Raw genomic sequence first — 1,153,433 nt, forward strand, 5'->3', positions numbered from 1 at the left:
GGTACATTTTCCAGCTTCCAAGAATGTCTGATTTTTTTTTATTAGATTGCTGGACTTTGGAATTATATCATCAAGGGTCTGGGTTTCACTGTCATCCTTCAAAGAACGTTAGCTTTTCTCCTAGTGTTTAGTTCAGTTTGCTGTTCATTTTGAACATTTTGAACATCATTTTTAAAAACGTTCCTTAAGGTGGTTCTAGAGTGTCCTAAACTAGAGGAATATTTCAACCCCTTCTAAGCTGTAGACTTTCTGGGGTTTCCGCTGAGAACCTGAAGTGAGAAGACAAGATTCACCACCTTGTGTGATTAGAAATAGAACACCTCCCAGCCCTGTGGGCTCTGGGACCCAGTCAGTCCATAGCTCCTGAGAGATTCTGCTTTCCTAGAAGCCTGAATTTTTACCCTCGGCATGCAGATCTCAGTATTCAGCACAGACTCAGGCATACCCACATGATTTCTGAAGCTATTTTTCTGCTCCTAGAACTTTGTCCTGCGGCTTCCCATCACTTCAGGCTTCCAGAAGTTGGATTTCTGTTTTCTTTATTTAGCAAGTCTGCCGTGCTCTCCTTGGGACCTCTGCCCTCCTATGGGCTGCAGTATGCTTTTTGGTAGAAAGCAAGCATAATTGTAGGAATAATTTCTGTTATTTCTCATCTCTCAGGGATCACATCTCTCAGTCCTGATGTGCACATTGGGCAATGACTGAAAACAGCCATTTCATTCCCCACACCTCACCCCCACCTCGTTTTCTACTTATCTGTTTGGGAAAACTAAATCAAATCTCTGCTACTTCTTCATGGTTAGATGTAGACCTTCTCGAGTCTTCTTACAGTTAGTTTATTGGAATCAGGACCTAAATAAGGTTCACATTTTACACATAGAGATTTTGTCTGTAAAAATCTCTTGTTCTGTAACTCATCCCTTCCCCCCTTTTTATGCAATTTATTTCTTAGATAAACTGGACAGTTGTACTTTGAAATTCTGGATTTGGATGATTTCTTCTTAGTGTTCTCATTTAACTTGTCTCTGTTTCTGGAGAACTGTAGTTAGATATAGAGATTCAATGATCCAGGTGAAAGATTGTAGGCAATAATACTTCCTAGGTACTAATGGTACTCCTAAGACATCACATCATGAAGCAAATAACATTTGTCTTTCCAACTTTCAGTAATGCTAAGATTGACCATTGAGTTCAGATATGACCAGTTCAATCCCCATTATAAATTCTACCAATCAAGAGTTTCCCTTTTAACTAAGTTTTGGCATTTATGACATATGACATTATTTCATTAGGATCATAAATCATAATTTTTTAATTCTATCACTTGCTCTCCATTTAATTAGCTAAAATTCTACTTTATAGTAGGTACTTCTCAATGAAATGTCTAAATGATGTTCTGTCATTTTAAAGAGCATCAGGTTGGAATTTGTCAAGGGGAATTTGTAGAAAAAGGCATATATGGTGTTTTATAAACCAAACCATTGTTTTTGAATTTTAATAACAGTGTTGTAGTTAGGAAGGACTTGGAGCAACTGTATTCAAAGGAAATAATGTAATTTTTCCATTTCTGCTTGTACCACTGTGATAATTTTAGTGATTCTGAACATAACCTTGGAGGCAATACCAACATACGATTTCATGTTTTAAAAGTCTATTTAAAGGTATAAAAAGAATGGTTCCTCAAATTGGAAGAGACCCCAGAGATCACCTACTCTCTTCCCCCATTTTTGTTGATGAAGAAAATGAAGCTTGGAGGGGTTAAGCGAAATAGAAGAAAGTAGTGGCAAAGCACAGGCTCTGAGATCATTACAGACCTGTGTTTGTTTCTTGACTCCACAATTGACTACTCATGTGACTTTGGTGAAGTTATATAACCTCTCAAGGTGTTAGCTTCTCATTTGGTTTAGAAGGAATGGGCATGAAAAGTAGCTAACAAAGTCTTGAAATCTTAGACAACTACAACAACAAAACTATCATTTAAAATGTATTTAGGGGCGCCTGGGTGGCGCAGTCGGTTAAGCGTCCGACTTCAGCCAGGTCGCGATCTCGCGGTCCGTGAGTTCGAGCCCCGCGTCGGGCTCTGGGCTGATGGCTCGGAGCCTGGAGCCTGTTTCCGATGCTGTGTCTCCCTCTCTCTCTGCCCCTCCCCCGTTCATGCTCTGTCTCTCTCTGTCCCAAAAATAAATAAAAACGTTGAAGAAAAAAAAATTTAAAATGTATTTAACAGACATTTGTTGAGAGTTTGTGTTGCAACAGGCACTGTGTTCCTTAATAGAGATAAAATTTTTGTGGGAGGTAGAAAGATGGCCTCAAAGATGTCCACATCCTAATCCTCAGACCCTGTGAATATGTTACCTTACATGGCCAAAGAGAATTTGCAGCTGTGATTGAGCCTAGACTATTGAGATGGAGAGAGTATCCTGGGTTATCCAGGTGGGCTCCGTGTAGGCCCAGATGTCCTTTACAAGTGTAAGAGGAAGGTAAGAGAGTTGCAGAGAGAGAGAGTTGTGACAATGGAAGCAGAGGTTGGGGTGATAGGGTCATGAGCAAGGGAATGCCGGCAACTTCTAGAAGCTGGAAAAGACAAGGAATGGATTCTCCCCTAGAGCCGACAGAAGGAATGCAGCTTTGCCAACCCCATGATTTTAGCCCTGTAAAATCTATTTCTTACTCTGACTTCCGAACTGTAAGATAAAAGATTTGTGTTGCTTTAAGCCACCAAGTTTGTGGTTATTTGGTATAACAGCAATAGAAAACCGATAGAACTTTAAAGAAGACACAGTTCCTATCTTCAGGGACACTGTTATTGCTGCTTAACCATCTCATTTGGCTGATGTTCATCATTCTCAAATCAGTGTTCTTTGTGCTGCCTTATTATTTCCCAATTACCAGGTATCTGTACATCATCATCATGACTTTTAACTGCACAACATACTATCAGCTGACACCACACCTGTAATTTTGGGGGTTAGCATACGGTGAATTACCATGTTGCTCCTGGCTTCAACTTCTTTCTGAGCAAATATGTTTGTAAAAGTCACAAGTTTGATATATTACTTATATTTTTGAATACGCATTAAAATAAGACCATTTCCAGTAAAATTATTCTTCCACATGCCTCCTCCCGCTAACTTACTCTACAAACCATCAGTGATGCTCATCAGTATTTTGGGACACCTAGCTGCACTCAATTCAGCATTTAGGAAAATTTTCAGTTGGGGACTGTTAAATACTTCAATGAGGCATGGGTTAAGCAGCATGACCACTAACCAACATAGCAGCGATGGTGGAAAGATTCCAGAAACTTTGTTCCTTGCTAATCTATGATGTTATTAACCATCAGTCTTTAATAAAGTCTCCTGAGAGCTTGTAGATATGTGTAATTTGGAAAAGGAGCATAGTTTCTTGAACTATTTTGAACACTCCCTCACATGGACAGCCCATCTCAGTCACTGCTTGCTAATACTTTTCTTGAATGAGGAACAGTAAAAAAATAATACCCCCCCTTTTTTAAAAGAGATATGATGTCAGCATTCAAACTCCTGGAATTTGGTGTTGATTTAGGTAAATTTGCCAAATTCTTGCATGTCCTAAGTAAAATGGTGAGCTAGAGACTGAGGAAGACACAGCCCAATTGAACATATGACATGAATCGTCTCCAAATTTTCTGCAGTTACAGGAGTGAGCTGGAACAGCATACAGAGGCTCTTGATTGCAGCTTCAGCAAGTACACAGCTGATCAGACCAGGCCAAACTGAATTTGGCTTGCCTTTGAAGGCTTTAGTTTTCATATTTTTTCCCCTCCATTTGGAGTAAGATTCTCTCCACTGCATGTGCCACACTCATTTTTCCATCTCAGGAACACAGGCTTCTCTTCTCCCTCAGCCCTGATGTCTCCCATAGAGACATCAGTGAGGCAGACATCATGTGACCCCATCCAGTCCTCCTTGGTCTAGTTTAGCAGAAAGAAGATAAGAGCCATAACATCTGGATTATATGCCTTGCTTGGTCACATACTTACTGTCACCTTGAACAAGACCCCACATTTTTGTGAGTCTTTTTTTCCTTATCTGTACAAAGGCAATAACAATACCTTAAAATGTTAGCAGTTCAAGTAACATTATACTATGAACAAAGGACAGATGATGTGAAAGCTATTTGGTAAATTTTAAAGTGCTAGTCTCTGCTGCGTTGTTGCCTTGAAACATACTGTGCTTGAGCGTATCTTTGGACAAATATCCTAGTTAGTCATTCCTCCACTCTCACAAATGTAGGGAAGAGTGGAGAAATGTCATCATATCCTGCTGCTCCCATCCTAAAATCCTTAAAGAATTTCACATTTCACTTTGCCTCAATGTCATCTGGTCACTGCCTACCACTATAATTTTGTTTCCCTTTGGCTTATCCCATTTTAGCCATACTGCCTTCTAAAGTTTTCCTGGATGTACCAAGGTCATTTCCATTTCATAGCCTCCAGAGTTGTATGCTTGCTCTGACTGAAATTCTTTTTCCTGCATAGATGGCTCCTTGCTTCTTCACAGCACTGAACTTAGACCTCACCTTTTCAGATACCTTTTCTCAAATGCTGTATCTAAAGGGATCCTCTTGTTTCATAATTCTTTATCATAATAGTCTATTTCCTTCATATAATTGATCATAAACTATAATTAATCTGCATGTCAATTTGATGGACAGTTTATTATCTCTTGTCAGTAAAATATAAGCTCCATAAGGGAAGGGGTCATTTCCTCTTTAGACATAAAGAATAAAGCTCAACAAAATAGGCCTTCATTCTGGCAAAAACCAAGTCAGTGCTTTGTTTAGGGCCATAGGCCATGGTGGTAATAGGTTTGATTCCTTGTCTGGACTTCTGTTCAGGAGGATATGGTCCTCTAGGAAATGAAGTTAACATTTTATTCTTTCTTGGGGTGCCTGGGTGACTCAGTTGGTTGAGCGTCCAGCTTTGGCTCACATCATGTTCTGGATGTCCGTGAGTTCAAGCCCTGCATCAGGCTCTCTGCGGACAGCACAGAGCCTGGAGCCTGCTTCAGATTCTGTGTCTCCCTCTCTCTCTGCCCCTCCCCCACTCATGCTCTGTGTCTCTCTCTCTCTCTCTCTCTGTCAAAAAGAAATAAACATTTAAAAAATTAATATTTTATTCTTTCTCAACACCCTCAGCATCTAGCATAGAGCCTGGCACAAAGTTAAGCTGTAGTATGTCTTGATTTGTGCAGCATGAAACCTGCTTCTGTTTTTCTGAAATGGACCACTGGGTGAACATACGGCTGCTCCCTTGATCCAAAAGAGCTGGCATCTCATGTTAACCTCTCTGCCCACTTCAGCAACTCGACCTTTGATTCCATTCCATTCCAGGGAATGCCTTCCTCTTCCTCTCATCCACCAACTTGGACAGGATCCCTCTGAGTCTGTTGATAGGCAGAAGGGACATTCCAACTTCTATACTACTTGCTAATAAAAATTAATATGAAGTAAAACATATAGAATAACATACACCAGACATTATTCTAAGGGTTTTGCATGTTAGCATTTGTATATTACCTTATTTAATCCTTGCAATAACCCCTGAGGTAGATTATAATTATTTACTCCATTTTATACCTGAGAAAAAAGAGATTTTGAGGCTGAGGAACTTGCAGTGACAGAGCTGGCACATGAGCCTGGTCAGTCTGGCTTGAGCGATTCTGTGCTTAGCCGTTTAGCTGTAAACAGAGCAATCCTTAAAGACAAATCTTCTGGGCCTATCATTAGCTTTCCCAAGGCCAGATGACATATAGCCTCTAATTAATTGTTTAATGATTTATTACATAAATAATGCATAAGATAAATTCCTCTTTAAAGTAGTTAATTAATTCAAAGAAAGTAAAAGTCCCTCTTAGACCTCATTTTATAACCATGAACTATTTCTCCCATGTTCAGAGGTAACTATTCTATCCAATTTTGTGTCTATTCTCCCATCCATTGATACCTCTGCAATCTTCTGGACAATCTTCTGGACAATTACTAATATAATTTCTCCATTCCTGTGGGTAGCAATACATAATTTCTTTCAGCTAATGCATGCAGAGGTCATGTCACAGGACCGAAGCTCTTGGAATCCACTGTCTCCTGGTGATGTTTGTTCCTGAGTCCAAATTAACATTGATAGATGATTGGCTAGTGATCAGTTTAACCACCATGTATAAAAAGAAAAGACTAATGTAGAAATGTTAAATGTACAGCCAATCTTTGTATTCTTTAACAACAAACATAGATGTATAGGTAGAGGTTAAAGGCCCCATCTCTGTAACTAGTTATAAGTCTCCGGCTGGTATTTTGGGTTTATATAAAATTGTACATTAAAAGAAAATTCTAGAAGGCAGCCCTCAGAAACTTTTAAGGTTTGTAATGAAAATATTGAGCAATCAATTGCTTTTTCACAGGAGTTGGCTTTTTTTTTTTCAAAGTACTTTCATATCCTCCTTGAAATGAACTTGCTTCAGCTTATCCTCTCTTGGAAAGTACTGTAATTTGGATTCTAAAGCTATAATTTTGTCTGGCCTCATAGCTTGGAGAGTCATTAATCTTATTACTACCTTAGGACCAAATCAACAAAACCTCAATCATTGTTCTAGGGAATCTGTGGTTTATTCTAGGTATCTTCACAGAAAGATGGGGGAACTGACCTGATGTAGGAGGCTCTAGTGAGTAGACTAAGGACTTGAGCTTTATGTCATTGAAGGACTTTCTAACTATAAATGAAAATGGGGGAGAACGACTCAAGCTGGCTGAAATATACAGCTGAATGGAATTATTTTATTAATTACCTATAGCTACTTGAATATGATGCCATATATTTAATGAGGAAGCAGTTTATAAGATAAAAACTCAGACTTAAAAAGATTACAATCCAAGCATCACAATTCTGGACTTCAAGTTATATTACAAACCTGTAGTAATCAAAACAGTATGGCACTGGCACAAAAATAGACACTCAATCAGTGGAACTGAATAGAACATCCAGAAATAAACCCACAATTCCATAGTCAGTTAATCTTCAACAAAGCAAGAAAGAATATCCAATGGGAAAAAGATTGTCTCTCAACAAATGATGTTGGGAAAACTGGACAGCAACATGCAAAAGAATGAAACTGGACCACTTTCTTAAACCATACACAAAAATAAATTCAAAATGGATCAAAGGCCTAAATGTGAGACCTGACACCATAAAAATCCTAGAGGAGAACACAGGCAGTAACTTCTCTTATATCAGTCATAGAAACTTCTTTCTAGCTATATCTCCTGAGGCAAGGGAAACAAAAGCAAAAATAAACTATTGGGACTACATCAAAATAAAAAACTCTTGCAGTGTGAAGGAAACAATCGAAAAACTAGGGGAAACCTATGGAATGGGAGAAGATATTTACGAATGACATGTCTGATAGGGAGCCTGGGTGGCTCAGTCGGTTGGGTGTTCGACTTTGGCCCAGGTCATGATCCTGTGCTTTGTGGGTTTGAGCCCCATGTCAGGCTCTGGTCTGACAGCTCGGAGCCTGGAGCCTGCTTCAGATTTTTGTCTCCCTCTCTCTCTGCCCCTCCCCTGCTTGCACTGTCTCTCTGTCTCCCAAAAATAAATAAGCATTAAAAACAAAAAATAAAAAACATAAAAGCCAAATGACATATATGATAAAGGGTTAGTATCCAAAACATATAAAGAACTTATACAATCTAACATCCAAAAAATAAATAATCCAATTAAAAAATGGGCAGAAGACGTGAACAGACATTTCTCTAAAGAAGACATCTTGATGGCCAACAGACACATGAAAAGATGCTCAACATCACTCCTCACTAGGGAAATACAAATCAAAACAATGAGGAGATACCACCTCACACCTGTTAGAATGGCTAAAATTAACAACACAAGAAACAACAGGTGTTGGTGAGGATGTGGAGAAAAAGGAACCCTTTTGCAGTGTTGGTGGGAATGCAAACTGGTGCAGCCCCTCTGGAGAACAATATGGAGGTTGCTGAAAAAATTAAAAATAGAACGACCCAATGATCCAGGAATAGCACTACTGGGTATTTACACAACAAATACAAAATACTAATTCAAAGAGATACATGCACGCCTAAATTTATAGCAGCATTACTTATAATAACCAAGATATAGAAGCAGCCCAAGTGTCCACTGATTGATGAATGGGTAAATAAGATGTGGTAGATATATGCAATAGAATATTATTCAAACATAAAAAAGAATGAATCTTGCCATTTGCAAAGACATGGACAGAGCTAGAGAGTATTATGCTAAGTGAAGTCAGTCAGAGAAAGACAAATACCATATGATTTCACTCATATGTGGAATTTAAGAAATAAAACAAATGAACAAAGGGGAAAAAAGAGAGGCAAACCAAGAAACAGAATTTTATCTATAGAGAACAAACCAGAGGGTAGGTGGGTGGGGGGTGGGTGAAATAGGAAATGAGCATTATGGACTGTGCCTGTGATGAGCACTGAGTGATTAAAATAAAAACTTTAAAAATAAATAGGGGCACCTAAGTGATTCAGTCAGTTAAGCATCTGACTCAATATCAACTCAGGTCGCGATCTCAGAGTTGTGAGATCAAGCCTCTTGTGGGGCTCTGCACTGAGAGTGGAGCCTGCTTGGGATTCTCTCTTTCCCTTTCTTTCTGCCCCTCCCTCACACTTTCTCTCTCTCTCTCTCTCAAAATAAATAAACATTAAAAAATAAATAAATAAATAATTTTAAAAAATTGTACTCCAATAGTCTGTGGAATCTGCAACGTAACCAAAAAAAAGAAGATAGCACTTGCATATAATTTTTAATATTTACTCAGATCATTTTCTGTTCAGATCCAGAAGTGTTTATATATACAAAATAACGTGTTACAACAATCAAAAAAAATTCCAGAGTGTCCCCCAACACAGATGGTGCCACATAGCTCTATAATGATGAAGGGGTAATGTTGTAGGATAATGTCCTGGTGGAAGTACTCTTGTTTGTTTTCCCATGAGGACAGCATGGATATGGAATGTATGTAACGTTATTATAAGACCACATGTGCTGCAGTGACTTGGCACAAGGCAGCTGGCTTACAGGTGCTCTGGCAAGTTGTGCTGGGAAGGCCTTTTTCCTTTTGTATTTCTTTCTTTTTTAAAAAATCCTTTTGTATTTCCAATATCATGTGCATGAAATGAAATTATTTTAATGTGCTTGTGTGTGTGTGTGTGTGTGTGTGTGTGTGTGTGTGTATGTGTGTGTGTGTACGCATGCACTCGCTGCTGGGACAGATGCTACAGGCATTCCCTTGGGCTGAGCAGTTTGTCTTTGAATGGGGTTTCCGGAAACAGGTGACAGGCTATTTTCTTTCTTTAGAGGATCTTTTGTTGTGAGTCATGTCAGGGATTGTTAGCTGGAGCCGCTCTCTTTCCCTTTTCATCAAAATTGAGAAAAGGAAACTTAAAGACAAAATGGACGAAAAAATTACCTTAGAAAACCAGCCTCAGGAATGGAGCACTGGTAAGATCTTTTGGGCCAAAGCAAGTGGGCCATAAAAGATTAGCAAAAACTTTTATGAACAAAGAGGCAATTATACACATTCTTAATAACCTTTAATCCAGAAGTGTCCCAGTGTTTGTCTTTGAGTCAGATGTACACAATTTTGCTGCTGGAATGCAATCAGCCTGCAGCAAAGTGGATGGTCCGGTAACGAGATAGTCCAATGTGAACTACTTGCAAATGTAGGCGAAGGCATTTGCCTTATCTAGATGCCTCACTGCTTTTACCTAGATGCCTCACAGCTTTGTCAGGAATGTATCTGCTTGGAACATGGCCATCTAAAGGCTGCTCTATTAGCTCATGAAATAGAGAGGAGCGAGTAAAAAATAGCCACCCATACAAGTGTGCTGAAATAAAACTGTTCTTCGTTAGATTCTGACCATTCCCCATTGTGCATTCTCGTTGGATGATGTAAAGTCGTTCGGGTGTGGGAAGCCATACCATGAAGCACAGGAAATGGTTTAAATCTTTGGAAATGTTTTTAAGGTTAAATAAATCAGGAAATGACTATAGTTAAAGTTGCCAACCACTTCAGAGTAATTTTTACTGGCAGATATTTGTTAATTGTCAGTGTTCCTCTGAAAACATACACAACCAAGTTGTCCTGGGATGGTCTACTCCCTGGGTATAGGATATGCTTTTTAAAGAGCCTGTGGTCAGTTCATTGATTTCTCTCAGACTCAACTCAGACTTAGGCAGGCCTTCTGGGAATCAGTCATTGAAATAGGTACATCTTACTGAGCTAATAGTATGACTGTGATTTCTAGATGGATGATGATAAGCAGATGAGCGTTTTAGGAGGTTTTGGTAAATAACTATTGTTGCCTTCGATAAAACCAATAGACACATATCTAAGCTGCTTTGTGGAAATGTTACACTGATTCCATCAGCTGTTAGATATGATGACTACAAGGAAATGATGGGATGTGTGTCTTGATGACAAAATATGAATTTAAGTCAAGACAGAAAGTGAAACTCATTGGCTAAAAATGCCTATTCTGTAAGGTGAAAGAAATAGCCAATATACTTATTTGGCCTGAAACCAGCAGTGTGTATGCAACCCTCATGACCACCATGAGGATTTGTGAAAACCAGGCTGTTGGCTTCTTCTTTCTCTTCTGTCTCTACAATTTCCTGACGTTTGACTGCTTGATCTCCAAAGAGTAAGGCAAAGGAATTCTAACCTTTTGTCATAGGTGAGTATTGTATCCAGTAATCACTACATGTGATCATTGTGGTTTATGGCACATATCATATACTATTATAACTAGATGTCAGTGTTTCTGTTAGTCCCACTAATATATTAGTTCCTTAGGGCACTGTATCTTGTTCAAGTCCATAGTCCCAGTACCTAGAAGATTGCTTATAAATAGCAGGCTCTTGGGGCGCCTGGGTGGCGCCCATTGAGCGTCCGACTTCGGCTCAGGTCATGATCTCACAGCTCGTGACTTTGAGCCCCGTGTCGGGCTCTGTGTTGACAGCTCGGAGCCTGGAGCTTGCTTCGGATTCTGTGTCTCCCTGTCTCTCTGCTCCTAACCCACTCGCATTCTGTCTCTGCCTCTCTCAAAAATAAATAAACATTAAAAAAAATTATAAATAGCAGGCTCTTAATTCATGATTGTTGAATAACTAAATGAATAGTAAAAGGTCATATAACATTTAAAATATGGCTGAATAATTATGTCAACCCATTACTATGTCTAAATATGCTACAAAAACTGCCTTACTAAGATACAATTCATATATAATAAAATTTACTTATTAAAAATGTACAATTCAGTGGTTTTTAGTATATTCACAATGCCATGCAGCTATCACTACTCTCCAAATTTAGAGCATTTTCATCATCTCAAAAAGAAGTCCTGTACCAATTAACATTTGTTTTCCATACCCACCTCCCTTTAGTCCCTAACAACCACTAGTTTACTTTCTATCCATATGGATTTGCCTATTCTGGATAGTCTATATAATTAGAATCCTATGATATGTGGTCTTTTGTGTCTTGTTCCTTCCAGTTAGCATAATTTTTCAAGGTTTATCCATGTTATACGAAAATAATTCTTCATTCCTTTTTTGTGGCTGAATAATATGCCATTGTATGGGTATTCCATAGTATATATCCATTCATCAGTTCATGGATATTTTGGTTGTTTCTACTCTGTGGCCCTTATGAATAATGCTGCTATAAACATTCATGTACAAGTTTTTGTATGGATGTAAGTTTTCAGTTCTCTTGGGTATATGCTTTGGAGTGGAATTACTGGGTCAAATGGTAGCTCTATCTTTAACTTTTTGAGGAAGTGCCAAACTGCTTTCCAAAGTACCTGTACCATTTACAATCCCACAATGTATGGAGGTTCAAATTTTTCCCCATCTTCACCAATACTTGTTACTATCTGTCTTTTTTATTTTAGCCACTGTACTATGTATATGGCTTTTCCCTGGTGACTAATGATGTTGAGCATATTTTTATTTATTGGCTATTTGTGTATCTTCTTTGGAGAAATGTCTATTCAAATCCTTTGCCCATTTTTAAATTGGGTTATTTGTCCTTTTATTGTTTAAAGAGTTCTTTAGATATTCTGGATACAAGTTCTTTATGACATAAATGATTTTAAAATATTTTTTTCCAAACCTTTGGGTTTCCTTTTCACTCTTTTGATGGTGCCCTTTGAACCACAGAAGTCCCTAATTTTGATGAAGTACAGTGTGTCTGGTTTTTCCTTTGGCTGCCTATGCTTCTGTCATTTTTAAGAAGCTGTTATCTAATTCAAGGTCACAAAGGTCACATATGTTTTCTTCTGAGACTTGTATAGTTTCATCTCTGAGGTTCAGGTTTTAATACATTTTGAGTTAATTTTTGTATATGGCATGAGATAGGGGTCTAACTCCATTCTTTTGCATGTGGTTATCCAGTTGTCCAAGTATGCTTTTAACATTTAGTGAATGTCTGAGCAGAAATTGAGTGGTGTTTGAGAACATAATGAAACCTCTATAACTCAGACTGTGCTACACTTAAAAGTGATAATAATTTGGATATTGACTTTTTATAATTATAAAGAAAGGCTATACCAAGAAAATTACTAATAAACAGAATTTCACAGAGGATGTTAGTATACTTAGGAAATTCTACTGAAAATCCATTAACTGTATCCATTCACTTGCAAATGTTATCTATAATATTTATATTAATTTATTTTAAAAATTGAACACTTTGGTTTAGTTGAGTTCTTCGAATTGCAAAGAACAGAAATGTTTACCATTAACCTTAAAAAAAAAAAAAAAACAGGGGCGCCTGGGTGGCGCAGTCGGTTAAGCGTCCGACTTCAGCCAGGTCATGATCTCGCGGTCCGTGAGTTCGAGCCCCGCGTCAGGCTCGCATCAGGCTCTGGGCTGATGGCTCAGAGCCTGGAGCCTGTTTCTGATTCTGTGTCTCCCTCTCTCTCTGCCCCTCCCCCGTTCATGCTCTGTCTCTCTCTGTCCCAAAAATAAATAAACGTTGAAAAAAAAAATTAAAAAAAAAAAAAAACAGAAAGAAAGAAAAAAAGAATTTACTAGGATGAATCTGCAAAGCTATCAGAATCCAAGTCTGGTGGCCATATTTTTAAGAGGACTCTTCAACTCTCTTTGGTGGAATGTCTTATTTTTCTTCAGATGTCTCATTCTGAGACCAGAAAGCACCAGAGTGCTTTCTTCTTCACTCCATCTTTGGGAATAAAAGCATTCCCATTCCAGCAATAGAAATGGAGCACAGAGGGTAAGCAGGACTTACAGCTTAGAAGGTATGGGAAGGATAAGTGCTGAAAAAGACCAAAGGTTATGAAGAGGATCCAAGAAAGAGAGGCTCTCTACCCTCTTTAGGGAGTGGCCATGTGGAATATCCTGAGAAGCTGGAAGTGGGGTCCCCAGTTGTAGAAATAATAGGAGCATCAGATCTGACTTCTCCCTACTTTCCCAGCTCTGTATAGGTTCAATTTTATCATTTGATACTGGAGTAAGAAATTAGTAGTAGAGATTTGGTTGGGGGCAGGGTTGTGTGTGTCTGCCTGACCTGGTTTTTCATGCATACAAAGACATGGGAAGGGGTCAGTAGGGTGAGAGGTGATACACCTTCCCTCTTTGATCAGATTGGATGCTTAACTTCCATCAGTGGAGCATGGAAAGAGAGTCAGCAGCTAACCAATTAGTCAAGCTTTTTTTTTTTCTTTTTTGTAACTGTTCTTCCTCCCTTCCATACTCTTTATCTCTGAGTTAACTGTGCTTGATTATACTAAGACATGTGGGGAATTGACCACATTTCCTTGTGACTTGCATGTCTGTGTCTCACTAAACTGCTTTAGTTTCTTCTTGCTTCTGACTTTGCCTCCTTACCTTTTGAATGCAATTTCTCTGACTCACAGATTCTGCATACTTATAGTTATTAATTTCTCAAAACAACTTGGCCTAACACCTGTCACCCTTGACTCTGCTTCACAGTCCCTATGCTTTCTTTCAACTGCAGTTCTCAAGGCTTATTTCCAATTCCTGCAAAAGGAAATTGGATTGGACCAGCTCAGTCTTTCACATCAGATGACTTCATGTGTGTCTGACCAGCTTTTAGATTGTTTGTCTTTGACTCTCTACCTTACCCTGTTATGGCTGGGTCTTAGACTGGTGTGGCTTACAATTGGCCATCTAAAGGCCAGTGGGGAGGATTAACCATCTAGGATAACCTGTGAACATGGGAAGCCCTATGATTTTTAAATCTAAAAATTGCCTACTGTGGTATAGAAAACAAATGCATTTGACTTCTGGGTAAGTATATATAAATAAATGTAGACATGTTCTCTTCTTTTAAAATAATAATTAAAGGGGCACCTGGGTGGCTCAGTTGGTAAGTGTCTGACTTCAGCTCAGGTCATGATCTCATGGTTCATGAGTTTGTGCCTTGCGTTGGGCTTTGTGCTGACAGCTCAGAGCCTGGAGCCTGCTTCGGATTCTGTGTCTCCTTCTATCTCTGCCCTGCTCACGCTCTGTCTCTCTCTCTCTCAAAAATAAATAAAACATTAAACATTTTTTTAAATAAGAATTAAAGAAAAAAACAGTAAATTGTTCATTCAAATTCAAACATTTCACAAATTCTCCCATGAGTACCTGTTAGTAGGATTTTTATATTTTTAAGAACTTAGTTTTTTTTAACCAACCATATTCTTTTAAAAAATGTTTTTTTTAAGTTTATTTATTTATTTTGAGAGAGAGAGAGAACAGTGGGGAAGGGCAGAGAGAGAGAGAAAGAGAGAATCCCAAGCAGGCCTCACATCCAGTGTAGATCCTGACATGGGGCTCAACCTCAGGACCCTGAGATCATGACCTGAGCTGAAATCAAGAGTCGGACACTTAACCGACTGGGCCACCCGGGTGCCCCTTTTAACCAACCATATTCTTCAATATTACAGGAGAACTAAGCCTCTGTGCTTTTGCTCTTTTCTCCAATGTTCCTATATAAGGACTTATCCCCACCCCCACCCCCATGTTATGAAGTTCTTTTAGGGGTCAAAGAATGTTATAGCTGAATTGTGTCCCCCATCCCCAAATTCATATGTTGGGGTTGTTCATACAGTCACATACAATATGACTGTATTTGGAGATAGCACCTTTAGGGAGTTGTTAAGATTAAATAAAGTCATACAGGTGCAGATCTAATCTGATAGACTGGTGCTCTTATTAGAAGAGGAAGAAACACCAGAGCTCTCTTTCTTTCCCTATGCACACACAGAAGAGAGACTGTGTGAGGACATGGCAAGGAGATAGCCATCCACAAGCCAGGAAGAGCAGTCTCATCAGAACCCAGCTCTGAGGGCACCCTGATCACGGACTTCCCACAGCCTCCAGAATCGTGAGAGGGTGAATTTCTATTGTTGAAGCCAACCAGTCTGTGGTATCTTGTGACCGCCCTTGCTGACTAAAACAAAGAATGCAGCAGATATCGATGGGGTCAATCCTAATTATCTCTAATGCTGAACTCAGTTTTATTTTTGTACTAGTTCTATATGAAACGACATTACGTAAGCATTTGTTTACATGGTTTCTGCAATCCCCTTACCCCTTTTACAATGTAAACCCCACGGGGAAAGGACTTGACTGTCTTGCTCACTGCTGTACTCGTAGGCATTTGGTAAACAAAAACATATTTACTGAGTGAATGACTTGATGATGAAATAATTTTGGTACACCTTTATGAATGAGAACCTGGGATATTTTCCCCAGATATTAATATTTGACCCATCTGATTATTCTTTCATTCTCATGATGCTTTCTACATCTGGCCTTTAGGAGGCCACACACATTTGATTTAACCTTTCACCTTAAGGGCAACTCCATCACCACCTCCTTTACTAGCTCCTCTTATTTCTGGGTATAAAAGTTGAACTTCAGGTCTCAGCTCAATTCCCCATCTCTTCTGACAGAAGATGCAATATTGAATAATGATTAAGTGTACAGATTCTTGAACCAGACTGCCTGGGTTCTGGCTCCACTACTTAAACAGCAGCATGGGTCTGAACAAGTGAATTAAGCTCTCAGTGCTCGAGTATCCTTATTTGTGAAATGGGGATTATAATACCTCACAGCATTGCCGTGAGAGTTAAGTGAGTAATATGTGTAAAGCACTTAGAATGGTGCCTGGCAGATAGAGTGCACTTGGCAAATATTAGATATAGTTATTTCTTGTATTAATATCATTTTTTCTCACCTGTAATCTCTCCGTAGGTGATTTATTCAATCCCATGGCTTTTCTAGCCCTGAACTGTCTCTCAGCTCCAAACTCACATAACCATCATAGATCCAACTGTGAAGGCAGGATTCTAAGATGGCCCCTAAGATTTCTGTCCCTTAGTATATACACAGGGTGTATATACTCCCCTTGCATATGGGTGGATCTTGTGAATATGATCTGATATCACTCCTGTTATTAGGATACTAATCAGATGACTTCGAGATAATCAAAAGGGAGATTATCTTGAGTGGGCCAGACCTAATCAGGTGAGCCTTTAAAAGAAGGTGAGGTATCAGAGAGATACACTCCTGCTGGCCTGGAAGAAAGTAAACAGCTATGGTGTGGACTGCCCATGGGAACTACACAGCAAGGAATTGAGAGCAGCCACTAGTTGCTAAGAGCAATCCCTGTCTGACAGCCAGCAAGAAAGCGGGGACCTCAGTCATACAGCTGCAAGGAAATGAATTCTGCCAACAACCAGTGAGCTTGGAAGAGGATTCCCAAGCCTCAGATGAGAATCACAGCCCTGGCCGACACCTTTATTTCACCCTGACAGAGACCCCGAGCAAATGTCCCAGCTAACCCGTAATTAGAACTCTGATTTACAGAAACTGAGAGATAATAAATGTGTGTTTTAAGCTGCTAAATTGGTGGTAATTTGTTACACAGCAATAGAAAACACATACACCAACAGCCAAGTTTACTACTCTACATCAATGTGGAAGAAGAATCTCACACTTCATATATCCAAAAAGAACTTTTGACTTCTTTCCACCATCCTACATTTTCCTTCCCTTCCCTCGGTAAGTTGCTCAGGCCTAAAAACTAGAATGGTTCTTGATGCCTCTCCTTCCCTCAGACTGCACATACGGTTCATTAGCAAATCCTATAGGTTCTGTCATCAAAATGGACCTGCATTGGACCACTTCTCGCTGCCTTCCCTGCAGCCATCTTGGTCTAAGCCACCTCCATCTTTTGCCTGGACCACTGCAGTAGCATCCAGCCGCTCTCCTCATTCCATGCAGTTAATTCGGTCACTGTAGCCACAGTGAGTGTTTTAATGTAAATCATTCCATGTCACTCTGTGTGGGATGCACCCATAGGACTTGTCATGATGCTCGGAATAAAATCCAGATTCCTCACCATGAGCTCAAGGCCCTGCATGATTTGCTGCCTGGCTACCTCTCTGATCTCATTTCCCACCAATATTCTCCTCCTTCACTGTGCTCCAGCTACACTGGCCCTTTTGCCTTTCCATTATGATGCCAAGCAAGGTTGCATTCCAGGACCTTTATAATTGTTTTTCCCTTTGCCTGGAACATTCTGCCCCATATCTTCCATGACTCCTTCCCTTACTTCATTAAGGTTTCTGCCCAAATGTTACCTCCTCTGGCAGCCTTCCCTGATTGTTCTATCTAAAATAGCCAACCCTGCCCCCTCCTATCACTGCCTATTTGTCTTCATTCCACTTAGCACTCCTGGCATTGTTATATGTGGTGTGTTCTCTCTTTGTTAGCTTATTTGTTTATTGCCTGTCTCCAGTGTTAGAATATAAGTTTTATCAGATCAAGGACTTTGACTTGATCACCACTCAATCCTCCGGCTTTATAACAGTGTCTGGCATACATAAATAGGCACTTAAATAACCTTTATTGAACTGAGACCATAGAGGCACATTTGATAAGTTTACACTGAAAGCAGAATTGAAACTTCTGTCTAAGAACGTCCTGATCATGACACCTGTAAAAAACAGAAATTGAGATGGGGCGCCTGGGTGGCGCAGTCGGTTAAGCGTCCGACTTCAGCCAGGTCACGATCTCGCGGTCCGTGAGTTCGAGCCCCGCGTGAGGCTCTGGGCTGATGGCTCAGAGCCTGGAGCCTGTTTCCGATTCTGTGTCTCCCTCTCTCTCTGCCCCTCCCCCGTTCATGCTCTGTCTCTCTCTGTCCCAAAAATAAATAAAAACGTTGAAAAAAAATTAAAAAAAAAACCAGAAATTGAGAAAACATTCTTTATTAAATTCAGAAATATTTGTGCTATCAAATTATATGGTGTATTAGAGAAGTTTAATGCTATCGAAACAATATTAATGATATTGCTGATGCCATTTTTGCTGATGCAAGGTTATGGGGGTTGAACTCTAAGAGATAATGTACTCATGATGTCCTTTTTTTTTTTTTTTTTTTTTGGCAAAGAAGAACTGATTTTGGTAATCCAAATGCTGAAATCGAAATTCTAGCCCTGATCAAGACAGACATGAAAATGGGGCTCTGATGAGACCATGTCCTAGGTCAAATACAAACTGCCTTACTAATCAATGGCAAACAGAGCTAGAAAGTATCCAAAATATATGTGACATGGAAAATGGAGCTATTCAGAGCTCATCTCATATTTTAGATATCTGGATGGATCACAAGTTCAAAGTTTCAGCACAACAAATAGATGCCATTACAATGAAGTTCGAGATGTTGGAAAGTTTTTCCCAGTATAAAAAGGACTTAAGTGATCCAAGATGTATCAGTTTTTCAGGCCAAATTTCCAGGTTTGCAATTATCGGTTCCCATGTAGAGACATATCCATCCCCTTTCTTCCCTCTCACAATAGAGCTTATTTTAAAGCTTATTGGTGAATGGTCTCCACAGGTTAATAATAAGTTAGCTTCTCTGCAGTACAGAATATGGCACATTGATTACGGAGAAAGCCAGCGCAAATTGGTGTTCTCTTTTCCATCTGATACCTTTGGTTTCTACTCTTTCAAAGCTGTAGTATCTGCTCAAATAGTGCACTTGTTTCTTTTTCTCTAGCAGGCCATCTCCTTGCCAACTTGAGACTTTTTAAACAATGTAAACATTTCTTAATTTAGAAAAGAAAAGTTTATTGTGATTTAGAATGGTTTCATCAAGCAAATCAAATTCAACTTCCTTCTACATTATCTTCAAAAGAAAATAAATAAATGCAATAGTTTCTTAAAGCTTTGAAATAGATATGAAAATATTTACTATTTACTAAAAAGGGCCTTTTTTGAACTCCAGTCAAGTATGGAAGAATGCTGCGAATTAAAAATCTGATCTGATAAAATGATACATAAATATTTTAGCAGGAATTTTGGTCCTAATGCCCAGGAGATGGCCGTAAATCTGCCTGCAATACAAAGTTCTCTCGAGTTTGACAACTTCAGAGAGCCAACTATTTGGGTATTAAAAACTCCTGCCCAGATTACTGTTAATGCTAATCCTGATGGAATTACTTAATAAGTATGATTTTTATCCCTTTTATAATGTCATAGCTGTATGACTGTTATATTGCATGTCTTCACTTTGACTGAATTCTGGCTTTTTCCACTGTGCACATGGTTAGAAATTATGGTCTGTTTCTCATGAAGGTAGGTTTAGTTCTAGTGGAATGAATATTGTCAAAGAATTATTTCTTTTAGTGAATGTCAGTGTTGTGCCCATGACCTTAAAAAAAATCCTAAATTTTATTTAGATACAGAGACAGGGCAATATTTTTCAGATTAAAAAAAAATCCATGTTGACCAGAAACAGTTCAAATAATCAGTGCTTCGGTCAACAAAATGGTTAAAGGACTAGGGGTATCTAAGAACTTTCTAAGATGCACTCATATCACACAAGAGCAGTTGCCTCAGGAGAGGTGAAAGGTAGACAGGCTTCCAGAAGCTAACAGGCTGAACTGAAATGTTCACAGACCAATAGAAGATGAGCAACGACTCTCCCCTTGTCACCTTCCTACTCATTTCATGGATGAATAAAGAGCTGTTCTTCATTCTGTCTCACAATTTGTAATAACACAGGCCTTATTTAGGTCACAGGTTAATAACCACATTAAAATACATGATATGATGAGCTACAAAAATAGTAACCACAGTGTTTAAATGGAATCATTGAATTAAATGTCTCAGAACTTTAGTGCTTCCCTACTATTTTCTCATTAATTTTCATTACTACTCCTGTGTTGGGGGTGGGTGGAAGCTATGATATCCAGTTGACAAATACAGACACTGATGCAAGGATAGAGCTGAATGTCACACACACACACACACACACACACACACACACACACAAAGTGCAGGTAGGAAAATAGCAGCAGAATCCAGATTTAAAGACTCTCTGAATATTACTAAATCCTCAATTGCATAATCCATTGAACTTCACATTAAAAACAAATACCTTGGGGTGCCTGGGCGGCTCTGTTGTATGAGCACCCAACTTTGGTTCAGGTCATGATCTCATGGTTCCTGAATTCGAGCCCCACATCAGGCTCTCTCTCCACTGTCAGCACAGAGCCCCCTTTGGATCCTCTGTTCCTCACTCTCTCTGCCCCTTCCCCACTGGTTCTCTTTATCTCTCTCTCAAAATCTCTCTCTCTCAAAAACAAAACCCTTTCTCTGAATAGAAGCAGAACAGGCACCCTGGGCTTATGTTGGCCTCTTTTATGAGAAGAAACTTTTTTTTTTCTATTTTTCACAGGGAACCTGAAAAACCTTCATTATGGAATTTGCTTTTTAGTTATGTAAAATGTTCAGTTTTAGAATTTAAATTGGCACATTTGGGCACTTTAGCAGGCAGTGAAGATTGTGAAAGGCATATATACACTTGTGGTTTTATCCAGGCCCTCATCCTCACATTTCGTGTCCAGTTCCACTGACCTCAGCACACAAAGCCCTCACCACTTCTCCAGCAGTTCCTCTTAAATTATTTCTGAGCTCAAGACCTTTCACTGATGCTTGATTGCAAAAAGCCATGTCTTAACTAACAAAATTAGCCATCAAGACTCTCCACTAACTCTTCTATTCTACTCTTTGATTTCATTCATTCATTCATTCATTCAATGAGTAATAATTGGTTATCCATGTATAGGAGACAGTACTTTAGCCTCCAGTTATCCAAACCATCATCTTTAATCCCCAGAGGAACGCATATTTGGTAAAGGGAGACTAAACAATATAGAACAGTGAACCAAGTAAAGTAATGTATCGAGGGCATAATGGGAGGACTATGTTTATATAAAGAGAAAAAAATGAATGATATAGATAATCATATTGAAAGAAGTTTTTAATATCGAAGGGAAACAGGATTTGGAAAAAGAGTTAGCTCTAAGGCTGTTCACCATAGGCTTATTTATCATAGAAAATAATTTTAAAATATTATATGCAACTCTCCTCAAATGGGAAATGGGTGAAATAATTATGACACATTCACAGGTTGGAATATTAGACAGTTTGAAGTGGAATGCTCCTAACCTCTTTAAAGTCTCTCTAGGAGGGAGACAGAATCTTTCTCCACCACTACTGCCTGATTCTCCACCAGGTGCAATGCATAGAGCATCTGACAATGGACTTGTGTGGGAGCTCCTCCTGGTTTGGTAGAGCCTTTCACAATGCTCCTTTCTCCTTCCTGCCCATGAGCTTTGTGGGAAGTGTAGTCTTTGGTTGGGAGAGTTGTACTCCAGGGGAATCAAACATAGACTATTCTCCTCCCACAAAAAATAACAACCACTTGGAACAAGGATGGTTCCTCCATATTGTGTTTGGAGTAGACTTTAGAGTGGACTGACAGTGAAAAGCAGAAAGAAGGATTCTCTTACAGAGTTTCAGGTAGGCATAGCACATAATTCTTCCATCTAGCTCCATCCATCTCATAATTGGAAATTCTTTTGGAATAGCTTGACTGATAGTACTGTTTTTCACCATGGTTATTAGTTTTCATCTTTTTCCCCCCTTCTGAATCATTGTAGGTATTTTGGAGAAAAAGTCAGGGATACATGCCAGGAGTATTTAAAACCCACTGTTTTATTTGGCTTGTACAATTCTTAAAAATTCCTTCAGGCTGGACATTGATTCTCCACTTTGCCATAGGTTCTACCACTTCCCACTATCTTAAAATGGCTTATTCACTTATTTAAAAATTTTTTAATGTTTATTTACTTTTGAGAGAGACACAGAGTGTGAGTGGGGGAGGCACAAATAGAGGGAGACACAGAATCCGAAGCAGTCTCCAGGCTCTGTGCTGACAGACCCCGACGTGGGGCTCGAACCTACGAGCTGTGGGATCATGACCTGAGCCAAAGTCAAACACTCAACCAACTGAGCCACCCAGGTGGCCCATTTATTAATAAAATTACTTTCCTGGCCTTTGAAGCTGTCACTGTTTACTATTCTGGTTTTATAGGCATAACAGAAGTAGAAAAAAAAAATCACCTAGACAGGTATTATGCTACTATCAGGAATTTTTAACATTTCCAACTTAGAAATCAGTAGGAACCAACAAGTTCATACAAGGAAACTTTAAGAAATCCTAGAATTTTCTATTCATTCCTACATAGAGGGAGGGAACTTCTTTTGTAGACCTGTAAAGTCTGTTTAGTCCTTGAATGAGAGAAAGGAATGTGAGGCCTAACAAAATTGATGTATAAGAAAGGACTAGGAAATGCAAGCTATAAGGAGTGACATGTAATGGGAATTCTGCCAAGTAATAAAGCAATTGCCTTTCAAGCCAGGCACGGGGCCCAAATCAACTAGCTGAATCCTTCATGGTTCAGATCCTCTTCATTTTCTCTCTAACTCTCCATCTTGCTAGTCAACTCTGATGTTTTCCAAACATTTAGAAACTGGAATGTAATCCCAGAAAGTGAGGGATTTCCTCTGGGCAGCCACCCTGATCTTGGAAAGAAACAAGATTTCAGATTCCACACCCTCTTCCTGGAAAGCCCATTTCATATTCCTTTCTGATAAGCCTCGGGGAATACAGATGACATTAGGGAAGACCTAAACCTTCCCATCATTCACTGGAATCCCAAACAGTGAAACCTGCAGGTCTCATTCGGGAGAACTGATCTTAGATTGAAATATTTGGGGAGGTATAGCAGTGTCTATGATCTATGTTGATCAGATAATCCATTTTTACTCAATTTGGTAATCTCCTTTGTTTCAAAAATATTAAAACACAGGAGGGAGACTCTGTGACCTGGGAATATGCATTTTAACCAGCACCTCAGGTGATTCTGATGCAGATGCAGATGTGGCCCACAGACCACAGCTTGAGAAGAACTAAAACTTTATTCACATCTGAAATGTATCTGCAAACTGTCGACTGTGAACTTTCAATTATTCTTGATTACAAGGGCCCTAGGTAATATAAATCTTCTAATAATTCAGAACTCTCTTTTTAGCCAGTGATTCCAGCATCTTCCCAAATCTCCACACCCTGACAAAAAGAATTTCTTCACTTGAACCAGGAAGCAAATGGATCTTCCATTGTATCAACTGGATGATCAATCCAAGTTTACTATTGAGATCAAGTTAGAGTTCTTTGGGTGTTAAAGTTTCAAGGACACAAAAATTTGAAAAGGAAAAATCAGTTTATTGAAACATGACTTAATTCAGGGTTTCATCAGTGGAAAAAGAACACAAGAAAGTAATTGGGAATGTGAACTTATTAGAAGAACAACACAGAAATGTACTACCTCTGATGAAATTTAAGGGATATAGTGGATTATGTAAAAATGACTTATAGCAGTGTAAATTTAGGGTTGGCAAATTGGGCATAATGTTTCAAGATCAAGTATTTATACTTCTTTGAAATTTGTGTCGGTCATGCTAAATAAAACTACATCATAAATATATGTAAACAAAGTAGTATAGGGGCGCCTGGGTGGCTTGGTTGGTTGGGTGGCCGACTTCAGCTCAGGTCATGATCTCGAGGTCCATGAGTTCGAGCCCCGCGTCGGGCTCTGGGCTGACAGCTCAGAGCCTGGAGCCTGTTTTGGATTCTGTGTCTCCCTCTCCCTCTGCCCCTCCCCTGTTCATGCTCTGTCTCTCTCTGTCTCAAAGATAAATAAACGTAAAAAAAAAAAAAAATTAAAAAAAAAAAAAGTAGTATAAAAATTGCCCTTATCAAGGTCAATAAAGGCCGGAGTTTTGAATATATGTGATGTTAATATGGTGAGTTATAATTAGTAGGCATTTCTTTGTAGCTTTTTCTCAGTTTATGTGTATTAATTTCATTTCATATCTTAAGGACTGAATTCAAGAGGAAATTGGAATCTTGTTAGAAAGTATGTGGAAATATTTAGAAAAAGCTCAAATGTTGCATAAATGAACAAATTCCTAAAATAATTTACAACTGTTGCCCTTTCATAAGTGTCCCTAGAAGCCTCATACCTTAGTTCTCAAATAAGTCTAGAATTCACATAAGATGACGGTTAGGGAGCTTTATAATCTCCGATAAGACTAATACAGACTTTGGAAAGATTCCAAATATGGCTCCATCAGTGACTACAGTAATGAGCCCTTATTTGCACAGCCGACACCCTAACTTGCACAGGTAGCTCAGGGAACACGTTCACGTGCTCTGAGTAGCAGGATCTGAGACACAAGGGTTTCAGGAGGTGCTGTTTGCTCTGTATATTTTGCCACAAATTAATTAATTAATTAATTGATTATGTTTTGGAAACGATGGAATCAGGTACAAATAGCATGTACTCCCAAAGTAAAGTTTTTATATGTTGTAGTTAAGTAAATTAAGATTAGCTGTTCCTTCCCTAGATTTTAAAATTATTTTCACATTGTGGCACATAACAGAAAAGCTTAAAAGCAAAAATGAAATCTAGTCTGACCCATTTTCCCTGGGCCTAAAGGCACCTAAAAATTTAGATGGATCACATTTCTGTGATGTACTTTCTAATCAGTTTAGTTTCTGACACAAGTAAAAGATTACAGCTAGTCTTTATCTGCTAGAGTCCTTGGGCTTCTCCTGTCTCTCCATTTCTCCTTCTCTCGTTGCCTCCATCCATTCCTTCAATGGATGTGAACAAGCACCTACGATGTTCCAGACACTCTCTGAGCACTGGGAATGCAGGGTGAGAAGATACAACTTTTGTTCTCCTGGGGGCTTATAGCCTAGTGGGGATAAAAGAAGTAAAACCATTGCAGCATGGTGTGTGAGGGGCAGGATGATGGGGACAGCATAGGAGGGGAAGTGTGAGTTGAAGGGGAGGTCACATAAGTTTTCCCAGAGGAGAATCTCCACCGGGCTGTTAGGGACCATTTCAGTCTTTTAACTCATCATTCCTTGTACTTTATAGTGATAGTTTTCTGAAAGTTCCCTTGACCTTCTGATAGGATTTTTCACATATTCCAGCCACCAGGCTATTGACCAAACTTTACTCTTTATCTCAAACAGCTATTGTGTTAAGCCATCAAGATTTAGGGCTTTATCTGTCACAGCAGGTACTCTTACCCATCTCTTGATCCTGATTCAGCCTCTGAGGCTGAACCCTCTGGAAAACCCAGATGAGGTCCAAGAATCTCATCTCTCCCTCCTCTCTATTGCCTGAGCTTTGATCAAAGTAAGAATTTGTGTTTCTTATTTAACCTACCTTTTCCAAACCTCAATTCTGAATTTTCCCCTGGATCCCCTGTTATGTCATGACTTACCTTTGAAAAGTTTACATATACAGGTTAAAGAGGAAAATACATGTTCAAGAAATTTTGCTAAGAGCGGTAAACACTATAAATCACATTATAATTTCCTTTTTCAATTATATTACTGCTGCATTTTCTGATAATAAATATGAGCTAATAAACCTAAGAGCATGTGTGATAAAATTCAATGAGGCAGGATAAAAAAAACAGTTATGGAACAGTGCTAAATTTTGTCAAGGCCTGTAGTAGTTTGTCTATGCAACTTGCTTGATTCCCCTTCAATCTGGGCACTGTAATTTATGAGGTTTCATGACTGCTTGAAAGTTGAGATCCAAATCTGTGGCTGTGGCTCTTTATGGAATCTGAATTTATATTAACTTCTTCTCTGGCTCCACTGTAAGGTCATATTCTTGTTTTTGTTTCCCATCTAATTTTTTTTTCCAAATGGAAATGTCTTTATTGTTCAATTATGAAGTCAATTCATGCTCCAAGTAATGACATTCAACCAATATCGAAAAGATAAGTAGAGCCTGAAATATCCCAATGGATCCCACCCTGCTCTTATCCCCTGAGGATTCTAATGTCCTCACCTACTTTTATATACTGACATTTTAGATATGTTAACATTTTGTTTAAACATATATCTTTATAAGCTGTCTTAAATGCTTCTGGAACACAGCACCGTACCACTGTTAAAAAGAAACAACATGGGGCGCCTGGGTGGCGCACTCGGTTAAGCGTCCGACTTCAGCCAGGTCACGATCTCGCGGTCCGTGAGTTCGAGCCCCGCGTCAGGCTCTGGGCTGATGGCTCGGAGCCTGGAGCCTGTTTCCGATTCTGTGTCTCCCTCTCTCTCTGCCCCTCCCCCGTTCATGCTCTGTCTCTCTCTGTCCCAGAGATAAATAAAAACGTTGAAAAAAAAATTAAAAAAAAAAAAAAGAAACAACAGGCCCTAAATAGAGTCACTTGTGCTAAGCCCCATGTAAGCCAACCAAGACGTAATACCTAACCTAATTGCGGTTTCAGCCTTTAACGGGAATGTAACCTTTTACTAGTCAATCTAGAATTACCTGATCAGCACTAGTGAGGTAATCTGCCTGATAGACTCCCACCTTCCCTTAAAAGAAGGTGCCTGAAATTCCACACTTTGCTAGGACTTCCTTGTTTCTCCTCCACCTGCCTATAAAACCCTTTCCTTTCACGCTGCTCCTTGGAACTCCTTTCCATCTGTTAAGAGGGGATGCTGTGTGACTCATGAATCATTAAATAAAGCCAATTAGATTTTCAAACTTAGTTGAATTTGGTTTTTAGCACCTCTAAATAATGAATGAAGATGTTTTAAATAGTGCTTTATAATCTACAAAGCACTTTCACAAGCTTTAGTTCATTTAATCCTATAAGCAAAGATCAGCTGTATCTTCTAAAACATGTTTATTTTATAGTTGCCAAAAATCTCATTGATTTGGCTGAATTTCATTTTCTTGCCACTGCATTTTTTTTTTTTTCTTTTTTGGCCAGTGTATCCAATTCAGAAAAAAACCTATGTCCTGCTTCAAACTTTATGTTCCCCTTCCCAGCATGTAATGACATCATTGGTACTTGCATCTTAGAATAGTAAGGACAACATAAGAATACATAAAGCAGTAGAACAGGTAAAAATATATCAGACATTAACTGGGGGTCAAAAGTAACAATTGCTTTCAAATTCTGTTTCATATTGCAATTTGTTTTAATTACGATTCTATAAGGGATTAGTTTTACAAGGTTGTCAATGAAAAGCAAACAAAATCATGTGTTCCCATGTATTTTTCTCATTGTGTGATTTTTTTTTTTTTTTGAACCATCCAGAGACTGTTGATTTTTTGATTGTTTTTTTCTAGCAAAACTGAAGGGGATTGTGTCCATATATACACTGATATTTCTTTCAGAATAAACCAAACAGAGGTGGGACTTAACACAGTTGCCTTTTATTGATACCTCTAGGGAAACAGAATAATAACTTAGTTCAAAAGAAAGAGGTCCATTTTCCTTTTGTTTGAGCACTAATTTCAGATAGAAAAGAAAAGGTGGTTATAATAAGCAGAAACCCTTGATATCCAGTCATAGGCAACAACTGAAAATGCTTAGGTACATAGATGACAGTACAGTAAAACCTTGGGTTGCGAGTAACTTATTCTGCGAGTGTTCCGCAAGACAAGCAAACATTTCTAATAAATTTTAACTTGATAAATGAGTGATATCTTGCCATATAAGTAGGACGTGATACCAAATGTCACGTGATCACCACTGAGCCAATGGTTCTTGAAATTTGCTTTGATACACAAGTGCTTTGGATTACAAGCATGTTTCTGGAATGAATTATGCTTGTAAACCAAGGTTTTACTATATTTTGCTTTTGTTGCTTTGGGTAAAGTGATTTTATGACATGGGAACCCAACTCCTGGGACTTATTTTAGAGGTCATGTGACACCATCAAGAAACTTCAGATGCTGAGTTTGGAATAAGTATTTTACTTCATCCACCAGCTCTCTAGTATGCGAAGTGCACCTGGGGGCAGAAAGAACATGAACAGCTATGGTGCTGGGTGATGTTGTAATGAAGCAAGACATTCCAAAGCATACAAAATACTCAGATTTTAAAATGGTGCTCTTGTTCTTTTTTTTTTTTAATGCTTATTTATTTTTTAGAGAAAGAGAGAGAGAGAGCAGGGGAGGAGGGGCAGAGAGAGAGGGAGACCGAGGATCTGAAGTGAGGTCTGTGCTGACAGCAGAGAGCCCGATTCGGGGCTCAAACTCACGAACTGGAAATCATGACCTGAGCTCAAGTCAGACACTTAACTGACTAAGCCACCCAGGGTCCCCTAAAATGGTATTCTTTCATACGAGAACAAACCTTTCTAATACAATGTTGAATTCGCTGACTGAGAACTATCGACTGATCCACTAGTACTTTCTGTCTAATAGTTTATACTTTGGAGCTTGCCATATCGGCATTTGAGAGAAATAGGTTTCTGATCACTGACACAATCTGACGGGGGCTTTATGAAGCTAGGGCAAAATACAGAATTCCTGTTTGCTCCTCACGGTTCTCATTGATGTGGTTTGCATTAGAATAAGCGTTCAATGCAGTTTGCAAACTTTTGAGGCTGTGCTGTGTGGTAGTTGCTGAGGATACAAAAATGGCTGCAACAGAATACCATGCTTTCTACGGGCCTCTGAAATAATGAAGAACAAATATTTGGGGGATACACATTTCTTTTATAAATGTATTGTGTGAAACTTAATTGTGACTTCTGAAAGCACAGGGATTATATCTCTTACTACTTTTACATATTGTCATAATGGCTAGCCAAAAATGGAAACTGAATATTACTGTTGACGGATCGAGTGAATTATGGAAAATTGTTGCCAAGTTCAGGTAAACAGTTTCTGAGGTCTCCAGAGAAGATGAACAGAATAAATGTCAGCTTCCAAATGTAATTTTTTGATTCCTCTATAACCTCGGTTGTCCTTTGCTGTATTATTTGGACAAATTCTTCAACACATGGAGAAAGAATGACCATTTTTTGAAAAGGCTGTTATTATATAAGATTTTCTGCGCGATAAAACCACACCCAATGGGCCTCACCCAGAGGCTATATGTTACTAGCCTTAGGAATGTTAAGTGTGTTAGATTCGGCCCCTGTTGGGCAGTCATATGACGCAAACAGTGACTCTGAAATGAAGCCATAATATATGGTTTAACCTCTTAACAGATTGTGATGTCATTTTTTTATGTGGTAAGAAAAACAAATGCTGTCACATTTTATATTTGAGACTCCCGCAAGCCAACATCAAGAGATTAAGTATGCGCATTACTAACACACTATCATGAATGCAGTTTAGACAGATGCCAGGAAGTCCCTGCAACCTCAAACACTCCTCAGTAACTTAGTGTTACAGAACAGAAAGATAAGTCGGCTGATAAGTTATAACCCTCATGGGATGCTGTGTTTTCCCCTTCGAAGGCAGCAGAGGTAATTTAAAATATTTTGATCTGGATGTTAATTCACATAACCATGTTTATCTGGCTTCAGCTAATCTTTATGCTTTTAATTTAAAAATCCACAAATACAGTAGCTAAAAAGGAAGAAAAAACTGTATGTTCACGTAAAGGACAAAATTAGAATAGAGATTAAGTTAGGGCAGAGAATACGTAAAACTGCTGGTTTCCAGTGTTTACTTTCTTGAAATATGGTTTTGAGTCATTTCTGTGAGAGATAAACATACTACTTTATGTTTTCTATCATTTTTTTTATTATGCACATAATTTAACAGTTTGTAATAGTTGAAGCCACATGTCTCTATGGACTGGAATATTGTTGAAACAGCTTTCACTCAAGTGAGGAGACTTTTAACTGTATAATTCAGGTATGTATATTTTCTTTGAACAAAGTGTGTGACATTCAACTTGTCAAAAATGAACACTTTGCTTGACTGAACAGCTTTGCTCTGTGTTTTGCTTGTCTACCGAGGCAAATAAAGACTGACAAGAAGGGCATTTCCAGCTAGTTAAAGAACAAGAGGGGAATGAAGCAGGATTTGAGCCAGTTATTAGAAAATTCCTTTCTTGCTGAATATTTTATAATGTATGCGATATATTAACTAGAAATAATTTAGATAAATCTTAACTCTGGGTAATAGAATGTGTACCTCCCCCTTCCTCCTGCTTCTAAGTATTTAGTAAAAAATGTAATTTGTGTTCTGGTGGATATTCTATATCTACTATTTAAATTATTTACTTTTTCTTTTCTCCTTATTGGGGAAAACGTCAAGGTGATGATCAGAAACATAATTGGCTCTGTACCAAACTTTATTTATATTTTTTGGAAGAATAAAGTGTAGTTTGAAAGTTTGATCTATTTAAGAATGTATGGCCTGTGGATTTTTATTTGGAGTTTGCCTAGAAATTTACCTGATTCGGCAGTTTCTCATTCTGTTAGTGGATTCTGTCCATTCTCTTAGTCAGCCAGGCTTTTTTCTTTCTGTCTTTCTTTCTGTCTTCCTGTCTTTGTCTCTGTCTCTCTCTGTCTGTCTCTCTCTTTCTTACCTATTATGTTCCTAGGACTTTTGTAGGTACTAGGATAAAGGTCAAGAGCATATAATGTCTCTTCTCAAGAAACTTGCAGTTTGTGTCTTACTTCATGATTACATTTCAGGTCAGGTCACTGAAAGATGTGAAATATGAATTCATCCATTTATTAATTTAATTTTGATTTGTGTCAAATATGACATTCTAGGGATTTGGACTGGGAGGCACTGTAATGGCATGGTAAACTGCGCCTATAGAATTTACAACCTAGTGGGAAGGGAAAGACACATTGTGGTCAATTAATCACACTACTAAAAGTATAATTACAAATTAGAGTAAACTCTCTAAGGGAAAGGAATATAGATATATGAGTACATATAAATAAGTAATCCAACCCATATGTGGGAGGGGTTTAGTATTAAGGTAACTAGATACAGGGTCGGGGAGGGGAAGGGATAGCCCCTACGAAATATATGTTCTTAGGAGTAGTATGCCAATATCTGAGGAACAGCCAAGAAGGAAAGAATGATTGACCATGACTCATGGTTTTGTGAGGACAAGTGGGAAGAGGACCAACCAATGTTCTTTGGATATGACCTCATGGGAGTAAGTGGTGACTGGAGCAGTTTCTATATCTGTATAGAGATGGTGGCTGAATTTTGACTGGAATGGTTTGGGGATTAAATAGAAAGGAAAGAAGGCAATACACGGTATACACGAAACCTTTAATAGGTATCATCATGGAGAAAATATGTGGGGTGGTTGGAGAGTGAATATATTTTTTGTTATACGTGACAAATATCCTATTTAAAGATAGGATGCAGTTTTCAGGACATTGTTGAATATACCACAGAAAATTAGGGAAAATCTGTACTGTTTCTGTACTAGTTGAAGGTAAGGGGAGAGTAGACCCAGAGCATTGTAGAGGGATTGGCCTTAGAAAGAAAACAGAGGTGAAGAAGATAGTTATGGATATAAGTAAATTTGGTGGAAAAGAGTAAAATTAGAAGTTGTTCCCATCTGATTATCTCCTCTCTGAGAAGCTGGAGCTCTGCATATCTGTTGAAAGGGAGAGAGGTGAAGGAGGAATTGGTTGGAGGTTTGGAGACAGGAGAGAGTTTGAAACAGTCATTGTAAGGGGCAGGATGGTGCCAGAGTGGGTGGTCCAGGAGGATGGATGGGCCGTGTTGAGCCCACTGAGGTTGGTCAGATGATGCCCTGGTGCCACTTATCTTTCCTATTCTGTGGCTCTCATGTGCCCCTGTAGGTCAAAGTGCTGAGAAAGCAGATCAGTGAGTTTGTTTTGAGTTGAGATGTGAAGAAAAAACCAAGGGAGTGGACGGTACTGGAAAGTGTTCTGGAAATGATGTGTCCTGGGGAAAAAAGTATGCTGGACAAAAAGAGACAGGAAGAAAAGAGAGGGCTGAACAAGGAAGTGGGACGTAGTAAGCAGTCAGTGGAATAGACTTCTGGAGTAGAAGTCTACCTGAGATCAACAGGTAGACTACAGTCTCAGAATCACGTATTCTAGTGTTCTAGTGGAATGATTCTTTGAGAAGTCTGACCGGTGAACCCAAAACACATCTCCTGTGGCAAGTGCCAGATGAGAAGGCTTGTGGCCCAGAGCAGAGGCTCTGGCAAGACTGGGGCTAGGGTGAGACAAAGAGCCATCATAGTGGCTGGGGTCTTCTGATACCCTGGATACCCTGTGTGGATTCTAAGACCTGAGGAATGTGACAGCTCTTAGTCCTTTTGTTACAGTGAGGTCATTAAGATGTTAAGTGAAGACATCTGTTTTAAAGCATCCTCCCTATGTTTTATGCAGTATCAAGGAAACTTGATCTTCAGTGGATAATGAGAATACTCCTCTTTCACCCAGTTATTTCTTATACTATCAGTGATATTGGTTGGAAAGTAATTTAAGAATCTATAGATTTTTAAAAATGTTTTATTATTATTTACTTTTGAGAGAGAGAGTGAGAGCAAACAGGGGACGGGCAGAGAGCGATGGGGACAGACGATCCAAAGCAGGCTCTGCGGTGACAGTGGCGAGCCTGATGCAGGGTTCAAACTCATGAACTGTGAGATCGTGACCTGAACAGAAGTTGGACGCTCAACTGAGCCACCCAGGTGCCCTGACAATCTATAGATTTGTAAGCAAATGATGGACAATCACCAAACAAGACTATTTTTTAACATTTGACTCAGTGTCAAGGAACTGGGGTTGAGCCTCTGGTATGGAGGAGGTGCTCTAAGGAAGTGCCGTCTCCTCATATAGAATAGATGATACTTTCCTTCTCTTGTGTGGCTTTCCAAGCACCAGCTTTGTTCTCTGATAGCTGGAGTACATCTCTAGTAATGGAAGCCTTTATCACCTCATTGGTGGTTTATGGCAGCATCTTTAGTTGGTCTTCCTCCTTTTTGAATTACTACCCTCTTTTTACCTTATCCTTAACTGTCCCATTAATTTAAATTTCGGTTTCCTTCTGTTACCTCATTGTTCAAGGAATAAAGGCTCTCTCCCCCCCCCCTTTTTTTTTTTACCACATTGAACTGGGAATAAATTCATAGACCTCTTAAGTGTGAGACATTGGACAAATCCCTTCATTTTCCTGGGCCTTAATTTCTTCACCTATTTAAAAATAAAAACGTGCCTATTGAACTGGATGGCCAACCTCTTTGGTATTTGGAGTATGTAGTTGGGCTATAATCCCCTTTCAATGTTGAAAATTCTGTGACTGTATGCCTCTCCAGGTCTGGCTCCAATATATATGGCCATTGAGTTTTTGGATTCTCATATTCCATATGCATATTCTCATACGCACCTATCTTGAGGGCTTAAAAAAAAAAAAAGATTTAACTCAGTTAATGTTGCCTGGCACACCAATGTGGGTTCCCTTTTTCCTTCCAGTCTGGCGTTTTACCTTCTCACAGCCCACCATGTTAGGACTACCACCCCACCAAGCAAAGCCTTGCCTTTTTCTGCCTAACCTGTGGCTCAAGGGCCCTGGTAAGACAAGCCATTTGCAGTCCTCCACAGACCACGTTCCTGTTCCTTTTTATGTTTGGTGTTTTGTTTTTCAGTATCTTATCCATTCCTCTCTACCAATTGAAGTTGAAAACCTGGCCTACAGCCCTTAAAACAAATTTCAAGGTTTTGAACTCCAAGCTTTGACTTTCTGGGATTCTAAGTTCAAAGAGGGATTTTTCCCCCTCTTTTTCCACTCTGATTTTCTTTCATACCTTGAGAACTCAAATACACACATATTGAGTAAATAGATGGATTCTGAGAAGCAGCTCCTTGACTATATAAGAGAACAAAATCACTCTATTTGTGGACACAAATGCTCATGCTGGCACATTTAAACATTCACTTCCTATAGGCATTTCTGCCCTATGTCTCTCGTGGTCAGCAGTTTGCATCCTGTTTATGCAATTAAAATGGGCAAGATCCAAATCTGTGTAGGTCGCTGATGGGCTACAACGCTTAAGCACAGCGCTTGGCTTTAATATGTGCATTGAATGAATGGTTGCTAGGGAGTATGGCGGCGTCTTCATTTTGGGCTGGGTTCATCCCAATGCGCGCACGTGGGAACTTCACAAAAGTTGTTTCACGTGCGCTGCGCTGAATCCTCTTATCCTAGAGTTTACTGAAGTGGGGCCAGCTCCCCGCCTCTGTTAGCTTCACTGCCAAGGTTCTAGAGGGGTGGAGTGGCCTGCAAGACGGTTGGGAGAAGGGTGGGGGGGATTTACTTTCTCATAAATGTGCTTTGGGAGACTGGCTCTGGAGCGCCAGGTTTTCAGGAAGAAATGAACCTGGGTCCCAATGGCAAAGAACTCCAAGGGGGCACAAAGTTTGTTTTCTGTTACAGAGAAAGCCTGACAGCCTCAAGTCTAATTCATAAGAACACGGCCCACACTGGACAAGGGAGAGCTCTGGCTTGCCTCAGAAAACCACTGACACAAGAAGACAAGTGAAGTCAGATTCACGGAACCCATTTTCTTGGGCTCCTTATGGGTAACGCTGGCTCTTGGTAGACTGCGTCCCAACCCAGCTGTCGTGGATCCCCGCCGCTCTCGAGCAAAGTCCTCTTTCCCCAGTCTCAGGTTGCAAAACAGTAACTCCTTGGGATAATCTCTTCGTACCCAGAGGATGGGTCTCCGCGGACAACAAACCGTTACGTTCAGATCTGCGCACTGTGTGGGGTAGAGTTCCTTAATCACCGCCCCTCTTCCCGGGTCCCTGGAGGGCCTTGCGAGGTTCCCAGAGCGGCTGCGGCGCGCCAAGTCCCAGGGAAAGAGCGCAGGGAACGGCCCTGAGGACTCGTTCCGGGGAAAGCGACAGCGTCCAGGGAGAGCCTTTCCTTCTCATCCCGAATTCTCCCAGGGCAGGCAGGGTCGAATTCCAAACGCGTCCAAGGTGTGCAGTGCGAGACCCTCCCTTTAAAAAAGAATAAATAAATAGAAGCCAGCGCTTAGCCCTGCTCCGGTTTCCCGAAAGGCGCACCGCAGTCGCTGCCGGGGCGGCTGGGTGTCTGCGCTCCCCGCCTTTGCTGGGCTGACACAGGAGGGGAGGAGCAGGAGCCGGAGGGGGTGCTGGGGGGGGGGGGAGTTGGAGCGCGAACCATCCCGAGCCAAGACAAGCAGCACATTCACAAATAACGCCCCCACCCCCAGCGCACGCGCTCCCATTCAAAGCAGCCCGGCTCCGCAGCCTCAGGGCGGCTCAGAGGACGCGCGGCAGAGCCCGGCGCAGCCCTGCCCCGCAGGCGCACGCTTCAGTCCGCCCGCCGGCTGCTGCGGCCGCGGCCGAGCCCTGCAGCCAGCGCGGGAGGCGGCTACCGCTTCTAGGGAGGGGTCTCGCCCGGAACCCCCTCCCTCCCCGCTTGGGGACCATGGCAAGGCTGGCTGCGCCCTGGCGCACGAGGCTCCTGGTTCGCATCTTTGGCGGCACCTGGTGCCTGCTCTACGTCGCCGGACAGGTGAGGCGGTCTGCGCGTCTGGCGTCGCTCCCCCCCTCCTAGGACTTCTCTTCTAGTCGGCGAGAGCGGGGAGCGCTTCAGCCTGGGGCCTGTCCTGGGGCTGCGCTGCCACCCCAGCGAGGACAGGTGGCACGGGGTTGGGGCTAAGGCGGCCCCGCGTGGCGAGCTCAGGGCTGCCGGGGTCAAATTCTGCGCTGAGCCTCAGCCTACCCTCCTGGGGCCGGTCCCGGTGTCCCGCCCGCGCCAGGGACGGGCCTCCAGCTGGGGAGAGTCGCGGGGAGGAGACGGCGCCAGAGCCCGGGTGCGGCCCACTTTCAGGGAGTCCGCGACCCCGCACCTCTTCCGGGCTGTCCTCGGCAGAGACCTTTCTTCCTGGCGGCGGCTCCGGCGGCGAGGGGAAGGCTCGCGGGTTGGGACACTCCTCCTCACTTCCGTCCTTTCCGGGACCTAGGGAAGTTCTGACATCCTTGTCCTGGGGCCACCTGCGTCCGAGTGTCGGGGGCGGGGCGTTGTAAGGTGTGCAGATACAGGACCGGGGGGCTCCCGGAACCTCTGCGGTGGAGAAAAGGTGGTTCTGGACGGCGCACTGGGACTCGTCCTCACCACGCCCCCTCAGAATGCTCCTAGGGTTTTTTTTTTCTTGAGCTGGAAGGGTGCAGGAAATGGGGCGTTCTCCTGAGTGGGCGTCTCAGGTCCCGAGGCAGAGCAGAAGAGCCCTGGGGGAGTGTTGAATTCACTGTCTGCTTGGTTGTGGTTTCTTACTGCAAGACCCTGGAGGGAGATGCTTAGGGAAGGGGCCAGGGGCTAGTCGAATCTATGATGCTTGTGGTGTCTTTGCCTTTAACGCTTTCCAGAGTCAGGTAACTTTTGATTAAAACTCACGGTTTAGGCAGTTTGTGCATAATGTAGCCTACATAGATTCGCTTTTCACGGGATTACTTGGGTAATTCTGGGAAAATGCCCAAATACTCTTGGCCGGAATTATCGCCAGATAGCCTCCCTTTCCTCTGTTTTGCTTATGGAAGACTTGTCCAAATCGGGGGATTTCCTTCCCTCGCTTTTACTTAACGTTTTGAAACTTGTTTTCAGGTCTCTATTTTTGTGGTCATTTTGCGTGCAGCGGTGCGCTTTTAGAGGCTGAGCAAGGCCCCAGAACGGTGGTGAGGAAGGGCCCAGAGCCGGCTAGAACCTGAGGAGCAGGGTACACTCTAATAAGAGGTAGAAGTTTTCAACAAGAAACACCTGCTCAGATTGGCGGATGAAAAACTATTGCAAAAGATCGTCTTAATTATTAGCAAGTTTCATTCCCAGTATGCTTTGCTTCACGGCAAAGCTTCTCAGAGGTGGCTGCACGTCAGGATTGCCCAAGGGAGCTCTTGAAACTCCTGGTGCTAGGGCCACACCCCAGCTGGATTGCATCAGAATCCTTTGGGGCAGGAGGTGTGAAGCCCCAGCATCAGAATTTATAAAGCTCCCAGGTGATACCATGGTGCAGCTGGGTTGAAAACTCCTGTGTAAAAATGACCTGCCTTCCAGTGACCTGTTCTTAAAGAATCAGGACGTCGAAAGGAAATTCAAAGGAGTAAAGAACAGTCAAGGGCCTACGAGACAGCCTACGGAGAAAGTCTTAACTTATAACATCCAGTCCTGGCTGCTTCCCTGTGTCATTTCCTCATCTGCAAAATGAGGGTGTTGGTCTATGTTCCCCAAGGTACTACCAGCTTCAGCAACACCAGGCAGGTTGACACATAAGCCAAATCAAGACAGAATGCCTTCTGTCTTATTTCTAAATAATGGCAGGGGCAGGAATTCTACCTTTCCTTGAGCTTTTGGTAAAGTATCTGATAATATATGAACCAAGCAAAGATGTAATGAAGATGCTAAGATGCACACTGTAGGATTTGGGGGGGGGGGGGGGAGGGGGGCGGGGCTCACATATGTGTGTGTGTTCTACTTCTTCATTCAGTGCCTGGTGATATTCAGGACAAACTGATTTCTCCTAGCATTATGTACCTGTTCTTCCTTGCTCTGCTTCTCAACCTACTTTATTCTGGATACAGATGATAAAAGCAGATTTGCGCCTTTTGTGTTGGAAGTGGTTTGTTGTTTAATTCCAAGTGAGTTTTTCTTGTTCCATTCGGCAGGGCTGCTCTCCACATGTGAGAAGCCTGACTAAACTTGTCAGAGAAGGGAGAGAAGAGAGTTTAAAGTGGTAGCTGGATTCCGTATCCTGGTGGAATGGAATATGCTTTAGGGTTAACTTAGGTGACAGAAGCAGTTCATCTTGCAACATCCCTTAAGCTCCTCACTTAAACACAAGGGCATTATATCTAATCAGTGAATTAAGACCAGAAACTTGAGGTTATTTAATACCAAGAAGTCATTCTATAAACCACAGCCAGTGCCAAATGATTTGAATATTGTTTGGAATGTATACATTTGTCAAACTGTTATTAAATCAAAGCCCTCAGTACATGAAAGCATCACTATCAGAGTTATCAGACCTCTTTGAGTATCTTATAGCCCTCTAGAAGGAGGATCTGTGTTCAAGAGCTTCTGGCTTCCTAAACTGAATTACACCTGAGCCATATTTTCCAAAAGTCTAAAGAACAATCTGAATGCAAATCAGATGATTTGAAACACCAGCATTTCTCCTTTTTCCTCACTGAATTTCTCCTTTCAGGGGTTATTTCCCTTTGCTTCTGTTCTGACCGAATTACTCTCCTAACTTGTAAGTTTCTTTTCTTTTCCTGTGCATTTGGAAGGTAGCTCACTCTGGGCTCTTGTAAAACAGATTATTTTACTGGTATCAATTTCATTTCATCGGCTGAACCCAGATTCATCCCATTGCCTAAATTTCTCCCAGGTAGGGAAGTAGATAATTAATGGTCGACACCCGTAGGGGTTATCAACTACTTAATGATTTCTACCACCCATCTGTAGCAATCCACTGTAAAAATAAACAAAGTTGTTGGAGAGGGTTATGGCTTGCTCAGCATAAATCCATTGCTGTTGCTTACAAATGTCGCTTAGTGGCAATCCATGTTCTTTTGGTGGTTTATCAGTGATAGCGTCATGTGAATATTAAAACGGAATATATTCATTTACTATGAGATTCTAAACTGCATCCTTGTTAGGAATTTAGTAATGAATAGTTCCAGGAAGGCTGGAAAGAATTTGTGCCTTTATAGGTGCCTGTTTTTCAACTAAAGACCTTAAAGAAAATACTTTCTCTTTTGTTATCCTCTTGTATGTTCTTGCTCTTGTTTTATTTTTTATTTTCATTTTTACCATGATGATTCTGCATGGTTAAAAAAATGACTAAGGGTTTTAAGAAAACGTGGCAAATTCTTGTTCTGCTCTTTCTCCTAATGTCAGATCTCATGGCCCCAAAGCAGCTTTTTTTTTTGTTTGTTTTGTACTATTTTGAGTTATAACTGACATTCAAGAAACTGCACATACAGAAAGTATGCAATTTTAAGTTTTGACGTATGTATACACCCATGACATCATCACCCTGGTGTCCTTATGACCTTAGGAATCCCTCCCTGCCATCCTTCCTCAAACCCAACATCACCAGGCAAAATGCGATCTGCTTTGTGTTAATATAGATTAATTTGTATTTTCTGGAATTTTATGCAAATATAATCTTATAATAGGTACCCTTCTCCCTTACTTTTTTTGATCTGGCCTTTTTTTTTCGCTCAGCCTAATTATTTTGAAATTATCCATGCTGTAACACATATCAATAATTTGTTCCAGAGTAGTAGTATGTCGTATGCATATATCACATTTCATTGTCCATCAACTTACATCTACAGTTGGACAATGTTTCAGATTTTGGCTGTGTGGTTTCATCTGTCCTAGGTAAATACCTAAAGATGGAATGGCTGAATCATTGGTAGGTATGTTTAAATTTTTAAGAAAATGTCAGTTTTGCAGACGGTTGTACCATTTTATGTTCTTACTAGCAGTATGTATGAATTCCAGTTTCTCTGCATCCTTGACGACATGTGGTTAGGTCAGTCTTTTATTTTAGTCATGCTAGTAGGTATAGTAGGAGCTCAGGTTTTAATTTGCAGTTCCCTAATGAAAAATGATGATGAGTATTTTTTCATGGGTTCATTTAAATTCCAAATATTTTCTTTGGCAAAATGTCTGTTCAAACATTTTGCCCATTTCTTAATGTGTTGTTTTCTTACTGAATTTTGAGAATTGTTCTTTGTCAGATGTATCATTTGCAAATATTTTTTCCCAAGCTATGATTTGTCTTTTCATTTTCTTGGCAGTGTTTTTTGAATGGCAGAAGTTTTAATTTTGGTGAAACTGAAATTATTGCATTGTTCATTGGTAGATTGTGTGTTTGCTCTTGTTTTAAAGAAATATTTGCCTAACTCAGTATCACAGAGGTTTTCTACTGGAAGTTCTGTGATTTTACGTTTTACATTAGGTCTGTATTCCACTTTGAGTTGTTGTATGTGGTACAAGATCATTTTTTCCTTTTGCCTATGGATATGTCATCGTTCTAGCATGATTTTTTCAAAAGACTTTCCTTTCTCCACTGAATTGTCTTTGCAATTCTGTGGAACATCAGTTGTCCATGCATGATTAGGTCTATCTTCTGGATTCTCTACTCTATTCCGGGGAACTATATGTTTCTTGTTATGCCAGTGCCACACTACCCTTAGTACTGTAGCTTTACAGTTGGTCTTGAACTCAGAAAGTGTGATTCTTCTAACTTTGTCCTTCATTCTCAAGTGTGTTGCCTTGGCTACTCCCATATGCATTTTAGAATCAATTTGCCAATTAAAAAATGCATCCAGGGATTTGACTTGGGGTGTTCTAAGCTATCGATCTATTTTCAGAGAATTAGCCTGTTAACAATATTGAATTTATGATCCCTCTCTATTTAGGTCTTTAATTTCTCTCAGCAATATCTGGTAGTTTTCTGTGTACAGGTCTTGGATATTTTTATCAGATTATACTAAATAGTTCACATTTTTGGTGCTCTTTTAAGAGGCACTGTTTTTTAAAAATTGCACGTGATAATTCTTTGTAAGAATATGAAAATAATTGAATTTTGCATATTCTGCAACATTAGCAAAGTGGCTTGTTACAGTAGCTTTTTGTTATATCCCATCAGGTTTTTTTTACACATATGATCATGTCATGAAAATGAAGACTGTTCTTCCTTACCTATCTGATATTTTAAATTTCTTATTTAATAACACTGATTAAAATACTGATTGCTTTTGCCTTATCTTGGGGAAAAATAATTCAGTGTTTTACCATTAATCATGATGTTAGGTGTAAGTTTTTTTGTAGATGCTCTTTATCAGATTGAGGAAGTTATTTAAAAAAAATTTTTTTTAAAGTTTATTCATTTTTGAGAGAGAGATAGAGCATGAGCAAGGGAGGAGCAGAGAGAGAGAGGGAGACACAGAATCTGAAGCAGGCTCCAGGCTCCCAGCTGTCAGCACAGAGCCCGACGCGGGGCTCACATCTGTGAACTGTGAGATCATGACCTGAGCCAGAGTCGGCCTCTTAACCCACTGAGTCACCCAGGTGCCCCAAGGAAGTTCTTTTTATTCTTCCTTTGTTGAGAGTTTTTATTAGAAATCAATGATAGATTTTGTCAAATGCTTTTTCTTCATCTATTGAGCACATGAATTTTCCTTTCTTGTTTGTTAATATGATAAATTACGCTGATTTTTAAAATGTTAACCACCTTGCATTCCTGGGATAAACTCACTAGGTGACTAATACATTATACTTTTTAAAAATATTGTTAGATTCAGTTTACGAAATTTTGATTCAAATTTTTGCATCTATGTCCATGAAAGATAATGGTCTGTAGTTTTCTTGTGATGTCTTGTGATGTGTTTTTAGTATTAGTGTAATGCTGGCCTTATAGAATAAGTTGGGAAATATTCCTTCTTCTTTAATTTTCTGGAAGAGTTTTTGTCTGATTTCTTCATTAAATGTTTTGTGGAATTCACCAGTGAAGCCATCTGGACTTGGACTTGTCTTAGTTTAAAGATTAACTGCAAATTTAATTTCTTGAATAGATATAGGGTTCTTCAGATAATCTATTTTGTCTTGAGTTAGCTTCGGTAATTTGTGTTTTTTCATGCATTTCATCTAAGTTGTTGCTTTTTGCCATAAAGTAGTTCATAATGCTCCCATATTATTTTTTTTTAAATATTATTAGAACATGGAGTTTTATCACCTGTATTGGTCCTGATAATGGTGATTTGTTTATTCTTTCTTTTTTTCCTGATCAATCTGCTTAGTGGCTTATTAATTATATAGATGTTCTCAAAGAACCAGTTTTTGGTTTTATGGACGTTCCTGTTTTCTATTATATTCCTTTCTTCTCTCATCTTTATTATATTCTTTATTCTATTTTGTATTTCATTTAGTCTTATTTTTCTAGTTTCTTAAGGTGGATGCTCAGGTTATTGATAGACTTTTTATGTTTTCAACTAGAGGTGTTTAATGACCTAAATTTTTCCTCAGTAATGTTTTTTTTTAATTTTATGTTTTTTTATTTTTGAAAGAGAGACACAGAGATGAGTGGGAGAGGGGCAGAGAGAGAGGGAGACACAGAATCCGAAGGCTCCAGGCTCTGAGCTGTCAGCACAGAGCCTGATGTGGGGCTCAGACTCACAAACTGTGAGATCATGACCTGAGCTGAAGTTGGTCACTTAACCAACTGACCCACCCAGGCTCCCCTCCTCAGTAATATTTTATTGGCATACCATAAATGTGTTTTCATTTTTCTTCAGTTCAGAATATTTTCTAATTTGTCTTTGATTTCTTCTTTGACTCATAGGTATTTTGAAATGAGTTGTTTAGTTTCTAAATATTTGCAAGTTTTTCAAATATCTTTGTGTCAATGTTTTCTAATCCCAATGTGGTCAGCAAACATACTTGATATAACCTGGATCTATTTAAGTTTATTGAGAGTTGTTTTATGGCCCAGAACATGGTCTGTCTTGGTGAATGTTCTCTATATTCATAAAGAATTAATCTTTCTATAGATATGTGTCTTCTAAATTTTCCTGATCAGTCTAGCTGTTGTTGTGTGGACCACTCTATAAATGTCAATTAGATCAAGTTGGTTGAGAGTATATTCTGTATCTCTACTGATTTTTATATATTTAGTGTATTATTTAGAGAGGGATATTACAGTCTCTACTACTGTGGATTTGTCTATTTCTTCTTGCAGTTCTATCAGATTTTCTTTTATTTATTTTGAAACTCTATTATTGGGTGCATAAATGTTTAGAATTGTTATGTCTTTTTGGTGAATTGACCTCTTTTTCATTATTAAATGACCTTCTCTATCCCTAGTAATAGACTGTGCTCTAAAATCTACTTTGATTTTGCCTACCTTAATATTAGATAACTATTTTGAATTCTTTGAGATTTTTCATATGATTGTTACCACTACAATTCTTATACCTTTAATGTGATTTTTCATATTTGATTAGATTCCCAATGTGGTATGATTTCTTAATTCTTTTTCATATTCTACTTTCATCATTCTTTCATGATCTTTTATCATATTTTACATTGTATTAATATGACATTGAGTCAGTATTAATAAATTGGAATGGCCAGTACAATGGTTGCTATTAATATGGAATGGCTATAGTGTTCCAAGTAGATTATTATAATCTGTTTTTTCCTATTACATTTCCTTTTTCAAAAAACAGCTTTATTGAGATATAATTCACATATTCCACATCTTGTCCATTTAAAGTACACAATTCAGTGGATTTTTTTTTATTATATTCACTGATGTGCAACCATCACCCCAGTCAATTTTAGAAATTCTTGTCAATTCAAAAAGAAACTTTGTATCTGTACTCTCCACCTACCGCCTTCAGCCCCAAACAACCAATAATCTACTTTCTTTCTCTGTAGATTTTGCCTCTCTGGATTTCCATATGGATGAAGTCATATAATATGTAAACATTTGGGATTGGCTTCTTTCACTTAGCATGTTTTCAAGGCTCATCCAACTGGTAGTATATATTAGTATATCATTCCTTTTTTTTTTTTTAAAGTTTATTTATTTTGAGAAAGAGAGAGAGAATGAGCAGGGGAGGGGCAGAGAGAGAGGGAGAAAGAGAATCTCAAGCAGGCTTCATGCTCAGTGTGCTCAGCATGGAGCCCAATGTGAGGCTCAATTCCACGAACCTTGAGATCATGACCTGAGATGAAGTCAAGAGTTAGATGATTACCTGATGAGCCACCCAGGTGCCCAGCATGTCATTTATTTCTAGCTTAAAAATTATGTTGTACAGATATACCATATTTTGTTTATCCATTTGTCTGTGGACAGACATGTGGGTTGTTTTTACCTTTTGGCTGTTATAGTAATGCTGCTACGAACATACACGTGCAAGTTTTTGTGTGGATATGTTTTCATTTCTCTTAGGAAAATATTTTAGGTCTTGTAGGCACACAATCTCTGTTATAACTACTCAACTCTGCCACTGTCCCATGAAAGCAGTAATAGACAATAGATAAATGAATGAACCTGTTTGTGTTCCAATAAACTATTTACCAAAACAGACAGTGGGCCAGATTTGGAACAGGGGCCATAGTTTGCTAGTCACTGAGCCAAAGTTTCATGATGATGTGCTTCAGTGTGGACTATTTAAATTCACTGTGCCAGGTTTTCCACAGAACTTGAATAGATCAATGTCCTTCCCTTTGGGGAATATTAATTTTCATATTTCATTGATAATTTCCTTGCTGGTACCTATGTGTTTGCTTTTTGTGAAACTCCTGTTAGTTATTAAACCTCCTGGTTCAACCATCCTTCTTTTCAAATCTTTTGTCTTTATTGTTATCTTTTTTTATATTTGCAAAAGATTTTCTCAATTTTCTTTTTCTTTTTTTTTTTAAGTTATTTACTTAATTTGAGAGAAAGAGCACACACATGAGTGGGGCAGGGGCAGAGAGGGAGAGAGGGAGGGAGAGAGAGAGAGAGATGGAGAGGGAATCCCAAGCAGGCTCCATGCTATCAGTGCAGAGCCTGACGCAGGGCTTGATCTCACAAACTGTGAGATCATGACCCAAGCCAAATCAAGAGTCACACGGCCACCTAGATGCCCCTCAATTTTGTTTTTCAACAGAGATGTCTTTAGGTAAGGTTTTAACTGGTATTTGGAGTTGTAGCCAAAGCGTCACCCCCCAGCTTTTTGCAGCACCAGATGCCTCCAAGTCTGAAGCCTTTCTAGAGTTTTACAGGCCAAATGGTATTGCTTCTCATCACTGTATCTCTTTGCAAGCACAATTCTGTTAAGTCAGTAACAATTCTTCCACTAGTTTTCCATATTCCAAAAATTTATTGGCATCTTTTGTCTGCTGGTGTCTCCTTTCCAGTTGTCTTGTCATCTTTATTTATTTATTGTTATTTTCGCGGACATTTGGGAGGGAATAGAGAAAAAATGGTGTTCAATCTACCATGTTTAACTGAAAGTTAGCACTATTTTTCCTCTTTCATTATTTCTGTTTTCCTGTCCTGATCCATCTCCAAATACCACTAACGCTCATTCTGGTTGTTGTACACACTTTTTAGAGACTCCTACATTTTCCCAGTGAAAGTAAAACTTTGGTCAGTATCACAAGTGGACTTGAGGACCAAAGATCCAGGTTCTAGTTCTGGATTTACTGAGTGTCTGTGCAACTAGGACTCAGACTTTTTCAGGGAAGGAAATTTAGTACTTACTGACTGCCTGCTGGTTGCCAAACATGATAAGAGGTATTCTCTCCATTCCAATGTTGATGTGTTAGTGTTTACTCGTTCAATTAAATGGGTACTTAGGACCCATTGTCTGCTTCAGTATACGCGGTTCAACCTATTTGCTCACAGACACAGCACAGAAAGATTTTATTATTCTACAAATTTTGATGTTTGGAGACCGTTTTATGAGAAAACATGGAGCTAACATGATGTAAAGATCTGGCCTTGAAATTTCACATGCGGTATTAACATTTATTGTCTAAGGTGTGATTGGATTCAGGCTCTTTTGTGGTGGAGAATGGAGATGAGGTGAAGCGAATAGGGAAGTAGCGCTGAATAGTTAGCAATACCGTTATCAGTTTTAATATTTTATTTTACACTGGGATGAACTCTAGAGCATTATGCATTTTGGAGTGGATGGAACTGGTGGTGGTTCCATAACCACCACCAAAAACATACTTGGTTTTCAGCTCTGCTCATGGCTGTGGGGTTATGTAGCCAGAAGAAGACTTAGAGTTTCTTTAGTATTATGGATCACAAACTTCATTGCGCATGAGTCGGTTTGGCTGTACCATGGATTTCCAAAGGCCACCAAAGACTAGGGCCATGCAGCTAAAAGCCAAGAAGCTCTAAAATGCAGATTCCTGGGTCTCTCAAATGCTCACTCAATAGGAAAAGGTGGGTCCTAGGAATCTGCATTGAGAGACCCCAGTCTCCCCCCCCCCCCTCGTGGCCCCCCCACTCCGTCCCCAGACCCACAGAAGATTCAGACACAGTTGGACCGAACTATGGGTTCGATCTGGGAAACATTGATCTGATCTTTATTCTTTACAGATGAGAGAAATAAGGTCCTAGGAAGTCAAGCGACATGTCCCAGTTTGTTAACAGGAGAAGTGGGAGTGGACCACACGTCTCATAACTCTGTCCGATGATTTTTCCCACCAGAGCATACACTGTTATTTTAGCGTCTAGTTACATCATGAACTAAAGATATGAACCACCAGCTTAAAGTGTCTTTATTTGTAGTAACCTCAGTTTTTTATAAATGGTTTTCAGATGTTTGGGAATAGCTTCAGGTCTCAGTCGCTCTGCCTACAGCTGAGGAGTGATGGGGAGTGGGGGTGGAGGGAAACCCTTTCGTCCTTACTCTTTCACATAACCTGCTGGAAAACAGGCTCCTGTGTATTTTCTCCTCGAGTCATCATGCCCCTGGAAGATTAACAGATACTTATTTAGAAAATCGTCCACAGCATCCAGGAACTTGACACTTGATGAAAGGAAGAGTACGTGCTGTTGAACACCTTCTCTACCCAAGTGTGATGTAGCAACTGTTGCTACGTTCGTGGAGGAAAGGAAGGAAATGTTTCATGCGCCTATTATTTAGGATGTTCTCCCCATCTCTATCGCAAACCAGCCAAACAAAATACACACGCGCTCTCCACTGAGTCATGCATAGTCTATGATGTAGTATTATGTGTGGAAAAGAAGTTTTCTTCACTGCTAATAGTCATTGTGACACGTCTTGTATATTTTATGAAGAGTGCTAATTGTGTATTTTCTTTCAGAAATCGGTGGCGGAGAAATAAAGGTTTTTTTTTTAATTAAAAATATTTGTTGATATAATCTAAAATTCAAATTCTCCTGTTGTTCCTTATAAAAACTCTTTATTAGTCTGGATGGGCTAGATTATGCTGTGGTAACAACCAACCACCACGTCATAGTGACTTAACGCAAGAAAGGTGTATGTCCCCATCGGGCCACGTGTTCAGTGTGGATCATGAGGAGAGCTTGGCTCACTGTGCACACTCAGGAATCCACACTGACGGTGGCTCCACCCCAACCTGCATGCTTCCCTGGCGGACAAGAAAGGAGAATGGTTCTCTGCTTTCCTCTGGCAATGAAACGCTTCTGCCCAGAGTTGACAGATCTCACTTCTGCTCAGGTTTTTGTGGTCACATGAAATTCAAGACGGTTGAAAAGGTAATGTTGTCATGAACCCAGACTTTGGGACTTCCTAGATGCCTAGATGTTTGTTTTCTGACTGTGTGTGTGTATGTGAACAGAGGTTCTCTGCAATTACTGTAAAAACGCTTAAAACCGTGTTATTCGTTAAAATTAAAAAAATTATAAGTGTAAAATGCATGTAACAAATTTATCATCTTAACCATTTTTAAGTATATGGTTCAGTAGTGTTAAATGCGTTCACGTTGTTCTGCAGCCAGTCTCCAGAACTCTTCCTTTTGCAAAACAAACTCTACACCCATTTTATAGCAGCTCCATTCCCCCTGCCCCCCGACTGCAACCATTCTACCTTCTGTCTCTGAATTCGAATGTATACAAACGGGATCATAACAGTATTTCTGTTTTTGTGATTGGCTTATTTATTTTAGCATGATGTCCTCAAGGCTCATACATGTTGTAGCATATGTGTCAGAATATCTTTTTTAAGAGTGAATAATGTGGCATTTTATGAATGTAGCACATTCTGTTTATCCATTCATCTATCAGTGGACACCTGGGTGGCTTCCACATTTGGCCATTGTAAGTAGTGCCACTATGAACATTGGTGTTCCATTTCATTTTATGTGTACTTATTTTTCTGTGTAAAAGAGAAGCAACATCTTCAGACCTCTAGTTTACTTTTCAGACCCAGGAAACCGTTATTTAAATTTAGACTAATAATCTCACTTTGAGAATCTTCTGCCAGGGGTTACAACAAAAGCTGAGCAGAACTTCGACTACCCCCTATATGTTTGACTAAATCAAGAAAGCTAATGGATTCATTTGTTTTTAGTCCTGTATGTAACCTGCAACTCTTGACGGTTTTCAAGATAGGTGACAGCATGTGGTAGGACATTATTTTTCTGCTAAAAATCTAGGAGCATGGCAAAAAATTACGTTATCTTCCTTTTTGTACGTCTGACTCAAATACTATATGGAGGGTGGTCTGATATGAATCAATATGTAAAATGTGGCCACACAAGCTAATTGCATGTATAGCATAGATGCATGCAGGGGCAGGGTAGACTTTTGGGTACAGTGCTGCAAGAAAAAGAACAGGATATAAACTTTGCTACGTGCTAATTGCATGATTCTGAACACACTAGTTACAGAGCCTTTCTGAGTTCCATGTTCTTTTTAATCTCTACAAGGAAGAGTTTAAATTACATGATCTTAGTGGGTTAATATCAGTTAACCATAACTTCTAAAATGAATGGGATTTTCTAAACTTTTCTAGTATGAACTTTTTAGTACAAAAATATTAACTCTGATGGAATTTTTAGCAATGAACATCAGGTCGTGGCACTCCCTTGCTTAACACCTAAACTGGATTACTGTTAGCTTTAGAGCAGTGTTTCTGAGTCTGTTTATCATTATTGCCCCCCTTTTTAGACATTTTAAGATACTTCCTCTTAATCCGCCCCTACCCCCATGAAATTTTAATGCCATAAATAAACATATCAGTTTACATGTGCTGTGGCCCTTTGAAGGGACTCCTTGCGGTATCCTTAAACCATTCATATCAGGAGGGAACCTCTTCTCTCCCATTCCCATAACCCAACTTTTCACCCACTTTTGGGGGCATTATCACCCCCATGTAGGCTTTAGACTAACATTGAAAATCTTTACTATTCTTCAACGCCTAGCATGATTCATCCTGTGCATAGACGTAGCATTTTATAGCGTTTCTCCCCTCTCCTTCCCCTCTCCCTCCCCTCTCCCTCCCCTCTCCCTCCCCTCTCCCTCCCCTCCCAGACCCTCCCTCCCCCTCCCATCCCCCTCCCATCCCCCTCCCATCCCCCTCCCATCCCCCTCCCATCCCCCTCCCATCCCCCTCCTTCCTACTCTCCAGGCAGGCTAATGGCCTCCTTTCAGATCCACAAGGGCATCAAGCTTGTTGCTACTTTGTGGTCTTTGCACAATTCTCTTTGCTGGAGGGCTCGCTCTTTATTTTTAATTTTTTAAGTGTATTTATTTTGAGAGAGAGAGAGAGAGAGAGAGAGAGAGAACAAGCACGTGCAAGTGGGGGAGGGGCAGATACAGAGGGAGAGGGTGAGAATCCCAAGCAGGCTCTGCCTCACCAGTGCAGAGACTGATGTGGGCTCCAACTCGCCAACTATGAGATCATGACCTGATCTGAAGTCAGAGGCTTAACTGACTGAGCTAGCCAGGTGCCCCTCTTTATTTTTAATTAATCAGTTGACACTCATCCATCTGTGTTCTCCAGCTTAAACATCTCTTCCCCAGAAGAACCTGGCCCTCTGCTCCCCTTGCGCATTAGGTCTCTTCTGTGACTCTCCCAGTGCTCTGTTTGCTTCAAGCACTTGCAGTTTTGTAATGAGGCACTTGTATGTTTCTTCTATGTCTGCCATCTTGGTTCACTGTAGGCTTGAGGCCAGAGACTGACCGATTTCCCTCTGTATATGTCACATCTAACTCAGTGCCTGGAATTGTTAGAAATGGTCAATGAAGTGTTTTTGAAGAAAATACACAGCAAGGAAAAACCTCTGAACTTGGAGTTGCTTTTTACATGAACGTATACCCTCCTGTTAAATGTTCTTGCCAAAATGAAAAACAAAATGAATGTATATCTTGTTCGCCACAGCAGTGCCTACATATATGTATTAATTAAGGAAGCATTAGCTGCTGTAACAGTAAAATCCTGAAATCTCAGTGGACAAATAGGGTTTTTGTTGTTGTTCACATAAAGTCCAACTGGCAGGTCTGAAAGGGGTCTGGGGGTGTCTCGAGCATTCAGGGACCGGTGTGATGCAGGCTGCGGTGTCTTTAACACGCGGCTTCCGAGGTCACCCTGGCGCCTGTGTCTAGGTGACAGAGGGGGAAGAGAATGTTGAGAGCTGCATGGGAAGTTTTCTTGGGGTAATCTTGGGAGTGGAATGTATCACTTCTGCCCACGTCCATTTCAAATCTCCACTAGGGTCCCAATCCCTATTATCCCACCAAAGAATCCAGTCAGTCACGTGGCTCCCCCCCTTCTGCCCCCCCCCCCCCCACCAGCCAGGGAGTCTGAGGAGACAGCTGTGAAATCAGGAGGTAACACAAGCTGGCCTTTGCCACAGTGCGCTTGGAAAGTCACACATCTATGTGCAAGTGTGTAGTTGATGTCTAGATGTATGTGGATTTACAAATCACTGTCAGTAACTTAGGGGCCTTTGGGTCCAAGACCCAGAGAATGGGAACCACTAAAAATAGCAGTATGTAAGTTTTATTTTAGGAGAGATTTTTGCTCCAGCATTTTCAAAATTATAAGGTGAGATATGATGGACCAGGGGTGGGGAAGGGGAAAGAGCTTGGGGTTAGAAATGCACTGTATACATTCAACTGAACAAAATCGGTTGCCTTGTAACAACTACCCTTCCCAGGCTCTCTTGCACAGCTGTGTTCCTGATGGTGCAGATTAGCATCTTGTCAGCTGAACGTCAGCCCAGGTGGGGTTCTAGCTGGCTGCTGGCAGCATTGTCCTAAATAAAATGGAGCCTTTTTACTAGTGGACTGTTTTCAGTTCCTCAATCACCTGATAAGTCCTATTCTTTTGATGAACTACAAATAAAAACGAGTTCTCCATTCCAGGGGGCTGTTCATCAAGTAGTGTCTGTTTGTTTAAAGAAAAAAAAAAGGCATATTGCATGTCTGGTTCATCATACTATAAGGCAATTGTAATTGATCTAGGAAATCATGATACGGTACTTTTATCTGGGCCAAAGCTTACCTGGCCATTCTACAGGGTCTCCATTCTTCCTCATGCCATGCAGTGGGGGTGGAAACATGAGCCTGGGCTTTTCTTTTGTAAGCCTCTCTGAATTCCTGTTCTTGGCAGATAGAAGGAAAAGAAAAGGAAAAAAAGAAAAGAGAAAGAATTCAGAGCTTGGTTGGTTAGGTGGGCTGCTTTATTACTTCCATTTGGTTATATTGTGGAGTTTGAGACTTGCTCTTTTCTTTCCCTTCCAGTTCTCCATCTAACTCCATAATCTAGCTCCTCCTTTAGAGAAGCTGGGAGGAAAAGCTGCATTTGGAGACCAACTAAAACCTCCAAAGAGAAGAATGTTTATGTTTTAAATTCTAAAATTTCAAACAAGTTATTTGGCAAGCTAGATGTTTCTCAGCAAGTGTAAACATTTTCCACCTCTTGCTTCTTCCAGTTCTTTGGTCTTTCCGTTTGCATCTGGTGCAGGTTCAGATCAGTGTTTTCCTGCTTTCTATGCTTCTGATACAGCTGGAAAGTGTTTGATCGACATGATCAGAAAACTGGGGCTGTTGTGAACATTACCCCTGAAGCAGGCTGGTGAGGTCCCACTGGCATCTTTCTTGGTGCATTCGTGGGATTAGTAAAGAAGTTTATGCTGAAGTTCCAGCCAGGACAAGAGCTGGAGAAGGGAACTTCCGAATCCAAGGTTTCACAGCTTGGTAAAACTTCACAGTGGTGCTGACATGTAACAAGCTGGTAGATCCTCACCTTCCCCTGGGTATTACCCCAGATGGTCTTACTTAGATCAAGACAGCCATGTAGAAGCTGGGCAGACATGGCTCTGTGGGACTTCTACAAGAGCAAGAGGGTTTGAGTTACATTTCATTTGAATGAAAACCTGTGAAGTGCTTGCAGTGTGCCTGTCTTTGGGAACGTGCCTTTCCCTGTTGGATTTTGTTCTAGGTCATCCCGCGAGTGGATGACTGTTCAGAGGAATTGCTTATTGAGTGGGAACTCGGGGGCCTGTCAGCCAACCATGAGCTCAAGCAGTTCTTCCCTGCAGCTGGACCTGATTATGTCTTTAGCTGCCACTGTTAATGAGGCAAAAAGCATCTGCCGAGAGCTGGGCTGGCACTCCCAGGGCGGTCTGCCACTTTTCCATCAGTTGCGGCAAAGAGGGTCCAGGGTGTGGAACAGATAAACCTGAGTGTCGGGCCTGTGGTTCTTTGAAGCTGTTTTTGAGGGGGAAATAGAAAATGACTCAATTTGACATTCGGTGACTTGCCAGTTACACTGTATATGTCTTAAGTTTTTTGTGTGCTGGTCGCTTTTGTTTGGGTGAGAGGTCTTAGGGGTCCGCTTGGTTGAAGGTATGGAAGAGTTCTAGCTGTGAATTTTATTTTATTTTTTTTATTTTTATTAAAAACAATTTTTTTTAACGTTTATTTATTTTTGAGACAGAGACAGACAGAGCATGAACGGGGGAGGGTCAGAGAGAGGGAGACACAGAATCTGAAACAGGCTCCAGGCTCTGAGCTGTCAGCACAGAGCCCGACGCGGGGCTCGAACTCACGAGCCTTCGAGCTGTGAGATCATCACCTGAGCCAAAGTCGGCCGCTTAACCGACTGAGCCACCCAGGCGCCCCTAGCTGTGAATTTTAAAGGTACCTCCTGTACAGGGCCATTAGTTTCTTGGGTGATTTCTGAAGCTGAGACTTTGGAACAGATGACAGGAAGCCCTGCCACTAAATTTATTTCATTCATTTTGTACGTCTGTTCTGTGTTGGGTGGGTTCTCTTTTGTGAAGGCTATCCCAGAAAATGTTTGCATTTTGAATCCAGTGATCTAACTAGTCAGGTTATTATTATAGACGGTTTTCCATGTTTTTTGTTTTGTTTTGTTTTTAAACAAAGCACAAGCTTTTTGAAATTTATTCAGGAACCTGTAATCTGGATAAGTTTCGTACTGTGACCTGATATGATCTTCTTCCCACCCTTCAAGACACATTTCAAGAGTGGTTTGACTTCTTATTTTCTGGATTTGATTAACTTTTTTCAGATCAAAGTAGAGTTTTATTTGTTTGTTTTCATTTCCTTAAAGTTTACTTATTTATTTTGAAAGAGAGAGAACGAGCATGAATGGGGCAAGGGCAGAGAGAGAGGGAGAGAATCCCAAGCAGGCTCCACAGAGCCCAACTCAGGGCTGGATCCCAGGAACCGTGAGATCATGACCTGAGCTGAAATCAGGAGCCAGATGCTTAACCAACTAAGCCATCCAGGTGCCCCTCAATCTAGACTGTTAAAACTTTCAAGAAAAGGGACGCCCGGGTGGCTCAGTCGCTTAAGCGTCCGACTTCGGCTCAGGTCACGATCTCGCGGTCCGTGAGTTCGAGCCCCGCGTCGGGCTCTGGGCTGATGGCTCAGGGCCTGGAGCCTGCTTCCGATTCTGTGTCTCCCTCTCTCTCTGCCCTGCCCCCGTTCATCCTCTGTCTCTCTCTGTCTCAAAAATAAATAAAAACGGTAAAATAAAATAAAATAAAAATAAAACCTTCAAGAAAAGAACTAAATCCAATGCATCTTGGATCTTCTCAAAGTGCCCAATCTAGCATCAAGCATAGCACACACTCCTTAGATAAAAGTTGTAGGTGTTTTTTGGCTGCTGTAATAAATTACTGCAAACTAAGTTGTTAAAAAAAAAAAAAAAACAGAGACATTTATTCTCTCACAGTTCTGGAGGCAGGAACTCCAAAATCAAGGTGTCAGCAGGACATGTTCCCCCCAGAGGCATGGGGGGAGAGGCTCTTTCTTCCCTCTTCCAGGTTCTTCTGGTTACTGGCATTCCTTGGTATTCCTTGGCTTGTGACTCCATCACTCGAGTATCTGCCTCTGTCTTTATATCATCTGCTTTGCGTGTGTCAGACTTCTCTCTTCCTCTCTTTTGTGATGGCATACCTTTCTCATCTCAAAATCTTTAACTTAACCACATATCTGCAAAGACCCTTTTCCCAATCACTGGGCATGGCATAGCTTTGGGAGCCATTATCAGTCTACCACACCCATATATGGTTTCTGCGTAATCTCCTGCCCAGTTAGTTATTCAATCTCCATCTAAAGCACTTAACCTCAAGGATATTTGCTTCTGTTTCATTTTTTATGAGCTGCTTGCTTCAAGTCATTTCTATTTTAATATCATCTTGTTCTGTATTCTTTTGTCTTTAAGATAGTATTTTCAGTGAAAATTGCTTTCCCTGCAGCAGGAATGGCTTTAGTCTTGATTGTGTCATTAATAGTGAGTCTTACATGCTGTTTGGGACTGAGGACAAGGCATTGTAGCTATCACCATTGAAACTAATGAAAATCTGGGTGTGGTGTCCAGAGCAGAGTTATTGTGCATTTGTTGGTTAGATGATATCAAAGTCTTGTTATTAACAACGAATTTAAATTTAATTTCCCAATAATCTCAGTGTCAAGCATTTTACTTTCTAAGCTTTACTCCCATCTTTTGAATTTGCTCCCTGTGGAATGAATGCCCAGCCCCATAATTCTTCAACTATACTGGGGCCTGCAAGCCCTTACTCCTACCACCTTTTCACTGTACCTCACTTACCTTACTTTGCTCCTGGCCTTGGCCAATCATCATAACCACTCCCTCAATCATCATAACCACTCCCTCAATCATCATAACCACTCCCTCAATCATCATAACCACTCCCTTAATTTTGTTCTCCTCTCTTCGATGCACTCGAAGAGATCTTCACCCAAGTTCGTTATACCTATGAAGCTGGGTGTGTTTGCTTCAAGTGACCAGCAATTACACTACATTCCCCTTGTCTGTCATTCCCTTAAGTGAACTTTTTTTTTTTTTTTTTCCTGTTCAAACCTCTCACAATTTCTTCCTTGTCCTCATTCATTGCTTCTTTAATTGGGAAAACAGAAGCCACCAGAAGAAAACTTCCACATTTCCCCACCTACCTGCATCTAGTTCATATACTCTGCCTTCTCTCCAGTTATAATGGGTAAACCATCCATTCTCCTAACAATGGCCAGTCTTTCCACTTGGTGTCCCAGATCTCATCCCCATTTCTCCAAGGATATTGCTCTAATTCTCCTCTTTTCTACATTCTATTTCTTTTGTTCCTTTTTTAAAGAAATTTATATACAAGACTTTTCCCACCAACCCACAAACATCTCATTTCTGCCATATTTAAAGCTTTCTCTTGATACTACTTGCACTTTAACTTACCACTGCTTTTCTTCACTTTCTTGTACATTAAAACTTTGAAAGAGTTGTCTGTATTTGCTTTAATTATCTCTTGGATGCATTGTGGTTAAGGTATCACACCATTACTCCTCTGAAACTGTTTTTTTTATAAAGGCATCAATAGCCTTCCTTCCAAATCCAATGGACAGTTCTCAGTCCTCATTTTACTTGACTTCCTACCTTAACACAAATGACCACTCCCTCTTCCTGTGAATCCTTTTATGACTTGGCCTCCAGAACAACACATTCTCCTTTTCTCCTTCCTGTGGGTTTCCTTTCTTTTTGTCTCCTTGCTTCTTAAGGATCAGTTCTTGGACTCATTTTTCCACATTCACTTCTTGGTAATCTTACTCAGTATCATGGCTTTAATTACTAATTACAGTCTGATATCCAGATTTATATCTGTAGCCTAGAACTTTCCTAAACTTCGTCCTTCTATATTCACTACCTACTTAGCATTCCTACATGGATATTTAATAGACCTCTCAAATGTAACATGTAAAACTGAACTCTGATCCCACCCCCATCCCTGCCATAAAAACTCCAACCCATAATAAAGCAAAACATGCTGCTTCTCCCATAGACATCCCCATCTTATTGGAAGCCAACTCAATTCTGTAATTTTCTAGGTTAAAAACATTGGGGTTGTTCTTGACTCTTCTGTTTCTGTCACACTGCACACTCACTGGTGATGCTCTGAGCTGCTGCTTCTATAAATGTGGAAGAAAGTCACTTCTTAAATCTCTGGCATCACCATCTTGATTCATGTGATCCTGTTTGCCTGGATTATTGGGCAAGTGCTGTCCAAAAGGTCTCTTCTTCTGCTGTTACCTACCTTAGTCTCTTCTCAGTGCAGCACCCAGTGATCCTGTTGACTTAGGTACTTCTTAGTATCTTCTAATGCCCTCCTATCAACCTGAGAGCAAATGCTAAAGCTTTAAATGGGTTGTAATGCCCTATAAATCTGGCCACCTCTCTGATCCTCTCATACTCTTTCCCCCTTACTTACTGTGCTCCAGCCACATCGGTCTTCATCTGTTTCTCGACGTGCCAGGCATGCTGTACCTCAGGGCTTTGTATTTTGTATTTACCTGTTGATAAAAACAAAATAAAAATCATGCCTTTATGCTTATTTTTACCTCTCTGATTTGGGGACAGATATGAGAGTGTATGCGGTTTTTTAAAGCATAATGTCCTTGCTATTTGCTAAATAAAACATTATTTCCATGTCAAATGAATTTACATATGAGACCCTAGTGCTTTAAGTCATGTTTACAGACTTACCTCTCCTCTTTGCAACAAAATAGTTGAAACTGTCATTGTCTTCAGCATTTTTTTTTGAAAATCACTATGGCTCATTTCTTAATTAAGGTTCTTTTATTTTTAACCCTTGGGTTATACTCAATACTCACTGGCACTGTAGACATAGCAGAAGGAAATAGAAGGCCCCCGTAACATATAGAAGTTCACAGATGCCATGTTAATGTCCAAGTCTTCTCGCATCCAGAGCATGTGAGGGAGAGAGCACAGGCTGGGTACTGGATCAATTACCTAACTGGCAATATGACCTCAGACAAACCCCATAACCTCTGTGCACCTTTGCTTCCCATCTGTAAAGAGAAAGGAGTTGAACCAAAGGGGTTGATCTCCGAGGACTTTTTCAGCCCTAACAATCTGTGAATGTGGGCAGAAGTACCACTCAGATCATAAATACCTGCTATGTTATATTGAGGTTTCTCCCCTCTGATACCTGCTCTTTGCCAGCTTTCATGTTAAAATTTTCCACCAAACAGGAACACCAGAGGCAGAGGACTTCCAGGCAGGTACCACCCCTGCTGACTGCCAAATATCCCCTCAACCTAACCACTGCCTGCACGGATGGGCTTTTGCTAGAAATTGGCCAGCTTTAGTCCCCTTCCACAAATAAACTTTAAAGTACTCTCTTGAAGAGTGAGAAGCTGCCAGTGGTACTGGCAGTGAGTTTTATAATTATTTTTTGATTTTTTCCATGTGACTTTTGGTCTCAGGGCAGTGTGTTTGGTTGGGCTAAATTGATAGTTTTCCCATGGTCGTGGTTTACACCTGCTGGCCATGCAGGAAACTATGGTGGGAGAGTTCCTTGGTCCTCTGGCCCTCTGCTAGCCTGGGTACATGCTGACTGCCATCTCTGCAGCTGGAACCACTGCCGGCCTGGCGTTGTTTGTGTGTCCCACACGGCTGCTGCTGAGGAGAGGCTTGGACTACTTAGCTTAGACAAGCTGAATCAAGTCTTGGAAAATATTTCTCCTAAAATGCTGTTGTAGACAGTGATGAGGGGTAACCAAAAAAGCACACAGCTGTGGGCTAGGCTCTGGGTTGGCCTCGTCTTTAATACTCACAATAGCTCTTGCAGAAGTGGCTTTATATCCATGTTAGGAATGATGAAAGTGACCTAGATGTTAATTAGCAACCGGTAAAAGGTTGAGTTAAATTGGAATTCAGACCTTTCTGACTTCATAGTGCATGTTCTCTGTACTACTGTACCCTGCCTCTTAAATGTAGTCAGTGTGAGACTTACATCCCTTATAGTTAGTTAGATTTTGGTGGGTTCACCAGGAGTCCAGATCTTTTATTCCGTATCATTGTTTCAGGGGGAAAAAAAAGAGTTCTTATTTTTAAACAAACTTATAAACTTTGGTAATGTTAACACTTTGGGGGGCCGGGGGGGGATCGTTTTACTTGTTGATTTAATAAGTTCCATTGTTTGATCATTACTCAAGCACCTCTTCTAATAAAAGATGAAGAGAATTCAGGTAGTTTAGGCTCGGCCCGCTAAATATCGTTGGTCGTATTATGTTTTCTCATCTCTCTCCTGCTTAAGATAAAAAGAAAAAACAAAAAACATCACTCCTACCAACAAAATCATACAACTAGAAATTAGGAGAAGGGGGAGACTCTAATGCTTTCCTTTAAAACCCATGTATCTTGAGGTTTGAATCAAAGTGATAGTGTTTTACAATTCTTATCTGTTTAATTGTGACACAGTACACCTGCTTGCTTTTAAGAAGAGAAGTTACAGAAGTTTAAGGAGGGAGGAAAGTGACGTGGACACCCGATAACTCTTCTCCAGTGATATCCTGATGAGTTAAGCATAAATGAATCAGAAACAGATGGATTTTTTCCCCCTTAAAATACACATGGGTTTAAAAACCAAGGGAAAATACGCTTGGAAAAAAATGTTCTTTGTTAAAGCCCAAATGTCTGAAATATAATTTAAGATTTTCATAGGGTCCAGCAAGTAGTTGTGTGCACTCATCTCTAATTTGGATGGGGTGTGTGCAGGAGTCGAGCATTTAAACTATTCTGTGGAGCTGCTGTCGGGGAGGCGTAACAGTCCTGTAAAATGACATAAGGCACAAGGGCCTTATGTGCAAACTCGTTTCACATGGCTTCTTGGGTATTGAGTAACATGAATTTCACGTAATTTGATTCTTGAAAATTTTATAAGGTTTACCTCAATCTTTGTGTGTGAAAGTGGAAACAGTTTCAAAGGGCTATCCCCAGGTGCTGTGCTAGGCACCTCGACTCTCCATCCTTGGGCCAAGGGTAGAATGTCATCTCCATGACCTTGTGCTTACTGATTCTCCTTCACTGTCTTTGGTCATTGTTTTAGATTTGATTTAAGCCAGTATTCCCCATAATTTGTTCTAGCTGCACGTGTTCCTATGGATGTGGGATGAACTTTGTCTTTACTGTAAGTTGGCAAACTTTGGAAAGGTGTCAGTTGGATATCAGGAAATACCCCTGACCAGCAAGAACTGAGTTCCAGAAGAGATCATTCAATTATCTTCCTTTGATCAGGTCTGTCTTCATTGTTGACTGACATATTTTGTTGTGGGATCTTTGAGGAACACTTTTCCAAATTATGAAGCTATTTATTCCAAAGAGATGCACTGCCTTCTCTTGATATTTCTGACTGGGTATATTGCCACTATCTTAAGCTAGACATGGAGAAGACCCTTTTTTCCCCCTGACAAATCATTAAATAGCTCCTCTGCCTAATGCCTCTGTTTCTGTTAGGAGGGAAAATATCCCTTCTTACACTTAGGCTTGCTCCACACTGAACTCCTATCACATCTTTTCTTTCTCACAAAATCTATCAGTTCTCGCTTTTACTCTCCACTTATATAGCTTGGTACTCCTAAACTCCAGTTTAGTCATCTGGTTTCACAAAGACTGCCTTACTTTCATTCAATATATGTAGAGAATTCCACAGCTCCAAACCATTTTTGTTTCTTATCTGGTCCCTTCCCTTTTACGGATGAGCTATTTCTTTCAGCATAAGTGTGGTATTTCTTAATCTTGCAAAGCCCTTCTTCATTAGATTTTTTTAAAACTCTTATAGTCACCATCTAGTTTCCAATTGATTTGTTTGGTATTTATTTATTTATTATATGAAATTTATTGTCAAATTGGTTGTTTGGTTCTTTTCAAACTAGTCTCCTCCTGGGTCCCCATTCCTGCCTTTTCTTCCTTGTGCATTATGTTCTGTGCCGTCTCCAATGTCTAAAATACTTTTTCACCTCATCAGTGCTTTTTCATCTCATTCAAAAAACTTTAAGATTCTCTTTAAAAATAATATATACTTGGGGGCGCTTGGGTGGCTCAGTTGGTTGAGCATCCGACTTCCGCTCAGGTCATGATCTCACAGTCTGTGAGTTCGAGCACTGCGTTGGTCTCTGTGCTGATGGCTCAGAGCCTGGAGCCTGCTTTGGGTTCTGTGTCTCCCTCTCTCTCTGCCCCTCCTCTGCTCGCACTCTGTCTTTTTCTCTCTCAAAAATAAACAAACATTAAACATTTTTTAAAAGTAATGTATACTTGGTTGGTAAACAATGTATGATTGCTGATATATAAAATTCCACCTCAAGAGCATTTAATGACATTGGTTCATTTAATGAAAGAATGATTATGATAATCATAATGTAGCTGGGATTTCTATTTTTTCAGCTGGTTTTGATGTGCTGCATCATTCATTCATTTACTTACATAAATCCATATATTGGATTTTTTTTTAAATTTTTTTTCAACGTTTTTTATTTATTTTTGGGACAGAGAGAGACAGAGCATGAACGGGGGAGGGGCAGAGAGAGAGGGAGACACAGACTCCAGGCTCCGAGCCATCAGCCCAGAGCCTGACGCGGGGCTCGAACTCACGGACCGCGAGATCGTGACCTGGCTGAAGTCGGACGCTTAACCGACTGCGCCACCCAGGCGCCCCACACATTCTTCTCTTTAAGCACTGGAGATACAAATATGAATAATATGTTACTTGGAAAGCACATAATCAGAGGAAGACAGACATGTATAAATTATAGTACAGTAGACTGTATATACTTTGATGATTATTTTAACAGAGTCCTGTGGGCATATAGAGGAGAGAGTCATAAAGTCAGTTCAAGAAAGGGATGGTGTGATGGTAAAGTGACATCAGACTTGAGTCTTCTTGACTGAGTGGTAGAATGGGGGAAACGAGGGTATTGATGGAGAAGAGCATTGTGGAGGCATGAGAAAGAAGTGTGTGGTGGGGGTGGGGGCAAGGATAAAACGATAAGTTAAATTGTAGACTGTGGTAGGACCAATAATAGGACATAAGGCAGGGTGGCAGATTAGGCCAGATTGGTGAAAAATCTCTGTGTCTTGTTAAGGAGTTTGATGTCAACCCAGAGTTTATTGGAGGTTATTTCATGCCTTCTGTGTGTGTGTGTGTGTGTGTGTGTGTGTTTGTGTGTGTGTGTGTGTGTGAGCATAATGAAATGATCTAATTTGTTTTTTTTTTTTAATTTTTTTTTTCAATGTTTTATTTTATTTTTGGGACAGAGAGAGACCGAGCATGAACGGGGGAGGGGCAGAGAGAGAGGGAGACACAGAATCGGAAACAGGCTCCAGGCTCTGAGCCATCAGCCCAGAGCCTGACGCGGGGCTCGGACTCACGGACCGCGAGATCGTGACCTGGCTGAAGTCGGACGCTTAACCGACTGCGCCACCCAGGCGCCCCTAATTTGTTTTTAAGATTCAACCCTTAGACCATTATGGAGGAAGGATTCGGGAAGAGAAAAAATCAACTGGGGAGATGGGTTGGCTTAAGTATTCCAAGGATTTGGGTGAGAGAAAATGAAGTTTCGAGCAGAGGCTGTGACAGTAGGATGGAGAGAAAGACAAAGTCCTTGAATAGAATTTGGTAGCAGACTAAATTCAGGGCCACACAGAATGGGAGAAGCAGCTGATGACTCTGACCTGCACAGCTTGTGCGAGTGGCAATGCAGTTTCATGAGATTGGATTTTCTTCCTGTATTCCTATTTGAGGCAGGTCGATAAAAACCTTTGTTGTTTGCTTGTTGAATTGGAATTGGCCGGGAGGCATCCAAGTGAAGCTGCCTGGTAGGCATTTAGAGATGCAAGATGGGTGTGGAAAAGATGGAGGTGGCATTAGAAATAGCAACCTGTCATGTCCTTAGATTTCCATGGCCTGAACAATGGTACTTTATGTATATAGTTGACCCTTTAACAACGTGGGGGTTGGGGCACTAGCCTCCTTCCCACCATAGTCAAATATCTGCATATAACTTTTGACTCCCCCCAAACTTAATTACTAATGACTGAAAGCCTTACTGATAACAAGCAGTCCATTACCACATATTTTGTATGTTAAATGTGTTATATACTGTATTCTTACAATAAGTTAAGCCAGAAAAAGTGACTAAGAATATCATAAGGAAGAGAAAAGACATTTACAGCATTTCACTGTGTTTATAAAAAAATCCATGTAAGTGGACCCATGACAGCTCAAACCCATTTTGTTCAAAAGCGTCACCTGTGCACTTTAAGTTCTTTAGGACAGCACTGCTTATGCTCACGTTACTTTTGGCCATTTTCACATTTTCTTGACAAATAGTTCCATTATTATCTCTTCTGTGGCTCTAGATTTTGATGTTGATTCCTCTTTTTTTTTTTAAGTAAGAGTTATTATTTTTGGCTTCAACTTCAGACCTTTTGGATTGATAACAATTGAATTTCTTTATTCCATTTTCAAGTTGCAATTCTTCGGCCAACATGTCCTTGTATCATAAAAGAAAGAAGCCAAGCGTATTTCTCTTGGCTTAAACATTACAGGCAGGTGATTTCACAGCTGTTGTCTCTTGGAAATCTTCCCAGTCTTCTCCTTATCTCATTGGGCAAAATGGAAACTCTCAAAGTCTGTGATTGTCAATTTGTAGTTATAGAAATTCATGGTTTGATTCCAAACCAAAATTGCCAGTGTTGTAGTTAGGAAGTGTTACTTAAAAAGGCTTCAAGCATTAATCTACTTTTTGAATACTTGTAATTCATTCCTTAATTGAAGAGACAATTTTATATGCAATTTCAGTAAAGAATCAATACATTGATACAATCTCCAACATTTATCTCATCAACAGGGAAAATACCAGCTTATGTCAGATCTCATTTTTCAAAGATCCTGAGATTTCAATATAGAGTCAGGAATAATACGTATAGTAATACCTTATACGTATTACTATACGTATAATAATATGTATAGTAAAACCTATTTATGTTTATTTAAAATATATTGCCTACACATATTGTATGATTCCACTAACCTATATGAGGTACATAATAGGCAAATTCATAGAGATGGAAAATCATAAATTACTAAGGGGCGAGAAGAATGGAGAGTTACTGTTTATTGGGTACTGAGTTTCTGTTTGGGATGATGGAAAAGTTCTGGAAATGAACAGTGATGATGGCTGCACAACATTGTGAATATACTTAATTACAATGAACCATGCGCTTAAAAATATTGCCTTGTCACAAACAGCAAGATCTCATTCGTTTTTGTGGCTGAGTAATATTCTGTTATACACACACACACACACACACACACACACACACACACACACACTGCAATTTAACATGGATGGACATAGAGGATATAATGCTAAGGGAAATAAATCAGACCAAGACAAATACCATATGATTTTACTTACATGTGGAATCTAAAAAAGACATCAAAGAAACAAACAAAAAATGACTCTTAAATACAGAGACTCATGGTTGCGGGGAGGTGGGGGGGGGTTAAGAGAAATAGGTAAAGGGGATTAAGAGGTACAAACTTCCAGTTATAAAATAAGTCACAGAAATCAAAAGTATAGCATAGAGAATACAGTCAACAGTATTGTAGTAATGTTGTATGGCGGCAGATGGTGACTACATTTACCATGGTGAGCACTAAGTAATGCACAGAAGTATTGAATCAATAAGTTGTGTACTTGAAACTAATAATGTATGTTAATTATACTTCTGTAAAAAAATTGTGTTGTATCCTCTAGATAAATTATAAATACACATCATAAAATTGTCTACCAAGTGTAGCTCAACTTATTCATAGATTGGTATAATAGTATCCAAGTTATTTGTTGATGCTTAGAAATTATCAATGTAATCTTCTGGTTGGTAAATGATGTCTTAGCTGAACTCTGTTGTGACACAGGAAACTGCATCAAACTCTTCCAAGATCCCCATTAAATCAGTGGTCAATTAGGTGCCTGGCACTGTTGCCTTGTTACAACTGAAAGATGACTGGATGATGTGGGCCTAGAAGCCAGTCTTTGCCACGTGGCCTGGAAAAAAAAAAGTCTGTACTTTGACCTCCACAGAAAATGTTGCTAGCAACCCACCCATGGTGACCCCTCACACACACTGAAGCACACATGTCGTTGTGCTGCCACCTTCTAGGGCATTTCAGCAGCCACTGGAAGTGACCCACATCTGTGCTGGCCCCATTCCAAGGTCCATTACCTGCTCTCTGGCTGCCACTGGGTGACATAATTAGGTAGCTTGCAGTCTCAATAAAGGATTCCTTTTCACCAGCTGGTATGGAAGTATTTCACTTGTTTTTTTTTTTTTTTTTAACCAACAGTACATAGCATCTGAATGTCAGCTTTGGTTATTTATTATAAGGTGCTTTTTTTTTTTTTAATTTTTTTTTTTTCAACGTTTATTTATTTTTGGGACAGAGAGAGACAGAGCATGAACGGGGGAGGGGCAGAGAGAGAGGGAGACACAGCATCGGAAACAGGCTCCAGGCTCTGAGCCATCAGCCCAGAGCCCGACGCGGGGCTCGAACTCCCGGACCGCGAGATCGTGACCTGGCTGAAGTCGGACGCTTAACCGGCTGCGCCACCCAGGCGCCCCTATAAGGTGCTTTATATAAGAGTTTATAAGAACAGTGCTCACTGAGTAGCTTATGATGGTTTATTTCTTAGAGCTTAACATATTATGCCTGGACTTCACCTAGACTACATATTCAAAGTCTTGGGTTTTGGGTAATTCAGAGGTATTGCTATTGGTTTGAGATGGGGTAAAAGATCATTCTTACCTCATTGTGGGTTAATGCAGAGATTTCTTTCTTTCTTTCTTTCTTTCTTTCTTTCTTTCTTTCTTTCTCTCTCTCTCTCTCTCTCTCTCTCTCTCTCTCTCTCTCTTTCTTTGTTTCTTTCTTTTTCTCTAAATAATCTTTCCCTGAACCTCATGGGAGGGTAGTGGCAGGATACTTGTTTAAATTATTTGGCTGTTTTATCTGGACATGGGTGTACTTATTTTGCCTCCTTTTTCTTTGAGCCATTCCAGGAATATGAAAATGGTGTGAGAGTTCCTCAGGTCATTCCTTAGAGACCTCCATCATGGTTCTATAAATATGGGTTCTCATCTGTACTTTTGTGCACTAAACTTTATTGGTGTCCTTTAGAAAATTTGCTTCTACCACAGATAACTTGTATGTGTGTTTATAATTCTTCGTACTAAAACACGAGCTCAGTGTGTATGTGAATGAGGAGAATGGAATGGAGTAGCATCACTAATTCATTAACTACTGGTTCCAGTGGACTGTGCTAACAGCCAGCTCAACATGGTCCAGTTAATAACAGTTACCAGTTATTGAGTCAAGTATCTTGGGAAGCTTTGGACATAAATTCTTTCTAGGGTGATTATAAAGCTTAATGTTCAAGGAGATGAACTTATGTGAGTGAAAGTGGGCAGAAAATAGTAAAATGATAGACTTCTCTGAAAAGTATTCATCAGTAGATCGGCTTTATTATATATAAAATATGGGATTTAAAAGTATTTTAAAAGTTCCAAGAAATAAAAATCACATTATTTCATATTAACTTAAAATTTTAAGATTTCTTTATGTTGATTCTCTGAATAGTAGAATGGTTTTCCAAGGTCTCTATCTATATAAATAAATAAATATATCTATAAATATATCTATGTATACATATAAATATAAATAGATATATTCATTTATAAATGTAAATAAAATAATTATAAATATATACTATGTGTGTGTGTGTATATATATATATATATATATATACACACACACACATATATTGCATTGACATTTCTTTCTCTAATAAAATATCCTTTGTATTCTTCTGAAGATTCTATTTTTTTAAATGCTTATTTCTTTTGAGAGAGAGAGCCCAAGCAGCAGAGGAGCAGAGAGAGAGAGAGAGAGAGAGAGAGAGAATCACAAGCAGGCTTCATGTTCAGTATGGAGCTCCATGTGGGCAGGGCTGGATCTCAAAACCATGAGATCATGACCTGAGTGGGAATCAAGAGTTGGAAACTTGGGGCACCTGGGTGGCTCAGTTAAGCTTCCGACTTCAGCTCAGGTCATGATCTCACAGTTTGTGGGTTCAAGTCCTGTGTTGGGCTCTCTGCTGACAGTGCAGAACCCTCAGCTTGCATTTTTAATGAATATATTTCAAACTATTATATTTGTCAAATGTCTCTTCTTTGTAGACCTTAACGTTTTTGATGAAAATAACTGAAACAATTTTTTGTCATTTTGTACTCAGGTAACTGGTAAGTCAGAAAACATTCTAATAAATAGCAAATATTCCCAATTTTATATTTTTATAATTAAATGTATAATTATTTCAGCATAAATGAGCTTATCCTCTGAGTCTCCATTTAGAAGACTTTTCTTTCACAAATATGTTTACAAAACTAAATCCATCAAATACTCTGTGCCACCGTGATCCTTTTTAGTATTTTGCTAAATTTAGATGCTGTGAAATGTGAGGGCTTTCTAAACTTTTTTCATTCTATCTAATGTAAATTTTCTGATTAAATATGGCAATTTCCATCCAAAGATTCTTCCTACCAGTGAAGCTAATACAAAATGCATTTAGAGAATTTCAGTTAAATCTTGCACACTATCTGAGGAGCTCTCATTTAATTATTTCAGTTGCTTCCTTTCTTTCTTAGGAACCAACTTTAATGTCTTTCCTCTTCAAAAGCTTTGCTTTTAGAATGGCAATTTGTTAAAAGTTTCAAAAACCTAACTCAACATTTCACTGATACCTTGATTACTTCATTAAAGGTTTCTAATAGAGTTTTAGCAGAATGCAATAAAATTTGGAGGATTTGTTTACAAAAACAGGTCAATTATAGGACACTAAGGTTGACTTTTGAAATTGTTCTACAAGTTTTCTAGAATCTGATTAATGATTTAGGGCAAGGAGAAAAACAATACTGCCATACAGAAGCATGTGTAAGCAAAATGGGCTTTGCCACTAAAGTTTTGTTTCTAGTTGCTTTGTGCCTGTGTGTATACATACATGTACTTAACTATGAAACTGTACACATATACATTATATATAGTTACATATAAGTTTTGTTTTTAGTTACTTTATATACGTGACTATATACATATGTGTGTAGGTTTATATACATATCTATATTAGTGTGAGTATATATAAAGTAGTTAAAGTAACTGAAAAATATAAGACATTGTCCTTGTGACACACACATATACATACACTAACACTACACTTGGTAATTTTTGTAAATCACGGCTATTTTGATTGGTTGACTATAACAGTTTGGGCACAATTTTAAATTATTTCAAGTATATTTCTGCTCCATGTTTTTTTAATTTTGTGAGAACATTGTTTTTTCCAGTATGCTATATTCTACTAAATTTGTGTTGGTACTTATATCACGAAAATAAATAGTTTTGTCTTTATTTTTTTTTTTTAATTTTTCTTTCAACGTTTATTTTTATTTTTGGGGCAGAGAGAGACAGAGCATGAACAGGGGAAGGGCAGAGAGAGAGGGAGACACAGGATCGGAAGCAGGCTCTAGGCTCTGAGCCATCAGCCCAGAGTCCGACGCGGGGCTGGAACTCACAGACCGTGAGATCGTGACCTGAGCTGAAGTCCGACGCTTAACCAACTGAGCCACCCAGGCGCCCCAATACTTTTGTCTTTAATGTTGACTTTTTAACTGTTCCATACATAGCAATCAACACTATTGTCAGCTGTTTCACTGAAGACAGAGTAAACTTCCCAAAGCTCCTTTCCCACGAAGTATATAAGGAGTCAAATGATTATTGGCATTCACTTAACTGACTTCTCTTTGTAGCATCCTTGACAGTGATCACTTAACTGTTTGCAAATCAACGCCAGTCAGACAAGCATTCAGTTCATTGTATTGCTTCACTTTTCTTACGTACACAAGAAAACTTGGAAATGAGGGGGCATCTGGGTAGCTCAGTGGGTTAAGCATCTGACTTTGGCTTAGGTCATGGTCTCCTGGTTCACAGGTTTGAACCCCACGTTGGGTTCTGTGCTGACAGCTCAGAGCCAGGAGCCTGCTTCAGATTCTGTGTCTCCCTCTCTCTACTCCTCCCCCACTTATTTTCTCTCTCTCTCTCTCTCTCTCTCTCTCTCTGTCTGTCTCAAAAATAAATAAACATTTAAAAATAAAAAAAAAAAGCTTGGAATTGAAAAAATTAGAGGAACAACTATTTTGCTTCAAAGTTATATATCACAGAGCAATACATAAATACTTTATGTAGCTGCACATGCTATGCCATCATCTTCAGGCACCATTTTCAGAAAATAATCAGTTTTTCAAATAGATTTTGATACTGTTGAGACACCTTGAGGTCTCTGGTGTTCATGTGGTCAAAGATTCATCATGGATCCCGTTGTGGATGGTAAATGTCTACAAACGTTCTGTTCCAGTTTTCCATCCTCTTTTGAAATGGAACTTCTGTTCTTTTTTTCTTACTATGTATTTTCATTTTTTTAAAAAATATAATTTTTTGTCAGATTGGCTAACATGTAGTGTGTACGGTGTGCTCTTGGTTTGGGGGTAGATTCCCACGATTGTAGCTTATATACAACACCCAGTGCTCATCCCAACGAGTGCCCTCCTCAATGCCCATCACCCATTTTCTCCTCTCCCCCACCTCCATCAACCCTCAGTTTGTTCTGTCTATTTAAGAGTCTCTTATGGTTTGCCTCCCTCCCTCTCTGTAACTATTTTTTTCCCCTTTCCTTCCCTCTTGGTCTTCTGTTAAGTTTCTCAAGTTCCACATAGGAGTAAAAACATGGAATCTGTCTTTCTCTGACTGATTTCACTTAGGATAATACCTCCAGTTTCATCCATGTTGCTGCAAATGGCATGATTTCATTCTTTCTCATTGCCAAGTAGTATTCCATTGTATATATGTTATTTCATTTTTTTTTGAGCTCACTTTTATCAAATGGTTCATTGCAATATTACAAAGCCTTACCAAAAAATTAAATAGCTGCAGCTTTTCACTACAATAAATGATGAAACCACCATAACAAAAGTATGCAGACTACACTCAGTTGCTCTCCAGTGGGACTGCTCAGCCTTTATTTCCTATACACATTTCATAAATAGCTAATTGTACTTCGCCCCTTTTCCCATCACTTCAGCTGACAGGTGAACTATCAACTTTGTGCCTTTCACAGGCTAACACATGGACCATAACCCAGCTGACTAGCGTATCAGCTGGTTGGCTGGAATAGCAGTGTAGAATACTCTTACCACCGTTTGAGACCAGGGGTAGGTGTCTGAAGCTAGTGGCATTAGGGAGTGTCATCGATATCATCCTTGTAAGTGAAATAGAATTCCTGTCAAGACAGGAAAGTATCTAGAAAACAGCATCAGTTGATACTAGTTGATTCTAGATTTAACCCCATGTTACAGTGAGAACTCTTTTCTTAATGGCTTATCGAGGTATAATTGACATATAATAAACTGCACATGTTTCAAGAATGTGCATAGAGTTGATACATTTTGACACATGTGCACATGTGAAATTATCACCACAATCAAGATAATAAACATATTCATCAGCCCCTAGAAGTTTCCTTGTACCCCTTTGTAATCTCTCTCTGTTGACCCTCCCACCTTCCCCCATTCTGCCCGAGGCAACCACATTGATCTGCTTTCTGTAACCAGTGATTCGTTTTCATTTTCTAGGGTTTCATAAAAATGGAATCCTACAGCATGCTTTTTGTTTCTCATTCAGCATAATTATTTTAAGACTCATCCTAGTTACGTGTATCATTACTTCATTCCTTTTTATTACTTAGGAATATTCCATCATGTGGATATATCACAATATGTTTAACTTTTCACCTATTAATGGGAAAAGGTTTCCAGGGATGTTTCCAGTTTTGGATTATTATAAATAAAACAGAACTCTTGTCTGCACAAGTGTCTCACATATTAGTAGATAAGTCCATGGCAGAAACTTGAAGTACAATGTGGTTTACTGCAATATTAGAAGAAACTGGAAACTAGTTAAACAATTTTGGTTTTACTTTAATGCAAGTGTTGATAAAAATATTTTATTTTATTGTTTTAAATGTTTACTTTTGAGAGACAGCAAGAGAGAGCGAGAGTGTGTGTGCACAAGTGGGGGAGGGACAAAGAGAGAGAGGGAGACGTAGAATCTGAAGCAGGCTTCAAGCTCTGAGCTGTCAGCTCAGAGCCCCATGCAGGGCTCGAACCCACAGACCATGAGATCATGACCTGAGCCGAATTAGGATGCTTAACTGACTGAGCCACCCAAGCACCCCAATAAGAATAGTTTAAAAATGAAAACAATAACAATAGGATAAATGCCAGACTTGATGGTATACCAGGACAATAGGTGTAAACCATGACTGTAATATACTCTGCTACGAGGCTGGTACTATTACTCCCATTTAACAGGGAGGAAACTGAGGTCCAGGCAGTTGAAGCATCTTATCCAGGATCATATAATTAGTTAGAAACATCTATATGGTTCCAAACTCTTATCCCACTATAAATCACTGACATTCTAGTATCTGATGACCTTAAGTATATAATGAAGGGGTACAATGTTAAAGAATATGACACTTGTATTAAAAAAAAAGTTTAAAATGCACATACTTATGGAGCCTTTATATTGAGTACAAGAAGTTTGCATGAGAGATTAAATTATGACCACTTTTTAGAAGAGGGCTTCAGGATGCTGAGAGAGCCGGTTGTAGAAGTGAGGAAGATGTTCTACGAGGGCCAGAGACAGCAACTCAGAGCCAAGCTCAGTGAGGGGATATAGAGTGCTTGCCTTAATAGTTTGTGCAGCAGGTGTTTAAAGGCAGGTGAGTTGGTCAAGGAAAAATGAGTTAGATTATATCTACCATTAAGCAGGGCTTTGAATGAGAGTGAAGGTTTTGTATTTATAGTTTAATGGGGTAAACATCCCAGGGCCGTAAGAAGAGAGCTGACTGATTGGTGTTTCCTTTTCATTAATCACATATTGTAACTGTTTAAGACCCTTATTAATTTTTTGGGAATCCCAGCCACTCTAAGCCATAGTAGCCTAGTTCTCAAGAATTTGGACAGAACGGTATGTTTCTGTCTTACTTCTCTTGGGCAGCAGAGTGGAAACCTGAGGGCCTCGCTCATCTCTCTTCTCTAGGACTGACATGCACGGTGTGCAGATGGCTCTTGAGCACTCTCCACAGTAGCACTCCCGGAAGCATGTGGCACCAGTCTCTACAGAGAAGGCCACATGGACTCTGACAAGTTCTGATGTGATTCCCTGAAATGCTTGTGACTTGTCACCACTCCTTGTTTTGACACCAGAAAAATGGAAAACCAGTGTCCACCCCAAATTTTGTTACCTGCTACTATCATAGTGCTTTGTGTTGAATTGGGGGGGGGGGGGCGCTATAAATACAGAAAAGAAAAACTGTTGCAGACTATGAGTCTGGAGTTCTCTCTTATCCAGCAAGAGAGCAGATGCACAATTGAATACGAGAGAGGCTAATGTCCGGAGGAGAGAAGAACCCTGAACAGGGGTCTCTGTATTTATTGAGCTCACAAGATATTACCCACATGGTGAACGTGGAGAAAAAAGACAGTAATCATTAACTTGTGTGTATAAGAAGCAAAGGGTCTTGGGAGGGGCAAGTGGAGTTTGTGATCCAAGTACAATAGTATATTAGAGTCAGATAGAAAGTATTTGTGATCCCATTACAATATCTCACTAGCTAACCTCAAGTGTGTTCACCCTGTGGTGGCGACTTTCTACCCTAGGCCTTTTTCTAACCCATTTATGTAAGTAGAACCTATTTCCCCACAGAAGACAATAGCATATGTAATGCTATAAAAGACATCATGCACCTACCACTAGAATTCATGTGCATTACATTTTGCCTCATTTCTTCTTCCCTTATGAAATAATTAAATATTATAAATAGCAGTGAAGTCCTCTTTGAATCTTTTTCCTAATCTTATTTCCACCCTTCCCTGGAAACATCTGCTACCATGATGTTCATCAGTTCCTTTATCCCTATTTTTATACTTTTAACAACATATGTACGGGTGTATGCATTTAAAATTCTAAACATTTGTATAAGTTATATATATTATACTCCTTGAAGCAATTTGTAACTATTTCATGCCACTCTATTGTGATCTAGTCTTCTTGACACATGGAGATCTAGTCACGAATTTTAATTGCTGTTAAATATTTCCATTATATGTGTATATCAGAATTTATGCCTTTCTGTTGATAAACATATAGGTTTATATCCATCAGAGTCACAACAAAAAAGAGATGGCACACTCATGCTGGGTAATTGAGGAGAATTTAATAAAAGATTTGTTTATGACTCTGTGGGCAAGGTTTCAGGATACAGCAGGGAGGGTACAATATCCTGCAGAAGGAACAGTGCACCTATTACCAACCCTGTGCCTGACACAGGCTGTTTGTTCCCAGAGAGAGAGCTGTCTAGAGAGGCCTGGCAGGAGCTGTATCCTTCATAGAGATGCAGCCACATATTTTCTTGTGATTCCTCAAAAAGAGAGTGAACACCTTGACTGCATTCTCTTTTCTTCCTCTGATTTTTGTTGGGGTTCTTCATTGGATGGTCCCAACTGGAAGACAAAGGGCCAAGGGAATCATTGCCATACTCCTTGAAGATTAGCTTCCCAGGGCATTAGCTTCCCTGGAGAAGGGTGGATTCTGAATCTGGGAGGGTAGAGAAGAGACATGCAGCACACTGTTGTTTCATGTAATTTGCTACTACACAAGGGCTTCAGGGGCCATTTTTGTCATGCATCTATATCCACCTGTCTAGAGTTTCTCCAGGGTGTACATAGAACAATGGAGTTGCTTAGTCTTAAGAATTGCAGGGGTAACTGGGTGGCTCAGTGGGTCAAGCGTCCAACTCTTGACTTGGACTTAGGTCATGATCTCATGGTTTGTGAGTTTGAGCCCCATGTCAGGCTTTGCACTGACAGTGCAGAGCCTGCTTGGGATTCTCTCTCTCTGCTCCTCCCCTGCTTGCTCACACACACTCTCTCTCTCTCTCTCAAAATAAATAAACTTAAAAAAAAGTAATTGCAGATTTTTCACTTCATGCATATTGCCATACCCCCCTAAAGTAGTTGTATTTCCACCAGCTCTGCACCTAAGTTCCTTTTCCCATGTCCTTTTCCCTTGACATTTTATTTTTGCCAACATGGTGAGTTCAAAATGGTATCACATCATGAAATTTTAACATACCTTTCCTTGATTATCTGTGAGGTTAATTACCTTTTTATTAGATATTTTAGTTTCTTTTCCTGTGTTTTACTATTTATAGCTATTGCCCATTTTTCTACTGAGTTGTTAGTCCTTATTTATCTGTAGGAAATCTTTATATACAACAGATTCTGATTTTTCACTGCTTATATATGTTGCAAATATCTCCTTCAAATATGTGGCTTGTCTTTTATTTTTGTTTATAATTTTCTTTATTCTATGAAATTATTAATTTTTTTCTGTGTTATATATGTTATTTTTATGATCAACTTTCTGATCCTGGATCATAAAAATATGTTTTTATTTTCATTGAAGTTTTACTTTTTCTTGTAGGTCTTTAATCCATTTGGAATTTCTTTTTGCTTACTGTCTGATAGCCTTTTTTTTTTTTTTTTTTTTTTTGAGAGAGAGCATGAGCGAGAGCGAGCAAGGAAGGGGCGGAGGGAGAGTGAGAGAGAGAATTGTAATCAGGCTCCATGCCCAGCTTGGAGCCCTATAGAGGGGCTCAAAATCTCACCACTGTGAGATCATGACATGAGTAGAAATCAGGAGTTGGAAGCTTAGCGGACAGAATCACCCAGGCGCCCCTGTGAGAAAGACATCTAACTTATTCTTTTCCCATGGAAAATTGACCTATTCTAACACAATTTACTGACTATGTATCAGTTTTCTGCTATTTATGATGCCTTCCCTCTCATACCCAGTTTTTTATTTCTTGGTTTTTTGTTTTCTTTTACAAGCATAGGATTGTGTCTGGGATTTCCATTATGCTCTGTTGTTCTTTTTGAATATTCCTGCATAGATAAAACCATGTTTTAATGACTGCAATTTAATATGCTATCATACGATTAGTCCTGTTACCTGAAAGGCAATTCCTCTTCTCTCCACTCTGCTGCCTCATCCTCTACTCTTCTTTGGAATGTCTTAGCTATATTCATACCTTGACTGTTTCATATGAATTTTATTATCAGTTTGTCAATTTTCATAAAATTTTTTGATTGGAATTACACTGATTACCTCCATTCATTTGGGTAGAAATAACATCTTTATGATACTAAATCTTTCCATTCTTGAATTGGGTGTATCTCTCCACTTAAGATCTTCTATGTCCTTTGATCAAGTTTTGTAATTTTCTCAGGTCTTGTACATCTTTGGTTGGATTTCTTCTTAACTGCCTCATTGTTACTTTCTGGTTATTATTGGGAATGAGATCTTTTTCTCCCATTGTATTTTCCTAATTGGTCATTATCATTGTGGAGGAGTGTTATGTGATTACTATGGAGAAATGTTATGTATTTCATTTATTATTTTGGTATCAGATTATGATACTCCTTGCTCAAAGTCTCCCAAAGTCTTTCCATCTGAGTTAGTGTAACATCCAAAATCATTATGGTGACCTGTGCAGCCCTATTGTGATCTAGTCTCATGACCCCTTTTTGGGTTTACCTCTTACCATTAGCCCCCCTGTTCCCTTTATGAATCTATATAACACTCTGCCTCATCATTTTCTCCTTTACCATTCTTTGTTTTTCTTCTTAGCTCTTATTACTAATTTTTAAAAAATTACTGGTTTTTTACAAATCATTATTTCTTGGTTCTTTTCCTGCCTCCCCACACTATAAGTAAGCTGTACAATAAGGGGGACTTTGTTTTATTTACTGTTGTATCTTCAATACCTAGAACAGTGTTGACACACAATAGGCTCTTAATAAGTACTCGTTGAATGAGTGAATAAATAAACCCAGTAACTTTGCTGGATTCTCCATTAGAAAAATCAAAGACAAAGTATTAGAACTCTGACAGTCTACGAATCACAACAGTATTGAAAGAGATCTACATTTTATCGTGCACCTTCTCCCCAAGACTCTGGTGTGAGCACAAATAATTGGCTGACAGGACACCTAAGTGGACACATTACTCTAACATCTCCTCTGAAGCCTTTGAATCTTCTTGTGTACTCTCTTCTGTAGGGTCAGCTGCTTTCCCTGAGGCTCCCCAGCCCAGTGGAAGGACATCCCTGGTGAACTTTAGTATTTCCCTCAAATGTATACTGGGGCCTTGGCATCTGCTTTGATTGTACCTTTCATAACACTGAACTGCATGGCAATTTGGTCAACAAACCAGAGCTGCTTTTAGGACAAAGCTCTGTCATATAAGTCACTACAGTGCTAGAAGTTCAGGCTGTTCTTACTGCTGCTGTTGATGCTTAGTGGTCCATTTGTCACAATCTACACAAGTGCATCTATCCATTACTTCATTTATTCATCCTACAACCTTTGAGTAAGAGCATGCGTAAGGTACTTTACTAGGTGGTTCAGGTTGTATGATAATTGTGGCTTACACCGTACTCTTGGGAAGTTCATACTCTACTAGTGGAAATAGTTAAAATGCATTGTGTTCAGGGAAACCAGGAAAGAAGAGTAATTCATTCTACCTGGAAGAATCTTGGGAGAGTTCACAGACTAGGCAACAATTGAGGTTGGCCTTACTTATTAAAGGAGAGAGAAGGTTTCTAAGAGGAGAATTAAGAACTGCCTTTACAAAAGCAAAGTGTCTTTGATCTAGAAATTTCACTTATAGTAATTTGTCCTACAGATATACGTGTATGCAAAGATTTAGTTCAGTCAGTATTGTTTGTAAAATCAAAATAATTAAAACTATTTAAATGTCCATTATGGGACTGGTTTAGTAGTCTGCAAAGTTCAACAATATCAAGTAAGTCTGTATGCACTGATTTAGAAAGATGGAACATTATATTTGATAACAAAACCCTTAAGTCTCAGGCTACATGTAGAAAGAAAAAGGTATGCTTATATATGCATAGAAAAATTCTGGAAGGATACCGTTTCAGTTGTCTGTTGTTGCAAAACAAACCACTCCAAAGCTTAATGGTTCAAAACAACCAAGATTTTATGCTCTTGACTTTGTGCAGGAAAAATTTGGGCAAGATAAACCTGGGAAGGCCTGCTGCTACTCCAGATAACTGGCATCTTAGTTAAGGTAGAGTGAATGACTGGAGTTAGCTGGATGGCTTGAAGGGGCCATCTGTCTGGCTGGTGGTTAGGTTTCTTTTCATTTCCATACTACATCCATATTTAATATGGCTTCTTCACTCACAAGTCTGGTGTCTAGGCTGGGGTAGTTAGAAGCTGGAGGGCTAGCCAGAGAGATCTCTCTCTCCCCTCTTCTTCTTCTCCCCAAGTGGCACTTCCTGTAGGAATCATGGGCTCCCTTATAGCCTGGCAATCTCAGAGTAGTAAGACTTCTAAGAAGGCAGCTGGCTTCTCCCACACACAACATTCTGAAAGGCCCAGGTAGAAGCTGCCAGGCTTTTTATAACCTGGCCTTGGCGGTTCTAGAACATTCCTTCTGTCACATTCTATTGCTTATTCAAGTCACTAAAACCAACCCAGATTCTAAAAATTGGATGGCACCTCTCAATGGTGGAAGAACAAAGAGTTTTCACCTGCCATTCATTGATCTTAAATTTTTAAGGTAGTTTAAAGATAGTCTTTATCTTAGTTTCTATATCTAAATTCAGATACATAAGACATTTGTGAATAGTAATTGCCTCCAGAGAAGGACTCAGAGGGTATGGGATATTAAGGAGACTTGTATTTTATTATATATTTTTTCAGAATGGTTGGATTTGAAAAAAAAATCATTGGGGCGCCTGGGTGGCGCAGTCGGTTAAGCGTCCGACTTCAGCCAGGTCACGATCTCGCGGTCCGTGGGTTCGAGCCCCGCGTCAGGCTCTGGGCTGATGGCTCGGAGCCTGGAGCCTGTTTCCGATTCTGTGTCTCCCTCTCTCTCTGCCCCTCCCCCGTTCATGCTCTGTCTCTCTCTGTCCCAAAAATAAATAAACGTTGAAAAAAAAAATTTTTAAAAAATAAAAAAAAAAAGAAAAAAAATCATTATAGCTGTATAACATTTTTAATTAGAAATCAGCCCCCTAACATAGTTGCTCATAACAAGCTTAGGAGGCATAGAACTTTTGAAGCATGGTAGGGGGCTGTGCTCAACTTTATAAATTGTCCCTCAGTGTGCCCATGAAGCATTTGTTCTCTTGTACAAATAAAAGGGTTAGATCCCAAGAATAGGGGAAGTAGAGGGCCAGGGTTTCAGTCTAAGTTAACAACGTTAAGTTCTAGAAGGAAAAAAAAAAATTAAACACAGGTCTGTTTAGGGTTTTCACTAAAAGTGGAAATCACTCTGTACGGGAAAGGTTCATGTTTCCCCTAAACTTCCTGAATTCCCACTCCTTCCAGTTTAGACATTTGATGGTGCTAGACCTGGAGTCTGTCAAGCTGAAGGTGAAAAGGTCCTGGGCTGCTCTTGAACTCCTGAGGCCCCTTAGGAAGTGTAACTTCTTGCATCCAGCTAGCAAGATACGGGTTAGGTGCAAATGGATGTGACTTCAGTTCAAAATAATGAAAAATCAGCTACATGTACATATTTTATGTCTTATATGCTGTATATGTGTGTTATGTGGAAAGTACAGAGTGATCTAAAGGTGGAAACCTTGCATATACATGCCATGACTTTCTCTTAATAATACAGAAGAAGCTGGGGCACCTGGGTGGCTCCATCACTTAAGCATCTGACTTCGGCTCAGGTCATGATCTCGCAGTTCATGTGTTCGAGACCCACATTGGCCTTTCTGCTGTCAGTACAGAGCCCGCTTCAGATCCTATGTCCCCCTCTCTCTCTGTGCCTCCCCCACTCACTCCTTGTCTCTCTCAAAATAAATAAACGTAAAAAAGAATAGAGAAGAACCCACCTGCCATGTGACTGCGAAGCTTGTTCCATGTGGCCCCCTAGTGCTTGGCAATCTGTCAGGCTGTTGAGTGACCAAAGTGTCTCTTCCTTTCCTGGAACCTGGGACAAGAGACACTTTTGGCTATGCTGTCAGCAAAAGGAAAGGAAGTCTTTTGCTTTTTTAATTTGCTTGGTTTGCTGAGGCATGGCTCTGAAAAATTCCAAATTTAGGATTGTGGTTATAATGTCTTTTGGGCTTGTAATTTTGTGTTTCGTTATTCAATTTTTATTTTAGGAAACATTTTTTTTAATTTGAAAGTTTTCAAAGGAGAAAAGAATTTTTTAAATATTGGCTGAAATGTCAACCAAATACCATGGAAAAATTAGTATTTCATTTTTTTAAATCCACATCGACACAGTTATCCATGAGACTAATACTATGTAAATCAAATATTGGACAGAAAGTTGCATTTTTCATGAACACATTTTACCTTCTAATGCTTTTTGAAGAGATTTTAATACTTTCCTTGGAGACACATGCTATCTATGTTTTGCGGAGAGATGATCTAAGTCTTAAAGTCAACTACCCTACCCATAAAAATATAGTTTGAACACCAAATTCTGATCTTATTTGTTCGTTGAGCTAGGCTGCTTGGGACAAATGGGATTGATAGTAATAGCTTATTGATAGTGTTGATGGTAACATTGATAGATAATCAGTATTGTAGAATTGGCAATATTGTTGGCTCTTCTTTCAGCAGAACAATTAGAAAGCAATGAGGTTTTATGTGCTGTAAGCAAAGAAAAAAGTAAATCTATGAAAGTAACAAAGTTTCAGAGCAAAGCAACTTAAACTTGAGAAACAGTTCACTGTAATAGTTTCAGTGGGTTTAGGTGCTGGGAGGCCTGCATGTCTACAGCAGGATTCTATTTTCTGTTCCCTTTCTCTGTTTGGACTGCCAAAGCCTTTTCTGTGTTGCCATAGTGCAGATGTCCTTTCCTTGGCTTGGGGGTGAAAGTTAGGTATTGAGTTCACTGCTTTTCCTTTCTCATCAGCTTGCAACAGTGAAAATCACCCCGCTTAGGAGCCTCTTAACAGTTACCACTAACCTGCATGCTGAAATGGCATAGCTCTCAGATCATCCAGAACACATAGTGTATCTTTCTAGATTTTCATGATAATGAAAACAGAATTAAAATATGCTACGGTGTTCTCAAGAAAATTACTATTAGGAAGACTGATTAGAATTCAAAGATGGATCAAATGTGTGGTGTATATGTGTGTGTGTGTGTGTATGTATACACACACACACACACGTGCATGTTAAAATATACATATGTATTTAAAATATATCTATATCCATGTTAAAATATACATGTGTTTAAAATATATCAATATCCCTGTTAAAATATACATATGCGTTTAAAATATATCCGTATCCATAGCTCTGTATAAAAAAAATTTTTTAATGTTTTTATTTATTTTTGAGACAGAGACAAAGCCTGAGCAGGGGAGGGGCAGAGAGAGAGGGAGACGCAGAATCCAAAGCAGGCTCCAGGCTCTGAGCTGTCAGCACAGAGCCCGACGCAGGCCTCGAACTCACGGACTGTGAGATCATGACCTGAAATGAAGTCGGACGCTTAACCGACTGAGCTACCCAGGCGCCCCTTTAGCTCTGTGTTTTAAACATATAATAATAAATGTTTCAGAGGAACTCACAGACCCAAACACTCTCAGTTCGAGAGACACCGTTGGAGAATTAGAGCCTAGAGGAGTCCACTGTCATCCCCTTAGACTTCTTTCCTCCATCCCTTTCTGCCTTCCAGATACTGCTGGTGCTACTTCTCTTTAATCCCCACTTGTTATTACCACTGATCAGCATGTTTTTGACACTAATGGACTCTGCTAGATACGGCCACCAGGGCAAGGCTGCCATTCTTGGCATTACAGCTTTTTGGGCTTCTGACACCCCCATCTTCAAGCTCTCTCTTCACATCTACTGCTCTGGCTGCTGCTCTCTTGCCAGCCTAATTTTGTCTCTCCGTAGGTCAATCTCCAGTGGTAGGGGAAGCCAGAACTCAGGTTTGGCCTTTGTGCCCCGCTGTAATAGGTTGACTAGTGTCCCCTCAGATTCATGTCCACCTAGAACCTCAGAATGTGAGCTTATCTGACAATGTAATTAGGATGAGGCCATACTGAGTTAGTTAGGGTGGGTCCTAAAGTCATTGACTGGTGTCCGTCAGAAGAGGCAAAGGCCATGTGAAGAAGGGGGCAGCTACCAGGTAAAAGAGCCCCTGGGTTGCTGGGAGCCACCACCAGAAGCTACCAAGAGGCAAAGAAGGATCCCCCAGTAGATCCCTCAGAGGGAGCACGGGTGACAACACCTTGATTTGGATGCTTCAACCTGCTAAGACTGTGACAGGGATAAATTTCTGTTATTTTAAGCCTCCCAGTTTGTGGTAATTAGGGCAGCCCAGGGAAAACAATACACTGAGCTACCAAAACATATCTTTATCTCCCTTTTCTCTAGCTGCTTTTCTCTTTCGTCTTCCTTTGAAACGTCTCTTCCTTTGTTTTTCCTTTTTGTGTTTCAGGTACTTCGACCTCTTTCTAGTTAGCTGCACTACTTCAGAAGGGGTGGGTAACTTTTAGATTTAGAATGCAAGTCAGCCATCGTTTCACACAGAATCCCCCTCCTAGTTCCTTCGGACGGCAGTGTAGATAATACTGCCTTGATAAACGATGTTCAGATTTGTTTTTCCACTAGACACTCAGATGAGATAATGGGGAAAAGAAGCAACTTGTAGAAACATTCCCCCCATCTTGGGAAATGCAGTCTTGTTTATTAAAGGCTCAAGTTTTGTGAGCAAGTTTATCACATTAATTTTTGTTACAGGAAGATTATTTTAGCTGACGTTTTTCTTCCAAGTAAAATTCATGGAGTGCTAACAGTGTCTTAGGCTGGATCCTGAGCCAAAACAATTTGCTTATCCTTAGATGAAGAATGGCTCATTAGTTGGGCATTGGACAAAATGTTCTTTTCCTCTATTTGTCCTTAATTACATTAATTAGCTGCAATTTCTGTGGCATTGTATGTTTTGTGCATAACACATTCCACAGCAGTTCAAGTAAGGTGATTTAAAAATTGGATTTGTGTATCACAACCCCAAACCCCAAACCAAAACCCACATTTCTCCCATGCCAAAGAAAAGGAAAGTAAGCCTTAAAAGTTACATTTGAGAACATGTGAGATCTTGCCTGATATAAATAATAGGTACTGGTATAGAAAGATACCCCTGTTAAATTCCATGAGAAATTTGGCCTTATTGTAATTCCTGGCAGAGGTTGAGAAAGCCATATAGGTTTGGTGTTCATACTGTGATACATAAAATCAGAGCTAACACAAATTGTGACTAGGCAGAAATATTTTTTTATTTTACCAGAACCCTGAAAGTATTGAGTTGAGTTCCTTACAAATATTTTACTGCATCAGTATCCCTTCTTAAATTACTCTAAAGTTTGCTGTCTGTGGGAATATTAACTCAAAATAATTACCCCTATACTACATTATAATTTCATGTGCCAACAAAAATTCTATATGTGGCTTAAAATGTGACAAACTTGAAAGACTTCTAAATATCATGAACGTGTTGAACTTCTCAAAGAAGATAAAGGAAAGTTGAATTTGTGTCTAGGATTTTGCCAAACAACATTTGGACTTTTGGTTATATGATTAATGTTACTTTTCATTTAGTATATGACTTAACATCATACTTTTCCCCTTATCTACTGCCTTCAAGGTCTGCTACTTTTGGCTTTTCTGTATGATTATTTAATTAAAGCTACAGAAATAGATGATAGTGGTAACCCTTCTCTCCCTACCCACAGCTTCACTGAGTATTTGAAATATATCACAGTCCTGGTTAAACTTTTAACCCCACCTATTTTTCTTTTCTATATTTTCCTTTCTTCTATCCTGAAACTCTCATCCTGTTCTAGAATATAATGGTCTCTGATTTTCCAAGTCTGATCCGACTTACCCATAAGATGGGTCTTTTGATGCCCTTCTGTTCATGGTGGTTTGGGCCCTGCTTACCTTTCAGGTCTATCTCAGAAGTCAAAGTGTAGCAGATTTGTTAGGGTGAATTTCAGCTGTGACAGAGAACCCAAAGTATTACAGTGCCTTAAACAAGATGTAAAAATGCATTTCTCTTCCTCACCAAACACCAGTGGTCCAGGCGGGTCCAGGGGAGTCACAATCCCTGGCTCCCTCTTTCTTGAGTCTCCATTGTATTGTCATGAACACAATTTTTAGGTTTCGTCCAAGATGACTGCTCCCACTCCACTACCATGGCCACATTCTATCCAGAAAGAAGGGACACAAGGATAAAGGATGGCATGCCCCATGCAAGACTCTTGCTGGAAGCTGTAGATATCAATCTGCTCGCATCTTATTGGCCTAGACCTAGTCACATGGACACGTCTAACTGAGGACTATACAGAAATGGGATCTTTACCCCAGGTAGCTGTTTGCCCAGCTAGGGACTTGGGCTTCTATTACCGTGAAATAAGGGGAGAAAGAGTACAAGGAATAACCTGCAGTCTTGGTCAGTGTTACAGAAAGAAAAGCCAGGATGCTTATGGAAGGTCTCAAACTCTGCCACTGACTGCAAGACCTTCTCTAAGACACCCACTCTGGGTCTCAGTTTCTAATCATCATTTATTTTATAAACATTAATTGATCTCTGCTTTGTGCACAGCACTGTTCTCAGTACGGACCGGATAGGAGAGCCCATAACATTGTCCTTTTCTTCAAGGACTAATACAGTATGTGGGGAAACATGTTCTTTTCCCTCCTTTTCTGTGCTCATCTCAGACTTTTTAACATCTTAGTGGGAAATGCATTGCCACATCCTACATGAACTTTACAGACTTCCTTTGCATTTTCACAGAGACCTTTCTGTTCCACGTCAGCAGCTTGCACGGTCCTGGCATGTAGTAGATGCTCAATGAACAAGAGCTTTGTCAGGCTCCCGGAACGTTCACCCTCTTCCTTTCCTGATCCTAAGTTAACATGGTTATGGTTCACTTGTAGTAGAAGTCTTCACTAACTGCATAAGATTTGGGAAATATATAGTTTAGACAGGCTAGAAAAATGATTTTAAAGAATACCTTAAACCATTTCACTTTTTATGTTTTTTATTAGAACAATTTAGCTTTACTTTTCCCATGTATGTTTTAATTACATTGGAAATTTAGTTTGTGGGCAAGTTAGCATAATGCATCAAAGGGACTTCAGTGTCATTTGGTCCTAGGCTCTGCTAATTCTATGTGAACTTGGACAAGTTTTCAGTTTCTCTGAGCCTGTTTTTTAATCTTTCTGATAGGTATAATAATAACCGTCCATGAATTTGGTGGCTTAATTTATAAGGAGATAATAAAGGACGGTGGTGCAACACCTGTCATTTCACTGTTTTTGTTCCAATAGCTCTTAAATGGTTGCGTTAAGTTGGTGTGTTCAATTTCAGCTTCAGATGCATCTTGCTCTCAAGCATCCTTTGTATGAAGCACCACTGGTGGGAAGAAGCCTACTCTGGGAACTTACTATATTTGCCTGTGACCCTTTAATCTGGAGGCTGGCCCGTTTCTGGCCAGTGTCAGGGAGTTATAGGGTGGAACAGCATGGGTCTAGCCCACCCTGAGAACCCTATGAATCTGGGTATCTTTTCAGGACTCTGGGGACAGAAGGTTAATCAGAAGTAGAATTCCCATGCTAATCCTGGAAACATAACTCATGTTTATGTAGAACTTTATCATGTAAGGGCATGTCCCCTTATAGCAGGGAGATAGGTTGTCTTTACTATACAGATAACAAAAATCGAGTTTTGTAGAGGCTAACTGAGCTGGCCAGAGGTCACAAAACAACTGAAGGGCAGAGCTGGAGATTGGACGCTTGTGTCCTCATTCCCAGTTCCTTTTTATTAGATGGGTCTTGATCTTCTCCTGGCAGACCAGAGAAGGTTCTTGCCTACAAACCAGGCAAGGTCTTACCAGCCTCAGCTGGTACCTGGGGGCGATCATGAGGCCACACTCAGGACTAGGAGGGCAAGAAAAGCTTGGCCTAGAAATGTACTCTCCACTATGAATTAACTGTGTATATCATAGTATACCTTCTCAATACTTTTCCTGTCAGTGTTTTTACATTTTCATCTTGGTCTTTTGCTCAATATCAAGTGTTACGATCTTTGTAGAACTAAGCCCCGGCTAGAGTGAGTTTTCTCACCTCTCCCATCTCAGCACTATGCTTTAACCTTATACATCCAATGTTAGAACCAAAATCAAAGACCAGCTTAATGTGTGTAAAGAAAACCTCCTCTAGAGCGTGTTATCTGAATCATTAATGGCTGTAATTGTGACACAGCAGAAAAAATATGAGATCCTGGCAAAAGCAATGCTTAATGTTCAGAAATTTCAATTTCTAGATCTGCTTATGATCTTCTTTGTGGCATTTCCTCGGGCCAATTACATAATTTCCTCCATATGATATTTAAATTTTTTTAAATATTAAAAAGAGATTCCTGATATAGTTGTATATTTTTCCAAATTTCAAGTATGTTTTCATCTATTTTTCTTAAGAAATGTTTTTTCCCCCCTTTGAAGACAACCATGCACAGCATGTAGTTACTTCATTGGCTCAACAGTGACGTCATACTCAAAGTACACAGCCTTGTTGCCAAGTTTCCTGGTGAAGTAATTGTTGGTTGGTATTTAAGAACCCACATCAATTGAAACTATTTCTCATGATGTCACCCTATGTCAGGGCTGAGGTCCAGAAGATAGGATTCCCTTTGACCTTCAGGGCACAGAAACATGCAATTAGCTACCTTTTGGCAAAATGCCTTTGAGATAAGCACAGGAGATTAAGAGGTCTGTTTGAACAATTACATTAATGTACTTTAAAATTTTTAATTTATGATGATTTTTCCAGTTCTACCCAGCTCCCTTTCTGAGGCTGGAGTTTTTTCCCCCTTTTTATTATGAAAAATTTCAAACCTACAAAAGTCAAACATACAAGAGAGTACTCTGAAAATCCATATACCTCCGCAGTCATTCTGCAAACAGCATTTTGCTGTGTTCACTTTATCACATTTATTCATCCATTCCTCTACATGGATGGAGTTTTTAAGCATTACTAGATACTAAAGAAGGCTAGCTCTAGACTGTAGACATTTGGAAATTTTAGGGTGAAATTAGAGCATGGCCATGAGTCCTTCAAGAAGATAGTTTATTACAGAAAGAGTGATTTAAAGATAATTATCATTCAAGTAATATGGCAGCAGTATTGTGTACATCAGTGTACTCTGATGTCTGTATGTTGTTGGGATGGGGATAGACATTCAATTCAGGAAGCAGAGTTCTAGTGGCTTCCTGCTTTTCAATGAGTCGCTTCATTATGTAACATCAAGTAGTCCAGATTGAGATCCATATCGAAGGACACTAAAACTGTTATGGCCTTTTATCCCTCTGGCCTAACAGAAATCATTGTTAGAAGATCCCTTCAATTTTATTGTTGAAAGATTCCCAGAAATAATAGAATTCTATACCCTGTCTTCTCATTTTCCTACTTGAAAAGCCAAATTATGGAAAAAAAAAAATTTTCAGCGGTAGCCTGAATCGTCATGCTGGCTCTCATTTTCAGTTCCCTTTAGTGACATTTAGCTGTGCCTTTGACATTAATAGATTTATGCCCCACAAATTATTCTTTTTTAGCTTAGTCAGACATATAGTATGAAAATTAGTGAAGTTTTTACAAAGTGTAAAAAAAAAATTGAAAGGAAAAGTGAGAAACACTCTGGTCTTTGAGATTGATTAAAAAGTTTACAAGGTTATTTATTATTTATTTTTAAAATTTTTTTTTAACGTTTATTTATTTTTGAGACAGAGACAGAGCATGAACGGGGGAGGGTCAGAGAGAGGGAGACACAGAATCTGAAACAGGCTCCAGGCTCTGAGCTGTCAGCACAGAGCCTGATGCGGGGCTTGAACTCACGGACCATGAGATCCGAGCTGAAGTCGGCCGCTTAACCGACTGAGCCACCCAGGCACCCCTACAAGGTTATTTATTAGTGACACATTATGCATGGAAAAATAGCTCTTTCTGGCAGTAAAAGTAGTTTGTTGGCCTCTTGATGTAACACTAGATGCTCTGGGTGGCTTTAATTAAGAATGGCTGCTGTCTTCGTTAGAAAATGTCATCACTGTCTTCTTCCCCTAGATTTTTTGCCTTTAAAACCCATCATTTCCTGGAGCCACACGTTCTTTAAACTCTATAAAGACTATTCGATATTGCATGATTCCATTTATATAACGTTCTTGATAAGATTGTAGAGGTGGAGTACAGATTAATAGTTTCAAGAAACTAGGACAAGGGAGAGAGCTAAGAGATGGGTGTGGTTATAAAAAGGGCAACACAAGTGATCCTGTGGGGTGATGAAACTCTTCTGTTTCTTGACTGTAGTGGTAGATACATGAAGGTGCACACAGGACAAAATTGCACAGAACTAAATACATCCATAAAAGTAAGTGTAAGTATACCTGTGGAGATCTGAAGAAGATAGGTGGAATGTATCAATGCCAATATCCTGGTTATGATATTATACTATTGTTATATGATATGTTCCCATTAAGATAAACTGAGGGGTGCCTGGGTGGCTCACTTGGTTAAGTGACCGACTCCTGGTCTTGGCTTAGGTTGATCTCATGCTTTCGTGAGTTCAAGTTCAACATAGGACTTTGCACTGACAGCATGGTGCCTGCTTGGGATTCTCTCTCTCCCTCTCCCTCTGCCCCTGCCCTGCTCACAGTCTCTGTCTCTGTCTCTCTCAACATAAATAAATAAGCTTAAAAAAAACTGAATGAAGGGTATATGAGATACCTGTATTATTTCTTACAACTGTGTGTGAATCTATGATGATCTAAGACTTAAAAAAAAAAAATTAAGAACTTTGATTCAGTGACTCTCTTTTGGGAGAAATAATTATTTAAAAACCAAATTTACACATTCATTTAATCTCATTTTTTTTCCCCTGTAGCATTTTTACAGTTACAATGATATATATTGGACAACTTGGAAATGAACTGAAATCAAAATAAAGCAAAACTTAATTCTTTAAAACCTCTTGATAATTTTTATTTTGGACATATTTTCTGATGTATGTTTCAATAGGACAGTCTTAGTTTCTTCCTTATGAATATTTCACAAAAGAAGATAATTTTATACCAGAATAGAAGTGGACAACTTATTAGAAAGAAGAAATATGATACAACTGAAATCTAGCATATTTTGTGCTTTGTATCTCTAGTGAATATACTTGCACTAAAAAGCAATGCATTACTATAGACCATAAAGGCATGCATATTGATTTCTCATTGATTAAATGCTGAATATTTGGTATTGTGGAATAACAAATATTTCATCAATGCTAATTACTAGCTGATGTGCTATGTATAGACTTTTTTTTTTTTAAATTAAAACAATCATACCACTTATTCAAGACTTATCTAATCATTGAAGACAAAGCAGACCAACTGAATCCTGGTAATGATTCCATTAAATATGATTAATTGGGGTATTTGGGGTTTTGACAGTTTCTACAACTAAAAATAAATTATTTTTGGAATTTCAATTCAGTGGGGGTTGAATAATTGATTCTGTTAGAGCTGGTACCCCAGCTATCTAACATACTGGTACCCCAAGTATGCAAGTACCCATCCAAGTACATGTGGTTGAGGGCTTCTCCAGGCTATGGGAATGCTAGATAGCTTTGGTCTGCTCAGAACGCTTAGACCCCATCTTCTGGAGGAGCCAATTCTATACCCCAGATGTAAAGCCAAGCAGCCTTTTTTTTTTTTTTTTTTTGGTGCTTTTGAGTGCACATCTACTAGTGCGCAGGGACAGCTGCCTGTGTGCAATCATTGTATCTTCTTTGTTCTTCTCCTGCCAAATTTGAACAAGTGAAAAGAAGCAAATTAGTCTCCTATTACTGAGTATCAATTCAGTGGAACAAAAGCTGTTTGTTTTATTGTTGCAACTATAGTTTAAAGTATACACATTTCAGGAATGCAGACGCCCATCAAGAGTTTGTAGGATAGATCCAGATTAAGATGGGCCCTGGAGACCTTCTGAATATATGAACATCTCAAGGCACACTTCCTGCTTTAAGCAAACAAGTCTATAGAGAAGACAGAGAAGGAACGAATAGTTATAATCATTGCCATGTCAGAGTGCTATGATGGAAGAGGTTTGTTTATTTGCTGACTTACTATTTTTTTTTGTCTTTGTTTTAACATTTTACTATAAAACACGGATTACAAAAAAAAAAAATCACAGAAATAAAATACATAGTTTAATGGATTACAAGGTGAAAACCACCCGTCAAGAAATAGAACTTGGTTTCCATGTGCCATATTACTCATAAGCCCTTCCCTTCTGTAATAAATGACCATGATTTTGTTTTTTATAATCATTTTTTATTCCTTGAGTTTTACCACCAAATTGTGATTGTGCAAAGTGCGTATCCATAGATTATATGTCTTGGTCTTGCTCTTTGTAAAATACAATATGCCTTTTAGTTTTCTTCTTTAATCTATAAATCCATCCATCGCCCTCCCCAGCTCTTTTTTTTTGCTTTTATTTTTCCGTTATAGAATGAGGGCCATTTAACTAGTAGAGTTACCTATGTCTGCGTTTTGTTGATTGCCCACTCATAGTATAGCTCAACGTGGTCCGCCTTGGTCTTTTTGCGAACTGTCCACTAGACCCAGAGACTGGATCAGACTCTGGGTCTATCTTTGTGGCAAGACTTTATCACTTGTAGCATGTAATGCCTTGTGGGTTATTTATTTATTTATTTAGGTAATTTTAGCAAATGTTGATACTTACTGCTTGTATCTTTTTATCCATTGAAGGTTGAAATTATGATATTCTAATTTTAGCATTTCTTTTTCATTTATTAGATTCTATTCTATTTTTATTTTTAATTTTTTGTAAAGTAGGCTTCATGCCCAGCACAGAGCCCAATGTGGGGTTTGAACTCACTACCCTGAGATCAAGACCTAGCTGAGATCCAGAATCAGATACTTAACTGACTGAGCCACCCGGGAGCCTATAGTTGGATTATATATATAGTTTTTAAAATGTTTATTTATTTTTGAGAGAGAGCACAAGTTGTATAGGGACAGAGAGGTGGAATGGACAGAAGATCTGAAGTGGGCTGTGCACTGACAGCAGAGAGCCTGATGTGGGGCTTGAACTCACAAACTATGAGATCATGACCTGAGCCAAAGTTGGACGCTTAACCAACTGAGCCACCCAGGTGCCCCTGGATTGATTATAAATCATAATCATAATATAAAATCATTGATTTTATACATCATAAAATTTAAATATGGTTAACTAGTTTCAATCTTTTTGCCAGTCCAATTTGCCATGATTTGCTGTTCTGTGTTCTTAATTTAGATTCATCTCTAAATTGCTTAGTATATTTGTAATTGTTCAAAGAAGGGCCATGATAGTAATAATAGCAAGAACAACTACTGTTTCTTGATCAACTATTGTGAGTCAGACACTGTACATAGCAGTTTGCACTCAGTCTTCAAAGCAGCTCAATTAGGTAGACACATATTATATTAACTTTCTAAATGACAAACATGAGATGGAGGGAGGCTAAATACTTCCAGTGAATCTATAATTGAATTTTTGGTTTTCTTATCATCCTATTTTACCTGATTTACTTTACTTTTTTTTTTTTTTAATCTCTGCTCTTTCTTTACAGACTTCTGTTCCTGATTCATAGAGTGTTTTCTTTGTTTTTATTTTTTTGCTTTTTATCTTTTTTTTTTTTTTGGTCGTGTTGAGGATGTTAACTGTTTTTCTGAAGTATTCTTTTGGTTACTGTAGTAAATAATTTTTAAACGTATACACTTTTTCTGAATGTTTTCTAATGTTCCTTATTTTGACCAAGTTTTTTTTTTTTTCTTTCTGTTTTTTCACCCTGGGAAAATGAAAAAATCTATCCAGACTTGGTATTTGCCAACAGACTGGGTGTGTAGCTTGCTCTTGGCCTTGCTCACTGACCACTTGTGAACTGTCAGATCTCATTTTCTGTAACACAGCTGGAGGGTAAGTTGCGCTGCATTGCTCTTCCTGCAGTCATTGTTGAACATTTGTCTAATGTAGCTTTAGTTGTTTGAGGCAGAATCTTCTCCTACTCTCTGTCTGGTTCTCTGAAGCTGAACTGATTAATGACATCAAAGACTACGCATCTTAGTGTATAGTGGGCCCATCATATCTGTATCCTCCAACATCTTATGGTACTGTACATCTTGATTCCACACTTCCCAGAATACATGTACTGTTCGTGGTTCCTTTTTCTGGTGTGCATGCACATGCATGTGGCCTGTGTATGTATTTTCTTCCTGAGTACTGCAGTTTCTGTATGCGTGTTGGAAGACAAGAACGGAGAGGATGGTCTGAGAATAGCATGCTGGATGTTACAGATTGCTTATTCATGCTATAGAGGTAAGGCTGCCCAACTCTCTGGTTAGTTCAGGTGCTAGGTCCACCGCCAAAGACTAAGCAAAGCAGGACAGATGCAATTATATTCCTATATCCTTTCAGGTTGGTGAATGTGCTGTGTTTCAGCTGGTAAAGCAGGCATTGGCCACTGAAACTTGATTCTTTGTTGATTTCCATTGATAATGTAATTCATAGAATTTTTTCCTGTCTTCTCACAATGTGTTCTTCTCATTTACTGGAGCTGGTTTGATTTCATTTATGTCTGTATCTTCATAGAGATTTTAGTGTAGTATCAGGAAAGGCTGTGTTATACATTAGCTAGCACCATGCCGTTTTAAAACTAACAGCCATAAATGAATTTTGATTGGCAGTTATTTTTGGAAGACTTCTAACCTGTTGACAGTCCTTCACTGAGGTTTCAAATATAATTTCTTTAAATGTGGAATGGTGTATAACTAACTCAATGACATTTTATACGGGATTTTTTTCTACTCCAAGTACTCTTAGTACTGGCTTTTAATTGCACTGACCCTTAAGATATCTTTGATGTAATTCACTAGTTGTTTCTTTTGAAGCCTCTTTCTGAATCCTGCTTAAGGAATTCTGTATGATAAAACTCTGTTCCTCCTCCAATAGCTTAATGATTAAATTATACTACTCACTGCCTAGAATTTTTTTCTTTCCGTTTATATAGTAAGTCTAATTTTGATAATTGGCATAGATATCTACTCTGCATAAACATCAAAGAACAAATAGAAGAGAAATGGAGTGTTCAACTGAATTTCCAGGTAAAATCAAATTTCTCCCTTGTATAGGACGAAGTAAGATTTACAGGAAATAGGAAGGAGGTGTGATATTAGAGAATGGTATTTTGGGGGAAATTTTTATCTTTCCACAGCAAGGAAGAAAATGTTTTCTGGAATAGTAAATGAGAATGAGTTATGAGCAAGGGAGATCTAAGATAGAGGAGGCCAACTTTGCCTTCATGAGGTATCTGGTTTCAGGCAGATCATTCAGCCATATTCTAATAAACATGGAATCATAGTCAGTAAATCAACACCCTTTGGAAGGACTTAAGGTCTTTTGCAGTAATAATCTTTCCTTTCCACATCTTACCTTTTTTCCATAGCTAAGGAAACACCAGTGTTTGATGAATATACATGAAATTCTGTCATATTAAATGCTGTTTGTTGTCTAAAAAGGAGATCACAAGAAATATTTGAGTAATATAGTAAATGAGGTAGAAAACCTGGTTGTAGATTAAAAACATAAGTCTTATCTACACATGAAATTATTCATAGTGTTTTCAATAAACTGAATGTAGGTCATTTTTGAAGTCTAATATTTATAATTAACAGCAGTGAAGTAGAAAATGACTTCCTAAAGGAAGAAGTTATTTTAGCCATATGCAAACTTTTGTTGATGTTAAGAGCCCATATTACTTGCTATATTAAAAACCTATAATAAAATTCTTGGTAAAATAAAATCATGAAAATAATTCAAATAACACAGCACTAACATAAAAAGATACAATGTTGTGTATCAGTATATAAGATAATATATATGCTTCCCCTTATGGACAGTTTACATAATTTTGGATAGAATTCAGTCAGGACCCATCTTGTTTTTTTTTTTTTTTTTTCAACTTTTATTTATTTTTGGGACAGAGAGAGACAGAGCATGAACGGGGGAGGGGCAGAGAGAGAGGGAGACACAGAATCGGAAACAGGCTCCAGGCTTTGAGCCATCAGCCCAGAGCCTGACGCGGGGCTCGAACTCACGGATCACGAGATCGTGACCTGGCTGAAGTCGGACGCTTAACCGACTGCGCCACCCAGGCGCCCCCATCTTGTTTTTTTAAAAAAGGTACAATCACATAAAGTTTTATGTGTTCACTTAAAAAAATTTTTTTTTAACGTTTTTATTTATTTTTGAGACAGAGAGAGACAGAGCATGAACGGGGGAGGGTCACAGAGAGAGGGAGACACAGAATCTGAAACAGGCTCCAGGCTCTGAGCTGTCAGCACAGAGCCCGACGCGGGGCTCCAACCCATGGACTGTGAGATCATGACCTGAGCCGAAGTTGGACGCTTAACCAACCGAGCCACCCAGGCGCCCCTATGTGTTCACTTTTAAAAGGATAAAATGATAGAATAATTCATATTATGTTGTATTACACTGTTATAAAGTACTTGGAATGAACCTACATTTCCTTAAAATAGAAAATTGTTGGATTTGTATTGTCACAGATGTCCTCTTTAGTTCTCCCCGTTTAGGAATGCTATATAAATTCAAAGACTTACTTAAGGTATCCACAGAATAAGTGTACATAATAAAGAAACAACTCCCTTGCTTTATATAATGAAATAAAGGCTTAGGGGAGCATGTGAAACAAAGGACACGTAACTAGGATTGTCATGTAGACTGTAAGAATGTGTGTCTATATGTATATGTATGTGGCTTCATATAAAAAAAACTGAGTGATGTAGTGTTATCCTATGTGACATTGTACTAATACAATAAATGTTAAGTCCTCTTAAAAACTTATTTTCCTGGCTACACAGAGGACTGTATTAAAGGAAGATATTTTGCCATGTTCTGGAAGTGGTTTACATGCAGGGTCGCTGACATAGCAATAGTTCTCATGAGCAATCAGGCCAGACCGTGTTTTAGTTGCTGATTTACATCAATAGGTTCTAAGGCCCACTGAGGTTTAACTTGGTTTTAGTATCAAATGTCCTTGTATGTGGTGCCACTGCCTCTTTCTTTTAAAGTTAAAATTTTAGTCCTTCCTTTTTACCTACCTACCTGTCTACCTAGTGAAAGCATTGGGAGGATTATAGATCACTGTAGTAACCCAATCCTGTGTTTCTGGGCTGATCTCTTTCCATAGCCTCCATTTCTTGGCTAATCTTCAAGTAGTGTATTCAGATGCCTGCTGCATGTTTCCACTTGGGTTTTAAGACTGATTTTTCTTAATGTGGCCTTATCATCTTTTCCCAGCTCCCATTAATCATCAGTATTTCCTACTTTAATTTATAGTCTACCGTGTGTCCAAGTACCTCAACAAAAATCTTAGACTCTTCCCACATGAACCCATTTTGTCTTACCAACAAGACCTCAAAACTGTCTCCTCTCCTCTACCCTGACTACTTTGTTAGCTGTTTTTCTGGACAGGACAATATCCTCCTTACCTGGCCAAATTATTCACATCGATGTCATTTTCCTGTTTAAAACTCTTTAGTAACTGACCCCTATCCTCACGGTAAGCATGGAGTTTAGACCTCATGGTGGCCTTTCCGAGGGGCTGGACAACTCATTCCCCTTTCCTCATGCTTTAACTTTATCCTTTGGGGATTCTAAGCTGTGTAGATACTGAAGCTACTATACTGATCTCCCTTCTGTGCAACGTCATTTCCAATGAACAGAGTGACAGTCCCCCTCTCTACCTGACATGCTCCTTCTTATCCTTCAGGTCTCAGCTCCTGTGTCCTCTTCTACAGGATGTTGCCTCTAGTTCCACTGTCCTCCACTGCTTAGATTGGATTGAGGGCTACCGTACTCCACTGACACCATGTGCTCACTCCTGTCTTTGCAATCACCCAGGTGTACCTCTGGCATTGCATTTACCAAAAATTATCTGCTTATGTGTCTTCTCCATGAAACTCCATGCTTTCTGTGTGTTGAAATCAAGTGTTCCCAGAGCACTAATATAGTGCTGGAGCATAGAAAATGATAAGTTGAATTATATATATACAATTATATAAGAATGCCCTGCGTTGATAAACAAGTGATGTCTTGTAACATGAGTGATAACTGACACTGAACGTCATATGATCACAACTGAGCCAATGGTTCTTGAAATTCACTTTGGTATACAAGTGCTTTGGATTACAAGCATATTTCTGAAATGAATTACGCTCGCAAACCAAGGTTTTACTGTATTTGCTGTTTAGTAAGTTTGGTTATTGGTACATGTATATCTGTTTGCACACATATACATATACATATAAATAACTAATTCTGTTTGTATACCATGGCTTTGACTTTTGAAATATGGCCTTAATGCCATTTGTTTTGTGAAGGGCAGTCAGGTATGAGAAAATGAAATGTACCATCAGAACACTATTTTCTTCAATTCACTTTTTGTTCGGACGGGGTAAAGGTACAAAAAATGTAGTCAAACAAACTGCCAAGTATCCTTTGAACATTAAAACAACCTTCTTTTCTGGAGCCAGCTTTTGGTTTTGAAGAATAATTCCTTGTCTTCTCATCTGACAAGAGTGAATTCCTTAGGATCTCTAAACTAGTGAATAGTTATGTGACTTAAATTTGTTTTGGCTTGCTAGCCTCCAAATGTCTGATAACTATCAGTGCTCATTTAACTCTGATTTTACACGGGCTTTTAAATCTGACATGCACACAGTCATAGCTAATTAGAGGTCTTAGGGGTCTTAGAATTAGTCTATAATTAAATTAACCAATGAGTATGAAATTAAAAAAGAAAAATCCTTAATCCATAAAATAGGTATGTTGTAAGTGGAAAGGTAAACATGTTCAGTATATGACTTTATTTATCAGAGTAATTTTTTCCATGTCAACAGCAGTTTTTAAAGTGTGGCCAAATTTAAGTAGCTCTACAAATTTCAATGACGCTTTTATTCAATTTTATTTTCTAAAATTTACTTACATTTTAGTGATTTTTCTGCCTGCATACTTGAATATGCCTGTCCAAATGATAATTTTAATTGCTTAAATGTGACCATTGATAGGGAGAAAGTCATCCTTTTTGTTGCTTGCTTACGTTATGGGGAAAGAAAGCTAACTGAAAGCACGCTATTGGTGCATTTTCCTTCTGGGATTCTAATCATAATTAGGTTAGAGCTTTCCTCTACATCCTCAGTATCTCTTTCTATTCTATATTTTTCCATCTTTCCATTTCACTCTGCCACATTCCGTAGTGTTTTTTTCTCTTCCATCTCACTAATTGTTCTATTATCAAACATGGCCATTGCATTTTAATTTTGATTATTAAATTTTTTACTTCCAGTATTTCCACTTGACTTTTTTTTTTTTTTTTTTTTAATTTTCAAATTGTGTCACTTTTTTATACTTCCCTGTTGGGAAGATCTATTTTGAAGCTTGTCATTCACTTTATTAAATGTAGCACTCACAGTTACTTTGGTAATTTTAATATCTAGTCTCTACAGGGCTCCTTCTGTTTGTTGTCTGTCCTCATTCTTGCTCATGTTGCCTCGTTTCCTGTGCTCCTCATTAATTTTCCCTGCCTGCCTGCCATCAGCCTTGGAGATTGTTTGTGTGAGCCAACTTCACGGCCTTGGATGAATGTGCCCTTCTTCAGAGGTGCGCTGCGTTTTCTTCTGCAGGCACCTGAGGGCACTCTCTTGAAAAAGCACCTGTATATTTATGGTTGTTGAGTTTTTCTGATTCGCTTAGGCTGCTAGCCCTCCAGATGCAGATCTATTCAGGGTCCAATCTGTTACCACACATGCTTAGATACAGGCTCTTCTCGTTCTCTTTCTTCTCCTATTCTGCTTGGTCCAAGGGCATCTTTTTTAGTCCCTGGAAGCAGAGGGAAGTGGAGAGGGGCTTGGTTCTAGGTCACTTTTACCAGAGGATGTAGCCACTGGGGCACTTATTTAGTGTGTAAGACTTGTACAGTGGGTGAGCCTTGACTTTTACAGGTCAAAAAAACAAAGGCTAAAGGGTGAAGTATTTTAGTATATGCTCAGGGACAGATGTGGCCAGATGCTCCTAAGAAAGAGAAAAGGCACAGTACTTTTTATATAAGCAAGTATATATTTTCCATACTTCTCATTCTACACTTTGAATACTGTCAGCTTTTGGTTGATACACTACCGACGTGGCATGAACTGATAATTAGTTTTGTGATAGAGCCATGAAAATCATACAGCAGTCAAATAATTTAAATATCTAATAAGAGTTGTGGTCCTGCCAGAGAAGAAGACTATGACTAGAAGTAAGAATAGAATCAGGCAGTGTCTTGAATTGCAGACTGAATTCAAATAGCAGAATCAGTTAATGTGTAGCCTGCCGATAAAACCATTCCATGTGTAGAGAATAAAATATTTAAAGGGGCTCATCTGTGTAAGTTTTAGGGGCATTCAACCTCACTGCCAGCCTCTAAAACTCCATCAGAATAAGCAGTGTCAGGGGATTGCCATTTACCACTGAGATAGTCAAGCTGGTTCTTACTTGGGTTGGTATAATCATGGTTGGCATGATTATGGCCTTAGAACAGAGATTCTCAATTCTGGCTGCATCTTTGCATTACCTGAACAACTTTGAAGGAAAAAAAAAAATCTCTCATCCCCAGAGATTCTAAGTGGTTTAGACTGAAGCTAGCTAGGCTATAATAATTTTATTTTTTCCTTTAAAGAATCCTTGGTGAAGGGTGCCTAGATGGTTCAGTTGGTAGAGCACTTGGCACTTGATCTCAGGGTCATGAGTTCAAGTACCACGTTGGGCATGGAGCCTACTTAAAAAAATTAAAAATAAAGAATCCTTGGTGATTTTAATGTGTAGCCAGGATTGAGAACCCCTTCCTTAATGAATATGCATGTCCTTTAACCTTGAACAGTTTACTATTAAATATAAAGATAAAAACAATGTATTAAAATTTTGCATTGCATTTGAAAATAAACTCTATGTGGTTAGTATTTAAGGTTTTTGTTAATGTTCAAGAGAATTTCATGTTGTTTAATTGATTAGCTTTGTGATTCCATTTTAAAATGTGTAATTAGTTTTAGGATTTGGGATCTTGAAACGTAATAAGGCAATTTGGCTAAATTTATAGACATAGTTGGACTATTAAAAGAGCTTGAGAGAGACCATATTTATGTCTAACTGACTAGATTTATTAGGATTAATAACCAAGGAATGTTTTGTTTGTTGTTCAGACTTTTGAAGTTTTTTTAAAAAGAAAATCCCACATATTAAATTTTAAAATGCAGTTTGAAATGTTTATGGGGCTTAATAATCTAATTTCATAAATGAGACCAAATGTTAATCAAATTTTCTCTTGAAGGTAATTTTAAATATATGTTATTTGGCTCATAAATAGATAATGAAATGTATAACTTCAATTTAATTGCTTGGGGAATATTAGAATTTTAATTTGTAATTTTAGTTAATCGAATATTTTCAAAATAGTCACAGTGATTTTTTTTCATATTTAAGAACAATTCTCAAGAATACCAAAAATTTACTTTGACAATTGTGAATTTTGTTTTTCCTTCCCCAATTTAGAATATTTTTTTTTCCATTTGTAAAAGTGATACATAATCAGAGTGCAGTCAGATGCAAGGAAATAAGTGAAACACATTCATAGCCCCTGACTACAGTGCTTAGCAGTTTCATGCATTCTTTCTAATAACCAGCTGGTTGACTGATGGCTTTCACTGATGTATGTATCTTTTTTTTAAAATTTTTAAACATTTGTTTATAAGAGAGAGAGAGAAAGAGAGAGCATGCGTGCGCACGAGTGGGGGAGGGGCAGAGAGAGAGAGAGAGAGAGGAAGGGAGGGACAGAGACATAGAATCCAAAGCCAGGCCCCAGACTCTGAGCTGTCAGCACAGAGCCCAACATGGGGCTTGAACTCAGGGACCTTGAGAGTGTGACCTGAGCCATAATAGGATGCTTAACTGACTGAGCCACCCAGGCACTCCTGATGTATGTATCTTTATCTTTGCCATCAATCTTAATGTTTGACTAAATGGGATGATATTACATGTGCTCCTTTTTACTTTGATAGTCTCTCTTGGCCATTTGTTCTTATAACTTTTAACTGTAAGGATTGCATTATATTCATGATAGGGATTTACCATAGTTTACACGAGCAGTGTACCAATTAGTAAGTCAGTTTCAAGCTCTTCCATTATAAACATTACTGTGAGGAACGTATTTGAGTTTTTACCTGTAGGCAATTGTGTGCCTATTTCCAGAGGAATCATTTGTAGTATTGCAAATCTTTTTGGATGGATTACCTAACTGCCCCCTAGAAGATCCCTAGACCTGCAAGATTCAGAGAAATAAATCAGTTCTTCTGATGGAAGTTGGGCATTTTCAGATAATTTAAACCTTTTCCTTCTTTTGAAATGAGTTTGTGGTTGTACTCTAGTTCTGATTTAGGTTAATAATAGCCTTAACTCATCCCATCTACCTTTGTCATTTTAATTGTCACTTAAATTCTCAATTTTCTCATATTTACCTAAAAGCAGTTCTGAGAGAGAATGGTTGTGTGACAGTAGTAGATGTGAGCCTAACACACAGGAAGAGGTCAGTATGTATTTATTTTCTTTCTACTTGGACATGAAAAATTGGAATTCAGTTCTTCCTAATACCATCACTCTTTGAGTTGCATGAGAAAGAGGGCACAATTTAATTATTTTCTAGCTCTTTCTTACTTGAGACTTCACTCTGACATCTCTCTTTCCAAGTAGCTAATATTTAATAAAATTTTGAATAGAATGAAGTAATCACCCTGTTTAGTACAGACACTCCCTACATGTTGTTCATGACTGAAATATATTTTCACAACATTTGAAGAGGTAACTGGCAAGACCATTTACAATAGCTACAACAGTCCGACTCTTGATTTCGGCTCAGGTCATGATCTCATGGTTCAGGAGTTTGAGCCCCTGCTTGGGATTCTCTTTGTCCCTCTGCCTCTGCCCCTCCCCTGCTCGTGCTCTCTGTCTCTCTCAAAATAAAAAAATACACATTAAAAAAAAGTAAAATACTTAAAACAGCGTCTCTTTTCTTATATATATAAAATTTAAGTGGATGGATTTAATCACAGGGAAAATAAAATCTTGAAAAACACTTTCTTGTTCTGAGTATTATACAAAGAGGTATTTGGGCTGAGATATAAAGGTGAGAATTAGCTTTCAGGATATAAGACGAGGAAGTGAACTGAAAGCAAAAATATTTGCCTTATTGAGTTTGCATAGATGCAACTTAGTGAGAAGTGTTTTTCCCCCGAATGAGCAACATTGCAAATTGTGTAATTGTACATGGGATCCTAAGTATCACATAGGAAGTAAACCCTATAGGATAGCGCCCCTATAGTTCAATTTTTTAATTTACAAATGAGCAAAATGAGATTCAGGAAAGTTCTAATGTCTTTTGATTTCTTTAAAAAGAATTCCTGGAGGGGCGCCTGGGTGCGCAGTCGGTTAAGCGTCCGACTTCAGCCAGGTCACGATCTCGCGGTCCGGGAGTTCGAGCCCCGCGTCAGGCTCTGGGCTGATGGCTCAGAGCCTGGAGCCTGTTTCCGATTCTGTGTCTCCCTCTCTCTCTGCCCCTCCCCCGTTCATGCTCTGTCTCTCTCTGTCCCAAAAATAAAAAATAAATGTTGAAAAAAAAATTTAAAAAGAATTCCTGGAATTTTTGTTTGAATGAATTGCAGACACTAACTTCTTCACTTTATGCGAGAAGGAACTGATACCCGGAGAATCTGAAATGAATTGGCAGTGATAAACCAGGATCTAGGCCGGGGACTCTTACTCTAGTGTTCCTGAAACACTGATCAACACACAGGCTGACTAGGCAAGAATAGTAAATGGTTTTATTTATCAGCCTGAGACTTTTCTGTATGTGAAGGAAAATTCAAAATCAATTGAAGTGGGAAAGAGATTGGCCAACAAATAATCCACTGTTTGCAGGCAGTTCTATTGATCCTTGGCTATTTCTTGGTAGCTCTGAGTTTATGAGCACAGAAAGATTTTTAGGGGTGTAGTTTAAGGAATATTAGAATGCCAGTCCCATCTTCCCAAGTATTTCTACCCAACATAAATTAATCATTAGAAGACACACATTTCTGGGCACCTGGGTGACTCAGTTGGTGAAGCATCTGACTCTTGATTTGGGTTCATGGTTTGAGAGATTGAGCCCCATGTTGGGCTCTTTGCTGACAGTGTGGAGATTGCTTGGGATTCTCTGTCTCTGCCTCTCCCCTTCTCATGCACCCTTTCTCTCCCCAAATAAATAAATAAATAAACTTACAAAAAAAAAAAAAAAAAAAGACACATTTCTTTCTCTGCCAAGCTGTAGTGAACGCTGTCCCTAAGGACTTAGTTTTCCTGTTGTCTATGTAAAGGCTGACCCATTCAGCCAGTTGTCCACAGTCCGGGAACTGTAGAAGAAATAACCCAAAGAAATAGTTCTGAGTATTACAGAGCACATACATAAGCAAAAAGCAGTGGACCTAAGTGGAAAACTCAGCGTGAACAAGTCTCAGAAAGACTACCGTTGTGTAAATCAGTCTTCTCCATTCTCTTTCCCCTGCACTTGTCTGAGACAAGATGCACTCTGATATATTAAGGCTGTGTTGAAGTTAAAGAGAATAGATAAGGAGATCCATTTACAATTCTGCTGACTGTCCCTAAGGCCGGTGTGAGGTTTCGGCCCTCCCCCTTGCCCACGCTGCAAACCCAGCTTGAGAGCATGGCCCTGCAGCACAATAACTTACTTCAAACTCCAGGTGTGTGTATGCGGTACCAGTGTTTGGCCTTAAAAACATTTATTACAGATGTCTGGAATTGAAGACTGTTGACTAGGTGCAAACATTACCTCATACTCCATTTGACACTAGCACGGTTGGGGGGGGAGATTATAAAGGTAAATAAAAATGTGCTAAAATGTAAACCTGGGCTATTTCTTCAGCAAATTGGGTTTTCTTGTTATAACCGTTTCAGGATTTTATGAGTCAGATAATAGAAATACTGAAATTAAGTACAGATTTACAGCTTGTTAGGGGAACAGTTCCCACTAATTCCCTGAATATTTGATATTCACCGTCTCTTTCATGGACTTGGGGAGACTAGCTTCTTTAATGTCAGGTCTCTGTAAATTTTAGTGACAAAGGATTGACTGTCTTTTGCATTGAGAGATCGAAAGCCACAGACTTGTGTTTTCCCATCCCCGATGGTAAGCACCATATTGTAATTATTTTGGAGGACCAAGGAGGCAGAGCACGGAGAACTGTGGATACTATGTGATGATTATCACCCAGGAGGCAGAGCACAGAGGACAACAGATGCCATTTGGTGACTATCAGCCACAAAATGGGGCAAAAGGGAATTAAATGTCATAGCAATATGTCCTCATTGTCATACTACATAGGTTGAAAAATGACACACAGATCTGATCTGTACAGCTAAAGCAAAGAAGATTTAAAAGAAATATTTATGGATAAGGGAATATTTGGATTCTTTTGGACTTGTTTTTTTGTTTGTAGAATTAGCGTGTTTGTAAAATGTTCCTAAGCAGACTTTTTTAAAGGGGTGGGAAGGGGAGTCTATCTTGGCCAATGAAATGACTGAAGTGTGCCTGTGGGAGCATCTAGTAATGAAAGAATTGATTAACCATGAAATCCTTGTGGAAATCCACCAGTGACATGTTGTGATGGTCCTCAATGTCCCACTTTTGCTTTGGAACTGTTGAAAACTTTTCCTGTCTCTCTTTCAAAGTCCAGTAGAATCAAGTTCCCTAAATGTGTTGCTTGACTGATTGGAGTCAAGTGTGGGCCAGTCATCAGAAGCTGAGGCAGGGGCTCTTGAAAGAGCTCTTGTATGCTTGTAAATCTGACAATCCAGGATATGCTTGCTTGTCTTTGCTGAGACCCCATCCCAGGATCCCAGCTTATTTTTTCCTTTTCTTTCAATTACACAGGTTATGACAAATATGTTTTGGCCTACTAAGATAGTAATTGCAACAATCACTTTTAATTCAGTTTGTGATCTTTTAATTTTGTATTGCCTGTTGTTGATCACCGGTATCATTATTCTGGCATTTCTGACTGTATTTCATCTTGGAAACCATGTGTGGTTGTAACCAGGAGTTGGGAGGTACAAGAAAAGAGTAAAGTTAAAAAACAAACAAACAGGAGGGCACCTGGGTGGCTCAGTCGGTTGAGTGACTGACTTTTAATCTCAGCTCAGGTCTTGATCTCAGCTCAGGTCTTGATCTCAGAGTTGTGTGTGAGTTCAAGCCCTGCATTGGGCTCTGTGCTGGGTGTGAAGCCTACTTAAAAAAAAAAAGAAGAAGAAGAAGAAAAAAGTAAAGTGAAACTTGACTGGCATTGTTTTATTCTTAGAGATTCATTTAAGGAGGTGAAATAAGAAATATTGACTGAATTGGGAGGACTGACTATTCAAGCCTGTTAATGGAGTGACCTGATTCTGAGTTCATATCCTATACTGACATCATTGCTGTAGTAACAAATATAACATTGGCTTTCAAATATTAACCTCCATAGTTATTTTTTTCCCAGAATGAAAGATAATGAGTTAATACAGAATTAGGGATCAGATGGCCCCTAAGTGAATGGATTGTAAGCATCCCTAGGAATTATTATGCTGATGTGAAAAATCACTAGTGTTCACACCATTTCATGTGTTATTAGTTAACATAATTCTTTTATAAAATCCCTTATCAGTCTTTAAAAAAATCAATTTATTGGAGGAAGTAGCCAAGAGTACCATCATTTTAAAGTAAAATATCTGACTTCACCTGCCAAGAGTAGCCAATTTGACATTAGGTCTGTTAATGATTTAACTTTCTCCTGCTGATGTCAGCATGAGTGTGTTACTGCTTTCAATTATCCGTGAGATCTCTGTCTCTTGACAGAGGAAGAGAATATGCATAGGTAATATATGTTAGAAAAATGATTTTGGTTTTCATTATAAATTATGATTTTATACTTTATATAAATAATGGTAAAACGTTTTATTTTGGTCTACTTCATTGTGTCTTTTTTTTTTTTCATTCTTGCCCTGTCACAGGTTTGTTTTTTGACATTGTTTTCTCTTAATTGCTCTCCCTTCTTCCACATGAAATTAAACATTAACAACAAGAAGATTTTGTTAGGTAGGGTTTTTTACACAATCCCAAGACTGAACTTTCACCTTCTTGGGGATGAGGTCCTGATTGAAAATGCATGGTTTATTTGAAATGAACTTATGTGTAATATAGTAATTAAAATTTTTTTCATATTTATTACAAAACAATTTATGTTTAGTGCAGAAAAATCAGAATGCAAAGCAAAGAGAATATAAACCAATCTAATCAGATAGTCATTGATAACTTTGCACATACTTGCAAATCCTTATCTTGATATGTTGTGTACTTAGTATTTTGGATAGACAAGAAAAAAACATACCACATATAATATTTTCTAACCTATTTTATTCATTTAACAATATTCTGTAAATATCTTTTAGGCCAAAAATGGACTAATACAGCATCATTTTTACTGACTTTATATTGCATTATTGATTTAACCAAAACCCTATCATTTGACATTTTGGTTGTTTTAAAAATCATTTCATGATTAAAAATTATTGACAAAGTTACTGCACTTTGCTTGTAACTGAAGCTTTTTGCACGTTAATCCCTTAACATTTTTCAGAAGCAGAATTAAAAGCCATGTACACTATAAAGTCTTTTTGTAAGAATTTTGTACCAGTTTGCATTCCTAACCAGCATTGAGATTGCTCATTTTCCTACAACTCAAGCCATGAAAAGTACTGACCCTTTTTAAAGTATTCTCCTCTCTGATGGGAGAAACAGTTGTTTCAGTGGGTTTTCCTTTGCTTCGAGAAAGGGTGGTTATGTTTTTTCATATATTTACTGGGTGTTTGTACTTTGTTAGCCTTTTACTAACTTAAAAAATCAGCATTTGATTTTTACCTTCGGCTTTTTACAAGGCCAATGTCAAAAGAAAAGCAGTTCTTGAATATAAGCTTATGTTATGGCAAAACAAATATTTGTATTGAAGACACAAACCTGTCAAATGAAAAGTAGTATTATTTAAACAGAACCTTTTTTGGGACAGGAGAGGATTAGGGGGATCAAGCAGGAATGACCTTCAGATTTAGGGTTTATTAAAATAAGTAATCTTTCCCAAAGGAAAAAAACATATTGTAAGTTGTTAACATGGCACAGAGAACACTCATTGCCCCAAAATAGTATCTAATTTATGCTAAGACTCTCAGTGGTTGTGAATTATTATTTCACAAGATGAGCCTCATGATTCTTTTTCACTTTTTTGACAGTAGATTTTTGTGTCAAAATGTGTCATTGTCTACGTTTTATTGGGCTCACCCCTGAGCTGAGTTCATTATTTACATTAACTTTTTGGTCACGTTTAATTATTAAGCCCTATTTTCAACAACAAAATGAACGCAGAAAGCCAGATGATTTTTTTTTTCCATCCCTGTGACTTATTTATTTTATAACTGGAAATTTGTACCTCTTAGTCCCCAGTTCGGCCATCTCCCTCCCCTTCGGCATCCATCAGTTCTCTGTATTTGAGTGTGTTTCCCTTTTATTGTTGTTTATTTATTTTGGTTTTTAGATGCTGCATAAAAATGACATAATATGTACTTATCTTAGGTTTATTTCACTTAGCCATCCATATTGTCATGAATAGCAAGATTTCATTTTTTATGAGTAATATTCTATTGTGTATATATACCACATCTTTATTCATCTATCGATGATGCTTAGGTTGCTTGCATATTTGGACTATTGTAAATAATGCTACAATAAACATAGGGGTGCATGCATCTTTATAAATTAGTGTTTTCATTTTTTTCAGGAAAATACCTAAGTTGGAATTACTGGATAATAGGTTACTTTTATTTTTAGTTTTTGGAGGAAACTCCATACTGTTTTCCATCGTGGCTGCACCAATTTACATTTCCACAAATTGTGCATGTGAGGGTTCCCTTTTGTTATTTGTTTTGTTATTTCAACAAGCAAAAGAACACAAAAAGGCAGATGATTTTTTAAATGAAATATTGAGAAATGACCTCAAACTGTGGCTTCTTTCTAAGCTGAGCCATGTCTCTGGATAATACTGTTTATTTGTTTGTTTTTTTGAAATGACATGTTATCAGACGACTGATAGTTCTAGTACTTCTGTCCAAAACCATGACATCAGTTCTCCACTCTTTGGCATACGAGATATTAACTGCTACTCCAGCTTTAGCTGATAGGAAGGTTATAGGTAGAAAGGTGCAGGCCCTTTAGGGTTAGGATTCTTTTATCACAATCTCACTATTAAAGTAGATGATAATACATTAAAATCAAGGAAACATTAACTTTGGACAGAAAATCCCAGATACTTTCTTAGTTTCATTAAGCCTTTTGTCAAGACCTGACACCAAAATATAATACAGGATATAGGCAAAGGTGGTACAGAATTCATATGTGGCCATATGCTGTGCTGGGAGTTTGTTGAACACTATTTATCTTCATAACAATATTATACACCTATTTAAAATGTGAGGTAACCAAAGTTCCCTCCTGACCTCGTGACTGGTCTGGAAGCAGTGTTGATGTTACTGCAATCCTTTGCCCTTTCTGGGACCATATATGTAAACATTCAGGAATATAGTATTCTTATAAAAGCAGCGATTAGCACAACATAGTTATATATGTCAGCAGGTGGGTCTGAGAAGCGCCTGAAAAAAGGATTCTAAGGCTTTGACTGATTCAGGGACAATGGAATGTGCACACCTCAGGAGCCAGCTGACCTACTCTTGATAACCCAGTCCCTTTTCTCAGACATTGAAAAAGCCCATCTTCTAAGGAGTGAATAGTCATGGTAAAGCTCCTATTGTCCAGATTCTGTCTCCGGGTGACTCCAGGTGATTCCTACTGCAAAGCCTGAGATCCTTAAAAGAGAACATGAATGGCAACCTGAAATACTTTGATTTCTGCTAATAGGATTTCAGTCTATGAAAGCTGGGAAAGTCCTCATCAGCTCCTCCTGAGTTTTATGGTTGTCTTTCCCACCTCTGCTCACCCCCTTATGCATACATACCTGTGTGATTTCTGCTAGTTTGCTTCACATCATGTTATAGTCTGAACCTCAGCTGTACTACTTTCATTAAGTCTTCCTCTCCCAGGTGCTTTCATATTTGGATCTTCCTCAGATTTCATGGTTAGATTGTTTCACATGTATGTATGCCTGTCATGCAACTTCCTTTACTAAGTGAAATGTAGTCTAATGGGTGATTTGGCTAACTCACGAACATTTCTTGCTTCCTCTTTGGAGATGCTTCTGGGAGCATAGACAGGTCTCCATATCCCCGATTCCCATCACCATCTCTTTGCTCCCCTCCCGCTGCCATTTATCCTCTTTAGAATTGAGACCTTCAACCACCAAGGGCTCAAGGAGACATGTGTTGCCTTTCCCTGCCCAGCTTCCCATCTCACTTAGCTGATGTTTATTCTTACCTGTTCTATGGCATGAGACCCCACTTGTTCACGGGACATACAGAGTGGGTATAGCAGCACAAAAGACCCCTTTCCCATACCTTCGCTCAACTTTCCCTGGTTATATATCAGATGCCTGTGGAGAGGTGGAGAGGAGAGCAGAGTTCATGGCTGAAGTGGGCACCTTTCTGGAGGCCAGCATTGTGTGAAAGTTTATCACTACTTGCTGCGTTGTCTGCAATTCTCATGTTTAAGAAGTAGGTGCTTTCTCATATGTTGTTGCTTATAAAATACATTTAATGCCGTTCATATTGTTGAATCTCAGCTATCCCTTTTGTTCTAAATGATTTAAAAAATGTCACCAGTGATGATTTTGTTAACTTTGTTTCTTTCCCGAAAACTACTTGTACTTGGTCTCTTTAACCCGTGGGAGGTACATGTTAGTATCCCCTTGGTGTAGAGGACCAAGAGGTCACACAACTAGAAAGTGAAAATGAGATTAAAACCCAGTTTCATGTAATTTCAAAAACTATACATGGTACATTATCCATGCTGCTTTTCGACATTAGAAATGATCCTTTCCTGAATTTGAAAATCAAACTGAATGGAAAACGGTAAATGTGGAGAGAGGAATATTCATTTGCGTGAATTTATGTATGATGTAAAGTTTACTAAAGTGAATAGCCGATTTGTGGGTTATAAGCAATCTATCCCAATGCTGTGTTCAAAAGATGACAGAGGCAAATAATACATTCTTACCAGCATGGGATCTATTTCTCTAGAGATTTACATTGCGGCTCTTCATGGAAGAGAAGAATGATCATAAAAATGCTGGTAGGTTATCTCGTTGGGTGGAGTTATAAGAATTATGAAATCATGCAGAAGGGTGTAGCACACATCTGGCCTTTTATGAAGTTGGGGAAAGTGTGACTTTTGCTCCTATTCAACATGTGAAATTACATATTTTGTCATGACTTTTTTTCATATTTAAGATTTTTCTCCATGTGCGTTTTCTAGAATAAATGGATACCCCTAATGCACTAGTGGAAGTAATGACCGAAGTTCGTGCCTTTCAGATTGTCCATAAATAATATAATAGGAGCCCATCACACCTCACAGAATTCTATTCAAACAGAAATTCTTTAACTATTAGGAATGTGTTTACATTCATGTCTGTTGATAAATTTCCATTTTTGGGTAACCTTGGTAGGATTCCATCATCGTCAGTGATCTCAGTGTGGTCACTATCATCCTTGCTCTAAGTTACTTTTCTTGCAGGAATTACATGGTGGTTATGCTTATTAATGGTGTTAAATTGGAGGATGATTGATCCCTGAAGTTTTTCTAAATAAAAATACTATTTGGATCCCACTTTTAGGAATGAAAATGACTATTGCATTATGCAAATTTTTGTTTGCTTTCTTTAGCATTTTCAAATTTGCTGTTGTCTTGAACTTGATGACTACAATTGTGCAGCCACATCTTTTTTTTTTTTTTTTTTTTTTTACAGTCTGTCTACTCTATTTATTGCGACATCTTTTTTGTGCTCTTACATTCTTGTTTGCTTTTTATTTTTTTATTTTTTTATATTTTTAATGTTTATTTATTTTTTTTATTTATATATGAAATTTATTGTCAAATTGGTTTCCATACAACACCCAGTGCTCATCCCAAAAGGTGCCCTCCTCAATACCCATCACCCACCCTCTCCTCCCTCCCACCCCCCATCAACCCTCAGTTTGTTCTCAGTTCTCAACAGTCTCTTATGCTTTGGCTCTCTCCCACTCTAACCTCTTTTTTTTTTTTTTTTTCCTTCCCCTCCCCCATGGGTTCCTGTTAAGTTTCTCAGGATCCACATAAGAGTGATACCATATGGTATCTGTCTTTCTCTGTATGGCTTATTTCACTTAGCATCACACTCTCCAGTTCCATCCACGTTGCTACAAAAGGCCATATTTCATTTTTTCTCATTGCCACGTAGTATTCCATTGTGTATATAAACCACAATTTCTTTATCCATTCATCAGTTGATGGACATTTAGGCTCTTTCCATAATTTGGCTATTGTTGAGAGTGCTGCTATGAACATTGGGGTAAAAGTGCCCCTATGCATCAGTACTCCTGTGTCCCTTGGATAAATTCCTAGCAGTGCTATTGCTGGGTCATAGGGTAGGTCTATTTTTAATTTTCTGAGGAACCTCCACACTGCTTTCCAGAGCGGCTGCACCAATTTTCATTCCCACCAACAGGTGCACCCACATCTTGTAGAATTTGGGTATCCCTCTGTTGAAGAATAGTTGAGTCTAAGATATTCTTTAAGATCTGGATCTCCAAATTGATGGGAATCATACTTTCTTGTCTTACTTATGTTTGTTTGCTTTTTGAGATATCAGAGAGTTTTTCAGAAACTAACTTATATTCGGGGTGTCTGAGTGGCTCAGTCAACTAAGCATCCAACTTCAGCTCAGGTCATGATCTCACAGTTTGTGAGTTTGAGCCCCAAGTCAGGCTCTCTGCTGTCAGTGCAGAGCCCACTTCAAATCCTCTGTCCCCCTCTGTCTCTCTGCCCCTCCCCTACTCTCTATCTCTCAAAAATAAACTTAAAAAAAAAAGAAACTGACTTATGTTTGATGAGTAGTTATTTTTTTTTTGTTTGCTTTTTTTTTTTTTTTTTTTTTGAGACCCATAATGGTACTTTGTTGTGCTTCTTCTCATTACAGATTATTTTCCACCTTGGCAGAAATAGCCCTTAAAAAATTGTCATTGTACATAGTTTGCATAAGTGATACTTAAAATATTTAGCCACTGTTTCACAAAAGGCACAGACCAATCTGAAGGCAGCTGTGGCCAACCACAAGAGACATGGCTGTAAACAGCTGGGGTGACTTTCTATGTGCTGGGGTGGAGAGATTGCTGGTTGGGGATATTTGTCAAGCATCTGTCTTGAATAACTTTTTTGTCTTCTTGCTTTTTACTGACTGCGCAGTCAGTATCATAGATCATAGAAGATGTTGACAGAGGAACCATTGCGATCATCATTTAAAATGACACTGATCAAAGAGCAATTAGAGAATGCCTTCCATGTCCTTCTGGGGTGGACCTATAATAATTAAAGTGTTCGGTGCAATTCAGAAATGCACTTATTAGATTTTTGGTGTATCCCCTTCTACTTTTGTTTCATCTTCTGCAAATGTAACATACTTCACAAATATTAATTCCCAGCACTTGTACATAATGTATGATAGTTAACTGCTATATTTAAGATGAGGTTAAAAAAGCAGGGAGATTAAATCAGGTCCCTGGTAAACTCAGGATAAAGATTCAAAAGAAACATTTCATTCATTCATTCATTCAAAATGTTTACTTATTTATTTTTGATAGATCACAAGCCAGGGAGGAGCAGAGAGAGAGGGAGACACAGAATTTGAAGCAGGCTTCAGGCTCTGATCTGTCAGTGCAGAGCCCGATGCAGGGCTCCAACTCAAGAGCCATGAGATCATGACCTAAGCCAAAGTCAGATGCTTAACCGACTGAGCCACCCAGTGTCCCGGAAATATTTCATTTATAATACTGATTTTTCATGTTCCTCAGAAGTCCAGGCAAGGGTTCTTCTAGGTATACAGGAGTGTTTATTTAAATATTTTCAAAGTGATGTATTAAAGTAGATGTGTCAGTATTTTCTGTATGCATGTGAAATCCTTGAGAGATTACACAATTAAAAAGGAAATAAATGAGACCTCACCTTTTACAGGACCAAAATTCCCTTTCGCTGAAAGCGCGCTTAGAGAAAGAGATTTCACTATTTTTAAAGAGGCGTGTAATCTATATGTTTATTTCTTTTTCTACACCAGAGATTCTGTCTCATGGTCAGAATGTGTTGCTTAGCACTACCTAGGGGATCATGAGCTTTTCTCTCTCCATTTTCTTCCTTTCATAACAGAGAAATGGAGGCAGAAGTTAGAGGCCAGCAAAATCTTTTTTTGTAGGTACACTTTATATTAGTATATACATCCTCCTTTTCTTCATTAAGCTGCAGGACTCAGCGTCTTTCTAACACCTTCTTTCTGAAGCGCAACGCATTATTCTCTGTTAGGACTGGCCAAGCCTTGGGAAATCATATTTCTAGTGGGAAATAGGAAGACTTTCTCTGAATAACTTTGAGTACTTGCTTTGACCATATAGAAGCTAAGAAAAAAATGCCGCATTCTCTTTGCTGGCAAAAGAAAGGCATCTACAGAGATGCAGGGCGGATAGGTTGAGGTGAAGAGTTAAAATGAACCTTAAGACTCCATAAGGAGGAACTAACATTTTCGCTGAGACGGAAGTTAAGTGCTTACGTGTTATAGTAGCGTCAGAAAACCCTTTCATTTTAGATTAATTTCGAACTGTATGGCCTGCAGGAAGGAAAAGACCGAAGATAAAATTTTAAGTAACTGCAGCTGTGTTATTTGAAAGATCACAGTAATTTGTTTTATTTCTAACCTTTTATTCTCCTAATTCCTTGTCACATTGTTTCATCAGAGAAAGCATGCAAGAAAAGGCTTGCCAACATTGTTTAACTTAATAGAAGAGATACATTTATAATTAGCCATATGTGTATATAATAGGAGTTGGAATGCTAAAACTTAAACATGCTATGTTAGGTGTGGCATAGTGGATAAGAAGTGCTGGTTCTGTAAGAGGATTCAGCTTAAAAGCCTGGCTCTCCCTGGACTGGACTTTCCCTGTCTCTGCCTCTTTTTTCCTCCTCTCTAAAATGATACAGTATGTGTAGCAAAGGCACAGGGATGGGGTGAAGACTAAAGTAATCGAAGTGCCTCAGAATAGTGGCCAGCCCAAAGCAGGTGCTCTAGAATGTCAGTTGTTACCACTGAGTTAACATCATTCTTTTTATACTGCTAATATTTTTATCTGTTCCTTCCTCCTGGGTGAACTTCCGGCTCATCTATATTAAGTGATCACAATATAAATTTCCAGTGTCTAGAGTAGGTTTCAGGGTGTTTTTTTTTTTTTAAACAAAATCCTTTGCAAGCTTCCCATTGTGTCCCCCCCCCCCCCCCCCCCGCCCCTTCTCCCACTTCCCCTCCAAGCCTTCATTAAGGGACCCACACTGGATTAATGAGTACAGACATTGACTTGTTTTTCATTTGATGGCTTTTCTTTCCCTGGCACACACACACACCAAGATGTTAAGACACGATGGGTGGGGGATAGCAGAGACCCTTTGAGTAAAAGGTGAAGATGTTACTGATGTGCCACAATGTTATTTTCAGTTGAAGTAACTGCCTCTTTTGTTACTTGTTCAGAATGCACACAGAGGTGAAGATAAAACACAGGGATGGGTGGGCGAGAGAGAACGCATTCCTGGAGAACTTTACAACACATTGCACCACAGTTTTGAAAGGTCATCACAGTGCTACTTAATATTCTTAATGTGCTGGGTATTGTTTTCCATACTGAATCCCAAAGTGCTTTCATCAGCTAGAGAGCTGCCAACCCCTTTGTGCCCTGGGTTTTCTATTCCTTTCCCTCCCTCACTCCCCCACCCATCTCCTCCACTTTCCCCTTCTACATCTTTGTGCTCCCCCTCTCATTCCCTAGTCCCCTCTCACCATCGCTCCCTGGTGCATTTTTTTTTTTTTTATGGTAAATACAATAATTGTGCCGTGTAAGCCCACAGGGATAATGTCGCATTTGTCTCTGTGTATCTTTTTGGTAACTAAACCGGAGAAAAATGGTGAGTCTTCCCTTATTTACAAACAATGTACACACAATTCCATTTAATTGGAGATGGCTTAGGCTGCTTTCTGATGTAACCTCCTTGCTACTTCAGATAAAAAACCTACCCAGGCTCTCATTTGAGCAGGCATTTTGCCTAAAAATTGACCCTTTGAGAGTCTCAGGGCAGCTCTCCACGGTTGTCATTAGCCTCTAGTGTGCATGTTGAAAAGTAGCACACGGATTGGATGCATCCCAATCAGTTAGAGTGTAGCTGAAACTTGTACCAAGTATAAAAGAAAAAAATTAAATCAAGCCAGTTGGTCTAAAAATAGCTTTCCCAGTTCAAACTTGAAGTTTTTGGTGAAGGACCTGTCTTGCATTTTGATATTAATGATAGCAAATGAGGGTGTTGGTTACAAGTTTATAGAGCCCAGTTATCTTGTTGAAAAAAGAATGGACTGGCTGGCATTGGTTGTGATGAAGAATTATTATGTCATATATATGGGTGAGGGAATACACATGTATCACATTAGATCAGAACATTTGTCCCTCCTAAATATTCTAGCCAGGAAATTAATTCATTGGAAATCTTATTTACACATATGTTAGAGATGTTTATTACTTGTTCATTCTATGTAAATGGCTCTACTTTTATTAAAGACAACTATCTATTTGAAAAGAAAAGTATTTCTCAGAGTTCTCACTCAGTGATGCCTGCATTTCACTGAGCTTTAGAAACAAGTGCCAGCTCTTGAATTAACACATGCCAGTTTCGCACAAGTGAAGGAAAAGTACTAATACCTAACATGAAGGATTCGTTTGAAGATCATACATGCAATATAGGGTATATGCTAGCATTTCACAAATAGCAGTATTTTAAGAAAACATATTTTCCATAAAAATGGAGACCCGTGGAAAAATTGCATCTTTCATACCGGATCTCCTGTCTTTAAGCTCCTGTTACTCCAAATTAGCTGCCACCTCTAACTATCTCTTTCTGAAAATGCCCTACTGACAGCGATGCCGTAATGCTACCTGGCACCAGTCTACTCTCCATTAATAAAAATGAAAATAATCGTCATCCTTAATAAGAACTGGGCCATTTTCCGTTAGTAAAAATCGGACCTTTCAGGCGTCTATCTTATCTAATCTTAGACTTTCTGTTCTTAACAAGTTTACAGAAAGCCAATTTCACCCAATAAGTAGAAACAGGCATATGTTAAAAGAACACATATTTAACAAATGCACATATGCTTACAAATATACGTCCACATGTGTCCACACATACGTATGCTTGTGGAAATTCAAGCACCATGGCATTTATTAATGGAAACCAATGTCTCCAGAGAAGGCAAAGCATAGTACTGAAACAGAAAGTAGTAAAAATGAGCAGACTTGAAAAGAATATGGTTAGCACACACATGTAAAGAAATGATAGGGAGTCAGGGGGCTGGGAGGCACAGCTAGGCACACAGGGGATGAAGAAACGTGTGTGGCTTGTCACGGAAGTAACCCCAGGTTGCAGGACTGTGATGCCAAAGCAAGTGCAGGACTGGTAACAGACTCACAGGTAAAGCTACATTGACGGAGAGGCCTTTCTGGAAAGAGAGAAGGAAGTGAGCATCCCTCACTTCTACACATTGTGAGGGTTTCCATAGGATCAGAATTTGTTTAGCTATATATATTTTCATTTAATAATCTGATGTTACCAGGACATGTGGGGAAGGAAACGTTCTGGAAAAGGAAGTGGTAATGAGTAGAAAAGTCCTAGAAAGTCAGACTATGAAATGAATAGATTGGTGGGTTCTCTAAGTACTTAATTTCCTGTCTGGGAGGTAGGTTTCTGACTCTGTACCTTATGAGTGCGGTGACCTATCAGGCTGTTTGCTGGGACGTCTGCTGCTTTCCTGCCTGTTTTATCTCCTGGATGCCCACAATAATCTTAGAGGAGACAACAGAGAGCGAGCATATGTTCAATACAAAGGCCCCGTGAAATCTGTGAGCCTGCTGTGCATCAAGTCGATGTAATTCATTTATTTTTTTAGAGTGGTGATGATACGCTCTTTCCTCTGGATGACAAATTACAGAGCACATCTGAAAAGCCTTCTCTTCGGGGAAAACATTCTGCCTTTTTGTTCCTTGCATAGCATCTTTATTATGTATGATGAATAAAGAAAAGCAACATTGACTGAAGAGCCCTAAAAAGAAAAAAAGATAAAAGTACTAGATTTGAATATGTGATTATAATAACAGACACAAAGATAATACACATGTTGTATAGACAGTACTAAGCTAGGAGCAGCCATCCTTTGAAAGGTTTTTTTTTTTTTTTAAACTCTTTAAGATATGAATTATGGCTAAGTCTTACTGTCTTGTCACTATGTTGGGGGCAGAGTCTAGAACTGGTCAAGTTTATTGTAGCAGAGGCCACCATGAAAGTTTCTCTCTGTAGGATTCTGTCGGTTACCTGCAAATTGTGATGCCTCTCTAAGAAATACAAGAGAATAGCTTTGCTTTTCTCAAAGAATAATTTTGCTAGTTATTACTAAGACTTGCGTTAGTCCTTGCAGTATCTTTGCTATGCTTACAATGATAAAGATTTACCACTGATGTTTAAATATTATGATTATGATACTTGTCTTCAGGCTACCCGGCATCTTTATCATCTTTGATTTCTTAGTGTCCTCCCTAGACATTTCAGATACTTTTCCTGTCTCCTAAAAACCCCTTATGTTCCTCCCTGTACATAATTGTTTCTTTCTCTAATAAAAATCAAAGTCCTCCAGCCTGACCACCCTCATCTGCTCTTTTCTTCAGCTTCATCTATCTCTTCTATGAACTCAGAACCAGAGAAAGGGGAAGGGCATCTCTTGTCTGAGCCAAGTCCCTTTGTCACCCTCCACTTAGATCCTCTTTCTTCCTGCCCCAGGGATCTTCCTGTGTTCATCATCTTTGTAGCAAATGTACTTCCTTCCAAAACTTCATGCTCCCAGGAATTTATAGGTCCCTTTTAAGTTGGGAAAACCATTCCTTTGATTCAAATATTCGTCACCATTCAGTGAACATTTGTTGAATGCCTATGTATCACTTAGTGTTGGGTGTTTGCAAGCAACTGAAACATCTGGTTACCTTGAACAAAGAAGGAATGTATTGGAAGGCTATGGGGTGACCGTAAAATGAGTGGAAAAGTTTCTTTGGCCTTGGAGATGACATAGGCCAGAGCAATTCAGGAGAATCCAGGTGGCAAAGACTGAAGAAAGATCTCTTCTTGAAATGAAATCAATTTTAACCACCCTCACTTTCTGTATCACTCTTCCCCAAATTTAACTTCTAGGGGGTGACCGGCTGGTTAGGGCCACAATCCCGTTGGTAGATCTGAGAAGGGTAGGAAATAGGGACTTAACAGTCTCACTAGGTAATACTGCATCCCGAGTGGGAGGAGTAGTTTTGAGGCGCTGTTGCCAGGAAAAAGAGAACGGGTATCCGCAAACCCAAAAAATAGCTAGTCACGGTCATCTACAATATGTCAGGCAGCCACCATGCCTGCCTTTAGAATAGATGATGAAAGAGGAAAACTAACATTTACTCAAAGGAAAATAATGATAAAAGTTGTGGAAATGAATGTCAGTTTGTGATAATGAGTCCAAATGTATACATACCATGAGATATATAAGAGAAATAGTCTCTTTTCGAAGGTGAAGACACAAGAAATTAAGTAAAACATGAATTATGACTAATTACACTATCTTGTCCCAGTGAAAAGATAAGAGACTGGAGCCAGTCCAAGATGAGCAAGTACCTGTCCTCAAGAGCATATGGTCAGTGGGGAGTCCAATGTGGGAAGAAGTAATTTTAAGACAATATAGAAAGCTATTGATATGAGGACACAGAGAAAGAGCACCTAATCATAGGGTGGGCTGATTCTGAGGAGGTTCCCAGGAAGAAAAAAAAAAAATCTCGGCTGGAATTTAAGATCAAACAATCTGTGGTAGATGGAATGGTGCAGTGAGAAGTGCATGGTGAAAAGGCCATGCTAGGAAGAGAGACTAGCTGGAGGAGAGAAGCAGCATGCATGTAAAACTTGTGTGGTCACCAAGTGGAGAAGGAATTTGAGGGAGCAGAGGTTGGAAGTAGGTCTGTAAGGCACTGTTAGAGCCATCACGGAACATATTAGAGAGGGCCAATAGCATGAGGATTGGAAAAGGCCTGTTGGTTTGGTAGATAGGAAGCCAGTGGTGAGGTGGGAAAGGGCAGTTTGAGTACAGCAGGAAAGACAGGAAGAAACCAGATGTGGTGCCAAGGAGGGAACTGGAGGTTCATGGGAAAGGAGAGAAGGAGGTCGACAGGAAATGGAGGATAGCATGGTGAGAGGTGGAGAGAAAGGAAGAAAAGCAGACTGACTCACACCTGATGGGGACTGAGCAGTGACGCCTGTACTCTTACACACTGCAAAGGTGAGGTTGGTAGAGAGGAAAAGACTGAGGACACACAGAAGGACACATAAAGATCAGAGGAACAAGAAGGAATGTTGGCCTTAAATGGAAGAGATTACTTATCCTCTGATACTGGTGATCAGAACATAAGAAGAGGTGTCAATATATGGAAGTCTGTGAGTGGGAGGACAAGGACATCGAGAGAGGTTTTCATGGATAACCTCAAGAGGGGACTAGGCACACTTGGGCATTAAAAGAAAACCTAGGTTCACATTTTGGTTCCACTGTAAAAGCCAGGTGACCTCTGGAAAGTTACTTAACCAATCTAAGCCTCAATTACCCCATTTCTAGAATGGAGACCTGAAAGTACCCACCTCAAAATTAAAACACTGAGTACTGTCGCTGATACCTAGCCAGGACTTAATAATGGTATCTATTGGCAGCTGTATAAGTATATACAAGCAAAGTATTAATGAGTTACTTTATAATACACATGATCCCCTATTTGAGAGTAGAGTCTAGAGCCAGTGAGCCCCAGCCCTGCCACTTATCTTCTGTGTGACCTTGGAATGATAATAGTACTTACCTCATAGGGTTATTGCAAAGATTAAATAAATTAGTTCACATAAAACACTCAGGATTCTATTATTGGTATCCTGATTTCTATTTAAGTTTCAAAACAGCACCCTTCAATATATATTGTCATCTGTATTTTATAAGGGAGGCCCTCAGAGTGCAGAAGAGTTCAATGGCTTGCCCAGAGGTAGATATCTAACAAATGGCAGAGATGGACTAAAACCCAGATTCCCTGACTCTCCACATTTTATCTGCTGGGCATTAACTATGACTTTGGATTCACTGCCTGCCTTTGACCTTTAGTACTGCTCATCCATACTCTTAACTGGTCATCATCACATACTCTGTCAGTTCTTCTTGACCATTAGCCTCCAGTCTCATCCTGGGATCTAGCCAACTAATTGTTTGTCCTGCATTTGTGACCAGAGGCTTAAGCTCCAGCTACTGATGGTCTGTATATAGGTAAGGGGCACAGGGTAAGTATAAATTTGATTCACCTGAGGATTGTTCCATGAGTACATGATGGAGGTCACAAACATTTAAGAGAAAGGATACCATAACACCTAGTGAATGTTACATTTGTTTCTGTGAATGTAGTGAAAGAGATCTGGCCAGTTCCAAAGATGCTATGCATCTGTGCCTGCTCTACCTATGCGTGTCTACACGCGTAGCATCTTTCTCATCAGTATGGCCAGGTGTTTCATTGCAATACAGTTCAGCTCATTGGAAGCACCCAAAGACTTACCTTCTGGATTGTACTGTGGATGCTTGATGATAAAAGTCTGACTCTGTTTCTGCTCTTGTAGCAAATCTGATGGGAATCTCAGTTCCAAACGTTGTATCACATCCTGACCTTTCTTTGATGTATCTTGGTGTGGCAGACAGATGTATCTAAGCATCAAATCCAAAGTATTTCAGACCAGCCTTGTTCTTCGTAACACGATTAGGAGACAGAATGGCCCTTCTGTGCAATCCAGCTTTACCATATAAAAGAAAATGTACGTAAAAAGCAGATTCTCCATATTTAGACATGAGGTTCTTTGGGGTCAGGTTTTATTTAATTTCCATACACTTAGGTTTTACGTTCAAAATGTATTTCCACTTCATGGACTTAATGAGTCAAACATTAAGGATTGAAAGGAGAATTCCAATAGTATTTTAAAACAATTAAGCTGCAGAATGTCAATATTTGGACACCTAAAAAGAAAATATTTCTTTTAATGAGTGCTAATGTAATCATTAATATACCAAAGAAAGGGTGCATGGAGACCACTGAATTCACTAATGTCTTAAAGAAGGGCAGTTTTAGTTCAACTGCTAAGGAAATGTTTTATTTAAGCTAGGAAGAAAAGGGTTTTATATACAAATGAAATGGCTTTACAGTATGGGAAGGATTTGGAGGGAGTGAAAAAGAAAGCCCTAAGCATCAGAAGTATTAAACAGGGATGTGCAGGAAGGACAAGGAGGAGAGGAGGGCGGGGTAGAGGGTGCTTTCTAAATGGGCTTCATTTCAGATCCTTGACTGCTCTTGCTGGCTCCACATTAGAAGCTGCCTCTGTAAATGGTAAAGGGACCCTTACATATTGTCAGGGCCACCTGATGCATGGCTGTGAACCTCACAAACACAGGGCAAGAGAAGGCACAAAATAATGGGAGAGCAGACCCTGGGACCCGTTACAGGCCAAGAAGAGAGCAGAAAGATGCACAGAAGAAAGTCACACAGGTGCCACACGGAAGGTTTCTGCTCTACTCAGTTATCTCAAACCCATAGGATAAATGTCAATTTTAAGCCAAATTTACTAACCTGGAGACTTAGGATTTTTCAACATCCCTTCTGTCACTGGTGGGGATTTTGATACTGATCCATCTCAGAGGGACTGTGGAATGGTCCCTCCGATGGATTCTGTGGTATAACTAAGGATAAGAACTGGGTAGATTTTCTTAGAAAATGTGGAAAGTGAGTATCATTTGTTAGAAGAAGAAATATTGAAACAACAACAGGGCGTACAAATGTGTTGACTGAAGGGAAAAAATTTAAATAGAAACTTGGGTGCCAAAGAAGTAAAGGGATGTAAAAATGTAACCAAGTGTCTAAAAAGATTTATAAAACCATTCATTTGCTTAGCGAATATTTTCAAAGCACCTACTATGTGCTAAACACTGTGCCAGGCTCTTCATATACCATGGTTAACAAGACAGTTGCTGACCTTGTGGAAGGTCCAGACAAGTAGATAGGAGTTAACAATGAAGTTTGATCTGCGTTCTGATGGATGATCATACTATAATGAGACAAGAGCCAGAGCACCTACCTGAGCTTCCAGTGTGTTACTGACAACTTGTTAGGAGATGTGAAACTAAGCTGATAACTGAGGGGAAACGGTAGCCAGGCAAATGCAAGCATACCTGGAAGACTGAATGGCTGAGGCCTGGAGGACACCCGAAAGGCCTGCACAGCTCACTGGAGAAGTTGGTGGGAAAGGTAGACCACTGGGGCGGCAGGAAGCTGAAGGAAGAGAAGTAGCATTTATTGAGAAACCACTGTCGGGCATGTTTTACATACATTATCTTATTTCATCTTCAATATAACAGATTTTGCCTTCATTTCACAGATGAAGAAAAAAGAATTGCAGGGAGAATAGGTGACTTGGCCAAGGACACACAGCTTAGTGCCAACCCCATTAGAACCCAACCTCAACCATTTCTGTCCCTGAGCCTTCATGCTTCCCATGGATTTAAGGAAACAATAACCATTGGCACCTCGGCGGCTCAGTTGGTTGAGTGACTAACTTCGCCTCAGGTTATAATCTCATGGTCCGTGAGTTCGAGCCCCGTGTGGGGCTCTGTGTTGACAGCTCAGAGCCTGGAGCCTGCTTTGGTTTCTGTGTCTCCCTCTCTCTCTCTACCCCTCCCCTGCTCACACTGTCTCTCTCTCTCTCTCTCTCTCTCTCTCTCAAAGAATAAACATTAAAAAAAAATTAAACAATAACCTATTTCCCAAAGATGGCTAATTAAGCCACAAACCAAATCAGTCTTAACCTTTAAATAATGTCAAATCTTTTCTGGGGAAAGTTTTCATGTCTGGTACAGAGTCCCTCAACGAAAGAGCGACAGGTATATGGAGTGTGTATGGTGTAAGAAGCAAAGTGATAGTAATATAATGGGAACCACGGTCTTAGTTTCCTTGGATCTCCAGTATATCCCATAAGGTTGAGGTGCATTTGCTAAATCCACGTCACCCTGCTGCTGCTTGTACTTGCAACTGAATGCAAAATTCGTTGCTTCCTGCTCCGTTCATCTTGTGACGAGGACTTTTTTGATTATAGTTAGTTTTACACTGGCCTGTGTCTTCTATGAGTTGTAAAGTCTGTCTCACAGACTCACTTGGTAGAGTGCGTGAGATCAGGCTGATGTAGATTCCTAGTCCTACTATAAACTACGCACTACGGTAAAGTGCGCTTTATATACTTTAATTGAGTGCAGTGGTGAGGTGGTACATGTTCAACAACCAGTTCTTAGGGGAAAGAAATTGCTAATTTGTAACATTTGCCAATTTCCATAGTCTAAATGCTCCCCTGGTTGCCAGCTAGCAGTGTGATGTCACTGAGTGAGGACTTCGAAGAGCTGTGTCAGAGGGTTGCGTTGTCTAGTTTTCCCACCATTCACATATACTAGATATAAAAAGGTAGTAAGATAATTAGCAAGTACTGTGTTTTGAGTACTTACTGGCTTTAATGTCAATATGGCTTATTTAATTGCAAGTTTATATAACTTGATTTTTAATAATGGGTGTGTCCAACAATTGGCTCACAGAATTCCTGAGAATTTAGCAATTGGCCCTTCCGAGCCAGTAGCAGCTGGCTCCAGCACACCGCTGAATCATGAGCGTCTAAGGCAGGAAACCTCTTTGTGCTCATCATTGTGTTTTCAGTGCTTCGTATGTGGCCTAGAACTCAGAAGATATTTGGTTCATCAATAAATGATGAACAACAACAACAAAAAAAAACAAAACAAAAAACACAGGCAAATGCAAAACCAAGTTGCTGCCTCAATAGGAAAAAGACCTTAGATATGTCCCATAGCCTCTCTGGTCTCTCATGCTTCATCTGTAAGGCAAGGGGCTTGGATGATTTTCACTGACCTATGGCTCCCTGCAGCTCTCACATTCTACATATTCTAATGACCAAAAGAAGCAAAATCTGTGATTATCCAACTATTTTCTTACCTGTATGCCTATATTGTGATGACAACATTATAATTACCTCATGTAGGACTTAGGCACCAAGTGAATGGGAGATTCAGAACTGACTTTATCTTGAATAGAGATGAAGACTACTTAATTTGCTTCTGTTTACTCTGGAATTGTTAGGCCATTTGTCTAGATTTGCTTTAGCAGGGCATCATCATGTGGTCTTATATATTTGGATTTAATGAAAAAATCTGACTATTTAAGTGATAGGGGAAAAAAAGGTCCTCATTTTCAGATGTTTGATAAAGCTTAAATGCTAACTTTTTTGGAGCTATGAGCTTATGATTAATTTTGTCAAGCATTTCCTTTGAAGGGGAGATCAGAATAAACACTAAATTCAATAAATAACCACATTATGGAAAGAACCCAAATGTTCATTGATGATGAATAGATAAAGAAGACACACACACACACACACACTGGAATATTACTTGCTGATTAAAAAGAATGAAATCTTGCCATTTGCAACAACACAGATGGAACTAGAGTGTGCTATGCCAAGCGATATAAGTCAGTCAGAGAAAGATAAATATATGATTTCACTCATAAGTGGAATTTAAGAAACAAAACAGATGAGCTATATTGGAAAGGGAAGAAAAAATAAGATAAAAACGGAGGGAGGTGAACCATAAGAGACTCTTAAATGGAACAAATTGAGGGTTGCTTGGAGGAGTGTTGGGTGGGAGGGATGGGGCTAAATGGGTGATGGGCTTTAAGAAGGACATTTTTTGGGATGAGCACTGGGTGTTATATGTAGGTGATGACTCACTAAATTCTACTCCTGAAGTCATTATTACACTATATTTAAGCTAACTTGGATTTAAATAAAATTAAAAAAAATAATAAACACTAAAGATAAAGCCTTTAACATAGTTTAAGCCATTTTTCTAAAACTTGTCTGATCCCCTCTTTCCTCACGGAATACTGGTATTCCATGAAACCCAGTTTGGAAAATGCTGCTCTTGATGCTTTTTGATAACTAGCCATGAATTGGACCAGAAATAAATGGTTTTATTATTTGTTTATATGTGTTGAATAATTTACAATTTTGAAGTTTCATGTTTTCAATGGTTAATTTAGAATTCTACCTATCCAGGTGTTATTAAACACCATTAACCGGGGCGCCTGGGTGGCGCAGTCGGTTAAGCGTCCGACTTCAGCCAGGTCACGATCTCGCGGTCCGTGAGTTCGAGCCCCGCGTCGGGCTCTGGGCTGATGGCTCAGAGCCTGGAGCCTGTTTCTGATTCTGTGTCTCCCTCTCTCTCTGCCCCTCCCCCGTTCATGCTCTGTCTCTCTCTGTCCCAAAAATAAATAAACGTTGAAAAAAAAAATTAAAAAAAAAAAAAACCACCATTAACCTGATCTTTAGTAGAAAGCAAAAACAGATGGTGTATTAGAGTAATCTCACAGTAAATGTGGAAAGACTAAGACCTTTTCCTCTTCCAGATTTCCTGAAGATATCCAGTATAATTTGCCACCCCATTCACCTTGTTTGTAAAATGAGGCAGATAGACTAGGTATGTCTCAGAGTGTCAGATTTATGCTGTTAGCCGTGTCACCAATGCAGAGGGAGCCCTGTCAATGGGGAGGATTATGGTACTAAAACCTGAAACACATTTGGAGAAGTGAAGGGGGAACCAGAGAAGAGTTTAATTAATCTACATGTTCTGATGTTTGAATGTTGACACACTCAACCACACTTAGGTCCAAGAGAACTTAGAAAAAAAATTTCCCCTGGGAGAATAGACTTGATTTACATGGGACTTCTTTCATTAAATTCAGTGAAGCCTGCAAAACTTGCTAATGAAGGAAAATTATGAAGTATTCTGGCTCAATTTACTTGCTCTTTCCATAATAATTTGGCCTCAGACCATCTTACACAGACTCTAAGGTAATCAAGTTTCCAAGAAATTAGCCTCTCATTCTTTAGCTTAAGATCCAGAGAAGTATGTTTTGCTCTTATCAGAAGGATTAAGAAGATACGGTAAAACTGGATTGGTAATCTGACTTTATTGTAAGACATTTAGGTCATGTTAGACATTAAATTTTAACATATTTTTTGAATATATGCAGATGTCTCCATAGAACTTCTCAACTTTCCTAAGGCATTACTGATCTCTCAACCCTTAGGAAAAAGGTCTAGAACAGATGTTTCATGGACGTGTGGGGGTGAAATAGTTAATTAAGTCTTTGCTATTTCAAGGATTTGAGATTTTTATGTTGCCCTCTCCAATCTATCCTGTACTTTGCAGTCAGAGTGATCAATATTAGCATACAGATCTGTTTAAAACTTTCCTTTAAAGTGGTCCTAGTGCTCTGAGAAGAAGGTACAAACTCCTCAGCTGGGAGGTCCGATATTATACAACTGTTGTCTGCCACTCTCCTCTTGAATAAGTTAGGGTGGGCTTTACATTGGTTTTTGGTTTTTCCATGGTGTCACTCAACTCTCAAGTGTTTACCACACCACAGATTACTCAGGCATCAAGAACAGCTCAGGTCAACAGCAAGGATTTGTTCATTGTAATCTACTTAGGGACTCAGGCTACCTGGGTGTCTCCACGTCGAATATTGCTGGTTGTTCTACTAGAGGGAAAAAAAGCTATGGAGAGTCCCACCTCAGCAACTAGGTGCTCTGACCTTGACCTGACCCTTGTGCTCACAACTCATGGCCATAACTAGTTACAGGAACTCATCTAGCCACAAGAGAGCCTGCTGTGTGTCCAGAGGAAGAGAGGGGTGAACATACTGGTGAACACTGCTGATGACTGCCACAAGGCTTCAGTTTTTTGCTATTGACTGTCCTCTACAGATCTACACTCCAGAGGTCATCACAACATCATCCATTTAGCTGTTCATGCCCTTCATCACAGCACGAGATCTGTTCACTCAGCCTCTTCACCTATGCAATTCTTTCACTTACTCCTCTCTCTTCCTTCCCCCTCCTTCACTTTGCATCGAGGCTCAGAATATTCTTCCTCTTCTTCCTTTCCTCTTCCTTTATAACTCAGTTTTTCTATTACCTTGTTCAGGAGGCTTCTCTCTGCATTCCACAAAGCTGGCTTCCACAAAGCTGCATTCCACAAAGCTGACCAATCCCTTCTCTGGTCTCTGTAACAGAAAGTGTATCACACTGTATTGCAAATGCTTATTTATCTACCCCTGTCTTGGAGATGGGTAAAGAAGCATTTACAATTCACTGTTCCAAGTACCTTGCACAGTGCCTGGCAAAGAGTCAATAAATAATTAATAATTGCTGTTTGAGTGAATTGGTTCCAAGAGCTTCTTTATAGTGAATAACTTAGCATCATTATGGATGTGAGAAATTCCTTATACCCTAGTTTTCAGACTATTGCATTAGTTAAAAGAATGATCCAATCATAGGTCTGTTGGTTTACTTGATGACAACAATTCAGAAAATGAGTTTTAGATTTTCATGTGGCTGAGAATATACCTAGCCACTCAAGCTAGTGGTGCCATACATGGGGTTGAGCAGCAGCATGTAACATGGAGTGTAAGTTCAAAGTAAAATATTGGCCCTTAAGAGCATGAAGTAGATAGTCACCAAATAATACTGCTTGTTCTTAGAATCCAGCCTTGCAAATACAGCTAGTCAACACAAACAGGTCGACTTTGTTTAAATACATTATTTTCCTTCTCTGAACACTTAGAAACTAGAGGAAGAGATAATACAAACATTTCTTGCTTTCAACTTGACAATCTTCAAAAGAAACTTTCAACCTATGCATCAATCATATGGGAAATTTAAACATGAAGTAAGAATAATTTTATGTCTCATTCCACAACTGATAGTGTGTGGTTAAATTACCCAAGGAGGCAGTTGAGAATACCAATCCCTGTCATTGGCCTATTCTTCAAATTCTGTCCCACAATTTGCCAAGTTTCTCAGACGAAGCTCAAGCAACTCAAAGAATTAACACAATTGTTAAGGCACATTCTTAAAGTATAAGCATTTGGGATTAGCTCTGAGCCTTATGCATAAAAGTTGCCAAAAAACCAAGGGGATAATAGCATATAAGCAGGAAGAAAGTTTTCATGCTACGCACACACACAGACACACGCACACACACACGCACGCGCGCACACACACACATATGTGTATGCATAATTATTTACATATATATTACATGCTTTAAAGTCTGAGAAAATTGTTACTAGAACATCAAACACCAGGTAAACTCATTTCATGGGAAAAGAATACATCCAAAGAAAGGATTAAAAAACAAATAGTCTAGGGGCGCCTGGGTGGCGCAGTCGGTTAAGCGTCCGACTTCAGCCAGGTCACGATCTCACGGTCCGTGAGTTCGAGCCCCGCGTCGGGCTCTGGGCTGATGGCTCAGAGCCTGGAGCCTGTTTCCGATTCTGTGTCTCCCTCTCTCTCTGCCCCTCCCCCGTTCATGCTCTGTCTGTCTCTGTCCCAAAAATAAATAAACGTTGAAAAAAAAATTAAAAAAACAAACAAACAAAAAAAAACAACAAAAAAAACCAAATAGTCTAATTCTGTAAAATACTTGACTCAGATTGTGGAGACCTGTTTTGTTTCCTTCAGAGCCAGAACTGGGAGAGATTAATAGTGAACTACGGTGAATACATTCTGAGGCCAAAACTTAACATCTGCTGAAGGATAGGTGTCAATTCCATGGGCCACTGGGGAAGAGAAACCCTCTGGGTCTCTGCAGTGTTGCTTTTCTTCTTTCTCAACCCCCCAAAATGGATATAACCTTAACAGAGTGAGAGGATAGCTAGCTTGGCCAAAGAGGACTCACAGGCTGAGATTTGTTCCATGTGGTCAGCATAATCCTAGACCTAAGGGGATTCTTTACATAACTACCAAATCCAAACACCACTTTGCAAGGTACCCAAATACTTTCAACTTTATATATTATGCAAATAATGCACAATTAATGTTGCTTATGAATTTTACACAATCGTATCTTGATATGTGGTTACATTTGTGTACGAATTTGTTTTGATAATTTTATAATTTCTTTAGGTAGTCAATTTCTTGAAGACATGGAACATGTGTGGAATGAGAACTATAATTTTTTTTTTATAACCTAGTGTCAGGTATCTTAGGAATGGTAAACATGTGTAAGAATAATAATGAAAAAACTATTCCAGAAATGACATGAAAGTGCTGAAAAGTTCTCAAGACTTTATAGATAGCCTAGAACTAATGTTTGATTTGGGGACAAAACAGATAGAAGTCTGAAAAGATCTTTCCCCACTGTGAAGTTAAGTTGAAGGTAAGTTGACAGTATTTATGAAAAATATTAGCTAACTTTTGTTTGAATAATTGTCATAATCATTATCTCAGTCAAACATATCTAAGTATTTTTACAGAAAAGTGCTTAACAACTTAAATAAACTCTTACTGAGCCAGGGAGTGGGAGAGGCAAACAGCTGTTATACCCAGTGGTCAGAATGGTGTATTTACTCCCTGTAAGGGGTGAAGGAGGTCACTCTCATGCCCTTGAGAGAAGAGTGGAAAATGGTAGACAGCTGCCCCCACTGTTGGAACTTACCAGAACTAGAAAAGGCAGGTCTAGATGAAGTCACTGGCTCTGAAAATCTGACTTCTTCCTCTCTTGACTGTTTTGCTAGATGGGTCCTGAGACTGCCAGAGTCCAGGACCTAACTGAAGCTTTCAAACAGAGAATGTGCATGAGAAGCCATCGAAAATTCCATGTTTCAGAGCTCACAAGATTGGTAAAGGTCACTGAGTCTAACTCTTTCATTTTACAGATGGGAAACCTGAGGCCAAAAGGGGTTCTGTGACTTGCCCAAGCTCACACAAGTGAGTAACACAAAAGCCAGACTCTTGACTTCCAGCCCAGTGTATTTTCCATGACACAACACAACACATGAGTCATCTGGAGAAAGGAGCCTAGAATTATAAGGGTGGGGCAGCAATTGAAGAGAGATTTAGGTATGTAGCTTTGGCAGAGTGCTCTCTTTAAGACAAAGGAGTTATTCTGGAGTAAATGCCCCCAGTGTTAACATTTAGAAATCACAATACCCAGTGGGATCTTCAGCTGTCAGGGTAAGAAGTTTGCTTTCTAGAGAAAAACAAAAACAAAAACAAGTTTGCCCTGACAAGGGTCTAACGATTGCATAGGCTCTCTGTGGGACCACAGTCATGAAAGCTTGTCTTGGTTTGTCAGAGAGAACCCCACCATGGAAGGGTGGACTGCAGGCCCCTGTGGCTAGCAAAAAGGGTGGCTTTGGGAAGGGTGGTACTTTCTAACAGATGGCTCCCATCTGGCCACCAAGTCAGAACCACTTTTGTGAAAAGGCTGCTGCTTTCCAGGGTTTCTGGCATGTGCGTTCCAAACAGGATCAAGAACATCTGGAGAACTTGGAACCAGAAATATGGTCATGGCCTCTAGGCAAACGATCAGCAAACTGAGTCACTGAAATCTCTGTTTCGGAAAGCATTAGGTGAGGGTCTGGAAGCAGTGCTTAGGTGAGCCCATATCCATGGGTCCTACTTCTATCTCTGCCTGCTTCTCTGGGTTGGGCTTGTACTGGAGCCCAAGTTTCATATGTGAACAGTGCTTTCCAACTAAGGAATTTAAATGCACAAGGAAACAGAATAATCGTAGATTCATAGGGGATGCTGGGATAGGTGGTGGAAGACCTGATCCTTGAGTCCTTACAAATGTCTGTGGTGGGTATTAGGAGGAAAGGTATGGGGGAACGGGCTTCTTCTAAGACATTGAGAGAACTCTGAAATATTTAGAACCTCCATAGCCTGTTCCAGAGTTGATGGCATGAATGTCATGAGGTGAGGTTTTGGTTTTCTTGCTGTTCCATGTATTTTCTGTGCCCAGAAAGGAAGGAAAAAAGAATGACAGAAATGTAATGTGCATAGCATATATAAATTTTACTCTGAAATGGAATTTGTAGAAAAGTGCCTTCACAGTTAGGACTGAGAATCTAAGATAGTTCTCTATATTTCTGAGCTCTCTACTACCACCATCATCTACCCACACAGTTATCACTTTAGCACTTATTACCTTGTAATTTTCCATTTTCTTCTTTCTGTTAGCTTCAGATTCTAAACACCTTGAGGGCTTTATTCCATGAACCATTCAGCACAGAACTGTACTTATTGAAAGACCAGAAGCAATGATATTAATGCAGCAATAATTGACAGTGATGATTATGATTATAGCAACAATTGTACATGTGCAGCATTCTATATGTGGCTTGCAAAGCACTTTCACATATATTGTACCATTTCAAAATTTGACTAAATTTGTGGAGGCAGATGGTTCCCTTTGAGAAAACTGAACCTCAGATGGAAGCACTTCCCCTTGGGCTCCCAACTGATAACTGAACGAAATTCAGCCCAGGTCTTCTGTCTCCAGTTCAGATGCTTTTTCAATGGTCAAGAGGGTATCTAGATTTCAAACAATGTGTTCGTCAGAGAATTGACTCACCAAAGTTGCTAGTTTCATACATATATATTATGAGAAATGGAGGTGTGTACAATCTTGCCTTCAGTGTTTAATTATGCAAAATTTTGGAGCAACAAAGTCGCTTTTAATTAAGAAGCTTTATAATGGTAAAGACTAATTCACAACTAAACCACACCAAAAAAAAAAAACCCAAAAAACAAAAAAAACAAAAGGGCCTCTAAAGCCTTAAATGAAGAGATTCTTGAGTAAAAACATTAGTTGTTCAGCCCCTTTTTTGGGTACCACAAGCAGTATGTCTTTATTCATATCACGTGACATTGATTTTTCCCATCTAAAAAATGATAAAGCTGAACCAAATGGTGCATCTGTCAATTCCTGTCCTTAGTCTGTTCAGGCTGCTATAACACAAACATCATAGATTGGGGGGCTTAAACTACAAAAATTATTTCTCATAGTTTTTGTGGCTGGGAAGTCCAAGATCAAGGTGCTAGTAGATTTGGTGTTGGGTGAGGACCATGGTTCACAGACTTTCATCTTGTCCTTGTGTCATCACTTGGTGGAAGGGGCAAGAGAGCTCTCTGGGGTCTTTATTATAAGGGCACTAATGCCATACGTGAGGGCTCCACCCTTCTGACCTAATCACTTCCTAAAGGCTAAAGGTGTGCCTTCTAGTGCCATCATATTGGAAGATAGGATTTCAATATATAAATTTTGGGAGGACACAAACATTCAGTCCACAACACTTCCCATGACAAAATTCCATGCGTTATGCTAATTAAAAGAGTTGGAAGGTAAGCATTAATTATGGCTGTGCAAAGCATAGTACTCATTTCTAATGGGGGAACTTCTCTTATTTGGCCACTTGAACAGTTACTGATATGCTGTTAATTAGGATTCAGGAGATAAAGTTCTCCATATACAAAACGGTTAAGGATTAGAAGTCAAGGTTTGAAAGGTCACTTTTAATCAGTCCGTAACTATAGGAAAATCAAGAAACTGGGAGACATGTTCCTTAAGGGTTTGAAATTATGCCCCTAGATTGGCCATCTTCCACAGATTACCATCGGTCAAGGACATGATCAAGCACATTTAGTAAAACTACATTGAAGATTGTATTCTAAAAATAAGAGGTTTCTTAAATACACTTCTTCACATCCTATTTATACTATTGCCTCTCCTCAATTCAGGAGCTGTGCCTGCAGGGCTGGACACTGCCACTAAAGAATCACTAGGATGCCCTTTCTAAGGAGGACCAATGGTCTGTTGGTGAGATGTGCTAATAAATCACATGCAGAACCTGATATCCAATGCTATGTGGAAATTGCTATTTCAGTAACCTCATAGAATGGATTCACAGTCATATCAAAGCATAATTTGGGAATGGAAGCCTTCCTTATGTAGGAAATGTTAAGCATAAGAGTGGTTCTTGTTCACTCACAGAATCTCCTAACGGGCATCTGTTTAAATCCTGTGGTGAGAGAACTCAGAACCTAGAATCAGTAAAATATTAAAATAGCCTACTGAAAATGAATTCACCGAGGGCTTACACCAGATGCATTCAAAAGTCAACAATTTTAATGCAACCTGGGTGTTCATGAAAGGCCCAGAGAGTTACAGGCTGAAATCTTAATGCAGCCACCTCTGCGTATAAAATCTAAATTTTAAACTGTAGGTTTCATTCAAAGCTAAGTTGTTAATGCTGAAGGATCATGTTGGATCAGTGGGAATTGCTTGCAGAGGACTGGCAGGGAGGCCAAAGCAGTGGAGGCTTGATGATGGCGTGGGTCTCAATCATCCAGAATGGCTTTAGCTGATGCACCCAAATACATCAGAACCATTTTCTCTGAGTTTCAGAATCATTTCTAGGAGTGTATGGAGCTTGTGGAAAATTAATCACTCAGTAAGGCCTTTCCTTCTCTGTTAATATTTTTAATGACTAAAACCCAAGTAGAGTGAACATGAAGAAAAACTATGATAAAATTAATCTAGTGGGTAGATATCAGGAACAGTCTGTAAATTGTTATGGAAATAATATCAATAGTAACATAAGTAGCATACGTGGAATGTTTACTTTGCTGCAAAATGTATGCTGAGATGTTAATTCTGACAACATGCATGTGGCGGTAGGTATGAATGTTCTGATTTTATAGAATTAAGGAATTGAGCCTGGGAGAAAAGAAGCAGCATGCTCCAGGACACATGCCAGAGAGCTCAGCAGTCACGGTTGGAATGCACATGTGTCTATACTCATGTTCTCTCACTCTCTTCCTTGCCGGGAGCAATCTAGCTGAAAGATGGTAAACAACATGGAGGAAATTCCTAGAGGAAAATAGGGAATTTACATGATATGATGATCTCATTTCATATGATGATGGAAATTAAATTAAATTTTAGCTTCTAGCAATTAAAAGCTCTCTTTTCCTCCTATTCCTGCCACTGCCTTTGGGTCTCCCAAACGTTGGATATTAACCATACAACAGAGACTTTTTGATACTAGAGCAAGATTTATTCCAAACGGTTGGTGGCCCAAGGACTATGTCATTCACTTGGCATGCATTATTGCTGTGAGCCTCATTATGATGCAGCAAGATGACTAGTATTCCCATTTTGCAGCTGATTAAAAAAAAGTCTCAGAAAGTAATATTCCTAATATCCTGCACTTCTTAAGTGGAGTGGGATAAGAACTGAGGGCTGCTTGACTCTGACAACCAGCCCTGTGGGAAAACAGGGTATGACCTGTGTTTCTGATCCTAGGCTACTCATTAGAAACACATAGGACTTCAAAATCAAAAATGCCTAGATTTCCCCTCAGACCAATCAAATCAGAATTTCATGGTGAGGGAGGACCTAGGTCTCCATATTTTCCAAAAGCTTCCCAAGAGCTTCTAATAAGTGGTCAAGAGTGCGAACTATTGCCATATCCAGCCATTGACTAAGCCAGTTTGTGGCATATAATAATCTTTCAACAGCACGCTGACTTAAAGATTAGGTTTTGTTGTTGGTTTTGTTGTTTTGTTTTTTAGCTACTATGACAAATCTAATCTCTTATATGCTGGTAAATGGTATCTGATAGCTGACATTATCTATTCAATTGTTAAGGATTTGATAGGCAGGGATTTTCCTGGTAGTGGATAAACATAAGCAGGAGAGTCAGAAGAGGTACGGAAAAGGTCTATCTATCCTGATGGCTGCTTCATTTTTCTAGTAGATGTGGAAATGGAATTAGTAGCCATTGTGTTTAGGACTTAGTCCCGGTGAATACCAGAGTACCCATTCCCCAGGATGGCATACAAGAGCCTTTGGTGGACTGAGAAGAAAATTCTTGTCATTGTCCTGAACTTTTGCATCAGTGGTCACATACTCTTGATGTAATAGACACAGGTAATTCTGGTCATAGCTTCCACTATCAGTTCTCTGCAACATAATGGTCAGCATGATATGGCATAGTACGGACTCTGCTTTACTTGAGACTCATAGAATGATGGAATGAAGGATTCTATGGGTAGATAATTTCCTCCAGTGACATTTTCATGGTCCATGACAGAAGGAATGTTATTCCTTCCTTCTCACTCTGACCTCCTTCTCAACTCCAGACACATAGTAAATGATTACACAAATCTGGGGATAAAACTGTTCCAGAAGTGAGAGACCCAGCTATGTTTGTAAAGGTTGCCTGAGATGATTCTTTCGAGTTCCCACAAGCTATCATGTTAAAAAAAAAAAAAAAAAAAAAAGGACCTAATGATTTGCATTGGTAATTATGACGTTAAATTTAACTTCAAATAGGGAGATGGCTAGCAGAACGTGTTTTGAGTTTAAGTTGTCATTTTGAAATCAGTATACTCAAACTGGAAGCTGGCTTTGTAGTAGAATCTGTGATTGAAATGCTAAAATATTGTTTTAAAATATGGATCCATTGGAAGAGATAATAATGGTGCATATTTGCGTATTAGTTGGATGGCGGATATTTAGCGTGTTCCCATGCTCCTGGAAGGCATTCCTGATTGATCAGGATACTTTATCTCCTCTTTCTCTGGTTAGGCACAGACATGTACTCAGAAAGATTATTAGCACTGTAACCCATGCAGCAACTGCTAATAGATCAGATTTGGCACAAAAGATAAAACCTATTATAGCAAGTTACAGTTTACAAATTATTTCATGCTTATTACCTTGTTAATATTGCAAAGTTAAAGTCTCTATAAGATATTAAGGTGGAGGTGATTATAAAAGATGGCAGGGCTGCTCAAATTCCTTTTGAATGATAGGTAAATACTGCAACCTTTTTAAAAAAAAAAATTTTTTTTTTTTAATATGCTTCCACGTTCCTAAATCCAGCAGGGGGAGTATCCTGCTTTCTCAGACCCTTTTTAACACCTACTTAATTTCAATGCTGACAGTTTATTTTATCATCCCCCCCCCCCCAATCCTGGAGGAGCCCATTGGGAAAGATCACATTGGGCCTTACAGGATCGACTACTGAGGGACTTAAAGCTCTAGTCCTCCACTGACAGAGTCCTATCTGTGGTACCTCTTGCTCTTCTCTTCTCTTTGACACCAAAGCCATATATGGGCTGTAAGCATTTTTGTTGGACGTCCTATCTTTATAACTGAACATGAAATCATGATCAGATGCTCTCTATAGTCATAGGTTGTATGATCTCCCTGTGTACTTAGGTACATAGGTTTCAACTTAAGTTGAACTTAGGTTTCAACTTAAGTACTTATATCCAATCTCCCAAATGCCAACTTAGTTTATATGGTTCTGTTTCTTGCCCCCATTAAAGGAAAGATTGCGGCATTTCTTACAGGAATAGGCTGCCATTTCCTGGCATGTGAGGTAATATCCCTTTGCTAACTGGCATCATGCTTGTTAGATCAGTGCATAGGTTGTGGCATACTTTATAATATAAGGAATAAAAATCTTTGTTGCCCTCAAAAATGTGCCTTAATATGAAGAATTGTCAAACAATGGTAAATACAGCCTGTGACCTCTTTTTGTACAGCTCTTGAACTAAGAATGGGTTCAACATTTTTTAAAGCATTTTTTAAACCAACAAGAAAACCAAACTACATACATGAACAAGAATATGCAACACAGACTGTATGTGGTCTGCAAAGTCTACAATGTTCTGTAACTTGCTTTTTTCTTTATTTTTTTTAATTTACATGCAAGTTAGTTAGCATATGGTACAGCATTGATTTCAGGAGTAGATTCCCTTAATGCCCCTTACCCATTTAGCCCATCCCCCCCCCACAACCCCTCCAGTAACCCTCTGTTTGTTCTCCATATTTGAGTCTCTTATGTTTTGTCCTCCTCCCTGTTTTTATATTATTTTGCTTCCTTTCCCTTATGTTCATCTATTTTGTATCTTAAAGTCCTCATCTGAGTGAAGTCATATGATATTTGTCTTTCTCTGACTAATTTCGCTTAGCATAATACCCTCTAGTTCCATCCATGTAGTTGCAAATGGCAAGATTTCATTCTTTTTGACTGCTGAGTAATACTCCATTGTGTGTGTGTGTGTGTGTGTGTGTGTGTGTGTGTGTGTGTACACACACACACACACCTCATCTTCTTTGTCCATTCATCCATCAATGGATATTTGGGCCCTTTCCATACTTTGGCTATTGTCGATAGTGCTACTATAAACATAGGGGTGCATGTGCCCCTTCAATGTAACTTGCTTTTTACAGAATAAGTTTGCTAAGTCCTGCTTAAGATGATCATAGTAATAGCAATAGTATGAATAAAAGCTACTATATAGTGCATACTATAAGCATTCTTCCTATTTTAACTCAGTTCATCTTCATAGAGACTGTGAGATAGTGTGGTAGAAAGCTTTAAAGATTGTCCCCAATAATCACTACCTATGACATTCATGCTCTTGTGTGAACACTTCCCCTTCTGCATGGGCTGTATTTAGAGACTCCTTTCTAATGAATAGTTATTTCCTTCTAATAGAATATAGCATAGATATAGAATATGATAATGGGATATTACTGACAATATACTGAGAATAGATATAGAAAATGATGATGGGATATTACTGAGATTAGATTATAAAAGACTGTGGCTTCCTTCTTGAATTTTCTCTTGGGCTCTCACATCCTTCCTTTATCCCTCCTTCCTTTCCCCTTCCCTCTCTCTCCTTCTTCTCCCTCTGATGGTTGCTATGGAAGAAGTCAGATGCCAGGTAGAGATGCCCATGTAGTAAGCAACTGAAGCTTGCCAATTAAATCCATGTGTGAACCAGGAAGCAAATCCCCCCCACCCCAATTAAGCCTTCAGATGAGACAACAACCCAAACCAGCAACTTGTCTGGGAGACCTTATGGGATATGTTGATCCAGAGACAGCCACCTTTGCTGCATCCAGATTCCTAACCATAGAAACTGAGATAATATTGTTTAAAGTCTTGAGTTTTGGGGTAAGCTGTTAGGTATTAACAGGTAAATATGGATTCTGGCACCTGGAAGTGAAGATATTGCCATGACAAATACATAAAATGTGGAGTAGCTTTGGAACCAGGTGGTGGGCAAAAGCTAGAGAGGATGTAAGACTTTAGGAGGACATTAATGAAAGCTTAAAGTACCTTGAACACTTCATAGAGTTAGGGGCTTTGAGGGCACTGAGAGTAAGAAACTGCAGGAATGTAAAGAATACAGGAGAAGGAGGATCTTAACTTAGTGGCAGAAATAGTAGGAATACTGTGGCCTGTAGTTATGTGGAAGATAGAAAACAGGGCTAATGAATTGGCTGATTTGCAAGCAAAATGTTAAAGATGCTGTATCATTTCTTCTTCCTGATAACAGTAAACTGTGAGAGGAGAGGGATTGAGGGATGAACGGAAAGGAGCCAGGACTTGGTCGTTTTGATAATTATTCTCTATGAATGATAAATGATGTTAAAATTAAGAAATAGCTTCTAAGCATAGATCAAATAGAGGGTACTGTCAGAAAAACAATCTAAAGATGAAGCTGAGGATGTGTTCTTAAGACCTCAGAAAGATAAAATGTAGTGCCTCAGTGTACTAGTTAGCCAAACAAAGGCTTTTTAGAGCAGGTAAGAGTGTGCCTCACATGTGCTCTCTGTTACACAGCAGGACCTCCGGGAAGTTTAAGGCCCTTGTCTGTCAGTCACTTCAGACTAGCCCAATATAGAGAAGGACTAACTTGGAAGAGAATTGTAGATGTGACTTTTCTTTAATGGAGTGAACACAAGTAGATTCACAGAAGACTTATTAAGATCTTATAACTGTTACATATACAGAAACATGAAGACTTGAAGGGAGGGAAACAGAAACAGGGCAGAGGAAGCCTTGTACCTCAGAATTCTATTGGGAAGCAGACTAGGAGAGCTGTTCAGCTGTAAACACGTGGTACTTTTCATTGATAAAAGGAAAGATGACTCAAAGAACAGAGCCAAAAGCTCAGAGGACATAGTTGAGAGCCATGGAGAATTATTCTCAGGCCTTGAGCCCTAACTGGGGAGCTTTCAACACTTTCCTGGCTAGATTTTAGGATTCCCATGTACCGTGACTCTCTTGTGCCTCCCTTTACCCCTCTGTGAATGGGAATGTGTATAGTGGTTATCCAATGCCTATCTCACTACTGTATTTTGGATGTGTGTGGGGAAGGGAAATTTTCAGTTTCACAAGTCTAGAATCTTCATCTGAAGAGCGATACTCAAGAACTACACGTGAGGAGAGTCATCTGTAGCTGGGCCTGACTTACATAACAAGATTCTGGATTGAGTTGATGCTGTCACTGGATGAAACTTTTGGGGGCCTTTGGAGGGTGTGTCTTTTTCCATATTGAAGGGAATGTGAGTCACTGGGGGGGGGGGGGGCGGTGTCAAATAGAAGACTGTGATAGGCAGCTTCTAAGAGAGTCCCCATCTACAGGGATTCATGCCCTTGAGTGTGAACAAGATTTAGTGATTCATTTTTTTTTTTTAACGTTTATTTATTTTTGAGACAGAGAGAGAGCATGAACGGGGGAGGAGCAGAGAGAGAGGGAGACACAGAATCGGAACCAGGCTCCAGGCTCTGGGCCATCAGCCCAGAGCCCGACGCGGGGCTCGAAATCATGGACCGTGAGATCGTGACCTGAGCTGAAGTCGGACGCTTAACCGACTGAGCCACCCAGGCGCCCCTAGTGACTCATTTTTAACAAATATACTGTTGCAGAAGTGATGGGGTGTGACTTCTAATCATAAGTTATAAAAAGATTGTGGCTGCAATCCCGGATGCTCTCTCCTTACTCTCTTTTGCATTGCTTGCTCTGGGGAAAGCCAGCTAGTGTAAGGAAGCCCTGTGTAGAGGGACCGAGGCCTGCCAACAACCATGTGAATGAATCTGGAAGCAGATCTTCCCCTCCTTCAGGTAAGCCTTCAGATGAGACCATATCCCAGGCCAACATGTTGACTGCTGAGAGACCATGAGCTAGAGTCTAAGCTAAACACGACTGGACTGCTGAGAAAAAGAAATTGTGAGATAATAAATGTTTGTTGTTTTTAACTGCTAGATTTTGGAGTAATTTCCTACATACTAATAAATAACTAATATAGATAGTACAACAGTTATCTACATTTTCTGGAAGAAATTGAGATGTAGAAACCTATTCATTGCCATGCCACTAACAAGGGGTGGAGCTCAGATTTGAACTCAGGCAGTCTGGCTCCAGATTCTGCATTTTGAATCACACAGATCATAAAGAGACTGAAGTAAAATAGATGAGAATGTACATTAAGAGTCCCTTTGCTGGTGTGGGTATATGGGTTTGTAAGCACACGTATGCACAGATATATTCACCATTAACATTCTTGGAAAGCAGGGATGGTGCCTTCTGGGAACTTTATTACCAGGTGGTGCTGGGTACAAGCATATATTTTTTAAAATAATTCTTTCTGTCAAGTAATACTTACTGAAAGTCCAGACTAGCATTCTGCTGTAACCTGGGAATTCCTGAAACAGTCTTTGGTCTCAAGTACTCACAATTTAGAGAGAATATGTGGGAGTAGGCTTAAAGCAGTGAAATAAGTCCCATAGCCAAGTTTCCCCCTCCATTAGTGTTTTAACATTGTACACATTATGAGTAAGATGTGGGTTTCAAACTACTTTGCACAAGCAAAGGATGGTTGTTGTGATTTGTAACCCACCTAGAAAAAGAAGTCATGATATTATTCACTTTTGTGTTTAATACCTTTGAAAGGTTTTATTAGTAGACTATTTTTAGAGCAGTTTTAGATTCACAGCAAAAATTGAGGTACAGAGATTTCCTTTAGACTCTCTGACCCCCACCCCCACAACAACTAATACCTTTTAAAAGTGAAGTTGAATCACCAATTCTCGCTGAAAAATCTCCAATGGTACCATAACATATACGTAATTTAGTCAGTTCATCAGGTATTAATATGCCAGGGACACATGTATTCTCTTTGGTTCCAGGGCTGCAGTAAACTGCTAGGTGATAACTTCAATTCAAAGAATTTAACATACCTCACTATTTTTATTTGCACATTCTATGTGTTTCCTTTTTTGTGTGTGCAAAATGCCACCAGGAGACCAAGATTTTGTAGACACAGCTCAGTCAATAGTGAGAGCTCTGCTTCTTTTCTTCTAAAGGGGTTGAGTTGGGAGTGGCAGGATCTGGGGACATGGAGTAAGGGGGTATATGACTTTCAGTGATGGAAGGCTGTTCCTGTCAGACTTCTGTGTTATATTAAAGGTATCTGTCAGTTGTCAGCATGTTTTCTTGGGTTCCTTAGAGTAAGTGTTGACTGACCTAGAATAGACCTCTTGAAATGTATATCCACCTCACTGTTGCTCCTGATATGTCATTTTCATTGGCTTGGTGATCAACTACTTACTAGCGGAAGAGTGAGCGAAGCATCAATGACTTTGAACTCACTTGCACAGTCACTATTTCAAAGCCACAATTATGTCAAGGAGAAAGATAAAGATGCTTCTGGCAGTGTAACTTCAACCCAGCTTTTCTTCTCGGAATGCCTAGTGATCAGGGGATATATCCAGTGCCACCCAGAAGGCGGTCCGGTCCGCACACTGGTAGTGTCCATTTCACCTGTGAGCTTATTAAAAGTAGAAATACTCAAGCCCCATCCGGGTGTAATTAGGCAGGATCTCTGGGGCTGAGCCCAGCAAGCTGTGCTTTAACTGGTGATTCCTATCCACACCGAAGTTTGAGAAGCGAGGTTATAAGACTGAACTACAAGTTTATTAGCATTGTCACAGTTTTCTGAAATCTGAAATGCAGGTTCCCCCACTATCCAAAAGTATAGCTTTCCTGAGGCCTTTCATAAACTGAAATGGCACAGAATGAAGGGTATCCACTGCTTTCTGAAAGTTTGCATTACCACTTCACTATTACAGAAGGCCTACATTAGTATGGTAATAGCTTTTCCTAAAAGCAAAAATCCTCTTTGGATTCGTTTTGGTTAGCAAAGCCCATTACTAATACAGGTCTTTCGTAAAAGCAAAGCGATGTCACAAGAACCTTCTTAAAGTGGAGGATACCTGTATAAGAGTTTTGGCTCTTGTGGCAAGAGTTACTTTGTTTACAGTAAATTTTTTAATACCCCTTTTTTTGTTCTGTGTAGTAGTGAAATTTGAAATGTGGTTTGCAAGAAATCATTTAAAAAGGGAGAAAATGCCTAAATGGAACAAGTTGATGCTCCTCTAACTCTTTTTTTCCCTTGAGACTCTTCTGTAATTTTTGGCTATGTAGAGATTGATTTTTCTTTTCATTTCAAAAATGCTGTTAACTTTGCTAATTGTAACAACTTCAGAATTTAAATTTGTGGCTAGAACTGAAATGTCTACCCTTAAATCCCTTCTTTACAAAACAAGTGATTGTTGTCATGGCTCCATGGGACAAACATAAACTTCCAGTGCCATTAGAAAACAATTATTAGCAAGCTCTAATAACCGTTTATTATAGATAAAAAGTTATTTAGTTATATAACTTCTCAGATGACAGTATTTAAAAGAAGATGTATATCTCTTAATCTATCTGGGGGTCTTCTCAAATTAATTGTCAGTTGAACTGTGCCAGGAAATTATTCTGCCATTTATATACTATTTTAAGCTTTATTGCAGATGTAGAGCCTCATGTCAAGGCTGGAACATTCTTAAGCTTTCCTGTCTCTTCCGAACAAGAAGATAATAAACATTTCTGACAAACTGTAATCAGGAACTGGCTTGGTAGTTAATGAACAGGTCAGAGGTGGCCATCAGGGACAGTTCTGAAGAATGTTCATAACGGATGCTCATTGGCTTAGACCTACAGCTTCATAAAAGTGGTGATAACAAGCATGGGGTGGCGGGATTAAGGAGAGGAAGTTTCTCCATGGCCTCCAGGAGTCCCAGCACTCACTCGTCTCTTGTTTTGCTTTCCTTGTGTTTCAGAGAGTCTGGGGTGTGTCTAAACTATCAATCCTGAACTGGTCAGCAACTTGGGGAGCTAGGTTTGGTTTAGCCCCTTCTTTGTGGCCCTGTGGGAAAGACCGCCATAAACTAGGACAAAAGAAGATGGGGTAGATATTAGAGCTGGCTGGGAGGGATGTGGCAAGAAGGCCCGGTAGGAGGCAAGATATTTTGTCCTATGTTTTCCTTCCTTTAGCAGTCCTGTTACTGACAACTGATGCTTTGTTCTTTAACCGCAGTGGGTACCATTACACCATCTTTGCCTGCTGCTGCCACCATATCCCCCCTTCTAACTGACCAAGAAGGGTAGGGATCATAAATCCTGCAATAATTCTTGCTTCTCTCACCGCTTTATCCCGGTATCGTGAATAAAACATACCATTCTTTTTTAAAGAATAGTGTTTGTGTGATTATGGCTGCAGATGTGCTGAATCTGATGTTCATGTGCCATATAAGGCAAATTTCAAGTATATTACATAGAAACAGACCCTTATTTACTGAGGGATACCATAAAGCAAAAGCAATTGAGGAAAGCTAACAACCTTTGTAACCAAAATATACACTAAAACATGATTTATGCATATGCTAAATTATTTCCCATTGTGAACACAAACAAGAATTACATGCTCTATTAATACTTGGAAGAAATTTTTGAATATCTACTACTGTTTGACCATTTTGGTCCTGGGACTACCATGCATGATTTGGCACCTGCCCCTGTGGGTAATTAGACATTGATCAAGGTCACCAGCTCACTGTCTCCCTCCCCAGCCTCCTGTCCCGTTTTCTGTTCCCCTTCTCTGGTCCTCTTTCCCTTCTTGTCCGTCTGTCTGTGTTCTTAACATTTTTCATGTAACTCGTCCCTCAGTGGTATGACTGGTTTAAAAGTCATTGTAAAATGGCTGCTTCCTAAAAGTACTTAGATTCATGGGTTTCCAGAACTCTATGTAAGGACAATTCACCATGTGTGTATAAGATAGTAATTTACCTAGTACAGTGGATTTCAAATTGTGGAATGCATTAGAACCACCTGGAGGGCTTGTTAAACCACAGATTGTTGGGTCTCACTCCCAGAGTATCTGATTAGTAGGTCTAGGGAAGGGCTCAAGAATTTGTCTTTCAATAATGCTCCAGCTGATACTGATGCTGCCAGTCCTGGGACCACACTGGGTGAACCATGACTTATGACATTGTCTTAGGGGCAGTTTGTTGGTTAATGGGTCTTTCTTAGTGGAATAACTGGAGAAGAAAAACTTGCAGTAGAATATTTTCTGGAGATGAAAGACCAGATAGGGTTAAGAACCCTAAGATCATTCACTTTCTCCAGACTGCCCTTAATCTCCAGGAAATTCCCTGTATTTGGATCATTAACACTTCAATTTACATTCCTGTTGATAGAGCCAGAGTGGCTGTTGGCTAAGGGATTTTATCTTCACTGGGTGGGAATGGAGTAGCATTATGGTATATCTTCTCTCCAGATTTCTCCTGCTGGGTAGATTGTGGCCATCTGTGCATAATATTCCATTTAGGATACTTGTGTACTTTTTCTGTTTCTTTGTGTCACAATTCCAAATAACTGCTCATATGTCTCTTCAAAGACTATTTTAATCATTGGCAATGAAAGCAAACAGGAAATTTGCTAAATGATCTGGATATTCAAATATGTAGTAATGCAGAGACTTCAGGAGAAAGTATTTTGGTAAAATTTAATTGTTAAAGGTATCTCAACTTAATAAAATGTCATGTTCATGGAGAAAAATGAAAATATTTACTTCAAAAAATGCTGAGGTATTCAATTAAAATACTTTTTTCCTTTTCCTTTGTCAGTATTTATTTAATACTCCTTCCCTTCATTCTTGTTTTAAATGATCATTTTCTTCTGGTTACATCTTAAATTGATCACCTACTTTAATAGAGTTTACTGCTTAATTTTTATTGGTAAAGTAAATTGATAATATTGTTTGTCTTGATGATTGTAAATATTTTATAGTTTCTGTAGTCATTAAAGCAAAATGATTTTGCTAAAATTAAAGGAAAAACTGTGTTTTAAATTTGTACGAACATTATCATTTCCTCATTGTTGACCATAATAGCTTATGATAAATAGACCTCTCCATTTTCCATTTGAGGCCTCCATCAAGGACCATTACTAATTAACTTTACAAAATTAGCAAATAATATTCCAGATAGAGTTACTCTTCTCTTGAGCTAGGCCATGGTTTTGATAGCAAGATAGATTTATTCTTATGGTACCACATTAATGGTAAGAAATGCTAAAGTTTGCTAAGTGCTGTAAATGTAATTTTGGCACATCATTTACACTTCTTTTCACAGCTCTTTTAGTTTTCCAAAGTCTACTTCAAATAGAGATACTAATTTATGAAAAAAAGAGAGGCTTTTAGGAAGGCCCCTCTTTCTTGTCTGTTTCCTGAACATCAGGCTAGAAATATGGTTCTAATGGTGGCCATCTATTGAAACAGAAATGGAAAAACCTCTAAACGTGGTGTCACCATCTTGAACTTTGAGACGTCCAGGTTTCACATATAGTCCATAGTTAGCTCTCATTCATTCATTGTTATTTGTCATTCATTCGAGTTAGCTCATCATTCGTTGACCTTAGTTCCAACTTTGCCCTTTGTATTGGAATAAGCATCCACTGTATGTCCTCTTTATTATACCCATTACCCAAGTTCCATTAAAGAGAGAGACTGTCTTTTACATAAGTCTGTATTCCCCATGTAACACAGCAAAGTAAGCATTCAATATGATTTTTTGGTTGGTTTCATCTTTTTACTTCAATCTCGTGTTTTGTCTGTGTTCTCATTCCTTCCGTTTTCCTTCCCTCCTTTCCTCTATGAGTTAGAGGATAGAAATCAAAGCTAGCCACTCTTGCTTGAAGAATCTGTTTCTCTCTAGTACTTGATATCTCTTCTGCTTCTTCAATTGCTTCCTTATTTCTCTCCCCCCCCCCATAAACATACTTTTCTTTTTCCCATCTAGAAACAACCACAGAAACTTTTCTATGAATCTCTAACCCTTTGAGTGAACACTTATTTTTGTCCCTTTGACTCTTGGCCTTCTGGAGAAGGAAGTTGTCCCTTAGCATCTTCCATTTGCTTCCTGACTCTGGAATCTCAGCATCTGCCACATAACTCCACTGAAACTACTCTTTGTAAACATTACTCTGACTTTCCACTTCCCAAACTGTACCCTCTTAAACCACCTTCTGTCTTTCTTCAAACTCTCCTCTCTTGGCTTCCCTGGCACAGAGCCATCTTGATTCTATTCCCATATCTGTTGCCCATTCTATCTTTGAATCATTGTCACCTCTTCTTTCTGTTATTTAAATATGGATATGCTCCAAGCTTCTTTGTCGCATCCAATTCTGCTGTTTGTTTTCTACTTTCTTTCTTCTATTTGTTTCATCTGCTTCCATGATTCAACTTTTGCTTTTGTGCAAGTAACCCCTATATCTTTTTCTCAACCCCACAATTTTCTACTATGCTCCTAATCCGTGTTTGTGTCTGGCTTCTAGAAATATATATTTGGGTTTCTCATTTGGATTTTAACTTAAGCATATGTAAATATAAACTCATCAGTTTCTTTTCCTTCTCTCCAACCAGTATTTGCTTTGAAATGCATCTGTGAAAAAAAAAATCTTTCTTTGAGTGACTTTAGCTTGAAACTTCAGTACCATCTTTGACAATTTCATCTTATTCATCTAAATCATCAAATCCTGGTAGTTTTTCTTCTGTCATTCATGCCTTTATTTTTACTTGTATTCTCTCTACCCTGGCTTAGTCCCTCCTTAACCCATGCTTCAACTATTTGCTACCAAGATTACATCACACCTATTCCCCCTTTACCCTGCCTATTGTTTCTGTTTTTCTCCATTTTCTACCCATTTGAGCCATCCTGAAGACTTGTAGTCTTACTTGAATAAAACAACACAAAAGTTGTATTCCTTGCTGCTCTAAAAATGTCAGTCTTTCCTCATGTCCTAACAAGTAAACTTTAACTCATTGGTCTGGTAATCAGAATGTTCTAGTTGTAACTTGCCTGCCCCATGATATCTAGTCCATATTCTATTTTCCAACCATGTACTCTGTTATATTGTCAGGTTTGATCCCAGAGACCTATTGGTTCTCCTAGACTATGTAAGATTTTCTTATAGAGACATAAAGTGATTAAAATTATTTTAATAATCAAAACTAGTAACATTTTATCAAAGAAACAATATGTTTAAATTAGCATGCTAATAAGTAAAGGACTCTGAAAGAAGAGGGTTTTAAGATTCCCAAAGCTTTTCCTCTAGTTCAAAGAATCTCAGCTTATAGGGGAGAGGAAAAATGGTATGCCTCAGCTGAGCTGGGCCTATCTTTTTCCTTTTGGCAGTCAAATGGAGTAGCAAAAAGGCCAGGTTGTGTGCCTGTACTGTACGGATTGTAATAGTGGGGAGGCAGTATGGGGAGGAAATGTGGTAGCATAAGTTATCCCAGGGAAAGCAGTCCATTTATTTTGTCTGCAATGTCCAGTTATCTGTATAAGAACTCCCTCACCACCTTGTCAAGTCTGTTCAAATGGCCACCTTTTCAATGGAGCCCACCCGGGTCATCTTATTTAAAATTATAAACTTTTTTCCTTCAAGCACACCTATTTCCCCTTTACCCTGCCTATTATTTTCCCCCCATAGAACCCACCACCTTCTAACATTTTTTGTAGTTCTTTATTGTGTTCATTATCTGCTGTCCTTGCTAGTATTTAAGTTTTATGAGGACAGGTGTCATTAACTACTTTATTATCAAGATGCCCTTTTTCTTATTTTTATTAAAAAAAATCTTTTTTAGTTTATTTAATCTCTACACCCAACATGGGGCTCAAACTCACAATCCCAACACTCTTCTAAGCCAGCCAGGCACCCCTATAATAATGCTCTTCAAAGGATGTCTAACACCTAGTAGGTGCTCAGCAAATATATTTTGAATCAAGGAAGAAATTATTCAATAAGTTATTTTTGACATGCTAAGCAATTGCTAAGAGCTGTGCTGATTATGGGGACCTATAGTGGGAAACAAAGCAGAGTTAGTCCTTGCCTTTGTCTACCTTACAGTCTAGTCAAGAAAACCTGTGCCAACATTACAATGAAACAGATGAGTGTTGGGGTCCCTGGGTGGCTCAGTCGGTTGAGTGTGTGACTCGTGGCTTCTGCTCAGGTCATGATCTCACAGTTCATGGGTTCGAGCTCTGCATCTGGCTCTGCTGGCAGCACAGACCCTGCTTGAGATTCTCTCTCTCTCTCTTTATCTCCCTCTCTCTCTCTGTTCTTCCCCTGCTCTCACTCTCTCTGTCCCTATTAAAATAAATAAATTTAAAAAAAGCAAATGGATGAGCGTTTTGCTCTGAGAACACTGAGCTACACAAGGGGCCTATTGTTGGATGTCAGTGAGGCTTCTCTGAACACATGATGACCAAGCTGAGAACTGAGGATGGTTATGAGTTGACCAAGTAAAGAATGAGAAGAAGAAAGAGGTCTCTTTCAGCATATGGAAAACATTACTAGCTCAAGGAATTGCAAGAAGTCAAGTGGCTAGCCTGTAGAAAGTGGACAGCTGGTGCTGGAAAGAGAAGCAGGTGAAAGGTGGGATAGGTTTTTTTCAAGTCCTTATAAGGAGTATAAAAGTTGTACTTTTCCCAAAGGTCGGTGGTCTCTCAGTACACACTCCATTAGCTCATGTAATAGAATGCATTTCAGAGTATGGATGTCTTCTAGTTGACTTTGATCCCCAATGGATTGAAAAAATACATTTTAAAGAAGCATGCACTCAGAGTATTTCTAGGTATAATATCACATTTTTATTTTTAGCATTTGTGGCTGTAGAGGAGTCACAATTCTGACCATGTATATTTGGTTTGGCATTAGCCAACAGCTTGTTGTTTAACTAATATTCACATTTTACTTAAAACAGCACAGCACAATTTAATGTTATTCTCCAAAATAATCAGATAAGTGATACATATTGGGAAAGGAAAGAAAATAGCTTTAGGAGGTATTAGATATCTTTCTTGGTAAAACTTACTGTGATATAGGTCTCCTCTAATTAATATGTGTTAACATCTTGCTTTCATTATATAGGCCAAAGCCCAGACCATGTCGTTGACATAGGTAGAGGTTTGCTTTCCCTTAATGCTTTCCCTTTAGTTCCTCTCCTTTTAGAGTTCCCTGTGGACACATTAATGCCCTTCTTGGACTTTCTGGTTACGTAGAGAGACACTCTACCACTATTATTACGTGGCATTATTGGTTGTTCACCCAACTAATCTGTGCTCTTCTCTTACCTACCCCTTCTCTTTCCTATTCTTTTTGGGTCTCCCTAGGTGACTTGTTAACCAATGTCTAATAATGCTAATTCATTCTGCTACTTTTATGACTACTGGAACTCTTGGAAGTATTTGCATTATAAATGATGAAGGGTGCATTGAATCAGGTTGTATTCGTGAAACTTACAAAAATCAGTGCAGCTGAGTTGGAGAAGTCTTGTTTCTAAGGAAAAAATAAGAATTCATGGTGGGACTTATAGTGCCTTTAATTTGACCTTACATGTCTGATACTTAGTCTATTTCTAAGGCCTCTCAGTTTCCACAGAATCCATCTTGATAAAACTTCACTAGAGCTTTACTGTCTTCTGTTTGTGACAGACTGCCCTAATTTGCCTGAAAATGCCTAGTAGTGTAGAGCAAAAACATTAGTGTTACAGGTAGAGGAACTCTAGTTCCTGACAGTCACAGAAACTGATATGTTGCCTAACTTCTTTGAGGCTTGTTTACTTTTCTTCTTTTTCTAGAATGTACTTCTTTCCATAGAGTATCAATTAAGTATTAAATGATTATCAAAGTATTTCAGAAGTTCAAAGGATATACAAATAGGAGATGGTATTTAAATGGTTCCTTTTAGAGTTCTGAGGGTTTTATTTGTGTATGATTTAGGGAGGCTGCTCAACTGAAGAATTCCAGCTATTGCAACTCAAATACTGATGCATCAAATTTTTAAGGCTTATATTTTTATTTGTTTAACTAGAACTCACAGTTATAACTTCTTACTTGACTGAAGTAAAATTGTTCCATATAAGAGAAATATATCCTCTACAAATAGAATGTACAGAAATAGCATCTGAAGATTTATTACAGAAAGGAAACAAATGGTGCACAATTAAAATAGGCATGTTCTCCAGGAAAAAATGTCTCTAGCAGGCCTAAGAACGCTGACTCTACTTTTGGATTTGTCTGGTCTGGCATACATACCAAGAATCTAAAGTATTTTAGGGTGATGCAATCTTTTATTTTAGGGATCATGATATGTAAAATCGAAGGGCACCCGGGAGAGAGTGATTCAAAACCTGGCCCAACAAGAGGCAGTGTCCATGGGTGTCGGTGACCTGGCCTGACCCAACTCCTGGGCTGCTGCCGTCATGGCCATTAATTATGTCCACCTATCACTGGAAGTGTCAGGCACACCTCTGTCATCAGGTAGACCATCTGCTCATGCTACTTGCCCATGTGAGCCTTGGTTGTTCATTCCAGGGTGGCTATTAATGGGACAGCAGCTTAGGGATGTTTCAAAGTGGCATTTTTGTCTGTTGCCCTTTTGGGCCTCTGGGGATCTTAGAATAGTCCATTCTCCCCATACTCCAAAGCCAAAACCAAAATCAAAACCAAAACTATTCCTGCCAGCATTTCAATTAATTAGGAAATCAAGAAGGCCCTAATCTCCCTGAAAGATCAACGTGGAAAGAAAGACTTTTTTCACTTAAAATGCAGTCTGATTTCAAAAGTATTAAATACATTGGTAATCATAATAGCTTTCAACCTGATGGCAATTTAATATTTTATCTCGACCTGTAACTTTGATATCTTGCCTACAAGATTTCAAAGAGGGATAGAGAAAAGACAGAGAATTGAGAAATCAGCTGGATAAAGTAGCATGACCTAAAGGAAGGAGCTAGCTTGGAGTCTACTTGACTTGGGTTTGAATCCCAGTCCCCCTTACTCCTGACAAAGCTGCGAATTCATAATGTAAGTAAGCTAAAAAAGTGGATGGATCATCTGCTGTAAAACTCATATAGTTCTCTTCACAGGAATAACAAAGCTCTAACCCTAGAGCCTAACCAGTTATTTGTAAAAAGAAAATGGAATGACAGGACCTCAGGCAACAAGAAAAAAACTAGTACCAGCTAAGATAGAACTTTACAGAAAAAAGATGACACTAAATTATCTGGGTCATTATTTTAGGAACAAACTGTGTTGCTAAACTCAACAGAATGGCTATCTTGTGCCATTAAGAGAAGACTGAATTATGTTTTCCATATATATTTCATAATATAATACCATGAAGTGAAAAAGATTTGGAGACAGTTATCTTTATTTACCTAGAAAAATCACCATTGACTATTTATCTAGAGCACCACATTGACAGATTAATGGGATATTGCTGTAGTTTATTCTTAATGACTAATAATATATTTCCATAGGTTATTAAAAAAACAACAATTCTTTCCTCAAAGAATCATAATGAGTCTAGAGACTCTTCTAGTTATTTTGGTGGGCTCAAGAATTAGCATGAGTATATTATTATTTTATGAACTTTTCTTGTTATGGGATGGGGTTTCTGTAGAACCAACATTTCACACAAGGAACTTTTATTCTCACAATGCATTGAGTGAACTAACTGAGTTAGTTTCCAAGGTTTTTACTGGTGGGAATTTAAAAAATTTAGACTGGGAAAACTGTCAAGTTAACCCTATAGAGACATGCATACATAAACACCTCTCTCTGAAACTTGATTGTTTCATCCCGTTTCTCTTAATGACTACCATAGATCAAATGGTATTTTCAAAATTAGGATTTTATGATGCCCATTAAAAAAAATTAACTTTGTTCCTGAGTCAGGTAAAGATTAGAGAAGGAAGGCAGGTTGATTCTGTAGATGTTTATATATTAAACTAGCTAATCAGATGTTTGAATCTGATTCGTCTCCCTCCTTGGCATGTGGAAATAGGCAATTTTCCTTTTTAGGCATATGCTACCATACGTGGCTATGACAAAATATACATGTAAAGGGTTGGGTTACCATATACCCTTGTGTCCCCAGGGCAGACGTGATTTATGTCTTATGTCTTGACATCCTGTCTGGTTTAGCGTGTATCTAATATTTTATTTTTTAACTAAGTGATATCATTAATGTCATATTAAAAATAAACCACGGTGTTCTACTGCAGTCTCATTCAGTAGTGTATGAGATGTATTTGCAGTGAACAGAGTTCCCTCTTTAAATTGTGATGGAATATGAAAGCCAAATGCTTTTCCCCAACCCTTTCCAGAAGCAAGGTAGGTAATAGTTCCCTTTTGAAGGTTGCATGCTCTCTGATAAAAATAAGCCTTCTAGGGCATGAGTAGATCTAATGGTCTTAAGTTGTGTTGGAAGAAGTTCTGATACTGTTGTCCCTGCGGGCCGCTTGGTTTTTCAGCTGTTTGGTCTGTGGCCCAGGCCACAAAGTGCACAAACTTTTCAGGCCACTAGTATGTAGGGCCAGTGGGAAACAGTAAATTATACATTGGGAGTAAATGAAATATGCGTGGGGAAGTACAAGTCAAGCAGTTCTGTCATGGTGCATATAGAGACAAATCTGAGTCACTATATTTCTGTCGTAGTGATTTTGTCATTTACTGTCTGGTTCAAATCTAAACATAAGTATTTGTTTTACCCAGGTAGTAAGAATTATTTCAGAGTTATCAGAGCAAGCTCTTACAAGCCAAGTTGTTCACTGTTTCAGCTCTTACTGGTTTCTTTCTGGAAGCCAGGTGAAATAAAAATTAACTTAGGGGAGATTAGACTCATGTAAGTCTGGAGATGTCATTTCTCTTTAGTTGTCAAAGGAGTGCCCAATAAGATATCCCAGAAATAGGTTCAAGTTACCATTGTGCTATTGGTTTTGTAACACTTTTATTAAAAATATTTTGGGGGAGGGGTGCCTGGGTGGCTTGGTCGGTTAAGCATCCGACTTCGGCTCAGGTCATGATCTCACAGTCCGTGAGTTCGAGCCTCGCGTCAGGCTCTGTGCTGACAGCTCAGAGCCTGGAGCCTGTTTCAGATTCTGTGTCTCCCTCTCTCTCTGCCACTCCCCTGTTCATGCTCTCTCTCTGTCTCAAAAATAAATAAACGTTAAAAAAAAATTAAAAAAAATATTTTGGGGGAACCTGTGTGGCTCAGTCAGTTGAGCTTCCGACTCTTGATTTTGGCTCAGATCGTGATCCCAGGGTCGTGAGAACCAGCTCTGTGTCAGGCTCTATGCTGAGTGTGGAACCCGCTTCAGATTCTCTCTCTCCCTCTCTCTCTCTGTCTCCCTCCCTCTCCCTCTCTGTCTCCCTCCCTCTCCCTTCCCTCTCTCTCTCCTTTTCTCCTCCCTCTCGCCCTCTCCTCCTCTCCCCCTCTCCTCCTCTCCCCCTCTCCCCTTCCCTCCTTCCCTACATCCCTTCCTCTCCTTCTGACCCTCTCACTGGCTCCTGCTCTCTCTCTCTCAAAAAAGAAAATCTTTAAAAAAATATTTCAACAAACCCATTTGGTCCCAATGAATTTTAAGTGTAGAATAATGAAAATATCCATTTCTCAAACAATTGATAATGAATGAGAAACGTAGAAAACACTTATTGGCATTTCCTGTCCACCAGGAGGGCTGTAGTGATATTAGTAACTGTATGAAACCAAAGACACAAATCTGAAGGAGCACCAGGAGCTATTTCAGAAACTACTGATTATGTTAAAGAGATTACATGTGAAAAAGATGATTTAGCACGTATAGCTGAAGAAAGTGCTTTTATCATCACTCTGCCCCTTCATTTAGAATAAATGGCTGTTCCTGAGTTAATTTAGCTCGTTCATTTCAAATTATCTTGTGCAGAAAGTGAAGCAAGAAGAGTTATTACTGCATTGATTTTATTAGCAGAAGAATTTTGCAAATATTAAATGGTATAAATTTTGTATCAATGTCATAAGCTGCTTCGAATAGAAAAATCAATTAAGCTAATTCCAATAATGGCTTGATTATTTCCATTCAACTTATGGAATAATGGTAAATGTTCGAAAGTTAATTTTGTTGAATATGAAACACTTGACAATATTCTAAGTGCTACAGATTCAGTTAAAAATTCAGACATACTGGTGAGATTATTTGTTTCTTGCCATGATAGTAGTACAGTTATACATGTTGGTGGAGGATTGAATCATCCTCAAAATGGCCTTGTTAAATTAGACTTATAGAGCAAAAATTACTTGGGTTGGCTGTGCATATAAGTCATAATTATGTCCAAACAAGCTGATGTTCTACCAGTGGTGATATTTGCCCATTTGATACAGAAATTATAACTTTCAAAATTTGTAAATATTTTGTATATGCAGAGTTAGGATAACTGATATACAGAGTAAACTTATGTTGCATTTAAGAACAGAAAAAAATACTTCAATGTGGTAATACATGCTTTTTCTCTTGGCTGTCTACAAATTGGATTTTAGGAATGTTTACAACTTTGAAGAATCTTTTTGCATATCAACTTTAGTGTCCTATAATCACATGGAAACTTTTTGTAATGGACTATTCTAAATTTTGATTACATGTTGTTTCAAATCAGTTGGGTGAAGTCTTTGATCAAATTACTTAAGAAATGCTAATTTTTTTATTTTTTTTAATTTTTTTTTACCTTTAAAGCTTTGAGTGAATTGCATTACTAGGGGAAAAGAGCTTACAAATAGTGAGAAATTGAAATTTACTTCTCCATGAATATGGAAGGTACTAAACAAATTAAATCATGAAATTTTAAAGGATATGCAAATTATAAATCACAGAAATAGTTACAGTTCACATGCAAAAGTCTACCAAGCTTGATTTAGGGAAAATGCTTAATATAGCAAATACTACAAACATTAGGGTTCCAATTCTTTCTGAATTTAGCAAAATCAATAAATTTCTACTAGATGAAACTAAAAAATAATATTTACTAAGTGTTTATTATATGCCAGCAACTTTTCATGGACTATCTCATTAAATCCTCATGACAACTCTCTGTGATGGGTTAAAATGATTTTTTTTCTGGTTGAAGACATATAGGGTTGAGGAGTTAAGTTGCTTGTTCAAGATCACTACTCTTTACTACTCTATTGCGTCTTTGTAGTTGGGATCATATCAGAGTTATCAGAGAAAGATCTTACAACTGTTGTTGTAGTCAACCATTGTTATAGCTTTTATTTAGCTTGTGTTAATTTCTGCAAGCCAGTTGAAATGGAAAGTTATATTTTTGGGAATATGAGACTCATGAAAGTTGTTAAAGGAGTAACCAGTAAGATATCCTTAAAAGTATTGCAGCTCAGTTTATGTCATGGCTAATATGTAATACAGGAGGGTGAGATTGTAAGGTAACATCCTTCCAAGTTTGTGGTGACCAAGACCTCCACAGGAAAAAACCCACAAAGGGAACTAGGGGAAATGTTTTGTGGTAAGGAGTGAGTCAAGCCAACATTTATAGCTGGGTAATTAAATGAGGTTTTTTTTTTTTGTTTTTTTTTTTTTTTTTTGTTTTTTTTTTTTTTTTTTTTTTTTTTTTTCTGCAAGGCAAAAAGCAGGGGAAAGAAAGCCACAAAACAAGAACATATGCAATCTAAAAAACCTGATTGGCTGCAACAGTGTGATATAGTCTTGTCTTTTTTAAACAAGTCATATATCAGAATTACCTAGGACACTTAAAATAGCACATATTCACATGCCCCACTGAGAAGGACTATATCTGAAATTCTGGCAGTGGGATTCATCCTTGTTATTAAGAGCTTTCAACATGATTCTTTGATCTATCAGGATCAGCACTACGAGGCCAAAATGCTCTCAAGCAATAGGAAGCTGCTGCACTTTGGTTAGTTGGAAAAAATTACCCTGGGAAAGTAGTTGAGTTCCTTTAAAAAAAAAGTGTAGAGATTTTTGGGATGTTTACAACTACAGAGACTTTCTGGACTAGCTGGGCAATTCAAGTTAGAGCAAGTAAAGATAATTTGGATAGATAAGAATAATTCCAGATTTTAGCAATTTCTCCTAAATTATACATTACAATGATAGATAAGTAAAAAATATCATTTATTGAGAGTGAACAATTTTACTGGCATCAATATTAAGTAACCTGATGTCGTCCCCTTTCTTCATCCTCCTTCATCCAGTTTCTAGTGAATTTTTACAACTGTATTATGCCTATTCTCATGTAATGCACCCTCACCCACCCACTCAGTAACTTGCTTTCTATCATTTCCTACTTTTGTCACCCTGGGGAACCATTGCTGTCATCACGATCAACAACAAATATTTATTAGACACCTGTTATGTGTAGGCTAGTGCATGAGGTATAAAAATAGGTTCAAGTCATTTCCTTAGAGAGCAGACTTTGTTCTAGGTTTGTGATAGGGCATTCACTGAGACCAAGTGCCATGTGGCTAAGGATCAAACAGATGGCCAGAAGACAGTCATTGCAAAGGAGTAGGCAGATGCTATGTGGAGGGGCTGGGGCTCAAGTTGAGTTTTGAAGAAGATATCAGGGCTTTTGTTGATAGACATGAAGAGAGCATTCAGCAAAGATCCAGAGGCAGGGAAGTTGATGTTTCTGTATGAAACAATGAATACAGCAAGTGGTAGGATGGCTTTGTTGTTCCTTCTTAGCTCCCCTGAGCTAGAGTGTCAGGAGTAGATTTTGTAGTTTGTAACCTCTGTTTTGGTTCAGGGAATTTAAGGTGGAGGGCAATATTCATAATTTATTCAGCTGATTGGATTGGCTTTTTATTTCTCCACTACTTCTTTCAGCATCTTATTACTGAGTTGTGAAAAAATTAGAAGACGGGAAAGATGGATAAATTCAATTTCAAACTGCTAAGCCAAGTCAAGACATTCAGTGATCTTTCTCTGAGTCCTAGAATCCAAGAACCAGAGCATGCAAGGGGCCTTTAAGAATATTACTCAATCCCTTCATTTTACATTATCTGAATTCATCTAAGTCATCTCTGAAAGTTATTATCAGAGTCCTGCCTGGAATTGGGACTGACTGGCTCCCATTCCAAAGCTCTTTTTTTCTGAAAAGTATGGCTTCCCTCCACCATGCAGTATGACGAAGTTATGTTTCTTGTTTTCAATTGCCAAAAAAATTTGAAAGACTAATTTGAAAGATTCCAACTCATTTTGACTCATTAGATTTCATTCTTGCTCTTGAGTGAGAAGCAATGGAGACTAGATAGATGTAGGGGCCCTGTTGTGGGCAGAGCTCTGGGTTGCAATGTAGGCTCTGCCTTCTCCCAGCTTACAGCACCCGACACAAGTTCTGAGATCTTTGTGGGACTTGGGTTCTCATTTGCAAAGAAGGAAGAGTCTATTAGAAGGGCACTAAAGGGTTGTCTTTATTTGCTCTGAATTTTGTCTTTTTTTTCATGTTGGAAGTGCCAATTGCCAGAAAGTTGGATTGTGTCATGACTGAGTGTATGTAGTTTGAATTGCAGGATTTACTCTTGCTAAATGTATACTGATGTGGTGGGTTATTCTACTTGTCAAGTGTTTCTTAAATCAGCAGTTGGAGTTGGCATTAGTGAATGGGCACCAATGACTGTAGTTCTGGAGTCTTAGCACAAAGAAAGTGATTTTGCCTTCTTTTGCTGACTCTAGGCAAGTTCAGCAAGAAAGAAAAAATCTGCAGAGATGGTTTTGACGAAAACTTGGCATTTTGCTTTAACTCTGTCCACAAAGATACCCATTCATGATTAATGAATGCTTATTAAATTAGATGAATGGGGAGGTCCCAGAGGGAATTTCATTGCCCAAATACAAAAGCATTGCCCTTCCGTAGAAATTCTCACGTATAGTGATAGTTTGCAGCTTTCTGCAGTGAATTTAACTCTACTTTACCCTCATACATTGTAGTCTTCATTTTTCGTGGGTCAGGCTGGTTTTTCAACCTTGGATTATTTTCTTCAGGTTGCCTAGGTCTCTCCTGCCATAGGTTCTGACACGTGGCTGCCGTCTTTATTTTCTAGACACTCACCTGGCAACTTTATTTTCTGTGTGATATTGACATAAGTTCAAATATGTTAGCATTCCTATCTCAGCAATTTTGGAGCCTAAAAAGTCACTATTCTAAGGAGAAGAGAAAAGAAAAAAGAGAGATAGATATCAGAGAAGCCATTTGTAATTAAGATATAGAGAACTAAAACCTCAGGGGGAATATCTGTCATAGCCACTGTGGAGAGAATCATCTTGTTCCTGGATGAGGGTTCCCGGATAATTTTTTCTCAGCATTCAAATCCATCAAACCAAATCACAAAGGAATTTTAAGGAAATGACAAGTTGAGGCTAAATTATGGGAGGTATATATCATAAAGGAAATGATGTACTAGTTAAGATAAAGTTTTGGCTGCTGTAATGAAGAAACTCTAAAACAATAATGACATAGATAAAATCGCAGTTTACTTATGTCTTACTTAAGAGTCTGGCCAGATGGTCCCAGGCTTCTGTTGTGGTGCTACAATCTTGAGGGACATAAGCTTTTCTTCTTTTTTATCTTGTTGATCTGCCATCCTCAATGCCAATCTCATCTCGTGGTTTAAGATGGATGTTCCTGCTCAAGTCATCACGGACACACTTTAGTCAGCAGGAAGAAGAAAGAGGTAGTCAAGCTCCTTCTTGTTAAAATCATGTATAGTATTTCTATTCTCATCCAATTGGCTAGAACCTAGTAAGATGGTCACATCTTACTGGAAGAGAGGCTAGGACGTGTAGTCTTTAGCTTGGTGGCCGTGTGCACAGCTAAAAAGTGTCAGTATATTAGAAAAGAATAACTGCAATCTCTATCACAGGGAATAAAATTGTAGCCCTATTGTGCACTTAGCTTTTTACATAAATAATAATGACAAAAACAATAATATAACAATAAAACCTACCATTTAGTGTACTATACTGCTTCCTTACTTACATTAGATCCAATGTTACAACAGTTCAACAAGGTAAGAAGTTCTCTCATAGAGAAGAAAACTGAGGCTCAGAAAAGATAATCAACTTGCCCCCAGTGCATAGCTGACATAACATTTTTTGAATGCAGGTAAATTCTCTGATTCCTGGAGACCTCAGAAGGCTAAGATAAAGAGGTTTGGATTTTCTTCTGTAGGCTGTCAGCAATTGAAGAAAGCTTGATGAAACTTAGATGAGCAATGTGTTTGGAGGTCAAGATAGATGGCAAAGTGGAGAGGTGGAAAGCAGGAAATGGTTTAGGGGCTGACGATGTGGGATCATGGGGCCTTAGATCAAACTGACAAGGGTGAAAATAAAAATACAGGACACAGGCAGGAGATGTTATTAGAGAACACTGTAGGGTGCAGGCAGAAGATAGAAACTACACCTACTTGAAGGAGAGTGTTTCAGAAGAGAAATGTCAACTAGGTATAAAATTACTAACTAGGTAGCAAAAAGGGTAAAAAACAAAGTCTATGATAATGGTCCTCAATACGGGGTGATTTTGCCCATCTCCCAAGGAGTTTGGCAATGTCTGGAGACGTTCTTGGTTGTGGGGAACTTGTTGGGAGGAGTCATTGGCATCTAGGGGGTAGAGGTCAGAAATGCTGCTGCACATCTTAAAATATACAGAACAAATCTCAATGCCAAAGGAGTATCTAGCCTGAAATGTAAGTATTGCTCAGGTTGAGAAACGCTGCTTTAAGACATGAAGAGGTAGTGACTACAGGAAGCAGCTACCACCCTATCCTGGGGCTTCGGAAAGGAAGGGAAATGATTGGCATTATTGAAATTTAGGAGAAAGAGCCTTGTGGTGCTGACACAGACCTCTGACGAGGGGGCACAGGTCAGGTGGTGCTCATGGCCTGAAGGTACAGGGTTGTGGGGGATGATGAGGCTAAGTGCTTGAGACACTGCAAACTGGATCCAGCGGAACAGAGAGACTTAAAATAGGCATCCTGATAATATAATTAGTTGTGGGATGCAGGAAAAAAGGAATGAAAAATGGCTTTGAGGTCTAATGCTTAATCTTACCCATACTGACAGAAGTATTACCCTAACCACTTGATTTGGGGGGGGGGGGGGGGGCGGGAAGATGAGTTTAGTTTTTAGATTGTTGACCTCCACATGGAATCGTCCAGCAGGCAGTTGGAGGACTGTGGAGGGCAAGGAACTTAAACTTTAAGAGGACATGATATCAGCATGGGAAAAAAGGTGGCATTGGATACATAATTGTCAGATTTGGCTCATTTGGGATCAGGGGACAAACACATCATGCCCCTAGCATCATTGCCCTAGAAGTGTTTTCACATTTTTTATTTAGACAAGTTGCATCTCTGGGGTGCCTGGGTGGCTCAGTGGTTGGGCAACTGACTTCGGCTCAGGTCATGATCTCACAGTTTGTGAGTTTGAGCCCTGCATCGGGCTCTGTGTTGACAGCTCTGAGCCTGGAGCCTACTTCAGATTCTGTGTCTCCCCCCTCTCTCTACCCCTCCCCTGCTCACGCTCTGTGTCTCTCTGTCTCTCAATAGTAAATAAACGTTAAAAAATTAAAAAAAAAAAAGAAAAATTGCATCTCTGATAATGATTTTTCTTTTGTATCATTGTATATACTAGGCCATATGGCTCTTATCTTTGGGCTATTCTTAAATGAAAACTTATTTTTTCATCAACCCACTTTTTGTTTGTTTGTAGCCAATACAGTCTTTCTGTAATCCCATTCTGCTCATGTTTCCCTTATAAAAAATGTGTAAATACACAAATTTCATGATTTTTATAATTATGCTTCTTCATTTTACAAAGAGATTAAAAATAGGTGAATTTTCAATTGGTTTTATGCATGTTATACATACTAGAACAGACAAAAGATGTTAAGTAAAAACTAAGGAAATTTGAACAAAGTATAGACATTAAGAATAACGTATGGATATTGGCTCATTAAATGTAACAAATGTATCATGCTAATGTAAGATTTTAATAATAGGAGAAATTCAGTGTGGGGTATATGGCAACTCTCAGCACTATTTTACAGTTTTTCTGTAAATCTAAAACTAATCTAAAATAAATTGTTTATTTAGAAAAGGAGATTTTATTAATGGTTAAGGTTTGAAAAACAGGAGAGTGTCTATAGCAGACATCCTTCGTTGCCCACCTCCTATTTTACCAGCTTTTATTCATTCATCTGCCCTCTCCCATGTTGTTCTGTGCTTCAGAAAGGCTAGTTCAGCCCCGGAGAGTATACCCTGTGTATCATTTTTCTAGGGCTGCTGGAATGAAGTACCACACACTGGGTGACTTAGAGTAACAGACATTTATTCTCTGACAGTTCAGGAGGCCAGAAGTCCAAATCAAGATGTCAGCAGGATTGGTTCCATTCCATTGTGTCTCTCCTAGCTTTTGGTAGTTGCTGGCAATCCTTGGTGTTTCTGGCTTATAACTGCATAACTCCAAGCTCTGCCTCAATCTTCAGTCAGCTTCTCTGTGTCTTTGCTCTCCCCCTCCTTCCTCATATAAGGACACTAGTATTGGATTTAGGGCCCACGCAGGATATCATTTCAAGATCCTTAACTTAATTACATCTGCCAAGACCCTATTTGCACACAAGGTCACATTCACAGTTACCACAGTTTAGGATTTGAACACATTTTGGGAGGCACAGAACTCAACTTCCTATATACTAGTAGTTTAAAATGAATGGCAGTGGCCAGTGATCATTTTCATCATGGGAATCTGCTACAAGTCTGGCCCAGGAGAGGAAAAGGAAAGTTTGATTAGGTCTTTCTAGGAAAGGTTTTATTTCTCTTAAATAGTAAAGACAGCCTCTCTTCTTCCTTTGGACATTGGCGTCTAGATGTAATGACTAGAACTTTACAGCTATTCTGTGATTCTGTGGGGATGTTGATAATGATAAAGCCACTGTATATAGAAGGGCAGAGCCAAGAGTCAGAAAGAAAGTTAAAGACTTAGGAAATTATACCTGAATCCTCCTATTTTCAGACTTCTTATTTTCTGGGACCAAAATGTCTTTGTTTTTTAAGGCATTTGAGTTGGGAGCTCCTGTCACTTGCAGGCAAAGGAAGTGCAACAGATAAACTATCTATGTTTACATATTTCTCAAAAGAAAATTTAATGGTCTCAGTCATCCAGTGGAAACTTTTAGATGGTGTTTGAGTTTTCTCAGGACCTAGTATGACATTGAATAAAAATTGAATTTAAAGGAGTTAAAATCTCATTATACAGAAGATTTAAAATACCTTAAAATATTAAAATTAAGTAAAATATGGTCTCTTCAACATTAACTAGTAGATTTTGATATAACAAATACTTTAAATTTGCTTTTAAATTTTCTGACGAGAGGGTAGTCGTTTCTAAAAGCACATGTAGAGATTAGTAAACCACCTTACTGGAACTTCATGTGTCTATAGCAAATTATTGAATACTCGGGTTGGGAGTCAGTAATCTGCCACCTTCCAAAGGTGACTTTCTAATAAGAATTCCCATGTATGGAGAATTTAAAAAATTGTTATTATCTAAAAATTCTAGCATTAATTCAGATGACAGATCTTAAACGGATACTGTTGCTTCCACATTAGAAGAATCTTCTTATTTCATCAAAATAAGGCCTCTGAAATAATGGACCTTAAAATGTTTTAAGTCAGATTGTTGTGAAAAATACTCTGAAAAGTCTAGGTTTTCGTATATCTAAGTGCTAATTTTCAGGCCAATTTTACCTATTTATTTTGATTTTTAGGCTGATTTCTATTACTGATTTTATTGATATTATGTACTGATTTGATTTTATTACCAATTTTATTGGTGTGAACTTTTTGTGATGTGTCACTCCTATTGAGGCCCAGAGGAAGATCTAAAGAGACATTGTCACATGTGCCATAGGTCAGAAGCCCAACTTACTCCATATAAGGGGGAAAGTGAAGGGTGAGGGCTGTGTTCGTGGCAAAACAATTGAGGTACCACATTTCCATGTCAAAGAGCTTGTTTTAGTAAAACAAGGAAATCCTTTTGTGATCTTGGTGTTGGTAATATGATCACTACCAATATGATGTGGCATTACTTTCTACACACAGAAACTTTATTGCTTTTAAGTCAGTGAAATCACTTTACTGCATCCCTAAAGTATCTATTTTATCTATTGTATCTATATTAGACTATAAAGTCTGGTTATCATTTACTATGCTACTCTAGGTTGAAAGCTGATGGATCACATGGGAGGGAGTCATCAGCGTAGGGGAAGATACAAATACCTGAGACATCTGGCCAGTGGTAGATTCCAGAGAACCATTTCAGCGGCATGTGTCCTCTTGGGCTGCATGGCTTCTGCCCCAGAATCAGGTTCTGCCCAGACAGTGAGAGAGAAGGAAGGGATACAGATAATTTTTGGAAGGTCTTTTATACACAGGGAACTTCTGGATTAAGTTGGCATTCTTCAATTACAATTAGAATATTCATTTTGTATTTTCTATTTAAATGGCACGTGCCTATCAAATCAATATCTATTAAGTAGGGCACAAATGAGATAAATAAAATAGATGAGAAGAAGTTCTTGTTTTGAAGCTTTTGAAAGGAAGAGTGACTTTGTGAAGATATTGATTTATATCTATATTCTGAGATAGCTACTCTCTTCCTGTTCCTGTTGGTTTGTTTACTATACCTTGTCTGCTTAACCGGATGCTGGGTGGGCATCAGCAGATTTTCTCAAACCTCTTTGGTTGTCTGCATCTGTTGATATAGGGAAGCATCATAGAATAGTACAGTCATTTCCAAATTCTTCTTCTTTTTTTTTTTTTTTAATTTTTTTTTTTCAACGTTTATTTATTTTGGGGACAGAGAGAGACAGAGCATGAACGGGGGAGGGGCAGAGAGAGAGGGAGACACAGAATCGAAAACAGGCTCCAGGCTCTGAGCCATCAGCCCAGAGCCCGACGCGGGGCTCGAACTCACGGACCGCGAGATCGTGACCTGGCTGAAGTCGGACGCCCAACCGACTGCGCCACCCAGGCGCCCCTCAAATTCTTCTTTTAACAGCGCTTCAACTAAGTATCTTATGAGGTAGTTGAAGACATAAACAGATGAACGTAGAGCTCGTGCATTTAGAACAGGCAGAGTACAAGTGCCTTCACCTCCATCTTTTGAAAACCATTGTTGTACTTAGTCATTTCAGCCAGTGAATCAGTCAGTCAACAAATACTTATTTAATAATGATATTTGCAGACGTTGCCCTTGCCTGTCTGGAGCTTACATTCTGGATCAGAAAGCAGGCACTAAATGCATGCTTCACCCTGAGGTAAATGTCCTGATTTCAGGGCAAGGACAAGATGCTGAGCAAGATACTAACAGGTACTTACTTTAGGTTGAAAGAACAGGTGAAGCTTTTCTGAGGCAGTGACATTTAAGATGAACATCAGGGAAGAGTAAGAGTTGTCCCAATGGAGAGATGGGGGAGCGTGTTCCATGTAGAGGTGTGCAAAGCACCAGAGGGAGACAAATTTGGTGGTATTAGGGGATTTGGGGTCAGAGAGGCCTGGCCTAGACCTGGGGTTCTGGGTCTGTGTTCAGCAGCCCCGTGACTTCCGTCAGGTTATCTGCTTTCTCTGCACCTTAGTTGTTTCACTGGAATGTGGGGCCAGCAATACCCCCTTGCAGTATTTTCCTCTGGATTAAAGAGGACCACGTAAAGCAGCTGTGCTAAGTAGAGCCTGTTTTAGCATCGTGATTGTTGTCATTATTTTTATTCACCTTTAGAGAAGTCTTTTTATGTTATTGAACTTAATACAGTCATGTTTTGTACTAAGGGGTTGGGGGTCACATTTGGGAAGCTAGAACAGGAAATCCACTGTACATTTAAAAAACTATTAGCTCAAAGCAAACTAAAATATTCTTTACCGCCCCGTCATGCTCCCATCCGTTCAGGAGCTTATAGGTTTGAACATGGGAATCTAATTGAGAAAAGGGTTATCTTTCTTCAAGTTTTACCCTTTCTGTTTCTTCAATCTTTCAAGTAAATTTTAGGGAATCTTGTTCTTTCTTTGATTCTTGTCTTGGTAATATTGACTCAAAAGCAAAACCCATAAAGCTAGGGGAGCACCAAGTATGCAGTTCTGTTCTTCCCCTTCTGTGTGGAAATGGCATCTCAGAGCTCAAGGACTTGTTGTGTGGGTGTGCGGGCAACATACTTTATCCTCATCCACCTTCATGGATAAGGGTCTTCCGGTGGGGCAGGTGTGCCTGGGGGAAGTACTACCCTGATGAGCACAGTGTCTGATCTGGATTTTGTCCTAGATCTTACAATGAGATGAAGAGGGCAGGAGAGGGAGGAGACATCTCTTTCATTGCTCCTTATATTGACTTTTTCTCCCAGAAGTCGTCTTGGGAATTAAGAGTTTTCATGCTCTTTCAGCGAAAGAAATGATGAGCAAATTGGTTCAGTATGTTTCCTATGTGACGCTGTCTTAATTAAAAAAAAAAATGGGTATTTTCTGATTTCATGAAAAGTTGTATATGTAATAATCATACAGTGTACTCCACCTTTAAAAAATTGTTTTTTAATATTTAGTTATTTTTGAGAAACAGTGAGAGACAGAGCGTGAGCTGAGCAGGGGCAGAGAGAGAGAGGGAGACACAGAATCTGAAGCATGCTCCAGGCTCTGAGCTGTCAGCACAGAGCCCCAACGTGGGGCTCGAACTCACGGACCATGAGATCATGATCTGAGCTGAAGTTAGACGCTTGACTGAGTCACCCAGGTGCCCTTTTACTCCACCTTCTTAATTGTCAACCATTCTTGTCTCGTTTTGAATATATTTCTTTGAACATTGCTTGTCTAAGTCTTTTTGTTACCAGGAAGGAACAACAAACTATAGAAACCATGAAAGCCATTATGATTATCCATTACTCCCATGCTATATTCATTTATTAGTTCTTTGAACAAGTATTTACTGAGCACTTATGATGCACCAGGCTCAGGCAAGTTTCAAGGATAAAACATGGACAAGACTCTAGTTACTCTGGTCTGTGTCTTGCAAGCCACAGCAGTTATTGGACAAGGGTTTTTTCAAAGTGCAGGTGTCTTTTAGTTTTTCTTTATTGTCTAGCTTTCACTACTCATGACATGTTGGTCAATGTTCTGATGGTATTAAAAGCGTGGAATGAGGTCATAGCACTTTCTCTGTTCACAGTGTTTCAGTAGCCTGTACAACTCCAGACATAAAAGGACACAGATATTTATTTATAATGGAAAATAGCTGTCCACATCTTTCACATGGCATGTTTTTCTGATCGTACAATATAGATCTTATCTATAAATGTATGTATGTATACATTGTATACATGTACATAAACATATATGGTAGAAAAGTGATAACCTATGGAAAAACCCAAGGAATAAAATTATCTTCAAGCCTACATCCAAGAGATAACCTCTGTTAATATTTTGGATTATAGTCTAACATGTTTTATTGTATACATATATGATATATGGGTATTGGGGAGTGGAATTAATATTTATTGAGTCTTATATTCTTGGTGCTATTAGGCTAGGTATACATATTTTTTCATTGAATTCTAACTACCCTTGCAGTTGGGGGAATAGTGTTCTATCCAATTTACAGGTAAGGGGATTTTGACTTACCCATGGTCTCTCAGCTAGTAAGTAAAAGAGGTGGGGTGCATGCGCACAAAGAATATATTTTAAAAACCCTTTCTATTATAGCTGACTGTAATTATCCAGACAGTTCCATATTTATCCAGGTACTTGTCAGGATGAGGGTAAAGTTAGAAATTGACATTGTCCTGGTTTAAGGGGGGAAGATAGGGTGGTAGAGGGGGTCTGCTTTGTAAGATGTGAAGTTTTTTTCTCTGCTTCCTTTTATTTAAATAAGCATTAAAAAAACCCCAAATCCTTCTGTAAAATAAATGAACTGGTCCAACTGTTTACTTGGACTTTCTTTTTAAAAATTTTTTAAAGTTTATTTTGAGAGAGAGCGAGCACAAGTGGGGGAGGAACAGAGAAGTAGAGAGAATCTCAATCAGGCTCCTCACCACCAGCACAGAGTCTGATGTGGGGCTGAACTCATGAGATCATGACCTGGGCCAAAACCAAGAGCTGGATGCTTAACTGACCAAGCCACCCAGGTGCCCCTTACTTGGAACTTCTTATGAAGTTTTGAAGGACATTTATGTTGACCTTGGGGCATGTTCCTGGTCCCACCTGGCAGTGCTGGAGAGAGGGGAGTGGATTTCTGGCATGTGAGACACCACACCCCAGTGGGGCGGGCTTTCGCTCCCTGTCTGGGGCTCAGATGCAGCATCGCGCATCCTGTGAACAGATTGTAGCACACACATGGTCTCCGCTGCGTAGGCTTCCTAAAAAGCAGGGCGGAATGACGGGACTTGGTTTCTCAACCAAGATACTAAAGTAGTCACAGCGTTCTTTTCAGCACCTATGCATTGTCAGTTTAGTAAAAACAGTTGTGTAGGTATTCTTGCAAACTGGGTTGTAAAATACAAGCCTTTGGGCCTCCCAATCACAGGCTGGTGTTATGGGTTCTGTTTTCAAAGCACTTGCTTATAACCATCCTTCTTGTATTACCTTTCCTCCATGTGGTGAGTGCTGCTACAGCCCAGTCAAAGGAAGTACGTAAAAGTAGGGTCAATCTCATTGTGCTTTTGCGGATTAAAGTTTTCTCATGGAAACTATAAAGGCTCATCTAAAAACCCTTCTATAAACTATAAAATAAGCCCCTAAGACCTACTTGAATGTCTATACATTAAATGCTTAATGTAGGTACAAAGACCAAAGTGATTTTTGCTTTTCTAGGGTTTCCTTCTGAAATTCCACAAAGTCTTTCAAAGTTACAACCACAAGGAATTCGAGACGCACGCTTCATCTGCATGCCACCTAATCTTCGGGGTGTTGTGTCTTAGAGCACGCAGTGCATAAAATCACTGAATCCACACGAGCCTCCGGCAGTTTAGAGTATTTATGATAGAGAACAATAACAAGGTAAATTAGGATGGAGCTCTGGCTTGGGTTTTAAATTTCCCAGATTTTACAAGTCCAAGCATTCTTTTGCCATCCTGACAGGGTTTAATACTCAAGATATGAGCTTCAAGGCCTTGTGAGGGTAATCAGATTTTAACTATGTTTTCACGTTTAGTTCTTAAGGAGTTTAAAAAATACAGTCATTAATTTGAATTGCGACTATTGCGACATACAGTTCTTGAAAATTTTACTGTCTGAGCTATTGACTGGATAACCATGACAAAAGCACTTCCCCAGCATCAGCTAAGCAGATCGTGGGCCCCTGCTGTACATGTTCCCCTGTCAGGGGAAAGGGGCCTTAGGAGCTGGTGGATATTTAGGAGTGGTGACATTATTTCCCTCCCAGCAAAAGCAAAACCCTTTTCCACCCTTTGGTCTTCTCCTAAAATACCAGTATCATAAAACTGTCTTTTAAAACGTTTTTTTTTTCCCCAAAGATACAAAATGTTGATATGGAAGGGGAATTTTTCAAGAGGAAATCTGAATATCTGCTGTTATGAATATGGAGGCAGGCTTGGGTTCGGTTAGTTGCATAACTGCCTGGACAGGGCCTTATTTCAGACCTTGACTCTGGCATTGGCTCCACAGAGCTGCCTGCTGCAGCAGCGTAGAGGTTAATGCTGGCCGCAGCTCTGCTGTGGAGAGCAGATGAGTAATCCCACCTTTGGAGGGTGACACTTCCTCACACATCCTCAGTATAAACAATGCGCAGGCAGCGGGGTATTTGCTGGCAAGGTATATTTCTGTGGGAGGTAGGGAGCAAATGAAGAGGCAATAAAAAGAGACTTAGATAGTTGAAAACTACAAATCTCAATGTGGCAAACAGTTCAGAGCATGGTAGCTGGCCAAGTGGAGGAATCTTAAGTGTGCAAACACACGTCTAATCTCTGAGACCCTCCAGGTGGATCTGTGGCAGGGAAATGTCCTGCTGCATTTCACCTAGTGTGTTCTCTAGACCCCACAGAGGAACCCCTCTGGGTTTCTTCCTAGCCCTTCTGCTCGTGTTGTCATCCTGGCCTTTTGTCTAGTCAGTGTCTCTTCTCTTTATATTTGTCTCCAGATGCTTCTTGGGAGACTGGAGTCTAACCTAAACATACCATTTCTTTTTGATGTGCATGATTCTCCCTTTCATCAACTAGGAATCCTTCACAAGAGCTTAAGGGCCATCTGGAAATATCCACCCAGGCTTCACATTGTCCTGTGGAGGAGAACTTTTACATCTGTTAAAGGAGAGACATGTCCCCCACACCTCACCTCCCAGTAGGCAGGTAGTGGTCTCTAGGATGCGGTCTTTCTGAGAGCTGTAGAGACCACATTACTCTGCACTTACTTTTCCTGTGTGTGGAACTGATGCACAGTATTGAGTCAGTTGTCCGCCCGCCCCCACCGCCATCATGGGAAATCTTTTAGAAATATTGTAATGGGAGATTAACTATTTCTCTACGTCAATTTTGGGAAATTTGTTATGTGGTGCTAGTCTGAAGAGTGGTTTCGCAAACATCATGCATGAAGAAACAAATAGATTTTTTTTAAAGTGCAAAGAGACTTAGATAGTTGCATGATGGCTAGAAGCATGTTTCTAAATGCCTTTGAAGATCCAGGAAAAGTTGGCTTGAGGTGGATTTATAAATTTCCTTACCTAAGCTGAAGGATATTTGTGACTCCAGTGTTAAAACAAGCAAGAAATCATAAAAGCAAATTAAGTACCTAGTTTCTGGACAGAGCAGTGAGAATGATCTTTTAAAATATGATCCGTAGATTCTGGGTCATCCATACCCAGTCTGTAATCATGTCTTGCTACCACCACCATGTTCTCTGGGCTCTAGACCTACATGCTGATCCCACCAAGTTCTTCTCTACCTCAGATCCTTTACATATGCTGTTTCCTCTGGCCCTGATGGGCTTCCCAGCCACTCTACATCTGCTAAATTTTTCTCACTCCTGAGTATTATTATTTTTTTTAATTTATTTTGAGAGAGAGAGAGAAATCCCAAGCAGGCTCTGTATGGCCAGCACAAAGCTCGATACAAAGCTCAAACTTAAGAACAGAGCTACCCACGTGCCCCCCGAATACTGGGTTTTAATATCTTTTTTTTCCCCAAGCAGGCCATCTTCTTTGAACCCCTAGTCTTGTTTACCTCCCTCCCATTATCCATCTTAATTGCCTACAGTATATTTTTTAGAGCACTTATCTCAACTAGGAATACGTGGCCACTTGGATGGTTGTTTTTCATTGTCTCCTGGGCTAGGCTATAAGTTATAAGGGCAAGGAAATCTGCTTCCTTGTCCATCATTGTGTTTTCCACACTCAGCACAGAGTATGGTGCATAGAAGTATCTAAAAGAAGTATCTAAATACTTCTAAATAAATAATGGATGGGTAGAAAAATGGATAGGTGGAAAAATAGAATCTTGGAAGAATAAATGGAAGAATGGATGAAAGAATGAAGGATGCTTAAAATAGTAATCTAGAATAAGTTTTGCATTTATTCAATTAGTAGTCTGAGTTTAATCACCTTAACCAAAAATCAGAAGATAAGCCCTCTCATCCCTAGATGCCAGTTGGGAATCCCAGTTCCCAGGGATTTCCAGTTCTCCTGGGAAGCTGGGAAAAACAAACAAACAAACAAAAAAAAAAAAACATTTGTACAAAAAGAAGAGACCACATGGGCACTGCCTTCCTGGGACTCTTTGTTTAATATATAACAGCCCTATTTACTTTTGTCATTGTCCTATCATAAGATTAACCACTGAAGAGAAAATGCTACACTTCATCGGTATTTATGCCATTTGTTGTATTTCAAACTGTAATGCTTCAATATTGTGAATATTGTGAACATGCTCTTTTTTCAATGAATATAACTCTAAGTGAGGATTATGAGATGAATGGACTTTTACTGATACAATATAAATACTAGCATTGCTTACTTAAGGAAAACTATGTAAAATCCTACACCTTTGACCCATGAAATGGGTCTCACCAGTTCTTTCCAAAGCAGAGAACTTTCTTTCTCCTTGTGTTGTGAATACACAGAGAGACTCTATTAAAACATTTTTTGTCTGTACATCTATTATATTGCTACACCATTTTATTTTATGAATAAGCCAAGGAGGAACGTTTGCCTCTCATAAATCTTTTACAAGAACAATTCCAGCAAAAGAAACCGCAGATGTAACTGCCAGTTTTAAATTTCTAACAAATTACTCTGCCAGCCCCACGTGTGCTTCCAAGTTGAAAGCTCGCAATACTTGGAAATTTTATGGAGATTCCTGCATTTTAGCTTTGGGATGAACTTAGCCAATGCTAAAATCATGTTCTTATTTAAGCCTAAGGAATAATGGTGTTTAATGTTTACTTAAGACTAACCTCTGCTACTTTGTCCCTGTCTACTATCTTGCCTGCCTTTGATTCCTTTCTTCACAGATGTCCCCAGTTTTCCATTGAATTCTGTGTTTCATTGGCTTGCACGTATGACAAACACAAACTCTTGGTGTCAAAAGTAACACTCATCACGTGGTCTCCCCTGAGTACATTAATTCTCCTACTGGACTGTTGGGTCCTTGTGCAAGGAGGATGCACGTCACCTTGGTACCTCTCAACGCTGTACAGTGACCCGTGTCTTGAGGATGTTTAGTTAATGTTTATAGAAGGAAGCCAAAATAAGTATCTTTTTTGGCTGTTGTTGAGTTATTTATGGTACTAATTTTGTGCCACATATTTTGTAAAAATTTTGAAATGTGTGAAAAACTGCCACTTCTTCATATGGGGGCATGGTGGTGATATGGAAGCAAGCATCTTCAAACCTAATAACATTATGATGTATATGGCATATATTACAATACAACTTAGGGTATGACTTTAATAGACTTGAGTGGAACATAGAATTTTTTTCTCACAGATACTGATAAAGAAGTAGATAGTTTTATACACAGATATATACAAATATGACATCAGGTTCAAGGACTCTGTGTAAAAGCAAATACAAAGTCTACTCTTGAATGATTGCTCTTGACCTTGTAAAATCTTATGAAGAGATATTTGTGTATCCCCGTTTTTATACTTTCTAAGCTATAAAAGTGGGTTTCTACCTCACCTCATTAAATTTTGCAATATTACAGTTTGGAATTAAATAAAAATACAGAATTTGGCTTGATTTTTCAGCCTGCATTATAAATCTAACTTTGGTAACATTTTAAGTTCTCTTTATGTGTGTTTTTTCCTAACTCAAAAGTCTTTAACAAATCTTTCTTTTAAAAAAAAATTCAACTTATTGAATAGGTAATACAGTCACATGGCACAAACCAGTATATGATATGTCTCTTTTCCTCTAACCCCCAGCTACCCTGTTTTGCTTCATGGATTTAATTACTGTTTACTATGACTTATGTATCTTTCCAGAGTTAGTTTAGATTTACATATGCTTACACATACACATGTGTGCTTTGTGTGTGTGTGTGTGTGTGTGTGTGTGAGTGTGTGTGTGTGTTAAATGCAAGTGGTAGCATCCCATATACCTTACTTTGCACCTGCTTTCACTTTAGAGCATATGTTCAATCCTTTCTTTTACCCTGGGTCAAATATTTGTGTTACAGTGACTTTCCATTTGTGGGTTCATGTGAATGTCTGTTGCAAGTCTGTTCAGTAACTGTTGTATGTAATTGAGATAATCTGTAAAATGACCCTATGGGCTAAGCCACCTGCAATATTTTGCTTTCTTTATTACAAAAATGGATAAGACTCTGGCTTCTGTCCATTGAGGGTCACAGTCTCTGTGATTATCCTTATTACCAGCTTCAGTTTCTGACATGTTGGGCAAGATGAAACACAAAACTACTTTAGTAAGCCGCCTATAGAAATTTGGCAAAGAAACAAGAAATGCCTATCATTTATTTCTTACTATATTCCGCCTGCTTAAAAAATGTCTTTCATTTTTGCTCTGACATGTCTACTCTACTGATTTCAGTCACTAATTCTTCTCATCACCCCCACCCCAACTTTTAGAAATTCTAAGGTCCTGTGTTTACTTGCTTAGAATCCCATTGCTGTCCTTCTACACATTTAGCATATATGCACATTACCTTGTTAATCAGCTTTTCAGCTTGTCCTTGCTGGACCAGAAAATGTCAGGGATGGGAAAACATCTTTTCTTGTCCTCTTTTATTTCTTTACCTAAGAAGTTAAAAAGGAACTGTGTCATTGACTCAAACTGAACTAGAGCAGAATTCTGCCTGTTAGTGGGGTGGCAATAATAATTCTGTGACTCACACTCTTGCAGTAAGGTGCTTAGTATCATGTGTTCTAAGAGTAGATTTCTGCCTTTTTGTTTGTTTGTTTGTTTATGGTTCAGACAGTCCAAATTCCGTACTTCTAAGGCAGGGAGTGGGAGTAAGAGAAGAAAGAATGATGACTTATTAGAAAGTCTTGTTCCAACCTAAATAGTTGTGCTTAACTAGTCATGTGTCATTAGACAAGCCATTCAGCATCTCTGATGATGGCATCTTCAACTACTCTGAGCAGAAGTTGGCATGTTTACTTTCATGTAGCTTTCATTTGTTTCCCAGTGGATTCTCATTTTTCTGATGTCTTGTTACATTTATTTGTGCCACAAATCATGGTAGCCTCGGTTTTCACTCCTGTGGAAAGTGGTGCTACTCACCATTTCTCTGACTTTCAGTGCTGCTATGGAGATCAAACAAGGATACTATATGTGTGATACTACAAAGTACCTGCAGATACAAAATATTAGTATACTGTTTCTTTATATGTGTACTGGAGCTGAACTCTAATTGCCTCACGTGAACCACTCTTGTTTCCTCAAGGAGGATGGGGTTAGTCAGCTCCAGAGAAGGCGGAACTGTTGCTCTGTGCACCGTACTCCCTGCATTCACTCCTCTTTGAAATGCACTTGTCTAATGTTGGTGTCAGATCATTTGAAAAAAAGTTCCTCTTAAATACAAAGAACAAACTGAGGCTTGCAGGAGGGGGGTGGGGGGGGTTGGGGGATGGGCTAATGGGCATTGAGGAGGGCATTTGTTGGGATGAGCACTTGTTATTATATGGAAGTGATGAATCACTGGGTTTTACTCCTGAAACCAATACTGCTTTGTATGTTAACTAACTTGAATTTAAATAAATAAAATAAAAAAATAAAATTATCGAAATTTGAAAAAAAAAAAAAAAAGAAGCAAGTTCCAATTGCCAGTTCTCTCTTACAAGTCATTCTTTTCTGTATTTCAAGGAGATGAGTTTACGGTTAGTCTAGTTGAGTCTGTGCAATGAGTAAAATGCATTGGCAGTTTCAGACTCTCTAATAGAAATGCTTTGAATTACCTACAGATAATTCTTCCTCAGTTTTCAATAGAAAACTGCCCAATCATTTGTGCACAGAATCTGAAGACTAGGAAAAGGCTGCACGGTATTTTCTCCCACATTTACCCAGAGACAGGACAGAGAAGTACAGGTTACAGTCCAGTGAGTTGGGGCCATGCACAAGTGACACATGGCAATCCAAATCTCTGCCTTAGGGGTGCCTTCACGCCCAGTGGCAGATTAATAAAAACAAGAAGAATGGGCATTTTGTGAATCACATAGTTTCCTTAAAAGAGACATGGCTAAGACAGACCTAGAAAAAAAGCTGATCATTTAGGATAACATAAAATCTTTCATCTTTACTTTCAGAATATTTCTAATGACTCCATTTCTGGAACATTCCAGATTTAGAATTTTTTTTTCCTGAATGAAAAATGTTATGATTGACTTGTGTATGAATGTTAGAGAATATGCTCATTTTAGGCTAGGCTTTTCAAATAAAGGCAAATCAGAATTTGACATTGAATTATCAGTTACTGAACATTAAAATAGCTTGCAAAATGTCACAATATATTTGAATGCTGTTGATTTTCTTGAGTATATAATATAATTTATAATAAATGAGGGAAGATTTATAATCAGTTATCCTTTTATTCAGCAAATACTTATATATTTCCATGTATAAGTTAGTGTTAAGGAAGAAAGTTGGAAATTTATGAGGAATAAGATATCATTTTGAACAGTCTGAATTAGGAGAAGAGTCACAGCATAAATATTTGGAATGAAGGAATTGAACAAGATTCTAAAAATGAATAATGCCTAATTAAATAATTGTGTTTTATCCATTCAATCTGTGGGGCTTAGTGATGGTACTGAAAAACAATTCTAATGCTTTTCAAAATTCAACTGAAAAATTATTTTTCAAATTTTTCCTGTGATTTATGGCCACTTTGATGAAACCTTCCATTAACAGATATTTGCTAAGATTACTTCCTCCTTAAATTTCCTTAAATTTACTGCCATTTTGTTCCTTAGGATGTTGAAAGGAAACTATTTTGCATAGCACATTATGCCAAGAGAAAATCACTTTATTAAATAAATTTAAGTAATATACTATATTGCTATTACATAAGACTTCATATTTTGAAGAATAAGTTGGTGTCCACCCTTTTATTTTGGAATAGTTAACTAAGGGCAGACTTTATTATCCAGGAGGAAAATATTCTATTATGAAATGAATAACTTAAATGCATGTTCTCTTTTATCTAGCATGTTTGCGAAGTATTCCCTTTCAGTCCTGGATGAGGCCACAGGGATACAAACTGTTCAAAACAGGGATAATTCCAGTGCTCTTTTTCTGTTAGTCAAGCCAATGCAGGGAAAGAGCCAAGTTGAGTGGGACACATTGGGATGGTGGGTGCATCACCCAGGACAGAACAGTCATCCCTAGTCCTTGTGCCACAGGAAAGACTTTGTGCATAATCCATGCAGATTGCATGCTTTGATTTTGTTCATTTAATAAAATAATTGGAACAAGTAAACTAGAATCATGTTTTGAGTGTCTGCCCATGTATAACATTTTTGGACTGAGTAGTTAGGTTGTCACAAAACACCCTCTTTTCTCACAGCTTCTGCCTCTTGCTGTTGCAGAGACATTTGGCTCTGCACCTCCTTTACGAGCGGGTGTTCCACGCCAGAGCCAGGACTCCAATTTCCATCCTGGTTCAGAATCCTCAGTCACAGAACTCGATATTTTACCCCTCTATTGCCTCCTTTCTCTCCCTTCATTTATGGCATCATGTGTATTTTTATGAATCCCTTCCCTTTTTCAAAGTTAAAAGAAAGAAATAGGTAAACACAGATGCTCCTGCTGTAACTCCATATGGAAACCCACTTTCTAAATGAGCAAGTTGTAGATCTAAGAAATGAACTGAGCTGTCTGTCTCGAGCTTTTCCCTCTGGGAGTGTGCAGCTGGATGGGATTCTTAATTCAAAAGAGCGAAAAGAAGGATATGCGTGTTGGGGGCGGGGTGTGTGCAACGGAAGGATCGATGTAGTCTGTAGGGACATGCAGGGAAAAATCTGCAAAATGTTAATCTCCACCATCCCAGATGATTCTCAGCCTATTCAGTTGTAGGTTTACAGTAGCATTCTAGAGACACTTGGAATTTGAGAAGTCAGGATTAGATGAACTTTCTGGCTATTTCTTGTACCATTCACAATTTAGGAGTCCTATTTCATCAGAACCAAATCAAAAGGCTGTCTGTAGGAACATGAAGTCAAAGTTCTATTATCACCTCCTTGATCCATAATTTCTGTATTCACATTTAAGAATCCAGTTTATTAAAACAGATATAAGATTTGAGGGCAGTAACCCTTGTACATTTTTATAGTATAAACCTAGCACTGTGAACTTTCATGAGTGGTTAGGTGGGTCAATGAAAGGATTTTGTACATAGCTTAAAATTAATAATCAATGATTAGACTTCTGTGAAATCTTATTGGTTTCTTTGCTTCTTTTAATTTATAGACATACCATTTTTTGAGGTTTGTAAATGGTAAATTCAGATTTTATATGTTTTTTTTTTTTTTTTGAAAACTTGGTAGATATTAGGTAGGCGAATAATTTCTGGAGATATCTTTGAGTCATGAAGTTGGAAAGAAATAAGAAATAGAATTGTTGCTGATCCCCAGCAGAATTATGCTGGTATTCAAAGACTGATTCATAGAGCTGTAGATTTTGCTTGGTGGGTTCAGAGTAAATCCGGGAACAAGGAGAGGGTTGATAAAGATATGGATTTTTAGTAAATACGTTTGAAGCATTCCGTACCACGGGGAAAAACAGTTTCAAACTTCCAAGAGCTTCTCTGCAGCTGGGAAAGTAAATTCCTATAAAACCTTTTTCACGGTTAACTCCAAAACATGAAGGCTGGCTTTAAACACTGTACTGACTCATGTCTTACCCAGAGGGACAGATTCCCAACTCTGTTAAGATGTGCCTGCAAGGATTTCCTGTACAGAGAGATAGAGTAGCTATTGCCTTTGCTGGTAATTTCTAATCATGGAGTGAGGAGACCACATGTCTTTCAGGATTTAGGTTTTCATCTTTAATTACAGTGGGTTAACCCATAGTGCCTCATCATTCCTTGCTCAAGATTCAGTCATTTGTATGCCTGCTTTATAATTAGTGCCTTTTTCATGTTCCATTATAATCTTGAGGTTTTCATTAAATCAGCTTACTTTGTAATTCAATTAATTTAAAAGTAAACTTGATATCACTACCATAAATGTAAAGTCAGTGACACAGGCCATAAGTCAAAGGTAACTAAACATACATGCAAAGAAAACAAAACGGTGTCCTTAAACTCTGTCCACTGTTGTCTGTCCCAGTCTCTTGTGCTTTAGGTCTCTTCATTTTTTGTTAAATGGGAGAGATTATCAAGTCTTCCAAAGAAGTTAAAGAATCGGACTACCACGATGATCCATAATCCCTCACTTAATCAGAATGATTGAAAGAGATGAGAAAAATAAACTTGTTGACTTACGATGTTATTTAATGCAGTGTAACTGTGTCCTTTCAGATTATCTTGCATATTCTGGAAAACAATTTGAATATATCTAAAATCCTGGGGACTGTCAGTAGTGAGGCATCCCACATCTCAGGAAACACTGCCATATAATAAAGTAAGGCTTTCAGCACAGAAACTGAAGCAACAATAACAAAATTACAGAGTGTATATTTCTCATATCCCTGGAATGCTAGCATCATCATTTAACTAGTTGGTTTTGAGTTACAAAAGGAAAGATAGTAATAAATGTTTATAAACTTAAGATTCAAAGGTAGGGTTATGTAAACCTGGTTAGCTTTAAGGTGGCTTTCAAATACCTAAAATAATTTTATTTTTATTACATATTTGCACTCCAACCTTCTTGAAAATCATGTAATGATTCCTTTATGTGATATGTGCCTATATGTACAGAATGCACATGACTATTATAAGATTAGCTCTTTACTGAATTACTATTCCTATATTTTTAAGGTAATGAATGACTGCTATCCTTCTTGAAATATTTTGTTGGTGTTTATTCCTTTAACTTCAACAGCAATTTCCGGGGAGATTTAAAAACAAATTATGACTCACATCCTGATAAGGACACTAACAGTGAGGTCAGTAGACAGGCTGTTAGATTGGAAACCAAAGTGGTTAACAGTATAGTGGACTCTTGGGGTGCCTGGGTAGCTCAGTTGGATAAGCGCCCAACTCTTCATCTTGGTTCCGGTCATGATGTCACAGTTCATGAGATCGAGCCCCACACTGGGCTCTGCACTGACTGTGCAGACCCCGCTTGGGATTCTCTCTCTCTCTCTCTCTCTCTCTCTCTCTCTCTGCTCCCCCCCTGCTCACTCACTCTCTACCAAATAAATAAATACACTTAAAAAAAAGAACACAGCAGACTCTGCATTGCAATCTTAGCTCTACTGTTTACTATCCATGTAGCTTTGGTCAAGTTACTTAATCTTTTTGTGCCTGTTTTTCACTGGTAACATAACAACAATAACAGCAGTCTCTGCTTCATTTATTGTACTTAAAAAGTCAATATATGTATATAATGTTTAGAGCAATACCTCACATGCCGTAAACATTCAGAAACATTAGTTGATATTACTACAGTTACTATTTACCCTTGATGGCCTTTTGCCATAATATGAGATACGAAATAGAAAGCATAAAACTACACTGAAACCGTAATCATTATCACCCCCTTGTCATATTTTAGTGAGTGTAAGTAGTGGGCAACTTAGGTTAAACATAAAATATTCCTGAGTTTGAGAATTACTGTTATTCTACTTCAAATCTTCCTGAGGATATTACACAGTACGAAGGGATATTATTCATAGGAGGGCTGGCGTAATACTCAGCACATAGAGCTGTCGATGGTGCTAAGCTTTACAACAGCAGTAGGACGTAGGAACTTGGAGAATCTAGTTTGGAGGCATGCCACCACAGTGATTAAAAGCTTGTAAAATAAGATCTATGGAGGAAGGCTAAAGAAATTTGGATTGTTTACCCTGGAGAAGAGAAGACTTAAGGGTGATTTAGTGCTGTTATTGAAGCATAAGAGGGTTCTTTTTTAGAGTCTCATGGTAAGCTTTTCTGTAGCTCTCCCGAGATCCAAACAGGAGGAGGTGGGCTGACAGTGCAGCACAAAGGATTTAGGGTAGGTAAGAAAAGCTTTTCAACAGCAGCATTTTTTAATAATTTGAAAGGGGGACTGTGTGAGTTTTTTTTCTAGAGGTTTAGTAATAATCATTTGAAGTGGTTTGATCTGGTCCTGCCTTGAGGCATGGGAATGGGGTATTTTGCTGTAATGTCACCTTCCACAAATCAGTAAAGGACTGGCCCACCCGACTCTCAGAATAGCTATTTTATTAAGACAACAACTCTTCCCATCAGCACGAGTGTTAAGTAGCCCCAAATAGTAGAGCCCACCAGGAAGGGCTGCAATCTAGGTTTATTAAGTAGAAACACAAACATATCAGTCCTGGGGACGAAGGCTCTCAGCTTGAGCCATGATTAACTGTGCATCCCGCTGGATCCTTCTGTAAGTTGTTCGAGTTGTCAATCTAGAAATTTTAATATATTTAACAAGTTTTCACCAGACACACTCTGTGTGATAATAACTATGCTAAGTTCTAAGGATATAAAAACAAGTAAGACATATTCTTTACCTTCAAGAAACTCATACTCAGGATGTAAAAAAAACAATTACAATGCAGTATAATGTTTCCTTAGGAGCATTTTGCTCTGGGATCCTAGCGGAGAATGCCCAACATGGCCTCGTTGGGTCAGGGAAGTTTCCAATGGATGTGGCCCTTCACATAATTCTAAAAGGATGAATAGGGTTTACCATATGAATTTCAAAACAAAAGAACAAAACAGGAGATTCCATGTATATGGAACAGCATGTGCAAAGACATGAAGATATAAGGAAGAATGGATTATTTAGGTAATTAACTATATGTTTAGAACTGCTCTACCAGTAGGATACATTAACCACAGGTGGCCAGTAAGTACTTGAAATGTGATATCTAGGGACATCTGCGTGGCTCAGTCAGTTAAGCATCTGACTTTGGCTCAGGTCATGATCTTGTGGTTCATGAGTTTGAGCCCCCCGTCAGGCTCTGGGCTGACAGCTCAGAGCCTGGAGCCTGCTTCAGATTCTGTGACCCTCTCTCTCTCTGCCCCACCCCTGCTTGTCCTCTGTCTTTCTCTTTCAAAAATGAATAAACATTAAAAACAAAAAAGAAATGTGATATCTGAATTAAGATATGCTTTGAGTATAACACAAAGAGATTTCAAAGACTTAATACAAAAAAGAATATATTTCGCTATAGTTTTTTTTATGTGTTACATGTTGAAATGGTGTTATATTGAGATAAAGAAAATAGGTCATTGAAACTAATTTCACCTATTTTGTATTACTTTTTTTAATGTGGATACTAGAAAAATTTTAATTACATATATGGCTCACATTGGAGGTTTGCATTACATTTCTTTTGGAATGCCCTATAATATAAAGTTCTGCTGCAGTGAGGCAAACAGTGGGAGATGAAGCTGGAGAAGTATTCATGAATGATATTACCATGGAAGAGTAGATTTAGAAATTTTATCTGCAATTCACAGTATAAAATACATAATATACTGCAACTTATTGCACACACACACACACACACACACACACACACACACACACAGAAACATGCATAGAAACCAAAACAAAAAGTTTGCAAGTTTACTCCTCTGCTTTGCAGTACACGCTGATATTCTCTATCCTATTCTATTTCATATTATTTCAATGCTGGTTGAAACCCATTAAATAGATTTCAGAATCCACTAATCCACTATTGGATCACAACTTACAGTTTTAAAAATGCTGAAATATAATCTGATTAACTAATCTGGGCTTTGTCCTTTAGTTGCTGATGTGCCTTTTTTCGGTACTGTGAATACTATTGGATTTATCTGTAGAATCTATCCACATGTGTAAAGGGGATTGGGTAGAATTGAGGAAATTACCAGATGGCAAACATGGAGTTGAAATCACTTCAACAGTCCATGAGAAATATCAGGATGCTGTAAACTATAGCCATGGCATTAGCAGTAAAGAGATGATAATCAGGGAAAAAGGTGGTGAAGAGTAAGGGAAACGCTACTTAGAAGGTATATTTAATAATGGAATTCAGTAGGTGATTGGAGGTGAGGCGGGAGAGTGTAAGGGTCAATATATAGTCTTTGGTTTCTAGTTTGAGTGACAAGATGGAGGTGGTGCCATCTGCAGTGATAAAGAATACAGACAGAACCAATTTGGGGAAAGTGAATTCAGGTTTAGACATACTGATTGGAGATGCCTGCATGATATGTAGAATGAACCATTGGGCAAAGTCAACAGTGTTTAGCTTAGATATGAGACTGTAAGTATAAATGGAAGAACCCAAGGACAGTGTGTGGAATGAAAAGAGAGTAGGGAAGAGGACTGAATTCTGAGAAATATGAACATGTGAAAATCCATAAAAAGGACAAAAGAGGACAGTGTAGGAGAACACGATCTAGTGAAGCCAGGGAAGGAGAGGGTGTCAATGATGAGTGACAGCTAGTCATTCCACAGAAAGTCAAATGCTGGGAAAAGCCAGTCTGATTTGGTCTAGGAGGCTATTAATAAAAGACGCTTCCATTCAGGCTTAGGATACTGCAGTTGGGTGAAAAACTATCAGAAAGGAAACAAACATGATAAACTGTATACAGTTTTTCAAGAATTTTGTCTGGGGAGGGAATGTGAGATTAAGGAATGGCAAGAAAGAGATCAGGAATAAGAATGCATGAGTAGATGAACAAATGACAGAAAATGGAGGATGCAACCTTAAGCAAGTGTTTTTGGCCATTGAATTTTTTTTAATTTTAAGAAGGAAAAGATTTGAATTTCCTTATAAGCTAAGATAAATGGGCCAATGGAGAAAAATCATGGAAGATTTTAATGAAGAAAAGCCCTCGAGGAGATAAAGAGATCTTACAGCTGAACCAGAAGCCATGGAATGAAGAGTAAAGGGACAGGACTAGATCGGGAGAATGGGGGAGAATGGGAGGGCTGTGGAGACATATGATGGTTGCTGAGCAAAATAGAAGGATCCTTTCCCCAGTCCCATCCTGGGGACTGGACAGTGTATAGCTGGTGGTGCTGGATACAAAGGATATGCCCTTCATCAGCATCACTCATCAGCCTGGACGAGAAGAAACAAAGCAAGAAAAGACGAGAGGGATCAAAGAAGTAAGGACCTTAATGAGGTCAGAAATCAAGTGGATTTGGAATAAAAGAGGACAATGAAATAAGTGAGAGGACACGATAGTCAGGATTTAAGGTTCACAGATCAGTTTTCTGAGATAGAGGCTTTGTGCAGAATGGCATGTAATCAAGGTGACTGTAATCCCATGAGAACAAGTGAGCCGGATAGAGAACTATAATTCAAATGACAAAGCTAATTTGTTGTTTGTTATTGGATGTTTTCAGGTCTAAAATATTTAAAGATTTAGTCATTCCAGACAATATCCATGTAAGCACTTTAGACTTTATTTGGATAAAAGAAGTATGTGTATGTGTTTGTGTGCTCCCCATTCTGTCCAGATACTTGGATTGATGGGCATTGATGATGAGAATGATGGGGATTCCTACCTCATACAAAAGGATCCACATGGTGTATAAATAGTTAAGTGAAGTGTAGTTCAGGATTCAATTAAAAGGTTAGTAAGTGGTTGTGTTTTTTTACAAATTCTCAAATGTGACACATACTATTATTAAATTATTAGAATATGGCAAGATGTAATGAATGCTAATAAATTCAGTGGGCAATCATAATAAAGTTGATTTCAGGTGCAAGTGAAGTGACCTTTGTCAGTGGTCACTTTTAGACCCGTGTCTTTTATACACGTGTCTAGCAGAGCGCAAGCAAACATATGAAAGGAAGGTGTCTTGTTGAGAAGTTTCGTGTATCAGGGTATATCCTTAAAAAAGTAGATAACTGGGGTGCCTGGGTGGCTCAGTGGGTTAAGCATCCGACTTCGGCTCAGGTCATGATCTTGCGGTCCGTGAGTTCGAGCCCCGCGTCAGGCTCTGTGCTAACAGCTCAGAGCCTGGAGCCTGTTTCAGATTCCGTGTCTTCCTCTCTCTCTGACCCTCCCCTGTTCATGCTGTCTTTCCCTGTCTCAAAAATAAATAAACATTAAAAAAAATTAAAAAAAAAAAGTAGATAACTGTTGTAGGCATGTGCCAATACCTCAGAGAGCAGCCAGTGAGTTAGTTGATATACTGTGTGTTCTGGGATGACTCAATTGGGGGAGCTTGGACGGCAGTGCTAGAGAGATCCAGTGAGGGGTGCTAAATAATGAGATGCATCAGCCTCACTTTCTGTGTGCCCATTGCAGGAACATGATCCTCAACTCTATCCCCATTTGAGAAAAAAGACTCTGAGTTCTGTTTTCATACAGAGCAAGCATAACAGTGCCAAGCCCTTGACAGTGCCAGAAACTTCCTAAGGCTCTTAGTTATTCTGGCAACTATTAGAACAAGAACATTGCCCTTTCTGTGGCCAAACTTGTGTTTTCCGGGTGGTCCAAAAGCCATGGGCCTTGGGGATCCTACTTTTGGACAGTATTTGTCATTTTGTTCTTGTTTTTCAAGGAAATGGTAGTTGCAAAAGCACAAACATGGACAGATTGAAAGCTTCTCTGAGTGTTTTTCTTTACTTTCAGTGGCAACTGTTGGTTTTTATGCTTCTTACTACTGTTATGCAAAGCATGATTTCATGGGATGGTCACATTGCTAGATGTGCAACAATAGGAATAAAGTAAATGTGTGGGGCACCTGGGGGGCTCAGTCGGTTGAGTGTCTGACTTTGGGTCAGGTCATGATCTCACAGTTCGTGGGTTTGAGCCCTGCATTGGGCTCTGTGCTGGCAGCTCAGAGCCTGGAGCCTGCTTCAGATTCTGTGTCTCCCTCTCTTTCTGCCCCTCCCCTGCTCACGCCCTGTCTCTCTAAAAATAAATAAATGTTAAAAAAAATTAAGAAAAAGGAATAAAGTAAATGTGACCCTCAAATGTGAGTCACAGTAGAGAAACCCAAGGCTACAGAGTGCTACAGTGTTAGGTCATTTGCCCACATCTTGTAAAGGTTCCTGGATTTATATTTGACAAGTTAAGTCCTGCAGATCTTGACCTATGCTTCAGAACGAACAGTTTGCTAGTACACTGCATGAATCATGTGTAGGAACTCAGCTATGGTGTGGTTTGTTTTTAAAGTAGAGAATGTTATTTTTCTACCTTACAAATAATGTGCCTTAAACATTGGTATTGCCAAAGATTGGTCATAAGTGGATATCTCAGAGTTGGCATTGCTCAGAGAGGAAAAGCAAGCAAGCAAACAAACAAACAAACAAACATCACCTGTAATTCTTATCAACGTGTTGTGTAAGGTCCACTTTGAAGGGTTAGTAGCCATTAGGCTGACAATTTTCTGTGCCTATTGAGCACTCAGAAGGGTGATGAATCAATCCGCCAGTTCACTCTACCAGGGGCTGACATGCAAAACCACCTGCTGGCTTAGACAACATCTCTTTTCTTTCCCAAAGACAAAATGATATAGTTCCTTGCAAGTAAGGATTTTATCTGTTATATATACATTTGCAGCTTAGGGGCAACACTGAGGGTAATTTGTGTGGTGTTCAGTTAAGATTGGTTCCCTGTTTAGGAATTGAGATAACGAAGTTGATATGTAGATAGTTTCCCATTGAGTAGATTAATAGAGTTGTCATCATGGTCATTGTTATCTTCATCAATGAATCACACTTAAGTTCAGGACATTAGAAGAGGCTCAGAACAGGCACACCATGCCCATCACCACATGTTTTCCTTTCTTCCAAATTCCAGGATTTCTTGCAATATACCTTTCTTGCAAATATACCTACTGTCAGCTCTTCAAGGTAACCCCCAAAGTCCATGATACACAAGATTGTTGTGTACGACATAACCTGTATTGTGTGCCCTGGGAGAATTTTGCATGGCGATGAGTGATTTGGCCCAGATGGGTGCCCAGCCTGATGAGCATCCACATCTCAGCTGATTTTGCTGCCTTCTGCTTAGTCACTTGAACTCTTGTGAAGAGCTACTAGGAGCTAATGGGGTTATATCTGTGTTTTCATTTATATTTCTACATTTGTAGAGGAGGTTTCATGCTAGAGTGGTATTTGCAACTGGGCATTGGTGAAGGCCTGTTGAGAGGGTCGTTGTGCATGTCTAGAAGCAGCACAGAATCCTCTCTTTCCTGAGTGAAACTAGTAGGACTACTTTCACTGATAACTAAATCATGCTGTTACATTTTTAAAACATTGCATGCGTTTTCAATACCCATGGAATTGTAGGCAGATGAGAGAAAACATGAAGGGGCTCTGGCAAGGAATTAAAAATAATGGGTTCTGATTCCCACTAAGTGGGTGACCTTGAGGAAGTCACCTGGCATCTGGGGCCTGGGTGTCATCATTTGCTAAATAAGGTAGTTCTATTTCTAACTTCAGAATACACTTGGAGACTAGGAATTCTACGTCAGTATCCTCAAGCCCTATTTTAGGTTAATGCTCTAAGAGATGACTTTGCAGAGATCACCAGCCTGCCTTATGCTTGGCTCATAAAACTCTGAATTTCTTGCATTAAAGAGTGTGAGGTGCAGGAGGAATCAAGTTTATTTTTTAGTGAATGGTCTACGTTGTTAGGTTCATTTCTCATTTCGTGGAGCACCTCAAATTCCCTAAATTTTGAGCTGGGGACAGGACATTAAAAACCATATCCCTCTTCTGTGGCACCGGCCCAAGGTGCCCACCAGCTGGCCCATCTTCTGGGGCACATCTGCTCTAATAACAGGCAACTCAGGCTTCCCTCTGGCTTAACAAACATCTTTTAGAGCTTCTAGGGTCATTGACTTTTATAAAACTGTAAACACAATGCAGGAAGCTCCATCCAGGATATCCAGGCACTGCCAAAGAATGTGGTGCTTGGGATGGAGATGCCTGCAAATAGATGTGACATAGAAGAGATAAAAGGGGATGTTGTCTTTTCTCAGTGGCCACAGAGGAGAATGTTCAGCAGCATTTGTAGGAGAGGGGAGAAGGGGTCATTGAGTTTTCAGGGGCCTTGTCTCATGCACTGCCCTTGACCTTGTGTGCTCTGGATTTCATCCCTGGAATGGTTCAGGGAGGCGAGCTCTGGAGGTTCCTGCTTTGCTGCTTGTATTGCATAAAGCTTAGAAATCCCTAAGGGTTTCCATGGGTCTGCTGTGTTTACGTGAGAAATATTCAATGGTGGCAGTAGCTTCCTTCTTCTGTAAGGCTTCTTTTGCCTCTTACTTTGGCCATTCTTTCTTTTCTTTTTTTTTTTTTTTTTAATTTTTTTTTTTCAACGTTTATTTTTTTGGGGACAGAGAGAGACAGAGCATGAATGGGGGAGGGGCAGAAAGAGAGGGAGACACAGAATCGGAAACAGGCTCCAGGCTCTGAGCCATCAGCCCAGAGCCTGACGCGGGGCTCGAACTCCCGGACCGCGAGATCGTGACCTGGCTGAAGTCGGACGCTCAACCGACTGCGCCACCCAGGCGCCCCAGCCATTCTTTCTTTGGCAAATTTATTTCTCAACTTTGAGTTCTTCGTACTCAGAAAGGGATGCTATACAGCCACTCAGAACAAATTTATTTGAAATGAATGTACATTCCTTATTTCCCTCCCTTCATTCCTCCCTCTCTCTTTCCTTCTTTTACTTTCTTCCTCTCCCTATCCGTCCCCTCTCTTCCTGTCTTCCTCTCTCCTTCTCTCTTCCTTCCTTCCTTCCTTCCTTCCTTCCTTCCTTCCTTCCTTCCTTCCTTCCCTCCTTCCTTCCCTCCTTCCCTCCTTCCCTCCTTCCCTTCTGTTCTCGTTTCCCCTTCCTTTCTTCTTTTATAAAAGTTCTGTGATGGTGAAAATAAATTACTTCTGTCTGATCCCTGATGCACATCTTTTACTATAATGTTATAATGGTAATTGATGTTTGTATCATTTCTTATTCTAATGAAAATACTGTAATAGCTGTTATTTAAATGATTAAAACTCCTGTAACACGAAGAATGCAAGGTATACTTCTTTGCATTTTTATTTTATTATTTAAAAAAAATTTTTTTAATATTCATTTTTGAGAGACAGAGACAGAGCATGAGTAGGGGAGGGGCAGAGACAGAGGGGGACACAGAATCTGAAGCAGGGTCCAGCCTCTGAGTTGTCAGCACAGAACCCGACGCGGGGCTCGAACTCACGGACTGTGAGATCATGACCTGAGCTGAAGTCAGACGCTTAACCGACTGAGTCACCCAGGCATCCCATACTTCTATGCATTTTTACAAATGAAGCACCTAATCTGAGGTCACAGTCAATGTCTAAAAGTTTTATTTGAAGCAAAAAAGCCATAGTAGTTTAACCTATATGGGAGCCACTGATGATTCTCAGGACTCATTCTACCCAACCCTACTTTTCTGAGACTGTACTTTGTTTACTATGTAAATAAAATGTAGTTGGAAGAAGTCAGTTTCAATATAAAGGTCTTATAAAAGTCAACTACATTACTTTATAGCACACCAAAATAATTTAGTTTTGTCCTTATACCCTGGATGACTGCATTGATTTATCCAAGAAGGAAAAAAGTTTCATTTCTAAAGGAAGAAAGTGCAACAAAATAATAGCCAGTATCAGAAGGTGAATTAGGGAGGGAGGGTAACATCCTTCGCCTGAGCCCACCCTGGGAAGGCTGTGTGACCCCAACAGAAGGCCACACCTCCTTAAAGTTGGCCCAGCCTTTGAGGCATTTCCATACTAAGGGCCAAGCTAATCTTGGGAAGTTCCTGTTGAAGGCAGTGGTGCATGTAAAATGTGTTGACTGAATATTTATTGATAAGCTATTAATTAAATCCTAAGAACCTCAAACTGGCATTTAATCTGTCTGAATTCCAAAGGAATTAGTGTAGTGTTTACACAAATAAACTCACCTAAGTATTGCACAGTGTAAATATCTCCTCGTGTTGAGCGCCCAATTCAAGAGTGAGGATATTAGTTTTTCTCTTTTACTAGGTTCTTGTTTGGTTTTTCTGCACAAGGTCGCGTTTAATAATTGTGACTTTCTCAAATCCTTTGAAACAAAGGTCTGCTCCTATAGTTTGGCCTTTTATTTTGTTCACTTTCTTTGTGTGGATAGCTGAGCCCTAATAAAACCATTGCTCAATATAGGAAATACCTGGAATGTTTTATGAAATTTAGGTCATGACTTTGTTGATGTGCTACTAGATTAATATATTATTGTGCACATATTATGTTATCCTTCTGCAGGCCAGATATTGTCTTCCTTGTTGGGCGGACACGAGTAAACAGTACTGACATAGTTCATGTCTCTAAGGAAGTTGCAGAAAAAGATAAGCAAACACATGCATGGTTACAAGTGGTTATAAGTACTATGACAGAAATGATGAGGACACAGTGATAAAAATAATGCCTTGATGGGGTGATCAAAAAAGAACTGTCTGATGAGCTGAGCATTAAACTGAGTCTTGAGAAAGAATTAGAAGGACCCTGTTTTTGGATAGGAGTGCTTTGAAGTGTATTCCAGTGAAAACAGCATTTCAAGACCTCTTAGAGGCTTGTATAGGCAACTAAGTTTGGCCACTGTGTCTGCCTCGTGTGCCTAATGACAAAGATTCAGAGTTACTGGCTGAGAGACAGAATTGTGTTGAGTGATTTGAAAGACTTTATGTGTGTGGAGAAGAGTTGTAGATGATATGTACATTGTTGGAATATCACTTTTCAATATTTGTGGAATGTGGGTTGGCAGAGAGCAGGAGAAAAATGGGCTAGTGAGAAGGTTTTTGCACTAGTCTAGGTGAGCCATTTAATGGTGGTAGTGATGGAGATGAGTGGCTCAAGATATACTTGGAATTACCATTTGGCAGATTGGTTTTTGGAGATGAGGCAAATAGAGGGATACAGAATGGCGTCCCATGATACTGAAATTTACTGAGATGGAAAATGTGAAAGGGAAACAGTCTGGGAGGAAGGGGAGGGTGGGGATTGAGTGGTCTACTTTGGACAAGTGGAATTTCACATGCTTATGAAATGTTCAAATGGAAACAAGTGGTTGGATACAAAAATCTGAACTTCCTGAGAACTTTGGGCTGGAAATATAAATGTGGTAGTTATCAACATACAGATGACATTTAAAGCCATAGAAAGAAAGAGGCCAAAGGACAAAATTATGGAGGCCCAGAGGCAAGCTCTGGACTCTCCCATATTAAGAGGTCAGGTAGAAGAGAAGACAGAAGCAACTGCCAGAGAGTGAGAGAAATGAGAAGCGAGTGATGTCATGTAAGTCAAGTTGAAAGTTTTTTGAGATTAGAGAGAGAATGGTGATAATGAGATAATGAGTCCCATGACTGAAAAAAGAGACCCTCAGATTTAACAATGTGAAGTCACCAGTGACCTTGTTGAGCAGTTTCAAAGAAGGGAATGGTAGAGCCACAGTGGAGAGGCTGAGGAGTAAAGGGGAGGTAGAGAAGTGTAGACATCAAATAAATGCTACATAAATGAGAAAATGAAGTGAAGAAAAGCTAAGAAATGGAAGAATAGCTGGGAAGTACTGTGGGACCCAACGAAGATTTTTTTAAAGGTATGTTTGCCTTTAGTAGGTAGATGAATAAATAAACTGTGGTACATCCATACAATGGAATATTATTCAGCATTAACAAGAAATGAACTATCAAGATTTGAAAAGACTTGGAGAAACTTTAAATGTGTATTAATGGGTGAAAGAAGCCAAGCTGAGAAAGCTACATACCATATGATTCCAACCATATGACATTCTAGAAAAGACAAAACTGTGAAGACAGTAAAAAGGTCAGAGGTTGTACGGAGGGTAGGAACTTGGGGAAAAGATAAACAGGTGGAGTACAAAGGATGTTTAAGCAATGAAAATACTCCATATTGTATTATAATGATCAATATATGTCATTATGCATTTGTCCAAACCCAATGAATGTGCAAAATCAAGAGTGAACCCTGATGTAAACTGTGGACCTTGGATGATTTTGAAGTTCAATGTAGGTTCATCCTTGGTAAAAATGTACAATTCTGGTGAGTGATGTCCATAATGGGAGAGGCGATGCATGTGCTGTGTGGCAAGGGATGTATATATGGAAAACTCTCTATTTTTCACTCAGTTGTATTGTAAATCTAAAACTGATCTTAAAAAAGCCTTAAAATGTGTATGCTGATCATAGGAGAGAGAGGCCACCTAAGGGAGAAGGGATGGAGAGGGCTTAGCCTCTTGGAAAAGAGTCTTCTTGGGATGTAGCCAGAGAAGATGTGGCCAATTTAGGCAACTTCATGGGTGAAAAGTTTGGGCATCACCTTCTTGGAATTTCTGGCTCCAAATGAAGTATGGGATGTACTCTTCTAAAGGAAAAGGGGTGACAAGGGATAGAGGTGTAGAAGATTTGAACTGAGAGAGAAGATATCAAACAGTTATATAGATAAATAGAGGGAATACAAGCCCGTTAGAGAAGTAAACATAGTAGTAATTCTGGGCTGTACTGAGAGCTCATGCAGGGCTTGTTAATATGGAGTTAAGTTAAACCAATATAATCACTATATTTACAAGCATGACTCATGATAGAGAATAAGGATAATTTTAAAAATATTTTTTTATTTTTCTCTCCCATTGTCCCTTTTATAGTTGTGCAGTGCGGTAAGTTTTCTTTCTGCCTCAAAAAACAAACAGACAACAACAACAACAACAACAACAGCAAAAAACAGACACACACACACACACACACACACAAAACACCTCTGTACAATCCATATGCCTTCTATGGAATAGAAGATCCTACAGGTATAGTAACTTGAAAAACAGTCTAGATTCAGAAATTAGAAGGTTGAGTTCTACCTATTTGTCAGTATTTCAGCCTTCAATCTTCATCCAAAGGTGAGATTTCTTTTCTTTCCACACCTCCTTGTTCCCCCTCACAGCCAGGGCCTTGCTAACTTCCTTTTAGGTTTATCCTGGGTTGGTGTTCAGGAAGAGAGAAGAGGAAAGGAAGTGCAGAGGGTTCTGCTCTGCTTGACAGAAGTACTTGTAAATGGATAGATATTTTGGGGCCTGGCACATATTTGAATCTGTATCATCTTCTGAGTACTTTTATGAGTTTTCCTAGATTCCCCTTCTAAGCCCCTCCAAGTGCAGCTCCTGTGATGTAGGCATAACTCGATTCGTGTGACTACCTCTCTTCTTAGCTCCTAGTTTTCCAGAAGTCCAGACCACAGGTATTCTCCAAGGGAATCCCATTGCCCTTCCAGTTTGTCCTTACACCTGCAAACCACCATGGGCGATCACTAGCCTCAAGGAACAGCAATGCTTCCTTTGCTCTAATAAGTTACAGTGCTGTGGACTCCATTTAGTCACCTCTCCTTAGCTCCCACATCAAAGTAGTTTATCAGCGCATCTCTCTTGTCCTCAGGGTTTCTGGGACAGGGGTCAGAACTGTTGTCCCCTAATCCCTCATCCACAGGTGTGGTGTATTGAGCTCTGAGTGGTTCTTTAGAAGCAACCCTGTCTAGTGTTGACTTTACAGGGTGGGTATCCCTAGACACCCCTTCCTTTGGTGGTGGACACTTGGTTTGGAATTCTAGCTGTTCCCACCAAACAAAGCCTCTTTTGTTCAAAATGAGTGTTTTACTACCATCTTCAGAGATGAGAGGTTTGTAAATGTCATGGAATCACTTTCACTCTTTTCACTGAAAATTTGCATTCTAGTTAGTACTTCACATCGGAATTTTATGTACCATTTTCTGATACCTCAAGTCAAAGTTCCATTTTGATATCCTTTATTTTTTTTTATTTTTTAATTTTTTTTATTTTTTAATTTTTTTTTCAATATATGAAATTTATTGTCAAATTGGTTTCCATACAACACCCAGTGCTCATCCCAAAAGGTGCCCTCCTCAATACCCATCACCCACCCTCCCCTCCCTCCCACCCCCCATCAACCCTCAGTTCTCAGTTTTTAACAGTCTCTTATGCTTTGGCGCCCTCCCACTCTAACCTCCATTTTGATATCCTTTAAACCCATTTGTATATTTAAGTGAGACTTGGTATATATCTGAGGAGCACCATTATGGAGAACATCTAGATTTAGTTTTTTCAGGCAAGTAGTATGGAAACACAGAAGTTGGATGTGTTCCCAAAGACATGGTTTTATTGAAGGACCTTAGAATCACAGCAGAACTATAAGAATAACTGAAGACAGAAAAAGATTGATGGATAGTGAGGAAGTCGACGGATTGAAGATCATAATGAGGTTGAAGGATATTGCAGTGGAGGTAACTGGCCAGATGAGCTGGATAGGGTGGAAGTGATCGTTAGAATAGATTGTTTACTGATCATGGGAGGGGTCAAAGGATGACCAAAGGAGAGCATTACAGAGATGGAATGGAGGAAAAATTAATTGTTGGTCAAATAATGAGAAGTAGAGTGATAGCTGTTTCATCTTTGGGTTGGTCTAGTCTGTGATTGCTGCCTGGGTTGGGAGTAGGTGGGAGGACAGAACCAGAAGTAAAAGTCCTACGTGAACAAGGAGTACTGACCAAAGTTGGTAGAAATGCCAAGGAGGGGGCGCCTGGGTGGCTCAGTCGGTTGAGTGTCCAACTCTCGATTTCCGCTCAGGTCATGATCTCACAGTTCATGTGATTGTGCACCATATCTGGCTCTGTGCTGACTGCATGGAATCTGCTTGGGATTCTCTCTCTCCCCCTCGCTCTGCCACTCTCCCGCTTGTGTGCTTGCTCACTCTCTTTCTCTCAAAAGAAATAAACTTAAAAAAAAAAAAAAAAAAGAAATGCCAAAGAGATAGGGGTGGAGAGTAGAGAATTTAGGTGATGTGAGTCTTAAAGGAGCAGTGGTTTTGTAAGACTAAAGGGGAGGCATGGTGCAAAAGCGAAAAGGGAAAGCTGGAAAGACACATACAAGATGCCTCTACATCAAAATTTTAAGATGCCGTATACATTACAAATTGTGTCATATCCCTTTTTCTGAGAATATGTACATAAAATGAGAGAGAAACATACACTGTATTAGAAAGGGCACGGACAGCAGCCAGGAAACTAGATTACTATAAATTATGCTCTTTCTACAAATAACTGACTATTGGATGTGGGGCAAGTCACTTAACCCTGAATGCCAAAACCCTGCATTGAAATGGCAGCTTACAAAACACTTTAGTAATCAAGTTGTCATTTTTTTAGGGATAACCACCCTATGTGGTACACTTTATCTTATCCTTTTTAGGATGATTAGGAAATTATATCAATTAGGAAGCTGAGGCCCAGAAGCTTTAAGTGATTTGCCCAAATAGCAGGGCTGGACTTGAGTGTAGATAATCTAGTCCAGGTCATGGACCAGATCTGCTCTATAGTCATCCATTTCTACTCTATTGTCATCCTGTCTGCTTTCACTCTAGACCCAGCAATGCCCATCTAGACCAATACAATTTGTATTTTGAGTTAAGAAAAACCAAACTACTCTCTTATTGTAACTAGCCTTGAAAACACTTATTTGAAATTGAAAACTGTTACTATTTTATGTATTTGTGACTCAGTCTTTCTATATTGATGATTTATCTGGCAGCATCATACATACATTTAAAGTAAAGAATATTTCTAGTTGTGTTTCCCACATGAAGATTACTTGGTGTCTTGAACACATCATTCTCCTGCAAATAGGAAAACATTATCCAGCTTGCTAATATTTCTGCAACTTGCAGCTCTGTCTATGGAGGACTTTGGGAAGTCTAGCCCACCAGATTCAGTAGGCAGAGAATGAATGTGGTTCCAGAATAGAAAACTGCTCTTTTAATTCTGAAGACCACTGAGATCCCAGTCAATCTAGTGCTTACAGCTGTGTGCCTCCCAATGTATTTATTATTTTTTCACATTTAGTCATGCTTTACTGTGAAAAGAGTATCTTTTTTTTCCCCCAAGCTTGTAACACAGATAATTCTTTTCCATTGTTTTTTCTGCCTTGTATTACTCTCACTTTATAAAACATTCCCAGTCTTTCAGAATAGTTAACCATCCCACAACTGACCTTGTACACGAGAGTACACAGTAGTCCTATTAAACATTTAACAAGACTTGATGAAAATTGCATTCATATGGATCATGGCAAAACTCTTTAATATCAGTCTATCTAAATGGTACATTTTTGCATATTTTCATATCCAGTGATTTTTTTTTTTCATTTGGTCAAGCTCATCTTGAAGAAATTAAGATCAGGCATAGAATTTTAAGACTGAGAAAGTTTCTCTCTTTTTTTTTTTTATTTTTTATTTTTTATTTTTTTCAACGTTTATTTATTTTTGGGACAGAGAGAGACAGAGCATGAACGGGGGAGGGGCAGAGAGAGAGGGAGACACAGAATCGGAAACAGGCTCCAGGCTCTGAGCCATCAGCCCAGAGCCCGACGCGGGGCTCGAACTCACGGACCGCGAGATCGTGACCTGGCTGAAGTCGGACGCTTAACCGACTGCGCCACCTAGGCGCCCCTCTCTCTTTTTTTAAAATACAGACTGAAGAACAAAAGCAGAATCTCCAATTTTTATTTGCATTTTTCTCTTTTTTAAAAAGTTTATTTATTTTGAGAGACAGAGAGAACTGCACACGTGTATGAGAGTATGAGTGGGGGAGGGGTAGAGAGAGAATCCCAAGTGGGCTTCTCACTGGGAGCCTGATGTAGGGCTCGAACTCATGAACCATGAGATCATGACCTGAGCTGAAACCAAGAGTCAGACACTTAACTGACTGAGCCACCCAGGTACCCCTATTTGCATTTTTAATGTAATTTTAATAGTTGAGTTTTTTAAAGATTATGATATAAGAATATGTAAATAGGGGTGCCCGAGTGGCTCAGTCAGTTAAGTGGCCGACTTCAGCTCAGGTCATGATCTCATGGTTTGTGGGTTCAAGCTCCACGTTGGGCTCTGTGCTGAGAGCTTGGAGCCTGGAGCCTGCTTCCAGTTCTGTGTCTCCCTCTCTCTCTGCCCCTCCCCCACTCGCAATATCTCTCTCTCTCTCAAAAATAAACAAACATTAAAAAAATAAAAAAAAAGAATATGTAAATAGTATCTGCATTATTTTAGCCAATAGCCTTAATACCTTGAATAAAAAGCTATAGCTGTGAAGAAACAAGAGTATGCTCATCATAGATAAACTATAGATAAACTCTTTACGTGTACTTAGGACATAAGTAGAAGGTTAAGATTATTGAAGACTATTATATAATAAAGGTTATAAATTGGTAGTTTAATATGCATTAAAGTGCTTTTACTTATGCATCATTCTTTTGGAATACATCTGTTGGAGTGATTTTTTTAAATAAAAACAAAACATGAGTAAGCACATTTGCAACTATAGTTATTTTTAATGTTGAAAATTGAATTCACACTCTTTAGGGCAGCAGACTTCTTTAAGGGCATAGCAGTACCTTAATTTTATCAAATAACATTAAGCAGTGCTCATCTTCAGTTTTGAATGAGTAGAAAATGTAAGCTAAGGTGGGGATTTGCAATTTTATTACTTTTTACCAAGACCAATCCCCTATTTTTAATTTTTTTTTATTGTTTTATTTATTTTTTGAAGGAGAGAGAGAGCACGAGCGGGGGAGGAGCAGAGAGAGAGAGCGAGACACAGAATTTGAAGCAGGCTCCAAGCTCTAAGCTGTCAGCACAGAACCCTATGTGGGGCTCCAACTCATGAACTGTGAGGTCATGACCTGAGCCGAAATCGGACGCTGAACCGACTGAGCCACCCAGGCGTCCCTCCCCTATTTTTAGCCTCCAAAGAGGCTAAAATTTTTTAGCCTCTAAAGAACACCTGAGGCACATACCACCCTTCACATGCCCACTGGTAAAGCCTCCCCAAACTAGATGACCCCCCCCAGAGCTATGAATCCCTGCCTCTGGCTTGTCTCTAGATGATCTCCTGGTATGGTCTCAGACAGATGCTGGGCTCGTTCCTCCCATGTCCCTCAGCTTAGCCACTGTGAAGGAACTGGCAGGAGGAGGAGCTGAGAAGAGGAAGAGGTAAAGAAGGAAGAAGTAAAAGAGGTTAAGGGACTAAGAAAGAGTGGCCTCCATTATCTAAAAATCTTTAAATGATGAACTACATAAGAAAATTGATAAGGAGGGTAGAAAAGCCCATAATTAAAAGTGAAAACCACTGAGGTGCCTGGCTGGCTCAGTTGGTGAAGTGTGTGATTCTTGATCTTGGGGTTGTGGGTTCAAGTCCCATTTAGGTGTAGGAATTACTTAAAAATAAAACCTTTAAAAAAACGTAAAAGTTAAAACCAATGTGACCAACTGCAAGTGAAAATGATATGCCACAACTTATGTTCTAGGAACTTAGACTCTGATACAATCAACTGCTAAGCAAAATATTGTTGGTTGAGGGTTAAATAAATGGAAAAAATAAAAGCATGTCTATTGCAATAGCATTATAGACCCACATATGGAACATAAGATTTGAGACCAGTAAAAAGGATTTGGGGCCAAACATTAATTTTTTATCTTTAAGTTTGACTACTATTTAAGTCAATTAGTGAGGTCTTTGGGGTCACTGGAGCAGAGATAGTCTGAGAAACCTAGGAGAATTGGAAAATCAGTGATTAAGTGTAGGTTAAGACACTTTGAAAGCAGGTTTTTCTTGTATAACTTCCAGGCTGAAGGCTAGAACTCTGTAGCACCGAAATATCTCAAGATATTTATCTAACATTGGCTAAAGTCATTGAAGAAGAAAGTGATTGTGTTAGGAAATCTTTCAATGCCAATGAGGCTAGGCTTTTCTGGATAAAAATGCCCATAAGCTTGACTATGGCATACATCACCCAAGAAAAATCTATGTCTGGTTTTAATGTTGGTATTTAGCCTTTGGCTAGGTTCAAATGCTGTAGGTAATTTCAGGCTTAAACCCGCACTTGTGTAAAGCTCTGAAAAATCTCAGAGCACTTAAGAGTTATATGAAAGACAGACCTGCAGTCATCTGGAATTCTAATTCCAAACCTGGTGCAACCAGGGTTCTTTATGAGGAACAATTTGCTCTTTTGTGCCTGCTATTCGGGATTGTGTGAATAACCTTGTCCATAAGGCATTAATTTTAAACAATGGTTCTGGATATTCGGTATAACTTGTAAATATAATTCCTGACATTGATGTTAGCTTATTTCCCCCATTTCCAACATGATATTCTTGCTCTTGCCCTGAAAATTTGATTATTTATTACTCTTTTTTTGTTTTTGTTTTTTTTAGAATTACTACCTTAGAAAACCCTTTGCCCCAATTCTCATTTTGATAGACCTAGACCATTGTCCTGTTTTCTCTGTACACAGAATTCTAGATATGAGTCAGTAAAGATGAAATAAAGTGTTCTGAAAATAAAGGGAGGCCAATTAAAACATTCAAAATGGAAAATAATCTTTGCTTTGATTCTTAAGAATACTTCTCTCCTCCCATTTCCCCATTTAAACAGACTTTCCTACTTCCCAAGCCACTTCACAGAGTGAGGTAAAATTCCTTGCCTTAGTGAAACTCAAGACTCTTATCTTGAGACACTGCTTCTCATACCAGTTAGGTAAGTGTGGTCTGCTCTTTGCAGTTGGATTAGGATGTGGTGATGGAATTCTCCCAGCTTCTAATTAGTGTGCAATTCATAGTCATATCTGAAGCTGTGAAGTAAACCAATCAATTACAGTGCCTAGCTCAAGCTGACTTCCCCTGCTTCCCCTCTCCCTCCCTCCCTCCCTCCCAAGTGCCAAACACTATTCTAGGTGTTGAAGACCAAAAGTGAACCAAACAGACAAAAATCCTTACCATCATGTAATGTACACTATGGTGAGGCACAGATATACACAATTAAAATATATGTCTTGTCAGATGATGGTCCATATTGGGGATAAAAATAAAGCAGGCAGGGGAGATGAGTGAAGGTAGACAAGGACTGCAATCTTAAATAGTATCATTAGGTAAGACTCTGGTAACAATCTGACATTTGAGCAAACCATGTGGTGTGGGTATCTGGAGGAAGAGTGTTCAAAGCTGGGGAAACAGTAAGTGCTGGTGTGTTTTAGAAAGAGCCAGAGGTGGTGAGACAAGTGGAAGGAGGGAAGAAACAATAGCAGACATGTTGAGAGAGGGCCAGATTATATAGAACGTTGAAGACTGTTTTTACTCTAAAGAAGATGTGAGCCCTCTGGAAACAATAGAGGAACTAATGCCCAGACTGTCTGGATTTGAATCCCACCTTTGCCACTTACCAGCCGTGTGACCGTGAGCACAATACTTAACCTTTCTGGCCTCAGTTGCCTCCTCTGTAAATAGGGATGATAATTGTAACTTTATAGGGTTGTGATGATAAAATGACTTACTGTAACTTAAGCACTTTGTACAGTGCCTGGTGGCTAATAAACCTTATATATGTGTTAACTGACTGGTTGGCCACTGGAAGGCTCACTCTGCTGCTTAGAGAAATTACTATAGCAGGCTCAGGGCTGGGAGCAGGGATGGCATTGAGGGGATTATCTGTGTAATGCAGGCTAGACATAATAGTGGCTTGGAGCAGGGCAGAGCATTGGAGGTGGTGAGAAATGGTCTGATTATAGATCTATTTGGAGCGTAGAATCAACGAGATCAACTGTCGAACCAGATATGAAGTGTGAGAAGAAGAGGAGAGTCAAGGAGGACTCCAGGAATTTTGCTCTCAGCAAATAGTCATTTACCAAAATGGAGGAAGACTATGTGTGAAGCAAATTTTTTTTGAAAATTAGGAATTCCGATTTTAGGCATGTAAAGTTTGATGTGACCCTTGGTCATCTAAGTGGCATTGACTAGGCAGATGTTTTCTTTGTTACAGAGCAAAGCAGGCATCAGAGGGAGTCCAAACTAAAGGGAAAGTAAACCTCCCCAGAGAAAGGGATCACCAAATACAGGAGAGAAGCCCGCAAGCAGTTAGCCATTGCAATTACAGTTTGAAGGAATAGAACCTAACGTTAAATAAAACTGAATGACCAGCGACTGGAAATCTATTGCCTGTGCTTCACACAAAGGAATTTATAATGAATAAAAAAGTGAAATAGCGCAAATCTATTTCTTTAAGAGCCATCGCAAAATCCTAAATCTTCTTAAAGATTAGATGAGGTTAGATGAGCATCTCCCCAATCCTGCCTCTCTGAATCCCATGACTATCTTAACTACATTCTTCTACGTCCTGATTTATTGTCATAAAAATAAAGCGGTTATTATTAAGCAGTAAGATAAGAACTTGTACTGTATACTTTGATATACAGCATATTAAATACAATTTTAAGGGATTGGTAACTGCACTGCTTTGTTTAATTGATTTAGACGTACTTTAGAAAACTTTTAAATAATGATATCTGACAAGGAAGGTTATAGTTGATTAAATTGCCTTTTGGGATGAGCACTGGGTGTTGTATGGAAACCAATTTGACAATAAATTTCATATATAAAAAAAAAATAAATTGCTGCTTATAACAGTTTCGGTATAAAGTTGGGCATTGGTCTTTGATTAAGGCCATTGTTATATTTTAATTTTGCATATGTTAACTTCGTCTTTTTTATTTCAAGCACTTTGAAAACAGTGTCTACTTCTTATATTTTATGTTTTCCATATTCAAGGCTTCTGATTTTGATGACTTATGATTGCTGATTGCTTGCAATTTTAAGAAGACTCAAACATTGGTCTATTATTTAAACTCCACAATCAACTCTTCTTATAAAGGCATCTCCTAATCAAAAATCTCATGGGATTGAGTTAATTTTGTTATTAGACATTTAATTCTTGGGTTTGCTTGACTTGTTGTATAAACTTGGTTTTCTTGCTTTTGTCTTTCTCATCACATTCTAAAGTTAATTTCAGTTGAAACCCTCTTTTTACTCCCTTCCTGAACACTTAAAAAAAGAAGGGGTGGGAGCTTTCAGCTGGAAAGTTTTCATGCTTAATTTTATCTCAAAGCACTTATCTTCTTGAAAGTTTTGCAAAACACATTTAGCAATAGGTATATTTTACAGAGGGAATAAAGTTTCTATTTAAAAAATTTTTTTTTAATGTTTACTTCTGACGCAGAGAGCATGAGTGGGGAGGGGCAGAGAGAAAGGGAGACACAGAATCAGAAGCAGGCTCCAGGCTTGGAGCTGTCAGCACAGAGCCTGACGCGGGGCTCAAACTCACAAACCTTGAGATTATGACCTGAGCCGAAGTTGGTCGCTCAACTGACTGAGCCACCCAGGCACCCATAAGATTTCCATTTTTAAGCAATTAAGTTTTGTGCATAGACAATAGTTGAATTGATGAAAGTGGAAAAATATGAAAGTGGTGAGTTCTACAAATCAGCTCATACACTCATAAATTAATTTTTACATATCTCTCCATAAAACAAACTTTCTTATTGATAGATCTAGAGCCTTGTTGCCCTGGAGTTTGGACTTTCATTTTATGATAAAAAAAATTTAGTGTTTGAGTTTAGGATATAGAAGGTTATATAGAAAACAATTTAACAGAGATCATTTAGGGACAGATGAAATAATGGATGTTTATGTAATTTTCTTGACAATATATTTAGATTTTTCTGTAAATAGCAGAGGGAATAATACAAATTTCACTTTTGAGTAAAAGGAACAAAGCAATTTGTATAAGTGCCATATCTCATTTCCTAATATTCTTGGTCTTTTGCAATGAGAAGTTGTAGAAAATGTATGTAGTGTCAGCTACTGTCCTTTCAGGATGGAATGGAAGGTGATTGGCCACCTTAGAAGGTTTCAGTGAAATAATAGCCCATCGATTCCTGATTTCCGGGCCCTGTTATTTACATGAAACAATTAGCCTATAGAAATTAAGGTTGATGGAAATTTTTATAGTGTTTTAAACACTAGTCAGTACTTTGATATTCAGTTTGAATACTTGGTTATTAAAAATTACTTGTTCACATCCATTAGGATTGGTATTATAAAGAAAAAAAAAATGTTGGCAGGGTTGTGGAAAAACTGAAACCCTATGAATTGTTGGTGTGAACGTAAAATGGTGCTGCTGCTTTGGAAAATGGTGTGGTGAGCCATCAAAAAATTAAACACAGAATTACCATGTGACCTAACAATTCTGCTTCTGGGTATATACGCCAAAAAATTGAAAGCAGGGACTCAGATATTTGTGCACCCATGTTCACAGTGGCATCAATTACAGTAGCCAAAAGGTGGATCCACTGATGGATGAAAGGATAAAGGATAAAGATAAGGATGAAAGGATAAAGAAAATACAGTATATACATACAATGGGATATTATTCATCCTGAAAAAAGAAAGGAAATTCTGGCTCATTTAACAACGTGGATGAAACCTGAAGACATTATGCTAGGTGAAATAAGCCAGATAAAAGGACAAATGTTGTATGATCCCACTTAAATGAGGTTCCTAGAGTGGTCAAATTGATAGAGAGTAGAATGGTGGAATGGTGGTTGTCAGGGGCTGTGGAGAAAGGGACTTGGGGAGTTAGTATTCAATAGGCAGAGTTTAGTTGGAGAAGATGAAAAGAATTCTGAAGATGGAGAGTGGTGATGGCTGCCCAACAATGTGAATGTACTTAATGCCACAGAACTGTGCACTTACAAATGATTAAAATGGTAAATTTTATGTATATTTAACCACAATAAAAAACAGTTACTCGTAAAATAAAACCTACTCCCCTTGACATTCAAAACCCTTCCAACTTTATCTTCTTTCCTTCATGTCCCTGGGATGTGAAGATGTTTTCCTGCTGTTTTTCATAACCACCTCACCCTTCTCCTGCTCGTTTACATCTGGAATGCCCCTCATGTCACTTCCTCCTCCTACCTGCCCTTCCAGGTTCTCCTCAATGACATCTTCTCCATTAAGCTTTTCTCTCCAACTGGAGAGAATCTCTTCAGTAGGTAGCACTCTGTGTGTGTGAATACCTAACATCAAAACAGTCAGTTGGGTGAATATAATTGATCATCAACTATTCTCCCCACTATACTGTTTTTAAAAATATTTATTTCGTAGCAGGCATAAGTCTTCATTTCAAAACTGGTTGCTTCTATAACATTTAAATTGGTGCCTTATGTATCTTAATATTGTTAGCTTTACCTATTTTTTGCAAAGGGTCATACTTAAGTGTCACAATAAATTTATCATTCATATTTTTGTTTTTTACAAAAGGAGCATCAAGGAGGTGAGTCTTTGAATTAATAAACCTACATGGAGCCTTGAATCCTGCCCCAGCCTCTGGCTGTGACTCCGTAAGATCTTTGAATGCACTATTTAACTTCCCTCATCCTGAGATTTTCTCTCTATGAAATCAGAATCTTCCTTATACTATGAGTATAAGCTATAGCATCATCAGACAGTGTTTAGGGTACTATTTAAGACATTAGAAAGTGACAGATATTTCTGTTGTGATCCTGGCATCATTTATAGCTGTTTAACTTCGTATAAGTCACTTAATTTTCTTAATTCTCAGTTTTCACACTTTCAAATGAGGATAACAGCCACAATAAGCTTATAGACCTCTGTGACAAATGGTAATTTTGTAAACACAACATGATATTAAAAAGTAAAAGAAAGAAAGTTATAATCATTAAAGCATGGCTCCATCCACCTAGTACAGATAGTACTTGTGCCTTAAATAATAAAGGGATAAAACAGAGGCAGCAGAGTACTGTGAGTGGTGTGAATAGTGAGTATTGGAAAGGTTAAAAAAATCATAAAGGTCAAATAAAATTATCTCATGAAATCCTCTCCTGATTGAGTTCTTTGGGAGTGGCCTATGTCAGTTTCTAATCCCAATTTGATAACTCACCTGATAGGTTTTTAAAAAAATTTTTTTAATGTTTATTTATTTTTGAGAGAGACAGAGACAGAGTGTGAACAGGGGAGGGGCAGAAAGAGGGAGACACAGAATCCAAAACAGGCTCCAGGCTCTGAGCTGTCAGCACCGAGCCCGACGCGGGGTTCAAACTCACAAGCCATGAGATCATGACCTGAGCCAAAGTTGGACGCTTAACCAACTGAGCCACCCAGGCGCCCCAACTCACCTGATATTTTTGTTCATCAGTAGATGTTTCTAGGATACCTCTTCCTCAATCAGATTGCCTAGGAAAATAATCAATTGAAAATGTTTACTGGGCATTATCTGTGCTTGGAGCTTGGCTGCAGGGACTACGAAATGAGTAAGACATTGTCTTTACCCCATGAATCTTCTAAGACATTTGGGAGAGACCAACATATAAAGAGACATGCCATAATATATGTGAAAGCAGAGAGGAGAGTGATTATCTCCCTGGGGAGGGCAGGGAAGGCTTCACAGAAGAAGCATCATTTGTATTAGGTCATAAAGGATGAGTGGACTTTGCCTGACAGATGACAGTGACAAGTCTTCCCAAGCAGAGAAAATGGCTTAAACAATAGAGTTAGAAAGGGAAATGTGTGTGTGTGTGTGTGTGTGTATGAGCATGTGCACGCACATGGGTACATATGTATATTTGTTCCAAAGTGAACAATGAATAGTTTGAGGATTATCTGCTGTCTTTGGTCTATATCAGTACTTCTTTGTTCTTACTGTGGATAATTGAGAAACAACTCTAATGACATAGGAGCATTTAGAGTAAGTTTTTATGCTTGGCATTCGTATTTTAGGTTTTCCCAGTCTTTCCCCGATGCTCATGGTCCAAGGGGCTCCTTGTAAGGAATTTTTTATTTGCTCTAGAATCCCCCAGTTCCACCTCCCACAAAGATAGTCTGGTCAGGATACTTTAGGGCCACCAACAGAATAGCAAGTTGCCAAAATAAATGTTTTCCATCAAGATTTCACACTTGAACTTAATGAAATAGACATTTTCCAAACTGTTTCTTTAGAGCTAAGTTTTTCTTTAAGATTTGTAATGAAAATATTTCATGACCTGTTGACATATTCATATGGTGATTTTCAAAAAGCAGATTTCGTTTACAAAATGGACTTGGCAACAAGTAGGAATATCTGGGAAGTTGAACAAGGCTGTTGACAGGGAAAATTAGGGCTGAATCATAACTGACATTGTTTTGCAGCTGTGCCATTTTTTAAGACTGACCAATGGGACAGGGCCTTATAGTAATAATGCTGAGATTGGCAGCTAATGACCATTCATAATGCAACTGCATGGGTAGAAGCCCTCAAGTACAGAAAAACTCATTCATGTAACTGATTTTTCTTGGTAAATGCCAGGGGAGAAATTATTCCATTGAGAAGAAAGATAGTAAAGATGAAATTATGTAGCATTTTTTCAAATGAGCAGAATTAAAAATAAGAAAGATTTTTATATATTCTGTTCTATATTTTCTTTATCGTATCTGAGATACTCACTTAGCTCTTTCACTGGTTGAACTAATTGACTGACAGATATCTAACTTAAATTTATAGTAGCAATGCAGTTTTGACTGGAATATATTTTGTGTTCAAACCAGTAGTTGAAGATTAACAAGGCATGTTCAAATTCAAATGATACAAGGCAGCATCTGAAATAATTCTAAAAATTAATCACTTTTAACTATTCTTTTAGAGTTTTGGAATTTTTATTAGATCTATTCTCATGTTTCTAAGTTTCTCCTAATATCGGTAGGCTAAAGGATGTAAGAATGATATAAATTTTGTCACTTAAGGTTCCCTACTGACAAATCCATAGCTAGAAATCTAACCAAATTCTTTAGATGCTATAAAGTTTGCAGTCATTCCTGGAAATAGTATCACAAGACCTTGTGAAGAGTGTGGATTTGAACTTTGGTCTTGGGAGACAAAGAAATTACTTTTCAGTGAGGAAGAGATCACAGAGGACTTCTTGGGGAAGGTGGTATTTGAATCAAGTTTTAAATAGGGAGCATGGGACTGGTGATGATGGGGTTCACTAGGGAGAGAAATACGGGAAGGTAATTGTGCAATGGGACAACTCCAAGAGGAAAGAGAAAGACATGTAATTTTTAGTTGTGTAGGGTATTTGGACAGGTAAGAAGGTCCTAGATGGAATCCAGGTTTGGAAGTTGATATAGTATTTTATTTTGACATTTGGAAACATTAAGAGGGTAGTTTTCATTGGATAACACAGCCAGAGTAGATTTTAGAAGTTAGAAACCGAGGCCAGGAAACCTATGTAATAGTTAGCATTTTTGATTGCTTAGTAAATATCACTCACTGTAAAACAAAAGTTGGATGCATTTTTAAAATTCTTTAAAGAATTTATTTAGATTTTACAGATGAAGAAATTAAGGCCTGTGGTCACTCAGTTGGTAGGTGACAGGCTGAGACCAGCCAGGTTTATGTGACTTCATCACTGTTCTCTTGACCATGAAATATCCTACTGGTATGTGAGCTTCTTAGTTATGTGCTTGGTATTACAGTTCTCTGCTTGCTTACATCTTTCTTCCCCCATACACCCTTCACCTATGCATTTATTGCCCACCTGATTTTTTTCCAGTTTTATTGAGATATACTGACAAATAGCATAGTGTAAGTTTAAGAGGTACTATATGGTGATTTGATACAGCTATATATTGTAAAATGTTACCATGATAAGGTTAGTTAACATTCCCATCGTCTCGCATAATTACTTATGTGTGTGTGTGTGTGTGTGTGTGTGTGTGTGTGTGTGTGTGTCTGTTGAGAACATTTAAGATCCACTCTCTTAGCAAATTTCAAGTATATAGTACAGTATTGTTAACTGGAGTTACACTGCTGTATAGTATAGCCCCAGAATTTATTGATCTTATAACTGTAAATTTGTACTCTTTGACCAAAATCTCCCCATTTACTCCACCACCCAGCCTCTGACAACCACCATTCTACTGTGTTTTTATAGTTCATCTTTTTTTAGGTTCCACATGAAGGAGATATCATACAGTGTTTGTCTTTCTCTGACTTATTTTACTCAGCATAATGCCATCTAGGTCCATCCGTGTTGTCACTAATGGCAGAACTTTTTTCTTTTTATGGCTGAATAATACTCCATTGTCTATACATATACCACATTTTCTTTATCCATTCATCCTTGATGGACATTTAGGTTGTTTCATGTCTTGGCTATTTTGAATGATGCTGTAGTGAACATGAGAATGTTTTCTTCAGGAAAGTGAATTAGTTTCCTTCATGTATATACCCAGAAGTGGGATTGTTAGATAATTTGGTAGTTCTATTTTTAATTGTTTGAGTAACTTCCATGTTGTTTTCCATACTAGTTGTACCAATTTACATTCCCACCAACTATGTACAAAGATTCCCTTTTTCTCCATATCCTTGCCAACACTTTTTTTTCAGTTTCCACATCATTTATTTCTTCTCTAATCTTTATTATTTCTTTCCTTCTGCTGGCTTCAGGCTTTGTTTGTTATTCTTTTTCTAGCTCCTTTAGGTATAAGGTTAAGTTTTTTTTTTTCTTTTTTTCTTTCTTTCTTTTTTTTTTTTTTTTTTTTCTGTTTCTTAAGGTAAGCCTGTATTGCTGTATACTTCCCTCTTAGGACCACTTTTGCTGCATCCCAAAGTTTTGGACCATTGTATTTTTATTTTCACTTGTTTCCATGTATTTTTTAATTTCTTCTTTGATTTCCTGGTTGACTCATTCATTGTTTAATAGCATGTTGTTTAAACTCCATGAATTTGTGGTCTTTCCAATTGTTTTTAAAGTTTATTTATTTATTTTGAGAGAGAGAGAGAGAGAGCAAGGGAGGGGCAGAGAGAGAGGGGGAGAGAGAGAATCCCAAGCAGGTTGTGTGCATTGTCAGTACAGAGCCCAATGCAGGGCTCTAACACAACTGTGAGATCATGACCTGAGCCAAAATCAAGAGTTGGATACTTAACTGACTGAGCTACCCAGGTGCCCCAGTGTTCACAATTTTTTTTCTTGTGGTTGACTTCTAGTTTCATAGTGTTTTGGTCAGTAAAGAAGTGTGGTATGATTTCGCTCTTTTTCATTGTTAAGACCTGATTTGTGACTTAACATGTGATCTATTCTGATCTTCTCAATCTCATGTGCACTTGAAAAGAATGTGTATTCTGCTGTTGTAGGATAGAAATGTTCTGAATATATCTGTTAAGTCCATCTGGTCCGGTGTGTCATTCAAAGCCATTGTTTCCTTGTTGATTTTCTATTTAGATGATTTGTCCATTGATATAAGTGGGGTGTTAAAGTCCCCTACTATCATTGTATTATTATCAGTTAGTTCCTTTATGTTTGTTATTAATTGTTTTATGTATTTGGGTGCTTTCATGTTGGGTGAATAAATATTTACAAACCTCTTATCTCGTGGTGTTTTAGAAATAGCCACTCTAATGGCTGTGAGATGATATCCTATGGTGGTTTTGGTTTACATTTCCTGATGATTAGTAACGTTGAGCACCTTTTCATATATCTGTTGGCCATTTGTATGTCTTCTTTCTAAAAATGTCTATTCAAATCCTTTGCCTATTTTTTAGTTTTTTATTTAAATTTATTTCCTATTGAATTGTATGAACTTCTTGTATATTTTGGATATTAACCCTTTATCAGATATGTGGTTTGCAAATATTTTCTTCCATAAACTGCTTTTTCATTTTATTTATTATTTCTTTTGCTATGCAGATGATTTTTAGTTTGATGCAGTTCCACCATTAATTTTTTATTTTTTGCTTGTGTTGCTTGTACTTTTGGTGTCCTATCAAAAAAAATTGTTGGAAAGACCAATGTCAAAGAAGCTTTTCCCCTATGTTTTTTGTTTGTTTGTTTGTTTGTTTGTTTTTGAGGAGTTTTATGGTCTCAGGTATTATGTTTAAGTCATTAATCCATTGTGAGTTAATTTTTGTGAGTGGTGTAAGTTAGGGGTCCAATGTCATTTTTTCTTTTGCATGTGAATATACAGTGTTCCCATTTATTGAATGGACTATCTTTCCCCAGAGAATATTCTTGGATCCCTTATCAAATAGTGTATGAAACTATATGTGATGGAATATTTCTGGATTTTTGATTCTTTTCCATTGGTCTACGTGTTTTTATCAAATTATTTTAATTACTATAGTCTTGTTTTGGAATCAGGATATGTGATGCCTCCAGGTTTGTTTGTCTATCTCAGATTGCTTTGGCTCTTTGGGGTCTTTTGTAGTTTTATACAAATTTTAGAATTTTTTTTTCTATTTCGGTAAAAAATGCTATTAGGGTTGTGTCAGGAATTTCAATGAGTCTATATAGGTGGACTGGGTAGCATGCACATTTTGACAATATTAACTCTTCTGATCCATGAATATTTGTTATTTATCCATTTATTTGTGTCTTTTTCAATTTGTGCCATCAGTGTCCTATAGTTTTCAGTGTACACATCTTTCACTTCTTTGGTTAAATTCATTCTTAGATATTTTATTGCTTTTATGCTATTGTAAATGGGACTGTTTTCATCAAAAATTTTCTTAAAGTACAGTTGACACACAATGTTACATTAGTTTCAGCCAAAATTGGGATGAATGGGCATCCTTATCTTTTTCCTGATCATAGAGGAAAAGATTTTAGCCTTTCACCATTGAGTGTGTTAGCTATGGGTTGTCATACATAACCTTTACTATGCTGAGGCATATTTCTTGTATACCAAATTTGTTGAGAGTTTAATCGTAGTGAATTTTGTCAAAGCTTTTTCTTCATCTATTGAGATGATCATATAATTGTTATTCTTCATTCCATTAATGTGCTGTATCACATTTATTGATTTGTGTATGGTGAATCATTCTTGCATGCCAGGGATAAAGGCCACTTGATTATGCTGATGACCCTTTTAATGTGATGTTAAATTGGGTTTGCTAGCATTTTGTTGAGAATTTGTATATCTGTAGTCACCAGGAATATTGATCTGTGTATTTCTTTTCTCATAATGCTTTTATCTGGCTTTGGTATCAGGGTGATGCTGGCCTTGTAAAATGAGTTTGGAAATACTCTGTCCTCTTAAGTTTTTTTGGATGAGTGTGGGAGAGATTGACATTAATTCTTCTTGAAAAGTTTGATAGAATTCACCAGTAAAACCATCTTGTCCTGGGTTTTTCTTTGTCGGGAGGTTTTTGATTACTGATTAAATCTACTTACTAGTGATTGGTCTGTTCAGATTTTCTATTTCTTCGTGATTTAGTTTTGCCAGTTGCATGTTTCCAAGAATTTATTTCTGCAAGGAATCTATTTATTAACCAAGGAGGGTAAAGACTAGTATGCTGAAAACTATAGGACATTGATGAAATAAATTCAAAAAGACACAAATAAATAGAATCTAATTTGTTGACCTATAATTGTTCATGATCCTTTGTATTTTTGTGGTGTCAGTTGTAATGTCTTCTCTTGCAGTTATGATTTTATTTATTTGAGTCTTCACTCTTGCTCATGGGAACAATAGTTGCTAAGATTTTTTAAAGAAACCATATTTTTCTGAAGTATAATTTATATAAAATGAACACATTAAAATTTAATTGGTTTTGACAAATGTATATATTATATATGTACTACCCAAATCAAAAGTTAGAACATTTTTGTCATGTCAGAAACTTCCCAAGTTTACTCCTGCTCCAAATAACCATTGATATAATTTCTATCTCTATTAATTAGTTTTACCAGTTCTAGGACTTCATGTACATGGAATAATATGGTATATACTCTTTTTGTGTCTGTTTCTTTTACTCAGCATGTTTCTTTTTTTTTTTTTTTTAATTTTTTTTTTTTTCAACGTTTATTTATTTTTGGGACAGAGAGAGACAGAGCATGAATGGGGGAGGGGCAGAGAGAGAGGGAGACACAGAATCGGAAACAGGCTCCAGGCTCTGAGCCATCAGCCCAGAGCCTGATGTGGGGCTCGAACTCACGGACCGCGAGATCGTGACCTGGCTGAAGTCGGACGCTTAACCGACTGCGCCACCCAGGCGCCCCTACTCAGCATGTTTCTTAATAAACTCTGTAGAGGTATAATGTAAATATAATAAAAGACATCCATTTTAACTATACATTTTGATGAGTTTTAATGAATATATCCACCTGTGTATCAGGTAAACTATCAATATATACTACATTTCCATCATCAAAAAATGCTCCCTTGTCCACCTAGTTAGTTACCTATCCCTACCCTAAGCAAATCCCAATGTGCTTTATCACTCTATACTAGATTTGTCTTTCCTAGACTTTGATATAAATGAAATAATGTGATACATACCCTTTTGGGTCTGGCTTCTTTGGTACAGCATAACATTTTTGAACATTGTGTGTATCAGTATTGCTATATAGCCTTCCAGTGTAGGCGTATATCATGATTTGTTGATCCATTCACCTGTTGACAGATATTGGTATTGTTTCTGGTTGTGGTTTCATGAGTAACACTGATATAAACTTATGTGTACAATCTTTTGGTAGTTATATATTTCCATTTCTCTTGGGTAAATACTTAGAAATACAATTGCTGGGTCTTATGATAACTGTATATTTAACTTTATAAGAAACTTTCAGACTATTTTTTCTCAAAGTTATTGTCATTTTAACTTACTATCACAAATGTATAAACGTTTGGTTGCACCACATCCTTAGTAACACTCTGTATTTTTTTTTCAAATTTTAGTCTATTTAATTGGCATATTGTGGCGTATCACTGTAATTTTAGTTGGCATTTTCCACATTAATGATATTGAGTATCTTTTCACATGAGTATTTGCCATTCACATGTCTTTGTTGTCTTTTACAGACTTTGTAAATTTAGTTTTTGCCTTCCTATTACTTAGTTGTAAGAATTCTTTACAGATTTTGGATACAATCCTTCATCAAGTATATTTTTATAGTTTATTATTATTTTTTTAGGTTACTGCGTTTTTTGTATACTGAGAAATCTCTACATATTTCCAAGGTGGTGAAGAATTTTTCTTATTCTCTTTCCAGAAGTTTTACAGTTTTACCTTTTAGATTTAGGTGTGTGACCCATTTTCAATTAATTTTTGTATGTGATATAAGGTAGAGACTGAGGTTTATTTTATTCTCCAGATTAATACCCAATTTTTATAGAAACATTTATTGTAAAGATTATTCAGTTTCCCATTGAATTATATTAGTACCTTTGTCAAAAATTAATTGTGAGTCATTTATGAAATTTGTTCTGTTTGTTTATCTATAATACTACACTGACTTGATTAATATTATCTTATAGTAAGTCTTGAAATGAGGTAGTGTAAGTCCTTCAACTTTGCTCTTCCCTTTATAAGGTTATTTTGACTATTCTAAGTTCTTTGCAATTTTATATGAGGTTTAGAATCATTTTATCAGTTTATGCAAAATCTTGCTAAGATTATAATTTCAATTGTGTTAAATTTATTGATCAATTTAGAGGGAAAGGAAATCTTAATACTTTTGGGTTTTTCAATTCATGAACACAATATATCTTTTAATTTAGATATTCTTTAATTTATTCACAGTATTATTTTGTAGTTTTCAGTGTAGACAACTTGGATATATTCTGATAAATTTATTCTTGATTATTTATATTTTAAAATATTATTTTAAGTGATATTATGTTTTAAATAGAATTTTCCAGATGTTGCTAGAGGCATGTAATTGATTTGTGTATGTTGATCTTATAACATGCAGTCTTGCTAAATTAAGTTATTAAATCTAATAGTTTATTTTGATAGATTTTTTTAGTGTTATTTGTATAGACAATAATGTTTTCTGCAAACAGTGTTTAACAACTTTTTTTTTTTTTTTTAATCTATGAGCTTTTTACTTGTGTATCTTGCCCTGTTGCATTGGTTAGAATCTTCAGAATATAATGTGGAATGACAGTGGGAAAGATATTCTTGCTTTGGGGACTGTAGATACTCTTCCTTTGTTCTTAGGTAAAAGCAGTATTTCATCAAGTATGGCATAAGTTGTTGGTTTCTTTGTAGATTTACAAGGATAGAAGTTTCCAACTATTTCTAGTGTGCTGAAATATTTCTCATAAATAGGCATTGAATTTGGTGACATTTTTTCCTCTGTCACTGTTAAGAACGTTATTTTTCATTCTGATAATATGACAAATTATCTTAATTTTTAATTACTTTTACTGATTCTTTTTTTGAAATTCCTGAGATACATCTCATTTTATCATGATAGATTGTTCTTTTTATATGTAGTTGAATTCTGTTTACTCATTTTTTTCAGGGAATTTTTACAGTGATGTTCATGAGAAATATTTGTACATTTCATTTTTTTGTAATAATCCTTTTCTGGTTTTGGTATGAGGGTTTTCCTACTCTTATAATATGAGTTAGAATGCATCCCCCTCCGTCTCTATGTTCTGGAAGAGTTTATATAAAATCTAAATACTTTTATCAAATTCATTAGTGAAATAAGTGGACCTGGATTTTGGGTTGAACTCTTTGATTATGAGTTCAATTTCTTGAGTAGACAGAGCTCTTGATATTTTTTGAATGTTTATTCTAGAGAGAAAGAGAGCACAAGCAGGGGAGGGGCAGAGAGAGAGGGAGACATAGAATCTAAAGCAGGCTCCGGGCTCTGAGCTGTCAGCTCAGAGCCTGACACAGAGTTTGAACCCATGAAAGGTGAGATAGTGACCTGAGCTGAAGTCAGCTGCTTAACTCTCTGAGCCACCTGGGCTCCTGGTATTTTTAAAAGTATTTTGTGTTTTCTGTCTGTCTTTCTTGGTTAATCTTGCTACGGATCATTAATTTTATTAATACTTTCAAGTAATCCAACTTGGATTTTGTTAAATTTCTCCATTGTCTTCCATTTCATTAAATTCTCCTTATCATTTCTTTCTTTCTTATTTTGATCATATTTTGATCTTTAAATTTACTTCCTAGCTTTTTAAAGTGGAATTTTAAAAATGAACATGGAGATAATTGATTTTTAAACTTTCTTTTTTAATTTAAATATTTAAATCAGTATTTTTTCTATACACTGTGTTAGCTATGTCTCATAAATGTTGATATTTCCATTTTCATTAAATTTGAAATAATTTCATACGTCCCTTGTGAATTCTGCTTTGACCCATGGTAGAAAGTGTGGTTATTTAATTTCCGAACATTTGAACATTTTCTAACTACCTTATTTTTATTGATTTCCAATTTAATTTTTTGTGATCAGAGATAGTATTAAGACTAATTGTAGGACTCAACATGTGGTCTATCCTGGTATACTTTCTGGGGCAAACCTCCTATAGTCTTTCTCTGCTGATACACAGTCTAGTTCTTTGCCAAGAACTCAACAGGGGCCTATGAGCCCCCCCCCCCCACCGCCCCCACCAGCCTGTTTGCCCCCCCCCCCAAAATTCTGGATACTTTCTTTGTGCCTCTCTTTTTCTGTTGTTCTGCCCTGCAGATTCCAGCCAATTCACCTACTTTGAGCTCTGATCCATGCCTTCTAATCTCTGCAGGACCACAGTGCTCAGATGGTCCTCCAACTCACTGAACTGTGTATTAGGGAATTGAGAAATGCCCCTATATAAAAGTCAAGTCAATTCTGGGTCTCACTTTGTGAGCTTGCCTTATCTCAGGGATCACAGCGTTAGGCTGTCTGTTGATTAGTGTCTGAAATAGTTGCTGATATATATATTTTTGGTTTTATCATTTAAAGTCGGAGGAGTAGTTAATTAATTTTATAATGCTTGGAAGTAGAAGTCCATTCCATGAGTTTTTGCATGTTCACAACAATTGTGTGCATGTGTGTGTGCTCTTTATATTTGGAAGTCAGTTTTGTTGGATATGAAATCCTGAGTTCACATTTTCTGTCCTTGCGTATTTAAACATGTTACTCCATTTTCTTCTGGCATAATCTGTTGCTTTTGAACAAGTGTGACGATAATCTAATTTTCTTTCCCATATAAGTTACTGGCTGTTTTCCCTTCAATGCTAAATAGATTTTTTTAAACATGAAGTCCAATAATCTCACTAGAATATGTCTTGGTCATTCTGAAGATTACTATTGTCCAATACAGGATATGTTCTTTTAAATAGGAAGCTTCCATATTTTCTCATATATATATATATATATATATATATATATATATACATACATACATACACATACACACACACACACATACACACACACACTGTGTTGTATATTTTTTTTCATTTCTCTGGTTTTCTTCAGAGACTCATCTACATTTTGGATTTTCTTTGTCTATCTTCAATATTTGACACCTTCTCTTGAATCCTTTTTCCTTCTTTCTTCCTTTTTTTTTACATTTTTTAAGTTTTCTCTTTTTACCTTACATTTCTATTAAGATGTTAGATCTTGTCAGCATATGTTGTTTTCCTTCTAATTTAGTTTTACAACTGATATAATTTTTCTTATTTCTAATTCTTTTCTGATGTAATTATATCATTTCTGAGTTTTTTAATTCTCATTTATTTTATCCTTTATTTATTGTACTATTTTCTTAATATGCTTTAGCCTAGTTAAATACATAGCCTAGTTAGATAAATAGAATGTTACGGTTTTAAACTGTTTTGTGGATATGTCTTTTAAGCATATTTTCTTTCTGTGTACTAGTCATTCACTTTCATTGTCCTTTTTTTTTTTGCTTTCAATAACTTTCCATGGGAGTTGACCTCAGTAATTTTATGTTACTCATTTTTATGTGGAAGTTATTTCCCTGAACTTTTAGGCGGAGCATCAGGTTAGTTTTTCTAACTTTACAGAGTTCTTTTTATGTGCTATTAAAAAATATGGCAAAAGTACAAATGAAAGACTAGTTTTTAAATGAGACATCTTTACTAGTAAAACTGATTTGGGAGTTATTTACATGGAGGCAATAGCTGGAATATTTGGGGTGGATGAGCTTTCCAAAGGAACAAATGAAGAAAAAGGACAAAGGTCCAAAAACAGGAAATACTGAAAATTCATACTTCCTGGCAAAAGATGAAAAAAAAAAAACTTTAGAAAGAGGGTAGTTCTAGATTTAAGAGGAGGAATGGAATGGTGTCTTGAAGTTAAGAGAAAACTGTGACTAAAAAGAGATGGCAACAGGGTTTAAAATGACATAAAGCAAGTTAGTAAAATTAGGGCTCAGTAAAATCACTGATATAGTTGGTTAGAGGAGGTGAGAGTAGCAAGTATGAAAACCTTATTTGACAAGCGTAGTGGTGGAGAGAACAAGGGAAGAGTTAATGTGAATGGTAGAGTTGAATAAGATCTTTTTGTCCAAGGTAGTTGCAATCTGATTATGTGTGAAAGCCAAGAGAAAAAAAATATAATCTGTGAAGAGAGAAAAAACGAAGATACTAAAGAGAGACGATAAATGAGAAACAAAGGAAATATGAGGAAATTCAGGGATTTTCTTCCTCTCAAATATGAGGAAAAGTAGAAAAATACATAAAAAATAGACTTGCAGTTCAGAAGACCAGTAAACATATATTGAAAGATGCTTCATCTAAAAAATATAGCAACTTGCTTTCTGAAATTTCCTGACTCTATTGCCCTCCTCCATTTTCTCCTGTAACCTTCTCTTTTCTTCATCTTTGTTTTCCCTTTCCTGTGCAATTCATATTCCACTCCAAGCAGTTTCTTTTCAGCGTGAGCCACTGTCTTGGTAGTCCTGGCTGCTTAGTTTTGAATGTCCACAGGGGTCAGCCTGCCTTACTCCCTTAAGACCTTACCATGAGCCCCTTGTATGCACCTATTATTCTATTGGCCAAAACCTTCTCAGTTTCAGCTTCTGTTCTGAAATCAGCCTGCCTTATTATATATTAAATACCTGTTGGGTATTTCAGGAGTCTTTGCTTCTCTGGTGTTTCAAATATCCCATTGTTTCTCTATGCTGTCTCCCACACAAACATTGATTCCATGCTGGGTTTTTTTTGTTTGTTTGTTTTTTGTTTTTTATTGGTGGTGGCTTATCCTCATCTGATCAAGTTGGAGACTCATGGGGATACATTGTGACTCCTTTTGATGGATATGTTGTCTATGTGATTTTTTCCCCTTCCCTCTTCCCTCTTCTCTTCCCTCTCTCCCTCCCTTTCTTCCATCTAGATACATTATCTTTTTAAGACCACTATGGTTTCTGCCATCTTCCTAGAGTTCCTACAGAGAACAGTTTTTTAAAAATATATTCTAAAGGAAATCAAATACAGAGAAATGAATCAAATGTAGACAGTGTTTCTTGAAAAGTTTGAAAAACACTTGTCCTCGATAGCACAATCTCGTCAAAATATCTGCTGCTTGAGCCACTTCTCAGGGCTCTTGTTCTGGTCCAGCATGTGTCCTGGGAAGGAGAATTACCCTGAACTAAGGGCAGAGGGTGGAGTTCTAAGAGATTTAGAGATAACAAAGACAATTACTTTAGGTAGGAGTAAATGAATATGCTATATTCAAGTAAGAGGGAATACTTGAGAATCTACCTGATCAGAAGAAAAACAAAGAAGAACTAGCTGGCCCTTAGTTCTTATGGTGATGGGAAAGGCTATATACATCCTTACTCTGGGTCAGAGGAGGGGGTTTCTTGTCTCACATTCACGTTCTTCCCGGTAAGAAGGTTGATTCTATGTATGAATTAGATAATGATGACAGGTTAGAGACACATAAGCGATTGCTATTTCATCGAGTGCCTTTTGGGAAAGGTGTTACTTAATATTATATATATATATGATATATGAATATTTTAATATATATATTGAAATTCACTTATTTCTGAAAATATTATTTACCGTGTGCCTGAGATAAAGCCATGGTATATCATGGTCTTTTTCCTACATATCATATACAAATGCAGCAGATCATAAATGTTTCAAATAAGTATTTAAGGTAGAGAGGAAATATTGGTTCAGTTAGTTAGTGGTCACTTATGCATGAAGAAACAGAATGATTAATGGAAGAGTTAGAAGTGAGCAACATTTTCGGTGATTAATATGATTTTGACAAGCAGGATATGGAAGTGGGGAATGGAGAAAGAACAGAGCAAACCATCCAGCAAGAGGGGCTGGCTTGAACAAAGTTATCAGGGTACCAAAGATACCTTGCTTAGGCAACATCAAAAGGACCAGTTTGGCTAGAATATGTGACATGTAAGGAAGTTGTGAACATTAGTCTGAAAAGCTTATACATATTATCAAGGAGGGCAATGGCAGGTAGAGGGATCTGTACTTAATTTTGTAGATTAAAAGCTCTTCCAGAAGTTTTCAAATAATAGACTTATGTGATCAGAGCTAAAAGATAACTCTTGGTGCAGGATGGGTCAAAGAGGATAGAGTACAGAACTATGGAGATCACAGTTATGACACTTTTCAACTTGATTATGACAATGCTGATTGGTTTTGTTTAAGTTTGAACTGATGCCCTTGACTATTAGCCTTCTCTTCTCCCTGTGCGTATGTAAACATGTCACTTTTATGTCTGTTGTCTGAAAAGCAGACTGTGTATTAAAAAATGGTTTCTCTGTATTCCTGGGCTATATCTTAATAAGCAGAGATTCCAAATATTTCCAGGATAAAGAGATCTTTAATGATATGTAACAAATTAGATTGTGGAAGGCCAGGAAAACACTTTTTTTTCATTGAATATTAAAGACATCTGGGTTTTTCATTGTAAATATTTTACATGCTTAGGACTAGGCTGCCTGATAATTCTAGGGACAATTTGCAGTAAAACATATGACTTTGAAAGCTCATTACATGCTGTATATTTTTTCAAAATTACAGTTGGATACCTATAACTATGTTCTTTCAAGAGATGATAATCTTTTCTGAGGATTTTTGTGATATCAAGAACATGAATATATTTTAAGAAATAATCTAAGCAAATAGAGGTCAACTTTTTTCTCTTTTCTCTCAGGCCAGCACTATGAATTTCTGAAAAATAGATACAAAATAATCTCAAGTTCTTATGGCAAATAGGCATTACAGGATTACACTCCCTGCTTGATCAATAGTTTCGTGGTGTGAGGATGCATATTTCAGGCTTACCAGCCTAAAGTATTTGTCATCATAGGTTTATAGTAGCATTTGAGTGCCTGCTATAGAAAGAGCAATGAATGTGAACTGGGCAACTTTTTTGAAGTGACATTTAGATCCTTCAACCTATATTCCATGGAATCATATTTAAGAATTTAAGAGCTAGAAGAAGCATTAGATATCTTTTAGGCCAGTGTTCTGAATATGTGCCCTGTGGAACACTAGCCCCACAGGTGGTCTGTAATTAAGAATTTTTGAGGGCTGTGCGCTGTACTCCTTGCTTGGGAGATACACACGCTTATTAGTATATTGAAGGCTCTGGAGTTTCCTAGTTTGAAGCCAGTTTGATTTTTTATAACCCACCGTTTCTCAAACTTATTTTATCATGTGTTTGTACGTGTCTGTCCATGTATGTACACATTCAATAAATTAACATCCTGTGGAACCCATGCTATTTAAAAGATGCTTTAGGAAGCTAATTGTTCAATCCCTTCCTTCTCTGGGAAACTGAGACCTAGGGAGTTTTGCTGACTATGGAGCATATTTTCCAATTCCTGTGTTGCCACTTTTCTTTTCAATTGTCTCATTGATCCACATGTAATATGCCATTAGCATTGTTGTAATTATCCCTTTATTTTTTCCCTAGTTACTATAAACTTTTCTCCTACTGATAGACTTTTCACACAAATAGATGAAGTTGGAGACAAGCAACTCCTAATTACGAAGGCTTTGTGACTTGATTCTATAGTGCTTCGCGCTAAAGGAACTGGAGTCTCCCTCAGATTCCACATGTGTTGCTTGTACCCTGCATGTGCCTGTAGTCTGGGTATTGTAGTCAGGGTATTGGATTGCCCCTTTAATATTGGATTGCTGAAATGTGACTATTCACACTTTGAGTATTCCATTTGTGAATCACCGTTGCTTTCTTTATCCTCCTGTGCCTTTTGTCATTTTAGCATTTACCCAATGCTTCAAACTAAGAGTAAACAAGAACAAAGTAAGGCAAATTAGTGAAGGGTGATTTCACCTTAACTGGATGAGTTCGGGTTTACTCAGCATCCATGTCCCTAAGAACTTTTATTGTGGGAAAAGGGGTCAAGGTTATGTGTTAAAACAGGTAAAAAAAAAAAAAAATCCTGTAGAAATAATTCCAATTTCAATGGAAAGAGTGAAAAGAGAGAGGTAAACTGAGTCAGAAACTCAGTTCTAGGCTCTACCCTTTATTAGGTGTGTGAATTTGTTCCAGACACTTACCTTCTCGGACTTGGTTACCTCACCTGTAAAACAAATGAATTAGACCAAGTGCTCTCTGGCTTCCTTTTTAGATCTACGAGTCTATGATCCTTGAGTGTTAATTGTCCATGGTCTGATTGCTAAGGATAATCAAGATTTGGCTATACTGTTCAGACTGAGAACATCTCGATGGAATGGCTTAGGAAGAGAAGGAAAAGCAGAATCTCTGTTCACGTTTTCACTGCCTTCCAAGCTACGCACTTTGTTTCACATAATGTTGCAAAATAAAAATCACCTTATCGTTTGTGATAGTGTACTTTTGAGCCTTTCATTTTATAAGGTGCAGTCTTCTTAATTTTTTGGAGAATTCTAGCCTAGAGGAAAAAAAAAACACATGGTACTTGAAAGAGTATTTCTGTACTAGAGAAATCACATAGCAACAAGAAAGCAGAAAGTAAACTGGCCTCCCAAAGAGTTCTTTGCAGACCTAACCCGTAATGCCAAATGCAATAAAGGACACGGGCTGTTTCCATGGGGAAGATGTTGTCGAAAGATACAACCCATTAGAATGTATACATAGACATAATTGTATCTAAGTTTGTGACATCTTATACAGCATAGCCATTTCTCCCTTTGGGAAAACCATCCTGAAAAATTAGTCAAGTAATCCTCCCTGGAGAGTAGAAAAAACATAGGCCCTCTGGACCATGTCAGGGTTCTAAAAGTTAGGAAAGCTTATCAAACAAATTGGCTGTGGGAAAGGTTTAGTTATAGCAGCTGGAAGCTCAATTCTGTAATCAGACTCGTGCTCAACTCTACAAAATCAGTCAGGAGGTTCTTTCATTGTTTATTCTCTGCACAGATATTTCTTATCTTTGAATTCCCAGAGGGACTCTCATCACCTCCTTTCTTCCTTGGAAGCTTTGTGCAGTGCTTGGTGGAAGCTATCCTATCTGTCACTAGTCTGGCCAGTGATGAGAGGGAGGTGCTTGAAGGAGAGCGGAGACATACTGCTTAATGCTAGCATTTCACTTTCGCCCCCTTACTCTGCATCTTGTTCTTCCAGCTTCTCAATGAAGGCAGCTAACCAGGAGGGAGAGTGAGCCTCACATGAATAGACATTTGTTTTCACATACAATGCTAAACTGGGATTGCCGGCCCATGCTGTTTTGCATCACCAGATGCTTTAAGAATGCAATGAAAACATCTTATAAAGTGAAAACCTATCATTTGTAAAGCTGCAAAGAGAGAGCTTTGTTTGCCCACACAGCATTTCTCAATGGAACCCCTGAGGCCATGAGTTTTTCAGGACAAGTTTCAACTCTGTTGAGCGCACATTTATTGTGCTAAGGAGAAAAGGGCCAAGTAAGCAGGGCATACTATTGTGAATCTTGTAAAGACTGCATGAGTTTAAAATCTCTGTCTGTCTGTCTTTGAACTAGAGCCAATTCACAATTACCTGTGATCAAAAGACAGAGTGTAGGCAAATTAAAGTGGAATCCACCTAATCTCTCCTTGACATTGGAAATGCCACCCTCACCTTCACTTGTAGAGTTATTTGCAACAGAGCAGACTATAAGTAGCAACAATTGTACTTTTTGGGTTTTTGGAGGAGGTTCTAGCCAATAGGAAAAATGGCCTAAGTTTAGATAATCACAATGTGCCTGGATGTCCAATTCAAATATAATCAAACAGACTGTGTGTATTGCCATGGTCATTTTTTAAAAGGAGGAAATTTCACAAAGATCTGGTAATACCACTAAAACTTTCTCAAGTGACTGACAAGAATGGATTGTAGACTAACAGATTTGGGACTTTTTAAAAAAGCAACTTCTGCCAGCCATTTGTGAATAAACTTTCCTTTTGTTCATTATTCTTCTACATTCTCCAATCTTCTGTTCTCCTATTATTCTTTTATTAACTCCACACCCAATCTTTCTTGTATCCCTGTAGCATCGTACCTGTCCTAGGGGCATGGAGAGGCTGGATGCAATATTTGTAAGTTATTCTTGTGATTTGGAGATAGAATTGGTCTACATATAAGGCTATATTAGTTTCCATTTCCCTTCATGATCTCTGAGCTGAATGGCTGTTAATGTAGCAGTTTTACATTGATTTCTTGTGTATAAAATTTCCAATTTCTAGGACATTAATGCAGATTTTAATTATATTAGCACCAGAATTTACCTCTAACTTCTGCATGAGAAGCATTTCCTTGAATGCATAAAGCTGAAACAAAACTTCCTGGGTAGAAATCCACTGTGAGGGACACCATTAAATGAGAATATTTTGTCATAGTGCTCAACATGGCAGTACTTTGGGCAAAAGGCATTGAAGTTCTGGATGAATATGGAAATAATATGATTTTTACAGCCAAACTCTGGGATTTGAGAAGAATATAGGCCACCACCTCCTTTCCCCAGAAGAAGAGAGAGAGATAGAGGGGTGAGGGGAGAAGATGGAGGGAGGGAGGGAGAGAGAGAGAAAGAAAAAGAAGGAAGGAAGGAAGAGAAGGAAATAAAAAAAAGGAAGAAAAAGGAAGGAATAAAAAGAAGAGAAAGGAAGAAAGAAAGAAGTGACAGTTTGGAAACTTGAAAATAATTTAAACAAAAGAAAACAAAAAGGGAAAAAGAAAAACAGATATCCATTTCCTTGAGCTTCAGACGAGAAAATCTGGTGAGGTCCAGACTGTTTCTTGTGCTGCCTTTTCCCCACAACATTAAATCATCATTGTGAATATGATGTCAACTGCATGCCTTAAGCATTGACTGGAAGACAGGTGTATAACCTGGTACAGATTAGAAAGTTACATTACCAGGTGTCAAATGCTGACCAAAGGGTGAGTCTGAACTAGCCCAGCTCTTCAAGCCCGTAATGCCAAGTCTCTAAGTGCAGTTTCCTGCCACCAAACCACTCCTGATTCCTGGTGGGCAAATAGAATAAAACAGTACCTGAAAGAACTCTGTCTTTAAACATAGAAGGAGTGGCTTTATACTGAGTGGTTTTAGAAAATACGTCTTTATTAAACTAGAGCAAAGGATTTCCAGAGCTAAAACCTCTTTTGAAGAAAGAATTTGTGGTGTTTACATTCCTCCTAGGCCCAAGAATCTTAAATTTGAGAGAAGTGGGCAAAAGTATTCATGCTAACTATTAAAGGCAAGGGTTCGGAATATGGTGATCTTAATGATTATTGGAGGCCAGATCATGGAGAATGTTAAAATGAATCATACTGGCTTGTGTTTAGTAATTAGCAGGTGGCAGACGACCTAGCTTCTTGCATTTACCTAAAAAACAAGCAAACAAACAAAAAAACCCAGCATCTTTAGTATCAAATTTGGCATTTAGAGCTGTTTCTAATTTTATCCTTAGAATCTGCTTGAACATTAATAAGTAAAACGGTGGGATAAACCATGTAATATCCTGTCATGGACTTTGGATGGAGGATTATCTAGATTTTTTTCTCTTTTTCTTTGTATAGTTGTTTATCTCTTGAAATGAAACTCTTTTCAGTATTAAAATAAAAATTATAAGAATGAATTTGCAGTTGAAATTCACCAGCAGTTCCCCTATGAAAGCAATGGTGTGTGCAGAGGGAGTGGGACACATTTTATTGTTTTCCCTGGCAGTGGTATAGAATTGGTAAAAAATGTGGGGCCATAATGAGTTGATAGGCATTAGCCAATCCTGCAGGCTCTTCAAAGCCCCCATTGCATTCAGAAAATGACTTTAGAGAAAGTATCATGAAAGACCCTTCTCAGCTGCATATGCAAACACCAGAAATTTAATACATTGAATACAAAATTTCTTTGCATAAATATGTATCATTTGCATTTGTTGGAAAAGAGAAATTGTCACTATCATTCCTCTCTTTTATTCATATTTGTTTATCCCTATGTCTTGTACCCTCTTTTGTGTTTTCTTTCTTCCTTTCTCATTGTAAAGAGACTGGGAAATCTGTAGATGTGCAGTGACGAGAGAGGCTCTGGGGCTCTATAAGATACTACCAGGAATCACTCAGAAACATTCTGATGTTTTCTCCTATGGGAGACCATCCAGGAAGACTTTGGACCCTGTGCACATTAGCCCAGGGCACAGTGGACTGCAATGTTTCTTGGGGACATGTGGTTGGCCAGTTTAGGGACATTCTGAAGAATGTAGCTTCCCCATGCAGTGAATCACCCTCCTGTTTTCTATCATCCGATTTCAGCCTAGGACTTATGTATTTGCTCTTTCCTGAGGGTAAGTTTAAGGCCTATGTAGGTGGTCTCTTGACTATGTCTTCAAAATTCAAAGGGTATGAATAAAAGGATGTCCTTGTCTCAGAACTTAGAGTCCTGGGACAAACAGATTGATGATCATAACAATAAAACATGCACCTGAAGTTTACACTACACAATCTTTTTACCTCCTCTTTACCCAAACGTATTGCCTAATTCTTAGCACTGTGAGCCTCAGGTCCCTGAGAATTCTTAGCTGTTGGCAGCATGATACCACTCTTGGGATTGTACAGTACCCACAGTCCTCTGACATCTATGTGGGAGTGATTGATAGTTATACTCCTGCTGCCACTTGCCCTGCTCATAAAACCCAAGCGGAGAGAGTGACAAGCTGATACCTTATTTTCTGCCATTAGCAGGATCACTTTTTGCTGTTCTGTGTAAATTAATTTGTTTTGTGAAAGGAGTAGAGAGAGATCCAGAAGGCAGAAGGAGGAGCACGGGCAAGGGAGGAGGTGAAACTCTCCACACCCAGCCACTCGAGGCTGACAAGGAGTCCTGGGATGCCCTTTCTTCATTCAGTAATGTTTTGCTTTACTCTTTTCCTAAAGACTACTTTCAGTTACTCAGTTTTCCTTGAATCACATTCCTCCTCATTGGTGCCGGAAGGCTCCGTTTCTCTGAATATTTTCCACAGGCAACTGTTGTTTGTTCCTGACCTGGATCTGAGGGCAGTTGGCTATGGACTGTCTAGTTCTCAGCTCTCAGCCATCTTATAACTGATCAAGGCTTATTCACAATCATTCAGTCTTCTTCAATTCACATTGATTACAGGTTGATCAGGGGATCAAGAAGAAGGTACTGGTTCTGAGAACTGTGGCCCCGGGAATGCTGAGAATAGGGAAGGTATAGGAATAGAGAGATTTAGAGAATTTCTGAGAATTCCAGCCACCAGGGTCTAGACTAAAATCAAGATGCTCAAAGATAGATGATTCCCTGGGACCTCCTTCTTTTGTACTGTCCTTTGAAAGAACTGCAACTCCCAACTGGGCCATCCTGAGCCAGAAGCTTTTAGGGGTTCAGATTTGAGCCGGTAATTAATTGTGTCTCTGGCAGGAGAAAAACTAGTAGGATGGAATTGCAGCAGTGACCAAGTTTTTCAAGGAGACTGCAGAGCTTGAGCTCCGGCATGAGGATTCTCAAGGCTAAATAGAAATAGGCCCTTTTTGCTTTCTAGGGAAAGCTACCAGTTAACACAAAACCCACTTAGGATCTTACTTTGCTATGCCCACTTGGAAGGTGATAATTAAGGAACAAACTTAATCTGGCAACACATGAACAGTATAAGTTAATCCAACCCATTCCTCCCATGATCAGTTGACTTGGGAGGAGAATTAAAATTTAGTTTTTGATCACCTTTGTTTAATAAACTAAAGTAAATACTCCTCTCATCTACCTCTAAACCATGATCTGGTATTAGTCCATGTGAAAAAAGTAGCAACAATTTTATTCTCTAAAATGATGCTGTTTCCATGTGTTCATTTTTCAAAGTGAAGTGCAGAAATTGTTTCTTCAAGCTTTGCTAAAAAAAAAAAAAAGCCAGCAAGAAAATTGACATTTTGCTCTTAAATGAGATTAAAGAATTTTCTCCATCTAGGCCTCAAGTTCTCATAACTATCTATACCATCTTCCCAATCATTATATGACAAGAGTTGTTTTATAAATCAAGAGCTTATACGTAAGTTAGACACATTGAATTGTAATTTGTTTTAATATCCAAAACTAAAAATAATTTTTGCAGTGGGCAAAACCCCAGATGTGTTTTGTCAGTCTCTTTTTCACTTAATGGCTAAGGCTTTATGTATTTAAGGAAAATTTTATCCATGTGTTTCTCATTTATTTACACTTAACTCATCAGTATGTTTAGTATGAGTTATTTGATGTTCAAGAACCCTTTTTAACCATTTTATGTGCTCATTTTATATGCCTATGAAATGGGAAGTTATTTTATGCCAACAAAAGCAAACTACGCAAAGCCTATCACCATCATTGTCAATAAATATTTATTCCTAAAATTTCAAGATTGATTTAAAAATCTGAGCAAGGAATTTCTGAATAATTCTAGATAATCAATGTAATATCTGTTCTCTTCAGACAGTCTTGTGTGTTCAGGGGATTTTATACCTAAATACAGCCTTGTATAAACAAAGAATTTGGGGTCAGGGTCTTCATAACATACTTCATATGTCAAGTAGTGAGCCCTAGGAAAGCCAAACACTGGCTATTTCCATGCAAGTCTTTCCTGATAGTATTGGTGAACCCACCTCATGAGTACCATACATCCCTTCAAATATGGTTGTCTTACTTTGCTCAGCTGCCATAGCAAATACCATAGACTGAGTGGCCTTATACAACAGAAATTTATTCCTCAGAATTCTGGAGGCTGACAAGTCTAAGACCAAAATATGGCAGGGTTGGTTCCTCATGGGGACTTTTCCTGGTTTGCAGATGGCTGCTCTCTCACTGTGTCCTCACATGGCCGTGAGAGATAGCACCAATGAGTGAGTGAGTGAGTGAACACATGCACAGATTAGCCCTCTAGCGTTTCTTCTTATGAGAATATTAATCCTATTGGATCAGAGCCCACAATTTATGACCTCAGCTAATCTTAATTATCTACACAAAGGCGCTCTCTCTAGATACAGTCACATTGAGGATTGGGGCTTCAACATATCAATTAGGAGGTGTGGGGGACAAAAGCATTCAGTCCATAACAGTGGTCAGTGATTAGAGAGAAAGAAATCTGTTTATATATCTAATCTTTGAGTTTCAAATCTGGTGTTTTGTCCTGAAAACTATTTCCCCAATAGGTGCTTCCTTACCTGTGCCCATTTAGCCTTCAGTGTTACAAACTAACAGGATCCTGTTGAAAGCATTTCCTTCATATTGTTGATGTAGTAGATAGTTGTGCAGTTATTAAGCATGCTTATTAAGTGGGCACTCTGCCTAGGTACTCTGTTAAGTCCCATAAATAGGAAAATGGGTAATGCATGCTTATGGTGATGCTCAGGCTGGTAGGGGAATTGGGCAGAGCAATAGATGTTATTGCGGTCTTGTCCATTCTTGCCTTAGTCCATCTGAATTGACCCTCAGGCAAGTGTAACCAGGATGTTCAGTGGGGTTAATGTGCCCCAGGGGCCACTCCATTAACAGAGGTGGGGTACTTGAGCTCCAACACCATCTGATGTGACGATTCTTAGACACGTAGATTCATTTCAGAGGGATGGAGACTCCGTTGCCCATTGCTGCCATCTATTCTTTAACAAACCCCTTACTGGGTTTCTTGTCTTTCTTGTCTCACTTTTCCTCATCTGTGATTTTGAGATCATCCAGAAAATAAACCACCTGAGTCAAATTCTTGTCTTACTGTTTCTTTTTGGGAGAAATTTAAGCTAAAGCACAAAGAACACCAGGAGTTGCAATATAGTGATATGAAATGTAACAGAAATATGCACAGTAGGAGGAGGCAGTAGCAGAACACTGACCAGTTCTTTCCTTTGGTCGAGATTCAGCCTCACCCCTGCAGTATAAACCTTATGAAGGCAGGGGTACCATCTATTTACTGCTGTATCCTTAGAGCCTAGTACAGGTCTGGCAGATGAGATCTTCAAATATATTTGTTGAACAGATGATCCTTCTTTGCCAGAGTGAAATCTGAGGTGTAGCAGGGTACATCACTTGTAAATCCAGTCAGTCGGTAATGATACTGAATCCCACATGTTCTAATGTGTCGTCTAGGGGCTCCTGCCTCAACCTACCCTAAAAGGATAATGAGTTGGCTAGAAGGTTATAGGGATTAGGAAGTGGGGTAGTGTGTACTAAGGCTGAATTCTGAGCAATTGTGGTTTACTTGGGGACCCAAAAGTCATTTAAATATGATTGGATTGTGGAGGGTGAATGCTGGCTGGAAAACAGAGATGAAGGGCATACATAGGTCGTGGTCAAGCAGGGAGACATAGTAGGCCATGCTAAAGGCATTTGGGCCCTCATTGACTAATGATGGTGGTGGTGGTAGGGCAAGAGTTTTATGGAAGAATTTTCATTGGTGGCAACATCTGATTACATCCTAGAAAATAGAAAACAACAACAGCAAAACTCTCAAGTTTTCTCCTCTGCAGTGAGGAGGATAGATGGGATTGGGCAAAACTAGAGAGAGCAGAATGGATTCCAAGGAGGTCTGGGAAAGTGAATTAACAGGATTGATGGTGAGATGTGTAGGTTGAGGTCGAATAAAGAATTAAGGTCCATGTCTTGGCATGGGTACCTGGCTGGTGCTAATTCTTGAGATGGAACAGGTAAGAAGGTAGTCTTATGAGAGCTGATATCAATACCCAGGGAGCATTCAGGTGAGAATATTTAAGTTCTAAGGAGAAATCTTTGTTGGAAGTGTAGGTCTGGAGAGTCATCAGCCCATGGGTGATAATTTGAAGTCATGAGGGTTAATGAAAAAAATAATAAAGAAACATTTAAGAAGTGCTTACTATATGCCAATCACTGTTCTGATTACTTATAAATGTTAACTTCTTTTAGTATTCATTATACCTAATACTAAGAATATTTATATTAAGTAACTCTAATTGTAATAAATATTCTTAACTTGTAAAATAATAAATATTAACTCAGAATCTAACTCAATAACTTTATGAAATAGACACTGTTACTCCACTTTGTAGATGAGGAAACTCAGGCACAAATAGCTTTAAATAACTTTCTCGCAGTCATTTAGCCTACTGAGTGTTGGAGTTGGGATCACTCAGTTGTGGGAACAGAGAAAGAAAGTGTCACAACTGTAGGGGATGGAATTAAAGCTCAAGATCAAATAAGGCCAATAAGGGGCATCAAGAGAGGTAAGAGAAATTTTAAGAAAAGGTGGAAATTTAGGAGATTGAAAAGGAGAAGACTTTACTTGGGTCACATGTCACTGAGAGATCAAGCAACGAGAAGGCTAAAAGATATTCTTTGGATTTCACACTGAAAAAAGTCACTAATGACAGCAGTTTTAATGAAATGATACCAGTTGGCCATTCGACTCAAATAATCTCTGAGGGTCAAGAGAACGCTATGGGCAAAGCTATAAAGACCAAACAGCTTAACCAAGCTAGAGGAATCCATCCAGAGAATGAGTTTGAACTGACAAGTTTGTGCTGCAAATATTATATGAGGAGATTTGAAGTGAGCCAAACTTCCTGGAGGTGTGCAGCTACCAACGATACCCAAATGGGCAAGACTTCGGTAGCAATAATGCCAAAAAAGGAAGGAAGGTGGGAAGACGGGAAAACCTGAATGAGAAACACGGTAAAATATGAAAATTGATTTCATAACCCATGAGGATGTTTCTCAAAATCATTAGTTTTTGAGACCCAAATTATTTGCTTTTGATATTGTTCATACATGAAGAAACAAAAGTGTTACACTGGACTCTGGATCTCAAAATATAAAGAATAAAAAGAAGATTCGTGTTAAATCCCTTGCTGATGGATATTGGCAGCCTGCAGGAAACACGTGGGAGAAAGTTCCCAAGCTCGGAATATAAGTGGAGTGGCTTTTGCACATGCAGGAAAAAGCATGTCCAAAGACAGTGGTGAAGGCTGAATGTGGGAGTTAGAAATCAGTGTAGGCAGGCCTAATGAGGTGGAGACAATTCTTTCCTCGGTCATGTTTTAAGGTAAGTCAGGAGTATTTGGACATAAGCTGCTGTGGTCAACTCTCTCTGTAAGGGACGTTTGCTGATACCTGCAGTGAATTCATTAGTTGTCACTGATAATTGAATCAACTCAGGGTGTTTGCCTGACAGACACTCGGCTTTCATTCTGACTTGCCAGGTTTTAAAAAACAAAGCTTTACATCGGTCAGCTGAAATTGGTTTATGAATTGCTAGAAATCCCTAGATAGATTTCCATCAATTCAAAACATCATGGACAATCCTGTATTTGCAGTGGGCTTTGAGTTATTCATGAAATCCTATTGAACATCTTTTTTGCATTAATTTAGTGATATTTCTCACTGACGTCAAGGTGATGAAAAATAACACTAAACCTAACTTGGCTGACTGTGGAGAACTTGGAACCCCACCAGGCATGCTGCAGGCAATTTCTGGAAGGCAGGCAGGGGGACCCGGCATGCCTCAGAAACTACCTCAGAGATGAGCTTTAGGGAAGAACGAATCTACAATTCGAAGAATAAAACTCAAAAATATTTAACTGCTGACAGCAGTTTCTGAAAAGTTATAAAAAATATGAAAAACATGCACCAATGTCAGAAGTCAGCAGAAGGACACCTAAAAACAGAAAAACCAGCATTTTCTTTATTTACCAAACACTTCTATAGGTTTTACTGTGTTCCAGATCCTCTTCTAATGGCTGTATCAATATTCACTCATTTAATATTCTTGATAACCCTTAGGAAGTGGGTGCTGTGATGAGCCTCATTTTACAGGCAGCAGTGGTATGACACAGAGAGAGAGGTTAAGCAGCTTCCTCGTTGGTCATACAGCTGGTATTGAGCTGAGAGTTAAACTTGGGGAATCTGGCTCCAGAGTTGAGGCTTTTAGTTACCACGCACGCTCCGTCTCATAAAGGAAAGCAAAAGAAACGACCTGTTATCTCTAATACTCAGAATGACTTGCCCACATGGTGGCTTCTCCTTAATTCTAATTATACTACATTGTGCCATATAAAACTGGTTTTTCAGTATTGCGAGCCAGCCATCTCTTATGTCACGCCGGCATTGTTAGGGGAAGCAGAGGGGCAACATTGATGATCTTGAATAGTGGCTAATACTGGTTTCCTTCTCCGTGCAGTTGAGATCCTGACTCTAGCACATGTTAAACAATTATAATTAGGAATAATTTCTACAGTATAAACTGTGAACACAGACTTCATGGGAAACTTGTAGACTACTGGTTCTAAGGGATTGCCTTCAGAGAATTAGTAGCTTCAAGAAATTGTGAGAAGCAGAAAATGAGAAAGGTAAATGTGTAAATAGCTTCCGTAAAGGATTTTTCTCTGGAGACGTACATTTTTAGAACAGAATCACTACATTTGCATACTTTCTATTTCAAACAAGATTTGCATTTCTCACTTACTTGAGAAGATATCTGTACCCCTGTATTCATGGCAGCATTATTTACAATAGCCAAGGCATAGCGACAACCTAAGTGTCCATAGATGGATGAATGAATAAAGAAGTTATCACACATGTGCGTGCACACACACACACACACACACACACACACAGAGGAATATTATTCAGCCATAAAAAATGAGGAAATTCTACCATTTGCAGTAACACAGATGGACCTTGAAGGTATTATGCTGAGTGAAATAATTCAGAGAAAGACAAATACCATATGATCTCGCTTGCATGTGGCATCTTAAAAAACAAAAAACCCAATTCATAGAAAAAGAGATCAGACTTATGGTTACCGGAGGCAGGAGGTAAGGGAAGTGGGAATTGGAAGAAAGTGGTCAAAAGGTACAAACTTCCAGTTATAAGACCAGTAAGAACGAGGGCTGCAATGTACATTATGACTAGAGCTGACACTGCTGTATAACATGAATATTAAGAGAGTAAATCATACGAGTTCTCATCACAAGAAGAAAATTATTTATTCTTCTTTTATTTTTATTGTATTCATATGAGAAAATGGATATTAGCCGAACCTATTGGGGTAATCATTTTGCAATATCTGTAGATCAAATCATCGTGCTATATGCCTTAAACTTAGGGATGTAGGTCATTTATTTCTCAGTACAATGGGAGGGAATAGATTGTGTTTCTGGCATGAAGCCTCTTGGTTACTGGGTTGTTTTGCACCAATTTCTGTCCGTTTGATTGACACATTTCTTGGAAATGAGGTTCTTTATGTGTTATCATGAAGTCTCCCTATCATTTCTTTTCCCATAGTAGTTCTCCCAAGAGTCATGTGGCTCATTATGGAGAGGGCTTGCATTTTTCATAGCAAGTGTCTTAATAGCCAAAAGAAAAGGCCATTCTTATTAAAATATCTTATCTTTGGTCCAAATTTTTCTCCTCAGACTCTGGTTTCCAACTGTCTATTCATCATCTCCACTCAAACTTCTGACCGAGATCTCAAATTTAAGATCTCTAAAATGACCACTCTCTTACCTGCAGCTTTCTCTTATTTGAAGAACATTCTGTTCTTCAAATTACTGAAGCCTAAAAGTTTAGAGGCATCTTGAGTTCTCTCTTTTTCTCACACCCCTCATCTAATCCTGACTTTTTCTTCAGAATATGTCCAACACCCAGTCAGGTCTTTTCTACCTCATGCTACCACCGAATTGAACGACCATCTTCTCCAACTTAGATTGTAGCCATAGTCTGTGCTTCTCCTCTTGTACCTCTACAGCAGCCAAAGTGATCCAGTGAAAATATGTCAATAAATGTCACTAATCTGCCAAAAGTCCTGTAGTAGGTCCTCCTTCCCAGTAAAAGTCAAAGCCCTTTAAATGGCCTCTTACATTTTCTCTGTGTTCACCCTTGCTTCTCTGATCCAGCCACCTGGCTCACTGCTGCTTCTCACATGTCAGGCACATTCCTACCTCGGAGCCTTTGCATTGGCTGCTTCCACTGACTGGAAAGCTCTTCTCACAGACACCCTCAGGATGAATTCCTTCAGCTTCTTTTAAATCTTAAGTGAAATGTCACGTTCTAAAGAAGCTCCCCCTGGCCATCTTATTTAAAATAGGACTCCGGACTCTGAGTCCTTCCAGTCCTCTTCCCCCTTTTTGTTTTCCCAGGGTACCTCTCACTTGGCAAAGGGTAGAGTTTACTATTACATTTATCTTCTAGTGACTGTCTCCCTTGATTAGAAAGTGTATTCCTCAGGGGCAGGATCTTTGTCTGCTTTGTTCACTGAAACATCCCAAATGTCTAGAATACCATCGGACACAGAGTAGATACTCAATAAATATTTGCCAGATACACAAACGAAAGAATTAACTTAAAAAATGTGTGTTACATGAGACCTCTTGAATGAAAGCCTCGTTGGCTATCTTGCTTTTTCATTTCCTCATGGTTAGCCACAAGTGTTACAAATCTGTACCAACTATTTTTTTTTAACACTTGGCTATTTAAAACTTCATGTTCTTTAAACTTCCATTTAACATACCTATTTGCAACACAGTCCTAAAAAATAGCATCTGCCATGTTAATTAAATCCATCATGAATTTGTCATTATCTAAAACACAAAAATAGACTCCTAGAGAAACATTTGGAAAGTAGGGCTAGATTTGCTATCATTTCATGAGTTTCCCAAGCTGTCTTTCTAGTCTCAGAGTCAAAAAATGATCATTTGCCTCTTGATTAAAAAAAGAAGAAGAAAAGAAAACCATGGATGTTATTTGAAAATGAAGAAGATGAGTAACAATTTTGATGAACTCCACGATTCTTAGTACAAAAGAGATTTGCTACAAAAGGATTCCAACCTTGCCTGAGGAGATGTGCACTGGAACCAGAGGACTCAGTGTGAAATCTCCTCCTATTTTGATTTAAGATGCTAAGTAATAAACAGTCCTTGAAGCTACCAGTATCCAAGGACACAGATCTAGTGTTTTCCACCTTGTTTGAATGTTCAGTTTAGGCAACACATGGCAGCTGGACTCAATCCTGTTGTTAGGAACGTCCCTAAATGAAAGTGCCCGGTCATTACTCATGATCCAATTGGTATGCTTAGAGAAGTGGGCCAGCCAGCTTTTAGTCTGAGATCGCCTTTAATGGGGGAGAGGGAGAAAACTTTGGAACTAAGAGGCAGAAAACAAAGATAAACATAGAAACAGCATGGCCAAGTGTTAAAATCACAAAATGCAGATGGGACAGTTTTATCTTTCTGTAGTCAGCAGTTAGGATTAGGTGGGACCCTGAAGGCTGCAGTGTCATCAGCACGGTCAGTCTGACAGAGTGGAGGCAATCACTCATAAAGCCCCCTACACCCATAAGCCTTTATTCAAAACTGTAGTTGCTTTGAAGGTACTACTCTTCCCAAATTGTCTAGAATCCCCCTCTTTCATAACTAAGAGAGTAAATAGTACAAAGTATGTTACTTCCACTTTGCCAGTTCTTTGATTTTTGAATTAATAGTACTTTAATGGAGTAAACATAGTTGTTATTTATGAGGGCCAATATTAAGGGGTTGATAGCATGGACTCTGGAGCCAGACTGTCCCCATCACATAACTGACTATATGCCTTTAAGCAAGTTCCTTAACTTACAATTTTTTCACCTGTAAAATGGGAATAATCACTACACCTACTTCATGGATTTGTGGGAGTGATACAAGTTAATATATACAAAGGAGTCAGCACAGTAATTGTAAACATCATATAAGCAATTGCCTTTTTTTCCAGTGAACAACTATTGTCATCGTGATGCTCTTAGTTTTGATTTAGGCTAGACGTTATCATTTGTACCTAAGAATTAGTTCTTGCCTTTCTGAATATCTTTAGCATAAGATTGTAACATATCATGCCAAGGAAGGAAAACAGATGAGGAGGGTTGCTGCTTCCTACTACTTTACATCACTGGTTTCCAGAGGGATCCAGGCTAGGCTGTTGAAATAGAAAAATGTGCAGTGATAACATTGCCAGGTGTGCAGTTCAGGGTGTGTGTGCATGAGGAGGGACTGGCTTCACTCAACCTGCTTCTAACACCACTCTCACAGAGATAGATAAGACATTCTAAACCATTATATAGTGTGTGCTTTTAGTTATGAAAGTTAACAAATCCTATTAGAGAAATTTCATGACTTCTAGAAACAGACCAATTCTCCATGGATTCACCATTTTATATATGTAAACATATATCATTTTTGCCCACGTATTTGTTATGCATTGTTATGTATGTACTCCCAAAGTTGGCAGCTTAAAACAACAAACTTTTATGAACTCACAATTTCTGAGGGTCAAAATTCTTGGAGTAGCTTAGCTACTCCAAGGTCACAGCCAAGATGTACGCTGAGGCTATAGTCATCTGAAAACTTGACTGGCCTGAAGGATCCCCTTCCAAGTTGACTCACATGGCTCTTGGCAGTAGATCTCAGTTCCTCACCACATGGGCCTCTCCATAGGACTGCTCACGGTATGGCGGTTGGCTTTCCCCAGAGTGAGTGATCTAGAGAGCATGTAAGAGAGCCCAAGATGCAAGTCCCTATGACTTTTATAACAATATCAGAAGTGATATAAGTTTTGTTCAATTCTATTGATCACATAGCAACCCTGGTATAATATGGGCGGGGATTACAGGAAATATAAGTACCAGAGTCAGGGATCATTGGGGACTGGCTACCACAGCCATATTTAGCTTTTTAAAGGGTATTTATATCTTCTTTTAACAAGTGAAACTATAGCCATAAAATAGTCTGAATTAAAAATAAAATGACAAGGGGTGCCTGGCTGGCTCAGTTGGTAGAGCATGTGACTCTTGAAATCGAGTTCAAGCCCCACACTGGGTATAGTTTACTTAAAACAATAAAATGACAAAAATTATACCTAAGAGCATGTATTTTTCATTAAGCATTGCAAGTATGTATACACACACACACACACACACACACACACACACACACAACATTACTATATGGGCATGTGTGCACACACATTAGAAATGCAGAGGGGTGCCTGGGTGACTCAGTCATTTAAGCATCAGACTCTAAGAGAGAGAGAGAGCGAGAGAGAGAGCGAGGGAACACGCAAGAGCAGGGGAGGGGCAGAGCAGGGATCCAAAGCAGGCTCAGTGCCAACAGCAGACAGCCAGTTATGGGCCTTGAACTCATGAACCAGGAGATCGTGACTTGAGCGAAAGTCTGACGCTTAACAGATTGAGCCACTCAGGAGTCCCAAGTGTCTGACTCTTGAGTTTGGCTTGGGCCATGATCTTGCTGTCTGTGAGTTTGAGCCCTGCATTGGTCTCTGTGCTAACAGTGCAGAGCCTGCTTGGGATTCTGTCTCTTTCCCTCTCTGCCCCTCTCCTGCTCGCTCTCTCTCAAAATAAGTAAATAAAATTAAAAAAACAAAAGAAATGCAAAATATTAGTCCTGCCCAGACTTACAGGTCAGGATCTACATTTTAACCAAATCCTCAGATAGTTAATATAGGAACACCAATATAGGATATTTTTTAAACTTTTTCAATTCATAAAACCTAATATATCCTGAAAATTAATAATGGAACAGAGCTAACAAAATTACCTATTAAATTAATGTTTGATACTGAAGCTTTCTATTCTCTCTGCCCCTCTCCACAACCCCAGTTCCTTTCCTACACACACACTACACAGAAATACAGTCTGGACCTCCCGAATGTGGACATCAACTAAAGCTTTTTCTTTTTTCCCTCAGAAGAAAATAGGTGGAGTACTGCAATGACATTTCAAAAAAAACATGTTTTGAGATAAGAATTGTTTTTATTGATGGCAGATGGGAATAGGCTTCCAAAGGATACAGTTGGCTCTAGGAAAAAGAAATAGTTTTGAAAATCATCAACTGGTATTTGCAAAATGTCATCAGGGACTTTCTTTTCCCCTCGCCTAAAACAAATACAGACAATTCCACATAAAGAGAAAGCCTATGTATAAAATTCAGCCATGTGTTTGAAATGATTCCATTTTTGTAAGACAGCTTGAAGTGCCATGACAGTTGTGCAGACAAAAACTTAAACAAATTTGATTTTGTGGTGTTAATGAATTTGTGTTGGTCTTGTTGGCATTGGGATTAATACCCACCCACTATTTCATTACAGGGTCAGTCCCTAGAAAGGAAACCTTGTAGTAAAGGCAGTTATGCAGCCTGCAGTTTATTATACCAAACATCAAAATATATTTTCCTCTGATTAAAAGAGTAATACAAATTCATTATGGAACATTTGAGAAATGCAAAAAAAAAAAAAAAAAAGGAAACTAAAAGTTATTTGAAATCCCACCGAAAGATACCTACTTTAAAAAGAGAGAACTTTGGATGCCTGGGTGGCTCAGTTGGTTGAGCATCTGACTCTTGATTTTGGCTTAGGTCATGATCCCAGGGTCTGGGGGTGGAGCCCTGATCAGGCTCCACACTGGGATTCTCTCTCTCTCTCTCTCTGCCCCTCCCCCACTTGTGCACACACTCTTTTTCTCTCTCTAAAAAGAATAAAAAATCTTTTATAAAAAAAGACCTTCTATTAATGTTTTGACCTATTCCTTACAGTTTTTTCTATGGTATGCCTCATATGTGTGTATAGAATATGGATGACACACACACATATACAAGAGGGAAATGTTTAAGATTCCTGACGTGAGGAAAAAGAAAAAAAAAAAACAAAAGCATATTTTACAGTGTAAACAGAGCTTCTGAAACTGGTAAGTGTCTAGGTGACATTTCTTGCCATCTGTACACCAAACTTACTTTACACACAATGTTTACAGTCCTCATCACTGTGAGAGCTCCTTAGAATATTTTTGTTGCCTCCAAAAGAAACCCCATACCAATCAGCAGTCTTTCCCCATTCCCTTCCCCCACCAACCCCAAGTAACTACGGACCTACTTTCTATCTCTATGGATTTGTCTCTTCTCAACATTTCATGTTAATAGAATCACATGATGTGTCATCTTTTGTGCTTGGTTCCTTTCACTAAGCATAGCGTCTTCAAGGTTTATCCACATTGTACCGTGAATCAATACTTTGTTCCTCTTTATGGCTGAAAAGTATATCATTGTATGCTAATACCATAATTTGTGTATCCATTCATGAGGTTGTGGACATATGGATTTCTACTTTTTTGGCTATCATAAATAATAATGCCATGAATATCCATGTACAAGTTTTGGTATGGATTATGTTTTTAATTTTTTCATGTATATACCTAGAAGTATAACTAGTGTGTCATATTAAACTATATGTCTACATAGATTCCATGTTAAACTCCATTTTTAAAAAAGATTTTATTTTTTTAAGTAATCTCTACACCCAATGTGGGGCTTAAAATTCCAACCCCAAGATCGAGTCTCATGCTCTACTGACTAAGCCAGCCAGGCACCCCTCCGTATTTCACTTTTTTTTTTTTTTTTTTTTAAGTTTATCTATTTTGAGAGGTAGGGGGAAGGGGCAAAGAAAGAGAGGGAGACAGAGAATCCCAAGCACGCTCCTCACTGTCAGCACAGAGCCCAAAGTGGGGCTTGATCCTATGAACCGAGAGATCATGACCTGAACTGAGATCAAGAGTCAGATGCTTAACTAAGATTTTGATGAAGTCCAGTTTTGAGGAATTCCAACTGAATATGCCTGATATATGCAATATAGCATATGGATGATGTATACACATGTACATAAAATTAAGGTCCTACTCAAACCACCCTTTAACTAAATAGAATTTCTGGGTGCTTTAGATGTGTTATTTCAGAGAATAACATATGGAAAGCCATTTTAAGCAAGGTTTATTGACTCTTTTGCAATGCAAAAGGCAATTCAGTAGGTTCAAACATTTCCTAATGCTTTCAAAAAATAGTTTCCTGGTCTTAATTTCTCTTCCTATTCTCTCCTTTGGATATATTGAATGTATATATTGAATATACTGACTGTATATATTTGAATTGAACATATTTGAAATTCCTAGTGTCCAATGCCATAAAAACTGTTGAATGAAAATAGTAAGTAGAATCTTTTTATGACTCTGTTGGAGGGACTCATTCAGTTAGTTTTGCATTATTTGCAGGGGAAAATGTTTCACATTCTTAGGGTAGCTTCCATCTCTTGTTTAAAAAAAAATAATATGGGGCGCCTGGGTGGCTTAGTCAGTTGGGCGGCCGACTACGGCTCACGTCATGATCTCGCGGTCTGTGAGTTTGAGCCCTGCGTCGGGGTCTGTGCTGACAGCTCAGAGCCTGGAGCCTGCTTCTGATTCTGTGCCTCCCTCTATCTCTGTCCCTTCCCTGCTTGGTCTCTATCTCTGTCTCTCTCTCTCAAAAATAATAAACATTAAAAACTTTTTTTTAAATAAAAAAAAAAATAATACAATTGCAACTAATTATTTCTTCGGTTGCTTGTGCTTAGGTGTTATATCTAGTAAATCATTGCTTAATTTAAGGTCATGAAGATTTACACCTATGTTTTCTTCTAAGAGTTTCATAGTTTAGGTCTTTGATCCATTTTGAATTAAATTTTCTATATGATTGGGTAAGGGTACAAGTTCATTCTTTTGCATATGAATATCCAGTTGTCCCAACATTTGTTGAAAAGACTATTGTTGCCCATTTAATTGTCTTGACACCTTTGTTGAAAATCAGTGTCTTGATTGAATCATTTCTCCATGCTGTTGCCAGTGGTTATTCTAAACTGTAGAGCTGATCATATTTCCCTGATATTGAAATGTCTTCCATGGCTTCCATGGAGTATAAGGAAAAGATTAAATCTGGCCGTGTGCAGTGTGGTAGGAAGGGCACAAGCTGTGGAATAAGCACAGTTTTGGATCTTGCTCTGCCTTTTAATCAAAGTGTGACCTGGAACAAATTAGTCACAACCAGAGTGTGAACCTCGCATGGTTAGGGAGTTGCCTCTCTTGGTCACCACCAGTGACCAAGAGGTCACCACCACCCAGCACCATCACAGAACCTGATACATTGCCACGTTCAGAAAATATTCATTCTATAGTGAGTGAATCTCAGTTTCCTCATCACAAAGTGGAGATTACTGTAACTATTTCATAAGATTCTGATTAATGCTAATCTGCAGAAGACGCTCCTGTGATGTTAATTTTTTTTCCTTAAATATAAAATACTTGCAGAAAGATGCACAAATGATAACAGTGTATGAACTAAAGCCAAGTGAACACGCCTGCATAACCACCACCCAGATCAAGCACTCCAGAATCTCCCCTACAAACTCCGTCTTATCACTGCTTCTATCACTTTTCCCTATATGGAGCCAGGCCCTTTTAAGATTTGGTTCCTTCCCTATCTTCTCCCTTGAAGTCCCTGTTGAGCTTTGCATTTGGGCCACAGTATCTTTGTATATGCTTCCAAATTTCCTTTGACACAGTCTCTACCACACTGTATTGTGCTCATTTCTTTAACCTGTTGGTCTCCCCCACTAATTGTTGAATCCAAACATATCAGGGTACCCACCACTTGTAGGAGACATTCAATAAGCCCTTGGGGAATTCAAATCAGCTGATGTCATTTTGAGCCCATGGAAACAAAAACCATTTAATTTGAAGCTATTATAATATTTTAGAAAACTTAAAGTAACAGCAGTTTGGCAGAACAGCACAAAAATGGAAAATGCTGGGTGAACTCATGATTTGGGCAAATGTAATATTCAGCAGTTATTCAAACAACTCTACGTGAGTTATAATTAGTTAACGCTGACTCTTTGAGAAATGTGTCCATGGTCATGCCCCTGGGTGCAAAAACTGTGTTGAAAACCCAGATTGCAACAAATAGTTGCAGTGTGAGACGATAGAGGGAGTTTCCTACACGAGCTATTTCAGTTTATCGTCAGCAGCATGCATGACCACAACCAGGGTCTTTTGCCAACCTGGGTGGGGAAGGAGAAGTGACAAGGGAGATTCTTCTAAACTGTGTGTCCACCAAATGCAGCGCAGCCAGCAGGGAAGCATCTATGAGTTGTAAAGACAGTGTTTCAGGGTGCAACCAGGACTCCTTGTTAATAATGTGTGACACATGGCACAGCTGTGAGGGTTTGGTGCCAGGCAGGGTGAGCTAGTGGGAAAGCACGTGGAGAAGCCAGACGATTTAGACCTGAAGAGAAGCTTGTGCTGCTAGTAGGAAGAAAACAGGTGATAAAGCCATTTTCCTGCACAGCATGGGGAAATCACTGTGATTTATTCTCTAGGCCGCCGGATGATTGTGCAGTCCTGCATCCCTGAGATCGCATTTTCTGATGTCATAGCAATGTAAAATGGGTGTGGGTGTATGTGAATGGAGTGGGAATGGGTTGGGGAAAAAATTAAAGGGAATTTTTAACAAATGGAGTGTGTGGATGTGTGTGGGGTGCGTGTACAGGCGCACACATATTTTAAGAGAAGGAGAACACAAACATTTTCACCAGAGCCAAAATGTTCCTCTAGCTTGGTGGGCTTGAAAAGTAATACATGTAGTTTAGATACTTGGCATGCTGCATGAAGAAAGTTTTCACATTTTGTCATGCTTGTTTAAGGAGTCCTCACTGTCAGCACTGAGCAGGTTAGTGACCCCAGGGCTGGGTGGGGAGGAAGGAGAGGTGCATGTCAGTTTGGCTGTATACAAAGAGTAGGAAACAGTGACCAGGAAACTCACTATGGTCTCAGAAGTGCTGTTTAAGGCAAAGACTACAAGCACATTACCATTTCATTTTCTTTTTTTCCCACATGGCAGAAATCTTACATATGTTTCCCTCATGTTTCTATGGCGATGGTGTGGCAATGCAGTATATGAAGGTTGGACCTGTACCTTTGTTTAGAAGAAGTGTCTGCAAATACATCACGGCTTATGTAGGTGGTAAATTTTAGATGTTTTTCATTAAGAAGTGGCATATTGCCTTATGGTTGCCGAGTTTTACGTACAATATTAGTCTGTCAGATGACTAGTTATATAAAGTTGTCAAATGGTTTGTGTCATGGGAGAGTTTTGGGTTGAAAGATACTTAAGCATACAGAGTCTCAGACATTTTAAATTTGGGGAGAAGTCTACTAGACTCTGACATTAGAGGGATGTGATCATGGAAAATCAGAAAATTGCTTTATATTTCCCCTTAAGCTATGAATGGGCTCCTAGGGTAATGAGATTTGCATTTACAAACAAAGCACAGGTGATTGTACTTCTGGATGTCTTCTGTGTTGGTAGAAACAGCCTCAAATTGCACAATTTGAATTCAAATATTGAACACAATACATGAATCCCTATCTTTAATGAAATTGGGAATCCCTAGGATGCTACAAATTCAGCAATTCAAATGAACAGAAATGAACACTTTCTTCCCACGGCTAGTTCCCATCCTCATTTTCCTATCTGGTTCCAATGAATACCTAAGGAAGCAGGTATTTAGACTAGAGGATAACCTTAGCACACAGAGAACCCTAAAAACAGCAGAAAGAAGGTAACCAGATTATTAAAAGAATACCAAGGCACAAAATCATTACCTTTTAAAAAGGAAGAAGCTATATTTTATATGCATTACAATAAAAGCATATTCTATTAAATCTTTTGTACAAAGACCATAAATACCTTAAGATTATAAGTATGTCCCCCTGTTGTTTTTTATAAATAATGTGCAGAATTTTCTGATTTTAATAATGCATTATTTTAGCAGTGGTATAATCTGTTTTATATCTATGTCTGGGGAGAATAAACTCTGGTCAGTCTAACATAATATTATGATTAAAGGAAACAGAAGGCCCACCTGCTAAATATATCTTTCCCTCTGAACACAGTTCTTAGGGATGTTGAACTTTAAAATCCTAAAACCCTCTTTAAAGCAAATGTGCTTCCTGGAAGTTCATATTATCACAGCACTGAGATTCAGAATCATAGACTGATAGAGCTGGTGCAGAATTTGTAAGCATTTTTGCACTACACCTCTTTTAATGATTTGGAACACTGTAGTCCAGAGGGAAACAGGGGCTCATCCTAGGTCATGGTTTGTTGGGGCAGAACTGGGATGGGACACAAGTTTCCTGAAAGAACTCAAGGCCCCAGCAACATGACCTTCTCTCTTCACCTCGTTTCTTTCCTCATTATCTTTTCAATCTCTTCCCTTTGCTGCAGGTGTATATCTTTCATTTGTATCAATTCCTAGATGAGGGGTGAGCCTATAAGCGATAAGTCATAAGGATGGATATGTTTTCCAAACTTATATTTTCTTACAGTTAACCATACGTAGGACACAATAACAAAATATTAAACACATTATAAACAGAAAAGTATTTGTCCTCATGTAATGCCAGCTTTTTACAATAGAGGGTGGATGGCTGTTGTGCTTCTGGTCAACCCCGAGATTCTGTAATTCGGAGCCAGAACTGCAAAATGGTGAGAGTATGGGATGGTAGCCCGTATGTGCTTCATAGCCAACAGGAAGTAGTTTGAGGTTAAAAACCTATTCCTTTTCCCCAAGGGAAACAAAGGAAGGAATGTTTATCTAGGGACATGCTTCTAGTAACTGGTTCTTTTCCCACCCTGCTTACTCTGAGTTGCCCGTTGCCAGCCCACATTGGCCTCTTTGGGTCTCACACACTGTGGTCTTTGGCAAGACAGCATGTCCCTGTACTTAAGATGCAGGCACCCAAATCCCACCACAGGGCACTGGCTCTTGTGGAACTTCTGGCCTCTTGCTAACTTCTCACTGTCACAATAACCTCTACAGCAGCTTTCTCTTCTCCTTCCATCGGCCTCCCTCTGTTGCAGGTGTGTTTTTACTTAACCCACCTTAACTGGGAAAGCAGGAAGTACCGTGGCCATTGAGCCATCTTCTTGAAATGGGGAAAGGAAGTGTTTCAAGGAGAACAAATTAATATTTAGCAAGTGCTTCCCCTTCAGTCTCTTATTTTGAAGCTTTTATTTCCTTGACCCTTTTAATCAGTTGTCATGCTGATGGTTCTTATGAAAGACTGACCAATCATATATGTATATTTGTCATGCCTTCCTGGGTGGAATCAAGCTGGCAGGGCTGGACTAGAACTGTTTTTTTATTCATTTGTCAAATGAGGGTCAAGACTTTAAGAGGTCTGATTGCATGACTTCCTCTATATCACAATTTATCTTTACAGAGAAACTAGTAAATTTTTAAAAGACACTGATTTAGTATTTTAGATGGACAGGAAAATACATTATTAAAATCTTTAGAGCAAATTAGGAATACAGACTACCAAACAAGATCTAAAACCCAGCATTACCACCAGACACGTAGGAACATTTTTCTTCCAACAGACAGTGGTCTCCTCCAACTCCCTTAGGGTACAATGAATAATCAGTTTCTTTACCACAACCTCAGAACATGAGCAGAGAAAGCTCAAGTGAGGGCAGTCCCCCTATGATTTGGCAGCTTATGTCTCCATCATCAACTTTTCTGGACTTTCTTGAAAAGTAGCTGTCATTCCTGGCTCACGGTTTTACTCAATTCCATCAGAAACTAAAACCTGGGTGGCCTGGAACCTCAAGAGCATGTTAAGAAGCCAGAGAAACCAGTGTCCCTAAGGTGTAACCAATCCTAGAAGTAGAAAAGGTCTTAGGAAGGGAGTTTGGCCTGGCACCCTGCTGTCCTCCAGAAAGGCCCCCTTTTGGCTCTAAATCCTGTGTTCTTTCCACAATATACCACTCTACCTAAAGCATAAGTCTTGGTGTTACTGGCTATCTTTGGGTCTTATTAATTTTGACTAAGTGATTTAAGGAAGTTTTGATAATTTATTTTAACTTTTCTCTCTACATCTTATGGTACAGTAGGTCATTTGGGGATTCTCTGGGAACAAACCCCAAAGTTATACCAATATGTTTTTGGAAAATTTGCCTCTGAATTATATTGTTTTAAATAAAGCTGACATCTCCAAGAACATTAGCACAGCATTATTGAAGTAAAGGTTCTGTGAGTTCTGTGGGATCCTGAGGCAGAGGTATAGTTACTATTTGTGAAGTCTTCTTGGAGAAGGTCAATCTTGTGTGATGCAGGCATCAAGTGACTCAGAAGGTGGCAGAAATGAGCCCAGAGGTTCTTTTCTGAGCTTTCACTTTGAGCTTCCAAGTTCACCCTCTCTCCTAATTCCTACTTATAGACTCCCGAGGGTTTCTTAGTTCTTCTTGTCTTCCACTGGACCCTGTTGACTATGGCCATTCTTTAGAGTAACTTTCACCTCTCCCATCCTTTCCTTTAACCATATTTCCCAAGGGAATTATGTTCTTACCAAATCTAGGATGATTACTCCTGGATAAGTAAAATTAAATGGAAAGACCATTGGGTTGCATTTTGGAAAGCCTAGTTCACTCTCTGGGTGACTTTGTTGGAGCCATGTCACTTCCCTAGGATTTGCTTTCTCTACCTACAACAGGAGCTTGTGAGATCAGATGATCATAGTAGTGAGTTCTTCAGAAGAAAAGCAAAAAGCATTTCAACTCTAGACTTCCATCAGTGATAATTTCTGAATTTATAGAATCACTTCTGATTGTCACAAAAGCTCTGGTCTACATTTCCATCTACCAAGGATCATTTTTCCTTATGTGTGCTTCCAGCTCCCACATGCAAAATGCCCACCATTGGAATCATAAGCTTCCCACCAAACAAGATCTAGTAATTCACTCCCTGTTTTCCAGAAGTGCTCTCCTTGTGTACCCAAGCCTGAGCTATTATGGTCTCTTTTGATCCATTCTTTATTGCCTGCAGCCTGTCAGTCACACAGTCTGCCATATTTTTCTCTTAAAATCTCATGTGTTTGTGTTTATTTCTTCCTGTTTAGTGTGTGTGTGTGTGTGTGTGTGTGTGTGTGTGTGAAAATATACACAACACAATTTATTTTAACCCCTTTTAGGATATGATTCATTGGCATGAAGTACATCCACATTGTCTGCAGCCATCACTGCTTCCAGATCCAGAACTTTTCCACCATCCCAAACTGAAACTCTGTATTCATTGAACAATATCTTTATGGCATGATAGAGTATCTTTGCATGTCAGAACTAAATATTTTAAGATCATCTGCAACAACCCCTTATGTGATAGGTCATATACAGCAACCACAGGCCAGATAGATTAAACCATAAACTTTATCCTACTAGCCCCGAGCTGCATTACCACTCTCCTAGCTTGCTTCTTTGCTCTGACAACTCCAACTTCCCATCTATCACATATATTACTTCGGACTGAATCTACTTTTATTTTTTCCCTTTCACTTCCTGCTCAGAAACTAGAAGGTCCACAGTTATATTTCACTCAGATATCATTTTCCCATCATTTTTGTTGCATATCCTCTACTATGCCTGCTTCTGCCACACACACACACACACACACACACACACACACTTGTTTGTTGGTAATAGTATGTTTATATTTGTCCTTTGAGATTCAGACAGGTTCAGAAACTAGCCAGGATTATAGAGTTACAATTCAGACTCTCTTCCAGTATTACAGAGCTAAGTTTCAGGTTATTTCTAAAGGGCCCAGATTAGGCATATACCTCATCTGATGCAGTGAGATAGTGACTAAGATCAGCATTGAGGGGCCACCTCAGTTAGCTTTGCTCTAGCTTCAGGTGGCCAGTCCAACTCTGGTCACTGCTCCTTCTCTGTCTTCTCCCTTAGCAACAATAACTACCAGCGTTATTGACCTGGTGTGGACCAGGGCCTGGGCTAAACTTTCCATATAGTATTTCATTGAATTCTCATATTTATCTGTATTTTACAATTTCCAAAAACTAAGTATTAGACTAGTGACTTTCAATCTTGGCTGCACATTAAAATCACCTAGAGTATTATTAAAAAGTACCAATGATCAGGCTTTACCCCTTGATTCTCTTTGTCTGGGATGAGACCCAGGAGCAGTGTAACGTGTTCAAGGTCATGCAGCCAGCAAATGGTTAAACCTGCATTCAAACCCCAGTCACTGTGACTTCAGAACGCAAGTTTTCACCCAGGTTCTCAACCCTAGTTGTGGATCAGAGTCACCTATGAATCTGTAAAAACCACAAATTTTTTATACTTCCCCCCATATTATAGGGAAGTATAAAATTTTATAGGGAGTAGCTATAATATTTTTAAAAATAAATAAATTAATTAAAATAGCCCCTGAGATGACTCTAATGGTCAACTGGAAACGAAAACATGGCCTTAGCCATGATGCAGTATTACATCTCTTTGGATCTGATTTAACGAATGTATGATTTCTCCATCCATTGATATTTGTGGGCAGGGTGGCATGTTGGAAAGTATTGGGAGAATATGGAACAGTAACAACATTGTATTGTTGAATAATAAGGAATGAAAATGGGACATGTAATTCTTTAAGTAACCTACATTTGCAAGCAATTATTGAAATAAACTCCCATTAAGCCATATCTTTGCAAGCCTAATTTGGCACAATACAATTCTGATCATTCAATAGGAACTCCACATGTGGAAATAAGTAACCATAGTGAAAGGAAATAGGGACTATGACCTGACGGGTCTTAGCGTAAAGATTTGTGAGTGCTCTGAATGTAAGAACTGACAAGGACGTCCAGTGTGCTGCTACTTATTTGAACTTCTACAGAGGCAAGTTTTGTTGTTGCTGCAAATCATGAGTACCATTTAATTATTAATATCATTAAGCTGATGTCTTGGGAGCATAGCCATTATCCTATTTTGGCTTCAGATTCAATTCTGGTTATTGACAAATGGTGGGATGGGAGAAGAGATTGACTTTGCTGCAAGAAAGAGGCCCTAAGAGGACAATGTCTCTAAGGACCCAGTAAAAAGTACAGTTATATAATTTGTTGAGATGAGTTAAGTGGTAATTATCCTAATGTTTGACATTTACAGATTCTTCCCATAGTACTAGACATTTAACTTAAGCACACATTTGACACTGAAGAAGTACTGTTCTATGTAATGTGCTCAAAACTTGCCAGTGGGTGTGGTGCTTTTTTCCTTAAAGTAAACAAACAGCCTGAGATTTACCAAAGTCATTATAGGATACAGGGAAATGAATTCACTAGCACATTTCTAAAAGGTTATCTGCAAAATATGATGATCTAATACATTTGAAGAGTTACCATAATTGTCTCCATTAAAATGTTACAGATCTATTGTTTTCCTATGACTTCCACTCTCTTTCCCGAGATTTGGACATGTGGTGCCGTCTTCTTCTTCTTCTTCTTTTAAGTTTATTTATTTTATTTTAAGGGAAAGAGAGAGCATGTGTGCAAATGTGCAAGTGGGGACAAAGAGAGAGGGAGAGAGAGAGAATCCCAAGCAGGTTCTGCACTATCAGCATGGAGTCCGACGGGGGTTTGAAACCACGGACTGTATGATCCTGACCAGAGCTGAAGCCAAGAGCAGGAAGCTTAACCAACTGAGCCATGTAGGCACCCCTGGACTTTTGGTGCCGTCTTCTCAAGGAGAGCCAATTTTATCACCTCGGTGCCTATGTGAGCAGTGCCCTCTGTTCACAAGATAGTATGCTAAGGACTTTATCCAGAATACCCCTCACACACAGTCCCGTATGAAATATAGCATTTCTCTCATTTAAAACAAGGAATCTAAGACAAAGCCCTTTTCATTTAATTCATTTCTTTGCCCGCATGATCGGGTAGCTGGGATGTAGAGACAAGCTTCAAACCATCTCACTTCACAACCCGTGCCCTACACAGCCTCCCTCTCAGTCATATACTACTGTTGGGGAAGAAGGTAGTAACAAGACAGAAGTCAGGTAAGTTGCACAGTGGTCTGCAAATCTGGCTGCACATCAGAATTACGTGGGGAGGTTATTAAAAATAAAGATTTCCAAGGAACACCCTTAGAGAGGCTGATTACGTAGGTCAAAGTTTGGCCACGGACATAGCGCCTACAGTCCTCTGCTCTACCGGCTGAGCTTACGCTAACTTAAATAAGTCAGATGGAGAAAAACAAGTACCATATGATTTCACTCATACATGGAATCTGAAAAACAAAAAGCAGAATCACACCTATAAATACAGAGAGCAAATTGATGGTTGCCAGAGGGAAGTGGTTTGGGGATGTGCAAAATGGGTGAAGGGGAGTAGGAAATACAGGCTTCCAGTCATGAAATGAATAAGTCATGGGCATAAAAGGCACAGCATAGGGAATATAGTTTATAATATTATAATAGCATTGTATGGTGACAGATGGTAGTTACACTTGTGGTGAGCAGTTAGCATAATGATAGAGAAGTTGAAACACAGTGTTGTACACCTGAAACGAATGTAACACTGTGTGTCAACTCTACACATTTTTTAAAAAAGGAAGTCAAAGGTACACTTTGGAAATCGATCATTTCAGTCGTTTCAGAATCAGCTGATTCTGATGTAGGCAGTCAACATAGCATTCGGAAACCACTAAATTAGGTAATACATGTCAGCAAAGTGCATTTAAGTAAGAAGAGGCTGCATTCGCTTAAAAAAAGAAAAGATTACACTCAAAAGGTATGTAGGTATTAAGGATATAGTATGAATACTGAAAACAGCCCTGACATGATGGTATATTAGGGGATACAGGTTGATAAACCAGAGTACACAGGTAAAAGTGCTCTCTTAGAAGTAGGTGACACAAACATTCCAATAGGGCACAGGGGAGAAAAGGACTTACATCTATTTGTGGAAGCCAGCAAAGACTTCGCAGAGGGGGTATAATATTTAAGTGGAACTTTGCATGGTCTCTACAAAGGAAAGAAGAAAGGAAGGATAGAATCCCAAGCAGGAGGCTGTGAGATCAAATGCTATGAAGTGAGGAAAACAGGTATTTGGGCAGCAGCTTGGAGGTGTGGTGGGGCTGGTCTAATGCACTGGGGCAAGAAGTGACAACTTGTGCCGTAACCAGTGACCACTGGCATGTTTAAATGAGGCAGTGAAGGATAAGGACTGCATCTGAAAAAGATCCCTGTGGCTTAAGTGTGGGGCTGGCTTAAGGGAGTGAGGTTGGATGGAGAGAGACAGAGATGGTGGTGGAGGGGGCGGGGGAGGGGGGCGCAAAGCAATGGGATGGAATAGAATGAAGCTCGCACCGAGGCAGAATGAACAAATGTGGAGAGGAAGGAAGGAGTTGATGCCACACATCTGAGAGAACATCACCAGAAAAAGAGAACAAATTGGATGCGAGGAGGCAAGGAGTCATGGAAGAGACTGCAATTTCTAACTCCTTACAGACAATGATGGTAGCCCAGCTTTCTGGGAGAACATCTGTTGTTCCTGGAGGTGCCCAATCTAATCCTAGGGTTTCTTTCTGTTTTTACTGGCACAGGCCATCACTCCAAATAGAAAATAAATTAATGCAAGTTTGAAGACAGGTGAAAAAATAATTTTATTCTTGAAATAATTATATTTATAGAAAGAGAAGTGTGGTTTTTATTATTTTATTCATCCTAAATTGGGATTGGTGGAAGCCTTGGGCCTTCCATATTCCTCTTTGAAAAACACATGGGGATCTTTAAAGAAAACCTTTTTAAATGTTTTCTGATGGACTAATGTTGAAAGCCCAAGCTCCATTAGTCCCACTGGTCAAACTTAAATCTCTTAACATGTAAGTCTCTCTGTAGTTGCTTTCCAGTAATAAAATGGGTGATGGAATTTTTAAGAAAACATTTTACGGCGCTGCAATAGATGAATTTTTCCACTGGGGTTTATATAATGACTTTGGAGAAAGCTAAAACAATGTATAAAATAAAACCCAGTGGAAGAAAAAAATTATGAAGAATTCCCACCTGAAATGATGGAATGCCTCTAGTTGTAGAGTTCTGTATTTTCTTTCACTATCTATTTAATAATTAAAGGGCCCCTTTAGCAACCAGAATTTCCATTTTGAAGCACTTCATTCTAGGGTGCTATGAATTCCATTGGCAGAAAGCAATAACTTGTTCCAAATGTGGGGAGAGAAACATTCAAAATGGGTGCCCTTGGCCTAAGAATCTATCAAGTAAATACAGACAGGGAGGATTGTTCTTCCTAGATGGAGGATTTCTTGAGGTAGGGATCGCCTACTGGAGACTTGAACCAACAATCAAGTCCTGACATGCAAAACCTTATTGAAATCCCATAGAACAGGGTTTGGGTCCCTGCTGTGCCACTCCTTAGCCACATGTTCCTAGGCAACAAACTGAAATTTTCTGAATCTCATTTACCTTCTCTCTAGGATAGGGGTGGTGAAACTCACATGACAGGAATATTGTCAAAACTCTAAAATATGTGCTCAGATTGCTTTGTAAATTAGACTTATGTAATTGTAATTATTACAGTTCTAGAACTTTGTTACATACGTAAACACAACTTGGTTTTATGTTATCTTGCAAATGTTTTTTTTTTTTTTTTCCTAGAGAGATATCTCCCTGATTATTTCTTCTTCATCTGTGTAGCCAACAGCTAACATTTTTAAGGCAGGGTATGCTAACTTTAGGGAATAATGAAACTAAGGAAGCTCTAGGTTTGTGTGGTTTGCATTTCAAAATGAGCTATTTGCAGTTTTTAACACAATAACTTCCAGTGCTGTAGTTTATAAAGCTGGTATGTTACCATTGATTCTGGCTACTACTATGAACTATAGCTTCTGCTATGGCATTCTACCTATGGAAAACCAACTATGAAAACAAATTTTGTCATGTTCTGAGTGTTCTTAAAATTCCCACATGAAAAAGGAAATACCGCAGACACATAGCAAGCCAGTTCTGGAAATCCCAGATAAAAAAGGAGGGGCAGATTGCGCTTTTCACAGCATCTTCATTAACTTCTATTGGTGTGCTAGCTTTCTGATGAGATTATTAAGGAAGTCTAAAATAGATTTTGTCCTGGGTGGTCAAATTGTCAAGAGCTAGAACTAAAACTCTGCTTCCCATGAATTGCACCATAGCCATGAGCCTTGTGTGTTTCCATGAGTATGGAGCCGTGAAGAGTGTATGTTTATGTGTGTAGTGGAGAGTGTGCGTCTATGTATATATGCATGAATGCACATGCAGTTGGAAGACTGAAAATCTGGAGACATGGATCTTGGTTTATCTGTCACTAAGGAACTAGGAGAACTTGAGGGAAATCATCTCACCTGCCTGAATCTCATTTTTCTCACACGAAAGATAGAGGGCAGGATAAGATGTTCTGATATTTTTTGGTCTTGTAACCAACCAACTCACCGATATTTTCAGCAACCATCAGAACTTACGGTATTTTGGGGTGTCGGGGTGGCTCAGTCGGTTAAGCGTCTGACTTCGGACTTTGGCTCAGGTCATGATCTCACGGTTCGTGGGTTCAAGCCCCGCATCGGGCTCTGTGCTGACAGCTCAGAGTCTGGACCCTGCTTCAGATTCTATGTCCCCCCCTTCTCTTTGCCCCACCCCTGCTTGTGCTCTGTCTCTCTCTGTCTTTCAAAAATGAATAAACATTTAAAAAAATGTAGAACTTAGGAATTTTTTATTGTACATTCAGTGTTGAAAGGAAAACCTTTTGTCAAACTGGTTTCTGTGTTCAGAAGGCATAGACTGTTCCCCTAAGGCAGTATTAGATTCTCCATACCCCTCCCCCCTTCCAAGGCAGTAGAGGGCTCATTGGGGCATATACACCTGATTCTGCAAAGTCTCCCGTACCTTAAAGCAGAACTGATAACATCTTTTGTCAGAAGATCTTAAAACATTAAGAATGTCTTCATTTGTGACAGAGGAAAGCTTCCCAAGTTGGTGATGGAGAACAGGGTCGACAAAAGGAAAAGCCAATTTTCTTTTGTGTGTTCTACTTTCTGCTAAGCTTCCTATTTTGATGAACCCCTTGAAAATCCACAGAAAAGTTTTCAACCCCTGTAGATTAGAATCCTCCCAAGAAAACAAATTCTGTCCAACTTTCAGGTGGAAATCATGAGTTAATAGATACTGAATATATGCCATGTTACATAGCCTTTGTACAAAATGATACTCATAGCCATCCTATGTGATTGCTATGGGTTTTACACACCTTACAAGACAACACAAACTATACATATGAAATCACAAAATTTCCCACTGATATGGGGCTACCGAGGTTTCTACCTTAGAAAATTTTAGGGGTGCCTGGGTGGCTTAGTCGGTTGAGTGTCCCACTCTTGATGTCCCGCTCAGTTCATGATCCCAGGGTCATGGGATTGAGCCCCATGTCGGGCTTCATGCTGAGTGTAGAGCCTGCTTGGGATTCTCTCTCTCTCCTTTTGCCCCACCCTCCACTCATGCTCTCTCTAAAATAAAATTAAAAAAAAAAATTCAAAAATGTATCCTTCATTCCTTCCTCCAAATGGGAATGTGATCCCTCCTTATCTGTGTCTTATGATCTTCAATCATAAGAGATTGTATCTTCCTCTATTTCTACAGATAAGGGATTTTTTTCTAGGTTCTGGAAGTTTAGGGGAAACTAATGATCTCACATTCAAACAGGCCTAATAAAATTATTATATTTCAAGCCAGGTATTATAGTTGAGAGATACATTTAAGTGGCATGCATCCATTCATACATCAACTATTTACTAGGTATATTCTTTGCATAAGGCACTGCACTGGATGACACTGAGCTGAATCAAGCCCTGTCCTATTCTTCAGGAATTAACAGCCTAATAGGGAAGTTAGGCTTGGGCAAAAAGAACCAAAATGCAAAGCAAAAAGAGCTGAGGCTATCAGAATATAGCTGAAGCAGGAAAGGTTTCTAGGATTTTTTAAAAGCTGTTTTTTTTCTTTACCCTCTGTGTTGGGGGTTCCCAAGACCACCCTGATGTTTAATGATTTTCTGGGACTCACATAACTCAGCATGTGGTCATGTCCATGGCTATGATACAAAGTAAAATCAAGGGAAAAAGTGTATGTGGCAAAGTCCAGAGGAAACCAGGAGCAAGCTTCTAAGAGTCCTCTCTCCCAGTGGAGTCACATAGGATGAACTGAAATTCTCCAGCAACAAGTTATGAAAACAGTGTGAAATGTTGTCTTCCAGGGAAGCCCAGTTGATACTCAGCACCAAAGGACTAGGGTTGGGAGGCTGGTCATACAGGGACCCTCTGCCTAGCACATTCCAGAATTTCAGACTCCCAGAAGGAAAGCATGTGTTCAGTATAAATCACATTGTTTGTACAAACATTTGAGGCACAGTGAGCTATTCTTTATCAGCTCTGGGAATGGTGGGAACACTTCCCCAAATCCAGCTCCCCAGATGCCAGCCCAGGACCAACCTTGGAAGCAGGACTTTCAAAGGATAGCAGCATTTGGGCTGGTAGAGTAACCATTTTTTGTACACCATCAAAAATTATCAAAAAAAAGTAGTAATGGAAAAAAGGTTGCAGAATAATTAACTCACAATTAGTAGACTAGAACTGCTCCAAATTGGGCTACTTGGAACACATTCAAAAGGAGGCAGAGTTCCATGTAACTATTTCACTCATCTTTTCATTTTTTTGTGTGTCTATATATACTATATGGTAAGCTTTGAATAAAGGAGTGACAACCATTTATTCATTTAAATCTATCATATAAGTCAGAACCCCGAAGTGAGAATGAGATTTCATTTAGACATTCACAATTTTTCACTGAGTGCTTTGTGCCCAACACCGTGCTGGGTGCTGGCTGACTTAGCATGACCCAATCAGAGCAGGTTCCTGACCTTGCAGAGCTCACAAGTTGTCATGTTCTGCTTCCTCATCCTCAGCTCCATGATGCTGAACTCAGTGAGAAGGGGAAGCTCAGATGGGGGAGTTTTGATTTCTCATCAGTCATGGGAGGTAGCAGTGCCTCGTATAGCCCAGGGAATTCTAGGCTGGATAAGAAGGCTTTAAAAAAATAGCTCTAAATCAAAACAGTTGACTCCCATCAACATGTTGTGCTGTGCTCTGGAATGCCAGACTAGCCTTTGTAGGACACAGAGTCCTGAGTCCCGAGGTTAAAATGGTTGAAACCATAGTTGAAAAAACTGGGAGTCCACTCACCCCAGTCCAAGAAGCCAGGTAAGAGGCAGCACAGTGGTGCCCAGCAGCCCAATCACACAAGTGTGGCCAACACCTCCTCCAAGTAGTCTTCCATTTCCACATTGGTGGCCTTCTCTTTCTAGAGGCGTCTCTTGCTGCCCATGCCATTGTTGGCAAATTCCCCCTCTTCTACACTAAAGCTAGAATTAGGGCATTCTCTTATGATACAGCCTAGCCCTTATTCCTACAGACTCCCCCACTTGTGCTCAACACAACCAGCTATCCCATGACCAGGGGTGTTAATAAATGCAACCATCTTAATTTCCCCTGCAATGGTTCTTTATACAAGCTTGAGAAGCAGGTTGGATCCTTAAGTATGGTACTGAGTAATCACAGTTGTTTGTGGGGAGGTCTGGGGGAACACAAGTAACTTGTAAGTTAAAAAGCCAAATGGATAATGTTTGTGAGGCAACATGCATATTTATCCTGGTTATGATAAAAAACAAACAACAACCAAAAAAACCCAAAACAAAACCTGGTGTGACTTGCTTTGGGTTCATCCTGACTCAACAGATATATTTCTATGTGAAAGTTGTCTTTTTTTCCCCATGGTTTGAAGAGTGAATGACTTCTTAAGCATAGCCGGGAAGGCAGTCAAGAGAAAAGCATGACTCAAGAGCATGAGGAGTGGACTGAGAATTGGGAATTATGGGTTGTGTTTAGTCTAACTATTGATTTAACCTCTGAGCAAGTTACTTAACCTCTTGTTCTCAGGAACCCTTCTCCACCTCTTGTATAATAATTTTTGACTAACAGATGTTTTAACAACAACATAAAAAAAATTGGCAAGACAATTGACTGACTCCAAATTGATTGGCTCTGTCCACAAGCACAGCTCAGAACCATCAGACCTTAAAAGCACTGACATGACAGGACCAAGAGCTGATGCTGGTAACTTTCCCTATAAAATCTATGCTTATTTGTAGTACATTACGCTTCTTCCTCAAAAAAGCCACGAATGTCAGGAGTGATTTGCTATGCTTTGCTATGACCTCACCAAACTCCTATCTAAGGCAAACCATAACAGTAAACCCTTCTTGCGTGCCCTCTACATGCCAGGTGCCCCTCCAATGGCTTCACAGTTAGCAATCCATTCCAGCCTTACGTGCAAATTATGAAGTAGATGCAGCCGGGGAAAGTGAGGCGCAGAGAAGGTAAACAACTTGCCAACATTCCTGAGCTAGTGAGAGACAGAGCTAGGATTCAAGACAAGGAAGTCAGGAATCTATGCACTTATCTATGACAAGGTACCGCATCTTTAAAAAGAAGAATGGCTTGCAACAGGAAACCATAAGAGGGTCACACCACAAAGTCACCTTCCTAACAAGCCACCAAGGACACGTGTTCAGGCATGAGTTCAAATCCAGCCCCTGCTACCTTTTCCCCTAATCTTTCTGAGCACCAGTCTTCTCATGTATAAAATGGGGTGAGTAATGCTTACTTCTGATATGATCCATTTGAAGATTAAGTGAGAAAGGGTACATAAGGCACTAGTCAGTTCTGGCATCCAGGAGGAGCTCAGTAGCCATTCTCTGTGATGAGGATGAGGATGGTCTGCAGGTGGCAGTTTGACTCCACCCCTGACTTGGCAGCATTGAGCCTGGATAAAGTAGGACCAAGTGAAGTGAATCAAATGTGCAATCAGGATTTAACCACCATTTACTCTCTGCTGCCATCTAGGTGAATGGAACCAGAGCCACAAGGATTCACTAATCCTTTTAATACCACCATTGGGCTGTGCTGGGTGAAGGGTGTGCTCGAAGGAACCCCAGGGGACTTCTGGAGCAAGTTCCCTTCGCCTTCAGTTAGCAATTACTTATGAGCTCAGGTCAACTGGCTCTAACGGAAGGACTTTGAAGAGTGGGTCTGCAGCTTCTCCATCCTGGGTACATGTTCCTTTCCCACAGTCAGCAACTTCCACTTCACTTTATGTTTTATGGCGGTGAGGGGTAGGAGCTGGGGGAGCAGGAAAGTGTTGCTTAGCAGCGAATCTCAGAGCTGCCTTGTGCTTTTGTGTTTTTTCAAGCCAGGGTTTTTGTCACTCTGTCCGATGGAATCATATTGGCGTTCTCCCTTGTCAGGACCCCGTGGGTCAAGTGTAGGCGTGTGTGTGCTTTATAGAAGGGTCCCCGTTCCTGCCTGGTGCCTCCTCAAGAGGATGGTTGTGGCTGGTTTTGTTTAACAGACACTTCATGCTGCAAATTCTCAAGTGCAAATCACCTTTTGTTTCTTTTATCCCTGGCAATAATGAAGGGCTGAACTGGAGCTTAAATAATTCTTTCAATGAACACATTAAACAGACTCTTTCATTATAGATGTTAGAGGAACGAAAATAATCTGCACAAAGCCACATTTCCTTCAGAAAGTTTTAAAAGAAGTGAGGGAACTGCCATTGAGGGAACAATTAATTTTGTTTCTGTAGGAAAATGGGGAGGGGGGATGAAATATGTTTTAAGACCTTCGAAAAGATTTCTGGTGGGAACATTAAACAACTGAGTAAAACATTCCCTGGGGAAAGACAGTGCTATTTGGATCTGTGTTTCTGTGGCCGTTTCTTATTATCTTCGGAGCAGATGAGGAGTAGAATTCCCCCTGTTTTTGAGGGCTAAAACTTACCACAGAGACACATTTTGAAAATGGCATTTCTATACAGGCTGTGGAAGCCACCTGACGTGTTCATAATATTGCATGTCTCCTTGCGGCCGAACCTACACACAGTTGGCTATTTCAACCCACTTTCTCCTATTTCAATGCCCCTTTTATCCTTCCTACAGTTCCCCAGGTAATTTCCCATGGTTTATTTTCATTTTTAGTTGAATTAAAACTAATTCTTGCAAATTTATTAGCTTTTTTGGAAGAGAGAATTTGAGAACTTTACTGAAATGAGAGAATTAAGACTTATGGGAATGAAGTGCCTGGCACAGAGTCACCCAGCTCAGACTGATACCTCAATATCGTTTCTTTGGGTCAGTATCCCTTCTATGCTACCAGGCCGAGGACATTCTCTGTGTTCAAAACAATGGGACTTTTGTGGCCTTACAGGGAAATAAACTCTGACTCAGTATGATGATGGATGTATTTTTCTCCTAATATTTAGAGGTATCAGGAGGTCTGTGGGCTGCCTCTACAAGCAGAGAACCCATAGATAACAGAAGTGTCCTAATAGAGGCTATGAGAACAGCTGTTCCAGGGGGAGAAGCAGTGATCATCGTTCTAGCTAAGGGTCTGCAATGCTGTGTTGTTTAGGTAGAACCTGAGAATACTAACAACTAAGGAGGTGAAACCAGTCTCTTTGGTATGTATATGTTAAAAGTAGACCGTTGAAGGGGCACCTGGGTGATTCAGTCGGTTTAGCATCTGATTTCAGCTCAGGTCATGATCCCATGGTTTGTGAGTTCGAGCCCCATGTTGGGCTCTGTGCTGACAGCTCAGAGCCAGGAGCCTGCTTCGGATTCTGTGTCTCCCTCTCTCTCTGTCCCTCCCATGCTTTCTCTCTCTCTCTCAAAAATAAACAAACATTAAAAAATTAAAAAAAAAAAGTAGACGTTGAAGACAGAAGAGACCACAGAAGCTGAAGACAAGAAGCTACAAAGCTGTAGTAGTAACAGAGTTGAGCCTTGTTGAAAATACCCTGTGGGGACCGTGTATTGTGTGCAATTAGAACCATTTGTTTTCAGTGGTTGCCTTTAGCAATTGACTACATCTGTTGAACCTCAGTTTCTTTGTAAATGGCTCATGTTAGTGACTCCTAGCACTTTACAAAGGGAAAAGCATTTTTTTGAGACATAATTGACACACATCACTGTATAAGTTTAAGGTGTACAGCATGATGATTGGATTTACATATCCTATGCAATGATTACCACAATAAATTCAGCTAATATCCAGCTTTTCATATAGATGAAATAAAAACAAGAAAGAAAAGAAAAAAATATCTTTGTGATGAGAACTCTTAGGATTTAATCTTTCAACAATTTCCCTATATATTATACAGCACTGTTAGCTATAGTCATGCTGTTGTACATTATGTTCCTAGTACTTACTGATCTTATAATTGAAAGTTTGGACCTTTTGACCACTTTCCTCCAACTCTACTTCCCTTCACTCCCCTAATTTTTCTTTTTTTTTTTTTTTTTTTTTGATTCTACATATAAGTGAGATCGTACAGTATTTATCTTTCTCTGGTTTATTTCACTTAGCATAATGCCTTCAAGGTCTATCCATGTTGTCACAAATCAGGTTTCCTTTTTTTATAGCTGAAAAATATTCCTCTGTGTGTGTGTGTGTGTGTTTCTTTATCCATTCATCCATCGATGAATGCTAGGTTGTTTCCATGTCTTGGCTATTGTAAAAATACTGCCATGAACATAGAGTTACAGATATATTTTTGAGTTAGTGCTTTTGCTTCCTTTGTATATAGTTCCAAAAGTGAAACTGCTGGATCATATGGGAGTTCTCTTTTTAATTTTTTGAGGATTCTCTATATTGTTTTTCATAGTGGCTGTACCACTTTACATTCCCACCAAAAGTGCACTAGGAGTCCCCTTTTTGTCAACCCATGCCAGCGTTTGTTATCTCTTGTCTTTTTGATGATAGCTATTCTTTTTTTTTTTTTTTAATTTTTTTTTCCAACGTTTATTTATTTTTGGGACAGAGAGAGACAGAGCATGAACGGGGGAGGGGCAGAGAGAGAGGGAGACACAGAATTGGAAACAGGCTCCAGGCTCTGAGCCATCAGCCCAGAGCCCGACGTGGGGCTCGAACTCACGGACCACGAGATCGTGACCTGGCTGAAGTCGGACGCTTAACCGACTGCGCCACCCAGGCGTCCCTGATGATAGCTATTCTAACTGGTGTGAGGTCAAAGGCATTTTAGTCATCATGTTATTTTTATTTATTAATCCATTAATAATCACATATAACTTACAACAATCCACTAATTGTAATGATCATAAATTGGAATGATTTTATGGCGCTGGGACATCTGTCCACAGGCAACACAACAAACCCAGATATGGACCTTACATCTTTCACAAAAATTAATTAAAAAATGGATGTTCAATATTATTTGTCACTGGGGAAATAAAAATTAAAATGAATGTATTTATCACCACACACCTGTTAGAATGACTACAAAGGGGGTTGAGGGGGATGGGCACAATGAGTGAAAGGGAGTAGGAAATATAGGCTTCCAGTTGTGGAATGAATAAGTCACTGGAATAAAACATACAGCATAGGTAATATAATCAACGGATTTGAAATAGGGCAGTGTGGTGACAGATGGTAGCTACACTTGTCGTAGCGCAGCATAACGTGTAAACTTGTGGAGTCATTTTGTTGTACAACTAAAACTAACGTAGCATTGTGTATCAACTATATTAAAAAATACATCCAATTGTACATCATGACCAGCTAAGGGAAAAAGAAAAATGGTAGGATACAGAGAGAAAATGAGAAGAAAAAAAAAAAAGGGAAAAGAGAGAAACAGTGAAAAATGAATAAGAAAATGAATAACAGAAAAGGCATAGAAACAAAACCAAAACACAAAAGGATACAATAAAAGAACTAAAAAGACTGAGAGAGTCCTCTAAAAACGACTAGAATCTAAAACCATAAGAATACCAGTTGCTAGGGCGCCTGGGTGGCTCAGTCCATTGAGCGTCCGACTTCGGCTCAGGTCATGATCTCGCGGTCCGTGAGTTCGAGCCCCGCGTTGGGCTCTGTACTGACAGCTCGGAGCCTGGAGTTTGCTTCTGATTCTGTGTCTCCCTCTCTCTCTGCCCCTTCCCCGCTCATACTCTGTTTCTCTCTGTCTCTCAAAAATCAATAAACGTAAACAAAAACAAAAAAAATTAAAAAAAAAATTAAAAAAAAAAAAAAAGAATGCCAGTTGCCGAGGAAGAAGCAAGGTATCAGAAACTCTGATTGATGGCAAATGGGAATGCAAAATATTACAGCAATTTTGAAAGATGGTTTGGCAGTTTGTCATGAAACTAGACAGACTTACTGTGAGATCCAGCGGTCATGCTCCTAGGTACTTACCCAACCAATCCGAAAATTTAGGTCCACAAAAAACTTTGAGCTGAATTTTATAGCAGCTTTACTCACGGTCTTCAAAACCTGCCCTTCAATAGGTGAATGGAGAAATAGCTCCTTAAAACAAAAAGGAGCTGTGAAGCCAGGCAAAAACACCAATGAATCTTAAATGTATATTGCTAAGTAAAAAAAGCTAATCTGAAAAGGTTACTTATTGTATGATTCCAGTTTTATGACATTCTTCATAAGACAAAACAATGAAGATCGTAGACAGATGTTTGTATATAATACACATAAACATATATGTAATATGTTATATACCTAATTTAGGTTAGGCTATATGGATACTATAATGGTGGATGCATTACACTAAGAACAAATAATTTTTCAAGCACATACTGTCTGCAAAGCATGTGCTCAGGAAATACTTGCTGAACATTTTAGTATTTAGTATTCAGTGAGTGTGGTAGAGTGCCCTTATAAAGAAAATTTAGAATTCAAGTGTTTGAGAGACTTTCGTTTTACACTCTATATGTTTCTATTTTAATGAAAAAATTGTGTAAGAATATATTCATGTATTATGTATATATATGTATATATGTATATGTGTATGTATATATATGAACATAAAATTTCTTGTGTAGCTTTTTATGGTAATTTAGTACATATACAAAACAAATTTATTCTGATCTATATTTCTAACTGGTTAATCCTCCCCCCTGCCACACCATTTACCCTCTCTCCCTTTCTCCCTTTATTTCTTTATTTTTTTAAATGTTTATTTTTGAGAGACAGAGAGCAGGGGAGAGGCAGAGAGAGAGAGGGAGACAGAATCTGAAGCAGGCTCCAGGCTCTGAGCTGTCATCACAGAGCCCGACGTGAGGCTCAAACCCACAAGCTGTGAGATCATGACCTGAGCTGAAGTTGGATGCTTAACGGACTGAACCACCCAGGCACCCCAGCTCCCTTTTTCGTTTAGATTCTACCTCTTTAAGGGCTGATTTCTGAGCATTTGAAAAGATTCTACTGTAAAACATTCAGACCAATTCCTGCTATAAGTGAGGAATCTAATAAATGGTCTTGAAGAAAGTAATGGCCCCCAATTGATAAAAAGAGATGCCAAAGTATTTCATTTACTCTGGGAAAAAAAAAAGTTCAGTAAGCAGAACAAGAAAGATGGTAGATGGTAAGGTGAGGAGGTGGCATGACTTATCATTCAGCTGCTGTTTGGTATAGTCTTAGTTTCCATCAGCCCATCCATTCCTTGAAATCAGGTTGCAGCCAGTCTATCTGCATTGCCGTAGAAAGGGTATCATTGTTGGGAATTTTATTTCCTAGCTGCTATGGACACTGGTGAAAATACCCAAGAAGTGGATGTCCTTGACTTTTTTTAGGTCTTATTTTCACAACCACCCAGCAAGCAGAATAGGACTTTCCATAGAGCCTTGCACACAGTGGAGGCTCAGTTGCTATTTGTTGATTGATCCATTCCTGGATTCCTGTTCCAAAAGACCAACCAAGGAAATCATTACCTAGGGGCTTCAGGCATGTGCATTACCATACTTGAAAATGAACATGAGTGGTTTGTAGTTCTCAGAGCAACCACTCTGAGCAGTATCCTTAGAGCAACCACTCTGTTTCACTGTTTTCTATGGATCCAAGGCATGGAGTTTGTATCTCCATACAGCAGATACTACATTTTGACCTTTTGTTGACACTACACCCTTAGGAGATGCAAATTAAAACTAATAAAGTACCACCAGACACCTACCTAGTCTGGTTACCTACTATTCTCTTCCTTCTATAAGATCGAAGTCCAGGGACCACACTTACCTTTGTGTCCACTCTCCAACACAGCTCTTATAACATAGTAGAAGCTAAATAAATCTTTGTTGAAATAAAATACGGTAATAAAGGACTAAAAGCTGCTTCATCAATGTAAAGAAAGCTTTAAAACCTTAGAAACTTAGTAATATTTTTACAACAGAAAAACTGAAAAACTTCTGGAGTTTAAAAATATAGCTTTGAAAGTGGGACGTGAAGGGAGTAGGATGTTTTAAATGAAAGAAAAACTCACAATTTTTCATGTTTACATAGTATAAACAAATGGTACATCCTATTTTCAGCTTGGGTTTGACAGAGAAAGTTTATTTAACATTCAGTCACCTGCACTTCAGTGACAAAAAAAAGTATTAACAGACTATAGAAATTTATTTGGTAGTTATAAAGTAGAAGTGTCTCAAAGTCAAGTTCAGATATTAAAAATTGAATCAAGTAGGAATCTGCAAAAATATAATTAAAATATGCAACATTTATGAAGAATGAGCAAAATGTTAGAATCACCCATGGGTTCTGTCTATGAAAAACAAGAAGGGAAAATTATAAAGTTTAAGGAATCTTACCTTTAATAAGTAAATATATATCTTACTTAATTTTTTCACTTTTCTCAGGGTATTGATAACAGTTGATGATTAGATTCCAAGCATTGAGGCTATAAAAATTAATAAACAGGACCTTCAAATGACTCATTAGCTAATCCTTCATTATTAGCTAATTGTGATTGGTGACACATTTTGTAATTGGTGACACATTTAGCACACTTAGTAATGTACTCAGGGGACACATTTAAGTGAAAGAGTTTGGTGAAGCAATTTGAAAAACATGAAAACATTTCTATTGGTGATAAATTTGCCTAAATTCCAGTTGATTAAATATAAGATCCAACTCTATATGTAATATGCGTTTACATTATATATTTTTCCTCATATACTCCAAATTTAATATTTGTTTTAATCTCAAAAAGGAAAAATTATCCATATTTTGTTGGAGTTTTGTTTTATGTTATCAGCCAATATGCTCTCCACTAGAAAGTGTTTAAGGAGCAATGAGAATTTTTAAGGAGCTTATGCTGTAGACAAATAGATTGAGTACCAGTTCATCCAGTTTTGGAGACTAGCTCCTCTGGGCCAGGGTCCTCTACTAGGTTAGGACCTTGGAGATGAACCAGACTCTTCTCTCAAGGAGTTTTATGGTCTGGTGGGGAGACAGAATTGCCAAGATATAATTGAACTGAATAGGAGTACACCAATAGACTTCTGTAGGTGAGCATGCCAGGCAGGTGCAACTAAAAGTGTATAGGCATAGAGGAGCAGATGATCACTATGTGTTTGAACATCCACAAGGCATTTAGTGGTGCTGGAGCATTAAGAGCAAAGAAGGAAAGGGTTGGAGGGGCGCCTGGGTGGCTCGGTCGGTTGAGCGTCAGGTCTTGATCTCATGGTTTGTGAGTTGGAGCCCTGCGTCCGGCTCTGTGCTGACAGCTCAGAGCGTGGAGCCTGCTTCGGATTCTGTGTCTCCCTCTCTCTCTGCCCCTCCCCCGCTCATGCTCTCTCTCTCAAAAATAAATACACATTAAAAAAATTTAAAAAAAAGGAAAGAGTTGGAGGAGAGGCTGCAATGATAAGTAGAGGACCACCATAAAAGGTTTGGGGGGAAGGAAGTTGGGTTATAATCTGTAGACCCTTGCTACTGAAATTGTAGTTGCTGGACCACAGAATCAGCATCATCAGGGAGTGTGTTAGAAATACAGAATCTCAGGCCCAAACCCAGACATCCTAAATCAGAATCTATATTATAATGAGACCCTCCAGTTGACTCTCATGTACATTAAAATATGAGGAACTCCCCGAAAAATGTAAAATATTGTTGAAGCGTATCATGCTAGAGGGGGAGATGATTGGAATTTTTTGTTTTTAAGAAAGCTCACTCGGGGCGCCTGGGTGGCGCAGTCGGTTAAGCGTCCGACTTCAGCCAGGTCACGATCTCGCGGTATGTGAGTTCGAGCCCCGCGTCAGGCTCTGTGCTGACAGCTCAGAGCCTGGAGCCTGTTTCAGATTCTGTGTCTCCCTCTCTCTGACCCTCCCCCGTTCATGCTCTGTCTCTGTCTCAAAAATAAATAAACGTTAAAAAAAAAAAAAAAATTAAAAAAAAAAAAAAAGAAAGCTCACTCCAGCAGCCATGCAGGTGTTGGACTAAAGAAGGGGTAAGATTAAAGCCAGGGAGGCTGCTAAGGCCAGTGCTGTGGTAGTCGAGGGGATGGCTGACCAAACCTGGAGATGTAAAGTCAAGTAGGGAAGATATCCAGAAGACAGCAGTACCAGAATGTGATGATCTCTTTGTGTAGGGAGAGGATAGAAGATTCTAGGCTGACAAAAAGATTTCTGGCTTGGGATGCATGGGAAGATGTGCTGTCAGTATAGACAAAGTCTGCAGAAGGAGGAACAACTTTGGAAAGTGTGGATGCGATGAAATATTGACATATTCATTTGGAGGTACGAGTGGGACATTTGGTGTGTATGCTTAATAGGTAATTGGGTGCATATATCTGGAATTTGGGCTAGAGATACATATTTTTGTAAGTTATCAACGCTGTCTAAATCCGTGGTCATGGAAAATTTTTCTGGAAATAACTTGTAGGCACAAGTTGTATAAGGGTGGAACACTAAAGAACACCAGGATTTAAGGGATGGGCAGATAAATATCAAACCATGAAAGAGATTGAGGAGAACTTGAAGGGAGTGGCATCATGGAAAGGAAAGCAGAAGACAATTTCAAGCAAAAGATAATAGCTAACCAAGTTATGGTTAATAGATGTAGGATGAACACTGGAAAGTGCCTATTATCTTTGGTACCTAGAAAGTCATTGATGACCTTGGCCAGAGAAATTTTAGCTGGATGATGATATCACAATTCATAGTTCCTACTGGTTGAGCTTGCAGTGCCATTGAATATAGTCAAGACTTATTTCTAGAAAAGTGGCTGAGAGGAAGGAAAAATGTTGGATACAGAAACACAGAGTCAAAAAGTTATATTCTCTCTCTCTCCCCTTTTTCTCCCTCTTCTTTCTTTCTTTTAAATATGAAGAAATAAATATAGAAAAGAGTCAAATGGAGATAAATAATGACAATATGTAGGTGGATGGGGAGGAGAGAATAATAATTAATGGAACAAGATCACTATAGGAACATCAGTGAATTGAATTCAGAGTACAGGTAGAGGGTTTTTGCCTTAGCCCAGAGAAAAGACTTATTAATATATGAGATCATAGGAAGCATGGGGACAGGGGCATGTAATTTTGGGAAGGAAGTCATTTTAGAATATTTACTTTTAAGGGACTAATTTCTTTTTTCCTGTGAAATAGGAGACAATGATATTCACATTGGAGAGAAAGCCACTAGCAGAAATGGGACCTGGGGGAGGGGGGGATGAGGAGGAAAGCTGGGAATACAATTGGTGAGTGAGGGCCATTAAGGGGCTGCATTTAAAAGTACTCAACTTTGATTGTTTGAGTCTAGAAAATACATTTTGGTAGTTTCTGCATTATCTAAGCAAATTCAAGTGTGTGTGTAAATAATCTATCATTTGTGATTCTAATGCATGATCAAAGAGGCCGTTATTCAGATACCTAAGAATAAGATCTAGAAAGTGCTCCAAAGATACCCCAAACAAGCAAACAAAAAGACCATCCCATAGCTATGGTGTCAAGGAAATAAATGTTGGCACCAATTTCTGGACATCTATTTTTGTCTACTATTACAGAGGTAGTGGAGAATGACAGTGGAAATAGTAACTTTAGCTAATTAATCCACAGATTCGGAGTTAGAAAGACTCTCAGAATCTATATAAATGCTTTCTTCAGGTCCTGTGCAAATGCTTATAGTGCCAGAGTCTTCACTGCCTACTAATTAGCTAAGTTCATTTCAAGACACCATTTTTAACTGTTTGAAAACTATTTTATCAGGGTAAGTTATGGCTGAATTCCACTGCTCTTAAACTAGATGTGCCAAATTTATTTTCATTCAACAAATATTGTACACATACTAAGTTTAAGGTATTATTCTTGGACTTCCAGGATGATCAATAGGTCAGGGTCTCTGATTTTGATATCTTTATAGACCAGTAGGGGAGGTAAGACAAGTTTCCAAATGACCACAAGAGAGATGAAAATACATGCCATTAATGAAATAATAATATGTTGTGCTTTTTTGTTTAAAAATGAGGTGCCAGGACTCATATCTCAATAAATTATGACATGTGTCTCCTACACCTCCTCCCCAACCCTGTTTACATTGGAATGTCCACATATTTTTCCAGCCAAGTGAGTCAGTCAAGATGGAAATACTAATTTATTTGACTGAACATACTCTGCTAGCTCATACTGTTGGGGGAAAAAAAAAAACAAAAAACAAAAAACAAAAAAAAAACCTCTCCTTGGTAGTAATGTTACTACCAAACTCTGTTTATATAGCATTTTATGGCTTACAAATCACTTTTCATATATTAGCCCATCACAACAACTCTGTAAGGCAAGTTCTCCCCCATTTATACATGAAGGACCCAAGACTCAGTTTAGGTAATTTACCCAAATCACAGAACAGGGAACAGGTGAGCTATGCTATCCAGGTCACATGACTCCGGGTCTCAACTAGAAGAGCAGTACTTCTGTGGATTCAGTGGAGGAGAAATTATGGGTGCTTAGAGGGTATGGGGTTTAAGGATTGAGGCAATTTCAGTAAGAGAAGATGGAAGGAGGCCATTCTAGGCGGAGGGTATGGCAAAATTTAAATTGTGGGTGCAGGAAGTACAGGACATGATCAAGTAAGAGCCAAGGTTCCGTTTATGAGTTTGAGAATCATTTGTTCAGAAGAGATGGCTGATTCTGAGAACTAATAAAAATTTTAGGGCAAGAAAAAAAGAAGAAAAGATGCTCATGGACAGAGCCTGGAGAACACCAATGGTTCATGGGTGGAGCTACCAAATGAGAAACCAAAGAAATGGCCAAAGAGTTAGGATCATTCCCAGTTGTTATACAAACCAAGGGGGAGAGTGTTTCAAGAAAGCATATGATCTCTAAAATGGAAAAATGGATGAAAGACCAGCCTTGGTGAGCTTGGAGAGGGCAAAGCAGTGACAACAGAAGTCCAAATGTAAGGCACAAGTGGGTTGGAAGGGCATGAAGAACAGGAAGGGAATGAGGAGAACCGAGGCAAGAAAGTTTCCTCTCTCTCTCTGACGTGGCCTTCAAGCATTTGAAGACAGCTCTCAAATCTTTTCCTTCTTCCCTTTTCCAGGCAAAATGCCCTTAATCCGCTGATTATCATATGCTTTCCAGATAGTCACCATTGTATTTTCTTCTTTAGAAATTGTTGGTTTGTCAGTTGTCCTTAAAGTTTGGCATCTAGAAATTAACTCCGTATCCCATTTTCATGGTCAGTTGAGCATAGAATACAAGAAAGTTATTTTATGTTTTGTTCCTTGCACTGTGTTTTTAACAGCAGCCCACATTTCAATTAGCCACATTTCACTGTTGATTCATGGAGCTTGCAGTCCATTGATTCCATGTCATCCACATCCTGCACTTGCCAACTGTTTGCAGAGACAGCCCAAACAGGGGAGAGGGACCCTGGAGCTCTGGGGTGGAGAGGGCATGGGACTGGCATCTGGAAATATACATTGTAGTCTGGACTTTGACACATTAAATATATGCTCTTGGGAAAGTCAGTCGTCTTCTCTCTGGGCTCCAGAGGGATGATTTCTAAGCTTCTTTCTAGCTCTAAAAATTCTAAAATTAATAACTGTTAACTAAAATGCCTTCACTGATTTACTACTAAGATATTTATAGAACTCAACATAGAGAGAGAGAGTGGTTCTGATACCTGGGGCTTACAGTCTCATGGTGACATTTTGAGGCAGAAATGCACTTGGTAAAATGCAGGGAAGAATGGATGAAGAGCTAAGACTCAGATAATTCTCTCAAATAATTACCTGCCAAAAGGTATGTGGTAGGGCAGTGGCCTTGGGGACTTTCAAAATTGGAAGTGAAGACTAGAGACCCTACATTTGGCATTATGCCAAGAAACAATCATTTTTTTTTTGTCATTTCATAGTTATCAAAATTATCTGTGGAATAACACAGTGAACAGGAGATTAGAAGTATATGACACTGAAACTTTTCCCAAGGACCTGGTATTTAAAGGAACCACAGCCACTTATATTGAAGAAGACAATGTTAATAACACCACCATCCATGACATGGCAATATCATTAGCTGGCTTTGATGTTTTCTACCCTAAACATAAAATTAATGCAGCATACAAGAAATGTCTAGCAGCAGGCAATCTTGAAAATATTGGATGGGTCACAAAGTCAGAGGGCTCTACTTAAAGAGAATTATGTTTTCCCAGAGTGTCAACTGTAGGTCAATACCTATAACAATCTTAAAATTCCAGTTTTCAACAGATATAGATAATTTAGAAGGAAAACTGCGTCCCACCTTTGTGTGCTTCTGAAAGCAAGCATGGGCCATGAAGATAAATGTCTCCCTTGCCCCTTCAACCTATAATACTATAGTATTTCAGTTACCTATTGTTATGTAATAAATTATCCCCAAACTTATTGGTTTAAAATAATAAATATGTTGTTATTACCTCTCACAATTTTGTGGGTTAAAGGGGCTTGACTGGATGCTTCCTCTATTCCATGTGACATCAGTTGGGCTTGCCCTCATCTGGAAGCTTAATTGGACTAGAATGTCCAGGATAGTTTTGTCACATATCCAGACACAACGACAAGTAGAAGGCTGGGCTCAGCTAGAACACTGGAGTATCCGTGTCTCTGCACATAGTCTTAGGACTATTCCTGTTCTGTGCGACCTCTCCATTGGGTCACTTCACATAGCTTCTTTAGCCGGGTGCCTGGACTTGGTAGTTGGCGACACAGAACTCCCCAAAACACAAAAGCAAAAGCTGCTAGGCCTCAATGCTTAGGCCTAGAACTGCTGTGACGCCACTTCCACTTTATTCTGTTGGGTAAAGCAAATCACAGAGCCAACCAAGATTTGGTTTATGTACAGAGGGTGGGGATGAACGGGGGTGGAGGCATTAACGTGTATATTAATTCCAGGAGGTATGGTTCCATTGGGGCCATTTTGGAAAATAGTTACTACATGTGGTCACTTGAGAAGTATTAAAAATGGACACCAACATCAAGAACTAGACCCAGTTGAACATAACTTGGCTCCACTAAGCTCATTTTTCATAGAAGAGGAAAAAAAAAAGAATGTATTTGAATGCTGACTTTCTATTGATTTTTAGTATAAACCCAAACGTGGATTATGAAAATTGGCTGTAAAAATTATTTTTAATAATTTTGTGGTCATTTGCTCACTTTGGCAGCACATATAATGATAATTTCATGGTCAAGGAGAAAGGTGATGTGTATGGGGGGGTGGGGAGTATCTAACTGGTGGACCCAAGGCTAGTCCAGTCAAAGATTTATAAAGGATTCACTTTAGTTTCATTAGCTTAAATGACAACTATGACTTAATTTTTCACTACCTTTCACTATAGGCCTTTGAGATCCTTGCAAGCCCTTGTCCTTTTGGTTACTTCCATGAGTGGTACCCATGAACAAGTACTATTTGCTGCCAGGAAGAGGCCATCCTTTTCTTCCTTTCTTATTCCAGCCTTTATGGTGATATCCACTGTCAAGGCCTTTGTGCCTGAGAAGCTGAGCGTAAGCACCATGTAACTGCCTGCAGTGGTCATACCTGATCCATTTCCTGACACAACCCCCCTTTCCTCCTGGCTATCCTTGTCCCCTCTCAGGTGCTGTTGTCTCCCTGGTATAATCCCCGTACTTGCTGGGCACTCTTGCTCGTCCATGCCCCTCTTGCTCATCCATGCCCCTCATGCTCTAAGTCTGGAGGGACCCGATCTTTCACCCGTGAAATGGGAAAGCAGGCTGCCATGCTCTGTTAGCTTTCATGCTCGGTTTTTAGTGCAACACCTCTTTTTTCTGTTTGTTTTTTTTATTTAAAGGCTCTCTGCACTGAGTGAAATCTGAGTAATAATTACTATGTTGGGTGTAGGATTGCTCTTTTTTTCCTTGATATCCAATGTTCTGGGTCTAGACCAAGCTGGAAAGAATTATCTTCCAAGAGGCTTCTCCATACCTCATGCAAATAGACCCATCATCTATCAGACAGGCCTGGGTCTTCCATTTTTGAGTCACATAGAAATTTATGCCCTGTGCATACAGACATACACATTCATATATAAATACATACACATATGTGCCTATGAGGTGCTTTCATTTCTTTCCAAAGATTCTGCTTCTTTAATAGGAACAAACTATTGTTAATATATGACAGACTAATAATATACAAATGTATTTAGCATTCCACTTCACTTTACCCAAGAAATACATGGGCCGAATTTCCAAAATAACTTGGGAGCTGAGAGACAAAAGAGTTTTGAAGAACTAGCTGCCGTCTGTGTGAAGTACATTGAGAATGACAGATAAGGGTGAGGAGGGAAGAGTGGACGTTTAAAGAACGCTTGCTATGCATTTAAGTGTAAACCTCCCCATTTCTTGGTCATTTTTTTTTGAGATCCTGAGTAAATATTTGAAATTCTTTAAGTTACACTTACAATTTAAATACTGATACACAGTTCTACCAATTTTTTTGTGTTTCCGTTTCTTAGAGACTGGGCCATGGGGTATGCGTGTGTAGGGTGGGGTGGGTGTGGTGAACTCACATGTATCTGAGTTATACTACTACTGATACTATAAGAGCACTATCCATAGAACTGTGCTTTGAAGATGTCTTTAAAGTGGGAATAAATTTGCATGGGTCCATACCATCCTATTGTTTTCTCTGAAATATTGGTACATGTTGGTAAGGCTTCTGACCAGGGATGGAGAAACTTCTAGAATTCATGAAGTAATAAAAGTTAATCTGCCCACAAAATGCTTTACCTTATCACCTTGACACTTTTGTGTGTAATTGAAGCTATTGAGCCAACTGAATACAGTGAGTATTGGATGTACTAACTGCAGTTTAGTGGTAGGATGAAGAAGCATGCTAGAATACGAAAGAACATGGAGCCAGGTGGGTGAAGATCAGGGAGGCAGAATCAGAACTGTCTCCCATCCACTAGTTCCAGTCATTGTTCCCAACACTGTAGAGAATTCGCTGAGACTTCAATGCAGAGAAAGTAGAAACCCTAACAGTGTTCTCAACATTTCTTTGGCATCATGGAAACTGGGTGGCCATTTTGCTGTAGATAGGGATGGTAAATTGGAAGCATTAGGTCCGGTCCAATAGCACTTGGGTCAGAAGAAGAAAAGCTGTATTAGTTGAAATCCAGAAACAGGTGCCAAGACAAGACTAGGAATGAAAGAGGTTTATTGGGAAAAAAGATGAGGGAGGCACAGGAGGCCAGAAGAGCCATGAGACTACAGCTCAGCTGTCCCCAGTGAAAAAAAAAAGAAAAAAGGAAGGTTGGATAGGAAGAGTCTCAGAGCACAGTGCAATGCTGAGAAAGGTTTGGCCAGCCAGTAGGAAGTCCTCTAGTAGAAGTTACTTGTCAGGACTCTCAGGAATAGAGCTGCTTTAGTATCTCTGCTGAGCTCAGCTATGGGCTGGGAGCAGCCCATGGGCAACAAGGAGGTGGATTCAGAGTATGTTTGGGCCATCTGTCAGTTAAGCTCTCTGTAGCAGATTTGAATGGCACATCTTTATGGCCACCAAAGGAGTTAATGTAAACTAAGCAAGGGTGAAGAAAGAAGTTTCTGCCCTAATAAATCTTAAGTTTGATTCAGAATATGAGAGATACGATGACATTCAACTCCTTTTACTTAAGCAACTTTAGAAAAACCTAGATAATAATGTTGATGTACATAAACATTGCCAAGCATACAACCAAAAAAAGTTTGATTTCTACAACTGCGTAGGTACGTAGACATCTTAAGTTCTTCCATCTTCTGTGGTTTTTTTTTTCATCTTAACATTCTCCTCCAACTGCTCAACTCCCTTAATTCTTGGCATTAATGAGTATTTTATTTTATTTTATTTTATTTTATTTTATCTTATTTTATTTTATTTATTTTAGAGTGGAGGAGATGGGCAGAAGGAAAGAGAGGGAGAGAGGGAGAAAATCTTAAGCAGGCTCCACACTCAGCACAGATTCCAATGCAGGGCTTGATCCCACAACCCCGGGATCATGACCAGAGCTGAAATCAAGAATCGGACACTCAATCATCTGAGCCACCTAGGAGCCCTAGTGATTGTTACATTTTAAACGTAAGATTTAGGGGCACCTGGGTGGCTCAACTGGTTAAGTGTCCCACTTTGGCTCAGGTCATGATCTCCAAGTTCATGGGTTCCAGCCCCACGTCAGGCTCTGTGCTGACAGCTCAGAGCCTGGAGCCTGCTTCAGATTCTGTGCCCCTCCCCCACTTGTGCACGTGCGCTCGCTCGCTCTCTCTCTCTCTCTCTCTGAAAAATAAACATTAAAAAATTTTAAAAAATAAATGTAAGATTTAAGACATATGCACATAGAAGCAATTTGAAAACCATACCTGTCTCTCCTTGTCACTAGAATATGTGACAATAATGTGCCCTTCTACCTAGGAGTAGAGCACAGGGAATTGGAGTTCTTTTTCTGTTTTGTATATTCTTTCATTGTCTAAATGTAGATCTGAATCACAGCTCTTATCAGCTTTCTCAAGCCAACTCTCCCAACTTTGGAAATTGTACTCTGCTCTCCTTTCGGTAGGAATGGGGTATAATGTCTTAAAATGTTTGAGGAAATTAAAAAGAGAATTCTCTACATATTTTGGAAAAGTTGCTGCCTTCTTTGAGTCATTTGACTGTTTTGCCATATTTTATATGTCAAGAGTTATGCCTCAAAACCCACATATTTTCTCTTACCCATCATCTAAGAAGGCGATGTTTCCCTTCATCTGAAAAGATAAGAGGCTAGTGAAGAGGGTCCCCCCAGTTCTTTCTAGAATTTACTTTCATTTCTGCACTTGTTTGTAATCAATTATGGAAATGCCACAGCTTCCCTGCAGATCAAGCACACATTCTACACAGTGCACACACTTTGATGGCATTCTTTCTGCTACTTTGTTTTAAATACATTGTTCTGTGATGTTAAATTTATCTACATGTTTTTGTTCATCTTCTATTTTTATTTTTTTGTTGTTGTTGTCATTGTTTAAATGACTCCTTGTCTTGTCAAGGTGGCTATCTGCCTTAAAGATAAAACAGGTCTTTTTAAGCATTACTCCCCTCTACCCCACACCGTAAATGTTATTTTCCTAGGGTAATGGAGTTTCTTTTCATTGACAGTCTGGGACAGATCTTTAAATTCAGCTACATCTGGTCACCTTGCCTCAAACCATATTATAGCAGTTACTCTAAATCAAACCTGAACTACGCACGAACATCTGTACCAAGAATTATGAGGCCCAGCTGAACATTTTGGGCCCGTATGTTCCATCTCACTTCTTTCTGCTTTAACCTTTTAGCAATTATCTTTACAATCTTTAGAAATGGTAATTAAAGTTGGTAAAAGAACAAACAGAATACTGCAATGTTTTTAAGCTCCAAACACCAGGTATATAAATGTCAGTGACTTAAATATGGTTATAAGAGTGTTTTTATTAACTCCCCCCACCGATCTTCTTGGGGATCATATTTAGCCTTTCCTTGAGGGAGTATAACACTGCTAATCAGCTCACATAGTTGGAAGCCATTAGCTAGGGACACCTGAAGCCACTCCAAGAACCTTTATTTTCCCAGACAAGTATGCTATAGCAGTAGGTATGGATAGGTATATTGACATCACAGTCTGTCTAAAGACATTTAGTCACTCCCCAACAAACAACCAACAGTACTTTCAAAGGTAAATAGATGGTTTTCTAAATGGACTCTTACAACCAAGAAAGCTGTTTTTATTCAGTGACACTGCCTTCCCGCTCCCTGTGAATGTGTGCACAAATCTGTGAATGTGTGCACACAGAGTTGCTGATCTCAGCATAAGCTGACGGAGCCTCTTCTGATTGGTGACTATGAATTTGGAGACATTCATAAATGTTGTTATTTTGATACATATTCTCATATGTCTGAAATACTTCTCCTTCTGCATTATAATGAGGAAATTTCTTTAGTAAGATTATATGCCCATAATTTTTTTCTGTTCTTTACATTCGAATTACTGTTTACTCATTTCCCCATCTTCCTATATTAGAATATTCCTACCAGGGATGAGGTTATAGGGATTAGTGGAAAGGGAGCCACTGACAGTAGGATGGATGTTCTTTTTTTTTTTTTTTTTTTTTTTTTTCATTGCATTTGGGTCCATTAGAATAGTCCTAACAGGAATAGGCTGTCAAATGATTAATTTCCTTCCCCAAATCAGAGACCCTTGTTTATTGCCAAGGGGAATTTACTAATGTCAGGCAAAGACAATTTGTTACCAAATGTCAGTACCTTTAATAAAGTTGGAAACATCTATATATCTTTTTATTTAGATTCCACTTCTTAGTGTATTTAGTCCCAAAATTTCATTTATTATCAACTATTATCAACTATTATTTCAACTACTATCATTTTTGATTTAGATCATTATTTTAAGGGCTAGTGATAGAATAGTCATCCTTTGTCTTGATTTCCTTCAAACCAGAAGTAACTTATCCTATTGGGAACAGATTTTCTCTTCCTTCCCTTGGTCTCTGAGTCACTGATTTTTAGGATCAGATTGTAATGATGTTGGGCAGCAGGGCTACCTTTGGTCTCTTTGAGTCCATATACATTCTTATTTCCTCCTATTACTTGATAAGGATTCTCAGAAATGGAACTAGAGATTTTTTTGGGGGGGGTCAAAGAAAACTTTCTGTCCAGTTATTTATTTAATAAACATTTAACTGTCCCCCTTGTGCCAAGAACTCATAACCCTGGCATCAATCATTTCACTCTCTCTCCATTGGCATTTAAATATAGGTGTCTACTCAGCACAGTAGCTGGTTGCCTAAGTGATTTAGATGATTATTCTAATCTAATGAGAATTTACAGCATCACTATCTTAATTCTTAATTAACTATGAGCCCAAATATGGGCACAAATAGATGTTATAAAATCCTTTCAGTAGAAAAAAAGTTTAACAGTGTGGTTTTCAGTGCTATACTTTGTGAGTAGTATTGAAACCTAAATCTTACCCATGGGACATAAACTTGGCTACCTTTCAGTATTCACAGAAAAACTAAATGAAGAAAGAACAACAATAAACTGATAATTTGAGGGTGTGTTTGTATGTTTAAACTTCTGATATGTCTACATCCCTTTCTCCCAACCTGGAAGTAAATGGATGCCTTTCCAAGAGTGGTAAGAACATTGTAGCTGCTTCAAAGCTCTGGCCGGAATCCACTTCTATCATCAGCATTGCAATTTGTATAGAAATTTTGACTCTTCCTTGATGATGGTGGAGATTCCCAAATGTGAACCAGTTTCTCCGTGTTTTAACACCCCAAATTCTAGTCACAACCCATAGAGCAAACTTGTGAGGAGTAGGACATTCTGAAGGGGGATTCTTACCTTTTATTTCACCAATCATGTGAGCCAACAATTGTGAGTCAGAATACTAACCGGTATTCTCTGGAGCCACTGAGAGTCAGGTCAAGCAGGGGAAGGATTGTTGCTTGGTTATAATGGGACCAAATGTGAAGTACAAGACAAAGTATATGTAGACATGGTTTGAGTTTCTGACTGTATCTTAAAGTCAAATGCAAAACCTTTTGTTATTATTCACTGCCTTTGATTTTTAGTTTTAAACTACCTTTCCCTTCTTTTCCCTCTAAGGGCTAGAGAATAGAGTGACTTGAAAGACTTCCTTGTTTCCTGTATTTACCTATGTCCCTCTCTAAAATCTCTGTATGTTTGATCGCTCAGCCCCATTAGAGAGAACATATACCACAACAATAAGTTGCTTCCATGCCTTCCTGGATCTAATGAGATTCTATTCTGGGAGCTGGTATTTCTACATTCTTGGGTTCTCTATGGAGTACTCTGGTGTGCCAACAGTCAGAAAGAGGAGTCAATGTTTGAAGCAGGAAATGAGACTGTAATTGGAGAAGCAATCTTCATCACGGGGTGCATATGCTAGCACATGACAGTTTTGTGCTTCCTGAGGAGCAGTCCTGGGGAGTCTAAAAACCCTATAGAAATAGATAGATGTCTCAATAATGATGGCTTCTTTCTTGCCCTATTCCTGTAGGTGAATAACCAGGTTTGAATACAGCAGAGACTTGAGTTTTTTAGAGCTACAGTCTCTGGTTCATAATCCAACATAGCCATGGACTATGTGTAAAATTCCTCCATTTCTCACATTTATGTTTTCTCATCTGCAAAACTAACACCACGGAATCTAAAACATAATGGGGTACCAGTTTTGGTGCATTTTTTTTTATAATATGCTAACTACCATATGACTGCTAGGGGATTTTTGACATATCGGGTGTAAAGTAACCATATTTTCCAAACCCCAAATCAGGGAACCTGGTTTAACCAGGAGAAATAAAATTTTTAAAATGTGAGTTACCCGAGAAGTTTTCAAGTCACAGTCAATATTTAGTTGAATTCAGGGGCTGGGAATTGATAGCTCAAAAAGCCATAGGCTGTTCTTGGGAAAAAATTATAATAAGTTGAATATAATGTTGTCATAAATATATTTGCATGGGGAACCAATAAAAGAATGCCTAACAATGATGAAAATGAGTATGCTTGGATTGTCCTTGTTAATATTTTCTGTTGGCATACATAAGCCATTAAAGATAGATCCATGTCAAGGGGTTCTTATCTCAGCCCACATATCTTCTCATTCTCCAAACTGTCCCTTGGCAAGCTCATTCATGCTAAGTATCATCCACTCCCCATAGGATGCTACCACTTACATATCATCTCCAGACCGGTCTCTTTCTACTGCACAGAGCTCAGCTTTCTTTGTCCGAGGCATCTCGGACTCCACTTCTCTGGAACCAAACTCTACATCTAACTCACATAATTGCTTGTCCCACTGTATTTCCTGTTTGTTGAAAGTGCTGCTAACCACTCTGTTCTTCTGCTCAAACCCAGGCAGAAAATATAGATATAACCTAAGACTTATCAGTTGCATTCAGCTGGCCACCAAATCTTCTGGTCCTTTACTTTCCTACCAGCCCCTCAGGTCTTCATGAGTTCTCATCAGGGTGATTGCAGTGATCTGAAACTGGTCACCTCATCTCCAGTCTTACCTCCTCAGAGCCACCAGGATGCACTTCTAAACTATTAAGTCCAAGCAAGACTGGCTGCTTCAGTCTTTCAGTGAGCATGATGCATAATCTGGCCTCTGTGCATGATACATATTCTCTTCTCATCCCTTGCTCTCACGTCCGTATGCACTCTTGCCATGCTAAATCACTTAAAACACACCAAACAGAACAAGGCATCTCAAGCCTTGTTCTCAACCCCAGGCTGTTCTTCCTAGAACAAGAATCCTCGTTTACCCAATCCCATTCCCCTTGTCCAGCTAGTAAATCCCCACTCTTCCTTCAACATCACTTTAAACTCTTTCATAATCCTTCTTCAGAGAGGTAATCACCCTTGCTCTGTATTCTCCTAGCATCCTGTGCTTACCTAGAATTTTTCATTGTATTAATTAGAGCAGGTAAGCCATAGTAACAAATAACGTCTAACATGGGCAGTGGTTCCAACACGGTAGACTGTCACTTCTTGATCAGGTTACCATGTTAGATAAGCAAACAGGTCATGGGATGGCCTTCCTGCATGCAGTCATTCAGGGAGCCAGGCTAATAGAACCCCTGACACCTTTAATAATTGACTTTAGGAGCACCTGAATGTCTCAGTCGGTGAAGTGTCAGACTCTCGGTTTCTGCTCAGGTCATGATCTTGCAGTTCATGGGATCTAGCCCCATGTCAGGCTCCATGCTGATAGCATAGAGCCTGCTTGGGATTCTCTATCTCTCCTTCTCTTTCTCTGCCCCTCCCCCACTTGGACATGCTTGCAGGCACTGGTGCTCTCTCTTTCTCAAAATAAATAAACTTTAAACAAACAAAAACCAATTGACTTACGATTTCCTCGAGGCTGTCTCCATGCAAAACGGACCCGAGAGCAACAGAGCATGGAGGAAGGAATGTGGGAGATTTTTATGAGCAGGCCTGGTGTATCACCCCTCACTTCTACCAGCTAAAACTCAGCCACCTTAACTGCAAAGGAGGCTAGGAAATGTGCTCTAGGTGTACCAATGATAATGAAAAGTTGTAGCTTTTGGTGAGCATCTAGGAGACTCTGTCAGAGCCAAGTACTTGTTAGGATAGTGCCCTGAAAGGAAGAAATATGCCCTATAGTAAAGCTCCTGGCACTTGACAGCACTTGAGTAATTGCGTGTACATATGACACACATAAATGTGTGTACCTATGTGTACATATGACAAAACAAATGGGTAAAATACTACTTTGGATTTAAAGAATAATTTAAAAAATCAGATTGAAATAGAGGTATAAGATTTACATATTTATGTATCTTTATGTATTTATGTATCTCCTCCATTAAAATAGTATTTCTAAAACATATAGAATATAATAATTACTATCCATGGTTTATAGATACAGATATTCAAAACTAACTTAATTCATCAAACTTGTATGTTTTTATCTATTCTCAATATTAAATTGAATTTTAGTTTAATTAAGACCTGCTGCCTTGTTATCACATAAAAGTATTTGGGAAGTTGAACATTTTGGTAAGAATTGTGAGTCTTATAAAATGTCAATGTTCTTAGGAAATACGAACAAGCAGAATGCTTTCTAAAACAAATACACAGCTATGACTGAAAGTTAAAGTATAAATCAAATGAACAAAGTGTTTGCTGATTATCCTTCCTTTTTGTGGCATTGAGTATTCAGTCTTTCCATGTGACACCTCACTTTCTCTTTTGGCAGACATTTGAGTCATTTTGTCTATTTCTTTAATCAGTGTAACAAAAGAAACCTGGTTTTTTGTTTGTTTTGTTTATTTTGTTTTGTTTTTACAGGCACAAAAGTTCTCCCAAAGCAAATGCCCATAAGTTTATTAGTCTCTTCAGATTTTAGCTTTTAAAAACGATAGCATTACATGACTTAAGATGGCCACCATTTTGAATCATGGAGTTAGAATTCAAAATGGCCTCGGATTGTTGGAGAAATGATTAATGAAATGTTAACTTTAGTAATGATCAACATACATTAGTCCTCTTGCAAACAGTAACATTAAAACACATCAATTCTAGGTTACTTTAAATTCAGGTTTTAGGGGTGCCTGAGTGGCACAGGTGGTCAAACACCTGACTCTGGTTTTCAGCTCAGGTCTTGATCTCAGGGTCATGAGTTCAAGCCCCACATTGGCCTGTGTGCCTGGCATATAAGCCTACTTAAGAAAAAAGACAAAAAGAAGATAAAGTAAAATAAAATGAAATAATTTTCATTCTGACCTTTTTGAGAAGAATTTGCACAAATGAGACTTTTCTTTATCTAGAACTTAAACAACTGTGAGTGGCCCTGAGCACTGAGCCCATGAATTTGCAATGCACCCAACAGGAAGTAGAGAATCCCTGAAAGCTTCTGATCAGGGAAGTTACAGGGTCAAGACAGGTTTTGAAGTGTATGTAACTAAAGACTCAAGGAATGATTGCCCCTGATGAGAAAATAAATGAGAAATTTAATTTTAAATGTAACAGGAATAAGTTAGGTTAACCAGAAGGAAACGTTTCCAAGAATTAGTCTGCAATTCTAGCTCTGCTTCATTAGTACTGGTTGATTCTTATGAAACAGTGTAGGAAACACTAGTAAAACAATGAAACAAGATAACCCCTCACTGGCCCTGCCTCTTGATGATTATATCAATTTTCTGTTGCTGCCATAACAAATTACCACAAATTTAATGGCTGAAAACCATACATAAGTACTATCTCATGATTTCTGTAGGTCAGAAGTTTGGCAAGGCATGGCTGGATTCTCCATTCAGAGTCTCACTGGGCTAAAATCAAAGTATTGGCCAAAGATGTAGCTCTTCTTTAGGGCAAAGGGCCTTTTCCAAGCTCTCCATTGTTGGCAGAACATATTTTCTTCTCATGCTTCCCATGTGCCCCCCTTGATCTTCAAGCCAAAATGACAGGTTAGGTCCTTGTCACGCTTTGAATTTTTTTGACTTTCTCTCCTGCCCTCAGCCCAGACAAAGTTCTGTTTTTAAGGCATTCTGTGATTTTATTGGGTCCACTTGGATAATCCAGGCTACTAACCCTATTTTGAAGTCAACTAGTAAGTAAACTTAATTACAGCTGCAAAGCTCTTTTGCCACGTTAAGCAATATATTCTCAGATATGATACTATGGTGTCAAGGGGCCCAAGATTCTGTCTACCCCAATGATACCAACTATGCTGTATAACAGAGGTCATTTAAATATAAATTATAGATGGGGTGCCTGGGTGGCTCAGTCGGTTAAGCAGCCGACTTCGGCTCAGGTCATGATCTCGCGGTCCGTGAGTTCGAGCCCCGCGTCGGGCTCTGTGCTGACAGCTCAGAGCCTGGAGCCTGTTTCAGATTCTGTGTCTCCCTCTCTCTGACCCTCCCCCATTCATGCTCTGTCTCTCTCTGTCTCAAAAATAAATAAACGTTAAAAAAAATTTAAAAAAAGTTACAGAAAGTTATATTCCTTTCCAAAGGGCTTAAGGATTAAAATTATTTTAATTTATTATGAATTACTACAGACATTTCAAGAAGGCATAAATCAACATGATGAACAGCCTCATATTCTGGGGTTTTTTTTTGGTGTTCGTATTTTATTTTTATTTTTTTATTTTTTTTTCAATATATGAAATTTATTGTCAAATTGGTTTCCATACAACACCCAGTGCTCATCCCAAAAGGTGCCTTCCTCAATACCCGTCAACCACCGTCCCCCCCCCCCCCCCACCCCCCATCAACCATCAGTTCTCAGTTTTTAAGAGTCTTATGCTTTGGCTCTCTCCCACTCTAACCTCTTGTTTTGTTTTTTTTTTTCCTTCCCCTCCCCCATGGGTTTCTGTTAAGTTTCTCAGGATCCACATAAGAGTGAAACCATATGGTATCGGTGTTTCTCTGTATGGCTTATTTCACTTAGCATCACACTCTTCAGTTCCATCCATGTTGCTACAAAGGGCCATATTTCATTCTTTCTCATTGCCACGCAGTACTCCATTGTGTATATAAACCGCAATTTCTTTATCCATTCATCAGTTGATGGACATTTAGGCTCTTTCCATAATTTGGCTATTGTTGAGAATGCTGCTATAAACATTGGGGTACAAGTGCCCCTATGCATCAGTACTCCTGTATCCCTTGGGTAAATTCCTAGCAGTGCTATTGCTGGGTCATAGGGTAGGTCTATTTTTAATGTTTTGAGGAACCTCCACACTGTTTTCCAGAGTGGCTGCACCAATTTGCATTCCCACCAACAGTGCAAGAGGGTTCCCGTTTCTCCACATCCTCTCCAGCATCTATAGTCTCCTGATTTGTTCATTTTGGCCACTCTGACTGGCATGAGGTGGTATCTGAGTGTGGTTTTGATTTGTATTTCCCTGATGAGGAGCGATGTTGAGCATCTTTTCATGTGCCTGTTGGCCATCCGGATGTCTTCTTTAGAGAAGTGTCTATTCATGTTTTCTGCCCATTTCTTCACTGCATTATTTGTTTTTTGGGTGTGGAGTTTGGTGAGCTCTTTATAGATTTTGGATACTAGCCCTTTGTCCGATATGTCATTTGCAAATATCTTTTCCCATTCCGTTGGTTGCCTTTTAGTTTTGTTGGTTGTTTCCTTTGCTGTGCAGAAGCTTTTTATCTTCATAAGGTCCCAGTAGTTCATTTTTGGTTTTAATTCCCTTGCCTTTGTGGATGTGTCAAGTAAGAGATTGCTACGGCTGAGGTCACAGAGGTCTTTTCCTGCTTTCTCCTCTAGGGTTTTGATGGTTTCCTGTCTCACATTCAGGTCCTTTATCCATTTTGAGTTTATTTTTGTGAATGGTGTGAGAAAGTGGTCTAGTTTCAACCTTCTGCATGTTTCTGTCCAGTTCTCCCAGCACCATTTGTTAAAGAGACTGTCTTTTTTCCATTGGATGTTCTTTCCTGCTTTGTCAAAGATGAGTTGGCCATACGTTTGTGGGTCTAGTTCTGGGGTTTCTATTGTATTCCATTGGTCGATGTGTCTGTTTTTGTGCCAATACCATGTTGTCTTGATGATTACAGCTTCGTAGTAGAGGCTAAAGTCTGGGATTGTGATGCCTCCTGCTTTGGTCTTCTTCTTCAAAATTACTTTGGCTATTCAGGGCCTTTTGTGGTTCCATATGAATTTTAGGAATACTTGTTCTAGTTTCGAGAAGAATGCTGGTGCAGTTTTGATTGGGATTGCATTGAATGTGTAGATAGCTTTGGGTAATATTGACATTTTGACAATATTTATTCTTCCAATCCATGAGCACGGAATGTTTTTCCATTTCTTTATATCTTCTTCAATTTCCTTCATAAGCTTTCTATAGTTTTCAGCATACAGATCTTTTACATCTTTGGTTAGATTTATCCCTAGGTATTTTATGCTTCTTGGTGCAATTGTGAATGGGATCAGTTTCTTTATTTGTCTTTCTGTTGCTTCATTATTAGTGTATAAGAATGCAACTGATTTCTGTACATTGATTTTGTATCCTGCAACTTTGCTGAATTCATGTATCAGTTTTAGCAGACTTTTGGTGGATTCTATCGGGTTTTCCATGTATAATATCATGTCGTCTGCAAAAAGTGAAGAACAGCCTCATATTCTTAATGATGTTACCAATACCATAAAAAGGTATAAAATTTAAAAGATATAAAAATTGAAAAGTTAAACTATTATGAATATAATATAGTACCTATTTATAATATCCATTACAGATATAAAAGTTAAACTAATATGAAGATAATATGAAGATAATACCATACCCATTTATAATATCCATTACAGATATTATAAATATCATCAAAGAAATTCATGTAAGTTAAAAGCTTGCATTAAGTTCCTTGAGCAGAATGTGCTTTTGATAATAATAATGTTGAATGATTACTATATGTAAATCACTGTACTAAGTACATTACATGTATTCTTTCCTGTCTTCTCAGCAATTCAAAAATGCTGATATCATTCCTATTTTACATTGAGTAAACTGAGGTTCAGAGAGGTATTGGGAAGCCTGGGTGAATTAATTGTTCCTAGGATTTATAGAAGTTACTCAACTATTTGTCCTTCACCAAAGGAGGTTTGAGTAGCTCAGTAGCACAATGTGATAATGATAAGAAAGGGGTTTTAGAGTCAGACCTGTATTTGAGTCCTCATTTCAACACTTACACTTGACAAATTCCTGAAACCCTTTTGCCTCCAGTTCCTAATTTGTAAAGTGTGGCTAATAACAGTCACCTCCTGGGGCTGGTGCAAGATAACATGTGTAAAGAGCCTGGTATGTGATAAGCTCTAGATAAAAGCTCTCCAATACTTCCCTCCAGAGTAGCTGAAGAGCATCTGTTTCTAAATCATTTGAATAACTTGGAAAGTCAGTTTTGTGCCCAGGCCAGCTTCTCCTTATCTGGTTGATATGTAACAGGTCATCAAGATTCACCTAGATGCTCAGATCCATGGTATAGATCCGTGCGGGTCCAAGACACCTGTACAGCACATAAATGTAGATAGCCCAATAGAATACATCTAGGCACCTGACCACACTTGATCTGGCCTGAAAGATAACTTACAATCACTGAATTTTGACATCGCACACCAGTCAATTAAGAGGTGCCAACTTAGCAGTGGACTTTCCTGGCATCTATCCAAGGAGTCACATGCCAGAATATTCTAGCGGCTCTCACATTAATATGTATTTGCGTGCATTGTTTTTGATTGCTCTAATCAGACTTGAAATGAATCCAAGAAGTTTCCTCAACTCAGAGACATTAATTCTTCAATGTTCCCCTCCCTCCAGGCTTTGTCTGAAGGCTGAATTTGCTATCTTATCTCCCTAGGTATGCGGAGACCAAAGCCAAGGAGCAGTTTTCCTGAGGGAATTTACGCTAATTCGAAGAGAGAGCCTTCATGAAGATTTCCTGTCTGACCTCTTGAATAGTCACAAAACTGAAGACCCGGTATAGTGTCTCTTTTATTTATTCTTAGAAACATTGTAGTTCCGTCGCTAATTTTGACTTGTGGTGGTGGTTGGTTTTAGCAAATCCGAAGAGGTCTGGATGGTATTTTCTCATATCCGTGACCAGAGGGAAGCAAAGCAATAGCTCAGTGGACAGACTGTATGGGGCAACATTCTACCCTCTCCTGGGTCTGGCAAGCCTCAAACATTTTACTTGAGCATTAAAGTTTGTTTGGGGCAACGTGTGGAGGATTCACATTAAAATAACTGATGTTTTGCCAGCGAGTCTGAATATGAAATGATAATCATTTAAATGAGTGAAGAAAAAAAAGGAGATTTATATGTAAATTTTTTTATGAGTCAGTGGAAATTCCACCATCTTCCCATACTGGTTTCTTTGTGGATATTTTTACTTCAAAGTGTTAGTCATATTTATTTTATGAAAGTTTGTTTCTCTGGTGGTGGTTTTGGAAAAAAAAAAAAAAATGAAAGTCTCCAAAGTGAACTCTGAGATGAAAACAAGTAGTATAGTTGACTGTTGATGTCAAGATTCAGGGTCCACTCTACTTGCAAATCAGGTCATAATTTGTATTCTGTGCTTTATTGTGAGAATTGGATGGATAACTTCGGAAAGTTTCAAATGTGGCTCTTCATTGTGATGACCTTGTGCTCGAAAGGGACCACACTGGAATTAGAGATTTCTTCTCCACTCAGAAAATAATGACTTAGGTCATGTCCAAAGCAAACACACAAGTGGCTTTATTTCTACCTCTTGTGTCCTGCCCCCTTATAGCCTCTCTCTGGAGGGTGTTTTGGGCACATTAATCTCACAAACTTCTAGATACTGAGTAAATCTGCTCTCTCAGTAGCCACTCATGGTCAGCTCTTACTGTTTCTGTCATGTCCATCTTCTCTGTGACAGACATTCATATTATTTTCAAAGCTTGTGCCCCAACATGGACAAGAACAGTGGGAAAGCTTCCCAAAGGAACTATAATTTTCATGTGGTTCATATATATATGTATTTCTCAGTAAACTCAGAAAATGCAGAGCCTGCCTATTAAACTTTTATTGTTTGCTCAAGGCTTTTTGTGTGTGTTATCTACTATGGTACACACACATTGCCACCTAAGTTTTATTACTTCTTTCTGAGAACATTATCTTGTCATTATATTTTAACTTTGCCCCACTTGGTGTTATGCAAAATCTGAACTATGTTAGCTCACTTCAGATTTGGTTTATGAAAAGTCCTGTTAAGTACTGCTCCGTGGATACCATATGCAAACCTCATAAGCAAGTCTAATTATTACGTAATTTATACCATAAAGGAAATTGAATAATATGAACTAGTTATGAACATAATGGAATTGTCATAGCGGTGCCACTAAAAACAATTTTGGTCACTTGGCAAGCATTGAAGGGTGTCATGAACATTATTATTACATAGTATTACATTGATTTACATCATAATGAAAACTGTTCATGCTTCAGAATTTTCTCAAACTCACTGAGGTCATAAGTAATTGAGTGGGCGGTAGCATTTAACCTGAAAGAGGAATTACCTACCAGCACAAATAGTCAGAACTGGGGTTGTATAAGAAAATGGCAGGGAAGAGAAAAGATCAAAGCTTCCTGAATACCAGAAGCTAATCCAGTCTCCTAATAAATTTATGTAATTCTAACAATTTCTTTGGAAGGTATGTCTCTCTATCTGAGAACTTTGCTTGGCCCATAGGATATAAAACTTTGCAAGTATAACTTTATTTTCTAGATAGGCATTGAAAGATCAATCACCACAGTCTCAGTGTTTGTCTAAGGGGAAGAGTTCAAACAGGAGTAGTTACTTGTATCAATAGCCAGAACAGTGAAATTCCCTTTGTGGCCAGGTATATATGAGTTTCTGCTACATCGCGGGGAAACTCTGCAACAGGATGGGGGAATCATCAAGGAGAAAACTTCCTGGTATAGGTTGCAAAACCACTTCACAAAGGCAAACGGGTAAGAGGAAAAATGGTTGAGTCATAATCTGTTTGTCCAATTCTATCTGCTTACAGTCTGCTTACAAGTAAGTTCTCCTTAATAGCCCAGGGACATCCATGATCATATTTCACTGCCCCTACCGGATTAGCAGCTCTACTCCTTGAGATAGGGATCCATGTTGACTCTCACCTCCTTAGCACCCACCCCTGCACTTGCATATGATAAGTGCTCAGTTGTGGCAAGTGTTGATGGAAAAAACCCACCATGACTATTCTTAGCTTTTTTTTTTTTAATTGAAAACATGGTGAGAATTCCATCACAGGCTACTCCTGAAAAGGGCCTTATATATGTGAAAATCCTTCTAAATGCAAAGTGTTCTTGTTAAAATAGTATGAATAACTTCAGTTTTTAATGAGGTGATGAAAGAACATTTGGGATTATCTTCATGATGTCCTTTCAAGTCAGTGTATATGTTTGTAACAAAGAATGTGAATACGGGGTTTGCCTACTGGAAATTTATAGTTGTGGAAGTAACAAATTTATCCCCAATATGTATAACATCTTGGACAGAAGTGGCATTCAGTGTAGGAAACACCCTGTCACACTTTTGTTTAAAATAATTGCTATCCTCATTTTAGGTCTTTCATTTTTCTTCTCTCATGACCTTTCTTTATCCTTTCAAATAATTTTTGAAAACCAGAGCAGCCTGACTTGACTTATTTGTGGATCTCTTTCACTCAAAAGTTTATTTTGGTCATTTTTGACCTTAAAGTGACACTTCCTCAACTAGGGTCTCTTGGCACAGATTGACTTTTACATTGAATTAGAAAAACTTTCTAGTTAACTTTCTCTCCAAGGGCTAATTCCACTCTCCACATTTTGAAAAGCAGTCTAAGGGAGCCATTTGTCTAGAATCCACAGCAGGCGACTAAACTTCTAATCATTGTCTGAAACTCTGCATGTATGTGATTTGCATTGTTTGCAGAAATAGGATGTTTGTCAAAGGCTGTTATTCATTATTGGAAGAGTGGAGGGATAGATCATGTTGTCTTTGATTGTGAGCTGGATACAAAATTCGGATAACAATTAACATGAAATTCACTACAAAATGGGATTTTCTTCAGTATGTAATTTAGGGCAAACCTCATTTGCCTGCAGCTTTGTGGTTCACAAAGCAGTTATTTAAGCCATCTTGTACCTAAATGAAAGTAATTTGAATAATTTCTTATTTAATAATAATTTATTATGTTATTTAAATTGAGGGTAGAATGTTCCTTTAATGACTAGTGAAATAGAGGTGAGCTTTCAGGAAGGGATGCTCAAAAAGGCCTATTTTTAATAATTGTGTGTGAAAAGGGAGTTTGTTTTTAAGGTCAAGTCGGTAATTCTCCAAAACTTAACTGAAACAAAAAATGCAGTTGATTAAAAACGGTTCTGCTTTAGAGAAAATTATTTTTTCTTACTCAGTTTAGGCAGGGGAGCTGGTAGGGACAAGTATTATTTCTATGAACTGAAAAATGAGTTCAACCAACACATAAACACTTACGTAAAATGGAATATAACTGTTTCCATATGTTCTCAAGGTGTTCACCACCCTCCTCCCCAACCTGCCAAGGGAAAGGAAACACTAGAATTTAACTGCTAACGTCTGAAGATAATAACTTAATTTGCTTAATTGTACTTCTCAACTGGCTACTATTTTAGAGTATTTAGTGGACCTAAGCACAAGGAGGTAGCCATGTGTCAAAAGCATTTAAGTTACTGAACGTGAGCAATGACCCCCCTTGTTGACCTCTCACTAGCATCTTCCCACCTGAACCTATTCCGCACGCCCTGGACAGAAAATCCTTTTCCCAGAACAAATAGTTGGATCTGTTTGTTCCCCCTAAGTGTTTGTGGAATAAAGAGTAGAAGGAATTAACATTTAATGGCAAATGTACACGCTCAAAGTGGCATGCGACTTCCCAAAGCCTTATTGATGAGGGACCAGCATATTTTTTTCTTAACTGATTTTATATAAAGAAGAAATGTGCAGTCATATTGAAGGAGCCAGGTGTTTAAAAAGTAGAAGTCCAGGGTGCCTGGGTGGCTCGGTCGGTTAATCGTCCGACTCTTGGTTTCAGCTCAGGTCATGATCTCACGGTTTGTGCATTCGAGCCCTGCATTGGGTTCTGTGCTGACAGCACAGAGCCTACCTGGGATTTTCTCTCTCCCTTTCTCTCTGCCTCTCTTCCACTCTCTCTGTTTCTCAAAATAAATAAACTTAAAAAAGATTTTAAATAAATAAGTAAATAATGGAAGTCCATTTCAATTCAATGTGTAATTTTTATGGCACACTTATAGGTATAACTTGAATTGGCGATCCCTTGGGAAAATATACTGAGACAGAAAGAGTAGATTTGGTTTCTAGTACATTTGCTAGTTCATGTTATATAATATGATGTCACCAAGAAAAAATCAGAACACCCTACAAATTATATATATGTCGCCCTTTGAGGGTTTTAAATATTTTACTTGCCTGTGTTTGCAAGACTTATCTAATGCATTCTGACTCTACCAGTCATGAACTGTTGAAAAAAATTACTGTAAGTTCAGTATATGAATATTTTATATAACTTCACATTTTCTGATTATTTTTTGATATTTGAAACCAGTACTCTACATCATTTCTACATTTCTGTCAGGACAGAGGAGGCTTGGAGAAGGCCAAATATGCACCAAGCACTTTCCTAAGGAGTTTATACAAATTTCTCAGAACAACCTGAGATAGGCAATAGTAGCTCCATTTTCGGTAGTGATGACCAATTGGTAATGTAATTTTTGAAAGATACCACTCATAATTGTAACAAAACTATAAGAATGTAGGTCTGAAAAAGATATTAAACCTTAATGGAATGTCAATGAATAACTCAAACATGGATTTTATTAATAGCATGCTAATACTCATTGAAGATATATGTTCAATATTACTAGTCATCAGGGATGTACAAATTAAAACAACAAGGATACAGCATTGATACCCATCAGATTGGCAAAAAATTAAGAGTTGACAAAGGCATTATCAGTGAGCAAGAAAGATAGTAAGACACAGTCCTATATTGCTGTTGGGGTATAAATCGGAATAGCCAGTTTAAAGAGCAACTTTCCAGTATCTGTAAAGTGGAGTATATGCGTGTCCTAAATCCCACCAATTTCTCTTTAGGAATGTACCCTAGAGAAACACTTACACAGATATCAACAAAGTGTTAAATGTTATGGCCTAAAATTGAAAGAAAACCTTAAATATTCATTAGAAGGTAAATAGATGAACTACTAGTGGTTTATTTAAAAAAGAAAATACTGTAGGCGCAGTTAAAATAAATGACTGGATCTGTATACATTGGATCAATCTCAAAAATATAGTGTTGAGGGGAAATGATACCACTTCATAATATATAATTTGTATCAATTTGAGTATCACATAAATATTTATTAGATGTTCAGAAGAAATGATTATGTAGAAAAACAAGGGTGCGAAAAATTTGCTCCAACAACGTCACGTTGGTGACTCTCTGCATAGGAAGAAAAGAAGGGCATCAGGTTGGGGCCATGTGCATGGTACACTTTAATCATATCCATATTTTATTTTTCAAAGAAGAATATGATAAGATGTTACTATATGTTTACATTGAGAATGGTCACAAAGAAAGTTTATTATTCCTTGCACTTTTTATGTTTGGAATATTTTTAAATACATGTATAATAAAACCTTCAGGGTAATGTCTGGCAAAAATCAGCACCAAATGAATGCTGTTTTTATTAGCAGTGGTTGAACTGGCAAATCATTGAAACAAAGTGACAAAACTCAGTGCCCAAGATTTAATATATACACTATTCCCATTTTTGCTTCAGAATATAATTAAGGAGTAGTCAAATGTATGACAACAGAATACAAGATCATGGGGCCTCCTATCAGTTCATGAACTGCAGCTCCAGTAAATACTGTCAGGATGATGAATCTCAGTATTTAAGGAGAAGGACTACTTCTTTACCCTTGACCTTTGTAATTAACTGGAAAAAAAAAAAAAACCCATTATCCTCAGGGGGAAAATTTTTTTTTCTTTTTCAATTTCTAATTTCTTTGCAACTTATACAGTTCCTATCTGTTGTTTATGAGATGTCCATCATTTGCTAGGATTCTGTCATTTACTGCAAACACAAATAGATACCAAGATTAATTATCTAAAGGGCACTGGAGGTAATATAATGTGAAGCATTAAAAATTTCAACTCTCGGGGTGTCTGGGTTGCTCAGTTGGTTAAGTTCCCGACTCTTGATTTCAGCTCAGGCCATGATCTCGCAGTTTGTGAGTTCAAGCCCCACATAGGGCTCTGCGCTGACAGTGGGGAGGCTGCTTGGGATTCTCTGTCTCCCTTTCTCTCTCTCTGCCCCTCCCCCACTTGCTCTCTATGTCTCAAAATAAATAAATAAATATTAAAAAAAACTCAACTCTCATGCAAGCAGATTTTTAAGAGCAATCAACCTCTCAAATAAAAAAATGTACTTCTTTTAAAAAATTAACATCAGTTAGAAATATATAAATAACAGGTGTGAATTTTAGGACCCTGTTAGAGTGCATTTTCAGGTTTCACACTCTGAGATCCTCCCCAAAGAAACTTTGTCAGCACTGATGAAATTTCAGTATTAAATAAATTCTTCCTAGTTCATTCCAACTTTGTTCCTTTAAACTAGTATTCAAATTCCTGAGATAGTCTCCACTGACAGTTATCCTAAAGTAAGCGAGAATACTTCGAAATGAATATCAGATATCTTCAGTAAAAGTTATAAATGTGAGGAGCTGACTCTTTGCTGCTTTTCTCTGGAACTTGGCTAATAAGCATAAACTCCTCAGATTTAAATTGCTCCTCAGAAAATCACTTGGGGCACCAAAGAATAATTTATTGCTTCCTTAATATAAAGAGCTAATTCATCTCGTGAAAAGACCAATAACTTTCAAAGGAGTTCCTCAGCTGTTCTAAGGTGGTACTGAAACTATCAGTCCGTGTGATGACTTTCAATGCCTATCTGTAACAGACCATTTTGATGACGTAGTTGTGTATGGAGGTGCTGTCCATCAGTAGCTGCAAGCAGCTGGGGCGGGGGTCGGCGGGGGGGGGGGGGTAGTTGCTGACTCCTCCAACAGCTGGACAAGGTCATTTGACACCAGGCATCTGTATAAGGAGACCCTGAGTAGAATCGGAGAGGTCAGAGGACAGCCTAATGGAATCTTGTAACTGAGAGTCCACATTCTGTCACTTGAATTTAAGAAAGTATGAAAGAATACTGTGGGTTGTGGGCAAGGACAAAATGACCTTTTGATGCAGCACATCCTTTTAAAGTTTATATAATCTTCTAATTGGATAGACATGATTTTTTTTAAGTAGGTGCTATTTCAGAGTAGGTAGAAATGTAGGCCTTTAAACTGAGATTGTAATTGGGTTGACCAATTGAAGCAAAAATTAAAAGGACATTATTTACTAGCATGATATTATTGCATAAATGTAATCTCCAAATGTTGGTTTTAAAATTCTGTATGCCATTCTACCTTCATTAATAGTAACTTTTTTTTTTAACAGTAACTTTTAAGTAAGAAGGTCATGTTTTTGTTCGGTTTAGAAAATAATAGCAATATTACTCAATGAAAAGTTTTGAAAGGAGTACATTTCAGTTTTTCTTTTTGTTATCTTATTAAGTTTGATTTCAACTTGATATTGACAAAGGACAAAACGAATACTCTCAAAAAAAAAAAAGATCTTTTACTTACATCACTTAAATATACATATGTAACTTCTGCTAAGCGAAGATATCTTTATCTACAATTAAATCGTTTTACCAAAACTAATAATGTGAGATTTGATGTAAAAGTGTCACTTATGGAGCCTAAGACCCGAGGAGAGGTTGTGTTGTTGGGATGAGAGGCTTTATTTCGAACTGGCTGTGAGACTTCAGGCAAGTCATGTATCTTCCTGAACCTCATTTTCCTGACTTTTAAAATAAATACACTCTGGATGGCTTTGCACCTCTAGAATACTGCACCTCAAAGTAGATATTTAATGGAAACTTCAGATTCCTTAACATTGTTATTTGATGATGTATTTTTACAGAATTAAAAAAATGTTTATTTATTTTTGAGAGAAAGAGAGAGAGAGAGAGAGAGAGAGAGAGAGAGAGAGAGAGAGAGAGAGGGAATCCCAAGCAGGCTCCTCACTGTCAGCACAGAGCCTAATGCGGGGTTCAAACCCACAAACCGTGAGATCGTGAGCTGAGCTTGAAACCAAGAGTTGAATGTTTAACTGATTGAGCCACCCAGGCACCTCATGATATTTTTTGATTACCACTCAAGTTATCTTTTATGTCAGAACCGGTTATGTGTTTCTAGATTCAGATCTTCCTACACCTGTAATAGATTCACCTTCCTTCCCAGTTCTCTACAAATACCCACTGTCTGCCTATGCAATCTACATGTACCTTTACCAACATAATATCGTTGAAAGCTCCACGTTGCCCTTCACATAATGAGTACTTGTATGTCAAAGCCAATTATATGTTTCAGGAAAGCTGAGTTCCTCAAACACAGTTTAATGTCAAAACCCCTTAGTGTGGTCCCTCCTTAACTTTAACCTTATTTCTGACAACATCCATTTAGACCTTCTTCACTCCAGCTCGCTGAGACCACGCTTTGTTCCCATATGCAATTATCAGCTCAGGGCTTTGCTCATAGGGCCTGTTCCTGGTATGTCCTTCTTCCCTCTTCTCTAGACTTGTCTTTATTGACCCAGCTCAAGTTTCCCTTGCTCCAGGAAACTGGCTCACAGCATGGGCTTGTCTCTCCAAATTCCTACAGCATTTCACCATCTTTGCTTATGGAGCCAGCCAGGGCTCTGCCTTCTCAGGCTGCCCAGAGAACACTATGCAAATGTGAAGAGTTCATGACTCAGGCTCAGGACAGTCCACTGTCAGTCCACAATCTACAGGGATGATCTGCCCAAGGGAGAATATTAGTGCAAGTCTGGGAAAAGAAACAGGAAATTGTGAAATCTCAGAGGGTCGAGTATGGTGGAGGGATGGAGGAGAGGGGAAGGGCAAGTGAGGGTTTGACTAGAGGTGCACTGGGGCACAAGGCAGTCAGAAAATTCAGACTAGGAGTTAATTCTGGGGTCCCGTTCCAAGAATATTGCCCATTGGTTGTAGCATCCCTCCTACTTTGTGTCTCTATTTATGTTTTCATATATATAGACCATCTTCCCTAGATATCTTTTAAACAAGGACTATGTTTTACAATACTTGGTTTGCCCAGCACACAGAAGAGTGTGTGAAGAATAATAATAATAACACAACAATGAAAATAACAACAATGAGAATATGAACTGTCGTTTATTGTCCATACTTTCTGTACCAGGTGTTTCCTAAAGCACTTTGCATTCATATTTAATTAATCCTAAGAAGAGGGTGCTATCCCCTCCTAACAGGTGAAGAAATGAAGAAGGAAAGTAACTTCCACAGGGTCACAAAACTTAATTGTTACATAAATGATTAAAATACTGTACGTGTAAAGAGTAGGGATTGATCTCAGCAACCATTTACTGAGCACCTAGTCATACTAGTCTAGGTGCTACCAGGGTATAAAGAGCTGAATTAAGCAGCGCTTGCTTTCTAGGAGTGTAAACCATCAACACTTTAATTCTAACTGTGGAAATGTTTTTGTTTTTGGATAAGGTCACCAGGGTAATGGCAGAGCACTTAGATTATGAGTATCACTTTAGAATACCTCATCCTTTTAACAGGAAAGTCTTCAGAAATAGCACTTGATTTATTTTGTTTTTTTAAAGGGTTGGACTTGATTATGTATGAAGCAGGTTCAAAGGAGCTGCTGAACACACTACATTTCAGGTGGACTTTATTTGAGTTTGAATTAGATTCCCTTGCAGAGTTATTGCTTCGCACACTCCATTGCCCTTTAATGGATATGAGTGGATGTATGTTCAGATGGCTGCTTGCCTCCAGTTTGAAAGTGCAATTTAAGTGGATTCGTTTGGAAGTATGACCAGTTACCATTGCTGGTGAGTGTTCCAAGTTTCTATGGAGACAACTGATCTTCATGTGTTACATATTGGCCCCAAAGTATGAATGAGTGTGTGTGTGGAGAATATACATAAGAAGGTATGTTAAATAAGTTGCTAAAAACTATGGTGTCCTGTGCTGAACTCCAATATGGTATAATTCTTAGGAAGGGCAGAAAGAAAGGTCCTTAGCTTTTCAAGTGCCCTACCTCCTTGGCAACTCACAATTTATGCCACTCATGGGAATTTGGCTACAAGACTGTGCCATTTAGTATTCAGTCCACTGCATGTAACTGGAACATCCCCAAATAGTAGTATAAGTGTATACATTTGTTTCTCTTCTATGTAAAAGAAATTTTCCAGGGATAGAAATTTCAGGACCAGTGTGAACAAAGGTGCTAGGGACCCAGACTCATGCCATTTTTCTCCTAAATCATCTTAGCCTCTGCCTCCCTTTCCCAAGGACTCCCTTGTGTTCCAAAATGGCTACCAGAGCTCCAGCCATTCCTATTCTAGGCAATGAGATAGAGGAAGGGACAAAAAATAAGGTGCTAATGCATAAAAAGGTATATACCAGCTGGCTCCTAAGCCAGAAGCTGCCACTTAGCATCTCCTCCAAATAGCTCACTGGCATGAACTTAGCTACATAGCCATGTAGAGGATGCAGGGGAACCAGGGTCACACAACCTTTGTCCTGGGCAGCTATATACTTAGTTTAAGGATGAAGAGAGAAAGAATTTTGGAGTGAGGAGCCAGTGGCCTTTCCCATAATGATACACTAAGTGGGATGATAATTGAACTGAATCCTTAGTTTATATACTGAATACAAATTCACTTTGCAGTGGCTTCAAGATTTTTTGGAGTAATAAAATTGTTCTGGAATCAGATAGTAGTGATGGTTGCACGATATGCTGAAAACCACTGACGTCTCTACTTTCTTTTTTTATTAAATTTTTTAAACGTTCATTTATTATTGAGACACTGAAACAGAGCGTGAATGGAAGAGGGGCAGAGAGAGAGGGGGAGACACGAGTCCAAAGCAGGTTCCAGGCTCTGAGCTGTCAGCACAGAGCCCAGCACAGAGCTCAAACCCACGAACCGTGAGATCATGACCTGAGCCAAAGTTGGATGTTTAACCGACTGCCCAGGCACCCCCTGAAGTCTATACTTTAAAAGGGTGGATATCATGGTATATGAATCATATCTCCATTAAAAAAACAAACAAACAAAACTCTGGGGTCTGTGAAATTTTTCAATCTAAGACCAATGACACAGAGGCACAAATCTTTATTTCCCAGAACATAAGGAGGGTAGCTCAAAAGAGAGATCAAAGGCTATGACAACATGGCTCAGTGGTTCTCTTTGATAGATGGGGAACTGCCCCCATGCCGTACTCCCTGCCTGGTGCTGAGTGCAAGGGACATGCAGGAGAATGGGTTGAGCTTTGGAGCAGCTAGTTGTGATTATGACAGTGACAAGTATGGCAATAGCAAACACTTCTCCATCAGACATTGGCTAAATTTGTTACATATGTGATCATCATAATGGCAAACTCTTCAGTTAATATCAGGATAATCCTTATAAGGAAACTGAGGCACATATTTGTTAACTAACTTTTCAAGGTCACACTTCGTATACAGTAGAACCTGGTTTCAAATCCAATAGTCTGGCTTCGTGATCTATGCTCCTAACTGCTATACTACACTTACAGGCTTTCTCCTGCTATCTAAAGTCATCTCTCCCATTTTAAGGGAGAAGTCCCCTTCTTTTATGGGTTTTGTGATTTTTATAATATATATTTAAAATTAGATTAGATTATAGTTATTCAAGTTATTTTATTAACACTGGATATCTTCTGTCTCAAGATTGCCTCATTGATTTTCATACTCAATGCTGTCCTGAACTAACTAGGAGCATGAGGTCAATTATCAAGACACACACACACACACACACACACACACACACACACACACACACACAGTTGAAGAAGGTGACCTACTCTACCAGGCTTGTTTTTAATTAGATATGTAAAGCACATATTTCCTGTGTCTAACCTGATATGATGCAATAAGACAAATTTATTTAATTTTTCTTTTCTTCCAGATGATCCCATATGGTCCTTGTAAATGTATGGTTTGCTTTTGAAAGGCAAAGCATCTTTTTTTTTTGAAAAAACATAGAAGTTGTTTGTAGTTTTCTGACCATTTAGGGTATGGATGTTTATTGTACTCTTATTTCTGTAATTAAACAATGCATGCAAATTGAAAAAGTTTATTTTTGAGGCAGTTCAAAGCTTGGGCAGTTCTACCTTGGAGTAGAAATACACTTTCAAAATGTACGTACATGGAATTCTTCTGTGTGTATTCAGTACACATGATATGTACAACACGAACTAAAATCTGGAGAAACACATTTACAAAAGTGTAAATTTGACTGGGTTTCCCCTTTACGAGGATGCTGCCTTATACTTATGAAGTAGGATATTTTTGTGTACTTATTGCTTATCTGATTCTACACCATTTTACTTACTCTATGACTATGTTAGGGCAAACATTAGGACAAAAATAGTCCAAATTTCATAATTGCAAAACCAAAAATCACACATAGGTATATGCAATCTCAATAGAAATATAGTAAAAGTATAGTTTTAATGGAAGACAGTGAGAATCTTACCTGGTTTTTTAAAGCTTAGTGAATATCCACTATCTCCAAAGAAAGAGAACGACTATTATAAACTTATAAAACTATTTTTGAACATGTGTATTTCAGAATTTATAATTTTTCCTACTCAAATACAGATGCGGTGGGTATAAGTGGGGCAGTCACACATTCAGGTGTGCAAAAGAGTGACTTTGGTTGCCTTTTGTAATCAAATTTTCCTTTTTATTTTGTGTTTTATACCACCCTTGTCCCATTTATCCTGATGTAGAAGTTAATTTAGTCCCTTCTGGGTGAATTTAGTACAAGTTAGTGATTTGGGTCCAGGATTGTTTCTGTTGTATGTGCCCATTGCCTTGCCCCCATTCCCTGGGAAGCATACATAAATGCCACTGCAGAGAAGAGGGGAGAGGTGTATGATTCTAATCTGGCCCTTCACTCAGGGTCGTCTTCTTTTTTTTTTTTTTCAATATATGAAGTTTATTGTCAAATTGGTTTCCATACAACACCCAGTGCTCATCCCAAAAGGTGCCCTCCTCAATACCCATCACCCACCCTCCCCTCCCTCCCACCCCCCATCAACCCTCAGTTTGTTTTCAGTTTTTAAGAGTCTCTTATGCTTTGGCTCTCTTCCACTCTAACCTCTTTTTTTTTTTTTTTTTCCTTCCCCTCCCCCATGGGTTTCTCTTAAGTTTCTCAGGATCCACATAAAAGTGAAACCATATGGTATCTGTCTTTCTCTGTATGGCTTATTTCACTTAGCATCACACTCTCCAGTTCCATCCACGTTGCTACAAAGGGCCATATTTCATTCTTTCTCATTGCCACGTAGTACTCCATTGTGTATATAAACCACAATTTCTTTATCCATTCATCGGTTGATGGACATTTAGGCTCTTTCCATAATTTGGCTATTGTTGAGAATGCTGCTATAAACATTGGGGTACAAGTACCCCATGCATCAGTACTCCTGTATCCCTTGGGTAAATTCCTAGCAGTGCTGCTGCTGGGTCATAGGGTAGGTCTATTTTTAATGTTTTGAGGAACCTCCACACTGTTTTCCAGAGTGGCTGCACCGGTTTGCTTTCCCACCAACAGTGCAAGAGGGTTCCCGTTTCTCCACATCCTCTCCAGCATCTATAGTCTCCTGATTTGTTCATTTTGGCCACTCTGACTGGCATGAGGTGGTATCTGAGTGTGGTTTTGATTTGTATTTCCCTGATGAGCGATGTTGAGCATCTTTTCATGTGCCTGTTGGCCATCCGGATGTCTTCTTTAGAGAAGTGTCTATTCATGTTTGCTGCCCATTTCTTCACTGCATTATTTGTTTTTTGGGTGTGGAGTTTGGTGAGCTCTTTATAGATTTTGGATACTAGCCCTTTGTCCGATATGTCATTTGCAAATATCTTTTCCCATTCCGTTGGTTGCCTTTTAGTTTTGTTGGTTGTTTCCTTTGCTGTGCAGAAGCTTTTTATCTTCATAAGGTCCCAGTAGTTCATTTTTGGTTTTAATTCCCTTGCCTTTGTGGATGTGTCAAGTAAGAGATTGCTACGGCTGAGGTCACAGAGGTCTTTTCCTGCTTTCTCCTCTAGGGTTTTGATGGTTTCCTGTCTCACATTCAGGTCCTTTATCCATTTTGAGTTTATTTTTGTGAATGGTGTGAGAAAGTGGTCTAGTTTCAACCTTCTGCATGTTTCTGTCCAGTTCTCCCAGCATCATTTGTTAAAGAGACTGTCTTTTTTCCATTGGATGTTCTTTCCTGCTTTGTCAAAGATGAGTTGGCCATACGTTTGTGGGTCTAGTTCTGGGGTTTCTATTCTATTCCATTGGTCTATGTGTCTGTTTTTGTGCCAATACCATGCTGTCTTGATGATGACAGCTTCGTAGTAGAGGCTAAAGTCTGGGATTGTGATGCCTCCTGCTTTGGTCTTCTTCTTCAAAATTACTTTGGCTATTCGGGGCCTTTTGTGGTTCCATATGAATTTTAGGATTACTTGTTCTAGTTTCGAGAAGAATGCTGGTGCAGTTTTGATTGGGATTGCATTGAATGTGTAGATAGCTTTGGGTAGTATTGACATTTTGACAATATTTATTCTTCCAATCCATGAGCACGGAATGTTTTTCCATTTCTTTATATCTTCTTCAATTTCCTTCAGGGTCTTCTTAATCCCACTGGTTCTTGGTATAGATCAAGTCTATGGTCACTCAACAGGAGACTTGAGGTAAAGGGAAAGGCAGCTTGGACCTCCTACCAGTGGTGATCAAGCTCTGGATCCTTGCTACTAATACCTGCCAAGGTGTAAACTCATCCATCAGATTTCCAGTGAGAACCGTCCACCCTTGTCAATGTTATCAGTCATTATCAGTGATGAACATTTTGACAGACAGACCACCACGTTCTCTTTCTCTGAAAATCCCCAAGTCCTTCTGGAATCTAAAGGGTATTTTAGATGCTACTCTAGATCCAATGGAGATCAGAGTTGAGGGTGTGGACATAAGAGTTTGGAGTCTCTTTCATTCCTACATCCATATATCATGTTACCATTTCTCCTCTGGTCACCAAAACGGCATGAGGACTTTTGTCTGAAGTCTAATATTTCTTTCCACTGAGACAAAGTGGGCAATGCCTTTTTGTCTCTAAGATCCCCAAACTTAAAAATTAAAGGAAGGGTACACGCTGCCCTTTTTTTCCAAGCAAGACTTTCTGGGGAGCAAGAAGGGCATACAGCTTCCAGAGACATCTAACTCTCTTGAATTGTCTCCATACTCAACCTTCTCAGCCTCTATAGAAAGTTCTCATCATATAGAGTTAGTTGGAGGAAAGGAGCATGGGGAAAAAATAATAAGCTAGATTATATCTATTATCAAATATAGATATTTAACAGGAGATTCAGCATTTGAATTTAGAATTCAGTAATTCAACACCTTCACTCTCTGGCCTGGTCTGATAATCTCTCACCTGAGATTAATGGCGACTCCATGTTTTGTGAAGCAAATGGGGAAAAATCAATGAACACTTCAAAGAGTTATTCTACCCCTCTAACTTATGTGTAGCACTCCGTAAACTAAACAAAACTGAACAAGTCTGACTAATTTACAGGTTGGTCGACTTTGTGCATACTTTCATTGCTTCGGTTGCAGTTTTAAAGATTACTGTGAAAATTTCCATTATTTGAATTTGCACTATGGAATTAAATTTTACATAGTTGTATCAAGAACAAGCCAATTAAATACTTTGACTAGGGGAAAAACATTTTAATTATGATTTAAAATAAGGGTACTTTTTCTCAGATAGGATTTAGTTATAAACTTTCCTTGCTGCCTTGTTTTCCCAGTACTGTCTACAAGAGGGTGAGATTATTCATCATCCAAGAATAATTCCTCAGTGGAATGAATGCTGGCAGAAATGATGGGCATTTGATTTTCTTTGAATAAATTCTAAAGGTCATTTCCCTTGCATACATTTCTTGTTCTCTGAATAAGTGTTCAAAAGGGGTTTAAAGTCTGATAACAACTTTGGCCTAAAATAGTTATGCACACTAAAAATGATGCATACGACCTCTACCTCATGATACCAAAGAAGGCATAGAGATCTGACCTTTAAACGCCTGGAAGAAGAAATTAATTTAAACAAGTTTCAGACTGGTTGGGTATAGTGAAAGAGGTAGAAATTTTCATCAAGTTTATCTAGGGTTGCTCAAGTATTTCCTACAGAGAACCTTTGCTTGGATTTTTTTTAATTACTAATATCAAAATATAAGTTTCCTATTTTCCAGGAGTCAGAGAAGAAGGACATCCATTTGCATTTTACCTACTGTTAGGGGCTTTCATCATAGCAAATACCTAGCCCTGACCTACTATAGAGGTTAGGCAGTTTTTAGTAACTGAGGAGTAGTCAGACAGAAACAGACTCAGCCTATTTAGTAACAAACTATTTTCATGTAGGAGTGGCAGTCAGTTGACCAGCATTTTCACAAACTGTGTGGAGAAGGAAAAAAAATAGGAAGTAGCGATGTTATTCCTTGAAAGTCATGTTTTCTGGCTTGAGAACTCATTCATTTATCTAAAAATCACATACTGACTAGCCAGGAGATCCAGAACATGGTCAAGTCAGAAAGTAATTAAAATGGGAGCCATAAAAGTAGTAATTACTTACAAAGGCCCTTTGGTCTCTCATTATGGCTGTGTTACTCTAACTTTGCATTTGATTCCAAGTGGATTAATTGGCATAGCTATGGCTAACAGATTGTAAGGTAGCCCCGTTCCCACCTCCTGGGTGTTTATGGTCTCATATAATTCCTTCCCCTTAAGTTTGGACAAAGCCAATGAGTTGCTTCTTACCAACACAATATGGCAAAGGTGATAGGATGTCATTCCTGTGATTATGTTACACAGGACTCTATCTTGCTAGAAGACTTACTTAAGAGGCTTGCTCTCCTTCCTGCTAGCTTTGAAGAGACAAGCTACTGTGAGTCCTACAGATACCGGAAGTGAATTCTTTAAACAACTTGAAAAGCTCTGAAGTTGAGGCACCTGGGTGGCTCAGTTGATTAAATGTCTGACTCTTGATTTGGGCTCAGGTCATGATTTCATGGTTTGTGGGATGGAGGCCCAATTGAGGGATCGAACCCCACATTGGGCTCTGCACTGACATTGCAGAGCCTGCTTGGGATTCTCTCTCTGCCCTTCCCCTGCTTGTGCACATTCTCTCTCAAAAAAAGCTCGGAAGTGAACCCTTGCCCAAGTGAGCCACCAGATGAGAACCCAGCCCTGGCTAGCACTTTGTAGCCTTACAGAGGACCCAGCTAAGCCATGCTCAGACCTGCTGACCCCTAGAAACTATGAGATAATAAATATGTGTTGTGTTTAGGCTTTAAGTTTGTGGTGGTTTGCTATGCACTATAGCAAACTAACACAACTGCTTTCTTAAACTCTAAAAGAGAGGTATCGATACTTGAATCAGGTACTGATAGCTACAAGAAAAGAGACAACTGACAAGTAATGAGACAAAATATATGAGAACATAAATCATACACAATATAAGAACAAAAGATATAATCTCAAAAAAAATCACATTGCTGCCTGAACCAATACAGCATAGAAACTAGGAGTCTTATACACTAATATAATCTCTGAAAGCTTAATTGAACAAGAAATGACATTCATAGTTACGAATGAGTCCACAAACAGCAATATATCATGTAAGACACATTCTATTCAAGAAGGTAGTGATCTGTGTAATACAAAAATCCAAATACCAAAAAAAAAAAAAATCATAATCATTGACATAGCATTGGATGTGTTTGACCATGGATCTTGGAATTATTTGATAATTTAATATTTATCCTAGCATTCTAAGAGATCAAAGCAACAAAATACTCAAAATCAAAAACTTATAAATGCCTTTCTCACAATGTAATACGTCAGAATGCTTATAGAACATGAAATGAGAATTTTAAGTTATAAATAAATACTTGAGCTTAAAAGTCAAGGATCACTTACTTCCACATAGCCTGTGGAGAGCATGGCCTCTGTTTCCAAGCTAGAATTAGTAACAATAAAGAATGCTGATAACAATATTGGGCCATGGGTTGGTTTGTCCCTTGGTGCAAAGAATATGAGAGGGAGGGAGGTTCCTTGGTTTATGGAAGAGGTAGTAAGGGAAAAAACTATCTAATACTTATTTAAAAGGCCCAAACTTGATGCACATTTATATAACTATGCTGTAAATCCACTTGAGGTTTATTTTTCATGGCCTTCTCTATGTCTCATGATGTTTAGAGTCAGAAGAGGTGGTACAAGTAAATGTTGGAAATGCCCTGGATCATGCAGAAATTTGAAGCCCTATAATCTGGGTTCAGCTCAAACATACAACGGTCATGCCACCTGTCTGGGATTTAGTGTCACCAGTTGTGAAATGGGGATAATAGTCTCTACATAAAAGTAGATTATGCATCATCAACCCTTTTGACGCACTCTTTGTAGGAAAAAAAAAATTTTTTTTGCAGTAACTTTGCAAATGGTATTGATTTCAGAAAAGAAAAAAAAAAAAGAACTTGCCTAAAACATTTATGAAGCCCTTAAGATGAAAAGTTTTGAGAAGAATCTCTTCATGTAATTTGGGTGTGTGTTGTATTTCGGCTTATAAAAGCACTTTTCATTGCAGATGATCATTTGACCTTCTTGGTTATTCTGGGAGGTTGGTATTATCAGCATGTCACGTCAACAGTGCTTCTTATTGCTTGTAGTATGTGCATGTGTGCACATGCACACACACACATTATTGATTAAAGGACAGAGTTGCACCGTGTGTCATAACTGGCGAATGGTGAAACCAGGACTGAGACCAGGCTTTTGACTAAATCCCATTCTAACTCTGAAGTACTTCAATGGAAGGACATCACTTACTTATGAGCAGAAGTAGTCATCCCCAGAGAGGAGAGGTGCTTCTGAGTCACCACACTGCCTTTTCATCAGCAACTGTGTCATGTTCCCACTCAGGGACTCACATCTGGAGAGATGCTGTACCTCACTCACAGGCTTAACGGACTGCTCTCTGTCCATGCAGAATTCCAGGTAAATAAGGAAGCCCTTGTCATCATCCTCTTTCTACTATTTCTGCTATTACTGGAGTCCATTCCTCATAGAAGATGGTAAAAACATGGTCTTTATCCTTGCTTCTGGAGCCCTGACGCTAATTAACTCTCATTTAAAATATGGTTACTCTGTGAAAAACCTATTAGATTCTAAACAGAGAACAAAGTTTAAACATGACCTGAACATATGTTCATATTGGGGACTATTCATTTTTAAAATTATATAAATATCTGAAGGGTTTAAGTTTCTAAATATAATAAGTAAAATAATAAGTTTGCACAAAAATGTATCTAACACAGCCTCTGTTTTGGACCAAAAAGGAAAAAAAATGTACATATCTGTGTACATTTATAGAAGCATAGAAGCATAGAGAAACATGAAAGGAGAGATAGTACATGAGAAAAGTTGGAACTTACTGATTTCTTTTTTTATATCTATATTTTTTCACTTGTAACAAGGATCAAATAGTAATTCTGTTATTTAAAATTGTCCAATAAATATAAAATAAGAAAGATGGATGAAAGAAAAGGAGAAAGGGAGAAGGGATGGAAAATGAGGAATCATTCTACAGCTGACAAGGACCTCATTTGCTTAGCTCATAGATATAATTTATATTGTTTGTCATTATGAAAGAAATAAGAATATATTGTATGTAATTAGGCAGTGTATTCATCCTGTACTTCAATAAATTTGTCTAAATGCCATTTATACATTTCTGAGGTATCTATATCTTATGTTATTGAAATTGAAGAACATGAGATTCTGATGGATGCCGTAGAGTTTGTAAAATGTATGATAAAGCCATTTGATCATTTGTTCTTCCAGCGAGGTGCAGGGGGAGGGGCCCAGGATGAGCACAGTATGATCCCAACAAAAAATTAAAAAGACCTAGGAGAGCTCATAGCTTGTGTACCAGGAATGATCCATAGTTGGCACTCCTATCACCTCTGCCATCCCTCCTCCCCTCTCCCGACCACGTTGTAGAAATATCTAATTGTGTTATTCTTGGTTAGTGAGTCAGAACATCCTTCAGGTTCTCCTCAACGCTAGTCATGAGCAGTCATAAGGGACTGGTTGGAATGGGCATTGCATCTCTAGTAGAATCATACTTCTCGAGAACTTAAAGTATGTGGAGTCTTTCCGTTTGGCCTGTCACTTGTGGTTTCACACTGGCCCCTGAAAACATGAAGATGAATTTAACTGTGGATGAGAAAGGGGATGAGTAGGTGAACATCAACAGAATGCAACTTTTAGAGAATATAAAGACTTGTTTTCAAGGCAAAATGTTGCAATAATTAGATCCGCCCCATTAGTTGTGTGTTCTTTTTTTGCCAAAGCTATCCTAATGGATTCTGGTGACAAATTGTCAGGGGTATTGTAGAGGAGATTCATGGGTTAACCCTCCCTGGTGTTCTCACTGTATCTTATACGTATGCTTTATGGTTTCTTTATGTCATTGTTTCATAATTATTTATCTGCTTATTTGCCTATTACCTGGTGATGATTAATTCATTGAACACAGCTATGAGCGAGGCAGCCCTGAGTGCTGTTAGCATGTTTTTTTTTTTCACTTAATATTTGCAATAAGAGTATAAAGCAAAAATGAACTCTCTTTGACAAGTAAGGAAACTGAGGCATAGGAAGGTTAAGTAACTTGCTTAAATCAGTATGTTAGCAACTTTGCTCTCTTTACCACTGCACAGTACAGTTTCCCAAGACAATTAGCAGCTGAGTGATGCTTGGATGAGAATGGTAATAAGTTTGAGTAAGTGGGAAAAGCTGTCTCTTAAGTAAATCATTTCTATTTCCCACCAGCTAATTGGAGACAGGCGTTAAGAGGAAGGAATTAGTTCCACTCCACAGTTGCCAGGCTGAACTGTGTATTGCCTCCAACAGAGGTGGGGGTGAAAAGCACAAGAACATTGTTCTAATTGAGATCTTGGAGGAAATTGCTCTTGAAATGGCTGTGAATAGCCATCCTGAAGATTGATTTGATATAATTTCATTAACTCACAAAGCATAATTATTAAGTAAATTTTGCTGTTGTAATTGACAAAGCAGCAAACTTCCCAGTTGATTTAAGCTTGCTCTATAGTAGATGAGGTGATGTCTAGGTAAGATTTTTCTTAAGCTAACTGCCAACCAAATACAAGTCTTTTTATCAAACCAGGTCCTGTAAATCTAAGTCTTTTTCATGTAACTCCAAAGGACAGGTTTGAAACCCCTTTTCCCCCTAATTTAATTTTTATTTTTAAAAAATCAATAAAACAAGTTACAGATATGATATATAGATGTATATTTCTCATTTCCCATGTACACAGTTTCCTATGACTGTACAGAGTAAAAGCCTGATATTAACTAATTTCTGTCAGGAAATAACTCTTTAAGCTCTCAGAATTACACATGGCTTCTCTATCGTAGAACTGTTTGACAAGATATGAATTTTCTTAACTTCTCAAGTTTCTTTTTTTTTAATGCAGGCTAGTTTGTGGACTTTTAAACTTTCTGAGAACCACCCTTTGAAAGGTTTTGTACCCTCTCTCTATCAAGTATTATTCGATAAATCATTCTCAACAACTATGTCAAATAAGCATATTAGTCTATGTGTTATATTTAAACAGGCCTATTAGACTGGCTGCATTTTGGCAGTGTGCCCAATTAAAGGTTGTCATAATGAATCTATCTAGAACAGGAATGAGCCCGGTCAGGTTTCAAATAAAATGTCTGTTTTTGTATAAGTAACCTCTGAGGAGACCCAGCACTGCAAATTGCATAACGTGATATAACAGTCACAGAAGCTCAGAAATTCAGGAAAATTAAGTGCAGCATAGTCTTCCAGCTATGTCATAAATTAATCAAAATGGTTTAGTGTCAGGTTTGGCTTTTAAATTCCAGTGAATAAGAAGACAGCTTATTTTCATAAGGATATCATGATGTGTATGTGTATTTTAAGTGAAATGTTATATGAATGGGTTACGCTTGTCCAACCAACTGCTCTTAATCCTTGACCATTTAAATGGAAAATCCATCTAAGCTGACTTTATTCCATGGAAGTCACTTTTCAGTGGGGGAGATTAGGAGCTGTCATTGTGACCGGCACACTCTTGCACTTGATACAGAGGACTGTTATTACGTCTGTCTGAATTTTGTCCTTTATTTTGTTCATTGGAGTGGCTATTTCGACCAGATTTCAAGCCCGGCTTTTATTGATTGTTCCAAACAGGGAGAGAATTCAACTATTTACAAGATAAGAATTGATTTCTAGCCCTCAGTCTGGAGACAGCTTCCTCCAGATTTGAACTCATTAAAGAAATCATGAGGGTACTCCTTAAGAAGTGTAATTGTTATTTGAAATTTGACCAAAAGCATTCTTATTTCATATTACTTTTTAAAATACATTTATTTTATTTGGTTTTCCCCAACCCATCTCTCTGGTTTAACAAACTGCTTGTTCTTATCAGTGTTTGTAAATGGGAGACTGGGAAGAACAGTTCTGACCATCGACCACGAGATGGCGCTATGTCTTTGCCATTCCAGAGGAGTGGCTTGGGCTCTAACCCACCCCTAAGCAAATGAGCCCATGCTTTTTCTTGTTAACCTGCCTGCAGGTGTCAAAATAATCCAGATTTCCACATGAGATCTGGGCTGATGTTACAAATAAGCAGATGAAAATTATCCTCTTATAATAGTTTTTGCAGTGGTAAAGGGAACAGGAGAGGACTCCAAAAGAAATATTTAGGTCATATATTTCTACTGGAAGGTGCCAGTTAGGGACTGGGTTCAGTGAGGAATGCTTATGAATAGGCCTTGATATTTTGCCTGGGTGGCTGCCCTCCAGGCACTCATCTGGTCTGACAGATGGGGATGAGGGGAAAAGGAATCAGTTTGTGTGCTGGCCCCTCCCCCACCATGCACCCTCCGTTCTAGTAGGACCTTCTATTGATATGCCTCAGAACCCCGAAGTCCCTGCTCTCATCAGGCCCTCTCCTCCCCTCCAGGCTGAGGAGGACGGGGCTGCTTTTTGTTGGAAGCCCAGACACCGTGGCTTGAAGACTGGTGTCATCACTGCCAACAGAGAGCACCCAGCCTGCCCACTCTTTCCCTTAATCCTTGGAGATGCAAACCTCAGTAAGGGAGCCTGGCAGGTTCAGCCCACAGCCTGGAGAAAATGGCCTGTTACTTGGGACAGGCCAGGGCCTCTTAGCTGTTCATCACAACCTCGAGTTCCAAAAAAGGTTTTTAAAAACTCTGGCCGTGGCAGGAAGACTTCTTCGTTGAATCTAATTACTAGCTTAAAATGCAACTGCCAGCCCAGAGACCCAGCTTCCATGAATTTCCCGGCCTGCTTATTAAGATGTCACTTAAGACAGCAAATAATTGTGGTAACTGGCATCAATTCTTAGAGGGCTTTGTGAGGATTATTATTCCAGAGACTTGTCTTTCTTGAAATGTTTTATTATGCCCATGTTCTGTCTCCATTTCTTGAGGTTATAATACCACATTCGAAGAGCGGTTTTGAAAAAAGACAGTTATAATGGGGATTCTTAGGATCTTGCAATGGAATTTTTATTGTTGTTTTAGTCATAATTGCACGACTGACCCCATGTTAAATGCAATTAAGATCTGCTTGTGATGAAGAGCACTGGGTATTACAGTCGTGATGTTTAATGTTGATGGTTTAGTCTTTCCTGAAAGTGGCAAATTTTTAGCGGTTCTTTTGTTTTCTCATCTTTATGTCTTTATGTTTAAAATTAATTAAGTCTTTAACTTTTCTAATGGGAATACTTGGACTCTTGGTTGCTGCCCTTTTTCCCCTATCTACTCTTACAATGGTGTATTCTATTTCATCCTTTTATATTTTATTTTTTTTAATTTTTTAATGTTTATTTTATTTTTGAGAGAGAACATGAGCAGAGGAGGGGCAGAAAGAAAGAAAGGCACAGAATCTGAAGCAGGCTCTAGGCTCTGAGCTGTCAGCACAGAGCCCGATGCAGGGCTCGAACTCATGAACTGTGAAATCATGACACGAGCCGAAGTCAGACACTTAACAAACTGAGCCACCCAGGCACTCCTAGCCTTCTATACTTTAATAAACCCAGAACGGTGTTTCTAGTACAGCCTGTTTCCTCAGACTTTGTTATTGAAAAGGCCACCACTTGGAGTACATCAAAAAGACTAGATTCTAAAGCGAGTTGTACTCTGATGTGGGCAAGAACTGTTTATATTTCAGTTTCTTCAAATCCACTAAAATAACATGAAGGTGACTGTGTGAATTATGATTATTAACAGATCACATGTAACACAACTTGAATATATCATGGGGTCGCCCAGACGTTCATCTCGTCATGCGTGTCTAACGATGAGGAGAATATAGAACTCGTTGATCCTCTTGTGACTTAATTTTTATAATGTTTTTTGGAAAAAAAGACGACTTTGGAAGCTATGGTATTCTTCAATGCTTTTCCATGGTAAATGATAGTGACCTATGGTTCTTGGAGAGGACGTTTCTAAATTCCTTTCACTTGTATAATTTATGAACCACTTCAATGTGTAGCACTACATTTTTACTAGACTACGAAAACATTAAGAGGATTGTTTTGAAGAAGAATTGATACAGAAGAAAACAGGAAAACAAACAAAAGCACTCTGTGCATTGTTTTAAAGAAAGGTGGAAAAAGCTTGGCTCCCTTAGAATGTTTATATACCTGTAATCCTAAGAGATTTCATTTATTCAGTGTGTATTTATTAAGCAGCTTTCACCTCAAGCATTGTACTAAACACAAACACTCAGAATAGGTTATTTCTGCTTTCTATAATTCCTATTCTAATCTTAGATGTAACATACGCAGGAATGATCTAACCATGGGAATTGAGGATGTAACAAATATTTAGACATGTGCCAAAGAAATTAAGGAGGAAAAAGATCAGCGGCCAGGGAGTCATTGTGTCAGATCTGGACTGCCTTTTCCAGGGTTTCTTGTTGAGCAAAATAAATAAAGCTGCTGTTGTTTGGGTTTTATATTTCTCTCAGAGCACATTCCCAACAGATTCAAGCTATTTTCCAGACTATTCAAACCTCAAGGTGAGCATGGTCTTCAGTTGTTGAAAATGGTTTTTAAAAGATCTTGTGAGTTGGGAGATGAAGACAGATAACTAGGAGTTAACAATGACCTCGTCCCAAGTGGGTTGGGATACTGGTGAAGGCTCCCAGAAACAGTGTTATGGGAGACAAAGCAAGGGGACCCAGGGACACAGACTATGCAGGATGGAAGGAATAGTGATGAGCAGTTCCAGTTTCCAGTGGGGTGATATGCCTTCACCAGTTAAGGAGCTGCTAGGAAAACCTTCTTTGCCTTGGATGAAGGCCCCCCCCCGCTCCCCCCCTGCTCCTACATACCATCCCCATTCTTTGTGCTTCCTATTAGATTTCAGATGGCACTCTAACATCCAAATGTGGATGAGAGGAAGTAGAAGGAAGAAGTTCCAAAAAAAAATAGAAGAACCAATAGAAAAATGGAAAGAAAATCAGAGTTACAATTTGCCACATACATCAAATGAAGGAGCAGGCCTGTTTGCATAGCGTTCTTACATAGCAACTCATTGAGACCCCCAGCATGGGATTTGAAAAGCAGCTCTCTCTGTGCCTTAACCTTGGGAGTTTGGTGGGGAGGACTAAATACTCCTCTTCTTTTCCTTCCAACCCCTTAATGTTTCAATCCCTATATTAAAATTGTTTGTACTCACTTAATTTTTATCTTTTTTAGTTTGAGAATGGAGAATATGCTATTTCCATACTTGCCCCCTTTACAATACACTGCATTAAAAATTTTCTAATGTTTATTAATTTTTGAGAGAGAGAGACAGAGACAGAGAAACAGTGTGAGTGGGTGGAAGGCAGAGAGAGGGGGAGACACAGAATCTGACCCAGGCTCCAGGTTCTGAGCTGTTAGCACTACAAGATCATTACCTGAGCTGAAGTCAGATACTTAACCAACTGAGCCACCAAGGCACCCCAATACAATACATTTTTAACAAATGTTCATTTTATTTTGAGAGAGCACAAGTGAGAGAGGGACAGAGGATCTGAAGTGGGTTTTGCGCTGACAGCATTGAGCCTGCTGTGGGGCTTGAACTCACGAACCATGAGATCATGACCTGAGCTGAAGTCGGACATTCAACAGACTGAGCCCCCAGGTGCCCCATCGATACACTGCATTTAATAGTATTCTACAATTAGCTGTCTCTTGTTATGGATAATAACAGCAGCCATAATAATAATAGAGAAGAGCTATTGGATTTGGCTAGGAAAAATGTGATTGATAAGCTGGTGAAGAGGGTAATTGGAGCAGTAAATAAATTGTAACTGGGAAAAAAAGAAGAAGGTGCCAAGGAGTGAGGTGTGTGGGAAGAAAAAAGAACTTAGAACCATTCATTTGAACTTAGGTACAGAAATGATGACCTTAGACTCCTTCGTAGACCAAGGACAAAAGAGAAATAAACCCTGATCCAAAAAAGAAGTGACAGAGAGTCAGATGATTTTTTCAGTAAGAGATTTGGACACATTATAAGCCAGAAGGTATACTAGGGAAGAGATTCAAAATGTTGGCAGGGGAGCAAATGGTTAAAATGGAAGGAGGTGAGGGGCGCCTGGGTGGCTCAGTCGGTTAAGTGTCTGGCTTCGGCTCAGGTCCTGATCTCACGGTCCGTGGGTTCGAGCCCCGCGTCGGGCTCTGTGCTGACAGCTCAGAGCCTGGAGCCTGTTTCAGATTCTGTGTCTCCCTCTCTCTGACCCTCCCCCGTTCATGATCTGTCTCTCTCTGTCTCAAAAATAAATAAATGTTAAAAAAAAATTTAAAATAGAAGGAGGTGAACAGAATAGAAATTGAGCAAAGCAGCAAGTGTCCCTTCCAAGGCACCGTTCTCTCCCTCTGACCCTACGCATCTCATGGCCCCTTCTGCTGATCCCGCTACTTGGGCTGGTAACAATGTTGAAACGTTTTGCTTTCCCCCCTACCCCAAATGGATGGGGCCTGATGAGGGAGTAAGCAGCATTAGCTCATGGGATTAGAAGTTCTGAAGAGCAGTAGTCTTGCTTTCCCCACCACAGAGGTCACCATCCACATCCTCTTTCTTCTCCATGTTTTTCCATCAGCCCCGGCAGTGTGCATACCTCATGCCCTGGGTGTCAGGGACTTTGCAAAATTAACGTTGCTATTGGCCCCAGCACTTGAGCCAAAATGGCAAAGAAAAACTAGGGCTTCTTTTATCCTGCTGCTTTACTCTTCCTTCCTCAACCTCCCATTCTATGCTGTCCACACAGACTTGCCTTATCCCCAAGTTTTCCAGTTTGTATTCTGTTTACTTCCTGCCAAGTCTGCATTTTCTAGGATCCTCTTAGTGAGGGAATCGTCCGATTAAAGTTCTTGACTCTAACAAGTGGGTGACACATGAGCTTAATCTTCTCAGGAGTTACTAGCTTCACCAAAAAATGACATTGCTACCTCTTCATAATGTCTACGTTAAGAATGCATGAAATGCTAGTAACCAGTTCATCCTTTTAAAATAATAGTACCTATAAATTGTGAGGATTAAATTAAATAATACAAACATTTTGCTGCCTGGCATATAGGCAGGCACCGTGTAACAAAAATTAGCTGTTATTACTTCTTTTATGTTGTTTATTTTTGGAGCGAGGGGGTTTTAGCCACTTTTATCCATCAAGGAATAAAATAATATAGTCTGCATACTTGAGTTCACCAGTTCTTCACCACTGGAGTGGGTCTGTCCTCCAGTAGTCTGTGTCGGTTTCTTTCTGTGGGACAGACAGCATTCAAGCCTTGCCTTTGGTGGTAGGGATCAAGACTGCCCCTGGGAGGGTCTTCTACCTGCCAGGCTGCATGATGCGAGGTGTGTTTACTCCTGATTTCATTCATCTTCCTGCCAACCTAAAACACAGGTCACCACAGCCTCATTTTATTTTTTATTTATTTTTTTTTTTAATTTTTTTTTTCAACGTTTTTTTATTTATTTTTGGGACAGAGAGAGACAGAGCATGAACGGGGGAGGGGCAGAGAGAGAGGGAGACACAGAATCGGAAACAGGCTCCAGGCTCTGAGCCATCAGCCCAGAGCCCGACGCGGGGCTCGAACTCACGGAGCGCGAGATCGTGACCTGGCTGAAGTGGGACGCTTAACCGACTGCGCCACCCAGGCGCCCCTCCACAGCCTCATTTTAGAGGTAAGGAACCAGGGTCACAGGGCTAAGTGACGCACTAGTAAGTAACAGGATTGGGAACAAACACACCTTGTCTGATTCCACGTCTCGCACTACTTCTAAGGACGTGGTTGAAAGTTGAAAACATGGTTCTGAAGAAGTAATGATGTATCACACAGAGACATTTCTCCCAGTGGTGTTTACTTCGGCTTTATAGTTTCAAAACAGCTAGTACTTATTGTCTTTGTTTGATAGCTAAATCCATCACTGTAAAAGAGTTTATGTACTGGCAAATGCCATGAACCGTGTAAGTCTTATTGGTAATGGGCATAAAGACATTAGCTTCACACTTGAAAACTTGTTTATCTCAATGTGCTTTTAAGCTCTATTTTCTCTGCTATAATGGAAGTCGTAGGTTCATTTGGTAAGATGTTTAACAAGTTGTTAGTTCGATGTCCATCTAGGGTGATTTTCTCCACATATTTCTCTTTTCATTCTTGGAAACTATGTTAGCTTATTCACATCGTCCCATAAAAAGTTAAAACCATGGTTTTGAGCTTTAGAAGGAAAAAAACACATTTCTATATCACTTCCCATTTCTATTTAGGACCATTCAAATACATTTGTATATTTTAGGACACTAAACATAACATGCCCTCGGTCAGAGTTTTGTAACAAAACTGGAAACTCAGGGACTTTTGCCATTCACCTGCAGTGTAGTTCGTTCGGTTACACTTTGTGTCAAGTGAGAGTTCTCCAGATTTGCCTCCTCCTTCCAAATACCTGCTCCCAAGCCAACTGCTCCAAGATAAATTCATTTGTCTGGGAAATACATGAGCTATTCATTTAAGTAACTTAAGCAATAACGTAAGGTTATTTGTATTTTGAGGTGTGTGTATGTGCACATGTGTGCTTTATTATTTCTCTAATTATAAAAAAATGAATTCCTGAAGTTAGATTTCTGGGAAACTAAGCTCAGAGATACTAATGAAATAGATGTATTCAGGCTCAATTGTAGAAACTCAGCCATTGAAGCCAACCAGAGTAGATGGGCCACCTTGCAGATTCCCTGGTAAAATTTTAGGGAAAACAACCCAGTAGGGCAGGGATGCGGAATTCTGAAATATGGAAAAATATTTGCACGAGTGATTTAGAGATACTTTTGCTAAAAACTTACTACAAAACATAAGTGAATGTTTAGCTTCAGTTTCTTCAAAGGTCAACATCTCTCTAATTTCTCCCTTTAAAAAGTCTGCAGGTATCACTGAAATATTGGTTGGTATTCATATATTATAATGAATGTTAATTTTATTATAATAAATGTTAATTTTATTCTACCTTGAGAACTAATATCCCAAACCCCTAAAAGTTACACCAAAGGAAACAAGCTATTTGTTGGTCTGTAGCATCACTTCACTTAGGGGTAGCAAAGATGGGTTATTGTACACATCACTTAACTTTGAATGGTATACTATAGTCATTGTTTACTTGGGTTATGTATTGTACCTCTCAAGCTTTCACTCTTCAGGGAAACAATGCAACAAAAGAATAGAGTACTGCTTCAGGGCACGGTTTTCAAGTGAGTTATGTTGAAGTTAAAAATCGGTTCTATGTATATAAAAATAATCACATATCTCTTTTTCCTCTTCTTCATGTGATCCTAGCAACAGAAACAGAAGGTAAATAAAATAGAAGAGCTAATTAAGAAGGAGCAGTCACATGTCCTCCTTTAATGTACACTTTTTATTGTCCAGAAATAAACATGGTGGCCCATAGAAGTATGTAATTTGCATGAGTTAGAAACAAAATTATGCTGTCTGATGCTGGACTTCTAGTCCTCACCTCTGCTGATCTTTTGCAACACTGAGAAACTTGTTCAAACTCTGAATTATTTAATCTGGAAAAAATCCTCATTGCGTCCCTCTGAAAATTCACCTATGTTGCTTGGTGTTCTTTAACTTGTCAGTGGTTTTTTTTGTTTTTTTTTGGTTTTTTTTTTTTGGTTTTTTTTTTTTTTTTTTTTTTTTGACTGAAAGCATAGACAGTTTATCAAATGGTGTTTTGGAGTTTGAGAAAAGAAATTGATTTCCCACAGAGAGTAAAGTTTGGTCCAGAAATGAATTCAGCACATTGGCCTTTTAAAGGAAATGCTTGGCTGTATCCATTTGGGAATCTCCTTGAGCAATAAATTTGATGATTTAGGCATGTACCTTCCAGTGTGTCTACTGTGTTGGATGATGTTGAGTTATCTCTGATTAAGGGGAGCATGCTTCGTTATGCTAAGTTGCTTTCATCATTATTCATTTTTTAGCTGCTTTCATGTATTCTCCTGATATTCTCACATTAATAATAGGAGTCAACTTGGATTTTGCCAAATATTTTTGGAAGCTTCCTAAGAACATTCCTCTTTCACTTTTTCTCTGCCCCTTCTTTCCCTACTAAAGACTGTACAATATTACATCCTTAGAAGGAAAAATGGACTCAAAATCTTTCATCTTGTTTTATCAAGGTAAGAGCAGAGATGTAAGGGGCTAGCCCTATATGTATCTAAAAACTAATTAAGTCATAGGAAGAATGCCATTTTACTCTGCTCTAGTCTTGTTCTTATAGTGTAATATGTAAGAGCATGGGGCTTGGATCTGGGAGGCATCAGTATGAATCCTGACTCTGCCACTTGTTGACCTTATGTCTTTGGATATGTTATCAAATGTACTGACTCTACTTTCTCCATCTGTGAAATAGGAATAATAATACCCATATCATTGTTTGCTTTAAGAATTCATTGTGGAAAATATAGATGGAGCAATCAGTATTACCTGACATGTATTAATTTATGAAAGTGGATTTGCCTTCTTTTAAAATTTCATACATTAAATTGATACACTTTTTAAATAGACTATTTTATAAGAAAATCATTCAGTACGACTTACCATGACCATCTTACTCAGGATTCTGATTGTAATTGTTGTGTAATTTGCAGTGATTGTCATGATAAATGAAATAAGTAGGTTATAAATAAATAGATGAAATCCATTCACTTTCCAGACAAACTTGATGCTATGGAGGAAGAATGTTAGTGTTGATTCAGATAGAACTGGCTTAAGGTTTTGCTTCAAGATATTAAACCTGTGTGACCAAGAGAAATTTAATTAGTTTCCTTGGTTTCTTTAATGTAAGAGAACAAAAAAGATAAAGCTATATAAAACTCATCTGTTTTGAAGGCAATATATGTAAAATACTTAAACTAGTGTTTGGGACTTCATATAGAACTCAGTTAATGTCAGTGTTCTTTCAATACATCTGCTCAGTCTTCAACAGAGCCTGTATACAATCCTACAAATGATGATCCCTGAAATATTTTAATTATCTTTCAAGTTGGTCCCTTCATTGGACTTCATCTATTGCTTCATAAGCCATACGCCCACTGGAATGTTATTCTATCTCCTATCTCCATTCCCAATCTGAAGAGATTTTCTCATTTTTTGACTGCCGGTGATTTGTAAGACTTTGCAAGACTCCTAAGCCTCCTTACTTATCATCATATCATACATCATATCAGATGGGCCCATATGAACATCTAAAGATTGACTTGCCAGAAGTCTTCTATTGCTCAGCATGATGTGTTTGGGTTCATCCAGAAATTTATAAAGGAGGAGAATCTGTTGGCTATGATAATGCAAATGGTGTCCAAAGTCTGCAATCTGACTGCTCTGATGATAATTCTAGCAGAAGACTTGAGGGGTGTCATCTGTTCAGACTTGTTTGTTTGCTCTGGAGTAAGCTTTTGAGAACATCCTCTGCTCATTTTTATCCACTATAGAATGTAGCACTGGGGTAACGAATGTGATTTTGTTGATACTAGAATTGGGCATTACAATAGACAAAATGCCATAAGCATAATTATACTGAAGTCATTGCATAAGGTTCCCATGGATGAAGGAAAATAGAACCAAATCCACAGTGGAGCCACCAACATGAGCTGTGGACATGCCTTGAATCTTGTCACAGGGCTCTCTTTCAAAAAGAGATCAAGCTCAGCCTCATTTTATTATTGAGATTGACAGAATTATTGCCTCGGGTGGCATATAAACCCTGATTTTACTCTTTTAAAACAATTAAAAAGTCATCAAAAGACTTTAAGCATCAGTTGTAAGGATACATACTTATAGTGCTCCTAGAAATACAATTTACCAGTTTAATTGATCTAATAAAGGTAAAAATGAAAACACACAGTAATTTCTTAGGATATGATTTTATAGTTCTCAGAATTTATATTTGTAAAACAAGCTTATCTTTTATCATTATACTTTTAAACAAATACGATAATAGATTTACGTTCTCTCATTCTGTTTTGAATTAGCCTCAAAAAAAGATCTTCCAGTGTCACTTATATTTCATCTCTGTTAGATGTTTTACAGTTACTGGGTTTGATTCTTTTATAAGTTATTATTAAAGTTATTGTAATACTATTGACTATATTCCTTATGCTGTACGTTACAGCCCCATGACTTAATTTATTTTGTAATTGGAGGTTTGTACCTCTTAATTCTGTAGTTTGCCTGCCCCACTGCCAACCCCCCCCCCCCCCTGGTAACCAATGGTTTGTTTCTTACATCTGTGGGTCTGTGTCTGTTTTGCTTATTTGTTTTTTGATTTTTGTTTTTTTGTTTTTTTTAGATTCCACATATAAGTGATCATATAGTATTTGTCTTTCTCTGACTTATTTCACTTAGCATAATAATCTCCAGGTCCATTCATGTTGTCATAAATGGCAAGGAAGGTTTCACTCTTTTTTTATGGCTGAGTAATGTTCCATTGGGTATATATATCCCACATCTTTATCAATTCATCCATTGATGGACACTTAGTTTGCCTCCATATGTTGACTATTATCAGTAGTGCTTCAATGAACATAGGTATGCATATATGTCTTTGAAGTGGTGTTTTTATTTCTGATAAATACTCAGAAGTAGAATTGTTGGATTGTATAGTAGTTCTGTTTTTAATTTTTTTTCTTTTGTAATTGGCTGCATCAATTTAAATTCCCACCAAAAATGCAAAGTATAAGAAAGTGATCCTTTTTTTTTTTTTTTAATTTTTTTTCAACGTTTTTTATTTATTTTTGGGACAGAAAGAGACAGAGCATGAACGGGGGAGGGGCAGAGAGAGAGGGAGACACAGAATCGGAAACAGGCTCCAGGCTCCGAGCCATCGGCCCAGAGCCTGACGCAGGGCTCGAACTCACGGACCGCGAGATCGTGACCTGGCTGAAGCCGGACGCTTAACCGACTGCGCCACCCAGGCGCCCCAAGAAAGTGATCCTTGTAGCAAAAGTCTTTTGCATGTAGGTGTCCCATTTTCCAGCACCATTTATGAAAAAGATTGTCCTTTTCCCTGTTGTATATTCTTGCTTCCTTTGTCATAGATTAATTCTATCTATATCTATATATCTATATCTGTATCTATATATGGATCTCTATATATATGGATCTGTTTCTTGGATCTCTATCTGTACCATTGATTTATGTGTGTGTTCTTGTGCCAATACTATACGGTTTTATTACTATACCATTGTAGTATAGTTTGAAATCAGGAAGTGTGATGCCTCCAACTTTGTTCTTCTTTCTCATGATTGCTTTGGCTCTTCAGGGTCTTTTGTGGTTCCATACAAATTTTAGAACTCTTTAATCTACTTGTGTGAAAAATGTCATGGGTATTTTGATGGTGATTGCATTGAGTCTGTAGATTGCTTTGGGTAATATGGACAATATTCAACAATATTAATTCTTCCAATTCATGAGTACAGTATATCTTTCCATCTATTTGTATTTCCATTTATTTATTTATTTATTTATTTATTTATTTATTTATTTACTGTAAGTTTTTAGAGCACAGGTCTTTCACCTCGTTGGTTAAATTTAGGGGCTTAACTCTTATGTTATCCTTGAGAGATCTGAGGCACGGAAGGGTCAGGAAACAGGGTTAAGCTCCCACAGAGAAAAACAGATTGAGATCTGTCCATCAAGATCTCTCTGGCTCCAAAGCCTGTGCTCTCCTGATACCCCATGCTCTTCTGTGCTGTGAATTCATTCACATTTTCTGGAGCAAGTAAATACTAGCATTCTCTTCTGAAATTGTAAGTCTCGTGAGATTTGGTGTCAGGAGGCTTCTTCATAAAAGCCAAGTTCTCAAATTTTTACATGGAAACATCCCAGCATTAGGTTCGTGATATCTCATTGCTCACTAAGGATCACCTTTCACTGCAGAAGCCAAAAGTTGGAACCTCTGGCCAGGAAGGTGTCTGTAAGAGGCTGATATACGTTTTGTCCTTGACCCCTGTCTTCTTTGATTTGCCAGGTAAACTATTCGATTTACTTTCTCAGAGCTGTACAGGTGATTGACATACAGCCAATTTTGTGGGGTGTCCAGGAGTGTGTTTCTGGCTGAATCCTGTATTGTCCTCTTTTTTCCTATCTCAATTTCCTTTCCTCCTTTTCCAAGCTGCTTTCCTTTATGAAGCTCTTTGTTTTCTTTCGATTTCATCAAGTTCAAATATTATATTTTCTAATTATTGTATGTTGTTCCTTTCATCTCCATGCTCCTGAAACAATGTGTAGACTTCTAGTCCTGCATTCACCATATGGTGTCACAACTATCTGTTTACCAGTGCCTCCTTTTAACCTGCTTTATGCATTCTCATATCCCCAGCTTATAGACACTAAAATTATATTTGTCTGCTCTTTGTTAAGAATATGAATTCCTTGAAAAAAGAAGCCATGTTTACTTATTTTGTGCCCTAACTTTTCCTTAGCTGGTGCTTGACTATCTTAAATAGTAATTTGGAGTTGATCCTCAAAGTATCTAGAAATCTCTTGAGCTGGATGGAATTGAAATTAATCCTGGAGGAAGCAGAAGGAAGGGAAAGGAAGAAGGTGAGAGAAGGAGAGAGGAAAAAGGAAAGGAGAAGAGAAAAGGAATAAAAGATTTCAAGAATATTGTCATAATAACAATAGTATCAATTATTGAGTTCTTGTTAGGTTATTGGTCCCATAGTGCACTTTACAATACAATAGCTCATTCAGTTCTCTCAATCACCATGTTAGGTAAGTACTATTTTACAGGTGTAAAAACTAGGCCTTGAGTTCAGTAACTGACTTAAAATTACCCAGCTAGTGGCCAAACTGGGATTAGATAGTTCACTACCACTCTATTCAAGAATAACTAGTGTGGGGCTCCTGGGTGGCTCAGTGGATTAAGTGTCTGACTCTTGATTTTGGCTCAGGCCGTGATCTCACAGTCATGAGATTGAGTCCTGTGTGTGCATGGAGCCTGCTTAAAATTCTCTCTCTGCCTGTCCCCCACTCCTTTCTCTCTCTCTCTCTCTCTCAAAAAAAAAAAAAAAAAAAGTAACTAGTGTATGCCTAAATATGCAACACAATGTGGCCCTACATTATCTTCATATTGCAGGGTTCTCCCACAGCAGAGGCTAAGAAGTTAAACTTCTTCTTTTTTTTTTTTTTTTTTTTTTTTTTTAATAAGTTGAACTTGTTAATGCTGATGAGAAGTTGCATTCATAGCCTGGTGCTAGTCCTTTTAGCATGTCCTGATAACATGTGTTTCACAGGCTAACTTTTTATCTGGCTTCATATCTGTGTGCTCTTTTCTGATGTTCATCCTTTTTGAAAATTTCTGTTCAGTCCATATATTTGTATAAGGAGTTTCAGGTCATTCTGAAACAATACAGAGTATGAAACTCTGTATTTGGTTTTGTTTTAGGGTAATATGAGATAGGATAAATAAATATTGCGTGATTTTGCCCCAGGAGGAAGAACTGTATGATGTCACGGGCATAGGTTTTGGAATCAGACAGCACCTGTGAACCAGCTGAGTGCTGGTTTTGCAACTTGCTGTGTGTCTTTGGATAAATCAACGCGTTGGTGCCTCATTTATTAACTTTGTAAGGAGTATCAAAACTAAAAACGCTTAGCACTGTGTTCTACATCTAGTAGATGCTAAGTGGCAGCTGCTATTATTTACAATAAATAGAAATATAAAAGAATGTAACTTCTTTAAATATAATCTATAATTATCATTCAGGTTAGAAACAGGCCATGACTTCCCAGGGGCAGAGTTCCTCCGTGTCCTCGGAAAGGATGCTATGAAATTGCTTGACCAAATGTAGAGAAGGGAGGTCCCTGACCCCTGGCAGCAGGACGGCGGGACACTGATGCCAGAAGATCAATCTCACGGAAGTATGGGGATTGCACCTGTGCCCCAGGAGCCCCATCATGAGACACATGGCAATCACCAAGAGTCTGGGCAGTCAGAACTCAGAGACAGTGTGTTACTTTGCTAAGCTGAGATTTGAAGAATTTTCTATTACTATGTCCCAGAGCTGTTTTAAGTGTTTCATAAATATTTTAATCCTTATTATGGTGCTATAAGATAGATGATATTATTATCCTGATGTATATTATCCTGAATGTTTCAATGTGCTCATTGAAACAAGCACAGAGAGGTTGAGTAACTTGACTGAGATCACACAGTAACTGGTGGAGTTAGGACTTTAAACCAGACAGGATGAAAAGAAAGAAAGAAAGAAAGAAAGAAAGAAAGAAAGAAAGAAAGAAAGAAAGAAAGAAAGAAAGAAAGAAAGAAAGAAAGAAAGAAAGAAGGAAGGAAAGAGAAAGAAAGAAAGAAAGAAAGAAAGAAAGAAAGAAAGAAAGAAAGAAGAAAAAATAAATAAACTAGACTGTATGAATTGTTTTCATTGCAGTAACAAATAACATATCATCATAACTTTTATTTCACCTGGATAAGTTATGTTTAGAGGATGAAAGTTGGAGGCAGAAGAACTTGATTGTTGTTTAACTTTGTATCTTGTGGACACAAACAGAACCTGATTTCTCCATCTATAGAACGGGAATGATAAAAATGAATGACCTTAACGGGAGTGTTAGGAGGATAACGTACTCAAAGGTGCTTTGTGAATTGTGACATGCTATATAAAGGAAAGTATTACTGCTTATAATTTAAGTTTATATTATTCCACCATGTGTGCTTGTGTATGTATGTTGCAAATTCAAATCTGCATTGTGCAAACATGTAGCAACAGTGTATAAGTTCCTTTTTTTTCTAGAAACCACTTGGGTTTATTATGATGCATTACGTACATCATCATTAGAAACTTGTCTATTGTTCTGAATATGGCACATTTATGCATTTTATGTTACTGCTGGAATGTATAGTCTAATGCCTTTTTGTTATAGAATCAGTACCTATTACTCAGAAATATGCGAGCACTCATTTGAGACCTATTATAAACATTTAGACCATGGAACTGAAACCAAACTCTGTATCCTGATTTAGTAAATAGAACCCAACTTTATAAAGCTATAAGGAAGCCCTGATTAACTTAATTCTTGCATCTAAAAAATAATTACCTGAATTCAATTTAATTATCATAAGCCATTCTAATTAATAGTTTGGTGATCTTTAACAAAGCAAGTTTTAGGGGCACCTTGGTGGCTCAGTCAGTTAAGTGTCTCTCTCTTGAGTTCAGCTCAGGTCATGATCTCACAGTTTGTGAGATCGAGCCCCAGTTCTGGCTCTGTGCTGACAGCATGGATTCTCTCTTGGGATTCTCTCTTACCTTCTCTTTCTTCTCCACCGCCCCATCTCTCTTTCTCTAAATAAATAAATAAATAAATAAATAAATAAATAAATAAATAAATTTATTTATTTTTTTAAAAGAAAGCAAATTGTAGCTTTGCTGTTGTAACTTTTTTTTGGGTAAGTGTTCTTATTGAGAGATATCTTTATTCATTTAAATACATTTCCAATTGCTTTTTGCCAGATAATACTGACTTTCTGTCTCTGTTCCTTTCCCTTTGCACTATTTGAGTGACGATAATAATGGATAATTAGGTTTTTTTTGCTAGTTGGTAATTTTGATGGGAACTACATTGGATGTCTGTCAGCTTTCATGTAGATGGTGGAAAAATTATAACTGCTCTGAATTATCTCTGTGAACCTGTGTCAGTTTCTCTAGGCTGTGGATCCTAAATATGGAAATACCTTGACAGTGCAGGATATATGGAAGGACATACATTGGTTTCCACGTCTTATATTTTTTATCTGTCTCTCTTTAAAGCAAACTCAGTTTTATAAAAATGCTACATTGCAGTCTCATCTCAGGCTTATAAAATAGACTGTTCGGATACCTTTCTTCTCTTCCCCTTTCAGCCTCTTTTTCTTTTTTTTTTTTTTTAATTTTTTTTTCAACGTTTTTTATTTATTTTTGGGACAGAGAGAGACAGAGCATGAATGGGGGAGGGGCAGAGAGAGAGGGAGACACAGAATCGGAAACAGGCTCCAGGCTCCGAGCCATCAGCCCAGAGCCTGACGCGGGGCTCGAACTCACGGACCGCGAGATCGTGACCTGGCTGAAGCCGGACGCTTAACCGACTGCGCCACGCAGGCGCCCCTTCAGCCTCTTTTTCTAAACATAACTACAACCAGGTCACGCCAGTCCTCAAGAATAGGTACATGTACTTTCCAGTTTGCCAATGGTCCATTTTCTTTCTTTGTTCTCCCTTTCCCTTCTATTAAGGCATATATATTTTTAAAGATAAAATCATGACTTATAAACACATGAAAGATTTTATATACCTCATTAATTGAGAGGAACCTTAAAATATTACAACTTGGGGGCACCTGGGTGGCTCAGTGGGTTAAGCATCCGACTTTGGCTCAGGTCATGATCTCACAGCTTATGAGTTCAAGCCCAGCGAGGGCTCTGTGTGCTGACAGCTCAGAGCCTGGAGCCTCTTCAGATTCTGTGTCTTTCTCTCTGCCCCTCCCCTGCTCATGCTCTGTCTCTCTCTCTCTGTCTCAAAAATAAATAAAAACATTAAAAATTTTTTTTTTAATGTTACAGCTTGTTTAAAAGAGAACCCAAAGAATACACATATATAGGCAAGTAGAAATGCTGGGATGAATTTGTTAATAGATGCAAAACTAGTCAGTTTTCACTGGGTAATAATCAATTGCATATTCACCCTTACCATTTGCATTTCTGTAGGTAAGAATCATTTGCATTCCTATCAGTTTTCTATAACTTACAGAGTTGAAAATAACTCCACAAACTGCTCAGATAACCCAGAAGGGTGCATTGGACAGGACTTCCATAGTCTTCTTGCCCATCTTAAATTCTTTCACAATTTCTCCTGACTGTTCCTTAAATGTTAATCCAGTGCCTGGCCAGGCATTATGTAACAATGAACTATAGAAGTAAAACCTGCCACCATAGAGTTAAAAACCATTTAGAAAGCAAGAAACAGAGAACCACAAATATATGATTACATATTGTGGCAAGTGCTATAAAAGGATGGTGAGAGGCAGCATGCAAAATTACAAGGGAAGTCTGAGGGAGCAATGTTGAAGCCATTTTTAGGATGAGCCAGAGCTGGCTGTGCAGAGACAAAAGGACAACATCCCAGCTTCACAGACTAGTTACATCTCTAGGCTACAGGTCTACACCCTGGAATACTATTTGATGGATATATATATATATATATACACACACATATACATATATATATGTATATGTATATGTATGTATATATATAATTTAAATTTAAGCAGAGCCTTTTTAAAAAAAGTAAAGAAGTAGGCTCCTACTCTACATTTGAGAGAGAGAGAGAGAGAGAGAATGGGAGAAGGGCAGAGAGAGGGAGACACAGAATCCAAAACAGGCTCCAAGCTCTGAGCTGTCAGCACAGAGCCTGACACAGGGTTTGAACTCACAAACCATGGAGCCGTGACCTGAGCCAAAGCTGGTCACTTAACTGACTGAGCCACCCAGCTGCCCTGATGGTCCCATATTTTTAAATACTCTTCAGTTCATCTTTTATTTCTTTTTCTCCAAAACAGTGAAATGTTGATGTCACCAATATTTCTTTATTCCTAAAATATCTTAAACTTTCTAATTACATAGGCTTTTTTTTTTTTTTTTTTTTAGAATTAACTTTTAGGTCAGCATTTATTCAAAAAAACTTCTGATCATGACCACCCACATGGTGAAAAACACATTGTTCCCTCTGCCCTCCATATGCAACAACTAAAATAGTTATTTCACAAAGTAACACCCTTAATACCAGGGATATTCTCAGATATTTTCTATTTTGTTTTTCTTTCCTGTTTTATTTCATTCTGAAGATGCCAGTCTCATGACCCACTAAATTGATTTCATAAGCCAAAAGGGCAGCCATTTAAAATTTGAAAAGAACTGTTCTAAAACAGAAGTTTTATTTATTTAGCTTCAGGATCTCTGTCATAAAATGTCTTATTAAAAGACAGCAAATGAAATAAAAACCCCTTTAGAATCCTGTTCTGAACTTTGTCTTATGGTTCAAGGATTGAGAATCTTTTGATCCTTTTTCGGTGAAGGTGCAGTCTGGATTTCAAAACCAAACATTCAAGTCCACATCACAATTCTATACCCTGAGACCAAATATCTAAACTTGATGTTAAAAAGACTCCTGCTCCCTTTTAAGTTAGCTTAGTTTCCAAGTATTCTGTGTTTATTCAAATGCTTGTGCATTTGGACGTGCCCTTCTGGTCTCCGGTACCCTCTCTACCTGTCATTTCTCTGGATGGCTCCTACTCAATCCTTCACGTTCCAGCCAAGAAGACTTTCCCCACAAGACTTGGGGTTCCCTTTCTGATGCTTATTCTGCCCTATGATAATAGCTGTGGCCCTCAGGATCACCTTAATCTTGTATCCGAAATCTCAGTGGGCAAGTTGTCTTCCTGCTAAGAATCAAGTTACCTGAAGGTGAGAATCAAATCTGTCTTCTACTATCATGGGAGAGAAGGGTGGGATGAAGGCCTTTTGATCCATCCCTCACATGATTGAAGGGCTTTGAATGGTACCATCCTCAACGAGGAAGACACACTAGAAGAACTGAAAGATGCTCATGTGTATCTGTAGATCTTTGTGTTTTTGCTGGGTCATATGGCCTATAGGGTGCTATACAATAATTTTTCATGTCTTCTGTAAATTCCTACAAATAGCACACTTGTATTGTGTCTTCACATTTTTAATTTATGAAATGTGAAGACTTAAAATGTACCACAGTTTTGGCATTATTCTTTTCTCATTTCTTCATTTTTGAAAATAGATGTGGGAGCTTAAAAAAAAAAGTGGGCTGTACCACTGTTCACCTCTCAATGGGGTAACTGTAGATATTATTGAGTAAATGAATGGATGATACACAGATCACGTAAGTCTGATGTTGGGAAGGAAGTAAGGATTGGAGCAATAATTAAAAAATTGTTAATTTCACCCTTTTATGACTATATTTCTGTGAGCTGAGGGCATGATTTGACCTCCTGGACCAAGGTTTCTTGTGTGACGTGACTAAATTCCAATTGTGCCTAAGATTTTAAAATTAGTATAGATCATTTTTGGCAAATATATTTATGACTAGCTCATGTTGACAAAGAATCTTCTTAGAAGTAGTATTTTACCTATCAGTTTTATCAAATAGCAGATTCATCCTGCTGGTCTTGGCAAAGAGTAGCTTGAAGTGTAATTTAGAAAGTTGTTACCATAATTACTTAGTATAATCTTGTCTTTGTAATTTTATATGGAATAGAAAATACATATGCAAAGTGATTTTAGTCTTTTCAAATATGTGTATAGATCAAAAGTACAGAAGTACACATTTTGGGGGGTGCCTGGGCAGCTCGGTCAGTTAAGTGTCCGACTTCAGTTCGGGTCATGATCTCGCGGTTTGTGAGTTCGAGCCCCTCATCAGGCTCTGTACTGACAGCTCAGAGCCTGGAGCCTGCTTCGGATTCTATGTCTCCCTTTCTCTCTGCCCCTCCCCTGCTCATGCTCTCTCTCTCTCTCTGTATCTCAAAAATAAATAAAAACATTAAAAAAAATTTTTTTAATAAAAAAATTAAAAAGTTTTAATTTTCTATAATATGTAGTTGGAGTTTGAGTTGTCTTCCATCCAAAGGCAAGACAACTGAAATTAAATTTTAATTTTGCCTTTTTAATAAAATTTGCAGCTGATGGTCCTAAATGCATGTTCCTTGCCCTTAGAGATGTTGTTATAATGGAATCTCCTATATTTATGCTAACAGGAGTTTAAAACATCAACGAAGCCTGACTTTAAATACTGCAGTATGTGACCATTTGCAAATGTTTTCAAAGGTAAGTGAGTGTTTGATATTTTGGCAGAAATTCTTATACACACATTCACCACACCAGAAATTCATTAATCTGTGTGACTTAAACAAAATAAACAGTAAGCTTGGTTCTTGCCCCGTTGCTCTCCTTGGAATCTATTTAATATCTTTTCCACCTAATTAGATGATCGACTGTTAGACTCCCTGAGCCAGTGACGTTCTTGTTCTCACTCCTTCGAACTTCAGGAAAAAACACATTTACAGTTTCATGATCTTGTTTTGTTGGCGCCCTCATGGTAAGGGACATTTTCAGGGACTGAATTCAAGTTGACATCTGTCAGACACAGGTGTTGCTGGCTGAGCAGTCTTTAAGTCGTAAACTGCCAGCGCCCTCTAGTGTTACTTTCCCCCAGCACTTGACCGCGCTGATGCTTCTGCTCTGAAGAGAAGACGCTTGCGGGAAAGGAGACAGGATAGAACTCTTGGGTCCAGTGCAAAGCATATGAGTGTCTTTTTATTTTCTGCTGCTCCGTATCTATAACTAGAAAGCGGGAATATTCTGTGTCTTCTTTTTTTTGAATTCTGATAAGCAAAACAGTCCTCACTATGTCTCTGAAGGAACTTAGGGATTTGTAAGATAGCACACCATGGTTGGAGGAAGTTGTACCTGAAACAGGTGAAAGACTCTGGGCCTAAAGAAATTTAATTGTAATTTTAAAAATTTACTTAATACATCAGGTAATGTTTTAAGATACACAGTTAGCTCTTAGTGATTTATAGGCTAATTTTTCATGGTCAGATTACCGTCCCCTATTTCCTTCTTCTCTAACAACCATATTTCTCTACTGTATTCATCAATCAGCCCAGAATCATATTTATGAAGTAGATTTAAACTTTTCCTTTTTTTAAGAGTTGTTTTTTTTTTTTTTTTTTTTTGAGAGAGAGAGAGACAGAGACAGAGACAGAGACACCAGGGAAGAGGGGAAGACTGAGAAAGAGAGAAACTTCTTTTTTTTTTTTTTTTTTTTTAAGTGTATTCTGAGAGAGAGGAAGCATGTGTGAGCAAGAGAGGGGCAGAGAGACAGGGAGAGAGAGAGAATCCCACAGAGGTCCCATGGAGTCAGCACAGAGCCTGATGCAAGGCTCGAACTCAGGAACTGTGAGATCATGACCTGAACCCAAATCAGGAGTCCAACACATAACTGTGGAGGCACCCAGGTGTTTCAAAAGAGACAAAATCTTAAGCGGGCTCCATGCTCAGCGCAGCAGGGCTCAATCCCACAACCCTGGGATCATGACCTGAGCCGAAATCAAGAGGCGAATGTTCAACCAACTGAACCACCCAGGTACCACCCCCTTTTTAAAAAATTTTTATTTATGTGTTTTGACAGAAAGCATGCGAGCATGGGGGAGGGGCAGCAAGAGAGGGGGAGAAAATCCCATGCAGGCTCTGCACTGTCAGCATGGGGTCTGAATGTCCCATGACATTCCCATGAACCTTGAGATCATGACCTGAGCTGAAATCAAGAGTCAGACGCTTCACCAACTGAGTCACCCAGGCACTCCCCAAGTTTCCTTTTTTAAATGAAAAATCATGCTAAGTGTAGTTATACTACATATTCTCATAAAAGATATTCCAAAATCAAATATGATTTATTTTCAAATATCTTATTTGAAATTACTTCGGGTGTTTGTTATTAGGATGTGTAGCTTCTAATGTGCTCATAGCAATGACATCCTTTTGAACAATTCAGAGATTATGTTTTTTGGATCTGTTCAAATATGGAACATCTTGATGGAACAAAATTTTGGTGATACCAAAATACACCTCATAGTCACTTTTGGACACCTGATGGCTGGCAACGCCAACTTTTAATATTATATACTTAATACGTAATATTAAAATATTTATATATTTATATAAATATATAAATATTTCTTAAATTATTTATATAAATATAAATATTATTTAAAGTACTTAATATTAAAATAAAAAATACACTAGAGCAGTTATGTGACATGACAATATACCCATAAATGAAGTGAATTACAGTCTTTTGCAGAAATGTATTTTGAATTTGTGCTATCCATGGCCATTTGGTTTGAAATCTTGCTTGCTATTAATAGTGGTTTGTGAAAGTTTTATTCCATAAAACCTCAGAAATATCAGTTTGTTTACTTTATTTGGTAAAGGACTTAAAAATATTTTTAAATATTTTAGAGAAAATGGTTTTACTCAATCAAAAGAAACTAAAAAGCAATACAACAAAAGTGGCATTCCATGAAATGTCATGAACCCTATAAAGGGGAAGATTTATGTATATGTAACCCTAAAACTAATTTTTAGAGACATTATTTTCTGACTATCATGGGTCAAGGGATAGTCTTGACTGAAAGATTTTAACAAACTAAGCAACATACTGCTGTTTTTGGTTTTCTTTATAATAACTCTGCATTGAAAAATTTGAAAGAAGGAAACTTAAATGCTTTTTGGGTATAAATATTGCTTCAAGAAATAGTGGAAGTTAAATATGAGATGGTGGCTTGCATGATGAGATTAAAATATTGTTCTGTTTTCTACAAAAATAAAAAAAATTGTGACTCCATTAAGTAATTAAACATTAAATTTGAACATTAAAGTAATACTAAGGGGCCATTTTAATTGGTTTTTCTTTAAGAATTTTGTTGACAATTCTAGTAGTTATTGCCTCAAAAAACTTATCTGATTAAAATTAATGAAAAAATATAAGAACTATGAGAGATCATCTAATTTAGCATTGTTGTCAATGTAAGAAAATCTATGTGAAAATCTATGTGAAAATCTTAACCATTATAACCATTATTTTACAAAATGAAAGCAAGGAAAATTAAATGTTATGGGCTAGACATACTATCCATGAATTATGTATGTGTTTATTTTATGATTTATCTAAGTATTGCTGGTCTACCAATCGAGCCCTGAGACATACACGGTGGTAACAAACATTAGCCATCGTTGATGGTCACTGGTTATCCTTCATGAAAAACCCATAGCTCTACCCTCTTTCAATGTTATTGTCTTGGGGGTTTATTCATCAAGGTGGGAAGGTATAGTATTTTATTTAATGGTTTATTAGCTTGATTTATAACTTGTAACTATTGGGATTTGTAGTGTGAGAAGCCCCCATGTATTCCCTTGTTCCTGCTCTTGCAGATGCTAGGGTTGACCTGCAGAGGGAGCTTCTGGGCACCACCCCAAGGCAAGGGCACCAGCAGCAGCTGTCCCCACTGAGAGCTCTCATTTGTTCACATCAGTCAGGTCAGCTGCCTCAAGAGTGAGACACCGAAGGTCAGTTTTTCCAATTCGCTGTTATGTTCAGGGTTGTGAATCCTCTCCTTCCTGACTGAGTCATTCCTGGGAACAGAGTTAGGATCTCAAACTTTCATATATACTGGGAAAGACTCTGTGATAAAATCTGTGATAGCTCCTTTTATAACACCACTACTTCTGCTAAGGCATCTTAGTTTATGTTTAAATAATTTTTCCACACATTTCACTGGTAACTTGAACCAAGATATTTCTCTTTTTAATAAAACGATCCTCAATACAACTGCATTAAGAAAAATACTTGGCTTATGCTAAGTGAAAAAATGAGATCCAACATTTGTTGTTCCTTTTCAGGACTCTTACACACCCTCAGGTGTGTCCTGTTTTGGAGAACAAGGTTGACTTTAAGGTTGAAGCAATAGCATGAGGCGTAGTTATACAGTGTTTCATTTTAAGCAACTTGCAGGTATGGCTGGAAGTAGAAATTCTGCCAGCTTATAGCTGTTAATTGGACAGCTTTCATCAAGACTAATTTTTTTACACTCGCATTGTACGCCTCCAAAAGAAACACATGTAAGAGTATTAACAAGAGAAAAATTTAGGCATGAGATACAAGGGGAGCCAACACCACCCCGTTTAGAAGGTTGGCGGCAACATCAAGCTCACTGACAGGTAAGCCCCTGAAGCAAAGACAGTGAAGGCAGGACGAGCCAGCACTTTCCCAGACCGATTTGAGCATGCAGCAGGAACAAGTTACTTATGGCCTCAGGTAGTAATCCTTCCTGACTTCCTTTTTTGTTTTTCTTTCAAGAAGACTAGCGTTTCATAATTCTCTTGCTTTTCCCTTTAGTCTTTTATCACTCTCTTCTACCCTACCCTCTTGATGAATAATGAATCCAGATATTAACATTTTTGTTAATTTCAATTTTTTATTCAGATTTTAGATTATGTAGTAGAGCATGGGAGTTCAGAGCAAGAATGCTGGAATCACACTGGCTTTGTTCACACTTGGCTTTATCCTCTATTAGCTGGGTGGCCAGATTTGGTCTCCACTTTCTCCAGTTTTCTAAAAAAAAATTTTTTTTTAATGTTTATTTATTTTTGAGACCGAGAGAGACAGAGCATGAACAGGGGAGTGGCAGAGAGAGAGGGAGACACAGAATCTGAAACAGGCTCCAGGCTCTGAGCTGTCAGCACAGAGCCTGACGCAGGGCTTGAACTCACGGACCTTTAGATCATGACCTGAGCTGAAGTCAGACGCTTAACCAACTGAGCCACCCAGGCGCCCCATCACTTTCTCAAGTTTAAAATGGGAGTACTATTAGTGCCACCTCATTAGGTTGTTGGGAGTTGAGATAGGGCTTTAGGAAATCCAGTAGAAATCCAAGTAGAGAATAACAGACATTTGCTCTAGATAGATGATTAAGGAAGGCTCTCTAGGGAAATGGCATTGAATCTGGGCCTTAAAGAAAGAGAGAAGGGTCCAATTAGGACATCTGTCCTGAGAGGCATTCATGTCACACTGTTTTTTGTTGTCGTTGTTTCTTTTCCCAATTAGAAAGACATTCATTGAGCTCCACGATAATGATAGCTATTAAGGTGCTTTCACGTATTGTGTCTTTATACCACTTGTTCTTCATCACAGCCCTGTGAAGTTAGATGAGGAAACAGGCTCAGAGAAGTTCATTGTTTAGCTCATGTGTTGTTTCTAGGACATCACCATGGCTCTTCTTCCTGGGCGCTTCTCATGCAAATGCTTCTTGTAGCTCTGAGGGAATAGCACCACTCTCACTCTTCTCCCCACCATCTCTTGTTCTAGAAATCTTAGGATCTTGGATTTCTTGCTTTCTAGAGCATGAAAGCCTTGCTCTTTTCAAAAGACTTAGCTAGTTGATCTCCATTTCCCTACTTCTTACCACCATGTATCTCTAATGAGATGTGTGGACAGTCATAGACACGACTGGGGATGTCTAAAATGTAGTGTGGGTTCATATGCATTCACCTTTGGTTCTCTTGCCCCATCAGCTCTCCTGTTAATTACAAAAGTAATTTGCATCTGACCCTTTGGTCATTGTGCCCCATGGATTTGGGCTTCACTAGAAAAAGTGGGATTTCCAGAAAAAATGTGGCTGATGGCTGAATTCTTCACCAGTGAAAAACTTCACTCACTTTTTAAAATAGTTGTTTGTTTCTTTGTTTGTTCTGGGGGAGGAGGGGAATCAGAGAGAGAGGGAGAGAGAGAATCCCAAGCAAGCTCTGGCTGTTAGCTCAGAGCCTAGTGTAGAGGTCAATCTCATGAACTGTGAGATCGTGACCTGAAACCCCTACTCTCCTAAATAGAATTGGCTAAACACTATTTGGGTTTTTTTTTTGTTGTTGTTGTTGTTGTTTTGTGCATATGGACTCATGGTTATCAATACAAATATCAGCTATTGTATTGAATCAAATACAGTGAGGTTAGGAGTGCCTGGGTGGCTCAATCAGTTGAACGTCCGACTTCAGCTCAAGTCATTATCTCATGGTTCATGAGTTCGAGCTGCACACCAGGCTCTCTGCTGTCAGCACAGAGCCCGCCTCAGATCCTCTATCCCCATCTCTCTCTGCCCTTCCCCCACTCATGCTCTCTCTCTAAAATAAATAAACATTAAAAAAAATGCAGTGATGCACCCAATACATAGTAAGTGCACAGTAAATGGCAGTTGGATTAATGATAGTCTCATGGTTGGTTTATTTACATAAAGCTACTTTTCCTATATTTAATTGACCCATATTTCTATGATTTTTGTCCGTGTGTGCCCATCTATGGAGACTGCCCTCTTGGGCCAGCAAAAGGAAAGGGAGAGCATTATACCCAGCAGGCTGAAGAGACCCCATCAGAATTCCTGTCAACTGACAAAGGGCGCTGGGGAGATGGAGCTTCTCCCTTTCTGAAATCATGGTCCAGAAAGCAATGCTGATAAAAGAACTCAGTTAAACAATTGCATTATTTATTATTATCATAGAATTGATCAGTGAGTGGCAAAAAGGAAAACTTTTTTTAAAGTTTGGAGTAGACTCATGCTGTCAGGCTTTAAAGTATGTTTTATATTTAATTTAAGTTCTCCAATTTCATTACATCATTTTTTATAGTATTTATTAACTTCTCAGACCTTCCTCTAAAGTCGAATACCTAGGGCATAAGTGACCGCGCTTCTAATTGTTGCCTCATTTGCATATGTGCTTTCTTATTTTAATACTATTACCATAGGTGGGTGTGAGGTGCATGACCGATCACATGTCCACTATTGAACCCTGGATACAGTTGACAATCTTATAACCTACTTTTTTCATTTAATGATGTATGACATAAGACTAATACCATATAATTATTTTAATAAGCATATACCATTCTGTCATATTGGTGTTTTGTGATTTATTTTTCATTCTTTTTTTTGTTGAAATTTTCCCCAATATTTTACTATCACAAATACCTCATTATGAACATCTTCATGAATAAAGCCTTTTCTAAGTTTCCCATCATTTTAAAGTACATAAATCTGTTCCTATAAACTACTCACTTGCCGTTTCTTAAACTGCCCCAGGATAGGAAACCTGATAAATAAGCTTGTTAGAAGTAAACCTAAGGGGTACCTGGGTGGCCCAGTCAGTTAAGGGTCTGACTTTGGCTCAGGTCATGATCTCACAGTTCGTGAGTTCAAGCCCCGCATCGGGCTCTGTGCTGACAGCTCAGAGCCTGGAGCCTGTTTCTGTGTGTCCCTCTTTTTCTCTGCCCCTCCTCCTCTCAAGCTCTGTCTCTCTCAAAAATAGTAAAATAAACATTAAAAATTTAAAAGATAAAGTAAACCTAAGTTAACAGTCAATAGGCTCTGAAGAAATATGAAGTCCTCGGACACTGTGACATTTGATGTCACAAAAGCCTATTGTTTCCCATCCCCCCACCCCAACTCCCCAGCCCCAGGTCCCACCCCTGCTTCCATGATGGTCCAGGCGTTGAGTGTGTCTTAATAGATGCCTTCTCCCAAAATAAGGCACCAAATTTCTGGAGACCTGGCTGAAAAGCAAAGGACATTTTGTAGCTCTAATTGTTAATGTAGTTTGGAAGAAGCATAGACATAAAGTAAAACCTCATTCATGACAATCCCATTGAGTCATTATTTTTACATCATTATGCTAGGGAAAAACTTACATTTTCCTAACAAGTTTCTCCGTAATGGAAATAAATAATGTGAGTAAGTCTTTTTAAAACTTGATGTTTACAAAAAATACATATTTATCCGTTAGATATATCTTCATTAAAAACTTTCTACAAGGTAATTTCTTGTTAGCACAGGGTGAATTATTCTTTATATTTGAAAGCCATAAAATCACGTTTTTCTAAAATATTAAAAAATGCTGAACCATGATCCATTCAGGTGATCCTCAATTATCTTAATTACTGAGTTTCTATAATACTAGCTCAGTAGAAATATCGCTTTGTTTGGAAACATTTTTAATAATGCTAAGGATGATTAATGAAGAAAAGACAAAAATTGAGTTTGGCTCCTGGGCAGTTGAAATGATTATTTTGCATAGTTTAGCTAAAATCCCTAGACACTTAGTTTGCTTTATTCTTGCCTAAGGTATATATGAAAATATATATTTGTGAATTGAAGGCATATATTTCAGTTATGTTTATGTCTGATCTCTCCTTTTCTCTTTGTAATTATATACTCATAATTATTTACTATGGGTGCTGATTTTACGGTAAAATTTGTTTCAGAAATAAAGGTTTATGTTTGATAGGCACCCAGCTATGTTTTCTGTAGTTGTGCCTGCCTCTTATAAAGAGACTGGTAGTGGGGTCAAAGTAACAGCAGAAAGCTAAAGAGAATGTCTTTTTTTTTTTTTTTTTTCCTGTGGTTGACCTACAAAATTATATTAGTTTCAGGTGTGCAACATAATGATTTGACACACATTGGGAAATGATCACGACCCTAAATCTAGTCACCATCTGCCTCCATGCAAAGTTGTTACAATATCATTGTCTATATTCCCTGTGCTGCACATTATATATCCATGACCCATTTATTTTATAACTGGAAGTTCGTGCCTTTGGATCCCCTTCACCTATTTCACCCATCCCCCACCCCACTCCCCTGTGGAACAACCAGTTTGTTGTCTGTATTTATGAGTCTGTTACTGTTTTGTTCATCTTTTTATATTCCACATATAATGAAATATATAGTATTTGTGTTTTTCTGTGTTTTTTTTTTTTTTTTTTTTTTTTTACTTAGCATGGTTGTTACTGTTTCTGTTTCCTCCAGTTGCTCTTTGGTTCATCCTCCTCATGCTTTCTACCAACTAAAGGTCTTCTCCATCTTTCCTAGATGGTTGCAATCATATCTTGATTAGTCTTTGGTTTCAAGAGCCTTCCGTCTATGTCTGGACATTTTTATTTCTATTCTTTCTTCTCAGGATTCTAACCATGTCTCTCCCCTGTTTGTTAAGTCTGCACCAGCCTTAGCATAGCATTTGAAACTCTTCTCATTCAGCCTTCACCATCTTTCCAGATTTATCTCCTCCTGCTCAGTTTATCCATAGGGTCAACTTAACCACCGGGTGTAATAGTGCAGTGCCAGCACCCAAGATGCTCTTAGGAGTTGATGAAAGTATTGTAATTTTAATGTATTTTAAAATTAGAAGGAAGAAGTGAATATAATGGTAATAACAGTCATGAATTCAGCCTGAATACATTTAGCTTTATACCAACACAGTTGTAAAATATCATTTTTAATATGGTTTTTAATGGAGGAATGGGCCCACAAATGCAAAGGGCCTAAGGCCACGGAAGTAATAATGCACCCCTGCTTGCATGCATTAAATTCTGGCCCCATTAGATTTTTCATTGGTCCTCACACACCTTTCATGCTTCCTTGTTTTCATCACTGTTATTCTCTTTACCTAGAAGTCATATCCAGATTTTAACCCATCCAGTTTTTCCTAAGAAAACGATACCCATACTTAAAAGCACAAAATAGCGGGGGCGCCTAAATGGCTCAGTCGGTTCAGCGTTCGGCCTGGGTTCAGGTCATGATCACGTGGTTTGTGGATTTGAGCCCCACGTCAGGCTCTGTGCTGACAGCTCGGAGCCTGGAGCCTGCTTTGGAATCTGTGTCTCCCTGTCTCTTTGCCCCTCCCCTGCTCACACTCTGTCTCTGTCTCTCAAAAATGAATAAGCATTTTTTAAAAAAGCACAAAATAGCTATTTTTCTCTCATTTTCCCTACCCTCATCTGTTTTATGCCTATCCTAAATCACAAATTTTACATTGTCATCCATTTTGAAACTCAGCAGTGACTTATTGAACACCTACTATGTATCAGGCATTATACAAGAGGAGTCTAGGAGGAATCAAACCTCCAATTCTCAGTGGATTTTCATCTTAATGAGAGTGAATATATAGGAAAGCAATTAATTATTAGATGATCATATGATAACGCTGTAGTAGAGGTATGTTCAGGGTGTCCTCCCATGTTGTGTGTAAATTGTAAACTCAATAGAGGTAAGCCTCTCTTATTCATTCATGTGGCAATGGTCTTTAACCTAGAAATAAGCTGTTCCAAGTTATTTGTAAGCCCATAGCTCACTTACACACTAGGCCCAACCCTATGCAAGGTGGCAGTCTATTCCATAAATGGGAAGCAACTGTGCCTGTATGTTTAAACCTCTGTGTCTTTTTCATGTAGGAGTTTATGCCTAAAATACTCTTTAGGTTCTTGGCTGTCTCTTAAAGACTTAGCTTGCAAGTGTCCTTGAAACCTTCCCTAACACCCCAGAGAGCACTGATCACTCTATCTCCTCCATTGCCACAGTATGTTTATATGGAATGGATTATATAATAAAATACGTTATAATTGTTTCAGAATGAGGCAGTAAAAGGTGTGGTTGGTAACTCCTTGACAGTTCTGTGTCTTCTTTCATTTTTAAATCACTTTAAATCACAGAGCCTGGCCTATAGAAGGGGATTAAGTAAGTTACTGAAAGAATAATGAAATCAGTTTTTGGAACTCAGAGCATATTTTTCCATTTTACCATAGAAGCATTGCGCAAGGAGTCAACTCTTCCAGTCCAGTTTACAAATGACTAAACAATAACACCACTGAAATAAAATCCAAAAGTCATGCTCCACCTAAATACCATGGATTGGGTAACAATATATCCATGTAGAAGTTACTAAAAATATCAGTGAAGGATACAACAAATCCTTCTTTCTTAGAAAGAGGATGTTGTCTTCAGCTCTTGCTGCCTGGTGGAAATAGGAAAAAAGTCTTCCAGACCTTAAGGTTTGATGATGGTACATGTGTGGCTTGTATTCCAAACTCTAGAAAGGTTGGCTATAGGCACATGAATATAAACGGACCAAAAAACAGGGCCTTGAGGAAGGAGGAAATGGTAAGACTAGAGACTCCTTTATTTACAAAAAAAAAAAAAAAAAAATCCTGTCCCCAACCCTCACTCCCACTCTTGACCAATGCAAAACCCAGGTCCTCTTAGTCTGCTTGAATCTTTGTTCTTACATAAAGGCAAATTCTACTCCTTCTATTATCTCTCTTGGGAAACAGATGTAGTGTTGGAATTGAATAGTCCCGTTTTTATTCTTCTGTTTCCCTTAAGCTTAAATCATTGGCTTTGAACAAGGGTTTGTTTCCTTACTGGGCTACTTCCTTGATCTTGGCATAATAAACAACCACCTTTGAGTATTTTTAGCCTTTTGTTTTGTTTTGTTTTGTTTTTTGCAAATCTTAGCCATCCTTTTGTGTTTCCAGGTCCTTGTCTAATACATTCATCCTTGATTATCTATCCCCCTTTCTGTCTTTGTAACGGGCCTTTTTGTGTTTAAATTTACCACTGCTCTGGGGTGCCTGGATGGCTCAGTTGGTTGAGCGTCCAACTTCAGCTCAGGTCATGATCTCACAGTCTGTGAGTTCGAGCCCAGCGTTGGGCTCTGTGCTGACAGCTCAGAGCCTGGAACTTGCTTCAGATTCTGTGTCTCCCTCTCTCTCTGCCCCTCCCTTGCTCACGCTCTGTCTCTCTCTGTCTCAAAAATAAGTAAAAACATTTAAAAAATAATACATTTACCACTGCCTCCCTACCAGTATGTAGTGGTTGACCTCATCACCAGAGAGACATCTTTCATGGCATACCTATTAGATGCCATTGCTTTACAGAGTGTTTTAAATGTACCATCTCATTTAATCCTCACTTCAAAGCACAAAAAAATTGTTACTTTCTTGGACAAATCTCAATTTTCCCTCCAAGCCTTCCCTAGTCCCTCATCTGCTTTTTGTACGTATATATGTATGTATATATGTGTATATGTATCTATTTATTTTTCTTGAATTATAATTGACATATAAATTATATTAGTTACAGGTGCATAACATGATTCATTGTTTGTATATATTATAAAACGATCACCACAATATGTCTAGTTATCCATCACCACACAGTTACAATTTTTTTTTCTTGTGATGAGAACTTTTAAGGCTCTCTAAGCAACTTTCAAATATACAGTATAGTATTATTAACTATAGTCACAAGGCTGTACATTATATCCCTAGGACTTATTTATTTTGTAACTGGGAGTTTGTACTTTTTGACCTCCCATCTGCTTTACATTCTTCTCAAGCTCTTACAATATTCTGCATTGTCATCTGCCTCTGTAATGTCTTCCAGATCTTAACACTTCATATGGTCTGAATCTCCATCTCTAGAGAAGTTGTTTATGGGCACACATGAATAGAAGGACCAGGACTAACTCCAGGGCTTTGGGAAGGAGTAGCTGATGGAGACCTGAGCCTCCATTTGGTTTACACCCCCATTTTTCTTCTCCATGCCAAGGGCAAATACTGTCACCCTTAATGAAACTTCCCAGAGATAGTGTTGTCTCTGTAGAGTTCAGAATAATGGTTGGAAGCTGACTGGGAGAGAAGTGGAGAAAGGGCCTCTTCGGGCAAAGAACAATGTAAGGAAAGATCTGGAAACCAGACAGATAATGGCATACTTAAGGAGCTGCCCTCACATGACAGGAACATAGAATCCAAAGAGGAAAATGGAGATGAATAGTGTCCTGGCACATAATGGGTGCTCAATACGTATGAATATATGGACATATGAGTGAGACTTAAGGGAGAGGATGTACCAAAAAATCCATCTTCCCTAAAATCTGGAGAGGAGTTATTGCAAGAGGGATCCACAGAGCCATATGTATATCACGTGTCATCTGTAGACTGGAAGGATAATATGGAATGTTTCAAACATATATTCACTACTTTTTTGTCAAACAGTATTTTGATTAGTTCATAAAACACAAATTCAAATAAAAGGATTACTGAACTTGTGGTAACCTTTTGTCATAAATTTTAGGCAATAGATGTTAACATTATGTCTATTCTCCTGAAAGTGACTGGGAACATAGTTTGTACTAAATTAGAGTTGAAAGGCTGAAATTTACCAATCTGTTGAAGTAACTTCCTCCTAAACCTAGTTTGTTGAGAGGTTTTATGATGAAGAGGTTTTGAATTTTGTCAAGTGCCTTTTCTGCATCTGTTGAGATAATTGTGTGGTTTTTATCTTTCAATATGTTAATGTGGTATATCATACCAGTTGATTTTTGTATGTTGATGAAATTCACTAATCCAGAATACACATTTATGTCTCATACTCTCCTTCTCTGAGACATTTTCCTAGTCTCCAACCAGGCACCATTTGTCAATTTTGTTTAACTGTTAGTGTACCACTTCCTTTCTTGGACCTTCTCACCAGACTGAGCAAAGCTTCCTTACACCAGACTTCCCAGCACCACCTCTGTCAGTCTTGATGTCTTTTTTATTTGTAACCCCAGGCAATTTTTCTGCTTTTCCTTCAGGAGAACTATTTGGAAATAACGACTTCCCACTCTGCCTGCTGTCTACTCCTCTATACCCTTTCATACCAAACCTTCCAAACATGTTCTGTATCACGATTTCCGTTTTTATCCATCCCTTCCTCCCTTAATCTCATTTTAGTCAGGCTTTCATCCTCACCATTCCACCAAAACTATCCTTGTCAAGGTCACCCACCGGTGGTTTCCACATTGTTACGCCTCATGGCCAATTGCATATTCTGTGACCTGGCAGTAGCGTTTGACCTGTTGACCAATATCCTTCCTCCAAGGAATCCTTTTGAACTTGGCTTCCAGGACAACCATTCTCTTGGTTTTCTTTCTGCTTCCCTGGTTGTTCTTCCTAAGTTTCTTTTGCTTGTTCCTTCTCACATCCAGGTCTCAAAACTTGGATTATTTCTTTATCTACATGCGTCCTTTTGGGATCTCAGCCAGTCTCGTGGCTTTAGATATGATTAATACGCTGAATCACCTGCTCTGAACCTCTCCCCTAAATTCCAAACTGGTGTAACCACCTGCCTACCTGATAGCTCCACTTGGATAGCTACTGGGGATCTCCAGCTGAACTTAATTGAACTCCTGACCTTCTCCCTATGCCAGTTTGTAGCCACTCTATTCAAAACCCTTCAAGTCATATTTGACTCATCTTGGCCAGGCCTACAGCAACTCCTATTGGTTCTACCTTCAAAATGTATCCTAAATCTTGCCACCTTTACGCACACCACTACCACTGTGATCTAACCCAAGAGCACCTCTGTAAAGAGGCAATAGTCTCCTAATGGGTTTCTGTGCTTCTACCCTTACCTTTTCCCCTGAAGCTTGTTTTCAGGACAGTAGCCATAGTGTAACTGATGTTGTCAAAACACGAGTCAGGTCATGTCACCCCTTGGCTCTTGATTTCACTCTAAGTTAGAAGTTAGAAGCCATAGTTGCAACAGTGGCCATAGGGCTCTGTGGAAGCCAGTCTCCTGTTTCCTCCCTGACTTTTTTTCCCTTCTGTTCTTTTCCAGCTCAATCTGCTCTAGCCATTCCGGTTTCTTTAATATTCCCCAAATACGTCTTCTTGGTCCTTTATACTGGCTGTTCCTCTACTTGGGCTACTCTTCCCCAGATATCCTCATTGTTTGCCCCTTTGCCCAATTCCAATCCTCTTTGGTAGGTTGCCTTTTTGACTTTTTGGCCTTCTCTGACTGCCATATTTAAATCACAACTTCCTATTCTGGGCTGTAACTGTCCATCTCCTCCGTTGCTTGTTTTATATTTCTCCATTTACCACTTCTATAGAACTTATTCAGTTATCTTGTTTATTCCACGAAGGTATTATGTTGGTTCTTTTTTTTCATTGCTGCATGTGTAGGGCACAGAAAAATGCCTAGTGCCTAGTTGAAGCTCGCTTAATATTTTTTGACCAAATGAATGAATTGGACAGAATACATATTTATAGTCAGACTTCTAGGGTTTGTTTGGCTCACTCACATTCCTACTATTTCCACTCTGAGTCATCCTGTCTAATAGAATGTTTGGGTCACCAGGGCTATCTTTCTTTCTGAATTTATATGACAGCAGTGTCACTATTATCTCAGTGCTTTTTGCCATCTGTATTTAGAGAAACAGCATCTTGCTCAAGTATACAGTAACTGTTAGAAAGGCCAGTGTGGTTACAGAGAAAAACTGCTTTCGTATTTCAGTATATTAACATATTTTATAAACAGAATATTTTCATCTCCTCTGGAAAGTTTTGGTTAGCACTAGAGTTTGGTAGACTAGAGGTGGATTATGACAGGTAAATTTTTATGGTATTTTATAATTCCCGAAAGACAAAGGTAGGGCGGTCATTACTATCGCCATCTCTGTTTCTCATCCAAGGAAACTCTGCTAGGTTTCTCTTTGTCGCACAGAGAGATGTCAGTACTGAAATTAAAACAATAGCTTCAGACTGCAGAAACCATGTATTTACAGAATAAGATAGTAAGAACCTCCTTAGATCACAGCGCGTGCGCGCGCGCGTACACACACACACACACACACACACACACACACACACACACACAGGTTCACTTACCCAGAGAGCACCTTTTTCTTTTACCCTGACTTCTTTCTTCTATATTTTAGCATAAGATAAAATTTCTTTTCTAGCATAAAGGTAATACTCATTCATGGTAGAGAAATTGGAAAATACAGAAATATGAAAAGTAAGGTAACCTCTCACTCCATAAGTAAGAGGTAATAGCCGTAAATATGTTGGTGAATTTTGTCTTTATTTATAGGTCTGTATCATAAGATTGATTTAAATAAAATTAGGATCATACTGTGAGTCTACATAGTTATGGTGCTTTTCAAGAGAATTAAAAGATGCCTTACTTACAGACTCATTCATTCATTCAATAAACTGGGGACCCGTTGTATGCCAGGAACTTTTCTAGACACTGGGTTTGAATCAGTGAATAAAAAGATTTATTCTCTTCCCTCTGAAAGCCTACAAAATTGTGAGGCAAGACAGACAGCAAACAAAGAGATAAAACATTATGAGATGTGAACTGCTATAAAGAAAATGAACAAGGAACAATGAGAGAGGGAAAACAGCCCTTAAGAATCTCATGAGAAAGGATGATGTAAGAGAGAAGCCATCAATCCCTACAGGCTGGGAAGTAGCCCCTTATGGGACACACTAGGGCAATAGCACTCCCAAAAGAGGGAGTAGCACAAGAGATTGAGAAAGGTCCATATGGCACTGGATGGCCAGTGACAGGAAGAGTGGTTTGCCATGGCATTTTGTTCTACAATTTATGAGAAATCCTTGAAATCTGTTAAGAATGGAAATGAAATGCCCACAATGAATGCTTTTAAAACTGTACTTGATGGTGACGGGCAGAAACGAGAAGACCCATTAATGGCACTAATGATTTGGAACAGGCTGGTGGCAAGGTAGATGGAGAGAAATGGACAGATCTGAGAAATATCTCACAGGTGGAGAGGACACGACTTGCTGAAGTGTTGAAAGTGGAAGGTGTGTGAGAAAAAGGAAGGAAACAAAGATGACTCCTACATTTCTGGCAAGAGCACCTGGGTGTCTGGTGGGCTGTGATGCCGTTTACTGAACTGGGGAAATCTAGGAGAAAAACGTGTTGGCAGGAGAAGGAGTGTGAGAGGGGGTGTAAGACGAATCAGGAGTTTAGTTTGAAACCTGTTAAATTTGAGATATTTGGAAGACATCCAAACAGAGATGTCAGAGAGGCAGTCGGATGGTAGCAGCTGAACATAGAAGTAGAAGAGGAGGAAACTGACATTTCTTGAGCATCTTCAAGTCTTAGATACTGTGTATATGTGGGTTAGTACTCCCCAGACATAAGTAAACCTATTTGATAGAGAAGCTAAACATCGGTGTGCTCCTAAAATGTAAACAGTGTAAGTACAAGGCCAAGACTTGATTCCCACTTTGCCTGGCTTCAGTTTCCATGTACCAAGACTGACAGTCGTTCTCATTTGATTTAATGTTTAAGTGAGCTAGACTTGGCTGAATGGACATTCAATTAACCACACTTTAGTAGTATTTAAGAATATAGCGTTGCACTTACTCATTTAATACAGCAAAGTATAAAATGTTTGCCTGTACACAATTTAGAAATAGGTTTGTCCTCAGGCAATCCCACCATTGCCCCTTCCCAGTCTTCTATGAAAGGTGTCAGACATGTTGCCACAATAGCTCAAGTGCCAAATATTCCATGGAGCATATTTTTAAATAAATGTTTTATTTTTGCATAGTTTTAGATTTACGAAAACATTGCAAAGTTAGTACAGAGTTTCCATATATCTCACACCTAAATTACCCTGTGGCCAACACATTATATTACTATGGGGTACATTTGCCATAAATAAGAAACCAATGTTAGTCCATTATTACTAATTAAATTCTTAACATTATTCAGATCTCCCAAGTTTTCCCCTAATACCTTTTATTGGTCTAGAATCCCATCCAGGATACTACATTATATTGAGTTATCATGTATCCTTAGGACGCTCTTGGCTCTGAGAGGTTCTCAGACTTTACTTGTTTTTCATGACCTTGACAGTATTTGGTACCTAGTCAGGTGTTTTGTGGAATTTCTGCAATTTGAGTGTGTCTGGTGATTTTTTCATGGCCAGGCTGATATTAGAGTTCATGGTAGGAAGAGCACAGAGGGGCGTGCCCTCCCCTTCACATCAGGTCAAGAGTACCTGCCATCAACAAGACATCGCTTATGATGTTAACTTTGATCATTTGGCTGAGGTAGCACTTTCCATATTTCTTCACTGTAAAGTTAGTTACTACCTCCGTCTCATGAGGCATATTTTAAATGTCATTGATTTCTTTCATGTGCCTCTGGAGCTCCCATTGTGTACCTACGCAGGTTTTAGTTCTAACAATTCATAGAATGTTTAGTACTTGTGAGTACCAGGCAAGTACTAAGGGATTATCTTGAACAACCCTGTATGTAGTGTTAATATCTCCATTTTATTTGTGAGGGCAAAAAAACCTACACAAGCTGAGAGGCTGTGTAACTCACCTACAGTTGCACAGCTGTTGACTCCAGGCAGCATGATTCTATGCCCATCTTTCAAGGGTGGAGCTGACTCCCTGCTCTGCCTACTCTAGATCTCAGCCAAAATCAAGACAGAGCAGAAAGACCAAGATGAAGGCCCTGAAGACTTTGTCATCCTCCGTCTGGGAATTTCTCTCTGTCTTTGGGGTTTAGTTCTCTGTTCCCTTGCTTTTAGCATTTGTTGTTCATGATCACATTTCTTGAAACTAAGGAGGAATATGTTCGTGAGTGGGATGGTACTGTTGCCAGGTTTCTACTCTTGGAAAAGAGGTCCAGAGTCTTTAACTTTGATCTTTTCAGATACTAATGGAAATGGTTTTTTTGAAGCCCTCATAGTGATTGCTGCTTTTCTGTTTATATTCTAAGTAATCAGCACCCTCACCCTAGATTAACCCATGGTGTTTTGACACGGCCATTGACACACTCATGTGTCTGGCTACATCTGTACATGTCAGATTCCAGGACCAGGTTGAATATCTCTGAATGAAAAGCCTCTTACTGTTCGCATCAAATACCATTTCATCCTTAGCCGTACCGAGACCTACTTCCCCTTCCTGTGATAATGATGGAAAATGTGTTTGTACTTTTCATCAAAGTTGGGGAGAAATTCCATCCAGTTGTTATTTTTAGGTTGCTCAAAGAGATAAGAAACTACAAGTCTGTCTCCTAAATTCAATATGTATTCATACAGCCAAGATTAGATCTATCAAGTTAATTTATTTCAGAAGCACAGAAATCAAATTAAAACTTTTGATATATTTTCAGGAGACAGTGAAGAAAAATGTACATATCATTCATATATATTTTGGAAAATGCAAAATGCAATACAAACAGTTGATATTCTTGACATTTCAATGCAATTCAGTTGCCATAATGTAATTCATCTTTTATCTTAAAGAGTCATAAAAGGTATGGGTAGGGGCGCCTGGGTGGCGCAGTCGGTTAAGCGTCCGACTTCAGCCAGGTCACGATCTCGCGGTCCGGGAGTTCGAGCCCCGCATCAGGCTCTGGGCTGATGGCTCAGAGCCTGGAGCCTGTTTCCGATTCTGTGTCTCCCTCTCTCTCTGCCCCTCCCCCGTTCATGCTCTGTCTCTCTCTGTCCCAAAAATAAATAAACGTTGAAAAAAAATTAAAAAAAAAAAAAAGGTATGGTTAATGAAAATTTCGCATTTATGTGCATCTATAATTACAAAAGTAATTGTATGTTAAAAATTTTCATATTCACTACAATGCGAGGGGCATTTCTTTCTTCTAGAGGCTGACATTTATCCTATAAATTTTAAAACTGCCTACTAAATGATTAGCAACATTTTTATGTCTCCAAATGAAAACAGACCCAGATAATAAACAAATATCACTTTATGTTAACCTTTAATTTTTTACCCCTCAGGTATAAAAGAGGTCATGTATCATAACGTCCGTCCTCCATGGCAGACTATGAGCCCGTCAGTATGGGAGGTGGGCCACCCTGGAATTATATCCCTGGAATTAGTACCATTTACCTGTGTCGCCACATACCCAGGTGGAGTGATCTGACTTGGCATATCTGTTTGCTAGCTCAGGAGTGACAACGTGACAGTGGTGTTTAAAGACACTGTGTGCAGAAATGATTGATTTATTCCACATTGGCACTTTTATTAATTTTTTTTCAACGTTTATTTATTTTTTGGGGGACAGAGAGAGACAGAGCATGAACGGGGGAGGGGCAAAGAGAGAGGGAGACACAGAATCGGAAACAGGCTCCAGGCTCTGAGCCATCAGCCCAGAGCCCGACGCGGGACTCGAACTCACGGACCGCGAGATCGTGACCTGGCTGAAGTCGGACGCTTAACCGACTGCGCCACCCAGGCGCCCCACATTGGCACTTTTAGATCCATCTGCATATCTGCATTTCTGTCCTTTTTTCTCACTGTTCTCATACTCTGTGCTGTTATTTACCTGAGCTGCTTTTGGCTTTCTGGGAGGGGTTTGCTGCTTTTTATATGAATGTTATGGATAAAACACTTTGAGCTCCACAGAGGAAAATCACTATCTAAATCTTATACATCTAAAATGTCCTCTTGTACAGAAACCTAATACAGACTGCCTCTGAGATACATATATCTGATATACTTCTATGTCATATAAATGAAAATGTGGGTATTTAGAAAAACTTAGGTAATCAACTGAATCTCTTTTTGTGTTGTACTCTGCTGCATTTGACAAGATTTTGTAACCCCAATAAATTGTTCTATTCTATTTTACCTAGAGCTTGAATGCTTAATGATATACTGTTTCTTCCTTTATCAATTTTCAAACTTTGTATTTGAGGCATCTTTTGGTTAAGACAAAGCAAAATTAAATGTAATTTTTCTACTAAAAGTTATTATTGTTTTTATCATTTATTCCTTGAACCTTTCTACGCCATGAGCCAGGTACACTAGAACATACCTGGGGAAGCAGGCAGAATTTGAGGGGAAGCGGGGGATGGGATTCAGCCATTGTTCACTCTGTATCGCCCTCTAGGGACCAAAAAAGGAGCTTCAATCACCTTCCCTAAAGAAATATTTCTCTGAAGAAAGCCACTTTTCATCTACAATTCGGATTTACATTCGGAGTTCTAGGAGACGTTGACTCTAGCCCTCCATGAGAATAACTGCTAACTGCTTTCTTACAGAGATCTTAAATGAGTAATTCTTTTGATTGTGTGGAAATTCTCTGAGATGTTCAACATTCTCACATATAATTTTTAAATGGGGTAAATTAGAGTAAAAAAGGATTAGGACCCTGTCATTACTCTTACAATGATTCCATCTTCTATGGTTTGCAGTGAGTGACTATATATAACTATATATATATATGTATATATATATATATAACTATATATAACTATAATGCAGCTCCTAGGGGCGCCTGGGTGGCTCAGTCGGTTAAGCATCCAACTTCAGCTCAGGTCATGATCTCACGGTTTGTGGGTTCCTGAGTTCAAACCCTGCGTTGGGCTCTGTGCTGATGGCTCAGAGCCTGGAGCCTGCTTCAGATTCTGTGTCTCCCTCTCACTCTCTGCCCTTCCTCCTCTCTTGCTCTGTCTCTGTCTCTCAAAAATAAATAAACGTTAAATTTTTTTTTTTTTTAATATAATGCAGCTCCTTTGGGAGGAGGACGTGCACAGTTTGAACCACGCCCCTTTGTGCCCAGCAGAATGTAGTGGAAGTAGCTGGGCTTTGGAGCCGTACCTGGGTGCTCTAGCTGTTATTCAATCTCTCTGTCTTTTTTCATCTGTAAACTGGGGCTGGAGCGGGATTACCAAGAATGTTAGATAAGATTAGCACAGTGCTTGACTTGTAACGGGTACCAAAAACTTGATAATTCTCTTTCCCATCACCTCTTTAATATTATAGAAAGAAGGGAAGAGTAACAGAAGAATAATGATACACTCTCTAGCGAGGAGAAACCTTAATAATTGTCTTGAGATTGTGAGGGCTAGAAGTTTCCAGCAAGAAGCCAGTCTTTGGGGAAAGGTTGTGATTCCCTCAAGTGATAGAAACCATTTGTTACAAATAAATGGGGTGTATCAATATAATTTCCTGAAAACTTGTTTGTGTTCAAAACTGGTCAAATACTATGAAGTAATTAAGGAATATTTTGGGGAAGGATTTTTTTTAATTGACTAAAACTTTAACACAATTCACTGTTTAATTATTTTTAATCTTTTTCATGTTTATTTTTGAGAGAGAGAGAGAGACAGAGAGAGACAGAGTGCAAGCAGGGGAGGGGCAGAGAGAGAGGGAGACACAGAATCCAAAGCAGCCTCCAGGCTCTGAGCTGTCAGCACAGAGCCCAAAGCGGGACTTGAGTCCATGAACCGAGAGATCATGACCTGAACCTAAGTCACGCTTAACTGACTGAACCACCCAGGTGCCCCACTGTTTAATACTTGATAGAGATAACTTCAGATAAGAATAAACCTTAATAGTCTAACGTAAAGGAGATATGGAAGAATATTCTTGTGGAATTTAGGGAAACATTTAGAACATTGGTCATGAATTGGTAATAATGTTAGTGTTTTTAAAAAAAAAATTATGTTTTTATTTTTGAGAGAGAGAGAGCGCGCGTGCAGGGGAGAGGCAGAGAGAGAGGGAGACACAGAATCCGAAGCAGGCTCAGGTTCTGAGCTGTCAGCGCAGAGCCTGACACGGGACTAGAACCCAGAAACTGGGAGATCATAACCTGAGCCAAAGTCAGATGCTTAACTGACTAAGCCACCCAGGCGCACCAATAATGCTAGTGTTTTTTTAATAGACTAGTGTGTTCTCTAGAAGAGCTAAGCAATTAACGATTAAGTTGGTTAAGGCTGCCTTGAGCCCTAATGGAGTAAGTGGTGATCCCTATAGATTTTATATGATTACTATTACTAATACTATTTTGCAATCCCCGTGGATTTTAAGAGGACTATGGCCTCTGTTTTCTACTATCTCCCCAACTTAGGTATAAGAGTTACTTGTATTAGAGTTTAGTGTACATTATAAATGATCCAATACTAGTGAGCATTATTAAACTAATTTACAGTAAGGTGTTACTGCTGGTAAGGATTTTTCAAACTCTCTTGTACAAAGGGAGATTGGGATTGTGGGTAGTGCAGAAGAGAAATAGATAGAGGGAGATAAAGACATCAAGATACCAAATTCAAAGTGGCTTGTAGAGAAACAAAATGGGCTCCGTGTAAACTTGTCTGTTTGACTTGTAAAAATGTTGTAAATAATTTCTCTTTCTTATGCTTGTACATACTAAATAATGTTTTTATTGTCAGAGAACTTTATTGTTTTTACTGTGAGAGGAATGTTTCATCTCAATACTTTTTGTAGTAGAAAATGGGATAAATGAAGAGAAGCCTTTATTCTATTATTTTTTAATTAAGGAGCATTTAAAACATGTTTTAAGGCATAAATTTTTATTTTCACCACTGTTTCCTTTGTGACCTATACAACAGTGTGTTGCATGAAAACTTGTATAATGATATTGAAATAAGATGGCAAAGTAAATACAGTGATGAAGGATAGAGCACAAATGTGGTGAATAAATATTGAGCCTTTTTTCACTCTGAGTTACTATTTAATGTTATAGGCAACACTTCAGTGTCATGGGCATTTTTTCAAAGTTCAGTAAACGAGTATGAGTATACTCTCCCCCTAACCCTTTAGAGCCTGCGTCATTCATGCTTGTGCTTGCTAGAAAGTCTGCTCAGCTCGGCTGTGTTCAGGGGTGCTGGCTGACCTGCGGATGTGTGTTCATTAGGCTCTCCCACCTGATAGCCTCAGTTGGACTGGGGCCTTGAGCCAGACTGAATGTCCAGCATTTTGGGTGGCTAGAATGGGAAGCCATTAGAGAATGCTATTTCTAGTGACCAATAAACATGTTGCACATTTTCTTATAGCTTCTACATCTTTTTTTTTTTTTTTAATTTTTTTTTTCAACGTTTATTTATTTTTGGGACAGAGAGAGACAGAGCGTGAACAGGGGAGGGGCAGAGAGAGAGAGGGAGACACAGAATCGGAAACAGGCTCCAGGCTCCGAGCCATCAGCCCAGAGCCCGACGCGGGGCTCGAACCCACGGACCGCGAGATCGTGACCTGGCTGAAGTCGGACGCTCAACCGACTGCGCCACCCAGGCGCCCCTATAGCTTCTACATCTAAAGTATCACACAATAATAATTGATACAGTAATTTGGTCATTCACTCGTTTATATATCCTGCAAACTTTCAACCCTTTCTGTCTGTTAGGCTCTGTGATGCAGGATACAATTTAAACCCCTAAGGATTGAGGGTAATGGCCATAAGCCTGGTCTTTGAGGTCAGGCTGGCCTGCGTTAGAATCTTGGCTCCCTAACTAATGTGACTGGTGATAGGTTACTTACCTTCTCTGAGTTGACAAGTATCCCCATGTCTTTATTCATCGTCTTTTTCTTCACTACTGGCTCACAAGTCCTGTTTTGGCCTCTCCTAATTTCACCCCACCTGTGCCCTTGGTCCCTTTTTTCTTAAGCTTCCTGTTGTGCTCCATCAATGGTATCTCTTCTAGATTATATGAATCTTGCCCTTTGTGAGCAAAGTTTTCTTTTCACCCTATTAATATACCCATTTCAAGTTTTCTCTACCCTGAATAAGTCGGCATGCATTCCTTCTCTCTTGTAATTCACTCAAAATTGTATTCCTTCTGCTCAGTGCTTCTATCCCCTCAATGATCACCTCACTTCATTGAAGACTTGGCTTCCATTCCCATCATCTCCAACTTGAGGACCCTCTCAGAGATACCAGTGATCCCCCAATTAACAGATATGATTATCTTTTATCTGCTCTAACCACTCTGATCTCTGAAGCAAAACACAGGGCTTCTTAAAATTTTCTCCTCCTTCAATCTCTTTGGCACTCCATTAGCTTTGCCTTCACTGGGCCGCTATGATCATATGTACCCTGCACCATCTCCTCATCTTGCTACACAAATATAAGCATACTCCAAAATTCTCTCCTCAGACCTTTCCACATCTTCCTCTAAACTTAAGCCCATGTCCTCAACTATGAATTCTGCATGGAAGAATTTCACATCAAGGCCTTCTGACCCATGGTCTATCCGTAGCTCCAGGCCTACACATTCCACGTCTTTCTGGGATTTTCTCCCACAACTATCTATCATGGGTTCATGTGCAGCATGCTTGCGATGAGACTCATCATTTTCCAAAGGAAGACCACAGTCTTCCTAAGCTTCCTGAGCTTCTCATTGGCACCAATACTATCCTAATCAAGCAACCATGGATGCTTAGTGCAATCATGTTCCATCTCCAATGAGATGCCAGATGTATACATTCAGCCCCTGAGATGATTTTCTGTTTTTTCTGTCTGCCAATTTTGATGCCATCCTGATTAAGGGTTCTGACACTTTTGCTAAATAACAGATAGAACATAAATTTTCTTCCACGTGCCGATTTATAGCTTCTTGAAAACACTGTGTTAAGAATTCAGAGGTTGCATTTGGGAAAGAGTGCCATGATCCGCCGGCAATATTTACCAGGGTTATAGAAGGGAGAATGACAGCCTCTCTGGCATAGACTATTCCAAGAGTTTCCTAATTTGTCTCTTCTCTTCTAGCCTCTCCTTCATTTCACTTCAGCTATGCACCATTATGATTATTCTCCCTAATGCAATGCTGGCTTACCATTGTCTACCACATTAAGTAAAAACTCCCTGGCCCAGAGCCCAGTGTTCTCACATTCTTAGTCCCAACCTCCATCTACCCCACCAGCCTTTTGGCCCCTTTGCTGCAGCCAAACTCAGTTATTCATTCTTCCCCAAATATTCTCTACACTTCCCTGCCTCCTTCACTTTTTCAGAATATAGGATCCTTCCCTCTTTCACCTCAGCCTTCAAGCACAAACTCATTTATCATTTTTTTTCTTGAGACTTTGCCTGATTTTTCCACCTATATGGATTTTTTCTCATTTATGAATTCCTGTGGTACATTATAACTTTCTAATAGAAACAGACAGTGGTGATGAATTGGGGTGCTATATGAGAATACGGACACCCAGGGAACTCGTCTGCTCCTTCCTACTGAGTCATGCCTTCCGTTCTCACTCATAGCTCAGCTCACTTGCCCTTCCCCTCCCACTTGACTGTCAGCCCATGGCCAGTAGGAACTGTACCTGTACCTCATTTTGCTTCCTTACAGTCTATGCATTGTCTTGCATTGTTAATTGCATGATGACATTGGATTGAATGGTTATAACTCTTACAAAATAATGCTGTGTATTGCTTTTTATTTGCATTTCATTTAGAAGTTCTGAAATAGAGCTTATATCTGGCAAAAAGCCTGACCATCCAGGTAGGAGTGAAAAGCTAAAGTCAGGTGAACTCCTGCATGGCAAGAATTGAATCAGGGAGTTCCTAACAGGGAAACAAACAGCCATAAACCACATGGAAAGCTAAAATCCAAAGCAACTTTAAGGGCATCTAGTACAGTACTGTCCAGGAGAAACAGAATGAAAGCCATATATGTAATTTAAGATTTTCTAGTTGACATGACTTTAAAAAGTATAAAGAAACTGGTAAAATCAATTATGATAGATTTTACTTAACCTAGTATATTAAAAATACCACTTTGACATTTAATCAGTATATAAAATTATTATGAGATACTGTATATTCTTTTTGCCATGGTAAGTCTTAGAAATTTAGAGTGTATTTTATACTTTAGCACATCTTCACTTGGACTAGTCATATTTCAAGTGTTCCATAGCCCCATGTGGCTTCTGCCTACCTTATTGGGCACTGCAGGTCTAGGATATCACCTAAACAAAAAGGCACTATGTGTTCATACAGAAACCGAAGTTCACAATTATGAATCTCGGAATTATGGAGATGAAAAAATGGGTCAGGATATAACCAGCACCCCAGTTGGGAAATTGAGTGGGAGAAGTGAGTAGGGTCTCACAGGCTCAGTCTTAGTATTTGTGTAATAGTTTGTTCCAGAATTGGTATGGTGACCACATAAGCAGCTCATTCAAATTTTGAAAGCCAAGAAACAAAACCAACCCCAAGCACTGATTTTAAAGTCTCAGGCTCATGAGTGCTGCAGTACCTACCTTTTACTGGAAGGTTCAAGAGATTCAGTAGGTGACCATTTTAAGGGTTTGTGGGAACTTAGAACAAAGGATATTTACAAGGATACTTGGCTAATTATTGGGCTGGTTGGTTGAAATTTAAAGGAAGCATTGAGTGCCTGGGTGGCTCAGTCATGAGCCGATCTGACTTCTGCTCAGGTCATGATCTCATAGTTCAAGGGTTCGAGCCCCACGTGGGACTTTGTGCTGACAGCTCAGAGCCTGGAGCCTGCTTCAGATTCTGTGTCTCCCTCTCTCTCTGCCCCTCCTCCCACCCCCCTCTCTCTCACTGTCTAAAATAAATAAAAACATTAAAAAAGTAAAGGGAACATTTATGGGGTGCCTGACTGGTTCAGTGGGTAGAACATGTGACTAGTGATCTTGGGTCCCATGTTGGGTGTAGTTTTACTTAAAAAAAAAAAAAAGGAAGGCTTTATATTTGTGGTCGCCACTTATTTTGTTGCAGATACATATTTACATACGACTGTAAATGTGGGAAAAATCTCATTAAGGGAAGTGGAAAAACAAAACCTTCACTCTTGCTCATGAACTCATGAGCTCATCCCTTTCTCCCTTCTACCCCCTCCTCTGCAGGTGAATGGACAATGTAACCTTCATGAGAACAGACCATGTCTGTTTTGTTTTCTGTTGAGGCCCCAGGATCTAGAACAGTGTCCGGCACAAATCAGAGCAAAGCCTTTCTTTAAAAAATTATTATTTATTTTTATTTTTAATTTTTTATCATTAAAGACACGAGATTAAAGAGCAAAGAATAGGGTCTGAAGTTCTTAGACTGTATTTGGAGTAGCAGCATCACTTGCCACTCTGAGATTTTAAACTTTAAATTGAGCATCTGTGAGCACGGGTTCATTTCTTTCTTATCCTTTGACATCATTTGGTCCCCACCTTAGAAATGCGAGTGTCACCATTTGTTTTGCCTACATAGAAATCTTCAAATCTTTTTAGCCAAATTAGCAGAGAATTTTGTTCCTAAGAGAATGACAGGTTGCTGCTAGAATCATAAATTAAAATATAGTCCAATCCTCTGCCCCTCAGCTGGTTGTGGTGGATAAGTTACAGACACAGATTAGACACAGATTTTGCCCTTGGGGAAACTAAACAATCAGGACATTTATTTCTTTTTAATAACCATGTCACCCTAGAGCCATCTGGTGTATATTTAGAGTAATGTAATTTCTACTCTTGCTTGATGATACCAATGTTATACACCAAATATATTGCCATTTTGAAAAATAATTGGGTTAATTTCTGCATGTAATTCAACAGTGATTTAATCTTCCATTCTGTGTGAACCACAATAAATTCTGAATTAGTTCCATTTTTAGGAAAGCAGTCACAAAAGCATACACTGAGAGGCCAATGTGTATAACTCTATGGAAACTCAAAATAAATTGTAAAATATGTTCATCTAGCACTAGTCTTAGGATACCCAAATGGAGGGAGATGAGAACATCAGATAGAAGAAAATTGGGTAAGCAGGATACTAATAGTTATCATTTGTTATGTGCTTACCTATGCCAGGTATGCAGCACTGAAGACACCTTTCCTGCGTCTTATTTAATTTTTGTAACAGTGCTCCAAGGTATATGCATGTTATTTTCCTCTTTTTAAAGATAGGGAAATGAATCAGAAATTAAATTTCTTGCCTGTAGTTTGACAGCTGCAAGAAGACGTAACGGACACGCAAGCCATGGCCTTCCATTACTTTTCTATGTTTTAATATGTGCGTCCTAGTGGGAATACACACACCACCACCACCAATACCAACACCAACACCAACACCACTGCTACCACCATGAACCACATCAAAATTAAAGTAAATACCTCCAGGGGCACCTGGGTGGCTCAGTTGCTTAAGCATCCAACTTGATCTCATGGTTTGTGGGTTCAAGCCCTGCATGGGCCGTATGCTGACAGCTCAGAGCCTGGAGCCTGCTTCGGATTCTGTGTCTTCCTCTCTGTCTGCCCTTCCCCCACTCATATGCGCTCGCACTCTGTCTCTCTCTCAAAAATAAATAAATATTAAAAAATTATTTTAAAAAGATACCCTAACGAGGGGCGCCTGGGTGGCTCAGTCGGTTAAGCGGCCGACTTTGGCTCAGGTCATGATCTCATGGTCCCTGAGTTCGAGCCCCGCGTCGGGCTCTGTGCTGACCGCTCAGAGCCTGGGGCCTGTTTCAGATTCTGTGTCTCCCTCTCTCTCTGACCCTCCCCCGTTCATGCTTTGTGTCTCTCTGTCTCAAAAATAAATAAACGTTAAAAAAAATTTTTAAAAAATAAATAAAATAAAAAGATACCCTAACGAGAATCATGATATAATAATGATCACGTTGGAAAGTGCTATAATGAAAATTGAGCAAGTGAAGTTCAGGGTGTGATGGTTTTGACATCGTGGTGTGGGAAGGTCTGTCTGATAAGGTGACATCTAAGCAGAGACCTGGAGAGAGGGAAGGAAGCGTGAGGTTGCCGAGTGCCAGCTATGAGGAGGCCCGTGGGGTAGGAGTGAGGGAGCAGTGAGCGAAGGGTATGATAGAAGATAAAACAGGCACTTGTCAAAAGGGGCAGAACCCACAGGGCCTTGTAGGCTTGCTAAGAAATTGGGATTTTATACTAACAAAAGAAGGGGATGGAGTGTTTTGTGCAGAAGGGTGACTTAACCTGCCAGACCAGATAGCTATTTTTCTTTTCCGCGGACTGGGGAGGATATTCCAAAGCTGATTTTCTTTTAAGTGGATCATTTCAAAGTTTTCTCATTTGTACAGTGGCTAAGTGCATTTTGGCCACAAGTAAGAATTTCCCTTGGTTAAGCTCTATTTTAATTGAGTATAAAACTTGAGGGGTGCAACTTTAAAAGTCTGTACGTGCCATAAATTCAGTATGCTCAAAAGTAGCAAATCTGAGCATTTACACTGCTCACTACAGATAGCAGTGTAACACGAAAGCTCTCATGGTAACAGCTGAGAGGACGGGGCTAGTATGTACCCCACCTCTTCTTTCTGATAGTGGCATCAGGCAGTCAGAGACTCTGGGCCATACATTATGTAGTAGATGAAAAGTTCGGCTACCCACATGTGCTACACCAGACTACTACATTGGGACTACTAGGCCCAAGTGTATCCAACTGGTCCAGGAGCCTCAGGACAGTTTCCAAAACACTATCCTTTTTTTCTTTCTAAAGATCTTATTTTATTTTTTTAAGTTTACTGATTTATTTTGAGTGTGCAAGGCAGGGGCAGAGGGAGAGGGAGCGAGAGAATCCCAGCAGGCTCTGCCCAGTGTCAGCCCAGTGCGGGGCTCAAACCTGCAAACCGTGAGATCCTGACCTGAGCTAAAATCAAGAGTCTGACGCTTAACCAACTGAGCCACTCAGGCACCTCTCCAAGACAACTATTCTATGTCATATTCAAAATGCTAAATCTGAACATTAACTAATGACCTGAGCATATGACAATGGTGACCTTTAGTATAAAAAGGACTTAGTGGCAATTAAGCTCTTCAAAGAAGAGGAGAGCAAAAATAGTAAAGCAGTAGGATGTAAATATCACAATCAGAAAGGTTTGGAGCCACTAGGGGACTTGGACTCTTTCAACTATTCCTCAGCTGCAGTAAAAATATCCTCCATTAGGGGGCCTCATAACCCTGCTTTCATCTTCGTGCCTTGTCACTATAAAGAGTGACATATTCATTCTCTTCGCTCTTTCTCCTTCAGTTGCTCTCTTTCCATATCTCCCTCTGTCTCATTGAAAAATGAATTAAGAACATGTGTATGTATTTTTCCTACATGGCTGCATAATTCTCACCATTTGGGCGAAGAAAGCAAAGTACTATGTGACACAGGAAGGAAAAACATCAAGAATGTGTCATCTTTATGTACACAGTCTGAACACGTCTATCATCAGTTTCTGGATAGTTTCAGTGTGGATTGGGAAATAATAGACAATCACAAGGAACCTTGGATACTTTAAGGAATAGAGCTTTGATCCCCTGGAGAGGCCTGTTTGGTAGAGAGTCTAACTTTACCCCCTTCACTTCAGACACGGAACAAAGAAGCCAACTAACTGATTGTTTAATTAATCCTGAGGTAAGAAGAGTAAGTTGTAAGCAAAAAATAAAAAATGAAAATAGAAATTATGGCGTATAGTTAGGATACTAAAAATATTCCCATTTGCTCAAATCATAAATGCAACATTCTAGACTTGCTGAGTAGAAATTAATGGCTTATAAATGCATTTTTTAAACTGTCTGATCCTCAGATTTGTACCTGAGTCTACAGAAAGGTACAATTTCTGTTTTTAAGAGTGTTTTGAATTTAATACAAAATCCTTCAAGCCTATAGAGTGATACAGAGGGACATTACAAAAATCAACGTGCCCATCCCTAAATTTAACAATTGTTAGCATTTTGTGATATTTACTTTAGGTGTTTTTTTTTTTTAATAGGTCAAGATTTTAAGAAAAAAATAGGCTAGTTTGGCCTACTGCTAATGTTTCATGCCTAGTTAGAAGATTTTGTATTTAGTGGAAATTCTTATGTGGTATTGCTAAAGCACTGTGAATCAAGAGTAATCAAATATGATATTTCTTGAAAACCCTAAGGATGCATAGCTCTCAAGGCTCCTCATGTTACCCTTAACCAAAAGCCAAAACCAAAATGCATGCTTCAGAAACTATTAGACTGAAATACTCTTTGGAAGGACTAACTCAGGGCAGAAAGGTTGGCCTGGACTCAGTGGCTGACGAGGATGTGATTCACGGTCAGGGATGGGATTCTCTCAGGGGCAGTTGCTGAGCTATTTGGAATCCCTGATCTATTTCCTGATGGAATCATGTATTGTGAGGCTTCTCAAAAATATATTCTTTTAACAAATAAAATGACATGCCTAAATGTATTTATATGGAATATTATCCAATCTTCTGTCCATTGTATAAAAGTACAAAATAATCACAAAGTGGAAAAATGTTAACATCTTAGCCTACGTAAATTATCATTCAGATTCTCAATGTCTGACAGCACAAATGTCCACTCTGTACTCCATTCAAGCCTAATAATGGGATGTGTGGGTAAACAGTTGAATGCCTGCCCTTGCCTCTCTCTTTAGGATGGGCTGGAGGACACCTGTGAGGGTGCAGTTCTCTTGGGACCTCCAGGGACTAGGCAGATAGGGGCATGGTTGTTCCTGGTGCCCAGTGAGAGCCTATAGCAGAAAACGTTGTCCTTTCCCAATACAGAGTAGAGACCCAGCCTGAGAAACTACCTTCTGAACCTTAGGAAGCCTCAGGATCCCCTCCCCTCAAGGAGTATCTGACCCTACCCAGTTTCTCCATGTGACTTGGGAGGGCCTGCTCCATGTTGTTAAGATGACTCCCATGGAAGGCAGATCCCAGGCCTGGTCCCAGGCCAGGCTAATGAAAAAGAGCTTCCTGTCCAGGGAGGCTGGGAAGTTGAGTGGCTGTTCTGCATGCTTCCCAGAGGGCTATCAGTTTGCAAATCGATTCACTGGCAGATAGTAGAAGCTACTTTTCTACCACCCTTGGCTGCTTTGCCACTGCTCAAGAGACTTTAAAAACCAAAATTGTGTGAGTGCTAAGGGAACAGGAAACCCTCATCAGGAGAGAATAATGACAAGTAACTAACAAGAAGAGAAAGGTAATCTTGAGAGGGAACCCATGTAAACATCTTAGAATAGCTGGTCTCTGAAGTAGCACTGATGGGAGTAATATGAGAGCATCTTAACAAACAATGGCAGAGAACCATTAGGGAGATGGAATGAGGACACTATTAAATGAAACTGAAGTAGAGTTTTTAATTAAAAACAAGCAACCTGATGAGGAGAATGATTATTGCAGAGAACTGAATGTGTGATGTCGAAGACCAAGAGACAGATATACCCCTATAGGGAGTGAAGGCATAAAGGAAACAAAGGTCGGGAGAAAACAGATAGGAGACCTGGAGGACATATATAGGAGACATAGCATGCAGTAATAACAGCTCTGGATCCAAACACGGGGGATTGAAGGAGAAGTCATAGTAGAGAAAAGAGTTTTCCTGAGCTGAAGACTATTCTGAGTCTCTAGACTAGAAAGGTTCATGAGACGTGAGAGAAGACATGCACTTTGGCACCTTCTGAAAATTTTCCGAACTCCAAGGAGGGTGACTAAAACTCTTACAATTGCCCAGAAAGAAATCACAGGCTACCAACAAGGGATGTGTTCCTACATGATGGGAGATTTTCATAAGCACCTGTCCTTTTAAAACGGTTTAAATTGAACTCATTTTCTAGTAGAATATCAACTGGGGTTTTGTTTTGTTTGTAGGAAGGGACTGGATAACCTGATTTCAAGCCTCCCGTAATGGAAACAGGGTGTGAGACGAGCCAAGAAGATGGTGATAGAAGAACAGTGTGAGGAAACTTGCCTTACTGGACATTAAATGTTTCTACAAAGCTACTGAAAACCAAACAGAATAGAACTGGTGCAGACAGAGACATTAGTGCAACATAGTAAATGTCCAGAAATAGATGCAAACATATGTGAGAAATTACTTTTGACAAAGATGGAATTGCAGTTCAGTGGGAAAAGTTTAGTTCAGTTAGACAAAATTGGATAGCATTGCTGACATAATTGACTACCCAGCATAGGAAAAAACAAAGCTAAATGTCAGTCCATATTACAAAATGAATTCCAGATCAATTCATGGTATAAATGTAAAATATGAAATAATAAAAATATTAGAACAAAATTCCAAGCAAGACAGGAAACCATGAAGCCAAAAGAAAAAAAAAAACATTAAACTGTGTTACTTTTTAAAAATCGGATGTTAAAAGATACTATGAAAAGGAAAAAAAAGGAAAAAATGAGAGACCGAGGAAAAAGTTTCAATGTGGATGAAAGACAAAAGGTTAATATTCCTAATATTAAAAGAATTTCTAGAATTTTTCTAAAAACACATATAGCCCAGTAGAAAAAATGGGCAAAGAATATGGAAGTGGAATCCAAATTTCCTGTAGGCATGCACATGCTCAACCTCACTAGTCATTAGAGAAAATGCAAATTACATTAAAAATTGAGATGTATAGGGGCGCCTGGGTGGCGCAGTCGGTTAAGCGTCCGACTTCAGCCAGGTCACGATCTCGCGGTCCGGGAGTTCGAGCCCCGCGTCAGGCTCTGGGCTGATGGCTCGGAGCCTGGAGCCTGTTTCCGATTCTGTGTCTCCCTCTCTCTCTGCCCCTCCCCCGTTCATGCTCTGTCTCTCTCTGTCCCAAAAATAAATTAAAAAAAACGTTGAAAAAAAAATGAGATGTATAAAAATCCATCACATTGACAAAGCTTAAAGAATAAAAGTACCCATTACTAGTAAGCATGTTAGGAAATGGGCAGTCTTACACATTGCTGGCTGGATATTCGGTTGTTACCATTTTTGAAAGTTATTGTGCAATATCAAAAATATATATATATATACATATGCTTTGACTTAGCCATCCAACTTCGGAGGATCTCTGAAAAGCAAACATCAGGAGGTAGAGATCAGATGCATGTTACAGCTCATTTGCCTCAGTGTCTTCCAGTGCTCTAAACTGGAAACCAAATCAGTTTCTGCCATCAGGGAGAGATTAGTTATGCCACATCCATACTAGAGAAGACTGTGCAGCTATTTAAAAAAATATATTTTATTGCTATCTGCCAACTTGGAGAGGTGTCCATGATGCAGTGATAAGCAAGAAGGCCAAGTTGCAGAATGATATGTACACTTCATTTTCAAAAGATGAGATTTTGCATGTCTGTATGTGAGTGTGCATGTCTGGGTGGGTATAGAGAAGGTACTGGAAGGATATTGAATGTTAATATTACCTTGGAATAAAAGGGACTCTGGGTGGATAGAGATGTCTCACTTTCCTTTGTGCATTTTTTGATAATTACTGATAACAATGACCATATATGAGGGGCACCTGGGTGGCTCAGTTGGTTGAGCATCCGACCTCGGCTCAGGTCATGATCTCACAGCTCATGAGTTCCAGCCCCGCGTCGGGCTCTGTGCTGACAGCTTGGAGCCTGGAGCCTGCTTCGGATTCTGTGTCTCCTTCTCTCTCTGCCCCTAACCCACTCACATTCTGTCTCTGTCTGTCTCAAAAATAAACATTTAAAAAAATTAAAAAAAAATACATAAACAATGACCATATATGAGATTACTAATAAATTAAGGAATTAAAGAAAATAAAACAAATTGTCCAATTTTATAAAAAAAATACAAAAACTAGGCCTGTATCTTCTGAAATTAAAGCTAAGGCTCTCACTTTCTCCATTTCTAAAGGAACTATCATCTGTTTCTCTCTAAATCCCAAGAACAGAAGTGGCTTACCAAAAAAATAAGTATATTCTCAAAGATTTGCACCACTGTCTCTGGCTGCTCTGTGGTCAATCCAAAGAAAATGCCTGTTTCCAAAGACCATCAAGCCTTTCTTCAGTTCAAGTCTTCTCTACCTGGGTCCAGCTATTCAGGATTTTCCTTTTAACCAGATTATATGCTTTTGAAAACTGCTAGCTGAGGAGAGCGGTCCCAAAATTTCCACAGAGCTCTTCCCTTGAGTAACCATTCCACTAGAATCTCTCTCTTCAAACAGAGTGTTGGGGGAAGAATCATAGCTATAGTTCATAGGTGACAGAATACAGCAAGCACTAGTATGCATAATGGTGCCCCTTTTTCTAGGTCCATGTTCATATACAACTTTTCAAACACACCACCATTCCCATTGTGGGTCCTTGGCAACTAAATTACCATGCTGACCCATCAATGTAATTTTCCTCTGTAGACTCCATGTGGTGTCATTGCATTTGGGAGGCAGTATATCCCAGAGTGATTCAGAGCTTGAGCTCTGGAGTCAGACTCCCTAGGTTTGAATCTTAACCTCAGCTACCTCAATAGGCTCTGTGGCCTTAGACTCAATTTCCTCCCCTGTAAAGTGGGGTAGATAATAATTCCTCTATCGGTCTGTTATGAGATACATTCTATAAAGCTTTTGAGGGATGGTATGTTGGTCGTCATCGTCGTTGTGGTCATTGTCATCATCGTCATCATCATCGTCGTCATCATCTGAGGGCTACATCCATTGATAAGTAGTCAGCTTTTCTTTTACTGCAGCCAGATCTGTGGACCTATGCTCAACACTGTGATTAATGGTCTTGCAATAAGAAGAAATTACAGGAAGAAGAGAAATGTGAGAGCAGCATTTTATAATGTATCGGCATGCCTCATTTTATAAATACAAACAAGCCATTTGAAAGAATGTTTTCACTTTGTTACAAGAATGGAAAAGCTTGCTCCGCTCTTTAATAGATTTAAACCCAATAATAAGGGAGCTAAATGTATCACATTATCCAGAGCAAGAATTAAATCAGTCAGCTCCCCTTATCCTGGCACCAGGGACCTAATTTTTGAAAACCAACTCACCTTTCTCTGCTAATCTATAGGTATATATTGTTCCCATATTCCAAGTGTAACCTTACTGTATTTGCAAGTGACATTGCATTGATCTTCATTGCAATGGTAAAAATTGTTATTAAAAGGCTTGACTGAAAGTTCATATTTCTGACTTGTATTCATTTTTCCTTTTAATAGAACCTTACCCTGTTTGAAGTTTGGTTGGTTGGGAATTATAGTATCAACAAATGCAAACTTTTTGGTGTTTTGGTGTTGTGACCATCTACGGATAAAGATGAAAGGGTCTCACCCACTTGCGCATTTGTGGACTGTAATTGGACTCAATGAGCACTAGGGGGCGCTGCTACCTTCTTTACCCTGTGCCAGGCTTGTCTGCCAGAGTTGGCTCTCATCTCTAAGCTTAAAGCATGATGTGTGCATGCACGTACTTAGACAAAAAGAATGAGGCTTTCAGAGTAAAAACAGATGAAACTCTCAGCAGGTTTCACATGTCAGTACTTAATTTCTGCAGAGTCAGAAAGAAGGCTTTGTTTTTTAGGTTGTACTCCTGTGACTAACTACTTACGTTAACTTCTCCTAGAAAAGCTTTGAGCTTTTCTGTGAATCCCCAGTGCATTTAGCATTTCCTATGTAATAAGAAATAGGCCTTTTACATCACAGGATATGTATGAATAAAGGTGTGAAATATGAGCCAATCATAAATACCGTGGTTTCCTCTCTAAAGGAAATATCTATGTTTGCAAATCCAGAGACAGGTGAAAATGAGGACTTTGTCTTTTCATACTCTGTTATTAAATCTTATTTATTTGGATGCAATTCATCGTTCTGTCAAAATCCCTGCCTCTTTCCTGCTCTCCAGCAGGCCGTTGGTAAGTGTTAGTAGCTACCCTATGTGCCAGAAGACCTGTGGAGTCTTTTCTATAATGAAACTGAGCAGGAGACATTATAATCTGTTTCCAAATGCACTCGTAGTGTTGTTTCTCAGATGACACTGACTGCTTCATCAAAGGGCCCTGTTTTTGATCTCTCATGTCTGGATGACTGTACCATTGTATTTGGCTGTTTTCCTCATTCCGTCTCCTAAAATGTGCTTCCAACCAAAGTATAATTTCTCTTGCTTTTATCATGAGGTTTCATTTCTTAAAATTTCCTTGGCGACACTACACTTCTCTGAGCATAGGGTACATCCTGCACCTCTGTGTTGAAGGTTCCATCCCCTTTCAGCCTTCCCCACCTTCCTTGATACCTCATAAGCATCCCCGAGATGATTTTTATTCTGGGACAAGGTCAAAGGGCAGCATGCAAGCCTGGAGGAGCGTGAGGAGTTCGAGAAAGATGGAAGTTGCTAGGCGGGTGGTGGGTTGGTTATAATAAGAAGGAGCAACGTGGACCCTTGAAATCATGACGGGATTGCTAGGAGTTCTCCAGAAGTGAATGCAGGAAAGAGCTGAGTGCAAGCAAGGTGTAATGAGCCCTGAGGTTGGTGTAGATCGATAGGTACTTGAGGAGCCTTCCAAAAGTTCACTACAGACGTTCTCTGTCTAAAACAGTATTCTGTTTTAGAATACTTTATTCATACATTCTTTAGAAGGTGTTATAATGGGGGAAAAAAGTGGGTAAAGAAATGAATAGAGAAAGACCAGAGAATCAATGCAGTAGAAGGAGAGGGACAGGGACGTTTAGAGCTAATTCTGGAAGCGACCAGCCTCAGGCAGTTTTACTCCTAGCCTCAGGATTCATTGCTTACACGTGTATCAGATGAGACAACAGTGTTGCCCAGCAACCATACTAATATACAGCCTGGGTGCTGTGATGGTGACATCCCCCTGTCAGCACTGCCTGTTCCCTGGGAACATTTTCTTTGATTCATTTTCCCAAGAAATTTCATTAAGGCATGTTCAAAGTAAGGCAGCTAAACCCCTCCTGACTTTTAGGCCTCTTCTGTTCTTACGCTTTATCCACCAGAGAAGTTCCAGAGATAGCTGTACCTCTGCCCCAACCTCACTTACACATTTTATGAGACTGCATTTTTTATTCATTAAAAAAATTATTTCTTAATGTCTTCAACTTATTTTGAAACACACACCCACAATATATGCTTGGCTAATGGTTACATAGATGATAGGTGTTAGGTGTAGCGATGTTCATAATGTAATTCTTACAACTTTTCTGAATGTTTGAAATTTTTCATAATAACATCTTCAAAAACCAATAAAAAGTCACTTCTTAATTCTTACATTTATCAAGAGCACCTTGCTATGGATGAAAGGGGATCTGAAAAGATAAGGCAAAAGGCAAGGAATTACACACACACACACACACACACACAATCCAAACAACTCAATTCAAAATGGGCAATGTATTTGAATAGGCATTTGTCCAAAAATACACAACTGACCAATAAGCACGTGAAAAGATGCTCAACATCATTAGTCATTAAAGAAATGCAAATCAAAACCACAATGAGATATACCATTTCACACTCATTATGATGGCTATTATCCAAAAATAATAAATGACAATAATAAGAAGAAAAAATAAGAGGTTTGGTGAGGACATGGAGAAATTGGATAGATGATATATGTATAGATATATGTACTTTTTGTCTAAATACGTGCATGCACACGTCATGCTTTAAGCTTATATATACATGTATATATCTCATGTATAAATGATAGGAATGTAAAGTGGTGTGGCTACTATAAAAATTGGCTAGCAGGTTCTCACAAAGTTAGGCACAGACTTACCATAGGGTCCAGCTCATCCCCTCCTAGTATATACCCCAAATAACTGAAATCAGGGATTCAAACAGATGTACACCCCTGTTTACAACAGCGATATTCACAACAGTCAAAAGGAGAAAACAAACCATGTATTCATCAACAGATGAATGGAAAAACAAAATATGCTATATGCATACAATGAATACTATTTGGGCATGAAAAGCAATAACTTTTTGATGCATGCTATCACATGGATGAATTTTGAAAACATTATGCTAACTAAAATAAGCCAGATGTGAAAGAACAAATATGAGTTTACTTATATGAGGTCTCTAGATTAGCCAAATTGAGAGAGAAAGAAAGTAGGACCAGGTTACTAGGGCTGGGGTCGGAGGAAAAGGGAATATTGTTTAATGGGCACAGAGTTTCAATTTGGGGTGATGGCTGTTTCTGGAAAGATGTAACAGTGATGGTTGTATAACACTAAATGAATGTACCTAATGTCACCACATTGTACCTTTAAAAATGGTTAAAATTGCACATTTCACGTTATGTGCATTTTACCACCACTTTTTTTAGAAAAGGCAAGAGATCTTTCCCAAACAAAATGTATACCTAGGAAAAAACTGAATGAAAAGACAAGGCCATGTGCTATTATGCAAAATGAGGCAAGTGAGTAATTATCTGAAAGAAGGTAGAGAAAATAAGCTGGAGACGACAAAAGAACACTGTGGAGGAGGCGGGTTCTGTGCCAGATATCCAAGCACAAGAATGGGATTGGAAAACAAGGGAGAGGTTGGCCAAATAAGCTTTTTATCAGCAGCTTTCCCAGTGTTCTTTGTTCTTCCCTTTATTCGGGCATCCTCGCCTCTTGCCACCTAAAGCAGAAGTCCTACCTGGCAAAGACAAAAACGTTTCATGTGTGGCCTGGATCTCCACACACCTTCCTTAGGACCTTGGACTCCCAGTGATCCTCCCCACATCATCAATCTCTCTCTGGTTCTTGCATTCTTCCAACAGCACATCCATGTGCTCAGACTGCTCTTTCAAGTAAACCCACAAAGCTTGCAAATCCTTCCTGGTTCTCTACCTACCTGGTTGTCTCTCCCATCTTTCTTCTCCCCTTCATAACCAGACGTCTTTGCTTGCCATCTCCACTTCCTTAACTTTGTATGCAGCCCTTAAGCTCATCTAAACTGGTTTTTCCCCTGATTATTCAATGGAATTGCTATTGCCCAGGTCAGCAGAGACCTTCCCCTCACTCAGTCCAGTGAACACTCCTGAATCTTTATCCCAATTGCCAATAAGAGCCAACCCAATTGATGACTCCCTTCTTAAAATATCCTCTGTCCCTGGCTTGCAGGAAAGCTGCCTGTCTTTCACTCTGTCTTCATTGCTGGTTTTCTGTTTTCTACACATTTCTCCTGGCTCAATATCATGTTGTCTTCCCTCTACATTCTCTTTGTAGGTAATTCATCCCCTCGTGGCTTAAAATAGCATCTATATGCCTACCAAAGGTATAATCCCAGCCCAAACATTGCTTAAGACAATGAGGCTCAGGTGCTTGGGTGGCTCAGTCAGTTAAGCGTCTGACTTTGGCTCAGGTCATGATGTTACAGTTTTTGAGGTCGAGCCCCATTTCTGGCTCTGTGCTGACAGCTCAGAGCATGGAGTCTGCTTCAGATTCTGTGTCTCCCTCTCTCTCTGCACCTCCCCTGCTCATGCCATCTCTCTCTCTTTCTCTCAAAAATAAATAAAACATTAAAATTTTTTTTTAAAAAAGAATATGAGGCTTCAATAGGCAAACTGCCTACTGCTCATCTCTATTTAAATTCCTCAGGAAGTATCAAAAACTGAACATGCTCCTGGGATGCAGCGCACAAGGCTCTGAGTGAGCATAGCCCAACCCTCTCTGCCCAACTTTTGATTCACTGGGTTTCTACTACTATATACTTTCTGATTCCCAGATATGCCAAACCCTAGTTTTCTCAGTAAATGGAGTCTACTAGCACCTAACCCATAGAGTTTTATAAGATGGAACAAAATGTGAAATGCTTGGGAAAATGGGAAATGTTGCCATTGTTATTATCATTAATTATTATTCATGCTGGTCTACTTGGGTAGAGAAAGGAAAGCAGACCAATGGTATCAAATCCATAATTACAGTTTTCTAGTTACTGAGAGAACAAGGTATCTTTTGGTGACTACTTGGCATTTTTAACTCTTCAAGGAGTTGGAATCTGTTCATACTACCCCCTCTGGAAATCTTGGAAATCAGTTTTTAATCCATATTTTAAAATGGAGAAAATGGAGGCTGGCAGTTATCAAAGGAATCAGCCAATTCAGGGCAAATAGTCCCACTATTATGTATTGTTTAGCCTCGGGTAAAGCTTTAATTCCATTTCAGCTTTCCAGCTAGCAATGCTGGCATTGTGTAGACACCACCATAGTTGCTAAAAATGGTGACTGGCCAATTAAAGCCCCCTGCTGAGCCTTCCACCCACTGAATTAGATTCCTTACTCTTTCATGCAGGACAAAGCAAGAATGCTTCAAGGACCAAATCATTTGGCAGTCTTTGATGGCATGAGAAACAACTATTTGTATAGCAAAATATTTTCCAGAACTAGAAGCCCATAAAGATTATTGCCTTCTTTTTAGTACACAGAAATATTCTGCAAGCATGACTCTCTCAGCTTTCTGCACTGTGGCACCCAGAAGGAAGAAGACCCTGTCCTCCTCCTGTGTGGTGTTCTCTATTTTGTCACCATCTTGGGCTACCTGGGTCAAGGACCCTCCTCGGTGCCTGTTCACTCTGTGCCCATCCTCCTACTGACTGGGCTGACTGGTGGCCATCCCATTGTAAGGAGAGAACAAGTCCAACTTGGCGAGGCTGGCCCCTCCCTGCTGATGTCGGGGCCTTGGCATAGCTTTTGCTGCCAGTCTGGTTGCTTCCTTGTTGCCTTTGGAAGCCTGCACTTTTTCTGTGGCTTTTGTGGTCGTTTCCATCCGCCAGTGTGGTCCCTTTCAGAGGCACTAGCGTGCCAGACCAGCCTATTTGAATTGGTGCCAGGCCACTTACTGGGGAGGTGAGGCCAAATCCCATATATTTAAAGCTGTAATGCTTTGCCTGTCCACCTAGCTCCTGTCTCCTGAAGTCATTAGTTGTGGTTTTACTTTACTGTTAAAACACTCTTCTTTTTTTCCTTTCTCTCAGCTCTGGCTATTTTCAGCTCTATATATTTAGCAAGTTGTGTGTAGGTAGAGATTCTGCTGTTCTACTTAAATCTCTTTATTTTTTTTCTGTGTGTGTGTGTGTGTGTGTGTGTGTGTGTGTGCGTGTGTGTGTGTCCTAAGGAAAGAGAATGTGTTTCCTATTAAATGGAGGAGGAGGGAGGGGGTGAAGATAGAGAGACCTGATGTTTGGCTAGAACAGAAAGTAAGAGCACAGTGGCAGGAGTAGGGAGAAGCCTACTTATATGACTACAGGACAGATGTCCTCCTGGTCTTACATTTCTTTGGGAAAATAGACCTTTGGTTGCTTGAGTGAGGCCCTTTGTGCTTCAATTTGCTTGGCATATTTTAAGATCCTCAGAAAGTCACGGGAATCTCTTTGCATCTTGCCATGTCTAAGGCTTTGCAGAGATCAAGCACGATTGTACCATGCAAGGCAGATAAGTAACAACAGTTCCATTCTGCAGCTGAATTAGGAGAGTTAAGTGATTTTCCTGACATCCCTCAGGAAGCTAAAGACACATCTAGGAACACAACATGTGATTTCTAGTCCCAGACCTTGCACCTCTGGCCACATTGCCCTGTCTCTATTTACTCTACAATTCTGCACATATGTTTTTCAAGTAAATATTTGATTCTGGGGAGATTTAGGATAGAAAAATCTCCTAAGCTTCATCATTGAAAGGTACTGGATTCACTGTGCTTTAGACCAAAGTCTGCCATCTATCAATATGTAGCTGTAGTTTGAATAGCAGCTGTCCTCCAGGGGGCATATGCTGTGGTCCCAGGAGAACACATTTTTACCAAAAGCCAAAAAGGGAGCCATGATAGCTGGCACACATATAAGATATGTTTGTTGGAGGTGCCCTAAATCAAGAACGGAACACAGGGCATAAGAAAAATACCTTTCAAAAGCGATATAATAAAACAACTTGCCAATGATGGGTAAATGTGAGTGTTCGTTGAAAAAACCATGGGTTAATGTATCTCTAACATCAAATCTATGAAACTCGTCCTCTGAAAACTGTGAATTTCCCATCTGGCTTGAAGGATGTGTTACAATATATATGATAATTTTAGATATGCCAGAATTTGTAAAAATTGAGAGTTAGACTAATGAGTTATATGATAATATTATTGAACAAACCATACAACTTCATGGTAGAGGGATTTTTCTAGAGTAAGGGTAAAAATCCTAAATAGTTTAAGATCCTGATAAGAAACATGACAGGTGTGAGGTTCCTCAAAAAATTAAAAATAGAACTACACTATGATCCAGCAATTGCACTACTAGGTATTTACCCAAGGGATACAGGTGTGCTGTTTCGAAGGGGCACAGGCACCCCAATGTTTATAGCAGCACTATCAACAATAGCCAAAGTATGGAAAAAGCCCAAATGTCCATCGATGAATGAACGGATAAAGAAGATGTGGTATGTATGTATGTATGTATGTATGTATGTATGTATGTATGTGTGTGTGTGTGTAATACTCCACACAATAGAGTATTACTCAGCGATCAAAAAGAATGAAATCTTGGGGCGCCTGGGTGGCTCAGTCGGTTAAGCGTCCGACTTCAGCCCAGGTCACGATCTCACGGTCCGTGAGTTCGAGCCCCGTGTCGGGCTCTAGGCTGATGGCTCAGAGCCTGGAGCCTGCTTCCGATTCTATGTCTCCCTCTCTCTCTGACCCTTGCCCGTTCATGCTCTGTCTCTGTCTCAAAAGTAAAATAAACGTTAAAAAAAATTTTTAAAAAAAAAAAAGAATGAAATCTTGCCATTTGCAACTACGTGGATGGAACTGGAGGATATTATGCTAAGTGAAATTAGAGAAAGACAAATATCATATGACTTCACTCATAGGAAGACTTAAAGATACAGAACAGATGAACATAAGGGAAGGAAAGCAAAAAGAATACAAAAACAGGGAGGGGGACAAAACATAAGAGACTCTTAAATATAGAGAACAAACAGGGTTCCTGGAGGGGTTGTGGGAGGGGGATGGGCTAAATGGGTGGATGGTTAAGAGGCATTAAGGAATCTACTCCTGAAGTCATTGTTGCACTATGCAAACTAACTTGGATGTAAATTAAAATTAAAAAAAAGCACGATGAAAGTGGTGACTGGTGGGGCATAACAGAGCCATGAGCCATGTGTGAGGGAGGGGTGAGAGCTGTGGGGGAACTGGAGTACCTGTAATCCCTGGAAAGGGTGCAGTACCCACAGCTCTAACCAATGCTCCTCAGGCAGGATTACAGGAACAGTGTGGTCAGGCTGTCTGATTTTTTAAGAGAACATGGAAATCCTCATTTTTATGTAAATATCCCAATTTTTAAATGTTATAAACTAATTTTTAAAAATTTACAACCCTGTGTTAGCCAAAGAAAGCATATTGTACAAGACACATTCAATGCATAGGTTGCCAGTGGAATTTTTTTTTTTTTTTTTAACTCTTAAAGGTGACGATTTATGCGATGAAATACAGGAGCTTTTAGGAGGAGTTAGGAGAGAATCTGAGAGCCAGGGAAGGCGTGGGGTGACTTAGTACAAGCCAGAGATTTGCATATGAGCCCTACAAAAGCAGTACATTGACTCATAAATAACAAATCTACCAAAAAAATATTTCGAATAGGAGAAGAAAGGTAACACAGGAGAGTACATCAGGGTATGTGAGCTCAAAAGACAAACTGGTCCTGGTTGGGTTGGGAAAGGAGTAGAGGGAGAGACCATGTGGAATATTTAGGTGACTATAGAGAGAGTATTTTCAACTTGTGCACACCTGGGATCTGCACTGAAAGAATGCTGTATTTGAGCAGGTTAAGAGCAAAAGTTGGAACTAGCAAGTGAAATGTAAGTAACAGCTTGTTACACATCTGATTAATGAGTTAGGCTGTGCCAGATAGTTAAATGAAGGAGACTGGGCACTGGTATGCACAGGACTTATAGCTCAGTGATTTCTGACATCAGTAAAGTTGTTTCACTATTATGATCTTTGAAGGTGTAGGTTATCTTTATATCACTACCCCTAGCATAGTCGTTGGCACATGAGAAGGTCAATAAGTAAATGATTGCCCAATATATTGGAAACCATAATCACATGATAGCATATGTTATACTAAAGGGAACACAGGTTAGTAATGACCCATTTGGTACCAAATTTAATGGCTACTTCTCCGTGCACGTGCTACTCAGAGGAGGAGTTTTAACATTATTCAATCTCCAATTATCCCGTCCTTGAATGTCTTAGTATCCCTCTTTCCTGATCTTACCTTGACCTTTCTGAGTTTTTTTCCCCTTTAATGTAAATTACTGGCTTATGCTGCTTCTTCCATGTGCTTCTTCAATGTTGGTGTTACCTGGAGTTGTAGTTTTCTTTCTAGACTGTTCTTGAGCAATCTTATCCACACTTACTGGGTCAGCTTCCATTTATGTGTTGACATTCCCACATTCCAGCTTGAGCTCAAATTCCAACATATAATCTCCAGTTATCGTCATGGACTGAGTTGGTGTGCCCATCCCTTTACCCAATTCATCTTTTGAAGTCTTAACGCTATGTGATTGTATTTGGAGATGGACCCTCTAAGGAAATACAGTTAAATGAGGTCAGAAAGGTGAGTCCCTGATCTGATAAGATTAGTGGTCTTCTGAGAATCCAGAAAGCTTTATTCCTTTTTCTCTCCCTCCCTCCTCCCATCTCTGTCTCTCTGTCTGCCTGTCTCTCTCTGTGCACACCTGGAGGGAAGGCCATGTGAACACACAGTGATAAGGTGGCTGCTTACAAGTCAGAAAGAGACCCCTCACCAGGAACCAAATTTGCTAGCACCTTGATTATCGACCTCTAGGCTCCAGAACTAAGAGAAGATTAATGTCTATTGTTCAAGCCACCCAGGCTGTGGTGTTTGATTATGCCATCCTGAGCCCCCCTGCCTCTATATTTCAGGATCTCATCAAATTTTCCCTGAGATTTCTCTAAATTAATCTCTGTGATCCATTTCTCTACAAGGTTCTTCTTGTACCCTGCTTTAGAGTTACCATTCTGAAATGTCTGAAACATATACCAGTCCTCATTCAAACACTTGCATTTCTACCAAATTCTAAATTCCTTGGTGTAGTATAGGAAAACCTCAGCTGAAAAAGTATGTCATCCAGAAGAACTTGTTAGAGTAGGAGCTGATGTCCCCAAAAGGATGGATGTGAAGGAGATGAAAAGCGAGGAGCACTGCCTAAAAAGTTCCCTTACCGAGGACTCTGAGGAAGCTGGACATTCCCCAGTTGTTAGCCACCAGGGGTGAGGTGAAGGACATTAGAAAGTATGGCATTTGAGTGGCACAGGGATTTTCCACTTCTAATTAATAACAATTTTTTAATTCTAATATTTTTTTTTAAATTTCAAATACGCAAAATTCCTTACTAACACTTCTTTTTTGAAAAAAATGTATTTTATAATGGTGAGAAACTTAACATGAGATCTACCCTTTTGACAGATATTTAAGTATACAATACACTATTGTTGACTGTATGACAATATGGTACAGTAGAGCTCTACAGCTTACTCATCTAACTTAACTGAAACTCTATGCCCCTTGATTAGCAACTCCTCATTTTGTTTTCTGCCAGCCCCTGAAAACCACTGTTCCATTCTTTGATTCTCTGAATCTGACTATTTTAGATATCTCATGTCATTGAAATCGTGCAGTATTTATCTTTCTGTGACTTGCTTATTTCAGTTAGCATAATGTTCTTGAGGTTCATCGATGTTGTTGCATATTGCAGAATCTTCTTTTTTAAGGCTGAATAGTATTCCATTATATGTGTTCACCACATTGTCTTTACCTATTCATCCACTGATGGATATTTGACTTATCGTTTATCATAACTTATTTCCTTATGATTAGCAAACATCCATACCAAAATTGGCCTTGGCATACAAATGGTAGAAGTAAGTAAATTTTGAACTCTGTCTCTCTCTCTCTCTCACTCACACACACACTCACATCCACCCACCCACACACACGGATATATAGGGTATTGATTCATATTGGAGGCTCTGGATTTAGATTCAGACTCTAGGTTTAAGTTCTGGCTCTCCCACCTACTGTGTGACCTTGGGCAAGTGACTTTATTTTGCCAAACCTTTGCTTTTCTGTTAAATGGTTATAACAATAGTTTGTGACTTGCTTCACAAAGTTGTTGTAAGGGTTAAGTAAGGTAAAGTGTTTAGCATAGTGGCTGGCTAATAGTAAGTACTCAGCAAATGTTTCTGCTGATATTAGTGGTAGCCATATTTTCTAAGGATATTTTTTAGTAAAAGTGTTAACAAAAGGCTCTTTAGAATTCTGGGGCTCAAGGAACTGAGTTTGAGAAACATTGACCTAGGCTCCAGACATGCTGGCTTCCTCTTGTTCCTTGAATATGGCAGCCACTTTCTTCCTCAGGGACTTTTCCCTTGTTGTTCTTTTCTCCTGGAAGCTCTTCTGCCAGATATTTGCATTTCTTGCTCTCTTAATTCACCCAGGTCTTTAGTGAAGACTCACCTTCCCAGTGAGGCTTGCCCTAACCATCTCATCTGGATTTCAGTAACACCCCACCCAGTACCAAAGCTTTATATCCCTCTTGATGATTCATTCCTTCTTCGGAATACTTATGATTAGCACACTGTTTATTTTAGTTACTCATCCTTTGTCTCTTTCTTCCACTACATGAAGCTAGGGAGTTCTGTTTGTTCCCTAGTACTAATCAATTTTCAGTAAATTTTTATTAAATGACTGAATCAGTAAGCTATTATAAAATAGTCAACATAGTGCTTGCACTCCGTGAACATATGTTCATTTAACAATCTGCTAAGATAAAAGTGTTGACTATTTATTAAAAAACAAAAAAAATAGGGGTATCTGGGTGGTTCGGTTAGTTAAGCATCTGACTTCGGCTCAGGTCATGATCTCCCGGTCCATGAGTTTGAGCCCTGTGTTGGGGTCTGTACTGACAACTCAGAGCCTAGAAACTGCTTCGGAATCTCTGTCTTCCTCTCTCTGCCCCTCCCCTGCTCACACTGTCTCTCTCTCTCAAAAATAAATAAACATTAAAAAAAAGAATATATAAGCTATTATATTTATGTGAGCTTTGAGAAATTTTTGCAAAAATGCCTTATTAAAATAACCTAAAATAGAATGGTTTCACATACATGGTGTACAATTCTAAAAGGAAGGAGGACACTTCAGTGTTTAAAAAAATGAAATTATAGGAAAACTGTGTTAAACTACAAGTTATTATTGTAAGTTTTCAGATATGGCACAGGACCAACCATGTTATCTGAACCATAACCATCACCCAGAATGAAAACCCATGCTGTGAAAGACCTGGCGGTGGCCAGCAAGAACGCTAGGGAGAGTGCTATATTTTAGAGTGATATTTTTGACATTAAAGTGAAATAATTTACATTTAAAATAAAAAAATAATTAAAACTAAAAATAATAGACTAATTTCATCATTAAGAAAACATTCAGATAAAAAAAAAAAAAAAAGATGGCCTGACTTACAGCATTATTCTTACTAGGCATTGATATCCCATATCCATATCCATAGTATGAGTATAAGCCAGGAACATAATTATGAGGAATGAAAGCCACTGTTCCAATTGTGCACTTCTAATTGTCTTGTCTTCTGCCTAGAAAACATTGATCACTTTCTCATTTTTATTTCTTTGCTAGCATAACTTTTTTCACCTAGGCAAATTATGGTGTGGTGAACAGGTTGTTATAGCAAAGGGATAGGTCTGGTCTAGGGGGCCATCACCTTAGTGAAGTCACCATGGATCAGGGTGGGGTTGTCAGTCCCAAAACAACTGGGTCGGGTAATCCAGAGTTGATTGTCATAAAACTGAATGTGATTTACTAGCCACATTGATTTAAATAGATATGAACATGGATATTCACTCATAATAAAGAATGATACTTTATGAGTTCCTGTTGCCATATAAACCGTCAAGGAACGGTCAGGCACTCTCTCGCTACGGGTTAGCTTTGGCAATATTAAAACTAGAAGTAGAAGTTTCGTTTGTTGAGTTTTTATAAATATAAAGCCAGAACAGAAGAACAGAAAAATCCAGGTGTCTCTAAGGGACGATCCTCAGGGAAGGTGACTTATATCCATCATCTTCACTGTAGTGATGGTCTCACTTCAGGGACCATGGTGATTAACCCTACTGGCCATGACTGAGTAAACATGACCAACCTCTGGCTCTTTGGAATTTTTCTACTCTATGCTTCACATCAGTGGTTGATTTTTTTCCCCTTCAGCCTTCTTCTGGACAAGTGAAATACAGTTTATTAGGCTTGAGTTTGCCACATTTCAGTCATACTCCAAGACCCTTGGATACTTGGATATGGCCCAAGCCCCTTGAGATACTGCTTCTGGGTCCTCACCAGTAGAATTGGATTGCTTCTCATCTTTTCAGTTCCTAACCTGCAGACACAGCACAGCAAGCATAGGATACGTTTCAGGCCACAGTGTCCTGCCACTACTTTATTTAATCTGACTTCTATGTGCTTTCACTAAAGAATTGCAGTGGCATCTACCTGGCCTACCATGCAGGACCTTGTGACATCATTAGACTACTCTTCTCCCAAGTGCATTGGAGCTATTTTGTTTGAATCATGTCTGGGCTCCCAAGGCCAAGTTAGGTGCAGTGTCATTTGGGGACTATTTTCAGAGGCAATATAGTCAGTCATGCAGTGATTTCTTACCTCATAGTATGGGTATCAGCCAAACTCTGTTCCAGATGGTATTTAAAAGGTAACATTTTGAGCTTTTATCTTTTATAGTTCTTACAGGTGAAAGAGCTGGTAAACAGAAGACCCGAGTCTTGCAAGTGGCCAAATTGAATTCAGATTAGTTCATACTCAGAAATTTATCAGAAACACATTTTTCTTGCCACCAGAAGAGAGGACAAATGGCAGGAAATGTAAAATTTGTGCATTACCATGCTTCAGCGCATGGCTTACAGAAATGAACCTGTCATTGTATTCAAGTCCACAGGAGTTCTTAGTTAAGAGGCAAGCACTCTAGGAGAGCTAAAGAAAAGAACAGACAAAACTCAATCTATAAATGTTCTAGATGTAAAGAACTCAATTCTTAAACCATCTTTATGAGTATGTTTTCTTTAATTTTAAGTTTAGAGAAGTAGTCGGAAACTAAGTTATGAATTATAAGCACTTTTGCCTTTCTCAGATTACTCAGATTTCTTTTAAAAAGAGGCCTTAATCTTAGAAAAGTAAGAGTCCAGAAGCCAAGAGGTTTTCTTGTGATGGCTTTGATACATGCATTCCTCTTTGAATGAAAGATTCCTTAGAAGTCTTCCTACTCCGAGTTTCAGTTTCTCATCATCTTATTTACCTCTGTCAACATAAACTCTGCAAACACCTAATCTTTAGACATTTATATCTACCAGAGTATCTGGGGGGCTCAGTTGGTTAAGCATCAGACTCTTGATTTCAGCTCAGATCATGATCTCATGGTTGTGGGATCGAGCCCCATGTCAGGCTCTGCACTGACAGCACGGAGCCTGCTTGGGATTGTCTCCGTCCCTCTCTTTCTGCCCCTCCCCTGCTCATTCTCTCTCATCCTCTCTTTCTGTCTCTCAAAATAAATAACTTAAAAAATAATTCATAACATTTAGATCTACCAATTTCTAAGTTGTATTTTGCAAAATAAATATGTAGATTTAAATTTTTAAGTATTGGTCTGAGAACTGAAATTTATTTAAACAAGAAAGATATTTTTATTATATTTTTTAAAAAGCCAGTAAGATATGAACCTTGCATTGGTATAACTTGCCACATCAGATTTTGTGTCTTTTAGCATAATCTTTGAAAGTGAATATTGTGCTAAATATTTGGAATGAAATTTTATTAGATGCTTCGGTCACTGTGTTTATTTCGACATCTCTTGTGTCCTGTCATCCCCATTCATGAGTTTAGGATTAGAGTCACTGGTACCTGTATTGATTATAAGCACATCACATCATTATTTGTGAACAAAATAACCTCCTTTTGGTGTATATTTGTCCCAAGATCACTGATTTTTCCCCCTTTTGCCAGTTTCGTTCTGCTTTGATTTAATTAATCAGTTTTAAAACACAAAATCATGGCAGCTCTACAAAAATACACATCTGATGAGATTTCAGAATTATTCTTTTATGGCATTTGGTAAGATATTAGTCATTTAAAAACATTTAGGGGAAGAAAGAGGAGAGGACATTGACAAAACCATGACACATGGGTGAAGCATTCCTGTCCTCTCTGGGCTGACAATGCCTCCATTCATTTCTCTAGGCTCTGGGGAATATGTTCTTCCTTTCTTCTAGCAGTGTGGGTTGGCCAGAGAGAAAGAGGAAGAGAGAAAGGCAGGAGAGTCTCTGTAAATCATCACATACCTTTGCAGCTGACAGACCAGCTCATTGTCAGTGTGTATTTTAAAAGGAGGAAAGCTGAAATAGGTTCCTTCTAAATAGCACATTGTGATTCCTTTCATAGTAAGATCTTTTCTCTACTCTTGACATTGGAAAGCAAGGCAATTGGGTGACAGTTCACTGGGTATTTTCTTAAGTTCTTTTTCTGCTGTAGTATATAAAATTGAATATCAAGGTCCTTCAAAAATGAACCTATACCCTTCAATAAGCTAAACTTTCAGTAGCATTTAAAAGTTCAGGGGCTTCTGGGTGGCTTAGTTGGTTAAGCGTCCGACTTCAGCTCAGGTCATGATCTCATGGTTTGTGAGTTGGAGCCCCAAGTCAGGCTCTGTTCTGATAGCTCAGAGCCTGGAGCCTGCTTCAGATTCTGTGTCTCCCTCTCCCTCTCTCTCTCTGTCCCTCCCCTCCCCTACCCACGCTCTGTCTCTCTCTCAAAAATAATAAATAAACATTAAAATAAATAAATAAATAAAACTTCAAAGGACCCTACAGCAAGAAGATTGTCCACCTACAAAATGGTATTTCCTACAGTTCTGAGTTTCTGTATAAAGCATTGTATATATCATAGTCTGTCTATATTGTCACACAGATACAGGAGAGAAGGAAAACCAGCTGTGTGTTAAAATGTTTTTGGTCAACATTTGTGTAACAATGATAAATAATACCTTCTCATGCAATGGAAATATTCTATAGAAGGAGGTAACGTGAAGTGATATCACGCCAAGTAAAATTGTTGGACTTTTGTTTTATAGTTATTTATATAAATATCATCTCTCTAGCTATATTATAAATTCCTTGATAAAGGGGTCAATTCAGTATTGCATACTTCAAAAAACTCAGTATAAGATGTCTATGTCATAAGTGCTCAATAAACAGGTACTAAACAAAGGAATAACACTGTAGGATCCTTCTCCGTGTATTTCTTGAGACCTTCTCTATAGGTTCTGCAAATAAACTTGAAACTTAGAGTTCGATGAAAGTAGATAAAACATCAAATAAAAATACCTGACAATTAAATACCAGAAAAACCAAAACCAAAACAAAACAAAACCAAAAAAAAAAAAAAAAAAAAACCATCAAAGGAAGAATATATAATAGTTTTCTTTTTTTTTTCTAACATTTATTTATTTTTGAGACAGAGAGAGAGCATGAACAGGGGAGGGTCAGAGAAAGAGGGAGACACAGAATCCGAAACAGGCTCAAGGCTCTGAGCTGTCAGCACAGAGCCCGACGCAGGGCTCGAACCCACAGACCGCGAGATCATGACCTGAGCCGAAGTTGGACGCCCAACCGACTGAGCTACCCAGGCACCCCTATATAATAGTTTTCTAAGAACAGGTAACGTTCTCATTATTGATAAACCTGGCAATAATTTTCCTTTAAAACATAGAAACAGAGCACAATCATCTTGGTCAGTAATTGGTTTTGCAAAAATGTCTCTCTTCATTTTATAACTGACCTACTTGAAAACGTGGTGAACCATAAAGGGCCATTTCCTTGGAAAAGAGTATGGACAAGCCCCCTGCAGTTTTGTTTGGGTGCCGTTCAAAGCCAAACCCTAAACCTTTCCCAGAACTTGAAACAAATGGTAAGTGCTACCACAAACCAAAGTGGGAACCTCTGAGGAGAGATGGTTTCCGCTTCATTTTTTTTAGTTTATTTGTGTATCCCTACTGCTTATTTAGATGTATCCTACTTTCTCATGGATGTGCTACTTGCTCTTCACAGTGAATGTCAGGGACCAGGATTTTGGGACAGCAACTTTGGGAGATTTATTTTCTGGTGCTGCTGTGCTAGACTGCTTCCCATAAGAGGCCAAAAGGACTTCCAACTGGAATACTAACATCCATAAACACAGAATTATCTTATTATCCTTTCCTAGAGCCAGGAAGCCTTTATTGGGGAACTTAATCTCTGATAAGGTCTTTATAGGATGGTAATTGAATGGAATGAACACCAGCTGAGAAATGTTAGTATTAATCTAAGAATGATGGACTCCTAGGTAAGCCTTATTAATATTTCTATTACAAGCCAGTTGATGTTTTTGCCTTATTGGCCCTTTTAATAAGAAAATGTAAATTGTTTTAGACATAATGACCTAAAATACATGCATTGTTTAGAAGTGTGGTAGGGACAAGTAGCTGAGCATCGGAGTTTGGTGCTTCCCTTCCACAATGTTGAGTTGTCAAACGGAAGTAACTGTCCAGCAAGGGACCACATTTTCCAGCCTCCTGTATCTGATTAGAACACTGACTGGTTAGTGAAAGGAAATATGAGGGGAAGTGATGCATGTCCTTCTGGGAAGTGCTGAAAAGGCAGATGTATCTTCCCTGTTTTTCTGAATGAGGAGATCTCCTAGACCCTAGAAAGGGTGTGACCACAAGATGGAAGGACCCTGAGTTTCACAATGACTCTGTGGTAGGGAAGTGGAAGGGCCCCCCCAAGTGGGAACATGTGTAGTAGTCTGTTTCATGAACAAGACATAAGTGTTTATTGTGTTGATGGAATTTGGGGAGTTTTATCTCTTCAGGACCTAGCATCTCTTTAACAAATACAGGAGGTAAATAAAAATGTACCAAACGGGGGCGCCTGGGTGGCGCAGTCGGTTAAGCGTCCGACTTCAGCCAGGTCACGATCTCGCGGTCCGTGAGTTCGAGCCCCGCGTCGGGCTCTGGGCTGATGGCTCGGAGCCTGGAGCCTGGAGCCTGTTTCCGATTCTGTGTCTCCCTCTCTCTCTGCCCCTCGCCCGTTCATGCTCTGTCTCTCTCTGTCCCAAAAATAAATAAACGTTGAAAAAAAAAAAAAATGTACCAAACAGAAGTCATTGTAAAATGGCCGATTTGTTCCTATTCCCTCTTTATGCTAACAGTTTAGCATTTATATAAGTACAGGCATGTTTTGAAAATCATATTAAAACTGCAGGACTTATAGATGGAGAAAGCACCTCCACTCCCTGAATGCTGACCCATTCCTATCTGCCTCTTCCCAGAAAATGGCTTTCCTGGTCATCATTAAGGCCATTCTGGATGCTCATGTCTCCTTCATCTACCTGTCCTTTCCTGCCCATTTTCCCACCCAGTTTCCATCTCCTCCATGACACGTTCCCTTATCACTAAAGGGATCACTTACGTTTTTGAGCTCAAAGAAATTAAAATCTTACAAATTTGTGTAGTAACTCATATGCTGCTTAGTGAGAATACTCGCATTATTATATGATTTTTAAGTTTTTTTTTTTTTTTAACATTTATTTATTTTTGAGACAGAGGGAGACAGAGCATGAATGGGGGAGGGTCAGAGAGAGGGAGACACAGAATCTGAAACAGGCTCCAGGCTCTGAGCTGTCAGCACAGAGCCCGACGTGGGGCTCGAACCCACGGACTGTGAGATCATGACCTGAGCCGAAGTCGGCCGCTTAACCGACTGAGCCACCCAGGCGCCCCTATTATATGATTTTTAATGAGCAAAGGTGTCATTTGTCTAAATTGTAAGGTAATGGAGGAACAAAGAAATTTTCTTTAAGGAAATGGAATTAGGACCCAGGAAATAGACACCCTTATCCTTTTGTCTATACCAAGATGATTACGGGAGGGGGGGGGGGGGGGGAGGGGGGAGTTTCCAAGACATATACCTAGCTGTAATATTGACATCCATAGTGGGATACTTTTAATGCTATATACCAGATGGAATATAGCAGCCACTGATCCTTTTACTTTCCCACAAAAATTAAGATGTTTATCAATAACCAAAGAAGTGGAAAATGGTCAGAAGTAATGCAGGCATCTTTACTAATTTTGCCTTTGCAGACCCTCTGGTTTTAGTCATCTTCCAAATTTAAGAATGTATTTTTAGCTGATTTAGTACTTGGCATCATTCTTATGCTACCAGTGACAGTGTCACTGGCAGTACGATTAGGATTGCAGGTTTTATGTGTTGAGCCCACCTGAAAGTTGAAACCAGATTCATTCTACCCATGGTGCCAGCCGTGTGGTAAACTCCATCCAGTTCCTGGGATGGTACCTAGATTTCAACGGACAAAATGTAATATGAAGTCTCCATAGGCTGTTACCCAATTCTGAGTGATCAGTCCTCCAGAGTTGAGTATCAAATGTCCACATCTTAATCATTGTCAACTGTGCAGAAAGGCCCTTAGAGATTTTTATGTGCACTAAATTCAGGAAATTCTCAGGTATGCTTCTCTTAACAATGTAAGTCATGCCCCTTGTGTGCACACAAATCATAATTTGAAAGATCTGTTTGACATTAAGGCTTATATAATTTGGAGGGTGAGTCCAAGATGAAGCCATGGAAGAGAAACTCTGAATGGAGAGTTTCAGGTATCTTACACTTCCGTTGCAAAAGTAAGGACTATGAATTCTCTTGCATACAGTTTAGTCCAATTAGTCCAAGTAGCTATGGAAAAGCTTGAATCATTAACCCAATCTCTGGACATGGTTTATTTGAGGCATTGTTAAAAATAGCACATGACATCTAGTGTTCTTTCCTCTCACACATTATGCTTTAGATTAACATATGGTAATAATGCTGCATTGTTTGGTTGGCCAATTCTTCATCTAGCATGAAATACAGAGTACAAAAGCACACATGTACAAACTGAGCTAATATTTCTTTCCTTGAAATAAGTAACAGTTATTCATCTAGATTCTTCTCAATTACAGAAATTGATGATATCTTCATGGAAGGAAATAGTTTCCAAAGAATTCTGCAGTGTTTGAATTATTTATTAAGACAATAGAATGGGTGAAATGAAAAGAAAGCTTGTACTTGATGCAAAAAAACAACTATTATACCAATGTAGGGGAAAAAAAGTCTGAAAAATTTCAGCACCAAGGTTAATTTTTATTATATAATGAGTGCATAAAAACAGAGTTTGGAAAGGATGCAATTTTCAGCCACTTTTCTAGTATAATTCTGCCATAACAACAGAAACCAAAATGAGTTGAATTGTTGCGAAGGAAGGAGACTATCATAAAAGATAGTAAGTAGATTTACCTGTCATTTATTATATCATCCTGTTTGCAGCGCTACATTTGAGATTGTGTCAGCACTTCCATTATAAGCCTGTACATAGAGGAATTTGGAATTTGGCCAATAAAAGATCATTCTGGACCAGAAGTTGGCACAGAAAGTTTCCTCCCATGAGCAAAAGTTGTTTTCATTATTTCTTCTTCATTGCCGTCTTCTTTTTTTTTCCCCCTCCCTTTACAAAATTCCATAAAACTTCATCTGGTTGCTTTTAAACTTGGATATCTGAAGTAAAAGTTAAGCATACGAGAGCCAACCCAGTGGTTTGAAGACAATGCATCTTTTGTCCATCTGGGCAGAATTTGTATTTGATATTTTATATGAAGGAACCAATACTTTTCAGTTGGGAGTATTTAGAGAAAGAGTAAAACCTAATTTCAAAAGATCTCTTAGTCATTGTCTCTAATAATGAAGTTAGAAGCAGTGAAATGAGGGTGGGTGAGAGGTTATTCACTTATTCCCATTATGATGCACATTGTAGCCAATGATAAAAGCTAATGATGCACTCTAGCATCATTTCATCCCCATTTAGTTTACAGTTTTTATTGATGTACAGTTTACATACAACAAAATGGACCTATTTGAAGTATGTACTTCTATGAGTTTTGGTAAATGTATGTAGTCTTCCAAATACCACCAATCCCAATCAAGTTTCAGAACAATTTCTTCACCATAAAAAGGTCTCTCGTTTCATTGGTAGTTGTCTCCCACCCCCGGTGCAACCCTAACCCTAAGCAGCTACTGATCTTTCTGTCTCTACAGATTTGCCTTTTATGGAATTTTAAGACAGTAGAACCAGATGATATGTGGCTTCTTGTGTCTCTGTCTGACTTCTTTCACATAGCACGATATTTCTGATGGCTATCCATGTTCTTGTATGTATCAGTAGTCCATTCCTTTTTATTGCCAAGTAGTATTCCATTGCATGAGTGTACAAGAATTTGTGGATCCAGGGGCGCCTGGGTGGCGCAGTCGGTTAAGCGTCCGACTTCAGCCAGGTCACGATCTCGCGGTCCGGGAGTTCGAGCCCCGCGTCAGGCTCTGGGCTGATGGCTCGGAGCCTGGAGCCTGTTTCCGATTCTGTGTCTCCCTCTCTCTCTGCCCCTCGCCCGTTCATGCTCTGTCTCTCTCTGTCCCAAAAATAAATAAACGTTGAGAAAAAAAATTAAAAAAAAAAAAAAAAAAGAATTTGTGGATCCATTTATAAATCATGGGCACTGTGAAACTGTTTCCAGTTTGTTACTATTCCTAATAAAACTTCTGCACTTGCTTATATACAAGTCTTTATGCGGGTGTGTTTTCATTTCTCTTGTATAAATACATAGTAGTAGGATTGTTGGGTCTTATGACCCACAGATTTTGATTTGATGTTTTATTTTCTGTCAACTGAATGTATTTTGTTATTTATTCTTTCACCCATGGGTTATTTTGAATGGTGAGATTAAGTGGAAATTTCTTAAATTTACTTCTGTCATTGATTTCTAATTCTGTCGTTGAAATTATTTTCAACTCTTTTAAATATGTTCAAGCTTGTTTTATATCATAGTATATGGTCTGCACTGGTGAATGTGTCATGTGCCTTTGAAAAGAATATTTATTTATTATTACCTGGAGTTTTCTATAGATGTCAACTAGGTCAGGTGATTTATGGAGTTTTAAAATTTTCTGTAGTTGTCCTTTTTCTTTCTTCTTGCTCTAATAATTACTTACAGATAATTTAAATCTTCAACTATAATTATTGACTTGTCTGTTTTTGTTTTCAATTCTGATTTTGGTTTCAGTTGCTTTGGCACTGTATTTTTAGGGACACAGGTGCATATACATTTATAATTGGTTTATCTTTGGCTCTTTTATCTTTTTTTTTTTTTTTAACATTTATTTATTTCTGAGACAGAGAGAGAGACAGAGCATGAACGGGGGAGGGGCAGAGAGAGAGGGAGACACAGAATCGGAAGCAGGCTCCAGGCTCTGAGCCATCAGACCAGAGCCCGAGGCGGGTCTCGAACTCACGAACCGCGAGATCGTGACCTGGCTGAAGTCGGCCGCTTAACCGACTGCGCCACCCAGGCGCCCCTCTTTTATCTTTATACGATATTCCTTTTTCTCTAGCAGTATTTTTGTATTAATGCCAATTTTGTATGATATTAATATAGCTTCTTCAGCTATCTTGCACTTATCATTTACATGGTATATTTTTCTATCCTCTTAAAACATATCTTTTTATATTTTTATAGTGCATCTGTTTCAGACAATATAGGTGCTTAAACCTTGGGGTTTTTGTTTTGTTTTGTTTCTTAGATCTTGCTTTTTAAAAGTCTAGCTTGACAATTCCTACTTTTTGGTTGGAGTATTTAGTCAATTTCCATTTTAATGTTGTTATTGGTATGATTAGAGTTAAGAATGACATTTTGCTATTCTTTTTGTCCCTCTGTTAATCCTTTACATCATTGTTTTATGTTAAACAAAAGTTTTGAGTATGCTTTTTTAACTGTATTTCTTTGATTTAGTTTATATGATTGCTCTAGGGATTACAGTTAACAGCCTTTACTTATAATCTGCTTGTGGTTAACTGCCTTCTGTTAAAATATAGGAACTATTTATCAACATAGCTCTTTCACTCACTGTGTGTTATTTGTTATTTTTTACACCTATATAAATAATAAGCCCCCAAAACAGTGTTACAATTATTAGTTGAAACAGAAACATATCTTTTAAAGTAATTGAAAGAAGCAAATATTACACACACACACACACACACACACACACACACACATTTCTGGTGCTCTTTGTTCTTACTGGTGAATCTAAGTTAAAATCTATTGTCATTTCCTTCCATTTTGAGATCTCACTTCAACATTTCTTGTAGTATAGGTCTGCTAGTGACAAATTCTCTTATCTCAAAAGGTTTATACTTCACCTTCCTCTTGCTAGAATAGATTCAGTGGATATAGAATACCTGATTGACAGTTATTTTTAAGCACTTGGAATATATAATACCAGTGTCTTTTGGCCTTTTGTATCTGATAAAGACTGAGCTTTTAGTTATGTCTTTGTTTCTTGTATATGATATGTTGTTCTTTTGTTTTTTTTTAAGAACGATTACATAATTTTTGCTGTCAGCATTTCAACTGCGATATCAGACTGAGTTTTTCTTTGATATTTCCTCCTTGGAGTCTATTGAGCATCTCAGTTAATATTAATTAACTTAATTACTTAATATGAATTAACTTAATATGAGTTAACTTAATTCATTAACTTAATATTAAGTTAGTTAGTATTTTATATTGAGTTTGATAAGTTTCGGAAATTTTCTCTTCAAATATTTTTCTGCCCCTTTTTGTATCTCTTCTCCTTTCGAAATTCCTATGACATGCATGTTGAAACAACTCAGGTCTATGTTCATTTTTCTTTAATATTTTTCTTTGTGTTCTTTAAGTTGAATAGTTAGATATTGTTCTATCTTCAAGTTTACTGATTCTTATTTCTTCTTAAATCTGTTGTTGAGCCCTTTTAGGTTATGTTAATGATTTATGGTTGCTATTAAATTATTTTTATAATTTCTACTTTCTTGGCATTATCTGTCTTTACTTACTAATAGTATATTTTTTTCTTTAATTCTTTGAGGACATGTTTCATTACATCCTTGAACATATTTGTAATAGCTGCTTTAAAGTTTTTGCTGCATCCAACATATGGGACAACTTGGAGTCTGTTTCTGTTGAATATATATCTTTTAATTAGTATGATCTCTGTGTTTTCTTTGAATACCTAGTAATTTTTGGTTGAAATGCGGACATTGTAGATAATATGCTGCAGGATTTTGAATTCTGTTTTGTATTAGGATGGTTGTGGTGGTGGTTTTGCTTTGCTTTGTAGGTAAGTAATTTTCCTGTATTGAAATGTGTCTGAAATGAAATTCTTTTCTCTCATAATATGCAGCAGCTGCTCTCTCAGTTCAATTTTTTTCCTGCTTTTTCTTTTTTAGTGTGACTTCCTGAGCATCTTCCTGGCATCAGTGTAATTTAATTGCCAGCCAACCAATAATTGGGGATAGAGCACACTCATGCCATCAAGTCAGTAAAGTTTCCATTCTTGTTATTAATCTGTGTGTGGGTTGAGAACACACTCAATGGCACAACATATTCTTATGTGTCTCCAGGCTTTTAATTTTTGTCAGGCACATAAAGGTTAGCACTCAGCCAGGCATACATGGAGAGTTTATTATTACAGCACTTCTATAACTCTCTCACTACTAAAATCTTCTCTCCCTTAAATTTCTAGCTGCTCTGCCATTTCCCCCAAATCAAGTTCATCTTCAACTGATAAAGCTGTGGATTTTTGCCCCCCAAGCTTGAAGGGTATGGGAACACTCTCAAATAAGAAGGCTATAAATTTACAATTCTTAATCAAATACAGTAGCAGTGTTTCATGAATAAATATTTATCAAATTGTTGCCAGGTTTGACTATTTCCAGTCCCTAAAATGGTTGTTTTGAATAGTTTTGAATAATTTTGAATTTATACTTATTTTTCAATGGAAGAAATTGCTCAGATTCTTTGAAATGCCCATTCCCAGAGCCCAGACTTAGATCTATTTTATAACGTGAAGTAAATTAAAGTAAGTCATCCTTTCCTCAATATTGTTATATAATCATTAGACAAAAAATAAAGAAAAATACCTAATGTGGATGAGAACATGGGTAAATACCATTGTACGTGATTTTGACAAACTTCAAACTGTAAATACGTTTTGACCTAGCTATTCTACTCTTCTACTTCCAGGAACCATCCTATAGAATAATTCAAAATGTGACCAAAATTACAACTGTAGATATACTCATTGAAGCAGTATTTATAACAGTGGAAAATGGGAAGGAAACCAAATGCCCAACAATGGGGTTTCAGTGTATTTATGAAGTGAAATGCCATGCTGCCAGTATAAGTAATGGTATAGGGTCGTGGATGTGTGTTGATTACTGTATGAGCAAAGCTGAACACAAAGCAATACAGCAATATAGTCCCACCACTCCCCTACTTTTTAAAGTTTGTGGGACCAAGGAAACTGGAACAAATGGAAGAGAACTATAGGGCTGAGACTCAGAAGCAGGGCTTGGGCTGCCATAGATGAACCAGCCTGGGTCAGGCCAGTCTCAGGCACTGAAACATCACCTAAGTCAGGCACTGGTCTTTGATAAAGCAAGATCTGGATTTAGATGATTAATTGCTAAATAAAGGTGTGGGTGTGCCCCCCAAGAACCATTAATTAAAATATTTAAACCTGGGGCGCCTGGGTGGTGCAGTCGGTTAAGCGTCCGACTTCAGCCAGGTCACGATCTCGCGGTCCGTGAGTTCGAGCCCCGCGTCGGGCTCTGGGCTGATGGCTCAGAGCCTGGAGCCTGTTTCCGATTCTGTGTCTCCCTCTCTCTCTGCCCCTCCCCCGTTCATGCTCTATCTCTCTCTGTCCCAAAAATAAATAAACGTTGAAAAAAAAATTTAAAAAAAAAATAAAATATTTAAACCAAATTCAGATCCTGGGCAGGGCTACTGAAGGTGGAACAGCAAGATAATCAGCAGAGGTCTGGTCCCATTTTCCATCTTGGGGGTAGAATTCTCTGAAAGAAGTAGGGTATATAGATAGCAGTGTGATCAAATGGTAAGCAAAACTGTTAATACAAAACAAGAGTAGCAGGCAAGTTCGCAGTCTTAGGGATTCAAGGCAAGTTATGGTTGTTGAGGAATTGGAGGTGTTAGGATCAGAGTAGAACCAGCTGGGAAAAGAAAAAAAAAAAAGCCTATTTACTGAGGGATTACTAAGTGCCACAAGTTCCCTCCTAACTTATCTCTTATCAACTCTGTAAAGAAGGTGAGATCTTCAGACTTCACATTCTTCTTCAAACATGGCACAACTATGTGCCAAGTGCTTTCTTTAGGGATGAGCCAAAAGTCAGAGAGCCAGGAAGTTATACTGCCTGGAATAGAATTCAGTCTTTCTGAAGGACCAGTTTTCCCCATTTCTTCATTCTGCAAAAAGATAAAAACAGGAAATAACTATCCCATGGATTCTTATATGGATGCAAAGCGCATCCAGAAATGGACTGGATCACACTTGCAGTGGATAAGTTCACAGCACTCTATGGTCAGAGGGCAGGCATGTTATTATAGTCATGTTATCACCGCATCCATAAAGGATGTCTACAGTTTCTATCCTTGGAATCACTCCTTTGAGTTAGGATATGGCAGGTGGTGCCCAGATATGTTAATAGGGAAAATATATCAGTAAGAATGGAATAAACTGTAAGTAACAAAATGCCAGATGGCTAGGGTTCTGTACACCAAAAAGGAAGAGAGAGATGGCTATTGTTTAGATCAGGTTTGGCAATTTCTTTTCTGTAAACAGCCAGAAAGTAGATATTCTTGGCTTTACAGGCCATATGATACAGTGTCCTACACAACTATTCATCCCTGCCTTTGTAATGGGAAAGCAACCATAAGCAGTTTACAAATAGGTGTTCCAATAAACCTTTATTCAAAAAGAAAAAGAGGGGTGCCTGGGTGGTTCAGTGCGTTAAGTGTCTGACTCTTGATATTGGCTCAGGTCATGATTTCACAGTTGATCAGTTCAAGCCCCAATATTGGGCTCTGCACTGACAGTGTGGAGCCTGCTTGGGATTCTTTCTCTTTCCCTCCCTCCCTCCCTCTCTCTCTCCCTTCTGTCCCTTCCCCACTCTGTGCACACATGTTATCACTCAGAATAAATAAATAAACTTAAAATTAAAAGTTAACTAGCTAATACATTCTCTGAGAAAAAGAAAAAAGAGAAAGAAAAAAAGCCACAATCTGGATTTGGCCCATAGGTTATAGTTGGTAATCTCCTCTTCTAGAAGATATATAGTATCTACCACAGTGAAGGCAGATGTATTTAAATAACATGAGGCTTGTTAACTTGTAAAACCATGGTAATTGACTAGATAGGCAACCATCATTTTAAAAACAAGGTTTCCTGGGCCACGCCAGTGTAGTGGGGGTCCTGGTGACAAGGAGACCCCAGATGCCTGGTTCGGAGAAGAATACTGAAAGGCATACATAAAGACCTCTGTGGTTAAGAAGATGAACTCTGATGACCTCACAGTTATTCTCAGACTGTGACAGAGTGGTCAAATGAAGAATCATGGGGAAAATCAGATACTGAGAACCTCATGTGATATTCAGGTTTTTTTTTTTTTTTTTTCTCCTTTGCAGGATTGCAATATGGGCTCTGGCCCATACAGGAAGGAAAATAAACGTCTGCTTAACTAGTTATTGTCGAGATGCATTCCCTTCTGCCCAGAGAGTGTCCTTAGTTCTAGACACTGCATGAATTACTTACGTAGACTATACAACTGAAGGATTTGCAAGTACTAAATAAGGAATATGGTGTTTCTAATCGGCCAAAAGTGGGTTGGGGGTAGAGTGGAGGAGGAGGTGATATATTGTAATAGCCATATTAAACTGTACTAAACTTGAAATAACGGGGAAAATATTTCCTTAAAGCTAATAGGAAAAATCAGTTACCAGACTCGGAACCATGAATCTAAGTTGTCATCCAGCTGCATGGGCTTACTGGGAGAGTTCCTGCACCGAGGTTTTCATTATAAAACACAGAGGCATTATTGGGGATAAATGAACCAATATGAATGAAATACCTGTAATTGCCAACCTGAAATTTCACGCCAAAAATCATCTGAATCCCAGGTTGATGTGGAGTGGTTTTTCTTAAGTTCAAAAAGAATCCACTTTATTAGTGGATTGGGATACTTAGCAGGAGTATGTTTATAAGCTTGGGTTCTTCAGGTTTTCTCTAATATTGGAAACAGAAGTAAAGGGAAGTTCTTCCTTGAATTATTTTCCCTGAATCTACTTATTGTGGTCTTTTGTTTAATGTGCTAAAGATAATAGTAATAGTGCCCAGCCTTGTGGGTGAGGAGAGCCAAGATCCTGCCAGGCCCTGGTGGCCAGACTGGGAGTATCTGACCAGGGTGGGTACTTTGTCTTACTCATCTGCCCAGGTGGGTTGCCTTTCTCCACATTTACACAACGGAGACATGTGGTCTAGAGGTGGCACTGCCTAGCGGCAACTACTGGAAGGCTGGGCCCATCTTGGACTTACTGGTAAGGGAGAACACAGTGGGAGTGTTTGGGGCCTTTCTAGTGAAATCTCCCAGGCATCAGCAGGATACAGAGGGCAATCTGAGCTGAGCACTGCACCCCCTTCTTCCCTATCCCAAGAGCAGAAGTTTGCAGAATGAAGTCACATGACAAATAAGACCCAATAGAATACTAATAATAGAAGGACGCTGGCTAAGCAAACGTTTTATGGGAATTCCCACTGTTTGTAAGAGGAGGAGTAAAGCCTGCCATCTTGCTTCTCACTTGTTTGTAGTAGACTTCTATGTCCTTTTATGCTCTCTCCTCCCCCTTTCTCCTTCTTCTACCTTCTCTCTCTCTCCCTCCCTCTTATCAGTACCAAGATTTGCTGAGATCACAGATTGGCTGACTTCCTTCCACACCTCCTCTCATAAACTTGTTCCCCTTGCTATGTGGGTATCCCTGCTCCTGTGTCAATGAGGCTTTTTAAATGTTATAGTCACAGTAAGAATGGGTCATACATGCAGCTTTACCGTCAGAGGTGATGAGTTCATTCACTGTGGCAATGAGGCCACATGTCAGTAAGTCATTAGCCTTATTGAGGGGTCCCAGAATAAGGAGCCCCAAATTGCCAGAGTATGGAAAGAGCAAACTGGATCGCATTAAAATAGAATTCAGAGATGAACACTTTGACCTGCAACTATTGTTCTTAGTAACTTTTGTGTCTTCGCCCCTTTTGAAAATTGCATTAATTTCATCTTCTCTCTGCATATGCATATACATAACATCTTCCAAGCAGTTTTAAAAAGTGCATGTACATCCTTCAAACTCACTCATGGATCTGAGATTAATTCTTGAGTGAAATGAATCGGTAATGATTTAAACACAATATACTAAGCAACAGCAAAACTGCTATAGATTTTTTTAATATCGTAACAAAATGGAGAAAATATAATTTACCATGAAGAGATCTGTCCCTCGCCACCTTAGTTAAGTGATCCAAGTTAGCATCACTAGTAGCGGTCCACCCTGGCATAATGCATCTCCTGATAATAACGCAACATGAAGTTCAATTCATAGTTGGTGAAGTATCCTGACATATCTAAACACCTCTTTGAACCTAACTTCTAATTGACAGAAAATTTGGGAAATTAAAAAAAACAGGTTAAGTGATATTTATTTCAAGGAAACAACGAGACACATTCAAAATGTGAAACATTCCGAAAAGCAACTAGTTTGGTCTTTTGAGACGGTCAAGATCTTTAAAAACCAAACAAACAAAACAGCTGTGAAGACCATTCTGGATTAAAAGAAACTCTATGAACATAACAATCAAATGTAAAATATGAACCTTGATTGTATTCTGGTTCAAATGAACAAGCTATAAAAGAGGTTTTTGGATAATAATTAACAAAAATTTAATATGAGCTGGATGTTAGATGATATTGGGGGAGTTACTGTGATTTTTCTCAGGTGTGGTAATGGTATTTAATTTACAAGTATATATATAAAACATATATATATGTATATATATATATCTGGATGTATCTAAATACAAAGTATATATAATAAAATCTTAATGTTACACTGTATCGTTATTTCCCATTTTTATATATGTTTGAAATCTACAAAATAAAAATAGAAAAAATGAGTTAATGAATTAAAGTTTAACTTTAAAAAAATTTTTTAATGTTTATTTTTGAGAGAGAGAGACAGAGACAGAGAACAAGCAGGGGAGGAGCAGAGAGAGAGGGAGACGCAGAATCCAAAACAGGCTCCAGGCTCTGAACTGTCAGCACAGAGCCCGACACAGGGCTCAAACCCACAAATTGCGAGATCTTGACCTGAGCCGAAGTCGGACGCTTGACTGACTGACCCACCCGGGAGCCCGGTAAACTTTTTTATTTTTTAAATATCGCATTAAAAGTTGTGTTCTTAGTCAAGCATTTTATCAACTTCAAACTTTTTGCTGGACAGCCTGGCTCTGAGTAATTCACAGAGCCAAGACTGAGCATTTTATAATAGGTCATCATTGACCAAGAAATCACAGCGATGCTCTTTGTTTCTCTCATTCAAAGGAGAAGTAAATGTGATTAAGGATCTGTACTTTTAACTAAAAATGCAGCATTGCTTTGGGAGACTTTGTATCTCTGAGGCTTAAATAATGCTTTCTGGCAAACACTGAAGTTGAATACTTTTTAAAAGAAAACATACCAGAATGGCCACTGGCCACATCTCTACCACTACCACCAGGCTTCTCTGATGTAATAAAAGGATATACAGAAAAGTTAAGGAAATGTTATCACCTGAGATCATATTTTCCAACTGGAATTCATTGAGAACTAACAAAGTTGGACTTAACAGAGTCATGATTTGCCGGCATCCCCAAGTCTAATTAAGGCAGTCCATATTATCTCATGTCCCACCCGGTGCAGTGCTATGTAATGCCACAGATTACTGGGGATTGCCAAGGACTTACTGCACGGTATTAAATTGTATAGATAATGGCTTTTGGCATTTTCGTTAGAAGGGGCTGGTTTCAATATGCAGTCAGGCAACATCGTTTTACTCTCAATGCTTAGTTCATCACCAGCTTTTTTCTTTTTCCTTTTTCTTTTTTTTAAGTCCTGAAAATAGCTTACCAAAGATTTGTCATTTCCTGCCTAGAGAAAGTTCTGGAGTATTTGTGTTTTTATAAATATCAGATGTGTAATCTCAGACATGAACTTATTATAACTAGCCCCAAGGCATCGTGAGCTGCAAGTTGCCACACGAAAATTAAAGGGGTCAAATTCAAAAGGGATGTGTGTCAAAAGGCTCTGCAAAATGGCATGAGCTTAATAAGCATCCCTCAGATGAACCTGTGATTGCCGCGGAAGCTGCCATCTGTCTTTTGCTGTTGGTTAGCCTTCTAAATGCCTTTTATAGCCCCCCGGTAGTGCATAGGGTCCCCTGAGCTCAATTGGAAGAAAAATATATTAAGTTGGCTCCTGTTAAGTAAAGGGGAAGGGAGAGAAGTGTTTAAATGACTTACTATCTCTTGGGCTCTATTTGCTCTGCTAAAAAATACCGTACCTAGTATTTCAGAAGTGGGAACTCTTTGAACCTCAGGAAAAGTCTTTTGGGGGTCATTTGGTATCCTTCTGGAGCAAGGGACTTGATGCTATTGTTTTATTGGTAGCATTTATCATTCAGTCCCACTTCCTATTTTGCCTTTTTCTTTAACAGGGTTTGATGAAGTAGCATCATAAAAACAGACCTGCAGGTTTGAATTAGCCTCCATTCAGCTAAGCCATTGTTTCTCAATTGGGGTCTGCTACTAGGGGGCTCAGGTTCTCTGTGCCAGGATGCACTCTCAGGGGAGCCAGGAGAGGGGATTTAAAGTGGGATGAGGGTGACGAAAAAGTCAACTCCTGAGAGGCTAGAATCAAGGTAAGGGCGTGGAATTCAGCAATTCTCACAGGGAACGAGAAACCAAATACTAAAAATGCCAAAAGACCAGTGTGGTGTAAAAATAAAGAAATGTGGTCCATGAGTCCTCGAGAGAAAGATTCTGCTTTCTTCATTGAAAGTGATACCAGAAAGCAAAATCAAACAACAAAAAAGATCTAAAATGTCCAAAATCAAAGGAGTGGGGAGCTGCTCTGAATCCAGCAGCAGTAACTGTGGGGCACAAGGCACTAAATTTTGACGCAGACGACCAGGGTCAGTCAGCTTGGACTACTTGACTATAGAGTCACCAAGACTGGGTATGGTATGTGTGTGTAGCTAACTAACTTTTATTAAGTGCTTACTGGGTACAGGCCCTCAGCAGGTGCTTTGTGGTCATTTAAACATTTACTCTTCAAAATCACCCAATGAAGCAAGCACTCTAAGGATTCTCATTTTCCAAATATAAAAAACAACACTAGGGGTAAACAGTTTGCTCAGGCACATAATTAGCTTCAGCTGAAGACAATAGTCACAGCTGCGTTTCTGCCAGGCAACATGTATATTCACCTTGTTTAGTCTGTGACATAAGAACCATTATTATCACCATTTTACAGATGGGGAAACTGAGGCTTGGGAGAGTTAGGTAAGTTTCACAGGATCCTGCAGCTAGTAAGCGTGAGTGCCAGCTTTCAAACACAGGAAGTCTGACTGCAGTGCTTGGCCTCTGAGCTGCCACTCTTCCGCCGATCTATGTAGTTTTTGCTGTATAAGTTTAAGTTTCTTCTCACTCGATGTCTATCTGTATCTTCTCCATTTGTAGAGAAAATGACTTCGTAAAAAGCATTTGATACATATAAAATTCGACTTTAAAGGAATGCCATAAAACAACTATTATCCATTGGAATGTGTTGCTGTGTAGATAAAGGCATTAATAGTCCTTGCTATTGCTTAGTACTGCATTCCAGAATGCCAAGAAGGATCTCGGGAACAGAGCACAAGAAAATGGCTTGATCCGGAGTCCTGCCATGTTCTCTCTGGGGAAGGCAATCATGGGACCATGGTACACTACTATTTTCAAATCTGGAAATCCCAGCTTGCATCAAAACTGGCTGCAAAGCTGAGGCTGCCCAACCTGGGTGACTGAGCAGGGCCCAGGTGTGAGAATCTTCAGGGGGGCGGATGACTGGGAGCTGCAAAAAACGGGTCCACAGATCCAGAGCTAGGCCAATAAAGGCCAGAGAAGAACAGCAATGTGAAACCCAGGAAATGAGAAAAGATCCACACCAAAGAACACTGTCTGCTGCAACTTGAAAATGCCGGAGAAATGGGGACAATCCTCAAGTATTCCAGAGAACTTGGGATCGTAATTTGATCAGTCTTCTCATTAGCAACGTTACAAACTAGAAGGCAGTGGAACGATGCTTTCAAAATTCTGAGTGAAAATGATTTCTAAGGAAGCTGTTTGTGGATACTCATGACACACATGTGAGATCCAGTGAGTAGATGACCCAGTAGAGGAGAAAAGCAAAGGAAATTTTTAAGATGAGGCAAAGAGAAATACTGGGCTGGCAGCTGGATAGCAAGCCTAGACCATTCAGCCCAGCAGAGCTGAACTGTGCAAGCAAGAAGTATACAAAAATGTAAACAAAGGGTTATCTGACAGTTTGGGGTTGTGGAAAAAATAGTATTGAGAGACATTAAAAAAAAATTTTTTTTAACATTGATTTATTTTTGAGAGACAGAGCAGGAGCAGGGGAGGGGCAGAGAGAGAGGGAGACACAGAATCCGAAACAGGCTCCAGGCCCTGAGCTGTCAGCACAGAGCCCGATGTGGGGCTTGAACTCATGAACCGTGAGATCATGATCTGAGCCAAAGTCAGACGTTTAACCGACTGAGCCACCCAGGCACTCTGATATTGAGAGACATGTTATAGATGTTTAGGATGAATTAGGTGTAGGTTACAACATTTTTTTAATAACAAAAAACTAGACAATTATTTCAGTGGAGTTGAAAAATAATAGAAGAAAAACTAATCAGTCACTAACTCCATAGTAGTCATAATAATGAAGTATGGAATATGGATTTCATAAAAATTAATCCAAGGTGTCTTTAATTATAAGATGCTTCTTTATCTTATATACCAGTAAGAAAGAAAAAAATATGAGACACATTCATTATAAAGTGATTTATTAAGTGATTATAAAGTGATTTTAATATGATTTAAATCCTTTGCTTAAGGCTGACAAGAGTTAACTCCATGCATAACAGTCTAATAACCATTTACTCATGCTGTCTTTAAATGTCTTTATGTAAGTTTCTTACTAACAATTAATGATGGCATAGATTTGTAGGCGTTTTTAAAATCCTGTGCTTGGAAGGTTTATAATGAGAAATGTTCTTTGAAACAAGGCAATTTAATTTTTTTCAATGTTTATTTATTTTAAGAGAGAGCATGAGAGAGAGGGAGAGAGAGAAAGAGAGTGTGTGTGTGCACATGAACAGGGAGGGGCAGAGAGAAGGAGAGAGAGAATCCCAAGTAGGCTCCACACTGTCAGTGCAGAGCCCGACATGGGGCTTGATCTCACAAACCTTGAGAACATGAACTGACCCAAAATCAAGAGTAGGATGCTTACCTGACTGAGCGACCCAGGTGCCCAAGGCAATTTAATTTTTAACGTTAAGATCTTACCAAATGTTTGTATTTTGGTTCTCACTTTTGTAGCTGAGTATGGGTTGTGTATATTAAGGAGATAGATCCACATTAATGAGATGTCTTGGGCATGAAGTTATCTGAATATTACTCCCATAAAAGAAAGTTCAGTTAATAAGGGTGATTTAATACATAAGAACAGATACATAAAAACTCACACTTTTGTCTTTTTCCATTCATTCATCAAATATCCTCCACAATCAAAAAGGCTAGTGTATGGCAAGTGTCTAGGATGGTTTGGGTAGTCAATAAGCACTTAAGATGCTGAGTGACAGGGGGACATTTAAAGGAATCAAGAAATGATCAAGGAATATTCATCTGTAAAGTAAAAACCTGAAGATAAAAAGTGTGCTAATTTCTTCTTTTGAGAGAGTTGTCGGGTTTCCCACCTCAAGTTGAATTACTACCTTAAAGACTTTTCTCCACACTTTCTCTTCTCTCAGGAAGCAGAGCTTCTTTGGCCTTCCAGCCTCCTCTGGGGAATGATATTGGCCTTCTTTCCATCACTCCCCCTGCCACACCCCCCCCCCCCCCCCACACCTCATGGTCTGCTCAGTTTGGGATACTCCACTGGGAACTGGGAACATTGGCTGTTCCTTTTTGCCACACACACAGCAGTCATCCATTCCACTCAGCTCAGCCCCGAGGCCCAAGGCAGGCTTCTTCATTGACCATGAAGGTCAACAGAGTCACCATGAGTAGGTTTCATGTTTAAGCACCTCTCTGTACTTCCTGACACATCCAGATGAGGGCGCAAGGGTGCCCTAAGGGAAAGAGCAGAAAGAGTTGTCCAAGAGAGGAAGAGAGAGCTCAAGAGAGGCAGTTCTGTCGGTGTGAAATGGCTGACATTGCTGAAACCAAAGAGAATAAAGAACGGTCCTGTCTAATGAGGAGAATGATGACGTTTTTATGACCATTAATGGATTTAGCAGCAAGATTTCACTTTTTTCATAATCATGGAGTCCGTTTGCAGTCTTGACCTGGGCTTGGAATAGCCTGCTGTCCTCTCCCACCCCCTGCCAAGATGCTTTCCTTTCATCCCAGGGCCTTTCAGTTCTTCCTTCCCCTGCCAGGCCTTCTAGGTTAGACCCGCGGGGATGACAGCTCCCTCCCCACAGCTCTCTACCCATTTAGACAGTTACATTGCTCCACACCAATAAAATGCATTTAACCTTGGCCTGTGGGGGATGTAAATCTTTCAGGTTCTATTTATGTATCAGTTTAATATTTTTATTTCCCTGTCTAGATATCCTCTATGTGTCTGTCATTGTTGTAAGACAGTGGCTTTTAAGCTTTTTTTTTTTTTCTGTTATACAACACTTTGTTCGAACTTGTTCTCACATGGAACCCAGTGTGTTTGTAAAGCAACATGGATGTGGAGAATCTTTGAGGTGATGGCAGGAAGAAGGGGTCCGGGTGTTGGCTCACTTTGTTCTCTCCCACCCCTAGTTCCAGCAGGCCCGAGGGGCCTCAAGGAGCAGAGTTTCATCAAAGCTATCTTTTTAGAAAAGAAAATGTTGTGGCCCCTGAATGCTGCAAAGGTCTGTTTTATTTCCTCTGTGCTATACCCAGAGGGCTGTTTGTTATGTGATAGTAAAATAGTGAAACCTCAACTGAAATTTGGAATCAATAATCCTCCCCAAGCATACAGGCTCCAGTTTATCTTATACTATTAGTGAAGCAAAGGATTGCCTCAGAAACCCACTATTAAAACAAAACAAAACAAAACAAACAAAACAAAACAAAACATAGACTGTTTACCTACATGAGAGAAAAAAACTATTTATAAACACATTGGCACATTGGATGGTGCTAATTTGGACAAGCTTGGTAACACAACTTTTGTGTGTCTGTGTGTGTGTGGGCAGGGGAACTCTTTAGTATGCTAATTATAGATCTTTTTTTTTTTTTTTCCCTAAGGAATGATTCCAAAAAAGTCTTATCTGTGTTACTTGTTTGGATTTTAGGAATATTCTGTAATTTATATTTCCTTTAATTCAAAATGACTCTCTCATGAGTCTAAATTTTAAAGTTTCACTATAAATTACCTTTATAAAAGAAAGATTGAGCAAATTGTTTTTCTTTTATGCCTCATAAATTATATACTTAAAAAGTATAATCCTCCGGAATGATACGGTTTTATTACTCTCTTTTCCTTTCAGAACTAGTGGAATCATGTTCGTATGTTTACCAATCCAGAGTATCAAATTGGTGAGGTAACTAGTATGGTTGCTATCACAGTGCCTGGAAATAGGAGAAGCTTTCCAAGTGGTAGTTCTTGGCCTTCTCTTCACTTCAGACCTAACCCAGCTCCGCCATGTTTATCTTGTATTACCTGTACCCTCACTGTTTCCCGAGATCTGAATTGCTGAATGTCACAGCCAGTTAAGAATTGGCCTGAAGTCCTGGAAAGATCACAGACCATAGAATCCTAATGGGGTCCCATGCTGGAATGATTCACTGAATTGATTGTATTAACAAAGTTGATCCCTGCCCCGGAGATCCTCATAGTAAAGTAGGGGAGATTGAAAGGTGAATACTTACAACACAGCATTATGGGGGCTGCCATAAAGAACTTCCTCTGGCCACATGGGGCTATAACTGTGACCTAATGGCCAGGGAGGCATTTGCCAAGTGTATGGGTGAGCACAGTACATCCCAGGGACAGAACATTATGTGGAAGGGCACAGAAAATTACAGACTGTTTAAATACCTATTGCCTGCTGTCCTGGACGCCAAGGATAAAACAGCGATTAAAACCAAGACCCAGCTCCCATGAAACTCACATCCTAGTATAATGAGAGAATGTGTGGTGTTCAGGTAATGGCCCATGGTTTCGTGTAAATGAGGGGAAGTGGTGAAGACGACGGTGGTGATACAGGGTTCCATCTGAAGGAACTTGAAGGACAAATTTAGGAATATGAACTTCAGTCTATAAGGTAGTTCCAGGGGTTGTTGACCAGTTTAACCTCTGGAGGGCAGGATTGATTATGACTTCCTGTGGACAAAATTGAAACCATATGTTGTGTCTAAAAGTTCAACAGTGTTCATCTTGGCATTTGCTTGAGCCAACGTCCATGAGCTGATTAAATGTCTTCTGTTTGGTATGCATGAAAATGCCACACCATTGCTTGTGAGAAGATTTAAAGAGGAGAAGAATTAAAGTGAGAGCAGGAGTCATAGGAAAAGGCTACAAAGATGTGGCCTTGTGCACTGGCCTTGGACTTGAACCCGAATTCCTGTTGCCTGCCAGTGGCTTGAAGTGTGCACATGGCTTCACCTGAGGTAGCCAGATGGATAACAGCAAACACTGTGCCAAGATGTTCCCACTGGGTACTTTAAACTTTCCTGGAGCAAAACAAGGCTTCTGTGCACAGCCTGAAAATGTGTAATTTGGGAACACATTTTTTACCCTCAGTTTGAAAGGAGGAATCAAATCTGTTGACTCTGTCTTAAAGTTTCTTCAAGGTGTCCCACGTACAGCTTTATGTAAGGATGATTGATTGATTTTTTTTTTTTTTATGGCAGTCACTCTCATTGCTTAGTAGTTAGTCGTTAGTGGAAAGAGTGTTTTTAATGATATTTAAATGAGTGATATGCTGCTTCTGGCCACCACCCACCAAAGCATGCCTTTCTGTTCTTTAGAGTACCAGTAAAGGGCACTGATTCATTCACACTGCCTTTGACCAAAGGCCTGGATTGAGAGTATAATCTGTAGCAGCAGACATAGTAAAGAAACTGGTTTTATGCAGATTAACCCCATGACTTTGACCTGACCCAGTGAAGGGTAAAAAATGTATTCCCAAATTACACATTTTCAGCTCTCTAACCAGTAGTTCTCAAATTTTTGGTGTATCCGAATCCTATGAACTTCTTATAAATAATTTTTTAAGTTTATTATTTATAATTATTAAGTTTATTATTGTTAAGTCTATTTATTTTGAGAGAGAGCGAGCATGTGTGTGTGTGAGTGGGGGAGGGGCAGAGAGAGAGGGAGAGAACCCCTCTCAGCACAGAGCCTGACATGGGGCTTGAACTCAGAGACCCTGAGATCATGATCTGAGCCGAGATCAAGAGTTGGGAGCTTAACTGAGCCATCCAAGTGCTCCTGCTAAGAACTTTTTGAAACACTGATTCCTGGGCTACACTCCCAGAACTTCTAATTCAGTGGGTCTGACACAAGGCCCAAGAATTTGCATTTTTAGCAAGCTCTCAGGCAATGCTGATGCATCCCCTGGACAACGCTTTGGGAACCATTCATCTTGTATCCCAAATTAACCTGACCATCTGAAACAAATTTTTAAGGGAGATGCCCTCAGATGTTGAGTCTTTGACCACTCCCCAGCCCTGCATCAAGTGCCCTAGTGATTCCAGTCATCAGGGAATTTTGGAAAGGCTGTTAACTCACCCCAGTTGAATTACATGATCATTATGTCTAACAATTTAGTTTTGCAATCATTTAGAGAAATCAGTGGGCTTTTTAAAGTACTGATCTCTGGGTCATACTCCCAGAAATTCTGATTCAACTGGTCAAATTAAGCCCAGGCACCTGTGTTTTTAAAAGCTCCCCAAGTATTTTCTATGTGTAGCCAAGGTTTGGCTGAAAGCTTGTTAGAAGGCCTATAGCCCCTTCTTTATCTGACTAAATCCCTGCCTGAGGAAGCCCTCCCTTACACCTCCATCCCCAGGAGGGGTGAAGCACTTCTCTGCGGACCTGACAATTCTGTCAAAACATTTGGCACAATGCTTGCAATCATTGGGAACTTCCCACTTTCTCCTGTGAGAAGGTAAACTTCTTGAGGACAGACGCTAGGTCTAAATTTTCTAGGAAACCCAGTCCCTAGAGAAGAGCATTAGATCAGCTTCTGAAGAGCGAGTAAAACTTTGTTTTCTGTGATTCCTACTGCAGTAGAGCAGAGGGCAGACTTGGCTTGGACACTTACCAGCCACAGACACTGGAAATATTATTTAGCCTTGACTGAGAGCCTCTGTTTCTTTCTCTGTCAAATGGACATCTCATGGGGTAGTTGTGAGGTTTCAATGGGATTGATGTAAAGCACATTTCACAATGCAAAGCATATAGTAAGTGATCCAGTCAGTGTTAGCTATTTTTGTGTTCCGTTCTGTTTATGTTTTAACTCAAGCTGACTTGCAACCCCAGTTCCCTGGCCAAACAGGGCTGCTGGCTTGGCTTTGCAACCTATCAGCTCTTCCTGCCCTTCTCAGTTCAAGTGCCACTGGGCTGCACAGCTCTCAGGTGTCACAGCTCTCCTGGTCAGATGGGTGGAGCTGTGATGCAGCACTTTGCTTGGGTGTGGACAAATCCTGCTCTAGAACCAATAAAACTCTTCATTTGAGGATCCAGATCAGGCCTTCTACCAAAGTCCCTGGTCAGAATGCATCCTTGACTTGGTTCTGCAGATGAGTGAAGCTGCTCGTTGGCATTTACTACTTAGGCACTGCAGGTATGAACTCCATCTGCCAAGATCCAGATGATGGTTGTTGCAAACTCCCCCATCCCTTCTCCATCCTAGCCAGATTCTCAGTGGTTCAGCCCTGTGTGTTCCGCTGTAATCCTTGTGTTGTCAGAGCAGATTAGAGACTCCCACAAAGCAACCCCGTTTTGAGGGGATGCTAGTTTTCTCCTCTTGGGTTCTCTTTTCCCACTGGAGGAAATGGTGGCTCAAGGGTGACCTCTCTGAGTGGTGTGCTGTCCAAGGGGAGGGGCAACATGGTCAACCTATAACCACTCCTCTTAAGCTTCTAATGCAGTCTGTCTGGGTCTCTGAGCTGTGCTCCAGCCTCACCCACCCCTTATGTTTTAGGATTCTCTAAGTGATGGCTTATTTTTGAATACTCATTATTTGTTCTTGTGAAGGGGAGCAAAGTCAGGAATGACATATGTTGCCATCTTGATGACATCACTCCTTGTCCCAATTTTTTTGAGGCCAGCATAGCCCTAGTATCAAAACCTGAAAAAAAGTTATAAGAAAAGGGAATTACAAATAAATATGTCTCATAAACAGTGATGTAAAATTCCTTGACAATGTATTACCATAACAAATCTAATAATGTATAAAAAATTAATGCAATATTAGGAGGGAAATTTATCATAGGAGTGCCATTTAAATTTATCATAGGAGTGTCTATTGTAGGTTAGACATTTAAAATCATTCAATGTAATACACCACAATAACAGAATAAAAAAGAAAAATTATATAATCAACTCATAAAGAGTATTGGACAAAACACAATACCCATGCATGATAAAAACTTCCAGAAAATTGGAAAGAGAAGGATACTTCCTTAATCTGATAAAGGGCATCTATAAGAAACTGAGAATTAACATCATTATTAATCGTGAAATATTAATTTTTGTCCTCCTTAGATGAGGAACAAATCAAGGATGTCTTCACCTCTATGTACACTATTTTACTATATAATCTATCCATTACAATAAAACAAGGGGGGGAGACATAAAAATTGGAAAGGAAGAAGGAAAGTTCTTTTTATTCACAGGCAGCATAGATGTTTATCCTAAAGAATCTATAAAACACTACAAAATAACTCATAAGTGAATTCAGCAATGTCACAGAATACAAATTCAATATACAAAAAGTCAATTGTATTTATATAGACTGGTAACAAACAATTGACAATTGAAATCTAAAAAATACTTTTTTATGTAGCATTAAATATATGAAGTGCATAAAGGATACATAACAAAACATGTGTAAAATCTATGCACTGAAAACCACACACATTGCTCAGAGAAATTGAATAAAGCCTAAATAAGTGAAAAGATATGCCATGTCCATGGATTAGAAGGTTCAATATTGATAAAGATGCCAACTTTCTCCAAGCTGATTTATAGATTCAGTGCCGTTCCATTTGAAATTGCAGCATGCCTCTTTGTAGATATTGACAAATTCATTCTGAAGTTTATACAAAAATGCAAAGAGCCCTAAAGAGCCAAACGAATTTTGAAAGACCAGAGAAAAATTAATAGGCCTCAAATGACGTGGTTTCAAGACTTACATTAACACCACAATAATAAATTATGGTATTGGTATAAAGATAGACAAACAGGTGAATGAAACAGAATTGGAACCAGAAATAGACCCACCATATACTGATTTCTGATAAAATTGCCAATGCAATGCAATGGGAAAAGGAAAGTCTTTTTAACAGGTATGCTGGAACACCTGGATAAGTACAGGGGCAAAAATAAACCTCAATAGCTACCTCACAATACATACAAAATTAATTCAAAACGGATAATAGATTTAACTTTAAAAGCTTAAAGGCTGAAAGCATAAAGCTTCTAGTAACACCATAGGAGAAAGTCTTGACTATCTTTATTGCCTGGAAAAGGCAAAGATTTTTTTAGACCCACTAACACAAACAGTATTAAATGTAAAAAGAAATAATAAACTATACCTTATCAAAATTTAGAATTTATCCTCATCAAAAGACATAGTTAAGAAAATGTTAAAGCATGACACATACTAGGAGGAAATACTTGCAATACATATCTGTCAAAAACCTTGTATCTAGAACATCTAGAGAACTCCCACAAATCAATAATAGAGGCAACTCAATGTTTTTGAAATGGGCAACAAGACTTGAACAGACACTTGCCAGAGGAAGATATACAAATGGCCAATAAACACACACAGTTCTCAACATCATTATTTTTGAGGAAAATACAAATTGCAATCATAATAAAATACACTACACACTTAGGAGAAAGGATAAAATTAAAGACTTTGACAACACCAAGAGCTGACAAGAATGCAGAGCAACTGGAATCATCCTTTGATGATGACTCTGAATCAGTATAACCACTTTGGAAAAGGTAATGGTTTCTTGTAAAATCAAATATACCTATAGTGTGACCCAGCAATTCTACTTCTGCATGTTTACCCAAGAGAAATGAAAATGTTCATACCACTTTATTTAAGCTTACCTAATACTGGAGTCACCCCCCAAAGTTCATCAACAGTAGAATTGATAACTAAATTCTGATATATTTATACTTTGCAATAGTACTTGCCATTTAAAAAAAAAAAAAAACTCATGGTACATACAACAAGATGGACAAATCTCAAGCATTATGTTGAGTGAAAGAGTTCAGACACAAAATTGTATCTACTATCTTTGCAAGAATAATCAAATATTATCTACAGTAATAGAAATCAGAACTGTGGTAAACTCTGAGGGGAGGGTTTAACTGGAAAGAGGCACTGGGGAATCTTCTGAGGTGATGGAAATGTTTCAATTGTGTTGACGGTTATATGGCTATATTCTTTTTATTGAAAGTCATCCTTTTTTATGAAAATTCATTGTGCACAAAATATGCATGCATTTTTTTCTAGGTGTAATTTGTTACCTCAAAAAAAAAAGAAACAGGAGCAACAATTTGAGACTGGTCACTAAATAAGTTTTTAAAAGGTCATAATGTCTTTGAATTTTATGGACTCTAATAAAATAGATTGTATTATATATTGGATATTTAATATAAATAAGGCATCTTATATATTAATCAAAAGTTGATTTAGAAACATTCAAGTGTTAGCACATTCCTTCTGAGTAATGTATATTCACACATTGGCCCTGCATGGTTCCACTCATCCCTTCTGCCTTGGTAAATGAAGGCTGTTGAATCTGGTTTGCAGATCAGAGCTCCACTTTCCATATACTTGACCTCTTTATGGTAGTTGATTATTTCCCAGAATGCATTTTCCTAATGTGAAACTTTTATGTGAGAATGTCTCTAATATAGGGCTACCTGCCATTATTTAAGTGAAATATGACCTGTTGCTTGCAGTCAGATTTCAATGTAAAGTTAACCTTGAACAAAAAATTGAGACCAGTTAAAGTTTTTTTTTGTTTGTTTTTTGTTTTTTTTTTTTTTGTTTTTTGTTTTTTTTCCGAAAGCCCTATTTTTGCCAATACCAAGGGGGGAGAAAAAGAGCCAACAAAATTATATACTTAAGATCTGTTTAGCAAACAAAGAATGGTTATTTGGTTTGGAGTTGAGAGAAAACTTAGTAAAAACTGAGAAAAGCTTCAAATTACTGTTCCTCACTTTTATTGAGTTTCATAGTAGGTCATTTTTAATTACATGCCACTTCTTTCTAAACAGCAGTGACGCTCCTGTTTCTGTAATAACTGACTGGGCAAAAACCTTTGCTCTTCTGGAATTGCATTTTACAAAATCAACCGAAACATAAATAGAGTCAGACTTAGGGGTGTTTGGCATGATGTCATAGGGTGGTTGTGTTATTCTTGACTTAAATGACCTGTTCCAAAGAATGAAATGAAGAGACCTGTTAATGACCCCATGTAGAGTCAGACCTATGGGCATACTTTCTCTTTTTATTTGGGGGATTTAGAAACTGACCTGCCAACTGAAAGCAGGGGATTTTTAAGGGGTCTTTCCTCAGCAGAACTGAAAGTCAATCATCACATGCAAGCCTTTCCCCCCTTTATGGTAGGTAATGATATGTCAAAGATTGTCTTCTCATTTATTGATGCACGCACTAAGAAGCAGAGCGGCAGTGGGGGTTTCTAAAGCCACAGAATGAGGCAGAGATAGACAACAATTACACTTCAGGTCCCCAGTTCTTCCTTCGGTATTTTAATGTTCATTTTGTTAGGCAAATAGATTCTAATCTGTTGATAGGAGTGCCTTTGGGCTAATGTTAAAACCATTATAAAAAGTGCTGACTTTAAGATTAAAAGATAAGGGGAAAGAGGTACATTTTGAGTTCAAGTAACTCAAAAGCAATCCAATTAGGTAAATATGTGTTAGAAAGAAATATTACTTGCTTACAGATCTAGCCAAGTTGGCTTCTCGTTCATTCATTCAACAAATATTTTTAGCATGCCTTTAGATTGTGGGAGCTTAAAGATATTTAAGGTGACTTTCCTATTTGAAAGTAATTTACAATTTAGATATAAGGGCAAGATATGTGCACTGGAAAACTTGAATTAAATAATAGTACAAGACTCAACCACATCTCTAAAAGAGGTGTTACAAATCAATAAATGTGCAAAATATCATCATTAAGATGATCATGCAAAATTGAATATCCAGGAAAAACTAAAATTTGTTGTTAAGAAGTGCTTGCCTGGGTGTCAATGTAGCCAGTGAACCCATGTGTTAGTTTTCACTTCTGTGGAGAGCACAGGTATGCCCTCAGTTATAATGAGATACACTTCTTGCTGAGTATGTGGATGTTTAAAACAATAGAACTAGGGGCGCCTGGGTGGCTCAGTCGGTTGGGCATCCGACTTCAGCTCAGGTCACGATCTCGCGGTCCATGAGTTCGAGCCCCGCGTCGGGCTCTGGGCTGATGGCTCAGAGCCTGGAGCCTGTTTCCGATTCTGTGTCTCTCTCTCTCTCTGCCCCTCCCCTGTTCATGCTGTGTCTCTCTCTGTCTCAAAAATAAATGAACGTTAAAAAAAAAAAATTTTTTTAAAAATAAAACAATAGAACTACCTGTTATAACTGATCACAATTGGGTTGTAATCAGTGATTTTCCTATTTGTCTCTCTTTCTCTACTCTGTGACCCTAAGGACACTAATTGTGACCAATATTGTATTGTTACCAATAAACGACATTTATTAAGCTCTTACTGTATGCCAGGTGTCATTTTAAATTTCAAGAATTTTTCATATATTAATTCATTTAGTTCTCATAATAACCCAATAATGTAGGTATTATCCCCATGTTTACAGATGAGGGAATGGAAGCATGGAGAACTTGACTTGAGAAGCATACCCAGGAGGTATTTGTGGCAGACGTGGGATATGAAAATAGGCAATCTGGCTCTACAGCCCCTGTATTAATTTCTGTACCGTACCACCGTATCTGGTATCCTTGGTACCTACAATAATGGTAGATATGTGATCACTGGTTAGATCAACACATGGATGATGTGTTGTGATTTTTGTAATTTCATATTTTCTGGAAAGGTATGTCAGCAGTAATGCAAACATTAATGTCAGCAACTCCAGAAAGGGTCATTTGAGCCTGAAGGATACAGAACACAGAGGTGTCCCCCCAAAATGGCAGTGTGTGCCCATCCATGGATACCTTAGGCTTTCAGTCCCTCCTCTGTTCCCTCCTACAGCCTACATTTTAGCATGGATGATTGTCTAGTCAAAGCTCTTTGAAATGAATGGAAACCCCTCAAGCTTGCTCAAGTATTAAATGTATTAAGAGAAATCCCATGGGTGCAAAGGAAAGAAAATGTACTGGGAGTAGAGGAGAGACACATTCCCAGGGAAGCAGTCCCCTGAAATATATCTGCTACAAGTATGTAGGGCTTATACTTTTAAGTTTTATGAAGTAACTGTCATTTAAGGATTTCTTTATTTTTCTCTCATAGGAAGTTAAATAGTAGTTAAAACGAAGGCAGTGCTTGCTAGGAATTTACCCAAGGGATACAGAAGTGCTGATGCATAGGGGCACTTGTACCCCAGTGTTTATAGCAGCACTTTCAACAATAGCCAAATTATGGAAAGAGCCTAAATGTCCATCAACAGATGAATGGAGAAAGAAGATGTGGTTTATACAGATGAACATAAGCAAAGGGAAACCAAAATAATAGAAAAACAGGGAGGTGGACAAAACAGAAGAGACTCATAAATATGGAGAACAAACTGAGGGTTGCTGGAGGGGTTGTGGGAGGAGGGATGGGCTAAATGGGTAAGGGGCATTAAGGGATCTACTCCTGAAGTCATTGTTTCATTATATGCTAACTAATTTGGATGTAAATTTTTAAAAATAAAAAAAAAAAAGATGTGGTTTATATATACAATGGAATACTACTTGGCAATGAGAAAGAATGAAATCTGGCCATTTGCAGCAACATGGATGGAACCAGAGGGTATTATGCTAAGTGAAATGAGGCAGTCAGACAAAGACAGATACCATATGTTTTCACTCATATGTAGATCCTGAGAAACTTAACAAAAGACCGGGGAGAGAGGAAGGGGGCAAAAAAAAAAGTTACAGAGAGGCAAAGAGGCAAACCATAAGAGACTCGTAAGTACTGAGAACAAACTGAAGGTTGATGGGGGGTGGGGGAGAGGGGAAAGTGGGTGTTGGGCATTGAGGAGGGCACTGGTTGGGATGAGCACTGGGTGCTTAGGCCAGTCATATGGCCTAAGGGTTCTGGCTCAAACCAAACCTTTGTGCCTTTCCTCCGAATAGGTTGTCCATTTATTAATTTTCTTGTTTCTCTATACATGTATTCATTTGGAAACTTTACTGTCTTTTGCTTCCTGTTTGCCACTACTGGCACAGAGAAGTAGGTACGCTGTGGTGAGCCCAAAGGCCCAAGCCACGACTTCTCAGAGTTTACAGTTTGATTGTGTCAGTATATAAACATACGTCTCAGTGCACTTGACTGCGAAGTCCTGTTTCCTCATCTGTGTAACAGGGTTAAAAAACTAGCCTGGCCTTTCTCACAGGATGAAATGAGGCTTAATGTACACGAAATCCTCTTTCGAAGTGTAAAAACTTAATTCCGAATGCTGTTGTTTGGTCAGTTAACAGAAACATGATGATGGTAGCCGGAGCAGTTGACTATTACATGGCTTTTAGGAGGCAGTCTGGTATGGGGCAAAGAGAGTGGCTTTCAGAGGCTGACGTCTGAGTTCCATTTCAGACATCACCGTATACTAGCCTTGTCTTCTTGGGCAACTTATGTAACCTCCTAGGGCCTCATTTGTTTTTTTCATCTCTAAGAAGAAGCCAATCATGCCTGCCTTTGCAGAGTATTTTTGAGACTCAAGGTTTGTAAACCACTTGACTCAATTCAGTCGTAATAAATGTTGGCTGATATTTTCAGGATCCTGAGCTATTCAGGAATCAGGAATTACGGCTTTTAGCTTTCCTGGCTATCCCCCTTCTACCTCCCTCTCTTCCCTGTGATCCTGCTACTCCCTGCATCCACTTAGCCATTTCCTGGCCTTCCAGTCACCACCTGTAGCCTGTAGTCCAGATGTTCCCTCCCAGTTAACATTCCACAGTCCACGGTAGCCTTCTTGGTTTATCAGTGAAAACCAATGTCTCTCATACCATCTTCCTTGGGGTCCTGCTGTCTGTATGGGTGCTGGAAGCCTAGTATATCATCCCAGTAATGAATCCTTTTGTTTCATTTGTGGAGTACCAAGTGTGTGCCAAGTATTTTATCCCTACAATACTCCTGCAAGGCAAATACTTTTTCCCCCCATTTTACAGATAGGTGGAATATTATCCCCATATCATACAGTAGGAAGTGGTGAAACAGAGATCTGAACTCTTCCCACTGAATCCAATATCTAGTGACTCACAAAGACAAAGTAAATTTCACTTGTAAAAAAATGCAACCCTTAGGAGTAGCAGTAAGTAAGCAAACTGTTAGGGACTGTATCTTAAATATGTAGCTATCTCTGGGGTGCCTGGGTGGCTCAGTCAGTTAAGCGTCTGACTTCAGCTCAGGTCATGATCTCACAGTCTGTGAGTTCAAGCCCCGCGCCAGGCTCTGTGCTGACAGCTCAGAGCCTGGAGACTACTTCAGATTCTGTGTCTCCCTCTCTCTCTGCCCCTCCCTTGCTCATGCTCTGTCTCTCTCTGTCTAAAAAATAAATAAAAACCTTAAAAAAATTTTTTAGAAACATGTAGCTCTCCTAAAAGCAAATTCGTAAAATCAATGATTAACTAATATTTATCAGACACCAATTGCATTCCACTGACTACGTGCTCAGCACACAGAGATGGATAAGCATGATCTTGCCCAAAGATGCTTATGAAAATGATGAAGAAGATGTAAGGAGAATAGACAGGTGGTCATGAACACAAGGAAGAAATCATTAGTTCAGTCTAGATAGAGGGTGGCATAGTCAGGGCACATTTTTCATGTTGGTTTTAGTGGAGCATGTTCACAGGAAGAGAGAGGAGAGGTCCACAAAAGATAAATGGCATGAGAAGCTGACAAAAGTATGAGAATATAGGAGTTATTTAAAAAGACTACAAGAAGGCTAGATAGAACAGGATAGAGCAAAATATTCATGGAGAGAAATGAGAAATGAGCCTAAGAGAAGTATGCTGGGATGAGGCAAGATGGCAGAAATATCTTTGATGCCATACTAAAGCATCTAAACATGGGCCTATAATCAGTGGGCAGCCACAAAAAGTCTATGTTCTCAAATAATGACTCTGGTGGATGTATATGTTAACTAACCTCATCATGGTAATCATTTCACAATTAGACAAATATCATGTCATCACGTTGTACAACTTAAGCTTACACAATATTACGTGTCAATTATATCTCACTAAGACTGAAAAAGATAAAAATAAAACAATTACTCTGTGTGTCATTTAACCTCATTGTGTTGGCTTATGGTTTCTTAGATACCACACAACAAATCATGTCTTTCTCCTGGATCTTTCATAGGTAAAAGCTTGGTATAACCCAATCTGAATGAACAATAGGACTTAGTCCTGAAACATGGCTTGGGGTTTTAATGTTCTACACATGGTGATAAAGAATGTGCACCCCCAAGGACCCATAGACAATATGAATGAAATATTAAGGTCCCTATGCTAACTTTATCTATGGTGTAGAAATTGAACTGTCCATTAAAGCAGTTTTAGGGGGGAAAAAAACAAGAAAGCCACACTTGCCACAAAAAACCCACATTTTCTCCCCCCACTGCCATTTCTTCTACCATGGGTTCTATTTTAAACTATAACTTTACTAAATCAGACACTAGTGTTTTAGAAGCTAAGCATCAGTAGCTCTGGCATGGCTCAGAATCTTCCTCAATCCAGCAATGGAACTAAAATGAAAATAGAATTATGGAAAGGGCAGATGCAGTATCTTATATCACTTTTATTACATTATATTTTAGCAGCTGAGACAGGAGGGGAGAATATTATAGAATCAGCTTGCTGCAGTCTCGCCTATAATTATATTTTTCCTTGATAAGGCGTTGGCAAGGAGCCCACAAAAATATTGATGCGAAACTTGATCTCCTAGTGCTGTGGAATTTCTCCAGGCCCAGGATTGAGACTGAGAGGTTTTGGAAGTGTTTGGCAGCTATAGTAAATTCAGGAGCTGGAGGCAAGGAACAATTCCTCTAGCACAAGCCCAAAGTCAATATATTATATAACTACGAAAGGCACACTCCACGCTGTACTTTTATGCCCTTGACTGGATTTCATCCAGCCCATGTATCCTATATAGGTGTAAACATGCACTTCAAACAATATTTGGGGAGAACAGGGGGAGCCCTATAAAGTTTTCATGGCCTTATATTTAGGGATGAGTGTGTTACTTGTAGAGATGTTGATTCTTTAGTTCTCCAAAAACAAGTGGCAGTAAAAACTGGGTGCCCCACCCACACATGCTATCGCATAATTTGAGTTTCGCTCTCCCTTGCCGTCATTTTTATAAGCATCAGTCCAACTTTTCTTTTTCAAAAAAAAAAATTGTTGCAGTATAAACATACAGCATGAGTGGAGTTTGCGGAGGACTACACATTTGTAAGTAAAATTATTTTCAATTAGAGCCTCTGCAACTATTCCCATTGACGAAGCTAAAAGGCATTTTATGCCCTGGCCCGTTGGAAGACCTGAGTTCAGGGTGACTATCAGGAGGCTGCTGGAAGAGTGAAAATAACAGAAGCTTAGAAACCAGACATACCTGAATGTAAGGTCCCAACTCTGGCACTTAGCTGCATGAGCTGGTGAGTATCTGAGTCTCTTTCATTATCTGTGAGGATGGGGTGAATAAAATGGGGTTATGGACATGAATCGCCCATAGTTGGCACCTAGCAGGGGCTCAAGATTCCATTCTTTTCTCCTATCTTCCCTGCTCTTTCCCACCTCAGAATATAATGATCTGTGCACGAGTGAACAGAATGCCAGGAAACTCACCTCACAAATTATCTAATGAGAGCTCTGGTTACTAAGGTTGTTAAATGGCTTCAAGTGTGAGTTTTGACATTTCACCATCTATTTATACCATACCACTTTTGCAAAAATGATTTGAGACAGCTTTTCAAAGAAGATAAATGTACTAAGCTTGATAAAATGGTAATAGAAAAAGATAAGGAAACAGGGACCAACCCTTCTAACCCAGTTGCTGTAACTGAGGAGAATATTGGCCAGGGAAATCCTTGGAAATTTCAATCACATGTAGCTTCCATTATAAGAAAAAAAGGAAAGATGGCAATTCATCAGAGGAGACAGTTTTGCTTGGTATTGAAAAGCTTTCTGATTTAGGTAATTTTATTAGGACTATTTGGAGGCACTACTGATTTTAACATGACAGGTGATATTCTTAATTTGTACTCTTGAGACCCTGGCTAGTATAGTTAGGCCTGGCCAAGGCAGCAGGATGTATGAGATTCCATGCAGATCCTTGGATAGAGGCCCAAACCCTTAAGAATCAACTCACTTTAGGGGCGCCTGGGTGGCTCAGTCGGTTGAGCGTCGACTTTGGCTCAGGTGATGATCTTATGGTCTGTGAGTTTGAGCCCCGCGTTGGTCTCTGTGCTGTCAGCTCAGAGCCTGGAACCTGCTTCAGATTCTGTGTCTCCTTCTCTCTCTCTCCCTCCCCCACTTGTGCTCTGTCTCTCTCTGTCTCTCAAAAATAAATATAAATGTGAAAAAAATTAAAAACAAAACAAAAAGAATCAACTTGCTTTATAACCAGCTTAGGTCGAGTGGAGATTTCTTAGGCTCTGAGGTGAAACCAACCCAGGGTCAGACTGTGCTCTGCTACCTACATCCCTTGAAGCCTTGGGCAAGTTTGCTTAAGCTCTCAAACCATTGTAAAAGGGAAGTAACTAACACTCTACTTTTTAGGGTGTTAGTAACCATTTAATGAAATAAAATGTTTTCGAATGGGAAGGGATTATGCCTAAATGGTCTCACCCAGAAATGCCCTGACATTCACCTTCTTAGAACAGCACCAGTGTGTGCTGTAAACCCCTGACTCAGTTTCCATGCATTCTTCTGTTGGAGATCCCTCATAAGAGATGCTTATGAGCTACCATCTCCTTAAATGTCTATGCACATGCACACATATGTGTTCAGCACCCCCCCCCCACAGGATTAGTCCTTGTATCTTACTTCATAATCATGAAAAAATGATTTATACCTTGCATGTTTTAAAGTGCTGCTGTTTCTACTTTAATCCTGAAATTATACCCTACTTCATTGGCTAGTTTGTCAATTTGAAGTTCTCAGTCCTAATAGGGGTTCCATCCTGTCAGTGTGTTGTTTGTTTTTTCAACATTTGACATACTTACACATCACTTTTCTAAACACACCAATTCACCTAGCTAATTTCTGCATTTCTTCCAAATTCATATGGTAGACAGAATAATCTTTAACAAATAGAGTCTGTTATCAATTTAGGTCACGAGACTGAGGGTTGGGAAAACCTAGACATTCAATAGAGTTATCTCACTTCTCTGTTTTATTTAGTTTTTTAATTTATTCTTATTTGTTTTATTTGTATTTAAAGCTACTACTGCTAAGTGTTTTCCTCTCCAATTCTTTATTTAGAATATTTTCTACTGTTCCATTAGCCAAGACAAATCTTTGTGCACATAACCATCTATAGTTCTTAAATAATTATTTTTATATAATATATAATAAAAACTTTTGATGATTTAGATCCCTTAATAACCTGAGGATTGTATAACACATTGTGAAAACATATCAGTATCTCAGAGTAATAACAAGGGGTGGTTGCCTTAATGGCCCTGTGGAAACAGAAATATTCTTCTTAATCTGTGGGGCTCTGGTTCTAATGGGAAAGGAGCCACATGTTTGCATATTTGTTTTTTTGTTCTGAACATATTCCTAAAGTTGTTAAGACAGGCTACTGCAACACAGTAAAAATATTCTAATTTGCAACTAATTTTGCCCTGGTTCTGTGTTTACTGACAACCTACTGGGAATTGAAACTGGGAAGGCAGTATTTCCTAATCTGCATAAGTGGAGTTGCCCCACATTGTAATCTACATAGGAACGTTGTGTGGGTTTGGTTACTGTACCCAAATTTTCTGAGGATAAGTGACACCGTAATAAAGATAACAGATTCTGGACCTCTCCTAGGCACTTCACACATTGTAAGCCCAGTGCAAAACAACCTATTATTCCCTGTCACTATTAAATAACCTCATACTTTCTCATTTTAGAACCAACTATTCCAAAAATAAGCTTTCAAAAATGAAAATCCAAACTATGTGTGCTATACCTATATGAAGTGGTATTAAAAATATGTTAATGCTGTTAGGCTTGCAAAGTATTTGGAGATCTGCCATATTTTAAAGGCTTTTTTTTTTTTTTTAAGTGCCTTCAGACTTTCATAGAGTAACAAGATAGTTGAAGATTTGAAGGTTTGCCTAATTGAATTTGGGAGGTTATAGAATTTTTTCCACAAAGAGAAAAGAAAATTCTGGTCCCCTGATGTTAGCATCTGTGGGAATGACTAAATTGACTACAGATCTGTAGTCTGTGGTGGAGACTGACTAATCTAGTGTTAGTGGAGGGGATCTGAAGCAAGTCTCTACAGCTCAGTCTCAAATGAGTAAACAAGTTCAGGTATTTTTGCATCATGCATACATAGCATGATTAACTGGAATTTAACAATTTATCTAAACCTGGCATCAAAACTCATGCCATAGACTTTAAATAAAGTCTGGTGAAATGCCTAAAGAGTTCACGTTGCAGATAGCTACACCTAGGAAAGAACTTAGAGTTGCCTTTGGAGAGGTATTGTTTTGTTTTGTCTGTACAACAGGCTGTAACAAATTTTAAGCAGCTTATAAGGATTATCATGATCTTGAAACATTTTGCTGTTAGGAGGAAGTGATAATTTCACATTTTTTTTTTTTTTTTTTTATCACGGGCAACAGTTTTTCTACCTAAAGGACCAAGCCTTGTGCACATGAATAAATCTAAGCTGAAATGGAAAAAAAAAATGGTGTGAATATTTGAAGTTACTCAAAGTTACTTAGATATTTCTTTTTTTTTTTTTAAGTGTAATAAAATTGCTCTAGAATTGTCAGAGAAAACAGTACCGTATTTAAGAAATGATCTGCAGGGCTAAATATTTAAAAGCAGAACCATGTGGTTTATATCAAATTCTGCAGATGGCTATATAGTCTTTTATGTTGTAGAGTTTTTAATTTTTAATGTAGCCTGAGATATAGTTTTACAGATAGGTGAAGTGATTTGACCAGACTTGCAAGTTAATGCAAATATTGGACTAGATGTTAGATTTCTATCTTTGTCTATTCATAAATGAATAAAAGGCTGTATTTGTAGAGATGCCCATTTTGTCAGGAATGCGTAGGAGCAGCAGAAGCCCTAATAATGAGACCACCACCACTTACGTAAATGTCACTGTGCGCCAGATGCTATTCAAAGCCCTTTATTTTTATGAAGTCGTGAGTTAATGCAGGAGTTATTGTCCCCATTATCTCTCCTTTATTACTGTCCTCATTTTACAGATGAGGAAATTGAGGCATAGTGAGATTTTATAGTTAACCCAAGGTCACACTGCTAGAAAGTGGTAAAATCAGGATTTAGACCAAGCCAAGCAAATTCTAGAGTCTGCTGCATGCTTAACCACCACACTATGAACCAAAGTTTAGACCCTTGGTTTTACTCCTTAGCCAAACTCCTTCCCAGTGAAATGAGAAGGTGGACTCCACTGGAGCTGGGTTCTAGAAGCTCTGATAAGCATGGAGGTGGGTAAGCCTGTGGTGGTTTTAGGAGTTGGGCAAAGATGAGGGCATGAGACGGAAGATTCTCCATGATACGGAGGTGCAGTGGTGAAAAACGTGCAATTGTGCAGTCATTTTTGCTATAAATGCCTGGCTGACTACCTTGACAGGGCCCTCAGTGCTACCTAGTCACTCTTCTATTTTCTCTAGTTGTTTTTCTCTCCCTGGAAGTGAATACTTTGTTCTTTTTCCGGTCTCTTCAAACCACTGACCCCAACTTGTCCGTCTCACTGTCTTCATGGAGAAAGTACCCATCAACCAGAGAATCCCTTGGTCTCTCACCACCAAATCACACATTTCCTGCATGAGATCTACCTCTAGCTCCTTTCCTGCATCAGTGGGCCCCTCCTGTCAGCACCTGGCTTTCTACTTCCCCTCAGGCTCTCCTCCTTTCTGCCTCCTCAGAGACTTCTTGTAACAGATTATCCGCTTCTTCTTCTATCTTCCATCTCTGTTTCTGGCTCCTTCCCACCAGCATGTAAAGATGTTTAAGACTCTGTCATCATCTGAAAAAGCATCTCTCCTTTCACTTCAGGTTCATCTCCATCTTCTGCCTTACATTTCTCCTCTACGATCAAGCATCTTCAGAGAATTGTCCTACCTACTGTCTCTACCCCCCCACACCACTTCTGGTACCTCATCAACACCTTCCAGTCTGGATCCTCTACCTCCCACATTACTGAAATCCTCTGAGCTAGGTCTGCAGTGCCCTCCTGGTTGATAAACCCCGTGGACACTTCAGTGCTGATGTGACTTCTCTTCCTTTCACGTTGTGGATCACGCATAGAGTCAGCAGCAGGAATTTTAGGCTTCCTCAACACCACCGATTTCCTGCTTTTATTCTGGCTTTATTCTGGCTTTCTGGTGGCTTTTTTCTCATCTTGTTGGCAGGTACCTTTGTCCTTGCCCATTTCCGGAACACCAAAGTTGCTCAGATTTTGTCTTAGGGTACTTTCTCTTCTCACTGTGAACACTCTCTTAGAGTCAGTTTTATCAAGGCTTTCATTGTTTTCTATGTGCTTATTATTTTTGAATCTACGTCTTTAATTTGGATATGGATCCTAAATTACAAATCTAAGTGTATGTCCAACTCTCTCATAGTTCTAGGTATGTTCTCAACTTACACATCCCAAACTGGACTCATAATCTTCTCTGACCTCTTAAAGCCCTCTTCCTCTTCCTGTGTTTATTTCCCAAGTATTCACCCAAACTTATCAAGTCTACTTGCCTGTCTCTCAAATCTGTTCACTTTTTCTTTATACTGACTGCCTCTGCTACCCCCCACCAGGTTCCCGCCTTATCTCAAATATCTGCCTATTATTGTCTTCTAACCAGTCCGCTGTGCTTAGTTCTGAAGCCAGAATGATCTGTCTGAAATACAGAAATCACCATTCCAGTTCCTATTTCAAACACTTCAGCAGCTCCACATTGTCCCCTGAATTAAACTTGGATTCCTTACCTGATTTCATCACCCTTTTGAATTCTTGTATGATAGCACTTGTCACACTGTATTGTAACTGCTGGCCTCAGGCTTGAATAAATGATTTATAAGCATTTAATAAATACTTAGTTGGATAGCATAAATAACATTTTATATCTCCTCTGATTATTTTAAATTTTTTTTAACGTTTATTTATTTTTGAGACAGAGAGAAACAGAGCATAAACAGGGGAGGGTCAGAGAGAGGGAGACACAGAATCTGAAACAGGCTCCAGGCTCTGAGCTGTCAGCACAGAGCCTGACACGGGGCTCGAACTCACGGACCGTGAAATCATGACCTGAGCCAAAGTCGGCCACTTAACCAACTGAGCCACCCAGGCACCTCTGCTCTGATTATTTTAGAAATTAAGTCAGTTAAACCTGTCATCTGCCACCTAAAAACCCAAAATCCATTGTAGATTTGCAGAACTTCACACTGTAGCTCAGTGGACCTTAATGAATAATTGTTTCCCCACTGCTTGTATAGATATAGAACAAAATATACCAAAGACAGAGAGGGAGAAAGAGCTGAACTAAGTGTGACTGAAAGCAAAGTATTATGTCAAATGAAAAAATACCTATGGCCATGAGGGAATTATTTAGGGAAAGTATACACTTTGCTGATGTTCATTTTGGTTCAGTTAATATTTATTGAGCATAAGACCATATGATGTTGCCTCCTCTTGGTGCTGAACTTTTTAGTGTGAAATACATATTGTATGACAAAATAATGAATTAACTAAAATTCCATGCTGCCAAGTTTCCCTCTTACTGCTAAGTCCAATTTTGTTCCCATTCCCTGCAATCCTACATAAGTCTTCTCACCCTAGTATCTATTCCAAGGGCTAGACTCCAATGCAAAGAAGAGAAAAGCCACAGGCACACTGAAATGACAATCTAATTATAACTTGGGAAAATCGGGATTCTTTTTCCAAATCTTCCTTTAAGCAAGTTTTATAACTGTTTAGACAGTGTGTAGATCATTCCCTTTAATTCCTATCTCATGACACAGTTTAGTAAGTTTCAGAAACTGTTTATAAACATCATATCGAATGGTGATATTCATTAGGGCTATGAAAATGGTAAGTAAGAGAAGAGTAAGACAAAAGGGACCAAGAGGAGGGTACGTTCGTTTTTGGAGTTCACCTCATTTTAGCTGCATCTCTCTGATTTAGATATTTTAATTTTTTTTTTTCAACGTTTATTTATTTTTGGGACAGAGAGAGACAGAGCATGAACGGGGGAGGGGCAGAGAGAGAGGGAGACACAGAATCGGAAACAGGCTCCAGGCTCCGAGCCATCAGCCCAGAGCCTGACGCGGGGCTCGAACTCACGGACCGCGAGATCGTGACCTGGCTGAAGTCGGACGCTTAACCGACTGCGCCACCCAGACGCCCCTCTGATTTAGATATTTATACTAGAAAATACCATCACTTTTCACTTAGTAAATTATATATATGGTATATATACTATAAAGTATATATACTTTAAGCTTTCAGGCTTTACCCTTTCGTCTTTTAAACTTTAACAAAGCTTCCTATGGTTCAGTAAGTTATTTTATGGAGTGAACAGGTGGAAAATGTGGCCAGTCCTGCCTATCCACCCCCTTTACTAAGTGGTTTTGCAATGTTTGGAGTTGATGACTTTGAAAATGTGTGCACTTATTTTCTTTTCTGAACCTTCGTTTGTTTTAAGTTAAAATACTTAAGATCTTCTCAATCCTTTGACAATCAGAAATTCCAGAACTGAGAAAAACAGAGCTTGAGAGAAGGGGCTGCTTTGTTAGCATTTTCTGTCCCCAGCACTGTATTGAGTATCAACTGAGGATCATGTCTCTCCCTCTCCTGAATTTTTGAGAGGAACTGGACTCAAGGAACATTTTATTCTAAGATTCTGGTCTCTTTACTTCTCCTGACCAACAAGCCCTAGCATACCAATACTTACTATAATATGGCCACTGGAGCACAGATAATAAGCTATTCTTTGAGCGTAATAGAAGTGAGAGCACAATTCTCACTGGTCTGAACAACATTTCTCATTCTTTCAAATGGTGTTTCTGCTTTAATATGTACATCATTTGGGCAGATGGTTTTGCAGGTCTTTTTAGTTCTCTTTTAGGAAAGCTTCCTCTGTCTAGATGTCTTAGGAAGTTTCTCTCCCAAACTCAATCCTAAGCCTTACTTCATTGCTTACCTTCTCTTTTTCTCCCTCTCTCCTTTGCATGTTAATATCTAAAACTGAGGTTTCCTGTTCCTCGAAATGAACCCCAGCAGTGATCAATGAAGTGAGTATCAATTACAAGCACTCATCCAGCAGGAGCCAGTTTGGCTTACAATCAACCTTCCTTGGTAAACCAAGAGAATGTATAATCCTGATTGATTACTCCCAGAGAACATATTTGTGTCATTGGTAGTGCAATTGAAGTAAAAAGTTCTTCATTCTAAATCCTCACTTGGATTTTACCTTCTCACATATCGATGCCACAGGTAAACAATTTGGGTAAAGAATGAAGAAATGAAAGCTTATTTCAAAGCTTTGTTGAATTGGTAATGATTAGGTAACACCATCAGAGGATCCATAAGCTTCTTAGAATTTGTCTTGGAAGGTGTAATAAACTACTATGTATTTGATCTAGGCCAGGATCCCTGTGCATTTAGAATTGAAAAAATTTCCATTTACTGAGTCCTTGACTCTAATGCAGGTACTCCAAGCTAACTCTATCACAAAAACAACTTTACCTTTAAATAATGTGAAAGGTGTGTTGGCTTGCTTGGGAAAAAAAGGTTCATGATTCTCTGTATGGAAGGCCTCTGCTGAGGTCCAACAGAATGCCTCTTGCTGGGGTCTAACTTTATTTTTTTATCTTTAAGTACAGAGTACTAAATTATCAAGTTCTCCCCAGAATCACTTCATCTATTTCAAGGAACAACATTGAACAATTCTTAAAGCATGTCCATGAAATCTAGAATCTACTTTCCTTGACATGAGAGTAGAAAATGTCTTAACTCAGGATTTTCCCCCTACATAGTGAATTTTTTTCTTCAAATAAAATATCTTTGGCTCTAATGATTTATTTTCCATTTGTTTCCTGCATCCTTCTCATAATAGTTTTTTAGATCCTCAAAGAAGTAATCTAACTTCTCTTGACTTTTGCTGTTTTGCAACATTTTGATTATTTATATGACATCTTCTGGATCATATCTGTGTGTGTCTGTTAAATTTGGAACCTGTTAAGGAGATGATGAGCCTGTGAGATTCACAAATAGGTTTCATTGATGGTAATGATAGAATAAACTGACATTTCACATGGAGAGGACCAGTCCTGGGTACTTGGGATGACGAGGAATGGGGAGTTGTCGAACCCCAGGTTTCCCTTTGGCAAATAACACTGATACAGCCGTACCAGGTAACACCCTAGGGAGGGCATAGGTAGAGTAAGACTAGGTAAATAAGCAACAGTGAGGTAGAGATAGGAACAACGTCAATAGCACCAGGTGCCAAGTCTGACCACACCACATACTTGAAGACCAATGTTTAACACTTGATCTTAGTTCAGAGCCTCGGGGTTCAAAAGGCAGCTCAGCAGGGGGAGTTTGGAAGCTCTCTTGTCATCCTCTAGATAGTTTTTCTGTAGGGCCTCTTTTGAGGTCCTGGTGGACATGCCTCCACTAAGCTCAAAGGCATGGTCCTGGCTCCTTGACAGACATGATGAGAGTGGCCAGGTGACTCAGACCTTCCTCTCCTGTCCCTGGGGGTTAGTCTGCTCATCCAGAGGCAGTGCTATACTTTCCTCACATATGGCTTCACCCTGACCTAGTTTTCTATATGGATCCAGGTTCCTGTCATGCATGTTCACGGGTCAGACAGCGTATTGACCACTGCCTAAATAAGGAGGACACACAAGCTAATGAATGCGCATCTCAGAAATGTGGGGAGCTGCTTCCATAGCAGCCACCATTGGGCTCTTCATTGCAGGTGCCATTGTCACTACATAGAACCGTGAGTGGCAGTGTTGGCCCCTTTCAATAAACCTTGGGGCAGGTGAGACCACAAATCACTGATGAGGAAAGAAGCAAGGATAGCCATCCAAATACTACATGTACAGCAAAAAATACAAGACAAGACAAGTCAGGGGCTTCAACCACTTGATGACAGTCGGCCTGGCCCTCTCACTTTGCTCCTCTTGTAGCTTTCTTCCCATTCCTGGACCCACCCAGCTTCCAAACCATATGGATCTCCCCTTTGGCTCTTTTTTGTGTGTGTGTGCGAGACAGAGCACGAGGGGGGGAGGGGCAGAGAGAGAGGGGACAGAAGATCCAAAGCGTGGTCTCCACATACTGATAGCAGCAAGCCCGGTGCAGGGCTCAAACTCACAAACCGTGAGAATCATGACCTGAGCCAATGTCGAACACTCAACCAACCGAGCCACCAAGGCACTCCTCCTCTTTGGCTCTTTAAGACTGCAAACCCACTAGCCCTAGGAAGTTCTTATTTATTTGATCTAATTTAACAAATACATTTGTAGTTGTTTCACTCCCATGTGCCACACCAGTCTAACTATTTTACAAATATCAACTTCTTCATTTAAGAGGTGACTCTATTGTTACCCCACTTTATAAATAAGTTTGTCCTTACTTGTGGTTCTTCATGTTTCTGGACACTGCATTTGGCCAGCCCACTGGGGTCCCAGTGTGGCCAGAGTCAGCATTATCAGTACCCTGTCGTTGGCTTCCTCAGAGCAGAGTGGGACAGTGATAAGATAGTTGTGTGGCATCAGAAGAACGTGAGCTTTTGGAGCTGAGCAGTTTGGGTTTCATCCCCCTTCGGCCACTTACTAGCTGAGTGACTGCAGGCCTGTTATAGTTGTCTCATCTATAAAACGGGAATCATATCCATCTTGGAGAGTTATGGAAGGGGGAAGGGGGATTAGAAATCACATAGGGAAAACCTATGTGCTGGAACAGGTGCTGAAACAGATAGCATCTAAGAAATGATAGCTACTGTTATTCTTTCTGATTTTTTAAAAGTATAGACATTGTTGTGTTTCATTAAATTGCACCCAGGAGAAACTTGAGAAGTGAAAGTGACCTGAGGTTTTTACTATTTTCTTTTCTTTTTTCTTCTCTTCTCGTCTCTTCTCGTCTCTTCTCTTTTTTTTTGTTTTTCTTTTTTCTTTCTTTCTTTCTTTCTCTCTCTCTCTTTCTTTCTCTTTCTCTCTTTCTCTCTTTCTTTCTTTCTTTCTTTCTTTCTTTCTTTCTTTCTTTCTTTCTTTCTTTCTTTCTTTCTTTCTTTCTTTCTTTCTTTCTTTCTTTCATGATGAAAGTATACCAAGACAGCTTTAGATTTTCTTAAGTTATCTGGCTATTGAATGAGATAACTGGGAAAGAACTGAGGCTACCTGATTCCTCCTACCTGAGTCTTTAACTACTTACCACCCTCTGCTACTGCCCGTGTACTGGAGGGGTTCAGCCTGATGTTGGCAAAACCTGACACTAGAGATCGTCTGTCAGAACAGGGACATTCGTTTATTCATTTTCCAGTAGAAGCAGCTCCTCATCTCAGATCTCTCCCTTCAGGTTTCTAGAATAAGAAATCTATTGTTCAGAGGCAAACACACAAAGCCCCTGCTGCAGCAGCCTGCTTACAGCCTCAGTGGTTTCTTGACTCAATTCTTCCAAGCTTCGCAGAAGGTCATTTGTTTAAAACAGAAACACACCCCAGTCTCTCTTTGTCCCATTTGTGTAAGTGGTCACTCTTCTAGGGAATGTAGGACACATTTGATAGGACATATTACGTTAGCTTACATCACATTTGTTCTCTCCTGATAATTTAGAGATTGAAAGTTGCTTCTTAGAGACAAGAAAATATTCCTGGGTGTGGGGCTGAAGTTGGACTATTTGATGTGTCTGGTAGCAGGAATTTGACCGTGGTAATATTGTTACCATATGGATGAATGCGTAACTATTGAAAACTGGGATGAGAATTTCAGGGCGTTTTACTGGGACCACCAAGATGATGAATGACATATTTGATTCTAAGGCACTAAAGTGAAGAAGAGTTTCACATTTTAAATTGGAGTATCATGTCAAAATGAAAACCTTATTATAAATAAAAGTACATATCTCTATCTCTATTTATCTGTCTATCAATCTGTCTAGGAACAAAACCTCTTTAGCTCTGGGAAGGATCTATAGGACATCAACATAGTTAGAATTTTTCAGAATTATTTAAAAAAACAATGAATCAGCATAGCTGTCACCATCATTTATTCCTCTCTTCCTCTCTAATGTAGCAGTGTTCTTTTCCCCCTCGAAATGAAAATTGGTTGGCCCTGCCTTGAAATATTGAACTATCCGGGGGTTTTCAGGCCTTTTTGCTCATGATATTTATCACAGGGGCCAGCGATTGGTGAGCTGGACCCACCATACTCTGAGTAACTTTTTGTTTCAAACCCTGCTTTGTTTTAAGCTAGGTGTTGAATGCAGCATCAGAGGTAAGCAAGCAGACATTCAGAGGCAGATGTGGGCACATTCCCAAAAGTTCAGTGCCAAGGGCCTTGTGTTTCTTAACAGAGGTGACCTGGAAAGACTCCAAAAACAAGATGAAAAATACAAAGTTGAATTTAGTTAAGGGGAAGGAGAAAGGAAAGCATTGAAAGCTTGAATCCCGTTAACTTGAAAAGTTGAGTTCTGGCCTTTTAAAAGCTTCCTTCTAAAACAGACCTGTGTTAGTTTAATCTCTGGCCAATTGTAGATTTAAATTGAGCTTCTCACACATATTAATCTTTTTAGGAGTGAAAATGGCCATTGTTGCTAATAGGGAACTGATTTAGTAGTTTCTGTTCATAATGGACTTTTACTTACTTGGATGGTTAAAACAGAGACCACGGTTATTATTTTATTAATGGGTCCCTAGCCGAGCAGCCTGGGAGTGGAACACAGTGACTAGGGCCAGCACACGAAGTCCGTCAGACCTGAACGCAACTCCCAGCACCGGCACTTGGGAACTTTGGGTGTAATATCACTAGCTAAACCTCACCACCGTCATCTATCAAATGGGAATGGTTTTGTGACATTTAAGGGAGCAAATGGATGTAAGGTATAATGCTTGCAATATAGTAAATAGATTCTGTATGTCATGGACACATGTCTTTAGAAAGATCTGGAAGTGCTATCAAGCCCAACTGCTTACTTTACATGAAAACACTGAGATAAAGTAGGATGCCCTCCCAGTATCATGGGGCCTGTAAGTTGCAGAGCCAAGGTAAGAATCCAGGTCTTTGTCTTCATACTGTTGAAGCCACTCTGTATAAATACATAAGAACACTTTAAATTAATTCCTCTAAAATAATTATTTTATAGCTACAAAAATACAATGTTATCACTGCATATATAACAGTTCTATAAAATACTAACCATCTTATTTTGTTTGTTTTGAGAGAGAGAGAGAATATGAATGAGTGAGGGAGGGGCAGAGAGAGAGAGAGAGAGAGAGAGAGAGAGAGAGAGAATCATAAGCAAGCACCAGCACCCATCGTGGAGCTCGACAGAGGGCTTGATCCCACAACCACGAGCTCCCGACCTGAGATGAAATTAAGAGTTGGAAGCTTAACTGACTGAGCCACCCAGATGCCCCAATAAAATAATAATCTTATGAAGCATATCTTGTTTGCCATTCTACTAAATCCTTACATATATTATCTCATATAATCCTCATAATGACCTTGTGTGGTAAGTACTACTATACCACATGTCTTTCACAATTAAGGAAAGCTAAGGACTGAATTTAAATAATTTGCCAAAGTCCTACATTTACCAGTGACAGAGACAGAGTTTGAATGCAGGAGTCAGCCCTCTTCACCACCACGTGGATTGCACTTCAATAATTGTCCTGAATAAATGAGACACACATGGATAGTTATTGCCCTTGTCTCCATAGGCCACTTGAAACACAAGAGATCACATCTCAAAGAGCAGTAAACTTGGACAGCCACATCTTGTTCATCACAGTTGGTGGATTTATTTAAACGACTGCCCAGAGTATACGGGTAACTATAGCTTATATTCGTAAGGAAAACCATGACTTCAGGTGTCAGAAGCTCTGTATTCAAATCGTGTCTCTGTGTCTTTCTGGAAGGCTAAACTTGTGTCCGTACCCTTCCTGAGCTTCTGTTACCTAGTTTGTTAAGTGAGAATGAGGATCCTCTAGGTATTATTGCCTGAATTTAATAAGGTGTAGATGCAGTTACTGGGTGTGTAGGAGGTCCCCAGATAACACCTCTGCCTTGGTGGAAAGTGCAGATAGTGCAGATAACTATTTGATACATGTTTCTCATTCTTTCTACCAGCTTTAGAAAATTACACGTCGATGGGGTGCCTGGGTGACTCAGTCAGTTAACTGTCTGACTTTGGCTCAGGTCATGATCTCACAGTTTGTGGATTTGAGCCCTCCGTTGGGCTCTGAGCTGACAGCTCAGAGCTTGGAACCAGCTTTGGATTCTGTCTCCCTCTCTCTCTGCCCCTCCCATGCTCTCTCTCTGACTCTCTCTCTCTCTCTCTCTCCCTCAAAAATAAATAAAAGTTAAAAAAGAAAGAAAATTACACCTCGCAACATATTTACCCATTTCCTTCAGGTTGGACTATATTAATGGTAAAATTCAGTTATTTCTGGGGCACAGGCCCTATTCACAGAACTGCAGATACACAGAACTGCAGCCACTCACTGAGCTGATGTGAGAAGTAGAATTACTGCCCAGAATCTCCTTGGTGCATTTGGCTTTCAGAGGAACGCTGCATCCAAATTTAGTCTGAGAGAAGCTTTCTCACTTTCTTGGAGCCTGGACTTCTGAAGACAAAAAAGTACAACGTGGGTGTTACCCTGCAGGAACCTGGGCCCCAGCACAACCAGAAATGGAAAATACCCCCAAAGAGTTGGAAGAGGGGGAAGCACATTTCGAAAAGAGTTTTAACTAGTGTGGCAAATGATCCGTCACACACACTCCTCTCCTAGTTTGTTTTGATCCATCCCCACCTGGTCCCCAGGTGTGTCAGAACCACAAAATGCCCTTCGTGCTGCTGCTGTGGACCAGACTTGTGCAGGGGAAGCCCGGCTGTGCACCTCGAACAATGGCTTTATTCTTTCAGGTGCCTGAAGAGAGAGGTCTGAGTGCAGCAGGAGCTCTGTTGTAAGCGGCAAGGAGAGAAGGGAGGCAAGAAGAATGAAAGAGAAGAAAGAAATGGTGTACTTTGGGGAATTCAGTTCCCCTGGAAAAAAATCAGAAAGTAGGAAGAAATCCCACTGGGAAAATGTGAAGCCAGCCCTTCCCTCTTAGCTCCCGAACCTGCACCCTGCACCTGAAAGAAATGTCAAGGTGAATTGGCTGCATATTGAAAAAGGAGAGGAGCAGAGAGAAAACTTTTGTCTTCGAAAACCCAAGGGTTGAAGTCTAAAAATACAAGACAGTTGCCAGAACGGAAAGTTGGGATTCCATCTTCCACATCTGGATTTGGAAGAATAAAGAAAGCTCTGGAGAGTTTGTTTTGGCATTAATTATCTCACATTGGAAACCATCATAACAAGATGGTAAATCCTGGAATTTCCACGTTTCCTTCACCTGAAGAGGGTATATGTGTTGCTTTGGCCAGACAGAGACCTCACATTATTAGAGACACGAGTGAATTGGAAAGAACAGTTTTCCACCTCATTCTTTTATGGAATTGGCAGGAAAACTTTACTAGTCTCAAGGCAAAATGTAGTCTGTGATATTCTCAAAATTTTCTATAAGGAGAAAGGTGGCGAGAACTTCATAGAATTTTGTCTGAGAAGAATTGGCAGAGCACCACACACTATATATATATACATATATATACATGTGTGTGTGTATATATATATATATATACACACACACATGTATATATATGTATATGTGTATATATATATTCCATTTACATATATGGAATATGTATATTTATGTAAAATTATTTTTCTTATATGTGACTTTTAGCAATGGAGAAACAAATTGTATCTCATATCCACGGGACGGGGCTTGTTAGTCCATTTGTAAGCTCATTGCCTTGAAATAACTAAAATTGTAAAAAGACATTAAATAAAAAGCAGCCTGCCTAAACACAGATTTTCTGGTTTGAAACAAATGCCTTGCATCTAGATTAATAAGGTGATGCAAGACACTACATCATCTGGCAGAAGAAGATTTAAAGCAGGTCAGGTTCCTTGGGAGAAGAGAAAAATAACTTTCAAGATGAAAGACCAAAAAAAAAAAAAAAATATATGTGTGTGGTCCAAACCCTTTTTTTTTTTTTTTTTTTAACAATTTGCCAAAGGTGTTTAAACTGCATGGTGATAGTTTTCTTAAAGTTTTAATGATTGACTTGCGAGGCATGATTAGTCATATCTCCGACCATATGAGGAACGCATAAATAAGGACTTTTCTCTATTATTAGTGTTTGATTCTAAGAGTATTGGGAAATGTGATGAGAGGAAGTGCACTTAATAATGCCTGTTCTCAAGCAGGGGCATGGGGGTGTTGGCATGTAATAGCACATTATACTTTTAAAATATAATTATAAATACTTAGTTAAGTTTAGACCAAAAGGTGGGGGGGAGGTCTGACTAGAACAGGTCAGACCTCCCAGAAAGCTTAAACTTGACCTTCTTCCTTGTCTGCTTCTTCTAGTTCTAGACTTGCAATGGGTCTACTGGATAAGACTTACTTAACCTGTGGCTCCATCAAGTCTTCTGAAAAGGACTATTTGCTATATTTATTGTCATTTAAAAACATGTGCAATATTCTTCCTGAACCATATTATTTGAAGCAGCCAATGTAGTATAAGGGTAATTTTGTCACAAGAAAATTAGATTTTTTAAAGAAAGAAATTTATATGTCTTTTGTATTTCTTTTGGTAGTTGGGGGCCAATTGTTCAACTATAAACACTGTACTTGAAGCTACTTTGAGAGCTGTGAGACATAATAGATGGGATTTCTTGTCCTAGCACCAATATAGCTGGTAGGATTTAACAACATTCTTTTATTATTATTATGGTAAGAACACTTAACATAAGATCTATCCTTATAAGAAATTTTTAAGTGTATAATACAGTATTATTGACTAAAGGTACAATGTTGTACAACAGAGCTCTAAAACATATACATGTTGCTTAACTGAAATCTTTATGCCCATTACTCCGCATTTCCCCCTCTCCCAGCCCCTGTAGATCACCCTTCTACTCTTTGATTCTATGAATTTGGCCAATTTGGGAACCGCATATAACTAGAATCGTGCAATACTTGCCTTTCTGTAACTGGTTTATTTCATTTCTCATCATGTCCTCAAGTTTCATCCATGTTGTTTTATATTGCAGAATTTCTTTTTTTTTTTTTAAGACTGAATAGCAAATATTTCAATTTAAATATATGCCACATTTTCTTCATTCAGTCATCACTAGACATTTAGGTTGTTTACTTGTCTTGGCTATTGTGAATAGTACTACAGTAAATATGGGAAGCGTTAATGTCTCTTTAAGATCTTGATTTCAATTCTTTTGGGTAAATACCCAGAAGTGGGATTCCTGGACCTTATGGCAGTTTTTTTTTTTTGAGAAACATTTATTCTGTTTTCCATAGTAGTTGTGCCATTTTCCATTCCCACCAATAATGTACAAGTGTTCAAATTTCCCAACATCCTTGTCAACGACTTGACTTTTTTTTTTCAATAGCCATCCTGACAGGTGTGAGGTGGTTTCTCATTGTGGTTTCAATTTGCATTTCTTTTTTTAAAAAAATGTTTATTTATTTATTTCGAGAGAGAGGCAGAGAGCATGAGCATGAGCAGGGGAGGGGCAGAGAGAGAGAGAGAGAGAGAGAGAGAGAGAGAGAGAGAGAGAGAGAATTCCAAGCAGGCTCATGCTGCCAGCTCAGAGCCTGATGCGAGGCTTGATCCCAATAACCATGAGATCATGACCTGAGCTGAAATCAAGAGTCAGACACTTAACCAACTGAGCCACCCAGGTGCCCCTCAATTTTCATTTCTGATGATTAGTGACCATGAGCACTTTTTCATATACTTTTTAGCCATTTTTATGTCTTTTTTGAAGAAATGTCTATTCTTGCCAATTTTTAAATCAGATTTTTAGTTTTTTGTTATTGAGTTGTAGGAATTCCTTATGTATTTTGGAGATTAAAATACATTTTGTAAAATATTATAAAATAAAATATTTACTAAATATTAATCCTTATCCGATATATGGTTTACAAATATTTCACCATTCCATAAGTTGTCCTCACACCCTGCTGATTGTTTCCCATGCTGTGCAGAAGCTTTTTAGTTCGATATGTTCCCACTTGTCTGTTTTTGCTTTCATTGTATGTGCCTTTGTTAATATATCTATGAAATCATTGCCAAGACCAATGTCATGAAGTTTTCCCTCTATGTTATCTTCTAGAAGTTTTACAGTTTTAGGTCTTATGTTTAGGGGTTTAATCCATTTTGAGTTGATTTTTGCACATAATGTAAGAAAGGAGTCTGATTTCATTCTTTTGCGTATAGCTATCCAGTTTTCCCAGAACCATTTGTTAAACTAACCTTATAAATAATAATTTTTAATGCAAGGGGATTAAACTCCCCTATCAAAAGCCATAGAGAGGCTGAAAAAAAGTCAAGGCCCAATGAACTTTTTCTCTTTAATTCAAGTTCACAAATGTATAAAATATGGTTGGGGTGCCTGGATGGCTCAGTCGGTTAAGCATCCAACTCTTGATTTCAGCTCTGGTCATAATTCCACAGTTGGCGACTTTGAGCCCCACATCAGGCTCTGCTCTGGCAATGTGGAGCCTGCTTGGGGTTCTCTCTGCCCTTTCCGCACCCTCTCTCTCTTTGTCTCTCAAAATAAATAAGGAAACTTATGAGATTTGTCATCTATTCTGATTTTAAAATACAGTTCTATCCTCTATAATGCTATCTTTATTGCATCTTTGGATAGAGAAACAAAGAGCATACTATAGAGATTGATGCCAACAGCTATCTCTTTCAATCTTGTAAAAAGTGTTTGGAAGAAGAGATGCACATTGAACTTTACGAGACTGCAGATTTTACTAATCATGTGGGAGAAGTGGTTCAAAAGGTAAATAGATAAAGATTTTGAAATGACTTATAAGTACTTATAAAGACAATGTTCTATTTCTTCCTTCTGTCTAAATCACAGATCCATATCCAGAGAACATGTGCCAAGTCAGGTGATTCCTCATCCATACTTCCCTTAACCTACTATTGTTCTGGTTACATGTATATTAATTACTCTTACAGGGTCTGCCTGCCCTCTGGAGTGCCAATTTTTTCAGGTTAGGGATTATGTTTAAATTTTCTTTATATACCAATACTCAAGATAATTTTATGTATTCATGTCCCTTTGTCTTTGTACTTTGTTAATGTATTATTGTATTGCCAGCCATACCTAAAAAAAATGTACTATTCTATATGAAGCAGTTTCAATGTATTCCCAATTAGAAACCATCAAAAGTTATTTTATTGTTGATTAGTAATCAATACACAGGATACAAAAAATAAAAGTTACAAAAGGATACACAGGAAAAAAAAATACCCCATCCCCTGGTCACTTAACTTCCCTAGCAATCTGCAACCTCTGCTGAATATCTTATTTCTTATGAATATTTCTCAGAGATATTTCATTTGCATACAAACAAATACATATATTTGGTAGGCTGAGACCAAGTCCACCATAGGCCCTTAATGCTATGAGAAATAAAATACAGCAGGCAGAAATTCCTTATATGGTAGTGGCACAGACCCTTGAGTATGAGGGTGATGTATCTCCCAGGCACTCACAGAAAAACATGTCCTCCATTCTGGGTACCTCTGACATAGTGATAGCTCATTTCATATGGCCACCCTTGACCACAGAATATCACACATGCCCATGTAAGGGAACAAGGAGTCACCAAGGAACTCAATTCCTTTATATCCTTCCCTCATGTACATTTGTAGTGCTTCCTTATCACCGAGGTGAAAATAGCATTAGTAGTAAAGTGGTTAATACTTACATAACACTTGCTATGTACCGGACAGGATTCTAAGTATATACTTTTTAAGACATTCAAACTAAAGTAAAAATCAAACTTAAACCTGGACTCAAGTACTCTTTCTCTTTAGTTACCAAAGCTGGAGCAGACCTGAATGCCTAACATAGCTTGCTATGAGGAATTTACCCCCAAGTAAACATGATTGATAGTTTTACACAAGTTTTTGGTAAGTTCATGGACATCCATAATTGTTTACTGAGGATAGGGGGATGTTTCTTGGCTCAGTCTACCAAATTAGGTTAGGATGAAAATGGGCAAGCATGTCATCTTAAAGCTGGCATGTAGCCGATTTGGGTTCAAATATTTCATGGGTTGGGGTTAGGGGAGAGGGAAAAATGGGTGATGGGCATCAAGGAGGGCACTTGGGATGAGCACTGGGTGTTGTGTGTAAGCAATGAATCATGGGAATCTACCCCCAAAACCAAGAGTACACTGTATACACTGTATGTTACCCAAATTCACAATAAATTATATAAGAAAATAAATATAAAATTTCACATTATTAAATGAAAAAACAAATATTTCACGGGTCAAATTTAGCTAGTAAGGATGCCTATAAAATTCTACATTTCTCCACCAGGGGGCAATGGAGAGTCATAGTAATAGCTTCTATTTTCACAGGTTACAGGCATAAACTCAGTGGTTACCATCTTTGTGTGTGTGTGTGTGTGTGTGTGTGTAATAGTCAATATCCTTGTCTCCCAAAATAAGAATAGCCTTATTATTTGTCCATATTATAAAACTAATATATGTCTATTGCAGAAAAACTTAGAAGATGCAGTCAAATATAAATATTGAAAAACAGACATAATCTAACCTCACAAGGATGTTTGGTGTATATACTTCCAGACTTTTTTCTATACATGTATATACCTATAAATATTGTTTTTCTTCTTTTGCTAAAATAAGATCATATTCTACATACTTTTCCTTCCATAATACATCATGTATATCTGTTCTATGTACATAAATACACACATTACGTTTTAAAACAGTTGTATCATATTCCCTTGTATGGATATACCATAATTTAATCATCTACTGATATATTTTAGATATAAATGTCTTGATAAGATGAATAAATATTAGTACACACATCTTTCTCTGTATCTCTGGTTAAGACGTTAGGTCCTTCAACAACTAGGTTGTTAGGTCCTATAACCACATATTCTATAAGTAAATTTATATCTTCATATGGAAGGATAGTTAAGGAACTTTGATGCTATGTTAAATGATCATTTCTTTTTATTTTAAATGAGAATCGATTCCTGCTGACACAGTGAGATTACTGATGTGATATTCAAGATTTCATTATTCCTCCATTTTTGAAGAGATGTGAGCATAAAGAGGAGGCAATACACATGTAGAAGGTGAAGGTGCTGTGTATCTAATTGAATATGAATTACATACAGATATTTAGAGCAGGAAAAGAGACAAAATGCTTTGATATTGCTCCGATCTCCATGCTGGACTCCACAGAGCTCCAGGAAGACCAGGTTTGGAAATGTCTGGTTTGGAGGCCAGGCCCTGAAGACCCTTATTGATGAAGTCCTTCAATCCTGCTTTTTTCACCTCTTTGGCACTGCTTTCCTTTTTGTGAGATGGTAGAACTTTGCCAACCTTTTCGGGCAGTGTCATAAGAAAATGAACCAAACACATTGTTTAAAGATCCTTGAACGTCTAGAAGCAATGTTTTAATGATAGAAAGGTATAATGTAAAGTGTATGTATATAAATATATATTTTAAATTTTTATGAAAATCCTAAAATAGGTTAACCCCATGACTTACCGTGTCTTAATATGTATATGGAAGAGTACCAGTAGAACATTAAGCTGGCTCCAGAATTAGAGATGGTACCTGCAAGCATCTTGGTTGTGATTCCATAGCAAGAGAGATCACTAAAATTATAAACCCCTTTTCAAATATTAATGAGAGTATGTTTCCAAAGGTATTTTGATATATTGTTAGAGTTAGGGAAGGACACTGATAAGAAATACAGAACCCCAAACTGCATGTTCCTTTAGACCAGTCTGTGAATACTCCCACCAAAAGGCATGTGTTCCTGAACTTATTCAATAAATCTTTGAGTTTCTGCTGTCAGTTCACCTTGTAGCACCAGGCTTTAAGAGGGTTGTTTGGATTAAGCTGAATTTTTTGTTTTAATTTACTTAACTATGCTAAGTAATGATTCCTACTTTAAAAATTCTGTTATCTCTACCCTAAAGTTTCCTGCATCTACTCAGTGCAGAGTTCCCCTTACAAAAAAACTTCTGCACTTCATTTTGCACTACTCTCCAGAAGGTGTTAAAATGAATCAATAAAGTTGACACATATCAGGACTAGGCTGTAGGGAATAAGCTCCATCATCAGAAGGATAAGGTAGCAAGAGGGTATCTAAGCGAATGAAGAATTTAGTACAAAGCTACTAATTGGCCTCACAGAGAAAGAAAGATCTGTGGTCCATTAATTCATGTTCCAGAAAACATAAAATTTTCACATACTGTACATGTTGCAGACATCTGTGCTGAGATCTACTCTGAGTTTAAAAATCTATCACTCCCAGCACAACTCACCCTAGTGATTCCTACATCAATTTGTTGGTAATGTTTGCATGTAGGTCTTTGAATACACATTAAACAAAATTATCCAAGCTGAGAGAACTTAAATTTGTCGTTGACCCCATCTCCCAAGCCTACATACATATCAACCTTATCAGGACATTTTCATTCTTATTTGCTAAAAGTTCCTAGGTGTCTGAAATGGGTGAGGGAATGTTTTTTAATAGAAAAGGCTAGAGATATATGCCTTAATCAAAAACCTCCTTTGGAGGCTTTTAACTGAATACATGAATAGGGCCACCCAGAGTTATTTTTTTTTTTTTTCCCAATTAATTCAGAAGAACCCTGTTGAAAAAATGAAAGTTTTGATTAAGAACTTTAATTAAAAATATTCTGATATTACCAACAACTGGTAATCCCTTTGGTAGAAGCATTATTAACATTCCATTTTACTTCAACAGAAAATTGAAGAAAAAAAAAAGGACTGCGTTCCCATGGCTCATAGCTTCCCAGAGGGCGAGGAGTTCTAGATCAGTGTTTTATTAACCAGAGAATGCTTCAAATGTTTCTTAGAGTTCTTTGGGGGAAATTTTGTAACCAGAGATTAGCTTTAAGTGTTCCTGTGACATTGTTGGATTTTTTCACTATTTCAAGTTTCCATAAGGATAACATTTCAGAATCTGAATCTAATTCCTTTCTTCATCTGAATTTTATTCCTTAGTTATGTATTTGTTCCTAAGTGTAGTCAAATATAATGCCAAACGCTCAGTAGTCTAAGTATTGCCAGCTACAAGATAGGATATGTATTTTATTTGTTTTTCCATAACCTAGAATAACAAAACATGAAAATTAAGAGTTGTCATTACAATCTTGCAACCTTCATTTCTAAAGTTAATATTGTAGTAAAATAATACTGCTGTCACTTAGATACTAAACGATCCCCACAGCACATCCCCTTCCCTCACAACAGATTAGACTCCAAAAGAGAGTATGTTTTACTTCCTTGTTCCTCAGTCTAAAGCTCCCTCTCACCCTGTTTTCCAAGGAAGCTATACCGAATAGTGAATGAGAGCATTAGGCTTTGGACTAAATGGACCTAAACAGTTCAAATCTCGGCCCTTCCATTTACTGAACATATGACATTGGTCATATGACCTTGGTTAAATCAGTTCATCAGTTTTCTCATCTATAGAGTGAGAATACCAAGAACACAGTTAGGGAAATGTATAGGTACATTACAGTGCCTGGCATAAGAAACACTGAATGAATGCTAGTTAACCTCAGAACTGTTTTCCCCACATATTGAATACAATATAGAAGAAATGATAGTTGAGTTCACTGGTTTTTCTGTTCCTTGTTCCCTCCATGAGATAATTAGGGCGCTTAAGAACTTTTTTCTTTTTTGGCAATTTTTATAGAGATTAAATTCACAAAAAACAAAAAACTCACCATCTTAAATTGTAAAATTCAGTGGTTTTTATATATTTGCAATGTTGCATAACCATCACCACTAACTAATTCCAGAACATTTTCATTATCCCAAAAAGAAACCCCATAACCATTTAGCAATTCGCCCCCTCCCCCAAACCCATGGCAACCAGTAATCTACTTTCTGTGTCTGTGGGTTTGCCTATTTTAGACATTTCATGTAAATGGAATCAGACAATATGTAGCCTTTTCCATCTGGCTTTTTTCATTTAGTGTAATAATTTTAAGTATCATGATAGCGTGTATCAGTACTTTATTCTTTTTGATGCCTGAATAATATTCCCATGTATGCATATGCCACACTTTTCCAATCATCATTTGGTGAACATTTGAGTTGTTTTGTTTCCATGTCTTTACCTGTTATGAATAATGCGGCCATGAGCATTAATGCACAAGTTTTGTGTGAAACATGTTTTAAATTGGGACCATTTAACAATTTGTTTCCCAGTATCATAGGCTGGGTAGTAGAGATTATTGTAATTATCTAAAACAGACATTCAACCTCACAGGGATGTATTAAATTTCTGAGAATAAGAAAGTTTGATCCTTTCTCCCGTTTTAGAGTATTATCACAAGCAGATATGTGCTCATGCTATTAATCAATGAACTTTGGTTGATTTCAACTCAATCGTGATTCCATTTTTTTAATAATTATATACATTTATATATCATCCATACAAACACATATACAAGTGCCCACTGAACTGTAGTGACTAGTACAAATTAAGGCTCATCCTGAGGTGAGATGTTAAGGAGTTTTGTATGTTAGGATATACCCTTTCTTCCATCTGGGCCTTTCTGATTCCTTCATCCCTCATCTTTTCTATTCCTGTGCACCCAAAATCAGATGCTGTTCTAAGAATGTTTGGCTTCCCGTATCTTTAATGAAGTTGTGTGATTAAATCATTCGCTGCTGTCGTATGACTCAACATGCTTTTTTTTTTTTTCCACCAGAGATAGAACAAAGAATAAGGACAATGCCTAACACAGAAGGTAGTTTCAATGATGACATTTTACTTCCAGGAACATACTTGAATCAGGGCCTTTGCTTACTGTTCACAGCTCTTCAGTAGTGAGGTAACCGTATATATGGTTTTCTTATGCACCAAAATTATGCCAAAATTGTGTTTTTAGGTCTTTTCCATCTTTTCTGTACCTTTAGCAATTTTGATCATGTATGATACAGATTAAGCACAACGTATACTATTTGTAACCTTTCTGAGAGGGATCTTCATTAAAGTTGTTGGCATTATACCAAAAGATCCCACCTAGCAGGGTTAATATTCTTCACTTAATATTCTTCTCACACACAGACACACACACACACACACACACACACACACACACACCCTGCCACCCTGCATTGACACCTGGGTTCAAGCCTTGTGGTGTAACCTTGAAAAAGTTAATTCAATGCTCTGAGCCTGTTTCCTCAGCTCTAAAGCCCTCATCATAATAATATAAATCCTCCAGATTTATCGTGAGGGTTAGAGATTCAAGCATCAAGCAAAGTTTCTAGCACTTTATTAGTGCTCAATAAATAGTAACTTCCATTATTACTGTTGCTTTCAGGGACGGAAAGCCAGAATGTGGTTTCCTAGGCCCTCCCTGTCAATGGATGGCTCATGTGTCTGCTGCAGCTTGCATAGATATACTCTGTTCTCCCCATCTCCAAAGCAGCTGCCTTTGTCTGCTCATTTTCCTCCATTGCTTTAGCTCTAGACTGAACTGAGTTGAATTTAAAGCAGAGTTGAAACAACAGTAACGGATGATCTAGGAGCTACTCAAAAACACAAGGATCCAATTTCAGAAGTCCTGTCATAGTTTCTAAGTACTGAGCTGTAGGAAGTCAGATACTGGCGCTCCAGTTTCTTAGCGCTACCATTTCTTAGATGGAAAAGTCTGAGCAGGATTCTTTTTTTTTTTTTTTTTTTTTTAATTTTTTTTTTTCAACGTTTATTTATTTTTGGGACAGAGAGAGACAGAGCATGAACGGGGGAGGGGCAGAGAGAGAGGGAGACACAGAATCGGAAACAGGCTCCAGGCTCTGAGCCATCAGCCCAGAGCCCGACGCGGGGCTCGAACTCACAGACCGCGAGATCGTGACCTGGCTGAAGCCGGACGCTCAACCGACTGCGCCACCCAGGCGCCCCTGAGCAGGATTCTTAAACTCACTGATGTTCAGTTCCCTCTTCTATAAGGTGAAACTGATGGCATTGGCACTAACGACTTCATCGGGAATACATAGGTAAGACATTCTATATTAATGATGAGCCAAGGGAGACAACTAGAAAATAGTGGAAAGATTTTAATTATTCCAGTGACTGGGGAGAGGGCACTCTTGGCAAATTTAAGGTGTAGCAACAAAGACACTCAACACCTGGCAATATGGGACAGCCCCTTACAACAGAAAACTGTCTTATCTAAAATGCCAATAGCGTTGCTGTTGAGAGACAGTGCACCTTATAAATGTGTTTTGAAAAATCTAGTATCGAGCACGAAAAAGTCACACTAATGGCGACTGATAAATAAGTGGATTTGAGTGGCAGGTGACAGTTTTCCCTTCCTGTGTTCTGTGACTATCAAATCTTGGGCACAATCCTAAACTTTGCATTTTCCCTTGGAAAAACGGACAGGAAAATATCTGTTTTTTTAGTGTCCCATATTCTACTTTCTGTGCCACCAGATAAATGAGTAAATTTGAATCTGAGTAAATCTTAGGAGTTAATTACTGCTAAGGAACTTATCTCAGAAAAATACTAATTGGAGTCATAAAATGAGGCTTCTTAAATGTGTTTTGAGTTTCATAAAATACAAGATGGTACTGTTTTTTGCCTGAATTTGGGTGCCTACTCACATCATACTCTCGACAGGTTTACATCTTATGGCAGTATGTGAATGGCATGAGAAAAAACAAAATCATCTGTAATGTATCTAGGGTCATTTTCCAATATGTGTTTTTCTATTTTAAAGAATATTAAAGTCACATTGTAGAAAATTTGGAAAATAGAGAAAAGAGCAGAAAAATCATCTGTAATCATTCTACTCCCAAAATAACCACTATTAAAATGTTGGTATATTTTCTTTTAATGTTTTCTTACTTGATATTTTCTCAACTTTTCACTAAGAAGTTTTTTTCACTGAACATTACATCTAATATTTACACGACTCCTTTTGAAATTAGAAGTTCGTTTTTGATAAATGTCTGTGGCTGTAGGCTTTGGGGTGGGGATATTGTAGATTCTTCCATTTAAGTGACTTTGAACTTAACGATGTGTTGCTCCTTGAAGCAAAAAATAAGGGAAATTTAATTCTGCAGCATCTAGAGTTGTTTGTGTTTCACTCCAAAGCCACTGCTTTTTTCCAATTTTTAATCCCCTAGAGTACTTCAAGAAGTGTAACTCTGAAACGCAACATCAAGCTAATTTAGTTTTCGTGCAGAGAAAGATTCTAGTGCTGGATTTAGATACTTTTGTGAGCAAATAAAAGCTCCAGAGACTTTGTAGTTTAGTGAATAAAGGATTGGCCTCCAACCAAACCCAACTAGATGATTTTGGTGGTCTCAGCTGCATTTCCAGCAAGTTTTAGCCTGCATTACAAATTCATTATGCACAATTATGTGCAATTTGGCACAATTTCCTATCCCTGCTTAGGAGAGGCCCTCTGTTTGGGGCTGACCAGGAGAATAAAATACTTGTGCCTAGAGGAGCAGTTCTCTTTGGTCAAGGTTGTGTTACATATAGAAAGAGATGAAGAACAAGTATCATCCAACACAAAGAATCTAGGAATAAGGGGATATTGTTGGTCATCTGTACTTACCATTTGAAATTCCTTATCCTAAGAGTCTTTATTCAAACAGAAAATGTTGATCATTCCAACCCTGATGGGCACTGATTCTCTCCAAGCTATAATTGGCACATAAGAGTTAAGATTCATGAAATTTTTCTACTCCCCTAACACCGGAACACGGGAAGGATGCAAAATCAGTTTAGAAGCTAGTTGGGAAAAGAGTTCACAGATTTGATGAGGTGCCTAATAAGTTGGAACAGATAGATTATGAATCTCTAGAAATCTCAAATATTTTTAGTATTGCAGTAATGCACAATAATTGTTTGATTGAACATAGGCCAACTCAGGAAATGAAACTTCAAGCAATTAACTTTTCTTTCCATAGAAAAAGAAGTCTACTTCTCTTACATTCCATATATTCAACTTGGATTTGTTTTAATTATTTGGAGAGAAGTATGCTGAATAGCAAAATGTTTCTTGCTTTGTATTCTCATTCTTAAGGAGTTGGCACTTTACTGGCAAGTTCACTATGTGTAAGAGTAAATAATTAGACTTCTAAACAAATCATCATAATCTGCAATCAGAGATTGGGCTGTGAGAGTCCATCATTACTTAGTTCTGGGAGGCAAGGTAAAGCCAGCCTGTGAGTTGTGCTATTGATAAATAAATTGATATTTCCTTCTCTGAATGAATCCTGCATCAGTGGCTAAATTAACCAAAATCCTGGGCCTAGTGTTTGTTGGTAGTTGGCCATAACCTTAAATAGCCCTCTTGTTATTGCATTATCAGTAATTAAAACTTAAATATATGAAACCCAACAAACTATTGATTAACATGAGCAAATAAATACAGCCATGTAGCCAGAGGAAAATAACCCAAATAAGCATGATGTTGATATTTCAACTTTTACTCTATAAAACTCTAGAATGCATATTAAACGCATTGTCTCAACGCGTCTCAACGTAAGACTCAAGCTAGCTAGGGGTACATAGGTTGATAACAGAATTTCCTCTCTAGCCTCACACCTGAAAGTGTTATTGGAGACAAAGCAACTAATGATGGGAATATCCAAAGGCAGTTGGCTGAGTGGGAGCTCTAGCCATCTTTCCCAGGAAAGTCAGCACCCTTCCTGTCTCAATGAGGTGTTGACTGAGGAACAGACACCACTCCCACCAGCTCACTCGTCAGGCATCCTGCCACAAATTGTTGGCAATAGCTACTATGTTTCTTCTGAGGTCTCTCCTAAGTAAACGATCATAAAACGCAGTTGTGCAAGCAATCCAACTTCTTATTAGCCTGTTATAAGCTGACCAACACATACAGGAATTAATTAATTCTTTGGGAGACAGCATAGAAAGAACCTAGTCTTAGAAATCAAATTGACATTCAGTTTTGATTTGCCTCTTTCAGACTGTGTGACTTAAAATGAAATTACCTAAGTTTTGTGGTTTAGTTTATTTATTTGTAAAATAAGAATAGATAATTCCTCATGTTTAGTAAGGAATGCTTATGAACTTGGCACACAGCTGCAGTTATCATACATGACCTTTAAAATCTTGCTGTGATACTTGTGGTGAATCTGTGTGATAGGTAAGGCATATCATAACAAAGTCATTCTGATTAATGCTTGCGGAAGGAGAAAATCAGGGCTGACGGTCCCTCCTTTCTAACATGTTACACCTCCAAGTAATACCTAGCTCCATTGTTCAAGGACAAATGAGAAAGGAAAATTAAAGAAGGAATAAGTGAAGAAATGTAAAAGACAAAATAAAGGAGAACAGAGATGTTCTCTGGAAGCTACAGACAGAGGAGAAACAGAATTAAAACCACTGAAAATAGAATTGTAGTTTCTAGCAACACAGTGGTCTAGACATCCTAGATGCAGAACACTTAAAGATACTCAGGTATTAAAATCATGTTTTTTAAAGTATATTTGAGCTGGAATGTAAAGACATTCTTAGAGGCTAAAACTGAAGAGAAAGTGTGAATCCAGAGAGGAAAGCATGGGTTGGAGCCATCTGCCAAGTCCTAAGGGTCATATATTTACTGGAACAAGAGACCATGCCTAAGAGCCAGACAAGAGCAGGAGTTGGGAGTAGAGACTCTGACACAAATCCAGGAAACCCCCAGCCACCCAAATGGCAGTAGCTTCAGTACAAAAAGTCACTTGGCAGAGGGATACATTAATTCTTCTTGTCTTTACATTGACTCTGAATAAAATGGGGGGAGAGAATTATTTCTACTGTGAGAGAGAGAAATGTCTACTCACAAACACAAGCATGGCATCCCAAATAAGGCTCAGGTAACAATTTGGGTTAAGGTGGGTCCTTGCAAATAACGCCCCAGAAGTGGAAACAAACCTAAACTCTCTCAAACAATAAGGTTTAATCTCTGACCTCAAAGAATTCCCAGAGAGAATATTCTAAGGAATATGAGTTTACAGTCAAAACTCACTGAACCCTGATATGATTTCATGAAGTTTAATAAGTAAAAACAATAAACTATGTAAACAGACCCTCAAAGCCTACAGAGATTGGAATTATCAGATATAGAATAACATGTCCATATTCCATGACCCAGATATACTCTAAATTGGCACTGGCATGTGTCTCCAGGATATATGCAAAAGAATATTAATAGCAGCAATTTTGTTAATATCTCCAAACTGGAATCAACCTATCTTTTCCATCAACAATAGACTAAATAAGTGAAGTGTGATATATGTCTTCAATGAAATACTTAGAGCTCCTAAAAATTAATGAATTATAGTTATGCTTGTCAACATGCAACCAACAGTGTGGCAAAAAAAGAAGTCATAGAAAACTGTATCAAGTGTGTTTTTATTAATATAAACTTCAAAAACAGAAGATTATTTAGGAATGCATTCAGACATATATTTATAAAATGGATTAACACAAAATGCAGTATAGTGGAAGAAAATCTTGGAGAAGCCTGTAAACCTGAGTGGAGAGACAGAGGTGTTCAATTTTAAACTGTATTTAAATCATATATGCACATTCCATATATTCTTTGGATGCATGGTAATTTTATAATAAGCAAATGCAAATAGCAATTAGAAGAAAGAGGGAAGAGAAACAAAATTTAGGCTGAATTAGAGGAAGAATTTGAGAGTCTTAAAGTGGAAAATGGAAATGAGAGGAGATTAGAGTATTGCTATGCATTTTGAGTGTAAGTTCCCTTTGGCATTTTCTTTTTCTTTTTCTTTTTTTAATGTTTATATATTTTGAAAGACAGAGACAGAGCTGGGGAGGGGCAGAGAGACAGAGACAGAGACAGAGACAGAATCTGAAGCAGGCTCTAGGCTCCAAGTTGTCAGCACAGAGCTGGACACAGGGCTTGAACTCACAAACCACGAGATCATGACCTGAGCCGAAGTTGGACGCTTAACTGACAGAGCCACCCAGGCACCCCCTCTTTGGCATTTTCTTAAAAGGTAGTAATAATGATGTAACCTACTTTTTACTTAATTTTGGATGCCAGGGTGAAGTTTCTTTTAGTGCAACCAATCAATAAGACAGTTCAAAATTATATGGATCAGAGTCTTCCTTTTTTGCCTTTGTTTGAATAGGGCTTTTCATGGTAGAAAAAAAGTGAACCTCCATCAGCTTCTTATATATACAGGACTGAAGTCATCACTGTGCTCCCCCATTTCATCATGTTCCTTTTTAAAATCCATTTGTGTTGTCTTTCCTTGTTAGTCCTATGTACTAAATCTCACGTATATGTACATTCTGAGATTATCATGTACTATTTCCTCATTCTTGAGACATGCATATTTTTCATACTATAACTTCAGAAAGTCGGTGGCATTGCATAATTAACATAATTAAAATTAATTGTGATATACTACTTTCTCCTCCAAAAAACCCTCCAGAAAACGTGTGATTAAATTGGTGTGTCTTTAACCATTTAGAGCGGAAAAGATATGAAAATCAATAATTAACTCTGTTCCTTTTGTCTGATTCAAGTGTAGACAAATACATTTCCCCTTTCCTAGATTTGTTGAGTATTAATATGGTAACATTTCCTCTTATAAGCAGTCCTTGTTTTTTGGCATTTTCCTCTTTAACCCTCTATTTATTCTACTCAGAGAATCCAAATCTGTTCACCTACTGATGCAATGTGCTCATTTAAAGGTTTCTACCGGGGCACCTGGGTGGCGCAGTCGGTTAAGCGTCCGACTTCAGCCAGGTCACGATCTCACGGTCCGGGAGTTCGAGCCCCGCGTCGGGCTCTGGGCTGATGGCTCAGAGCCTGGAGCCTGTTTCCAATTCTGTGTCTCCCTCTCTCTCTGCCCCTCCCCCGTTCATGCTCTGTCTCTCTCTGTCCCAAAAATAAATAAACGTTGAAAATAAATAAATAAATAAAATAAAGATTTCTACCAATGTCCGAACTGACAAAGGCAACAACAAAAATAAAGGGGGGTGGTATACTAGTAGAGTTATAAACATATGAATATAGGATTTTGTTTAAAAGAGACAGATCTGGGGTGGGGTGCCTGGGTGGCTCAGTCTGTTAAGCATCTGACTCTTGATTTTGGCTCAGGTCATGATCTCATATTCATGGGATTGAGTCCTATGTTGGGCTCCATGCGGAACATGGAGCCTGTTTGAGATTCTCTCTCTCCTTCTCCCTCTACCCCTCCCCTTCTCATGTGCTCGTTCCTTCTAGATAAATAAATAAATAAATAAATAAATAAATAAATAAACAAACAAACAAACAAACATTAAAAAAATAAAAGAGAGATCTAATATATAGTCTCCAGGAAGGCATGAAGTTCAAGCTTATTCATTTAAAATGAACCATAATGATTTAGTTACTGGAATGAGAGTATTTTTGGAAAAGTGAATCTTTCAGATAATAGAAGATGTGACTTTTTTCAGAGAAATAACATTTCATAATGGAAAGAAATGGAACTTGCCATGAAAAAAACTACCTGGGTTGAACCTGTAGGGTTATCATTTACTCGCCCTGAAATTCTGGAAAGCTGTAGTATCTGAATCTGTTTCTAAAATCTAATAATAAACATTATTGTAAAACATTAATAATTTAATGAACAGCTACAGTGTAGCAGCCACTGTTGTTCTGTGCACTTTTTATATAACTCTTCATCCTCAAAATAACCCTACCAGTTAGGTACAGTTATTAGCCCCAGTTTGAACGGAAGCAGAAACTGAGGCACAAAGAGAGTACATAACTTTCATAGACACAGAGTTGCACGTTTAGTGTCAAAGCCATATGTTGAATCCAGGCAATGGATGGATGAATGGGTGGTTGAATGGATGGGTGGGCAGACAAGTGGGCATAGATATGAACACGATGCATAAAATATATTGCATGCATTTCTGCCTCATAGATATAAAACACCAGTTAATTTTTCATTGACAGGACTATCACCAAGACCATTCTACTTACACAATGTTAGATCACAGTGATGCCGTCAGGGGTAGTAAAATGAGGACCTCCTGGCTGGTTCCATGCTTTCTGCTGTGGTATTGAAGTATATGTTGTAGCAAAGGGAAAGGCGCGTGGAACTCATATCTGTTGCACGAGCACAACATATCTGGCAGTGGCACCATTTTTGTCCATTTTTTATTTAGGCAGATTTTATCATCACCATTTTATACAAAAGGAAATTGAAACCCACAAAGGCTCAGAGATTTGCCCGGTGTCTCACAACTCTTAAGGGGGCAGAGGCAGGATTGGCTGCAGTACAGAATTGGCTGCCTTCCAAGGTTTTTGCACTCTTTATGCCCACCTATGTGCTGCCTTCTGTGGTTGGTCAGGCCTGTGGATACAGTGAGAAATCCTGGATGACAAATGTGTTTGATTCAATTAAAGATCAGTGTATAGGCCTGTGCTGTGATCATTTCAGCAACAGATATCATAAAATTTAGTACAGATATAATAAATTGTAAACATTGAGTAGGATAAAAAAAAATTACCAATGAGACCTTAGGATATTACTATTTGGTCTAAGATTTGGCAGGGAAAGCACAAAGCAATACTTCACTAATGGCTCAAACTGATAGGTATTCTTTGTACATTGCCTAACTTTGTTTATACTCCAAGCAAAAAATCCCACTTTGGAGTTACTGGTCTTCAGTTGGAATGACAATGAAAGGATTGGGAACTGTAATGTTATAGAACAATTCAGAAACTGATCAATTAACAACTGTGTTTATATAGAAAAGGAATTTGCTAAATTTAGTATTTTTTTAAGGGAGAGTTCACATTTTAGGAAAAATTCATATTTTGTTCACTAGGTAAGTAAGTTTGGGCTCTTGAATCAGACTGCAATGGTTTTAACTCTAGACTCTATCACTTACTGCTCTTCAGATCTTGAGCAAGGTAACTAACTATACTCTTTCATCTGTAAAATGAATATAGTAGTGGTATCTATTGCCATAGGATTGTCGTATTAAATGATGCAGGTCATATAAAGCAATTAGCATGGTGCCTTAAACATGCTAAGGGTTCAACAAATAAAAGCAGTTCATAGTCATATTGATAAGGCTAATGACAGAAACTACAATAATCATCATTTTATTTATCATTACTACATATATAAGTGATAGTTCCCTCTCATGGGTTTTGTGTGTATGTATTTCCTACATAAAATGTGTTTATAGAATATCTTTATTTTAAAGAAAGTACAACATTTTCACATTGAATTCAGCAATGTCAGTATGATGTAGGCACAGTAATTGGATGTAGATGGAGACAAAGGATACTGTTCTTGCCTTTATTTTTTTAAGGTGGATAAATTGAGGTATAGGAATCTCAAGTGATTATGTCAAATCATAAAATTAGCATATGAGTTGAGGGAAATATTTAGAATGTAAATATTCTAGATAGAGCCATTTTAATAGATGTTGGCATATGTTCTATTTGGTACAAAATGCTACATTGAAAACCATTGCTTAAGACACTAAATGCTTTTTATAGGAATTCTTGGTTGACTTTTATGTCTGATTCTTTTCTAACTTATTATACTTGTGTAACAACTAACCAAAATTGAGAAAATAATTCCTTGCTTTAAGCAATACGTGTCTCAGAATAAGGTCCTTGGCTTTGCAGCGCTCATAGATTTTTGATTCATGTTCTTATGCCTTATGTGTATATGCATTATCCATTCTGACCTTGTTCAAAGATCTTGATTTAGGTTTGCTTTTTGATATAAAACTCAGCATAGCTATCATGCATTCCATCATTAGAATAATACTTTATGATTATACACCAAATGTCTTTCTCCAACAGTTGGTATTTTAATAAGGGTGGAGTGCATCTGAAACTTATATCACATTGCAAACTGCATATATTGCCAAACCTTAAAAACACATTAGGCACAAGTGGGAGGTTTTTCCTTTTAATGGAATCTGATATTATCTGAGTTGTTACTCTTAGGTTTACTGGGTATTTTTATTTGCTTTATAAATACATGTTTGCTAAAGTGTAATAGTTTTATTGTTGTGATAGGTTTTTGTAGTTCTTTGAACATACACTGTTAAACATGAAAGGATAGTAAAATTACATTAAACAAGGTTTTAGAATCATGAAATACACAACACTATAAAATTTATCGACATTTTTTTGTATGAAGTCCTGAATTTTAGAAAATATATTTCACAATCACTAATAAATGTGGGCATTAGAATGTGAGGAAGTATATCTCACTCTAGTTTAGAATATCTCTCTCTGGAGCCAGATGCAGTTTTGATGAAACCCAGAACTTGAAGAGTGGATATGTTGTATAAATAAAACTGAGTTCCTTCCCTAAAAGGGCTCTGGGCTCTGTTCTGATGTTAGATTTCTGAATGTACATGACCCATTCTCACCATTAGACACCACAGTGGGTCTGAGTTTCCAGGTAATTGTAAGATAGGCAAAATTGTTTATTCAATCCAGATAACGGGAATTTCATCGATGCAAAAAGAGGCCTGGACAAGAAAGCAACTTGAAAGTCAGTAAGGAATCCTTTGCTTGTACTTCCCCAGTGACTGATTTAGAGAGCTAAAGCTGGGCTCACGGAAGTAGCAAAATACAATTTGTTTTCAATGCAGTGTCTAAAACAAGAGGGAAGGCACAAGAAAATAATCTGGAAACTGACTGAGAGATGACAGCTCTCAGGACTAAGTAGTGGCAAGGAAACCACTAAGTGTAATCACCAAGGTTTAGAGGAAGAGAGAAGAGGCATAGGGAAGGGCACTAATGGATAATTGGAGGAGTAAGGAGCATGCCATAGCTCATGCTTCTTTGGACTAGTAACATTGCACATGAGAATGGCCATGGCAGCTTACAAAACCCTTTAAAATAAGTATCTCATGTGATTGCCATGATCACCTTATGAAAGGTAGAGCAGGAGGAATCTGTATTTTATAGCTGAGAAAAAAAAATAAACTGAGAGAGAAAGAGGAGATACCAACTGACCCATGGTCTTAGTAGTGGACTTGAATGGAAGTCTTTAGATCCCTAGTTCAGGACCCTTATGCTACCACACATCCAAATTCAAGATTTCACAAGTCTCATTTTCCTATATTTAATGTGTGTTCACCAACACTATAAAAATCCATTCTAAGCTCTATCATCAAGGTCTTTTGGTTTGCCTCTTAATTGAGGGCTTGCTCCCATCTATTATAGATATAATACAATATTGAAGAGTTTGGTTACATGTGGGTCTCTGTAAAATATATGCTTTCTGTACACACAACCACTTCCTGATTCCAGATTGAAATATGGGACAAATCATAATAAAATCATACCCATAGAAAAAAATAACAATGGGACAAAGCAACAAACTATGGAACCATCTCGCTTATTATTCATAATGCTCGGGCCAGGGGCACATCATGAATAAAATCCTGCCCTGGGCGTGTTGGAGCTTCTAGGTAGACGGTGGACCTGGCAGTCAGGAAAGGCCTGAAGAAGGCTTTGTCACTGCAAAAGAAGATTCTTTGTCTTCTGGAACTTGCGGCTTGACTTCTAAACTTATAGGATTAAATTGGATTATTTCTAGAATATCTTCCCATCCAACTCAAGGATCCCATTACTCTTAGTTGAGCCTCGGCCTCCCAGTTCCCAAAAGTAGGATCATTAATCATTGTGTCACAAAAAGACTTCTGAATTAACTGTCTCAGCTGCCATTTACTGAGAATTTACTCTAGGCTAAGCACCAGCCAAAGAGCTTTCCATTTTCTGTGGGTGCTGGAATTCGACCTACTATATATATGCAAGGAATATGTAGCATCATTTTGTAAAATTATTTCATTTTGGTAATAAGTCCCTCACTCTGCTGGATGGATAGTGGGGAAACTTGTACTTGCCTTAAAATATCCTAGCCATCCTCTTTCAGCTTACAACCGTTCTTTTAGATATTCTGTCCTCCTTTTCTTCTCAAAATAATATCTACATTCAGGGTGTTTAGCTCTGCCTTTGGGGGGCAAGCAGAAGGGTCAGAAATCTTCAAGCTTATTCTTGGGCTTCCATTGTCTTCTATAAAAGTCTTCTGTTAGTCACCTCAGCATTGCCAACAGGGGAGCTTCTAGAGCCAAGGGAGAATTTGGAGGTCTAAATTCAGCATTCTTCGTAACGCCACACCATACCAAGGTGTGCATGAACACCTAGCCATGAATTCTATCCCTGTGCTCATGAAATGAGGTGGACAAGATATTTCTTAGCATCCTAAAGGCTGCTTGGGATACTGCTGCCAGCATCATGGCACGCAATCTGCAATGAGCCCCCTGAGTGGCTACAGCATGACTCTACTCTAAGGAAAAGCACCTTCTTTCTTCCCTCTTTCTAAGAGAGGTGGGAGCAGGCAGTAAAGATTGCTTTTGTTTACTCCTACCTGCTACATCTGCAGTATCTGTGTAAGGCCAGAAATTAAAGGGGAAGGTACCTGCTTTTAGTTCTGCCTTTAGCCCATGGAAGAAGTCTTTAACCAAATTAAAATGCAAAGAATGTTATTTGAGGACTGAAGGAAATACTGTATGTGAAGCTCAGGTGTCTGGCACATAGTAAACACTCAATAAATGGTAACTATTTTGAGCTGGTTTTTTTCAAAAGTATAATGAGAGTGAAAAAGTAGAGACCTTGAATAAAGAAATCTTTCAAGAATCTTGGCAATATAGCCAGTGAGGGATATAGGATTGAGGGGTTTTTTTTAAGATTTTACTTGTTGGTTTTGTTCTTATTTTAAAGATGGGAAGATAGAGCTTGATTGAAGCCACGTCTCACACAATTTTCTCATTTTGTATCACAATAAAAGAAACACACCCAAACAGAAAAATTTGTCTTTACCAACATCTTTTCTATGATGCTAAAACACATTGAAATCAATCTCCCAGCACCATTCCATTTCTTATTCCCTTGCCTCTACAGAGCAAACCTCTCTCCTACTTTACCTTCCCTATTAAGACGTTTTCTCCCTCTTTCTACTGCCCCCTTTACCCCACCCTAGTTCTTTATTATGTACATTACCTTCAACTCTTATTCATTAGGTCCTTCCTTCCTCTTCCTCTCTAGTCATGTCATATTAACAATGACATGTTAATGTCATTAACCAAAATAATTGTTAACATGGCTGACGGAAACCATATTAACAATTATTTTTTCCATCACAAAGGCTAATAGGATAAACACAAGAGTGGAGGTAAAAAGAATTGATGTATCAGGGTCCTTGAAAAGGATGGGATTGAGAGTCCAGGTGAAGGAATGAACTTTGGATCATAGGACACTTGATTCCTCTAAGACTAGAGAGACATGTGATGTAAGTGGGGTGGCAGATGGTCATAAGAAGATCAAAAACTTGAGAGAGGTCCTGACCAATGCCGTTAGTTTTTTTGTTTGTTTGGTGTGTGTGTGTGTGTGTGTGTGTGTGTGTGTGTGTGTGTGTGTGTGAGAGAGAGAAAGACATAGGCTCATCTTCTGGGAGTAAGGATGGTAGTCCCTGGGATGAGGGGCTGGATGGGGATGAGCTGAAAAACAGGGGTAGTAGCATGGAAGAGGAAGCTGATGAGACTGCTGAGGAATCTATGGGCTGCCTTGAAAATTCAAGAACAGGAAAAGGGAAAAATTGATTTCATAAGGGATGAGAAGATAAAAACGTAGAAAATGATATATATGGGATAAAGGCAAGGAATGAAATAAACTGTGTCATGGAACAACAAACAAAAGGTGCAGTTACTGCAAGGCAGTGTAAATGTGAATGAGGACATTAGGAAATGAGCAGCATGGCCCGTATTTGTGTTCTTGGACCATTTCCTTTACTCCATCATTCCACTGGGGATTACGTGCTTTCATTAAAGTCCCCCTTCCTGTTTTTCCATTCCGCAGGCATAAAGAAATCAAGCACATACAGAATGGGACAGCAAAGTTTGGGGTACCCAGGGGCTGTTAAGAAATATTGACTACTGTCTTACTTTCTCATTTTTCTCATTCTTTATTTTAATCTGCTCTCTCTCTTTTCCCTTGTATGTTTTTCTTTCTTTATCCATTATATGTGTCTGAAGATTTCTCACTATTTATTTCTAACAGCTTTTTCTACATTTATTGATTCCCTAGGCTGCTCTTTTTACTTGAATTTGTCAGTATAGGAATTCAGAAAGAAGAATATGGGGTAAGAAAGATGACAAAAGAGAAAATTATAACAAATAGACTGAGACTAACTGAGAAATTGGAAGTTTCAGAGTAAATACACAATTTATAAAAGAGAAGGTGCCTAATAATTGAGAGAGAAGCAAAATGAATAGAAAAAAATGAGAGAAAAGTAGAAATAAAAAACATTGAGGAAATAAGGGAATGAGAAACTTAAGGAATATGTATAGTTTAAATGGATACTAAAAAAGCAAATTTGGGTTTTATATGCCTTCATCCCATCCCCCACCAATAGCTCTAAGAGCTATTTTTGAGTTATAAATAATTTTTTACTTGTTGACTTTACTCTTCTGGTCATCCCTTCTGGGAAAAGAGCATAAAAAGTTGCTACTTTTTACATTAGGCAAAGAACGGTTTAATGAAAAACTTGGGGGAGGAAGAAAGTGCACATTTTCATGAATAAAATTCCAAATGACTCAGTCAATCTGGAGAGTTCACATTTTATATATTAGCGCTTCATTTTTTTAAAAAAAGAATTCTCATGTTTTTCTCATTAAGGCTGAATTCACCTCCATTTCTATCCATCCTATTTTCCCCACTTAATACAGTGCTTCAGGTGAACACATAGCCCAAACAAATGCAGCATGAGCTGTTACAGAATGGAGTGAGAGGGGTTGCCCATTTCCACCAAGGAGAAACCTTTGTTCTGAAACAGCTAGAAACATCCCCATCGGACTTGATGGGAAACTCATGTGGACAGCACGTGGTTCCTGCTGGTTTAGATCCTTTGTCCCACAAGGTGTGCTAGCATATTTAAGTATTTATTTGGTTTTCTCTTGTGTTCTCTAGGCCACTCAGTTCTCCTCCTGGCTGAAATCATGCAACTGGAATGCATTTGAATGGGTGGAAATAATCTGAGTGAAATGATAATGTTCATATGTTTGACTCAAATAATGAAAGCTTACACTACGTTTAAAGTGGTTAGACTCTCTGGTGGTAGGCCTGCAGGCCAGCAACTGACCCAAGGCAAGTTAGACCTCCTTCATGTAAGTGGTTTTAAGATGTGAAAAGGATGGGGAAGGCATTTAGGCTAAGTAATAAATTATTAATTTGGTTTGTCCATTTATCTCTTCCCTCAGGCTTAAAGATGTGTTTCTGTTGTGAAGAAATAATAGGTCTTTGTATCTCTCTTTATTATTTTTTTTTAGGCACAATAGTGGTGTTAATAATAGGTAGCAATTATTGAGTACTTTATGCTAGGTCCTGTTTTGAATATTTTACGTTTAGTTCTATTAGCCCTATTTTATAAATTAAAAAGCTGGAACTTGGACAAGTTAAGGTTCTTGCTCAAGGTCACATGCCTGTTTGGAGTAGAGCCATATTTGAATCTAGGACATTCTGATTCCTCTACTTCATGAAAGTGGGAGGGCAGGGCTGAAGAAAGAATATTCCTCGCTTCCACAAAGAGTGAGAGGTTTCCTTTAATGAAATGTATGCAGAAATCTGGAATTTATACTTGATGAAGGGCTACAATGTCACTGGCTCTATAAGGAAGAAGGGAAAGAAATTGAGCCCATTTTAAAAACTGCATATCACTGAGAGCTTATTTGGAGCAGGGAGGAGAGAATTGGATTTTGGACTTGCTTCCCATTCTCCTGGTGAAGTATTTTACCATAATCAGTAAGGATCATTTTAAAGACAGCCCAAGGATGAAAGAAAAAAAAAAATCAATGTTTGCACCTTTTATTTAAAATGTAGGGGTTTTAGTTGTTTCCTTTTCCCCTTCCATAGCCTGTAAAATACTTTCTAGACAGCTCAATGAAATATTTCCCTGTACTGTATCTTGGCTCCTTCCTGAGGGCTTCTGCTTTTTCAATGACTGCTGGCGTACAAAGGCGATAAACCAGATTCATGCGATGATTGCGTAGGTTTCTTAGCCTGCCACTAGAGAAATTTGACAGGTGACAGGTAGTTTTTGCAATTCCTTGCAAAGGGGCTTGGAAAATGACTGGCTTTTAAAACTAAGACCTTTCTGTGATTATGCATGTGTTTTCAAGGCTGGCAAGAGTAGCTCAAATACAGAGATCTGTTGTCTTTAGAAAGCTCTTGAAGAAGATACCTTCCTGCTGTGAACTCCAGTGATGCTCATGTTACCAGTTGCTAAACATACTGCCACATATCTCAGTCTTTCCACATGTGACTTTCTAATTCAGAATTGCTTGGAAATTTTAATTTTGCCAGAATCCTGGTGGGAGAGATGATTCCAAAACTCATTTCTAAATTTAGCTACTTTCCCTTTCAGCTGTTCTAAGATGACTTTTTTCCTCTTGTTTAATAGCAAGAACTGCTTTAGATCGGGAAGAGCAGGAGGAATGTTTGTTTTGGAGAACCTCTACAGGCACATGGAATCTTAGAACACAGAGAGGAAAGAAATATCAGTATCTCCAAAGAAACAAAGGAGCCATAAAACCCAGAGCGTGTTTAGGGATACGTTAACGGCAGGAAGGAGACCAGTGCTCCAGGACATATCCTGAATATGTGTGAGATTGGATTATGAACAACATCACAGTGTACTTCTTGTGGTTTCCTTGAAATTACCTCCCAGTCCTGCGCAACACCCAGTGGGAAGAGATCCCCACTAACAAAGGTCTAAGTTCTGATGAACCATGCTCATAATAACACAGCTCTGCTAGGCTGGCTGTCTTTATAGGGTAGATTTCCAAAGGGCACGTTGATGCCAAATAGAAGGATAGCAGATACACAGAGGGAGATGTGAAAACTGCAATAAGGCTGCACTGGAAATAGAATATCAAAGAATAGAGCATAGCTGAGGGTGAATACAGAATAATAATGCTGTGCTCTATCCTTATACATTTCCTTAAATGAGGTAGGAAGGGACAGCTAGAGAAGGGTCCATTTAAGGGACAGCTAGAGATGATTCCATTTCTGAGCTCACCATATATGTACTGTCCCCGTGGAAAGTTGCTTAAATACAGAGAGGTGAGCTTTCTTCTTATAAATACCTATATTACAAAGTTGTGGAGTTTTTCTCTGTGTGTGAGCATTAAATAACTTATGTGAAGTTAAAAATACAATGGATATTTTTAAATACTAAAAATGTTGCGTTTCTTCCATACTCTCTACCCATTGTCTCTCTTTCACTCAGCAAGGAACTTTCTGTACGAATTAATCTTGGCTATAGAGAGAGTGCTGGGGAGGGCTGATGAGAGGGCATAACCACACCAGAACAGACTTCTTTTACTTTGAGTACATGTTGAAGGCCTTGAAATTCTGAGTTTCTCCTGCAAGAGCTAGGCCCAGGAGAGAGAAGTGTTTCTCTGACCTTGCAGCCATCAGCTGGCTGCAGAGATCAGTCGAGCCAGCCTCGGCCGGAACTGACCAGCTGACCTAGAAAATTATCAGAAAATTGTAGAACGTGATAGCTATTTTTAAGTCACTAAGTGTTAGGATCATTTGTCCCTGAGCAATAATAACAAATCTGAGACTTCTGGAACTGTGGAACTGCCCTGATTGACCCACTGGACGAAGGTTGAATCTTGAATTAATGAAATACTCGCCCCAGAAAGACTGTTTTAAACAGAATGACACTGCCTCAACTGGGAGAGACACATGTAAAGTAGTTGTTGTTCCCAACAAGAGGGAGCTTGAAGGCTTTTCTGATGAGGCTGAGTTCAGGTATGGAGCAGTAAAGAAAACTGCATTCCTGTACTGCTGAATATTGTCCAAGGTAAATTTAAAACGGTGCTCCTCAAACTTTAGTGTGCGTAGAAATTATCTGGGGTCTAGCTAACTGCAGATGCTGATTTGGTAGAGCTAGGTCTCTAGGTCATGGTTCAGGTTTTGCATTTCTAACATACTGCCAGGTGATGTGGGTACTGCTGCTCTGCGGCCCACACTTGGAATAGTAAGGCCTTATGTTACCAAATGATTGGTACCTGATCATGGTAGATGATTCTTCACCAGTGCTGGCTCCTTCGTCTTTCATTGTCTTCATCTCATTCACAGTTTGTCAGAAAGTCTTGCAGGAAGAGGTTTGACTCCCAAAATGTCCTCAAGTCCATGAGGTGTGAGTTGCCTCCACCACTGGGACATATTCCTTCCTTCACCCCCTGTAGTCTCATGAGCACATCTTTCATCCACTGAACTCTTTGGATCTCTGTTGTCCTTCTGGTCAAACCCAATAGGATTATTTTTTCCAGTTCTCCCTTTTCTTGATATTTCTGCTCCATTTATCCCTATTGGCTACTTGTTTACTCTTGAAACGTTCTCCATCATTATCTGGATTCCGCTTACACATCTCCTGGATGTGCACTCGACTCTTCATCTTCTCTACCACCGCCCAATCCCTTCCTACACTCCTTGAAACCATTTTACAGAGAACCGCTTCTATGTACCTCTTCCACATCTGTGCTTTAGGCCCTGATCTCCCAATTTTTTTTTTTTTTGTCTACTCACTAATAAACATTTACTAAATTCCTCCTATTGTACCACACCTACTGGGAACACAGACATAAATCCTGCCCTTTAGGAGCACATAGTCAAATGGAGATAGGCTGCGGGCAGAATTTGGAATGGCAGGGCATTTAAGTGATGCTATTGTGGAGAAACTGGGCTATTTCTCTCTTTTACCCACTGTAGAAAATATGACCCAACAACTTTTCCACCTAAATCCTTCCTCAGAATTGACCTCTTGCCTGCATTTCTTGGACAAAATTCCCCGAGCCTCTGGCTTTATTATCTATCCAGATTCCCACATTCCCCTCCAAGATGTTAGTGTTGCCAGATATCAATTGAGGGTAAAGAGGGTATGACTCATTCTATGGTGAAATGAATCAAGTGTCTCCTCTGTAAGTAATGAGAAATGTACCTCTTATGAATTTAAAAGGTTTTGCTTTACTTTTATGTTACTCCTTGAATTTACTTTGAATAATTAGTTACAATGCTTTTTGAAAAAATGTTGTGTTGATTTACCTTTAATTTGAACAATATGTAATAACAAAAATAAAGCTTCTTTCCAGCCCTTCCTTTTACAATACACCTTACAGACAAGAGTCCCCAAAGCTTTTAGTAATGTTAGCTGTAAAATGAATGTCAAGTTTTAATTTCAGCTTTGAAAAGAATAATTATCCACCTTTAAACTTTTAGTCCTCTTTTCAAAGAGCACAAAATTAATTTTTAAATTCTCGATACACGGTGAATTGTGGTTTTCCTTACTCCAGTAGTATTTGGCTGACATTTCACTGTATGCTTGTCACATTTATAGTCCCAAACTAGCAACACATGGTGCAGGAAGGGAGTTATAGGCAATTGGTGGCAGGATTTGTTTTAAATGATGTGAGAATGTCGGTTACTCATTCTTGTTTCTCAAGTAGCTTTCTCCCACCTGCATCCTCTCTATTCCAAGCTAGAATGATAATAATAATTTTATGGCAGCACATAAATGCCAGTGAAGTCAAAGAATGTGTAATAAAAGAAGTATCCGAAAACCATCAATTCATAATATCTGTGCTTAACTACTATTTTTTCAAAAAGAAATCAGTGAAAAAATTATTAGTTGAGTTCAAACTGCTTTCTTTTTTTGTTGTTGTTGTTGTAGGAATAGTCTTAGAATTCATTGTCTAAAAGAGTTGTTTGATAAAGAGCGCTGAAAAATACTGTTTTAAACAAAGTTGAAAATATACTGTTGGTTTATGGGAAATGATCACTAGTTCTACCATTGCAAAATAATGGCAACAAAATTACAAATTGCTGAGTGTTGAACCTTCGATTTGATATGGTTCAGCTTTTTAGCCCTCCATGATTTCTTAACCATGATGGTTAGTGGTGAGGTAATTACTGGAGCCAGGCATAATTAGGGACTATATCACATTAAAGGCACTGGGATACTGGGGTTTAGATGATTTCTCTGTTCCAAGGTAGCAGTGTGCCTCCCCACCAATCATGCAAATTTAAAAATATTTCTCCCCTTTCAGGAAATCTTTAGATTTTCCTGATTTAATAAGAGACTTTTCCTTCCTTTCCTTTTCCTTCCTTCTCCAACATTGTCTAAAATCGCCTTTATTTCTTATAGGCTTAGCCCATAATCTGATCCAATTCAACATTTCTTCTTCACTTTGTGACATTTTACTTTGTTTTTTTTTTTTTTATTTTTTTTTTACTTAAAAAAATTTTTTTAACGTTTATTTATTTTTGGGACAGAGAGAGACAGAGCTTGAACGGGGGAGGGGCAGAGAGAGAGGAAGACACAGCATCGGAAGCAGGCTCCAGGCTCTGAGCCATCAGCCCAGAGCCTGACACAGGGCTCGAACTCATGGACCGCGAGATCGTGACCTGAACCGAAGTCGGACGCTTAACTGACTGAGCCACCCAGGTGCCCCAGTGACATTTTACTTTGAATTCTAGTCTATCTACATGCGTTTTATCTCCTTTTATGTTTTTCTTTTAAGATTTTAGGCCTCTTTAAACTGACTTCACAGGATTTCTTTGCGATTTCACATTTCTTCTCAGCAATCTTTCTCACTTGTTCTTGAGTATGATGAGCTGAATATCCTTAAAATAATGTTTTTAGTATTCATTTTCCTTTCTTTTAAGCCCCAAATTCCTTCCATTGCATAGTTACTCAAATTTCTATGCTTCCATGGACAAAAACCAAGGTCTCCAAAAGAGAAATTTTGTCAGCACACATCCAAGGTGTTAAAAATGATGTGGAAGGCATATATTTATTGATGTGGAAAGGATGTTCAGGGAATATCATAGATGAAGAAATGCCTTTCTGAAATCAACATTTACAGCAGGTTCCATTTTTATGCATTTACTATAACATGTTAAATATTTTATATTTTGAGTGTAACATATAGAAAGAAAACCCTGCAAGGATAGACTTCAACATAAAAATAATTGTGAAATATTTTAAACATATAAAATGAATAGATAAAACATAATATAAATGAGTGAATTACATAATGGCTACACACTTATGTGCCCACTTTCAGGTTTCTTCAGATTTACTTTCTCACCATATTTACTGGACACGTATTATAAAAGCTATATAGCAGGGTGCCTGGGTGGCTCAGTCGCTTAAGCGTTGACTCTTAGTTTTGACTCAAGTCATGATCTTGCAGTTTCTTGAGTTCAAGCCCTGTGTCCAGCTTTTCACTGGCAATGCAGAGCCTGCTTGGGATCCTCTCTCTCTGCCCCTCTTCCACTTGTACTATCTCTGTCTCTCGCAAAATAAATAAATGAACTTTAAAAAAAAGATAGATAGCAATGATATCATTGAAATTGCCTGTACAGACTTCTTCTATCTTGTTTTCTTCCTTCCTCACCTGGGTTATTATGTGTTGATCATTCTCATGCATTGTTTCAAAATTATTACCCAACTTACAGGCATCTATAGGTCATATGTAGTATTACACATGTATCACTTAGTACATAACATTCACAACTTGCTTTTTTCTCTTAAAATCATATTTTTGAGATTTATCCATGTTGACACATATTATTCTAGTCCATGTATTTTCATTGCCGTATAATATTCTAATGTATGAATATATATTAATGATGTATCAATTCTCCCCTTGATAAGAATTTGATTTGTTTTCAGTATTTTGTTGGTTATACTTCATATATGTTTTATATTATCTTTTTATTATTGATTTTGGATTTAATAGCATTATGACCAGAGAATATTACCTATATGATAATGATTCTCTAAATTTTTTTTACTCTTATTCCGTGGTCATTTTTGTGATGGTTTAATGTAGATTTGAAAGTATCTATACAATCTAGAAGGTGGGTACAGGGGTTTGAATTGGTTTTTCGTATTTCATGTCTTCCTATATTTTTGTTTGATCTGTCTCTTAATGATATGTTTTAAAAATTTTCCCCCCAAATTTTTATTTTTTCTTATAATAGAGTTTTTTGCTCTGTGATTTTGAATCTCTGTTATTAGCCTCATAAACATTGAGAACTTCTATAATTTTCTTAAGGACTTGTGCCTTTTCTCATACGTAATGATCTTCTTCGTTCCCATTAATCCTCTTTGTTTTAAGTTTAATTTCTCTAATATTTAACATAAGTAAGCCTGTTTGATTTTGGTTAACACTTGCCTACTAGTGTTTCATCTCTGCACTTTCAACTTTTTATGCCCCTGAGTTTTGCATATGTTTCTTATAAACATATATTGCGCTTTTACTGAATTTATATAATTTAATAATTTTGTCTATTTAATAAATAAGTCTAGTCTTTACATTTATTTTTATTAATGAATTATTTGTATCTATTTGTACATTATTAATTTGAGCTTTATATTTCACAGATTTTTTTCTCTGCTCTTTCTTCTCTCCTTTTTTTTTTTTTTTGTCTTCCTTTCTAGCCTTTTCTTTTCCTATATTTTCATTATTCTCTTGTTGCCCTCCTGTATTAGGTTGGAAGTTAAATATTCTGTCTCAATTTTTGTTGCATAATGTTAAATGTTAGCACCTATATTTGATTTTAATCAGTTTGCAATTAATATTTCTACATTTTTACAAGCAACACAAATAATTTAGATTTTTTTTTTACCTGAATCACCTCCACCTCTGCTTCGTTTTGATTTGTTTTATTTTTGAAGAAATAGAACAGAGTTTCAAATTCTTTGCTCAATTACTGAAGTATACAGGCCTCTTCCAGGCTATATATTGGCCATCTCAATAACTTATTCCAAGAATTGCTTTCTATGTAGCTTCTAGAAGAAGCAAACTAATTAGCATACATAATCTAATATAAATCCAATCACCAAATTAAAATTTGTATTGAGCGTCATGTATATTTCCAGGATTGTACCAAGCGTATGGAGGTAAATAAGGAAGCCCTGACCTGGTTTCTCTTCTATCTCATCAAACTAGCTTTCCTACCTTCTAATTGCTGAAATCATTTTAGCCACACTTAGTTCAGCCAATTGAATTGTAGTTCTTACTAGGAATTTGAGATCCACAATTCTTATGGCTCCATCTGTGTCTTAGATTCTAAGTCCGGGAGGTGCATGTGCAATATATAGGGAGAAGACGTTGACAAACCCATTCAGATAAAAAAATATTTCAAATTATACATTTTCATCAGTATATTAACTTCTGAACACAGGAGTTCATTTTTAGTGAGTACTTTGCAAATACAGGTATAGATGAACACCATAGTATTATTAGGATAAAAAGTAAATGCCCTAAGAAAAATAATTGAAATTATGATCTTCTATTAAACAGTTTATAAGAGCGTATGTTTAGAGACAGATATAGCTTAAGACTCCCACAGACAGGCACAAAGAGCTTCTTCACAGCAATAATTCTGATATTCCATTCATGTGTAGTTTGCATTGTCCTAGAAAGGGATTTTGAAAAGAACATAAAGGAATATGTGCGGTAAGATAAAACAAATGATATATAAGTAGGTAATGAAACTTGGGTAAGTTAAAAATTAAAATATTTAATTTCAGCCAGAATTTAGCAAAATATTTGCCATGAACACTGTGTATTATTTATTGGAGGTAGGATACAAATGTGGCTCTAGACTTCCTAGCAGCTAAGGCAGATGGCGGGGGTGGGGCGGGGAATCATCATATGATTCATAATGTCTATGAGATTTTTTTTTAGGTTGCTCAGGATAAACATACCATTTCTGGCCCAGAGACTAGAAAGTAATTTTTCCCCTGGGTAATCATGAAACACTGAAATGTAGGGCACAATAATATCCACAACTAGCACAGTAAATTCTATGATGAGATGCACAGGGGTTTTCCGTGTAGACAAGTGGCTTCATAAATCAACAAAGGCAGTCTGCAGTATTGAGTTCTAAAGTGGTCTGAATTTGCTGGACTATCCTTCAGGCACCCTCAGCATGTCTCTCGGTTAGCCTTTGCTTACGTACAGCACAGAAGTGCACATGAGATTCTTTACGCCATGGTAAGCATCTGGAGCACAGCTATAGTCCTCTCTGTTAGTGATAGCGCAGAACCACACGCTGGGACAATCGACTGCACTGGATCTGGCCAACATCGTCCCGGAAGTGTTGAAAACTCCCAACCAGAACGCCTAAGGAGAAGTCTTCTTCGCTTCCCCATGGAGGAAAACCAAGATACCTGTGTTCGGGACCAAGGTTTCCTTCATCAGGATGCAAGTTGGAGCTCACTCTAGCACACAGCTAAAAATAGCTAAAAACCTCAAAACATTCGCAGTGAATCACCCACAGAACTTTAACCTTTACTAATGTAAGTAAGCCTGTCTAAGAGAACTCTCCAAGATAAACAGGGTTGCGTAATGTGTGCTGAGATAACTGGAGGTGTTAATTTGTTTATGGTTGTTAACTATAGGCTAGATGTTGGGGTCATCTAGTGAAAATGATTGCTTTGGCTGTAAAATGAGTAATCTACATGAGCCCTTCTTCCTGGCAGTCATGAGTGAGCTGGGTCTCTTGCCGATCCACACCATTTCTAATTAATAACAGCAAAACCATGCCCCGTAGATGAGGATCTCATTTGTTTTATTGGATCTGAAACTACAGTGGGCTCTTTTGATATTTAGATTCACTTTTCTAAATACTTTTTCTGTCAAAGCTCTAATATTTAAAAATCTGCTTTCTTTTTTTAAAAAATATAATTTATGGTCAGGTTGGTACAGTTGTATACACTGTAACATACAGTGTATACAGTGTGCTCTTTGTTTTGGGGGTAGATTCCCATGATTTATTGCTTACATATACCACCCAGTGCTCATCCCAACAAGTGTCCTCCTCAGTGCCCATCACCCATTTTCCCCTCCCCCTCCAAAAACCCTCAGTTTGTTCTCTGTACTTAAGAGTCTCTTATGGTTTGTCTCCCTCCCTCTATTTGTAACTATCTTTTCCCCTTCCCTTTTCCTACGGTCTTCTGTTAAGAGTCTCAAGTTCCACATATGAGTGAAAACACATGATATCGGTCTTTCTCTGACTGACTTACTTAGCATAATACCCTCCAGTTCCATCCACGTTGCTGCAAATGGCAGGATTTCATTCTTTCTCATTGCCAAGCAGTATTCCATTCTGCTTTCTTTGCCCTTTCGGATTTTAAAAACCTTTCCAGTGTAATTCTTATTAGCAGAGAAGATTTTTTTTATCGAGAATAACATTCTTCTTACCAGTTTGCTAAATGTTGTTAATTATCTTTACTTACCCTAGAATTCTTTTGTTAAAATTATTAGTACTGAGCAAGATGTTACAGAGCAAAGTCGGTCATTTTTTTTTTCAGCAGAGAGCCTTCATGTGGTTTTCTTAACTCCCTACGAGAAATTATTCCTGCTCATTATTTTTGCAAATATTCAATTTACACTTGGATGAACAAAATGGTATGTTGGGGGACTTATACCAATATATTTCTTTCTTTCCCATATTACTATTATGACTAATGAAACTTTAATTGAATTACATTCACCAGACAAATAGAAAGCACTTCATTGTGTGTATGCTGGAACTGGCCGCTGAAAACTTTATAATACCAGTTTTACTAGAAGCTTTGACTTGATGGCCCTTCTTTAGAGAGGTATACCCTCTCTTTGAGAAAGTAGTTTGAAATTCCAGCTCTATTTTTCTTTAGCAAAAGTAGAACTGTTTTCTTGGAAATATTTCATTTCCTTCCCAAACTTCAATACTAACAAGATTTTACTCAAATTTCCAAAAAGAAAAGTCATCTTTGGATGGCTTGAATGAGAATATTTGGAAATTTCTGGCAAGACAGTCGTATTAAAAAGTCAGATATAAATAATTGAAATATGGGCTTCTCTGGCCATCATATTCATTGGCTCAGAAATTACATGCTTAATCCTTCATGCCTCTTCCAAAATCAATGTTTAGGAGTACATTTCTGTCTTAAAAAACAATTTTCTTTAGTTCTTACAAAGAACCACTAATTAGAAAGGAAGTATGGTTCAGCAAAAAAGACAGTGACTAAAGACTCAGACGATTTGGGTGTAAGTCCTAGATCAGCTACGTCTTAGCTTACCTTGGACAAGGCCCCTAAACTCCTGGTCTCAGTTCCTTTATCTGTTAAAAATAGAACCAGTCATACTGGTCCCACTACCTTGCAGTGTTGTTATGGGGATCAAAATAATATAACGTGTGTGAAAACACTTACACATATTGCTATGAGGAGTATATAGTTTGTCAGGGGGCAATCACTAAGCCCAGTTTTGTGGTTCAAAGAAAAAAAACAAACTATGGATAGACTGTTTAAAAAACCTTCTCTTAGAGAAGGTCTGCAAGTTAGCATGTAACAATGGCATCCTAGCACCTGCTCTCAAGCCAACATCACTTTGATGTGGTCAGGCGTGCCCTGCAAAAACTACTCATTTCGCTTTCCTTGATGTTGCTCGATGTGCTGACAACAGTTTTCTATGCTGATAGCCTTTATCTGCATCTCTGCTGTGCACTGGTTTTGAAACTTCTGTCATTGGCCCCTGTATTTTGAGCCTACTTGTGTTTACATGTCAAAACAGTTACAATGTAAAGTAAAAAACAAAACAAAATAAAACAAAAGTAGGCTAATTGAATTAAACCATCAGGTAACTTGAAGAATGATGCAAAACAATTTATTTTTGCATTTTTTCCTTTATTTTTTATTATTTTTTAATGTTTATTTTTGAGACAGAGAGAGAGTGTGAGCAGGAGAGGAGCAGAGAGAGGGAGACACAGAATCAGAAGCAGGCTCCAGCTGAGCTGTCAGCACAGAGCCCCATGCAGGGCTCCAACTCACAAAGGGTGAGCTCACGACCTGAGCCTAAATCGGACGCTCAACTGACTGAATTACTCAGGTGCCCCCACATTTTTTACTTTAAAGGATACTGTCTGCAAGAAATAAATCAATCCTCTTAATTATGGGTCAAAATGAGAAATATTAGCCTTCTTTCCTGTTGTGTGTGTGTGTGTGTGTGTGTGTGTGTGTGTGTGTGTGTGTGTGTGTGTGTGTTTTGCTTTGTTTTATTTTACACCTATCTGCACCTTGGTGCCTAACTCCTTCCTTTTTCCAATAGCAAACCACTTCCAATATTTTTTTTCCAATAGAAAGAAAAACCTTAGGGGCACCTGGGTGGCTCAGTCGGGTAAGCATTCAACTTGGGCTCAGGTCATGATCTCATGGTTCATGAGTTCGAGCCCCGTTTCAGGCTCTATGCTGACAGCTCAGAGCCTGCTTCTGATTCTGTGTCTCCCTCTCTCTCTCTCTGCCTCTCCCCAGCTTGGTATCTCTCTCTCTCTCTCTCTCTGTCTCTCTCAAAAATAACTAAATGCTTAAAAAAAAAGAAAAAAACTTTGTCTCTGCCAGTCGTAGTCTACATCTGGGCTGGTTCACATGCTACTCAAAGCAAAAGATGGTTTATCTACATTTGGCTACTCGATTTAAGACAGTTTTTACTGAGCACTTGTCACAGTGATGCTAGCATGATGCTATATGCAAGGGACACATAAGTGCTTCTAGTGCACTTGTAGAAATGCTGCTGGATGAAGGGGTGCCAGGATGGCTCATTTGATTAAGCATCTGACTCTTGATTTCAGCTCAGGTCATGATCTCAAAGCTGTGAGCATCATGCTCTGCTCTAACTTATGGAGTCTGCTTGGGATTCTCTCTCTCTCTCTCTCTCTCTCTCTCTCTCTCTCTCTCTCTCTCTCCCCCTCTATCTCTGCCCCTCCCCTGCTGATGCATTATCTCCCTCCCTCACTCCCTCCCTCCCTTCCTCCCTCCCTCTCTCTCTCTCAAAGTAAATAAACATTAAAAAAAAAAAAAAAAGAAATGCTGCTGGATGAACTAGGGAGACCCCAGCCCTGAGGCCTCAACCCAGCAGGAACCAAATGAGTCACCAAAAGTTCTTGTTCTTGTTATGAGAAGGACTTCAAGGACAGACACACAGCACAGTGGATGAGTAACACAAGCAGGAAAATTTATTAAAACAAAAAGTATACTCTTGAGGTATGAGAGCTGGTGGGGGAGAGAGAGAGAGAGAGAGAGAGAGAGAGAGAGAGAGAGAGAGAGAGAAATTTGTTATAAACTATTCTGCTTTAAACTTACATGGAAAGTCCATCTTACATTCTCAAGTTACAGAGACAACAGGCTAAAATAATGGCCTTGAGTGTAGATATAAGAAAGTTGATTACAAATTCAACATGACTTTAATTATTCATGCTGTATCTCCAGATTACATTCCTCGGTAATGCAAACCAACCCAGAAAATGCTTCACAAATCTCCATTTTAGACAGCATGAGACAATATGAGAACAGCAGGTCTGAAGCAAAGAAGGCATTCTTCACATTACACTATTAAATGGAACACTTAATCAGCATTTTTGCCAAAAGAGAACTTCCTATTATGTTAAGTTATAAAGAGGGCTGTGGGAAAAAATATCTGCAAATCGAAAGGATGTGGCCCTGTGTCTGTTGACTGTGGTTGTTTCATAAAGTGGAACTAAGTCAGCATTTGTCAGAAAGTAACTCACAGACTTTTGAAAAGTTGGTCTTAGGTAATTTTGCTTATCACTTAGTCTAAGGTTTGATATACCAACTTGGTAAAGTATATTTCTCATGGTGGGTCTGTCAGGTAGTTCCCTCTTGGTCCCTCATTACTCCTGCTTTAGCCGTAAGCCATTTCCAGGTGTGTGAGATTATTTCAGCGTTCCTGCATTATGTCATGGAAAAGCAACAATAAGATTTGTAAACTGTATTTCAAAATAGTACAGTCAGGAAGTCAGAGTGAATTTACTTAGGTTTAAAAACATGAAGTATATATTCAACCAGCGGTGGCTTTAAATCCTCCCTTTTCCATTAGAGGTAAAGAAAGGAAAAACATGAATATTGCCTGTTGCTATGCCAGATCTTGACCTGAGGTGGGTAGCATTCTGGATGGAATTAAATTCCTGTGCTTTATTCAGAATCTCATCCACTGAGGAATAAGATTTTTCAATAATAGGATTGGTGGATTATATCTATTCCTCTTCAAAAAAAGACTTTGGAATTTGCCCTTTAAGTGACATGACGGAAACTGCCCCATTTTTTGGACAGGGCGGTTATTTGCAAAGATAAATAAGTGGACAGTTGGAGAGGCAGTGCAGAATCATTTCTGGAGTTTCTGGGGAAGCTCTAGAAAAAATTACATCCTGAATTGAATTCACCCAGATCTGTACTTCTGAACTGCAAGTGAGCAAACAGCTCTGAGCCTGTGTATCTAGAATTGAACAAGGGAGGGGAATATAGTGTAACTATTCTTTTTTTTTTTTTTTAACGTTTATTTATTTTTGAAGGAGAGAGAGACAGAGCGTGAGCGGGAGAGAGAGAAGGGCAGAGAGGGAGACACAGAATCTGAAGCAGGCTCCAGGCTCTGAGCCGTCAGCACAGAGCCTGACACGGGACCCGAACTGTGAGATCATGACCTGAGCTGAAGTCAGACACTTAACTGACTGAGCCACCCAGGCGCCCAAGTTTAACTATTCTTGATTCAGCCTGGTTTAAGTGGGACACTTTAGGTTTTTTTAGTGATTGTGACTATTGAATGAATAGTATGCTAGAAACTACACTAACATTTACAGATGCTCCATTTCTCTGTAGAGATCATATATACATGAAAGAGGAAATGCAAGATCCCAATATACTGTCTTCTGCTCTCCAGATGTCTCTGAAATGACTTCCTTTTATGCTGGCCAGTCTCTAGAAGGAAACCTTTGATGCTAATCAGCATTTGAATCAGACCTCTGAGGTTGACAGTTTCCAAGGCTGAACCTTGCTTCTGAGACAGACTTTCCTAGGTCATCTACCATAACCCATGAGGCAGGCAGGACTGTCCTTTATCCTAAAAGCACTCCTGTTCTTCTCCTTAAGCTGCTGGCCTGCTTCTCAGGTGCTTCTGTCCTTTCACAGTCTGAGGTCGGGCTAGGACAATTGGTTCTCATGGCTGAGAAATTTAACTCAACATGGAAGAGGTCAGAAGGTTGACTGAATCCTGTTATGTTACACAAAATTAGATTCTGGCTTTGTTATTTCTCCTTGAAGTTTGTTATTACTCCTTGAACCCAAGTCCCTTATGCTGCAGTTGTTAATTTTGTGTTAATATTGGTCAGTGCAAATAGAATACAAGCCTTTACTTAAAAATTGTGCTCCCTATGCAAAAATAAACCTTTTTTGTGCTGTGATGATCTCCATTAACAAAGTTTAATCACTCTCTCACATTTTTAAAACCCTCCTTTAGTTCGCTTTGTTGTTTTCAAACTGTAGGCATCAGAACTCAGCACATTCCTAAAGAGGGGCCCTACAAAATGCATGTATTGGTTCTATATGTACTGTGCCTAATTGTATATCAATATTGATCTAGCTCTTGTACTTTCTAACAGAATCCCTGTCGATAATTTTTATTCTCCATGCCACATCATCCACTGTGAGCCTGGGATCTCTGAGTTTTCAACCCATATGCACAAATTAAACATTATCACTGGGTTCAAGTTTATTTAGATTTCTTATCCAATATTTATTTCCTCTCTCTCCCCACACTTTTTCTCTTATTCATGAATGGTGTTCTTGACTGATTTCCCAGAGGTCTATGAAGTTAAGTTATGAACTTAGCCTGAGTTGTGAGCGCCTTGATTCCTTTCTGGTGTGATATTATCATCCCAAAAGGAAACCCTGCCTGTTGGTATCGCTATTTCCAGGAGAAAGTGGCAAATTCTATGAGCTTAATAAGTATCCTATTTCTTGAGCTCCTGATGCCTTGATGAAAGATACAGCATTATTTTACATGCACCCCAAAAAGCAAAAGGGTCAAGAAAAGGAGTTTAATAATAATGTAGTCTCATAATCTAGGAGAATCTAATAACATAAGAGACCTTATTGCACGTGAGAGCTGTGTCCTTACTATATGAGTAAACAAAAAGATAAGCAACTCAATAGAATCACCATGTAGGAAAGGACAGCCAGAAACCTTACATTTCTCAATATTAACACTGAGTAGAGGAAGAAAAATAAGAGTCTTGCCTGATTATTTGAACTAAAACACAGTACAAACACAGGTTTTCAGTCTGAATTCACAAAAGTGATTGTATGTCATTATTGAATTTATAAGACCTATCCCAATTTCCGAGCTGTTGAAATGTTTTTTAAAAAGCTTCTTTTAGGATTAATAAAAGGAATTTAAATTGTTTAGAGGTTGTTGTTGTTTAGAGATTTTCCTGTATTTTCTTAACTTCTGAAAGATTTGGATAAGCATCTATACTTCATTGTTCTACTCCAAACTGGATTTCCAGATGTCTTAAGGTCATTTATCATTGTATAAACCTCTCTGGGTTCAACTTGATGTTTTCTCCCAGCCTCCATAAAGATGGAATATTTTAGAGGCTAATGTCCATAATGAGGTGTGTACATCTGAAAGACCCCTAGAGCAATGCAATATTGTCTTGGTCAGGGCAGTGTACATCAAGATGCAATTGTCAGATGTAAAATGACACTGAAAATATATTCAATATAACAGCTGGCTTTATGGTATTCATTTTCAACACTCTATTTCCATCAGATACACAACAGACTATAATCTTACTAATTTTATCAAATTAAGTGGGATCAGCCTCCTCATTCACATTGAACGCTCAAGAAATACCCTGATGCTTCATGTGACATATGTGCAGTTGAATTACTTTAACTGACCCATATGTCCTCCCATGTATCAGAAAAAAAATAATGACATTATGACAAAATAGGAGGTCCTATTGCATTAAAATAACTTAAAATGTTCCTCTTTATACTACGAACGACCTGGAAATTTTTGTATCCATCAGATACTAGATGTATGCAGATTTTCCTCTACTTTGATCTAGATCAGGTTTTTCTATTCTAGAACATTAGTCTAAGGATTGGTGTTAATTAAATTTGGAAAATTCTGCACACTTTGATCCCTGCTTTCAAAGTCACGACACACAATTGAGTATTAAATGCTGTGAGAAGCCCTATAGTAAGGAAGTCTAGTTAACTTTTCATAATCATTTTACCATGAAACCATGTATTTCACATAAAACATATTCTCACTTTGCATTACATAGTTTGAGCTGCTGATCCAGATCATAGCTATTCATTTTGACCTTATTAGCAATGGTTAGAGACAAATAGGAGACAGATCAGGTGGGACTTTATGGGCTGTTTTAATGGAAAGCCACAGATGGGTTTTCTGTAAGGAGAGAAATAATCTAATTTGATATGCCTCATTTATTCATTCTTTCAAGAATATTTAATGAGTGTCTATTATATACCAGGTATTGTATTAGATGCTAAAGAATGAGACTTGAATGGTAGAATATATGGTAAAACATAAACTGATAAGATGATGGTCATCCCCTGGCTCAGAAGCTTAAGACAATGTTGGAGAAATGTCATGGTAGGGAAATTTCAATTCAACAAACATCCACTGTAGTACCACTTAGGTGCTGGATAGTTGTTCTCAGCTGGAGTTACAAAGGTGGATCTAGTATATTCCAACCTATAAGTTCATGAGTAGAGCCACATCATTTGGTGTCAAGTGTCAGAAACATTTGTAGAGCAAGAACTGAAGAAAGCAGAACAGTCTTGTCTTTGCCCTGAGAGAATTCATAAACTTAAGGATTGAGAGAGACTGTAAATTTCTCTAGTAATTGGTGTAATATTTTTAACTTCCCATTTTAGAATATACTATGCTATATAGCTTTAAAAAATAATGTATTTTATTATCAAAGATTATAACAAAGCATAAAAAAAGAAAATTTAAATAAGCCATAGCCATGAAATTGGCTTGCTCCATGACAGAGACCAAGGTCTCCTGGGGTTGTCTTGGAAGGATTCCTAGTTTGGGTTCCAGTGCACACAGGTTCTTACAATAAGCTCCCTTATTACAGGAAGTGACTTGGGGAAGGGTCCCTGTTCTTGCAATAACCGCAAATAACAACAACCCAAATAATCTAATTAGATGCACTGTAGTACTATAAATTAGTGGTCATCAATAAGAATGCTTTAAAAAAGAAGCATATCTGAAGTAAAAAGTATAAATAAAATAAGAATGGTTTACTTGTTTTTTTTTTAAGCTACTGGAACTTAAGATGCTATCTTCCACTATGATCTTGTACTTAAGTCTAATCCTAGCAACTTCCTCTTTTCAAAGCTTTTAAGCTACATTTTTCTATGATACAGAAATAAAATTTGTATTAATTATGGATATACTTATATAGGAATTTTCCCCAAATGTGTGGGCTATATATTCTTTATTCTATTATATTTCAACAAGTTGGTAATGTCATTTTTATAGCAAGCATAGAAACAGAATTCCATCTTTCTTCCAGTATGGTTAATCAAAACAGTTTTTACTGGAATTTTTAAAAAGCTTCTTTCAACTTCAATTCTTAGTATTAGTAATGGCACATAGGCTTTTAGGATTGTTGTCAAATTTAGAAAAACTTTATCAAGTTTCTTTCATAATATGCTCTTACAGAATACTTGCTGTTTATAGTACTACTATAGGTTTGTGGTCTCCAGACATAGATTCCGTTTTTTTGTACTTCCCCTAAAAATGTATGATGTATTTCTAATTGTATGTAGAACATATTTCTTAGAGGAATGAATTTCCATTTTGACTTGGTGTCAATGAAAACCAAATCCTCAGCTTAAAATTTTTATGTGTCTAATGAATGGAAGAATTTTCCATAGACTAGCTTCTGGTTCCATACATTCCAAACCTTGTTTCTACTCATTATCCACATACTTCTGGTGTTAAGTGCCCCTTACATCAGAGTAAATCCCAATGGGACCTCTGGCCATGCACTTCTGTGTCATGACACTGAGTAAGTTAATAGAGTGAGTAGTTTAAGGATGCCTGGAAACCATTCAGTACCAGGACAGCTAGTAATAAGCGAACAGTAAACAACATAAATACACCTCATTAAGTACAAACTAAATCTACTTCAATTTCAATTCCCCCTTAGCTGGATCTCAAAAATGCTCTTGATCACTCCAGTGAAACCTGACCAGAGAGAAAGTATAATGAAAAAGAAATTGAAGTGGAAAGAGACAGCAAGCTTAACCAACTGTGGTTTAAATATTTTATTCCTGCAATGTTTTGTAAAACTGATGTTCATATGAATGCATTGGTAGAGCCCCTCCTAGGGTCTTGGAAGGGCTTTTGCAGTTGACAATTCTGAAGCTTGAGTTTCAATAGCTTTTTACCTCTGAGTTTTTTTTTTTTTTTCTCTTGCTTCCAACTGACTTAGGCTCTTTCTATACCATTTTCTATCACTTGCTTTCCTCTTGCTCAGTTTCTGTGGACTCCCACGGAGTCCAGTTCTACCTTCAGATTTCTTTCACTGAAGCCTTTGTGCCTTCATGTCTCATGGTTTACTTCTTTTTTCTACAGAAGTGGTCGCTTTGGGTTTAGGTACCAATGCCTAGAACAGTTGCCTATGATAGGACTAGGAGAGACTGGGGGACAGTATCACAGGCTCTGAATAGGACTGCCCGAAGGCATCACCCCGTTCTAACATTAGGAAAGTAGGAAAGTGAGTCCAGGAACTAGGTCAGCCGGGTGATGATAACTGCCACTCTTGGTTAGTATTGGAAAGAGCACATTTAAAGGAATACCACCTCTTGATAACTATGTTTCCCACTGTCTTTTCATCACAATGAATCCTTTTCATCACAATAGTGATATACTACCCTTAAAATGCTTATAAACACACCACTTTGGGAAAATGTGTTCAGGGAGAGGAAACTGCTTCTCTGACGTCAGCTGTGCTTCTGACAGCTTTCCTTTAATGAGAGGCATGGAAAGATCATTCTCACATACAGGGGCTTGGGGGCAAGCAAAACCCATGACTGGCGTTTCTAGTGCAAGTAAATATTTAAATACCTGTGTATATGGAATGTAGGCCTCCTCCATTTTCAGAATTGGTTATATGACAGTGTAAGCAGTATGATTGTTAGCTGGTGATATGTAAGTTTACTTTCTTCTCACTCTCTCATTCCCATGTGGATTGTGTCCCAAATCCTTGCCTGCACCCAGATCTTCCTCCCCTGAGCTCCCCATGCACCTATCCAGAAGACTCATTTGTCTAAAACCATGCTTATTCCAAATCTGCTTTTGCTCCATTATTTATTTTCACAGTGCATGCACACTACCCAAGACAAGGAAGAAGCACTTTAAACTTGACTTGTGCCTTGCCCTTCTTATTTAATTGGTCCATAAAATGTATCAATTCTGAGTATCTCCCAAGCCCATTTACTTCTCTTCATCTCACTGCCGTTGTCACTAACCTGGCCTTCATCATTTCAGGATAAAATAAGGCATCAGCTCTCTAAATGGCCACTCTAGCACCCATTTTACCTCCTTCATTTCTGGTCTCAATCTTTTTAAATCACTACCTAAATCATCGCTCTGCATCATTAATCTCTTCTTGTCCTTCCTCTGCTTAGAATTTCTCAACGTGAAATCAAATGTTTTAGTTATCCCTAGGATACCTTTCAGCCCTTAGTTACCAACGGTCTCCAGCCATTCTTAATACCATTCAGTCCATTAAACACACCAAGCTCTTTCTTGTTCCTAGGTCTTTGCATCTTTTGGATATCCCATCCAGAAATAACTCTTTGTCCTCCATTCCTCAGCTCAGGTGCCACCCCTTCCAGAAAGCCTACCCTGACATCTGTCCCCACCCATCAGCCTGAATTAGAGATTCCCAACCTACCCTATGCTTATGTGTAACCATGACTAGCATTGGGCTATAATCACCCAGCAGAATTTTTATTGCTTTTGTCAGTACTAAGTAGACGTTTACTGACACTAAAGTTTCTCTACTTCATGTATAGTCTACTTGATGTACAATCCTCATGAAATGTTTGATTGATTGAGATTGATTGATTTCATTAACTTATAATTTACAGGGGAGGAAGCTGGGACTTTGTGAGATCAATGAACTTGACCAACATGATACTACTAGTAAGCAGTTAAGTGGCAAAGCTGTGATTTTAGCCTGAGTTGGTCTAGTAGATTCCAAAGCTAATGCTGTTAAGTTCAGCCTAACTGCTGACCATTCATCACACTTTCTTGTAACAATCTTAAAAAGTAAATTTTATTATAGAGCAGTTTATTTTCAGCTAAATTTTAGATTCAGAGCAAAATTGAGGGGAAGGCACAGATTTCCCATATACTCTCTGCCCCCACATGTGCATAACTCCCCCATTATCAACATTTCCCACCAGAGTGATAACATTTGTTACAACAGATAAGCCTTCATTGACACATCATCATCACCTAAGTTCCACAGTTTACATTAGGGGTCACTCTTGGTTTTGTACATTCTGTAGGTTAGGACGAGTGTCTAATGACATGTATTCACCAACATATTATCATAGAGAATAGTGTTACTCTCTTAAAAAATTCTCTGTGCTCTACCTACTCAATCCTCCCACTCCCTAATGCTGGTAAACACTAATCTTTTTACTGTCTCTATAGCTTTACCTTTTCCAGAATGTCGTATAGTTGTAATCATATAGTAGGTAACTTTTTTAAATCAACTTCTTTAACTTAGTCAAATGTATTTACATTTCACCATGGCTTTTCAAGTCTTGATAGCTCGTTTCTTTTAGTAAGGAATAATATTTCATTGTTTTGATGTACCACAGTCTATCCGTTTACTTACTAAGGACATCTTGGTTGGTTCCAAATTTTGATAATTGTGAATAAAGGTCCTAAAAAATCTGTGCACAGATTTCTGTGTGCTTATAAGTTTTCAACTTCTTTGGGTAAATACCAAAGAGCATGGTTTCTGGATTGTATGGTAAGAATATGTTTAGTTTTGTAAGAACATACCAAATTGTTTTCCAAAGTGGCTGTATCTTTTGTATAGCTACCAGCTGTAAATAATAGTTTATATTATTCCACATCCTCACTAGTATTTGGTGTTGTCAGCATTAGGGACTGTGGCCATTCCAATAGCTGTGTAGTGGTACCTCACTGAGTTTTTTTTTTATTTGTATTTCCCTTAATGACCTATGATATGGAGCATCTTTTCATATGCTTAATTGCCATCTGTAGATCTTCTTTTTTTAAAATTTTTTTTCAACGTTTATTTATATTTGGGACAGAGAGAGACAGAGCATGAACGGGGGAGGGGCAGAGAGAGAGGGAGACACAGAATCGGAAACAGGCTCCAGGCTCTGAGCCATCAGCCCAGAGCCTGACGCGGGGCTCGAACTCACGGACCGCGAGATCGTGACCTGGCTGAAGTCGGACGCTTAACCGACTCCGCCACCCAGGCGCCCCGCCATCTGTAGATCTTCTTTAGTGAGATGTCTGCTAAGGTCTTAGACCTATTTGTAGTTATTCATTTTCTTATTTTTGAGCTTTAAGAGTTCTTTATATAGTTTGTATAAAAATCCTTCATCAGATATGACTTTTGCAAATATTTTCTCCCAGTACATGGGTTATCTTTTCATTCTCTTGACAGTATCTTTTACAAGAGCAGAATTTTTTAGTTTTAATGAAGTCCAGCTTATCAATTCTTTCTTTCTTTGGTCTCATATCTAAAAAGTCATCACTAAACCCAAGGTCATCTAAATTTTCTCCTCCATTAACTTCTAGAAATTTAATAGTTTTGTGTTTTACATAAAGGGCTGCAATTCACTTTGAGTTAATTTTTGTGAAGGATGTAAGGTCTATTCTAGATTCATTTTTTTTTCTTTCTTTTTTGCATGTGGATGTCCAGTTGCTCCAATACCATTTGTTAAAAAAAAAAAAGGAAAAGACATATTTTCTCCATTGTATTGTCTTTGCTCCTTTGTCAAAGATCAGTTGACTGTACTTATGTGGATCTATTTCTGAGTTCTTTGTTCTGTTTCATTGATCTATTCTTTCAACCGTACTACACTGATTTTCTGACCTATAGCTGACCTATATTTTCATTCTCTCTGAAGAAGTTCTTTTTTTTTTTTAATTTTTTTTTTCAACGTTTATTTATTTATGGGACAGAGAGAGACAGAGCATGAACAGGGGAGGGGCAGAGAGAGGGAGACATAGAATCGGAAACAGGCTCCAGGCTCTGAGCCATCAGCCCAGAGCCTGACGCGGGGCTTGAACTCACGGACCGCGAGATCGTGACCTGGAAGCCGGACGCTTAACCGACTGTGCCACCCAGGCGCCCCAAGAAGTTCTTTACAAATACCTTCAATATTTGTCTGAGAGGGTCTTTATTTCTTTTCACTTGTGAAGGATAATTTTGCAGGGTACAGGATTCTAGTTAATGCCATTTTCTCTCAACACTTTAAATATTTCACATCACTCTCTTGTTTGCATGGTCTGCAGAGAAGTCTAATACAATTTTTACCTTTGCTCCTTTATAAATAAGATGTGTTTTTTTTCCTCTGGATTCTTTCAGGATTTTTCCTTTATCTTTGATTTTGTGCAATATAAATATAATATGCCTAGGTGTAGATTTTTATATTTATCCTGCCTGGTGTTCTCTGAGTTTCCTGAATCTGTGGTTTGGTACCTGATGTTAATTTGGGGAAGTTCTAAGTCACAATGGTTTCAAATATTGTTTCTCTTCCTTTTTCTTCTTCTTCTTATGGTATTCCCATTATACATGTGTTACATCCTTTGTAGCTTTCCAACAGTTAAAAGATATTCTATTCTGAGGTTTTTTTTTCCTGTTTTTGTTTCCCCCTATGCTTTTCAGTTTTGGAAGTTGTTACTGAGATATCTACATCCTCAAGTCCAAAGATACTTTTCTCATCTGTGTCCAATCCAGTGCTAAGCCCATCCAAGGCATTCTTTATTTGTTATAGTGTATTTGATCTCCAGCATTTCTTGTTATTCTTTCATAGAATTTCCATTGCTTTCATTGCCCATGTATTCTTGCATGCTATCTACTTTATCTATTATAGATCCTAGCATACTAATCATAGTTGTTTTAATTCATGGTCTGATCATTCCAGCATCCTTACCATATCTGGTCTGGCTCTGATACTTGCTCTGTCTCTTCAAACTGTGTTATTACCTTTGAGTATGCCTTGTAATTTTTTGTTGGAAGGTAGATATGATTTACTTGGTACAAGGGACTACAGTATATAGGTGTTTACTAATGTAGTATTAAGATGTAAGGGAGAGGAAGCATTCAATAGTCTTATGATGAGCTCTCAGTCTTTTAGTAGGTTTGTACCTCTGGACTATAAATTTCACAAGCACTTCTTAGTTCTCCCCTGCTTCATTGGACAGGATGCTAGAGTAGGCTGGAGTTGGGTATTGCCCTTCCTAAAGGTCAGGTAGGCTCTGATGAAACCCCAGCAGGTTTAGCTCTCATTAAATAGTTTCTCCCGAAGGCAGACCTCGGTCAGAAGAACAGAATACTCTGGTGTATTTCAAAGTACTGTTAATTACAGTTTAGGTTTCCCCATCCTGTCACTGGTTTGCATGGAGGTTTCTGCTCATGGATTTCTGTCCCAGTGAGTTGTGACTCCCTGTATCTACTTGTCTGTCTCTCCAACTTGGCAGACAGCAGTTTGTCCTATGACTACACTTCTCTTATGGATCTAAGAACAGTTGTTGATTTTTACTCTCTTCAGCTTTTTTATTTGTTAGGCTAGAATGGCAACTTGCAAACCCTTTAATTTTGTCTAGCTCCTCAAGGAAAGAGAGTGTGCCTAATTTCTCTGCCGCAGCAGTGCCTAACACATTAGAAGCTCTCACTAAAAATGTGTTTAGTGCCTGAGTGGTGAAAAAATAAATTAATGAAATAAAGACTTTAGCCTTCTAATGACATTGATTTATTGGACATAAAGATCTATAGTAGGTGCATTTCATCTCTTCTTACCATACCGTCCCCTTCATCTCAGACACCTGTTTCCTCATCAACTGACACAATCTTTTCCCAGACTTGCTTCAGACATTTTACTTTATTTACCGGAAGTTTAAGAACATTTCTTCTGTTACTCAAAACAATCTTAATTAATATTTTATTATGCTTTTTACATGTGTTAACATTGAATGTTTTTTCTTTGGGTGAGAGGTGGTTGTAATATATGAGCCTTTCATGTAAAAATAAACTTTCAAGGAATTTCTCAAATGCAGTTCCACATGAAAAGATCTATAGAAAGGAATAAAGATGAGGTTATGGCCTTCTGTTCCATCATTTTATGGCCTATAATAAAATAATGCCATATAATTTTCATAGGTGTGAGGTTATTTATTCTGTCTTTTCTCATAGAAACTTCTTTCAAGGATACTACTCTGTTCCTAGTTTCTCTAAATCTGGATCAACTATAATTTTGAGTATCTGACACGAGTTTATAGTTAAGTTGTTATTTTATAGAAACTTTTTATCTATTTGCCTCATTCCTTATTTTTTAATCACTATAATTAACTCTTGAATACTTCAAAGTCTTTTTCCTTTTTTTGTCAAACAATGAGGTATAATCATGGCAACTAACAGTTGTGAAGGATTTTATGAGTATCTGAATCTCAGAAGCACCATTCTCCCATAGCTCAAATAATGCAGATTTAATGTTTTCTGGCTGCTTTGAACCCACAGGAATGCACATTTAAATCATATCCTGGGTTTGTTTACCAAGTTCCTATCAGCCTCTGAGGAGGTGCCCTGTTAATCTTGATCTCTTTCCGAATGGCCAGATGATGAATTCACCCAGACTTTCCTTTTCAGCTACATGTCTCTCAAGCCACCTAAGAGTCTTTCAACAAATAGCCTGAATATCTTAATCACTTTTTCTCCTCTGGTCACCTCTCCTGTCAGAACCCTGGCATTGTGCCTAGTGAAGGAAAAGACAGTAAATTTTCTTGTAAGCTCATCAGCAGTATTTCCATTGGATTTCTAGGTGCCACCACTGAGAGAGTTGCAAAGTCTCCCATTACAGAAGGTAAACAACCTAGGTGTTTTCAGCATTCCCGACTCCCTTGATCGGAAAACCATTACTCACCCCTTTTTCCAGATTGTTTCCCATTGCTCCACATCCCCCACTCCCCATTTCCTTTGATTCATTTCTCTTCTTCTCTCCCTTTGGCCCCTGGATTTAGTCTTCCATCATGTCTGGCTGGCAACTTTCTTAACTAGACCTTCCTGAATTCTGCTTCTTTATTTACAGAGCTCAACTTCCCCACTGGCCCCAACGACCTCTAATGTTTGCTTCTCTCCGGCCTCATGATGTCAGGTTTAAGGCTCAATTTTCATGGTTCCATCTTTTTCTTATGATACAATACAGTTCTAACTATATTCAAACAGCAACATAAAACAAATCATTTTTTTTTTCTGAAGGCAAAGAACCATTTGACTTTCCAATCACATCAACTGCAGCAAACTCCTTCTATTCCCTACCCTTCAGCATCTATTCTACAGACTACCTTCCAGACTTCTGTATTTTCTCCATTTGCTTAGGTGGTAACTCAGTTGTCTCCAAACGCTGAAGCTCATGAGAAGATGGCAGTGGGAGATGAAAAAGATTACACAGGAAAATCAGGCAGCAGATGGCATGGGCACTTTTCCAAACCTCTGTGAACATCTACAGTTTAAATTCCAGAATTAACTGCCTACACATTTGGCCTTGGGCCACCCCGGATGCTGGGATTGCAGATTCCAGTCAGACCAAGCAAAAGCTGAGGTGAGAGTAGAAGATCCTTCTCAGATGAAGTGAAAGGGTGATGCCACCCTTTTGTTCCCTTTGGAGGGAAGAAAGGAGAAAACTTGGAAAAATTAAAAACTGAGAAAAAAGATACATGTGGCTCAATTTTATGTAAAAGTAACATAATGGTATCAGTTACTTTGAAGATCATTTCTAGCAGTGACTACAATTTTACAAACAGTGTACATGTTCAGATAAACGACTCAGTAAAGGGAGTGACAGAGAGAAAGGCAAAATACACTCATATCAGTTAATGTAATTTTGTGGGTATTCCTCCTCGCTTGACAATTTCATGGCCTTGAATAGCTTGGTTTGGCTGTATTTCTTTTTGAAAAACAACAACTTTTGGAAAATGTTTCTGCTTTCTTTAAAGGAGACACTTTACAGAGAAGAGAACTTACAGAGAAGTTACCCAACTAATTTATCATAAATATCTTCAAACCAGATCATTTAGCTCTTTTTTGGAATATTAAATTTTGAAGAAATTATATATCCATTATCAAATTGACAAGAAATGCAGATTGAAAATAATCCAACCATGTTTTAGATACTCCCCGACAAATACATCTTTTTTTTTTCCAACTCATGAAGGCTTAAGTCTAAAGTACAATCCCATTTTCCATTTTTTTAAAAATTTTTTTTTCAACGTTTATTTATTTTTTGGACAGAGAGAGACAGAGCATGAACGGGGGAGGGGCAGAGAGAGAGGGAGACACAGAATCGGAAACAGGTTCCAGGCTCTGAGCCATCAGCCCAGAGCCTGACGCAGGGCTCGAACTCACGGACCGCGAGACCGTGACCTGGCTGAAGTTGGACGCCTAACTGACTGCGCCACCCAAGCGCCCCAACCATTTTCCATTTTTAAGAGCATAATAAAAAGAGAAATCATGCAGCTTTGGGTGAAGAATACCCTGTTCAAAGAACTTTCTCACCAAAGTAAAAATAAAATGGCATGCCTCATTGTTATTAGGAACGTTTTCTTCTTCAATGGAAAACTACTCATCTGTTACTATTAATTAATAGCCTTTAACTGATTCAGATAATCAGTGTTGTTAAAATTAGTATCAGATGTATTCTACTCAAACTATTTAATTGCATTTTTCCCCAATACAGTGCCTAGATCCCTAGACATAGAGTGAAGGTTTGGGTTCATGTCCTTAATTGGCCATTTAATAACTGTGTACTCATGGGAATGTTTTGCTTTTCATAATTTGTAAAATAGGAGTCATAACAGCCTTAAGGAGGCTAGTGAGGAGTAAATTTGAGAATGAATGTGAAAAATGGTTTAAAACAACAATGAAAGATTTCTTTATTCATCCAACAAACATAGTTATTGAGTTCAGGTACTGAGACTACAAAGGTAAAAATTGAAATCCATCTCTATGGCACTTTGACACCCAGAAGAGGCCACATCCAAACAGTTAAACAGGATGATAATTGCTTTAATTAAAGTGTTGGGGTGCCTGGGTGGCTCAGTCGGTTAAGCGTCTGACTTCACCTCAGATCGTGATCTCACAGTTCGTGGGTCCGAACCCCGCGTTGGGATCTGTGCTGACAGCTCAGAGCCTGGAGCCTGTTTCAGTTTCTGTGTCTCCCTCTCTCTCTTCCCCTCACCTGTTCATGCTCTGTCTCTCTCTGTCTCAAAAATAAATAAACATTAGAAAAATTTTTTAAGTGTATACAAAGTACAGGAAGGGCAGAGGAAGAAACTCAAACCTGCCTGAGAAAGTACAGAAGAGTTTCACAGAGGAGACAAGTACTTGGCTAACTTGAAGGATGAATAAAATTGTGTCAAGTGGACAGTGAGAATTGATCAGGGAGAAGAAAGAGAATGTGTGCAGACACAAAAGCATGAGAGAACATGGCACAGTTATAATCCAGAGCTCCGGGAAAAGAGCTAAGCCAGAAGGATAGATAGAGCAATTCGCATTATATAGGAAACATTTGAATTCAGGATAGGGTGAGAGGAGATGAGAACTAAGGGTGGTTTCAGAGGGATTAAAGGTGAAAAACTCATGAAGGAGAATGAGAAGTAGCCACCCAGAAGTAGATGGAACACCAGAGGAAAGTAATGTTTTAGAAGTTAATGCAGGAAAGAATTTTAGGAAAAAGGAGTGGCAACAGTGTCAAATGCAGCTAAGAGATCAAGTAAGAAAAACACTGAAATATATCCACTGGACTAAAAACCCAGAGACCCTTAATAACCTTAAGTGAGGATCAAGAAGGAGATGTGGAAACATTATTGTAAAGTCTTGAGGTGCGAATAGGAAGTCAGGAAGTGAAAATAGTATTTGCTCCCCTGTGGCTGAGAAGAAGAGGATAACAGAGGAGAATAATCAAGGGCGTCAAGGGTGTTAGGGAATGGTGACTATCTCCAGCACCTGGGTCATGAAGAGAGGGAACTGTAACTGGGGAAGACAAAACTATTGTAGAGAACATTTCAATTCATATAGAAAAAACCGGAATATATTTTTATGTTTTACACATATATATCATATATATGTACATAATTAAGAAAATGATGAATTTCTATAACGTCTTGGGGGTTTTATCAATTAAATTGTGAATATACTTATCACACAATATGGCTGAAAAATAAATTCTAGAAACATCAGTAAATTTTTTTAAGTTAAAACTGGAACACATAGCTATACATCCTTTCATTTAAGAAATACATTGAGTATCTACTGTGTGCCAGTCACCGCACTAGGTCCTGGTGATACAGTGTGGGCAAGGTAACCAGGTTCCCTGCCATGCTCAAACTTAGAGTCTAATGGAAGAGAAAGACACCAAAAAAAAAAAAAAAAAAAAAATTATTGAAACAAAATTTATTCAGTTCTTTCCTAGATATGTAACCTCATATTTCCATCTTTCAACTTTTGAATATCCAACCATCCATAAAGCTTTTAAATTTTATTCCAACAGCCATGTATTAGGCATCAAATGTTGTCAGGCAATTGGCTAGTCATAAGAAGAGACAAGAATTTGGAAGACATACATCCTGCCATCACACAGCTTATAACTAACAGTGAAAACTGAATCTTTCAAGAGTAAAATATAATAAGGGATCTCATATAAGTTTAAATGAGTGATAAAGGACTTTTTGCATGAGTACTATGGGTTTGCTATGATACACACAAGATACACATTTTTAATTGTTCTTTCAGTTAATTAGGATCACACGAAGTTACAACTGTAAGAGATCCTAATGATCAGGTAATCTATAAATTTATTTTACAGATAAGGAAACTATGAGCCAGAGAAATGAGGGTCTTGCCTAAGATCCCACAAATCTAATTTTAAAAATCAAAATTCTAGGGCCTCCTGGGTGGCTCAGTTGGTTGTGTCTGACTTCCGCTCAGGTCATGATCTCAGGGTTGGTGAGTTTAAGCCCCACAAGGGGGCTCTGTGCTGACAGCGCAGAGCCTGCTTCAGATCCTTGTCTCCCTCTCTCTCTTCCCCTCCCCCACTCTCTCTCAAAAACAAATATTTAAACATTTTGAAAGTCTAAACAAATACTTCCATTTGCATGTTATGCAGCCATTAAAAACTCATCTGTAGATTCATGTTTAATGAAACAGGAAGGTATTTATAATACAGGGTTACAAATGTATTACCAATTTTCTGCAACATGCCAGTTTAAACACGTTTTTTTCCTGTACTCTCAGTCCCTGAGGTAGCCAATTTTAAGGTTTTCAAAGTAGACAGAGACAACATATACATATAAACAATGAGAATTCCTTTCTTTCTTTCCAATTCCTGTATGTTGCTTCTTTTACTCTTTTCAAATTTTATTGGCTAGTATGTACATTATAATAAAGCACTGATGGTATCCTTGTCTTCCTCCTGAGTTTAAATGCAATAGTTTTAATATGTCAATAATGAGTTTGATGGCTAAGGTAACTTTTTATAGCTGTTCTTTACTACATTAGACAGTTTTCCTTCTAATCGTTAAAGTTCCTTCTATGTAGTTGAAGCATTTTATTATGAATAGCTATTGAATTTATTAAATGATTATTCCTGGATGTAATGAGATATCTGAATCTTTTCATCTATTCATGCGCTAAATTACATCGGTAGATTTTCCAAAGTTGATCAAACCTTATACTTTTTTAATCAGTTCAACTTGATTATAATATTCTTTTAAAATTTGTGAATTTTTTATAAGAAGTATCAAATATCACTAAAAGAAAAGAACATCCTAATGTTATCATCATTTAGCTTCAACAATTATGAATGTTTTGCTATTCTTGCTTTATTTATTCCTCTCTCAACCCCAATTTGTTTTTTTAGGGTGGATTATTTAAAAATAAATCTCAGACATCATGTCATTTTGCCCACAAATATTTCAGTGTGCATCACTAACTACTAAGGTATTATTATCCTATTATTGTACCCAACAGAATTCATGGGAATTATTTTATAATCTAATACCTGTTTTATATTCATATTGTCAGGAGAGTCTCAAAAGTATCTTTTTACATTATTGTGTTCCCCTCCAAATTATTAAACAAGATCCATACATTTTATGAATTTTATATCATGATTATGTCTCTTAAGTCTTCTCTGTCCTATAACAGTTCCCCCCAGACACACACTCCCTTTGTTTCATGGCATAGATTTGTTGGAGAATTTGGGTCATTTGTCCTAGAATGTTCTATCCTACAATTTCTGGATTTGGCTCACTGTTTCTTTGTGGTGTTATTTCACTGACTTTTCTAGCCTCCACTTTTCCTGTTAACTGAAATTCAGATATAGAAGCACTATTGAATTTAGGTTCAATATTTTAGGCAGGAATACTTCATAGGTGGTGCTGTGTCCTATCACATCACATTGTGAGGTACAAAATATCTGATTATCTCACACTTAGTGATGATATGATTGATCACTGGACTCAGGCGGGGTCAGCCCAATTCCTCCATTGTAAAGTTCCCATCATCATTTACCTAATGGTTTCAACACCTATTCATGATTATTTCCCACATGTATGATTTCATTTAGAGTTTCAAAATCATGGTGATCTAATATGTTGTTCATTTTGCCTTTGTTAACTAAATTCTTTCTCATAGAACTTTCTGTCATCAACATTTAAGGTACAATAGAATATACTTCACACAGAAAATTCACGATAAATGTTCATTTCTTCCCTTTATTCATTTTCAAGCTATGAGTTTTTGTTTTAGCAACCATCATTGGTGGCCATTGAGGTATTTTTGTTTTTGTTTTGGTGGTTTTAGTGTTACTATGGTCTCCTGGATTTTATATTTTTGAGGTGTTTCAAACCAATATAGTTATTTTTTTTTGTTCTCAAATCATTCCATATTATGCCAGTGGGAGCCCCTTCACATTTTATCCTCTGCCCTTTGACATGATTCCATTAATCTTTAAAAGTCTTTTTATTTTCTGACACAACAAGATTTCCCAGGCTAAGCTTATTTATTTACTTCATAAGGCATGAAATTACCTATTTCTCCAAGAAGCTTGGTTTCTCTTATTAGGTAATATTTGTTAATATTTTAATGTGATTTTTGCATCTATATTCAAGAATGAAATTGGTCTTTTACATACACACACACACACACACACACACACACAGTGCCTTCTCTGTGATTTTGTTGTGATGTAGAAGTCTTACAGAAAATTAAGAAGTGATTTTTTTTTCTATACTGTGAAGGAATTTCAATAATAGTGGAATTATTCATTGTTTAAGTGTTTAGTAGATTTACCTTGTAAACCTTCTCAGGATGGTGATTTCTTCATGAAAACATGTTTATTTACTAATTCTATTTCTTTAATAATTATTTTACCACCACCTCAACTGTGATTTAAACAAAAGAAGTTATTTTTAATATATTGCATACCATTTTTAGATGTTTTCTATTGGGAGAGTTATCTCAGCACATCTGGTACAATATATCAACTCATGATTTTTTTTTAAGTGAGGTAGAGATGGAAGAAAAAGTTTCAATTACCCCAGAGCCTAACTCTTCATTCCCTTTTATTGTTGAATTGTTGTGGCTTCAAAGTATTGGTTGTAAAGTCTCTTTCCTCACACAACTTCCCGTCCCATTTTTCTTGGTTTCCATCATGGCAGAATTATTCAAGACATGTTTATGGGATTTCCAACAGAGCTTTAAAATAGAAGATTGGCCACAGTATGATATCCTGACTAAATGTTTTTTATTTCTTTTTACTGATTTTTTAAATGGCACAATTCTATCTAAACTTACTAACTCTTTTATAAAATTATAGAATCTGAATTGTTGGCACATTACAGCACGTAGCAAAAAAAGCAAAAGGAGTTGCCAGTTGAGCAAGGAGCAGTGAGATGTTTGGTACAGTTGGTATTTTTAATTGGTTCTACAAAAGATATTTTCTCAGCAGTTGACTATTCAAATATGACTGCAGTAAAGTCTCTGAAGCTTGTACCATAAAATTCTGTCACTTCATCAATTTTAAATTCTAATTCTTCAAAAGAGGTTTATGCCTCAAAGAAACTAAATCTGAGATGCCACATAAAATATCCTGATTAATGCATCTATCAACATCTGGCATATACAGAATGTTCTCCCTATTGATTGGTTCTAAAAAGTTACTGTTGTGGAAACATAAACTTTCAATAAAATGAAAATATCTTCATTATATTCAGATAATGGATTTTTTTCACAACATAAACAGCTTCTATTAATCATTTTTTAAAGAGGAATAGGACTTCCATTTCTACAAAGATAGGGTAACAGAAGCCAAGTTACTCTTATGCTTGAAACAACCCCAAACAAACAAAACATATGAAACAAGAGTTTGCAAGACAGAGAAGGGCAGTGGCCTCTCGGTAATGGTAAACAAAGTAAGCTCTACATCTACTTCAACTTACCTCCTCGAGAGAGTTTCTAGGCTGTGTGCAGGGAATAGGAACGTGGGCAAAACCTGCCAAGTTCCCTGAGTTGAGAAGATGATGTCTGAACTGGGAAGACCAAGATTTAGTTCACAGGACAGAGTACCAAGTGAAGAAAACTCTGCATAGAGAAAGAACTCCAGAGACCTACAGAGAACCCCCTCTGAGTGTCCAGCAAAGTAATGATCAGTGCCTGCATGTGAATAAACTACTCACTGGAAGGAAAAGAATTCCCTGAAAGGATTAGAGAGAATACCTGGCACTCACACAGAGTGGGAAATTATGCCTATTCCCACAAGGCAGACTGGAAAAACCTCAGAATTTGCTGGCCTTGGGTAGAGTGCTAGAAGTCTTACCTCGATAATAGGCAATTATTAGCCTTAGTCTAAGCACAGCTCTGGTTCTGAATAACAAATTTTAAAAGCAAGACTCATAAGGGTCAAACAGATTCCAAATAACTCAACCTAGAACAAAGTTCAGGAATGTTTACATAAATAGGGGCACCAGGTGACTCAGTAGGTTAAGCGTCTGATTTTTTATTTTAGTCAGGTCATAATCTCACAGTTCATGAAATGGAGCCCCACATAGGGCTCTGTGCTGATAGCAAGGAGCCTGCTTAGGATTCGCTCTCTCCCTCTTTCTCTCCCCTCCCCCAACTACATTATTTTTGTCTCTCTCTCTCTCTCTCTGTCTCTCAAAATAAGTAAATAAACTTAATTAAAAAAAATTTTTTTTTAACGTTTATTTATTTTTGAGACAGAGAGAGAGCATGAACGGGGGAGGGTCAGAGAGAGGGAGACACAGAATCTGAAACAGGCTCCAGGCTCTGAGCTGTCAGCATAGAGCCTGACATGGGGCTCGAACTCACGGACCACAAGATCATGACCTGAGCCGAAGTCGGCCGCTTAACCAACTGAGCCACCCAGGCGCCCCTAAATAAACTTAAAAAAAAAAAAAGAATGTTTACATAAATACAAAAATTTCCAGTACTCAACAAGGTGAAAGTCACAATGTCTGGCATCCAACCAAAAACTGAGCAGCTGTAGAAAGAAGGAGGGAAATACAACCCATAAAAAAAAGGAGCAAAATCAATCAAAACCAACCCAGAATCAACAGATGTTAGCATTAGCAGACAAACATATTAAAAGTTTTTATAATTGTATTTCATGTGTTCAAAAAATGAAGTAGAGACATGGAAGATAAAAAGAATCAAGTCAGATGTCTAAAGATAAAAAAAAATGTAATATCCAAGATAAAAGATCCCTTGGATGGGATTAGTAACAAATGAGATATCGCAGAAGAAAAAAATCAGTCAACCTAAAGGTACACTAATAGAAAGATCCAAAATGAAATACAGAGAGATATAGATTAAAAAGACAAAGCAGGAGTTGGTAAGAAATAACTTTAAGTGACCTAACATACATGGAATTTTAATTCTTGATAACAAGATGGGGTGAAGAGGAAATGCAATTTGAAGAAATTAATAACTAGAAATTATTCAAATTTGAGTAGAAAAAAAACCATATATCCAAGAATCTCAACAAACTGTGAGCATAAATAACATGCTACACTGAGTCACATAGTAATCAAATTATTTACCCTATGACCCAGCAATAACACTACTAGGAATTTATCCAAAGGACCCAGGAGTGCCAATTCATAGGGGCACATGTGTCCCAATGTTTACAGCAGCACTTTCAACAATAGCCAAATTATGGAAAGAGCCTAAATGTCCATCAACTGATGAATGGATAAAGAAGATGTGGTTTATATATACAATGGAATACTACTTGGCAATGAGAAAGAATGAGATCTGGCCATTTGCAGCAACGTGAATGGAACTGGAAGGTATTACGCTGAGTGAACTAAGTCAGAGAAGAACAGATATATGTTTTCACTCATACGTGGATCTTGAGAAACAGAAGACCATGGGAGAAGGGAAGGGGGAAAATTAGTTACAACCAGAGAGGGAGGAAGGCAAACCATAAGTGACTCTTAAATACAGAGAACAAACTGAGGATTGATGGGGTGGGGGCGTGGGGGAGAGGAGAAAACAGGTGATGGGCATTAGGGAGGGAACCTGTTGGGATGAGCGCTGGGTGTTGTATGTAAGTGATGAACCAGGGGAATCTCCCCCAAAAACCAAGAGCGCACTTTACACACTGTATGTTAGCCAGTTTAACAATAAATTATATTTTAAAAAATCAGAGTTAAACAGAAAATCCTAAGTGCAACCATAAAATGATGTTTGGACAGAAAAACAAAGGTAAAAAACATAGCAGATTTTCTCATCAGAAGCAATATATACAAGAAGACAATGGACAAATATATTTTAAGTACTGACAATGTGTCAATCTTGATGTCCATACCCAGTAGAGTATTTTTCACAAATGTATGTGAAGAAAAGCTTTTTCCGATACGAAAGCTGAAATAATTCATTACCGGTAAACCCACACTACAGAATATGTTAAAAGAAATCAAGAAAAATAAAAACTATACCAGATGGAAATAGGATACTGCACAAAGGAATTAAGAGTAGTGGAAATGGTAACTACATGAATAAATATGAACTACTTTATCTTATTTAAATATTACAGAGGATAATTGACTAAACAAAAACATTGTAATGTGAGAGTTGTAACAGGAAAATGTAAAATATATGTCAACGATAGCACAAAATTCAGGAAAAGAGAAATGAGAGTATATTATAGTAAGGTTCCTATACTATTTGGGTACTAGTATGATATCACCTAACTATGAAAAGTTAAAGATGTATATTATAAACCCTAAAACAACCACTAAAATAAACAAAGAATTATATTAGCCAACAAAGAAGATGAAAAAGAATTATGAAAAATAATCAGAAAGGAGACAAGAAAATAAAAAAGAAGAACAAATGAGGTAAACATCAAATTAATAACAAGAGTATAGAAATAAAGCTAACCATAATCATATTAAATTAGAGACTTAAACATACCACTTAAAAGTAGAGATTGTCAAATTGGATGAAAAAGCATGACCCACCCATATGCTGTTTACAAGAGGTACAATTTAAATAGAAAGAAACAAATATGCGTAAGGTAGAGGAATAGAAAAAGATACACTATGTTAACACTAAGCAAAAGGAAGCTAGAGTGGATATATTAATATCAGATAAAATAGATTTCATAGTAAGAAATACTACCAGGAATAAATAATGTCATTTCTTAATGATAAAGATGTAAATTTATTAGGAGAACATAACAATCCTATAGTGAACCTAGTTAAAAAAGATCTCCAAAATGCATGAAGCAAAAGCTAGATAAAACTATAGGAAAAATAGGCAAATCTAAAATTATGGTCAGAGGGGCGCCTGGTTGGCGCAGTCGGTTAAGCGTCCGACTTCAGCCAGGTCACGATCTTGCGGTCCGTGAGTTCGAGCCCCGCGTCGGGCTCTGGGCTGATGGCTCAGAGCCTGGAGCCTGTTTCCGATTCTGTGTCTCCCTCTCTCTCTGCCCCTCCCCCGTTCATGCTCTGTCTCTCTCTGTCCCAAAAATAAATAAACGTTGGAAAAAAAAATTAAAATTATGGTCAGAAATTTAAGTATCCCTTACCTCAGTAATTGATAGAACCAGGAGAACAGAAAATCAGCAAGACATAGAAGACTTGAAAAATATAATCAACTAATTTGACCTAACTGACATTTCTAGAATATTCCATCAGAATACACATTCTTTTCAGGAGTAAGTGGAATAATTACCAACATAGACCGTATTCGGGGCCAGAGAACAATTCTCAATAAATGTAAAGAAGATTCAAGTCACACAAAGTATGTTTCTGAATTAGCATGTGATTAAAATAGAAACAAATAACAAAAGGATATTCGTAGCATCCTCAAAATGTTTGAAAATGAAATATCAATTGCTAAGTAAGCCATGGGTCAAAGAGGAAATCAAGGGAAATTACAGAGTATTTTGAACCGAGGGAAAGCAAAAACATAACATAATAAAATTTGTTGGATGATGCTAGACATTAATTGGGAAGAGAAATTGATAGCACAGCATTCATATGTTACAAAACGAGAAAGGTCTTAAATAAATGACCTCAGCTTTCACTTTAAGCTAGGAAAGTAAGACTAAATGAGACCTAAAACAAGCAGAGGAAAGGAGATAAGATCAGAGCAGAAATTAATTTAAAGATAAAAACAATAGAGACAAATCAATAAAAATGAAAGGTGGTTCTTTAAAAGATAATGAAATGGATAAACATTGGACAATATTAACAAAAATAAAGAGAGAAGGGTTAAATTACCATATCATAATATTAAAGGGGATATTACTACATACTGCACAGAAATTAGAAGGATAAAGGAATACTAAAAACAACTTTGCTCCTCTAAATTCATCAACAATGGACAATTCCTAGAAAACCCCAAACAAAACTCAGCCAACATGAAATAGATAACCCGAATAATCCTGAAACTATTAAAGAAATGGAATTTGTAGTTAAAATACTGTCAAAAAGGAATTTCCAGGCCCAGATGGTTTACCTGGAATTTTCTACCAAGCATTTAAAGAAGAAGAAGGAAAAAAACAAAAACAACAACAACAACAACAAGAAAATCACACCAATTCAATTTTATACACTCCCTTCCAGTAGATAGAAAAGAAAACTTTCTGATTCATTTCATGAAGCCGGAATGAACCTGCTACCATAACCAGATAAAGATAGTAAGATAGAAAGAACACTAGAGAACACAAAATCTTCATCAATCACCAAATCAAACTCAACAATATAGAAAAAGAATAACAACACAACCAACTACAGCTTATCCTAGAAATGCACGGTTGTTTCAGTATTTTTTTTAAATTGGCTTTAATAAAGAATACCTTGATAGTTCAAAGAAGAAAGAATATAAATTGATGCAGAAAAAAGCACTTAACAAAATTCAACATCAATCTCTCAGCAAACCTGATAAAGGACATCAACAACAACAAAACCTACAGGAAATACCATACTTAATGTGAAAGGCTGAATGTTTTCTCTCCAACATTGGGAAAAAGATAAGAGCATCCATTCTCACCACTCTTATTCAGTATTATACTGGCAGTCCTACCCAGTGTGATAAAGAAAGAAAAATAAATTTTAAAAAGCATATATAATAGAAAGGAAGTAACAATACTATCTCTATTTGCAGAATACATAATTTTAATCATCTGTGTAGAAAATGCCAAAGAACTTACCAAAAAACTTCCAAAAGTTTGAGTTTAGCAAGATCACAGGTTACAAGAAAAGCACACAAAATTCAATAGTAATTCTGTATACTAGCCATGTAAATTAGAAATTGAAATGAAAAATCAGTAATATTTTAATAGAGATAAGATGGGAGAAAATGAAATAAGGCTAAATCTAACAAAAATGTACAGCATCGTTTTGCCAAAAACTAAAAAATTGTTGATGAAAGAGATCAAGACCTAAATAGGTAGAGAGACATAGCTTGTTCACAGAAGGGAATACTTAACATTAGTAAAGATGTTAATTCTCCCCAAATTGATCTATACGTTTTATGCAATTTCAGTCATAATCCAAGGAACATTTCTTTTGTTTTCTAATGTTTATTTATTTTTGACAGAGAGTGTGGGCACTAGGGAGGGGCAGAGAGAGGAGGAGACAGAGGATTCAAGATGGGCTGTGCACTGAGAGCGGAGAGCCTGAAGTGGGGCTTGAACTCATGAACTGCGATATCATGAACCGAAGTTGGACACTTAACCCACTCAACAGACTGAGCCACACAGGCACTCCAAGATTTCTTGAGTATAGGGACAAGATGACTCTAAAATGTGCATGGAAAGGTAAAGGAATTAGAACAGGTAAGACAACTTGAAAAGAAGAATTACATTACCTGGTTTTAATACTTACTATAAAGCTGCAGTAATCAAGACAGTATGGTATTGGCAAAGAGAAGGACACATACATCAATGGAACAGAATGCAAAGTCCAAAATTATACCTAAACAAATAGGGCCAACTGATTTTTGACAAAATTGCAAAGCAATTCATTGAAGAAAGAATAATCTTCTTGACATATTCTGTTGAAAAAAATTGGACACATATTAAAAAACAACCCTTAACCTAAACCTTATGCCCTACATAAAAACTAACTCAAAAATGGATCATATATCTCAATGTAAAGTGTAAAACTATAAAACTTTCAGAAGAAAACAGGAGAAAATTCTTGTGACCTACAATTAGGCAAAGAGTTCTTAGGATACCAAAAGCGTAATCTATTAAAAATAAAGAATAATAATCTTTATCAAATATTAAAATGTGTTGCTTTTATAGTCTCAATAGGACTGCTGAGTGTTCACTCAAGAAATAAAAACTTATGTTTGCACAAAAACCTATACAAGAATACTTACAACAGCTCTGTTCATGATTACTCCAAATTGCCTAAGATACCTTCAACAGAGGAATGGGTAAACAGACCAGTACATCTGTACCATGGAATATTAATCAGAAGTAAAAAGAAACAAACTGTTGGTTCATGTAACAACTCTGATGGATATCAAAGGCATTATGCTGAGTTAAGGAAGTCGATTTCAAAAAGTTACAACTGTAAGATCCCGTTTATTTGACATTCTTAAAAAACAAGGAGGGTAAGCAGAGGTTGACGAAAAGGTCAGATCAGGAACTGGAACTTTAATAGCAGAGGTGAAAGCTGAAACCTTACAGAAAGATGAGAACCTAGAGAAGGAAATGCGCAGAAAGAGGTCACTCATTGAATTCCTTCCCTGGCCCCCTCTCCTAATCCTCAGCCACCTTTCCACTGGGCTGGGTGGGAAACATCGCTATCGCTATTTTATTTATTTTATTTAGCTATGTTTAGTATTATGAGTACAGGTTGCCCTTTTATAACACAGAAAGTGCAAGAAATGTGTAGTCCTGGGTTTGAATCTTGGCACTATTACTTAGTATCTGTGTGATATTGGACAACTTAATCTTTCAGAGCTGCTCTTCTCACCTTTAAGAGTAGAATAATGATAACTTATAAGAATTTCACAGTAATATAAATGAAGTGTGTAATAAGATGGGTGTTTTATAAATGGTAGCTATTAAAAGTATTGCACAGTTGCTTAAATGCAGCACTCTATCAATGGGGTATCACTTTATTATGGAAGTAGACCATTATAAATGGTCAAGGATTTCAGAATGTAATATTTGCAAGATGTTTCTTTCATCAGAATTTATTGCATAATACTAGCAGAGTCATTTTAGTATTAATTACCTGAATAGTGAAACTGGTGATAGCTTTGTGATTACAGAACTAAGTAGAATAATGGTAGCCATTTAAATGTTATACTGCCTATATCTGTTAAACAGTGTCATAAAATTGACACCTTACAACTGCATCCGGCTCATCTCCATTTCATTCCTCCCTGGTTTCCTATAAACTCTCCCTGGTGGTTTTCTTTAGGTAAAAGTGCAGTATATTCTGGCTATTGAATGAAATCTTATACACACACAAGCAACCTTAACCATTGGGAAGTATATTAGAAATACTTTCCATTTTCTGACCTTTGGTGAGGTGTCTAAAAATTTAAGTCACATCAAAACAGTCTCTGTCTCTCTGATCAATTATCCATCATCTCCCAAGAGTTTTACATGCACATCACTGAATCCCCTTCTTCTAAATCAGAAACTATGCATTGACTTCTTTGTGAATAATGCTAAGCCATGTCTCTATGGCCTTCAGACCCATCCTTTCTGTGGTTTCTTTATCATCCCTCTTTTTAATTAGAGAAGCCATGCTCTTGCCTCTGCTTTCCTGAACCTCAGTTTTCATCCGTGTATATGCTATGTTCCAGGTACTACAGCAACTTTTACCTCACGTGCATTGTGCCCCCTTATTCCTCTGTGCCATTTCCCATCCTGCTATACTACAAAGAATATCTTTCCTTGTCTATGTGAAAGACAACTGAGGCATCCCCTAGAAAAACTTCTTGGGTGTTCACCAAAGGATTCACTCATTCTTCCTCTCTGTTCTATGGTGTTTGGTACAGCCTCTATCATCACCCTTATATTGTTGGGTAACTGATTGCTTTCTTGTCTATCTTCCCTTATCTATTCCTTTGTGGATAAAGACTTTATCTTGCTTCTTTTTTGTATTCCTAACACGTATGCCAGCGTCTTGCATGGAACAAATAATATTTAAAGGCTAGAAAGTGACAAAATGAAATTCCTTGCCCTCTAAACTTTTTTCTCAAGGTTCACAAGAGCACTGAGTTATTAAAGAGTGTTAATTGTAGAACCTTCTGGATGATCCCACTTGTGCCTTCCAGACTTTGGTGTATCCTATGTCTAAGACCTTTGTATAGGATATAAAAACTCCTTCATATTGTGGTGGCCAATTTCTTTAATTTCTTTCCCCTTCCTGGAAATCTCTTTAATTAAATTTTCCAAGTTCTTTTGCTAGTGACCTAAAGGCCCCAAGGGATTACGTGTGTAGGAACTAACCTGGCATTGAGCCTAAAAATGGTTTATTGCTTCAGGGAGAGAAATTACTTTCTGGACAATTTAAACTGGATTTTCTTTCTGTGTATGTTTTAGATAATAATGGAAAAAATCATAAATTAACCAGAACCTAGGAAAGAAGGCTTTACACTTGTTGTATGGCATAGGTCACCTGTGTAGGAAACGTGCATTTTAAGATATGCCAACAAAGACTTGATTACCCTGTAGTTTCTGGTCCAACTGATACCCCCTTAGAACCTCACTCCCGTCCCTGTTAATAATTAAACATGTAAAAACATATGCACTCACTATCTCTCTTTCTTTCACATATCTCGAGGGAAAAGTAGCTTACATGAATGCATTATTTATTCATTCAACAAGTATTAAGTAAGGCTTGTTAGAGGTAAGCACTGTACTAGGCAGTTAGAGGGATTCACTTCCTTGAGGACAAGAGTCACAATTGGCAAAATAAACAATATTTCTAAAACAAGATTTTTTAAAAAGTGCCATGCCTATGAGAAGTACAGAGATGTGCTTTTGGAGGTCAGAGGAAGGGAAAGGCACATTTGTCTGAGTTGCATGATAGAATATTGAGTGTTGAAACCAAATCTTCTTGCAAAATGAGTAAGAAATCCATGGCTTACTTGCAATGTAGGGACAGAATAGGATGGTTTCCATGGCCTTTTAAAAGAATTTGAAGATTTAAAATGTACACATATCTTCAGTCCCAAGCTTCATATCTTCAGTTTTCCAGTATAAGGTTAAGATAAAGTTATCCTTTAATAACATTTATTCTCCAAGTCTTTATCCCACAGACTAATGAGTACAGTTGTGGTATGTTGATAATGCTTTTGAGTAAAGGGCAAAAATGTAGCTCAACATGAGAACATTTGAACTACTTATTCAAAGATATGCTAAATTTAACCTCAAAGAAATTATTACTTCATTGGTATCTCTGAATGTTTTCTAAAATAAGATCAATTTCCTTCAGTCCAGGATGTGTTAGATATGGCCTGGCTTAATGGTGAAGGAGTGAACAAGAGCTGAGCTGTTAATGACCTTCCATTTCAAGACTCTCTGATGACCCTCTCAGCCAATCAAAGCACAAGCAAGTGAGGCTGGAAAACAATCACCCTGTTGAACTCATGCTGTAAGAAAAGTCATGCAGTGCCCAGAGACAGGCAGTGAATACTCTTGGCTAAGCACTGTGCTAAGCTAAGGGACTGGAAAGATGAATCTTGTACAGTCCCTGTGAGAGCACACATAGCTTAGTGGGGCAGGAATGAGTGTACATTACCATAAATCAAGACATAACTTCAGCTCTTAAGAAAAGTGACCATTACTGTGGAGTAGGCAATTTTCTGAGAAAGCTTGTATAGAAACGATGGTGTTTGATATTGAATAATGAACCTTAAAGTTGGAAAAAGCAGAAGAATCAAAACACCAAACCTGTATGAGGAGAGGAAAGCCCTACCCACATCGTCCTGCTTATTACAAAGAACTAAGATGATTCGCTCATAGTCTAGAAAGAGATCATCTTTCTGGTGGTGGCTTTTTTGTTGATCTGTTTGAATATACCTATCTAGGCTCATGTATAGTCAGGGTGAGCCTTATTATCAAGCAGAATCTTGAGATTTTAAGAGGTGTTCTTAACCAACCCCTTCTGACCCATCATACTTGACACTGTCGTGGTATTTGAAACTCCATCACTCTTCATCATTCAAAGATTATACCTTGGTCTTCAGTTGACTTCCTTTCTAAATACCCCTCAGAAAGTATTTGGTTGACCACTATGGTTTGGATATTAGTTGGCAACTGGCTGAAAATAAGTCTAGATTATTAAAAAGAAGAATTGCAGCCTTTAAAAACACTGCTGAAAGTGCTAAGAGGAGTTATGGGAGCTGAAATTGGGAATTGATAATACCTGCTTTACAATTTGGCTATAGGGGTGCACATGTGTTTGATTTTCCTCCCTGCCTTCATCCCTCTCCTCACCTAAAAAAGGAATGGCAAAATAATTGGAATCATGGGAGTTCCCATCCTAGAGTGGAGCAACCTGGGAGGATGTGTATAAAATGCACACGTTCGATCTTATCATACTGCTGCTTCTTAACCGAATTTGCTACCCTGTTTAATTAAGAGTTTTGCTCTGCCAATGTGCCTCCCAAAATTATACTCTTAGATAAGCAGCAGAAGTTTATGAATCCCTAACCATTGCTAAAATATCCAAGAGAACTTTCAAATCCTGAGATAGTTTGGCAAAAATTAAAAAATCAATCAATAAAAATAAATGCAAGCCAGCTTCTTGCTTTACTATGGTCCTGACATTGGTTGAATATAGTGCTTAGTTTCACAGCAATATTTCTAATTGGGTTAAAAAAGAAAACTTTATAGACCCAAATCAAAAAGGAGTAAGGGAACGGGAGACCATCAATGAAAAATTTCCCAGAAAAATTTTTACCCACCTGAGATAGATGGAACTTCAGCATCGCATGTATAGTGCATATATTTTTCCCTTAATATATTCCATTTATCCCGCAACAGGCATGGCTACAGAATTCCTAATTAGGACTCTTTGTTGGAGGGGCACTAACCCGTAAAGTCCTCAGAATCATCAATAGACCAGATGTGATGGCCTTATTCATAGCACTACTTGGTTAAGAACAAAAGCCCAGAGATGAGAGGGCAAATCCTTGCCAAGGGGTCAGTCCACCGGCTCGTGACGTGTCCAGGAAGTCTCCATGACCCAAGGCAGTGAAGAGCTGGGGTAGAAGACAACTTGTCAGAATGCAACTTTTCATCTTGCACAGAAATTATTTCTCCTCCCTGACAGAATACTTACATTTTCAATTTACCTTAAGTTAGATTGGCAAGTAATTTCCTAAGTATAAAAAAACACCATGTCAAAGGGGCATGCAAAACTCAGTATTTCTTTTGCATTCTGGAATTTAGCTTCCTGACTTCTTGGTGGCAACCATAATTGTGAATAATAATAGCTATTATTATTGCTTATTATGGTTAAGAGTCTTTCTAAGCATTTAAACACACTTTCTGCTTCTCAAATAATGAGAGGTTAGGTAACCTGCCAGGGGTCACAGACTTAATTAGTGCAGGTATACAGCTCTGAACCCAGCCATCCAAAAGTCAACCACAAGGTCAGTCTGTCTCCTCTGAGGAAACTGAGGCCCACAGACATTTCCACTTGCCTGAGGTCACTCGGCAAGCTGGTCTCATACTCCAGCCTGAATCCAGAGTCTACACACTTCCTAAATAATTTGAAATGAGTAGCTCCAACCTTTAAGCAAATAAAGAATAGGCAGCAGTTTATCCCTTTATTTTTTCCAAGAGGAGGTGTTTTTTAATGAATCATATTAATATTATAAAAGATTTTATTACTAGGCTTAGAGAACTGTAGTATCTTGAAAACATTTTTATCACTTGATGTAGGTATCTCATATAAGGTCTTGCTCTGAAATTACATCTCTCTTGAGCCAAAGCATAAGAGACTGTTGAGAACTGAGAGCAAACTGAGGGTTGATGGGGGGTGGGAGGGAGGAGAGGGTGGGTGATGGGTATTGAGGAGGGCACCTTTTGGGATGAGCACTGGGTGTTGTATGGAAACCAATTTGACAATAAATTTCATATATAAAAAAAAAATAAAACAAAATAAAACATTAATGATTGGCACTTAAAAAAAAAAGAAATTCCATCTCTCTTAAAGGCTTTAGCTTTAAAGCAGAATGGCTATATTGATGCTTCTGTGATTATTGTTTCCCAATGGCCTTTTCTTCCACCTGCTAGTCTAAGGCATATTTGGAGCAAATTGGAGACACTTGGACTTAAATCTAACTAAAACCCAGTGTACAGATTTCTTAATCCAGAATGGATTTGATAATTATCAGTTTGGGTTAGTAAGATTGAAATTGAGATTTGCAAGTCATTGAGTTGCCCAATTGCTAAATAGGGATATACTCAGATACGCTTTTGGTAGGTGCTTCCATGGATCATTCTAGGTTTAATTCCTGTATTTGGGTGAAGAAACAATTTCATAGGTAACAAAAACAGGTAATGCAGCTATTTCACAGGTATATGGTGTTAAAATATTAGAAGTGACATTTATATCCAAGCAAACAAGAAAAGTCACCATAAACTTTATGGTATTACTTTTAATTTAATTTATTAAAAATAGTAAGTAGTAGAAGGTAAGTAAGAAAATATACAGCAAAGAGAGATATGATTTTTTAAAAACTCCATCAGTGTGTGCCTGTTGGATCACAAAAACCTTCTTTTAATGCAATTTAACTTTAAACTAGAGTAACTAAGTAGCTTTGCCCAGGACGTTCTCATGGTCTCTTAACATCTCAGATGTTAGTGCTCAGGCAGGAGCCCAGGGGCAAGCACAGAGGTAAGCTTCAGGGGTAAGCCCAAAGGCTTTCAGGTTACGTTTTCCAAAACCTTTCAATTAGCTAAAAAGTTTGCTGAAGCTTGCGGCTAAATGTTGGCTCTCCTTTCTAAAGTAGGGACGGGGCCTGCCATGCCTTCAAAATGAACTCACAGATTCTGAAACGCCTCTCATTTCCCATGACTGTGTTCAAGTGGAAGTGTTTTACGCTCAGGACAACATGGAAGAGAGTAGGGTCCCCATCCTTTTTCTGTGCCTAGTCCAGGTCTTTGATGTCTCATGCTGCAGAGTTCTGCAAGTGCTGAAGTTGTCAGGCAGTTTGCCACCCTCCTTCCCTACCCACCCTGCCCCCCCCCCCAAATACGTTACTTCTTGAGGGTTACCTTTTGTTTTCAACATCTTATCGTCATCCAAGCATGGTAAAGCAATTTTAGATCATTATATATTTTTTGCACAAAATTCAACTGCCTTTTATGAAATCTGTTATTTACCTGGCATTGCACTTGGGACTAAAGAGAGCACAAAAGATATGTAACGTGGTTACTGAAGATTGCAGGGATCTCTCTCATTTTCAGGGGAAAAAAATATCATCCATGCACGACAATTGCAAGACATCATAAGTTGGAACACAATGAAACAGTAGCATCTAAATAGGAGAAGGTAAATTATACCCTCTATAAAAATGAGGCAATATACATGATTTTTGACCATTTCAACTGTATTTTTCTTTAATGTGCATAAATAAAAAGCCTCAGTTCTTTTGAATGCCTTCTTTCTTACTCATTCTGATCTTTAGCGTGTAATCCATAAAAGGCCATTGCACCTTCATAAATCTTCTTTAATTCAAAGCATAACTCTCAGAGCTCAAAAACTGAGCAGATTAGCTGTTGTAGCTCCTCACTGAAATTGTCGGTGTATAAACATCTCCCTCGGGTCACAACTACAGTCGGTGTAAAAATAAATCAGAAGTCAGCTATAAGTTCCAATGATTTATCAATGAGTTTTTTAATGGTGTGTGTCTGAATTATAGCATTTTTGTGAACCCCACCACTGATTGCCATTTTCATTAGTTCATAACGTTTTTGGTATACATAAATATACATGCACACACATGTGTATTTGCATCTATAAATTTTGCATTTCATAATGGCATATTCTTTGCCACTAGATCAGCTGCACTATTTTTGGAAACATTACTCTCTCTACTTGGAAATCACAACCTCTTAGTCAATCTAAATATGACTTCATAACTTTTATAGCTTTCACCTATGCTTTTGCAAAACCTTATTGTGATTGCAAAATAGCTCTGTGTGGTTAAGAAAAAGAAAGTGACTGCTCATGACATACTCTAAAAAATGCTTTGTGTTTCTCTTCGGTGTTGGGATCATGATGTAGCTGAAGTGTTTTGTGTGCTAGTGTGTGAGCAGATAATCTAGGAGGTTACATAAGGGTGTGTTTCTAAATTAAACTGAAATCTTGACTCTATTTCTTCTCCAGTCACTAATTAAATTAAAGTTGAATCATCCAGAACAATGCTTTCAGAGGTCCCTCTGCCCTGGAAAAAAGATTAACATTAATTTAAAATGCAGAACATCATTAATTTTATTCATTAGGCACAAGCAATTCTCTTACCAATTCATCATTCTCCTTCAGGGTGGGGGACGTTCTCAAAGTTTTGTTTCTGTTTTTAAAATGTGAGGGTTTTCTTCTTCTTCTTTATTAGGTGAAATTTCATTTTAACTCTCTATTGATCTGATTGTAGTATAAGTTTTAAAGCAGGGCTTCTTAAAATTTTATATACACGGGAATCACCTGACTATGTCTCTGAAACGTGCAGACTGGTTCAGAAGGTCTGGAATGAAGCCTGAGAGTCTACATGCATAACAGTCATCAGGTGATGTGTCTCTGCTGCTAAATGACACTCTGAACAGCAAGGTTTTAAAGTATCATAAGCATGTATTATTCCACGAGTTCATCAATAGCATTATTCTTCTGTGAACCACACTGGCTTCCTAGGATATATTTGCCCAAGTTCCCCCTCTTATGCCTCGTTCAGCATTTTTTACTCCATGTTGCTCACATAGAAGCTGCCAATTCAGAGGAATCCCTCAGTAAACCTTCTTGGGAGCTGGAACTAATCTGGTTCTAACCTTTCTCCAGGGGAGTGTTGTACAGACTTTGAAAATGTTGTAGCTGTGTGTAGAAAACTAAAATATGCTTTAGACATATACATTTAAGTGAGTTTAATGTGATCCCTGCGATCTCACACCAAAAGGACCTATACTATTTCACTGACGACCCACCCCCCCAAGCATCACAGAACTAAAAGCAGCTCTGTGACCTCCTTTCTACCAGGGATCCTGAGACAAGGCCAATACCAAGACAATGGCTGTCCTAGTCCCCAGAAGACCCCTTGCACCAGGTGCACACCCTCCAGCTGAAATGAAAATGTGCATCTCAAAGGGGAGATGTTTGCTGAATGGACTTGAATGAGAGGAGCAGGAAAGCGATGTGAATTGTACCACTAACCGATACTTATAAGGACTGTTGGTTGGGGCCGGAGATGGGCTCAAATAGTTAGTCCTATATGGTTTAGCCATAAATTATCTCTACAGACATAAACTAGCAGGCTGAATGAGTCACGCCACATTTGCCTGTTTTAGGTCCCCGCAGAGATGGTGGAGGAAGGGTGCCAAACTGTCAAGGTGGGTGCACTAATTATTGAATGCCAGACAGACTCTGTGAGCCAACTATGCCGAATAATTGTAACATGTACTCCGGCAGGTGTATTCATGTGCCACACCTGTGCCAACAGCCTCTGGTCACCTCCAGGATGGTATCAAAGAAATAGACTTCAATTAAGACAGACTTTGGGGTGTCTGGGTGGCTCAGTCGGTTAAGCATCCTACTCGATTTCAGCTCAGGTCACAATGTCACAGTTCATGAGATCGAGCTCCGCATAGGGCTCTGTGCTGACAGCACGGAGCCTGCTTGGAATTCTCTCTCTCCCTCTCTCTGGCCCTCCCCCATTTGCACGCTCTCTCTTTCTCTCTCTCAATAAATAAACGTTTAAAAAAACAAAAGACAGACTTAGGGGATGAGTTTAAGTTCAGAAATGCCCTGGAGATGTTTTTATTCATTGAGATGTTGAGTTTATAAGTCCAGAATACAAATGCAAAGGGGCACTGGTTAGCTGACTTATAAGTATCTGGCATGGTCAGAGGCAAATCCCATAAAATATCCCATTTGTGGAAGAAGCTAAACGTGAGCTGATGTGGCCCATTATTCACAAGTCTTTTTCATTCAAAAGAGTGTTCATTCAGAGACAATTATAAGCATCCTCTGAGATGTTTAAACCCCCAGATTCTCAAGATTTAGAACAAATTTCACTGGGTATAAGAATTTGTGTATGGGACACTATCCTAGAAACTCCCAAATCTTATTTGCTGGAACCAACATCAGAGGTCATTAGTCCAAACTCCCACTCAAAGCTGGAATCCTCTCTGTCGCATTCCTTGGCCATTGGTCATCCAGCCTGTGCCTGAACATTTCCAGGTATGGGAAATATCCCACTATTTGAGAAAATGCATCCCCTAATGATAACACCAAGTGTGAAAATATTCTCCCAAATACAGATCCCAAATTTGCCCTTCTTTTTCTTAATTTTTTTTTTAACGTTTATTCCTTTTCTGAGAGACAGAGAGAGACAGCGAGTGAGCGGGAAAGGGGCAGAGAGAGGGAGACACAGAATCTGAAGAAGGCTCCAGGCTCTGAGCTGTCAGCACAGAGCCCGAAGCAGGGCTCGAACTCACGAACTGCGAGAGCCAAAGTCGGACGCTCAACCGACTGAGCCACCTGGGCGCCCCAAATTTGCCCTTCTTAAATTTCTACCCTTTGGTCCGATTTCTGCTCTATGGAACTATAAAGGACAGGTCTTCACCTTCTAAAACCTTGATGAAGAAAACCTCTCAGCTGCCCCAAAGGCTTCTCTGCTTCAATTTAATAGCCTCAGTTCCTCCATCTTTTCTTCTCATGACCAACCCTTACTCACCCAAGTGAGATGATTATGAACATCCTAAAACCATGATCCCCAGGACTGAACTGAATAGTAATAAAGTGATCAAATCCACTGCTGATGCTGCAGAAATATTGTTTTGATAAGCTGGAGTTTAATTCTTATTCATGTGGCATAAAATTGGCAAATTTCTTTCCACCAGCCACATGATCCTGCTTTTACTGAGTTTACAGAAAAAAAAAAAAAATCCACACGCTTCCACATAAACAATGAATGGCAAAACTGGTCTTTTCTTCGTTTGATATTGGATAATAGATTTTTCCTTTTAATCTAAATTTAGAATGTAACATATATCACTTTAAGGAGCCCACCTCATTAAATTTGGCCTGTTGTACCAGTTGATCAATATTTTTTTAACTACTCATTTTATCTGGGTGCTAACCACAAATTATATTAAAAATATCTTCCAGGGGTGCCTGGGTGGCTCAGTCGGTTAAGCGTCCGACTTCAGCTCAGGTCATGATCTCCCGGGTGATGAGGTCAAGCCCCGTGACTGCCTCTGTGCTGACAGCTCAGAGCCTGAAGCCTGCTTAGGATTCTGTGTCTTCCTCTCTCTCTGCACCTCCCCCGCTCATGCTGTGTCTCTCTCTGTCTCAAAAATAAATATAACCAGTAAAAAAAAAATTTTTTAATACCTTCCATGTTGGGGTGCCTGGGTGGCTCAGTCGGTTGAGCATCTGACTTCAGCTCAGGTCATGATCTCATGGTGAGCTCGAGCGCTGCGTTGGGCTCTGTGCTGACAGCTCAGAGCCTGGAGCCTGCTTCGAATTCTGTGTCTCCCTCTCTCTCTGACCTTCCCCTGCTCATACTCTGTCTCTCACAAAAAAAATAAATAAACATTAAAAATTTTTTAAATATCTTCCATGTCTTTAGTCAAATCATGATTGAAAACCAAAGATGACTGAGTCTTTCACATCTCTCTTTACGCTGGCATTGATTTGCTAGTTTCACTAGACCTGGCAGAGAGCCCAGAACATAGCAACTGCTCAATAAATATTTGTTGAATTGAATATACAGGTTTTCAGCCATCAGTGTATGCTTCAGCTAGAATCTCATGTGGCTCATATTGTTCTGTCTTGCCCATTACACATTAAAAAAGATTATCAAATAGTTTGCTAAACTCAAAACAGTCATTTATTAGAAATGAAGACTAGATTGAATAAGTAGGCCCAAATTCTAGTACTTGTTTGCTCTGGGCCTCAGATAACCTTTTTTCTTGTCTTTGTTTCCACATAGGAATTATCTGCCCTGATACCCATACAATTATTATAAAGAGCAAATGTAATAAAACATGGGAAGACAGTGTACAGATTACTAAGTCTTAACTACACAAATGTTAGGGCTCATGATGATGTTATGTTATTCCTCTGATCTACTAGTCAGTCTGGTATTACTTAGGTATAAAAGCAAGTATGATTAGTTTACTATCACTTGTCCTTAGTGAAAGCATACGGGATACTGGTGATCAGCACTTTATTTTTCTACATACCCACCAAGGACTTTCAGATGCAGTCATTCTGGATCTGGAGCTAGCTGTTATTTAATCCACAATCCTCATTCCAATTCTAAAGCTTTTCTTCTCAAGAGTCCTGCCTTGATTTCATTCCTTTTTAAAAAAACAGGTGGTGAGGCTGACAATGAATGTGTGTATATAATTTCAGAAGCAGGGGCATGTGGGTGGCTCCATTGGTTAAGTGTCCTACTCTTTATCTCAGCTCAGGTCTTGATCTCAGGGTCGTGGGTTCAAGCTCTGTGTTAGGCTCTGTGCAGTGCATAAAGCCTACTTAAAAAGAAAAAGAATAAAGAAGGAGGAGAAAGATAAGAAGAAGAATAAAGCACAAATCATGCAAAATGAGAGTAACTGAGTAGGCCCTTTATAGACCCTTACCATGCTGACTACAATTGGACAACAACACTAAAAAATTTCATTTGTATGAGTTCATCACTTAAATGTTGTGAACAGTTTTCATGACCACAAACTGATTTTTCGCATCAACTCTATTAGAAGCCCATTATAATCAAGATGGTATCAATGTTTGTATTTCTTTCTCCTGAAAGGACAAATACCTTTATGAAATGAAACATAACAGAATTGTTATTTTCTCTGCCCTGGACTGGAGAATTTTACACATGGACTATAATATAAATTATTGGAATTTCTCAGGGACTGCAATGAATTGATTTCATTTAATACTGCCATTAAAAATTTTTTTTTGAACTTCCCTGATGGTACTGAAATTAGGGAAGCCAAATCACTTTTAATATACTTGATTTGGATGTATGTAAAGATGGTAATATACCTCAGAAAAAACTGGGCGATCACTCATACAGGCCAAATTAAAGGTGCAATTTGAAAAGGAAGCCATGATTTTATAACCAGTTTTATATTAATCCCGGAGATCTTAACAGAAAACTCAGTTTATTCACACAAAGCTAATTAAGCATAAGTACTGGCTAGAATCTAAACTATACTTAACAATAGACTAGAAGAACTTTCAAATAGTTCCACAAGTTTCAACAGAGTAACTCATAAAACTCTAACAGACCTGGTCCATAATTTGTGTATGTCCTCACTTATAGAACATGGAATTTCCACTGGATTCAACACAGGATGTGTCCACATAATGCTTTGCTGTTTAGGGGAATGTTAATTGCAATTCTCATATCTTTCCACCGATCCAAAGAACTGTTAGAAACTATAAATTTTAATGTTTCACACAAGTTGGTTATGATGACAAGTTGTCTGGCAAGCAAACGCTGAACTTTTACGTAGCCTTCCAAACTCAGGAAGGATAGTTGGTAGATACTAGCTTCAGTGGCTTAGAAAAGAATAATCATAGGGAGGAGTACACATATATTTAGCCTTTCTTTTTTGTTCCATCAAGACAGCTATTAAGAGGTTTTCAAAAGCCTGTTGTTTAAGAGTTCAATGTCATTCAAGCTTTGGGCAAGGTCCTTTAAAATCATTTTCATGGAAAAACTAGGAGACCGTGCTAAGTTGGTAAAGAAGACATGATACTATTCATAGAAGCTCAAGCACACATTCCTTCTGTCCAGCTTCCCGACAATAGAAATTTAAAGTCAATTTTGGCAAATTTTGGTGGACACTTAAACTATGTATCAGGAAATATTCTATAGTAAAGAATAAGAAGACAAGTTTCTTGGCCTCCATGGAGTTATGTTCTACTGGAAAAGTGACACGGGACAGATGAGAACAGAAAATTAGAAAAAGAAAAGAAAATATTCATCAGTGATAAAGGTATTGATGAAAATAAATAAAGGTGATACAATGAAGTGCCTATCAAGTCCCTACAGATTGGGGGAATAGTCAACAGATTCTGTGAGAGGTTGTCTCATCTCCAACCCATTCTCCTCCCTGAAGATAGATTGAAGTGTTTTATCTATTTGCATGCTCTTGGGTTGGAGGCTGAGTCCATTACTAGGACTCGGAACTCTATGAAGACAGGAGCTGTACCTAGTTTTGCTCACCACTTCATCACCTGGTATAACTTCTGATATATGGTAGATACTAAATACATATTTAGAAGCATGAATACATTGAAAAAGTTGAGCAGAGACCTTGGGTATTGTGACACAGTAGTTCCTGATACTGGTCAGCTCCATGATCATGCAATCTAATGATACTTTTTATGGTTACAAAAAAAAAAAAAAAAAAAAGGTTGTCAATTGCTCGCTTAGCCAAGGTATTTTGAGTACCTATTGTATACAGAGACCTGTACTTGATGCTTTAGGAATTAAAAATCTAAAAATGCATGGCCTTTGTCCTTATGGAATTTATATCTTATTTAGTATTTTCATAAATGAGATAATCCTAAAGTAGACTGTAGCAAGGATTCATTTATTTATCCAACCAAATACATGTGCCAGACACCTCTCCACAGTGAGTCCCTGACTTTATGAAGTTGTGGTCTAGTAGGGAAACCAGACTTAGTCAAATATCCACACAAAAACATGACTGCCAGTGTGGTATGTGTGATGAAGAAATTCACTGCTTTAAGAATATGTAATAGGGGTTGGGAGTGGGGGATCTGATCTGTTTGGTTAGCTAGGAGAATTGAAGCCCAAGGGAGGGCTCTGAGGGAGAGTTTTCCTAGGCAGAAGTGGAAGTAAACTTCAACCTGTGAGGAGGTCTGTGAGGCCAGGACACGAAGCAACGAGGAATGTCTTCAAAAATATTTGAACTTCTACTTTAAAGAATAGGTAGAGATTTTAAAATAAATAACCTTGGGTAAATCCAGAAGGAGAGGCCAAAGAAATGGCAATAAAAGGTATGGGATTAAAGAATTTAGGGAAACTTGGAAGGTTTTTAGTGGTCTGGACTGGTTGGAGGGTTGAAAGTCTGAAGGAGATAGTGAAACATAAGGGCAGCAAGAGGTTGAAGAAGACTGTGCAGGACTGCAAGTGCTAAGAGAGGGATTGATGTAGGTGACGGTATAGCCCCACTTGCCTCTTCCATCTCCTCCAAGCCTGCCTGCAGCCAGTGTCCGGGAAGGACCTGGTCCGGATCACCCTACCCCAGCTCCCCAACTACTTCATTCCCTTACTGTTCTGCCCTTTACCTAGTGTCATCATCCTCTTTCTTGCCTTTAACTGTTTCACCTCAACTCAGGTCCTTTCTGCTCAGGAGACCCCGAACTTCTTGAACTTCTTGAACCACCTTGTCTCTCTCTTCATCTTCACAGACAAGCGTCTTCAAGCCGCAGTCTACACTGACTCCACTTCCCTGTTGTTGCTCCTTAAGGCTACAACCCACTGCTAACTGTCTTCTACACTATTACCCCCTTGAATTGTTCTTACCAAGACTAACCGTGGTTTATCTCTTGGTCGTTTAGCACTCACATTTCAGTTGCGATGTTATTTACATCTTTACTATTGACTCCTCCCTGCTCCCAGAATCTTCCTCCTCTGTTAGTTTGCAGAACTACATCTTTTTCCATTTTCTCAGCCATCCTCATGGAGTCCTTTTCCTCTACACTCTCTACACAGTATCCTCTGGAAACAGACTGTAGGGTAGAGCTGCCTGCAGAAGGTTTGTTAGGGAGAATTCTCGGGAGGTACACCTAGAAGAAAGAGAAGAAGGTGGGAGTGAGCAGAGAAAGGTGAGGCTGTAGCCAAGCCTAAAGGAGCTCTGGAGCTGGAATAACACTTCACCATTGTTCCACATTGAAACTGGGCCTTTGTATCTGGGCATCAGCCAGTCACTGGCTGTGGGCCACCATCTGGAGAGTTGTAATCGTGGGCAAGGCAATTCCCTGTGGCTGAGAGGGATTCCCAGTGAGGGATATTGGCTCTTATGGGCACCTCACACTCTTCACATCAAAACTGAGCTCACTACCTCCACTCCAATCTTCTTGAGAACCTACTTCTTAATTCCCCCATCTTTTTTAGTGCAGCACCCGTGCAGCTGGGTTTCTAGGGCCAGAAACATTCTCCTTCTCTTCATGTCACAATTCCAGATAGTTTCCATGTCCCATATATTTCACCTCATTAATACCTTTTGCATCGATCTACTTCTCTCCATTTCTGCTGCTGCTACTTTGGTCCAACCCTGATCTCTCCTCCGATTTCTCCCAGTGGGACTTCTTTTTCCAGTCAGGATAGCCTACAGTCTATTCCTCTGCTGTGTTCAAAGCTTAAATTTCTTTAACTGCCTTCTGACTGCTCCAGGGTTAAGTCTGACCTCCCTAGGATGTCACCAAATACTTGTCCTTAGCTAACTGGCTCTCCAGAGTCTGACTTATAGAGACAATTCTTGAGAGTTTAGGAAGGCAAGCCACAACACTAGTTCATGTTATATTTGGAAGTGATTTCTTCTCAGTCAGAAACAAAGTCCTGGGCCCAGAACAGTGATAAGCAAGGCATTTCATTAAATGCCAGTATTAATCCCAGGGGATCACATGACCTTTTGAGCTGCCCGGCCTTGGCAAGAAGACAGCCCCTGCCTGCTAGCTGGGCTAATCTGAGGCCAAATGTTGCCACTAAATCCTTATTGAGCATGACTTATGCACCCAGCTGTTAATACTGATACACTCTCAGTGCCAAGACCAGGCACCATTCCCTGGGCATTTATGCGGCCCTGATTGCTAATCCTGGCTACGTGCTGGCATGGGAGGGAGAAGAGCAAGGTCACTCCCAAGACAGTGAGGGCACATGTGTCTGGTGGCGGGATGCTGTGTCTTGTGTATTGTCCACATCAGGCCAGATAACGTCAAGCAGCACATAAAATCTCTTCATTGGCCTAATGTGACAGGAAAGCATTCATTGCACATTTCTGGTCTTAATCTTGGGTGGAGAAAGAAGGGGGGGGGCGGATAGAGTTAGAACGTGAATAATAAGAGAAATAGAGGGAGAGAGAGACTATCACCCCAAGCTTGTTATTTTTGAAAAATAATTTCTGATGAAACCAGAGCTCCTGTCTGAAAAGTACATGCCAAGGTTTGCTTTAAGAGTAGCAAAGTCCCCTTTTGATCTTTTGCTAGGAGCCCAACACCCCCAGGGCAGCCACCCTCAGGGACAGCTGAACCCGGCCTCCCAGCACCTGGGGTGGTGAGGGATGTTTTTGCTTTGGTGTCAGCAGGACCTGACGGCAATATTTTGGAACTGAGGCCGGCTTCCTCCTCCTCTCCCCCCAGCCCCATCCCCTCGCTCAGATTTCAAGCCTGTCCCCTCCGAGCTGCCCTCTTGCATTTGCTTTCTTCTTGAGCTCCTGAATGTTACCCTAGAGGGGGCTGCAGCACCGCAGGCTTCCTCCTCGCCGCCACCATTTGCTGTTGTTGGCTGCGAGTCCCTTGCCCGGCGCCAGCTCCTCGGCAGCCAGGGAGGACTCTGTGCTCTGCTTACCCAAACAGACACGCCAGCACAGGGAGAGAGGCTGTACACGAGGGCAACCTCCCCCGCCAGGCTTCTGCATTCTCAATCTGATATGTACATTTCACCAAGTGTGCAGTCCACAGCACCCAGGCAGTCACAGCTGCCATAGCTCCTTTCCAGAGCCCTTGTGCCCGCCTCCCCCATCTATTCACACTCCCCTGCTGCACTTGGTGAGGGTTGGCAGGTCTTTCTCTTCTTTCTGCTTTTCCCTTTTTAAATGGCTCCATATAGGTTTTCTGCAAGTTCCTTTTGGAACTCCCTGGGCATTGCATTCTGATAGCATCTAAAGAAGCACAGTGTCTTCTTCACTAGGTCACGACCAACCACCCTGCCAGGGACTAACAAGTCCAACATCAGTAAATCCCATGTCCCTCTGGCAACACGGTCACCCTTGGTACCTTTGTCTTAATTTTCCTTTAAAGATATGTTCCAGCGAGGCAGTAAATAGTGCATAACTTCCTGATGCTGATTTTGCTCATTGTTATTCCTTGTGAAAGATATTCAGCTTTTAGAAATATATGGCAAATAGAAGTAAATGAGAAACACCATCACCATAGCTCACTTTTAAAAAAAAATTGAATATTTACATTGTATTTGGTTTGCAGCTGTAGCTTCAGACTCTCAAGTACCTCCTGGCTCCCAGAGGCTTAATCAGTATTCACTGAATGAATGCCATGCAATATACTAAGCCCTCTACAATTACTATCCCATTTCAATTTCTTACAGTTCTGTCATTTGGTTGGTAATGCAATGGAGATGTAGAGAGGATAATTTGTGTGCCCAAGGTCATATAATAAGGAAGTGGTTGACCTTCTGACCTCCATTGTAGTTTGAGCCCCAGCTCTTGATCATATCCAGTAGCTAGCTATTTGTAGTCAACTTTAAAGCTTGCCTCAAATTCTGAGATATCGTCACTGTAGCATTGACTAGCTAGCCTCTATAGATCATGCTTAGAATTCTCTTGCTTAGAACATTTTCAAGTGTCCTTTCTTCCATTTTATTTGCTATTATGTGTTTTTTCTTATATAGACAGTTCTACCGTAGCGTGATATGCATTTCTGAATACGTTACATCCTGGAAAACATGCATTAAAACTAACAGGATTTATAAGAAAAATAGATCAAGTCAGGCCACTCAACACCCATGGAACTTTGTGAGCAGAACACCCACGAGAACAATAGCAAACCTACAAAAACACTAGCACCATTTAAAAGGTGTGTTAGAGTCCAAAAAAATACTGTTAAAATTATAGGACTTTACCTTTAAAATACACAGTAAAAGTAGCTTAACGAAAGGGGGGAAAAGGAAGGTGTGCACCTGCTGGGTAATAGAGAAGAAGACCATATGCACCAAGGTGGGAGAACAAGCAAGGAGCACTTCCCAGCAGAACATGTGCCCCGGTAGTGGAGAGGAAAAAGAGTGAAGAGCGTGAGGGCACAGTCCTTCACCACTGGCCTAGTGCAGACGTATTGTAAGAGGGTGGGGAAATCATATATCAGCCAGCCAACCTCCTTATGATTCTGACACCATTCTTCCACCAATCACATGTGCGCTGATAAACAGTACAGGAACATGCGTTAGGGCAGAACTGTTCCTCCCCAAAGAGAGTAAATAATTAGAGAAGCAAAGAACCTATCTTATTCTTCAGTATCCCCAGTGCTTAACACTTTCCGTATTTCCAGTGGCTGCACTTACTACCTTTTCAAATCATATTAGTTTGCTTTCTCTATCTCATCAAAGGACACACACATATACATGTATATACATATGTTACCATATATAATTTATATAACTTGTGCTGATTAATACTTGGGTCTTTCCTTCCGAAGGCATAAAAGAGTTAACATATACGTGTTTCATATACATCCTTTAGCTTCATATTTCAAGTATGGTATTAGTTAAAATAAATGTTTAAATCATGATGGAATGTATCCCATATCAGCACTAAAGATTCCTTGGTGCTGGAAAAGAATGTAGTTTGATTTTTAAAGTATTTATTTATTTATTTATTTATTTATTTATTTATTTATTTTGAGAGAGAGCGCGTGCAAGCAGGGGAGGAACAGAGAGAGAGGGAGACACAGAATCCAAAGCAGGCTCCAGGCTCTGAGCTGTCAGCACAGATCCTGATGCAGGGCTCGAACCCATGAACCGTGGGATCATGACCTTAGCTGAAGTCAGATGCTTAACTGACTGAGCCACCCAGGTGCCCCCTTGATATAGTTTGATTTTTTAATCATTACCATCTATCCACCCATCAGTGTATTCAGCAAGTGCCTACTATGGGCCAGCACCACACTAAGAATTAGGATACAGTTATCAGTCCAACAGGCTTACTTCACACACAAAAAAACGTTCTCAGTTACATTTTTGGATAAATGAAAGTGACATTTTATATTCATAAACAATAGACTGTTTCAGATATATATTTCTTGATCTCAAAGCCAAATGTTTCATTCTTATTTTATATGTAGGCTTTCCTTAATATTGTCCCAAAAATTGTATTATTCATACCACTTGAAGAGATGATCATATTTTAAAATCTTTTCCAGTAATCACTATTGAGGCATGAAAACAGGAGAAAATCAAAAGAATTTTGTTTTATTTTTATTTACCAGGAATTTTATTTACCAGGAATACCAGGAATTTCTTGACGTCAAAACCTATTTGAGGGGTGCCTGGGTGGCCCAGTTGGTTGAGCGTCCGACTTCGGCTCGGGTCATGAGCTCACGGTTTGTGAGTTGGAGCCACGTGTCGGGCTCTGTGCTGACAGCTCAGAGCCTGGAGCCCGTTTCAGATTCTGTGTCTCCCTCTCCCTCTGTCCCCCCCCCCCACTCATGCTCTGTTTCTGACTCTGTCAAAAATAAATATTTTTAAAAATTTAAAAAATTAAAAAATGTATAGCTTTATAAATATTTATTTATAAATATTTTAGTTTTATAATTCAACAAAGACCCAAATTAGCTACTCAACCATGATGGACAATAATTTATCATGATCAATTAGAAATGAATATGTTGAAATATTATTTAGTCCTAAAGGGGACAACACTAAAGTGTTGATTGTGCTACAGAATAGGTGAAGCCTGAAAACATGCTAAGTGAAACAAACCAGGCATAAAAGGCAACATAGTATGTGATTCTATTTATGTTGCATGTCCACAACAGGCAAATCCATAGAGACAAAAAGTGGATTAAAGGTTGGAAGGAGGTGGGAGGTGGAAGGAATGGGGAGTTCACTTATCTGAGGCTTTTTTGGGGGGTGATGGAAATGTTCTGGAATTCAAGGTGGTGATGGTTGCAAAACTCTGTGAACATAGTCAAAACTACTGAATTGTACAGTGGATTTTATAGTATGTGTATTCTCCATTTAAGAAAAAAAGAGAAAGTGGCCACTCCCTCCATTTCTCTAATAGCTGAAACTCTGGAGAAATCCAGCCTAGTGAGAGATTTGCGTGAGCTGGCACTTATTAGTTCTTAGTCACAAGGCTGCTATACACGTCTTACTTCTAATCAGTTTTTAAATAAGATGGGATTTCAGATGCAGTGTTTTCTTTCTGTCGGGGATGGAAAGGAAGATCTGGGAAATTCACCATGGACAGGAACGAGAAGGAAAAGAATTCACCACAGAAAATACAAACAAAGCTAAAGCCTCATGTGTAATGTCAGAAGATGAAGAATGGCATGATGCCTCTTCAAAGACCTGCTGGGCTCGTGAAAGGAATCCATTTTTTTTCCTATAATAGGAAATGCTAAGGAGACAAAAAACTTGAGATATGTGTGTCCCTGGAGGCTTAAAATGTAATGCTCTCAGCCTGGGAGGGATAACATTTTGAAATACAGTTTCTCCAAATGGTTGAACGTAAAGTTTTGAGCTATGTTACCTGGAACAAAAGGCCCTCAGTTCAATTTTTAACGAAAGTTTTGTTGCTACACAAGTATACAAATCTGTAAAAGGAAAAAAAAACACAATAATAAATTTTGATGCCAAAAGGCCCTGAATACAGTAGGTGGCTACTTTGGAATGGCTGGACAATAATGGATAGTATGCTAATCTACACACCAATCATGAATAAAGTTTTAGCTATAGGAGAAAAGCTGCTGGCTTTTCATTAACACCTTTCACACAATAGGACTCAAAATATCTTCTGAAGACATAAGCTAGAGTCTTATTCTAAAAGAACCATTGTATCCAAGAGCTTGGTTTGTTTTGCCGAGAACATTATACCTGTTAGGATGGTAATAAATGTGCATTTTAATCTGCACACTCCACACTTCCATATTCCTGTAGTAAGTTTTCCAAAGTTTGAGGACAACACGAGTGAGAGAAAATGAATATAATTTTCCATTCCTTGAAATTTTGCCAAGTGATTATTAAAGATTTAAGTGGTATCTTCTATGGAGATTTTCAAAAAGAGTTATTAAAATTCCAAATTGGGAGACACTGTCTTTTCAAATGAGCCTAGACATTAGCAGCTTGGTGGAATGTGTGTTTTGTGCACTCCCGAAAGGAAGAACAATTCTCAATTTAGTTATCATTTTTTTTGATATATGTTAATTCTTTCAATTATGCTAGATATTTGTTTTTACAATCTCAGAGGAAGAGCCTAACTACAGGATTTAAAAACGGGTTTAATAACTTACCTCCAGCTGCTGTGATAAGGAGGAGAACCTGATACTTTATTCTTTTCCCTTTAAACTTTTTAATAATATGGAGCTCCTGACAGGTGGCTTTGCCATCACATATAAACTTGGTAGTACAAGACAGCGCCACCTAGTGGCGCGCCAGTCGTTTGGTTGGTGATGTCCGCCCGGGGAGCATAGGGCCAGGGAAAAGCAAATAGGAAATGAGTTTGTACTAGGCCTTCTGCTACCTGCCACAAGTCAGCACAATACCTGGTTTTATAGAACTGAACGGTGGTTCCAGTGCCCTGCATGCTAGCGCCTCCTTCGTCAGGGCTGGTGTTAATGCCTTGACATGCCTGCGCTTGCAATTTCTAACCTCACCATTCCCACTGCCATCTGCTTAAAATGAAGGCTTTGGGGGCCTGGATATACCTCTTTCCAAATGGCCAGCCATGCTTTGAAAATCTGGCCTTTGATGTATTTTATAGGGATAAGGAAACATATAGTAAAGTCCTCTCTGCTCTACACGCGAGGCCACATAACTGAGTCAATACCAAAGTTGTAATTTCATCTTTAGTTTCTTTGGAGCTTAACTGTTGCTGATGACATCATAGGAAGTCATTGATGAGCTGACAACCTTTTATGATCTAGCTGAGCGTGCATTAATTTTGTCTTTCTCCTTCACTGTATAATGAATACCAGTGCTTCCAGAAATGTTAAACAATTATCTGCAAAAGAAAACTGACTCTTCTTAGAAGTAAATTGACAGGCAAAGCCAGCGAGGTAGTCTTCCCAGGGTTTTATCTTTGGTTCCATAATCAGCAACAGAGGTTATAGGTAGGTGGAAGTTGTAAGGTGGGCTGGAGGGATGGTATGTAAGCAAATGAAGGCTGGAGATTATAGGAGAGCAAATTACTTCATAAATCAGTATGGAGTGAATCAAAGGTCTGGTTAATTTGAAGATCTTCAGGCTAGGTGTGTACTGATTTTTCATTTCTTGATAAGGTATGGAAAGAGCTGCTGTATACTTGTGGTCCAATTCATAGATTCAGTGTGCATGGCTTACAGCTTCATATCATCAGAGGGGGAACTCCCATCTTAGAGGGAAAAGCTAGGGCTATCTCTGTGTATGGATTTTTAAACATTGCCAGAATTTATTTGAATAGATTGTCTCTATGCCACGAGCAAAAATGGAACTAAAGTATAAAGCAGCAAACTTTCTATTCATTGATTAAGTGTGGAGTAGAAATAAATAGCTGCAAAAGGGAGATCATTTTGTGTTCTGATGACAGAGATGTAGATTATTTTCAAATTTAAATAAGAACAATTGGGTAGCGTCTACTATAGATGTGGTAGTGTTCTTGTGGAACAATACCTGGAAGCCATTTCCTATGTAGGTAAAAATGAACTAAAGAAAGCTTATGGGGCGGGGTGGGGGTGGGGGCAGCACCTGGGTGGCTCAGTCGGTTAAGGGTCTGACTGCAACTCAGGTCACGATCTCATGGTTCGTGAGTTTGAGCCCCATATCAGACTCTGCACAGTGTGGAGCCTGATTGGGATTCTCTCTCTGCTCCTACCCCACTTGCTCTCTCTCTCTATCTCTCTCTCCCAAAAATAAATAAATCAACTTTATTTAAAAAAAAAAAAAGAAAGCTTATAGGGGTTTGCCATGGAATCAAGAAAACATGAGAATGGCTTCTTGGTTTTAGAGAATTTTTAGAATGTTCATTTTCTTATTTTATTGCAGTTAATGAGAGAAGAAAAATTATGGAGAACCGACTAAGAGTCAGGCACTGTGTTGGATGCTTTGTAAATGCCATTCCTTTTCATCCTCCCACTGATTTTTTTGAGCTAACGGGTAATATTTTCCATTTGCAGATGAGGAAATTGGAGCTCAGAATGACTAATGAACTTGCCCAAATTCATGCAGCTACTAAATGGTGGAGATGGGATTTGAACTCAGGTCTTTCAGATTCCAAAATCCATGCTCCTCCAACATTGACTTAAATGCAAACAAAAGGAAAAAATTCATATTATGTGTACGTAAAATTCTACCAGTCTTCACTATTTTGAATTTTAGCCTTAAAATACAGAAAAACAAGCTTTAAGGATTAGGTTTCAAGAAGATTCCCAGTATTTCACCTGTGCATTCCTTTTCTCCGTTGAAAGAATATTCACTTCTTGAGGACAAGGTTATATCTTGTTTTACCTTAAATATCTGGCAAAAGGAGAACAGATGCAGATGATAATAGTAGCATGAGTGAGGGCCAAGCAGTGTCCACAGGCATAAGGATAGACAAATATCCTTCAAATTTTCACCTAAATGAAAAAATGCCATATTAATGTTATGCCCCTTACTGATTAAGGAAAAAGTCTGCAGATTTACCAAGATACTAATAATATCAGCAACCACTGTTAGCAAGCCCTTTCTTTATTCCAGGTACTTCTCTACAGGGAAGGCTTATTTACTAGACTTATTTAATTTTTCAAAATAATTCAATAGGGTAGGTACTATGATTAACCTCATTTTATAGGTGAGGAAACTGAAATCCATAGAGTTCAGGTAACTTGCCTAAGGTCAAATAGAATGTTCTAGATCCAGGATTCACACCCAGTCACTTAGATTCCAAAGTTCAAATTCTTAAACCCTGTGCTATTCTTCAATAAACTAAATGTATGGACTTATTTTCCATGGTAGGGTTGGTTCCTTGTCAAGATTGCAGTTCTTATGGGATTATTCTGATAGTGATAACCAGACTCTCTCTTCACTAGCTCGGTTTGATGGTGTCTAAAAACAAACTTTGGTTCCAAAGTTCACCAGTCTATCACTACCATTATGCATCAAATATATGTTTTATCTTCAGAAAAAAGAAAGAAAGAAGTTCATCAATAACAAAGGTTTTGACCATGCTTCTCAAGCATGCAAAAATAAATTGAATGTTGGACTTGATAAGATGAAATCCTCATTGTTTATCTACATTCCTAAATATAAAAGTTATAACCTTGTGGCACATATTTTAATCACAGTATATGTAAAATAGTTCTTCAACATCCCATTATTTACAAAATGGGCAGATAATGGTAATCTTTAGTATTTCCTTTATCCTAACTTTTCAAAGTTTTGTCATTCCATTTTATTGATGGGGAAACTGAAGATTTAAGAGATTTGCTAACAACACATTTTACCAAATGATACCAAAGAAGAAAATACTAGCTAAGACTCATATACAAAAATACTGAAAGTATTTGACGCCCTACTTGGATGTCCTAAAAATTTTTCACCCAGCTGAAGTTTTATAAAACATCTTTTGTTGACCTTTATTTGCATGTATGTAGAAAATCCAAATTTTTTCAAAACCTATATTTTTAAAAAGTTACTCTTATTAGAATAAACAGAACAATTTTCTATGAGCCAATGCTTACTCTACACATAATACTGTGTCAAATGCTTTTCAGACATTATTATGTTTAATCTTTATAGTAATCTTGTGATATAGGTATTATGTTCCTTATTTTAAAGAAGAAAATACGGTTTGGGAAGATTAGTAACTTGCTCAAGGTCATACATCCAGGAGGTGATAGAGCCAAGGTTTGATTCCAGATCTGATCCCAGAGCACAAGGTTTTTCTTTTATTGTACAACATTCACATTGGCCCAATTGTGTGAGCGCCTCCAGCAAGAAGGCAGAAGTTTTATAAATGTCCTATAAAGCACAGAAAGAAAAAAGCAACCCCAAAGTGATCTGTTAAGATGGAAGTTTCAGAAACTCTAGATGTGGGCTTAAGTGTAAGACAGAAACTAAATCTCACTCCCAAATTCTCAGTGGGAAGGTATATCCAGGGTTGGAAAAAATGTTGACATAAATATTAGTCTGGATTCATGCTAGCATATATGATTTTCTCAGCATTTAAAGATATGAACTAAAAATGTTCGGCTACCCTGGATTTATTTTTCTTTAAGATGCAGAAGTAAACTGGTATGGAGTTTATAAGTAGGACTTAAAGCCATTCAAAAGTCTACCAAATTACAAAAAGAATTAATCATAAAAAGTCAAAGAACGAGGAAGCAGATGCAGCCAGTCTGGACTGCCATGTTTATCATAATGTGGATATGAAGGGACTAGACCATATAGGAGGCCAAATGGGTCCATTTCAAGTCTGGACAATCGTTCAAAGCCAACTGAGGTACACTAGACAGGTCGGAACTGGAACTGAATGGAATCAGCAAAGCCAGTATCATATATCTAAATATAGACAAAATGCATTTGGGTACAGACATATATTTCCAACACTCACGTTCTTACCTATGTCATCTAAAAAATAGCACTCTTGATGTTTAGGGCAATAATGTTTGTCTTAGAATCAGGCCTACCTTGGACTTTATCCAAAAAGAAGGCTTAGTTAAAAGTGCCTTGAAAAGACTTCATTGTGAGGTGACTTCCTATAAAAGGCAACCACCAGGATGGACTAAAGACAGTCTTGAGGGGCAAAGGTTGCTTTAAAATTTAAAATTAACATAAACACTTTTTTTTTTTAGATCAAAACTTTCCTTTTGCTGGAAAGGGAGGTGGGGCAATCAGAGTCTGGGCCACACAATCACTATGCTGATTGTTTACATAGTTTTTGCCCAGTTTGGAACAATGGTAGTGGAGAGTGTTTTGAACTCTGTTTACCACAAGTAACAAAAATCAAAATAAATATTCAGTTGGCTTCATAATGAAGCAAATATTTTCTGTATTATGTAGTAATAAAAGTCAGCATGCACTGTAAATAAAGTTTGCTCAAGGGCTCTGTGAAAAAAAGCCAAATGTCGAATGACAGCCAGCACTTTACGACAGAGCAAAGAGAGCTGAGAAATTAGTCACAATCCCCAAAGCCGAATGCCCTAGCCTGTTTGGTTTGGTTCTCCTTTATTTTGTAGAAAGGGGAAAGTGTAAAGCGCCGGTAGGATTGGCGTCATGCCCTTGGTGTCATTACTCATTGAAATAATGGGGAAAATGAGTGCCAAACCTATGGGGAGGAGAGGAGGGAGGGAGACGCCACACAGACCTCAGTTCAGTATTTAAAAGCAAGAAAAGCAATGGCGTTGTCCCAAGAATCATTAACAGGGGAATCGGGCTGTTTGTTTCACCTGATGTGAAACAAAATGTCCCACAATTTTAAGTGTGTGCTTGGGGGCTTAGCAGCACACACGGTGGATGTGCCCTCGTGGAGCACATCCTCTGAATGTCTTTCTGTACATCCCTTCTTGAAAGAGGGCACCTTCCTCCTCAGAGTCTGACACACCTCTCTGCCAAATGGGTGGGCTTCCTTTCTCTACATGTGTGCCCCTCAGGGGCCTGATGACAGGAGCCCTTTAAATGCAGAAGAGCCCAAACTTTGATGTGTAAAAAATGGCAGGTGTCAGGTACACATGGCTTTGCACTTGTGGGATGTGAACAGTTCAGTCTGGTTTATAGGTTTCAATCCACAAAGCTTTGAAAATGTTGGAAAACGTTTTTCAGGACTCCGACAAAACAAGAGGCTTTACTCTCCCTCTGTCTCTGTCTCGTTCTTTCTCTCTCTCCCTTCCTCCTCCTCTCCCTCCCTTCTTCCCTCTCTCCCATATACACAAAGCGTTTGACCAGAAAACAAGAGAGAACCAAAGTCGATTAATAAACAAAACCCGAAGCCTCAATAATAAATCCTTTTATAAATTTCTGAATACCCAGTTAAGAATCACTCTGGTTGTTTTGTTCTTTTATGATGCTTTTGTTGAGCTGCTCAGGAAGAATGTCAAGACTGAGCCCTGGAGAAAGGAGCTTGGCATGGACAGTTAAGGCTCTGCTGTCAGCCAATGTGGGAAGGACACAGGGCACTGAATGAGCTAGTCATCCGCTCAGTGTCCAGGGAAAATTATTGCTATTGTAATCGCAAACTGAGAAGCTTAAAAACTAGAACAATGAGACCAGGGCCAAATGTCACAACGGCCAGGGAGAAAAGGGAAAGACTTATAAAGGTCATGACCTATCTTTCAAAAATTTTAATTTCCAACTACCTAAAAGAATTTGGAAAAATTACCTACCACGGGCACATTTTGAAGTTATTATTTAAAAGTTGTCATCAGAAGGTAAAACAGTTGCAAAAGTTATGGTATCTGGAGGATTACAAATATTGACAATTCTAGATGTTTCTACTGGAATCTTAGTACTATACCAATTAGACTCATAACTGCCCATTAAAAATATATACTGGCCATTTATTTCATTCTCTTTCTCTTTCAGCTCATATTACCCTAATGTAGTATATTTAATGATTGAAAGTTTTCCTCTTTCTAAAAAATGAAAAAGAACTAATGATCACCAATAATCATATGTGCTACAAAAACAGAAATATGTATATAAAATGAAATTTAGTTTTTGTTAAATTTTCTATGTTCACAAGTCTCTTAAAAAAGCTTTTTTCTGGGCAATGATATTATTTCCATTAACAGTACTCCAACAATAACACAAATAATACAAATTTTGTTAAGTAATATGTTTTATTGAAAATACTGCTCTAAATGGGATATATGGAGCTTTTTCTTTTCCAGAATAGTTCATCTATCAGCAGATAAGTATCATTTATTGCTAGAATCAGATGGGGTTACTCATTAATCCTATTTCTAATACTCACATTTATTCACATAAGCACTAAAGAACACTGATTACACAAAAGGAATGAATTTGAGAGTTGAAGGAATTTTGTAAATAATGTGACTCAATTCTTTGAACTCCTTCTGAATTAGATGCCAGAAATCACTTAGTAATTAACCATCAAAACTTATATTTAATATTTTATTAGATGACAATTCAATTATATCATTTAAAAGCAAAGAATTATAAATGGTTTGACTGGCAAAATAATTTGTAACACTAGAGCCATTTACCTTCTCAGTTTCTGCTTTACCAATACTTATCCAATGATTACTAATCATATCTGTTGCTCTTTTTCTTAGAGGCACCTTGTTTAACTTAATATATTCAGGAAGAATTAGGAAAATTAAAATATCGTTAATTTAATGTAGTTTGCTAGTATAATACATTTTGAAAAAATGGTATTATCACATCCCATGTTTTAAATATATTATTGTCAAACCTTATGGTTGCAAAACATATATCTATCTGATACAGGACTTGTATATGTGAGAATATATGAGGACCTCTCAGAACTCAGTAATAAGAAAACAACAACCCTTGGGGCACCTGAGTGGCTCAGTCAGTTAAGCGTCTGACTTCAGCTCAGGTCATGATCTGATAGTTTGTGAGTTCAAGCCCCACGTCGGTCTCTGTGCTGACAGCTTGGAGCCTGGAGCTAACTTCTGATTCTGTCTCTCTCTCTCTCTGCCCCTCCACTGCTTACGCTCTGTCTCTCTCTCTCTCTCAAAAATAAATAATAAAAACATTTAAAAAAGAAGAAGAAAATAACAACCCAATAAAACTTAGACAAAAGATCTAAACAAACACTCTGCTAGAGAATAAATACAGGTGGCAAATTGGCACATGAAAAGATGTTCAACATCATTAGTAAAACCACACTGATACACTACTTCAGACCCAGTAGAATGGCGAACATTTTAAAAACTGACAATGTCAAGTGCTGTCAAGAGTGCAGAGAAACTGAAACTCTCTTACACTATTGTGGGAATGTGAAATGGGATGGGCACTTTGGAGAACAGTTTGGCAGTTGCTTACATTAAGTTAAAAAACACTTAACCATAGGGGCGCCTGTGTGGCTCAGTCGGTTAAGCGTCCGACTTCAGCTCAGATCACGATCTCGCGGTCCATGAGTTCCAGCCCCACGTCGGGCTCTGGGCTGATGGCTCGGATCCTGGAGCCTGCTTCCGATTCTGTGTCTCCCTCTCTTTCTGCCCCTCCCCTGTTCATGCTCTGTCTCTCTGTGTCTCAAAAATAAATAAACATTAAAAAAAAAAAAAACATAAAACTCACTACTCACTACTCCCATTCCTAGGTATTTATAAGAGAAATAAAAATATATATCCAGGCAATATATATCCAGGCAATTATATATATAGGAATTTTTGTTGCAGCTTTATTATCATTCAAAACTGGAAACAACCCAAATGTCCATCAAGCAGTCAATGAATTAACAAATTGTCATAGATCCATAAAATAGATGTATATTCAGTGATTAAAAGGGGAGAGGATTAACTACAAAGGGACATAACAGAACATTATGAGGTGATGGAAATAATTCTTTGTCTTGATTTTCATCCTGGTTACACAACTTATATATGTCAAAACTAACAGAATTGTGTACCTAAGATGGATGGGCTTTACTGTATATAAATTATACATCTATAATTTAAAATAAGAACCAAAGAAACCAAACCACATTTGTAGCTACAAATTTAACTCAGTTAATGGGAAAATATGTGCCATATAACTTAATCATTAAAAGCAGCCAGAGAAAGTCTGACTTCATTTTTTAGTGGAAATGGATGTGTTTGTTAATACTTAGCTACGTGAAAACCATACCACTTTTTAATCCTAAGAAGATTCATTCATTCGTTTATCCATCTATCCATACATATATACATACATACATACGAACAAACACACCATGAAGAATTTCCTGCGACCTGGAAAAAAGTTGATGCCCCTATGATATAACTTACCAAACTCTCTTTGCTTTGCTCTCACTCAGTGCCCTCTGAAGTGATTTATTCTTTGACAATAGTTGAAGAATGGAAGAGGCGATATGGTTAAATGAAAATTTTCATGATTCCCATTGCCCACTATATAATACATCTGTATTCAAAATAGCTTAGCATTGACCAAAATATCCTTTTTTAAAACTTTGTCTTTGCAGAAAACTGCACAGAACAGGGAAAGACACGGACTCTAAGTGTGGGTTTTTGGTACTTTCATTAAAGGAGGTTTCACTGAAGCCAATATTTTGAATCATTCTTTTGTTTGGTGATCCTATTTTTATACCCTGGGGTAACATACCAATGTAAGTTTCAGGTACTTTTGAAAAGTCAAATGTGCTTTAAAATGGGGAACTGGGATAGGAGGCTGTTAGAACACCATAACTGTATGTGCATTTTCCCATATTCAGTTTTAGGGAAAAGTATATACAGAAGTTGAGAATATAGACATTCTTCCTCTTAATCATGTTTAAATATTCCCTGGAAGGACTTTGGGTACCTTCATGCCTACTCAATATGAAGATCAAACTCATACATCGATTTTTATGGTAGGAGAACCACATATAATAACCTGGTGTCATTATATGCTGTGTATATATATGTGTGTGTATATATTTAACCTACCTCATTATCGGTTCAGAGATTTGTATTTTCCCTTTGATTTTACACCTGGAAAATGAAGTGCAGCTCTACCTATCTAAGTGAGGTTCTTGATGTATATCTCCTTTATGGTGACATGAATGGAAAGAAAACAGTAATTACTGAAACTATGATTTGAGCAACTTTCAGAAAAGCTATTGCCACTTACATAAGTACTAGCTTAAAATTTGTATGACTCAAACAGCTCTTGTGTAAATATATTTGTTTATCTAGCTTCCCCGGAAAAGAAACCTTACAAGTTTCAGCTCCATGTGTTATTAATTTACTGTATCTGAAGTTGTCATTTCATTGCATGCAATTCTTCAAGCCTGTAAAAATGGAGACCAGTGATCTGATGTAAGTGTCCCAAATACGTCCCAGGAATACACATACCTATCTCTCTCAGTGATAACTCAGGCTTGCATTTTGTGCCTCAGGCCAGGAATCCAGAGAAAAAAAATGCTCTAATCCTATTTTATCTCTCATTATCTCTGGTTCTCAGTTTTTCAACTACCTTGTACTTTTCCCCTTCCTTTTTAAATAAATGGAGCCAGAACGAATGAGAATTTAAGATTTCACTGTGTTTTATAAAATAATTACTCCACACAAAATTGAAATTTGATGGAAATTGATATTTATGATCAAATAAGGTAAATGATGTCAAACTTAACACAAAATCAACCACAGTTACATATCTGTGTGCTCAAAGATACACACAAGCTTTTCAGGGCTCCTAAACTTTCTTTCATTAATGCTTCCAACATGGAGGTAAGAACAAAATAGAATTTTGTGTTTCACCTATTTCACTAATGCTGCAATGTTGCCTCTTTGTACAATTCACAGGAAGTGGTTGTGTGTGCAAGCTATCTATATGCCCAATTGATTAGGACTTTTATTACATCACTTCCTATGGATCTCTGAAATTTATACTATATTGAAAACTGTTTAATCCATCAAGTTAAAATTACTGTTCTTTGCAAAGTAAGCTTTAGGTATGAGAAATTTAATATGGAACCTGATAGCCTCCTACTTATTAACATTATAATTTCTTTCAATGTTTTACTGCTTGCTTATAAATACATTTTTTGTTAAAACAGAATAGTGCATTCATAGTCATGACTGTATACAGGTACAAGTTGTTCACGTTTCTCAAACATTTGGAAGAAATACAAACAAAAACCATATGTTTTAAATATTCCACAGAATACCTTTCTCCCATTTGCTTGTATGTTGCAAATGTTTTTTAAGCTGGTACTTTTCCCAAGGAGTACCACTTACCCTCCAGTCTTATGGCAAGTATCCCTCTCTATATATATACATTATACATATATACATACATATATATACATATATATATATACACACATATATATATACACACACACATACACATTCATGAATGCATTTGTCACTTAAATATAATTTTTTTAATCTAACATTAGTCTCTTAATCTTTAATTTTTTAATGTTTAATCTTTAGAGCAGCCATCCATGCAGATCTCAAAATCTCATAAGTATCTTATAAGATGGTAGGCAAACTTGAGAGGATATCTAGTCCACTCCTTTTTCAGACCAAAGTGTTCTTCAACTGATCCAAACAAATGAGAATATAATTGGTTTTTCAAAAGCAATGACTTTTAAAAATTTTTAGGCATGAACCTAATCTAATACAAATTGTCAACCCTCTTCCCAGAAAAAAAAGTGTGCGTGAGTGTACATAGGCCCACAAAATGTTGCACTGAACTTGGCAAAGATCACCAAAACCATCCATGTGGAAGGGGTTCAAAGATCTTTAATAGCTTCTGTTTTAAAGTTTAAAGAAAGAGACCTAAAATGCTTGCTAGGTAACTTGCTCTGTTTTGGATACCTTATAATCCAAAAAGTCTTATCTTTAACTAAAAGCTCTCCCATTTCAACTTGTTCTCTTCATAGAGGTCATAAAGAACAGCTAGTCACCATTACCTTTCATACTCTTAAAACCATATTAAACCACACCTTGGATGTGTCCCTCACCAAGATAAATAATCCCAGCCAAGTAATTCCATTTTGGCTATACCTTTTCTCAGAGGCCCCATTATTCAATTCTTAATCATCTTTGTTGACTTCCTCTGAATAGTCTTCAAGTTTTCCATACTCCTCTGAGGTTATTGAGCCTCTTATTCCTCAGACTATAGCAAAGGTCTGTGTAAATGGCCTTAGTACTCAACAAGCCTTGCATAACCCAACTGTCCTGAGCATGGTGGATGTACCCTTTTCCAGCCATGTTGGAAGTTCTAAGCTAACAAATTGCTGTAAATTTCATCAGTGGTACTCTTGATTGCTTGATCTACTAGATTTTCCTTTTGGGATACATGATATTTTTTACCTTGGCCGCCAAAGTTGTGAGCTGCACTATTCAGCCATTTCCAGAACTCCAGGGGCATTATTTACAGCCTGAACAAGGTTAAGGGAGGTCCTTCCCTTAGTTCCTAATGGATCCATTTAAAATAACATATGAACAACTTTTACTACTTGATTTCTTTTCTTCAGTTAACACATCTCTATTTCATTTTCTTTTCAAGTTGGAAGATGTTTTAGTACTGCTAACTAAATGCCAGTGCTCACACCTCCTTGCTTAATCTCCCTGGAAACCTTGGCTACCTCCTTATTCATTGAGATGCTGGTTCAAAGGTCACCCCCTCAGTGACCACTTCAATTTCAGCTTGTACCCCAGCTCTACCATGAGGTCAGTCCTGTTTTCTCTTTGTCAAAGCACTTGCCACTATCTGAAATTATACTGTTTATTCACCCATTTAATTTTTTTTCATACATTTTCCCCTGACTAGCGTAAGCACTGCAAAACCAGGGATTTTCCTGGCTGTCTCATTTATTCCTGTAGCATGTAGAACAGTCCCTGACATATACCAGCCTCTCAGTAAATGTATATATTTTTGTATGTGTCTTAAAAGAAACTGTCTCGTCCCGCATTTATCATACTTCACAATCATTAAATTCCATGTCCTTATGAAAAACTTCTATTTTTCCATGTACTTTATGTGCATAATTACTTATTATGTTAAAGTGCTGTGGACTGTCCAGTTATTGAGCTAACTTTGAGGTTTTACTTTTTAAGAACACCCAAAAAATGTTTTGATAAATAAAAGGAGATGGAAATACTGACTCACCAATTAAAGTAAAATCATATTACAGGGGAAAAAAAGTTATGTAAGATATACACCAAGATGAAGACAAGAATTTCTACACGAGGTGTTTTCACTTCTATAATATGTTTCCCTGTCCTCAAGAAGCCACCATGGGTTCTTAGAAATCTCTTAGGCAGAAATACAAGATGCCAAAGGAGAAGGAAGAGATGAAGAAAGCTACAAAGTCTTTCTTTTTCCCTCAAGATGAAAACAGATTTCCTAGTTATACTTTTCTGTATACATAATATATGTCAATAAGAAAGGTTTTTAAGGAATCCCTTGGCTGGTCTATATTCTGTCTGAGCTCACATATAATCACATTTGGGTGTAGCTGATATCCACCGTCCATCAGGGACAGAGTGGGGATCTGCCTCCGTCTCCAATCAAACCCATTAGATGGAAGAGTTTGGGTTCAGTGATCTTGGCTTCTGGTGTTCAAAATTGATGAGTGAGTTTGGTGCTGCTTTTCTTTGAGGAAAGAAACCTTCCCATTTACACCCCACCTCTTTGCTATGATTGCATAGGATGCTCATGAGATCTTCAGGATTTCATAGAAGTAATTACAGAATTTGAAAGGACTTTGAATATCTGTTTTTATTGGACTTGGAATGACTTTTTTCATTTAAACCAATAGTTTTCAAGCTTTTTTTAACGTGCTCCACAGGAAGAAGTACATTGTACATGGTAACCCAAATCACATGCCACTAAAATGCGCGCGCACGCGCACACACACACACACACACACACACACCCCTGAAATAAGTGTCATCAAACAGTACTTATCCTAACTATAGGAGATATATTAAATGTTTTCTTTTCTACTCTGAATTATTCTTTTAAACTTTTACTTTCAATGCTACTTGTTACACACCAAGTTGATTTCATGACCTACTGGTGGATCACTGCCCACAGTTGAACAATAGTGCTTTAACCATTTTGCAGAATGGCAAATGTGAGATCTGAGCACTTTGCCTAGTTTTTCCCTAACTTTCCATGACATTTAGTATCTTTTCTTTTTGGAGCATCAATCTCCAAACTCAGTTATGGTTCATGATAGGCTCTCTATGGCTTCTACAAGATTTTCAGAGCACCCTTAAAAGAAAAAGACTTGTTCAAAGCTAATACGCTATAAACAAGACTTGAGCCAGAATATGGTGAATCAGTGAGGAGTCTCTGTCCAATGACAATGAAAATTCTGAGTGAGTTACAAAGACACTACTTCCCCATGGGTAATTTGTTTTTAAAGTCAGAGTCATAAAATTTTAGAGGTAAAAGAGACTTTAGCAAATCTAGTCCAGCCTTTTGATTTTATGACAAAAATATTCCCATGCACATCCTGAGAAGTTCAGAGCATGGGTCTCATTCCCTTATCAACAGTATTTTAAAAAACAGCATTTGCTGCCATGAGCAGTTATATTTTGAACAAACAGAACTTTTATGTTTTCAGAAATCACACAGGACTAGCTTTTTAATGTTATATAAATAGTGGAATTATTATTTCTAGTATTTAAAGGGGGGATTGGTATCTTAGCTCTATATTTTAGAAGTCACCTTAATAACTGAATTGTAGAAGCTTTATGTTCGTGATCCACACATCTGCCTAAGACAGTTATCCGATGAGCATGGATTTTTTCAATATTTAGACATTTAACAGATAATATTTGAGAACTTATTATCTACTCTCAAGCATCTTATAGTAAAATATAAAATGCTTGTTTTTTTTATATTACAAATTATATTATCCAAGGAAATAATACATCATAAACAATGTGTATTTCATTGGTCAGACTTTATTGGTATTTTATCAGACATATTTAATCTACCACTCTGGATCCTAGTTTCTTGATATGGACCTAGATCTTTCAAGTCCTCTGTTGAACCCAGGACCCTATCTCACTGGTTACTTTATTCATTAATAAATATTTATTAAATGCCTTACATGAATCAAGCACTATTATAGACACTGGAGTTACAGAGGTATATGAGAAAGACCAAATCTCTGCACTCAGGGAACTTGCATACCAAAGGGGCTTATCATGAGTAGAGAAACCCCCAAGCTGGCTGAGTTAACCAGACTCTTTGGAAAAGTATTGAAATATGCCAACTTATACAAAAATTGGTTTCCAGATCTTCAGTAGTCCTACGGAGACAAGTGTTTAAGAAGTTGGATTCATTTGTCTATTTAAAAAGTTGTGAGTTCATTAGCCTGCATTGCTGGGTGTTTTGAAGTACAATCCCTAAGTAATATTCTTCCATTTGATTTTAATCCCTGTAAGTACATTATTATTAACCAACAAAAATTAACAAAGAAATGAGAAGGAAAGGGAGGGATAGAAGAAATGCAGGAGGAAGTCAGGCAGCAGGGGAGGAAGATACCCTCAGAATGAAGCACGAAAGTATAAAATTCAAGATTTGCTGATGATATTTTCAGAGTCATGACTGGACACAGTCACAAGGAAACCTACTAATGCTCACAACTCAAATAGAGTTGAATCTAGCAGAAGTGGGGAAACTGTTGGCACTCTTTTTCCAGAATTACATTGTTTTGATGATCTGACTCAAGTCTTAAGCATGACATTTCATGATCGGCTAAGCCTCGAAGCAACCACACCCTATTCTTGGCAAAAATACATATCATGTTACATTACCAAGGAAAACACAATGGAGAGGGTTTTTTTTTTTAATAATAAATAAACAACACATCTTATTTATAAATCTTGTCAAGATTTTCAAGGACTTGCCTAGCTCCATGGTGAAACCCCTGTTTTCTGTGTAAGACATAGCATGCAGAGTAACTGCTTGAACGACAAGCTTCTTTTCAATTTTAGTGTCTTCAGCCCCAACCAAGAGGGGGACTATCCTCTTTAGTGGTAAAAGTAGATCCAGGTTTTATGGCTGGAGAGAGTCCAGAGCACTCAAAGTGAAGCAGACGGTTGTGAAGAATTATTTATGGCAGATTTTGTGATGCCTGTGTCGTACTCTGATTTAATAGGGGAGAAAATGAAATCTGAAGCAGAGTGAATTCAATTTCCAAATTTTACTAGGTGTACATGCAGGTTTTACACCAGGGTACTATCGTTACCCCCAGCTTCTTTTCATGACTCTCATTCTTTGTAAAAATAAGTTCTTCCTTGAACAGACCTGTGAAAATACTCTGTTGGGTCATCCACAAGAAGTCTCCAGGATAACACTTCGGAAGTCCACACAGTGGACCTATTCTATTGTGATACACACAGTGGATGACATCCCTGTCTATAATAAGCAAACTCATGTTTCAGTGGAAATCACCCCTCCAAAAGAAGGGGAAATAATTACAGAATCCTAAAGCAAATGGCACCACAGATTACTTTCGCCGTTTTGCCGACTCTTCATTAAAACGTTATATCGGCATGTGAGCAGTAACAGCCATTTAAAGATACCAAAACATGGTCATTTGGCATGGAAAATTAAATACATGTGTCCAATCTAATTTTAATAAGTGTTATTTTTGAAGCAAGTCTTGATTATTTTCCCACACCTCATTTCCAAAGGGAATATTGTGAATACAAGAAAGTTGCATAAAGAATAAGCAAAATAAATCATACTGTTAAGAAACATAATACATAAGTGTACAGACTTTCATAAGTATTTTATCTTATATTATTTTTCTCTTCATTAAAAATGTTATAGTAGGGGCTCCTGGGTGGCTTACTCAGTTAAGCATCTGACGTCGTCTCAAGTCATGATCTCACGGTTTGTGGGTTTGAGCCCAGTGTCAGGCTCTGTGCTGACAGCTCAGAGCCTGGAACCTGCTTCCAAATCTGTGTCTCCCTCTGTCTCTGCCCCTTCCCCGCTCAAGGTCTGTCTGTCTCTTTCTCCCTCTCAAAGATAAATAAACATTCAAAAAAATTTTTTAAGTTATAGTAAATATATCTCGCATAAAATGTACCATTTTAAATACTTTTTAGAGTGCAGTTCTATGTCATTAGGTAGATTCAAATTATTGTGCGTTCATTATTACCACCCATCTTCAGAATTCTTCATCTTTCCCACCTGAAATTCTATACCCATTAAACATGAATTCCCTGTATCTGCCCCTTCCCAGCTCCCGATACTTTGTCTCCATGAATTTAGCTGCTCTAAGTACTTCATATAAATGAAATCACACATGTGTTCAAGTTTCATCCATGTTGTAGTTTCATCCAAGTTTTCATCCATCATCTAGAATTTCTTTCCTTTTTAAGACTCAGTCATATTCCATTGTATGTATGTACCCTGTGTGCTTATCCATTCATCTGTCAATAGAAACCTGCGTGCTTGCACCTTTTGGCTATTTTGAATAATGCTGCTGTGAGCATGAGTATACAAATATTTGTCTATTTTCATATCTTTGGGGTATATATTCAGAAGTGGGATGGCTGGATCCTATCATAATTCTATGTTTAATTTTTGAGGAGTAAGGCTTATGCTTTTATAATAATTCATACGTTCAACAAACATTTATTAGACTCTTACTGTGTGCCAGGTAGCCATGGCAAAAGTTGGGAATGAACAGACAAGACACAAACACCGCCTTCAAGACTGACAGCCTAATGTTTGAGTGGTTTGCTGTTGTTCTTTCTTTTGATGGTGGTAATAATTTACAGTTGATGCATTAACTCTTTCCCAGGCTTCTTGAGACCAGTAATATATTTGTACAGTATATGGCAAGAGTGCCCTCATGACCCCAACCTTCACTAACTTGAGGCTTTGAGCAACTTCGACAACTAGAACCAGATGGGAATAGTACATTGTCCCATATGTCAGGTGAATCAGGACATTGCCAACCCCTCCCCCACATACATCATCTGTAATAGTAGCTTCAGGAGATAATCATTTCAGCGAAATCAGAAATTAGATTAATGGAACCTGTACAAATGAAATGTAGTAGCATTGTATAAATTCTAAGGTACTATATTTGATTATGGAGGAGCAAATTTTTCCATTCAAATGGCATTATACCAGTGGAAGTACCATATAAGAAATAATAATCGAGTTTGAATAAATTTTCTTAAATAATTTTAAAGTTTCTCCAAATGACTAAAGAAAATAAAACATGAAGCTTAGAAAGGGTAGGATAGCCTTGGAAAGTTTAATAAATCATGAAGGCAACAAAAATGAGTTTAATCGCCATAAGGATAAAGAAAAACATTGTTTTCATCTGTATGAAATCACTCTCTTATTCCATCACCTCCCTTAAAGTGCCCCATAGATGGTTTCTTTTTTACAATCACAATGTTTATTTTATATGCTTCTACCCTACCTCTTCCAAACAAATCCAAAGGTTGCTTAGAGTAAAATTGCAATGCATAAAATACCAAACCACTTACATGGAATAATAGAATGTAAAAATCAAGAAAGAGTAAGAAAATGTTTAAAAGCCATAGGCTGAGGGAATATCTAACCATTGAGCACAAATTTTCGTTCTGACCCTCCTAGTAGCCAAAGCAAAGATAGAAACTCAGGAAGTTTATATAGTTCTCTTTATCTAAAAAAAGGAAACATACCCACCTTTATTTAGTTCTCTTTATCTAAAAAATGAAACATTCTCACCTGTCAAAGACATGCTTTTTGTATTTGACCGTTATATTCCAAGAATTTGCCAGGGGGATTCTTATATAATTGGATTACATAAGCAAAACTGTCCTAGGTAATTTTAGAAGATCTTGGGAGTGGTACACATACACATTTCTATAATGGCCATTAGTCAAAGCCAGAGGCATGATGTTTATTCATAGATCCTAAGCTGACAGAAGACTATATAACTTGCCTATGTATTTAATGGTTTTGTATAGTCCTGCCACCAATTACTATGTTAAAACACACGTGTTGTATTAAACGCATTTCTTCCTCTCATGAAAGTCTGGAGGTAGCCAGTCTAGGAACACTATGATGCTTCAGAGTGTCAGGCAGTCAGGGCCCTCTTTCTGGTGCATAGTATCCCCTCCAGATCACTTCATGGTCCACGTTCCAGTCTTCCCATTATCATTCCAGCCACACAGAGGAGGAAATGGTGAAGCAGGGGATGCCCCTCTGTTTAAGGACCTCACTTGGAACTACGTCCACAACCCCTACTTACATTTCCTTAATTAGAATTTTGTCAAATGGCCACATATAGCTGCAAGAGAGGCTAGGAAATATGCCTCTTCTTGCTGGGCATGTATGTTTATTAGCAAGGCAGAAAAAGATATTGGGAGACAGCTAATATTTCTGCCACAGGTATGCTATTTAATGTTTTGTCCCTTAAAATGTAGGCATAACTTTAAAAACCAATGTATTGAGAGAAAAAGTAGATGCCTATGAGTACAGTAAATATTCTACTTACAGGGTCATCTGAGGATGGCAGAGCATTTTTATTACAGTCTGAGTGATAGGAAATCAAAGGAGACATACAGAGTGAGGTTGGAGGTGGGGAGGGCAAAGAGAAGATACGTGACCAAACACCCAAACCAAAAGCTAGGCCTGTAGGACTATTCGGAGAGGAATGTGCCTCTCTCAAACAGATCTTGCCCAAATCCTCACAGTCATATCCCTTGAGTCTTTCTGCCTCTTTATTTTACACAGCCCAGACATGTCCCCATTTATATTCCTCCGAGAGGTAAGATCAAGTGACATGCATCATACTTATCTTGCTGGCCTTGAAACCTCAAGACTAGGACCTGTGTCCCCTCCAGCTTCTTCAAAGGGCGTTTGTGACTAGGTCACACCCTACAATCCTAACTAAGGAATGGGGGTTCTCCCCTTTATCCTTAGAATCCTATACTGTCTCGTAACTACAGTTTCTGTTCTGGGAACCGATGTTGGATTTTAACTTCTAGAAAATGCATGGGCAAGAAAGATAAATCTGTAGATTCTTTTACCTATTTCTCCCAGTTGCACCCACTATTTCCCCCTCAGGACACCTGCAGATTGGTAACTTTTTGTTGTTGTTGGCTTGTATTCAATTCTCTATGTCATTACCGTATGTAATGTTTTCTCTTTTTGCCATGCTTACCAAGATCCAAATTCCTTCACGAAAGTCTTTTCAAAAGAAAGAACAGCCCATCACATTTTGAAATAGGAAAGATAAAACATCCAGTTTTACCTACAAATTCCATGCCCTTTTCAGAAAGTTAAAAAAGAAACTATACTATAAATTATTTTTAATTATAGATTCTTTTTCAGCATTCCATTATTTCATAGTTTTTCGAATTTCTTTGACTATGTTTATAATTGTGATATGAGATAATCTTCCTAACTTAACAGAGAAACCATTCATCCTGCTGGTATGAGCAAATATAACAGCATATAACAGAAATAAAATTGAAGAATACCCAATAATCTATTTTATTTTAGAGGAAGAGGACTCTGATTTTTCCATGGTTTAATTGCTATTCTGAAATTCAAATTTGATTTTATCTTTAATTTCCATTTTTCCTTAGTTTTCGGAGACTCTGTTTTCTTTTGCCATTCTCCTGCTTGGTTTTTTCCCTCTTTTCTTTTTTCCTGACACTGTATCTATAGCCATAGCCGAGGTCAATTCACATGCTTAATTTGACAAGTATTTATCTAATGCCAATTATATATGAGGCTTTGTGGGGGAGCTATCTGAGCTACATCCCAAAGGTTAACAAGGATTTGAGCAAGACAGAGATGGCAGGGAGGACCTTACAGGCAGGAGGGACTGGAAGCATAAATACACAGGAATGGAAGGACTTGGAGTATTGGAGTAATATCAGGTATTTCAATTGAGCTGGAGCATGACTTTCTATTATCCTGGGACTACAAACAGATCAGGGAGGTCCTTGAATGCCAAGCAGAGGAATCTGGCTTTTACCTTTTAATCCCTCTCTCTGTATTGTCTATAAATCTGTTAACACCCCTTCACCGTATTGTCTGGCTCTGGTATAATTATTTTATCTGTGAAGAATGATGTCATGGAAATAGTACTGAACTAAGAATCAAGGGCCTAGGATTTATATATTACACTTGGGTTTAATATGTGGATATTACAACCATAATTCATACCTCAGCAATTAAACTGGTATCTATGTCAAAAAGCCTCTAAGAGACAGTTTATCTGTTTTCAGAATTATTTATTTATCAAGCATTGCACACAGTAGGTGTTCAATAAGTGTTTGTTGAAGCTAATTCAAACTTCTGCGATCCATAACATAGCCCTAGCAATGGAGAAAAAGGGGGGAAGAAGGACCGCCAGTTTGAAAGTAGTGAATAATTCTTTCCTCCTGATGCAGTTCAGTGCTCTGCTATGAGTTTGTTTGTTTATGTTTGTTTGTTTTTTTCAGAGCAGGGGGAGGGAGTCCTAGAATTAGAATCTAGATTATGATAATAATTTTTCCCAGAATTTTATCAGAATTTTCAAATACATAGAAAAGTTGAAAGACATGTACAAGGGATACTCATATACCCACCAACTAGCATGGTAATGTTTCACTGATCTCTTACCTTGTACTGAGCTATACTCTACAAACTCCTTGCCCCACTGCCTACAACTGCTCTGTGGTGCTGACCATTATTCTCATCATATAACAGTTTAAAACAAAAACAAACAAAAAAGCTAGGCTCAGTGACTTTCAGAAATTCATTTCCCTAAAGCTCTCCTGGTAGTAAAGGGAATAGCTAGAATCTGAACACTCCGGTTTCAAAATCTGGGTTCTGTCCACTGCACGAAGAGCCTCCAGAATTCCTCTCTGCTGCTGGCCAGGGTCACAGATGCTAACTGAATACCTACGTGAGAAGCCCTGAATTAAGCACTGGAGGCAATGAGAAGAAATGTAAGCTGAGGCTCTTAGTACTTTAGGCAACTCAAGATGAATCAAATCAAATTTTAAAATTTGTTGAGTTCCTGACACTTTGTAGGGAGAAATCAATGAGGATGTGATCTGAGACTGTGGGACAAAGAAGTAAAAAACATATTTCTTCTTTAAGCAGCCTGAAATAGTGGGTCAGGGTGAGTAAAAGCCTTGGCCTTACATGTTCCTCTTTCTCTCTGCTTACTCTGTCCTCCTCACCTGCAAAACTTTTCCTGTTTTCTTATCATCTCTTGAAAGTCTCTGTTTATCTTAACACAAAAGACAACAGATGTTGGCGAGAATGTGGAGAAAGGGGAATGCTCTTACGCTGTTGGTGGGAATGCAAACTGGTGCAGACACTCTGAAAAACAGTATGAAGTTTCCTCAAAGGGTTAAAAATAGAACTACCCTACAACCCAGCAATTGCATTAGTAAGTATTTACCCAAATGATACAAAAATACTGGTTTGAAGGTGCACGTGAACCCCGATGTTTATAGCAGCATTATCAACAATAGCCAAATAATGGAAAGAGCCCAAATGTCCATCAGTTGATGAATAGGTAAAGATGTGGTATATATACACAATGGAATATTACTCATCTATCAAAAAGAATGACATCTTGCCATTTGCAACAATGTGGATGGAGCTAGAGTGTATTATGCTAAGCGAAATAAGTCAGTAAGAAAAAGACAAGTATCGTATGATTTCACTCATGTGTGGGATTTAAAAAACAAAACAGATGGACATAGGGAAAGGGGGAAAAAGAAAGGGAAGCAAACCATAAGAGACTCTTAACTGTAAAGAAAAAACTGAGGGTTGCTGGAGGGGAGGTGGGTGGGGAATGGGTAAATGGGTAATGGGTGATGGGTATTAAGGAGGGCACTTGTGTTGAGCACCGGGTGTTGTATGTAAGTGATGAATCACTGAATTCTACTTCTGAAACCAGTATCACACTATACGTCAATCAACTAGAATTTAAATAAAATTTTCTTAAAAAGAAGAAAAATACCAACAAAAACAAAAAAGTCTCTTTATATCTCAAGGTGTTTTTCAATTTCTGTTTCTTCCATTTCAGTCCCCCTTACAGAGTCCTCAAACTAGCAATGATCTCTCCCATCTCTGAACTATAGCCCTCTGCTCTACAAAGAGGCAGGGTAGATTAGTGGTTAAGAACACAGATTCCCCCTGAGATCCTGACCCTTCCCCTCTGTGGGTACGTATTCTTGGAAAATTAATGAATTCTCCATGCCTCAGTTTTCTCCTCTGGTAAAGGGGATATTATCAGTCAAGGATTCTGTTTCAGAGACTAGAATTTCCTCTTGCTAATTAAAGCAGGAAGTGTTACATTATAAAGGAATTCATTAACTCACAAAAAGTTGGAATTGCCAACAAAAAAAGACTAGTTTGAGTTTTCTGAAGATTCCCATGCTACTCTATTCCATACACCAGCTGGATGGAAATGTAAGGGCTGTATGTAAAAAGTCTTCCCACCTTCTCTGATCCAGCTGATAAACTGCATTCCCCAAGATTGCCTCTTATCACCCACAAAGGCAATGACTGGTTGTCATGGTTGCACACAAACTGCCTTACTCTTTAGCCATTTTGGCAAGCAGAGAGAATAAAGTGTGGTCTCTGCCTCACTTCTTGTAAATCTTGTGGGACTGCTCCTGAGTAGCCAAATCTAAATTACCTCTGGTACCCTAGCTGCAAGGGAGTCCGGGAAATGTAGTTGCTAGGTTTCTGGCTTCTGCATTTCAGGAAGGCACTAGCTGGGACCAATATTGAGTACGAATCAACCATAAGTCATATCCATTTGAGAACAATAAATGTACCTCTCCCATAGTGTTATTGTGAGGATTATATGAAATAATAAAGTAGTTAGTACCTGGCACATGGGAGAACCTCAATAAATGCAACTATTTTCATGAGTTAGCATCTTAAGGGGTTGCCAGGTGAAAGACCTCAGATAGAGCCCCGAATTGCTACCTGATAATAAGTAATGTGGATGAATGTGTTTAACAGAGAAGAGCACCAGTGTTGCTACCTATAAAGTGAGGATAATAATCACTCTCTACCTTACAGAGTTTCTGCTCACATCACATGAGGTCATGTGTGAAAGATGATTTGAAAACGGTCGTTCCAGTTGCTTTGGTGTTGAAAGGATGTTAGGTGAAATGGAGAGCTACAAACTCCTGGTCAGATTGCAGCTGTGCCCCTGAGAGTAGCAGTCAGCTTCCTGTAGTTTCATCTTCTTCATCCCCACTCTATGTTTTCCTCTTTTTAATTTTCAGAATTAGCCAGGGAAATTAAACCACTTTCATACATGCCTGTGAGGCTAGAAAGTCTCAGACACTGCCGTTACCACCTCCTGCAAGAGGGGAGATGGAGTTCTACCGAGCTCACCAAGGTCCCCCACCCCTGAGTTCTTTCCAGAAGACCCTTTGCCCTCTCCACTCCACGAACTGCAACTGGAGGGCCAAGTGAGGAGGCCCAACCTCAGGAAGAGACAGGTGGCTCTGGCGCGGACGCTGTAATGCATTCTCCCCAGGGAGAGAAATTCGGAGAGTTTAGCTCACTCTTTCCTGCCATAAAGCACACTGAATGTTAACAGCTTGCTCCTGTCCAAGCTGGTGTTTTTTAAATTAAGTATTGTTAAATCCATACCATTTGGAATGATGCTTCAGACAGCCCTGACACTCTCTCTCTCTTGCTTCTGCTTTCATTTCACCTAATATATTGTACAGGGAGCCAGCCACCAGTATTATGGCAGCTGTGGCCCCTGCTGCTGCTCAGACACTGGTGAGACGGCTTTAATGTAGATACCTGAAGAGGGAAAAGGAGCTCGGCCAACGCCCTGCTCCCATGCCATAAGGGGCCTTCCCCAGGCCACCATTAGTAAGCATCTAGATTACCTAGGGTTTTATGTTATTTTTCCTTGGTACTAGAAACAGTTTTAGAAGTGACAAAGGTGGGAGACAGAGACACCGTAGATTTCGATAAGATACTTTCCATTGTCAGGTAACATATATCTATAGGAAAACCTGGGTAGCCTACCCTCTACTCCTTTACCTTCACTATAAATATTACCCTCCAGCCAGTATGACATCACTGCCAGCATCTGAAAGTGTCTATGTGTGTGTGTAGGTGTGTGTAGACACACACACATATATAGACATACATGTGTGTATACATAGGTGCACATACATATGCAGATATGTATAGATGAGAGAAGAGTGATTTCGGGTCAGAAAATCCTAGTCAAAGGCCAGTTCTAGCCAGTGGGTCCTGGGGCAAGTCATTTAATTCCTCTGAGCCTGATTTTCCACATATATAAAATGGAGTGAGTACTTAACAAACGTCGCAGAGTAGTCATAAAAATGGGATTGCGAGTGTAAAACCATTTGCAGCCTTTAAAGATAATGACATAAAATCTGGTAATTATCAAAATTGCCTCATCCCCAAAACTTACTCTAGTCACCCTCACACAACTTGATTTTGTTCTCCTTTTTCTAAGATTACAGTAAGCTTGGAGCTTGCCGTGCACTGTGTAATGTTTGACAACACAATCGCTTTCCCTAGTTTCTCTGGGCATCCCCAACAGGAAAGGAAATGCTATGAGCACTGGGACCAGAAGCGTGAGATATTGTGGTGCTTGTCCTCCAGACATTCCATGGGTAATTGAGGATTTGACTTAAGAATATTGTGACATCCAGCAACTTTATTGAGGCGAAGGGGACCATCATGTTATATGTCAACGTGCCCATCAGAACTTCAAGGCAGAAATTGCTGACTCAAAATATCTAGATAATATTTATTTCCAAAGTAGGAAGGAATCTAGAAGAGCATACTAGTAGCTCTTCTTCTGCAAAAGGTATCATATCATGACCACTTCCTTTTCCTACCACCTGTTCATGCCTTTGGATCTGCCTATTAAGTGATGGTTATGCGTGAAGAAGGAAGGAAGAAGTGGTGTTCAATAAAATATTCCATTTTGTAGAACCAGTTGGAACCCTTTAGCTAATTAAAGAATAAAAATCCCTGCCTCAGAAAGCTCCAACTTGTAAGAGAGAGATAGCTTTTTTTTTTTTAATTTTTTTAACGTTTATTTATTTTTGAGACAGAGAGAGATAGAGCATGAATGGGGTGGGTCAGAGAGAGAGGGAGACACAGAATCCGAAACAGGCTCCAGGCTCTGAGCTGTCAGCACAGAGCCCCACGCGGGGCTCGAACTCACTGGCCGTGAGATCGTGACCTGAGCTGAAGTTGGACACTTAGCCGACTGAGCCACCCAGGTGCCCTGAGAGAGATAGCTTTAGGAATGAAAGTTTATTTCAATCAGTTCATTTCTTTAATATAATGATTTCAGATAACACCAGTCAAGGCTTGTTTTAAAATGTTTATTATTTTTTTTTTATTTTGAAAAAAAGAGAGCGAGAGAGGCAAGGAAGGATAGAGAGACAGAATCCAAGCAGGCTCCACGCTGTCAGTGCAGAGCCTGATGCGGGGCTCAGACTCACAATCCATGAGATCGTGACCTGAGCCGCAATCAAGAGTCAGATGCTTAACCGACTGAGCCACTCAGATGGCCCATCAGTCAAGCATTTTTACATCTACTCATGGGTACTCTTCAGCTTATGAACATTATTAGCTGTTTTTTTTTTTTATAGATTTGTAAAACTGATCTCTCTGAAAGGGAACAACATACTTCAAAACAGGACCTCTTTGCTATGGATTTGTCCTATCCATTTTTCTAAGGGGACAAGGTGGATCCTTATATGCCCTGACTCTCCTAACAGGTTGAAAATGGGCATTTCAAAGCTCTTCTGTCTTTAATTGGCATGCCATATGAAGTAAGTAACTTGATGTTAAACAAGCTAGCTGCTTTTCTTTACCTTGCTGAAAAGCAGTGCTGCAGGTATGTATGTAGACGGACCTGCCTGTACTCACACGCCCATTATGCGTAGAGCAGGTTTTCCATATTTTTGCATTTCATAACTTGTGGGTATTTTTTATTAACGGGAGGAAAGGACTTTAATTCTCATCGTCTTCTCCCTCCACCATATACATTTCTGGGCTCTCAAGAAATCTACAAAGGAAAAACTTCCTGGTGACACACCTATGGAAATGGAAGGCCAAGTTCGCTGTTTCATTCTTTCAAACACTCCATGATTTTCTTAGCAGATAAGGAGAAAGACGTCCTTGTTTGACACTTGACACTTTTCTAAAACTGTAATAAAATCCTCCTCTGGTAGAGTCAAATCTTGATTGCTGGTGGATTAACCAGACTTAGAAGCTTCCTGACCTTCTCTTTGCTGTTGCTGGCCTTGCAGTCATTTCACTGCTCATTAGCACTTCCTCCAGAGCGTCTCCCATCCAAGCCTCTTGCAACAGTAGAAGGCAAGAGGAGCTAAAACTCACTTCAGCCTTTTCTGCTGTGTTATAGCAGCTCTGATAAAGGACATGGATAAGGACGAGGCTGAAACTGTTGGTTAAAAGGTTTGAGGATTAACTGAAAATTTAATTCATCCTTTCTTTCCCTCTCCCTGCCACAGTAGATGGTTGTGAGCTGGCACTGTGTCAAAACCAGGCTGCTCCTCAACCCCAAATTTCAGCCCCTTTCATCCCAGTCTTTGTTAAAGGGCTTTTTTTTTTAAACCAGGGGCTCTAAATTTCTAATTGTGCCTTTAGTGTAGTAAACCTTAGACATTTTAAATTGTCACTTTACAAAGAAGCAACTTGCTTTTTCTTTCCCCACCCCCGGCTCAAGTCATTAATGCCTAAAAGTAACTCATGTCACTATTTAGGTTTGGTGAGGAACTTCCAAAAACTTATATAGCCTCTTTCCGAGTCAAGGGAGAAAATAAAGAGGAGCTTCACAGAAGAGAAATAAAGCAGTTGTGCAGAACACGTTTAAAAGGCACGTTAAGTCAGTTTTTGTCTATGGCTCTTTCCCTTTATGGCATATGTTATATATTGACAGGGATTAAGTTTCTCTCCTGAATGCAACAATACAGAGTCACAGGGAGCTACTGTACTTCCCAAAGCCACAGGCACCAGCACAAGCAAACGGCAAATAGAAAGGTATCTCACAAAGAACCAACCAGGTTAGTTAAAAGTAGAGGGCTTTGCTTCATCTTTTGCAATTCTGCACCTTTTGCATTTCTCTTCCCCTCTGCCGCGCGCGCTCTGCTCTCCTTTCTTTTTCATCCTGTTTCCCCTTTTTTTGCTCGCACTGTTACACTTTCTCTGTCCGCCCCCCCCCCCCCCCCCCCCCGGCTTTGTTATTCAGCACGTCTGATTAGCAGGAGCCTGATTGGCTGGCTGCCTGCTCGGAGAGAGATTCCATTCAGCTTACCCCCCACCCATCCACCCACCCACCCACCCTCGGTCAGGAAATGTGAGCAGGGCTGATGGAAGCTGATAGGCAGGGCTGGAGTGTTAGCACCAGTACTGGATGTGACAGCAAGCAGAGGAGCACTTAGCAGCTTATTCAGTGTCCGATTCGGATTCCGGCAAGGATCCAAGCATGGAATGCTGCCGTCGGGCAACTCCTGGCACACCGCTCCTCTTTCTGGCTTTCCTGCTCCTGGTAAATGCCTTTTCATTTCAATACGTTGCTATTGCCACTTAGCCTGGTTGCTGTTGGGGGTAATGTGTATATGTGTGTGTGTGTGTGTGTGTGTGTGTGTGTGTGTGTGTGTGTGTGTGTCTTTATCTTCAAACACCAGGTAAAATAATTTACATGATTTTAAGAAAAGGAAAAACTTCTTTCAGAACTTTAACCCCCAACTTCCCAAGCTAAGTAAGGTCCGCAAGACTCTGTGGGATAGTGAGAGATATATAATAATATTGAGACTCAAACTTTGGGATATACTGCCTAGCGTTCTGAGCTGGGGACTGTATAAATGGCGGTGTGTATGCTTGGAATTTGAATAAGGGACGTCCTGAAATCAAACTCACTGACTGTGGTGTTCCTGGAATTTTTGAAGGATGGGCTGTAAGGGGCTTTCCCCCACTGCCTTTTACGAATCCTTCTCTGGCTGTGCACATGTGCTAGGGAACCAGGTAAAAGACGGAATGAGAGCCCGTTTGCAGCCAGCCCAGATTATAGCTCATAATTACTGTAAGTCCTCTATGGATACAAGTTAATGCTAGTATTTATGAATTGAGGATTATGGTCTTTGATCTCAGATCTGCTTTTAAAGAAGAAGAAAATGCTGACTTTTTGTGTGTGTCTGCTTTCCATAATCACAGTGATAAGATGCTCTGCTCTTGAACATCAGCACACATTGCATTTTTGACTCGAAGTAAATGTTCCGTTGTGACTCATACTTGGTTTTATGGGCAGAAAATGAACATTTACTGTCCAAAAAAAATCTACACTCAAAATATTAATAGCAATGCACATTTTTTTAAACCAGAGTGTTCTGGGCAGGCAGCTTCATAAACCTCATCTGAAGGTTTGATTCCAAAATTTGCACACACTGATTCCAAACAAACGTGATTGTAGCTCTCCTTGTCACATTTATAGCATGCCAGCGCTTCCTCAATAAGGCAAGAAGGGAACAAGGTAAAAATGTAACGAATATATAGGTTGCATTGATTCGTTGATGCTAAAGGAATGTTTTGTTCTGATTAGACTCTGACAAATTTCATCTGCGCTATAATTTTGAACAGAGGAAGCAAGCCATTTGGTATAAATTGAAAAACTCCAAAAAGATTCATCAGATAGAGTAATCAGACAGTGTTTAAATATTTTATACATTCCCACCTCTCATTTGCATCATTGTAGCCAAGAAATCATACTGCTGCACTGCAAATGCTATAAATATAGAAATGTATTTTCAGGTTTTCAGACATTTAAAGGCCAACTGAATTTTAAGCATGAATAGACTATAACTTTAAGCTGTTGTGAAGAATATAAAAAGCAGAATGTTTAGGTGTGCTTTATGACTAGTGGAGCAAGCAATTTATGAAAGGTGTCTCATTTTTTCCATATGGGACGTGTTACTTATATACACACCATTAGTTTGCCTCATCTTTCCTTCTTTGTGATTTTCAACAAGCGTGTGTTATTCCCCTAATTTAATTAAATCACAAGTTCAATTACCAGTCCACATTACTTTTTTGCTATCTTCATATGAAAATATGATGTCGTTATATTTTGGAAAAACTGTCCTATTCAGGAGTAGACTGCTTAGCTACCCATTTGGCAAATTGCATTATTCCCCCTTTGACATCTTGAATATTCATATATGTACTTGAGCATATAATTAGACTTATGTGCAAAAAAGAAGTGTTTCTTTATATCAGATTTCAAACATAAAACATATTTTGTTTAAATTACAATAATTGTATTGTGAGGATAAAATGAAATCAAACTCAGGTTTGTTTCAGGTCTGTATTTAAATGAATTGGGATTCTGAGAGTCACAAGAAAGAACTGACTTGTGAACAACAAAATATATCCCTGGGCAGAGTAATAACAGTATTATTAATACCTGCCACGTATTGTGTGTCTGAATGTGCCAAATATTGGGCCAGTTGTTTGAAACGTGTTACAAGAAATCTGCACAATCAGCTTGCAAATAGGCATTTAAAATTTTTTTTTTAATGTTTATTTATTTTTGAGACAGAGACAGAGCATGAACGGGGGAGGGTCAGAGAGAGGTAGACACAGAATCCAAAATGGGCTACAGGCTCTGAGCTATTAGCACAGAGCCCGACGCAGGGCTCGAACTCACGGACTGTGAGATCATGACCTGAGCCGAAGTCGGAAGCTCAACCTACTGAGCCACCCGGGTGCCCCGCAAATAGGCATTTTATACCTATTTTACAGATAGGGAAACAAGCTTATATTTGAATACAAAAGTCAAATAATGGAGAGAAAATCACTTGTTTGCTTCATACTATGGTTGGAAAATGTTTAGCAATGATGGAAGCAATGGTGTAAGTTGGTCTGTAGTCGTTGTTGGATATTTAGGGGTTTTGTCTCATCTTGACCATTGAAGTTATGTACAGGATTGTGGGCACTTGTTACACTTGCTTGTTAACTGCCCCCATCAGCTTTGTGACCAAAATTACATTACTGACCTATGAGCCCATGAGCCTCATCAGCAGTTGGCTTAGAACTAGAAGTGTGACAGTTTCAGCTCAGCCTTCAGTCTGAATGGAGAAATGGAACAAAGTAGCTTGTTTTCCCCATAATTATTTTATACATTATAAGAGTCTATCTACTCTTAGAATTAATGTAGGTGATTTTTGAAGATCCCTTTAACTTGATCCGAAAATATCCCATTTGTTTAGTGGTGAGTCGGATTTCTAATTCAAAACAGTGTTCGTTGTCACTGACAGCTGAATCCCCTGTATTGGTTCTTGAGGATGTGAGAATATCAAATATTGACCCTCAGTTTTGTCAAAATCCTTTACCCTTGGAGGACGCTTTCTGGGAAAATGAGGTCCCTGTGTCTCTGTATCATATGTTCATGCAAAGCTCATACATCATGGATATCTATTTTACTCTGGGCACAGTAGGACAGTACTTCTGATTAAGAGATTTCATCCTGATATTCAGGTCATATTTAGTCACATCACCCAGCTTCCCCAGTCTTCCCACTCTGTTCCCCTTTTTCATTCCCTCTCCTTTGTCCCAACTGTGTAGCTCCAAAGGAATGTGGCAAAAACCATGACCGGCCATTGACATATGTGTCCATCCAAACTTGAAGTCAAATCACTTCTTGTCAGAAAGGCATTTAATCAAATTTGCATTTGCTTTTTGTTTCTTTTGAGTGGTTTTAAGCTCTTTCGCCTGCTATTGTGGGAGTTGTGAGAGTAACACTCAGAATTATAATAAAGTACATGTGTTTTTCTGTTGAATTTCTTTTTCTTCTCTGCACTAATTTATACATGGAAACTAGTCAAACACAATAGCCCATTCCCTTCAGTCGCTCTGGCACTGTCCTCCACTATTATCTAAGTGGATCTATCTTGGATGGCGAGAAGCACCATTAGCTTGTGGAATGAATGTTAAATCCCTTATTTGCAGCAGATTGTGGGCTGCTCCAATAAGTGGTGAGTGTGTGAGTGTGTGAGTGTGTGTGTGTGTGTGTGTGTGTGTGTGTGTGTGTGCACGCACGCATGCATGCATGCGTGCGTGCACATACACAGGTACCTTTCTATCACTGTTCCCTCTACATCTATTTCTTATTCTCATGCCTACATTCTCTTTAAATCAAGCCTCAGGACTTTTCACCTAAATCTACAGAGCATAATGAGGCATTTATTTATATGCTATTTTCTAACTGTTTTTGTGAAGTTTCTTGTCTAGACATGGTCAGCTACAATTTTGTTTCTTCAGACTCCTGTTTTTAGTGTTTAGGTCTGTTCAGGACCACTTTCTGCCCCCACTTTTCCTTGAAAGACCACACGGATATTAAAGACTTGAGAAAAAGAGAGAAAATGGATAAGTGAACATATTTGTTTGTGCCTTTATATGAGTGTTAATACATATTGATTCTGCTTTATCAATGCGTATGAATAAGGTGGAAAGCCATCCCCTAGCACACCATGGGTTTAGGCTAGTACTCAGATGCTGCACGAAGCTCAAATAATAACAAAGTTAAGGTCAGGGTTTGTGTAATTTTAATCAGTAAAGTGTGGTTAACCACTGTACCTGTTACTCATTAAAAAAAAAACTAGTTAATGTTGTTGCGTTTTGCACAGGAATTGTTTGGATAAGACACGTCTGGTAATTTGGTTCTGCTCCTTCTTATGGTTTAATCAAAATACAATTTTAAACTCTTCCAGAAAAAAATATAGTGTCCTCTGAATGTCTGCATTTCCTGTAGCACCTGGTAGAATGTCTTTTATATACAGGCATCATAGCTGTTTGTGAACTAATTTAAGGGAGGAAAGGACTTACAGAGGCTATCACCTGGTTTGCTAATTCTCCACATTCTTGGTGTTTCCTAACTTCATGTACAGAGTCCAGTTTCTCTGGTCAAGTGACAGCTCTGCTTTTAATTTGTCTGTTTCAGGTTCCAGGCCTTAATCATTTAAGTTTCTCACATAGAATTGTTTGTTTCATTCTACTCTTCCCTCATTCTGCATATTCTACTGTTTCTTGTGGTCTCATGAGTACAGTGACCCAGAAGTGACCTCTCGTAGCATGAGGGCCCTCGTCTTTTCTTGAGTGAGAGCATTCCTTGAATCATCATGAATAACCTACTAGTTAAGTGTGTTGAGATAATCACAGGAAAATGTGTCTAAATCAAGTTTTACAGGCTTGCTGCGTTTACTAATTTTCTTCTTCTAGAGAGCTGGCTTCCAACTTTGTGTTTTCACCAGAATAAGACAAGTTCGTGTCATTTTCTGTCTACATCATAAAAACTATACCATGTGGTTGAATTTTGGCTTGATTGGCAGTACTGGCTCATGAGCGGCTTAGGACTGGCATACCAGAGGTGATGTAAGCCCTAAAGGATCCTAATTGAAATAGGCCAGCACAGCTGTGTGGGGAGCCTGCCTGCTAACTGGGGTAAGCTGTTGCTATCAACCCCTTCTTTCCATGAGCTCAAAAGTAAATGACTAAATCTCCCCAATTCCCGAACGTCAAGATTAAAACCTACATTGAATAAAGCTTAACTGTTCCGGCTTCTCCTCCTGGGGATTTTGCCAATGAGAGCACCCAGCATGGAGAGCAGTTAGGAGTTTTCTGGCCACGTCAAGAAGATGTCCCAATGGTAGTAGTCTGGCTCCACCAGTGACCTCTGGCTTGTTATTGGTGGATTTCCAGAGGCTTGGTGTTTATAAAGAAGTCTGGATATTTCCCTGTATTTTTTAATGGTCTCTGTTTCAGTCATAGATATATATCGTATCTCATTAACTACTGAAACTCTCTGCAGAAGAAATACCATAATTTCTGTTTGGCTACCCATACCACAAATTCTACCAATGTAGAATTAGCTTTTAGTAATTGTTTGTCAGAGACATGTGTAAGTAACTGTAATCTCTACAGTACTTTAAGATGTCCTTTCTTCTAGTTCTTGGGCTTCTTTGCATTGATCTCTGTCACTGTACTTCTCATACTGTGCTTACATTTCTGTCCACTCCGTGACATTGTGGGTGACAGCAGGAGTGACTTGTCCCTCCTACCTCTGTCAGATGCCTGGGAATTAGATCTCAGTGAATGTTGTTGAATGAATGAGTAAATGGATGGATAAGAATGACTTGGTAAAAAAAAGTTGGAAAGATGGTAAGGCACAAATAGGACAGGAAAATGTGAACATCCGTTTCACCTTTGAAGCATTTCACTAATTCTGGTTTTAGTAAGAGCAAGTGAGCAAGCTAATAAATCTTAAAGGGAAGATAAATATTTTGTTTTTCTCTTTCTTAAACATATACGTCTATACAATGAATAACAGTTGAAGAACAATCCCTTTTGCTGTTGATAATTAGAATGAATTTTGCATGTTTCATATCTTGCTTAACCCACTTGGTTCTCAAGTATTTTCCTTTTATGAAATTTGCTCTCAGGAGGAAAATGATACTTATATTTGCTGCAGTCTTATAAAAATGGAGGGTAGCTATAAACTCTCATTTTAGCAGAGATGATGCTGTGGGTTCACCATAACTCGCTTCTCTTTCTGGCAGGACGTAAAGATAAACTGTATTTCCCAGCCTTTTCTGTGATTGGATGGTCACAATCACTCACTGATTGTGAGTCAATGGAACAGAGTTAGAAGTTATAGATGGCACTTCTAGCCCTCACATCTGCCACGTAATCATGCAAACACTCAGCACTCTCTCTTTACCTGCCTCCTGGACACAGAGCCTCCAGCAGGGAACTTCAAGACCTTAGGGAATGACAAAGCCACCAAGCGCAAGGCCTGGGTCCCTAAATGACTTCGTGGGGCAGAACCCCACGCCACCACTCTCACAGAATTCCTTTTCTGAAATCCATTCACCCACTACCAAGAAATAAACCTTTTTTTTTTTCTTTTAATGTTTTATCTGTTTTTGAGACAGCACAAGCAGGGGAAGGGCAGAGAGAGTGGGACAGAGGATCTGAAATGGGCTCTGCACTGATAGCAGCGATCCCGACGTGGGGCCCAAACTCACAAACCGCAAGATCATGACCTGAGCTGAAGTCGGGCGCTCAACCGACTGAGCCACCCAGGTGCCCCCAACCTTTTTTTTGTGTTAAAACACTGAGATTGGAGGAAAGGTGTTGTTTATTGTACTGAACACCTTTTTAAAATGAACTGTGCTTCAAATTTAGATGCCATGCATGCTAGCACTCACTTATAAGTCAGTGTTAATTCTGGGGCGCCTGGGTGGCGCAGTCGGTTAAGCGTCCGACTTCAGCCAGGTCACGATCTCGCGGTCCGTGAGTTCGAGCCCCGCGTCAGGCTCTGGGCTGATGGCTCGGAGCCTGGAGGCTGTTTCCAATTCTGTGTCTCCCTCTCTCTCAGCCCCTCCCCCGTTCATGCTCTGTCTCTCTCTGTCCCCAAAATAAATAAACGTTGAAAAAAAAAATTAAAAAAAAAAAAAGTCAGTGTTAATTCTACTTTCCATTTATTATATGGAAAATTTGAAACAAGAAGATTGCATGTCATCCTAATGATGGTTTAATCTTTGTGATGGGCAACTTACTGCGTGCCCCCAAGTGCTTAACATGCTCTACATTTGTAACAGCCTGCACACCACAAAGACTGAAGGAAAAGAAGGAAAATGGGTCCATGCTCATTTTTCAAACATAGAATCCAGGAATGAACGGCACAGTAAGTGAGAAAAGGAACCAAGAGAGGCAGGGCTGTGGTAAACAGTTGGAATCTCCTAGAGTAGAGGAGACCAGCCAACCCAGCCAAGGACATAGAACCATGCAGACCCAAAGGAAAGGCAAAGAAAACAGAAAGAGATATGGAGAAGCAGAAACTAAGGCACAACACCAATGCTGCTCTCAGGACAGAATGTCGGTAGACAAAGGAGTAAACAAGTGACAGAAAGGGGAACAGACTCATAAATGCAAAAATCCCAAATGTTTCGCACAGCAGCATCCAAAGTGAAACACGCCTCTTGAGCATACCTAGTCTCAACCATCTTTGATATGTGTTTCTCGTACGTGTCTCAGATGTCATGGAACAACACTGGTTTTAGAGTGCAACCATCTGGTCTGTAGCACGGATTCTACTTCTGTGATCTTGGTCTAGTCACAGAACTTACTTCAGCGCTGTCTCCTCATCTATGTGCTATTATTGCCCATCCCACCTAACTCTCCAGAATGTCATTAGAGGCAAATATGGCATCAGACGTTGAGGTGTTTTGTAAATTCCACAGTACCATGAAACATCAAGTGATTATACTTTCATTGATAGCATTTGTCTGTCACCAACTGTGTGGCCAACACAGAGCCAGGCTCCGTGGAAGAAGACACTGTCCTTACAATGAGTTTGGTAGTTCATTGGACATTTTGTTGTAGAGTTATTTTTAAAAGTTTTCAAAACACTCTCCTGTAGGGAATAGTTCTGGGATGGGTATCACTGTTTTCAATTGCCCGCCCCCCCCCCCCAAGCTGACTCATCTTAAAAGGGACTCTTCTGTACCTGCATAGACACTATCTGTTTAATCCTATCCGTGTGTAAATGTAAATCATGGCTTCCCACAGATTATTCATATGTATTATCTTTCTGGATATTATCAGACAGTATTTGACTTCAAACACTGAAACTTGTTTCCAATTTCCATAGTTGAGAATATCAATTTGTGTAACAGAACACACTAGAACAATTTTTTAGTTAAGATAAATTCTTTAGGAAAAAAAAACTGTCCTCAAAACAAATTCTTATCATTGTGAGAATTACTAGGGGTTACCAGTGTCTAGGGCATTTTCATCTGCCCCACAATTGGGGTATCATGCTGGTAGACTGCAGTCTGATGTAGTTTCTACTACATTGTGCTTACTTTATAATAACCAAAAAATCCATGGAAAACACAAGCATATTCCATTTGGAATCATATTTCTAAAGTGCTATTGCTTTAGTAGGTCGCATCTCCCTCCTTCACTAGACTTTTCTCTACAATTCCACTAAAATAAATTAATTACAATAAAACCAAAAAGGCCTTGTGCGTGGAAAGGGGGATAGTTGAAATAAAGGGACTAACAGAAAAATCACATGTGTGAGCATACACCATTTATAATATAGGAGATTTATTCCACTTCTGAGGCAAGAAATTGCAAGACTCTAATAGTTTCACCACCTGTGAATTATTTGGGTGCACCTCATAAGCGGGTTCTTTCTTCTATTTGTTTAAAGAAATAAGTGGTATGTTCGCCAATTCTACACTACATTAATTTTCACAGAGTTTCCATTTTCATCTTCATTGCTTTTTCAGATTTTTTTCCAAAGCTTCTGCCATTCTCCAACTAAAGCTTTGGGTATTTTCCCCTTCGATTTTTGTCCGGGGACTTTCTCTAAGTCAGTTCAGTTTGTTGGCATAAATGTTGGGACAAAGGAGGGAAGGAGTGTGATAACCTAAGACATCCTGACATAAATTCCAAGAGCACTAAAGAAATGAGACAGGAAATTATGAGCAACCTATAATAAATTCAAACTGTCCAATAAAATAAATATACCTCACTGGGTTCCCATCGTAAGGTAGGGTAGGGTGTCCAATTTCTCAGCTTACTTTGCCGGCTGCTCAGGCACCATTTGAAGTCTGCCAGAGTATTGTTCAAGTATTGTACTTCATCAGTAGACCCAGAAATGAAAAAGCACAATGGAAACAATAAGAATTCCTACTGTTCAGGTGCTGAAGTGAGATTTAAGGGAGAGTCGTTCTTTTTTTTTTTTTTAATGGTCTGTTTTTTCATTAAAGTTGCTATAACCATTTGACACTGAGACAGAATATCATTTCCCTGATGTGCCACACACTTTTATTTTTACCTTTGGGCTTGTATCCAGTCTGAGATAACAAACATGCTTTGAAATTACTGTTAAGAGTGAGTTAAACTGATATTTAGATTCCCAGGACATAGATTATTAGCACTTGAGAACTAAAAGAATCTTTAAGATGGCATCTAATGTGACCTTAATCGATTGGGATCTCTTTGAAGGCAGAAGTTTGGTTTTACTTTGTCTTGGATATATTTGTATCCCCGGCACCAGATAAAGAGTTTGATATCTATAAAATGTTCGGTGTAAGTTTGTTGTTTGAATAAATGAATTAATCACCTGTCCCAACCCTTTCATTTTGCAGATAGTTGAATGTAAAATATAAACGTTTGCAGAGAGATTTGACACATATTTTCCAGGAAAACCTAGTAGGTGGAATCCAGATCCTGGAATCTGGATCTCTTTCCTTTGAGTCCGTACTCCTTTGAGAAGAGTTTGTTCTCTTTCTATTATAGCTCTGGGACCCTTAAATAAGAGCCAGCCAAGCTGGCCTTGGTTGAGAAGGGTTGAAATGTTGAGATGTCATATGCAGAAGAAACCTAGGAATCAACAAAACTGCTGGAAAATCATCTTGAGTAAAAACTTAAGGATCATTGTTGGTTTATAAACATCAGGGTAACCTGGAAAGAAGGGCAGGAAGGGAGGCTCGAAGCCTATAAAACTTGTCTCCCTCCCTAGATCCGCATCATTTCTCTTGCTTTCCATATCAATGAAACATGTGAAAACTTTGGTGATGTACATGTGAAAATAACTTTATGTGGGACCTTGCACATAGCAAGTGGCCAAGAAATGTTAGTTCCATCCCTTCCCTTGGTGCAAACTAGCATATTCATTGAAAGGCTGCTGAATGACAGACACTGTGCTAAGTCCTGGGTATACTGTGTTGAACAAAACAGACATGGTTCTAAAGATGGGTCTTTCTACATATAATGTGAGAAAGGATTGAGATGGGGAGCAGGGAGGACAGGAAATAATTGGCCAGTACTTTCCATTGGTTTTATGTTGCTGTCATGATATTATTTTCTTTAAACTGTGTATTTAACTCTTGCTGATGTAAGGGGGTCTCTGCCTAAAGAAATAGACACATTAATTCATTATTTATTGTGATTCAAGAAAGAATGTGTAGAAAAACTCTAAAACTCTACAGATTTATACTTAAGGTCACCTCTTTGAGTTATGCTTTTTTTTATTTTCTGGAATTCTCTTTTTTAATACTACTGAAACCTAAGCTTAATGAATGTATTACTTTGTCTCTGTGTTTATTGATACATAAACACCTGTCTTCTCCACGTTAGAAGCGTGCTTAAAGTAGGCCCTCATTCAAGTGAATAAAAAGCCAATCAGTGGCATATAGAGCCCTAATGATGGTAGATTTTTCCTCAAAAGGGTTAGCTTGCTCTGCAGAAACTGTTTGTATGCAGGAACTTTATAAATCTTTAGGCATCACTCTGGCATGTTCTCAGTTCTCTCCTGGGAGGGATTCTGATTTTCCAGTACCTCTGTCATGTCCCTGTAGACTCCAGGATCTCGGTTTTAAGAAACCCATCCCGTGGTTCGTGTCTGTTTTTGAGTTCTACATAACTGAAAACAATAATTCCCCAGACTTTTGGATTTCTCAAAAGTAAATAAAGATGTGTTTGCACATATTTGCAGGTAGGTAGGAAGTCTGGAAAGCAAATACAACATTTCTAATTTTTTTTCATTTTCTTTAGTAAGGACATTAAAAAATAAACCTCTATCACCTTAGTTTCATAGACGAATAGTGTTAGCTTCAGTGTGAGAAGCACTTTGCGCATATCTAGCTATCTAACATTCATACCAATTATGGACTGGTTACAATTATATTCTATTTTCCCCAGTTTTCAGGTGAGGAAACTGAGGCACAGGGGGTCATATAACATTAGCAGTGGCAGAGCACAGATTCAGACTCAGGCACAGTTCATTCTTGCACGAACTCTGCCATTGTTTTCAGCAGTACAAGAAATGAAAGGTTCTTTGAATGAGCCAGAAGTTCTAAGTCCATACTTTCATAAGAAAATCTAAGTAAACACATTTAGCTTTATGGAAAGCTAACTGGTGTCCAGATTTATCCTTTTTTTTTTTTCCTGATTTATCTTTTTAATTCTTCTGTATCACTGAAAACTTCACAATGGACTGGGCTGCTCTAGGCCAGACGCTTTCCTTGGGACACAGAGATAAACAAAATACAGTCATACTCGCCCAGAAAACTCACAGATTCTAGACAAAGTTCGAAAAAGATACCACAGAGCCTGAGTGCAGGATATAAGGTGCTGCCATAGCTCCAAGAAGGACATGAGACAAGGAAGCTGACATTTATTGTCTGAGGTTCCCAGGCTCTGTGCAAAGCAGACAGTAACTGGGCTTTGAGGGTCAATGAAGGTGAACATGAAAGAACAGGTGTTTAAAGTGAATCTTAAGGAATCGGTAAAAGTCCACCAGGTAGACACAAGAAGGAAGGAGTGCACGTTAGGCAGAGGGACCTGCATGGGTAGAGGCACAGAGGAAAGAAAAGGAAGGTGAGTTGCAGGATTGGTGCGTAAATGCCAGTGGCTGGAGCATAACCAGCTCATGCGAGGCCTTGTGCGCTGTGGCCGAGAACGTTGTCCCAAGTTTGCGTTTTAGAAAGATAGCGGCAGCGGCCACATGGAGTGAAGAGGCCTGGCCTAAAGGCCTGTAGAAGACTGTGGCTTGTCTCCTGGTGGGGGGCCCTTGAAGGCAGGAGCAGTGGTAGAAAAGAGAGGGATGTACCTAGTTATATGGCTGCATAGCTATTTGCAGGAAAACCTGTGATCTCCCCTCGCCTTATATCTTGAGGCCTCAGAGGCTCTTAAAGCCCCAGCTGTGTGCTAGGCTCTTTAGGTCCCATGGCTTCGCAGACAGGCTATAGCCTGGCGCTCGCTAAGCAGGTGCTTAAAAAGTTCTGAATGAATGTGGGAAAGAGTGAACCATTTTATTCATGGCATCCCTGTTTTCAAAATTCTGGCCTACACTCAGAGCTTTTTCCCCCCAGATTATGGAAGGCCTTCCAAAGCAACAAATGTAGCAGTATCCCAAAAGGTCAAGAACTTTCCATCACTCTCTCAGGAAAGAATGAAATCTAGGCTCAACCTCTCTGCAGAAATTGCCACACTGTGGTAACTTAACCCTTTATTCACTCTCAGTGAACCTTTCCAAATAGAGCCGATTTCAAAGGGGAAGGGGGTGCTTGCTGGCTTTTTGGAAGCTTTATGCCCTCACAGAACACAAAGCCCATAAGATGGCATCATTTTTGTACCTTGGGTGGTTATTGTATTCAGAGCCTGCAGTATTTCCCTGTGAGTTATTTACCTGCTTCCTCACCAAACAATGCCCCATTCAACTCTTCAGATTCATGTCACAGTTCTGAATCTTTCCACGGAAAGCCAGCAAATCTCTTTGCCCTCATTCTTGCGGCTCTCCACGTTATCAAATATGGGCCCCACATGTGAAGTTCCCTTTGGATGCAGCTGAAACTCCAGTAAACGAGGCAGCATTAAGGATCTAAATTTAAGTTATCTGCCCTGATTAAATATTAATTGTGGTCCTCAGAAAATAATCAAGCCATGTCTGAAGTTCATAAACTCATCATTTTATACTAAAAGCATAATGTGACTGAAAGAAGTAACCCACAAGTTTTATTAAAGTGTGAGTTAAATGCCACATACATTCTTGGTATTTTTTTTCTTTAGGAGTCTAATTGCAAAGGCATTGGATTTTAAGTCAGGCATTGGGAGTCCTGTGGGACTATAATTTCTTCTTCTTCTAAATATGAAGAGCCTCCCGTGTGCACACAGCTCTTTACTCAGTATTAGTACAAGTACAAAATTGATTATGGCTTGACCTCACCTCATAAAGTAGATATGCTTTGAAACAGCATTCAGCAGGTATTTGTTGTAAATCGCATGGCCCTTCTGACTTCCATTCTGATTTTGGACATCTACCACTTTTACTTGCCTTCCTCCTCTCAAAACAGACTTCAAGCAACATAAAAATGTCGTCAGACTTAGCAAAGGGAGAAAAATGCAATTTTCAGTCTCCTCCTTTGCACCACGTACTGTGGTGTTTGTTTACATATGTTACCTCAGTAAGCCGTACCACAACCCATTTCACAGATAAGAAATCTGAGTGCTAAAACCTAAAGAGTGCTGTGACTTCTTCTGCTTTTAGTGTATGTGTATTCAATTCTTCTAGCAAAAAAAAAAAAAAAAAAAATCCTATTAAAATCTGCAGTACAGACTATTTTCCGTATTGTTGGAACTCTGTTATCTGCACTCTGCCAGCAGGAGCCTCCCCAATGTGCTGAGTGATTTCCACAGTTTCAGAACCAAGTTCATTAGAGTTCATTGCTTGTACCGTATTTCATCGATCCTAAGATACACAATTCTTTTCTGATTTTAGAGACTTAGTTGCCTCTCATAATAGATAGCGGTTAACAGTTTCATGAGTGGCTTTTTTATTCTAAATGGTACATAAAATAATAATGTGACTTCAGTCTATACCATGATGAATTCGATAGTATATTGTATCAGGGTCTTTCCAAGATTTAACTGGTGGGAGCAAAGCTAGGCTTGAGATTCAGATGCAGAAACATGATTTTGTACCCTTCCCTTCCCTTCCCTCCCATTCACCATCCATTCACCAAAGACAGGTAATTCCTGTCTTTGCTTGCCAATCTGAGAAGGTGAGAGTTTGTATATTGAGCTAGCTTTCCATACCCAGGACAGCAACCTCTTGACTAGGTCTTCCTTTCTTCTTAATATACGTAGGCCTCAGCTGTCTTCACTGTAAGCAATGACTTGAGATGGAGTAGTATTTCCTGATGTTTGGTCAGTATCTGAATCAGCTGAGTACTTGCTAAAGTTATGAAGGCCCAGACGCCTCCTCCTTCAGGGAGCCTGGGCTCCAGGTGGTTCTGCTACACCCCAGTGTGAGATAATTGGTGTAGTTGTTAACAAGCAGGAACTCTTGAGCTGGACTGCTTAGATTCAAATCCTGGCTCCACCAGTGTGACCTTTCTATTTTTATCTGGTCTCAGTTTCCTTACCCGCAAAACAGCAATCAACAGTAGCATGTACCTCAAAGGATTATCGTGACGTACTTAGCACATACTTAGCACAATACCTCAGACATTAAATAAGTGCCCAGTAAACATCAGCAGTTATTATTACTTTCCTCCTACAGGCTGAAATTCCTCTATCTCACTCCGAGAAACCAATCTCATCTTTTCCTGGTTTCAAGGCAGCCGAGAGCTTTGCCTGGTAACTAGTCTCCTGTGCAATCTCAAAGAAAGAGGCTGAGAAAAAAACAAAACAAAACTGAGATCCCTTTTAATTGGGAGGTGGAGATGAGGGGTTCTGAAGCCCACTGAAGCCAGGGAATTTCAAACAGAAAAAAGATAAAGGGGGGCGCCTGGGTGGCTCAGTCGGTTAAGCGGCCGACTTCAGCTCAGGTCATGATCTCGTGGTCTGTGAGTTTGAGCCCCGCATCGGGCTCTGTGCTGACAGCTCAGAGCCTGGAGCCTGTTTCAGATTCTGACTCTCTCTCTGACCCTACCCCGTTCATACTCTGTCTCTCTCTGTCTCAAAAATAAATAAACGTTTAAAAAAATTGTTTAAAAAAAAAGAAAAAAGATAAAGGTTGACTGAAGAAAGTCATCCTGTGAATTCACTCATAGATGCTTGCCAAATTCAGGATTCTAACCCTCCTCTGCATCAGTCACCGTAGGAACCTAGAACTAAAAATGGCTGGGCAGCCACCAGCCCCTCTCCCCAAGGCAGATTCAATTGGTCTGGGGAGATGCCTAGTCATTGGCCATTTTTCTTGAGTTCCCAGGTAATTTAAACATGTAGCCAGAGTTGATAACCACTAATCTAATTGAATATTTTAAAGGTTCTAAACACCTCGCACCTGTTAGGGGATTTGTTTCTGATCTTTGAAGATGCTTTATAGAACTCTCCTCACCTAAAACAAAATAAAACAAAATTTAGGAGCCCCTTTTCCCTAAATTAGGGATGCTATACCAGTTCAAATAACTCCTAATTGATGTGAATTTTGTAAATTGTAACTGTGTGTGTGTGTGTGTGAGAGAGAGAGAGAGAGAGAGAGAGAGAAAGAGACAGGGGGAGGGAGAAGCAGAGTGAATTATGATGCATACTGTGAAGATTGTCCTGTAATGTCATATAGAATGCATAGAGGGACCCAGAACCCTGCTGGTCAATAGGATGTTGTATAATCTGAAGGATCATCTACCAGTCATTTGAATGTATAAACTATTCAAAAATGGGAACCATAAATATTTTATACAAGATAGAAATTAAAACCTATCCGAGTCTGATTTGAGGAGACAAAACAGACACTCTGATGATAGTTCTTCTTCTGCATATACTAGTCACCCAATTTTTTATTTTCTTTATTTTCCTCTCTCTGGATGGCTATTGTGTTAGATTAAGTATTCGGTCTTATTTCCACTGCTCTCCTGACAACCAAGTTTAATTTCTATCCATATAACATACCCATCCTTAATTAGACATGAAGATTCGAAATTCCTCGATGTAAGGTGGATTTCTTTCTAATCTTTTACAGCAACTCTCCATCCACCAACCCCGGTAGTTCCTTTTTTCTAAAATGCCCATAAACCTTTGTGCCTCATAGGAGTATAATGAGGATCAAATGAATATGTGTAAGTACTTTGAAACTGTGAAACTTCAATCATATCATGCGCTGGCTAAAAGCCTTCGTTGGCTTAGCTGTCAGCCGACTCAAGGATCAGTCCCTCACTGGGAACTCAAGGCCCCATCCCTACCACCACTCCAACTGTATCTACAGTTGTTTTCACTCACTGAGAGCCGTGCCACAGAGGAACTGACCTGGGCAAAGCTGGAAGCACACTGAGACACCAGTTATGTGACATGTAGAGATGATGATAAGAGAAGTCCAATTTACGGTACCAGCAGATGGCACAGAAAAGAGGGAACAGAAAGGAGATACATTGCAGAAATAAAACATATAGTACAGGCAATTGTTTGGGTATGTGTGTGTGGATGGGGGGGGGGGGTGGGATAAGGTGCAGCACAGAGAGGTTGGTGCATTATTTCTGTGATGCATAGAAATGTTTATATATTTAAGTGTGTTAAGAGGAAGGATTGAGGACCCAGATAGTGAGTTTGGTTTTGGACATGTTGACTTTAAGGTACTAACAAGGCATCCAGGTTAAGTGGAAATGGAATCCTGGAGATTAGGGAAGAGGAGTTTTTGTGTATCACCTACAAAGAGAAGACAGTTCAAGGGAGGGAAAGTGGGCGAGATCAATAGGAGGGGAGAGAGAAAAGAACCCTGAGGATTCCAGCGTTTACCAGTCAGGATGAGTAAGAAAAGACAGGGGAGGAACAGGCCAGTAGTCACTGCCAAAGAAGCCAGGGGAGCATATCCCCCAGCAAGGTCTGAGAGAAGGCCAGGGGATGTGGTGAATTACGGGATCCTGATGAATTTCAGAGGAGCCACGTCACTCAAGTGGTGGGGCAGACGCCAGATCGCAAAGCGTTAAGGAATTCGGGGGTATTGAGGAAGCGGTGCCTTGGACATGGATTAGCCTTTCAAGAAGTTTAGAAGTGAAAGAGAAGGAGGCAGGAGACAGTTTAACTCTCACCACGGACACAGCGGAAAGTAAAGGCAGAAAACAAAAAGCAGGAGCCCTCAGATAAAAGTGAGCTTGGTTTTAATAAAAAGAAGAGAAAGCACTTTAGTCTTATAGCTCAAAGAATGCTGATAGCAGCCGTGTGTGAAATTGATTTCTGAGGCCATGCACCAGAGACAGAGAGGCTGTGAGGCAAATGGGGTAGTAAACCATGATTTAGCACCTTCACTTTCTGTGCTTATTACAAAACAGGCTTTAAAAAAAAGATGCCTGTGGTGTGCCTCAGCAATCTTGATATTGTCTGTGGCCAGGATCCATTTTAATATATTCCTGAGGCATTTTAGCGATTATAACATTTCTTTAGACATCAGTCTATTAACTTTTCACAATGCTAAACATGGTTAATGCACTGCATACACATATTATTTCTACCATTAAATAATGTGCGGAGGGAGAAAGAATTATTCTTGCTGGAAACCAAAAGATGACAGGCTCAAAATGCTTGCACATTGAAAGCAATAGAGAAGTTTTACAGATTCTCAGAGAAACAGTATTTGCTTCTGCCTTATTGAGCCTTGAGGGTCAGAGAGGAGCTCACAAGAATCATAAAAACTTGTATTATGTTTCATATGCTAATGAACCTTTAATAAGTGGCTTTGTGAATGGCTCCTTGACATTGTCATTTAATTTACAAATGAATGGAAGATTGTATTATCTCCCATATGTACAATACTGAATGATGTCTTTCAATTATGATTTAAAAATGCTAACAGTACAGGGATAAATACCTTTCACGAACTTGACTGGGAGATAGGAAGAGAAACTGGCGTGTAGATGTCTCTAATCACCAATATTATTTTCTGTCTCAGTACAAGGAGGTCTATACTGTTTATAGATAATAATGACAAATTATAATTGACAAAGACAAATCCTTTTAGAAAACAAAAGTTTTTCTTACAGTGATTTAAAATAAGGAACTTCTGCAATCAATTTACTATGCACAATATTAAAGAAAAATTACAGACTATTATGTTTATAAAATAAATGATTATTTAACTAGAGAATGCTTGCCCTGATTGCTATAGATCCAACAAAAACTATATCAAGGCCATAGCAACTGACTCTATTGCTTTGATAAAGAACCTAATATATTGAAACTATATCTGTAAATCTAAATACTTAAAAGAAATAGCCACTATGAGTTATACCGGTAGAGAACCACAGTAACAGAGTTCTTATTCTAATAGAAACTGTGTCATGAAAATTACCCAGATAGCCAGTATAGTAGAAACATTATAAGAAGAAAACATTATTCCATAACACTTCGTTGGGGAATAGGTCAATACAGAAACTAAAAACTATCGTGGCGCCTGGGTGGTTCAGTCGGTTAAGCATCTGACTCATGATTTCGACTCAGGTCATGATGTCGTGGTTCCTGGGTTCAAGCCCTCCCCCCACTGCATTGAGCTCTGTGCTGACAGCTTGGAGCCTGCTTATGATTCTCTCTCCCCATTCTATCTGCCCTTGCCCTTTTCTCTTGCAAAATCAATGAATACACTTAAAAAACAATTTTTAAAGAAACTAAAAACTATCAAAGCTAACTTTTATCTCATCGTTTGGGAAACTTTTGCTTACTTGTATTTACTGATTTTTAAAAGCTAAATAGTACACATTAATAGATACTACAGAGTATAATTTATCATTTCTTTCATTATTGAGAAGTCACTTTAAGGATTTGGCAGAGGTTCCGGATGCTTTGTTAGCAAAGAAAAGGAGTCGCAAATAGAGAGTCTCTCTTTAAAGAATTGGTTACTTTTTAATAAAACAATTCTTACAGCTGAAGCAGTAGCATCATCTCTGCTTGAATTTCATTTAGCAATTGTACCGGTCAAGAGTTTCATAATTTAGCACTTTTATTTTGAAAATAATCTTGCCATCAACTCTATGAGTTAAACCATGGAAACGTCATGCCTTATTTTACAAGGTAGAAAATTGATTTGTAAATATGCTTAAATAAGATAGTCTAGTTTAGAATCACAGACCTTTTTCTGGCTAGGGATGTCTTAGAAAATGGCCAAAATTTCTTCTTGTAGAAATGACTGAAACTGAGGCACCGAGAGCTAAGTCGCCTAAAATGCCACAATGGCAAAGTCAAAGCGTGTCAAAAATAGTGCAATGGCTAAGACCTGAATCCTATATTAAGCCTCTGTCCCTCTTTAGAAGTTTTGCCATTGGTATTGCTCGTGTCCATTCTCTGAAATATTTTAAAAATAAAAGTGCTTACCAAAAAAATCAGTTAACCACTAAGCACTCACTGAATGTTGATATCTGTGTCAAGCCCTGTGTTAGACATTAGGGGTGTGGGGCTAAGTATCACATACTCCCTACCTTTGAGAGTTCATATCAGTATTTTGCCTCTATTAGTTTCTTTTAAATGTCAGAGCTCTGTAATTTAAATGTTTAGATTTGTTTTTACATGGGATCTAATGGAAACATGTTCTTCCCTGTCCAGAACACTTTAAAATTTGTATTGAATTCTGCTTCTATCAGATCATTTTCCCTGATTAATTCTGGTCAACATTAAATTTTTCTGTGATCTGTGGTTATCTCTGGTGTGCTAAGTTTTGCCTTTGTGAAAATATGATTTAATAAATAGTCTTTATTTTTTTATAGGTAAAAGCCTATGCTTTTAATCAAGTCAGGACCCCTTCACCCACCTTTCTTCCCTCCCTCCTCCTCCTGGTACACTAGTCTTCACAAAGCATTACTGCCTGAGTCCTGCAGAAAGGCTGACTAATGTGTCCTCAGTGATGAGGGTGCTTTGGCAGATAGGCATCTAGCACTTGGGTTAGGCCAGATTAAGGCAAGATGTGACAGGTTAATCATCTTTCACCTTTACACATTTTGGATAAATTTAAAGTTAGCATAAAAAGACATACTAATAAGAAGAAATGTGACTGTCTTTACTTTTCCATGGGTCATATGATTTTTTTTCTCTTTCATTCCCTTGCCTGTCTGCAAGTTTTGTATCCACACACACACACACACACACACACACACACACACACACATTTCCTCCTCTGTCTTTAGAGAATCTAAATGTATATGAATGAGAGTAAAAGCTGACAGCCGTTATGAATTAGACACTCAACTACAACTTGTCCTAGCCTGTCTTGTGTTAATTATTCATTCAACGAATATGCACAGAGGCCGATTACATATCCGGTGTACTGGGAGTACAAAGGCATATTCATCTTTGTCACGGCCCTTAAGAAACATACAATCCCTTCCTGGGAATGGATGTGTAAACAAGTGACTACAGCACAGTGGCTGATAAATGCTAAAACAGCCATGTGTATAAACTCCTAGCAACGTGCTCCAGTTAACACAGTGATTGATTCTACTGGAGATCAGAGAACGTTTCACGGGAAGATGGCACCAGAGCTGCATCTGAAAGCAGGAGCAGGTGTGCACAAGTCAGAGAAAGTAAAAAGAGGCGAGGAAGATGGAGAGGAGGGAGGGCTAGGCTGTAGCAGGACCACAAACAGAGTATTAGAGGTCCTCAAGCAGCTTGTCCAACAGGGCAGCAGTGCCCAATCCCCAGAGTGCAGAGGACACACATGACCAGGAACAGCAGAAATGAGTCTAGCACATTGATTTAGGGTCAAGTTAGGAAGAGTGTTATGTGCTACACTAATAATTTGGCCTTTATCCCATACGCAGTGGTTCTTAACCCTTTTTGGAGAGTCCAGTGAAAGCTAGGAATCCTCTTTTCAGAAGTATGATAATAACGAACATATACCCAGAATGTCACATACAGTTTCTCAGTCCTCATAGCACATCTGGAATCCATTACTGGACACCACCGGCTACAGGCATGGAACCACAGAAAGTCTCTTAGCAGAGAGTGAACAGCCTAGTTTTGTGTTCTCGAAAGATAACTAGCCGCAGTGTGGAGTACAGACTAGATGGAGGTCAAAACATCCGATGAGAAGCCTGTTGCAAAATGCCAGGCATAAGGCCTTAGAACCAGAATGAAGGCAGTGCAGGGAAGGATGGAGAGCATAGGAATGGAAACAAAGGCACTTCATAAATGGAATTGATAAGGTTTGGTGTCTGATTAAAGGTAGATGTTGAGCATCAAGTATTTGGTTATTGCTTGCGTTTATCGTACTTCCACACTAAAGCATAAATCCTCTGAAAGGTGTCGCTGCACCAGGCTGGACCTGGGAGTGAGCAGAAGCAGAAACATAAACATGTAGGATTAAAACTTAACATTTCATGAGAAAACAAGTCCCTCCACCAAGCAGGAGGCAGAGGTGTATGGGGTAGTGAGCTCTGGGACTGATGGACAATTGCTGGTAGACACTGAGAAGCAGGGAAGGACCTGTTGAAATTGGCAAATCTGGATGGGAGACAATCATGTCAGAGCAGCAAGTCAACTTGCTGGTTGTCATCTGTGCCTTCCTTACAAGACTTCCTATCCCCAGAGCATCTAGTGGAGTATAGACACTGAAGAAATCTGTTGACTATCAGCCTAAGTCTATATTAAGCAATTAGGATGCTTCTGGATGGCTGGGATGCTTGATTTGCCTTACACTGGTTATGGGAAAATATTATCAGGACCATAAGTAGACCCTCAATTTGATTTATTGTCAAATACCAAAACTTGTGAAACTATTCCAGTTATTCAAGCTTTTACCTATGGCTACAGGTTAAAACCAGAGGGGAATGCTACCAATTGAAGATTCAGAGATATGGTCATTGAGATAGCTGTTGCTTTTTAAAAAGTGTATCTGAGTTATAGGTGTAGTGTTTTTGACAAAATTCATTTATTTGTGTGGAAGAGCTGGGGTGGTGGCACATATTTGAACTGGAGAAAAGAAGTCCCAGAATTCGACACCACTTGGAAATTTTAAGGAACCAGGTCTTTCTCTCTCTGCCCCCATTTATTTCCCCTTCTTTTATACCCCACCGCGCCCCATGCTTATGCCATGCCCTACGTATGTTTTTGAGAAACGATGACAAGTAAACGAGTAATCTAGGATTTGAAACAGAACATACTTCCAAAGCCTTTCACCATTATGAAATATTTGTCCAGATGTCTTACACTTTCTTCTAAATGACATGCATAATAATTATTTCACTGATCACTGTAAGCAGCTCACAAAGGAAGCACAGTCCCTGCCTCAAAGAATTTGCAGTCTAATTGGGAAGATAATGGGTGTGTAAAATGATAATCCTGAAGAGCTACCACATCTTGTTTCAAATGTAATTCATTCCGTACTAATTCTTGCCAATTGATAATGCCTGGATGGGATATCAACTAACTGCAGATTAAGCAGGATATTGAGATAATGGAGGGCTTGGCATTCTTTTATAGTTTGTGGCTATGGGAAGTGAATGCAAGCAAAAGTAGAAACAAGAAGGTAGAAAAGAAAAAAAAACATGTAATATTGAGTAAGGACAATGTTTTAGATTTCAATTCCAAACACTCATCCTGCAATATCCAAATGGCACATGAGAGAGCACCCAATGGTGAGCGTAGAAACAGAACCTAAATGACACTCCAAGTCCTATGAAGCTTCATTCAGAATCAAGGCAGCACATTTTTTTGTTGGCCCAGATGACACCATGGTCAACCAAGGAAGAGTGAGGGAAGTTCTAAAATCAGAGACTTGATATTGGTAAGAACTGATCATTTTTTTCTAGCTTCTCTATTATCAACTACAATTTGAGTTTTTGTTCATCAGACTCCAAGCCATATTAACTTATTAACTTTCCAGTTTCCGCAACGAGTCACAAAGTGAGCCTTTTCTCTGTCAGGAATTCTTTCTCCATGATTCCAAACCCCAACATGTGCTTTCCAGAGCCTCAGATGTTTCGTTAGTTCTACAGATGTTTTGTAAATGCATTTCAGCAGAGTTTGCCAGGGCTGCAGAAAGAATCTATGGCTGATTAGAGTCACAATTTGGACAGGGCTCGAGTTAGATGAGATGGAACCGGAAACCAAAACTTCTAACTGGCTCACCAGGAAGTCAGGAATCCACAAAAAGAGTGGAGAAGGAATTCCATTTCAGGGGGTGTTTCAAATATGCCTATTTTGGGGAGTGGAGGGGTGTGGAAGCCCAGGAGATGATTCTTCCCTGTTTTCCTTGGTGCTTGGCCTGCATATTATTTTCCACTGGAGATTTTTATTTTCTAAGTATAGAAAAAACAGCAACCAAGACGAACTGCTTTATTTTCAGAATTCCAGGTAAAATGACCTTTTTTCACAGTTGAGGTGAAACAGTATAAAGGCTTTGAAATATCCCCACAAATGCAAAGGGTCAAGAATGCGATGACTGTCAGCACAAACTTGGGCATAAGTGGTTTTTTAAAATTACTACAGTTTGTACAGGATACAATTCTCCTATTGTCTGATTTTCCTTTGTGAAAGACATGGAGTCACTCGTTTCAGCCTTCTGCTCTTAACTGAGCTGCCTCTAGGTTCAGAGGCTATTAAATTAAAGAATATTATTATAGAACATATATTAAATATTATATATCTATATATAATATATGCTCTATCTATATTATATAGATATGTATTATATATATATTATTTACCTATAATATATACTATATATCATATCTATACTATATATCTATAATATATACTATATATCATATCTATACTATATATCTATAATATACACTATATAGTATATATTATATATAATGTGGATAATAGATACTATATATCTATATATAATCTTATGTATATATAATCTATTTTTTATAGATATATAATATAGATATAATATACACATACATAATATTCTATTATATAGATATATACACACATGTACATGTATGTACATGTATTAAACAAAGCAGAGTATTAAAACAAAGCAGAGCATTTCTATTTGCTAAGTTTATGCTTTTAAAGTAATAGAAACTGACAGTGATAGAATATTTTACTATGCTTTTTCTTGAGATGAGCCGATTCAAAACACTCAATGACCAGTTGCAAATTTCCTGAATACTGATCTTTGCTCAAATCAGCAATTATTGATTTTAATTCAGCTGGCTGTGAAATTGTGTTCGGGTGGAGCTCTCCAAAATGCCCAGAGGTTTCTGCAGCAATTTCTTAGATGAGCTGTAATCTGGCCTTGTCCTTGGATAGAATACAAAAAAAATCAAGTTACCATAGCTCTGAAATGAAAATCGCACTGAAGCATTTGACATCGAGCAGAGTTAGGTTTTTGTTTCCTAAAAAGTAATGAAGCTGTCTTAATTCTATCTCCAAGCTGTTATTCCAAGATTGAGAAACAATTCTGAGGACATAATAATTTTTTAAAAGAAAAGCAACATTAGTTCTTGTCATTCTATAAAAAAAAAAAAATTTATGTACTGAGAGACACCGTTTAAAAATGGAAAGGAAGGTCAGAATGTGAAGCTAGGCAGAACAAAAGGTGGTCAGATAACAGGTGTAAAGCCTGGCTGGATCAGGTACTGACTGTGTGACTTGTCAGGGGAGCGATGTGTATATTCGTGGCAGAGATGAAATAATTAACACTAACATGTCAGAAACTATATCCAGTACTTTGTGTACATTCTCTTGGTTAGCCTTCACAGTCACCCTAGTAAGAGAAGTATCAATGTTGCCCTTTTACAGATGAAGAAACTCTGCTCAAAGAGATCTGACAATGTGCTGAAGGCAAGTTGACCAATATACGACTAGTAAAGTCTGTCTGAGACCCACAGCCAAGTTCTTTCTTCTACACAATGATAGAGGTTGTTCAACCTCTCTAAGCCTCAATTTACTTGTTAGTAAAATAAGGGGGAAAAATCCAAACTGACATGGCTCAATGGGAGGATTAAATACGATAATTTGGGTAAATTCTGGCATACTTCCTGGCACATAGGTACTTAATAAATCCCAGCCAGCATTTTTCCCTCACCAGTAACCCTCCAGGCTTAGGTACAATTAGGTGCCCTCATAGGATTGTGAAAGGGGTGTGCCCATGAGCGCACGTGCACAGTGGAAGAAAGAGGAAGACAGGTACCCAAAATCTTTCCGAGGTCTGCATAGCTTTTACACCACGTGAACTGACTTTTCTCCTCGGTAGCAAGGGACAGACTTCATGCAGTGGCCTCTGAAAGACTGTGCACTGTGTCACTGGCAGTTCATCATATCCCCCAGCAGTGCAGCTATGATAAGAACCAGATGATCTGAATTTCCTAAGTAAAGCCAGCAGCAAATATCTGGGAAAGCGCATGCCTCAGTATCCACACACTCTGCTTTTTAAGAAAGTACATCAAAAAGCTAATGGACTTTTACAAGAGCCCAGTTACAGCTTAATATCTATAAGCTCTCAGATCAGGGAATCACAACCCCTACCATGTAAAGTTGGTGGCAGAACCAGTATTCCAAATTATTAAAGAAGCCAAAGATTAGATAAGATTTAGAGAGACCTGATATGTATAGAGGAGTTAAAAATGGAATCCGCAGATTCATTTCCAAAGCTTGGTACGTGGACAGGATGTTTCCGTGTATAGACTTCTCCATTTTGCATGGGCTCACCACAGAAAAATGGTCCTCTCATCACTGGGGGGGTGGGGGGGGCTGCCCCTCTTTTTAATTTAGAGGGATGTGACATCCATTTGTACAGTCACATGCACAGCTCCAGATGGCTTAAGCTAAATGCTGTCGCAGAGGAGAGGAAAACCAGAGACTCAGGTGACTTTTTGCTGATCTTGAAATAGTAAGAAGGGCTCTTTGCCTCATCCCATAACCCACTTTGCTACATTTGAAGACCTGTTGATTTTGAAAAACACTTCGCTTATAATGTAACTTCATCTGTTATATAACTTCAAGTTTACAAAAACCTATCACCCATTTCCTCAGGACCTATTTCCATTTTTATTTAGTTCCATACAGCTTGACCTCGTATTACAACGTTTAGAAAAAAATATTTTCTAAGGCCTCTGTATATATAATAGAACTCCAGAGTCTTTAAAAAAAATTTTTTTAAGTTTATTTTGAGAGAGAGAGAGAGAGAGAGAGAGAGACAGCATGAGCAGGGGAGGGGCAGAGCGAGAGAGAATTTGAAGCAGGCTCCACACTGTTAGTACGGAACCCATTGCAGGGCTTGGAATCATGAACTGCGAGATCATGACCTGAGCCAAAACCGAGTCCGGCAGTTGGCCGACTGAGCCACCCAGACACCCTCAGAACTCCAGAGTCTTTTGATTGCTAATTTGTGCTTCACCCTACAACATTGTTCATAAGTCCCTGATAACCTGTCCGGTGAAAGAGGCTTCTGGATAAAGTGGTACATAGGTGGTCATTCTAAGGTTCATCTATTAGATGGTGAGATGCAGGGAACTCTTTATGTGATTACTCCAACTGCTTAACTACTTATAGCTTTCAGGTTTAAAGCTGTTCACCTGGGACTTGGTTATTGATCTTAAAGCAATTGGCTCTGAAATCAACCGCAAAACTATCAGGTGAAAACCACATTTAGGTAAACCAGTAATGATGAGGAAATGACACCATTATGAGGTTGATGAATTTATGGAAGCTATTCTAATCCTCTTCTAATATTCCTAGGACGTATATGATGATCTGTGGCCACAGCCTGCCTTCCATGCCGTTGTCATTGACTGAGGCTTGGCACCTCTTAACTGGACAGAGCAATGGGTGGATGGGCCCGGGGAATCAATTACTGAATTTTCTTACAAGAAAGTAGTTGATTTAAGAGTTGTCGTCAATGTTACATTCAAAGGTCATCATGTGGCATCAGAGATCTAGAAATAGCTAGTCTTTTTCTAAATTGAATAACTCAAGGCAAATACTCAATTTTCAAGAATTATAGAACCAAAACTCAGTCCTTTTTTCTCTCAGTGTTCACTGGATTTCTGAAATGTTGGCTCAAAAAAAGTGCTGATTGTCCATTTTAACCCATCCAATAACTACAAAGTAAACTAAATGCTACAAAAAAGATAGGATTTGTAATGGACTTTTCCCTCAAGTTTAATATCAGATGCAGTATTGACCATTTCGGATAAGTCCACTGGTGAAACATTGGCTTAAATACAGAATTTAATAGCCATTCTTCAGTTCTCAGTCAATTCATAGTAAATGACCATCATCTCACCTGACACTGTTGCTGCAATTCCCCGAAGTGGGGTCATGGGTAATCCCTTGGTCACTGTGTTTCACAGCATCCATGATCTTGCTTCTGAGATACTGAGATTGAAACACTACACTTATGTGACAGAAATCAAATTGGAAAGCGTTGACTGGGGTATATTTTAAAAGCTTAGAATTTTGGTTTCAGAAGCAATCATCGTTGCTTTTAGGCAACTCATTATCTAGACCTTATTATTTTTGCCTCATTTTCTCTTGCTAGATGCAACTCAAAGCTAACACTTTAAAAACAAAATGCTACTGTGGAGAGGAATGCACATTTCAAAATAAGAGAAAATAAGCTCGAGTCCCATCAGGACCAGGCACAAAAGTTGTTTATACTGAAGGCCTTCTTAAAAACCATAATAAGCAAATGCTGGTAGGTCTTAAATGACCCGAAAGGCATTGCTGAATTGTCATTTCTGGTTATAGATGTAAAAATCTGGCACAGTAAAAGAAGGGGAAAATCACTTTACTGTCTCTAACATTAAACATTGATTCAGTTGACATGAATTATGTTTATTCCACTTGCTAAAAGACACCTTGGAGATGGTTCCAGTTTGAGAAAAAAGGCCCACGACTTGCTTCTGAGTCTGCGTGTGATCTCTTTCAGAGCACTGTGGGCTCTTCCTATGTCTAGTTGTGCTGAAACTTGTAACTTGTGATGAGGTAAGATACAACCTCACTTTAGATGGAAAAGGTACACGAAAAATACCAAACAACTTTAGCACAGAGTTTGGAACAATTTACTTCTCTAGAAAAACAAATTCTCAACTATATATTATTTCCAAAACAGCTTATCCAGAGAGCAGCCAGAGGGAAACCTCCCAAGGATTTGGCATTCTGGTGTTCTTATCTCACACGGAAATGGAGTTCGCATGTGAATACCGTGTGTGTATTTATTTTTTTCGGTTGTAGTAACTGGATGGTATCATAATTTGTAATCACTCATCTTGCTCTTAATTATTTCATGAATCCTAGCATTTGTGATTTTGCTTTTCATCTCAGACTTATTTAATTTGAATAAAATGAGGGACATGGTATTGTACAAATGTATGTTTGTCACACAAGTCATTACCACATCCAGCAAATACCATAACTCTCTCAACAGAACTTCTTCCAGTCATACAGAGAAAACTAAAAGGGAGCCAGAAGATGCACAGTAAACTGTTCAAAAATCTGAAGAATGAATTTAATGGGTGTATGGACAATGTATACTTCATTGCCAAAGAGTCTTTTCTCCTTCAGTATTTAATTAAGCTCTGGAAACAGAGTGCCCCATATTGCCTTGATTAGAGGTTGATTTTATTAATCCTAAAAACCAGGCTTTGGAGCTCAGTAAATGCTTCCTTTAGAAAGAACATACTTTGGGGTAACCAGTGTGTTTCTGTTACCCATTCTATTCCACATTTTAGAGGAGCCTGTAACTACTGACAGATCATATCACCAGGCAAATGTAATATGGCAGGTGGCTGGAAAGTTCTGCTGTGGGAAAGTCAGAGTTTTCAGGGAGATGATGCCTTAAGAGTCTAGAGTCTCCACTACACTCAGCAGAAAAAGCACTAGTACCTTCCCAGAGTACCTCCTGTAACCTTTCAGAGTACATCTATGTTTATAAATTATGGTAACGATAAATAGTATCAGTAAAAGCCATTAATGCTTAGTGTATGTATATATTATTGTGATAAAATTTATAAAATTTACCATTTTAATCATTTTTAAGTATATTCAGTGACATTAAATATATTCACACCGTTGTACAACCATCACCACGATCCATCTCCAGAAATCTCTTCATTTTCCCGAACTGGAACTCTGTACTCATTAAAAATAATTGCCCATTCCTCCTGTCCCCCTACCCCTGGCAACCACCATTCTACTTTCTGTCTCTATGGATCTGGCCACTCCACACACCTCATCTAAGTGGAACCACACAATATTTGTCCTTTTGTATCTGCCTTATTTCTCTTAGTATGATATCTTCAGTGTTCGTTCATGTTGTAGCATGGGTCAGAATTTCCATCCTTTAAGGCTGGATAATATTTTGTTGTGTGTGTATATCACATTCCAGTTATCCATTCATCCACTGATGGACATCTGGGTTGTTACAACCTTACGTGATTTTTATATTTGGTTATTTTAATTCTCACAATACTAGTGTTTATTATCCTTATTTTCTGATTAGAAGACTGAAGGATAAGGAGGTCACAGCTAAGAAGCTCTGGAGCCAGGATTCTACTCCAGGTTGAGTAGGTCCTTCAGTCCCTTCTCTTTACTACTATGCTAGCCTTTGCTAGCCCTTTGCAAATGATTTATGAATTTAAATAAAGCTTCCATCACTTACATAAGCCTTGATACAACACTCTGAGGTGAGGTTTCTGACTTGACTTGTCCAGATTTTAAAAGGCCCAAGGAGGGGCACCTCGATGGCTCAGTCAATTTGAGCTTCCAACTCTTGATTTCAGTTCAGGTCATGATCGCAGAGTTGTGGGATCAAGCCCCAGGTCAAGCTCTGTGCTAAATGTGGAGCCTGCTTAGGATTCTCTCTCTCTCTCCCCTTCTGCCCCTCCTCCCCACTCACATGCGCTCACTCTCTCTCTCTCTCTCTCAAATAAAAAAAAAACTAAAAAAACATTTAAAAGGTCCAAGGAGTCGCCAGTGTGACAACAGAGCCCCATAGCAACTGATCTACAAAGAAGCTCATTACTACAAAATAAACAGTTTTCTGAAGGGCTAGAGGATGTTCTCTTCTTTTTCAGGAGCCCCTCCTGTGTGGATGATATAACCTTGAGTATAACTAGGTAGGGCATGAGAAAGTAATTAAAAATAAAAATAATAACAACAGCAATAACAATCTGAGTTATCATTGTAGACCTCATATACACTGGTGACCTCATTTACATTATCTCAAGTTCCCACAATGCTTTGTAAGAGGTTACCTTCCTGTTGCCTTCACATCCCAACCTTTCCTGGCATTCCACATCCCCTGTGCTCTCTCTTTAGAGACAAAACTGAAGGTGACATTGTCATATTGTCTAACATGCCTGTTTTCTTTCAGGTTTGTGTTTTCCAAATTTAAATTTGAAATTTTAATTTTTTCAGAAGTATGTCCTTGATTGATATAAGAAGATACCATCTTTTTGTTAATGTTTGTTTATTTTTGAGAGAGAGGTGGGGGGGTACAGAGAGAGAGGGAAACAGAGGTTCTGAAGTGGGCTGTGCACTGACAACAGAGAGCCTGATGCAGAGCTCAAACTCAGGAACCGTGAAATTGTGACCTGAGCCGAAGTCGGAGGCTTAACCAACTAAGCCACCCAGGCAGCCCCGAGAAGATACCATCTGTAATGTTTGAATATTGTGCTTGATTTACTCAGTAAAATAATTTGGCCCCAGTTCACATTAGCTATTTGTAGAACTGTTGCTATGGACTGAATTGTGCCCTGCACCGCAATTCATACATTAAAGTCCTAACCCCCAATGTGATGGTATATGGAGATGAGGCCTTTGGGAGATAATCAGTTTAGATAAGGTCATGAAAGGGGTCTCTCATGAGGGGATTCATGTCCTTAGAAGAAGAGACACCAGAGAGCTACTCTGTCTTCTCTCTGTCTGTCCATGCTCATACAAAGTGGAAGTCATGTGAGCACACAGTAAGAATGCTGCCTTCTGCAACCCAAGGGAAAAGCTCACACCAGCAGCTACGCATGCTGGCACCCTGTTCTCTGACTTTCAGCTTCCAGAACTATGAGAAAATAAATTTTTGTTTTTTAAGCCACCCAGTCTGGTATTTTGTTATGGCAGCATAAGCAGACTAATACAACTGTATTATTACGTATATTATTATTAATACCACTGTATTATTACGTATATATGACATTCTCAATTTATCATAACATAATTATTGGTAATATTTATTAGTGCTTTACTCTGAAACTTATCCTAGGCTAAGTTCATTTAACTTATCTTCTTCTATAGTGTGTATGTGTGTGTGTGTGTGTGTGTGTGCATGTAGTGTCATGGTTATAATATTATCCCCATTTTATAGAAAGGGAAATTTTAGTGTAGGCAGGTGGTAATTTAATTGTTCAGGGACACCTAGTAAAATCCATATCCAACCCAGGCAATTTCTAACTCTAGAGATTATTCTATGAACTATGGCACATATTTTATCTTTGACTCTTATGAGAAATGTGAAGTTCAACATGGAGACCCGCATATACCAATTTTCTATACAGTAGATACAGATTTCACTAGGAAGCCTTTCAGTAACAAGCAGATCTATTTGTCAAGAGGCAATCCCTGCATTACTGAAGTTACTTCATGCAGTTGTTGTAATTAACAAGTCTGAAATCTGGAAATGATGTTGCTCGATTAAAAAAATTATCAATTGTATAAAATGTTAAATTTTGGAAGGTAATGCTGATATGCACATTACAAGCTTCTCAGAGCAGAAGCATCTCTGAGAGAAGTTTCTCTGTTTTCACAAAGAGGTAGATGAGTAGACTTATGAACCCAAGGCAAAATCATGACTTCAGTGCAAAATGTGACTTCAATTTAACTTCCCCTCACCCAGATTCCTTATTCTTGCCCCCTTTTCTATTTGCTCCATTATGCAGATCCCTTGTTCCTTTCAGTCATGGCCCAGGGTCTCTAAACTCAAATAGTCCTCTCCCCAAACACATTATTCAACTGGAAAGAATCTAATAAATGTTTTCATCTCCAGCAAGGCTATCATATTCAGACATACAAAAGGCCCACACTTTAGGACACATGTTTCAGGGTTCAATGGGGACATGATACTGACCATTCTCTTTTTCCTCACAGAGCTCCAGGACAGCACGCTCTGAGGAGGACCGGGATGGCTTGTGGGATGCTTGGGGCCCATGGAGTGAATGCTCACGCACCTGTGGTGGAGGGGCCTCCTACTCTCTGAGACGCTGCCTCAGCAACAAGTAAGTCCTGCATCCCAGATGAGGGAGTTTGTAAGGCCCATATGTAGTAGGTTCAATGCATACTTTTGTGGTTGGGGTTATTAAGACCATTTTGTTGCACACAAATCTGGATGGAAGAAAGGTACAAAGAATTAAATATGTGCATCTCCAGCTAGGTTATTTATATACTCTTATATGATAAGTGATATAGAATTTATCTCATTTACAGAGGAAATGTTGTCTATTTTCATATTAGAACTAGAAGGTTGATTTATAAGTAGAAATGGACCATAATATATGGCACTTTTTGGATCCCCTTAAATTTTAGTGACAAGAATAGCAACAATATTAACATTAACAACATATTAAGTTTATGTTGGATTCCAATGTTATCAAGCACTTTGCAAATAAGTGGTATATTGGTTTGGATTTCTTGGATGTCTGGAAGTTTCCTGAGATTATTCAATTCAATGAATGATGAAGTTTGCATATAAGGAGGTTTGGAAAACAGAAACTTCTTGGGAACCTGGCATGGGAATGAGAGCAGTGGTGAAGGTGGAGAGTGGCTAATGGTTTCTAAGCTGAAAGTAAAGGCCTGAGGCATTAAAATGGAAGTCTACTTCAAATAATAATAAGTCAGAACTGTTTCTTGATCTGTGTGGTCTATGACTAGATTTTTCTTCAAACTATAAAATACAGAGTACAATAGTAATATTTTTAATGAGAGATTTTTATTTGACAGTGAAGAGTGTTACATGTGACAAGTAAGAGGTTTGATCAAAATTACTATATACTATAGAACATGGAACAGAAGAAAAAAATATCTATCTATATATATCTGCTGATTCTTCTAGACTTTTCATAATGAAACAGCACAAAGTGGTGAGATACAGGTTCAGAAAAATGTCAGCTTACTCTAATGAGAGAATTTCTTGAAATCAGGGTCAACGTCTTACTCTTTTCTGTGCCCCCCAGTCCCACACATGGTCTGACAGATAGATTTTCCTTCACTGAATCCATGATAACTAGAGACCATTTTGGTTCCAGGCAGATCCTAATGGAAATGGTGTACCCTGGGAAACCTGGCCAAAGGGCATATCTTGCAAGAAACCGGATTAATTATGTTACTTAGCCATTATGGTGTTTGGTTCTACTCAGAAGATGGAGCTATTGGATTACATCCACTAGCAAGTTTGTTTGTCATCTTTGGAGGCCAGTGTCATAACAAATGAGGTCCCCGAGCTGACCAGAAAAAACTACACCTTTCATTTTTATGATTCACCTCTTCTCTTCGTCTCAAATATCAAAACCTCCCTACGTCTGTACTACATGATGCTGCATGGTGATAGCACTGCAAGATATAACTGATAACAAACATACATCAGTAAAGCCAAAATGTACAGATTTGAAATGTTCCTATTATACAGTTTTCTCGAATTACCGTGCTTGAATATGCTATAGAGGTGAGCCAAAACATGTATCTCACAAAGCTGGTAAGGAGTGTATGGGAACTTTCATACTGGCTCGTTGATGTGAATGCTACATTGTGAGAATCTTGTATGGAGTAAGAGACTGACAAGCAACTTGAGGGATAAGTACAATCACAGGTAGAACTCTGTCATTCGGCAAAGCATCAAATATATTATAACATCATATAACATCAGTTATGTGAAATTCACACTTACCAGTTTTGTCACCTAGTAAATTAAGGCTCCAATTGTTAGGATTTTATTAAGATACTATAGAAGATATCATCTATCATCTACTCATAATGAATTGGCAAAGTAAAATGTAAAATCTAAAATTATAAACATATAGACTATATGTCCCTATTTGAATTTCAAATATTGAAAAAAATACATTAGGTAAACTCATACTAGGCTGGAGAAGAAGCTAAAACAATGGGGAGAGGGGCAGGACACCAACCTACCATGAGTGGTTATCTGTGGCCCTCTTGTTCATTTTTTTTTTTTAATTTTTTTTTTTTTAGTGTTTATTTATTTTTGAGACAGAGAGAGACAGAGCATGAATGGAGGAGGGTCAGAGAGAGAGGGAGACACAGAATTTGAAGCAGGCTCCAGGCTCTGAGCTGTCAGCACAGAGCCCGACACGGGGCTTGAACTCACGGACTGCAAGATCATGACCTGAGCCGAAGTCGGACGCTCAACCGACTGAGCCACCCAGGTGCCCCTTTGTTCATTTTTTAATGGCTAATGAACTTAACGGGTTTTCTCTCATCTCCACTCCACATTTAATGTGGGCACCTTATACTCTTGAGAAAGATCACAGGTTATGAATGTATATGTCCTTAGAGGCCCAACAAGTAACTGGAATGTGTGTTGTAGTCTAACGGTAAGCACTCAAATTCAGCCTAAATGAATCCCATTGACCTGCTGAATTAATTTTCCAGACTGATTTTCCAGTCCTGTTCTCACTTTTAGCTCTGATATTTTTAAGTCTGTCAGCTAATAATTACTCTGTTCCAAATATGATAGAACTGTAAAAAGGAGCTAAAATACTCAGATTTTATGGAATAAATGACAACTACTCAACTTCTGGAGTTAATTATGTTCTGTGATGGACGGGGAGACTGGGAAGAGGCTTGGTTAACTTTATGAGTTTGAGAACATCTTCTCTGAGTGATCTTTTGAAGAGTGCAGGAAAATAAAAATCAGTGGAGGGAAAGCAGGGTGAAAATATAAATAAGCATTAAATATAAAACTCATCCTTCTCACTGGCAGTGCTTGGTGCTGGAGAAAATGCCCTGACCCGGGGAGATACTGAGCAGAATCCTTCCTTTGCCTTCTCCCCCATCCTTTTTCTAGGCTCACAGAAAGTAAGCAGTGCTTCATTTTCCCAATTTCTGATATTAGACTATTGATAATTGCCTTTACTTGCAACCCTGGTTTGAGCAATAAGGGAAGGCACCGTATACACTTTTTTTCTACAACATTTACTAATTTCTGGAAGATTATGTTAGGTGTCATTGAGCAACTCTGATAATACAACTATTGCTAATCTTGCATCACTAAGTCTGCTTTGATTTTTGCATCATAACATCTGCTGTTATTTTTTTTTTCTAATTAGAAAATGGACTATGCATACTTGTACTTTATGATGGCTCTTCATTTCAAGTGAATTAGACAATGTACCAACTACCTTGAGAAGCTGCTGCTTCTGTCCAGTTCTTCACATCCTCCAGTAGATATTCTGAAGTAATATTTTTAACAAATGTGTTTTTCTCATTTATCTAGGATTGTGTGTTGTTTAGTGGAAACTATCCTTCTTCGACCTAAATTACTTAAGCATATAGTTTTAAATTTGATACTAAAGATCTGTCTCTGAGAGTTCTAGCTTTGTCTTCAGCCGGTTAATTTAACTTTTCCCATAAGGAGTTCCAGATGCATAAGGCACTTAAGAATACTGTGTGTAACGTCATATGTACCACTGTATTAGGTCTGTGCCAAAATCAAGGTCAAAGAGGTAAACTGCAGTTCATTTGAAATGGCAATGAGTCAGATAGCTGGATGCTCTTAAGTGTGGTGTCAACCTTTATATTGGTGCCTGAAGAAGACTTAAAGGTCTTTTGTGACATTTTTTATCTTCTGCAAGGCCAATTAATCTCCAGACTAATAAATAGTATGGATTAATAGATTAATACATTAGGAGTAAGAATATTTTGTTAAATCACAACTGGTTAAATGAAGGGCTTGTCATACCTATATGTACTCAAGTAGCAAAAATAATAATAAAAAAATTATTTCAAAAGCCTTACTTATAAAGGATGAAAGCATTTTTTAAAGTTAATAACTTTTGCATTGAATTCTTTAGTTGAATAGAATTTTTTGGAGCAGAATAAAATTATTAGATGAACAAGAAATAAAATCATCACACTGCGGAGGTGCCTAAAAAAAGATTATGATATTGTTCCAAAGGGATGTGGCTGCCAGAATGTTGTCAATATAAATACAGAAAAATTAAAATAAACATCCTCAAGGAGTCTTATCTCACAGTAATTGGAAAGATCATTCAAACTTGTCATTTCATAATAATTGTGCTAAGTGAAATCAAGCTAACTCTTCAGATTTTTTAATTGCAAACACAATTTTTCTCCCATAAAAATATTGATACTACAGCAATATAAGCTTTAGTTAGCAAGTAATTTCTACGCCATATAATAATAAATACCAAAAGAAAAATTTTAACATTAAGATTTGACTTCTTAAACAAATATTTTTTCCCTTTAAAGTCATTTCATCTTTATCAAAACATCCAATTAAGTTTCATAGGACCTGTTTTAAGACATTTTAGAACTTTCAGCTAAAGTGAACCCCAAAGCAAGATTTATCTGTTATTCTTCATCTGGTGTTATATGTTATCAGACTTGTTTTCATTGGAAATGCTTGAGTTTTTGTTTAAAAGAAAGATATGCAAGTTCAGAATGGGTCTGACTACTCTGTCATTTATATGAGGAAGTCTTTTCATTGTGTTAGGAAAGATTTCACATTTTAGGATGTTTAAGAGTTTGTGGTTGCCTTCCTTTTACTTTCTGGGTTAAAGCCTAATCTAAATGTATTACCAGGACTTCTAATAGTCCAGGTCATATATCTTAGAGGGATGTGGTCCTCCCCTGCACCCCTAAGCTCTGATCTCCTTTCGAGAGGAGAATAAGTCGAAAGACTGAATGTTTGGAACCGTTTTGTCCCATAAACCTGTTTATTAGAATAAAAAATGGTTGGAAATGTGTTTGGTGTCCATAACCTTTACTAGCCATGCTGGGAATTTATAATTCTTGGCCGTCTTTTTCTGTTTATTTAAAAATTCTTTATTTGGCTAGTTCAATAGCCCTTGTGAAGTCATTATTTCTTTTCAATTTTCTTTTTTTTTTTTAAACTGCTTTATAGGGATATCTTTGACACGTAAAAACTACATATATTTAAGGTATACAACTTACTGTTTCAATGTATTTATATATTGTGGAAGGATCACTACCATGAAGCTAAATAATTTATCCAACACACCTATATAGTTACATATTGTGTATATGTACATAGTTACATAGTGCATATGTGTTGAGAAGATTTAAGAGATACCCTGTTTCAACTTTCAAGCATACAATACAGTATTGTTAACTATCATCACCATACTGTACATTAGATTTCCCAAAGTGATTCATCTTGCATAACAGAAACTTTGTACCCTTTAACTAACATCTCCTCATTTTCCCTTCTCTCCTGCTCCTGGCAAAACACCATTATACTTACTCTCTGCTTTTATGACTTTAACTATTTTAGATTCCACTTATAAGTGAGATCATTCAGTGTTTGTCTTTTTTTGTCTGGCTTATTTCACTTAGCATAATGTCCACCAGATTCTTCCATGATGTCACAAATGGCAGGACTTCCTTCTTGTTAAGACTAAATAATATTCCATTGTATGTATATACCACATTTTCTTCACCCATCCCTCTGTCAGTGGCATTTAGATGGTTCCCATGTCTTCACTATTATGAATAATGCTGCAGTGAAAATGGGTGCAGATATCTTTTCAAATTCCAGCTTTCATATCCTTTGGATATATATACTCAGAAGTGATATTGCTAGATCATATAGTAGTTATATTTTTAATTTTTTGAGGAACCTCCATACTGTTATATAATAGTTTTACCATTTTCTGTTCCTACCAACAGTGTACAAAGGTTCCCTTTTCTTTATGTCCTTGCCAACACTTGTTACTTTTGTCTTTTTGATAATAGCCATTCTAACAGGTATGAGCAGATATCTCATTATGGTTTTGATTTTCACTTCCCTGATGATTGGTGATGTTGGGCACCTTTTCGTGTACCTGTTGGCCATTTCTGTTTCTTCTTTTAAGAAATGTCAATTCAGGTTTGTTGCCCATTTTTTGATTGGATTATTTGTTTTTTCACAATTGTGTTGTAAGAGTCTCTAATATATTTTAGATATTAACCCTTTATCAGATATATGGTTTGCAAGTAACTTCTCCAATCAAAGCCAATGAATAGATTGCCTTTTAACTTTGTTGACCGTTTCCTTTGGTGTACAGAAGCTTTTTAGTTTCATCTAGTCCCACTTACCTATTTTTGCTTTTGTTACAGGCAGTTTTGGTGTCATGACCAAAAATCATTGCCAACACCAATGTCAAAAGTTTTTTCCCTCTTTTCTTTTAGAAATTTTATCGTTCCAGGTCTTATAATTAAGTCTTTCATCCATTTTGAGTTAGTTTTTTTTTTTTAATTCACTGTGAGAATAAGGGTCCAATTTTATTCTTGTGCATGTAGATAACCAGTTTTCCTAATGCCATTTATTGAAGAGAGTATCTTTTCACTATCATTGTGAGTTCACCATTGTGGCACTCTTATCCAAGATTGGTTGACTATATATGTGTGGGTATATTTCTGAGCTCCTTGTTTTGTTCTGTTGGTCTAAATGTCTGTTTTTATGCAGTACTATAATGGTTTGATTACTATAACTTTGCAGTATAGTTTGAAATCAGGAAGTGTGATGCCTCTAGCTTTGTTCTTCTGCCTCAGGATTTCATTGGCTATTTGGGATCTTTTGAAGTTCCACATAACTTTTAGGATTGTTTCTCTATTTATGTAAAGAATGCCATTGGGATTTTGATATGGAGTGTGTTGAATCTGTAGACCACTTTGGGTACTATGGACATTTTAACAATATTAATTCTTCCAATCTGTGAGCAAGGGTTATCTTTCCATTTATCTGTGTCTTCTTTAATTTCCTTCATCATTGTTTTATAGTTTTCAGGGTATAAGTCTTTCACCTAATTGGTTAAGTTTATTCCTAAGCATTTTATTATTTTTGATGCAGTTGTAAGTGGGATTTACTTAATTTCATTTTCAGATGGTTTGTTGTTAATGTGTAGAAAATCCACCAATTTTTATATGTTGATTTTGTATCCTGAAACTTTGCTGAATTCATTTATTAGTTCTAACAGTTTGTTGTTGTTGAATCTTTAAATTTTTCTACATATATGATCATGTCATCTGCAAAGATGATCTTATTCTTTTCCAATTTAATTTGGATGCCTTTTATTTCTTGTCTAATTGCTTCGACTAGAACTTTTGGTACTGTGTTAAATAGAAGTAGTGAGAATGAGTATTCTTGCTTACATTGGATCTTAGAGGAAAAGTTTTCAGTTTTTCCCCATTGATCATGATGTTAGCTGTGGTTATTCAAATATGACCTTCATTGCGTTGAGGTAAGTTCTTTTTATACCTATTTTTAATGGTGTTTTTTAAATCATGAACAGATATTGAATTTTTTTACACTCCTTTTCCTGCATCTGTTGAGCTTATCATGTGGTTTTTATCTTTCATTCTGTCAATGTGATGTATGACTTTGATTGATTTGCATATGCTGTACCACCCTTACACCTCACAGATAAGTCCTACTTGGTCATAGGTACAGTGCTTTTCATGTGCTATTGAATCCAATTGGGTAGAATTGTATTGATGATTTTTGCAACCATGTTCATTAGGGATATTGGCCTATGGTTTTCTTTTCTTACAGTTTATTTGTTTGTCTGGCTGTGGTTTCAGAGCAATATTGGCCTTATAAGATTCATTTGGAAGTGTTCTCTCTCCTACTTTTTGGAAGACTTTAAGAAGGATTGGTATTACTATTTTTTAAATGTTTAGTAAAATTCACCAGTGAAACCGTTAGGTCCTGGCTTTTCTTTCTTGGGAGGTATTTGATTATCGATTCAATTTTCTTATTTGCTACTGGTCTGAACTAGAAAAAGAACAAAACAAGCCTGCAGTTATCCTGAAAAAAAGAAGATAATAAAGATTAGGAAAAAAATGGATCAAATAGAGGTTAGGAAAACAATAGAAAAAATTCAACTAAACTAAGAGTTGTTTTTTTTTTTTTTTTGAAAAGATAAGATCAACAAATGCTTGGCTAGACTAAGAAAAAAAGAGAAAAGATGAAAATAAAACCAGAAATAAACAATAAGACATTATAATAAATGCCTCGGAAAACAAAAGGACCATAAGGAACTATTATGAACAATTATACCAATAAATTGGGTAACCTAGAAGAAATGAGTAAATTCTAAGAAACATATAACCTTCTAAGGGTGAATCTCCTCAATTTTCATTCATTCATTAAATAAATATACACTGAATATCTATCATGTATCAGGCAAGTTGCTAGGTATAACTAAGGGTAAAAGACCCAGGAGTCAGGCATCTGCTTTGGGGGATTTAACAAATTATTAAGTTTTTGCTGATTATACTGAATTTCTACTGATTGTAGTTATATAATATTTTAAGAAGAGAATTTCCTCCCAGTTATGTAAATAGGTAATATATATGTAGCAATGGTTCTTAATCTTAGCTGTACTTTAGAATCACCTGTATATATATATATATATATATATATATATATATATATATATATATATATATCCCGCTGAAAGCCAATTAAATACAAATCTCTACAGCTGGAACTCTGATATCAATACATCTTTCAAAAGCTCTCCAAATGATTTTAATGTGTAACCAGTGTTAAAACTGCTGCTGTATTCACTGTTGACAATAGCCAAAGCATGGGAGGAGCCCAAATGTCCATTGACGAATGAATGGATAAAGAAGATGTGGTGCAATGGAATATTACTGGGCAATCAAAAAGAATGAAATCTTGCCATTTGCAAGTACATGGATGGAACTAGAGGGTATTATGCTCAGCGAAGTTAGTCAGAGAAAGACAAATATGTGACTTCACCCATATGATAAAGGGAAGATACAAAATAGATGAACATAAGGGAAGGGAAGCAAAAATAATATAAACAGGGAGGGGACAAAACATAAGAGCCTCTTAAATATAGAGAACAAACTGAAGGTTACTGGAGGGGTTGTGGGAGGGGGGATGGGCTAAATGGGTAAGAAGCATTAAGGAAGACCCTTTTTGGGATGAACACTGGTGTTATACATAGGGAATGTATCACTGGAATCTACTCCTGAAATCATTATTGCACTATATCCTAACTAACTTGGATGTAAATTTGAAAATAAATTTAAAAAACCCTGCTGCTCTATTAAAGGAGATGATAGTGGAATGATTCAGCTCCCTGGGATTTTTTGGAAGTTAGGGTAATGAATAAAAGAAGGAATTTTCTGGTAAAAGAGATTTGTTTATGTTTACATTCCTCACTCAGGTTTCTGTGAAATGACCCAATCTACAGCATTGGAGGAAAGCCCTGGGCACCAGCATGTCAGGATGTAAAAGTGGTGATTGTGCCCCTACTACTGTGAGCTAAAGGAATAACTTTTCTGAGTGGTTATACAGTTGTCAGTATAGTAAGGTCAGCCTTGCCCAGATTGACAAATGGACTAAGTGATTTCTGAAGTTTTCTTCCATTCCATTATTAAGCTTACAAGTATGACCCTTTAAAATGCCTCCAGGTTGTTAGTGAATGACTAAGTTAATGCCCCGAGCCTGGGATATTTTATGCAAATTCTCTAGGATCCACCTGCCTTCAAATTCATTAAATTTCTTATCCATTGAGTGGAGTTTATCTTTCTACCTTCAATTCCACATTTATCATTATGCAGAAAGAAAGGCTTCCTAATAGTACTTGAGGTCTTTAATTTTTCTTATATTTTCTTAAATTTCTTATCCATTGAGCGGAGTTTAACTTTCTACCTTCAATTCCGCATTTATCATTATGTGGAAAGAAATGCTTCCTAATAGTACTTGAGGTCTTTTATTTCTCTGTTTGGGTCCAATTTGTGCAACAGAAAAGAGGAGTTTATCTAACCCTAACTGTGTTTGCTTACTTTCAACCACTGGGGGAGAGGGAGGTGGTGGGAAGGAAGGAGGAAGGAGGGAATGATAAAGAAGAAGAGAAAGATTAAGAGAAATTAAAGGGACACCAGATATTAACAGCTAAAGACAAGGGATACCAGAATTACATACATTGGGGGAAGGATGCTTTACCTGGAGACAGAAAGAATAAGTATAGAATGCTAAGTAACATCATAGTCATGTGTGACCATCAGCTGAAACCCATAACTACATATGTCAACCTTAAATAGCTGCATAACCAATCCCTACCTCTGGGTTTTGGGGTAGGACTCACAGGTCAAGATTGGGATCTTTTCCTAGTGAGAGAGTCACATGTTTGGGAGCCTGGCTCTCATAACAGTGCGTTTCACTGTCTCTGAGAGAGTCTTTAACCTATTTTGTGGACTATCCCTTTTATTTATTTATTTTTTTATCAAACTACTAATTTTGAATCTTGGTCCCATTATTTTCTAGCCAGGTGACACTGCACTGGGTTTTTAGTTTTTCTGGGATTCAATTTGTCGCATCTATGATGTCAAGTGGGCAGTTCCTGGAACAGAATAGGTGTTCAATAAATATTTATATTCAGTGAATGTCTAAGGTGCCCTTCAACTCTAAAATTGAACGTGTGACCCTGAGACAGAGAGCTTTTCTCCTGCACATGTGCAGTCAAAACCCATTTTGCTGCCAGATAGGAAGAGGAACAAAAGCTGCTCTTAATATGAATGGTTTTAAAGAAAAATGTTGTTATTCTCCAGGCCCCCATCTTACAACGGACATCTGGGTGATATGGGCGGATTGAAGAACTTTTGTCTCCAGCCAAAATAATTCATAAATTCCCAGCTCCAGGGTTGTATCGGGTGAGGTTGTGAGAGTCCTAGAGTTTCATAATATACATTTTCCTCATGGGGAAGATGGAAAAGTTGGACTTGATGTTGCTAAAACACATTTGTTTTTATTCTCATTCTTTGCCTCTTTTGGCTACTGAGCAAATGTAAGATCATTTGCAAACCTTATGGCATGTGTGTATGTATAATAAAGTGCATGTCCTTCCTGTGAGCGGATCTCAAGCCAAGGGCAGCAATCCCCCTGCCCCACACCCCAGCATATTTCAGAGGGAGCAAATGCATCGCAGTGACAAATACAACTTAGAATAAATATGTGGAAATAAACATGTCTGTAAAAAAAATGCAGTTTCTTTCCTCTGGTAGCTATTTCACTTCCTTTTATGCTTTTCACCTTCACTTTATTATAGAAAGATTTTAATCAGGTTTTAGGGTTCACAACTTAGAGCAAATATTAAACCAAAAGTTCTTCATGGCCTGAAATTATCCTGATAGCATTTCCTTCTGTTCTACGCCTTCTCTTTAACTTTGACCCACCCACCCTTCCTTCGCTCCTGTCTTCCCTCCCTCCTTCCTTCCTTCTTTTCTCTTCTCAAGAAATGCTTATGGAGTACTAACCATAAACGAGGCACTTCACTAGGCACTGGGGCTCAGAGATCAAAACATAGACTGCAGGGGAGAAAAGCAAATAAAAGAAACCAAAAATAGGTTTTTTTAAAGTGAAAACAGTCCTGGCCAGCTACAGGACTGTCCTGATCCTTTAAAATACTGACCACATTGTTGTCTCTCTGCCTCTTGTTCTAATGAGCTTCTTACCTTCAATGTTCCTCCACACCCATGCCCAGCTAGTAAAATTCATCACACACTCAGCAGTGGTCTTCAGCCTCATTTTGATATACTTATAAGTCATTTCTCTTCACACCACTTTGAATTACCTTTACACAGACTGGCATGTGTTATGGTTTCTTGTATGGCACTGTATCCCAAATACTATCATCTATGAGCACAGGTTTTATCTTTCTTGTTTTATATTTTACTGCCATGCACATAGTAGGTGCTCAGTTCAGTGTTGGATGAATTCGCTGAATAGAATATTTGGGCCAGGAACCTACTGTAGGACTGTTTCTTGAGTAACCCTTTCTCCCATCACATTCTTGGGATACTTATGGCCCATATGGGACATTCTACCTAAGATATTGCCTTCTTAAGTACTTTCTTCTCACCAGCTTGTCCCTTTGTCCAGTTCCTTTTGTATTTAGTATCCAGACCATGCCCATTAGTAGTTGACTATGCATTATACTGTTGTGTGTTTTACGTGGATGGATGTAGATTGTTTTCCAACTAAATTATAACTTTGAAAGGATCAAAAAAGGCCATCATTTTTCTATCTTTCACAGTTCCTTGCATAGTACTGGTTCAGACTGGATGCTCAGTAAATGTGTTAAGTGACTATAAATCTGAAGGCATTATACAAAAGCTTGCTAACCAGAAATCCTGCACGGGGGCTCATTTTCACTGTGAGACTGCTTATTGTACATTTTCCTCATTAGATTTTCTCAACAGTATGCTTGGAGCAGTTTCTGGCTTCATTAGAAGTTGGGCATGATCATTATGGTTTATATTGTCATTGTTCTTGCTTTTTTCTTTGTTGATTGCATGAGCATACTCCTCATTTTCATAACCTCTGCCCATATTTGTGAGAACTCAATGCTTTCTTGTAACATGTCAGTCTTTGAAGAACAGACAGAGATATGTAAAATCATATTTGTTTGGGGAAAAAAATTGGCATTGATTTTTCTGGTTGTAATTTAGAACATACCAAACACTCATAATAGCAAATAAACCAATTTGACACTCACAAGACAAACTCCCAAATTCAGTCTATAATATCCTCATGTGGGTCTACATTTTAACAGCTCTGTAGCTGCTTAGCCGCTGCTAGAGAATCTGTAACAGAGAAGACTTCCTTAGTTCCCTATGGTAGAGAGAAGATCAAACAACCAGAGGGCATGTCTTCTCAGAACGTTTTCCCCAAACCTACATCATTTCCATTCATAGTGAATTTGTTCTCTACATGAAGTTTTAGTAACCCTCTCTGTATACACAAACCAGGGTCTCCAAGCTGGCACAGCATTCAGAATGTTTTTATAATGAGAGATTAGTATAGAGAAGAAGTGTTGAATTATAAAACTAAGGTTACAAAAATATGTTACCTATGCCAAAGAAACACTTTTAAGCCAAGGCGTCGATTTATGGCACTGTTTTAAAATTTGGGCCTCCGCTACCCCCTAGTCTGTTTAAAATTGCTTTGAAAATTCAGGTTTTAGGCCAACTGTTCTTTTGGCTCCTTTGGCCGCATTAGAGTCTCTGGCAGATTGAGAAGAACTAGTGTGACACCAGGGCTGTGTCTGTTCCCAGCCAGCTCACCTACTGATGGATGATGCTTGGCAGCATGCCTCCTTGTTGTTTGTTGTATTATTACGACAGAAAGCATTTTCAAAAGCTACATTTATCAAGTTGTCATAATAGTTTGGCTTGTATATCTATCTACTCAGAAAAAAAAATAAATCTCTCTCTTAGCACTAATCTGTTGGAGCCACATGATGCATCACGTGCAGAAGAGGCAGTGCAAAATGAAAAGGCCATTCTGCATGAGATTCAGGGACCTTTCAACTAAATGATTAAAGGAAGAGGTATTTTTTTATGTATGCATTTGAAAGTCCCAGAGCACCAAAGACCTGTCCCCACCTTGTTTCAAGGGTACTTTTCCATGGGTGGTTGTGTTTGTTGCAGATGCCTTATTCCTAGAATTTTGGAGGGAAAACACTGAAATTTGCCACAAAGAAGGTCAAAGACACTCTTAATGTTTAAGATGGATTTTTCATTGGCAGGTATCACCAGATTAAACATCACTTGTTGTGGAGAACCTTATAAGCAAGATAGGTGGTTGTCTGGGAGCTCAAGACTGTTTGAAGCTGGGATTCAGAATCTTTATCCAGAGAAAAAATATACTCTGAAAATGTTTGTTTAAAATACTTCAAACCTATTAATGTTAATAAAGCATTCACTAGGTATGCATACTAGAACATCTTCAATTATTCTGAAATATAGTATATAATGAATATACAATATAAACATGGTTATCTGTAGATATGTTTTTATTGAGATATATCGACATAGAACATCATACAAATTAAAGGTATACAATATATTGATTTGTTGTTTTTTCCTCATTTTTCCCACCCCTTCCCTTTGTTAATCATCAGCTCATTCTCTATATTTATATGTCTGATTCTACTTTTTGTTTGTTCATTTCATTGTTTAGCTTTTTAGATTCTACATATAAGTGAAATCATATGGTATTTGCCCTTCTCAGTCTGACTTATTTCTCATAACATAATACCTTCTAGGTCCATCCACGTTCCAGATGGCAAGATCTCATCCTTTGTTATGACTGTGTAATAGTCTATCGTGTGTGTGTGTGTGTGTGTGTGTGTGTGTGTGTGTGTGTGTATCACATCTTCTTTATCCATTCACCTATCATTGGACACTTAGGCTGCTTCTGTATCTTGGTTATTATCAATAATGCTGCAATAAACATAGGGAGACATGTCTTTTTGATATAGTGTTTTCATTGTCTTTGGGTAAATACCTAGTAGTGGAATTACTGGATCATTTAGTAGTTCTATTTTTTAGTATTTTGAGGAAACTTCCTACTGTTTTTTACCGTGCCTGTACCAATTTACATTTCCCACTAACAGTGTACAAGCGTCCTTTTTTCTCCACATTCTCACCAATACTTGTTATTTTTTGTCTTTTTTATTTTAGTTATTATGATGGTTGTGAGGTGATATCTCACCGTGGTTTTGATTTGCATTTCCCTGAAAATCTTTTCATGTATCTCTTCTGTTGGCCATTTATATGTCTTCTTTGGAAAATGTCTATTCAGGTCCTCTGCCCATGTTTTACTCAGATTTTGGGGGGGTTTTCTTTCTTCCTTTCTTTCTTTCTTTCTTTCTTTCTTTCTTTCTTTCTTTCTTTTTTTCTTTCTTTCTTTCTTTGTTTTTTTTGTTGTTGTTGTTTGTTTGTTTGTTTGTTTGTTTTGCTTTCTTGCTTTCTTGCTTTTGGTGTTTAGTTGTATAAATTCATCATATATTTTTGATATTAACTCTTTATCAGATATATCATAAAAATTTTAAGGAATAAAACAAATTGATTGATTTGATGCATCTATACATTGCAATATGATACCACTTTCTGTTAGCTTACACCTCTAACATGTGCCCTAGTTATCATTTCTTTTCTGTGGTGGGAACAATTAAGATCTCTTTTAGAAACTTTGAAGTTTATGATACAGTGTTTTTGTCTATAATTGCTATACTGTGTATAGCAATTTTGTCTATTGCTATACTGTGTATAGCAATTTTGTCTATAATTGCTATACTGTGTATTAGATTTCCAGGACTTATTTATCGACTAATTACAAGTTTGTACACTTAAATAACATCTCCCCAATTCCTCCACCCCCAAGTCTCTGATAACTACCATTCTACTTTGTTTTCATGTAGATATTTTTTAAAGTTTATTTATTTATTTTGAGAGAGAGAGAGAGAGATATGGGAGAGGGGGCAGAGAGAGAGGGAAAGAGAGAATCCCAAACAAGCTCCATGCTGTCAATGCAAAGCCCACTGAGTGGTCTCAAACTCACAAACCATGAGATCATGACCTGAGCTGAAATCAAGAGTCCAACACTTAACCAACTGAGCCACCAGGCACCCCTGTAGGTATTTTTTGAAGAAGGTGCTGAACTGACTCCTCTTGCTGGGACCAAGCACCTACAAATAAAGTTTCCACATCAACAAGGCTCATTTTTATTGTCATGAAAAACACTCTAAATAAGAATTAAATAATAATTATATAAACATGGAATAAAATGCATAGAATTATAGAATTGCTTTTTTTTTAATGTTTATTTATTTTTGAGACAGAGAGAGAGAGAGAGCATGAACAGGGGAGGGTCAGAGAAAGAGGGAGACACAGAATCTGAAACAGGCCCCAGGCTCTGAGCTATCAGCACAGAACCTGACACGAGGCTCGAACCCACGGACCGTGAGATCATGACCTGAGCCAAAGTCAGACGCTTAACCGACTGAGCCACCCAGGCGCCCCTAGAATTGCTTTTTTAAGCAAAAGAGTGTAACAGAGCTAAAGGAAAGACAACATGGAACTTAGGAAGCCCACTATGGTGGCCAGTCCTCTAATTTTCTCCCCCATGCCAGGCAAGATCCCCACCAACCACCGATGATGCACAGACTCCAGTTCTAGATTGTAGGTTTTTAGCATCCATTTTGACCCATGGATGAGGACAGTGAGCATCTGAGGACAGCAGGGTCCAGAGGTTCACGTAACTTCCTTTTTAATGGCAAGTTGATTGGTATCAAGTGTTGTTTCCTGAAAGAACCTCTTACACTAATGTGTCTGTGGAAAATGAAAAGCAGCCCAACAGTGCATTTATACTTGGTCCTCTTAAGTGTTCTCAGAATTTGTTATTCCTCTTGAGGTCTTTGTAAAAAGTCCCTGAAATGTAGAAGTGCTTTCACTGGCTTCTTGGGGACATCCTTCCGCAAGATAGCTCCAGTGAATACTGAAATGCTCAAATTGAAGCAAGAGAGGAAAACCGTGCACCAATAGTACATGACGTCGTGTTTTCAGCTGTAAATCTGCTTGTCTTGTCTAATCTATACTCACTTTAGGAACCAAAATCTAAAGGACCCAGAGTCTTTCTGTTAGCTTGAATTGTTGATATGGTTTATACCTGTTCTCTTGTGAAGAGCTCATGGTTTCCTTTTGAATAATTAAAAAAAAAGAGAGACATAAGGAGATGAATGCTCATATTTTAAAATTCTTTGCCCATGAGTCCGTATTTGAAAGACAAGAGGTATTCCAAGAAATACAGTAACCTGTTTTTACTGAACAGCACTCTGCTTTTTCAAAATCAAAGGCAAAGCTTCCTGAGTGGTTGTCCTTAAGAACTATGGAGTCTTAAATACACAGTTACCACATTTTCCCAAAACTTGTTCACTGACACCAAGAATGAGTCTTGTTATGTCTCCAGAAGAATCTGTTTGCCTAGGGAGGAAAATGAGGAGAACCTTGAGGTAAAAATTGATGTTTTGCCCAATTTTTTAATTCTTAATGAGAGATAAGTTGAATATGCCTCCCTCTTTTAAGGACTTAAATTATATAAGTGGGAGGGTGGGGAAGTGGGGAACCAACAAATTGCTAACGCCGGGAAAGAGAACTTTTAATTTTCCATGGTAATTCATTTCTTCTATGGTTGTTAAATTATGGCAATTGAAACTAAGATATTATCAGGGTTTTAAGAACTGGAAGAGTTTGGATGGCTTGTTATGTGTTAATGAGAAACCAAAAAAGTGTGCCTTAAGCTTACACTAATCTCATTATAAGTGAGTTAAAATCTGAATAATTCACAAATACTAGCTTGTGATTGAGGTGATTACCATTTTTTACAGAAGGAATTAAGTCAAAATTAATAAATGACTAGCTAGGAGTGAAGTGCTTAAATGAATAAATAAGGAATTGTGTGTACAAATTCAGTTCGGAATATATTTGAATATTTATATTTTGTTCCTTCATATTTGAACCAGTTCTGAGTCCTTAATTGGTACCATCCTTAGCTCACTAAACACAGTCCTGAAAACATTCTATTGTTTGCAATGAGAAAATGCATTTACTTAAAAATCTCTGTTATCAGTGGCCTATAACTTGCTTTGGAACCCATTTTGGATTGAAATTTCTGTTTGTTTTCATTCCCAGGGGTGAATTTTATTTTGTTTAAATGTGAAAGAAACCATTTGGCTGTTTTATACCAATGAACTGTTAAGAAAGGAAGAAAATATTCTTTACTGCATGATGCTCAAATGAGGCTTTTGTGCCCAGATAAATCCTTCGGATGAAGAAATTCATACTTGGCACAAATTAAATCCTTATGGTGGAATAGTCACTTCATTAACTTAAATAAAATTTATATGCAGGTATAATAAATTTGAACTTTTAAAAAGCGTAAGCTTCTCTGCATTGAAGTTCTTTCATGTTACATTTTATAGAGGAGTGTGGTTTTCTTGGAGATGTTCCCAATATACGATGTGAGTCTAGGTATCCTTTACTTACTAGAAGTGAATTTACCAGAACTGAAGAGTAGCTCATAAATTGATATGGTAACAATAAGGTGCATTTAACCCCCAGACCAACACTATGCTTGGTTTCTCACATTTAATCTAGTATTAATATTTTACACATCTTAAGCATATCTTTTTCCTTTTTTTTTTTTTTTTAATTGTCTTAAACAAATCTGAGTTCCAATCCCTGGCTCTTTCTTTCCTGTGGATATTTCATTAAGCCTCCTAATCTCTATTAGCCTCAATCTTCTCATCTATTAAATGGGAGTAATAAAACCTTTCAGAGTTGTTGGAAGCTTATTGATAATGTACACAGAATATGTAACCCTGGACCAAATACCTATAGAAGACACTCAGTATATCATGGAGGCTAGAATTACATTTGTTACCCACAATCTGATAATGACTTTCAATAATGAGGACATTTCCAAAATCCAGCATTACCACTTTAATGTCATATTTCAGTTGATTAAATGAAATAAGCTTTCAGTAAATAAGTAATACTATTTAGGAGAGGGAAGACTTAATCCAGGGAAACAAATTATGTGTAAATCAAGACAAGGTGTTTGACAATTATAGGATATTCTTTGGAAATTGCAGCAAATCTTTCTGTGTTGTTTTATTTTTGCTAAATAAGAAGGATTTAAATCAATGTTTCATATTATGTGCTCACATCTATCTTTCAAGGATGCTTTTAAAATGTGTGTTCGTAATTGAATATATATGGGGAAAGGCTCATTTAAGTTATTGAAGCAGGTATTTTTCTGCCTTTGTTTTGTTTTATTTGGTTTGGTTTTTAGCAAATGATATCTCTATAATAATCCTTTGGCATTTGAACAGAGCTTTTGTAAATTATCTCAGTTAGTGATCACAACTTTGTGCCCAACCATTCCAATATACATTTGACAGATGAGAAGGGTAAGACCCTGAGAGGGCAACAGGCTTATGCAAGGAGAAAAAACAAGTTTACGGCCTACATCCTCAAACTCCTAATTTAGTATTGTTTTCATTATTCCTTCAGGGAGATAAGGTTGGGAAAAGAAAATAAAAAGAGGTGAAAAACATAGAACTTTAAGGTCTTAATGATTAACACCAGAGTTCACTTTTTTAAAGTGAGAAGTCATCATTGTATCTTCTTGTTTTTAAAACATTCAGTGGTTCCTCTTTGTCTATTGCCAAGTTCAAAATTAGAAGGTATTTCTCTCATCTGTGATTCCCCACATAAATCCCAAACTCCAGCAAAACAAAACATATATTGATGACATATCTTTTTATACCTCTGTGCCTTTCCTGTGGTTTCCTTTATATATATATATCCTTAACCCTCTTTCAATATCTATTATGTTTTTATTTCTGTTACACAATTAATTTACCAAATGTTTATATAATGTGCCAGGCACTGTTAGAAGTGCTCCACAAATATTAAGTCAGTTAATCCCCATGATAATTCCAGGAAATAAGTAATATTATCCCATTTTACAGATGATAAAACTGAGATATTTAAACTGCAGAAGAGAGTCAAGATTCCAGAATGAGGATTCTGGTTTCAAAGTGGGTACTCTGAACCATTACACCATGTCACATATGTACTTAGAATTTCACAACTGAAAAACTTACCACATTCAACTGAGACCAAGGTCTAAAAGGCATGCCACCAAAAGCCTCTGGGTTGTAGAATTCATTACCTTGTAAACGTACCATCAACTGGTATTACTTATTATCTTTTTAGACTCAGAAATATGGTATTTTTCAGTAATCATAGCAAGAACAGATCCTTCTCTTGGAGGTGGACAATGATTTGGCCCATGAGATTAATGTTTCAAACTAGAATGCTAGTTTATTTATTAACTTACAATGAAAAATAGAACTATCACATGGACCAAAACACCCACGTCAGCATGACAAGCACATTCTGCCTCTCAGCAGTCCTAAGAAACCAGATCATTCTTGGCAAGTTGCTTGGTCAACATGGCATCCTAAGGAGGGGTATCCCTGGGATAAACAGAACATTCATTGGCATCAGCTAAGTTATCATGATGCATCAGTATTGTGATTGCAACAGCCTTGCCAATGGGACCTGGAGGACATGAAACTCATAGGTCTTTTGCCTGGGACACTGCTTGGCTGGGCACCGACAACCATATATCTCCGTGATTCTCTTCTTTTCTAGGATTATAATGCCTGGCCAACCCTTCCTTTCCTTTCCCATGTTCTATTGTTAATGTGTGTTAATATTCTCAGTCTGGTCACAGCCAAGTCTTCAGGCCTGGGACCTTTCTATCTCTTTAAGACAGGCTTAGTGCAATTGTATTTTCAGATGCTATTTTCTTTTTGATGACATCTTCAAGACCTAACACAAATACTATCTAGCTTTTCCTACACTGAATTGTAACTACATGAGAGGTTTTATTAATACCAAAGACAAAGTTATAGCCATTCTTTTTTGTATTCCCAGAAGTAAACACATTGTGCAGCACATAACAGGAGCTCGGTGGTTGTTTCCTGAATAAACAAGTTAATGAGGAGGTAGAAAATCATCATGGTTAGGAGTGTAAGCTCTGAGACTGCATGGTCTGGTTTCAAATCTCAGCTCTACGACTTAACACTTGTGTGGTTTTGGCAAGTTACTCAAAGTCCCTGAGCTTCCGTTTTTCATCTTTAAAAAGAGTATAATTGTACCCTGCCTCCCACGGTTCCTGAAAAGATTAAATTAATACATATACCAAACTTAGAAATGTACCTGGAATTTCAAACTGTTAGTTATTAGTATAATAATTCTCTTAGCATTTTGTATTGTATTTTTACTCGTTTTGTAAAAAGTATGACATGTTGGGGCGCCTGGGTGGCGCAGTCGGTTAAGCGTCCGACTTCAGCCAGGTCACGATCTCGCGGTCCGTGGGTTCGAGCCCCGCGTCGGGCTCTGGGCTGATGGCTCGGAGCCTGGAGCCTGTTTCCGATTCTGTGCCTCCCTCTCTTTCTGCCCCTCCCCCGTTCATGCTGTGTCTCTCTCTGTCTCAAAAATAAATAAACGTTAAAAAAAAGTATGACATGTTGCAAAGGGCAGAGTACCACTTGTCCCTGTTTTAAGTGTCACCATTGAATATTTAATTAAAAATTGTTTTGTCACAGAAATTCAGTAAAATGGAAACTCCCATGTATTGCTAATGGGAGTAAGGAATGGTACAACTTTTATGGAATGCAATTTAGCAATGTTTATCAAAAGTCTTATAAAAGTTCATTCCCTTTACTCCAGTAATTCCCCTTCTAGAAATTTATCTGTCCTACAGCCACGGTCAGAAACTTGGATAAAACTTTTATATAGACATAGTTTTTCACACCATCATTTATCAACCCCCTCATTGGAAATTACTTAAATGGCAAGTCATGAAAGAATGGTTATACAAATTACTTTATCTCATCTAACGGAATATTATGTAGCTCTCAAAACTGTATCTTTAAATTATTTCATAGTGTGGGAAAATGCTTCCCAAAAAGCTGAAGAGGGAAAAGAAAACCCAAACCACAAAATGGTATAGGTGACGTAATTTCTTCCACACTGAGAAGAAATCAGTAAGTCAAAATAACAGTGATTATCTTTAGATAAGGCAACTATGGGGGATTTCGTTTTTGGAATCTTTCTTTTCCAAAACCTCTCCAATGAGCGTGTATTTTAGAAGTAAAAATAATTCTTTAAGAACTATAAGTTTTAATGTCCTTAGATGTGTAATTTTAAGACATGTTGAATATTGTCTCATTTTTACCATGTTCCAGATCTAAGTTTTTTCAGTGAAATATCTCTTCAGTCTAATACCATAAATAATTAAGAAGACAGGATTCATTTTTCAGAAAATCTTGTATTAATATTTATTTGGTTAATAAGCACGAAGTATAAGTACTTATCTTGAAAAATTTTGAAGGAAAATGAATGCTTAGTTTCAGCTCTCATGGAGAAATCAGTTTATATATACAACTTCTTGAGAACTGCTTTGTTTAGTATTGCTAGTAATTTCTATAAGAACATTGTCGTTCGGAAGAAAAGAGACTCGTACATTAGTATTAAGAGAAAATTGTTCTCGTGACAAAATAGTTTCAATTTTGAGCCTGTAGTAATGAGTAGTAATGAGTTTTTTCTTTTTTCTTTTTTTCCTCTTTTTTCTTCTTTTTTTTCTTCTTTTTTTTTTTCTTTTCTTTTTTTTTTTTTCTGTGTGTGTGTGTGACCTAGGAGCTGTGAGGGAAGAAATATCCGATATAGAACATGCAGTAATGTGGTAAGTACTGAGGTTCTGCTTCTGCAATTATGATCATGTATCATTTTAAGAACTGAATAATGCCAAGCAGTTTTATGTATTCTGAACAAGCAATCAATTAGTATTTCAAAGAGTTATTTTTCTCACACTATACTGATGATTCAGCCTTTTAAAATACATACTTTTAATTCTCCTCAATATAAACTTTGAATCGCCTGGCCAGATTATAACTAACTAGGCTGTTTCAAAACAGGGACTCTGTATTTCTATCTGCTTTCTGACGTTTCACATCTAAGTGTCTCGAGAACCAATAAGAGGAATGATAAAAGGGAAACCACTGGGGTCCTCATGAAATAAGTATTAGTTAAACGCAGATTTGACAGAGTCATTCATTCATTCATTCATTCATACAACAAAAACTGCTCAATGCCATCCTTGTATGAAGTACTACACTAGTACAAGGAAAAATAACATGTGGTCACTGTCTTAAAACATCTGTGATAAAGGACAAGATGCAGAGAGAGAACATAGTTGTGCACGTAACCACACTCTAGCACAAAGCATGACAAATGCTGCAAGAAAGGGATAAAGTTCTTTGTGGGTTAAAAATGGAGAGATATTTGAAGGGTCTTCAAGGAAAAAGTGATTTGAGATAGGGCTTAGAGAACTCGGAGGGCTGTGACTGGTCCACATGAGTGTGAGGAGGTGATAGTCCAAGCAGAGGGGACAAGATGGGCAACTTTGGATGCAGAAATGTTTAAGGTATGTTCCACATACGAATTTGGATAGGATTGTGGCTAGCATTATTGAAGAAAAGAATTGAAAGATATTTTGAGGGACGCCTGGGTGGCTCAGTCGGTTGAGCGTCCACCTTCAGCTCAGGTCATGATCTCGTGGTCTGTGAGTTCGAGTCCTGCATCAGGCTCTGTGCTGACAGCTCAGAGCCCAGAGCCTGCTTTGGATTCTGTGTCTCCCTCTCTCTCTCTTCCCCTCCCCCACTCATTCTCTGTCTCTCTTTATCAAAAATAAACATTAAAAAAAATTTTTTTAAAGATATTTTGATGTTACACCTTGAACAAATTTAAATGTTAGGGTTCCAAGCTTATATTAGTTCAGTGAATAACAGGGGATCACTAGAGGCTTTGGAGCAAGAGTATGATATTGTAGTTTCTTTCACTTCAGAAAGATTAATTCTGTAGTGATATGAGAGATGCTCTGGAACAGGAAATGGATGAGGAACAAGAAGCAATCAGAGCTTAAACCAAAAGGAAATAGATGCAAGAGAGATCAAAATTAAGGTCACTTTGTAAGACCTAACAAGCAATTTAAATTAGAATGATAAGTTGGAGTGAGAATAAAGGAAACACAGAGGTGTGTGTATATTTGGAGTTCTTAAACTGGCCTATCCTCTGTTAGAGTAGCTCTTTCCTTACTAGCTACATGACTGGCTTTCCTTATTCTAATCTCAGCTCAAATGCCACCTCCTCAGAGTATTTTCCTTGACCAACTTATCTGATATGCTTGTCCCACTGCCCAATCCCATCTCTCACAACAGTCAATCTTGCTTCCTTTATAGCACTTTGACTTTCTTTGTAGCACTAATCTCTACCAAAATTTATCTTCTTCGATTACTTGTTTTTTTTTCTGTTTTCCCACTCTAGAATGTGGACTCCATGAGGATAGGAGCCTCATTCATGTTGTTCCCTCCTTTATCCCTAGTGCCTGGAACTATTAACTCACACATATGAAGCACATGATGGAAATTTGCTTAATATGTAATGGATACCCAAGCTTCTGAAAAAATGGTGGATACCATTATCAAAATTAGGAATGTTGGGAGAAGGCTTGGGAGAGGGAAATGACAAATTTGATTTAGGGACACTATTGAGTTTGACATGCAGGCTGAACTTGTAGGTGGTATATTCAACTGTGCAATGAGGATTTGATCTCAGGAAAGAGATCAAAGCACAAGCCATAGAAACGGAAATAAGATGCATAAAATTTGAAGATTTGGAAGCAGTTTCTTAGGTATAATCATAAGAGGAGAGAAGCCTGAACTTTGGCGAATGTCTATATTCAGATAGAAAGAGAACTAGAGTGCCAGGTAAACCACAACAGGCACAGTGAGAGAAGTAGCAGAAGAAATAAAAATTCCTAAAGGTGTTCAGTAGGATAAATGTTGCCAACAGGTTGAAGACTGAAAAAACCCTGCTGAGGAACAGTTTCTATAGTGTACTAGGAACAAACAAAATCAAAATCACAGGGGGAAAAAAAAAGAGTATCAATGAGAAAATGGAGTTGATGGGTATAAGCTATTCTTATTAAGTGTTCACAGAGGTATCTCATCATTTATGGATCCACATAAAGGTAGGTGGGTAGTTGGTTTGTTTTCAGTGAGTAAACCTTGAGAGATAAGTTGCTCTAAAAGGAGAGATTGAGGGGCGCCTGGGTGGCTCAGTGGTTAAGCATCCGACTTCAGCTCAGGTCATGATCTCGCGGTTTGTGGGTTCGAGCCCCGCGTTGGGCTCTGTGCTTACAGCTCAGAGCCTGGAGCCTGCTTCAGGTTCTGTGTCTCCTTCCCACTCATGCTCTGTCTCTCTCTCTCTCTCAAAAACAAATAGTCATTAAAAAAATAAGTAAATAATAAAAGGAGAGATTGATTATGTGAGAAGGTAAGGGGATACTTGATGCCCCAGGTCCCAAAGGAGACAGTGGGTGATAAGAAGAGGAATCTTGGTGAAGGCAAAGGACATATGCTTCACTCTGAGAATATAGAAGCAAATAGAGAGAGGAAATTTGAGGGTATAGAAAGATTTTGAAGAAGAGAAAAGGTGAGACTGCTCCAGATGCACAGGCTCAAACTTCCCTTAGAGTTTTCTCCGTCACCTGCTGAAAGTGAAGAAGGTGAGTTGAACTTGAAGAAGTGAGCATGAAGGCCTACAACAGCCCCTAGGTAAATCAAGTGGAAGCCAGCAAAGCAAAATAAGGAATTGTTCGGTGGCAAGGAAGGGGCTCAGCTGAGGCCAAAAAGCTTGATGTGACAGAGAACAAGGTCAGAAGGATTTAGGACTTAGTCCAGTGGTATGGCGATGCATTGGGGCAGGAACAGAGAAAACTCACATTGGAGGTGACTCACGGCCAGAGTACTGATGAGATGGGTTGTGAGAGACCAAGATGAATGAAAAGTATATGTATTTTTAACACCCGACCAGGGAGAGTGCAGGGAACTAGAAGGCGTGATAATTGGGAGTAATTGTTAAGGGGAAAATTTTGCCTACTTCATTTCTCTTTCCACTGAGGACACTAGGTGCCACATAGTTCAACTGCTAATTGGTTAAAAGAATCAAATAGCTACAGTTGTTCAATTTTTAAAAACGGTATTGACAGAGTTTGTTTTATAAATGGTATAAAAAATGTTTAATGGAAATATACTTTAGCTCATTGATTTTCTTTGTCCCTTTTATTATCGTGATATCTTATACATCAGGGATGTTTTTTAAATACCATAATGTTATTTAAGAATCTCCATAATGTCCATTCTGTTTCTTTATGGCTTTTAAAATCGTGGAAAGGATCCAAACTCTCCTAAGTAGATGAATGCCTAAAGCATCATGAGCAGATGTCTGCCTATCCTGTCCTTCAAGCTCTTCAGAAACAGCCCACAATCTCCCTGCTATCATTATGAGCACTTTCATGGACAGATGTAGGCTAAGACTCTGACCTAATATTATTTAAAACCCATAGCGTTACCAAAGCCAACTCTTTATAGCTTGTAGAATCAAACTGACATTGAATTTCTGTATGAGAATCTAAACTCTTCAAATCTTTGAAGCTTTTTTTTTCTGACTTTTGGCCATGACAGAAGCAACATTGCCAAAAAAACAAACAAAAAGTCTCATAAGAATCTTTTCATAATCCCATCCCAATTTCTCAAACTAAGAAGTTCAGGGCAATTCAGTTAAATATTCCCCTTTTAAATACCTGTTTGGAAAAATTCTAGGGTTCCTTGTCCGGTAAGCCTCCAGGTCAACCCTTAATACCTGGCAGCTTCCTGGGGCTCTTCTGAACCACTTCTCCAAAGATTCACCCTCTTTTTTCTATTTTTTGTAGGTGCTACATAGTTCTCTGGGTTCTTATTCTCCAAGGCTGAGGAGGAGAAAATGTCTCCTCAGTTTTCTTAGCTTTCTGCATTGTCTGAAAAATCAGTTCACATACTTTTAAGATGTTCTTGTTAATCATTCTGTAGACAGGGTGTATCAATAAAGAAAGTACCCATGATGTTCGCCTAGTTCTTTTAGTCACACGACCTTCTGTTACTATTTCTAGCTGGTTCAAGCATACTATTTTCATTTCTAAGGATGTAGTGTATCCAACCTTTCCCATTTCACAGTCCAAGGGGGCAAGGCCCTCTCTCTCTCTGGAAGAAAAGACGAAGGATACTACTGAGGAAAACAATAGGTGTGAACCCAAGTGGGTCATTTAGGTTTCAGATCTTCCCAGGGGGGGCCCTAATTTGCTGACTCAAATTAGCCCTCACATCTGAGCCCCTTGATCTTAACTAGGCATTTTAAACGGACTTTCAAAGTTAGACTAATACCGTGTTACTTATAAACTGTTTCTTTGTCACCATCCTTAATCTTAACAAGAGTTGACATTTAGGAGACAGTGACTACGATTAGCAATATAATAGGCCAAGGTGCCTGTGGTAGCTGGTGGTGCCCTTAAGTTCTTTTCTTTCTTTTTCTTTTTTTTTTTAAATTCAAGTTACTTAACATATGGTGTAGTATTGGTTTCAGGAATAAAATTTAGTGATTCATCATTTAGATAGAACACCCAGTGCTCATCCCACCGAGTGCCCTCCTTAATGCCCATCACCCATGTAGATTGTCTATCCCCCACCCAGAAATCCTGTTTGTTCTCTGTATTTAAGAGTCTCTTATGGTTTGCCTCCCTCTCTGTTTTTATCTTATTTTTCTCACACTTGACTGTTGTTTAAAAAAACAAAAGTCCCTAAGACTAAAGTCAGGAGGCCACATTTCTATATCTCTTCTAGAACCCTCCCAGAGATGAGTGGGCAGAGATTTCTGTGCTAAGAGGTCACAGAAGGGCCATGTCTGATTTTCTCAACAGTGTGCACCCAGTGCCTAGCATGAAGTGTCCAACAACATGCTTCTGAAACTGTGTACCAGGGAACACGGCAAACTGACAGGGCTGCTGTGGGATTTTTCAAACATTCAAAGGCACCCTAGCAATACTTGATACCTGCTGGGCCCTATGCAAACTAGTAGATCATGCTGTCTTCCTTTCTATGACATTTTGCCTTTGCAAAGTTGGAGACTAAGCCCCAAACCCAGTCCTCCTGAAGCTTTGATAAAAAAGCAAGTACCGAGAGAAAATCAATGTGGGACAGGAGATGAGGGTGGCATTGTCCAGTCAGATTTCATACTTTAAGAAGTTTTCCAATATTTAATGAGTGCAAACTTACCATTAGTAAGTAAACCTGGTTGCTTATGAATAAAATAAAATCTAATTTTTCTTTCAAGTATGTGTATTGTTCTTTTCAAATAGCTGTTATGAGGGTGCAAATACCTACTGAGTTGTGTGGACCTAACTGCTTAATCAATGGAAGTGTTAGGTATTCCTTTCGGCCTAGGGGTACCATAAAAAAAGTTTTGAGATATTAAAGGGGCTATGGGCAGATGAAGTTTAGCAACCCCTATCACGTGGTGGACATTCAACACTTAATGATGAATGAATGAATGACATCCTAAGTAAGGTGACATTTGAGCAGAACCTTTCAAGATGATAGGAATTTTTCCAGACTATAGTAAGAGACAGTGTTAGAAAAAATGGGAATGGAATTTATTCAGCAATTTCTGCTGTGACCTGCTGTGTACCAGGCACTTTTTCTAGGCACTGGGGTATCATAGCTACAGAGAAAGATAAGCCCCTGTCTCATGAAGCTTATTCTCTAGTGAGAGAAAGCAGATGATAAACAAATAAAGAAAGAGAAGTGTGAGAGTTTCAATTAGTGAATGATTCTGAAGGAAATAAAGCAGGATAATGGCATAAAGAATGACGTCGGGGAAGTCGCTGCATATGGGGTGATCAAGAAATTCTCTCTGAGGTGACATGGGGGCCTTAGTCGTATGTGTGAAGGGAGAGGCATGAACTAGCCCAGCTTCTTTGAGGTCCTGGTAGGTCATTTTATGAAGTATGGTATGCGGTATGGTGCAGGGAAGGAGGTACTTATCTGTTCTGAGGAGTCTGAACTTACTCCTAAATGCTATTCTGTAAGGGGCACTCCTAGCCTCTCAGTAAGGGTGACAGGCATTGTTTGCAAAAGGACCAGAAGGCTGACAGACGGGTTGCTCTAATCACCCCCTTCTGTGCATTTCTCTTCTCCCAGACCCAGAGCCAGTCTCAGACTGAAGTATATGAAAGGCAGCAGAGGGTTTTCTTAACCTCAAGAACAAGTTTCTTAACTGAAAAAGAAGTTCTGAGGGAAAGAATGTTGGTTTCTTCTTAATAAATGTTCAGAATCCTCCCCCTACTACAGGGGGCTTCCGGAGGGCACGCTGGGTATCCAGAGTGGCTCTGCCCAAGGCTGACTAGACTCTATAGCACTGGACCTAAGAAATGTACTTCCTGCTGCATGCAATCCCGATTCCCTCCTTAATGACCCATCCAACTGAAAAGCAGGAATTTTCCTTGTGCTGTATCTTCCTTGAGAGAGAGAGAGAGCACTCTCATCTTAAACTCTGATAACACATGTCTCTTCCAAGTAACTTTATTAGGATTTCATCCGTAAGTTAATGTAACAAAATGGGGGCCAGCTTCTCCTATCCTTACCTGTTAGCCTTGTAATGACAGTCTCTGAGAGGCCATCAGGATGTGCGGCTAGGAGGAGGGGTGAGTGATTTAAAGGACACACTTCATTTTTCAATCCCATGGACACAAAGGACTCAAAATAGTAACATAGAGCAGAAAGAACATAAGCTTCTCAGAGTCCTGGCACTGCAGCTTAGTAGTTAGGTGCTTTTGAACAAAGTTCGGTAATCTCTGTTTTCTTACCTGTTAAAATACCCTTCTTATATACATCCAAAGAATGTTTGTTAATGCAATGTTTATGGTAGTTTAAAATTGGAAACAAATGGAGGGGGGCTGGTTAAATAAACTGTGATGTGTCCACACCACAGAGCACTAAACAGTTATGTAAAAGAGTAAGTCGAATCTGTAAGCACAAACCTGTAAAGTTTTTCCAAGACATTTTGAGTGTGAAAGAAACAAGTGTAGAGTAGTATCTTTAATATGATCTCAGTCAATTTTTAAAACCCCCCAAACTGAGAGCGCCTGGGTGGCTCAATCGGTTCGGTGTCCGACTTTGGCTCAGGTCATGATCTCAAGCCCCGCATCAGGAGGTCTGCTCTCTCAGCGCAGAGCCTGCTTTGGATCCTCTGTCTCCCTCTCTCTCTGAACCTTCTCCACTTGTGCTCTCAATGTCTTTCAAAAATAAATAAACATTTTAAAACAAATAAGTAAAGGATTCTAATTAACAATTGTTTTTTTAAAAATAAATAAAATAATAAAATAAAATAAAATAATTAAAAAAACAGACTGAGGTATGTCTGGGGTGTGGTATATCGCTGATCACAATTATTATGTAATCAGAGAGAGATTTTGAGTAACTTAAGGGCTTTCCTTTTTTATTCTGTATACTTCCGTAGTAAGTTAGATGTGTTACAGGATGTATATTCTTCTATAACTGGCATCTATTTAAAAATATAAAAAAGAAAATGAGGTTGGGGTAAAATATTTCGAAAATCATTGAATATATATTTTATTGTCGAAACACTGAAAAAAATACCTCACAGAGTTTTTCTGAGGATTACATGGGGAAATATCTAAAAAGCAGTCAGCATGGTACCCAACTCAGTAATGTTGGCTCTGCCCTGCTTTAGTTCCTTTCCTCAACTCCCCCTTTCTGTGGCGAAGTACTCTTTCCAGGAGAATACACTATTTATAAAAGTAAAAATTAGATCACTTTAAATTCCTGAAGTTCGGCCTTACTGTGTGACATCATAAGGAAATTTTCTTGATTATTTTTCCAAGTAAACAGATTCCAGGTATTCTAGAACAAGAATATTAGCCCTCATCTCTGGCAGAACTGCAGATTTACAATTCTTCTTCCTTTGGATGACATATAGGAAAACAGACTTTCTATGTAATGCCCGTAGGCTGGACAGTTAGGTCGCTGGCAGCGGTGAAGCTTGGCTGTTCTTTGAACAAACAAATGTTTAGTTGGAATTGCTATATGTTCTCAGGAACATAACCCAGGGGACCAATCAATATCCCCCCTAACGAGTCTAACTTACCACAAAGATAGAATGAATGTAGAATGGCGACTTAACTACTTGTAGGGCTGTGTGTGTGTGTGTGTGTGTGTGTGTGTGTGTGTCCCTTTCAACATTGAGAAACACTGTTACTGGAACAAAAGGATGTTCATTAGGGATCACATTTCCAGGAGCATCTTGATTTTCTTGACTCGGACCACAGTCCTTTCTATTTATGCAGAAATTAGTAACAAAGGAAAATAATTTTTAGGGGGCAAGAAGTGATAAGTGACTTTTATTGTTTCTCTGAGGATAGAGTCCCTGTCCAAACTCTGTCAGCACCAATGCTGACTAAACTTTGACCATCCAGCAGATGAATTAATCTCTAAGTGCAAGTATACAGCATGCCATGTGGATAACTGGAGGTTGATTTTGGTTCAAAACACATCATTTCCCTTTCAATAGTTAAACACTGAGCATTTAGGATAAATGGCTGAAAATATCTACAGCAATTACTCCGGGAAAAAAAAACCCTCATATTTTATGACTAACTGTTTTATCATTTGTGGCATAAAGAAATAAACATTTTTTTAATGATTCACAGATTCCTTCATTTGGTGGATCTGTCTGGTGGATATAGATCTCTCTGCAGTGCTTGCTGCCAGGCAGCTAGCCAATTTTTTTTTTTTTTTGGATTTTTCCTCCCCAGTGGGTTGGGCCCTTCTGCTTTTCTTCTCCCCTAGGCCTTCTTTTGACTGCTGCACACATTTCTTTTTAATGCTTTTTCTGACATGCCTTTATTGGACCCCTCTGAAGTCTCTCTACTTTTCCTTTCTCCTTAATGTGTCCTCTTGATGTGTTTCTTATCCTCTGCCTCAACTTTTTCCTCTCTGGGAGGAGCGTCATATGAACACGACCCCAGAGAGAGAGACATGGGCTGGCCGGCTCTGCTGTTGCTCACTTGGTGGTTGGACAAGCTCTTCAGACTTCTCACAGCCTCAGTTTCCTCAATCATGACGTAGAGTCACCACGTTCACTTCACAGTACTCTTTACAAGGATCAGAATCAGTAATGTAGGTACACGGAAGATGCTCAATGAATTTTAGTTCCTTCTGCCACCTGATATGACAAAGATAAGTAAGTTATGGTCTTCCAAAAGAACTCCATTCCCCAGGTAAGGATGATTTTGCCCTTGTCCCTAACTCAACATAATATGAAGAACTCCAAACTGTTGAGTAAAATATAAAAGCTAATAAATTGTTACAACTAATTTCTGCTTATTGACATCCTTCTGGTATATTTAAGAGCCATAGGTGATTTGCCCCCGAAGTTGGTCAGAGTTAGTTTATTCTAAGCCAGCATCATCCCATGGAGACTGTCAGAGGAAGCATTGACAATACTTGTAAGTGGCCTTTGAGTGATATGAGCTGGCCTCCCTAAAGTCACACGTTCTAGTTCACACATGTGATGCTTTCTGATAAGAAATAAGTGTGCCTCAAACAACAGCTATGTTCTTTTCCTGTGGATTGATAGCTAAGTGTCAAGCGACTGCTTTCTTACGGCTGTTAGCATGAACTTGGTCAACCCAGAATTTGTTTACTTTGTTATCATCATATCATTTGCCATATTGAAACTCTCTGAGGAAAAAGTTCAGCTAGACCTTTTGCAGGTGTGTGTTTTGTTATTAATGCTACAGTATTGGCTTGATAGAGTTTTGAAGGGAAGATAAACCCTTCATTGATTCGCCTGATAAAGGGTATTAAAGAGTTATCTATCATTTCCTTTGAGTGTTGGGATTTATCAGACTAGAAAAGTGGTATGAGTCCCTCTCCCAGATAGCTCTATGACCACGGGTAATGGTATATATGTGCTGCAATCTTTGTCAAAAATGACTAGTACACTGATCATATACCTCAAAGGGATCCTGACAAAGCAATAGATTTATAGAAGATTTGAATTAAAAGAAACTAGTTTGTTTGAGGTATCTGCCAGGTGCCAGGCCTAGTGCTAGTGACGAATTCAGTTCTCACAATCACTTTGAGAAGTATTACCCTGATTTTACAAATAAAGAAATCTGGATATTGAAAGAGATGAAATACTTTATTTAGTGGTGCTGCTAGGTTTGTATGATGCCAAAACCCATGCCCATCTCAGCATGACTCAAGAGGGTGCATCAATGACCTAGACTAACTCATGTAGCTAATAACAAAACTAAGACACAAAGAGATTAAGGCATAAGGAATTTTACGACATATGCGATATGGTTTAGGAAAAGAGATGTTCAAATAAGTTTACTGTAGCAATTTTATTCTTCAAGGCTACAAGTATATGAACTGCTGAGAATTTTAAGTGTGCGAATCAAATACAGCAGAAAAGGCAAATCCAAGTATCCTTGCTGAAAACATCCCAAATTGACTCTCCTTTGAGCTTCTCCTTCTGTCCAGAGAATATAAATTTCCTGAGTCAATACTTCTCAAACCTACTCTCTCAAGTCCTAGTTTCTGAATTACACAAAATGTATGCTGGCCTCTGGTGACCCAGATAGAAGCTTGAAGCAGAGATTTGCCAGTGACTTTGAAAGAAATTACTGCTGTAGTTCTTCCCTTGGCACAGTGCCTTGTGGAATGAAACGAAACAAGCCGCCATGCATAGGTTGCTAACATGCAAATACTTGTCTATGCTCAGCCACTCTCCATGAGACTAGAAACGATAAGCAGCATCAGATCTTCCAATTACCACCAAGATGTGTTGAAACTCAGGCAACAGAAATTCTTATGCTTTTTCCTCTGAGGGATCACTCACAGACCTTTGTGCTGAGCTTTCTGAGCTAAGGCCATTATTTAATTAATCCACTTTCATACTGTATTGTACTTCCGGGAATCTTTTCTTCATGTTTTTCTTTGATTTTGAACATTCTCTTCCTTTTCAGAGGAAATTGTCAAATTTAAAGAGGTTGTCTTGAACGTTTGGCTATATTTTTTCTTTACAATCTTATGATGAGCAAAGCTATTCATGGCTCTTAGAGCATATTTAGCTTAGGCTTCAAATTCTGTTCAGAATCTTGAGTGGAATATGGTCATCACAGAAGGAAGGGTAAGGAGGCATTATGTGGTATTTTTGTGCCTTTGAATCTTCACCAAGCAAATGTGCTTCAGAGCTCATTCAACACCAATATCCTATAATGTACTGGTCTTCTCTTCCCAAGCAGTATATTCATTATGAAGACTCCTCCCCTCCCCCAACAGAAGATTTTAAATGATATAGCACTACATTTCAAAAAGTGTAATTTATTACTTTTTAATGTTTCTTTTTCTTCCTTTAAAATACTGCTGGGAATTATTTACTTTGAATTGTTATAGATCCTAGAAGCAACTTGGACAAACCTCTCAATCCCTATAGGATGGGAGTTTGGAAAACAAGTTTTAGACAACTCTCTGTGGGGCCACCTTGACCTCGTTGCTGGGTGATGAAGGCCGAGCAGTCAAGTTGCTATGACTATCACCCCTGTGGCATCCAGAACAGCTCTTCCTTTACCTGTTTTATTGATTAGCACCCTGCATAAGATTCTTTTGAGGGAAAAGAGTTCTGCAACAAAATAAGAGTATGAAAACCCCTGCTTTATAATATCCCTCCTAAGAGGTCTTCTAGTTTCTGTCTGATTATTTCTAGGGAAGAAAATTATCCATCTGACATAAATTTGTGTACAAGGCTAATTGCCAGGAGAGTGTCTCATAAACTGACGTATACTTTAATTCAACAGATAGTTATTGACTGTGCAAGGCATTGTGCTGGGACCAAATGACAACAAAAAGATTTGTATAAGACAGTACTCCCAAATGTTTTGAAATTGGAGGCAAGAAGAAAAGACAAAAATCCAGATAGCTACAATCTCATGCAGAGTAAGAGAAGTTGTGAAAGAAAAGTGTAAGGAGATTCCTAAGAGAATTTCTGATCAATCTGTTCTTCCCTGTTTCCAAACAAGCAGCAATGTTGGGCAAATTATAAAATGTTGAAACCAATGACATAGCCAAGTTCAATAGCAAGATTAAAACATCCATGCACCAAAAATGGAGCATATAGGCAAGATGGTGATCAGTGCTGATGGCCACAGGCTTTTGGGCTCCATAACTAGAAGTAAGCAAAGATTAGCCCCAGCTCAATTCCTGTGGGATAACCAGAGCTAAATTTACTTGTACAGGAGAAAGAGCACTTCTTCCAGGTAGAGAACTTCATGTCAGAAGCCTGGATGGGGCTCTTTGTGTGGATGGAAGCTGATGTTTGCTTTGGTTTTAATGATGGTTTGCCTGGGATGAGAGCTTTATCTGAAACAGTGAGTCTAGAGGGGCTGGTGGAGATCACGGACTGAACCTACTAAATGACACTTGGGCTCGGTGACTAGATTTGCAATTTCCTTGTTATGGATTCAAACCCACAATTCCAGGGACACTGGGGGTGGGGCCCCATCATTTAAGTGCCTGGCTCTTGATTTCGGCTCAGGTCATGATCTCATGGTTCATGAGTTTGAGCCCCACATTGGGCTCCATGCTGACAGCGCAGATTCTGCTTGGGATTCTCTCTCTCCCTCTTTCTCTGCCCCTCCCCTGCTCATGCGCTCTCTAAATAAATAAATAAATAAATAAATAAATAAATAAATAAATCTTAAAAAAATGTTTTTAAACACAAAAACAAAATTCCAGCATAGCAATCTGATTCTGAACTGGGGGCTGGGTGAAGCACGTGGAGATAATCACAAAACTATTAGAGCAGATGAGGACAAAGAGACACAAAGGAAAAGCAAAATCTTTCCATTAAAAATAAGTCTATTTGGGGCTCCTGGGTGGCTCGGTCAGTTAAGTGTCCAACTTCAACTCAGGTCATGATCTCGTGGTTTGTGAGTTCAAGCCCCATGTCGGGCTCTGTGCTGACAGCTCAGAGCCTGGAGCCTGCTTCAGATTCTGTGTCTCCCTCTCTCTCTGCCCCTCCCCTGCTCTTTCTTTCTCTCTCAAAAATAAATAAACATTCAAAAAATTAAAAACTAAGTCTACAAGTAATAATCTCAAAACATTATAGAACTATACCAAAAAAAAAGTCAACAAAATTAATATTCACTCCAGATAAAATTTGGCAAATGAAACTGTTTGATAAAGACATTAAAATTGATACAGGCAATCCTCATTATTTGTAGATTCCAATAATTATGAATTCACCATTTCTCTAGAAAGTATCCCTGGTCACTTGCAGATATGTGCAGAGTGGCAAAAAACTTCAGTTGTCCAGCCAGCACATTCCCAGCTGAGGTGGTGCCTTCTTGTTTCAGCTCTCATACTATAAACAAGTGTCCTATTCACAACCTATGTAGTGCCAAGTTTTTCAGATTTTTGCGATTTTTAATGGTGATTTTTAAAATTTTTTTTTTCAACGTTTATTTATTTTTGGGACAGAGAGAGACAGAGCATGAACGGGGGAGGGGCAGAGAGGGAGGGAGACACAGAATCGGAAACAGGCTCCAGGCTCTGAGCTGTCAGCCCAGAACCTGACGCGGGGCTCGAACTCATGGACTGTGAGATCGTGACCTGGCTGAAGTCGGACGCTCAACCGACTGCACCACCCAGGCGCCCCTTTAATGGTGATTTTTAAAACGGCCCTCAAACGTAGTGCTAAAATGCTGCCTGGTGTTTCTAAGCACAAGAAGGTTGTGATGTGCCTTATGGAGAAGATGTGTGTTACATAAGCTTCATTCAGTCATGAATTATAATGCTCTTGGCTGTAGGTTCAATGCTAATGAATCAATAGATATTAAATGAGGTATCTTGAGACAGAAACACATATAAAACAAGATTATGTATTGGTTGGTTGGCCAAAGTATGACCAGAGACTCATTGGAACTGTGAGCAATGATAGATAGTATTTTCTCTTGCAGTGTTTATGGTGACTTGGCAGAAAATAATCACCATGAATGAAGGGAATTGGCATTTTTTTATGTTTATTTATTTATTTTGAGAAAGCGAGAGAGCACAAGGGAGGTGAGGACAGAGAGACAGAGAGAGAGAGAGAATCCTAGGCAGGCTCTACACTGCCAGCAAGGGACCTGATGCGGGGCTCGATCCCACAAACCATGAGATCATGACCTGAGCAGCAACCAAGAGCCCGATGCTTAACTGACTGAGACACCCAGGTGCCCCGACTGTATGTGTTTAACAGAAACACACTGGGGGGCGCCTGGGTGGCTCAGTTGGTTAAGCGTCTGACTTCGGCTCAGGTCATGATCTCAAGGTTGGTGAGTTTGAGCCCCGCGTGGGACTGTGTGCTGACAGCTAGCTCAGAGCCTGGAGCCTGTCTTTGGATTTTGTGTCTCCCCCTGTCTTTGTCCCTCCCCTGCTCATGCTGTCTCTGTCTCTCTCTCTCTCTCTCTCTCTCTCTCTCTCTCTCTCTCTCAAAAATAAATAAAATATAAAAAATAATTTTAAATAAAAGAAACACATTGGGAAAAAAATAACCATTGAAAATAAACAGTAAATGAGAGGGGGAACCAGGCAAAAATGAAGTAATATATTGATGAATAAAGATAATAAACTATTAGAAGTTTACAATAAAAGAATATTGTAATTGAAATAAAAATCTCCTTAAATGAGATAAATTCCATACTGGACCCAAAGAGAGAGCTAGTGAATTTGAAGATCACAGTTAGAAATTTACAGGGCACTTGGGTGGCTCAGTTGGTTAAGCATCTGACTCTTGATTTCTGCTCAGGTCATGATCTCACAGTTTGTGAGATTGAGCCCCATGTTGGAGCCTGCTTAGGATTCTTTCTCCCTCTCTCTCTGCCCCCCCCCCATTTGTTCTCTCTCTCTATCTCTCTCAAAATAAATAAATAAACTAAAAAAAAAAAGAAATTTTCTGAAAATACAGCTCAAAATTCCATATACCTGATATGACAGAGCCCTTAAGAGATACAGAACAAATAAAATGCTCACTCTCTACATACATGTAATAGGATCTTCCAAAAATGAGAATTGGGGAAATGACATTTAGAATATTCCAGAAAGGAAAAAGGACAAGCGTCCTCAGACTAGAATTGCAACATAAGTGCTGAAGAGAAAAAATAAAATACATATGCACACATGTCCTGATCCAACATCAGAAGGATAATCTGACATTAAAGAAAAAGGGAAAATATGAAAAGCTATCAGAGAAAAAACAGATCACCCACAAAGGAATGAAACTTAGACTAATGGCAGAAACTTCTCCATCACATAGAGTCCAGAAGATAATGAGTTAATATCTTCAAAGTGCTAATGGAAAATAAGGGTCAGCGTAGAATTTGGGACCCTCAAACTATCAATCAAGAATATAGGCAGAAACCAAAATGTGTTCTGATATACAAAGACGAGAGAGTTCACTACTCACGGATTTTCACTAAAATAATTATTACAGGATGAATTTCAGAAAGAAAACAGTGGACTGTAGGAAAGCTGGGTATCCAAGAAAACAACGATGAGGCCAGAGGGGTGTGAGAGTGTGTGTATGTGCATATACGTTTTGTGACTAATATTCCTGGTTCTCCTTTCCTAATGAGCATATGGGAGTATTGAACTTTTCTAACCCCTTGAAATTAGACAAGACCATATGTATGAGTAGCTTGGGCCACTGAAATGTGAGTTGAAATGATGCACATTATTTTCAGGAAGAAGCAATAAAGGGTCAGTTTGAATAGTGTCCATGCTCTCTCTTCCCTTGTGGTAGTGACCAAGGAGGTCTTTGCTTCTCAAAGAGTGGTTTGGAGATCAGCAGCATCAACGTCAACTGGGCTCATGTGAGAACTGGAGAATCTCAGGTTCCATTCCAGATCTGCAGAATCAGAATCTTCATTGTAACGCGATTCTCAGATCATTCGTCTATATATTAAAATTTGAGAAGCACGGTTCTATTAGATAGTACATTCTATCTCAGTTTGAGTCACTGAGTTACCCCACAGATAACAGCTGCTAAAGAGAGTCAGAGATTCTGTGAGTATGAAATAAATCTTTGCTGCATTAAGCCGAATGGATTTTAGAGATTGTTTGCATTTTCAGAATCCCCTAACCTATCCTGACAGCTCTAGTCAAGGTGGTAGGCAGAATGGTCCCCCAGATATACCCATGCCCTAATCTTTGTAACTTGTGAATATGTATTATGTACATGGCAAAAGGAATTTGCCAAAGTAATTAATTAAGGGCACAGACCTTAAGACACAAAGAGTAGCCTAAATTATCCAGGCGGGCCTAATGTAATCATGTGATGCTTTAAAAGCAAAGAACTTTCCACAGCTGGAGGCAGAAAAGATACGACGAAGTCAGAGAGACTGTCAGCCCAAGAAGGTTTTCGTGCAATATTACTGGCTCTGAAATGGAGGGGGGCCATGGTCAAGGACCAGAGAGAGACCTCTAAGAGCATGTCAACCTCTAGCTGACAACTAGCAAGGAAAGAGGGACTTCTGTCTTACAACCCCAAAGAACTGAATTTGGCCAAAACCCCAATGAACTTGGAAGTGGATTCGTCTCCTGACGCCAAAAAGGAACTTAGCCTTTCCAATACCTTCCTTTTGGCCTTGAGAAAGAAACTCTAAGCCAGGGACCCCGTCAGCCATACTTGGACTTGTATCGTACAGAACTGTGAGATAATCAATTTGTGTTTTAAACATCTAAGTTTATGGCAATTTGTTAAGGTAGCAATAGAAACTGAATGCAGTGGGTAAATCTAACTGGTGAGCACAACTTTGTTTTTATTTCATGTTTCTGTATTAACAGCATTTCAGTGTTTAGTATGTATTAAGATCTTTGTTGTATTTGAGAAGAGGATAAAAATAAAGTTAGATTTTTTTTACAAAATTTAAGTTGATTATTAAAAAATTTTAAATATCCATTAAAAGAATCAGAAGTGCAATCTATAAGTTCCAAACTAGCACAAGAAATACTAGAAAATAAAGAGAATCTTGCCAACTTAATAGAAGTTAGAGAAGAAAGAAAAAGGTAATAAAGAAAAGCCATAGTAAGAAGAAAATACAAAATAAGACAGTGGTGGTTCAAACTTGACAAAGTAATGCCAAAGTTTTCTACAATGACTGTTTCAATTCTCATCCCCACAAGAATTATATAGGTTCTCTGGGTTCCATATCCTTGCCAATGCTTGATATTATATAACTTTAACTTTTGTCTAATCTTGTGGGCGAACTGCTGGAATATACCCAACTTAGTCACATATATTATATTTTTTGCGTACGTCTGGTTTGAATTTGCCAATATTTTGTTTAGGTTTTCTGCATGTATGTTTATGAGTAATTTTCTCTCATATGCAATCTTTATCTGGTTTTGATAAAATGAATTAGGAAGTGTTATCTCTTTTTTTAGTCTTTGTAAGAATTTATTTTAGATGATGATTGTTCCTTTCATGTCTAGTAAACTTTGTAAAGTTGCGAGCAAGATTTTTTTCTTTGTGGGAAGATTATTAATTACTGATTGAACATCTTTAAGGTGAATTGGAGCATAGTAGTTAAAAGAGTGAACTTTGGGGCCACACTGTCTATGTTCAGTCTCAACATTGAGTTATTAACTGTGTAACAGTCATTTAACCTCATGGTACCTCAGTCCTCTCAGCTGTAAAATGGGACACATAGGATTGTCATGCGGACTAAATGAGTTGATATATGTAACCTACATAGGATAATACTTGGTCCATAGTAAATACTTTGTAAACCTGTATTTTTATTGTTGTTACTTCTGTTTCTTCTTGAATATTTTTTCCTCTTGAATGATTTTTTCCTAAGACAAAATTTTCAAATTTATTGGCATAAAGCTGGTCATGCTTTTCTGTTACTATCTTTTTAACTCTAGGTGTACCTGCAACTGTCTCCCTTTTTGCATTTATAATAGTGGTTGAAATTCCTTTTTTCTTCATCTTATCATTTAATAAAGTTTTCAGAAGTTTATCTACTTTATTAGTCTTTTTAGGTAACCAGTCTTTGGTTTTGTTGAGTCTATGGTTTCTGTATTTTCTGTTTCCTCGATCTTTGTTTTATTTGCACCTGTATCATTTGTATTTCATCTGCTTCCTTTGGATTTATTTTATTGTACTTTTCCTAATTCCTTAGGTGTGATGCTCAATGTAATAAGTTTCAGACTTTCTTGTTTCCCATATAACTATTCAACTAATAGTTGAATAGGTAAAGGGAATTTCATTATTAAGTTCTAGGTATTTACAACTTGAAGCAAAAATAATGGAAATTTGAAAATTATTTACCATCTACTAACTTCCAAATATATGGTGCTTTTTAAAAATATCTTTATTGATCTCTAATCATTCTATGGTAATTTTGTTAAAAATGATTGTTTTTACTCCATTTCTTTGAAGTTTGTTGAGATTTGCTTTATGGCATAATATCCATGTGTTCTTGGGAGAGAACAGTTATTTTCTGATCTGAAGGTATAAGTTTCTATATATGAGTATATCAAGCATTTTAAATGTGCTTTTCAAATCTCTTACTTCAATGCCTGCTTGAGAGAAGGATTTTTAAAATATTCTACTTTAGTGGTTAATTGGCCAATTTCACCTTGTGGTCTGTTAGGACTATTTCAAACATATCTTATTAGACAGATATGCATTTTAAATTGGTTTTAGCTTCCTGGGGAATTTAAACTTTATTCATAATGTCATGACCATATTTATCAGTACTAATGCTTTTCGCCTTAAAACCTTTCTCTGATATTATGGCTTCTCTATCTTTCATTATGTTAGATTTATCTCCTACATTTTTTGCTATTCTTTTACTTTCAATGTTTCTCTATCTACAATTTTGTGAATATCTAATGTCAACATTTAAAAAAAATTTTTAACGTTTACTTATTTTTGAGAGAGAGACAGAGCATGAGTAGGGGAGGGGCAGAGAGAGAGGGAGACACAGAATCTAAAGCAGGCTCCAGGCTCTGAGCTGTCAACACAGAGCCCTACATGGGGCTCAAACCCTTGAACCGAGAGATCATGACCTGAGCTGAAGTCAGATGCCTAACCGACTGAGCCACCCAAGCACCCCATAATGTCAACATTTTTTTAAATTGTAATCTGGTCATCTTTGCTTTCTTTACTCCATTTGCATTTTACTATGATTACTGATAAAACTGGAATTATTTCTACCAACTGATTTTGGGATGTCTATTTTTTACTTCAGTATTTCTTTTTTTCCTTTTTGCCTTCTTTGAACTTTTGAGACCTTTTGTTGTTGTTGTTATAGTTCTTCTTCTACTGGTTTTAAAGTTAAACATCTATTGCTATTCTTTTAGTGGTTACTCTGAATTTTATATGCATACTGAAAGGCTAAGGTTAAGTAGTATCTATACCTGTGTATCAAACAATTCAGGTCTTATAAAACATTTTAACTCTAATTACCCTTCTTCAAACTTATATGCCTCTCTTGTCGAGTGTTTGGGCTGTTTTTATTAACCCCACAGATAAGATATTTTATATAGCCCAGTGCTTGATATAGTCAGCTCATCTTTATTAACCCAACAGATCAGATACTTTATATAGTCAATGTTTATTTAGATGTACTTGAAATATTCCATTTTCTTTGATCCCTATTCTTTCTTAAATCCTGGATCTTTCAGGCTCATTTTTTTTTCTGTCTGGAGTACATCCCTTAGAAGTTCTTTTAGTGAGGGTTCAGTGGAAATAAGTGTTCTTGGCTTTCTTGTTGTTTGTGTAAAATATCTGTTATTTAGTTGTCTTAAATATTACTTTTCCTGTGAAAATACTTATCTTCTGTTAACACTTTGAAGATGTGTACATTGACTTCTAATTCCCATTGTTGCTGTTGAAAAGCCAGCTGTCATTTTAATTGTTCTTCCTTTGTCTTTTCTCTTACTTCTTTTATGGTTTTATCTTTATCACTGGCATTCTGCAGTTACCTATGGTTGGTGTAGGAGCAGATCATTTATTTATTCTGTATGATTTTCATTTGACTTTCTGACTTGAGATTGTATTTTTAATTATTTCTGGAAAATTCTTAGAAAATGATTTTCTCATGTTTTCTATATCTTTGTCTTTCTATGCTATATTTTCTAGAATGTCTTCAACTCTTTCTTCCGTTGTCTAATATGCTTTTTGTTCCGTCTATTAAGTCTCTAATGATCTTTTATATTTTTCATTTGCCTACATTCCTTTTTAACATTCTTTTTAAGAATTTTCCTTAAGCACATTAAATTTTATTTTGCATTTTGTGTCTGATAATTTTACTATATGAATTCTTTGTTTTCTTATGTCTGCTGTCTCTTTTTCATGCCATCTTGTTTCCTCATATGTTTTGTGATATTCCTGTGTGCTTACATGATTGTTGGAATTTAAGACAGCATGCCTTGTAGACTGGATTAATGTGTACTTTCTGGGAGAACTTACATTTGCTTTTCAGGAAGATGACACTGGGAGGGGGTGGTGATCAGCACTAGTCAAGACCACTTTACTTTTTATTTATTTATTTTTTTTACTTTACATCCAAGTTAGTTAGCATATAGTGCAATAATGATTTCAGGAGTAGATTCCAGTGATTCAGCCCCTATGTACAACACCCAGTGCTCATCCAAACAAGTGTCCTCCCTAATGCCCCTTAGTTATTTAGCCTATCCTCCCAACCACAACCCCTCCAGCAACTCTCAGTTTGTTCTCTGTATTTAAAAGTCCATTTTATCTTTTTAAATAAACTTTGTTGTTCATAGCAGTTTTAGGTTCACAGCAAAATTAAGCAAAACGTGCAGAGATTTCCCACGTGCCTCTGCTCACAAGCACAGCCTTCCCAACTATCAACCCCCCTCCCTCCGAGTGGTGCATTTATTCCAATCACCTGTTTACATATAATCACCCAAAGTCCATAGTTAGCATTATGATTTACTTTTGGTGTTGTACATTCTATGGGTTTAGACAAATGTATAATTTCATATGTCTACTGTTGTAGTATCATGCAGAGAAGTTACAGTGCGTTAAAAATCCCTGTGATCTATCTATTCATCATTCCCTTCTTCATAACCCAGAAACCACTAATCTTTTTACTATCTCCATAGATTAGCCTTTTGCATAAACTGAGTGTTGTTGTTGTTTTTTTTTTTTTTTTTTTCCTTTTCCTAGTTTATTCTTTCTCGAGAGTTTTGTCTTAGGGTCTTGGCATTAGGAGGGAATCTTGATCCTCTTCCACAACTTGCAGTCCATAGACGTTACCCCTTGTCCCATGCTCTTACAGGCTATTAAAATGGAAAGCTAAAAACCACCAGGAAACCAGCAGATCCCTTTAGGATATCCATCAATTTCCTCTCTGGATTCATGCTTCCTCATTGCTTTTGTCTCTGAGGAAAACTCCTTGCCAACTCAGCTGTCCATTTAACTTTTATTTTTTTAATTTTATTTTTGCAAATTGTAGTATTTTTAGGTGTTCTGTGGTGGGAAGCTTCCTCAAAGTATCTAGTTGTACATGTTGTTGCATACGGAAGTCTCTTAACCCAATCCTTGACAGATAATTATTTCTCATTAATTTTGTGCAAGGCTTTCAGTAGGCCCTGAGTAAACCAAGAATACAACACAGGGTGGTAAATCCAAGGATGAAGGTAAGTACGGGTGCTATGGCATCTTGGAGAGAGTTGCCCCAACACAGGCTGAGGATAGGGAACTGTCGGAGAAAATCACCAGGAAGTGATACCTAAGCTTTAAGGAGTCAGCCAAGTGAATACGGAAGCCACCACACAGAACAGGGAAACAGACTGAAACAGTTCTAAGTAATACTGACAGTGTGCAGGGAGAGGAGGCAGTTCCATGGCCCTTTTCTTCTCTGTCTTGTCCAGGTTCAGGCTTAAAGGGAAACAAAACAGGAAGGGAGGTCACCTCTGTCCAAGAGCTATCCTCTAATATTGAACTGCCTTCCCCTCTTCCTGTCATCCTATGAGCTTGATACATGGCCTTGGTACTTATCCTCCCCCTTAAATTGTAAGCATCACAAAGTCATGTATAACTGACTTTCCCCATAGCGTGGTATTTGGCAAGTGTCTCTTTTTTGAACATACGTAATTAACAGCTATTAGGAGTGATTAAGTAGAAAGCATTATTATTCAGCAAACCTTACTCTAGATAAATTGAAACTTTTTGCATCCCTCTTTACTTTTACCTACTGCTGCCCACTCAAGGAAATGGAAGTGTTATAGGAAGAGAACAGGAAAATCAACTTTGGAGCAACATGCTTTCAGGATGAGGCTGGTGCTCAAAGGCCATGCTTTAAGTTTCAGAGGACAACCTGAAAACACTGGGGTTTAGGGGTCAGAAAATATATTTCTATAATTCCTTTTTGGTTTCTTAAAATATGTCCATGGTCCAAGATCAACAAACTAAGAAGTATGAGCACATAGGAACAAAGTTGAGCGTTGTCATCCATTAAACTTATAACCCAGTAAATTTGGCACATGATATTGTTTGATTAGATTCATATGTTAAGACATTCATATAAGTCACTTTAATTAAAATGATGTTTAAACAACTAAATAAAGTAGTTCTAGAGGCAGCAAAGCAATGGGGAAGGCAAAACTGGATGAAAAAAGCACAGTCAGGTCCCTCTGAAGCCCCCTGGAGCTATGTAACTCAGGAATAACTCCTCCCTCTGTGGCATTGGAATAATAGCAATACTATACATTTATTGAGTGCTTCCCATGTGCCCATACTGATTTTCACAGTTTACTTGTATTCACCCATTTGTGTCCCAGGGCCAGCCACCTTTGACCAGGGTAAATCTTGAGACCCTAGGGAGGGGTAGACCTTTCCCTTTTGTTTAGGAGCTGACTCCTTTCACTGTGCTCAGAAAATGGCACCCAACAGTCCAATTGACAGCTACAATTGGAAGCTGGACAGACAAGCATTAAAGGAGCAGTGATAGACCTGTCCTCTTGGGCAGGGTGCAAAGGAGGTCTGGGATGAGAGAGAAGGCAGAGATATGATCAGTGACACATGCAGGTCCTAGGTAGGCCCTTAGGAATAAAAGAAAGGGAAAAAGGGAGGAGACTTAGAAAGGGAACTGGGAAAAGATAGCAAACAACTTCTAGGTCCTTTACCCAAAGAGTGTCCACAGGTATTTCAAGTCATTCACAGTCCTGTGTTACCTGCCTCCAAAAAGGAGCATTGATTAGATACAGTGCCAGAAAAACAGACAGCTGTCAGGATCTGGTGACAGCGAAAATGAAGTGATGCTTGCAGGCAGCATCGGGTGGTTTGGTGTAGATGGGGATGGAGAGAAGGTGAAGACAGAATGCTGGGGTCTTAATTGTCTCTGCAAATTGCTCTAGACATTGTCTTTTTCCATTTTTCTTTCAAGTGACTGGCGTAAGCACCACGTGTTCCAGGCGACAATTTCAGTCTTCATATTTGCTCCTTTGAAACGTGTCAAGCTTTATTACCTTTTCCCAATCAATAGAAACATAGTGAAATTGTTATGCAACAGGCCCAAGCAATAGTAACAGTTTAAGTATTTACCTGGTAACATGGTCCCCTTGTACTAGTCTTTCCTCTGATCTGACCCTCCGCCACAAATATTTTGGTAAACGCAGCCTGAAACCAACAGCAGCAACAACAAAGAGCTATGTAATTGTGTGCTTATAAAATGAGATTGTATGCCACGTTCCAAAAAAAATTACAAATTACCACTTCAAATATGCTAATTTGGCAGGGGTGGGGAAGAACATTTCTTTTAGACTGTAAAAAAATAGTAAAAAGGCAGAAATGCTGATTTAAGAAAAGATACTGCTAAATTGGAGCTAATTCAAAGAAAGGGACTAAAAATAATAAAAGGCCTCAAGGAATGAATATTTTCAAAATTGAGAGAATTTAAGAGTCTAACATGACAAACTACAACCAGTCCTACAAATACCTCTGGGGAATTGGATTCCAAGAGCCTGCATTGTTCAAAGGAGAAAAAATAAAAGCACTGAAATAAAAGCTACCCAAAGGAAAAAAAAAAAAAAAAACCAAAAACTGAACTTCTAAAACTAAATGTTTTAAATGTTTTTACTTAGATCAACTCTCAGATGCCTGGAGTCGTTAAAAACTAGCCAGGCAAAGCATTTGTTTTTCAGATAACGAGCTCTAATCGAGTAAGCAGGGTGCGGTTAGTGATTTATTATCTCATACATTTTGAATCTCTTATGTCTGGACTTGAATAACACACAGGAATGGTTTGGAGCTGTTTGATATACCTGTGACCAGTGTTCCCTTTGTAGGCACAGAGTGGGGCACACCCAAAGCTTGAATAAACTATGAGAGTTCCATGTCCATTACAGGGACACAAATCTGTAAAGATGTTATTTTATTGAGAATAAACCTGATCCGTAGTAAGGCATTAAAATGGTTAATGATTAATTTTTGTGGGCACTTAATTTCCCTTAAATATTTATTTTCCAAAAGTGTTGACAGTTTGGAAAAAGAATAATGGAAATCTGCAAATCTTTTACACCAGGGAAAAAGAGAACAAAAACAAGGACTCTTAAATATATCTTGTATATATGAAAATACAGTGTCCCAAGAAAGTCTGCTGGCATTTTCAAAAAAGAGGAAGAATGAGCCGAGAATGGCCTCTACCTACTATAGCACCACCCTCCAGAATTGATCCCATTTTCTGTTCTTTGCACGCACAACGATGTGTTAGAGATTTAAATATTATGTTCTTGAAATATAATAGAATCGTCTCCATACAGACTGTCTAGACAGGGCAGGGATGTCTGTTTAATTTCATTTTACGTAGCAGCTAACAGTCTTTTACAAATAAATGCTTTTGATGATGATGTTGATGTTACTATAAGCAGGTGGCCAACATTTTTGGGATAGAGCTCGATACCTTACCATTAGCACTTTATAGTGCATGCACATAACATGGAGTGTTATATAAAATTTACAAATGTCTGGCTATTTATTGAATAATAAATAATTTCAGCACATTTTATGTTTCTTAATATTACCCTGTTAAATTTGTTTATGTGGAGGAGGAAATATCAATCTGCCTATTCTGCCTAAGCAGGCAAGAATCCCTACTCGCTTTTCTTTGTGTCTGAAATGTGCAAGTATTCTTGTAAATTTATATTTTAAAGAAAGAAGAATTAGATATCCCACCCATGAAAAAACTATCAAGATTTAGATTTCCTGCAAGATTTGAGAGAATAGAATTGGAGTTTCTACAATGAAAAATGGGACCTCTGGTTCATTTATTTAATATGTTAGTCACTCATTCTTTCAAAGAATATTTGAGTACTAGTATATAAGAGAAAGCCAGAGATTCCTGCCCTTCTGGAACTTATACTTTAGTGGAAGGAGACAGGCAATTAAAAATGAGTATAAGAAAGTAAATTATATGGGATACTTGAAGGTGATAAAGTGTGATAGGGAAAAAGGAAAAGTTGAGAGGATAAAGAGGAATCAGTAGTGGGAGTGGTTGTTGCAATTTTACAGAGAGTACTCAGGGTAGGTCTATTTGAGAAGGTGATTTTTGAGCAAAAACCTGATGAAGGTGAGATAATTAGCCACTTGGAATCGGAGCAAAGAAAATTCTAGGCAGAGGAAATAGATAAGTTATGTGTCCTAAGGTAAGAACATTCCTGTAGTGTCCAAGAGAGAGCTGGGAATCTCTTGGTTGGAGCCAAGTGAATAAAGAAGACAATAGGAGGTGATGGGGCCAGATCTTTACCTCTATCTGAGATATGGATTTTGGCTTTTATCTGAATGTCGCGAGGGGCCACTTTAAAGCTGTAGCAGAAAGTTTACACAGTTTGCTTTATGCTTTAATAAGCTCATTTTGGCTGCTGCATTAACAAAAGTCTCTAGGAGAGCAGGGGCAGAAGACAGATGATCAGTTAGGAGACTATGGCAAGAATACAGGTGACATGATGGTGGTTTGGACTAGATTGTGGTCAGATTCTGCATACTGTGCTTATAAAACCAACCTTTCCCAATGGATTGGGTGTGGAAGTCAAGGATGACTCTAAGGCACAGTGGTTCGTAAAGTGTGGTCACCAAACTGGCAACAACAGAATCATCAAGGAACTTGCTAGAAATGCAGTCTTGGACTCCACCCCACATCTACTGAATCAGAAACTCTGGAGGGTGAGGCCTCGGCAATCTGGTATTTTTCACAAGCCCTCTAGGTGACATTGATGTATCCTTGAGTTTGAGAACCACTGCCTGAAAAAGATGGAGTTGATGGGGACTGGGAAGGTGAGACTGCAGAGGGAACAGATTTGGGGAGGGGGAAATCATCAGGGGTCCAGGTTTGGACTTGGGGAGTTTGTGGTCTCTCAGATATCCAGATGGTAAAGGAGCATTTGTATATAAAAGTCTGAAGTCCGGGAGAGGGGTCTGAGTTGGAAATAGAAATTGAAACACTGGTTATGTTTCTGAGAACAAAATATCATATTAAATTGGGTGGTATCAGTGGTTATTTACTATTTAGTGGTTTCACCTTGACTTTGAATAAAAGAAGCAGAAAGCCAAGTAATGTCAACAACAATACCTAAAAGAGGCAGCCTGCCATCTACTTACATGTGCTAAGAGATCTGAGAGCTTTAGAGCTCCAGAGCCTCCATTCCATTCCAGAGCCTCCATTCATTTATTATGAAGGAAACCTGTGGTCTTTTCCTGTTTTACCACCAGTACATTGAGGTTTCCTAATATTTTGAGGGTAAAACGTAGAACTAGGAAGATTTTCTAAAGTCATCAAGTAGGTGATAAATTTCTGTATATGTGTTTATCATAAAGTAGCAATCCAGAATTGCTGGGGAATAGAGTAAATGCCTGATGAAGCAATTTTGATTTTGTTTTCTTGCATAGTAGCTTTTATGAAGAGTGAGGGGTTAGGGCAGGATGAAGGGGAGGTGGAAGATCCAGAACAGTTGCAAGGTAGGGAAAGGCAGTGGGAAGCATAGATGTCTTCCATTACTACAGTTCATAGGGCCACCTAAATACAATTTCCAGTGTTTTCTTGATACTGTCAGGTATTAATAGTGACTCTGTAAATAAAGCCATGGAATGAGAATATGGCATATATATATAAAATTAGCAGAAAAGTCCAACCAGTGAATGACAGAGTCAAAGCAGAGAGATGTCCCTCTGGAAAGAAAAATGTCTTCTTTAAGAAAGAAAATAAAGAAAAAGTAATGCTTCTCCTGACCCTGAATCTATTTTCTGTATATTTTTTCAAAACCATTTTAAAGCCCTTCAGATCCTGCCACCTTAGCTGCTGAGATATCATCTTTTACATTTCACCCAGTGAGTAAACTCTGGAAAGCCTAACTCTCTTTTATCCCACCATGTAATCTGATCCACCTATCATCATCAGGGGACATCTGGGATCCATCTTATCTTTCCCACTGGCTAGTTGATTAACCAGAAAGTGTTTTGAATTGGATTCATATATGGCAGAACTCCACGGACTTTATGAATTATAATGGAAGCAAATAAAAGGTCAGATTTTATTTCTGTGCTTTTAAAAAAGAAAATTCTGTTACTGTTCAGATTGAGTGCTTAAAAATTGGAGAGAAAACCTATTATATTGTATTAATGGCTAAATACAGTAAATTCATGGGATCATCTGACTATTTAAATAAAATATAGTTTTTCAGAGTGAGGAAATCCTAACTCAGTAACCTGACACAGAGTTGTTAATCCACAGGCATATTGCAGTTAGAAAGAGACAGAAGGCCAGGGAAAGTGTTAGATTGCTCATTCTTGCTCCATTTCTACTTGATGGTGTTTCTGGAGACATATGAGAGGCTGGAAGTTGAGGATCTTTAATCGGGTGCATCCTTCGACACCATGTTTTTGGCCAGGTTCTTGGTGGAGGATGTGTTTAGTTCAAATAGCCACTAGACTTTTCAATAATTTTAATTGTTTCATCATTAGTACCTATGATCCAGGTTCGATTCATATATATAAATATATGGAATATATATTCTATATTTGAATTCATTTGTTTTCTTCTTTTAATTATCTCCATTGAAAATTCATGATTCCTACTCCTAAGCTTTTATGAGAACCAAAATCACATAGTATATATCCAGTACATTCAACATTCAGTGTAACCCAAGGAAAACCACATCTCATGGGCAGAACTGATGACATATCATGTCATAAAGCATCTCTCCAGAAGCTGATATTTCACAGATGATGCCCAGGATAAGACGTTAAATACTTTTCAAAGCTATTAAGGCATCGGTTTCTAAATCTTACTTTTAGGAAGATTAGAAAAGATAGTGGTCTCATGGACTAAATTATAATTAAAAACTAAAAACCTTTTGTCCATGGTGAATCTCTGTATAAATGAGAACTGTTCTGTTGTAATTATTATGATCATACTGGTGGGACAAGAGACTATGATGACTGCTTGAGTTTCCACTCTGCAGCTGGGTGATACAGATGTATCAGGGGTTCAGTGAGGGTCTTGAACTATGCTTGAGATGTTTTGGGTTCAACAAAGAAGCTTTTGCCAAATCCTTCTTCCCTTAATTTTTAAACATGTGTATTTCAAGGGAAATTTGATTCATATGTTTCTGATTCATTTACACTTAAATCATCAAAATGTTATTTTGTAAGAGCTATTTGATGTCCAAGAAGCTTTCTGAACCTGTTTTATAAGTCCTCTTAAGTCCTTTTTCTTAAAACAGGAAGTTGCATTTTGCCAAGTACAAATAAACTGAAACATTAAAAAGGTTCAAGTTCAGTTTCCAACTCTGAATTCTGGGTTTTAAGTGCATTCTCAATTTAGCAAAATATATTTTCCCACCCCTGCAAAAATATGGGTTGAATAAAAGATAGTAATGATAAAAGTGAGTAAAGGTATTCACAAGCATTATTATTTTTAGAGACCTTTCTCCCATTATGAAAGTTCATGAAACCTGTAACAGGTTACTCTCAGAGCTATTTGAAGCAGGTGAATTGCGAACAGGAACATATGTGCTCATGGGCTCTCTATGTTTCCTGTTTTTGTCACAGAAAAAAAACCCCTGTTTTGTCACAGAAAAAAAAGTGTTAATACTTTACCTTTTTACTTATTTTAACTTTGAATGCCTTGGAGTCTTATTTATTTTAGTAAAGATGGGAAGACTCAACACAGTTTGTTGAATAGAAGAGACTCTGCAGTTTTAGGTCTGTACTAAGACTATGTAACATCAATTTAAAAACATAACTGACACTTTTCTTGGAATTGGATAAATGCAGAAAATTATATCTGGTTCATACTAAGAGGTCTCTTAATTATGTATTACCCTTATTACTTTTCATGCAGAGGTGATTCAGCTTGACCCTGTAATTCCCTTACAGCTGATTCACTTTTATTTCTAGAAAAAGGAGGTAAAAATTACGAGAGGGGTTGGGGACCGTTCTAAACAATTTCCTCAGTGTTCTGCTTTCTTGAGTCCGCTTCAATATTTCTTTTGTACCACTGAGAAAGCAAGCGACTCTTGAGATAATAGGTAGTTTGCAACTGAAAACACTATTTAAACATTATTAATTAAACTATCAGTACTGCTGTGGAAGCTCCCATGCAGTGGCAGCCAGGGAAACTTGTTGATTGTAGAGAGTAGGTTTTACTTACAATCTCTGTTGTGTCTCAAATGGGGGAAATTTAGGAAAAGGATGTGTAGATTGGTGGGCAGTGTTCAGCCATAGGATTATGTCAGGACAGAAGTGAGTGAGGTCTAAGCAGAGACTGAAAGGAGCTAGCGTTAAAGCATGTAGGTTCAGATACTTTGTGTTAACATCCTACAATTTACCTGTTGTGTGATTCATAGTATAGTTTTGCAATGTGTGGTTTTTGTTTTATTTCTCATGACGAACAACCAAATATCACAACAAAGTATAACACATGCTTACTGATTAATTCATAGACCTTTAAAAGGTTTTAAACTATAGCCTTTCATGTATGAAATTGATAAGTAATGAATTTTGGGGTGCCTGGGTGACTCAGTCGGTTAAGCATCAGACGCTTGATTTCTGCTCAGGTCATGATCTCACGGTCTTGAGATCAAGTTTGTGAGGGGCTCCGAGCTGTGCATGGAGCCTCTTCCAGATTCTCTGTCTCCTCCCCCGCTCACACATGCATGCTCTGTCTCTCTCTCATTCTTTCTCTCTAAAAGAATATTAGTAATAATAAGTAATGAATTTTAATTATACTTTTTTTCAGACAATATTTGAAATCCCTTAAGCCTTGTTGGGTACTCATGTATCTATACCTGTGTTATGTAAATTATTTTTCCTTTCATACTATGTTTTCTTCACTCCAACAGCACATCTGATACTATCAGTAAAGTACCTTTGAGGTTTTATATTGTATTTTAAGCTATTTTATGTTCATCTTAAATAAACATTTAATTGTTTATATACCATCTTGCCCGGAAAGAATTTATGCTTCCCCAAATATTAAAATCTTATATGCTACTCAATAGTACCACTAAAGTTTGAAAAAAAGAATCAGGAATTCCATTTTATAAAATAGAGTAATGCTATTCTCACAATGCTTCTTTAAAGAGAAGGAACCCTTGTATAAGAAGAACCCTCAGAAATGATCACGTAGGAAGTAGGACCTCCTAAAGCCTGCATGCAAACCCCTAATTGAGATTTTAAAAATTATAGTAAAGTCCTTTCAACAAATGGATATTCTATAATCTTCCATAGTAAATCCTAATCAGAATGCATGTGGAATAAAATAAATCTATCTGAAAGCCTTTCCGAGGGACAGGTGGTACTTGCCTTTTTAAGGTTGAATCTTGTTTCCTTTTACTAAAGAGTATCGTGTTTTAGAGAGTAAGCATCATGAGTTATAGTTTTAATTTTAAAATGCCCTTTATAAAGTATACATTTAAAATATTCTTATTTTCCATTGTTCTCTGCCAATGTGATTTAAAATTCAAATTCAGAGGATCTCATAATTCTCCAGCTTTTTCTCTTCAGCAGCTTCACTGAATAATCATAGTAATAGCTACCACGTACAGTCTTCCATGTGCCAGTATTTGGCTGACATAAGCCCATGAAATTCTCACAGTGACTTTGAGAGCTGAGTATTATTGCTTCTGTTCTAAACAAAAGGAAACCTGGACTCAGAGAGACCCACTGTATCACAGCCATGCTCGCGTCCAAGAAGCCCATACCTTTCCACTCTGCCGTGTTGCCTTAAGCTAAGGAAATTCAGGCATCAACGCTCTTCTCTCTTTTTTGTTCCCCATATTTAATTCTAGATACTGTGCACCCTACATTTTAGAAAAACTCACAAACAGTCCCACAAAAATTTTCAAATGAAATTATTACAACTTTGTGCAGGGAGTTGCTATAGTGTTGCCATAGCTTTCGTTATTAGAACTGAAAGCAACAGACATGTGTTTCAACTAACCCACTGACTTCAGTAAGTTTTACTGAAGTTACAGGGAAACTGAAATAGTATTACATTGTGGAGGGATCCATGGACCAAGCAACATCTTTCAGAAAATATATGTCGAGGTGACTATTTCTCGACGAATATCAATCAGATCTACCTCAAGCTGATTACTTTCCCATTTAACTTTAATCCAAAACTATTTCAAGGTGATTACTCGCTCAGATCTTTACATTTTCAGGGCCAAACAATCATGACTCTCAGATGAAATGAGAGTGTCCATCGGGAACAACCAGGACATTTGCTTTGTTTTCTAAGACTTTGACAGACCACATGGCTTCTCCAGTTTTCTGTTTGGGCTGCCCTCATAACCTATTTGTGTCCCTCCTGCCTTTCCTCTCCAGGACTGCCCACCAGAAGCAGGCGATTTCCGAGCTCAGCAATGCTCCGCTCACAATGATGTCAAGCACCATGGCCAGTTTTATGAATGGCTTCCTGTGTCTAATGACCCAGACAACCCCTGTTCACTCAAATGCCAGGCCAAAGGAACAACCCTGGTTGTTGAACTAGCACCTAAAGTCTTAGATGGGACTCGTTGCTACACAGAATCTTTGGATATGTGCATCAGTGGTTTATGCCAAGTAAGTGCTGGCTTCTTCCCATTCTATTTTTCCAGAAAGTTTTAGCATCTCTGTGTAAATAGCTTCTGTATGGTCCTGCTATCTCAATCATTCAATGTTTCCTTTTCTAGAGTTTATAAAGGATGGCAGATTTGAAAATTGAGGTTTAATTTCAGTTAAAACTACAAATGTTGTGTTTGTGTCAACGAAAAGAGAGCTGGCATTGGATGTTTTTTTTCCCCTTGCTTTGAGTCTCAGCTGAATATGAAAGGCTAAAAGCTCTTGGATGTGTGTGTGACTTTTGTATTAGACTCTGAAATTACCTCTACTTTGGTTGTCCCTGAAACGTATTTGTATGTTTATGTGGTGTGTGTGTGTGTGTGTGTGTGTGTGTGTGTGTGTGTGTGTTTGGAGGCATCAATTTTCATCTACTTAGAGCTTTGGAATTACTTGGGTAAGATTAACTCTAAAATCTCCAAGTAAACTCTAGGCAAACTTATTTCTTCATTATTATAACTGTAATTTTTTGAAAGTGCATGCAAACTAATGAAGGGCTTTGACAGTGTGAGCTAGGTCAAATTTCATCCAGGCAAGTCTTTAAAATAGGGATAACAAAGAAGTTAGATTTCTCGTGTCAATTTATCAACTGAGTGGGAGTTAGTAAGAAGAGGGAAAGTTAGTAGTTAAGTTAGTAAAGAATGTTTTCAATGCATCTGCCATCTTTATTTTTTTTTAATTTTTTTTTCAACGTTTATTTATTTTTGGGACAGAGAGAGACAGAGCATGAACGGGGGAGGGGCCGAGAGAGAGGGAGACACAGAATCGGAAACAGGCTCCAGGCTCTGAGCCATCAGCCCAGAGCCTGACGCGGGGCTCGAACTCACGGACCGCGAGATCGTGACCTGGCTGAAGTCGGACGCTCAACCGACTGCGCCACCCAGGCGCCTCTGCCATCTTTATTTTAAAATCTACCCTGGGTTAGGATCACCAGCATAGTTTTTGGAACAAGCAATTGCTATCATTTCTTGTGTGCTATACCTGACCATATACTTTTATATTTCACTAAGTAGACATTTTGAGAATCCTTGCTTCTCCCAAAATAATATTGGTTGAAATTTTTCTCTCTTTGGAGTCTCTAATATAACAGCTAGTAGTGTAAGAAGAATAAGCATAAAATATGTTTCAGTAAATAGTCGCTCCAAATTCACATGTTTGCTGAAAACCTAAACCTATATTCTGATGTAAAAGGAATAACTGTAATTGAATTACTACAAGAAAGGTGAAATGTCGGACATGATTTTCTGCATATGAGAGGGGAGACAGACATGCTAAACCTTCATAAGATCTAGAAGCATAAGACAGGGAAATTGTGGTATGTCCTAGCACTTCTCAGGTAGGAGGATGGAGATGATGTATATATACATGGCTGCAGATTGCTTTATACACAAGAAATATGTGAATTTCAGATACAAATTTGCATATAGAGTCTTACTATTGTAGAGATAGGAAAGGCCTAAGGGATTATTTAATCAATAACCTAAAAGGAGATATTTGAACATTGTTTGTGATATTTAGTGCTTGCTTCCTTCTCTGGGATTTTTACTGATGTTGAAATGGAATTATGAAATCTGTAAAAGCTTTGGGAATGATAGGGAATTGTAAAGCAAATACATAGAGGAAAGAGGTTATGTTGTAAGGAATGGCAAATAAAATAATTTTAATCCCTTCTGTGTGTTTACTATTGGAATAAAGACAGATTTCCATTTGGTAAATGAAAAAAAAGACAGACAAATTATGTGGTTTTCTGAAAGTTACATGATTGATCATGAAATGGGACTAAATTCCATGTCTCCTGACATCTACTGCAAAGCTGTTTGCACTGTCGTACCATGATGAATGGACCAAAATAAATAAGACAGGTCAGCAAAGTAAGTGTCCTTTCTTCCTGTTGCATAGGAGTTTAATGTGGCCTGCCTTTTCTAGACTAATCCTGCCAGCTGGCCTCACATACGTTGGCAACTGAAAGGGAATCCTATCTCAGCAGTGAAAGAATAGATTTTTATAGATATTAAATCTGGAGTGGTAGTGCTGGACATTTGGTTATAAGTATAAACATGCCTCCTTCAATTCTTGGGATTGTGACTTGTTAGATTTGTGGGGGTGCAAATGTAAATTATAGAATATATGAAAAGAGGCAATACCATGGTAAAGGAGGTGAGATAACTCTGATTGCATATAGGCACTAATACATAGTTTGGCTGAAGAGCACAGTACCCCCCAGGAACACAGTAAGAAGACAGGTAGTTTGGGAGAAAACAGTGGATACTTGAATGGCAGATAGGACTATGGCTAACAATGGGTGGCCAGGAAAGAGTTTTAGTGGAGAAAAGACGTAATCATAGTTCTGTTTCAGAAAGATTAATGTAGCTACAGTTGTAGGACTTTGAAGTACAAGGCCTGAGAGCCAAAGAGACCAGCTGAGAGGAGGCTCTTAGAGGAGCCAAGGTGGGGCAAAGTGGGAGCCTGGGCCAGAGCAGTGACAGCAAAGAAATAGCAAGAAAACTACGCCTAAAACCAGGAAAAAAGTTTTCATTTTGATTACAACTAGAGCAAAGGGTAAAAGCAATAAATCAAATTAATCATGCTCAAGGGATCAAAAACTACAACTTAATATGAATTTGTAATGGATATAATTTTGGATCCTTGTTACCATTACCATAATAGCCTGTGTTTTCATGATTAAAATCTACTTGAGTTTTATAAAAAGAGGGAAGGAACAGACAATAGCAAGATCATCGAGGAATAGGGATGGAATGTTTAAATGCAGTGTATAGTTTTTTAGAAGGACAAGAGTAAAGTTAATCACTATAAGAAAATCACTCACTATTACCTCAAAGAGTTTAATACATAAATCCCATTCTACTTAGAAAAAAATCCTTTATTTAGCTTGTATCTGCATATTGATCATTCATATTTTCAGTCTTTAGTAAGAAACATTAAGAAAAAGTCATATTTTCATAATTTTTGAAACTGTCGAAAGTCTCAATGCTAATTTAATGGGAAGTTTTTCACATTCAATAGTTTCTTCTAGTTTCCTGAAAAAAAAATCATCTTCCCTGCCCTATTTTCCCTTCTCTTCCATTTCTACCACATTTGTTAGAGATTCTTAGCTCTTTCTCTGGCTCTGTTTTTGCCTTATTATAACTTTTTCGGCAAACTGTTTCAAGTATTTTTGATGCTAGACAGATATGAATTATAAACTCTAAAGAAACTGACATCCAGCTTTGGAGATAGACTTGTCTTGATAGAAAATGACAGCATAACTATAGAGACTTGTCACCTGTAAGTACGAATTATTTCAGTTTTACCTATTGAATACTCAAGTAAGAACCACATCCTCAAACTGGGCCTTTAACTGTTCAATACAACTATGGAGTCTTAGACATTGGGAGCCAGGAGATAACTTAGAAATCCACAGACAAGGAGAAAAGGAAACTGAGACCTAGAAACTGTCCCAAGGTTGTGAATGAGTGGGTTGTCTATAATTGTTGTGGATTTGCTTCGGGAAAATACTGTAATCATCACCATTTATAATAAATACCTTATTCTTAGAAATGTTAGAGCATTTTATTGGGCAGTATACTCATTCTAGTAATAGTAGTAGTAATATTAATCCTAAGATAACTTCCATTTTTTTGAGAGAGAGTGTGTGTGTGCATGCACATGCTCACAAAAGCAGGGGAGGGTAAGAGAGAGAGAGAGAGAGAGAGAGGGAGGGAGGGAGAGACTCTTAAGCAGGTTCCACACTCAGTGCTGGAAGCTCAACTCGGAGCCAATCTCGTGAGCATGAGATCATGACCTGAACCAAAATCAAGAGTCAGACACTTAACTGACTGAGCCCCATATAGCTTCCATTTTTGAGTGACTACCATACCCAGCCACTTTACGTATAATTTTTTCTCATACAAGTGAACAGCATGGCTTCAAATTTTGTGGGTCCATTGACAAATGGATTTTTTTTGTCAATAAATACATTAGGAAAAAAATTGGAAATTTGCAACAATTTGGAAAAACAGATGAACTGTGTACATTTAGAAATATGGAAAAAATTAAGAAAAGGTTAATTATGTCATGGATACACAAAATGTGTGTAGATTGTAGTCTATTTTATCATTTACTGACTTAAGATACACACCCATCTATTATAAAAAATTAAAATTTATCAAAACTTACATACAAACACAGATTGTGCAATATCTCTTCATTTTTTATGTTGAATGTTAGTAATACCTATATCATCTATGGTGCTTTCTATCAGTAAGCAATATTGATATAGACATTTCATCTTATAAACACATGACATAAACTTGCTGTTTTGATAAATACAGTACAGGGCTAAAAATGTATTTTCCTTATGATTTTCTTAAGATTTTCTTGGTTCTAGCTTACTTTATTAGAAGAACACAGTACATAATATGTATAACACACAACATACTTTTATTCAACTGTTTATGTTATTGGCAAGGCTTCCAGTCAACAGTAGGCTATTAGTAGTTAAGTTTTTTTGGAGAGTCAAAAGTTACATGTGGATTTTCAACCACACAGGGGGGTTGGTAGCTCTAAATCTCAACTTGTTCAAGGGCCAACTGTATTTACAACGCTACTTATTAGGCATCATTCTCTTCATTTCACAGATGAAGGACTGAGGTTCAGTGATAGAACTTGCCCAGAAACACCAAGCTCTGTCTGGTGCTCCTACTCCTTCTGGTGAGGCTGAGTGGACAGAGACAGGAGCCATCTGATGTTCAGGAATGGTTCCCAAATGAGGCTGCATACCAGAATCACTTGCAGAGCTCTTAAAAGATACAACTCTTCGTCCCTGTGCCCCAGAAACTCGGATTTATTAGTTCTCTGTATATAGAACACTCTCCTTATGATCCTGTTGTTTGGTCAGATTTATGAAGCACTTACAGATAGAAAAGCAGACAGGATTTAAGGTCAAAGGCCATGGATTGGAATCTGGCTCTTCTTTCATAACCTTGATCAAGTTGCTTAACCTTCCTGAATTCTATTTTTTAATCTGTGGGAAATGAGATTGTCTCACAGACTATCAAGCGCTGAGATAATTCGTGTGAAAACATCTAATGAACTATATATAAAGTGCTATGAAAATGTAGACTACCTTGAACATTTTAAGTTGCAAAATATATCAAAGTTCTGGTTCCCTGTGTGAGATTTCATAACTTTCAAAAGTTTCTAGAAAGAGCTGAAGTAAGCAACTTCTTGTTCTGCTAAAAGCATTAAAAAAGAAAAGGAGAACTTCCATCATGTACTTCACCATCATCATTTCGTAATTGAAATGTTAATAACAAGGATGTAGTAACAACCTGATTTCAGAATTAAAGACAATAACGTGAATATGGTCTGCTTATGAGAAAGGTACTACACTGTAGTTAGTTTTTTTTTCTTTCCTCCAGAGCACAGAAATTGTTATAGTGCTTCCCAGACCAACATTTGGAAAACACTGCCTTTGAGATCTAGTCCAGCCCCGAGGAATATTGCTCCTAGGTATGATTTTCCCAGGATCTTACAGCTTGTTAATGGCAGGCTAGAGGTCACAGAATGTCAGTGTTTATCAACATTTTTGATTGTGCTCCCTGTGTTATTTCATCAGCATATCCCATGGGCTAAAATTTTGTTCAGCTTTAATGCTATCGTTTATACGTGAAAACAACAGGTTTAGTGAATATATCTTTTCAAACCACATTTCCCCCTTTCCCTCTCATCCTAGAGTCTGATCATTGTTCCTGGGAAGTCATTGTGTTGGTGTCTCTGAGCTTACATCTCAGACAGAAATTCTGGGATTCTTATTTGCTTGTTGTCGTTCAAGTCTCTATGAAGTTGGAGTTGAGGCAGGGCTGGGTTAGGGATGGAGTTTGTCATCATCTGAACAGTTAGGAAAAAAGGCTCTGGAGTCAGACTGCCTGGTTTGAACCAAGGCGCCACCATTCATTGGTATGTGGCTTGGAGCCCGTTCCCAAGCCTCCGTTTCCTCATCTGCAAAATGAAGCTAAGGTTTGTAAACTACCTGATAGGATTTCTACAAGGCTTAAGTAATTAGATGCTTACATTGCTTACCATGAGCTTGATAAACGCGAGCCTGCAATAGCAGTCTTAGTAACAGCGGCAGTGGCGGCGGCGGCAGCGGTGGTAGTAGTCGTCCCCAAACTACTTCTTGCCGCTGACTTTTTTGAGTGCCTGGGTTAATGCAGTTATACGTACAAAAGGGGATACTGACTTCCCAATGAGTGAACAGATCTTCCGTTAATTTCCTGTGGCAACCTTCTTTTACTAATAGCTCCACATTGTACCATTATCAGCTCCTGATCCAGGGGAGTGAATTGCATCCTGTCCAGAGTTAATGAGCCATCACAAATAGGATCAGCTCTATTAGTACTGCTGTTATTCATTTATTTGCATTATCCAAATTGCCCCATGTATATTTGCTGTAAAGCACAAAGCTGGTTTCTGTTCTAAATGTATAAAAGTGAGTAGCATAAATTTACAGATAGAACATATGCTGCTGTTAAAAATAATTTTGAGGTTATTTTGAAGTCAAATTCAGAAAAGTGTGCTTTATTTTTATAATTAATGAAATTCGTCAGTTGCTACCTAATACGCGTACATCAAAAAAAGACAAAGTGCCATTATAAACCAGCTCTTTTGTAATGAATCCACACATTTGTAATATTGCTTATTGCTATTTTAGAAAATAAAGCATTTCGAAAAAGAAAAGAAGAATTTTTTCTAAGTAATACCTTGTAGAATAGAATATTGTTTCAAAATGAATAATACAATTAAAAAGTAAGCTGCAAAGTGGATCATGGGGTTTTGACATCTATACTATGGCAATGTTACAATGAACCATGCTTCTAACACAGAAGTTCTTTCCATTTTTAATAACTCCTGAGGTGAGTAGTTAGAAATGAATTAAATGGGATGATTATTTCTCCATCTCTGTCTGTGACCTAAGTCATCAGTATCAAATGTCTACCAGTTATTCTAACAGTGGTGATGTCAGAAACAAAGACTTGGCCATTTTCCTTCTGTGTTTTGCCGTCTACTTCCATGTGGAAGCATGGTCCATGCTTAAAAGATTTAATGTGTATTCTTTCTTTCTCTCTCCTCCCTGTGATACAGTAAAGATGAAGTGTTAAGTGAGCTACTACTTACTAGTTAAATTTTGGCAAGTAACTTAGTTTCTGAACATTGTTCAATTTCTTCTTCCAAAAACATTGCTAGATGTTGAGTACTGAGGAGACAAAGTTAAGTAAGACCTTTTCCTTCAGGAGTGATACTTTTGTAGGGTTATTGTGAATAATTTAGTTATTTAAAAAAAAGTATTCATGTGACAAATATTTACTTAGGAATTACCTGTGGGTGTGCTCGATACTGAAGATAGATGAATGAAGAGGAGAAAACAACAGTCTCTGAACTTACACTCTGAGGAGGGATCTGACAAATATACAGAAAATTTTACTATCATCACTATACTACATGCCTCTCCCTGAATACAAAAATGTACATTTGAGTCACTCAACTATATTCTCCTCACTGTAAACAGAGTGCTCTTTGTAGAGTATGGATTTGGCTTCATTTACCTGCTGTAATCATTTATATTGTGCGCTTTAGTTTCAGGGTAAAGAAAGCCCAAATTTCTTTATACAGTGGGTTTCTTTACTGGGTGGCGTAAGACAACAGAAGTTTATTCTTTCACGGTTCTGGAAGCTAGTGTCCTCCAAGCCATGCTTCCTCTGAGCCTCTGGGTAGACTCTTGCTTTGCCTTTTCCTAGCTTCTAATAGCGGCCATCAATCTTTGCCTTCGTCTTCACAGGTCCATCTTCCCTTGTGCCTGTTGTTTTGCCTTTGCATGGGCTTCTTCTGGTGTCTCTTCTTATAAGAACACCAGTGATATTGGATTAGGGCCCTTTGTAATTGAGTATGACCTCATCTTAACTTGGTTATATCTGCAAAGAGGCTTTTTCCAAATAAGATTGCATTCGTAGGTGAGGAGGGGAGGGAGTGGTGAGAGAACTTCAACATCTTTTGGGGAGGCACAATTCAACCCACAATAGCATACATCTCTGTTTATTTCTGTATAGTAGTACAGACATATACATATATACACACATACGAATGTGTATATGCATCTACTTTTTTAAATGTTTTTATTTATTTTTGAGAGACAGAGAAAGAGAGAGAGGGAAAGGGCGGGGGGAGGGCAGAAAATTTAAAGCAGTCTCTGTGTCTGATGCGGAGCTCAATCTCACAAACTGCGAGATAATGACCTGAGCCAAAGTCAGACGCTTGACCAACTGAGCCACCCAGGCGCCCCATACATATATTTTTCATAGTGCGTAGGAACCACATAGGGGAAATTAGCCTGTGGCCGACAGGTGAGATATTTAACTAAGGCATGGGGTCAAGACCTGCTCAGAGGAAGAGAACTGAAAAGACTTTAACCAGTGGCTAGAATTGAATGACAGTGGAAGGATAAAGGACTAAAGAGGGCATCAAGGCCTATGTCATGAGGAGATGTGTCAGGTGTATTAAGAAGACTGGGGACTTGTAATATTAAGGGCAAAAGAGTGCCTTTGAAATAACTCAAGGAGACGTAAGATAGGGTACGATGTGTATTTCAGTAAGAGAACTGTGTCTGCTGTGAGGGCAAAAGATTGGAAGGGGGCAGAAATTGTTGGTGGGATGAGGAGAGATTTTAATACAAATTAGGAGATGGAATCCATGGACTGGGTGACTCGTTAAATGCAGCAGGAGAGAAAATTGAGAGCTGAAGATCGTGCCTGGTTTTCTAGTTCGAACAATGTGTGTGCGTATGGTGCGTCCCTTCCTGGGAATGAAACATAGGACGAGGGTCGGGCATTGGTTTTAGGCAGTGGTGAGCGACGAGAAAGTAATGCATGTATCGTGTCTGTCTGCCATATGATATTCACGCAGGGATTTTGCATCCTTTTTCTCCCCCTCTTAACTCTGCCTTCTTAATCGAAAGGTGTGTTTCCATTGAGTTTATATAGTCACAGGCCTGTTTATGCATGGTTAACCTTCTCGGGGGCCATGTACTAGTTAGGTAACAAGTCAATCTAAATGTTTGTCTCTTTTAGGAGAAAACTGAAGTGAAACTAATGCATACCGTTTTAAAGCTCCTTGAGGTATCCTCTCTCTTTGAAGAGCTAAGAGATATAAAAAGTGACATTTCCTAGGTCCTCATTCATCTCATGTTATTTCCTTCCTGCCATCCCAGTTAGATCCTTTTTTTTAACTCACGTATCGTGTCTACTCATGGAAAACGTTTCTCTGTTATATTGGAATGTTTTTTCCATCTTGCTATTCAGTTTGTGAGGTGGGAAACCTTTCTTCCTATAGCTTTCATAGAAAACCTTTTTTGAAAGTTGTATCCATTCAGTTTGCCCTTTGAAATTAAGCGTGGCTGGGAAAGACAGATTTTGTTTTCCCAAAGAGATTTAGTGAAGTAGATGAAGACAGAGTGAATCTAATGTAGAAAAAAATTCAAATTGTTATCCTTTTCTATGTCATATAGTCTTCAGAGTACACTGTGCATTTCACCATGTGTTTGTGCCAATTCTTTGGGATCTCTTCATCATTTCTATTTTACAACCGGGGCGATTGTGGCCCATAGAAGTTCATACAACTACCAAAAGGGAAAACTGCAATTAAAATCCTGTTTTCTCTCTTGCGTGTCACTCTTTCTTCTAGGAAAAGATATTTTCACAATGAAGCGTAGTTTCAGTGAGCATACCTCATTGTTAGTAGGGATATAGCTGTGTATAACTCAGGAAAGGAACCCTATGGCTTAGGATTCCGTGTTTCGTTAAATGAAAGCCCTGCCAGGATCTGGCAACTTTCTTCAGTCATCTCATTATGCTTTGTTTCATGGATGATTCTTCGGGCCACTTCTTTGCAAAAATACTAAATGTACTAAATTTTACCTAATTATCTTTAAGAGTGTTTCAGTATTGTTAGCAACTACAAAGTTTGAGATTCCCCAAGACTACCCTCACTTCATACCAGCTTCAAGTTGGGCATCTCCAAACCTCGGGTTTGGTAATTCACTAGAAGGACCCACAGAATTCACTGAAAGCTGTTGTACTCAGAGTTACAGTTTGTTACAGCAAAAGGATACTGATGAAAATCAGCCAAAGGAAGAAGTGCATAGAGCAGGCTCCAGAAGAGTTCAGCTACAGAACTGCCAGTTGTCCTCCCCCCCAGTAGAGTTGTGTAGACTGCGCTTGCTTCTCCTAGCAACGATGTGTGACAATACACATGGAGTATTGTCAAGCAGGGCACCGCCCAAGTCTTGATGTCCAGAGTTTTTATCGAGGTTTGCTCACATAGACTTAGTTGACCACCTGCATGGCTGACCTTAGTCTCCAGCCTCTCCAGAGGTTGAGTTGATACCATGTGGCCCAAAGCCCTCACCATAAATCACATTATTAGCATAGACTCTCTGGTATGGCCCACAGCTCTCAGACAAACAAAAACACCCTATTGGTCAGGAAATTACAAAGGTTTAGAGATTACCTCTAAATCTAAATCTAAATGTGTCTGTTTTTGTGCCCATACCATACTGTCTTTATGATTACAGCTTTGTAATACACCATAAAGTCCAGAATTGTGATGTCTCCAGCTTTGTTTTTCTTTTTCAACATTACTTTGTCTATTCGGGGGTCTTTTCTGGTTCCATACAAATTTTAGGATTGTCCTACAGCAGTCGTAGCTAAACTAAAAAATATGCCCTGCTTCTATTTTTTGTTTCTAACTTTGGAGAATCACCTTATTACCTATGCTGGTATTCCATTAGAACTACTGCAACATTTACACCAAATAGTTATTTGTGTGTGTGTGTGTGTGTGTGTGTGTGTGTGTCTTGAAACGTTGTGCAGAATAGTACAGCTGCTTTAGAAAACAGTCTGGCAGTTCCTCAAAATGTTAAACAGAGTTACCATATGAACAGGCAATTCCACTCTTAGGTATATACCCAAGGGAAATAAAAGCATATGTCCACACACACGCAAAATTATACTCAGTTATTTATAGCAGCATTATTCATAATAGCCAAAAAGCAGAAACAACCCAAATGTCCACCAACTGATGAAAGGATAAATAAAATGTGGTCCATCTATATGGAATATTATTCTACAATAAAAAGGAATGAAGCGTGGATACACTCTATAACACGAATGAACTTTCAAAACACTATGCTAAAGTGAAAGAAGCCAATTCTATCGAGACAAAAAGTAAATTAGTGCTTGCTTAAAGCTGGGGATTAGAGTAATGGGGAGTGACTGCTAATGAGTATGGGCTTTCTTTTGGGGGTAATGAGAATGTTCTAAACCAGTGTTGGTGATAGTTACACAATTCCATGAATGTACTAAAACCATTAAATGTACACTTTAAGTGGGTGAATTTTATGGTATGTGAATTATACCTCAAGAAAGGTGTTTCTAGGGGTACCTGGGCGGCTCAGTTGGATGGGGATCCAAAATTGGCTCAGGTCATGATCTTACAGTCCATGGGTTCGAGCCCTGCATCAGGCTCTTTGCTGATAGCTCAGCCTGGAGCCTGCTTTGGTTTCTGTGTCTCCCTCTCTCTCTGCCCTTCCCCTGCTCTCTCTCTGTCTCTCTCTCTCTCTCTCTCTCTCTTTCTCTCTCTCTCTGTCTCTCTGTCTCTCTCAAAGAATAATTAAAACATTTTTTTAAAAAAAGAACATTGTTTTAAAAATGTAGTACAAAGATTCAAAAGTCTATGGACTAAATCTAAAGGCTGTGTTTTCTGTGACCTTAAATAGAGCGTGACCTCACTATTTGACAGAGTTAATATGACTAACCCATTATTCTACAAGGGTGTCGTCTTCATTCATTATTGTTTCAAGAAGTCATTTATGACCCTAATTATCTGTATGTATTAAAACTGATTTAGAAATTGGCACATGACAGGTCTTGAATGAATATATGCTGAATGAATGGATAGTGATATCAAACTGGAAGGCGCACATCTTTCCTTTTTTTTTTTTTTTCTTTTGAGTGAAGCAAATTTGGACTTGAGAAGGTATTTTCCTAGTATAGTAAATTTCCAACAAAGCATTATCTGTTTACCTGTATCAGATATTAACTCTGCTCCTTAATTCACTGAGTGATTTCACAGAAGACAGTTTGAAACTAAAATGAGAATTTACAGTCTTACAATTTAATGCTTCATTTTACATTTGAGGTATTTGAGGTCCAGCTAGCCTCAATCAAATTTTTTTAAATATAGTTTATTGTCAAATTGGCTTACATACAACACCCAGTGCTCATTCCAACAAGTGCCCTCCTCAATGCCCATCACCCATTTTCCTTCACCCCCACGCCCCCCCCCCCCACTGTCCACCTTCAGTTTGTTCTCTGTATTTAAGAGTCTCTTATGGTTTGCCTCTCTCCCTCTCTGTTTGCATCTATTTCCGCCCCCCTCACCCCATGGATTCTTTTAAGTTTCTCAAGATCCACATATGAGTGAAAACATATAATATCTGTCTTTCTTGGACAGTCATGATCCTTGTCTTCAAGAGGCTTCCAGTCTTAAGGTGATGAGGCTCAAACACAAATAACTATAATCAGCAGGAGCAGCATGTAAAAAGAGGGAGAAGATGAGTTTGGGACTTAGTCAAATATAAGCTGAAGTCTGACTTCTAAACTTACTATCTGTGTGATCATGGAGTAATATATCAGCTCTTTAAGCCTCATTTTTCTCGCCTATTAAAAGGTAAGAATGCCTAAGATTAATAATAAGAGCTGATCTTTATTAAGCTGTTCACCTACCAGGCAGTGTGCCGTGTAAGCACTTTACATATGTTACCTCCTTTAATTCTCTCGTGAGCCCGTGGGGGATTGTAATGCTACCATTTTTATAGAGGAGGGAAATGAGGATTAGAGATTAAGTATTGTTGATTCAGTCATTCAGTTTATTGAGCATCTAATGCTAGGCATCTGGCTAGAAACTAGAGATACACTCCATGTACCGGATGCAGTGGAAGCAGGTAGGAAGAGTGTTGGAATTTTCTTTTGAGGAGGCTGGAAGGCCTTGATGTCCCCCCTCAAGTTATCTTTTCCCCAGCACTCAGTCTTTCAGGGAAACTTCCCAGGGGAATTAATATTCATTCTCATCTCTTGTACCTGTTACTTTCTTGTTTCCTTTGTCTTTATATTAATTTTCATGACCATCTTGCCAGTTAAACTGAGACCCCCTTACTGGCAGACCCCCACCTTATTCTTTGTGTATTTAGATTGATTTGCACAATAGGAGACAGTTGTGTGGATGAATCGGCAAATCAATAAATCTCTCTGTTGACTGTTTTTGTCTCCGATGACCAAACCCTCTCTAAATCACAAAAATTACTCATCCTGAATGTCTTTTTTTTTCTTATCTTTTTAAAAATATAATTTATTGTCAAGTTGGCTGACATACAGTGTATACATTATGCTCTTGGGTTTGGGAGTAGATTCCCGTGATTCATCGCTTACATACAACACCCAGTGCTCATCCCAACAAGTGCCCTCCTAGATGCCCATCACCCATTTTCCCCTCTCCCCACACCCCCCATCAACCCTCAGTTTATTTTAATTTATTTGTGCCTTGTTCTCATTTCCTTCAGGCTGAAGCAAAGTCCATTTATATAAGTTAATTCTTTTGTTTGTTTTATGATACTAGGCTAGAAACACTTTAGAATTTGGGGACTCCTGCCATCCATTCTTTATTTACCATTACTTAGGGGATGGGCCAGGTCTACCCAGAACCTTTGCCATCAACATAACTGTTGGCTTGCTTAGTACATCACCCATATCAGATTCTCTGGATGAACTCTCATTGCTGAAGCCCTTAGATCCTTCCTGGGATTAGTCTCACAAAATGCAAGGTTTCCAAAGACCATAAATATCAATTAGGATTCCAGTATGATGTACTTTTTTCCCCAAATGTATATTAGAAAATAGATCTGAAGAATGTTTGCTCCTACAGGATATTCCATGTTTCAAGTAGATGATCCTCAGACATAGTTTTAATTAGTTCAGTTCTCTCCATAATTAAGGTAATTATTAAGTTTGTGGTCATAGGTCCTCCCAGAAACTTGAAATGCAAAGTTTAAGTATATGAGAAATTTGAAAGATTTGAAACTTTTCCTTAGGTTTAGAAAAAAAAAAGTTAAATAGTAAAGTAAAAATCAGGAAAGCTTTTTGAAACTGGGTGTCTGAAGTCACTTCATATAATTGTTTAAAAATGTGAAACTGGGTGGTTCAGTCAGTTAAGTGTCCGACTTCGGCTCAGGTCATGATTTCATGGTCTGTGAGTTTGAACCCCACATCAGCCTCTGTGCTGACAGCTCAGAGCCTGGAGCCTGCTTTGGATTCTGTGTTTCCTTCTTCTGTCCCTACCCTGTTCACACTGTATCTCTGTCTCTCAAAAAGTAAATAAACATTAAAACAAAATTTTTAATATGAAAACTCAAATGTAAATATGAAGGGTAATTAGTAAGTAATTGTACACTAGCTGATTGGCATATTTCCAAAGAAATATCAAGTAAAGGTATAGTTTTTTTTTAATGTTGTAGCTACTTTAATTATCAAAATCCTTAATAAAAACAATTTAAAGCATCAGGTACCTTCCAGATTTTGAGCCATGAACATAATTTTACCCAAGTTTTGACATAGTCATGGTTGCCGCAGACTCTCCTGGAACATTGGTAGGAAGGGCTACTTGCTAGTATCAGGAAAATCCACCCAGACACCTAAAATTAGTGTCATACACCCCACCTGTTCTTTCTATTGCCTCTTGGTTGTACTGCCTTGAGGAGTTCAAATCAGGAAGGTACAAAGTGTTTTTTGCTGTGGGATGCCTATTTTCGATCCAAGGGAACACTTAAGAATCTGAGAAATCTAGACAGAAAGGCAAGAACCGATCCGTGTGGTTAATAGAACCCAGAGGCCAAGACAAATTCAGAGGGCTTGGGAAATGTTTTGAACCTCTTTCCAAAGCTAATCACAAAACAGTGGCTTTGAAAGAAACCTTGGAGATCACCAGCTGAATCTCCTCACTCGGTTTCTGAAGACACTGAGCATCAGAGCAGGCATGTGACTTACCCAAGGTCTCTGAGCAAGCAAGTAGTGGAGCCCAGCTTCAAAGCTGGATGTCTTCTGGCTCCAAGTACAGTGCTCTTTAGTCTGTATTAACGGCAAGTGCTTTTTGTATGTGTGATTTTAAGGACCTGTAGCGTTTAAAGCATTCTTCTGATTTGAATTATTTATTCATTTTGTTGGTCTCTTTTACCATTATTGAGTACATTTCAGTCCCTGAGCTAAATTTCCCTCCCTTGTGGCCAAATTATCACCGAACATTCTATTCACTTAAAAATTGTTGTACTATAAAAGAAAATACAAGTGGAAAACCTTGCCAACAATAAACATTCTAAAAAACTTAACACACACCACTTCCATTCCTGCAGAAATGCCAAGTGCAAACCTATTGCACCTGCAGGCTGTAGCAATCACACAGTGGCCAGGAACTGGTGGCTGGTTAGTCCCATGTGCACTTAGGTTTATGACTAAGTTTGAGTATAACTTTAGTTTCTTTGCCAGGAGAGTGACAGGTGATTTAAAGAAACAAACAAGTATTTTAGGGAAAGAGTGAGTGGGGAGTTAGGAAAGCTTGGGAAGAAATGGCCAAAGTCACATTGAAATGAAAGAACATAGCCAGTGTTTTGCTTTCCCAAGCTCTTAACTACCGCATATTTGACTGCTGTCTTCTTCGCATTGGGTACTCTCAGCTTCTGAGGGAGAAACTTCAGTGTGACTGTTGGTTGTCAGAAAGGCTTGTTAATTTGTTGATTCTCCCATTCATGCAAACAGCTTTTTATTGAGTAAAATGATACAATGTCTTGCAGCCATTTCCAGTCTAGATTTTTATGTGACCTAGGTACGGGATGAATGTTTTTTTCTTTTTTCTTTTTATGCATAGTGATTGCAAGGACATGGTTTGCTGGGGTAAAGGATACAATTCAATTCGGCTAGTTAAGGCAAAGATATACTCAATGGTGAAGCAAGTTCAGCTCTACTGGCCCCTGCCCTCACCCTCCCCCAGGTATGCTCTGAGCAGGGTATGTGCAGCTAGTGCTGACAAGGTATTTGGAAGGGAGTAGGATACCATCAGGTCAGAGGAACACTGAGTCTCTTCACGCATGGGTTTTTTTCAGAGAAACATTTTTATCCTCATTTAAAACATACTACTTTTAAAGTTTATTTATTTTGAGACAGGGTAAGTAAGAGAGGGGGAGAGAGGGGGAGAGAGAGGGAGTCAGAAAATCCCAAGCAGGTTCCGCACTGCCAGAAAAGACCCCAATGTGGGGCTTGAACCCACGAAACCGTGAGATCATGACATGAGCCAAAACCAAGGGTCGGATGCTTCACCAACTGAACCACCCAGGCGCCCCATTAAAACATGCTTTCTTAGGGAGTGTGTGTATAGAATGGTTTCATCAGGGCTACGTAAGCATGGCCTGGTATTTTCCCAAGTATTCTCCAGGTTTCTCTCTATAATTTGGAGTATAGTTTTCGTTTTCTCCCGAGATGATTATCATAGCCCTGAAGCAGAGGTTGCAAACTAGCAATCCTCCAACCAAATATATCTGCCACTGACAACTTTTCCTCAGAGGCTGTAGTCTGGTTTTGTAAAAATTTGAATTAGTTGCCAATATGTAAATATATTTCCAAGAAAAGTTCATATTCACAACATATCTTTTAAAAAATTAGATCTGCAATATTTGGTCTGCACTAGGACATAGTAGCCATTTGATGAAGCTGAATAGTTGCTCCAGCCATGAGATGGCGTGGACACTTCTAAGCCTGCATCGCTACCTGGACAGGCTGACTCTGCAGCTCTCTGTATCTCTGACCATTCCCCAAAGGATACATAGGCTAGATATTTTTATGGGCAAGGGCAAAGAGTTAAAATCATCATCATGGTAATTGTAAAAATAATAAAATAGTCCACCTCATATACTGAGCACTAACCATGCCGGGCACTGTGCCGAGTGCTTGACCTAAACCTCACACGAACCCGATCTATAACCCAAAGGGTTAATTTGCTTGCTTAAGGTCATATATCCTGGGAGTGGCTTAGTTAGTATTTGGACTCTGATGCGTCAGACTTGAAAGCTTATACTTTTGAATATCAGATAAAGAGCACCTACTCAAGTTTTTTAAAACCTTAAGATAGGAAAATACAAACTCTTAACCTGTGCAAATGGTGATTTTAAAAGGAAAATAGTGCAATTTCTTATTGTTGAAAGTATGGATTTTATTTTTGTTATCTTTCCCTTGATTCCAGCCTTGTACTGTCTTCATTTTTTTTTTAATTTTTTTAATGTTTATTTGTTTTTGAGAGAGAGAGAGAGACAGAATGTGAGTGGGGGAGGGGCAGAAGGAGAGGGAGACATAGAATCCGAAGCAGGCTCCAGGCTCTGAGCTGTCAGCACAGAGCCTGACGCGGGGCTCAAACTCACAAGCCATGAGATCATGACCTAAGCCGAAGTCAGACGCTTAACTGACTGAGTCACCCAGGTGTCCCAAGCCTTGTACTGTCTTTAAAGCCTACTTCTTTTTAAGTCCAGAATATTATAGATTTACTATTGGTTTCCTTTGGCATTATTTCCTTCACTTCTGTTTCTTTTCTTAAGGATTTCTCAAAACCTTTAACTCCTTTGCTTTTTTTTCTCTCCTCTTTTAGTTTTATTTTTTTAATCAATTTATGTATTTTTGAGAGAGAGCGAGCACAAGTGGGGGAGGAGCAGAGAGAGAGAAGGAGAGAGAGAATCCCAAGCAGGCGCCATGCTATCAGTGCAGAGCCCAAAGCAGGGCTCAATTTCAGGAACCACGAGATCATGACCTGAGCCGAGAACAAGAGTCGGATGGACACTTAACCAACTGAGCCACCCAAGCACCCCTCTCCCCTTTTTAAAATGCTGGAGGCATACCTCTTGACAAAATTTTCTTCTATACACCTAGCTTCAGGATAGGAAAACATATGCCCCTCCTAGCAAAATATGTATCTCTTTGTTAAAGTTATTTTGGTTACAAGCAATAGAAATGTATTCTGTTCAACTAAAATTCAAAAGAAAGGGTATTGAAGGGATAGATCAATGATAGGACTATCAACTATTTATTCAGAAAAACAGTTACTGGGTGGCTAGAATCGAAGAGCAAGCTGAAGGGCCAGACCTCGGGAAACATAGAAACTAGGGCAGCTTTGAGGTCCTTAGCTACAAATGTGCCCAGATCTGGACGAAGACTTCTGTCTTTCTCTGTCTCCAGTCACTTTTTAAATCCCAAGAAGACAATCTGGTCTGGTCTAGGTGTCTCTGTTATTGACCTAATTAGCCCTGACTAGGGGATAAAGCAACTAAAACGGTCATGGCCACTAGGGACCTCTTAGGGATGCTATATATGACTGTGCATATGGTGACAGTTTTATAAATTGCTTGTATATTTCTAAATCAGGGATTCAGTCTACATAAAAGTAGACTTTATTAAGTGTGTGTAGCTTCTGTGGGATAATGTAAAATTACTGACATAGGCTCTTAGAAATTTTAAAAGTCCAGACTTTTAGTTGTTTAGAAATTGTCTAAGAAATATCCCAGATATTTTCCCATAATAGGAAACAATCTATTAAGGCAATAGTTCTGCAGTTGCCTTAAAATTCTACCATCTTCCATTATTATTAGTAATTCTAACAAGGTACTACAGTGTGGGCTCATGCACTTAAAAATGTCTTAAGAAGTGGATATGATTTTGCTACTGCCTACTGCCTACGGGAGAGTAGTTACACCCCTAGTCATTCTATTCCCTGGACAGTAAGGTGCACCCTTAGTGGGAGAATCTGATGGGCTGGAAATGCTCAGAAGTTAATATTGATAGACAAGCCATGGAAAACCTCTGTGTTGGTTCATACTAAAATCTTTTTGTACTAGGACAAGATGAACCTTCTGCTGCAAACATGAGCCTCCTCTCTTCTTCAGCCAAAAGTTCACCAGGGTTCAAACAATGTTTTAATGGATTCCAGCAAGACTTCTGTGGGCCTTTAAGGACGAAGTTTCTGGTGTGCAGCCTGGAGGAATGTGTCTAGCACAGTACCAGCACTAGAATCAGGACCCACCTGGCTTCAAGCCCCAGGCCAGCCTTCTAGTCTGCTTCCGATTTGGGGGGGACTTGGCAGGTTGCCTTTATTGTTCCAAAGTACTGCCGCCATTCCTTAGTTCACAGCTCACATCTCACCTCCTCTATCAACCCTTCCCAGGCTGATGAGAAACTAGTCCCATCTGTACCCCAAAGCTAGTACATAAAACCTTTTATTCTCCCATTCAAACAAACAGAGACAGACAATTCTCAGTTGTCCATATTGATACAGGAGTGTGCTCCTGTAGAGAATCTGTTACTGTATCTAATCTGTCAAGACTTTTCTTCCTCATAGAGAGGTGTTTGACACATGCAGATAAGTAGGTCAGACATGGAGAAGCAGGGGGACTGGGCGGCTGGCTAAGGGCACAAGCAATGTGTTCGTGGTGGTGAAGTCTGAGTTTTTGATACCTGTTCTGAATACTCCCATCTTCCTTCCTTATCCTAGGTCAGTGGGCAGCTTCTGAGGTAGCAAATTAAGTCACCTGAATAATGAATAATAATATTTTTATCTAAAATGAGAGCTCCATTTTTGAGTTTTAAAGAATAGCAGTGAACAATATTTAAAAACACACATTAACATCTCCTTCTTGCCTTTCTCATTTCTTCAGCTTCCACAGCCGTATTTGTTGTTATAATTAATAGTGTTAGGAGTTTCTCCCATTGGTACACTTTAAGAGCGTTACATTGTTATAATGAATTCTCATAACAGCTTTTGAAGGTGTTATTGGAATTATATTACAGAAGAAACCAAGACATGGAGAAATGTGAGAACATGGACAAGGTCATACAGCTAATAAGTAACAGAATTTGCATTCAAGTTCAAATCCATCTGGGGGCGCCTGGGTGGCTCAGCCGGTTAAGTGTCCAACTTTGGCTCAAGTCATGGTCTCACAGCTCATGAGTTCGAGCCCCGCATCGGGCTCTGTGCTGACAGCTCAGAGCCTGGAGCCTGCTTCGGATTCTGTGTATCTCTCTGCCTCTAACCCACTCGCATTCTGTCTCTCTCAAAAATAAATAAACATTAAAAAAAAATTTTTAATAAAATGTTTTTAAAGTTAGCATTTTAGGGGCGCCTGGGTGGCGCAGTCGGTTGAGCGTCCGACTTCAGCCAGGTCACGATCTCGCGGTCCGTGAGTTCGAGCCCCGCGTCGGGCTCTGGGCTGATGGCTCAGAGCCTGGAGCCTGTTTCCGATTCTGTGTCTCCCTCTCTCTCTGCCCCTCGCCCATTCATGCTCTGTCTCTCTCTGTCCCAAAAATAAATAAATGTTGAAAAAAAAAAATTAAAAAAAAAAAAATAATAATAAAGTTAGCATTTTAACCATTTTAGATAGATAGTTCAAGTTCACCAGCATTAAGTACATATACATTGCTGTATATGTAATCATCTCTGCCATTCATCCCCAAACGTTTTTATCTTCTCCAGCTGAAACTCCATACCCATTATACAGTGATTCCTCATTCCCCCTCCTCTAAGCCCCTGGTAACTATCTTTCAATTTTCTGTCTCTATTAATTTGATTATTCTGGGTACCTCATATAATTGGAATTATACAGTATTTGTAATCTTGGTCTCTTATTGAACTTAGTTTAAAGTCTTCAAGGTTCATTACTCTTGTATCATGTGTAAGGTTTTCCTTCCTTTTTATAGCTTGAATAATATTCCATTGTGTGAAATGTTAAAATGATAAGCTGAGGCATATTAAAAAGTGAGTTTAGGGGCGCCTGCGTGGCTCAGTTGGTTGAGCGTCCGACTTCAGCTCAGGTCACGATCTCACGGTCCGTGAGTTCGAGCCCCGCATCGGGCTCTGGGCTGATGGCTCAGAGCCTGGAGCCTGCTTCCGATTCTGTGTCTCCCTCTCTCTCTGCCCCTCCCCTGTTCATGCTCTGTCTCTCTCTGTCTCAAAAATAATAAATAAACGTTAAAAATTAAAAAAAAAGTGAGTTTATTTGGGTGTTTTCCTATTAGAATCAGGCAGTATCACACTGGACATGGTTGGGAGCACTTACCAACAGGAGCCGGGGGAGAGACTTATTTAAAGAAAGTGCAGAAGCAAAGAAAGGAAATTATTTGATTGGCTATAACTTAGAGCCTAATTGACTCTTACTGATTGGCTGTCTTTGCTGTTTTGATTTTGTAACCTTGAGGCATTTATAGACTTAGATCTAGGTTTCCTTACATAGGCTGCCATGGCATTACAGCCACATCAGTCTAATGGCCTCCTTGTTTAATTAATTTAACAGTATATACCACATTTTGTTTATCTGTTCATCAGCTAGTAGGCACTTGGGCTCTTTCCATCTTTTGCCTATTGTGAAGGATGCTGTTATGAACATGGGCCTACAAATTATCTGGTTAAGTCCTCGCTTTCAGTTCTTCCAGGTATATATCCAGAGCTGGAATTGCTGGATCATATGGTAATTCTATGTTTCATTTATTGAGGAATCTCCATACTGCTTTCCACGGCAGCTGTACCATTTTTCATTCTCACCAGCTCACCACCTACTCCTCTTGTACCCATACTTCTAGCTTACAAAGCTCTGTAAAGCATGGGCTGTGACTTCTCAGCTGTTTACCCTCCAACAGCCAGGACAATACATTCCCATAAAGGGTGTTGAGTAAAGGGCTTGCTCATTGTGATGGAGATCATGGCCCTGAAACTTCTTCAGCTTCTCTAGGCAATTTACAAAAGTTTGGGCTTGGGATTCCTGGAGCCTGTATTCTTCCCTACCTTTTCTCCCTCTGCTGCTCACAAGCTCAGAGAATAACCATGAAAATGGTGAGATGCTGTCTGCTGGAAAGAAAGAAAAGTATAGCTGTGCCTCTTTGCATACTAATGAGGTGTTTCAGAGGGCTGCGGCCTGCTATGTATGCGGGTGTTGATTTATGATAGCATGTACATGTTTGGCAGGCTGAATCCACGTCTGCAATTTAAATGACCACTTACAAAATGGAGCCTTTTCTTCAGATCTAATTGGACCCAATGCCAGCATTGTAGTTGAGAAAGCAGTTATGTCTGAAAGAAAGTTCGAATCCCATTGCAAAAGAAGTGGGTCTTGTGGAACTACCAGATAAGCACTTAGTCCAGAAACGTAACCTTGACAATGTACACATTTTAAAGCAATGCGTGATTCTATTCAGCCGGGGATTCTGCCCTCTCTTTAGGAAATCTTTATGGAAATGGGGTGGACAGGCACAGAGACAGAATTGCTCTTTCAGGGGCATAAGTGGGCTGCCAGCTTCCCACCTAACTAACGCTTCCCCTGGTCCTCATTTTTTACTTGTAGTTGTCCTATGACAGGAATCTTGAACATTTCTGGAGCTGAAGTTGCCAGTGTTCCTGTTTTTTGGAATTATGTGAGGTTCTCAAATAAAAACTAATACGAGAATACTCTGTTCACATGCTTTCCAAATGTTTTTATTTTGCCTCTGACAGAGAAGGTCAGGACTGTGTGTCATGGTGCTTTGGTATCAGAACGCATCCTTCTTGCCTCACGAATTGGCCTCTGACCCAAGCTGGGTGGAGGGAGCAGAGGCGGGTACTGTATGTGTGAATCAGGTGTTCAAGTCAGGATGCTAGAGAATTGGCCGTGTGTCGTCCTGGGCTTTCTTCTTCCTGACACTGCGTGGTACAAATCAAAAGTTCGCCTGGAGGTCGTACTCAATGGCTACTGGCAGGGCTTTTGAGGTCTTTGCCAGGTCAGGCCGCCCATATGTGAGCTGTGTTTGGGCTGAGTTCAGCTCCTTTCCGTCTTCTCCCTCCTCACTGCCCCCCTCCTTCCCCTTAGTCTTGCCAACTGCAACTGAAGATGTTTTCCCCTCTGCTTAAGGTAATAGCTGACTTAATGCCAAAGCCAAGCTACAGGCAAGCATTGAAAATAAATTTGCGGAGGTGGGGGTGAGGGGCTTCACACTATTGGAAAAAGCCTTGGAATCTTTTTTTGGAAGTTTTTGTGTCCCAAGAGACTGTCCTGCAGAACCATCTTCCCCTTTTGAATGTCCTTAGTTGGGTCTAAGAAACAAACGTAGTGAACATTATTGTTACATGATAGGCTAGGTTTTAAAGCAGAGGTACAAACATTCCCCGAAAAACTATGTCTTAAAACAGTGTGCTGTCATCTAAGAAGCTGCTACATCCCAGCGGTGCTTCCCTACTCCTCTGAGTATACAGACAGCTGACTTAAAAGTCCTCTGGTAACCCTTTTGCACTGCTGACAGGGATGCAAATTGGTGCTGCCACTCTGGAAAACAGTATGGTGGTTCCTCAAAAATTTGAAAATAGACCTACCCTATGATCCAGCAATTGTACAACTAGGTATTTACCCAAAGGATACAGGAATGCTGTTGCAAAGGGGCACGTGCTCCCCTATGTTTAGCACCCCTATGTCGATAGCAGTGCTGTCGACAATAGCCAAAGTATGAAAAGAACCCAAATGTCCATTGATGGATGAATGGATAAAGAAGATGTGGTATATATGTATATGTATATGTATATACACACACATACATACATATGTACACACAGTGGAATATTACTCGATGATCAAAAAGAATGAAATCTTGCCATTTGCAACAACATGGATGGAACCAGAGTGCATTATGCTAAGCGAAATAAGTAAGAAAGACAAATATATGATTTCACTCATATGTGGAATTTAAGATACAAAACAGATGAACATAAGGGAAGGGAGGCAAAAATAGTATAAAAACAGAGAGGACGACAAACCATAAGAGACTTAAATACAGAGAACAAACTGAGGTTTGCTTGAGGGATGTTGGGTGGGGGGATGGGCCAAATAGTCAAGGAGCATTAAGGAGGACACTTGTTGGGATGAGCACTGGGTGCTATATGTAGGTGATGAATTACTAAATTCTATTCCTGAAATCATTATTACACTGTATGTTAACTAACTTGGATTTAAATGAAAAAAAAAAGTCCTCTGGTGTATCAGACCACCCAGTGTAATAGGAATGAAGTATTACAAAGAGGTTGGAACCCGAAGTCTGCCATTTTCTAGACAGGTGACAAAAAAATCACCTAGGTTTGTCATCTGTGCAGTCAGTTTGTGTAAGGCCTCGTGAACTCAGCAAAACATCAGTCAGCACCTGGGGGACATAGTCGTGGCTTCCTGATAATCATGATACTTTCCCCTTCACTAGTTATTTATTGTTGTCTCTTCTTGACATCACATTTGACAAGTGAGAAACATCCTTTGCCACAGTCTACAATTTCTTAGTATAATCTCCCACTCTTAAGAATAATTGTGGCTGACACTATTTATTTTCTACCTTCCTTTCGACTCTGATGCAACACTAACCACAAAACAGGAGGCTTCATGGACTGCAGCTGGGAAGACCACACCTTGCTAAGGCAAGTGACAAGGGAATCCATGTGTCCTTAGTCTTAACACTTTCATTGGAAAGAGTTTAGAAATAGAGGTTAGAAATCATCTGAGAACTCAATGCCCGCATGTTCTGGGCAGCACCATATACATAAAAGCTATAATGCTGATACTAACAAATATTTTCATCTGTTCTTTTAAATTTTTTTTAATGTTTATTTATTTTTTGAGAGAGACAGACTGAAAGCTGGGGAGGGGCAGAGGAAGAGGGAGAAACAGAATCGGAAGCAGGCCCCAGGCTCTGAGCTGTCAGCACAGAGCCCATCGTGGGGCTCAAACCCACGGACTGTGAGATTATGACCTGAGCCAAAGTCTGACACTTAACCGACTGAGCTACCCAGGTGCCCCTATTTTCATCTATTCTTTGGTAAATATCCCAGTAAGTGATTCCTTCTAACATGCCTGCATCTACAGGAAATAGTTTAATACAAGTGGAATTTTAAAATAGAAAATGGCAAGAAGACTAGGTCAAAACCATGCAAAGAATCCATTTGACATGACAGCACTTGACAACCTTAAAATCAGTGGTTAAAGCATGTTTTTCTAGCAAATGTGGTATTTAGTAGGCCCAGTCTTGCAGAATTGGGGGACATTTCTATTTTAGATTCACATAGTTGTATTGATAAGGACACATTGCATATTATTTTATTTTATTTTATTTTATTTTATTTTATTTTATTTTATTTTATTTTATTTTATTTTATTTTATTTTTAATTTTTTTTTCAATGTTTTTTATTTATTTTTGGGACAGAGAGAGACAGAGCATGAACGGGGGAGGGGCAGAGAGAGAGGGAGACACAGAATCGGAAACAGGCTCCAGGCTCTGAGCCATCAGCCCAGAGCCTGACGCGGGGCTCGAACTCACGGACTGTGAGATCGTGACCTGGCTGAAGTCGGACGCTTAACCGACTGCGCCACCCAGGCGCCCCGCATATTATTTTAATATAAACCAATTATCCAAAATTTATATAACTTATACATAATACATACAGAAGATATGTTACTTGGTTTAGTATTTGTCAAATTATGACTGTTGCATGAGCCATGAAAATCTCCCCTCTTCTTTACCCCTGGTCCACCAGGAAGCAATAATGTGAGGGCATTGAAACAGGTAATTGTGTATCTTCAAAGAAGTTAGAAGATAGCACATAGATAAGCTTTCTGTGCTCGTTTTTTAGGTAGTTTTAGAAAACTGACTAAAAACCAATTATACCTATTACAAAAACTTGAATCTTAAAATATGTCGAGATTTAAATGTAAATTTTTAGACATATGCTAAGTATCAAATTCCGTTGGATTTGAAATTTATAGTTTCAGCTGATTTTAAACTAGGACTATTATAGGAAAGAATAATAGTTCGTTTTTATGAATGTGAGTGGGTGACTAGTGGAATTTTCTTGATCTTTCTCAATGGGAAAAATGTATGCAGTCATTTCTTTTTATCTCGGGGCCTTTGAGTGAATTTGGTTTTGTCTAAAATGAAAGAAAGGGCAGTTTATTTTTGCCACAGTGAGTATTGTAGTGATTCAGCAAAATACAACAGATTATCATAAACTCACAAGCCTAGATAGAGTTTGAAAGGGTGACCAAGTGGATAACCGTCAGTCTTCTTCCCACTCAATCCAGTCACCACATCCAGAGGCTGACCTAACATCAGATTTAGGAAATATAGAGCCCATTAAAAATCAGTAAGTCCATGTTTCTCTTACGACTTTGTGACTGCTATTTGATTGGTTTATTGCTAATTCTGATTGAGAAACCATTCTAATTCCCAGTTTTGAGCAGGCTACTTTTCCTTAAAAAAATAAATAAAAATTTTAACTGATTTGTTTTGGTTTGCACATTCATATTCAAAGTTTGTTCCCCATTAACACAAATAGATTTTTTAATGTTTCTCCGACGAACTGGATTTGCTGACTACTCGCTTTCTTTCATTAAACTCAGCTGTCATATATTAACACACATATTAACATGTTCCTATGGGTGCAGACTCCCATGGAGAAAACAGGACTCCAAACTCTTGCTCCCACCTCTGAAAATATATTTTGCCCCAGACTTCAGGTTTTAGAAGACTGAATTTGAGAAATCTCTTTTGTGTTGACAAATAACGTTTAGTAATTGTTCTTCTCTTAAACATATTTGAAAGTGGTCTCGAATTAACTAGGTTAGTAGTCTAGAAGTAGAGCTAAGGAAGGATATTTTAAGAATCCTAAGCATTCTTCTATCATTTGAGTGGACTGCAGAGGACATTATTTGCTACTCCAACAGCAATCCCAGAGAGGCTTTTTACGTTTCTAACAGAGTCCTTAAAAAGTCCCAATTATCATTTCCTGAAGAGTCAATCAAGCTTGCTGCTATTTCACTGGCCACTTTTGCAAGGTAGAGGGAAATTAAAAAAAATTTTTTTTTCAATGAAGCTCTCTTGCTCTGCCCTCTAAAATAGAGTCTGTTTCTTCCACAGGATCAGGGTTATGATCTTACTTTATATTTGCTATTGTCAGATCCAGAGGAACTCAAATGGATCTGAGCTCTTACAAACTTGATCCTGTACCTAGAACTGTGAGACAAGCAGTCTATAGGTGCTCAAGTCACCATGCCACCCTTTACAACCTCAGACACATTTTCACATATAGGAGCAGAATACCTCCCCTTTGCACAATGGCCACATATCCCCCCAAGGTAATCAGCACATATGGCCCAATAACTATGGGGACTATAAAACAGAAGGTTTGAGAGTAGAATTATCCCATAAATTCCAGGACATATATCAGAGTTGTTAAGTGGTAGGCCCTGTAGTAGATCTTCTTCTGTAAGCTAGCACGTGAAATCTTTACAAGTATATAAAGTAGATTGATCATCCTCTTATAAGTCATGAGAGAACTGAATCTCATAGTGAACGTGTGTGATATATTCAAGCAAATGTACTAATTATCACTTCCAGGTTGAGTTGTTTGTTCCCCCCACCACGATGTCATGCTGCCTCTCTCATGAGTTAGGGCTATACAACACATAGATTCTTTATATAAGTAATGATATTCCAGGAGTGAATGTATGGATAAAAGACTGGGATGGGCACTATGGTCCTATTGGTCTTAAGTATAAAATTTCTAGATGGGGAGCAAATACTTTTAACAATTGTAAGACTCATGGTAGAACTGAGGATTATGTCATGGCTCTATTTGTTCCCTGAAAGAGTAAAACAATCAAAACAATTATTTTTTTTTTCATTAAAAGAAGTTTACTATCCCATCCAAATATTTTGTGATATGACTTGTTCCTCAGGGAATGATCTGAGATTAACAACCTTTAGTTTTTCAAACTGATCTGAAACTTTTCTGCCTTGTGCAAGTATGATAGCCATATGGGACAGAAGTTTGGAGGCATTTTACAGATGATATTTTTATATAAACTCTTAGATAAACTCTGTTTTGATCCATTTTATCAGCTTTTACCCTAGGACAGAAATGTTAATGGAGAACCCAAGAAAGGAAAAAGGAAATGTCAGTTGAGGACATTTATGACTGACTTTGAATCAGAATACTAATAGCCCCACCCAGAAGCTTCACATTAGAATAAGGTCATAGGTTTTGGGAAGTAACTAGGAATTGACTTGAGAGCCAAGGAATGGTGGAAGCCGTCCTGGCTAGGGATCCCAGATGCTTGGATGGCTGTGGGACCAGAAGTATTTTGGGAGACAGATATGTCCCTCTTCACCTTTCCTTTTTTTTCCCCTCTATCCTTGCCACACTCGTATAGGCAGCATACTACTGCTTTTTGGATATTGACTTCAGATAACATACCTAAACATGTGAGTGAGAGCATTGTTATTATATGCAGAATTTTGCTGACTTGTGGCCACATCTGGAATTTTGACCTCTTTAGATGTAAATTTTCACAGAATTTTCCAGAGCGATGTGTATGAGTGAGTTCTAACCATCATAGCAGAATGGCTACTTTGTGGTGACTTACTGAACAGACACATTCCAGTAAGATCCACATTTGTACCAGAGCAGAAGACCAGCTGCTATCTTTTCTTCTCAACAAAGGACTCTTGTGTTTGAACAAAAACTATGCATTATATGCCCAGCAGCAGAAGGGAGTCTGAGCAGTGATGTCAAAGTATACCATGATGTCACCACAATTCACAAAGAATTACAGTTAATGCCATGTGAAGTGAGGCCAAATTCAACACTTTCCCTCTTGGGCACTTCACAGTCTAAGAGACAGAAGCAAGGCTGGAGGTCACGCCTTTGTATAATTTTGTTTCGCATTCTCCAGACACCCTAATTTTGGAAGCAGGGGAGAGAAGAAGACAGCCTGTTAAAGAAAAGTCCACTGACCATGTGCCGAGAATGAATTCTAGTCTATGTCTATACTAGGATAATTCTTAGAATTTCTACTGAAGACTACTAGACAAACAAATTTAACCAAAAGCAATATGCGAAAAAGTCCATATGTTTTTAGCAATAAATTTACACCACAATTTGGCCAGACCCTGAAATAAATAAGAAAGGAGAAAAATAAATTAGATCAGGAGCACCTAAGAAACATAATAAATGTTGGAAATAAGACTTAGTCATTCTCTTTTTCCATTTCAGGGTATGTTTACCCAGCCATTAAGTAGATTAAATTCTTGATCTCAAGAAAGGCAGTGCTGGAAAAACACTTAAAAATATTTGCAATCTAATAAATTCACTGCTCCTTCTATCAGCTGTCTCATACCCCTAACATTGACATCATTTTCTTCCATTTGCTTAATAATATAAAGAGTTAAACATCAGAGAACCAGTGGCAATCCCCCAGCATCTCTAGAACTGCAAGCATAAGCAAGCTAATAAGGAGCACAGGACAATATCTCTAGCTCAAATGGTAGAGAAGATAGAAATAAGACGCTTAAAAAACAGCACCTGGTCACATCTTATTGCAAGGAGTCCTCCTTTAGCCTTTAACACAGAGGTGGTTAAAGTCCCTACCCTTTGATGAGAGTGTGGATGGGTAGGTTGGAGGTAGAGAAGGACTATGGTTCTGATCCAGCCAGATGACCAGCCAAAGGGCTAGAGCCCACACAGAGTAATGGGAGGAGTCAGGCCTAGCACTGTCCAAGCTAAAGTCCCTTTGGAAAAGCCAAAAATCAGGTGCTCAGGAGATCAAGTACAAATTAAGCTTCCAGGTCCAGAGTTGATGTCAAAGCTAGGACGTGAAGCCTAGAGCACTGTGCCTAGTGGATAAAGAGGGAGACTTACTTGAAAATAATAAGCATTTATACCTTAAGGCAATTTTGGAGCAGTGCATGAAGGACTTGAAACACAGTAGGCAAAGTGACAAGTGGAAATCAAAGTAGAAGTTGTAGTACTATAAAGTGATGCATCCATGGAGATATTTTTCTTTTTTGACCGAGAGCTCTTTTTTGATCTTTGGAACTAGTGGCAGAGAGTTTAAGTAGTATAAACTGTTATTATGTTCTAGGGTGGGATAAGGAGGAAAATTCTTTGAAACATAATCTATCTCTCTCCCCACTAGCCTTGCCTATATACAGAATTCATTCATTCATTCATTCATTCAACAAATTTTTATTCATTGTTTGTTATATTATTAGACACTGGAAACTTGTGGTATTATATTCTAGGAGGAGATAGAAAATAAACAATAAACCTAATAAGCAAATTATATTATAAAAGAAGTGCCATAGAATGAAAAAAAAAAAAAAGAACAGTGTGGAACATGGGTCTGGGATGCAGCTTTAAATAGTCTGATCAAAGTAGAGCTTATTGAGAAGATGAAAGTTAACAGCAAAGCTTAAAGGAGGCTTTAGTGGTGTCTATGAGAGAATATTCCAGGGGCACTTGGGTGGTTCAGTTGGTTGAGCACCCAGCTCTTGATTTCAGTTCAGGTCATGATCCCAGGGTCATGGGATCAAGTCTTTCATGAGGCTCTGCCCTGAGTATGGAGCCTGCTTAAGATTCTCTCTCTCTTCCCCTTTTCCTGTCTCCCCTACTTATACTCTCTCTGATTAAAAAAAAAAAAAAAAAAGAAAGAAAGAAAAAGAATGTTCCATCCAGAGGTGCTATCCTAAGACAAGAAAGTGCTATTTTTGAAGAACAACAAGAAGAGTGAGCCAGAGGGAGATAAGGTCACAGAGGTAACTCAGATGGTAAAGGATCTTGTGGGCCATTGGAAGGACTCTGGTGAATCCAAGAGGAAATTGGGTAGGCCTACCTACCAGTGATTGGTAAACTCAGAGGAGAAACTGTTATGTATTGGGAAGCTCCCTTTGGAAAATCTTCTGGAGCAAATGGAATTAATGCCTTCACATAAATTTTTTGCCCACATTGTGGTGTATTAGAGCATAGGACAGCTACACCTCATACATTTGGCCTGATAACCTGTAGGTATTTACCAGTGTTTCTCTGTGACATGTGTGCGTCGCTGTTGAACAAAAAAAACCCAACAAATTTCTTTTTAAATCAATTCAATTGCTGCCTCAAAAAAGGAATCCTTCCCATTGAAAATATATTTTCAAAGCTACTGAAGGCAAAGATCCCACTTTTTCTTGATGCTCAATCTCAGTACTTAGAGCTGTAGGCTGATGTTGCTCTTGGCAACAAGTTGTGGCCGACAGACATGTTCATCCTCATTCTTCCTGTCTCCTCACTGCCCTTCTAACCCCCAAGAGGAACACAACACATCATGGAATAGAGGAATCACTCACTGATGACATAATGCTACTCAGCTTGGATTTCAACTCTGGCAACATCAATTCCCAGTAATGTGACCTTGGACAAGTTGTCAGACCTTCCTGAGTCTCAGTTTTATTTTTGTAAAATAGACATAATTTTAAGTAATTTTCAGGGATATTACAAGAATTAAATAATGTTAACTAGATTTATGGTGGTGATAATTTTGGAATATATATAAATATTAAGTCATTATGTTTTATACCTGAAACTAATGTTACATACCAATTATATCTCAATTTTTAGAAAAGAATTAAGTGAGAAGATATATATGGCAAATGTTTGGCAAACACTAGCTTACTCTCTCCTGTCTAGGTGGGTTTCCCTTCTTTCTCTACCTCCATACCCCTATGACCTTTAGTCTTAGAGATCTTACTCCTTTTCTGTTCTCAACTATTTTGAGGAAATTATCTGATTAAACCCATTCACCCTAGATTGGACTATGCCTACTACTTCTGTGTATTCCCCACAGCACCATAACAGCCAGCATAATGCCTTATGCTCAGTTGGTTTGGTTTAATTTAAGTATAATCAACAACTTCATGTGTTAGTCCTCCCAAGGGTATTTGAACAACAAACAAAGGACTCAACCAGTGGTTCCCAACTTTGTAACACAAAGGTGTTCTTTATTATTTTTTTCCTATGGGCCTTGTGTTTTGGAAGTTTCCATCTACTCAAAACACTGCATGTATTAACTAATAATTTGTTTTCCCATTTTATGACTTAAATACCTGAGTATAAGTAAAAAAAAAAAAAAATGCAGTAAAGATCTGGATTCAGCTTATTTGTGTAATGAGATGGTGGGGGCTTTGGGGGCCTTATATGCTTTTATTGCAGTAAATATATTTCCATTAGGCCTTGAAAATACTAAACATAGCTCATGGACCACTATTAGCACCTTTGTGAATGGTCAGGGATTTTGTTTTCTCATATTAGGGAGGTGTGAAGCACAAGTGTAGATGGAGAGCGTACCTTCCCATTTACTTCCTATATGTGTTTCCAAGTCACATGTACAGATGAAGCCACCTATCCATCCCTGTGCATATGTCCTGCTCTGGTGGCAGTGGTCTTGATAAGAATAGTCAACTTTGTTATCACCATTCACCATTGTCATAATAAATATTATATTGTGTGTGTTTCCATGGTTCATAGAGATCCTACTATAACCTATAGTCGGAAATCCCAAGTTGGAATTGTGGTTTTGTTAGTCACCATCTTTGTTACCTTGGGGAAGTTGTTTAGCTTATATGAACCTCAGTGTTATAATCTGTACTTGAAATCATTCAAATCTTAAGGAAGTGTTAATTTTTTTTCTAAGCCAAACAGTATCCAGCTTTATTAAAGATACTTTCTGTAAACAATCATGGTATTGCAGGCAGGAAATGGGCAGATGGTCATTAACATTACACAACAACTTTCAAACTCCATTTTTCAATGGACTACCAAAATCAGAATGCCACTGTAAAACCCAATGAAGTCTTCATTTGATGCTCTGAACAGGGAAAGTTTAGAGTGAAGGTTAACATTTCACGCTTAGCATATTGCTTAACAACTTTTCACAAGCTGACCCTGACTTTCGGGAAATGAAAATGGCAGAATTATCAATCTGAAGATCCACAAGCTAAAAAAAGAACTCTTTTAAGGGACTGGGAACCATTTCTTAGGCTCAGATTTCAGTAGGTCTTTAGGTTTAAGGGAGTCAAGTTGAAGGCAGAGAGGGAGATAAGGACAAAAAAATGAATTTTAGTTTTTCCACACCACAAAATATCTGTGCCAAGATGGCTAATGTGTGTCAACATCAAGGAATCTCTTCTCCTGGGAACCAAGAGGAATTTTCTCAAAACTAGAAGAGACAGTTTTTTCCCCTCATATCAATCTAGCTTCCAGGATATTCTAAATTTTTTTTTTCAACGTTTATTTATTTTTGGGACAGAGAGAGACAGAGCATGAACGGGGGAGGAGCAGAGAGAGAGGGAGACACAGAATTGGAAACAGGCTCCAGGCTCTGAGCCATCAGCCCAGAGCCCAATGCGGGGCTCGAACTCACGGACCGCGAGATCGTGACCTGGCTGAAGTCGGACGCTTAACCGATTGCGCCACCCAGGCGCCCCGGATATTCTATTAGTGACGTATGCCCTTCCCCCCAAACAACAATGAGTGTTCTGTGTGCTAATAACATAGCTTTAAAAAAAAATTCTGCATTTTTATAATACTTGATTAAAAATAGTATTTCAAATTGTATGATCACCAAAGTATACATTTATCAAAAATGCACACACTTCACTTGACATCTCTGGCACCTTTAACTTTCTGCGCCTCTTCTGTTTTGGCATCTCCGTTTTCTGCAGGGTTATTCCCATCCTTGCCAACATCAGCTTTCCCCCTTTTCCCTTTTGGTACCTTCTACCCCTTCTTTGCAAGGACCTTTTTGGTCTTGGGCTCTGGCTTTGGAGGAGTAGGTTTAGTAGATCACCTTAGATTTTCTCTGGGACTCATCCTTTACCTTGGCTTTATCTCCATTAGCATCCCCATCAGCCTATCCCTTGACCATGGTGGCAATGGCAGCAGGGCACAGGCATTGGACACGGGGATGCAGCAGCACACGGACTTTGGTGGGTCCAGGGGTCTCTCCTCTTCTTCTTCACACTGTTCAAGAAGGTTATTTTTAAGAGAAAGATTTGTGTTGAATCATCCAAATGATAGTCAACTGGTTCATTTTTCTGGCTCTGGAATAGTAAATTGGTGTAGTCTCCTCCAATGATAGCCATCTATTGGATTTGACCTTCTAGAGCACAATGTCACTGAAGATTTGGGGCCACATAAAATCTCAGTGGCAAAGAGTGCTACAGTTGATTAGCAATGTCTGTCATGGGTCCTGGCAGGAAAAATAGATGCACGTGTACCATATTTTTGCCAGCCCAGCCCTAAGTGGTATGAAGTCTATTCTTAGATGAAGTCTATCCATTAAAATGCTGTGTACCTAGATGATTTGTTTTGGCTTCTGAAAATTTGCTTTTACCAAATGTTCCCTGACCACTAGAGTTCATCAAAGGTAATTAAAGAGCCAGTTCTTTGAAAGGTCTTATATTTATTTGTTCAGTTGTTATTGGGACATTATTACATGGCACTCTCTTTCAGAAAACCACAGTAAATGTATATCTAGGATTTCAGTACTTTGAGTAGTTATGGTTCTCCTCAGCCAGTTTGTCATTCATTCATTACATAAATATTTATTAAGTGTCTACTACAAGGAACACATTATCCTTTACATTTTCTAGAAGATCCAGTAATGTTGTAACTCTTGCAATTGCTCATGTTTTCCTCTCTTCTAGGAAGCTCATTTTCAGATATGTAACCCACATCTAGCCAGTGTGTACAACCTCAGTATGCATTCTGTGTAGTTCTCTCATTTCTGGCTTTAATTCATCTTTCTTACTTATTTTTCTGCTTGCCCCATATTCCCACGTGTGCTTGTATTTATTTTATTGTCTTGAATTATATACATATATGTATGCATATATGTATATATATGTGTGTTTATATATGTATGTATATTTGCTGTAGATATTTTTGTAAAAAGGTAAAGCATAAACAAATCAATCGATATCTAAATATTTTGAAGGTGAAGTTGGAGATTACAATATCTTTCCTATTAGTGTAAATAGTAAATGAGTTATAAGTATGTAAGAGCTCACTCTTCCCCATAAAGTTCTATCTGAATTAAATAATTATAAATAAAAGCAGCTGTGATCAGATTTGCACAGTTAAGTTTTCCATATTTGTCTTTCCTTGTGCTGAAAATAAAGGGATTTAAAAGTTTCTTACCTCATGGTGTTGGATCAAGAAAAGCTTGACATCACTGGCTCAGTATTTGATGCTAGAAGTTGAGGTCCTTATGGGAAACCATTTGAATTGGGGCCAGCAGTGAACCCATCTAAGCACGTCAGTTTGGGGCATGGTATCGGCTTATAGATAGTGTTTATTTACATTCTCCAAATTATTCAGATGATAATCTTTCTTTTTCCTGTGGCTCCTAGTGAAGACATTTTATTATACATATTTCAGTGTCTAGAGAATTCCAGTCTTGTGGTCTGTCTGTTCACTCACTATTAGCTCTGTAAAATAAAGGGAGAGACCCCTATCAGCACACTCTATAGCCCTGATGCCTAAAATTGGCATGACGTGCTTCAAGTCTGTAAGCCAATTCGGATTGGATAGTATCACCCTAGTTTTTGTTTAAGGAGGGTTTTCTGCCCCCCTCCCCCCAAGTAAACCCTGAAGGAGAAGGAAGAAGAATCAGCAGTGGTAAGTGTGTATGTTCTACTTAAACGTAGGATGGAGGACTGCACGTCTGTGCTTGTACATACGTACGTGAGTGTGAAAAGGGTACAATCAGGACAGAAAAGCAAAAGTTGATGACTGGCTAATGGTGTTTAAACTACAAAAATATCTTGGAGCTTTTCACTTTTTATGTCACCTGAGATAAAATTTTGTTACAAAAAAAAAAAAAGAGGGAGAGAGAGCGTAACATTGTGCAGTCATTTCAGATGCAGAGAATAGACTGCTGTATCAAGTTGATACCTAGTAGCAGAATACGAATAAAATACATTAGGCCAGGGGCGCCTGGGTGGCTCAGTCGGTTGGGTGACCAACTTCGGCACAGGTCATGATGTCACGGTTTGTGAGTTCAAGCCCCACGTCAGGCTCTGTGCTGACAGCTAGGAGCCTGGAGCCTGCTTCGGATTCTGTGCCTCCCTCTCTCTCTATTCCTCCTCTGCTTGTACTCTGTCTCTCTCTCAAAAATAAATAAAGTAAAAAAAAAAAATACATTAGGCCAAAATATTCAGTTAGTGTTCCACCCTTTATAAAAATATTCTGCGTAGTTGCCAAAGTTATGAGTGGTCACTATCTCACTTTAATGTTTTGTCCAGAATGGGGTGGGCCTGGGAACTCAGTGACCTGAACATTGCCTTCTATGACACTTCACTAATAATGAGCATAGGTGCACTTGGGAAATAGTCTCTTAAAAATACTAGCCCTTTACTGTAATTCTTGTGCATGCATCAGGCAGAAGCTTAAGTTTGACCTGTAGTTGTCATTTATGATGTGTCTGTTCTTCTGTGTACACAGATACATACAAGCACACATACACACATACATGTGCATTTTTGTCTATGTGTGTGCTATCAATGACTGCAGTCTAAAGCTGCCTATCTGTAATCTACAATGCCTTCATTAACAAACCATTATGTTTGCTATGTGTTTCATTGATTCACCAGCATTCACTGTGCATGTCAAATGTCAAACGCTGTGCCATACAGCAGACGCACAAAGATTAATTAATGAAACACAGCCTCTCAAATAGCCCATGATCTGGTATGGAAACAGACATATTAATAGATTAAGCTCAATATAAGTTATACAACTACTTGAATTGGGTGTATATAAAAGAAACCCCAAAGTAATAATGGCTTAAGCACATAAAGGATTTACTCTCTCACAAAAAAAAGAAGTCAACTCGTCATCAGTCCAAGGGGAGTTCAAGAACCAAGCTCTTTCTTTCTGTTCTGCCATCCTTACTGCAAGGCTCCCATTCTTAGTATTGTCTCATTTGTCAAGATAGCAACTGGAGACAACAGGAAGGAAGGAGAGTGTTAGAGGGCAGGAGGGGCTATCTAAGTCAGCTGCTTTTTTAAAAATTTTTTAATGCTTATTCATTTTTGAGAGAGAGAGAGAGAGAGAGAGAGCACAAGCTGGAGAGGGGCAGAGAGAGAAAGAGAGGGAGACACAGAATCCGAAGCAGGCTCCAGGTTCTGGGCTGTCAGCACAGAGCCCAATGCGGGGCCTGATCTCACGAATCGTGAGATCATGACCTGAGCCTAAGGAGGACACTTAACTGATTGAACCACCCAGGTGCCCTAATCAGCTTCTTTCAAGTAGACTTCCCAGAAGTCCCACACAACACTTTCACTTTTATTTCACTATTTACAAGTTGGTCACACAGCCAATGAAAAATATATTCTTTTAACTGGATATATTGCTACCCCCAAATAAAATTGAAGTTCTGTTACTGAGAAAAATAGGGAAGATGGATGTTGGGTGGCAACCAATAATCTCTGTCACATGGAGGTATGAGCAAATGGCCGCATAGAGGATGCATAGAGGAATAAAGCCATTAGCTCTGGAACCTAAAAAAGGCTTTTTTGAGGAGGAGACACTTAATTTGAGATTTGAAGAATGAATAGGATTCTTCTAAATTAAGAATTTAAGAAGAGCACTCTAGGCAGAAATAATAGTATGTGCAAAGGCACAGAGAGATCTGTCATTATAACTGCCAAATAAGCTCATTTCTGTATATTTCTTTTTTTCTCTGTTATTAATGATATCCCTCAGGGTAATAGTTTAACTAATTTTTATTTTTTATTTATTTTTTTTAAATTTTTTTTTTCAACATTTATTTATTTCTGGAACAGAGAGAGACAGAGCATGAACGGGGGAGGGGCAGAGAGAGAGGGAGACACAGAATCGGAAACAGGCTCCAGGCTCTGAGCCATCAGCCCAGAGCCTGACGCGGGGCTGGAACTCACAGACCGCGAGATCGTGACCTGGCTGAAGTCGGACGCTTAACCGACTGCGCCACCCAGGCGCCCCATTTAACTAATTTTTAATTAATCTAACAGTTATTCCAGATCAATAGATTGAGGCAGACTGAGATATGTCAGTAATGATTTTTTTTGATATAACTGCAAACAGTTTTCCACTTGGACCAAAATAAGAACATTTTATCTGATGCTAAAATATTCCACGTTTTAAAAATAATTGAGTTAGAATATTTTGGCACCTTAAACAGGAATTGATACAAAGTAGGGAAAAGTGTGTCAGGGAGATGTTTGTCTTTTCAATTCTGAAGTTAAACAAAGCCCAGTTCGAACTCACTTGGTTCATATTTTGATGCCCATAAATCCACTTAACATCTGGTTAAGTTAGCCTTAACGTATGTCACCTTCTATTTAGATGCTCCTATTAGACTGCTACTTTGGATCTGTGAAGCTGGATTGTTCTTTTCTTAAAATGGCTTTGGAGCCATAAGAAATCTTTAGGATTAGAGAGAGATTTTCATGGTAATCTCCTATTTGGCTCTTTAGGTACATGAGAGACTGCTAAAATTTTTCCAGAGAAAGTTAAATATGTTGAGGAACCTGAAATTTATTTAGTTTAAAGAGTAAACCCAGTTATTTTTGAGACACCTGAGAGTGTAAATTCCCATGCCCACTGCCTATCACCCTTCCATAGTGCTGAGTATCTTATAAGATTAGGGTCATCTCTTTCCAACCCTAAGGAACAGATGAATCAATGGTTCTTTGAATACTGCCTAAATTAAGACTGCCATGTTTTTCCAAAGGATTCAGCCCTATTAAGGCAATCAGATGGTTTAGTCTTCTGACATTTTTGCTTTTGTTTTTTGCCAACTTTGGTTTTGAATTACTTTCTAACTAGCTAGTTACTGCACATGACTGACGTGCAGTAAATCTCACAGCAGCACTCCCCTTTCGTCTAGTTAACTCTGGCATCTCATTCATATCCCAGCTCAGAAGACTCTTCTTCAGGAAGACCTCTGACCTCCCTAACCAGATCAAATTCTCCATATTTTATGTTCTCAGGGTATCACGCATCTGCGTTTTATAGTTTGAATCACGATTATCATTTTACATTTTTTGTGTGTGATGCTTTGAGTAATATGTTCCTCCACTACTAGACTCTAAGTCCCATGGGGGTAGGCCCTTATGTGCTTAAATCACCATTGGATTTTGCTCCTATCACAGTGCCTGGCCCATAGCAGGTCTTGGTCATTGTTGGCTAAATGATTAAATGATTTTTTTTTTGTTTTTTGTAAATAAGTTACTTCTGGACTCCCATTTCACACTGCGCTCAGAATACAACTCAGCTCCTATGTGGATTCGTCTACAGAAAGTTTTTGAAAATAATTTTACTGCAGCTCCATAGAAACATACCAATGAAGTCGTAGACCAGCATGTGCTGGCTCTGCAGGGATGAAGCTTGGGTGAATTCTGACGTGGCCTCACTGCAACCTGTGAACATATTGAGGTGAATTGCAGCCTGACCACAGTGAACCCCTAGGACAGAGCCAAACCACCTTTGCTCCCCACATAAGGCTGGGCAGTGTGTTTTCCTGACAACTTTGTATTTCAAACAATGTACAATTGTTGAAGGAGTTACTGCCTTGTCATCTATTTTAAAAGTTTCCTGTATATGTATGATGTGTATAAAAATACACATTACGGCATTTTAAAATGCAGCACATGTGTAATGCATTGCTACATAATTGTATTTCTCAAACCTTTGCCTAAACGTGTGTTTGCAATTATTAATTAAAGGTACAAAAGGAAAATCAAGCCTCAAAGAAAGGTCATTTTAACAGTCAGATTTTTGAAGGACGAAATGCATTGTGGAGACTTTCTGGAGAGAAGCCCCTTCCGATGTCCCTACAGTTTTCATTTGACTTTTGTCAAAGACAATAGTTGAAATCATTTGGAAGTGAAATAAGTCTTTTGATATTAGCTCTAACTAGAACTATAGAAATACAACCTGATACAGTTTGGATTTGAATTTTTTAACTTGAACACTGGAGAGGAAAGAAAGAATAAAAGTACAAATGAGTTTGTCCATATACTTGATTAAGTGCTTGTGATTTTGTTAAGCCTGATTTGGACTAAGCATAAATGTTTTGTTAGATGTGTTTAGAACTCAGCTACTTATTAGCAAAGTAACCTTGGCAAGATTCATGGCTTCAGCTATAAAATGGAGACATACCTTGCCTAATTGTTCTCAGAATTAACAAGATGCTTGTGCCTGGTACAGGACATGGCCAGGCAAAAAGGGCCTCAGTATTAGTTCTATCTGCTGCCTTCCACATCAACCCTCCTCTCCTACCACACATACATACAATGATCTTGCCTCTGTCAGATGATTCTGTGATTGCCTCTTAGTTGTGCTATAGAAAGGGACGTATTTTCATTATCATTCAGCAAGTATCTATTAAGGGCTTATATTTTGCCAGTATTCTTCTAGTGGCTTGGAATACATCAATGTACTCCAATGGACCCCATATATAAAGCCCCTTCCCTTACACAGCTTACAGCCTAAGGAACATATGGAACATGAAAATAATTCTTGCAACTTTTCCTGCTACAGTTACTTCGTGATTGTATTTTTGTAGTTTTCGTGAATCATAATTATTGACAGTGGGAATGATTTTTTAATGAAGACTCTATAATATCAATAGTTGAAGATTTCCTTTCTCCCTCACCTTCTCCCCTGCCTCTTTTCTCTCTCTCTCCCTCTGTCTCTCTGTTTCTCTCTCTCCACCCTTCTTTCTGTTTATATATTTAAACTGTAAAAACATCGTTACCTGTTTTCTTCCCTAGCTTGATTGAAATTCCAGCTGAATTCACTCCCCTTTATGGGAAGCATGTTTTATGCTTCCTCAGAAATGAAGGGAGGGTCATTTAGTGGTTGATGATGGGCCCCACAATGGATCCCTACAGTGAGCACCTGCTTGAATTATACATCTCTCTTTCCTGTTAGATTGTTGGCTGTGATCACCAGCTCGGAAGCACCATGAAGGAAGATAACTGTGGAGTCTGCAACGGGGATGGGTCCACCTGCCGACTGGTCCGAGGGCAGTACAAATCCCAGCTCTCTGCAACCAAATGTAAGACACGACAAACGTGGGGCAATCTTTGGGTTTGTTGGCTAATTCATCTCCCCTGATTTCATGCTGGCTCACCTCGGCATCTAGGGAATAACGCCACCACCAAAATGAATATGAACCTGAAAATGTTGTAGAAAGCTTCATGTTCCTGCTTTGTGTATTAGTGTAGGTAGACCAAGTCAGGTAACCCATTGCAACCCCAAGGAGGAAACTTTTCCTTGGTGGCGCCACAGGAGTGAACTACACATGGATCAGGACACACTCTATTTATAAACGTAGACATGCAATTTGCTGCCCACAATGAGGATGGGCTGCATCCAAGCCTCAGCCTGATATGTAGTCTGGTGTGCCTGGTGGAATACAGCAGGGAGAGTGTGCAGACCTAAACAAATTCACTTCCTACCACTGTGAAATCACGCTGCCTTCCTTTACAAAATGACCTTTGATTGGTGCTGATCACAGGTTCTTTCAGAATATCGGGCAGCGATTATGTGAAGCCATTTATTGACTCTTGTGTCTTAGCCTCTCTATACAATCACAGTAAATGTATGGTTATTACAATATGTGCTGAGAGCTTTGCATGATCATCTCATTTTATCCTTATAACAGCCATTTAGCAAGGGGTTGCTTATTCTTATATTATGAATAAGATAGCTGAAGCTCAGATAGATTATGTGACTTGCTCAGAGTAACACAACTCTAAAGTAGTAGAGCCAAGATTCGAGCTCAGAGTCCAATTCCAGAACCTAAGCACTTATCCATTCCTCTAAACTGTCCCACAACCCTGCTGACTGCTTCCATGGTGGGACATTTGAAAGCAATTAGATGGATCAAGACAAGGTACCTCAGATGTCTGCCCAGCTGGGTCTTGCTAGGGGAGATGGTGTATGTTCGCATGATACCTAAGATAACAACACAGTCACACAGCAATCCAGATCATTTTACAATACAATGTCCTCTGTGATGGTCACTGCTCTAGGTACTGCATCAGATATAGATAGAAATAAGGCAGCTCTTGGGGTACCTGGGTGGCTCAGTCGGTAAAACATCCAAGTCTTGATTTTGGCTCAGGTCACGATCTCACAGTTCGTGAGATTAAGCCCTGCATCAGGCTCCATGCTGACAGCATGGAGCCTGATTGAATTTCTTTCTCTCACTCTCTCTCTCTCTCTCTCTCCCTCCCTCCCTCCCTCAAAATAAATAAATAAACATTAAAAAAAAGAAATAAGGCATCTCTTGTACTCTAAGACATATATTTTTAGAATAATCTGACCTTGCTTGGTATACTGTCTCCAGATTTTGCCATTATCCAGAATCCTTTAATAGATCTTTGAGTATCTTTGCATGTGTCTCCCCTGGCTTGGGAACTGAGAAGGAATATCTTTACTGAATGTGGTTTTGTTCTCTCTACTTGTTGACTAGCTGGGAAAAAACAGTTGACATTTGGTGGGGTCTGTGGCTTTAAATGGACTTGTAGGTCAAGAAAAAAGGCAGTGCGTGCTAGAGAATTATTCCCAGAAGTCAGAAAAAGGCAGTTTGCTCAAAGGAATAGGCTCTAGGGAAGAAAAGGTAGTAGCCAGAAAGACTAGGGACTTTTAAACACCAGAAACATTGGAGGTACCAGCTCAGGGAACTCTACATTCTAACACCCCTGCAGGCAGTGAAAAATGTGAATCTGTGGGGGAGAGAGACTCTGGCAGAGAAAATGAAGGATGAGGTAAGTTAGACATTGATATAGTGCATTCAGGTGAGATTTTTTTCTTTCGTATGTTGGTAGCTTCTTTCTATAAGATGAAAAATTAAAGAATTTGGAAGATGAAAACCAGAGGATAGAAGCATAATTCTTTTGTAAATCTCTGAAGTCATGGTGGGATATTTGAGGGAGGGGGAAAGCTACATTTTAAAAGTCACTTATATGGAAAACAAACCCTAGAAGAGTTAAAGTCTTTCTAATTATTTATGTCACATAATTGAATCAATGCTTGTTATCTAGGAATCTAGGAATTTCTGCTAGGCACAAAAAAAGGAGATTGCGCTGTCTTGTGCAGTAATTGCTCTGTAGCAGGGGCAGGGGTAAGGGTAGGGAATCTTCCTTGCATTCCCATTCATGTTATCTGCCTAAACACTCTGCCTGGATAGATAGTCCTCTTACCCTCCTGTTAGGGTGTCATCAGGGACCTCTGGGGCCTGAATCACTGGAACAATGTGGAGAAGCTCTGAAAGAACAAATTGAAGCAAACTAAGGGCCATAAGTCATCCCCAGGTCTGCCAACAGGTATTTCAATGAAAAGCACTCAATTCAGGACCAAGAATAGGTAAATTATATAATACACAACCTGATGATTATCCATAATGACAAAACACAATTGATTCATTTACCTTAGCACTGACGATGCCTCATGACAAAATGATTTATCTGAATAAAGCCCAACATATGCATGTACCTTGCCACAATGTATAGCAGATGCTGAACAAACTGCCTCATTTACGTTTTCTCCACCCCAGAAGAATCTTCCACCCTATATTTACAGACTGTGAGTGACCCACAGGCAGGGAAGATTAGGCTGCTCTGCGGGGCCCAGTGTGCTGGCCAGGTGAGCAGTTCCCCACCCGTGAAGGCCTGGAGGAGCTGTGCCAGATCTGTCCCCTGCACTCTGCCAAAAGGCACTATAAGCCAGCCACATGCTCTCTTCGAACTCCTAGCACTCAGATTCCCCACATTGAACTCATTTTCTTCTGAACTTATATCCAAGATTTTTTTAATGTTATCAAGCCTTGGGGGAACAAAGAGAAAACAGAAGAGTGGAGAAAGACCATGGCGGGAAGTGCCAGAAGGAAAAAGAGAAGTAGGAGAAACTTATCCAATGGCTGCCATTTGCTGGCACGTAAAAAAGAAACCATCTTTGTATCAAAAGACATTATAATTGCCTAATACAAATACAGACAAGAAAGAGAGATCAAGGCACATTTTCCCCTTTTTTAAAGGCAAAGGCTGTCCACTGATAGCATTCAGTCTTTCCATTTTTCCCGGTCACTTCAACTTCCCAGCCCAACAAAAAAAGAATAAGTTTAACTAACATTAACTTTTGATTCTTGAAATTAAAGGCTCATTTTCTTGCAAATTGTATTGGCTTGTACCCTATTACATATTTTCCAAGTGTATGCAATATATACTTAGAACTAAAGGCAGCCTATTTGCTATCAATTTAATATCTCCAGCTTTGCAAACCTCTCATATGAATTGGTGTGTTTTGAAATCACCTGGATAGCCTAAGGCTCCTGAGAGACAGAAAGAAAAAGAAAAAACAAAAAACAAAAAAACAGACAAAACAAATAACTAAATAAAATGCGTGTGTGTCATATGGTGGTAGGAGTCTTGGAAACAAGTAAAGCAGGGAAGAACAGGAGATAGGGATGGGCTGCCAGCCAAGTGTGTTACAGGGAGTTGCAATACTCAACAGGTTAGTAAGAAAAGGACTCACTGATAAGGTGGCCTCTGAACCAGGACCTGAGGTCACCATGCAAAAGTCAAGGGAAAGAGATTTCCAGTCATAGAGAAAAGCAAGTACTAAGGCCCTGAGGTAGACACATCCTTGGCATATTTCTGGAAGTGCAAAGAAGCTAATTTGACTAAAGTAAAGTAAGTTTAAATTTTTTTTAACATTTTTTTCATTTTTGAGAGTGAGAGAGACAGAGCATGAGTGGGGGAGGGGCAGAGAGAGAGGGAGACACAGAGTCAGAAGCAGGCTCCAGGCTCTGAGCTGTCAGCACAGGGCCCGACGCAGGGCTCGAACTCACAAACCGTGAGATCATGACCTGAGCCAAATTCGGACACTCAACCGAGCCACCCAGGTGCCCCTAAAATAAAGTAAGTTTAAAGACGACTAGAGGAAATCATGAAAGCAGCAGGGTTGTGAGACAGGCTGAAGAATGGCGCAGATATTGTAGGATTTTGTAAGGACTGTGGCTTTTAGTCAGAATGAGATGAGAATTAACAAGAGGATTTTGAGTAGAGGAATGACTTGATTTATTTTTAAAAGCATTATTCTATCTACTGTGTTGGGAATAGACTACAGTTGGTCCAACTATGGAAGTAAGAAAAGTGGTCAAGAGGCTGTCACAGTAAGCCAGTCCTGGAATGATGACAACTTAAACCATGGTAGGAGTGATAGAGGTGTTAAGTAATTCAATTCTGAATATACTGCATTTCTTTGAATCTAAGACATCACTGATTAAAAGATGTGCCAGTATTTTATGCACCACAAGAAAGAAAATTAAGAGACTGTGACACAATGCCTCCTGACAACTTAGGGTTCTTATTTGATAGCTCTTAAACAATCTGCTTGAGATTTAAACATTTTTTAACATTTAAAAAAATTATTTTAGAGAGAAGTGAGAGTGAGGGAGACAGAAAGAGAGAGATTCTCAAGCAGGCTCTACACTCAGCACAGAGCCTGACTCGAGGCTCAATCCCACAACCCTGCAATCATGACCCAAGCCAAAATCAAGAGTCAGACACTCAACTAACTGAGCCACCCAGGTGCCTCTAGATATGCATTTTTTATTTTTATTTTTATTTTATTTTATTATTTTTTTTTAACGTTTATTTATTTTTGAGACAGAGAGAGACAGAGCATGAATGGGGGAGGGGCAGAGAGAGAGGGAGACACAGAATGGGAAGCAGGCTCCAGGCTCTGAGCCATCAGCCCAGAGCCTTGACGCGGGGCTCGAACTCACGGACCGCGAGATCGTGACCTGAGCTGAAGTCGGACGCTTAACCGACTGAGCCACCCAGGTGCCCCAAGATATGCATTTTTTAAAAACTATGTATTACTCATACATACAGAAAACCTGAAATAAATTCATAAGTTGGTAAATAAAGCTAAAATAAAACTTTTTCTCAAATTTCAATTTCTTTTTAATCATTTTGGACTCAATTTCCACATGTCATGGGGTACTTGTAATACAGCATTTTTAAATGAATCCATGAAAGAAATAAAATCCATTGGTACTGGGTTATTTTTTTAACCAGCTGTATTGAGGTATAAATGACATACAATAAACTAGATATTTAAAGTGTTTGACTTTGTGCATATATCTGTGAAGCCATCTCCATGATCAAGCTCATAAACATATCCATCATCCCCCAAACTTTCTTGTGACCCTTGTAATTCATCCCTTCTGCTCTCCTGCCTCTGTCCCCTGGCAACCACAGATCTTCTTTTTGTCACTATAGATTTAGTTGTGTTTTATATAAATGGAATTATACAATATATGCTATTTTCCAGATGGCTTCTTTCATTCACCATAATTATTTTGAGATTCATTAATGTTGTAGCTTGCATCACTAGTGTATAGTAATTCCAGTGTATGGACATACCGTAGTTTGTTTCTCCATTCACCTGTTGACAGAGAGGTTGGGTTGTTTTCACTTGGGAGGTCTTATAAATAAAGCTGCTGTGAATAGTCATATACACATTTTCATATGGACATATGCTTGCATTTCTCTTGGGTAAATTCCTGGGAGTATAATGGCTAGATCATATGGTAAGTATATATTTACCATTTTAAGAAACTGCCAGACAGTTTTCCAGAGTAGCTTACTATCTTGCATTTCTACTAACAATGTGTAGGAGTTTCAGTTGCTTCACATTCTTGCCATCACTTAATATTGCCAGTATTTTTTTTTATTTCAGCAATTCTAATTGGTGCATAGTAAGTAGTATATCATCATTGTTTTCATTTGCATTTTCCTGGTGACTAATGATGTTGAATATCTTTTCATTTTCTATTAGTTTCCAGTTGCTACTGTATCAAACTACCACAAACTTAGTGTCTTAAAGCAACACACTTATTATTTTATGGTTCTGGAGGTTCAGAAGTCTGAAATGGGTCTTGCTAAGCTGAGATCAGGATGTTAAGCAGAGCTCTGTTCCTTCTGGAAACTCTAAGAGTTCATTTATTTTCTTTGATCTTGCCTTTCTAGCTTGTTAGGTTATCTAAGTTGCTTGGCATCGTTAGAGCTTGCAGTGTAAAATCTTCACATCTCCTTCTACCTCCAATGTCTTCTTCCATCTCTCTCGTCTAATTTAAAGAACACTTGTGATTACATTGGACCCACCCAGATAGTCCAAGATGATCTCTTTATTTTATAGTCAGCTGATTACCAGTCTTAATTTCATCAGCAATCTTAATTCCCCCTTTCCACTTAACATAACATATTCATAGGTTCTGGGGATTAAAACATGGGCATCTCTGGTGGAGTGAGGGGGCAAAATTATGCTGCCCACTACACAGGTGCTTATTTCTTCTTTGATGTGATGTTGGTTAAAGTCCTTTGCCCAGTTTTTAAATGGGTAGCTTGGTTTCCTACTAATGAGTTTTGAGAATTCTTTATGCATTCTGGGTACAAGTCCTTTGTCAGATATGTGATTTGAAAATATTTTCTCTCAATAGTTACTCTTTCCCCCAAAACTTGCTTAATATTAGCTTTCATAGAGCAAAAACTTTTAATTTTGATAAAGACCAGTTATCAGTTTTTTCTTTCCAGTACTGTGCCTTTAACATTGTATTAAAGAACTCCTTTCCTAATCCCAGGTCACAAATTTTCTCCTATATTTTCTTCTAAAAGTGTTACAGTTTTATATTTTAGCTCTGTATCAATGACCTATTTTCTGTTAATTTTTTTGTAAAGTATATCTTGGTATTATAAGATACATCTAGGTTATGTTTTTTGGTATTAGAAAGTCCAACTCTATCAGCCCCATTTGTTGAAAAGATGACCTATTCTGTCTTGAATTCCCTTTAAAACTTTGTCAAAAGTCCCCTGGCCATTTGTGCATGGGTCTCTTCTTGGACTCTCTATTCTGCTCTATGTGTCAATCCTTCACCAGTACCACATTGTCTTGGCCACTATACCTTTAAAGTAAGTCTTAAAATCAAGTAGTTTGATTCCTCAAACTCTGCCCTTCTTCTCAAATTCATTTGGCTATTCTGTTCTAATTCCTTTGCCTTCCCATATAAATTTTTCAATCTGTTTGTCTATATCTATAAAAAAAAAATCCTGCTGAAATTTTGATTTACAATTTTGCTAATTCTATAAATTGGTATGTGGGGAGTTTAACCTATGAGCATTTCATGACTACCCATTTCTTTAGGTCTTTTTTTTCATTCCTTTCATCAGCTTTTATTGGTTTCCAGCATACATATCTGTATTTAGTTAAATTTGTACCTCTTTGAATTTTTTGCCCTATTGCGTGGTATTTTATTTCAATTTCCAATTGTGTATTGATAGTTTATTTTTGTCTGTTGTCTGTGTATTTTGCGAACTTCCTAATCCAGTTACTAGCTCTGAGAGTTTTTGGATTTTCTACATAAACAATCACATTGTTTTATAAATAAGGATGATTTACTTCTTCCTTATCATGTCATAAGCCACTTACTTATGTTTATGGCCTCATTGCCCTGGCAGGGATGTTCAATATGATGTTAAATAGAAGAAGCAAGAATGGATATCCTAATCTCTTTTCCAATTATAAGAGGGAAAGCATTCAGTTTCTTGCCATTGAGTATGAAGTTAGCTGTAGGTTTTTTGAAGATACCTTTTATCACATTGAGGAAGTTCTTATGTCTTCCTAACTTGCTGAGAGTTATTATGATGAATGGATGTTGAATTTCGTCATGCTTTTTCTGTCTCAAATGATGTGATCATGTGGTTTTTCTTCCTTAGACTTGTTGTGATGGAGAATATTAATTGATTTTCAAACAAAGAAGCAGTCTTGCTTTCCTGGGATAAACTCTGCTTGGCCATAGTGTATTATTCTTTATATAGATTATTGGATATGATTTGCCAGTGTTTTGTTTGAGGGTTTTTTACATCTATGCTCATGAGAGATAGTTTTCTGTAGTGTGCTTTTCATACACCATCTTTGGGTACCTCATACAATGAGTTGGGAAGTGATTTCTCTGTTTTTTGGAAAAAGTTGCATAATATTGATGCTATTTCTTCTTTAAATGCTTTGCATCATTCACCATTGAAATTCTCTGGGCCTAGAGATTTGTGTGTGTGTGTGTACTTAAGTTCCTGAATATATGGAATAAAGTTATAGTAAATATTTTAATGTCTCTCCTGTGTTTTGATGGATTGATTTTTCCCTTCAGTATGGGCTGTAATTTTTTTGGCTCCTTTGCATACTGGTAATTTCTGACCTGATTCAGATATTGCAAACTTTATCTTCTTGGATAGTAGATATTTTTGTATTCCTATACATGTTTTTGAGTTTTGTTCTGGAAGCAATGAAGTTACTTGGAATCAGTTTGATCTTTGGGGGTCTTAAAATTTGGTTGGCAAAACTAAACCCATGTTTGACTAGTGCTAATTGTCCCCTACTACTAAAGTAAGACCCTTTGAATGTTCAGTGTCCCATGAATTATAAAGTTTTCTAGCCTGACTAGTGGGACAAGATACTATTCCCAGCCCTATCTGCATGCCAGATACTCATCTCTATAATTCTTTTGTCCTGTTATTTCCCTAGCCTCAGGTAGTTTCTTTATACCCATGTTCTGATTTGCATGGTTATGCTGCTGGTTACCCAAAGAGAATATTTTTAAATATATAATAGCATATATTATTAGTATGTCATGTAAATATTTTTCCCAGTTTTACTGAGAAATGATTGATACGTATCACTGTACAAGTTTGAGGTATACAGCATGATGGGAGAATACTCTTAAATCTCCAGAATTGTCTCTGTGTTGCTCTCTTCTCTCTGATAGTCTGTCATTCAAACTCCAGCCACTGATCTTTTTGGATTCTTGGCTTTGTCTCCTAAACTCAGGGAATCCTCCGGGCTTGGAATTCCCACCTTCTGAGGGGCAGCCTGGAAAGTCTTTCAAAGCTGGGGCAATGTTAAGGCTCACCTACCTTGTTTCCTGATTCTCAGGGACTGCTGCCCTTATTTACTTGATATCCAGTGTCATGAAAGCCATGGTTTTATATAAGTTTCTGACTTGTTGGTTGTTTCCAGGCAGAATATGGAGTCTGGGTGCTGTTATTTGATCTTGTCAGGAACCAGAAGTCTTTTTTTTTTTTTTTTTTTTGAGAGAGAGAGGGTGCAAGTGAGCAAGGAGAGAGAGACAGAGAGAGAGAGAGACAGAGACAGAGAGAGAGAGAGAGATGGGCTTCACCTGAAGCAGGGCTCATGTTCACCCAATGTGGGACTCGAGTTCATGAACCATGAGACCATGGCCTGAGCCAAAGTCAGATGTTCAACAACTGAGCCAGCAAGGCACCGAGGAACCAGAAGATTTAATGATGGGTTCTTAATTCAAGTTTGCAGTTGTGTATGGCTAGCTGGGTTTTGACTGCACTTTAGCAATGTTATTAAATACTTCTGATTCCTCATCTCCCTACATCCTCCATAACTGTTTAGTTCCAAAAGGTTAAATAAATGTGTTCCACTATTATCTTAGAATCTTCTTCCAAGCTTCTGACACCCATTTTGCAAGTTTGATACTGGTTGTTTTAGTGCTAGCAACTGTACAAGCAAAGGTAACTAAAGCAGGACTACTGCCTCGGTGAGAGAATATAATGCAGCATTGATCATGGGATGCATTCTGATTTCACATACATTAAAATGTGAAAGACTGTTCTTCTTACAATCAATGAAATATGGTATTTTGACTCCTACAGCAATAGGACTTTCTAACTGATTATATATGAATATGAAGTCAAGGATGGCTCCAAAGTTTTTGACCTAGGCAACTGTAAGGATGAAGTTCCCAACAGTCCAGCAGGATGTGTCTTGTTTTGTGTGTTGGGTGTGTGTCCTCCATTGTGTAATTACTGATAACCTCTGGGGGAAATTTTCAAGGGCTCAAATGCTCAGCTTCGCTTATTTTATTGGGTATGTTTTAAGAGTAATAAAATTGGCATGAAGATAAAAAATATACTATTAAAACCTCCTTAAGATTGGCAGGCTATTACTATATATACTATTTCTATATGTAGCCAACTGCATTAACAATCACTCTTTTGTTAAAGAAAATTACTAGTCCCAGAGACTTAGAGGGAAAACTCCTTAAAAACATAAACATATCAACAGGTCTAAAAATAAGGCAAACTCAGATATCAGAATAGGAAATCCTGCCTCTTCAAAAATGATCATTATCACCTTTCTCTGATACAGCAATGAATCACACAGAAAAATCCACATGTGATAAGATTGAAAAACAAATCTAAAATACTCTATAGAAAGATGTGGACAAAGCTGTAATCATCAAGACAGCACGGTATTGGCACAGAAACAGATACATAGACCAATGGAATAGAATAGAAACCCCAGAATTATACCCACAAAAGTATGGCCAACTAATTAATCTTTGACAAAGCAGGAAAGAATATCCAATGGAAAAAAGACAGTCTCTTTAACAAATGGTGCTGGGAGAACTGGACAGCAATATGCAGAAGGATGAAACTAGACCACTTTCTTACACCATTCACAAAAATAAACTCAAAACGGTTAAAGGACCTGAATGTGAGACAGGAAACCATCAAAACCCTAGAGGAGAAAGCAGGAAAAAAACCTCTCTGACACCAGCCGCAGCAATTTCTTACTTGACACATCCCCAAAGGCAAGGGAATTAAAAGCAAAAATAGGGACCTCATGAAGGGAAAAAGCTTCTGCACTGCAGGGGAAACAATCAACAAAACTAAAAGGCAACCAACGGAATGGGAAAAGATATTTGCAAATGACATATTGGACAAAGAGTTAGTATCCAAAGTCGATAAAGAACTCACCAAACTCCACACCCGAAAAACAAATAATCCAGTGAAGAAATGGGCAGAAAACCTGAATAGACACTTCTCTAAAGAAGACATCCGGATGGCCAACAGGCACATGAAAAGATGCTCAACATCGCTCCTCATCAGGGAAATACAAATCAAAACCACACTCAGATACCACCTTCACTCCAGTCAGAGTGGCTAAAATGAACAAATCAGGAGACTATAGATACTGGCAAGGATGTGGAGAAATTGGAACCCTCTTGCACTGTTGGTGGGAATGCAAACTGGTGCAGCTGCTCTGGAAAACAGTGTGGAGGTTCCTCAAAAAATTAAAAATAGATCTACCCTATGACCCAGCAATAGCACTGTTAAGAATTTACCCAAGGGATACAGGAGTACTGATGCATAGGGGCACTTGTACCCCAATGTTTATAGCAGCACTTTCAACAATAGCCAAATTATGGAAAAAGCCTAAATGTCCATCAACTGATGAATGCATAAAGAAATTGTGGTTTATATACACAATGGAATACTACGTGGCAATGAGAAAGAATGAAATATGGCCTTTTGTAGCAACGTGGATGGAACTGGAGAGTGTGATGCTAAGTGAAATAAGTCACACAGAGAAAGACAGATACCATGTTTTCATTCCTATGTGGATCCTGAGAAACTTAACAGAAGACCATGGGGGAGGGGAAGAAAAAAAAGAAAGGTTAGAGAGGGAGGGAGCCAAAACATAAAAGACTCTTAAAAGCTGAGAACAAACAGAGTTGATGGGGGGTGAGAGGGAGGGGAGGGTGGGTGATGGGTATTGAGGAGGGCACCTGTTGGGATGAGCACTGGGTGTTGTATGAAAACCAATTTGACAATAAATGTCATATTTAAAAAAATAATAAAAAATAAAAAAAGAAAGATGTGGAATACACATATAGCTATGATTTTTGACGAAATATTTTAGGTACAATCTTTGAGAACAATTTTCTTGAGAAAGAGCATTTGCAATCCATATCTGTGAAATGACAGCACTTATGATTTCCAGGGAAAGCTTATCAATTTAATTGAGAAAGAGGTCATCTGATCTCTGAAGCAGGTCTTCTAGAATTGCTGATTAATAACCTAGAAATGTGTCCTAAAGATTAGCATCATGGTTTTGTCAACAAAGCGAGAATAGATTAGGACAGATGCATTTGATCATAGAGCAGTGTGCCTTTTTTGAAAAGGGCACCCAGATGAATGTGAATCACAGTGAGAGAGGATGGAGCACCTGCCTCACCAGCCAAACCTAATGAATTAAACACTAAGGAGGCAGGTGATGAAGCCAGACTGCCCACACATTCTCAAATATCTTAAACACCATTCTGTACTCACTACTGTAATAGCTGCCAAATAGAAGAGTTCCCCCAACCCTAATAATTGAGAATTTATCCTTAAACAAGACCATTACTAATACATATACAACTCAAAGGGTGGCTTTTTATCAACATGCAGAATATGCAATTAATTTTTTTCCTGTCTTTTGTCAAATTAAGATCACTATTTCTTAAATCATATTTTGAGATGTATCAACCAGTGTTAATAGATAATATATATAAACAATTTCTCTGGGTAAACCCTTTGGGGATACACTGGATTAAATAGAATGAAATGAGGTTCTCTGGTTCAGGGCTTCTAAGAAATCAACGTGCTTTGTGAATTTCCATGAACGGGGTATAGCGTGTAGTGTTTTTCCAGATTTTGTCTTAGGTCCCTTCTTCTTGGACCATTTTGTGCGACTGCTGCTTTGCTTGCCTTTTTTGTCACTGAATCTCTGGTGCCTGACATGGGGCCTGACACCAGGAGACACTAAAAAAATATTTGTGGAATAAATAATGAATTTGCTGCTTGCCTGATGAGCTGCTAGGTGCCCATGAGTTCTTACAGAACCATGCAGGAATAGACTATGACTCTTCATACCTCTTGTATCATGTGCTGCTGACTCTTCAAGTTTGTACCAGCTTGAGTTGCTCCCTGTTTCACTTTGACTAGGCAAGCACAGTCTCCATCGTAGCCTCTTCCCCCAACAACCCTCTGGGTTTCTCCCCTTCTTCTTTGGGGAGCATGCAAAAGTTAGCGTATCAGCCAGAAGCTGGGGTGAATGCCCCAGCATGTGGAATGTGAGTCCCTTCTCAACAGAACAAGAGGGAGGCTGCCTGAGTAGTGTGTGGGTCAGAAGACTGCCACTGAGCATTGCAGGGACGAACAGAAAGCTTCCCTTTTACTTGCACTTTATATGACCTGTGGATAAACAAAGCCTTTCTATTTCCAGAAATCCCATTGTTTTAACTGCTTTGAGTTTCTTTTGTAAACTTAAAAATCCATGTCTTTATGCAAGGCATTTAACGCTCTATGGGCCCAGACTGAATATTTTTTGTTCCTTTTCTATATTCCCCTTACATGTTTTTTTTTTCTTCTTATATGCCACAAACTCTTGGCTATCTGAAATTCAGCCTTTTCTTCAACAATGTATGACATTAAAAACAGCTAGAAGGCTGTAGTGTGAGTAGAATGTTCAATATTGTAGAGGACTTGATAAATGTAACCTCCTTAGGAAAAGAATTGAGAGCATATGATTCTTCATTCTCATTCAACTGGCTATGTGCTGGGGCCTCGGAGGGTTTAAAAACATAGTAAAAATAAACAGTCTCTCAGTTTCTGTCCTTAAGGATATTTGGAATAGAAGGAGGAAAGTAATATTTATAAAATGCCTCCTGTGTTCCATGCTATATATCGATATCAATCTCTGTATCTTTTCACAACAATATTATGCAGGAAGTGTCATTTTCCCTGTTTTACAAATGAGGAAACTAAGGATCAGAGAAGTTAGAGAACTTTTGAGGTTCGTTTATTGAAATCAAATTCTCTTAAAGACAGGATGATGTTAAGTTTCAGAAAAATGGGTACCTTTTAGGATTACTCTTATTGAAACTAAATTTTTCCAAAGAGTATGATAATATTTAATATTAGAAAAATATATGTGAAACAGAGAATCCCACAGAGCTTGCGAATATGCTGGTGAATTTAAAAATACTTACTTTCCCCCTTGTCTTCTGGAATGCTCTCCTATTTTTTGACCATTGGCTACTCATTAAACTTCTCAGAGGCTTCATTTCTTCATCATAAAATGGGGATGGTAGCATCCCCTTTGCCTATGTTACAAGTTTTGGGTGAAGGGGTAAATAGTATAATTTAGGTGTAAGTGAAACTCTTCAGTGGCATGAAAATGTGAGGTATTGTTGTCACAAATGTCACAAGGAAGAATGTCGGTGGTGTGTTTGCAGTGCATGTGATATACCTTTAATTTTTTTTTTCAAAAATGTAGATTTGGGGACTGCTTCCAATGAATTGAGGCTCAGTTTGCAAGTAGGGTGAAAGTAACCCATTTCTAAATTATCTGTGATTCAGCCAAAAAAAATTCTTTTTTAAGCTTCGAGCAGAGAGAGTATGTGGGGGGAAATGTTCATAGCCATTTCTGAGACACTATATATGGTATATATAGATGTAGATAGGGTGAAGGATATGAAAGAAACAGAAGGCATGATTTCTGCCCTCGAAGTATTTAACAAATGCAAACAAATTTGTTTTCTCCCATTCTTATGTGTCCTACTAATCCAAGATCATTGCTTTGCTAGAAAGAAATCCAGGTTTTGATATAATAAAGTCCTTCTTTGGACATTATAATTTATTTTCATTTTGTAATCTGGAGAAGTTTGGCAGTGTAAAACCAGTTTTAAAATCAGAAATGAAAACTTACAAATTCATTTCTCAATCTATCAAATATATATATATATATATATATATATATATATGTATATATATATATATATATCCATATCCACATATGGTGGCCATATCAACCATAAGTTATCTAGTGACCAACTTCACTGGCGTATTTTATTTTGAGGAAAATGGAAATTTTGATTCCCAAATATTAGTGTTCATATTTCAGGCACTTAAAAATTGTCATTTAGAGGAGTACATAAGTCAGTGCCTTTATATAGGAGCCAATCAATAATTTTGTATCAAATTATGTGGTTTAAAGATACTGCTTTGTTTCTCTCTAGTGGATGATACTGTGGTTGCTATTCCCTATGGAAGTAGACATATTCGCCTTGTCTTAAAAGGACCTGATCACTTGTGTAAGTAAACTCAGTTGCTTTCCTTTGAGTATTGGGAATTTTAGTCATTATTATTTTTTGTTCCCAGAAGAGATTAAAATACAGAAGTGCAAATCTTTCTACTCTATCATAATATGATATTCTGAGTGCTTCTGTTTATCTTTTGGCTGCCTGATGAGATAGCAAAAACCTCAGGGTAATTATCTCTAACCACAGTCGTCCTAAAAAACACAAAATGGATGCTCCCAGTAGGTTGTTCATGAGTTAAGCACATGTTTATGTTTTTGTGCATATTATTTCTCATTCTCTTCTTCCCCTCCGATCAGTCTCCATCTTTTTCTTGCCTTGCTTTTTTCCTCCTCCTTCCAGCCTTCCCTCCCTCTATGTTCGTTCGTTCTTTCTTTCCTTCTTTCCTTTTCTTTCTTCTTTCCTTTTCTTTCCTTCTTTCCTTTTCTTTCTTTCTTTCTTTCTTTCTTTCTTTCTTTCTTTCTTTCTTTCTTTCTATTCTCATGTTCCATTACTTTATCAATTCAGGGGAATATAGAAGCAACAAACAACTTTAACCCTGGGGCATTTAAAGAAAACCATTGTGGTGTAACTAAACATCCTATGTACTAAAGAAAATGCAAAGCCTTTATATATTAAAGATAGCTATTGGGATTCAGGACTGAAGGGTAATCAAACCCCTAAAGATCAAGTGGTAGCATGGTTCCACCAGAATTTAGAAAGAACTGATCTTCAGTCATGGCAAGGCAGTAGTACACAGCCATATCTTTTCTTTTTTGTTATTAGCATTTAGTATTATTTAGATGTAGACCCATAAATTACTAGCAGAAAATTATAGGCTATAAACCAGCGAGGGGGTATGAAAGTTATATTGTATTTTGTACAAAATTCAGCTACACTGAAAGACTTCTCTTCAGCTGGTCCCTTGAGCATTTCTGATCTCCACTGTGACTATTCCTGGATTCCTTAAGAACCATCTATCATCTTCTCTTCTTTCTCCCCTCCCACACACATGCCTATGAAACCAATTTAGGTAGCAGGCATTATCTTTTGGCAATTGGATTATAAATGAAATCATTCCAGAAAGACAAACAAGAGGAAGATAAATTGGAGCCTGTGAAAGTTCAGATAGTCTACTATAGTCTTTCTAAAAATAAAAACAAATACATTTCATGGGAGAGGCAGGATTTGAGGGGTCATGTGAAGGAAAGGAATAAGTAAGGTACAGTTCAGGCAAAGCCAAAAGAAACTGATAAGTCACCTTATATGGATCCAAGTTCTTTTCTAACCCTGAACAACCCCCCAAAATATAGTATTCACATGTCAGGGATGATATATGTGTGTACACTATCACCATTCAAATGATTTGCTTTTCCCCTGGAGGATTGGACAGAGGTAACTGCTCATGTAACAGCCCCACTCAAAAATAGTATTTTTCTGAGCAGTGACAGGCCTGCTCAGAATAAAACATCCAGGCGGAGATCATCACCAAGTTTGGGACTGACTTCTCAATGTGGAACAAAGAACCTAAAGCAATCCATTTAAGATGAAATTCATTTTTATAAATGTATTAGCCTCCCAGTTTTCCTAATTATGTGATCACTAAGAAGCTAAAGAATTATCTTTGTTTGGTTTAATTGTCCCAAAAATTCAATAGGTAGAGCTGCAGATGATACTTACAAATGATGGAAAGAAAAATGGAATTTGCTTTTTTTTTTCCCCCAACTGACATAATGTTGACAGCATATATGTACCTTATCTTTTTGGGGTTTTTTGGTATCTGGTATTTGGTATTTGTTTGAAATATAACATGATATAATATAATATAATATAAATATGTAAATAAAGGTCCCCATGTTTCTCTTGTAACCCTTCGCACTTAATTCCCAGAAGCTGGTCGAGTATGGGACCAACCTTAAATATTTAGGGGCAAACCAGAACAAGACTAAGCAGTCTGGCCCAGCCCCGGCTTACCTTTAATCAGAAGTACCTTGGGAAGTACATACAGCTGGGAGGCCTGGTGATAAAATTAAATCAGATGCTCATATCAGGCTTAGACCCCCAGGATTTTCCCAAAACTAAGTTGGTTTGTGTCTTGAAGATATTTCTACAAATTAGTGCACATACATGTAAGGCAGCTTGAGGAATGAAGGCTAGAAGAAGGAGATCCCATGCTGTTGGCTTTCCTCTGATTACAACAGCTGTGGTTTCCCCTCCAGCTCTCCCTTGATGTGCCCTATGCTCTCTGTGAGGACCTCTCTCTAGGGCAAGGGGATGGAACCTGACCTATTCCAATTGAAGGGCTACACAGATTTCATCCAAGGGTTGTGGGCATTTCACTGGACATTGAACATCCAACATTCTTCACCTGTTGGTATTCCAGCGTGAAGCAGACAACACTTAGAATAATTTAGTACAGGTACATTAGTACCTCCAGAGACCCTAAAGAGGTCCCAGAACCCCAATCTGCAAAACACAGAAGAGGGGAGTCATTCTGATTGAATGTGGGGTAGGCCACCCAGAGCCTCACCTGACATTTTATCCTTCTGCCAAAGAAACACTGCCAAAACTAAGGGTTCTTATGCAAGTTTTAGAAACACTGACTTAGTCTATCTCTCTTCATACAGTGGGAAGTTATTCCATATCATTTCTCAGCCACATGAGAATTTAATATGCTCTGAAATATGCAGCATAATTACCATAATCCTCAGCTTGCTCTGATTTCCTATAATCAAAGATGCTTCATAGGCTTTATCATTGGCCAAATTCAGATTGGAATGCTCCAGGAATCAAGAAGTTCCTCTTTCTCTCTTAAACACTTACAAAATATCATATATGTACATAATACTGTATTAGGTACCAAACAGGATTTTAAAGAGAGAGAACTAAAAAGAATGGGTCTTCCTCATCCTCATTACTATAGTTTCTTCTGCACAACAGCACACATGTGGTAAGAAACCAGATAGTACAAATAAACACAAGGTAATGTGTGAATATAAAGTCACATGGGTGCTGAGGAGAACTCGGAGAGTACCCTTGATCTCACAGATCAGAAAGCAAATTCTAGACAGAGAGCCATAGAGACCGAAATCAGTAAGATATGTATGGGAGATGGTTTAATGAAAGGAATAGGATTGTGATGAATTGGAGCACCCAAATGAGGTCATCCACGGAGTCAATTATCTTTTGATCGGGAGCCTTGAATGCCTGGCCAATGAGTTTTAAAATGATTTCATTTGCAACATGAACTCTGTGATCTAGAGGTGCCCATAAATTTTGTTTATATCACAATGTCAACTGTGTCAGCTGTATCAAGGGGGATACTTCTCCCTTCATAGCTGTAGGCTGTTTTATGAAATATGCTTGCTTATGGTAGCCCTGGGAACATCTTTCTTTCCTTTAAATGTGTTTGATTATGTAGATCTGGAAACCAAAACCCTGCAAGGGGCTAAAGGTGAAAGCAGTCTCAGCTCGACAGGCACCTTTCTTGTGGACAATTCTAGTGTGGACTTCCAGAAATTTCCAGACAAAGAGATTCTAAGAATGACTGGACCACTCACAGCAGATTTCATTGTCAAGGTAAGTGCCTTTAGGTTTTCAAGGCACATCCAAACTGTTATTTATAATCTCCTGAAGAGAGAGAGAGAATTTGGGTTTGGGCATAGATTTGGAAATCCTTTTACCCAGGAAATGTTTAATTCACCATCACCTTTTCAAGAACATATATTTCCTGGACCTTTCAAGAACATATATTTTTAAAGCCCTAAGAAAGTTCTTAGGTGTGTGTATATGTATATTATTTAATAAAAAGACCCAAAGACCAACACATCATTAGTTGGAGGATATAAACTGTTTTTAAAACAAATTAGGATGTAGTTGCCAACTCATAAAGTGTTCTCAGTCAAAGAGAAAGACAAACTAATGATCCATAGACTTGGTCATACTTCCAATTACAAGTTCTGGTTTCTCTTGTACTGGCAAAAAGACTAAGTTGTTTCTTTCTATCAGAGCTTCCCTACTCTTCAAGGTAATATAAAACACATTGCTGGAAGCAACATATACATTCTGTAGGAGAAATGTACACACTAGAAGAATGTTTGGGAATCACAATAAAATAAAACATATTTTTTCTTTCAGTAGGTCAGAAGGACCTGAAGGATTTCAGCTGTAAAGCTGTAAAACTTGTAATGTGTCCAGGACTCCATAAATTTTTCATCATGGGACCTGGAGCCAGAGGACATTTGATTTAAGCTAAGGCTTGATGACCCTGTGGCAGCTGGAAGTAAGAATGCATATAGGAAAATGTGATAGTCAGTGAGGTTGGATGGAAGAAGGGTTCCAGAGCACTCTTCTCCTTCTCCATCTGCATGGTAGCTCTTTTTAACCCAGTCCAGATGCCAGGTACATTCATGTGAACAAGAAGCTACAAACCAGCAGATATGGTTCACAATAGAAATGATGCTGATAGTTAAATCATTCTATTTAAATATGCAAATACAGTGCAGTATTGAAAGATGTCTTTATTTTTTGAAACCCTTAGAGTGCTGTTGAATACACCATTTATGTTAATTTCCCTGGTGGCCTTGCAAGAGTTAAAACACATACTAAAAATATAGAATTGGATTCAATAATGTCTGATAATAATAATAATAATAATAATAACAACAATAAATGAATAACAATAATAATATGTGAATAATATTATTCACATGCCAGTAGTTCACAGCTTTGCTGACACACACCATATATCTAGCTGCCTTCTGCATATCACCACTTGGATATCCCATAGACACAACCAGCACAACATAGCCAAACCTGGACTTGTCTAGCCCTAATCTAATCTTTAGAAGAAACCTACCTAATCTTCTTTATTTCTTATCTTGTAGAATAATATGCTCTTTACCCAGCCACATCAGAAACCTTTGATTCACTGATTTCCCCTTCTCCGATACGCCCCTAGCTAGCCATCAAACTTTGTCAGTTCTACCTTCATACCATCCCAAGATTATTCTTTCTTCTCCATCCTTGCTGCCACTGCCTTTGTTTAGGCCTTTGTATTTCTTCCTGATCATGCTATGTGCATCCTTCTGAAACTGCAGCCCCAGTGAAAGAAAATGGCTTTCTCAAACAGAAAAGGGTCTTTTGCAGTCATGGCACATCCTTCACTAGAACTTCCAACGTAGCTCTACTTGTGAGCACTGCTAAGGTATGGCTGGACCTGCTCAGTTTGTACCCTTTCGAGAAATTTCAGAAGACTGTCATAGAGAGAAGTGATGAGTACCTAAGCCACCAAAGTGGTAGAAAAGTTGTGATTTCCATTTGCATTTGTTAGAGTATTAGGCAGAAATAATGCCTTAATATGTCTTTCTGAACAGTCTTGAGCATAAATCTGTTCATAATTCAGCAGCCAAGGAGGATAGGGAGACTCCTGACTACCAGCCTCTTGCTGGCTTGTCTCAGGCAAAAGTTTCTACAACACCAGTGAGAGAAAAGAACATAGGAGGGGACAGCAAAGGCTCACAAATTACCCTTTAACCAAAAGAGAAGAAAAAGATATGGCATTTCAGAGTACATCAACTGAGAGATCCTTTGTGTACTTGATGTCTTTCTTGTGTTTGAAATGTCTCCTTGATTCCTTTGATTTTACAGGGATCTATGTTCATCCGTTACCCACACACACATTGGTCCTGCCTTGTGACTTTATCATGACAGTGCAGTGAGTTGCTATGGAAAGTGACCAGTTTTTATCTTCTTTCCTTTCAGTATGAGAAGTCCTTAAATTACAAACACTGAATCATTGTAATTATAGGAAGAAAAGCTTGGTTCAGAACATTCTTTTTCCTTATTAACTTAAGGAGGCCAAAATTACATATGCCAGATGTGTTTAGCTCCCTAAAACAAAATCCTAATGTGTCAAACTGAAGCTTTCAACATACTCTTGAGAACAAGAACCTGATGTCTGAGGCCGTATGGTTTGTAAAGCTCCAGAGCTAATGATAACAAAGGTCCCAGACGCCCAGAATTAATAAAACCAGAAAAAAGGAACATGGCAGCTCATCTGTATAAGAAACAATTAGTCCATCAAAGTTAGACATCAGGTTAGCCTCTTCTTTTTATTTTAAACATACTTTTCCTACTTTAAAACGAAAAATTAAGAAGATAGTGAGGAGAGCAGTTCAAGGACGCCACTAAAAATAAATACCTATGTCTTTACAAAACTAACATTAACTAACAAAATTACTTTGTGCCCTGAAAAGAATGGCAGCTTTCAAGCCAAGGCACACTTGAATTCAAATTTCAGCTCTGCTATTCCCTAGCTGTGTAGCCTTAAGTAAGTCACTTAATCTCTCTGAAACTCATCTCTCTCATTATAATGTAAAGGTCGAAGATAATACAGGGTAGTTCTAGATTTAGATTTAATACAAATAAAATGTACCTTGCATACGGTAGGAATGTAACAAGTGCTGGTTGCTGTGGTAGTTGTTGGCTTTATTTATTTTTTTAATTTTTTTTTCAATGTTTATTTATTTTTGGGACAGAGAGAGACAGAGCATGAACGGGGGAGGGGCAGAGAGAGAGGGAGACACAGAATCGGAAACAGGCTCCAGGCTCTGAGCCATCAGCCCAGAGCCTGACGCAGGGCTCGAACTCACGGACCGGGAGATCGTGACCTGGCTGAAGTCGGACGCTTAACCGACTGCGCCACCCAGGCGCCCCTTGGCTTTATTTTTAAAAAATTATTTAATGTTTACTTTTGAGAGAGAGAGAGAGAGACAGAGTGTGAGCAGGGGCAGGGGAGGGGCAGAGAGGGACAGAGAGGGAAGCAGAACTGGAAGTGGGCTCCAGGCTCTGTGCTAAATATCAACATGGCGCTGAAACTCATGAAATGCAAGATGACCTGAGCCAAAGTCGGACACTTAACCAACTGAGTCACCCAGGCACCCCAGTTGTTGACTGTTATTAAAAGAAGAAGGTACCTGTAGAGAAGAGAGAACCAGGAATTATCAGTGTGGAAGGAGTCAAACAAGATTATGTGGTCAGAAGTCTGGATATATTATGATTGGTTTTATCTGTTTGAAATAACAGCATCCCTGTTCACTTCCAATCTCTTTTCAAATTTAGGCATAAGTCTCAGCATTCATGCTCATTGTACATCGGTTTCATTGGGCTCATTAGGAACAATATTCTTTCTAATCTTCTTGTTTTCTTTACTTCAACATAGTCTTTACTAAGACTCCCTCTTAACACCAAAACTTCTTCACATTCATTCCTTACTCTCAGGACATAAGGTAGTTTTACTGATAACTTCTAGTAGGCTGAAAATTTGACGAATTCCATCTTTTTGCCTCTTTAACCAGATCAAAAACTAAGCCCAGACACTGTACGGATATTCTAGAACACGGTTTCTCCAAGGATTTTGATGTTATATCCTCCACGTATTTGTTTTTTCCTCCACTTTCCTAGGACTTTGTTTAATTTCAAGCATCCCAAAAGGGACCTCTGCAAAACAATCCATTTCCCTAAGCCTAAATAAATCTTCTGGTATTTTTATTTTTTCACCGAGCTGGTGTTCAAATGAGAGTCCTCTTCTAATACCTTCCCAGCATGGAAACCACACATCCCAAGAGAGCTATAGGCTTTTGTGAGCTTAAAACAAAAGTAAAACAAAACAAATAAAAAAACAACCAAAAAAAAAAAAACTTTCCAAAGGATATGATTAATACTACATCCCCGAGCAAGCAATTAGGTATCCTGTATCTGACACATAGGATTGAAAAATATTAATCTGTAAACTATGCTCCCCTTTTAAGTAAGACACTGTATTGCTTCAGCTGTTTTTGCTTGAAAGTCGGGGATTGTATCACTGCTTATTCTAAGTAGGAAAGACCTCGATGTTCCATGGGTCGGAATTCCAGCATAAAATGAAATATTCTTTAGTTTTCTCACTTTCTTCTTTCTCCTTTCCAGCTCTTGCAGATCATTTGAAGAACATTTCCAATATTCTTTCCTTCCAAAGTCCAAAAACTGGTCTGGGGTTTAACACCTACTCCCTGTTTCTTCAGTGTTCCTAGATGTTTAATCCAGTCGTTAAACTCAGTAGTGGAAAAATAGATGGTCTTTTTTTTTTAAATCTGAAGGCTAAATCCATCAGTTTATCCTCAGTAAAGGGCAGCTAGGACCGCAGAAAGCTTGAAAACACTAACAAAGACTTAGACCACAGGATATGCTGATGTGCTCCTCTACTGTCTTGAAGTTAAGAGGTGCCCCTCTTTGTTGTCCATGGAACTTCCTTTAGTATAACAAATAGTCCAAGCCTTGCCCACTGTTTCAGTGTTATATGACATGTTATTATGTCTTCATGAAATCAAGGCATTGCTCCTTCAGTTTAAGTATGTTTTCTCAACCTTATACTTTTAAGAACTATTAAAGGATTATTGCTTCACTTCCCCCCTTTGAAAAACAAAGGAGTTGTCATTTCCATAAGCACATGTTGTATTCAAAGTAAATGCTTTTATAATGGAAGTTGGTGTTTTTTAAAGTTTGGTACTTGGACTATCAATGTTTGCGTTGCCGGGATCTCTGGACAAGAGCTGAGGAATTAGCATTTTAGCAAGCTTCCAATTGGCAATTCTGCACATGAAAACGTATGAGTCACTAAATTGCCAGGAAACACCATGTATGTCTCTGGGTGGGCAGAGCCATTTAATTCTTTAATTTTTTTCGTTTCTTTTTTAAAAATTGTTTTAATGTTTATTTATTTTTGAGAATGAGAGAGAGAGAGAGAGAGAGAGAGAGGGAGGGACAGAGGATCTGAAGCAGGCCCTGTGCTTACAGCAGAGAGCCCGGTGTGGGGCTCGAACTCACAAACCATGAGATCATGACCTGAGCTGAAGTTGGATGCTTAACTAACTGAGCCATCCAGGTGCCCCTAATTTTTTTTGTTAACAAAGGATAGTATCTTTCATTTCTTGCAGTATATGGCATTTATCATTTTCTCAGAACAAATTTTCTCTTTCTGAACCTACATTATAAATCCACATATATACATACACATATACATACATAGAAATTAAAAATACCTATAATTTTTCCTGTTACACCAGAAAAGTTGGAAATAAATGAGGGAAAGGGAATAAGTGTCCTGGGAAAAGACCCTACTAGAATCACAAGTTGAGACATTGCTATCCGTTGCTCGTGGCAAAAGAACTGAGAAAGCAATGGTGGTGATGGTGAATGGTTGATTGGTAAGATGGGTGATATTGCTATGGCCACTTCTCTCCCAGTGCCTGAAACCATCCGTGCTACTATACATTCTTTTCCAGAGTTGCAAGGAATCAAGAAAGCACCCCTCTGTCATACTAGTTGCTCTCTTTGCTATTGTCTCTTGTCTCCTGCAGATCCACAACTCAGGGCCCGCTGACAGCACAGTCCAGTTCATCTTTTATCAGCCTATCATCCACCGATGGAGGGAGACAGATTTCTTTCCTTGCTCAGCAACCTGTGGAGGAGGTAATGGTGTTGACTTAGCCTAGGAACTGTTAGCTTCTATGAGGGAAGGCTTAGCTGTTGTAAAAGTAGCCACTTCAACATGGAAGAACTTTCGTGCTGTGACGGGTTAGATTCTTTATTCTGAATGGGGCCAAATCCAGAAGTCCGCCTGTAAGGTGGATACCTCAGTCGGGATGGCCCATGAACATTTTCTGTCCGTAGAGTCCCATTAGTGGAAACGGTCTTGAGTCTGTTCTGTTCATTTGAGAATCAACTACTCACCTAGTTGAAGAGAACTTATTTATTCCTGAGTCCAGTGAAGAGTGTTTGTCAGGCCTACTATGTAGCATAATGTGTTCAAAAAGAATCAGAGATGAATTTAATTAAAGGGAATAGTTTATTACCCGAAAAAAAAAAAAAAATCACTGTTCTGTAGACTTCAGCTTGGTTATTGTTAAGCTCTATCCCATCATCTCTCCTGAAAAGTCACCAAATGAATTCCTATCTCTGCTCCATCACATCCGCAATAGGGACAGCATTTTGTATTACTGGAAAAGATATTTTCTCCCATTTTCTGCCCTTTACAATTATAATGGTTACATAATAATTGCTTCAAATTACTTTATGATAATTTATTTAGCCCTATCCTTATAGAAGATTTAGTTCACTTAAACTTTTCTCTTATAATGTAACGAATAACTTAATAGCCAAGTTTCTTTTTCCTTTTCTCCTTTCAAATTATTTCCTTGGAATAAATTCTCAAGAGTGAGTTTCAGAATTTTTGTGGCTATTGGCATATATTACCAAAATTCTTTCCAGAAGGGTAATAAGCAGAGTATGAATATTTGAGTTTCATTGCCAACTGAGCCAGTATTTGTGGATTATAAGAAATTGTTTAATTTTGCTGATTTAATGAGCATAAAATTGTCTGTATATTCCTTTAAAAACCAGCATATCAAATAAATTCTGGCTCCACCTTCACCGAAACCGGATTGTTGGCTGGTGTTAAGTAGCTCATCTACATGGGTATCACTAGATTATTCCGACAAGAGAAAAAAAGGATGATACCTCAAAATGGAAACAAATTATTATCTATTATTTTTTTAAACAGTGAGAACGTATGAAATAATTCATCTTCATCTGCATAATGTGAACAAATCACTAAAAATCAGGTCCTCTAGAGCAATGTTAGATTTTAGCCTAAAAGCAGTTAGTCAGAAATACCTTCAAGTGCTTTTACCTGGTTGCTAAATAACTATTAATTTGAGCTTCTCAGCATTTCGGCACAATAGTGTTTCCATTTGTTCTATCTGTTCTGAAGAGAAAATAACTTTGTTTAAAAGTAAAATGGCAATTACTTTGATGTTTCATAAGAATGTTATTTTGATACACTTATGAATGACTAGTACAGGAAATAGTTTCAAAGAAAGAAATCTAAGTAAACAATTATTTTTCTAGGTAAATAATTATTTTTCCTCTTTTCTTTTTAAATGAAAACCATGCTTTGACCGAAGTATCAATTCCATAATATGCCCACTATGTCAATTTCATATAGAGAGCTGGTGTTAGAGGGTAATGTCAGTAAGCTTGATGATGCCTTGCTATATAGTAAGGGGATTAATGTTAGATTCATATATAGCCAACCCCTCTCAACCTTATTTTCCTCACATCTAAGTGAACAAGTAGAAGCATCAGTGGTCTTCAAATGTTTTGAGCTATCAAACACTTTCTTCAAAGGAAATCTTACTAGGAAGCACAAATAAAAGGAGTATTGCTCAGAATAAAGATATGAGCTTTGTGGAAACCAGCCTTCTCCCCCTTCATGGACCAGTTTGACAATGACTAAAAGAATGATCTCTGAGTTCCTTTTTATATTTCTGGTTCCACATTCAGCTGGTTGACCGTTTTGCTAAGTGTAAACAATTGTGGCTAAAAATACCTTGTGAAACATTGGAAAACAGAATTATCTGACTATTTTGGTCTTTTATTTCATTTTTGTTCTAAGCCTTCATTACACACACTCTCGAATAGCTTCCAGCAACGTTTTTAAGCTGACAAATTATGATTTTTAAAAATCATATTCTCAGTTATATAATATACTTATTGCTTGTGCCCACATTTTACTACATGATAAACTCTGTCCTTGAGTAGAAATTATTATATGGAAAATTGTAAAATGGTTAGCTTATCATAACATTATCTGCTTTAGAGTATAATGTAATTGAAAAATAAAAGTATATTTACTTATTTAAAATGTCATTTTGCTCTTTGGCTTTCTTATAAAATAAAAAGTTTAATGGAACATGTGTTCTTACCTATTACTTTCCATGCTTTTCATCTTTACAGTAAAATTGTTAAAAGCTCTTTTTTTAGGCCTTTAATGAACAATTAATTTTTGTGGGTGGTCTGAAAACACAGCCTCAAGCCAGGAAATCTGGTTTATAAGCCTTCTTCTGATTTCCTAAAATCTTTTGCAAGTCTCTTAACTTCTCTCAATCTGACTTTCTAACATATATCTAGCAATAACAATATTCAACCACCTGCCAGGGAGAATATATTTTGGAGGTTGGTTAGGGTTAGAATGATTTAAAAAAAAAAAAAAAAAAGCCTAAGTTAAAAAAATTCTCCATGTACATTTATTTTTCACTCTAAGAATCTAAGTCTTCATCACCACCTCACTAGAAATCCACAAGACAAGAAAGAGGCAGGTGGAAAAGGTAAAACACATTATGAATGGAATGAAGCATTACTCAGCAGTGCTATTTTTTAAAAGAATTCTCTAAACAGTGGGAACTTGTGCATGGACACTAAAAAACTATTGGCTGGAGACTTAAAGAGAAATGAGAAAGGATTTTAGGTGAAGCAAAAATTGAACAGTAGGGGGGTACTATTATGGTTGTTGTTGTTTTGTAGGGATTCCTAATGGATACTATTAGGATCTTAATCCTCCACCTTCTCAGCCTAGCCTACTCAGGTTGAATTTAGACAAAAATAATGTTCCCAGGCAGCTGGAAGGACCCCATCTTGTGCTTTATTTCGTTGTCCCCCATTCATCAAGGGGAGCAGTGTTAGGGTTTATTTGATTGATTGATTGATTGATTGATTGATTGATTGATTGATTTGGGAGTTTATTCTTCCTGGTGCTTCAGAAACAAGGGAGGCAATTTTGCATCTTTGCATGAGATCCTTGGCAAATAAATACTGATCATCTCTTTTGAATACAGATATCCATGTTACACTTTTAGATTATACAAAACAAATTACTAGTAATAGTACTTACAGCAGAGTCTGATCACCTAGCTATGCCCTTATGTAGTTCAAACCTTACAGTATATTTGATTATTACAATTTGAGTGGAAAAAATCGTATTTGAGGCCTGCAAAGATTAATGAGCCTTCCATATTTCTCTTTTGTCCTGGAAATTACTGAAGTGTTGGGGAAGAATTTTCATTAATGTGAGATGGCCAAGAAGTATAAAGAAGTATATTACGTTATACTTTAATATGACATGTGTGTTGAAACTTGCCTGGATGGTTTGATACTGCAGGTTACCAGCTGACATCGGCTGAGTGTTACGATCTTCGGAGCAACCGTGTGGTTGCGGATCAATACTGTCACTATTACCCAGAGAACATCAAACCCAAACCCAAACTTCAAGAGTGCAACTTGGATCCTTGTCCAGCCAGGTCAGTCAGATTTACTAGTTTATTTATCATAAACATAAGTTGAGTTCCATCAGCTTCATAAAAATTTAATTAAAAATAAATAAGTGTTGCTGTCCAGGGACCATTCCTAATCATGTGTTATCCGTACCCACGCCCCATGTTCTTGAAGCTGTATGATGCCCTCTCAGGATCTCCAGAGTTTCCACTTGCGGAGCACTCTTCAGAGCTATTTTCTCTTCTGATTTCTTTTTATCCTGGTACTTGTATCCCTCCTTAACAAGGTTCAGGCCAAGGTGGTGGCACAATGTTCTCAGGATTCCTTCCATTTTAACTTTGTCACTTGATCAGTGACATGGTCAGAGTAGACCATATGTAAGGATCACAACTGACCCATTTTACCCTGGTCCACAGTAATTAACTAGAATAAAAACCAGTCTTAGAACAGCTCTAATTTTAACATACCCTGACTTTGTCAAAGAGAAAGTAGGACTTATTTGCAATAAGTCAGATTTTTTTTTTTAAGGTCTTTTTAATTAGGAGTTTTAAAGAGACACTTGACACTTGCACTAGTACTGTTGCTTTCTGGAAATCTGATTGGCCCTCAGTTATTTGTAGGATTAAGGATCAGACTGACATATGAAATATCTCAGATGATGAGTAGTCATAAAATACAGGTCAACAATCTGTTCATGGTGTAGCATTTGCCTTTGTAGTTGCAGAACTTCCTGGTAAATCTCTTTATTAGCTTCCTTATCCTCAACATATGAGAGAGGATATAAAAAAATTCTTCTCCTACAAAGCTAATCACGAACACCAAAAGATAAAATATCCTTTCCAAAGCTCCTTGGATTTCTTAGAAGCACCTCAATATTATTTTTTAAATCATAGTGGAGTAATCATGTATACATAAAACAAAATTTTTACATAGTTGAAATACTACATGAACAACATGCATGAAAAGTGTTCTATCTTTGAAGTTTGTGTTTTCTGCTGTTAACTTTCTAAAGTTATTTTCTTGTACTCTGTCTGTCTCATATTCATGAATTCTAAATTCTGCATGTGATACAAAATTGCTTCTTTCATATACTTAGCTCATAAAACTGAACTCAGAATAACATGTTTTCATTAAAAAAAACAGAAAAAAATGATATTTTATAATTATATAATTTAGGTGAAGTTTAATTTAATTTAGGCTCATATTACACCAGAAAATTATGTATTAAAAAGTGGATATGGTATAAAAACTGAATCAGGTATTAAAATTTTGCTTGGACTTTTTTTAACTTTGGAAATATTAAGAGTACGAAGTGGGGCGCCTGGGTGGCGCAGTCGGTTGAGCGTCCGACTTCAGCCAGGTCACGATCTCGCGGTCCGTGAGTTCGAGCCCCGTGTCAGGCTCTGGGCTGATGGCTCAGAGCCTGGAGCCTGTTTCCGATTCTGTGTCTCCCTCTCTCTCTGCCCCTCCCCCGTTCATGCTCTGTCTCTCTCTGTCCCAAAAATAAATAAACGTTGAAAAAAAAAAATTTTTTTTTTAAATAAAAAAAATAAAAAAAAAAAAGAGTATGAAGTGTTTTTAGCCAAGATGATTATAGCCAATGCAGTTCAACCCCACTTTTAAATTATTCTACTTATTATATAATAAGTATATAATATACTTATTATATCTATACCAGAAGACCAGTGTGTGAAAAGCATAGTTATCCTAATTCAGACAGATCAGTTCAGCCAGAGAAAGACTTTGAAAGTCTTTACACGCTTTCATCAAAATTTATGTATGAATTTCTAGGAGAAATGGGGGAGTCACCCCCATATCTGGGGGAAAAAGAACTTCAATAAAGAGATGGCCAGGGAAGACAGTTGTGAAATAAGAGCATTTTGTTAACAATTTTAAGAAAATGTTTATAATCTACTCAATTTTTTTCTGGCTTCTGAATTTTATCTCTTCTTGTTTGGAATAGTATTTGTGGCCTATTTCTTACTATCCCAAAGCAAAAGGCCATACTATATTGAAAGAAGTCTGCATGTGAACTTTATGCCTTGTCTGTGTCCTTTGTTATTTTAAAACATCTAATACAGCACATGTATAAATGTTGGGACAGGTGGCTATTAAGGAGAAAGAAAAAATAAGTTCGAGGCAAATGTCAGGAAGCTGCTTTTTTCAATGCAGAAGTAATTAAACAAAGCTGTAAAGATTAAGACTTAGCAGTAGGAGAGATTTAAGAGGAAACTGCTTTAGGAAATGTAGATTTGCTGCTTCAAGGATCACTGGGAAATTCATTGTACTTTATTTGCATACTTGGGATCAAAGCAACCTTTCTAAATTCTGAGAGAAAATAAGAAGCGATGGTTCCAGAGAACCTACTGTATAAAATAGGTCTGCCCTCCTGTTAGACATAGCCGAGTTGAACCCTCAAGAAACTGCTTTCTAACTACAGATTTAACTGCCTAATAGTTAAATCAAGAGTGACACAATGACATTAAACTATGGCCTTTGTGTCTAAAATTAGAAACCCTCAAAGGGAAAACGTAGACATTCTTAGTGCTGACATATTTTTGAATTTTCAAAAAAATTATTTTATGTAGCCCTTGAGATATTTGTTCACTTTACCTGTATGAGACTAGGACTTAGGACCTATTATATATTATTTGAAAGCAAAATCCCATTCATAAGGCCAAGTTTATTGCTTGTCAAGGCTGGGAAGTACCATGGACAGCAAAAAGTACACTAAATAATTAGTGTGTAGCCCTAGGCTTATTATTTTACCTTTCTGGACCTCAGTTTTTTCATCCACAAAATGAGGGTGAGAGGGTTGTTTGTTGCATTAAATTGTGGCTTTCAGACCTTGTCTACAGAACCTATAATTCCATAGAGTTGCTTCACTGAATTTCATTTTACACATTTTGAAGTATTTTTAAACAATAAATCACAAAACGTTCATGTTTATACATATATATGTATATATATTTAAACATGTTAAACTAATTTTAACTTATTAAAATTCAGCCAAATTGTAAAAAAAAAAATTGTTGTAACAGTTGTAAAAATGTTATACCACCAAAGGGACTACTTTTTGCACTCATCATTAAGTTCTTCAGTATGTCTGTTTAACTGAAAAAATAGGTATACTAAGATTGCAAGGTGAACTGTAAAAACTGTTATCATTAGCAGCTCCTTCTCTGAGATAATAGGAATTTTGTCATCGCTGCACATCTAAAACCAAAACAAACCAGAAATAAACTGGTTATGATGACCATTAGCCATAATCCTTGATATCCAATTTTTTCTGTTTACCAAAATAGCCTCATTGTTTGCATTAATTTGCTTTATAATAAGTAAATGTTTACAGTTGAACTAATGAACTAAATGATATCCCTTACTCATTTCACTCACTGACAATATCCACTGACTCTCATGGTGGTGGATTGGTTCATCTTGAAGTTAAAGGGATTGTTGACATGTAGCCCATTTTTTTCAAAACATTTTTATGGTTTTATGGCTTTTTTTCTGATGCTTAATGCTAAGAAATGTTGATGAGTTAAAAGCCTATGATGAAAACAATAAAACTCACTAATAATCCCTAGGGGCCACAAATAACCACTGTTAATGTTTTTGCTATATTGCTTTCCAGTCTTGTCTATAGCTCATAACATCGATGAGATCATACTGTGTACCGTGGACACTTGGAATTCAGCAATTTAGTGTTCTTGGTTTCCACTATCCTAAAGCAAGCCTGAATATCCATGACATATAGTAACTTGACATTTTGCTGAGGCAGGAATATGAGTCCCCTATACTACTAGACCAACATTTGAGCCTACCTGGCTGCCAGAAGTTCCAGCCCAAGAGAGCTTTGTTGCTCTCTGCTGATGTCTTTTATGCAGTCATTTTTATGAAGTGGTAAAATACTTTGTCTCCTTGCCAAAAGTGGTCTCAAAAAGGAAGCCAAACTTAACACTTACAATGGAAGGGAAGAGAAAATGAAGTTAAAATTTTAATGGCTTTTAGCTAAAATTAAGAATGTTTCTCATTGGTGACTCAGAGCTATGGCCTCACTAATCCCCTCATATGCTCTATATGGTGTTCTGGTGGCAGTCTCAATTTGGGCACTTCCAGAAGTCCAGAGGCATGCCCTCCCAGCCCCCATTTGTCCGTGATCTACTGCCTGTTTAATTTGTTTTCCACTGCATTCATTTAACACTGTAGTATGAACCTTTTCTCATGTAGCTAAGACACTTAGAATCTAATCAAATGTAAAATCCCCTCCTTTGCCTGCCATGCTAGAATCATAGCTTCTGTCATTTTTTAATGCCTCTCTCTGCTGTTGTTTGTTCGTGTGATTTTTTTGTATCATCTTTGCCTCCCAGTCGAAGGGTAAAACCCATCATGTGGCCAGAGAGCCTCAAAATGTATGCCTATGGTCCACCAACAACTAAAAAGGCATAGTTTTAGTTCAGCTGATAAGCACCTTATGTTTTCAGAGTGGATTTTAATGTGAATTATGCTACATTTGGTCGTATATATCTCAGTCTATGAGACTGAAAAGACTGTTAATGCTGTCTGGGGGAAATTGTGCAAGACATTGTTTGTGAGAAGATCAGAGAACCACCTTTTCAGATTTTTTCTGGCATGGGCCTCAAGCTTTCCCTCCAAGGCAGTAATGAAGGGGGCTTAAATTGGCAAAGGTTGGAAAAGTGAAAAAAGCTCTCACTCATCACACTATCATGGTCACAATCATTAGCAAACAAATCTGTTTCTAGCTGAAACTGCATCCAGATTCCCCCTTCCCTCAAGGAATTCAGAGCAACACTCCTGAGAAAATGCCCAAACTTGTATGCCCCAAGCGGCAGTTGTTGGTGAGTTCCAGTGGACTTTTTTATCCAGCTCCCTTTAATTTGACAGAAAATTGCATAAGTCATCCCTGGCTATCATTCAAATTGTAAACAAAATCTCAAATGCAACTTTAAAGAAATAATCTGCATCATGAGAGCCATTATGTGTACAGGGCATATAAAAATCTGGTCACACTAACTTCGTGACCAACTAGCCCAATGGCAAAATAGTCTGGTGGTTAAGAGGGGAGCTTTGGAGCAAACAGGTTGGCTTGGGATCCTGGCTGTGCCATTTACTGGTTGAGTAGCCTTTGGACAGTTACTTCTTCTCGCTAAGTCTCAGTGTTTCATCCTATGAGGTGAGGAAAATAATAATACTTACCTCACAGGGTCATCATAAGAAATAAATGTCCTAATACATTTAAAAAGTTTGACTGATACATGTCTGACACATGAGAAGCACTCAAAAATGTTAGTTGCTACAGCTATTATGACTAAGATCATGATTATGATAGTGTTGATGTTACCTCAGAGAGGAATACCTAATCTTCCCAGAAATCAGCTTTCTCCTCCATGAAAGGAGGAGAAATTCTATATAGGTCTAGAAATGTAGTTCTCTGTTATTATAATAGCAAGACACATAAATTCCTAAAAACTATATCAAAGTAAATCACACTTATCAGATTTTTAAAATACAACAACCATGAGAAATTAAGGTAATTAGCATCTCCACAAATCACAATGTGCAATTGCCTAATAATCCCCACTTACCCACCTGTGACACATTGCTGTTTAATTCAGATAGGATTTATGCCCTGTCTCCAAAAAATGAGAACTTATTGTCAGAACTAGAAAATGGTTCCTTAGTTAGCATTAAAGTATAATGAAATGTTTTTCTAATCTTGGAAATCTTTTTGTTATTTTGCAAGAGGTAAATGACTTAGAAAAGTAACAACTTACTTTTAATCACCCTCATTTGAATATACTGCTTTAAGTAGCTAATGAGTAAGCAATAAGAAACTTCACCATAAAATCCCATTTCCACTTTCATGTATTATGTATAATGAGGTAAAAAAGCAGAGTTCTGGTTCTTTTTAGGATGCATGGTCAAACCCTTCCCAAGTTTATAGTCATACCACACATCACCAGACCATCAGCTGTAACTCCATTATTGTGGCAGTTCAGTCCTGCCCAATCAGCTCATTATTACTAATAATGATAATCACTTTTCATATTACATTTTATACTTTTTAAAAGCATAAATATTTACGCAATTCTCTTAATTAATTTGTGAGTTACTAGAACAGGTATTATCATCGTCATCCTCCATTTTAACCTCAACCTATCACTTTGACTTTACTAGCTAGTAACTTCTTTACTTAACTTCTCTAGGTCTGAGTTTTGCCTTCTGTAAAATGAGTATAATATTCCTGTAAGAGAGTAGCTAGGAGCATTAAATGAGGTAATACACATAATGCTCTTAGCAAGGGTGCAAGCACTCAACAAAAGTCAGCTATCATTATCAATGAGAGCCAAATCTGTAAAATGACTTGTTACTTCTATTTGAAGTTTAGAAAGTGCTTTCACATCCATTTTCTCAATTCAGTTTCACATTCCCTGAGAGGATAGCAAGACAGAGATTAGTATCTGTATTTCCAGATAAACAAACTGAAGCCTAAAGAGGTTGAGTGATCTGCCCCGAGTTAGATTGTGAAAAGAAAGCTGGATTATAAATCTAAGTACTTCCAAAGTATCTCCTCGACTGTGTAAACTCAGGTAACCTGATCCTTGAGGCAAGCATTCATCCCACAGAACATCCCCCTTTGTTCTTCATGATGCCATCAGCATCCTGTAATATCTGGTTTAAGCCCAACATAGACCCCCACAGCAAGTTCAGAACTGACAATCCTATGAATACAAAGTTTGCTATGGGTCTGCAAAATGATCACATACTCAGGTCAAGCAAACCTCTTTTATATAAGCATAAAGACTGATGTTTACTAAACAGTGACCAATCACTTAGGACAGTACAGGAAGAGATAAACAAAGCCCAGGGAAATATTACTCCCACTTACTTAAAAGCAGTTCAGAAATTGCATTCATTAATGTCAAGAATATTAACCACAGAAATATCAATGAAATACTAATATTTGGGGTCAAATGATCAAAAACTCTCCATTGGTTTTATAGCAGAAAAATGAGTATGTGCCTTAAAAATATTTTCAAACCCAAGTGATGAAACAGGGTTCTCTTGGTGTGGTTCCTAATAAATGAATGTTGCCTCATGAGCACAATGGTCTAAGAAAAGTGTGAACTATTTGCAGAATATTTTCTCATTTGGTGGATCCCCTGTTTCCTAGGAAAACCCACTATGTTTTATGAAGTCATCAAACATTAGAGTAGGAAAGATTTTGAGATGATCACCTACTTCAGTGGTTTTCAATCTGTGGTCCATAGAGCGGCAAGCTCTACCTTTAGCAGCCACTAAGAAGAGGGCAGGTAAGATAGAGCTCCATGAGATGGGTTACTTCATCTTAAAACCCCTGATTTCATCCAGTTAGATCTTGCAGAGGTCCCAATGTCAAGCACTCAAGATCATACAGAAAGACAGTGAGAGAAAAGAGAACTGACTGTCCATCTCCCAGCTCCTCAGGGGTCCTTTTCCTTAGTATGCCATGATCCTTTGTGCTCCACCACTCATGAAAAAGTGAATGCCTGTGTCTTTGCCAACTTTTGTTACTTCTCCCCTCCCCCATTCTAAACTGTTGCTTAGGAAGAGACTGGTTTCTGTTGCTCCAGGGTTGTCGAGAGGTGATGAAATACTCCCTTTCGTGCCAGAGCTCCCTCCACCACCCACAATTTCATTCATTTTTTTTAATTGACTGTCTGACTTGTACCAGGTTCTATGCCTGGTACCATGACAAAGGCAAAGAAAAATCAACTAGAATCTGGGCCCCAACATTGCCCAGACAGAGTTGTACAGTTACAAAGCAGCATGGCATCTGGAAGACACGAGAGACAGGACAGAGAAGATTTTTCAGAGCTGTCATGGCTATTTCTGGGAGATAACTAATGGAAGAGATGCAGAGTTTGGCCAAGCAGGCTAGAAGCACAGGTGTCATTACACTGTCCTTTCTGTGCTTCAGATCACCTGAGAGCCAGCAGCCTTCCTTAACTGCCAAACCCCCCTCCCAAACAGTCCGTTCCCTCCCACAGATGCCAGAGCTAGCAGAAGGCAAGGAGTGGGACTAAACATGTGCACAGTGAATGGCAGTTTGTTGGAGAGTTTCTTTGACCTTGTTTTGTTTGTTTGCTTTCATTCTGGATGGTACTGCTTGGCTTTGTGTCTGCATACCAACAGCATGACTTCATCCAGTGAATATTCACTAACTGCCCCTGCACAGGGCATGGTGTTAAGAGATCCAGTAAAGAACCGACATGGATTCTGTCCCATGGTGTTAAACTAAAGAAAACTTACACATATTAGGACTTAGTAGATAGTTAAAAGCAATGAGTGGAGTTAGTGTGATGGGTATTTAGAAGAGGAAGAAAGAATTTCTGCCAGATGTTGAGAGGGAAATTGAGGACAGGCTTTAGAAGAGGTAACAGTTGACTCAGAAATTTCACTGGCCATTATGGAGCCCCTTAAGATTTTAGAGATGGGAAGCAAAATATCGATTACTGTGATAGCAGCGAGCAGGCCGGGTTGGGGGAGGCAATGCCTGCAGGCAGAGATCTGTTAGCTGACTGCTGCAAAAGGACCCAAACTTGTGTCACCAGGAGATGTGCTTGGCAGACATCACAACGGCAGAGCTGACTGCCATTAGGGAGCATGGGAATAAGAAGCAACAAAGATGTCCCATAGTGCCTAACCTGAGTGGATGGGAGAATGGTAGTGCTCTGAACAGTCACAGTGATCACAGGAGAAGAAGCATTTTGCAGGGGAGGGTAATGAACTGTCCGGACACAATGAGCTCGACAAACCTAGAGCACATCCAGCCGTCAGGAAGTTAGGCTCTGCAGCTCGAGAGGAGAAGCAAGAGGTCCTTAGAGATTCACAGAAAGGGACACTTAAAACCATGAAAGGGCTTGTTATGGTTCATTTCCATTATAAAAAAAAAAAAAAAAAAAACACACAGAACTCCACAAATTAGGCTCCCATAGAGTTAGCTCTATTAGGATTTTTCCTGAAGAGAGGTTTACTAAATAAATGAGCCTGAATAGAGATTGATGTTTAAAAGTCATTTAAAGTCAGGCATATTGTTCTAAAGTAGCTTCTGAGATTTCAGAGCAGACTCAATAATCTTTAAATGCCACTTAGGATTTGAGGTGATGGCCTCATTTCATCTGCTCATAATATATTTTTAAATGTCTCTCTTTTATTTTCTCGGACTTGTATTTTGTCTTACTTGAATATTCTAATTCCTGTGACTGTACATTATAGGAAACTTGGAAAACAGAAAAATATCAAACTTCAATGGCAAGAGCATCTGGGTGGCTCAGTCAGTTAAGCATCCAACTTCAGCTCAGGTCATGATCTCACAGTTTGTGAGTTCAAGCCCCGCATCAGGCTCTGTGCTGACAGCTCAGAGCCTGGAGCCTGCTTCAGATTCTGTGTCTCCCTCTCTCTCTCTCTCTCTCTCTCTCTCTCTCTCTCTCTCTCTGCTCCTCCCCCACTGTGCTCTTTCTCTCTCAAAAATAAATAAATAAACATTTAAAAGATATATGAAGGCAAAATTGCTAATCCAAATACCAGGAACTAACAACTCTTTTTGGTCTTTTTAATATATTTCTATATACATATGTATATGGGTCATATATGTGTCTATATATAGACACACATATATGAACTATAAAAATGATTAAATAGATATACAAACCCATGAATTTTCTCAGTATTGTGGTTCACAGTATGTTCTACTCTGCATTGAAATTTTTTCAGTTGACAATGTCTGTGTCATTAAAAATGGTTCAAAAGGCTTTATGTTTATGATGGCATAATATTTTTATTACATGAGCCTGTCTTAAAATTGAGGCATTCTCCTATCATGGAACAGTTCCTCAAGGTGTGTACTTTGAGAGGATGAGGTACCATGGCTTTTTCCTTCTTACACTACATGAGTCCAGAATGACATTATCCTCATCTTCTCATTTCCCCCCATGACCCCTGATGTCAGGGAGTCTGATAGAGTCAGGTAACTGCTGGGTGTAAGAAGTGCATGAGTGATCAGAATAGTTAAGGCAGTGGAGAATGAGTGCTTTTACCCAAAAACGGACTGCTTTTTACAGCTTCCCTTTCTGATAATGTTTTAAAATTATTTTTGCCTCCTTCACCACTCCCCACATATTCAGATACATGTCTGAATACAAACACACATGCACAAACACACACACACACACACACACACACACACACACACACACCACACACATCAAGCCCTAAACGTAGCAAGAGCTTTTTAAAATCCCAAAATGGCATCCTTTTTCGTCATTCTTCAATATGTACACTTTGCCTAAGAAAAAGACCAAGTGTCCTAAGCAATAGGTAAGCAATAGGAAGTTACGTCTAGGCCACAGTGCCTACCCTTCTGTGACAGTGTGGTGAAAGGCCAGGGCCATGACATGAACCCCTAGAGAGAGCAGAGCCCATGCACATGAACATGCATTAGCAAGACTGGACAGAGCACCATTGTTTTGATATCTTTCTGTTTTCACAGGTGCCATAGAGTGATTTTATGAGTCTTCACCATGACCCATGCCATAGAAAGACAAATATAGCTATAGTTTTGCTGAATCCAGGTTTAGAGCTCCTTGTTCAAACAAAAACACAATTTCTAAATCAGTCCAAAGCAAAGCCCAACATCTTGAATTCTATACACACCCTCTTTTCTTCCCCCTTCTTCTCTTCTAGCCTGTTTTCTTCAATATCACTGCCTCTATTTTAAATATCATCAGCTGATAAATCAATTGGCAGACATCTGCAGCAGTTCATTCTAATATTGAGGATAACAAACCATAGCTATAAATTTTTTTGGAAGAGAAGGCAACGAACTGCATCTTTGCACTTAGAAGGTGCTATAGGCATGAGTAAAGATACTAGGGTTAGCTCAAATATAACTGCAAAGTCTATTTCAATAATTTCTTAATTAACTACTATTAGATGCATATCCAGAGTTATTAGAACTTTGGAAGGTTGGAATTCTTTAAAAGATAGCTCTTTTAGAAAGAAAATTTCCTCAATGACTAGACATAAGAACTATTGGAAAGAGATCAACATGATTATAATAAAAGAGAGAGACGATTAGTCTTTCCCATCCTATTGTCTGTCAGAAGAAGGCAGAAAAGAATAGGAAGTTTCTCTAACTTCGAAAAACAGGGAGAAAAGTTTAATCTTAGTACTCATTCCATTTTTCTGTTAGAGCCAAGGTATTTTTTCCTTCCTCAAATGCAGCATCCATCTTCACGAATATTGTTACTGTAGACCAGTGCACATCCATACACCATGAAAATTTAATCCTACAAATGAGTACAAAAACTTTAGTCATGCAAATAAAGATAGAAAATTTAGTCACAGGGGCGCCTGGGTGGCGCAGTCGGTTGAGCGTCCGACTTCAGCCAGGTCACGATCTCGCGGTCCGTGAGTTCGAGCCCCGCGTCAGGCTCTGGGCTGATGGCTCAGAGCCTGGAGCCTGTTTCCGATTCTGTGTCTCCCTCTCTCTCTGCCCCTCCCCCGTTCATGCTCTGTCTCTCTCTGTCCCAAAAATAAATAAATGTTGAAAAAAAAAAAAGAAAAAAGAAAATTTAGTCACATAAGATAAACAAGTAAACTAGTACACCAATGGTTGTCTTTTCTGGAAATAGAAATCTATCTTTTATAGCTTTGTTTCCCATGTTCTTTTAGATTTAATTTCTCTCATGTATCCTCTTACCTCTCAGTAATTTCTTCAGAAACTATCTTTATCACTCCCTCTTTCCTCCTTATTTATGATCATCTCCAGGCAGTGCTATTTTTCATCTTTGTGATCCATAGTATACCGAGCTCACCCATTTTATACAAAAGCTTAGATTTGCTAGCCCTCTAAAATGAACATATTATGTCGTCCTAATCAGAGAATGAGATTAAAACATAAGCCTTAACTTATTTAAATATAAATATCAACATTTATATTGAATATGGATATATAAATATATACCCATCCATCTATCCCAGGGATACATAGAGAATACATGAGTTCCTTCAGTATTCAAAAGAGAGACTTCCTATCATTTGTCCGTTGTGGAATAAGTGTCTTCTGCTCATGCCCTACCATGTTTTGTCCTGGGGTGACAGCTGTGTACTGAGCTCTCTATGTCTCCCACTCTTGATAGAGGGTCTGTTATACTAGCCCTTTTATCTAACACCAATTAATCATAAATCTTCCACAAACCAGGGGATTCTGCAAGAAAGTCCTGCCAATGGGAAACTTTAGTTGAAATCAGTGAGGTAGTTTAGTGTAGTTTATTAGAGTCCATAAGGCCTCTAGGGACTTCCACACAGCCTATAATATCATTTCTTGTGAATCCATTAGCCATACAGCCCATAATGTCATTTCTTATGGCTCCTTTGGCTCTATCTCTGAATCTCACAAGTTTCCCATGACACTAGATGTACTAACAACAGTCATGACCATCACAACCATGACTGTAATAGCAGTTAACACAATATCACATTTTTATAGAACACAAAAAAGATCTTTCCTATTTCTTATCTCATTTTAACTGCTCTTCCTTTGTTTCTGTAGGAAACTTGCTTTTGTTGGTAGCTGCCCACTGTATTCACTAGTTCACTGCTTTCCAAGATAATTCATTAAAATCTTTAGATATGCTGAGAGAAAAAACCTATTTGATAATGCACATTACAGAGTATTGTCGATTCCCAGGTACATACTCTTATACATAGCTCTCTCTTTCATCAGGAGTGAGACAGTAACTATAATTGCTTGGTGAGCATCTGGAAGTAACATTAATAATGATAATAATGACCTCATAGGATGTATAATTTGGGGGATTAAAGAACATTTATAAGCTTATTGTGTCACAGTTAATGATGAGGTGCCAAGTTTTCTTGCCACCACCCTTTCCAGTGGTATTTCCTGCTTGGATCAGAGAACTAATTATAGCAAACGGTGCCCTTGCAAAGAACTTGCCCCATCCTCAAACACGTGCCAGCATAAAGATACTGAATTGTTTTAGTGTTGTTTGCAGAGACAATTTACTAATGTTGTTTTGCATTTGTCTAACAAAATTTGTATAATGTAATCATTTAGTGTTTATTTTATTGTGTGTACCTTCTACTCAGAGGGTTGGCATTATTGTTCCTAACAGTGACGGATACAAGCAGATCATGCCTTATGACCTCTACCATCCCCTTCCTCGGTACGTAAATCAACCATCCTGATGCTAGAATTAGTAAATCAACCTCTGCTTCTTTTATATATCTATGTAGATATAGATTTTGTGGGTTTTTTTTTTCTGTAAAAGTAAGATGGTAGACAGTATAGTTCGCAATCCATCCTGAGCTCTGCTTCTGAATAATACTGGGTTGCTCGGACTGTGAGCTTGTCATTCAAAAAAAAAATTTTTTTTTTAAGATAGGATCCTATTACATTGAGGTGGACACAGTAATTCACTCTTATTAGATAGAGTGTATGGGTTATGTTGTGTCTTTCTTTCACTCCCTTTGTCCTGTTTTGCTTCCCTGCAAAAGGACCCCAGTCATTAAAGCACTATTGCTAACTGTTAAGCAAACACTGCCTGAAGTATTATCACAGTACCACAAATGTGGGATTCCAGATGTGCTATTACTCTACATAAGGGCTTTAAAAATCCTCTTTTTTGTTCCAAAGAAATTATAGTTGTGTACAAAAAGGTGATGTTTTCCTATCTTTGTTGTTCAGAACATTTAGGGGACATTTTTTTTTTTCTAAAACATAAAATTCCACGGGCTGTGTTTCTTTTTTAAAGTACAATATATTTTTTAACTAGAAAAAATAATGAAAGTGACTGAAGAAGTGTTAAGAGAACTTGTTCTTTATTAATATATTCATAAGAAAACTGGAGAAGCTGAAAAATATACTAGCTACTGAGTGTATGGTCTGCCACATTGGAAACAGCTCCCCAGACAGAAGAAATTAGAATCGTGCTTGAAGTGACCCCTGAGCTAAGAGAGGCCTTTGCTCTATTCTCTTTGCTCACTTGGACTCCAGGACACCAGCTGCTAGTTAGAACCCAGAGTTTAAATCCAATCGCGAGTAGTTTTCTCAATCTCAAACTAATGAAAGCCCAGAAAACAATTCTGAACTATAAAATAAAACAAAGTTTGATTGAAAATCTCCAAATACTTAATGAAATGGAATCCAAATAGGGGCTCTTGAGGTCATTTAGTTCAGCTCCCCAGAGATGCTTCCCAGTCCCATTCCTTCCCTGCAACCACACCCATATACCCAACATTTGTAAACATATGTATTTATACAAATATGTGTATATGGGTATTTAGTGAATATGTATTCCCACATGGGTATATGGATATACATATATTTATAAAATACATATACACCAGTGAAAGCTGTCATCCAGCCTCTACTTAAATACTTCCAGTGCCTGGCAGAGAACTTGATTTTCACCATCCTAACGGTTGCATGTAGAGAGGGACATCGGATTTGTACTCTATATAGCTGTTTGGGTTTTTTTAAGCTCTTCCACTAAGGGGTTACCTCGTTAGTCAGCTACGCTCCCGCTTTTCTATGACTATATTGATAAAGCTGATAAATGACTATAGAATGCTATATAAATGACTATATAAATGACTATATCATTTTGCTGGTTTGATCCAGAACCGAAGTAATATAGTAAATGCTTCTTGGGGAAAAAAGTGGAGTGAAAATATAAAGAGATTAATTTTACTGATCCAAGATTTCATTTGACTTCAGTTTCTGTATCTCTAAAATAGGACACACGTATTTGTTTGTGTGAAGACCAAATATTTTACGATAAAAGCAAAGTTGGTGTCAGGAGTGAGCAACATCAAGGTTATGTTTTTCTTGTAATGGCACTCCTACGTTTCTTTCATGTCTATGATCTCTCTTGTTTATATTTCTCTGGTATAACTAATGCCTGTCTTAGGTTAAACTTTGTTTCTTATATACTCTAATTTCCCCGCAAATGCTAGAAGCCCAGTATTCTCAATGACAGATTGAAATGAGCCTCCTTAATGCCATCCTGTGTCCACACTGGCCTATCCATGCATCACAATGAGAAAGGATAATTATCAAATAAACACTATATTTCTTGCACTTCTGTTACTAAGCTATTTCTAAAGTTAGATATTCTGCTTAGTTGATAAAGTCTTAGTAAATGGAAGCAATTTCTACAAATATGTTCTTATAAGAAGTATTGAGTCTCAAAAAAAAAACCCAAAGTTGAGAACTAAGGCTCAAAAATGATTCTCAGGTGGCAGCTACATTCTGATCAAGGCAGAAGGCTTTCCTTATTGAAATTATTTAAATGGGCTTTAGTCCACAAGTGTAGGTACAAGGCACAGTTACTGAGTCTTCCGATTTTTTTTCTTGCCTTCAGTCTTTGACTGAAACACATACCTAAATGTAATGTAAGAATGTAGTCTGATGAATTATCTTTAATTCATAATTAATATATATATATATGTTTTCCACATCACTCTGAATTTTGAGAATTTCTTAAACACACTATGTATTTAAAAAATTAAAAGCCATCGGAATTAAAATATGTGATATGTGAACCCATTTAGTATTCTTCCAGGACGAGATTCTTGGATATGCTTTTTTTTCCCCAAGTACTTACTGGTCCCTGTTTAAAGATATTCTAACTGATGTCTTCTTTCAGCTTTTATTATACTTTCTTTAAAGCACTCAGACATGTTTTGCCTTGAAATTCCACATAACCCTATTATTATGTCAGGATTCACACAACAATTTTTCATTATATAGAACTATAGTCATATGGTGGACCCATACTATAAATTCCTAGAATAATATTAGCATCATTTGTCTTTCTGTGATCACTGGCATTGAAAAGGATACTTATTACTGTTTATGAACTTACACTATGGGTCAGGTCCAAATGTTGAGACAGAAATTAATCACTCTCACTTTAGAAGGGTCAAGGTTAGGGACATTAGAGTACCAATTAGAAAGTGTGCTCTTTTTATGGAATCTTAATGTTCTAAGAGATTAAATGTACATTCAAAAACATATTCCCGCTTCACTGTCAGATCAAATGTAATGTGAATATGTACTTATATATTCAGCCTAATTTCATTCTGAATCAGACCTGTTATCCATATCCAGAGGGAAGCTCTCCAGAGATTTACATGGATAAATGAGAATTGGTCTTACCCTTTTAGAAGAGAGACCCTCTACAGAGCTGCTTCATTTTCTTGAAAGGGACCAGAAAGTCTCCTAAGGCTAAACGGAGGGCCTCAGTTTCCCCATAATAGCATTTGCTTTTGTGTCTCCTGGGGAAATATGCATAGGAAAATATTGTACTTGGCAGCATGTTTAGGCTGTTGGCAATAGAGATAACAGTTGTTTCCTAGACTCAAACAGTGCAAAGAAAATGTGGAGGAAAATTCTGTTAACTGGAAAACATACATTATCCAGGCTCATACAGAAGAGCATTCAGGTTCCCAATATGCATGAATCCTACTTATAAAATAATTGATGTCTCCATGGTATGCTTGTGCAGTGTTTTTAAATTTAACTTTTCAAGTAGATCAACTTGATGACATTTTGTTTTTCTCTCATTAAAACTATATCTCTCATAACTCTAAGGGAAATCTTAAAATTCCTTAGCAATCCTCATCAACAAGCAGAATATATGTAAGAAAGACAAGCTCGGTCCCATTGTTTCCATTTTTCAAAATTCTATATTCTGTAAATGGGGCAAAGATCTCTCTCTGCATCCAGTCCCAAATGCAGCAGAGCTATGCAGAGATCTAAAAAGCAATGGAATTCTCTTAAATGTTATTGATAATATTGTTCTTTTCTCCCTTACTAAACTGTATCTTTAGATTCCAGTGCCATCAGCCTTCCAAACAAAACAAAACTTCTTCACAATTCCAAGAGTTATTTATTAGGGGAATGCTAACTGCCAGTATCCCTCAACAGTTAGGGAACAAGAAGATTACATTATCACCTTTGCTCCTTAGTGTATTGATGGCGTAGCTTGAACATCGGAATTGTGCTGAATCCATGTAGTCCCAAAGCTGATGATTGTAGAAGCAAGGGACGGAGTGTCTTTGGTTTGCCTTGATCTTTCATGAGCTTCTCGTACACAAGTATCCAGAAGCTAAGTAAGAAAGTATTGCATTGAAAATAGAAAGTATCAGCCCAGGTGCAAATTATTCCTGTTAATTGAGTAACCAGTTTTGGTCTTAACGAAGATATTTAAATGGGATTTAGTAAATATATATATATTTATATATATATATCATGGTAAAATATATAACAGTATATATATGCAGAATGTATATTTATAAAATATAAAATAATATAAATATTATACACAGAATATATATTCGAACTACAAGGAGAAGGACTGAATAGCCCCCGTTAGAGTAGGTTAGAGACAGCACAGATATCCCTGTGGACAGCTCTCCAAACAGTATTTCTTACATTATGTAGAGCTTCAAGGTTTACAAAGCACTGTTGCCAACATTGAATCCTTCTCTCGTACTCATCAGATTTTAGGCATTAGATGGCTCTCAGTCCTCTTGACCATAGCCTCTCAGAACCTGATTGCCCCAGTAGGCACTGGGAACGGGGTTGGTCGGAAAGGTCACTGAGGAGGTTCGGCAATGTGCATGTCTGCCCTGATGACTCCCCTTGCTTCTGTAGGTGGGAGGCCACCCCGTGGACCGCGTGCTCCTCCTCGTGTGGGGGGGGCATCCAGAGCCGGGCAGTTTCCTGTGTGGAGGAGGACATCCAGGGGCATGTCACCTCAGTGGAAGAGTGGAAATGCATGTACACCCCTAAGATGCCCATCGTGCAGCCCTGCAACATTTTTGACTGTCCTAAATGGCTGGCACAGGAGTGGTCTCCGGTAACTGTGCCCTCTTTCTTTGTTCGTTAGGAGAGTAAGTCCACTCTTCCCTCTCATCGTCATGACCCCACCAGCTACCCTGTGCAGCTCCCCACTTCTCTTGAGGTGTCTAGAAGCCCACCAGTTTAGCCCTGATGTAGGCACGCCCCAAATCTAGCACAGCCAAAAGTAAATGAGTAAATATGTATAGCTTCTTCAAGTTACTTCCAGAAGCCTCTGTCGCTCATAACGTTCCCTCAAGTGGCAAGGAGAGGCAAATGTCTGTCAAGAGCAGCCGAGGCCAAGTGACTGATCCTGAGTCTCTAGAAGCTGCTCGGATGATAGAGCTCAGTAGACCACAGTTTGGTTTTATTTTGTATTTCTTGTGCTTTGTCTATGTCCAAAAAGGGTCTGAGTGGATTTAAATTAAAATTATGTGTATTATTCATTGAAAAGAAAGATGAAATGGAAATGGCAAAATAATCAGAATGGGGATGAAGTAGGATAATTAAAACCAGAACATTCTAGAACATTAGGGAAACTGTTGCAGCAGCCTAAATAAAACATTACTTGAGGTTTCATGGCTGCTAATGCAAAGGTTTGAAATAGCAAAAGAGATAGAAAGATGAGGAGATAAGCCACTGTGCCCTCAGCCACACAGATGGCACTTCACTTCACTACGTGGCTTTGTGGCAGCAGGATCAGAGCTTGGACATTTCTCTCTGTCTAGACTTGCTCCCAGGTGTCTGGAACCACTGGAGGTGCCATCTACATCTGGCTGTTGAATCAACTCCCTTGAACAGTTTTGACTGTGTCATATAATCAATTGGATCAGCCATGCTGCAATAATACGTGTCAACTATGATGGCTGTTCAAATAAATGTCAATGTCCATGTGGGAGCTAGCAAAATGACTCAATAAAGTTAAAATGCAGTGTTAGCAATCAAAATTGAGCACACGCTACAGTTTCTTTTCTCCTTCTTTTCACTACTTGGTTTGGGACTCGGCACACAGTGGGTGCTTTCAGGAATGCTACCTAACTCATCTAAATCTAAGAATTGAAAGTGATTTAATTTTCAGCCACCTTCACCCTAAGTAGCCAAAAATAACAAAGATTCCATGAATGGTAAGAAATGGTACAAATCCACCAGGAGTCCTTATATAAAAGCAGCCCTTTAAAGTCTCAGGTGAGAGATGAGGCAAAGTGAACAAGGCTTTGCTATGAGTCTCCTCTGTCTTGCCTTCTCTTTCCAGTGCACGGTGACATGCGGCCAGGGCCTCAGGTATCGGGTGGTCCTCTGCATCGACCATCGTGGAATGCACACAGGAGGTTGTAGCCCCAAAACCAAGCCCCACATAAAAGAGGAATGCATCATACCCACTCCCTGCTATAAACCCAAAGGTAACTCCACAGGTGCTCGCTTACCAGCCTTTTCATTGTTATGTGCATTCAGGGACTGTTTGAAACTCCTTGGAATATTTTAAGGATCCCAAGGTTCTTGGAAACTATATTGTGTAGCTTAGACTCTACTAAATGAACTTAACTCTTTCTAAAAAAATCTTTCAAATAATTTTGATTGCAAATTGTTGTTTAAGTACTACTTATTTACATAATTCTCTCCTGGATCATAAAGCTGTTTGAAGGCCATTGCTGAAAAGTAGCGGACATATCTGCTTAGAGGGAGATACTATAGAGACATTGGAGACATGTATAAGTGATTTACTATCCACATGTCTTGCTGTTGAAAACAATGCAGTGAATCCCAAAGTGTCTCCTTTGCTAAGCGTGAAATACATTGGGAAGCTTCATACTGAAGAAACATACTGATGAAACAGAAAGGTGTTGCTTATTATACTGAGAATTAAAACATTAATATGAGACCAGAAGCCAGAATCTTAACTTAAAATGGAAATACGGAATAAATCAGAATTCAACAGATACTACATGTAATTTATAAAAAGCAATTTTGTAAAAAGTTCTACTTAGCGAGAAAGCTTTATTATAATTACACAGGGTCTCTCAGATTAGCATGCCCACTAATCTGACCTCTTTGCTGATATTGATATAGTCTGAGTCAAGGAAAGAGAAAATGCCAAAGTCACAAACCAATTCAGAAGTAAAGAACTCCTTGTGATAAACTACCTCCTATTATTGATATTAACTATGGTTCCCGGGAGCCAGGGTGGCTCAGTTGGTTGAGTGCCCAGCTTCGGCTCAGGTCATGATCTCGCAGTTGACAAGTTTGAGCCCCGCATCGGGCTCTGTGCTGACAGCTGGGAGCCTGGAGCCTGCTTCAGATTCTGTGTCTCCCTCTCTTTCTGCCCCTCCCCTGCTCGTGCTCTGTCTCTCTCTGTCTCAAAACTAAAACATTTTTAAAAATTTAAAAAATAAATATGATTCCCATTTGCTTCTGAATTTATTTCTCTAAAGATTACATTTCTCTGAAAATCAGCCACAGCGTAGCTCTTTATTCTGCTATCTGTAGGTTGCCCTTGTTGGGGGTGAATGGCATCATGAAATCTAAATGATATAATGGAAATAAACAAACCCAAAATACCAGAAATCCTGATTCACTTTAATAACTACATCTCTCTCTAAACCTCAGTTTCTTCATCTGTAAAATGGGGCTAATAATAGTAACTACCTCAGAGATGATGTATTCAAGGAGATACAGTGCAAACACGGTGCTTAGCTCACTGCCTGGAATATAGCAAGTTTGTCCTAAATGTTGTCTTCAACTCCTGACTATCATCAGCATCCTTAAATATGGGAGGAAGAGGCCCTCGGTACATCTTACGGGATCCACTTCAAATAGACAATAAAGTATTGTAGGCCTGCTAATATTACCAAGCTTAATGCTCCCTTACTGCAACAGAGCAATGGCTCACACTGTCAGATAAGGAGTCACTGACTGCGTCACTTAGTTGGAGAGGTGAGCTAGTTGTAAAATGACGTCTGCACAGGTACCCTGTTAGCGTGTCTAAATGATAGCACATCCTTCTGGCCTCAGCAGCTTCATATTTCTCTTCGCACTTTGATTTCTGACTATAAACAATCGCTGCACATAGAGCACCAGACGTGATGCCCCCCCCCCCACTTAAAATAGTCAATTATTTGTTAGCTCTATCTTTACCAAGCCACTTCAGAGAAAAGCAGTTTGTGGTTAACTATCAAGAATAAAATCTGGATTTTCACAACTAAGTAGTGAGTCTGGCTCTCTAAACATCATGAAAATGCTGTATAATTCTGTGGTGTATGCATATAGAGACATATTTCTTTCATCTTTACAATTATATGTCATAAAATGGTGATAGAGCTTCACTGGCTCATACTATAAAGGCAAGTATGCCTATAAACGATCCTAATAAATATGTCAGAATGGGAATCTTGGCAGTGACTTCTGTAGGAGCAGTTATGACCTCCCTCTTTCTTTTTCTTCTTCACGTTTTTTCCCCCTGCCCAGGAAGTAGTTAGGAAGCTTGTCCTGAATTGTATGGCCAACGTAAGATAAATAGGTAAAACAGTCCAATTATGGGTTGTGGACCCTAAGTTACTCATATTCCAGTTGTCAGTGAGCGTTAGGGTGGTGCTGAATGAGTCAGATATGGAAGGCAATGTTTTGTGAATTTCAGAGTGGCATTTTTGTTTGTTTTTGACAACATGGCATAGATCACACTTTGCCAAAAGGAAAAGGAGAAACAGGTCAGGATTTATTAAAGTATTGCAGTATAATTTATTGTACTTTGTGTTTGCCTTAAAAAATAAATATCACTCTATCTTTTTGACAGGAAATAGTGAAAAGATACTTTGATGACTCTTCATACACATACTGAGCCAGCGTTCCTAGAGTTACGACTTTCATGATTAAAAGACTTTTCCTTTGCTCTTCAGCATAATGAGAGGGAAGCACATATGCACAAAGACTAGTAATACTAAACATTTAAAAATATTCTCTTTTCTTCATATAACCATCATCAGTAGCAGAAATTTACCAAAAAACTTATTATTTGCAGCTACCCATATAGTTTCTAGGTAGTGCAAAATCAGGAACTACAGAAGACATAAAGGAAGCTCCCTAAAATTCCAAAATGGTTCTAACCTCTTCTCTCTTATGTGCATGCACTTAATTCTCAGAGAAACTTCCGGTAGAGGCCAAGCTGCCATGGTACAAGCAAGCTCAAGAGCTAGAAGAAGGAGCTGCCGTGTCAGAAGAGCCCTCGTAAGTGTTAAAATCACAAGGTGTTTTGCTTTTGAAGCTGATTGGTTTAAAGAAAGAGGGGTCTCATTGACTGTGGCTTCCTTGGGTTCTGAGTGAGCTGTCACCCTCTCACCAAGGGTTGAAATGAGCCTTTGGGCTGTCACATTGGAGATTTATCAGTTTCAAAGCGTGTCTCAAAACATAAGATTGCATGGTTGCTCTCTAAATACTTTTCAATTTTGAAGGAAATGAAGGGGGTAGTGCCCATCCTCTTCTCCAAAATCTGACCTCCTCTTTTCCAAGAGGCTAAAGGTGAGAAGGCCCAGGCTGCCTCTGATGATGTAACATAGATTGGATGTGAAAGTCTGGGCAGCTTTTCACATTTCTTATACCCCAGCTGTGCAATATAGCCACTCACAAAAGGTAAAGCATAGGTAAAATATATTTGAGGACGAAAGAAGTATATTAGCTTTTCTTTTCCCTATCTTGCTGTGATCGGGATCACATGGATACCAGTCTTTGCCCTACTTGATCATGGTTCCTTACCTGCCCAGTTTTATCAAGGCCATGAAATTTGCAAGACCACCAGGCAAAGAGTTTTCAGATGTTTCAGAAGAGGAAACAATAAGAAAGACAAACATTGACTGACCGATTTATGGGTTGATTAAAGTTATATGTTGGTTGTACTAGAAAGCACTAGGTATGTCTGCTGCATCATTTTTTAAAATAAGGGAAAGCACTTTAGTGATGTATTTCATTTATGATCAAAGCACTTTCTCAGAGTGATGATTTTCTCGATTAATTTATTTCATATAAACCCTAGGCTCTGTGCATAAGACATGTTACCCACCGCCCAGGAGCTCACAGTATAGCATGTAGGATATGAAGAGTTTTCAAATTCAACATACAGTTTAAATTTTACCAGAGAGGAACACCTGAGTGGTTCGGTCGGTTAAGCATCTGACTCTTGGTTTCAGATCAGACCAGATCTCATGGTTCATTAGTTCGAGCCCAGCATCAGGTGCTGTGCTGCCAGTGCAGAGCCGACTTGGGATTCTCTCTCTCCCTCTTTCTGCCCCTCCCTCTCTCTCTTTCTTTCTCTCTCAAAATTACTAAATAAACTTTTAAAAAATAAAGTAAATTTTACCAGAGAAATAAATCAGCACTGTAATCTATGTATCCAAAAGCAATTTAGAATTTTCTCAGATTCATCCCGTTCGAACCTAAATCTGATATGGTGTGCCAGACCATGAATTGTGTTCCTGAATCACACCCTAAACAGCAAAGGATTGAAGAAGAATTTCAAAATACAGATTGGTACAACCAAAGTTGATTTGTAAAGAAATGAAATTTGTTTTTCAGTCACGTGGTTTCACATTATGCAATACATTTCGTACTTTAAAGGACAGTAAGCAAAATATAAATTACCTTTGTACTATAAAGTTACTACTAGCACCTTTTTTTTTAATGTTTATTTATTTTTGAGAGAGAGAGAGCAAGAGAGAGAGCAGAGGAGGGGCAGAGAGAGGGAGACAGAGGATCTGAAGCAGGCTTCACGCTGCAGCACAGAGCCTGATGCTGGGCTTGAACTCACGAACTGAGAGATCAGGACCTGAGGCGGAGACAGACGCTTAACTGACTGAGCCACCCAGATGCCCCACTGCAGCACCTTTTTCCACTTCTTTGAGAAGTGACTTTTTTAACCATTGCAGAACTTTGGAAAAAAGGCGATGTTTAAAGATCACAGTGCAACCTTTACGTGGATATATGAAGGCTTAAAACTTTCTGTTCCTCTCCTGCCAGTACCTGGCCGGACAGGCCTTCGTGCTGCTGGAGAGGAAGTAAGCAATTTATTTTAGAGGGGGATTAACTCTTTATCCACTAAGGTCCTATTTAAGACACAGAAAGATGCCACTCCGTATGTACATTCTTAGGTGAGATACGTTTAAAACCAGACATGTACTATTCTACTTAAATAAACTGCTCGCCTGTACATAATATTTTGTCATTTGGTCTAAAGCATAATCCTATATACAGTACTGCATTATAACCGAAGTTAAGTAATATAATAAAGTTGAAATTAAATCAAAACATCTTACATCAATAATATAACATCTTTCCCATTATTAGATACCTCTTAGATGAAAGTAGTAAGTGGAGCTTAATGCCTCTGCAGAAGGATTACATAGACTTATGGTCAACCATGTTTTGTAATGAGTGTTTTCCAGGGAAGGTCTGATTAAGATGCATTATGCTGAACTTTAATCTTAATAAAATCCCTAAAGTAGTTAACCACATAGTTTTCACCGTTGAAACTATAGCCATATATTAGATTATTAAGTTTTACTCTTGGTGTAATGGAATTGCCATCTTGGCATGATTAATCTGAATTGAAGCAGATTGTAATTGGAGCGCCAATGCTGGGGAAAGGAAATGTATACTGTTATGCTCAGAACAATAATTACTTTTATACCAAAATGAAATAAATGACAGCTGTAGAATAATGTAATGAAAGGTATCCGGTTTCCACATCTTAATATGCTTTACATGTTTAGTGCACTGAACCCTAGGAAAGGTCTTACGTGTCACATTATTTTTTCATTGATTTTGAATTTAAAAAACATAATTTTGCATGGGCTTAATTCTCTCTTTTTTAAACCACATAGGCTAGTTTCTAAATGTGTGTAGCAACCTATAATTACTCTCCATAGTATAATGAAGAAATGATATAGTGTCAGCACGTCTTTCTTTCCCCCCACCAAAGAGACTCACATTGCTTAAATTAAATGGTGATGTTTAGAAGCTGTGCCTGTCACTTCTGAACTGCTACAGAGAAGCATGAATAGTGATCCAGACCTATTATCTCTCACTTTGGCCCCACCTAATATGGAGAGTTCTATAGTAAAAACAGTAAATATCATTTATTTCCCCTTATGTAAAATAAAAATATGATCACCAGCCTGTCTCATTAAACAACATAGGAAAACAAGTACCTTAAAGTCTTTAGCCTATGGCGATACTGTTACTGAGTATTAGATGCTTGTGGTAGTCCCACCAATAATTGGGTAGCACTCTGGCCAAAGGTATGTTGGAAAGCAACCGCTCTAAGGTATGTTTAGAAAAAGCTATGATTAAAAAGTAAACACTGAGCTTCCAAGAAATAACCCAAACTTGATAAACTTCCAAGAAATAACCACAACTTGACGGAACAGGTGTGCACACTGGTATTATTGTTCCACTAAACTAAATGCAATGCAGCGGATACAGATACAGATACAGATATCAGTCACATAGAATACCTGAAATAAGGATCGAGATTAAGTCACATGGTAATGTCCTTAATATATTGAATTCATCATATAAAGCTGCAGCTTTATTTAGAAATACTTTTAGACGTTAATTGCTTTTTTTTCTAGCAACAAACGGGTTTATTTGTGATGTATTTGATTCATACGGCACAAAAGTAGGAGCATTCATTGTGAGGAACATATTTTCATGATATGAAAAAAGTATCTCCTAACCCACCCGGGAGAGTCACAGCATCTAAACTGATTTTTCACTAGTGGCCATGGTTTGACTTGATCCAGGCACAGGTTTTTATCAGATTTTTCTGACAACCAGCAGCAAGAATCTTCAAGCCAGGTATTTTTGTCTCTCCTCATTGAACAAAACAGTGTGAACAAGATCCAGCCCCTAATCAAGACTAGTCAAGTGGTGTTTTAGCCCGTGAAGCTGATGGAGCACAGACAGTCTTACAAATAAATACAATAAGGTGAACTTGCCTTCGAAGATGCCCTCTAAGGAATCCATAGAAATCCCTGCTACCCAATTAACACGGAAGGAATTAGAGTTAGACTTCTAAAAATAATAAGATTCTGGGAGAGTTGCATTTTTTCAAGGCTAAGATCAGTACCTTTCCAACACTAGAAAGGGGCAGATAGAAAAATGACTAATGGAATTCTCTTTGGCTGTTATTTGAAGTATGTCGTCTTGAATTTGCCTCCAGCTGATGAAAGTCTCATTTAGGATACATCATTTATTTTATTTTATTTGTTAGGTTTCATAAGTTATTATTTTTCTTTTCTATCATTTTATTTTTACAGTGTAATATTAGTTTCGGGCATAGAATACAGTGATTCAGCACTTCCATACATTACCCCGTGCTCATCACAAGTGCCCTCCTCAATCCCCATCACCTGTTCACCCCTCACCCACCCACCTCCCTCTCCTCTGGTAACCATCGGTTTGTTCTCTATAATTAAGAGTCTGTTTTTTGGTTTGTCTAGGATTTAAATGCCAGATTGAGCCCAGCTGGTTGCTTCCACGGACAAATATGTGGGGATAGCTTTCTAGGTATTTTTTAAGCCCTCCATATTGTACTTTTATTTGGTGAGGGATCAGAACTACACTATGGTAGTATAATTGTGTTCATTAATCAGGTAGTAGCTAAATAAATTACTGACCTGGTTTCCCATCTCCTATCTTTAACTTACTTTCAGTCTTTGTTGAGTTATATGCAGAAACATGACAATCACCTCAAGCCAAGTACGCATAATGACCACTTTGACAGCTTAATTTCTTGAACAAAAATGATACTATGGTGTCCTCTAGGACATGTAAAGGCTGCATGTCTACTGGGTTGCTGTACAGGAAGTTAATCAGCTGGCCTTCTTAACAAGCCTGATCTAACTTGGAACAGGAAGGAAATTGTTCATTTCCTTAACTCCTTCAGGCCATTAACAGGCCACTCAGTGCCCTGCAAAGTGTAATCTATTAAGGGAGGCAGGCGTAAAGGTATGGCTAGATGCTTCAGAGGCTCTGAGTCTTTCTTTTTAGACTTTCTGGTCTCTGAATCAAATCATCCCAGAAAGAAGGAGGGAGGGAGGACTAATTGGGTACCTAGGGAAGCCAGTTTCCTCCCAGATTTATTTCAGTTGCCAGGAGTTCTGCTTGGATGGCTTTGAGCGAGAAATAGGAGACAGGCGATTACTTTGGACCCTAAGTGACCAAGAAGGCCATTGGAACCAGCCATCCATCCTTCAAATGTTGGCACATACCAGGCGGAGAGCCTTAATGGTGCCGTCCTCTCAAAAGTAGGATTGGGTGGTCCTCTATGCCTTGATCGTGCTTGCCCTTCAAAAATCTTGAGTTATCTCATCAGATTTCCAGTTAACAACTTTAGTTCATGGTTAAGAAAACATTTTTGTGCTTCAGCACAATAGTCAGGTCTTAAACGTATTGCCATAAATAATCTTGGTGTAAGCCATTTAAAAAAAGGAAGAAGAAAAAGGAAAGCAGGCAGGCCAAAGGCAGCAGTAATATCTGGATGCCAGATGGCATCAGCTTAGTGATGGGGCTGATTCAATAAGAAGCAAAGGGAAATTCCTGTCATGCATCTGTGTGAACAGAACCCACAAGGAATTAGATACAGAAGGAAAAGCCAATAAGAGTCTCCATGGTGATCCTGTAGTCATTAAATGCCTTGTTTACCTTGTTGGAAATAGTATTTAAATATATAATATTTAAGCATATGTTTACATTAGTCCGTATTTATATCCAGCAAGTTAGTTGTCTGAGAATGTGGATGTCTTAACTCAGTGGTGAAGAATGTGAATTCACATTTTAAAAAAAGTGGCTAGAAATGTTAATTGTGTGACATGTGTTTTTATATTTTCCCCCAAAGAATATTCAGGGAATCAAACATCAGTAATGGGTCCAGATAGTTTGGCTGTTTATATCCTCAATACAAGGTGCCTGAATTATATTCTCTTCATGAATCTCAGGCCACAGAAAATAAAAGGAATATCTTGTATATATATAAAAACAGATATATTTCTTAAGAATCAAAAGTGACATCATCTAAGATCAAGAAATTTAGACACTATTTGTAGATCATTACACCAACATAAGGGCTGTTCAAGCATGAGAATTACAGGATTAAAAAAAAAAAAGCACAAAAGCATTTAATTTTGAGAATTGGCACATAGCAGAGCAAAAGCCCATGCTGGCCAGACTGAATCAGCCCTTACCTCTCAATGGTCATGACCTCACTCACTTTCAACTCCTTCCTTTCTGGCCTCCTTCCCATCTACCTAAATCATTCTCTTCCATTATATTCTCTGCAACTGCATGCTTAATAGAAGTTCTCTGTCTGAATGTATATTTTAGATGACTATGGAGAGTCAGCAGACCTGCTAAATTGTTCACATCTCCTGATGAAAGAAGCTAAGTTTGCTCATAAGTCACCTGCTCTGTGCCGTGCCCCGTGCCAGTTGCAAATACTGTAAAAATAAGCCTGATAGTCCTTGCCCTCAAAGAACCTTGAGTGCATTCTTACCATAGGAATGATAGGATTATGTCCAAAGTGCTGAGTATTGGTCACTTATCCACAGATTGAACAAATGAGCTAGCTGTATTTAAGAAATGTAATATGATGTCTGAGTATGCACAGTGTGATAGTATTATTGATTTAAAAAGAAATGTGGGAGAATTATTTATTGAATTCCTAAATTCTCTCTGGTACTGTGCATTCCTCTGAGTTAAAATATTAGAATAGTTAAGCCAGTACATGGTAATTCACAAACAACATAAATGAGAGGAAAATGTAATATACAGGGAAAGGGTTTGGGGGATGTTGGTATGAACTGATGTTTGGCAGATTGTGATAGAACCTATTTGAATCTGACTTTCACTCCAAAACTAGTGCTTGAGAAAGGATTATAGCCAATGATCATATATGTCGTATCAGTATACGTACTTGAGTGATTCTTACCTATACTTTGAGAAAAGCTGCAGAAACCATAGGTAATTTCCTAAAATTTAAAAATGTTCAGGTATGTGGGGCGCGTGGGTGGCTCAGTTGGTTGAGTGTCCGACTTCGGCTCAGGTCACGATCTCACAGTTTGTGGGTTCGGGTCCCGCACGGGCTCTGTGCTGAGAATTCAGAGCCTGGAGCCTGCTTCGAATTCTGTGTCTCCCTCTCTCTCTGCTCCTCCCCTGCTCATGCTCTGTCTCTCTCTCTCTCTCCTTCAAAAATAAATAAAAACATTTTTAAAAAATTAAAAAATATTTCAGGTATATAATGCTGCCAACTATGTGAGTTGGTGAGGGGTAAGTCTGTGTGTTTGTGTGCCCAAACAAGGATGTAGCCCTGCTGGGATCGAAGGAAAAAGCAGTTTAGTTATTGATCATACCTCCATGCAGGGCAGCAGTGTGCGCCAGCAGTGGTGAAAAGTGTGGGCTCCAGGGACAGATTGGCTGGGTGTTCATCTTGGATCCACCACTAGCAACAGGGGACCTGGGCAAGTCACTTAACTCTTTGGCTGCAATTTCCTCATTTGTGACATGAGCATGATAACAGCACCTGTATCTTTGAGTTAGTACATGTGAAGTACCTGGTTTGCAGGAAGATCTCTCTACATGTTAACCGGGGTTGTGATTGGGCCACTTCCAGAATTATTCATCTTCCCAGGGAACTTTTAATGGAATAAAAATGTATAATAATCACCTATTTACAACTGGAGAAATTGAGGCAGGTGTCGTATCTACTGGTATGTGAGAGAGAAGTACAATTTGACCCAAAATTCAGCCAGTCATTCCCCAGCTAACACCACCATCCTGCCCCTGAGGATATTATACTTCTATACTTCTGAGGCTTTTTGAAGATTTACTTGTAAGCATCACACTTAGAATCTAGCCCAGAATTTATTCTGAGGGACAAAGCTTAGTTACCTTTATTTGAATAAAAAAGGGACCTACAGGGGCGCCTGGGTGGCGCAGTCGGTTAAGCGTCCGACTTCAGCCAGGTCACGATCTCGCGGTCCGTGAGTTCGAGCCGCGGTCCATGAGTTCGAGCCCCGCGTCGGGCTCTGGGCTGATGGCTCAGAGCCTGGAGCCTGTTTCCGATTCTGTGTCTCCCTCTCTCTCTGCCCCTCCCCCGTTCATGCTCTGTCTCTCTCTGTCCCAAAAATAAATAAACGTTGAAAAAAAAAATTTAAAAAAAAAAGGGACCTACAGGGAGTTGCAAAAATTAATAAGGAAAGTTTAGAAAATGCTTGGGTGGAAAAGCATCCTCTTTCAACCCTGGGTTAAATACAGTTGATCCCCATAGATTGTTCCCAATGTGCACTGAGACAGAAAAATCAATAACAAATTCAACAGAGCAGACAGAGCCATTTTTATGTAGTCATTAGAAAAGCCTTTACTGCAAACCAAGAAGTTCTAAATTTGTCAGCCCCTCCCAACATCTCTACTTATTGCTCATTCTGTAGCTACTTTCAGAAAGCTAAGTCTGAACTATTGCTCAGCTGAGCCCTAGAGAGTGACAAAGACAAATTAATGGGATCCGTGTGTGCCAAAATAAAGTATGGACCCTGTCACCACCAATATATGTTACGTCCATTAAGGTCATTTTTAATGAACTGAACTTTTCATTGGAAAGTGTTGCCAAACTTGTTGAATTAAAGGAAAGAAACCTTTACAAAATTGCAAAATAAACCAATTTTACTCCATATGAAGGAAAAAAAATGGTCATGGAAAGTATTCTGAGTTTACAATATTTTAGATTTGTATCAAAATCAGGGGAAATGATATGCATTAAAAACTCCATTCTGGTATTAAGTTGAGAACTGAAAATGCACTAATAGCATTGTAAGCTATAATGGCATATTAGTCCCTGGGACATGGCTTTTTAAATAATCAGACTGGCCTCAAGGAAAACCCAACTTTTAAATTATGTTCTGTGTGCACAAGTCAGAAAAGCAATAGGAGAGAAAGATGGTCTGAAACAAATGTATCCTCACGTTTTATTTGTGAACACAGTGATTTGGCTCCATTTGAATCTGCTACATACAGTTAGTGGCCTATCTTTTCTTTTTTCCCAAAACACTGTGTATATTAAGTTTTAAAAAGTGGACAGAAAAATAGGCGCTCTCTCTGGGTTCCCCTAACGTAAGAACAACTCCAAAATGCTTCAGACCCTTTACAGGAGTAGCTGCTTGTATGATAAGGCAGTGTGAGATCAGAGCTATGTATAAATCACTGAAGGCAGCCTCTGGCTCAAAGCTGCCCCAAAATCCTTTTCTTCTATAAAAGAGTATTTTTATTGAGATTAAATGGAAGTGTGATACACACAGAATTTAAACGTTCCTCAAGCTACATGATAACCTAATATCCCATCAAGATGAAATGAGGCCAGCATCTACTGCCTTGAGTACAGCCATAAGAAATATAAAATGAAGAAGCCCACTACTAAATTTGGGCACAACAGCTTTTTTAAAAAGACTGAAAGAAACTCCTACAACAGGAAAAAATTTTTGTTTTCTTATGCCGATACCCGGAACTAAGAGGTATGATTTAATTTCTCTGAGTTTCAAGACTGTTGCCTCTTTAGCTTGCTTTCAGTCTTTGGACCCAAGAACAAACCAAGTCACTCATAATGTCAACACTCACCATTCTATTTACCTATCCATTTACTCATTATAAACATATATATTTACTGAGCATCTATTACATGAAGTTCTGACTTCACAGAAGTTTGATCTAGTGATGGACATAGTTATTACATAAAGATTCACACTTGATTTTCAGAGGCTGGTAACTGCTATGAGTAAATGAAGAGGTGATCTAAGAGAGTCTAACAGGAGCTCCAGCAGGTGTGGGGTTCAAGGAAGTCTTCTCTGAGAAGACACATGTCAATTGAGTCCTGAAGGATGAGTGGGAGTTATTACAAACTGAGAGAAAGGAGAGTCATCCATGGGGGAGACGCACCTGCCAAAACCTTGAGTTTGGAAAGAATTACACACATTTAAGGAAGAGAAAGAAGACTAGTGTGGCTGGAGGCTAGTAACCAGGGGGGAAAGAGCAGGAAATGAACATGGAGAATGGCATAATGTAACCTTGACAAGGAGTTTGGCTTTTCTTCTGGTATTCTGGGAAAAAAATTAAAAGCTTTACAACTACAGGGTGAAGAATGGCTTAGTAAGATCTAACAGAGAAAGAAAACAGATGAGTGGCTGTTGTGGTGGTCCAGCAGAAAGGTAGTGGCTTCAGTGATCATGGCTTATGTGGTCACCTGACATTCAATATGGTGACACATGGATTCTGGAGTCAACTGCCATGATTTGAATCTGACATTTATTTAGCAGTATGGCATTCGAAATCTCTGTGCCTCAACTTTATCATCTAGAATTTGGGATGAAAAGAGTACTGTCAAAATATAATTTTCAAAAAGGAAAAACTATGGCCCATATAAATACAAAATGAGCACATGCCAGAATTTGTACTGAATTCGTGAATTATCAAGAGAACCAGTAAGATGTTAAAACTTATTCATACCAGAACTGGATATAGAAAAGTGTCTATTTTCTACCAGACAGTAATCCTTGGCACTTATATGAACAGAAAAAAAAAAAAAAAAAAAAAAAACTTTCCATCACTATGGACTGGAAACATTTGTATCATCACCAGCCCTCTACAAGGAAACTTCTGTCTGGCCAAAGACAAAGACTTACACTTCCATAGAGTTAATTAGACAGCCTGCCACCCCGAAAGTCTGTTAGACAATGTCAGCATTCCACTGAAAGGACAACCAGTGATCTCTTTTGCCCATTTCACAACATTCCTGACAGTATCCATCTCCTAACAATATTATAATGAGTTAATATATATGAAGGGCTTAAAAAACATCAGTAAACATTAGCTATTGTTGTTGTTGTTGTTGTTGTTGTTGTTGTTGTTTTATCAAGGTGGCTGTAGTGATGATGGAGAGAAGTAAAGGAATTTCAGATACATTTTTGAGCAAGAATTGATAGACTTGGGGAATCATTTGGAAGAGAGGAGTCGGGGAAAGTGAGGGGTCAGGAATAACTCCTAAATGTCCTTGAGCATTTGGATGGCCAGTAGAATCACGTGCTGTGACAGAGGAGACTGGGAGAGGAATAAGATACTGAAGAGGGAAATCAGGAGTTCCATTTTGGACATTTTAGGTTGGAGATGCCTTTGAAATATCAAAGTAAAAATGTCAATTGGGAGAGAGAGCAATGAACAGTGGTTATGAGCATACAACCTACTGGCTGTGTGAATGACTTATACTTCAATTTCATCACCCATGTATTAATTACTAAACGAAGCTAGTAATAGTTCTTATCTGGTTGTCATTAGGATTTAACAGCTTTTATTTATAAAGCACTTGGAGCAGTGTCTGGCACATAAGAAGCACTATATAATTTTTTGATAAATAGATTATATTAAATTAATGTTTACTCCTTTCAAAGAGTCAAATGGCTCCCTAGCCCAAAACTTACCAAAAAAGAAATTGGGTATAAAGCTCCGAAAAAAAAAGTCTAGAATAGAGATGATATACTTCGAAATACTTAGAATAGAGATGAAATACTTCTAAATACTTAGAAGTTGCTCACATACTGGTGGTGTGTGAAACCAAGAATCACCAAACACATCACCAAACTGAGCTCCAAGGCACTAAGTGCTTAGAGTTTAAGGAGAGGAGGACCTAAAAAGGAGACAGAAGGAACTGACCAGAAAAGAAAAGAAAGCCAAGCGTTTGCTGTCATGCAAGTCAAGAGGATAAAGTCACTCAAGAAAGAAGGCATGGTCAACTGCCTTGGGGGCCACTGGGAAGAAGGTAGTTGAGGATGCATTTGTTGCAAAGAGCCGACACTGTAGGGCCCGTATTCTCAGAAATTGATTATTACCTGTCTTTCTGCTGGCTTTTCTCTTACTATTAAAGTAGAACAAACTCCTGATGGTCAACAAGATCCCTCCGTTAGTAAGACTCTTCCTCATATCTTGTCTGGAACCATATCGAGAAAGATAGGTCAGAACTGCAAGCCAGCTTTAACAGAGTCTTTGAGTATGAGGTTGTGGGCCTGGAGAGAGCCCGTTAGGCCCTGACTTGTTGGAACTCTGATACCCCCAGCATTTCCTTCTAGTACAAAACGTCTCTTTCAAAGGAGAGTGTGCCCTTCGATGCAATCAGGCTTTCTTCTCCCACTTCTGGTGCTGAGCATTTCTGCAAGAAAGTCATTGAGGCGTTTGTGCGGAGGCCAGCTGCCTCTCAAAGAACCCAAAAGGGCATCATTATCATGAGAAAATCAAGTCTGCTTCTTGGAAAATTCCACTAAATATAGCTCTCCCAGTACTGCCTTAGTCTGTTTGAAATTGGGTCCTTCCTTTGTATTTATTTATTTACTTGTTACTGCTTAGTGGCATCAGACAGGGCAGTCACAGAATTTTTTTTTTTTTTCAGATAGGCATATTGGTGGCTGATTAAAAATTCTCATTTTGTTTTGTTATTTAAATCTCTGGGATCGGTCTATACTTGGTTATGCTACTGAAGTGCCTTATAGTGATGAAAACCTGTCACAACCCAGGTATGATGCTTAAGAATTAGAGGAACATTATGAAAATAAGTGGTGCTATCAGATGTTTTGTGGAATGGTGTCCTGGACACCTTTGAGAAATTGTGCTTGGAGACTTTAATATGAGTTGCATAACTAGCATGAATTATTTGCAGCTCCAGAGAGTTGTAAGCTAACAAAGGCAGTTGAGAAATGTTTTCATAATTCCATATTCAGGTCAAGTATCCTTGACTAAAGATCTTTCACAATAAGTTAGATTGTTATTTATTTGGAATGATTTAGGTGTGGTTCTAAGTGAATGGAGAGGCATATATTGGATAAGTATTCTCCCAGAACTTTATTGCTCTCCCTATATTTTTAAAGAATCACTTTAAGGTTGTCTTGGAATTATGGGTTTTACAATTAATTCCAAAATCTCTAAAGGAAGAGTCACCCTCCCTTTGTAGCATTCCAAAGGTTTTTGTTTGTTTCCCTATTTTGGATGGTTTTGAAAAAAATATTTTAATTTCTTGAGAGACACTAAATAACTAAAAAGTTTACATGAGGTCTTTTGATCTCATGTAAAATTGAGACAGATGAAAGAAAATGTTTCATTTTCCAAGTTTCTGTCCCACCCAAAAGCAATTTCTTTTGCTTGTGTTTCTAAATGGCTCTTCGGATGCCAAAATGCCTAGCTTTGGTTCAGGAAACTACACCTTCTCCTAAAGGTTTCACTCCATTAATTTTGCAAGAGTTGCTCAGAACCAGGAGAAGAACCAACTTTTCAAAACTAAAGAAAAAGAATAAAGAAGATTTCATTAAAAATAGATGAGGCATTATGGAATAACAGCATCATTACCAACAAAGTTTGGGGACTTTTTTTGTCCCTAAATGATATACTTATATAAAAGACTCTGATTAATTTGGGCTAGAATTACTTATACAGTATTTTATTTTTCCAGTATCCTATTTTCCAGATCCATCTGTGGCCACTAGTTAAATGATAAAATTTTAGAAAGGGAAAAAACCATGATTCTCATGCATATATAAAATGAACATCTGTTCAAGCTTTTGTTTACCTCATTAATTAGTGAGGGAACCAGGAAGATGTTACAACCAATTCAAGGGAAATTTCAAAGAATTATATGTATTTAGGTAAATAAGAGGCTAGAGTGAATGTACAAATAGACGTAAAATGGGTCTGCTCACAGGACAACAATCAATTGCATTCCACTAGGCGCAATTAATCTGCAATTCTGTGGGCAAGAATCATTCTCATCATCCATTTTCTCTAACTGGTAGAGTGGTAAAATAGCAATGAAAGATTGCCATAGCTTGGAAGGATGCACTTGACAGGACACCCAGTCACCTCCTGGGTCTGTGTTAAAGTTGTCTATAATTTTTCCTACACCATTCAGTTCATTCCCTCCTCTCTCCTCCCCCTAAATGCCACCACTCTCATACACAAACATACAGCAAAAGAAAGAGGGAAAAGAAATCCACAAAGCCCATCAGACGTCTGGCTGAAATTTAATAAGATGGAAAACTAAACCAAAATTAAGTATTTTTCATGTGATTTTCTGCAAGTTTCAGTTTGCATTTTGAAACTAGAGAATGAAGTGAGGCTAGTAGTAGCATCACAATAACACCCCTATGAAGCCATTCTTATTTTGTACAATGCTGATGATTTGTTTTTTAGATGACTGTATATGAGAAAGGAGAGGAAACTAAGAGGAGAAGAGATAAAGTTAAAAATCTCAGAGGTGCTGGCTGGCTCAGTCAGTAGAGCATGTGACTTGATCTTGGAGTTGTGAGTTCAAGCCCCACGCTGGGCATAGAGCCTACTTTAAAAAAAAAAAGTTATCAACCACGTGTGCATAAAACTAGAGCTTAACTCTGGCTAAGCTCTGCAGTGATTAGTTAACACAAGATTAGTTAACCAAGACTGAACAGTTTCTGTTTAGCACTGTATTAATCAAGTGATTGTTTTTATTCTTTTAGTGCATGCTCTGACATCAGAATAGCCACATAGAAACTGAACCACCTTGGGATTTTACAGGTGCACTTGATTATCGCGGTTTTCTGTTTCCTAAAAGGTACTATGGTAATAACTCTCATTAAAGGATAAGCTTTTTGTTAGCTATAGCAACAATTAGTCTTGCAAACTGAGGACCAGACAGAAGCAGAAATCCTCTATTTACCAGGTTTCATTTTGAACTTCCCGAAGCGGGGAAGACTAAATGCCGAAATCCTATCGGTATTCCCTGAAGTTCAAGCCCATCTTTGAAAGAACTCAAGCATCTAGCCATTCTGCAACAGTGCTGCTAACAAAAAGAACTTTCAAAGGACCCTAATTAAACTTCAATAGTAATTTTTTATTGAACATTGGAAATTAAAACCATTAAAAATGATTTAAAAAAAACACCTATTGACTGCATTTTAAAGGTCCCACTTGAAGGATTCTAGCTAAGCAAGTACTATTCAGACCAGGTGTCCTCAACCTTACATTTAGACCTCCTACTTCAGTTGCCTGCCCTCTCACCGACCTTGCTTCTTCCCACTTGTGGCCAGAAAGCTCAAGATAGTAAACACAGCATTGGGAGATCTAGGAATGTGGGGGAAAGTTTCAAATGAAAACCAGTTCTATTCACTTGGCCATTCGCTCTATTAGATATTTTTCTTTTGAAATATAATCTCCTGCCTTCAGCAAGAGAGAATATATTATATCACACAGTGTGTGCACGAGAGAAATTGAGATGACTGCCAGAAGACAGCACCGCTTAAAAGCCAAATCGTTTTTAATTGGTGTGAACTTGATGAAGACCTAAGGATAGTGGGTTGGGAGATTAGCCAGAAAGGCTATTTGACATTTGATAAGACTCTCACTTGGAAGACATAAAATGGATGTTTATTGTTTTTGCTATTAACCCTAAAGGCCCAGAAAACCAAATATAGACAAACGCCCGCTCATATGCCCATGCCCACACACACACACGCACACACACACACACGCACGCACATTTATTTTCATTTGGATGCTGCTTCAAAATAAACAAGGTTCAAACATTGCAATGAGTTCATGAGGTTCCAGTAATGCACCCTTTCTACTTTGTGTGCTTGTGGTCTATCTTCCTGGTCCTGGAATGAGACCAAACACAAAGCGATTAACGTTATAGGCAAGGAGAGCTAAGGGTTTGGTTTGCGCATCACCTATATTCTAGGTTTCATCTGGGTCTCATTTTGGAGGATAAAACATAAATCAATTTAACTGCTCGTCATTCTTATAAACTCATATATGTGGAAAAGATAGGAACTAAGTCTCAAAACAAGTTGGAAGATTATTTATGAATCTTGGTGTGTTTGGTTTATCTCCACTTAAGGTCCTATCGCAGGAGTTGGGAAACTACAGCCCACAGTCCAAATTCAGACCTTTCTGCTACCACCCTCCCTCTAGTTTTTGTAAATACAGTTTTATTGGAACACAGCCACACCCATCTGCTTCCATATTGTCTCTGGCTGCTTTCGCAGCATGTTGACAGAGTTGAGTAGTTGCAATAACAAAGACCCACAAACATGGCCCACAAAATCTAAACTATTTTCTATCTGGCCCCTTCCAGAAAAAGCTAGCTGATCCTTGTTGTCTTGTAATGGTCTCTGAAGATGTTATAGGTAACAGAACAATAACTCTTAATGCATAGGAAAAGCTAATAGGGTACAGTTCTTTTTGCGATCGTGTCATCTTTCTTATTTGACAATAAAATTCAGCACATTATTAAATAGGAAGCATTATTCACACACCATTGTCAGAGTTGGAGGGCTTTTCATTTGCTTTTGGGTTTTCCTTATAAACAAAATAGTTCAGTGTGTGTTTTCCTTCATGTCTGCACCTGGCTTGTAACATTCAGTGTTTGTGTATTTGTTGTCACTTTTGTTCCAAGAGCCAGACAGATATATGTGTAATAAGAGGGTTAAAATTATTTTGACTGTGATTTGGGGTTTTACAGTCTTAAAAAGCTCCTACAGGTATCATTACTCAAAGAAAAGGAGACTTTCTAATTTTTTAGGATACTGCTTTTCCCTCATGTTCTCTAGGTGCCAGAAGACGGATCAAGAATTCAAAAATAAGAGAGGGAGGTGACATTGTGATGAGAACTTCTGGGAATAATTCTGAGTGGGTCTTTCTCCCTCATCCACCTTTCTGACAAGGTTGTATGTGACCTTCATTCTCTCCTAAGCTCTTCCGTGGCTCAGACACCATGAGCTGCTGGGGGTCAGGGGAGTCTGGTTCTCCTGGCCAGCTCCATGCACAGCTCAGGCTCAGGCTCAGGCCCAGGAAACATTTTGGTTCTGATCCTTCCAATTTGAAAACTTGGACTGGTTTCCTGCTAGAATTTCTATTTCCCTAAACTAGATAGGAACCATTTGCACTCACTAGGATTTAATGCTATAACCTTCTTATCAGTTCTTTCGTTTCCTGCCAAAGTCAAAGTTAGGGGACCAGGTTTGCATGCCTCCTCAGCACGACTCTCTGTGAAAAAGCAGTAGGATCCTGGAAAAATAAAAAAATATTTATTCCAAAGTTCTTTTTCCAGATTATTATACTAACTTTCTGAAAACGTTAGTGGTTCCCTCTGGGCTTTTTTCCCTAGGTCCTTCTCAAGGTCATTGCCGTTATGGGCCATTGTTGATTAGTGGGAGGGAAAGTCTTTTTTTTGGAATTTGATATTGTCCTACATTGTAGAGAAACTCAGAGAAAAACCAAATTCTCACTAGTGTGGTTTCTCTCAGGGAGTGGGGGCAGGGAGGCTGCCGTCCCACAAACTTGTGTGAATTCAGGATCTCTCGTTTACTGTGACATGTCTGTGGATTTAAATTTGTAGCACGGCTTTTCACTATGATATAAAAAGAATTGTAGTCCAGACTAATTCAAAGAATGTGTAAGGAACAAGACTTTGCTCCATTCTTGGAAACTTACAAAAAAAGAACCTCTTTCTATATATAAATAAATCTTGGGACGCACATTGAGCAGAAAAGCAAAGAAAGTTACAGAATATGAGATCCAGACTAAAAAAAAACAAAAACAAAAAAAACCCACCTCCTTAAATATCGCCAAGGGCTTATTTTGTGATAGTTTTAGGATCCGTATTAGTCTACTATAAGAATAGCCAGCATCTTTCAGAAGGCACAAGTGCTGGGATTTAGAGAGAGTGAAGAAACCACCAATTCCTGCTCTGAAGAGCTACCGCTGTGGGTGCAAAGCAGGGAGAAAGCAGGTGGTCTGTGGCTGGAATGTCTTACAGCTGAGAGTTCATATGACACTTACAAAAAAACCAATCCAGAAACCCGTGGCAAATGAGTTCATGAACTAGACCGAAGCACCCATCACAGGACAGGGTAGCAGAGCCCCGAACGGCGCTGGGCAGGGGCGGCAGGTGGGATGCAGCCCTCTACAACCCCCAGGGTCTCCTGCCTGGGGCTCTTCATGCTGTCCTCTTGTTTGCTTGCCGACTGCAGGTTCATCCCGGAAGCCTGGTCAGCCTGCACGGTTACCTGTGGTGTGGGGACCCAGGTGCGAATGGTGAGGTGCCAGGTGCTCCTGTCTTTCTCCCAGTCCGTGGCTGACCTGCCTGTTGATGAATGTGAGGGGCCCAAGCCAGCATCCCAGCGTGCCTGTTATGCAGGACCATGCAACGGGGAAGCTCCTGAGTTTAACCCAGAAGAGACAGATGGCCTCTTCGGTGGCCTGCAGGATTTCGACGAGCTGTATGACTGGGAGTATGAGGGCTTCACCAAGTGCTCCGAGTCCTGTGGAGGAGGTAAGAAGGGGGGGCTCTGGCTCACATCCCCACCATCATCTTGTCTTTTTTCTTTATCCTCTCTCCCTGCAGGAGACTGTGTCACATGACTGCCTCTAGTCCAGGAATGATAAGCAGGGGGAGGAGGGGAGGAAGCCATCCTAAATGGAAAGCATACTGAATGAAACACAGATGTATTTCTCTTTGGGCTTGAGTGGCGCTCAGACTGTCGGCTGGAGTGGCCAACACAACTCATGCTTTTACTTTCAGTTGTCGTTCTGATGTTTTGCAATATATCCTAGGGTATCTGACTGAGAAACACAGTTGACACTAACCTGGCAATGCTCTCAACATTCAGTTTTATTTATCTCTGTCCTTGCTTTAGTGCATGTGGTATGGACCAAGGCCCAAGATGACAAAACATTCTACTCTTCCCCAGAATAGGTTAGAGCCCCCGCCCCCCTCGCTTTACTCAGCGGATTTTCCAAAGCAGTACCTCTTTACAAAGGGAAAAGGATGTATAAAGGGCACATAACAGTGTGCTTACCTGGAACAGGAAAGGACTTTAAAGTCTGACCCCACCGCCATTTGCAGATGAGGAAACGAAGGTCCGAAGAAGCTGGGTTGACTTGCAATCACACAGCTAGTGAGTAACAGCTGGGATTAGGCCTGCTAATTATTTATTTCCCTGTCCAAAGTCTTTCCAGCATACCTCACTGCTTTAAGCACTTAGAGAATTCCTGAAGCTTTCCCCCTTACGATTATCATTTAACTAACATTACATGCTTCCATGTATATTGACCTGATTCTCTTAGGGATATTTCATAGCCATAACAACAGGTTCAGTGATTCTTTATTTTAGGTGTTATAGATGGAGGGAAGAGGAGGGCATTTAAACCAACAATGAAATTCTTCAAGTTTATGATCTTTCTTACACAATAGAACATACATTAGATCCATAAAGCCACTGTCTCCCATGTCGGCTCCCAAGAGAGATTTTGAGAAGTGAGGAAAATACTGTCTAATTTTCTTGCCAAATTTCTCTCAGTGGCTAGCAGTAACCCCCTTTGGCACCTTATGGTTCTGTATTGCTAGCAAAGTTTTTCAACTGGTATAAAAAAGTATTAAAATTATTTTCCAGGGGCACCTGAGTGGCTCAGTCGGTTAAGTGTCCGACTTTGGCTCAGGTCATGATCTCACGGTTGGTGAGTTCGAGCCCCGCATCGGGCTCTGGGCTGACAGCTCAGAGCCTGGAGCCTGCTTCAGATTCGTTGTCTCCCTCTGTCTGCCCCTCTGCTGCTTGCACTCTGTCTCTCGCATTGTCTCAAAAATTAATAAACATTTAAAAAAAATTTTTTTAATAAAATTATTTTCCAAAAATGGCTTCTAAACCATGGCATTTTGGAAACCCTTTTAAAAAGGCGTCTTATCGTTAGTGAGAATGAATGTACAAGTACTTGTGCCCAAAATTTTCACATGCAGTTGCAAAGGAATACTAGTGGAACAAGTACATACTAGCAAAGAATCCATTTTCTCCATCAGATCTTTTAGCAAGCATTTAATAGTGTTGACCTTGAGGTTCTTGTTTGTTTCCAAGTCTTCCAGTGTCAAACTGAAATTGTTAAGTGTCTTAATGGAGGGCCCTGTTATTTTAAAACCTAAAATCTTCCTTCTGATTCTGGAAGAATTTCCTGCAACGCAGCTAATCTCTGTCCTTGTGTTCTTCTCCACACACATTGAGGGCATCTTTCCTTCTATGCCTACCAAAGGAGAAGTGTTAAATAAGCCTCAGTGATCTCTGAGCCCCGGCAGGAGCTGAGAAGTCAGGTGGAAAGACCACAACCCATAGGCACAACTGCTTCTTTCCAATATAACAAGTGACTCAAGATTTCAGAAGGGGTGTGTTTATCCCCAATTTCCATCATCACCTGAAAGGAACCATCGTTATCCCTAGTCTAAAATGAATTTGCTTTGGAAAATTTTTTTTTACTTATGGTCTCTCAGTTCTGGTTCTCAGTTACAAGTCAAGCCTGGAACTTTATGAGCAGATGGAAAAAATAGATGCAGTAATGGAATAATAAATAACCAGATACCTTTATCTAACCATTCTGCTGATCAACCAGTGGTATAAAACTCAAAGTGTAGAGAGCATGTGGAGTGGTTTTAATTTCAAATGTTTTCAGAAGATACTGATTTGGAAATAAGATTTGGGGGTTTGATATACAGTTGATCTCTGCCTGTAGGAACTGAGCGTCTTTGTATAACATAAATTGTGCATCCTTTATAGCCAAGGCAGGGTAAAGTTACTGAAATGTCTTATGTCTTTAACTGTCAACAACTGTGCATGCTTACCTACACTTATGTAACTGTGCCAAGGTAATATATTTGCACCTAAAATGGTAGAGTTGAAAATTCCAAAGTGGTGAAAATATGGTTGTGTTATATGGTCCATATGATGCCCATATGCACTAAAAAATCATTTCACTATATGGGACATGTATATTTTGAAGTCAGTGCTTGGCAGTAACATTGTGCTACTTTGATCTTTCACCGAAATATAACCCACAAGGTTATATATATTTTTAATCATTCTTACTGAAGCCTACCAAAAATGTGCAGGATTAACAGGTAACTTTTAAATCAATTTTGGGTTTTAAGGCTGGTCAGTGTATTTTATTGTCTTCCCTATCTCAAGAGCTAACACTGGATAGATACAGAAGGAACCTTTCACCTAGCAGAGGTAGCAGCCAGAAGGAACTAGTTAGTAATTTAGGCTATGGTTGGTGGCTGTGTTTCCCCAAGCTGTCATCAAAGATCACGTAACAATTATGCTCTTCTGGGAGATATGAACACTGAAAATCCCATTTTCTGGAAGATTGAAAGTTAGCCTAACCTGTTCAGATATGTGTCCTGCGTCCCACTATCATCTCCTTGTTATATTTTAATTTCCCACATGTGAACTAATAGGTGTGGTCAAGGAGAGTGGCTTTGAACCTGAACAGCTTTATTACATTGAACTCCTAGACGGTAAAATCAACATTAAAACCTAGCTGAGGGAAAACTTGAGATTTACTTGTGCAAGAATGAAAGGTGAAGTCTTATACCTGCCACTCCCCTTCCTTACGAGTCCTCTCTCCTTTGTTTCTGTCAAGAAAGGAAAACTCAGAATCGTGAAGTCGTGTGCTTAAACATGTGTTCTGTGTTGGTTCAAAATGTCCTTCTAAGTGCATATATTAGCCTATTAGGAAAGAGCACGCATTTGTTGAGCCAACTTCTCACATCCTGGCCAACTCCGCTGGGCCAAGTATGCTTGCTGTGACCTCACAGGTGAGGTTTTCACATGCCCTCCCTACTGTGACTTCCCACGCTCCCCATTCCAGGGCAGCTCCCTCCCTCCATGTGCCTTCCCCCAGGCGGCCCTCTCCCACCTCCCCTTGGCCTACACAGCACTGTGCTCACAATGCCCTGCCCTTGAGGCATTTCCTGCATCACACCACAAAAATGTATTGTGTGTTGACCACAGGGCTGGTCCCAGATACTTCTTAAAATGACAGAGCTCTGTCCTTAGTTTCCCTCAGCACCCAAGGCCCCACCTAAGAATGCCAGTAAATGGCCCCTATGGCTAGGGACATTTAACACAGTGCCGCTGAGGCCTCGTGTTTCGTTTTATGATATGTTAGATTCGAATTTGGTAACTCTGGAATGCTGCTTAATCTCAGCACTTAACCACCTCCCAGGTGATACTTATCTGGAGCTAAAGTTTATTGGTTTGGGGTAATGAAAATTTGTGTTCCACACGCATATCTAAGAGGACAATACTGACGTCCTTTTAGAAGTGTTAGCCCTTGAGACCCTTGTTCTTTGCAGTGATAGAAGGACTTCAGTGGTATAAACTAGGAGTTCGTGAAGGAGAAACAGAGCCCACCATCCACACAGCTCCACACCTAAAGCCCTTCCAACTGGGGGAAGTGGTAGGACCAGGGATCACTTCCTGCTGATGTCATCGACTCAATTTCATAAAGTATTCAGTAGCCGGAAAAAGCGAAAATGTATTTTAGAGTGACGTTTAGAATCTCTTGAATATTAACAGGTACCCAAATGAATTGAAAGCCTAATTTCTTTTTTTTTTAACGTTTATTTATTTTTGAGAGACAGAGACAGTGTGAGCAAGGGAAGGGCAGAGAAAGAGGGAGACACAGAATCTGAAGCAGGTGCCGGGCTCTGAGCTGTCAGCACAGCCCGACATGGGGCTCAAACTCACGAACCGCGAGATCATGACCTGAGCCGAAGTCAGACGTTTAACCGACTGAGCCACCCAGGCACCCCTGAAAGCCTAATTTCTAATATAACCCCAGGTCTTGATTCTGTATAGAAGACTTAGCTTCATCCAGCACTTTGTCATCATTACCTTAATGCCGGACTCTCCCAGGGGGAAGTATCAGTGATGATTTCAACCGTTTCTTGTGAAATGTTTTGCTACATTGTCATACCATGAATTTCAAATGGCTCATCCCAGCTGCAATCAAAGAGAGCAACACCCTAGAGCCAGCATTATGGAATCTGGCGGGATAGCTTGAATGTCTAGTAGAAATTGCAAATGCTCCAGCCTGAACTGACCATGATATATTTAAATTTTAAAGCTCACAAAAAGCTTAAGAAATAGAAAATTTACATGCATGTGCTCAAAGTAAATACTGTGATTTTTGAAAAGGTTTAATTTGTCAGACTTCTGGGAAAGGTGCTTCCAATTCTGGCTTTAAAATGTCACTTTCCGGGAGCCTGGGTAGCTCAGCCGGTTAAGTGGCTCACAGTTTCGTGGGTTCGAGCCCTGTGTCAGGCTCTAGGCTGGCAGAAGGGAGCCTGCTTAGGGTTTTCTCTCTCCTTCTCTCTCTGTCCCTCCCCCACTCATGCTATCTCTGTCTCTCTCAAAATAAATGAATAAACTGTAAAAAATAAATAAATAAAATGTCATCTTCTTTTAGAGAGAAAGAATGCAAGTTGGGGAAGGTCAGAGAGAGAGAAAGAGAGAGAATCTTAAGCAGGCTCCACACCAGCACAGAGCCTGAAGCAGGGCTCAGTCTCATGACCGTGAGATCATGACCTGAGCTGAAATCAAGAGTCAGACATTTAACCAGCTGAGCCACCAGGCACCCCAAAATGTCACTTGTTAAATGGCAGTCTTTCCGAGTGACCTCAGTCCGTATAACATCACCTTAGGAAACTTTGGCCTGTGGGGGCAACTGGGTGACTCAGTCAGTTAAACGTCTGACATCGGCTCAGGTCATGATCTCACAGTTCATGGTTTCGAACCCCATATCAGGCTCTTTGCTGACAGCTCGGAGCCTGGAGCCTGCTTTGGATTCTGTCTCCCCCTCTGCCCCTCCCCTACTCCACTCTGCCTCTCTCTCTCTCTCAAAAATAAATAAACCTTAAAAAAAAAAAAAAAGGAAACAGCCTGTTGATTGAAGTAATAACTACTTGGAGAAATATGGGATAGATGGCATGAGGGAAGGAGCAGGACTAATAACTGATTAGGGCAGTTGTATATATTGGGTACTTTTGATAAAGCAAGACAGAAAATAAGAACAAGAAAATGTTTGTGTATTTATATACAAAACTAATTATATAGGTTGTCACGTACTCTGCCAAAATCATATACAAATATTTAACTACACATAGATATATTAAGCTGTATGTATCTTTTTATACACAGCTATGTATGACTGAAAGCAGAGTATCAAGAATGTCTCATCTGGACTCTTCCTTACCCTGCCCTCTACTGAAGTGATCCCAGACAAATGTCTAGGTTATTCCCGAAGATCTCTAGCAGATAGAAGCAGCCTTTTAGTATTTTTAAATGTTAGTCCTGTCATTAAAAGCTCCAGTGCTAAGGCATTGCCTCACTGCTTATCAACTACGTGACCTTAGCAAGTCTCTTCGCCTTTCTAAGCCTCAGTGTCCTTATCTGTAAAATGGGATAAAAATAGCACTTACCTCATGGAATTGGGAGAATTGCGTGGTGCATGTCAAGCTCTTAGCATTGACACCCGACTAGTAATGTCCCACCTGTGGATTTTGACTCTTACTATGACCGTGGGCACCTGCATGAAATGTCTGGTCATTACCATACCCACCTAAATGTTTCCTTGCTCCATTAAGGTCTCCATTAGGGGTCCTGCACACCACCTCAGAAGACCTGCCAATAACTCTGTACCAGCCACTGCTCAAACTCATGTCAGAGACACGCAAGTGTCTGTGGGAGCAGTATCTCCCATGCATGTAGGAAAGATTGTGTTTCATGGGTATAGTCATTGTGTACCTCGTTCTCTTGCTTTTGTTCCAACTTCCAAAGCCGCCCAGGTCACTAAAGACATGAACTAGAATCAAAAGGAAACCAGCAAAGATTGGAGTCCTCAAGGCAAGGCCCCCGGAGAACAGCAGTCTGCAGAATATTGGCTATTAAAACGCAGCTCTTGGCCTCCCTTCCAAATACAACAGTCGCCTGTTGATTAAAATATAACGTGTGAAGGTCTTGGGGACATTTTTTTTTTTTGTCACCCTGCCCTCCTTCTGCATTAAATTATCACACTCCCGCTTTGGCAGCTCTATGGCTTTGGTGGCATTGTTTTAAAGCATTTCGTCGGGACTGGTGGCCAGCTCTCCCATGAGGGAAGTTGCCCTCCTCAAGGGTCACATTTACAGAGGTTCAAACTCAAGAGTACTTTCTCCCTGATCGAGCGATGCCTGACAAGATGGGCAGTCCTGGGCTTTAAGCTGCGTTCTCCGACACGCAGCCAGAGTCCTACCAATCACAGAGGCCTCCCACCAGCTGCCTTGTCTACACTTCATCACCCCACACACGCCCACTCTGGCCTGACAGTGTGATTTGTACGCAGGTGTCCAGGAGGCTGTGGTGAGCTGCCTGAACAAACAGACGCGGGAGCCTGCTGATGAGAACCTGTGTGTGACCAGCCGCCGACCCCCCCGGCTCCTCAAATCTTGCAGTTTGGATCCCTGCCCGGCCAGGTAAGGGGCGAAGGGCGCGGCGCCTGCCCTTGCTTCCCAGGAGCGCGTTCAGGGTAGGGTGCATCTGTCCACAGCGCAAGACCAGAACGCTTCTTGTTCAAAACCCAGTGTTTTGAAAACCAATTAGCATCAGTTCAAACTTTTAGTCAAATCCACTTAAGTTTAATTGAAACCAGGGCTTTGGAATTCCAGCCCAATGGTCATGCTCAGGGTCCAGAAAGCTCCGTACACTGAAATGAGCCCCGTGGCGTCTGTGGCTGTGCACGTGCTGTCGTGCTATCTCCTAAAGGAACTTGAAGGACCGCAGTCTTCAGGGTCTCGGCCACTTTTAGCTGGTATCCCAAGCCCTCACGGCATAGTAACAGATTGGCTTGTGGACTGCAGGGTGGCTGGGTGGTATAATTGATCTGCTGTGAAATCCGCATGCACACAGCATGCAGATTCATTATAGCGTGCTCTGGAGTGTATGTGTGTCATTCCACATGCATAAAATCAATTAGAGCATTTCATTTTTTGGTCCTGCCTGGGTCTCGTTTTTACCCGACCTTGAGCCTTAGTTAATCAATCCAATCACTGCTCCAGTCCACACAATTTTATGGTGTCTTGAAAGACTTGCCTGCAGATACTTCTCTGGAACAAATCTCTGTAGAAGCTAAGCCATCTCATCGGTGATTCTGGTTTCAAAGGGAGATGGTTAAAGAACCAAAGCCAGACTTTCAAGTGTACTGATGGGATGAAGAATATTATGAGATAAGGTCATATCCTACATAGGAAGGGGAATGCCGTTTCTGAACGATATCTCTTCTGTTTCTGCAAAGTAACATGGAAGAAGCAGGGCGTTGCCTTTAGGCATGGACAATAATTTGCTGAGGCAGCTTGTCTTATTTCTCAGTCAACAAAATGCCTTTCTTAGGAACTTAAAGGGTACAAATCACAGGCCAAATCAGGATACAAGCTGATAGTGACACTTCTGCTGGTCACCAGAAGTGTTCCATGTATATATTTTTTTCAGGTTACCTTTTTTTAATTTTTTTTAAAAAAATTAATGTTTATTCTTGAGAGACAAAGAGACACAGTGTGTGCAGGGGAGGGACAGAGAGAGAGGGAGACACAGAATCCGAAGCAGGCTCCAGGCTCCGAGCTGTCAGCACAGAGCCGGACGCGGGGCTCGAACCCATGAACCGCGAGATTGAGACCTGAGCTGAAGTCGGACACTTAACGGACTGAGCCACCCAGGCGCCCCGAGGTGTTTCATATATCGATCTGGATGGTGGGCTTGCTTCCCCCTTCCGATGCAGAAATAAGGAGGGCCTATGGTACCACCATCTCCATGGCAACCGGCAAAGCAGTCAGCCACTACTTGGAGCAGCACTCCACCCAGGAGAACAGCAGCCAGAAAAATAGAATCGAGGGCCAGACCCAGAAAAGGCTAGATCTAGTGCGTAGAATCCCAAGAAACCTCTTTTCTGTCCCTGTTTGACCTGGTCCCTCATCTCCCACCTAACCTCACAGTTTTCCAGTTGGGCAGACCTAAGTGCATGGGCAAGGGGGTACAAACCTCTTCCGTCTGACTGCGTTCTCCCAAGAACAAGCAGAGTGGGTTGGGCCTGGACGGCCTGTAAGGACCTTGGCTAGGAGGTCCAGAGGTTCTCACCCTAGCTTTGTCACCCACCAGCCATGTGACGTGGGGCAAGATGTCTGCCCTTTCTGTTTCCGTATATGCAAAATGAACAGGCGGTAGGAGATGGTCTGAGGTGACCACATCCTTCTCAAATATCCCACGAGTCTTCATTAGTCTATAGGCAGACACACTGGACCGCTACCGCTGTGTGCTGCTAATTGATGTCATTTCTGTTCCGCTTACTTACCATCACTTTAAAAACAAGCCTAAGTGTCTAACCACATTCCAGTGTGGTAATGATATCCAAATGCTGTGATGAGCTGAGGCAATGCTGAGAAGTCAGCACCCAGGACCAGCTAAAGATCTTGTGGGATTTGCAGCCACTAAATCCGACCCTTCCTGGGCAGCAGAAGGAAGAAGACACAAGGTGTTACTTCCCATCCTCAAAGTACTGAACATAGTTAAATTAGATAGGCTTAATTTACTCTACGACCTTTATATTGACTCCAAGACAAGGACCCTTGTTAGGCTTAACTTTATTGCATTTGCTCCAGATAAACTCGGTGCTTTAATCTCCCACCAGCCAATTATCAGACTGACAGGCAAGGCCTCTCTTACAGGGCACAGCCAGGGGTTCCTTGGGCCGACCGTCCAGAGCTGAGTATTTGTAGACTGATGCTAATTAAAACAAGAGAGGGCTGACATACAGTGGCCTGATACCACTCTTCATCTCGTGTTAAAGAGCCAAAGCAGATTTTCATCTTAAAAGTGAGTCATGGGGGCGCCTGGGTGGCGCAGTCGGTTAAGCGTCCGACTTCAGCCAGGTCACGATCTCGCGGTCCGTGAGTTCGAGCCCCGCGTCGGGCTCTGGGCTGATGGCTCAGAGCCTGGAGCCTGTTTCCGGTTCTGTGTCTCCCTCTCTCTCTGCCCCTCGCCCGTTCATGCTCTGTCTCTCTCTGTCCCAAAAATAAATAAACGTTGAAAAAAAAAAATTAAAAAAAAAGAATGGCTATTCTGCAAAAAAAAAAAAAAAAGTGAGTCATGTATGGAGGTGCATTTCCTGTGAGCTATTTCAGTGTGACATCAGAGGGGAAACAATCTCTCATTTGGAAACTAGGTGTAAGGTGTACATAGAAGAGAAATGGATTTGGTAGGGACATAATAGTACACTGTTTTCCCAATAACCTGTTCCGTCGAATAATTTAAATCTTTAATTCACAATTCTTTTCGTGTACAGATCAGTGTTCCCTGCACATTTTAGGGTGTCCTCTAATGGGCCCCAAGTTCCTATGTATTGTCTTTTGGGCTCTTGGTCTGTGCTGATGTCCGTGTGTTCAGAGCACCATAGCACTTTCTATGGGACATGCAGAAATGACGTTTCCAGTCTTGGTCACAGGGTTTACGTCTGAGAGGTGGCCACCAGTTAGGACAAGTGGCTTTCCCAGACAGCTATCAGTCCTAATACACAGATCAGAGAGCCACTTTTTCCTCTTATGTGTGGTCAGAGTTATCACACAGAAAATGCCAAAGGCCTAGAGGGTGCGTCCCCTCTGGGCATCTTTCTGAGATTAAATATACCTTCTCCTGACTTACTCTGTGTGGATAGCAGGGCTGGTATCAGAAGCGCGTGTCTAACTTTCTCCAGGTTCCCTGCATTCTCACACCCAGCTCTCCACAGCAAGGAGGAGACTCTCAAGCTGGAGGTGTCTGATTGTTCCAGTGTGTGTGTGTGTGTGTGTGTGTGTGTGTGTGTGAGAGAGAGAGAGAGAGAGACAGAGAGACAGAGAGAGAGAGAGAGCGAGCAAGCATGGACTGCCTGCATTTTTAAGGCACTTTAAAAAATAGTAGGTACCTATTGAAGAGGACTGTATTTTAAAGAAGTCCACACTATCAGCTCTATGTCCAAACCCACCTCTCTCTGGAACTAGCAGCTGGCATACTGTTTGACACATAGCAGGTGCTCATTAAGTGCTTATTGAATACATGGGCATAATGGACCAGGACCAAATGTATACAGAGTAATATTTTTTAAATTTTTTAATGTTTATTTAAACATTAGAGAGAGAGAGAGAGAGAGGGAGACAGAGTGTGAGTGGGAAAGGGACATAGAGAGAGGGAGACACAGAATCCAAAGCAGGCTCCAGGCTCTGAGCTGTCAGCACAGAGCCCGACATGGGGCTCGAACCCACTAGCTGTGAGATCATGACCTGAGCCGAAGTCAGACATTTAACCAACTGAGCCAGCCAGGCACCCCTATACCGAGTAATATTTAGATTTGAGTATTAATGATAGCTGGGAAGACACCAAAGCTATCTCTGTTCTCCATCCTCTATCCCCTCTCTTCCACCCACCAGATGATGCTAAAAATGCCATTATTAGAGTCCCTTCTATAACTTTAAGGTTTTAAATATCAACTCAAAGTATAAATAGACTTAGGATAAGTAACCCCTTATGTTACCTAGCAGCCATGTATGGCAAAGTATCCCCCCAAATAATAGTGAGAGGGCAATCCTTAATAGAGGAGAGAGCGGACCCAATGGAGGTTGAGTGACTTGTTAGCACTACCCAGGGAGGAGTCTAATTGTCAGGAGAGATGGAAAGTAATACAGCCCTTAACAACCTTGCCTAAAATTGGCCAGAAGAAATTAGGACCGTTTTTACTTGTGAGCTGACAATGAGAATAGTGCATCAAAGTTGGCAGCAAAGATGTTTTAATTACAAGGAAGAAAAACTATTTGAGGTACCTTTAGCACCATCTCTGTCATTTGTGTCTAGAAACCCCTCCACTGCTCACCTTCACTGGTGGGATAGACCAGCTTAAGGTAGAAATGTTCAAAAAGGAGCTAAAATCAGTCATTAGGAAAGAGCTTAGCCTCCTCTTCCAAGTAAGAAGGCTTCTGACTGTTATAGTTATGCAAGTAATATATGAATATTCTCACTCTTTAAAAGTCAAGCATAGCAGAAGTAATCAAGGAAGAAAGACATGTGTCCTCTTTTCACCACCATACTCTACAGCTCCAGAACCTTCTCCCTGGAGATAGCCACCGTTAATGGTTTGGGACATAGCTTTCCAGACCTTTTTCTATGAATTTATATACATATATAAACATTTACACATACATAAGATTTTCCTCCCTTTGCAAATGGGATCATATTGTATATATTACTTGGCAATTTGATTTTTCACTTAATAATATGTGCTAAAAATCTTTCCCATCCCTAAGACCACCAAAATAAAAACCAGCAGATAGCTTTAGACCTGTGTTCAGAGACTGCTGTGTCATGTTTAGCTACATGACCTTTTTGGTTCCCCAGATTCTTCATCTCTAAATAGGATTTTAGTGGGAACTCAGAAAAATTCTCTTCTTCTCTTTCCTTTCTTGGTGAGAAATACTTTTAGTTTGAAATAAAACGTAATGTTTTGTACTCTGGACTCACATTTGATGAGATTTTCTCTCTTATTCAACTGAGTCTGAATAATTAAGTTTTACTGACCATCTCCCTGGTTTATACGAGCAGTGACATGAACAGCCCAAGGAAAGCCAGAAAGCACTACCTTAAAAAAGAGAGAGAGAGAGAGAGAGAGAGAGAGAGAGTATGGCTGTTATTAATTATAAGCATTTGATAGCTTGGCCAGCGTGTGCTGAAAAGATTTGGTAAACGTACGTGGAGGAGGGGAAAAAAGTAAGCAATGAAAGCCAGATGGCTGAAAATGAAGGAAATTCCAGGCAATTTCTGCAGCTTTGTTCTAACATACTTTTTAAACTAAACTTTTATTTCTGTGCAACAGAGAACAGCTGAGTGGTGCAGAATAGATAAACAGTGAAGGGGGGAAAAAGCCCATAATTCCAGGAACAGCACTTGGTTTCTGCCCCTCGCCCCAACCCCAGTCTCTTTTCTCAGACCTAGGGTGGTTCCTCAAACCAGCAAGAACTATAAAAGAAGTTTGAGAATCCCTATTTGAGACGAGAGAGTTAAGAAAAACGTCTTAAAGGTCACAGAGTCTCCTCTTTAAAAGCAGACTTCACAATGCCTATTTTATTATTCACTAACAAAATCCATGCGTACTAGCAGCAAATGATTTCCAATTTCTAATTTTCTTTTATACTGGCCGAAAATGGCTAGAGCAGAAGGTGTTGCCTTTTTACACAACCACGCTTTAATTTATTTGATGGAGCTTTCAAAGCTTTGCAGGCACCTTCCCCTTTGACAACTTGTTTTAAGGGTTACTGTTTCAACATGCTCTCCAAATATTGGTTTATCTTCTGCTGTGTTCCCAGAGTTTCCATATGCTGCCTTTTGGCTCTGTCCGTACTAACTTTTAAGCACTTAAAGCAAAAGCACACCAAAGCTCACTGGCGTCCACAGAAATTGAGTCCAGATTTGGAGGCCATATTCAGGCGCCTTTGGAGAGTTAATGCTATTACTAGCGTCATCCTCCTTGGTAAATCCAGATGCATAATTACACCGTCTCCCTCTTTTCTTCCACTGATGGACAAGTTACAACAGAGGAACCTGCCAAGACCTGTTTCTTAACTATTGGCCCTGATTGGCCCAATGGCAGCCTCTGTTATTTCTCTCCCCAGGAATGTGTTGGCCCAGTGATCAGAATCATTGCCAGCAGCATTTTGACATCAACAAGGATAAACGTCACGTATATGCTTGCCTCAGGGCTTAAATCTCCATTTCTCATAAAGAGAGCCCTTTCCATGGTTACACATCACCTATGATATCAACCTCCAACCTCTGTGAAATGAGCTTTGATGGTATTAGGAATTGTTTTGCATGCATAGAGTTAGTCGTTGCATGAGTCTGGGGTAAGAATCAAGGGACCGATTCTACCTTCCCATCATGGCACCTGAAAGCACAAACGACTCATTCTAAAAACATAGAAACATTAGCTTTAGGAAAACCTGCTCAATTAAGTCCCGGAAGACAAGCATTCCTTGTTTCTTAACATCTCTGTAATTGGACAGCCCCTTAGACCACATAGCTCTGCCTGGACTCTGAGAAAGTCCTTATATAGATCATCGATTGAAGTTAAACTTCTGCACCAAAAATATGGCAGAAAGTGTTTTATTTCTCAATTCATTAAAAAATAAAAGTTTTCTAAGCATCTTCAGGTACAGCAGTCTGCTCATATTTGGCCCTAAGAGATGACTGTTTAGAATCCTGTTCTAAAGGAGTGACTAGTTAGCAGAGGAGGAAGATTTCAAAACAGAAACTGCTGTGAACGAGATAAGCATGGGGTTCTGTGGTAGCATGAGGCTGAGGAAATTCTTCCTGGAGGAGGTGATGCCTGTGCTGCGTCCTAAGGCATAATCAGGAGCTGCCTAAGGCAAAGAAGAAAGCAAGAGATGTTGCAGGCAAAAGGAAGGCATGAGCACAGAGGGAAGACAAGAGTGGAAGCTGGTGTTAGAGGGTAAGCCGGGCCAGATCCAGGATGCTCAATGGGCTAGGTTAAGTTGTTTGAACTTTGTGTCCTAGAGGCAGTGGAGAGCCATTGAACGACTTAAACAGGGAGAGCAGAATAGGTATATGTGCTTGGAGAAAAATGACTCTAGCTGTTCACTCAACAGAACAGAAGTGTTAACAGTGGCTAGCTTGTATTGTCTTATAGGCATCTGTACTTTTTCTCCTGTAGAGTCACAAATAGTGTGCTCTGTGTGATCTACACCATTACGTTTTCACTGAGAGTGATAATGACCTCTTGCCTGGGGTATGTTAGCATTTCCTGTGCTCCCACAGTCAAGCCAGGGTGGTGTGGACTCAGCTTGTGCACCTGCCAGGAGGACAGAGCCCAAAGCAAGAGAGTCATAAAGGAAGCAATGAGAGGTGCAGTTTGATAATTCCTGGGCCCTTCCAGCTCTAACACTGTTTGATCCTTCAGAGGTAATGATAATTAGCCACAGAACTGAAGCTTTTCAAGAATGAAAAAGTGAATTCTATTAGGAATATGCCTTGAGTCAAATTTAAGTCCTGAAGATATAGCATTTTGGTTAGTCAAAAAAAGGACCTGAGCTTTAACTATAACTTAAAGAGCGCTGAGAAGTCTATAGGGAACAAGATTTGGATTTCCATAAGATAAATTTAGGCAAGAGCACCCAGGATGGTGGAACACTGTAAGGATGAACACTAAAAATATTTCAGTGGTGTTTGTCCATGTGGAAAAGAATAGAAAATATTCTGCATCCCCTGGCTTAGAATGTTCTGGTGTCCTTTAAGATAACAAGGATTTCTCTTCACTCAACCCCCATTGAACAATTTTGTTGAATGCCTATTTTGTGCCAGGCATTGGGCTGAGAATACAGTGATGAAAAACCCACTTTGTTCCCTGAAGCAGAGTCTGGGGAATGGTCCTGAGGAAGCCATTGGATATTTCTTATCACAGCTACTTTTAAGTGCCGCCCTTCTAAAGATAGTTATTCAACTAAAAAACCTCCTGCATTCTTCACCGCTCCAAGAGCTGATGTATCTGAACCAGTCATCAATCCCGTTGCATGTAAGACCGTGAGGATGGAACTATCACCACCTGATAGCTCCCTGTTGGAGATATGGTGATGAAACATTAGAGTTTTATAGTTCACAAACCTTCCAGCTTACAAATCCATCAACAGGGGTAGAGTGGAGACTCCCAAAGTAAATCTTTTTCACTTTTTTTTTTTTTTTTTTTTTTTGCCTTTTCTTATAAACCAGTGTTTCCAAAGTCTGAAGTAATCATTTAAGGGCAAGCAATAATTTGGCCAACACTTTGAAAGGAGACTTGTCGCTCCCTCAGTGTACCCAATGACTTCTTTGGAGATTTTGAATGAAGACCTCATGTGCAATTTGAGATGAAGAGATTTCCTGTGACCGTAGTGTTAGAAATCTATGTCACTATGTTCCTTAAGCTTGGAAAATAAAGACATAGGAAAAAGACTTAGAGAAAAAGAGATGTTTAAGCAACATAAAAATGAAGGACTGAAAAAGAGATTGCCCTGATTCGTGCCCAATAACCTGAGGGATACAGTTGAAAAACAGTTCATCCTTCTGAAGATATTATTCCTGTCATGGTGCCCGCCCAAAATGAGGCATTTCTCAGGTTATCTGCCACAGTTACAGAAAGGTCTGTCACAGAGCAGAGCCCAGCCAACTTTCTTTCCTGTGGTGAATCAGTGTTCTTCTTTCAAATTCGTCTTTACTGTTCTTTTTTTTTTTTTTTTTTCCGTCATCATTTTGTCTAATTATCTTTACCAGGGCTTCAGGAAATTTCTGTGTTTGTGTTAGTGACACACTGAAGCTTAGAGTGATTGTCATTGGATTAACACGGCTCCCAGACCCACCACTACTCACTACTTTCTCATGGAGCTTTTTATTTCACTTGTGGAGTGACTATCCTTGAGGCCTGGACTGACATGGACACAGGCTGCATGCTAGCACAGCTGAAGGGGGTGCCTTCTCTGTGACTCACTGATATTGACTCCAGGTCCTGAGTGAGTGGATATAACTGCCTTTCTGGCTGGCCAGAGGGAGCTCCTCAGGTGATTCAAAGAGCCAAAAAGGGCTTTCTACCCTGGTTGCATAGACCTTGACACTTACTCCAGCCGTGGTTTGCTTTGATGGTATATGCGCCTCTGGGAGAGGTAGCTCATGATCATCTGAGCATAATTTTTTAAATATTGCTCCTAATAGGAATCTCAGTAACAAGGGAATGGGTGGCTTCAGGACAAGAACCAAAAGGAAACTTGGCGATGCCAAAGCTCAACATTCCCCAGCAGGAAGAGGAAGACTGCCGGCCATAAGGCAAAAATCGTAGGTTTTTGAGATTAGATAGATGTTGGCCTCCTTATTTTCTTCGTGGCCTTAGGCCAACTACTTTATTTCTCTACGACTGGCTTGTCCTTAACTATAAGATGGAGATAATTGCCCAAACCACAGAGGGGGGTTGTATAGATGATCATGTATGCAAAATACTCAGACAATTCCTACCTCATGTAATAGATGCTCAAAAAATAGCGCTCTTCCAGCCCTCTTAGTTCCCTCTGCAGGAAACCATACAATGTAAGAAAACCATCCTATTTATTTTATAGTCATTACAGTTTATTTTTAAATTTTCTAAACCAGCTAATGTAGGAGCAAAGCAAAGGGGCGGGCACAGGTAGAGCCTAGCTTCAAGCCAGCTTTCTGTACAGTTCTTGCCAGGTTCCTTAGGTGTCTCTGGAACAGGAGGCAGGGGTGCTGGTTCTCATGGATTCCACCAAGCCTACAAAAGTAGCAGTTGTCGGGACGTTGCATTTAACTTTAACACCTAATCCTATGAGGTCTGTTTTTTGTAAGAACAATAATGAGATGATGAAGTGGGAGCAGAGTCTAAATGTTGCTAAAAGGTTGATATCCTAGGAGATATGATTGAAAAAAGTAATGCTCATGGGCAAGGGAGGTGTGAGTCCTGGAAATGACCAGCTATGTCCTAACAGTCAAAAAAGCCTGTGATAAGTCAGGAAGAAATATAAGTATTTATGTAAATATTGTTATTTACATATAAATAATGTTATTCCTAGCCAGTTGTCTCCTCAAATATTTGTGGGAGAGAGGAGGAAAGGGAAGAAGGAAGGAAAGAAAAAGAAAAAAGTCAGGGTGCCTGGGTTGCTCGGTTGGTTAAGCATCCAACTCTTGATTTCAGCTCAGGTCATGATCTCATGGTTCATGGGATGGAGCCCATGTAGGGCTCTGCACTGACAGAACCTGCTCAGAATTCTCTCTTTCCCTCTCTCTCTGTCCCTCCCCTCTTGTGCATGCTCGTGCTCGCTCTCTCTCTCTCTCTCTCAATCTCGCCCCCAAGATAAATAAATAAACTTAAAAAAAATAGAGTAAAGGAAAGAAGTAAAATCCAACCCAGAATACAGATAAGGTACAGGGCATCTTGTCTCCACAAACTCACTAGCCTTCACAGGGCATCTTTGAGCAATGTAGGGTTTCCCTAAAAGCTTCCGTCTAGGAGAGCTCACAATATACCAGGCACTGTGTTCCTCACTTTACATACATTATTTTGTTTAATTCTCCCCATGATTTTATGAGGATTTACTGTTCCTAACTTAACTTTATACCTGAGGAAAATGGGTCTTTAGATGGATCACGTAACTAGCTGGCAGCAGGTGCAAATTTTGAACAAGATACGTTTAATTCCAAAGCCATTACTAAAGAGCTTGTGGTTCATCCATTTAACCATTGCATCCTTTTAACCATGCCTCCCTCCATCCATTGATCTATCCCCTATCCTATTCTAGACATGGGAATTACCACAGTGAAAAGAACCAGCCCTCTAGTCCCATAGAAGTTTATAACCTAGCAAAGATCACAAACAAGTTAATAGGCTCTTCTTTATCTCCAGCAAATAACCTTCATCTCATACTTCAGTTGCCAAGGGTAAAATATAGTGCTTAAGGGACAGTGAAAAATTCATTTACAGCACACGCTTCTCAATACATATAGGAAATGAACCATGCTAAAAGAGAAACTGAATAGACCTAAAGTGAATATCTTAAAATCCAGCACTTTCATTAGGTAAAGCACTCAGTTCCTTGAAAAAAAATTTTTTTTATAAAGAAATACTAAGTTCTCCAGAGAGATGCAGCCTGGGCTTATGAATCTGGAAGCCATTGGTGCAACTATCTTGGAACCTTGCATCTTTGCCACTATGAACAACCACTAGCTTAGTTTATGCCTAGTTGATGGCCTGTTCATGTTGTAAATTACCAACACCATTACTCTCTTACACACACACACACACACACACACACACACACACACACACACACACTTCTCTTTCCCCAGTTTCCCCAGTGCAACCATGGGTCCCTGACTCTCTGACTCCTCTTCTATGCCACTGCCTTCTCTGACTCTCCTTGTACCTCTTTTCTCTCTTCCCCAGAAACTTAATTCTAATTACCTTGCCCTCTGACTACCCAAATTCCCAGATGACCCTTCTTTACCACTTGTGCAGGGCCCCAATTCTTTCAGCCCTTTTTCTCCCACCACCCATCTACCATTTATTCAACTCAACTCAACTGAGAATTGGGAAAGCAAAATGACCTAAGCTAATTCTTACTGAAGTGTAAGTGACTGACCCCCTGTCCTTCATCCCAGCCTTAAAAACATGGGCTTGAGAGCATAAAATCTGGTATAACATCAGTTCATGTAACATACTTTTCACTGACCTTGGCAGATAGTTTCAGAACTTCAGTTTCTTCATCTTTAACTCTTAGGTAATTGTTGTGAAGATATGTATATTAAGTGCTTAGCATAGTAATCAGCACATATCAAGTATACTCAGTGAATAGTGACAGGTATTAGCTGTGGGTGTTTTGTGTTCTTTTTTTTAAATATCTCTGTAAAAAGTTGTGCCTGGCTTGGAGGATGCGGGTGATATGTGCTCACTTTAGGGAACTGGGGCTCTCACTTTTTTTCCTGAAGGAAAGAGAGACAAGCTCTGTTACAGAGGAAAGTGACTGCCTAGTGTAAGCCAAGAATACCTGATTATACCTCATTCTATGAGCTCTAACCCCTGGGAAGTGAGTACTTTCTGCTGGCTAAGGAAAAATTGAACTCAGTTTAGCAAACATTTATTAAATCTTTGCTGTGTTGTAGGGTCTGAAGAAACAAACACATCTAGGATGGGAACCCTGAGACAAGGCACTAACATTTATTGGAGGCCGCTGCACAAACAGATCATTACAGTCCAGTCATAATGGCCATGGTAGAGATTAAATGGCTATTTTCTGGGAACAGTGATATGAGTTACATAATTCAGATCAGGGAAAGGGACCCAGAAAAGGTGGCCACTGAGCTGAGCCTCTTGTTCTTATAGATGTTGAAGTATTTTTTCCTGAAATTCTATTTAAACATGCAATTGAGGGGTGCCTGGGTAGCTCAGTTGGTGAAGCATCTGACTCTCAATTTTAGCTCAGATCATGATCCCACCATTCGTGGGTTTGAGCCCCATGTGAAGAACCTGCTTGAGATTCTCTCTCTTTCTCTCTCTCTCTCTCTCTCTCTCTCTCTCTCTCTCTCTCTGCCCCTCACCTGCTCACGCTCTCTAAATACATACATACATACATACATACATACATACATAATAAACTTTTTAAAAAATTTAACATATAATTGATATACTACTTATATATTCCCTCTAAGGTCCTACTTCAGGTATTTCAAAGGCCCTTGGGACAGTTTTGTGTTCTGCCTTCTGTCCCCTTTTAGTCTTCCAGATCAGTCTAAAAATGCTTGATTCTTCTGTATTATAAGAGTATCTCTGGTTACCCCCCATTAATTACCAGGGAGGTGATAGATTTATGTCCTATAACCACATAATATAGTAGCAATGATGCCAACTGTTTAAAATAAGCCAGATTAATTTACTATCAGCTTTATTGAATCTCTGTCCCTATGGGTAATACTGGAACTTGAAACCTGATTATTTATCTATAAGTTCCATGTCTCTCCAAGGTACCATGCTGCCATCAGAGAGCTCTGATGGCTCAGGAGATTCGAAAGAAGACCTAGAACATAAGGCCTTGTATCTGTGTAAGGAAGGACCACTTGGCTCAAACAGTCCCTGCCATTTCCCTCAGCTGTAAATTCAAGGTTAAGAACTCTTGGGTTAGACAGTTTTGCAAAGTTCTCTGAGTTCTGTGAAACTTGGTGTTGTGTAAGTACAAGATACTGAATTATTACTCTCTGTTATTTCTTCTTTTAAGCCCCTACTTCATCTCTTGCCATGTGAGATATTCCAGAGGATTGGTTTTCAGGGCCCCACTGTCCAATCAGTCCTCCAAATATTTGCTTATTGCACCAGTGCCATCAGAAGATTTGCTTCACACACAGAAACAGCAGCATTACAGAGAAAGCTCAGTTTGGGAACTGACCCTGAAATTGTTTTGCAATTGCAGGAGTAAACAAACAGGAAATTTGTACTCTGGGCTTGGTTAAACGACACAGGCCAAACGTGGGTTTTTGCTTTATTAGAGTCAAAAGTGTATGTGGGGGGCGCCTGGGTGGCGCAGTCGGTTAAGCGTCCGACTTCAGCCAGGTCACGATCTTGCGGTCCGTGAGTTCGAGCCCCGCGTCAGGCTCTGGGCTGATGGCTCAGAGCCTGGAGCCTGTTTCCGATTCTGTGTCTCCCTCTCTCTCTGCCCCTCCCCCGTTCATGCTCTGTCTCTCTCTATCCCAAAAATAAATAAACGTTGAAAAAAAAAAAAAATTTAAAAAAAAAAAAAAAAAAGTGTATGTGGGAAGACTGTGTAGATCATTGCTGAATATGTGCAGGATGCCCTTTGAGAAGGTGAATTATAGTTCCTAATGGTAGAAACTGAAGCTTATTCATCACTGATACATTTACCAGGGAAATTTCCTGGAATTAAAAAAAAAATCTCTGCGGGTGGTCTGTTGCCCACCCCACCATACTTTTCCTGCCTCAATTCCTTCCTTAGACTAGCAATCCAGCAAAATCAAAGACTGCAATGCCCAGAGCATGTACAATTTTAGGCTTTTTTAAGCCGTGGAAAATCACAGAAGGAAACTGTTATAAGCAAGGTATTTATTGATGTAAAATTCACCACAACTAGACAGATACCATTTATCAATGCTCTTTTTGGGAGGCAAATGATGCCAGAATTATAATGTGGGGGAGAGGCTGATAGCGGAACCAGATCTTCCTCACAAGATGCACCCCACTGTCAAGCTTGATTTTGTGGCATTTTTTTGCACTAATGGTAGGCCATTTATTTGCAACTGGGGAGATAGTACTGACAGTTGGGGGACCAGGAGAGCTTCCATTTCTCTCCTCTTCTTTCTAGGTTACCTGTAAGGCATTTCCATGGGCCTTCTGCAGGCACATCCCAGGCACACCTAGAAACCCCTTATGTGAAAATGGGCACTGTCATGTACTTTTATCTTTAATTTAATGTAGGTTGACAATATAACTGACCCATGGTGGAGTGAAGTGAAACCACATGTGGGCTGGATTGACCCTCCCTTGATCTAGAAAAGCAAAGTGTTGTTTTCCAGCTCACCCTTGCATACTTAACTCCTCCAGGAGGGTAGTTCTGCAGAACAAGGGGTTGGCAAGAGGTAGACTACTTTTCACCACACATGGTCTTGCCGCAGCTGTGTGTCTGTGTAGGTCTAGAAAGTAGGCCCATGGATTGTATTCCTTTCTCTTGACAAATAGAAAGGTAGTGTGTTGAAATCTTATATATTTGGCTATGATATATGATATCTCACTGCATCTTTTCATACTCAAGTGTGTAAAGTTCCCTTTCCATTGTCTCTCTGAGCATAAGTAAACTTTAAATGTAAGCCCATCCCAACATTTGGGCCAGTGCCATAATTGTTTAATTGTCTGCCTCTTAATCACATTTAAAAGCCTTGAAATCTCCTGTATGGACAAACCAGTGTCTGAAATGGATGGGTTTTCTGAGCATCAAATGTATCCATTTGTTCACAAAGAACTCTCTCTACCTGAAAAACTCAATTGAAAACATGAAGTGTAGGTAAGGCTTCCACTCCAATTCCCCATGCCCATGGCAGTTAATAATGATGGGTCAAGAGACTTCACCATGAGTCCACAGTCCTCAAGTAGCTTTGGGAATCCATGTTTGTTGTGGCCAACACTTTTTCCAGTCAGTTATTGGAAGGTGGGTTCTTTTAGTGACTGAAGGATCACGGTCACATGAGGAACTTGGTGGACATCAAATTCTCATCATTTCTCAGTCTGCTCTATTAGCACTATTATTAGTACCAAAAGATCATAGAGCTGTATTATTTACGCTCTAAAAAGCCACAAAGTGGCAGGGAGTTTGGCTGACAGACTTGTCTAGAATCTAAAAATCTGACAAATGAGTCTCCCTCAGTAAGTGGGGTTACAGAATCCCAGAATGTAACTTGGCCCAATTTCCTCATTGGATCTGTGAAGAAAGTGAGGTCAAATGTATTAAGTGACTTGTCTAAGTAGCCATGGCTAGCAGAGCTCAAATTAAAAGCCTGAAAAATAGTGTTTCCCAACTTAAAACTCAGTGTTTCTCATAAACAGGTGGACTCCAGAAATTAGTACTGAAATCAGAATTTAGATCGAGAGCCACACTTCCTGAGTTCAAATCCTGGCTGTACTACTTATCAACTGTGTGTCCTTGAGCAAGTCACCTTACCCCTCTCTATCCTCATTCCCTTATCTTTAAGTGCTAATAGATGATGAAATAATAGGTTCCTCAGGGGTTCTGTGCAGACTGATGAGTTGATATATGTAAGGAACTTATGTGAGTACCTGGTTATTGAAAAATAGATTCCATATAAGAATTTACCAGTGCTAAAGATACACTAAGAGATGGACAAATTATTCAGATGACAGAATAGAGGACCCAGGTAGACATAATATATTCTTAACTAGAATAAGAAAGAATTTTTTCCCCAAACAACTGAAAGGATTTTTTCTTTATATCTCATTAACACTATAGAAATGAATTGAGTATTTTTGTACAGCTAAGAAGATACTAGTTACCTCAGGTAAAAATCTTTTATCCTTTCCAAAGATAGATAGATAGATAGATAGATAGATAGATAGATAGATAGATAGATAGATAGGCTGGCAAGCAGGCAGACAGACAGACAGATAGACAGATATCAGAAAAGCATTCCTTACTTTTTGAGAGTGAAGAGTAGAGGGTAAGGGGTCAGGTGAGATATGAAAGAGAAAGGAAGAAAATAGTTGCATTCATAAAGCATGAGGATTTTTCTAATAATTGAGTATGAATGATTAATAATCAAGAATTAGGAGTTCAGTTGACTTCCATGTGGCATGAGGGTAAAAACCCTCTCAGTGGTTTCTTGAAAGTCATGGATTCCAGTGTTCCTATTCAGAATTTAGTTTCTGGGTTGCCCCACTATTTTTCTTTTCCTAACTGAAAAAAAAATGGATGAAAATCTCTGAGGATCAGAGGGCAGCTAGGAAGTTTTCTGTGGCCTGAGAAATGCTGGGCTGCATGAAGTTAAACCATTAATTATTCCACGCATGGGATAAAATGAAGAGCAAAATAGTTCCTCCAATTTGGATACGGTAATAGCAATAATTCCAAGGAACCACAAATAGGCCCAAAAAAGGAACCCCAAAGGCCCATTCTTCCTGTTGGCCTCTCTTGTGTATGAGAAATACTACTATAACAATAATGACAACAATGATAGTAATGGAAGCTGCTAGGTGGTATTTTGCTCCCACTCCCTGTGCAGCTACAGGTTAATAGGTAAGAATACAGCTAATAATTCTGGAGGCAGAACACTTAGAATTGAATCCTGGTGGGTGTGTGTGTGTGTGTGTGTGTGTGTGTGTGTGTGTGTGTAGGCATAATAACAGTACCTATGTCTTAGGTGGCCATGAGGAGTAAATGAGTTAGAGCATGTGAAGTTTGTACAACAGTACCCAGTACATAACAAGAATCCCATAACTATTGGGAGCTATTTTTGTCACTTTTGCCCCATTTTACAGAGAAATAAGTTGACATTCAAAATTCGTAACTTGCAAAAGGTTATAAAACACAGGTGGAAATACATTCCAACCCGAGCTGGAATCCAAGGTCAGGATCAGTCTGGTTGTTTGGCATTATGCTCATGTGCCTTCTCCTTGTTAAATATAACTCAGGGATTTAGGACATTTCATCAGTGCTATTCAGATCCAAGTGTGTTTAAAAATAGTGTTCCAGGGATGAAAGTGCTAGCAATAAATGAGCATCATGGATAATCAAAAACAAATGAGGGGTTTAATAAGCCAATATAAATCCTAAAGTGAGGATTTAAATTTATTCAGACTTTAGCCTGATAATAATCCCTTAACTCACCCTGAGATAACAAAACATCAAAGAGTGAAACATACATTCTATTTGAAGAGATCTTTGAACCTAACTTGAAAAATAATTTTAGGTCATTTTTGTGTGGTCTCATATGAAAACATTTGTGAAAGACCTCACTTTTACTCCTCAAATAAACAGCCTTCAGGACTAGAGACTGCATGGGCTGCTGTTCTCCATGTCCTATGGATGGAACCCGTGTGTGTGTGTGTGTGTGTGTGTGTGTGTGTGTGTGTGTGTGTGTCCCTGCACTGACAGAATTCATCACATTCTGCATCCATAGCTAGGTGCTTCGTCTCCTGATTCCCCATACATCAAACTCTGGAGATGGGGAAAATGGCTCCATCTTTTGTTTTTCTCTGCCAAGCCAGGTTTGAATTGCATTTATGGTTTGGTTAAGCACGATGGAGGGCCTGCTTAAAGCACTGTCTGTGTCACCCTGTGCCATGGGCCTGTTGGAAGCCCCCCCAAAGCCTGGCACTCCTTAAGATGAATGGGAAGGGAGCAGGCTGGGCATCTGGTCCTCACAGTGAAGCACATGCCATTCAGCAGTAACCTAAGAGCTGTAAGTTTGAACTGTAGTGAACTTAAGTCACCTTTGTCACTGGGGCTTTGGCTGGCCACAGTGCCTCTGTTTCCCAGGCTCCATTACCCACCCCTGTAATTATATCAAGGAAAACAGGAGTGAGAACCAGAGTTTTCCAAAGACTTCCTAGGCTTTCTACTCCTTCTTTCCAACCCCCAGCATGGAGGTCAATAAATATGAGTTCCCAAAATGCATTGTGCTTTCCCACACCTCGTTCTGCATAGAATACCTTCTCTTTACTTGTGCCTTTGCCTGACCACCTCTTACTCTTCAAGCCTCAGCACAGATATCACCACCTCCAGGAAGCCTTCCATGACTCTGTCTTCCCTCTTGACTCTCAGTCTATATTTTTATACTTCCCTAACACCTCATGTTTGTCTGTCTCATTCCCTTGAGCCCCACTGAAATTCATGTGTCTGTCTCATTTACTGCTCTGTTCCTTCACATAGAACCTGAGCACAAAAAGTGCTTAACAAACACTAGTTCAATAAATAAATAAATGAATAGCACGTATTACAATGTCTTGTAGTTGTCTCACAAAGCCCTTAAGATCAAGAACTTTTTTTAGGTCTGTGTCCCCATCATTTGGCATAATATTTAGTACACATTACGTTGTCAACAAATGAATACGTGACTGTGGGCACACATACATATATGAATGGCCAAATATGTGGGTGGAAGAAAAAATCAAGTCTACAAAACTGACAAAACAAGTATGATGAAAGGAAAGAGGAGGAGACAGAATCTCACTGGAGATAACAGAATCGGGTCTGTGGATCCTGACATAAAGGACTAACCTTCCCAGGCATTTCACTTGCAGAGAAACCCCATGAATATAAACATCCACAAAGGTTTCTGTTTACAATATAAATAAATACATTAAAACTACTCAAGAGAACTGACCCATTAGTTTCCTGGACTACTGTAACAAAGTACCACAAGCTGGGTATCTTGGAAGAACAGAAATGTATTCTCTCACAGTTCTAGAGGCTAGAAGTCTAAAATCAAGGTGTTGGCAGGGCCATTCTCTCTGTCTCTCTCCCTCTCTCTGAATCCTGCAGGGGAAGGAACCTTCCTTGCTTCTTTATAACTTTGAAGCGCTTAATCAGCAGCCTTTGGTGTTCATTGGGTGGTAGATGTATTCCCTGTCTTCACATGGTCATTTCCCCTGTCTGTCTCTGTGATCAGATTTCCCCATTGTATAAGGATAATAAGGACACCAGTCATAATTGGATTAGGACCCACCCTAATGACCTCATTTTAATTTGATTACCTCTGTAAATACTCCATGTCTAAATAAGGTCACATTCTGAGGTACTGGGAGTTAGAACTTCAACACATGTTTTCAGGAGGACATTATCGACCTGTATTAGGGAGACAAATCTTAGGCTTGGGAAGTTTTAGTGAGGAATGCCACCTGCAAATCAATAGACAGAGATCTTTATGGCCTGATTTGATGGGTGCCAAACTAATCCCTTAACTCCAAAAAACTTGATAATGCTTTATATTCTACTTGGGATGATGACTAGAGAAAAACATAGAATTACATCAAATAAGATGCCCCACCTTCTTGGGGGTTCTTATAACACTAATATAAGAACTAGTGTTCTTATAACACAACGCTAGTGTTGTTTATTGTAAACAAGGGCCAAATGACAGTAAATCAGCTAGGGTTGCAAAGAGGATCCAGTTGATATGGGTTGGAATGGGACAGAAACCTACCCCAAAGAAGAAGGGCTTGAATCAGACCTTGAAGTAGGAACATGGACAGCATTCCAGGCAGAAGTTGGAAGCAAATTCACAGATGTGAAAAGGGAAAATGGTGCATCAGGAAGCCGACGTGTGGTTAAGTTTGGAGGAAGCTCACTCTGTTTGAGGCAGGTAATCTGGAAAAGGAAGAGTTCGTCTAGTGGAAGATCTTCAGTGTGAGGATACTAAGCAATTAAGATAAAAGTGAGGAAAAAAAATAATAAAAACCAAAAGACAGTTAGAGGAAGAAAAAGAAAACAAACAAAATGACATTTGTGTTTATGATCTAAGTAAATCCTTCTCCGATCTGACCACAGGGAGAAAAGCCCTGCAACTATTTTTAGTAGAAAATTTCCACCTAGAATTCTAAACAAGCCAACTAAAATCTCAAACTCCCAAGGGCAGAAGTGATTTTGCAGATTACCGACCCTTCCAACCCATTTCTCAGGAAGCTCCTATGTGAGTTATAATAGCCAGGAGAAATTCTATCTCACTGTAATGTGCTGCCACCCAGATGACAGGGTGAGCAGAAAACGGGAAGCAGAATTTAGATGTTTTATTTAAATCAAGCTGCCTGTTGGTAAACAGGCACATGGGCATTTCTTGGACATGGAATGTCATAGAGAAGTGTTGGGGGTGTGGGAGGGAAGACACTCTGTACAATTGGGCCTAGTTTTGGTGTCATTTGCAGTTTGATATGCTCTGTGAAGGGGGTAGGTTTAAAGCAAATGGCATGCTAGTAATGAGATCGTAAATCTGTATGTTGCTGCAAGTGCCATTTTTTAAGCGCTATTCATTAATTAAAAACAAAAAGCAAAGAAGCCTTGACTAGAGTTATTTGCAATGTTGATAATCTTTATTTTATTTATTTATTTTTTTATACAATGATTTGGGAGGTAAGGCAAACTCTCCTGGCTAAAACTCTCCTGGTCAAACTCTCCTTGACCACACTGTTTGCCCGTGGAAATGAGTGCTTTGCCATCTCAGGTGTTTGGTAATCCTGATTATAAATATTTTTATGGAGCCGAACCCTCATGCCAAACCAGCTGACTTCGAAGAGAAGTGTGGTTGTACCTCCTGTTTGCTGATCTGTGAAAGCTGCCCTCTTACAGAGAGCCCTGCTCCTCATGGTGCTATTTATCATATATGCTTTGGGTTAATTTTTGGCCTTCAAACATATTTTTCCCCTCTATTGTCTAACATCTCCACTGATCTTTTCATTTATCTTTTCCTAGACCACTTGAAGGAGTTTTCTAAAATACAGAGGTTGTACATGAAGGTAGCACATCCATCTGCTATGGCATGTAATTGTTTTTCTAATTCTATCTAGCTTGCCCTTCACCCCTTCACAATCCCCTCCTCTGCCCTTAGAGACTTAGCAGGGTAGAAGGAGTGAGCTGAGTTCCCTTCTAAGCTTTGGGGAAATCACTTGTTTCTTTAAGTCTCAGCTTGTTTATCTATGAAATGGATATGGGAATGCCTGCCTTGGGTACTTCCGAGATAGGAGGATCAGGGAAGATAACATAGACGAACTGGCTTTGTGAATTGCAATCAGCCATATAAACATTAAATGGTCATGAGCTCCACTGTAGCCTGTCTTCTGAAACTCTGCAGTACTCATGGTTTAGCCAAATCGTTTAGCAATTAGCTCATTGCTATAACCTAACGTTGCTATGTCTCCTGGGCATCCATTGGTTCTCTCCACCTTTGCCAAAAGCATGCCGAAGGGCATGAGCATGTTTCCCACTTCTGTATCTGTCCTAGTGCTGAGCAATGAATGCTTGAATGAGAAGTTAATGTGGGCAGGTCATAGACAGCCTTTCCCTCAGTCTCCATAATGTATGGCTACTTTATCTCACTCCTGATTGACTCCAGGAAGAATTATCACTCTACTCATTTAATTTCTATCCTTGCAATAATCATCCTTACATTTAACAAATATTTACTGAGCACCCAGTTCATGTAAGCTAATATTTATAGAGCCCTTAAGCGATGCCTCTGTGCTAAGCTCTTTTCATAGATCTTCTCATTTAAACCTCATAACAACCCTTCGAAGTGGCTATCACTATTATTGTCTTTTTAAATATGAGTACATTATTAAGTAACTTACCCAAGGCTGGGCATTTAGAGAGTGGCAGAGTAAAGTTCCTTCATAGATAATCCACTTCCAGAGCCCAAGATCTATGTTATGCCACACTGCCACCCTGAGCAGCTACGACATGCCAGGCACTGCGGTGGGTGCTGGAGATACTAAGATGAATAGCTCATGGCCATTGTACCTTTGCGGAATGCAGAGTCTAGAGAGAGATGGACGTGTAGACACATACCTACAGTGTAATGAAGGGGAGTTTGAGGGAAGAAAAAAATGCCATTAGGAGGAAAGAGACGGTAGCGTGCTGCAGAGGGAAAGGTCTAGCTCTGCCTCATGGGACAGATATCAGAAAAGTTTTCAGAGGCGGGTGATGTTTGGAATCCAACCTGAGAGTCAGAAGAGTTTGCCAGCCAGAGAAGATGGGTATTCAGCAAGGGTGAGTGTAGGGGTGACCTGGGATTAAACCAGAAAGGTATATTCAAACTCCTCTGTGAAGCACACTATAGGCCAGCCAAGGAATTGAACCCTTTCTTGTAGATAACAGGGAGCCAATGGAATTTTTCTATAAGTTTTATTTTGAAATCATTTTAATTTTTTATTTATTTTTTTTTTAATTTTTTTTTCAACGTTTATTTATTTTTGGGACAGAGAGAGACAGAGCATGAACGGGGGAGGGGCAGAGAGAGAGGGAGACACAGAATCGGAAACAGGCTCCAGGCTCCGAGCCATCAGCCCAGAGCCTGACGCGGGGCTCGAACTCACGGACCGCGAGATCGTGACCTGGCTGAAGTCGGACGCTTAACCGACTGCGCCACCTAGGCGCCCCTAAATCATTTTATTTTTTTAAAGTTACAAAATTAGCACACAGAGCTCTCTTATACCATTTCCTCATTTCTGTAGTCATTAACATTTTGGGGCTTTTGAGAATAATTTCAGGGAATACACCATTGCATTTTAATCCTTCAGTGTTACTACCTACGTACAAGGATGCTGTCATAATTAACCACAGTGTAACTTTCAAAACCAAGAAATGACACTAATTCAGTGTCACCATCTCATTCACAGACTCTGTTCAGCTTTTGCCAGCTGTCCCAACAATGTCCTTTTTAGGTACAAGATCTGATCCAGGGTTACCTGTTATACACTGGGTTGTCATTTCTTTCTAGACTCCTTAAATCTGGGGCAGCCTTTTCTTGTCTTTCATAGTCTAGATAGTTTTGAAGACTATAGGGCATTTTACTTTGTAACATGTCACTCTCTTTGAGTTTGCTTGATGTCTCTTCATGATTCGTGAATTTTTAACAGAAGTATGCTATATTTTTTTTAGTGCATTGTATCAGGATACAATGAATGATGTTGTGCTGCATTCATTGCTGATGATGTTAACTCATTACTTGGTTAAGATGATATCAGCCAGGTTTTCCACTGTAAGATTAATAAGTACATTGCATTTATTATTAGTAGCAAGTAAGTATTTTTATGGGAAGATAATCTAAAGCTAAGTAAATTCCTCATCAACCTTTTACCTACCAGCATTAGTATTCATTGATGGCTCTTGCCTGTATCAGTTATTATTATGGTTGACAAATGGTGACTTTCTAAATTCTATCTTCTAGATTATTAATCTTATTTTATTATTAATAATCTAGATTTTTAATAGGCATTCTGCAAGATAGAGCTTTCTTATTTATTTATTTGTAAATTTCTATTTTACTCAAAGGATTAAAACCCATTACTATCAAATCATCCCAGACATGGCCAGTGGGAGCCCCTTCATACTGGCTTCTGTATCCTTTTGACATTTACTCCATCATTCTTTGAGCACTTCCCAGTTTTCTGACACAACAAGATGTTCCAGGCTCATTTTTTATTTTCACTGCCCCTGCCCCACAGCCATTTCTACAGGAACAGATTCCTTAGTAGAGAATGCTGTTTAGAATCCAAAATCTGGGCACTTGATGTACTTGATTTTACTGAAATGTCATTGCCTCTAGGCCTCTCAGTAGAGAGGTCTAGGAAATATTGTATATATTATGCGTATTTATATACATTCATTTATATCTATTGATATGACTCTATCTAGGTACCTGTCCATCTGTTAAAAACCATGAGTTCACACTGTTTTCAATAGCAATCCAATTCCATAAGGTTTATTCTAGTCTTCCCACTTTCCATATCTGTAACTCCTTTCTCTGACAGTAAGAAATCTGGATCCCATTCACCTTCATGTATTTATGTATTTGTTCAATCTTCCCTGTATGTCTGATCTCCAGATATCCTGGCCCAATACTGAGCCCTGTCACATGCCAGTGGACTACCCCTCACCAAGCCTCAGGCTAAAATTGAGCCCCTACAAAGGAGAAGAAGGAAAGAAGTTGGGGGTCAGGGAGGGAGCCAGTTAAAAAGTTCAGGTCCAGCCACATAGTGCCCCCTCACCCCCACTGGGTCCACTGGACCAAAGCTGAGCCCTAGATATACTGGGATGAAAGCTCAGCTCAGACTCCAATGGAAGTTTTTTAAGCAGAGGAAGTAAAGTCACATTTTGAAACACTGGGCTGTGAATAAATTGGAAACTGGGAGATATAGGGATAAATTGGGAGCCATCAGTAATAGTTCGAAAACCTTGAGGGAACAAAGGATCCTAGACAGTGTTCCAGTTGGAAAAAGAGGTTTCTTTGCCCTACCTTAGGCTTTCTAGAGCTGGACATGTTCCATGTGTCTGATTTATTATTGCTTGATTGCTTTCTACCTCCTGACCTCAGAGACATTCTAAAGGAAAGAGATATCTTTGGGAAGCTTTTAAAATATCATATGATAGAAATGTTTTTTGTGTTTTTTTTAACTTTTAACATTTATTTAATTTTGAAAGAGAGAGCACAAGCAGGGAAGGGGCAAAGAGAAAGGGAGACACAGAATCCAAAGCAGGCTCCAGGCTCTGAGCTGTCAGCACAGAGCCTTATGTGGGGCTCGAACTCACAAACTGTGAGGCCATGATCTGAGCTGAAGTTGGACGCTTAACCGACTGAGCCACCCAGGGGCCCCATCATATGATAGAAATGTTAAATAGAAATGTCAAGTTGGAGGATTACACACAAGTTTAAAGAAAGCTTCTAACAAATAATTGGAATTTCCAATGGTGTTGTACGTCTCAATAACTGCATCTTTAAATTTTGAATAAAGAAATAAGCCCTACTTTGCTGCAAAAAATCAGGGTAAGAGAAGATTCTTAGGACACAGATTGGGGTGTAGAGAGTCTACCTTTAGAAATTATGTGTGTTCATAGCAGCAACCAACAACGAGTTGCTGGAGGCAATGGCCATTACCTTTTCTGAAATAGTATAGGAGAAAAATGTTGGCAACTCACATAATGAGCTCTTGTCCAAAAGAAGGCAAAAATTCCTCCTTTTATATAGCTAATACAAACACAAGCTACTAAGAAATGCCAACCACCATGGGTCTTTGCCCACATTATCTCTGATGGCCACCTTTACAAAAAAACAAACATATCCTTGGGGGGGACCACACTCAGCCTTTGCCCATTTGCTGCCAAGTACCACTGCTGCTCTACTGAAATAACAACTCCAAGTGTATTCATAACCTTGGGTGGCATCAGTGTGTTGTTTCCTATTTTTTAAGAATAGATAGGTCATTTTGTCAGTTGTCATTTCTGAACTTGTAAGCACCAGGAATCCTGGAATTTGTATCTTGGATCCAGTTTGAATTGCTGTATTCATCATTCTCACCCTAAGAGGCAGTACAATATAGTATTTAGGCATGCAGGAGCCAGGCTCTCTGGGTTTGAATCCTGATTTTCTTATTTACTAGCTGTGTTACTTTGGATATGTTACCTGACCTTTTAAAACCTCTGTTATGTCACCCTATAAAATGGGGTAACTTACAGTACTTTATTCATAGGGTTGATGTGAATAATAAGTGACTTTGTATATGTATCACACATCTTGGGTAAGCTTTGCCCCAAGTCCTGCCAGGACCTCCGTGAAAGAGACTGGGATGATACAAAGTTGAAGCTTATAAATCCATAGTGCTGGCCTCTGTGATAGGAGCAGCCCCATTCTCAGAACTTAGGTCTAAGTCATGGTAAACTTGGATGTGATGCATGTGGAATTGATCTTAGAATTAGACATTCTAAGCCATGACTAATTAATCATTTAAGTTCTCTAGACCTCAGCTCCTTGGTGCTAAAATGCATAAAATAATACTACCTACCTCACAGGGCTGTGGAGAAGATTATAGGAGAGAGTGCATTGAAAACAACTAGCCACAGTACCTGACTCATTGCAAGTTCTGCATAAATGTTAGAATTACTATTGTTATTGGCCATAATGTGTGAAGTCAGACAGATTGCTATCACATCATGGCTTATGGCCATGGCTAAGGGTCTCTGCCTAGGCCAAGGCAAGAGGCTAGCCAGATCCAGGCAGGGTGACAGGATCAGAATGCAGTAGGCCAGATGTTGGGCAGAACTCCAGCACATGAGGGAAACAAAGTGAGAATTGGGAAACCAAGGCTAAACTTTAAAATCCAATTATAAACACAGGCCAACCCAAGTATATCTGATGTGGGGCAGAGGGCAAAAAGACTAATCCCAGCCCTGAGGGGTGGAAGGTAGCTTTCTGTCTCCTGACTACTCTTGGTCAGGAGTCAGTTACTCAGGAGCTGGACAAGGTCCAGCCTGAAGCTACAGAGCATCAGCTGTGATCTGTCAGCTCCCAAGCCTCCTCTTCAAGCAGGTTTTGACAAAAAGCACAGGAATATGGAGAAGAAGGCCAGAGAGAGAGAGAGAAAAAAAAGCAGAATGGAAAGAGAATGCTAGAGGAACCAGAGTTCTCAATAACATTTTGGCGAAGCGCCTAACCATGAAGCTAAACACCTGAAGCCTAGAAGCTGAAGGAAACCATAGTGATCATGTGTATCCTTATAGAGTCAGGATTCTTTAGCCAAAACCAGTGGGGCAGATGTGTTTTAGAATTCAGATTTTTTTTGTACTTTAGAAATATGTTAGGGTTACTATAACATAAATTATGTATTATTACCCCTCGTAAATTCTGGGGGGAAATGCCATAATCCAACAGGCTAACACTGCTGCAGTAAAGTATATAAATATTTACACTAAGTGGGATGCAACCTATAAAGGCATTATGTCAGTTCCGATCTAGTGCTGTCACCAAACAATTTGCACCACACTGAAGAAAATTTTGTGTTCAAGGCTTTGGGGACTTTGCAATGGCTGCTGACAGTTGTTCAGTGGACAGAGCTGAAATGGTTAACCAGCCGAGTGACTAAACCAAGCACACACAGTTCACTGGGGCTCTACTCAGTTTGTGTCACTTCCCATTTATTGAACATCTATGTTCTAGGCATCACGCTAGATACAGTGATTACAGTGACATACTCATGTCCTGGGGCTGCCATAACACAGTACCACAAACAGGGTGACATAAAACAATAGAAATGTATTCTCTCACAGTTCTGGAGGCAGGGATGAAGGTGTTAACTCGACCATGCTCCTTCCAAAACCTGGGAGGTGAATCCTTCCTTGCCTCTTCTAGCTTCTGGTGTCTGCTGGCAATCTTTGACATCCCTTGGCTTGTAGAAGCATCACTGCAGTTTCTGTCTCTATCATTACATGACATTCTCCTTGAATGTCTCTCTCTTTTCTTATGAGGACACCATTCATACTGGAATAAGAGCCCACCCTACTCTAGTATGATTTTATCTTAAGTGATTATATCTGTAATCACCCTACTTCTAAATAACGTCATGTTCTGAGTTACTGGGGGTTAGGACTCCAACACACAATTCAATCTAAAGTGCTAAACCAAAACAGACATTGCCCCATGCTCTCATCAAGGTAACAGTGGAGCAGGGTAGTCAGATTATAGGTGCATTGAGCATAGCAAAGAAAACATTCAACAGAATAATAAGGAGAAAAAAATTATAAACCATATATATGATAAAAAGCTAATCTCCATAATATAGGAGGAACTCCTACAACTCAAGAGCAAAAAAAAAAAAAAAAAAAAAAAAAAAAAGGCAAGCTAATAACCCAATTTAAAATGGGCTAAAGACTTGAAAGACATCTCTCCAAAAAAAGACATATCAATGGCCAACAGTGTATGAAAAATGCTCAACATCACTAATCATCAGAAAATGCAAATTGAAACCACAATGAGATATCACCTCATACCTGTCTGGATGGCTATCATCAATAAAACAAAGGACCACAGTGTTGACAAGGATGTGGAGAAATTGGAACCCTTGTGTATTTTTTTTTTTTTTTTTTTGGAACCCTTGTGTATTGTTGAGTAGGAATGCAAAATGGTATAGCCACTATGGATGACAGTATAGTGGTTCCTGAAAAAAATTAAAAATAGAACTACTACATAATCCAGCAACCCCATTTCTGGGTATTTATCTAAAAGAACTGAAGTCAGGATCTCAACGAGATATTAGCACCCCTGTGTTCACTGCAGCACTATTCACAATAGGCAACACGTGGAAATAATCTAAATGTTCTTCAGCAGATGAATGGATAAAGAAAATGTGGTTTATACATACAAAAAAAATACTACTCAGCCTTTAAAAAGAAGGAAAGTCTTCATTGTGTAACAATATGGATGAACGTCAAGAATATAATGCTAAGTGAAATAAGCCAGTTACATGAGTACAATACTGCATGATTCCACTTGCATGTGATATCTAAAACAGTCAATTCATAGAATCAAAGAATGGATGGTGGCTCCCAGAGGCTGGATGAGGGGAGAAAGGAGGAGTTACTCACCAATAGGCATAAAGTTAAGCAAGAGGAGTAAATTCTAGAGATCTGCTGTACAACATTGTGTCTATAGTCAACAATACTGTATTGTACACTTAAAATTTTGTTAAGAGGATATTGTGTTCTTACAACCATAAATTTTTGTGAGTATTGATAATTTCCAGAGGGGGAGGTAGCAATGAGACTATATAGTAGGCGAATTTTACCCAGTTGAGGGATCCATCCCTGAGGAAGTAACATTGTCAGCGAAGACAGAGATGAGTAAATGTCAACCAGGCAATGTGAGGGGAAAAGCATAATGCCCCATCCTCTGAGCGGCTGCCTCCTCGCATCGCTGGGCTTGTGGGGAAGCCAGGCCCCAGAATCTCAGCAAGGCCTGTAAGTGCCTCACAGGCTGCAAGACACAGCCAATCCCACCCCAAGGGTGACTCCCCAAGGCTGCAGCACCCCCTCAGAAACAGCCAAAGGCACAGAAGGCTGGAAGGCAAGCACCCGGCCAGACCCAAGGCTCACAATTGTAGCCCCTACACAGACAGATAGGGGGAGAATCTCTGTTTTCCTTTCCCCTCCCCTTTGGCCTAAGTTGATCCAAATACTTTCAACCCAGAATCAGCAAAGTGCTTAATACACAAATAGTTTCTGCTGACCTCCTCCCTTGAAAACGTAATATACTTTTATCATGGGTAGGCAGATATGTCTGTTTTGTGATTTGATGAACAGTGTTGAAGTGGCCTCATGGCTGCCAAAAGGCCTCTGCTTCAAGGTCCCAGTGACCCAATTTCTTCCAGAGGTGAAGGCATAAGTGGGGGCACTAGAAGGGCAGAGTCCATACTAGGACAGGTTTTAACCTCGGACAACATTCACTGTGTAGGCAGCTCCTTTATGAAACACACACATTGTGGTCATCAGCATTGAACACGGTTGTTGGATTTTGTTTTATAGCCACAACATATTAGAACTTTACTGAAAATTGGGGGGAACACCCTTTTTTTGATGTTTATTTATTTTTGAGAAAGAGGCATAGGATCTAAAGCACGCTGTGCTCTGACAGCAGAGAGCCCAATGCAGGACTTGAACCCACAAACTGTGAGATTGTGACCTGAGCTGAAGTCAGATGCTTAACCAACAGAGCCACCCAGGTACCCTGGAAGACATCCTTTTTTGAACCTTAACAAACATAGAGAAAAGTGCACAAATCCTACATGCGTGCCTTTGTGATTTTTCTCGAAGTGGATCCAGACATAGTACCCAAATCAAGATAACATCCCAGAATCCCTCCCCCCAAGTCTCCTCTTCTAGCTATCGTCCACCAAGGGGAACTACATCCTGATTTTAACATCATAGATTCGTTTTATGTTTTGAACTTCATATAAATGACAGCATAGTATGAACTTTGCTTTTGTGCCTTTCTTTACTCAATTTTATGTTTGTGAGATTCATCCACGTTGCTTCTTTCTGAAGTTTATTCTCACTGTTCTGTGTTATTGTATAAATATATCATCATTTTTTATCCACTCAGCTATTGATGGACATTTGAATTATTCCCCATTAGAGCTATTATGAATAGTGCCACTTTGAATATTCTTATATATGTCTTTTGATGAACATACACATATTCAGAGGAGAGAGTATGTACTTGTATTAGTTGTCTATTGTTGCCTAATACATTTCCCTAAATCCTGGTAGCTCACAACAAAAATAAGTGTTTATTATCTCTCACCATTTAATGAGTGAGGAATCTGGGAGAAGCTTGGAAAGGCAGTTCAAGGTCTCTTATGAAGTTGCAATCGTCTGGAAGCTAGACCCAGTCCACTGGATATGCTGGCAAGGTAGCTCACTCATGTGATTGGCAAGTTGGTGCCAACTCTTGGTGAGCAGCTTCAGTTCCTTTGCATGTGGACTTTCCTGAGGAATGTCTGACTGTCCTCATGACGTGACAGCTGACTTACCCCAGAGTGAGCAAAGAGAGAGAGAGCCAAATGGAAAATATATCCTTTTCATGAGTTAGCCTTGGAGGTCACATAGCATCACTTCTGCTTAATCTTATTCCTTGCAAGTGAGCCAGTAAGTTCAACCCAAACTCAAGGCTTCATCTTTAGAAGGGAGAGACAGCAAAGAATGTATGGATATATTTTAAAACACAACATTTTAAAGCTAGGAATTAAGCCAAACTAGAAATCTAAAAATAAGTTTATAGAAATTCACACAAGGATCTAAAAGAAATACATATTCAATCCAGCCTCTCTTCCATTCATTTAAAACTTTGTGAATGTTTATAGAACAGTTTTCAAAGTATTCCCTGGAAACAGCGTGGTACAATAGAATGGACTAAGACTTTGGAGCCAGACACACCCAAGTTTGAATCCTGGATTCACTACTTACTAATTATGGGTTTGGGGCAAATCAACATCTTGAATTTTCAGATTTCCTCAAATATAAAGTGGGAGAAGTCAGTAGAGCCTATCTCATGTTGTTTTGGAGATAATTAAATGAGATAATGGGTATAAAGTGCCCACTATGCTGGTAAGTCCCTTCTATTTGTTCATTTATCAGGAAATTGTGAACCATGTACATTAACTATCTAGAAGGGGCCAAAATGAACACTGTGAGTGATACAAAACGGACTCACAGAGCTTGCCTTCAATAGGTGTATACTCCAATAGGGCCCTTAACATTAAGGCAGAATAACTGTAATATAATTAGGAAAATGATCAGTGTCTGGAGCAGGTAGGGGCACAATCCTTTAAACGTGGGTCAAATTTGGATACAGAGAAATGGAAGACATCTTAAAGGATGGACCAGGAAAGGACAAAAAGTATTCTAAATTCAGAGTAACAGCTTGAGTAAAGACAGAACTAGAGAACCAGAGGGCATGAGCTGAGAATAATGAAGTTGTTTGCTACGTACAAGACTTAAACACAGGATAGATGAGAGGAGGTAGTGGAAATAGGAGCTGGTAAGGTAGTTATAGATCAGAGTAGCAGAAGGAGATTAAGAGAGTGTGCACTCAGTTTTGCAGTCTAATGAAAAACATTAAGGCCAAAGGTTTTTAAGCTGATTTTCAAGGCTAGCTACAAAAGCCAGGAGGGCCTAGCTACTTAAGAACCTACTTGCCATGCTTTTCTTGGCTAACTCCTGTTTGTAGAATTTTTGTGCCTCACATTGTAAATAGAACTTTCTAACACTGATCATTAAAGAACACTTCCCACTCCAAGCCCAGGCAACTTAGCTTTTCCTTATCATTCCCATTTTGGAGGCTGCATCAACAGGGAAATGGAATGGGATTGTTTTTATAGGCCCGCAGCTCACTGTAAATGTACTTCGCAAGACTTGGCCATTTGGAATGGCCAATTATGCACTCAACTCCTCTGTGTGTATTTGACTTCTACTTCCAGATAATGAGCCATTCTCTCCACTTAGTTCCCCTCAAGAAGACTGATCTATTTAGCAACCTTCATTTTTGTTACATTCTCCAGTCCTAGGTGGTGATGATATTTATACATAAGACAGAGACATTTCTATGCTGTGATGGAAGCTTGAAGGAAGTTGGAGCCAATGACCTTTTACTCTGAAGCCCAAAAAAAAAAAAAAGCACAAATTTTTCAGTCTTGCTAAGAATGGGGACTAGGCAAATTAGCAGAAACGCTTCTTCTAGACCTACTGTTCAAGATGTAGTGCCCAAAGCCTTTCTGTGCTCAAACCTATGTCATATCTATCATACCTCTGCTCATTTTGATGAAATTTGTATATTGTATCATAATAGACTCAGTTATAACCATTCTTGGTGATTTTACGGGCAAAAATGGATGTTCCATTTTATCACCTACTTTGTTTATCGTAAAAGAATTCTAGAGCACCAAGGAGAGGATGGGTTCTAGGCTTGGGATAGAATTCTTAGCCAATCTTATGCTGGAACTTACCACATTCCCAGGTATGTATTTTTACTCTATTAGCAACATTTGACGTCATGATGTTCTCTGCACAGGTACTAAGCGTGTCCTCATCTCCTCTGATTTCTTCCCAGGTGGGAAATTGGCAAGTGGAGTCCATGCAGTCTCACCTGTGGGGTTGGCCTACAGACCAGAGATGTCTTCTGCTCCCACCTACTTTCCAGAGAGATGAATGAAACTGTAATCCTGGCCGATGAGCTGTGTCGTCAGCCCAAGCCCAGCACAGTGCAAGCTTGTAACCGCTTCAACTGCCCCCCAGCCTGGGACCCGGCACAGTGGCAGCCAGTGAGTTCTGGGGCTACTCAGTTTTGGAGTTGGTGTGTACAGCTCTGATTCAGGACAGGGAACCCTCTCTTCAAGGAGTTTTGTCCCATTAAAGGAAGGTTCCAGGTCTGTTCCTCCCTCCCTTCTTAGTAGTCCCTCAACCTTATTCAAATCCAGATATTTTCATCATAAATACTGTCCTCTTTCTATGGTTTTGCACCAGTGTCCTCCAACAGCAATTCAAGACCCATCTGTTAAACTGAGTATATGCACAACAGAGTTTTCACCAAGCTAAGAAAAAAAGTTTTTAAATAAGGACAGTGTGATAGGTTTTCCATAAAGCTACATTTGTTCTGAATTTGTGCCCTTTCTAGTTTTTTACTGTTTAAAATTCTAGGAAGTAAGGGTCCTAGGTAATGAATTTTCTTTTTTTTTTCTTTTAAATATAGTTACTTACTGGGGCACCTGGGTGGCTCAGTTGGTTGTGTCTGGCTCTTGATTTCGGTTCGGGTCATGGTCTCATGGTTCGTGAATTTCAGCCCAGCATTGGGCTCTGTGCTGACAGTGCCAGGCCTGCTTGGGATTCTCTGTCTCCCTCTCTCTCTGCCCCTCCCCCACTCATGCTGTCTCTCTCTCTCTCTCTCTCTCTCTCAAAATATATAAACTTAAAAAAAAATAATTACCAAAATAAAAGATTAGAAATCAAGCCAATTCCAGACTTTTTAAAATTTTCCCAAGCTCTAAGAACTATTGTTTTTTAAAACAATAGGGGTTGCAAACTGCCATCCAAAGCCAGGGCCATCTCATAGACAGTTATTATAAATAAAGTTTTATTGGAACACAGCCATGCCCATTTCTTTTCTTATGTATTGTCTATGACTGTGTTTGCACTGGAAGGGCAGAACTGCATGGTTGTGACAGAGGCCATTTAGTCCACAACACCTAAAGTATTTACTCTGTCCTTTTACAGAAAAAGTTTGCTAACCCCACTCTAAAGCATACATTATAATAATACAAATACCATAATATTCTATTGAAAATACATATTTATCAAATTTTAATTAAATAATTTTTTGCATGCCTTTAAAACAGAGGAATTTTAGGGGCGCCTGGGTGGCGCAGTCGGTTAAGCATCCGACTTCAGCCAGGTCACGATCTCGCGGTCCGTGAGTTCGAGCCCCGCGTCAGGCTCTGGGCTGATGGCTCAGATCCTGGAGCCTGTTTCCGATTCTGTGTCTCCCTCTCTCTCTGCCCCTCCCCCGTTCATGCTCTGTCTCTCTCTGTCCCAAAAATAAATAAAAAAAAAAAAAAAAACGTTGAAAAAAAAAAGGAAAAAAAACAGAGGAATTTTAGGTTATTTGGATAGAATCTTATTTTGCATTTCTTATTCATGAGGATATCAGGTATATCTTTAAAGTGACAACAATGGTCACAAAAAGTAAGCCTGAAAGGTGAGGGGGGACATGCATCCCAGTTTTGCTAAAATAGTTTTCCCTCTCAAAAGTGTCCCAATTAAAATGATAAATTATATGGTTACCCAAGTGAGGAGAGAGCATTGCAGCTTATATACCCTTGCCTTAGTGCTAAGGTGGGCGGAGGCAGCGGGGGTGGGGGGGCTGCCTTTTCTAGACTGCCATGCGTTCCCATGCTTTTTCCACCATCATTTGGCAAAGCCACTTCCTTCTCTCTGCCCATCTTGGGACTGTGATTTACAAAGCACCCAAAGAATCAAAGAGTAATCAGTGAGCAAAACTCTAAAATGTAAAGCATCTGGAAAAAGATATTGACTACTTCCTTTTAGAGCTTAAATATCTGCGTGGCTAAGCTCATAAATACCATGCTACTATGTGACAGTTTTGAGAAAGCAAGAGGATGTTATATATTTTGAATGCCTGTGTACCAGTGTTCTTAAGAAATATTATTACCTAACTGAAGTTAATCTTCACAACAATCAGTGGAAAGTAGGTTTTATTATCTTCGTTTTAGGTTTGAGAAAACTGGGCTCATGCAGGTAGCAAATCTAGGGTTGGCCATCAACCCAGTTTTATGTGATTGTTTCCACTATACCCCGTTTTAAAGACTACTATGGCTGAAAGAGCAACCAGGAATTATATAGGAGTCTTCTTGTTTTACACATTATGTAACTGTGGCCCAGATATGGTCTTGCCCAAGATCATAAAGCCTGGTGCAGACCCCAGGTCTCCTGATTTTATACTGATTTTATACTGATTTTAACTGGAATGAATCCATGACCTCAAACTGTAACACAAACTAATGCCAACCCTAAGACAAGACCAGAAATCAATGCACATCAACCTCCACTACTGTATTAAGTCCCCATATTATTAACTTGTGTCTCTGTTAGGTACATAGTTCTGGAAAAAATACTTACTGAATGAAAAAAATGAATGACTAGATCAAGAATACTGCCCCACAAGCCCTGAAAATGCTGACCTTATATCTTATTGATAAGTTTGTTTTATGGTTATAGGTCCTAATAATGAAACTAAATAACAAAACACTGGTTGTGTTATAGCACCATGATTGAGAACCACTGTTCTCAATCTGAGACACTTTGATCATGACAGTCTTCTGCTAGGATTTTTTTCAGTGACATTCCATTGCCATGTAGTAAAGCCAAATGGCATGGTCAGGCCTACATCCCCCTGCACGTCGGCTCCTGCCCATCTCCCACCATGTTTCTCCCACCCCTGCTTGTACATTCCTAATGGCCCATGCTTGTCCCTGCCCACACGCAGTTCCCTTCCCCTCTGCTTGTCAAATCAGGCAGGAGTCCCACCTCTTCTACCAGGACCCCTTGCTATCTTCCTGCACATGGTGTTCATGGTCAGTGCTGCTCACTGAACAGTCACATTCCACCTTACTGTGTGAGCACTTTTCCATGACTTTTGAGTAGACCCTAAGGTCAATGAGACAGAGACTAAGTCTCAGGTATGTAAAGCATAGAGCATGGTGCTGAAAAATTCCACGGCAAGTCTGCCAGTCCATTTATTGAGCACTTACCCCATTTCAGGACCTGCTTCTCTTTTTAATAAAAGCAGCACTTACTATGTTTCAAGTTCTAGGCACTTTACGTATTTAACTCACTTAATCCTCACTACCCTATGTGATCATTACTACTGTCCTCCCTGTACCACAGATGAGGGACGTAGAGCACTATGAAGTTAGCATGAATTCAAACTTCATGTAGCAGAACTCTTTCTACTGCTCTCATATTTTCTCCTTTAATCCACTCAGAACAATCCTGTGAGGAAACAAGGCTCAGAGAGGGTTCCTTGCCCCAGGTCACATGGCCAATAAATAGCAAAGGGGGCCTGTATGCCTCAAAACCCCTTCTCTTTTCCACTATGCAGTTCAGCTTTCCTAAGACCTCTTTACCATTTCCTCCAAAGTATTAAATTGTGAGGAAATCTAACACCAGCCCTAAAATCAGCAGTTTACATAAAGCTCACTATTTGTTGTCTTATCCGGGGCAGTTAATCTGTGCGTGTTTCCTGTTGCTGCTATAACAAATTACCACACATTTAGCAGCTTAAAACAATGTGAATTTACTGTCTTATAGCCCTGGAGGTCAGAAGTCTGAAATCAGTTTTACTTGGCTAAAATCAAGGTGTTGGCAGGCCTGCGTTCCTTCTGGAGGCTCTAGGGGAGAATCTATTACCTTGCCTCTTCCAGCTTCTAGAAGCTGCTTGCTTCCTTGGCCCATGGCCCCTTCTTCCATCTTCAAAGTGCCTCACTTCAACCTCTGATTCTGTCCTTTCTCTCTGACTCTGATCCTCCTTCTTCCCTCTTATAAGGACCACTGTAATGACACTGAGCCCACTGGGATAATCCAGTTATCTCCCCATCTGAAAATGCTAATGACATCTTTAAAGTTGCTTTTACCATGTAAGATGACATTTTCACAGGTTCCAGATTTTAGGACATAGATGTCATTGTTCAGCCTGCCAGTCTTCTATATTTTGGGCTACGCATTAGTCTCTATTAGCACAATATTCCTGAGATTAAAATTAAATTACCACTGCACTCACCACTATCTGTGAGCTTCACATGCACCAATCTTTCTTTATTCATTTTTATTCTAAAAAATAAATGGAAAAGAGAAATGAGACGAAAAGAGATAGTTGCTAGAAGGGTTAACTGAAGTGAATTAGGGAGTCCACTCTGAAGCATAATTTATATTTCTCTGTATTATGCATGTTTTATGATCAGGATTGTGTCCACCAACTATACACACATATTGCACACATCTGTGCAGAGACTAAAACAGTCACCATGGCCCCTGTTTTCTCCCTTGCTTAAAACTATGATTATGTGGCCATTTCCCTATAAACCGTTTTTTTAATCAGGGTTACAATTCAAAATGCCTATAGTTTAGCTATATAAAAAGGTATATGCAAGCAGAGTCACGGCTAGTAATAGTAAGAAAAAAGAGAAATTTTAATGACAACTACAAATGCTTGAGACTCCACTTTTTTTCATTTTTTGGATTTAAACACACACACGTAAAAGAATGACTTTGGTCTGGATTCGAGGATTATAGACTGGCAGGAAGAATCAATTGAGTCATCAGTTTTGTTACATTCCAGTGACTAAAATATAAATTCTCATAATTTAGAAACCATGCTTATTTAAAACATTATATTCAGGGGGAAAAATATCTATTAGGATGTTTATCTCAGTTTTGGCAGTGTGTTTTATAAGGAAATGAACACTTGATCCTACCTTTAGAATCAACAACAAATGTAAGCAAAACAGAGATTAGAAGTAAAATGTCACATGTGCGGTGCTTTTGTTTTTGTTTATTGGCAGAACACTTTTTGTAATAATTGCTCTGGATTTCAGTGGTTTTGCAACCCCATGCTTCACACGGTAACAGGAATATTAAACCCAGAAGATACACTGGACACCACTTGTGTGTCCAGGGTTAAGAAAGATCATTTCGTATTAGATCAACAAGGTGATTCTAATCCACAAAATAGTTGGGGTATAAATTCTGTTCTCATTTAATAATTTTGAGCAAGACTCCAGGCTTCATTTTCCTCGTTTCTCTGAGGCCTAATTCACTGTGGCTCAGTTTGACCTCTGTTGTATACCAAGCACTGTCTCTACCAGCCTTTTGAACCTCTCAGTCTTGCATATCACAAAGTTACATCAAATTCCAAAGGTCTAACACCAAGCTTGATAACCCAGTCACCTGGGTTTGCCAGCAGACCTCTTCTTCCTTCACAGGGCATACTACCTTCTAGCATGTTCTCTAACCCATTGCTTTGGTTCTAGTCCTCACAACTAACCAAACTATCACAAACAGCCTTTTACTTGGTGTGTCCCTGTAATTGTCTTACTTCTCATCCATTGTTTCCTAACTTGGTACAGTTGTTCTTTACTAGAGGCCTTCTGTTGAGCCTTTAAAATATTAATATGTGCTGAGGGCCCCCAAACAGGGTATGGTATGGAGTGTTATTTAGACTTACATGACCTGGAACCTTTTCTCCATGGTGCACCTATTAATGGCTCACAGGGCAGTACTCTCTGGAACCCATCAGCCTTCATTGCCTGAATAATTTTCTACAAATTGGATTATGTTACACCCGATGATCTTGAGATTGTATCCAGATATGCCCAAGGCCCTTCACTGTTTGCCCCTCAGCCGGCTTCTCAGTCTCCTTTCCCAACTGCAACCTCCCCATGAACTCTATCCTCTACCTTCTCAGGTCTCCTCAGAGATACCCATGTTCCCTCATACCCTGGGTCTGTCTGTATACATGCAATCTGACTCCGTGGGCACTCCTTATCTCCCGGGCCAACCCCTCATGTGTCCCCTCTCCTGCAGAGCCTTCCCCAGTTTTCCAGAAAGACTTAGTTGCCTCTCCTCTGTATTCCCACTTTTGTAAAACTGATCACATTTGATCATTTTTTTCTCCCTCACTGGACTGCAAGTACCTGAGGCTTAGCAACCAGGTTTTAGTCATCTTAAATTCCCAGCACCTAATACACTGTCTGGGACTCAGCAAGTACTCAGTGTTTGATGAAAGAATGAATGAGTGAATGAAGAAATGAATGAAATGAGTTAGAAACTATAAGTAGAACACATTAAAACTAGAAAGCTGACCTTAGAAAGAATATAAATGTCACTTTGTGTTGGGCTCAATGATATGACTTGAGGGACCAAGGAAATGAGCTCAGCTCTCAGTAAATAAGGCTACCAACATGAAACCAAAGGTGTCAATACAGGCAGAATTTCTTAACATGTGATCACGGGAAAATCGTTCAAAGTACAGGACGCTTAGGCCACTGTAGTTTTATATAGAAACCTAACTTTTAAATGCTCTCCTTACTGTATATTTTTTACTTTCTTATAAAACTAGTGAATCTATGACCTTATAGCATGAAACATGTATGGCGGCAAGGATAATCATTAGCATAAATACTATTTGTTGTTATTTATTCTGTTTATGGCACGTATTTAAAAATAATACCGTACTAGAGATCTACCTCATCAGGTAATCTCAACACGTTCCCAAAGTTGTCGCAGACTTTGGAAACTTTATTAATTTGAAATTTTATCTGTAGTTTTTAAAAGTTTCTAAAGACACCCTTTCAGCCGTGCAAACACAGCAAGGAAACTTTCTGAGCAAAGATGAGGCAAGTGTTTAAGAGCAAACATCCCTGACAATAGTAACTTAGCTGGATGGTTATCTGCCACACCTGGAGGGTCACAGCACCCAGCACAGGACACGTTGCGTCGGGCTAAAACCCACTGCTGACTTACTTAGAAACAGCTCCTGGCTAATGATAAAACAGCTCGATAAAAGGTGGATGTTCAGCCTATCATCTGGATGTTTGTGTCACGTCTTTTAAACATCTGGATTTTTGGCTCTTTTGTTCATCCAATCATCAATTCAACAAACATTTATGAAGTGTGTGCTCTTTGCCAGATGCTACATTAGGCACCGGGGAATAGAAAGATGAGTGCATTCCCTTTCCTCAAAAGATGCGTAATCCTGTGGGGGGGTGGGGGGAATTGCAGACACATAAACAAGTAGCCCTTATAGAAGACATGTAGCACCCTTCCAGGTCAAGTCAGGGTGGGAGGTGACTCATTCTTTGAGCCTTTGAACTGGTCCTTCAAAGGTGTCTTGGAAATTTCTGGATAGACAAAGAGGCAAAGGGCATTGCTCACAGAATGAACAAGGTGATCAAAGGCCTGAGCAGAGAAGGCATCTGTGTGCCCAGGGAAGAGCAAATTGTCCCCATGGCAGGCCACCAAGGAATGTGGCTGGGTAGCTCAGCATGGGTCAGAGCGTGAGGGCTCTCAAGGGCATTCTCGGGAGTCTGAATTTGACCTCCTAGGTGTTAAGAATTTCCTGAAAGTTTTCTGGGTAGATCAAATTTTGAAACAAGCTAATTTTCTTTACATTTTCTTGTAACTGCTTTGTCATCACATTGTCACAGACTTCTGCACATTGCCGGCAGGAGTCACCTAAGGGCCTGTCCCTGAAATCAGTCCTATCTGCAAAGTGATGACCCAGCTAGATTATGTTTCATGAGTGGTCACCCTCTATAGCACAATTTTATTTCATCTCCACCCATAGGTGGACCAATTATTTTTATCATCTATTTCCTCAATTTGAAAGAGAGAGAAAATTAGCCTGTGTTTTTCCTTATTGCCACATTCACTAAGAAGTTCTAACTAAGCAGCTTGGATCAGAGAGCTGTTCTTATGCAGCTACTCGTTTATTTTTGGAACACTTACTCACATTGAACGGAAGCCCCTGTGCCTTCTTAGATAGTTAGAAAGAAAATTTTAGCCATCAAGCATTGAAGAGATCTGTAATCCCACAAATCCAGTGTCACTAGTGAAGTGACTAAAATGTCTGTCACCATGTAACAGAAACTTCAAGAGCGTGTTCTTTATGCCTACAAACTCAATAGGACCCATGGGGGATTTGATTGTGAGTTATAATCAAAGGATTGGAAGAAAAGTGGCTTAATGTAATTTTGAGGTTCAGGGAATAATGATTTTATGAATCAGCTATTAGTTTTCTCAAAGATAAATACACTGCATTTTCACTACAGTGCACATATTTATGGACCATACCTAGATGTCACATTCTTCCGGCATCAGTTATAAAATGTCAGTTTGCTGTTTAGCTCATACCCTAATTACTTCTTTACTAGGAAAAAAATCATTAATTTTAAAAGAAAAAAAAATAGGGTGTAGAGGAAAACTGGAGATATCCAATCCTAAGGTCTCCTACTCAAGATGTAACACTATCATGCTGGGGAAATTTTTGAATGCAATTCTCAAGCACTAGTATGAGCAACAAGAGAACCAAAATCCCTTTCTTCATAGAGCTAATAGGATAACGGATGATAGTTTCCAAAGGGATGAGACCTATTTAAAAGAGGTATTTAAAAACAAAAAATAATGAATACATAAAATGAGGTGACAGAATAGAGACTGCTTTGGCTTTTCTAGCTAGTAGGTTAAGAATGGCTTCTCCAAGGGGCGCCTGGGTGGCTCAGTCAGTTGAACATCTGACTTCGTCTCAGGTCATGATCTTGCAATCCATGAGTTTGAGCCCCGCGTCGGGCTGTGTGCTGACAGCTCGGAGCCTGGAGCCTGCTTCAGATTCTGTGTCTCCTTCTTTCTCTGCCCTCCCCCACTCGTGCTCGCTGTCTCTCTCTCTCTCTCTCCCTCCCTCTCTCCCTCTCTCCCTCTCTCCCTCTCTCCCTCTCCCTCTCTGTCAAAAATAAATAAGCATTAAAAAAAATTTTTTTTAAAGAATGGCTTCTGCAAGTAGATGAGAATGGAATTAAACCTGAATAATTAGAAAGACTCAACCATGTGAAGATGTATGATGAGAGTGAGCCAGGTAGAGAGAAGAGCAAGTGCAAAGGTCCTGTGGGAGAAATAAGCTTGGGATGTGCAAGGACCACTCACACACACACACACACACACACACACACACACACACAACCAGTGAGGCCAAAATATACAGGGAAAGGGAAGAATTGTATGAGATGAGATTGCAGAGGTGTGTCTTGTTTTTCTTGTTCACTGCTACAACCAAAAACCTAGAACCATGTTTGGTCTATGACCGGTACTGAATAAATTTCTGCCAAATGAATGAATGAATTTAAAATTTGAGTTAGACAGTCTCAAAGGTTCCTTCAGGGCAGGGACCAGAGCATATAGAAATTTGCAGGTCAGGGATAGAGGAGTTTGGATTTTATTCTAATCATAAAGGAAAGTCATTGAAGGCTTTTAAGCATGGGAATTCTGTGATCTGATTTATGCTTTGAAAATATCATTCTTGCTACTGTGTGGAGAATAGAATGTAGATATGCTGAATATCTTCCATTGCTCCTATAGGTCCACTCTGCCTTTCCACCTGTATCTCAGAAGGCTAACCTAGATAGACTCTACCCTCTTGGCTTCTAGTTGTGTTCAACCAATGGTGTTTTCAGCAGGCCATCAGAAGGAGAGAGAAGCTGTCTTCAAAACTGAGTATGCCATCTATATGCTACTAGGACCTAACTGAGAAAACTAGAGACATGTTTAGGAAGCTTTGTAGTAGTCTAAATGAGAGATTATGATATCCTCATTTATTATTTGTGGTGGAGGTCAAGTTTATTTTGGAGGGAAATCTGACAGTATTTGCTCATAGATTGAGTGTCAGGGAAGAGGTGGTAAGAAAGAGGAAATGCTCAAGGATATTTCCCATGTTTCTGTCTTAGATATAGCACCATCCAGTAAATGGGGAAGATTGAGAGGAGAGTGGATTTGGGGCAGGGTTCAAAGGGCAAGATCAAAAGTTCCATTCTGGGCACATTTAGGTAAAAATGCCTGTTCACATTTAAGACATAGGGGAGAGGTCAGAGATTAAGATTTAAATTTTGACTCATCAGCATAAACTTTTTTTTTTTCCAGACAGTTACCTGTTGAACAAAATTGCATTAAGTTCATGGAAGAACTTTAATAATTCATAGAATAGAAAGAATTATAGAGAACGCAGTCCCTACCTAAGTTTGGCAAATTTTAGAAATCAGAAATTCACATCGCTAGTTGTCTAATTATAAAAGAGTCCTAAGAAGGGCTGAATGATAATGGTTATAACTAATCTGATGATGGAATAACTGGTTGGCTAGAAGTGAGAATTCAATAGAAATAAGAGAAGGCTGGCCTAAGAAGTCATGAAAAAGGCTATAAAACCAAATTTAAAACCTTGGTTGTCTGTAATAGCAAGAAGGCATGTTTTAAGCAAATGGAACTCTTGGCCACTAATTTAAATTTCCCCCAACCACCAACTTCAATTCCACAAATATTTATTGAGAATTTACATTTGCAGGAGGCACTGTGCCGGGCAGTGTGGGTACAAAATGCATTGAAGAAGTAAAGTAAACTTCTACCAAACAAGAACTAAAATTAAGGTTTGCTTCTGTCAAAATGAAAAGACCGGGGAGTCATCAAAATGAACCAGAGAAGCCTAAGTCCTGGCCCACTCACAGCTTGAATCATGAGCTCCGAGGCCATAGATTTTTCCTTAATTAAGGTTAAACAACATGCTAGACAAGCCCTTGGAAGGAACTGTTTGGATCTGTAATGAATAATAACAGGCTGCAGACCACTTCCAACGGTCTACCTACACGTTCAACTTCGTGGCATAGCCTAGGAGCTGTGTTCAACTGTAGCCTTTCAGCTCAGAAATCTCTAGGGAAAATACATTTCCAGGCCCACCACAGTGTAAATAAGCCATTTGGAAATGTGTGTCCCCGATCTGGAGCATGGACCTTCTCCTGCCTGTCAGGGATAGTCCCAGAGTGGAGGCTGAGGATTGAATTGCAAAGCACCGCCCCTCCAGTGGCAGAAAGGATGAGACCAGGCTCTGGCAGGCTTGGTGCTTAGGAGGCCAGGGGCCCTCAGTGGGAAGCAGCAGCGGCCTACCCTCCCACTGCAAACAGAGAGAAGCTCCTACAGCCACAAGAAAGAAAAGCTGATCTTGGGCTCCTCTCCCGCTGTGTCCACACTCCCAGCGGGGAGCATGTGCTCAGGAGGAACTGGGTGAATGTTGCACAGAATGGAAGTAAACCAGTTTTTGCCCAGGTGTGGCCTTAGTCGAATCTCTTCACCACTCCAGCCTCAGCTTCTTTATCTGTACAGTAGGGATAAGATCTACCTCCCAGGACGGTTTTGCCTTTACCATGACCCTTCTCTTTTTGTACAGTGTTTAGGTAGTTGAATCCAGCCATAGAAAATATATTTAGAGGTGGGGGGTGGAACACCTGGGTGGCTCAGTCGGTTAAGCATCTGACTCTTGATTTCGGCTCAGGTCATGATCTCATGGTTGATGGGTTCAAGCCCCACATTGGGCTCTGCGCTGACAGCAAGGAGTCTGCTTGAAATTCTCTGTCTCCCTCTCTCTCTCTGCCCCTCCCCTGCCCTCTCTCCAGTAGTTCTGAGGTCTTACACCTCTCACAACTGCAAACAAAGAGCAGTTTTGCATAGGCCAGTTGCAAGCAATCACTGGTTCTAACAGAGGTTTCTGGGTCCCATGTACCCCTACATGTTTATTTTATTCCCATTGAAAATGGTGGAGGGATGGAGAGATGGCTCATTTGGAGAGATGGTTTTCAATCCTGGTTTACAGAATTACTTGGGAGATTTCTTTTTTATTATTATTTATTTAAAAAGCTGATGCCGGGGCGCCTGGGTGGCGCAGTCGGTTAAGCGTCCGACTTCAGCCAGGTCACGATCTCGCGGTCCGTGAGTTCGAGCCCCGCGTCAGGCTCTGGGCTGATGGCTCAGAGCCTGGAGCCTGTTTCCGATTCTGTGTCTCCCTCTCTCTGCTCCTCCCCCGTTCATGCTCTGTCTCTCTCTGTCCCAAAAATAAATAAACGTTGAATAAATAAATAAATAAATAAATAAATAAATAAATAAATAGCTGATGCCTGGGAGGCACTTCCCAAAATTTCTGATTTAATGGATCTGAGATGGGACCTAGACCTCAGTACTTTTTAAAAGCTCCCAGGTGATTTTAAAGTGCATCCAGGGTTGGGACCACTAAGAGACAGTGACCGCTGGGCCACAGCAGCATTCTGACCATACTCAATCACCATCCTAACCTTGACCATGAGCACAAATCCCCCTTGCACTTCCAAGTACAGGCCATTGAGCACAGACCCCCGCAAGTCCTAAGAGGCCCCTGCTGCAGCACAAGCCACTCCCGTAAAAACTCTCAGGTCTGTGTATCCAGGCCTAACCCCCCAGCGAGCCCAAGGGCAGCAGGTAAAAGGGAAAGGACTATTCTTGAAGAAAAAAGAACACTCTCTAGCACTTTGTCAGGAAAGTAGCCCCAACAAAGAGTAGCCACTGGAAACTAATCTAAAAGCGACAGAACACCCAAAGCCACAATGGCTTAAATAAGAAAGAAAAGTATTTCCTTCTCATTTAAACACAGGCCATCCAGGGCCCATGTGGTGGCTTCACCATCAGGAAGACAGGCTACTTCCATCTCTTTGCCTATCACTGTCCAAGATGGGAGGTTAAAGTTTAGACCTCATGTTCACATTCCAGTCAGCAAGGAGGGGAAAGTGAAGCGGGGGATGCCACACTCTTTTCATGGTTATTTCCCTAAAATTGCACACAACACTGCCATGTATATCCCATTGGCCAGCACTTAATCATGGAGCCATGTGCATCTTCAAGGAAGATCAACGAATACAGTGTGTATGCTGAAAAGTCATGTGCCTAGCTAGACATGCTAAAAATTGGGGGTTCCTTTGCTGTTGCAAGGGAGGGGGCTACTGGGAAAACAGCCAATAGTTGATGCCACAGGGGCCTCCCTTTCCCTTCATGCAACTGGACTGTAACTATTAAGTTACATGTAAACAATGTGTTTGACTGGGGTCCCAGTGAAAACCACTGAAATAAGACTATTTTCCTATAGCCCAAATTCCAGTGGCTGTAGCTCCCACTGCCCTAAGAAATCACCAGTCCTACAAGAGGACTTCCAGGGGAGTTCTTCAGAAAACGAGGCCTTAAATCTAATGTCCCTCCAATAGGGTAGAGTGAATATTCACACTTAGAAGGAAAGGGCTGACTTCTGTGCACATTAATTCCTCCAGATTTACACTGATGGCAGGAGCTCTCTCTTGCTCTTTCTGGAAGCTGCACAGATTATTTTCACTGGATCGTAAATATGTTTAACACCCTATTATACTAACCTTTTAAACCAGTTGTCTTGGGTAGCTGTAAATCATAGTTTAGGAACAACTTTCTATGATTCAAAGGCCCTTGAAATTCCTGGATGCTGTAGTTAAATACTTGAAATTAAGATTGGAGGGTATAGATTTTGCTACATTTCAAGGAAAGGAAACAAAATCCTTTGGGCTGGTTCTTAGTTTTCTTTTTCTTTTCTTTCTTTCTTTCTTTCTTTTTTTTTTTTTTTTTTTTTTTTTTTTTTTTTTTTTTTTGCAATCTTTATTCAGCCAGGGCTAAGATAAGAATTGGCAGTCAAACATCTACTGTCCTATGTTAGGTTGACTTTCTCTTCCTTCCCCAGTGTTCCCGAACCTGTGGCGGGGGCATCCAGAAGCGTGAGGTTCTTTGCAAACAGCGCATGGCTGATGGCAGCTTCCTGGAGCTTCCTGAGACCTTCTGTTCAGCCTCAAAACCGGCCTCCCAGCAAGCCTGCAAGAAAGATGACTGTCCCAGCGAGTGGCTCCTCTCCGACTGGACGGAGGTATGTAGGCTCCTCAGAAGGAAATAATGAAAGAGGTGTAAGGAAGAAAAGCAGGCACCCCAAACTTACACATAGAGAGGATAAGAATAGAACAAAATAATCCTCCTAGCATTATGGAACAGATTTTTGTAAGCATTTATACCACAATGTGTCACTAGCTTTTAACTAGGCTGCAGGGACATGAGGTAAACAGCCAGCCCTGATGCAACAATCAGAAGCATGGAATTGTAAACGGGCTCCTCGTGGAACAAAACCAGACCTTGTTTGGCCCAGAATTCTTCTCAGAACACTGCGTTGTTCTACCTTCATCCCCACACCCACCTCCCCGACCTCCCGGCACCTCCTCCTCCCAGATGTTTCTAGTCTCTACTCAGGAAGGGCAAAGCCTCTCTCGTTATTCCCTTCCAAGTTACTGGACAATAAGGAACATGATTTATTAAGAAGAGAAGACCAGGGAAATCCTGCCTCTTTACTGTCAGTTTCCTGGCTCCAAGACGCTAACAATTTCCCAGCAAGAGAACTTGATTTCCCCTGTTGCTTGCATTTAGGGGGATGATTACATCAGCATCCACCATTTCTGACTTGCCTCATAAGTTAGGGATATACCCCCAACTAACCTACTTTTCTAAACAGTTCCTACTCTAACACTAGCATCAATGAAGTCATTTACACTCACTTTCGACTTGTTTTCAGCCCCTTTGACTACTGTGAATTGCCTACAACTCCCTCAGCATCGTAGGCCTGTGTGTCTTCCATAAAGAAGTCCCCCCAGAGGTACTGTCTCCTAAGCAAATGTAGCCAAGAACAGAATCGCCAGGCCCGAAATGAAAATCTTTGTGTCACGAACAGATGCAACACTGTGCCCTTTCTTGCACATAAGCATTTGAATTGGCCTTACTGATCCCACTGCCTTCTCTGTGGTTGTGTGTATACATGTGTGTGTGTATGTTGTACAGATACACAGGATGGGGCTGCTGCTGGTTGAAATACATCCCAGGGACACTTGCTTCCACAGAGAGAAAAGCTGCCTCTGAAAATTAAGATGCTACCTCTTTCAACCTGTTCTTAGACTTCTTGTCCTTGATTGTATCCACTCATACAGAGTTCACTCAGATGATACCTGCTAAGGGCATTGCAATTGTGAGGTAACCTACATTACCACAGGTTTTGTAATTTGGCAATAAATTGCCTTCTGATGGCATCTCACCCCAAATGTCTCAGAACAGGAGTAGGGCATGATTATTTTTTTCAAATTTTAGAAACAATTTTCTTTCAGCAAGATAAAGGATTAGAAGCGTGTCAAATAAGTGTGTGTGTGTGCACGCATGCACACACACGTGTGCACGCATGAACATGTGACTGACAGTTTTTCTATGGAATGATTCGGGAGTATAGTATTATATCTGAAAAAATCATAAAACAGTGCAAGAGAGTGTAGTCATATAGTTGCCAAGTAAGTGACTCTAGATGAAGATTTCCTCCCAGGGGCATATTGTGAAAGGTGTCCTTCTACAAAGTCTATCGGTGACAGTTGCCATGAGTGGGATGCTGAGGAACGGACTTGTATGTACTATAATTGTCCTCCCGTGTTCCTGGAGTTTGTGGCCTCTGAGCACATGAGACCCACAGAATTCAGAAAAAATTATTTTAGGCCCTCAGATTTGAAGCAGGGACCGTTGTGATTAGGCACTTAGAAAATGAAACTGCTGAATTGAGGTACTCTGGGTCCCATTAAGTACAGCAGACAGTTTTTGTTTTTTTTTTTTAAGAGAGTTGGTAGGGAGGAGAAGCAGAGAGAAAATCTTAAGCAGGCCCCGTGCTCAGTGCATAGCCCAATGTGGAACTTGATCCCACGACCCTGGGATCGTGACCTGAGCTGAAATCAAGAGTCAGATGCTCAACTGAGTGAGCCACCCAGGTGTCCCAAGTATAGTAGACCGTTAGAATTATGTCATGTGTGCTTAGGAGTTAGACTCACAGACAGGCAAACTTAGGTTCTAATCCTGACCTTGCCACTCTGCTCTGTAACTTTGGGCTATTTAACCTTTCTCAGTTTGCATATATGAATATTGGGGATATATAATGTCCACTCATATGATTATTGGGAGGCTTCAGTCAAATGATGCATATAAACTACTTTGTGCCTAGTAAAAGTTAACCCTATTATTGTTATGATTCTCTTCCATCCCTGCTCATTGTCAGGAGGAGAGGAAATAAAAGAAAGTGCTTACCTTGACTGGCCAGACTCAGGGTCATGCCCTAGGCTTCCTGTGGGCTTTCCCAGTCTTCCTAGGAAGAAGAAGTTACACTTTGGGAAGTAGGACTACTCAGCCCTTATCCATGGAATGTTATTAGGTTCTGAGTTACCTGGGTTGATGAATGGAAATTGCAAACACCGGGGAAGGACTGGGAATGGTGGGAAGTAATCACCAATTCACTGGGATTAAACTCAAGCTGGTGCCATGCAACAATGCTCCCGGGGGCATTCACAGAGGCTGTAATTGGCCCTGTCATCCCAACAGCCCTTGCCCTGGCCCTCTGGCTGAGATGAAGCATACATTCCACATCCCCTACCCCCAAGACTCCCCTTGGAGAAAGGAAGACCTGGATGATCTATGGGTGTTTTTCATCCTCAACTATCTGGACTCAATCTCATAGTTACTGCACAGAATCCCTTAGAGACAGAATTAAGCCAAAATTTTAGACACTTCAAATAAAATTACTTTCAGATTCTATTCTGAGAATACGACCTCTTAAAAGGCCTTACTTCTTTTCTTTAAAAGAATTCCTTGCATCTCTTGACAGAGTTGGCTATTATATATTTTTAAATCATATTTTTATGAAAGTCATCCCCCCCCCAAAATATAAAAGAAATTAAGGTCAGAATAGTCCATTTCAGAGCTACAAGGAGCTTAGAAGATCCTATAGCCTGGTTGTTCCTTTAAAAATTAAAGCCACAGAACCCTTTCTTTCAATTGAAATGTTACTATGAAGCCAAGAATCTAAAACAGATCAAATCAGAGCTGTTTGGATTGAAGTGTGGATTAGGGTCCCAGATCTCCATAGGTTGGGTCTCCAGATCACCGGAAAAGCCCCTGAATCACTTCCTCAACATAGAACAGGGTGTGACAATCCCTGCTCTTGCTTAGTTTTATTTTAGAGATAAGGAAATGGAGTCTCAAGAAAGAACTACACTTGACCAAATCATCAACCAATCTTCGGACACACAGTCTGTTTTTCTGCTTGGCAACACTAAACTGACCATGCTTTTAAATTTTCCAGGCTCTTTGCCTCCATCCCACCTGATTCCGGGATTTGGTGCTGTCATTTACAATAAAATAAGGGATGGGTGGAATCTGGAATCCACGATCATCAGGGAACAAGAGCAATGGGTTTGATTCTTACATCCATTTTTTGCATCTTAAATGTCGTTCAGGCTGGTGTATATCACAGTACATTGCAGGGAATGGTTCATTTCAGTGGGTTAGCATATAACACTTGAGAATATAAGATGATTTTTTTTGTTTTTAGTGTTCATTTTTCAAGTGAACGTGGCATACTGCCATGACCCTAGTTCAGGTCTTTATCATCTCAAGCCTGGACTACTGTGGCAGCCTCCTCAACTGACATCCCCGCCTGCCATAGATCTCCTACTCCCATCCCTCCCAGACACTGTTGCCAGATTAACCTTCTCAAAACACCTCTTTCATCATTTCACTCCTCCCTTCAATGGCTCCTCATTGCCTTGTGGACCAATTCCAAACCTCCTATCTGAAAATGAAGTCTCCAACGTCTGGCCCCAAACTACCTCGTGAGCTCCTGATACTCTCAACTTGTTGCCTCTGTTCAGTCAAACTGGCTTAGCTCTGCCCCCAAGCCTGCCTTGGATTTTTACACTGAACTCTTCAACATTTGTTCTGGATATGCCCCTGCCCCCCATGCTCATCGCAGGTTTCTACACCCCTTCAGACTCTACCCATCTTCAAAACCTAGGCCAGGAAATCACAAGTGTACCAACAGCATTCAACAATTGTGAGCATTCATTTTATAACACTTGTCTTCTAGCTTTATATTTCTACTAAATTCTTCCATTACTATCTCTTTAAATAGTTTTATTGAGGTGTAACTTATATACTATAAAATTCAGCTGTGCATTGTTTCCAAGGTTTATCTGTTTACCACATATTTAAGAGACCAACATTCCTTTTAAGGTACAATAAGATTCCATTACATAGATAGACCATATTTTTATTGATCCATTCACCAGTTGGTGGACATTTGAGCTGTTTCCCTTTTTGTCTGTTACACACTTTCGCATACAAGTCTGTGTGGATGTACATGTTCACTTGTCTTGGGTAGATACCTATGAGTGACATTGCTGGGTCATGGGGGTCAATGTATGTTTATCTTTTTAAGAAATTATCAAGCTGTTTGTCAAGAAGACTGTAGTATTTTACATTGCCACCAGCAATTTATGAAGGTTCTAATTTGTATATCCCCACTCATAGTAACATTTGTTATTGTCTTTTTTACTATGGCCATTTCAGTGGATAGGAAGTGGTATCTCATTGTTGTTTTGGTTTCTATTTCCCTAATACAGTATTTCATTTTAGCAATGTTTTTGGATTGCCCTCCCCCATTATTGATGACAGCTCCTTGAGGTTACAAACCACCTTGCACAGTTTTTCCTTAGTATCTAGCACCCTACCTCAAACATAGTACATGTATAACAACTACCTCATGCTTGACATTAAAATATTACACTTGTGAAAGAAGGAGAAAAAATTAGCATTGAGTGTCATTTCTGTGTGTGAAACTTAAAATATATTATCTCATTTAATTCCCCACCTTGAAAAATAAGTCTAAGAAGTGCAAACAGACTCTGAGTTGCCAACTGCTAAAATGCTGAGCAGGGATTTGAACACAGGACTCTATGACTCTGTAACTCTAAAGCCCAGGCCATCTAAGTAAAAAACAGGTAGAGTGTCTACAGGAAACATTAGAGTAGAAAAATCTTAGAAGGGTTCCTGGGTAGCTCAGTTGGTTAAGCATCTGACTCTTAACTTCTGCTCAGGTCATGATCTCATAGTTCATGATTTTTGAGCCCCGTCGAACTCTTCACTGACAGTACTGAGCCTGCCTGGGATTCTCTCTCTCTCTCTCTCTCTCTCTCTCTCTCTCCCCCTCCCCCACTCACACATGCACGTGCTCTCCCTCCCTCTCTCTCAAAATAAATAAACTTTAAAAAAAAAACAGAAAAATCTTAGAGCTAGCAGGTGGTTACAATATGGACAATCTTCCCATATTGTTACATAATTAGTATTTCTTTTAGTGACTGTTGCTTTTCCAAGCAACTTTTCTCATATTTGGGGGTGTTTGAGAGTCCATACAAAAACCCGTTAGCCTCTACACTTACATGCATTTGACCTTTGTTTTCCCTCACCAGTGTTCCACAAGCTGTGGGGAAGGCACCCAGACTCGAAGTGCCATTTGCCGGAAGGTGCTAAAAACCGGGGCCTCGGCCATTGTCAATTCCTCCCTGTGCCCTCCCCTGCCGTTCTCTTCATCCATCAGGCCCTGCATGCTGGCAACCTGTGCACGTGAGTATGTCAGAACTCTGGGGATAGGGAGACAGAACCCACGTAGAAGCAGCTGAAGCCACGCAGTAGCCTTCCCTAAACCCAAGACCGGGTAGGAGATTGTCAGGCAGGAAGCCTGAGGAGGGCAGCAGGCTGGTAAACTCAGCTGGAAGTGGAAAAGGAATCTTAATTACACGTGGCCAGGCAGAATTCTCTTCTCGGCTGGAAAAACAGTTTGCAGGGGGTAGAGCAAAGTTCACTTGCTGGCATACAGAGATCTGGAAGCCGGAGTCAGCAGATTACTAATGAAATCGAATGTGGTCCACTCTGGGGTTTTAAAATGCTCTGAACAGATTTGTTCTGTTTAATAGTAATCCCTAGAGTTGTACTACTTCTGGGCTCTTCCCCCCAGGCCCCCACCCCAGAGGCCACTAGGGCCTTGGTGCTCTGCAGACCCCAAAGGGTAAACGTGGAAAGGGAGACATTCTCCTTCCCTTTGTCCTCTGCCTCTTTTTATGATTCTTTTCTTTTCTTTTCTTTCTTTCATCGTTCTAACGAGAGGAACTGCCTTTCCCCTGGGATCCCCCTCCATCTAGAACCTGCCTCTCAGCTTCTAGGGGTAGCCAGCCCCAGCAGGGTGAGAGCGGGCTGCCCCGCGGCGCCTAATTAGTTCGAGCTTTGCCTGTGCAGCCGCTTGATGGTCCACGGCTGGTAGCCACTTCCTCCCCGAAAACCTAAGGCGGCCAATGAAGGCCCTGGCCAAAAGCAACTCTGAGGCCGCTTTCTCTCCCTCTTCCCTTGTGTGTGCCTCCTCTGCCTTCCTCTTCGCCCTCTCTCTTGTGCCTGTGTTCGTTGGCTCTCGTTTTCCTCTGCCATTCCTTCTCTTTCTGCATCTGCCTGGCTTCCCTCGCATTCCTTTCGTTCCAGGGCCGGGACGGCCAGCCACCAAGCACAGCCCTCACATTGCGGCCGCCAGGAAGGTCTACATCCAGACGCGCCGGCAGAGGAAGCTGCACTTTGTCGTGGGGGGCTTCGCCTACCTGCTCCCCAAGACGGCTGTGGTGCTGCGCTGCCCCACGCGGCGCTTCCGCAAGCCCCTGATCACGTGGGAGAAGGACGGCCAGCACCTCATCAGCTCGGCGCACGTCACCGTGGCCCCTTTCGGCTACCTGAAGATCCACCGCCTCAAGCCCTCGGACGCGGGCATCTACACCTGCTCTGCCGGACCCGCCCGGGAGCAGTTTGTCATTAAGCTCATCGGAGGCAACCGGAAGCTGGTGGCCCGGCCCCTGAGCCTCAGGAGCGAGGAGGAGGCCCTCGCGGTGAGGAAGGCCAGCCCAAAGGAGGCCCTGCAGACCCACAAACACCAGAACGGAATCTTCTCTAACGGCAGCAAGGCTGAGAAGCGGGGCCCCGCCGCAGACCCGGGGAGCCGCTACGATGACCTCGTCTCCCGGCTGCTGGAGCAGGGGGGCTGGCCCGGGGAGCTCCTCGCCTCCTGGGAGGTGCAGGACTCCACGGAAAGGAACACGTCTTCCGAGGAGGACCAGAATGCCGAGCAGGCCCTCTGGCACCTGCCCTTCACCATGGTGACCGAGCAGAGGCGCATGGACGACATACTCAGGAACCTCTCCCAGCAGCCTGAGGAGCTTCGAGACGTCTACGGCAAGCACCTGGTGGCCCAGCTGGCCCAGGAGATCTTCCGCACCCACCTGGAGCACCAGGACGCGCTGCTCAAGCCGTCTGAGCGGAGGCTACCCCCGGTGGCCATCCCCCCTCATAAGCACGTGTCTGGTTTCAGCAGCTCTCTCCGGACCTCGTCCGCTGGGGAGGCCGGGGGTGGCTCTCGCCGGCCCCATCGCAAGCCCACCATCTTGCGGAAGATCTCAGCTGCCCAGCAGCTCTCGGCCTCCGAGGTGGTCACCCACCTCGGGCAGACTGTGGCCCTGGCCAGCGGGACACTAAGTGTGCTCCTGCACTGTGAGGCCGTCGGCAACCCAAGGCCTACCATCAGCTGGGCCAGAAACGGAGAAGAGGTTCAGTTCAGCGACAGGTGAGCCTTGCAGATACCCGGGTCTGGGAAGGGAAGGGGCAAGGGGCCATATCTCGCCCAAGGTGCTTTATTGGCCCTGCAGGTGGTTCCAAGAGTGGGGCGCAGAGCCCTGGGTTTCAAGTCCTCTTTTAGCACCAGTAGGGCTATTGAAACAAAGACGAGGTGTTTGGTTTTTCTAAACTGTATTCTGCCCTCTTTATAAGGTAATAGCAACAATGCCTATCCACCCCAAGCCCCATAGGGCCCCAAAGATTAATGAGATACTTTCCAGATAGCTTTGAACTTCTGGCAGAAAGATATCATTCCAGGCCAAGGCATTTTTACATTATTGCTCTGTGAGATGGACCATTGAAAAGCTTATATGTAGGGATACTGTCTCCATGTGTGTGGTCCCCCAGGGCTGGGGAGAGAGTGCAGCCAGCACCTGCTGCTCCCTGTGGGTGAGACCATCCTCTGTGTGGGCCAGACAAGGCTGTTTGTTCCAGAAAGTTTTTATTCCCAGTCAGACCTGTGATTAATTATCCTAATCCCTCTTGGTGTCTCTGTCTTGATGTGTCATTACTAGGATGACACCACGTATCACTTACTGGTTTCCTTGGGCTGTAGCCATTCATAATGTAAAATCAATGGTGGTGGTCGAAGTTATAACAGTAATATTTTGGAACACCGCATGCCAAGAAGCATGCCATAATTCCTGCATGCATTCTCTTAATCTTTATAGTGGCCCTGACAACAACGATAGCTGCCCTCGAGCAGTGACAGTCTGCCAGGTAAATGTGGTGTTGGTGTGCTTTATCTCACCCATTTTCACCGTACCTCTCAGAAGTGGGTACAGTTTTTATCCATATGTTACAGAAGAGGAAACAAAGTCTAGGAACTTGCTGAAGATCACAATTATTGGGTGGCAGGGCCAAGACACGTGATGCTAAGATAGGCAATCAATGGAAGAATCGTAGACTCTGGGTAAGAGAGGACTCTGGACAGTCCTCCAGCCCAGAGACCTTGTTGTACATTTTTATCTTCTCTGAATCCATGTAGAATGCCCTTTTCATTAAATATACTTCTAAATACTATTCTTTGGTAATCCTCTTCCCTAGTTTGCTAGCTTTGGGTAAGGACAGAACGAAGGCAGGATTTGTTGTGCCAAGCGGTTTGCCAGGTTTCTCTAAATGTGACTGCACCTGTTAGGCTACCTGTCAATCTGCAAGACTGACATTATCCTCCAGTGTCACATAGAAAATCAAGCTTTACCAGCTCTCTCAAGAAGACCATGCTTTAGTAAGAGCCGGGCCAAGGATTCAATATCAAGTTTACTTGAGTCCAAAGAGTACACAGCTCTGTCTACTCTTCTGAGACTTGGTGAAAAAACGTGACTTTGTCTAGCCTGCCCACATCTTTTGTGCCTTTGAAATGTCAATAATATTGCCTGTCAGCCTTACAGTACTTACAGACCAAACACTTAATAACAATACTAAGTGTTTTTTCTGTGTACTTTTAGTAGATGCCAGACACTGTGCTCAGTGCTTTATGGCACTATCTTGTTTAATCTTCAAAAAAGAAAAAAACCCTAGGGGGTAAATACTATTGTTGTTACCATATCAACAAAAGAAAGCTGAGGCACAGATGTGGGACCCCCACAGAAGCACTGGAGAGAGGGTTTGAATGCAGGCAGCATGCCTTGAGAACCTCTCCTCTCGTTTGCTTCTTGGTCCTCCCCAGCTCATACTTTCCTTGACAGCTTGATTGCTATGATTCTTGCTGTGATTTCTTTCAAGAAGTCTTTTACAACAAATTTTGGGGTCAGGCTAAAGTTGGAGTAAATCCACTTGAGGTCACTGGGTCAGTAAGAGGTAGCGCCCGTGTGAAACCCCCAGGATGTTCGGTATAGGGGAAGAGTGGTGCCCTGGTACTGGGGGGGGGGAGGTGCACTGGAATTCCTCTTTTTTAGTGCACCTGTCACACCCACTGTGACCAAATCATGCCATCTTCTCCACCAGCCAGTCAGCTTCTCAAGTGTAGGTAACATTTTATTGCCCAGGATTGCACTACTGGAATTGAAGGGAGTAGCCGTTGGCTGTGCATGTGGAACATGCTTTTCAGAGATGAGAAAACTGAGGTCCAGGGTAGTTGGGGAGCTTCGCAGTGTTGGCTAGATAGTAAAAGGCAGAATCAAGAGGGCGGATTCGAACCCTGTTCTGCCCAACTCAAGCCCATGGTGTTTTGAGTGAATGAGTAACTTCATGCTTCCACTCATCTGTACTTGGCTCAGGATGCTAAGTTGCCTCAAGACCCTTGCTATTTTTTACCAGCTCTTTCCAGGGGCCCTTCCTTCTTCCTAAAAGCCGTAGACAGGTAAGCTGTTGGGAAGGGGGAAAGGGGTCATCAGGACTCTGTTGTGCCTGAAACTGCAGGGAGAACATTGAGCCCATGGCTTACTCAGAGGTCGTGACAATTTCCTTGAGTGCTAGAGATACTTTTTATGAAGGCCAAGGATCACAGCCCATCTGGATCACCTGGTGACTGAAAGAGGGCTTCAGAAGGAGTCAGATGGGCACTGAGAGCTTCAGGCTGATTTTTGAAAGACCCTTCACTTTGTATGGCCTTAGTCCCTTCATTTCAAAAGTGGGGAGGGACAGGGCATCTGGGTGGCCCAGTTGGTTAAGTGTCCAACACTTGGTTTCAGCTCAGATCTTGCAGTTCCTGAGTTCAAGCCCTGCATTGGGCTCTGTGCTAGCAGTGCAGAGCCTGCTTGGGATTCTCTCTCTCTCTCTCTCCCTCTCTCCCTCTCTCTCTCTCTCTCTCTCTCTCTCTCTCTCTCTCTCTCCCCCTCCCCTTCCCCCACTTATGTCTCTGTCTTTCTCAAAAATAAATAAGCTTAAAAAAAAAAGTGGAGGAGGGGGAGAGGCTGTACCAGATCATCTCTGAGGTCCCTTCTCCCTCCTTTACTCATTTACAAAAGACCACAGAAGATAAAAACCAGTATCTAGTGGGGAGCAGGAAGAGCCTTGAGTACAATAACTTCCAAATTTGTTGCAGCTTTTTCTGAGCTCCACAAAATGGGGGTACACTGATTGCACGAGCTTGGGATGTGTTCACTTGAGGCTAAACAGATGTATTTACTGCTGGATTTTACCTCTATTTTTTTTAATATAGTGCTTGATATTTTTTTCTTGTTTTTATTGTAAAAGTAATAAAGGGTCTATAAAACAATTCAAATAATACCTAAATCTATAAAGTACAAATACAAGTCTCCCTCATCCTCTCACTTCTGTTCCCCAGAGTCTGTCTCTCTCAATAATCTGGTATACATCCTTTTGGAATTTTTATATATTTTATTGTATTATATATAAAACACATACACACACATATGATTTGGTTTTTTAATGGGATATTACTCATGTTTAGAAATTTGACGTGGTTTCTACTCAACAACATGTCTAGGAGACATTTCATTATAGTATGTAGAGATCCGTATCACCATTTTTAATGGCTGATTACTGTTCCCGAGTGCATTGAACTATCCCCCAATTGAAAATTATTTTGGTTTTTCCATTTTTTTAACTCCTTTAAGCATTCCAGCATGTGCTGTGACTTTCCAAGTGAACAATAGAGTATGCATGATTTTCCACATAGTTCTTTGATCAATGAACAATTTTCTGCCCAGCCATCTCAAGGATACCAAGAGCTCTTGAAATACCACCTAGGAAACATTAGTGTCACCTTTAAATTTTCACCTCCTCGGGTGTGCACCTGGGTGGCTCAGTCGGTTAAGTGTCCAACTTCGGCTCAGGTCATGATCTCACAGTTCATGGATTCGAGCCCCACGTCGGGCTCTGTGCTGACAGCTTGGAGCCTGGAGCCTGGAGCCCACTCCAGATTCTGTGTCTCCCTCTCTCTCTGCCCCTCTCCTGTTCATGTTCTTTGTCTCTCTCTCTAAAATAAAATAAACATTAAAAAAATTTAATTTTCACCTTCTTGGGTATTGAGAATCTGACCCTAATGTCTTTATGATGAAGAGCGTGCAGTGGAATCTTGTTAGAAAAAGACACATGGAAGCCAGGTGCTGAAGATGCACTAAAGGTGCTAGACGAAGACAGCAGAGGGCCAGTCCTGGCTCTTCAAAGTCACCAGGACATTGGTGGGAGTGTGGATGAGGAGTAGCATTAAGAGGGATCATACGTGAGGGGTACAGACAAAAAGTTTTACAGTTTGGGCCACTCTCAAGATTTTTCTAGATCTAGCCTTAACAGAGCTTTCTGATGCAAGTTAATGGCACACCGTAAGGAAAATTAGAGATTTCAGATTCTGATCTCTGACGTCATAATTTCTCCATTTAACTTAGCTGGCCAGTAAGAAATATGGCTGGAGCTTCATTTTCTGTACAGTTTTCCAAGTCCTGTTTGAGAAAAGAAAGTGAACATATCTGCACAGAGCACACAGGCACAGAGCCGCCATTGGGACTGCTTTGCTATGGGCTGTTGGTGACCTCTCTGTGCTGGGTTTCATTGCTTGTCATCATTCCTATGTCCGGTAGCAGTTCAGAAATGCTCATTTATTTTCCAACAGAGACGTGCTGAAATGCCCACTGTTATAGTTCCGTTAGTCTGTTTTTGCTTAGTACCAAATCCATCTTTCTGAAAGAATCTGCAAGATTCAGCTGGCTATTGGTCTGTATGACTTTGCAGTGTATTAAACTATACTCTCAGTAGCCTGAGCCAGCAAGATAGGTCAAGAGAGGAGGAAAGTAACTGAAGACAAGTCTACCACATCTTTGGCTTTTAAATATGCCAAAGTTTTATCTGAAAGAAATTCATTATATGAAATAATCACTATCAATTTGGTACTACTGTATCTCATCATACATATAATTTACTAGTTGAAATGAATTTACGTGATTCTTAGAAGCACATGCCAGCTTCTCAAGCAATAGTTTTATGGGATGTCTCTGAATGTATTAGGACAGACTGGTTCACCATAATCCCTTCTTCTCCCTTATTTCACAAATATTTCCATGCATACTTGGACCAGACCCTACGTTAGATACTGGGGATAGAGAAAAAGAAGACTCATTCCCTGTCAAACTAAAAGTCTCATTTGGAAGCCAGAGAAGTAAATGCAGTGCTTAAGTGCTAAAAGATGGTATAGGTATTTATTCATTCCATAAACATTTATTAATCTACCTATTATGTGCCCCCCACACACCTAGCCACTGGGAGTATTGTGAATGAAAAAGTCTGCGTCCCCTAGCAATTTACATGCATTTAGATTTCTGCTCAAATTTCTGCATCAGAAAGACCTTCTGATGGTCACTGTTCAAAAGAGCACTCCTCATCACCCCTTATCCCTTTAACTTTGCTGTTTTAGTCACAGAATTTATCACCATCTGATATATATTGACTTGTTGATTGCCTGCCCATAAGGGTGGAGACTTTCTTTACTGCCATATCCCCAGTGCTAGGAATAGTGCCTGGTACCAAACAGGTACTGAGCAAATAGTGAATGAATGAATGAATGATTGGAGTAAGACAATAAACGCAGAAAAGTACACAAGAAAAGCATCAGGTGGTGATATGTTTGGGACAGAAAATTGAAACGGGTGATAGGGAGTGATTTGGTGGCCATGTTAGACGGGTGTTCTGAAGTTATCGGTAAGCCAAGATGTGAATGATGACCAGTGTCTAGCAATATGACATCAGGAAGAAGAGCACTCCTGGACAAGGGGAAAGCAGTGGAAAACCCCCGAAGTGAAGAGAGTGTGGTGTGTTGAAGGAATCCCCCAAAAAAGTTCATTTGGCTGGGCTGTGGTAGGCAGAAGGTAGAGGTGATATGGGATGAGGCCATAAGGCTAACCAGGGACCACAAGAAGGAATCTAGCTTTTAGTCAGAGTATCAGAGGGAGGTTTTGGAGGATATTAGGCGGGAAAGTAAAATGATCTAATTTCCATTTGTAAAGACTCACACTGGCTCCTTTGTGGCAAGTGGATTGTAGAGGAGCATGAGTGGAAGTGGTAAGGTCTCCTCTCCAATCACCCCTTCAACTCCACAAATACATGCGTGGCATCAGATACAGTGGTAGGCACCAGTGAGACTATAAATAAAAGCCACTGTTCTCCAGAAGCTAAGAAACACCAAAGGGCTGGTGTGGAGTCAAATACCTTGGCCCCTGAGTTTGTTTTAAACTCCAATGGGCAGAATACTTCTCTTAAAACTTCTAAACGTTTAGAAGCTCTGACTAGAGGAGTTGCCAAGTTCAGTGTGCACAGTAATCACCAGGACCTTGTTAGAAATGCAGATTCGCACATCCTACCCTACCACAGAAACACCTACAGCAAAGCCCCAGAATTCATACTTTACAAACACCACAGGTGACTCTGAGGCTGGAGGCTCAAGGACCATCTTTAAGAAGCATGTTGAGAGAGAAAAGGGGAGGAAGGTGCACTTCCTAATAGCACTCGCTTTTAATTCTGTTAAAAGATCTGGTGGAGACAGAACTCAACACCAAGGTGACACTTAGGAATTCCAGGCACCCTCCCTGCCCCCTGCCTTCCCTCACAGACTCCCACCAACCCACACACTTTCACATGGGTTGGATTGAATTCACACCAGGCCTTGGACTTGGGGCAAACTGCATAGTGCCTGTGTGTGTGAAGGGAGCAGACATGTGGAAGTTAACAGGCTCCAAATCTGCCAGTTTTCAGGGAACATTCTGGACTGGCTAGAGGTTGAAATAACCAAGTGTGGCTACCTGATTCAGCCTGAGAACAAAAAAGAACTGGGCTTTCCAGCACGGCCATGGGGAGTAAGTTAGAAACTTGTTTTCAAGGGGCTGCGATGCCACTTGATTTAGAAAACAAGAGAACTCTGCCCTATTCTCTCTTTGCTTTCATTGCTGAATCCTTAGCTCTGTGGACCTGTAATTGACTGGTTTCACCATATTGCTGCCCTACAACGTCCACCAAGAAAGAAGTATTGTAGCTTCACCTCATGGATCTCATGCACTAATGGTACCTGAGTGGTTTATAAACATTAATATGATAGCCCTGGAGTAGCCAGCCTATACTCTGGAAATATTTCGCATATAGGTGGCTATCTTAGGTGCCCCCCAGCATTGTTAATTATGATTTTTAAGTACCACCTAATATTCTCCCTCAGTTTATTATAGAGTTGGCTTCTCTCGGTCCACCTCATATTCTTTTTTCTTTTCGTAGTTCTAAGACTTAAATATATGGCATCACCTTTATTTTTTTCTCCAAATTTTTACTTACGTTCTAGTTAGTTAACATACAGTGTAATATTAGTTTCAGGTGTAGAATCCAGTGATTCATCACTTACGTACAGTACCTAGTGCTCATAACAACAAGCGCACTCATTAATACCCATCACTTTTTTCACCCATCCCCCACCCTCCTCCCCTCTAGCAACCCTCAGTTAGTTCTCTATAGTTAAGAGTCTATTTCTTGGTTTGCCTCTCTTCCCCTCCCCCCATGTTCATTTGTTTTGTTTCTTAAATTCCACATAGGAGTGAAATCAAATGGTATTTGTCTTTCTCTGACTAACTTATTTCATTTAGCATAATATATTCTAGCTCCATCCATGTTGTGGCAAATGGCAAGATTTCATTCTTTTTTATGGCTGAATAATATTCTATCATATATATATACCACATCTTTATCCATTCATCAGTCCATGGGCATTTGGGCTTTCAATACTTTGGCTCGTGTTGATAATGCTGCTATAAACATTTGGGTGCATGTATCCCTTCAAATCAGTATTTTTGTATTCTTTGGGTGAATACCTAGTAGTGCAGTTGCTGGATCGTAGGGTAATTCTATCTTTAACCTTTTGAGGAACTGCCATACTATTTTCCAGAGTAGCTGCACCAGTTCAAGAAGAAGAAAGTGGTCTCCGAAAACATTTCTTATCTGATCTCTGAGTTGCATTCCATAGAAGGCTAAGCACTTCTTCCTAAAAACACATGCTGGCTTCTTCAGAAACCACACACACTTGGTTTGCTTCCTACTTCTCTGGCTATTCTTTTTCAGTCTTTGTGCATTTTTCTTCCCCTGCCTGCCTCCTATCTACCCTCTTGGGAGTCTCACTCTCTTCCCCTGGATGCTAATGATTCTCATGTGTCTAGCACCAGCCCGAATCTCTCTTCTGATTCTTATGCACAGCTCTCTACTGGACATCCTTACCAGATGCCCCACAAAGATGTCAACTTTGTATATCTAAAACTAAACTCCTGAATCCCTATCCTAGGAAAGTGTACTCCCACCTATCCAGCTTCCCAAGGCAAAATATTTTTATTTCTAGACTGTTCTTATTCCTCAGTGGCTCTTTCATTCATTCCTCCACTTTTCTCTGTTTTCACTGCCTCTACTTTGCTTTACCCTTGTCCACTCTAGATGATTCCAACAACCCTCTAATTCTGTATTTGCCTTTTCTAGACCAGGGTTGGCAAATTATAGCCAGTGGCTCTTATGTTTTTTAAAGGGTTATTAAAAATGGCTTTTAAAAATGTTATTCAAAGAGCTGTTGAAATTGAGCCCAGAGTTTTTGGGTCAGCTTGCTCAAGGTTTCACACTTGGTAAGTGGTAGAGCTGGTATTTGAACCCAGGTTATTGAAGGGTTATTAAAAGAAGGGTTTTAAATTTTTAAGGGGCTATTAAAACAAACTAGAAATAAAATATACAACAGATACTATAGGTGGCCCTCAAAGACTAAAATATTTACTGTCTTGTTACAGAAAAAATGTATTGACTCCTGCTCTAGATCATTTGATATGCTACTGCCAGAATATCTTTCTAGCAAACCTGTCTATGCAGCTTTCATGCTTAAAATTCTTTTACTGGCTTGCCATCACTTGAAGAATAAGTTCCAAGTGACTTTGTATGATGTGCAACACCTTTTGTCATCTGACATTTGTCTCCCTCACTCGCTTCATCTCTTACCATCTCTTACACTCCCCCCATCTCACCCCTCTGAGCTATGCCTTTCACCAGTACCCAGTTACTTGCTGTTTATGAATTTGCCTGGGCTTTAGATTTACCTCATCCTACCCTTCCTTACCAGAAGCCTAACCCTAAGGCTCAGTTGAGCTGGCATAGTAGAGCTGGGATTTGAACCCAAAGTGACCCCCTACATGACCCACATAGTACCCTACACATTGTACTCTGTCTCATATCACCCTACCACTGTGTGTTAGAATTCCTTATTTGTTTTTCCACATTACCTTCTGTATTATGGGCAGAAGGCAGCTATTCTTCTTCAAGGGCAGATATTTAAGAGTGTATGTTAATTTCTCCACAATTCCAAGAACACATTAGACACTCAACAGATAATAAAATGATGGATGAATGAATTTTAAAAATGATGAACACTAGTGATTAGCAGGGAGTTTTCCTAATCACTGGAGACTATAGACTATATGGTTTTTGCATAATCTGAACTTCCAGTCTTTAATATGCAATTATGGCAGACTTGCAGAGTGGTACCCACTCCCAATTAAACATTTCTGCCCTGCCCACATGTTCTCCATTAGAGAAGTGTCAGGAAACCCTAAGGTTCTGTGTCACACAACTGTACAATTTGAAAAGGATTGCTGTAGAATGAATAAGTACAGAGAATAGGGGCACCTGGGTGGCTCAGTCAGTTGAGTGTCTGACTCTTGATTTTGGCTTAGGCCATGATCTCATGGTTCGTGGGGGTTAAGCCCCACCCCCGGGCTCTGCACTGATGGCACAGAGCCTGCTTGGGATTCTCTCTCTCCCTCTCTCTCTGCCCTTCCTCCACTTGTGTGCATGCTTTCCCTCCCTCAAAATAAATAAATAAACTTTTTAAAAGTTAAAAAAAAATAAGTACAGAGAATAAATACCTTGTGGCATCCTATCTCCCATCACATCTAGGCCAATGAAGAAATCATCATCATCATCAACATTTATTAACCACTTGCTTTGAGCGAGGTGCTGTTCTGAGTGTTTTACAGGTCTTCCTTTATTCTTATAATAATGCTTTGAGGTTACTATCCCAATTTTACAAATGTTGAAATTGAAGCATAGAGATGTTAGATTAACTTGCCCAAAATTTCACACTTAATAAGTAGTGGAGCTGGGATTTAAACCCAAGGAAGTATGGCTCCAGGGACTATTTCTTTGTATTGATTTTAACCTTAGTTGAATACATGGACTTGGCCATTGTTTTAAGAAGAAGCCACTGGGGTCAGCTAGATCTAGCATAAGTTAACATTCTGTCTTCTAGCCAGCTGGCTTGCAATCCGTGAGCCTTCATTTTTATTTTGGCACATCTGTTTTAGGGAAAGCCTTTCTTCTATTTTCTATTGCTCTACCTTTACACACACTTTCCCATATAAATATGCATAGTACTGGGCACATAATAGGTGCTCAGTAAGCACTGTAATCGTGACATATGTATTTGCATCTCTGTGTATGTTTACAGTGTTTGTGGCCTGTGCACATGTGTGTCTAGAGACCTAGACCAAAAAGCAAGCTGAAACTAAACTGTTCCTTGCTTTTCAGTTACTCTGTACAAACACTGAACGCTTAGTGGTCCCTCCTAGACTTCATCACATTGAGCTGAAACTCAGGCAGAAGCTAACTCCAGTTTGCATTTGGATGGAGTGTAACGCTAGCCAAAGAATCTCACAAGTAACTCTTCCCCACATCTAATACCAGGAGGCTCATGTAATATGGACAGATGTACATTCAGTGTTCCTACGTCTGAACCCAAATCCGGAAACACTACCTGTAAGGACACTGCTGATTTCCTTATAGAAAAGAAAAGCCAGATTCTCTAAACTAGGTGCTGGAAGTACGATTACCAAATTGGGGGGAAAGCTGGCTGAATACTGATCCTTTTCTCTGAGAAAATCTAAATATTGCTGATAGCCCACACTGGCAGAGAAGTCTTGATTTGCCATTCAACACTCTGGCCCAGGGGTGAGCTACAGTCAACATAATATACATAGTTCAGTTAATATAAGCCTTAAAGCATCTAAACAAGCCTTTCCTAAAAGTTACGGGATTTTTCAAAGGAATGAAGATGAACATGAAGAATAATATGAAATTAGATACTTTGAAAAAGACACTGATTCCTTTTTAAGGGTGGGAAGTGACTCACATGTGATAATCTATCTACATGGAATCATGGGGAAAGGGCTAATGTCAAGGAGTTTCTGCCTTTTAACCCCTAAGCCTGTCCCTGTTTTCTTTCTATTCAGGGTCTGCCTGATTCATGCTGGTCATTTCTGACCTACCCTACCCCCCTCCTTGATCAGGAAGAGCAGCCGGGTGGTTCATCAGTTAACACAGAGGGCAGCCCACAGTGGTAGAAGGACAGTAGGGCAAGAGCAACTTAGGTTGGAATTCCTGTTCTGCCACTTAGTATCCATGTGAGCCCTCTTTAACCCCTCCGAACCTTGGTTTTCTCATTACTAAATTAAAACGATTATACCCACCCTACAGAAGAGCAAGAATATGAAGAACATATAGTATCTGTAAAGTGCCTGACATACAATGGATGCTCATACGTCAGCATCTATAATCATATATAGAGATATAATCATAGAGAGAGATACATAGATAGAAGGTCATTATATCATACCATCTTCCAGGACATCACAAAATAAGGAGCTTTATTCTCATTTTGAGGAACTAGGGAACAACCTAGGCAGTTGTTCAAAGAGATGAGATAGAAAGTATGAAGGAAAACATAGTGTGATAGGGAATTAGCCTAAATCCAGGCAAAAGGGGAGAATGCTTATATTCTTCTGACATTTTTTTGCTATTGTTTCTGGTCTGGTAGAAAAGAGAAATGTGTATGCTCGCTATGCTTATACTTCCCAGACAGTTTTGGACAACTTTCCAAAGTGGTGTTGAATAGGAGATGAATTAAGGAGTACTTGGAAGCCTTTGGCCTGGGCAACACAGAGTATTTACAGATGGAAACTTCTCAGAATGGAGGAGAGAATCAAATGGGAAATGCCTCCAGGGTCAATTTGAGAACCACAGTTGTGAATAACGCTATATGTAAAAGTCATAAGCATACGAAATGCAGTTTCCAAGTTTGCAGAGACTATAAAAACTGGGAGCAGGGCAGATAGGGAGAGAAGAAACCAGTTTTAGTTTGGTTTGGCTTGTTTCCTTCATAGAACTAAAGGAAGTGGGGATAACAAATGTTTTTCCCAGTTGAAAACTATAGGAATAGTAAGTCAGAGGAAAGGGGGCTATCCCAGTAAATACCTGGGTCTCGGTGGGGGGGGGGGGGGGTGGAGAGAAGTATTGAAGGTCAATGCAAAGGTCACAAGAGCATCAGAGGACACAAGATCGTGACAACCAGGTGGCACAAATGAAGCTTAGAGTCCAGCCTTCTCTGTTCCCCAAAAGGTTAGGAGGTATCCAAAGATCCCTCTAGCATTTATTCTTCTTAGAAAAATGGTCCTAGAAAAAGGCAGAGTTCCGATAAAGTGGTTAACGTGGTTATATAAATGAGGAAGGCACTGAAACAAACCTGAAGCGAAAATTCCTCCATGTTCTAGGTCAGAGCCAGCAAACTCTTCTAGTAAAGGGCCAGATAATAAATGTTTTAGGCTTTGCAGGCCATCCTATCTTTGTCCCAACCATTCATTTCAGCCATTGTACCCTAAGAGCAGTAATAGAAAGCACTTAAATGAGCATGCTGGTGTTCCAATAAAACTCTGTTGACAAAAGCAGGTGGCAGCTGACCAGAGTTTGATCCCTCTCCCAGGCCAAGAGGAAATCAAGTCAGAGTCATTTCATGCATAGCTTGGCAGTTTGAAATGAATTACCCAGCTAGCAAATAAAACTACAAGTATTAGCAAATTCAAGATTTCATGAGTTTCTGAAGAGAAAGATGTTGAAGAGTTTGGCAGAAAGCACTAGGACAGGGTTAAGAATGTGTGGTCAGGTGGCCTTTCCCATTCCAAGAATATTTTCTATACTTCCACCTGGAGCAACCCTGAAGCTTCCAGCATCAAATAACTTTTAGTTGGCAATTACATTAAAAACAGCCAAGGTTATAAAAAGTTGCCCTAGCCAAATGGTGATATGAAACTCTTCGTGAACCTCAAATCGGTTCCCCAAAATATCTGTGCAAAACAAAACTCTCCCTTGCAAGTCTCTAGGCTACTATAATTTTTGGTTTCAGAAAAAAAAAAAATTCTTGCTCACAGAGGAGGTCTTCTCACAGCATTCTTTTTTTCCTCCAGCTTCAAGCTATTTAAAATCTAGAATATTCTTGTGAGTGATTATCCATTTCCCTGAGTAACTACAAACTTTGGCATAAATTACCCCCCCCAACAAAAATGAGGCCAAACCACATGCCTTCTAGTTATTTAAAATCCAGAATATTCTTGTTAGTTATTGTCCATTTCCCTGAGTAACTACAAACCTTGGCACAAATTACCCCCCACCAAAATGAAGCCAAACCACATGGCTTATTATTAGGCCCCAGTGGATGCCTGGATATGGTCAGTTTTTTTAAGGGTCAAAGTTCACTCCCCATTCCTGATTCCACCATGCACTAGCTGAGCAAGTTGCTTACCTTCTCTGAGCTTTTGCTTTCTCTCTCAAAAGGGATAAAAATATCAATCTAATAGGATGACATAATAAAATTGTAGAAAGCTTATACACTTTCTAATAAGTAACAGCCCCCACTGTCCCTTTGTGCTAGATTTGATTATCCTAATCTAAAAAATTTCTAGGCAGAGAAAAAAAAACCACCTGCATTTCAGAGTAAGTAAGAGTCCTCAGCATCTTTTCCTAAGAGTTTGGAGCTGATGTTCTTTACACAGCTGGCTTTCACTTCATGTATTTCCTTGTAGACTCACTTTTTACCAAATCTCATTCTTTTACTGATTATTTATATACTTTTTTTTTTTTTTTTTTTTTTGCAATTGCAGGATTCTGGCTTTTTTTTAAGCGTTCTAAGATTTCAGCATTTGGTTAATAGTGTTAAAGCAGTTATGAAAATAAGTAGTTGTACTTATTCAGAAATTTTGGAGTCGGGAATAGAACTGAGATGGTTGCCAACCTGACATGCCATGTGACCTCAGTCTCTGCCATGTGACCTCAGTCTCTGCTCCTCCTTTCCACCCCCAGTGCTACCACCAAGGTAAAGGCATTGTGGCTCACTCCCTGCTCATTCACACACAAAAAAACCCTTGTCCACCCACTTCCACGTACCTGGTTTCATTCCTTGAAACCTCTACATTTCTCAGTCATTTACCCTTGTCAGAACAGTTCCTCACAGCATCCAAAATACATAGGTTGAGACATGAAGAGTGAATGATAACAGTGATGGTCATGTCAATAACAACAACAACCTGTATTTCCATAGGTTTTAACACATTGGGCGATCATTTGCTTTGTTTTTGCTTTGTTTAATATAATTTATTGTCACATTGGCTTAGATACAACACCCAGTGCTCATCCCAACAGATCATGTGCAATCTTTAAATACCTGAGCACAGGTAGAATAGTCCCAACAATCTTAGATAGGTGCTATAATTCTCCTCATTCTATAGGTAAGGAAACTGTGACATTCAGAAGTTAAGAAATGACTTGCCCAAGGTTACAAAGTGACTAAGAGTAAAGCTGGGGTTGGAACCCAGGCAGCTTGCCTGCAGAGTCTATTCTCTTAACCACTATGCTATATTGTCAGCATGATCATTTTTAGCTCCATTATTCTGAAGTCTCTATCCAGCATGATAGCACTGTGCTAGGGAACTATTGAAGAGGGAACTATGAAAGAGGTAAAAAAAAAAACTCTCAGCCCTTGAAGTATTAGTTTACCACCTAACTGAAAAAATGAGACCTTGTAGAGTAGAAAAGGTTTTGTAGGACAGCTCAGAACAACTCTGGATGATCAGGAAAGGAAGAAATTCTTGTGGACAGTGGTAACACAAGTGGTAAAACTTGACTCATTCTTAACTGAAAGGGAGAATTTGGAAGGATAGATGGGAGGAGAAAGAGCATGAATTCAGCCCCAAGCTAATGACAAGGAGAGCCAAAGAGGCCATCTTGACTAGAGCAACAAGTTTCTGCTGGGATGTGGGACAGGTTAAGTTTTCAAGGATGAGAGGAAGATACTGTTCTAAAGAGAAAGAATGTACCTATGATTTCCAGCATCCAGTCCTGTGTTGAGACCTAAAATGGGTCTAAGAATGCTTGTTTATCAGAGGTACATGGGTGGCTTGGTCTGACTCTAGATATCAGGGTTATGAGTTCAAGCCCTGCATTGGGCTCTACGCTGGACATGAAGCTTACTTAAAAAAAAATTTTTTTTTTTAAATGCTTGCTTGTCATGGTGGGAGGCCTGAGATGGTACAGCATCGTGGCCTGTGTCGCCAATGGCTGTTTCTGTGTCCAGACCTTTAAAATTTCCTCTCAAAAAGGAGTTCCAAGATGATAACATAGGTGACTACCACCTGAATCATTTTTAAAAAATACCAATTTTTTAAATGCATTTGATGTTGAAGCTTATTTATTTTACTTAACCATAAGAATGGGTCTCCTTCCTTTGATTCTTATAAGAATTGTCTGAGGTCAGTATTATCCTCCATTTGCAGAAAGAACTTAGAGGCTCAGAGTTGAAAAGCTTACCCACGACCTCCACATGACTCTGTCTCTCTTGATTGAAATCAGAACCCTTCCTCTCCATAGCAGCTAGACATGGTTGGTCATGGAGGTCACTTTGAGAGATGGGCCTGCACAAGACCGTAGTGTTCACAGCTGAACCAAGGATTCAGAGGAAGGTATCATGATACCACCCCACTCTCAGAATTGCTAGAAGCTTTCTTTTAGACCCCCAGAGCCGCCTCCTTTTCAAATAAGAGTACTTTCTCACTGACCATTACAAATGCAGAGGAGATAACTTCACTTCAAGGAGCTTGTCCTTGATAGGACTGGCCCATGGACACTGTCCATATCCTACTCACAAGGTTGATCAGGGCCATACTTCTGTAACTATAGCAATTATTTTTACTCTCTCAGCTGCTCCTTCATTGCTAGAATGCTTGAGAAGACCTTCTGTCACAAAGAAGCTTACAAGGCCACCAGAAAAGCAAATTCCTTTATTTTCTGGCTAACACTATGACCAAAGAAATAAAGCAGTTAAGTTTTAGCTCATTAAACCAAAAGGGAAGTGGGGTAGGGGTATGGGAGAAAAGCAGCTAGTATTAATATACCTAATGTGACCACAGGACCATTTTCTATGTAGGCTTTAATTATGCCCCATTTCATGTCCCCTCATTCTCTGATTCCTTAAATTCCAAAACAACCCCAGAGAAATCTTTCTGGTTTTGCTTGGAAAGCAGCACTATGTTTCTGTGCCTGTGCATTCTAAAACAGGCCTGTCAAATCTGAAAACTAAATACAAGCTGACAGAAATCAGCTACTAACAAATTAAGTTAAATTAATAGAGTAGACGCCTGAAATACAAAGAAAACGTTTTTTCCCCAAGAATCTCTCTCCCTAGATGCCAGGCTAGATAAAGAGACTAAAGCCGACCTCATTCTCCACAGCAAGCCCTTTCCTTTGCCTTGTCATGTTTCCTAGAGAGCCCTGCATGGGAACCCTCTCCATAACTACTGCTCCCCCTGGTGGCAGCCTCCAAACCCCCAACTGTCAATGTGAAGGATATATCAAAGACATGATAAATGGAAAAAAAGAATGCTAGACTGAGAATCTCCACTTCAAATTCTGACTCTGCTACCAAATAACTCTGTAGCCCCCCCTTTGCTAAAAGGTTCAGTTTTATGAGTATAAATAATTTGTAAGTATATGCAATAAGTGACAATTTCAGATTTTTGTCCCATGTAGGTTTTGTTATCTTCTTTATCTCTATGTGTACATTTTATGGAATAAAAGAACATGCAAATGGTGAATATCAAGGCTTAGGTTCATTCCTTTCCATTCCCACTATTGCCATCCCTTATGGCTTTTAGCCTGGTGTGAAAGCTCTCCTCCTCCTCTTTATCACCTTTGTGGAAATCTTTTCCAAGCTTTAGACCGGCTCAGAAAGCATTATGGCTCACTCAGTAGCACCTGTGCAAAAGCTAACCCCCACCTTAAAAAGTAGGTGGTTCAGACCCACTGTGGTTTACACTTCCTGCATAAGATCAGGCAGATACAGTAGTTCTATGGGGGAAAAAATGATCTGAATATGGAGATCTAATAAATCGGGGGCTGGAGAGAATTGGCCAATAGCATCTCTTCCTTTCTTACAATATTACCACTCCTGTCCTTCCTTGCATTGAATTCTTCATTCAGAATGTCCAAGGTTACCTATAAAAGCATCATTGGAAATACCAAAAAATAGTCTGGAAAGTCCTTATATACCTTGTTTTTACAATTTCCTCTGAGTAGGAAAACCTACTTCAACTGGGTTTTAGATATTGATAAGCTGAAATGTAGGAAGGTAAAGATATTTGCCAGTGGTGACTACTTAAGCAGTACCAGGACCAAAATAAAGTTCAGAAGACCTGTCTTCTAGCCTCCTGCTCTGAATGTTCAAGATACCTTTCTGTAGGGAAGAGAGAGAGGGTGCTGGTTTTAAGGAGGCAACTATACCAATGGACTTGGGAATGTAGCAAATTCTAATCCCTACCTTTTGATTGTAGTAAAACTGAATAATGATTGACTAAACTCAGTCATCATGAAATTTGATTAAGCCTGCTTTTATTATTGCTGTTTGGAAATCATTATGGAGGCATACATGTTCCTGGACATCATAAGATTTATATCATAAAGTCAGTCTTTGATTTTCCTTAAAACAGTCTGAATACCTGAAGGGATTTAACAATGATAATATGTGGTGTCTATTAAGATTCCTTTTAGTGACATTATTACATATTATGTGGTTTACCAGAGATCAGAAATTTGGATAGTCATCTTTCTCTTATTAGCTTCTTTGAAAGAAACTAACATGTAATTGTTTGACTTAGAGAAAAAGCACTTCACATTTGATGGATGTGTGAATGAATGAGTGGATGAGTTTTACCACAGTTTACCATGGTGTCTCTCCCATCCCTCTTGAAGCTTCAGCTCCAGTTCAATGCCACAAAAGCTTGACTGTCCTCAGCGGTAAAGGTGATGGTCTGGAATGGCACTGAATCAAACACAGACCATCCAGAAACTTCCCTTTAGCTGAGGTTTTCTATTTCCTTCCCCATTTTTATCAGAACTGCATAACTAGATTGAAGATTGAAACATGTAAGCCTTGCTTTCCCCCCTTCCTGCCTTTCTCCTGACAGGAAGTAAGAATAAGCAGTACAATAGGCCCAAGGCCAAAGACAGACTTGAGGGAGCCTGATTCATTGCCAGACAGGTCGCCCACCTCAGAATAACTAAGAGCTGACAAGAGGCAGTGCCAAACTGCCAGTCCCATAGAGTCTGGAGAGGACCCAACAGGAGAAATAGTGAAGAAAGAAAAGAATTGTATAGTTGTATATATAGGGAGAACGTGTTGTTGGGGCAGGAGGTCCGACTCCTAGTGTTAATTTCACCCACCAAGTGTTGTGAGTTCTTCTGACATTTTCATGTGCTTTTTCCCCCTTTCCTGAAAAATGACCCCTGTTTCCAACTTACCTCCTACAGATGGATGTTAATGTGATATTAGGTAAACAGATCTTTGGGCCTTTTGAAACTAGGGAGGTGGAAATTATCACAAAGATGGAAATGACTGACTATAGGAGGCTACAAGCCACCTCTAAGGCATTTCTGTGCGTTGAATGGTTTACAAACCTAAGGCCCTGGCAGGTCCAGGCCCTGGATCTCTGAGCCTCCTACCCTGTTCTCCTCCCTTCCGTCTGGATCCCCACCTCCATCAACAGATTCCAGTTATCATCAGCCTCACCAAGTCACCAAGATATCAGTTTCAAGTCATCATTAGTCACTAACTGCCATGATGTAGCAGCTAGTTCTTAGAAATGACATAATCCAGAAAAGAAAAAATAGTAGACTGAGACTGGAGTGGGTTTTGAAGCTCATGTTAGACACTCACAATGTGATTCTTATAATTCTTTTCAGGGGAAGCAAAGTGTCTGAACTAGATGGGGATTATTCTGGAATTCTCTACCATTGCCCTAAAGGGCAGGCTTTGCCTTCATTCTGTTGTGCACCTCCCCTACAGAGGGTCTTTCATTAAGTATTATGGGAAATAATTAGATCTGAGTTTTACACCCCCTAATGTTCACAGGCTCTGAAGGTAATAGATGAATGTATGACTACCTAGAATTGAGAGGTATTTAGGCATACAATTTCCTTCAAACATATGCATCAAGATTCTCTCATCAATATTTTTGACTTTTCGCTTCCTCTCACCTCTGAGTCTTTACTCCAGATGCCTTTCTCCATATCTGGAAGCCCTGCCTACTGTTCACCATCCAATAAAGCTCCAGTCCTCCTTTATGATTTTTCCTTTTCCATAATAAGCCTTTTCCAAATCCATCTGCACCATTCATTCCAACATCCCCTCTTATCCCTGTTGTGGGTGTTCTATGTATTCAGCACACATCTGCTATCTACTCCAACTGGTATTTTTAGATCAAGTAATCAACAAGCTGATTAAGCAATCAAAAGGCTCATTTGGGGTTGCTATCAGAATCACACCAAACATAGTGGCAAGAGAGCCTGGTTTCCTGAGTGTCACTGTGGCTGGTTTGTCTCTGTCTTAAAACACTGTTCTTTCCTGCCTTACCAGTATTAAATGCCAAAAAGGAGTCAACTGACGTGACCAGGTCTACATTTCTTTTCTGTTGCTCCAGGATTCTTCTACAGCCAGATGATTCCTTACAGATCCTGGCACCAGTGGAAGCTGATGTGGGTTTCTACACTTGCAATGCCACAAATGCCTTGGGATATGACTCTGTCTCCATTGCCGTCACATTAGCAGGTAACATGAAAATCCTGTGTAGTTTGACTCGCTGCTGTGCCGTTATTGAGTAGATACCTACAGTGTGCCAAGCCGGCCCAGGAACACATCCATAAATGAGATTTAGACACTGCCTTCAGAAAGGTTATAAGCTATAGTTATAATTAAATGGAGATGAAGTATAATATGAGGTATAATGAATGAATGAATGAGTGAATGAAATAAGTGCTGTAAATGATAACCTAAGGGTGTGCAAGGACATTTCATCCCATCTGGGAGATGTCAGAGTCAGAATGAATGGACTTTGATAAGTATAGGTGGGTGACATATTCCAGAAAGAAAGAACAACATAAGCAAAGGAGTTGTGTACTAGTAAATAACATGTTAGGGAACATGAGCCATGACCTGTCATTTCTCCTTGTTACACCTGTTGCAAAGAACACTTCAAGACTCATGGGTAGTTGGAATTCTGTGGTCATGGTTTAAAGCAGGAGTGTTCTTCTCTCTGATTCTGTTTTATTTAAACCTCTTGCTGTACTGCACCTGCCAACACTTTCCCCTTATCCATAAAGGTCAGGCAAAACATTCTACACATGTGATGTAAGAACATTGCAATGCAGAACATGATGTCTCCCAAGGTTGTAGTCTTGTCATCATGTACTTTATAAAACCTCATTTACATAGGACACAAATCCTTGCCTGTGAAACTGAAAAAGACCTTAGATACCAACTGTACCAGTGCCCTCATTTCTTAGAGGCCAGGTAAGCTGAGGTCATGCAACCACTCAGCTGGTTGTAGAGATAAGGGAATGAGGCCTCCTAACTCCCAGCTCATTGTTCCCTATCCACCTATCCTACCAAAGGAGGATCTTTTTTCTCAGATCTGGGCCAGGCAGTCTTTTTTGGCAGTATGTTGCATGTGTTTGTATTTATTCTTTTCAGTTGCTGCTCCCGTCAGATGATTCAGTAGATGCTAGAAAAGCCAACATCACCCCACACTGACCTCATCGGTCCATGCTGGGATTATGTTGTCACACTGTTCTCCAGTCACACATGCTACTCCCTTGCATATCTGTTTAGCAACAGCATTTCTGCCCCCATGACCTAAGGCTGATCAGAAAAGGGACCTTTAGCAGGAGGCTTTCCAGGGAAGATGAAAGTCAGCAGTGAATAAGGCAAGCTGAGGGGCCCAGGGGTAGATTAAAGACTGATAATTTTAATGCCTATTTTGTGTGTGTGAATAGAACACTTGCTTTTCTCCTAATGTATTCCAGCTACAATCTTTATTCCCCTCTTTATACAGAGTCCAGATGCACAGCACCAATCTCCTAAAATCTCTTCTGCCTTCCACACTCCAGCCTGCCGTAGCAAGGGCACTGCTGACATGCTTCCAATTGTTGGCAAAGAGTGGCTGTTACGGAACTAACTCTCTTGTTTATATTTATCCTGATACGGTTCAGTTCCGTCACAGACTAAATACCCTTTGTTCACCTGAATTTAATACGATGAATGGAAACCTGTCTGGAATTAAGTAAGGCAATTGTAACATCAGACTTGTCTTCAACTCTTTGGAGAAGAGCTATTGGAGGCTGCCAAAGTGTTCAAAGCCAGAAAAGAGAGAACAGCAAAAGAGGCACTAGGGAATGGAAGAAAAGGGTTTGGCCTATGAATTTGATCACAAACACCACACCTAGGACTGTGCCCTTGTACTTCAGTGGTGGGGTTTGTTCAGGTGTGCTCACGAATCCAATAGTCCCGCTAAAAATTAAGGCTCAAAATGTGCATATGTTGCCTTAAGATTGTATTTGTGTCTTTACCTGGAATTATCTGCTACACCTGTGCCAATGTCAACACCTAGTATTAAGTGGTACACCAGCTGCCGTTCTAAGCACACCCTCTGCCAAGTACTGGGGAACAATGAGCAATAAATAAGGCCTGAGTTTTGTGCTCCATAATGCTTACAGACTAGTAAAGGCAATAGATGTATACAGGACTACCTAGAATCGAGAGATAATTATAATTTCCTTCAAATGTATGCAAGATCCTATGTAGCAGCATATAAAATACCACCCAAATATACACTAAATTTAAGGGGGAAATGGATGTCAAGCATTTCTAAATTTGATTACCAATTATACTGCTTATCTTGAACAAAGTATGCAACCTCACTGAGTTTTCATTCTCATCTGTAAAAATGAAATTAATAATGTTTTATGGGATTTTGTGAATTAAATAAGATTGTGCATGTGAAAAAGCGCCTAGCCCAATGCCAGGCACATAGTTCACACTTGATAAATGTTTCCTTTCTCTAGCTCTTCTAAAATGAAATACCTCCTGAAAGCAATTCTAAAATGTGTAAAACATTAGTTCAAGTTTGCTTCTACGTATTTTTCATTATAAGTCTTCATATTGAAACTCTGTGTACAGACTTAGGAACTGATTCAGCTCACTTGCAATTAAATCTTCATGGTAAGGGGCACCTGGGTGGCTCGGTCACATAAGCCTCCGACTTCAGCTTAGGTCATGATCTCACAGTTTGTGGGTGCAAGCCCTGCATTGGGCTCTGTGCTGACAGCTCAGAGCCTGGAGCCTGCTTCAGATTGTGTGTCTCCATTGCTTTCTTTTCCCCTCCTCCACTCGAACTCTGTCTCTTTCTCTCTCTCTCTCTTTAAAATAAATATTTAAAAATTTTTGTTTAAATCTTCATGGTAAAATCTCAGTGCTTATGCACATCTAAAAACATGGCAGGTTTTGTGTGTGTGTGTGTGTGTGTGTGTGTGTGTGTGTGTGTGTGTGTTTTCCTTGACCTCAGTATGAATGTTAGACCAAAAGGGAAAAACATCTTTTTGAGACTCAAGATACTCAGGTGTGTCCACGATTTTGAACCTTGGTCTGGCCAGTGTGCCTGAGTTGACCAGAAATGGGGAAATTTGTTCATAATAATTCACAAGAGCAAACAGAGCCTGACAGTTAAGCTTGAGGGCTCTGTAGCCTCATGGTCTGGATTGGAATCCTGGCTCTGTCGCTTCCTGGCTATATACCCTTGAGCAGCTTCTTTACTCTTCTCTGACTTGGCCTCTTCGTTTGTAAATGGTTATTAAACTAGCACACGATTCAGTGGGGTTTTGCGAAGATTAAATACATTCATTCATATAAAATGCTGATAATTGTGCCTGGAATATAGCAAGCGCTCAATATTTGTTAGCTATTATTATTGTGAGGATAACACATAAAACAAAAGCCAAGTTGTTTTTACAGTAGGGAAGACTCCTCAGAGACTGGAATGCTCACAAACCTTTTGTAGAGCACCTTGCTCTCAATGTCTCAATGCCAGCTGGGGAAGTTGAATTAGCCATCTGGAAAGGGCCGGCCTTCCTGGATTCAGAGGAAGGGAGACAGCTTGTGGTAAGGAATATTTCACATGGGCCACAGGAAAGGGGGCCTGATGAGCTCTCCTTGGCTCACAACCAGACCTCTTCCATTGAGTTGCCCCGTCCTCTATAGGGAGTATGCCCCATTTCTGCTTCTCAGATTCATTTTTGGTCCATTGCTACTCTCTACACAATTTTTCTTTAAACACAATTCAGCTTCAGACATGCTATTACAGCCAAATCTTCCTCCTTATGCCTTATTCGGTCCTATAAAATATTTTCTTCAGTATCCTTTTGCTTTTCTTCAAACCCATCCATTATGTGCTGACTTATCTTTGAGTCTCAGAGATTTGAGACTACTTTGCTTCTCAGTATGGAGATAGCCTCCTGTCAACCTCCCTGGTTCAGAATGGAAGCCCACAGCCATGTAAACACAGGGGCACAAAATTCCTTTGTGTCCTAAAGTGACTTAATTGGATACGTGTTTCACTGCTCAGAATGTAGATGACAGTAGCATACGGTGGATGGAAGGGTAATAGGAGGGAGGGAGGAGTGTAAGATTATCCCCAAAATGTCACATACGTAACTCTTTGAAGTATTTATTACTTTACATGAGGTATAGACAGTTCTGGGTAAAAGGAGAGTTTCTGGTGTGCACAGAGATGGGCACAAAGATTGGAGAACCCTCGTGACTAGTCAGATTCAACACTCAGCCAGGTTGCTCAGAAACCAAGCTGAATGGTAAAGCAGGGTTTTGAAGGAAAGCAGTAGTTTCCTGGCAAATTGCTTCAGTCTGGATCAGTGGAGTTTAGCTCTACTTACCAATGCAGATGAGTCCTGTCCAGGTGTAAACCATGGATGAGGTCATAGCCATGAGGGAAACGTGTTTGGTTGTCATTGATTTTATAAGATCACAAAAGAGATACTGTAAGGCCTGCCTGACATCATCACTGGAAAATGGGAAGAAGGTGAGGGATGAGCTTATCTTTCATTGAAAGGAGAGAACACAGATGAGCTCATCTGAAGTTTTCACAGGAAGAGAGAGACAGAAAATATTTCTCCTTTCCTGGCATGCTTTTCTGCTTTTTGATGAGTTGAATAGCTGACACATACTGTGTCTAATAAAGAGATCACAGAAAAGAAAAAGGAAAATAAAAAGGCAGTTGTCCTTGAAATTCTTCTTTCTCTGCCCCCTCCCCATCATGATTTAGTAGCTGCAATAAAAGATGAGCAGTTTTGTAAGGTTTTATAATGTAAGTCATTTTAAATTGGCATTTCTGAATTTTTTTTAGCCAGCAATTCTGTTAACCAGAGAAGGGCTTTTCTTTACAGATGGCTAGAGAGGGTTTCGTCACCAGTGGCAAAAACAAAGGGAGGTTTTCTCCAGTGCTCTGGATCGGAGGGAAAGGTAGACAAGTTTGGCTATGTTCCAGATGGTGCTCTGGACCACAGGGTATTGGCCATTGACTAATCCAAGCTGCCATCAAGGGATTTTATTATCTGATATAATCCTGAGTAATCAGCATCCTTAAGTTTTGTTCTGTATGCACAGATGTGTAGCCTGCCCACTACAGAGCACTAGTCTTTACAGAACTTAGATAAAATGGGCATGAATTTAGCAGGAGAATCCAACTAACCTGCTCTGCTTTTCAGTAGACTAAAGGAAATGAAGTACACACAATCCTGGGGCCCCTGGGTGGCTCAGTCAGTTAAGCGTCAACTCTTGATTTCAGCTCAGTTCATAATTTCACAGTTCATGAGCTGGAGCCCTGCATTGGGCTCCACGCTGACAGCACAGAACCTGCTTGGGATTCTCTCTGTCCTCTCTACCCCTCCCCTGCTCACGTGCTGTCTCAAAATAAACAAACATAAAAAGTACAAATGATCCAAACTAGCCTGTCTCAAATTCTGAAAAAGCAATGCCCACATCTGTCCGAAGGAATGAGGGAAGGATGGGTGGTTGGACAGAGAGCAGGATATAGCATAGCCTGGGTTAGTTGTTTCTGAGAAACACTGCAGCATCACATGGTTGTACTAGATGTGGGGTCACTTGTCTAGGATTCTGCAGTGGAACATGCAGAAAAAGCGAGGACAGCACCACTTGCTGCCTTAGTCTTCCAATAAATCATAGACTCCACCTGAATCATTAGAAGAGGTAAATGACACACTAACAATGGCAAAAAATATCTTTAGGAAATGGTATTGAAAACAAGAGAGTAGAAGGAAGCCACACAGCCTGGGAATGTTCTGAAAAGGAGTCTGAGCCCTGACCACCACCTTAGGCCCTACAATGTTTATACTAAAGGCACACCAACTAAACAGGATAGCAAGGTCAAAGAAATCCCAATTCCTCTCATTTTTGGTGCCAAATAATTAATAGTCACAATGTTCCCGAATCATCACAAATAGATTAAATTGGGTTAAAACTATTTTTTCAGCTTTATCAAGGTATAATTTATATCACCCATTGTCAGGGTGCAATTCAGTGATTTTTTTTTAGCAAATTTTTTTTACTTTTTTTTTTTTTAACATTTATTCATTTTTGAGAGACAGAGAAAAAGCATGAGCAGGGGAAGGACAGAGAGAGAGGGAGAAACAGAATTTGAAGCAGGCTCCAGGCTCTGAGCTGTCAGCACAGAGCCCAATACAGGGCTTGAACCCCCAAGCCATGAGATAATGACCTGAGCCAAAGTCAGAGCCTTAACCGACTGAGCCACCCAGGCGCCCCATTTTTAGCAAATTTTTAAGTTGTGTAACCATCACTCTGATCCAAGGTTATTGTTTTTTTAAAAAATATTATTTAGGGGCGCCTGGGTGGCGCAGTCGGTTAAGCGTCTGACTTCAGCCAGGTCACGATCTCGCGTGTCCGTGAGTTCGAGCCCCGCGTCAGGCTCTGGGCTGATGGCTCGGAGCCTGGAGCCTGTTTCCGATTCTGTGTCTCCCTCTCTCTCTGCCCCTCCCCCGTTCATGCTCTGTCTCTCTCTGTCCCAAAAATAAATAAAAAAACGTTGAAAAAAATTTTTAAAAAAAAATTATTTAAATTATTAAATTATTTAAAATTTTTAAAAATGATCCACATACTACACAATTCAGCCATTGACAGTATATAATTCGATGGCTTTTAGTACCTTAAGTTGTACATCCATCACCTTGCTCAAGTTTAGAGCATTTTCATTATACTGAAAATAAAATCCATACCCTTTAACTATCACTCCCTAGTCCCCCCATTTCCTCTAGCTCTAAGCAAGCACTGATGTATGTGTCCATCGATGTACCTATTCTGGGAATTTCATATCAATGGATCACACAATACATGGTCATTTGTTACTTTCACTTAGCATAACGTTTTCAAACGTCATCCACATTGTAACACATCTGCTAAATTTTTTATGGTGGAATACTGTTCCATTGTATGAATATACCACATTTATTCATCAGTTGATGGATATTTGGGTTGTTTTTACTTTTTGTATGTTGTGAATAATGCTGTGTGAACATTCACGTGCAGTGTGGAATTATGTTTTCCTTTCTCTTGGGAGTAGATACCTAAAAGTGGGATAGCTGGTTTATGTGCCACATTTGGATTTAACTTTTTAAGAAATTACCAACTGTGTTCCAAAGTGGCCGAACCATTTTGCATTTCCACCAGCAATGCATGAGAGTTTCAGTTTCTCCACATCCTCGCCAATGCTTGTTATTGTCCATTCTTTTTATTATAACCATGCTCATGAATGAGAATATTTCATTGTGATTTTAATTTCTATTTCTCTCATGATTAATGATGTCAAGTATCTTTTTTGTGCTTACTAGTCATTTATATACCTTCTTTGTTGTAGTGATAACTTTGTCAAAACAACACAAATATATTATCTTACAGTTCTTTGGTCAAAGTCTAGTACAGTCTCACAAGGTAAAATCAAGAGGTCAACAGGCTGCATTCATTTCTGAAAGCTCTAGGGAAGATTGCTTTTCGTTTTTTGCTCATTTAGATCGTTGGCAATACTTAATTCCTTGCTACCTAGGACTGTGGTTTCTGTTTTGTTACTGGCTATGAACCGGGTGCCATTCCCAGATTCTGGAAGGTACTGCATTGCTTGGCATCTGGCCCTCTTCGTCCATCTTCAAAGCTAGAAATGGTGGACTGAGCCCTTCTCATGATGCCTCTCTCTGACACACTTCTCCCTGTTCTGATTTTAAGAGCTCATATGATAGACTGAGCCCACCTAAATACTCTAGAATAATTTCCCTATTTTAAAGTCAGCTGGTTAGCACCCTTAGTTTCCTTTTGCCACACAACATAACATGAACACCAATTCCAAGGATTAGGATGCAGACATCTTTGGGGGGTGGGGGTCATTATTCTGCCTAGCATACCCTGTCTGAAAGGCATAGCTCATTTTCATCTAACTGTTGACATAGAAAAATGCATATAGATAGACCTTCTAATTTTTCCAGATAAGCCAAACCAAAACAGACACAGATCTCCATTTTTAACTAAGCTCAACTAATTCAAACTTTAAAAAAAATTATTTTGAGGCTAAACATGTCTGTGCTGTGAACATAGCCTGGAGTTTACCAGTACTGTCTGGTTTCTGTATTTTGTTTTCTGTATTCTCTGATTACATGTTACACCACATTTCCCAGTGTTGTCAGAGTATTATGCAAAGCATAATAATTTATTAGATTATACTAACTAAAACCATGTAGCAATTTGGATGAAAGAGAAGCATTTATTTTTTGCTATTACAAAAAAAGGAAACTATTGTAATAATGGAATAAATAGGATTCTAGGCAAAGTATTTGCCTCATTTCAAAATTTAGAAACAGATTTAGAACTATAAATCTGTGTCCTTATTATAAACAGAGGGGTTTTAAACATGCACACGTGAGTCTCTTGAAGACCTAAGACTCCTATGAATTTCTTACATGCAAATCAAGAACAGTCCCCACTCCACCACCACTACCAGCTATAAACTCCCCGTACCTGAAATCCTAGCATTTACAAATTTATTCCTTTCTTTGGAAAACCAGAAGACTAGATAGCAAAGAAGTACAGCTTTTGCAGTGATGTCTTAGAAAAATAATAGGTGAGAGGAAAGTTTTCCAAAGGACCAGTGATGAGAAAGGGGACAGGGTAAGCAGAGTGGACTGAAAGATCAGATGCCAATCAGGAGGCAGGAGATGGAAGAGGAGGAGACCCCACATGAGAGACAGCAGGACAGGAAGTAGTTAAAAACTCCTGAGCTATAAAATGTGAAAGGTATTTGGAAGGAGAACCAGACTAAGGGGAAAAAAATCATGCTTTTCAGTGTAACTATTATCTGTAACAAAGCAACTCTTGTTGAAATTGCCAGGTAGCCAGATACTGAAAAGTTTCTGGCCGGCACGGGATGGTAACTGGTAATAGTCAGTATCCATCATTACTAATTTCAGATGTCTAAGATGTTGGTATTTATAAGGGCTTTTATGAGATCGCACTGATCGTGGTTAACTGTATTTAACTCATGAGTCTCAAATTCTTCAACCGGGAATTCTCACTTCAGAGAGCTTTTGCAGATTTACCTCCAGTGGCCCGTGTGAGAAACCGGTGATACTTACAGAAGTGAGCATTTCTTATGGCATTGTTTGGATAGTCGCATTTATTACAAGACATCATCCATTGATTAAATCTGGGCTGACTACAGTTTGCTTTGTTTTAGATATTGAAAGTATGTGACATTTGTAACACCTCATTGCTGAATAATCTTTTCATTAGTGGGTGTCACTACCTTCTTCACCTTTCTCCTGAATTGAGATTTGGGGCCACTGGCTATCACAGCTGGCTTCCTGAACTGTACTGCAGGGGTCCCTGGCAAGTCAGCCTAGCACACGCAGTCTCATTTCTCTGCAAGTAGATGCTTTCTGGGGTCTCCAACAAGACCAATCCTGGGGTGACTTTTAAGCTCTCTGTGTCTGTCCAGATGCTGATGGCAGTTTCGGGAGAATCCATCGTATTTAAATTTCTTCTTTTTGTAATTATCCTGAAACCTTCACAGTTTTTCAAAATTGAAACAGTTGAGTTCCTTCTCACTAACAGATTTGATCCTTCTCTGTTTTCTTGTTCATTTCCTCTTTATTTTCTTTAAACTTGCTTCTTAGTTTACCAAAAGTTCCCAACACCGTCACAGCATTTCCTCCCATTTTGCAGATCTGATGCCGATAATCACTAACATTTATTCAAACCTCATACTGTGCTAAGGAATCCTTCTAACAGCTTTACATACATTAATGTGTCTATTCTCTGCAGTCATAAAAGCAGAAAACCAAGGCACAAAGAGATTAAATAACTTGCCTAAGGTCACTCTCCAGTGATGGAGTCCAGACACCTGATGTGTGGGCTGCCCCTTCTTGTGCCCATGCCCACTGTAGACATCACTAGTTTATCATGCTTTTTTTTTTTGCTGCTCAGTCCTCATACATGTTACCCAGAGTCCATACCTGAATGGTACCCTAGGAGGACTCTGCCAATCGCTAGTTCAGGCTTCAGAATCTCAAACCTATGTGCCGTTGGCACATCCTTTCTGGAGCTCTCAGGTAGTCTCTAAACCCACCGCCTGCAGTTCCCATTTCTGTCACTGCCCTGTACCACAGTCATCTTCAACATGTCCCATTCTGCCTGGGAATGAACGCACATGCACATTTCCCAGCATAGATTGCCTCCAGCTACACAGTAAGAACCTCAAGTCTTTGAAGTATGATTCACTTTTGATGGCTCACAATAGTAAAGAACCATTTTCAAATGATGTTTGTGACTCATAAGGTTAGGAGAATTGAAAGAAGGACCCATTTCATTCAATGAGTTAACAGATATTCACTAAGCCTGGATTAATTAGCCCTTGCTAACTACTGTGACAAAAAAATGCAAATATATGATGGCTAAATATGATAGACTGTTTCTTGTTCACATAAAGTCTGAAATAAATCATTGCTCAGGATGGATTTCGAAGGTAGGGCCAAGAAGTGGTATTCTCGCATTCCATCAGCTAGAACTTGGTACCTTGCTAACACCTAACTGCAAAGAGGCTGAGAAGTGACCTAGCTGTGTGACTGAGAAGAAGAAAGGAGTTGGTTAGTAGTAAATCTGCCTCAGCCGGAGCTTCTAAAATGGAAGGCATCATGCTGTTAAAAACAAAGTTCCTATTAGCAGAGGCCTGGACTTGGGCCCTGAGAAAAAGTTACTCACAATGCTCTCTGTTCTTGGCTGCACTCAAAAAACAAACCTTCCATCTCCTCTGGCTCCTCTCTCAATCACCTTTATACTGGGCCAAATATATTTTTCAGGCACATGTGTTCAGATTTTTTCCCATTGGGTTTTGATTTTACCCAGAGCCACACATGCGGGAAAGAGGCATGAGCCAGAACCTAGGCTACACCCAGGAATATATTTCTGAGCATTTGCTCCTGGGGCTGCTCATTTATCCATACCTGTCTCTCCATTGCTCATCCTTCAGGGTAAGGACAGTGCCTGGGTGGCCGAACTCCTCTGCTGTAGAGGCATCACAAGGTAGCACACCATTGGATACCGACACACGGGTTTAGCTGTGCCTCACGTTCACCCTGTGACAAGGGCTGCCCTTGCTTATCGCTAGTGAGGCTCTATCTCCCCTCTTCCACATGACTTCTAACAGGAACCATAATCCAAAAGCTAAGGGCTATGAGATCTGAACTGAGCAAAAACGATTCCCTTCATGCTGCTGTTTCTAGGTCTGACTCTCTCGGACGGGCTTGATTCCTCATATTAGGCCCAGTAAATGGAAACACTTGCCTTTGTTTCCATTTCTTTGTTTCTCTTAGGCATGTATAACTAGGCTTAATCTCCTTCTCTCTCGCTCTTAGTCAGCTGTAAGAGAAATGCATAGATTAAAGGAAAGCCTAATCTATAAACCCTATCGGTTTACATCAGTGAGTGTGAATTTACTCTGCTGGCTGAGGCTGACTTGAAGAAGGGAAGAGCTGCCAGCAGCATGTGCCCACCAGCCTGACAGCCCAGGTACCCCTCACACTGCAGAGGCCCTGCCAGCACGGCCCAAGTCCCGTGGGACGTTTCTGCTTTGCCTACTGTGAAAGCCATTCTGAGTACAGCATGCCGTGACTTTTGTTTTTGAGCATCGTCTTAGCACAAACATTTAATTTATCATTTCACTCCCTCTGTGCATCTCTAGTCTTTTTTTTCGTCTTAATTAACTTCCATAATTAAAAGTCATACTCAGGGGCGCCTGGGTGGCTCAGTCAGTTGAGTGTCCGACTTCGGCTCAGGTCACGATCTTGCAGTTTGTGAGGTCGAGCCCGGTGTCGGGCTCTGTGCTGACAGCTTAGAGCCTGGAGCCTGCTTCGGATTCTGTGTCTCCCTCTCTCTACCCCTTCCCCGCTCATGCTCTGTCTCTCTCTGTCTCTCAAAGATGAATAAACATTAGGGGCGCCTGGGTGGCGCAGTCGGTTAAGCGTCCGACTTCAGCCAGGTCACGATCTCGCGGTCCGTGAGTTCGAGCCCCGCGTCAGGCTCTGGGCTGATGGCTCAGAGCCTGGAGCCTGTTTCCGATTCTGTGTCTCCCTCTCTCTCTGCCCCTCCCCCGTTCATGCTCTGTCTCTCTCTGTCCCAAAAATAAATAAAAACGTTGAAAAAAAAAATTAAAAAAAAAAAAGATGAATAAACATTAAAAAAATTTTTTTTCAAGTCAAACTCATTAACATGAATATAATCAGACACAAACCTAGGCATAGCATCACTTAGCAGCACTCACTTATTAGGTCATCATCCAGATGATCTAGAATAGGTTCATGTTGTTGCTGCTGGTGGTGCTGTTGTTGTTGTTGTTGTTGTTGTTGTTAGCTGACCATTAAAATCAAGGTCCAACTTGAAATTTTCAAATAGGAACTAGCAAAGGTGTCTTAAAAGAAATCTTTCCAACTCACCAGAATCAGAGAAATCAGTTACAGAAAAACCAGAAGAGTGTATTTGTTGATTTTCAAACCTGGCTGTGTATCAGAATTACCTATGAACTTGTTGAAAATGGAGATTATAGCTTCCATTCCAGGACAGAAAACTTTATCAGAAGTCTGAACTCTGTCACTGGCAAAGCTTCTCCTGTATACTGGAATGGCATGGTTATGCACATTGGATGAATCTGTTTCCTTGGGAACCACGGTGGAGTAAATCAAAGGGGACCTAAAACCATCTCACGGTTGCCTTACTCTTGGGGTAGGGAGAAACTTTGTGTCCCAAGTCAAAGTCGTTGCCCTGTGTGCTAGTTTTAAACCACCTAAGATTCAAATTTAGCAGGTCTGGAGTGGGACTCAGTAATATATACAAGCTTTTTCTAATAGATGTAAGAGGTTGATAAACATTATTTTCAGGGGCACCTGGGTGTCTCAGTTGGTTAACCATCTGACTCTTAATTTTAGCTCAGGTCATGATCTCATAGTTCATGGGTTTGAGCCCCATGTGGAGCTCTGTGCTGACAGTGCGGAGGCTGCTTGGGATTCTCTCTCTCTCTCCTTCTCTGTCTGCCTCTCCCCTGCTCAAGCTCTCTCTCTCTCTCTCTCTCAAAATAAATTGATAAACATTAAAAAGAAAAAAAAGAGAAACAGTATTTTATAATTACAAATACTTGGGTAACGTGATTTGTCTTAACAATGGATCATGAAGGTAGTGAGAAATGTACAAGTAGCTTCTGCAAATGAGAGTACCTCTAGTGACAGGACAAAAGGCCATTACTTTTGAGCAAAAACTCAATATAATTAATTAAGGGCTGGATTTAATTCAGTGACATTTGAATTTTATAGCTATACACTTGCAGCTATAAAAAAAAAACTTTATTATTAAAATTCCTATAGGAAAAATAACTTAGTAATTGTGAGCCTGAAACTCTCTGGTCCCTTACCTACTTTTCTCCATTGGCACAGTTGTTTTTATTGCACAGTGGGGCAATTTGTATTATAGCAGGAAGATTATGTTTTTAATAAGTACCCAGGGAGTTCTGAGACAGCCAGTCCACAGACAAGGATTGGAGATTCCGTATAACAAGCACCAGACTTTAGGTCAAAAATCTAGGTTACCCCTACTACCTGCTGCTCTGTGATCTTGGGCAATCCGTGAAGCCTCTCTGAACCTCAATTCTTTGATTACATAAAACAAGTACTTTACCTGCCTCGGGGTTGTTACAAAAGCAAAAACAAATTCAGAATACACATAGCATACGAAACGCACACATATATTCACTTACTAGATATTGATTGAGGACCTACCAATGTGCCCGGATTAGGCAGTAGGAATAAAGAAGAGAACAAGAGTGATGTGATCCCTGCTTTTATGGAGGTTACTTGGTGAGGGATGGGGACAGAGAATACACAAATAAATGATAAATTCGGATATTTCTTTGTTTATGAAGTTGGTGGTAAGAGACATAATGACTGGCCAGGGATAAAGGAATGCCTGATTTAGATGGGGTGGTTAGGAAAGGTCCCAGTAGGAGATATTATTTGCACCTGAGGAACAACTGAAGAAGACAGCCATGCAGAAGTCTGTACCTAGAGGCTCTCAGGAAAAGGAAGAGCCCTGGTACATGAGCCGATGTTTCAGGAAGAGAAAGGAGGTCAGTGTGGCCAGAGCAGTGATTGATGGGGAGTGTGGCTCCAGTGAGGTAGGAGAGGTTGACAGTTGGGCCTGAACCCATAGAGGACACGGTTGGTTGTGAAAAGGAGTTTGAAGTTTTGTTCTACGCACACTGATAAAGCACTGGATAATTTAAACTGAAGAGTTACATAATCGGATTCATGTTTGAGAAAGATCACTGTAGCTGTCACAAGAGGAGACTATAGTGACAGGTGGAAGTGAGATCAGTTAGGCTGTGCTGCAGTCCAGCCGGAGAAGGTAACAACATTAGATTATAGCGACAGAGGGGCGGGGTTAGACTTAAGGTATATTTGGAGTTAGAGCAGGGAGCTTTCTGCAGGTAGGGAGGTAAGGAAAATACGCTGGGATTTATTCACTGTCATTCCAGATTATTCCCCTATTACCACCCTGTGTTATTCTTGGAAACCATCATAGTTCAAAGTCACTCATCTCCACTTCAGGTCTTACACAGTCTCGTATATATGGAGTACATACAGGTGAGATAAGGAAAAAGACCCCTAAACAGTCAAAATAAGGATGGAAAGCCTATGCACGTATTCAGACCTCACTCAAGCTTCTGCCTTGGAACATAGTTTTAATGAGCTTAACAACCTATACCTAGAGCACAGTTAAAAGGGAAGAGGAGAAGAAAGAGGACAGCTTGTAACAGGAGGCTGTGTGACAGTGCAGGCAGGAATGATGGATAAATAGATGAGGGAGAAAACATAAAGTATAAAAAGCAAGTTAAATGGCATTGTTGAGTTAGGGGTTTCTTCACAGTTAATGAAGGTACAGAAGAGGGAACAACCTTGTAGTGTCCTGCCTATTAAATGGTTAAAACAAAACTAAATCCATTTGGCTTACAAAGAAGTAAGCTTAGGGTACATAAAAAATGATTTCATGTGGACCCTTATTTCCCCGAGGTGCTTAATAAATGGTTCTTTTAATTGTATCTTGCGGCCGTGTACACAAAGTGCTGGATTTTTATTCCCAGCTGATAAAGGCCCATTAAAATGTCACGTACACAGAACCTCTACTTCCGGGAAGGTGGCGCACATGCACTTGTCCCCATTCTTCTTGTTAAATACAATTAAAATCCATGGCGACTGTACATAAAACAAACTGAAGACTCAAAGGTGGAGAGGAAAAAGCAGACTGGCTAGAGACCTCGGGGACTGTGGTACTACACAGTTGTTACCTCCTTGGGTTCTCTTTTTGCCTCCTAACTCCCAAACTCAGAGCTGAAGAAGCCAGCCATCCGCAGATGCAATGGGAACACGAAAAAAATGCCTCAACTGAAGACCTCTCTCTCTAGCCAGAGGACTGGGAAAGGGGTGGCTTAACCAGACAGAAAATTTTTGGGAAGCTCTACCTCAAAACAAAAAACCATGATTCATTGCCACCCACACCAGCAAAGGCTGAGTGGGGAACCTAGACTTCACCTCATCTGATGTGAAGTGATTGTTCCTCAGTACCCCCATGGATGTGGTGTCAGAAAAGACAGATTTCATCCCCACAGGGTGAAAAGCAGGGTAGAAAGCACATTGGGAACCTGGAATTCTACCCTCACCTTGTGACACCTTCTTTACCCTTTACGCTGGAGTGGTGTTACAGAAGGCCTCTTGGAGAGTCAGGACTTTCACCTACTACCCAACAGCACTAAGGCCCCTCCCACAGTGGAGCCAGTAGAGACCACGTGGGGAGCCAGAAGTCCCACCACTGCTCTGCTCGGCAGTAATGAGGAGTCCCCCATTTGAGTGACGAAGGAGGCAGCTGGAGAATCTGGACCTCTATTTCCATTGGGTAGTAATAAGGTGGCCCTTCCCTGCTCCCCCACCTTAGTGGTTGCAGAGAAAGCCAACTAAAACAGTAGGCTTAAATAAGATCCAGATTTGCATAACGTAATATGAAAATGTCCAAGTATCAATTAAAAATCACTCATCATACCCCAAACCCACTATCACCACTCTTACTCTGCATTCTTATTCAGTTCTAGCATTCTTACTCAGGGCTGGAAGCTCTATCCAGTGAAATAATGCAAGAAAAGGAAATGAAAGGCATACAGATCAGAAAGGAAGAAATAACACTATTTGCAGACAAAATGATCACCTACTTAGAAAATTATAAGAAATCCACCCACAACAAGTCCTGGAACTAACATGTAAGTTTAACAAGGTTACAGTATATACAAAAATCAGCAGTATATCTATGTACTGTCAGTGAACAGTGAAATTGAAAATACAATGTAATTTACCATCCCTCAAAATCAAAATAATTAGGTATAAATCTAACAAAATGTATATAGAACGTGTGTGTCAGAAACCATAAAACACTGATGGAAGAAGTTAAAAGAGATCTAAATAAATAGACATACAGTGTTCGTGTATTAGAAGATTCAACATAGAATGTCAATTCTCCCCAGATTGATACAGTAGTTTAACGTAAATACTGTCACAATACCAGTAAGAGAAAGTCTTTGCAAACCACGTATCTGACAGAGGACTAATATCTAGAGTGTAAAGAACTTGCAAAACTCAACAGAAAATAATATTCCAGTTAGACACTGCTCAAATGACACGAAGAGACATTTTACCAAAGAGGATATAAAGACAGCAAGAAAGCACGTGAAAAAATATTCAACATCAGTAGCATCAGGGAAATGGGAACTCAAACCACAATGAGATATCACTGCACACCTATCAGAATGGCTAAAATTAAAACTAATGGCAACACCAAATGCTGGCAAGGATGGAGGGAAACTGGATCACTCATACGTTACCGATGGGAATGTGAAATGATATAGCCACTCTGGAAAACAGTTCAGCAGTTTCTTTAAAAACTAAACATGCAACTACCGTATGCCCTAGCAATGGCACTCCTGGGCGTTTATCCCAAATGAATGAAGACTTATGTTCGCACAAAGACTTGTACAGAAATATTTATAGCAGATTTATTTAAATAGACACATCAGGAAACAACCCAGATGTCCTTCAACAAGTGAAGCAAGCACACAACCATGGTACCATTAGAGACCCCATATAATCTCCAAAGAATTATTCTGAGTGGAAAAAAAATTTTTTTTTAAATTAGAGTACTATAGGATTCCATTTTTATAATGTTGTTGAAATGACAAAATTTTAGAAATGGAAAAGAGATTAAGAGTTACCAAAGGATTAAGGCAGGGCTGGGGCAGCATTTGGGCTCCTTTAGTGATGGGAATGCTCTTTAGCTTAACTTATCAATGTCAATGTCCTAATTATGATACTATAGTTTTATAAGATGTTACTATTGGGGGAATCTAGGTAAAGAGTACACGAGATTGTGTTATCTCTTACAACTGCATGTGAATGTATAATTATCTCAAAGTAAAAAAACTGATTGAAAACAAGAGGCCCTTGGGGCACCTGGGTGGCTCAGTCAGTTAAGCCTCTGACTTTTGACTTTGGCTCAGGTCATGATCTCATAATTCCTGCGATCATGCCCCACATCAGGCTCTGTGCTGACAATGCAGACTCTACTTGGGATTCTCTCTCTGCCCCTCCCCTACTTGTGCACACGCTGTCTTTCTCTCTCTCAAAATAAATAAATAAACATTTTTTTAAAGCATAAAAAATAATAAACCTTTAAAATAGAATATATACTATCATTTATTAATTTAACGATAAAATGCACAAATCACAAATCATCCCAGCTTGTTAGATACTATTCTCCATCTTCAGATTCTTCGATCTTTGTTCTTTTTCTGTCAGTTCTATGGTGGGCGAGCAGGTGGGTGGATGGCTGCTATATTGTGCAGTTACAATTTTTTCAAAGGAAAACGTGGTTAGTGGGAAAAGCCTTGGTATGCTAGTTATTCATTGTGGGTCATCCCATGTTTCAAGTGAATGACCCAAGCCCATAGCCACCATTTAGTAAAATCTCACATTCCTTCCCACTTTCAGGAAAGCCACTAGTGAAGACATCACGAGTGACTGTGATCAACACTGAGGAGCCTGCAATCACAGCTGATGTAGGAAGCACCATCAAAACAGTGCCAGGAGTGAATGTGACCATTAACTGCCAAGTTGCAGGTGAGAAATGTATTCATGTGTTAGTTGACGTGTTCAAAAATTAATGGAGTCTTGTGCTAGGTCAGGGGATACAAAGATAAATACAGATTCTATTCTTAGGGACTCAGGGCTAATAGGAAAGCTAAGGAAAGAACCTCAGTCACCCTGAAAATGGAAAAGGCTACAGAAGTTTAGAGGAGGAAAGATGAATTCTGGCTGGGATGAGGTGGTTTCTTATTTCAGCCTTGCACACTGATAGAATGTGAACATGCAAAGATGGGGGCAAAGAGTGTTCCAAGCAAACAAAAGATTGTGAAAAATTCATGGAAGTAAGAAAGCCCCAAGATAGAAGCAAACGGTATGTGGTTGGTCTGGCTGGAGCCCAGAGTACAGAAATGGTGTGGAGGGGCTTAAACTTTAGGAAGGTGGGTTGTAACTATGCCATGGGAGACCTTAAATGCTTGGCCAAGGAGTTCAGAAAAAGGTGGGTGGAAAGTGACATTAAGGAGCCATACTTCCAGAGGACGAAGCCAACAGCAGTACATAAAATGGATTGAAGATAGGAAATACTGGAACAGAGAGGCCCATTAAGAAGCTGTCATAGTAGTTGGGGCACCTGGCTGGCTCAGTCAATAGAGCGTGTGACTCTATTTCAAGGCTGTGAGTTCGAGCCCCACGTTGGGTGGAGAGATTACTTAAAAATAAAATCTTAAAAAAAAAATGCTGTCAGAGTAGTTTAGAGAAGAGGTAATGGGGGCCTGAACTCAGGGCACTGGTGATAGAAAGGTAAAGGGTAGAGGAACATGAGAGAGATGGCAGAGGTAAGACCAGCAGGAATCTGGAGCTTACTCTCATCAAAAGTGGGTAGAAGTCATTGATGAAAACATCCGGTGCTGTTAGTGGTGATACAGGAATTGCCCTCCAGTTGGCCTTGCAAACCCAGAGGCCTATGGGGAACAGAAAGTCAGAGGAAAGTGGAGGAGTGGTAGACAGTAGGGGGTGGTAGTATGCTCTTTATAAAGATACTTAACCTCTGATTAAAAAACAACAGGGGTGCCTGTGGCTCAGTCGGTTAAGTGTCCAACTCTTAATTTTGGCTCAGGTCATGATCTCATGGTTCATAAGTTCAAGCCCCTCATTGGGCTCTGCACTGACAGTGTGGAGCCTGCTTTGGATTCTCTCTCTCCCTCTCTCCCTGCCCCTCCCCTGCGTGCGCGCGTGCTCTCTCTCTCTCTCTCTCTCTCTCTCTCTCTCTCTCTCTCTCTTTCTCTCTCTCTCTCTCTCTCTCTCAATAAATAAACCTACAAAAAAAAAAAAAAAAACTACAAAACCCAGATGCTGATCCTCCCTTCCTGTGGACCACTACTTGGTGACATCTACCCTAAAGGTTTTCACTGCCACAATGCAGAGCAATGCATTGTACCAGGGCCCAGCTACAGTCCCCTGCTTGTTGTCCTCAGTGGCTGTAGCCTGCTGTGGCACACCCAAACCCAGGTTACCCAGTCATGCTCAGTGTGCACAGTGGACAGGCATTGGCACCCTGTTCTGGGGCTTTCTCGATCTCCAATCTCTACCCCATTACCAGAGGCTTTACCTCCACTTAGGATTTATGAGCCAGATAGCCCATTTTCATTTTTTTAATATAATTTATTGACAAATTGGTTTCCATACAACAACTGCCCTCCTCAATGCCCATCACCCACTTTCCCCTCTCCCCCACCCCCCATCAACCATCAGTTTGTTCTCAGTATCCAAGAGTTTCTTATGGTTTGCCTCCCTCCCTCTCTGTAATTTTTTTTTTCCCTTCTCCTCCCCCCATGGTCTTCTTTTAAGTTTCTCAAGATCCACCTATGAGTGAAAACATACGGTATCTGTCTTTCTCTGCCTTACTTATTTCACTTAGCATAATACCTTCCAGTCCCATCCATGTTGCTGCAAATGGCCAGATTTCATTCTTTCTCATTTGCCAAGTAGTATTCCATTATATATATAAACCACGTCTTCTTTATCCATTTGTCAGTTGATGGACATTTAGGCTCTTCCCATAATTTGGCTATTGTTGAAAGTGCTGCTATATAACTCTCAACAATAGCCAAATTATGGAAAGAGCCTAAATGTCCATCAACTGATGAACGGAGAAAGAAATTGTGATTTACTACACTATGGAGTACTACGTGGCAATGAGAAAGAATGAAATATGGCCCTTTGTAGCAACGTGGATGGAACTGGAGAGTGTTATGCTAAGTGAAATAAGCCATACAGAGAAATACAGATACCATATGTTTTCACTCTTGTGTGGATCCTGAGACACTTAACAGAAACCCATGGGGGAGGGGAAGGAAAAAAAAAAGAGGTTAGAGAGGGACGGAGCCAAAGCATAAGAGACTCTTAAAAACTGAGAACAAACTGAGGGTTGATGAGGGGTGGGAGGGAGGGGAGGATGGGTGATGGGTATTGAGGAGGGCATCTTTTGGGATGAGCACTGGGTGTTGTATGGAAACCAATTTGACAATAAATTTCATATATTGAAAAAAAAGTGCTGCTATATAAACACTGGGGTACAAGTGCCCCTATGCATCAGCACTCCTGTATCCCTTGGGTAAATTCCTAGCCGTGCTATTATTGGGTCACAGGGTAGATCTGTTTTTAATATTTTGAGGAACCTCCACAGTTTTCCAGAGCGGCTGCACCAGTTTGCATTCCCACCAACAGTGCAAGAGCAGATAACCCATTTTCAAATAGGTAGGAGGAAAATCTTACTCTAAGGCATTTTGTTTCCAAACAATGGCCAGGCTGGTTTTCTCTGAAATATTCTGGTAGCTCCAGGAAATCAGAAATATAAATCTCTGTCATCCTACATTAGCTTCTTTTTGTAAAGCTTCCCTTGGCCTGCATGTCCAACCTCATCAGCAAAACCTTCCACAGCCATACCCCTTCAGGCCCTGTAGTCCCAGATGAAGAGTCAGATAAAACCTCTGACAGGGCTGCCCTTCATGCAGGGACTGCTGGTGCAGGTAAGGCCTTCTGTGCAGAACCATCATTCCTCACCTGGTCACTGCGAGCACATGCCTCAGCGACAGAGCACTGACCGGAGATAAAATGGACCATGCCGGCTCTCTTCTTGATGGGTGAGGTTGGTAGGAGTAGAAGAATGGGGATCAAGGACAGCGCAACAAGGAAGTGGGCACTTAAAGGCGACTGAGAGAAGCAGAATCCAGGCAAGGAAGTATTCACCATGGGGAACCGGGGGCACTGAAACCAGCTTTGGCCAATTCTTCCATGCCACCTGGTGCCCTGTCTCCCTGACTACATCCAGAGACTCACTCTTGGTGACCTTATCATGAGATCTCAGGTCGTGCCCAGTTTTTGCCTGGCTGGGCACATTACAGTCTTTATTTTTATTTTTATTCATAGAACCATTTGTGTTAATCGTGGTTAACCAAAATGAACCTGTGTATCTCTGTCATTATGCCTTTTGTTAAATAAGATATTTATTCAGAGTGGTGGGAAAAAGGCTACTTTTGATTACACAGTTGGTCTGTGAATTTGCTGGACAAAGAAATTACCCTTGAGTCTCCGGTCAAAAGTGTTGTGACACTCAAGGGCATTAGGAATGACTTTTGCTTTACTAATACAGTGGCTCTGTGGCTTTCTTAGGGTATAATTTATTGGCTGTTTTATAGTCTATATTCAGAATATGACATAATTTATGTAGATTAACTTCTGTCCTTACATGTTAGAGTTGTTAGCCATTTCTCATTAAATAACTTTTTGTACATATACGCGTTCAGTTTGTAAGATGCAGCCTCACAAATTCTTCCCAACGCTTAAACATAAAAAATATTAAGCAGTGAGTGTGATGAGCATTCTTCTTGAAAAGTGATCCAAACCACTGTACTACTCACACACTTTTTCTCTATTTGAGTTCAAAAAACTTGGTAGGAGATAAAGGGTTAGGGGAGGAGGGAGTGTTTCAGTCATTTGGGACTAGCATGTACAAAGGTCCTGAGGTAGAAAGAACAGGCTTCATCTAAAGGAGTAGAATATGGCTGGTGTGGCTCTAGTACAGAGAGCAGAGAAGAAAGTAGCACGACATGTGGCTGGAGGGTGGGGGGCAGCAGGCAGGGGCTAGCTCTTACATGCTCTCGTAGATTATGGTACAATTTGGGATTTTATCCTAAGAGCAAAGGAGGCTTTGGAAGAGCTTAGTGGGTAAAATCGTCAGGACTGGTGATATAGAAATAAACAGTTGAGGAATCAGTGATGGGCAGGATATTCATCAGGATAGTCCAGACTCTGATAAGAAGTAGACTCCCAAATGTATAACAGGTCAAACACAATAGAAGCTTATCGTTGTTTAGCTAAGAGTCCAAAGAGCGGCTGCCCCACACAGTCATTCAGGGTCATGGGATGCTGGCGGCTCTGTTATTTTCAACATATGCCTTCCAAGGTGTCCCCAGGGGTTATCTCTAACCTGTCAACCAGAACAGGGGAAAAACAAAACGTGGAAGGTGGTTGAGAAGGCTTTTGAGGTCCACACCTAGAACCAGCACGCATTGGCACTTCTCACAGTGCTTCTTTGCCACGTGGTCACTCACCGCTACAAAGGATATTGAACAGTGTAGCCTAGAGGGGTACCCAGGAAAAAGAAGAAAACAGGTTTTATGAACAGCTGTCAGTGTCTGCCACCGTCAGTGTGGAGAAGTGTGGAAGGCTGAAAACCTCCTTTCCAGACTTCAGCAGTTCTTTAGAATAATTGCCAAGGCTGCCATTTAAGTTACTGTATCCTTTCCTTTTCTTGCACCAAGCCATCGAAGAAGCTTCTAAAGTGCATCATGTCAAGGAGCACCTTGCAATGAACACCCCATCTCGAGATGCTGACAGGCTGCCAAGGAGCAAGCAGCCGTTCCAAATGTAACAAGTGGTTAGCAAGAATATCCTGTCTGGGATTTTAAAAAGTATTGTGGCATCACCCTACCTAGCAGCTCTGTGAAGATTAAAGGCACTAAAGCCTTATAATCCTATCAGGTTACAACCCATTATCACCACGTTTATTGATCCTTTCAAGCCACAGGCAGGGCACTGTTTTGTTGATAAGATATGCCATGGAGGAGAAAAAGTAAAAGCAGAGATTTTTCCCTCCCCTGTTTTAGACAGAAATCATACCAAGGGAGTCCAGAGTGTGGAGCCTGTCCAAGTAACTTGTCAACAACATAGCTTTGGATTTTGCTCTGTGGTGGAGTATATTTTCTGTCATTTTTTAGACATTTCTTTCGGTAAAATGTGTGGTCACATCACAACAGCCTAGGGAAAAAAAAAAAAAAATCTCCCGCAACCTGACCAGCTTCTCAACAAAAAGGGAGCTACCAAAGCCAGCACACGTGGGTTCTAGAAACCCCTCCTAACAATAACCTGGGTGTTATAGTTACAGCAGAAAGGTTAACTCTCAAAGTAGAAAGTAAGGATTTGACAGGGCAGAGACAATAGTGTAGCAATTCTGATCTTCTTTAAAGAGGCAGTAGGGTATGTTGGAAGACAGACGGGGATCTGTGGCATTGAATGTAGGAGTTTGGATCTCCACCCGGCCATTTGTACGTCACTGATTGGGGTGAGTAGGTCGTGGGGTGAGGAGTAGGAAGGGACAGGGGCTCTGTCCCCTTGTAATCATTCAGGGATCCAAACTCTCATCACTGTAGGCAGATTTCTTAATCTCTTTGAAAAATGTGATTATGTTTATAAAACGTTTGGCTTATAGCAAATGTTCACCAAATGTTTGTTTCTCCTCTAGCACGTTCAGGATGTTTTGCACAGTTCCTGACGTTTGCATATTACCCATGTTCAGGTATTCTGAACAGTAGAATTAAGCATGTGTATCTGGTACCTTTTCAAGGGACACTGGCTTCAACAATGGCTGGTGATGTTTTCTCAAGTGTCGTCGTCGTCTCTTGAGGAGAATAGAGCTCTATGAGGCCTCACTTATTTTCCCCTCTTCCTTTCTTCTGTGTTTATAAGATGTCAGAGTCAATCATGAAAAGAACTCAAAAGATTCTAAAGCATCTTTCTGGTGTCATTTTCTGCCTAAGGCCCACAGTCCCAGACAGGAAGCCCCTAAAATGTGACACCAGACACAGCTCCTCCATCAGCAAATTCCCAATGCGGGTCCATACTTGAGTGAGCCTGAGAGAGATTTGCTCATAAATGTATTAAAGAACAATTCCCACGTAATTTCTCCTCTTTTGGCACTGCTGTCACCTCTATGGTTTTAGTTGTACAGAGACTGGGGACAACCTCTTTCCACCCTTTGCTATCCGGAATATTTCTGTCTCCCAAGAGCCCTCCTCCCCTCACCTGAAGAACTCAGTCCTTTTGGTAAGCACCCTGTCTTGTTCTGGCAAACACCCCGAGATCATGGGGTTACAGGAATAGAAGAAGCTTGCACCCACTTCCTGGGGAAGTGAGGAAGGGCTCCAGGTCTCTCTCCCTCCGCCTCTTGTTTCTCACCTTTCCTCGCCCTCCCCATTTCCGCTCTCCTCCTACATGTCTCTGCCTCTGTAGGAGGATCACAGGTGCTTGCTTCCAGAGAAGGACGCCCTGCAGGAGCCTTGCTACGGGATTTGTCCTTGTTGCGGAGAGAGCTTCATGAGTGTTGGCACTGGAGACACACACACCACCCCATCAGCACAGCTATGGGGAGGGTGTTCAGTCCCCTCTCCCCCCGACCCTCCCCCATCCCCTTCACTTAGTGAAACTGAAGACCCACTTAGTCCAGCTCTCTTACTTGGCCTCTCTCGCTCTAGAACAGCCTTCATTCCTATTGGGGATTGTGTGCTTGCTGCCCACAGCAGTCCTCGCAAGAACATTCCAGCATACGTGCTGTGTGAGCAATTCATAGCGAGGGAAATACTCGCAGAAAATGATTTGTAGGGCCGCGTTTATCCTTGTGCTTTCAGGAGAGAAATGGCAGGGAATGTTTTCTTCAGCTTACCTTTCAGAGGCCTTCTCTTGAATCCTGTGGACTTTTTTTTCCCCCAACGGAAAAACTGAGCTCGGGGTCCAAAGTCCAAGCTGGCATGGCTAAGCATCATGATTCTCTTGCTCTCCCTAGTGGTGCTGCAATGAAAAATCAGCTTCTCTGCCCCTTACCTGCATCTTTTGTCCAGGTATATTCAGAGGCCATGCCGACCTGGTCCTTTTCCTGCATTTGAGCATCAGGCATCACGAGGTATGCCTCTCCCTGATGTGAACTGAAGGATGAGGTATCTAAATCTTCACTCCCTTTCAGCTGCCCTGCCTCCTCTTTCCAGCCAATTTGGTGATCCTTAGTGATTCTCACTCAATTATTGGTAATCTGAATAAAAGAGAAAACCAGAAGGTTACTCCTCTGTTCCTCATAATAGGGAGGGAGGCCCTACAGATCTTGGCCAAACATTTTGACCTTCATCCACTGCTCTAGGCCCACCTGAGGCAGCAGAGTCACCAGGATACCAGTGAATTCACACAAGGCAGTTCATCATTAGTGAGGGAGTGTGAGACCTCCTTCCTACCTCCACCCCACTTCCCACTACTGGAGCTCTCAGGAGCAGCAAGTGCCCCGGGGTCCATAATTAGGGCTCTTGATCTGGGTGTTACAGAATAGACTGCTGATAAATTCTTCATCAGGTTCAAGGACAAGTGACAGGTACACAGGTCTGTATTCTCACCAGCAGGCTGCCCATTAAGGGTAACACTACCCTTGCCCCAAGGGCAGAATCCAGCCCCAACTCAGGTCAGCACAGGACTAAGGACTGAGCCCTTTGACTCTTCCTGGTTTTGACACACCCCCCCCCCCCCCCCCATTGACCAGGATTTGACATTATAAACATAGGCTGGATACATGCCCCAGATTTCTGAGTAAATTTTTTGAGCTGGGCCAACAGGCTAAGTGGTGCAAGAAATGGAGCTTTCTGCCCCCCAAAGCCCTGTGAATTGATGCCACAGATTTTTCTGTCTCCTGCCTCACTCAGAGCCCAGCTTCCTATGGAGCCTTCTAAGCAGACTATCTCAGAAAGCTCGTCCTGAACCGGGGCTTGCTTACCAGCATGTCAACCATAGGGAAGCTTCCTAAAGAATTAAGCCCATCTGCTTGTCTTAGCCTACTCAGGCTGCTATTACAAAATATCCATAGACTAGGTGGTTTAAGTGTCCAAAATTTATTTCTCACAGTGCCGAAGACTGAGAAGTCTAAGATCAAGTGCCAGCCCATCCAGCTCCTGCTGAGAGATCTTTTCCGGGATTGCAGTTAGGGATCTTACTGTGTCCAGACATGATGGAGAAAGAGGGCTAGATCTCTGGTCTCTCCTTATAAGGGCACTAATCCCATCGTGATGACTCTACCCTCATGACCTCATCTTAACCTAATTACTTCCAAAGGCCCCCACCTCCAAATACCATTACATTGGAGGTGGTTAGGACTCCAACATTTGAATATGCGGGGAAACACAAATGTTCAATCAATGACACCCCTAGAGGAGGACAGAGCCCAACTTCTAAAGGCAGGTACCCTATCCTAACTCCTAAACACACTCCCCAACTCTCTCTCACAGACAAGAAACTTGGATTGAAGAGAGAGCACTTTCTTTTTGTCACTCCCTTTTGTCTCTTCCTCTGTGGTGCTACTGACCATAGTTCCATGTTTTCTTGTTCTAAGAAAATACATAGGCTTGGGGCACCTGGGTGGCTCAGTATGTTAAGCATCTGACTCTTTTGGCTCAGGTCATGGTCTCAAGGTTTGTGAGATCGAGCCTCACGTTGGGCTCTGTGCTGACAGCTCAGAGCCTCCTTGGGATTCTCCCTCTCAAAATAACTAAGCCAAGAATTTTTTTAAAAAGAAAAAACATAGGCTCCAAAAAAATAGAGGCATGTTTTCTACGTGTGGTGTCAATTCTGGTAAGGTTCTGGCACTTTCGTTTGTCTAGTCCATGAACATACTAATATTTTGCAGCTTTTAACTTTCTATTGAAGTGTAATAACCTATACAGAAAAGGGTACCTATCATAAAGGTACCAAGCCCACAGAACCAGCCCTCAGGTCAAGACACAGAGAATTACCAGCCACCAGGCCCTACTTCCAGCCCCTCCCCATTCATCCCTTCCTCTCTGAGGAACCATCACCCTGATGGCTAACAACTTAGATTGATGTTATCAGTTTTAGTTTTTCACTTCCAGAGATGAAATCATACAGTGTGTACTCTTTTGGGTCTAGCTTCGCTTACTCACTGTTAATGTTTGTTTCATGTAGTTGTCAACCGTTCCTTTTCACCGAAGTATAGTTCTGGTTCTTAGGTTTATCGATGCTTTCTGCAAAGAATTTGGGTACTTTCCTTCCACCCTGGCAAGCGTCCTTTACCAGCTACCCGCTTCCTGTTCTGTTAACTGGCCTCTCTCTCTTCCTGCCTCATCAGTGTGAGTTTTAAAAGGCAAGAGATCTTGAGACCACGGAGAGGTCAGAGGCATTATTTAGTTTGGCCAAAGGACGGTAGAAGACGCCCAGGCAGCTGCTTCCTGCAGAGTAGCCCCTGGGAGGGCCCGCCGAACCGCCAGAACTGCCTCCGGGGTCACCTGAATGTGTTTAGCTGATAGAGTTTATTGTTTTTTTTCTTCCTAGGTGTGCCCGAAGCCGAAGTCACTTGGTTCAGGAATAAAAGCAAACTGGGTTCCCCTCACCATCTGCACGAGGGCTCCTTGCTGCTCACAGACGTGTCCTCTTCAGATCAGGGCCTCTACTCCTGCAGGGCAGCCAATGTGCACGGAGAGCTGACGGAGAACACACAGCTGCTGATCCTAGGTAAACACCACGAGGTTGGCTGCCCCTGCTGGACCCCATGGGGGTGACTGTCTGACCCACCCTCCACCCCCCTTTTCCCCTGATCCAATTAAGTACTTAAAAGCAATGTCCCTTCCCTTCTCTCCACCTTTGGGCCTTCCAGTAGAAAGAACACAGACTTGGGGGCCAGGCAGACATCAGTTTGAACCCTGGCACTTACTCACTGTGTGACCTTGGCTGGCTCACTTAGCCTTACTAAGCTTTAAATGCTGGCCTTGACACGGAGACCTGTACAATTAGGATTGCCCGCATAGGAGGAGGGGGTTGTCAGCTGGAGCTACAGAAGCAAAGCAGTTATTTTTAATTTCTTCCGTGGTCAGGACTTCTTTGAGAATCAAAGGAAAGTGCTAGATTAGCCCCTCCAGAAGAATTCATACATGCAACATTTTTCATATAATTTCGGAAGGTTCCTAGTCCAGCCCACATAAAGTCCACACAGGTACCCCACCACCGCTCCCCCCACCCCGCCCCAGTCTTAGCCCCTTCCACCTGCTAAAACAAAATCCTGCAAACTGGGTGGCTGATAAACAACGGAAATTTATTTCTCATACTTCTAGAGGCTGGAAGTCCGGGATCAGGATGCCAAGACTGTCAGGTCCTGGTGAAGCCCCTTTCTGGGTTGCAAACTGCTGGCTTCTTGCTGTGTTCTCCCATGGCAGAAGGGACAAGCCAGCTCTCTGGGGTCTCGCTTATAAGGACACCAATTCCAATCATGAGGGCCATACCCCACCCCTCCCAAAGGCCCCATCACCTAATACCATCACCTTGGGGAGTTAGGACTTCACATATGAATTTGAGGGGACACAAACATTCAGACTGTAGCACCCCCCAAAACAGAAGAGCCCCTGGCTAAAAAGTCTAACACAGTTCTTGGCATGACATGGGTATTTAAAAATAACAACCACTGGGACATCGTCCCACATTCCCTGTTGCCCAGTGCTGGCCTCAGCCATGTTGCAAGCAATAACCCCTTTATCCCCTGGACAGGGGACCCTAGGCTTATCTTCCCCATCGGGTCTGGACCTTAGAGGGATGCAGTAAAAAAGCTTATTTTTGTCTTACCTTTTTTTTAAAAAAACAAGCAAATATGAGAGCACTTTTTATTTTTAAAACAAGCAAATTTAAAACTAGCAAATATGCTAGTTTCCTCAAGAGACAGCTACCCTTCTAAGAAGAAAGAGAAAACTGTGGGAAATATGAATAGTCACACCCCATACATACATACACATACATTATAGACTTCCTTTGGGGAAAAATAATTAAACTTTATACTTGCATTTCCATACCCCCAGTTGATGCTACACCAAAGCTTCGGGGCTCGAGCCCCTGCCCACTCAGATTTCAGAGAGGCCCAGGTGGGTTTTCATCTCACCAGTGGCTACATAAACCTCCAGTCATCTGAGAAAGCCCCAGAAGATCAGCTCCGTGAAGGGTGTCATTTGTTCTGCATTGGGTTTCATCCGGCTGAGCTGCGTGCGAGGCTGGAGCCCGGGGCCCAGGGACTCCTGCCCCACGCTGAGCTACGGTGCTTCACTGTGGGTTTTTCCTCCCTAACAAGCCTTGCTTGTCGCCTGTGCTGACAGGGATGAAAGCCTAGGACGTGTAGCTGCTACTGTGGGTCTGCCAGTGAAGTGTGCTTGTTCCTTGAGCCAGCTCTGGCAGCATCACAACCATAAAACAGCGTGGCTGCGAACATGTTGCTGGACGAGCGTAACATCTTCCCGTTTTAATCAAACGTGGCGGGGAACAAAATCACTATTTAGACTCTTAAGTTTAGGGCTTTTCTTGATCAGAAGCCTCGGTTTATGAATCGAAGTATTTTTAGTTTTGTAAGTACTTTATGAGCATAGAAATAATGTCTCTTTTTTTATTATTTTAATCGGCCAAAAATTTTTAAACAAGGGACTTCATGTATAAAACTGAGGTTTCAGGGGTACCTGGGTGGCTCAATCAGTTAAGCTTCCAACTTGGGCTCAGGTCATGATCTTGCATTTCGGGAGTTCGAGCCTCACATCGGGCTCTGTGCTGACAGCTCAGAGCCTGGAGCCTGCTTCCAATTCTGTGTCTCCTTCTCTCTCTGCCCCTCCTCTGCTCGCTCTCTCTCTCTCTCTCTCTCAAAAATAAACACTTAAAAATATTAAAAACTGAGGTTTCATGCCAATACCTGTGATTAACCTGTAGTGTGGAGACTTGAAGTGTAATGAGACTTTCATTCATTTATTCCTATAGCCATTGAATGAACATTCATTACATGTGGCCTCTAAATTCCATCTCAAGCTATAGGATAAATTTAAGAGGTGACCTCTGCCCTTGGAGAATTTATAGTTTCCCTAGAAAGATCGAATGGACATGCACCAAGGAAGAAAAATTAGATAAAAGCTGTAAGGGCATTAGGAGGGGCTGACACTTGGCCCAAGAAGATCTGATGGTTTTGAAGATGGGATGTAACCTCCATTTTTGGCTTTTAGTAAATAAGCAAAGGTTTCTTGAGTTAATATTCTGGAAGGAATACTCAGTATTCAATTTCAGTATTCTCAAGAGAGCATTAAAAAGGATGAGAAAAGGAGAGTCTAGGTTAGAGTAAACTGCCACCATCAGTTCCTAAAATCATAGTATTTCAAACTAGGCCTGGGAAATGATGAGATTCCTCATCATTTTATAGACAAGGAAAGTAGGGCTCAGAGGGATTAAGTGACTTGCCCAAGGTAGTGAATGACAGAGGGCTCCTGAGCCCAAACATGATGTTTTCACCCTATACTATATAAATAGTATTTTAAGTTATATGCAATATGTATGAAGACTTTATCATTTTTAAACTATTTTATATATATATATTTTAATAAAATCTCAAGCTCATCATTGTTTTCTACGTGTGACGGTCTTTTGTAGTCAAGGCAGAGTAGACAGGCTTATTTCTGAAGCAGACTCCCGAGCCACTGTGACTTACTTGCCACTCTTAGAAGTATCTGAAAAATGACAGGCACATGATAGGTCCTCACTGAACACCGATGAAATGACCATCACTTGCGAGAGCAATACTCCTGCTTCTCTTTAGATTCCAACAGGTGCTCTAGAGACAAAGGTGGGGTCCGCCCTGGGAGATGTAAGGAGTGGGGAGACAGGATTCTGCTGCTTTGCCTGGAGAATCTCGGGTCATCTCACCACAAGACTCAGTAGGTGCTCATCTTTTTAGTTGTCCAGTGGAAGTGACAGGCAGGCCCCTATATTTCCCATTTTTATCACTTTGGTCTCTGGTTAACTGTGACCACTGATGACTTCAGCCCTTGTAAGATTTTGAAGCACAAATCATCCCTGTTCTGCTTATCTGGTCCTTACCTGGGCATAAAAATCCAGACCACAAAGAAGATTAACTTTGTCAACTTCATAAACCTTTTTCTTCATGGGAATAGTCACCCACAGGCTTCTTTTAAATAAGGAATTCCTGTGGTGATGTGTCTGTATATGTGGGGACAGTAACAAAGTGCTCTAAAGGATGTCGTAAGAGTTGAATGAAAAAAGAAACGAAAACTATTTAACACAGGACTTGGCATATAATAAATGCTGAAGAAGTGTTGGCTTTTTAAAAGTGTTTTTATAATTTTGTTTAATTTGCCTACACATTTATAGGAAGCCAGTGGTACTGTGGTATAAAGTGGTATACAGTAGGAACTCCTAAAAATCAACATACCTGATTCTTATTACTGACCTTATTGTTTTGGGCATCAAATATTAAGCTTGAAATTCAGACTCACCTTGATAGGCACTGGAGGCAATCAGTAATGCTCACCTCACACGTGGATACACATAGGTGCATGCCCACCTCTCCTTCTCCCCTGAACACAGCCTTCATGCTTTAACCTGTCTGACTCCCCATCTGCCTTCCCACAGATCCCCCCCAAGTCCCCACACAGTTGGAAGACATCAGGGCCTTGCTTTCAGCCACTGGACCGAACCTTCCTTCAGTGCTGACATCTCCTCTGGGAGCACAGCTGGTCCTGGATCCTGGGAATTCTGCTCTCCTTGGTGAGTCCAATTCTCTGGAACGTTGGGCAGAAATCCAGGGCTGGACAGGATTTATGGATGGGTGACTGCTTGCAGGTGGGAGGGAGGCAGCAGTAGGGGGTAGCCAACAGGAAATCACTAAATTGCCTACAGAATCCAGACTCACCAGTGGAAACTTGGCTGACTTTCCATGTGAGGTGAGTGCAGATCTTAGTCTGGACTCTAGCTTGTCTAGATTCCAACATGGCTCCTTTCTGAATCCTCTTGGGCTGATGCCACAGTCCAGATCCTCTCAGTCAGATTGACTCACTCAACAGTAAATAGCAAAGCAGTAAAAATAGCTCCTCCACCCCCCTCTCCCCTTGCCAACCATGCCTCAGTATGCCCCCATGACCCTCTCACAACTAAACTAGAGCTATAATCAGCTTTCAAGAAGAAAAAGCTAGACAATTCTGTTTAGGCCAGCTGTCTGTAGGTAGGGCCCAAAACCAACCCAGATGGGCTCCTCCAAAGCAAGTGTTTAAAAAACTTTACCGAGTACAACTTCCCTGACACCTGTCATTGGGAAGCTTCACCAAGTTATTGCCCATACGGCTGGTGCCCTCTGGTAGCAGAGAAGTATTGCAAAGTCATCCTGCCCTGGGCCCTTCACACCAGAAACATGGAGATGCCACAGGAACCTCTACACTCCAGTCATGACCTCTGGAGATGGTCACGGTGGAAAAGAAGAAGTATCTTCCATCAAAGGCCTGGGGAAAAAAAACAGGTCTACAGAATGGGGGACATCCTCATGCTAATTCTTTTGTGGCCCCAAATGTTGATAATGGTGACTATGCTAATGGTGACTTTGGCTCAAAGTTGAAAGTTTCTCTATTCTCATCCCCACCGATAAGCAAGGAACAGGAAGCCAAAACGTTCCTAATCATATTGGTGATTGCTTATCAACATGGCCACAGGGACTGATATCTCTAGGATGACAACACAGGAAGATTACCTTCGGTTCTTATTATCATCTAAAATTAACAAAGAATGCTCATAGCATATGACCACGTGGCAAAAGCTTACAATTTTTTTTATTTCTGATCTTACCTTAAGAATAAGACACAGAGGCAATGACAAGTAGCCCTGTTTCCTGTAAGTTACACAAGCGTGGCATTGAGCTTTTCTACATCGTGTTGATCAGAATTCATAGAAGTTTCAAATTGCTTTTTTGTTGGCTTATAAATGGCAAATTTATTCTAAATTAATGTGAGCATAGTAAACTTTTTTTATTTTAGACTCATCACTATACGAAATTGTCATAACTATTAATCATAGCCCAGTCACTAGCAGAGTGCACAGCAATTGTTTATTTTCAAGTTTCAACAACCTTGGGACACTCAGGTGCCAGTCAGCATGCTGGAAAAATTAACCTGCTCATATTTTTCCATGATAGTTTTACTTTCTTTCTCCCTTATTCTGGAATAATATTTTGTCTCATTGTTGCCATTAGCAATAAGAACTTATTGTGCTTTATGCGGCTGCATTCCCTTGCTAGTCTATAGTGCTTTGTTACCTTAGACTGGTATTTAAATCTAACAGTTAAGAGACACCTTAACACCCTAGTTCACATCCAGACTGCTCCATTTGAATGAGACAGTGAGTCAGTAACCATAAAGGCCCTGAATGTAACTTCTTGGGCAACACGGACTCTAGCAGCGAATGTTGATGTCGTGCCAGCACTATAGAAGTAAGAGGGATCTACATGGAATTGTGGAGATGAATTAAGAAATGACGTCAGGTATCAAGACTCTGAAAAGTAGGTCACTTGAAACATACCAGGGCCTAGATCTGTTGGTCGAATTGCTCTTATTTAGACTAGTTCCCATCCCTGGCTCCTCTTGGTGGCCCTTTTAGACCAGAGTGTGTGTTCTGGGTACAAAAATAGGTCAGGGAGGCAATTCTGTGTAGCGCTGCTGAGAACTCTGAATGGCAAACAGTGTCAAAGACTGTTATTAGACTAAGGAAATAGATTTACTGTGTGGGAAATGAGGACAGATCTTTAGAGGGCTTTAAGTAGGAAAATGATATAGTAAAAGTAATATTTGACAGACTTAATCTGATATTCTGTAAGAGTAACCAATAGTGGGAGCAATTCAAGGAAGAAATCCTATTTTGAGAGTAACAGATGTTCTAGACCGGGATGGAAATATGTGGCAAAGATACTGTTAACTGCCCCTGCCACAACCTACACATTTCCAATCAAACATGACATTCTTTTTCATCAGCCCAGGTGCTGCCTTGGAATTCATTTTAACATTCCCACCAAGCATGGTGGCAGTTGATATATAGGATGAAAGTCATTTGTCAACCCCGTTGTATCCAGTAAACGGTGACATTCCTGTATGTGTATTTCTACCATCTATCAGACCGGTTGTCTGCATCAGATTCAGAGAACTTCGTGATTCTGTGGCATACGGACAATAACTCATGGACCTTGATTCTCATGTTTTCATGGCAGAAGGAAAAAAGGGAGATGTGAGGTTTTTCAGAGCCATAGATCAGAGCTAACTCTTCTTGGTTAAGACTCAAGTGTTGAGATTCCCAGTGGGTGGGCTATTCCAATAATGACTATTTTAGTTGACAGACACTCTGGCATTGACCTCACTTCAAGCCACTGCTGGAACTTTCAAGAAGGAATGTTGATTGAGCAACATGTGCATGGGCCTATGTGGGACTCACTTTCCATAACTGTAAGTGAAGACTTGGGACCAGTGAGTCTCTGTTGCTCTCACACCCTTTGTTGTATGACACAGACTTAGAAAATGCCCAGTGGAGGCTCAGCCATGCAGAGTGGACCCAACCTAAACAGATTCATTGTCCTAGGCAAGACGGGTGCTGATTTTCTTTGCCCTTATTTTACAGCTGTCCTTTGTGCTGGGAGGCCTGAACTGTGCCAACTGCTGTGTATGGAGGGCAAGGCCCATGCCACCCCTTTTAGTGGTCCAGGTCTAGGTCCTGGGGCTCCAATTTTAGAGCAGCAGCATCTCAGGCCTCCCTGTAGCACCTACACCTTTTGGCAGCCTTCTGTTAAAAATTTTTTTGGTTGCTAAGACTCAAAATTAATATTTCTCACAGTATCATTTATAGGGCATTAGCATTTGTATTTTGCAAAAAAAAAATAACTTTTATTGGAGTTTCCCTTAGAAGAGCAATATATTTTCATTGTAGAACAATTAAAAATAGAAGCAAAAATAAAAAACTAAAAATTGTCTATAGTTGCCTAGCCCAGATAAAACGAGTACAAATATCTTTTTCCAGCCATTAATATACACATCATACATACCTTTTGTCTACAATGAACTCATACTCTATATGCTGCTTGCAACTTTTTTCACTAACTGGTATATAGCAATTATCTTTCCATGTCTCTATGCTTCTATAGTTTTAATTTTGAGGGCTGTTTTGGTAGGAGGTATCATACATTCAACCAACTCTAATGTTGAACTTTTAGATTCCTTGCAATCGTTTGCCAATATAAAAACATAGATGTGGTGAATATTCTTATTCTTAAAATGTTTGTGTACACCTCTTGGCATAAATTTCTAGAAGTGGAATTATTATGTCAAAAGTTTTGTATATTTTAGTTTTTGCTCTTTTCAAATTGCCCTCCAAAAAAGCGTTATCTATTTATATGTGCACAGCACAATGTGAGAATTCTCACTTCCCTAAAATATCATCAACAGTATATATGACCAAGAGTTTTTACATTTACCATTTAAATTGGTAAATACACAATAGTATAAAATACAATATGAAAATTCTGCCATTTAAAATTTTTATTTACGATGTTTAAAAATTCTTGGTTTTAATGTTTATTAATCGTTTGCATTCATTTATGAGTTGCCTGTTCAGGTCCTTTTTCATTGATTGGTAGAAACCTATCTTACTTTAATGATTTGTAAGACACAATACATATTTATATATGTTTGACATATATTTGACATAAAAGTTTTTAACAGCCTTAATGAGAGATAATTGGCATTGGTATAAATAAATACAACACATTTTAAGTCTAAAATTTGATGTTTTGATACACAGATAAATCCATGAAACCATCACTGCTGTCAACATAATGAACATACTCATCATCCCCAAAAGTTACTTTTATAAAATCATGACTTCACACCTTTGCCCCACCCCTCATCTACCCCCAGCAACCACTGATCTGCTCTCAGTATAGATCAGATTATATTTCTAGAATGTTTTATAAAAGGACCCATACTGTAGGGAGAATGGCTTCTTTTGCCCAGGATAATTATTTTGGCATTCATCCATATTGTAACATGCAACAGTGCATCTTTTTGTCAACTAGTGTTCCGTTGTACACATAGACTATAGTTGGTTTAATCACCCACTTGTTGAGGAATAGAATGGTCATTTCCCATTTCTGGTTGCTACAAATGAAAATGCTGTAGGTATTCACGTACCCTTCTTTCTATGGACACACACTTTCATCTTTCTTGATTAAACACCTAAAAGTGAAAGGGCTGCGTCATATAGTAGGTGTTTGTTCAACATTTTAAGAAACAGCCAGACTGTTTTTTAAAGCAGTTGACTACTCTACATTCCTGCTGGCAGTATCTGGCATTTCTAGTTTCTCCACATCCTAGGCAACACAGACTATAGTTAGTCTTTAATTTGAGACCTTCTACTTGGTCTGTAGTGGTTTCCTGTTGTGGTTTTAATTTGTATTTCCCTAATAGCTAATAATGTTGAGCATCTTTTCTTGTGCTATTTGCCATCCTGATTTCTTCTTTGGTGAAGTGTCTATTCAGTTTTCTTCCCTTTTTTTTTTTTTTAATTGGGTTGTTTGTTTATTGAATTTTGAGAGTTCTCCATATACCTTAAAGGCAAGTCTTTTATTAGATATATAATTTTCAAATATCTTGTCCCAGTCAGTGGATGTCTTTTTTACTCTTTTAGTGTTTTTCAAAGAGCAGAAGATTTTAATTTTGATGAAGTCCCACCTATTATTTTTTTTTATTTTATAGATGGTTCTTTTGCAGTTGTATTTAAGAAATTTTCCTACTTCAGGGTCCCAAAGATTTTCTTCCATGTTTTCTTCCAGAAGATTTATATCGATATTGTATGGATTTAGGTTTTACAGTTAGGTCTATCATTTCTTTTGAGTTTGTTTTTACCAAGGGTGTGAGGTATATACTGAAGTTCATTCTTATGCATATGGTTACCCAACTTGTTCCACTACCATTTGTTGAAAAGATTATTCTTTCTCCACCCAATTGCCTTGGCACCTTTGTGGAAAATCAGTTGTCATTATATGTGTGGGTATATTTCCAGACTATTCTGTTTCAGTGATATATTTGTCTCTTTACATCAATACCACATTCTGCCCAACACCCTATGAATCATGAGGTTTTCCAGTCTGGCTGATAGGAACAGGTGCTATTCTGTACCCTGTGTGAGCCCCAGAAGCTGCTACCTCTAATTCTTTCCCTTTTCCCTGCCTCTGGTAGTTCTTCACAGGCATGCACTGATGTGGATTCTATTGAATACGCAAGGCGGACCTTCTGCAGATTTCTGGAATTCATTTATTCATTCGATCTCCCTCTCTCTTTCTCTGTCTGTCTCTCTCTCTCTCTCTCTCTCTCTCTCTCTCCAGTTCTCTCTTCTGTGATAGTCCATTCTGTAAACTCAAGCCACCTTGATCTCCTGTGCTTTCAGCTCCCTCTCCTAAACTCAGGAGTCCACTGGGCTGCACGTAGGTTTTCCTGTGTTGCAGCCTGGAAACCCTCTCAAGGCACTAAGCTGGGGAAACATAGGGCTCACCTTGTTTTATTTCCTATATCTCAGGGATCAATGACATTCATTGCCTAATATCCTGAAAACCACTGCTTTATACATTTTGTTCATTTTTTAATATTTTAAGCAGGAAAGTAAATTCATTCTTTTACTCCATTTTGCTTGGAAAGAGGCATACATATATGTGCAAGAGATATATATATATATATATATATATATATATATATATATATGCCTGTAGATGTATACACACACACACATATATATTATGTGTATGTTTTAAATATTTGCCTAGACTAAGCTGATACCCAAATTTTGCAATCACATTCTAGAAGTATTACATAAGCACTTTTAAGAGATAATGTTTTACAGGCTTGGCAAACTATAGTCCCTGGGCCGAATCTAGGTCACTACTTATTTTTATAAAGTTTTATTGGCACACAGCCACACCCATTTATTTACCTTTGTATTGTCTATGGCTTCTTTCATACCATAATGGCCAAGTCAAATGCTTGTGACAGAAACCATATGGCCTAGAAGACATATGCCATATGCGGTGCCCAAGTCAGAGACAGTCCTCCTGACCTCTCTACTGGAAACTCATGTTAGGCTAGTCCCACAGAGCCAAACAGCACAGCCTTTTCTCATACCTTGTGATTTACCAAGAGAAGAGCGATTTAGGCATTCCAACCTGGGTTTGCAAAGTAAAGTTTTTCCAGGAAAGAAATCATTGTGCCTGGCCGTTCTCCCCAGCCAGGGCTCAAGGGTCACAGCCAACACACACAGTAGCATCTCAGCAGCGTCAGCATGCTCCCCAGGGCCCTGCATGGTAACAGCCCCACCTCTCAGAGCCCTTCCATCCCTGGAGAAGCCAGACAGGGAGGCCAAGGGCCACACACCACAGCCGGGCAGTGGTGTTTTCCTTCTGGCCACCTGAGACAGGTGGCCTGCCCATTTTCTTCTCTGTTCATTTGAAGTGCCCAGAATTGCACAGCCTGGCTGGTATAGATGCAGTTCCTACAAATCCTACCACGTCAACGAGGGAGCTGTAGCTGGAATATACGGGACCCAGGTCTGGAGCCTAAGGTGGAGTTTATATTGTTCTCATACAAACCCCTGAAGGTAGGAGGATGTTTCAGAAAACAGTTGAGTAAATATTAATGTTTGAAGTTGAAAGCCTTGGTAAAGGGCCTAAGAAGGGACTATCTCAAAGATAGATCAATTTGCTCCTTGAATAAATATTTATTGAGTGCCTATTATGTGCCAGCCACTGTGCTAGGGCCAGGGACACACAGTAAATAAGATAAATCTAGCTCTCATTCATTCAAGAAAAATTTATTGAGCATTTCCTATGCATTAGGCACTAATCTAGATCTGAAGAAACAGTAATGAAGGACATTAACATGTGCCCTCATGTGGTCTGAATTCTAGCAGGGGCACTTCGAGTCTGGTAGGGAAAGTAATTCAAGTAGGAAGACTATGATCAAAAGAGTAAGAACTGGTGCTTTGGGGACACTTGAGGAGGGGATATTTGCGCTGGGATTGGAAGAGAGGCTGGAAGTTATGAGAGAGCATTCCAGTCAGAGGAGTTCCAGAGCATTTCAAGGCAGAGGAACCAGCAGAGGTTCTAAAGCAAGAAAGCCTAGAGTATTTGAGGAAGTGTCACAGCCATAACTAAGGGCAGAGTGGCCTCAGATGAAGCTAAAGAGAGAAGCAAGAGCAAGTTTCTGGCACTCTGTGAGCCCTGGTAAGACTTTCACACTCTGCACTAAATGCAGTGGGAAGTCTCTGAATGGTTTAAAAGCAGGAGAGAGACATCATCTCATTTGTGTTTTTAAAAGCTTGTTCTGGTTACTGTGACGGGGATAGGTTCTAGGGAAGAGACTAGATGGAGTCCACCATTCAGGAAGTATTCCAGGTAAGAGATAATGATAGGTGAGAGTAGAGAGCTGGAGAGAATGGAAAGAAGTGAACTAATTCAGGGACATGTAGGACATAACACTGATAGGACATGGCAGATAGGTTAACATGGGAGGTGGGGGTGGGCAATAGTAATCCATACAATTCTCAGTAAAGCTCATGTACCTCCTATGTGATGATGACACATTTCAGACCACTCAAGTCAACATGTTGTAATAAAATGGAGAGCTACCTAGGTGTGTGACTGCAGAGAGCATTGGTGTGAAGAGAAGGACAGTCAAAGCTTCTGTTATTAAATCCTGGTTCATTTCCTTAACACACCTGTCCAGTTTCCATTCGATGCTGGGCCTTGTGCCCTCTCCCAGCCTTAGAGGATCTCAGAAGCAGTAGGAAAGAGAGAAAAGTCAGCCATGTGTGAGAAAATCTCTGAAGAGTTGCAAAAAAAAAGCCAGGGGAGTGAGGACCCCTTTCTCTGGTGAAGGAAAATCAGCAGGCTTCAGAGAATTGTTCAAACTCAGTCTTAAATGATGAGTAAAAGCATTCCAAGCACTGAGGCAATAGACACATACTTACTGAGTTCCTTCTGTGTTCTGGGGCACCATTGAAGGCACTGGGGATGTAGCAGGGAAGAAAATAAAAATCCTTTCTCTCACATAGCTTTCATTGTACTAAGGGAAATAGAAAATAAACACAATGACGTAAATGACACAGTATATTAGAAGGTATGGAAAGTGGAGTATATTAGATAAGTGCTATGGAAAAAAATAGAGCAAGAAAGATGGAAAGTGCTGATATGGGAACAAGGATGCAATTTTAAATTAGATTGGCAGGAGAAGGCTCACAAAGAAAGTAATCTTTGAGCAAAGACTTGAATGTGAGCTATTGAGCCTTGCATACATCTGGAAGAAAAGAAGAGGGGAGATGAGGGGAGAAAAGGGAAGGAAAGGGGAGAGGAGGGAAAGCTGTGGAAAAGCCAGTGTGGAGTCTTTGAGGCAGGGACATGCCTAGTGTGTTCAAGGATCAACAAAGAGGCTAGTGTGGTGTTGCCGGAATGGAGTCATCGGGGTTGTGTGTGAGAGACAGAAGATCAGAGACGTAACAAGGCTGAGGGCAAATTGTGTAAGGCCTTGTAAATGGTCATGTTAAAATAACGGTGAGAGAAAAAAACTATAAATGCCCAAATTTATAAACAGACTCAATATCGCATTGAGCATCATGGGCTTTTCCAGGATTAGGCAAGGGCAGGCAGAAGTGATTTCTTTTATTGGAAACCATGCAGCCAGCTGAATGTTATATAGCTGACTCTAGTAAAACAGAGGTTTATCAGGCTGGCTCTGGTACAAGCCAATATTGCTGACTTAATTTGACTCACATGTGTTGGGCACCTGCTACATCTACCTGGCTCTGAGCTGGGCTTCTACAGGCACGTGCCTGGCCATTTCTTTCATCAAGGACAAGGTTCCCAGTTGCACGAGAGTCACTGAGAAGTTAAAAAAAAAATGTCCTAGGGGCACCTGGGTGGCTCAGCCAGTTAAGCATCCGACTTCGGTTCAGATCATGATCTCATGGCTCATGAGTTTGAGGCCCCGGTTGGGCTTTCTGCTGTCATTGCAGAGCCTGCTTCAGGATCCTCTGTCTCCCTTCTCTTTGCCCCCACCCCTGCACACGTGCACTCTATCTCAAAAACTAATAAACATTTAAAACCCAAAAAATGTCCTACCTGAGACCAATTAATACAGAATTTCTGGGGGTGGGGGTAGACATCAGTCCTTTTGAAAACTGATTCTCAGAGCTTGAATGGACTTTAAAAGTCACTTCTGCATCCCTTTCTACTCATGTAGAGACTGATATGGGAAAATGGGAGGCTTTATCATTTAGAAAATTTTAAACTGGTATTCAAGCCTCCTTGCTATTCAGACCTACCCTCTACATTTATCCTTCCATCTTATTCCTATCTCAAATGATCCCTCCATTCCAATCAAAATGTTCCCTAGTAATTGCCATGGCTTTGAGCTTTCCTTGCCTGGAATACCCTCCCCTGCCCCTTCATTTCTGGCTGTATCCTAGAAGTCTTCAAGGCACAGTTCAAGCCATTCTGTGAAACCTTCTTGCAGTGCTCCAGCCTGAACTGATCTCTCCTGCTGACCTCCTGAGGCATCTACTCCAGACCAGGGTTGGGCAAACTTTTTCTGTAAAGGACCAGATAGGAAGGAAGTACTTTATGCATTGAGAGCCATAAGACGCCTATCGCAAGGACTTAACCCTGAGGTGTAAACAGCCATAGACCGTAAGAAACAAATGAGTGTAGCTGTGGTCCAATAAAAGTTGATTTCCAAGTATCCAGACCATAGCTGAATAGTCAACCCCTGCTCTAGACCACTGATAGGACACTGAGCTTTCCACATTTTCTATTATTAAAGGTATTTCTCATTTGTGTCAGGTCTCCCAACTAGATTCTAGGTCCTGGAGAGAAAAGAGGCTGTCTAAATAGTCTCAGGTGATTTAAAACAATGTTAGGTAGGGGCACCTGGGTGGCTCAGTTAAGCGTCTGACTTCGGCTCAGGTCATGATCTCATGGTATGTGGGTTTGAGCCCCGCTTCGGGCTCTGTGCTGACAGTTCAGAGCCTAGAGCCTGCTTTGGATTCTGTGTCTCCCTCTCTCTCTGCTCCTCCCTCATTCATGCTCTGCCTCTATCTCTCAAAAATAAATAAAAGTTAAAAAAAAACTTTTTTTAAACAGGGTTAGGTAGCAGGGCCTTGGCTGAGAAAGCCTCTTGAGTCATTTCCATCTCATTTCTATTACAATTATAACTTTATCATGTGTCCCACATACTTCCACCCTCGCCCCACCCTGTACACTTCCTGATTATTCTGGTACAGACTGGATTGAGCACTTCCTGCACCCCATTATGAGGCAATTCACACAGCAACAGTCAGTGAGTACCCTCGGCCACATCTGTTGGGAAACCACTTTTCATATGATTGTTTGGAAAACGAAGATCATCACTGTTTCCTCTCTAAAGATAGTTATGGGAACAGCAAGTTCTGATGGCCAAAAGTTAGGTAAAAAAATTAATCCACAATGGGGGACCGCCCCATCAGAAATTACAGACATGGCAAACAAAAGTGATGCAGAGAAAAAAATAGGAAAGGGCTAGCATACTTAATGAGGAGAAGGATAGAAGTGGAATTTATCCTGACCCTTTTTGAAGAGACATGAGTTGGCATCTGTTTCCTCATTTATATGGAAAGCCTGAGGTTTTATGTCACAAGGAAAATGCTTTTGATTTCCTATAGCTTTGCCCACAAAAAGAATATGCTTTGCTATTAAGAAGAAAGGTCAGCATTTGTGGTTGTTATGGCACATGCTTATGCACTTTTGTCTTTTCTTTTTAATAAAATCCAAAGTAGAGAATAGAGACCCCATAGGGACTGCAGGAAGCTCTGTAGCACATATACTATAAAACTGAATCAGTATTTCAGAGGGCATTTATGAGGAAGCCACAGGAAGGAGCACTGTGGTTCTTTAGATTGGAGTGAACATCCATAAATTTAAAAAGACACCAGAGCATAAGTGACACTTAAAATAGTTGGACACAGAAAGCGAGGCAGTAAATCTCCCTGCCTGGCCACTGTTCCAAGCCACAGCAAGCATCCAGGCACGAGCTTATTTTAAGACTCCAATAGTCAGGAAATGGGGACCTTGAGAAACTTACACTTGCCCCTGCCCTTTCCTGGCACAAGGACACAGTTCGCAGACCCATCTGCCCTCCCCGCCATGTTTAACAGGAATGACGTGAATGAGTCGGATGTCCCAGAAATAGACTGGTATTGAAAGTCCATCAGTGGGAAAATGAGGAACTCTCCACTTTACCTAATAAATCCTTCCTCAACCCCGAACTGGCTTTTGAAAATACTGACTCTGGTTCCATGCCTTCCTGCATCTATGTGGTGTAGAGGCAGTTTTACATCGTGCCCAGAGGCAGATGGTGGAAGGGAAGACAGGATCATGAACCTAAGACCCCCTGCCTTGGTTCCCATCCTACTTTGTACAGTGAAGAGCACAGGGGTAGTGCCTCAGTTAGAAGACCTGTTACCAAATCCTCAGTTATAAATAATTGTCTTAGTCCATTCAGGCTACTATAACAAATGCTACAGAATGGCAGAAATTTACTTCTCAGTTCTGGAAACAGGAAGGCAAGAATCATGGTGCCTGCGTGGTCATATTCTGGTGAAAACCCTCTTCCTGGTTCATAGCCAGCACCTTCCTGGTGTGTTCTCACAAAGTGGAAGGGGCTAGGGATGGATCTCCATAGTCTCTTTCATAAGAACACTGACCTTTCCATGAGACTGCCACCCTTATGATTTATACACTCCCGAAGGTCCTCTGTCCTAATACCATCACACTGAGCATTAGTATTTCAGCACATGAATTAGGGAGGGGGGACACTAACATTCAGAACACAGCAATAATGCCCATCTTGCAGAATTAATTATGATAAAGGTTAAGTGAAATCATATCATATGCAACCTGCCCAGTTTAATCTTGGTACAAAGTGGATACTAACTTATGTTAATTTCTTGCCTCTATCCTTTGCTTCCCTTTGAATCTATGAACCAAGAAGTCCGTTCTCTTCTTCACTGTGGTCTGGCACAAGTTCTTCTTTATAGGATCAGAGTTTGTTGCCATTTTGAGCGTACATCACTGGCTAAAAATCATTCAGGGTTCATTCTATGCCAGATGCTGGGTTGGAACAGATAAGCACAATGTAGGCCCCCTGACATCCAGAAACTTCTTATCTAGTTAGAACATATCAACACAGAAGGAATGATAAGAAAGCAGTAGAAGTTGACAAGGAGAAAGAATAAAAAGCACTGAATGGTTGCTCTGTGAATTTGGAATAAAAGACCAAGGTTTCAGTTCTCTTTTGAAAGTTCTATTCCCATCTATCCACCTCAGTCCCATGCTCTGTGTTGGGGCCCTTCACGTGCACATTGGAGTTTGCACATCACTGTGGTTAGGAGTGCAGACTTGGTCAGAATGCCTGGCTCGGCTGCATGGTAACAGCTGTATGACCCTGAGCAAGTTCTGGAAGTTCTCTCTGCCTTTGACTGTAAAATGGAGGTAATAACTGCATATACCTCCAGGGCTTTTGAAAGGAGTAAATGAGGTAATACGTATAAAGTGCTTACAATGGTGCTTTGGCACACAGTAAATGCTCAGCTAATGCTAGTCATTAGTATCTTGGCAGTACATGCTCTTGCCCCAGCCCTCCTCTTCTTGAAGTGGGAGAACCAAGAAACTTAAGAATGCCCTGGGGATACTGTATTATATACCTGAAAGTTGCTAAGAGAGGAAATCTTAACCGGTCTTCCACAAAACAGAAATGGTAATTAGGTGATGGAGGGGTTAGCTATGGTGGTAATCATTTTGCAATAAACAAGGGTGTCAAATCAACACGTGTTGTACAACTTAAACAATGTTATATGTCAATTATATCTCAATAAAGCTGGAAAAGGTGGGGGAGTGGGGGAGAATGCCCTTAGGGGCCAAGTCCTGAAGGCAGAGATGACCTACCTTTCCACTAACTTACCCATTTTATGCTGTTCATTTTCCCTTTATTTACTAGCTAATTTATATATTTACTAATTTAACATACTTTTTGGTCAGGTTCCCTCAGACAATTTCAGCCTATCTCAGATAAATTAAGCAAGAAAAAGGGAAGGGCTTTTGCCCACTACTGAAGCAAAAGGATGAAAAGGGTGTGAACTTTGGAATAGGACTTGAACAATGGTTAAGTCACATAACCTTTATGGGCCTTCCTTTCTCATGAGTAAAATGGGTTGATAACCCATCTCTGAGGACCAATTTGAGAGTCAAATGAAATTAAATATGTAAAAAATTTTTGTAAACTCTAAAGTACTCTATGAGCCCTCATCCTGAGGCTAGAGGTAAGGATGGAGGTAAAGGTGGGATTTCTAGAACCCCAATGAGAAGGCAGAACCTCAAGGATTCTGGACTATTTGAGAAGACCCTAGCTTCCAGCCGAGAGCAGTTTCCTTACCTGTTTCTCTTTGCTACGTACTGGAACGTAGATTGCATTGTTGTTTTTTTAACCCTTGGGAGACTGTTGCTGATAAAATATAGAGGACTCAAAGCACCCGAGCTGACTTCATGGAAAAGTGGGACCTGAGCAGCACCAGGACTTACGGGATTAGACAGGCCAAGAAAGGGACACCGGTGTGAGTTAGGCATCCCTCATGAGAGACAGGGAGTAGTATAAAGCAGAAGACACAGTCCTATTCTACATCTATGGGCTTGGCCCATGGAATACAGATGCCTGGACTCACTTGTTGTTTCTTGAGACAGAATGGAATGGAATGGAATCAAAACTCAGCCAGGATCTTGTCTCGTATCAGTCACCTGTTGCCACTTGTAGGAGGTTGCAATCTTTTATCTTTTTGTGTGTTATGCCTGCTGTGTTCAGGAAAAGTTTGGAAAAGCAGAGTTTGGAAAATATTAGGGAAATCAAGTTTGTTTAACCTCTTACCAGAATTAGCTTCAGTTTCTTTTGTGAAGCAGAATTATCACCCGGCTTCTGCTTTGTAGTACCTTTTTCTCTCCTGAATAAGAAGTCATTCCCAACACACACACATACTCCTTAACTTCTTGTTACCCATGGATATTGGCCTTAACACTAAAATTTGAGGGCTTCCTTTGACTTTAAGGCTCTTAGAGCTTTAAACAAAAAAAAGCAGCCCATTTAATTGTTCTTTGCTCTTGAAAGGAAAACAAAAAAGAGGAAGGTAGTTTTCTTGAGAGCATCAGTTTTAATGTCCTCTTTTATGTCAAAAAAGTACTTTCTAGATACATAAGAAACTGGGAACACTGGTGCCCTGTGAGGAGAGGAACCATGTAGCTGGGGAAAGATGAGGGGGAAATGAGAGGGAGAATTTCAGCATTCCATTTAGCTACCCTTTAAATTTTGAATCATATGAAGTATTTCGAAGTATATCTATTAACTATTCAAGAATAAATGAATAAAATCTGGGCTGGAAACCTAGCACAATTCCACAAATATTTCATACACCTCCACTCTATGCCAAGAATTCCACATCTTGGGGCCCTGGGTGGCTCAGTCATTTGAGTGCCTGACTCTTGATTTTGGCTCAGGTCATGATCTCACAGTTTTTGGGATCAAGCCCCACGTCAAGCTTCACACTGACAGCATGGAGCCTGCTTGGGATTCTCTCTTTCCCTCTCTCTCTGCCCCTCCCCCACTCACACTCTTCCTCTGTTTCTCTCTCCCTCTCTCAAATAAAAAAAAAGAATTCCACATCTTGATCATCACTCAGCTTATGCTCTAGGTCTCCCATTCTATGGAGACACAGGACAAACAACTTGGATAAACAACTTGGACAAACAACTATGGATACACAGGAAAACATCCTCCATTTGCTGGTAGAAAGGAGAGCAAGGCAGTGAGTCAGAATCACATTTCAGCTCCCTTAAAATCCTAATGAGGTTACACACTGGTATAGTTGGGTTCTGGTTTTGTTTCAGTGTTCTCATGGGTCGTCTGAGAGAGAAATTTTGCCAGGATATCCCCATGCTAGGAGCACACGTAGCATTCCTAAATATAGAAGAGGATTTGCACCATCTCTGAAAACCTACTCAGCTGAAAAGAATTTTGTTGACCACTTGCTGTTCCCTATCCACTACAGCCTGTCAGAGCAAATCTTAGAAAGTAGATTCAGTCCAAAGGGAAGAAATGATGACAATAATAATTGTACTCTTATTCTAGAAACATAACCTAGTAAGATGTCTGTATCTGTTTAAAAGTCTAAACTCTCTTTCATCATTCACCTTTACTACTTTATCTCTGAAAGGTACGTAGAAAGACAGGTTTCGTTCCAAAAACATCATTCTGTCAAGAACGTTTTTATGTGAAAATCCATTATGATTATGGAATTCTCCATTTCTCTGCGGGCAGTGCCAGCTCAGAAATAATGAGCTCCCTGTGTCTTTTGTTGCCAGGAGATAAGACCAAAAATTCATTCAAGGCCCTTTCTGGAGCATGGCAGGGACCGTCGTGTCTAATGTGTGACTCTTTGAAATGGTATCAACAGAGAGAAGCCGGCACAAGCTTGTCTGTTGTCCTGCCAGCTTCCTGAGCCCAGGAGAAGAATTAGGCCCAGAAGAAAATGACCACAGTGTTCCTATATGAACAATAAAGACTGCACCCCCTCTTAATTATTTTCCTTGTAATCCTGCTATTCTCAACTTTAATGAACTTTTGCGGTATCTCAGATCCTTGCTCAAAGCCATGCTTCAGGGAGTGACTCGTCACAGTTAGCTCTGAATGTAAGTCAGGAACATAGGGAGGGCCTCGAGATTTGGGGGAAGATTCTTCTTCTAAGCACACTGAAATCATTCATAAAATGGTGGAGTTAGAGAGAAAATATGATACAAAGTGAAATTGGAGGTAAAAATAAAACAAAACTTTTGTTTAGAAGTCTTTACAAACTTTTAACTATAAGCTTTTTATATTCAATAAAGCAAAAAACACATCCCATTCCATGACTTTTGAAGGATTTTCCCTCCTTTCTCCACCCAGATTGTCCTCTGAAAATGTCTATTTATCCATTAAACACTACAGACAAAACCTGTAACATAATAACTTTGTTTTACTCAAATGCTGCTATTTTTCCTCAAATCTTTAAAAGTACTTAAAATCTGATGAAACGTATGAGAAATGAAGCTCCATCAACCCCATGTTCTCAACCGTCAGCAATTTTACTGCTTTGGGTGCTGGTGTTTATCAATCCCCCAGTCCTCTAAATCCTAAGGCCTTGGCAGATAGAGAAGGTTTTTCTCCCACACCAGTTGTTCTATTTCTTGATTTGGTATAAGAATTGCTTTTTTCATTACCATACTGTTATTTTGACATAATCTCCATTTCACAAAAAAGTTGGAAGTATAACATAAAGAATTTTTTCTACCTGGTCCGAATGAGTTGACAGCACAATACCCCATCACCCAGTGTACATTTCCTTCACGTTGTGGCAGTTGTCCCAATAATGTCCTTAACAGCAAAAGAATCTGTCCCGAATCCCATGCTGCATTTAGTTTTCATGTCTCTTAAGTCTTCTTCAATCTGGAACAGCTCCTCAGGCTCCCTTGACTTTCATGACCTTAACCATTTTGAAGATTATGGGACTGTTATTTTATTTATTTTTTTTTTTTCAACGTTTATTTATTTTTGGGACAGAGAGAGACAGAGCATGAACGGGGGAGGGGCAGAGAGAGAGGGAGACACAGAATTGGAAACAGGCTCCAGGCTCTGAGCCATCAGCCCAGAGCCCGATGCGGGGCTCGAACTCACGGACCGCGAGATCGTGACCTGGCTGAAGTCGGACGCTTAACCGACTGCGCCACCCAGGCGCCCCAAGGGACTGTTATTTTAAAATATGTTCCTCAATTTGGATTTGTCTCAGGTTTCCTCATGATTAGATTCAAGTTATGCATCTCTGGCAGAAACATCACAAAAGTGATGCTGAACTCTTCCCGTTACACCCGATCACATGATCATGATTGCCATTGTACCACTACGGTTCATGTTAATTCCAATCACTTGTTTAAGGTGGTATCTGCCAGGCTTTTTCATTCTAAAGTTTCCCTTTTTGCCCTTGTAATATGTATTTTGGGAAGAGATGCTTTGAGACTATGTTAAATATTCTGTTCCTCATTTAACGCTCAATTGATTCATTTACTTATTTATATCTGCATGGACTCACAGATTCCTGTCTTATTGAATGGGCTATAATCTATTGCTAGCCTGTTTTACTTTTATGCAAGAAATTTCTCAGATTCAGTCATTTAGAGCCTCTTTAAGGGGACTCCTGTACCCTTTGATATGTCCATATGAATCTTTGATAATTTCTTACTCTCTGTCTCATCCTGAAATTTACCTGCTCTAGCCTTGGAGAATTGATATTTAGAAACCCAGATCTCGGACCCAGGTCTGTTCATTGCTTTTGGAGTATCACTGCTCTCAATCCTTCTCAGTGCAGAGAAATGAAAACTGTCTGCCTGTCTGTCTATCTATACATATACACATATACACACGTGCAAACACATTTGTTTTATTTCTGTGTCTGTATATTGGGATTCATGAGTCCTTCCTTACATCTCCAACTATTGTCCAACACCACAGTATTTATTCTGTTTTTTACCCTTTCAATATTTGCAATTATCTGTCTCCCACTACCCTTAATGTATATACTTATTTAATCAAACCCTCTCAATATAATCTATCACCACTGTCTCTACCCCCCACAGTTGTGGTCTTTATCCCACTCAGGGTCTGACACCCCTCACCAAGCCATCACCACAATCCTCAGGTAGATGCCCTCTTCACTCTGCTCAGGCCTAGTGCCCCACTCTGGTCTACCATGACTTCCCACCTCCTCCCTATGAATGCTGCTGCCTTCTTTGGCTTCACCTGGTGGCTTTTAGACTTAATTGTTTAAGAGGGGAAAACGGAAAGAAATGGCTGGTGTAAGAATTTCTGAACAGAAACCAAATTGCTTCCAGGCTTGAAAGCTAGAGGGTAAAACAGGTAGAGAACAAAAGGGGGCTCTGGACAGTACCTCATCTTTGTATTCTGTGTTGCAGGAAGGATCTGCTTGGCCGGATCACTGGTGACCACCCTCTAAGCCAGGCACTTTTTATAACATCAAGTCTTATGTAGCCAGGGAGTACTAGCATGTTTTATGTTTCTGGATTTGAATAAGAGAATGCTATCATTGGTACCTTTTCCAGCCCTGCTCTCTAAGTCTAATTTTTTTATTTATTTTATTTTTTTTTAGAAGCTCTTATCCTGGGGACCATGAGCTTTAAGAGGCTGTAAGCTCCCTAGCATATGTGCAAACCTACTTTTCTCTAATAAAACTTTCTTCAGATTCTCAAAGATATCCATGACCCAGCAACACTAACGACTTGCTATACATTAAAAGCTCAAAAACAGATTCAATCTTACTAGTAAATAAATGCAAATAATAATTAGACAATATTAATTAAATATGAGGAGATTGGCAAAGATGAAAAACATTTACAAAATCTGTATTAGTTTCCTATTGCTGCTATAACAAATTTCCCCAAATTTAGTGGCTTAAAACAACATAAATTTATTCTTTTATGGTTGTAGAGGCCAGAAGTCTGAAATGAGTCTTATTTGGCTAAAATCAAGATCAGCCAGGCTGTGTTCCTTCTGGAGTCTCTATAGGAAAATCCATTTCTTTACCTATTCCAGCACCTAGAAGTTACTTACATCCTTTGGCCCTCTTCCATCTGCAAGGCCAACATCTAGCAACTTCTTCACATCTCTCTCTGACTTTGGCCCACTTCCTTTCCCATTATAAGGACTCTTATGATTACATTGTGCCCACCTGAATGATCCAGGATAATCTTCCCTTTCATGATCCTTTCAAGATCCTTTCTTAATCACATCTGCAAAGCCTCTTTTGCCATGCAAGGTAACATATTCATAGGTTTCAGGGATTAGGATGTGATTATCCTTGGAAGATCATTATTCTGCCTACCAACCACAATATCCAGTAATCATTTGGCATTTACTGTCATCCATTGTTGCCCAAGGCATAAATTAGTATAACATTTCTGGAGGTAATATATTTTTAAATGATGCTTATTGATCCAGCAATGCTACCTCAGTAATGTAACCTAAGAGATATCTGGATGCAAAGATTATATATACTAAGAAAGTTATTATACCTTAGTTTATATTAATGGAAAATTGGAAACAATGTAATTATGTATAGAGAATTGATTAAACAAAAGTTCTGATGCATTCACACATAGAATCTTAAGCAGCAATTTAAAAGATGTAGACCTATATTCATTGATGAGACTGAGATTTATCAACGTATTCAGTGATATATGCGCACATGTATGATTCGAAGAAACAACATTCATACGATTAGGATTGTTTTATTTTTTTTTTAATATTTATTTATTTATTTTAGAGAGAGAGCACAAGCGTGGGATGGGCAGAGAGAGGGAGAGAGAAAATCCCAAGCAGGTTCCTTGCTGTTAGTATGGAGCCTGACCCGGGGTTGAGTCTCATAAACTGTGAGATCATGACCTAAGCTGAAATCAAGGGTCAGGTGTTTAACCAACCGAGCCATCCAGGCGCCCCAGGATTATTTTATTCTTATATTTATCTGAATTTCTAACCTATAATGAACATGCACTGGATTTTCTTTAAAACAATTAATTGAGCCTGTTACATAGCAAAGAAGGTATTGAATTCATCTTTCTTCTCTTGTGAAAATGGCAGTTGTCTGTAGAGGTAAAAATACATCCTGCACAGGCATTTAGTGGTTTTACTACACTGTGTGGTTCTTAGCATACAGAAACTCTAATGATCTCATACGCTAGACCAGAGTTGGCCCTTCGGCCAAGTCTAGGCTACCACCTATTTGTAATTAAGGTTTTAGTTGGGCAGAGCTATGCCCATTTAATTCCCTTTTCATTTATTTATTGTCTGTGGCTGCTTTCAAGTTATAGTGGCAGAGTTGAGTAGTTGTGACAGAGACCATATGGACCACAAAGTCCAAAATATATATTGTGCAGCCTTTAAAAAAAAAATTGCCCACTCTTGCTCTAGACTTTCTTATCAACAATGACAAAAAAATCTTTCTACTGCTTAGTTTTTAAGAAATTATTTTGACAAAGAGATAGCAATGTGTGAGCACCTTATTGTAAACACTTCTCTTTCAGTCCAACCCTGCAAAATCATAATCCAAAAATGCATTTTAGGAGAAAAAAAAGTCTCCTTACTATAGGAAGAGTTATTTCTTTCCCTATTTCCTGGTATTTCCCAGCTTTAGTCTTTAGAAAGCTCTAGGAGCCAAACAGTAGTGGAATGCTAATTGCACCTTTTAACGTGGAGTGTAGGTACCGGGTGAGGTTACTGAATAACAGGCATTACCTATCCCCATGGTACGTGTTTTTGCTCTCCCCAAGCCTGGATCTTTAGCCTTTCATATCTCTACTGTCCTTGGAATGCCTTTGAGAGCTCAGTGGAAACATTAGTTCTCACTTCCATCAGTTGTATAGAGATTAGGCAAATAGCCCTGTTTCCTCTCCCATTCTAGACCCTCTACTTTCACCTGATGTGAGTGCTTGGAGAATAGGAAAGCCCATAAAGAATGAATTTAATCAATAAGTTCTCTGTTCCCAGCAAAGCATCATGCCCTCTGCCTCACTCAGGGCTACTTTGCCTAGAATCCCAAGTTCCCTAAGGAGACTGCATTGGTTTTAGGGTCTCTAAGTCCAGGTGATTCTTTCCAAGGTCAGATTTGCCCCGAGGGTCTGAACTTACCACTTCAACCTTAAATCACCAGGGAGCACACTAAATGTTCCAAGGGAGTCTCTGCACTGTAGAGGACCAAGGCAGATCTGAGAACCAAACGCAACGAGGATTAGAATCCAAAACAGTATCAGAAATGTATGTTGCGAGACAAAGAGCAGGCATTTGGACAGCCACTCTCTGCTCTTTAGATCCGTGTCCCATTGCCGTGATGGCTTTTTCAGTCAGGGTTGTAGGTTTCTGACCTCCTCTTCATAGGACACCTCTATTTCTGGGCCCTTCACAAACTACACACTCTTCCTGCTTGGCTGCCAAAGGCCAGACATCACCTGCCAGAACATATTATGACACCAGCAGAGTTAGCCAGCAGCATTCTTGCAAACACTCACCACCAAATCCCTCCCATCTCTCTCCTTTCTCCCTCCACATGGCTCGCATCCCTGCTTCAGCCCGCCTGCTTAACCCTCCCCTTATTCACCTCAGTCACATTGTTTATTATTTTCTTTACTTTGTTGAGGAGTTTCTGGAGTCTCAAGACCCAGGAGGCTTATGTGGGAATAATAAATTCAGGCAAGGTCTTCATGCTCTCCCAGCAGCCCCACCCCTACCACTCACCCTGGAAATGCTCCCCCAGCAGCCCCACCCCTACCGCTCACCCTGGAATCCCTCGTCAGCAGTTACTCCTTCCTGTGACTTGCCGCTGAACTCTGTGGTGTGCCCCAGTCAGGCCTCTGAGGATACCTGCTATGAATATTAGCCATTCTTCACATCCACTGCTGTTCTGTGGCTTTGGTTCAGCAGAGGAGAACTGAAATGGGGTGTGTATGGGGCTGTGAGCGAAGGCTCTTTTCTTGCGTGTGTGGGTTTTTATTTATTTTGCAAAGACTCTGGCCCATAAGCGAGCCAAACCTAGACTGAGTTCATGAAGGCATGTTGGCTCTGAGCTGCTGCTGGCTTTTGTTTTTTTCCCCAGCCTAATCTGGATGTTTTCTAGCTGGCCTCTCCGTTGGCTGGCATGAGGGGGTGAGGACGGCTATATTCTGCAAGGGAAAAGAATATTCATAGAGTCTGAAACCATCATTTCTCACAGCAGTAGCACCTAGATTATTACAGAGGACTTCTTGAAAGCCCTGAAATATTGTCCCCATTTGGGCCAGATGTGAAATAGCAGTCTCATTCCTTACACAATCTAGACTTGGTGGCTGTAACCTTTAAACACAGAGAGGGGGGTTCAGACTTGGGACCCTCCTCAAAAGTATGGTATGACCCAAGCAAGATCCACATTCTGGGCTTCATTAAAAGGCCATCTCATCAGTGGACTGAAACTCCCTTCCTCTGCTCCAGACAGCCTCCAGCCAGGCCTCCTCTGGGGTCACCCCAGTCTTTCCTCCTGCAGGCCTGGTAGCACCTGCCAGCAGCCTGAGGGTAGAGTCAACCAGGGACTCATAAACCCAGAAATTTGAAACTTTAAAAAAAATGCTGATGTGTTTTTAAAGGTGCGTTTCATGCCAAGAGCCTGCTGGCAGAGAAGGACACATGGGAACTCTGTGTATTATCCACTTTAGATAGTTTCAATCCCCGTCAACACTAATGTGAATTTAAAGAAATTGGACCAGTTTCCAAACCCCCACCCCCAGGTAGCCCAGTCAACCCTGGATAAGCATGTTGTTCAGCAGTGCCAAACTCTAACTTAGACAATGCAATTATATTTTCATAGCTGAGACTCTGTACGTATGGACATCATAAATGGCAATCCCCTTCCTTACCTGTAAGAGAATAATCAGATCCTAAGGTACTGGCTGAGGGCAGTAGCCAAGCAATAACCAACCCATTTTGGAGAAGGCAAGGCTTTAATCAAGTCATAAATCTGGACGGAGCTACTTTTCATGCTGAGAAATATATCAAGTTCTTGTACCAGATGCCCAAGAGCATGGAGACATTAGCATACCCCCTGCCAGTGGAAACCCAAAGCCTGCCCTAGGGGTAAAAAGACATTTGGGGAATGGAAAATGGGCTTGTATAGTTCCTTTTCTTCCAGGAATGTTTTAAAGTTAGTTTTCTTTGGGCAAATGTACATGGGAATAGTCTTGGCCTGCTTATTCGACCAGCTTATTGGGAGGTCCCAAAAATCGGAGTGAAAATTAAAGTTGTGTGTCTTCCCCCACAGCCTTCTGGGGTCCAGCTGACAAATGGGGAGTAAGGAACTGAGTTTTTTCCGATATGAATTAATCATGTCTTTCAGCCTACTGCCTGGTGCCAGTTCCCACCCATTCTATGCTGCTTTAGAGACCATCTCTCAAACTCTAGGGAACACCAAACCTGAAAGGAGCAGCCAGAAAATGTGGAGAGGCAGCCTCTCTGCTCTCGTCCGTCACCCCATGGCCTTAGAGTGAGGCCAGTGCGCACCGTATACCACGCGCAGCATGGAGATCCCTCCATAAATTTAAATGGCTGAGCATTTTCCAGTTTTGTAAAATTAAATTAAGGAAAGGACTCCCAGACTGACTCCACCAAGTGCCAAGTTTCATCCCAGCACACATCATTTTTATAGTAAGTTTTAACTCCGTGAAAAATACAGGATTATAATGGAAATGCTGACAGGCCCAGAGCCAGCTCATGAAGTAATAATGCCACGTCTTTAATATTTTTACACAGCACGTCCTAATCTGCCACAGCTTTCTTTGCCTTTAGATAGTGGTTAAATAAATGAAACCCTCCAGAGCACTAGTTTTTTCTCCTCCTCTTTTAGACTGTGTCTTCCATTTTCAAACCATTGTTCCTTCTGGGCCTCTTTCAGTCTATTTACAGTTTTTGCTCTATACAATTGGTTTATCAAGCTCAGGTGCCTTTTTCTGAACTATTTGGCTGCCGAGGGAGGAGAGATGGAAGAATTTGCACCCTGAACTCTTGCCTTCTTCTCATGAAGGCTAAGAGCTCATGGAATTCAACTCTGGATATGTGTCTCCCTCAGGTGATGAGCAGCTGACAAATGCCCGAGTTGGCTTCATCCATCCTACAAGGAAGCCCATAAATCGAGCTGCTTGCCTCTCTCTCAGCCGACCAGAAATCCTACTGGTTTTCAGCCCTTCAATTCAATGACAATATCCACTAAGTAATGACCATCATGAGTTCAGAGCTTCGCTCTAGACAGGTGCCTCAAAGGCAGTCCTATCTTCCCATCTTTAAGGTAAACCAGCATCTTCCAAAGGGTGCAAGGAAGTGGAAGCCAGGGCCACCAGGCCTCCCAGTTTTCTTCCCCCATGTTTTCCTCGTCTGTTGAATCAACCTGTTTCCCTGAGTGGGGCTACTTTAGTTGCAGAAACCAATGTGAAATAGACAAAGATGAAGAAAGTCAGTGAGGTCAATTTGACTTAATCAGGGATGTCAACTAGTGGCAGGTTACAGCTAAACAGACTCCCAGAGGATGCAATTTCATATTTAATTTGATTTTCTTACTGTGCACCTCTCCCTCATTCTAAACTTTTATCACTCTCCAGTCAATGTATTTAAAAAAAAAAATAGTAGGTGAAACTAGGAGGAAAAACCCTCACACAAGTATGAATCACACCTGGCTTTGGCTCAATTTAGAGCCACAGTAGACCTAGGAATGGAGGCCTAAAGGCAATATTTTCTTTCACTGGTTGAAAAGGATTGATAGAGAGAGGCTTTCTGCTGCCAGAACTCTCATTAGCTAGGCAGGCTTCCCAAGCACTGCTTCCTCCTCAGACACCTAACCAACTCAAGACCTGTAATAACGGAGGTCTGAGGAAAGAGAGCACTGTCATTCCCTGCTGATTGACTGTTTCCTGGCGTAGGCGTTGCAGTCGGGAGGACAGAAATGGTCAACGTTCATGTGTCCGGGAGGGAAACAGAAAAGGAGATGCTAGCCCCTGCATGAAACATTGTCAACATCCTCACTGAATCAGAGGGGGCAGGGGTTCATTACGTGGTCTCTCTGAAGGTGTGGAACACGTTAGCCCCTGATTTTGGTGTCCTTGTGAAATGGCACACAGAGAGATTGCTCACCTTCAAAAAATGATTGATACCTCTTTTACTTTAGCAAATGAGAAATGTCCGTGACAGAAAGGAACCCCTGTTACAAGCCAGGTTTTCTCATTAGCAGTGAAACATGGATAATTATTCACTGGGAACATACACTGTGGGAATTCATGTTAGATTTCTTATTTTGACTATTGCGGTGGGCAAACCTCAGAGACCACTGTGTACGCATAGAGACATGCACATAAATATGTACATAAAAGCACAGAGGCCTGCATCACACGTGTTCTGGGGAGGATACCACTTCTGGATACAAAGTAAGTCTTTAAAGAGAATGAGAAAAGCATTGAAAGACAGATTAGTGATGGAAAAGGCAGATGGCCAGAAATTTTGTTCATTGGCTTTAGTTAATAATTAGTTTATTTTGGTCTTGACTTTCCCTTTACCTTTGAAAGCAGACTTCCCTAATAGCATTTTCAATGCATGGTGAGTAGTCACACTTACTAGAAGTACGTTCTCTCTGGTCACTGTACAGATGTGAAGGAAAACACAATAACCTATATAGCAGGACACTGGCCCTGTAAAGGAAAGAATATTTAGGACTGTCATAGTTAGGATATGCATTCAACAACCTATAACAGCCAAAATCACAGTCAGCAGGACAGGAGTGTATTTCTATCTCACTTGGCAGTCCAGAGGAAGGCATTCCAAAGATGGTCACAACCTACCATGTCATCTAGGGACCCAGACCAAAAAAAAAAAAAAATTGGCACTCCTATCACTGGGACATCTAACACCTGGGCCAAGATGATTCACTCCACATACATGGAGGATAGAGGAAGGGGTAACAAGAGCAAGCCCTTTTCTTTTATTTATTTTTTTTTTAATTTTTTTTCAACGTTTATTTATTTTTGGGACAGAGAGAGACAGAGCATGAACAGGGGAGGGGCAGAGAGAGAGGGAGACACAGAATCGGAAACAGGCTACAGGCTCCAGGCTCTAGGCTCTGAGCCATCAGCCCAGAGCCCGACGCGGGGCTCGAACTCCCGGACCGCGAGATCGTGACCTGGCTGAAGTCGGACGCTTAACCGACTGCGCCACCCAGGCGCCCCAAGCCCTTTTCTTTTAAAGACATGTCCCAAGCAGTGTATACATCACTTTCCCCCTCATCTCACTGAAGGCAGTTGTATGTCCTATACCTTATTGCAAAGGGGGATGGGAAATGTCTCCATTCCAGTCAGCTATATACCTGAAATTCAGGGGTTCTTTTACTCCAAGGAAAGGACAGTTATGATAAGATCACTAGCACTTTCTGCCATACAGAGCAACTGAACCAAAGTTGTGGGAATCAAGAGTGATAGAAGTACAAATGAAAGTGACCTCTGACTTCAACAGGGCTAAATGAACGAAGGTGAACCTATGAGCAGGAATTTGTAAGTTGGGCAGGTTATAAAGCGTTTGAGGAAAGATCTGAAAGTAGGCTGGAACAGTAAATTTTTTTAATGTGTTAAACCCTTACAGAAAAAAACATAGAATGAGCAGAATATGTGAAAAGCAACTCTTTGGGGGGCACCTGGGTGACTCAGTCGGTTGAGCGTCAGACTTCAGCTCGGGTCATGATCTCACAGTTCGTGGGTTTGAGCCCTGCGTCGGGCTCTGTGCTGACAGCTGGGAGCCTGAAGCCTGCTTCAGATTCTGTGTCTCCCTCCCTCTCTGCCCCTCCCTCGCTCGTGCTCTGTCTCTCTCTGTCTCTCAAAAATAAATTAAAAAAAGAAAAGCAACTCTGGACGCTGAGTTGCTCATGATGATCGATGATTTAGACAACAGAAATATGTTTTTTTTTCCTTTTTATTATGGGTAATTTTGCATATATGCAAAGTAAACAACATTCATCACCCAGCATCAATAAACATGCTGCCATTTCTGTTTCACTTGTACTTCTACCTCTCCCCCCCAATTAATTATTCTTTAAGTGAACTATACATACATTAAAATGCTCAAATCTTAACCATACATTTTTGACATTTATATTTTTGACAGCTACACATGTCTAACTATATCCTTGTCTGACATATGTTTTTGAACATGTGATATTTTTTTCAGTTTTCTTTCTCTCTTTGCTTCACTCTGGCAATTATCCATTCCTGCATCGTCAATTTCACAAATTTTTTTCTCTAGGATTTAAATTGTATCCAGTGAATTCTTCATTTCATAAGATGTATGTTTCATTTCTAGAAGTTCATTTGATTCTTTTTATACCTTCTATTCTTATCTGCATGTTTTCCTTTAAATACTTAACATATTTTTAACATTCTACTTTAATATCCTTGTCTGGTAATTCTATAATCCCTATAATTTCTAGATTTGTTTCCACTGACTGAATTTGTCTTGGTTATGGATCAGATTTCCTGCTTCTAGACTTATCAGTTAACATTTGATTGAGTGCTGGATGGTATAAATTTTGTGTAAGTAGGTATCTGAATTTTATTGTCTTCTAGAGATTGTTGGATTTTCTTCTGTTAAACAGTTATTCAATGTTTAATTTTGACTTTCTTTTTAATTTAAGCATTATTAAGGCACCTCTAGAGTAGTCTTTATTGTAGCCCCTTCTAGGGTTTCTGTTGAATACTCCAGATGATCAACAAGGATATTCCAATCTGGCTGGTCAGAATTTCAAGGTCTCCCAGCCCTATTTGAGCTTTGGGAACTATTAGACTCACAACTCCTTAGTTGATCTTTGCTCAGCTTTATAGAGTTATGCATTATATCTTTAATTGAGCAGATTGTCAGGATGAATTTATGCAGATTTCTGGAGCTCTTTTTCTATGTAGCACTCTCATCTCCAAAATTCTCAACAACATCTAGCTGCCTGAGCCTCTTTGAACTGTATTCTTTATCTCATCAATTCATTCAGACTGCTGTGCTCTGCTTGGGATAGTCCTCTGTTATGGGTTGAATTATGTACCCCCAAATGATATTGAAATTCCAAACCCTCTGTACCTATAAGCCTGTAAATGTGACCTTATTTAGAAATAAGTTCTTTGAAGATGATGAAGTTAAGATGAGGTCATTAGAGAGGGTTCTAATCTAATATGACTTACAAAAAGGGGAAATTTAGACACAGAGACACTCAAGAGAAAACTCCATGTGAACGTGAAAGCATGGAGTGATGCATCTATAAGCCAAGGAACACCAAAGACTGCCAGCAAACCACAAGAAGCTAGAAGAGAGGGGTAAAACAGATTATTCCTCACAGCCATCAGAAGGAACTAACACTGTTGACACTTTGATCTCAGACTTCTAGCCTCCAAAACTGTGAGACAATAAATTTCCATTTTTTAAGTCACCCAGTTGGTGGTGCCTTGTTATGGCAGCCTTAGAAAACTAGTATACTCTTTAAGGCTTTAAGTTTACTGACTCATTCCATCTCCCAGTTTCTGTTGGAGCCCATCTGATGAATTTCTTATTTCATTTTTTATACATTTCAGCTCTGAAATTTATCTTTATAGTTTCTACTTCTCCACTGAGATACTTTATTCATTTATTATGAGTGTATTTTCCTTTAAGTCTTTTAACATATTTATAATAGTTGCTTAAAATCATTGTCCACTCACTGAAACATTTGCATCTCACAATTCATGCAATCCTGAGAGAAATTGCTGTTTGGGTATGGGTCACATTTCTTCTTGTATAATAGTTTTTATTATATACTGAGCATTATAAATGGTATATTGTAGAGACTCTGGATTCTGTTATGTTCCCCAGAAGAGTGTTCATCTGTCTTCCTTGCAGTGAACACCAAGTGAATTTTCTACTCTGTTCTTTCAGCTTCTAGCTGCTGTTCTTTTGCTGGGTCCCCTGGGGTTTGTATACTAAGAATTTGGACAGGATTTATGTAGATTTTGAGGTTTATCCCCACTGTGACTCTTCCAGGATTTTCCCCTTAACTTTTCAGCTGTTCTAACAACCCCCAGACTCTGTCTTCTGACATGTCAAGCCACCTCTCTGAGCCACATGAGGTTTGAGGAATTTGCTCAGGTAGCAAGCTACAAGCTGGCAAATCACACTTGTTGCAATTCCTGAATTTCTAGGATAGATTACCCTCCTGTTTCTGTCACTGCTTTTGGTTATTCTTCATTGCTTTCAAAGAGTTGTTTAATGGGGGTTGTCGTGGTTATTGTTTAGATTTTATGATTGCTATTTGCAGGAAGGTTAGTCCAACCAAGTTATTCACCATTACTGGAAGCTAGAATCCCCAGTCAATCTGAAGAGTTTTCTGGCTGAGATCTACTCTGTTCTTGTTTTGCTACATTTGAAACATTCCCATTCACCCTCTTTAGTTTTTCATCTTCTTAATAACCCAGATGTTGGTCTGCTTCTAAAGATTGAAGACCCAGAGGTAAATTTTCTTTTAAATTCAATACATGGGTGTGCATAGCATTGAATAGGATATTTTGATCATACACTTCTATTTCTGATTCTATTAACTTGGAAGTTTGATCATTCAAACATGAGTGAGGATGAATTTACCTATTGCCTGAGCAGGGAGTGGAGCGATTGTGGGGAAAATGTTTGTTTATTCGGTTATTTTTGTAAACAAATGAAGCCATTCATTCATTACACAAATTCTTACTAATCACTTATTTTCTAACAACTAGTTTCTGTAATCTCTCTCCTCTCTGGATTTCCATGATATCACATAGTCTCAATTTTTGTCCTCTCACACCATTTCTTCTCAGACTTCTTTAATACCGCCTCGTTAGTCTTCAATCACTGAATGCTAGAATTCTCCCACTGTTTTGTCCTGAGGCTTGATCTCTTTTCATTGAAGACTTTCTCCACACACATGTATGAAATTGGTTCCCCAAATTTGTAGCAAATATCAGACTTCCATTTTTATCTCCATCATCTTGATGGATTTTTCTGTACTCTGGTTCCATCACAACCTTTAAATGCTTAAAACTAAACTTGTGCTTAAAACTAAACTCATCCATCTCCAGGGGTGGAGATAAGCAATAGCTTCTCTTCCTGACTTACCTTAATCAACTAAGCCACCCAGGCACCCCTCAGTTTACCTTAATCCTCAATAACTTTCATATGTAACATCTCTTCCATGAGCTTTTCATTGGCATAGTTCAGTATCACTACACAATGATCTAAGCCATATAGATTGAATAGTCTAATTTACCCTTGGTACTTGGCTATTGGGGAGCAGGAAGAAGAGGGTGAGGATGCTGAGTTTGAAATGATGTTGGGAAATCTAGGTACCTTAAAAGGACCTTAAACGTTATCTAATTCAGTGGTTATTAATCGTAGAATCTTCTTATGCAGAAGCCCAATATATTTGTTTATTATTGAAATGGAAATAGAATCCCCAGAGCCCCACCTTATGCTGATTTCCTCTCAAAGGCCCCTCCCCAGGTACCTCTGCAGCCCCTTAGGGACCCAGGAAACTATCAATTATAAAACCGTTGACTCAGTCAAAACTCTCATTTACAGATTAGAAAAATGAAACCAGAGAACCCTATTGAAATCTAAGCTTCTAATTGAGAGTCATGAATCTGTGTCAGTGCATTTGAGAGTGACAAAATTGCTTTTCTTTTTAAAACTTTCTACAAAACTGATTTGTATCCTGATAGGTTTCAGAATGAGAGGCATTACTAGGAAGACAGCTGCTCCATACAGCTGTCTTCACTGCTGCTACTCATGAGTCTTTCTCAAGTTGTAAGAACTTCATGTCATGGCAGCCCTGATGCCTGCCCTTAGAAGGAACTCTGCCCCATCTCATCCGCACTGAGAGCACTAGGCTGGAAGGCCCTGGGAGCATGTCCAAGACTCAAGACCCAGATGGGCCAAGAGAGATGTCTTGGCTGCTCACTCTGGCCCCTGATTCCAAGAAGGAGGGAAGATTATAAATGTAAATTGTTATGCAAATGGACCTACTATTTAGCTGACTAGGATTCCTGGCTCCCAGAGAAGTAACTTCATCAGCCATAGAAAACAGCCTGAGGCTGCTACTGCTCCTTTTTCTGCTTAAAAACTCTCTCAGAAAATCAATCCTAATGGAGTTGGAAAATGAAGATTAGGCTAAATATGAGAGATTTCCTTGCCAAATATCTCATGTTTCCTCAGGAATAGCAAAGTTCTTACTTATCAACTTAGAATATAGTCAGCCTCACCAGGGCTCTGTCCCCACTGACCAAACATAATGATTCCTGGAACCAGCGTCTTAACCATGTATGACACCTTTTTTTTTCCCCCTTCAAAGCAGATGTGATTGAGACATATATTGGCCTGTTTAGGCAAGTCCGAAAAGCTATACTGGTTTCAAGCTTCACTTTTTAAATCATGCTATTTGACTAAGTAAATGTACAGTATTCCTGCCTTTTATTAGAAAATGAAATCAGCATCTAACTCCAGACTACAGTTGGGACTGAAGAGAGTTCGGTACTGCTGCTCCCAGGAGATCCCCAGTAGACTGATTTCTATACACCTCTCCCCAAGGCCATTTTTACCTCCATTTTATAACAGGAGTATAATGTCAGTACCACAGACTTCATAAAATATTAGATGCCTAGATGCCACCGGGAACGTGCAGGGAACTTGCTCCTCCTAAGTATCTGAATAAGAAGACATAGGTGATCAGCACACAGGCAGAAACTTTGCCCTATCCCAAGCTTTGGATTCATAAGTTAGGAGAAATTTGGAACTCCCTTCCCCCTAAGTGTATCAGTTAGCTATCACCACATTAAAAAAAAATAATAATAATAAGATTCAATGGCTTAAAATAGCAGTCATTTATTTTTACTGATCTTACTTACTTCAGCTGAACTAAACTGAGTTTGGCTGGGGAGACTTGGCTGTTCTCCACATTTCTCTCAACCTCCTCTTGGGATCATCAGGCCAGTCGAGGCATGTTCTTCTACTGGTGATAGCAAAGGCACATGAGCACAAGCAAAAACACACAGTCTCTTGAGGTTTAGGTTTGGAACTGGTATACCAGCACATCTGCCTCATTTCCTTTATTGTGGTAAAATATTCATAACATAAAATTGACTATTTTAAACATTTTTAAGTGTTCAGTGGCATTAATTACATTCACATCATTGTGCAACCATCATGCTTTCCATCTCCAGAACTTTTTCATCATCTCAAACTGAAACTCTGTACCCATTAAAAAACAATTCCCGGGGCGCCTGGGTGGCGCAGTCGGTTAAGCGTCCGACTTCAGCCAGGTCACGATCTCACGGTCCGTGAGTTCGAGCCCCGCGTCGGGCTCTGGGCTGATGGCTCAGAGCCTGGAGCCTGTTTCCGATTCTGTGTCTCCCTCTCTCTCTGCCCCTCCCCCGTTCATGCTCTGTCTCTCTCTGTCCCAAAAATAAATAAACGTTGAAAAAAAAAAAATTAAAAAAAAAAAACAAAAAACAATTCCCTATGCTCCCCTTCCTCTAGCCCCTGGCAATCACTATTCTAATTTCTGCTTCCATGAATTTGACTACACTAGGTGCCTCACATAAGTGGAATCATAGAATATTTGTCCTTTTGTGTCTGGCTTCTTTCATTAATGTGTTCATGGTTCATCCAGGTTGTCACACATGTCAGAATTTCTTTCCTTTTTAAGGCTGAATAATATTCTATCATACATACATGTCATACTTCATTCATCTACTCATCCATTGATGGACATTTGTGATGCTTTCACCTTTTGGCTATTGTGAATAATGCCGCTATAAACATTAGTGTACAAATAGCTATTCAAGTCCTGGTTTTCTATTCCTTTGGTTATATATATCCAGAAGTGGAATTTCTGGAGCATATGGTTAATTCTACATTTAATTTTTTGAGGAACCTCCATACTATGTCCCACAGTGGCTGCATCAGTTTACATTCCCACCAGAAATACACAAGGATTCTACTTTCCCCACATCTTCCTCAACACTGGTATTTCCTTTTTTTTTTTTTTTTTTTAATAACGATCCTACTGGATGTGATGTGTAGCTCATTGTGGTTTTGATTTGCATTCTGTAACAATTAGTGATATTGAGCATCTGTTCATGTGCTTATTGGCCATTTTAAAATCTTTGGAGAAATGTCTATTTAGGTCTTTTGCCCATATTTTTTTTTTTTTTTTTAGTTTGACTGTTTATATTGTTGAGTTGTAGGAATTCTTTATATATTCTGGACATTAATCCCTTATCAAATCCACGATTTGCAAATATTTTCTCCCATTCTGTGGGTCGCCTATTCACTCTGGTGACAGTGTCCTTTAACACACAAAAACTTTCAATTTTAATGATGTCCAGTTTATTTTTTTCTTTTGTTAACTGTGTAGTATCATATCCAAGAAATCATTGCCAAATGCCATATCATGAGACTCTTGCCTGTGTTTTAAGAGTTTTATACCTTTAAGTTAATTTTTTATATGGTATAAAGTTTTGCAAGTGGATGTCTTGTTTTCCCAGCACCATGAAATGGTCCTGGCATCCATGTTGGAAATCATTTGACCACGTAAGCAAGAGTTTATTTTAGGACTCTCTATTTTGTTCTGTTGGTCTATAATGTACATCTTTTTTACCAGTACTATACCGTTTCAATTACTGTAGCTTTCTACTAAGTTTTGAAATCAGGAAGTGTGAAAACCCCAAGTTTGTTCTTCTTTTTCAAGATCGTCTTGGCTATTCAGTATCTGTTGAGATTCCATATAAACTTTAGGATGGATTTTTATATCTGTGCAAAAAAAAAAAAAAAAGAAAAGTCACTGAGATGTTGATAGGGATTGCACTGAATCTGTAGTTCACTTGGGGTTATTGACATCTTCACAATATTAAGTTTTCTAACCATGAACATAGCATCCTATTTATGTTTTAATTTTTTAGCAACATTTTGTTGTTTTCAGTGTACATGTTTTTCATCTCCTTGGTCAAATTTATTCTTAAGTATTTTATTCTTTTTGATATTATAAGTGGAATTGTTTTCTTAATTTCCCTTTCATATTGTTCATTGTTAGTGTAACATCTGACTCATTTTATTGGCCAAAGTAGTCACATAGCCAAACCCCAAATCAGGAGGTGGGGAAGTACATGTAACCCACCCATCATGAAAGGCCACTGCAAAGTTACATGGCAAAGTGAGTCAATACAGGGAGGAATGAAGAACTGGGTTCTGTAACAGTGGTATCCCATCCTGAACTTCATACAGTCAATTACAGCGTTATTTTTCCAGGGCCCTTTTTCAAAGTGTGTGTGTATATGTATATATGTATATATGTATATATGTATATATGTATATGTGTATATATGTATATGTGTATATATGTATATATGTATATATGAAATTAGGGCATTAGGAGACAAAAGGAATGAGCAGACAAAGCAAAGAGATAACAGGGAGGCTAAGTAATTTGCTGGTGTGCAGCTATACAAGTGTCAGATAGAAAGGAAAGAACACAAGGCAAGGAATCAGAAAGGCTGCCACTTAATCGTGGGAAAGTATCTTAACATCGTTGGGCCTCAGTTTCCTCCTCTGGCATGTAGGCTGGATCATCTCTAAGGACCTTCCCTGTGTTAGCTCTGCCTCCTAGTATAAATTCTAATAGTGTTGACCCTGGAATAGAAAAGAAGACAACATTGGAAAATTCCTTCTCTTACAGATCCCTAGGTGGCCATTGCAGGTGGCCATTCTCTTGTCTCACAGATCTCATCATTTTCTGCCTTACATCTCAGTTTCATTAGTGTGCTTTGTTTCTTATTCAATACCAGCTAGGATCTCCTTGCAAGAAGAAAGATAACCATCACTGCCTTATCTATCCCCAGAACAGTAGGCGCAAAATCGTTACTTCTGTAACTAAATTGAGGGAAAACTGCCAGTATCTTTAATTTTGACTGGTTTACCATGTGTTTTGAGCTTCTAAATAAATTTTCTGTGGAAGCTAAGTTGTTGAGGACACAACAGCAAATTCAGCGAGTACTCTGAATTTAAAGAAAATTAGGTTTTTCTCACAGCAGCAATCAGTTTACTTTAATAATTCTATGCTACAAAATCTTGAGTAGACATAATATCTAAGCTTAATATTTTGGAATTTTAATGTATCAAAGTATGTTTAATGACTATGTAGATAATTAGAATATCATACATGTCCAAATGCAGGCTTGGTAAGAGCTGTTAGAAGGCCAAGGTTCTTGACTGATAGAAAAATGAAATTGGTGTTTACTATTGCTTTCCTAGAGTCTGTTAAAACATTTTGGCTTGAAAATCACATAAAGAGTAAAATGGTAGCAGATACTAGACTTTTACCAATTAAATTGATTACTGTTACTATGTAGCATCTTTTCCAACTCACTACATTTGAAGAAGTGATTTCTTCCAGTAGAAAATCAGTGTAGGAACTAATTAACTTGAAAATTTTTTCAATGAGTGAATATTAACTGCTTCATTTTTTAAAGGTTAATTACAAGGACATAGAAATAAGCAGTTTGTATTCTCTGAGAATTTTTACTTAATTGAATGAATAATAGTCACCTTCCCAGAATTCCAGAGAATAAAAACATCTATTTGCTTGGAAATAGCAAGCAAAAGAAAAATGCCACTGGTAAGGGGGCTACACTGCATGTATGGCTTCTAGAGCCACAGAGACACTAAAAGAACTTGTCAGGAATATGTCCCTCTTGGCTTTATTAATGGCTTCTCTCTCTTCTCTTCTCCTTCTAGGCTGTCCCATCAAAGGTCATCCTACCCCAAATATCACCTGGTTCCATGGTGGTCAGCCAGTTGCCACTGTCCCAGGACTGACACATCATATATTGGCAGCTGGACAGATTCTCCAGGTTGCAAATCTTAGTGGCGGGTCCCAAGGGGAATTCAGCTGCCTTGCACAGAATGAGGCAGGAATGCTTGTGCAAAAAGCCTCTTTGGTGATCCAAGGTAAGAAACCCTTCAGGCTTTGGGTGCTGGGCTTATTGTTTGAACAAGAAAGTTGACCTGAGAATCTAATTATCTAATAGAACTAAATTATTTCTGATCTCCAGTGGTTCCTAGAGCATGAAAGTCAAAGCTGAATCATGTTTCCATACAATGAGGCCCTTCAGAAGAGCCACCAGGCTCCGTCCCAGCAGAATCTGGAAAAGTCAGTGCTGCTTTCATAAATGGGCCCTTCTGCCTCACAATGTTGGTGCTGCCGTGGACCAAAGAAACACCATGATATATCAGAGTCAAAAAAAAAAAAAGTTTCATTTATGCTTGTTTAGTAAGAAACACACACAGACACACACACGTGTGCATGCAAACACACATGTGCAAGTTTTCTCTGTAGGTTTTGTTTAAAAATAACCTCTTGATCAGAACTGCTTGGTTATTGCCTCCTCTCCTGGAGATTCAAGCCAGTGCCAGTACCTGCTTATCGTCCGAAAGAGTCTTAAACTGCAGTCACGTGCTAAGTGTTTTGCAGGCACCTTTCTTGTGGCCCCATCAAAGACAGACTGGATGGCTCATGCATTAATCTTCCAGGAACACAGGCGGGTCAGAAAGCCCTTGGGAGGGGCTTGGCTTTAGCTGCACCAAGAAAGCGTTGTGAATGAGCCCAAAACAGTGAGAAATAAACCCAAAGTGGGCCATGTTAAATAGAAAGTAAGTGAGGCTTTCAAGTTTCCCGTAGGCTAGTTCTAACCTGTGGCCTGTGTGTGATTATTTTAAGGGAAAGCAAAATTCTTTTGCATGCATTCTAAAATGGAGTATTCTGTGGGAAGGGACAGAATTTTGTGCCAGTGTAGCACATGAGGAGGGAGATTTTTCTGAGCAAATGGGTTTTCCCCTTAAACATCCTCCCCTGCCATTTGGCTTTCAAGACAGGAAAGTAAATGTTCCATTTTCTTGCCAACCAGCCATTCTCTGCTGAAAACCAGAAGCCAGTGCCTATCTGCAAGATTTGTAATATACGACCTTGCAAATAAGCACTCCCAATTTACCAGCCCGCAGTTATTTTTAACAGCTTTCCTACCAGTGAGTCCCAGACCCCCAAAAAGAAAATCCAAAGAAATTGAATTTCTCCCTTACGTCATTGTCTCATGTCCAGACTACTCTCTGGAAAAAAACTCTCTGGGTTTTTTTTCATTTAGTAACATCTACAAAGTCCAACACAAATGTGCACGTATAAATATGAGTGTTAGTTATTTGTGATATTTTTATATCTCTTTGTTGAAAAATAAAGTCACTTTCTGCTGAACCACTAGGAAGAAAAAGCACTTTGGAAGTGTGCTTAAAAATATTAAGGACCAGAGGCACTGATTCTAAATACTCTTTGGGCGCCAGGTGCTGGGCTAGGCCCTTTCCCTTCATTATATCTGGTGCTCACAATAACTTCACAGGGTAGAGGCTTTGTACTCCCTTTACGGATAAGCCAACTGAGTCTCCTGGAGATGATGCCACTTGCCTGCATAAGTTGGGAATGGAGCCCACTGACAGAGCCTCATTCATAACAATTCGTGCCCACAGAGCATGGGCAATAATGCAGTCTTCTTTTCACCTCTGATCCTCCTCCTGTGACAGATTACTGGTGGTCCGTGGACAGACTGGCAACCTGCTCAGCCTCCTGCGGTAACAGGGGCGTTCAGCAACCCCGCCTGAGGTGCCTCCTGAACAGCACAGAGGTCAACCCCACCCACTGTGCAGGGAAGGTGCGCCCTGCCGTGCAGCCCATTGCATGCAATCGGAGAGACTGCCCTTCTCGGTGAGTGTGGCAGATACTGGCTCGGGGCTCCCCAACCCCAAGGCTGGGCCCTGTCTTCTAGCCAACTTGGTGGCTAGCCTTTGTCCAGCACTGCACAGGGAGACACACGGAGTGCCGGCAAGGGGGCCTGCCATCCAAGACACTGTTCTTTTCTCTAGGTACAGACTTGTCAGGCCTCTCCACTGTGCAGAAGATATCCCTCAGGATGGGCCTCCTCCCTCGGCAGTTTATTCCCTTACCACTCGGCCAGCTAAGGGCTATCTGGTTGTCCCAAGTGCCCGAGAGGATCTGTTCAGAGAACAGGAGCATCCCAGGCCCTAGCAAGAGCTAGCTTGCATCCTGCATTAAGAAACGGGCTCTCCAGTTTGTTTGTAAGAGGAGAAATGTGTTTGCAGTTGAGGTGCTGAGGAGATAGGAATTACTGACCTCAACCCTAGCCCCTCCCCTGTCTTCTAACTTCAAAAACTGTGCTAATCAGTACTCCAGTTTAGGTGAGGAAATCTTACCCTAGCCTTGTCTTTGAAGGGTTGCATCCTGCTGAAGTCACAATAAATCTTCATTTTCTATAGTCGCCTCACTGTTGGATATACATTCTCAGCATCTTGTCTCAGAATGACACCCACCCTCTCTGCCTCTTACAGCTTAGAGAAGCTGTGAGTCGCACAGAGCACCCTACCCCCAGTTTGCAGGCAGTAGTTAAAGGGATAATGGATGGGTTTAGAGTTGGCACCAGCATGGCACCCCAAGCCTGGGGGGACTTGGCTGGGCCTTGCAGTGGCCCTTTAGCACCTATCTGTGGGACTTTCATATACTACTTAGGCAACCGCTTTGTGTTTTGCCAGCTGAGTCATAAGGAGCAGCTGAAACCAGGAGAGACTCAATGAAATATGAAACACGCTCATTAATATCAGCAGTTTGACTTGCTGACGGGAAGGTTTCCATGGGAATGATTAATGTCCTTTTATACCCTTCCTGAACTGTAACATAGCCGTCCCTCTCCTTTCTCAAACCCCCCATCCCAGCTCCTGAAAAATTGCTGAAATGTATATTTGGAAATAAAAGTTGATTGAAATGCAGGCCTGACATTCACCGGGGATGTAAGAGGCTGGAAGACTGCCCTCGCCAAGCTATTTGAAATGAAGACGACGTCTTGGACATGCCAAGGACTTTTTGATTTGCTGTGGTGATGGTCAGAATCAATCAGCCTCATTTACTTCTGCAAATGAAATAATGGCCATGTCTGCTTGGGTTTCAGTGCCCCCAGGAGCTTTAAAACACCTCGTGCCTGCTTCCTAAGTGGCTCTGCTCCTGTGGGTTGGAAATCTGCATTCAGTCATCTCTCTCCAGGGCAAATGGAGCAGGGAAGTTCCACCAAACTAAATAAGTCACAGATCCAGATTCAAGAGGAATGTGCTCCCTGTCTCTGCTACTTGCCTCTCCTGAGAGCCAGATGTGGCGCCACTGGAGTAGGAAGTGGCCACAGGCTTACCTTTGACTAGTTTCCCTGCCAGGCCTCTCAGGCACTTCAGTAGCCTTCTTTGAACACAAACAAGTATCGCCGTGGTTGTCTTTGAATAGGGCTGGGAGGTCCTGCTTTGACCCAGGTAGCTAGTCAGCCATTTCATTTAGATAAACTTTTTCTCCGGCAATAAAACCAAAGAATGTTTTGGTGGGTGGGTGGGAGGGTGGGTGGGTATTTGATTGGTTATTCCCTAGATTGAATAAAATGGCTGGAAAGCACCAGGTCTTTTCTCACTATTTTCCCCCAAACTGTGCCTCCTTCCCCTTCTCTTTGAGAACTAACAGTGCAAACATGCACAGAGAGCCCCTGCAGGTTTATATATGGACCGAGGATTTCAGAGTGTTTACTGGATTACAGCTTGGCTTGATGAGAAAGGCCGTTTGCACAGTCTCAGTCAATCTCACCTCTAAGGATCCCAATTGTAGTTGGAAGAGAACATTCTGAGAGGAACTACATTTGCCACGTGCAGCCCTCGAAGAGGTGTAAGACCTATAGACTGTGACCCACGGAGGGGAGAGGTGGGAGACTGCTCCAGAAAGCTAGAATAAATTTTGCATGTTTCTCAGGGATTAAACAAAATCCAGTGGCATGTGGGTTAAGGCAAGGGAGAAAATACAGTGAGTACCAGCAGATAAAGTGTCGACTTCAGTGAGAGCCAGATTACTGCCTGGGTCAGGAAGTGGCACAGTTTGGGTCTGACTTCCCTAGGAAACCGGCCCTCTTCTGTCACATACTTGGATGGCTTTAGGAAGTACCAGAACTCCAGTGCAGTGTAACTACCTAAAGGACTGTCTGCTCAGAGAGTTCTACCTGCAGGCTCACGGCTTTTGGGACCAGGGTCAGGCTGAGACCACTGATCTTCAGACTACTCTTTCAAGATGCTTTGTAGTCAGTTTCCAAAGATTATTTGTTTCCTGCGGCTACCATTACAAATTAACACAAACATGGTGGCTTAAAGGAAAAGACGTTTATTCTCTCATACTTTTGAAGGCCAGAAGTCCAAAATCAAGATGTCAGCAGAGGGGCACTCCTTGCAGCTTCCTCGAGCCTTGCAACTTCTGGTGGCTCCGGGCATCCTGTGACTTGTGGCCACATCACTCCGGCCTCTGCCTCTGCGGTCGCACGGTCTCCTCCTCTTCTCTAATTTCTGTCTTTCTCTTATAAGGACATTTGTGATGACAGTGAATGTAGGATAATCTCATCTCAAAGTCCTTAATTATACCTTTAAAGACCCTTTGTCCAAATATAGTAACATTTACAGGAATTTGATGTAGATTCTTTTGGGGGACCATTTTCAGTCTTCCATGTATACCTTGGAAAAGTACTAGTAGCTGTGTGATAAGAACAGAGGGATGTACAGGCTCTTTTTCTGAGAACATATGGCATCATTCCTCTGTCCAAGGCCTGACCCTCAGCAGCTGCCCTGATTCTTCTCCCTCTCCCCAGGTGGATGGTGACCTCCTGGTCTGCCTGTACTCGGAGCTGTGGGGGAGGTGTCCAGACCCGCCGGGTGACCTGCCAGAAGCTGAAAGCCTCTGGAATCTCCACTCCTGTGTCCAATGACATGTGTACCCAGCTTGCCAAACGGCCAGTAGACACCCAGGCCTGTAACCAACAGCTCTGCGTGGAGTGGGCCTTCTCCAGCTGGGGCCAGGTGAGAGGATTTCATTTGACAGATAAATCTAAAAGCATGGACGCTGCCAAAGTAGGAAGTAAAATGCAACCACTGCCACATTCTCTGTGATGTCAGACCTTTCACATCCCATCTGTCAATCAACTCACCTGCCCAGTATCCATCCTAAAGCTTAGAGTTTCTGCTCATTCTTGTCAGACACACCTCCCACAGCCATTACGGTTTTCCTATTGATTTCCTATTGATTGGTCTTCCTATTGAAGACCCCCCCCCCCCCCGAGGTCTTCCCTTTCTCAGGCCATCAGCGAACCCTCAGCACCCCTTTCTTCAGACTCATTTTCTGTAAGGCCACCTCTCCTCACTATCTGTGCTGAGGCTGATGATTTAAAACTCTGATGAGATCCATGTGGGGACTGCAGTCTTATTCTGGGCCAGGGGTTCTCAACTGGGATACACAGAATCACTGGAGAAACTTCTTTAAAAGACCAATGTCCAGGCTGCACCTCCCCGAGATTCTAAGTCAGTTGTTCAGAGGCGGGATCTGAGCATGGGCAAGTTTTAGAACCTCTGCAGGAGATTCTGGGGTGCAGCCATAGTAGAGAACCCCTATTCCAAGCCAAGAAGAGTTGAAGCCTAGGCTGGATCGCTTTGGAACCACCAACTCCCTTCTCAATTCTCAGCCAGAGGACAGCCAAGAAAGTCCTAGGTTAGCTTAACACACTGCAACAATGCAGGCTCATTGGACCCCAGGAGGGATGGGGCCTCTTCTAGATATAGGAAGGAACCACAGGACTCTCTCCATTTGGAGAGGGAATTTTATGTTTAGTCATGACTTTAAAAATCAACACGAACTGAAGATTCTCGGTGGGAAAGAACAAACCTGAGCAATGACAGACACTATGCCGTGATGGAAGCCACCCTGGAGGCACTGATAGTCACTTGGCCATTGTTCTCGCATCATTTCTGAATCAGGTAGGACTGAGCATTAGTCAGAAATTCCCACTATAATTAGAGGCCTAGGCTTTCCCCAGTGCAGATGCATAGGGTCTCTATTTAGCCAAAGTAGTTTTCCTACTCCTCTGACCCCTTCTCTGTTTTAGAATGTTGTTGGGGGGGGGGGGGGGCAGGGGACGAAAACAATCGAGTGTGGTGCCTGGGGGAAATAACATATTTGCATATGTTCTGTTCCTTTCAAAGTGTGTGTTCAAAACCTCCTGAGGACTTACTTAGCATCTAAAAGCTGCCTGCCTAGGCTGATAATCAGCTAGTACCCACCCCACTAACTATGTGGTAACAAGTATTGTTTGTCAGAGGCTGACACTATTGACAGGATAACCACTCTGATTGGTCAGGCATAGTTTGTGACTGGTTGGTATCTGAAACATGCCATTAAGCATGGCGTGCTAGAACACCCCAAAACCACCACAAGCCTCTTAATTCTTTGTGTAACTGTGTGAACTAATGTACCTGAACATCTTGGGCAGCTAGGAACTTGAAACTTGTTGGAACTGGCTCTCTGCACATTACTGCCTTCATGTTCCTCCATCCCCACCCCGAGGTGTGTTCTTTGGAAAACAATCACTTGGAATTTCCCATGAAGTTAATATATGCTGTAGCCATCTCTAACGAAGATCAAATGTTATTTGGAGGAAATCTGGCCATGCACTTGCATAAGCCATTCCTGTCCCAGGTGAGTCCTGGGATAATCTCAGCACTGGCCAATCAACACACTCGGCCTGAGTCTCCTTTTTGGCACCTTTACCAGCCCTCCCTTATTTCTAGTGACCTAATGTATGTGCTTCATAATTAAAGAGGCATGAGCTCCCTTTTGCTCTGATGCCTGGGGGATATCATCTTTCTCTTACCTGGAAAAGCCCACTTCTGCTAGCTTTCATTCAGCCCAAGGCTTACTGCTTCTAGGCCCTCCAGGCTCACTGGCAGTTTGTGAAATTACAATTGGGAACAGATCTGGCTACACACGGGGGAGATGTTTTGCATTGTATCACTGAGGTCACTGAAGAGGACATACATTGTGCACGTTGATCATTCTCAGTGATTACTTTTTCTAAAAGAGAGGAAAAAAAGGTCCTTCCCCCTTCCTTTCCCTCAAACACTCTCATCCCCTTCTTCTAAAACCTTGTAGGCAAGTAGATCTCAAGCTTTAATGTGAATCATTAAATCTTTAACCTGGATTTATTCTTAATGTGGATCTTGTTAAAAATGCAAATTCTGATATGACAGGTCTGGAAGTAGAGCTTTAGATAAAGAATTTTTTTCCTGAGGTATAATTGATGCATGTCATTATATTTTCAGGTGCACAACATATGATTTGATATTTGTATACATTGCAAAATAATCCCCACAATAAGTCTAACAACTGTCACCATACCTAATTAGAAAAAAAAATTCTTGTGATGGAGACTTTAAGATCAACTCTTAGCAACTTTCAAATATGCAATACAGTAGCATTAACTATAGTCACTATGCTGTACCTTACATCTGCATGCCATATTTATAACTGGAAGGCTGTACCTTTTGACAGCCTTCACATACTTCACCTATCCCCACCTCTGGCAATCAACAGTCTCTTTTCTGTACATCTTATGGCTGGGGGAGGTTTTATTTAGATTCCACATATGAAACCACACAGTATTTGTCTTTGTCTGTCTGCCTTAATTGACTTATGCCCTCAAGGCCTTTACATGTCATCACTAATGGCAAGATGTCATTCTTTTTTTGGATAAATAATATTCCTCTCTCTCTCTCTCTCTCTCTCTCTGTGTGTGTGTGTGTGTGTGTACACCATATTTTCTTTACCCATTCATCTACTGATGGACACTTATCGTTGTTTCCGTATCTTGGCTATTATAAATAATGCTTCAATGAGCATGGGGGTGCATATACCCTTCCAAGTTAGTGTTTTCATTTTTTAATAAATACCTAGACATAGAATTGCTGGTTGACATGGTATTTCTCTTTTTAATTTTTGAGGAACCTACATACTGGTGTTCATGGTAGTTGTACCAATTTACATTCTCACCAGCAATGCACAGTGGTTCCTTTTTCTCCACATCCTCACCAACCCTTGTTATTTCTTGCCTTTTTGATATTAGCTATTCTAACAGGTGTGAGGTCATATCTCATCGTGGTTTTGATTTGCAATTCACTGATGCCTGGTGATCTTGAGCACATTTCATGTTCCTGTTGGCCATCTGTATGTCTTCTTGTGGAAAACGTCTATTCAGATCCTCTGCCTTTTTTAAATTGGATTGTTTGATTTTCTGCTATTGAGTTGTAAAAGTGCTTTATGTATTTTGGATACTAACCCCTTATCAGATAAATGATATATTCTCCCACTCAGTAGGTTGCCTTTTTATTTTCTTAATGGTTTTCTTTGCTAATGTAGTCCCACTTATTTACTTCTGCTTATGTTGCCTTTGCTTTTCATGTCAGATTCAAAATATAATTGCTGGGGCTCCTGGGAGGCTTAGTCAGTTAAGCCTCTGACTTCAGCTCAGGTCATGATCTCATGGTTCGGGAGTTTGAGCCCCGCATCAGGCTCTGCGCTGACAGTACACAACCTGCCTGGGAGTCTCTGTCTCTCCCTCTCTCTGCCCCTACCCACTTGCTTGCTGGCTCTTTCCCAAAATAAACTTTTAAAACGTTTATTTATTATTTATTTTTTTCCCAAGAATGATGTTAAAGAGCTTATTGCCTGTGTTTTCTCCTAGGAGTTTTATAATTTCAGGACTTAGGTACAAGTCTTTAATCCACTTGTAGTGAAATTCTGTGTATGGTGCAAGAGTAGTCCAATTTCACTGTTCTCCACTTGGCTATCCAGTTTTCTCAGCACCATTTATTGAAGAGACTATCCTTTCTCCATTGTATATTCTTGGTTCCTTTGACATAAATTAATTGAGCATATATGCATGGATCTAATTCTGAGCTCTCTGTTCTGTTCCACTGACCTACATGTCTGGTTTTATGCCAAACTATATTGTTTTGATTACTATAGCTTTATAGTAGTTTGAAAATAGGGAGCATTATGCCTCCAGCTTGTGTTCTCTCAAGATTGCTTTGGCTATTTGGGGTCTTTTGTGGTTACATACAAATTTTAAGACTGTTTTTTTTCTGTGAAAATGCCATTGGAATTTTGACAAGGATTGCATTTAATCTGTAGATGGCTTTGAGTAGTATGAACATTTTAACTATATTGATTCATCCAATCCACAAACACAGAATATCTTTCTACTTGTGTCTTTTTCAATTTCTTTCATTAATGTCTTACAGTTTTTCAGTTTACAGGTCTTTAACACCTTGGGTAAATTTATTCCTAGATATTTTCTTTTTGATGCAATTGTAAATGGGATGATTTTAATTTCTCAGACAGTTTATTATTAGTCTAGAAATACAACAGACCTTTTGTACTGATTTTATATCCTACAACTTTACTGAATTGGTTTATTATTCTAACAGGTTTTTGATGCTCTTTAGGATTTTCTATATAAAATGTCATCTTCAAATATTAACAGTTTTACTTCTTTCCAACTTGGATGCCTTTTATTTCTTTCTCTTGGCTAATTGCAATGACTAGGACTTCCTATACTACATTGAATAAAAGTGGCAAAAGTGGGCATTTTTGTCTTGTTTCTGATCTTGGCGGAAAGGCTTTCAGCTTTTCACCATTGAGAATGATGTTTCCTATGGGCTTGTCATATAGGGCCTTTATTATGCTGAGATACATTCCCTCTGTACCCACTTTTTTTCTATTTTATTTTTTATTACTTAAGTATAGATGACATGCAATGTCATTTAGCTTCAGGTGTAGAACATAGTGATCCCACAATTCTATACATTACTCAGTGCTCAGCACAATAAATGCAGTCACCAGCTGTCACCATACATTATTACGATATTGCTGACTATATTCCTTTGTGAGGTACTTTTCATCTCTATGATTTATGTGTTTTATAACCGAAAGTTTGTACTTCTTAATGCCCTTCACCTATGTCACCCATCACCTCACTCACCTCCCCTCTGGCAACCAACAGTTTGTATTTAAGTGTCTCTGTATTTGTTTTCTAGATTCCACATGTAAGTGGAATCAAATAGCATCTATCTTTCTCTACCTCACTTATTTCACCTAGCATAATATCTTCTATGTCTGTCCATGTTGTTGCAAATGGCAAGATTTCACTGTTTTTTTACGGCTGAGTAATAACCCATTATCTGTCTGTCTGTCTGTCTATCTATCTGTCATTCATCTATCAGTGGACACTTGGGTTGATTCCATATCTTAGCTACTGTAAATAATTCTACAACAAATATAGAGGTGCATACTTCTTTTTGAATTAGAGTTTTCATGTTCTTCGGGTAAATACCCAATAGTGGAATTACTGGATTACGTGGCATTTGTTTTTAATTTTTTGATGTTCTCCTATACTGTTTTCTGCAATAGTTACACCAGTTTACATTCTCAGCAGCAGTGCACAAGGGCTCCCTTTCTCCACTTCTTTGCCAAAACTTGTTATTTCTTGTCTTTTTCATACTAGCTATTCTGACAGGTGTGAGGTGATATCTCATTGTTTTGATTTGATTTGCATTTACCTGATTAATGATGTTGAGCATCTTTTTGTGTGTCTTTGGGGCATCTGTATTTATTCTTTGGAAAAATGTCTATTCAGGTTCTCTGCCCATTTTTTCATTGGATTTTGTGTGTATGTGTTGAATTGCATAAGTTCTTTATATATGTTGGATATTAAACCCTTATTGGGTATGTTATTTACAAATAACTTCTCCCATTCACTAGGTTGCCTTTTTGTTTTGTTGATGGCTTTCTTAGCTGTGCAAAAGCTTTTTAATTTGGTATAATCTCAATAGTTTATTTTTGCTTTCCTTTCCCTTGACTAAGGATATGTATTCATAAATATATTCCTAAGGCTGATGCCCAAGAGATTACTGCCTACATTTTCTTTAAGGAGTTTTACAGTTTCAGGTCTCAAATTTATGTCTTTAAGCCATTTTGAGGTTATTTTTGTGTATGGTATAAAAAGTGGCCCAGTTTCATGCTTTTGCAAGTAGCAGTCCACTTTTTCCAGCACCATTTATTGAAAAGACCATATTTTCCCCCATCGTACATGCTTGCATTCCTTGTTGTAAATTGACCATGTAAGTGTGGGTTTATTCCTATCCTCTCTATCCTGTTCCATTAACCTCATGTCTATTTTTGTGCCAGTACTATACTGGTTTTTGATTGTTACGGCTTTGTAGCATATCTTGAAATCAGGGATTGTGATACCTCCAGCTTTGCTCTTATCTCTCAAGATTGCTTTGTATATTCAAGGTCTTTTGTGGTTCCATACAAATTTTAGGAATATTCTAGTTCTGTGAAAAATACTATTGATATTTGGGTAGGGATTATATTTAATCTGTAGATTGCTTTGGGTGGTATGAATATTTTAACAATATTCTTTAAATGTATGAGCATGGTATACCTTTCCATTTGTTCATGTCATCTTCAATTTCTTTCTTCAATGTCAGTTTCAGAGTAGAGGTCTTTCACTTCCTTGGTTAAATTTATTCTTACATATTTTTTGATGAAATTGTTTTCTTAATATTTCTTTCTGCTACTTTGTTATCAGTGTATAGAAATGCAACCAATTTCTGTGTATTAATTTTGTATCCTGCAACTTTAGTGAATTTATTTATTCTAAGAGTTTTTTGGTGGAGTCTTTAGGGTTTTCTATGTATAGTACTATATGTCATCTGTGAATAGTGACAGTTGTATTTCTTCACCAATTTTTATTCCTATTATTTCTTTTTATTTTCTGCTGCAGCTAGGATTTCCAGTACTAGGTTGAATAAAAGTGGTAGGATTGGACATCTCTGGCTTGTTTTTGATCTTAGAGGGAAACCTTTCAGTTTTTTACCATGGAGTATGATATTAAGCGTGGGTTTTTCTTATATTGTCTTTATTATGTTAAAGTATTCCCTGTAAACCCACTTTGTTCAGCATCTTTATCATGAACGGATGTTGTATTTTGCAAAATGTTTTTCCCGCATCTATTGAGATTATTGTACGGTTTTTATTCTTCCTCTTTTTAATGTGATATATCATATTGGTGCTTGGAAATACTGAACTCCCTTTGCATCTCTGGAATGAATCCCACTTGATTGTAGTGAGTGATCCTTTTTAATATAGTTTTAACTTTGGTTTGCTAATATTTTTGAGGATTTTTGCATCTATGATCCCCAGGAATGTTGGCCTATAGTTGTCTTTTTTTGTAATGTCTTTTGTCTGGTTTCAGTATCAGAGTAATGCTGGCCTAATGGAATATGAAAACTTTCCTTCCTCTTCTATTTTTTGGAGTAGTTTGAGAAGACCAGGTATTAACTGTTCTTAAAAAGTTTGGTAGAATTTGCCTGTGAAGACCTCTGGTCCTGGACTTTTTTCTGTTGGGAGTTTTTGATTACCAAATTCAATTTCATTACTAGTAATTGGTCTGTTCAAATTTTCTATTTCTTCCTGATTAAGTTTTGGAAAACTATGTTTTGGGGAATTTACCCATTTCTTCTAGTTATCCAATTTGTTGGCATCTAATTTTTCATATTATTCTCTTTATAATTCTTTATATTTCTGTGATATTGGTTATTTCTTTTTTGTTTCTAATTTTGAATCCTTTTATTAATGAGTCTAAGTAGAGATTTATCAATTTTATCTTTTCAAAAAAACCAGCTCTTGGTTTTCTTGATCTTTTCTATTTTTTTTTTTAGTCTCCACTTATTTCTATTTTAATCGTTATTATAGCTATACTTGTACTAGCTTTAGAAAAATAACAAAGCCCTGTTTCTTTAGGTATAAGGTTAGATTAAGACTTTTCTTATTTCTTATAACAGGCCTACATTGCTATCAACTTCCCTCTTAGAACTGCATTTACTGTGTTTTAAAGATTTTGGACAGTTTCCATTTCCGTTCACCTTTGTGTATTGTTTGATTTTCCTCTTTATATTCATTGACCTATTTAGTGTTTAGTAACATATTGGTTAGCCTTCTTGTATTTGTGTTTTTTTCCATTTTTTTATTGTAATTGGTTTCTAGTTTCATACCATTGTGGCTGGAAAAGATACATGATTTGATTTCAGTCTTATAAAATTTATTGGGACTTGTTTTGTGGCTTAGCATGATCTATCCTAGATAATGTTCCATGTGCACTTAAAAAGTATATGTTATTCTGTTTTTGAATGGAATGTTCTGTATGTCTGTTAGACCCATCTGGTCTAATGTAATTCAAAGCCATTGTTTCCTTGTTGATTTTCAGTCTGGATGATCTGTCCATTGATGTAAGTGGGGTGTTAAAGTCCCCTAATGTTATTGTATTACTGTCAATTTCTCCCTTAATGTCTGTTAATATTTGCTTTATACATTGAGGTGCTCCTATGTTGGGTACGTAGATATTTACCATGGTCATATCCTCTTCTCAAACTGATCCCTTTATCATTATGTTATACCCTTCTTTGTCTCTTGCCACACTCTGTTTTAAAGTCTATCTTGTCTGATATAAGTACTGTTACCCTAGGTTTTTGTGGTTTGGTTTTGTTTTGTTTCCATTTGCATGGATGATCTTTTTCCATTCCTTCACTTTCAGTCCATATATTTTTTGGTCTGAAGTGAGTCTCTTGTAGGCAGCGTATAGATTGTTCCTTTTTTAAAATCCGTTCAATTGCATTATGTCTTTTGATTGGAGCATCTAGTCCCTTTATATTTAGTTACTGATAGGTATATACTTATTGCTGTTTTGTTTTGTTCTTTTTGTTCCTTTCATCTTCTGCTGCTCTCTTTCCCTATAGTTTGATGGCTTTCTTCAGTATTATGCTTGGATTCCTTTCTCTTTATTTTTTGTATATACATTAGAGGTTTTTATTTTGTAGTTATCATTGAATCCATATGTAACATCTTAGGTGTATAGCAATCTAATTTGACGGACACTTATATGTTCAAACACATCCTAAAACCACTAAATTTTTTCTTCCCCTCCCTGTTTTATGTATATGATGTCATATTTTACATCTTTTTATGTTGTGCATCTCTTAACTAACTTCAGTAGGTATAACTGATTTTTACTACTTTTGTGTTTTAACCCCTCACTGGCTTTGTAAGTAATTAATCTACTACCTTTACTATATGGTCACTTTCACCAGTGAAGTTTTTTCCTAGCATGGCCTCTTCTTCCCACTTAAAAAATTCCCTTTAATATTTCTTCTAAGGCTGGTTTAGTGGTGATGAACTCTTTTAAAATTTGTCTGGAAAAACTCTCTCTCCTTCAATTCTGAGTAATAACCTTGCCAAGTATTCTTTGTGGTGGACTTTTTCCTTTCAGCACTTTGAATATATCATGCCACTTTCTTCAGGCCTGCAAAATTTCTGCTAAAAAATCAGCTGATAGCCTCATGAGATTTCCCTTGTATGTAACAGTTTACTTTTTTCTTGGTGCTTATAAGATTCTCTATCTTTAATCTTTGCCATTTTAATTATTGCATGTCTTGGTGTGAACCTCCTTAGGTTCATCTTGTTTAGGGATCTCTCTGCTTCCTAGATCTGGATGTCTAGGAAGTTTTCTGTCTACCCCCTCCTGGGATCTGTAACCTATTATCATTTTTTTTTTTAATTTTTGCTATTCAGCTTGGTTGTTTCCATTACCCTGTCTTTCAGATCTCTGAACAGTTCTTCTGCATCTTCTAATCTGATGATTCACTTTAGTGTATTCTTCATTTCAGTGAGTGGGGCTTTATTATATTTTCTGTCTCTTTGTTGAAATTCTTGCTGAATTAATCTCTTTTCTCAAGTCTAGTGAGTATCTTTACCACCAGTACTTTTGTGTTGTTGGGTTTTTTTTTGGGGGGAGGGGGGTGTTTTTTTGTTTTTGAGAGAGACAGAACATGAGCAGGGGAGGGGCAAGGGCAGAAGGAGAGAGAGTATCCCAAGCAAGCTCCATGCTCAGCTCAGCCTGATGCAGGGCTCAATCCCATGACTGTGAGTGAGATCATGACCTGAACTGAAGTCGAGTCAGCTGCTCAGCTGAGCCACCTAGGCTCCCATACCACCATTACTTTGAACTCCTTATCAGACATATTGCTTATGATGTTTCATTTAGCTTTTTGTCTGTGGTTTTGTCTTGTTCTTTCATTTAGGAACTGTTCCTCTGTCTCATTTTGTCTAACTCTGTTTATTTCTGTGTATTAGGTAGGTCTCCTGGTCTTGAGAGTAGTGGTTTTCTGTAAAAGAGGTACTGTGGTTCCCTATAGCACTATTCCCCAATGTAATCAGAACCAGTTACTCCAAGGATTCCCTTTGTGGGAGCTGCGTGCATCCTCTGGTTGTGGCTGAGCTGTGATTACTGTGGACACACTACTGGGTGACACTGGCCTGGAGGCCAGCCAGCTACAATGACCTGCTTTGCATAATGTGTATATACTGTGCAGGGTTAAGTTTGTTCAGAGGCCCAGCTACAGGCACTGTAGCCATGCTGATGGGTGGGGCTGTCTGAAATTAACCTCTACTACAGCTGCAGGCACACCAAAGGACAGAACTTTCTCTCTGTGCATAAACTATGGTACACCAGTGTAAAGGGATTATTCACCCCCTTCCCAGGTCACTTTTGAGTTGCACCAGTCCCTGACAGGGCTGCCTGCCAGGTGCAATGGGGCAGGAGCTACTTTGGAGAGATGCCTGTCTTGGCAGGTGGGTTGGTTGTACAGAAGAATGCTAGGGTGTGGCATGTAGTACCAGCAAGGTAAATGGAGTGTTAGCTGGATCCCCAAACATCCTTTTAGAAGATGGCAAGAAAAATGCTCACAAGCACTTTTGTTCCCAGAGAAATCTGCAAATCTCTGCCCTCCAGCATACATTCTAAGATTAGTCAATTAATCTCCTTCACATATACTTCAGGTGCTTTTCAAACTGCTGCTTCTGTGCTGTGTGTCAGGCTGTTATTTAGCATGCCATGCTGGCTCTTTAAAGGTGGGGACTCAGTTTCCTATCACCCTCCTGCCCTCCTGGAGCTAATCCCTGCTGATTTTCAAAGGCAGACTTTATGAGGACTCATCTTCCTAGTGCTGGTCCCCAGGGCCAGGATTGTCCAGTGTGGGGTTTGCTCCCCCTCATTTCTCCATGCCTGTGATGTCCCTCCCATTTGTGGTTAGTCACAATGGGGGTTTGGTTCCTGATGACCACCTTTCCTACCCTTTTTGATGTGCCCTTCTATGATTAGCTGTGGAAGCAGTCATCAGGTTGTTTTCAGAGTTATTTGCCTAAGTGTAGTTGTTATCTCAATGTGTCTGTAGGAGGAGGTGAGCTCAGGATCCTCCTACTCCACCATCTTCCAAATCAAGAGTAGATGTCCCTCCTAAATACCTTGTCAACAAGATACATATCAGGTCCTCACCATGTTGCAAATCTGGCCAGCCCCCTGGGAAGAGGCACTGCTACATTGCGACTCTGAGTAAGCAAGAAGAGTAGCCTCCACAAGAATTGATGACATAAGCCAAACTCCTTATGGATAAGCCTAGGACAAAGAGCCTCTGTCACCCAGATGTTTCTCCCGTCTGCCCACTTTGTTCAGAGTTTTTATCATAATGGAATGTTGAATTTTCTCAGATACATTGCATCTATTGAGATGATCCTATTATTTTAACCTTCCCATTGTTAATGTGTTGTATCACTTTGATTTTCAGATGTTGAACCACACTTATGCCCTTGGAGTAAATCCCAGTTGATGGCGGCACATGGTCTTTTCAATGTATTCTTGAATTTGGTTTGCTAATATATTGCTGAGGATTTTGGCATCTATGTTCACCAGAGATGTTGGCCTACAATTTTCTTTTCTTGTGTCCTTTTCTGGTGTTGGTAATGCTAATCTCATAAAATGAGTTTGAAAGTATTCCCTTCTCTTCTACTCTTAGGAGTTTCAAAAGGATTGTTATTAATTCTTCTTTGAATGTCTGGTAGAATTCACCAGTGAAGCTTTTTGGTCCTGGACTTTTGTTTGTTGGGAGGTTTTGATTACTCAATGTCCCTAGTAGTAATCAGTCTGTTCCAGTTTTCTCTTTTATCAATAATCAGTCTTGGTTTTTAGAAATTTCTTTCTTCTAGGTTGTCCAATTTGTTGGAGTACTATAATAATAGTCTTAGGGGGCAAGGGCACCTCAGTGGCTCAGGTCATGATCCCAGGGTCATCGGATCTAGTGGAGCCTGCTTGGGATTCTCTCTCTTTCTACCCTTCTCCCCTGCTCATGCTCTTTATCTTTAAAACAAAATTTTAAAAATAATAATAGTAGTCTATTATCCTTTATATTTTTGTGTTATCAATTGGGAAAATCTCCTATTTCATTTCTGACTTTGACAAACCTCTAGCTAGAGTCACCAAAAAACAGAGGACTCGGTTTTATTTTTTTCAAAGAACCAGCTTTTAGTTTCACTAACTTTTTCTATTATTTCTGTTCTGATCATTGTTATTTCCTTCTGCCTACTAACTTTGAGCTTTCTTTGTTCTTTGAGGTGTAAGTTAGGTTGAGATTTTTGTTTCTTGAGGTTGGCAAGCATTGCTATGAAATTTCCTCTTAGAACTGATTTTGCTGCATCCTTTAAGTTTTGGTATGTTGTATTTCCATCTGTCTCAAAATATTTATTCTCTTTTAATTTCTTCTTTGATGCATGGGTTGTTCAGTAGCATGTTGTTTAATCTTCACATATCTGTGAATTTTCTTATTACTATTTTCTAGTTTCATACCATTGTGGTCAGAAAAGGTGCTTTATATGATTGTAGCCTTATTAAAACTTATTTTGGCCTAATATATGATCTGTGCTGGAGAATGTTTCAGTGTACTTCAGAATAATGTATATACAGTTGCTTTTGAATGGAATGTTCTATATTTATATCTGCTAAGTCCATTTGGGATAACACGTTATTTAAGGTCAATGTTTCATTATTTATTTTCCGTCTGGATGATCTATCCATGAGTGTGAGTATTAAAGTCCCCTACTATCATTGGTGTCTATTTCTTCCTGTACATCTGTCAATATTTGCTTTATATATTTAGGTACTCCTATGTTGGATGCATAAGTATTTACAAATGGTCTATCTTCTTGTTGGATTGACCTCTTCATTAATAAAGAGACAAAGATTGCCATAACATAGTCTTTTTTTTTTAGGTCTATTTTGTCTGAAATAAGTGTAGCTACCCATGCCTTATTTTAATATCCAGTAATATGGATTACCTTTTCCATCCCTTAAGTGTGTGTCTTTACATCTGAAGAAATGGGCCTCATTTTTTTATCCAGTCACCCTAAGTCTTTTGATTAAAGCATTTATAATTAATTTACACTTAATATAATTATTGATAGCTATGTACTTACTGCTTTTTTTGTAGTTCCTGTTCCTTTCTTCTTCCCTTACTCTCTTCCTTTGTGGTTTGATGACTTTCTTTAGTGATAAGCTTAGATTCCTTTATCCTTATCTTTTGTGTATTCACGATAGGCTTTTGCTTTGTAGTTACTGTGAGGTGTACCTACAATAACTTATATCTATAACAATCTATTTTAATTGACATCAACAAATTTGATTCCATTCTAAAGCTCTCCGTTTTTACTCTGTCCCCATTTTGTTTTTGATGTGACATTTTACATCTTTTTATCTTGTGATCCCTTAACTAATTATTGCATTTAGAGTTGTTTTTACTACTTTTGTCTTTTACCCTTCATTCTAGGTTTATAAGTGTTAGTCATTACCTTTTCTATATATTTACCTTTACCAGTGAGTTTATACTTTAGGGGCACCTGGGTGGCTAAGTCAGTTAAGAGTCCAACACTTGGTTTGGGCTCAGGTTATGATCTCTTGGTTTGTGGGATCGAGCCCTGCTATCAGCATGGAGCCTGCATGGGATTCTCTCCTTTCTCTCTGCCCCTCCCCCTGCTTACACACACTCTTAAAACAGAAAAGTGAGTTTATACTTTCATATGTTTTCTACTTACTCATTAGTAACCTTTGTATTTAGGTTAAAGCTGACCCTTTAGCAATTTTTGTTTATATTCACTTTTGCTACTTATATTTCTTTTGCTACTGAAGATGTTGAGCTTTTTTGGCTGAAATATAATAGACATAGGATATCCTCTTTTAACATTTCTTCTAAGGCTGGTTAAGTGATTGTGAACTTCTTTGCCTGTCTGAAAAACTCTGATTCTGAATAGTAATTTTGCAAGGTAAAGTATTCTTAATTGCAAGTTTTTTTCTTTCAGCAGACTGCAGGTAAGAAGACAATGATACAGTATATTCAACATTTTTGCTAAAAAAAAATCTGATAGTCTTAACAGGGTTCCCTTGTATGTAACAGATTGTTGGGGTTTGTTTTTTTACCGATTTTAATATACCCTCCTTATCTTTAACCTTTGACATATTGTGGGTCTCTTTGGATTCATCTTCTTTGGAGTTCTCTGGGTTTCCTAGATCTGTTTCCTTCCCCAGGTTAGGGAGGTTTCCAGCCATTATTTCTTAAAAGAAGTTTTTTGTTCCTTTTTCTCTCTGACCCTTCTAGGTCCCCTATAATGCAAATGTTGGTATATTTGCTGTTGTCCTGTAAGTTCTTTAAACTATCTTCATAGTAATTTCATTTTTTTTTTTTTGCTTCTGTCATTGGATGAGTTTTACTGCCTTATTTTTGAGGTGACTAGTCCTTCTGCTTCATCTGTTATTGAACCCTTCCTGTATATTTGTCAGTGTAGTTACTGTGTTCTTTACACAGTTAAGAATAGTATGTGACTTCTACTTGGTACTTTCTTATATTTTCTATCTTCTCACAATGTTGACTCATCCTTATTCATCCATGCTGAATTTCTCAAAGCTTTCAGGTGATGCCAATGTTATTGGTCCAAGGACTACCCTTTAAAGAGTAGCAAGCCTTGAGGCATTACAAATTATAGTGTACTGTTTGATCTCAAAATCCTGTTGATATTTGCCTATTGGTGATATTGTTGGGATGTGCTTCAAACTATGGATGTCCTCCAAGATTCCACATTCCACTCTGAATGAAAATGGCAATTGTTTCTGAGAACAAAATCCTTTTGGAATAGTTTCATGCAAATACCTGTTCCTTCATGTGCCTACTACTTTGAGTCTATGGAAACCATGCTGATTTTAGTCTAAGTAGTACTAAGACTACTTTCTCAGCTCTAACAATATGGCTTCATGTTCATAATTCAACTTTCTTCTTTTAATACAACATACATTTATGAGGCACCTGTCTTGTGTGGGGAATGTGTTCCATAAAAGCACGTGTGAAGGAATGAAACTGAAAGCATCCCCAGAATGTTTGCATGAAAATTAGGTGAGAGTTAGAAATATATAAATGTCGCTGGAAAACAGGTGCAAGATCATGAGAAGTCTTGTATGCTGTATGAGGAGTTTGGATTTTATTATAAATTCCACCTTGTTTGGAGGCAACTCTCTTAGGAGTATCACAGTCAGAGTTATATTTTTAAAAGATCATACATTCAGCAGTATAGTATTAAATTGGGAAGTGATAAGACTGGAGAAAGAGAAACCTAGTTGTGCTGATAGAAATGAAGGCAATGTAAATGGAGAAGAGAGTCTGTGAAAGTGTGATTTGTGTGGCTTCAGTGGTGCTTGAATATCATAGATGAGAGAGGAAGCTGACACTCAAGTTTATAAAAGGACTGAACAACTAGGTAGGAATACAGAAAAGAGAGTGAATTAGGTAAGAAACTATTTCGAACATGGTGATATGTTTGTGAAATATCCAATTAGATATTTTATTAAGCAGTTGAATGTAGATCTGGGACTTAAAAAGGTAGTATAGATGAAGAAAGGCAGAGGATAGAACTTTCAAGAACACTTATCTGCAGAAATAGGAGGTGGGGGGGGGGAATAGCCTAATGAATAGAAGAAGAAAGTATATTCACAGAGCGTAACAAAGAAGTTTCCAGAAAGAAGAAAGGATAAGGGGTATCAAAATGGATCGGAAAGAACAAACAAGAAAAACATTAGCCAGTACCCACGGGAGCTTGACTGACAGGTCTGTGAAGGGCAGTTTCAGTGTGTCAATGGCACTTAAGGCAGTAATTTACAGTTGTGGCCAAAGGACATCAGCAAAATGACAGACTAGGTAGCCATTCTCCCATGGAAACATCAAAAAACAATCAGAAATTGGCTGAACTAACCCTATAGGAGGAAGAGCCTACAAGCAAGCAAACACCGAAATAAAGTAAAATCACCTTCAGAAAAGTAGGAAATTTTGTGGCATTTTCACTCACCCTTCCCCGTCTATTCCCTAGTATGGCACTGTCTTGGTGTAGAGGCATCAGCAGTCCATTTCCCTCCTTCAATCCATAGGGAGAATAGAAAATCCTGTCTGCAATGTTCTAACCTGTCAGGGAACTGCCTAAAAGAATGGTTTCTGTCTTCTTTAACTCAGGTATCAAATGAGGAGAAAAAGGCAGCCACTAGTTGTGAAAGCTATAGGGGGACTACAGACCTGCAGACACCTAGGGCAAGAGATTACAGATAAAGACATAAAATAGAGCATCGAGGGCCCTGAGAACTTGGGTTAATTTCCTAGAACATCTCCCCCCATTAGAAAGGAAACAGTTGTACAAAGGAATTGAGAAAGCTACCTGCAGGTCCAGGCAAGACATATGCTCCAAAAAGACCTGAGCATATCGTAAGTTTCCATCACAGGCTTGATTCCTAGGCACAGAGACAGCATACAAAGACTGAGAGAGATGTTTTTTTCGAATGTTCCTTAAGAAGGAAAACAGGAAAATTCACAAATATTGGGAAATTAGAAAATACTTTGAGACAAGTGAAAATGCGAGATGTAGAGAATGCAGTGCTAAGAGAAAAATCTATATTTGTAAATGCTTGCATTAAAGAAAGACTTGAAGTAAACTACCTAACTTCAGGCCTTAGGGAACTAAAAGAACAAGAGCAAACTAAACCCAAAGCCAATAGAAGAAATAATAAAGACAAAAGTGGATAAATATATTTATAGTTTGTAAATAAAAATCAATGAAACCACCAGTTCTTCCAAATTTAGCTACACTAAGAAAAAAAAGTATTAAAATTTGAAATGAAAGTGGGAACACTGATTTTACATAAATAAAAAAGATTATATCAATACTATGAACAATTGTACACCAACAGATTGGATGACCTCCATGTAAAAATTTCCTAGAAACACAACCCACCAAGACCAAATCATGAAGAAATAAAAATTTGCATATACCTATAACTAATAAAAAGATTCAATCAATAATCAAAAACCTCACACCAAAGAAGAGCCCTGGACAAGATGCCCTCACTGGTAAATTCTACCTACATTTATTCTTCCTAAAAATTGAAAGGGAGGGAACACTAACACTCCATAACTCATAATATGAGGCCAGGATTGCCCTGATACCAAAGCCAGGGGAAGACAGTACAAGAAAACTAAAGACCAATATCCCGTTTAATTTTTTTTTAATTTTTAACGTTGTTTATTTTTGAGAGACAGAGTGCGAGTGGGGGAGAGGCAGAGAGAGAGAGAGAGGAAGACAGAGAACTTGAAGCAGGCTCTGAGCTTTCAGCACAGAGCCCAATGTGCAGCTCGAATCCACCACCCGTGAGATCATGACCTGAGCCAAAGTCTGACGCTTAACCAACTGAGCCACCAAGGCACCCCTCCCTTTTAAGTATTAATGCAGAAATTCACTGCTGTGAAAAGATACTCTTTTTAAAAATATATTAAGACTAAAAAAAAAAAAATATATTAAGACTTCTTTTGTGGCCTAACATGGAAAAAAAATGTGTATTCGACTATGGCTGGGTAGAGTGTCCCATATAGGTCTCTTAAGGACAACTGGACTACAGTCTTGTTAAATTTTTTTATCTGTTGTTTGCTTGTCCTATCCATTATTGAAAGTGGGGTATTTTAAGTGTCTAATCATTATTGTAGAACTATCTATCTCTTCAGTTTGATTCGTGCATTTTGGAGGTTTGATGGTTATGCATATATATTAATTGTTGTTAGAACTTCTTGGCCTTTAATCAATATATAATTTCCTTCTTTGTCTCTTGCAACAGTTTTGACCTAAAATGTGTTTTGTCTGATATTAGGATATCCATCACAGTGCTCTTTTGGTTACTCATTTTGCATGAAATATCTTTTTCCATCCATCTTTTACATTCAAAGTCTCTTGTAGATAGCTTAGAATTTGATTATTGTTTAAACCTATCAGGCAAATATCTGTGACTTTTGACTGTGGAGCTTTTTTCCATTTAAATAAGCTCTGATAGGGCGAGTAGCTCAGTAAGTTGAGCAACTGACTCTTGATTTTGGCTCAGATCATGATCTCAGTTTGTGAGGTCAAGCCTTGCATTGGACTCCTTGCTGACAGCACGCAGACTGCTTGGGATTGTTCTCTCTCTGCCCCTTCCCTGCTTGTACTCTCTAAAATAAAATTTAAAATATAAAAATAAGGTAATCCCTGAGAAGGAAGGACTAACTTTTGCCACTGTTTTTGGTATGTTTTCTGGCTTCCTCCACACCTCATTCCCTCCATTACTGCAGAATCCTCAACAAAATACTAGCAAATGAAATTTAGCAGCCTATTAAAAGAATTACACACGTTCAGGTAGGACTTATTCTTGTAATGTAAGGAATGTTCAACATATGATAATTAACCACTATAATAGATCACATTCACTGAATTAAAGGAAAAAACACATCTCAGTTGTTGAAGAAAAAGCATTTGAAGAAACTCAAAATCCTTTTGTGATAAAAACTCAACAAAATAGTAATAGAAACTAACTCAAAATAAAAAAAGACCATATATGAAAAGTCCACAGCTAAAAAAAAAAAAAAAAAACACGACAGTTATAACTTTTCTCCTAAAGTGAGGAACAAGATGAGAATGCAATGCTCACCACTCCCATTCAACATAGTATTGGAAGTTCAGAGCAACTAGGCAAGGAAAAGAAAGAAAAGCCACCCAAGTTGGAAAGGAAGAAGTCAAATAACCTCTGGCTCATAGATAACATGATCTCATATGTAAAAATCCTAAAAATCCCAATAATACCAGAATATGTCTCTTAGAGAATATGTTGCAAGATATAAAATCAATAGAAATCAGTTCATATCTATAAATGAATTATGAACAATCTGAAAAGGAAATTAAGAAAGTTATTCCACTTACAAAAACACAAATTTAACCAAGGAGGTGAAAAACATGTACACTGAAAACTACAAAACATTACTAAAAGAAATTAAAGAAGACAGAAAACTTATTAAGATGTCAGTACTGCTCAAATTGATCTAGAGATTCAAAATCCCGATGGCTTCTTTGCAGAAATAAGAAAATCCATTCTAAAATTCAAATGGAATGTCAAAAGCTCTTGAATAGCCAAAAAAAAATCTTAAAGAACAAAGTTGGAGACTTTATACTTCCTGGTATCAAAACTTACTACAAAGCTACAGTAATCAAAACAATGGTAGTTCTCGCACATAGACCAATGCAATAGGATAGAGAACCCAGAAATAAACTTTTGTATATATAATCAGATTAAGTGTGCCAAGATCATTCAATGAGGAAAGAACAGTCTTTTCAATAAATGGTGCTGGGTAGCTGGATAACCATATGCAGAGAATGAAGCTGGATCCTTATTTTAACCATATACAAAAATTAACTGAAAATAACTGAAATAAGCTCTTAGAAGAAAATATAGGGAAGAAGCTTCATAATATTGGATTGGCAATCATTTTTTCGCTAGGACACTAAAAGTACAGTTAAAAAATTACATAAAAGCTTTTCTTCATCAAAGGACACTACCAACAGTGAAAAGGCAACCCCCAGATTGGAAGAAATTATTTGCAAATCATATATCTGATAAAGGATTAATATCCAAAATATAGAGAACTGCAACTCAACAATACAACAGAAAGCCTAGACTAGACATTTCTCCAAAGACATATAAATGGACAGTACACACAAGAAAAGATGTTTGACATCACTAACAGGGAAATGCAAATTAAAACCACAATGAGATACCACGTCACATCCACTAGGATAGCGATTATTTTTTTAAATAAAATTAACACGTGGGTGGAAAAATTGGAACCCTTGTGCACTGTAGATGGGAATGTAAAATGGCACAGCTACTATAGAAAACAGTATGGCAGTTTCTCAAAGTATTGGACATAGAATTACCATATGATCCAGCAATTCCACTTGTGGACTAATGTTCATAGTAGCATCACAGTGGTCAAAAGGTGCACACAACTGATATGTCCATTGATGGATGGATGGATGGATGAACAAAATGTTGTGAGTACTTGCAATGGAATATTATTCAGCCTTCCAAAGGAATGAAATTCTATACATGCTACAATATAAATGAACCTTGAAAACGTTAGCTGAAATAAGCCAAGCACATGATAATTACAGGCCAATATCCCTGCTGCACATAGATGCAAAAACTCTCAACAAGATTTTCACTAGCCAGATTCAATAATATATTAAAAGAATCATACACCATGAGCAAATGGAATTTACCCAAGGGCTGCAAAGATGATTCAACATCCACAAAATGATCAGTGTGATACACCACATTAACAAAATGAAGGATAAAAATCATACCTCAATAGATGTAGAAAAAGCATCTGACAAAATTCAGTATCCAGTCATGATAAAAACTCTTAAAAGTGGGTATAGAGGGAATGTACCTCAGCATAGTAAAGGCCATAGATGACAAGTCCACAGCTAACATCATACTCAATGGTAAAAAGCTGAAAGCCTTTCTTCTAAGATCAGAAACAGGAGAAGGATTCCCACTCTCCCCATCTTTATTTAACATAGTGTCAGAAGTCCTAGCTAGAACAAGTAGATAATAAAAGTGTCCAAATTAAAAGGAAATAAAACTGTCATGTTTTGCAGATGACATGCTATTATTATGAATAGAAAGCCCTAAAGACTCTATAAAAAGAAACTGTTACAATAAACAAATTCAGTAAGTTGCAGGATACAAAATCAATATGCAAAAACTAGCACCAAACTGTCAGAAAGAGAAATGAAGAAAACAATCCCACATACAATTGCATCAAAATGAAAAATATACCTAGGACTAAATTTAACCAAGGAGGTGATGCAAGAATTATATACTGAAAACTAGGAGACATTTATGAAGGAAATTGAAGACACAAATGGAAATACAGCCTGTGCTCATGGATTGGAAGAATCAATATTGATAAAACATCCATATTGCCCAAAGCAATATACAGATTAAATACAATCCCAATCAAAATTCCAATGGCATTTTTCACAAAAATTGAACAATCCTAAAATTTGTATGGAACAAAAAATATATAGCCAAGAAATCTTGAGGAAGAAAAAAGCTAGAGACCTCATGCTCCCTAATTTCAAACTATATTAAAAAACTATAGTAATCAAAACCATACAGTATTAGCATAAAAACAGACATCGATCAATAGAACAAAATAGATACCCAGAATTAAACTCATGTATGCATGGTCAATTAATTTACTACAAGGGAGCTAAGAATATACCATGAGGAAGGGACAGTCCCTTCAATAAATGAGGTTGGGAAAACTGGACAGTCACATACAAAAGAATGAAAATTAACCACTATCTTACACCTTACACAAAAATTAATTCAAAATGGTCTAGGGGCACCTGGGTGGCTCCATGGGTTAAGCATCTGACTCTTGATTTCAGCTCAGGTCACAATCTCAGGGTCTTGAAATTGAGCCCCGTGTCAGAATCTCTGTGCTGGGCATAGATCCTGCTAAAGATTCTCTCTCTCTCTCTCTCTCTCTCTCTCTCTCTCTCTGCCCCTGCCCCACTTGTGTTCACCCATGTGCTCTGTCTCAAAAAAAAAAAAAAAAAAAAAAAATGGACTAAAGACTTGAACATAAGACCTGAAACCATAAAACTCTCATCATAAAACATAGGCAGCAAGGTCCTTTGACATAGATTTAAAACCAAAAAAAAAAAAAAAAAAAAAAAAAATACTGGCAATACCTGACACCAAAAGCAAAGGCTACAAAAGCAAAAATAATTAGAACTACATCATACTAAAAAGCGTCTGCACAACAAAGGAAACTATCAACAGAATGAAAAGGCAAGCTATGGGATGGGAAAAAAACATTTGCAAATCGTACATCTAATAAGGGACCACTGTCCAAAATATATAAAGAACTCATGAAACTCAATAGCAAAACAAAAACAAAAAAAAAATCCAATTTTTAAAATGGGCATATTTGAATAGACATTTTTCCCAAGAAGACATAGATGGCAAGCAGGTACATGAAAAGGTATCTTAGTACATAATCACCAGTTATCAGGAAAATGCCAATCAGAACCACCACAAGATATTACCCCACACCTGTCAAAATGACTATTATCAAAAAGATAACAATTGTTGGCAAGGATATGGAGAAAAGATAACCCTTGTGCGCTGTTGGTGGAAATATGAATTGGTGCGGCCACTATGGAAAACAGTAGGGATGTTCACAAAAAACTGAAAACAGAACCACCATGTGAACCAGCAATTCCACTTCTGGGTAGAATTTATCCAAAGAAAATGAAAATACTCAAAAAGACATATGTAACCCCATATTTATTCCATTATTTATAAATAAGATATTCAAGCAATCTAAGGGGCCAGCAATGGTGAATGGATAAAGAAATTGTGATATATATATATGTAATATATGTATATAATATGTATATATGTACATAACACATATATAATGTATATATGTATTATACATACATATTATATACATGTATACACATATACATATTATATACATTATACATACATACTATACACATACATATATATGTATTATACATACATATATGTGATATAATATGTATGTATAATGGAATATTATTCAGCCATTAGAAGGAAGTCTTGCCATTTGTGACAACATGAATGGACCTTGAGAGCATTACACTAAATGAAAGAAGACAAATACCCTGTGATCTCTCCTGTATGTGGAATCTAATACAAATGTGCACATGCACACACACACACACACACAGATTGGTAGGAGTTGCCAGAGGCAGGAAAATAAAAGGTAAGAGAAATGGGTGAAGGGGGCCAAAAAGAAAAAATAAGATTTTTTTTAAAGATTTTTACTTATAATTTTGAAGGTTAACAGCTCCCCGGTGGACACTTGGAGTCTAAAGATCCCCAAGAGATTTCTTTCAAAAGTGACCTCCACGAGATGTCTATCGCCTTACTTTACTCAAATAGAAAATTTTGGCTAAGGATCTGCTGCTTTGGTATGGGGTATTTACTGTGATAGTCTGGCTCCATCAACTCTGGGAAATTTTAACAACCTCTCTGAGCACATAGCAGGAGAATGAGCAGAGACAGTGCATACCTAAGTCTACTCCTGTTCATCTGCGCTGGGTTTGACCTGGAAAAAATGAAGCCAAAGAAAGGAAAGAAATGATGGACTAGTTAACTTGGATGAATTTAGCAAGAAAACAAACCAAGTTACCCTTTGGACTGAAGGGGTGCTTAAAAGTCTTCTGCTCTAAAGCTTACCACACCACACTCTTAGTATATTATGCCAAGAAACCTTTTTATATGGTTAATCTGGGAGGGAGCTGACATTCTCCAACTGGCTCTACACTACCATTAGCCATTTGCTAACAGAAGGCTCATAGACCACAGGAAAGCTAACTATTCCACTATGGCACAAAGAGAAGAAAATATGCCAATGTTTTTTAGTTGATATACAAAGAGGAGCAAGATGAATGATCTGAAGGCCCCAAACAAAATGCAGCAGAAGGGTTCTGTGTTTCATGCAGCCTGAGCATCGCAGCCTCTCCCTTGACTTGGCTAACATTATACATGCCTCCTTTATCTGCTTCCCAGTGCAATGGGCCTTGCATCGGGCCTCACCTAGCTGTGCAACACAGACAAGTGTTCTGCCAGACACGGGATGGCATCACCTTACCATCAGAGCAGTGCAGTGCCCTTCCAAGGTAAGAGAAAGCCATGGACCTCCTTTCCCCAGCCCCTGGGTCAACAGCATGGAAAGACAGCGTTAAGTGAGTGTTTCTCCTCTAACATCCCCTTTCCCTTTCGCCCTCCATTCTCCCCAGGCCATTGTTCTCCCTAGAGATAGATGTGCTGAATGTGCCAGGGTGGGTGGGCTCTCCTCTTTTGCAAACAAAGAGTGCAGAGGGTGCTATTCCTTTGAGGGTGGCCTGATACCGCATGAGATCTGCACTAACCCTAGAGTGCGCAGGAAGTTAGGGCTATGAAGTGACCGCCAGATTTCAAGGGCTCCAGCAGCCCCTCACTCTTGTTGGCCTTCCTATAAAAGTGATGCCGAATGAGGGCTCTTATCCCTGAGTCTCAACCTATCGTTCCCATCCAGTCCCCATTCCCTGTCATGCGTTCCTGTGGCTGTCCCCTTGGGGTGAGGGCTCACCATCCCCGCCCAAGGCCCCAGCCCCAGGCTCTGCCTCTGCCAGCCCCCATCCTGGACAGAGTTTGTTCCTGGGTCATACAGCGATACAGACTGTATACCCATGAGGACGCAGAGGGCCAATCAGAGCAATTGTCCTTCCGAGATCTTACAACCCCTCACTGACGGAGCAGAGACCAAAACCCAGGTCTGGTGGCAATAGAAGTGTTTGAGCAGTTGCCCAACATTCTTAGGTTTGCGACAATGTCTTCACATCTGTTCCCCAGTCCCGTGCCCACAGAGGCAGACCCTAACCCCGCCACCCTCGTCCTGCAGGCCCGTGAGCACCCAGAACTGCTGGTCAGAAGCCTGCAGCGTACACTGGAGGGTCAGCCTGTGGACCCTGTGCACGGCGACCTGCGGCAACTATGGCTTCCAATCCCGGCGTGTGGAGTGTGTGCACGCCCGCACCAACAAGGCAGTGCCTGAACACCTGTGCTCCTGGGGCCCCCGGCCGGCCAACTGGCAGCGCTGCAACATCACCCCATGTGAAAACAGTATGTTCCAACCCCAAAGAGTCTTCTGCCAATTCCCCACAGGGCATCGGGGGCAGAGGGCAGTCCCCAGGACTGACCCTGAGCGTAGGGCATTGGACCAGGTTTCCCAAGGATTGTGAGCTGGGGCCAGAGTTGGGTATGGTCACAGGGGTGCATGCAAGCGAGCAAAGATATGTATACGCATGTCCAGGCCATGAAAGATGGCTGAGTGTGCCCCCAAGGGCTCGATCTTGGCCCTGGGCAAAGCCAGGTACTATTGGCCAAATGCTAAACGAAGTCAGCCTCCAGCTCACCCGCAGTAGTTTGGCTGGTACCCAGGGGACGACAATCAGTGCCTCCTGGGGGCCGGGCTACTAGACAGAAAGCACCGTTTGCACTAGAAGAGCACACAGAGTGCCTCCTGCCCAGCTGGCCTTGCGCCCATCATGGCTCTGCTTCTCACAGAACAAGGACCGGCTGCCCTCCCTCCTTCCCAACCCACGGGCACCCACCGGAACTGTGCAGGAGCCCATGCCCTTGAGATCTACTCTTTCACTCCCTCCTCCCTCAAGTCTGGATCCTCCTCTGCCCAACACCGGCATTTGTATCCCAGTTGGATATTTTTTCTTCCTCTGGACCCAAAACAAACTGGAGGTCCTTCCCCACAGGAAAGAAGACAAAGTATGAGACAAAGAATACAAAGTTTTTAAATGTTGCCATGCAGTTTTCCCCTAAACGGGGCCTCTCTGAGCATGAGATTTCCAACGCTGAGGCAGATGTCCTGTAGGCAAATTGTCCCACTGCCTATACACTGGGGAGGGATGATCTTTGTTCTCTGTGTGGTGCTGACCCATCTTTATGTCAAGAGCTCACCACAGTTAGCACTAATGTTCAGTCAAAGTATTTCAGACTTCCTATGTTGGTCACAGAAGTCCACAACCCAAATCAGCACCAATAGCTAAGGACCATCTCGTTTGTGCCAATACTGAACTAGAGGCCACAGTGCTCGGGCAAGACATGGTCAGGGGAAGGAGTAGAGAGGCTTGGGTGGACAGTGTTAAGAAACTTTCACGGAGGAAAGAAGGCTCACATTCCAGGGGATGAGGCCATCAACCGGGGCCTCATTGCACACCACGTCAGAGTGGCGCAGCATTGAGTCCTTCTGGGAACCAGCTCGAGGAGAGCCACTTAAATACCACGGGGAAAGGCCAGCTTGCCTTAGAAGGTCAGGCGGTCCCGAGGAGAGGGAGATGAACAGCGCCCTCCGGAAGGAAGCGTGCCATCAGAAAGGCAGTAGAACAGGCCGAGGGTTGGGCCGTGTCAGCCGGCCAACAACGGCAGCCTGTTGGCAGGCTGGGAGGCAGGTGGCTGAGTGCCACCAGAGCGAGGCCAGCGCAGAGATGCTGGACAGCAGGGGCCCCTCCAGCATGGGAGTCCAGTGCCCAAGGCAGACCCCAGGAAGCACCCAGTGGCCACAGCCTTTAGCTCCATTTCACATCTTTCTTTTGTCCCCTTTCCCAGTGGAGTGCAGAGATACTACCAGGTACTGCGAGAAGGTCAAACAGCTAAAACTCTGCCAACTCAGCCAGTTCAAATCTCGCTGCTGTGGGACTTGCGGCAAAGCGTGAAGACAGGGCCCAGGGAAGAACTCTACCCTGGCCACACAGAGGACTCCCGCCACCACCTTGGACAGAACTTAAGCTCTCTTCGTTTATTTATTTATTTTCCTCTCCCCACCCCCACCCCACACACCCTCGTCCAACCTCCTCCCCCACCCCAGACATGAGGACCTCGGCATGTCCTCTCTCTCGGTTCACTGGAGAACAGAATGTGGGGGAAAGACAAGGAAAGGGGTCTACAGGAGGTTGCAGAGCAGACGCCTCGCCTTCCCAAACACAGGTCCCGAAAAGGCGGAGGAAGAGGCAGGCGTGGCTCCTGGGGACAGCAGGGAGGCAGAGCCAGTGGCAGACGAGAGATGGGAGGGTAGGCCACAGAGCATTTGCAAAGCATTGGTACAGACTCCAGACAACCAGCTGTGTCTTTCCTGGCAGCACACCGTCCACACGGGAGTGTGCTTCTGCTTTGTGTCCTCCTCTGCCTCAGCCTTGGGAAGAGCAGGCAGGGAGGGGAGGACACCATCGGAAGGCAAAACCCAGGCCAGAACTCAGCTCTTCTGCCGGGGAGCGTCAAGAACTCCAAGCCCGGATACAGAGCAGTAAGGAGGAGACCATCCAAGTAGGCCCGAAGCACACTTGATGCAGAAAACCACGTGGGGGCTGGGGCAGGGAGGAGACAGAAGCAAAAAGAAACCTGTGCATGGTCCTCAGCGGGGAAGTGCAGGTAGATGGGGAGGAGTGAGGAGGCTCGGGGAAGGGGCCCTCTGGATTCTGCTGCCCTCGCAGAGGGCACACTGCCTGCTAGGAGACCTGCCCTCCCTGAGGTGCAGGGGAGTCCCCACTCCCCACACTGTCTCAGACTTCTGCCTATACCCCCCTAGCAAAGCCAGCGAGACATCAAGATCCACTTGTTCAGTTGAGCGGCCCCTCTCATCTCTCTCTACATCAAGAGTCCCCCCCCCTCCCCAACCCCAGCCCAGAACAATACTGCTGATGTGGGTCAAGGGCATTCTGAGCAAGAATAGGCTGGGGTTTCTGCCTGTATGGCCTTTGCTGCCCCACTTGAGGGCCAGGGGTGGGGTTCAATTTGCCAGATGGTATCCATCGGGTCACAGTAGCTGCTTCCAGAACGGGCCGGGGCCCGTTCAGGGTGGGACAGCGGGCTTGTGCGGGCCCACTGTAAGAGCGGCGCTATTTATACAGCAGCTTGGGGCAGGGTGATGGGGTGCGGTGGCAAAGCCATAGGATAACTAAAGCTCGCAAGAGGGTCCTCAAAGGCTTTTCAACCTGTTCCCTACACACACTGAAGTACTATGAACCTTACAGCAATTAATATCCACCCAGTTTTGGTAATCCAGTCAGCAAGGCAGCACACACACTTGCAGTAATGCGGGTCAGCTAGAGTAACATGGCTGCAGCAAAGTCTAGGGGCAAACCTGAAATCCTGGGACCATTTGGCAAATTGTTCTTTCAGCAAAGGGGTTTGGGTGAGTGGTTTTGGCCACCTCCCCCTTGAGTGGACACCGTTCAATAGCCAGGGCAGCGTGGCCACACTCACTCACCCCTCAGACAGCCTGCTCCCCCCTCACATACAGACTCGCAAAATGCCACCCAGCCCCGGGCCACCACCAATACTGGGCTGTGTTTTCCAGCCCACCTGGAAGTCAAAGATGGGGGGAAGACGGTATTAAGCTGTGTCCTCCCCAGGTGAGCTACGGACAATTAAGGTGGGTCTCTTTCTTCCTCACCACAATGGGCTCTAAGAAGTCATGTTACTAAAAAATCAGCGTAATGTTTATTTAAAATAAAAGAGAATGTTTTCTATGTCTGTATATCTTTTGTGAATATTTATTAGGATTTCTTGTATAAAAACGTGCAATATTAATAATTGTACATTGTCATTCAGAAAACACAGTATTTGGGGGACTTTTTTATTAACTTCCTGCAGTTGTGTTCCTGTAAACTCTGGTAACTATTGTATTGTTCCTATTTTTAATAGAGGCTGATGTTTAACTCTGGATCCATTCACTGTGTACAGAACACATTGTAAAGCTAACATGGGATGACAGGGCAAGAAGAGGGGACTCGTTTGTGACACAACAGTTATGCATGGAATGGAGAATGCAAATTCCATACTGCTACTAATGTGGCTGGTTATTTGTAGTTCAATAGCTGTTGAGAACCAGTGGCCAATATTTACATTTTCTAAATAGCCAGTGTCCTCCAGCTCCGCCTCGTGTCAGGTTGGAGCCGTTGGTGGGGGCCTCAGAGCCAGCTCGGAGGACCTAGGTTTGGGGTGGGAAGCAGCGTGCTCCTTGCATGAGATGAATGTACATTTACTGTTTGTTCTGTGAATTGTGACTCAGCAGCAACACAAGATGATTAGAGCTGCTGAATAATATGGAAGGAGGCACTTTCCTCCTCTAAAACACAAAACTGTATTTATATTTTTTGTACAGATAATACAGCTTATTTATTTAACTCTTGTCGTCCGAGTCTCTGTTAAGCTCAGCCTTCCGGTCTAGTTCTGTACAGGGGTTGAGGGTGGTTCCCAGCCACTTACGTGTGTTTGGCCGCCACAGAAGAATGGTGGTTTTGAGCTCTGCATGGGAAGCTGGGAGCCCATGCCTGCAGGGCCAGCTCTGTAAGTGAACTCAAAGGAGCTATGTTTGTGGATGTGCACATATTCAGGTTTAGGACTACCCTTGACAATCATCTCATTTATGGCCCTGGGTAGTGGGAACATGGAAGCCACAGTGCCTTCAGAAAGACACGTGGACATCTCGTGGGTGGAGGGTAGATGCAGATTTGGCTGCAGGAGGAGTCTCCAGGTCAGGTCCCCGCCAACAGGGGCGTGCACAGTATAAAGTAGCTGTGTGCTGAAATTCTGGATGGACACCATTAGTAGGAGCTAACACTTGTTACTACATTTTCATCCTCACATGAGCCCTATGATTATCTGTATATGGGTAGACAGAGGCCCAGAAAGCCCAAGGTCAACCAGCTAGTGGAACAGGGATCAAACTCCTAGAAGTCTGGCTTTTTAGCCACAGCCTTTTCCTTACCCACTATGCCATCTCCAGCTTCTCTGTGCAAGAGCGGACCATGCATGGCCACCATTGTGGGTACCATCTTTCCCTACTGCTTGGAGGCTGGTAGATGACAATGGGACATTTTACTGGAGTTGTCACTTTCTCATCCCCTAAAATCAATTCTTCTGGCATTCTGTGGCCCCTACCTGCCTATTTTTAAAGCATTTTAATAGAAATAAAGCTACTATGGGAAGTGCAGAAAAAAATAAAAGTGTATTGTGGCGTTCTTCATCAATTGTTTCCAGTGGAAGGGCAGCAAGTCTCCAAGCCCCCAGGATGTCCACACAAAGACCTTTGTGGGAGGCACTTAAGAACCCCAGCCTGAAAGCCCAATTCCAATCCATTTTCCAACAACTCACCCATCACATCACAGTCTGTTATGCAGTGTAAAAATTAGTTAGAAAGCTCTTCCTGAAATCCCAATTATTTTCTAAGGAGTTTTAGGTTTTGCTTTAAAGAAATAGTCAATACTTGAACTAGAAATACTCACATACCAACAATCAAATAATATCCTACAGAGACCCCAGGGGAGGATGGGAGGGCAGGGATAAGTCAGAGATGCCAGAGCAAAAAAAAAAAACAAAAAAAAAAAAACCACCCAGGAAGTTTCAAATGGTGGGACAGGCTCAGATAGAACATACGGAAAATTTTCCAGCCCAAATCACAGAGCTCAGCGGGGAGAAAAAGATCCCTATAAGGATGCTCCCAACCACAGCATAAAAGTTCGGAATCTTAACCACAGGCAGGTCCTGGGATTCAAACTGCTCATACCAGAGTCCCCTGCTTGGCCTCAGAAGTTTCTAGGACTTTGACAGCATGTGCCCAGAAAATCTGGGGCCCATCCAAACCAAAATCATCAATAATCACCAAAGCTCATTCGTGCCTCAGTTTCTCACCTTTGAAAAGAGGATATCTCCTAAGATAGGGTTTTTATGAGAAAACTAGCAGTTCATTCACATTGAGGAAATCTAGGATCTCCTGGCACATCACTGAAGCGTTCACCAAATGTTAACTGCTATTATCATCCACCCTACCTTGAAGACAGGGAGATGAGGGCAGAGCACTTGTCCTATTTCATATTCCCATTGTCAGCTGTGAAAGACTGTTCCTAGGTTTTCATTTTTGAGTGAGAAGGACATCAGTCGTTCCTTCAAAGTTCAGTACTACACAATAGTGTAAATAAGAGAGGCATTAGTGAACCCAAATCTGTATATTGGAAGATAACATAATAGCACATGTAGCCCACTCACCAAAATATTGACATACTTTCAGAAATAGTTCCCAGGACAGCTGTTACCTTGTAATCCCAATGTACAGTCTAGTTTCAAATCAAATCTGCCATTTCCTTTGATTTACTAAAAAAAAAACGAAAAACACAAAAAAACAAAAAAACAAAAAAAAAACAGGGACAAATGCTCATACAAGAGCAAACATACATGTGATGTAAAAGCTAAAGTTAAGGATATCTCACTTACCAAGTGGTAGATTTTCTCATAAACAGCATGCTATGATAACCAATCCTGCAAATAAATCCAAAAAAAAATCCAATTTTATTAATGGCTTTCAGCTAAAATGAGACAACTTAGAGCTCAATAATCCATCTGTGGGCCTCCCCAAAATAGGCAAATTCATCCACAAAGGATAAGGGACTTATCGGGTGAACAGAAGGATGAAGCTCTTGGAAACAGCCCAATGAAAACTGACCTACTGGGTGAATTATCCAAGGAAGGATAAATTAGTAAACAAAATAAAGTGACACCCCCTTGGTTTTGTCTCTTTCAGTCCCTCATTTTGTTCAATGAACCAGCCATGATTTAAAGACTTCAGGATTCAGACTCAGAATACACTGAATGTGAGTTAAATCAGGGAAGGTGATCTACGCATGTCACATATGACCAAGCAGGAAAATACTGATGTGGATACAAGCCTCAGTCAGTAAAGAATTGAATACTCAATGAATTCTACCAACCCTGTAAGATTAAAATTAACCTAAAATTATCATGTGTCCCCACATAGCCATGCAGTCTACTTGGAGATGCTTTTACAGGTTAAATGCGTATGAGCCAATAAGAGACTGTGATCTTTGGCTGACCCGCAGTTTCTTGTTCATAGTACCCGAAGGTTTTCAAATGTGTGTTGCTACCTCTAAACTGGAAGGCAGATATGGCAATCAAGGTTTTGCTGGCAAGAACTGAGCTGTCACCTTGCCTGTCAACCAGAGGTTTACAACTTCACTCAGATGGATTCTGTGAAGCACCTGGTCCCAATCAAACTACATGTGTCATGCTTCTGATCACACAATATACAGATGTCACTCACCTCTGTGTTTTCCAAAGGCAAAATCCATCTTCAACCAAGGATTTCCCAAGCTGCTCCTAAAGATATGGTTTATATGTGTGTAAACAGAAATTAAACGTGCAGTTTTACGTGAGTGAAGAGAAAGCAGACAGTAGGGAATGGTTCTCCTGCTGAACATAAATAATGTTTGTTTAAGCAGAATGCTGAGGAGGGCCTGAGAGATTGCACAGTCAGCATCCAGACCAGAAAGCATGCCTGGGAAACCTGCTTCCTTTTCCAAGATGACATAAACAGCCCTCCTCTGGGTCTTTGTGATAGCCAGGGCTGACCTTGTTACAACTCCCAAAAAAGGACAGAAGACAAGCTGTGAACAGCTTAGTTACCAGGTAAGCAACTCAGGGAAATGTTTAATGGCCAAGGCAGCGAGTGTGGTGATGAAGTGCATCATGGGCTTGATTTTCTCCTCCTAATCCTCACCATCCTTTGTTTAAATAACAATGAAGGGGCCAGGAAATGACTGAGCTGAGGCCAGCTGAAGGATGACAAAGTTGTCCAGACAGTCATCCAGGTAGTTCTGTCCTATGGCTGAAGCTCAGTGTGTCAGTGCCAGGGTGCAGAGCAGGAGCCAGATCGATAGGCCAGTCACTCCTGAGCTGAATTTCTTTACCTGCACAGGGCCTTCCTATTGGAATGGAGACACTCAAGGCAACCACCTGGGAGCAAGCCCCCATAATTTGGATCTTCCACTCCCTTTGCAGTGTGAAGGTCTAGCCTGTGCACTAAGGTCCAGCTGGGATGGAAAACAACCAAAGTTCTCATCTGGTCTGGTGGACTTCACTCTACCTTCCCCTGCTAGATAAGCCTTTTTCCCTTCTCATCTCCTCTCCTCCCTGATTTCTTTTCCCATCACTTACCTTCCCCTTCCCTCAGAGTCTGAGAAACTCTTGCCAAGTGCCAACTCTGTGCCAGGCCCAGGCTGGGCCCTGGGGACATGGCTTTCAGGGAACTCAGAGTCCAATCAGGAAAGCAGACATATCTCACCACAAATGCCAACGTGAAGTCCCAGGTTTGGGGGAGTTTCCAGCTCAGTTTTCTTCTTCATTTGGTTCCTTCACAGTCAGCACCCAGGGATTTCTCCTTTTATTCCTGATCCTTTCTCATTGGGACTTTACAAAGGTATCCTGACCGAATAAATCTACTCCCTCCCACTTTCTCCTCCAATCTACTCCCCATATAGCAGCTAGAACTATTCTATTGCCTGCAAACACATCAGTGTAACCAGATGCATATGTGTGAAACTAACTTAAATCTACACCCTAAAGGCAGTTAGCTAACATTTAATTACCCAATCATAAATCCACCCTCCAAAAGTGACCAGTGCAAGGATTTAAAATACTGTTATCTAAATCTGCACCAGAGGGTTTCTTAATTAATGCAAAGTTCATTAATTACACACCAGTGATATGAGCAGTCCTAGAGGTCTGGAAAGGATACATGGCACCACTGCCCCTGTATTAACAGTCTGAGAATCCAGCAAATCCAACAGCTGGGAGCCCCAGGTCTAGAGTTGTCCTTGGTTCTGTACACTACCATCCCCCCACCCCAAGCCACCCTGCTCAGTTTGTTTGATTTGGCTAGAGAAGTTTTGGGCTGATCTTATGGTAGGAACATTCACCTTGGAGTAACTATCAGAATGCCTGGATTTGGACAATACGACCTATTTGAGTTCAAAGAGCAGGTTACAGGACTGTGTTGGGCCACTTTGCTGGCATTTACGCCTGTGCCACAAGTTGGGCCGGGATTGTTTTCAGTGAAACACACCATCTTAGGAGTAAGGCTGCATAGGTGGAGACAGAGAGCTCCAGCCTCTCTTGATGGAGCTACCCATTTTACCAAGGTAACTCAGAAACTGGTGATTAGCCAAAATGGCTTAAATCCATTCACAAAGTGATCTTCGCAAAAGATGGCTTGCACTATACCAGTCCACTGTTTCAAAACCTTCCACACCTTCCCACTGTTGTCAGGACAAGGAACAGACTCCTTTAAATGTCCTGAGGCACCCTGCAAACTCATCTCTGGCCACTTTCCCTGGGTGACAGGCCTCAGTTCTTTGAAAGCTCCATGTCCCAATCTCCTTTCCCTTCTTACCTTCCCATAAGCCATGGAATACCAACCACCACACCCCTCCCCACCTGCTCTTCCCTTGTGATTTCTTACTTGGGACCCAGGGCAGGCAAATATGGAGGCTATAAATGTTTGTTACTCACCACTTCCCTCAAGATTGCACCGTTTTATAGCTTTTTTCCTACTGCCCTGTGGCAAAGGTGGAAAGCTGGGCCTCTCAGAACTTTGACAGCCCACAGAGGTGGATGCAGCCTGAGACCCAAAGTCAGTAGTCAAAGGCAGGGAATCCTGTACTCGTAAGCTATTCTCCCCCTCCATTCCTCCTTTCTTTCCACACTGCACACATCCACTTTTCAGGGCCAGGTTTGGATTTATGGCTGAAAACTCAGTGTAAGTATTTACAATATCCCCTCTTCTCTCTTTTTCATGACTGAAGTATAATTGACACACAATGTTTTATTACTTTCAAGGGTACAACATACTGATTTAACAATTCTGTGTATTACTCAATGCTCACAATATATGCAGTGACCATACAGTGTTATTAAGTTATTGACTATATGCCCGATGCTGTACTTCTCATCTCTGTGACCTATTAATTTTATAATTGGAAGCTGGTACCTCTTAATCTACTTTATTTTGCCCATTCCCCCACCCACCCCCCTCTGGCAACCACCAGTTTGTTCTCTGTATTTAAGAGTCTGTTTATTCATTCGTTTTGTTTTTCAGATTCCACATATAAGTGAAATCCTATGGGATTTGTCTTTCTCTGCCTGACTTATTTCACTTAAAAGCATAATACCTTCTGGGTCCACCCATGTCATCTCAAATGACAAGATCTCATTCTTTTTTTATGGCTGAGTAACATTCAGCCATTTTGTGTCTGTATGTGTACATGTGTGTGTGTGTTTGCGCGTGTGTGTGTGTGTGTGTATGTGTGTAAACCATACATGTATATACACCATATCTTTGTTCATTCATCAATGGACACTTGAACTGCTTCCATATCTTGGCTATTATAAATAATGCTGTGATAAACAGGGGTGCATATATGGTCAATTAATCTATGACAAAGGATGAAAGAATATATAATGCAGAAAAGACAGTCTTTTAAATAAATGGTGCTGGAACAACTAGACAGCTACATACAAATGAATGAAACTGAACCACTTCCTTATACCATACACAAAAATAAATCAAAGTGGATTAAAGACCTAAATTTGAGGCCTGAAACCATAAAAGTCCTAAAAGAAAACATAGGCAGTAATTTCTTGGCCTTAACAACATATTTATGGATAGGTCTCCTCAGGCAATGGAAACAAAAGCAAAATAAACTATTGGGACTACACCAAAATAAAAAGCTTTTGCATAGCAGAGGAAACCATCAACAAAACAAAAAGGCAGTGTAGTGAATAGGAGAAAATATTTGCAAATGATGCATCCAATAAAAGGCTAATATCCAAAATACATGAAAAAAATGTATACACACAAAAAATGTGATTAAAAAATGGGCAGAGGACTGTTATTCAACATAGTATTGGAAGTCTTAGCCTCTGCAATCAGACAACACAAAGAAATAAAAGGTATCCAAATCGGCCAGGAGGTCAAACTTTCACTCTTCACAGATGACACTATACTCTATATGGAAAACCCTAAAGATTCCACCAAAAACTGCTAGAATTGAATCATGAATTCAGCAAAGTTGCAGGATATAAAATCAACACACAGAAATTGGTTGCATTCCTATACACCAACAATGAAGCGACAGAAAGAGAAATCAAGGAATCGATCCCATTTACAGTTGCACCAAAAACCATAAAACACCTAGGAATAAATCTAACCAAAGAGGTGAAAAATCTATATGCTGAAAACTATAGAAAGCTTATGAAAGAAATTGAAGAAAACACAAAAAAATGGAAAAAGATTCCATGCTCCTGGATAGGAAGAACAAATATTGTTCAAATGTTGATACTACCCAAAGCAATCTACATATTCAATGCATCCCTATCAAAATAACACCAGTATTCTTCACAGAGCTAGAACAAATAATCCTAAAATTTGTATGGAACCAGAAAAGACCCTGAATAGCCAAAGCAATCTTGAAAAAGAAAACCAAAGCAGGAGGCATCACAATCCCAGACTTCAAGCTATACTACAAAGCTGTAACCATCAAGACAGTATGGTACTGGCACAAGAACAGACACTCAAATCAATGGAGCAGAATAGAGAACCCAGAAATGGACCCACAAACGTATGGCCAACTAATCTTTCACAAAGCAGGAAAGAATATCCAGTGACATAAAGACAGTCTCTTCAGCAAGTGTTGCTGGGAAAACTGGACAGCGACATGTAGAAGAATGAACGTGGACCACTTTCTTACACCATACACAAAAATAAACTCAAAATGGATGAAAGACCCCAATGTAAGACAGGAAGCCATCAGAATCCTCGAGGAGAAAGCATGCAAAAACCTCTTTGATCTTGACTGCAGCAATTTCTTACTGAACACGTCTCCAGAGGCAAGGTAAACAAAAGCAAAAATGAACTACTGGGACCTCATCAAAATAAAAAGCTTCTGCACAGCGAAGGAAACAATCAGCAAAACTAAAAGGCAACCGACAGAATGGGAGAAGATATTTGCAAATGACATATCACATAAAGGGTTGGTATCCAAATTCTATAAAGAACTTATCAAACTCAACACCCAAAAAACAAATAATCCAGTGAAGAAATGGGCAAAAGACATGAATAGACACTTCTCCAAAGAAGACATCCAGATGGCCAACCAACACATGAAAAAATGCTCAAAATCACTCATCATCAGGAAAATACAAATCAAAACCACAATGAGATACCACCTTGCACCTGTCAGAATGGCTAACATTAACAACTCAGGCAACAACAGATGTTGGCAAGGATGCGGAGACAGAGGATCTCTTTTGCATTGTTGGTGGGAATGCAAGCTGGTGCAGCCACTCTGGAAAACAGTATGGAGGTTCCTCAAAAAACTAAAAATAGAACTACCCTATGACCCAGCAATTGCACCACTAGGCATTTATCCAAGGTGTGCTGTTTCAAAGGGACACATGCACCCCCACGTTTATAGCAGCACTATGAACAATAAAGTATGGAAAGAGCCCAAATGTCCATCTGTGGAAGAATGGATAAAGAAGAGGTGGTATAGATATACAATGGAGTATTACTAAGCAATCAAAAAGAATGAAATCTTGCCATTTGCAAGATGGCAACTGGATGGAACTGGAGGGTATTATGCTAAGTGAAATTAGCCAGTCAGAGAAAGACAAAAATCATATGACTTCACTCATATGAGGACTTTAAGACACAGAACAGATGAACATAAGGGAAGGGAAACAAAAATAATATAAAAACAGTGAGGGGGACAAAACAGAAGAGACTCATAAATATGGAGAACAAACTGAGGGTTACGGGAGGTTACTAACTAGGGGGATGGGTGAAATGGGTAGGGGGCACTAAGGAATCTACTCCTGAAATCATTGTTGCACTATATGCTAACTAACTTGGATGTAAATTTTAAAAAATAAAAAATAAAATTTAAAAAAAATGGGCAGAAGACTTGAAAGACATACAGATGGCCAACAGATACATGAAATGATGTTCAACATCACTCATCACCAGGGAAATGCAAACTCAAAACCACAGTAAGATACCACCTCACACCTGTCAGAATGGCTAGTATGAAAAAAGACAAAAAATAACAAGTGTTGGCGAGGATGTCAAGAGAACCCTCTTGTACTGCTGGTGGGAATGCAAATTAGTGCAACCACTGTAGAAAGAACACGGATGTTCCTCAAAATATTAAAGACAGAGCTACCATATAATTCAGTAATTCCACTGCTTGAGTATTTACCCGCCCAAAAAAATAAAAACACTAATTTGAAAAGATATACACAATACCCACTCTTCTAACTAGATCCCCCCAAAAATGATCTTTTGTTTTGCTGAAAAGATGATGGTGGGTGCAAAAGAATGCAAAAGGATGCAAAAGAATGAGACCAAGACTAAACTATACTACATGATAAAAGGACATAAAGATCCTGAGGGACAAGGCCTGGATGACTGTGGCTGGAGAGATGGGAGAGGGAAGGGGAGGCAGGTCATGTCTCAGTTAATGGTCACAATCTAAAGGAAGCCATGCTCACCCTCCAAGCAGACAACTGCCCTCCTTCTCCCTCAAGGTACCTGGTGCCTAATAACTCTAACTTTGGGAAATCTTTCCTTATGTACTTCAGAGAAGACTCCCTTTTCCCTACGGGTCATAGTATAGAAAGGGGAAACAGAAAGAGGAAAAGTTCCTAGAATTCACAGAATTCTCTGTTCACCCCCTCACAGAGACCACATGGGGACCACAGCAGTGAGTACAAGCGCCAGGCTAGTCTGACTACAGAGCCTCCTCAAAAACCCTGCTGTACCTTGCTTCTCAGAAGCAGCCTGCTGGCCATTCAGCATTCACATGTCTACTCAGCCCTCCCCAAACTCAGTGGAGAGACCCTGCCCTCCTAGTCTCTGCGACCTAAGGTTCTAGAGACATGCTTAATTCCCAGTTGTTTTCACCCCACCTCCAATCACTAATTCCATATGGCCTGCCTTCAAAATATGCCCAGGATGTGACCCTTTTCTCATCAGCCCCACTTCTACAGCCTGGCATGGGCCTGCATCCTGCCAGGCCCTGCTTCTACACTGGCCCCCTGCAGCCCCCTCACAGAGCCTGGGTGACCACAGGGATGGTTGTAACATATACCAGATCTCAGCACTTCTCAGTTGGACCCTTGACATTGCCCCCCAATTCCAAATTCCTGGCCATGGTCTATACAGCCCTCACAGAAATGTGCCCACCTCAGGCCCTTTTGCTCTACATGTTCCCTGGGGTCATCTCCCCCTTTGAGACTCTCAAACATCATCTTCTCAATGAGGCCCACCCTGACCATCCCACTATATACCACCTGGGCCTCCCAGAACTCCTGGGCTTCTCCATTCCAATTATGTTCTCCTTTTTCATGGTGCCTATCACCTTGTAACTTACCAAACAATTTACTTATTATGCTTTTCATATATTATGTGTTGGTTATTTTATTTATATTATACATACCTTATTATATATAATTATGCATTGTTTATTATTGAGTGTCTGTCTACCCCACTAGACTATAAGACCCACAAGAGCAGGACCTGTATATGTTCTACTTACTGATGTTGTCCAAAGCACCTAGAAGAGTGCCTGGCACCCAAAAGATATGTTCTGAAGGCATGAACTAATGTATGTTTGTGTACACATACAGATGGATGGGAGAAGAAGAAGGAAGAAGTCTGATCAGTGCGTCCACCTGTCCTGAGGACCAGAGCTAAGACGGGGGTTATGGGGTAGAGGAGGAAGAAGAGGAGGAGGAGGAGGAGACATAGAAGATGAGATGTGTGAAAGGAAAGAGCATGGTTTTGAAGTCACTACCCTGGGGGTGGAGGGGGACTCCCTGGATGGCGTAGAGGAAAAAGAAAACCAGGGAGATGCTGGAAAGCAACTGAGGACCATCAGGCGGGTCCCCAGGAGATATCCCCAGGGCAAGACCATAGTGAGAGGTGCAGCAGACCCAAGAGTCTGGAAAAGGGCCCCATGATAGCTCCCAGAGCGGATGGCAAAGGTAGGAAACACAGCATTTTTGGAGCTACGGAATCCTAAAGAGCTTGGTAATCAAGAGGCAAAACCTCCCTAAATAGCACTATTCGAAGATCATAGTAAAACAAACAACAGATGTGACATGTTACCAAATCACAAGATGAAAATACCTTTTTCCTCGAAAAGGCCCAAGGGATCTTTTTCTACAATGAAGAGAATCTAGTCTTAATGTAACTAACTATTTCTAACAAAGAGCTTAAAAATTTAAAGATCTCTTCATATAACCTTCAGCTCCTGGATGTAATCATTCCTTCCTATGCATTAACCTTATAAGTAAGCAAGCATTGTGTAAAGAAGCTCTGTTGCAACCCAATCAACATCTTTGTAAATATCTGTGTGTTTCCAGAAGCAATTAGTGAGTAAGTCTGAGTGCTGAGTACAAGGAACAGTGGAGAATCAATCACACGCACAAACAGATACCATTCCCAGAGCTCATACACTTATACACCGCATGGCCCTGGAAAGGCATTCAAAAATTCATTCTTTATCCTCAAGATCAACAGCCTCCTACATCTCTCCAGCCTTCCCCTTCTTTCAAACCCATGGTGTCATTTCACTGTTCACCCAGCTGGTTCTACAAACATCATTCCCCCAAGTTACTTAACCCATCTGAGCCTCAATTCCCCTCAGTTTCCTGCCTGAACAGGGAGATAACAACAGGAGCAGGAAGCACGTGTGGATGCAGTGAGATGGCAGGTGCTGTTGCTGTCAGAACTTAAGAGAGCTCTACACAGGAGATAACAGACTTGTGTCCACTCTCCGGTAACTGAACTTTCCCAAGCTCCCTGTACCTGCCCTCTGGCTGGGCCAGAACCTCCCATTTATCAAGAAGCCAAACAATTTCAACAGTCAAGGACTAGGATGTTTCAACACTCAGAGTTGACCCTGAGGCACAGCAGGATTCGCTGAGGTTTTTAAATCATCAAAGAAAGGTTCAACTACATGCTTGCATGCATGCAGATTTTACTGTATTCTAAACTTATTTGAAAAAAAATGTATGATGAGCATTTGGCACTGTTTCTCCATGTGTGTTCCAACAGGTTTTACACAATAAAAGGGCTCTATTGTCAGAGTTGGAAACTGTTGTCTCTGCCTGCTCAGAGTTCATCCCTTCCCTTGCCTGGAAACTCTACGGCTTCCTTTGGGGACCCACCCCATCCCAAGCCCTCCCATGTTCATGTAGCTTGCATGGGGTTGACCCCAGCCGTAAACACTACTCAGTCCAGGGGTGGACACTGATTCAGTCCTGGACAGGGAGGATTTTCATTCTCCCTGGCCATGGCAATCAGTTCAGAAAGGACCACGAGTCTCAAGCCAGGCAAGAAACTCATTTCAGGGATTTTTTCTGGAACCCCTGGGAAGGAGAAGCCCTTTAGCTAAAGAGATGTTGTGAGCTTAAAATCGCTGGAAACCATCACGTGGAAAGGGCCTGCCTAAGAAGGCAATGCAGAAGAAAATAAAGGCAAAAGATGAAGACCAAGCACCCATTGCATCCTTCAAGCCCCTGGATTCAGCTGTGCCTGAAGCCCACAGATAAACCCCTAGACTGTTCAATTGCCTGAACCAAAAAATTCCCTTTTCACTCGTGCACTTGTAATTGCAATAATACTGATCCATGAACTGGGTTATACAAAGTTAAGCAACATTCCTTTAATATAGGGTTTCAGAGAGCCTTCAAAATATCATTATGCAATATGAATCTCAAACTCCCAAACTTCTATGTCCAATGAACTTTTTTGAAGACCATATCACAGGACTTTTATTCCATAGAAAACACCTTCATAAAGGCTAATAGATATTACCTGTAGGTTAACTTCATATTAAAATACTCCAAAGCTCCAATCCCTTATAATTCTGGACAAATGAGACAAATGGGAATTCATTTACCCAACTCTGTTGATGCATTTGGCCAGACTTGAAAAGTGTATGTGTATAATTTTTTATAATTTTTATTAAATGGGGGTCATAAGCATAAACTATGGTATATTTTTCCAGACTTAATAAAATACGTGTGTATGTACATGTGCAAGTATGTATACACACACACACACACACACACACACACACACGTGAATTATTTTAAATTATTACATTGAGGTCATAATTCCTGAGCTGCTATACTTTTGAGTTCTGCATTTTAAACCATTTTTTGGTCTCTAGCCCCACTGCCAGGCTGTCACCCCTTTCCATTTAGATGTTGGCCTCTAGCAGAAGAGCCCTGCCCCCGTCCCGCCCTTCTGAGGGCTAGTAACCCAGATAAGAGAAACTCATTGGAACTGTGTGTGAAAGAAAGAAAGAAAGAAAGAAAGAAAGAAAGAAAGAAAGAAAGAAAGAAAGAAAGAAAGAAAGAAAGAAAGAAAGAAAGAAAGAAAGAAAGAAGAGGGAGGAAGAAAAAAGGAAAGGAAAGGAAAGGAAAGAGAGAAAGAGAGAGAGAGAAAGGAAGGAAGGAAGGAAGGAAGGAAGGAAGGAAGGAAGGAAGGAAGGAAGGAAGAAGGAAAGGAAAGAGAAGGGAAAAGAGAAAAAATGAGGGAAAGGAGCCAATATGAGCAGAGTGAGGGCCAGGATCAGGGGTGCATAAAGTACCTGAGTTTCCATACATGAAATCTGTCAGTGATTTTAGCAACTTAAAGCCAGCGTGTGTCCAGGTTCTAGCCACAGTTTTGGACATGGAAGGTTCCAAATAACTGGCCTTCGAATATGGGAGGTGTTCTAACACTGAGCCAAGCAGAGAGACTCTCCATGTTGATAGCAAGCACTGAACTCTGCTTAGAAACTTTAAAATGAAAAGTGGGTTGTTTTTTTAAGCCTGGGAGATCCTATTGTGCCAAAAATTCCATTTCTTAGTTTATAAGTCATTCACTGGCATAGATGCCAAATTTTCGTCATTCTTCATGCATTCTGTCTGCCTATGTTTCTCAAGTAGCTATTTGCCTGTTTAAAGGGTGTTCGTGGGCTCCCCTGTTTTATGATCCTATCACATGAAATGGATGGGAATCTAGGACATGAGGGAGTAACCATGCTGCCTCCTTGGCAATGAAAGAATAGCCTTGGCCCTGGGTAGATTGGCAGGGTGCAGGTGGCAGGCAGGTTGGTCTGGGTAGTAAAAGCCCAAGACAAATCAGTGTTAGATTCAGTCACAGGAGTGAAAATTTCCTGAATCCTTTTGGTTAACATCAACCTGGGTTTGCTGCTGCACCAAGAGGGTTGACAAGAAAAAGCCATCAGGACTTCTCATGTCAGCATCCAAGGATCCAGAGACAGGGACCAGGAGCACCTGTGGTACAGAAGTATGACTTAAAGCACAGCCCAGCCTAGCATTACCCTGATGCCTTTTCCAGAATCCAGAGCACATGTTCTGGAAGGCTCCGGGGCTCGTGTTGCTCCCCCAAAGTGGGGAGGAGCCAAGCACCTGCTCAGCCAGCCTTGTGGAAATTCTGAGCCTACTCTGCCAAAGCAAACAACTCCTCCTGGCCCCCACCCCCAGTATTTACGCTCAGAAGGGCCTGTGTCTTCCTGCTTCCAGGATGCTGACCAGATGTGGACCTGGGTGATGGCAGGGCAGGCCTGAAGAGCCAAGGGATCATTTAATCTGCAGTTAGAACTCGTGCACACCCCCACCCAGCCCACTAGCTTCCTCTTGGCAACTGCACAGCTGAAAAGCACTTTTAAAGGAAATAGATCCCTCAATTCATCTTTATGCCCGAGGTGACCAGATCCCAAAAGGGTGCATCACTGTGGAAAGGTGTGGTTGTGACAATGCCCCTGCCTTGGAGCAGTTCGCTTCACTCCTGCTTTAGATGCAGAAGCTTGGGGTGGGGCAGCCAGTTATTCTATGTATGTTATTTCGAACATGCTCACAGCAATGAGACTACAATGGAAGGTACCTGGCAGACACAAAGGGAAAGCAAAACCACGGGACAGAGTACTTGCTCCCCCAGCCACTCCAAAATGGAGCCCCAGCCCTGGCCAGGACTGTGCCTCCTCGTGTCGCATCTGGGCTGTGGTCTCTGCTCAGTTGAGAGCTGTCTCTGAGCCCCTCAGACCTTCCCTCTGTGAAGTTGCTGGTGATGTGTGAGAAGGGTGAGAGGGCGAATAGGTGAGGCCAAGGATGCAGGGAGGGGAGTGCCGTCTGATGCTGTCTGCACAGCCTTGGGAAACAGCTGGGGGTTCAGAAGCCCAAGCCAGGGCTCCCTTCACCTGTACCTACCAGTTGGCCTGGTACTTATTCTACACTGCCCACCTCTGCCCTTCTGCCTAGTCAGGGGTGAAACTCACCCTCCAGGTATGCTTTCCAGTTGAGAAAACCCCCAACAAAATCCCATTCGTGCCTTATCAACTCCACGTGGCTCCATCCACGCAAGGCCAAGGGGCAGGCTGCCTGCCTGTGCCGCTCTCCTTCCTGCCCCACTCACATAAACCATATTAAGCTACAAAAAATCAATAATGAAATTACCAACACCATAGTGAGCAAGATGGGAGGAGGACCGTCAGTGGACAAGGGATTTCAAGAAATGTGAAGTCGACAAGAGGCAGATGGGAGAAGGAAGACTGACGAGTGCAGAAGGGGAAGCTTACTCTGCCAAAGCAGAGAGCAAAACAGTCACAAGAGAGTCAGAGCTGACAGGGAGCAGGTCTGCGAGGCAGAACCAGGCAGGGGTTTGAGGCTTGAAACACTAGCTACACAGAAAGCAGGGGACAAATGGTGCTAAGGATGGGGATGGCTGAAAGAACCACTTACGATGGCCCCACCATCTCCACCCTCCAGACCTGGCCTACAATCTTACCTTACCTTACTTACCTTACCTACCTGGCCTACAATCTTAGAGTCAAGCCAAAAAGGGAGGGCTCTGGGGGCGCCTGGGTGGCGCAGTCGGTTAAGCGTCCGACTTCAGCCAGGTCACGATCTCGCGGTCCGTGAGTTCGAGCCCCGCATCAGGCTCTGGGCTGATGGCTCGGAGCCTGGAGCCTGTTTCCGATTCTGTGTCTCCCTCTCTCTCTGCCCCTCCCCCGTTCATGCTCTGTCTCTCTCTGTCCCCAAAATAAATAAAAAAAGTTGAAAAAAAATTTTCAAAAAAAAAAAAAAAAGGGAGGGCTCATCCTCACAGACAGTGACCCTTGAGAAAATGCAACATTTGAATGCAGGTCCTTTAACCTGTTCTTAGTGCTCTGTTTCTACCTTAACTGGGGGGGGCAAAGTAGAGAGCAGGTTCCTAATCACCAAAAAAATGAAAGTGGTGTGCTGGGGTCATCATTCCTGTATGTGGCCCACTGTCCAGGGGACCAGGGGATATTACCTGCCCCACTGACAAAGGCACCACCCCATGCATGACACAGGCAGGGAGACACCGTTGTGGAGAGTGGGGCCTCATCTGCTGGGATGCACCATATCCCAAACCATAAGACCATGCCCAACCAGCCCAGGGATTCCACACCAGCAAATCTCACTAGCTGCAGCCCATCAGCCACACTCGGAGACTCTGCTTACTCGGATAAGATGGAATTTGCCATCTTTGGGCTTCAAAAGCCCTATCCCTGTTTTCTTCCCCAGAACCTCACCCCAAGCGTACTGGATCCTGCGCTGGAGCAGGTTCCCTGCTTGGCCATAAAACTCTTCCCTCTGCGTTTGTTCTTTGATCTCTAATAATTTTTCTTTTTTAATATGCATAAAGCCTTGAGATGCTGGGCTATGGTAGGTGATTAAGGACCCACTTCATTCTCACAGGGGGAAAATTATACAATAAAATTATACATTTGTACATATTTCTGAGTGTTTGGCAGCTTCCATTACCAGGGTTTGTTGGACACAATCCTACCAGGTGTTAGAGCAGTGCGTGCACACGTGGACAGGTGTTTTAAAAGAGGTGTTTCCAACAAACTCTTAAGTGGAAGCTGGATACACAGAACTGATGAAAAGGAGCAGGAGAGGAGAACTAAGTCCCCATCTGCTCAGCTCACCTTGTTTCCCTCCTCCTGACTCCAGTTACTTCCTAAAATGACATTTCCAGGGAGCACAGGTAGGAACCCCAACTCAGAACAACTAAAAACTAACTCAATTATATGGGGAAAAAAAGCAATTATGGAACTATATGGAAACTATATACGGTGAAAAAATAAAACAAGCAGTTAGGCTTACCTTCGCACATGTAAACAATGACCGATAAAATCACGAGTAGATTCCGTTAGGTACAACTCAGCAACCATCTTCATTATCCTCATCGCCATCACCATCATCCTCATCTATGTTTAATGAGAGTTACCCATGAGCCAGGGCCAAGTGATTGACCTATATTCTATCATTCAACACACACAATGAAGCCATAGGGCCAGTAATGCTATTATTCACATTTTAACGAATTTGACCAAGGTCTCATAGCTAGCAGTGACAAGGGCCAAGAAGCAAACCCAGGTCTGCTGGGCTCTCTCCTTACATGTTGTTAGCCACTGGGTTCCACTAGTCTCCTAACAGCCACTTGTATCGTCCCTTAAATAATTTCTGTGTTTTCTGAATTTTTTACTGTATTAACCACTTTCATAATAAAGAGATTTTGAGACCAAAATGGACAGACAGAAGAGAGCAGATTCTTTAATTCTGGTAGAAGTGGGCAAGGTAGAGATGCCCTAAGTGGCTCATCTAGCCTGAGGTCACCTGGAGGTAACCCCTAAATGTCACAAAGGAAGGACTCAGAGGAAATTCCTCACCACAAGAGGGCTAGCACTCTTCAACAGGCCAGGTCCATCCATCCTTCTTCAGCTTCTTTGTAGTCATCAGAAACATTAGAAAAGCTTATTGGTCTTGATATACAGAGCATGGTCCTATAACTAAGAGGAAAGGAAGAAGCAGGGAGTATGAGAGAACTAAAATTCCCAATCTACCAAAACAGACCATGTCTAAAATCGTTAAGTCAACAGACAACAATATATGTATATGATTTAAGAATATGAAGGAAAATATTAGCAGAGACAGATAAAATAATGTTACATTTTTCTCTGGGGAACCAATAATGGGGGAGGCCAAGAGGCTGGAGCATAAGAGATTGTTGCATTTTTATAAGCATTTAGCACCATTTGGCTTTCTAAGTCAACTGCCAATATTTTTGACTTGTAAAAAATGATGAAATAAAAATAGAACTCACCCTCCTTAGTGGTCTCCTTTAGCTTAATGCACTCCAGGAAGGAGCTCAGAGAGAATGTGGTTTGATGGTGTTTGTGGAACCACGTGATCTGGGACGTGGCAGATGGGAAGTACCTGTTGCCATGGGAAGAGCACTGGATCTTGAATCAGAATGCCTGGGTTCTAATCTTGACCTTGGTGCTCTAAACTCTGTGGCCTTGGGCAAGGTACATAACCTCTCTGAGCCTTTCTACCCCATAAAGGCAGGTAGGTATCCAGACCCCATATAACCAACAAGAGGATTAAATGATTTTTATCCCAATTCAGTGATACAAACCAAACTTCATAGTGAGGCTGCGAGGCATGGGACCTCAGAGGTCTGGGCCAGGCAACTAAGAGGCACAGAAAGACTGGACCCCAGATAAAAGATACAGGTTTCTTGCCCATGAACCAGGCACTGAGCCTAAAACCAAGTCTCTAGTTCAGATTTGAACTGAAGTCTCCTCCCCCACACACCGTTCCCAAGATTTCTAAGACTATGGAATATATTTGGGGTTCTGTGGGCTCAAAAGGGAGGTAAGTGTCCCTGGTGTCAGCCTGCATCCCTCTGAGTGAGGTTTACCCAGAATCCATCTGACTCTGGCACAAATCCTCTTGGACAAAGTCTTTGCTCAATTCTTTCCAATTCAAAAAAAGGGGACACCTGTGTGGCTCAGTTGATTAAGTGTCCAACTCTTGGTTTCAGCTCAGGTCATGATCTCACAGTTTGTGGGTTCAAGCCCCATGTCAGGCTACACTCTGACAGTGCAGACCCTGCTTGGGATTCTCTCTCTCTCCCTCTCTCAGCCCCTCCCCCCACTTTTTCTCTCTCTCCCTCTCTCCCTTTCTCTCAAAGTAAATAAATAAAAATAAACTTTAAAAACATCACCAAATTACCTAGCCTTAGAATCAAGCCTTACACCCAAAAGAGAAACCTCCAGCCTTTTCTCCAAGACAGGGTCCAACTCATCACTATGTCAAGCTTCACCACAAGTCTGGTCACAGCTGTCATTTTAAAAAAAAAGCAGGTCCAGCCTTCCAAGAACCAGCCCAGCACAGAGCAATTGTTCCAGGCTCCAAGAACTTAGAAGAGCCCACAGTTTCTGCTCACAGCCCAGGGGGGCGCCTGCCAACTACCTGGTTGAAAAGGGGCCCTTTTTCCCCCTCCACTCTCTGGAATCAGAGCCAGCACTGGTTTGGGGGTAAGAGAGACCTGGCACGTCCATGCTCCCCTGAGACTGCCACAGGCTCTCTTTCTCCCCCACCCCCTCCATTTCCTGTGACTGAACAGCACTATTCAGACAGCACTACTCTTGGCTGGTATGTCAGGGTGTGAAAAGGTAGAAGGGATGTCCTGTAAAGCAGCCCTGGGCACAGAGAACACAAAACTCCAGACTGGACACAAGGTACTCTCACTAGTACTGGGATGCGATGGGGGCTGGAGTCTGGAGTCTCCCCAGAGGTCTCAAGGAACACACGCTGTTCTCTGCAGAGACAGCCTGTGGGGTGAACACACAGACCTGCAGACCCATTCCCCCCCAAACAAAGTTTATTTTTTAGCACTTCATACTTGGCAAAGGTCAATTATGATGGCAATCCATGCAATGGTTAAATTAATAAAATACTTCTGGTTCAGAGAAAAACCCTTCAGACCAGCTTTGATTCCATCAGCACAAGGTAAGGGACCAAGGGGGCTAGGCAGCCAACGGAGGGTAAAGGGGAGTATTTAGCCAGTGACTAAATGTCATTTTCCTTGAGTCAAGCGATTCTCATTTTATTCAAGTGTCCTGGAAATGATGCTGAAGACTTTTTTTTTTCCACTTTGGGGAATTCTTTTTTGGCCAACAAATAACTCTCAATCATCTGCTTTTAAAAGTATTGCGCAATTTCTAAGTAACAGCTTTTTAAAAATCAGGCTGACACTGCCAACTCTCGCTGGTTGGGGTTTTCCGAGTCACCTACAGAAAGACGGCTGCCCTGCTGAGAGCCTGTCCGGGAGACCGGCCTGTATATCTTGTGCCCCAAAGCATCCGTTTCCTCAAAAATGTAGCCAGGAGGCTCAGGGTATGAAGCCAGGCACCTGCCCATGTCCTTGGGAGTAAAGCTGATGGTGTATGTGGTCTGGCCCTCCACAGGGATATTTCCTCGGGAGCCAGCCCAAGGAGGCTTACAGCTTTTGGTATTGATGGGTGGGTGGGGCACATAGTGAGCCCGCGTGGTAGTCAGACAGTCCAAGGGCTCAGTGGGAATGTTCAGCTGGGGAATGGGTTTGGCTGGCTCCATGCGCGTCCCCGGCCACTGCTTGTAGTCGTCCTTGGTAGTAGTGGAGCTTTCAAAGCGGCCACCCTTCTTGACTGAGATCACTGGCCGGAAGGACTGAGCTGGGGCACCCTTAGGGTACATGTAATGGGCCTGCACTGTTGTCAGAAGGTCCATCTTTTCTTCAGGAGGGACATAAGTGACAGGAGCTTTGGAGAACATCTGGGGCGTTGGCCAAGCTTGGTACTTGTCTCTAAACTCAGTGGTGTTAGAGAAAGGCGTTTCTAAACCACAGGACCTGGCTGGAGGTTTCAGACTCTTGGCTGGCTCTCCCATCAGGCCCCGGAAAGACTCTTTATGGGTGGTAAGGCTTTCAAAGGGGATTTCACAGGGACTGAACTTTGCTGCCTCATACGCAAAGCGTTTCTCCATCGGGTGGGCCACATAGCTCATCTTGTAGTTAGTCAGATCCTCCAGGGGGATGTTACAGAGCTTGGGCATGGCGAGAGGCTTACAGCTCATGGTGCTCACTAGGCCCTTTACAGAATAGTCATCCTGGTGTGTAGTTCTACTATCAAACCTGGTTGATGCTGGTCGGTAATGGTGTTCCGGATGAAGTAGCTCTCGTCTTGGTTGGTTCCAGGGTAAATAATCAGCTGAAAATAAAACAGAAGTGGTAATCACTTACAAATCAAGTCCATATAACCTGCATGTATTCTAAGGGGCTCCAAAGCCTTAAACCAGTCTCCAGTGAGATGGTCCTTGAGACAAAGGAAGAATAGGTTCCTACCACCACCTCAACCAAGGATTTAATATTTCAACTTTATGGTACTTGCAGTTACTGTTCAGAACAGATACATTTATAGGAGTCTCATCATACCCCACAATGCCGCAATGCAGGGATCTTAGAGGGTCCACCACTGTGGGAGGACCTAGTGATCTGATTCCCTCTGAGGAGTCCAACCACTGGCTTCTCCTGATCCAAGAACAGTTCTGTTCTTCTGTGGGGAAGTGCCCTTTCTGAATCAGCACAGAGTGACTGGGAAGATATGCATGCTGTAGTGAGACAGGGGATTCACAACCCCCCACTGGTGGGCCACCAGCCAGACCAAACAGACCTCTCTTCCCATATTGTGACCATGATTGTATCCCTATAACCCACACATTTAATCCATATAAAGCAAATATGCTGCCCCAAGAGAATAGGGCCATTGTACTGGCTAATGAGAGAATAGCAGCTGCCATCTGCATTGAGTTTATTATATGACAGTCAATGTTCTAAATACTTTCTATATGAACTCATTTAATCATCAGACAGGCCTAATCAGGTGGCTGCTTTCAATATTCCCATTTTAAAGATGCAGAAACAGAGGCACAGAGAACTTAGGGAAATTCGCCAAGGTCACTTGGCTAGAAGTAGAAAAGCATGAATGCAAATCCAGCTCCAGATTTCCTGGAGAAATTCCAGGAATTTCCTCCAGATTCCACTACCTGGTTCTGACAATCAAGGAACACTATGTACCAGCTAACTGTGCTCAGGAATTTCCATACATGACCTTGTTTCATCTTACAACCCTCTGTGATGGGTATAATTACCTCTATTTTACAGATTTCCTTTTTGTTTGTTGTTTCATATTTATTTAAGTTTTAATTTTATTTTTTATTTTTTAAAATTTACATCCAGATTAGTTAGCATATAGTGCAACAATGATTTCAGGAGTCGATTCCTTAGTGCCCCTTACCCATTTAGCCCATCCCCCCTCCCACAACCCCTCCTGTAACCCTGTTTGTTCTCCATATTTATGAGTCTCTTCTGTTTTGTCCCCCTCCCTGTTTTTATATTATTTTTGTTTCCCTTCCCTTATGTTCATCTGTTCTGTGTCTTAAAGTCCTCATGTGAGTGAAGTCATATGATTTTTGTCTTTCTCTGACTGGCTAATTTCACTTATCATAATACCCTCCAGTTCCATCCAGTTGCCATCTTGCAAATGGCAAGATTTCATTCTTTTTGATTGCCAAGTAATACTCCATTGTGTATCTATACCACCTCTTCTTTATCCATTCATCCACCGATGGACATTTGGGCTCTTTCCATACTTTAGCTATTGTTGATAGTGCATGGGGGTACATGTGTCCCTTTGAAACAGCACACCTGTATCCCTTGGATAAATGCCTCGATTTATCTGGAGTCCAAGAGCAGGACTCAGAGAGGCTAAGAAATTTCTCTCAAAGTCACATGGCTAGGGAATTAAGAGTTGGAATTTAAACCACATAGTTGACTCCAAAGTCATGCTCTTCTGACAGCCTGTATTATAGTTAGGAGCACTGTGTATCTGGAGAGAATGAAGGTTCAAGAAAATACTAGTGGAAAATAATCAGAGAATATTTGCAGAAAGAGGAGAATTTCAGCATGTTTGAAGAATGAAAAGAATTGGCCACCTATATCTACAGGATGTCTGTCTCAAGAGGAACATTTGCTGGGGGGGACTGGAATGGCCAAGATAACAAGAGGTCTGCACCCAAAGAAAACCTGCCCTAAGGATGGCCCCCATGCATCCTGAGGAGGTTTTGTCCTCAGACACCACAAAAGACTTTTAAAGTAACTTCCCCACACAGATCTAAGGGGCAGCTTTGAAATTAACAACGTAGGTGAGAAAAATAGGACAGCAAACTATGTCATTCAAACACTTTGACACTGCTTCCGTTCTTTTTGTAATACTGGGCTCACACCAAAGTCCTACACTGCCCCCATTGTGCCTATCAATTACCAGATCTAAAGTAACCAGTATGAAATCCTAGTGGACCCTCTGAATCCACAGGGAATTCTCTTGTTTACAGCTTTACAAAGGATTAGTACAAAAGCAGCTTCTCAGGGGCCTTGGTTATATATAGCCAATACCCGTGGACTCCATAGGCACACTTTCTTTTAAAACACCTTTATTGAGATATAACCTGTATAACACAAAATACACTATCTTACATTTTTTAATTATTCAATAACTTTTACAGACCTGTACAACCATCACCAAAATCCAGTTATAGAACATTTCTACCCCAAAAGTATCGATCAAGACTATCTGCAATTAATCCTTATTCCCATTCCATCTGCTCTTGGTCTCTATAAATGCACACTTTCTATACATTTTATATAAATATAATTGCACAATATATAGTGTTTTGCACTTGGCTTTTTTCACGTAACATAATTGAGATTAATCCCTGTCGTAGCATGTATCAGTTCACTTTTTTTTTTTTGAAATTTTTTAACATTTATTTATTATTGAGAGACAGAGACACGGAGCATGAGTGGAGGAGGGGCAGAGAGAGACAGAGACACAGAATCCAAAGCAGGCTCCAGGCTCTGAGGTGTCAGCACAGAGCCCAATGCAGGGCTCGAACTCGCAAACCGCGAGATCATGACCTGAGGCGAAGTCGGATGCTCAACCAACTGAGCCACCCAGGCACCCCCAATTCACTCCTTTTAATTGCTGAATAGTATACATTATATGGATACACCAAATTTTGCTTATCAAATATTGATGAATATTTGGGTTGTTTATACTTTTTGGCTATTAGGAAATTTTCTGCTATGAACATTCATGGTCAAGTCTTTGTGTAGATATATATTTCATTTCTCTTAGGTAGATAGGTAAATGGTGTAACCTATGTTATATGGTTTATCTATGTTTAACTTTTTAAGATAGCACAAACTTTTCCAAAGTGAATGTACCATTTTACATTCTCACCAGCAATTTCTCCACATCTTCACCAACGCTTGTTGTTGTTGTTTAATCTTTATTTTTGAGAGAAACTGTGTGAGTGGGGGAGGAACAGAGAGAGAGAGGGTGACAATGCAAAGCAAGCTCCAGGCTCCGAGCTGTCAGCACAGAGCCCGACGTGGGGCTCAAACCCACAAACTGTAAGATCATGACTTGAGCCAAAGTCGGAAGCCTAGCCGACTGAGCCACCCAGGTGCCTCTTGTTATTGTGTTTTAATTACAGACATTGTAGTAGGTGTTTAGTGGAATCCCATTGCAGTTTAATTTAAATTTCCCCAGTAATGCATGATGGTAATAGAAATAAACACAGAGAGGGGCGCCTGGGTGGCTCAGTCGGTTAAGCGGCCGACTTCGGCTCAGGTCATGATCTCACGGTCCGTGAGTTCGAGCCCCGCGTTGGGCTCTGTGCTGAGCGCTCAGAGCCTGGAGCCTGTTTCAGATTCTGTGTCTCCCTCTCTCTGACCCTCCCCCATTCATGCTCTGTCTCTCTCCGTCTCAAAAATAAATAAACGTTAAAAAAAAAAAATTAAAAATAAATAAATAAATAAATACAGAGAGTTAAAAAGGAGCAGACACAAGAATATGTCCCAGATGAAAGAACAAGACAAAACAACAGAAAATGGGCTAAACAAAACAGAGGTAAGCAACATGCCAGACAGGGGGTTCAAAGTAGTGGTCATACCTTATGAAGATAAAAAGCTTCTGCACAGCAAAGGAAACAACCAACAAAATTAAAAGGCAACCAACAGAATGGGAAAAGATATTTGCAAATGACATATCGGACAAAGTAACCCAGTGAAGAAATGGGCAGAAGACATGAATAGACACTTCTCTAAAGAAGACATCCGGATGGCCAACAGGCACATGAAAAGTTGTTCAACGTCGCTCCTTATCAGGGAAATACAAATCAAAACCACACTCAGATATCACCTCACGCCAGTCAGAGTGGCCAAAATGAACAAATCAGGAGACTAGAGATGCTGGAGAGGATGTGGAGAAACGGGAACCCTCTTGCACTGTTGGTGGGAATGCAAATTGGTGCAGCCGCTCTGGAAAGCAGTGTGGAGGTTCCTCAGAAAATTAAAAATAGACCTACCCTATGACCCAGCAATAGCACTGCTAGGAATTTACCCAAGGGATACAGGAGTACTGATGCATAGGGGCACTTGTACCCCAATGTTTATAGCAGCACTCTCAACAATAGCCAAATTATGGAAAGAGCCTAAATGTCCATCAACTGATGAATGGATAAAGAAATTGTGGTTTATATACACAATGGAATACTACGTGGCAATGAGAAAGAATGAAATATGGCCTTTTGTAGCAACGTGGATGGAACTGGAGAGTGTGATGCTAAGTGAAATAAGCCATACAGAGAAAGACAGATACCATATGGTTTCACTCTTATGTGGATCCTGAGAAACTTAACAGAAACCCATGGGGAAGGGGAAGGAAAAAAAAAAAAAAAGAGGTTAGAGTGGGCGAGAGCCAAAGCATAGGAGACTGTTAAAAACTGAGAACAAACTGAGGGTTGATGGGGGGTGGGAGGGAGGGGAGGGTGGGTGATGGGTGTTAAGGAGGGCACCTTTTGGGATGAGCACTGGGTGTTGTATGGAAACCAATTTGACAATAAATTTCATATATTGAAAAAATAAATAAAATAATTAAAACTAAAAAAAAAAAAAAAAAAAAAACAAAGTAGCGGTCATAAAGATACTCACTGGACCCTAGAGAAGAGTTTCCAATGAAAACTTCAACAAAGAGACAGAAAATACCTTTAAAAGAACCAGTCAGGGGCACCTGAGTGGCTCAGTTGGTTAAGGGTCCAACTTTGGGTCGGGTCATGATCTCACAGTTCATGAGTTTGAGCTTCGCATTGGGCTCTCCATTCTCACCAAGGAGCCTGCTTCAGATCCTCTGTCTCCCTCTCTCTCTACCCCTTCCCCTGCTCATTCTCTCTCAAAAATAAACATTAAAAAAATTTTTAAAGAGCCAGTAATAGTTGTGTTTATTACAGCATTATTGACAATAGCCAAGGTATGGAAGCAATGCAAGCGTTGATTTATAGATGAATGAATAAAGAAGATGTGGTATATATACACAATAGATTATCACTTGGCCATGAAAAGGAATGAAATCTTGCCATGCAGGACAACATGGATGGACCTAGAGGATATTATGCTAAGTGAAATAAGTCAGACAAAAACCAATACCATATGATTTCACATGTATGTGGAATCTAAAAAAACAAAACAGGGGTGCCTGGATGGCTCAGTCAGTTAAGCATCTGACTTTGGCTCAGGTCATGATCTCACAGTTCATGGGTTTGAGCCCCATGTCAGGCTCTGTGCTGACATCTTGGAGCCTGGAGCCTCCTTCAGATTCTGTCTGTCTGTCTCTCTCTCTGCCCCTCCCCTGCTCACACTGTGTGTGTGTGTCTCAAAAATAAACGTTGAAAAAAATAATTTTTTTTAATGAGCAACAACAACAAAAAACCCAGATTCTTAAATACAGAGAACTGTTGGCTGCCAAAGAGGGTCGTGAGGGTCATCTTACTGCCTTCAGTCCTCCATTGTTTCTGATGAGAACTTTGTTTTATTGTCATTTCCCTGTATGTGATGGGTTTTGTTTTTGTTTTTGTTTTTTCATTTTTGCTTCTTTTCAAATCTTTGGCTTTGGCTTTCAACAGTTTGACTATTATGTGACTAAGTTTGGATCTCTGCTTATTCTATTTGGATTATGCTTCTTGGATATGTAGATTAATCTTTCTGCCTTTTTCTTCTTCTGGGGCTCCAATTATGAGTCTGTTGGTACAGTTGATAGTATCCCACAAGTCTGAGTTTACTTTCCTCAGTTTTTCCCTGTTGTTCAGATTAGATAATATTTGTTTATTTATCCCCATTTCTTTCTTCTGCCAGCTCAAATCTGGTGTTAAGTCCCTGGAATTATTTTGTTGCTATTGTTCTTTCAACTCCAGTGTTTTCATTTGATTTTATAACTTCCCTTTATTGGTATTCTCTATCTGATGGGAAATTGTCATATTTTTATTTCTTTAAACATGGTTTACTGTTGTTCTTTGAACATATTTATAACAGGTACTTTGAAATATTGTCTGGTAGGTCTAATATCTGGGCCCCTTCAGGGTTAGTTTTTATTCACTGCTTCCCCCCACCCCCTATTCATGGATTACATTCCCCTGTTTCTTTTTAGGCCTCATGATTTTTTGTTAAAACTCAACATTTTAGATAACATGCTATCCAGCAATTCTGGATTCTGACCCCACTGGAAGCTGTTTTTGCTGTTTAGTAACTTGCCTGAAGTAATTCTACACAGTTTTATCTCCCTTTAAGTGTGTGATCACTGATGTTTTTGCTTAATTTCCTTTTTTAATTGTTTTTAAGCCAAGATTCCTACAAGTCACCCTGGGTTAGCATTATTTAGTAATCAACCAATGACTGTCAAAAAATTATGCTTAAACACCTTAAGCCAGTATGGCTTTCACCCTCTGCTAATGACTGTGTGTGTGGGTTAAGGGACAGAGTCAAAGATCAGACAATTTACAATTCTGCCTTAGCTTTCAGTTCCTTCTGGGATTTCTCATGTCTCCTCTGTACCTGAACCAGGCATCGTAATCAGTCAGGGAAGGTGAGTAGATAACTAGGCCCTGTCTCTTTATCTTTCTTGAGCCTATATACTGCCTTACCCATATACAATCTTCTATACCACAAGGAGCTTTCTCATTCTCTGGATTTCCTTGTTAGATTTCTGGCTGGTCTGCTGGTCTGTTGCTCAACCCAACTAATTCTGCAACCCCACACTAGCTGCAAAAGTTGTATTCACTGATTTTTGTTGTTGTTGTTGCTGAGATCAGTATTGTTTTTACTGAAACCCCTGGGTACATATTGTACTCCAAATCAAGTTAGCCCCAACTGACAGGAGAGCTGCTAGTTTTCACAGCACAGCCTACCCAGGCAGAACCACCACGCAGATCAAACATGGGGGCACAGGTCATGGAAGCTGCCCCAGGATGAAACACCACAAACTCCCACTTTTTGTAATGATGGTTTAGCAGTTATTCTTAAATAAATGCTTCTCAATTCATTGTATGCCTGTAGTTGATTTCCAGAGTCCTAAAATAGTTGATTTTTATTGTTTGGTCCAGTTATATTATTGCTTTTTGGGAAGAGGATTTACTAAGCTCCTCACTCCACCACTCCGGAAGTGCTGACACCCCCACCCCCAGGCACACTCTTAAGTTTATTTTAGGCCAATAATACTACCAACTATTTATTTTAAATTGGCCTCATTTTAATTGAAAATCTAATCTTTCTCCAAGAGCCATTAATGGGTCTATCAGCATCTTGAAAGCATTAGGGGGCCTTAGAGGGAACCATCTTGCTGAATATAAACCACATGTTTCCCCTTCAGACTTCAGGCCTCACTAAAATGGGGGCATCTACCTGTAGATGCCTACACACTGCCTCAAGGTACGTGGGGGTGGGTAGGACAGGGCTTTTCTGGCCCTCTTCTGTGATGGATGAAGTGTTAAGAAAACAGGTTCCAAGGCTGAAAGTTGCCTCATGTGATTTCTGATCCCCAACAATACAGTTGAAACCACATTATTATCCAACCTCCTAACTTCCTCCACCCAACATGTATTACAAAAAACCTCCATAGGACCTTGAAAACCTCAGAATTCCACATGACAAACTATTTACACGCCTGAAAAGCCATCAGTAAAGCCCTTCAGGGCCAGGGTGTCATGTGGGTAATTGGCAAGAATCTATTTAAAAGAGATTCCATTCAATAATGTGTCTCAAAAAAAAAAAAAAAACTTACCTAAACGTAAAGCTAAGCATCAAGTAATTACACTTTCAATCTTTCCAATTGCACACTGTTTTGAAAATGTCAAAATTACAACCAAATGCTGCTGGAACATATTTAATGGCGGTTTGCTGGACCCCAGTAAAGGTGCTGGCCATAATAGAAGGAAAAAAAAGTTTGCGTATTTTTCCTGTAGAACTACAGTAAGTGGAACATATAATATAGATGGCCCCCATTGAAATACACATAGTTAATGACGTTGGACTCTGGTTTCTCTTTTCCTTTGGAAGGAGAATCGATATGTGCCCATGAGACCATGAAGGTTGCTATGAGAAAGACTTACTGAAGCAGCAAATGGCTACAAGAGACAAACAAGCCATGGAAAGGTGACACACAAAGAGATAAGGCAAGGATATGGCCCCCTCACACAGGCATGAGGTTATGCAGGACTGGTCCAAGGGGAGAGGTAAATGTCCTGGGTCTTCCCTGAGCTTCACTCCTGCTCTTAGCCAGGACCCACAGAGTAATAGGCTGGGTGGGGATTTGTGTAAATCTAATGCCAAACTGTGTCACCTTGGGGCCCTTGTAAACAATGGTCCAGGACTACTCATTCATTTTTTTTCTTCACTAAAAATGCCTTTGTTGTGCCATGCCCTGTGCTAAATGCTGAGAATACAGATGTTGGGTGGTCAAGGCCCAGTTTTGGAAGCCACTATATCATAGGGGAGTAATACAACAAATAAGCCACTTAAATTAGTTGAATATGGTAAGTATTATTCTAAAAATCTATTAAGACACATAAGTTGCAAACTGGCACCTATGGGTCAAATCTAACTACAAAAGCATTTCCTTTGGCTACATACTGAATTGCTTTTAAATCTGAATTTCAGGGGCGCCTGGGTGGCTCAGTTGGTTAAGTGACCGACTTCAGCTCAGGTCATGATCTCACGGTCCGTGAGTTCAAGCCCCGCATCAGGCTCAGCTGACAGCTCAGAGCCTGGAGACTGTTTCAGATTCTGTGTCTCCCTCTCTCTCTGCCCCTCCCCTGTTCATGCTCTCTCTCTGTCTCAAAAATAAATAAACGTTAAAAAAAATTTTTTTTTAAATAAAAATAAAAATAAATCTGAATTTCAGAGGAGAACTACCAACTTCAACCCCAAGTGCACACAGAGCCAGAACAAAACCCCTCCTTCATCTGAGTATGCCTGGTTCTGAGCAGTCCTGTTGATACCTAACTAGTATTTGCTTATTAATTCTGTGTAAGTAGGTAAGCAGTTAATAGGTGTCAGAATTTCCTTTACAGGGAAAAGAAAATAGGGTTTTCTCAATTTTATCAGTAGGGAAAAGTCAACCATGATTCAGTTTTAACAGTGGACTATTACTCTCTGGTTTGCAGAGGGCAATGTCAGATATAACTATCTAGAGAAGGGGAGGAATATGGGACATTTTTTTTTTATTTTTTTAATGTTTATTTATTTTTGAGACAGAGAGAGACAGAGTGTGAATGGGGGAGGGGCAGAGAGAGAGAGGGAAACACAGAATCTGAAACAGGCTTCAGGCTCTGAGCTGTCAGCACAGAGCCCGATGCGGGGCTCGAACCCACGAACTGTGAGATCATGACCTGAGCCGAAGTCGATGCTTAACCGACTGAGCCACCAAGGCGCCCCGGAATATGGGACATTTAAACACAGGTACTAGGTTGGGTTTTTTCCGGTGTGTTTGAGTGGTGAGTATTTTGTCAGGATGAATAGGGAGGACTTTTCTTTAAATAACTCCATCCTCGCCAACCTCTAGGGTAGGCAAAGACCACTTCTCACTCCCAGACCACTCTCTACACCTGGGGCAAGGTGAGAAGGGGGAATTGAGCTGAGCAGGCAGTTTTACTGAAAAGCCTCTAACTCCACGAAGATTCATAAATCAAGGAGGCTCATAGGGAATATATGAAGGAAAGGAGTGTCTGTAGCTGGACGTCCCCTATCAGAGTCCCTGCTCCCTGTCCCATCAGAGATAAGGGTTAACTCTAGTTTTGTGCCTCCTTTCTGTCTCTTCAGGGTCTATAGTACCCCCTTTCTTGCCTTCTGCAAAACCTGGATGAAAAGGGAGATGAATGAGTCCTGTAGAGGTAAAAATGCCACTGCACCATGCACCTGGCTATAATAACTTCTTTGTAAAGCTTCTACGACAGTGCCTGCTTTATTGCGGGTAACTGGCAAAGAAAAAGACAGATCCCTGCCATCTTAGAGATTGCAGCCTGGCCAAGGAGACAAATGTTAAGCAAAACGAATAGAATTACACACTGAATTACAAAACAGAGGTGCACCAGGCACTCTTAGAGCATCTAGCAGGATGTTTACAGTCTGGCATTGGGGAAAGTCTGGAAGGGTTTCGAAGGGTATGGTGTTTCCACTGCTTATTGAAGGATGAGTGCTAGATAGGGGAAGGGAGGAGGGCTTTATAAAGAGGCAGTAGCATGTGCAACATGCCCTGAGATAGAAAAGAAATGCAGGGAAGAAACTGAAAGAAGGTCCTTACGGCCAGAGTAAATGGCACTGGGAGGAGATGCCAAAATCTACAAGGTACTACAAGAGGAGTTGGTAAAGGTTTGGGACTTTATCCTAAGGACCATAGTAACTATTTGAGGAATTTTAAGTGGAGAGGGGGTCAGATCACATGCCATTTTTTTCTCTATTTTTTTAAGTTTCTTTCTTTCTTTTGAGAGAGACACAGAGCGAGTGGGGGAGGGGCAGAGAGAGAATCCCAAGCAGACTCCAAGCTGCCTACTGCTGGGCCCGACACAGGGTTCGAACTCACAAACCATAAAATCATGACCTGAGCCAAAACGAAGTCAGTTGCTTAACTGACTGAGCCACCCAGGAGCCCTTCATATTGCCATTTTACTTATTTGTTTATTGAGAGAAAGAGAAAGCATGAGTGGGGAAGGGGCAGAGAAAGAGAGGGACAGAGGATCAGGAGTGGGCTCCGTGCTGACAGCAATGAGCTTGATGCAGGGCTCAAACTCACTAACCATGAGATCATGACCTGAGCCGAAGTCAGACGCTCAACCGGCTAAGTCACCCAGGCACCCTTCACATTGCCATTTTTAAAAGATCTCCCTGGTTCCTTTATGTGGAAAATGGATACAAGTGGATAAGATTGGAGACATGCTCAGGTATATAAGCCTAGATGTAGATGTGGAACAGGCAGGATTAGGGCTTTGCTGGCAGGAAGCAACAAAAGGACAATAGAGAGAAGGCATAAAAGATGGGCTTGCAGTGATATACCACAGAATAGGCTACAGGGGGTATAGACACAGGAGGGGCTGATGGGGAGAAGGGAGACTGAGGCACAAGTGGACAGGGGATCCCAATGAGGCCAAAAACTGTCTTGGTGGGAGTAGTTAAGAAAGCAAGCTGGGAGCACTGGATGATGAAGTGCATAAAGGAGGAGCCATTTCAGGGTAGGACAATGTCCAAAATGTAGCTTGGCAGAAGGTGACAACAAAAGAGTGGAAGAAAGAGAACAATACGAAAGATGAGGTGGCAAAATGTCAAGAGTCCAGGTTCTTCCAAGAAGCAGAGAAGCTCGGCCATGTGTGGTGCCTTTGGAATGATAGATTGAGAGCCGCTGGGAGGGCTTCAGGAGGATTCCTACATTGCCTCAAGCCTCTCCACCTCCCCTTGTCTAAGTGTTTGGCTTGGCTAAATAAACGCAACTATTATCCCAGTCACTCAGGGATCCACAAACATGTTACATGAAGGGGTAAACACATATTCCTAGGGCAACCATGTGACCATGTGCATCATAAGCAGAAGAGTTAGGGATTACCAACTGACCTCGGTTCCTGTGGTCTCAGCCTGTGGCTTGTGCTCCATAGAGTGACCACCACACTGCTTTCACTGTACCTACCGTCCATATCCTGTCTCTCCTACAGGACTATTAAGTTAAGGCAGATTCTACTTCCTTCACAGACCCTAATACCATGCCTGGGATGTAACAGATGCTCAATAAAGAGTGAATCAATCCCACGAAGTACAAAACTGGCAAAACTAATTTATGGTTTTAAAAGTCAGAATAATGATTCTATCCTGCATGGGATCAACGTTGTATTTCTTGAGCCGGGTGCTGTTTACAGGGATGTGTTCACTCAAAATTCACTGGTCTGGGGGTACCTAGGTAGCTCAGTCGATTGACCATCTGACTTTGGATTTCGGCTCAGTCATGATCCAAGGGTCATTGGATCGAGCCCCACATCAGGCTCCTCACTAAGTGTGGAGCCTTCTTAAGATTCTCTTTCTTCCCTCTGCCCCTCTCCCTCACTCACGCTCTCTCTCTCTCAAATAATTTATTTTAATTAAAAAAAAATTCATTGGTCTGTATGATTAAGATTTGTACATTTTTCTGTGTGTATGTTATGTTTCCATAATTTTTTAAATGGATGAATGAATCACTCAATCAACGATGGAACCTAACTTAGCTTAAATTTGAAACACTTTCCCAGCATAGACTTCCAACAGCAAGCTAAGGCAGGGGTTGGTACATCTTTTCTATAAAAGACCAGATATTAAGGTCTTAGGCCTCACAGGCCATACAGTCTCCATCACAAGTACTCAAATTCACTGCTATAGCATAAAAGTAGCCACGGATAATGTGTAAAAAAATGAACACAGCTGTGTTCCAACAAAATGTACTTAGGAATGCCAAAGCTTGAATTTCATATAATTTTCACATTTCCTAAAATAATAGTCTTTTCATTTTTTTTTAATCATTTGAAAATTTAAAAACCATTCTTAGGTCTCCAGCTCTACAAAAACAGGCTATGGACCAGATTTGGCCTGCAAGACATAGTTCAACCGACCCCTGCACCAAGGGGGTGTGCCTGTAAAACACATTCCCTGGCCTGCAAACAGGCTCAGCCTATCCCTCCCCAACCTGCCGCTCAAGCACCCTCCCACCTTTGTAAGTAGGCAGACACTCCATCTTGTCACCACATGGATATTTACTGTCCCGAGGCTTGATGGGGTCCATTCGACAGACAGGGTATGGGTTGTAATCTTGTTTATATGTTGTGAGCAAATCCATGTTCTCTTCACTTGGGACAAACTGGTCGGGCTGGTAGATCTTCACTGGTAACACTTTGTGAGGCCCAAAATCTCTCCTAAAAGGAAAATAAGCACATGCCATTGACCCAGAAGAAGACTCACAAGGGTTTCAATTTAACCCAATTCTACAAACGTTTCCTGAGAAGTCATCTTCTACTCTATCCCCCAACTGTTCTTCCTCTTCTGTTTCCCACTTTCACAAGAGACACTACCATTCTCTTCTCACCCAAGTCAGACAACTGAATGCCATCCTGGACCCACCCCATCATGGCACTGGATAATCACTCACCAAGTGCAGCCTCCCTCCACCTCATCAGTTTGTCTTTCCCCCTTAGTTTAGACCAAGTGAGGCATTTCTCACTTGGATCATGTGACAATTTAACACCTGGACTTCCTACTGCATTCCCGCCAATTATATGTCAATCCCCGTAGTGTGGCCAGAATAAACTCCCTGAAATGAGATCACAAAAATGGGATCGTTTTACTCCCCTGCTGAAAAATCTTCCAGATAAAGCCAGACTTTCTAGCATGGAATATAAGCATTCCTGGACCTGCCCCTGCCTTCCACGGCAACCTCATCTCCTACCTCCACCCCAATCCACACTCTACTCCAACCACACTGAACCACTCTGAAGGCCTCTCTTCTGTGCCTCCTCTCTCCACTGGGGAAATAACTTTTCTTTTGCAGCTACCACCACCTCCTCATCTGTGCTCCCAATAGCTTCTCCCGCTGATATTGATCTCCTTCCTCTACTTGATCTTATAGAAAACCTAGAGGGCAGTAAAGTACAATAAATGGAGACACAGAGTCTTTCATTTCTCAGCTCTCTGGCATCAGTGTTCCCATTCTTTCAGGGAGTATGAAAACAATAGGACAGAAAAAGTATGATGGTCTTCAACTCCACAGGAAACACTCTTTTCCCAGAACATCCCACAGCTCTAAAATTGCCAAGATGCTAACTGTACCATCATCAGGAATGATCCTGGCAAAACCAGGGCTCAGCTTGAGTTTGCACTGTCTGGTAGGGCAGTCTTGACTCCCCACTGCTCAGTACAAACTCTTTTAAGCAAACATTTCCCCCACCCCCCCCCCAAAGGGCTTCTGATTTACACAACAGCCTGTTTTTGCTTGGAACCCATTTATCCAAGTGGACAAGTGGAAGGGAGATTTTTCCCTGACGGTGCTTGCCAAAACAACCTCGCCAAGGGAAGGGGGAGGTTTCCGGACAGGAAAACATCAGGCCCAAACACCAATAAAACCTACTTCCCAGCCAAAATCTGGAGCAGCATTACTGAGCCATGCTTGACTAACAAAGGTAACACGCTCCACTGTAACCTGTCTTGCATGAATTATACACATGGTTGTGAATAAACCCAAACTGGGGCCTGGAAGGGGCTTGGTGGGATGGGAGGAGGGAATTAGGAAGCAGGAGAATTCATCTCTCTAGGGCTCTAAGGGGGAAATGGGAGATGCTTCAGTTGAACTCCCAGTAACTCCCTCTGAGTAGATTTAAAAATATATCTCAGCAGCAGTTATAGGGTCTTCAGCCTGGGCTCCCTTCCCAAGGGCCGCATGTTGGCAAACAGCAAGAGGAAGCTGAGCGACCCGACGCATCTGGAAGCTGACTCTGTAAATTGGGGCTTATGGAGGGAACAGGCTAAACAAGAATCCAAGGGTCAGTTCCTCATTTCTACTCTTTTTAGTGTACAAGTGCCTCATGCTGGTGTCTGTTTAATTCTAAACCAACTGCAGAAGGGAACGAGGACTGGCAGCCCCAGGCCACAGAGCCACAAAATGACTTTCATCGGAAAGTGTGCTCCCAACAGGAGGTGAGCACTCCTCACCCCCAAAAGGGGTAGAGGCAGCCTGAGACCACATATCCCCACGTAAACCCATGTTTACTGACGGCAGCCCAAGGGTTCAGCCCTCTTCATTTCCAAGAAGGACTATCAGGCGAGATCCAGGGCAAGCGAGGAGGAACAGAGCTGAACTCCCAAGCTGCCCCATGGAGCACCCCCAACCCCAAAGCAGCCAGGAGTGCTTTCCAGTCACAGGCCTGCCATGCTCTGGGACCCTTCACGCAGAGACATCCTCTTCCGCCATTATTCCTAGCGAGGGAACCAACCTTCCCCTCAGAGAGGTTGTGAGAACCTTTCTTCAAGGGCTGCCAAGCTCAAGGACAATGAAAATATGCTTAATGCCTTTACTTGCTGCTGTTTCCACAGGAAAAGAGCAGATAAATACCAACCAAACTCACCAGCTCATGGGTCATCCTGAAGTTGGTTACTCAAAGATAAGCGCTGATACAGTAAAATCCTTGCTCAGCATGTTTAAGGAATGAAACTGTTAACTGAATCTCCTTCTCTGGTACAAAATTCAAGTTTCTTTGTGAAAGTACACCTATGGTTCTATTTCCTGATCAGCTATAACAAAGCAAACGATCTTTGCAGGAGTTGGGGGCAGGGGGTGATCTACTTCTGAAGAGTGGTAAAGTTTTAAGTTTAAAGTGTAACTCATTTATATCCAACGCAAAAATATTTACTGTGGCTAAGAGTGAATTTGATCAGAATATATGTGTTCCCTCATTATGTTTTTATGTTGAGAACATTCATTGAAATCTACCATTAACCACAACATAACTGCATGTCCCCAATCTCACATAATCTTACAATCTTTAAGGTCATGTAAGAGAAAAGTATTTTATTCTTCCCAGAAATTGCTCAAATTTGGTAGCTTTTTTCTTTTTAAGAACACTCCCCCCTTTCTTCCTGTGTTACATTCCCTACCTAGTCCCTGTACCCCTTATGACTATGAACCAAGAAAAAAATTGGTCAAAGATGTTAAGTCTCTTTTAGGTGCGCAGCCATAAAAGTTATATAGTATGGAAAGCCAAGAGTTAAACCTCCAAGTTAAGCAAAGGTTAAAGTGGCCCTGCTGGGAAAGTCATAACAACTTGACCTCCAATCCTCAGGCAAAGCTAAAGAAAGATTTTTGACCAGAGTCTGACAAAATGAAAGAAGAAATAACGTAACAACCAACTAGGGCCCTAAGCCTGGAAGTGGGAAATGAAGATTTTCACTGTGATAAAGAGGCCATGTAATACTTTTTTTAACCACCGATGTTTATCTCCAAAAACTTCAGTACTTGTTAGTGTGTCCAATTAATCGATATATTAAATGGAATCCATTTTAAAAAGATTTGCTCCTCTTGCCCAAAGCCAATCCCTTCATCCTTATCCTAAATCCCCTCCCTCTTCCTCAGGAACCTGTTAAGTCGGCTTCACACCCAGCATGGGGCCCAACATGAGGCTTGAACTCACAACCCTGAGATCAAGACCTGAGCTGAGATCAAGAGTCAGACACTTAACTGACTGAGCCGCCAGGAACCTGTCTATATACTCATCTGTGTTTTAACCTTTTCCTCTGTCCTGGCTTCTTTTCTCAGTAGTTGATCATTCTTCTGTTTTTCCTAACTTAAAAGGAAAAAACTAAAGTGACACAACAACCCTCAATGGAGTCCAATCCCCTCCCCTCTTTCTTCCAGAAAGTGTTGTCTACACACAGACTTGCCTTCCTCACCTCCCACCCACACTCCCATCTAATCTAGTTTTGCTAACCCTTCCCTCTAGCCCAGGCCAGGTTTCCAAGTCCAGTCACTGCTCTTTAGGTCATTATCATCCTGAACCATCCTAACAGCATCTATGCTTTCACTCGTCTTTTTAACACTCTCCCTTGACCTCTGTGATTCTCCTCCTCATGATTTGTCCTCTCTCTCAATCCCCTCCTCTACAGGGTTTGGCTCTTTGTCAGTTGATTTTATTTCATACCTTCCACATGGAATTCAAACATTTCCCAAGGTTAAAAGGAACCCTCTAAGGAAACCATTATGTCATCACAGGCAGGCTGAGAGCCCAGCCTAGCACACTGAGAAAGATCCTACGGCTGATGCACAGGGCTTGATTCATGCCCCTGATCCTGATAAGGACACACTGAGCCCTCCTTGTCTGTGCTGTGACAGACAGGATTCTAAAAACCTGCCTCCAGGATTCAAGTTACACAGTCTCTGTCTCCTGCCCTACTCTCTCAACTCCTCAATGCCCACTAGAGCTGAAGCTAACATCTGTCACCACGTCACATCATCTCTGCACAAAAATACGAAAAACAACGACCTATGAGCACTAAAGAGCACAAGATAGGCAGATTCTGGAGCAAAGCCCACAGGTAGAAGAAGGGACTAGTACTGCACGAGCCTCTGTGTAAGTTTCCATTTTCTAGTGGGTTTCTTGTTTTGGTTTCCCAGAGTTTGCAGTCTGAAAGCAGGCCTCAATCTGTGTCGTGCCAAGCCAAGCAGCCATAATGTGAACAGAAAACCTCCCATCTTTGACTGAAAAACCAGAGGACCAAGTTTGAGGCAACCACAGGTGCTGGAAAGTAAGGAAAAATTCCTGGAAAGGAGAAAACCCAAGACAGGAAGCTCTAGCTTCTGTACATAAACTGGACCCAGGTCTCCTGCTGACCTTACATGTATGAGGCAGACTTCAAGCAACCATGCCAAAGAACTGAACTGATGAACTGACATTGGAGCTGTCACCCAAGACACAGAGTTGCATTTTGAATCGAATCAAATTACCTCCTATCTGCCTTAAAAAAAAAAATAGGAATATTAATAAAATAAGTTCTTTGGAGGAACATAAAAAAAAAAAAATCCAGAGTGTTTACAATGTAACTTTAACAATGTACAGGATCAATCCAAAACTCATTGACATACATACAGGAAAAATGTGACCCATTTCCAGGGGGAAAAAAAGAGAATCATGAAAACCAACTTCAAGCAGACCCAGATGTTAGAATTAGCAAACAAAGATTTTAAAGCAGCTATTCTAACTATGCTAAATTATAAAAACCAAAATAAGGTCATAATAAATTAAAAGGTAGGAAATTCTTAAGAGAAATAGAAACTATCTAAAGTTAATGAAATGCAACTTCTAAAACTGAAATATACAACATCTGTAATAAGACAGTCGCTGGATGGGCTTAATATCAGAATAAAGCTAGAGAAAAGACTCCGTGAACTTGAAGACAGATGAATAGAAACTATCCAATTTGAAAAACAGAGAAAAAAAGATTGGCAGAAAGAAATGAACAGAACTTCAGAGACAGAAAAAGTACTTGAGGAAATAATGGTCAAAATGTTTCCAAATCCAATCAAAGATACACAATATCAAAGGCTCTGAAATTGCCCAGGCAAGTCTAGTGCTGAGCCCTATTTCTGCATTTCTTCATTAATTCTTGGGCCCAAACTACAGGGGCTGTAAGTATATCCTCAGGGGTATAAGAAAAGTACGTATTTGAACAGAGAACGTGTAAAATCCAATGAGTAGGGAAAGACTTAGGATCACTACCACCTTTCCTGCTTTCTTCCTGGCATTTAGAGAGGACTCCAAATGCTTTTCTCTTCTGGCCCTTTCCCCTAACTCTACTCCGTTTAACCAAGAGTCTTGTCAATAAATGAAGAAATCCACACTGCCAGCTCCCTGCCCTCTGACCTTAAGCCAAACCCATCAAGTCAGAACCCCATTCCATCTTCTTTCCTATGCCTCCCGTTCACTCTCCCCATGGTTCCACTCCCCTTAGAATAAAGATGTAATACCATCTTGAAGACTTACTTCTTTCTTCTCAGGTTATCCACTCTGCCATCTTTAGGGATCTGCCTTAGCTAACACAATAATGTCCCAAAATGGGGCCCAAGTGTTTTACATGGTGACATGCCTAAAGGGAAATGAGGCTTGAAGTGCAAACCTCTTATTCATAAATTGATCTCCACTCTAGCCGAGCTAAAGGCAGATCCTATAGAAGAGAATCACTAAGGGCTGCAAGAAACTGCTTCATATTAAGAAGGGCTGAAAATCATGAGCATTCCTCTTATGGCACCTGCTGTAAATCCCTAAGATTTACAGTCAGTAAGCGTTGTGTGCAGCTGTAATCATGCCTCATGCTGGGATGATAACCTTTCCAGAAACCAGGTGTTTTTTGTGTCTGGGCTTAATCATCAAACCCAGCCAACCCTTGAGCCACATGACTTTTTTTCATTCAGCAGGTGGCAGCCCCATGTCCAATCTCAGACACTAAGTTGGGTCAGACTTTATATAGAGAAGTGGGTGCAAGTTCAGGTAATAAGAGTTCTAAGGGCAGAGAAGTGACAGTCCATGCAGATATAGCAGGGTGCAAACGCAGGGCTGACCCATCCCTTCTCCCAGAAGCCTCTGGCAGAGCACCCAGATGACTCCTCTGCATTTCCTCATATGGAATAGCTCTGCTGTATATATAAGTATATTGACCAGAGCCACTGCTAAGTTTATATAGTTCGGAAAACACGGTTGGTCAAAATCTTGATTTTTGATTATTTATCTTATTAAAAGCTCATTAGAACTTTAAAAAAATACACCCTGATAGGGACATAGTCTTACTCTCACTCTCTGAAAACTACTGCCCAGCGTGGCAGGCACAGGGCTGAGATATGAAGTTGAGGTACGGGCAAGGGAAGAAATGATCTCTGCTGATTTTCCCCCTTGGTTCTCTCTCTGGAGAAGGAAATAAAGGGGAGGAGAGAAGCATTTCTGCCCTTTTTCCTTCCCAAGGGTAACCTTGATCCTGCTACCTTTTCTTTTTAAGGCCCTTATGGTCATTAACAACTTGTTTTGGAAATTCTTTCAGTATCTGCAGTCCTCCATTTTGGTCACATTTTGACATGAATGATACTATTAGTCTCAATCTGGCAGAGACAGAGAGACCTTCTGGGTGACATGTTTATGGCTTTAGGTGACATGCAGCAAGGAAACCTTAGGACAGGTCAGAGGGGAAGTTTTTGCTGTAGCAAAGCACCGTCAGGGAGAAGGAAGGCATGTGGGCTCCATCTGGGGACCTCACTGCTAGGTGACGGGGCAGGACTCCTGCTCCAGAATAAGGATTTGTCCTCATCCTCCTAAGCTTGTGGGCAGCCAATAAAGAGCAACCTTCAACATCCAACCTTCAAAGCATCCTTTTCTGTATTTCTGGGACAGAAAATATATCTCTAACGTAACAATATCTGAAGCTGTCCTGTACTTTCCATTTTCCATTTCACACATTGCTCTGGATTTCCTGCAAACTGGGTGTGAAGAGAGGAGACCAGCATCTAGAAGCTCAATGTGATATTTGCAAGCCATTCCGCAAGGCTACCTTCATCTTTTCCTACCCATTACAGGTCTCTTATACATATGCCTAGGACTTTTCATCAGCAATGACAATGATTTCTCAAAAGGAAAAGCAGTGCTTGGGAATGGTCCACATCTCTTGGTGTGGTCTTCAGACTCTTAGAATTCTAAGACTGCTATTTTCTTGGTAAAATGAATCCCAAACTCATATTGTCTTAGAAGCCATAGGTTGGAAAAACAGGTTGCATAGAATATAATATTTTTAGTACTCAGAAACATTGTGCTTAAACAAAATCATATTAAGATATCTGTCCAGCATAGGGGCGCCTGGGTGGCGCAGTCGGTTAAGCGTCCGACTTCAGCCAGGTCACGATCTCGCGGTCCGTGAGTTCGAGCCCCGCGTCAGGCTCTGGGCTGATGGCTCGGAGCCTGGAGCCTGTTTCCGATTCTGTGTCTCCCTCTCTCTCTGCCCCTCCCCCGTTCATGCTCTGTCTCTCTCTGTCCCAAAAATAAATAAAAAACGTTGAAAAAAAAAAAAGATATCTGTCCAGCATAAAAGTGATCTGATTCAAGTCATACATCAGATGAGGCCCTCAGCTCCCTCCCACCTCAGGTTGCCCCTCTCCGCTGCTTTCCACCATACTCAGGAATCTTTTGGCTTCATTTCTCTCTTTATGGGTCTTTCTGCCCTATAACCCACACATGGACTTCCTTTGGATCTAGAACATAGCACTTTTTTGTAGGAATATTTCATGCCTCTACGCCACAATCTCAAAAGAGGATGTTTCCAGGCCTAGTGTGGGGAAAACCTGGAGGCAGAATGAATTAGAGCTGTTCTGCTTCACCTGGGTCATCTGGGACCTTTACTAGGAAAGCACAAAATTATGAGCAACAGGGGAGCAATAGGAAGAAAATTTACCAGGCCTTGCGTCCTGTAATGTGCAGGCGCTGTGCTGGAATAATTTACATACTCTGTGATCTGTACCTCCCAGCAACCCTGCCCTGTAGGGAAGAGGAATGCAGGGGCAGAGAAGGCATCCCTCTGTCAGGTCTCATCTGGGGACCAACTATATATCTGGGACCCTGCCCAACTGCACTCAAAGGTGTTTCTACTCCACTGGGTCACCAATCACAGGTCACCACCCAGGGGCCATTAACCAAGTTGTCAATGGCAGATTCTGCTAGTCTTACAACATGTAGAACAGACCTGAAATTGATCAGTTTCCCCACACTCTCCATACAGATACTTCTGCAATCCTAATACACTGTGAGCCAGGTGGTTCAGTCTCTAAACTGGATTCTCTAAAGAATCCAAGTTTGGAAGTCAGGAGAAATTTAAAAGGAAATACCACTCACCTTTGAACAATGAGGAGGTAAGGGATGCTGACCTCCTATGCAGTCACATATAACTTTTCATTCCCCCAAACTGTTCATAGCCTACTGTTGACCAGAAGCCTTACCAATAACAGTCAATTAATGTATTTGATGTGTGATACGTCTTATATACTATATTCTTACGATACGATAAGCTAGAGGGGCACCTGGGTGGCACAGTCAGTTAAGCATCTGACTTTGACTCAGGTCGTGATCTCACAGTTCGTGGGTTCAAGCCCCACATTGGGCTCTATGCTGACAGCTCAGAGCCCAGAACCTGCTTCATATTCTATGTCTCCCTCTCTCTCTGCCCCTCCCCCTCCCCCACTCACACTGTCTCACACTCTCAAAAATAAACATTAAAAAAAAATTAATAAGTAAAATAAATAAGCTAGAGAAAACAAAATGTTATGAAGAAAATCCTAAGAGAAAATACACCCACAGTACAGTACTGTATTTATTGGGAAAAAATCTACACGTAAATGGACGCGTGCAGTTCAAATCTAAGTTGTTTAAGGGTCAACCGTAGTCTTTGTTCATTCTTGAAGAACATTCATGGGGACCTCAATTCAAAGTCTACAGCATAATTTCCAAAGAGCTCCCTCTGTATCACCAAGTTTCCTTTCACTACTACCACTATCACTACATCACCCAACCTGACCTGGAGCTTTGGCGCCCAAAGCCAAAACTCTCTTTTCAGAAGCAGACCCCCCACCATTTCATGCCTTTATACTTTACTTAACCTCCAATCCTTTGCTAGGTAGATCATTTTAGACTTCCTCACCTCTACACCAGCAAGTAACAATTCTTTCCCTGTAAGAAGAAGTGGAAAAAAACTGAGCTGGCTAATAAATGCAGAATTTCATTTCTGAGATACAACATATTAACATTAAAGGCCTTGATAGCATCTATTACACTGCATATTGATGCACTAATACTGCACATTATATTAATATTGTGCATCAGCACTGACATTACTCCATTAGTGTGCATTCATATATTTATTCTTCTCGCACTCACCTTGACGTGGTCAAACCTTCCATGGGCACAGACCCTTTCTGGTACTCCCGCTTGGGCTTGAAGGATTCTCTGGGCAGGTAAGAGTGATAGAGAGGGTAGTTCTCAGTGTATTCGGAGAGAAGACATGGTTTCTCTATTTTATCATAAATCTTGGTAGGGAGATGTGGACAGTGATGCTGCCTATAAAAAAGGCATAAAGTTAGGTCTGTTCCCTTCTTGGAAAGGATATGTACAGTTTAACAACGTTACCTTCTCAAAATGGGATCCCAGCCTTTAAAATCAAAACCGCCAGCACTGAAAACAGGAACTCAACCTTTCCTTTTCTCTACTAAACTATCAAGTGGCAAAAAAAAATTTTAATGATGTATAACTGCAATTGGTTAATCATCAAAATCCCTTAAAATCATAAAATTATACACAAGCATGACTGATGTTCAGCCACTATAGATACCATACTGCCTGTTTAAATTTGAAATATTTCCAGGGCACCTGGGTGGCTCAGTCAGTGAAGGGTCTGACTCTTGATTTCAGCTCAGATCGTGATCTCATGGTTCATGAGTTCGAGCCCTACGTTGGGCTCTGCACGGACAGCATGGAGTCTGCTTGGGATTCTCAGTCTCCTGTCTCCTTCTCTCACTCTGCCTCTCCCCTGCTCATGCTCACTCATGCGTGCTCTCTCAAATAAATACACTTAAAAAATAAAATAAATAAAATAAAAATGAAATACTTCCACACCATGGTAGGTAAATCATCATAGCCCGGAGCCTTTTGAGTGCTCCTCCCAACTGGCCTCCCCTAAGACCTCCCTGGGCCTCCCAATCCCGCAGCAGTTGGGGCTCACCCCCTGACCGGACAGGGTGCTCCAGGGCTGTGCACTAACCCTTTCCAAATTGGCTGCTTCCTGGATCAATTCAGAATATCACCTTTCCATACAAGTGGCCTCATGAAGAACAAAACTACCTCAGTTCCAAGCACACTATACATCACTGACTACGTGAACCTGTTTCACATTGAAAGTCTGGCTCATTTCTCCTTTTAGGTCTCACCTCAACTCTTGCTTCCATAGAAAGACTTCCACTGGTTATCTTCTATTTTCCATACGCCCATACCCCTGGCACAAGGTTCTTTCTCTCATCCTGGTGTATGCCTTTCCCATCACTAATTGCTATCTGTCATCAGCAGGTTTGTTGGTGAGTTTGTTCATTATCTGTCTCATCTACCAAGCTCAGTACCTTTTCTATCTTGTTCACTGCTACAGCCCCTTAGCCTGCCTGGTACACAGCACACTGTCAATAAGCAGTTACTGAACAAATGATTAAACACATAAATAAATGATTCAATAAATGTTATGCCTCATTACACAAATAGATGAGTTAAGATGGCAGAGAAGTAGGGAGACCCTAGGATTACACAAATAGATGATAGAAAATAATTTGAAGTTATAATTTATGGTGAGTTTTCCCATCTTACATGCATGGCAATAAATGAACCCTATTATTCTACTTACTGCTAGACAAAGGGCAGCTCTTTGAGCTTTCAAAACCTAAGTAGTATATCAACTATTCATATGTCCACATACAATTCTTACAAACCAGTTGGGACACCTCTCATCTTCAGGCACCAGCACATCACCAAAATTGTATGTGAGTGATTTCCAACTTTGTTATATCAAGGAATAGCTGATTTTTGAACTTTTTTACACTGGTTTTAATTAGAGAAACTAAAATACACAGACTTCTGAAGCGGCACATAAGGGAAGAGCAGGGGAAGAGAGAAACGGACTTACAGAGAACTCATCACTATTCTAATTAAAGTTATTTTCCAGGCAACAATTTGCATGCTATTCCTGTTGTTTGTAAGTTCAACCCTTTATACAAATGTGGCTGCCACCAGTGTTGTTACTACGTACTTCTCTTCAACCTCCCAAGCTCTAGAGAAAATGATCAATACCTGTACGGTTCAGATGGCTAGAACTGCATATTAACAAGTACCTTTAAAGAGATCCCTGTTTGCTTTCTTCACATTTGTAGGTTTGTATATCAGAAAAGCCTTAAGATGGTGTAAACTTGCCACATTTATTTTTAAGTTTTTAAAGTAGTCTCTACACTCAGTGTGAGGCTCAAACTCACAACCCCAAGATCAAGAGTCGCAGCCTCCACTGACTGAGCCATCCAGCCACCCTAGTTTTCATTTCTGTTATTACAGAAGTACTACTGGGTTTGTGGTAAATATTTTAGATTCTCTTAATTATTCATAAGGAAATATTCCATAAATATGTCATCCTTATAGTACGAATATCTGAATTGCAGTGTTAAATATGTGCAATAAAAGTTTAGTTTTCCTTTTTCAAAATGCACAGTGTTGGCATTTTGTGTTCAAAGGTGATTATGCATCTAACATTTTATATATTTAATAAAATATGCCCTAATATAGGTACATAAGTTGATGAGGGCTTTAATCTTCCATCCACTCGAGATAATTGTTGTGTTTGCATAGTAAACAAAATAACCATACTCCATGATATGTAAACATTAGATATTATTACTGTTTGTGTGTTCACAGTCTGTCCAATTATCTGAGCTTTCAATCTGAGCCCAATTAGAACCCTATCATTCTAGGGTTCCTACAAACCTCAAATCAAAAGCCAAGAATTGCTGGCTACCAAAAATGCCTTTGCAGATATATTTTATTCACCCACACTCTTTGAGAGAAAAGTCAAAGTTTTATTAAGAATAACTTAGATTCAGGCACTTGCAATAAAATCGACTCTACAAGCATAGCAATATTTTCCCTCTCCAGTGCCCTTGTTTTTTAAACCAGCAAAACTTTCTTTTTATATAGCCCCCCCGTCTATAATGTTACTTTTTTACTTTAAAAAAGAGTGGAAAGACTTATTCCTAAAGAAAATAAATGTAATGGCAAAATACTACATTGTGACAGTATCATGAGAGGGAATTTCAATACAGCAACAAGCTTCTACCCAGACTCTAATGTTCCTTTAAGTGGAATTGTATCTATCTATGGGGAGGGGGTCATGTTTTATTTGACTTGCTACTAGTTAACTAAAATCTGTCTCTCTTTGAAGTATTAAGAAACTCTTAATTAAGAAACATCTTATTAAATGTTCCTAGGTGCCTGGGTGACTCAGTTGGTTAAGCAAATGACTCTTGATTTCAGCTCAGGTCAAGATCTCACGGTCATGAGATTCAGCCCCACAGCAGGCTTGTACTGAGCATGGAGCCTGCTTGGGATTCTCTCTCTCCCTCTGCCCCTCCCCTGCTTATGTGCACATGTACCCTCAATCTCAAAAAAAATAAAATAAATGTTTCATTGCCTGAGTCTGCTCATAGAGCCACCTCCTTTCCTTACCTGTAACCCAAAACCCTGAGCATCCCTCTCAAGTCGCCAAGCACCATATCTCCTCACTGGTCTGTCCATCCCTTTCCTAAAAGGGAAAACACTTCAATCCTTAATTTTTAGTGGACCTAGTCAGTGATTAATGAAAGTGTGTGCAATCACCATGGTTGGGGTATTTTCAGGTAGGCCTGACAGTCATGAACCAAAGAAAGGAGACCTCTTCAAACTGTCTGATACTTGTATGGTTTTAGAAGCTGCCTTGGCTTGTTCAGGAACACATATTCTCATGAGCCTAGATGGGGCCACTAGGCAGAGAGGGCAAAGGGGAGGGAGAAGGTTTCTTTATCAGAACTCTCTAAAGTCTTTCCACTCCAGAATTTACTGAAGGACCACAGGAAAAAGGAAATAATGCTGACTTTTTCTGTTATTTGGTAAAGGTAGTAGTAGAACTACTCAACAGACCACAGAAAATGTTAATAATAGTTAACTCTGAACACTGACTCCAAGCTAGAACCATGGAATTTTAAAAATTAAATTAAAGGCTCCTGGGTTGCTCAGTTGGTAAGCATCTGATTCTTATTTTCGGCTCAGGTCATGATCTCAAGATTCGAGAGTTTGAGCCCCATGTTGGGCTCTGGGCTGACCGTGTGGAGCCACTTGGGATCCTGTCTCTCCGTCTCTCTGCCCCTCTCCCCTACTCGTTCTCTCAAAATAAACTCTTTAAAAAGTTATAAAAAATTAAAAAACTACTTAAATATTTTAAAGGACCATGGGGAATACCTGAGCCAATGTCCTCACAATGCTAATGAAAAAATCAGAAGCTCAGAGAACGATGTGCAGGATCTAGCCATGGACAAAACCTAATTCTCCTTCGCATCTGAATGACCAGGTTCATTTCCTGACATCTAGGTCTCAAGGAACCCTAGAATGGATGAAAGAACTTTAAAGATATGACAAGTACCTCCAGCATAGCGCCATCTGACAGAGATAGAATGCAAGATGTGCATGAGAGCCACATACATCATTTTAAATGTCCTAGTGACCACATTAAAATGGTAAAAAAGAGGGGTGCCTGGGTGGCTCAGTTGGCTACACGTCTGACTCGGTTTCAGCTCAGGTCATGATCTCACAATTTTGTGAGTTCGAGCCCCACATCGGGCTCTGTGCTGACAGTGCAGAGCCTGCTTGCAATTCTCTCTCTCACCCTCTCTCTCTGCCCTTCCCCTGCTCACAGTCTCTGTCTCAAAATAAATAAACTTGGGAAAAAAAACTTAAAAAAAAATAAAATGTTAAAAGAGGTAAAGTTAATCTTAAATACTTTAATCCAATGTATTCAATATAATTTCAACATATAATCAGTATAAAAAATTAAGATATTTTATTTTCATACTACATCTTTAAAATGCAATATGGGTTTTATATTCACAGCACATCTCCATGAGGAATACCACATTTCAAGGGCTCAGTAGCCACATGCAGTGGTAGCTTCCCTATCTGGAAAACACAATCTAGAATTGGAAGGAACGGACAAAAGAATTGCCAGCCCTTCGATGTTGGTTTTCAAGTGGAAGAAAGACAAAGATGCCTAGAAATATTTTCTTTGACTAATATCCTGTTTGTCTCCTCCTTGGATTCTCTGACCTACCTTCGTGTGACATGAACAGGGACGTTAAAAGACATGAAAAATTGTTTTCCCTAATTCTTCCCACTCCATTGGGCCAAGCTTCAGTTCCATGCACCTGTGATGCCCTCTGGAGCTGCTCTCTTTCCTACAACTTCCACTTTTCCAGAATGCTTCTCTTTCTTCAAAGCCCATCTCGACAACCATTCCTGTCACCACCACCACTCCAGGAAGCTACTGAAAATGCTACCACACTGTCACTGGCTACGACTCACACTCTCTTCTCTAAGTGTACATGGCTTTGTGTCCCTACCTCTTTTAGGACACTTCTGTACTTCCTGGCACAGTCATCTCCTTATAAACTTTCAGGTTAAGAATTCTCGGGGTGACTGGGTGGCTCAGTCAGTTAAGCATCCGACTTTGGCTCAGGTCATGGTCTCAGGGTTCATGAGTTTGAGCCCCGCATCGGGCTCTGTGCTGACACCTCAGAGCCTGGAGCCTGCTTTGGATTCTGTCTTCCTCTCTCCCTCTCCACTTGTGCGCTCATGCTCACTCGCTCTCTGTCTCCCTCCCTCTGTCTCTGTCTCTGGCTGCAAGCACAGATGTTCATCATGGCAAAAAGCTTTCAACATGATATTCATCATGATGAAAAGTATGGCAATTTTTTCTGCCACCATCAAGCTGCATGTTAATAGCTAGTTAATATGACTTCGGACTTCTCAAACAAATAAACCTCTAACAGTCTTTTAGATCATAACCTGTTTGTAAAAAGAGTAGCAACTATGGATATCAGTGACTTCCCTTGCCTCTACCATGGTTTTCCAGACTCCCCTGAGCCAAGTCTGGCACAGGCAATGAAAAAGGCTCTCCTTCACTCCTCTCCTTTGCTTCAGGAGGCAGCACATATGGCAGAAAAGGACTTTGGAGGCAGGAAGATCTGGTTTCCAATTCTAGCTCTGTCATGGACTGCATGTGTAAAGTTAAGGAAATCAGTTACTTTACTCTTCTGAACTTCAATTACTTCCAAATATGTAGAAAACTTCCACTTAGTAGGATTTTATGGATTAAATCAAATACTGGAGGTAAAAGGCCTAACCCAGTCCAAGGCAAGCAATCTGAAATTAATAGGCTGTTTATTGAGCAATTACTATCCACCCCATGGGCTAAGAGATTTATATATTAACCCACCTAATACTCGCAGCAATGCTATGAGCAAGACACTGTTATCTCCATTTTACAAACATCAAACTGAGACTGTAGGAGGTGTTATTTCACTCAAGGCCATATAGCCAGACTGTAATTAAATCAGGACTAAAACCCCAGATATTCTGCCTGATTCCAAAGTCTGTGCCCCTAATCATGGGCATACATTGTGTGCCTTCAGGGGATGCCAGCCTGTACTAAACACCTCTGTTTCCTGGCTGCCCTGGTAAATGTGAGGGCAGTCAATTCATAGGCAGTTCTCAGACCTGCCCTTTCTCCTTCACTACACTTAGAATCTTCCAAGGCAAGATACGCTCCTCATTCTCAAGGACCCCAAAACTACTCTAATACAAACCAATAAATACATACAATTCCAAATGCTCTTTAAAACTCTGACCTTTCCACGGAATCTCTTACATTGTCTAAAAAAGAGCAGATCATTAAATAACACTAACAACCAGGAAAACAAAGAATATGGAACACTGGATCCAAAAGGACCCATGAGATCAGCCAGGCCTGCAGCTTCATCACGCAGATGTGGACACTGAGAGCAAGAGACACGGAGCCACTGCCTAAGGTCACACAGCTGGTCAGCAGCAGCGTTCACCTCGGGTCCCATATCACCACCCACATAATTGACTTCCAGTTACAATCCAATTTAAAACTCAAAGTTCACACTCTTAAAGGATTTGCAGCCCATTTTTCCTTTTTCCCAGTAGTTGGGAGCCCGTGACCTGTCACAGCTGCTGTGTGAGGGAGGAAAACAGCAGAAAATGCATTCTTGGTCTAGGAGGTGGGAAGCTGCCAAGGATCACCAAACCTCCAGTCATAAAAGTCATCTTTTCAGTCTGATAGTTAAGGAAGAATCCAGAGTGTTTAGGATAACAAAAACTTTAAGTTCCTAGAGGTGGAGTCTTCTCAGAGGAGAACCCATGTCTCTAGAATGGTCTTCTGCCTGAACATGAGAAGCTCACAAAGCCAACCCAAGTGGCCTCTGGGGATGAGTAAAGCCAGTGCTTTTTCCTGATGTGTGCATTACCTGCAGTGGTTTATAAACTTTCAAAATGTTCACTAAAATTTCTTCTCTCATGTGCATAAATATACCCAGAGAGGCAAAGGGACAAGTGAGAAACCTTTTATAACTGCTAAATAAGACCATTTTTGAACATAGATATAGATTTCAGGCCAGTCTTGAGACAAAGGGACTCATACTACCTACTAGATCTTTAAAGAATCAGAACAGTGGGAGAAATCTGAGTAACTCCAGCTTTTATCCAGCCCACAGTACTAGGGATTGGAGCAGGGATTATCAACTAGAATTCTTTGGTGGCAACTCATCCCTCAGGGGATCAGATTCTGAGTGACAGAAAGCAGGGCCAAAACTTTAAATATGTGAGGGCGAACAAGCAACCTGAAGACCGTTTGGTAGAAATATGACAGATGCAAATGATGAACCAACAACTAGCAGTGCCTGATGTTAAGGGAGGTGGGGGTACAGTGAAGAGATTCTGAGTCACAAGTTTAGGGAGAAAGATCATCTTGATTGATCAGCCATGTCTGTCAAGGAGGCCAGGCTAGGGAAGTGGAGACAGGTGAGGAATGAATCAATCAACCAATCAACAAAAGGGAAGGAAAAGAAGAAGGAATTTGGCTGAAAATGGTGTCTTGTAGGAATGATACATTTGGAAAACATCTGGAATGACAACGAAGTCATAAAAGTGCAAATCAAGTCCTTGAGAAGATCAAGTAATTAAAAATGAGGACAAAATCTTGAAGAACACTAGGATTTAGGAAGCAGGACAATGAAGTTTCAAGGTAGGGGGGAAAAAGTGACAAAAAGAAGAAAATTCAGTGACACAAGAGTCAAATAAGAAAAGATTTAAGTGTTCAACAGTTAAATTGCTACAGAAAAATCCAAAGGTCTGGGGGCAGAGAAGAAGACACCTCCTCTGTTGACCAGAAAGCAACCTTAGTAGAGTGGCTGGGCTGGAACCATAGAATCAATGGTGCTAAAGAAGTGGAGGTAGAGAGGCCACCATGCTGAAGAATCTGGTAGCAAAAGGGGCAAGAAAACTTGAACCAGAGCTCAAGACATTACCCAGAAAGTACACAAGAATTCTTAACCATGTGATCATTATCAGGAAGCAGTGGATAGAAGTCCAATTGTCTTTGTAGGTAGGAGAACAGATTAGCAGATAGGGATTCTCTGATGAGCAAAAATAACTGATGTAGCCACAGACTGAGAAGAGAAGGTGGATGAGGTTCAAGAGACAAGATGAGAGAAGGGAGTCGGCAACACCAATCTGATGGCCTCCACCCAGAGTACAAGGGCACCAAGAGAGGGAAAGCAGATAAGGTGGGATGGCAGCTGGAAGAGAGGTTCCAAGTGTGCATAGGGCACTCTGGGGAATGCACTTAAGAGGCAACTAGAGAATAATGAAGACTTGCTTCCGGGAGTAGTGGGACTGAGGAGAGGGCCCACTAGGCCTGGCTGGCCCTTGTCAGTGTTGGAACTCTCCGGAGCAGTGCTCAGCAGCTCTAGGGAGAGCTCTGGCTCAGCAGACAAGAAGCTGAGGGACTGTGGGACAGCAGGCACTGAGGAGAGGAGCCCTGGTGAGTCGTGAGCACTCAGGCTCAATGGACAGAAGGGAAGGCAGCAAGAGCCAGTGCTTCTTGGAAAAACCGAGGCTTGGCAAGAGCAACACAGAATAGGTCTAGGGCTACATGTGCCTCATGGGCTCTCTCAGGCCCTTTCCCTTGGCAGTCAAAAGGAAGAGGAGTTTCTCCTGTGAAAAAAGTATTTAAGTTAATTAGAGAAACCTCTGCAAGAAAGTACAATTGGTCAAGGCACCCCCAGGAGATACAGGGCAGGGATTTTGGCAATGGCCCCACTGAGCCTTGGAGAGAAACACATGGAAGAGGAGAAACATGCCAGTAACCAAGGCTCTTTCTCTTTCTAACTCTTAAAGAGCTCTTAGAGAACCTTCTGTGTTCTGGAGGAGGCAGGCACTGCCCTGGGCTATAGTCTCCTTTTTCCCTCTGAGGTCCTGGCAATACTCCACCCAGAACTCTATTCTACCCATTGTGCTTCATTCCCTTCAGGTTTTAGCTCAAATTACCTCCTTCCAGAAGGACTTCCCAAACCTCCAGAACATGTTAGTCACACACACGTTTGTATTCTCCTGCTCAAGTTTGACTTCCTGGCAGATGGATCTTGAATACCGTTACCTTGGTGCATGGTTCATGATGGGCACTCAATATATGACTGCTGAAAGCATGTAAGAACAGGGGAAAATATATGACTAGGTTCTGTCCATTTTGGCCTCACACAGGAGGACAATTACAAACTGCTTAAAAGGAAACTCAGAAGCTATATTCATATTTGTTTGCCCTTGTTGTGTGGTGCTTCCCATGTAAACAAAGCCTAGAAATTGGTTTTATAAAAACAAATCTTTGAACCCTGTCTCAAAACACACACACACACACACACACACACACACACACACAGTTTGAGCTGAATAACACATTCAGATGTGAAATCTAGAATTATAAAGCTTTCAGAGGAACACATAGGAGAATATCTTTGTCACTTAAGGAAAGGCAAAGATTTCCTGGAGAGGTCAAGTAAGTAATAATTATAAAGAAGGAATTGGTTAGACATCATCAAGTCAAAACCTGCTCAAAGATACCATTAAGAAAATAAATAAGCAAGCCACACACTTGGAAACAATATTTGCAAGACAGATATCCAGCAGAAGACGGAGATCCAGGATATAGAAATATTATCTATAACTCAATAATAATAAAGACAAAAAATAACAAGCAAAGATGTGAGCAGACCCATCATAAGATATGCAAATGGACAATAAACTATACAAAAGTGCTTAACATCATGCACCATTAGGGAAGCTCAAGTTTAAACCACAATAAAACACCACCACATACACACCAGAATTGCCAAAATTACAAAGATTGACAAAACCTATTGCTGGCTAAGTGGAACAACTGGAATTGTTGTAGCATTCAATTCATGTTGAATGGATTGTAATCCATTGTTGGTAGGAACGCAAAATGGTCCAAGCCCATTTGACAAAATCTATGGCCATTTCTACATGCTGGACTACCTCCTGGTCCAACAATTCCATCCTAGGAATTTATCCACAAGAAATAAAAACCTTTTATTCACAAAAAAAGGAGTTGGTCAAGAATGTTCATAGACACTTTCCTCATTTAACCAAAACTAGAAACAGGCCAGGCATCCATCAACGAGAGACCAGGTAAACTGCGGTATCATCATTCAATGGAATAGTACTCAACAATAAAAAGGAACAAGCTACTCGGGCAGTCACACAATAGCAGGGATGAATCTTAAGAACATTTTGAGTGAAAGAAGAACCAATCAAAAGAATACATACTTTACAATTCCATTTATATGAAATTTTAAAACAGGAAGAACTAATCTTTAGTAGGGAAAAGATTGGTGGTTACCACTGGGAGCGAGAGAAGGGACTGGTTAAGAAGGGAAATGCAGGAACTTTCTGAGGTGTTGGTAATGTTCCAGATAGGATACAGATTTGGGTTACACAGGCACTTGAATTTATCGGCAAACACCAACTCAAGATTTGTGAATTTCACTGAAATTTACCTCAAAAGAAGAAAAAGGACAAAAATATTAAGCTGCTGTTAATGATATGAATGCTGAACTATTTAGGGGAGAAGTTACTGATTTCTGTGATTTACTTTGAAAATCATAAAAAAAGATGGGTTGATGGATGGATGGATAATAGGATGAATAGATGGAAAGATATGTCAATGTTAATGATAGAATCCAGGAAGTGGATATACAGCCATTCACTCTAAAATCTTTTTAACTTTGTTGGATGCTTGAAATTTTTTATAATAAAATGTTAGGGAAGAAAAACAAGTTTATAAAATTCCCTAATTTTTAGATGTGATCATGACATTGTGGTTATATAAGAAAATGTCCACACTTTTAGAGATGTATAATGAAGTATATAGGGGCGAAATAACAAGACATCTGTAACTGGATGAACCAAATGTGACAAAATCTTGATAATTATTGATGCTGGGAGATATATACATGGAATTTGGCTCACTACTCTATTTTCTTTTTTTTTTTTTGCGGATTTAAATGTTTTTTAATTAAAGAAATATTAAAACAAATCCCTAAGAAGTAGGGCCTACATGAAACAAGTGTGTATCTGCTTAAGCAAGAGTTCCCTTGAGGCTAATAGGGCATTGGTCCAACCACCTGGGACAAAACAGGATTTTGATTTAAGCTGATGATAAGTGCAGAGCCAACAACCGAAGGAAGTTTCCCTTCTCACACTCTAAAGTTTGTGTCAGCTGCACTGGGCTTGTTCCCACATGGCCTTTCAGTGTCCTCCAGCCAAAAAGCAGCAAGCTCACATACTTAACTGTAGTTTCACTGTCTTCTCAAGAAATCTATTAAGTACCCTGTGAATTTTGGATGAAACCCGACAGCTGTGCTAAACAAATCTTCCCAAGGCTCTCTTTCAGGCATTGCAAAAACAACCAAAGCCTCTTTAATCTCTATCTTAGAACACTAACTATACTTGACCCACCACCACCTCACTCCTACCCAAGATTCCTTTACCTGCATAGCACTCTTGTGGTCACTCTCATCACAGCATTTGTCCCACATTAAAAAAAAAAAAAAAAAAAAAAAAAAAAAAAAAAAAAAAAGCTTGCTTATTTGCTGCCCAGACTAGGTTTCCTTTTTTTTTTTTTTTTTTTTTTTTGGCGGGGGTGGGGGTGGGGGGAGTAAGCGGGGGCTGGTGAGAGGGGTATCTTGTTCACTATTCTATAACCAGCTAAGCACAAGGCCTGGAACACCTACATGCTTAGGAAAATGTTTCTGGAATGCTAGATGACCAACGTGTAAAACACATAGAGTTTACAGAACTTCTCCACATGGTCTCTTTCTTTCTGCAACCCTACAAGCTAAGCAGGACAAAAATTACTAACCCAATATCCCACATGAGGAAGCGAGGCCAGGGAGCTCAAGATTTGGTCAATCTCACTGAATAATTGATGGTAAAACAAGGTCGAGGGCCAGTTTTGCTGACTCCTCAAAAGATGCTCATCGCATCACATCCAGTTCCTCTCTAAGGAAAATTCAGGTTAAGTGCTCAGAATCTGAGACCGTTTTCTTCCCACAGTCACAGAGCTCAGAACTAGGGGTTGGGTGGCCTCTGACTTACAACATTTAAGAGTAAATGGTACCCAATGAGCATGGCTCTTACTTGGAAAGCAGGGAGAGTCAAAAGTTGGATAAATGCCACCACTCCTAAAACCCCAGATGTTTGGCTTGATGTTCAACATGTTAAATGTCTCCTATAATTAATTAAGGGAGAAAGACAACAGTTACACTCTATACACCATGTCACTTTCCACCAGCCAGTGGACATCAACCACTGCACACGTATTAATTTGTTTCATACTCTCTCCCTCCACACATGCCCTTTTTCTCATTTTGCATAAATAGCAATGAAGGACTGTGTTTTCATAGCTCCTTTCTCAGAGATGATCAGGGACTGGCTAGGATTAACCTGAGCTGTCATCTTTGAGGTTAGATTACCCGAAACTATAGTAGTTCATAAAAGACTCCTCCTTCTCTCTCAGCTTCAAGATTGGGGAAAGAACTGGAACTTCTACATGAGTCTACAAATAGAACACCAGCCATCAGCTGAAGTGTACTGTGACCACTCCTAAACCTATGTACCTGGGCATCCACCACAGCCCTCGATTTCAGCTTTGACTTTCAGCAGGTGAAATGGCAACAGCTTGAGTGGGGCTCAAGGTCCACAGAGCAGGACTCCAGGCATAGCTGCCTTCCATCTTCAGAACAGCATCCCAACATCCCATCTCCAGGATACAACCATGTTTCTATGTCCTATACGAAGTTACTGAAAGGCCTGGGAGATGCCAAGTGCCCTATGAATTACTGTGAATTTACTAGTACTTCTCAGTGTTTATAGCTGTCCCACAGCCTTGAGCCCCAAAACTAGGAGCTGAGGTACTTTAAGCCTCCATGTCAGATTTTCAACGCAAAGGTCTCACTCTGTCAAAGTCTCGGGAGTGGGGGGTGGCTTTCTTTCTGTAAACACGGACCTGTCTCATGCTGCAGATAATGGAGAAGAGATGGCTTCCATCAGTTTTCTCCTGCCCCAGACTTCCCCAATACTGTTTCCCACCTGAGTAGCCACAGAAAGAAACACTTTTGTCCTTCCAAGCAGCAAGTGGCAGAGAAAGACATACAGACAAATCTGAATCTAGTAGTCAATGCCTCATTCCTGCAGTAACAATTGTCTCCACCACTTGCTCATTAGCCACCGACCTGATGATCATTAACTCAACATTCCCCATGCCCCGCTGCTGTTTGCTCGAATTCTGGAAACTTTTGGAATGTCAACTGATACCAAAATTTCAACAGCTGTTATATCCTTCATCAAAAAAGATTTACTATTGTTAATCTACATTTTTTTCTCTCTGCCTCTAAGGACCTTTTTGAAATTTGAGCCAAACGTCCTATAATGTCATTAAAGAGAAAGAAAAGTAATTTAAACAATGAGTGGAATGATTGTAGAAAAATAGCCTTATTGCACTAAATTTATTCCTCCGTGCACCATAAATATTTTCAAACAAGCATTTGATTCTTAGAGACTGAAGTCACTGTTGGAGACACCCCCTTCCCCCCCCCCCCGGCCAAAAAAAAAGCAGGACGCTAAATTTGAGTTTAATTATTACCACAGCTGAGCAGCTGTAACAAAATTATTTCACTGTTCTGGGTGTTCATAATTCAATACGGTGAAGTAGACTCTGATCTTGTTAATAATTTTTCTCTATTTCTCAGATATTTAGCTTAAAGGGAAAATTCTTATATCCCCTCTTTCCAACTGTATTCTTTCAATATATTCTTCTCTCCAGCATTTAAAGTTTACTTCTAGGAACTTTATATGGATTGTGTGAAACCCACTCATTCAATGAAATGTGATGTTATCAGATGTGTTAACAGCAACCCACTTGCTTATCTCTGAAGAAATATCCTGCTTTACACTGATTGCCCAATAAGCAAAAACAGAAAATTCAGGTTATGCTTTGTTATTTGACAAACAGGCAAATATTTCTGGCATAAAGAACCAAGTTACATAAATTGTACTTTTTTTTTTTGGTTTATATGTTTTAGCTAAAATCAGAACTTGTTAAACCCCTTGGGCTTCTGGAAGAATGCTGAGGATTTAAAGAGCATTTCTTACTGGACCTCCCAGATGCTGGCAAAGTTCTAGGGAATGAGGAGGTGTTAGGAGAGAACAGGCAGATATACACACACCAAGGGTGTTAAGTCCGTTCTTGATTTCTGGTAGAAGATAGCCCTTCTTTCAAAAAAAAAAAAAAAAAAACAAAACAAAAAGGTGGTTTGTTTTTTGTTTTTTTTTTCACAAAAATAAAATTCTTGGCTCTCTATAATCTTTTTTCATCTCCCATCACGGAAGAAAACAAACACCATACAGTTCTATCAGACCAGCTGACAGAGTTCTCCACAGGACTTTGCCTTTTGTTCCTAAAGATATAAAATGTGTACAAGATTTGTACACTTTCAGAGATAGCAAGATGAATAGTTAACATTTACAAATCACTATCATTTATTAAGCACTATGTGCCAGGCACAGATCTTAACTCTTTATGTGTATTATCTCCCTTAACCTTCACAATGACCAAAAGGCATAGAAAACACTTCAAGCCTGAGGTTGAGACACGCTGCTCTAAGACCCCAGAAGCTACAAAGACCACCCACAAGAGCCACACAAGGGAATTCACAAGGAGTGGACCTGGGTCTCCTTCTCTGAACCTCTAAGTAGTGTAAGGAGCCAAGGCTAAACCTCCCCCAGCTTCTACCAAATTCCATCTGTCCTTACATTCCCCAGCTTTTGCTCTTCCCCTCTTTTTCTCCTCTTTGTATTCACACTACATTAAGCCTCAAGTCCTTCAGGATCTAAGGTGGAGACTTTTTTTTTTTTTTTTTTTTTTTAGGTGGAGACTGTTTCCAACACAGAGGACATTCTATGAGACCAAGTTCACTGAGAGAACACAGTATCAGCAGCTCCAGCTCCGGATACTGGCAATTTCACCCTCTGCAACTAAAGAAAAGAGAAAACTACTGCCCATAAGCCTTCTCATGACTGGAACAAGATCATAAAGCCACCCCCCAACTGCAAGGGGAGTTTCTAAGTCAAGGTCTGGCTTCTTGGTCACCAGAATGGACACCAGGCATGAGAGATGGGGTCTGGAGAGTTATGTGAGTGGCCACCCAACAGAATCTGTTCTCAAAGTGATTCTAACAAAATAAGTTATATTTATGTGTTGTCCCCATAGTACAGGTGGTTACCATGTTAGGGATTAGTAAACTCTAATGGGGGGATAACAGGTTTTAAGTATCCACCAAACTAAAATCATGTTTATTTACACTATTAAAGAGAAATCACTGATTCTAAAGCGCTGGCACCTTTAGACTAGCAATCAACATAGGTGCCATGATGTTGCACATTCCAATAGAGTTGGATGAGGATGTCATGGAAAACCACAAGCCAAATGGAATTTCAGAAAACAAGGAAGGGCATGGGAACTAATTAGACTGCAGTACTGCATTGTATTAATTAGGTCTAATACACATCACACACACACACACACACACACACACACACACACACACACACACACACACACACACCTCAAATAAAATGAAGCCAATGAAGCTCAGGCCTTGCCTTGCACTTGTTCTCATCATTTCACCTGCTGATTGAGGGGTCCTCACATGCCCGGTGCACTGGATGCAGACAAGCCTCATCCTGTCAACTGACTCCAAACTAGCATTTATTCAATTCCTCTGACTGCTTGGGCAGATTCCCAAATCTGGTCCCTTTGCTCCACAGCCTTCCAAAGCTGCTTTCAGGGGTGACAAGACACAGAAATCTTCTTAGGTAGAGTAGATCATTTGGCCTTACATATCCTATCCTCATCCTCTAAAAACTCCAACACAGCATTCACAAATTAAACAATGCACAGGAGTACATTTGTTTACTCATTCATTTGTTCATTTGCCTATTTATTGATTCATTCATACAGCATTCTCAAAGCTCATATTCCATGCCATGTGCTGTGTTAGGTGTTGAGGTTAGCAAAGAAAAAGTACCCATTCCCTGATAAAAGCACACATATATTACTTCCTGCTCTACTTGTTGACATCGGTGCTCAAGAAAAGGGGGCCCTCATCCCTCATGAAGACATTGGTGGCACAGTGCGCCCACAGGGAAGAAAGCAGATAGTAAGGGATTGGAGGTATGGAGGTGGCAGACAGAAGAGGGAGCTGGAACAGTTAGCAGGGTTCGTCATATTGAACCAATAAGTAAATATATGAGAATAAAAGGAGCCAGTTTTCTCACTCTGAGTAGGGATTTGTAAAAATATAAAGGAGGCCATCAGAACATCTGAAGTGTTGGATTAGAATTGACAGTATTGGCATGAACTGATGGGTTTTCTATATATACAGAAATACTTATTTTCTGTTTCTGTGTACATGTATAATCTACAGATATTTAGAGGTATGCACGTGTGTACATTCAGAAGCGATGAGTACAGTCAGCAATCAGATCTTTTGGCATCATCCTCCACTAAAAGTTATCAGAGCTGTCAGAAAAAAAGTTCATTTCATGATTGGGGCAGAAAAAAATACTAGATGAGCCTAGCATATCTTGTGTCAGAAAGTAAGGAAATGTTTAATTAATGATGGGCATATGTATGGAGCACCTGGGTGGCTCAGTCGGTTAAGCATCGACTTCAGTTCAGGTCATGATCTCGCAGTTCGTTAGTTCCAGCCCTGCATCAGGCTCTGTGCTGATGCCTCAGAGCCTGCTTCAGATTCTGTGTGTGTGTGTGTGTGTGTGTGTGTGTGTGTGTGTGTGTGTGTGTGTGCGCGCGCGCGCGCGCGCGCGCCCGCGCGCACCCCTACCCCACTTGCACTGTCTCTCTCTCTCAAAAATAAACATTTAAAAAAAATTTGGGGGGGCACCTGGGTGGCTCAGTCGGTTAAGTGACCAACTTCAGCTCAGGTCACGATCTCGCGGTCCGTGGGTTTAAGCCCCACATCGGGCTCTGTGCTGACTTCTCAGAGCCTGGAGCCTGTTTCAGATTCTGTGTCTCCCTCTCTCTCTGACCCTTCCCTGTTCATGCTCTGTCTCTCTCTGTCTCAAAATAAATAAATGTTAAAAAAATTTTTTTTTAATTTTTTTAAATAAAAATTTTTTAAAAAATGATGGGTATATGTCAAGAGTACCTAAAGGCCAGCTTGAAGGAGCTCAACTTGGGAAAATTGAAGATTAAAATGATAGTTAATGATATAAAAATTTGATAAAATTATAAAATTATAAATGATATAAAATGATAAAAATAATTTTTTTATAAAAATGACATAAAATTTTGATAAAATTTGAGTTAATGATATAAAAATTTGAGGATTAAAATGGTATAATAGTTAATTGAATTCAATAGAACCATGAGTCCATACTGAAATAAATACATACATAAATGGAGACGGGAATGCTCTTTCTTACAGTAGAAAGCAATAAATGTAATAGAAATGAGGGAAATAGATCATTGCTATTTGGGTAACCATGGTGGTGGTGGATGCATTTGGGGGTAACCATGGATACTGAAGCTGATGGGTGGTGTTTCAATGGCAAACAGGATAGTAGTATATATAATACCAGAGCACCTCCCCATTGTAATCAAATACAAAGGGGAAATGGTGACTTCAGTGGAGGCATCTGGCAGATCCCAGATGATGATCAAGGTTATCCCCACCGGTGATAAGATAGGTCATCGCATGTCTCTTGATGAGATGCATCCAGAAGAGCTCAGCAGCATTTCTGTGGTTTCCTCTCAGCAGTGCATGGCCTGGGTCTACTCGTGAGAAGATATCTGATGGACTCAGGTGGAAGGACAGCCATCAAGGGGATGACACCCAGGGAAAAGAGGAGGAACAGTTCTAGGTTAAAGGAAACTAGTGAGATATGGTAACTAAATGCAATACATGTTCCTAGATAAGATCCTGGACCAGAAAGGAAGAAAAGATGTATTGTTTGAATACTTGAGGAATCAGAATGGGGATCGTGGGTTGCAGGCTAAGTATTATATCAATGGCAACGTCCTGAGTGGGATGGCTGAACCACAATGCAGGAGGAGAGGCTCCTGTTTGGGGCAGCATTAGGGGTGATGAGTCATCTGTCAGAAAAAGATGTGTGTTGCATATGTGTTCACATCCATATACAGAGAAGCAGGGGGACCAAACATCAAAGTAAAGTATTAACAATTAGAAAATCTTGGTGAGGTGAAGGGGATACGGAATTCTTTATGCTGTTGCAGGTTTCACACCATTTCTATTTTTTGCAAAAAAAAAAAAAAATGCACATAAGAGGACACTGGCCCTGAAGTCATACTGACCTGAGCTTAAACTCTTAATAATGTATTTGATCAATTTGAGTCTTAGTCGCAGCATTAAAAAAAAAAAAAAAAAAGTTAATTCCTACCATCCCTCACAGAATTGGTCTACAGATAACTAATAAGAGTAGTTACCATTTGAGGACTTAATATTATGTGCTAACATTTTAGAAATACTACTTCTAAGCCACTCAATAACCTGGTGTAAGTATTATGATTCCCAATTGATATAAAATTGCCTGAGCCTCAAAGAAATGACATCTCCTCTCAGTTAGTAAAAGAGCAAAGCTGGACCCAGAAAGTCAGCTTCAAAACCTCATCCTCCTTTTTCCCTACTGGGCCTCCCGGATGGGCAGTGCTTCCCAGTGTGCCTGGGACACTGGGAAGGATCTCAATCAATGTTGATTTTCTCACCAAGTCGTCTAGCTGGAGAGCAGACACGTGATTAAGTGATTATAACGTGTTCATATTAGGTGCATACAGAATGCCATGAGAAACTGGAGAAAAAGGTGATTTGTGGGGTCTGGCTTGGGGGCAAAAAGGTGAGGAGGCTTCCAAAGCAGGAATACTTGTGTCAGTGTTGAGGGGTGAGGAGGTAACAGGGAGACAAGAGGCGAGGGATTTCAGGGCAGATGTTCGGCAGATACAAAGCCATGTTGGTGCGATGGCAGGGCTGCTGGGGAAACAGTGCCTGGAAGAGAGGATGCAGCCTGGGAGTGGTAAATGATTCTGGGCAGAAACCACATCATGAAGAGTCTTGGGAGCCATGCTTAGTTGTTTACACCTCATCCTCTTGGCTGTGGAGGACACAGCACGTCTACCTCCCCCTGCCCACTCACGTCCGACATTACTAATCACAGCACCTCAGACGGCCACTGCTCAAACCTGCAAATGGCACCTGCAATACAATCATTTGCCTTCCCTACTGCGGGCAATGAGAAGCTCACAGGATTTGTAACAGGCGGCCGGTAAAAGGGGCTGTGTGCTGACCAAGCTCAACCAAGAGAGCAGTGAGTGTTATCAAGAAACAGACTGCATGGGGCACCTGGGTGGCTCAGTCAGTTGAGCATCCGACTCTTGATTTGGGCTCAAGTAATGATCCCAGGGTGGTGGGATTGAGCCCCACATCAGGCTCCACACTAAGCATGGAGCCTGCTTAAGACTCTTTCTGTCTGTCTGTCTCTCCGTCCTTCTGCCCCTACCCCCCTCTTGTGCACATTCTCTCTAAAATAAAAAAAATAAAAGAAATTAAAAAAAAAAGAAACAGAATGCCATCACAGTGACAGTGCCCCGCAGTAGTCCTGTGTGTTGTATAAATGCAAGGTACACATCTCAGTGAAGTCTGAATTGGGGCAAACTCCAAGCTGTGGTCTAGTCCTTGTCAGAAGGCTTATGATGGTGGAGAGAGCATTTAAAGCATTCTTCAAACAATAAAATCAAGAGGCCAAAACAAGCTGAAGTTTGTGCCAGTGGCCAGTGAGATCTGGGAGAAAGGCCTGGAGTGGGGGTGAAGCAAGCTGACCTAAGAGAGATGTGAGTTTACTAACCCTGAAATTGCACAACAACAAGTGGAAACTGATCCAGCAGGACTATAACACCAGGTGCCATCAGACTATTAGTCATTCCCTGCAACATTAGGTGCTCAGTGAAAGATTATTTTTGAAAGATGATTAGTCTCAGTTTCCACATCTTCAGAAAAGATATAGGATATTTAAGTACTTAAGGTAAAACACACACACAGGTAGACCCATGTGTGCACAGGGATGGAGGACCATTAGGAAGCATCCCAACCCAGGATGTGTGCAAGAAACTGGTTCCTTGTATTTGAGGAGCTGTTGAGTGCTGGGTGTGCTAAGGAGCCCAATGGAACTGGCTTCCATTTCTTCTCCAGTCCTCCATTTCCTTGACAAACATGAGCGATCCCTTCCAACGTAACAGTGAGAACTCTAAGCTCGCCTCTCAGAAGAAAACAACAGACGTGGGCAAGAGATCTGGCAATAAGTGCTAGAAAGTCAGGCTAAATCCTTGAGTGGATCCAATGAGGGTAGCAGCTCACATCAGATCCAGACACTTGGTAACACCATTGAGAAAACTGAAACCACATTGTAAGTGGCAGCCTGGGGGGCGGACAACATTCTGCTTTAAGATGCAGACTGGTTTTGAAATAAAACTTTAAAACGTGTCATAAAAAGCAACTATTCCTTGGGGGAAAGAGTGGCCTAAAGTGTCTTTGATTGTAACTGTGGGAAAGACTTTCATCTGCACTCTTTACGAGGTTCATTGTAACTCTCCCCCAAGCTCAGAAATCCTTTTCTGAAGCTGGTGGTTGTAATTTTACACTCTACATGATAAACCTTCGTTTTTCAACAGGCACATTCCAAAATGTTAAAACTTATGGCGCAGAAAGCAGTTGAATGAGCTCAAGGTGATAAGAAGCTTTGTGCGTGCACAGGTGCGCGTGCACACGCACAGACACACACACACTCAGCCTGCTGACCTCCAACTACACCCAGTGAAAGTCCTTTATTCTTTTGGACTTCTGCTCTTCAAAGTCAAGCTTCACCAGAAAGGACACCACAAACTTACACAAATGTGAAGTGCTTAGCACAATGCCTGCCACACAGTAACCCCTCAAGAGTTCATAACTGTTACCACCATCATCTTCTCCTTTTTATTATTAAAGGAAGAAAATATCAATTATTGCTGATGAATTATAACTCTTGCTAGCATTTAGCAGTCATTGAGGGAGATTCATTCCCTCCAACGGAATATATGAACCACTCCTATGGAATACCATTGTGGTTGCTTTCTTTTAAAAAACAGGCATTAGGAGCGCTTGGGTGGCAGTCAGTTAAGCATCTGACTTTGACTTGGGTCATAGTACCACAGTTTGCGAGTTCGAGTCCCACATCGGGTAAGCACGAACCCCACTTCTCTCCCTCTCTCCCCCCCAACCCTCGCTCACTTGCACCCTCTCTATATAAAATACAATATAATACAATATAAAATAAAAATAAAAACAGGCATGAGACAGCATAAATTTGTTGTCTAGAGAGATGGAAAACCCCACCACATTTTCCACAATTCTTTGAGATACAAGAACCCAACTGGAGACAGTGCTTCATATTTTCTTCCCAGCTGCTAATAGGAATTAATCTCCTGCTATACTTTCGTGGCTCCCTTATAGCAGGCTAATGAAAGTGAGTTATCATTTATTGATCATTTACCACATGCCAGGCAGAGCGCTAATAGCTTTTTTGTTTATTAACTTACTCCATCTTCACTAGAGCCCCATGAGATCCCGCTCCCATTATTCTCATCTACACGAAGTATCTGAGGCTTGGAGAGGTCAAGCTATCCAAGGTCATTCATTCATTCAAGGAGATACGTAGCACGTAAGGTATGGAACACAAACTCAGGCCAGGTGTTTCTGAATCCAATACCCATGTTAACATTTTCTACTAGACTGTAATTAGTAAATAAAGGGTTCTTAACTTTAGGGTCCTTAAAATGAACTTTAGGGGATCCGAGAGCCCCCAGGAATTATACAAAATATGGTGTGTGCATGTACACGTCTGTCTTGGAGAAAGTCCAAAACTTTTACTGTATTCTCAGTAGAGTGCAGGATTTGAAACACACACACACACACACACACTGTATCATCTTTCTATTCTGTACCACCACTATCATTATTGTTGCCAGTACCAAAAAGCAATGTCCAATACATGATAGGTCCTCAACTACCGGTTATCCAAGCGACCCAATTCTTTTCTCTGGTCTTTCCTTAGTCATTTCCTCCCATAGGGATGCAGTGAGAGCGATGAATTTTTTGAAGCTCTGTTCTTAAGCCATGCACATGTGAGAGCTCCATTAGCATGGTCGCAGAACCCAGCCTTTCCTACTGATGCACTTCACAGCCACACATGATGAAAGAGCAAATGGGACCCCATCCTTCCCTCTTATCCCAGGAAACCAGACATCTGTTTGTTCTGGCTTGAAGAGCCAGCCAGCTGAGGAGGAAGGAGATGCACAGTGAAGCCTGGCAGAGCACACCCGGCCCTTGCTGCCTGAACACAAGCTCCATTTTCAGGGTCAACTGGCAAGCAACCCTCTGCTGTACAAACAACTCACATTTTAATGAAGGGTATTGTGCAAGGTGAGCTTTTGAAATACGTGGGCTGGTTTTCTGTCTGCAGCTGCACTTACAGATGCTCCACTTTCCAACTGAACCTTGTGCAATGGCTACAAAAATAATCATAATTCCACCTCGGGCATGCCTACTGGGTGCCGGGAACTGTCTAGATGCTTCTACCCATCATCCTACAGCTTGCACAATAGCTTAGGCAGATATTATCAACATTTTGCAGATGGAGAACCTGAGGTCCTATTACCGGTTAAATAATTTGCTCATGGGCTGAGATCTAACCTCATGTTGGGCCATCATCAATGCTGACACATCCCTCTCTCTCCATGCTTCCACTTTCCATTGAGAATTACTCATTTTTATTTTTATAACGTTTATCTTATTTTTGAGAGGGAGAGATAGAGAGCGAGTGGAGGAGAGGCAGAAAGAGCAAGGGAGACAGAATCTCAAGCAGGCTCTGCACCGTCAGCACAGAGCCCGACGTGGGACTCAAACCCACAAACAGTGAGATTATGACCTGAGCCAAAACCAAGAGTGGAACGCTTAACCAACTGAGCCACCCAGGCGGCCCAAGGGAATTACTCACTTTTAAAAGTCTAGTTGAATTGGAAAATAGGAAAGACCTCCAGGCCTCAGCATCTTAAGTATCATTTGACAGCACTCAGCTAAAATGGGATAGCATCAAATTTTTGCTTTTTACCCTTCACAAAGTTAGAAAAATTAGCATATTTCTTAAATCTATTCTGGATGCCTCATGAACAGCCATTTCTGAATGTCTAGTATTCAATTACATTCAACAAATATAGATTCAAGGCACTCAGCTAGACCGTACGGAGGCAAAAGAGGTACTTCTGCACCCCTCCGCCCACGGATATTCCAAATCAGTTGAGCAGATTAATACACGGACTATTCAATCTACTACTAAAACAAGGCCAGAAGAATTTCATGGCATATGAAGTGGACTTCAGAGAAAGGAGATAAGAACAGACATGTTTTCATGAGGTAGGTGAGGGTAGGAAGGTTTGTGATAAATTCAGACTTCATGAGAAGACAGCATCTGAGCTGAGAAGGGGCAGGCTTGTGCATGTCAGTAGTGAGTGGGCAAAACCAAAGAGGGGTGTCTACAGCAAACAGAAGAACTGGAGCACAGGTTCAGGCAGGAACAGGCACAGGGCACTTGACGGGATGGTCTATGGCTCTGTTGGCTAGAGCCCTTGGCCTGGGGACATGCATGGGCCTGGGGCTTGCACTAGGAGGGGCTGACTTATCTGCTTAGTTCAGGGAAGGCAATGCAGAGCTCCAAGAAGGTTTTGGATTGAGAGAATGACCTGATCCACTCTACCTTCCAAAGATTAATGTGGCAATAATGTGCAGACTGGAGAAGGAGGAGTCCAGAGGTGGAGAGAGCAATTACAGTGGTCTGGTTATGAAATGATGAAGGCCTACACAAGGGTGTGGAGAAATAGAGGGTTAAACTCAAGAGCCTTTTCACCAAGACTCAGTGATACACTGGATCAGAGGAATAAACCCCCCCACCAGGAAAGAGGGTCTGAGAAGCTGGGGGTGGGGGGTAGAATTTGTTTGAGAAAGGTAAGGACGTCAGTTTTTGGAATTGATGGATTCTGATCGGCTCAAGTGTTTACACTTTAGGATTAACAAATCAGAATTATGAAGTTGAATTTTTTAGAGAGGCCTGATGGCCCAGAGTCATGTTCATGCTCTGAGGTTGCTGAGCTCACTCAAAAAGCCATTTTCTCGCACCTTTTGGCTTAAATTCTTGGTATCAACAGGAGGGACAGAGGCTTTGCTTGAGTGTGTGCATAAGCATACAAATCGTGAGTACAGGAGGATGTGGTACATGGCTGTGGTAGGCCATATTTAGAATCTGTAGCTTGAAAGGAAGCTTCAGAAGATGAAGAAGTCGAGTTTTAGCAGCTCATTAATCCTCCAGACCCACCGAAACTGGTGTGTGTGGCTCACTAAACACCCAGCTCCCAAGGAAGGCCTGGCCCAAGGGCCAGTCTGGTTCCAGCTTCCCAGCTCTGAGCAGCAGAGGGAGAGGGGAGGGCGCTCTGGGCTAGGACTCCAGGAAAGCTTCCACTCTGGCTGGGCGAAGCTTGCCTTTTAAGATTTTCCAGATACACTAGTCCTCTTCAGCTTACTGACAAGTCACTAACTTTGAAAACCCATATTTTTCTAATATTGATAACACTACATTTGATTTGTGGGAGGAGGTGTACATATATTTTTGATTCCAAAAGCCAAACCCATTTTTGAAAGGTTCAAAGTCCAGGAGTGTATAAAGGAAAAAAAAAAAGAGATTCAGTCAGGACTCTGACACATCCATCAGTTAACATTTTGGTATATTACCTTCCAGTCTTTCCCACCTGCGTTTTTAACATAGCTGAGAGATTTTCACCTTTAAAATGTGGTTATCCCAGTAGAGCATTATCTGAGCGCTAAGGAATAAATGGACTTACAGACTCGTGAAATTCAAATCTGCCCCGCCGCCAGCCCAACACCTGACGGCAGAGCAAGCGTCAAGTGTAAAACCAACTTCAAAGCCTTTCCTAAGAACCTCGGGAAATGGATACGACGACATCTACAAGAAATCACTTTAACAGAAATGCTTCTGATCCATGCTCTCGGTTCTTTGTGACTGATAATTGAATAGCTCGCTAATGGGAAAAGAGGAAGGTACAAGTTAGACACCGCCCCACCCACCCCCATTCTCAGTCATAAAATATCCCTCAGTATTTTCCTAACAACACTTCCACATCTACGTTATGAATGTATTTCTATAACCACTTTAGCAAAGCCTTACTCCAAACACCAATTTCCAAATTTCCAAACACATCTGGAATCTGAGGCATGACATACAAGGCCAGGGACTCATCTAAGGTCATACACGCAGTTGCTGGCAAAGCCAGAGCTGGAACTCAGGTGTCCTGCCCCCTCCCTTTCCCCAGGGGCCCCTAAAGCAGACCCCCTGAAGAAGGGGCCAGACTCGATCTTCTCACAGAGGTCTAGAACCTTCTCTGGGTCAGTGTGACACTAGTCATTTCAGCCATTTCACTGGGCCACCATATAACAACAAAACCCACTTTCCCTTTCTTGCCTCCCCGTATTTCTCAAATGTACTGTCAGAATTAAAATTCACAAGTGGGAGTGCTAACTCGAGTGCCGGGTACGTGTCAGGAGCTCTACCAAAATGCTATCACAGCTAATCCTAACAGCAGCCTTGGAGCAAGGAGCATAGGCCCTATCTTATAAGTGTTTTGTGTCTTTTGTTTTGGTTTTTAAAAAGAGGAACTCAGCAGCTGGCCCAAGCTCCTACAGTAAGTGTCAGAATGAAGACTCTCATTCAGCACTGCGCAACTCCGAAACCCTTTCCTCTACATTTTGCCACACTCAAAGTTAAGAGGCCTTGGGTTCCTGAAGACTGAGTGAGCTGGACTGTCCTCGCCAGGGGAGGAGGAAACCCCATCCCATCAGACTCCCGGCTCCATGGGCCTCTGAAAATCCATAAAGGGGACCAGTACACGTCAGAGACCCCTCTCATGCTTCACCCCACATGCTCACTGAGGTCAGAGAGCTGCATTCTGACGACTCAAGATTCTTGCTCTCAAGGGCAGCCTGAAAGGTGCGGACACAGAGCCCCCTATCCACCCAGCTCAGCCAAAACCGGCCACAGGCCACAAAATGAAGAAGTCCAAGCAATGAAGATACAACTTGCCCCCAAATTCGGAGAAAATACAGACCTTTGTAACTTGAAACACCAAGACAAGAAAATATCTCACTACAAAATGGAGCTTGATGGAGTCAGCACAGGTCTTAGAATTCCTTAGCAATTTTTACCGGATAATAAAAATACCTTCCCCGGAGATGGTGCCCAAGGAAACCCAAATCTGGAGTCCTAGCAGGAGTGCTGATACATCAGGGCAAGCAACCAGTCTGTGAAAACCTCTGCAAAGTACATTGAAACACATAAGATAGAAGGTCCAAGGGCATGAGCTCCTGGCCAGTCCTGAGTCACTGGCAGACTTCCAAAAGTGACCCTGAACAGAGCCCTCCTTGGGGTGATTCTGAGCTGTGAAAATGAATTAAAGAAAACCTCATTTAAAATGGAGTTGAGAGGGGCACCTGGGTGGCTCATTCGGTTAAGCTCTGACTTCGGCTCACGGGGTCATGAGGTCACAATTTCGCAGTTTGTGGGTTCAAGCCCCGCATCGGACTCTGTGCTGCCAGCTCAGAGCCTGGAGCCTGCTTCAGATTCTGCGTCTCCCTCTCTCTCTGCCCCTCTCCCACTCAAGGTCTCTCTCTCTCAAAAATGAATAAATGTTATGGGGTGCCTGGGTGGCTCAGTCGGTTAAGCGTCCGACTTCGGCTCAGGTCACGATCTCGCAGTCCGTGAGTTCGAGCCCCGCGTCGGGCTCTGGGCTGATGGCTCAGAGCCTGGAGCCTGCTTCTGATTCTGTGTCTCCCTCTCTCTCTGCCCCTCCCCCGTTCATGCTCTGTCTCTCTGTCTCAAAAATAAATAAATGTTAAAAAAAAAAATTTAAAAAAAATGAATAAATGTTAAAAAAAATAATCATAAAAATAAAAAATAAAATGGAGTTGAGAGATGGGACACCTGTGTGGCTCAGTCAGGTGAGCAACCAACTCAGTTTCAGCTCAGGTCATGATCTCATGGTTCGTGGGATTGAGCCCCACTTCAGGCTTTGCACCTACAGCACAGAGCCTGCTTGGAGGTCTGTCTGTCTGTCTGTCTGTCTCTCTCTCTCTCTCTCTCTCTCTCTGCCCCCCCCCCGCTCACGCACACCCTCTCTCTCAAGATAAATAAACAATTAAAAAAATTAAGGGTACCTCAGTGGCTCAGTTGGTTACATATTCGACTTCAGGTCATGGTCTTATAGTTTGTGGGTTCAAGCCCCATGTCTGGCTCTGCGCTGACAGCTCAGGGCATGGAGCCTGCTTCCAATTCTGTGTCTTCCTGTCTTTCTCTCTGCCCCTTCCCAACTTGTGTGATTTCTCTCTCAAAAATTAATTTTAATAAAAAATAATAAAATGGAGTTGAGGGGCACCTGGGTAGCTCAGTCAGTTGAGTGTCCCACTCTTGATTTTTGGCTCAGGTCATGATCCCAGGGTCAAGGGATCAAGCCCTGGATCAGGCTCCACACTAAACATGGAGCCTGCTAAAGATTCTCCCTCTTCTCTCTCTCTCTCTCTTTCTCTCGGGCACCTGGGTGGCTCAGTCAGTTATGCTTCTGATTCTTGATTTCGCCTCAGGTCATGATCTCACATTTTTGAGATCGAGCCCCATGTCAGGCTCTATGCTGACAATATGGACCCTCTTGGGATTCTCTCTCTCCCTCTCTCTCTGCCCCTCCCCTGCTCACACACACACACACACACACACTCTCTCTCTCTCTCTCTCTCTCTCTCTCAAAAACAAACATTTTTTAAGTCTCTCTCTCTCTCCACCCCTCCCCCATTCACATGTGCTCTCTTAAATAAACAAAATGGAGTTGAAGGGCACCTAGCTGGCTCAGTCAGTAGAGCCTGTGTCTCAAGATAAGATAAGATACGATAAGATAAGATAATGAAAATGCAGTTCAGAAACCGGAAGGGTAACTCCTGTGCCACACCACTCTTTGCAGCCCTTTGCAGAACCAACAGGAAGAGAAGTAACCTTGCATTCCCAACCAAAAAAAGCCTAATCTTTACTACCCCAGCAGGAGAAAAAAGATTTTCTTCTTGCCTGGCAACAGCCCAGCCAGTGAGAGACAAACACAACTCAGCCAATGAAAAGCCACTACACTTCAAGCTCCCACTTACTCCAATGGACTTTTGGTTTATAACAGCTTCCCAATGTCCACCATTCCTCTGTGAAAGAGCCTTCCTCTCCTTTGTTCTCTGGACTTGCCTCCGGTTTGACTACAGCTTACATGTCCTGAATTACAATTCTCCACTATTCCCAAGTAAACCCATCTTGCTGGTAAAATAACTGGCAGTTTTATTTTTTATTTTTAAGGTTAAGAGTATATAACATCAACATAGAAAAGAAAGCAATAAGTACAGTGGCTGATTTTCCACTGAGTTAACTTTTTTCACCAAAGCCATTCCATTCTGCTACATTAACTTGCTGGATTCAGAGAGGTCTGCCTTAAAAAATAAAAAAATAAAAAAATAAAAACTGCCTTTGAACACTCACTGAGCAGTACCTTGGCAATCTTTCCTTAATTCATTCATTGAACTTCTATGTGCCAACTCCCATGATAGTTTATGGATATACAATTAAAAGCTATGCTCCTCAACCTCCAGGCGCTCAGAGTCCAGTCAAGACCAACAAGTATTTTTTCTTCTCAGTAACTGCTTTGATGGTTGTATTTACATAAGGCTCAGTAGGAGCACAGAATGCTGAGTGCCTAAATCAGCAGAGGAAATCAGGGAGGCCTTCAAAGATGAGGTGGCATTCATGCTACAGACAGCTAGCCAGATGGGCCATTAACAGAGAAAATATCCAAAGAAGAAATAACAAGAGCAAAGGTACATAAGTTTGAGGGATCAAGGTATATTTCCAAAATTACAATAGTCCTATATTCCTGGGACATAAAAATGACAGGTGAGAAGCATTGGGAGATTAGGCTAGATGAGGTGGCAGAGGCCAGACCTTGAAAGGCCTTGAACAACAAGCAAAGGAGATATTTTATGCTGTAGGTGACCGGGAACCTCCCAGCAGGGTACAGAAGACCAAGTATCTTTAAAAGATCACTCTGGGGGCACTTGGTGGCTCAGTTGGATGGGCGTCTGACTCTTGACTTGGGCTCAGGTTGTGATCTCATGGTGATGAGATGGAACCTGATGTCAGGCTTTGTGCTGACAGCGAGGAGCCCGCTTGGGATCCTGTCTCCCTCTCTCTCTGCCCCTCCCCCACTCGTGTGCATGCACGGGTGCGCATGGTCTCTCTCTCTCTCAAAATAAACTTTAAGAACAAACAAATAATCACTCTGGCTACAATGTGAAGGTGGAAATGGGGGTGGGGGGGGAGCTGTTAGTATCCTAGCAGTCCAAGCAAGATTCATGGGATCCTAATGCAGGCTGGAGCATCAGGAGCGGAGAGCAAGGATTGACAAGAGACATGGGTGCAGTTAGAAATACCAGGACTTAGAACATCTGCCCACTCTTCAGGGTCCACTGCTGTTCATGAACCAAGGCAGGCCTCCCTTTAGCAAGGGTTTCCAATAGAAACCCGGATGTTGGCAACTTAATTGCATACAGGGAAGTGATTAGTGATTACAGCTGGATTGCATGGGGGGGGAGGGGGGGATTCGTTGTGTTAGTTGGTTTGCCACCTAACAGAGCTGCAGTGGGCTTGGGTCAAAGGGCTCCCCGGCTGCACCTCTTGGCACAGCTGCCCAAGAAAAGGCTGAGACCTTGCAGCTCACAGTGCAGCCCAGAGGGCCTCCTGAGAGCAGCAGAGGCGGGAGTACCCGCAGCCACCCCTCGGCTGGTCTCTGTCTCCCCTGCCCTTTCTGTTCCGGCAGCTGCATTCCAAAGACTAATGAGAACAAGGTGCAACATGGTTTAACAATTTTGATACATTCCTTAGCAAAACATAATTTCTTTAAAAACACATAGACTGCATTACAGTGACTCCATCAGGCAAGACACATGTCAGGGAAAAAGAATGAGAGAATTTGGCAGGTATGTATAACGTGTCAATAAATTAAACTAAGTTTATTTTCACAAAACCAAATGGTCAGACTTGCTCGTGGTTTCCTACCAAGGAATAAGAATTACTCCCTGGAGAGAGTAATCAAAGTGTAATTAGACCAGTCCTGGAATTTTTTTAAACATACTATCCTTTCTTCACACATGATTGCGCCTTCATTTTGAGCAAGGGTCCTTAACTCTAAGAAATAGTAACAGGCTTTTTCTAGGTCTGGGGACTTCTGTGATAACATGCAGTCATAAAACGGGTTTTGGGGGGGTTTTTTTAGGGCAATTGGTTTACAGTTAAGACTAAATGTCCCTCACAATGTATCCATTCATTTGTTCATTTAACAAATAATAGCGTTGCCTGTTGGTTTGGTCTAGTTCAAATGCCCACAAACAAAAAATCCATTTTCCTAATAATGGCAATAATTCTTAGCCCCTGGGCAGGAATCTATCACTCTGAGGATATTCCATCAAGGTCCTATTTGAAAGTTTTTTAAAATAAGAACTATTATACCTCCATATTTTCAAAATGCAGCAAATGGTCAAAGAACAGAGAAACAGTGAAGGAAAGTAGATGTAATTTTAAAACAAATCAGACTAAAGATGGATGATACCTGCCTCAGGAAAATGGCATTAGAAACTTGACCTAATGAAAAGACGTGACATTTTTTTTTTCCTGTGGCCTAACAGAACTGACATCATCTTCTCCGAAAAGAATTCTCGACCATGTTTAAGAAAGATTGGGAAAACTTTTACCGGGGAATATCTGCAGAATTTCATGAAGAGTCAATAGGAGGAAGCAAGGGGAACAAAGTTGCCATATACAGTTGTGCAGGTTGTGCATTGTACAAGAATGACAGACTGACCCATCTAAGGGGGCACTGTTAACCTCAGAGACATTGTCAGTTTATATATTTTGACAATTTTTCAGGAGACCTTAGTGAAGGTATTGTAGTGAAGCTCAGCATGACAGTTTTCTGACAGATGGGAGTAAAACATTGAGGAAGGGGTGCCTGTTTCTAATTTGCACAAAGGATTCATACCGGCTAACAGTGGCCCTGATGCAGAACTTTTGATTACTGGATGAAACACAATTCGAGTGATTCTTTGGGATGAATTGCTACTTTGAAACACATTTCCAAACCAAAGCCTTGCACACAAGCACTCCATAAACGTTTATTAAATAAACAAAAAGCCACCAAGATGATGGCCAGGTGTGGTCAGCTCAGGATATTACTGAAGACAGTGTCATGATTCCATCACTACAGAAGCAAACCACCTCCACACGGAGAAGAAACGGGACCATGAGACCACACATCACACCCCTGCACTCAGGGCTGGCCACATGTTCTCTCCCCTCTCCCTCTCCCACGGAAACAGATGAACTCCAAGACCGCCAAGTTGCGGGATGGCAGTGGCACAAAGAGCCTCTGACGTGGTATGACTGATAAATCTTCATTATAACTAATGAGCTTTCAGGGTTTGTCAATGCAGCACTGACAAGAATCACCTGACAGCCCACTAAGGCAAAGACACATGACCCGCTGCCCCTTGGCGCGTGTTCTCCTCAGGCTGCCCACCTGCCCAGCCTGCCATGGCCACCGAAGGAAGAGTAAAGACTCAGGAGTCTCAGGGCACCTGGGTGGCTCAGTCGGTTAAGCATCCGACTTCAGCTCAGGACATGACCTCACGGTTCATGAGTTGGAGCCCTACATCGGGCTCTGTGCTGACAGCTCAGAGCATGAAGCCTCCCTCGGATTCTGTTCAATCTCTCTCTCTCTCTCTCTCTCTCTCTCTCTCTCTCTCACTTGCATGCGCACGCGCGCACACACACACACAAATAAACATTAAAAAAAAAGATTCAAGACTCTTCTTCTGTGAACCCTCACCACTGAAGTCTTCCATGAGGACTCCTCACTTTCAGATGCTCTAACCGTTCCCCTTGAGAAGGACCCCAAATTTAAATTTGCTCCAGGTAATTTGCTCTAAGATCCTTGAAATTTTGAGAACATCTGATTACTAGAGAGACAAATGCCAGGTCCTTGTGATGTATTTGAAGGAACACAGAGTAAGGAATCAGAAAGGATGAGTTTTAGTTTCATCTGGCAACTTCCTAGTGACAAAGTGATTCTGATAGTGTCATTTATCTTCTGTGCTCATCAGTGTCGCCTTCTTCAAAGGGCCAATGATGGTGTCTTTCCTTAAGAGGTGATTATGAGGATACAAGACATATATAAAAACATTTTGAAACAAAGCATAGAAAGGAGCACAAAGAAATATTAACAAAAGAAAAGCATCCATTCAAACTTCTACATATCCTACCTCATGAGTCACCCAGACCCCCAAATGTCCTTCCAAACTCTAAGGACCGCAAAAATAGTCCTAACTAGACATTTAGGAATGTCTTATTGCACATGTATTATGTTAGGCTATATGCACAAGCCTAATAAAATTTCAGCTTACATCTGTATAGCAATCTATAGTTTATTAAGTTCTTTCATTTACGTTAAACCATGGCAGAGCTGTGCATTTTTATATGCTGAATGTATATTTTATAAAGCTCTTGGGCTTTGAATAATAATGTATACACTATATGCATGCTCATTGTATATAAGTAGGAGTACAATATTAAATTATTACATGATGTATATTGCTGTATCTTTACTTTTATAACATATCCATGGCCAAATTTTTTATTTATATGATGGTGAGCACTTTGTCAGGAATAAAACCCCTAATTAAAATGAGACTCCTATGGGAAAATTGGATTTGCTGTATGATGATTCACTCCATGCTGGTTTCCAGATCATATAGCCTCTCAGACTAGGGTCTGATCTGAACATAGTTTGTGAAAATAATTATTTAAAGAAAGGTATAAAAACCTTTGGTATTTTCAACTCTTCCCTATGGAATTCAAAGGGTGTTTTTTTTCTATTTTTCAAAGGGAATAAAGATCGTTTGACTTCAAGTGCACAAAAAGTAGTTTTAGAATGAAGTTATATTGATTATAATAAGGCATGAATAATCTCTCCCAACATCTATCATTACTTGCATTGGAAAATGGCAAATATTCCACTCTCCTTTTAATGGAACCATCTGAGAATGGCTTTGAGAGTAGAAAATTAATAAAACAAGTAAATTGATGCAAAAACATAACATTCTATGGCTCTTTCCTTACCTACCCCATTTCTTTTCAAGTGAAACTAGAGAGCAGACTCCTCATTTGATACTAAATGACTAATTCAATTAAGCCCAGCCTGAAGTCTTGTTTTATATATTAATACAGTCTACACTGATGTTTATAAAAAGCTTAGAGATTTTTAGGTTATTGATGTTATCTGAACCCTAAGTGCTCAAATAGCCACAGTTATTAATGCAGATTTATCTTCATGACCTTCAAAAATATACATTTAATTTATAGAGATGACCAACTCATGATTAAAGAACACTAGCTATAGGAAAATTTACTTTTTTAGCCATCATGCCCATACACGGGCAGACACACACACACACACACACACACACACACACACACACACACCCGTCTCATTCTTCACATTTAGTACTTCCAAACTTTTTGTTAAGTAACTCAGAAGTTATACTGTCACCAATAGACCCTTAACTAGAATATCAAATTCACTTTGGACCATGTTGAAAAAAAGTTTTGAATCTGAACTAGGTCACTCAAAGGTTCTCAGCATTGTAGGTGGTGTGCAGCCTTGAACAGACTGTAATTTAAAGAACACAATAATGGGGTGCCTGGGGGACTCGGTTGGTTAAGCATCTGACTTTGGCTCAGGTCATGATCTCCCAAGGTTTTTGAGTTCGAACCCCCCCGTTGGGCTCTGTGCTGACAACTCAGAGCCTGGAGCCTGCTTCGGATTCTGTGTCTCCCTCTCTCTCTGCCCTTCCCCCGCTCATGTTCTGTCTCTCCCTGACTCTCAAAAATGAATAAATGTTACAAAAAAATTTTAAATAAAAAATAAAGAACACAATGCTCTCACCTGTCCCAAAGTAACCTCCATGTCATGCCTAAAGTAGCCAACACTTAAGCCACTGACTGTAACAGTTGGGGGATGGGAAAATGGAAGGAAAGGAACTCTTTTGAGTATGTAGCACAAAGGAAAGGCATTTCCTTACCTAAATTATCTCATTTAAATCTTAAAAAGCCACTTGAAGAGGTATCATCACCTTCCTTATAAAGAGGAGATAGCAGATACTCAGAAAGATTAAGGAACTGGCCCAAGGCCACACAGGTGCAGTGCCAGACCAAGGCCCACATCTATTCCAGACCCGACCCACCTCCTACACACAAAGACTCATAGATCTAAATTCAAAGATTTTCATTTTTCTCCTAACAATAACCAAATAACCCAAGTCCTACCTCCTATAGTCTTCAATAACGGGCATTTAAAAGTAATCACAGGGTGCCTGGGTGGCTCAGTCAGTTAAGCATCCAACTTCAGCTCAGTCATGATCTCATGGTTCGTGGGTTCAAGCCCCTGACAGGCTCTGTGCTGTGAGCTCAGAGCCTGGAGCCTGCTTCATATTCTTTCTCCCTGCCTCTCTCTCTGCCTCTCCCCCACTCACGTTCTGTTTCTCTCTCTCTCTTTCAAAAACAAACATTATAAAAAATAAAAATAAAAAATCACTAATAACCACTAGTAACAAATCAGGAGAGAAATCAAAAAAGTAATCCCATTTACAACTGTATCAAAAAGAATAAAATACCTAGGAATAAATTTAGCCAAGGAGGTGAAAGATCTGTACTCTGAAAACTAGAAGACATTGATGGAAGATACTGGAGATGACACAAATAAATGGAAAGATATTCCATGTTTATAGATGGAAAGAATATTATCAAAATGTTTATACTACCCAAAGCAATCTATAGATTCAATGCAATCCCCATCAAAATACCAAAAGCATTTTTCATTGAACTAGAACAAACAATCCTACAATTTATAGGGAACCGTGGAAAACCTGAATAGCCAAATCAATCTTAAGAAAAAGGCTGGTTTCAAAATATAGTACAAAGCTGTAGTAATGAAAACAGTATGGTACTGGCACAAAATCAACACACAGATCAAGGAAACAGAATAGAGAGCCTGGAAATAAACCCACAATTATATGGCCAATTAATGACAAAAGGGGCAAGAATATACAATGGGGAAAGACAGTCTCTTCAATAAATAGTTCTGGAAAAACTGGACAGCTACATACAAAAGAATGAAATTGGACCACTTTCTTACACCATATACAAAAATAAATTCAAAATGGATTAAAGATCTAAATTTAAGACCTGAAACCATAAAAATCCTGAAAAAAAACATAGGCAGTAGCCTCTTGGACATCAGTCTTAGCAATATTTTTTGGCTCTGTGTCCTCAAAGGCAGCAAAAGCAAAAATAATCAATTGGGACAGTGTTAAACTAAAAAATTTTTGCACAGCAAAGGAAACCATCACCAAAATAAAATACCTAGGAATAAATTTAGCCAAGGAAGTGAAAGATCCGTACTCTGAAAACTAGAAGACATTGATGGAAGATACTGGAGATGATGGAAGATACTTTTGCACAGCAAAGGAAACCATCACCAAAATAAAAGACAGCCTACTGAATGAAAGTAGTTGCAAATGATATTGTCCATAAAGGGTTAATATCCAAAGTATATAAAGAACCCATACAACTCAACATCAAAAAATTTTTAAAAGCCACCCCACTCCATTAACTAATAGGCAGAGGACCTGAATCATCATTTTTCCAAAGACATATAGATGGCCAAGAAACACATGTAAGTGTAAATCAAAACCAAAATGAGGTATCATCTTACGCCCATCAAAATAACTAATATCAAAAGATGAGAAATAACAAGTGTTGGCAAAGAAGTGGATAAATGGGAACCCTTGTGTACTGGATTGTGGGAATACAAACTGATGTAGTCACCATGGAAAACAGTATGAACGTTTCTCAAAAATAAAAAGAAAGAAAGAAAGAAACAAACAAACAAACAAACAAACGAATGAACGAACTACCATATGATCCAGCAATTCTAACTCTGGGTATTTACCCAAAGAAAACAAAACACTAACTTGAAATGATATACACACCCCTGTATTTAGTACAGCATTATTTACAATAGCCAAGGTATAGAAGCAATGTAAGTATCCTTCGACAGATACACAGATAAGGATGTGTATAAATATGCAAAGGAATATTATTCAGCCATAAAAAATAATGAGATCTTGCCATTTGCAACAACATGGATTGACCTAGATGTAGCTATGCTAAGTGAAATAAGTCAGAGAAAGACAAATACCATATGATTTCATTTATATATGAAATCTAAAAAACAAAACAAAAACAGGCTTAGAAATAAAAAGAACAAACTGGTGGGTAAAATAGGTACAGGGGATTAAGAGGTGCAAACTTCCAGCAATAAGTCAAGGGGATGTAAATTACAGCATAAGGAATATGCCAATAATAATGTAATAACTCTGTAAGGTGACAGATGGTACTACCCTAATCATGGTGAGCAGTTTATGATGTATGTAACTGTCAAATCACTCTGCTGCACACCTGAAATTAATACTGCATGTCAACTATACTCCAGTTGAAATGAACAAAATAAAAGTAAGGAAATCAATAGGTACATAAAGATTATATATGACAAAAGTTCTCAGTTAACATGGCTACCTGAAAGGGGTGGGGCCTCTGCCCGTTAACACATACTAAGAGGATAGAAAGTTTTACAGATTACTTGACTGAGCACTTCATCAGGAAATGAAACCCCTAACTGAACCGGATTCTTGTTGGAAAATGATTCGCTGTAAGCTAAGGCTTCTAAATCTCATGGTCACAGAAACCAGAACCCGGCTGAAGAGCTTCTGGAGAAATGCAACCAGGGACTGCCAAATTTAAGTGGTCCAGGGCTGAGGAAGGCCAGGAGTCTAAGGAGTAAATCGTCAAGGAACGCCATTAATAAAGGTCTTCCCAAAATGCCAGGCACTATTTGAACCTCGGAAGAACCCTCTCAGATAGTTATGATTGGTCACATCATCCTATAGATAAGGAAATAAAGCTGAAAAGATTAATAGACTTGCCTGCTTCACGCAATGAACTAGTTTCCTGGGGCTGTCATAACAAAGTACCACATGCTGGAAATGTATTATCTCACAGTTTTAGAGCTAGAAGTCCACAATCAAGGCATCGGCAGGGTAGGTTCCTTCTGAGGGCAACAGGGCAGAATCTGTTCCATGCCTCTCTCCTAGTCTGGGGAATTCTCAAGCATTCCCTGGCCTGTAAACATTGCTCTCTCTGTACCTTTACATATTCTTTCCCCGTACTTGTCTGTCTCTTCTAATAAGGACACCAGTCATGTTGGATTAGGGCCCACCTCAATGACCTCATGTAACCTTGATTACCTCTGTAAAGACCCTACTTCCAAATAAGGTCACATTCTGAGGTCCTGGATTAGGACTGCAATGTCTTTGGGGGGGGGGGACACAATTCCACCCATAACACACATCTCTTAAATAGCCAGGCTGGCTCTAATTAACCACTGCTCTACAAACCTGACCTCCTGGGGAGGTCAAGCCTCCTCAGGTGGCAGAGCAGAGCCTCCAAGTGAGAGAACTGGAGAGAGGCATCAGCAGCTGGAAGCAGAAGGATGAGGGAGACAAGCACCTTGTGAGTACGTACTGTTCTACAGATTTATTTTTACAACTGACCCACACATCTGCTGAGAGCCTATCCGTGACCACACCTGCTGTGTGTGCATTTGCTAATGCCCTGCAGGAAATGCAGGGCTCAGTCAGCCTCTGCCTCTGCCCTCTGCTTTCTGCCCACTGGCCTGGCCAGAGTTGGGGGTGCAGAGGCATACAGACAGGTTCCCGTAATCACCATAGTGAAAGCCATCGCACCAAAAGACTGTATGGGAGAGGTTTCACAGTCACTCTGAAAATACAGAGCAGCAGGACTTCCTTCCAATACAAGATGGCTTCATGAGAAAACAGGCTTTGCTGTGGGCAGAATTTCAACAGAAGAAGATATAAGACATAAATACAGAAGGTGAAGACAAGAAACACATATTGAAAGCCTATGCTGGGGGAGCTCATGGAAGCCACCACACTCAATCCTTAAAATAACTCTATCCATAGGTATTATTATCCCCAAATTACAGCTGAAGCAGCAGAAGCCTGGGAAATTTCATGGGGGAGGGATGAGAACAAAATCCTAACCTCCAACTCAGCTGGAAACCCAAAGATCCTAGATGGTACAGGGCTCAGGTAACTGGCTATCAGAGGTAGGAAACTCTAAGGGTGCCTGCGTGGTTCAGTTGGTTAAGAATCTGTCTCTTGATCTCAACTCAGGTCATGATCTCAGGGTCACTGAGTTCAAGCCCTGCACTGGGCTCTGTGCTGGGCATGGAGCCTACTTTAAAAAAAAAAAAAAAAAAGGAGGTAGGAAACTATAAAATGAGTGAAACCAATTCATTTTCTCATAATTTTGGACACTCAAAAAAATGCAAGGGTGTGGTCCAGCACACTCTTATTCCAAAAAAATTAAGTCTGTTCAAATTCACCACTGTACAAAATAATGTATTGTAGCCAAACTAGAAGAAAAATTCAGAAACATATAAAATTGGCAATTTCTAAAAACAGAAGTTATCGTGTAGCCAGCTAGGGTAGCTGTGCATATGTGGGTTGTTTGTGTACATGTGTTTTTATGTGTGTATTTTTTCCCTTAAGCCATTAAAACCTAAGGAAAATTTTATGACAACAATGTGCCATGTATGTAAAAAAAAAAAAATGGATGGGTTAAAGTTACTGTTTTCTTAGGATCTGTCTGGCATTTAACAGCCACGCACCAGTGCACTATCTGGAAAGATTTAGGACCTCTGCTGTAAAATTATTTATTAGTTGTTATTTATACTACGTGCTTACTGGCAGACCACCCAGTATTGTAACAACAAAAGCAGTCAAGCTGCACCTCTCCAAAACAAGCAAAAGACCACAGGGGTTGCCTATGGGTGTCACCACTGAAAGATGTGGCTTCCGTCAGGGAAGTACGTTCTATGTTTTGAAGGTGCTGCCATCCTTAGAGAGACCAAGTAAATGGAAAATGCCCATGTGCAGCATCAGAGGGCTCTCTGTTCTGTCATCTGCAAAAGGGTGGGCAGCACTGAAAATCTCTCAAATCCCTTCTGAATCCCGGATTTTTTTAAGAAGACCGGGATCTATTAGTTGCCCACTAACCCCTGGATGTGATCTGGGGCTAAGCTCAGTGCCTGAAGCCTCAGGATTCCACAGGCTGCCAACATCTTTTTAACCCTCCCAATTTGGCTGGAGTAAGCTAACAAGGCATATTTGAACACTCTTAAAGGCCTCAAAAGAAAAGCTCATTATACAGTACTTAACTTTATTAAATATGTCAAGGTTGCTGTTCCACTAGACCATCCAAGAAGAGATTGAATTTTTCTTTTAGAAATGTAGAAAGTATGGGAATGCAAGCTGGTGCAGTCACTCTGGAAAACAGTATGGAGGTTCCTCAAAAAACTAAAAATAGAACTACCCTATGACCCAGCAATTGCACTACTAGGCATTTATCCAAGGGATACAGGTGTGCTGTTTCAAAAGGACACATGCACCCCCATGTTTATAACAGCACGATCAACAATAGCCAAACTATGGAAAGAGCCCAAATGTCCATTGGTGGATGAATGGATAAAGATGTATCATATATATATCACACACACACGCACGCACATGCACACACACACACAATGGAGTATTACTCGGCAATCAAAAAGAATGAAATCTTGTCATCTGCAACTACATGGATGGAACTGGAGGGTATTATGCTAAGTGAAATTAGTCAGAGAAAGACAAATATCATATGACTTCACTCATATGAGGACTTTAAGAGACAAAACAGATGAACATAAGGGAAAGGAAACAAAAATAATATAAGAACAGGGAGGGGGACAAAATATAAGAGACTCTTAAATATGGAGAACAAACAGAGGGTTACTGGACGGGGTGTGGGAGGGGGGATGGGCTAAATGGGTAAGGGGCACTAAGGAATCTACTCCTGAAATCACTGTTGCACTATATGCTAATTTGGATGTAAATTTTAAAAAATAAAACAAAATAATCTAAAAAAAGAAATGTAGAAAGTAACTATAGTATGCTTTATGTTCATTTAAATAAATAAGCAGAAAAATAAAGCAAACTTCTCCCCTCTGCACCATCACCCCCCACAACACACACACACACACACACACACACTCTTAAGGAATTTGTGGTTATTTTCCTTGAGTGATTAGTCTAAAATGTAATCAACCTAATACAGGTATGTAAATATCTTCTCCTTCTGTACACAGGAGGAATCCACATTAATCCCCTCATTCTAGTGATCAATCTCTCTCTCCCAGGTTGAAGCTGACAGCAGCCCAAATCTTATCATGGAATAACTAACACATTCAGGGAGCTCAACGGCAGCACAGTTCAGTCTCATCTTTGTAAGAGTGAAGTTATTTCTAAGAGTGAAGTTCAGCCATGGTCATCTAGGTCTCCTAACTGGCCTGGAACTTCTGACTTTAAGTCCTGCTCTCCTCCCACTAAGGCAGGATGTTCTCCAAGGTGGCAGGAGAGAGTACAAAAAGCTGTGCTTTCTATGCCCTTTCAGAAGAATTGCTCAATACTTAGTGATTCCCAAATCCAGCTGCATCCCAATCACTTCTGAGAACAAAGTCGTAGTGAATCTGTCTGCATTTCTATACATTTTTCAAAGCTCCCTCAAGTAATTGAGGTTTAGAAATCATGGCACATTTATACTCAACACTGAAGAATTCACAAGAATCAACTTTACCAACTTCTAGAGGCAAGAAGAGCACTGAGGGCAAGAGTGAGACTATCAAAAACATAACAAAAAAAAAAAACAGGTTCTTTTTCTATCTTAGGAAAAAGCAAAAGCATAGCATAGTTGGATGTTGCAAAAAAAAATCACAATATTCCTAAAACAAAGAGAAAATAAGTGACAGAAATCAAAATAATGACTTAAATCAGTTATTTTGAAAATAAGAACATTCAAACAATAACAATAAAATTCATACTTGAATGATGGCTTTTCCTTCAAGTTTTTATTATGAGATTTCCAAACATACTTCAAAGTAGAGATAATAGTTTAAGAAATCCCCAAAGCGGGGAGCCTGGGTGGATCAGTCGGTAAGCGTCCAACTTCGGCTCAGGGCATGATCTCGCGGTTCGTGAGTTCGAGCCCCACATCGGGCTCTGTGCTGACAGCTCAGAGCCTGCAGCCTGCTTCAGATTCTGTGTCTCCCTCTCTCTCTGCTCCTTCCCCATTCACACTCTGTCTCTGTCTCTCTCTCTCTCAAAACTAAACAAACATTGAAAAAAAATTTTTTAAATCCCCAAAGCATCATCCATTCTCCACATGGATTAAACAGATATATTCAGAACATTCCATCCTATAACAGAATACACATTCTTTTCAAGTGCACATGGAACATTCTCCAGAACAGATCACATATTAGGCCACAAAACAGGCCTCAAGAAATTCAAAGAGATCAAAGTCACACCATGCATCATTTCTGACCACACTATGAAACCAGAAGTCAACCACAAGAAAAAATCTGGGAAGAGCACAAATACATAGAGGTTAAATAACATGCTATTAAACAATGACTAGGTCACCAGGAAATAAAATTTAAAAGTACACAGAAACAAATGAAGATGAAACACAATGGTTCAAAACCTTTGGGATGCAGCAAAAGCTATTCTAAGAGGGAAGTTTACAGCAATAAAGGCCTACCTGAGGAAGCAAGAAAAATCGCACATAATCTAATTTTACACCTAAAGGAGCTATAAAAGAACAAATAAAACCTAAAACCAGCAGAAGGAAATAAGAATCGGAGCAGAAATAAATGATACAAAAACAAAAAAAAAAAACCCACAATAGAAGAGATCAATGAAACCAGGAGCTGGTTCTTGGCAAAAATTCAATAAAATTGATATGCCTCTAGCAAGACTTACAAAAGAGACAAAGAGAAAAGCCCAAATAAATAAAATCACAAATAAGAGAGGAGAAATAAAACCAACACCACAGAAGTAAGAAATTATAAGAGACTATTATGAAAAGCTATATGCCAATAAATGGGACAACCTAGAAGAAATGAATACACTCCTAGAAACATATAAATTACCAAAACATAAGTAGGAAGAAACGGAAAATTTGAACAAATTACCAGCAATAAAATTGAATAAGTAATCAAAAAACTCCCAACAAAAGTCCACAACCAGATGGCTTCACAGGTGCATTCTACCAAACATTTAATGAAGAGTTAATACCTGTTCTTCTCAAACTATTCCAAAAAATAGAAAAGAAAGTAAACTTCCAAATTCATTCTATGTAGCCAGCATAACCCTGACACCAAAACCAGATAAAGACACCACAAAAAAAGAGAACTATACCCAGTATCTCTGATGAACATAGGTAAAAAAATCCTCAACAAAATACTACCAAACCAAATCCAACAGTACATTAAAAAAATCATTCATCACAATCAAGTGGTATTTATTTCTGAAGCTACAAGCGTGGTTTAATATTCACAAATTAATCAGGGTGCCCGGATGGTTCCGTTAGTTAAGCATCTGACTTTGGCTCAGGTCATGATCTCATAGTTCCTGAGTTCCAACACCACGTCAGGCTCTGCACTGACAGTGTGGAGCCTGCTTCAGATTCTCTGTCTCCCTCTCTCTGCCACTTCCCCACTCATTCTCAAATTCTTTCTCTCTCTCCCTCTACCTCTCCCCATCTCTGTCATAAATAAATACTTATAAAATATTCACAAATTAATCAACATGATACATCACATCAATAAGAAAAAGGATAAGAACCATGTGAGCATTTCAATAGATGCAGAAAAAGCATTTGACAAAGTACAACATCCATTTATGATTTTAAAAAAAGTAGGGTTAGAAGGAACATACCTCAACATAATAAAGGCCATATATGAAAAACCCAGAGCTAACATCAAACTCAATGGGGAAAAACTGAGGGCCTTTGCCCTAATGTCAGGACAAAGAAAGAGATGTCTGCTCTCACCGCTTTTATTCAACACAGTACTGGACATCCTAGCCACAGCAATCAGACAACAAAAAGAAATAAAAGGCATCCAAATCAACATGGAAGAAGTCAAACTTTCACTATTTGCACATAACATGATACTCTATGTAGAAAACCTGAAAGACTCCATCAAAAAACTGCTAGAACTGACAAATGAATTCAGTAAAGTCACAGGATACAAAGTCAATCTACAGAAATCTGTTGTATTTCCATACACCGATAATAAATCAGCGGAAAGAGAAATTGAGAAAACAATCCCATTTACAGTCACACCAAAAATAATAAGATATCTAAGAATAAACTTAACCAAAGAGGTGAAAGACCTATACTTTGAAACTACACAACAGGGATGAAAGAAATTGAAAATGACACAAAGAAATGGAAAGACATTTCATGCTCGTGGATTAGAAGAATAATGTTAAAATGTCCATACTACCCCAAATCAATCCACACAATTTAATGCAATCCCTATCAAACTACCAACAGCATTTTTCACAGAACTAGAAAAAGCAATCCTCAAATTTGTGTGGAACCAATGATGACCCCAAATAGCCAAAGCAATCTTGAGAAAGAAAAGCCAAAGCAATCTTGAGAAAGAAGCATCACAATTCTGGACTTCAAGTTATATTACAAAGCTAAAGTAATCAAAACAGTGTGGTACTGGCACACAAAGAGACACACAGATCAATGAAACAGGATACAAAGCCCAGAAACAAATCCACAGTTATATGGTCAATTAATCTTCAACAAGAGGTAAGAATATGCAATGGGAAAAAGACCATCTCCAACAAAGGATGCTGGGAAAACTGGACAGCAACATGCAAGAGAAAGAATCTGGACCACTTGCTTACACCATACACAAGAATAAACTCAATATGGATTAAAGACCTAAATGTGAGACCTGAAGCCATAAAAATCCTGCAAGAGAGCACAGGCAGTAATTCCTCTGATATCAGCCATAACAACATTTTCCTAGATATGTCTTCTGAGGCAAGGAAAACAAAAGCAAAAATAAACTATTGGGACTACATCAAAATAAAAAGCTTCTGTACAGCAAAGGAAACTATCAACAAAACTAAAAGATAACCTACTAAATGGGAGAACATATTTATAAATGACATCTCTGATAAAGGGTTAGTATCCAAAATAATAAAGAACTCAACACACACACACACACACACACACACACACACACACACACACACACACAAAACACAAATAATCCAATTTAAAAATGGGCAGAGGATATGAGCAGACATTTCCAAACAAGGCATAGAGATAGCCAACAGACACATGAAAACATGCTCAACATCACTCATCATCAGGGAAATGCACATCAAAACTACAATGAGACATCACCTCGTACCTGTCAGAATGGCTAAAATCCAAAAACACAAGAAACAAGTGTTGGGGAGGATGTGGAGAAAAAAGAACCCTCATGCACTGCTGGTGGGAATACAAACTGGTGCAGACACAGTGGAAAACAGTACCGAGGTTCCTCAAAAAGTTAAAAATAGAACTACCCTACAATCCAGTAATTCCACTAGTGAGTATTTACCCAAGGAATACAAAAACACTAATTTGAAAGGATATATGCACCCTATGTTTATTGCAACATTATTTATAATAGCCAAGATATGGAAACAGCTCAAGCATCCATCAACAGATGAATGGATAAAGAAGATTTGGTGTGTGTATACACACACACACATACATACACACAATAGAATGTTATTCAGCCATGAAAAAGAATGAAATCTTGACATTTGCAATAACATGGATGGAGCTAGAGAGTATAATGGCTAAGTGAAATAAGTCAGAGAAAGACAAATACCGTATGTTTTCACTCATATGTAGAATTTTAGAAACAAAACAAATGAACAAAGGGAAAAAGAGAGACACACACACACAAACCAAGAAACAGACTCTTAACTGTAGAGAACAAACTGATGGTTACCAGAGGCGGTAGGGGGAGGAATGTGTGAAATAGGCGATTGGGATTAAGATGTGCACTTGTCCCAACTGTTTAAAAAAAAAAAAAAAAAGATGTGCACTTGTGATGAGCACCAGTGATGTATGACATTGTCGAATCACTATATTGTACACCTGAAACTAATATAACACTGTATGTTAACTATACTGGAATTAAATTTTTTTTAATAAAATCAAAAAACAGTAAGTGGGAAAATGATGCTGGGAAAACTGGATATCCACATGCAAAAGAATGAACTGGATCTTTGCCTTACATCATACATTAAAAGTAACTCAAAATGGAATACTTAAATGTAAAAACAAAAATTATAAAACTCTTAGAAGAAAACAGAGGGGGAAAGCTTTGTATAACAAGGGATTTGGCAACAATTTCTTGGTAATAACACCAAAAACAGAGCAACAAAAGACAAATAGGTAAATTAGACTTACATTTAAAAACTTTTGTGCACCAAGATATACCATCAAGGAGTGAAGAGGGGTGCCTGGGTGATTCAGTCAGTTAAGCATCGGACTCTTGATCTCAGTGTCATGAGTTCAAGCCCCATGTTAGGCTCCACGCTGAGCACGAAGCCTGCTTTACAAAAGAGGGAATGAAGAGAAAACCCACAAAAGAGGAGAAAATACTTGCAAATTTTCTTCCTCTGATAAGAAACTAATATCCAGAATATATAAAAATTTCCTACAACTCAACAAAATGGTCAGTTAAAAACTGGGCAAAGCACTTAAGAGATGTCTCTGCAAAGGAGATACGAAAATGGCCACTAACCACATGAAAAGATGCTCAATATGACTAGGGAAATGCAAATCTAAATCACAAAATATTCCTTCACACCCATTAGGATGGTTATTATTCTAAAAAGGAATTTTCAAGTAAATGTTGGTGAGGAAAGGAATGATTTGTGGTTCTAAATAGAATTGGTCAAGTTGAGTGAGACTCTGCCAAGGGACAGAGGAAAGTAGAATCTAAAAATGTTTAGGGGCGCCTGGGTGGCGCAGTCGGTTAAGCATCCGACTTCAGCCAGGTCACGATCTCGCGGTCCGTGAGTTCGAGCCCCGCGTTGGGCTCTGGGCTGATGGCTCAGAGCCTGGAGCCTGTTTCCGATTCTGTGTCTCCCTCTCTCTCTGCCCCTCCCCCGTTCATGCTCTGTCTCTCTCTGTCCCAAAAATAAATAAACGTTGAAAAAAAAAAAATTTTAAAATGTTTAGAGGAACTATGTTTTGAGTCCACATACTCTAATATTCCCTATTCAAAGTGGAACCTCTGAGCATTGCTCATGGGATGATAAAATGGTGCAGCCTCTGTGGAAAATAGCATGGAGTTTCCTTAAAAAGTGAAAAGTAGAATTACCATATGCCCTAATTCCACTTCCAGGTATATACATGCAAGAATTAAAAGCAGGAACTCAAACATATTTGCACACCAATAATCATAGGAGCACTATTCACAATAGCCAAAAGGTGGAAACAACCCGAATGTCCACCAACAGACACATGGATAAACAAAATGTGGTATAACACATACAATAGATTATTCAACCTTAAAACAGGATGAAATTCTGATAACATGTTATAACATGGATGAACGTGGAAGACCTTAAGCTAAGTGAAAAAAGCCAGACTAAAAAGGACAATTATTGCATGGCTCCACTTATATGGTGCCTAGAATAGAAACAGAAAAGACAACAGAGGTCACCACAGGTACTGGGGAGTTAATATTTAACAGGAAGAGATTCTGGGGCACCTGGGTGGCTCAGTCGGTTAGGTGTCCGACTTTGGCTCAGGTCATCTCACGGTTCGTGAGTTCAAGCCCTGTGTTGGGCTCTGTACTGACAGCTCATAGCCTGCTTCGGATCCTGTGTCTCCCTCTCTGCCCCTCCCCCAATCCTGCGCACAGGTGTGCGCGCGCGCGCGCTCTCTCGCTCTCGCGCGCTCTCTCGCTCTCGCTCTCTCTCTCTCTCTCTCTTAAAAATAAATAAATAATTGGGAATGCAAACTGATGCAGCTGCTCTGGAAAACAGTGTGGAGGTTCCTCAAAAAATTAAAAATAGATCTACCCTATCACCCAGCAACAGCACTGCTAGGGATTTACCCAAGGGATACACAAGTGCTGATGCATAGGGGCACTTGTACCCCAATGTTTATAGCAGCACTTTCAACAATAGCCAAATTACGGAAAGAGCCTAAATGTCCATCAACTGACGAATGGATTAAGAAGATGTGGTTTATATATACAATGGAATACTACTTGGCAATGAGAAAGAATGAAATCTGGCCATTTGTAGCAACGTGGATGGAACTGGAGAGTGTTGTGTTAAGTGAAATAAGTCAGGCAGAGAAAGACAAACCATATCTGTTCATTCATATGTGGATTCTGAGAAACTCAACAGAAGACGGGGGTGGGGAGGGGAAGGGGGGAAAAGTTACAGAGAGGTAAGGACGCAAACTATAAGAGAATCTTAGATACTGAGAACAAACTGAGGGTTGATCTGGGGTGGGGGGGAGGGGAAAGTGGGTGATGGGCATAGAGGAGGGCACCTGTTGGGATGAGCACTGGGTGTTGTATGGAAACCAATTTGACAATAAATTACATATAAAAAAATTAAAAATAAAAATAAAATATAATAAATAACAAAAAATAATAAATAAATATTTTTAAAAATTAACAGAGATTCTGCTTTAGATGATGGAAAAAGTTTAACAAATGGATCATGGTACTGGTTGCACATATTATAAATGAACTTAATGGCACTGAATTGTCCATTTAAAAATGGATTAAAATGGTAAATTTTGGGGCGCCTGGGTGGCGCAGTCGGTTAAGCGTCCGACTTCAGCCAGGTCACGATCTCGCGGTCCGTGGGTTCGAGCCCCGCGTCGGGCTCTGGGCTGATGGCTCAGAGCCTGGAGCCTGTTTCCGATTCTGTGTCTCCCTCTCTCTCTGCCCCTCCCCCGTTCATGCTCTGTCTCTCTCTGTCCCAAAAATAAGTAAACGTTGAAAAAAAAAATTAAAAAAAAAAAAAAAAGGTAAATTTTATCACACTTAAAAACTCAATGTATCGCTAAGAAAAATATGGGTATTTTCTTATTCTGGTGATATATTTTTAAGCATTTTAGAATATGTGACCTCAAAACATAGTTGAGTCTTTGAAACATTTTTGGATTCTCCTTCCCTCTGCCTAATCCAGAGTCTCACCCTAGTTGAAAAACTTCTATTTCAAGCAGTAAAACATTACTTTCTTTTCTTAGAGCTTATCATTTGTGCAATCATCATCTAAATTGGGAGTCAGCAAACCATGGCCCTTTGTTTTTGTATAGCTTCTAAGAATAACTTTTACATGTTAAAATAGTTGAAAAAAATTAAGATAAATATTTCAAGGGACACCTGAGTGGCTCAGTCAGTTAAGCATCTGGCTCTTGACCTTAGCTCAGGTCATGACCTTACAGTTCCTGAGATCGAAAACCCATCGGGTTCTATGCTGACAGCATGGAGCCTGCTTGGGATTCACTCTCCTTCTCTCCCTGCCCTTCCCTGTTCATGCTCTCTCTCTCTCTCTCAAAATAAACTTAAAAATAAATAAATAAATAAATAAATAAATAAATAAGTAAATAAATAAATAAATAAATATTGCAGGATACATAAAAGTATCCATAATTTTAATTTCAGTGATAATACAATTTCATTGGAACACAGCCATGCTCACGTTTCTATACATGGTCAGCAGCCACTCTTGAACTACAAAGCAGACTAGAATTGCTGTAACACAGAGGATATGGCATGCAAACCCTAAAACATTTACTATCTGGTCCTTTACAGAAAAGCTTTGCCAATTCTTGATCTAAATGATTAGCTCAGAAAAGGCAAAACTGTAATGTCAAACCACATACAACTTTCCCCTGAACTAAAACAACTCACTTTTTTCCAAGTTCTGAACATGGCCATTCTCAGACTGGACTGACCTTTCCTTCCATGAATCAAGTTAAGATAGCTGAAGATTTCTGGGGCGCCTGGGTGGCGCAGTCGGTTAAGCGTCCGACTTCAGCCAGGTCACGATCTCGCGGTCAGTGAGTTCGAGCCCTGCGTCAGGCTCTGGGCTGATGGCTCAGAGCCTGGAGCCTGTTTGCGATTCTGTGTCTCCCTCTCTCTCTGCCCCTCCCCCGTTCATGCTCTGTCTCTCTCTGTCCCAAAAATAAATAAACGTTGAAAAAAAAATTTTTTTAAAAAAAAAGATAGCTGAAGATTTCTGAGAGAAGCAGAAAGTTATTTGGAAGCTCACAGGGAATAAGAAATTGGAGGGGAGGGGAGGTGGCCATATTTGAAGAAGTGAGTGATAGTGGCAGAAAATGCTAGCTACCTACCCTGTATCTATATTCACCTCTTCTGTGGTAATAGAATCTCCAATTTTTAGCTGAGCCATCCAGGAAGTCTTGTAGTAAATTGCTGTGAGGTCTCCATAAAGAGTGTACATGATTTAGGGGCTAGGGCAGACTATTCCTTCCTGCTGCCTAGAATGTCGACATAATGACTGGAGGTTCAACAATCATCTTGGATCAGGAGGCAAAGCATTAGAGACGGCAAGTGGGCAAGACAGAAAGAGCCTGAGTCCCTGACATTGTGAGCTGCCCTCTAAGCCCCGGACTTGTCTTAGGTGAAAGAATAAACCTTCATCCTATGTAAGCCACTGTTATTTTAGGTTTTCTGACACATGCAGTCAAACCTTATCCTAAATAACAAAGTGGTGTAAAAAAATGTAAAACATATAAATCGGAGTAAGATTTTTTTAAGACAAATATAGGACCTATTTGGGAATCGCAAAAGGGGAAGAGGCAGGTGGTCCATTAGGTCAGGGCCTTACATTAACAAAGAGTAAAACACGGGCATGTCCATATTGTTAGTGGGATACGCTGTGTAAACATATGCTTGTATCTGACAGAAACTCAGAAAAGATACATAAGAAGTCAAGAACAGTGGTTGTCTTTGGTAAAGGAACCTGGGGGATTATTTTTTTTTAATGTTTGCTTATTTTTGAGAGAGCTCAAGCAGGGGAGGGGCAAAGAGAAGGGGACAGATGATCTGAAGCAGGCCCTGTGCTGACAGCAGTGAGCCGAATGTGAGGCTCCAACTCACCAACCGTGAGATCTTGACCTGAGTCAAAGTCGGACACTCAACCAACTGAGCCACTGAGGTGCCCCAGGACCTGGGGGACTACTTCAAGTATTTAACCATGAATTTATATTGCCTTTAAAATTTTTTACTTGCTGAAATAAAAATAATAAAGTAATAGTACAAATGCTACAAACTCAAACCTAAATCCCCTATGATGCTTGAAAGAATACTGATGAAAGGTTTGGGACAGTCATTTGTATTTTAATATAGATTAGTCAGATTGCTTTCCATCAATAGACAAATTAGTCATTTATTCATTCAAATACTTAAAAGCCCACCATGTGCCACTCTCCTAGGGATCGGAATACAAAAATCAAACAACTAAAATCCAAGCTGTGAATAGCAAAAAGGAGTACTGAAAGTCAGCAAAGGAAGGAAAAGTAATCATGAAGTCTGGGACACAAGGGGCAGGGGTCTCGATGGCAGTCTTTCGCCAGCCACAGGACACTGAACCCTTGAGAAACAGGAAAGTAGAAAGCCAAGAAGCAGAAGAGACACAAGGACCAAAAGGAAGCTGGGAGAAATTTTCCCCAGTCTCACATCCAACTTCAGACTCCAGCAAGGTGGCCTTTCACCTCCTGTCAGGCTGTCTATCCAGCCCCACTCAGCCCATCTGTGATGTCACAGGGTGAAGAACAGGACAAATCAAGGAGGGGGCATGAGGAGAGAGAAAATTGGCACAGCCACTTTGGAAAACAGTATGGAGGTTCCTCAAAAAAATTAAAAATAGAACTACCCTATGCTCCAGCAAGCCATCTCACAATACATACCCAGAAGAAATAAAAACAGAATCTTAAAGACATATCTATACTCCAGTGCTCACTACAGTATTCCTAATAGCCAAGATATAAAAATTACCTAAGTGTCCTCCAAAAGGTTAATAAATAATATGGTACATATACACAGTGAAATACTATTCAGCCATGAGAAAGAAGGAAACCACACCATTTTCAGCAACATGGATGGACCTTGAAGGCATTATGCTTAGTGAAATGAGCCAGACAGAGAAAGACAAACACTCCATGGTATCACTTACATGTGGAACCAAAAAAAAAAAAAAAAAAAAAAAAAATGAGTCTAACTCATAAAAACAGAGTAGAAAACTGGTTGCCAGGGACTGGGGGGTGGGAAAAACAAGGACAGGTTGGTAAAGGGGTACAGACTTTCAGCTACAAGATGAATAAGGTCTGGGATCTAATATATTACATGGGGATAACACTATATCGTAGAATTGAAATTTGCTCAGAGTAGAACCTAAATGCCCGCCCCACCACACACACACACACACACACACACACACACACACACACACACACACACAGGTGAGTTGATGGATGTGTTAACAGGAGGAATCCATTCACAATGTTTATCAAACCTTCATGATATAGACTTTAAATATCCTACCATTTTGTCAATTATACCTCCATAAAGCTAGGGTGGGGAAAAAAAGAAAAAAAACTTTCCCACACACAGTTAAAAGGAGTGGGGTGGGGAAGCATGCTCCAGCCACAGCCAGGAGACTTTTTCAAGGACAGGCACATTCTCTGGGAGCGCTTTTAAGCCTTCATACAACTTAGCAACTCAGCGAAGCGAATGCTGACCACAGCACCCAAAATTTATTAAACTGAAAGCAATTCGTCATCTAGCTAATTGATGGACCCATTTAGTCAACATGGCCAAATTCATTTATGCATGCAGCAAACTGCTATTTCCAAACAAAGATCCATAGTCTGCCTTCAAATAAACAAAGATGCCCCATTTTAATCAGTGCCACACCAGCATCAGCAGACAGAATTGACTCTGCATTGCCTGTAACGTTGCTGCTCTGTGAGAGAATAAAAGCTTGACGCTGACAAGATGGTACAGAAGTTATTTTCTGTATCTCCAGGCAAAATAACAATCATCTTTATCTTCTGTTTTAATCTGCCAAATCTAAAAAATTGAAAGAAAAAAAAAAACCCCAGAGGAGAGGAGTGAGGTACAAAAGGATTTTCAGGATTAAGTCACCCCAAACCGTCACAGCAGAAAACTCTCCAAGATGATGTTGCCTTTTCGGCATGGGGAGACACTTGGAGATTAGAGCTCCAGTTTGAAACTAAAAACTCAAGCAGGAATACCCAGAGATACAGCGATGATGACATAAACAGCCTACAAAGCTGCCCCCAGTTCGAAGATGTGGCAAAAGGGGGGGTGGGGCGGGGGAAACGGCTGCTGCTTTTTTGGCTCTGGGCTAACTCCTGAGACCCCAGGTGGAAACTGTGAAGTAATAGAAGCAATTTGGTATTTAAATCTGCGAGCAGAGGAGGACACAGAATGAAAGGGAACGCACATCAGGGAAAATTGAGATTTCTTGTGGTGTTATTCCCCAAGTGGAAGCTCCCTGCCTACTAAAACAGCTGGGAGAAATCCCCACGTTCTTCCAGTCTTTCATTACCAGAGCCAGTCAGATTTTCCTTTGCTCGTGCAATTTCCATCCCCTCAGAAGAGAATACTCCCTCTCTGAAGAGGCAAAGTCCATTAAGGTTTTTGTGTTTGTTATAAACAAAGAAACGTAATTAACCATACACACACACACACACACACACACAACCTTATGTCAGGCTGAGGTTCTTTGCACACACACACACACACACAAACAACCTTATGTCAGGCTGAAGTTCTTTGTCACTCATTCTGACCTTACTCTTCCCGGGAGGGTTTAAAGTGATTTGGTAAGCTGAAGACCGCTTCAGGCAGCGAATGCCTCATTCCATGGGGAGACGGCCCTGACACTCGCAGCGCTGGAACCCACATTTCCCCCCCTGCCTATGAATCAGACTTTCCATCAAGCTCCCTTCTGGCAGGAAATAAAGATAACCCAGGCACTACTCGCTGTTTCTTTACACTTCTGGTCCTACTAAACAGACACTGCATTTAGCCAGGTTGCACACTTCTAGAAACCCCAATCTTTTAGGATGTGGCCGAGAAGACGGGAGCAAAAGGTTTCTGAGCACCCAGAACACTGAAGCTGTTACTTATTATCAGTCCAAGGGCAGACCCTTTTCTTTACTCCTTTATATTCGGTTAGCTGATTCTCCAGAATAAATAGCAGCTGATAAATAACAGGGGTTAAAAAAGCAATTCCAGGCAGGCACACCGATTTTAAGAGAAACACTTAAGGCAGGTCCATGTTTCTGTTATCAGAAAAAAAAAAAAATTTATTAAAGAAATCAAGATGGTACATAGTGGGATTTGGGGAAATTTTCTTTCAAAGTGATTTATGTGAGCACTGAGATGGGAGCACTTTCTCAATAAAACTGCATAAAGGAAACTTAATTTTACGGTTATCTACCAAATACTGACCTTTCAACCACACATGAGACTCTAGGCTAAGTACTTTACATACATTATCTCATATAATCTTTATACCAACCCCATTTTACATAAAGGAACTAAGACACAAAAGGTTAAAAAAAATTCAGATCTAACCCCAAAATCTCTAACCTAGTCACAACATTATGGTGTCCTGCATTGCTCTCTCATTGTGTTAGTCCATGTTCCAAATACATAGATTTTAAACTGCCTGAAAATAAGGATTAATTCTTTCACTTATAATAACCCCAGGAAATCTAAGTGAAGTTCAGAGCATTAAAAAGGCATTTAAATACATGCTGACTAGACATCAGTACCAAATAACATTCTTGCCTATCCTATTTCTCCAAACCCTATAAAACTACCTAATGAGGAATTTGAACCCATCACCATCCTCTCTGGCAGAGACAGTGCCTCTGGGTCTCTGCCTCTGGGAGAGGCAGGAAAGGGTTCAACCACAGTGTCACCTCCTTCTGTTTGCGCTGGGAACCCCAGGGCCATGGGTGATGTTAACAACAAAATATAACCGACCGAGGCATGCCTTGGAACACATGGAGATTCCCACTCAACTAAACTGAGTACACTAAAAAGTCTCCAAAAACTGTGCCTAATGAACCTTAAATTCCTGGTGTGCCCAGAGTTAAGACTTAGATTTTAAGGCCCAAGGCTGAATCAATATCCCTTAATGTAGGCAAACTAGTGGAACCTAAATCCTATCAAAAATAGGATCCTTGTGCTTAAATACACAGTGAGCCTTGAGCGAGGCAGGGATTGGGATACCAACCCCCACACAGTCAAAAATCCACATGTAACTTTTGACTCCCCCAAAACTCAATAGCCTACTGTTGACCAAGAAGCCTTACGGATAATAGTCAATTAACACATTTTGTATGTTTGATGTACTCTACACTGTATTCTTACAAGAAAGAAAGCTAGAGAAAATTTTAATGAGAGAAAATTCATTTATGATGCTGTACTGTATTTACTGAAATAAAAAATCTGTGTAAGCAGGCCCATGTTCAAGGATCAACTATATATATATTTCAGTATTAGCTTTCTGTAAGGGCAGAGGGATAGGTTATTCAGCCCAAGGATTAAAAAAAAAAAAAAAAAAAAACCACAAAAACACAAGTGTAACAACCCAAGCCAATTTTTCAAAAACCCAAGACCAATTATACCATTTATGCTCTTTCTCTCCCTCATTTTCCATATTTCCACATGCCTATGGAATCATTTCAAATATTACCAGTGCTGAGGATGGATAAAAAAGGAAATGAGAGAGAAAAACCGAGGTGAAGATGAGTCGCTCTGTCTTGTCTTTTTTTAGTAGGCTCCACACCCAATACGGATGGAGCTCAAACTCACATCCTTGAGATCAAGGCCTGAGCAAAGATTGGGTCAATGGCTGAACCACCTGAGCCACCCAGGTGCCTCTAGTTGATTTGTTGTCTTAACCAAAGGCAAGCAAAGAGAAGAAAACCAATAGAGAGAGTCGGATTTGGCAACTTTGTTTTCACTTATCCATACTTAGTTGCCACATGGGGGTTAAGAGCTCTTGTTCTCTTAAATCTTTGAGACGTCTTCAGGTGGGAGACGTAAAAGTGCTAAGGCACCTTGCCCCTGACCGTCCCAAAATACCCTGACCTGAATTATTAAAACCAAAGCAGTTGAGGTGTAAACAGGACCAAAAGTAAAGAATGCCACATGTGAACGTGATCTAAGACCGGGTGGTGGTGTCTGTTAACCTGTAAATCTGGCAGACCAAGGGGGAGGGGGCGCGCAGAGCGTGAGAGGCAAACAGAGTGAGGCACCCACAGCACTGTCCCTGTAGAGAGGCCTGGAGAAAGTGCCCCAGCCAGCTAGCCCCTTACCGTAAGAGGAGGAGCCAGAACATCACAACAGGACCTCCAAACGTGCAAATCCTACCACTCCCCTTGCTCAGAACTCAGACAAGAACACTGGTGACTGTATGTTGGCTTCTACTGTTAACTTTTCCAAGGGGAAAGTACACACCGGCCAGCGACACTGAGTTTCTAGGCCCCCTCAGCAGATACACTACATTCTAATAAATAGGCCTGGGGGCCAACACATCAATCTGCTGACCCGGTCAGTGTTAAGGCACGCCCAACGGTGACTGCTCTCCTCTCGGGGTGCTGACAAAAAGCAAGATTCTGTGCCAACCAGAAGCACCACCAAGGAATGCTGGGCCGTGAGGGTGTCTCCACAAATCAGGCATTTCCCTGGCAACAACTCTGCCTCCTCGGGCCTCCAAATTTCCAAAGCCTCCACCTAAGCTCAAAGGTGGCTCAGGAAGCTCAGTGGAGGCCCTCCTTGCACACGTTGAGCGCAAGCTGGCTTTCAGACAAACGGAATTAAGAAGCTGGAGAGGATCCAGGCCAAAGGAAAGGAGTTTGTGAAAGGGTGCCTAACAGTAGTTCACAGCAAGCTCCACGCCTGTTTGGATGCGAAACGCAGGTAGGCTCCTACGTAAGTTCTTCACAGCTTCAACAGCAAAGTCAAGCTAGCAGCTGGTGCGATTTCAGTCTCCTTGACGTTTTTAGAGATTAGATTGCCCTCTTGTGGGAAATAGGAAGGTAAAGTTTCATGGGATCTCCCCTTGCCTTTATCCAAGGCCACTGTGGCTGGCACATTTCCCATCTTGGGGCAAGCACAGACCCTTACCCTTCTGGAACACGGACACAGTTCTGTCACATCGTCTAGTTTTTCTAGAGAAATAAATTCCGGACTTTTTTTAATCAGGGGATTACATATAATGCTAGCAACTGTTTCCATCTTTTAGAAAAATATCTGGGAGGCACGCCATGTGTGAACAGGGTATTGCATATTAGTCTGCAGAATGGTCTGGTGAGTCTGGAATACAGGGTGATAGTACAGTTAGCATCCCAAGTTGTTAGTAAACAAGGTGTCAGCACAGTTTGGGGAGCCTAAACTATAGGATGCACGATAGGAGGTAGCTGGAAAGGGAGGGTAGGGGCTTGAATAAATGTAGCTTGTTCTTTGATCAGTGGACAATCCCACAGGCTTTGAATCAAAGTCATGTGATCTGCGATTTAGCATAACTGCTGTCAGAAATAGCACCGTGACATGGCGCCTGGGTGGCTCAGTGGGTTAAGTGTCCCACTTTGGCTCAGGTCATGATCTCACAGTTCATGAGTTCGAGCCCCATGTCGGGCTCTCTGCTGTCAGTGCAGGGCACACTTCGGATCCTCTGTCTCCCTCTCTCCCTGCCCCTCCCCTGCTTTCTCTCAAAAATAAACAAACGTTTAAAAAAAGAAGAGGAAAGAAATAGCACTATGACTAGTTCCCACTAGAGCAGAAATGAAAATGGAGCCTAGTGTCTCAAGCAAGCTCTCCAAACATGGTAGAAAATGACAAAATCCCTCACCAACGAATGTAACCTTCTTGATTCTATTTCAAGCTTCCTGAGAGAGAGTTGTCGAGACCAGAAGGACCACAGTTTTTGTTGTTGTTGTTGTTTTTAATAGCTTTTTTTTTTTGAGAGAGAGAGGGAGACAGAGACAGAGAGATCATGAGCAGGGGAGGAGCAGACAGAGAGGAAGACACAGAATCCAAAGCAGTCTCCAAGCTCTGAGCTGTCAGCACAGAGCCCAACGTGGGGATCGAACTCACAAACCACAAAATCATAACCTGAGCTGAAGTCAGATACTTAACCGACTGAGCCACCCAGGTGCCCCTGGGGGGCCACAGTTTTGTTGTAGATGTTGCCTCATGCCTCCTGTGCCTGATGCACAATTAGAATGTGGGATCTACCACCATGGAGGGTCTGCAGGGGAAGCAGAGTCCACGATGCTGAGGAACCATGTTCTCTGCATCTGTGGAGGTTAGGGTGTCAGTGAAGGAGACCACAAAATAGACCAGGGAGACCTGGAAAGCACGAAAACCTCCCTTCAAGGTTTGACTAACACTTATGGTGGGCAGGGGGATGAAGTGAAGGTCCCTCCCAAAGGAGGATTGAGAGGCAAGTCAGAGCTCAAAACAGAGGACACTTCTCTCTGATGGCAACAGAGGGTGGCGAGTGCCAGTGTCACATGTCAAGGCTGCTTCCAAACAACCCTTGCCAAAAAATTCCTATAAAACAGACTGTACCTTTACGGTGCTTCTTTTTCACCAATGACTGGAAAGATTTGAAAGCCCTAAAATTGCAGTTCTTCTCCCTGAAGAAACACATGCCTTTAGTTTCTTGGGTTGATAATCAATGAAGTAGCTTCATGGTTTAGTCCATAGCCCACGTACATCAGAATCACCAGAGTTCATTGTTAAAACCTGCAAATTCCTGGACCTCAGACCCACAGAGTCAAACTATATGGGGGCATGGCCCGGGAATTTGCATCTTTGAAATAGCTCTCCAGTTGATGCTTAAACACATTGGAATTTCAGAACTTCCTTTGCATTCAGGGGAAGGGCACTGTCATGGGGAAAGTGTCTCTCTCCAAGAACAAGAGAAGAAGATCCATTCTTGTGATAAAGCCATTATTGCAAGGTTATCAAATTATAATCCATGGTTTGAGAAAGCCTCTAGCCCAGTGATTCTCAACCTGGGGCAATTTTCCCCCCTCCAGGGGGGCACTTGGCAATAGGACAATAAAAAATATTTCCAGACAACTGGGTGGGTGTCATGTGCATCTAGCGAACAGAGGCCAGAAATGCTACTCAATATCATCAATGCACAGGACAGGTCCCTAAAACAAAAACACCAACTTGTGCCACAGTTGAGAAGCTGCTCTAACCTAAGTTCAGTCTTCTGTTTTCATAAATGAATAGAGAAATTTAAACATACTAACGTTTAGCCATTTTTTTAGCTGCTTAACATCTCAAGCCCTTCCTTTATTTGAGAAATTCTCAACCATGTCAATCTTGTGAGAGGCAGTGCCCATCTCCTGCTAGAGAAACCAAAAGGTGAGACACCCCCACCAACCCCCAATTCCACAGTGAGGCCTCAGCATCTGACAAAGTCCTGGCAAATCTGAAGCTCCCATCTGGAGATTTTAATGTATAACAAGTGATGCAAGAAGAATAAATAGCTGGCCCAACAGCGAAGAAGTCATTCCACTGGGCAGGGACACTGGCAGGGCCAGGGCTGTGTCCGGTGGTCATCACTGCAGGGGCAGTGTGTTCAATACCAAGAGGGCATCAGCAGTATCCTCACCAGATGGTCTCCAGAGAGTGACTGGGGCTGTTGCTCTAGCCTCCTGCTTCTCTTATACCTTCCCATCCCCCCATCCTTGCTTCTCCAGCCCTCCTACTAATTCTGTGAACCATCCTACAGCTTTTCATTTGTTTAAACCTGCTTGAGTGGGGCGCCTGGGTGGCGCAGTCGGTTAAGCGTCCGACTTCAGCCAGGTCACGATCTCGCGGTCAGTGAGTTCGAGCCCCGCGTCAGGCTCTGGGCTGATGGCTCAGAGCCTGGAGCCTGTTTCCGATTCTGTGTCTCCCTCTCTCTCTGCCCCTCCCCCGTTCATGCTCTGTCTCTCTCTGTCCCAAAAATAAATAAACGTTGAAAAAAAAAAATTTTAAACCTGCTTGAGCCAGCCAGGGTCCATTTCAATTGCTTGAAGCAAGAATTCTGAATAATAGAACCATGCTAGGAGCTTTCCTAAGCACGAGCATCATCATTTTAAAATATCCACAGCTGGTTCCTGCACCTTCTGAAGCAGAGACTGGAAACTTGAAAAGCGAGGGAGACCAAAACAGCAACCCTAAATCCACACATGATGGGGACCCAGAGCAGGCATGCAAGTGCACTACTGGGACAGAAAACATATTTTTACCCATGGTTTTTCTCCCTTATCGTATTGTATGATGTGAGGTTATTTAAGATTTTTCAAATTCATAAATAATAAATAAAATTCATTTATATGGATGACAAATAGGAAGGCTTGATTCATCAAGTGTCAGAATCCCAGGAACTGTCATGTTGGCAGTAAGGAGCAAGGAGGGCTCTCTAGCTCAGAGGGCAGTTTAGAAAGGCTCCAACGTAGTGTGAAGTAGAAGGTCATAAGGAAAGAGAATCATGGGTCATCCCGGTATTGCAGGGCAACATGTTTCAAAAGTCCATACACTGGTTGCCAGAAGCTTGAAAAGTATTTCCCGCAAAAGCATGGCTTCACATGGTGGCTAGTATCCCAGGCTAGCCCACAAAAGCCTCCTAAACATGCACAGCTACATGTAGATATTATCAGGGAAAGTTGTAGAAACAACAGATGAAGCATTTTTATACATTACTCAAGGCTACTAAAAGGGCTGCAGAAAAACAAGGGCACCAAGTGAAAAGACAGGTTCAGTAGCAGCGGTGGATAGAGACAGGAGGCTGAAGTCTGCACATGTGCTTTACGCATTAAATATAAATGCCTGAAGAACCCTCTTAACTTCCTGGGTTTTTCAGGCACATATGGATCTCAGCTTATTCTTCATATCACATGCATCCATAGTTCTTTGCTCTGCAATAGTCTTTCAAGTTCAATCATCATATTAAAATAAATGCTCTTCTCCCTTTCCAGAAATCTGGGTTTTCGGTGTTGAAAGGGACCCTGGAGATCATTTTGTCAAACCTCCTGTCCAAGGCAGGAATTCTTTCCACAGCATCCCAACAGGCACACGCCTGGCTCAAGAACCAAAGACAGTCCACTTCAAGTTTCCATGGTCCTGCTATAAAAGTCATTTGTACTGACCCCACATCGGTTTCCATGAAGTGACCACTCAGTGGTCTTAGTTCTCCCCTCTCAATGACCCAGAACAAGTACAGCTCCTGCTCTGCAGATTTCAGCCTTTCAATTACTAGCTGACTGTCTATCCATCCCCTGATCTTGTCAAGTTCAAGGTTTCTCACTGCTAGAACACATTCCTTGTAACCTGGCCCTCCTGGTCACTTGCTGTGATCCTTTAAAAAATGAACTGTCCACAAGGAAAAGCATCCTTCAGTTGTGGTATGACCAAGACCAAGATCAATAAAGTAATTCTTTCTTCTGACGTGCACACCCTACTTCCATTCAGCCTGAAACCAAGTTAATGTTTCTTAGCAGCCACATCACACCCACAAATCACGTTAAACTTGTGGTTAAGTAAGACGCAAAGACCTTTCAGTGAACTATGGCCAAGACAAACCTCTCCCATTACGAATACGTATAATCGATTTTTCATCTCAAATGCAGAACCTCATGTTTACTCTTGTTAAGTTTCAGCTTGGTTCAGGGCCCAACATTCCAGCCTGTCAAGATAATTTTGAATCTTGATTCTGTCATCTATCACACTTGCTATAGTCTTCCCACTTTGTGCTTTCAATATATTTGATAAGGATGACTTCTAGGTATTCATCCAAGTGTTGACAAAAATGTTGAACAAGACAAAGTTAATGGTGGTGTCCTGTGGCATGGTGCTAGTGATGTTGTTCCAAGTAGGCAAAAAGCCAGTCAACTGATGGCTCTATGGACAAGCTTGTTCAATGAGCTGTGAATCTACCTAATTATACCTTCGTCCAATCCATCTTTCACCAACTTTATCTATAAGACTATCTTGGCAAGAATCCCCAAGGGGCCAATCGTTTTTTTCTAGTCACTTTTTTCCACCCACCCCATATTATTGAGAATACCCTTCTCCCCCAGCCACCCAGTCTGTACAACCCCACAGCCCCAGAGCTCAGCTGACTGGACCAAGAGAAAGGACTCTGAATGCCAGAGGAACCACATCATAGGCTGAGCCCCTCTTCCTCTTGAAATTTGGAAATAGTACACTAATTAGTCTTTTTGGTTATCAGAGAGTTAAGTTCTATAAAGTTAGAACAGGGCAGCTACATATAGCTGACATGCAGAGGAATTCAGAGTGCCAAGAATAAACTGGATCAGCCACGTCCCCAAGAATCCACGAGGCCTGAGAAAGACATTCATTCTAAATAGCCGTTCAATAATTTTTGGAAAAGTCAAGAAAACATCTGTCCCTCCTCAGCTCTGTGACATACCTCCACTTTTCCCTCACTTCTTTAGGCTCACCAACAGAGGCTCTAGAAGATCTCTTCAGACCCCTTCAAAACCCCAAGATAAAAATTAACTGCACTCAGAAAACACCAATAGAGAGAATAGGGGACTATCTCATTGTCTGATGAGCATCAATTTTTCCACTTTAATTTTATTGTGGTAAGAAAATTTTTTGATCCTTAATATTTTATTCCTCTGACCCATCATCATGACCACTTTACACATCTTCAACGTCCTCCTCCCCTTACTTCTTTGAGATACCTTGACTTGTCTCATTTGCAAATGTATATTTGACCGGTTTGCATATTCAGGTTATCACTTTTCTCTTTCAAGTTTTTTTTTTTTTTTTTTGCCACAGCTGGGCCTCTGTCCCCCATGGACCACAAAGCAAACTCTGAAATGTTGCATGGGTATAGGTGGATCTTAGGTATACTTGGCTACATAAGAAAGCCTGTGTGTAAATTAATGTGTTGAGAACTTGGCATGATAGTGCCTGGACCCTGGCTGACGAGCATTCTCCCTAGTTGTCTTTGTAATATAAGTCTTAAAAATAGCAGAATGCAGTTTCAAAATTTAGAGCCTGCGGGATTTTTTTTTAATTGAAGTATAAGTGGCACACAATGTTATATTAGTGTCAGATATACAACAGAGTGACTCCGTAAGTCTATACATTTAGCTATGCTCATCACAAGTGTACCTACCATCTGTCTCCATACAACACTATTACAATACCATTGACTATACTCCCTATGTATTGTGGTAATAACACTTAAAACAAGATATACCCTCTTAAAACTCAGTGTACAATAAGTATTGATGATAGGTACAATGTTGTACAGCAGATCTCCAGAACTCACTCATCTTGCTCATCTGAAACTTTATGCCTATTGATGAGTAACTCCCCATTTAAACCCTCTCCTCAGCCCCTAGCAACCAGCATTCTACTCACTGATTTTATAAATTTTTTAGAAAACTCAAGTCGAATCATTTATATTTGTCTTTCTGTGACTGGCTTATTTTCCTTAGCATAATGCCCTTAAGGTTTATCGATAAGGTCGCATATTGCAGAATTTCCTTCTTATTAAAAACTGAAGCATATTTCATTGTATGTGTATACCACATTTTATCTATTCATCCATCACTGGACATTTAGTTTTCTTCCAAATCTTGATCATTGGGAGTAGTGCTACATTGAACAAGGGAGTACTAACATCTCTTTAGGATCATGATATCAATTCTTCTAGATAAATACTCAGAGCCAGAATGGCTAGATAATGTGGTAGCTCTATTTTCAATTTTTTGAGGAATCACCATGCTTTTCTCCATGGTGGTTGCATCATTTTGCATTCCCTCCAATTCTCAAGGCAACTTACACATGGTAGAAAATATTTGCAAGCCATGTATGTGATAAGGAGTTAATCTCTAAAATAGAAGGAATTTCCATAACTCAATAGCAAAAAATAAAATTTTAAAACAACTCAGGCAACAACAGATGTTGGCAAGGATACGGAGAAAGAGGATCTCTTTTGCATTGTTGGTGGGAACGCAAACTGGTGCAGCCACTCTGAAAAACAGTATGGAGGTTCCTCAAAAAACTAAAAATAGAACTACCCTATGACCCAGCAACTGCACTACTAGGCATTTATCCACGGGATATAGGTGTGCTGTTTTGAAGGGGCACATGCACCCCCATGTTTATAGCAGCACTATCAACAATAGCCAAAGTATGGAAAGAGCCCAGATGTCTATCAATGGATGAATGCATATGTATACAATGGAGTATTATTCAGCAATCAAAAAGAATGAAATCTTGCCATTTGCAACTACATGGATGGAACTGGAGGGTATTATGCTAAGTGAAATTAGTCAGTCAGAGAAAGACAAAAATCATATGACTTCACTCATATGAGGACTTTAAGAGACAAAACAGATGAACATAAGGGAAGGGAAACAAAAATAATATAAGAACAGGGAGGGGGACAAAACAGAAGAGACTCATAAATATGGGGAACAAACTGAGGGTTACTGGAGGGGTTGTGGGAGGGGGGATGGGCTAAATGGGTAAGGGGCACTAAGGAATCTACTCCTGAAATCGTTGTTGCACTAAATGCTAACTAACTTGGATGTAGATTTTAAAAAATAAAAAATAAAATTTAAAAATATCCTAGTTTAAAAATGAGCTAAGAACACCAATAGACAACAGGTACATGAAAAAAAAAAAAGCTCATTATCACTAATCATCAGGGAAATTCAAACTAAAACCACAGATAACACCTTATACTTGTCAATTGGCTATTCTCAAAAAAAAAAAGACAAGTGATGATCACTAATTTTTAAAAGTCCAAAGATGTTAGAGGAGCCTGGGTGGCTCAGTCAGTTGAGCATTCTACTCTTGATCTACTCAGGTCATGATCCCAGGGTCACGGGCTCAAGCCCTGCATTGGGCTCACACTGAGCATGGAGCCTGCTTAACATTCTCTTGTGCATGCTCACTTGCTCTCCCTCTGCCCCTCTCCCCTGCTCACACTCTCTCTAAAATAAAATAAATTTTAAAAATCCAGAGATGTTGGGGTACCAGGGAGGCTTAGTCAGTTAAGTGTCCAACTTCGGCTCAGGTCATGATCTCACAGTCTGTGAGTTCGAGCCCTGCGTCAGGCTCTGTACTGACAACTCATAGCCTGGAGCCTGCTTTGGATTCTGTGTCTCCCTCTCTCTCTGCCCCTCCCCTGCTTGTGCTCTGTCTCTCTCTCTCTCTCTCTCAAAAAGAAAAGAAAAGAAAAGAAAAGAAAAGAAAAGAAAAGAAAAGAAAAGAAAAGAGAGAGAGAGAAAAGATCCAAAGATGTTAAAGGACCTGAATGAATTCACAAACCTAATAATCAAAACCAGGACTAGAATTCAAACATTCGAACTCATTGTCCCATGTTCTTTCCCAGACATTACTCATCTGAGGCAGGACAGAAGAACAATGTGTTCAATTAATCTTCTGCTTTTAATTTTGAGCTCTTATTCAGATATATATAGATTTTCTTTATTTGAAGAACAAAGTTACATCCTACTTGAAAGAAAAAAATGGATAGTTATGGGGGAAAGTTTTGATTTTTTTAAATAATCATGTATAGGATAACGTTTCTAAAATTAAGTAACTGACCAGCATAGGCAGAAATGTAAGTTCTTTTTTTAATATTTATTTTAAGAGAGATAATGCATGTGTGAGGGAAGGGAGGGGGTGGGGGGAAGACAGAGAGAGGGAGACAGAGAATCCCAAGCAGGCTCCCCATTGTCAGCCCAGAGCCTGACATGGGGCTCAAACCCATGAACCGCAAGATCATGACCAGAGCTGAAATGAAGAGTCAAAGCTTAACCAACTGAGCCATCCAGGCACCCCATAACTTCTTCCTTGAATTATTTGTTAACTTTAGAATGAGACGCTTTGGGATATTCTGGATACCCAAGATATACGGATGTATTCAGGTAAGTGGTTACATTGACAGCCATTTAGAAACACTTTCCTTGAAGACCATCACAGATGCTTCAAAGTTATTTGGAAGGAGCCAATAAGGAAGAGAATAGAAGGGAATGGTAGCATATGCTAGGCAGTGAGGATCCCTTTAATCCCTAAATCACTGTTTTTAAGACTTGGAAGTGTCTAAACTGAATTAGAAACTTTACCTGAAGGTTAATGTCAACTTAAGAAGCATAATCATTGCTTGACTCAAATGTAAGCATCCCTGAGAGGGCAGAGGGCCTTCCCACTTGGGTGAGGAGCAGATTATATCTTTATGAACCCACTCTATCCTCCAAGCTTAATTAAATTCCCCAAGCAGTTAAGCACATCAGGCTGTATGAATTCTCTGCAGAGTATTTTTCATTACTCGCCAGCCAATAAACAGAACTAACACCCTTCCCTAGAGTGCAAGTTCTCCATGGGAGCAAAAGAGCTGATTCCCTCCTCCCAGGGCCTCACGACCTAGAACACAGACTGACAGCTTTATATTTACCTAATAACACTTATCTATGCCTTACTACTTATGCCAGGCATTGTTCTATTTGCCTATTTAATACTGAGACTCAATCCTCACAACAACACCACAAGATAGGCTCTATGATCCCCATTTTACAGACGAGGGTGCAAAGGTTCTGCTCTAAAATGGTTCCACATGACACAGCTGGTAAGTGCAAAGGCTGGGATTTGAACCCACGTGGTCTGGCCCAGGACCTGTGCTCCTAACTCCCACATTGCACTGCCACTCATAGTAAACCATCAGCACACTGTTGAATAAAGAAAGAAAAATGACAAGAATGGCATGAAGGTACCTTCAAGGAAATATTAGCAAATTACCCATCCATTCAGGAGTTTTAACCAAACAACAGACTTAAAGTTGACCTAATTCAGATATTGGGTATTTGTTTTAATGGCGGGGGGAGATGCCGCTCTGTTGAGTACTTTGGAGAAACTGTTTTTGCTCATTTTGACAGAGACAGAGAGGGAGAGAAGGAACAAGTGGGGGAGGGGTAGAAAGAATCTCACACAGGCTCCACACTCAGCATGGAGCCTGACATGCAGCTCAATCTCACAACCGTGAGATCATGACCTGAGCAGAAATCAAGAGTCAGACAACGATTGAGCCACTCAGGCGCCCCAGAGAAGATGGTTTTATCTGCACTGCTCATGTGCTCAGACACATCAGTGGCTGTCTTTGCTGCCCAAGGTCCACTCTTAGACATTTAAGAGCCCCACGCAATTACCTCCATGGAGCTTCTGACCTGACCGCCCTCTCAAGGCTTCAAGTGCTCAGTTGGATGTGATGTGTCCACCTCTCTATGCCACCATGCCTCTGCAGCTGGTATAGACAGTCCTGCCCCCAAGGTTTTCCTTCAGAGCTCACCACTAAGTACCAGGCATGTGCTCCCCTCCCCCCCCCCCACAATCCTCACACCTACAGAAAGACTAAACCACCTGCACAAGCTCAAAGTGGCATAGCCACGATTTGAAACTGGGTACCTAAGTCTGGCAACTCTCTTTCCCCATGCCCCAAGCAAATGACTCCCCTTCCTACAGCCTTCTCTGCTATCCCTTCCCTAAGGGAGCTCTCCCATCTCTGAAATCCTACATAGCTTATTTTATCGGTCTTGTTCATTGGAAGCTTAGCTACTTTCCCCGCCCCCCCCCCCAGGAGACCAGTCAGTCACCTTCCCAAATGAACTGTAAATCAGAAGGTCAGTCCAAAATATTTTAATATCAATAAAGGGAAAGGGGGGTTAAAAGTGCCCACAGCAGACGGAATTAGAGCAGGGGCACTCAAAACTCTAAACTGACCAATTTGTAGTCTGTAAAACTGACTACATTTTAACTGCTGTGATCTGAATACTATGAAGTTGTGATTTCCTATCTGAAATTTCACTAATCATTCATACTTACTGAACTCACCTTTTATAAGATGAAATGTGTTTATGGACACTAAGCATTAATTCTGATATCACAAAAAATGCCATCATTTTTAAAGAGCACGTAACATAACACAAAGCGCACAATTCTACAATAAAAATAATTCAATGTTAAAGGAAAAGGGTGGGGTTTTTTTCTTGGCTCCTCTCTCTGGATTTGCTAAAGATAAAAAGCCACCAGCAAGCTTCTATTAAAAGCTGTTCTTTGTCCTTTTTTCTTAATCAGAATTTATGAAGTCAATTTTATTTAAATTAAAAACAAGAATTCTTCTTGAAACATGTAATATCAAACCAATTCCTTGATTTTTTTCCTTCCTCTTAATTTGTAACAGAGACTCTAAGAAAATAAAATCTAGGGTTAAGGAAATTTCCATCAATGTGAAGAAAATATTTTCCAAAATTAAAATAACAAGTTCCTCCCTGGTTAACATAACTGATTTAAGTTGCAGATACATGAGTGGCCCTGAGATCACCTTCCTCCCCAAGCTCTGTGAAAGGGCCAAATCCACATCCTTTTCAACAACTCGCAAGTCCTCTATGGGACTACCTTTTTTATGAAATGCTGCACATACTACCAATGCTACATAAATATTTCATGATACATTACCCCGTCTTGGAATTTTCTGCAAGGCTGCACAAAGTCTTTAAAATAGCACACTGCAAGCCATAAAATAATCAGATATAAAAAGCAAGCTATATCAACCCCTCGATTAACTGTTCTTTAACATGAATTTCAGAAAAAGGAGTGTTATTACACTTTAATCTCAGAAGAGAGATTTGCTATTTTTATTACTTTACTAAAAGGCTTTAAGAATTACACCTTTTTTAACATCAAATATTATTTCTTAACTGGACAGGAGCCTTCATATTACAATCTGTAGTCAAAAATAGCCCAGTGTGACTTGAAAACAGACCACAGACTGTGAACTGTAATAGTCAGTACACTCTCTGACACACAGATGAATAAAATTTCATCGATTGACCCAAATTGTGCCTAAAGCTTAACAAAATGTGTTCTTATGTATTAAAATGAATCTCAATGCTTCAATTCCACTATCTGTAAAATTAAAGGGCTAGTGACCATTAGGATCCCTTTTGGCCTTAAAAATCTGACATTTTACTTCATCTACAGCCCTCTCCCAACCCCAGTTTCAAATTTAATAATTTGGGACATAAATAGCTCAGTAAACCAAAAACATCCACAGGGAGAACAGAGGCTAAGATCAGGGAATCAAACTTCCAAACTAAGCAATGCTTCCCATGTAGAGGGATCCCCAGGAAGATAATAATGTATGAGAAACTACTTTTACAATTTTTAAACATTACATAAATGTAAGGTGGTATAATACTGAAAACTAAAGAGTAGCATTTTTTTCCATAATATGAAATGCTGATGATACTCAAATGTAATTGGAAATACTATTCTCTCAGACACAAAAGTAGGGTCACTATACTCAAATCCCCCAATATAGCTCTGTTGTCCAGATAATTAAGTGATAAGACGGTGAAAAAAAATGTTCAACTGTTCACTTTCTTGTGTTTCTTCAACCCATGAATAGTTTGGCTTATTTGGGACTGATTACATTGAAAAGAGAATATAACATTTCATTGTAATAATTCCACTTGCCAGACTATGATGGTCAAGTGGACTGTTGTAGAACCTTGAGCTTGATGCAGTAAAATATGTGTGGTTTGTTCAAACCAGCAAAGTTCATCTAAAGGGTTTTATTTTGTTTTCTTGTTTTGTGTTTTTGTTTTGAATGTTAGAATCTTTAGATTTAGATATTTGAAACACCATCCCATTCTAATCTGACCTACTGCTCAACGTATCCCACTTACGGAGCTCTGCTGGGCTCTAAAATATAATTGCTCATTTTAGAAAACAATGTGGTAAATTTAAATGGTAAAACAATATGGTAATTTAGAAAATTAAACTAAGGGAAAACCCAGAACTCCAAGGTTTTGTTTCCCACTTAGGCTGGTCTCTGACTTAAGGAGAGATGGTTGGGAGAAGGCTGCCATCTTGTGGCCAAGAGTAAGAACTTGTTCCAAGAGCAAAGCCTATGCCCAGAGCTTCTGACAGCTGCTGCTGCAGGAAGGAAGCCTTCCTCTCCAGGAACCTGTGCATCCCAAGCTTCTCCACTAACAAGAAGCAAGTCTTCAGAAATACAGTTGAAAGGACAACTCTTTGCATAAACCTAGCCTTAGTAGGAAGATGAAGTGGGAGAGAAGAGGGAGAGGTATGAGCTTCCTTAACTGTACAAAGAACCTCCACAACTCTGGTCTAAAAAAATTAAAAGAAACCAAGCCGAGAGAGGCCAAGTGACTCAAACCCCAATCTCCCCTCTTCCACCAAAGGGCCCTCTCCTCTGACAGACTTCTTCGTCACACATACTTTTCCTCCAGATTTCTCATCACTTTCCCATAACCTCAGGCTGGGAAACGTCAAAAGTTATTGACATCCAGGGCTTAGAAAACACCTATAAAATTCTTCTCATTTCATCCCAACACACCTTGGAGATTTAACTTGAGGTGAGGAGGATGAGGACTCCCAGATAATGAGACTCTAGATCAAGGTTGTCTAGTGAAGTTTCTGTGATGATGAAAATGATCCCCCATCGGCACTGTCCAATAGAGTGGCCACGACACCCATGTAGCTATCGCAGTGAGGAACTGAAGTTTTCATTTTATTTGCTTTTAATTAATTTTGATGAAATGGTCCACATGACTGGTGGCTACCCCACTGGACAGTACAGCTGTAGATCTTGCCTTCCTAATCCATTCCAGTAGATCACCTTAACAAACAAAAAAATATATATTTTTATTCAAAAAGCTGTTTGACTAACAAATAGAGAATAGTAATATTACAGAGCACACAAAAATAGAAAACGTGGTCTCTGCTTTCCAGGAGTATACGACCAAGTGGGCACGGATAAAGCAGGCAGACTCATAACTAGAACCGAGAATACAGGGAGAAGGGTCACTCTTTGATGGGGAGCTACAGGACTGGGTTAGTGGAGACTTACAACCGAAACAGGGCCTTAAAAGGTCACACAGCAGGAGGAGGGGACACAGGCATTGAAAGAACATGGAGGCAAGAGCAAGGAACAGAGATGGGAGGTCATGAGGTATGCACAGGAAATGCCAGAAAGCTCTATCCACCTCAAGGAGTGGCTTTGTGTAAGCCAATCATTGGAGAGAACGTTAGAAAGATGTGTTAGGACCAGTTTCCAAACATAAAAATGAGAGACCCTAGAAAGGAACTATGGGAATAAAAAGGAGGGGACCAATTAAAGAAAGACCGCAGAGGAGGAAACCAGACTTTGGAAATAATTCTATCTTGGAGATGAGGGAGAAGAGAAGATTCCAACTTTTAAACCCAGGGCACGTGAAACATTGCTGGCACCATTAATGGGGCAGATACGGGGACGGGGGGAAACGGTGAACGCTCGAAGGCTGTTGAAGTTAATGAGATAGCCAGGTGGGTCAACACCTACTTTGAGAAGTGAAAGAAGACAGAGAAGAGAAGCGGGGCGACGGATGTGGGTCAAACCAGAGACCACAGACTGCGACCATGGAGTGGAGGGGTAGATACAGGAGGAGGAGGAAGCAGAGAGAACCAAGGATGCCTGTGATGGCGAATAGCCCCCTTGCAGGGATGAAGGAGACACAGAATCATTAGGAAAACCCAGAGAAGCAGTTCGCCTACAACAGGGATGGGAGGGGGACTTCTCACTGCATGTACTTTGCACCTCTTGGATAAGCATGCCTACCTTCCTAACTACTTAGGTGCTGAGCCAAGATGGAAAATAGGCCTTCGATCCCCTTGCCCACAACAGTGCAGATTAAACCCTAATGACAATCTGATCTCATTATCTCAGGAGGAGGCTGGAGGGTGAAGTGAAGGGCCCCCCCAGGGGATGGTGAGCCATAGAGGTTTTGCCTCTGTCATGTGGAAAGGTAGCCCTAAACTAAAACATAACTTGGCCCCACCTATCAATGCTTAAAAGCAAGACCCATACTCGTATATGATCTAGATCAGTGGTTCCCAATCCTAGCAAATGGTCAGAATCACCTGAAGACGGCCAGCGAGACCCACCCTCAGAGAGGAGGGCTGAACAGTCTGGGCAACCGACCTGGGCTCCCCAGGTGACTCTCATGACCAGCCCAAACTGAGGACCATCCATTGATTCCAAACATGTATAAGGCTTCTAATCCAGTTTTTAGAGTTCTCTTTAGTATTCCCCACTACCAGTGCCATCTTTTACACTCTTGTGCACATTGTGGTGGGCAAGCACTTTTTGTAACTTCAAGACGTCAAGCTATATCAAGCACAATCTAATAGCAGGAGACTCACATTGTCTCATTTAATCCTTAGAGAATCCCGGAGACATGCAGTTCCCTGCCCAAGATCCCACAATTAGCCACAGCCCAGAACAGACCCTACGGCCCGCCCTTCTTTCTGATGCCTCTCCGAAGTCCCCAAGCCCAACAGTTCCCCAGATGTCCTGGGAAGCAACTGGAAGGAGCATGTCAGATTCCGTGAGATACAAGAAAGGAGTCAGTCATAGAACTTTAAGGAAAGCCCAGAGTTTCTCCCTGGGACTACCTGCCTTTGTGGAGCTTCACCCAGGATTGGTCTTTAAAGGCAACTGGCCTTGGGGCACCTGGATGGCTCAGTCGGTTACGGTTAAGCGTCGCACTCTAGATTTCAGCTCAGGCCATGATCTCATGGTTCCTGAGTTCGAGACCGCCTCAGGCTCTGCATTGACAGTGTGGAGCCTGCTTGGGATTCTCTCTCTCCCTCTCTCTCTCTTTCCCTCTCTCTGCCCTTCCTGCGTGCTCGCTCTCTCTCTCAAAATTAAAAAAACAAAAACAACTTTTAAAGGCAACTGGCCAGCACAAGTGCGCAAAGTGATTTCCTTTCCTTATTCTTGTTCAAATCTGCACCAGGGGGAAACAGGTGTTGCAAATACCTACCACTTCTCTGATGAAATAGCAACAACATCTCACTTGGAGGAACTCTGACACAGTAAAGGACTCCTCTTCCCCAACCTACCCCCCTCCAAAAGTCCAACAAAAGCAGCAAGATTCATTCCAACCTGGCGAGGGGCTTTCCATCTTTGACACTTTCTAGGCTGCAGGGAAGGGAGCACACACTGGCGGGGGGGGGGGGGGGGGGCGCTGCCGGGGTTTCCACCTCTGTGCAGCTCTGGGTGAAGGAACACATTTAACGGCCCCAGGACAGCCACGTTCGCCCAGACTGAGTCAACGCGGCCGCCCTGAATGCTAGTGGACAAAACTGCAGCCTAAAAAATGGTGACAAGCGGACAACTCCGCCGTGGTGCCGCTTCACCACTCGGCACAGGCTTACTCTCAGCCTAGCTCGCAGAGTCTGAAAATCCCGCTCCTGGATCCTTGGCCAGGGCGCGGCCCCCTTACCCGCAGGTGCACAGGTCGCAGAGGCACTTCCTCTTCACCGGGGCCATCCCGACACCTGGATGTCCGCTCAGAGCATCCCCTGCCGCCGCCGCCTCGTGGGCCCCAACCTCCTCTCTGGGGACGCGCCCAGTCTCGAATAAGTTGGCAAAAGTTCTGAATATTTACTCCAAAGCAAACTTAAGTGGCCTTTTGCAAAGTCGGGCCGTCTGTTCCCTTCCCGGAGCTGGCCTCACACAAGAGCAGAAGTGAGCGTGCCCTGCGCACCAGCCCAGGTGACCTCCCCCTGCGCGCGCAGCCCGGGCCTCTGCAGGCCCGACCCATGCACCTGGAGCAGCTGCCCGCGCCCAGGAAGCTGAGCCACCCAGGGACCCGCGGGGCCTCTGTGACGTCCCCAGGGACAGGAGCTGAACCACAGGGTGGCAGTGATGTCACAAAGGCCGGTTGTGAGGTCAGGACGCTCCCAGAACCTCACCTGGCGGCCCAGGACAAATGTTCCCTATTGAACCGTAAAGAAACCGAAAGGCGAAGGTTGTGACGGCTTTGGAAAACTCGCAGGTGCGCAAGTCAGCAAATGCCATGAGCACGTGTGCAAAAGGGCCGAAAACGCCAGTCATCACATGCGGTGGCATTTTCTATCTCTAGGATCTGTGATGCCCCTTTAAAAAGGCATCCTTCTGTTTCCGATTCTGTGTCTCCCTCTCTCTCTGCCCCTCCCCCGTTCATGCTCTGTCTCTCTCTGTCCCAAAAATAAATAAACGTTGAAAAAAAAATTTTTTTTTAAATTAAAAAAAAATAAATAAAAAGGCATCCTTTGACCTCCCTTCGGCTGGCCTTAAATACCATTTCCGGGTCTTCTCATAGAAATCCATACCTTTGGCTCCACCCTCCCATCCACCTTGAACTCTTGAGAACAAAGCAGTTTCAGGGTGCCTAGGCCTTTCTTGCTCAGGTGGGTGCTTACTCGCTTTTCCAGGTGCTAGTAATGATGCCTGGGCAGTGGTCCTCATTTGAGAACCCAGGTTTAGCCATCGGAAACACCCGGCTTGATAAAAGCCAGATTGCCAGCCCCCACCCCACCCTGGGAGTTTGATTCAGTAGGTCTGGGGTGAGTGGAGATGCGTATGTCTGACAAGTTCCCGAGTGTTGCTGATGCTGCTGCACCAGGGACCACACTTTAAGAAGCACAGCTGCGGAGGTTCTTTTGGCCTCTGTCATCCTTCCCTGATCCTGAGAACCACCACAGATCCTGCCCAGAAGCCACCTCCAGTCTGGGACTCTAGTTCCCTCGGGAAGCCAGGTGATTCTGATCATGAGGCAAGCTGAGTTGTTTGGAATCAGACATCATGGCTTCCTGGTTGTGGGAAATAGGAGTTTCAGGTATGGACAGTCCTATGTTGTTTTTTTTCCACGCTCACTAACCCTCCCCATTCATTTCAGTGAATGAGTCAGAGCACCTTCAACTGCAGGCCACTTAATATTCCAAGTTTTGGGGGTTTACTTTCTTCCACATTAGGCTCCAGAACAGAGGGCAGCAAACTATTGCCTGCAAGCCAAATTCAGCTGGCCATCTGTTTTTACATGGCTAGTCTACTAAGAATAGTTTTTACTTTTTTTTAAATGTTTTATTTATTTTTGAGAGAGAGCATGCATAAGCGGGGGAGGGGCAGAGAGAAAGGGGACAGAGGGTCTGAAGCGGGCTCCATGCTGACAGGGCGAGCCTGATGCGGGGCCCAAACTCACGGACGGTAAGATCATGACCTGAGCCAGTCAGATGCTCCATCGACTGAGCCATCCAGGCACCCTAGGTTTTACATTTTTAAATGGTTGAAAAAAGTAAGACTATTACATGACTCACCAAACATAAAATCCAAATTTTAGTGTCTCTAAATAAAGTTTTGAATTTTGTCAAAAAATTGGTAGAAATATTCCTGGTTTTGCTTGTAGGGCCACAAAAGAACTAAATATTTACCATCTGGCTTTTTAGAGAGAAAGTTTACCAATCCCGGATCTAGAAAGTCAAAAAGGTAGATCCAGAGGAGAGCAAAGCTTACTGATCTTTCTTAAGAACAGAAGAGTATGGGGGCGCCTGGGTGGCTCAGTCGGTTAAGCGTCCAACTTCGGCTCAGGGCATGATCTCACAGTCGTGAGTTCGAGCCACGCATCGGGCTCTGTGCTGACAGCTCAGAGCTTGGAGCCTGCTTCACATTCTGTGTCTCCCTCTCTCTCTGCCCCTTCCCTGCTCATGCTCTGTCTCTCTCTGTCTCAAAAATAAAAAATAAAAAAATAAAAACAGAAGAGTATGAAGCTGCTCCTTGCCTTCCTGTAGGAAAGATGGAAACCTTGGGGGTTCGGGAGACAAGATGGAGAGATGGGAGCTATTGAAAGCCAAGGCAAAGCCTGCCTGCCATTCCTTGCCATTGACAGGGAACATCACATAATTTTTCCAGAAGAACTAAAGTCCTGGACACCAGCCATGTCTTGACAGCTGCCTAAACATGATCCATGAGTCTTCCAGAAGAAGGATGCCCTATTCATGCCCACAGACTTTAATAAGAACCACCTCCCATTCAAACTGCCTTTGTGGATAGATCTTGTCAACAACCTGTATGTAGTACTCCCAACCTCCCCCATCCCTGCCTTCAACAGAGTGGAGATCTTGAAAGATGAATGGGGTGTGGAGAAAATAACCTCAACACTGGTACTTCTGCAGAGCCCATGCTGGACAGGACAACCTGCCCCCACTTTCTACATGCACTGCCCACATTTTGTTAGTTCCAGCCAACTCTACCCTGCCCCATCTAAACACCTCCCTAACCCTGTACCAAAATGTCCTTGCCTGCAAAGAATTTACTGTCACTTGCTATATGCTAAACACCTGTGCATGCTTTCCCACAGGTTCTCTCATCTATCTCTGAAAACTGACAAAATCTGGGGCACCGGGGTGGTTCAACTGGTTGAGTGTCCAACTCTTGATGTCAGCTCAGGTCACAATCCCAGGGTCATGGCATCAAGCCCCGAGTCAAGCTCTGTGCTGAGCATGCAGCCTTCTTGAGATTCTCTCTCCCTCTCCCCTCCCCCACTCATGCACGTGCGCTCTCTCAAAAAATTGTTTAACTTAAAAAATCTATCATATTACAAATCAAAACACTGAAGCTAGGAGGCAAACTCAAGATTACACAGCTGATAAGTCCTGAAATTGGGATTCAGGCTCACGTGGGTCTTTCTTTTTAAGCTTTTCCACTTAAGAAAAGGACATAGTAAAAGAATGAATGGGGGAATTTGGAGAACATAAAGATCACTGCAAACAGTATTTTCTCTTAATATTTTCCATTTGCTTCTTAATAGGACCATCTTTATTTAATATTTCCCCAAAATCTTTTTGTAAAATTGACACTACTCTGTGAGGCTACACAATTTTTATTCCTTAGCCTTGTAACTAACTCACCCAACCCCCAGCTTCTTGCTGTACATTATCTGAAAATCTCTTTGTAGAACATTGTTTAAAAAATCTATAGTTATTGCTTTGAGTGCAAAGCACTTTAGGAAAACACTATCTTCTCAGCACCCTAAATAATTAGGGTTGCTAAATTTCACTGGCACCAACAGAAGACATAAATAAGACCATCATAAGACACAAATTAAGCACCTAACATTAACCATTCAGTCATTCCACATTGCCATTGACAGGAAACATCACAAACACTTAGTGGTCCCCTAGCTCTTCAAACCAGGCATTGTGCTGAATAATGGAGACACAGACAGTGTCCTCATGGCCCTTAATCTAGACAGAGAAATGGGCAACCAAAATATTGCCCAAGTATATCACTATAAACTATTAAAGGGTGAAGAAGCAAAAATAGAAGGGTCTGGTGATTTCTGTCAGATATTTGAGGAAGAAATAATATCAATTCTATACCTACTCTTAAAAAATAGAGAAAGTGGGGCGCCTGGGTGGCTCAGTCAGTTAAGTGTCTCACTCTTGGTTTCAGCTCAGGTCATGATCTCCCAGTTCATGGATTCAAGCCTCGCGTCAGGCTCTGTGCTGACAGTGCGGAGCCTGCTTGGAATTCATACTCTCCTCTCTCTGCCCCTCCCCACTTGCATCTCTCTCTCACTCTCAAAATAAATAAAAATAAATGTTTTTAAAACATAGAGAAAAGAGCGCTTCCAGAGGCCAGTATGACTCTGATTCTAGAGTCAAAAATGACAGGCCAATATCTCTCATTAATATGAATGTAAAAATCCTTTTAAAACATTAGCAACCAGAAACCAGCAAGGTATAAAAAGGATGATATAATATGACCAAGAGGAATTTAGCCCAGGAATACAAGGCTGTTTTAATAGGGGAAAATCAATGTCATCACCACTTCAGTTGAATAAAGGAGAAAAACTACAAGATCTCAATAAACTCAGAAAAGTCATTTTGTAAAATCAACACTCAGTTGTGACAAAAAATCCTCAACAATTTAGGAAAAGAAGCGAATTTCCTTGACCTAATAAAGGGTATTTACAAAAAAGCTACAACTACCATCATACATAGTTGTAAGACTGAATTCTTCCCCTATGATGTGGGGAACAAGACAAGATGTCTGTTTTTACTGCTTCTATTCAACATCCTACTGGAAGTTCCCTTCAGTGGAATAAAAAGAAACTAAATGCATCAAAATTAAAAAGGAAAAAATAAAACTGTCTTTAGTTCAGATGCCATGATCCAATATGTAGAAAGTTTTAAAAATCCTATAAAAAAAAAAAAACTGCTAGAAATAAGAAGCAAAGCTTCAGGAGACAAGATCAACTACAAAAAAAAAAATGACTTTCTAGATCTTCACTATTCAGTTAAATTAACGATCTGATCCACAATAGCACCAAAATCAATAAAACAGCTAGGAATAAATATAACCCTAAAAGTGCAAAACTCTTACAGTAAAAACTACAAAACACTGCTGAAAGAGGGGCGCCTGGGTGGCGCAGTCGGTTAAGCATCCGACTTCAGCCAGGTCACGATCTCGCGGTCCGTGAGTTCGAGCCCCGCGTCAGGCTCTGGGCTGATGGCTCAGAGCCTGGAGCCTGTTTCCGATTCTGTGTCTCCCTCTCTCTCTGCCCCTCCCCCGTTCATGCTCTGTCTCTCTCTGTCCCAAAAATAAAATAAAAACGTTGAAAAAAAAAATTAAAAAAAAAACAAAAACAAAAACAAAACACTGCTGAAAGAAATTAAAGATCTAAATGGTGAGATTTATGATGTGAATGGATTAGAACATTCATTATTAAGAAGGCAATCATCTCCAAGTTGAGTTACAAATTCAATGCAATCTCTGTCAAAACTCCAGCAAGATTTAAAAAAAAAAATTTTTAACGTTTATTTATTTTTGAGACAGAGAGAGACAGAGCATGAACAGGGGAGGGCCAGAAAGAGAGGGAGACACAGAATCCAAAGCAGGCTCCAGGCTTCAAGCTGTCAGCACAGAGCCCAACGTGGGGCTCGAACTCACAGACCGTGAGATCATGACCTGAGCCGAAGTCAGACGCCCAACCAACTGAACCACCCAGGTGCCCCCAGAAAACTTTTTTCATAGAAATTGGCATGCTGATCCTAAAACTTTGTATAGAGGGCAAAGGACTGAGAATAGCCAGACAATTCTTCAAAAGAACAACAAAGAGGACTTAAACTACCCAATTTCAAAACTTATCAAAACTATAGCTAAAGTAATCAAGACAGTGTGATATTGGCTAAAGATGGATGTACAGATCAAGGAACAGAACGGAGAGTCCATAACTAAACTTTTGTATTGATGACCAATTGATTTCCAAAAAAAAGTGGCCAGGCACTTCAATGCAGAAAGGATGGTCTTTTCAACAAATGATGCTGGGACGATTGGACACCCATATTCGGAGTGGGGTGTAACTTACACCGCGACATAGTTCATACAAAAATTAACTCAAAGTGCATCATAGACTTAAATGTAAAGCCTAAAACTATAAAGCTTCTAAAAGAAAGCATGTAAGCCAATCTTTGTGACCTTCAGTTAGACAAAAATATCTTAGATATACACCAAAATCATGATCCATAAAATAATCCATAAAAAATGAGCAGACTTCATCAAAATCATTTACACTTCAAAAGACACTGTTAAGAAAACAAAAAAGACAAATACAGATTGGGAGAAATACTTGCATATCATTTATCTGATAAAGGACTTGTATCCAGAATATACAAAGAACTCTTACAACTCATAATAACACACCCCAATTTTTAAATAAAAACAAATGATTGCAAGAGATAGATCACCAAAGAAAATATACAAATGCCTAATAAGTGTATGATGAAAAGATGCTCGTGCAGAAAGGAGTTAACACAGCAAGCCTAGAACTGTTATCCTTGGAAAGTCCTGGTTGTGACGATTACCACTGGCTAAGAACCTGGAATTCAGGAACGTTCTGAACATTCCCTGATAACAATGGCTCGCTGTGCTGAAACAATGTGGTTCATGCTGAACACCTGCTTTTTCTTCTGGGAACGTGGAATTTTGGTACATGTGAAGTAGACGGTACCCGTAGGGTAAGCCCCCTTAAGCCCTCGGCCCTGAGTCCCTAATGAGATTTCCTGGCAGACAGCATTTCAGTCTGTTGTCACAGCTCATGGGGGAATGAAGTATGTCCTGGGTGACTTCACTGACAGGGGACTTTTGGAAACCTGTACCCGGCTTCCTCCAGATTGCACCCCTTGCTCCTTTGACATTTGATGACTTTGCTATGCGTCCTTTCACTGTGATAAATCATAGCCATGAGTGTCACTTCAAGCTCAGTTCTATGAGTGCTCCTAGCAAATTACGGAACCTGGAAGCAGCCGTCAAGACCCCGAACACAAGCCACATCATCAATAATCACTACGGATATGCAAATTATAACCGGAAGGAGATTCCACTTCCCAGCCATTACAATGGCTATAATTCAACATTGTTGCTGAGGATATGGAAAAAGTGGAGTCGTCATATATTGCTGGTAGGAGTGTAAAACAGTACAGCTGCTTGAGATGAGAAAATTTTGGCAGTTTCTTAAAAAGTTAAACAGGCACTTATCACAGGATCGGCAGTTTCACTCTTAAAGTACCATTTGAAAAAGAAAACCGCAGGCCCAACATGGTGTCACTTAAACCAAGTCCCCAAACTGGGGCTTAATACCCAATTTAATTGCAGGTTCCACCTCCCCCAGAAATGTGGCCTTAACTGGTCAGTGAGGGAAACTTTTCTTTCCATCAGCGCCAATAAGTCTATCACCTTGGTCCTCTCCATCCCTCAAAGAAAGATGAGGTGATCTACATGATAAGATGCCTTGCTTCCTGCTCCACGCCCCCCAAACAGCCTCAGCTGAGGCAATTCTTTTCTTTTACTAAACACCATTTTTGCCCCTACCCTCCATCTGTAAGAACCTTCCAACTCCCAGAGCGCCTCTCCGCTTGCTAGATGGGGTGCTGCTCAATTCATGAATTGTTTAATAAAGCCAATTAGATCTTTACATGTGCTCGGTTATGTTTTGCTGTTTGACAGATGTGGTGGCAGCAGGCGGGTCTGAAGCGAAGTTCCCGAAGCATTCAGGGACAACGAGAAACACAGGCGTGATACCTGCAACCCTTTACGTTCACTTTCTCAGGTTTCTAAGGGCCGTGGGTGAGCTGCTTGAGATCTGAGCTCTGCTGTTTTGGAGTCTAATCGGCCTTCGGGTCAGCTTGAGCCCACAGACAGTTGACAGGCGGTTCTGCCCAGAGCCACCTAAGCTGATCCCTTTGTCTGGAGCCCAGTTGTGCTGGCAGTTGTGCCTGGAACCCCAGTGAGGTGGCGGAGAGGTCCCCCCTGAGCCAGCCCCTGGCCCTCAGGCCACAATTCCCCAGGTTGAGAGCCTCAGCAAGGTTCTATGGGACTTGGTGATGGTGCGCACAAGGCCTTCTTATGACCAGGACATATTACTGCTAATATATTAAGGCATATGTTTGTCCTGTCTTGTGTAAATAAAGGCTACCGCTAGCAGGATCATGAAGGCCCCAAAGCTGCAAAGCCGATGGGTACCAGTCAAGCATTTAGAGGTTGTTAGAGAGCTCCCAACCTCAAGAAGACTCCTGTGATAGGCTAAGTTGGTCATGGGACAGGTTAAAGTGACACTAAGTCACCCACCAAGCTTAAAAAAACTTCCGTGCAACAAGGTACACTGTTACAAAACATGCAAAATCCCCAACCCTGCAGCACATACCCTTTTAGGTATTAGTTTGGCTCCGAGGAACCCAAAGCCTCAGCTGATGGGATCTTTAAGTCCTAAAAGGTCAAGTGTGCTACTTTCCAGCACACCTGCTTGTTTTATGTCTAGGAACAACAGCCCAAGGAGCTGCAGACATCTAGCAAGATAAGAATTTTTTTCACTAAAAATAACCTAGAAGTATAGTGGCCATCCATTATGGGGGAAGTTCCAATTAGACAAGATTGTTCATTTAAGAAGTGCACTTGAAGGTTCCCAAATTAAATAATAGAATGGGATGCCTGGTTTAACTGGTAACAGACGCTTCCAAAAGGCTTTAAGATTCCAAAATCATCTCATTGAAAGAGTCATTACAAAAGGCTAATAAAAAAATTAAATTAAAACCACAAGACTGCCTAAGACAAAAGATAATAAGACTGGCTTAACTCCCACCAGCTCGCCTCTGTCTGAGGCTGGCCTCCAGGCATTCTTCTTGTCAATTCAGAACTTTAGAGGTCACCCCCCCCCCCCCCCCGCCTGTCTGGACCAACAAAGGAACACACAGGCCTAGACTCAAGGAGTAGGAGTGCTTGCTTATCATTCAAAGGAAAGGAACCTGTAAGATGAGTAACCAGCACTGGCCTAGAGACATAATCACCAAATGTACCTAATGAAATCTCTAACATAAAAAATAAAGATTTTTTTTTTTTAGATTCCAAGCCTCTTAAGTTGGAAAAGACCTCTGGGGGACTGAGCACCTGCTCACAGGACTTCACGGGCTTCCAATCAACAGTCTCCACCTTCACAGGAGACCTCAATTTTGCCTTTAAAAATACTCACTTTGCAAACCATCAGAGAGTTCCAGACTTTAGGGCATTAGCTCCTTGTCCTCCTGGGTGGTGCCACAGCAGTAAATAGCCTGTCTTTTTCCACTGCAAAAGCTCGGTGGCTCTTTATTGGCTTGCTGCACAGCCAGTGAACCAACTCATTTGGCTCAGTTACATACTCTTCTTTACCTGAGTACTCAGTCTCCCAATATTCTGTCTGAGCAGCCTTTCCACTCTGAAAAGATAAACCTTTCGAATAAAACTGCCTGAGGTTGCAGGTGATCTTCCTCAGGTATCTTTCATTCCTTGGTCAAAGACTAAGTAAACAGTTTCTTTTTTTTTTTTTTAAGTTTAGTTTTGAGAGAGAGAAAGAGAGGGAAAGAGTGTGTGTGTGTGTGTGTGAGTGGGGGGGGGGAGGGACAGAGAGAGAGAGGGAGACAGAGAATCTGAAGCAGGCTCCAGGCTCCGTGCTGTCAGCACGGAGCCTGATGCAGGGCTCGAACTCATGAACCGCAAGATCACGACCTGAGCCAAGTCGGATTCTTAACTGACTGAGCCACCCAGGCGCCCCTAAGTAAACCATTTCTTAAACCTAGTGAGAATCCTCAAAAGATTTTTTTTAAAAATGATTACCTCCTGAGCCCAGTTGAGTTGAGTTGGGTTATACTCGTATGACCACTCCCATAAATATCCACGTTTTATGCTCAAACCTATCATCAACAGCTTAAAGAAGGCTTCATAGATCCTAATTCACAGGAACCTGCTGATCACAGTCTAAAGCCTTGTGACTTTGTATTTAAAATGTCATCAGAGGGGCGCCTGGGTGGTGCAGTCGGTTACACGCCTGACTTCAGCCAGGTCACGATCTCGCAGTCCGTGAGTTCGAGTCCCGCGTCAGGCTCTGGCTGATGGCTCAGAGCGGGGAGCCTGTTTCCGATTCTGTGTCTCCCTCTCTCCCTGCCCCTCCCCCGTTCATGCTCTGTCTCTGTCCCAAAAATAAATAAACGTTGAAAAAAAATAAAATTAAATAAATAAATAAATAAATAAATAAATAAAATGTCATCAGAGGGGCACCTGGGTGGCTCAGTCGGTTAAGCGTCCGACTTCGGCTCGCAGTCTGTAAGTTCGAGCCCCGCGTGGGCTCTGTGCTGACAGCTCAGAGACTGAAGCCTGCTTTGGATTCTATGTCTCCCTCTCTCTCTCAGCCTCTCCCCTGCTCGCTCTCTCTCTCAAATAAATTAAAAATCAAGTAAAATAAAACAATAAAATAAAATAAAATAAAATAAAATAAAATAAAATAAAACAAAACAAAATAAAATAAAATAAAATAAAATAAAATAAAATAAAATAAAATAAAATAAAATAGAATTAGTCATCAGAGAACGACAGCCCTCATGCCATTGAAAAGGTCCTTACAAAGTGCTCCTGACCACAGACACTGCTGGAAAACTAAAAGATGCTAGAGACAACAACCAAACCCAAGGGGTTCGCCGCTGGGCATGCATCAAATTGACCACAACCCAAGGATGTATTGAAAGCAAGGAACTTTATATTCCTTGTTACAAGTAACCCTAGGGAGAGAGTTCTCAAAGCACTGGCTTCTTGAGGGGTTAGTACAGGAAGCTTTTCTTCTGTGTGTGAGGGGCGGGGGTAGGGAGCTTGAGTAAGCATTTCGGTTCAATTATGTCAACATGCTAGTGCATACGTCTGTAGCGGCCAAGGGCAGGCTGCTCCAAGATGGGCCACATTGGCACCAAGACTGATTTAAAACAGCCTCATCTGAATTCTTTTCTTTTGCTAATCATTTTCTTGCCCCCACCTTCCATCTGTAAAAACCTTCCATTTTGGACAACTCTTCAGAGTACCTCTCTAACTTGCTAGATGGGATGCTGCCTAATTTGAATTATTTAATACAGCCAGTTAGAGGGCGCATGGGAGGCTCAGTCCGTTAAGCATTGGACTCTTGATTTCAACTCAGGTCATGATCTCACTGTTCGGTTTGTGAAATGGAGCCCCGCTTCAGGCTCTGCACTGACAGTGGGGAGCCTGCTTGGAATTCCCCCTTCTTTTCCCTCTATCCCTCCCCTGCTTGCACTCTCTCTCAAAATTAATTAATTAATTACAATAAATAAATAAAATAAAAATAAAAAATAAAGCCAGTTAGATCTTCAAATTACCTTGGTTGAATTTTGTTATATAACAGTATGTACTCAAGAGAAATGAAAACATATGACCACACAAAAACTTGGATAGGAATGATCATGAAGCAGTTTTCATAACTGTAAAAACTGGAAATACCCCCAATCTCCATCAACTGGAGAATGAACAAACAAAATGCAGTCATCCACATTCATACAATGGAATATTATTCAACAACAAAAATAAAGTACTAATAGATGCTACAATATGGATGAGCCTTGAAAACTACACTAAGAGAAAGAAACCAGATGTTTTCAAAACTAGGCATTACATGATTCCGTTTACGTGAAATTTCTAGAGAAGGAAAATGTATAGAGACAGAAAGCAGAAGAGTTGTCGCCTGGGTCTCAGGGTGGGAGCAGAGATTGACTACCAACAGAGACAACGGAACTTATGGGGATAGTGGAAATATTCTAAAACTTGAGTTGTGGTGATGGAATTGTACACTTATGTACAATGGATGAATTTTACAATATGTAAATTATACCTCAATAAAGCTTTTTTAAGTACAAAAAAAATCCCTTCCAAAAAGTCCCCTTTAGTAACATTATCAAATTATTATTATTATTCAGTTTTGAATGATTTAGGTCAATATTTCTCTCATTTCCAAACCAGGTGGCAGATATTGAACACATGCATTTATTGGTCTCTTTCTAAAATGAGATTAACGAGATGAGAAGACAAGGACAAAGATGGTATAAGAGATAATAAAATCAAATTTGAGGAAGCAGAAAAGCACAAGGAAGCATGCTAACTGAAATCCTTATCCAGCAATGGCAAAAGCCAAGAAGCATTATTTTTACCACAGAACGTCCAAAATATTCAAGAATTGGCAGCATCAGTGAGAGTAAAGATTACACTAAATAAAGGATGATTGGCTGAAGATCTATTTAAGAAGCGATGAGACCCACAGATACCTTCATTCCACACAGCTGAGCAACTGTCCCTCTCCTACCTAACAATCACCATTTTTATTTCCTGGAAAAAGTAAAACAGAGGGTCTCTGAAGTGGGGGAACACCATGCACAGTGAGGACCAAAGTACCAGGAGGATTTTTTTTTGTTTATTGAAAACAGGAGGATTTTTTAAGTTTATTTTATTTTATTTTATTTTATTTTATTTTATTTTATTTTATTTTATTTTATTTTATTTATTTTGAGAGAGAAAGAGAGAGCATGAGAGGGAGAGAGAGAATCCCAAGCAGACTCTGGCTGTCAGCTCAGAGCCCAACTCAGGGCTTTATCTCATAAACTGTGAGATCATGACCTGAGCTGAAGTCAAGAGTCAGACACTGAACTGACTGAACCACCCAGGTGCCCCCAAAAGAGGAGGATTAAGCAAAGTCTCTCAACCGAATATTAGGACCCTAGCTTACTTCTCCCAGAATGACCAGAATGCTGTTTATCAGATTTATATTCGCCCTAGTCCAAAAGAACCTTGGGAGAAATCAAACCAGCCAGAGGACAGGTCTAAAGATGCAGGCAACAGAAGTTCCCTCAAATAACTGGCTCATCCAGACCACCCTTCAGTGACTCTCATAGTTTGCCAGTGCTACTCATAGGTTTCAAATAACGTGAAATAGGACTAGACAGCCAAAGATCACTAGATAACTGAGGAATGTTTCTGATGTGAAAAAAGAAAAACCAAATCAAAAGAACAATTCAGAAGAAACCAAGACTAAACAGAAATGAAAACTTTTTTAATATTACAAATATTCTCAGGAAGATAAAAGATATTTAATCCAAGAAAATAACTTTATATTTTTAAAGGAACAATCATAATGAGAAATAGCCTATGGAGGGGCTCAATAGATTGACCATCCGACTCTTGATTTCGGCTCAGGCCATTATCTCACAGTCATGGGACTAAGCCCCACATTGGGCTCCTCACTGAGTGTGAGCCTGCTTGAGATTCTCTCTCTCCTTCTGCCCCTCCGCCCTGATCACATGCTCTCTCTCTCTCTCTCTCTCTCAAATAAAATTTTAAGGGGTACCTGCGTGGCTCAGTCAGTTAAGCATCCGACTTCGGCTCAGGTGCTGGGAAAACTGGAGAGCAACATGCAGAAGAATGAACCTGGACCACTTTCTTACACCATACACAAAAATAAACTCAAAATGGATGAAAGACCTCAATGTAAGACAGGAAGCCATCAAAATCCTTGAGGAGAAAGCAGGCAAAAACCTCTGTAATCTTGGCCGCAGCAACTTCTTACTCAACACGTCTCTGGAGACAAGGGAAACAAAAGCAAAAATGAATTACGGGGACCTCATCAAAATAAAAGCTAGTGCACAACAAAGGAAAAAATCAGCAAAACTAAAAGGCAACCGACAGAATGGGAGAAGATATTTGCAAATGACATATCAGATAAAGGGTTAGTATCCAAAATCTATAAAGAAATTATCAAACTCAACACCCAAAAAATAAATAATCCACTGAAGAAATGGGCAAAAGACATGAATAGACACTTCTCCAAGGAAGACATCCAGATGGCCAACCGACACATGAGAAAATGCTCAACGTCACTCATCATCAGGGAAATACAAATCAAAACCACAATGAGATACCACCTCACACCTGTCAGAATGGCTAACATTAAGAACTCAGGCAACAACAGATGTTAGCGAGGATGTGGAGAAAGAGGATCGCTTTTGCATTGTTGGTGGGAATGCAAGCTGGTGCAGCCACTTTGGAAAACAGTATGGGGGTTCCTCAAAAAACTAAAAATAGAACTACCCTACGACCCAGCAATTGCACTACTAGGCATTTATCCAAGGGATACAGGTGTGCTGTTTCAAGGGACACATGCACCCCCATGTTTATAGCAGCACTATCAACAATAGCCAAAGTATGGAAAGAGCCCAAATGTCCATTGATGGATGAATGGATAAAGAAGATGTGGTATATATATATGATGGAGTATTACTCGGCAATCAAAAAGAATGAAATCTTGCCATTTGCAACTACATGGGTGGAACTGGAGGGTATTATGCTAAGTGAAATTAGTCAGAGAAAGACAAAAATCATATGACTTCACTCATATAAGGATTTTAAGAGACAAAACAGATGAACGTAAGGGAAGGGAAACAAAAATAATATAAAAACAGGGAGGGGGACAAAACAGAAGAGACTCATAAATATGGAGAACAAACTGAGGGTTACGGGAGGTTACTAACTAGGGGCATGGGCTAAATGGGTAGGGGGCACTAAGGAATCTACTCCCAAAATCATTGTTGCACTATATGCTAACTAACTTGGATGTAAATAAAAAATAAATAAATTTTTTAAAAAGAAGGTCACTACCTAATGCTACAAGGGTCAACTCGAAAGGAAGACATAAAAATTATGAATACATATACATACAACATTGAAGCACCTAAGTATGTAAAACAAATATTAATGAACCTGAAAGGAGAAATTGACAGCAATACAATAATAGTAGGCTTCATGCCCTGCTTGCAATAATAGAACATCCAGACAGAAAAATCAGTAAAAAGTGGACTAGAACACAGTGTGCAGCAAGCAGACATCTACACTATGGACCTAATAGACATCTACAAAATTCTTCACCCAGCAGCAGAATACACATTCCTCTCAAGCGTACTGGGGTAGATCACATGTTAGGTCACAAACAAGCCTTAACAAAGTTAAGATCAAAATCATACCATGTATCTCTTCTGATCACAATGAAATGAAACTAGGAGTCAATAACAGCAAGAAAATGGAAAATTCACAAGTACACAGAAACTGAGTAACACACTCTTGAATAAACACTGGGTCAAACGGGAAATCAAAAGAGAATTCAAAAACTATCTTGAGACAAACGAAAGCAAAACACAACTTACCAAACCTTATGTAGTGAAAGCAATACTAAGAGGGAAGTTTATAGTGATAAACACGTATATTTAAAAAGATCTGAAATAAACAACCTACAGTGTCACACCTCAAGGAACTAGAAAAAAGAATAAACTAAATCAAGTTAGCAGAAGGAAAGAAAGAATAAAGATCAGAGCAGAAGTTAAACAAATAGAGAATAGGGGAGAAAAGGCAACAAAACTAAAAGTCGGGGGTTTTTTTGAAAAAATAAAACCAGCAAAAATAAAAAATTTAAAAAATTTAAAAATAAATAAAACCGGCAAACATTTAGCTAGACTAAGAATAAAAGAAGACTCAAAATCAGAAATGAAAAAGGAGACATTACAATGCCTGTCTCAGAAACGAAAAAGGATCATTAGGGACTATTATGAACAATTACATTCATGCAAATTGGATGACCTAGAAGAAGTGGATAAATTCCTAGACGCATACAACCTACCAAAGATGAATCAATAAAAATAGGAAGCCTGAACAGGACAGTAACAAATTATTAAGGAGGCTGAAGTAGCAAATACCTCCCAAAAAAGAAAAACCCAGGACCAGATGGTTTTACTGCTGAATATTACCAAAGATTCCAATAAGAAGTAATACCAGTCTTTCTTAAAATTTTCCAAGAAATAAAAGGAAAGGAAATACTTGCAAATTTATTTTATGAGTATCACCTTGATACCAAAGCCAGATAAAGTCACCACTAGGGGAAAGAAAAAAAAAAAAAAAAAAAAAAAAAAAAAAAACTATAGGCCAGTAGCTCTGATGAACACAGATGCAAAACCCCTCAATAAAATGCTAGCAAACCAAATTCATAACCACGTCAAGAAGATTATACACCATGACCAACTGTGATTTATTGCTGGGATGCAATGTTATCTTCACATATGCAAATCAATCAATATGATATACCACATTAACAGAATGAAAGATAAAACCCACATGATGTTTTCAATAGGCGCCAAAAGAGCATTTGACAAAGTTCAACATCCATTTGTGATGAAAACGCTGAACAAAATAAGTGCAAAAGGAAACTTCCTCAACACAACAAAGGCCATTTGTGAAAAGTCACACCTAACATCATAAGCAATAGGGAAAAATTGAAAGCTTTTCCTCTAAGATCTGGTAGAAGGCAAGGATGCCCACTCTTGCTCCTTCTGTTCAACAAAATACAGCCTGTACTAGCAAAAGCAATCAGAACAACAGCAACAAAAAAGTGGGAGGTATGGAATAAAAGGTATCCAAAGCAGAAATAAAGAAATAAAATTATCACTGTTTGCAGATGACATGATCCTCTATGTAGAAAACTCTAAAGACTTCACACACACACACAACACATTAGAACTAATAAATTTACTGAAATTGCAGAATACAAAATCAACATACAAAATGAGTTACACATTTTTTTTTCAAGTTGGCATCACACCTAGCACAGAGCCCAACACAGGACTTGAACTCATGACTCTGAGATCAAGACCCTGAGATTAAGAGTCAGACAATTTTTTTTAATGTTTATTTATTTTTGGGAGAGAGAGAGAGAGAGAGAGAGACAGAGCGTGAGCAGGGGAGGGGCAGTGAGAGAGAGACACAGAATCCAAAGCAGACTCCAGGCTCTGAGCTAACAGCAGAGAGCCCGATGCATGGCTGGAACCCACGAACCGTGAGATCATGACCTGAGCCAAAGTCGGATGCTTAACCGACTGAGCCACCCAGGCACCCCTCCCACCATTTAGTTTTAACCGACATTAATATTTTGTATAGATATCTGTTCTGTTGTCTTTTTTTTAAATTATTTTTAATGTTTTTATTTATTTTTGAGAGAGAGAGAGCAAGCAAGCAGGGGAGGGGCAGAGAGTGAGGGAGACACAGAATGGGAAGCAGGTTCCAGGCTCTGAGCTGTCAGCACAGAGCCCAAGGCAGGGCTCGAACTCATGAACCCTGAGATCACGATATGAGTGGAAGTCGGAAGCTCAACTGACTGAGCCACCCAGGTGCCCTAAGAGTCAGACACTTAACTAGGCCACCTAGGCACCCCACCCTGAGGTGATGGATGTTAACTAAACTTATTGCGGTAATCATTCGGTGATATATACATATATCAAATCATTATGTTGTATGCCTAAAACTAATACGGTGTTATATGTCAAGTATATGTCAGTAAAACTAGGGGAAAATACCATCACCACAATCCAACATAAATACTAGAACCATTTAAATAAATTGAATGCTAAAAATAAAAAACGTTCAGCTTCTCCAAGGGACAGCAGGAATTCTATTGTTGATATATTTTAGCTAAAATCTATGTTAATATCTGCTTGTAGAATGTGGTGTCAGAGAACATTCTTGGTGTCTCATAAAACTGAAAGTGCGTTACGTTTAAACATAAAATCAAAATTAAATTTTAAAATTAAAAAAAATGAAATGGTTTGTATATAGAATGAAATATCATTCAACCTTTAAAAAGGAGATCCTGTCATTTCCAACAACAAGGATAAACCTGGATGACATTATGCTGAGTGAAATAAGCTAGAAGCAGAAAAAAAGCTGCCACGATCTCGATTATGTAGAATCTTAAAAAGTCAAATACCTAGTAGCAGAGAGTAGAATGGTGGATAGCAGGCACAAGGAGGTGGAGGAAATGGGGAGATATTGGTCAAAGGGTACAAAGTTGCAGTTTTGTAGGATGAGTAAGTGTAGATCTCTAACCTAGCACATGATGACAATACTAAAGTTAGCAGTTAATACTACATCAGCGAACACTGAAAATGTGCTGAGAGGAGATACCAGGTGCTCTCACCACATAGAAACAATTATATGTTAGTTAGACTAAGGTAACCATTTCATTCTATCAAATCATGTTGTACACCTTAAATATGTACAATTTAGGGGCGCCTGGGTGGCTCAGTCTATTAAGCGTCCCTCTCATTGGCTCAAGTCATGATCTCATGGTTGGTTGAGTTCGAGCCCCCCATCGGACTCTGCGCTGGCAGTGCGGAGCTTTCTTGGGATTCTCGCTTTCTCGCCTTCTCTCTCTGCCCCTCCCCTGCTTGTGCTCTCTCTCTCTCTAGTAAATAAACTTAAAATGTTTTTTTAATACATTTTAAAATAAGTACAATGTATATTTCAAAAATAGACAAATTGCATTGCATCATTCAATAGACGTGTAAGTTGGTAAGCTTCCGTTTACTCACTTGGAAACAGGGTTGTTTATTCATAGGGTTATCGTGAGGATTGAGCTACTGCACGGGTTCTACATAGTAATTTCCTCGAGTTTTGGAATTCTGAAGTCGGAGGTTACCGGAAAAGCAGTTGTGAGAAAGGAACTTGCTTCCAAGCGGAAAAGGCACTAGCTGGGAATCAGTACATCTCTCAATAGGGATTTACTACCATCCCACTGTGTGGCACTGGGCAGTCACTTGACTTCCCCAAGTCTCACTTTCCTCATCTGTAGTGTTCATTCACCTTGCCCGGGTGCCCAGTAAACCAGGAAACCTGCGGAGGCCTCACTGGGCTGAGAGTCCGGCCCTCGTCCACTTCACCTGTCTTCAGCGGGGCCAAACCACGCCCCCAAGCACACCGCGCTCTGAAAGCGAGCTGTGGCTGCTGGCGAGTTTCGGCCACCAGATGGCAGCATCCTCCCAACCGACCGCACGCGTACACCTTGCAACCCTAAACCCTATTTAAAAAGAAAAACGCGACACCGGAGTGCTGGGTTCCCCTTTCATTTTATCTTTCGGGGGTGCGCCCTGCTTGGTTTCATTAAAAGAGCAGCTTCTCAAAGCTCGTGGGGCAGTGACTGCGGAGCGCGGGCGCTCTCGCGAGATCGCCGCCGGAAGTGGGTGGCAGCCGGGACGCCGCGGCTCCGCTCTCCGGAAGGCGAGCTTTTCTGCGAAGCTTTGCAGCCGCCTCACCCAGGGCGCTCACCTCCGCGGAAGAGCTCGCCCCGCTGCGGCCTTTCCAGCCCAGATCGCTCGCTTTCTGCCTCTCCGACTGCACAGCTGCGCGGCCCGGCCTGCGGAGACCCCGCAAGCCCCGACCCCGCCCTCCCTCCGCGCTGCAGTTAGGCCGCGCCCTGAGGCCCAGTCCGCGGCGGCTCCGGCGGGTGATGCCAAATACAGCCATGAAGAAAAAGGTGCTGTTGATGGGGAAGAGCGGGTCGGGGAAGACCAGCATGCGCTCGATTATCTTTGCAAATTATATCGCTCGCGACACCCGGCGCCTAGGTGCCACCATTGATGTGGAGCACTCCCACGTCCGATTTCTAGGCAACCTGGTGCTCAACCTGTGGGACTGTGGCGGTCAGGACACCTTCATGGAAAATTACTTCACCAGCCAGCGAGACAACATTTTCCGTAATGTCGAGGTTTTGATTTACGTGTTTGACGTGGAAAGCCGCGAACTGGAAAAGGATATGCATTATTACCAGTCGTGTCTGGAGGCCATCCTCCAGAACTCTCCGGATGCCAAAATCTTCTGCTTGGTGCACAAAATGGATCTGGTTCAGGAGGATCAGCGTGACCTGATTTTTAAAGAGCGGGAGGAAGACCTGAGGCGTTTGTCTCGCCCACTGGAATGCGCTTGTTTTCGAACCTCCATCTGGGACGAAACGCTGTACAAAGCCTGGTCCAGTATCGTCTACCAGCTGATTCCCAATGTTCAGCAGCTGGAGATGAACCTAAGGAATTTTGCCCAAATTATCGAGGCGGACGAAGTCCTGCTGTTCGAGAGAGCTACGTTCTTGGTCATTTCCCATTACCAGTGCAAAGAGCAGCGTGACGTCCACCGGTTTGAGAAGATCAGCAACATCATTAAGCAGTTCAAGCTGAGCTGCAGTAAATTGGCCGCTTCCTTCCAGAGCATGGAAGTTCGGAATTCTAACTTCGCCGCTTTTATCGACATCTTCACATCGAACACGTACGTGATGGTTGTTATGTCGGATCCGTCGATCCCTTCTGCGGCTACCCTGATCAACATTCGCAATGCCAGGAAACACTTTGAGAAGCTTGAGAGAGTGGATGGGCCCAAGCACAGCCTCCTTATGCGTTGAATGTTGCCAAATGCTCTTTCAGAAAATGCTGAATTGCCTTCCCCCGCCCCCGCATCTTTTTTTTTTTTTTTGTAATATTCATAATTGTCGTGTGCTTAAAAGTGGGCTTTGAAATGTGTGCTGCTTACTACTTCCATCTCTTTCTTCTCTACTCCCCCCCCCCCCGCCCCGTCTTTAAACCTTGAACGCTATTTACTCAGCTATCCAGTAGACCTTCAAGATGGCCTTTCTGAAAAGTTGGTATGGTGTAACACTAAAGTAGGTGGTGTGTGTGCGTGTGCGTGTGTGTGTTCTGATTACCTGGTTATAATAGATATACACATTAAAGCCTTTACAGTATCTTCCTGTATTCCTTTCAAGATTGCAAAGATGGAATGTTACTATTTTATCAGCAAGGTATTAAAATGCATTTATAAATTCTTCTTGGCTTCGATCATGAATAAACATTCGCTGTTAGCAATTTAAAATACGGTCTTATTTGAAATAATTTGAAGGTGGTTAAAATGTAATGTAAACCTAAAGGTTCTGATTGCCCACAAGTGTTGCTTAACTGGTGAATTTAATTTTGTGATTGAGCTCCTGTCACCTTAGCGATATTTCACACCAGCTGTAAGCACAGCAATTAGAGTAGGGGCTCTGAGGCTACACCACCTAAGTTGAGTTTATTGTCTCATTTGTAAAATGTGGGTAAGGCTAGCACTATTTATAGCATTGTTTAAAAAAAAAAAGAAACTTAACCTGGAAAGCTTTTAGAATGGTGCCTGACACTATGTTGTGTCAACTGTGAATACCACCACCTGAGCCATTCTCTCTCTAACCGGCCCCTGATTACCTACTCCCAAATTACTAGACTGAGCCTAGCTAAATATCTGAGCCCTTACTAAATGCCAGATATTCTTAAAATATTTGATGCGTATTTTCTTCTTTAATCCACACAACCTGGGGCAAATTACTTTTAATCTCTTAATAGGCAAGAAAATGGATATGACCTTATTAAGGTCATACAGCTGAACCCAAGCGGTATTGCAGACCTATCCCTGTCCTAACCATTACTCCCCACTACTTCGTCCATTAACAGAAAAGTTAATCATAAAAATCCTAGATTTTCAATTGTACAATTGTATCCTCCATATAATCCCAATTTTACAGATGAAGTACGCCGCAGCCCAGTGAGTTCAGGGACTTCTCAATAGTGTTTCATTCACTACAGGCAAAATCACTTCCCCATCTTTATGTGGAAATTGGGTAATATTGAATCAGATTCTTAGATTACCAGTTTTTAGGAAAGGATTCCAAGGTTCCTAATTTGGACTGGCAATGCAGCATAGTGAAATCAGAAAACACTTAAAACATCTTATTCCAGCTGCCTTTTAATGAAATCTGAGTGTTTTAGAGCCAAGACACCTCTGATCAACTCCTCTCACCTCTCATTTTAGAAACGAAGCATTACCTTTGTATACAGACATTAAATGTAAGTAATAGAGCTTTAGGATTTCCAAGGCTTTATAAACTCATTTTAACCCTTTATAGCAGCAGCTGTGGATGACAAAGTCCCTACCCATGAAGAGTAAGAAACTGTTCAGATATAAGTTATTAAACTCTTCTAACTGGGGCCTTTGGCAGTAAGTTAGTATAAAGACTCCAGATTTTAAAAACTCTTAAGGATAGATTTCCTTTTTAAAATCATTTTAAAATACACTTAGTAAATCTAATTAAAATGGCAGCAAAAAAAAAATACTTTTACCTGAATCACTGATCTCGTTTCTTTTGTTGATCAAGTTACTGATACACCTTTATTTAAAAATTTTTAGTTTATTTTTGAGAGAGACACACAATGCAAGAGGGGGGAGGTGCAGAGAGAGACACAATCTGAAAGAGGATCCAGGCTCTGAGCTGTCAGCACAGCCCAAAGCGGGCTCAAACTCCAGAACCATAAGATCATGACCTGAGCCAAAGTCGGACCCTTAACCAACTGAGCCACCCAGGCACCCTTCTGATATACCTTTATATGTGATCATCTTAGGATTTGTGGGGCATGGTTCTTTGATATTATATAGGAAATTCCAGAGCCAGGTGGTATAATATTGAGTGTTTATTCAAGACTATAGTAAGTAGAACATAGTTACAAATAGTCCCATAGAGGACTCACAAATATTTTAAATTTAGCATGTGGACTTGACTTTCACGGTGCATAAGGAGAAAGAGGAACTATTTATCTGTAACATAATGTGAAAGAGAATTTTACCTTTGCAAGTACTTTTACATTAAAGAAAATGTCCTTAAATATTTAGTTTAGTATACTAAGAGTAGGGAAAAAAAAAAAAGGTTTCCTTTATAAAAGTCTCAAGAATTCCTGTGGTTTTTTTTTCCTTTAGATAAAACTGACTTAATAGATGATGGTAAGGGATCATTTCAAAATACTTGTATTTTTTTTTCATTAAATTCCCCCAAAATGTCTTTTTTAGTCTCAAATACTTATTCCATTTGACTGATAACATTTTTCATGTTAAACATTACATGCTTGTCCTCTTTAAACATTTAAAACAACTAGGACAAAATATTAAGACGTTTTGTCATTCATTACTAAAGTTTCAAGTTGACATAGAAGTCAATTTACACACCTTTATCTTACAAATTAATAGCGAATAAAACAAGGTACGTTCTGTATAACCTATGAATGTAACGAGAAAAGGTACATTTACAGCAATAAAGTCTTTACCATTTTAATTTAATTTACATAGGCAAAGAAAACAATTCCAATACTTCAGTATTTGCGAAAGATGATCCATGGCCCCTGAGGATATGTATGTGTGGACACACAACTCCTACATCTACATAGGTATATATGTCTATATGTATATAATCTGTTATGACTGAGAAGATCACATACAACCATAAAATATGATAAAAGCATTGTGAAAAATACTAAATGAATAAAAGATAAACCATAGATTGCAGAGAAGGGGTAGATTAAGACTTAAAGGTGAAAGTAAGATTTGTTCTGAGCCCTAAAAGACAGCTGTAATTGTGAATTAAGATTTCTAAAGGCCCATGCTCACCAACTCTTCAGAAGTAAAAAAATAGGAAACGATAGTGGAAGGGGGAGTAGAGGAATCTACATAGAGAACCTTATATGCCTGTAAAATTGAACTCTATCCTGGAATTGCCAATAAACCATGAATGAAATTTTAAATTAAGTGATCAAAACAGTCCCTTAAGGTCAAAAGGTAGCTATGCAGGCAATACTGGATAAAGAAGCTGAAGTCATAACCACAATGGTTTAGCAGAAAAGATAGATCTGAGATATTTTTTATACTACTGGCATATAAAGAAAGGACAGAAAAGAATGCCAAAACTCCCAACTTATCACAGGTCTGACTTAATAATGTGGTTTTTGTAAACCCATACTGTTCCAGAGATATTTTGTTCTTTTGATTCTCAGTAATTAAGGACCTCTGACCCTTAATGGTGAACTTGAGTTTCCTTATTAGTTAACCTCTAAAGCAGTACATATGTAATAACGTACCTGCTTTTTTAAAGTACCCCAAGGCTAAATGTGACTCTACCCCCTAGCAGTAGTTCTCAATCTTTTTATTGAGCCTAAGAATTACCAGGGAAGCATATTCAAAATGTAGATTCTTAATCCCCATTTAAGACCTACAGACCGACCCTCCAGTTTTTAGGTTCTCAGATGATTCCTTGAGTCCATCTTAGACAAGTCATTTAAGCTCCCTACCTTCAGTATCTTTGTAAAATAGGTATAATAATCTCTATCTTACAGTTAAGAGTTATGACAATTAAATGAAACAATATGTATTATGTCTAGGAATGGCCCTGACACCTTGTAGATGCTAATATGATAGGCCTACCTCCAACCTACCATGTTAATTTTGGATTTACAGGTTAGTGCATTTTCTTAGGGCACACTATAGAAGAGTTTCCCAGTAGACCTACAGTCACTGATTGTTGTATTAATAAAAGAATATAGCACCTTAGAAGCTAGCTGTCCTTCCTCTTTCTTTTCCACAGCAAATAAGGCAGTTATATATGATTTTCTTCTGTCTTTTCTCACAAAAAGACTGGCCTTCAAACTGGGGTCAAACAACTGAGAAAAGGCCAGAGTGAAGAAAGATGAACAATTAAGCCCATCTACTTCCAGAACTCCCCCCTTCAACTTAATCTCCTCTCCTCTACAGTTTCTTGACAAATGAACAAGGTTTTAATGCTTAAGAGTTGGGGCTAGACAGGGTACCGTTAAGTGCTATCACCTTTCCAGTGCGTGCTCATTCCTCCTGGTTCACAGAAGTCAATGGTATACATACACTTGGATGGTAGAGATAAGCCATTTTCCCAGCCAGAGGGCATGACAGAGTTGAGGGAGGTTACTGAACCAGTGGCCACACATCTGATTCCCCACTCAGTCCAGAAGATCAACAGGCCAACCCCTGTTGCCATATTGTTTATCCTGGCCTTTTAGTTATTTCCAGAAGGTCTTGTAGTATATTAAGGAAAGAAAATAGGGTCAAATCCTAGCTTCACCACCAACTTAACTGTGTAACTAAGCAAGTACCCCAAATTCAGTTTTCTCAAGTTATTTTGAGGTTATTCATAGGCAGTGGGAAACTGATGGTTTTTGAGAAGTAACACAATCAAAATTAGCTCCTTTCCCTAAAAACCATGCCCCCCACAAATAAACCAACAATAAACAGAGACTAATAAATTTTTTTAATTTACATCTTTTGTTAAAATATAAAACTAGGGGTTAAATTCTCAAAGTCTAAATTAGACTAAATATAAATCTGCTGCAAACCCATTGAATGGATTTATAGTGTGACAGTGTTCCTTAAAAGTGTCTAGTCGTCTTCCATCATTTTCCATTTATCTAAATTCATTCTGCCCCAGTCTTCACTTATCATCACATACATTTTATTCCATCAAACATTTTCCAGGACAAACCTACTTAAATAATCACTAAGCCTGCTTAGAGCTTTCCCAAACTTAAATTTTCCTCACCTTGACTACACATCCCAAGGCACTACTTTTCTCACTTTTTTTGGTTAGTACTATAATGTTCCATAAAGAAACAATAAAAGCTCTCTATTTCCCTAAAATGAAAGGTCAGTATATTCAATGGCTATTATGTTAACCACTTAATACAAGTATATCAAAAACCACTCATGTGTATGTTAATCAACTGAAATTATAACATAATAAATTAAACTACTATTTGCTATTTACTTAACGCTTACAAATTATTCAAGGAATCAAAATGGTTTCATATAACTTGAGGTCTGCTTCCCTTCACAAATACTTCACATTTAAACCCCATATCCATACAAAGAGAAAATCCAAAGATCTCTTTACCTAAAAACTAATGTTTGCTAAAAGGCATTATTTAGGATTTTCAGGCCTTGAAAGAAGAGTTACACTTCCAACGTGTATTTAAATTATAAACCAGTTTTGATCCTGTGACACTGCTTGAAATGTAAGTACATCATAGTTGAATTAACTGGGCTTCTGCTTTCATCTTTTCAAGTCTGATGGAGATTTGTTTCATCAAGGCTCTTATTCAAGACTTCTTCTTCTGCAAAATTGATTTTAAAAACAGAAAATGGTAAGTAAACATTCATTACAAAGAAAAAATTAAATAGGACAGATTCTAAGTAATGGCAAATTTCAGTCTTCTTAAATAAAAAGTTCACATGCAATACCTATGATGAAAATTAACATTCTCACTGCGATACCTTTCCTCAGAGTATCAATATATCCCTCTAAGAATACTTTTCAATATACGAGTGTTTAATTATCATTGGCAAACACAGTGATGTATAATGACTCTATATCACCGGATCTACATTTGCTCTAACATGCTTTAAGATTAGGGTTGTTTTTCTTTTTAAATCTTTATGATGACACTTTTTTTTTTTAAGTTTATTTATTTTGAGAAAGAGAGAGCAAGAGAGCACTCAGGAAGGAGAGAGGCAGAGAGACAGGGAGAGAGAGAATATCCAAGCAGGCTCTGCACTGTCAGCACAGAGCCCGGCACAAGGCTCAAACAAAAAAGCATGAGGTCATGACCTGAGCTGAGATCAAGAGTCGGACATTTAACCGACTAAGCCACCCAGGCGCCCCAATGATGACAATTTTCGAATATACAAAAGTCAAGAGAATTATGATTAGTCCAGCTTCAATTATTATTAGTGCTGTTATGGGTTGAACTGTGTCCCCCCAAAATATGAAGTTCTAACCCCAATACCTCAGAACATGGTCTTATTTGGGAAGAGGGTCAATAAAGATATAATCAGTTAGGAAGAGGTCATTCTGGAGTAGGGTGGGCCATTAATCTATATGACTTGTGTCCTTATGAAGAAGGCAAAGAGACACACAAGAGGAGAAAGCCATGTGAAGATGGAGACAGAGATTAGAGCTGTACTACCATAAGCCAAGGGACCCTTGGGGCTACCAAAAGCTGGGAGAGGCAAGAAGGATCTTCCTCTAATGGCTGTAGAGGGACTGTGGCCCTGCCAACCCCTTGATTCTGGATTCTAGCTTCCAGAACTTACTGTCTCCAGAGATAATAAATTTCTGTTGTTTGAAGCTACCTAGTTTGTGGTACTTTGTATGGCAGCCCCAGGAAACTAATATACTAACCTATCCTATTTTGTCACCCATCCCCCTCAAATTTATTTCAAAGCAATCACTGATATCTTATTATTACAAGAATGATATTTAACATAGTTGTTACTCAACATTTTTAATTTTTTTTTTATTTATTTAAGTAATCTCTACATCCAACATGGGGCTTGAACTCACAACCCCAAGATCAAGAATCACATGCTCTTCCAGCTGAGCCAGCCAGGTGCCCCCATTACTCAACATTTTTAGAACCATCCTCCACCAGCCAAGATTTTGACAAAATTTCTTTGTATTATAAAAGCAACTGGTTTGGTTTCATTTTCCACCCCTGTCCCACACTTACTGTAAACTATATACACATCACTTGAGATTGAGAAAGAAAGAACAGAAGTGATACGTTCCCTCTTCTCATCCAAGTCGAAGGAACAGAGAGCATATTTTGTCACATTCACAATAAAGGTCCTGTAGCATTCACTGCATACTACTGTTAGAAGTTGAAAGAAAACGTCAATAAGTCAATATGCACTGGTCTAGTTAAATCTTACCTTTTAAGTTAGGTAGAAGTTCTCCAAAACTACATGGTACTGTGGTTCTCAATCTTTGTTCCACTGGAGAAAACTTAATTAGTGGTGAAAGAGACTGTTTCCTTTCACCAAGGGACATGCGTAAAGACGGTTTTGTATAGTCAGTGTGCAAATCATGACTGTTCAAAAAGTCAAGCATATCATCTGTTTGCATGTTTCTGGGAGTAGGGCTCAATTCTGGTTTGTGTCTTTCAAGTGTTTCAGGATTGGAAAAGTCAGTTTCTTCTCTTTTCTTGGACAGAGATTTTTTCAGAGCTTCATATCTACGGCAAATAGCCTGTAAGTTAAAGTCTGATTCTGGAGTAGTCGGTCTTTCTCCCACAACATCCTCGGGAAAAATGCCACTGTGCACAGGACTATCTGGTTCCAGTTTAAAATTGGCCTCTGTACTAGTGGAGCTATTAAGACTTAAGTGACCAACTTCTTCTGGAAGAGTTTCATGTAATATGCCAAAATCAATATCCTTTAAACTTGTGGAACTAATTCCACTTGATACTTGAAAAGAGTCCCATAACATACTTTTATGCACGAGAGGTTCTTTGTAAGAAGCTTTTGAGTGGTCTGCTATTTTAACATGTTCCTCTTCACTGCTGCCCATCACAACTCTCCTATTACCTACAGCAGGGGAGAATGTCTCTGTTTGGCTAGTTTCTAAAAGCCTGTTCTGTAACGCTGCACACTCCAAACCTTGCTTGTCCATTATTTTCTTGTTTAACACATCTGACTGATGTTGTGTTGACAGTCCACCAATGTGACTGGTCCCCGCATGTTTCTGAGGCACACACTTGAGGCAATCGGAAACAACTTTCTCTTCAGGCAAATGGAAGTGGCTAGAATCGGATACAGAGGTTGCTGAGAGAAAACTGGTCCTGCTAAATTCTCTTTGATTTTGCAACACAGGTAAGGATTCTGGTGATATTTCTCTATCTTCGGTATCCATCTGTATTAGTTCTGTACTTCTGTTACCTTCCATTTCCACAGCTTTTCTCCATGAGCTCCTAATTTCGCTTACTAATTAAATGAAAGGGGAAAGAACACAATTTACTAATAGTCCCAAACAGAGCATGCAATTAAAAATTTCATTTCTAGTGGTCAATATAAACCTACTGACTACACTATATGTTCCACAGATATGCCCACTGGATGACAAGACTCCACAACAAACCAAAGAACAATAACATCAAAGAATTCCTTCTCCAACTGATCACACATAAATAACAAAAACTGTCCCTGAAATGTGCATATATTTGCACACAGCACATAGAAATTATATACATTAAAAAGATTTTCTGGGATGCCTGGGTGGCTCAGTCAGTTAAGTGTCCAACTCCTCATTTCGGCCCAGGTCATGATCTCACAGCTCGGGAGGTCGGGCTCTGCACTGACAGAGGGGAGCCTGCTTGGGATTCTCTCTCCCTCTTTCTCTCTGCCCCTCTCCCTCTCACACATGTGCACGCTCTCTCTCAAAATAAATAAACTTTAAATAAATAAAATAAACTTTAAAATAAAATAAAATAAAACTTTAAATAAATAAAAATAAAAAGATATTTTCTTGTCCATCTAAGCCAGGGTTCAGCAAATTTTTTCTGAAAAGGGCAGATAGAGAAAAAAAAAATGAAAAGGGCAGATAGTAATATTTTAGCCTTTGCAGGCCATCGGTCTGTGGCAACTACTCAATTCTGCCACTATAACATGAAAGTAACCATAAACAATATGGTGACAAATCCGCAAGGCTGTGTTCAATGTAACTTTATTTACAAAAACACACAGGGCAAGCTAGATTTGGTTCACAGGCTGTAGTTTGCTGACCACTGATCTAGGCTGTGGCTAGGTTCAACCTGAACTGAATCAAGTTAACTTTGAATATGTCATTTCTAGCAGCAAAATGGAAATTTTATTTAATTCAACTAGGATGATGTGCCTTCATATGGACAACAATATCAGAATTTTGCCAACACAGATTATAGGTTATAAGAAAAAAGTATTGGGCAGTCTAGCTAGCTTGGAAGGGGTAGAAAAGATTTCTATACACACTATTTTTGGCTGATGCTGCTGACTGGAAGGACTTAGCCTATATACTCTATAAATGTTGATCGCAGGTCAGATGTGGAGGGAGAGGGTGTTTTAAAAATGCTCAACTTTTTTCCAGGAAAGAGCTAAGTAAAACAACAAAAGCAAAACTGTAGAGTATCAGGGCATCATAATACTGCTTACAAATTGCCGTATCAGTGAGAACACCCACACTTAATACTTCAATAAAAGTCCCTTACATCAAAACAAATTAAGAGCCATTGCCACTAAACTGAAAGATACAGAAAAATTTTATTTGTTTCTCCCTACCCCCTAGAAAAGAAAGTTAAAGTGAGTTTCTAGATTATATGTTAGACCTGGTTCTAACAGTAATGTCTGAGAAAGAAAATAAGTGACAGAAATCATTATAACTTACTCAAATTTTCTGGCGTTCGGGGAATTTGGTTCCTTGTTAAGAATGGGTTAGAAACTAGAGTATCAATTAGTTCCTGTAATTTTAGTTCTTTTCCTTTAGAGGGCTGTGGTGAGTCAGATAAAACTGCCCTTGCAACCTAAAACAGAAAAAGTAAAGCAAAAATTACCACAGTCACTGGTAGAATGCAACAAAAGCCCTGATGAGAACAAATCAGCACCTGATGGTTAGCAACCCCTCCAAGAGCAGTTGGCATGAAAAGCCACTCAAAAACGTAGCTCCCAAATCCTCTATATAGTCTGCTAGGCACGACCCTATAAGGTGAAACCAAATACAAAACTGTTTCCTCCCTCCTTAACTGGATATCCCATATAAAGGAAAGAAAAAGTAAAAATCTTTATACCTGAGAAGACTTAGAGGTAATTCTAACTACACAGTGACCTAAGCTACTATCTGCCACATCTTTGAACTTGACAATTCTGTATTTGCCAAAATAACTAGGTTTAAAGCAAGCAGATTTTTCTTATTTATAATCCATTTGCCCAATAACACTTCTACTAACAAATAAAATACTCCCAGACAATATACTTCTTTGCCAGAAACCTCATTACCAGACATAAACTAGTAAACAAGGCATAGAAATACATTCTGAAATAGAGAAAAGAAAGTATACAGTATGAAAACAGAACTCTAGGGGATTTACTACTAAGCATAGTTTTCGTCCTTCTACTTTGTATATATTTCAAAAGTGATCAAATGCATCATTGCTCATGATGTCGGTTTTTCCTGACAAGAGACTTTTCGCTGGCAAGTGAAATGCTACTATTGCTCAGCAGTAATACTGTACTATTTACTGCAGAAAGTTTATGCAAATGCTCAAGTCATTCTCTAATGTTATTTTTATTACGTTTCCCACAACATCCCTTAGCACTGTTTGAATTTGATTAAGCAGCCAGAAAATAATCAGCTACTTTATATTTCTGGAGACTGTGAGAAAAATTTGGTTTGGTGCATATTGATTCAGGTATTGGAGTTCCGTCCTTTATCTCAATCTTGATGCATTTAATTACTTTTTAAACATCTAGAAAGTAGAAAGACAAAAACTATGCTTAGAGATAATAATGATACTGCATAGTCTTTGTTCTAATATTTAAAAAAAGAGGAAGCTTGGCTAAGCAACAGACATTTAGATTACCTTAATAGAATATAATCATTGGGTGTATTTATCTAACAATTTACGTAATGATTGATTCCAAAAACATCACACATGTATTATTTTTCTACTTTTAGAGATATTTATAGACTGGGACATGGGTTCTCAACCACGGATATAATCCTACTAAGTTTATATCTACATCTACTTTTTGGGAGGACCAATTTGCTTTAAACATGATTTTCATTATCTGTGCCTTCCTTTCCCAAATTAACCCCAGTTAATCAATAATTATAACTTCTTTTACAATCTCAACGCCAATGAGAAAATAATAGATATTTCAGTACACACATTACAATCTTTTTCTAACCTCTTCTACCATATGATCCTGCTCTTTTTGGAATGGATCACTATTTTTAGCTGGCAGAGACCCTGCAAATGCAGTATTCTCTGTATTTCTTGCAGTATTTGATGATGAAGAGCCTTCCATTTCAAATTTTGGTGTTTCCTTAGGAGGTGTTTCATTTCCTTCTCTAGGAGTTCTTATCTTCATGTCCTGAAGAAAACAGACATGGAATAATAATAATTATGGCTGATCTTCATTAGAGGTTCTTGAGTTATCATGGTCAGTGGCACAATTAAAAAATTTCAATATTCCCACTTAGAAGCAATAGGAAATGTGTAAATACAAATTGGGATATCAACAAAAATAATATTTTATCATAAGTTAGTACAGCCAAAATTACTTAAAAATTGTTTTAAAATATACCTTTTCAAGCAGTCTAACACTGTTTCTACCCGATGATGAAACTGGCTGCAACAGGAAAGAAGCAGGTCTAAAGGAAAAAAGGATATCAAATCCAAGTTATACACAGGAAAGAATTCCATTCACTAGCTATATCTGAATAATCTACAGAAATTGTCTGCCCCGTATCTGTCCGTTACGATTTCCCTCAATTCGTCCCGGTCATCAAAAGGCAGTTTATTCTAGGGAGGTACAGTGACAATCAGAGCAGTACTTCAGCCCCATTTGTGTATCAGCCTCCCAAATGGTGAACATCTTCCTTAACCACTATGTATTTTAAATCAACATTTTTTACAAGGTTGAATGACTTGATGAACACTCAAAAACTTGAGAACACGGTATAAACAAATTCAACTAACTAGAACCGCATTATTACATTACCTTTAGGCTTCAGATTACAGAATTTCATTGTACCAGAGACTTTGTGATTTTGATACTTTGTGTCCAAAATCAATTCCTCTTATGCTGACTCTTGCCCTATAGCATGTATGTTAGTTATAGTAAAGTCATAAGGTTAATCAGTTTGTTTGCTGGATTCTACATATAGCATTCCTTACTATCTTAGATTCTCTTGCCCCTTTGGACAAAATAAAACCTTACACATCAATTACGAAACAAGTTATTAAGTTTTTAAAGCCTTCAAAGCAATTATAACTTGATCTTGAAAGAACTTTCAAAGTCAATCATGGGTATGCTCACTGGTCAAAGCTTTTCTACTCTAATACAAAAGGCAAGATGATCTGAGAGGCCACTTTCAACCTCAAGCATGTCGGTGCTTTGCTTTCTGTTCATGGCTAGTACAAAATTAACAGCTTTAAAACATTTTATGTAACAGCAAATACGCTTTTTCAAACTTTTTCAACTATGTGCTTCTTAGAATTGTTATCTACCTTCCAAACATAATTCAAGATCACTGAAACTGTTTAAGGCTCAATTTTGCCTCAACAGGATATAATCTAGATGTCAAAGGAAAAACTAATCATCTACGATGATTTTATCTAAATTTTCCTAAAACTTTAACATTAAAATGATCAAAAAGCCCTCTGAGGCAGGACCAGCGATCTAAGATGCCACTAAGACGCCACCACGAGATTGTGAGCTCCTGGGGGACAAAGACTATGTCTTTCCAAAGGTTATTCCCACAAACTGGTACTTGGCAGTACAATACATGTTTGTAACTAATTGATGGATTGACTGAATCAATGAATAAATGTCACCTGAGCAAGAGGCTCTATAGATTTATGCCACCAAATTTTATTTGGATCATTCTTACAGAGCCTCATTAAAAAACAAAATGGACACCTATTCTCTAGCTTCTCTCTCATTTCTGAATTAGCAACATGCAATCAGCCCTACTAACATCTCAATCCAAGCCAACCTGAAAGCAGCCCTGGCTCAATCCTTACTCTCTATCTACCTGCCATGCCAAAACTGAGGCCCATAAAATCCTAGGACTGTAATAGATAAAGAGAGATGGTGTTGATCCCACTGCGGGATTCTATCCTAAGGAAAGAGTATTTCCAAAAGAAAATAAGAAACAACATGCTTTTTACAGTAAAAAAAAATTTAAGGAAAATCTGAAAGTCTAAAAATAAATGAGGGGTGCCTGGGTGGTTCAGTCAGTTAAGCATCCGACTTCAGCTCAGGTCATGATCTCACAGTCCATGAGTTCGAGCCCCGCGTCAGGCTCTGTGCTGATAGCCCAGAGCCTGGAGCCTGCTTCAGATTCTCTCTCTCTCTCTCTCTCTCTCTCTCTCTCTCTCTCTCTCTCTCTCTGCCCTTCCCCTGCTCGCACTGTCTCTTTCAAAAATAAACATTAAAAAAATTTTTTTAAATAAATGAAATGTTACAAAGCGTTTATAAGTGAAAAATGGTAATATAAAGAAAACATATATACATATACTAAAAAACTATACTTATATTAGTGTTTAGAAAATTTTGATTAGAATTAAATTTATGTAAGTTTGTAAATAAACCTCAAAAAACAACCTGGGAAGAAAGTCTGACAAGTAATTTGTTAGAAATTTTAGCTAATTGGAGCGCCTGGGTGACTCGGGTAAGCATCCAACTTCAGCTCAGGTCATGATCGTGCGGTTCTTGAGTTAAAGCCCAGCACTGGGCTCGCTGCTGTCAGCACAGAGCCTGCTTCTCATCCTCTGTCTCCCTCTCTCTGCCCCTCCCTCACTCACTCTCTCTCTCTCTCTCAAAAATAAACATTTTTTTAAAAAAGAAATTTCAGTTAATTATTTCTCATTTTTATTTTGTTGTTATGATGTATCTACAATTAAAGAAATAACAAACAGAAATTATAAAAAGAGAAAGGAAATTAGAATTCGGTTTCCAAGACTAAAGATATTTAGATGGCATTCAGGCAAGATCGTACTGCCCCATCTCTGAAATGCAATAAAGGAGAAACTGAAGAGGTTAAAGGTCTAGGTCTAAAAGTGCATCACAACACTAGAAATATCATCGAACCCTCCCTTCCAGAAACCACTGCAAAGAAAGGTAGTGTCCACAATTACAGTGAAGGTATCACCAATCAATGGATTCTGGGTTTAAGTATAGTGAAGCCTCCATCAGCTCACTCTGATCAAAAACAACCATGAGATTTATGGAGAACATTACTTATATTTTGGTACCTATGGGTGACAACCACATGTGAAGGGGCTAATAACTTACGCTAAAAACTACATTCTTTCCACGCTTTTTAATGGAATAGTTGTACTGTTCATATCCACATATGAATTTCCAATTAACTACTGTGATACTGACCTAAGATGCCACTACAAACAACAGCTGAATTTCACGTAAAAAAAGGGTATTATTAGGGGTGACTGGCTGGCTCAGTCTGTGGAGTGTGCAGCTCTTGCTCTCAGGGTTGTGAGTTCAAGACCCATGTGGGGTGTGGATATTACTTAGAAAAATAAAATAAAATCATAAAAAACAGGGGGTATTATTTTCTTTAAGTACAGTCCACCTACATTACACATTACTAATGAAACATTTTATTTCAAAACACCTTTACAGTAAAGAATTCTAAGCAATAAGCTTATTTACAAATGACTCAACTCTTCACCTTTCTTCTGTTCTGCTATCAGGCAGTAATAATCATTCATATACTATTAAGCATTTATCCCTCACCACCAAAAGCCTCCCCTTACACTTCCCTTCAATATCCCAAACCCTCTATTACAATTAAGTATCCCAAAGGGCACCTGGGTGGCTCAGTCAGTTAAATGACCAACTTCAAGTCAGGTCACAATCTCACAGTTCATGGTTCAAGCCCCACATGGGGCTCTGTGTTGACAGCTCAGAGCCTAGAAACTCTTTCAGATTCTGTGTCTCCCTCTCTCTCTGCCCCTTCCCGACTCACACTGTCTCTCTAAAATAAATATAACAGTTTTTAAAAAAATTAAAGGAGCACCTGGGTGGCTCAATCAGTTAAGCATCCGACCTCGGCTCAGGTCATGAACTCGGGGTTCGTGAGTTCGAGCCCTGCATCGGGCTCTGTGCTGACAGCTCAGAGCCTGGAGCCTGCTTCAGATTCTGTGTCTCCCTCTCTCTCTCTGCATCTCCCCTGCTCATGCTCTGTCTGTCTCTCTCAAAAATAAACATTAAAAAAAAAAAAAGTTAAGTATCAAAGATGAGCTTGGGGAGCCTTGGTGGCTCAGCTGGTTGAGCATCCAGTTCTTGATTTCAGCTCAGGTCACGACCTCCACGTTAGACTCCATGCTGAGCGTGGAGCATGCTTAAGATTCTCTCTCCCTCTGCCCCTCTGCCCTGCTTACTCTCTCTAAAAAAAATAAAAATAAAATAAAATTTAAAGAGATGAGCATGGAAGAGGATAAATCGGGAAATCAAAGTGTATTTAGGGGTTCCTGGGTGGCTCAGCTGGTTAAGCATCCAACTCCTGATCTCAGCTCAGGTCATGATCTCAGTTTCGTGGGTTCAAGCCCCACATCAGGCTCTACACTGGGGATTCTCTCTCTCTCTCTGCCGTTCCACTGTTCGCGTGCTCTCTCTCTCTCTCTCTCAAAATAAACATTTTTTTGTTTAAGTGTATTTAATACAATCTCTTTTCCTATACTAAGTGATTTCCATCTAAACTAAATTCTTAGGAGCTAAGTGTCTGGCTCTTGTAGAATTCTGATAGTGTATCTTAGTATTAAATTCTACTTCAAGAAAGAATCTTGAGGGATGCATACATGGTTCAATCGGTTGTGCATCCAACTCTTGCTTTTGGCTCAGGTCATGATCTCATGGCCATGGGATCAAGCCCCGCTGGAATATGTTTAGGATTCTCTCTCAGAGCACCTGGGTGGTTCAGCCAATTAAGCATCTGACTTCAGCTCAGGTCATGATCTCACAGCTCGTGGGTTCAAGCTCTACATTGACCTCTGCGCTGACAGCATAGAGCCTGCTTCAGATCCTCTGTCTCTCTCTGTCTCTCTCTCTCACTCTCTGCCTCTCCCCAGCTCGTGCACACATGCTCTCTCTCTCTCAAAAATAAAAATAAAACATTAAAAAAGAAAAAAGATTCCCACTCTCTCCTTCTGCCCCTCCACTGCTCATGAAGTGCACGTGCGCTCTCCAAAAAAAAAAAGAATCTTGAAGTTCAATGAATTCAATGGAGTTCATAAATAAAATCCTATCTATGAATCAATCTACTAACTCCATCAATCTTTATTTAGCCCCTTAAGGTCCCAGCAAGTGACCTTAATCAAATATTTCATTTGCTCTCTCAAGGAAAGAGAAACCAAAAACATAATTGAGATTGGGAAGCATCAACTATTCCCCTCTAGCATTCTTGAAGAACAGTGATAAGGGAGTAAAATAGAGAAGCCCAATAACTTCACTATCTCTTCAATGTCAAATCTCTACAATAGTTTGCACTATTTTTCTTAAGGTACTCCAAGAATCAACATCATATCCAGATCTAAGAATAAAAAAATAAATCTTCCACAAGAAATCCTGACCTCCTGTGAATCAGGAAATTACTGCCAAGCAAACTGCCAATAGCTCTATTTCACATATAATCTGACTCTTGTTACGGTGTTTCGGTTTATTAACTTATTAAAAGTATACAGAATGAAGAAGGCTTCAATTAACATGTAAGTTTTGACTCTTGTTATGGTGTTTCAACTATTAACTTAGAGTTATACAGAATGAAGAAGAAGTTATACAGAATTAACTTAGAGTTCATACAGAATGAAGAGAGCTTCAATTCATTTAAAATTTAGAATTTTCTTTTAGAATTATCCTAAGTAACTTGTTTCCATAACTGTGCCTCAATTATATGGGGAAACTGGACTGAAAGACCCCTATTTAGATCAAAGGGTAGTCAGAAAACAAAAAACTTTAATATAACAAACCAGCTGAGTAAGTCTGTGTTTGATTGCCACTTAATAACACTTAGTGTCAATAAAGATTAAATATATTCCCCAGGTAGACTACATACATTTAGAAATTTTTGCTTATATAATTTGGCATCTGTTTTAAGACCAAAATGGGATAACAAAGAAAACAGGCAATAAAAAAAATTAAGAATACTCCTGAAGGATGTTCTAATAAACAACAGTTTAGTTTTCTTCACATGTTAAATTTTGGGATTAGAGTGAATCAGAAGTCTTCTCTTTTTTGTTTTGTTTTGTTTTGTTTTGTTTTGAGAGAGAGACAGAAAGCAAGGGAGAGGGACAAAGGGAGAGAGAGAATCTTTTTTCTTTCTTTCTTTTTTTTTTTTTAATGTTTATTTGTTTTTGAGAGAGACAGAGACAGAGCACAAGAGGGGAAGGGCAGAGAGAGATAGAGGGAGACACAGAACCCAAAGCAGGCTCCAGGCTCTGAAGAGCTCAACACAGCGCTTGATTCATGAACCTTGAGATTATGACTTCAGCCAAAGTTGGACATTCAACCGACTGAGCTACCCAGGCTCTCCAGGAGAGAGAGAATCTTAAGAACGTTCCATGCTCAGCAGGGAGCCCAACACAGGACTCAATCCCACCACCCTAAGGATCATGACCTGAGCTGAAATCAAGATTGGATGCTCAACCGACTGAGCCACCCAGGTGCCCCTTCCTTTTTTTTTTTTAAAGCATGGAACTCTGTTTATCAAATGGCATATAAAACCCTCAATATATAATACACATATAAAACTATTTGCTCAGGTTGAAGTGGAAAAAGGTTAGACCAGTGACAGGTTAAATTAGTTTCGTCCACATCACCAGAGGGCGCTGCAGAACACAGTCTAAAAACTAGTAGGAGACAAGACCATCTCAGAAACCCTTAAACTCCTAGATTTGGATTTAGTCAACTGGTCACAAGTGGTTTCAAAGAAGCTCACAGACAAAAAGGCAAAAATTCCCAAACTTGCACTAGATAATTTCCATACATGTTTTTCTTCAAAAATTAGATAATCCCCTATGAATCCCAACATTTAGATAAACAAAAGAAGGAAAAATAAAAATGCCTCTGTGTCAGAAATGTTTCAATCTTTCCTGAAAACATGGATCCACATGGAAAAATATTCTCTAGTTAAGAGAAGAAAATTATAGATGATCCCATAGTACAGAAGCTTGAAAATTAGGTGAAGAAGATGAAACTAAATTAATGAAGGGGGGAAAAAATCAATATGAAAATCAAATTTGTTCTACCTGTTGGTTAGATCATGTACAGTTGCTGGTATATCACTGGCTCTCCTGCAATCATTTTCTTGGTTATGTTGCTTAGGTATATCTAAAGGAACATAAAAATTAATTACTCTTGAATTATGTTTATATATTCTAATATTCAGTGATCTCTTGAAATTCTAGAAAAACTTCTAAACAAAAGAAAACAGAAAATCACAATATGAATGCTAACAGGAAAAAAATCATTCAATTGTGAAAGTGTACAGATAGGACAGATACAGAATATCTAGTAATAAACTTTTTTTTTTTTTAATGTTTACTTATTTTGAGAGAGAGTGCAGTGAAATCGCACGAGTGAGCCCAATGCGAGGCTTGATCACTTCGGCCTGCATGTACTCAAATATGGCCTACATCTATTGCCTGCCCTAGCCTAGCTACATAATTCATACATTTTTTATGCATTTATTCCTCCTCTTATCTAATATTTACTGAACTCAATAATTTCTTGCACACAAGTACTGGGCAGTTGGGGAAACTGAATATAAAATGGATATTAGATATTGTAGAGAAATGAATTTTTTAGGTGTGATAGTGGCACAATAGTTGACGAAGCTGAATATGAGATACAACAGAATTATTATTAGCTTTTTAGATATGACATTACTATGGTAGTTACATAGGAAAAGTCTTCAAATTTTTATGGGAATGCATGCTGAAACACTTTCAGTGAAGTGTTACAATGTCTAGAACTTACTTGGTTTAGCAAAAATACAATATATATATATATATATATATATATATATATATATATATATATATATATAGCAATATGGCAGATGTTGATTAAAACAGGTAGTATTTGGATAATTATTATACTATTTCATGTTAAACAGCTGTGGGCGTCTATACAAAACCTTGTAAACAAATGTTTATACCACCATTACTCATAATATTGAAATAGTCCAAACAACCCAAATATCCATCAATGGATGAATGGATGAATAAACAAAATATGGTTTAGTCATTCAACAGAATGTATTCATAAAAAGTAACAAAGTACTAATACATGCTACAACTTTGATAAACCCTGAAAACATTGTGCGAAGTGAAAAATTCTGCAAGTGAAAGAAGCCAGACACAAAAAGCCTCATATTGAGCACTGGGTGTTGTATTTAAGTGATGAATCACTGAATTATACTCCTGAAACCAATATTGCACTGTATATTAACTAACCAGAATTTAAATAAAAATTCGAAAAGAAAAAAAAAAGCCTCCTATTATAGGACTCCTTTTATATGAAATATCTAGCATAGACAAATCCATAGCGATAAGAAGTACATTAGCGGTTGCCAGGGATCAGGAAAGGGGAAAATGGGGAATCACTGCTTAATGTGTACAGGATTTCCTTTTGAGATAATAAAAATATTCTGGAGCTAAAAAATGGTGATGGGGGGATGCCTGGGTGGCTCAGTCAGTTAGGCGTCTGACTTCGGCTCAGGTCACGATCTCGCAGTCAGGAGTTCGAGCCCTGCATCGGGCTCTGTGCTGACAGCTCAGAGCCTGGAGCCTGATACAGATTCTGTGTCTCCCTCTCTCTCTGCCCCTCCTTCACATTCTCTCTCTCAAAAATAAATAAACATTAAATTAAAAAAAAAAAAGTGGTGATGGTTGCACAACTCTGTGAATTTACTAAATGCCACTGACTTGGTACACTGCAATGACTGAAATAATATGTGCATTTCACTACAATAAAAAATAATTGGGGGGAAAAAAAACAAGAATGTAAAGAAACTGCTACCATAGTGAAAAATAACTGATCAGAGGGGGTTTAAGAGAGACAAAAACAAATAACCAACCTGGAAGTGAAGCAGGATACCGCAAAAGAATACTCCTAGCATACACTTCTTCCGAGGCAGGATCAAATGAAAGGGGAGACATTGGTGGTAAAAGATCCACAGCCTTAAAACAGAGAAATCATCATTTTGAAATAAACACATTTACTCGTTACCATAGTAACAGTGCTAAATTAATCTATGAATGGATGATTTTCCCCCTAGCAAAGATGGAATTACCAAGCATGGCAATTATCTCATAACTATTTTTAAACAAAGGAGTACAATATTAGAACAAGGGGACTACTCTGTCCTCCAACTGTGCCTCAAATGCAATACTACCTAACAGCAAGAGAAAAGTCTCATTTTCTTTTTAATATAATCCTCTGAGTCTAAAAATATTAACTATAAATCAGAAGGCAACCTGATAAATACTTGAATATGTATTTAGAAAATTAAAGAAACCAAAACATTTAAACTTTAGGCTCAGATGCCAAGATGACAAACACGCAAAGCATTCCTAGATCACTTGTAACATGATAAATCAAAAGACTGCCTTACACTAAACTACTCTCCAAAAGGCAAGCCAACACTACTTACTGGAGTCGAACCTTTAACTAGACTGAAAGGAGACAGACCAAGAAATTCTTTCCACTTTTTATGCCATTCTCCTTGCCTTTCAGCAACAGAATGTTTTATAGTTGTGAGATCTTCTTTTACTTTACACCTATGATAAAAAAAAAGAATTTCCTTCAAAACATGAATATATAAAACAAGTATTGAATAAAATTTAAGACAACAGTTTGTAGAGAAAGGGAAGAAAATATAATTGGAAGTTCAACCAATACAGCATGTATGAAATGAATAAACTCTCACAGTGAACATTCAGTTCTGAAAATACTTTTCCTTTTAAGACCAGAAAGCAATCATACATCAATTATTCCATTTATCCCTTTAAAATATTGTTTTTTCCTAGTTCTAAACTCAAGTCCAAACTCTACTCTTACTCTGTCCCTCCCAGCTCCTCCACTCAAATAACAACTTTTTCTGAGGCTTAGTTTATTAGTTTTATTATACAAAAGAAAAGCTTGAGAAAAGTTGAAATTATTTCATAAAGAATAATCCCTTAGGGCAAATAATATATTCTAGAAAGAAAACAACATTAATTTTCCTTTCTACTTTATGTGTCTCCCCAGGAGTTGATGACAAGGTTTTTAAGTTCTAATAAAATGCTCACATTAGTTTGCCAAAGCTGAAGAGTTGTCAACTACACAAGTTGTGCTGAGAAATTATCAAAACCACCCTATTCCTCCCCCAGTACCATAACAAAAGATATTTCTGGGATACCTCATACGCTTCAGATCTGATAATCTTTCTCTCTGAAGTTTGGTCTCTTTTTCAAGGAATTGAAGGTCTATTGTCAGTCTTGCTGGGTCAGCCTGATAACGTTCGTATTTCACTACTTTCAAAACTTCATTTAATAACTGAATAACTGTTAACAGGTTCAATTTTCCAGCCTCATAAACATTTCCTATGTGCAACTAAGGATTCAGAGGAGGGGGAAAAAGTGGTTCGTAAGATTATGAACTGTTACATAAATATATTTATGTTTCTTATTATATAAAAAGCTTACCTTAAGAGTGAAAAAAGTCAAATGTCTACCCAAAACTGAAACCAAGTAAATAATTTTGGTCCAAAGAAAACTACTGTGAAAGAATTAACATGCAGTGCTATATTGTTGTATTATGCAAAAAAAGTTGCAAACTAGAATAAAAGAAATGCAAACAAACAGAAAGCAAAATGAAGACTGAGAAGAAAAAGCAGGTTTGGTGAAGGATCATAAATTCATGTTTTGTTTTGTTTTTAAAATTTTTAAAAATTTTTTGATGTTATTTATTTGAGAGAGAGAGAGAGAAAAGCAGAGAGGGAGACACACAATTCAAAGCAGTCTCCAGGCTCCAAACTGTCAGCACGGACCTGGATGCAGGGCTCGAACCCAGAAACTGTGAGATCATGACCTGAGCTGAAGTCGGACCCTCAACCGACTGAGCCACCCAGGCACCCCCATAAATTCATGTTTTAACAGAAGTTGCAAATTGATGTCCCTTAATGGCTGAATCCAAACATGTTTATTTGGCCTGCACAACTCCAGTATTTTAAAATCATTTGAATTAGCTGCCAATCAACTAAAAATCTTAAAATTTCACATAAATACTAGTATTTTTCCAAAAAGAAATATATATGTTCCAAAGAGGAATATATATGCTCCAAAGAGCATATATTACCTACCTACTCCCTGTATACAGGAATCTGAACTTGCAGACTTTTATGTACTCTGAATTTGAAGTGCCTGGCATGTTACCTATTAAAGTGAAAGCTCTTCAGGGTCACAACAATGTTTCACCTTCCTATCCCCTATGTTATCATTAATATTTGACATATTAGATACTTAATAGAGTGTGAGTTTACTAAGAAAACAAATGTATGTAGCCAGATGGAAATGTTTCCTAAGCAAGTGGAAATAATTTCATGGAGTTTGGGTTGAAGGCAAGAAACTTGAAATACCAATTTGGGAATATTATTGTACAGGATACTGATGAAAACATAGAATTGAGTAAGAAAAAACAGATGAATATAATGTGGGGAAAAGCAGGCATTAATGGAACCATGGAAAACACTTTCATTTGAAAGTCAGAGAAAAAGGAAGTGGCAGAAAACTGAGAACAGCAGTATGAAAAAACACAAGAACAAAGGCACTGAGGTCACAAAAGCTAATGGAAGCAAAATTTTACAATACTTAGCATCAAGATGAAAGAGAAACCAGAGGATAGAGCCTTTTTTTAAAAAAGGTTTTTATTATTTTCAAGTAACCTCTACACCCAACATGGGGCTCAAACTCACAACCCTGAAATCAAGAGTTGCATGCTCTACCGACTGAGCCAGCCAGGCACCCCAAAAGACATTTTAAAAAGAAATTCAGCAATTAGGAGATCATTAATGCTCCCCTTTGAGAATTTATAAAGAACTAGTACCAAGGGTGTCTGGATGGCTCAGTCGGTTAAGCACCCAAATTCAGCTCAGGTCATGATCTCACAGTTCATGGGTTAGAGCCCCGCATCAGGCTCTGGAATGACAGCCTGCTTAGTATACTGTGTCTCCCTCTCTCCCTTTCTGCCCCTTCCCTGCTTGTGCTCTCTCAAAAATAAATTAATAAACTTTAAAGAACTATACCAGATCATCTTCCTACTAAGTAACCTCCTTCTCCTCTCTACACTGTATGATGTAACACCATAAAAGAAATGAACAAATTAATAAAAGCTTGTGTGTGTGTGTGTGTGTGTGTGTGTGTGTATACACACACACCAACAGCCCTTTATGAAAGTTTTACTAAATATATTCACAAAAATAAATTCTGAAGACAAAAAAATTTTAAGAAAAATATACAATATTTATTATGTATTTGCTATATATAATACATACTATATATTAAATACATATATTTTAGTGTGTGTGTGTGTGTATATATATATATATATATATATATATATATATGTATGTAAAATATACATATGTAAAATAATTTCATGAAGAGAGTTCTTCCAAAAACTTCTTTTATATCAAATGCTTACCTGACCCATTTGTTTCTCAATTTTGTCAAGTAAGAGCCTTGGAATATCGATAGCGACATTAGTTCCATCTAAAGTATACTGGTTAACAAGACTAAGGACTGCATTAACAATTTCTCTTTCTTTTTCCAAAAACGTGAGTGTTTCATTCACTGAGGCCCACAATGACCGCACCTTTGAAAACAGAGAGAAGATCTATACATAATCTGTACATACATCAAAGTAATGTAAAACACAAATATATACTCACTCCCAGGAATAAAGTATTCCTGGAATGATTTCTGGCGAGAAAATTAACCATCTAAAAGCACTAAAATTAATTAATTAATTAATTAACCATCTAAAAGTACTGATACTACTTCCAAAGGGGCTTTAAAACTGAAGAATTTCTCAGAAGATTTTAGCCAACCATGATTTTCAAAAAAATCTAAAAAATCGCATGGTACCAAGATGCAATGAGCATTTCCTGTGTTTTGATATGCCACCAATCTAACAGAAACTTTTCAGGGAGAAATAATAAAGATTTTCAGGAGGGAAAAAAAAAATACTACACATCAATTTTAAGAGTTATTCAAGTTTCAAAAGGTAAAAATGTGAAAAACCATGTTCCTTTATTATTTTTTTAATGTTTATTTACTTTTAAGAGAAAGAGACAGAGGTGTGAGCGGGGGAGGGGCAGAGAGAGGGGGAGACAGAATTCAAAGCAGGCTCCAGGCTCTAAGCTGTTACACAAAGCCTGACTCGGGGGCTTGACCCTACAGACCACAAGGTCATGACCTGGGCTGAAGTCGAACACTTAACAGACTGAGCCACCCAGGCACCCCCAAAAATCCACTCTCCTTTAAAAGCTAAGAATCTTAGGTGGCTCAGTTGGTTGAGGCTCCAACACATGATTTTGGCTCAGGTCATGATCTCACAGTTTATGGGACTGAGCTCATGAACCGTGCACTGACAGCATGGGGCCTGCTTGGGATTCTTTCTCTCCCTCTCTCTGTCCCTCCCCCGCTCATGTGTGCCTGCACCTGTGTGCTCTCTCTCAAAAAAAAAAAAAAAGCAAAGAATCTTAGGCATATATTAACATGTCTATGTTCATTAAAATTCATATATAAGTATGTTTATAGATGATAGCTACACTTGTTTATTTCAGAGAGAAAGCAAGCGCACATACACTACAGCAGGGGACAGAGGGAGAGAGGGAGGAAGGTAGGGAGAGAGGGGGAGAGAGAACAAGAGAGAGAGAGAATCTTAAGCAGTTTCCACACTTAGCACAGAGCCCTATGTGGAGCTCAATCCCATGACTCTGGGATCATGACCTGAGCCAAGACCAAGAGTCAGACGCTCAAATAATTGAGCCACCCAGGCATCCCAGTAGCTATACTTATGGTGAACACAGCATAACACAGTTGTCCAATCACTATGCTATACACCTGAGACTACTCTAACATTATGTGTCAACTATACTTCAATTGAAATAACAAAAAAAAATTTTTTAAGAATGTTCATAACATTTATATTTGTAAAAATCAAAAATTGCAATTAACCCAAAAGTTTACCTAGAGTAAAAAAAAAAAAAAAAGTATGTCGTGCTATACTCATAAAATAGAATACTACATAGTATTGGGAATTAACATACTATGACCTACATACACAACAGCATGGATAAAACAGCATGAGTCAAAGAAGACAAATATAAAAAAATATATTCTATATGCTCCCTTTTATATAGAGTTCAAAAAAGGCAAATAAATCTTTAAGAAGGGAGGAAAGTATTTAGTTTTGGGGGGAGGAAATGGTTGTGAATGAAAAGGGGCTTGAGGCTTCTGGAATAATGTTCTGTTAAACTATATGCTGGTTACATGGGTGTATCACTCTGTGAAATTTTTTCAAGATATACACTTAAGATTTTTGCACTTTTTTGTTTGTATATAATGCCTCAAAAGAATTTATAAAAGTGGGAGGTAGGTAGGTAAATAGAATAATTATACCCATGTTTGTGTTTGTCTTCCCATGGTCTAGAGGTCTCACAGGATGACATTTCTTTGGTGAACAAAGATCCAGGATCTGATTATCAAATTTACTTTTATCTTGTCAATGGCTAAAAACTGACTGGATTTGGGCAAAGTGAACATTAAACAAACTCAGGAGAGATCAATGTGAAAACTTTAACATGTTTCACCTCAACCTATTAAATTTACAATCAAAGATATAATGTTCAGTAATAGGAATATTCATATTCACTAAGTTGGAAGATCCACAAAAGAGTGACTTTGCCTCTTTCCTTCACTACTGTAGGTATAATATGTAGAAGAATGCCTGGCACATGGCAGTGATCAATAAAAATTCAATGAATTGGGGGGCGCCTGGGTGGCTCAGTCAGCTAAGTGTCCAATTCCTGATTCCAGCTCAGGTCATGATCCTCACTGTTCATGAGATTGAACCCCATGTCGGGCTCTGCGCTGACGGCACTGAGCCTGCTTAGGATTCTCTCTCCTTCTCCCTCTGCTCCTCCACCACTCATGTTCCTTCTTCCTCTCTCTCGCTCTCTCTCTTTCTCCCTCTCTCAAGTAAATAAACATTAAAAAAAAAAAAAAATTCACTGAATGGATGAATAATTATTTCCTGAGGAGGGCACTCACCTTTTCCAGTGACAAAATGCCTGGAAAGCCAAATTAACACCCAAAGCAGCCTGGTGATCATAAAAGCAGAACAAGGAGCTGGACAGAGATTTCATCTACACACAAAGACCTAAGAAAACACTCCAATCTCACATCAAAGCCAACCTCTGAAAACCTCGTATCATTTATGTCTATCTAGCAGATTCCTCCCTACTGCCAAGCCAGCCTCAATGTGACTTCTCATTTTTCTTCCATACTTACCATCTCCCTTCAGATAACATATTTGATTTAGATAAATTAATACTACTGATTAAGTTACAATCAATCAGGCTCAACTTTTCTTGCTGACATGAAAGATTTTAAATTAACAATATTTAACACTGCCTTTGTATATAGTCTTACAAATTATAAGCTAATTTTTCAATTATATTCATGCTTTTTAGAAGCATCCTGTTGACACTGTAATATATCACTTATGAGTTTTAAAAAATAGTAACAGTCTTACAAAAAGAAATGATAAAGACAAAATAAAGAGTCCAAATGAGTAAAGATCACATATGACAAAAGTAAGAGATTAAATCTGTCCCTTAAAAAGTTGCCTCACCTTTTGGATTTTCTCTTGTATATTACTTTGGTCATCATAGGGTTCCATTCTGGTTAAAAATTAAATTATTTCATTAGCCATTCTTTAAAAATCACATGGTAATTTACCACCCAAAAAGCAAACAGATCTACAAACCCACTCACTAAAAACCATTCTAATTAAAAACAAAAATCAGGCACCAGGTGGCTCAGTCAGTTAAGCATCTGACTTCAGCTCAGGTTATGACCTCACAGCTCGTGAGGTTGGGCTCTGCGCTGACAGTGTAAAACCTGCTTGGAATTCTCTTTCTCCCTCTCTCTATCTCTGCCCCTCCCCTACCTGTGTACGCACGCGCATGCTCTCTCTCTCTCAAATAAATATATAAATTAAAATAAACAATAAAAACAAAAATGAAATTCTAGCTCAAAGCAATAAATTTATTAGAAGAACTGGACTAGGAATCGAATTATGTTCTAATCCTATCATGTAGCTATTGATAACACTATTTTAACTGATATTTCTGAGACCCTCAGTTTCCTTACTAGTAAAATCCAGGAGCTAAACTAAGGCAACTTTCAGCTCTAATCTAAAAGTCACTTACTTTTTTATTTGGTTTTCCTGTCCCATACACTCTGATCTCAAATTTTGTACTTGTTTAACTGACAATCTGTAAGAAAACATATAAATGACGACTATAATTCCATTATAATTAACTGGTATAGCCTACTTTGATATTTACCCCCATTTCTTATCTTTGCTCAAGACTTCTGAAGACTAATCTTCCAAATACACCCAGCAGCCAGCTAAAGGACTCTAGAGTCCTTTAAGAGTTATAGAGTGATCTAACATAGAGGTTGCTATTGAGATGGACCAGGACTTCTTGGCTCATAGACACTCTGACTTCAAGTAAAAATGTTGGAGGTAAGACTATCCTGCTCTCTAATGCTTCTATTACATACATACGGGATAAAGTTAAATGTTACCTAAGACAGACGACATTGTAGTTTCAAGGTGATTTCAAAGGATTTTCTAGCTTTCACAACAAATAACACAGCATTTAAAAAGTTACCTTACTAGAGTTGTTTATAATCATAAAAAATTAAACATACTCTATTTCTTGAGAGTAGGAACCTTGCCTGTCTTAATTAATGCTCTAGGACCAGTGCTAAACAATACCCAGCAGACAGAAGTAACTCAAATAAAAATTTGTTGACAGAATGAACTTAAATATAAAATAGTATGAAATGGTTAAAGAAACTATGGAATACCTACTTAAAGGAGTATCTACTTAACAGATATTCAATAAACCATTAAATATTAAAAGCAATACACTTTAAAAATTAAAAAATAAAATTAATGTTTTAATTTTTAAAAACAATTTTTTTAATTTTAGTAAATATGTAAATGAGCAATATACTATGGCAATATGGAAAAATTTACAAAATGAAATATGAAGAGAAAAAGGATACAAAATATAATGAGCGCTGTAATTACAGCTTAAAAATGTAAATCCATGTTATAAAAAGAAAAAACACCTAAGATACTAAATTCTTTTTTTTGTTTGTTTAAATTTTTTTTTAATGTTTATTTATTTTTGAGACACAGGGAGACAGAGCACGAGTGAGGGAGGGGCAGAGAGAGAGGGAGACACAGAATCTAAATAGGCTCCAGGCTCTGAGCTGTCAGCACAGAGCCTGATGCAGGGCTTGAACCCATAAACCGTGATTTCATGACCTGAGCCAAACTCGGACGCTCAACTGACTGAGCCACCCAGGAGCCCCTAAATTCTTAAACTAAGGTAATATTTTCCCTTTCTCTAAACTTTAATTTACAGTATTCGTAATTTAAAATATCTTATTCAAGGGGTCACCTGGGTGGTTCAGCCAGTTAAACATCTGCCTCTTGGTCTCAGCTCAGGTCTTGATCTCAGGGTCATGAGTTCAAGCCCTGCACTAGGCTCCACACTGAGTGTGCAGCCTCCTTTAAAAACAAAACAAAACAAAACAAAACAAAACCAAAACCAAAACCAAAAACAAAACCCAAAAAACAAAAAACAAACTTTATTCAGAAGTCATCTGGGGGGCGCCTGGGTGGCTCAGTCAGTTGAGCGTCCAACTTCGGCTCAGGTCATGATCTCGCGGTCCATGAGTTCGAGCCCCGCGTAGGGCTCTGTGCTGACAGCTCAGAGCCTGGAGCCTGTTTCAGATTCTGTGTCTCCCTCTCTCTCTGCCCCTCCCCCGTTCATGCTCTGTCTCTGTCTCAAAAATAAATAAACGTTAAGAAAAAATTAAAAAAAAAAAAAAAAAAGAAGTTATCTGGCTTTGGGGTGCCTGGGTGGCTCAGGTAGTTAAAGTTTCTGACTCTTGGTTTTCGTTCAGGTCATGATCTCACAGTTCATGAGTTCGAGCCCTACATCAGGCTCTGCACTAACAACTTGGAGCCTACTTGGGATTCTGTCTCCCTCTTTCTCTGTCCCTTCCCTGCTTATGCGCACATGCTCACTCGCTCCTGCTCCTTCTCTCTCTCTCTCTCTCTCTCTCAAAAATAAACAAATAAATAAAACATTTTTAAAAAAGAAGTAGTTATCTGGCTTTAAAATGGAAAGATTCTGGGGTGCCTGGGTGGCTCAGTCGGTTAAGCGGCCATCTTCGGCTCAGGTCATGATCTCGCAGTCTGTGAGTTCGAGCCCCGCGTCGGGCTCTGTGCTGACAGCTCAGAGCCTGGAGCCTGTTTCAGATTCTGTGTCTCCCTCTCTCTGACCCTCCCCCATTCATGCTCTGTCTCTCTGTGTCTCAAAAATAAATAAACATTAAAAAAATAAAAATAAAAAAAATAAAATAAAATGGAAACATTCTGAGGTAGGCATGGATTATTGCCACTCAAAGTATATTGATGACATTTGCTCAAAAAGAAAGGAAATTTCATTTTCTAACTATCAAAGTATTACTTACTGTGCATTTTCCTGATACTCTCGGATAACACAATCTTCTCTTTGCAAAATATGTAAAAATCTATTGCGTGCTATATGGCATCTGGCAATGCATTTATGCATATCTTGTGGCTTTACATTAAATGTCTCTGTAAAATGTATAGATGAATCTACATGGAACACAAATAAGATCACAGAAAACTTTGACTTAAAGCTAATGGATATCAAAAAGGTTGAAATTTATTAATTTTAAGAGATTAACAACTCATACAACTAACAACTCCTTAAAAGCAGGTATGCCACATCCACAAGAAAGATACAATTAATTTTAACAAAAACAAAGAAACCCAGTTTTAGGTAGACAACTAAAAATGGTATCTGAAGTTAAGTTCTTTTATGTAATTAAAAACTTTGAGAGTCCATCTGTCCCAAATAATTCTTATTATCACAGCTTGATATAGCCTTGAACAAATACTTTCTTATACATGAACTTCTTACTCTTAACAGAATCTTTTCACAACAAAGGAAGAAAATCAATTAAAAGAGATGAGGTGAGATCACACCACCACCTTTGCTGCCATCAGTTTATTTTTCTACCTAGTAAGACTAATAGGACAACCAACTAAAACCAGTCTCTACTTCTCAAATAATTCTTAGCTATGTTACTAATGATCAAAGCAGATCCTGAGAACAATCCGTCCAAACATTTCGGAGTCCACATCCTGCTCTAAGATGATTCAATACAATAACAATGCATATTCTGGAAAACAGGGATCACCTCATTGCACTTAGCACTACTAATCCAAGTCCTAGTGTTAACTCCAAAGAAACCTAATTTCTAAATATTTAACTGGGGATTAGTTTACTGAATGTAGAAGTCATCCAGAGACTGAACATGTTGACTGGAATTACTTCCAATCAGAAACAGCACAACTCATGCTTAGAAGTCTTATGCACAGTAAACTCTTGCTAAATCCAACCACATGTATTTCATATAAAATAGTTTGGGCTACATGTAATTGGAATAGACCATCTACTAAAAGAAAAACTGGTAGCAATGCTTATGTTGCGTTAAATTTTAAATATGCAGGGGCGCCAGGGTGGCTCAGTTGGTTGGGCGACTGACTTCGGCTCAGGTCATGATCTCACGGTCTGTGGGTTCGAGCCCCACGTCGGGCTCTGTGCTGACAGCTCAGAGCCTGGAGCTGCTTCGGATTCTGTGTCTCCAGCTCTCTCTGCCCCTGTCCTGCTCACTCTCTGTATCTCTCTGTCTCTCAACAATAAATAAATGTTAAAAAAAAAAATTTTTTTTTTAATTTTAAATATGCATATATTTATACAGCAAGATCACATGTATAAGTTTTTAAAAATCAAGCAAAGAATATAAACTGAAAAAGAAGGTTCACATATCACAGAGAAAGGACATTAAGAGCTCCTATAATAAAAAAGAGCAGTAACGTAAGAGAAAAATGGACGATTACAGAATGCAAAAAGAATATGAATTGCTCTTAAATATATGAAACAACTTTCAATCTAACTAAATAATAAGAGAGATACAAATTAAAACTACCCTGAGATTCCATTTTAATCTATCAGGCTGAAAAGATAAAATGTGTGACCACACACAATGTTGTTGAGCCTTTGGAAAAAACAGACATTCACTGTACACTGGTGATAGAAGCATAAATCATCCAATCCCTACAGAAAACAATCTGATAATAACCAGCAAATTAGAAATCTGGAAATTTGACCCTGGAAGCAGTCTTCAGGAATTACATATACATATATACACACACACACCATACATGTATATGTGTGTATGTACGTGCATATACACAGATACACACAAAGTCATATACGGATAAAGCTTGTCAATGTAGCACTGTTTTTGTAGCAAAAACAAAACAAAAAAAGGGCGGGGGGGTGGAAGCCAAATGTCTGTCAACAGAAGACTAGTTAGAAAATACACTGTGGGGTGCCTGGGTGGCTCAGTCGGTTAAGCGTCTGACTTCAGCTCAGGTCATGATCTTATGATTTGTGAGTTCAAGTCCTGTATCAGGCTCTGTGGTGACAGCACAGACAGGAGCCTGGAGACTACCTCTGATTCTGTGTCTCCCTCTCTCTCTGACCCTCCTCGCTCGTACTCTATAACTCTCTCAAAAATAAATAAGCATTAAAAAAATTAAATATATATAATGTAAAAAACTTTAATTAAAAAATACATATAAATACATATACATATAATGTATACATATACTATATATATAAAATGGTATATCCATTCAAATATGCTGTTCTAAAAAGAGAATAAGGAAGAAAGCTCTATGAACTAATATGAGATGATCTCCAATATATACTGTTGTGTGAAAAACACAAGATTCAAAACCCAATGCATGTCACCATTTAGGATTTAAAAAAAAGAATATATGTATAAATATATGTATAATATATAAATATATATTTGCCTGTATTGTGGATTACACTGCTTGCTTCTATGAAGGCAAACTAGGTAGAGCACAGAAGTGAAAGATAAATTTTTTCACTTTTTGATTTTGAATAATGAAAAATATTACCTATTCAAAATAATTAAAATGTATAGAAATAATATGTATAAAAAAGTTTTTTAATATTAAAAGAAAATAAATGATATAAAATGTCAGCAATGGTTGTCTGCAGAAACTGGAAGACGGATGGGGTTTTGTCGCATCCACTTTTCTGTACTTTCTTACTCGTGTTTTATGAGCATAAACCAATTAAACAGAAAAGCATATTTAATAAACTACAAATAGCATTCTTTTAAGAATGCTTTTTAGGTCTTAGCTTAAAAATCAAATATTTTGTTTCCATGAATGAGGAAACAGATCAAATCCCTTTACAACAGCAATTTCTAACAAAAAAATTAAACACATTGATAGCAGCCAAAGTAAACCTCACACAACACAACATTTAATACAATGTAGTAGAGGCAAACTATAACCTGCAAGTTTAATTTAGCCCTCTGGCTAGTTTTGTCAGGTCAGCAAACTAGGAATGCTTTCTATGTTTTTAAAGGGTTGTATTCTTTTTTTAAGTTTATTTATTTTGAGACAGAGAGAGCGAGAGGGACGTGAGTGGGTGAGGGGGAGGAAGGGAGAAAAACAGAGAGAGAGAGAGAATATGAATGAATCCCAAGCAGACTCCGCACTGTCAGCACAGAGCCTGTTGCAGGGCTCGAACTCAAACCATGAGATCATGACCTGAGCTGAAATCAAGAGTCAGACACTTAACCAACTGAACCACCCGAGCACCCCAAAGGGTTGCATTTTTTTTAAAAAAAACCTACAAAGAAGTACATGAGAAAGAGACCTGTGTAATCCACAAAGCCTAAAATATTTACCATCTAGCCTTATACAGAAAATGTTTCCCAATCCCTGTAATAGGACATACAAAAATAATCTGAATAGTTACTTATATTCATTAGAAACTTTCAAACTACAGTACCAGTAGAATATTAACTATATATCTTTTGAGGTAAATTAATGTTTTTATCTTACCTTGTATTAAAATCTCTTTATGATTCATATATTATGAAGAACAATAAAAATTTTAAACTCAAAACAAAAAAAATCCTACTAAAAATTTAACTTACTTCTAGAATGGGTTTTTATATATTTTATTGCAACAAATCTTGCAAAATGATACATCAGATGAATAAATTTAGGACCACCAGGAGAAAGAAATAGTGAACCAACAACTTGAGGAAAGCCACTTCCACATTCAGCCTATGGAAAAAAGAAATCAGATGATTTGAAGACCTTATCAATAATAACCTTTATACTTATATCATACTGTTTTTGTAGCATAACAGGACTGAACAGGATTAGTCCACTTGAACCAGAAGCTGACTATTTGAATCTTTCTAAATTCTTGGTGGACTGGGTCACAAAAAATAATTACAATATAAAGCCACAATTATTGATACTATGTGGGGACACAAGCTAAAATAATCTATGGTCAAAAAAAGTTTTCTTTAAACAAAAACTATGATATAAAATCCTAGGAACTCAAAAGCCTATTTGCAATGCATCTAGCCAATAGAGCTGATTTCCTAGAAATAGAATACTAACCAAAACCATCCAAAAGTGTTATTCTAACAAATATTTCCTTGCTATTATACTGTGAACGTTAAGAGAGATAAAAAGATTTCACCTCCAAAAATTTAATGTATAATTACATTTCAATAAAGCCAGAACAAAAAATTTAATGTAGTTTCTAACTTCTTAAAGTTAGTATCTTCCAGAAAGAGAATACTTACAGAAATCTTTTTTAACCATTCACAGCAATGTTTCCGGAATTCAGTGTCACTTTTTTGGTCAAACGGAGGCCAACAAAGCCTTAAAAACAAATATAAAAGCATTAGAAATATCAACAAAAAAAAAACTCAGCAAAATTTTTAAACATGAAACTTATTTCCTACACTAGAAACATTAATGCTAAATGAAACAAGACTAACATTTGTAGATTTCAACTAAAGAAAGACACCAACTTGTGAGAAATTGGGTCTTTTTCTTTTTAAATAACTATAAGACTAAGGTCAGTTTACTGTAAATCATCAGTGAATAGGTACGTTAAGTGAAGGAATGAATCACCATTAAAATTAGTACGAATGAGCTAAAGACCACACTCTCAATGGATTCACTGGACTAATGCATAAAGATGGTATATATAAATTAGTACGTTAAGCCTGGAAAGAGAGAGAGAGAGAGAGAGAAACATAGTTACACAGGAAGAGTACAGAAGGAATGACATAAGAGCTTTTGACTCCTAGAGATAATCCATATCATATTCAGTGTGTGCTACTGTTTTGTGTTTAAACAAGATATAAAATTATTAAAAAGTTTTGCCTTTGTTTTAGTCAAAAATAATAGACTTTAAAATTTACCTATTGCTTTCCCCTGATAAATTTGTATCCTGAGGCAATTTTTTTTGTTTCTATAGCATAAAATACATTCTATAGTCATATAAAAAATTAAGTATGCACGGAATAAATAGACTAAAAGGCTGGAATGTCAACAGTGATATTTTCTGGTTGGTGAGTTTAGGCATGATTTTTACTTCCTTCCTTACATTTTTTGTATTTCTCGAATTGCTTAAAATGAGCTGTATTTTGTTTATCATCAGGAAAAAAAAAAATCAGAAAATCTATTTTTATTTAGCAGAGAAAACCCTACAGTTTAATGATACAGATTTCCAAAAAAATGTTTTAAAAATACCTGTTCTCCTGGTCACTCATAACTGAAGACAAAATATTAAGAATAAATTATCAAAAATAACAAAGCCTAAACAAATGATTTACTTGTTGCTTTTCTATTTAAGAGGACAATGGCATAATATAAATATTAAAACATATTTTAACACTTTTTCTGACGAAGGAAACCCAAATCACATGCAAAAGAACTTGGAACCAAGGTTAATGGGTATTCACATTTTTATCTCCTCCTTGAACTATTTAATATTCAACAGTATCTAACATGAGACTAAGCTTAATAGGAATGATTTTCACCTACAGCATTTGACACTTTTGTACATCACCGACAAAAATAATAAGGATTTACAGAAATCTAAATGTAAAAGTAGATAAAACAAGTAACACTGCCTACAGGAAAAGGAGTAAGGCAGGGGGTAATCCAGCAAAAAACAAAGTAAGGACAAAGTGAGCCATATAGATAGATTGGTACCAATTAACTGTTTTGCCTAATAATTATGAAAAATGTTAGAAAATAATTTTATAAAACAAAATCTATCTTATCCATGAAATAATCAATGATTTTAAGATAAGTACCAAAGAAAAATCACTCAGATATACAAAGCTTGAAAACTAAATTTCTAAGACTCACACCTGATTTTTGTGACGTCCGTTCAAAATAATAGTGAAAGGCCAAAGTTGAAATTCTGGTTTATACCAAAGCATACTCCCTTTTCAAATTAGAGAATGACTACCTACAAAAAGAAAATAAAGTAACCTGACTCACTTGAAAACTTCTTTGGTGAGAGACTGGTCCAGCGTTTGGAACAAAAAATAAGAAACGATTTGAAAGGCATCACGATTCAGCTTGTCAAACATGTTCCTAGTAGTTTAAAAAGAAATAGAAACAGGAAAAAAAAGGGGGGGAGGGGGAGAAGAAATAGTTAATAAAAGTAAACATCATTAAAAGCTGTGTAAGAGTTTAACACAAATTAATATTTTTAATTCTCTTCAAGAGGTCAAGGCAAATTAATTTTTCATTCATGTTCATTTTTATAAGTAAGAAAAACAATAAACTTTTACTTTCTGAGTCTGAAAGTACAGATCAAATAGAAGAAAACTGGTAGAACTTCCTTTACTGCAATGAGAATATCGTACAAAAAAAGGAAAGCCTAATTAGGTAAAGAGAAAACTATGGCCTATGACATGGTGAAGATGATACAAACCAACATTTACTGAATAATAATAAAAGTAACTAATAATAGTTTATCACTTCCCAGGTATTATTTTAAGCCTTTTACAGGCAATAAGTCATCTAATCTTCACCACAACCATGAAATACTGTGCTAGCTGTTTTACCATGGATTATTTTATGACATTAGAATGTAGTTTGATTACTCTCATTATACAGATGAAAAATTTTTTAATTTAGAGGTTAGTTTGCTAAAATTACCCAAAATCATATAACCAGGATGTGCAAGAGCAGTGATTTGAAGTATGTTATCTGACCCGAGTCCAATGTCTTTACCATTACATTTTAACTCCAGAACCACCATCATATAATGTAATTCTAGCAAGTCTTTTAAAGTTTTGGTTTTTCCGACTTCCCTAGCTAATCAAGACAACGCCTAAAAAAAATACAACATGTTAAAAATAACAACAACAAACTAAACCTTGTAAGAAATGCTATAAGGAATCAAGAGTTAACATAAGGGCACTATGGCAGCCACTGGGCCAGAGTCATCAGCCACTGTTGTACAATGGATGTCTACTCCTCACGCCCGTCTCAACCCTTGGTGTCTGGTAAGACACAGAAAATTCAGGCTTCAGGAACTGTCAGAGCCAAGAGGAGGAGAGTTTTCTGAACTTCATCTACAGCAACAACCTGCTGAATGAAAGGATCCACCTCAGACACCGTGTTCCACTCCATGGCCTACCTGTAGGATTTTAAGCTACACTATGCCAACTTCCAGGGCAAAACAAGGAAAACTTGGCATGGAGATACAGCCACCATTTTTCAAAGGCCTAGCAGTGAAGGCAGAGTAGTAGAATGGAAAATGAAAAAAGCAATTTAAGTTCTCTGAATAAATGAAAAGGAGATAGAAATGGAACACACCCCCAATAAAGTTAAAGTTTACACTCAAGAAGGAAAAGAAATAACCTGCCAAAGTTATCAGATAAGAAATTATGAGAGTGCTCCCCCATTACTCTAGCATAAAAAGGTCATTTGCATGGGTGCAAAAGAGAACAGCTTGCCACTGGAGTATCAACAAAAGTTAAAAGCAAAAGAACCAAATAACTATAAAGGAAAGGTCTCCAAGGAAACTGAAGACATTATCAAAAAGAGAAAAACAGAAACTCACTAGAACATAATACAGTATATCTAAGGATATTCTATGTGCTAATATAAATTTTTTTTGAGAGAGAGATGAGAGAGAAGACCAAGCAGGCACCACGCTCAGCACAGAGCCTGACTTGGGGCTCAATCACTAGACTGTGAGATCATGACCTGAGCTGAAATCAAGAGTCGGAGGCTCAACCAACTGAGGCACCCAGGCGTCGCACAAAAATTTTAATATAAAATATTTTTAACATTTAGAACAGGGATCTGAGATATTTCCATATTCAATACATTTTCAACAATGATCTGAGGGATATCTCAATTGGGTGGTTCCTTATTTTCAGAATCTAAAAAGAAATTGGCTTAGAAGTTAGGCAATTACAAAAGGAGCTGTGAGGCATTGGAATTCATGACAAATATACATGAATGCCCCTTCTATGAACACATAAAGCAATGTTCTGGCGTTGAAAAAAAAGAGTTAAAATTCCCATGCTTACTCCTATGTCAAACAACACTTTTGTCCTTGAAATTATTTCTATTCCTCAACAAACACAAGTGAAGCTCCTACCTTATCTCTCAAACCAGATATTTTTTTCACATAGTACCCTGTTGTCTTCACTTTGACACTTATTATAATTTTTAATAAGACATTTGTTGAATGTGGGAATGCAAGCTGGTGCAGCCACTCTGGAAAACGGTATAGAGGTTCCTCAAAAAACTAAAAATAGACCCTACGACCCAGCAATTGCACTACTAGGCATTTATCCATGGGATACAGGTGTGCTGTTTCGAAGGGGCACATGCACCCGCATGTTTACAGCAGCACTATCAACAATAGCCAAAGTACGGAAAGAGCCCAAATGTCCATCGGTGGATGAATGGATAAAGAAGAGGTGGTATAGATATACAAAGGAGTATTACTTGGCAATCAAAAAGAATGAAATCTTGCCTTTTGCAACTACGTGGATGGAACTGGAGGGTATTATGCTAAGTGATATTAGTTAGAGAAAGACAAAAATCATATGACTTCACTCATATGAGGACTTTAAGAGACAAAACAGATGAACATAAGGGAAGAGAAACAAAAATAATATAAAAACAGGGAGGGGGACAAAATAGAAGAGACTCATAAATATGGAGAACTGAGGGTTATTGGAGGGGTTGTGGGAGGGGGGATGGGCTAAATGGGTAAGGGGCACAAAGGAATCTACTCCTGAAATCACTGTTGCACTATATGATAACTCATTTGAATGTAAATTTTAAAAAATAAAAAAAAAACAAAATAAAAAAAAATCTACAAAGTTGACTAATAAAGAGAAAAGTCCTAATATGTATTGGGAACTTATATTCCCAAGCACTATTATTGGCCTTTTGTACCTATTTATGATTTAATCATCTTGCCTTCTTTTTGAGATAACTGTTATAACTCACTAGATAAACTGTTTGAAGAGAGAATTAGAGACATTAAACGATGTGCCTAATAAATTTAAAAAAAAAGATATTTGTTGAATGAAGGTTTGTTCATCCACTAGACTGATATTCTGTAAGGGAAAAATTTATGTCTATTCTGTTCACCACTGTATATCTAGGTCCAATACTGGGTTCGATTAATACCTGTTGAATAAACAAACTGAATGAATCACCCTTTCTTTCCATTCTCATTGCTGCCTTAGTTTAGGCCTATCTAACTGCAAAGTTCTAATTCCCCCTCTAATTTATTCTCTGTAATACAACCAGAATGATTTTTCCAAAGTGCAAATCTTCTGGGCAAATACTCAGTAATGAAATTGTTGGATCATATATGTTAAGCATATGTTTAACTTTATAAGCGGTTACACAACTACTTCTGCACAGAAACTAGAAAATCCTAGGACTTCACTAAAAAAACAATGAATTGGGGCGCCTGGGTGGCGCAGTCGGTTAAGCGTCCGACTTCGGCCAGGTCACGATCTCGCGGTCCGTGAGTTCGAGCCCCGCGTCAGGCTCTGGGCTGATGGCTCAGAGCCTGGAGCCTGTTTCCGATTCTGTGTCTCCCTCTCTCTCTGCCCCTCCCCCGTTCATGCTCTGTCTCTCTCTGTCCCAAAAATAAAAAATAAACGTTGAAAAAAAAAATTAAAAGAAAAAAAACAATGAATTTTATGATATATAAATGTAAGTGAATAAAAAATCTTTAAAAATTTTTTGAAATAAATTTGATGGTACATTCATGCTTGAAGCATTTTAAAGAGGACATCTATGGGGCACCTGGGTGGCTCAGTCGTTGAGTGTCTGACTCTAGATCTCAGCTCAGGTCTTAATCCCACGGTTAGGGGATCAAGCCCTGCAGTCCAGCTGGGCACTAAGTATGCAGCCTGCTTAAGAAATTCTTTCTCTCTTTTTCTCTCTCTCTCTCTCTCTCCCTCTCTGCCCCTCTCCTCCACTCACGCTCTCTCTAAAATAAAAATTAAAAATAAATAAATAAATACTGCCGCTCTAAGAACTCAAATAATCAGAAAAGTCAAAAGACTGAGGACAGGAAATAGCCTATGTATCTCAAATTTCTCTTGGCCTACAGCGGGTAAGATAATACTCTAAAGTTGGTAGGTTTAGACACAGAAACATAAAGTATTTAGATTTATGATAACTATTATACCAGTGACAAAGGTCCTTTTACTTTCCAACTTAATACCCTTTTCTACCTTTTTTTTTTTTTTGCTTACTACAGAAAAAATAGTTTTTGCTAATTCAAAAAGTAAAAATTATAAAGAACCACCTTAAAATTAAAAGGCTCCCTTGAGTCCTAAAGCCGTTGAACATACTGTTCCCACACCCTTCCACTGCCACCCCTCCCTCAACTTCACAGACCACCCAACGTCAACACTAAAGCAGAATTAAGCTGTCCCTCCAGTTCTGCCCCAACTGCAGACATTGCTCCCCTACAAAGCGCTCCCGGCACGGTCCCACAATTATTAGCTTCTGCCACCAGGCTGGCAGCCACTGGGAGCAAGGGCTTTGTAGCCACTGCTGGCACAAAGTAACCGCTCGACCGCTCGATTCATCAACCTGCCAGGTCCGCGAAAGGGTGGGTCACACCAACGCGTCTGGGCTCGGACTCCCCCGCCCCGCCAGCCCGAGGCTTCTTACACTCCGAGGTGCGTGTGAGACACGATCTTTCCGCAGGCAATGGTGGCCGGGCCTGGCTCAAAGCCGAGCGCCTGCAGATACATCCAAAGATGCTCCTTCTCGAAAGAGGTGACCCAGACCGAGCTCATCTTCGCGGTAGGCAGTATTACTGCAAAGGAACTAAGGGCAGGCCCAAACGACTCAGAGGCCCCTCATGCTCCCTCCCTACGGGCAGCCTGAGGTAGTGGCGGCCGCTCCATTGCCACCGTTTGTTCCTCTCTCGCCCGGAGCCATTTCACCTCAAACGGCCGTAAAGTCTCAGGGAAATGAAGAACCTAACGGTACTACGGTACAACTGCCTAAGCGAAGGTAATAGAGACCAAGACTCCCGCGCTTCCGGAAAGGCGGTAAACGCCGGCGCTGCCCTGCTTCCGGGGGAGGAGGGACTTCCTCGGCCGACTATATCTCCCGCCATGCAAAGCGCCCTTCTCTCCTTCCCTTTCCGTCAGACCCAGACGAAACACTACAAGACCCACACTGCATTGCGCTGCCAGCGACTCTTTTGCTCTTGGGTAACTGCAAAAAGTATCTTGCAGGGTTGTGCAGCTTCGCGCTTTCTGATTTTTAGTATCTCTCATTCTTTTTGCTCATGTAGGTCTATTTCACTGGCTAAAAGCCGTATATTTAGGACTCAGACTCGGTGTAGTGAAAAAGCATTGGGTTCCATCTTCACCTGTCTCACTAGCTGTGAGATCTAAACACATCTAACCACTAAGCCCCAGGTCTATTATTAGTAAAATCTTGTGTGCCCTCAAATGCTAAATGTTCCTTTCTTCTTCCTGCTGTAAGAAATCTGGCTCTCCCCTAAGTATACAGCGTCCTCCTGCAACCCTCTCTACTGATGACTGTTTTCTCCCTCGCACCCCATATACAACAGTGCCTGGAAATGGGGGGGGGGGGGGAGGGGGTATAATACTTATTTCTTATTATCACCTCTGGCAATTATTGCCTCACTACAACCAGCTGCTTTGAATTTTATGCTTCCTCCCACAACTCTTGCTTCCAGAGGTCTTGTGTAAGATAGGGTGCTGGACCTCATTTTTTAGATTTAGACTTGCTTGTCTCTCCCACATTACTCTTGGGATAATTTTTGCTGATTTCAGTATCCACTTAGATGACCTTACAGTGTCCTGGCCTCTCAGTTCCTTGAACTCTTCTCAATAATCTGGCCCCTTTTTCTCTTTGCCAGGTTTATCTGGCAGAACCCAAGTCCCTATTGCATCCAGTTTTCTGCCTATCCCACAACTGCAGCTTAGCCCCTAAACACAACCATGATGCCTGCTGTCACTGAAAATTCATGACACCTCCAATGGGCTCTTAGGCCTGTCCTTCTCCACCCTATTTACCCCAAATCTCACTCTCCACACAATTGTACATATCTTCTTCCCTTAAATGTCCAATGCTTCCTTTCTCCTCCTCTCGATGATGTCTTTTGTCCTTAGTTAATAGATGCTTCCAGGAAAGACCTTCAATCAACAGTTTACCAACCTGCCTGTATCTTTGCCTACATTAATCTTATTAGTCTGGTTGAATTAAGGTGCACCTCCCTAAGATTAGTCCTTTGACTTATTCAACAGGTCGTATTCATTTTCTCCTACTCAAAGAGTTTGCTCCAGCATCTGTCCTTTATTCTCTCCTGCATTACCAATTCTTCCCATAAGTATACAAACATGCTGTGCTTCCATTGTTTAAAAAAAAATCCATTGACCCCAATGCCTTTCTAGCTACTACTCCACTTCTTATTACAACAAAATTTCTCCCAAAAATTTTCTTTTTCATTTTTTTTAATGTTTATTTATTTTTGTAGGAGAGAGAGACAGAGCATGAGCAGAACAGGAGCAGAGAGAAGGGGAGACACAGAATCCGAAGCAGTCTCCAAGCTGTTAGCACAGAGCCAGACACGGGGCTTGAACTCACAAACTGTGAGATGATGACCCTAGCCAAAGTTGGGCGATTAACCGGCTGAGCCACCCAGGCACCCCCTCCCCAAAGTTTTCTATACCCACTTCACTGCTAATAGTAACTTTCCAAAGCTACTCATATCAATTGGCATTCTTCTTTCGCAAGCATTGAAACTGCTTCTGAAGGAGTTTTATTCAATGGGTATTGGGTAGCATAAATAAAGCATGGAAAGGCCAGAGAATTAAGTTCAGAAAACAGCAAATTCATGTGCCAATCCACTCAAGATTTACATGCCAGCAATCCAATTTACTTGCTAAAAAAAATAGCTTAATGTATTATTGTAGGTGAAGCCCTTGTGACCACCACCAAGGACAAGAAGTAAAACTTTTCCAGCCATCCCAGAAACCCCTCACTTCCCCAAAAATAAACACCATTCTCACTTTTATAGTAATCACTTCTTTGCATTGTCTTACAGTTTTACCACCTAAGTGTACTTCTCTAGACACTATTTGTATTTCCCTTACCTTTTTCTTTTTTTTTTTTTTTTTTTAGTCTTTCACAGGGTTGGGTTCTTTTTAAATAATATCACTTAATATACAGGCTTTCCTCCATCCTCCCCCTCTCCTTTTTTTCCTTACAATTTTTTCTTATAATGTTTTCTTACAACTGCATCCTTGCTGCAGTTCAACACGTTCTTCTCCGTCTCTATCTTCTGTATTTCCTTCAAAATGACACCTGGATCCAGAGGATTGATGACATTCAGGTATGATCCCTTTGGCAAGTTTAGATGATAGTTGATGTATGTTGTTTCAGGCAGTACATAGCTTCATTTATGCCATTGACAGGCGTTGATGCTAAATGCCTAGGTCTATTAATTCCTTGGGGATTGCAAAATGAAAATTCTAATTTATTGTTTGTTACGAACTGAATGTTTGTGCCTCCCTCTCCCCCCACTCCATTCCTATATTGTAATCCTATTCCTCAATGTGACGGTATTAGAAAGAGGGGTCTCTGGGAGGTAATTAGCATTAAATGAAGTCATCAGGGTAGAACCCTCCTGAATAGGATTAATACCCTTAGGGGAGTCACAAGAGAGCCTGCTTACTCTCTCTCTCTCTCTGCGCTTTCTGCCATCAGAGGATACAAAAAGAAGTGGACTCTGCAACCTGGAAGAGTCTTCACCAAAACCCAATCGTGCCGAAACATCTCAAACTTACAGCCTTCAGAACTGTGAGAAATAAATGTTTGTTTTTTAAACCGCTCAGTCTAGAGGCACCTGGGTGACTCAGTCAGTTAAGCTGACTTTGACTCAGGTCATGATCTGACTCAGTTAAGCTTCTGACTTTGGCTCAGGTCATGATCTCACAGTTTGTGGGTTCGAGCCCCATGTCGGGCTCTGTGCTGACAGCTCAGAGCCTGGAGCCTGCTTCGGATTCTGTCTCCCTCTGTCTCTTTGCTCCTCCCCTGTTTGTACTCTCACTCTTTCTCTCTCTCGCTCTCTCTCAAAAATAAACATTTTAAACCACTTGGTCTAAGGTAGTTTATTATAGCAGTCCACACTGACCAAGATACCATTTTTTTATTCTGTTAGTAGCAATACTTTTATGATAGAAATTTTCCCTCATGGTCTAGTTTATCTCATGGTAAAGATACAAGGAAGGATAGACTGTTGATCCTTTCTCTTTATTTTACCAGTTAATTGGTTTGCTATCATCCCCTGAAAGTGACCAATGAAATTGTTTATATGTATAATAATATATTTAGATATTTAATGGGATATATTTAGATATTTAATGGAGTTCATATTTGATTGCAATTACTATCCTCATTGAAGTTCAAAGCGTCCTATCTCTAGTCAATGGGAACCCTTCAAATTGGCTTCCTTGCTATCTGGAATAGCAAGAAGTTCAAGGAGCATCTTGTACATTTTCTGCTTCAAATCTGAAATCAGCCATTTCTCCAAGAAGCCCTGATTTCTTTTAGTGGAAAAAGGTATTTCAGAACCACTATCTGGGGGCACCTGGGTGGCACAGTCAATTGAGCATCTGACTTCGGCTCAGATCATGATCTCGTATTTCGTGAGTTTGAGCCCTGCATTGGGCTCACTGCTGTCAGCACAGAGCCGCCTCGGATCCTTTGTCCCCCTTTCTCTCTGTCCCTCCCCTACTCACACCCTCTCTCAAAAAATCAATAAACGTTAAAAAAAAAAAAAAAAACTACTATTTGGACACTAGGGATGCTCATAGCTACTGGCCTGACCATAGTTTCTACAATTTATTTAACGCTACTCTGTGCCAGGCATTGCTTTAAGCTTTTCACAAATGTTAATTTGTTTATTCTTCATAGCAAACCTATTATTATCATCAAACTAAATCCCCATTTTACAGATGAGGAAGTTGAGGTACAGGGAAATTATGTAAATTGTTTAAAGTCACACAACTTGTAAGTGGCAGAGCCAAGATTAATATCCACAATCTTTACTCATCTTGATATACTTCCTCCCAGTTGACCTGTTTTCAGATGCCCACCCCTAGGCTAGGAGAAGGCAAAAAAAAACCCTGACTTACAGACCCACTAAGACACCCCCATCCTGGGAGGCCAAAAATACAAACAAAAACAAATGTCCATTACATTAGTATATTTTAAAAAAAAAGTCACTAACTCAAGATTATACAGCACCATTTTTATTATAGGCATTTCAATAATTAAATTTTGAAGAATCATATAAAATGATATATGATACAGAACGAGTTTCTCTTACAAAAGTTTAGATCAATCAGTTTCATTACAATTAAGACCAAGCAGCCAAAGAAAAAAAAGAATAGATTGACCCACAATAGATTAATCCCCAAAACCTCAGGAATAAACACGCAAGCAAGCTTGAAGTTTACTGTGACACAAATTGTGTATTCAGCCAAAAGGAGTATTTTCTTGTTAGTTATTCAACATTTGGCCCTGAGAGGACACGGGGCCATTAGCATGTGAATGATCTGACCCATCCTCCTCTTCCAAAGCAATAATATCTGGAATTTCATCAGTCTCAGATGTCAAGTCTATAGCAGTGAAATCAAATACCTGTAAAAGAAGAATCTTGGATATTAAAACAAACACTGGTGAACTGCACTGTCCTCATGGAGACCCTGATTACTGCATGTGAATGAGCCTCCCTTTCTCCATAGCCATGCTTCCTGAAAGGTGTTTAGTCATATTACCATAGTTCACTCATATTATAAAACTTCTCTTTAAAATGAAACTAACTAGGGGGGAACTTACTAAATGAAAGTTTTCTTGAAAATACAAAATGTAAGGCATTTCCAGTTATTCATCTATTAATCTACTATTCTCTTAAAATCAGTAGTAATATTCCACTTTTCCAGAAGTCTGACTTACAAATATAACCCTTTTGGGAAACATCTAGGAACTGAGGAAGGAAAAGGTGTTTTAATAGTTGAAACAGCCATCCCAAAGTCCTATTCTTCTCTGCATAGGAAAGGCTTTTAGGGATAAGAAGTTCTATTAACTCTTACTTTACATACAATTTTGATAAGCTATGCGATGTTTCTTAGGCGACAGCAGATTAAAAGCAGAAAATTAGTAAGGTATAATAAATTACTAAAGGCTGGAATCTTGATAGCAGAGAAAAAAAAGTTAGCTAATTATCTAACAGAGGCAAAACAACAAAAATCCATCAAAATGCAGACAACAGGAGGGAAGAGTGAGGAGTTACTGTTTAATAGTTACAGTTTATGCTTGGAATAATGATAAAGTTCTAGAAATAGAAAGTGATAATGATGGCACAACATGGTGAATGTACCTAATGCCATTGAATTGTACGTTTAAGAATGGCTAAAATGGGGGCGCCTGGGTGGCATAGTCAGTTAAGCGTCCGACTTCAGCTCAGGTCATGATTTGAGTTCGGGCCCTGCATTGAACTCTGTGCTGACAGCTCAGAGCCGGAAGCCTGCTTCAGATTATGTGTCTCCCTCTCTCTCTCTGCCCCTCCCCCCCTCATGCTGTGTCTCCGTCTCTCAAAAACGAATAAACATTAAAAAAAAAAAAAAAAAAAGAATGGCTAAAATGGTAAATTTGATGCTGTGTACATTTCACAATTAAGAAAGAGTAAAAATAAAACCAGAGGAAAAACAGACAAGAAGAGGGAATCTTGTTTATCTTCCCAAAGAACTCAGGTGCTCAGAGAACTGTCTGGCCTGAGGTACAAACTTCTACCATTTATTCTTGAGGCTCTCAGTTTGGGTAGATCAAACTACATTCTAGCTATTTATCAATGTTCGCCTTGCAAAGATTCGATCCAACCTGACATCCACCAAAGCCAGCAATGCTTATACAATTTGATTCAGAGCATCAGTCAGACAAGCCAACTATTGCAATTTGAGCTTTAGTAGGTTAAAAGATACACCTTACTTAGCTCTCTCTTCTAAACTATGTCTGTTAATAGTATGTTTTAACATCCAATATGACTTTGTTTTTAACAAATATAAAATAGAACAGGAAGGTACAATGCAAGAAGCTACAGGCAGAGAGATTTTCTGGGCCCCAAAGAGGCAAGCTGCAGTTTTCTCTTATCAGAGAGCTAGAGTGCTAGAACAGGAAAAAAAAAAAAAAAAAAATGCATGCACTTTGACAACAGTAAGACATCAAACTAAAACCCCATCCTACCACCCACCTCTTCTCAACCTGTCTCCTCACCTCTCACATGAGGAAGATACCTGATTTGGTTACAGATGAAGAATGAAGGTAGAATGAGCCTAACTTGTAAAAGTTGCTCAGTAAAGAGTAGCTTTTATTTTCATATGTTCCTTAAATACCAACACACACACACACACTACCTCCAAAGTCACCTAACTTGTCCTGTCTTTGCAGAAGGTTGGGGATCCCAAACTTAGAATTTTTGGAGAAAAGTTTTCAGCACCACTATCAAAAAAAAAAAAAAAAAAAAACTCTAGTACCTGAGATGCTTTACAAGAGTCATGTGAATAATTCCCCTTCCATATATCCAGAATGATCCAGAGTGTATAATGTCCATTAAATTCTTGGCTACCAGTAAAACCTACTTGGAGGCTGTGAATAGAGGGTAGGACAACTAAGAGGTAGTCACAATCCATCAAGTTTCCATGGTGAGTTTAATGTAAAATGTAGTGATTGTGCCTGACCATCTTCATGAGAAATGTGGCACAAGAGAAATCATTTCGCACATCTATAAAATAAATCCTTTTTCACTGACATGAGCAAGTGTAGTTTGGACCATTGATGGAGTGTAAGGAGTCTCTTTCAGAGAAAACCCATTCAGGGATAGAGGCCACACTCAAGAATCTGGTACTTACTATGGAATTAATGAGATAATCATAGTCCCCCCCCTGAAAGGACAGGAAACCATCAACACATGCTTTTCAGGAAACCAAGTGACCATGCTAGGATTCCTGCAACCTGTTCATACAACCTCTGGGGCACCTTTCATAACATAGACTTCATTGATTCGCATATTTATTATAACAACTTTCCAGAAGGTGGCACTATAAGGTGCCATTTTCTAATTTGCCTAACAGTAGGCTAGTGCTTGGTGGCCTGGTGCCCTGGCTAAGGTGAGACTATTACAGAAATAAAAATAACATCTGTGGGAAGGTAACTTGCTAGTAAAGGTGTATATGCAATGCTGATATGACACAGAATCAGGAAAATTGGTTTATTTTGAAATTATAGAAGCGCTAATGTAGTGACAAGAAGAAACTGAAATTTAAGTTTGTATAAAAGTAATTTGATTTCTAGTGTTATGAAAGGATCATGCAAGAGGTAGTGAGTGACTAGCTCTATCACCAAATACGTAAGATAAACCCTGGTGAGAGTTCGATTTAGCACAAACGTCTCACCACCCAGAACAGATTGCATATGCAGCTTGTTTATGTGCTTGTGAGCTACAGAACTCTGTTTTACATGAACACTGTTCTGTTTTACATGAACACTGAGTACCATCCCCTGGTGCACATCACCTTCCCTACTGTAGAAACACCCTCTTGTACCCTGATGCTTTGTCCTCAGCCAACAAGAGTCTGTGGAAGTGATTAGAACTCTTAGCAAAGGGAGCAGGTTGACACCGATCACAAAGTAATCCTTGGTATGTATCCATTGCACAGCATTCAGCTAGTCACTGTTAACTCCTGTGTATTCCATTCGTTTGAGCAGGTAAATCAAGCGTAGGTCTTAGGACACTTTATGGAACCCACACTGGGAGTCTTGTTTGGAGAAAAGGAACTATAGGTAACCCTAGTCCTGTTTCCTTTGCTTCTCTAACAGTATTCAGTGGGTCACCTACAGTAGAATCACTAGGGATGATGCTTTCTATTTTAAGGGATGCTTTGATTTTTTTTTTAAGGGATGCTTTTTTCTTTCTTTTTTTTTTTAAATTTTTTTTTAACGTTTATTTATTTTTGAGACAGAGAGAGACAGAGCATGAATCAGGGAGGGTCAGAGAGAGGGAGACACAGAATCTGAAATAGGCTCCAGGCTCTGAGCTGTCAGCACAGAGCCCGACGCGGGGCTCGAACTCACGGACCGCGAGATCATGACCTGAGCCAAAGTAGGACGCTTAATCGACTCAGCCACCCAGGCGCCCCTAAGGGATGCTTTTAAAAACTGCAGATGTCTGGTACTACCACCAGACTAGTAACCAGATTCTCTGGAGGTGGAACCCATGAATCTGCATTTTGTCAATTTCTCCAGTTGATAATCCCTGGCATAGACAAAGAGGGCAGAACACTCCCTGGTGTGCTGTTAACCATGCCAAGAGTTCATTTTATACACGGGAGTCAGTCTGATTGATCCATTAACTACCTCCTTAGCTGAGTTTTCCTGTGCTCTAGCCTGTGCAGACAAAACAAAAGTTGAAGTGCTTCATTCACACCATTCAACATCTACTCTTATTAACGCTAAGCTTTAATTTAAATGGTTGGATAGGGGCGCCTGGGTGGCTCAGTCAGTTAAGCATCTCAGTTCAGCTCAGCTCAGGATCTGGCAGTTTGGGGTTTTCCAGCCCCACATCAGTGGCTCTGCTGTCAGCATGGAGCCCACTTCAAATCCTCTGTTCCCCCCTCTCTCTGCCCCTCCCTTCCTTGGTCTCTCTCTCAAAAATAAACATTTTTTAAAACCATAAAAAAATAAATAAATAAGTGGATGGATGGAATAAAAGCCAAAATACAAGTGTTGGTGAAGATGTGGAGAAAACAGAATCCTCATACCTTGCTGGTGGGCACGTAAAATAGTACAGCCACTTTGGAAAACAGTTTGGCAGTTTCTCAAACAAGCAAACACATGGTGTCTATGACCTACTCTCCATTCCATTCCCACACATATACCCAAGAGACATGAAGACATAATTTAAGTGGTAACTAGTTCTCCAACACTACCTACATAAAAGTACCATTTAATCTATTCACTACTTTTGTAAGATGTAGTTAACACTTTCCTTTTTTTTTTTTTTTAGTTTATTTGAGACAGAGCAAGCATGAGCAAGGGAGGGGCAGAGACACAGAGAGAGAGAGAGAATCCCAAGGCTCTGCACACTGTCCAAGAACTCACGAACCATGAAATCATGACCAGAGTCAAAACCAAGAGTTGGACACTTATTTAACTGACTGAACCATCCAGGCACTCCTTTCCTAAGTTCTAGAAGACATTAGAACGTTTTTTTCCCCTCTCACAGGAAATATCACCTAAGTTAGCATTCCCTTTTGCTTTGGTCAATAAAACTGAAAACTCAAATTGTTGCTCTGCCATTCCTATACTGCCTTATGCTGAAGTGTAATATTTTGCAGGTTAACTTTATAATATAGGTAGGGAATTTTTAAATTGGCAGCCTGGAACAGAGTGAGGGATAAACAATGTCCTATACCGGGATATTACCTGAATGTTCATCAACAAGCTTCCCCTAAGACCATAAAAGTCTCTTGAGCAAAGTTTCTGGTTTTACCATTTTCATCAGGGCAGAGTCCATGCCTTATACTACTAGGAACTCAAATACCAGATTAAATCACTTTGTAACACAGCTACATAGATAGAATAACATAGCCACCTACATCTCACGAGATCATCATCCATGCAGACTCAGTACTAGGTCACTCTTGAAGCTGGGACAGTCCCAAGTCCATGAGAGCACAGGGAGATCAGGGAGATCAGACCGGCAAAAGGCCCTCCTTTCCATACCCCACATCTGCTCTCCCAGACATCATTTAGACTCCATTTCTTTAAAGACTGGTGCACAAGTATCTATCCTGCTCTTTATTCCTCCTTCCCTCACCAGCCACCTCTATGAGCTAAATGATATTCTAGAAGAGATTTCAGATAGACCAAATTTCAGTTTTTCCCTTCTCAGTTCATTAGCTCTTCAATACCTACACTGCACTTTGATAGTGGATAGATTTTCTTAATCACGTCCTGATATTACACCTGGACTGGCAACTTAAAGATGCTGTATGTCACTGCCCCACAGTGGTGTCCCCCTATGCCTCTAGTGCAAAACAGAAAGACATCCCATCCTCAAACATTTCACTTTGATCTGTTGAAGCGTCACTAATTTTACATTACAGGTGAAAATACTAAGGCTAAGAGATGAATGGCTAGCACACCATTCTTTTGATTTTTTTACCCAGAACTAACCAGAGTCCATGTTATTATTACAAAGGAAAAAAACCAAAAAACAAAAAACCTTTGAACACTCAAGCACGCCACGTCAGCCTTCATGCAGCCAAATGTTTAAAAGCCGTCCATAGTTAGATATTGTGCTTAATCGGCTTTTTTTCTCACTAGAATTGTCCTCCTTGGGGAAAAGTCTGTTAAACCAAACTGCCAGTTTATGAAACAATAAAGCTGTAAGATGCAAGACCATGGATTTTGAGACATGTTGACAACAGAATGGAATGCACATGGGCACAAACTTGAGACACAAAGCCAGACAAAACCACAAGTGAGCACAGCTCATGGCAAAAAAATGAGGGCTAGTGCTGTTTTTCTGGAAGCTAAGTAGTCTTGTTCATGAATAGCTTTGAGAATGGTCTCCTTTCCATAAGCAATTCAGTTGGCCCTGTAACTTTCATAATGGGAAAACAAGTTTATGTTCAGGGTAAGAAAGTATGTGTATAGCTACGGTATGTAATTTACCAACCAATTAGAACCACAAGATAGGAGCCTTGGAGTTTTGAGGGGGAGGGGCAAGGTCATGTCCAATTAGGATGAAGAAGTTAAAAAATATTTAAGAGTCAGTTGCTCTAGAAAATGCCAGTTCTTGGGACCAGGCAGGCAAGTGAATGGATGGGTTTCCATCCCGGAAGCCCATGGAATTGTGGCACTCCACCTTCCCAGTAACTAGATACTTCTTGGCTTCAAGTATCTCAGTGAGTCTCGGCCCTCCAATTCATCTCACCTGTTTACTGATTCCTGGAGTTACCTCAAGGGGCAAAACTTAGTTCTGTCACTTTGTAAGCTTTGATGGTCTCATTCACATCAAGGGCACATGCAGTTACGCGCGGCCTCCTTGTTTTCTTGGGGAGAAAGGGGAGGGAGGAACCAGAATATAAAGAGACAAACCTTAGACTTCAGCTCTAAAGAGCAGCCTTGCTATCCTTTTCGCGGGGACAGGCAGAAGTATGTAGCTCTATTTGACAAGTTGTTTTTTAAACAGTTTGGCATCCTGCAGCTTTGTTACAAGGAGATTCATGAGATTTCCTCCCTAGTTGACCAACACTGAGGGACTAGAAGTCTGAACACCCTCAGGTGGAAGTAAGAAGAATCCTTTCCTACAGAAGGATCCAAAGTCTAAAAGTCTTTCTATTTCTAATTATTCCTAAAGGTATCTCCCCAACTATTGTTAGTGACTTTCTCCCAAAGTGACAACATGGCAAGTCAAATTGAGCTGAGACTGGACACTGACTAGTCTCGGTTCAGGGCTCTCGCTTTCAACAGCCCTTTACCAAGAAAGGCATACTGCCTTTACAGGAAACTGATGCCAATTGCTTCCTTTCAGTTTTGATTCCTTTTCAGCCATAAGTAGCCTTCTACTGGCCTAAAAACCCCCTCAGAGGTTGAGTGAATGGGGAGATAAAGGCAACAACTGTCACCTTGTAAAAATTCTGGTATGCACATTAGCTTTTAATTTGTTTAAGACCTGTTGTGAAACCCTCCATTTTTAGCACTAGCCTTCTAATATTATTACCTTGCCAAGTTCCCCACTGGGCCAGTTGGAATTCACAGATGTGTGTTAATAACCCCATCATGCAGGCCAAGCAGCTCTATGAAAGCAACACACGAAGCACATGGAACACACAGCATAAAATCGATCTATTCTGCAGTGAATTTTATTGAATTCATAGGGGACATTCCTTTATGAAAAATAAAAAACTGAAGTTGTACAGGCATGCTTGGTGAGACCAATCAGTGACAAAGCCTGCTCAGACCAAACTGGAGCAGACACCAGTTCACACCACAGCCCACACGAAGGTGTTTTTATTCAATACAAATAAACAGCAACAAGGCTAACACACTGAGACCATAAAGCACTGAAACTTTTTGTGAGTTCGACCAATGTACCATCTAGCATTCTTTTCTTACCAGCCAGGTAAACAACAGAATGCGTCTGCTGATGCCAGACATTTTAAAGCTCTGAATCCAGTTAGAAAAGACTACAACTGGGGACGTTTTTCCTAGCTAGCTGCTTCCCCAATTCCAGGTTGTCTAGCAGGTTAATTTCAACAGAACAGAAAGGATCATCTGGCTGGCTGAACCATCTACTGGTGACAAGGACAGGTTTAATGTGTTTTGTGCTGAGGCTGCTGGGCCTGACTGGTTGTGTCCTTCTCTGCACCTTGGTCCTGAGCATTCTGAGACTCGGTCAGCTGAGGATAAAAGGGACCTACCAGCCAGTTGAGAGGTGTGTTGTTAACAAGATAATCCATCACATCATCTAAAGACTCCTTCATTTTCTGCAGCTGCCCCTTGCTAGAAGTGAGGAGGCCGTCAGACACTTCCTTAAAGGAGGCAGCGTTGCGGAACACTGAGTAGATGTCACCAGCCATCACCCCCACGTGACTGGCCTGATCCTGGATGTTCTGTGGTAACCCCTGGATGTTGGACAGCAGGGTGTGGCACGTGGTCTGGAGCTGCTGAGTCAGGTTGCGGGCAATAGCAAGAGTACGTGACTCAATGTGCTAAAAATAAAGCAAGTTTAAAAATTAGCAGTGAATCCAACAGGGCTATTTAGCAGTCAGTTCAATTACAGTAAACTGGGTATGTGTCTACCACGTATGTGGATTCTTTGACTTTTCAAAATCCTCATTAGAACCCAAGAATACAAGAGCAGTTCTGTCCACTTTTCAGTAGGCATATGAGCTTTGGGAAACCAAAGAACCACTTTCTAGGACTACAGCATGGTATTTCTTCTGCCTGGAACATCCAGGCCCTTACTGCCCTTCCACCTAGTTTATTCACCCATTAGACCTCAACTTAGCACTCCTCTCTTCCAGGAAGCCATCTGACTCACCCATCCTTTCTCTAAGGCTGAGTTAGTTTCCTTTCCTATACATTCTCATAGCACCTGTGTTGATGCTAGCAGAAAGCACTGTGGCAATAAAAATGCCATATCACCTGTGAGTCTGTGCCCCTTATGAGGGCAAGGCCTAAGTTTCTCATTTAGTTGTATTCTGATACGGGCAAGACGTGGGTCTGTAGGTTAAATTACTGCACATTTTGCTTTTCTGTCACTGAACAACCTATGTACCCAGTATTGTTCAAACTTGTGATAGAAGACAGTATTCTAAGAGGAATAATGGGAAAATGGAAATGAAAAATAAGAACATCTTCAGAAACTGTACTGGATGACTCTCCCCAGTGTCTCACCTCAGCACAGTGGGATTCATCTGTATCATCATGGCCGATGCTTCTCTTCCATTCCACCCAGGAGAGATAGAACTTGTCCTGAGCACCTTGAATTTTCTGGTTGGCACTCTGCACATTCTTCCTGGCAAATTCAATCTAGAGTATGTTGAAATAACACAAAGGAACAAACCAGTCAGACATGCATTCATATTAGCTGGTTCTCAGAGGATATAAATCAGACAATATAAAAAACAAGAATTTCCATGAGAGTTTAAGGAGAGTTGTCCCCACTATCATTGTTATTTATTACCAGTTTTTGTAAATCAACCTAGTAATCATAGCTTTTTACTGCCTCTATTTATTAAACCACTGTCTCCAAATTTACGTCCACTTTAGCACAGGTAAGGCAACTCAAATTTAACATGTATATACATAATACAAATACATAAAATTACAAAAGGAAAAGGAATTAAAACCCCCTCTTCCCTGTTGCCAGCTACCTCTTTCCCCTTCCAAGAAGAAACCAGCTTCTAAGGGTAGTACAATACAGACTGTTCTGCAACTTGGCAATCTTTAATGGCTACACAAGTCTTTTATGATGTATCAATTTAATTAGTTTCTGATTAGTTGACAGGCATCGTTTATAGTGTTTTGTAACTCTAAACTTATCTGTGCATCTATAAAGAAACATTTTTTTTTTAAACGTTTATTGTTGACAGAGAGAGACAGAGCATGAGCGGGGAGGGGCAGAGAGAGAGGGAGACACAGAATCCAAAGCAGACTCCAGGCTCCAAACTGTCAGCACAGAGCCTGACTCGGGGCTCAAACCCACAAACGCTGAGATCATGACCTGAACCGAAGTGGAACGTTTAACTGATGGAGCCACCCAGGAGCTCCTACAAGGAAACATTTCTAAAAGTAAAACTGCCTAAGGCATAGGTGTGTTTGTAACTTGCCCAGAACAATCCCTCGTATCCCCCAAAAAAACACAAGTACAGGCACACCTCTTTCTCTACCTCACTGCCCACAGCATCAAATTTTGCCACTGTGATAGGCCAGGGGAAGCATCTGGAACTTGGCCCCTCAGAAGAAGACTAACATCGCTTCATGTATTTCAGCCATTTATCGTTCCTTTTCGGTGAGTTGTCTGTATAACTCTTTGCCCATTTTTCTACTGGGTTGTTCACAAGATTAAAATTCCTGGATGTCATGATTACATTTCTCTCATCCCTCCAGAGGGATGGGCTCACTTTAGCTACCTTTAAATGAAGTTCTACTCACCAGGTTAACAGTGGAATGGAGCTGAGAAATGGTCTCTTGGCTTTTTTGCTTGGCTTCTTTAACCCTGCTGAGGGCCTGCTGGTAGGCACGTGAGCGGAGCTTGGTAGACAGGGATCCCAGCCTAATGTAATAACTTGGCTTCTGAACCGTATCAAACCCTTCAACCTTTTTTGCTTCTTTTTCTGAAATTAGAAATAAAGGAACAAAAATCCCAAGGGATCACACCTAGAAGTGAGGAGGCCTGGCCTCTAACCTGGATCTTACCTTGTTGATTCTACCCACCCACCTAGCAATTATGCTCTCATTCCCCCAGGACAGCTCCTGTCTGCTTCTGGGCTTGACCACCCAAAACACACTGCATCTGACATCTTTATCTACATGTGTCTCAACCCCCCCCCCACCCCTATCAGTGAGCTTCTTGGGCAACACAGTATCTGGCACATAGTAGGCACAAAATGTTTAATGATTCTGTAAAGCAGCCCACTGAAAATAACCCATTTATAGAAAATTTCTCTAAGTTAATTTCTCCCAAAATTTCCAAACTTACTATGTAGAATTCTATATGAAACAACTCAGAATCAAACAGGTGACTTTTGGTATACGAAGTAGATCTCAATGAAGCAGTTTTAAAAGACAGATTTAAGATATAAACTATGAGTTCAAGACAAATATCCAATTACCTAGTTCTTTCTCAGTGAGAGGGAGGTACTGGTCTACCAGCAACTCGGATTTGGTGAGTGCATTCTCTACTCCACTGCTAACCAGCTGCATCATCCGACTTCCCAAGACTGTGTTAATGCCGCCATTGACCACAGACTTGGTCTTCTGCACACTGCCAGTCACTGCTCCTTTGGTCTTGTCCATCACCCCAGTGATGGTGCTGGCCATGGTATCCTTGGCTCCAGTCACAGTAGTTGTCACAGCATCTTTTGCCCCAGTCATAGCACCTCTGGCATTGGCAACAACCTACAAGTAAAAAAACCAGATTGCTTGGCTGATCAGAAACACAGGTGTAAATATAGAATTATAGTCTTAACGAGGACAGCCTCATTGGAAGTGCTTAAGAAGGAATCTGGCCCTTTCACTCTCTAGCTTTAGGTCTTAGGCAAATCGCCAAGAGTTAATAAGCATCAATTTCCTCAGCAGATCTATCTGCCCTATCTGCCACCGCTCAAGCGTTGCTGGAGGAGCCAATAAGGTAAAACGATACAAAATGTGTCAAGGTATTTCATTTGAACTAGGACAAACATGTAATAAGGTACAAAAGATCCTCTAGAGAAGAATGGCATTTTCCATGTTGACATGCTCACAGTGAGAGCAGCAGCCCAGGCACACCTAGGAGCATATAGACAGGTGGTACCATGCCCACCTGGCCCTAGGAGCACAGCCCCAGAAGGTCAACACCTGGGCAGAGACGTCAGTTCCCCATCCTAAAGGATGGGCTCTCAGACACCGTGAGAAAAATGTTTATATACCACCTCTTCATTTATCTAATACCATATGGGAATCAGTTATTTGTGACAGCAATATCATCTACAGAGGCAAAGCCACAAATCAATAAAGTTCATACTAAAGCATGACAACCAAAGGGGGCGAATTCATCTTGTTCCTTAGAGACAACCTGACAGTAATTCAGCAAGTAAGGGAGTGGCCATCGCTGTTTCAAAAATACATTCAGGAGGAGAATTTATTTCTCCTGTTTATGGCATGTTCATGACACGCACAGCCTGGGCTAACCAGACAGAACATGAAGACGTGTGAGGCAGCAAGCCTCGGCACTCTTGCCCAACCAAGCTCACCTGGTTTGTTGGCTGATTCAGAATAGGCAGTTTCTCCTCAATCCTGTCGAGCCCCTTACAAGCATAGGTATTAGCAACCGCAACTAGAAGAATCACAAATGAAGACAATGTTAAGTGCAGATAAAAACGTATACTATTATACCTTGGACCTTTGGCATTTTTATAAAAAATTAGAAGAATGTTGATCTTCATTTACAATACAATGCACTGCCTAGTTTCTCTAGCTCAGATGGAAGAGGCTTAGCAGGTTGCTGGCAATTGTCTTCTACAGACAAGGAAATAAGGAAGTGGAAGGGAGCAGCAGGCAGTGGCAAAGCTGTGCCAGTTAGGAAGCTGGCTAAGAAGCTTCTTCCTCATCAACTGGTATCTAAGGTTAATGCTAAGAGAAGCCAGGCTTCAACTGAACCCTCATTCAGGGAATGAGGTATCTGAAAATTCTAAAAATTAGCACTTCCTGTCCAGTTTAATCCCTACCTACACTTAATTCAGTAAGTGGAACTGTATTTTGGGTTATTAGCAGGAAAAAGCATGCTAACAGCACCCTGAATGTCACCAACAAAGCACAGATTTTAGTCCAAGCTTCCCTTCCAATGATGGCCAAGCCAAGCACTAGTAACAAATCCATCTGGGAAGAAGCAGAGTTGGAAAATTGGTCCCTAACGGTTCCTTATAATCCCAGAAGGCCATGATTTAACCATTTAGAGGAAGTATCTAAACCTTTACTCAAAAGCAGTTAATAACATGAAAAAATGGAACCCTTCCTACACTACTAGTGGGAATGTAAAACGGTGCAGCTGCTTTGGAAAACAAGCCGGCAGTTCCTCAAAAACTTCAGCAGTTAACATATGACCCAGCAATCCCACTCCTAGGTATATACCCAAGACACCTGAAAACATATATCCACACAAAATCTTGTACACGAACGTTCACAGTAACATTCAAGATTTAGCATCGCCAAGGGGCGCCTGGGTGGCTCAGTCGGTTAAGCGTCCGACTTAAGCTCAGGTCACGATCTCACGGTCCGTGGGTTCGAGCCCCGCGTCAGGCTCTGGGCTGATGGCTCGGAGCCTGGAGCCTGCTTCCGATTCTGTGTCTCCCTCTCTCTCTGCCCCTCCCCCATTCATGCTCTGTCTCTCTCTGTCCCCAAAATAAATAAACATTAAAAAAAAAAAAAAAAAAAGATTTAGCATCGCCGAAAGTAGAAGGAACCCAAATGTCCCTCAACTGATGAATAAGTAAAGTGCAATCTATCCACACAATGGAAAATGATTCCACAATAAAATAAGGCACTGATACAACACGACATGGATAAACCCCAAAGACATTATGCTAAATGAAAGAAGCCAGTCATGAAAAACATTTTTTATGGTTCCATTTATATTAAATGTTCAGAAAAGAGAAGTCTATAAAGACTGAAAATAGATTAGTAGTTGCCTAAGGGGGTTGGAAGGAGATGGGGAGAGACTGCTAATGGGTGTAAGGTTTCATCCTTTTATTTTTTTTAATTGTAGCAAAATACAAACATACACTTCACCATTTTCACTATTTAAAATAAAAATGGTTTTACCTCTGCATAATTCAGAGGCATTAAATTCATTCACAATGGTATGAAATTATCACATTATTTTCAGAACTTTTTCAACAGAAAGAACTTTTTCAACAGAAACTGGTATGAGGTCCCTTTCTGAGGTGATGAAAAGGTTCTAAATGGATTATAGAGATACTTGCACAACTCTGAATATACTAAAAACTACTTAATTGTACACTTTAAGTGGGTGAGTTCTATGGTGTGTTAATTGTACATCAAAAATATGTTACTTTTGACAATAGTTCATGCATATTGTGTGATCCCAAGGAAATCAGTTACTCATTTCACCCACTAGCTCCCATTGTGATCTCTGCTGACAGAGGCATCACTGGAGGACTGTTTAACTCTCGTGAATATCTGCTATTGTTATGAGGCAGACGCTTTCCATAACAATAAGGGCCACCTGGTAGGGCTTTTTTTTTTTAAGTTTATTTTTGAAAGAGAAATGGAGAGCAAGCAGATAGAGAACAAACGGGGAGGGTCAGAGAGATGGAGACAGTCAGCACTGTCAGCACAGAGCCTGATGTGGGGCTCGAACTCACAAATCGTGAGATCATGACCGGAGCCAAAGTCAAGAGTCAGACACTCAACCGAATGAGCCACCCCAGTGCCCCTACCCAGCAGTTTGTACGTAAAGGCAGTATGTACCTAAGGAAAGGCAGAGGGGGTTCCCTGAGGCTGCCTCTAAGTGCTAGGAGTCTAAGGCTGGCTTTCACATATTCTAGACAGTTCCTGGCTCACCCTTGCCCAATCCCTTGGACTGAATCTTGAGGAAGAAATCAGAACTCACTTTGTGGCTCCAGCTTCTGGATGATGGGTAGAGCACTCGTCACAGCCACAGAAGTGATGGTCTTCACACCCTTCTCCGCCATCTCGCACACGGACTTCAAGCAAGGATACTGATCCTTTGTGCTGATGTAAGCCGAGGAGACAAGGTCGTATGTGGAGCTCACCAAGGGTAGGTTAGCTACCCTAGTGACCACACTCTGCAACCAAGGCAGAGGAAATTGTTAATTCCTCAAAACACACGGGAGGGAAAGGAATCAAGAAACTGTATTTAAAGGTCATACCGGTTGTGGATTAACTGCGACCGATGCCATTTTTCCTCCTGAAGAAAGAAATCTGTGGAGAGAAACTTCTTTCAAGACACCAGGGTAAGACTCTCCCAGACTCAGTCCCCATTCAAGTAAATGTTAATTTCAAGAGAAACATGCAAGATACAGTAGGTGTGGTCTTCTGCATTTCTCAAGCTGGCAGCTCTCCCCTAGGCAAACACCTTCTGAGGCCGGCTTTCAGAATTTATGGGTAAAATTCCAATAGAAAACAGGGTCTATAGGAAACAGCAAAGTTATTGGGATGTTTGTCTTGTTCTCCACCAGGATATTAGGAATGCCTTTTGAAGAGGAACATCTGTTCACAAAAACTGTGGAACCAAGTTAAAATCCATGATAAAACTATAGAGAGGGGTGCTTGGCTGGGTCAGTCAGTACAGCATGCGACTCTTGATCCGGGGTTGTGAGTTCAAGCCCCATGCTGGGTGTAGAGATTACTTAAAAATATTTTTTATTAAAATTTAATGGTTTTTTTTCTTTTTCTTCTTTTTTTTTTTTTTGAAAGAGAGAGAGAGAGAAACAGCGCAGGAGGTGCAAAGAGAGGGAGGCACAGAATCTGAAGCAGGTCCCAGGCTCTGAGCTGTCAGCACAGAGCCCCAGGGGCTGGAATTCACTAATCAGGAGATCATGACCCTGACCTGAGCTGAAGTTGGAGGCTTAACCAACTGAGCCAACCAGGCGCCCCTAAATGTAAAATATTTTTTAAAAAGATTTCAAGTAGAAGACATCTTTGACAGGACCATCTGCGATAACATGAGGCACCGGTAAATACCTCATTGATAAAATGGAGCACTTTAGGGGAATTTATTCCTTCCTTTGAAGGGACTGCAACTAGTCTAGGGGAGACTAAAGCACGAGAGGGAAGGCGGGCTCCCAGGAATTGAGAAACATTCCAGGAGGCTTTTAAATGTTCATTTAGTTCCTCCAACGACTATACACCCACATAAAACTGCCTCACTGCTAAGCAGCAGACCTGGGAAGGAAGAATCTATCTGCACGGCCCGCTGTCCACCACTTCAGGGCTAGTCAGTCTACCCTCCGGTCGCCCAGGGTCCCAGAGACACAGAAAATGAGTAAGAGCCACCCCGAAGGGGCAAGTCAGGCGCCAGCACCCACAGCCTTGCTGCCGCCGGGAACCCCACAGAGTTCTGCCTGGAGACGATTTGCTAGCACATTTCCTTTCCGATAATGTACTTTCGGGGACAAATGGAAACTGTTACCGCGCAACCAAGCCAAGAAGCTACACCCGCACTGAAGCTGCTGGCAGAGATTCCAGAAAGAAAAAAAAAAAAAAAAAAAAAAGCAAGACTGGAAAGCGCAGGCCCAGGAGACCGCCCCTTCCCAGCCCGGACCCGGAAACCGCCCCGAGGCCGCGAGGCGGGCAGGCTCCGGGACCACCGCCTTGTCCCCTAGCCTGGAGCCCCGAGGGGGACCCGGGCCAGGCCGCGGGTCACAGAGGGGGCGCGCACCTACCAACCGATATTAGCACAGAGACCACCGTCCGACGTGTCCCACGCGACGTTCAAAGCCAGGCTCTGGCCACCCGGCTATATACCCTGCCGGCCCCGCCCCCCGCGCCCCCGCAGCACGTGACCCGCGGCCCCGACGCGGAGCAGCCGCAGCCCCGCCAGAGGGTCGCGCTCCCGCCGGCGTCGGCTCCCTGCCAGGCGGGTGGCGGAGGTCGTCGTTGCGCCGGCGGCCTCGCCGGTTTTGCAAAAGGAGTCGGCGGAGTCGCGTTACGAACGAACCGTAACCTGTTGATTATCGTCAGTCCGCAAAACAGAGCTGCCTTTAAAAGCGGAAACGACGGCTTCTGGGATTATTTTTAGCGAGTAAATGACTTCTAACGTTTGGTGAAATTTTAACCTGATGACGGTCCTGTAGAGATTGTTTTGTTGCTTTTTTGTCTTTAAGGTTAGTTTTTCAAATGTATTTCTCACTTATTTAATTCACAAGAAGGGCTTTAGAATGCCGTCGGTTGGTCTCCTTTTTTTCCCCCAGCAACAGTTATTTCCAAATCACTCCAGGATGGTAGCTGCCTGTGCTTATTATGCAAGATGGTCTATAAAAAAAATTGTTACGCTTTTTCAAAGAAAGAAAGGGTAGTTACATCGTTAACATTTGCGTCCCAGTTTTTTTCGTCTTAAAAGGCAGGGAGTTGAACCAGATTATCTGAGCAAACAAGTTGCAACGGCCCCGGGCAGGGTAGGAGCTCCGTGGACGTGTCCCCGAACAGACCAGCGGCAGGGGATCACCGCGTGATGTCGCCGCCAGCCTTTGCCCCCTCGCGCTCTCTCACGGGAAAGGCAAACAAGGGACAGGTGGAAGGGGAGCTAGCGCCCGGGACGGCCGCCAGGTCATGGCCGCCTCCCGGGGCCTGGCGACTGGCTGTGTCAAGCAGCGGCGTTTCAACTGTGGAAAGCCCTCAAAAGACATACAGCTCCATTACTTATGGTGCGTGCACGTAGATACTGGGTATCATATCTGCAGCTCCAAACTGATCATTAAAAATGTATCCCGTACGTTTTTAATGGATGGCTGAGTCGGTTGAGCGTCCGACTTCGGTTCAGGTCATGCTCTCACTGTCCGTGAGTTCCAGTCCCGCCTAAGGCTCCGTGCTGACAGCCTGGAGCCTGTTTCAGATTCTGTCTGTCTGTCTGTCTCTCTCTCTCTGGCCCTCCCCCACTCATTCTCGCGCTCTCTGTCAAAAATAAGTAAACATTAAAAAAAAAAAGCATCCCTTATACAAGACCGAAGCCCTGCATCTAGAGGCCCTCCGCAAGAGAATACAGTATTTCTCCCTCCCTTCGCACCCTGCGATTCAAAATGAAACACAATACTAAACCATAAGATAAATGTTAGGAAGTCCAAAAAGGTACTGGGTTGGTTTATGTTTTCCCCCACTATGTTGACATTTTCAATGCTTTAAGCAATCAAAGTCTTTCTCTCTCTTTTTTTTTTCTTTTGTTCCAGCTTTGTTAGGGCTATCAGCAGAGGTTTGGTGTGTCAGTTGTTAATCGAACCCCTGCTGTGATGTAAGATGGCAGGAATGTATTGAATTTTGAGTAATAAAGAGTTGAGTGGTTGTTTTTCTTTTTTTACTTCCCTCTAATCTGACCTCTCATTTTGCAACAGAGAACTCTTGCCCTTTCACCTACAATGGCTCCATTTTGTCCTCTTTTGTTTTAAACCCCTGAGTCACTTGTCCTCCTTAAGGCTGAGCATGCTTCCTTTTGCTTTTTTATTTCTGTAAAGGTGAGGGCTCCAGGGACTAATCTTAAATCGGTTAAGCATCTGACTCTTGATTTCATCTCAGGTCCTGATCTCACAGTTTGTGAGTTCACTCTCTTCACCCCTCCCATGCACTTGCGCTCTCTCCCTCCTCTCTCTCTCCAAATAAATAAACTTAAAAAAATTCTTTTTAAAGAATTGTTTTTGCGTAGTGCGGTAGGGAATTAGTGCATTAGAATCGCCTGGGTACTTGTTAAACATTCAGCCTCCTTCCCCAGACCTACTGAATTAGGATCTCCAGGGAGTGAGGCCCAGGAGCCTGCATTTTTAACAACACCCCTTTTGAATATCACCCCTTTACTCTTGACATAGCACATTCACATATTCCTCACATTTGAGCCTCACAACAGTCTGGAAACTCAATGAAATGGAGATTGTTAACTCCCATCTTCTAAATGAAGAACAACTTCAGACAAGTTATGAGATTTGCCCACAGTCTTACGACTTAGCAGCCAGACAGGCAAGATTAGATCCTAAGGGCATGACCTGGACTCCTTACCTAATTTCTCTTTGTCTTAGTTCCCTCATCTATAAAGTGAAAATAATAGTCCTTCATGCTCTAAATAAAGGGTATATAACTGTTCACTGTACTAGTTTTTCAACTTTTCTGGAGCTTAAGATGTTTCAACATACACAGTAGAGGAAATAATGTAGCAAAGAGAGAAAATGAGCGGACCTGTCATTACATGCAATGTCGTGTAAATCAAAGAGGCTTCAGACAAGTAATACTATACAAAACAAATTCAGTGAGCTCTGCTGTTAGAAGGATGGTAGTTGGTTTGGGGGCTGAGGAGGACTGGTGACTGGATGGGACCACCGAAGGCCCTTTGGGTGCTGCTAATTTTGTTTCTTCTGCTGGGAGCTAGTAACTATGCTCTTTTTGTGAAAATTTATTAAACTAAAATAAATTTACACCCCCCCCCCCCCCCCCCCCCCCCCCCCCCCCCCCGCCATGGCTCAGTCAGTTAAGCGTCCGAATTCGGCTTCAGGTCATGATCTCACGGTTCATGAGTTTGAGCCCATGTTGGGTTCTGTGCTGACAGCTCAGAGCCTGGAGACTGCTTCAGATTTTGTGTCTCCCTCTCTCTCTGGCCCTCCCCATTTGCACTCTGTCTCTCTCTCACACTCAAAAATAAATATTTAAAAAATTTACATAAATGTATGTTGGTATAATCTTATATAATATTTATTAATATATATAATAAAATATATTAAACTTCTATATATTTTTGTATTTGTTATACTTCTCTAGAAAAGTTTTGAAAAGTTGAGAAAAGGAAAAAATATAGTTGTGCTTACTTCATAAGGTTTTTGCAAGGATTAAGTAAATCAATACACTCAACAGAACAATGTCAGGTGCATAGGAATGATAGCTATTATTAAGGTTTTCTAACCACACCCAGAGCTTTTTTTGTCCAAGAAAACCATGCTGGGCATTGGGTGAAGAGAACTCAGCTCACAGAGGAAAAGAGAAGGGATCCCAAGGGACCAGCAATATCCCAACTCCTGCCCAGCCTTCCTTCCTGGACTGCAAAGTAAGGGAGACCCTGTTGACCGAAGACAACGGTCCTAGAGTTGTAACAACTCAACCTTCTTTGAGTATCTTACTGATACAGAGCAATAGTGAAATAGCAAGAAAAAAAAATGTGGCAATTAAGTGTCCTCTGGAAGGGCCAAGGCAACAGGTTTCCTCCCCCACTATTTCTCTTGGCTGACCCATAAGGACTGTGTGCACCAGCTACATCCATCCACACAGGCTCCTCCTACAGGCTTCTCCCCCTCCCCTCCCTTGCTCTTTGGACATACCCTCAGTCTCTTGGTCTGGAATGCCTGCCCATCTGGCAAACTCTATTCACTCTGCGACACAGCCCTTCACCTCTGTGAGGCCCTCCTCAACCCCAAAGCCACACACTGGTACATGGCAAGACTGAGCCTCAAACAGGTACGTCAGGCTCCAGTATCTATACTGCTTACCACTAATTGGTATGTGCTCTTAGGCAATGAGTGAACTTGACTCTCATAGGCCTCAGTGCCTGTAACATGAAGGAGTTAGATGGTATCTAGGGTTCCTTCCAGCTGTATTGTCTTAATCCAAAAAATAACAATACCTTACGTTCTTTATGGCTTTATAATGTTCTTTCTATAAACCTTATTCCAAACCACATGGGGGCCTCTTCCTATACCCTTATCATAACACAGACCTGTCCAAACATAGGAAAAATAATACTATGCTCATCTTTTCTTTTCATCTAAGCTTGAAATTAGATAAAACTGCTTTTCTCACGGACCAGAGACAAAGATAATGGATCACAAGTAATAAGTAATGAGGCCAGATGATTTCTGTTTTGACCAGTTCACACTGGTCACCAGCAGGAAAAATTTCTTGGATGACCCAATTAATGTACTTTCCTAATCATGCCCAAACCTGATCCTCTGGCATTCTTCTCTTATTCCCCTACAAATAGTTTGGAGAGAAAACAGCAACTCCTCTTTCACATGGACTTTATCTTAACTTAGTTGCCAAACAAATCAACCTCCTTCTCCTTCTAAAAGAACTCTATAGGGGTGCCTGGGTGGCTCAGTTGGTTGAGTGTTTGACTTTGGCTCAGGTCATGATCTCATGGTTCATGGGTTCAAGCCCCACGTCGGGGTCTGTGCTGAACATTTCAGATTCTGTGTCTCATTCTCTCTCCCCCTCCCCGCTCACACTCTGTCTCACTCTGTCTCTCAAAAATGAATAAATGTAAAATTAAAAAAAAATTTTTTAAAGAACTTTATATATTTCAGCCTGCCAGGACCCCTTCTCTTCTTTGTTTGAAGTAGGTAACCTCAGGTAGAAGCATACAAAAGATAGATCTCATCAAATTTCAAATCTATTTCTTGTCTGATTCATTACTATTTCCCTCCATCTTGTAGCTAATTATAAGTTTGAGATTTTATAAACTGAAATTATCATGGACTATCACAACTTCATGTATTTTCTTTTCTGAATTAATGAATGCAATTATTAAATGAGTTCATAATACAGCTTTTTGTTATTTATATCCAGTTTATTCCCTATCACACAGAAAGGACTTAAATTGCCTTATAAAATGCATAGAACAAGAATATATTTTAAATAGGTCAGAAAAATAAGGTAAAGAGTAATTAAAATGAAGCTTACTGTTTATTTTTTTAAGTAGGCTCTGTGCCCATTGTGGGGCTCAAATTCACAATCCTGAGATCATGAGTTTCATGTTCCACTGACTGCTCCAGCCAGGTGCCCCTGCTTACTGTTTTTATATTGTCATCATCACATTAGGTAATTAATGTTCACAATAGGAGAACCTCTGAAAGGATGAAGAAACAGTTCTTAAAATAGCAATCTATTGTATGAAGATAAAGGTGCCAGCACTAGAGCTTATCAATTATATTAAGTTCTGTAGTTTCTTACTATAGCCTGATACTGTGGCAAAAACAAACAAAAAAAAACCATTGACTTTGAAACCAGAGTCCCAACTTTTTTTCCCCAGCTTTATTGAGATATACAATAGACATGTAACATTGTTTAAGGTATACAATGTAGTTATTATATATATGTGTTTATATATATATATGTATATATATATAGAGAGAGAGAGAAGGATTACCACAATGAGGTTAGCTATTACATCCATCATGTCACATAGTTATAATTTGTGTATGTGTATGGATGAGAACTTCTAAAATATACCCCCCTGACAACTTGCAAATCTATAAAATAGTACTGGTAAATATAGTTACCATGCTATACATTACCTCCCCAGAACTTATCCTTCTTTTAGCTAGAGGTTTGTACAAAGTTCCAACTTGGAATCTACGCATACTATGCTACTAACAGTAACACCTACCTCAAAGGATTATTGTGCACAAAAATAAGACAATGGGTATAAGGCCCCAAACAGCACGAGGCAAATAGGTTCTTAGCCAATGTCATGGCCTTTCTCCTTTTAATTTCATGTTGTTCACAGAAAATAGAGCTAAGTAAAATCCAGGTGATGAAAATGAACAGAATTTTAGAGTAGGAAGAGATCCTCATGAGGGTCCTAGCCAGTGAGTCCCTGTGTGCATGACAACTGGCCTGGGGCACTTGTTAAAAATACAGATTCTGGGACCTCATCCCCAGAGATTCTTTTTCACCAGATTTAAGAAATAGTTCAGAAATGTTTAAGGAGCCCAGGTCATTCTGATGCAGGTAATCCAAGAAATACACTTTGAGAAATACTGCATTCAAACCAGACTCTTGTGAGTGATTTGCCTAAGGCACCGCAGCTGGCAGAGTTGAAACCAGAACCCGAGATGCCTGACTCCATGGCCTTCCCACATAGTGTACAAAAGTATAACGCAACAGCAGGTCTGTTTCATTGAATCATTTTGACACAAAGAATTGACCTTTAGGCACCTGTGTGGCTCAGTTGGTTGAGCGTCTGACTTCAACTCAGGTCATGATCTCACAGTCCGTGGGTTCCAGCCCCGCGTCAAGCTCTGTGCTGACAGCTCAGTGCCTGGAGCCTGCTTTGGATTCTGTGTCTCCTTCTCTCTCTGCCCCTTCCCCCACTCACTCTCTCTCTCAAAAATGAATAAACATTTTAAAAAATTAAAAAAAAAAAAGAATTGCCCTTTATAGTATATACAGTTGACCCTTAAACAACAAGGGCTTAACTGCATGAGTCCACTTATATACAGATTTTTTTCAATAAGTGCATTACAGTACTATAAATATATGGTCTCTTCCTTATAATTTCCTTAATAACATTTTCTTTTCTCTGGCTTATTTATTGTATGAATACAGTATATAATACATTTAACACAAAATATATGTTAATCGACTTTATATTATCAGTAAGGCTTCTCAACAGTAGGCTATTAATAGTTAAGTTTTGGGGGAGTCAAAACTTATATGCAGATTTTTGACTATGCAGGAGGTCGGCATCTCTAACCTCTGTGCTGTTCAAGAGTCAACTGTTTTTATTAATTTAAACTTGAATTTGGGATGCCTCAGTAGCTCAGTTAGTTAAGCATTCCACTCTTGATTTCAGTTCAGGTCATGATCTCATGGTTTGGGAGCTTGAGCCCCACATCAGGCTCTGTGTGGACAGCACAGAGCCTACTTGGGATCGTCACTCTTGCTCTCTCTCTACCCCTCCCCCTCTCTCTCTCGCTCTCAAAATAAATAATTAAACTTAAAAAGAAACCCAAAAAACTCTAATTCGAGCTTACTGGCTAGCCCCAGTGCTAGAAAGAGAACCAATTCCTAACCTCAAGACCTAACAACCTAAGAACTTATGATTTGGGGGTTCCTAGAGCATAGCAGTTTGCAAAATGAGTGGCCTTTGTCCTGAGTAACCTAAGCAGCTCCACCTGAAGGTCACAGTCCACTGTGTATCCAGGTCATAACAATCAGGGCTTGACCACAGGAAAATTGAAGTGGGCAAAGTATTTTCTGAGGGCCCCTCATCTATTGATTCAGCCCATTTTCTCTCCTTAAAGAATCTCCCTTTCCCAAGGTGGTTTAATGTTCTTTGTCTGCTTTGAGTCTCTCTACTGAGGTATCCTCTCCCAACTCACCCCAATCCTGACAAGCCTGCACTCTCACCAAAAAAGTCAAATGCACTTTATAGGTGAATTCAAACCAAAATGCTAAAGACAAGTTTATTAGGTCCCCATCCCTAGGGGCATCTACAAATTAAGAAAAATCTTTCTACTTTTTAAACAATTTGCAAAATACATTCTCACGGGAGTAGGAAGGATATGCTATTCCCATTCTGTGTTCTGACTCAAAGTCACTTGTCCAAGCTTATCAGGTGTGGAAGTGATGGAGTTTGGGTCTCAGATCCTGTCTGCAACATTCAAAGTCAAATTTCTTTCAGCTATGTCATGCTGTCTCTGAAGAAGAAATGTCTGAAAGTCCCCAGTAAATGTCTGTTGAATGAATATTAAAATAAAGAGCAAGATGGGGAATCTGGGTGGCTCAGTCAGTCAAGCGTCCACCTCTTGACTACAGTTCACGTCATGATCTCACAGTCATGAGATCAAGCCCCACATCGGGCTCTGCACTGGGGGGTAGAGCCTGCTTAAGATTCTCTGTCCCTCTCCCTCTGCCCCGTCCCCACACTCTCTGTCTAAAAAATAAAAAATAATAAAAATTAAAAAAATAAAGAGCAAGAGGGAATGAACTAGTAACTAAGAGAAACAAACAAACAAAGGTGAAGGCCATTTCCTTAGGAGACCAGAAAGGAACTGTTCTTGGTAGATAGGAAAGAAGGTTATGTTATGCCCAGAATTCATGATACCCAAAGACCACCAGGGAGCCGAGTCCGATGCAAAAGCAAAGAGCCTTTATTCGAGCTAGCTTGAGCTCAATCCCCTACCTGCACCGACGCAGCGGTGAGATGCCGGAGGGAGAGAGCGAGTTTCAAAAGCACAAAGGTTTTATTGGGGTCTAGGGGCAGTTGGTGAGGTAATGGCTGTGGCCTCGGCCGATTGGCTGGGGAAGGGTCGGAGTCCCGTTTCGCAGGTCGCCGGGTGTGCTTTGATCGGGAAGTTTGAACGGGTGAGCAGGAGGTTACTCAAGGGGAGGAGGCGTGGTCTGAGGTTCCTGCGATTTTCCTGGAAAGGGGGCATGTCGGGGACACAGTCACTCAAGGTGGAGGACACAGAACAAGATGGAGTCGGCCGGTGTAGGTCCGCCCTTTCAGTTACACGAAGTTAAGAAAGTCCACCCCAAACACACATGCACATACACACACGCCATCTCCCATACACTACCTATGTGTCAGTCCCCAGGCTTGAACAGTTACCAAAGGACATTGGGCCTGTGGTAACCATGTTTATTTCTTTTTTGCTTTTTCTCAGGAATTAAGAATTATGATCAGGTCATTTTAATTTGGGGCCACAAAGCCCAAATGACAACCACAGAATTTTGCAGCAGGAAGAAACCCTACTATCTAACCAGTGGGTCTCTCTGTGCTTCTGTGTGCATGAAAATGGGCTGGGGCACAGATCCTCAGCGAAGTGCCTTCTCCTCAGGTGAAGCAATTGTGTCGGAGGCAAAAGCTGTGGTCAGCCACCCTTGGGAACCTGTCATTGTGGCCTGGCTTCATTTTTGTGAAGATGCCTGAGCCTTCCACTTCTGGGGGTCCTCCTATTGGTCAAGAGCAAGGAGGAAGTAGGGGCAGGAGAGGAGTGATCTGTTTTGGGGTTTTGTTTAACTATGTTAATTTTGGAAAGATGACTGAACCAAACATTTCAGGAGTGACTTGGCTGTTATGTTCCCTGTCATTCTACATCCTAGCTCTGGAACGTGATTTGGCAAACATTCTTTTTCCTGGCTTCTGACAGAGCCAAAATTAACGGTCCTTAATGACTCAACAAACAACTGAGAAAGTTAGGGGAAACATGACTTTACGAACCACTGCCAGTGCCATTTCCGGAATTGCCCTGCTCTCTGAGCTACAGAACGAAACCTCCAAGGTCAGGTTCAATTTGCGTCAACCCAGGATGAGTCATTCCTTTTATCCCAGCCAATTAATTCAAGTTCTACATTCAATTTAGTATTTTATTACAGAAAAATCCAAAAGGCTTCAGTAAGTGAAGACAAAGGGATATATCATGATCTCCAAAGTTCAGCAGATATGCAGAAGCACACTGCTGTAAATGCTGTGAAATTCATCCAGATTTCAGAGTTGATCTTCTAAAATTTAAGACCATACTGGGATTGAGTAATCCTGACGTCATTTTAACAGATCTGTAAAAACAAACAAAGCAAAATCAATCTGTTTTAGATAATCTTCAAATGTTAGAATACTGAAATGAAATGAAATGAAAAAAAAATACTGAAATGAAATGTAACAAAGTTATGCTTGTGAGAATGGCATCTACGATAACAATGTCGCTCTTCCAAGGCTATAAAAATTTTCACGTTTGGCTTTAGCAAACTAAAACCACTCTAGTCTGCTGTTCCAGAAGAAAGGGAAAATCATTCTTCTGAAACTGAGAAATAGATCAGCTAGTCACTATACCTCCCCTCCACCATTTACTCTGATTAAATATAACTAACAGCACAGTAATGGAATATGGACTCAAAAACACGTCTTCCCCCCTCCCCCTTTCCACACAAAGGGGCTTTGGGCTGGTTTTACAGGTTGAAAGATGTAATCTTAAAAATGCAAATAATTAAATGCATATGTACCAAGGTAATATACAGCTGAATTAAATTGAATGTCATACATATAATACTGCTGGTGTTTTATTCCTCTTCCCACTCCACTCTTGCAAATTTTCTGCTTCTTAAACCATCCTCTCAGAGTTGAGAGGACACCATATAGCACTTAGTTAGATTAAAGTTTTAGATAAGAAGGAGATGTATGGGGGGGGGGGAGGCGCCTGGATGGCTCAGTCGGTTAAGCGTCCAATTCTTAGTTTCAGCTCTTCATGATCTCATATTCGTGAGATTAAGCCCTGTGTCAGCCTCTGTGCTCACAGCGTGGACCGGCTTGGGATTCTCTCTCTCTCCCTCTCTCTGTCCCTACCCTGTTCTGTCTTGCTCTCAAAATAAATAAATAAACTTTTTTTTTTAAAGGAGAGTTATTGGGAGGGAGAATGTGTTGGAAATAACAATTTCCTTTTTTGAAATATCATTTTATTTTTGATCAATAAAGACTGTGATCTTACTGTAAAATAAAATTGTGTTTGATTATAAAAATAATATATGAAAATGTAATCTATGCCTATTGAAGAAAAAATTAAATGTAAACATGAATAAAATAATAATAATCACCCATGACTCTGTATCACCTCGTGATAAACACTGTTGATATTTTAGATTATAGCATTTCCATATTTTTTCTATGTAAGTATATCTATCTAATCTTATACTTTCATAAAACTAGGTTTATGTTATGACTACTATTTGGTAGCTTGCTTTTTCACTAAATATATCCTGAACATTAAATATTCAACAGTTGTTTGTCCAGGTTGGCTGTTTACCCAGTGGCCCACATGACTCCAGTCTGAGTAATGTGACTCTTTAGTTGAATAAGTCTCTTTGGAGACAAAAGCCTTATAAACACTGAGGCAGAGAATACAGAACCCAGGTTAAATTTATTTATTTATTTATTTTAATTTCTTTTAATGTTTATTTTTGAGAGAGAGAGAGCACTAGCGAGGGAGGGGCAGAGACAGAAAGGGAGACACAGAATCTGAAACAGGCCCCAGGCTCTGAGCTGTTAGCACAGAGCCTGACGTGGGGCTCGAACTCAGGAATGGTGAGACCATGACCTGAGCCAAAGTTGTACGCTCAGTCGACTGAGCCACTCAGGTGCCGCAAACCCAGTTTGGATTTGGAGGACAGAAATGTTATAGCGTTTTTTAGATTCAAACTAAAGCAATGCTAACCAAGGCCCAAGGACTTCAGTCTATAGTTCTAAAGCTCTTTTTTAAACATTATCTTCCTAAAAATGTATGTAAAAAAGAATTCCATTTGAACAGAATGTGTGTTTAAATAACCAAAGCAAACCAATTTTTTATTTGCATGTGAACTTGTAGTTAACACAATGATCTTCATACTTTCATAAAGAAATATCATTGCTCCCAGTGTCTTTATCTAGAAGATAAGGAAACACATACGGTATTTAAAACCCCCAAGGTTGTCATTAGGATGAATAAAAATAATTCATGGTCAACTGTTTTTGAAGAATACAAACAATATAGCAATTCTGGAGGGGGAAAAAAAAGAAATATCATAGCTATCTCTAAGTTGAAATAAAAGGAGGAAGGAAAACTTCTCATATAACTATAAAATATCTATTTATTGAAAGCTTATTAAAGCACGGGAATTTTATTTTTTTAAGTTTTATTTATCTACTTTTAATGTTTATTTTCAGAGAGAGAGAGCATGAGCAGGGGAGGGGCAGAGAGAGAGGGAGACAGAGAATCCCAAGCAGACTCCGTGCTGTGAGGTCAAAGCCCGACGTGAAGCTCAAACCCCATGAGCCATGAGGTCATGACCTGAACCAAAATCAAGAGTCAGACACTTAAGCGACTGAGCCACCCAGGTGCCCTAAAGTATGGGAATTTTAGAAGGAAATATACAAAAATATTAATTATAGTTATCATTGGGTAGGAGGATTACACTTCATTTTTTTCATATTATCTCTATTCTTTAAAATGAACTATATCACAATAAATAAATAAAATATAACACTTGTGATAGAATAAAAAGGTTTTTTTGTTTGTTTAAGTTTAAAAAAATGTTTTTTAATGTTTATTTATTTTTGAAAGATACAGAGCATGAGTGGGGGAGGGGCAGAGAGAGAGGGAAATAGAATCTGAAGCAGGCTTCAGGCTCTGAGCTGTCAGCACAGAGCCTGACGCGGGGCTTGAGCTCATGAAACGTGAGATCATGGCCTGAGCCAAAGTTGGACACTTAACCAACTAAGCCACCCAGGTGCCCCAAGGCTTTTTTTAATGATGATTTTTAAATTTTATTTATTTTGAGAGAGAGAGAGTGAGGGGGGATGCAGAAAGAGGAAGAGAGAGAGAGAATGAGAGAGAGGATCCTGCACTGTGAGCCCAGAGCCTGAGGCAGGGCTTCATCTCATGAACGCTGAGATCATGCCCTGAGCCGAAATCAAGAGTCAGATACTTAACAACTGAGCCACCCAGGTGCCCCTTAATGAAGATTTGTATTAGATCGTACTTAATGCTCAAAACCTAAGCAACTAGCCACAGGAGTCCTTGATGATTGCTAAATTCTATCTAGCAGCTTGATTACAGAAAGCCAGTAACTGGACACAGCTTACCTGTTCTAGAAAACCCAACTGAACTTTACACATGTACTGGAGCCAGGAATTCCTATAGCTGCTTAGAGATGGCCATTTAGGAAGTCTCAAAATTGCAAATCTATTTCATGAACCAAGACATACTCTATCAAACATTCTGAAAAAGTTGGGTGTGGGAGCATACACTGAGCAGGGGCAGCAACAGTATCACAGGACCCATTCCTAGACCCCTTTTGGGCCTCTGCACCTGCTTTCTCCAAGCAACACACATCCCCAACCAGCTGGCACCAATGTCTGGAACTGATTGGTGGTGGTACATCCCCAAAGGTACAAAGTTTCACTTCCAGGATGGGGTCTTCTAACCAATCACTTCCTTAAGAATTTTCCTTAAGTCTCCCCTCCAGGGGACATCTAAGATATGGCTTCTTCCCTTCATGTATTCATAAGAACTTCAAGGATCCTTGGGCAGAAGCCATACATAGCCCACCATGTTCTGGACAGCTGTCCAACAGGTGAGTGCATATGTGGGTCATAATTCATAACCAGTTACTTTGTTTATTTATAGGTAATTCTCGCTAGGGCATTCTGTAACTGAAGTCAATTTTAACATATCCGTGTTAAATAAATGATCTAGCCACCTAGTTCTAGCACAATTTCCCATGAAAGATAAAAATCAAGAACTGGACAGCACTTCCCAGAAAAAGAGTAGGGGCGATTTTATCACATTTATTCTGTCTCTTTTATACTCAAACGTATACACAGCTTGATACCTAAACCCCAAACTACCAAGGAATCTCAGTGTGTGGCACATTTTTTTTTCTTGGTCAGAGATGTGTGCTAAGACATACACAATCTGCTTCAAAATCACAAAGTATGCCATCTTGAGAGACGTACCAAATAACTGGCAACGACAACTTGGGTAAGTGGTTAGGGATTGAAAACACTCCCACTTTTCATATTACATATTTCTTGAAATATATGAAAATGTTTAATGAGCCTGTATTTCTACTTTTGTAAGCATAACAAAATTTAAAAACAAAAAGCATCATAACGTGAGCGACTTGAAGCTTTCCCACAATGATCGGGTACAGGGGAAGGATGTCCCTTCTCACCATTCCCTTTTAACATTGTACTGAAAATCCTAACTAAGACAAGAAAAGGCAATAAAAAGTACAGTTTGGAAAGGAAGGAATGAACGGTTTTTGTTCACAGATGACATGATAGTCCATGTAGAAAAGCCAAAAGAATTGAAAAAAGCATTCCTGGAATAAGTGATCATAGCAATGATTATTGCAGAATACGAGGTTAATTAATACACAAAAAGCAGCATGGGTAACTCATATTTCCATCATTAGAGTCACAAAAACTTTCTTTTGAAGTCTGGCCCACCTTTGAGAATCCGTAATACGATCGTCAAGCAGCTGTGGAGTCCCTGAGAAGACTTGGCAACTCCTCACCAATCCTCTGAATACATAGGAAATTAGACATATAAATCTTGGGAAAAGTGGAAACCCCCCAGGCTTCCTTTTGCTGTGACTCCTCTTGGGTCTGCAGGCACTATCTCCCGCCACCCACCCCCCCATGAGAATGAACAGTTTCCTTTCAGGTCCTTGCCCATACCCCCCCAGCAACCACCACCACCATCACCCATAGCCTTCATCCTCCACTTCTTGTTTGTAATTGATTTCCCAGGCCTCTCATAAAATGGCTAATGGCCATAGGAGTCTAATCTAGTATTGCCTGTTGGCAACCACAGGCCTCATGCTTAGTCAAAGATGTGTGTTAAAACTAAACTGTTACCTAGAGTTCTCAAAACGTGTGGACGGAGCATGTTGGAGATGAGGTGAGGAACTTCTGTGCTCTTGGGTATGCAAATCATTTAACACAGTGCATATTGCCCAGGGGGGCCAAGAACACATTCTTCCATGATGCCCAAAAGAACAATACATTGTATTCAAGGAGGCCCCAACTTGCAACCAGTGCAATAAATGGGGAATTCACGACCCCTACTTGAAGAATCCCAAATACAGTTAATGTCTGAAGATTCTGACTGTTGTAAAGAGGCGAGGTATTATTGTTCCTGTGGTTCCTTGTGATTTCTTCACCAAATCAAGTCCTGCTGCTCAAGCTCTCACTTGCCTCTGGCCTTTCTAGCTTTGGCACTCTCCTGTTCTCCAGCCACACTTCCTATCTCTAGGGATATAAGAGCAGGAGGTAAGCATTATAATGCTCAGGTCAGCTGCCTATGAGGGTTGCTTCCACAAGACTGCTTATTGAAGTTGCTCAAAATCCCCTCTACCATCCTTACAGTGTAGCCCTTCTTCTTTTTTGTTTTTGATTTTCTTAAATGTTTATTTTTTTTTATTTATTTTTTTTTTTAATTTTTTTTTCAACGTTTTTATTTTTTATTTTTGGGACAGAGAGAGACAGAGCATGAACGGGGGAGGGGCAGAGAGAGAGGGAGACACAGAATCGGAAACAGGCTCCAGGCTCTGAGCCATCAGCCCAGAGCCCGACGCGGGGCTCGAACTCACCGACTGCGAGATCGTGACCTGGCTGAAGTCGGACGCTTAACCGACTGCGCCACCCAGGCGCCCCAAATGTTTATTTATTTTTGAGAGACAGAGAGACAGAATCCGAGTGGGGGAGGGGGCAGAGAGAGAAGGAGACACGGAATTTGAAGAAGGCTCCAGGCTCTGAGCTGTCAGTGCAGATCTGACATGGGGCTCAAACCCACGAACTGTGAGATCATGACCTGAGCTGAAGTCAGACGCTCAACCGACTCAACCACCCAGGCGCCCCCACCCTGCCTTTTTAAATTTTTTTTAATGTTTATTTATTGTACCCCTTCTTCTATGCATCCCTTCAGGGCCAACTACTCCCAGAACATTGGCCCCCTAAAGGTTCTTGCTTTCTTTCCTGGCCAAGCGCACTTTAGGAAGCAAGCCCTAATTGTTCTGACAAAACGTTCTGTCCATTCAGAAGGAACTCCCAATGGAGTCCTTGGAACTCATGTCAAAGGCCTGCCAGATTGCTGCCAGCCAGTTCCAGGAAGAGCCTAGAAGTAAGAGCCTGCTGATTCCTGTACCTCCTCCCCTACCCCATATTATATGGTGACATGTGCACAGCTTACAATGTCCCCATTCTTCTAGTGACACCATTTTGATAGACTTAAACAGCTTCCTCTTTAGACTAGCATTTGTGGATTTATGACATTCTCTGCCAAACCATAAGGTGACCTCAAATGGTAGTTCTTCTGGCCTGTGTACATTTCTAGAATCTCTAAGTTGGCCAGCATAATTACAAACCCCAGAATATTGATAAAGACAATGGAAAGTGGAGATGGCGAATGGTAGATGGCAAATTATTAACAAAGAACAGCAACATGTGGCACCTGGCTGGCTCAGTCGGAAGACCACACAACACTTGATCTTGGGGTCATAAGTTCGAGCCCTGGGTTGGGCGTAGAGTTTACTCAAAAATAAAAGAATATGTGAAGTCTTAAAAAAAAAAATAACAACAAAAGAAACCTCAAAGTCTGCATCTAAACTAAACAGAAGCTTCGTGAAACTGAATCTTGTTAAGTTTACATGTGTAATTTAATAGAGCATAGGGGTACCAGCCTGGCTCAGTCGGTGGAGCATGTGACTCTTGATCTCAGGGTTGTGAGTTCAAGCCTCAAGATGGGTGTGGAGCCTACTTAAAAAAAAAAATAGTGATTGATCATAATTTAATAAAGCACAATTCCATCTTTAACAAGATAGAATTATTTCTACTTTTATGCCTATGTAATATGCCAGACATAATCACATATACATAAATATTTTGAATAATGAAGTATTAAAAATGCAGCAAGCTGGTGGCAAAAAGGATGTGTCCATCTAGTGACTCAAGGTGAAATGAATTTCATGAAAAGAAAGACAATATAGTGCATTGATTAGAAGCACAGCCTAGGGGTTCCTGGGTGGCTCAGTTGGTTAAGCTTCTGACTCTTGATTTCAGTTCAGGTCATGATCCCAGGGTTATGGGTTCAAACCCCATCTCAGGCTCTGGACTGAGCATGGAGCCTGCTTAGGATTCTCTCTCTCTCCGGGCACCTGGGTGGCTCAGTTGGTTAAGTGTCTGACTTCAGCTCAGGTCATGATCTCGTGGTTCGTGAGTTCGAGCCCCACGTCGGGCTCTGTGCTGACAGCCTGGAGCCTGCTTCAGATTCTGTGTCTCCCTCTCTTTCTGCCCCTCCCCTGCTCATGCTCTCTCTCTCCCCAAAATAAAAAACATTAGAAAATTTTTAAAATTTTCTCTCTTTCTCTCCCTCTGTCTCTTTCTCTCCCCCTCTCTGCCCCTGTCCCCCACCTCATGCATGTGTGCTTTCTCTCTCCTCAAAATAAAAGTAAAAAGAAGAAGTAGCACAACTAGAATCACCCAGATCTATGTTAGATGCCAAAACAGTATTCAACTTGCAGGAAATGCCTCTAAGAGAAAGTAGGAGGGAACCAGGAGAGGCTGAGAGAGCCATCAGACTGTAATGCAGGCCTGGGAGTGAAGAAGAGAAGGAAGGAAGGGAGGGTGGGTGGAAGCATAATAGTTCAGTGTTTTCTTTTCTTTTTTCTTTTTTTAATGTTATTTTTGAGAGAGAGGGAGAGAGTGCAAGTGAGGGAGGGGCACAGAGAGAGGGAGACAGAGGATCCAAAGTAGCTTCTATGCTGATGGTAGAGAGCCCGATATGGGGCTCAAACTCATGAACCATGAGATCATGACCTGAGCCAAAGTCAGATGCTTAACTGAATGAGCCACCCAGGTGCCCCAGTTTACAATGTTTTCTGAGGAAATTACAGCAAGGCTGTCAGGGAGCACTCAGGCCACCAGAGAAGTCCTGCGTCTCCAGAGAAGGAGCCTGCCCTCATATCTCTGCTGTACTCCATCACCGGCATGGGCAGCCATTAGCCTGGCCGCAGCTCAAACACATGGGTGGATTTCAGAACACGGCGGGGCCCTCAGTCAATTGGAAGGATATCTGAGATATCCCTGGAAGGATATCATGACCACCATACTTAGCTTCCTCTTCGGTAAGACAGGGCAAAATCCATACTCACCTCCTAGGGCAGTTGTGTCACTCAGAGGAAGCAGTGGTTACGAACACTTTGTAAACAGTCACATATGTAATATGTAAACTATTCACACAGGACTACGCCCCAGTCATGAGTGTGGTTCCCATGCCACATCTCTGTCTGCCTCCTTCAATACAAGCCTAAAGCCGTGGGCTCTACCACCAGTCTGACTCTGAACCCCTCATTCTTCTGGACTACCCAACCTGGTTACTTCCTGGCCCACCGCCGTCCGGAAGCAGGAATGGAAAATGTAGACCTTTGGCTCATAGCCAAAAACAGCCTCAAATAGACGAGCCAGCTTGTGGCTGTTGGGTTGGTCCGGCCCCATGATGCCCCACTTCATGAAGCTGGACGTTGACTTCTTTGCTTCTGGGCATGGCAAGTTCTGCAATTTAACACTTATTGTACTGAAAGAGCCAGACTCTTAGACTGTGAGAGGTCTACATCTATTTTTATTTTATTTATCTTCAAATAGGTACTATGTACATATAATCTGATGTACAAAACTTGCAAAAGGAAATTTAGTGAGAAGTTTCCCTTCCCTTCTTGCCCTCTAGTTACAAACTTCCCCTCCCTGGAGGCCACTAATGTTACTATTTTCTTGTGTATCCCCTCATATATTTTATGTATATTTATTTATTTTGAGAGAGAGTGCCCACACACACACGCATTCAAGCAGGGGAGAGACAGAGAGAGAGGGAGAGAGAATCCCAAGCAGGCTCCATGCTGTCAGCATGGACCACGATGCAAGGCTCGATCCCACAAACTGTGAGATCGTGACCTGAGCTGAAAGCAAGGGTCGAATGCTCGACCAAATCAGCCACCCAGGTGCCCCTATGCTTACAATTTCTAAAACGGCTAAGAGTAAGTCCCTCAGAGGGCACCCACTGTTCAGACTAAGCTAACATTATTTGGATACATCTACTGTATTTATCTCATTTCTACCTTATGGAAACCACGAGAGAGGTAGGAAACATAATTTTTTCAAGGTTTTATTATAAATACTTTCAAATATGCAGGGAAGCTGAAAGAACTGTTCAGTGAACACGTACACACCCACCGCTTAATAATTTGCTGTCTTTGCTTTAGTTATTGTTTCCAGTATGTTGTGGGGAAACCATCCAGATGGTCTAGGTAATTTACTAGAAGTCTGTTGACAATGTGTGTTAGTACTTTCTTCATCTCATCACACGACTTTGCTAGGGGGGAAAGGTATTAATGGTTTGTTGCAAAGCCCTCAGATGCCATCTTGCCTCTTACTGACTCCTTTTCTAGTCCAGCATTTCAAGCAAAGTCCAAAGAGATCTAAGTTCCCTTGTGTCTGAATGTGGTCTGCACATAAGCCCCAGAGAACAAAAGTTCTCTTTTTCCCTCGTAATTTCCCTGCCCTTTGGTAGCACGTGGTGCTATGCTTCCCGACCTTAACCTCCCTTGGTTCAAGTCTCCATTCTTTTGAAGAATGAAGAACAGGAGCTTTTCAACATGCGAGAAAAGGAAACCAGTCAGGCCAGCATGCCCATCCATCTTCCTTTACGTCAACAGCCTACGTGGACCACCACCTGGCTACTTACACTGTGGTTCATGCATGGATCAGCTGTATTACATCATTAAAGTCCCATCTCAGACCCATCCAGACCCGGTGGGTGAAAACCTGCATGTTAATGGTGCCCAGATGATTCCTAGCCATATGCTAGACCCCTACCTTCTCCCTTCAACCAAAGTTAGAAAGGAGACCAAAGTAATTTGCTAGATAAATCCCAGGTGAAGATGAAAATCAATTAACAGCATTTATCTTAAGAAATACATTTCCTCGGGGTGCCTGGCTGGCTCAGTCGGTTGGGCGTCCGACTTCGGCTCAGGTCATGATCTCATGGTTTGTGAGTTTGAGCCCCACGTCGGGCTCTGTGCTGACAGCTCGGAGCCTGGAGCCTGCTTCGGATTCTGTGTCTACCCCTCTCTGTGACCTTCCCCCACTCGTGCTCTTTGTCTCTCTCAAAAAATAAATAAACATTAAAAAAAAGAAATACATTTCCTCTATTGTTTTATTTATTTTGGGAGAGAGCTGGCATGTGCAAGTGTGCGTGTACAGGAGCTGGGGAGGGACAAAGAGAGAGGGGGAAAGAGAATCCCACGGAGCTTCTACACTTAGCTTGAGGAGCTCAGTGAGGGCTCAGTCTCACCAATAGTGAAATCATGACCTGAGCCAAAATAAAGTCAGACGCTCAACCGACTGTGCCACCTAAGCCGCCCCCCATTTCCTCTTTTTTTTAAAAATCTCCTTTGCCTCTTCACTCCCCTTCTTCACAATCTCCAGTGCCACTTATTGAGCCCCTATTCTGTAACAGACAGATTATTTTCCTAACCCTCAGAGCATTTAAAAAGATATTAAGAAAAAAATTTTTTTAACATTTATTTATTATTGAAAGACAAAGAGAGTCAGAGCGCGAGCAGGGGAGGGGCAGAGGGAGAGGGAAACACAGAATCTGAAGCAGGCTCCAGGCTCGGAGCTGTCAGCAAAAAGCCCAACACGGGGCTCGAACCCACGAACCGCGAGATCATGACCCAAGCCGAAGTCGGACGCTTAACCGACTGAGCCACCCATGTGCCCCTTAAAAAGATATTTTTATTCTTCATGTGCACATAAGGCTCAGAGAGTTAGAAATACAAAGTTAACCAGCTGTAAATGTGCAGCATAGATGTGTCCCTTTCAGAGCCTTGCTGCTCTCTTTCCCCTGCATGACTCTGGCTCTCAAAGCCCTGGCAATTGCCCCTTCCTAGACCTTGCCCATCTGGGCCAGAGGCCTTGTGTTTGCCTGTCACCCAAGGTATCTGGATTTGTCTCTCCCTCTCCACCCCTTTCTCATGTCCCTTTCACTGCTAGCTTACCTGGAACTTGTTCTCTCAGCTCCTAAGCATCAAGCAGCTATTCTTATTATCTGGGAATAGCAGGAAACACCTGTGCCTTGTAACTGTGGTCCTCTATGGGCGGCAGAGGAGGGAGAAGTGAGAACATGACAGGCAGGTGAAGAAGTCCTAGGGCAGGTGGGATGCACTGTGCCAGGGCATGCCCTGTTTCAATCCAGATAAGGAACTCCAGTGACTGCTAGGCATATGGTACCCATGCTGGGTAGAAAGATAAAATGTGATCCCTGCCCTTAAGGAACATTAATCCAGTAGGGGAGCTGGGACCTGGACACATAAAAGCCCACTGAGGGAAGCACCTAGAAGCAGAGAGGAGACTGTTTCTGGTGGGTGAAATTCTAGAAGACTCCACAGAGCAAGTAGCATTTGAGGATCGCCAAGTGGAAAGGCAGGTTGGGAGGGAAAAGGGGTGACAGGAAAGGGGAGAACATGCGGAAAGAGAGAAGAGAAAACGTCTTTGCAGAGTGGCAGGCTAGAGTCCTGTGTGGCTAAACCATAATGTTAGAGGCCAGTAGAAGGAGATTAAGGAGGTAGGTTGGGAATGGCTCATGGGAATCACTGAAGTTTGAGAAGTGGTATGGTCAGAAGTGGACAATTATGTTACCACTTTGGCACAGAAAATGGGTCAAAGCAGAAGCAGACAGTGACCAGCTGAGGGAGGTGACCGATATATACCTAGAATGAACCTCCGAGAACATGTAGATGAGTGGCTTTCAAACTTTTTGGCCATGAAACCCTTTCTGCAAATGAGATCTTGCTCAGCTGTGTAAACAAAATGGATTAAAGTTAAATTGCTCTTTCCCTGTCATTCTTTCTCTCTGAGCGGATTCTGCAGGGGCTTCTTTTTTGAAAATCAGTGATCAACAGAAATCAGCAAACTATAACCAAATCCTGCCTGCCTCTTGTTTTTGAAAATAAAACTCTATTGGAAGACAACTATGCCCATGTGATTACATATTGTCTACAGCTGCTTTCATGCTATAATGACAAGGTTGAGTAATGGAGACAGAGGCTATCTGGCCATGTACAGAAAAGGTTTGTCAAGCCCTTATCTAGAGACTTGCTACTCAAAATTTGGTCCCCAAACCAGCTACGTCAGCCTGCACTCATTGTCCCTCCATGCGCAGAGAGCTCGGGGTAGGGAAGGTTGATTTAGGAGTCATTACCTTGGAGGAAGTAATTGGAGTTAGGAGTTGTGCAATTTGGTGAAGGGTCAAGAAAGAGTCCAGAGAGAAAAGAAAGGAGGGTTGTAAGGAGAAAACCTTAAAGAACACCCAGTTTTAGGGAACTGGCCAAGAGAGTCAGAAGAAATCATGGGGGAAGTGCCAGCTGTCACTGGCGCCAGTAAATCTTGACCCATTGACCTTTCTAACGTTTTTGATGAAAAATCGGAACTCTTCCTCTCTCTTCCAAATGCCTTGAAAAGTGTGAATTTTAAGAATCGAGGACAAATGATACAGGATATATATACTCTTGTTTCCCATTGTATAAAATGCGTCTGTACACCTCTCTCTGTACCTTCTTCATGGCAGTGTTTTGAGGGGATTAATATTTAGTCTTCAAATGTAAATTCCTCTCTAAGATGAAATGTACATAATGCTGTGTTTATCAGACATCTGTAGAACATGGTCCATTCCTTGCCTCATTTAAAGGCATATGCTACTTTTTATTTTGACATACACATCAGGAAGATTACCAGACAACTCAAATGCATGAACACATTTTTACAATCCCAGTCTTTACGCACCTTGTCTGCAGACAACCTCTTACTTTCTTTTTTTTAAATTTTTTAAAATGTTTATTTATTTTTGAGAGAGAGACAGAGTGTGAGTGGGGGAGGTGCAGAGAGAGGGAGACACAGAATCTGAAGCATTCCAAGTCCTGAGCTGTCAGCACAGAGCCCAACCCAGGGCTCGAACAGTGAGATCATGACCTGAGCCAAAGTCAGATGCTTAACCAACTGAGCCACCCAGGCACTCCACATTTTATTTATTTTTAAATAATTTAAACTTAAATAGCCACCATACCGGACGGTGCCACTCTAGAATCTTTCAGCCATACCTGAAAGATACACCTTCATTATGAAAATTAAGGGAGTTGTATCATCTGTTACTTTGACTTACCTCAAAACAAATGACTTAGTAAATGTTGCCTGGCATTTCTTTTACTTGTAAGAAATAGACTCTTCAGGGAATTTCCAATGAACATGATCGATGTACCAGCTACTTTAGTAGAACTCGCAGAAGGATGCAGAAATGAAATGGTGTCCTTCACCATTCTCAAGGAGCCTGGAATCTATTGGAGGAGAAAAGATTGTTAACAATTAAATCCACTACATTGAAGATAAGGTAATCTAAATAGAGAATCATGCCCTGAAAACAGAGCTGAAGCTGAAGCTCATTCAAACTGGGGGTGTGGTGCCACTAGGCACCAGGAAGCTCTCAGAAAGGAGGTGGTGTTGAAGCAGGGTCTTCAAGAATGAGTGAAGAGCAAGGAAGGGAACCATATTGGCAAAATGCAGGATATATATGGGGAAAGCTTAGTTTAGTGAGGCTGGGACAGAGGGTACACTGGAGGATGGAAGGAGATGAGGACAGAAAGGTAGATCTGTGAGATCCTTGGAAAGCATACTAAGGGGCTGACCTAGAACAGAGGTGAGCCACTGCACTTGTGGAAGGGAGTGAAATGAAGGGTATTTGGTGGAGGCGGTGGCAGACAAAGAGGCCGGAAGCAGATCAAGGCTTGGTGCAATGAGCTCAACAGTTTAACCTTTATTCGTACAGTGATGCTGGGGAGTCCTTGAAGGAGATTATATGGTTTCTGGGAGCAGTGTGAAGGATAGATTGCAGCAAGATCACCAGAGGATTCAAGAAATAGTTAGAAAAGGGTGTCTGGATGACTCAGTCGTTAAGCACCTGACTTTGGTTTAGGTCATGATCTCACAGTTTTTGAGTTCGAATCCCACATCGGGTAAGCGCGAGCCCTGCTTCAGGTGAACACGAGCCCTACATCAGGTGAGATCATGCCCAGCATCGGGAGACCCCGAGCCCCACACTGGGTGAACTCGAGCCCTGCTTGGGGTGAGCCCTGCTTCTCTCTCTCTCTCTCTCTCTCTCTCTTTCTCTCTCTCTGCCCCTCACTCACTTGTGCACTCTCTCTCTCTCTCTCTCAAAAAAAAAAAAAAAAACATTCAGGAAGGACAGCTATTTTGAAAGAAGAGCTAGTTTTGTCTGCTTTCATGGAAACCTTGAAGAAGTTTGAAATCTCTAGGAAGCCAGAGGTGGGAGTTCCTCAGTCTAAAACTTGTCTATACCTTCCTCACGCTGAATGTCATGGGTAATTCTGAGATCCTTCCTAGAATACAAACTTGTCCCACAACATAGTTTGACTTTCCTTACCAGTGTTTTTGGCCTCTACACAGGACTATGGCACTCACTGGAACGTTCTCAACTAGTGCAGAGCCATTGGTAATAGAACCATTTCCCAGTCAGAGAATCATGACTTTCTGGCACATCACTAGATTGGGTTCCTGGTTGCTCAACTCCGCTTTGTCACCATTTGGCTGAGATGGTAGAGAGCAGAGGTGGTGACGGGTAGGAGAGAAAAACAGGAAGAACAGATCAGAAACGGCAGTAGCAGTAAGGCAGATAGAGGGCTTTGTGTCCTAACAAGTTCATGTCCGAGTGTTTAACAGTATGGGCTCCAAAGCTGGACTGCAAGGCTTCCAAATGTTTCCCTGCCGATAGCCATCTGGTGGAGCTGGCAGTGAATACTTAACCTCTGTGTTTCAGTTTCCTTGCTTAGAACATGAAGAGAATGTAATAGAACCCACCTCTTGTGAGTACTACCTAAAGGGCTTACAACAGTACCTAGCATATAGTGAGGGCTCAATAAATATTATTTATTACTATCACCGCAGAATGAAAAAGATAAGCAAGTGCGGACTTTTTTTTTTTTTTTTTTTGCAAGTGCTGTTTTCTCTGGCTGAGATTGGAAGACTGGTTTTAACTTCAAATGCATGTGCTGATAACATTTATGAAATGTCTAGATGTCTCAAGTGTCAATATACAGTATTAAAAAGAATTATTAGGCCCATGTACAGTACTATTAGTAATTTCAGGGAAACAGGTATCTAGGTGAAAGTTCAGAAAGGAGTCCGTGTCATTGCAACACAAACTAGACCAAAGTTCAGAGCTAGATAGAGTTGCTAAGTTATCTGACCCGTTAACCTTTTAGCACCACAAGGTGGATGTAAAACTTAACAGGACGTGACTCAGATCTAAAACAAAGTTAGTCCCGCGCACGATCAAAAGTTGTGCAAGAGAAAAAGGATGAATGTTAAATGTCACGATGATGTGGTGATATATTGCTCAAGATACTGGTGTGCAATCTATCTTGTCAGGAATCACATCATCGTCTCACTTGAAAAAAGTTTTCCACTTCCCCTGGACACTTTCACCCCCCGGGTTATCTCCCGAAGTACAGTTGCCTTAAACCAATAGGCAAAGAAAATCTTTCCCAAGTGCTCTGAGTTTATGATTTCCCTTTTCTAGACTCTGTCATCAGGGTCATAGGAGTGTGGATGAGGGTCCCAGATCCCCTGAGGGATTGAGTGTTTATGAACTTAAGAGGTGTTCAGAAGTGATTACACCTGGAGCCTGGAGCCAACAGTCACAGGGTAAAGACAAACTATTCTCATAAAATTGAGAGGAGTTCAGAAGAATCACCCTCATGAAGCAGTCAACAACATACGGGGAGGCAGTGCGGTGTGGAAGGTAAGTAGCTTTAAGGTCGCATCCATGTAGGTTTTACTATTGGGCTGTCACCTTTGCAAATGGTATACTGTATATGCAAGGTGATTCACTGCAGAACGGTTGATAATAACAGGTGACTGGAAATATACGAAGTGCCTACCAATGGGGGATCAATTAAATAAATTATGGTATGACCCCAGAGAAAGTTATCCAAGTGGAAAAACAAGTTACAAAGTAGTGTGTCAAGCATGTTACCCTTTGTGAAAAACACAAAAAGGAGGAAAGCATTCTCCATTTTATACCTGCTTATTTAAGAAATAGAATATCTCTGGAAGAATATTCAAGAAACTAATAAGAATGATTGCCAATGGGAGGGGAAGTGGGTAGCTGAGAAAAAAAAGATTGAAAGTAAACTATTTTTTAAGTTTATTTATTTTGAGAGAGAGAGAGAGAGAGCATGCAGAGAGAGAGAATTCCTAGCAGGCTCCACATTGTCAGCTCAGAGCCCGAGCAGAGCTTGACATGAGGCTTGAACTCACGAACCCTGAGATCATGACCGGAGCCAAAATCAAGAGTGGGATGCTTAACCGACTGAGCCATCCAGGCACCCGTAAAACAATGGTTTTTAAAGAAGAAGTAAGGGGCTACACCTGGAGATAACAATAGGACCTATCACCTAGGTTTGTGTAGAGATTAGATGATCAAATATAAATGTACATTAAAAGATTAAATTTACATTTATGTTAATGGTACTATGTCTGGCACAGGTTATATATATATGGCCTGACCTTCTACAATGGTCTCTTACAGAATCCCACCCCTCACATCCTATTCTATTCCTATTCTATTCTATCAGTGTAATCCTCTGCCCACAGCCCTTAAAGATGGCTCAACTCACTCATAGTAAAATCCAAAGCCTTTGAGACATCATCTGGCTACCTTTGATCTCAACTCCTACTCGTCTCCTCCTTATTGTGTTTGAGTCACACACTGGCCTCCTTGTCATCCCACAAGCATGACAAGCTAGGAAATTATAACATATTTCAAAAAATGAGACCTCAGACCAAAAAAAAAAAAACATTTTTAAAGAGTATGAAACTTGTACAACACAAAAACACTTTCTCAAAGGACTGAGAGAGAGAGCTATGAAACCAACAATTAGAGAGAAAGCATACTTTGAAAAGCACACAGGATTATTTAATAAAACTGACAATGTAGTAACCCAAAAAGAAGGTATCCAAAAATAAAAGATCCTAGATCCTCAGATCACAAGACAATAAACTGAAAAATTAATAACAAAAAGATAATTTTAAAATGCAAACCACCCATCCTTATATGGCTTTCTGATTTTCAAAAAAGGCACCAATTTCCTTTCACTCATCATAATTTCAACAAATTATGCTGAAATAACTAAATCTTCATGTGGAAAAATGAATCCCAACCCTTAGTTCACAACACACACACAAAAATATTCTTTTTTAAAACATTTTTTTAACATTTATTTTTGAGAGAGAGAGACTACAAGCAGGGGGAGAGGCAGAGAGAGAAAGGGAGGCACAGAATCTGAAGCAGGCTCCAAACTGTCAGCACAGAACCGGATGCAGGGTTCAAACTCATGAACCACGAATTCATGACCTAAGCCGAAGTCGGACACTTACCTGACTGAACCACCCAGGGGCCCCTACACAAAAAAGATTCTGATCACAAACCTAAATGTAATAACTAAACCCATAAAGCTCTTAGAGGGAAACATAAGCATGACTTGAGATTAGGCAGAGGTTTCTTAGGACACAGAAAGCAATGACCACAAAAGAAAAATGAATAAAGTAGACTTAAGGTATTTTAAAGAGTGCCTTGGTGGCTCAGTCGGTTAAGCAGCAGACTCTCAATTTCTGCTCAGGTCATGATCCCAGGGTTGTGGGATCAAACCCCTCATCTGGCTCTGGGCTGAGCATGGAGCCTGCTTAGGATTCTCTCTCTCTCTGCCCCTCTCCCCCACTAGCACACTCACACTCTTTCTCTAAAAAAAAAAAAAAAAAAAAAAAAAGGGATTAAAAATATTTTAAGAAAACCTATTTGTAACTTTCCTCTGAATTTTCTTCCCATTGATCAGTAAACACAGAAAGCAGGCAAAGAGGAAAAATAGAAAAAGTTTTCCAAGGACAGAGTGGTGATACAGAGAGAAAAATAAATAAAGGGAGCAGAGTAAATAACAGGGGAAAGGAATAGGAGTCAGAGGCAAAATATGAGGGGTAAGATGGGAAAAGGCAGGTTGGAGGAGGGGAATCCAAGCGGAAAGCCGGAAGAAAGCTTAAACAAGGTGATACATAAAGGGCGCAGGATATTGCCTGACACAAAGGATACATAGTATCCAAATATATTTATTAACTATAAATCAGCTGGAAAATTTAAAGGCCAAGTATTTTATAACTGTTTATTAAATAAATGTCTAGTTGTTCTGGTGACATATAAAATGAATTGATTGTAAGTATTCTGTGCTAAGTTAGCTTTGCCATTTTTTCCATGATTCTATTCTTATTGTAGCCCACCATTGTTTCAGATCTATCGTTGAGGTAGCAGGAGATATTTAGGATGTAACTGGGTTTCTCTTTTTCTGGTAACAACCCCATGAGAGGCAAGTGAGAGCCTTTTGCTGAAGGGGTTTTTAAATCTTAAAAACGAGAACAATTAAGGGATGCCTGGCTGGCTCAGTCAGTGGAGCTCATAACTCTTGATCTCAGAGTTGTGAGTTCAAGCCCCAAGTTGGGTGTAGAGTTTCCTTAAAGAGAGAGAGAGAGAGACAGAGAGCAATCAAGGAATCCATGTACTTAATTGGCTACATAAAAATTGCAGGGCTGAAATTCAGTCTTTATCTAATGAAACCAAAGTTCACCATTATCACGATTACACTCGAGGTTCCGTACTGAAATGTGGTGTTAGATTAGACTGGAGCATTTCACTTCATGGGAAAGTCCATGCCTCAGTCTCCCTGTGCTAGTTGTAAAATGCACAACCAATTAAAAATGATTTTAAAGCACTGCTCAGACATAAAAAGCAGCATTCTGAAGAATGAAAGGGGGTGGAGGTGGTGACTACTAGATTTTTTCCCAAGAGAAATATGTCAGAAGACGCCAAGTTGACGGTCAAAAAGCCACCTACTGTAAGGTGGTAGGAATTACCCACTTGTCTTGGGGTATAAGTGGGCCTTTGATCACCCACCTGCCAGTTGCCATTCTTAGCACCACCCATCTCTTCTCAGGCCAACATTCCCCTTCCCCAACTCAAGTCTGCTGAAAACTCACTCAAGCTTTCTGTTATTCTTCCTCAACCCCAATCTTTACAGATTACTAGCCTTGGACCTGTTAATCATTGACTTGGCATGAACTTTTTTACCCCTTGGGTTGCAAAGTGCATGTCCTATGTCAGCCTTAGTAAAGACTTCACTGGAATTTTCTGGAAAGCCCATCTTTGGCTGTCATATGGCAATAAAACAGAACAGAATTAGGGTGCCGGGGTGGCTCAGTTGGTTAAGCATTCGGCTCTTGGTTTCAGCTCAGGTTTGTGAGTTTGAGGCCCTCGTGAGGCTCTGCATTGACAGCATGGAGCCTCCTTGGAATTCTCTCTCTTCCTCTCTCTGCACCTCCTCCTCTCTCTCTCTCTCTCTCAAAATAGGTAAATAAACTTAAAAAAAAAAACAGAACAGAATTGTGACTGAAGAACTTAAATCATTTCTGGAAGTGTTTTATCTATAAATTGTCAGCGTCTTTTTGACTTATGCAACCTCAGCTCTTTTGCACATAAGATCACAAAGATGCTTCTGTGCAGAACGATATGATGAGAGAAAGAGGAATGAACATGCCAGCAACATAAAAATAAAATATACTTAAATAATTTTGTTGGTCACTATTTTCACAAGAAACAGATATAGCTGACAATTCTATATTATTTGAAGGACACATCAAGCCCGAGGCTTTTTATATTATTGTAAGGAAATAGAATAAACTCAGTCATACCACGTCATGGGTAATTTGACAACTGAAGTATGTATAGTAAGAATTTTTGCCAAAAACCTAAATGTTTTGTTTTTGTTAAATTAACCCATCTAATACATCAACTTTCAGAGAGACCATTTTTAGTGCAATCAAGAAATGTGTCAACCAGGAAACTGTGTTCTCCAGAGATTTGTGTTGTAAGACACAATGCTTCCTCGTGAGATTCTTTTTAAAGTAAACTATTGTTTAAAAAAAAAATGCAGGAGTATCTGGCGTGCTCAGCCAGTAGAGCATGCAAATCTTGATCTCGGGGTTGTGAGTTTAAGCCCCAGGTTGGGCACAGCATTTACTTAAAAAAAAATTTAAGGGGCATCTGACTGGCTCAGTTGGTAGAAGGTGGGATTTTCCATCTCGGGATCATGATCAAGCCCCACTCTGGGCATGGAGTCTACTTAAAAAGAAAAAAAAATTAATTCAAATGATACAAAAGAGTATAAAAAGTGATTCTTTTTTTAAAAATTAAAATAAGGGGCGCCTGGGTGGCTCAGTCGGTTAAGCATCTGACTTCAGCTCAGGTCACGATCTCGCGGTCCGTGAGCTCCAGCCCCGCGTCGGCTCTGGGCTGATGGCTCAGAGCCTGGAGCCTGCTTCCGATTCTGTGTCTCCCTCTCTCTCTGCCCCTCCCCTGTTCATGCTCTGTCTCTCTCTGTCTCAAAAATAAATAAAACGTTAAAAAAAATTAAAATAAATAAAATAAAATTTTCATCCACGTTAGTTAGCATATAGTGCAATAATGATTTCAGGAGTAGAATCCAGTGATTTATCCCCAACATATAACACCCAGTGCTTATCCCAGCATGTGTCCTCCTTAATGCCCCTTGCCCATTTAGCCCATCCCCCCACCCACAGCCGCTCCAGCAACCCTCAGTTTGTTCTCTGTAAGAGTCTCTTATGTTTTGTCCCCCTCCCTGTTTTTATATTATTTTTGCTTCCCTTCCCTTAGGTTCATCTGTGTTGTCTCTTAAATTACACATGAGTGAAGTCTTATGACATTTGTCTTTCTCTGACTAATTTTGCTTAGCATAATACCCTCTAGTTCCATCCACGTAGTTGCAAATGGCAAGATTTCATTCTTTTTGATTGCAGAGTAATACTCCATTGTGTATATATGCCACATCTTCTTTATCCATTCACCCATCAATGGACATTTGGGCTCTTTCCATACTTTGGCTATTGTTGATAGCGCTGCTATAAATATTGGGGTGCATGTGCCCCTTTGAAACAGAACATCTGTATCCCTTGGATAAATACCTAGTAGTGCAATTGCTGGTCGTAGAGTAGTTCTATTTTTTTTTTCAGTCATATTCATCCTTTTACTCATGTTCATTTACATGCAACATGTGATAGGCCAAGCAAGATTCAGAAACAGAGCTCCCACGGCTGCTTCGACTGAGGTTTACAAACACACGTGTACATTTAGACCCACGGCACCCCCACGGACACTCACACAAACATGCCACAACTGTGCCACGGCTGGTATTCAGAATCCCTCAGCTGTATGCAAAGTCCACCGTCATAGGCGCTGATCTGCCATGTAAGTTGTGTAATGTGACCAATTTTTCCCTTAAGTGTTTTGTCTCTTTTCACTGATGAACAGTTAAGTTCCCATAGGAAGTTATTTTGAGAATTCTATTGATGAAAGATTCCCAAGAAAAATGAAAATAAAAACTGAAGCACACTTCAAATTGCTGAGTGCAAAATATTGAATAATCTTTTACTACCATGAAATTTCCAAGTTACTATTTAGTCCTCTTCTAGTACTCTTCTAAAAGTTGAATTTTCTGGAGTACTTTTTATTTTTATTTTTTAATTATATTTTTTATTTTTTATAATTTACAACCAGCTTAGTTAGCATATACTGCAACAGTGATTTCAGGAGTAGGTTCCTTAGTGCCCTTTACTCATTTAGGTTGTCCCCCCCACCCCCTCCAGTAACCCTTTGTTTATTCTCCATGTTTATGAGTCTCTTCTGTTTTGTCCCCCTCCCTGTTTTTATATCATTTTTGTTTCTCTTCCCTTATGTTCATCTGTTTTGTTTCTTAAGGTCCTCATATGGGTGAAGTCATATGATTTTTGTCTTTCTCTGACTAATTTCACTTAGCATAATACCCTCCAGTTCCAACCACGTAGTTGCAAATGGCAAGATTTCATTCTTTTTGATTGCTGAGTAATACTCCATTATATATATATACTACATCTTCTTTACCCATTCATCCATCGATGGACATTTGGGCTCTTTCCAGACTTTGGCTATTGTTGATAGCGCTGCTATAAACATTGGGGTGCATGTGCCCCTTCGAAACAGCACACCTGTATCCTTTGGATAGATATCTAGTAGTGCAATTGCTGGTCGTAGGGTAGTTCTATTTTTAGTTTTTTGAGGAACCCCCATACTATTTTCCAAAATGGCTGCACCAGCTTGCATTCCCAAAAACAATGCAAAAGAGATCCTCTTTCTCCACATCCTTGCCAACATCTGTTGTTGCCTGAGTTGTTCATGTTTGCCATTCTGACAGGTGTCAGGTGGTATCTCATTGTGGTTTTGATTTGTATTTCCCTGATGATGAGTGATGTTGAGCATTTTTTCATGTGTCAATGGCCATCTGGATGTCTTCTTTGGAGAAGTGCCTATTCATGTCTTTTGACCATTTCTTCACTATGCTAACTTCACATTTGAATACCCTGAGAAGCCTTGAATAAAATACCAGTGCCTGGGGCCTTCTCATTTAATTCACCTGAAATGGGCCCAGGCAACAGTAGTTTTTGTTTTGTTTTTATGTTTATTTAGTTTTGAGAGAGAGAGAGAGAGAGAGCAAGCAGGAGAGAGGCAGAGAGAGAGGGAGATGCCGAATCTGAAGCAGGCTCGAAGCTGTCATCACAGATGTGGGGCTCATACTCACAAACCGAGAGATCATGACCTGAGCCAAAGTTGGACGTTTAACCAACCGAGCCACCCAGATGCCCCTGGGCAACAGTAGTTTTAAAAGTTCTCCAGATGATTTTAATATGCAACCAAGGTTGAGAACCACTGGTGCAGAATGGAAAGAAATTTCCTCTTCTATCCTTGATCTTTAGACCCCAATTCTCCTGCTGGATGCAGCCAGCATTACCAGGTTTTTATAGAGCTCTGTATCTCCTACACTGCTACACATACTTGGAGTATAATAGTTAAAAGCCTGTCTCCTGAAATCAAGACTACTGGGTTTAAATATCAGTTCTTGTAATTGCTAGCTAGCATTTGGACAAATTATTTAACTTCTCTCTGCCTCAGTTGTATCTGTAATGTGTTGATAATAAATGCCTACTTCCTAGGCGTTTTATGAAGATTAAATGAGAAACTCCACTTTAAAGTACACAATATGGCACAAAAACAGACACTCGGATCAATGGAACAGAATAGAGAACCCAGAAATGGACCCACAAATGTATGGCCAAATAATCTTTGGCAAAGCAGGAAAGAGTATCCAATGGAATAAAGACAGTGTCTTCAGCAAATGGTGTTGGGAAAACTGGACAGTGACACGTAGAAAAATGAACCTGGACCACTTTTCTTACACCGTACACAAAAATAAACTCAAAACGGATGAAAGACCTAAATGTAAGACAGGAAACCATCAAAATCCTAGAGGAGAAAGCAGGCAAAAACTTCTTTGACCTTGGCGGCAGCAACTTCTTACTCAACACGTCTCCAGAGGCAAGGGAAACCAAAGCAAAAATGAACTATCTGGGGTGCCTGGGTGGCTCAGTCAGGTAAGCGTCCGACTTGAGCTCAGGTCATGATGTCACGGTTCGGTTCCTGAGTTCGAGCCCTGCATTGGGCTCTGTGCTGTGAGCACCGAGACTGCTTCGGGTCCTCTGTCCTCCTCTCTTTCTGCCTCTCCCCTGCTCACCCTATCTTAAAAATAAAATAAATAAAACATTAAAAAAAAATTCATAGTTTAAAAAAATGAACTATTGGGACCTCATCAAAATAAAAAGCTTCTGCACAGCAAAGGAAACAATCAGCAAAACTAAAAGGCAACTGACAGAATGGGAGAAAATATTTGCAAATGACATATCAGATAAAGGGTTAGTATCCAAAATGTATAGATAACTTATCAAACTCAACACCCAAAAAACAAATGATCCAGTGAAGAAATGGGCAAAAGACATGAATAGACACTTCTCCAAAGAAGACATCCAGATGGCCAACCAACATATGAAAAAATGCTCAACATCACTCATCATCAGGAAAATAC

General features: G+C 39.6%; 5 protein-coding genes, 6 long non-coding RNA genes, 1 other non-coding gene and 2 pseudogenes across 19 annotated transcripts; 4 read left to right on the plus strand and 10 right to left on the minus strand.

Annotated features, from left to right (window-relative positions):
* Positions 1-32,774: 32,774 nt before the first annotated feature.
* LOC147574829 (uncharacterized) lies at positions 32,775-36,567 on the minus strand. Its single transcript, XR_015243568.1, has 2 exons — positions 36,164-36,567; positions 32,775-35,285 (listed from the first exon to the last, which is right to left on the minus strand). It is a non-coding gene; the product is annotated as an uncharacterized LOC147574829 (long non-coding RNA).
* ADAMTSL1 (ADAMTS like 1) lies at positions 35,539-921,422 on the plus strand. 6 transcript variants are annotated; one of them, XM_086685374.1, is made up of 30 exons: positions 35,543-35,826; positions 282,639-282,758; positions 573,992-574,119; positions 596,195-596,240; positions 628,355-628,591; positions 669,606-669,732; positions 684,619-684,693; positions 688,100-688,257; positions 694,077-694,188; positions 697,715-697,853; positions 711,027-711,077; positions 715,574-715,778; positions 717,012-717,159; positions 719,893-719,977; positions 737,827-738,128; positions 745,004-745,133; positions 777,874-778,084; positions 791,653-791,832; positions 797,279-797,432; positions 798,339-799,464; positions 819,266-819,393; positions 837,336-837,464; positions 847,086-847,265; positions 851,193-851,327; positions 887,129-887,341; positions 888,962-889,142; positions 892,111-892,318; positions 916,252-916,361; positions 917,126-917,346; positions 918,847-921,422. In XM_086685374.1, the coding sequence occupies exons 1-30, from the start codon at positions 35,740-35,742 to the stop codon at positions 918,951-918,953; spliced, it is 5,433 nt and encodes a 1,810-aa protein (XP_086541500.1). In that variant the 5' UTR covers positions 35,543-35,739; the 3' UTR covers positions 918,954-921,422. The 6 variants fall into 6 exon arrangements, 5 of the variants coding, with proteins under 5 accessions (XP_086541503.1, XP_086541500.1, XP_086541501.1 ...); XM_086685375.1 differs by lacking the exon at positions 711,027-711,077; XM_086685376.1 differs by lacking the exon at positions 684,619-684,693.
* LOC147574830 (uncharacterized) lies at positions 49,502-58,021 on the minus strand. Of its 3 annotated transcripts, XR_015243565.1 has the most exons (5): positions 57,935-58,021; positions 56,566-56,647; positions 51,321-51,420; positions 51,126-51,203; positions 50,175-50,415 (listed from the first exon to the last, which is right to left on the minus strand). It is a non-coding gene; the product is annotated as an uncharacterized LOC147574830 (long non-coding RNA). The 3 variants fall into 3 exon arrangements; XR_015243566.1 differs by lacking the exons at positions 50,175-50,415; positions 51,126-51,203 and adding an exon at positions 49,502-50,034; XR_015243564.1 differs by lacking the exon at positions 51,126-51,203.
* LOC147574831 (uncharacterized) lies at positions 171,341-201,904 on the minus strand. Its single transcript, XR_015243317.1, has 3 exons — positions 201,810-201,904; positions 201,657-201,714; positions 171,341-171,444 (listed from the first exon to the last, which is right to left on the minus strand). It is a non-coding gene; the product is annotated as an uncharacterized LOC147574831 (long non-coding RNA).
* LOC112862141 (non-histone chromosomal protein HMG-17 pseudogene) lies at positions 662,256-662,550 on the minus strand (annotated as a pseudogene).
* On the minus strand, positions 891,617-924,430 carry LOC147574832 (uncharacterized). Its single transcript, XR_015243569.1, has 3 exons — positions 924,353-924,430; positions 923,509-923,553; positions 891,617-891,821 (listed from the first exon to the last, which is right to left on the minus strand). It is a non-coding gene; the product is annotated as an uncharacterized LOC147574832 (long non-coding RNA).
* Positions 924,431-941,073: 16,643 nt separating this feature from the next.
* SAXO1 (stabilizer of axonemal microtubules 1) lies at positions 941,074-1,038,350 on the minus strand. Its single transcript, XM_025914565.2, has 4 exons — positions 1,037,995-1,038,350; positions 964,864-965,043; positions 955,130-955,332; positions 941,074-942,230 (listed from the first exon to the last, which is right to left on the minus strand). Exons 1-4 carry the CDS (start codon positions 1,038,039-1,038,041, stop codon positions 941,227-941,229), a joined length of 1,434 nt encoding a protein of 477 aa, XP_025770350.2. The 5' UTR covers positions 1,038,042-1,038,350; the 3' UTR covers positions 941,074-941,226.
* A 110-nt stretch (positions 1,038,351-1,038,460) lies between these two features.
* LOC147574833 (uncharacterized) lies at positions 1,038,461-1,040,883 on the plus strand. The gene is made up of 2 exons (XR_015243318.1): positions 1,038,461-1,038,549; positions 1,040,321-1,040,883. It is a non-coding gene; the product is annotated as an uncharacterized LOC147574833 (long non-coding RNA).
* A 16,053-nt stretch (positions 1,040,884-1,056,936) lies between these two features.
* RRAGA (Ras related GTP binding A) lies at positions 1,056,937-1,058,571 on the plus strand. Its single transcript, XM_025935053.2, has one exon. It carries the CDS (start codon positions 1,057,210-1,057,212, stop codon positions 1,058,149-1,058,151), a length of 942 nt encoding a protein of 313 aa, XP_025790838.1. The 5' UTR covers positions 1,056,937-1,057,209; the 3' UTR covers positions 1,058,152-1,058,571.
* A 5,048-nt stretch (positions 1,058,572-1,063,619) lies between these two features.
* HAUS6 (HAUS augmin like complex subunit 6) lies at positions 1,063,620-1,099,088 on the minus strand. Its single transcript, XM_025935212.2, is given in 18 exon segments — positions 1,063,620-1,063,706; positions 1,063,709-1,063,735; positions 1,065,333-1,066,382; positions 1,067,818-1,067,953; positions 1,069,338-1,069,523; positions 1,069,737-1,069,803; positions 1,076,423-1,076,504; positions 1,078,255-1,078,357; positions 1,078,831-1,078,957; positions 1,079,578-1,079,771; positions 1,081,860-1,082,030; positions 1,085,076-1,085,124; positions 1,085,656-1,085,721; positions 1,088,006-1,088,153; positions 1,091,612-1,091,744; positions 1,092,278-1,092,356; positions 1,093,995-1,094,090; positions 1,098,672-1,099,088. Coding segments are annotated over 18 exon segments (2,874 nt in total). The 5' UTR covers positions 1,098,800-1,099,088; the 3' UTR covers positions 1,063,620-1,063,674.
* Positions 1,069,885-1,070,015, minus strand: LOC112851805 (small Cajal body-specific RNA 8). Its single transcript, XR_003222821.1, has one exon.
* LOC112849696 (gamma-glutamylcyclotransferase pseudogene) lies at positions 1,094,680-1,095,573 on the plus strand (annotated as a pseudogene).
* A 4,192-nt stretch (positions 1,099,089-1,103,280) lies between the features above and the next one.
* PLIN2 (perilipin 2) lies at positions 1,103,281-1,119,848 on the minus strand. Its single transcript, XM_086685379.1, has 9 exons — positions 1,119,743-1,119,848; positions 1,118,228-1,118,279; positions 1,117,948-1,118,143; positions 1,115,570-1,115,652; positions 1,114,451-1,114,736; positions 1,113,771-1,113,952; positions 1,112,511-1,112,645; positions 1,111,532-1,111,822; positions 1,103,281-1,103,687 (listed from the first exon to the last, which is right to left on the minus strand). The coding sequence occupies exons 2-9, from the start codon at positions 1,118,255-1,118,257 to the stop codon at positions 1,103,547-1,103,549; spliced, it is 1,344 nt and encodes a 447-aa protein (XP_086541505.1). The 5' UTR covers positions 1,118,258-1,118,279; positions 1,119,743-1,119,848; the 3' UTR covers positions 1,103,281-1,103,546.
* Positions 1,119,849-1,127,894: 8,046 nt separating this feature from the next.
* On the minus strand, positions 1,127,895-1,142,678 carry LOC147574834 (uncharacterized). Its single transcript, XR_015243319.1, has 2 exons — positions 1,142,513-1,142,678; positions 1,127,895-1,129,325 (listed from the first exon to the last, which is right to left on the minus strand). It is a non-coding gene; the product is annotated as an uncharacterized LOC147574834 (long non-coding RNA).
* Between the last annotated feature and the right edge of the window lie 10,755 nt (positions 1,142,679-1,153,433).

Source organism: Puma concolor, chromosome D4, assembly GCF_028749965.1.
Source record: "Puma concolor isolate L17-30 chromosome D4, mPumCon1.1.hap2, whole genome shotgun sequence".
In the NCBI taxonomy this organism is placed as follows: Eukaryota; Metazoa; Chordata; class Mammalia; order Carnivora; family Felidae; genus Puma; species Puma concolor.

Excerpts from the sequence above, each read along its gene's own strand:
- PLIN2 (XM_086685379.1), bottom strand. The coding sequence starts at position 1,118,257 with ATGGCATCGGTCGCAGTTAATCCACAACCG. Across the intron at positions 1,118,144-1,118,227 it reads TCGCAGTTAATCCACAACCG|AGTGTGGTCACTAGGGTAGC; the intron begins GTATGACCTTTA and ends CCTTGGTTGCAG. Across the intron at positions 1,113,953-1,114,450 it reads TCTCACTGAGAAAGAACTAG|AAAAAGAAGCAAAAAAGGTT; the intron begins GTAATTGGATAT and ends TTCTAATTTCAG.
- ADAMTSL1 (XM_086685374.1), top strand. The coding sequence starts at position 35,740 with ATGGCAAGGCTGGCTGCGCCCTGGCGCACGAGGCTCCTGGTTCGCATC. Across the intron at positions 574,120-596,194 it reads AGACGCTGCCTCAGCAACAA|GAGCTGTGAGGGAAGAAATA; the intron begins GTAAGTCCTGCA and ends TGTGTGACCTAG. Across the intron at positions 694,189-697,714 it reads CTCAGCAACCTGTGGAGGAG|GTTACCAGCTGACATCGGCT; the intron begins GTAATGGTGTTG and ends TTGATACTGCAG.
- SAXO1 (XM_025914565.2), bottom strand. The coding sequence starts at position 1,038,041 with ATGGCCCCGGTGAAGAGGAAGTGCCTCTGCGACCTGTGCACCTGCGG. Across the intron at positions 965,044-1,037,994 it reads TGCGACCTGTGCACCTGCGG|GCAGCATCACTGTCCACATC; the intron begins GTAAGGGGGCCG and ends CCTTTTTTATAG. Across the intron at positions 955,333-964,863 it reads GAAGGTTTGACCACGTCAAG|GAGAGATTTTGGGCCTCACA; the intron begins GTGAGTGCGAGA and ends TTTTCCTTTTAG.
- RRAGA (XM_025935053.2), top strand. The coding sequence starts at position 1,057,210 with ATGCCAAATACAGCCATGAAGAAAAAGGTGCTGTTGATGGGGAAGAGC.